Genomic DNA, 1,153,433 nt, shown 5'->3' on the forward strand with positions numbered 1-1,153,433 from the left:
TCTTAAATTTTGAATTTGTCTTTTTTTAATTGATCTTTTTATGTCTACGTTTATGTTCTTATCATGGATTCCCTCCTCTTTTCCTTTTCTAAACTAAGCTACTAATGGCTTATCCAAATTTATACATTTTCTTGGTTAAAATAATATAATTGCTTAAGTCATTTACAGGAGGAAGTATAGTTAAATAAGTACGTCAAAGAATGAGGTCAGATTAAGCTAATATTATTGATTATTTTGTAGAGAGAGCCGTCAATTTACTTGCCTCTCTGTGTTTGTTTAATTTAAATAGAAATAGAAATCAGTACATTAATTTGCATATATTACCTCTGGATGTGTGAGTAAATCAGAGTGTGTGGATGTGTGACAGGAGTTGCTGGTTATTGCATGGGAAGACATTTGTACGCTGATTACTGCTGACTCAATAACAAGACACACTTTTTAAATAACTTTACTTTTTCTTCAGGGTTTGTTAAATCTATATAATGCTCTGCTTGACATATTTTATTATGAAGAATAGCATACAAATAATTTAATTGAACTAAAGTTTTAACACAAAATTCAACATTAAATTGAGTCTCATAGTGATTCCTCTGTTAGATTTAGTGACTTCAACTTGGTTTCCTGATTGATACTAAGAATTTCTTTGGCTCTGCTCTAGAAATATAACTTTTCCCCTGAGAGGATCATTCCCGATGTCCCCCCACTTCCCAACCCTACTCACCATAAACAAGTATTTGATATTATAGTTCCTGAAGAGACTTACAGGCTTCTGCATATTCTCAGTTTTCTCTAGTCTGAAGAACTAAGTTTTACTTTTCATTGCTATTACATTGGAGCTTTTGATCATGCCATGTGATCTGGAAGAGCTGTTAATTACTGCCTTAAATCTCCTTCTTTGGAAGAAAGCATGGGCAGCATTTAGTACTTAGCTGAAAAGAAGAAACATATCTTGGGAACAACTTTCTTCTAGAGTCAAGGCACGTGTGTTCTGTTTGGCAATCTTTATATACTTTTCCCAAACAGATCACTATTTATCCTTTAAAGCTTCTTAGAATAACATATGGATAAGTGATCTAATCATGTAAAGTCTTGCAGACTTCTACATTATGTACTTAAAAGAAACCTAAGTCTTAAACAAATGAATACTTATTACTGCAGATCATTTTACCATCTCATTAGAAATGGTCAAAAGTGGCAGATGCATAGCACCATTAAAAAGGCTTAATACAAAGCTAAATGGTGTGAATTCTGGTTATTATGTCCTTCCTTATTGATTTGTTCTTAAGTATGAAGACAATACACTTCTAGCTAACTAATTGCAGAATTTTTCTCTCCAGAAGTTATGATCCAGTCATTTGCATAATTTTATAGGATACTTGTTAAGAGGAACATCTTGAACATGAGTCAGTTTAGAGAGCAAGATTATGTCATACCATTTTCTAAATGTGCGACTTATTTTCCTTATACCTCAATTGCTTTAGATTTAAATTTTAGAAAGAAATACTGAACTAATAATAATGTAGCATAGCACATTACAATCATTTAGGATATACTGGCAAATAAAACTACACAAAACACTACTATTTTGGAGTAATGATGATGATGATGAAAACCTGCTCAAGAACAGAAGCAAAGGATAATAGTTTTCAGAAATCATACACTCGAAAAGTCCCTGATAAAAGATTTAAATGATGAGAAGCGCACTGTCATTATATATACAAGAGGGAAAATAATTTAACTGTTTGATTTTTCTCTTCCTACAGGGTTACAAAATGAGGAACTCAGAGTTTAATATTTCCCAGCTCAGAACAAAATGAGATTTAAAAGGAGACTTCTCCTCAACATCTGCAAGCCCTCCTCTGTTGGAACACTTGACACCTCAGCAGTGAACAGAATAAAACATATTAGATTTTTATGCTTATGTGGATGGGGGTATAACAGTGCAGTAATGAGCATTAAGTGCAGGTATTTCTGGAGATATTAACTGATCTTTCCATTAGGTCAATGATGTTGACAATTTAATCATGAAGCATTACTGTTGTTAAAAAAAAAAGGTGAGTCAATGTGTAGAAACAGTTTTCTTGTTGATCACTCAAAACAATATAATTAGCTGATCATCAGCTCTTGAAAGCCAGACAGATAATGGGATTAGAGGTAGAATAAACTGACTTCCTTGATAAATGTGATTATTTAGAAAATTACTTTAATTCCATTGTTCATTAGAGAGGATCTGTGAAACCAGGGAACCTGGGCTGGGAAGAATTTCTTTGACTTATTTTTAGGTATCTGCCTCCGATTCCACATTTAATTTTTAGACATTTGGTGCTAAATTATAGGACAATTTCATTTTCAAACCAAAACTCCACACTCACTGCCCTTGAGTTAGTGCTGACTCATAAGATCTGACAGGACAAGGCTGGCCTGCACCTGTGAGGGTCTGATGATTATTTTTGCAGATTTTGCAGAAAGTAATTCCAGTGTCCAAACCAAGATCACATGAAAAAGTCTTTGTTCTATTTTCAATTTCTTCTACCCAAAAGAGTAAAATAAAAATATAGTTTCCTTCCCACATACTCATTGGTTAGGGATATATCCCTATTTAATGATATCTGTGATATATTTGTATCCATGTTACTATATCTTTCTGGATATATAAAATAAGCTGAAAAGTAATTAGATCCTTGAATGTAATGGAGTAGTCAGGGGGGAAATTATGAAAACGTCTTAGTATAACCAAACTCCTTGAAGGAATGAATCCTTGGGAGTAGATTCTCAGGATTACAGTTTCAGGTGATGTGTGATCCATCTTGTATGATATAATCCACAAAGAAAAAGTTCAACATACTAATGAGTAGTGACTGGTTCTTAAAATCTAATAAATGGACAGTAAATGTTCAAATATTATCATCGTATACATTGAAGAAAAGGCTCATAGAAACAATTAGTCCAGACCTCCTGGCAAGAGGGCCACATCAAGATGGGCCATCCAAGATGAGACCGTCAAAGGCCGACAAGACCAACAATCTAGGCTCCCTAGGGACTGGGAGGGCAACTTAAAACCAAACGGACCAATGTCTTCGCACCCCGGAAACTGGTCGTCAGCAGAGCAAGGGAAGGAAGAAGCAGAGAGGTGCTCAGTACACTCCTCCATCTGCACATCCCCAACTGCTCAACACAGCCATTGCAAAGCATCCTACTGCAAGCTGCCTGATGGCCAGAGCTGCCACTGTGTCGTCAAGACGAATCAAAGAACTAAATGTAAATCCCAGAGCTATAAGATCATCAGTGGAAAAACAGGGAAATATTTAAGGGTCCTATTAAGGAATGTAGACAGAGTAGGAAGTATAAAAAAGCAAGCACACAGAGAAAACAATTATAATTGGGACATCCTAAAAATAAAATAATTAGGTTCATCAAATATTTCATTAAAAGGGTCAAAATAGAACCACGGAAAAGGGAATTTTTTTTGGCAATGGCGCAATGGACAAATCTACAGAAACCTGGAATACTTCAATAAGAAAAAGATGTATAAATTGAAGTGAGCAAAGGAAATGACTAGACAGTTGGCCAAGTATGACATGCAAATAGCTAGTGAACATATGAAAAATGCTCATGATCATTACCCACCTAAGAGATTCAAATCAAAGTAGTGATGAGATCCCACCTTACACTGACCATTGAAGTCAAATATAAAGACAACAAACAAGAAAAAAGGTAAAGAAAAAACACTGGAGAGGGAATGCAGAGATTGGAAACTTCAGTGAGACTATAAATATGTACAACCAAGTAATATGACATTACCTAAAAGACCTGAAGAATAAATATTCCATATGATCCAGGGATATGCCTACTAGGTAGACAAGTAAGAGCACAGTAGACACAGATATATATACAAGGAGGTTGTTCACAATGACAAGAATATGTAAATAACTCAAATACCCAAGTAGAAAAAAATGAATTAAAATCTTTGGTGCATACAAACAATGGAATATTATGCATCACTAAACACAGAGTGATGAAACCAGGAAGCAACTACTGGCATGAATGGACCTTCAAATTATGATGTTGAGTGATGTTATTTAGTAAATCACAAAAGGACAAATATGATATAGCAATGCTGTTCAAAAAAAAAAAAAGACAAAGAGAGCTGACCTGAAGGTTATCAGGCAGGGCGGATGTGGGGGGAATGGAATGAAGACAAAGCAAAAGACTACAGGGTTGGCAGGTCACGACATGGAAAAAGGACTCCTGTACAACGCAAAACCAAACTCACAGTCCTCAAGTCAATTGGGACTCATGGTGAACCTTGCAGAAATGCCCTTGTATGTTTCTGAGCCTGTAACTAATTACAGGAGTGGAAATACTCATCTTTCTCCGACTGAGTGGCTGGTGGTTTTGAACTGCTGACCTCATGGTTAGCAGCCCAATAGGTAACCACTAGATAACCAGGGCTCCAATCTATAAGAAAAAGAAATCAAAGGAAGGGTAGGGTGAATTTCTGGGGGTAGGGTCAGGGCAGGTAACAAATAATGTAAAATATTGAATAAAAATAAGAAGATCTGAAGTGTAATTCCCCCACCTAATTAACAATAAATAACTATTTGTTTTAAAAAGGAAACAATTAATCCAATGGACAGAGGATCACAGGTATGTCAGTCTCCAGAATTAGGTGGTGCCCACATATCAATATCAAATTTCTGAATAAGATTACGTTAAGCAATCCTGGATGTGTGGGGGAATACTGTGAAATAAAACACAAAATCATAAAGAAACCGGGGTTTTGGTTTAGATAGACATGGGGGAACCTCTGACAGTGGCCAATAGTCACCCTTGAGGTCTGGGGATGAACTCATTCCAATGGTTCAATTCATAGTTTAATCGTAACAATAACGCATTCAAGGTATACACACCTCAAAATAATCAACCATTTGAGATTGAGAGCAATATTCACTAAGGACAAAGTTCATAAAGGATTGTAAAGGAAGAACAGTTAAAACAGAACACACATAGAAGAAATGAGATAAATGATGCTTCATTGTGGGACTTGCAATCAATGAGATGAAACACAGTGTGCATGAATTGTTATAAGAAAACTAGTCTTCTATGCAAACCTTCAACCAATTCCCAAAGAACAGTTTTTAAAAATAACAACAGAAAGCAAAAATATAACAATAAAAGTTTTATAACAAACCAACAAGATAAAACATGACAACAGTGAAAGATTAGCATTCAGATTAATTATCAATTAATTGGTAATATTCTGGAAGCAATAATAAATTTTTTCAAAAACTGATACAACAATTAGACATGTTCTTATGGAGAAAAACTCCATTATGCTGAGCAACAACTGAAAATAATGATCAGTCACTATTATTCCACATTAGCGAAACTGAAACCTCAACTATAAAAGTATCTTTTGTAGTTAAGCATGTTGTATAAGCTATATGCATAGTGTCTTATATTATATATTAATGTATTTGTCTTTGTATATTTTATGTTCTGGTTATTAATTAATACTTTGTATCTGTTACTTTACATATTGGATTATAAAATATAAGCAAATGACTTTATTCCAAATGTGTCTGTGGTAGTTTCATAATCTTGTGTCAATTTGAAGGTTAAGAGTGTAGGGGTGGTGTCTAGGCTGTCAATCAGGATATAGCCAATGAGGCCTCTATGTGAACATGGCCTTTCCCTAAGGATTCTGGGAATTCCTGTATTTTCTTCCTTGGAGATGGGAGACATTTTCTCTCTCTCTCTGCTCACTCCTTGAGAGACACTCTATTGACAAGACACATGGCACTGCACTGAGAGACCCCTTGCCCGGTGAACTGGAGAAGCCACAAGGAGACCCCTGCCAGTGCTGAGATGCTTACAACACCACTGGATCCAAAGACTTTCTACCCTGCATCCTGCATTCAGTGTTATTGCATGTGTTCGTGAGTCTGAAGAGGACTTTGTAAATTAATATTGGACATACGGTCTAATATAGGACTTGTGGACTTGGACTGAACTGGGTTTGGATGCCTTCATAATGTACAATTAACCTTGATATAAAAACTTCCTCTTATACACATATGAGTGTGTCTATGAATTTGTTTCTCTACTCCACCCAGACTAACACAGTGTCCTTAAGGTAGATTCAGTTTTACAAAGGAAATATTTCCCAGTTATATTTTGAGTGCCTCCAGTGTGAGGACTTATCTTTTAACACTGTTTATGACAAAGTTCTCCTGTTTTCCTCATGTCTTTTATTCAGAAGGTTTGTATTAGCTAACTTTTGGGAGCACACCACCAGGGTTTTTTTTGTTTGGTTTTTTTGGGAAAAGACTCTTTACAATCTTGAAAAGCAAAACTCTAACTTTGATAACTAAGAGACACTTGACCAGCACCAGGTTCTTTTCAATCTTGTCGTTTTCATGGGAAATACAGACCATGAAAAAGGAAGGCAGAAGAGTTGTTGCACTCATGTTGGTACTAATATTGCCTCTACCATGAACTCCAAGAACAACAACAGCTCTGTAGAAGTCAACCAGAAGCCTCGTGTGAGATGATTGGAAATTCAACTTGCTTACTTTGGGTACGTCATCAGGAAAGACCAATCACTAAAAAAGGTCATCGTGTTTGGTTAAAGAGACAGCAAAAGCAAAGAACTCTTCATGAGATGACTTAACACAGTAACTCAAACAATGGACTCAATTATACCAACAATCACGACTGGTGCAAGACTGGACATCATTCTATTCTGTTTTGCATAAAATTCCCACAACTCAAAAATGAGTTGATACCACCTAGCAAAAACTACAGAAATATGTCCTCGATTAGGATGACATTTATAGGAATCGTCACATTTATTTTATTTCTAGAAAACCTAAGAATGTACAGGAACAGTAATTAATGAGGGAACTATAAAGAAAACGGCCAGCCATGAGCATATGCTCTCCTGTGAAGAAATGAAATCATATAAATTTAGAAAAGCATGGAGACGGAGTTGATCCCAAACCATAGTGACTCAATTTAGGATTGCAAACCTTTATTGGAGCAGATAAATTTATCTTTCTCCCTCAGAGTGGCTGGCGGATTTGAACTACAGGCATTCCGATTCGCAGTCCAATGCTTATCCTATAGAATCACCAGGGCTCCTTCTTACTAGCACGCATGCAAATCAATGTGCTATGGAGCATAAGGGGGAAGCAACTTTTTATACTTTTGTGTGGTGTTTGTTATCATTTGTAATCTGGTGTAAAGTTTACCAAGGTCTGAAACTCTAACACAATCATCTTAATCAGTTTACTTAAGCAACTCACAGCTAAGCTGGTACTAATTGTTCTGCAAGAGATCAGATATTTGTATAAATAAAGACTCTACATGATTGTATCTAATACTTGCTAGTTCATTGCATTGGCACTGCAGTTAATTAGGTAGAAATTTGAGAGAAATACTTTTCAAAGGTCTATAAGTTTTGAAAAGTAGTAGACTCTGAATTTTAGGAAATCAAACTCATTCAAAAATAAGCTGTGTCTATGAATGAGTTATGCTGTGCGGGGACCCCGTATTTTATATAGATGTATTTATCAATATCTCCTCATGGACTTGGTTGGTAGAGTGGGTTGGAGTGCTGTACTAATAAGATCAAAGTCATGGACATGACCTCCTTTTGCTTTGTTCCATGACTACAAACAGCTTTTTCATCTCAGCTGGGTATTTTGCAAATACCTAAATCTGATCACAAGGAAAGATATGTTAATGAATCAATGCAAATACATCAGCAGGACTTGCACCTGGCATTGGAACATCATCCACATACACTTATTTGCAACCAAAGAGAAATTCAAAAAACTGTCCTTATAAGGTCGATTCTGGCTCTGGCCCACATACAATGGTTTTGCATGCTATTTGAGAAGGAGTGTCACATTATAATCTTTGTATCTTCTATAGCTAACACATTATTATACACATATGCTTTTGGTGTTGAATGGATGACTATTATACAACATACCTCTCCTTCAAATATTCTAAAAGTGCAGCGATCAATTTAAAACTTGCAAACTTACTTTAAAATATTTAAATATCAAAGTAGGTAATTTGAAGGACTGCGTAGTTCACTGAATACATGAAACCCATAGATCAAAAATCCATAAAAACGACAACTGGTTTCTTTTAAAGTATGACTACAACATATGTCTGGCCTGAATCCTATTAAAGTTCTCACCTCTACTGAACTTTATAATGTCAGTGTAAAGTATTTGTGTGTGAAGGTGGCAAAGTATTTTAAGCCACAAAATTTTGTCGTTTTTATTAAAGTCACATTGTACATTGGAAAAGCAAATCTTGATTTTATTTATTATTTTCTTATCTTTCTCTCTTTTAGGTAGGTTTTCTTTTCTTCAGATCTCAACTTTTCTACCTGTAAACTGTGTAGCATATTATGCAAACATTTGAGCAACTAAAAAACAGCAATGCTCTAATCCCATATGTTCCAAATTTGGTTTCATGCATCATCCTGTGTCCTACTTAAAACGGCTACAGGTATTTTATCTGTAAAACTGAAAGGAACATCCTGCTTGCCTCCTGCCCCTCTTCCATTCTCTCTAGCGCCTCTTTAGCACTCTTTCCTCTTTATGCTTTGCTCTAGGATAAATAATTTTAATTTACTACTTTCGGACTTCCCACTTCCACAAATTAAATGTGTCTCTGACACTTCCGTTAAATGGCTCTTGAAAAGGTCATCAATATAATTTTATCTTTTACATAACTGTAGAAGATGATTAAGAGAGTCATGTTCTTGAAGACATCCTGCTTTTTGAAGCTCTCTTGGTTTCAATGACAATTTCCTTAATTTTCTGCATATCTAAGTGCTCTTTCTCCATCTTCCTTTGACCCTCTGAGCATTTCTCACAGCCCTTTACAACTGCTTTGTTTCACACTACCCCTTTTACTATATAATGTTTTTTTCTTTTTGAGTCTAACATTCAGCATACTCTTCCATCTACACACTCCAGATGTATGCTAGAGTTGACCTTTGAACCCCAGATATGTTTGACAAAAGCTTGCTACCTCAAACTCTCACAGCAACAAAAATCTATTCCATAGGAATCCTTCTCCCTAACGACCTTTCTCTATTTTAAACACAGTTATCTAAATTGAAAAAGTCTTCATTAATCATAGAATCAACTTATTCTATTTATGAGTTGATAATTAATTAATCACTAAGACTTTGGCTTTTACCTCCCAAATTCCAGTTGCATTTTGTTGCTCTCAATTTTTATTACAAATTAATTAAGTATATAGTAATTTTTGTTCTGTCAAAACTAACCAATATCCTTGTGGATCAGATCATTGTAGCTATCCGATGGATCTTGGCTGAAAGCATAGCATACTAGGAAGATGGATCATTGTAGCTATCCGATGGATCTTGGCTGAAAGCATAGCATACTAGGAAGATGTTTGCTTGTGTTTTATTGACTATGCAAAAGTGTTCAATTGTGTAGGTCAGGACAAAATATAATTACAAAGAAAATAATGAGAATTTCAAAACACATAATTGTGCTCATGTGCAAACTGCACACAGTCTTCAAACAGAAAAGAGGGATACACCCTGACTTAAATTCAATAAAGATGTGTCTGAGGGTTAGGCAGGACTTTGTAGAGACACAAAACCAGGACACTTATGAATATAGATAGATGATAGATAGATAGATAGATAGATAGATAGATAGATAGATAGATAGATGGATGCAGCATGAAGGAATATAACAGCTAATTAGTCCACACAGCAGTACAGAGGGCTCAGGTCAACTCCCTTCCATGTAAAAGTTAATATACTGGATGTCCTTCAACTCACGAGGGCGGCTGGGTCCAAGGTCAAGGATGCAGATAGCTGAGTCTTCCCTCAGGCAATGCAGGCAGTCTGCCCATATGTAGCACAGCAGGATGGATCACCAACAGTCAGCAGTTCAAGAGCTCAGCAAAGCAGACCCAGGTGGGTACTCAAGCAATGCATGCCACAGGATCCACCAGCTTCAAGTTCAAGCAATCTACACAGCAGTAGTATGGCAAAGCATATCTTAAAGAAAGCTCAAGCTCTAGTGACACGATCTACCTGTTGGCTGTCCCACAGGTAGTGTAGCTCACAAGTTGAGGCAGAGAACTAGCTAAAGCAGCCACACACTGGTCTGATCACCAAAGAGCAAGAGAGAAAGGGGAGGGCCTTTCCAAGTCATTTATCTCTTTGCCCCCCAATCAAACTGTGATCTTATTAATACCACATGTTACTATTGGTAGTATGGCACAATAAACCTATCTATCTCACATCCGTTCACCAAACTCAGTCAATCTATATGCTGAGCAAATAATCTGCAAAGGTGGATTATGTGAAGAACATATCATCCAAATTGGAGACAGGCATATTAAACTCTAGTACACAGATAACCCAATTTTGTTTGCTGAACGTGAAGAGGACTTGAAATATTTGCTGAAGGAAATCAAAGACTACAGTTTTAGTCAATTGAAACCTAATGCAAAGAAAACCCAGACCCTCATAACCAATAGAAAACAGCATGATACATGAAGAGGAGAATGCAGTGGTGAAAAATTTCATTTTATTGGACCCTCAATCCATGCCCATGAAAGCAGCAACTAAGAAATCAAGCAAAATATTGCACTTGGGGAAATATGCTACACACGACATCTCTAAACTCTTAAAAAGCAAAGATGTCACTTGAGGATGAAGGAGTACCTAACTCACACAGGATGTTTTCAATTACTGACTATGCAGGTGAGAGCTGAATGATAGGTAAGGAAGAGCACCGAGATCTTGTGCATTTGAGTTATGGTATTGATGAAAGAAGAACAAACAAATTCCCCTTGGAAGAAGTACAGCTGGAATAGTCCTTGGGAGAGATAAGTGCATGATTTTGTCTCCCATACCTAGGACATTTATCGCGAGTAATATCATACTGGGTAAAATAGAGGGAGAGTATACAACAAAAAAAGGACCTCAACAAGATGGATTGATACAGGGGCTCTCACAACAAGCTTGAAGATAACAATTTTGAAGATGGACAGGAATGGGCACTGTTTATTCTGTTGTACAAAGGCCACTATGAGTCAGAACTCACAGTGGATGGATCAGTACCGAACAACCAACAAATATTGCCATCCTCACCAAACCTTATTGCACAGAACAGATCTGCATTTTTCTTCAAACCCAAAAGGTTACTATGTCCCTATTAGCCTGGTCACGTTGTGTGTGTTTATTGATGCTTACTCTCTACCATAAACAAATTAAAGGCAGCAGCCCATAAAAATAATGTGGCTAATCTTATAGTTGTTGAGATAGCAAATCTATGTTGAAAATCTCAGTGATCATTTTTTCAATGTAATTGCTATTAAGAGTATGCCTTGTACATGCAGATTGGCTTGCTGTACATGTTGAGGTTGTCCCTATGCAACCTTGCAGATATTACCTAACATCTGTTCCTCTATGTTTTCATCTGCATAACGTGGAGTTAAAATCACATCTATCTCATTAGACCACTTTGAGAATCAAATTTAACTATGTTATTCTAATTATCTGGTATATTGTATATGCTAAAATACAAGGTTGTGTTTGAAAGGATCGATGAGTTGTTTTTGCTTAGAGGTAGCTCAGTCCTTATTGAACTCGGGAGAATGAACCCATAGACATCTAGTTGATCGTGATGCTATAAAGTTGTTCTGGCTTACCTCGCAAGGCATTGCTCTAGCGGAATCAGGCATACTGTGCCCTGTTCCAGAAGCCCTGTCCTTGTTCCAGTGGTTAATTAAAATGCTCAGCAGCTGACTGAAATGTCACATTTCTCTGCTTTCTTTTTGATTGAAATTTTTCTCTGTTTCATTTTAGTATTGTGGTTTGTTTCTTTTCCCCTTGTCTTTATTTTTTGTATATTAAAACCAGGATAGCTAAAGCGATTGAGTTACTGCATTGATGGGTTTTTGGAGGGTGTGTCAGGGGAGGTTGGGGGAATGGGAGATCTGATAACAATGAGTACAAGAAAGAAGAAAATGTTATAAAATTGATTGTGGAGATTATTATACAATTGAGCTATTTATTTCTACAATATGCAAATGTTATGCCAAATGCGACTGTTTTAAAAAGTTGGATTTTTTTAGTCTACCCAGAGCCTCAGCAGAAAGAAGACCAGAAAATAACTAAAGAAAGAAAGAAAGAAAGAGAGAAAGAAAGAGAAAAAGAAGGAAAAGAGACCATGCAATCTTCTCTTAAAAATACCAGATCCTGAAAACTCCAAGGAAAACAGTCCTGCTCTGATAGTGATGGAAGTAGTATGAGGAAGAATGGACTCCGTGATCTTTGAAGTCCTCTGCCCAAAGCAGCCTCGCTGCTGACTGTCTAGGAGATTGTAAGACAGCAGGGTTCTGCTTCTCAGCTTCTTATTTCTAGGCCCAGCCCAAGTCCGTGCTACTGCTGCTGCAGTGCCAGGAATCTGTGGAACAAAGCAATGTACTTTTCTTATATTTGTATGAACCAATTTTATGAGGAGTTGGTAGAAAGTAATATTTAAACCACCTTTGTTGCTGACAGAATTCACTGCAATTTGTCAAGATACAAATTTCCTAGAATAAGAAAAAAAATACTGTTTTTAGTTTTTAGTAAAATCCATTTTTCCAGATAAAAGATCCATTCATCTTGAAATTAAAGTATCAGAATTGCTCTCCTTAGAGTTGGAAAATATTAATATGATAAATGAATATACTTACTTTCTTAACATTTCAATTGGTTCCTGTCATAATCTGGGCTGTTTAGAGAAATAAAATCAGTGAAATGTTTATACCAGGGGACTTCAAAAGTTTCATGGAAAAAATGCATTATTTTTCAATTCCATTTTTCTAAAAGGTCAGCAGTTCAAACCTTCTGGTTGTTCTGTAGAAGATCTGATGATTTGCTCTTGTGAAGACTACAACTTAAAACCCCTCTTCTAAGTTCTTGGCTTGCAGAAGGCTCTGAGTGCCAGTAGAAACCCAAAATCCATGTGAACAGACCACATGGTGAATAAGCCTGAATTGAAGACATTTAAACCCTTGACCAGAGTTTTGAAAAGCGAGGCCCACAGACAGAGTATATCAGCAAATAAAGTAAAGCAAACATAGATTAATATTTAACACCTTGTCATTGGGTTACTCTTTTAACTCATCCTTAATTATTCTGTTTCCAAAACTATTTACTGTTTGCTATTAAATTGGGGAAAAAAGTAAACTTAATCAATGTAATTGAACAAGTTTATAGAAATTATTTAATGAAAAGCTAAATTGCTATGTAAACTTTCAAGAAAAACAAAACATTTAAAAACAAACATAAAAGAACTCTTTTATAGTCAGGTCTAGTCTACTTTATATGGACATTATCAGTTGTAATTGCCAGCACACACACACAAAATATTTTCATCTTTGACTGTGTCTCTGTTTCTTTTAGGTATTTGCCTACAGTGTGATGCAGACCGTGGAATATCTATTCACAAAATTGTTAAACTGGCAGAGTCAAAATCTCTTGTTTGGGAGGCAGGGCAGAGACTTTTACTTGCTCATATCACAAGGTCTGTAATGGTTGAAAGACGGAAAGTATCACAAAGAGAGTAAGAGCAGCCAGAATATCCATTGATACTCTTCCTGGAGGTAGACTTGTCACTCTTGGGGGTGGGGGGAGGCACCATTCTCAACAGATTTGTTGATCACATCAGCTTATATCATACACATGATTATATCACATTTAATCATATAACAATACATTATATTACATGATATGTGGGACTACAGCCAATCTAACATCTTGCCAGATTACTGAAAATCATAGTCTAGCAAGTTGGGACATAAAATAAACCATCAAACCTGTTATCTTGAGGCAACTGGAGAAAAAAAAACCTGGTGATCAATTCCCCCCAAATCAGCCATTGAAAATCCTAGAGACTTTAGTTCTACTTCCACACGTAAAGAATTGTCATGAGATTAATGTACTTGATGACAATCAGTATCTTAGGCAATAGCCTAAAAATGATGCAAAGAGAATTGTCGTTTCTGACGTATACCCTTATGCTTCAAATAGAATTACTCATCTCTTCACCCGTACTCTGTATTGTGTTGCTGGTCCATGTCACCAAGTTAAATTGAACTCATAAATGAGAGACTGTGTGCAGGAGGGCAAGACATTGTCCAGGCTTGCACCACACCCTCAGTTGTTATTGTTTCAGCCTGTTGTTGCAATCACTGTATCAATTCATTTTGTCTGGTCCTTCCTCCTTTTCAATTGCCCTTTACTTTTCCAAGAATGATGTCCTTATCCATAGACTGGTCTCCTGAGCACACGTTTAAAGTATCTAGTATGGAATCTTACCATCCCTGGCTCCCAGGAAAGACTCTGGCAATATTTCTTCTAAGACACATGTCTTTGTGCTTTTGGTGATCTTGAAACACCTTAGTCTTCAAAGGAACATCCTTGCGTTTCAACACTGTGCAGGCCTGTGCAGTGGATTTACACAATGTAATGCATGGTTTGATATCTTGTCTGCCGCTTTCAGGATCATTGATGGTGGCTGCAGGCAAGATGAACTATTTGACAACTTTAATCTTTTATCCATTTATCATGATATCACCTACTGCTCTGGTTGTGTGGATTTTTGTTTTCTTTATATTGAATTGTAATCCAAACCGAAGGGTTCAATCCTTAATCATCATCGGAAAGTGTTTCAGGTCCACCTTAGTTTCTGTTACCTGCATATGTTACCTGCATATCACAGGTTATTAGTGAACCTACTGCCAAGCATGGTACAGCATTCTTTTTCATTAACGAGTTTCTCTAAGTAATTATTCAGCATACAGACTGAATAAGTATGGTGAGATGATATAACACTGACACATCCCTTTCCTGATTTTAAACCATGCTCTGTTCCCTTGTTCTGTTCACACAATTCCTTGTTGATCCACGTGTAAGTTCCACATGAGCACAATGAAGTGTTTTGGAATCTCCATTCTTCTCAAGACTATCCATAGTTTTCCTGAACCTCACAGCTGAATGCCTTAGAAAAATCAACGAAACACAAGTAAGTCTCTTTCTAGTTTTCACCATCTGACATGAACAATGACATGCCTTTCCCCCATTCTTTTCTGAATTTCACTAGGAACAATGGCATCTCCCTATAAATGTACTGATTGTTGCAATTACTGCTGGGTGATCTTCAGCAAAATTTATTTGCATACGATATTGTTCTCTACTTTGAGCATACAGTTGGCCATTTTTCTTTGGATGCATATTTGTATTTCTTGATTACCAATATTAATGGTCCGTGCAATAATTTGGATAATAGTTGTTTGAACTGAATTTTCTTGAATGTGGATAGTTATAATTCTATCACAGACTGAATTGTACTTCAAGATACATCTTCAAATGTTCTTTTGAGGAGGAATGCAATCCTATTGCTCTGGATTCTGTGTGCCTGATTCAAAATAGCCCAAAACAGTCAATTTCAGCTCACTAATGCTGTGATAGGTAGACTTATTGTGCCAACCTGGCCAATGAACGCATGTGGGATTAATTAAAGGCAGAGATAAATGGCTCAGCGACTCTCACCTTTCTGGTCTCTTGCTCTTTGATGATCAGACCAGTGATGTCTGCCGCAATTTACATGCTACACTACCTGTGGGACACCTAACCCATGGACTGTGTCGCTGTAAATTGAGGTTCTTCCTTTAAGACCTGCTTCATCACATCCTTGGAATTTACATCGCTTGAGCTGGGGACTGTCAGACCCTGTCATCTGGTCGACTGTTAGTGACCTGCCTTGCTGTTTGCTGCCTGTGCCCGGATTGCCTGAATTGCAGTACTGAGGACTCAGCTAACAACTTCCCGTTTTTCTAGAGAACCCTGCTAACATAAGCGCTTAAACAATTGGTCTTGATATGTTCCATTTCATTGTTGACGACTTCCAATTTCCTTATTCTTGTACCTCATACATTCCAAGTTCCAATGTTTAACCAGTATCTGCAGCTGATTCTTCTCCTTTTGAGCCGTGCCCATGATGGACTGAAAGGCTTCCCTCCATCTTTGCCATTACAGTGGACTCTGCTTCGGGAGTGACACTCTTCCTCAGTCCTATCTGAGGGCTTCCTGACTGGACATGCTCATTTGGGGGCACACTCTCAGACAATTATCTGCCTCTATTCATGCGGCTGTCACTATCTGACAATGGTTCACTGCTATCTACAAGGTTTTCAGGAACTAATGACTCTGAAGGGGACAGCCTAGTCTTTCTTTGTCATCTGTTCTTAGTCTGGAAGCTCTGCTGAGACCTGTTTGGCTGAGCCTGCTGGCATTTGAAAATTTTATGACATGCCTTCTAGCATCAGAGAAACACACAGGCCACCACAGTCAGACACCCGACAGACAGGAGATGGACTGTGTACTCTGGATACTCCAGATGTCTTCAAATCCCTTGGGATGCCACAGCTGTTACACTCATAAGTACCTCACTGAAGCATGTATGCAGGTCTATAAAAAATCTAGGCCAAAACTTTCTCGTAGTTCATTGATTAACCTTCACTGATATGCATGAGGTGTACAAATCAGGCACTAAAATGTTAATATATTTATATCATTTTGTATAATAGAAAAAATATTATGGAGACATTCATACATCTCCAAATATTGAAAAGTGTATAGTGCAATCTTGGATGATAAAGTTATTTATTATAGTATTGAAGATGAATATGGTGGGAGTTAGAGACACTGACTGCCTTTAAAAAAGAAAAGATTAAAACACATCTGTACAGCCAAAAGCCTTAAAGGGAAGGGATTGCATCATTACCAGATTAAATGGGATTTGTTTACCGTTCAATACAATCCTATTATGGCTCCTGGTGTCACCCTGCAGTAGGCATTGGGCTGCTAACCACAAGGTCAGGGATTCAGCTCCATAGGCCGCCCTGCAGAAGAAAGGTGAGGCCATCTGTGTTGGTAAACTGTGCAGTCTCAGGTTCTCTTTCAGGGTCACCATGAATTAGAACGAGTTGGGATGTACTGGAAAGCTATGAACTTGGGTTGGTTCTGGGGTCAAGGGGTAATGGCCAAGTAGTTTTTTGGAGGGTGCATTCAAAGAGATACAGGTGTTGGAATTCATGCTTCCAATCCAATGGATTATATCTTCAAGTGTCACTTAGCACATTTATCCCCTAATATTAGGCTCTAGGAAAAAAAACCCCACTAACTTCAAAATAATCCCTTAAACCCATTTAAAATTTTTAAACAAGCAAAATCCACATTCTATTTTTCCTGTATCCTGTCCACATTGTCAATGTTCAGATAACCAAAATACCAAACCCATTGTCATCTAGTAGATTCCAACTAATTCTGAGTTGATACAACTTGTTAAGTCTGAAAATTGTTATGGAAATAGACAGTCTCCAGCAAGTAGCAGGTGGGTTTCAATTTGCAAGCGTGTCTTTTTCAGTCTAATACTTAGCTGACAGTACAACCAGGTAGCAAACATCCCTGGCCACATTAATTAGTTTTACAAAAACACTGCCATTGAGTTTATTTTGACTCATAAGTGACCCTGAAGGACATAGTCAAACTGCCCCTGTGGGCTTGTGAGACTGACACTTTTTATAGGTGTAGAGAGTTTACTTTTCTCCCTCACTGAAACTGGGCATTTCAAACAGCTTACCTTGGAATTAGTAGTCCACTACGCCACCAAGTCTCCTATTATTTGTACAAGGGGACTTAAATAATTCAGAAAATGTATTATCTTTTCACTGAAATTTTAATTAACTGTTTGAAGCCCCATATTATACATTTCTTTCTTTCTTTAGTGACTGTTTGTAAGCAAACAAAAATTATATGACTAATATAGTATTTTACTGTCTTAATTAAAATCATTAATTTATAGCACAGTGTAAGTTTTTGACTGGTAGCTCCATTTATAAACCACTTTCCATATCCCATATTTTGTTTTAAATAAGAAAATGAAAAGACAAGCATGTCGGGTAATTCTCTGTCATAAACACATTTTTCTTATGGATATTAATAATATTTCCTTCTCACAAAGCTCTGTGGAATTGTAATAATTGTTCCTTTTTGCAAAAATTGTGAAACTGTGACCCAGGCAACATAACTATTATATTCGAGAGAGAAAACACCAAGTATATTCAGTAAATGGCAGAAAGCAGAATTATTCCAATTGAAATCCACTAAGATATAATTTCAAGGATCTAACTATTGCTTGCCACTCTAGCTATTTTTACCAAATATTCTACCTGTTTTCCCTTAGCAGTTTCGCCCTCGGTCATAGATTTAATCACTAAACAACAATGTCCTCTAGCAAAGAGGATCTTTTTCACTTCTCTCCTTTCATTCTCCTTTCCTTCACTCCCATAATCTCTTGCAAAGAATTTTAATAAATATATCCCATATCCACTGGCGTCTTCAGCACTAAGTAACCCATGGGCAGGCTACATTTGGTTCATCGAATATTTCAGCATTGGATGTGCTATAAAATTTCAAATTGGGGACTTATCTTAAACTTTGACCATGTCTGACAACCCTGGACCCACAGTCAGATTGTGCTGAAGTGTGACTGACCTTTTGAAATGGGGCACTCTGAAGTTTGCCATAGGTTTAATTATCTTTTTGTCGCACACCTGGCTGCCTCCTCATAGATGTTCAATGCCAGGAATTGTATTTATTTGAGTTATTGAAGCCTGATTTATATAACATTGGTGTGCTTTACAGATGGTTGGGAACTAATGCCCTTATGCCAAGGAATTATTAAGGCACATAGAGTAATTCCATTTCAGAGCTTTCTGGTGTCAGTGGAAAAATCCTCTTTTATAGCGTAGTAAGTCATGGGAAGAGAGTTTACTTGGCTGTGGAAGTTCCTATTGCTCAGCATTCTGATTTAAGTGAATTTGTGGGACATTTCTGTGGGATTTTTTTATTACCCTTCAAACATGCTTACTTCAGTAAAGGCAATTCTATCATCTGGTCTGTTTCTAATAAGATATTTGGTTAGCTATTTATCCTTTAAGTAATTTTTAGTGTCTGACCATAGACTATAACAGAGAAAGTATTATAGATGGGAAATCAAATTAACTGAAAACACATCCTTACTGAAGTTTATGACAATATCATTGATTTGTCTCTGTGGTACTCCCTGGATCATTTTAAAACATTGAGAGTGACTTTCTTGGATTGCTACTAAATAAAAATAAATAATTTTAAGTACATCTAAAAAATCAATGAAATTAAAATAAATATGATGGAGAAAATGTGTTGGAATTTTCTCATATATAATTGATTGAAAATTATTGCTTTCTCTATTTAAATTATCATTATGTTGAAAAAGAACATTAACATTTTTATAATTAAGTATTTAACTTCTAAAACCTTAATTCTAATTTTGAGTAACACATTTCTGTTTATACATATCTTTCATTACATGTCTCACCATGGAAATCCATAAAATATTCTCTGTATTGCATTATTTTATTTCTTTAAATCAGAAATAACATATTGTCATAATGTAAGAATTGCTTACCTAAAAAAGATGAATCAGTAATAATGCTGTATTTTTTAATTAAAAAAATTCTATAATCATTTTGAACATTATAATTTCCACAGTGGAGAATATTTGTCTGATCTTGTAGTATGATTTAATGTGGTATAAATGTATACCCAGGCTGGCTATAGCATATGGCAAGGGAAACTATTTTAAAATTAAACAGACTTGTATTTAGTATTCTGATCAGGTCACCTACTATGGATTTGCTTCTAAACTAGTTATATAAACTATCATGGCTCTCACTATATTTAAAAAGGAAATAATTATGTTTATTTTGGAGACTCTCAGACAACATGACTAACATATATCTAAAACAGTCAATCAATTAATTGAATTAAAAAATTCACAAACAATATAATTAATATCACACAGTTCCAAATTTTTAAAGATAATTTAAAAGTGATTGTAGTCATATATCCAAAGCAAGTGGCTAGAAGTTCAAGCTGGATTCAGTAAAAAGTTATACAATAAGGTATATAATTCTTGATGCCACATGGATCTCGATTGAAAGCAGAGAATACCAGTAATGCACTATATTGTGTTCGTTTGTCTATCATAATTCGCTCTAGATAAGACTATTACAGACTGGGGTTTTAGAATACTTAATTGTGCTTATGTGCAATCTGTACACAGAGCAAGAATCTGCCATTTGAAGAAAATATGTATAGTGGTTGGTCTGAAATTGGAAAGGTTGTGGCAGGTTGTAAATTTTCACAAAATCCATTCAATCTATTTGATGACCCAGTATTCTGAAAATATGGACTACACGATTGGAGGAAGACCCCCTCGCCACAACCGATGTGCAGAAGATACAGCCTTGTTTAAGACTATTAGAACACGTATGAAGATAAAAGATTATATGTAAAATGCATGTTGGGTTACACATCAACATCAAAAAGTCCTCACTGAGAGACCAATGAACATCTTGATAAATGAAAGGAATTAGAGTTTTCAAGGATTCAGTTTTCCTTGACTCCATAATTAAAGTCTATAGAAGCAACATTTAAGTAATCAAAATATGCATTGCATCAGGCAAATGTGATGCAAAAAAAAAACTTTAAAAAGTTCTAAAAAGTGAAGATTTCATGTTATTAAATAAGGTGCACCCAACTCATGCCAGGGTATTTTCAATTACTCTACATACCCCCCAAAATACAATAAATAGGAATACTAGAGAATTTATATATTTCAACTAGGATGTTGACAAGGATGATGACTATGCCCTGATTTGATTGGAAAATGAACAATTCTGTTTTGGGTAAAGTGCAGACAGAAATGCTTCCAGGAAGAGTTTGTGGAGAGGCTTTGTCTCCCTTGTTTTGGACATCTTGTCGGGAAGACCTAATTCATGATGAATGACAACATGCTTGATACATGGGAGTGAGATGCAAAAAAAAAAAAAGGTACTGTTGCTCTGTATTCTCTCCATTTTCTTTGGAAGCTTCGTACATGGACTTTTAAAAGATTTATAACTCTGGGTTTTGTACATCTTATTATATTTAGTTTGTCTATTCAAGGTACCCTTTTGAAATTTTCTGTTAAGATGATTTATTTAATCATTTCTTGCATTTGCCTTCGCTCCTTGGTGATTAATAGGAAGTTTCGGTCTTTTCTGACATGCATGCTGATCTTTGACCTACAAGCGGTAGCTTATTATGATAGATGTTTGAGAAAGTTAGCCTAACTTTGCAGAAAGATCCTTTGCTGAGAAAGCTTTCATCTAAGAAAGCTTGACTAGAAACGTCTATTTTATTGTAATAGTCCTCCTGCTTATTCTTCTCATCAAATAATTGTATGAGTTTCCCCATGGAAATCATTATATGTCTACCCTGCAGTCCTAATCTAGCTCCTTCTGGCATTTTTTCTGCTGTTCTTGTGTTTTCCTTAATTAAAGAATATTAAAAGGTATGAAAGTTCTTTCTATTCATAGTGTGAGAAAGAATGCCTATGTTAACCAGTTACATCTCCAGAATCCTTAGTTCCTTAGGGGTGGACTAAATGGTAGTATCACATTTGAAATTGTCTTGACCTTGATGGAGCTCATGTTGAGAAAAAGGTTTATTGATATTTTTAATTCCATACTTAATAAACTTTTAGACATCACCTAGTAGCTGCATATGCCACATTTTATTTTCACCAGCAGCGGGCACATTCACACGAAACAGTGTTTTTTATGTGTTTGTTTTTCTTAAGCCTAGTCCTTCAGCGAGCACAGAAGTTAAAAGGAAGGAGACGGACTGAAAAGCGAAGACTATGAAAGCTCAGAGAAGAGGGCAGTAGAATGCTCAGAGGAGGCAAACTGCAGAGACAAATGCAAAATAGGTTTGGGAGCATCCTCTTACCCTAGAAATATCAGTGCCTGCCTCTTCAGCACCCCGAACATTGTTTTGATAAATTGGGGACTCTGTAAGGGTGCCTGTGCCATAACAAGGGTGCTCAGCTTGACTTACTAGACTCTCAGCATTCAAGTCCCAGACTTATGCATTTGGATCAGTAAACTCCCAGATTGGAAGAAAATAGGGGGCTCAAATTCAGAAAGGAACTAAATCGTAGGGTAAAAGAACTGCTATTGGAGCAGAAAATATCAGACAAGGTTCCAGGTCTGCGAACACTACTTTGGAAGAACATCTCACATCTCCTGAAGACAGTAGAAGAATGTGTATGGGTAAAAATAGCCATAAATCTGAGGAATATAAAGCAATAAAATAAATAAAACATAAATAATTAGAGAAAAGAGATGAACAATTGAGAAATAGAATAATAGTTATCTTCTCTTATCTGAAACATGAGAGAAGGTATCATGAAAAGTAACTTGGCTGTAAAACAATTGGAAAAGCTGAATAATTCAGTGTGTTTTATTCTCTCAAATTATACATATAATTTATTTCATATAATATATAATTTTGTACAATATACGACATATCATTTATAGAATATATGATATAGAATTTATATACTATATTATATATAACTTATGTAATATGTGATATATACAACATATAATTCAATACATCAAGTGATATATATATATATATATGAAAGTAAGAAAACTCCTCAGAGGCTAAAATAAAATGTGCAGAGAAAAGTAGACATAAACTCTGAAGCAGCCATCTTTCTGGAAGGCACACCTTCTTCTTTCTAACCTATTAGCCCTTCAGCTATATGCTGTTAAAACCAGGAGACAGAGCCTTGGTCCCAGGCAGGTGGGGCGTGAGTATGGTACCCCATGAACAGTGAGGATCTCTCATGACTGCATTTAAGATTTTATGCCTTTCAAGAGAAGGCAGCGTGGACACTTGTGCCTTATCTTGACTCTAAGCAGAACAAGAAAAACGTCTCTCTTGTGGAATCAAGAAGGCAGTGTCAACACTTATAAGCCACAGCAGCAGCAGCAACACACACATTAAAATGATATTATACCTTATTACTTCCTAACATATAGCAAATATGAATACACACCAATTAAGTTGAACAAGAAGCACATGTAGGGTTCAATAAGAAAATAATTTTACTTATGTACAGCTCCATCCTATTTGAACTTTTAAAAAATGTGGCTAATACTTCTCTGGTAATGAATACAGAATGTCTGCAGGATTGTTACCACTAATGTGAGTTCATGGCCTAGAGCAGCAGAACCCTCTCATTAACGCCAAGTTAGAGGGAGAAAGGGAAGTCTATTAGAAGTTCACTGGTGAATAGTAAAATAGGCTGCCTTGATGGTGTCTTGTTTGAAATCAGAATACAAGAAAACATATACCTATTATTTCAAAAAAGGGAGTCAAATTCAGATGTTTTACATTAGCTCAGGTTTCAGAGTAAATATAGGAAACAACTTATGTTCATCAGCAAGGAAGCAGAACAAGAAGTTTGCTTAAGTCTTAGGTGAGTTTCAAGATGTCTCTAGTAACTAACTAGATAAACAGCTAGCTTTTTTTTAAAACTCATCACAATCCATCCATCCATCCATCCATCCATCCATCCATCCATCCATCCATTCATCCATCATGTCAAGCACATTTGTACATTTATTGCCACCATCATTTTCAAAGCATTTTCTTTCTACTTGAGCCCTTGGTATCAGCTCCTCATTTTCCCCTTCCTTCCCCTCTCTCCCTCATGAACCCTTGAAAACTTATAAATTATTATTTTTTCATGTCTTGCACTGTCCGATGCCTCCCTTTACCCCCTTGTCTGTTGTCCATCCCTCTGGGAGGGTGTAGGTCATTGTGATCAGTTCCACCTTTCTCCCCCCACCTTCCCCTTATCCTCCTAGTATGGCTACTCTCAATAGTGGTCCCGAGGAGTTTATCTGTCCTGTATTCCCTGTGTTTCCAGCTCTGATCTGTACCCATGTACATGCTCTGGTCTAGACAGATTTGTAAGGTAGAATTAGGGTCATGATAGTGGGGGAGGGGGGAAGTGTAATTGAACCAGAGGAAAGCTGTATGTTTCTTCGGTGCTATACTGTCCCCTGACTGGCCCGTCTTCTCTCCATGACCCTTCTTTAAGGGGATGTCCAATGCTCAGAGATTGGCTTTGGGCCTCCATTCTACACTCTCCCTGATATTCACATTATTATTTGATCTGGGTTTTTGATGCCTGATACCTGATCCCACTGAAACCTCATGATCACGTAGGCTGGTGTGCTTCTACCATGTGGGCTTTGTTGTTTCGTAGCTAGATGGCTGCTTGTTTATCTTCAAGCCTTTAAGACCTCAGAAACTATAACTTTTGATAGCCCAGCACCACCAGCCTTCTTCACCACACTTGCTTATGCACCCACTTTGTCTTCAGTGATTGTGTTGGGAAGGTGAGCATCTCAGAGTGCCAATGATTAACAGATTAATAGGCAAATAAGAGAAGACTCATAGAGTTCTCTGGCTCTTCCATGTGATAGCTACATCCAATCTGTTTGCCTCTGAGCAATGTAGCAAGTTATAAAAATTCCCTTGAGATTGCACTAAGTAGCACAAGTTAAATAACACAAGGACTTAACTTGGACTACTAGACTCAAAAATAATTTTCTTTTCTGATAATACTCACTTAAACTACTCTGTACTTTTTAGGTATCGATGAAATATTTTGACCAATTTAAAGTATAAAAAAGTAAAAAGTAAACCTTAATCAATCAAATACAAATCATAGAACTTTATAAAATTTGATATTAAATGATTTTTCCCTGGGGGTGTGGCTTACTTCCTATAAAAATGGGCACTTTGAACAAGCTTGCTTGTTTTCTGTTGGCACTGGACCCTGCATGTGGCTCATAGATCTCTGGTCCTTTGACTTGAGCCTGTTGGCTACCCTATTCTTGGCAAACCTGCAAGCTATCAGCTGCTTTTCATTTCACTTGCCTTCTCACTTGCTGAACTTGGATCCATCTATCTTGCAACCTGGTATCATGAGCCTGTGATCATCGGCTTGTCCTGGTTCATCAGCTTCATAAGTTATACATGGCATGAGTTACTTCCAGTTTAACAGCAGACCCATGCACTTAAACTTAGAGCCTATCTGTCGTAGGCCTGAACATGTACCTGATTCTACAACTGTGACCTATTTTCTTGATATTGCTGTCTCTCTGCCTCTGTCTGTCTGTCTGTCTCTCTCTATAGAAAGAGATATGTATATATTGGTGATTCATTCTTGAGTCACTAGATCTCTCTCTCTCTCTCTCTCTCTCTCTTTCTCTCTTATATCATCAATCACTGGTTTTGCTACTCTACACACCCCAATATAACACACAGAAAGAAGATAATAGGTCTATGACATTATTTATTTAATAATGGTAGAAGCTAGAAAAGAGTGACAGACAATGATATTGTCAAATTGTTGAACAAAAACACATATATCTACAAATATAATTTATTTTGAATACACACTGAAGTTATCATTTGAGAACAATGGTAAAATTAAGAGCTTTTTTCTGGCAAAATGATGTGTTTGTTTTTAATGATTTTATAAGTTAATTAGTTCCAGTAATTAATATCATGATCATAGGAAAGCACAAAAATAAATCTCAAATTTATTTCATTCATAAAATTGGTTTTTTAAAATTTAAGGCAAAAATAGCATATATGCATTTTCATTTATGTATATTTTGGTGAATAATTTATTTAAAGAGAAAAGGAGTGGGTGATTTATTCTTCAGGCACCATATATGACAATGTCCCAGGGAAATTCATGAGGTTTTCAATGGTGAGTCACTCAGAAGAAGGCTGTCTATTCCTTCCTCGTCTGTTCTTAGTCTGGAAGCACCACTGTAATCTGGCCACCATGGTTGACCCAGTCACTACTTTAACTACCAGTGGTGTAGCTTCTAGCACCAAAGCAATGCACATCATTTAAATATGAGAAATTGAGAGAAAATTATGCAAGAGACTTCTATTGTGTTGTGCTTTATTAGACCTCCTTAATAATTGGCTCACTTAGCTGAAACAACATTTATGGCATGCATTACATTAAGAATCATGCCCCACTAGGAGGGCTACATTAGATCTGGTTTAATAAAGCTTATACAAGAACAAGAGCAATCACTGATAAATTAACGGTGAGCCAGTAAAAAATTATTATCTTTGAAGCAAGACAATATAATCAATCCATATAATTTACATAATAACCGATGGTGTCTCATATACTATATCTTGACAAAATCACTGCAAAAGTCAGGCAAGAAAATTAAAAAACATAATTGCCAGATCAAAGATTTAAAAGTTACTATTATATATACATTTTTAACATTTATTTTTAAAAATTGCATTTATTGGGAGTTATAGGTATGCAGCTGTCATATCATTTCATAATGCAGTCACATCAAGCAGTATTGTGAATTCACTAGCACAGTTTCAGAACACTCTTTTTCTTCCTGACATCAGCTCCCTTCAGCACCCCCCCCCCATCACCACTGTACCCAATTCATCCCTATTCCCCTTGGTGCCCCTATAGGTTCATCAATCCTGGATTACATATACTGAGAAACAGAAAAAAACACATAACTAAAATTCAAGACAATGGCACAACACATTTGAGGAAAGTCCAAATATGAAAAACAAAACATCACCCCAAAACAGAAAATATTGAAAAGCAGATCAGGCCTAATGGGCATCAGAGAATGGATCAATGGAAAAGGTTTTAACTGTTCAAGTCCGGTTTATCCTTTGATCTTCTGTAGTCATCTCTCTGAGGCACTCAGTTTGGTGAACACTTTTCTCCCTTTCCTCTGTTTTGGATGGAAGGAAGTCACCAGAGGCTTCTTTCCTATGTAGATCCACAAATGTGTCTTGGGTGCCCACTGTCATCAATAACTTTCTGCCAACCAGATCGTGACAATTTAGGCTCTGATATTATTCCCTCCTTCAGTTTTGGATGACAGGATTTACAATCTTTGGTAAGCGACATTGGTGTGCTTCTTCAATGAGGACTTAGCTGACATGGTACTCAGATGGATGCTGTTTGGAAGCAAGTCTTTAAGACCCCAGAAGCAGGGCACCATCTAATTTCCTTACCACACTTTGCTATAGCACCCATCACTTCTGTGTTTCCTATCTGATGGGATCAAGCAGGGCCATGACGTGAGAAATGATTGTTCTTAAATTAGAGCTAGACTTTAGTGCAAACCCCAAACCCATTCCTGGATCTTTGTTTATTTGTCTGTTTGTTTTTTATCTGTATTTGGCTCCTTTTCAATACCTCCTTGTTATATAATCTTACCGATCATCCCCCTTGAGGCATAGTTATCAGCCGTTAACATTGTATTTATTGAATATAGAATTTTAAAAATTTACCATCTTTTAACAATGTAATTTTATTACATTAAAATTTTTTCTTCCTCTAAATTTGAATTATTTTGTTGCTGGGAATATAAAAAACTAATATATATACATATATTCTAATAGTTTCTACATATACAATTGATTGACATTGATTACATTCTTTCAGGTGATCAATCATTCTCACCCTTTGTTGTTGTTGTTCCCTTCTCATTAACATAAATGTACTCCTGCTTAGGGTTCCTAGCCAAACTTTTGAGTTGCTGTTGTGAATATGATAACACATAGTGAGCTCCAAAAAGAGGACAGTGTCCAAGGTAGATTTATTTTACAAGTTAAGCTAAATATTGTTTTGTTTTAGAAAAATGTCAGAAGATACATTTTGTTTAACATTTAAAGATAAATGCAGGAAAGGTGTGTCTGAAGTTCATCTACCCTGTGTGGCTCCTAAAAGTCTAGAGTTCACGAAGAGTTGAGAATCTGCTCTTTATTATCCCTGTTTTATCAGAATTCTGATCTATGTTTTCTTAATATTAAATTTATTTTATAATACAAAAACCGAGAACAGCCAAAATGAAGTATACCTATATGTATTACATAAACGTTCATGTTTTAATATTTACTATAAAGTCACACAAATCAAGGCTGTGTGATAGTGAGTGTGGTAGTGGTAAAAATAAATAAATTTTAGACTCACAAAAAAGGAAAAACTATGAGGCAAAGGACATCTACAGAGGTCTAAATACAGGCATATACATATGTAAATTTATTTTTATTTAACAATAGGGAAATAGATCTATAAACATGTATATATGTATATATATATACAGTACTAAGGTAGCAGATGGACATTGTGCCTTTACGCAAGTCCTCCCTCAACGCAAGAACATTTTGTTCTAATAACCCGGCATCCTGTGATGCTCCCCTTCCAGATACAATAGCTGAAAACAAAATGGGTGCATAAGTAAATGAGGTGAAGAAATTTGATTGTGCCCGGCTATCAAAAGACACAGAATCTGCGGTTTTAAAGGATTGAAGATAAACAAGCACTCATCTAGATAAGAAGCAACGGAGCCCACATAGTAGAAATACACCAGGTTGTGTGGATCATGAGGTGTCGATGGGATCAGGTATCAGGTATCAAAGACGCAGAACAAAAAAATCATATCAATGTCAATGATGGGGAGTGTGGGGTGGAGACTCTAAGCCCATCGGTAGACAATTGAACATCCCCTTATGAAAGGGTCACAATGAAGAGATGAGCCAGTCAGGGTGTAGTACAGCACTGATGAAACATACAACTTTCCTCTAGTTCTTGAATGCTTTCTCCCTCCCCCCCACCATTTTCATGACCTCAGTTCTACCTTAAAAATATGGCCAGACCAAAACATGTATGCTGGTCCAGTTAAGAGATGGAAACACAGGGAATCCAGGACAGATAAACCCCTCAGGACCAATAATGAGACTAGCAATACTAGAAGGGTTAGGTGGAGGTGGAGGGAGAAAGGGGTAACCAATCTCAATGATCTATATACAACTTCATCCAAGGGGGACATACAACAGAAAAATGGGTGAAGGGAAACAGCAGTCAGTATAAGCCATGAAAAAAATTATAAATTATCAAGGGTTCATGGGAGAGGAAAAGTAAGGGAATGGGTGAAATGACCTGATACCAAGGGCTCAAGTATAAAGAAAATGTTTTGAAAATGATGATGGCAACATATGTACATATGTGTGCTTGACACATAGATATATGTATGGATTGTGATTAGAGTTGTAGAGCCCCCAATAAAATGATTTTTAAAAGCAAAATAATGATTTCATATATTTTCAGTGGTACTTACAAAATATCCAATGCATTTAATATTAAGGCAATATTTTTGTTTCCTTTCACAGTAAATTGTCCTGGATAAATGATTATTTAAGGGAATAAAAGACAATTTTTAAACATTTTCTTGACATAAGTTAAAAATTACACATAAATGACACACAAGCATAAATGACACGAGAAAATTAAGACACATTTTACTTTAATTATTGAAAAATAAATCAGAAAATAAAAAGGAAAGTGACAGGATATTTGCAATGCTTTTATCAGGGAAAAGATTTCGATCCATAGTACATAAAGTGCTCAGATAACTTTATAATAAAAAGAAAAATAGACATTAATCAAATCCTTACAGAGTGGAGGAAAGAGACATCTGTGTATCCTGTAAGCCTCTCACTAGGTGCCTATATATTTACTGTGGTCCCTTTATGGTGCTGTTGCCCCTTTAGTCATTTTGTTATGCACTCCGTTGTCTCCCATTACGGATTTTGCCTTAAATTCTCTTATCAAAAGAAAAAGAATAAACAACTCAAAAGATACTTTACAAACAAATAAAATTATACCATAAGCTGAATATGACTAGTCATCTCAGATATGCAAACTAAAACCACTATTAGTGCTTCACAATAAAAGGCTAATGAGAGTACTTATAATATAATGAGGGGTGTGTCAGGAGTACATCCATTCATCATTCTTTATCTGTGGCCTGAACAAATCATCCAAGAAGCTGGAATTTATGATGAAGAATTTGGCATCAGAATTGGGGAAAGACTTATTAACAACTGCAATATGCAGAAGACACAACTTTCTTGCTGAAAGTGAGGAGGACTTGAAGCACTTGCTGATGAAGATCAAGGCGTGCAGTCTTCAGTGTGGACTACAACTGAATGTAAATAAAACGAGATCTTCATAACTGGCCAATAGATAACCTCATAAAGACAGGTTTATCTTCAGTGCTATACTGAACCCTGGGATTTATGATACCTTCGGTATGGTCCTTTGGAGTGGGATGGTCCAATTATCTTACAGGTGGGTTTTAGGTCTCCCCTACATCCACACCCCTATACAGCGATGTGGTGGCTCGTGTTGAACTTCTGATACCTCTTCCATTCAACACCTCATGATCACCCAGGCTGCTGTGCTTCTTCAATATAGTTCTTTAATATTTCCTCCCCTTATTATTATGGGTTTTTACCTCATTAATTATGTTAGATTTGCATAAGTTCCTTTGTATGTTTAAGACTTAGTACATGAAAGTCAAGATAGAGAACCCTTCAGAAACATTAATAGCAGTAATGGTTCCCTGAGGGGGTAGAAAGAGAGTTGGGGAAGGGAGGTATAGGAAGCTGATCACATTGATGACTGTATAACTATATAACTCCATCTGATGGGACTGAACAATGGAACTGTATGGGAATGGATATATTGGACTGTGTAAGATGTGGCAAAAAAAAAAACACCATGAGAGATAATAGAAACAAGTTCATTACTAAGAAAAAAAAATGAAAAAGAAAACCAGGTGGAGATTTTAAGGATTTTATCTTGCTAGGATACACAGTAATAAATGTTCATTGACGCAGAAGTCAAGGGCTCAAATGACAGGTCATATTGGATAAATCTGCTCTACAAGATTTCTTTTAAGTGTTGAAAAGCAAAGGATGTTACTCTGAGGACTCAGGGGCACCTGCCCCAAGCCATAATCTTTTCAATTGCCTCACATGCATGTGCAAGTTGGATAGAGAACAAAGATAAAAGAAGAATCGATGCATTTGAATTTTGGTGCTGGTGAAGAATAACAAAAGCACCATGGACTTCCAAAAGAAAAAAAACCACATATCTGTTGTGGTTGAAGTAGAGCCAGGAGCAGAGATGGGCAGATTTGAGGTAATTTGGATGTGTTCTCAGGAGACATCAGCAGAGGGACAGAGGAAGGGCGGAAGGCCCTCGTGAGCTGGATTGACACAGAGGACACAATAGTGGGCTCAAGCACAACAACCGTTGTCAGGATGGCACAGGGCTTGGTAGTGATTCATTCTTCATTCACAGCATCACTGTGAGTTGGAGTCAACTCAATATTCCCTAACCACAATAACAATGAACATACTCTATTTTCTAATACCAAAAAAATATCATAGCATTCTGGCATATATTAAAAGGCATCAATTCACAATCTTAAATGCCTTTAAAAATGTATGCATGTCTGAGGTCTTAAAGGCTTGAAGGTAAACAAGTGGCCATCTATCTCAAAAGCAATAAAGTCCACATGGAACAAGCACACCAGCCTGTGTGTTCATGAGGTGCCGAAGGGATCAGATATTAGGCATCAAAGAACAAAAAAAATCATATCATTGTGTACACACCTCCATGATACGATCACTGAAGACAAATGGGTGCATAAGCAGATGTGGTGAAGACAGCTGATGGTACCCGGCTATCAAAAGATATAGTGTCTGGGGTCTTAAAGGCTTGAAGGTAAACAAACGGCCATATAGCTCAGTAGCAACAAAGCCCACATGGAAGAACCACACTAGCCTAAGTGATCACGAGGTGTCGAAGTGATCAGGTGTTATCAGAACAAACAATCTTACCATAGTGAATGGGGGGAGGTAGTGTGGAGTGGAGACACAAAGCCCATTTATAGCTCACTGGAGTCCCCTTGCAGGAGGCTTTAAGGGAGGAGAGGAACCAGTCAGTGTATGACGTAGCAACGATGAAAAATACAACTTTCCTCTAGTCCTAAATGCTTCCTTCTCCTCCCACTATCATGATCTGAATTCTACCTTGCAAGGCTGGCTAGACCAGAGGTTGTACACTGATAAAGATAGGAATAGGAGGCACAGAGATTCCAGGGTGCATGATACCCTCAGGAGCAGCGGTGTGAGTGGCGATACTGCGAGGGTAGAGGGAGAGTGGTTTGGAAAGAGGGAACCGATTACAAGGATCTACATGTGACCTCCTCCCTGGGGGATGGACAACAGAAAAGTGGGTGAAGGTAGATGTCGTACAGGGCAATATATGACAAAATAATAATTTATAAATTGTCTAGGGTTCATGGGGGAGGGGGAGCAGGGAGGTGGGGGGAATGAGGACCTGATACCAGGGGCTTAAGTGGAGAGCAAATGTTTTGAGTATTATGAGGGCAACGAATGTACAAATATGCTTTACACAATTGATGTATGTATGGATTGTGATGAGAGTTGCATGAACCCTTAATAAAAATGTTTTTTAAAAATGTATGTATATGAGGTGTGGTGCTTAGGCACTGGGCTGCTACCTTCAAAGTGAGCAGTTTGAAGCCACCAGCAGTTGCTTCCCTAGAGGAAGAAGAGGCTTTGCCCTCCTGTAAAGAGTTATACTCTCAGAAGTCCAAGTGTTAGGTCTACCCCATGATCCAGAAATCAACTCCATGGCAGTGGGTTTTGTGTTTGTTTGTTTCAGGGACAATGCATAATCTAATGTGGCTCTTTGACTTAAAGTCTCTAACTCCTATCCCAGCAAAGGATCTTTCCCTGCATGGGTATGGTAAGAAGGTGGGGGAAGATTCTGATAGAATTTTCCTGTGAATGATTAAGGACACGATTTCCTGGAGTGCCTTCCTGCTGGGTATAAAACGAGCCTTCTAGAGTGTGTCCTTTCGGACCTGGGATCCCTGTACCGTGAACCTCCTGGATCCAGAGGACCATTACATCATCCGACGAGTAGCAGCAGAAGCAGGAGTCAGAGAATGGGACAGAGGGATAGACTTCCCCAGGCCACGGAACAAGTAAAGGTGAGTGCGTTCGCACTTGTGGCTGGCTTATGGAGTAGTGTGTATCTGGGCACTGAATACAGGGAGCTGGATATTTTGACCCATGGAGCTTAAGCTGAATTCCTTTACGTTGAGGCTTATAGCAGAGTTGCATGTGCTCTCTGATTATTAATAAGCATGTTTGACAGAACCTTTTAACATTTTCTGATAAACAACTGAACACTGAGCGTTTATTACTAGCATTAAAACTTGTTGACTTCCTTTTTTATTTTAATAAGTCATTTTATCGGGGGCCCATACAACTCTTCACACAATCCATTCATCCATCCCTCATATCAAGCACATTTGTACATTTGTTGGCATTATCAATTTCAAAACACTTTTTCTACTTGAGCCCTTGGTATCAGTTCTTCATTGTTCCCCTCTCTCATGAACCTTTGATAATTTACAGATTATTATCCCTAGAAAGGAGTGATGAATGTATAAAGCACATCACTGCAAGGAAGCGCTAGAGGAAACTATTTTAAGTGAAGTAAGCCAAGTACAACATGAATCTGATGAGGTAAACTTAAAAATGCAAAAGGGACGTAGGGAAAGCTACTGTATAAACACATTCCTGGGGTGAGGTCCAGGTAGTATGGCAGAGGCCAGACTAAATCAGGGATACATGTGGTAGCCAACTAAAAAGGAGGGTGGGGGAAGACATGGGTAACCAGGGAAACAGGACACTAACCTAGCCAAGATGATGATGTTGTTGATAACTCCTTAAGTAACCATTTATTCATGTGTTTTGTCTATGAATCCTGGGTAGGCATTGCAATAGGCAATAGACTTAGAGATCAAGTAGAGAGTTAACGAGAATATTAATTAAGACATTGTATTGATATTATACAAAATAAATTACATTTGACATTGAATATGCATATGAATTCTCCTGACCCTCCTCTGTGCAGAATTAAAAAAATTCCATGGACCACTAATCACCTCTGTGTCAGTAGTCAATGTTTCTAATACAGTGTATATCACAGTAAAAGTAATCTCCCATGATCCTAATACAGATTTTGTGTTTAGTACAGCATCATATATGTTCAATAAGAAACCCATATAAAGTGTCACTAGTGATATTTAAAGTGCTCTCTTGAGGCAAAGAAAATGTGGGTTATTACAAGGGAAAGATGCATTGTTTTAAATGCATCATAGATTGTGGTTGACTGCATTCCAAGATACACGACTCCAACCCAAGGCCCACTCTAAAGGAAGGAAAGGAAACCTCCGCATCCACCCCTGGAGCGATGCCACACAGGCATGAGGACCTGGCATTTTCTCTGAAATGCCTTTTCACCTTCCAGTCAAGATGCAGGCCTTGTGTACATGCTGTGTGTCATACATTTGACATACAGAATGTGTGTTCATTCATAAAGGCTTACTTCAGTCAATAGTAGGTTCCAAAATCACTGCCAGCAAGTTGATTCCAACTCATAGTGCCTCTACAGGGCAGAGTAGAGCTGCTCCTGTGGGCGTTTGAGGCTGTAACTCTTTAGTAGCCCACGGCGGAGCTAGTGGCTTCAACTGCTGACTAGCAGCACAAGATGTAATCCACTACGCTGCCAGGGCTTGTCCCAGTAGACTATTAGCAGTTACGTTCTCAGAGTGGGTTTTCGAATACAAAGGGTATCTGTGGTCCTAACCCTGACATTGTTCAAGTATCAAATATAATATGTGTTTATTTGCATATATTAATATAAGTATGTATAATTCAATAAGCAGGAGAATGGAGGTCAGACAAAGTAAATTATTAAAAAGAAATAATACTGTTTTACTAGGGTTAAGTGAAACACTCATTATAAAAATCAAAACAGTCCCTTAAATTATGACAAGTACTATCTAATAGAATATTATTTTAAAGTCTCCCAATTTGTAATGTACAAACACACAGTAAATTAATGGAAGAAATGAAACATTGAAAATTATATGCATATGTATATACCTGCATAAGTTATATATGTATATGAAGAATAATAACCAAAGACTTTAAGGCAAAAAAGCAATTCTGAGGATTAAATGTGTCATTTTATAAAGATAATAGTCTGATCCATCAAATATATACAGAATAAACCGAGATCTTTAAAAACAGTTGGAAAGAAACATTTGAGACTTCACTGTGAGGGGTAGCAGAAAAAAAATTAACTTTTTATAGTTGGCTTTATTTTTACAATGAAATTTTATTTTTATAACAAAAAAATTTTAAATGCATCTAAGGAACAAAGAAATGAATTCACACATTCATATACATAATGATTTCTGAGAACATTTAAAAATAAAATTCAAATTTGAAATAAATATGTAGCATGTAGACTATGGAAAATAAAAATTGAAAAGTTAAAATCATATTATTTCAAATATTTTTAATGACTTGATATAAGTTTAGACCCCCCTGTTCAGCAGTAATAATATAACAAGCAGTCTATAGTGGATAGAGACAGTGATTTGGGGAAAATGGAAGATAGAATAATATGTGGTTCTTGGGTTGGCCTCCGGGAATAGATCAATACAAAGAGAGAGGCTGGGAGCACATGTTAAGAGGTTTTTTTTGATAGAAATTGTACAGGACACAGGCATCTCTGTAGGAACTTAGTCCCATACAATTCCTATCATTCTTTCAAAATGGTACCAAGGATAGAATCATTGTCTCTGTAATGTTAAGAGGCAGTGTTAGCAATGTAAGTTACCAGGATAGCCATAAGCAGAAGATTTCTTTGCCTGGTTGACAGCTGGAGAAGCTATCAATTATACTGCTAAATAAGCTGCTAAATTAAACTGCTAAATATATCCTGTAGATACACTCACCAAAGGGGCACGTCAACTTCAAGTAGCCTATTGAGAAAAACAAGACATCTAAAACTAACACTGTCCTTGTGGAAGAGCATGACAAAGGCTTCTTGGTGGTTTCTGCCACATGAAAAGTAAAAAAAAGCAAAAAAAAAAAGTTTAAAGGAAAGATTACAAGCAACTAAAGCTAGTGTAAAGAAATATTAGCAAGAGTCAAAAAATCTACCTATACGCATTAAAATAGAATGTAGGAAGATGAGTTCAGGGTATTTGGAATGCATATAAAATAATACTTTTCTCCAAAAGAACTTTTCCTGAAGACATACTATAATTTTCAAGAGGTTCTCCAAATTTGACATTTCTGCCTTAAGAAAATCTAAATCTGAAATTGCTGATAAGTCCTATCCTATTTTATTGCATTTTTAGGCCTTAATGAAATTGAAACGTGAATACTCTGGCAGATGTAGACTCAGCTGTTTTAAAGTTCCAGAAACAAGGAAAGTAACCTGAGCAGTGTTGCTGTTTTCAAATCCCCTTTTCCTAAAGAATGCAACGTTAATAAACATGAAGCTTCCTTAATGGCTGAGCATCAAAGCAATTGCTGATTGAAGGAATGTGAATCAATAGTTTTAAACAAGGAGAGCTAATGTGATGAATTGCCACATGACCCACTCCTACATTACATATTTGTTTACGAACACCTCTCGTTGTCATAATATTATATTTCTAGGCCTTGACTTGAACACCGACTTTTTCCTATGCATAATAACAAGTCATAAAATAGATTTAGACTCATCATCTTACATATCTTGGACATATTATCAGGAGGGATTGGTCCTTAAAAAAGGAAACATGTTTTGTAAAGTAGGGGTCCAATATCCACTAGTCACATGGCACTTATCTTTCAGTTGCCATATTGCAGTGGCTGCTTCTTGCCATGGTGATGGAAGCTCTGCCAATTGCATTTTCAGAACCATCAAGTTCAACCACATTGGGCAGGTTTCAGCAGAGCTTACAGGTTAAGGCAGACTAGGAAGAAGGATGTGGAAATCCAATTCTCGGAAGGCCATTGAGAACCATATAGGCAGGAGCAGAATATTGTTTGATCTGGTACTAAAAGATGAAACCCTTGGATTGAAACACACCCTCAAGATGACTGAGGAAGAGCTGTATCTTCAAAATAGTTGTTGTTGGCATTGTTATGTGCCAGGAAGTCAGTTTACATGCATAATGACCCTATACAAAACAGAAAGAAACATGCCCTGACCCTGTGTCCACCTTATCATTGTTATGTTTGAGCCCGTGATTGTAGTCATCATGTCAATCAAGCTCGTGAAAAGATCTCCCAAACCCTAGTTTACTGAACACATTGCTCTTTTGCAGCAACCAGTCCCTTGGTTAATATATGCAAAATATATAAGATCAAGTCTTACCATCATCACTTTTAAGGAACACTCTGGTTGTATGTACTTATTCCAGATTTTTCTGGTGTTCTTTGTGCAGTCCATGGTACTTTCAGTATCTTTGCCAACACCATAATTGAAATGGATCAAATCCTTAGCCTTCCTTGCTCATTCTCCCCGCCTGCTATCTGTCCATTTTTCTGACTGTGTGGCTTGTGTGTTGCTGTGATGCTGAAGGCTAAGTCACTGCTATTTCAAAAGCCAGTAGGGCCACTGTTAGGGTTCTCTAGAGAAATATATAGATGATATAGATATAGATATAGATATAGATATAGATATAGATATAGATATAGACATAGACATAGCATAGATATAGATATAGATATAGATATAGATATAGATATAGATATAGATATAGATATAGACATAGACATAGACATAGACATAGACATAGACATAGACATAGATATAGATATATATACACAAGATGAAGAAATAACTAGCTAAGTAGTCCACAGAACTGTACAGAGGACTCAATACAATTCACTTGTATGAGAAAGTTAATTCAACTCATGAGGACTTGGATAGAAGTCAAGGAAGCAGACAGCTGAGTCTTTTATAGAGCAGTCCAGGCAGTCCAGGCTCAGGCAGCAAACAGCAGGATGGATCACCAACAGTCAGTCAGATAACAGGGTCTGACAGTCCCCAGTTAAAGTGATGTATACACCAGCAGATCTTGAAAAAAACCTCAAATATAGCAACACTCTATGGATTGGGTGTCCCACAGGTAGTGCAGCTCACAAGTTGAGGCAGAGAACTAGCTAAGGCAGCTGCACCCTGGTCTGATCTCCAGAAAGCAAGAGACAGAACGGTGAGGCTCACAGAGCCATTTATCTCTTTGCCCTTCAATCAAATGTGACCTTATCAATCTCACATGTGTTTATTGGTCAGGTTGGCACAATAAGCCTACCTGTAACCATCGCCAAAGTGAAGGTTTCAGGAGTGCTTTCATACAAGAATAGTCTACAAAGAAGGACTCAGCGGCCTACTTCAGGAAATAGTCTCTTAAAATCCCATGCATAGGTTATAAACATTATCAGGAAAATGGAGGCAAAATATTGACTGAGATAGTGCCAGAGGATGAGGCTCTTGGATAGGAAGGCATTCAAAATATGAGTGAGGAGGAGGCACTTTCTCTTAGTGGAGTCAACTAAGTTTGTGGGAAAGAAGCCTTCAGGATCTTCATTTGCTGATTGGCAAGATTCAAAGTCAAAGAAATAGCTGCAAATATCTAAAAATTGGAATTTGGAACGTATGAATCTGACAAAATTGGAAGCTGTCAAAGATAAACTGGAATGTAAAATATTAATATGTTAGGCATTGATGAACCAAAATGGACAAGTTTATTTATTTTGATTCAGAAAATCTTATGGTTTACTTTGCTGGGAATGACATAGTGCAGAGAGCTAATATTACTGTCAAAGTCAAACTGGACAATTCAAAATCTCTTTGAAGTACAATGCAGTCTGTTATGGATTATATATATCCAGTTTCAAGAAATCCAATCAATACAAGTACTATTCAAATTTATGCACCAACCACTATAGCTAGTGATGCAGAAATTGAAGTATTCTGAAATTGATCAAATGTGCAATCAAGGTATGGTATAATTATTGGAAATTGGGATGCAGAGTTGGAAACAAAGAGGAAGGAATCATAGTTGGAAATATGATCTTGGTGATGAAAATTGCTTGATAGAATTTTTCAAGATCAATAACTTCTTCATATCCAATGCTTATTCCAACAATGCAAATGGTGGCTATAAAAATGTATTTTACCAGATGGCATGTGAAGAATTCAAAATGAATACATCTGTAAGAAGAGATGATAGAAAGGCTCACTATTAACAGCTAAAATCAATCCATGTGCTGACTTTGGAAATGACCATCAATTAGTCATATGTAAGTTCAAGAAAAAACTGAAACAAGCTCACAAGAGCCAAAATATAATCAAAGAGACAAATACAATATAAAGCTCACAAGAGTCAAAATACAATATTGAGTGTACCCCACCTTGTGAGCTGTGAACATCACTCATGAAAAAAAAAAACTAAAATGTCATTAAAAAGAGAAAAAAAATAAATATAAAAGTGGATATAAGAAGCACCCTGAAACCTGCTCTTAACTATAAAGCATTTGAGACATAGGGAGGAAATGATGAAGTCAAAGAACCGCACAGAAAACCTCAAAGGGCAGCTCAAGAAGACAAAGGTAAACTATTTAATGAAATGTGCACAGCCCTAGAGTTAGAGAGCTAAAATCAAATTACATATTAAACGTATCCTTTTTTCAATCTTTTGGTTTTCTTTTTGTTTGGTATCTTTTATTGTTGATTTGCCTACTTATATAAGATAGGCATGAAAAGCAAGGTTAGGAGGAAGCAACGGGACCAATGGCCCTGGAGGGATTTGGGGGAGAAGGAGTCAAGGAAAGGAGTGGTGAGTAAACAACGCCATACACAGGGGAACAACCAGGGAATTAAAATCAATAAAAAGGAGGACGTAGAGATGCTGGGGGTGTTTGAACAACAGTAACCTAGCTGAGAGGAATTAGTAAAAGGCTGAGGAAGCGTGAGCATGTTGGTGGGGCAGGAGGAAGGTAAAAGGAAACAGGAATCGATTAGGAAGCAAAGCTGTGGATAAAGATATAAGCATAGTTGTGTACATATGTAAATGGATTAATTTATAAATATAGAGGTATTGGCCTAGATACATATATTTATATGGCAATACACTGATGCAGTAGATGGACTCCAGATCTCTGCTCATGCCTTCCCTCAATGCAAGAACCCTTTGTTCTAACAAACTAGCATTCTGTGATGCTCATCCTCCAGGTTCGATCATTGAAGACAATATGGGTGCATTAGCGAACGTGGTGCAGAAATTAGATGGTGGCCAGCTATCCAAAGATATAGCATCTGGGGCTTTATAGACTTGAACTTAAACAAGTGGCCATTTAGCAGAGAAGCAACAAGCCCACATAGAAGAAGCAAACCAGCCTATGAGGTCATAAGGTGTCATCAGGACCAGGTAACAGGAATCAGAAGACCAAAAACAAACAAACAAAAAAAACCAGATTGTTGAGAATGAGGGGGGTCAGAGCAGAAACCCAAAACCCATCTGTAGACAATGGGACATCCCCTCACAAAGGAAGAAGACACAGTAAAGCTCTGGTAAAACACAATATTTCTCTGGCTCCTTGAGGCTTCTTCATGCCCCCCTATCATGATCCCAGTCCTGCCTTTCACTGCAGGCTACACCAGAGCATGGGCACAGGTACAGATTAGAGACAAGAGCTCATGACACATGGAATCCAGGAACAGGGATGGGAATATCCATACCAGAAGGACAGGAGGAAGGTGTTGTCAGTAGGGGAGGAAGGGGGATCTGATTGTAATGATTGGCACATAACCACACACACTTCTCCAGGGGGACAAACAACAGAAACCATGGGGGAAGGAAGACAGCAGTTGGTGTCAGATATGAAAATAATAGTAATTTACAATTTATCAAGGGGTCCTGAGGGTGAAGGAGGAGCTGATACCAAGGGCTCGAAAGAGAGTAAATATCTACAAAATAATGATGGTAACATATGTACAAATACATTTGATACAATTGATGTATGGATTGTTATAGGACCTATAAGAGCCCCCAATAAAATAAATCTTTTAATAAACATTTTAAAAATCATAGACTTAAAATAATGACTAGTCTCTGAGTTACAGAGCATGTAAAATACAGCCCATCTGTACCCAAATGCAAAGTAAGGATATTCTTTAAATAAATTAATGCAAAAAAGTTGGACATTTAATAAGAAAGACCAAAGATGAATCGATGCATTTTTACTGTGATGCTGATGAAGAATGTTGAATGTACCATCGACTGCTAGACAGACAAACTGATTCTGTCGTATGAGAAGTATGGCCAGAATGATACTTAGAGACAAGAATGGCAAGACTTTGTCTTTCACACTTTAGACTTGTGATCAAAAGAGATCAGTCCCTGGAGAAGGACATCATGCTTGGTAAAATGGAAGGGCAGCAGAAGAGAGGATGGCCCTTCTTGAGATGGATTGACACACTGTCTGCAACAACGGGCTCAAGGATGGGAGCAAGATTGAAGGTGATGTCATCTTTCATTCTGCTGTGCATGAGGTTGTTCTGGTTTGGAACTGACTCAACGACACCGAACAATAATGACAACAATTCATTCCCAGCTCTTAAATGCATGGAAGGGGTTTGAAATCCTATGACTTGCATAAGGTAGTCCTTAGTCCATGCAATCTTTGTTGTTTAATGCTTTAACGAGTTCTTTCGAAGTAAATTTTCCCAGTGCAATATTTTTATTTCCTGAGTACTACTTTCAAGAGTATTTATTGTGGATTCATGTAAAATGAAATTTCTAACATCAATCTTTCTCTGTTTATCATGATGTTGTGCAATGGTCCATCCCATTGCAAAGATTGTTGCTTTCACATTGAACTGTAATATGTACTATAAACTCTACACCTTGATTTTCACCAGGAAGTGCTTCACATCATTTTTGCTTTCAGCAAGCAAATTTTTGTCAGCATACCAAGAATTTAATAAGCCTTCCTGCAGTCCTGATACTGTGCTCTTCTTTGTGTAGTCAAGTTTCTTATATAATTTGTTCGGTATAAAAATTCAAATAAGTATAGTGAAATGATAGAACTCTGACACATGTCTTTGCTAATTTCAAATAATTTATCATTGCTTAATCTGATCTAAAGACTGCCACTTAATCTATGTACATGTTCTATATGATTATAATCCAGAATTCTAGAGTTCCTATTCTTTGAAAATTTATCTATAATTGGTTTTAATCCACACGGTTGCAAACAAAAATGTTCCTATTTCTAACGTTCTCTGTTTTTCATTGGGACCCATATGATGTAGGCAATGATATCACTTTTTCCACACCTTCTCCTAAATCTAGCATACATATCTAGCAGCCTTGTGTTGGTTTACTGCTGCAGCTGTTTTTGAATTTTCAGCAAAATTGTACTTGTATGTGATATTAATTATTTATTTTAATAATCTCTGTCTTCTGATGAATAAAGAAGACTGAAGAGGAAGCAAGGAGGTTACTTAGAGGAGTACATTTGCCTGACCTAAGCCATGGTATTTTCAGTACTCTCATATGCATGTGGAATACAGATATGTAATAAGAAAGACGGAATCAGAATCGTTGTGTTCGAGGTGTGTTGCTGACAAAGAATATTGAAAGTACCAACGACTGCCAAAAAACAAACAAATCTGTCTTGAAAGAAAAATGGCCAGAGTACTCCTTAGAGCCGAGGATGCTGAGATGTCATCTTCCATGCATTGGCCATATTATTATGAGACCAGTCCCTGGAGAAGGGCATCATACTTGGTAAAGTACAGAGCAACAAAAAAGAGGACGTTTCCAATGGAAATGGATTGACACAGTGGCTGCAAGAGTTGGCTGAAGCGTAAGAACAATTATGATGATGGTGTGGGACCAGCCATGGCTTCATGTGGTGCATTGAGTTGTTATCAGTCAGAACTGACTAGGTAGCACCTAACAATAAAAAAAACTTTCTGCTGGATCACCCTTCTTTGGGATGATCCCAAATATCATATTCCGGCTACTATGGGAGACTTGAGTTTTTTCTAAGAGTGTCCATGCAGCTTGGATTTTTTCAATACCATGAGTTCTTGATCTCCTGCTACCCCTTGCAATGGTTGAACCTGCAACAATTGGTTGTTGTTTTAATTCACTCTAGCTCCTCTATATTCAATAGCATGCCTCAGAGCCTCTTCTGCACCTACTTTGGTCTTTTAGTTTTCCTCCACAACAGAGAGATAGCACTCCGCATCCCACAACTCACGTGGTCACTAGTGTTTAATGGCTCATATTTGTTCTTCAGGTGATCTCTCAATTTTGGTGACATATATTCAAGATCATATTTTGACTCTGATGGATTTATTTTAATTTTCCAACTTCAGTCTCTTTATTGTATATGAATAATTCATTATCTGCTCCACAGTTAGCCTCTGGCATTGCTTTGACAGATAATCCTGAGCACCTCCATAATTTTTTTCAAGTTGATATAATCAACTTGATCCCCGTGTATTCCATCTAAAAGCTGCACTTGAATAGGCATAATATACATTGCCATTGGATTGGCAATCTTTAGCTTCATTTATTTTAACGAGGCCATATTTCTCAATTATTAATCCCGATTATTTGTTTCCAACTTTTCCATTTCAATCACCATTGATATAAATATATCTTGATTACATACTTGATTAATTTCAGATTAACTGCTCTCTTTATAGTCCTTTGAGTATTATCCTATGACTTACTATACTGTACTTCAGGGTACTTCTCAAAATAGTCTTTATATGATTAACAGGCTAGGCTTCCTCTTCAATTCTTCATTGCCAACACAATAGGACATACGATTGTCTGATTCAAAATGGCCAATACATTCTAATTCAGTTCATTAATGCCTATGTTATTAATCTCTATGTGTTCCATTCCACTTTTGTTAACATCACATTTTTTTTGATTTATTTTTTGTGAATTCCACATTTCAAATATGATGGGTAGTGGGGAGGACGGGGCACTAAACCACCCAGGAAAGGGCATTGTTTATATCTCCACAGTTCTGGGGGCGGCAAGGGAGAGGGGGAGATGGGGAGAAAGGAAGTGGTGTTAACAAACTCAGGGACAAGGGAACAACAATTGATCCAAATTGGTGGTGAGGTTGGTTTGGGAGGCCTGGTAGGGCATGATCAAAGGTACTGTAATCAAAGAGGAATTGCTGAAATCCTTGTGGGGACAGAACATGATAGTGGGATGGGAGGAAAGTCAAGGGAAATAGAGGAAAGAGCTGGGAGGCAAAGGGCATTTATAGAGGTCTAGATAAATACATGTACATATGCATATATATATATATATATATATATATATATATATATATATATATATATATATATATGAGGTTGGGGAAATAGATCTATGTGAATATATTTATAGATTTAGTATTAAGGTAGCAGAAGGATGTTGCGTCTCCACTCAAGTACTCCCAAAATGCAAGAATACTTTCTTCTATTAAATGTTTCTCACCTTCCCGACACAACCGCTGAAGACAAAGTGGGCGAATAAGCAAATGTGATGAAGAATGCTGATGGAGCCCGGCTATCAAAATATATACCATCTGGGGTCTTAAAGGCTTGAAGGTAAACAAGTGGCCATCTAGCTCAGAAGCAACAAAGTTCATATGGAAAAGTACACCAGCCTGTGTGATCATGAGGTGTCCAAAGGATCAGGGTTAAGGCATCATCAGAAGAAAAAAATCTTACCATAGTGAATGAGAGGAGGAGCCAAAATCAATTTGTAGGCCACTGGTGATTCCCTTGCAGAGGGGTCTCAAGTAGGAGAAGAGGCAGTCAGAGTGTGATGTAGCAACAATAAAAAATACAACTTTCCTCTTCTTCCAAAATGCTTCCACCCCTCACCCCCACCCTTACTATCATGATCCAAATTCTACCTTGCAAGTCCAGCTACACCAGAGGATGTACACTGGTACAGATGGGAACTGGAAACACAGGGAATCCAGGGCAGATAATCCCTTCAGGACCAGAGGTGAGAGTGGTGATACTGGGAGGGTAGAAGAAGGGTCGGTTAGAAAGGAGGAACAGATTACAAGGATCCACATGTGACCTCCTCTCTGGGGGACAGACAACAGAAAAGTAGGTGAAGGGAGATGTCGGACAGGGAAAGATATGACAAAATAATAATTTATGAGTTATCAAGGATTCATGAGGGAGGAGGGAGCAGGTAGGGAGGGGAAAAATGAGGAACTGGTGTCAGGGACTTAAGTGGAGAGCAAATGCTTTGAGAATGATGAGGGCAATGAATGTATAAATGTGCTTTACACAATTGATGTATGTATGGATTGTGATAAGAGTTGTATTAGACCCTAATACAATGATTAAAAGGACAAATATTAATGATGGTTACAGCTGTGTTTTTAAAAAATTTGTTTGTTTTTATTATCTGTGTCATGACAGCTCATCAAATGAAGGTCCTGAAAGCTTTACTCCATCCATATTATTACGTTTGCCTGTAATTAGATGACTCAAATTATGAATAACTTTGTAGGCGGCAGTCTCAAGCTGAAGTTGAAATCTTGTAGAAAGTGCCTAACAGATCAAGTCATATGTCTCTAGTGAACACTCAAAATATAGATAATTTAAGTTGAAATGTGAGATTAGTTTAAAATGCACACCAGAATTTAAAGAGGAAATTGTTAAAAGTATATAAAATATTTTATTAAAATTTTTCTACATTTAACCTTTGTTAAAGTAATATTTTCCTAAATTGAGTTAAATATATTAATCCTACATTTTTCTGTTTTTCTTTTTTAATTCAATGTATTAATTGTTTTATATTTTTATTGAACAATGTTACTATAAATCTACACATCTAATGTAAGTGAGGAAAATTTGTGGGAAAATCAAAATAAGTATAAGTCTAGTTTTAATAATGTTTCCAAAGTTGCTAATCGGCAATTTTATTAGTTGCAAAAGGCTTAATCACAAGTAAATTTACAATATAGTATACAGGTCTTTGACATTTTGCCATCAGTTTTTGTTCTCTATATCTTACATAAATTCATCTCTCAATGCACTCAATAATCAAATAAGTTAACAGGGAATTCATTGAAAAATAAACCTCTTCACCTTGCTATTGCATATAAAGAATCAGATCCAGAGACAGTTTTACTAGAATGGTTGCTTAAAAAGTGGCATTTATGTTCATAAATAGATATATCTTATTATTTATATTAGTATTTATGTTTATAGTTATATGTTTTAGATATATGCAGAAACAAAAATATATATAAGGACAAAGCAAACATATATAGGATCAAAACAAAACTAACAGTGAAATCATAATTTACATGGTCTTTCTAATTAAATGATGGTGTCTTTAAATCTAAATCCCATGATAACCGATTTCTTCCATCCTCTTTATTCAGCCTAAGAGCAAATTAACTCATTGTAAAATTCACCACCACTGTTTCCTTGGAAATGGCTTAGCAAGTTTCAGGGTTGGGAGACTCCCCGGCATGTTCTGCTGTACAGTGTGGGCTGGGGAAGGAGAATGATTATTGGTGTTTGATAGAGCGCTTGTGTTTATATCACAAACAGGTGCAGGAATCTCACAAGCAGCATGTTCAGTTGTGAAAAGAGGCCTGTAGGGGAGGATCCTTTGGCAGATCAGCTTCACAATGTTGTAAGTGGCTTTCAGAGTGGGCACACTCTACCAGGGTCTATGTACACTTTTACCCCCGGCTGTTTGTTATGGGGTGAGGGTCACACGGAGGCTCCCCACTAGATGGTTCGCTCCACAGAGGAAGAGCTACGGCTTGCTTGATTTCCTTCTCTTTTACCCTCAATCCTTTAACAGGCTTAGATTCTTTAAAAATATCTGGTAAATTATCATTACTAGTTTCCTTCTGAGAGTTTGCCTTCCCTTGTCTACTGCTATTTCTCCATGTGCCATGGTGAGGGTGCAACTCGAGAGGTGATGGGAAGCTTCATGTTACCATCATTCTGATTTTATGGAAGCCTTTGGAAGCCACCTTATATCTACTTTGGGGAGCTGGCTGTCTAAAACATCCTACATGACAGTTCTGAAATATCTCTGAGGGTTTAAAAAAATAATAAATTGTTTAAAGTACACTAAAAATAGAAAAGAGCACATAACTCTAAGAATTACCATACTTCTTTTTTAATCATTTTATTGGAGGAACATACAACTCTTATGATAATCCATCCATACATCAATTGCATAAAGCACATTTGTACATATGTTGCCATCGTCTTCTCAAAACGTCTGCTTTCTACTTGAGCCCTTGATATAAGCTTCTCATCACCCCCTCCCTCATGAACCCTTGATAATTCATAAATGATTATTTTGTCATATCTTGCACTGTCCTACATCTCCCTTCACCCACTTTTCTGTTGTCCGTCTCCCAGGGAGGATGTTATATGCAGATCCTTGTAATCCGTTCCCGCTTTCTGCCTCACCCTCCCTCCTCCTTCCCAATATAGCCACTTACACCGCTGGCCCTGAAGGGGTCATCTGTTCCGGATTCCCTGTGTTTCCAGTTCTTATCCGTACCAGTGTACATCCTCTGGTCTAGCCAGATTTGTAAGGTAGAATTGGGATCATGATAGTGGGTGGGGAGAAAGCATTTAGGAACTGGAGGAAAGTTGTATGTTTCATCGTTGCTTTCCTGCACCCTGGCTCATCTCCTTCCATAAGCAGATGTGCCATTACCTACCAATGGGCTTTGGGTCCCCCTCTGCACTCCCCCTCATTCACAATGATATGATTTTTGTTCTTTGATGCCTGATACCTGATCCCTTAGACACCTTGTGATCACACAGGCTGGTGTGCTTCTTCCATGTGGGCTTTGTTGCTTCTGATCTAGATGGCCACTTCTTTACCTTCAAGCCTTTAAGACCCTACATGCTATATCTTTTGATAGCCGGGCACATCAGCTTTCTTCACCACATTTGCTTATGCACCCATTTGTCTTTAGCAATCATATGAATTACCATACTTCTTAAAGAAAACACTTTATTGGCCATTATCCATATATCATGCAATTCAACGATTCAGTCATTTCAAGAAGAGTTGTACAGTCATTATCACAATTGATTTTAGAACATTTTCTTCTTTCTTGCACTCATTAGTTCCCCATCCTTCTCCCCAAAACAAACAAACAAAAATGCCTCCTCCACCATACCCCCAGGAAGCATTACAGATTTACCTAGACTGTATTACATCTGTAGGAAAACACAAAAGCAAAAACAAGAAACATAAAGAAAGAAAATAATGAAAAACCTCAGTTGACCTTACTTTAAGAATTAAAGCCTCTCTAAGACTTGTTGGTGCTTGATTTATTTTTAAAATCACTAGTTATGTGGATTCCCCTTTGAAAAATCAAACCCTTTACTCGAGTCAATTCCAAATCATGGTGCCTTACATGGCAGACTAGAAGTGTAGATAAGATTTCCAAGACTATGGATTTGCATGGCAGCCTATTTTCATATCTTACTGGTTAAACTTAACCATTGTGCTACCAGGAACTCTCTAAAATTTTAAAAGAGGTTTTAATCTTAGAATTAGTTATTCTTCTTAACCCAAAATGTAATGAGGGATTTTTTTGAGGTACTCCTTAAGTTATGTAAAAATTCCCAATATATTTAAGTCAATTCAACAATTTCCAGTCCTAACCACCTAGACTTTACTATAATATATTTGTTCAAAGATTAACCATTTAAGAGTCCTCTCAATATTTAATTCACGAGCACACCAATTACATGCACACAAATATAAAAACAGATAAGGTAACAGAGACAAAATTGGAAGAAAATGCCACTGGTGTTTCTAGGAAGATCCATTAATTTTATTAGGTGGACTTCACAAAGACGGCCACTTTTAAATTTGACATTGAAGCATATAAATTATTTCACTTCACTGGATAGCCTGTAATAGAAGCAAAAGAGTAAAGACTGAAAGAAATCTGACTCGGTCTAGGTATACTTCTAGATAAGCCGTGTCTAATTCCAGAAGGCAAACTGGCAGCTCATGTTAAAGCTGTGCGTAAGACAACTTCCAGGGTCCCATGCACAAAAATACATTATGAATGTACCCCTTGGAGCTGTGCCTCAAAGAGGCTCGCTATCCTAACAACAGTAAATAGGATAGCCATGTATACTCACGTGAAAAGTTGTGGGCAGTAATTTCATATATATCTGCAGTATGGAATTCACATACTACAAATAGCTGGGTGATTCATTTAAAAAGAGAGCAAATCATATCATTCCGATAAGAATGGATCATTACCAATTTCTTTTAAAATAATTTTAAAATTTATAATTTGAGTATACACTACTCTTCCAAGATTTATTAACCATTGACATGCATAAATATTTTAGCACTTAAGTAAATTAAGCCCAGGCCACACCCCCAGGAGTGTATTTGCAGGTCTACATGAGCGGGGAATGTGATGGGGCGGTGGTAGAGTAGTGAGTCCTTGAGTCTTTGTGAGAAAACCGTGGAACAAAGAGGATGGCTGAGAAAGAATAAAAGAAGGTATGGCTATTTTAGAGAATAGGGATTTAACAATAAAGCAATACCACTCAAGACAATGCCAAGAATTATGATTAATAAGTTTAAATCGTGCTATTTGTATTCAAAGTCTTCTTCATTCCCTCTCCCTCTCACCGTTAATTTTTTTTTTCTTTACTGAATTTAATATGCCTTAGTCATATCCACAGAGACCCGGGGTGGTACGAATGAGTCATTGCTGGACTAATAGGAAAAAGATTGGTAGTTTGAAACACTGGCACATATAGGCCTGATAATCTCCTTATGAGAGTTCACAGCCGTGAAAGCCTTGCACACGCGGGGTTTCCATGAGTCTGATCTGTTCACTGGTAACTAACAATAAAGCTGCATGCTAATGGCAGAATAGCTGACACTTAGCGATCCAAGGGAAATTGCAATTTTTTAAAGTAACAGATATAATCTCCTTAGATGGCACTGGAGACAGATCCATGTAGGTAACAGCTGCCTAGCTACTTTCCAAATTGGTTGTATGTTTGGGGTTTTGTGTGGCTATTGGTCTGCTTGCTTTCAAATGAATCATGCTCCTAATGGACTATCAAGTACTTGGATAAATTTATCAGCAATGCAGACCATGGTTCCTGTATTTTCATAAAATGCTTTCAAACCAATTTGGTAAATTACACATAGTAAGAAAGGTAGATGGCATGTCAGGGAGATACAAGCGTTTTGGTTAAAAAAAAGTCATTTCTTTGAAAATCTTGTATTACCTTTAAAGAGATTAAATATATTGCAATGAAACCTATATCATTGGTATGTACATTATTGGGTTAATTTTCAATAAAAAATAAGTATCATTCCAAAGTTTAAAAAAAATACAACATGGCTGGATAAAAAAACAAAATTCTTAATCTATAAGATCAGTTTGAAAGCATGAAATTGAAACATCAATTTGAAAACATTAAAACTATAAAAATATACAAATGCATTAATGCACAGCTCTAATCAAGTCAAAAGAACAATAGCATATCTTCCAGAGTGATAAACACCATTATCTGAACACATAAATTTCAAAATGTTTCATCATTTTTCTCTGACTTTGAACTGTACTTACAGAGTATGAATCTTTAATTTAATATCAAAATATTCATTTATAACTTGTGCTTATTAGAGTCCACAGCTGTTTACTTAGCGAAAATAGACTTCCAAAGAACTTTTTATTAACTCTCAGGCGAACGACGGCAAAAAAAACCAACAAACTTTTTAAATATTTGGGAGATGGGCTGTGTTTCTAATTAGAAATGTAATATATGCTCAGGGGAGAAGAGCCTGAAAACTGCAGGGGGAAAAAGGTAAAAACTTAAGAAAATACTCCACTTATCAAGACTATTTAAAATGAGGTGCAATTATTGAATTTATATTTTGAATTTGAAGAACCATTTGTATTCCTCTACTAAAGCTGGTGGTAAGAAATTAAAGGAAACATGGAAAGAAGTGCTTGGCAAAACGTTTTCCTCAGCATCTCTGTGAGGTGCCTGCAGTCATCGCCAGCTGGGAGAGAAGTGACTAGCCAAGCCACTTGGCGTGGTGGCCAATGTGTCAGCGTTAGCAATTCGCAATATTATATCCATGGTAGTTTGCATAAAGTTTTCTTTTCTTACTGTCATTAAAACCCAAGGGGGAGTGGAGGGTGAGTGGGTTGGAAAGGGGGAACTGATTACAGGGATCCAAATGTGACCTCCTCCCTGGGAGAGGGACAGCAGAGAAGGGGAGGAAGGGAGACTCCGGATAGGGCAAGATATGACAAAATAACGATGTATAAATTACCAAGGGCACGTGAGGGAGGGGGGAGCGGGGAGGGAGGGGGAAAAAAAGAGGACCTGATGCAAAGGGCTTAAGTGGAGAGCAAATGCTTTGAGAATGATTGGAGCAGGGAATGTATGGATATGCTTTATACAATTGATGTATGTATATGTATGGATTGTGATAAGAGTTGTATGAGTCCCTAATAAAATGTAAAAAAAGAAAAGAAGCGAAAAAAAAAAGAAAATGATTAGGGCAAAGAATGTACAGATGTGCTTTATACAATTGATGTATGTATATATATGGACTGTGATAAGAGTTGTATGAGCCCCTAATAAATTGTTTTTTAAAAAAAACCCTAAGGTAAGTTCAGAGAAGATTAATGCATTTTTATTTGTTATCTGAACAAAGATAATTCATGAACTAGCTTTCACTAGATAGGAAAAGGAGAGTTCTCCAACTCATTTTTTGCCAGTGTTTTTTTCAATAGCATGAAATCATGTGTCTACTTAAAGATTTCAAATAGAGAAAACTGCTGAGCCCGAATGTAGCTTGTCCTACATTTTCCCTCCAAACATTGAATAGCTTTCATCTGAAGACCTTATCTGGAGACAGAAGTCAGTAGGCGAAGGGAATTAAAATAAAAGAGCTTTTCATATTTGCTGAGAACACGAGTTGATAAGCAGCAATGCAAACATTAAGAAAACTAGGGACAATATGGGTACTCTTTTACCTCCTCCCGTAGGTTACACGTAGAGTGACTTAAAGCAGGTTTTTCTACAATTTTTAGAACGTTATTAGACTTATTTTGCAGTTTATAAAAAGAGTTTGCTTTGAGTATTTTAACGTTCAGAAAGCAAATGTGATGCCCTTCCAGTCTGCTCAAATGTTATTCCCACTGCTCTAAAATATTGATGCTTGCACATGTCGAAATACTCATGCAATAATTTGTAAAAGGAAATAATCATTTCAAAATTTTCTTCTGAAGTTATTCAGCCTTTGAAAAACAATGAACTACATAATCTTCTGATGTGGACAGAATGCTGAGTTGAATGCTAAAGAAGAGTTAAATGTACAGACTCGGGAACCAAGAATGACAATTCTTGAACCATGCCATCATCATATATGAGCTAAGTTACTTAATATGCCTTATATCTTCATCTGTGAAATGAGGGGATACAAATATCTATATCATAAAACAATTGTGAAAATTTCAGGTGGTAACATGCATAAAGCATTTAATGTTTTATCTAATGTCTTGCTTTCTTATTAAATAAATAAATATTGATATGCAAAACACAATGTAGAGTAGGGTTATATAAATCCAAAAACGATGTATGCTTGTATACACATTTTCCTCAAATAATAAATACTTGAAAACTGAGAATTATATGTACCTATGACATATTAAAGGATTCCTCTTCAAAGCGCAGAAGCCACATATTCTAATCTGTGGGCTAATTCATGAGTGAATCCATGTCTTCATCCCTCCTCCCCTTCCTCAGGGAATGCCTTCTTCAGAGAAGGTCTGAAGAAAGTTGGCAAATGACCCTTTCCTAAAACAGAATGCAGTGCTTCCTAATCATTCATAGTTACGGTCTCAGAAACTCACGGAGCAGTTTACCCTGTCCTATATGGTCACTCTGAGTCAGAATCTACCCAATGGTAATTCATTTACTGTTTGTTTGTATTTGTGAAGTACTGGATTGAGGACATGGTGTTGAGGGTGAGGGGAATTTTATATTTGGTTTTGGACTGTTATATTTACCTATACATAGGTAAATTTTAATTTTTATTTGTATTTTTAGATGGAATTTGGACATTGAATAAGGAAGATTAAAGAAGAATTGATGCATTTGAATGATGGTGTTGGCAAAGAACATTGAAAGTACTCTGGGCTGCCAAAGAAGCACATCTCTCTTGGAAGAAGTACAGCTAGAAGGCTTCTTAGGAGAAAGGATGGCGAGACCTCATTTCATGAACTTGGGGCACATTGTTAGGAGAAATAAGACCTTGGAAAAGGACATCGTGTTCTGTAGAGCAGTAATACAGTGTGAGAAAGAAAGAATTGACACAGTGGCTGCAGCAATGGGTCCCAACATAAGAACAATTGTAAGGATGATGCAGGAGCAGGCATTTGGTTGATGTGTTGGACGTATGGTTGCTCTTAGGGGAAAGCGAATCACCGCATCTAACTACCATAACGCGAACTCATGCCTCCAAAGAAGGACTTTGTTGTCAGTTATAAAAAGGGATTCGGGTACTCAGATATAATGTGCACTGATCATACAGCAGATAGTTCACATTCATGGTGTGGTTTATTTCACATAGAGTAACAAAGAACTGTGTACTCAAAGGCATGACGCGCACATGGCTAAAAATCACAGAAGGATTATTAAGCTGAAGCACATTTTATTATTGTTATTTCTGTTTTCTAACCTTGAGGGGTATGTTGACCAAGATATATTTCTTGGATAAAGCCAGGCAAACATTCTCAAGAAAATATTTAAATAAGATAGGATCTTTACCCTTGTTCCTTTGGTTTACAAACAGTTAAACTTTACAGGAATCTCAATCATTTTCAGAGCAGCAAAAGGAAATATTTTATGAAAATCTATATTGTGATACAAAATGGATAATAATTTTGATCTAGAGCAGTCATCTTAGTTAAACCAAGCGTCTTGGTTAGCTATCCACTTACACATTCTCCTTCTTTTAATTGAGCCACTGATTAGAGACTTAGATAATCTACAAAGAATTATTTATATTTGCAAGGATGTATTATTGGGGCAGAAGAAATGATAAAGTCAAAGAGTTGCATGTGAAGTTCCAAAGGGCAGCTGAAGTAGACAAAGTCAAATAATATTTTGATATATGGGAAAAAAAAGAATTAGAAAACCAAAAGAACACAGCATATCTTAAACTAAAAACACTCAAGAAAAATACATCAGATCCCAGTGGACCTCAATCATGAAAAATTATATGGGGAAAATATAAATGATGCAGGAAACATAAGGGAAGATAGAAAGGATACACCTAGTGCATGTGTTAAAATGAACTAGTCAATAGGTCACCATTGAGATAGCATATGAGCGAAAACCAATGTTGCTGAAAGAAGTTAAAATGTAACTGAAAGCATTAGCCAAAAAGAAGGCTCCTGGAATTTATGGAATGTCAAATAAAATCTTTCAACCAGCTCAGGAAGCACTCCATACATTCACTCATCTGTGCCAGGAAATTTGGAAGTCAGCTACTTGGCCAACTGACAGGTAGAGATCTATATTTGCACCCACCCCAAAGAAAGGTTACACAACAGAATGCTCAAACTATAGATCCATATCATTCATATTGCATTCAAGTAAAACTTTGTTGAATATCTTCCAACAATGGTTATCAAAGATGAAGGTGAGATTCACAAGAGGGTGTGTCACAAGGGATATAATTACTGATGTCAGATGGATCTTGGCTGAAAGCAGAGAATGCTAGAAAGATGTTTACTTGTGTTTCATTGACTGTGCAAAGGTATTCACCTCTGTATACTGTAGTGAACTGTGGATAACCTCAAGAAGAATGGGAACTCCAGAAGACTTCACTGTGCTCATGTGGAATTTGTACATGGGTCAAGAGGTAGTTGTGGGAATAGAACAAGGGAATATTGCATGGTTCAAAATTAGGGAAGGCAGGTGTCAGGGTTGTATCCTCTCACTGTACTTTTTTAAAAGTATATACTGAGAAAGTCACCGGAGAAGCTGTATTAGACAAAGAAGAATGTGGCATCAGAATGTGAGGAAGGCTTGTTAACAACCTTCAATATGCAGATGATACAATCTTGCTTACTGAAAGCAAGGAGAACTTGAAATACTTGCTGATGAAGATCAAGGATTGTAGGTTTGACACAATGTACAGAAGAACAAAACCCTCAAAATTGGGCCAATTGGAACATCATGATAAAAGAGAAAAGACTGATCTTGATCTTGTCAAGGATTTTGTCTTGCTGGAATCCATAATCAATGTTCATGGAAGCAGCAATTAAGAGATAAAATGACACATTGATTAGTTCAATCTATGGTGCAAGAACTCTTTGGAATATTGAAAAGGAAAGATGTTACTTTGAGGACAAAGGTGCACCTGCCCCAAGCCATGGTATTTTCCATTGCTTCATTTCATGTAAAAGGAATAAGGAAGACCGAAGAACAACCTGTCCACTTGAATTATGGTGCTAGAGAAGGACATTGAAAATACCAAGGACCCAGAGGGCTCCTTAGAGGCAAGGGTGGCAAGACGTCATCTTACATACTTTGGACATGAGGTCAGAAGAGGCTTACTCTGGGACAAGAAATCAAATGTGTTAACTCACTAACTTCCATACAGTCAATTCCTATTCATAGCCACTCAATAGGATAAGATAAAACTGTCTGGTGGGTTTCTGAAACTGTGATCTTTATGGGAATAGAAAGACCCATCTTTATCTCTCAGAGCAGCTGGGGGCTTTGCACTGCTACTGGCCAATTGTAAGCACTACATCACGAATGAAAAGGAGGCTGCAGGATCTTGACGGGGTCAAGAAATATTTGCAGAGGTGAGAATGTTAGCTTTTATTTTGGGTAGGTCCTTGTAACTGCCATAATTAAAGTGCCATTAATTTATTATTCAAACTAGTTAACATGACAGTAAAAGAAGTATGCCATTCTATATGTGTCTTTTAACTAAGCCTGAAATTTTAGGCTTGAGGCCAGAATTAAATACTGCATTAAACACCTTTATATTTGCTTCATCTAAACCATCTAACTCAGAATGTCTGGTAAAAATCTGGAGTAATGGGACTTGGTAATGATACACACTTTTGTACTTATTTTATATGCAAGAATGATTTTTGTTTATTCCTGGGGGGAAAGTTTTCCAAAGTAAACAAGACTAGAGCAAACCAAACCAAGCCAAATCAAGCCCAATGTTGTTGAGTCAATTCTGAAATGTAGCCACTCTTTAGGACATAGTAGAACTCTTACATAAGATTCTACATAGGAAGTAGGGGGTAAACCCCGACAGACGCAGACTATGAAACTTTCTCCCTCATGTTCACAGCATGAACAACTGAACTCTCTGAGAGTGAGGGGGGCTTGAAGCACTGGAGATCAAGGGTTGCCACCTTCAGTGTGGATGACAACTCAATGTCAAGAAGACCAAAATCTTCACAACTGGAACAATAGGTAACATCATATTAAATGGAGAAACGGTTGAAGCTGTCAAATATTTTGCTTTCTTGGATCCATAATAAATGCTACTGGAAGCAGCAATCAGAAGATCAAAAGTCGAGTTATATTAGAGAAATCTGCTACACAAGCAAGATCTCTCGAAGGTTGAAGAGCAAGGATGTTGCTTTAAGAACTAAGGTGCGCCTGACCCCAAGCATGACATTTTCCATTGCCTCATACATATCTGACCGTTACACATTGAATCAAGAAGACCAAAGAGAAGTCGATGCATTTGATTATAGTACTGGGGAAACATAATGAAATTACCATACAAGGACAAACTGATCTGTCTTGGAAGAAGTGCAGACAGAGTGGACATGTTGTCAGGACAGACTAGTCCCGGGAAGAGGATATCATGCTTGGTAAAGTAGAGGGCTCAGGTAGCCAAAAAGAGGGATGCTCTCAAGGGGATGGACTAACGCAGTGGCTACAACAATGGGCTTCAGCACGGTCACATTTGTGAGGATGGCGTAGGACCGGGAGTGTTTCAGTCTGGGTGCATAGGGCTGCTATGGGAACAAACTCCATGGTACCTAACAACAGCATCAACTTTGGATTCTCTTGGGAGGAAATGAATTTCAGAAACCATAATTGAGGAAAGAAGGTAGAGCAGGGTGCAGAGAATCGATAGATAGTAGAGGAACAGAGGAGACTATAAGCAAAGAAGAATCCTGACGTTGAACTTCATTATTTTCATTAATTGTTTTAGAAATTGTATTCTGCAATTCTTTCTGCACACTCAATTCAAAAGCAATCAATTACAGAGAAGTCATTTTGTTATCTTGATATTTTTGAGAGGCCTCAAGGAATCAATTAAAAAAAGATATTCATTGCAATTTCTTAATGTGATGGCGTTTACTTTCTAATTTATTATGCAGAAAGTTTAATTTAAAAAGATTAGAGTTTTAAAAAAGTGGCCACTGATATTATGAACTACCTTTGGTTAGGTCATGCCTAGCAGACCCAAGCAAACATGTCAAAGAACCAAAAAGCTTGTACCTTGAATGAGCAGCAGTTCCTGAAGGAGGCTTAGTACTTCTCTTGGTTTAGGCATTTCCCATGTTCTTCAAGATGGAATAAAATTGGCGTCAGAACCTTTAAAAAGAAGATCAGCGCTTTTAGAGTCTCAGAAATATACACCAACTCTAATAAAGTAGGGCTACTGTATTTTTGTGGCATTGTTTTTATTTCATCTTTGACCGCTGTGCAGCAAACCTCCTGGATCCAGCACACAGCTATAACAGCAAAGGAGGAGAGGCACCACCTCTAAAAGCAGCAGAGCCAGTAGCCAACACAGGGGGCTGGCTTTGGGAGCCTGGTGACTCTGGACAAAGAGCTGCGGAATCCTGGTTGCTGACCCATGGAAGTGGAGCTGCATGCCTTTGGGTTGACACGGACTATGGAGTGGTATGGACCTTTGAGTACTCATTATCAGACCTTAGAGAACTTTGTAACATATTCTGATAAGCAACTATAAACTGAGCATTTCTCCCTTGCATGACAACCTGTGAATTTCCTACATAAAACTTTTCATCATAAATATTGTCTGTGAGTTATGTGTAGCCACTCCAACACCTCTTCGAACCCAGGGATAAAGTACACAATACAAATTAAGAGAACAACACAAGAGGTAGTGTCCTTACATCGAATCCCAAGTCTGCAATAAAGACAGAGGGCCCCCAAATGATCCAACCTTGTGTCATAGAAATTGCAAAGGAAAATTCACCTTGGGGTCCCTTTATGGTTGTGAGGAAATCTTTGTAAAGCAATCATTTCATACAACGTTGGAAGTGAAAGTGTGGTAGATATATAATTATTTGTCAATCTGAAGATTAAGAATGTAGGGGTAGAGTCTAGCTCGTCAATCAGATCATAGCCAATGAGGCCTTTGTGTGGGCATGGCCTTCCCCTAAGGATTCTGGGAAATCTGGGTCTTCCTGCTTGGAGACAGGAGACACTTCTCTCTCTTGGCTCACACCCTGGGAGACATAGCAACTGATAAGGCACACGGACCCACCCTGATGCAGCTCTGGGAAGCCATGCAGAGATCCTGCCAGTGCTGAGATGTTTCCAATGCCACTGGATCCAAAGACTTTCTACCCACTGGCCAGTGAACTTCTATATTCGGTATCATTGCATGTGTTTCATGATCCTGAAGAGGACTTTAGAGATTGGTATCAGACATATGGGCTAATATTGGACTTATGGACTTGATATGGACTGGGCTAGGATGTTTTCTCAATGTTCAATTGCTCTTGTATCTAAATCTCTTTCTTATACACATATGTGTGCCCATCGATTTGTTTCTCTAGTCTATGCAGACTAACACAGAAATCAAAGTGGCAGTCATCATGGTCTCCCACATTTCAAGAAAAGAGTAAGATTTTTATTTTGTGGAGTAGACAAAAGACTCTATCTTCATAGGCATGAGGGTATACATGGCAAGAAGTTCAAGAGCAAAACAAGGAATTGCTGTCGATTCAGACTCATAGTATCCCTCTGTACCAAAGCAAAGTTACTCCAAGTCTGGAATCTTTATAAGAGTGGGCTGCCACATCTTTTTCCCACAGAGCAACTGGTGGATTTAAACCACTCATGTTTTGTTTAGCAGCTGAACAAAAAGGAATCCCTAAGTTATAAGGGTACCATTTAGGTTAAAAAAATCTACATATTGTCAGTTCTATTTTCCGACCTCCTGGTAAATGCTGTGGAGCCTTGGTAAGGAGTTGTGATGCTAACCACAAGATCAACTCTTGGAAGCCAGCAGGCACTCAAAGAAGAAAGGTGAGGCTTTCTACTCCACTGAAGATGTCTGTGCTTAGAAAACCACAGGGTCGTCCCCACCCCCAGCCAGTCCTGGGGCTTTGGGGCTTAGCTCAAGGGGAGTCCCTCTGGGACATGGGGTACAGTGGATGGTATGACCCTTTGCTGGGCATGCCTACACATTAGGGTATGCTGGGTCCCGCTAGGATTTCCCGTATGGGCTCCAATAAATTTCTTCCCTTTTGTTAAAAAAGAAAAGAAAACCACAGGGTGCTCACCTGGTTCACATTTTTCTGCCCCTCCATCCAGGCCCTTCTAATGTGATCCTTCTCAGAGAAGCTAACAGTGGTCACCAAGTACCATCTAACTTTCTGGTCTCAGGACTGGAACTGACATTTGTATGGTCCATCTGTCTATTGGACTAATTATTTCTTTGTGTCTTTTGATTTTAATCACTCTTCTTTCTTCTAGATAGAAAAAAACCAATAGTTAAAAAAACCTGGTCTTCCATTTGCAGAAGAATAAAAGCAGGATCTTTGTCCACATGGATACTGTATCCATACATAAAGTCAAGGTGGACAAAAGATCTAAATGTAAAACCTGGGACAATAAACATAAGAGGTAAATAATATGTAGACATTAGAGCTCCTAATGCATGCCATATTGAGCACTGGTGGTGCTTTTGAGTTAGTGTTTTACTTCGCACCATAGTTCAGCTGTTCAAATCCACCAGCAGCTCCACAGAAGAAAAATGAGGCTATGTCCTCATGTGAAGATTTGCCGTCTTCGAAATCCTATATAAGATGCTATGAGCAAGCAATTCAAAGGCAGTGGAGTTTAATGTGCAGTACAAATACACTATCAGACATAAAAAAGCATACCATGAGCAGAAGAAAATCTAGATGACTGGGATGTTTTAAATTTTTTAGTGCATCAAAAGATTTAACCAAAAGATCAAACAACACCAACAGACTGGGAGACTTTTTTTTTTGGCAATAACCTATTGGACCAGGGACCAGTCTCTCCCACACTCATCATCATAAGCCATTGCATTGCTAGGTGCTGTCTAGGAGGTTTCTACTCACAGACACCCTATCTACACAGAACTAAACACTGCTCAGGGCATATCTGTGTTCACTATGTACATTCCACATTTTGCTGACTCATGTTGCTTTTCATTTTGAGTCATGTTCCATCATCAGGTCCCCATAGCTTTACTCCATCCATGTCATTATGGTTGACTTGTGAGAAGCCAGCTCTTCCCCCACTGATTATTTGAGCAACTCTCAACCACCATTCATTTGTCAATTTGCAGTATTGTGGTAGCTTGAATATTGTTTTGATGTTTTAAGGGATATCACCAATATATGTCACATACCAACTGGGTTACCCATAGTGAACAAGTTTCAGCAAAGCATTCAGACTAAAAGTAGACTGGGAAGAAGAAATAGGGAGACCACGTCTGAAAGATTAGCTACTGTAAACCGTGTGAATAGAAGTGAGCTGTCTTCAGACCTAATGCTGGAAAAGTGAACTGTTTGGGGCGGAAGGTGCTCACTGACCTGTGTTTGTTGCTGGTAGGCGCCATTGAGTCAGAATCCACTCATCGTGACACTTCCCGATAACGCGTCATCCTCACGATTCTTCTCATGTTTGAACCCATCGATGCAGGCGCCTATCGATCCACCTTGTTGAAGGTTTCCCTCTTCTTCGCAGTCCCTGCTGTCTCCTGACAACATGTCCAAAGTGCACGAGACAGTCTCGCCATCCTTTCCTCTACGGAGCACGCTGACTGTACTTGTTCCGAGACAGATTTGCTTATTCTTTTGTCAGTCCATGGTGCGTTCAATAATCTTCACCAGCAATGTTGTTCAAATGCATCGATTCTTCTCGGGCTTCCTTACTCATTGCCCAAAATTCACATGCATGTGATGCAATTGAAAATGCCATGGGTTAGGTCAGGGGGAACTTGTCCTCAAGGAACCATTCTTGCTTCGTCCACACTTTAAAGAGGTCTTGTGCAGCAGAATTACCCAAAGCAGTGTGTCGCTGGCAATCAGAAGCAAATCAAAGCAACACTGAGCTGATCATCTCACATTAGCATTAATGGCAAAGTTAAAAAACAATGAGAAACCATAATTGCTGGTAAGAGTGCTAAGAATTTTGAACCCTCATGCACTGAAACTGTGAAAGCGCTTGCAAATCTGCGTGGCACTCCCCCCCAAAGCTCATAATAGAAATGTCATAGGAGACAGCATATTCTTAATCACCTATGGTGAGAGCAACAATCCTGAGCAATGGTCATTATTGCCAGAATGTGATTTTCCTCTCTGCCACTATTTTCTAAATATTTAGTACGCAACATACCATCATTGGCTTCACATGAATGATTTCTTCTTGGATTCTACTCGCATATCTTGCCTGGAGAATACATTCTTCCTCTACGTGACTCTAAGAAAAATCTATGTAATGATGCTGTGAGAAATATGTGGCTTTCCACCCCTCTAAAGATTTAGTCTCAGAAATCCACAGCATCAGTGCCCTCGGTTCCTTAGACTCTCTCAAAGTCAGCGTCCACTGGACAGTGACTTTGATTTGAAAACAAAAGCTTGACTTATATTTTAAGATGAAATTGAAAATAAAAACAGAAAACAGAAGAAGGAAAAAAGAAAAGGAAAAGAAAAAAATTAAAAAGAAGTAAGAGAAATAAATAAACATTTTTAAAAGATTAAAGTGTCACTTTTCTTAAACTCAACATTGATTCTTCTAAAGCAAATAAAACCTTTTCATTTATAATGTAAAGTTATAATGTATTCCCCATCGCATTTGTTTGACAATAATTGCAGTTGTTATTTATTCTCTCTTGTTACTCACCCCGTCACAATTCGGAATATTGCTCATGCATTCTACTTTGTTAAAAATCAAATTAAACTATCAAAAATATGGAAAAAACAATGCCCTCTTACCATTCTTCTGAAACTGAACTACATGAATGATGGATAACATTGTTCAAGGAAGCACTGATACTATGTAAATTAATTGATTTCTTTCTATGACTCACGTTGGATAATTTTATTACAATAATCTGTAAGATCACTGAGTTTTTTCATCAATATTTATTTTACTTTTCATCCTATACTGTGTGCATTTCATTTAAGATATGGAATTTCCATCTTTTCATTTGAGTCTTCTTAATATACCCTGAGTCCATATTGTCATATTTTAATTACATTCTATAACATGTTTATAATATTTCTAAACATTTTGTAATTCTTGTCAACAAATTATATTTTCTTTATTTTTATAACTTATTTTTTCCTCCTGGTTTAGTTCATACCTTCCTGCTTTTCCCCTGCCACACCATATTTTATTAAATGTTGGATAATTGTAAAATTTATTTTGCTCATTCCTGGATCTTACTGAATTTCTTTAATGTGGGTTGAATGTCCTCCTGGTGCATGGATGAGGAGCTTGTGGGTGAGTCTGATCACGTCTAGCCCAGCATGTAAGTGCTTTTGGTGGATGGCAAGTGGAAACTCTCTTTCTGTCACCACTTTATCCCGAAGAAATCAGCCATTGACAAGGTTATGGATCCCAGCTCTGCTTGGACACAACCAGGGACACCAAGAACCAGCCCAAATGCTAGGAAAACTGCTTATGAAAGAGAAATACTTTGAAGAATGTTTTCTTTATAATATTACAATTGCTTACGATGACTTTTATGAACCAGACTGTTTCTACCCATATGTGAACTCTGAGCAAAGATCTAGGTATTGCTTTCCTGGAAATCTCCTTGGGAGTATGCATATATCCGTCAGCCAAAGACTCAAGTGTGTTAACCCTTCTCATCTCTTCAATATCATTTCTGGGCACAGCTTCGCCCTGTCCTACACTCTATCCCTTCCATTCATTCTAGCAGGGGTAATTGTATGGTGAAATTGTTTTATTTTTTTATCTTTTAGTGACTACAAATACTGTGGTGGTTGATCAAAGTGTAAATAAATCTGCTTCACATATTTCATATAGTATCTAAAAGGGTGGGCCATTCTTAAACATAATCTTTCTCTTAAAGACCTGCAAGTGGTGTTGAACTGTGGACCGTGCAGATCACCAGCCAATGCATTACCCCTACCTATGCCTCAGCCCAAAATTTGAATAGACTGGCTGGTCCCTTGGAGAAAGCCCTGCAGCTGTGGTCTCATGCAGACTGTGAGCAAGGCAGCACTGTGCTCTGCCCTGTATGTTCCCTGTGAGTTGGAACGGACGTGATGGTACACAGCAAATGACGACAATATCTAGGTTTGGCAAACTTCATTGGTCTCCTAGGGGCATATACACTTCTTTAGCTCTGAGCAACATTCTACATCAATTTTAATGAAATCTTACTGAATTTTAAATATCTCATATTTTTCTGCTTCTACACCATAACACTAAAGTTATGGTAATGAAATGTTCATAAGCATATAATATATTCTAGAATTTTCTCAGTCTACCTCTCATTTCTGCTTTTCAATCTTCCCTCATTTTGAAAGCATTTACACATCATTAGTCTTATGGCATATTTTTCTTTTCTTATGATTTTGTTAGAATTACTAACAGGTGTTCTGAAATTATACCTATGAATTCATTTGACATTACAGGATACCTTTCATGAGTTTAGTGTCCTAATCTTATTTACACAATTATATGTGTATGTGTACTTTTCCCATTAAACTTTCATTGCTTCTTTATTTTCTCTGATTTTCTAGTTTTTATAACTGGAGAAAACAAGAGTAAATCTGATTACATATTTTATAAACATCACATTATCTTCACTCTGGGTCAGAAGTAGCTCAATGGCATCTAACAACACACCACAGGGTTCAACAAATAATAGGTGTAAACATTCTGAATTTTTCTGAACATGAATTTTTAATTCCATAAAATATTTTTTTCAAAACCTATTGTTATTGAATTACGCTGCTCCTGCAAGTAGTAGAAGCAAAAGGTAATATAGAGAATTATTTTGCTTCTTTAAAAAATAACTAACAAATTAACAAACTTTGGAGGAATTTATTTGGTTTTCTAGCCACTGAGAAGACTTCTCAGATATTCATTATTCTCTTATAGTTAAATTGTACATAGAATTATGAAAGACATATTACAAACAAATAGTCAAAAAACCCTTTTTCTTTAGCATACTATTCCAAAGTATTTTAATCATACCAAGACATTGTTTTAAAGCCAATCATATAACCAAATCTAATATTTGGTTGAAAATCGCAAGGTACCGCAATATATTAGTGGGCAAGAATTTTCCTTCATATGTTTTAATCAATGCAACTGAAATTTTTATCCAACTATGCTAATATACAATGGGGTAACTGCCTCCCCCCCCACCCCCCCTGCAAAAAAAAAAAGGTCCTTCCAGCAGAGCTTTTGTTGTGCACATTTTTCCTACAAGGCGAGCACCTAGAAGCTGGCTCTGAGTCGGTGCACCCAGTGGCATTGCCTGGGAAAGATCTCTGGTCACAGTGAATTTTTTTTTTCCGAGAAAGCAGTTAGATCGAACCTCATTTTTGTGATGGCTGATTTAAGAAAAGAGCGTGCAGCTATATAATTTTGTGTTTTGCTCAGAAAGAGTGCCGCAGAAACTGTTGTGATATTGAACACACTTATGAGACAGTGCTTTGGGAAACACGCAAGTGTGCGGGCAGTTTTCTCATTTCAAAAGAGTGAAATGTTGATTGATGGGAAACCTCATTCCGATGCCCTTCAACCTCGCGAACCGACGAAAATGTCAATTTGTAGTTCATTTGGCGTTTGTCTCAACAGGTCAGATTGCTAATGAAGCGTTTTATGTAGACGTTCTGCAAAGATTGTGTAACAGTGTGCAACAAAAAGGGCCCGAATTGTGGCTGACAAGGGACTGGTTTTGCCACCAAGACAATGCACCTGCTCATGCAGTCATCTCAGTGCGCCAGTGAACCAAAAAAGACCCAGCATGCCCCTCTTGCCTCGTGTACCTTACTCATTTGACCTTGGTCCATGTGCCTTCTTCTTGTTCCTGTGAATGCAGAGGGACCTGTAAGGACAGCAGTTTGACGACATCGAAGAGGTGAAGAAATAAACAAGGGAGGTTCTGTCAGCCGTCCAGACAGACGAGTTTTAAAAGGTTTCCAAGAATAAAATCATAGATTTGACAAATGCATTACATGCAAAGGAGTGTACTTTGAAAGTGATAAAGTTGCTTTGTAAAAAAAATTCAAGTACATAGTTATGAAAAAATATCCATGTTTTGTGTGTATCCCGTGCATGAAGAAAATGAATTTTTAGCAATTATAATACTTATAATTTAAATGATGTTTTATAAAGCCAATTTAATTACCAAACTGCAACTTTAGAAACCAACTATAGGTAGTTCCTGGGTCCTAAAGGAGATTTGTTCCTAACAGTTTGTTTCAGAATTTGTCAGGGCTTCCAGCCCATTCTGCCTAGTTCAGTCATAAACTAAGAAGCATCCCCGAGGCAGGCCTGCATTTTTAAGTTAAAGTGAACCACAAATCTAGACAGAATTGAAAGAATGGCGGGTTAAAGGCTTGCTGAACATTTGTCTCTTTCTTCCAGAAGAAGGGAAGCGTATTTGCCGCAAAACAACAGAATTTCTTGTCCTTAGATTGGAAGCACACGTCTCTGCAGCACTGCCCCAGTCAAAACCGCAGCGGCCTACATCCCAGGTCATGTGTAGTGCGCTCGTACAATCCCGCAAATAATCTAATCTCACACATGAGGCTTCTGAGTTGACCACAGCTCCTTTGAACTTCCCGTCATTTTTCTGTGTGCCATTCCAAGTCTATCAAATAGGACAACATTGAGTTTGTTTCTGCTTAGCAACCCTGGCTAGGACGGAAGCAGTTTAAGGTGAATGAGATATTATCAGTAACTTTGACTTTCAGAGTTCATAACCTTGACACGTGCAGTATCTACTCTGTTTTATCAATAGCTTGATTCAGTATGATAACTTTATTATTTGGTCCTCCTTACCCATTGTCCAGTTTTTACATGCATATGAGGCCACTAAAATGAACCTCAGTACTTGAAGTTACCTCTATGCTTTCTCATACTTTACAGAGGTCTCTTGCTGATGATTTGACCAATGAAATACTTTGATTCTTTTATGGCTGATTTCATAGGTGTTGATTGTAGATCCAAGTTAAAAAAAATCACTCACAACTTCAATCGTTTCTCTGTTGATTCATTCTGTTGCTTAGTGATACATTTGTGAGAATTTTGGTTTTTTTTGTGTTATGTATAATCTATACTGAAGAATATATTCTTTGAACTTCTTCAGTAATTGCTTTACATCTTTGCTTTCTCCAAATAAAAGTGTGTCATCTACATATTGTGCATTATTATAAAGTCTGCTTCCAACCCAGGTGTCCTGTACATCTTTATATTCTACAGATTTTGCATTATTTGCTCAGCATGCCATTTAAATAACTACCATGAAACTATATAATTCTGACATTTCCTTACTTTAAACTACTTAGTAACACCTTGTTTGTCTGAATGACTATATCTTGGTCTATGTAGAGTTTCCTCACGAGTACAACAAAATGTTCCAGAATACTCATTATTAACAATATTTGCCCCGTTAAAATAATTCTGATTCAAATTTAAGCACAAATTACTAAAACCAGTGGTATAGTCATTCAAGAATTTTACCAGGGTCTTCTTTCAAAATTGATGAAACATGCAATCAGGACGCATTGATAGTTCCTGGTGAGTGGAATGAGAAAATTTGAAACAAGAAAGAAGGATCAATAGTTGGGAAATACATCTTGCATTATCAAATTTATTCTGGAGAACACATGATATAATTTTGCAGAACCAATAACTTCTTCATGGTAAATACTCCTTTTCAGCTACATAAACAGTTTATATGGACCTGAGCCTCATCAGATGGGTTACACAGGAATCACCATGACTACATGTGTGGAACGAGATGATGGAGAAGATATATATCATCAGCCATCATGGCTTTGGAACAAAATATCATTTACAAGATGAAGCTGAAAATAACAGAATCAAATCCATGAAAGTCAAAATATGACTTGGTTATATCACATCCAAATTCAGAGATTAGCTGAAGAAAAGATTTGACACCCTGAACACTAGAGGTTGAAGAACTGTCAAATTGCGGGATAGCATGAAGGCTCTCAAATATGGAAAAATCAAAGATCCTTTAAAAACAGTAATGGAAGTAAAAACCTAAGTGGATGTCAGAACTACTAGACTCTAAAGTTTCTTCTTGAATGTAGAGTAGCTAAAGCAAATGGAAGTTGATGAAGTAAAGAACCGAACAGAAAATTCAAATGAAAACTCAAGAAGACAACGTAACATATAATTAAATGTATAAAGTCTTGGAAATACCAAAGAGGAAAATCACACTCTTGTCAAGCTAAAATAAATGAAGAAAACATTCAAGCCTTGTGTTGGAATATTGAAGGATTCTATGATCAGAAAGAAGGATTTTATGAAATTTTAATGATGAGTAAGAAAAACTTATGAAGAATATATGCATGTGAATTCTAGGTTTGTCAAAGAAAAATGAGAAGACTTTGTTGTACTTGAAGAACAAATAAATCTGTCTTGGAGGAAGAACATCCAAATTCAGTATTAGAAAGGGGATGCCATGAGCTCATGAATTCATCTCATGCACTCTTGACATGTTAGCAGGAGAGACCAGTCACTGGTCAATGAAATGGAAGACTCTTAACAATACTGACTGGCATGGTGGATACAACGTGGGGCACAAACATAGCGACCATTTTCAATATGGTACGCTACTGGGCAGACTTTCTTTTGGCTCTTTTTACTCTTGTTTTTTGTTTCCTTTCCTCTAAGTCAGAACTGATTTGAAGAAAGCTAATAAAAACCACAACATAGGAAACACTTTGATCAATCCTGGAAAAGGGAAGCTGGAAGGAAAGAATTCGGAGTGCGCTGCTCCCAAAAGAATGGCTCAATGTTAATCCAATTCACGAGGTGGAACATGATTAACAACCACTGGTTGAAAGAAGTGCACGATGTGATGGAGCAATAATGAAAAACCAAGATTAAAAAAAGCAATGGAATAAAAATGATAATGTTTCAACAACCAAAGGGAGCTCTGGTAGCACTTACTAGCTTATGCCAAGAAATTTGGGCGACAGCTGCCCAGCCAATTGAGTGTAAATGATTCCTATTTGTGCCTGCCCCATAGAAAAGTAACCCAAAATGGTGGGAAAATTGTGTAACGGTGCCGTTTTTATCAGAGTCAAGTAAGTATTTGCTGAAGATAATTCAAAAGCACTTTTAGTAACATGATATTGAGCGGCCAGAAATACAAGCAGGATTCATGAGAATACATGGAAGGAAGGTTATCATAACTGAAGTCAAATGGATCTCAGCTATATGCAGAACATCAAAAACATGTTTATTTATGTTTTTCTAAGAAAAAACACTTTATATTATGAATCATAAAACTATGGATAATATCTAGAGCACATAATTGTCAGAAAACTTTATTGAGATCATGTGGAACATGTACATAGAAGCAGACATCATGGAAATGCTAAATAGTTTAAAATCAGGAAATGTTCATATTAGTGGGTTTTTTTTGCAATATTTATTCAATCTGAACTCTGAACAAATATTTTGAGAAACCGAATTATATGAAGAAAATCATAGCAGCAGATGAGTTTATATCACAAACAACCTGAAATATGCAGATGACACACCTTGCTTCCACTAAGTGAAGAGGTTTTTACGTCTTAAATATGAACATTAAAGTTTACAGGTTTCCATTTAAAACAAATTCTAATTAAAAGAAAATGAAAATTCTCTGTTCTGCGTCAAAAAAGAAAATCATGATATCAGAGGAAAGGCTGGCTTTGTCAGGATTTTATTTGGCTTGTCATTTTTTTGGATAATTAATTAATACTCATGAAGCAACAGTCCTGGCCCCCTCCAAAAAAATCTAATGGTAAACAAAAAGACAAAATATGTCTTGCAAAAAGGGTAGCCAAAATACTCCTTAGATGCAATGATGGCTTGGCTTCCTACTGTGCACTTAGGCCATGCTTTCAGGAAAAAACTGTTGCTAGGAGTTAGAACTGACTAGATGTTACCTAACAACCCAAACAATTACTATATGAGCCATGTTGGGTGGAAATCTAAGAATCAGATTCATGGCCTCTGAAAAGAACTGATGGAGAAGCTCAATGCCATTAAACAGAACAAAGCTGTTATGTACTGCAAAACAGATCACCAATTGCTCATATGCAAGTTCAAGTTGAAGCTGAGGTTAAAAGAAAACAAATCCATGATTTACAAATTATGACCTTCAGTATATCTCAACTGAATTTGGAGACCATTTGAAGACTATATTTGACTTATTGAAACTTAAAAGATTTAAGACCTGTCAATTTGAGGGATAACATCAAGCCTATCTTAGATCAAGCAAAAGGACATTTGTGGGATAACATCAATTTGTGGAATAACATCAAGACTATCTTATATAAAGCAAAAGGACATCAAAGGACAGAAATGACTGTGTTGTTGGTGCTACGGAGTTGGTTTTGACTCAATCACCCATGCACAACAGAAATAAACTCTGCCCAGCCTGGGCCAACCGCTCAATTGTGGCTCTGCTTTAGTCCATCTTTGCAGCCATGTGCTAATCCATTTGTCAAAGCCTTCCTCGTTTTCACTGACCAAGCAGAAAGCCTTTTTTCCAGGGACTGAGATCCCCTGATAACACGACCAAAGTCCATGAGATAACGTCTCAACATCTTGAATTCGAAGGAGCATTCTGCATGCACTTCTTCTAAGACAGATTTGTTTGTTTTATAGCAGTCCATAATACTTTCAATACGCTTCACAAGCATCACAATATGAATGTTTTAATTCTTCTCCAGTCTTTAATATTTGCATTACTCTAGATAGACTAGAGAAGCAAATCCATGGACACACATGTGTGTAAAAAAGAGATTTAGATAAAAGAGGAATTACACTGAGAAAGCATCCCAGTCCAGTCCAGATCAAGTCCATAGTCTGATATTAGCCCATATGTCTGACATCAATCTATAAAGTTCTCTTCAGACTCATGGCACATATGTAATGATGCCAAATGTAGAAGATCACAGGCCAGTGGATAGAAAGTCTTTGGATCCAGTGTCATTGGAAACCACTCGGCGCTGGCAGGGGTCTCTGCATCAGGGTGGGTCCATGTGTCTTGTCAGCTTCTATGTCTCCCAGGCTGTGGGCAGAGAGAGAGAAGTGTCTCCAGCCTCCAAGGAGGAAGTACTGGATTTCCTAGAATTCTCAGGGGCAGTCCACGCCCACAGAGAGGCCTTATTGGCTACGATCTGTTCGACAGACTAGACTCCATCCCTTCACTCATAATCCTCTCAAATGGACAATTATAACTACCACAATATTCAAATTTTTCCTTATCTCCGACTTTTACATATGTATGCCTCACCCAAGTCGTGGTATTTTCAATTAGTACCTCTATCTAGTAGTCATCAAAGTGACATCTCCACTTTTGAACATTTTATTTAAAGAGACTTTGTGCAGGAGATTTTCCCAATGCAACACATCATTTAGTTTCTTAATGACTGTTTTTGTGAGCATCGATTGTGGATCAAGCAAAATAAAATCCTTGAAAACTTTAGTATTTTCTCTTACCATGATGTTTTCTCTTGTGTATTTCATTACAGTAAGGGCCCCAGGCGAAGTAGTGGTTGTGCTTTGGCCTGCAATCACTAGGTCCACAGCTCAAAAGACCCACAATCACAAGCTCCACAGGAGGAAGATCAGACGTTCTATTCCAGTGAACAATCACAGTCTCAGATACTCACAGGGCAGTTCTACCCTGTCCCATAGAATTGCTATGAATTAGTATTGACTCAACTGCAGTGAGTTTGTTTTTGTTTTACAATGAATTATGATCCATAGTGAAGACTGCAATTTTTATTTTCATGTGCAAGTACTTTAATTTCTCCTCACTTTAGGCAAGGAAGGTTGTGTTCTCTGCATTATTGTAGGTTGATAATAAGCCTTAATCCAATTGATATTCTTCAGATAGTCCAGATTTTTGGATTATTTGATTAGCAAATAGATTGAATAAGTATAGTAAAAATGATACAGCCATGACTGGGCCTTTCCTGGTTTTAAATGATGTAGTGTTCCCTTGTTCTCTGAGAAAGTGCCTCTTGGCTTATGCACAGATTGAAGTTGAGCACAATGACGTACTCTAGAATTTCCATTCTCTGCAATGTTATACATACTTTTTATGATGAAATTTGCATAATCAATAACATACACATCAACATCTCTCTGGTATTACCTGCTTTCCGCTAAGAATGATCTTTATCTTAGCAATGACCACCATCATTCTACATCCTATTGTGAATTTGAGTTTAATTCCTGACGGTTCCCTGCCCCTGTACAGCTGCATCCATTTTAAAAATTATATTCAATAAAATTTACTTAATAATATTGTTCAATGATGTCTGCATTCTGTTAGGTCACCTGTCTTTGAAATGGGCGCAGATATAGACCTTGTTCTTGGCATAAACCAGCGAGTATTTCCAGTGCTTCGTCAGTTTGCTCAAACCTTTCAGTTGGTATCCCGTCAATATTCCTAGAGACGGGTTTCTCACTAATGCCTTCTCACACTTTGGGCTCCCTCTTTTCCTATACTCAGTTCTGTATCATATGCTACATATAGAAATGTTTGAAAGCTGACCAATTATTTTTGGTAAAATGACATTGCGCATTCCTTCCCTTTTAATTTGATCCTTCCTTCATCATTTAATAACTGGCCCCGAGAATCATTCAATATTGTCAATAGGGCTTGAATTTTAATTATTCTAATCTCAGAAACTAAAATCCTTCAAAAAGTATAAGTGTATTTGTAGTCAATATTCTGAGACTAAAAATCATTTCCATCATAATGATATTTAAATCATTCAACGTGTATGCTTCTCTTGAGAGTGGAAGTATCAGAAATGTGAATGAATAATATTCAAGAAACATGTATTTTATTATTCATTAGTAATCAGACTCATATCATGAATAGGGAATTAGGAGCCCTGATGGTATGTTGGTTACCTGTTGGGCTGTTCACCTCAAGGACAGCCCTTCCAACCACCAACCACATTGCTCAGAAAGATGAAGCTTTCTACGCTTCTGAAGAGTGACAGTCTCAGAACCTCACAGTGGTAGTTCTACCCTGTTCTATAAGGTCCCTATGAGTTAGCATCTACCCATTGGCAGTGAGGATAAGGTAAAAAGAATAGATGATCATGCATATTGTTACCTGTATAAAGTTTAACTTTTATATACATAATATAATTGAAAGAAGCCCTAGAACAATACCCCGATTTTGTCCATTTTTTACCAAATTAATGACATTATTTCATAAAATCCATTATAATAAACTGCATGTGTACACTCTAGGAATTTCAAATGACTCCACTTTACAATTTAATTTGACATTTATATTAGAAAGATATATTTGAAGAGCTTGGTCTTGGACACCCTATTGTGAACTTTTGCTGAGATCTGGAAACACTGCCCACTGGTAGCCTGTGGTGCAGGGCATCCCACAGTCTCATGGTGCTCGGTTTCACAGGCCAGCTTCATCTGTTTCAGCATTTCTGCACTAATATTGCCAAGCATTTGATGAAATGGCCATCAGCCCCTTTCCTTATTTTGCAAAGATAATTCACTTTTCCTTTGTATTTCTGTCTCCCATTTCCTTTTCTTTTAAAGGTGGTAAGTATAAAATCATAATACTATCAAGGCAAAAATACAAACAATAGAAGGGAAAGACCCCCATCCACATTCAGAAAGCCAGGGAACAAACTTCTCTCATGGAACTAGGAAGAGATACTTGCATCCAGAACAAAGCCAGGTCACAATATAGGGTGGTCAGTTGACCAACTACTGAGTTATCCATCATAACCAAGATTACCGTGGCTTCTTCCCAATAATAAGGCTGTGTGAGACACTTGCTGGTGGCTAGGGTGGATATGCCTGTGGCTCTGTCTAGATATACTCTGCAGATGGGTGTGGGGCTCCCACCAACCCCAATACCTCCCCGCAAATTGGGTGTTCATCATTTTAGCTGTGATGCTTTTTTCTTCACCATATTCAAATTCTGTCATTGCATCTTTGCATCGCAAAGTGGATATACCTCTTTCTGTGTGTACTTAGTTGATCTTCACTTAGTTGACTGCATGTTGAATGCAAACCTTTATGTTCTCCCTTTCTTGAAGTTCTGGGAAAGAGAAAAATATTCAGTTACCATCACAAATCTTTTTTCTGAGTGTTGATTGATAATATCTACATAACAGGTAAAAACAAACGCAAATATATTTGTAGTGTGCAATGTATAGAACAAAGAATATTTATAATAAGACTATTTCTTTAATCTTTACGATGTTTAATAGCATAAACCAACAAGTTAGGATTCTATTCTCAATAATAACATACTTGATCCAGTGACGATATGTCACTGACATTTTTATTTGAGAACAATTTTTTCATACATTCTATGCAAAATACATTCAAATGTGTTTCAAATTGTCAATCAAGTAGTTGATTCACACTTGAGCATAATACTAATAAAAAGAGTAGCAAGTAAAACGTCTTTAAGACTGACAAAACATTTCAATGATCAAAAATATGCTAATATCTCTCTTCCTAAAATATAGCAATTATTAAGAATCAGTGCTAGAGATGAATGTTTAAGAACTGAGGACAGCATATATCGGGCCCTCTGTTTTCTGGAGCTTATATAGAACATTACTCAACATTCAATGTGAGAAGTAGTTTGATATTCAGCAACAAAGCCAAATATCCAAGGTCAATTGTTTTTTGACAATGTAACCAAATCCATTCAATGAGGAAGAAACCATCATTTCAGCAAATGGTGCTGAACAACCCTGACTTCTACACGCAGAAAATGAGACCTGACCCTGTCTCACACATTTCCACTCTAACTCATAGGGAAGCCCTGTGAGTCCACTCGAACTCATAGGGAAGTTGAGTCCACTCTAACACATAGGGAAGCCCTGCTCCAGAGAGTTTCTGAGGCTACACTTCTCTATAGGCGCAGTTGGCCTCTACTTTCACCTGTGGAATGGCTGGCGTACTTAAAACACTGATCCTTCAGGTATCAGTTCAAGGCTTAACCTACTCCTCCACGAGGACTCTTCACCTCAACCATACACAAACCTCATTTAAAAAAAAATCGAAGACATGAATGTCATATCTAGAACTATAATCTTCTAAGAAGAGCATTTAAAATCCAAAGCTTTGAGGTCTAATTTTTTTTCAATGCTAGATGACCAAACAGAGATGGACAACAGAGAAAAAGAATCAAGGAAAGGAAGAAGCAAGAAAGGAAGGGAGATTTCATAAAAGTTACATATTTTTGTTCATTAGAAACTTTACGATAAAAGTAAAAAGACACCGATAGACAGGGAGGTTATACTTGTGAATGTTATAACTGATAAGAGCCTAGTACATAAAATATATCGAAAATTTTACAACTTAACAAAAAAACCCATAACCCAATCAGTAATTGGGCACATTGAATATGAAGGGTAACCCCACAAAAAAATGGAAAAAGCTCTGCTGAGCAGAGATTTCTTAGTACACACACATTCCCTGCTCGGTGAGCACCAGCACTCTGCGGTTGCACACCTGGTGGCATTGCTTGGGAAGGTCCTCTCTGGCCACAGTGATTTTTTGCAGAAAAGGAGTTTCACTCAAACCTCATTTTTCTGTGGTGGCTGATTTAACAGAACAGTATGCGGCTGTGAAATTTTTTTCCTGCACAGGAAAAGTGCCACAGAGACTGTTCTGATGTGGAACTCAGCTTACAAGGACAGTGCTATAGGAAAAACTCAAGTGTATGAGTGGTTTTCTCATTTCAAAAAGGTGACATGCTGATTGATGACAAACCCTGTTCTGGACGTCCAGTGAACTTCCTGAAGAGATGAAAGTGTTGACACGCTTAGTTCTATGTAGAGGTTCTGAAGAGATTACATAATAATGTACAACAAAAAAGCCTGATTGCTGGCAGATGGGGGACAATGCACCTGGTCATGTGGCCATTACAGTGCTCTGGTTTTGGGACCAAACCAGCATGCCTTTCTTGTCCCAGGCACCTGACCCACCTGACCTCGCTCATGCGACTTCTTTTTGTTTTTGTGAATGAAGAGGCAAATGGAAGGACAGCCATTTGACTATGTAGAAGAGTGGAAGAAAAACACAAAGGAGGTGATGCCAGCCATCCAAAAATATGAGTTTGAAAAATGTTTCCAAGAATGGAATCGCAGATTTAACAAATATGTTAGGTGCAATGGAGTGTACATTGAAGGTGATAAGGTTGTTTTGTACAAAAAAATTAAAGGCATTCTTAGAAAAGAATTCACCTTTTTGAGATGACCCCCCTCAGATAAACTTTTCCAAAGAGGATATTCAAATTCCAAACAGAAACATGGGAACATGTTTAACATTATTATCACGATGGATCAAAAACATAAGTGTGAAAGTATGATGACCTGGAACTAAAGGTTATCAAAGAAAAAATAAGGACAAGCTTGGGCCCCTAATGCATGGCATAAATACAGTATCAAATATGATGAAATTGCAGAAGACAAATAAATGACTGGAATCAAGAGATGAAATCAAGAGATTTAACCACAGCCTGGAAAATAACTTATGACAATGGGATATTAGACAAAGGAAGAAACCGTAAAATTTGCATAAAACTTCAACACATCAATGAGAAAAAGACTACTAACTAAAGAAAGGGTAGAGGAAATGAACATTCATTTCATCAAAAAGATATTCATGTGGGCAATGAGCATATGAAGTAATGCTCATGTTATCAGCCCTTCAAGAGATGTGAATCACGCTTGTCTTCAGTGATTATATTGGGAAGGCGGGCACATCAGCCCTTCAAGAGATGTGAATCACGCTTGTCTTCAGTGATTATATTGGGAAGGCGGGCACCCACTGATATGATTTCTTTTATTCTTTGATGTCTGATAACTGGTCCCTTCTACACCTTGTGGTCACACAGGCTAGTGTGCTTCTTCTATGTGGGCTTTGTTGTTTCTGAGCTAGACGGCTGCTTGTTTATCTGCAAGCCTTTAAGACCCCAGAAGCTATATCTTTTGATAGCCAGGCATCAAAGCCCACATGGTAGAAGCACTCCAGCCTGTGTGACCACAAGGTGTCCAAGGGATCAGGTATCAAGCATCAAAGAACAAAAATTCATATCATTGTAAATCAGGATGAGTGCAGAGTGGAGACTCAAAGCCCATCAGTAGGCAACTGGACGCCCCCTTACTGAAGGGTTCGGGGGAGGTGATGAGCCAGCCAGGGTGCAGGGTAGCAATGATGAAACATATAACTTCCCTCTAGTTCTTTAATGCAGCCCCCCCACACACACTATCATGATCCCAATTCTACCTTATAAATCTGGCTAGACAAGAGGATGTACATTGGTACAGATAGCAACTGGAAACACAGGGAATCCAGGACAGATAACCCCTTCAGGACCAGTGGTGAGAGTGGCAATGTTTGGAGGGTCGAGGGAATGTGGGGTGGAAAAGGGGAACCTATTATAAGAATCTACGTATAGTCTCCTCCATGGGGGATGGACAGCAGAGAAGTGGGCAGGGGGAGTCATTGGACAGTGTGACATATGACAAAATAATAATTTATGAATTATAAAGGGTTCATGAGGGAGAGGGAGTGGGGAGGGAGGAGGAAAATGAGGAGCCGATATTAAGGGCTCAAGTAGAAGGCAAATGTTTTGAGAATGATGATGGCAACAAATGTACAAATGTGCTGACACAATGGATGGATGGATGGATTGTGATAAGAATTGTACAAATCCCCCATAAAATGATTTTTTTTTAAAGAGATGCAAATCAAAACAAAAATGAGCTATCCCCTCACCCTAATATTAATAGAAACTCACTAAAACAATTTAAAAACACTCACTGCTATTGAGTTGATTCTAATTCATCGATACCCTCTATAGCAGCAGTTCCCAACTTGGGGGTAATGACCCCTTTGGGGGTCCAATGTCCCTTTTACAGGGGTCGCCCGATTCATAACAGTGGCAAATTATAGTTACGAAGTAACAACAAAAATAACTTTAAGGTTTGGGGGTCACCAAAACATGAGGAACTGTATTAAAGGGTCACAGCATTAGGAAGGTTGAGAATCACTGCTCTACAGGATAGAGTAGAATTGCTACTGTGGGTTTCTTATATCACAAATTTTAAGGTAGTAGAAATTATCACCTTTGTTTTTGAACTGCTGACCTTGAAGTTCGCTACCCAAATCACAATCCACAATGCTACCAAATTAAAGACGACTAATGCTGCAAGGGGCAAAGAGACAAGAATTCTCATATACTTCTGATGGAACTATAAGATTATACAATCATTGTAGAAAGCATTCAGAATAAAAATAATCTAAGAGTCAGAAATTCCTCTACTTGGCATACACACACATATACATACATGTATGTTGAGCATGATGGGTACGGTTTACTTGTGCTCATTAAAACCCTATGCACATTAATAAAACAGTGGAAATGACTGGATTTCCCAGAAGTGAAAGAATGGATAAATAAACTTTGATACACACACACAAGGGACACTATGGAAAATTAAAGAATAATGAACTTGCGAAACACTTCATAATATAAATGAGCCTAGAAGATATTCTTCGGGGGGAATTTAGTCAGTTTCATGAATAGCATACATATAGTCTAATAAAGCACTCTAATAAGAAGTCAAGAAAAAGTTTCGAAAGTAAAAGGTAAAAACATTATGTGATGGTTACCAGGAGTGGGAGGTGCAGGATGGGGTGGAAATCACTGGCTAGAAGGAAGATCAATGTTAACTTGGGTAGAGCGGAAAGAAATACACAATGAGAGAACACTGCAAAACATGATGGTGGCAGAGGGAAAATCCAGATGTTTTGCAGAAGTTAAAAGCAATTACTGCCATTTATACAATCCTGCAATAGTGGTGATCTTTGAGTCAATGCTGGCATAGACGTGCAAACTGAATTGGTGTCAGAGTGGGAGTGGGGGTATACCCACAAATTTACACCGTTCTGACAGAGAACACTTGTGTATGCACAGTTCCTTTGCAGCAAACATGTTCATAAATGTGGTAGAGCATACAGGGGTAAACTTCTGCAAACATCTTTGTTGTTGTTTGGTGCAATCAATTTAGTTGCAACTCATAGTGGCCCGATGTACAAAATGAAATGCAGCCCGCTCCTTTGCCATCCTCACAATTGCTTTTGTGCTTGAATATATCATTGCAGCCTCCGTGTCAATCCATCTTTATGGGTTTTCACTGTTCCCCTAATTTACCAAGGATTATGCACTGTTCCAGGGAGCAGTCGCTCTGGAAAAAAATGTAAAATATATGTGAGATAAAGTCTCATCATCCTTTCTTCTAAGAAGCATTCTGACTGTACTTTTTCCAAGTCAGATTTGTTTGTTCTTTTGGCAGTCTGTGATACTTAGTTCAAATGCACTAGTTTTCCTTGGGAATACCTTATTCGATGTCCAACTTTCACATGCATATGAGGCCATTGAAAATACCATGATATGGGGCAGGTGCATCTTTATCCTCAAAGTAACATGTGAGTCCTTGTTGTGTAGTGGACTTGGAACGCTATCCTCATGGTCAGCAGTTCAAAAACACCAGCACCTCTGTTGGAGAAGAACTGGGCTTTCTACTCCCATAAACAGTTAGTGTCTTGGAAAACCACAAGGGGTCACTAGGATTCAATTCACTATTGACTCAATAGTGATGAGTTTACAACAGCAAAACCAAGATAAAGATATCTTATGCAACAGATTTACCAAATGCAATGCATTATTTGATCCCTTTACTGCTCTTTCCATGAGCATTAATTGTGGATCCAAACAAGATAAAATCTTTTACACATTCAATCTTTTACCATTTATCATGTTGTTACCTATTGGTCCGGTTGTGAGGACTTGTGTTTCTTAGACATAACCAAATATCTTGAGAGAATGAGTCACTGGGCTTGGGGGAGCAGAATAATCTGTAGGGACACTAAGATCAATTATCTTTATATAGTTCACATAGACAATGTTCTACAGCCTAACCTAATGACTGAAGACTTCAAAGCTCATTAGCAGCTATGAGTTATTGATCTTTCCCCATCCAGAGGAAAGAAGATTGATGAAAATAAAATAATACAGGGAAAAACTGATTCAGTGGACTACTGGAACAGGCAAACATCTGTCTCAGCAACCCTGAGATCAAAAGATGTACATGGTATTACAAAAAATTACTCTGAAATGGTTCACATGGGAAGGTTTGAAGAATATTTTCTTAAATTTATTGTGGTGGTGATTGTAGGTGTAATGGGCTATTAAATTGTATGACATGTGAATTTTGTGTCTACAAAATTATTATTTAAAAAGTTTCTGGATAGAGATGAAGCAAAATGTGGAACAGAATTCCAAAACATAAATGAGACCAGACTTACTGATTGGCTAGAGATTCATTATACCCCCAAGACTATTGCTCTTGGTCCCCTTCTGGTCTGGAATGGAACTCACTCCTGTCTTAAAATAATCAAACATTTAAGATGTAAAGGGCAGCATTTTCCTGAGGACGGAGTTCACCAGGGAGCTCTTATAGTTCTACTCTGTCATACACGGGGTCAAAATAACTTGGTAGCTGTGGTTGTTAGGGGCTATCAAGTTGGTGCTGACTCCGAACAACCTTATACTCAACAGAAGGAAATACAGCCCACTCCTGCACCACACTCAATTCTTGATTCCATTGTTGCAGTCACTGAATCACCCCATCTTGTTGAGAGTCTCCATTTCACAGCCCCTCTACCGAACATGATGTCCTTCTTCAGGAACTGTTATTTCCTGATACCATGTCCAAACTGTCTCAGTTGGTCTTGAACCCTTGCCTCTAAGGAGCACTCTGGCCATATTGGCAAGACAGATCAATTTTTCCTTTTAGTAGTCCATGATAATTCCAATATTCCTCTCCAGTACCATGATTCAAATACACTGATTGTTCTGCTGTCTTCTTTAATAAATTAGAGGTCATCTTTTTGTATACATTAAACAGATGGAATTAAAAACTGTTAAACCTTTCTGAAAGTTGTTTGATTGTATTAATATACTGCACTACATACTTTGGTTGTATTTATCTAATGCACAGCATTGTTTTTGTTAGGTGCTAGCTAGTCAGTTCAAATCCCTATTGACCCTGCATTGAACAGAAGGAAACACTGCCCAGCCCTACCCATATTGCAATGTATTTATGTGGCAATCAAACTAGAACCATCCTCCATGAGAAAAATGTCAGAATTGAAACAGGAAATTCAGGGAGGAAGTAGGATAACCATGGATACACTAAGAGCATTGCAATAGATGAGATGAAACAATTGCCTAATGGAAAAATGCTGATCTACTCTGTGAACATTCATGTAATTTACAATAAAGTTTTCTAAAAATCACCTAGATGAGGTCAAACATCCGATTCTGACTTACAACAAAGAAGCGAATGTAGGATGAAGAGGACTGTCTAATAGAAATGGAAATAATGAGATTAGCACACTGTAAAGTATATAACCAATGTCACTAAAAAGCATACTTAAAATTATTGAATGGAATCTAGACAACAAAGTAAAACTCTACCAAAATCACATTTTTTTATCGTTTTATTCGGGCTCATACAACTCTTATCACAATCCATACATACATCAATTGTACATTTGTACATTCATGGTCCTCATCATTCTCAAAACATTTGCTCTCCACCTAAGCCCCTGGCATCAGATCCTCATTTTCCTCCCTCCTTCCCCACTCCCCCCTCCCTCATGAACCCTTGATAATTTATAAATTATTATTTTGTCATATCTTGCCCTGTCCAACATCTCCCTTCACCCACTTTTCTGTCTCCCATGGAGGAGGTTATATGTAGATCCTTGTAATCTGTTCCCCCTTTCCAACCCATCCTCCTTCCACCCTCCCAGTATCACCACTCGCACCACTGGTCCTGAAGGAATCATCTGCCCTTGATTCCCTATGTTTCCAGTTCCTATCTGTACCAGTGTACATCCTCTGGTATAGCCATATTTGTAAGGTAGAATTGGCATCATGATAGTCGGGGGGAGGGGGCGGAAGGAAGCATTTAGGAACTAGAGGAAAGTTGTATGTTTCATCAATGCTAGATCACACCCTGACTGGTTCATCTCCTCCCAGAGACCCTTCTGTAAATGGCCTACAAATGGGCTTTGGGTGTCCATTCTGCACTCCCCACCCTCATGGACAATGATATGACTTTTTGTTCTGATGATTCCTGATACCTGATCCCTTCGACACCTCATGATCACACAGGCTGATATGCTTTTTCCTTGTGGGCTTTGTTGCTTCTGAGCTAGTTGGCCGCTTCTTTACGTTCAATGTTATAGGGACTGTTAAACACTGGCATAATGCTTCTATTATATGTGCCTATAACATAGGAGAGCTATAACTAAAGTCTTCACTGATACCATGTCAATTCTGACTTATAGAAACCCTAGGAAAAACAGGTAGAATTGCTTCTCTGAGTTTTCATAGCTGATCGTATCTACAAGAGGGGAATGTTTCAACTTTATCTTTGTGGATAGGCTGAGGTATTTAAAACTCTGACCTTATAGTTAGCAGCCAATGTGTTAGTTTATCGTGGTCCAAATCTGCTTGAAAATAAAATTACTTCCCTTAAATATCTGAATTAGGAAAGTTTCTAAGCAGACACTATTTCCCAACTTTTCTCTGAACCACAAAAAGAACCTACCACCTCAGAGCTCATTTTACGAATATATGCACACATATTTTTTGCACCTCCACCATATGTGTACAAAACAAGATGACCTCAGAGCTATCCTTGAAAATAAGAATACCTCTTTTAAATGTTAAAACGGAATGCCAATTTTCAAAAGAAATCTGGGCATACACAACTGGAATCCTGGCCTAAACTTCAAAGAAGGCCGTCAAAGGTGCAGCCGTCAAAGGTACAGCCGTCAAAGGTGCAGCCGTCAAAGGCAAGCAGGACAGAGACAGAAAACAACAAATTTTAAATAATCCACAACTAAGAACACACAGCAAAGCTGAGTAAGATTTAATATGATTTCTGAAAGTTTCTAAAGGTGGGTTCATAATCCCAAGAGTACTCACCTTATAGAAGTTCCAAGGGTCCATAGAAACCTGGGATAAATCATTTTAGCCCTGGCGCCAGTCTCCTGGACACCAGGAAAGACAACTTTGGAATTCGTTTAGGGTACAAAAGTGTCTCCAAAGTCTCAAAGAACATTAATTAAGTCTTAAATGAGAAAAAAAGACAGAAATAAAGACACATGATTCAGATGAGGAAGACCAGTAGTAGAAGTAGTAATGAAGTACTATAAGACTTAAAATATATTTAATTTGTTTTTTCTCACAGAAAACACAGTGATATCCTCATGTGTGTGTGTTTGTGTGTGTGTGTGTGCATTGTATGGTATAGTAATTACAGTCATGATAGAAGTAAAGATATTAAATTGGTAAAACGTTCACAAAGCATTTTGTTTGAATATGAATAAAAACATTAAAATCCACATACTCTATTTTGTCAGAATATAAATGTATAAGCACTTTCAAAATGAGTACTTATGTAAGGTTTAATAAAGTACTACAATATAATCACAATAAAAAATCACTGCCATTGAGTTAATTCAGATTCATAACCATCCTCTATTGGATTTCTGAGATTATATTTTTATTGGCATATACTTAACAAATGATCTATAGTCTTTCAGGCATATATGTCACGTATCATACAATTGATTCATCCGCCTATATTATGAAGCTTTTAGCAATAATTGCCACAATCGATTTCAGAAAATTTTCTTCTCATACTCATTGTAATTAGTCCCCCATCACCACCCCACCCCCATCCTACATTGCCATTCCCCCAGGCAATTATCAATCCAGTTAGTGTATCTACAGATTTATCGATCCTCGGCTTCATATACAGAAAACCATACAAAGAGCAAGCAAGCAAGCAAACAAAAATCCAAGAATCAAGACTAGACAAAACCTTAAAAAACCTCAATTAGAAAGAAAGTGGAAAGTATTGAAAACTAAAACAACTTTAGAATGAGTCTAAAGGGACATCAAATGATACGGCATTACCATTTAACCTAACTACACTTTACATTTTAATCTCCCAAAAAGGGACATAATGCTCTCTGTTGGATAACAAAACATGAGAGGTCTATCCAAGTGGGAACCCTGAAAATGGATGTAGGGCCTCACTGTCATCCACAACCTTCTGCAAATGGCTTGTTCACAATTTACTCTCCCATCGCATTCCCCATTCAGGTTTGGATTTTATTATATAAAATCATTGGAGCATAAAGTCTGCTATACTTTTTCCGTGTGAACTCAGTTACTCAATTGATGCCTCACTTAGGTGGCTTCTTGTTTGAAGAGAAGCATTTTCACGCTCCAGAAGCTATTATTTCTGAATGCCGAGCACCATCTGATATTGTCATCACTCCTAACTGTAGCACCCAAGTTTTCAGTGATCTCTTCATGAGGGCAAGTATCAAGCAAAGTGTTGCCGCAAAAACTAATCTTTCTTAGACTGGAGCTAGAATTAAGTGTGAGCCCCAAATACATTCATATATCTCTGTTTCACTTTAGAAGCATCCTTATCACTTTGTGATAGAGAACATTTTTGATCATCCCTGCGGGGCATAAGGTGATTCAATTGACAGCGTCCTTAATCTAGTCAATGGTATAGAATTTAAAACACTGCTGAAAAAAAGGAAATCATAAAGGCATAGACCAGCATTAGAACTCAGTACATGACGTGTTGACTTGTAAGTGAACAGACACTGTTAACACCAACAATGGGGCTAGTGATAGGGGAACATTTTCAGTAACACCCATTAACAAAGGCAGAACAATGATGGACAGACTCCCACATGGCATAAGAAAGCAAGGAGGGTATTACAATAGTAAATATTTAGAACTCCTAGGCTACCATTCATTGGGTCCCCTCAAAGCAAGAGATCCGAAAGAAAGCCCCATGGTCGCAATGCCCTATCTGTGAGGGAGCAGTCATCTGATTGTTCTCCTACCAAGCTGTGTTAGTCTGAAATTCAAGGGAGGATGTTGGTACCATAAATCTGCTCCAGGTGAGTCTGGTGTCAAAACCAGTTCCCATTACAGGGTTTCCATATCAAAACCGTCTTTTGTAGACTACGAAATATGTTGTGCCCCTCAACAGGGTGGGATCTAAAGTTCCAGTAGTCTGTAACACAGAGCCTGGGTCCCAAATGTGTCCAGTTGGGACTATAATATCAGACTGACTCTCTCCTGGGGCTCTATTTTAAGCACTGTAAGGCATTTTTCTCTCATGGTAGATTGCTGCACCCAGTTTACCCATCAACTGAAAAGAAATCACCTTTCTGGAGACATACATGCCTTACTCCCTGAATCTTAGCTGAGTGACCAGTAAGGTAAGTTCAACACTCTGGTAGGAGTGTCTGTTGATTGAGGTAAGCTTAGCACAATGTTATATGGAAACAACTAAAAGGTCTCCTTCCTCTCGCCTCATCTTGAAAAACAGACCCCAGCTGAAGTAAGGAGTCCATAAATTTGGAGAGCAGTTAGCTTCACCTTTCTGCCGCAGAGGATCTAGGGGGCTGTAGCTATCAATCTTGAGGCTAAGAGCCCAATGCCTAGCCTTAGTGCCAGCGGGGCTCCTTAATAGTTCGACTGTCAAATGAAGAGTCACCACGTGCTAGGACAGTGTATTGGCCTTTTCTTAAAAATATAATACTGCTGGTATCGACCAAGGGCGTGAGGGACGAAGCTGGGAGAGTGGAGGGTGAGTGGGTTGGAAAGGGGGAACTGATTACAAGGAGCCACATGTGACCTCTTCCCTGGGAGAGGGACAGCAGAGAAGGGGGGAAGGGAGACCCCGAATAGGGCAAGATATGACAAAATAACGAGGTATAAATTACCAAGGGCATATGAGGGAGGGGGGAAAGGGGAGGGAGGGGGGGAAAAAAAAAGAGGACCTGATGCAAGGGGCTTAAGTGGAGAGCAAATGCCTTGAGAATGATTGGGGCAGGGAATGTATGGATGTGCTTTATACAATTGATGTATGTATATGTATGGATTGTGGTAAGAGTTGTTGGAGTCCCTAATAAAATGTAAAAGAAGAAAAGAGAAAAAAATGATTAGGGCAAAGACTGTACAGATGTGCTTTATACAATTGATGTATGTATATGTATGAACTGTGTAAAGAATTGTATCAGCCCCAATAAATTGTTAAAAAAAACAAACTAATTTGCTTATGGGAAAAAAATATAATACTGCTGAAATTATAAGCTGGCAAATATTTTCAAAAGTATTTTGACTATATTAACTTAGTGGTTACGACATATGTTGATTGTATTCATGCAGTGGAAGGCATGAACACAATCAAAATACTTCTGTAAATATTTACCAAGAATTCCACCAGGATCATAGTGGCAAAACAGAAAAGTATTGCCACCAAATCGCCTCCGACTCATGGGGCTCCCCTGTTTGCTAGAGTAGAACACTATTCCAAGGAGTCTTCAGTGAGCTGTATTTCAGGAGCAAATTGCCGGGCCATTCCTCTGAAGCATTTTAATAGACCTCAGCATCCACTTTTTTAATTAAAAAGATCCTTTTGTGTGTGATTTTAGCAGCCAGGGCATTTCCAGAGGCACTGACTATTTGCATCCCTCACACAGTGCCATCAAGTAGATTCCAACCCGAAGCAGCAATATGTAGGGTTTGTGAGTCTGTGGATCTTTTCAGGAACTGGGGAGCCTTAACTTTCTCCTGCTGAGTGGCTGGTAGGTAGCTTTTTAGTATTACCCTTGCTTTTGGCAGTCCAACATTTTGGGATGGTTCCCCCAGGGCTCCTTCTTAAGAAACTTTTGTGATAAATAAGATGACCGCAGGGTCGTTTGGGACCATATCCTTTCCATACTTAGATTTTCTGTATTGCCTAACTAGTGGGGGTCTCGTGGTAGTTTATAAAAAATTAACATTGGTTTCATTCATAGTAATTCTGAGCAATAGTTATCTAGCTCAGTCATTTATATCTTGTAAAATTATATTCTTTACGAACTTTGTTTCTCTTTGTTTGTTGTTGACTTGTAATATCTCTTATAATAAAAATAATATATAATTTCCATTTACTAGGAACCTCCAAAAGTTCATAAAACTATGGAAGTAAAAAATAATAGAATTTTCCATGAACTCGTTGATGTCCCATTATGCATCATATACAATATTTGTATATAATTTTAGATTTTTTGCCTTTTTACTTCATCCCCATATTTTTATACATATGTATTCCAAGTAATTCATGTCTCCTTTAGTAGTTTGCCTTTTATATTGTAGAGATTCCTTACCAACATAAAATAATATAAAAATCCCTTATCCATCACACTCTAACAAGTTTTATACTTTTATTCTTAAACTCAAATACTTGATTAATTTCAGATCTTTCTGGTATAGTGCATTAATTACAAATATAATTTCAAAAATTTTCAATACAATTTACTATATGCATATTTCATGAGAAACATACAATGTTGCCATTTTTAGCACAATCAACTCAAGTTTATATTAATGGCTATTAACAAGAAATGTCTTTAATGTGGAGAAAAAATTTGTAGACTAACTCTATGCTAAAATTCTGCAGCCCAAATCAGAGATGGTTAAAAGGAACAATATTATGACAAAATCACTAAAAGAACAAAGTGTAATTCAAATGTCAACACTTCGTGCCACATGTAACAAAATCTTACTGAAGTTTATGTAATATATAGGACAAAATGTTGGATTTATTTTTAGTGATAAATAATAAAAATAAAGTACTACCTAACTTGGCAAATGCAAATTGATGCTAAATTAAAATGTTTGAAAGCAATGTGATATTTTTCAGTAATCTAGCCAGAGAATGCACTATGTAAACATTTAAACTACCCAGGCAACATTTCTTAGCTATCAGACTTGCTCCACTCCTCAATTCCTCCAGAAGAATACACTTAAACTGAGATTTCAAGGTCACAATTTAGTGAGGTTAGAATTAATAATACTCCACTGTAACTTGTAATTGGTGGAAATCTGTTTACCTCTACTCGATTCTTCCTTTGTGCTTCAATGTTCTCTTAACTCCTCTGTGAACCACAAGGTGAACTTCAGAGGTTCAATGAAAGGTCTATTCATTTTGGCAGAGGAAACGGTTGACTGTATGGAGAGCTAATCTTTAAACCGCATTCCAGTGCCTTGCAAAGCCATCAACATTTTCCTCAGAACTGGCTCTTTTCTATTTTTGATATGATGAGAGCCCAAACCAGAGTTAGTTAAGAAGCAAGAATTCTTTAAAAAGTAAACCAATCTTGGTAATGATCTCTTGGAGACAATTCTGGCTACAAACTCATTGTATTGATCCTAAGCTTAATTTCCTTTTTAAGTTGATGTGGTTGTTGGAGTCCATTGAGTTGGCTCCTATTGAGACTGCACACAACAGAATGAAATACTGACCAGTCCCGCAGCATCCTGCAATGTGGTGACTATGTTTGAGCCCATAATTGCTTCCACTGTCAAGCCATCTCAAGGAAGATCTTCCTTTTCATTGACCCTCTACTTTAACCAGCCTGATGTCCCTCTGCAGAGTCTGGTCTCTGTTGATCACATGTCCAAATTACACAAGATAATGTCTTGCCACGCTAGCTCCGTAGGAGCCTTCCAACTACATAGTCCACGACGAAAATCACTTAATGCTTCTGACAGTCACTGCCATAATGAATATTTCTCATCAATACCCTGATTGAAAGGCATTAATTATTTCCCAATCTTCCTTATTACTCAGAGTCCAGCTTTTGTATGTATATGAGGCAACTGAAAATACCAGGAAGAATGCAGTCCTCAAGTTGAAATCCGTGCATTTCATCACTTTGAAGAAGTCTTTTGCTGCAGATTTACCCAATGGAAGCAAATAAAAAATCCGAGATCTCTGCCAAGAAGTCCAATTCAAAGACCCTGTAATGAGATTACTAAGACTTCATGTTTTTCCCAGAGATCATCTGCTGGGATTGAACTGCTGACCTTCCTATTGGTAATCAAGTGACCAACCCAAAGTGCCAAAAACAATTGATTTCGTGAACCCTTCTTCCACTAGCATGGGTACGTAGTGAAATGTCACCTTCGACAACTTCAGTGTTCCATGTGTATGCTCACCAGGGATGTCATTGACCCAAAAAAGTATTTGCAATGACTAAGTTGTTGGCTTTGAAAATGTTTATCATGTGACCTCTAGCAATATTTCTATCACAAATACGATATCCAATGCTTTAGTCTTCCTTTTCTTCTTAGCATTCACATTACAATCATCAGTAATTATGAATGCAAATGGATTGCACAGACTGTAAATGTTGATGAAAATCTCCCATTTATTTGTCTGTTGCCGTCGGGGTTGGTGTTGAGGTTTGAATGATAGTCGTGACAGCTGGCCACCCTTTCAGACACACAGATATTATCCTATCACTGGCAGCATTGCTCTTCAGGGCACATCTTGGCATTTCTTCCTGATAATGAATGTGACACTTTTTCAATTTGTCATTTCTTGTATATAGCAATCAAATATTAAAAACTCCAAAAGGTCCCTAAATCACAATGTCTAATCACCAATACTTAGGCCATTCACCTTCAAGCATTCTATTTCTTTTATGAAGGCTTCTAATTTTCCTTGACTTAAAGATAGGACTTGGGTTATGTATTGTTTTTCTTGAAAAGATGCTGCATTCTGTAAAAATTCAAACCTGAATTCCAAGTATCTATATGATTAAACCAAATTCCTTTTCATTCATATTTGAGAAAGGAAGCTTAAATAAACCCCTAAGGTCACATGTACACAGAGCTGTATTTCAGCTTGTGATGACAATTTGGAGGGTTCAGGCATAGTATTTCATGCCTGGCCTTTATTACTTAGATGAAGAGCAATCCAAAGTTAAAGTTATGGTCTTTATGTTTTATTTATGATCAAGTTTATCAAACACATAAACCTGTTTATCCAATCATTGCAGATATGATCGTTGAACATGTTCTATGACTACAGTTTTCTTCTTCTTGTATACAGACGTATGAGCCATCATCATCTGATAGCTTTGGCATGATATTTGGAAATACATGGCTATATTTGTGTAATTTAGTTAAGCCACAAATTTAATAGAAAACAGATCCCTTAGGTTTCTTATGTTTGAACATGTTAGGAAGGAGAATAACTTTATTCTAAATCTCTGATTGCTATTTTTATAATTTAGTATAGAATTTTAACTCTGGGACCATTTACATGTGAATTATTCTTAGAAGCATTGCTGTGAAAATTTAATGTAACTGATTATTATACTGCTTTTAAATGTTTTGCCATTCTTAATTCAAATCAATCATTTGCAATCATTAATCAGGTTGAATTCAATGGTTTGGCCAAGCACTTAATATTGATTTTAGCTGAAATTTCAATGCAATTATAACTTAATGGTAAGTAGTGTGTATAATATTTAAATATTATCTAGTTTAAACTGTCAATTAAGTGACAGCAGGAAACAAAATGAAGAAACCCTCCAAAATAAGGACAAATTCTGTAACCTGGACAGAAAATAATAAGAAATTTGGTCTGAGATGATGGAGGAAAGCAGCAAAAAGTTTTTTTTTTTTTTTAAAGCAAGAAGAAGAGATAGTAGATGTTTGTTGTCACACTTTAAGTTCAGTGTTATCACAAATGTTCTTATGGTCTAAATAGATAACAAACAAACAAACAAGAAAAGACATTTGGAGCATTAGAAGACAACTTTGATTTCAAATTCCCAAGAATTTTGGTTCTAGTGGTGGTAGGTAAAATTCAAGATTTTCCAAAGCCCATCTATAGGTAATGGGACACCCCTTACAGAAAGAACATGGGGAGGAGACGAGCCAGTCAGGGTGCAGCGTAGCAACCATGAAACATACGGTTTTCCTCTAGTTCTTATATGCTTCTTCCCCTCTCCCTCCTCCAACTATCATGATCCCAATTCTACCTTACAAATCAGGCTAGACCAGAGGATGTACACTGGTAAAAATAGGAACCAAAAACACAGGGAATCCAGGCCAGATGACCCCTTCAGGACCAGGGGTGAGAGTGATGATACTGGAGGGTGGAGAGAAGGTGGGGTAGAAAGGGGAAACTGATTACAAGGATCTACATATAACCTCCTCCTGGGGGGATAGATGACAGTAGAGTGGGTAAAGGGAGACGTCGGGCAGTGTAAGATATGACAAAATAATAATTTATAAATTATCAAGTGTTCATGAGGGAGGGGAAGCAGGAAGGGAAGGGAAAAAATACCAAGTTTTTTGCTTTTGCTTAAGTTGAAAGCAAATGTTTTGAGAAGGATGAGGGCAGCAAATGTACAAATGTGCTTGACATACAATGGATGTGTGTAGGGATTGTGATAAGAGTTGTATGAGGCCCCAATAAAATGATTTTTATTAAATTCAAGATTATCTCCCTAAATAAAAAATCCAAATCAGAAATGTTCAAAAAGAATAACATTATTTCAGGATGGTGAATTCTTAGCATAATCCATCTCAAATTTTAATACTGGGCTGTATGCACAGAATAAAACCCCCCAAAATGATAACATGTAGGGGAGTATCTTGGACTATTTTTAAGTAATAAAACTACATAACTTCTCAAATTAGACTTATTGTTTTATGAGTGTTCGAAAGCAATATAACTTCATCAATAATGTAAGCCAGTGATTGTGCTATGCAAACATTTAAAAAGATGAAGCAATACTTTGAGGTAGCAAACATGTCCCCCTCCTTTTACCCCACCACAAGAATAGCCTTAAGCTGACATTTCAAGATCTCAACCAATAAACACCCTTCTGAAGATTGTATGTGTGCCTCGGGGACTGGGGCCACAGTTCAGCTAAGGGTAAAAGGAACCAGGTTCTTTACCCTGGATCCAGAAATCCATTTGGGTCCTTACATCAGGAGTGGCAGTTAAACTCGAGGATCTGTGTTTATCCAGACTCAGTTGAGAGGTCTCTGAGTGGTGTGTTATGTAATCAGTTGCTAACTGAAAGATTGGAAATTCACTTAAGTCCACTCAGCAATACCTAAGAACAAAGACCCAGCAATGCAGTGCCTTACGATCAGCCACTGACAACCCTGTCGCGTATAGCTCTCCTTTAACACACATATGGTTGCCGTGAGTCATAGCAAATGACAAACAATGAAGGGATGATCCGAGGACCTGAATTTCAAAATATGATCTCCTCACTGACAGTATCGACATTACCTGAGGACCTGTTAGAAAATAAAATTATAGACCCTAACTGATATATACCAAGTTTGAAACTGAGTGTGGGCCAAAAATGTATCCTTTAACAAGCTGTCTGAGAGGTGCTGGTATAGGCTAACATTTGAGAAACAGTGATGGAAGGAAAGTATTATGTGAATTGATTGTGAAACAAAAATAGGAGGTATGAAATATAAATGGCTGACTGCACAAACATCATATCCTCCTCTTTTTCTGAAATTCCTCCAAATTGAGAGTGTATGATATTTAAGATAAAAATAAATTAACAAGAAGTAAATAAATCCTAGGGAATAAAAACTTGCTGGGAAGTAATCAGCAGACTCTGTCAGTGACCAATTTCTGCAAAAGATAATATGGATAATATAAAAATGATGACAACATCAAATTTATCTGAAGGATCACTTACAACATATTGATATAATAGTAAACTTAAAGATGTTTTTTAACCAGGATAATCTGGGTGCTGATGACAAATTGATTAAATTAGTGATTAAAGGCCAAGGAAGAGAGACTGCGTCCTATTTTAAAATATAAAGTGATCAACAGCTCTGGAAAGCACAAGTTCAAGTATTAGAAATGATCTGGGTTTGTTTGTTTGTTATTTTAAGTACCCGACTTATCATGCATTATCATGGAATAAGAAGGGAGCAATATTCCCACCTGGGAAAAGAAAAGAAACTGACCAACAACCGGAAGAAATGTGCCATCCTTTCTAGTATGGACTAAATTGTGTGCTTCCAAAATACACGTTGCAGTTTTTTCCATCCCTATATCAGTGAATGTGAGTGAAGAAATCATGCTTTGCTTTGCAGGAGTTAAAAATTAAGCTAATGACCTATTAGAGAGGGTGGAATCTAATATTAATATCTTCCTATTGGAGTCTTCTCAGAGAAAAAGACACACACTGAAATCGAATCTAATCAAGGGATAAGCCAGACGGTGACATCGTAGGGTACAAGTGTGAGCATCGAAAGAAGGTAAGCGTTGCGACAACCACCAGAAAGAGTTATGCAGCTGGTTCTCTATTGATGGGATCCCCATTAAGACTTAGGCCTCCAAAACAGTGAGAAATTCAAGTTTTCATCTTTAAAGCAGCCCACTTTGTGTTTCTGTTTGTTTTTTGCTGCTGTAGGAAACTGACACTTCTATCTGTAAGCCCACATGAAATAGGCTGTGGCAGTTCATTTTACTTTGCTGACCATGTCATATTCTGTAGGTAACCCTGAATCAGGGACAGGTCCGTGGGCTGTTAATATCAACTGTGTGTGTGTGTGTGTGTGTGTTCAAAAGTCTAAATATATGAGAGAAGCAAACTTTATCAACAGAAGTTAAAACATGCAAACAAGGAAACATCAACAACACACATCTTCAAAGATTATTAAATACCAAAGGATAGAGTTAATAAATGTAATAACATTTATGTAATGACACACTATCCTATAAAGCTAGGCAATGAAGCATAGGCATGTAAATAACTTATAAAAATGAAATTATATGAATTAAAGAGGAGGTCAATAAATTATCAAACAGAATGCTTTGTTTTCTTTAAAAAATCAAATAGCTGACTCCTCGCAAAGAAATGTATGAAATGTATAGCTTTGAAAATGCAAAAATAGGACTAAGAAAGCATAGATAAAACACATAAGAGATGAAAAGAAATCATAAATATAATTAAAAATGAAATTAATCAAATTATGAAAAATGCTTTGATCAAGTATCTATTTCTAATTATAGACATTGAGCTGAAATGATTAACTTTCTAACTCTATGGATTAGAAAATCTGGACAGATCTGATGCTGTTAGTGGTGAGGCCAATAGCTCAATTGAACCAGGTGTAGAGATGGTCAATCTAAAGAAGTTAGGCAGTAAGCCGAAGGAAAACTTGAAGGACCCTGTTATGTTTGTTTTGATGTTTTTGTTTTGTTTGTACATGGACCTTGTTATTATACTGGGTGGCAAAAATGTTATGTGCTAGGCCGGTAACCAAAAGGCTGGCAAGTTTGTAACCAAAAGGCTGGCAAGTTTGGGAGCACCTTGGAAGAAAGTCCTGGCGATACTTCTGAGAAAATGCCCATTGAGAACCGTTGGGAGTGCAATTCTATCTACCTTGAAACAAATGAAGTCTCTGTGAGTTGGAATCAACTGGACAGCATTTTGTGGGGTAGTTTACAAATGTCTTCCCATGCAGCTGAATGAGGCAACCATAAAGTTGATAGAACTCTAGCGTAAATATATGGAAATACCTACTTATTTAATTCAATTGTCTCATGGCTATGGTTAACCTATTTTATTTCATAATTTTGCTCATTTATTTCAAAAAATTCCTAAAGAAAACAGTTACAATGCCAAAGTCTCTTCTAGGAGTAGAAAATCCCGTTGACTGAATACATGTGGGTTAAGTAGGCAAGGAAAAGACAATGCTCAAATATACAAAGTAGTCACTGCTTCAACAAGAACAAAAAGGATTATACAGATTTAGCTTCAGTGCTTGAATCTTTCCAATTCAATCACATTAGAATAGTTATGTACAATTCAGTCTACAAGAAAGTGGCCTGTGAATATAATATTGTGTTCTTAATTCTTTGTTAATCTAATTCGTTTGCTCATGCGACACAATAACCCATGTTCACAAATTTGCTCTTGAATCAAGAAGAAAGCAAAACGCAAATTCCGGAACAGCATGTCTTCTTTCACATCTTGATATTTTCCAGCCCTTTGATAGGGCGTCTAGTAAGGGGAGATGACTCACTGGGAGAATTAAAAATATGCGACAGCACTTTTTTAACACAAAAGTCCCCTGAAGCCAGGCAAACATCAGCTCACTGTTGGAAGGATCTGCTGAAATGCTCTGGGTGGTCTTTATGTGCTTCCTGGTGGGTAGCTTGTTTGGCTAAAGGCAGAGAAATAGCACTTCAAGGATTTTGAAATTTTCAGAAAGATTAGAAAATATGAGCAAATAGGAACAGGAGGAGGCATGATGACTAAGGAGGCAGGGCAGGATGCTAATGCATTCAGAAGAGAGTGATTATTCATAGGTGTTTCACGTGGGAAAGTGGTTCATGTGGCTTTTCAAAAGAAACTTTTAAGTTCCTCAAATCCCATATATATCTATTTTCTATTTAGTACCGCCCAAATCTTATGAAGGCCAGAGACTCAACTTTATCTTGCCTTAATCTCCTCTCAATTTCTTTGTATCAACTCTAAGAAACGGTGTTAGGAATCTTCCAAAGATGCGCATTATCAGGACTTAGAGTCCAAGTGCAACCGCATGGTCCCTAAGGAGCTGTCTGTATAATCCAATGAGGCCAGAGGACAGACAGACAACTGCACTCTTACCTGCCTGTTGTTTATTACGCTCTTAAACTTACTGAGTGAATATTCTTAAATCCAAGAAAGGGCAACACTATCTTTCCTCCTAAATTTCCACAAAGAGAAAATAGTGTCCTGGAATGAGAGAACATCAGTTCTGTACAAATGATGGTGGTCCACATTATTGAATAGAGTCACAAAACAAATAGTTTTAAAGTTCGTTCGATATAGAAAGAATTCCAGATGGTTAAAAATATGCACTTCACATGAGACATTTTCTGGAAACATGTTGTATTGAACAACATCAGTTAGGAATAATTTTCACATGTTCTTTTTGTACCATGGCATTTTAACTAAGATATTACTGGCTGACAAAGGTAGTTAGTTTATTGTGCCAGCCTGGCCAATAAATGCATGTGGGATTGATTGAAGGGCAGAGAGATAAATGGCTCATCCAACCTCGCCTTTCTTGTCTCTCGCTCTTTGACCTTGCTTGTTCTGTGCCTCAATTTGCAAGCTACACCACCTGTGGGACACTTACCCCGTGGACTGTGTCGCTGTAATTTGACTTCCCTTTAAGACCTTGCAATTGGAATTTACATCTTTTGAGCTGGGGACTGACTGTTGGTGACTTGGCTGACTGTTGGTGAGCTACCTTGCTGTTTGCTGTCTGTGCCAGGATAGCCTGAATCTCAACACAGAGGACTATCTGGGGGCCCTCAAGACTTGAAGGACTGCCAGTGTCTAACAACTCTCTCATGGGCGTGAGTTGCACTGAGCCATTCGTACTGCTTTATAATTTAACTGTTCTTTTTGTATTATACATCTATCTGTATATAATTTAACTGTTCACTTCTTGTAGTTATATATTTATCTCTGTGTGTACATATATATGCAATCTGGTTTTGTCTCACTAGAGAACCCTATCTAACTCATTAACATTAAATAAAATTTGGATTACATTTTTAAAAAAATGAATAATGTGCCCTTTCTCTCAATCATATGGTGTTTAAATTTTATTTCAGATTGATGTTATTGAGATAAAATGTAGGATTTAATATCAAAAGATGGACATAAATATGAAATTTTAAAAAGAGAAGAGGGTAGGCCACAAAGTATAATAAAGTGGTATAAAAAATCTGAATTGTACTTCATGTGAAGCAACTCACCGGTTCCATTAAATTTAAATTAGTCACTGAACTTCAGGTCTCTATGTGATCTGCATAGTTGATCTTATTTAAGATTTTAAGTGCTGTTCTATATAGTAACAGGTTCTTGTGATATCAGAACTTTAAAGATATTTTAATAGTTCATTAGACTAATTATTTCCATGTGTTTCAGAAGAGGTTACAGAACAAGGGATATTGATGCAGAGGTAAGGTGGATCTTGTCAGAAAGGAAAAAATACCAGACTATGTTTACTTGTGTTTTCTTGATTAATCAAAGGCATTCTATTGTGTGGATCATAACACCCTATCGATAGCCTTGAGAAGAACAGGAATCCCAGAGTATTTCATTGTGCTTGTGCCAAACGTGTACATGCATCAAAAAACAGTTGTGCAAACAGAAAAATGGAACAGTGCAGGAAAGGTGTGCATGAGGGTTGTATCCTCTCACCACACTTAATCTGTATGCTGAGCAAACCAGCAAGAAGCTTATACCAGATTATACGAAGATGTGTCCTAAGGATTGAAGCAAAGCTTATTAGCAACCTATGATGTGCAGATAGCACAACCTTCCTTGCTGAAAGTGAGGAAGACTTGAAGAACTTGCTGATGAAGGTCAGGAGTCCCAGTCTTTACTATGGATTACCAATCATTGTAATTAAAACCAGAGGATCACAACTAGACCAAGAGGGAACATCATGACAAATGGACAAAAGGTTGAAGTTGTCAAGGATTGTGAATACCTGTTTGTATCCACAATCTATGATCATAGAAGCAGTCCATAGAGAAGAATATGTGAGAGTTACTAGGAAAAAATAATGAATATGTGTTGCATTAGGTAAATCTGCTGCACAAGACCACTTCAGAATGCTGAAAAGCAACACTTTATGCCGAGGAATAAGGTGCGCCTGACCGACGCCATGGTTTCTTCAATTGGCACATATGCATGTGAGAACTGAAGAATGAAAAATGAAGACTCACTGCATGTGAATTTTAGTGCTGGAGAAGAATATTGAAAGAACCTTGAATTCCTAAAAAGACAAACAACTCTTGTCTTGGAAAAAGCGTGGCCAGAGTGTGCCTTAGAGCCACGAAGGCTGAGACCTCAGGTTACATACCTTGGGCATGTTTCCAGGAGAGATCAGTCCTTGCAAAAGGACATCCTGTTTGGAAAGTAGAGGGGTAGTGACAAAGAGGAAGGCCCTCAAGGAGAGGGACTGATTGACACAGGGGACACAACAATGGGCTCAAGCACAGGAACAGTTGTGAGGGTGGCTCAGAACTATAGAGTATTTTGTTCTATTTTGTGTAAGGTCCTTATGGGTTGGAACTGACTGAAAAGCAACTAACACAGACATAATAGTATTTTCTTCCATGGTCCTAACTCTTTCAAATATCCTAGCATCTTCTCCTTTCTTCATTGTTTGTTTCTAACCTCCCCTACTGTGTATTGTCTTCTCTTTCACAGAAGTTGACATGTATCTGTCTTCTAGCCATTGATTTCCCTTAGATCCAGGATTCATCTTAAGTTGATTTATACACACACACACACACACACACACACACGGTGTGAGATAGGTGTCCTGTTTTGTTTTTCTGAAAATGGATAATGAGCTTTGATGACAATATTAATTAATAAGATTAACTCTTCCATATTCAATGTGTGCCAAAATCTTTTGTCAAAGATCAGTACTCTGTATGTTCATACATTTATCTCTGGGTTTTCAGTATGTGCCATTCATTGATGTATCCATCATTACAGCATAAAAAATGTTTTGCTTACTCTGATTTTGAGATCAAGAAGTGAGACTTTCTACTACGTGTTTCCTTAGTAGATCTTTTCTTATTTGAAGTCACTTTACTTCCCCTGTGAAGTTGTTCCACACTTTAAGGAATGATGCTGGGAATGGGATCAAGAATGCATTAAATCTTCACTGAAGACAAAAGTGTGCATAAGCAAATGTGGTGAAGAAAGATGATCGTGCCCGGCTATCAAAAGATACAGCAACTGGGCTCTTAAAGGCTCTTAAAGGTAAACAAACTGCCATCTAGCGCAAAAGCAACAAAGCCCACATAGAAGAAACACACCACCCTGTGTGACCACAAGGTATCAAAGAGATCAGGTATCAGGCATCAAAGAACAAAAAATTATATTATTGTGAATGAGGGGAAGTGCAGGGTGGAGACCCAAAGCCCATCTATAGGCAACTGGACAACCCCTTATGGAAGGGTCTCAGGGAGGAGATGAGCCAGTCAGGGTGCAGGGTAGCAACGATGAAACATACAACTTTCCTCTAGTTCTTAAATGCTTCTTCCCCCTACTATCATGATCATAATTCTACCTTAAAAATCTGGCTAGACCAGTGGATGTACATTGGTACAGATAGGAACTGGAAACACAGGGAATCCAGGACATATGATCACTTCAGGACCAGTGTTGAGAGTTGAAATACCTGGAGGGTGGAGGGAAGGTAGGGTGAAAGAGGGAACCGATTATAAAGATCTACATATAACATCATCCCTTCTTGATGGACAACTGAAAAGTGGATCAAGGGAGACATCGGACAGTGTAAGATATGACAAAATAACAATTTATAAATTATCAAAGGTTCATGAGGGAGGGGGATTGGGGAGGGAAGGGGACAATGAGGAGCTGATATTAAGGGCTCAAGTAGAAAGCAAATGTTTTGAGAAGGATGATGGCAACAATTGTACAAATGTGCTTGACACAATGGGTGGATGTATGGATTGTGATAAGAATTGTATGAGCTCCCAATAAAATAATTTTTTAAATCTTTAGAACATGTGGGTAGTATTGACATTTTCACAATGTTACACATAATTTTGTCTTTATTCAGATATGTTCTTTTCTTAAATTGCTAAAATCTCATCTAGCAGATCAAATTTTTTTTCAAGCCAACTAGTTTGGCATTTCATTGATTGAATTCTTCTGTGATCTTTTAATTTATTAACATTTGAAACTAATATTACTGTTGTGGGGTTTCTAGTTGCTGTTTTTTGAATGGTTTCTTTTTTATTATTGTTGTTAGTTCTTATAGTCTTTTCCAAATTTTTCTAAAGTTGTGACTTCTGATCGATCTGTTTCTCCTTGATTTTGTCTATAATTGTCTTGATCTTTCTCTCAATCCTTTGAAGAATCCTGTTCTCTATTATTTGGGGTTCTTTTTTATCTAGTTCTAATGCCTTTTCTTTCTGAGAAAAGTTTTCTGCTCTGTGTATTGATCATTTGTATGAGCCATTTCTGTTTGTCAGCTTCTTTGGGTAAACAGAAATTATATGTTGTCCCTGAGATGCAGTTGTCTTGTGTTTGTACTTAATTGATTACTTGTTGGTGAAACTTTAGCCAAGACCACATGGGTGTGATAGGGAACATGTGTGCATGTACATCTTTGCTATTCATATAGTACAGCTCAGGGCTATTTTGAGTGGTATTTTCATGTATATATCGATGATCTACTAGTATACGAATGCATAGTGACTACATCCTACTACAGACGAGGTTGGTCTGTGTAAGCCGAATGAATATCTTGCCTATGGGGGTGGGGGGGGATGAAGAAGAATACAGCCAAAAAATAAATAATTGAATATAATGCATTAAATCAGTTAAACCATAGCAAGAAAAAATATATAAAATGACTAATGTAGAAGGAAAAAGAAAGATAGTAAAAAAATAGGTTAGAGAAATATGTCTTTGAAAAATATAATAAGCAAAATTAGGTAGGGGGAAAAAGAGGAAGAGGATCCAAACCCAAGAACTTCTAACATCAAGGTAATTCCAACCCATAGAGACCCCATTTCTGATTTCCAAGGCTTTAAATCTTAATGAAAATATTTTTATCTTTCTCCTAGGAACAAGACAATTTGAACAATTGACATTGCAGTTAGTAGTCCAAAACTTACCCAAGAGCATCATCAAACCATTTTGGAATGTTGTTTTTGTTGTTAGGTCCCTCGTCTGGTCCTGAGTGATAGTGACCATATCTACAATGGAACAAAATACTGCCCAATCCTGAACTACCCTCACACCCATTGGTAAGTTTGAAAACATTGTTGCAGCCACCATATCATGCCATCTTGTCAAGGCCCTGTCTCTTATTTTACCTGCCTCTTTATTTTACCAAGCATGTCTTCCTCCAGGGACTGCGCTCTCCTGACAGCTTGTTCAAACTACCTGGGACCAAATCTAGTCATCCTTGATTCTAATGGACACTCCAGCTGTACTTTTTCCAAGGCAGATCATTTTTTTCTTTGGGTAGTACGTGGTCCTTCCAATATTCTTCGCAAAAAACCTAGTTCATGAGTAACCTTGATTATCCTTATTCAATGTCCAACTTTCACAGGCAGATGAGACCTCAGAGTAATATCCTTGCTTTTGAACATTCTAAAGAGGTCTTATGCAACAGATTTGCTCAATGAAATGTGTGGTTTGTTTCCCTGATTGTTTCCGTGAACATTGATTGTGGATCCAAGAAAGGCAAAATCCTTGGCAATCTCAATCTCTCATTTCATTTATCATAATGTTACTTATTGGTCCAGTTGGGAGGAATTTTGTGTTCTTTACATTGAGTTGTGATCCATACTGAAGGCTGGATTCCTTGATTTTCATCAGCAAGTGATTCAAGTGCTCCTCATTTTCAGCAAGGAAGGTTGTGTCATCTTGCATATCACAGGTTGTTAATAAGCCTCCTCCAATCCTGCTGCCACATTCTCCTTCACAGAATCCAGTTTCTCTGATGATCTAATTAGTCAATTGTGTTAGTCTGGGTACTTTAGAGAGACAAATCCACAGAAACTCATATATAAGAGAGAGTTTTATATAAAAGGTAAGTGCACATCAAGAAAACATCCCAACCCAGTGTTGGCCAAGCCCACAAGTCCAACATTAATCCACATGTCCGACACCAATCCACAAAGTCCTCCTCCATCTTACAAAACACACACAATGACGCCTAGTGCAGAAGGAAAGCCAAGTCAGTGAATGCGTAAGCATCTCAGAGAGGGCAGGGGTCCCACACGGGTGCTCCAGCACCCAGGGCTGCATCCAGGTAGGTACATGTGGCTTCTCCTTGGGGATGTCTTGCTGGAAGTGAGTCTTGCCAGCTGAATCAGGGAACTGGCTAAGACAGCTGCACCATGGCCTGATCATCAGCAAGCAAGAGACCTCAGAACTGGAAAGGTGAGGCCCACCAAGCCATTTATTCCTCCTCCCTTCAATTAACCCCAAATGTTTTTATCGGCCAGGTTGGCACAATAAACTTAAACTATCTCTTACACAGATTGAATAAATATGGTTAGAGGCTACAACCCTGATGCACTCCTTTTCTGCATTGTTCCCTTGCTCTACTTACACAACTGCCTCTTGGTCAATGTACAGGTACCAAATAAACACAGTGTACTGTTGTGAAATTCCCATCTTCTCAAGGTTTGTTGTGACACACACTCAAATGCCTTTGCAACGTGACTGAAACACGAGTAAACATTTTCTGGTGTCCTTTGCTTTCTGCGAAGATCCATGTGACATCAGCAATGACACCCCTTGTGCCACACCCTCTTCTGAATCCCACCTGAACCTCTGTCAGCTTCATGTCAATGTCCTACTGCAACATTTGTTGGCTGATCTTCAGCAAAATTTCACTCCATGTGATACCATTGATATAGTTCTATCATTTGAGTATTTTGTTGGAGCAAGTTTCGTTGGAATGGGCACAAATATGAATCTCTTGCAGTTGGCCAAGTAGTGATCTTCTAAGTTTCCTGGCCTAGACAAGTAAGTATTTCCAGGGCTTCATCAGCTTGTAGAAGGATTTCAATTGGTATTCCTTCAATTTCTGGGGCCTTGTTTTCGGCTAAGGCCTTCAGGTTAACTTTTTCTTCTACCTTAAGTACTATTGATTCTTGCTCATGTGCTACTTCTTGAAATGCTTGGTTGTTGACATGTCCTTTTTGGTACAGTTTGTTTTCTTCATAAATGACATTCTTGACTTTTTCCCTCCCAGTGCATCATATATTCATTCTATCATTGTGCAAAATAGAACAAACACTGCTGGGTCCTAAGTCATCCTCACAACTGCTCCTATGTTTGAGCACATTGTTGCAACCATTGTGCCCAACTATCTCTTTGAGTACTATCCCTTTGTTCACTTCCCTTATACCAAGTATGATGTCCTTCTACAGGGATTGGAGTCCCTTGGTAACATTTTGCCATCCTTGGCATCAAGGAACACACTGGCCATACTTCTTCTACGACAGAGTAATGTATCCTTTTGGCAGTCCATGGTACTTTCAATATTTTTCATCAGTACCACCATTTAAACACATCATTTCATCTTCAGTCTTTTTTAATTCAATGGCCAATATTCATATGCATATGTAGCAATTGAAAATACCATGACTTTGGCCAGGTACACATTAGTCCTTAAAGTAACTTCTCTGCTTTCCAAGAGTCTAAAGAGGTCTTGTTCAGGCATCAAAGAAAAAAAATCATATCATTGTGAATGAGGGGGAGTGCGGGGTGGAGACCCAAAGCCCATCTGTAGGCAACTGAACATCCCTTTATGGAAAGGTCGCGGGGAGATGACCCAGTCAGGGTGCAGGGTAGCAACGATGAAATATACAACTTTCCTCTAGTTCCTCAATGCTTCCTCCCTCTCCCCCACTCCCACGAATATGATCCCAATTCTATCTTACAAATCTGGCTAGACCAGAGAATGTACACTGCTACAGAGAGAAACTGGAAACACAGAATCCAGGACGGATGATCCCTTCAGGACCAGTGGTGAGAGTGTCAATACCTGGAGGGGGTGGGGTGGGTGGAAGGTGGAACTGATTACAGGATCTATATACAACTTCCTCCCTGGGGGACAGACAACAGAAAAGTGGGTAAAGGGAAATGTCAGACAGTGTAAGATATGACACAATGATAATAATTTATAAATTATCAAGGGTTCATGATTTAAAAAAAAGAGGTCTTATGCAGTAGATTTGTCAAAAGCAAACCTGATCCATTTGTTGCGTCCAAAAGCATTGATTGTAGATTCGAACAAGATGAAATCCTTCATAATGTCAACCTTTTCCCCATTCATCATTAGGTCCCCTATTGGCTGAGTTATGGGATTTTGGTCCTGCTGATGGTGAATTGTACTCCATACCGTAGGCTGCAATCCTTGATCTTTGTCAGCAAGTCTTGAATGCTTCCTCCCTTTCAGCAAGCAAAGTTTTGCCAGCTGTATATTTCAGGTTTTTAAGTTTTGTTCCAATTCTGATGCCACATCTTTCTAAAAATTTGTAATGGAGCTCAAATATAGGGTAGTCAGTCTGCAGATAAATTCATTCTTTTTAAAAATCATTTTAATGGGGACTCATACAACTCTTATCACAATCCATACATACATCAATTGTGTAAAGCACATTGGTATATTCATTGCCCTCATCATTCTCAAATCATTTGCTCTCCACTTAAGCCTTTGGTATCAGTTCTTCATTTTCCCCCTCCCTACCCACTCCCCCCTCTCTCATGAAACCTTGGTAATTTATAAATTATTATTATTTTGTCATGTCTTACACTGTCTGATGTCTCCCTTCACCCGCTTTTCTGTTGTAAGTCACCCAGAGAGGAGGCTATATGTAGATCCTTATCATCTGTCCCCCTTTTTACTCCACCTTCCCCCCACCCTCCGGTATATTGCCACTCTCACGACTGATCCTAAAGGGATCATGCGGTCTGGATTCCCTGGATCTGTAACTGTCTTTTGGAGCTACTCTGACCTTGGTGCGTACATTTATTGAACATGGATTATTTACTATCCAATCTATTGATGGAATTCTGATTTCTAGTGCAGACCATATTTTAATCTACCATTTACCTGGTTCATCATATAGTGCTTTATCTTCTTTTCCTATAATCCTGGCTGCCTTTGATCTATGCCGGTCTAGTCACATTTCTCTAAACATTCTGTTAAAATAGGCTTTGATACAGATTAGCAGTTTATATTGTGTTTTGTGTTGTGGTTGGTTTTCATTCAATGAGTTCTTCCATAAACGTGTACTTCCCCCCATGTGTTTAGAAAAATCTCTGTACTAGTTATTGGGCTCATTGCTGGGGATATGAAGGCGACACAGAACTTAGTGTTCAATTTAAAAGAAAACAAACTTCACTGTAATTGGGGGGAAATGATGGGTTGTGAAAGAAAGGAAACATGTATTGAATAGCCAATGTTTGAGAGTTTTGTGGTTGAAATTGCACTCTAAGATTTTTTCATGAATCTGGACTTCATGATGTGTGACACCACCTGTTAAAAACTGTGCAGTTTATATAACCTCTTCCGGCTTCAAATCTCCTTTATACCTTGAGTGCAAAACGAGGTTATTTTAAAAATCAGGATGGTATTTAGAGCAGGAGATGATATTGAGTACACATTCAATAATCGTTAACCCCCACTGATATCATTTAGTATTTGCAAGTTTCTTTAGGCATTAAATTTCTTAGTCATGAAACAATTATAAACAGTGATGTTTGTTCTCTAGTGTGATAAATGAGAATAGAGTTTCTGAAAGCATCGTAGAAACTTACATGATTCCATTTTTCTAGTGAGTAATCTGTTATACTGCTGAAGCAGAATAAAGTATATTTTTTGTCCCTACCTTACTAGAAGGTGTGACCAAAGTAACTGATTTATTTACTTGGGAATGGTGGTGGTCTGCAGAAATTCCTTCAGTTTGAAACCTGTATTTAAACAAGAACTCACTGTTTTAACCTGTTTACTTAATAAACAGCCCACCAGCTGCCTGCTTAATTGAGAAAAACAGAAACCCGGGATCATAGAACTGAGTGATGCTATACTTGGCCCACCTAAGAAGTGCAGAAATGTCCTCTACCTAAACTTTGTATATCAGAAGACAAAAACTACATCTTCTTTGAAACCCCAGATATAGGCAAGGCACCTTTATTTTTGACACATCTCTTTTTCCTAATAAGCATGAGCAAAAGGCTTGTGCTGGGTAGACTGGTAATAAACACTATCTAGACCTTTGTTACTGCCTTGAGCGAACCACTGCTAGGACCCAGGTAGCTATCTTAGGTAGCAATTTATGAAGGGATATATATATATATATATTCAGACTATATATATATAGACAGACTAAACCATATATATACTAAACCATATATATATATATATATATATATATATATATATATATATATATATATATATATGGTTCAGTCTGTCAATCAGGTCATAGCCTGTTGGTGACTCCTTGTGGGCAGGACCTTTCATAAGGAGGTCCCTGGAAAGCTTCTCTCTCTCTGTCTCTCTCTCTCTCTCTCTCTCTCTCTCTCTCTCTCTATTTCTCTCTGCCTTTACTTTCCTGCTGGCTGACCCTGGCTGTTTCAAACCCGAGCATGCATCCACCGCCATTGGGTCTACAAGACTTGGCACCCACTGGCCTGTGATACTCATGCATTCTCAATCATTGCTTGTGACTGCATGAGTCTGAAGAGGGACTTATGGGCTAGTATCAGACTTAGGTAGTTGAGTTGGATTGGGCTGGGCTGTTTTCTTGATACAGGAAGTTTTTTGATAGAAAGCTCTTTCTTTCACATGTATGACTGTCACTGGATATGTTTCTCTGATTGCCTGCCCTAACACAGCAGCCTTGTCCCTAGTGATGGTCACTCCTTTCTGAACCAGTTTCTTTTACTTTCTTTAACCTCCCCAGCTTTAGCATAGCTTTACTTCACTTCTTCCTCTCTAATCTTTCTTTAAACGTCCGTGTCCATATTTAATACTTCATTTAACTTCTTTGCACAGATGATTCTGAAATTTCTACTTCCTAACCAGAGGCCTCCTCCAATCACCAGCACAAAATGCCTATTATAGATATTCACTCGTGTGAGTCAACTCCCACCACCAGACCAAAACGAGAAAGCACTGCCATCCAATCCATTCTGGTTCACAGTAACCCTGTGCAACAGAGTAGAACTGCCACGTTGGTTTTCCTAGGCTGTGCACTTGTACAATAGCAGACAGCCTGATTTCTCAGTGGCTGTTAGACTCAAAATGCTGGCCTTAGAGTCTAATGTATGATCCACTAGGCCACAAAAGCTTGATAGAATTAATCAAGGGAAATCTCAAATCAACATATTCAAATACACATTAATCTCTTTCACTTTTTGCACATAGGCATTTATAAGAACAACAAACAAGGCATCATTTAACCCACTGCCATCAGTAGATTCTGGCCCATAGTGACCCTGCATAAAATTTCCTAGATTATCAATCTTTATGGGAGAAGATAGCATCGTCTTCCTCCCACGGGATGACTGGTGGGTTCGCACCTCTGGCCTGTGGTTAATAGGCTAACATTTACCAAACCAGCCTCACCAGGGCTCCTGGCATTCCACAACTCAGAGAACACTTTCTCAAGTTTTAAAGAATCTATAGATACAAGTTTCAAGCTTTATAGTCTTTCTTAACATTTCTGTCTTTATCACCACCTTGATTCAAACCTGGGCTTCTAAACAGTTAATTTCCATTTAACCTTCTGCTGAAAACTTGCATTTCTCTATTAGATCAAAATCTACATGTTAACAGGAGCCCATAAAAATCATCTGTAGATATGTAGATATACAGCCAATGAAAACCCCTTACAATAAATCAGTCAAAACTATGAAACTGAAGAAAGAAATACACCAGAGTACTAGGAAATTTTAATATATCATTTTCTAGAAAAGACAGATAAAGTAAAGAAAATCAATTAGTTGTAGAACTAAACAACACAATCAATTAGATCGATTAGACATATACAGAACACTTCAGCCAAAAACAGCACAATATACTCTTTTTCCACTGCATATGGGGAATTACTCCAGAATAGCTCATATGTTAGCCATAAAGAAAACAGCAAAAAATTACATACCAAGATACTAAAGGTTGATCAAAATGCTATCAAATTAAAAAAAATAAAATGATGAACAAAAAATTACATAGAAGTTGGAAAGCATGTTTACTTAAAAATCAGTGGGTAATTGAAGCAATACAGAACACAATTTAGAAATTCCTTGACATAAATGAAAGTGAAAATATGGCATGCCAAATTCTCTTAGAGCAAAAGGAGTAGAAGACAATTTGTAGCAATAATTGCATGCATCAAAAAGGTGAAACACATTAAAATGAATAACTGTAGAAAATACCTCTATAAATCAAAACAACAGCAATAAAACATATCTTGAGACACTAGAAGATATTAAATACTAAAGATAAGTGCAGAGATTAATGAATTAGAAAAACAAATAATAGAAAAATTGACAAGATAATAAGTTGGTTCTTTGAAAGGATTAACAACATTGATACATGACTAGCAAATATAATGATGGAAAGGGAGAAAAAAGCAAATATTAAGAATAAAAAATGAAATGGGCAACTTCACAACACAACCAACTGAAGTAAAAGCAAATAATTACACTATGTTGTGAGAAATGATTATATCAATCAGTGCACAAAAAGCATTAAATACAATTCAACATCAATTCTTGATTAAAAAAACAAATTATAAAATAGAATTATAAGGGCAATTATTCAACATAATAAAGTCCATATATGCAGAACCAATGGATAATATATTACTGAAAGGATAGAAAATGTAAATATTTCCCTTCTGAATGGGAAGCAGACAAGGTTGCCTTTTATCATCACACTAATTTAATATATTCCTGGAATCATTAATCAATGCTAAAAGATAATTTTAAAAAGACATTCAAGGCATCCAAATCAGCAAAAGTGAAACAACATTATTTTCAGATGACATAAGCTTATATAGAGATAATCTCAAAGACTGAGAACATTGAAAAGTTTTGGCTACATACTAAAGATAATAAGAACCTACAAAAATCAATTGAATTCTTGTATATTAAAAACAAAACTCTGAAAAGAAAATTAATAAATCATTTATAGTAACTACGTGAAGGAAAGACTATTTAGGAATGAATTTAACCAGAGTAGCAAAGATTTTTAACAAAAAAATTTCAAACAACTTCTACGAGAAACCAAAAAAGACATACATAAATGGATGGACACACAACGCCATGGATAGGAAGCTGTACTATAGTGGAAATGTCAATATCATGGAAAACACTCCATAAATGAAGTGCAATTCTGATCCAAGTCTCAGAAGAATTCTGCACAACAATAGAAAAACAAATCACCAACTTCATATGGAAAGGAACAAAACCCAGGTGTGATAGTTACATAACGTCATGTCAACTTGATATATATAAAAGTGTTGAGATGGAGTCTACCCTGTCAATCGGGTCATAGACCGACAGCACCTCCTTGTGGACATGGTCTTCTTATAAAATGGGCCTTGGGAAACTCCCCTTCTCTCTCTCTGTGCCTTCACCTCCCTTCTGGCAAGCCACTCTGGGATCTGTCAGAGCCCAGTTACGGGGCCAGCACTATGGTAGACATATGATTTTTCACCCACTGGCCTATGATCTTCCTGCATTATGGATCATTGCATGTGGCTGTGTGAGCCTGAACAGGGACTTATGGACTAGTATCAGACTTATAGACTTGATCTGGACTGGGCTGGGATGTTTGTTTGGTATATAATTACTTATTGATATAAAGCTCTCTTACACATATGTGAGAGTTGTTGCACTTTTTTTCTCTTGTCAACCCGGCCTAGCACATTATGGCACCTGGGGAGTAAGGTACTAGAGAAACGAATCATGAAGACGGAGAGTGAATGATTGACCTCTGCCTTATTGTAGTTTTTCTTCTTTTGCAGTTGACTGGGTTGTTTTCCGAACAGGACATGGGAAGTGGAGGCTTTGATTCCTACAAGTTGTCTCTAGCTACCCCTGTTTGAAATGGTGAAATGAATGTGATAAATGTAAATTTTTGAGCTCAAGGGTTAAACCACCCCTTGAACTTCTCTGAGGCCATGTTGCCTAGTCAAAATGGTTGACAGAAGGTCTGGCTTTGGCCTGATGCAGCCAGAGGCCTAAGGCTAAATTGCATAAGGATGGGACAGGTTGGATAAGAAAGGAATTGAATTAGAATCTTTTAAGAATGTGCTTAGTATCTGGCTATACTAGCATTGCACAGATTTTTTTTCATGCCTATTGTTATAGATATAATTTTTGGTCCAAATAATTATTGGGAAATATGAATAAAATGATTTCAGCCATTCAATTGGATCTGTTAATAGGACAGGAGAAAATTTCTACCAAGAAGACTCTGAACATATACTCCACCCACTGCCTTGTGTGCAAAGGGCATTTGCATTCAAAAAGATTTGCTGAAAGAGCTATTGACAGACTGAAGGGGGACAAAAAAGAGATAGAGAGAAAGAGTCATTTGGCTTTTTTTTGTTGGAGTTTTCAATTGGAGGTTTGCTCCAGAAGCTGGAACAATTTGGAGCCCTAAAGCAACTCTCCTTCCTAGGACTGAAAGTTAAAGGGAGCCTGTGGGCAGTCAGAAATACTCCACTGGTGATCAACTGGTTCCACTTGTTTAGTGGAAGTGGGATAAAAGCAGCACAAGAGAGTTGGGTTGAGTCTGGCCACTGGCACCAGTGGATCAGGGTCACAGGGACTACAGGAGAGACAAGAGTATGTTGGCTGGTCTGAAGTTATCTTAGCCTATGGAATGACCTGGCCTACGGGGATTAGGATTTTTGGGAATTTGTTATGGTGCACAGGGTCACAAGGTGAGATGGCCAATGAGCAGCACCCTTTTGAGGCTCAGCAAGGTGGCCTACAATGAGGTGACTGGACCGCATCCAGATGAAGAGGAGATTTTTGAGCCCATGAACCGATGCATATTGCTGCTGACTTTCTGGATGGCTTGTGCTGATTTGACTTTGCTTATGGATGTGGACTTCACAAAGTTCCAACTGGGATGAAGATTTTTCACATGGAGAAACATGCTTGTCTCCTCAGAGCACTGGTTTGATACGAAAGGACAGTAAATTGAGTATCCAAAATGAAGGCATTAGTGTGAAGTGAGTAGCTTACAAACTTTCATAGGTGAGGGAATACGCTGATAATATTATAATGAGATTATGGTGTAGGTGTTTTTATAAGTGCAATTGTTAGGCATAGGATATTTTTGTTTTGTTCATTTATAGAATATTATGCTTAAATGAGGCTTGCACATTCTGATTTGTATGCATTTGAGTTTTGTTCTAATGGGCACAAATATAATTTTACTATTACATTTATTTTTTAAATTAAGTATGTCTAAAGAGGTTGTTTAAAGGTGTCAAGTTGACAAGGTATTACATAGTTTCATGTCAACTTGATATATAAAACTGTAGAGGTGGAATCTAGCCTGTTAATCAGGTCGCAGCTCATGGTTCATCCTTAAGGGTGTGGCTTTCTCATAAGGAGGGCCTTGGAAACTCCCTCTTCTCTTCTCTTCTCTTCTCTTCTCTTCTCTTCTCTTCTCTTCTCTTCTCTTCTCTTCTCTCTCTCTCTCTCTCTCTCTCTCTCTCTCTCTCTCTCTCTCTCTCTCTCTCTCTCTGCCTTCACCTTCCTGATGGCAAACTACTCTGGGACCTCCAGAGCACAATCACCACTGGATGGCACATGGGCCACCACCGTTGGATCCACATGACCTTTCTCACACCAGCCTGTCCTGTGAATTTTCTGCATTCTGCATCATTGCCTGTGGCTGTGTGAGCCTGAACTTGGACTTATGGACTACTGTAGCACTTATGGACATGATCTGACCTAGGGTGAAATGTTTGCTTGATATATAATTACTTCATGATATAAAACTCTCTAATACATATGCAAGTGTTGCTGACATTGTTTCTCTAGTCAACCCAGTCTAATGCACCAAGATAATCAAAATACTACAGAAACAATGTAGGAGGCCTCTCACTCCTAATTTCAATACCAAAATATGTTGCCATGATATGCAAAACAGCTTGCTGTTAGTACAGTGACAAATGTGTTGACCAATGGATCAGAACAGAGAGTCCAGCAATAAAATTATGTATCTACAGACAATTTTGGATAAAGGACAAAAACAGATTAAGTGGAGAAGAGATAACCTTTTCAATAAAGTTTTCTACAAAAAGTGGATCTCCACATGCAAAAGTATGAAACAAGACTCATATCATATCATGCATATAAACAAATTTAACATGGATTAATGACCTCAGCATAAATCCTAGAACCATAACATTCATAAGTGAAAAAATAGGGGCAAACTTAAAGGCTATAATATAAAATATAGACACAGTATCAATAAAAATTTTAAAAACCAAGTACAGAAGAATAATTAGAGAACTAGGACCTTCTAAAACACACTATGTATGCACATCAAAGGACTTCTTCAAAGGGTAAAAAAAGAACCAAAATATTAGGAAATATATTTGGCAGTGATATATCAATAGAGGGTTAATTTCACAAATGTATAGAAACCTACAAAATCTTAATAAGAAACACAAAATAGGCACACACTATGAACGGACAGCTTGTTAAAGATGCTATCCAGGTAGCCGACAGTCATATGAAGGAAAGGTCTGAATCATTATCCATAACCAAAAATCCAAACAAGGATGACATACAGCTTTGAACGCATGCTCTTAGCAAAACGGAAAATAACAAATGCTGGGAAACTTATGGAGAGACGGAACTCGTCATACGTGGCTAGTGGAATTGCAAAATTGCACGAACATTGCAGAAAACAGGGCAGAGCTTCATTGAACAAATGCAATTAGTAACATCATAGGATCTCGTAATCTCTCTGCTTAGTATATAACCCACAGACATGAGGAACAGAACGGGAACAGATACACACGCACCCACATTTATTAGAGCAATTTCCTCACCATTCTGTCTCTAGTGATCATCCTCTCATATTTAATGTATGTGTATTAATGAAAAATCCAAATCGCAAAGCCTTGGTCTTGATAGTCTCTTTGTACTAGCTGGTGCTCAAAAAGAGGTATGGTTCCTATCTTGCAATGTGTTTTAAGGATTCTTGCCGTGCTTGTAGTTTGCCTGGTTCATAAATCATTTTAACCCACAGTGTGGATCTCTTCACTAACATCTAGTGAGAGTATGTTTGTGTGTGGACACCGAAAAGAAGTCAGTGAGTTCGTTTCAAGCACTAAAATGTTACCTATCCCTTTTCTTAATGGTTTAATTTGATCATGAAGGTTATCTATCACTTTAGACATCTAGTGACGTGTCTAAGTGCTTTTGCTGCACACAAAATTAAGCTGATTAGAGTTGATGTGATCATCTGTTTTACTTTACGTAAATAGATGTCTAATGTTCCAAAACATGCAATTGAATTGATTGGGCAGGCTGCTAAAAGAATACTTAACACATGTTCCCCAACACAAGGGTATCCACACAAAAACCATAGCATCAGCAAGATTGAATGTGAGTGAAAATCATAGGGGAAACTTGCTCTATGTTGACTAGTGTATTAAAATCCAAAAGCAACTTCCAGAAAGATGGCTGACTGTTAACAAGCTCAGGAGGATCTACTAACAATGACCAGTGTGTTAGTCTGGGTAAACCAGAGAAACAAATCCAGGGAGACTCATATGTATATTATAAAGAAGTTTATATCAAAGAATAATTGTATATTATGAAAACATCCCAGCCCAGTCCAGTTAAAGTCCATAAGTCTAATATTAGCCCACATGTCCAATACCAGTCTATGAATTCCTCTTCAGACTCATGCAACACATGAAATGATGCTGAATGCAGCAAGATCACGGGGCAGTGGGCGAAACGTCTGTGGAACCAGTGGTTGTGGAAGCATCTTAGAGCTGGCGTGGGTCTCCATGTGACTCCTCCAGCTCTGGGGCCCTAGTTCCATCAGCATAGCTCCATGTGTCTTGTCAGCAGGAAGACAAAGCAGAGAGAGTGTTTGTCCTACCTCCAGGGAGGAAGATAGGTGTTCCCAGAATCCTCAGGAGAAGGCCATGCCCACACAGAGGCCTCATTAGCTGTGACTTGATTGACAGGGTAGACTCCACCCCTTCTTCACAAGTTGGCTGATTAGGTAACTGCCACAACCAGAAAAAGACCAGCACAAAGGAAAACCTTGATTTCCTAGAGAACAAGTTTAAAGCTAAGAGCATCAGAGTCTCTGCTACTCAGTCTATGGGAGTGGGCAGAGCAAGGTGAGAAAGGGGCAAAGGAACACGTGTCAAATACAACATCTTTTGTTTTGTGATGTCCAGCTAAGAGTCATCATCATGCTTCACCAGAGCCAATGACCACTAGCCTAGCCCACTACTGCACACAAACACCATGGGCCTCCACTGCCACCCATCACAGAGCACCTCCTAACCTGCGCCCTACCCATAGCTAGCCACCGATCTTGCCATTACCCTAAAGCTGACCCATAGCAGAGAGTGGAGTGTTTAAAACAAGTACCATCACCCCATTACTCTATTAGCCTCTGCTCCTTCCTTCCCTCCGAGTCTGCCTGTGAAACTGCCTACAGGGGGTTAAAGAGTCCAGGTCATTACAGCTACCACTGTACCCTGACCCCTGGACTTGGCTTTCGGTGTGCCTGACATGCACCTAGTGCATCCCAGTGCTGTTGCTGCCTCCCCTGAATATTTCTTTCACAGCTATAGCTGCAGCTGCTGCATTAGTTTGGGCATAGGGTCCAATAGGTCACAGGGGGTTGCAGCTGCCACTGTGCCCTGACCCCAGTGTGTTTGGCAGCCCCTGGTGCACCTGTTGCCTGTGCAGGGCATCCCAGTGTTGTTTCCTCCCCCACAGCTCACCATGATGGCTACAGTTGCAGCTGCTGACACAGTTTTACCTGTGTAAGAGTGTGAGTGTTCATAGGGCGCTGTAGCTGATGTTTCCCGCAGCCGCCACCCCACCTTTGCAACTCCCAGCACACGCAGTGCCTCCCGCCTGTCCCACCAGCCTGCCTTTGCAGTGGCTGTCAGGAATACACGGACTCAGTGCACCATATGGCCCGCTGCCTCCCAGCCCTGCAGAGCATTGTTGCCCGGGTTATCGCATCATGAGCTCCACCTACGAAGACAGGCCCAGCTGCTGCTTCCCACTTTGAGTGCAACGCAGACAAACTGCCGTGCAAGTGCTAGCTCCCTTGGCACAACATGAACACTCTCAGGCCCTGTCCTCTTAGTGCTCACCAGCTTCCACACCCTGCCCATTCAGATGCCCCAGCCTTCTCAAACCCACAGCAGCAGCAATATTCCTGGGCTGAGGCTAGTGTGCAACCAAACAGTGTTGTCCTTATCCCCACCTTTATTGAATTTGAAAAAATTTTTTTTCTTTTTATCCCCTTTTCTTTCCTTACTCACTATATATTTTTGTTTCTCTCTCTCTTCCTCTTGAAATACATTTTTAATATACCTATTAATTCTAATTAAATATCTTTATGATTCTGAAAAGCATTTATGTCTTTATCTGACCCCTTTTCCCTTGTGTTTCTCTCTCACAAAACAAAACCTATTTTTACCTTGTGGTTCCTTTTAAACCGCTCTTATACCATTCAATAGAGTCGACTTCCCCCAGAAAACAGAGTAGATCTCCCAATACTAGAGGCTGCACCATGAAGCTACGTATGCAGTAGTCAATCACAGTACACACACAAACACACACAGAATAAACAACAAGAACAACAAGAAAAACAGACACAAGCAATTGAACAACACCCATGTCAAAATGATTTTCTATGTGACTATCAGAAATCTAATTCAGAGTTTCAGGTACGTTCCGTATAAGCAGAAAATGTTTCAGAGGAAATATTCATTGGAAGGAATAGAAAAACTAGAAACTATTAACCAAATATAATTACAGAAGCTGAAAAATAAGATAACGGAATCAAGCAACAGGGTAAAAGAGCAGAGTAATAGTATCAACGAACTATGGAAGCTGAATTAATAAGCTTGAAGACAAATTCCTTAATCACAACTGAGAGAAACAATGAATAAAAAGAGAACAGGATAATGAGAAATCTTATGTAGCACACTATCCAGGGTAATATGTATTTTGGGGGTTCCACAGCAGGAAAATAAAAAATTAAAATCTACATAAAATATAGTTAAAATCATGGGGGAAAAACTATGCTAATACCATGAAAAAGGAGAAAACCACCATTCAGGAAGCTGAGAGAACCAAAAAAGAAAAAAAACATTCAACATGTCATAATTACTTTAGTGAATATTAATGAAAACGAGGGAATCCCGTGAGCAGCTAGAGGAAGAAAAGAATAGTTACTAACAAAGAAAACCCAAAAAGAATAAACTTGACTTTCCCATCAGAAATTAGGTGTCCAAAAGCCAATGGAGTGCTTGGGAGAGAGGGGTATCGAAGATCAGAGGCATACATCTGACCTGAATAACTAACACGTTGTCAGTTGATTGCCTTATATGATGCAGGCTGGACCTGATCTGGTTTCCGATGTATTCTGTATTGGTGTTTACATTGTTTGTTTGTTTTTTGAGTGAGTGAGAGAGTGAGTTAGTGAGTGAGAGTTAGTGAGAGAGTGAGTGAGTTAGGGAGTTAGTGGGAGGGTGAGTGAGTGACTGAGTGAAAGAGTGAGTGAAAGAGTGAGTTAGGGAGTTAGTGGGAGGGTGAGTGAGTGAGAGAGTGAGTTAGTGAGAGAGTGAGTAGGAGGATGAGTGAGTGAGTTAGTGAGAGAGTGAGTGAGTGAGTGAGAGTGAGTGAGAGAGTGAGTGAGAAAGTTAGTGGGAGGGTGAGTGAGTGAAAGAGTGAGAGAGTGAGTGAGTTAGGGAGTTAGTGGGAGGGTGAGTGAGTGAGTCACATTGTTTTCTTTGTTGATGTTACAGACTATATCCTAGGTATCATCAAGTCAATGGAGGTCCCCCTCTGTCTTAAATCTGTGCTGTATGCTTTTCCGTTTCTCGGTATAAGAAACCTAGGATTGATGGACCTGGGGGACAGCAAATATGGTAAGGGGCTGGTTTGGAGGAAAGGGAGTACAGAGCTGAGGTGGGGTAAAAGGAAGACGATGTCAAGGAGTTCATGTGGGAAAAGAATGTTTGGAAACTGATTGTGGTAGCAATCCATTGTACATTCTACTTGATTTGATTAAAATTTAGAATGATATGACATATTGCTAAACTCCAACAAATAATAATTTTAAAAATACATTAAAATACAATGGAGTGACATATTTTAAAACCTGAAAGAATAAACCAGCAACTAAGAATCTTATACCCAGCAAAGTTGTGCTTCAACCTGGAGGGATACATTCTATTTCCAGAAAAGGAGAAGTGAAAGCAACTTGTAAAAACGATACTAACATTACAAAAAATGCTAATGAAACAATTTCCACAGAAAAGCAGCAAACAGTCGAGCTCAACATACAGGCCAACAGCACCCAGATATTAATACACTGAAAAAAATAACACATGTATAGATTACAAACAAAGAAACAAACAAATAAAACCACACAAAAAAGAGTAAAATGACAGCCCTCTACCTTGATGGTTGATAAATTTATAATTTCCTCACTTCGGCTGGGGTTAGATTTTCAAGATATGGAGAGGGCGTAGATCATTCCGTCTGCCACACAATGTCGTGCTAAGGTCATCCATAATCAACCCACACTCTGAGAAAAGTGATATAAGAGTCTTACTGGAGATTCAAATCAAGATGAAGGGACAATAGCACATGTCTCATAAAAGGCCATTACATTTCTGTTTGTGGATAAGCAAGGAAGAACAACCTCCCTTGAGGAAAAAGATGCTTAATAATACTTATTATAGATCCAAAGAGGGGAGAATATGCCCAGGACTAGGTTCTTCATTGGACACTTTTGACTGAGTTTCTATCCAGCCTTTTGTCACTCAAGCAATGAGTTCTAAAATGCTGGGCCTCCGGATTCTGTCTTTTCAAGGTGCACGACAGGATTCATTGGACACACCAGAAGGATTCTATGTCAAAGCCACACTAAGTAAATTGGGTTTTACCTCAAACTCACTTGTAGCAGATTTAAGGAATTGATATACTTCCTTGGAATAGCGGCTGAACTGTCATGGTCTGAGAAGAAGAGCATGATTGCTTTCCCAATATAATGGAATTAGCAATTGTTGGATTTGGGTTCATAGCTCTTGCTTTTGGGGTGCTCGATGGAAGGTGACCCAGGTCTACACAATATCTACTATTGGAACGCTCCCTTTGCCTCCCTAGAATAGTCCTGTGGCTCAGTGTCTACATGTTGGGTTGCTAACAGCAAGCTTAGCAGTTTAAAAGCACTCGCTGTACCAGTTGATGAGGCTTTCTATTCCAGTGAGAGTTAAAGCCTCAAAAACACACAGGGACAGTTCTACCCTGTCTTCTAGGATCACCATGAGTGATAATCAACTTGGTGGCAGTGAGTTTGGAGGTTTTTTTTGTTATGACATGTATTAATCTGACATGCAGGGTTCTGCCTTGGTGTAAGGGTCTAATTGAAAGATTTGTCTTATCACCAACTCCCATTGTTTGTGTAAATAGTAGTGTCCTGTGATTTAAGAGTATAATATGTACAAGTCAACAATTCATGTATTGTGATGTGAAGTTGGCCTATAATAGAATCATTTCTTTTCCCAGCAATATTTTAAATTCCATCACATTTGTTAAATAATTGACAATGTCAATATAATTAACTTATGACCCAGAAGAGCTGATTTATAATGTTCTCTATAAGAAAGTGTCAATGATGCCTTTAATGCGAGCCAGAGATATATGAATGGATTTGAGATGTCCACTCAATTCTAGCCCCAATCTAAGAACAATCAGTACTTATGACATAGCCCTGCTTGAGGCCTGTGCTCATGAAGAGATCACTGAAGATATGGGTGCTCTGGCAAAGTGTGGTGGAGAAAAAAGATGGTGGTCAGCTCTTAGAAAGAATAGCATCTGGGGTCTTAAAAGCTTCTCTTCAAACAAGCAGCTATCTAAGATTGTTTTTCTGGTAATGTCATATCAACACTTGAGAACTTTATACCTATTAAAATTATTGATCAGTGGATTGAGTTATAAATTTTTCTCATACCATATGCAAAATTACTCTATATTTTATCCCCTCTGAAACTCTGATTAGTTTTTTTGTTAAGTTGCTTTTAAAAGAGTTGTATATGTATCATCACAATCAGTTCTAGTGGCCCCTCCCTGTCCTACATGATCTTTCTTCCCCCCCCCTTTTTTTTTTCCTCTTTTGCCATCTATTTAAGATAGACAGGATGAGCATACCCAAGGAGACAGTTATGGACCAATGGCTGGGTAGGATGGGGACATGGGAGGGGATGAGACAGAGGGAAGGGAGCAGTGATTTAATAATGACAGGGACAGGGGAATAGCAAGGGTACTAAAATTGACGGTGAGGAGGGGGTTGTGTTCCTGGTCACGTTGGAGCAATGGAAACATATCTGAGAGAAATTACTGAGAGGTGAATGATGGGTAGACCTGATGGTGGGGCAGGAGGAAAGAAAGAGGAAGAGGAAAGAAGAAGAAAATAAAAAATGATATGTATATAGATATATAAATATACAAATATAGGTATATATATCCATGCAGACATACACACGCATATATGAATATGACAATGAAACAGATGGACTTTGGACCTCTACACAAATCCTACCTCAGTACAAGAACAGTTTGTTCCAATATGATACCCACCTTCCTGACACGATTGCTGAAGACAAAATGGTTGTATGAGCAAATGTGGTCAAGAAACTGAAGGTGCCTGGCTGTTAAAAGATATAACATCTGTGGTCTTAAAGGCTTGAAAGTAAACAAGCGTCCATCTAGCGGGGAAACAACAATGCTCACATGGAAGAAGCACACCAGCCAGTGTGGATCATGAGGTGTCAATGGGAGTAGATATCAGAAGTTCAATAATGAGCAATAATATTGACACACAGGAGTGTGGATGATTTGGAGACCCGAAGCCCACCTGTAAGATTATTGGACAGTCCCCTGTAGAAGGACCACACAAGAGGGATGATCTATCTAGGGTGTGGTATAGCACTGATGAAACACATATTTATCCTCTAGTTCTTTAATATTTTCTCCCCTTATCATTAAGGTCTTCGTTTTACCTAAGTAATCTTGTTAGACCTACATAATTCAATTTGTATCATTAAAACCATTTAATACATGAAAGCCAAGAGAGGTGACTCTTCACAAACAGTATCAGAAGTAATAATACCCTGAGGGTACAGGAAGAAATGAGGGGGGAGGTAGGCAAGGGGGAACTGATAGTAATATAGATTTTATAACCCCACTGCACAGGCATGAACACCAGACTCACACGTCAACGTTACACTGGTTGATGTAAAATGTGGCAAAATAACAATAATATATAATACTATATCTAACAATAATATAAATATAATATTAAGGGATATGGTGGTGGGTAAGGCAGGGGAGAGAGGGGTTGAAGGGCAGCATATCAAGAATGTGCGGATGTGCTTTATACAATTGATGTATGCATATGTATGGATTGTGATAAGAGTTGTATGAGCCCCTAATAAAACATTTTTTAAAAATTGAAAGTTGATGTCTGAGGACTAAGATAAAAATAAAACTTGTTAATGAAGTACTAGCAAAAAAAAGAAGTTCAAGAAGAAAGAAAGTGTTTTGAAACTGAAGGTGGCAACAATTGTACAATTATGCTCATTCTAATGGAATTTAAATTGTTACAATAGCTGTAAGCATTCCCAATAAAATGTCTTTTTAAAAATAATAAGAAAACAACATTGAAACTAAAATAAGTCCAGGATCAGATGGCTTCACCAGGGAATCCTACCCAGAATTTTAAGTACTAGTCTTAAAAGAGCTGCTACCAATTCTACACAGAGATTGAAAAGGACCTCAATCTTCCAAACTCAATATATGACGTGAGCTTAGCTTTATTACCCGAACCAGGCAAAGACAGCACAAAAATCAAACACTCCCACCCCACACAAATCTCAGGTAACTGTGTCAGTTCTGACTCAAGGAACTGCCCCAAGGAGATTGTGAGTCCGTGCGTTCTTATGGAAACCTCCTTTCCTCCTTGGAGCAGTTGGTGGTTTGAACTGTAGGTCTTAGAGATAGTAGACCAACACGTTACACTACTGACCAAGATTATTTACGAATATAGAATTAAAAACTATGAACAGCATTTTGTCCAACAATAGGCCAACGCAGTTGGAAGTGTTTTAACACTTAACACAATGAAAATTACACTGAAAAATCTGGCAAATTTTTAATATTCGTGTAAATGTGTTATACTACAAGATTACCAGGGAGGCAGCAAGTGGTTAAATGAAAGCAGAGTTTGTGAAATTATGAGAGGAAAGCCTACAATGGAACTTAGAGAATTATTTTCTCAATGTCTACATCTAACCCAGGAGTGAACTAGAGGGTAACAATATGTTCCTCTATTGTAGTCCATCTATTTAATTTTCAAATAGCCATTTTAGATTCGCGTTGTGTTCAAGGTTTTGGAGCATGGGGTTTTGGTGCCAAAGAGAACATGTAACAAAAAGAAGCCTGTTTAGCAATGTATGCCATCTCTCTCTGAATCCAGTAGCATACGATGAAGGTTTGATTTTAAGAATGACTTCCCAGGATGAAAAATTGTAGAAAAAGAAGTGAGATTTGGGGGATATTTTTTGTTCCCCATATTCTGAAAGACAGAAATAATCAAAGTATCAATCCCAGCATTGTTGATATCTTGAAAGGAAGATAACAGAGCATCTCATCAGCAAAAACTCTGCTTCAAAGAAACATTAAACCGTTATATAAAAGGTCAGAATGACCCATTCTACACTTAACTCATCTGAGATGTATCTATTCATTTATTGATTTTAAAAAGCACGTAGAAAGATAATTATATGCTGAGATATGCACTGAGTAACAGAGAGAGAGATGCTCCTGATCCCCTGGAAGTCATGCTCAAGTGACATACGATAAAGGTATCTCACTATCGCCTTTGATAATTACTTAATAGTCAGATAAAAACGAATGCTTCTAAATGTCGGTTGTTATCTTTTTGCTACTTCTGCTTATTAGATGCTTTCTTTTTGTGTGCATGTGTGAGTGTGGACACATATAGGCTTGTCTGGCTGAGGTGATACAAGCTATGGGGATGAATGTAGTTTTATTTAATAACTGTTAAACATATGGGTGCATACAAATAAGGAACACATGTTGCATTTTAAGGCAAAATATATTCCAAATAATAACTCGCTAATAAAAAATGAAGTTTTATACTCTTAACAGACAGGGATGTGAGTAACCTTGCTCTCATGCAGAGTGCATGGGAGAACAGATTATGACAAATATAACCAGTTTAAAATATAGCACCTTATCATTTGATTCCCTCCTTTGATCCATTTTTAATGTAATCCTAGTTCTTAATATTTTATGTTTTCTTTCCAACTGGGTTTTTCTCTATTTTACTTTGATATTTTTGTTAGCATTTTTTTTTACTATTTGCTTTGTATTTCTGCATGTTTCTTTGGCATATGAAATTCAGGATGGGTGAATCTATAGAGACAATAACTGGATAAATTGGTTCTGGGGGTATGGTAGGAAGGCTGGAAGTAAACGGGGAGCTAATAAGAAGGAAAACAAGAAAATAGAATGTGTTCTAAAATGATTGTTAGTGATTGTACAACCCTTGTCAATATAATTGAACTAGTCAATTAACTGATATTTGGATTATGTCCTAATCAAACAGTTTATAATAAATAAACATTTCCCTTTGTCTGATCTGATATTCTCCACTTTCCAGTTCCAAAATTTTACTTCTTCTACAGTTCAATTATTCTTCAACATAGCTGCATATTGGAATCATGTGAAAAATTTAAAATTATTCATTCTGGTATCTAGTTCCCTTTCCCATGATACTTTGTTTTAATTGTTCTGCATATAACCAGTCATAAAAACTTATAAAAGTTACCTTAGTATCTTATATTCAATCAATGTTGAAATCCACTATTCTGAAACACTAGTTTTGAAAATGTGGCCTTCATAGCTTCAGATCATCTGGAATTGGTTATAATGCAAATTCTCATTCAAACTTCTCAAGTCAGAATTTCTGGGGATGAGTTTGGAAAAAAAGGTCAGTCATCTATCAAACTCTCTAGATGATTCTAATGAGTGCTACGATTTGAGAAACAGGGCCATGGATTGAAAATAAGTCTTCCTAACAAGTTCCCTGATGGGACCCTAGAGGTACAGTGTTTAAGGGTTGGCTGCTAACCTGAAGATTAATGCTTTAAACCCGCTAGCCACTGTAGGGAGAAAAGATCAGACAATGGGTTCTTGTAAAGATTTCAAACTAGGAAACCCTATGAAGCAGTATGTACAGCATTTCGGTATGAAATCTATTCCAGAACAAACAAGCTCTCTAATGAGGCTCATGTTACTTAATCCAGACATCCTTTCTGGGAACTGCTCTAAATCGAACTCCCAACTGATTCCTTTATGACCTGCCTTCTCACCAAAGATAGAACGAATTATTCAGAGAAGTCAACATCTGATAGATTTTGTTAATTCAGATAATTATCGTTTTATTCTCAACAATCTTCTCTTACTTGGTAATTGACTGGGAAGATAAAAAAGCAAAGTAATTTTAGTATAAAATCAATGTAATAAAGGTTTAACATATCAAGTTTGGTTTTATTCTCCCCTCCTCTCCTCCGAAGGCCTGACTAGCACAGATATTTTATTTCAAATATGCTAGTTCAGTTGTTATCCCCTTGCAGGCAGAAATAAATATCCAGGTGTTGGAGCCCCTGAAAATGCACCTGACTCTGAGCCAGCTTTTCTGTTTGGCTTGGAGGGAACATCCAACTTTTGCCAGAGATGCAGAACACCTGTGAAGTATTTGATCAATCTGCTGATCCAGCTGCAGCAGCTCAGGGTTGTAAATTCCAGCTCTCCGGAGGGACAATAAAGGGTGCTTGGCAGCAGGACAGTTTGCGATGGGCCAAGTCAGTAGGACAGAGTTGACTCAGGTCTAGCCGAGAGAAACCATTCATTTGTCCCCATTGTTCAAGAACCAAAGTACACATTCCAGCACTGCCTTCTTTTATCAGTGAAATATTTTAAATGTGAAATCAACTCATATTGCTTGGATAAATGACTCAATTCAAATGCCTTATATTAACACATAAACAGTTCCTGGGTGGTGCAAATGATTACTGCACTCAGTTGTCAACCCAAGGGTGGAAGTTCGAGTCTACTCAGAGCTGCCTTGAAAGACAAGCATAATGACCCACTGCAAAACAAAACCAAACAATTCAAATAGCAGCCATTGAAAACACTATTTTCACCCTTAAGGCCAAGTCAACCTAAGTCAGAACCAACTGGATAGCAACTGATTATGAAGTTAGAGACATCTGAACTGCTGGATGCCACAGGCAGGTATGTCTATGGTATTTGAAAATACCTTTTGTGCCCCCCAAAAGTCATGTCAATTTTTCATTTGTCTTATAGATTGTAGGACCAATTATAGGCACAGAGAAAGTTTTGAGAGAGTTCTGAGTTCATTTAAGAAAATATCCAGAAATGAACAAAGGATAAACGAAAAACAAAAGTCAAAGAATTTTAGGAAAGGAAGTGAGCATCAACATGAACGAACCCAGGAATTCTGAAACATGTCTGATTGTCATCATCATCTGGGGAATATAAAAATAGAACTCCCTGGATCCATCTAGAGATTCTCTGAGTGGGGGTAGAATGAGTTCCAATAGATTCTGATAATTCTTCCACAATGATCTCTGTCCTCTGTCTCAATACCCCTTTGATATCCGTTGGCCTAGATTAGTTCTTTCCAAAGACCAAGTAATTTATCCTTGAAAACAAGCCCTGTATTTAAAAAAGGCCACCTTCCAACATATTCTGGAAGCCAACGAATGATGAAGAACTGAGATTTGAATCCTAGTTCTGTCAGCACCAACTATTTATTTTATGATTTATGACCCCTGCTAAACTCAGTTTTCTCCTTGGTAAAATAGGATTAGTATTTCTAGAGAATCATTATGGGATCAAATGGGAACAAATTTTAAACAGCTTTTAAAATACTAAATTACAACATTAATGCATTATTATTACTACTGTTATTGCTAAATAATATTTAGTAAACTTGAAGAATGAGTTTCTCATTGCTTGTTACTGGAGAAATAAAGTAAATGGACTTCAGGACTCTTGATTTTAGACACTAAAAACCATGAAGGTTACATGAGCGAAAAGATAAAAGATAAAGTCATTCAAATGAGAGTTGCTGCATACATACAATGTAGTTATTTAATAATTGCCCAATGTTATATATTGATTTTCTACAGTGTGCTAGACATCTCTGAAATTACCAACCCATGGAAAACAAGTTTTGACCTTTGCAATCCATTATGAAACAAAGAACAAGAGTCGGGGTAGTTCAAAAATAAATAAATAACTCACAGTCAGGGGTGTGATTGAGTCATACTGACATTTCAATGTTTCCTTGGGTAAGAGATTCCTCTTTATTTTAGACTCCTTCCTAAAGATTGGATTCTGTTTCTAGAATGAACACTGCTACTAATTCTACAAAAGGTGTCCAGCTCTTGCGCTTAAGTCCTTGAAAATGGATTAGTTTATATGAACTGTAGCTGATGTTTGAGAATGCTTCACAGCAGGTGCATGGAGCCTACTATTCAACTGGCAGGTCAATGGCAGGCCCAGCTAACACCAGCCTAAATGTAAACATCCCTCTGAAACCTTTACACAGGGAGAGTTAGTACTTCTGTGAGCTCCTTTATAGGAGGGCAAACTAAAATAAATATTGCTGCAAGAAACATGCCCCAGTCCTGCCTTCCACTTCAGGCTAGCCTGGAGCACTGTGACATATAAGGGCTCAGGACACATGGAATCCAGGTCAGATAACTCCCTCCGGAACAGAAGTGGGAGTAGCGATACCAGGCATGTAGGGGTAAAGTAGAGAGGAGAGGAGAGCAGAGGAGAGGAGAGCAGAGGAGAGAAGAGGAGAGGAGAGCAGAGGAGACCAGAGGAGAGGAGAGGAGAGGAGAAGAGAGCAGAGGAGAGGAGAGTAGAGGAGAGCAGAGGAGACCAGAGGAGAGGAGAGCAGAGGAGAAGAGAGCAGAGGAGAGCAGAGGAGAGGAGGAAGGGGAAACCAATCACAATGATGGACACATAACCACACACCCCTCCACCCAGAGGCGAACAAACAACAGAAACCATGGGGGAAAGGAGACAGCAGTCGGTGTAAGATATGAAAATAATACTTATTTATAATTTATCAAAGGGTCACGGGGTTGGAGGGGGAGAGAGAAAAAAGAGAGGCCGTTACCAAGGTCTCAAATAGAAATAAATGGTTAGAAAAGAATGATGGCAACATATGTACAAATATGCTTGATACAATTGATGTATGGATTGTTATGAGAGCTGTATGAGCACCTATTATCAAAAGAAAACTGTTAACATAGAAATAGAGTTGACAAATAAAGTAAAAAGCTACCCTCTCCAAAAAATGTATGGAAGACTTTGTTTTTAAAAAGCAAATTGAAAATGTGATGCTATAATTTTTCAATTCATTTTTCATTTAGGTCTCCACACTTCTAAAGACTGTTTCATTGCTCTCTCCCTTCATTGAGGAATTCTGTCTTCTATGATTTATACCATGTAAAACAGTCGTTATGGCATCCTCAAGGGACACAAATTGTGTTTCTCTAAAATGTTCTTTGCGTTTGGGAAGAAAAACAAATCTGAAGAGACAAGCTCAGGACGACAGGGTCAAGGAGGTGAGGTTTCCCAGTGCAATTCTAAAAGGATAGCCTGTGCTAACTGCAAAGAATGAGCAAGTGCATTCTCATGAGCAAGAAAGGCCCTTTGTCCAACTTTCTGGGTCTTCTTGTCACCAATGCAATGATCAGTTTTACTAAATATTCTTACTGATCAGCCCCCAAGACTGTCCTGTGTGTTTAAGAATATCCATTCTATCCCTTAGAAACACCACACACACACGCGCGCGCGCGCGCGCACACACACACACACACACACACACACACACACACACACACACAGAAAGACAGGAACAGAAAACAACAGCAATGACCAGTTAGCATAGTTTTTTTGAGTCTTGAATCTAACTAGACCAGGAGATTCCCTGGAAAGTCACTGTTTTGATGATGACTTTTTGTTTTTAAAGGAACTCTGCATTGCCGAGATGATATGTCTGCAGCCATGCTAGTAACACTACTTTTTGCCTTAGCCCCCTAGATCTTTAGCAGAGCAAATGTAACACTGTGTAGCATTACCTTCTTATACTTTTCTCATTTTTTACACTGTAAACAGAAAAGCAAGACTGTCAGCCATCTCCCTATCCTGAATGAATATTGCTCTCCCAAGCACAACGTAAGTGGCTGAATAAATAGCTGAAAGGAGAACGGAATGAAGGCAGGGAAGCAGACTTGGTTTATGGCCAAATACTGCTTTGTAACTCATGATGGCTTTTGTAACAGTCAACCAGGTGTTCCAAAGGTTGAGGCTATAAAAACAAAACATGTTTGTAGATAAACAAGCTTTACTTCAGGTAATCAAAGAAGAAGAGGTGAAGTCAGATGACACGCTAAGTTCTCAGAGGGGACTGTTTGCTCTTTGGACATGCAGTCACCGAAGAAAAAGGGAGTGAAGAGAGGTTCTTTCTGTCTCACAGTGCGTTTATACACATTTGGACAATTGTTATGTCCACAGTACTCAGGAGAGATTGTCAGACCGGTAGGAGTTTCTAAATCTGGTCTTGAGAATTACTAAGAGAAAGCTCTGGCCGTACTCCTGGGAGACAAGGAGGAAACATACCAGAACAGAGCATAACCTCCTGAGAGGGGACATAACCTCCTGAGAGGTGGTTGGTCTCTCCTACGAGAGAGTTTATATATATATGATGGACCTTGTGTTGCTGAGACAGTTCAGGTGAGATGACTGTACTCATATCACATTCAGATCAAATAAAAAACTGCATTATCTATAGAAAGGCTTGCAATGACATTTTTCTTTCAGTCCAGATTTCATTGTTCTTATTCAAGTACTTCAATAAGGGTTTCACTGGTAGTGTGGTAACATTACCCACTGCAGATAAATAACCATTTATATCCAGAATGCTAGTACAGAAAAATACACACATTTCTATAAGTCCAAAACAAATTACATGCAAAAAGGTTTGTATAGAGTAGCCATTTAAAAATATTTATTTAGGCCTTTTTCTGTTCCAGGACAGTTCGATGCTCTTCATCTGGAGCTGTGCAACAGGGAAATAAGTAAACCTGAAGTTGACCTTGCTAGGAAGGTAGGTGAACCATAGATAAACACGTCTAAGAAAATAAAAACAAATATAACCATAGGTAGGAAACAGCTTTTAATACGGTAGTCAAGGAGAGATTCTCTGGTAAAAGTAAAATCTAGACCCGAATAATCAGATGGTGTTGTGACGAACATTTGCTGAGCGAGCATTCTAGGTACCAGGAGCATCAGGTACAATGTTTCCCAGTCCAGAACATCTTCAGCTGGGAGTAGGGCAGAAGCATAGTCAGAAGGAAAGTGAAGAAAGATATAAAGAGGGTCTTTGTAGTGAGTGATAGAAACGTGGAACTGGTTTTGCCTGGCATGAAAAGAGTTTAAGTGATTTTAAGTTTGAAAAACAAATGTATGAATTATGATGTTCATCTTGCCTGCAATAAAGATGAAAATGAAATACAAATCGTTGTGAAGTTTCCCTGTGTGTTTCGCTGTTGAGGGACTTTGAATTGATATTTGAAGAAAATGTAAGGCTGTTGTAGGTGGGTGCCAGGAAAGAAGGACTACTGAACTTAAATACAGACATGTAAATAAAGGTATAGGGGCACGCAATTGCCTAGTTGTTTAATATGGATGGCAAATATATGCCATGATTTACAAAAAAATATAGCTTTAAGTAATAATGAAACTGTTCGCAAATGTTTTGTCCTTTCTAATTAGCAGGCATTGAGTGTAACTATGTTTCCTGATTGATTACAAACTCACTGTGTTTCCTGAGTACATTCGTTCTCTTATTTCCTAAGTATTTCAAATTTCCTCATGCAGACTTTTAATGTATCCTCTCCCCACTGACTCATAGCTGAGCCATCTTTTTAATTTTTCTGTTTAGGCTAATGAACAAAAGTAGCTCTGGTGGCTAGTGGATACGTATTGGGCTCCTAGCTGCAAAGTCTCTAGCTCAGAATCGCCAGAAGCTCCGCAGGAGAATGATGAAGTCTCTATGATCGTGGAAGCAAGCCCACAGAGGCAGTGCTGCCCTGCCCTGTATGGTCACTATAAATCAGGATGACATCGAAATTAATGAGGAAATGGAAACAATCTGAAGTGCAATTCTACCTACTTTCATCACCAAATCTACTACCCTCTGCCCAGTTTCACTCCTGTACTTTGTCTTCCTGATTATTGTGGATGGTTCCATGTGTTCCAATCTTACAATATTACCTGGATTTCATGCCCTTTCACTTTCTCAAAGACTAAAATGACCCACTCCCCTTATCAATTATTGCTGCTATATTCCATTATTTTCCATAATTATTCAATCAGAAAATATTATATTTCATTAAATCAACAAAATTCTCTCGGCTTCAAATTCTCTACCAAATTCTACACTTATTGCTTCAGTTTGCAGCAGAACTTTACGTCAGGCATTTCTGAGCCCCACAGTTCCATCTATTTTGAAGCTGCATGAATCAGACATTCACCAGTCCACTGGTAGTCTCCACTTAGCAAGAGTCCATTGGCAATGATCCTCCTTAACTTTTCAATACTCAACATAGTTGCTAACCTTTTCCTTGACACACTTTGAGTTTCTGAGTCTCCACTAGCTTTCCTCTATCATTGCTTCTTTTAATTCTCTAACGTGGGATCATCATCATTTCTCAAACTCTTAGGCTGCTCACAGTTCACTCTTGTGAGCTCCTCTAAACATACCTAGACATCCCCAGGTATGCAGCTTGCTCCCTCCTGACAGTCATTGCTGTCTCCCTAGAGAAGAAAACTCTAGTTTTCTTCTAGGTTTGGCATTTCCTTGAAATGGTCACACAGAATGAACTCACAGACAACATTCACAAGTGGGAGGTTTATTAGGGAATGTAACATGTTACAATTCAGATAAGAAATGATCAGAATACAGTTGTTAAGTGAGGGCGGCTTCTGGAATACCCTCAGGTGGGCTTCTCTCTATTCCTCAGCCTCTCAGCCTGCTCTCTGCTCTTTTTGGGTAATGTTATAAAGCACACTTTGGGCTGACAATAAATGCCCAAAGGATATGACATTCCACTGCAGCCCTCAAGCCCAAAGCACTGAGTTCTGATTCTGTAGATCAGCAAAACCCAGCTCTTCCATTTAAGTGTCCAGAGGCACCCTACTCCCTAAGACAGTCTCTTGTCCAAAAGCACTCGGCTTTATGGGCTGGGAAGTCTGCCACCCTGTCTCAGTCGCTGGCTTATGATTATACTGTTGCTGTTGCCCAGACACTCTTCTGGTATCAAACTGTCTCCTGGATAAAAAAATGTCCAAATCTCAGGGATCTTGAGATACAAGGGATGTACTGCCTTCCTGGCTCTTTTCTCTTGCTGATGGTGAACTTCTCCTTCCTGGATCTGAGATGGCAATTACAGCACAATGGCAATTACAATGAACTCTATAAGCAATCACTCACAGCTGAATTATGTAATACAACCAGCAGCATCCTCCATCTTCTTATTCAAACCCAGTCAGAAAAGGGCAGTCATTTTGCAGGAACAACGCAGATGAAGTCTGGAAAAGCCCCACTAAGTAATTCACTGCATTCCAGCCATGTATGTGCTCATAACATAACATTTATATTTGAAATCCAAGGCTCTATCTTGAAATCCATCTGCCTTCTCAGTGTCTCAGGAATTCTTAGTTCATAATTGTTTGTGATATGGTAGGTATCACAAGCTCAATATTTCCACTTTTAATCTAGCAATAATCGTATGCCTCTCAATTTATGCATAATTTTCATAATTGCATGGTAATGCTATTTGACTTGAGTATGATCTTTCTTTTTCAGTTGTATATAATAATAGAATTTTCCAGTGGCTTACTGGAAAAATGTCATGTTTCTCCTCTTTAGAATTAATGGATATATGCTTGGACATTATAATTTTGTAGCATTAGTGTATTAATTTTTTTCAATTTTTAATGGAAAGTAAAACTAGTCTGGAGGCTTTTCATAGGTTAAACAGTGCTAACCAGTGTTGTCAGTAATTTTTAAGAGTTAATAGAGTTTAAATTTTCAATATTTGAGGCTCACTATCCTAATATAAACCAGAATGTTCTTTTAAAAATGTAAGGCAGATCATTTACTCCTATTTAGAAGCTTTCAGAATCTATTAGAGAAAATCTTACATCCCTCAGCATGACCTAAAGTGGACTACACATGATTTGGTTCCTATATCACTGAGTATAAGCAATACTGACAATCTTCCCATCCCATAGCTAGATCAAGATGTAATAGATGATCTTTCCTCAAGCCTCAGATTTTCCTGTTTTGATTCTCTGGATCCTCTCAAGATTCAAGATACTAGGGTCCCACAGTAATTCAATCCATTGAATTAATTCAATCCATTGAACACACGTTACTTCATCAGATAGAAGATCATCTTCTTCATCAAATAGAAGATCACATAATGTCTTCTATTTCTCTCGATGCCATTTCGTCCACCTTCTGACTTCTGCCCATGTGAGCCAAACCAAAACCCAACTCCCTTCTATTGGGTAGAGGTCTACTCATCCAGACACTATGGGACCAAGTAGACCTGCCCCTCTTTGGTTTCCGGGGCTGTCAATTGTTACAGGAGTAGGAGGTCATGTCTTTCTCCTTTAGAGCTGCTGGTAGATAACTAGCAGTTAGCAGTGCCACTCCATGACTAGGGTCCCTTACCAATAGACATCGAACCTAAAGCAAACCCAGAACCAGCAGTGAATTTGAAATCAGAGTTATCCTGTTTCTGAGGCTATGCAAGTCTTTATAAGAGCAAATAGGCTCATCTTTCTCCTCCAGAGGAGTTAATGCATTTGAACTGCTGATCCCGTGGTTATCAGGATGACAGTTACCACACAGCCTCACCAGGTCTCCTCATCCAGGTGCAACAATAAACCAGACTCACTGCTGCCGAGCCCGTTATGATGCATAGCAACTCTGAAAGACTGGGTAGAGTTGTACCTGTGAGTTTCTGAGACTGTTACTCTTTTTTTTTTAACATTTCATTGGGAGCTCTTACAGATATTATAACAATCCACAATTCAATTAGATCAAACATAATTGTACAATTACTGTCACAATCATTTTCAAAACATTTTCTTTCTTTTGAAATCTTTCATTTCAGTTACCATGTATCCCCTCCCTCCTCTCACCATTCCCCCCCAAGAACACTTATAATAAAAAAATTATTATTATTGTCCAATTTTACACCATCCACTGTATTCATCCAACAACTCTGTTATTTGTTCCCGTCGAGTGGGATCAGACAGTCACCTTTCCTACCCATTTCTCTTCTCCGCCTTCCCCCACCTCTCTTCCCATACCACCAGGGGATCATTGCTCCCATTGCTGTTTCTGACGGGTTTATCTATGTTGGATTCCATACACCGGACGATCTTCATTATACAAATGAAAACACGTAGGTCTAAGAAGATTGATGAGGAAAAACTAGGATCGTGATAGAGTGAGGAGGAAATATTAAAGAGCTAGAGGACAGTTACTCTTTATGGGAGTAGAAAGCCTTATCGTTCCCCCAGGAATGGCTGATGGCTTCAAATTGCTGACCTTGCAGTTAGCAGCCATGTAACCACTGCTCCACCCTTGGGTACAGCGGGTTATAATTAACTGGAAATCAAGAATCACCCTTCCACTCCAAGCAATGCCCAATTACAAACCGGTGAAAATCCATATGTAAATCATCCAGCTTCCCTGTTCCCTACGTGGGGCTGCTCTTGAGGAGTACTATTCTCCACAGCCATCCAGAGTGTTGCCGAGAAGTAAGCTCCAGTGGGTCACCGTGGTGACTGACTTGGCTGGTTTCCATTCTAGGTCTAATTTCAATACCTGCGGAAGTATCTGATATTTCATCCCGAATGTACTATTTGCTACCAGACTTTTCATTAGGTTTCATGAGGTTCTATTCCTTTACATGTATTGCTATATGTTCTCTTTCACCCACTTCAACGTAAACACTAAGAAGCTAAGGATATTTTGCTCGTTGTTGTCACAGGGCTTACAACAATACATTGTACAACGTTGATACACAATACTTTTTAATATCAGAAAGTTATTGCAAGTTACCTTCCTTATAACAGTCACTGAGACAGGAAACCTCATTATTATTTCTCTCCAGTAGATGATGCAACCAAGAATGTAAAAGGTCAAGTAATCACCTAGCATCACACAATCGGTGAACTATCAGTTCTCTGACCTGTCTGAAATACAATCTGTACATTTAGCATAGCAGTTAAAAGACAACTCTAAGATCTAAGGTCAATGGTCAGAACCAACTCGGACCCAGTGACTTATAGAGGACATCCTAGCATTCTTAGACTCCTCCCCATTAAGCTAGAGTTAAGCAGTATAAACATTCAAAATGAACAAGAATCGAGACAAAATGAAAACAAGTGGGTATAGATTCTTCTGAAGATCTGAGTCCCTGTCTTCTACATGATGTTCTAGTTTTGGGTTTTCTTTGCCTCTGATGGATGCTTGCTGTGGTGATTTGTGTGCAGCAGTACAGTCTTCAGATTTCCTACTTTACCTAGTTAAGAATCAAATCCACCCATCCTGCTTAAAGCTAAATCTTTGCTTTGAGCATTAGATTTAAAGCTTTGGAGTAAATCTACTTCCCCTTAGGGGGTTAAAAAAATACAGAATAGCAACCAAGATGCTTTCCCATGAGAATAGCCACCAATAGCCTCAAAGGGTAGCCAAGTAGGGGAGTTACCTACCTGTAATAATCTTTTATTCTGTTTTCTATTCAGTAATTACCTATAACCTATAGAGCTCTAAAATATTAGGGAAAAGACACAGAAGAAAAATTATGTCTATCAAACTTCTTGCATATTGTTTATTTCTTTTTTTAAATTCTTAGTAGAAAAAATTGATAAACTTGTTTGGAAGATGAAACAAAGTTGAGGCATGCATTAGTCTGGGTACTTTAGAGAAATAAATCCACAGAAACTCAGGTATAAGAGAGAATTTTATATAAAGGGTAAGTGCACATAAAGAAAACATCCCAACCTAGTGCTGCCCAAGCCCACAGGTTCAACATTAACCCATTAACCCATGTGTGCAACACCAGTCCACAAAGTCCTCCTCCATCTCACAAAACAGACACAATGATGCCGACTGCAGGAGGAAAGCCAAGTCAGTGAATGTGCAAACATCTCAGCACTGGCAGAGGTCTCCACACGGCTGCTCCAGCACCCAGGGCTGAAACTGGGTAGTTCCATGTGGCTTCTCCTTGGGGATATCTTGCAGGAAGTCAGCCTTGCAAGCTGAGTGACGGAATGCTAAGGCAGCTGCACCCTGGGGCAACCATCACAAAGCAAGATACCTGAGAACTAGAAAGGCAAGGCTCACTGAGCCATTTATCCCTCCACCCATCAATTAACCCTACATGTGTTTATCGGCCAGGTTGGCACAATAAACTAACTCAAGGTACCAGAAACTTTCCAAAGTAAAGTTTTTATAAACTCTAATTATGTCTTCGGGTGAGGAAATATACAAGTCACTCCAGTCATTAATGCTTAATTTAATCTAGAAACGTATGAGTCTTTTAAGTTATTTTAGGACAAAAATATGATTTTCTTGTCACATTGTTTCAAATGATGAATACTAGAGAAACTTACCACTAAAGATTCAAACAAGATGAATATAGAATACTTAAAAAGATAGTAATGATTAATATGTTGATCGTGGAGAAAGATTTGAGGAAGACACAGGAAACAAATGTATTGATATATTATTGTTTTGTCCATAGAATTGCTTTTTAAATATAGATTCTAGAATGTTGTCAAGAGAATTCAATTAAAATATTACTGAAAGTATATTCATAGAAAATGAAAATCAGCCACTTGACAGGAGGATTCCAAGACTTTGTGCTCCTGTGTATGTTTATAATCTCTACAGGAAGCCCCAATAAGCTTCCTATGTTGTATCCTATGTTCCATGGTTTCTTTGAGTCAGAATCAGGTGTGCTGCATCTAAAGGGCCCAGACAGGAAGCAGCTCTGTTGGACAGCCCCACGGAGGTGCCAGCAGTGTGAATCTTTAGGACGATAGAGCACACACAACATCTCACAAAACTGCTAGTGGGTGTGAACCACTGATTTCAAAAACTATTGACATAGAATTAACCTATATGATGAAATGTTCTGATATATTTTAAAGAGTTGTGCAATGATCTTCACAAGCAATCTTGGAACATTTTCTTCATTCTCATACTCACTATTATTAGCTCCCCATTTACCACAGCCTACCATATCATAATTCGAAGAAACTATTAATCCAGTTACTCTCTTTATACATTTACCTATCTTGAATTTCGTATATACATCTATACATATATAATGCATGTGTACTATATATATATGTTTAAAATAAACAGAACAAAAAAACAAACAAGCAAAAACACTAATAACTCAATGGAAAAGACAACTTTAAAGCCCATGTTTTCTCCTTCACAGAACTCATCCACTCCCACTGCTTCAGTTAGTGAGTCCCTGTATCTTTACCCCCGGCAGTTCTCATGAGCTCCAGCACTTCCTGTGTAACTGCTCCAAGATTCATCAAATTAAATGACCCTCCCAATTTAAACACAGCATTTCTATTCCTGAGTAGACTATATTATCTATAACCCCTCTCCTTCTCCACCTAACTAACCCACAAAAGAAAATACTAACCCCCTTTTCTTCCTGTTCCAGTTGGATCGGGTAACAAGTACAAACAGATTTATCTTTTTTTGTAGGTAGTCTTATTGGTATATAATTCTCATGTGATGGAACTATTGAATTATGTAAATGAACCACTGGCCTTTTGATGAACAACCAAGAGCTTAACCACTGGAAGACAATGACTTCTTTAAGACAAGGATGTTGTTAGGTGGCATCAGTAGATTTTGGTTCATAAAACCAAAACACTAACCAGCCCTGCCCCATCCTCACAATTATTCCTGTGCTTAAACTCATTGTTACAGCCACGGTGCCAGCCATTCTCCTGAAAGGTCTTCCTCTCATTCTCTTATTTGATGCCCCTCTACTTTACCAAGAATGGCACCCTTTGCCAGGGACTGCTCTCTCCTAACACATGTCCAAAGTATGTAATATGAAATCTCTCCATCCATGTCTTGAACAATTACTTGAACCTTACTTCTTCCAAGAGAGATTTGTTGCTCCGTTTAGCAGTCGATGGTATTTCTAAGAGTCTTCTCTAGCACCGCAGTTAAAATGCATCAATTCTTCTTTGATGTTCTTTATTCAATATCCAACTGTCACACACATATCAGGCAATGAAAAGTACCACGGTTTGGGACATGCACACCTGCATCCTCAAATTACCCCCTTGCCTTTCAACATTCTAAAGAGTTCTTGTGTAGATTTATCTAATGCAACGCTTCTGATATCTGGACTGTTGCTTACATGAACATTGATTGTGCATCCAAGCAAGACAAAATCCTCAACAACTCCAGCGATTCTCCATTTATCATGTTGTTACCTATGGTCCCCGTGGTGAGGATTTTGGTCTCCTTCACATTGAGTTGTAATCCATACTGACGGCAGCAATCCTTGGTCTTCATCAGCAAGTAATCCAAGTCCTCCTCATTTTGAGCTAGCTATGTTGTTTCATCAGTACAGCATAGTTTGTTAATAACCCTTCCTCTATTCCAAAGGCCACATTCTTCTCCATATGATTCAGCTTCTCTGATGATTTGCCCAGCATACAGACTGAATAAGCATGGTGAGAGGCTACAACCCTGCCACGTACATATCCTGTAAGTATGTCCTGGTTCTGTTTGCACAAGAGCCTCTGGACCCATGTACAAGTTCCACATGAGCACAATGAAGTGTTCTGGAATTCCCATTCTTCTCAAGGTCATCCATAGTTTATTATGATTCACACAGGTGAGTGCCTTGGCATAGTCAATAAAACACAAGTAAGCATCTTTCTGGAATTCTGTACTTTCAACCAAGATCCATCTGATATCAGCAATGATAGCCTTTGTCCCAGTTTTGCTTCTCAATCTGGGCTGAACCGCTGCCAGCTCCCAGAGAATGTACTACTGCAACCATTGTCGGATGATCTTCAGCAAAAATTTATATGCGTGTGATATCAATCATATTGTTCTATAATTTGAGTCTTCTGTTGGGTCACCTATCTTTGGAATGGGCACAAATTATATATATATATATATATATTGATCCTTGCTTACAAGCTGCCACTGGAAATGGTTGAATGTTGACTAACTCTTTTCATTAGCACCTCTTTATATTCTTTCCATTTTTTTTATGTTTCCTACATCATTCAATAATTTTCCCATAGAATACTTCAATATTGCCATGCAAAGTTTGAATCTTCCTTGAGTTCATCCAGTTTATGTTTGACAGTCAGTATTTGCAATGTTTCCATGCTATGCATAAGATCTTCAGCAGTCACTTCCTCATAGTTTCGCAATCTCTTCTTAATCTGGAAGTCTGGCTGAAACCTGTCATTTTGGGTGACCTGTTACAGAACAGAACCAAACACTGCTGCACAGTCCAGCACCATCCTCACAATCGTTCCTGTCCCTATTCCCATCACTGCAGCCATGTGTCAATCACCTCATTGAGTGCCTTCCCCTTTCTCACTCCTCCTCCAATTCACCAGACATCCCGTCTTTCTCCAGGGAATGGTCTCTCCTGACGAGTCCAAATCATATAAGATGAAGTCTTGCCATCCTTGCCTCAAAGGAGTACTCTGGCCTTACTTCTTCCAATATAGAATATGTGTGTATGTATACACATATATGAATGGACTTCAAACAATTCAGAGTAAAACAGAATTAAACAATAAAGCAATTTTCCTACAAACTTTGTGAAGCTCTCTCGTGAATGTGTTTGTGTGTGTGTGTATGTGTAATAAAAATCCTTACTCCATTATAGCTAGATAGCTAAATAGCTAGATATCTAGGTAGCTAGCAAACTAGATAGATAGATACTCCATGTATATAATGAAGTAAGGTTTTTATATGCTTGAAAAAGACTGACCGTGATTTCTCTGTTGGTTTTCTATCTCTATCTTTGCACATTTCTTTTTAGTATTTTGTCTTACTCAGCAACCCCTTAAAATATTTGTTAAATACTTTAATTTCATTATTACTTTTATTTGCTTTCATGCCTCTACTTTAAGGAATATGTTTCTGAATATCTTTTTGACATCAATCTGCTCTTTTATTCATCTCTGTCTTTCTTTCGGTCTTTTTATTTCTTCATGAATGGCACCTTTGATTTCATCCTACAACTTGACTATTTAATCAGTTGTCTTTAGTGTATGTAATGTTTTCTGAGATGGTCTCTAAATTCAAATGGGATATATTCAGTCACAAGTTAGCTTTGTGAATCCTTTATAGTTTTCCACAGGTTCAGTTTGAAATTGTATATGATAAATATTGGTCTGAGTCAAACTTGACTACTAAGCTTATCATGAGTGGTGTCATTGAGGTTTCCCATCATGACTTCCCACTGATGCATTCAACTTCACTCATGTGTATTTCATCAATTGAGGTCAAGGTGTTCCGCTTATGTTCTTGAAAAAGTATGTTTGAAAGGAATAAGCCATTGGTCTCACAAAATATTATTGTTCCATCCCCAGTCGTCATTTCTGTCACAAAGGCCATATTGTCCAGCTTTGGTTTGTTTCTAGTTTTCACATTCCAATCACTAGTGATTTTCAATGCACCGTGCTTCTATATCTGACCTGTTTCAGAGTTCAGCAGTGGTAAAAATCTGCAATTTCTTTTTCTTTGTCATTAGTCGTTGGTGCATATATTTGACAAAGAGTCACATTAACTTGTTCTTGTGAGCACATGTTCCTTTTAAAGGAAAATGTAATGCCATCCTTCTTCAATTTGGCATATTCAGTGTAGCAGACGCGGGTTTCCACCATTCACAATGGCCCTTCCTCCTTCCGTCTCACCAGTGCCAAAGCCATTCCATGTGTTGCATCGTATTTTGAGTGAGTTCCGATTTTCCTGGATTCATAATTTGTTCATGCCCCATTCTGACTCTTAGTGAATATTTGAAGGTGTTTCTTATCATTTTATGTTATGGTATATCATCAAATGAAATCCCCCAGAGCTTTGCTCCATTCATATAATTAATGCCCACTCTGCTTGGATGCGACACTTCTTCCCCAGTTGCATGTTGAGTACCTTTCCACTGGAGAGGCTCATCTTTAAGCACTATATCAGACAATATTCTTCTGTCATTCATAAGGTTTGTACTAATCCCTCCCTTTTTGTTTTCCAAAAGTAGATAGCCAGTTTCACCTTCCTCATGTGTCTTAGTCAAGAAGGTCCATTGAAACCTTTCCAGCACGAAGGACTCACTTGTATTTGAAATAGCAGTGGTTCAGTGTCCAGAGCCATAGCAACGCACACGGTCCCACAGCCTGGCAAACTGACAGAGGAGTGGTGGTAGCAAAGTGTAGTTTTTTATTTGGTTGTTTTCATATTTTTGTATATTTGAAAGGACAGATGCAAACTTTATTTTTTCCTTTCAAAGCAGCTGCATGTAATTAATATTATAAACCTTTAGCAAAATTTTCATTTTGCTGCTAACTTATCACTTAAAAGCAGTGTAAAATAATGGTCACAGGTGATATATGAGTACATTATTCTTTTCTCTTACCAGAAAACTGTATTTGGAAGAGTTAAGTCAGTGGACTTAAAATGTTTTTTTAATGGAAGCAAAGTGAAAGGACAGAAAAATATGAAAGTGCTTTACTTGTAAATTTTATTAAAACTGTGATGTAGTATTGCCAATCGCGGTCTTATTTACTTCTTTCATTGTCTACCCTACTCAGTCTTCCCTTTTCTCTCATGAGCCCACTCTCTCTTCCCCTACCTTTACTTTTTCCTGGACTTGATCATTAAACATTTATTACAAAAAAAATGCATTCTTTTTAACTTTGTCACTAATATTTAATTAGGTACAGATCTCTGCTTTAGTGAAACATATACATTTTTCTTTCTTGGAAGTATTTCTTAAAGCCTCTTGTTGTTAGCTGCCAGAAATGCTCCAACTAAGGTACAAATGTCCCACAGGACTTTAAAAGTTGTCATATTGACAGAAAGAGTCTTTGGGCTGTGCAAACTGTTAATCACTGGACTATTTGCTGCACTGTTGGTGTTTCAAACTCCTCCAGTAAGACATCAGAAGACAGACCTAGTGATCTGCCTTGGAGAGGTCAAGGCCGCGAAACCCCAGTGAAGGAGAGCTACTGTGCAGACTGAGGGTCACAGTGAGGCAGGACTGAATCAGGGGTGACAACCACCCACCTTTAAGGAAGAAGTTCTCAAGGCCTATCTTCTTGCAGGGTTGGTTTGAACGCCCTCTCCAGATTTCTAGTAAATTACAAACCCATCATAGTCAGGCTCCTCTTCCGTGAGTATCTCACTGTTAAAGGGATGAGGGAAAAAGGGATGCACCAGATTTTCTTTGACGTTTTCAAAAGTATAGAGAATACTTTTTAGTTTTATTTGGTGCTTCTTGGCTTTTACCAAATGGTTTCCATTCAAAACGAACCTGATGTTGTCTCTGGGAACATCACAAGCCTAAAATGCCCTAACAAGGCATAGGAAAGCTTACTTTGCTTTGGAATTATTCAGAGTCCTGGTTGTAATTTAAAGAACACATTAATCTTAAGACTCCAATATAAAGGTCATTGTGTATGGTGGCTTTAAACGGAGGATAGAGATAGCATATTAATTTCATAACGCACAGCTCTAATTACAGCTCTTCAGTAACTTAATGTAATATATCAATGCAAGGTCTGACACTATAAAAATTTCTTGGGAGTTTTTCTTCTACAGATGAAAGATTTCTCTAAATCTTTTCGAGTGCTTGGTTATAATTATTGAGCTTATTTACGAGGGAGAGAATTGCATGGCTTGCTGCATGACCTCCTCACAACAAGAACATGATAGGCCTAACTCTTGCTAAATCACTCACCTGCTCCAACAAGAGCAAAACCCAATGTAGGGGCTTCAAGGCAAACCCAGAAAACTCGATACGGTGTCACTCTCCTGGCATCTCATGACAAAATCCAAAAATGTCTCTCGGTGTCTATGACAGATGAATCTGCCTGAAGCTGCTAGCCAGTTGAACTCCAAACACTTGTCAGAAACTAGCGAGTTTTTATAAAATTGAATCACCAGAAGGGAGAGATAATAGAGGGGGGAGAAATGTACTGATCAACTCTGTCCAGAGGCTATAAGAATAAATCCCACTGCCATTGATCTGTTTGCAGTTGGAAAATGATTTACTTAATATATTGACATGTGTGCACTGTGAAACTGTAGTCTCTTTGAAATCATGCCTTAATGGCAAAACTAAGGGCTTTTACTAATAAAAGTGCATTTTTAATTGTCCCCTTGTTTTATACCTTAAAGAATGTCTGTTAAATGCCCCATCTCGTACTTCTTTGGAATGCCACAGAAAAGAAGCCTTAAGAAAACAAGATACTTAGCAAAAGACCGAAAAGTGAGCGTTTGGGTTCTTAAGTGGTAACTGCTCCTTGTTCCACCTACATTTCCCATGGTCTAGGTGGGCCTATTAGGGGAATGGTTTTCTTTACCGGCAGGGATTTGCAGGAAAAACAAAACAAAAACACTCTTTGTTGTTCTGCAATGTTTAAATTAAAGCAATGTGTAATGAAGCTCCTGCCAAACCTCCATGAAAGGGCTAGGTGTGTGCTGGGAACAGGTTGAAAGTGCATAGGAGCCGGGAGGAGGCGGACGCTGAGAGGTAAGCTAGTGTGTACTCAGACCCAACAGCAGGTTTTGCAAGTTCTGACACTGGCAATGAGTTTGTTTTCTGAAAGGAGTCCGGACCTCTGTGTGGATAAAACAAACATTTTAAATTGAATCTCATGAAAGAAAAAAAAAGAGTCAAAACATTCTTACGTTTTCTCTCTCTGTGGGGTACTTGGAAGGCTTTGGTGTCTGACAGGTGCAGCTTATGAGTAACCTGGAAGGCAGCCAGATGTTCTTGTAGGAACAGACCGAGAAGACCACACCTGTTGATGGAAAACACTGCCCTCTAATGCAGCGAATGAACTTGTGTAAGATGTCACCCTGTGTGCTCAGTTTTTGCACTCATTGTAGTAGTTAAATGTAAGTTAATATTAAGTAACTCAGAAACAAATTCACTGCCATCAATTAAATTGTGAGGCCGTTCTTGGTGACCTTTATTCAATACGGCATGTCACCAAATTTCACTAGACTAAGCTCATCGCCTTTTTTCTTTTTTGGAAAGAAAAGGTTAATTTGCTCTCATTGCTGCTGATGGAGAAGACCCAGGGTGCAGTGGTTAAAACAGTCTGGTGGCTAACCCAAAGATCAGCTGTTCAAACCCACCAGCTAGTCCATGCGAGAAAGAGCTATCAGACTGCTTCCATAAAGATTAGAGGCCCAGAAACTCGAGGCAAACGTTCTATTCTGCCCTTTGACAATGCTATGCGTTCAAATCTACTTGGAGGCAGTAGTCTGATTGATTATTGGTTTGACTGATTATTGTAGTATAACCTTGCATGTCCTATAAACCAGGAAAACTTACTGCCATCAAGTTGAGGCCGACTTATAGTACTGACGCCCCGTCCCCCGCCCGAGTGTTCCCAAGACTGTATAGGGGAATACAACGCCCCATCTTTCCGCTGTGTGATGGCTGGTGGTCTCACACTGCCAACTAGGAGGCTCGCAGCCCAGCATGTGGCCACTGCCCCACCGGCGCTCCTCCAATAGTGTCCTTTAATGCACAGCATTTAATCTTCTTGTTTCCTAGACATAAACCAGTTGGCCGATCAAGGCTTTTCTCAGCTAAAAGCAATATGCGGGTCTGCTAAATGTCCACCTAGAAGAGGAACTTAATAAGACTTCAGGGATGCTTCTAGAGGGGTGGAAACTCATTATCTAATGAGAAATGGAAGAAAAGAAAGAAGTACTGAATAGCTGCTTGGGAACTAAAATCATGAGCTTATTATTAGATGATAGCATGGAAGGAATAGGGGGCAATATGAGTACAAGCCAACAGGTTTCAGAACACATGCTAACAAGAATATTTATTGTTAACTATTCAAATTCAGTTTAAAGTGTTTATGTAAACACTTAGCTCTATGCAAGTCTTTATGTTTGTTCTGATGTTCCCCTTTTTCTTTGAATTGGTATAAATTCAAATTCCTGTGCATAAAAGAAAAGCCCTATTAGCATAGTGGGGCCAAAATTAAGCTGCCAGCCACAAGGCGGCAGTTCAAATGCACCAGCTACCCTACTCTAGAAGGATGAGGCTGCCTGTCCCGTAAAGGTTCAGAGTCTCTCAAAGCCAAAAGGGCCATTTGATTCTGTCTTACAGTCTTTCAATGAGTCAGCATTGATTCAAAGGAAGTGAGCTACTCATGAATAAAGGTAAAGATGGAAAGGAACATGCCCAAGCCATCTCTTTTCATTTTTCCAGTAGTTATTGTTAGATGCCATCAAGTCAGTTCTGACTGACAGCCAACCTATGTACAACAGAAAGCAATCCCACTCGGTCCTGCTTCACAATTGTTCTTGTGTTTGATCTCAGTGTCGCAGCCATATGTCAATCAATCTCATGAAGGGCATTCCTCATTTGTGCTGCCCTTCCACTGTACACACTACCCTGTAAGCATGCACACTGTACATGTGGTGTCCTTTCACAGGGACCGTTATGTCCTGATAACGTGCTCAGAGGTCGTGAGACAAATCACCCCATGTTTGCCTCTGAGGAGCGGTTCTTCTTCCTAGACAGATCACGGTACTCAGTATTCTTCACCAACACCACACAGTTCAAATGCATTGGTTTTTCTTTGATCTCCCTTACTCAATGTCTGTTTTTACATGCATATGAGATGACTGAAAATATCACGACTTGGGTAAGGTACACCTTAGCTCTCAAAGTAACCTGCTTGCTTTTCGACCCTGTAGAGAGGTCTCGTGCAATAGATTCACCGGGCGCAATGAGCCAGTTATTCTCTTGACTCACGGTTCCTGAGCATTGACTATGGATCCAAGCAGGGTGAAATCCTTGACAACTTCTTTTCTTTACTTCATTTACCAGAGTCTTTCCTTCGTTTATCATCAATATAGCTGCCAGTCTGGGTGTGAGGATTTTTGTCTTCTACACATTGAGTTGGGATCCATGCTAAAGGAAACGGTGAGCCTCAAGCTGCAATCGTGCCAAGATTCCATGGGCTCCCACTCCTTACAGTATAGGGATGTACATTTGCCTTCACCCCACCTCGATCCCTGTAAAGGATCTTGGTGTTAGATCCCACATGCTTTTCTTTTTTTCTCCTGGATGAAGACTTGCACTGGGACGCTGTCTGTGCAGTTTGTCTCGGTTCCAGCTGCAGCCATGGGTTGCTGGTCCTGATAGCTCATATTACTGAGTTGTTGGGTTTTTTTTTTTATGTCAGTGCTCTGATGGAAGCTTTTAGTCTAACCAACCTGAGGGAGTTCTCATTTCCCTACCAGGAAGTGAAATACCCTAGACAAATGAATGAATGGTGTCAGGCGAATGGCATCTTGAGTAAAGATAAACTGTGCATCCCATGTACACAGATGTGTATATGCCCTCTGTTCCGTCCTCACCAACAAGTCCCGCACAGTGGAGGAAGAAAGGGCTGAGAATAAAGGACTTGTTTTAATGTGCTTGATGGAAGGAAGGAAGACATATTAATTTTATTTTCTCCCCCAGTGGAAAAGATAAGATAAGCCATTCTTATGTACAGAGCAGCTGCTAAGAAAGCTGATAGAAGCATTTACACCAAGATTATCTATCCTGTGTAATTGAATCATCCTCTTTTTCCCCCCTGGGCCTATAACAGATGATTTTTTAGGTCCCACGAGTCATTCTGCTCATAATCCTATACAGTAGCCGTAAAATGAGTAAAGGCAGTAATTAGAAACCTTTAAACCATAGGGGACTTTCTAATTTGCTTCTTAAGGGAAATTTCAGAAATGTTATTTTTTTCCCCAATAGTTGTTTGTAGAATGTGATCCATGATTCTTCCCTGAGTCTTGCCCCACAATGCAGAGCGGTTTTTTTGTTCTCAATAATCTTGCTCCTTTCCACCTATCTCATGATGTGCATACCTCCTTCCTAATCTCAGGTACCTATTTTTTACATTAAAGGAAATTATTATGGCTCATTATAGAAACAGGAACCTATTATGATTAGCCTACTTAATTTTTGATGAAGATGTTCACAAACTGCAATCATTTTCTCAGTCTGGTGGTACATTTGATATCTTCCAGATAGGAGATATGTGTTGATTATTTCAAAGGATCAGTGCTAAGTTTGGAATTGTTTTGTGTCATCGTCTAGTTTGATTGCACTTAAACTCCTATAAGATGTATGGTGATGTTTCTTTCTAAGTATTTAGCTTCGTGGCTTCTCAGATAAACTAAAGTGTAAAGCTTAGAAATCTGCCAGTTCAAGAAACCTCCTTCTTTCTCTGTTCCCTCTTCTTACAGAATAATTAAAAAGACTTCCACTTACTTAGAGAGCATCCACATAATGTGGGGAAAATTAGTGGCAATGGTCAGAGTTAGGATGTATTTTAAATCTGTCTGAGAAGGAGGAAGTAGAACAATTTGAACATTTCTGATCTGATCGAGAGCACTTAGCATATCTATGTGTGTAAGCCAGCTGCCTGCTCTGTTTTACTGGAACCATATCCTTTCAGCATTCTGTGACTTCATGGAGATTAGGTGCCCTAACTCCACCTGCTGGCCAACTATGAAATGCATGGTTTTCGGTTAGAAAGGCGAGTTGGTACCATGAAGTGGGTTAATAAGTACCTAGGGGCATGACAGGGAGGACAGGGGGAGTGAGGAACAGCAGCAGTGAACACGAGAAGAAAATGTTCTGAAATTGATTGGGAGGACGATTGCACAACTATTTTTAGTATGACTGAATGACTAAATTGTATGATAATGAAAGTATATGCCAATGCAATGATTTTAAAAAGACACCCTTGCAAAAGCAACCAAAACCAAAACAAAACAAAACAACACTTGAAGAATGCAATTTGTGCCCTTGGTTGTACCACTTTCTGGTCATGGAAATCACTACAAAGTGACTTAAGATTTCTGTACTTTAAAATACAAATTTTTAAATGGCTTACACTGATGATCTCTAATGATCGCATAGCCTTAATCTGCTCTCATTCTGATCAAATTTGAATTGATTCTTTATCCACATCATATATATATATATATATATAGCTGAATTCTGGTCTGGCTATTTGTTGATGAGAATATTCAGTATTCACAAGCTATCACGATTTCCCTTCTCACCCTGGTTGTGCCACTTCTTATAAGAGTGTTACTTCATCTCTTATTCCTCATTTTCCTAAAAACGGGACTAGATGATAGCCTTTCAGAGTAGCCATGCTGTTTATGTATAATATTGTCATTAAGAACCTCTCTTTCATACATGACCCAAGTTACTTGAGATTTTAGAATGTTGAAGGAATGACAACATTGTGTGAGTTTGTGATATTAAAATTAATGCCAGAAAGATCAACTCATAATTATGAATAATGTCAATATATATAAAATAAATGATTTTCAGCAAAAGTAATATACTTCACAGAAAACAGCATGTTTCTCATTTCAACATACTAAAATTGTTTTCCTGTGACACTTTTTATCATCATCTAAATCAAGTCACAGGAAGCAACATAAGTGCACATACTCATGAACACCTAATTCAGTATTTGTACATACGGTATGTGTGTAACTTAATCCCACTTCAAATCCAAAACTACTTACATTCTGACTGGGGCCTTGCAACATCTCAGCATGCCTGGTACCCACCAATTAACGAACCATATGTAAGTTGTTATCTTGGCAACAAGAGTAGTATTCACATTCATTGCCAAGTTCAATATCAGATGAACACTCAAACCACATAGATCTCACATTCTAAGTAAAGAAAATGAGAAGAGCTGATGAACAAAGATAAGAAAGAGTATTTGTACCAGTCTATCCAGTTTTATAAAGAAGAGGACCACAGGGTGTCAAATATTAAGTCAGAGTGTATTCAATTTTAAGTCTAAAAAGTATGCATGAGGTCCAGAGCATTCATTTAATGGAATGTAGTTCTTATTGGGCCATCGCATACTAGAAATATTTCTTGTTCTTCTGCTCTGCTCCTTATTTTCCTTAGCAATGATCCTTTTCGGTCTGTTTGCTAGTATATTCAACTCTTCAGCTATTGTGTTCTTCGTCGTCTAGTATTTTCTTTCCTATATAACTTTCCATTGTAACCTGTGTATTTCACTTGCAGAGAAATAGATGCTTTTGTAGTTATTTTCCCAGCGCTTGCTGTTCTCAGTCGCTATGGAGTTGATTTTGTCTTCGTGGCAGCCTCATGTGTACAGGGTTGGACTGCCTCATCAGGTTTCCTTATGGAATCAGACTACTAGGTCTTTCCCCCAGCATCTTTGGGAGGGTTTGGATTGCCAATCTCTTGAATATTATTAAAATATTTCACTATTTCTTCCACACAGAGACTCCATTTCCAATGCTAGTTGGTTAATAGGTATTATACCCACTTAACTGAAAGATAAGGAGTTCCAGTAGCAAAGTAGTTTAGGCAAAAGGCTGCTAACCCCAAGATCAATAATTCATGACCACGGACCTCTCCATAGGAAAAAGATTAGGCTTCCTGTTCCTGTAAATATTTACAGTCTTATAACTATATTTAGGATCACGGTGAGTCACATGACTCATTGACAGTGGATGAATAAAAGATTACAAAGAACGTTTTAGTGGTTGACTTTAGACAGTAAGCCATTGCAAACGCTGTAAGTCACAGTGATCCACCATGAACGGTAGAGGCACCATGAATGGTGGTGGCCTGATGGCACCTGACAACACAAGCAACAATTGAAAGGTAATAGTATTTCTTCCACTTATACACACCAGAAAAGTAAGTCTTAAATAAATTTTTAAAAGATCAGGAAAGCCATCACTGCTTTTATCAGGTGCAACTGTGCCTTAATGCATTTAAAAGTGAGAAATACCTTTTTATATATAATTGGGTTAACCGTCCCCAGTTTTGAAAATTGAAATCACAACTTAGAAGAAGCTTTTGCAAAAGGAGGAAATCACATTGTAACTCAACGGGGTTCGTTTAGTCAAATTCAAAATAACTCCTAAGTGCTCAGGGACATTTCCTTCAATTTGCCTAGAACCCCAACTCAGTGATGATTTTTGCGTCTGAATTTTAAATAGGAGAGACTATGGTCGTCATGAGTTCAGAGATGATTTTCAGATCACATGCTCACTGAATGATGCATATGTCCTGTGTTGTTGTTATTATTTTCTAGTAACAAGATAGTATAATTTCAATGACTTAATTTTAAAAGTTAATTGTATTATTTTATAAATTAATAATGATAACAGGAGTCAGATCACAGGGTGGTACAAGATCATGAACATTGGCAGAGGAAGGAAAATATCTCAACAATTCGGGTAAAGGAATCCGGTAATACATTCAACCTGTTCTCACATCTGGAATGCGTTTTCAACATTGGAGTTCAGCAAAACCACTAATAGACCCTGACAGAGTTCGCCTTGCTTGATTTCTAAGCAGTTATTGAAACACAGTAATAATAGAGTCCATATGTGTTTAGTTCATCTTTATTATATTCTATAAAACACCACTTTCTCTAAACTTCTGGGAATGTAGTGTCACTGTTGTGTTTAGAGTATGTTTTGCTCTTCTCCAACATGCCTATTACACCAGGAAAAAAAAGCACATATTAGAATGAAATTTCCATTTGGTGGTGATCTAAAACATGCCATAGCTCCTTTATATTAGAATCTACGCATAGGGTTTTCAGAGGGTACTTTTTTTCTATGTGGGCAGCCAATTCCTTCTTCAAATTCTGGACTTAGTCCGGAAGCTCCAGTCACAGCTGTTTCTTTGCGTGCCCTGCACCAGTGACATAGCCCCCAGCAGCACAGCGACACACAAACTGCCACAACATAACACATTGACAGGTAAGCGGTGGCTTTAGAGTGCTTATTGTACTACTTATTTCCTTCTCTTATTATACTACTTATTTCCTTCTCCCAAAATAAACCAAGCTATGATGACATTTTTCTGTTTTTCAAAATATGTTTTTTAGTAAGAAAAGTATTATGCACATTCAGAGAACACTTAAAGGTATATCACTGTTAATAGTCACTCCTTGTCTATCAGGTTGTCCTGCTATGGAGGCACGTGTGTCTCTGTGACGCCAGAAGCTATGTCACTGGTGTTACAAATACCAGCAGAGTCACCCCAAGTGAACAGGCTTCACTAGAGGTGCCCAAGGTCAGCCTGGTCTGAAACAGACTAAGGAGAAGGAACAGGCTGTCCACTCCTAAGGAATTAGCCATTGCAACCCTTATGACTAGCAGAGAAACATTGCCAGAGACTGAAAACCTCATACATAACAGCAGGACATTGTCAGAGAGAGTGCCAATTGATGAGCCGCGCACGTTAGAAAACACTCAAACGATGGCTGAGGAAGAGCTACTTTATCTAAGTAGATTGGATGGAGTAAAGCCTATAAGAATAAAGCCCAGGGGCCTTCGGGACTCAAAATTAAAATAGTTGCAAACATCAATTAATGGGAACTTGGAATGTATGTATGAAGTATAAATCTAGGACAATTGGAAGTCATCAAAGATGAAATAGAGTGTGTAAAAATAGATAGCCCAGTCATTCATAAGTTGAAATTGGCTGGTATCGGCCATTTTGAACCAGACAGGCATATGGCTTACCATGAGGAAAGAAATCATCAAGAAGAATGGCTTTGCAATTATTGTCAGTAAGGACATTTCAACATTTCACGATCTACCTTGAAGCACAATGCTGTATGCTGTAAGATAATACCTATCTATGTACAAGGAAATGCAGTCAATACAACGATTACTCAAATTCATGCACCAAGCACGAAAGCTAATGAGGAAGAAACTGAAGAGTTTTACCAACGACTTTTGTCAGAAATTGTTCAAACATGAATCAAGAGGCATTGATAATTGCTAGCAAATGGAATCGAAAAGTTGACAATTAAAAGGAAATGTGGTTGGAAAGCATGGCTTTGGTGATAGAAACAATGTGGAGATTATATGACACAATTTTTCAAGACTGAGGGTTTATTTACAGCAAATACCTTTTCTCAACAACAAAAAATACAATTATACACATGAACTCTCAAGAGGGTGCATACAGAAATCAAACTGACGTCAACTGTGGGAAGAAAAGAGGGAGAGGCTCAATATCAGCAACTAAAACCAGGCCAAGGGCTAACTGTGGAATAGGTCATCAACTGCTCATAGAGGAGTTAAGATTGAAGAAGAAGAAAAAATTAAAAACAAGTCCATGTGAGACAAAATGTGACCTTGAGTATATCCCGCTTGAATTTCAAACCTATCAAGAATGTATTTGCTGCATGGAACCCTAATCCAAGAAGACCTGATGTGCTGAAGGATAACTTCAAGAACATTGCACCTGAAGAAAGCAACAGGTCGTTACAAAGACAGCAAAGAAAGAAACCATCAAAGTGATGCCAGAAGAGACTCTGGAACTTGGTCTTACTTGTAAATTAGCTAAGGCTAATGAAGTCAAGTTGCTGAACAGAAAAATTCAAGAACAGTGAGGACATAAAGTCTAATATTATCATGAATTGTGCATAGACCTACATTTAGATAAACAAAAAATAAAAATAGAACATCCTCAGCATATCTTAAGCTGAAAAAAATAGGAGAAAAATTCAAGTCATGAGTTGCTACATTGAAGGATTCTATGAACAATACCAGAATACCAGAAAGATCGTTTTTTGTGTTTCATTGACTATGCAAAGGCATGCGATCCATAATGAACTACGGATATCCTGGCGAAGAACAGGAATTCCAGAACACTACATTGTATCCAGAACAAAGGAAGACTACATGATTTAAAATAAAGAAGAGAGTGTGTCAGAGTTGTATCCTCTCACTATACTTGTTCAGTCTGTACACTGAGCAAATCTTCAGAGTAGCTGGCCTATATGAATTAGAATATGACCAGGCGATATGCAGATGACACAACCTTGCTTGCTGACCGTACATAAGAGTAGCACAGGACGGGATGGTGTTTCTTTCTGTAGTACCTAGAATCCTTTTATGACTTGAAACGGACTCAATGGAGCCCAACAACATGAGAAAATATTGAACGATGCACCGAAGAAAATTTGAAGAATACACAGTCACTGTACCAAGAAGACTGGTCAATTATTAACCATTTCCAGTTGCTTTGTGACATACTCTACCTGCATGATCTGAGCTGTATTTTCTTTATATGCCATATTTTTATTGATGAAGTTTTCATTTTCCAACGTTAATTACTTTTTCATATTTGACAATATTTTCATTAATGACACTTTTGTCCTTTATTAAAAACAAAAAAAAATTGTATGTGTGTCTCTCTTTCTTAAACCTGTCCCATGCTCCCTAATGTTCTTTCAACTTCTGCTTTCATAGCTAATTCCAATGAAGGTTTATTTTCAACGTGTGTCTATTGCTTTGGGGGATATTTTGTAATTTTTCTATGAGAGCGCACCCAAGAGATGGTCAACAGGAAACTGTTGACAAAGTTAAAAATATGCTTTTCCTTGTCAAAATATTTACTCAAGAAGAGTCATGTACAACTATGGACGTCAGAATTGTGTGTTTGGAAATGTATTGGAGAAGTTGTGAGATGAGATAAGGTTGCAAAATACTGAGACATGGTATTTTATAAGAGATATAAGAACAAGGTAATGATGTATTGGGAACTTAGTTCAATAGTAATTCTGCAAGCATGAATTAAGTGCTCAGAATTATTTTATATATCTGATATTTTATCTTTTAAACCAATATCTGTACTACAGTATTTCAAACAAATAATTATTCAGAGTATTTAGGAAAAAGAATAGCCAAATACAAAAGAACCAATTGTATTATTATATTTTCCTTAAATTGAGTCAAAATACATCTTAATGTAAAATTGCATTTGGGACCTAGTTCTACTTCCTGAAATTAGACATTTAAAAAAATCCAATTTGTATATGTATGCCACAGTACTCCAAATATTTGAAAAGTTATTTTATATTATGTGCTGAGTTTGAAATTATTAATCCAGACTAGATGTTCTCAGTTTCTAATTTTTCCTCAGGAATATTTTTTTGTCATCTCACTATTCCTGTAAGACATTTTATATTTCCAGTTGCCTCCATATATCTTTTTTATATATTTTTTTCTTAGCAAAACTGAACATATCAGTGGGAAGGGAGTATGAGCAAATGATAGAAGAAACTTCCACTTCTTCTTTTAAAAAATCATAGTAATGCAATGTGATATAATGTAACGTATGATGGTGTTAACATTTTTGGAATTTGAAGCTCATATTTATTTTGATACCCTTTTCTCTATGTAAGAGAAATAGGGTACTATATATTCTATTTCACTTGGATTTTTAGATGTGAGTACCTATTGCGTGTCCTTTTGCAAGATTTGGGCCTTCATTCTTGCCTGTCAAGACTGTTTTAGAACCCGATTTTATTATAGCATCTATTTGGGAGCTCTTCCCTCGATTTATGCCTTGCTCCATTCTTGCTATTGACAGTGAACAGAGCACATTCAAGGGCAGAACTCTGTGAAACTTCATTACAAAATGACATTCATCCCTTACCCAAAATCCTTTGAACACCACCATTCAACCGGTTTGTAATCTATCTAATTGAAATATCATCTAAACCTGCTTGAGTTTAATCTTATGAAAACATCTTGTCAAAAGCCTGTATGTCGAATGCATCTCCCTTATCATTTCTCTAGTAATTCTTTCAATTACATATTAGAAACTACCTTCTGAGGGTAGAGGAAATTGGTGGCAATGATTCTGGTCATTCTAACTCAGGCTTTTGATCAACTTTATATCATATAGTAACTTATCTAATCACCTCCCTGTATCTTTACTCTGAGTTACAAAAGCAAAACGATTGATTGTTTGCTATTCAAGTTACAAGCAACTGTATTGTGATAATTTTTCACTCCTCCCTAAACCAAGACTCCCATGTATAATATTAAATCAACTATTATTCTAAATTAAACATGTATTTGTGAAAGCACAGCTGCTGCTGAAATATATTAAAAATATAAAACCCCACTGTCATTGAATCAGTGCTGACTCACAGTGACCTACTGTGGGTTTCCAAGACTGTAAGTGTTCATGGGAGTGGAAAGCCCAGTCTTTCTCCCAAGGAGCTGCTGGTGGTTTCTAACAGCTGACCGTGAGCATCACAGTTTCTATAAAGATTACTGCCTAGGAAACTGTATGAAACTTCTCTGCTGTGTTTTATAGGGTCACTGTGAGTTGGACTCACCTCAACATCACACAACACCATCCCTGAAGCACCGCTTACTTGACTTTTGCTGGTGTTTCACACTCTTACTGTTGAATCTCTTTACTATGTTATGTTACACCCTTTCTTTCTTTCTTTCTTCCTTTCTTTCTTTCTTTCTTTCTTTCTTTCATGATTCAAGCTGTAATCCATCATCATAATGCCAGAGAACAATAATAACCAAGAACACATTGCACATCACCCTATCCTCCTTCTGCTATAAACCAAAAGCAGGAGTCAGTCATACGTTCATCCAGTGTGTCGAGCACATTTACACATATGCTGCCATCATCATTTTCAAAGCATTCTCTTCCCACATGAGCCTCTGATATCAGCTCCCCATTTCTTCCCCCTCCCTCCCTAAACACCTTCCCTCATGAACTATTGTTATTTTATTGATAGATTATTATTTTCATATCTTACATAGTTCTCTATTGCCCCTCACCCACTTTTCTGTTGTTCGTCCCCCTGGAGGGTGTTATAGGTTTATCTTTGTGATCATTTCCCTCTTTCTCCCCCCACCCTCCCCTAATCCTCGTGGTATTTCTACTCCCATTGTTGGCCCTGAGGGGTTTATCTATCCTGGATTCCCTGTGTTGCAGGCTCTTATCTATAGCTGTGTGCATGTTCTGGTCTAACCCAATTTGTAAGGTAGAATTGAGGTCATGATAGTGGGGGGAAGGAAGCACCAAAGAACTAGAGGAAAGTTGTGTTTTGTTTCATCAATGCTGACTGGCTCATCTCTTCCCTGTGACCCCTCTGTGAGGGGATGTCCAATTGTCTACAGATCTGCCCAAATCATTAATGATTAAAGAGTCGGTTAAACATATATTGATTCTAATATTTCTCATTGCCTAGTTACTAACTGTTAAATAAACTGATTGATCTGTTATACTACTTAAAACTTCTGTTTTGCCTTAGTTAAGCACATGTAGAAAAGAAAGCATTTCACAGTTCTAAATAATGAGGTATAAAATAAAGACATGATATAAAATTCTGTTTGGCATATTCATAGGTTCAAAGCTTAAATTATTTGCTGAATCATTGTTACAGAACTTTTATACCAACCCCACTAACACACGCTAATTTCTATTTCTATTGACGTAATCTACTCTACTCAAGGAAGACACTTAAGACAAAGTCAAAATGGCTCTGGCTAATTGATTTTCTCACTTTCCAATGTCCTCGTCCATGGTTGTGTATTGTATGTGTTTCGCCTTGTGAGAAACACATCATAGTGTAACTTTTTCCTTAACCAGATGAAAAGAGATATTGATGGTTCTAATCCCGTGTTGTCTCTACAGACATAGGGGCCATCAAATCCATTTTCCAGGATGCTCCTCTATGTTTTACTTTAGGAACTGAAGCGTTTTGCTTGTTGAAAAAGTATATTTTGCTTAAACACACAGTACTTGGCATTCTGTTATGTGAAATTTAACATTGAGTGTTTTTCGAACAAAGAAAGACTTTAATTCTGAAGCAGGATTATCTTTATCTGATACATATACACTGTTTATTAAAACTCTCAAATTGCAGGTTTGAATGAGGGATTTCCCATTAGCTTCCCTTTGATGGAGGTTGGCCACCTTTCACAGGTGGTGGCCCAGCTAGTCAATTATTAACTCTGGTTTGGCCCTTATGCTATAGTTTACTATTCTTTGCATCGTTATGTTAGTGTTTTTCTATATACTTAAACAGCTTTATTTAAATTCAACTAAGATATAAATCATAAAAATACATACTTTTTGTGTAACCTTGCCTTTTATATCCAATTAAGGTCACTGGGAAAATGGGTTTAAAGTCTAAATTAAGTAATTGAATGAAAAAATAAGTTAAAAACGATGGCACTTCTCCATGTCCCTCTGTGGCTCCCATTTCTCCCTTCTCCGATGTTATGTTCCTCCCAAATCAAGTAACTGGGGGGTTCCTTGTGCTTTCTTACTAGCCTGTAGTGAGTAATTTCACATTTTCTTTACTACATCAAATGTTTTGCTTCAAGGTTTCTCTCTGTCTCTCTCTTTCTCTTCCTCCCTCACCCCTCCTATGAAAAATAATTTTTATTAAAATGCAATTTTGTTTTCGTTCCCTGATCAAGAAGTAAATTCCATTATTTTTTCCTGTATATTGCTTTCTAGCTCTTAGGTTTCTTTTATAAGTTATATTGCCACCTATTGGCAGCCTCCGATGCAGCATACTTTGCGTCCCCCAAAGCCCATCCATCTTTTGTATAGTAATGTTATGGTTGATATTGTTGAAAATAAACTCATTTTCCTCTACGTGTATGAGACTCAGTGATATATATTAAATGTACCTGGATTCCCTTTGCTTTCTTCATATAGTAAAGTGAAACCTCTGAAATTTTAATTTTCACTTTAAGATTGCTTAAGCAATTCTATTTAGGTCCTTCTGTCATGCTCGTATGTAATATTGCATCATAAAATAAATTTTTATAACCAAGAAGCTTTATTTAAAAGTTATTTTTCTTATGCATATTTTGCTTGATGATATAAGGAATATTTGAAACGATGGTCAAATAAGCTGTTGATTTTAGAGTTCAAAAACTACAAAGTGTTCTAAATTAGATTTGACATAATCTTATTTTCAATTTATACTTTGGAAATATCTGGTCCAAGTGATATGAAAATAAGCATTCAAATGCAAGAAAAGGACTTACTCCCAGCGTGAGGGGTTAGGTTGTCTATTCTATTGAAATCTTAAAATAAATCCTTGACCTAACGTGCTAAAGCCTTAAAATGTGTCCTTTATAAGCATAATGGCTGTAAAACCTAGATCATTCTGTAAATATCTAAATTCCGTGGGGCTTCACGAGCTGCCTGAAGTAAATTTACATCTTTTACTTGGAGCACACATACATTTACTGGCAACCTGTAATTATTATGGACTATGAAACATTGTTCATGTCCAAAGTACCTTATTAAATGTAATTAATGGGTTTAAAAGTCCCCTCCCTCTTCCCAAAAACCTCAACTTGCAGTAAGTGAAATGAAATTATAAAATTGCACTTATTAAATCAATGAATACATTGAAGAATAACCTCAGAGTTTCAACTTTAAAATTCTTCTTTCAGAACTATTCAAACTAGAATAAATAGTGGAAACAAGATGCATACGTATATTCCTTTTATACTTTTAGGTTAGAAAAGACTACTCTTTAAATAAAACGCCAAATGCATTTTCTTATTCCTTATCTGTATTTCTACAGCAGTGCTGCTTGTTATGTATATATTTAATGCTACTCTAAACCTATTTTTCAACACTCAGGTAGCTTAACTATGTCCTTTTGAATTGTCCAACTCCTGCTCTCTCTTTTCATGATAAACTTTACTGTGCATATTTGTTCTAAAACCAAGAACATTTCCAAGGAGTTGTGTAACTACTTTTAAGAGATAAAATTGTGGGGTTTTTCTTGTAAAGTACACCTAATGTGTAATGAATCAAATCTAGTAAGAAGATGTTTTTAAACATTAATACTATTTTTAAACAGTCTATACTTTTCTTATTCCTGCTTTTCCCACAAATTAAAAATACAGTATTTTGCCTTTTAAATGAGATGTCTACTCAATGGTAGTAGGATTAAATATATTGAGTTTATTTTCTTGTTAGTTGCCTTCACTTCAATTCCAACCCATGCCAGTCTAGGTGTAACAGAAGTAAACATTGTCCAGTAGTGTGCCATCTTCCTGATCCTTGGTATGTGTGAGTCTATTGTTTGGGCTAAAGTTTCAATCCATCTTGCAGAGACTGCCTTAATCTTTGCTAATCCTTCACATAACCTAGCAATGGAGGACTAAGTTGTGCCTGACTCAAGCCATGTTATTTTCATTTGCCTCATATGCATGCGAAAGTAAGTCAATGAATAAGGAAGACCTAAGAAGAATGTATGTGTTTAAATTATGGTACTGGGGAAGAATGTTGAAATTACCTTGGTTTGTCAAATAAACAAACAGATTTGTCCTCAAGAAGTCCAGAAAGAATGTCCCTCAGTGGCAACCATCTCAAGACTTCGTACTTGGAACATGTTGTCAGGAGAGTCCAGTCCCTAGAGAATGTCGCCCAGCTTGGTAGAGAGGCAGTGAAAGAAAGGACGGCCCTTGATAAGATGGACTGACGCAGTAGCTGCAGCAATGGGCTCAAACATGAACAAGTGTGAGGACACCATAGGACCTGGCCGTAGTGTTTCATCCTGTTTTACACAGGGTCGCTACAATCAAAACAGACTCATCAGAATCTATTGACTACAGTCATATTTCCTGGAGAGATGTCCACACCAGCTGGTCCAATTCTTGCCATGTCTATTCCTAAGGTAGATTCTGGTCTATTTCTCCTAAGGTTTATTTAGTTTTTCTGACCATTTAAGGTATATTTAATATTCTTTGCTAATACCACAATCTATGATTTGTAAAATCTACTGTCTCTCATTTGGGGTGATACATCCTGGATTGTACTTTGGGCCTTGGTGACTTGGTTTGGCTTTGTTCAATTTGAACTTGCAATTAATGAGTGATGGTTTATTTTATAGTAAACGCTGACTTTGTCTTGAGTAGCGATGCTGAGTTCTTCCAGCCTTGATTTCCACGGATATCGTGACTACATCTGGTGACTATATCCACATGTATAATCATTGCTTGTGATGTTGGAAAACATTTTCTAAGAATTAAACCTTGGTCTTGCAGAATTTAATCTTGTGATTTCCAAAGTTGTGTCTATCAATATGACTGTATTTCTAACTATGACTCTTTTATTTTTGTGTCCAGATTTTGCATTGTAATCAATAGAAATCATTAATATACCTGAATTTTATGTTTGGCCAGTTTCAGATGGTAGCAATTTGAAAAGCTCTTCAATTTCTTTGCATTAGGCATTAAAGGCTGATCAGTAAATTTTTTTTCCAATTTATTTATTTATTTATTTTAACAATTTATTGGGGCTGATACAATTCTTTTCACAGTTCACACATATACATACATCAATTGTATAAAGCACATCTGTACAGTCTTTGCCCTAATCATTTTTTTTCTCTTTTCTTCTTTTACATTTTATTAGGGACTCAAACAACTCTTACCACAATCCATACATATACATACATCAATTGTATAAAGCACATCCATACATTCCCTGCCCCAATCATTCTCAAGGCATTTGCTCTCCACTTAAGCCCCTTGCATCAGATCCTCTTTTTTTTCCCCTCTCCCTCCCCATTCCCCCCTCCCTCATATGCCCTTGGTAATTTATACATCGTTATTTTGTCATATCTTGCCCTATCTGGAGTCTCCCTTCCCCCCTTCTCTGCTGTCCCTCTCCCAGGGAAGAGGTCACATGTGGATCCTTGTAATCAGTTCCCCCTTTCCAACCCACTCACCCTCCACTCTCCCAGCATCGTCCCTCACACCCTTGGTCCTGAAGGTATCATCCGCCCTGGATTCCCTGTACCTCCAACCCTCATATGTACCAGTGTACAGCCTCTGTCCTATCCAGCCCTGCAAGGTAGAATTTGAATCATGGTAGTTAGGGGGAGGAAGCATCCAGGATCTGGGTGAAAGCTGTGTTCTTCATCGATACTACCTCACACCCTAATTAACCCATCTCCTCTCCTAAACCCCTCTATGAGGGGATCTCCATTGGCCGACACTTGGGCCTTGGGTCTCCACTCTGCACTTCCCCCTTCATTTAATATGATATATATATATACATATATACACATACATATATACATATACACATATATACACATACATACACACACTTATATCTTTTTTTTTTGCATGGCTGATCAGTAAATTTAAGTAATAGTCATATCAATTGTTTTTTATTATAGGTGTATGGATATTTACCTATATCTAACAATATTGCACTTCAAGATTGAGTTAGTTTATTGTACCAACCTGGCCAATAAACACATGTGAGATTAATTGAAGGGCAGATGGATAAATGGCTCAGTGAGCCTTGCCTTTCTAGTTCTCTGGTCTCTTGCTTTGTGATGGTTGCACCAGGGTGCAGCTGCCTTAGCATTCCCTCATTCAGCTTGCAAGGCTGACTTCCTGCAAGACATCTCCCAGGAGAAGCCATATGGACCTACCCCGATGCAGCCCTGGGTGCTGGAGCAGCCGTTTGGTGACCCCTGCCAGCGCTGAGATGCTTACACGTTCACTGACTCGGCTTTCCTCCTGCAGTCGGCATCATTGAATCTGTTTTGTGAGATGGAGTAAGACTTTGTGGATTGGTGTTGGACTTATGGGTTAATGTTGGACTTGTGGGCTTGGGCAGCACTGGATTGGGATATTTTCTTGATACACACTTAACCTTTATATAAAACTCTCTCTTACATATGAGTTGTTGTGGATTTGTTTCTCTAAAGTACCCAGACTAATACAAAGATAGTCCTTGAAATAATCTATCTAATCATCTTATTTATCCATAAATGTTGAATATTATAAAAGGAAGACAAAAGAATTAATGTATATGAACTGTGGTGTTATCAGAAAATCTCCAATATGTTGTGAATCCCCAAAAGAACAACAAATCAGATAGGAGATACACAACTAGAATATTCCTTAGGGGTAAGGGTTAAACTCGCTTCTTTTGAACATATCATTGCGAAAGAGAAGTTTCTGGAAAAGGACATCATGTTTGACAAAGAACCCAAGTAGCAGAAATGGAAGACCATAAATGAAATTATTGACTCAATAGGCACAATGGAATCAAACATGATTCAGGGTTGAATGCGGTTTCATTTGTTACCCATAATATTACCATGAGGCAGAACTGATTCAAATGAACAACAGTGTGGTGGTTAGATTTTATGTCATCTTCCACTTGTGTGCAAGTGTAGGGTGGGTTCCAACTTGTCTGTTGGGTCACAATTTGGTGATGCTTTTCTTTCTTTCCTTCTTCTTCTTCTTCTCCTCCTCCTCCTCCTCCTCCTCCTCCTCCTCCTCTTCTTCTTCTTCAGAGAGCCAATAAGAACTTTTATCTCTCTGCCGATTCAACTTCCGTCTTGCTCGGTTCTCTGTCTTTACCTCCAGGGGTATTCTCATGTGGGTCAATGACCCTAGGAGCCAACCTCTGAGTTGGTGGCACCCTGTCACATTCCAACTAACCTTGGATCCACAGGACAACCCGTTATCTCCCTGTATATTGCTTTACCTTTCTGCTTCATTGACCTACAGCTCCCTGAGCCTGCAAAGGGCTCTGCTAGCCTTGGACCCATGGATTTGAGTTGAACCAGGCTGCCATACTTTCTGATATAAAATTATTTCTTGATAAAAATTTCTTTCTTATACATATACGCATGCCACTGGTTTTGTTTCTCTAGACAACCCAGATTAACGCAAACAGCAACAAAAATCTACTGCTAATGACTAGTCACATTGTAGAGATTTGGTAAACTGTAAATTATTTAATTTCTGTCACCAATGAAATTGCAATGCGCTTAAAGTTTATCCGATAGCTTTGAACAAAGTGATACATTGTCTTCTTTAAAATATTGTGCACAAAATGTATGACTCATCTCATATTCCCCCAGTTTGCTTAACCAAAGATTATGTACTTTAGGTGCAAGAATGACTTACAACAGAAGTGATTAGAACTCATTTCTCTCCCCGAACTGAGTGTAACAATTGTCTCAACAATTTACACCAACAATAAGTAAACAGATTGTAATTATTTCTAAAAAAATCAGGTTAACTGTACATTCTCTTTATGAGACTCCTGCCCACTCCCATGAAAATGATTGTTCATATATCTAAATAGATTTGACATTTTGAAAATCTCACTTCATTCTATAATTTTAAAATCTAGGCAGAAGCACTTGAACATTTAGGAGAGATAATCATACATATGTCCAAAGACTTATCTAACCATGCATATCATCCTCTGAGAGGTATAAATAATGATTTGTGTTTTGCGTTTATAAAGGTTAAACATTGCTTATACAGACAAGTTAATGAAACATCCTCCATTTATTCTCCTGGCATAGCTGCTGAGGTTTTCATTTTTCTTGTCTTAGTGCATCATGGGAGAAACTTCAATGTTATTATTGTTGGTCACGTTTGTGTCTGCTTTTATTTACAGCAACTTTTTGACAATGAATGTAAACCCATAACTCTTCAATTTGTAATTCATGGCATAGTAGGTCATATGATTCAAAATGGCCAATACCAGAATGTATCAGATAGGTTATTTCTATATTAACTCTGTTTTATCCTATATAGCTTCCAAATTTTTAATTTATATTTTTTACATTCTGAGCTTGATTATTAATTGGTGTTTGTGACTTATTTCTTCTCATTTATGTCCTACCCCCTTCAACAAATGAATTCCTTAAAACTCAGTTCCATCCATGTCATCAAGGTTACCTCTACTTGATGAGGCCGCTCTTCCTCCAAGCATTTCATGTGCCACCTAAGCTGAGGGCTCCTATTCCAGCCCTGCATCAGACAATGCTCTATTTATAAATCTCTGTTCATCAAGATGTAATATTTATCAGGTCTCCAGCAGCCAGCTTATTTTTAGAAGCAGACTGCCAAGTCACTCTCTTAAATTCTTCTGAGTCTGAGTGTTCTGCGGACACCTGACTACCATAGGTACATCTGCTGGGTTTTTGACACTCTAGTTACATAGCTTCCAATATCCAGAAACTGCAGTGCAATCAAGTGACGAACAAGTAGTGGTTTATTAAAACATATCACCAATCTAACCACTCACTGCTACTTCCAAGTTTTATGTTATAGTGCCCTTTTCAATGTATTCTGCACTCAATACCCAGATTAATCTTTTTAATGCTGCTTAGATGCTGTTACTATCCTATATGTAGCCTGTCAATGGCATCTCATAATAATAATAGTAATAATAATAATAATAATCCAACATTTTAAAAAACATTTTATTAGGGGCTCATACAACTCTTATCACAATCCATACATATACATACATCAATTGTATAAAGCGTATCTGCACATTCTTTTCCCTAATCACTCTCAAAGCATTTGCTCTCCACTTAAGCCCTTGGCATCAGGTCCTCTTTTTCCCCTCCCTCCCCGCTCCCGCCTCCCTCACGAGCCTTGATAATTTATAAATTATTATTTTGTCATATCTTGCCCTATCCGACATTCTTACTACAGTCCTAATGACTCTACATGAAAGATCTCGATTATTTTACCAAATTTATATCCTCTGGGATTTCTTCATATTTTTTCATACAACTATTGTCTTTTGATAGAGGGTTAAAATGTTTTTAGTCTCACCATCTGGGACTTGCTATAATGGTTTCTCACCAAATATTGGAATACAAGGCACTCTCAATTTAGGCACATTTGTTCTCAAATATCAGCATCACGGAGTCTCTTTCAAACAATCCTATCTCAAGTAATGCTTTGAGCGTTCCTTTGTGTGGTCTGTTTCTGTGTAATATTCATTACTAACAATAATTAGATTGCATGTGGCTTATTTCTATTCTTACCAAACAAGAACTTATCAATATGTTTGTCAAAACATTACCTAAACATGTGCCTGACACATACAAAGTATCTGATCAAGTGAAGTAACAATTTAATCACTGAATTAATTAATCCTAAGGGGCCTCAGTGATGTAGTGGTTACGGGTTTGTCTGTGATCCACAAGGTCTGCAGTTAAAAACCACCAGACACTTCATGGGCGTAAGACTGGGCTTTCTAATCCCATAAGCAGGTGCAAACTGAGAAGCTCAGCTGGACAGCTCTACCTTGTCCTAAAGGACACTGTGAGTTCACATTAACTCAATGGCACTGAGTTCTTGTCTTTTTAGCTTAAGCTCATTTAAATAGGTGCTTTCTAAAAAAAATTAAATACATAGAAAATTGATAAAGCATGTAGTTAACCATAAATAACTAAAGTATGGAGAGTATACATTGTTAAGGGTTTGCAATTCAAACTGCCAGTGGGTCTCTTCAAAGGCCTAACAATCTGTCTCAGAAAGGTTACTACACTCACTGCAATTGAGGACATTTGACTCCTCACACCTCTGTAGGGCAGCGAGACCCAGGGCAGTGAACTCCTCACCTAAGTAGAAAGCCAGGCATTGGTGCTGTAGAGCAGCTGGTAGTGTCTAACAGCTGACCTCCCAGTTAGCAGCCTGATGTGTAACCACTACACGACCAGGGCTCCTCCCCTGGAAGGGGGTTGTTGTTTGGTGCTATGGAGTCAGTTCTGATCCAGGACTACCTGGGCACAGCAGGGGGAGCCACCACTGCCCTGCAGCATGCTCACAGTCTTTCCCACACCCAAGCCAGCCTTTAAGCAACCCAGAGCATACAGTGCAATACGGGGGCTCACACGGGGGCTCCAGGACTTAGACTCAACCAGCAAATAGCAATGGTGAAAACATTACTATATGCAATTAATAAATTAAATAAAACCATTTCATCTGTGTTTCTTAAGTTCTTTTTCTTTTTTGCCATGATGTACTATGAGTCTATAATTGTGGGAAGGATTATGGTAATGACCCAAGACCATGTTTTTCCTTTTTTGAGTCCTGACAGGTCTTCATGATGTAAATATCTAATTAGCTCTCCTCGCTTCGACATAAAGAAATTTTGGATATTGTGAAGTTAATTGCTAATCAATCTGAATTTATTTTCTAATATTTGTGTTTTCTTTTAAGAGAGTCAATTGTTTAAAAACCATTTTGGTCAAATGTTATCACTGATGATTCATGCTATGACCATTTTAATCTTTTTTGGTCCATATCCAAATTCTAGAAGTATTTCACCTGTTCTTGGGATTCCATAGTATACTTTAAGTGATTTAGAATACAAATATTCTTAACAGAGGTAACATTAAGTTGAATTAATGTAGAATGATAAATATCATTTAGGGCTCATATAATTAAGATGTAAATGTTAGATGATGGCAGACATATAAAATGGCACATAGTTTCAGTGGTTTTTAAAAAGCTGGACAATCATTAAACTTGGGAGCTCTGAAGTGTTTTCTAAATTCTTATTTTTAGCTTGGGAACGTTTCATACACTTGAGAAACACAGAAACCTACACATAGTTTCTGTAGGCTTCCATGCCACGGGTTTGTTTTGTTTCACCAAGCAAACGGTGCTCAATATTTTTCAAGTAAGTGAATGAATAAGTGGATAACATCATCACAATCTTTTTGTTAGTTTAGATTTTATTTTTCTACTCATTTTTTCTTAACTGTTGCATAACTTAAAAAATTATTTGCCGATATATATTTGAAGTTCAGAGCATTAATCTTCCTGGGAAAAGCACAGTAGGTTGTGTGATCCAAGGATTGTGAATCGTATAATTCAAATCCAGAGGAAGGGAAGTAATACAGCTTAAGTTCTGAATCCCATTTTGAAGGAGGCTGTTGCCAATGGTGAAAGTTTCAGATCCATTTGCTTGGTTCCCACCTAGAGGAAGCCTCCAGTGACTCTCCACAGTCGAGGGATGTGAAGAGCCCTGTTCTCAGACCGAGAGCATTTTAAAGCTGATTACGGCAGATGCATTATCCTTTGATATCCCTTTTGACCCATCTTAAATTTGTTTCAGTTTATAATATTTTCAATTTTCTTTTATTGCATCTTTTCTGTTTTATTTTTGTCTTTGTTTTCTTGGTTGTGTTTTCTATGCTTTCCTCTATATGAAACACAGGATGTGTACATCTAGAGAGGAAGTAACTGGATTAATAATTACCTAGGGACTTGGCAAGGACGCCTGGGAAATAATGAGGCTCTTACAATGGTGAATACAGGAAAAAAGAAAATGTTCTAAACTGATCGTGGTGATTGATGATTGTATAACTCTTTTTTAATATGATGGAACTATTGAATTGTGTGATATGTGAATTGTATATCAATAAAACTGTTTTTTAAGTTTGTAGTTTTAAAAAGTTCACGTAAAAACTCAAATAATAAAGATGATGGAATTTTTCAACCAAAATTTTAAAGCATATACAGAATGTCCTTTAGAAACGAAGCTATCTAGACTTTCGCTCACATACTTAGAAAGATCATTTCCAAGAAAAGGACATCGAGCTTGCTAACGTAAAGAGTCACGGAAAAGGATGAAGATCCTTAGAAGGTGGACTAGCAGAGTGGCTCCAACAGCATAGTTGTTGGGATGGTGTAGGACCGGGCAGTGTTTCCTTCGGTTTTATGCAGAGTCACTGTGAGTTGGAACCAACTCAGCGGCACCTAACAACAGCAAGTATGTACGTACCTATTATCTATATATGAACACATGTATACTTACAGTAGTTACATAATTTCATGTCAACTTGAAGATATAAAAAAGTGTAAGGGTGGAATTCAACCTGTCAATCAGGCCATGGCCTGATGGTGCCTGCTTTGTGACCATGATACTCTCATAAGGAGGGGCCAATAGACCTCTCCCTCTCTCTTGGTCTTTCTTTATCTCTGTTTTTTCTGGCCAGAGGCCTGGGATGTTTTCCACCAACTTTGGATCCATATGAATTAGCAACCACCAGCCTGTGATATTTCGACTTTCTGCATCATTGCACATGACTGGGTGAGTCTGAAGAGGGAATTATGGCGTATTATAAAATTTATGCACTTGAGTTGGACCGGGCTGCAATTTGTATTTGACATATCACTACTTTTTGACATGAAGGTCTCTCTCACACATATATGGGTGTGACATAAATTGTTTCTCTTATCAACCCCATACTCATGTATCTTATACTTTTTCTTACATGAGTTAATATTAAAATGACACAATAGAGTAAGCACACATATTGCATTTTTAAGATTAAAAAATCAAACTTTGGTTGTTGAAGGTGAAGTAAAATGTCTACAATTGCATGGTCAGAAAATAGTAAGGTCTAGGAAATTGCTGTTCATCATTTGGAGTAGACATAATTTTGGTCCCTAAAGTTCTTTGATGCACACCTCTATCTGATGACTACGTGACAAATAAATAAATAATTAACAAATGAATAAATAAATGACTGCAAAGGTCCAAGATTAGTTATGCATTTAGAGTAAGGTCAAAGGACTGCCCTGGATCTTCCTTGTGTCCAATGCCATCACCAGAGTGGTTAAATGATTGCCCGAGCCAAGAGGAGAAAGAAAGTGAGAATAACTCGAACCTGAGGATGGAAGGCACCATTTCATGCTTAAAGATGGGAGAGACCATGTAAGAAGGAACGTGGTTGGCCTGGAGGAGCAGAGGATAACTCCTGGCAAACAACCAGAAAGAAAAGAAAACACTAACTCTTGCCAAAGACTAAGAACCACAACAACAAAAGAATCTTAGTTCTATAACAAAAATTCCTTGATTTTCCAACCACTTCATTGTGTCTGGAATTCACTTCTTCACCGCCCCCTCCAAATAAAAGCCCAAATCTAGGTGGGAAGGGCAGACAGAAGGAGCTTATTGAAATAAAATTGATTCCAAATTGGTGATCCTATAGTACAAAGTGCTCTTTAGAGGCAAGGGGGGCAAGAATTCATCTCACAGACTTTGGACATTTTGTTAGCAAATACCAATTCCTGGACAAGATCATCATGCTTGATAAAGTATTCCCCCAAACAAAACAAAATTTACTGTAATCTAGTGGATACTGACTCAGCAACTGTTAGTACAGGTCAGTACTGCTCCTGTGGGTTTCCAAAATATAACTCTTTCTGGGAATAAAAAGCCCCATTTGCACATGCTGAAAGGCTAGTGGTTTTGAACTGTTGACCTTGCAGTTAGCAGCCCAACTCGTAATCACTATGCCAATAATGCCAGCAAAATAACAGAATGAGTTGACAACAGTGGTTGCAACAAGGGGCCCCATCCTAGGAACAATTGTGAAAATGAAGAATGACCCGCATTTTTTCATTCTTTTTTTGAATAGGGTCACTAAGTATCAGAGCCAAGTCAATTGCGCCTAATAACAACATAGTGCAGAAGAGAATTGACCCTTTCTGTTTCAGAGATTGTAAAACCTTTATAGCACAAGCAACCCCATATTTCTTCTGAGGAATGGTTAATGGATTTGAACTGTGAACCTTTGGTTAATGACCCAACTACACCAACAGTGGTCCTCCTAGGCCATGAGCCAATTGATTAATTTCTATTTTTTTGAGAACTTGAGCATAAAACCCAGTTGAGTGATACCAATTTATGATGAATGTAATCTTGAATTAAATATATTTTACATTAATCTGCCATTTTGAATTTGAAGTTACTAATATTTGATTATAGTAAAAATAGAAAAGCAATACATTTCTTAATTATATATATAATGATTTAATGATTCAATAAATTAAGAGAGTTTAGATATTCCTTGTTTGCATGGTTTCTACTTTCCCAGATGGCCAAAGAGAGAAATGCATCTGTCTCTGGGTAACATTTCATTCTGAAATTAATGACTTCATAAAATCGTATTGGCATTGTTTGATTAACTTAGCCATTCATTTAATTAATTATCTAATTTACTAATGTCCATATTCAATAGTGAAGATCATCCGACAGCAATTGTAGCAGTACATACACAAAAAATTGCCAGAGGTCCAGGCCAGGTTCAGAAGAGGACATGGGACAGGAAATCTCCTTGCTGATGGATCTTGACTGAAGTGGAGATTACCAAGAGAAATGTCATTGTGTTTTATGGACTATGCCGAGGTGTTTGATTGCATGGGGCACACTAAACTATGGGTGACCTGGAAAGAATGAAAGTTCCCAAGCACTATACTATGTTCATGTAGAACTTGCTCGTGGCTCAAGAGGAAGTGGTGCAAACAGAATAAGGCAATCCTGCCAAAAATCAGGAAAATGGGCATCTGGGTTGTATCTTCTCATTCTAGTTATTCAATCTGTAAGGTGAACAAATAAAAAATTAAAACAAATCCATGGGAGACAAAATATGACCTTGAGTCTATCCCACCTATATTTCAGGAACGTCTCAGGAATAGATTTGATGCAATGAACACTAATGACAAGAGACCTGGTGAGCTGTGGAAGGACACCAAGAACATCATTCATGAAGAAATCAAAAGGTCACTGAAAAAAGGAACAAAAGAAACCATCAGAGTGAATGTCAGAAGAGACGGAAACTTGCTCTTAATCATAGAGTAGCTGGGGAAAATGGTGGAAGCGATGGCTATAAGCAGCTAACACAACATTTCAAAGGGAAGTTTAAAAAATCAAAGCCAATAATACAAAGAAATGCGCAACACATCTGGGATGTATCACCTCACTGTACTTGTTCAATCTATATGCTGAGCAAATCATCAGAGAAGTTGAATTATATGCAGAAGAATACACCAGGGGTTAGTCACTGAGCTAAGCCTTTTCAAATGGATCGAGCCCCAACCCACTACCCGTAACCAAACTGATTGCCATGGAGGCAATCCCGATCTATAGCAGCTTTGTATGGTTGAGTGAACCTCCTCCATCCATAGGTTTTCCAAGGCTGCAGTACTTCACAGAGCTCCCCTGGAGCAGCTGGTGAGTTTGAACCACCCACCTTTCAGGTAGAGTCTCGTGCTACCAGGTACCAGAGCCCCGTGTGGGTGATCCCAGTTTTGCCTAAGCATGCATGGTGAGCTACTCTTATATTTGTTTGTTTTTTAATTTTTCCCAAAGATTTTTTTTAAACAGGTGAAAACAACCTGGGGTGATGAGAGCATTTCTTAGAGTCATATAATAAAAGAGTTATGTTGGTAAATGCAAAATGAATGAAATGTGAAAGTGAAAAATGTGAAAGCATTTTGCACAAGGTAAGACTGATATGCACAAAGCTTCTGATTTAGATAATGATGGCGCTGAGATTAGATTACAATCACAAAGTCTTGTTTTGTTTTCTACAGCAACAAACTCATTGCTAGTGAGTGCATTTTGATACAAAGCTGCCCTACAGGACAGAGTAGAACTACCCTCTGGTTTCCAAGTCAGTAAACATTCACAGAAGAATGCCTCATCTTTCTCCAGTGGTTCTCAACCTTCCTCAGGCCGTTACCCTTTAATACAGTTCCTCATGTACTGGTGATCCCCAACCATAAATTTATTTTCGTCGCTATTTCATAAGTGTAATTTTGCTACTGTTATGAAACATAACATAAATACCTGATATACAGGATGTATTTTCATTGTTACAAATGGAAAATAACTAAACATAATGAAATCATAGTGATTAATCACGAAACAATATGTAATTAAATTATATATTGGGAAATATGTGTTTTCTGATGGTCTTAGGCAACCCCTGTGAAATGGTCATTCTACCCCCAAAGGGGTCGTGACCCACAGATTGAGAACCGCTGCTCTAGAGGCATGGTGAGTGGTTCCTGAGCTAGTGGTGAGTAGTCTACGGTATAAGCCAGTGCACTCGCAGGCCTCTTCCTCTGCCCCCTGGAGCTGACTGGAGCCCTGGCGGCATCATGGTTGTGGAATTGGAGCTGCTAGCCTCAAGGACAGCAGTTGGAAACTATCAGGTGCTCCTCATAATAAAGGTGGGTTTTCTCCTCCTGTAAAGAGTGACAGTCTCAGAAACCCACAGGGACAGTTCTGCCTTGTCCTGTAGGGTCGCTATGAATCAGAATCAATTCGATGGCGGTGAGTTGTGAATGTTGTAATTAAGTCCTACTAACTAAAGGCCTGTCTGATGGAATTCATCCCAAGTCACACAGAAGAAACAGCTGAATGGCTAGTTTAAAAGCTCACATTGAAAACTCTATGGAGAACAGTTCCCTACACAACACGTGGAATTATTACTATGGGTCCGAACTACTCAACAGCATCTAAGCATTCCCCTAGCCAGCTTTTCAGTGGAAGACACACCCAGTGGTCACATTTTTATTTCTCAGCTATTAAAAAGAGGTTTGTTTTCAGGTCACAAGATTACTTGTTGCTCTAAAAACAAAACAAACCACAAAACATCCACTGCCACTGAGTCCATTTCAATTCAGATAGCCAGTTTTGGACAGCGTAGATCTGTTTTGCAGCATTTTCAAAGCTGTGAATCTTTACAGAAGCAGTTAGCTTTCCTTTCTCCTGGAGAGTGGCTGATGGGATTGAACCACTGACCTTGCTTTTAGTAGCCCAGTGCTTAACTCACTTGTGTTAGTCTGGGTAGACTAGAGAAACAAATCCAGAGACACTTATATGTTTATGAAAGAGAGCTTTATATTAAGAAGCAATTGTGCATCAGTAAAACATGCCATCCCAGTCAAGATTAAGGCCATGAGTTCAATATTAGCCCAAAAGTCCAATACTCACCTATGAATTCCTCTTGAGACTTAGGCAACACATGCAATGACGCCAAATACAGGAAGAGCACAGGCCTGTGGGTGGAAAGTCTTGTGGATCCAGTGGCAGTGGTAGCCTCTCAACCCAGGTAGGGGTTTCCACATGGCTCCTCCAGCTCCAGGCCTCTAGCAGAGCTCCATGTGTCTTCTCAGCAGGAATGTCTTTCAAGTAGTCTGTGTGTATCTGGCCTCCAGTTAGCTATTTATCTCCGTGGCACCTCCAAATGAGATCAAGCTGCACCCTGATTGACAGGCTAGACTCCACCCCTTGGCAAGTTGACAAAAGATTATGTACCTGGTGCAAAACTATACCACCCAGGCTCCTTTCTGTCATTCGAAGTATGAAATTGTCCAATATTGTCCTTTAGAGCACTTTTCAATTCTGTAATAGAAAAAAAAGTTTTCCTTCCTAAAATAGATTGTTAAAGCTTTTTTAAAATATCTATTTCAGACAAGGGTTGTTTGTTTATATTTTTCCAGATTCTCTTTAGTGCAAAATCTTTCTATGTATAATTGTACTTCTGATGGCCAGTAAGCAGTTTATCTTTGTCTCTCTTTCTAAGTTCCACATGTAAGGGAAATGGGATGAAGAATAGGCTAGCTCAGTGTTTCCCAAAGAGGGACATACTGCTCCATCCGGGAGCTGCAAAAATTGATTACCTGTGCTTCTTCCTGGATAATGGGCTGTGATAAAATATTTTTAATTGCCAGGAGTTGACAAGTTATTTTTATGTCTGAAAAGGGGATGGTATGCCAAAGAAATTTGGGAACCCATAACCTAATTTGATGCATTTTCAAATTTACAAAGTGCTGAAAGCATTGCATACAAACATATACGTGGAGACCACACTTTGGTTTTAGTGAAATTGATGCATCTGGTCCTAAGTGCAAAACATATATATTGAGCAAAAAGAGATGCGATATTTCACATTTGAAGTTTTCATGAGGCTTTTGTGCTTTGTGTAAATTTTGCAGTCCTCATAAAATATATCCTTATAAAATCATCTCAATCGGTTTTCAGGCATGATTTAGGGTGGGGAGAAAAAATTGAAAACACATTTCTTTTGAGTCTAAGCAATACCTAATTTTCAAATAATGGCTAAACCAAATGGCAGATTTAGGAGGGAACAATTTGTTCTGTGAGTAAGCTTCTTAGACCTTGACCTTGCTTTGGTGATGACAGTGGCATCCACACCAAATGTAAACGAAGATTGAAGGTGTATGCAATCAATCAGTGAGTCTTCTATTTTCTGATTGGTATGTTATTTCCAAAATGTGTGTGTGTAAGAGGGTGAGTGTTTTGTGTATTTCAGAAGCAGTGTAGTATTTTCGGTAAGCAAGGTATTCCGCTGTGTTCCCTTACTGTATTAGTCTGGATAGACTAGAGAAACTAAGTCATAAACACGCATATGTATATCAAGGAGAGGCTTATATACAAGGGGAATTGAACATTGAGAAAACATCCCAAGCCAGTCCAGTCCAAGGCAATACGTCTGATATTAGCCCACATGTCCAATACCAATCTATAAAGTCCTCTTCAGACTCACAAAACATATACAATGAAGCCAAATGCAGGATGATCACAAGCCAGTGGGTAGAAAGTCTTTGGGTCCAGTGGCATTGTAAGCATCCCAGTGCTGGCAGGTGTCTCTCTGTGGTTTCTCTGGCTTCTGAGGTCTGGTTGCATCCATGAGGCTTGTCTTCTGCAGTCTCCCAGGGAGTGGCAGAGAGAGAGGTGTCTTCTACCTCCAAGGAGGAAGTACCAGATTTCCCAGAATTCTCAAAAGGTCATGCCCACACAGAAGTCTCATTGGCTTTCTCCAGAATGACAGCCTAGACTCCACCCCTACACTCTTAATCCTTAAATTGTCACCAGATTAGGCGACTGCCACATTTACTAATCTGTAATGAACAGTTTTACATTTTCCATCACAAAAATACCATTATTCTGCTTCTTGGTATTATAGCTGATAATTGTCTCTCACTCAATCCCACAGAAACTTTCTAAACAACCAAAGTCCCTTTTCAAATGGACAACCCCTGCCAGACTAAAGATGATGTAAAACCCACATGAAATTGTGCACTACTGATTAACAAGTAAACGCAACTCAATCTCTGTTTACCTTGATTATTGGGTAATCTTCCCATTCAGAAGGACTGCTTTTTATTGCCTCTACAACTTCTCGTATCAATCTATCTGGGTCCAATTGTACTAACATTTTACTCACCTCTCTGCTTCTTTAACACTTCTCCATGGTTTGAAGCAACATAAATTTGACATCCTCATCAAGAAGCTCATTTAGCGACAGCTTGATTGCAAGTAATTTGCCCTGAGTAGCTCCATCTTATAATTGGCTGTGCCTCTTTCCAATCTATAAACTTCAGGCAGGCCATTTCTGTCTATTTCCTCCTTTGGAAGGCTTGTGTAATAATCTCTTTGCTTTTGCTTTAGACACCCCTCATCACATGAACGGAAAGAATGGAATTTGTATGCAGCCCCAGTTCATTTAAAAAATAAAACCATAAATGTTGGTAGTTGAAAAGAGATAAATGAAAGGTGATATACAAAAGTTAATGTTGTGGCTTTTGTTATTTTAAGAGGAAATTATAATAGGGTGAAAGAAACATCTATGAATATCAGTATTTCAACAGTAAAAAAGCTATTATTCATACCACTGAGGCTGTTGAAAGGGAAGGGGGATTACAATACCATCTTGAATAGTTTTCAAATTTGCTATAATCTTAGATGATATATATATATAGTATATATATATATATACTATTGGTGTGATTTTTTCATTGATGACATCACTATAGAATCTGGATTTACTCATATGTATATGTTTGACATCCTTTCTAGATGTGTAATTTTCCATCTTATTTGAAACTGTATAAAGGATTCTTAATGCCCTTCACCATGAAGATTTTAGATTTAAAATATACTCAGGAATGAACAATTTTGAAAATATATGTATGATTGTAATCTGCATACTTTTAGTTACTTGAATAAAAACCAATATGCCTATTTTCTATACCCTTTAAAATTAGGAAAAGTAGTTAAAACATACTATCCCATTATTTGTATTTTTAGAACACTTGTTTCACCAACAAAGTGAAGTTTTTTAGTTCATTTATGTTTTAGAGTCCACTGGTAGTTATTTCAAATGCCCTGATATTATAGTTATCAAGAAATATATTATAAACAAAAGACATGTGGTTTGATTGACTCTGATTTAAGAGAGATTAATGATTCTCAGATTAGCTTTATGATATTCTAGTACAGAAGGGTACTTAATTGTGTAAATGCTACAGTCAATTTCTCACTGTATTTTTTATTAAAAGAGAATTAAAAGAAATACTATTAGACATAAGTTACTTTGACGGTGTTAGATAGTCTAGTTTAATCATGGTTCTAGTTTTGATACCTATCTGTAAAGGTCAGGCAAGTCACAGCAAGGCATGGTCTTTGTTGCAGTCAACTGTCATGTAATCTCTTCTGACTCAAGCGACCGTTGATCCAACGGAAGGAAGCGTTGCCCTGAACCATCCTCACAATGCATCCACCGCTGAAACTAAAATGGTAATCCATCTCATTAATGGTCTTCCTAATTTTACATGACACTGTGTTTTTCCACACATGATGGTAGGGGCTGACCCGGGTTCTTTACTTGATGGCCCATTCTGCTGCTAACCACAAAGTCAGCAGTTTGAAACCACCAGCCACTCAGCAGGAGAAAGATGAGACTTCCTTTCTCCATAAAGATTTACCATCTCAGAAATGCACAAGGGCAGTTCTACTCTGTCCTCTAGTGCGAATATATGTAGGAATTTACTCAACTGCAGTGAATTTGGTGCAGCTTTTGGTGCCTCCTGATGATGTTGCCAAAGACTATACAAAGTCTTACTAATCTCCCGTCCACGGAACATTCTGACAGTATATCCTCCAGAACAAATTTGTTCTTTTGGAAGTCCACGGTACTTTCCATATTCCCCACTCATACTGTAATTCAAATATATGAATTCTTCTCTGGTCGCTCTTATTCACTACCTGGCTTTCACACACAAGGGGGTTGACTGAAAGTCCCAGGGTTTGAGTCAGGCTCACCTTAGTACTTAAAGTGACATCTTTACTCTCTAACACGTTAAAGAGGTCTTTGTGCAACAGATTTCCTCAGTACAGTAAACTCACCGCCATCGAGCAGATTTCAACTCATAATGACCCTATAGGACAGAGTAAAACTGCCCTTGTGGTTTTACGAAACCAGCTCCTTACAGGAAGAGAAGTCTCATTCTTCTCCCGTGGAGCTGCTGGTGTTGAAACGCTACCCTGTGGTGAGCAGGCCAGAGCATTACCTTCTCTGCCATCCTCGCTCCTCCATGGAAAGAAAAGCCTTCCGTTCTTGACTATGGCTTCCCTGTTTGTTCATTCTTGATTCAAATAAAATGAAATCTTCAGCAACTTCAAACTTTCCCATCAGTCATCAGGTTATCTCTTGGTCCACTTGTGAGGATATTTGTTGTACAGACACTGGGTTGCAATCCATTCTAAATGTTGCAGTCAAATGAGTGGTCCTTCAGGTCGTCCCCATGAAAACAGTTTGTGTCCTCTGCATGTGGCAGATTTTTAATCGGGTTTCCTCCCATCGTAATAGCATGTTCTTCTTCACATAGTCCAGCTTCTTGGATTATTTGTCAGTGTACAGACTGAATAGTATGATGCAAGGATGCAACGGTACTTGAAATCTTTCCTGATTTTAAACCATAGAGTATCCCTAGTTTATTTGAACAATTGCCTCTTAGTGGTACAAATTCCACAGGAATACAATTAAGTATTCTTGAACTACCATTCTCTCCCATATTATTCACATGATCCACAGAGTTGAATGCCTTTGCATATTCAATAATACCCAAATAAATATATTTCTGGTAGCCTCTGCTGATATCAGAATGAGATCTGACATCAGAATGATAATCTTTGATCCATGTCCTCTTCTGAATCTAACAGCTTGATGTGATGCACTGCTGCAAACTTCCATTGCTGTTGTTGTTGTTATCATGTTGTTGTTTTTACTCTTTTAAAAAGGTTTTATTGTCACATAACCCACATATCATACAATAGTTCAATTATATCAACAAGAGTTGCACCATCATTAACCACAATCAATTATAGAACATTTTCTTTTTCCTTGCACTCATTGTTATTAGTGTTATTTTAAAAAATACATTTACTGGGGGCTCTTACATCTCTTATCACAATCCGCACATTCTTCCAGTGTGTCAAGCACATTTGCACATATGCCGCCATCATCATTTTCAAAGCATTCTCTTCCACTTGAGCCCGATATCAGCTACCCATTTCTTCTCCATCTCCGCACCTCCTCGCCCTCAAGAAACCTTGATAAGTTAGATTGTTTTTTTTCCCCATATCTTACATCGTTCTCCATAGTCCCTCACCCACTTTTCCATTATTTGTCCCCCTGGGAGGAGGTTCTAGTTTGATCTTTGTGATCGATTTCCCTTTTCTCCCTGTACCTTCCCCTTACCCTCCTGGTATGTCTACTCCCATTGTTGGCCCTGAGGGGATTATCTAGCCTGGATTCCCTGTGTGGCAGGCTCTTGTCTGTGGCAGTGTGCACATTCTGGTCTAATCCACTTTGTAACGTAGAATTGAGGTCATGATAATGGGGTGAAGGAAGCGCCAAAGAACTAGAAGAAAGTTCTGTGCTTTATTGGTGCTATACTGCATCCTTTCTGGTTCATCTCTTCTCTGTGACCCCTCTGTGAGGTGAGGCCAAATTGTCTACAGATGGACATTGAGTCTCCACTCCATGACCCCCAACCCCATTCACCTTGGGTATGGTTTTGTTATGGTTCTTAGATGCCTGATACCTGATCCCCCATAGACACCTCATGATCACACAGACTGGTGTACTTCTTCCATGTGGGCTTTGTTGCTTCTCAGCTAGATAGTTGCTTGTTTATCTTCAAGCCTTTAAGATCCTAGACACTATATCTTTTGATAATCAGGCACCATCAACCTTCTTCACTACATTTACTTATGCACCCATTTTGTCTGAGCGATCAGGTCAGGAAGGTGACCATCACAGAATGCCAGATTGTTAAAACAACGTGTTATTGTGTTAAGGGAGTACTTGAATCAAGACCCAATATCCATCTACAAACTTAACTCTTTATATATATACACACACACACACAGTTCTATTCCCCTCTCATTATATATGTACTTACATATGTACATGCCTGTATTTAGGCCTCTATAAATGTCCTTTGCCTCCTGGTTCTTTCCTCTATTTCCTTTTACTTACTTCTTGTTCCACCATCCTATTCGACCTTCATTCGGGTTTACTAATTCTTCATTGCTACATTGCCCTTGATTAAGCCTCACTGGGCATCCTAAGACTTTCCTTCCATTGATTATAGTTGACTTGTTGTTCCCTTGTCCCTGGGCTGCTTCCCACCCCCTTCCTTTCTCCCACCTCCCCTTCCACCGTATCCCCCTGGAGCCATTGGTCCCGTTCTCTTCATTTCCAAATTATTTATCCCGCTGATCTTATCTAGATAGACATGCAGAGACATTAATACGTGAAAAAACCTGGCAAAGCCAAATAAAACAACAAAGGACGTCAAAACCAACAAAACAATAACAACAACCAAAAATAAAATAACAATAACAAAAAGAAAGCCACTGGCAAAAATGGAAAAGTTTGAAAATGGTTCAAGATCTGTTTGTTGGCCTTTAGAAGTGTTTTCTAGTCGTCTGATGGAGTACCATACTCTGTCTCCAAAGTCTATTTTTGGCATTCTCGGGGAGTTTCCTCACTCTGCTCCCCCTGCTGCTCTGCTACATGCCCTCAGTGCTTCACCTCAGCGTGATAAGACCAGACCGTGCACTCTTCCCACACAGGGTCTCCAGTGCTGTCTCCCACAGTGCCATGGTTCAGTGAGGGATGCTGTATCTCATGGTGGGGCTGCGCTAGGATCCTCCCCATGTTTTCTTTGCTCTGAGCAGAAACATTGTCCTCGGGACTTGGTGGGCCAGAATGTCCTCTCCTCCCTCTCCACCCCTTTCTGTTTCTCCCTTGTGCTGTAATCCAACGCACCCCTCTTCCCAAGCTGTAGTCCAAGTGTTGTCCTCTGCAGTGCATCCCTCTGAGGGGGGTGGGTCCATGTAGCTTGGGTTGGGGCGGCCCCACAGTCTTCTCTATTGGTTCCCTGGTACATGCCAGTTTGTTGTATTCATGTCTTGGCTAATTGGCTTGAAGCCTGGTCTCTCTCTCTCCCTCTCCCTTGGAGATGTAAACAATACCCTCCCCTTTAGTGGATTAGTGCCCTGCTCCCCAAATACTCATGTCTTTTTAACAATTCTATTTCTTTCCCCCTCTTATTAGTTGGCTGCCATATGTATCCCTGGATTGGGTTTGGGCGCTGCCATATTTGCTGGACATCACCCCAAGGATGGATGCATATAGTAGCTTTCCCCCATGCACCATTTTTTATTTTTTAAGCTTACCTCAGTGGACTTATGTCCTATTTGTCCTTTTGTGCTTGATTTACTTCATTTAGCATAATTTCCTTCAGTTCTTCCCATGTGGTAATGTGTTCATTGCTGCTTTTTAGGGAAGCGTAGTACTCCACTGTATGTATGTACCAGTTTAGTGATCCATTTGTCTGTTGATGGAAATTTGGGTTGTTTCCAACTCCATGCAATTGTGCACTGTGCCGCGATGAACATTGGAGCACAGATGTCTGGTCATGGTTTGTTTCTTGCCTCTTCTGTTTCTTGCCCAGTAGGGGGATTGGTGGGTCGTATGGTAGCTTTATTTCCATGTTTTAGATATCGCCAAATCGATTTCCATAATGACTGTACATACCTACAGGCCCACCAGCAGTGCATGAGAGTTCCTATCTCCCCACAGCCCCTCCAACACTTGTTACTTTGTGATTTTTGAATTGGGCTATCTTTGAGGGTGTTAGGTTGTATCTCATAGTTGTTTTTATTGTATTTCTCTTATGGCTAATGATTGGGAACATTCTCTCATATATTTATTGGCCATTCAGATGTCTTCCCTCGTGAAACTTCTGTTCAGGTCTTTTGCCCACCTCCTTAGTGGGGAGTTAGTTTTTTTTCTTCTTATTGAAAGCTAGCACATGACGGTAGATTATAGTAATAAGGCCTTTGTCTGATGTGTCATTGCTAGAGATGTTTTCCTAGTCTGTGGGCCCTCTTATTGCTCTCTTGGTGAATTCTTTCAGTGGACACATGTTTTATTTAGTATATCCCACTTGTCCATTTGTGACTCCTCTGTTTTTGTATCCTTCCCTGTTTCCAATAGCGCATGTGTTCCCTGTGCTACGTTTCTCAGTTTTGTCCCAATTCCCTCATAAATGACTCTAATAGTTTGTGGTTTTATCTCCACGTCTGTGATCCACCTTGAGCTTATTTTTGTGCATGCAGTGAGGTAAGGGTCTTGCTTCATTTTTCTCCAGGTAGAAATCCACTTCTTCCAGCACCACCAATTGCAGAGGGCATCTGCTTCCCATTGGATATATTTTGGTCCCTTATCAAATATCAGTTGCCTGTATGCTGATGCTTTTTTATTTCCGAGTTGTTAGCTCTTTTCCATTGGTCTGGATATCTGTCATTATACCAGTACCACACTGTTTTGATCACTGTGGCTTTATAATGCATGCTAAAGTCAGGTAAAGCAAGCCCTCCCACTTTGTACTTCTTCTGGAGGAGTTCTCTGCCACTTCTGGGCTTACTTCTCCATATGAAGTTGGTAATCAGTTCTTGGAAGGATGGTGGTATTCCTATCAGGATCGCATTAATTTATATAATGCCATGGGCAGAATTGACCTCTTTGCTATATTGAGTCTTCCAATCCACAAGCACGGGATATTCTTCCATTTATTGAGGTCACTCTTGGATTCTTATAATAGTGTTCTGTGGGTTTCCTCGTATAAATCTTTTGTTTGTTTTCTTTAGTCAGGTATATCCCTAGATATTTCAATTTGTGCTTGGCTATTGTCAAGAGTACCACCTTTTTAATTGCCTCTTCTGTTATCTTCTCTGATTTATATAGCAGTCCCATAGACTTCTGTTTGTTGATCTTGTATCCTGCCACTCTGCCATATTCCTCTATCAATTTGGAGATTTCTGATATATAGAATCATATCTTCTGAGAATAAAGATAGTTTTGCCCCTTCCTTCCCCAGGCGAATACCTTTGATGACGAAGTTAAATAGGAGAGGGGACAAGAGGTATCCTTGTCTGGTCCCCTTATTCAGTGGAATTGTTTTCCTCTTTTCTCCATTGATGACCACATTGACTATTGTTTTTTTTACATATAGCTTATTTAATATTGAGGAATTTTTCTCCCATTCCTACCTTCTTGAGTGTCTTAGACAGAAATGGGTGTTGGATGTTGTCAATGCTTTTCTGCATCTATCAATATTATCACTTTACCAATGTTAAAATCTGGTCACCTTAGCTTATGGGTGCCTTGATTTGGGGGATGTCATGATGGCCCCAGAGGAGGAGATCTAGAATATCAGAGAATATCAGCCTATTGGAACTGAATTCAACCTCTGGACTATGTCAGGTAAATTTCCTTACTTGTTTTCATTTGCTCCAAATCTATGGTTACCTGCTGACCCTGACTCCTAGGCTATGAGTTCAAGGCAGCCACCAGATCAGAGAATTTGGGTGTGGGGTCCTATGATGAGTTTTAGGAGTTATCCTGGAGTCTGGGATTATGTATCCTTGGGCATCGGCCTGGGGAATTCACTGCTGTCAGCTGAACTAGGACATTGGTTGCTGCTCAGCTGGAGCCCACAAGCCCAGCACTCCAAATGGGGAGCAATTTAGTGTGTTCTTGGTTCACTTTGTGAGTGAAAATTTTAAAAAGCAGGTTGCAGGACAGACCCTAGGACCCTGATTCTAATTTCAAGACTATACCTAAAATTAAGAGTAAGGTGAAGTTTCCTTCATCTTACATCCCAATTTTCTGGTCTGGTAGCAGGAATTCCAGGTGGGCAAATCTAACTGGACACCACTGAGACTATAACTCTTTATGGGAATACTTAGTCTAATTATTTTTAACTGTGACAAAAATACACAACAGAACATAGTCCAATTCAACAATTTCTACATGTATAATACAATGCCATTGACTATAATCTTCATGTTGTGCAGTCATTATTTAAATCCCTTTTCCAAATTTTCCTTCACTGTTAACATAAATTCAATGTCCCCTAAGAATGAACCTTTCATCTTTCACCCATGCCAACCATTGGTCAACAATGGTTTCATACTGTTGCATCCAGTGTTGAGTGATCCAAGCAAAATTTCTCTTAGATGAGGTATTAAGAATGGTGTTTGAAAATTTCTGCATTGTTCAGTCACCTTTTTTGGGAAGGGGCATAAATATAAATCTCTTCCAGTTGGTTGACCAGCTAGGTGTTTTCCAACTTTCTTGGCATAAACTAATGAGTGCTTCCAGTGTTGCACCAGTTGAAACATTTCAGTAGTTATTCTGTTAAATTCTGGAGTCTTGTTTTTTTACTAATGACTTCAGTGTAACTTTCATATCTTGGTTCAGCATTAGTTATTTTTGGCCATATATTACCTCTTAAAGTGGTTGTGGGTCAAGACATTTGTGTGTGTTTTGATAAAATGGTTGTCTAATTCAAAATGGTCAGTATTGGTCCATTTCTGTTCACTAAAGCCTTGGATATTGAACTACATAAAATATCTTTGAAAAAAATAAAATAAAAAGGTCTTTGAAACTTTAATTTCTCACATAATAGTTAACTTTACATTCCCATAAATTCTATAAGCACTAGAATTACTTGTGACTTCAGTCTTTTATTATTAATTCATGTGATAAAAAAACCCAAAATACAATTTTTTTATTAGTGAAGTGTTTGCTGACTTAAAACTAATTTGATTCAGACTTGGATTCTGAGATATTATCATTTTATCTGAGTCAGATCCTCCACTCTGGACGTGTTACCCTACCTCATATCCTCATATATATTTTTAATATCTTTCTTGTTATGTAGTATTTTAAATGCAAATGCTTAGCTAGGATATCAACAAATTAATTCTAAGTACAGCTGTATATTTATTATGCTACTACATATATTATCACATTATCTATCATTTTTATATATATTAAAGAAAATGGATAATTCTGATAGATGAAGATGTTGGATAAAAACTTGGATATATAGGTCTGTCAAAGGATATTTACATGTTAGAAACTCAATGGTTTCGAATGAAGTGCATGCCTCACATTATGGTAGAAGGAAAAAAAAGTAACCACAAAAATGCTGTACAGAGACATGTTTTCTAACAAAATAAGTGGGATAATTTCCCACTCATTCCATAAATACTTCTTGAGCACCTACTATGTTGTCAGGTCAAAACAACACATTATTAAATATTCAAGGCAAGCAAAATCTAGAACTTTATGAGACAATAATTTTAGTGAAAATGAATAAGATTAATTACTGATGGGCGGTGGTTACTTTGGCTGCATGGGAATAGATCTCTTTAGTGCATTAAATTATGAATAGTCTCCTTAATAGATTGACAATTACATTGAGGTATGAGGTATGAAGAAGAGCCATAAAAGTAAAATATTTCAAGCAAATATTGAAAGTACACCCAATGCATTTTAATTCTGATCTATCTAAAAGTCACTGTAGAATAACAGCCAAGTTACCACTACAGTTTGTTTCAATGCTTTGTTACCTAAACTAACACTAAAACACTGCAATTGAGATGATGCCTACTTATAAAACAGGGTAGAATTGCCCCTTTGTGGGGATAGAATGCCTCTCCTTTCTCCAAATTTAAAAAAAATATATTTCCCTTTTATTAGCATCTCTTTTTTCACTTGCTATTCTTTTTTCCCCCAGAAATTATGTTCCTCTTAATTAATTAATTTTTTAATATTTTAAAAACATTTTATTAGGGATTCATAAAACTCTTATCACAATCCATAATACATCAATTGAATAAAACACATCTGTACATTCTTTGCCCTAATCATTTTCAAAACATTTGCTCTGCACTTAAGCCCTTTGCATTAAGTCCTCTTTTTTACCCTCCCTCCCCACTACCCTCTCCCTCATGAGCCCTTGATAATTTATAAATTATTATTTTGTCATTTCTTGCCCTGTCCGGTGTCTCCCTTCAGCCCCTTTTCTGTTGTCCATCCCCCAGGGAGGAGGTCACATGCAGATCCTTGTAATCAGTTCCCTCTTTCCAATCCACTCACCCTCTACCCTCCCAGTATCACCCTTCACACCCCTGACCTGAAGGTATCATCCGCCCTGGATTCCCTGTGCTTCCAACTCCTATATGCACCAGTGTACAACCTCTGCTCTATCCAGAATTGCAAGGTAGAATTCGAATCATGGCAGTTTGGAGCGAGGAAGCATTTAGGAACTGGAGGAAAGCTGTATTCTTCATCGGTGCTACATTGCACCCTGACTGACTCATCTCCCCCCCTAGATCCCTCTGTGAGGGGGTCTCCAGTGACCGACAAATGGGCTTTGGTTCTCCACTCTGCTCACTTGCTATTCTTATACCTTTGTTCTATCCAAGTCAAACGTAATAATGGAAGTTGTCAAGAACAATAATATTTCCCTTCATATCACCAAATCATTATAAAATTAGAAGTTTTAGCCTTTTTGTTTCTAGTGCTTATTTTCTGATATTTTTACTGTAAATGTTAGCTTGTGGAGACCAGCGACCAAATCCACTGTTTCTGTCATATTTAGAATTATCTGAACACAGGGAGGTATAGATGTCACACAAGAAACCCACAAAAGCTTATGTTCAGTGAGTAAATATGAAAATGAGCAAATAAACAGATTTACTAGATCCTATCATCAAGAAAACATGCAGATAATTTGTTACCAACACTTAGGAAGCCTGCTGTCATGTCACTGCCATTTAAAATAATGCAAACTCTTTCAAACAATTTCATGTTTGGAATGGAAATTAGAATCGGATCTAACTTTTTCACTTTTATACATCTAGACCATCTTTGAATCAGCTCACCAGGCTAGAACTTTAAAAAAAATATCTATTCTTGGATGAAGTGAAATGTTTTACTGGTAAGCCTCACAACCTAGTTATTTTTGGATAAACATCTGAAGTTAAGGGATCTTATCGGACTCTGCAAACAACTTAGATAATAGGTGGCAAAGTTGCAGATCTTGTTTCTTATCAACTCTGCCACAGATTAAAATACCAAGAATGAAATAATATTTACCTCTGAGTCAAGTGTTTTTCCATTAGTTTCAGATATTTTGTTTCTCTCTTGTTAATTCCGCAGCTCAAGGTATTTGATGAGCAAAATTATTTGAACCTGCACGTGATTATTAGTCTCACTTACACGGTGCAACAGCAAGGATCCTGTTTTCTTGGAATATTTGAGACAGCCTCATGGTGAGCTATAAAGTTATTAATGTTGCTTGATATTTGCTTTGACAGCAGCTCTGGGTTCTCTTTAATCATCTTCATCATGGTCTGTAGCTCTTTTCCCTCCATTTCATTTTTGCTTATGCCTCTTAGAGAGGATGATGCGTGCAGAAAATCTGACAGACTCCCCTTCTTTTCATATTTCCCCCTATTTTCCTATTGAGTAAGTTTAATTTCATTCTTTTATAAAAAAATGTTCAAAAGCTTATTCATTCAACAAGTACATGTGGAACACTCATCATGTACAAGCCCTGATAAAGCACTGGGGATGTCACAGTGACCAACAAAATGCCGTCTGTACATTTAATAGGTGCATTTGTAATAGGGTGACTAAAGCAGGCTTACCACATTCCAGTAGTGTATCAGAACCATAATTCAGAGCCCAGGGTGTAGCTTTTGGAATTAATCACATTTGAGTTTAAATCGTGGTTTCACTACTTATTAGCTAAGTGATACTCTATAGTCTACTGGAATACTTAATAATACTTTCCCATATCTGTCTCTAAAATTAATTTTGTCATCTATTAAGTGGGGAGAACAGTATCTTATTTCAGAAGATTAAAGAAATGCATGACCTAAGACAATATCACATGAGAATAATCAGTATTGTGAAAAAATATTAGTAAATTTGATGACAATATTGATAATAACTACTAATAATTATTGCTATGAGGTGAATGGAGACTTCAAAATCAGACATGAGAAGGAGTCAACATGGCATCCTGGTAGAATCACCTGCCTGGTACTCTTGTTGTTAGAGCAGAAAATGAAGAGGTAAAGAGGCCAATATTGGGAGGCTGGGTACTAAGAATGGACTCAGTGTATTAGGGTCTGGTTCAGACCACCCCAGAAATTTTCACCCACAGAGTGATTCCAGAATTTGCTGACACTCTCTAAGTCCACCACATCTGCCAGAGGGCTCTGCTAATCCCTTGACAGGACAAGGAGGATGGCATATGCTACCCTTTCCTGCACTCAAGATCCAAGACTTGCAGCATGCGGTAATTTCCCAAGGGGGCAGTCTACAAGGGATCGTTATCCCAGGCACACAGAGAGACTCAGAACTAGCCTCAAAACTTCACACTGGAGTTCCTTTCTCTGCTATCTTCCCAGCTCCTGTATACTCAGGTTTGCATTTTTTCATCTCCACCCAGGAATGGAGTTACTACATTGGCCATCACCTTTCTCCCTTTCCCTAGCTCTGGACTGCCAACATGGGTAATGATAGATAATTAAACACTAACTTGAGGCAACTAAAAAGCCTTGGGATCTTTCCCTAAGACAGAATGCAGATCCCTGGAGCACAGCCTGCAGAACAGTGCAGGAGAGAGCTGGGGATCACTCAGGAGTGCAGCTGGAGAAGTAGAATCATGTTGGCTCCAAACCCTACTTGGGAAATCTGGTCCCTCTTTGGGGGACAGCGTGGCACAGCCTCAATAACAGGGCACCACCAAATGCCATTATAAAAATAAAAAACAAAATGACAACACTTTAAGTTCCAGCCTCTGTTCCTTTGTGTAACTTTGAATGTAAGCCACTAGAAGCCTCATCCATTAGCATATCATTAACATAAAAAGACAGGCATAACTCAGATCTTTGGAGCACAGGCTAGTATTTTAATATAACAAAATAGGAAAAGACAACAGGTGCTGAAAGCCACAGCCCAAGTAAAAAACTGGCTCTACCAGTTTTGGCCTCCACAGAGAGTCTCTGAAAGACCATAAATAGTGACCAGACAATTTAGACCAGGCCCATGCCCATGCTGCAGGCCCACCTCAACCCAGCCCGGTGCAATACCTACAGTTGCCAGCCTCAGCCCACCATCCAGAGCCCCCCATCACTGCTGGCCATTGAGTTTCCGTGGCACATCACCTACACGGTACCCTGACCCACCACCACAGCAATGCCACAGGTATTCCCCAACATCACTCATACTAGTCGTAAAGGGAAAGAGCTCAGGGCCAATTGTTCTCCTGGGAATTTGATGCTGAGTTCACCAAAACAACATGTAGACAGCAACATACCTCAACACCCTCAAGAAAAACAAAACACAGCAGCAGAAGAATCTTAAACTTCACAATACTCCTAAAAGAACCAGATGCTGATTTGCCACAAAAAGAAATCTTCAGAATGCTGCTGGCAGTAATACAGGATATAAGGGAAGTAAATCAGACTAAGGAGACAATAATAGAGGAGAAGAAGGCTATGATAGGAGTCCACACACCAAAGGGAAATCCAAAAAGTAATGGATGATTTTTTGTTCTTTGATACTTGTTACCTGATCCGTTCAACACCTCGTGAACACACAGGCTAGTGTGCTTCATCCATGTGGGCTTTGTTGCTTCTGACCTAGGTGGTCGCATGTTTATCTTCAAGCCTTTACGATCCCAGATGCTATATCTTTTGATATCCAGGCCCCATCAGTTTTCTTCACGACATTTGCTTATGCACACATTTGTGTTCAGTGATCATATCAGGAAGGTTGACACACAATGATTTTTGTTCTTTGATGCCTGATACCTGGAAATGAGGGGGAGTGAAGAGTGGAGAGCCAAAGCCAACCTGGAGGTAATAGGATATCCCCTTACAGAAGGGTTGCAGGGAGGAAGTGAGTCACTCAGTGTGCAGTGTAGCAACAATGAAACATACAACTTTCCTCGAATTCTTAAATGCTTTCTCCCCCCACTATCATGATCCCAATTCTACTTTACAAAGCTGGCTAGACCAGAGGATGTCCACTGGTACAGATAGGAACTGGAAATACCGGGAATCCAGGGCAGATGATCCTTTCAGAACCTGTGGAGAGAGTGGCAATACAAAGCTTGGAGGGAGGGTGGGGGTAGAAGGGGGAACCAATTACAAGGATCTACATATAACCTTCTCCCTGGGGGGTGGGCAACAGAAAAGTGGGTGAAGGCAGATATCAGACATTGTAAGATATGAAAAAATAATAATAATTTATAAATTATCAAGGGTTCATGAGGGAGGGAGGAGCAGGGGGAAGGAGGACAAATGAGGAGCTGATACCAAGGGCTTAAGTGGAGAGCATATTTTGAAAATGATGAGGCAACAAATGTACAAATGGCTTGACACAATGGATGGATGTATGGATTGTGATAAGAGTTGTATGAGTCCCCAAAAAATGATTTAAAAAAAGTAATAGATGAGATAACAGAAGCAAAATACAAGACTTCAGACATCACCAACAGACTAGAAGAGGTGGAGATTTATACCTGCGATCTCAAGGACAGTCAGGTAGACTCCAACAAATGGAAAGAAAGTCAAACAAGATAATCGAGAAGGCATAAGAGAACCTGAGAACAATGACAGCTGCTATGAAGAGGAGTAATATTCAAATAATTGGTCTACCAGAACAAGACACCACAAAGATTCCAACAGCTACATTAGCAAAGGAATTTGGGGAAGCAAACTTCCCCACCTTAACAAATGAGAATCAGACACTCATAGAGGAAGCAGGGCACCAATGAAACTAAACTCCAGGAAGAACTGATCAAGGGCCAACAACACTTTGAGACATAGTGTTCCCTCCTCGGAGCAACCACGATAGAGGACAATACTGTGGACGCACTGCAGGGACCAAGTCCAGTCTGACTAACCACCCTTCCCACCCCACCCCAGATAGTGAGGCAAATCAAGAAGAATCTATAACAGGAGCAAAGAAAAGCAGGAAGGTCCATGAGGAGCGCCAAAAATAGACCTCAGGCTAGGAGGAGTAGATTCCAAACCCATCTGTAAACAATAGGACATCCCTCATAGATGAGTCACAAGGAAGAGATGAGTCAACCAGGGCGCAGTACAGCACTGATGAAACACAAAATATCCCTCTGGTTCTTTGAGGCTTCCTCCCTCCCCACTATCATGAGTGAAGTCCTACCTTTCCGTCGTGGCTAGACCAGAACATGTACACTGGTACACATAAGAACGTGTGACACATGGACTCAGGTCAGCTAAACTCCTCAGGAACAGAAATAGGAGTAGCAATAGCAACAGCATAGAGGGAAAGTGGGGGGAGAAGGAGAGGAAGGGGACACCAAGTGCAATGATTGACACATAACACACCTCCTTACCCGAGGAGGACGAACAATAGAAATGTGGGTGAAGGGAGACAGAGGTCAGTGTAAGATATGGAAATAATTTATAATTTATCAAGGGATCACCAGGGTGGGAGGGCAGAGGAAGGAGGGAGAAAGAAGAGCTGATAGCAAGGACTCACCTAGAAAGTAAATGTTTAGAAAATGATGATGTCAACCTATGTACAAACATGCTTGATACAATTGATGTATGGATTGTTGTAAGAGCTCTTAGAGCCTCCAACAAAATGATCTTGAAAAAGAATGAAAGCAATGCTTAAACAGAAGTATAAGTAAAATCTTGCTTTGATACAATAATTAGCATAAACCTTGAGAAATGAGAAATCTGAATATCAGTATGTTGAAATGGTTACTCTCCACAAACAGGTGGACAAGTTTCATTTGTGTTTAGGGAAATATGACTATACCCACTCCTCTTTTATTGCTTATCTTATTATCCATATATCATATTTATGACAACAGTAAAATATCTATTATCTTGTTATTTCGTGCAATAGCAACATGTATCAGGCAGTAACTAAGACCAAGGTGCAGGAAAATAATTATGTTGACTGCGATAGCTAAGGTACTATGTCAATTTGGTGAGTCATGTTTCTATGCAGTCTGACACTCATGATATGATTTAATTTGGCTGTCATTCTCAATTTGGTACTCTGATATGGTTATTGAACATTGTCACATAATGCTGATTTTCACACAGTCATCTGACCTTTGGAACCTAACCAAGTTGGTGAAGTGGGCATAGTTCCTTCGACAAACAGCTTGGAAGATAATCTTGTTGTTGCTCAGATTCCCTAGGGCTGCCATAACAAAATTACCACAAACGATGTGGCTTAAAGTACAGAGATTTATTCTCTCCAAGCTTTGAATGAAAAAAAAAATCATCAGTTTTTTGATGTTCCAGCATTTTCTTGGCTTGAGGCTGCAAATGTTGAGTCTTCACCTTTGTTTGCATGTGCTGTCTCCCTGGGTCTCTCTATCAAAATAATAGTCATATTGATGTATTATTGTGTTTTTTATGTACATGAAAACCTTTTCTTAACTTTATGTAAAAATGATTTCATACATTTTCAATGGACTTATTTCCTTCAGTCTAATATTTTCCTGGTTTATCTATGCTCTTATATGTTTAGTAGATTCTTCTTTATTAATGTTGTCTAATATTCAATTAAATGTGCATATTTTAATTGTTTATCCATTTTTCTGTTGATGGGCATTTAGTTTGTTTTCGTCTTTTTGTTTTTGTGACTAATGACCTGAATCATGGGTGTGCTTACATGAGTAATTTTTGTCATGGCTCATATTTCTTTGATACAAGCAGTATCAAATTGCTGGATCATATGATTTATTTTTCTATTTCCCACACCTTAAAGAATTAATATTGAATTAGCCACTACCCTTCTTCACCATGACATCCTGTTAATTTAGGCAATTATATCCATAAAGACACATAAGAACCTAGATACAGGGTGTGGAACTTGAACCTTTATCTTAGGGAGACAAAGTAAATACACTCTATTAGCTAATGAGACTGGAAAGAAGTGGTAATTACTTTTATTAAGTATTCTTGAAATAAACACCTTATAATCGCTAAGTAGGAGCCCTGAATACATAGTCATTACAAGTTGGCTGCTAACTCCAAGATCCACAACTAGAAGCCATCAGTCAGGGCGAAAAGAAAGGGCTGTTTAACTGGTGACAGTTACAGTCTTGGAAACTCACAAAGGGAAATTCTACTCTCTCCTATAGGAGCCGCTCTGAATCAGCATCTCATTGGCAGTGAATCTGAGTTTATTGGAAAAATAGCAACTATGTCTTCGTTTCCGTTTAACATCAATCCTAAGGAGGTAAGCTCCCGGTCCCAACATTCTGCCAACTTCAGTTATGACTTTAGAGACAAAACGATTGAGACACAGAGAAGTGAGGTCTCTTGCTCAGTTCCCCAGTTAGTTTAGTACAGTAGTCTATAGGAAGGAGCCTTGGTGGCTGGTGGGGATGCTTTGGGCTGTGATCTGGCAAGAAGGTAGTTTTCTGTTCTCATAAACCGGCAGAGGGAGTCACTGAGCCAGCATATTCTCCAAGGCAGTGAGTGGGTTTTGGTTTGGAGATGACAGTTCACCACATTACAAAGGAATGTCTCATTTACAGAGAACTCGTGCTTGCCTTTTCCTGTTACCCCAATGTGCTCTCACTTCGAAATAACTGAACCAACCCATACTTGCAACAAATTCTTTGCAAAAAGCATCTTCAATTGCTGTACTGGCAGCTTTTAAAGCATTGAGCAGACTTTAAGTTTTTTCTTGCATTAAAGTGTGGCTAAGAACTGTATACATCAGTTTTGATTTATCTATAAATTTAACTTAGGAATGGATATCATGTTTATAACCTGGGAGGACCTCGTAAGGACCAAGACCTCCAGTTTAATTCACATTTTAATTCAGGGCACATCATAGTTCCTGTCATCTACTAGATCATGGAATGTAGTGCTCTTTGTTTATGTTTGTTCAACAACCCATGCAGATTCTTTGTAAAGGTTGAGCCTCACCCACAAAGCTAAAGTTTCTAGACGTTTGTATAAAAAACAGTAGATATTTTTTAATAAGAAGTGTGCATTCTAACTAGATGGTTTATAATAGATTTGATATGAGAGAAACTGGATTTGGAAAAGCAAAGAAGATCATTTTACCAGGTATACAGAAGATAGAAATTGAGAAAGGAAGACAGCAGTAATGGAGACGAGCAGGATTGACCAGATGAGGGTGGAGGGATGAGAGAGGTATTTTGATTCATTTAGTGCTGATTTTTTTACCTGAATGGTTGAGAGAATCACAATGTTGTACAATAATACATACTGTTTGGTAACAAGAAAAAAATAAGTGCAACCTGAAAGAAGTAAAGGGATCAAAAGGAAAGAATTTGGAATTTAAGCGTGTTGACTATTAAAAAGATGCCCTGTAACGTTGCTAAAAAATTATCAGTGACTTGATGGCAAAGAGCTCGTTTTTAAAAACCTAAATATTAGTAAGTAATTGGAAATGAAGTATTGAAATTCCAGAGTCTGGAAAAGTTATCAGCAAATGTGAAAATTTCCAGAATAAAAGAGATATCTAAATATTTGTGATACAGACATGACAACATCCTTGAATTAGCATTTTTATTGTAAAGGCTAATTATTCACTATTCTAGACTAAGTCAATTTTAAAAAGAGGATAATTTCATGAAAGACTTAACTGAACTTTGTTCCTTGCTTAAAAACAAGACCTGACATTCAAGTATGCTTATGAAATAGAAAAAAATACATTTTTTTACTCAGAAGCACTAAAAATCAGGCTGAATATTCTATTTACACAAATAATTAGCTCCGGAAAGAATAGCATAAACAAGCTAATTAATGAACTTCTAAATTGTCCTCTCCTGCTGTGGACTTGAATTCATAGTCACACAAACAGAGGGGTGAAAATATTGAATGTCCTTTGATTCGGATATACAAAAAGGAGGTGGCTCTTGAAGTGGCACACATCAAAATAGAAGGTGCACTTTGCTTCCGTTGCCCGAAGGCTGTCTTCATACAAAGATATGCAAGGCTCCATAAGAAAATTCCTCGAGCCAGCTCCAGGCTCTGCTCTTTCACAGTGATACTGGCGAAGCGAATAAACATACCAAATGAGATGCTGAAGTTTGCCTCGAAGGGAACAGATGTGTTGTGTTTGCATAGCTTCCAGGGGTTTGGTGATGGTCCTGTTACAGGAAACACTATTGAGAACATTTTAACACACTGTTGCTGGGGTCAGGTTTGGAGATTCTGTGCCATGTTCAATCGCCTTTCACTGTGTGTGGAGTGATATTTTTAGGAACTCTAATTATCCCAGGAAACTTAACAGAGTCTGTTAAACAGAGCTGTGTTCAAACAAAATGACTATAGGTGAGACCTAGATATCTAATTGAGATTTTTGGAGCTAATTTTCAGGTATTGAAAATAATTACGAATGAAATATATTATTGCACTCTTCATTTTAATAATGGGGATGGATGAAGATATTTTAATGATTCTGTATTTTAAAAACGGTTATGGAAAATAGTATTGCCTTTTCACATAGGAAAGTAATGATGGTGGCATGACTAGTCATTATAAACCCAATCCCAATTTATACTGTCAGTAAGTATTTATTTGAGAATAACGTTTTTGTTTTGTTTCAGTAAATTATTACCTAAAAACACCATGAAAAAAAGAATAAAATAAACTAGTACACTAAATTGCTGAAGGTTGTAATGCATAATTTGTCAGCAAAAAATCAGAGATTGCTGGAGCTGACTTAGCCTCTTTAACAAATGCTTCTGGCAAATTTGTCCAGAGCACAAACACACGCTAATCCTGAGTACTTGGCAAAGAGATTCATTTTCATGGGTCTAACATGCTTGATAATTTGCAGCACTCAGCGATACCATTGAGCACTATCTTATCTGGTGTTTTCTTAATTAATTTTTATTGTACTACTCAGCACCTAATTAATATGAATACAAGGTAAGGCGCCCAGGGTTTATTTTCGCTTCGATTGGCTGATTGACGAGCGTAAGATTCCAGTATGTGATCTCGCTGGAAGGAGTCAGCCAGTCCTTGGATCTTGCACACCGTCATGACCCGCTCATGTCATGTGAGCATATGGTGACTCTGCCCAAAGTAACATCTATGTTTCAGACTTTTTGAAGCAGAATCCCTCCCTGCCCACTACAGATGACCATTAAATGATGGTTCAGGAATTAATAGTTGCGTGTCTACAAAGGCCATGTTAGACCTTGGAAACACTATTGTGTAACCATTTTTTTAAATTCACACACATTCTATCATGCTGGGTCTTTTATGATTTGATCTATTCATTGATAACAAAGCATGAGGAAAATGCTATTTGTACCCTATCAATTCACAATGTGTTAGTACTAGTCATACTACTGCTTCTAGAACTGTGTGCCAACAATGTAACTACAACCTTCTGCCCCAATTATCCCCCTGGCAATGACTGGGAGAAAGCCATTACATCTGCACTCAATTAGAGCTCTCTCTTCTCTGCAACCTCTTCCCCACGAAGGAACTAATCCTTGGGCAGAGTCGGTGGTACGTCTGGTTCAGTAAGCATTCTGCCAGTTCAGTCATGACTAAATCAATAATAGGAATAGTAAGCACAGCTGCCCCCTTAGAATTTTCAGTTAAAGATAGTAAGGATATTTCTATTAAAGAACTATTACCAGGGAAAGGAAAAGCATACGAGAGGTAAATCAAGATTTTGGGGTGGTTGGGAAAGACAGAACGGAAGAAGCATAGAGGATGGTGAAACAGATACTTAAAAGAAAGAAATACTAAAGAAAAAAAAGAAACAAAACTTCAAAATGAGGAGTTATTGCTATTATGTTTAATAATATGCTATTATGTTTCATATTGCCTTAAACTATTATGTTCATACTTTTAAATAGAAACATTACTTTTCTCTGCTAATTATTTTGACAACTCTCTCCAGAATCTAGCTGCCCTGGTGGTGTAGTGGGTTATAAATTGGGTTGCTAACTGCAAGGTTAGCAATTAGAAATGATCATCAGCGCCTCAGGAGAATGATGAGACGTGCTGCTCCTTCAGAGATTCACAGCCCGAGAAACCCAAAGGGGTCATTCCACACCATTCTATAGGGCCATTCTGAGTTGGAATGATTTGGTGACAGCAAGTTAGAATGAGTTCCTATGAGGGGTTCCAGAAATAATTAAATGAGAAATGATTGTTTTAAAGTCTTTAGAAATAAGAAAACTAGATATATAAAACTCACAATATCACCCTCATCCTTATAACTACAGACCCACTTCTCCCCAGAAACTTGAAACTGTAGGCAACATAGAAATTTACAGTAGAGTCATGTATGACCATAAATTCATAGTTCAAATTCATAATAAATTTGATGTGGTTGAGGAAAGACAATCGATGGCTAACTGTGCCTTCTGATATAATGTCTTGCACTACCTGGGTGAAGATGAGGTAACTGAACCTTCAAGCTTTTGCTTAGTACCTCTCGATTGCTTCAACATTACTGAGCATGGAGTTCTTACAGGCTTAGCTTTCCACTTATTAAAATCATAGAATTAATGTATTAAATGGGAGTGGCAATGGCTTGTTTTACCACAAAAATTCAGCAGTTTACTTGACCCACATACTTTTAAACCTTTCATTTTATTACGTCTTCCTATTTGTTTTCCGAAACCTCTCATTGTTTGGGAGCACCTGCTCTCTTCTGGATATGAAGTGTGTTTGCATAGGGCTGCCAAGTGTGTTTGCATAGAGCTCAGTGTCTCTTTCATTCCCTGTTTCCAAGGCTGGTGTGGCAATGTCCGTCCTTAAGGCACTCACTCAAAGTACCGTTTGTCTTCATCTGTGGAAGCCATTTTTTCTCCTTAAGATGGATGCTCTTATTTTTCTCAATTCTCAGTAAATTGTATTAAAAGGGGCTAATGTTTCAGAGTTCTGATTTTCATCATAAACTGCTGATGAGTCAGTCCCAATTCATGATAGCCCTGTTCCCAATGGAAGGAATCATTCCACAGCTTGTGACAAACCCAATGTCAATTGTAGATTGAGCTGGCATACTCTGTAGTGATGTCATGGGTTGATTTTCAGAAGCTAATAACACCCTTTCTTCCTACTCAATATTAGTATAGAAGTTCTCCTGAAATTTATTAAGCATCGTAGCAACACTCAAACCTCAAGTGAGACTACTCTACATGAGGAATGTTGGCTTGGAATCAATCCGGGTCTCCTGTCTACTTCCATGTTCTTGGTTTTATCTTTATTTTAACTAATAATTATACTAAACAACAGCATATTAACTTAAATATTAACCAACATATTGTTATTTTAAATAAATACTTTCCTTAAAGATATTAATGTGTGTACCTTTACAATCAGATATTATACATATCTTGTTCATTATTGTATTTCCATTGCCAACATCAATATCTGACTCACAATAGACACTATATTGAAAAACATTGGAATAAGTCAATGCAAGCATTGATTCTAATTGGTGAGTATTAAACACAACAATTCTCTATCTCTCTCTGTCTCTTTAATTTGTATTAATTAAAGGTCAAGTATATTTCATTGTGTAAAGAAAACCAGAACCTTTCATTAATATAGCCTAACGCAAACCTCTAGCCAGGTTTTGTCACAGCGCAGTATTTGACTCAGAAGTATTTGACATCCTGTCACTGAAAAAGAAAATGATCCTACATAGCAAAGGACAGAATCAATGCTAATTTTTGTGTTGACATTAATTAGTCTCTCTGAATAAAACTTTGAATAAATTACTTCATACTGTATTGAATTTCATTCCATGCGTGTTCTTTGCACTACTTAAAGGCAAATATTTTAAATGTATCATTAGTGTTTTTATTATTATTTTGTTTTCAGCTGTTATAGTCAAATGTAGTATTGAGAACACAGAGTGTAGCCAGAAGCAGTTTTATACTTGACTGAATTCTCTGTTTCAAGCTTAAAATTTGTTCAACGTATTTTAAACTCTAAGTCCTTTGTAAATAGGGTTCACAGATGGGATCCTATTTCAGGGATTTAGGGAAAATTTACATAAACCACAGAGTAAGCGTTGGGGATGTATTTTTGTTTTGGTGTGTTTTTAATTTCTATGTGGCCTGAGCCTACTGCATTAACTTCATATCAACTGTGGCCAGGGTGGCAAAACTCAGTCTTGATATGCTCATCTTACACACTTAGGCCCTATGGTCAGGAGAGATCGGTCACTGGAGAAGGACATCATGCTTTGTAAAGTGGAGGGGCGGTGAAAAGAGGAAGGTCCTTAGGGAGATGGATTGACACCATAACTGCAATACGGGATCCGTCAATGATGGGAACAATCGAAGGATGCCACAGGTCTGTGTAGGGCTTTGTTCTGTTGCACACAGAGTTGCTGTGGGTCTGAACCAACTTGATGATGCCTAATAAAAACAATGTCTGTCTATCTATCTATCTATCTATCTATCTATCTATCTATCTATCTATCTATCTATCTATCATCTATCGCATTTCTCACTTGGCTCTGGGTGAAGGGATGATTGAGAGCAAAATGTCCAACCTTGAAAACCTTATGGCACATTTTCTACTCTGCACCTGTCGGTCACCAAGTGAGAATCCAACTACAAGGCAGCCAGGAACAGCATTTACACACACATACACACACACACACACACACACACACGAACACACGGACACATACACACATCACAGCTTCAAAAAACATTGAACCTGAAATAAAAGGCAACAGATTGTTTGCCAGGAACTCTTTTACTTTATAGACACAGACTTCATGTATGTGTGTCTGTGTCCATACAGGTAAGTGTAAAGTATTGCTCTTTGGATTCCAGTTCATATATACACATGCGTGTTTTCAACAAAAGGCATTTAAGCCTATCCCTGATAACTGGTGGCTTGTCATAGTAATGCATCTGCCATCGTTTCCTTACTGTGCCTTAAGAAAGACAAAAACCAAAACAATAGCCACTCAGTCAAAACAGTGGCTTACAAGAGCATTTGCTGGACCAATACCATTCACGAAGGACAAGTCATCTCAGACGTTTATGGTATCTTTATACTGTGACTCCACAAGGACACTCTAGATAAAACTTTCTCAAGTGACACAGGATAAGCAGAGGGGCTTATTACACATAAGTTTGAAGAAAATCTAAAACTTCGTTCATGGGAAAAATCCAGGAAAATTATACCAAAGACTTTTATTTTTCATTATATCTATGCATCTGCTCATTGTTTGAGGGTCTAAGGCTGTCCTACAAGAGTTTTATTGTTGGAAAACCTTCTTTAATTTATCTTCAGTCCTGGTCTAACCCATCTGGGTGTTCAAACTCCCCAATTCAAAGTGCATGGAGTATTATTTCACTCCTTTTGGATGCCAATGCTGCCATTTTGATGTGGTACAAATTGATTTTCAGGATTCCTCAGTGCAAGGTTAGAGAGATGGAAACATTCGCTTCAGAAAGTATATAGATGGGAATGGAAAATATATAAATAATGGCTTCACCCTTTGATATTTTCTTTATTAAAGTTTTTTATTATGTTGTAGCAATAATTTTGACTTACTCTCTTATATGTGTATGTGTGCCTATAGCTACATCACTACATTGATATGTACATATTATTGCCACCATGTCAGCTCCAAGTATCTTTTGTTAATATGATAAAATGTTTCCCATTCTTACAGAATCTTTGTGATAGTTAGGTTTTATGTCAACTTGGCTGGGCCAAGATTCTCCCATGATATGATCGAATAGAGTATGCTCAAACCTAGCAAGGGCTCTTCTGTGAAGCAGCCAAGCAGATGTGGCAAGAACATAGTTCCTTAATTGGGTTCCTTCCTTGATACAATTGAGGGAAGTTTCATTCCGAGGGTGGCGATTTTGAGTTTCAGTCGATTCTCTAGAAGCTAGCTGACTTCTGCGCTGGACTTGGATTCTTCAATAAGTTATTTAATCTCCTGCTACCTATGCTGCTGACACAAGGAGCCAGGAGAAGACCTCTGACCTTGAATCATTAAGATGATCTCTGATTCATTTACCTATGGTCTTCCTGCTTTATTTTCTTGCTTCCTGATCCTTAGCAACGAGAGCGACTATAGTCAGGAGAAGCCTTCAGCTTACATTTGACCCACAGACTTGGACTGGACTGGATGGATTTATCACTTCTACAAGTGTGTGAAGAATTTCTTGAAATACTCTTTCTATCCATGGGCCACTGGTGTTGCTTCTCTCAAGAACCAAGGCTAACATAAATTTTATGATGCCTGGTATGGTTGAGTCTGTGGATGTGGCTATCCATCTCATTGAGGGTTTTCCTCGAAGTAGCTGGCCCTTCACTAAACATGATGGCCTTTTGAGTGACTGGTCTTTCTTGGTGATGTGAGCAAAGCAAGTGAGACAAGATTTTACAATCCTTATTTCTCAGGCACATTCTGGTTTCATCCTTGCTGAGATTTGTTTGCTCAGTGGCAGCCAATACTAAATTTGCTATTCTTTGCCAAAAATAAAATTCAAATAAATCAAGTTTTCTCTACCTTCTTTTCATGTCTCTAAAGTAAAAAAGCCATTAACTTGGGTCAGGTCCATTTTAGCGACATCTTCTTGTTGCCATCTCTAAGAAGTTTTGTAGTAGATTTGATAAATTCTAACAGCATTTCATTTCTTGACCCTCGTTTCCATAGGCATGGAGTGCTGATCCAAGTACAATGAAATTCTTAATAGCGTCATGTTTCCTCCCTTTATTATCATATTGTTTACTGGTCCAGTTGTGTGGATTTTCCTTTTCCTTACATTCACGTGTCCTCTTCCCTGTATTTAATTGGCAAGTGCGTCAAGTTTCTCTTTATTCTAGACAAAGGAAGGTGTGCTATCCGCATAACATGGGTTTGTAACCAGTCTTCCTTTAATCTTGATGTCATATTCTTTTTATATATATGACAGACAGACCCTGGGTTATAAGTGAAAATCATTTCTATGTATGAATTTAAGTCAAATTTATAGGTACGTTGGAACAGGAGTATGTTGTTCATATTTAGCTTTACTTTAGTTCAAGAAAAGACTGGGTGCCTGCAATTATTTAAAGGATACACATGCAGCAATTGTAGCTGATTGCGATGAATAATTTGTGGTAAATAGGTTTTTGTTAAATAGAATCAAAGTGGAGGAAATTGAAAGAAAGTTTAAAGTTAAATACAAGTTGTCCAGTATTTTGGACATTTGTAAAACCATGGATTTATTATACTCCAATTTCTGACTATTTGTTCAGTATGCATGCATATTAAGTCAAGTTAAAGAATACAACCCTGCCATATACCTTTTCTAAACTTAAACTCCCTAGTATCCCACTGCTCATGTCGATTGACTATATCTTGATCTATAAATATCTCAATCTATGTCTTTCCCTATATTATAAATATTTATCTAGATATCTATATCTATCTCTATCTTTTACCTATCTATCTATTTATCTAGCTATGTATCTATCTATCTATATAGAGAGAGTATTCTAGTATCACACAATTGTAGCATCATACATTGCTGGTTCTGTTCCTCTGGAGAACTGTGACTGATATTTATGATTCCTGTAAGACGATCCATAGAATTTCATATATCTGAGGTCTGTTCTTTATGATCTTTACTGTCAAGAGAAATAAATTCTCTGATCTAAAATAAATCCTTATTTATACGTGAAGTCTATTTGTAGGCAATGCTATTTGTTAGTGAGGACCAGGTTCTGTTACTGCATGTAAATAGACTTTCAAAGACCAGGATATTGCAAGGCAATTTCAGGCATTCAGACTCTCTCTTTACAGCAATTCCTGTCATCCACAGAATAGGTGTGAGTATAATTCCCTGTGGTGAAGTTGTTTAAAAATATTGTTGTTCATCTTTTTTGTTTATTTGTTGGGGGCTGATATTACACTATTGTGACTTTTGTCCTATAAATTTCATTTATGCTTTGAGTGATGTTCTAATCTCAATTTCATTTTACAGTTTAGTAAAATGAAGCCATCAAGTGCAAGTGACTCCTCATTTGACTGCTAACCACAAAGTTGGCAGTTCAAAAACCATAGCCAGTTATGAGGGGGAAGGATGAGGCTTTCTACGCCCGTGAAGATTTGTGGTCTCAGAAAATCCCAGAGGCAGCTCCACCCTGTCTTCTAGAGTCTCTTTGAGTCAGCTGTGACTCAATTGCATGTGGACGTGATGCCACAGGGGGATGGTTGATAATGTGCCCTAACATTAGCTGGAATGCCAATGCTTTCTCTAAGGTGAATCAGAGAAATATGTTCCCTGCCAGAGGAGTGGATGTACAATAGTTACCTACACAAGGTGTTACAGGGAATGTAGGGGAGGGGAGTGGGCAACAGGGAGGGAAAGTGGAGCTTGGGAGGAAATAATGAAGGCTGACTGGGGGAGGGAGCGCTGGAGATGATCGTGATCGCACAGCTTACTTTGGGGGCGAATCAGCCACTGGGGGAGGGAATGCTCGAGGATGGAAGTGGTGGTGATTGTACAATTCCTCCTTGATATGTTCAAATGATTGAACTATTCAGTTCTAGTATATGTAAATTTTGTGCCAATAAGACTGTGGAAAAACAAGAAAAACACATAGATATATAAAAGGATTTGAGGCTAGCACATAATTCTAGCCCCAATTTAGGAACCATTCATTCTTATGATATGGCTCTGCTTGGTGCTCTTTCCAATGAACAGATGCCCCTCAGAAAGATATGGGTGCTATAGTACAATGTTGTAAGGAAACTAGGTGGTGTCCAGCTATCAGAAATATTCGTGCCTGAGGTTTTCAAGACTTGTCTTAAAACACACAGCCATCTAAGAGGAACATCAACTAAGTCCACCAGAAAGAAGCACACCAGCTCGTGTGATTCAAGGATGATAAGTAATAAAAATCCAAATGCAAATAAAGTCATGGTAATCAAGCTGGAAGTGTGAACACCTGCTTTGCCGAAGGTCGCGAATAACAGTGGCAACCAAAATCCACTTGTAGGGTCTACACATGGTTTAAACATCTGGCGAATCCCCTCTGATCATAGTTGACGGCTGTGAATAACCTTGCGATCAGAGGGCATGGTACAGAAGATAATGGCAGACACAGTTAGCTTAGAATGTAGGATCTTACTGTTTGATCTCCCTTTGGATCCATTTTTAAGTTGTTTAAGTTAAAAAAATGTGAAGGGAATGTGCATATGGCTTAAGCCTCTGAAGAATGATCTCTGACCATAGACCAGGGATGTAAATAAGCCTGTAAACATATAGAACACATTGGGTAGTGGATTATTGCAGATACAGCAGGTTAAAATTGAGCACCTTATCATTTGATCTCTCTTACCCATTTAAAATTTGTTTCATTTTAGTATTTCCTGCTTTATTTTCTGTTGAATCTTACTTCGTTATTATTGTTATTTTTCTTAATTATTTTCTGTATATGAAATCAAGGGTAAGTAAATCTATAGAAATAGTAAGTGGTTAAGTGGATTAATGGTTCCATGGGAGATTGGGGGAATTGAGGAGCCAAAACAATGAATATAAAAATGAAGAAATATTCTAATACTAATTGTGATGATGAGTTTATATCTCTTCTTGATGAGATTGAACTATTGAATTGTATGATATATGAATTATATGCCAATAATTATATTTTAAACAAAGAATTATATATTAAAAACCCAAACCAGAACTGGTGTGAGAAGAAATATAAATGATATGAGTGAGAATACACTTCTAGTCATATTTCTAGACTAGTCATATTCCAGACTAGAATATATTTCTGTCAAAGTATTTAGCTTCCAGTGTAAACATAAAAAGTTTTGGTTGCTAAAAATACCTGAAAATAATGAGGATCTTAACAATGTAAAAGAGAAACAGAGCTATAATTAAGATGGGGGAAAGGTGAGTACATTTATGTTTGTAATAGGCAAAGTTATAATTTTGTCTATTTATATCATGAGCTTGGTTGTTTCTGCAGTTACTGTCGCATACCTTTTCCATTTAAGCAGAACAAATGAGAAGGCCACCTGAAGTAAGTTTCAGTGATACACAAATTAGGAAGTAATCATTTCTAATTAAGCAGAATAAGATTCTATTTTATTTTAAGGGTTTTAGCATGTTTTAATATAGTTTTATAAGAAGATTAAGCTTTCCTAAGATTATACTGCTAAAGTACAGATAGAAATACACTTGGAAATCGAATAGTTTTTTGTGTTTACAGGTTTATGTAATAAAAACAAACAAAACACCATAGCACTTGACATTTTAAAACAGAAGAAGCTGATCATCAGAGTTATTTCTAAGATGTTTTTGCTCTTTTCACATTGCTATCCAGTGCTTTTGCCATGTTCAGGCAGATCTGTAGTCAAGATAAGGTTCTGTGCAGCTTTAAACTGAAAAGCTATGGTTACGGCCCAGCCAATAAGAGAGAAGGAAAAAGACTGAGTGATTGGCTTTTGTAAAGACTGCAGCCAAGAAACCCTTATGAGATCATTCTCTTGTGTCACACAGAGTCACCATGAATTGAAACGGACTTCGCAGAACAACTTAGCATAGAATACATTAAGCCTAAGTCCTTGATTTTTCTAGGCTGAGAATCTTAATAAAATGTTTAAGTTCCAAATCAGACTTCATTGGTTTTAAGTTGTGAAATATAGGTTAGGTATCTTAAGTAGATTTGATTTCAGTCAACATCATAAATTATAAACTCACTTCTCTTTGGATTTAAAACTCGGGTCCTAATGAGTGTACATCTTTAGAAACAGACTGTTCAGATCCTGATAATTAGAAAACTTCTGTATGCCTCACTCAGGATAAGATTCCTGGCAACTGATTATATTATGAAGGAAGACAATCATGTGTATAATCTGTATTATTCTGAATTCACTAGGGCTTATTTGTTTTCTTTGTCAGTATAGTTGACCTGTAGTGAGTATGAATCTTTAATAATTCTTTCTTTCAAATCACCCTGTATTCCCCCATAGGTGGAGGGAACTCTATCTCCTACTTACAGTGGTTTTGATGTTTTGTCAAGAACCCAGAATTCAGAGTAAGCCTCATGCATCCCTTGGATCACAGGGTCAACTCTGATAAGAGAACATGAAAAGTTTGTCCATTATTTGTCTGCTTAGATTGATTCCATAGAACTCCACAGTTGAACATATATTATGCCTAGGATTAATTTCAACTCAATTTTATTTGATCAAATGAAAAGAGGTCTCAATATAATTTTTCAAATACCGTAGACATGAGTATTTTAAAAGACATAAGGAAGAACATAAATCTTAATATACAAATGTGTATGTTTTACATTAAATCTATCTTCAGGCTGAAACCTTGCATTAAAAAAATAATTTGATTCGTGCCCACCCAGGAACGCCAAAAAAAATAATAATTTGACAAATCCTGGTTAAAGGATATGGTTTTCTCAAGAGAACAATTACCTCTTAAAATAATAAATATTGGAATAGTCAGGAGGCAGATTCTAACCTTATTTAATAATGACTAATTTTAGAAGAATGCACTTAAAGGAGAGTAAAAATTAATAGTTAAGTTATCGATAAGTGACATTTTAATTAGATTGCAATTATATCATGACAATGCATAAAGATTGGCAATAATTTTTATCTTTTTAATTAAATTTGTGGGGCCAAATATTATTTTAATATGATTGAGCCCATGAGGTACAATAGTATAAATAGATCTCGTTTTAAAAATAATTATAGAACTTTTAATTCTCATTAATTTCTGCTCTTTTGACTTGGACTAAATGAAATATACATGTCAAAAATAATACCTCATTATTTGCTAATCTTTGCATTAGCAAAGACTTTAAACTGATAATGCTAAGTCATACATTCAACTTTGCCTTAATCAGTTCATTTCAGACTTTTCTATCAGAGCCTACACATATTTTAGGAATCTATCCTTTTGTTTCCAAAATGGCTAAATGATGCTTAGTAATTCTGATGATGAAGAATAATACAACTTAAGCGTAATGTCTGATGTTGACAGGAAGCATCATATTTGCCGTACACCTGGAGTGCTGTTAGTAATTGTCTAAATGGTGACTAGTACTGTTTGTTTGGACTGTTACCAAATTAGATTTAAGACACCGTACTCTAATTTCGACTTCAAATGATATACTCTATGTAGAATATTTATGAGTGCCTAGCATACATTAAATTGCTTAGCATGTATTAAGTCCTCTCTATATTTGTTATTCATATGTAATAGTAGTAGTAGTAGTAGTAGTAGTAGTGATGGTGGTGGTGGTGGTAGTGTCTGGGGACTTCACCGATTAAGAATATTAGAACATTGATAAAATTTCCTTGATTCGTTATCATTATAAGAGAATATTATTAATCAATTCATTTGAGGAAAATTTACAATTTGTTATTTGTCTGATCTTCACATGGTCTGACCAACCTTCGTTAACCACAGGAACAAGCAAATTAAATATAAGATTGCCTTTTAAATGATTTATTTTAATATGCACTGTAACATATCTGCTTATGAAACTGTACTACAAGGAAAAAAAAGTTTGGTTTTAAGAAATGTAAGGCAGCAAACAGTGACACTGGGACCCTTCTTGGGAATAAGCACATTGACACTATTGATTTAAAATCACAAGAAATTGTTAAATAAATTGAGTAGGCACATTTTTACACAAAATCTGTGCTGGCTAATTGTATCTTTGTGGATCTGTATATGAATGTTTAGTCTCTACATGAGATAAATAATATCCATCTAATTAAAAATGTTCTTTTGTTGTACTTTGGTTTCAATTTAGATTACATACTTTCTAAAGAGAAAAAACCTGGTCTGTTATTGAATTATTAATATTTGTTAGAACGGGCTGATAGAATTAGCATTTATTCATTCATTAAACATGCATATTTTATATAAATTTTATTACTCTTCTTTGAAGATACTGGAAAGCAATAGCAACCCCAGTGTGCAAAATAACATTGAAAATGTGCTTTGAACTCCCCTATAATAAATTACTTCCCCTTAACATAATCACTGATCACCGTATTTATTATCATCCAGAATGTTTCTCTAATAATATTGCAGCAGTGAAATGTTGCTTTCATACTTTCTAGCAACCAAGATTTTCCCATATCTGGTAAGGGGAGAAAGATGAGGTGGTTTACTTGCCTGAAGGGATGATCCTGGAAATGAACAGGGACACTACCCCCTGTCCTGTAGTGTCCTTGGGAGTCAGCACCAACTGGATGGCAAGGGGTTAAAGGGAGAAAAATAATTTTGAGTCCTACTGACCTGGTAATTTGTAATAGCACATTTACATGTGGACATATGAGACTGAGGGATATATGTTATACAGACAAAATGAACATTAGAAGTGCAAACTGACATACTCTGTTGGTTTCATGCCTTAACAGTGAAACTGCTGTAGAATAAAGAGGTAACTGAGATATTGTTTCCAAGCAGCACTGTACACCACCAAATGAGAACATTTCTGGACTTCAACAAGTAAAAGATGTCAGTATTTGGTTATTAATCTCCTTTTGAGTTTTAGTTTAAAAATGTGCTGTAACAAGACCATTGTATGTAACTTGTGCCTAAAGGTTTATTATTTGTGAAATAGTAAAGTACACCTAATTCATAAAACTATATTTATTAGAATCTGAGCACATACATCTAAAGCAAGGTCCATATGCAAATAGTATAATATTTATCATATTATTTATCACAAATTTTGGCTATGTATCTTATTTAATTACTGGATAAAAATGTTTTAACACAAATGTCAAAAATATACAGGAAAACACTAATAAATTACAGTATATAGTATAAATAAATGTATTCCATATTGAATTGGATGCATTGAGATGTATTGGAATCTATCACTCTAATGTGTATTAAGCATTGTCTAAGGTAAATACACAATTTGTGACTATCAAATATGATTATCTAACAGTGTGATTTCAAATCTATCATCTAATTTACATATGTACATTTTTAAGTCCAGTGTAAATTGACTGTAGAGCTCTGACATTACAAACAATAAGCTTTCTAAAGACAAGAATTCCCTCTCTGATGGTGGAAATGGACACAAACACACATATGCAAAATATTCACTGAAACCTGCAAGAGCCAGAAATTGATACACACGCACAGGTGCACACAGCCAAACCAAATCCAATAAACTCAACTGTCCTCTGGCTCCCTGTTTCAATTAATGAAGGAAAAGTATTTTTTCAAATATGTGTATATATAAAAGCAATCCTCGCATTATGACGTAATTTTCTCAAGCCACTGACTCATTCCATCCTCTTCTGGTTCTGATTAAATGCAACCTGTTTAAAATCTCTACCACTGGAAACACAAGCTCAAGAAACTGAATGAAGGAAATAATAATAATAATAATTAGTTTGTGGCACAAGTGTGTTAAATGACAGGGATGATATGACCATTTCTTCCCATCTCTTCTCAGCAGGAGACTGATGGTGGTGTGTCGGGCAATGGGAAGAGGAGTCAAATAATACTCCAATTAACGTGACATCTTAAGTGTAAAGTAAGCCTCATAAGTGTAACACTGGAAACATTACACTCCTGAAATGAACTTTTCAGAAGCAACTACTACAACAAATCCTCCTCTATTTTATCCTGAGCACAAAGCTACTACGTCTATGATGTTCCATGATACCTGCAAGAGCCGGAAATTTGCAGGGCGAGTCACCCTCCCCACCATGTTATCCAAGGTTTCCACCTTCGAAAGGGCTCACTCAGGACTTTCTATTGCTCTCTATCAGTGGCAAATGTCATAGGGTTTTATTTTTTCTTGAGTATCTCCAACTTACACTGCTTTTGTAGGCTTTACTGTATTTTAAAATCTTGTTTTTAATTTGTAAAAAAATTAAAGTTTAGAAATAGAACATAGCTATCTTATTAACTGCTAAAATGTTAACTACATGCACTAAAATAAAAATTTTATGACAGGTTAATATAAAATTTCTTTGTGAGTTAAAGATGTTTATATGTTATTGATATAAATTATATCTTTGCTTATCAGTTATGTTACAGTGTAAACTATGAGCAAATAAAATGTGAATTATTTCATTTTAGGACTTTATACATTTAAACCTTCACAAATAGATTAAGTGTTATTGAGAGTATTTTGAAAATGGTAGGGTTTGTTTTGGGTTTTTTTGGTAAACAAGTTTAAATGCACAGCTTTGGAAAAAAAATTCCCAGTGGTTTTTTTTTTTGTTTTTTTTTAGGTTGCTCCCAAAATAGATTGTGGCTTAAGGGCTACACAGGGCCAAGACACAGGCAGGCAGCAGAGAAGTACACTGATAGCCTGATAGCATCCACCAAGGAAGAATGCTCAGAAATAATTTGAATTCTATCCTCATTATGCAAAAGTTTTATCTGAATCATCACCAGGTAGAATTTCCGTGTTCACAGTGGAACAGCTGGTCATTCTTTTGGTCCAGAGCACATGCTCTGGTGGTGGCGAGGTGCAGAGTGAGAGGGAGGCATGCATGCGTGTTCATTAACCCCCCATTATGAAAACATAAATTGAGCTTGTGACATGCATTTTTCATCTGGTCTTACTAGTTGCTTACCCAGCCATAAAGTCACAGAAGTTCAAATGATAGCCATTTAACCTATATTGATTTCATAGGGAGATAAGTAAAATATGATTCTAGGAAGGTGAGTAAAAATAATTCTAGGAAATCATAGAAACAGTTATTCAAAAAATATATCCAAATGTGAGCCTATCGTTTCCTGCACTCCTGCATCTCGGTCTACACAATAGGGAGCACAGTGTTCCATCTCTCTGGCCTTTCTTTGAAAACCCTGCCTTCCTCAAATTTCCCTGTGTCAGAGCAGCCGTTTGTCATCTTGAAAGACTAGAATTTAGTTCTTTTAAAATGTTCTTTGGATTTTAGGAACAAAGGGAAGCCTGGAGGGACAAGATCTGAGATGTAGAGGGAATGAGGCTCAGTTTCTCCTCAAAATTCTCATCAAATGGGCCTTGCTGCCCTTGAAGAATGAACAGGTGCGTAGTCATGGCAGGAAATAAACACTAACACATACACAACCACAACAGTAACCTTGGCACAACCTTCCTGTTATTTTTCTCACCGATGCAATTTTCAATATTCTTGAAACATCATTAGAAGTTTCTGTAATCATCTGGTGTCTTTTTAGAAAGCCTATTGTGATAATCGTTCTGGAAACTCCAAGAAATATTTGTTACAACTCACTGCTTAACTGAATTCCCTGCTTTAACATTACCTGTCCCAGCAGGTCCCCATGGAAACTAGGTTTTCTAATGACATGTTTTTGATTGATCTTTTATTTTTTTAAGTCAATCTAATGAAGCTAAAACAAGTTTGTTACTTAAAGAGCTTATCTAAAACACTCTTCGGCTTCCAGAGACATGTTGGAATACACTATAAATGGAATTTGCTGTATTTTGCTATGCATTGGGCTACTGACTATAAGTTTGGTGACTCAAATCCACCAACCAGCCACTGCATGGGATAAAGATGAGGCTTTCTATTCCCACAAATATTTACAGTCTTGTAAAGCCGCTGGGGTGTGGCTATGAATCAGGATTAACTTGATGGTAGTAAGTTAATTTATGTATGAATTGGAACTCTAGTAACAATACTTTTGGACCTACCCTTGTGTGTTAGTCTGGATAGATTAGAGAAACAAATTCATAAACACACTTATGTGTATAAGAGAGAGTTGTATATAAAGAGTAATTGTACATTAATAAAGCATCCCATCCCAGTCCAGATCAAGTCCATAAATCCAATATTAGCCCATGCCTGATACCAATCTATAAAGTTCTCTTCAGGACTACAAAATGCATGCAATGTTGCTGAATGCAGGATGATCATAGGCCAGTGAGCAGAAAGCCTTTGGATCCAGTGGTGTTGTAAGCATCTCAGCACTGGCAAGGGGTCTCTATGAGGCTTCTCCAGATCTAGGGTTCTGGCTTCAGGGCTGCATTAAGGTTAGGTTCCTGTGACTTCTCCTCAGGGATGTCTCACAGGAAGAGAAACTTGTCAGTAGAATGTCTTGCAGGGAGTGAGCAGAGAGTCTCCCACCTCCAAGGAGTGAAAACCATATTTCCCAGAATCCTCAGGAGAAGGTCAGGCCCACAGGGAGGCCTCATTGGCTGTGATATGATTGACAGGCTAGACTCCACCCCTTCACTCTTAATCCTCAAACAGACACCAGATTATGTAACTACCAAACCTTGCATGTACTTGAATATCTAAGAGTCTGTGTGTCTGTATTTTCAAGCCACTCTTTATCAAATGACCATAGAGTTTAAAGCAACAGAATATGGGGAAGTACGTTACCTTTGTAAATGCAGCGTCGAAAGAAAGTGTCATTATGTTCTCTTGCCTAACATCTGAATACACACTCATTGTTGGAGGAATCCATAACTGATGGGACAGAAACCATCTCCCACTAAACAGAAGTGAAACATACATATTTATCTTCCTTTGTCATATGTGCAACTAAGAAGCGAATATCTATCTCAGTATCATCAATCGGATGACCCATCCCAGATATTGAACCAGAAGATTATGAAAATCCATTTAAATAATGGATAGCATTATAAATTCCTTGTCCAATAACTTTTGAAATGCACCAGCGACATTATGTCTGGGAGCAGCTACCCCTGATCGTATGAGTAATATAAGCAATGTCTCTCCCCAGGTGCATGGGCACACTGATGTTGGCTAAACATATGTGCATGATTTGAGTGGTGCAAATCTCTTATGAAATTGTGTCACCTTAGCAATAGTATTTTAACAAAGCAACTATTGTTTTCAACTGGCTGGCATGAGCTTGCTTTCAAATGAAGATACTTCACTGATATAAAAGTTGCTACCAATGGTGATTAAAACAGCAGGTCATGAGGGATGAAAATATATGGCCCCTTTGTTTAAGCTGTAGATAATTAGTTAGTATTGCGAGAAGGGTCTGTGGTAACAGAACAACATGCAAATAAGGGGAAAATGTAAAAATATTGGTTCCTTCTAGTGATTTTGAACATCTTACAGAGAGAAGATGAGTTTAATATGCAAGTTAAGGTATACAAGAAAACCCCAAGCTTTATTAATGTGAAAAATAAATCTCTAATAAAAGTTTCTGATAGTTAAAAAATAATAAACAAGTAAACAAAACAAAACAATTATCCTAAGTGGTGGGATCTTTGCACTATGGAAACCGGAGATCTTCCTGGTTTACCATAAACAAAAGAAAAGCAGGCAGCATGTCCTATGAGTCCCAGGACCCAGGACGAACACAAGGCCAGCGACATCTCGGCACCAGTCACAGGCAGGAGAGGTCCTCCCTGGCATTATTAGCTAAGAATACGGAAATTGACAAACATGTAAAAGTCGAAAGGGAAAAAATACCCGTCGAGTACAAACATTTTAGAGGGAAAGAATAATTCCACCCAAAAGGGTTGACCTTCATTTAGTATAAATTTATGTGTTCAAGAAAGCTTTCTAGAGATCTATTCATTTGGATTTCTGTCAGAAGCCAAATTGTCTTTATTGCTAATGAAGAAAATATTTCAGCTGATACTTGTCCCCTCAGTTTCTGAAAATCACTAGAACAAGAAATGCAAAAGCGTAAACAGGAATTTTTATATTTAGATCCAGAATTTTTGTTTTTATCATTCCATCACTCACTCCAACTACTGCCATTGAGTTAAGTCCTTTCTCTCCATCACAGACATCAATGTCTGCTATTGGAGTAATAAAAAATAATTTTAACATACCACTGGTACTCAGAGATCTTTCTATTTGAAGGTATAAATTGCTTTATACCCTTCTGATACCTTTCCTCTTGATTGTTTAATTCACACCACAGTTAATCATATGATCATCTGATTCGAATCGCTCTATTCCCTCCCATTTCAGCTCACTAACACTTAGGGTATTGATCTTCAAGCGTTCTTTTTCATTTTGACTACTTCCGATTTTCCAAAATTCTTATTTCACACATTCCAAATTCTAATCGTTAGACAATTTTTGTAGTTATTACTCTTTACCTTGATTTCTGCCCCATGAGCAAATGAAGACCCCTAAAGCTCCACGACTCCCAAGCGTTCCCTGACTCACATCACCATGGAGGAGCCCTTCCAAGAAAGCATCTCCTCATTCCCATTCAGAACTGAGGGGCCCACCAGCTGCAGTATCTCTGACAATGTTGCTTCCATTGTTTAGGTTTTCAGTATTTAAAAATGTTTTGAAGCTCTGCATAATGTTTTTGGAGTGTCTGTTCTCCAAAGCAGGGGAGCTGAGCCCTTCTTCGTTGTCCGTTGTTCGTCTGGAAGCTCTACTGAAACCTGTTCACATTGAGCGACCCTGCTGACATTTGAAATGCCAGCGACATAACTTCCAGCATCACAGCAACACACAAGGCCCCACAGTAGGACAAACGGACAGAGAAGTGGTGTGATATTAATGCCATTGTTCTATCGTTTGTGCTGTCTGTGGTTCACCTTTTTGGAATGGGTACACATGTCGATCTGTTCTATTCAGGTGAATATGTAACTGCCTTCCACATTTCTTGACATAGATGATGAATTCTTCCAGTGCTTCTCAGTTTGTTGAAACACTTCACTTGTTATTCCATCAACCCCTACAGCCTTGTTTTGCACTAATTCTTTTAGTGCAACGTGAACTTCTTTCAATAGCATTGGCTTTTAGTCATATGCTATCTTTTGAAATCGTGGAATTACAAATAGCTGTTTTTTTAATACGGTGACTGTGTATTTCTTCCATCTTCTTTTATTTCTGCATCATTTAATATTTTCCTATAGTATATTTCAATATTGCAACTTGAGGCTTGACTTGTTTTTTAGTTCTTCAGTTCAAGCTATGCTGAATGTGTTCTTCCTTATAAATTTTCTTACTTTGGGTTTTTTCATCATTTTTTACTTTGTATTCTTGAGCTGCCCTTTGAAACGTTCAGCTCAATGCACTGACTTCATTAGTTCTCCCACTGGCTTTAGTGACTCCATGTTTAAACACAAGTGTCAGGGTCTCTTCTGACATCCACTTTGATCCTGTCTTTCTTTTCTGTCCTGATCACGACCTTTGGTTTTCTTTATACATGATGTTCTGGATTCCGTTCCATAGTTCATCAGGTCTACTGTCCTCAGGGTTCAATGCATCAAATCTGTTTTTGAGGTGTTCTCAAAATTCAGATGGGATAGACTCAACTTCCTATTTTGGCTTTTGTGGGTTTTTGTCAGCTTCTATCTGAATTTGCATATGAGCCATTGATGGCCCTTTCCATAATCAGCCTTTAGTCCGATATTGAGATTTTTTCATCAGATCTTTACACAGGTGGAGACAATTTGATATATGTCCATCTGGATAAATCTGTGTATACAGTTGTCTTTTGGGAGGTTGAAAAGTGTTATTTGCCACTAGCATTGAAGAAATCCTTGGTCTTGCAAGATCCCATTACACAAGCTCCATTTTTGTTTCTGTCTCGAGGCCATATTTCCCAACTGCTTTTCCTTTTTCTTTGATTCTAATCTTTGCATTCCAATTGCCAATAATTACCAATGCATATTGATTAGAGTTTAATCAACTTCAGACTGATTATATAGGTAATATCCCTCAATTTCTATATCACTAGCTTTAGTGGTTTCTAGATGACTGGGACTTCTAAAAATAATACACGTGTGTGCATTCAAAGAGTTCACTAAAAGAGTAATAAAACGTATGCGAATGAGGAAACATGTTTGGCAACACACATTGGACAAGAGACCTAAGGAAAATTGCAACTACTCAGCAAGAAAATGATAAATAATCCAGTTAAACGTGTGCAGGGGAGCATTATAGACAATTCACCAAAGAAGTCATCCTTGAAGTCAACACACAAATGAAGAAATGCTTCTTGCCATCAGGAGTCATCTTAGAGACGGAAAATTCAAACAAGATGTCAACTCACACAGGCATTGATAACAAAGTTTTGTTTTTTTGATTTTAAATACCTGACGGAAATGTAGAGAAATTGAGACCCTTGTGCACTTTTGGCAGGACTGTGAACCAGTAAAACCACTGTGGAATGTGGTGTGGCTCTCCCTGAAATAACTGGTAATAAAAGTACCATGTGAACCAGCAATCCTTTACTGGGCATGTACTCTAAAGAAGTAGAGTCATAACACGAACAGTTGTGAGCACACCTACGTTCAACACAGTGCTATTCAGATTAACCAGAAAATAGAAGTAAACTAAATTCTCATTCATGGAAGAATGGATAAACTTTTGTACATACACACAATGAAACCTTGGTACGGCTAAAGAATATGGAACAGTGAAATCTCTCCTGACATAGATAGATTTGGAGGATTGTGCTGAGTGATTGAGTCAAATGCAGAATGACAAATATTGTATGAGAATGTTATTATAAAAGAAGGTAAAAAAGATAAAGATTTTTCATGCCACGGGTAGGAGGCAATTGTTGACAAGGGGAAGTAGTAGGCTAGCAGGTAGAGCGGTGTTTACTTGGTTGAAGGGGGATATAGTTTTCTACATGAAGGAGAAGAGAAATCAAAGGCGGGGGTAAAAACAAGCTTTGGGAGGTTTGAAAAGTAGTTTAAGTAATTGGATACAAAATCGAAGATCTAAAATGCAAACCCTCACCAATGTATACTTTTTTAATTTGTAAAATATTAAAATCAATATGGATTTATAAACTATTTATATTATCCCATTAACAGTAAGTGATTAATTGTTTAATTATGGGGGAGTAAAAATTTATATTTAGAGTTTTCTAATTTGCTGGTAGTTAGCACCTCTAACCTCCATGTTTATCAAGAGTATGAGTAAAGTGATTATAATTTCTGATCATTAGTTATTTGAGCTTGTGAAATTCTCCAGGGAGAGGTTTTAAAAATGAAAGGACATATTTAATAAGAGAAATATTCTCATATATTTTATTCGAGGGGATTTCTCCAAGCATGAATTCTGAAGATTTCCATATGACCACTGCTGGGATAAAAAGCCACCAGTGTTACTCATTGATTTAAAGATCCAGTTATCAAATAATAATGGATTCAAATGGGATCATAATAATCCCAGTGCATTCACACATTTTGTGATATTATTTTCTCTAACAATGCTTATCCACGGACACCTTCCAGGACAGAATAAATAGGTGACACAATTGGATTTAAGGAAGTGTTTGGAGAATGATGTTAAAGCTTAAAGTATAAGTGCAATCCAAAATTATATTTAAGTCGGAATTTATTTTGACAAACTGACAAAATATTCTATCAATCCATCCTGTTCCTATCCTCCAATCTGCGACCTTCATAGTCTAGAGTCTCCCCCCTTGCCCCCCATGGTACTTCACTTCCTATTCCAGTTCAGACATATAATCAAATCAAAGGTTTTCTCTCCATTCTTGCCTAAGGGAAAGAATATTGAATGGCAAACAGCACAGTGAAACCTGGTTTCCTTTTGGCTTTTGTTTTCATTATCTCTTACTAGAACTAAGAGCATTCATGTTATTTTTTTATTGTAAAGTCGATTATGGCAGATGAAGTTAGGTTAAAATATAAAATCTTATCATTTGATCTTATTATTTTATTATTGTCATTATCATTATTCAATCATTTTATTGGAGGCTCTTACAACTCTTATAACATCACAAACGTCAAGTGTATCAAGCATATTAGAATTCACAAATGAAGACTGAAAGTGGTAGCGGGACAGGAGGAAAGCATAAGGAAATAGAGGAAAGGAGTAGGAGGCAAAGGGCATATATAAAGACCTAAAAATAGACATGTACATATGTAAATATATTTATGATAATGGGGGAAATAGACCTATGTGCATATTTTTATAGGTTTAGTAGTAGGGTAGCAGATGGACATTGGGCCTCCTCGTGTGCATTCTTTAATACAAGAGCACCTTCCTCAGCTAAATGGTCATTCCATGATACCTACCTTCCCGACATGATCATTGAAGACAAACGTGTGCATAAGCAAACGTAGTGAAGAAATCTGATGGTACCCGGCTATCAAAAGTTATAGCATCTGAGGTCTTAAAGGCTTGAAGGAAAACAAGCGGCCATCCAGCTCAGAAGCAACAAAGCCCACAGAGAAGAAGCACACAAACCTGTATGAACACGAGGTGTTGAAGGGAATGATGTAGCAGACACCAAAGAAAAAAAACCATCATTGTCTGATCACCTTCCCCACATAAACGCTGAAGATGAAAGTGTGCATAGGTGTGGTAAAGAAGGCTTATGGTGCCCGGCTATCAAGAGATATAGCTAGCGTCCGGGAACTTTAAGGCTTGAAAGTAAACAAGTGGTCATTTAGCCCAGAAGCAACAAAGCCCACATGGAAGCAGCACACCAACATGTGCGATCATGAAGGGCCAAGGGGATCACGTTTCAAGTACTAAAGAGGGTGGGGGCAGGGGGTGGGAGTCATATCATCAATGACGAGGGGAGCACGTGATGGTGACCAATGCCCATCTGTAGACAACTGGACACCCTTGCAGAGGGTTAGTGGGGAGGAGAAGAGTCACTTAGGGTTCAGTGTAGCAACAATGAAACTCACAACCTTCCTCTAGTTCTTAAATGCTTCCTCTCTGCTACTATCATGATCCTAAATCTACCTTGCAAGCCTGGTTAAACCAGAGGATGCACAGCGATGCATATGGGAGATGGAGACACAGGGAATCCAGGACAGGTGAACCCCTCGGGACCGGTGGTGAAAATGGCGATACCAGGAGGGAAGGGGGGTTAGAAAGGGGGAACCCATGACAAGGATCTACATATGACCTCCTCCTGGGGGATGGGAAGGGGAGAAGTGCGTGAAGGGAGACACCGGGCAGTGTAAGGTAAGATAAAATAATAATTTATATATTATCAAGAGTTCATGAGGGAGGGTGGATCAGGGAGGGAGGGGGAGGGAAAAAGGGAAAATGAGGAGCTGATCCCAGGAACCCAAGTGGAAAGCGAGTTTGAGAATGATGAGGGCAACGAATGTACAAATGTGCTTTACACAAATGATGTAGGTGTGGATTGTGATAAGAGTAGTATGAGCCCTAATAAAATGACCAAATAAATAAATAAGATGTAAGAGAATATTATGAGGCTTGGCATCCTTTCCCCAAATCTCAACATGGGCCAAGATTTCCTACTCAAGCAAGAGGTGTGGAACAGAGGAGTAATGATTTCTCTCGCTTCCCACCCACTGGGACCCACGGGTGCCTGAAGTAGGTCACTTTCTTCCGGATGCTTCCTGATGACCTCTAATCTCAAACTTTTGGCTTTTCTATTTTGCAGCAATTTAGAGCACCAAGGATATTTCCAAATAACTGCTACTTTCTCCATGAAGTCTCTAAACATCTTGGAAAGAGTAACACGCTTAATTATTAAGCAAAAAGCTGGCTGTTGAAATCCACCGAGCAGCATCGTGAAAGATAGGTCTTGGAATATGAATCCTGAAGACATGGCCTTGGAAACTCCACAGAGCACTGTTATTCTTCAAACATGGAGTCACTGTGTGTCAGAATCAGCTCAATGGCACCTAGCACTCTGGATCTAGCCACGGCTGTGAGAGTGGGATAGGATTAGGGCGGGGCTGAACAGTCCCATATTAATGTTTCCTGAGAGTTTCACAGGATGGGGTTTACAGCTGCATAATTGAATTTTTGAGATGAGGAACCACTCTTACCTCAGAAATCCCACCTATTTTTACTAGCATAGCATAATTCATTCATTGCTAACTTTACTAGAGGAAATATTAAAATAAATTTTAATAAAATGTTAAATAAATCAAGGAATATCCTAAATTCTCCTTTTAATTTTTGTTGTTGCTGTCAGGTGCCATCAAGTTAGCTGTGACACATAGCCTTTATATTTCAGTTTAGCAAATTCATAACATCATAAATTAGATATCAATTTAGATAGTAAAACCTTTGTATAGTTCTTCATGAATTATAAATAATTAAGGCATTTATTTTTTAAACTCATTTTACTGTTTTAGGCAAAAATGTACCTAGCAAACTAAATTCTCGTTTAACAAATCTTTTACAACTTGTTTCGTGAAATTAGTCCCAATTGTTGGATCTTCAGGATTATTGACTTCAGTCCCTTGAAAACTTTGTAAAACCTCAGATGCTACTCACCAAGAAAGGATGTAGAACATGTTACTTGCGATCTGTGTTTTGAGGGTGACAAGTTGTGCCATTGCATTGGGCCTAGGTCTTGTTACCATTGCAATATACCCATGAGGATATGTCTAAGATTTCTTCACACCTTTGACCCCTAAGTGCTTTATTCCCTAGACAAATATGTACAGAGCACACCAAAATAAGCTTATAAATATACTCACAAATGCACATGCAAGGACACAGTGTCATTCAGACTGGTAACTGCAAGACCAGCCATTCAAATCAACCTACTGCTAAATGGGAAAAAGGATGAGGCTTTCTATTTTCCTCCAGTTTTAGAGCCTTGGAACCCAAAGGGGCAGTTCTCCTCGGTCCTCTCTGTCCACTTTGCGCCTTGTTGGAATGGACACAGAATGGACACAACAGCAGTATATATATATATAACTTTTATACACCTATAGCAGGTACGTCAATCTTTCTAACCACACACCTATTTTTGTTTGTTATTACTCTTAAAATTTTACTGATGTTATTTGCTCTAATTTTTCCAAATTCTTCCATGTCTCTCAATGTCTTCATTTACTTCATGGTTTGCATATTTTTTCTACTCCCAGAAATAGTGAGTGTCTAGTAATTACCAAGTTATGACCCCTTTTCCTCTTCCTCTCCTAATAGCAATTGTATAATACTGCTTTCTATATGTATATCTGTTCTTGATTATTTTATAAAAGTGAAACATTAAAATATATAGGAACCTTGGTGGCACAGTGAGTTATACTTGGGGTGTTAACCACAAGGCCAGCAGTTCAAAACCACCGGGAGAAATATGGGGCTTTTTACTCCAAAGAAGAATTACACTCTTGGAAACACTCCAGGGCATGTCTCCCCTGTGCTACAGGGTCACTATGAGTTGGGATTAACTCTATGGGAGTGAGTGAGTTAAAATACTTGTCCTTTTTTGATTAACGTCCAATCAGCACAATGTTCTCCAGATTCAGCCATGCTATAGATATTTCATTCACTTCTGATGTGTCTGGATCCTGATTTGGTTCATCAACCTCCTTCCATATTGCCTACTGATGCCAGGAACACTTAGGAGATTGATGAACGTAGACCCATCCTAGTCAGCATAACCCAGCAAGCCATCTCACTGCTGCCTCTTTTAGCTTCTTGGTTCATCAGTCACCACAGCTGCAAAATCAGAAGAAGCCTCCAGTTTACCACCAATAACATTAAATTGCACTGGGCTTGGCTTACATGCTTCTACAACCCTGTGAATAAATTTCTTGTTATAAATTGTGTAAACTGCTTTTTTTTACTTTATAGCATCCAGTTTCAAACAACACAGCAACTAGGTCATGAACTCATTAAACCTGGGATTTGCAAACACTGGTACACTGAGATGGCTGGGTGAGGAAGTGCATTGTGCTGGCGGCAAAACCAGTCCACCATTTGCCACAAGTCAGGCCTTTTTTGTCACACACTCTTAGACAATCTTCCCTTAACCTCTAAATAGAAAGCTTAATTAACAGTCTGACCTGGTGGAACAAACTCCAAATGCACTATATTCTCACATCAAAAAATACAAGTGAGGATGGTCTTGATCTGTGGTTTCATTTGACGAGCTTTGTAGGGGTGAGGTGATGAGGGCATCTTCCACTGGTTTGCTAGATGTTTGCTTTAGCCCCATGTCTCATCACCAGTAATGACCTTGGAAAAAGTCAGGGTCGCTTCAGAGCTGTTCTTTCAAAGCATGCTGTTTCCACTTGATGCTCTTTTTCCTGGTCATTCAGAACCAAGGACAGAAAATTTGCAATAACTCTCCTTATTCCCAAACCTCCAATTAAAATTTGCATAACTGAGCACCAAGATAGCCCAAATAACTTCCCCATCTCCTTAGTGGTCCATCAAAGGTTTTCAAGCACATGTGCATGGATTTTATCAGCATTTCATCCACTTGGAAGTTGAGACATTCAAAATGAGGTTTGTCATCAATAGACATTTCAACCTTTTTTTAAAAATGAAAAAAACCACAAGTTCCCTAGAGTTTTTCCAATAGCACTATCCTTGTAAGCTGTGCTTGATAGCACAACAGTTTCTGTGGCATTTTCCCATAGCAGGAAAAAAAATTCACAGCCGCATGCTGGTCCCATAAATCAGATATCACAAAATAAAGAAGTTCAAGTGAAACTGCTTTCATAAAAAATTTCACTATGACGACAGAGAACTTTCCCAGGCCATGCCACTGGGTGCACTAACTCAGAGCAAGTTACTAATGCTTGTGTAGCAGGAAAAATGTGTACTACAAAAGGTCCATCCAATAGAGGTTTTTTTCTGCCTCTTGGGGGGGGGTTAGCCCCTATCTATCTCTATCTCTATCTCTATCATCTATATCTATATATCATCTATATATCTCTATCTCTCTATATATATATCTATATATCTATATATTTATATATATATATACACGCCCTGTACACATATATATTTGTAATGAAGAATGATGGCACAGGACAGGGCAGTATTACATTCTGTTGCACATATTGTCACTGTGAGCCAGAGCCCTATCAATAGTATCTAGCAACAATGGCTAATGCATTCTTTATGTATTTGCTAGCTACCTGAATTTCTCCTCTAGTAAATTGTCTACTTATGTCTTTTGTCCATTTAAAAATTAGATTGTTTGTCCCTTATTAAAATGTTGAGTCATTCTAATGTTCTATGGATTTACATCCTTTATCTCTTTAAAGTTAGTTTCATATACCTGTGTGACTATGCTTGCTACGGGTCCGAAGCAGTTTGATGGTACCAATAACAACACCAACAGCATGTGTCATTGGCTAATATTTTTCAACCTGTAGTTTCTACTTCACTCTTGTAAGAAAATATTTCAATGAGCATTCATATTAATTTGGGTTAATCCAGATCAAGTGCCTAATAGATGTTCTGTAGCACTTGTTAGTTTTGTTCCATATGTTCAGTTTTCATTAAACTCAATGATCAATTTTACTATACTTAATGGAGGTTCCATACTCTCCAGGCTGTTATAATAAGAACAAGTCTCTGAAAACATGTTGAAAATGCTCAGAAACACATACAATTGCCATATCCTATCTCATACCTACATATGTTACTTTTCCTGAACTCCTCTCCAGTAAATAACATTTCACTTGAATTTCCTATCACGATGGGCATGATATTCTAAATTTGAACTTACCAAACACATTCTCCTTTCTCTCTCCTTTAGTCACTCCTCATATTTTACTACATTTCATAATTTTCCAAACGATCCTTTTTCAAAAACTCTGAACTGCTTTTTTGAATCCTAGTGTTTATTCATCACTTCCTTCACATATGATCAATCATTATGGCCTTCAGAGACTTCTTTGAGGTATCTCTACTTATTAGTCATTCTGCCTACAATTTATATTTCATCTCTTTGAAATATATTGCATTGTGCTTGATGAGCATTTATGTAGCAAATTAGAATACCATTAAACAATTTCCATGCACATGGTTCAATGACATTGGCTACATTTTTCACATTGTATCTGTATTCTTTCTCTCTGTGTGGTTTTCTTGATATAGTGTTCAAAATCCATACAACTCCGTGGTTAAATCTATTTTAAATGAATTGTGCGTACATAATTACCATCAGTTCCAGTGCTTGCTCTCTCCTCCCGGATTCCTTGCTAGTTCCCCAAATATTCTCACTCTCCCTATCTCCCATGTCCCTGACAAACTATTTCTTTAGTTATTATATCTGTGCATCTACTCCTTTTATGCTTCACAAACTGTAAAACCCAGCAGTACCAATAAAAAACATGGTAAAATTCCAATAATAAAATAATAATAATCATAGAAAATACAAATATAAATAAAAAATAAGAAAAAAGACCATCAATATTTCTGTCATGGAACAAGCAAGAATACTGGAGCCTACATTAAATTCAGGTTGGGTCAAAATGGACATGAACTGGCCCAAAGTCAAACTATACCATGTTCGATCCAGCATTATCAAGTTGACAATAGTCTCTGTCTGATAGTAAGCAGTTGGAGTTCCCTGCTTGTGGACTAGATATGCCGGAATCTCAATAACTCACAGGGAACGTTCTACACTGTCCTGTAGGATCACCATGCGTCACAACTCACTTGATGGCAGTGAATGAGACAGTGATATTGTTAATGCCATATTATCTTCTGTGTTCACAAACACAGATTAAATTGACTTCACTTTTGTAATTCTTTAGATGAAGCAATGAAACACAGTGCAATTTATTAATGTTTTCATGGGATTACAGTGGTGGAGGTGCATATTTAAATATAAACAGTTGGAATTTTGAGCCTGGGTTCTTTAGAAGGATCTTACATTTTAATCTCCTATCCTGCTATTCAGCATGAAGGACATGCTATTTGGGGAAATTCTCAATAGCTCCTGGTTTCCAAGTGTCTTTTATACATCTAAAAACACTTTATATGATGAAAACACTGTATCATCCCTGGGTCATGCCACTAAACATTCTCCTCACATCCTTACTCTTCTCTCAAGCTACATGAATAATTTCCCAATAGTTTGACTCCTTTAGTTACCTCAGGTTGACTGCGATAGGCAAAGGTAATGCAGATCAATTTCTCAGCAGTCACAATGTCCACAAGCAATTAATTAATCCCCAACAGTTCACCTACCAATGTGCTTCAGAGCACGACCAGCACCTCACCTGGTTCTCTGTCCCTAATAATACCCTGGTGGAGGATCCATGCAAGGCCACAGCAAACATCATGAGGAACTAGCAAGGAAGAAATCGTGCAGATAGAAACAAAGGTTTTTTTAATCCTTGAAAAAAGAAGGAACATAGAAAAAGAAAGAAAAACTATGAACATATCATAATGGGAGATGTAATTCTGGTGATAGAATTTATTTGACTATTTTCTTTTTATCCTTATCTTTGCCCTCTGCAAAATAGGCTTAATAGTACTTGTGTATTGCGGAAGGGCATTGGAGGACTTAATTAAGGTTTATAAAACAGGGGAAGCATTTTTGTAATTACCTTGCCAGTCTCCTTTGTCATTTAACTTTCCTCAAGGGGACCGTGCCGTTTATCAGTTGTAATATAGAAGAGAACCGCAGAACACCATGCGTGGCAACTGTGGAAAAAGATTTTATGCAGCAGTAAATAACTAGTAACATAAGGTACGGCTTGGTATGATAAAATTCCAACTATGGAATTGCAGGAAAAATATACCACCAGACTTTGTCATCATGTCAACCTATGTCTTTACTTCCCAGAGTTTATTCTGAAGACATGGGTGCAAGAATAATCCTTAAAAAATATGATAACAAAAGTGTTATTTTCCCCCTCAAAACTCTCAAATGGTTTCCCATATTGTTGAAAGTAAAAGCCACAGACCTCATAAAAATTTACTTATAAGATTTTTTTCTCCTTCACCTTCGCTTGCTTTTCTAACCCCACATCCCACTCCCTCTCTCCCGAGCCAAATGCTGCTTTGCCTGGCAAAAGCACACCTCATGGAATGTGTACTGACTCTTTGGGAAGTTTGAATTTCCTTAGGGATATTACTGCCTGGATTACTGATTTCATGTCTCCCTCAAATTTTTATACAAATGACACATGAGCAGAGAAACTTTACTAGATCTACCTATTAAAAATTATTTGGTATTCTCCAAAACCCTGCATGTTCAATTATCTACAAAACTTTATTAATGTATGGAAAGTTATTGATTTTGATTATTTGTTTATTGTTTTCTATTCCATTTTAAGTTGTAAATCCCATGAGCTTAGGGCCATTGAGTGGTTTATTGGTTTACTCCCTGGACCTAGAATACATCTGTCATAAAGTTAGTTTATTGAGGTAAATATTTGCTAAATGAATAATTGCAATGAAAAACTTTCAAGTAAAAAAATAAAAAGAAAACCTTGTAAGTTTCACAATGTAAATGAGACATTATGAGACATCTCAGGAATTTCCATATGAGGAAATGTGCACATGCATATAGAGCTAAAATGTTCATTTTATGTATATTATTTGTTGCTCTGTCAGAAAGCATATGCATCATTTCACTGATGAATGACAACTTATTTAAACTATTTGGTCATGTTACAGCTTTTGTAAATTATGAAAATAGTTCTGAAAGCATTGATCTAAATCTCATATAGAATCTCAAAAATTGGAGGATGGGGACCAGATCATGCTAGAAGTTCCATGGAGATTGGTGAGTGGGAAGATATGGGAGCCAAGTAGGAGTGATGAGCCTGTCAGTCTATCCTCAAGACAACACAGAGCACTTTCTCTGAACCAGAAGATGACTTCACCCCATCACCTGCAAACTTCCAAGGTCTCATGCCCACTAGCTGTCCCTCTTGCAATGCTCCAGGTGCCTGCCCCACCTCAAGCAGTGCCATAGGCTAGCCTGGCTTACAGCAGAGGCTTCCTCCCAGCTCCGGTGCTCTGCAAAGACTGCCAACAAGTCTGCCCATCCCCAGAGGTGCCCACCCCACTTTGGCACTCCTCACAGACCTGCCGGCCACTCCCTCTCTCCACCCCTCCCCACCCCCGAGGTTCTATCTCACCTGGGCACTCCTCACATATTCACCAGCGAGCTTCCACCACCCCCAGAGGTTTCTGCCCTAATGCTCTGGGCCTGCTAGGTGACAGGCACACATCAGCAAAAGCTGCTGCAGCTGCGGCTTAGGGACCCACACTGCACTTTCCCTCTACCTTCTCCCTCTGCAATTCTCCCTGACCTCTGTGCTCTGAGAGGTGCGACAGTGTGCTAACAGAAGTAGCAGGGACCTCCTTCCCACCCATCTTCCTGACGGAAGTGCCCCTAGCCAGGAACAGACCACCCAACCCCCACCCCATGCCCATCCCTGAACTATGCACCCCTACACACAGGCCAACACTTCTCATCAGACTGCAGTGTGCACAGCTACACACAGCCTCTATGGAGACCTAAGGGTGGCTGAACCACAAAGCATAGGCCAAGGGGAGAGGGAAACCTCAGCAGGACAAAGGTGAAACACAACCCCTCAAGGCAGTTGGCTGTAGGCAACTTACAGAAACATTAACAGCAACCTCCCAAAGAGAGTCCAGGGCTCTGAGACACCTGGGAAAATTACACCTAGTTCCAATGAATTGCCAAAAAAGCAGCAAGCTGCTTCCACAGTTTCAACAAGAAAAGAGACACAAAAGCCAATGTCACAGTATGGCAGTCATAGAAAAGGCAAATGTTGACTTCCCATAAAAAGAAATCTTCATAATGCTTCCTAGAGTCATGCAGGATATGAGGGAAGAAATACAGAAAAAGGATGAAAAGATAGAGGAGATAAAGACCATGCACCAAAGGGAAATACAAGAGCAAAGCGGAGAGATAACAAAAACAAATAGCAAACTTACGAACTTTGCTAGCTAATGTAGGAGGCAAAGAATCACACTAGTGACTTAAAGGACTCGCAAACAGACATTAACAAACATGAGAAAAAGTCAAAAAAGTCCATCAGAGAAGCTGAAGAAAACCTAAGAGCTATGTTTAATGCTATGAGAAAGAACAGCATCAGAAAAATTGAATTACCAGAGGATAACACATCAACTAAATAAGGGTCAGAAAGAGTGGTGGACTACTTGGAGGAAAACTTCCCTAGCTTAATGAATGAAAACAAGGCAACCATCCAGGAGGCCAGAAGAACACCAGCCAGATTGAATCTCAAGAAGTCACCAAGACATCTTTGAAGAAAATGAGGAAGTCATGAGAGCAGCTAGGGAAAATTAAGCAGTCACATATAAAGACAAGCAGATAAGCATATGCTCAGACCAATCAGTGGGCACTATGAAGAAGAAGAGAGAGTGGAGCTACATATTCCAAAAATTGACAGAAAATAATGCAAATCCAAGAATACTCAAACCAGCCAAATTATTTATCAAGGTTGATGGAGAAGTGAGAGTCTTCCCAACAAGGAAAAACTCAAATAATACACTAATAGAAATCCAGAACTACAAAAGAGCCTTCCTGACCAAGTAGAGGCAAAAGAACAACACTTACTACGCACAAATAAGAGAGCACCACACAGAGCAACTCCACCCAGAGACCGTCAAAGGGAAAACAGCGCCCAAAATAACATTTGCTCGATCATGGAAAGAAAGCAAGAATGACACACCACACGGAAAAGACATGGAGGTCCCAACACAAGAGGGACAAAATGAGATCACAGAGTCCACAGGTAGGTGTTATAACCCTGAATATCAATGGAGTGAACTCAGGTCTTAAGAGACAGAATGGTTTAGAAAACACACCCCTTGATCGGCTACCTACAGGAGACACAGCTCAAGATTACAGACAAGAATAGACTGAGAATCAAAGGCTGGAGGAAAACAGACCAAGCAAATAGCAATTTATAAAAAGCTGAGGGTAAAATCTTAATCTGGGATAAAGTTGATCTCAAAGTGCAAACCATAAAAAGAGATAAGGAAGGATGCGATATAATGCTCAATGGAGTCTTAGAACAAGAACCACTAAGAATTCTAAACATATATTCACTGAACAAGAAATCCATGGAATATGTCAATCAAACTCTCCAAAGGATGAAAAAATAAATCACAGTCTCCACAATTATAGTGTGTGACTTCAATACACTGGTCTCTGAGTAAGATAGATCACAGGGAAATAAACTCAACAAGGATGCTACAGATCTAAATATTACAATTAGAAAATTTGACAGATATTTACAGAGCTCTCCACCCAAATACAAAAAAATCCACATTCTTTTCTAACCCGCATGGCACATATTTGAAGATAGGCCACATGTTGGGGAATAAGTTGAATGTGCATAAAGTTAAGCATATTGTTATTATGCAGACCTCTCTCTCTGACCACTGTGTCATAAGGCTGGTAATCAACAAATGGAAGATGAAGAAAACAAGGGTAAACAATTAGAGGATGAATAACTCTCTATTGCAAAAGGGGTGTGTGCTGGCTGTGATCAGAGATGAAATTAGGAAAGTTCTAAAAACCAATGAGAATGAGAACATGATATACCAAAACTTCTGGGACACAGCAAAGAGAGTTACCAGAAGTTTCATGGCAATACATGTGCACATGAAAAAGGAGGAGAGACTTATGATTTATATGCTGGTAAACATTTACAGCAATGAGAGCAGAGTCAATAAGACAATTCTACTAATAGCAAAAGAAAAGAAATAATAAAAACCAGGGCTAATATTCAGGAGAGGGAAAATAAGAAAATGATAGGAAAAATTAAGGCTGCTCGAAGTTGGTTCTTTGAAAGGAAACAGAATTGAAAAGAGAGCTGGCAAACCTAACCGTAGAAAGGAAGGAACAAATTTCAAAGCTAGGGTGAAGGATGAAAGAGGAGACATTACAATGGACCCCAATGATAGCAGAAGGATAATTACACAGTACTATGAAGACCTATACCCCACTGATTCAACAACTTGGATGACATGGACTAGTTTTTGGAAAAACAATCCCTCCCTAGACTGTACTCAATGGATGTCAAAAATCTCAACAGACCCATAGCAATAGAAGAAATAGACAAGGGTTATCACGGGAATACCAATAAAAAAATCCCCTGGACCAGATGGCTTCACTGGAAAATTCTATCAAGCATTCAGGAAAGAACTGACACCAATCCTACACAAACTCTTCCAGAACATAGGAAAAGAAGGTAAACTCCCGAACTCCTTCTATGAAGCTAGTATAACTCTGATACTGAAATCAGGCAAGGATCGCACAAGTATTGAGAACTGTAGACCAATATCCCTAATGAACATTGATGCAGAAATCCTTAACAAAACACTGACGAATAGAATACAAAGTACATAAGACAAATAATTCACCATGACCAAGTGGGATTCATACTAGGGCTGCAGGGATGGTTAAATATATGAAAGACCATTAGTGTCATTTGTCACATTGGCATGAAAAATTATAAGAACCACATGATAATATTGATAGATGTGAAAAGCAATTCAACAACATCCAACACTCATTCTTGTTTAAGACACTCATTAAGACATGAATGGAAGGAAGATTTATCAATATCATACAAGCTATCGATGAAAACCCAACAGCCAACATGGTAGTCAATGGAGAAAAGCTGAAAACAATACCATTAAAAAAGCAGACCAGACAAGGATGCCCCATGTCCCCACTTATTTAACATCGCACTGGAGGTCTTAGCTAACAGCATAAGGCAAAGAAATATCATCAAAGGTATGTGCCTAGGGAAGGAAGAGGTGAAACTATCATTATTTGCAGATGATGTGATTTTATATATGGAAAATCCCCAAACTCCACTAATGGAATACTGTAAGCAATAGAAGATTATGGCAAGTGACAGGACACAATGTCAACAAACAGAAGTCTATCAGAATGCTATACACATCGAACAAGACCACAGAAGAGGGGATCTAAAAGGTAGTACCATTCACAATATTCAAACACAAATGGAAATATCTAGGGATATACCTGACTTAAAAAAGCAAAAAGATTTGTATGAGGAAAAGTACAGAACACTATTACAAGGAACCAAGCATGATCTCAACAAGTGGAAGAATATCCCATGCTCATGAATAGGAAGACTCAATATAGTAAAGATGGCAGTTCTACCAAAGGCACGATACAAGTTTAAAGCAATCCCAACACAATTGCTATCATCTTTCTTCAAAAAATTGGAAAAACTGATTACCAACATCTTATGTAGAGCGAAGAAGCCCAGAATTAACAAAAAAAAAACTCTTCAAGAAGAAGAACAGAGCAGGAGGGGGCTATTCCCAATCCCAACTACATGAACAGTCACCCTCCCCCTAGAAAAATTCACTTCACAGGAGAGCACTGAAGCTACAGCTCAGGGTGAGGGACAGTGTGATCAGAGCACACAGGAATAAAGGAAAGGGGAGGGGAAGAGCGGGTAGCACAGCTAGACCACCAAGTCCTAAGGACGATATTCCTGCTCAGAGCAGCCAATGCATAGAGAGGAACATAGGGCCGGCCCCCACTCTGTTCCTTCACTGACACATGGCATTATGGGGGGCAACACCAGAGACACAGTGCAGGAATTGTGCCTGATCTGAAATCACCACACAGAGGTAAAACATTAAGGGCATGCAACAGAACAGCAAGGAGAACAGAGCAATGAAGTCCCCACGGAATACAAAAAATCGTCTTTGGGGCCAAGGTGCAGCACCCTATCAAACTCAACCGGAAAATACTCCTAAAGGTCAACAGACCTTGTTCTATATATATGCTTTTCTTTTTTTGTCGATTTTTTGTGGTTGTTGTTTTGTTTTCTCTTGTTGCTTTGCTTTTCTGTGTCTTGTTTTTGTGCATATTATTATCTCTGAATATGTATCTAGATAAAATAGGCGGGATAAATAATCTTAAGGAGAAAACAACGGGTCTGTTGGTTCTGGTGGGACGTGGGGGAAAGAAGTGGGTATTAAGAAACCCAGGGGCAAGGTAACAATATGTGATCTAAAGTTGAAGACAAGGAGGGTGTAGGGGACCTGGTAGGGCTTGATCAAAGCCAATATAATGAAGAGAAATTACTATAACACAAATGAAGGCTAAGCATGAGAGTGGGACAAGAGAAAAGTAAAAGGTAATAAAGGAAAGAGCTGGGAGGCAAAGGACATTTATAGAGGTCTAAATAAAGGCATGTACATATGTAAATATATTTATATATGAGGATGGGGAAATAGATTTATGTGCATATATTTATAGGTTTAAGATTAAGGTAGCAGATGGACATTGGGCCTCCACTCAAGTACTCTCTCAATTCAAGAATACTTTGTTATATTAAGTTGGCATTCCATGATGCTCACTTTCCCAACATGATCACTGAAGACAAACTGGGTGCATAAGCAAATGTGAAGAAAGCAGATGGAGTCCAGCTATCAAAAGTTATAGTCTCTAGGGTTTTTAAGGCTTGAAGGTGAACAAGCAGCCATCTACCTCAGAAGCAATAAAGCCCACATGGAAGAAGCACATCGGCCTGTGTGATCACCAGGTTTGGAACGGATCAGGTATCAAGCATCAAAGAACAAAAAATCAAATCATTGTCAGTGAGGAGGAGTGGGGAGTGGGGACCCAAAACTCATCTGTAGGCAACTGGACCTTATGGAAAGGTCGTGGGGAGAAGATGAGCCAGTCAGGTTGCAGTGTAGCAACAATGAAACATACAACTTTTCTCTAGTTCCTAAATGCTTCCGCTCTCCCCCCACTCATTCCTCCCAACTATCATGATCCCAATTCTACCTTACAAATCTGGCTAGACCAGAGAATGTACACTGGTGCAGATAGGAACTGGAAGCACAGGGACTCCAGGGAAGATGATTCCTTCAAGACCAGTGGTGAGAATGACGATACCAGGAGAGTTTAGGGAGTGTTGGGTAGAAGAGGGAAACTGATTACAAGGATCTACATATAACTTCCTCCATGGGTGATGGACAACAGAAAAGTGGGTTAAGGGAGACATTGTACAGTGCAAGATATGACAAAATAATAATTGATAAATTATTAAGGGTTCATGAGGGAGAGAGGAGTGGGGAGGGAGGAAATGAGGAGCTGATGCCAAGGGCTTACGTAGAGAGCAAATATTTTGAGAATGACGAGGGCAATTAATGTACAAATGTGCTTTATACAATTGATGTGTGTATGGATTGTGGTAAGAGTTGTATGAGGCCCCAATAAAAAAGATTTTTAAAAGGAGGCCACTGAAACTTTATGGATAGCAATGGAATATCATTGGATGCAGTGACAGAAGATGAGCCTTTAATTTGTAACCTAGACAGAATTCATAGTCATTGAGTTGATTCCTATTTATAACTGCTCTCTCACCTGTGTCTGTATGTAAGCCAGTATGAGAAATTGAAATATTTCTACCGCAGAATATTTGGTAGATTTGACAACTGATCATGGGCTTAGCAGTCCAACAAAAGTACCAGGGGCCTTCTTGTTTAGAAGACACTCAGAATATGATGGGGAAGAGTCACCTCCTTAGTGTAGATTCAAAGTTTACTAATGTAGATGGGGTAATTCTTAAAGGATCTTTATCTGTTAGTGGGACACAATTTAAAATAAGAGTTGCAAACATCCTTTATTCGTCACAATGTATTAGGTACAAAGTATGAAAATCAGAAAATTGGAAGCCATCAAAGTTACAGTTGGAGACATAAAGATCAATTCTCTAGGCCAGTGGTTCTCAACCTTCATAATGCCGTCACTCTTTCATACAGTTCCTCATGTTGTGGAGATGTCCCCTCCACCCATAGCATTATTTTCTTATTTTCTTTGCTACTTCATAACTGTAATTTTGCCACTGTTATGAATTGGGCAACCCCTGTGAAAGGGTCCTCCATTGGTACTAGCCAGTGCCAATCAGACAAGGACAAGGTGTCCTCTGTCGGAAGTAACAAATGAGGAAACACTGCATTACATTCATTCCTAAAGAGAGCACTTCAAAACCTAGCCTGAAGTATAACGCTGTTAACGATAGGATAATACCCATAATCCTAAAAGGACACCAGTTAATACAATTATTATTTAAATTAATGCACCAACAGCTAATGTGGAAATTGAAGATGTTAAGCATTTCTACCACACTTCTTTAATGCTAAATTGGCCAAACATGCAAGCAAGATGCACTGAGCATTACTGACTGTGGGATGTGAAAGTTGGACACAAAGAATGATCATTACTTGGAGCACATGGTCTTGGAGAGAGAAACAGAGCTGAAGATCACACGGTGGAGTTTTGGAAAACCGATGACTTCTTCATTGCAAATACCTTTTTGAATAACAACAAAAATGGTGACCGTACACATGGACATAAGGAAATGGAATAAACAAGAGTCAAATTTACTACATCTGTGGAAAGAGATGATGGAGAAGTTCAATATCATCCATCACAATGAGGCTAAGATCTGATTGTTGAATAGATCATTAGTTGTCCATGTGCAAATTCCGATTGAAGCTGAAGAGAATTCCAAAAGACCATGAGAGTCAGACAATAACCAGGAGATATCCCTCCTAAATTTAGAGACCATCTCAAGAAAAGATTTAATGTACTGAATACCAATTACCAAAGGCCAGACATCAGGAACATTGTACATGGAGAAATTAAAAGACATTTCTAATAAGCAGGAAAGAAAAAAAAATCCAAATTTTTTTTTCTCAGAAGAAACTATGAAGATAAATTCAGAAAATCTCAAAAAGCAACTCATGAAGTCAAAGTAAAGCATTTTAATGAAAGGTACAAAGACCTGGAGTTATAAAAGCAAGCAGGAATAAGGCACTCAGTTTAGCTCAAGCTGGTATGATGGAAGACAAATGGTGATCCTCAGGTTGCAAATATTGAAGGACTTTATGGGCAAATTATTGGAATTTATGGGCAAATTATTGAAAGATGAAAGAAGCATCAGAAGACGATAGGAATACAGAGAATCGATACCATAAAGAATTGACTTTCAGGAAAGAGAAAGTATCTGCCCAGGAACTGATGGTACTGAAGAAAGGAGGTCAAGCTTGGCTGAAGGGGTTAGCACAAACAATGCCCCAGGGGGCCTCCCATAACACTGGTGCCATTCACTTGTCTATGCCATGGACATCGTAAGGCAGCTACCTGACCAATTGATTGGAAGATACCCATAGTGATGCCTATTGCCAATAAAAGTGACTCAACAGAAAGCAGAAATTACCAAAAAATATCATTTCTATCACCTTCAAGAATATTTTGAATGTTCTTGAATAATTACAGGAATCTTCTTGATAGTTAAAAATGACTGCAGCCTCATATTGATGGAGAACATTCGGAAATGTCAGATGAATTCAAAAGAAGACGTGGAAGAAAAGGTATCATTACTAACACCTTGGCTGGAAGAAGCTAATGAACAGAAGATGTTTGCTTGTGTTGACTACATGGATTATAGCAAAGTATGGATAACACTGAAGCAAATGGGGGAGGGAGGGTTCCAGGACCCACAATTGTGCCAATTGTACATGGACTAAGATGCAGTCATTTGAACAAAACAAATAGATATTATATACCGTAGTTTAAAATCAAGAAAGGTGTGTGTTCAAGTTGTATCCTTTCACTGTACTTTTGCAATCTGCCACTTAATCAGTTAATCTGAGAAGCTGGACTATTGAGGAACATAGCATCAGGAATGGAGGAAGGCTCATGAGCAACCTGTGGTACACACACATGACACATACTTCCATGATGAAAGTGGTGAATTTGAAGCACTTACCATAGTGAAGAAAAAGGAAAAAATTCACTAGATCAATAAGTAAAAAATCACTACATCAACACACAGAAAATATTAAAGTTTTTAAGAACTTTATTTTATTTGGATTCACAATCAATACTCGTGGAAGTAGTCGTCAGTAACGGCATGATGTGCTGTATTAAGTGAATCTGTGGTACACAAATAAATAAACAATTTAAAGCGAAGATGTCACTCTGAAGACTAAAATTTGCCTGACTCTAACCATGCTTTCAAATGACTCATATGCACAGGAATGATTAACGATGAATAAAAGACTGAAAAAAGCATAATGGTTTTGAATAAGGTATTAGTAAAAGATATGAATGTGTCATGAGCTGCCAAAAGAAAGCAATTTTGGAAAAAGTACTAATGGATTTTTAGAAATCAGGGTGGCAAGATTTTGCCTCGAGTACTTTGGACACGTTATCAAAAGTGACCACTCCTTTGAGAGGGACATGATTCATGGCAGAGGAGCTGGTCAGCCAGAGAAAGATACTGATAAAGGTAGTGGCTGAAAAGAAGTGCTGTAACATGGGGATGCTGTGAGAGGGTGCCAGCCTGGGCGCTATTTCATTCTGCTGTTTGCAGGACCTCGCTCTATGATTAAGAGCCATCTGGAAAGCAGCTCAAAGCACATCATCATTATTTCATAGCAATACATTTTAATCTGACCTTGTAGAAATTCCATTGATCTCCCAATGACAACAACTGGAAAAGAATGAACCTGCAACAAATTATTTGTTTGTAACTACAGGTGAACTTTTTTTTGTATAAATAAGGTATGAAACTGGGGATATGGGTTTATTAACTAATTTTACTAATAAAACTTCATTAACAAGGACAGTATGTAAAATAAATGTGATTTTCATTTTGTTGGAGAGTAATTTTTCCAGTATAGTGTGTTTTTTATGCATTTTACGATATCAATTTGTATTTAAGAAGACAAAAATGGTTTCTCAATTCATCAGATGCCTACCAAAAATGTACTTAAGACTAAGTCATTTATCTTGTTTAGGAAAATTCCAGAATAAGTTAGTATATAATGGATATTTTTATAAGCAGATATTCATATGACACAAAGACACATGTACATGCAAACAACAAATACATACACATATACACTCATATAAACACCTAATCTACACCACACACATACACATACACAATGTCCCATAGGATACACACACACAGAAACATGCACATACACCATGTCTCATAAGATACACACACACAGAAACATACACATACACCATGTCTCATAGGATACACACACACACACACACACCATGTCCCATAGGATACACACACACACACATACACATACACAATGTCCCATAGGATACACACACACAGAAACATACACATACACCAAGTCTCATAGGATACACACACACACACACACACCATGTCTCATAGGATACACACACACAGAAACATACACAGTCAGGATATTCACTCCATACTCCAGCACACATTTAGACCAGATAGCCATACCATATATACACAGAAACACCAAACTCACAGACATGATACGCACAAACAATACACACATGCATGACAATATACTCAAGCACGCCCCATTCATACACTCACCTACATAGAAACAGACATAAACACAGACACATACAATTGCCTTCACTCTTATTTACATTATCTGCCATAAATCCAATCCCAACTCAGAAAAAAGCTGCAAGACAGGTTAGAACTGACTATGTGAGTTTCTGAGACTGCGTAATTCTTCATGGGAAAAGAAAGCCCTGCCTTTCTCTCCATAGTCTCCAGAGAAGGCATAAGCACAGTTGCCACACCTACACCATACAAGATATACACGAAACAGCACATACACAGACAATTTCCCCACAACCAGACACCCCATGAACTCTCACAGACACAAATACTTATGCTGCACCACCTAGGTATACGTGTAAGCATAGATGTCACATTGATTGCATACTCACCACTACATCCACACCCCACCCACATACAGCACAAATAAGTACACCAACATATTTAATAAAAAGTATCTCACACACGCAATAGCTTTCTCTTTCTCTATCTCACACACAAACACAAAATATACACTCATATCATCTATTATTTCACTGATCTATTGTCTCATACAAGGACTTTGGTTGACCTGTCTCCAGTTATTGATTTTGGGCTATTTCAGTTAGACTAGAAGGCAATGGTTAGCAATTCAATATCCTATTACCCAATTTAAAAGTAACGAATTAGTGTCACAGTGAGGAAAAAGAAGACAGCATCTATTGTGTAAAGATGAAATATGGTATATTTTGTGAAGAGAATTGGAGAAAAGCGACTGTTAAGAGATATGGGCAAAATCAGTAAAAGGTAAAAAGCCTTATGAGAAAAGGTAAATGAGTGACTATGAAATATGCCAAGGTAGAAAGAGAGATGGGGCTAAAGAAAGAACAGATATTCAAAGGGATCATTCTTCTTCTTCTTTTGCCAAAATGGCTTTCCCTCTGTATGACCTGGCAGAATATTTGTAAAAGGCAAGAAGACACCTCTGGCTTTTTGGTGATTAATTCTTACTCTCTTTCATTAAACTGTTAAATGTAATAATAATTAAAAGTAAGCTTACTAGGATAAAGAAGTGGTCAAAAGAGTTAGCTATTTGACATTCTTTTTAATGGATCAGAAAAGTTCTATTCATCTATTTCTTTCACCAATTAACCTCTAGTACCAGAGAGTAATTTAGAAGTTATGTAAATTAATATATTAAATATTGACATATTTTTAAAGCAACAAATCCAACTTTGTTTGGAAGTACTTACCCCTTACTTTACAAAACAAAACAAAACAAAAAACTCCCACATATTCCCAAGAATCATGAAACTGTTTGTCAGTATTGTTTACGCTAACATTCTGGGTGATAAAATAATCTACTACTTATCAGAAAAATTTCTACTCTTTTGTTTTTATTGTAGACATATGGCCAGAGAGCAGAAGGATAAAGATATTTTATTTCATTTTAAAAATTTGTTTTACAATCTACAACCATCCGGCATAAACCTGGAAATTATAACAGGAGTCTTAATAAAAGGAAAACCGATCTCTGTCCAGAGATTTATGGTGATGAAGAGTGCCCGCAATTTCAGAAATGTATGCTTTTAGCTTGCAACTTTTCCCTAGGAAAAAAGTAGATCATGAAACAAATAAACAATCCTCCCCCCCCTCAAAATATGGGTCCCTTATAATTAGTGACTAAGTGTATCTATCTAAAACCAAAATGACTAGGATTCTTTCACTGCCCCTCACTATATGTGTGCGCCTTAGATTTTGAAAATGCACTGATTTAAATGGAGTCCTGATTCATGTTGCTGGACTCAGTTCTAAAGCACGGCAATGCTCGGGATGATGGAATGAAGCATTACTGGGCCCTCATCCTCCCAATTGTTCTTAAGTTTGAATCTATTGCCGTAGTCACTCTGTTGATCCAGTTTGGGAAAGGCCTCTCTTTTTCACTGCCATTCCACTTTACTAAGCATGACATCCTTCTCCAGGGCCTCTTCTGCCCTGAAAATATGTCCAAAGTACATGAGATTAAGTCTTGCCATCCTTGCTTCTTCCAAGAGAGTTTTATTGGTTCTTTTGACAATCCATGGTATTTTCAATACATGTTATTTACAAGCATCGTATAGTGCAATTATTTTTCAGTTTTCCTTATTCAACTTCCAATTATCACATATACAATATGCAATTCAAAATAGCATGGCATGGGTCAGGAACATTTTAGTTCTCAAAAGAACATCATTCTTTTCAATATTTTACAGAGCTATTGTGCGGCAGATTTACCAAGCGCAATGTGTCATTTGATATCTTGACTGATTTTTCCACTATCATTGATAATGGATCCAAGCAAGAGGAAATTCTTGACAACTTCATATTTACTCCGTTTATCATGATGTTACCTATTGGTCAAATTGTGTGGATTTAGGTTTTCTTTACATTGAGTTATAATCAATACAAAAGGCTGAAATCCTCTATCTTTATCAGCAAGTGTTTCAAATCCTCCTACTTTCAGTTAGCAAGGTTGTGTCATCTATCACAGGTTATCATCCATTTCTGATGGGACATTCTTCTCCATAGAATTCAACTTCTCTGATTAATTCCTGTTTACAGATTGAATAAGCAAGGAGCTTTAGTAGAGAGCCCCTGATGGCAAAGTTGGCTACACACTGTGTGCTAACCACAAGGTCAGCAGTTTGAACCCATCAGTTGCTAGGTAAGAAATAATTCTGTTTAATAAAAGCTTTGTGATTCTTATTAATATTTTCTGACATACCCTATCATTTTATTGGCGATGCATGCATTTCAATTTGTAAGACTTAGTTGTATTTAATTTTCCCCTCTCGTCATGTCTCTGGTTTTGTTAATGCTGGCCTCATAAAATGAGTTATGTAGTCCATGTACGTAGTCCACCTGCTTCCTATTTTGGCAGATTGTGGACATTTGATATAATGTTCTTATGAAGTGTTTGATAAAATTTATGATAAAACAGCATGAAACTGATGATTTCACTTTGGGATGGTTGTTAATTATTTATGATATTATTTTATTAATTATGTATTAAGTAGACTAAAGATACAAACTCATAGACACTCACATGTGTATAAGAAGGAGCCTTATATAAAAGAGCAATTGTATATTAAGAAAACATCCCAGTCAAGTCCAGATCAAGTGGATAAGCCCAATATTAACCTATTAACCCATATGTCTGAATACCAGCCTATAAATTCCCTTTCAGGATCGTGCAGCACATGCAATAATGCTGAATGCAGGAAGATCACAGGCCAGTGGGTGAAAAGTCTTGTGGATCCAGTGGCAGTGGAAGCATCTCAGTGCTGGTGTGGGTCTCTGTGTGGCTGATCCAGCTCTAGGGCTCTATTTCCATCAGTGTAGCTCCATGTATCTTGTCAGTAGGAAGATAAAGCAGAGCTTGTGGTTCTGGTTTCCGGTGAGCTATGTATCTCCATAGCACCAAGTGAGGTCATCAAGCTGCGACCTGAATGACAGGCTAACTCCACCCCTTCCCTCATAATAGTCTCAAATTGACACCAGATTATGTAGTGACCACATTTTTTTAAATTTGTCTAAATTATGTAATTCATTGGCCTATGATATTCCTTTTTTAAAAAAACCTTTTTCTTTATTACAATTCATTATTATCACCAGTGCATTACATATTCCTACATAATGAGAAGTTTTCCATTTTAAAGGATCATTATGTTAATGTTTATTAAATATTAATCTTTAATGTAATCTGAATTCATAATAGGTAATCATACATCGTTACAAGCATGAAGTATATAAAGAGACCACATATTACCAATTTATTTTTCTTCAATATTTCCCTTGATTGAGGTCTGAATATATATTAAGTAGGACTAACTGTTTTCCAGGATAAATTCTGATACATATATAGCAACAATTATTATCAGCATTAATCCTAGAAAACACTTAATTAATATATGAATCAAGGAAGTTATCAAAAGTAAGATGGAACACATGGAGATTGATATCCCAGGCATTAATGAGCTGATATGGACTGGCATTGCGCATTTTGAATCATAAAATCATATGGTTTATTTCAGAGGGAATGACTGATTTAAGAATGGAGTCACATTGACTTTTAAAAACATTTCAAGATCTATCTTGAGGTACAATGCTGACTGAGATAAAATGTTATGCATCCATGTACAAGGAAATCCACTCTCCACAACTGCTATTCAATTCAGGCACCAGGCAATAAAGCTTAAACTAACTGCCAATGAGTGTGTGCCAACTGAGAATGACACTGTAGGTCAGGGTAGGACTGCATCTATGGGTTTCCAAGACTGTGACTTTATAGGGGCGTAGAAATCCCTGTCATTTTCTCTTGGAGTGGCTGGTGGTTTCGAATTGCTCATCTTTTGGATTGTACTTTAGTGCTGCAATCACCAGGGTTCCGAGTTAATAAAGCTAGTGATACAGAAATAGAATCATTTTGTCAATGGCTTCTGTCTGAAATGGATCAAACATTCAATCAAGATGAACTGATAATTATTGTCCCATGGAATACAAAATGTGGAAACCAGGAGGAAGAAAAAACAGTTGGGAAATATGGTCTTGGTGATAGAAGCTAAGCTCATGATAAGAATATTACAAAACCAATTACTTCAGCACAAATTCCTACCTCCCACCCCAAAAACACAAAAGATGTTATATATGTGGACTTCTCCAAATGGAACACAGAAACATAAAATGGATGGCATCTTAGGGAAGAGGGGATGGAGAAACTCAATATCAGCAGCTAACCCAAGTCAACGACCACTTGTGGATCAGAACCTTGACTGCTCATATGGACGGTCTGGCTGAAGCAGGAGAAAAACTACAATAAGTTCATGTGAGCCCAAGTACAACTTTGAGTCTATTCCACCAGATTTTGAGAATATCTCAAGAAGAGTTTTGCTTCCTTATACACTAAAAACAGACCTGATGAACTGTGAAATTCCATTAAGAACATCAAACATGAGGAAAACAAAACAGCATTCAAAAGGCAAGAAAGAAAGGAAGACAACTTCAATGTGGATGTCAATTAGACCTAGACCTTGCACTTAATCCTAGAGCAGGTAAAGCACACGGAAGAAGCGAGGAAGTAAAGTCTGAGTGGAAAATTTGAAGACAGCTTGAGAAGACCAAATGAAATACAATGAAATTTGCAAAGACCTAGATTTAAAAAATAAAAATTGAGGAATACACAATATATCTTAAGCTGAGAGAATTGAAGAAAAAGATTCAACCCTTGAGTTGCACTACTGTAATATTCTATGAGCAAAATATTGAACATTGGAGGAAGCATAAAATGTGGAAAGAATACTGTCATTTTACGGAAAAACAAAAGCAAAACAGTAGCCAACATTCCACCAATTCAAAAGGTAGCACATAACCAAGAACCTATTGGAAAGAATGAAGAAGGTCAAGCTGCACTGAAGGCATTTGGTATTAACCAAAACCAAAGCTGTATAAATGGAGAGAATACAAATTGAAATGTTTCAACAAGTTGATGACGCACAGGAAGGACTCATTCATTTTGCCAAGAAATTCTCAAGATAGGTTCTTGGTTAACTTCTTGGAAGAGATCCAAATTTGTGCCCATTGCAAAGAAGGGCTACCCAAAAGAATATGTAAATTTTAGAGTGATATTGTTAATATCATATGCAAGCAACATTTTCTAGAAATCATGCAAAAACAGTTCCAGCAATACTTTGACAGAGAGCTGTCAATAATCAGGCCAGATTCATAAGAGTATGTGACATCACTGAACAAGGATATCATTGCCGATGTCATATGGATTTTGGTAAAGAATACCAGAAAAAAATATTTACTTGTTTTTTGTTGACTATGCAAGGCATTCAATTCTGTGGGACTTAACAAAATATGCATAGGCTTGAAATGAATGAAATTTCCAAAACATTTCATTGTGTTCACGCACAACCAGTACATGCATCAAGAGGCAGTTTGGGAAACAGAATAAATGAATACTGCATAGTTTATAACCAAGAAAGGTAAATGTCAGGGATGATCCTCTCATCATACTTATTTAGTTTGTATGCTGAACAAATAATTAGATTACCTGTATATAGGAAAAGAATGCAGATCAGATTTGGAGGAAGGCTTATTAACAACAGAGATATGCAAATGATACAATCTTTCTTGCTGAAAGAGAGAACTACAAGTACTTGTTGATGAAAGATCAAGGATTGCAGCCTTCAGTATGGATTACAACTCAATGTAAATAAAACCGAACTGGATGAGTTGATAAGAACCTGACAATGGAGAAAAGTCTAGCATTTTCAAGGATTTCATCTTGCTTGAACCCACAATCAAGGCTCATGCAAGAATAAGTCAAAAAACAAATGACAATACATTGCATTGGGGATATCTGCTGCACAAGTTTTCTTTAACGTGTTGAAAGCATGGATGTTACGTGGAGGACTAAGGTGCACCTGACCCAAGTCAGAATATTTTCAATCACCTCAAAGACCTATGAAAGTTGGATATTGAATATAAGACAGAAGAATTAATGCTTTTAAACCGTGATGCTGATCAAGAATATGGAAAGTACCATGGACTGGCAAGAGAACAAACAAATCTATCTTGGAAGAAGTTCCGCTAGAATGCTTCAAAAAAGCAAGGATGATGTCAATTCATTTAGGTGCCGTGGACATGTAATTAGGAGAGGCCTACTCTGGAGAAGGATGTCATACAAGGGAAAGGGGATGTGCAGTGGAAAACGGAAAACCCTTGAGAGGATGGGCTGACATAGTGTCCAAAATCATGGGCTAAAACATCAAAATAATTGGTGAATCATGCAAGCTGGTTGGTGATTCATTCTACTGTGCACAGGTTTGCTACGAGAGAGGAGGGCCTGGGCAGGACTTAATAACAATGACATATAAAGCTCCTACCATTGACTTGTCTCTCATTCACAGCCACCCTATTGGGCTCGGTGGGACAGGATACAACTGCTAATGTGAGTATCTGATTCTGTGCCTTTACAGGAGTAGAAAGGCTTATAGTTCTCTCTCTCTCTCTCTCTTTTTTTTTTTTTACAAAATCTCATTGTTCCTTATGTGTAATGGGAATGCTACAGGCAACTAAATTAATCCCAGTAAATTTTAATTTTTTGGAGGGGCGGTGGTAAAAGGGATAAGGAGCAAACTATTTTCCAATTCAAAATTGGCATTTTGTACAACTCCTTTAAATCAATTACTTCAGAAAGTTGTTCAATGTTCATCAATGTCCGTTACCATATCCCCTATCCTTCAAAATAATACTGTGTGTTAGCTAAACAAAGATTTACCCATAGAGTATTTTTGTGTCTTTATTTTATCCTTTAACTCTTCACATATTTAATAATTATCCCTAAGTTTAATAGTAATATCACTTTTTTATTGATATTGCTAAGTGGAATCTTTAAAAATTTGTTTTGCATGAGATCACTAAGCTAAATAATTTTCACTTTTACTCTTAAAAATTTAAAAACAACAAGCATTTGCTTTATAGGTTATCATTATATTTCTTCCGTTTTTAATTTCATTAATTTTTGCTATCATTCTCATTATATTTTATTTGGTTCAACTTAAAATCAATTTGACCTATTTCTCTATTGATTTTATATCCTCTTCTTTTTGTTCTATCAGTTTTTCTCTTCAAGATTATGTCACTCTGCTGTTAGCAAACTTAGGTTGCTATGCGGTCTTCTAGAACTGCTTAATAGATCAGAGTACCACTTGAAAACAAGCAGATGCACTGTCATCAAGTCAATTCTGACTCACAGTGATTTTAGAGACAGAGTAGAACAGTCCCTGTAGGTTTTCAAGGATTTAAATCCAGACAGGAGCAGAAAGTTTCCTCTTTCTTCATAGAAAGTTGCTGGCTAAAAACTGCTGATCTTACAGAAAGTGGCCCAAACTGTCAGTTACTAGGCCACCAGGGCTCCTTCAGAGTATGAACCTACTCTTTTTATGGTTCCAGAAGCACAGGGGCCTTTCTCTGATCTGCATCTCTAGGGGCTCCTGTAGGAAAAGTCCTGGACTGTCCCTTCTGCTCCAAGATTGTAAGTCTCATACATTTCTCACCCTCGTGCAATGCCGCAACCAACCTATAGAAGCTGATCGAATAAAGTTTCAGCGTTTCTACTATTTAGGCTCCAATATCTTTTGCTTAGTCAGAGTGTCCTAGACACACTTTCATCCCCAGATTTCAGGGTGAATATTTTCCTGATAATTATTCTTAGATTTTTTTCCAGAAAATTATCATTTTAAATCATTAGTTTAAATTCCTTCAGCTTTTCTTCTTAGTGTAGGGGTTGGACTTCTAAGCTATTATATGGAAGAATTGAAACAGAAAATTACTAAATTAAGTAAAATATAAAATATATCAACATCGTAATGAAGTTACAAAACTTGAAATAATAGAGCAACTAGTTACATTTCTACAGTTTTCACAAAGCCTTTGGGATTATAATTTGCACTCTTAAAAATATATTTCCAGGGGAAAATTTAAATATAGCCCCAAACTATTACTACTACTTGAAAACTCCAAAGCTAATAATAATGGAATTATTTTGGGGGAATTATAGCAATTTTCTTTAATTGCAAGAAATTATTTAATAAATTCCTATTCTAATATATTAAATGAGATTCTGGTGGCACTTGAAAGAATTAATTCAACTCTGATACAGAGGTATATAATAATAATTTTCAATCTTGTGGTAGGGATCTGTTACTTTTCTCTTATAAGAGAATGATAATAAATAATAAATAAATGGTAATTCTATATAAATGCTGGGAGAGGGAAATAATCAATTAAATTTGCATTAAAACTCCTTGAGAAGGGGAAAGTCAATCATTTCTCCTATTTAATTATACACATATGCTGAAACAAGCAGAAGGGCAATCCATGAATGGAATGGTTAGTAAATAGGATTCATATGTACACAATGTTTTATACCACTGTGTATAACTTTGACATAGCCTCCCTTTACATCTACCTCTGATGTTCTATTTTTAAATAAAAGTTTCATAGATATCAAATACCTAGGTATAAAATTACTAAGGAAAAGGCAATCTGTTAGAAAAGGCTTCTTTTTCAGTCAAATCCTAACTCCGCTGCTTCTATGAGAACTGACCTTATGTGTGTCATATTACTTTTCTGACCCTTGGTTACTCACTGTATGCCATCCATATGTGAATAAATATTTTTAAAAATCAAACCTTTTCTATGAGAACCCACAAAATCATTTACATTACAATAATTTCAGGTGGAATATACATTTTTTCATTAATAGAAAGTTAGCTTAAAATAGAACATAAGAAACTATTTTGGGTAAGCTAAGATATTGAATGTTTTAATTCAAATGTAGGCTAATGAATGAAAGGGACTTGACCTTACATATATGTACATTGCCATAGACAAGAAATTTTCTATCAATTTGATGAATATGAGGAAATATATGTAATCAAAAGATGGTGTGGTATAAATTTTTTTCTTTGTATTTGAACTGCACAATTTGTAGTTTCCTGGTTTTTAGGGAATGAGTACTTCTATATTAATTTTACCAAGCCCAATGCAAACCCATTGCTGTCAAGTTGATACATTTTCTAAGCAAAGTCATAGATCAGAGTAAATATGCCCTGTAGAGTTTCCTGAAGGCTTTACTCCATCCATGCCATCATGGAAAACTCGACTTTGAGAACCCAGCTCTTGCTCAGTCATATGTTGAGTGTCTTCTGGCCTGAGAGGTTCATCTTCTGGCACTACCTCTAACAATGTCCTGCTCTATGCATCAGATTTTCAGTAAGTGACAATGTTCAACTGCTATCTATTTTCAGTGGCTAATTTCCTAGAAATGGACAACTTATTCCTTCTTCTTGGTCTGCTCTTAGTCTAGAGAGTCTGCTGAAACATGTTCTTTGGGGTGACCTTCTGGTATTTGAAATACCCGATACATACCTTCTAGCCACACAGCATCAGAACCGTCACTACAGTATGGTGAATTGACAGAAGTATCACATGGTGAAAATTGGAGGTCATCAAAAACAAAAGAGAACAAGTAAAGACTGAGCCAGTCAGGGTGTAGTATAGCAACAATGAAACACGACTTTCCTCGAGTTCTTTAATGCTTCCACCCACCACCCACCCCACCCTCACTTTCATGATCCCAATTCTACCTTAGACCAGCTAGACCAGAGCATGTACACTGGTACAGATAGGAACTGGAAACAGAGGAATCCAGGACAGATATAATCCTTGGGACCAAAAATGACACTAGCGATACCAGGAGGGCAAGGGAAGGTAGGGTAGAAAGGGGGAATCTATCACAAGAATCTACATATAACCCCTGTGGGTGAAGGGAGACGTCGGACAGTGTAAGACATGACATCATAATGATAATTTATAAATTATCAAGGTTCCTGAGAGAGGGGTAGTGAGGAGGGAGGAGAGCCGATACCAAGGGCTCAAGTAGAAAGAAAATGTTTTGAGAATGATGATGGCAACAAAAGTACAAATGTGCCTGACACAATGGATATATGTATGGACTGTGATTAGAGTTGTATGAGCATTTCAAAACTTACCATGAAGTGTGATAGTGTCGGTGATAGGTTAATACCTTTGTACATACAAGGAAATTCAGTCAATACAACTAGTATTCAAATGTATACACCAACCACTAAAGCTAGTGATGACAACATTGAAGAATTATACCAACTTCTTATGCTTGAAATTAATAAAAATGCAACCAAGGTGCATTGATACTTATTGTCGATTGGCACCCCAAAACTTGAAAGACAGAGGAAAGAACAATAATTGAAAATATGGTCTCAGTAATGGAAGGAATGATGGAGATCACATGTAGAATTTTCCAGACTAAAACTTTCTTCTTTGCAAATATCTTTTTTTCAACAATACAACAAAGACTTCTCCAGCTGCGATACAAAGAAGTAAAATTGACGTTTATGGGAAAAGATGATGGGGCTGTTCAATTTAAGCAGCTGCAGTGGAGCCAGTGGCTGATTGTGGAACAATAAGTTGCTCATGTATACATTTGGGTTGGATTTTAAGAAAATGAAAATAAATCCAGGCAAGCCAAAACATGATGCTGAGCATGTCATGCCTGAATTATGAGAACATCTCAAGAACAGAGTTGATGCTTTAAATACTGATGACAGAAGAGCTGATGAGCTGCAGGATGATCACGAGTAAGAGATATGAAGAAAGAAGGTCATTGAAGATGAAGAAAAGATCAAAGTAGGTGTCAGAGGAGATGCTTAAACTTGCTTTTAATTGTATAGTAGATAAGACACATGGGAGAAATGATGAGGTAAAAGAGCTGAACAGGAAATATCAAAAGACAGCTCATAAAGACAAAGCAAAATATTATAATAAAGTATGCAAAGATCTAGAGTTAGACAGCCAAAAAAAAAGGAAGAGTGTGTTCAGCATAACTTAAACTACAAGAACTCAAAAGAATTAAAGCTCAAGTTGTAATACTGAAAGAGTCTATGGGCAAAATATTCACTGATGTAAGAATCCTTAAAAGAAGATGGAAAGAACACACAGAGTCGCTGTACAGAAGGGGAAAAAGGGGTCAATATTCAACCACATTAAGAGGTAGCATATGACCAAGAACGAATCAATGTTATGGCAGGTAAAAGTCCAAGCAGTACTGAAGGCATTTGGCATTCGACCAAAACCAGGCTCCAGGAATTGATGGAATACCAATTGAAATGCTTCAACAAGCTGATGAAGCACTGGAAGTAATCATTCCTCTGTGCCAAGAAAACAGGGAGACAGCTACTCGACTATGCAACCTGAAGAGATGTGCATTTAGGCCCACCCCAACGAGAGAGGACCCAAGAGAGGACCCAAGTTAAAGAACAATATCATTAATATCCCATGCATGTAAAATTTGCTAAAGATCATACAACAACTGTTGCAGCGGTGCTTTGACAGGGGCTGCCAAAAATTCAGGTCAGATCCAGAAGAGGATGGGCAACAAGGAATATCATTCCTGATGTCAGATGGATCTTAGTTAAAAGCAGAGAATACCGGAAAGGTATTCACTTGTGCTTTATTGCCAAAGCAATCAACTGCATGGATCATGACAAACTTTGGATCGCCATGAGAATAAACTGTACATTAATCAATAGACAGTTTTGCAAACAAAACAATGGGTATTTTAAAGTGTAAAATCAAGGTTGTAGCAGATCACTATACTTATTCACTCCATATGCTCAGAAAATAATCAGAGAAGCTAAACTATGAAGGAGAATGTAGCACCAAGAATGAAGGAAGACTTCCCCCTTTATTAAGAACCTCTGCTGTGCAGATGACACAACCTTGTTTTCTGAAAGTGAGGAGGCCTCGCAGTGATTGCTGATTAAGATCAAGATTGCAGCTTTGCCGTATGGATTAACATCTCAATATAACGAAAACCCACGTCCTCATAGCTGGATCAATAGATTATATCAAGCCAAGGGAAGAAAAGATGGAAGTTCTCAAGGGCTTCACCTTGCTTGGATCTACACCAATGCTCATGGAATCAGTATTCAAGGTATCAAATGGCATATTGCATTAGGTAAATCGGTTGCACAAGACCTCTTAAAACACCGGTTCTCAACCTGGGGGATGCGACCCCTTTGGGGGTTGAATGACCCTTTCACAGGGGTCGCCTAAGACCATCAGAAAAGACATATTTCCTATGGTCTTAGAAACCGAGACACTGCTCCTCTATCCATCTCCAGGAGGGTCTGCCCACATGCAGATACACCCTATACAAGTACCCAGCATGAAGATTGGCACCCATACTACACCATGCTTCATGACAAAATTTCATTTATTTGTAATTAGAAATAAATATTTTACAATATAGAATTACATATTTTTAATGATTAATCACCATGCTTTAATTATGTTCAATTTGTTGCAATGAAAATACATCCTGCATGTCAGATCTTTACATTATGATTCATAACAATAGCAAAATTACAGTTATGAAGTAGCAACAAAAATAATTTTATGGTTGGGGAGTCACCACAACATGCGGAGCTGTATTAAAGGGTCTCGGCATTAGGAAGGTTTTGAACCACTGACTTAAAACTTTTGAAAAGCAAGGATGTAGCTTTGAGGATTAAGGTGTACTTAGCCTAACCAATGTACTTAGCCTAACCAATGATACCTTATATGCGTGTAAAAGATGGACACTGAATAAGAAAGACCATAGTGGAACTCATGCACTTGAATTATGGTACTAGGTAAAAGTATTGAAAGTGCCATGCATTACCAAAGAACAAATAAATCTATCTTGGAAAAAGTATAACCAGAATGCTCAGTAGAAGCAAGAATCCTGAGACTTTTGTCACACATATTTTGGACATGACAGGAGGATCTCTCCCTGGAAAGTAAAGTTAGGCCATGAATGAAGACTTGATGTGGGATACAAAAGGCTTTTCCCCTGATTGTCTCCCTCAAATATATGTCAGACCTAGGACACTGCTTGCAACACATAGTAAATGATTGTAACACACTCGGAAGCAAGCATCTTAGAAGTTCTCTCCCTGAAGGCATCAGCCATCCGGAGCAATCAAGATTATTGTCTATCCCACCATAGGTGGGGCTCACACCTTACTGATAAGGAGAGTGCTTCCCTGGAGAGCCCAGAAGAAAGGTCTAGCTCACACAAGGACGAACAAGGTTAGGCTGCCATCTTGCATCTAGGATCTGCCCTAGCTTGGCATTTGTGTATCCCTAAGCCCTCCTCTTCCTATTGCATGTACACCCCTAGATAGTTCTCCTCCCATTGCTGAATTGCCTATGGTACAACCCCTTCCTGTGATGTATGTGGTTACCTGAATTCAGGGGGCTTGCATGCCCTGAAGTATATATAGTCCTAGTTCAGTAGTAAAGAGTCTCTCCTTTCCTCCTCTTGTCCCCCATCTCCACGTGGCCCACCAAGAGGAGCTGAGGTAAGCATGCTACCATGAAATGTGTCTGACTCCTGTATTATATCTTCTCTCCTATCTCTCTTATTCTCTATGACTCTACTATAATCTTTATATATTATCACCATACAATTGTACCTATGGACCCATGATATTGTCAGAGGCTGGTTACTCTGACAATCTGATGCATTTGCATTATGATGCTGGCCAAGAATATTGAAAGTCTCATGGTCTTCCATAAGAACACATATATTTGTCTCGGAGGAAGTAAAAATTGAATGCCCTTAAAAGCAAACATGAGGGGATTTGGTCTTAAATAATTTGGGCATTATTATAATGTGGTTTTCTGTTAATTTGACCTGGTCGGGATTTTCAGTGGTTTGACAGGTAAGTAATCCCCATGATGTTATGTAACACAATATTATCAACTTCATAATGGGTTCTGCTGGGGCAGCCAGTCTGTAGGAACAAACTAAGGGATAGTTGATCAAGCCAAGGCGCTGAGGTAATTGAGAGGAAGTTTCTTATTTGGATGTAGCCTACTGTCTATATAAGTCGACCCTGTGGAAAGTTTGTTCACTTCTTGTTCTTTGATCTTCAGTTCTTGGGAGATGAATCAAGAGCCTGACATTTTGCCTTTTGAGTTCAACTTGTGATCTGATCTTGGATTTAACCATTTTTGCATTCACCAGATTGTTTCCTAGTCCATTAGTCCCCAAATTTCATGAGTCTTAACAAAATTTGGATTTAAATTAGACTGGTAATCACTTCTACAACTATATTAGTAATTTTCTTGATACTTTTCTATCGATGTATCAATCTATCTATTATCTAAATTGCTTCCCTAGAGAATAAAACCTAACAGAGAGATGTTAACAGGAAAGAGATCAGTTGATGGAAAAAGTCATCATACTCAGTAGAAGGTTAGCAAAAAAAGAGGAAGACTCTTAAAGAAATGGACTTACACAAGACTGTAATGACGGAGTCAAATATAACAACTATACAGATGACAAAGTTTTTGTCTAAACCTCCATAAATGGCCTTTGACTCCTAGCTCTTTCCTCTAGACAAAGTCATGTACATGCAAACATATATAGGAGGTTGGGGAAATAGATCTATGTGTCTATATTTATAGGTTAAGTATTAAGGTGGCGGAAGGACCTTGGGCCTCTACTCAAACACTCCCTCAATGCATGAATACTTCCTTTTATTAAATTGGAACTCTATAATGCTCACTCTCCTGACACAACTGCTGAAGCCGAAGTGGGTGAACAAGTAAATGTGGTGAAGAAAGCTGATGGTGCCCGGCTATCAAAAGAGATAGTGACTGGGATCATAAAGGCTTGAAGATAAACAAGCGGCCATCTAGCTCAGAAGCAAAAAAGCACACATGGAAGAAACACACCAGCCAGTGCGATCACGAGGTGCCAAAGGGACCAGGTATAAGGCATCATGCAAAAAAAAAAAAAAAGCTATATGTGTGTATATGTATATGTGTGTGTGTGTGTATATATATATATATATATATATATATATATATATATATATATATATATATATATATATAAAACATATTGAATGAAGGGGGAAGTGCAGAGTGGAGACCCAAGGCCCAAGTGTCGGCCACTGGAGATCCCCTCATAGAGGGGTTTAGGAGAGGAGATGGGTTAATTAGGGTGCGAGGTAGTACTGATGAAGAACACAGCTTTCCCCCAGATCCTGGATGTTTCTTCCCCCCAACTACCATGATCCGAATTCTACCTTGCAGGGCTGGATAGGGCAGAGGTTGTACACTGGTGCATATGAGGACTGGAGGCACAGGGAATCCAGGGCGGATGATACCTTCAGGACCAAGGGTGTGAGGGGCGATGCTGGGAGAGTGGAGGGTGAGTGGGTTGGAAAGGGGGAACTGATTACAAGGATCCACATGTGACCTCCTCCCTGGGAGAGGGACGGCAGGGAAGTGGGGGAAGGGAGACTCCGGTTAGGCCAAGATATGACAAAATAACGGTGTATAAATTACCAAGGGCACATGAGGGAGGGGGGAACGGGTAGGGAGGGGGAAAAAAAGAGGACCTGATGGAAAGGGCTTAAGTGGAGAGCAATTGCTTTGAGAATGATTGGGGCAGGGGATGTATGGATGTGCTTTATACAATTGATGTATGTATATGTATGGATTGTGATAAGAGTTGTATGAGTCCCTAATAAAATGTAAAAAAAGAAAAGAGGAGAAAAAAAAGAAAATGATTAAGGCAAGTAATTTACAGATGTGCTTTATACAATTGATATATGTATATGTATGGACTGTGGTGAGTTGTATGAGCCCCTAATAAAATGTTTTTTAAAAAAGATGACAAAGTACAGGACAGTGTTATATTCTATTATGCACAGATTTGCTATGAGTCAGAAGTGGTGGACACCTAACTACAACAAAGATTTTATATCTCAGAATATATTTAATTAAAACACACCCTATACTGCTTCATTAACATAAAAACTGTCAACCTAGATTCTTCAATTCAGCAAAAAAAATCGTTCAAATATAATGGGTAAATGTATGTATTCCAAGAGAAGAAGAAATGAAAAGAATTTAAACAAACAAGACTCCTACTGCATATACCTAATGAACTACTGTGGCCAAAATATCAACAACAATAATACATAAAGCTGAAACTAACATACAAGACAATTAGTGAAAAACCAGGGCACACAGAGTAACATCCAAAGCAACAAAGTAATATCAGAAGAACAAAGACATTAAAAACAAAACACATACACACTCACACACAGCATGCAAAAACATAAAGCAAGATCACCGAAACAAATGCATACATATAAATAATCTCACGGAATATGAATGGAGTAAATGCACCAGCAAAGAGATGGAGAGTACCAGATTGAAAAAGAAAACAAAGCCTATCGATGTGCTACCTCCAAGAACACACTTCAGAAATCCATATGAACAGAATAAAAATCAGGGACTTGACAAAAGCATGCCAAGCAATCTCGAACCAAAAGAAAGCAGTGGTAGCAATATTACTCACGGAGGAAACATCCTTCAGTGCAAACAAAATAACAAGAGACAAAGACAGACACTACACTATGATGCAGTGAAAATACCAAGAAGACATAACTATAATAAACATATATGCACCCAATGAAAAACCCTTGAAAGACATCACATCCTCACAGAATTGAAAAAGTACATAATTACCTCAACAATAATAACAGGATACTTCATTATGCCACTCTCAGGAAGAGACAGAACATTTAAAAATAATAAATATACACCAAAAACTCAAAATTCGATCAGCAAAATGTGCCTCATATCTATACGCAGAATGCACCATCCAACAAGAAAAGAGTATATGTTCTTCAACACACATGGAACATTCTCAAGAATAGATCACATACCTAGCCACAAAGCATGTCTTAACTATTTTTTTTAATTTAGAAGCTACAACCTATCTTCTCAGACCACAAGTCTATAAAATTAGCAATAAACAATAAAACAAACATAAAGACAAACACATAGTGATTGCATCACATAACACTCAAATATGGCTAGGTAATAAAGCAAAACAATGAGGAAATAAAAATGTCCTTGAGACAAATGAGAATAACCAAACAATATATTAAACATCTTGGGATTCAGCAAATGCAGTAATCAGAGGCCCTTTTACAGCAATCAGCACACATGAAAAGAGGAAAGATCCAAATTCAATACCCTAACACAACACTTCATGAACTGGTACAGGGACAACATTGTTAGCCCTCCAATAAAAGAAGGAAAGGGATCATAAAGACCAAAGCTGAAAAATATACCACATAGAAAACAAAAAAATCATGGAAAAAATTTAAAAACCAGAAGCTTGTTTCTTTGAAATTATTAAGAAAACAGACTGACCTAAAAGATGTAGTGTCTGGGGTCTTAAAAGCTTGAAGATAAACGGGCAGCCATCTAGATGACAAACAACAAATCCCATGTGGAAGAAGCACACTAGCCAATCCCAACACAATTGCTGAAGACAAAAAAAGGTGCATAAGCAAATGTGGTGAAGAAAGCTGATGGTGCCAGGCTATCAAAAGATATAGCATCTGGGGTCCTATAGCCTTGAAGATAAACATGCATCCACCCAACTGAGAAACAACAAAGGCCACATGGAAGAAACATACCAGCTTATGAGATCACAGCAAATGAGTAAAAGCAGACTCACATGGGCAAGGGATGCTAACAATAATTGTAGGCACTCTTAGGGGAGAACAAATCCGGTTATATGATCCTGGGTAGAGACTTCAAATACAAAGTCTCTCTGTTTCTACCCAATCTCTGGTGAACTGCTCCATGGACAAAGCACAATTAGGACCTAAGACAGTGACTTTAAAGGAAGGCAGCATCCCTCAAGGCCATACCAGAAAGACTCAATTAAGAAGCCAAACTGAATGAACTGGACACTAATTCAAAGCTAGCTGTACCCTTGGACTTAGGACTGAAGCACTCTGATGGTAGAGGATGCAAAGGATGGCCACTCTGGGCATGGTGGTCCTTGGGCTTAGGTGAGACCCATGGATTAGTGGGTGTCCAAGAACCAACCTATATTTTTACCTCAATACTCCCCCAGCATTAATATGACATGTTACCTGAGGGACAATGACCCATTCTAGAAGAAATGATTCAGGAAAATTTTCCATAGAATCAACCCCCATGCTCAATGTAAACAGTGTTTAATCAATTAAGACATGGCTCTGTACAAAGCAACAACTTGTGTGTTTCAGCTCACAGTTGGACCATACTCACACAAACTTCTTATATCAACAGAACATTAAATTTCATGCCATTGATATAAATGATTGATGTTATCAATGCAATCAACTCACACCCCATGGGATTATTGACAATATTTTCCTTTTTTGTTTTTGGGGGCTTTTTTGGATGTGTGTTTGTTTTGTTGTTGTTGTTGTTAGGTTTCTTATTGGGTTTTGATTTTGTCATAATGTGACCATCAAAGTAAAACAGAGTCATTCATAAACTGTAGACAAGCAAATGGAATCTGGGCGCCCACTTAATAGCAGTCCCTGTCCAAAAGAGTTAGTTCTTATACCATGGCCCTGCTTATACTTGCCTACACAAAGAGATCACTAAAAATAAGGGAGCTACGGCAAAGCTATGGCAAAGCTACGGCAAAGCAGATGGAGCCTACCTAGCAATTGGAATAGTATCTGGGGTCTGAACAGCTTGTATTCAAACTAGCAGCCATCTAAGTGAAGCACTAACTAAATCCACATTGAAGAAGCACACCAACCTGTGAGATTCAAAGATGATGATAACAAAATCCAAGTATGATAAAGGTTAAAATATTAGAGCTTAATTTGTGAATACCCAATTTGTAGGCAGTTACGGAGGACAGTGGGAGCCCAAAATCCATCTTCAGGGTATCTAGTTAGAGTAAGCCACAGGCAGATCCCCTCCAGCCAACGGGGAGGGATTCCAGTAGTTTCACTATCAGACATAGGTGATGATAATGATGAATCAAACCATGGTATACTAGGATGTTTAGTTACTTCCCTCTTGACCCAACCTGAACTTGCTGTTTGCTCAAATATTTCTCCCTTGTTCCACTACAGAAATTTCTTCTCTGGCTTTTTAAATACTGATAGTCGAGTTTTCTTTCTTACTCATTATTTTTGTGTTTTTTTGACCTTATATTTTTATTATTTTCTTCCTTCTCTTCTTTTTTTATTGTTTGTTCTTTCTGCTAGGTATCCCAGTTCATGAAGCTCAGAAATAGTGGATTCATAGAGACAAAGTCTGATGCAATGGTTTATCAGGAATGCATTGGGGAAGGGCAGAGTGAGAAGGGTGAGAGGAATTGATGAGCAACCAATGAATAACAGAGGGGATTGTGATGATTAGAATTGATTGTGTTGATGTGTATGCAGCCTTCTGAAACAGGAAATTAACTATGGAAGTGTATGCTACTTGAATATTATACCAAGAAAACTACAAAAAAGAAAGGAAAGAAAAGAAACCAAATGCCCTATGGGTATAGAGTTGATGTTCATGCTGGTGGGATCATTTGGAAAAGGAGATCAATAAGGATTATACAATACAAAGAGTATAATCAATGGCACTGGAAATCCATGTAGATGTTGAATTGGAGAATATTTTGTTGTGTATAATTATGCTACAGTTAAAAACTACCCCCCCACACAAAGAAATATGTTTCTTGATGTCAAATAACACTGACATTAAATATAAAATGGATAAAAACAAAACAGAAAAGATGTGTAATAGAACTCACTTGAAAAGTTGAGAGTTTGCCACAGGAAATGGAAGTAGATGGCATTGTATCAGTTATGTTTCAACTCCGTAAACATGATTTCATGTGAGTGGACCTCTCAGCCCTGTTGATGTACAGATAATGGGTGAGAGGCCTGGGGAGAATAAGGAGAAACATAGGAGCTGAAAATGTAGGGTGTAGCTACCAACTTAAATCACCTTTGTTATTATTTTGTAAATTTCAATCAGCATTAGTATTATCCTAAACCTGCTGTACAAGTTACTCTAAACCTGCTTTCCTTGATTTACTCTATTGATTCAGGGCACTTAACCAGCCACTTAAATCTCCCATGACATTACCTTGAATCCATTCTTTTCTATGGCAATATTGTTAACTCTTGTTTCTATAGCCACAGAAGGTATGAGTGCTTAGCTTACTGCTTAGCCTTTATTGATTTTCTCTCTTGATGTGATTACAACACTTGCATTACACTCCCCAACGCATATCCTCTTTCTCCAAATCTGATCATCTGTCCCAATAATTTGGCACCAGATACACTGACATGGCTGAATGTAATTCACATTGTAGCAAATTCTGCTTACAGGGCAAGCTCCTTTCTGAACTTCAGAGGCGAATCGGAGACAGAGGGTTTCGTTTGAGCACTGACTGTGATGGTGCTTTATGGTCAGCAGTGGACTTCTAAGCACAGGTTTGACCATTCCAATCTACCATTGATCTGCAGAAGAAAGTGGGAGCTAGTTGCCCTGAGAGGTATTCAGCCTTAGAAACTCAACGTAGGGTCAAAATGAGTTGTAATCTACTTGCTGACCCTGGGTACGAAAATATTCAGGATACAGATTACAAACTTCTCTCTACTAGCAGTTTGGGGGAAAACTTTCTCTTTTAAAAGAAGCATGAACTCTTGGCCACCTTTACAACATTTTTATTAAATCCATTTGTATCCGAAGCTACAGGCCATCTTACAACCATGAAATGTGGAACACAAGGGAAATTATAGGAGAATTATACAGATCAAATCCAGCTCAGATTACTGCCCAACGCTGGCTCCTACTTACTGGAAAAACATTTTCTCTTATTAGCATGGGAGACTTATCCCAAACCAAGTTCCTTCCACCCATGCTGATTTTCTGCTAAAGTTCATCTAGAACTTTGGGATTGCAATGGTCTGCTACTAGCTTCAATGTTACTTCTAGAAATAATCATGCCCCACATGCAATGGGCCTGAATTTACTTACTTTTCTTTTCTTCAAATAGGTGGTCAGACCAGGTTTTCTCTCTCAACCTAATATGCATAGATCCTGTCATATATGGGGATAATTACAAAAATTCCACTTAAATAATTCCTAATCTATTTTAAAGAAACAAATATAAACATATGGGAGCGGGAGGAGGGACATTTCTGTCTGAATGGTTTCCACAGCGCTATTTCTCTGCTGTCTGACTTTGACCATCAGTACTGTATTGGCTTCTTACTACTGCTTAGTACTATAAATTGAATGGGTTAAAACCACAGAAACGTGTAACTCTTTCCTACCCATGAAGGGGTTACCAGGGACTCTCTCGGTAGGTGTAACTACTTTTTTTTGTTCACAGAGCTGTGGCAGCGAGAGGCAGTTCTGCTTGAGGACATGGTATCTGATGTAGGGCTTCACCCAGGATGAGGTTTTCCAGTAATTGACCCTTTCTAGTGACAAGTCCCAAGTGTTCTATTATGATACAGAATGCTTGCACTGGCTAGCTTTATGAAGTAGCTCACCAGGCCTTCCTTCCTACTCTGTCTTATTCTAATAGCTTCACTGCCACATGAGTGAGCTTACTGGTATTCAAACTTTGTGTGGCATCGCTAACAGCAGAATAGCAATACAGAAGCTACCGCAGTCGATCAAACTGATAGATGGGTGACGATTTTCTACTATCAATAAATTCCCTCAATTATGTGTTATGATCTACTCACACCATAAGTCTATGTTTAGCTGTACTAGAAGGACTACATGAATGAGCAAAATAAATCAAATATTATTTATATTAGTTTTCTCTTTTATGGTAGACATACAATAATGTTTTCATTTTTTTCTTCTCTTATGCTTCTTTAAATGATAAATGATATTTTACTTCCTTATTTCACAAATAAAGCTGGCTGAATTCGGTGGGGGTATTTTTTGGTAACTAGTCAAAGCTTAGAAATCGGGAAGGTGTGCATCAGGGTTGCATTCAGTCACCATTTTTGTTCAATCTGTATGCTGACTAAATAATCCAAGAAGCTGGGCTATTCAAAGAAGGACATGCTATCCAAATCAGAGAGAAGCTTACTACTAATGTATAATATGCAGAAGACATGACCATGCTTCCTGAAAGCAAGGAGGATTTGACATACTTGCTGATGAAAATAACAGCCTAAAGACTTCAGCATGGATTGCAACTCAGTGTGAAGTAAAGCAGAACTCTCACAACTGATTCAACAGATGACATCCTGCTTCACATGTTCCAGAAGTCTTCTGCTCCTGAAAGCATCAAACTATTAAGTGGTGCGTACTGTGGGGCAAACCTGCTGTACTCAGCACTTTTAAAAGTGTTCAGACAAGGATGTCAGTTTAAAATTTAAGAGTGATTCAACCATGTTATTCACAATGAAGACTGAAGAAAACACCAATGTATGATATTATGGTGTTGCTGAGGAATATTGCCAGAAGACAAGTAATTCAGTCTTGGGAGAAGTATAACCAGAATGCCCCTTAGGAGCAAGCATGGTGACACTTTGTTGCACATCAGGAAGAGATGAAAAGGATGCCAAATGTATCTGTAAATAAAAATTATATCTGAAACGCTAAATAAGAATGCTTTATTTGTATACACATTCTCATGCTTCTATGTAATTAATGTAGTTTCTCCAAAAAAGTAAGTCAGTTACATAACTGAGACTTTTTATCCCTTTCAAAATATTTTGCTATTTGTCATTATTTTGTTTAAAAATCAGAATCGTAAACACACTAAAGTTATTCTTAAAGTAATATCATGCATATTGGTTGTCCCAACTAGAAAAATAATAGTCACAGTCATGGTTTTTCTTGATTAATAAAAATATAGAATGAGATAATATTCTGGAAGACAAACATTACCTATTTGATAGATAAGGATGATTAGGAGCCAAACAATTTATCTTCAAAAAATGTTATTAATTTTAAATCTCAAATGAAGGCAACAGAGTTGTTATTACCACAGGGAACAAATGAGTTATTATAACTGTACCTCATATCTCCCCAAATTTATGTACCTTTCTTCTTCAGAAACATACATGGTGCTATATTTTCTTTTATTTACTTATTTATAGATTCTCGGATGCATAGAAAATATGGATGATGTTTTTGTCCATAGATTCTAAAATCACTCAACAATTTTTACTTACCTAACAATATTCAGACATCTCTTGCAAGATAGGCAAGGCACATATATTTATCCTGTGTGAATATTGACTTGACTGTAGGATCATACAGGTCTGTCATTTGTGATGTAATGTTTATTATCTATATTTTATCTTTAGTCACCCTGAAAAATTCCTCGATATTCCTGTGATAGGTGTTTTATGAGTGTGGAATGGTATGACTTGAAATATGCTTTACTATGAAATGTAAAATATATTTTGTTATTTGATTGATATTTCCCAAAGCAAATCTTTTTGGATCTCTCTTAAAAATATAGGCAGCATTAATAAATTGTCTGTACATTCCTTTTGGTCTAAACTGACATTTCTCTTGCCAAGCTTCTTATAGTAGTTCCTTAACTCAGCATCTAAATTGAACTTTAAAAAATAAGTCAGATTACATCATAACTGATTAAAGTTTCTTAACAGTTTGTGCTATGGATTGAAGTGTGTTTCCCACAAAGATAGCTCAAGTATTTGTGACTGCAAAGAGTTCTTTTGTTCCCCTTTGCTTGCTGATTTTTTTCCAGCTTTGTTAATAAAGTATCTTGGATTGGGATGTAGCCTAAACTCTTTTGAAAGGTGTGGTATAGAAGAGGAAAGAGGACACAGAGAGTCAAACATACACACAGGAGTCACACATACACACATACACAGAGTCGCACATACACACAGAAGGAAGACGGACACTGTATGTCAACAAGGGCAGATCTATCTGCAAGCAGGAAAGGATTTCCAAGGATTGCTAGAGAAGTTGGAAGAGGGCAGTGGGAATACCAGTTCCTCTCTCTAATCCATCAGAAGGTAGGGACATAAACGATACTCCGATTTAGGCTTCTAACCTCTAGGATTTAAAAATGAATTTTTGCTTTGAAAACCACCTATTTTGTGCTATTTTGATATAGCAGTCTGAACCATCTAAGAAAGTTTCTCATCAGATTTATAATTTCAGCAGTCTTTACTATGGGTACAAAGCACCTTAAGGGATATGGTCCTCCATTCTAGCCCCCATCTTGACCAATTCCTTTCTGTTCTCTTCTACAATTTCACAGGTTCTTTGTGTTATTTGCTAAAATACTGGGGGTTTTCTACTATATGGGACTGATTAGGTGGAACCGGTACATTATTTTGGTTGAGTTCAGCAAATATGCTGTGAATAATGCACTTGCAATCTAAGGTGCATGGATGGGAAGCTGCCCAATGTGGAAAACACAGCTTTGCATTTCTTACATATTAAAAAAATCATTTATTGGAGGCGCATACAACTCTTATCACAATCCATCCATCAATCCTTGTGTCAAGCACATTTGTACATTTGTTGGCATTATCATTCTCAAAACTTTGCTTTGTACTTGAGCCCTTGATATCAGCTTTTCCTTTTTTCCACTCCCTCCCTGCTTCTCCCTCCCTCATGAACCCTTAATAATTTATAAATTATTACTATTTTGTTATAGCTAACACTGTCTGGTGTCTCCCTTCACCCACTTTCCTGTAGGTCCTTATAATCAGTTTCCCCTCTCTATCCCACCTTTCCTCCACACTCCCGGTATCGCCACACTCCCCACTGGTCCTGAAGGGATCTTCCCTATGTTCCCAGTTCCTATCTCTACTAGTGTGCATCATCTGGTCTAGCTAATTTTGTAAGGTAGAATTGGGATCATGATAGTGAGAGGGGGGCGAGGGGGAGAGGGCAGGAGCGGGGCTGGGGAGAGGAAGCATTTAAGAACTAGAAAAATGTTGTATGTTTCATCATTGCCACACTGCACCCTGACTGGCTTGTCTCCTCCCTGTGACCCTTCTGTAAGGGGATGTCCAGTTGCCTAGAGATGGGCTTTGGTGCAGGGGATTAGACCAGCTATCCTGCATCAAGCTGGGTTCGAAATGAGGCGTGCCTATGAAAGGAAAAGAAAGAGATATATACAAAGCATGGGATCTGGAGGACTTCAGCCTGATGGACTGAAGTCTCTTGAATATTTGAAGCTTGGTTTTTATACTCTTCTTACACAAGGGAATTGGTTACAAAACAAATATCAAAGAACTTAAACATTCCTAAACTCTTATTTATGCAAATGTTACTTAACTAGGCACAGTTTCTAAACCTTAGAATAATAAAAGCACTAAGTTCAAAGACAATCACATGGATATGCAAGATTCAAGAGAGCCTCAAAGAGATCTTAAATAACTGAGTTATCTCTCAATGTTTTTAGCAGCAAAGTCACAAATAACAGTCATTTTGCAATGTTTTTGTCACCCATTAGTAAACACCTTGATCAGAAGGATGTCTCCTACACTTTGGGTCTCCCTCATTCACAATGACTTGAGTTTTTGTTCTTTGATGCCTGGTCTCTGATCACATCAATACCTTGTGATCACACAGGCTGCTGTGCTTCCTCCATGTGGGCTTTGTAGGTTCTGAACTAGATGACCTCTTGTTTACCATCAAGCCTTTAAGATCTCAGATGCTATATCTTTTGATGGCCAGACACCATCAGCTTTCTTCACCACATTTGCTTATGTACCCATTTGTCTTCAGTGATCATATTGGGAAAGTGAGCACAGAATGATATGACTTTTTGTTCTTTGATACCTGATGCGTTATGCCTTCAACAACTCCTGATCACACAGGCTGATGAGCTTCTTCCATGTGGGTTTTGTTGCTTCTGAGCTAGATGGCTGTTTGTTTACCTTAATGTGTATATAAACAAACGTGGTGAAAAAAGCTGATGATGCCCGGCTATCAAAAGATATAATGTCTGGGGTCTTACTCTTTTTTACCATTCGTCTGTGCACTAACTATATACCAAGCACCTGTAGTAATATTCATTTCACCCATAGGTATAAAAAATTAGATGAAACTGTACTTAAAATATTTTTATTAATTTTATAAAAGTCATGATGAAATACTAGATTTTTATTCACTTTTGTTTATTATTTCAGTAAACAAACATATAATGCGATGGGGAAGAGTGCCAAGCAACAGAAAGGGACACACTTGCATTAATTATAGCTGTGTTATATCCCAAATTCCATGACATATTATAAGTGAATTATGCAATTGAAAGTGTTCAAAGAGGTAAAAAATATTTCCTCCACAATTGCTGTAAGTTCAGCAGAAGTAGAATGCGGATTTTCAAGATGACCATAGTCTGCTCAGAGAACAGAAGTCACTTACTATTTCTAATATATCAAACACAATGATTGTCTAATTGTCATACCTCTCAAACAGTGGTTTTCAACCTTACTAATGCTGTGACCCTTTAATACAGTTCCTCATGTTGCGGTGACCCCAAAACATGAAATCATTTTTGTTGCTACTTCATAGCTGTCACTTTGCTGTTATGAATCGGGTGACACTTGTGAAAGGGTTGTTCAATCCCCAAAGGGGTCGCGACCCATAGGTCAAGAACCACTGCTGTAAAAGAATGGGATCCTACTGCTACAGTAAAATGATGGCTTAGAATAGAGAGCACATTGGCTGTGAATAATACTGGAAATGGGGACCCCGATCAAAAAACAATATGGAAATATCTTAACAGTTCTTTTGTTTTATTTTCAGATATTATTTTATATTTTTTTCATTAGTACTTTTGAACTCATAATCTAGTTCTGTGTACCTCTTCTACTGTTCAAGGATTAATTGCATTAAATAATAAAGTATATTTTATACATAATTTTAAATATGTAAAACAGTCATTAGGGCAGCAAACCAGCTGTTAAATTATTTTAATTACACCACTTCCTAAAGTGCCTGAAATACTAACTTTCAGTAACTGTTTTTCAGTCATTGTTGCCTCTGCTTTTGCCTCAGATATTCAGATACTGTCCCCTTTAATTAGTTTTAAGTTTGCTCAAAGATACCCTTCTCTGTGAAGCTACCGTCCTTTAAAAGGCTTAAATATTAACTACTTAAAACAGTGACATCTTTTCCTGATTTCACTAAGACCCCTAACATCTCTTATCTGCTCTGTGTTGCTGTTTTTTTAAATTTTAATAGCAAGTATTGATGCTTTAGACTATTCAGTTAACTCATTTACAATATCTTAGTGTCTTATTTCTCATAGGATAGCAACTCATTAAAGGTGTGGGTTTTTAAAAATCTTTTCTATTGAGATTACCATAATCTCATCATTGATAACAATGACTGAGATAGCTCACTGCTATCAAGTCTATTGGAACTCATAGTGACCCTCTAGAACAGGGTAGAGTTTCCCTGTTTGGGTTTCTGAAACTGCAACTAAATAGGAGAGTAGAAATCCTGTCTTTCTCCCTCAGAGCTGGCTGGTGATTTCGAACTGCTTACCTTGCAGATCTTAGCCCAATGGGTAACCAGTAAGCTAAGCCACCAGGACTCCTTTCAGATACATATACAAACACACACACACACACCCCGCAAACCCGGAAAACAAACGGATGGCAGACTGAAGGAGTGCTGACGTCAAGGGGTCCATATGGAAAAAGAATGTTTGCAAACTGATTGTGGTAGCAAGTGCGTGATTCTGCTGGACGTGGTTGATCTATGGAATTATTTGATATACCGGTGTGTATTAATCCCAATTAATAAAAGAAGAAGATAAAACCTCACAGTTATCGAGTGGACCCTACTCGTAGCTGATTCATAGCAACTAGAATTAGTATAGTAGTTGCTTAATAAGTATTGATTAAGTAATTTGCAACTCCCACATCAAAGAAATCCAAGGAAGAAATAAAAGTCAATACAGAATTACAGAAGAGAGAGTACCAGTATATCCTCTCTGTAAATAAGAAAAACAGTCCTGTAATGAAGAAATTATCATTCATATGAAAAGAATCCATGGAGTGAAGTCAACACTCAATGTAACAAATAAACTATGAACATATTTTGAGGTTATGTCACTGACAGTTTTATGCAATGCTCGTCCTTAAGTAAATGGGCAATGAAAATGGGTGAGAAAGAACTAACCCAGAGTAGACACCCAGGAAATACATGACCACTATCAATAATAAGATGAAAACACATAGAAGATTAATTAAAGGACTGCTAATGAAGTTTCACCACAATATGTATTATTATGGGAGAAATGTATTTAACTTTAAACTTATTAAAACTTTATGAAACTATGAAGAAAAAAGTATTTATACTTCTATAATCCATTTAAAATACTATTAACATTACTCATGTGCACACATTTACATGCAAAGAGATCCCACTTTGTGCAGTGCTTTAATTCCTCCAGTAATTAAATTATTAGTCAACTAGCTTATAATATATAAGTACTATATTTACTATTTCCATAAACAGTAGTTTAATGTCAGCATATTAGTTAAATTATTTTATTGACTTAAAACTATATTCAAAAATTTCTGTATATTAATATGTAGTAAAGACATTGTATTATAATTTTATTGCTGATGTAACAAACTAACACACACTTAATGGCTTAAAACAACCCATGCAATTATTTTCCTGCATTTCTGGAAAGCGACACATTATCTTTCTTCATGCCAGTGTTTTTTCGTTTTTGTATTTTCATTTTAAAAGTTCCTGTACACAGCACTGAAAACTACAGCTCAGCGAGAGGGACAATCAGAGCACAGAGGAGCAAACAAAGAGGGAAGGAGAGAGAGTGGAACACATCCTGGCCCACCAAGCCTCGCGGATGATATTCCTGACTGCTCAGAGCAGTCAATGTACCAAGAGGATCATAGAGTCCGCCCCCACCAAGAGATAAGATGTCCCTCACTGACCTATAATGCTCCGAGGAATAACCCTGGGGGCACAGTGAGAGAACTGCACCTGATCTGGCCCCATCACTCTGGGCAAAACACTAAAAGCATGCAACGGAACAGCAAGGGGAGCAAAGCAATGAAGTCCTTGGGGAATACAAAAAATAGATTTTGGGGCCAGGGTGTGGCACCTCATCAGACTTCACTGGAAAACACTCCTACAGGTCAACAGACAGACCTGGGACTATTTATAGGCTTTCCTTTTTCTTTCTTTTTTTTTTTTTTTTTGACGCCCCGGTTTTGTTTGTTGCTGCTTGGTTTTATTTTCTGTTGTGCTTTGTTGTTTACTTTTGCTCTATCTTGTTTTTGTGCTTATTATTGTCTCTGCATGTCTACCTAGATAAGGTAAGTGGGATAAACAATCTGGAGGAGAAAACAACAGGACTGATGCCTTCAGGGTCCATGAGAGAGGGGGAAGCAGAGGAAAGGAAGTGAGTGGTAACAAACCCAGGGATAAGGAAACAACAAAGGATATAAAATCGATGGTGAGGAGGGCATAGGATGCCTGGAAGGGCTTGATGAAGGGCAATGCAACTGAGGGGAACACTGAAACTTGAAGGAAGGCTGAACACGATAGAAGGACAAGAGTAAAGTAAAAGGAAATCGAGGAAAGAACTGAGAGACAAAGGACATTTACAGAGGTTTAAATAATGGCATGCACATTTGTAAATATATTCATATGTAACGATAGGGAAATAGATGTATGTACATATATTTATAGGTTTAGTATTAAGGTAGCAGACAGACATGTGCCTGGCTATCAAAAGATATAGCATCTGGGGTCTTAAAGGCTTGAAGATAAACAAGTGGCTATGTAGCTGAGAAGCAACAAAGCCCACTTGGAAGAAGCACACCACCAGCCTGTGTGATCATGAGATGTCGATGGGATCAGGTATTAGGTATCAAAGACCCAGAACAAAAAACCATATCAATGTGAATGAAGGGGAGAATGGAGTGTAGACCCAAACCCATCTGTATATAATTGGACAATTAGACAGAAGGGTCACTAGGAAGAGATGAGCCAGTTAGGGTGCAGTATGGCACTGATGAAACATACAACTTTCCTCTAGTTCCTTAATGCTTCCTTCCCCCACAATCATGACACCAATTCTACCTTAAATCTCTGGCTAGACCAGAGTACGTACATGGGTACAGATAAGAGCTAGAAATACAGGGAATCCAGGACAGATAAAATCCCTCAGGACCAATATTGAGTGTAGCAATACCAGGAGGGTAAAGCAAGGTGGGGGAAGAAAGAGGGACCAATCACAGTGATCTATATACGACCCCCTCCCAGGGGGGCAGACAACATAAAAGTGGGTGAAGGGAGATATCAGTCAGTATAAGACATGAAAAAATAATAATAATTTATAAATTATCAAGATTTCATGAGGGTGGGAGAGTGGTGGACAGTCGGGAAAAAATGAGGAGCTGATACTAAGAACTCAAGTACAAAGAAAATGTTTTGAAAAAGACAATGGCAACAAATGTACAAATGTTCTTGACACAATGGATTTTTGTTAGGGATTGTGATAAGAGTTGTATGAGCCCCCATAAAATGACTAAAATTATTAAAAAATAATAGAAATAAACATTCCTGTATATGATCCTGACAGTTTCCCCCCATCCCCTTAATGTGCCTCTTCTTTAAAGGATATGATTTGATATGTTAGATTTTATTATTCCCGATAAAAAGTTGGTTGCTGTTATTTCATGATTGTTTTTATTTTAAATGTCATATGATTTATTCTCTCTTCTATTTTCAAGGTTTTTCTTTCACAAATTTGGCTGACTCAATAGGATTCCTTTTGTATTTTCTACATATGTTTTTTCTCTTTGTACTTCATTGGGCTTTTTAATACTCTGAGTTTTATTATGGAACTAAGGTTGGCTATTTAAAATTACTTTTATTAATTTGGTCTTTTTTTTTCCTGTCCATAAACTCTTGCTTCTCTTCTTGCAGCTTCTGGGTTAAATAATTTATTGGGTATTTTTCATAGCTAGTTTTCTTTTTTAAAATGTCTTGTTTTTCAGATATTATTCATATTCAGTGAATGATTCAACTGTCCTTTCCATAGGATCATAAAACTCTGTAGCATTTTTTATCTTTGATATTTTAATACCCAAATTTCTATAGCTTCTATTTTAAACTGAGAAGTTTTAATTAAAGTCATTTCACCAATTAAATTTTGTATCAAAATATCCTTAATGATATAATGGGCTAAGCACTGAACTACTAATATCAATGTTGGTGCTTCAAACACACTCTTGTACTAGTACTCATGTACTAATTACTTCTTTGTTATTATGATTTACAGTCTCAAAGGTAAACAAGTGGCTCAGAAGCAACAAAGCCACATGGAAGAAGCACACCAGTCGGTGCAATCACATGGTGTCGAAGGGCATCAGGCATCATCAGAACAAAAAATCATATCATATTCAATGAGGGGAGGAGTGTGCAGTGGAGACCAAAAGCCCATTTGTAGGCCACTGGACATCCCCTTACAGAAGGGTTTTAGGGAGGGAACGAGCCACTCAGGGTGCGATATAGCAATAATGAAACATACAACTTTCCCCTAGTTTATAAATGTTTCCTCCTGCCCCCCTACTATCCTGATCCCAATTCTACCTTGCAAATCTGGCTAGACAAGAGGATATACACTGGTACAGATAGGAACTGGAAACAGGGAATCCAGGGAAGATGATCCCTTCAGGACCAGTGGTGATACCAGGAGGGTGGAGGGAGGGTGAGTGGAAAGGGGGAAACGATTACAAGGATCTATATGTGACCTCCTCCCTGGGGAACGGACAACAGAAAAGTGGGTGAAGGGAGACATCAGACAGGGCAAGATATGACAAAATAATAATTTATGAATTATTAAGGGTTCATGAGAGATGGGAGAGTGGGGAGGGAGGGGAAAATAAGGACCTAATGCCAGGGGTTAAGTGGAGAGCAAATGTTTTGAGAATGATGAGGGCAATGAATGTACAAATGTGCTTTACACAATTGATGTATGTATGGATTGTGATAAGAGTTTATGAGCCCCTAATAAAATGATTTTAAAAATAATTTTAAAAATAAATGAAGATTTACAGTTTCATAGACCTTACAAAAGGTTCTAATTTTTTCCTGTAGGGTCCCTATGAGTTGGAATTTATTTTATGGCAGTACTTTTTGTGTGTTTGTGTTGTTTTAGTTAAACTTCATGTGATATCCTTGAACACCTTTGTAAAATTTATATTATATGCAAGTCTGTTAATGGCAACTTCATAGATCTCTGGATGTCAGTTTCATTGACTATTGTATATAAAAAAGTTATGGTACTTGTACTTTTTCAAATATCTAGCCATTTTTAAATAGTATTCTGGACACTATCTTATACGAAATAGAGTATTGGTATTTGCCACACTTATCCTTAATAATAAGTAGATTCTATATTTTAAAATTTATCCCATCCTAAAATTTACTGTGAATCTCCAAATCAATGCTTGCAGTGTTTTCATGGTTGTTCGTGGACATTGAATAGAGCGATGGAAAATTTTTATTACCCAGTGCCAAAGTTACCAAGGCCCCAAGAACATTGATCACCAGGAGAGAAACTTAGAGAACGATAGTTTGTCCAACTTTAAAGATAGAAAGGATACTCCACAGGTTGCTACCCTCCCAGAAAGCTGAAGCAGGTGTTCTCCTGAGCACAGTAAAAAGTACCCAGAAGTAAACGCTTGTAGGCTTTGTGGCACAAGAAGCACACTAACTGTGGCTGGCATGGGCAGTTGAGCCCGTGGCCATTAAGATTCTGACAGTAGAGAGGCAGGGATATCTAGACAGTATTTTGGTAAATAGCATCGCTGCGCAGTGGCATATCTGTTGGAGGACATCCAGATTAGTTTCCACGCTGTGCCTGCACCAATGAGTAAGGATTTTGAAAATGGGCGGTTGTTTCAATATAATGCTTCTCTTCTTGGGAAGTGTGTTAGTCCGATTGGACTAGAGAAAAAAATATCCATGGGCACACATATGTATATAAGGGAGAGGTTTATATACAAGAGGAATTGAACATTGCAAAAACATCCCAACCCAGTGCAGACTAAGGCTATAAGTCTGATTTTAGCTCATATGTCCAATACCGATCTATAAAGTCCTCTTCAGACTTATGAAGCACATGCATGTTGCCAAATGCAGAATGATCACAAGCCAGTGAGCAGAAAGTCTTTGCGTCCAGTGGCATTATAAACATCTCAGCGCTGCCAGGGGTCTCTCCATGGCTTCTCCTCTGCAATATCTCCCAGGGAGTAGCAGAGAGAGAGAGAGAGAGAGAGAGAGAGAGAGAGAGAGAGAGAGAGAGAGAGAGAGAGAGAGAGAGAGAGAGAGAAAGAGAGAGAGAGAGAGAGATGTCTTCCATCCCCAAGAAGTACCAGATTTCCCAGAAGTCTCAGGAGAAAACCGTGCCCACACAGAGACCTCACTGGCTATGATCCAATAGACTAAACTTCACCCCTTCACTCTTAATCCTCTCAAATTGACACCAGATTGCGTGACTACCACAGGCACACACAAATTCAGAAGTGTTAACACACATGTCACTGAACAGACTGGTTGATGATGTATAGGAAATGGATTTGATGGGTTCATAACTTTTCTGGATGTTTCTGTTAGTTCAAAGATTTGCTGTAACTTTTTTGTCATGTCTTACAGAACCTTTCTTTGCTCACATTCAGATTTAATTTTAGACACAGATTCAAAATGATTCTGCATAAATTTCTGAGTTCCTGGTGTTTAGAGCTCCCCTTCCCTATTGTGTGCCCTAGGATTTCAATTGCTTTCAGAGATCTGATGTGATCGTAAAGAGTTGTGTTGCCATTTTCATAAAGTTCCTGCCCCAAGTTCAATGTCCTTCTCTTTATGGTATTATCCAAAATGAGGTATCAGGAAGAAACATAGTGCAAATGTGCATTCATTTTCTGCTGTGCTATTCTTTGTTCAGTACAGTATATTATCTAACATATAGAAATATACATTCACTTTTTCTTGGTGGTATATTTTTATATTGAAAATCCACATAAGTAACTGTTTCTCTGTCAGGGCCCATGGGATGCATTTTTATAGGAAAAAAATCACTTCTTCGACTATTGCAGAGTGGAAAAATATATATGCAAATGAAATGTAGCTAGGCATAAACTTTGAGTCAGTTGTTTGAACAAAATACCAAATACTACCTAATTTAAAATTGGCAAAGGTGTGTACCAAGGTTGTTTCTTTTTACCACTTAATCGGCATATTGAGCATAGAATCAGAGAAGCTGGTATATTATATGAACTATCTGGCATCAGGATTGGAGGAACACGTATAAACAGTCTGGGATATGCAGATAACACATTTTTGCTTTGCTACATGAAAGTAAAAAGACTTTATAAGATCTCAGTGTAGAAATAAAGCAAAATCCTCCCATCTTGACCAATAAACAATAATATGATAAACAGAAAATAATGAAATTATCAAAGATTTTCTTTTATTTGAACCCACATTCATTGTTCATGGGAACATCAATCAAGAAATCAAATGCCTTATTGCTTAGGGCAAATCTGCTGCAAGAGATTTCTTTAAAAAAATATATATATATATATCACTTTAAAAACTAAGATGTTTTCAATTGCTTTATAGGCACATGCAAGACCAAAGAAGAATTGATGCTTTGGAATTATGGTGTTCGTAAAAAATATTAAATGAACATGGACAGCCTGACGAGCAAACAATTGTCTCTGAAGAAATACAAGCAGAATGTTCCTGAGGATCAAGGATGGAAGAAGGTAACCCCCATGAAAGATAAGTTCTGGAAAAGAACACATTGAAATTCCCGGATAGAATGTGATAAAATGCACACCAGAAATGAAAGTCTGACAGGATGCCATCCTTTTTGTGGTGTGATGGAGACTGTCTGGACCTCTGAGGGCAAAAAAGACCTCCTTTTGTCACTCTTCAGTTCTGGAACGGGCTTCTTTAAGTTCAAAAGAGCAGTATTTTCCCAAGGATGACCTTCAGAAGGTAAGGAAAGAAAGAGAAATGTAAACAAGAAGCACAAGGAAGAAGTGGGATAAATGATGAGGGACTGAAGGGAGTGCAGTGGATGAACTGAAGAAATTGTGGCTGTTTCCCCTGTTTTATATTGGCCTGCTTTCAGTGGGGATCAACTCTCCAGCACGTAACAACTTGATATATTATTAAAGTGTTTTAGGCAATATTTGCGTATTTCAAATTGAGCTGTCTTTGTATTTCTTTTATTTGTATTTAGATATTTGTAATTTTATGTCTTTTTGAATCCTACCTATATTGAAATAAATAAACTTGTGTGTATGTATGTATATATACATATATAAAAGGGAGGAGAGAGAAATGCATGCATATGCAAATTAGATAACAGGTATATTAAAAACCAGAATTGAAATTACTAACACAACTCTTTCACACTTGAGAATTTGGATACCAGTTAAAATTGTTTGGGACCTTAGAACTGTATCCATAGGACACTAAGTAATAAACACTCTTTTATATGTATCGCTGGTGGAAAATAGCATGCAAATGGTCTATTCTGAACACATGATGATGATAATTTTAAGGAAATTTTAGGGAAGGTAAAGTTTTAAAGTGAGATATTTAAAAGAACATAAAGAGGCATATGTTTTTCTTTTCCTGTATCCTAACTGGGTTAGTAAAATTAACTGAAGATTTGAATAATTTAATTGTGTTAGCTCAGGTTTTTTCCTATTTCAAATAAGGAAATTTTGTCATTCCATAAAATGTCACTGTGAAAATAAAATGAAGCATAAATAAAACAATAAATAGAGTTCAGCAAATTATCCTAATTTTCAAAGTCTACTAATAATTGAGGGAGAATGTTAGCTATCCATTAATATAAAATTATGGTAATTTTAAAAGTTTTTTTGACTAGAGAGGAAAAAGAGAAAGCCTTTGGTCTTAAAACTTAACTTTTAGTTATTAAAAGGGAATATTGAACTGGACAAAATGGCAAGGTATTAGATGCTAGTATTTATGTAAACTCAAGGACAAGGAAGTATCTGATACACCCTCTTATGCCTGGATAGGTTCATCCTTAAAATGTGTGCTAAAGAGTCTGCTATGGTAACTCACCAATCACTCTGGGGAACAAAGATAAGATCGTCTTCTCCCTGAAAGATATTGAGCCTCAGAAACCTTAGGCAGCAGTACTGAGAAACCCTAATTGCACATTGACTCAATATGAATTAGTCAAAAGGCACTTGATGAGAGTAGGCAACATCCAGACACCAACCTTCTATCAAAGTTATCCTCCTTCAGCTCCACTTGTTTTCCATGTTAAACACCATGTTAGTCTCTGCCATCACTTTTTCTCTCTAGTGCATTATAAATTTGGTTTTGTTTCATTATTTTCCCTCTCTCTAATCCATCGTTTCTATCAGTATACATATGTGATTTTGCCATTCCTCAAAAACACGACTGCGTTCTTTCACCAGAAATATAGTTAAATAATTATCTACAGTGGTGAATGCCCTTTGCCATTTAGAGAAAGGCCTTGGTTTTTGAATGCCTCGCATTGGAATTTGAGTTGGAATTTGAGTTTTATAGCTCACGCATATAGCTCAACGTCTCGCATTGGGATTTGAGTTTTGTAGCTCACGTGGTGGTTGCTATAGCTACCATCCAGTTAGTTCCCATTCATAGGGTCCATTTGTAGAACAGAAAGAAACACGCATGGTTTTCCACCACACTCACAACTGTTCCTAGGTTTGAGCCCATTGTTGCAGCCACTGTGTCAATTCCAAAGAGGGTCCTCCTCTTTCTTGATGGCCTTTTACTTTAGAAAGCACAATGTCCTTTCTAAAGGACAGGGACTATGTCTCCTGATAACATGTCCAAAAGTGTGATATGAAGTCTTATCATTCTTGGATCTCAGGAGCATTCTGAATTTTCTTCTTCCAAACAGATTTGCTGGTTCTTTTGGTCATCCATGGTACTTTCAAGATTCTTCACCAGCACCATCATTCCAAGGTCATGATTCCTCTCTTCCTTTAACCCAAAGCAGTTCTTCATTTAATTTCATGGCTGCTGCCTCCATGAGCATTGATTATGGATCCACAACTCCAATCTTTTCTCTGCTTATCATGATGCTACCCACTGGTTCAATTGTGAGGATTTGGGTTTTCTTGAAATTGAGTTATAAACCCTATTGAAGATGTCAGTCCCGATCCTCATTAGCAAGTTCAAGTCTTCCTCACTTTCAGCAAGCGTGTTTTTGTCATCTGCATATGGGGGTTGGTAAGAAGCCTTCTTGTAATGATGCAACATTATGCTTCATATATAGTCCAGTGCCTCTGAGTATTTGCTCAGTGTGCAGATTGAATAAGTATGGTGAGAGGAGACAATCTTAATGCACAGCTTTCTTGATTTTACAGGTTTTCTGTTTGTAGACCTGCCTCTTGATCCATGCACAGGTTCTGCATGAGCACAATTCTGGGATTCCCATTCTTTTCAAGACTACTCAAGGCTTGCATACAGTATCCAGTGTCCAATACTTTACAAAGTCAAAACAAAACCAAAACATGCAATTAAACATCTTTCAACTGACATTAGCGATAATATCCCATATTCCAAATCTTCTGAATCTGCCCTGAATTTCTGGCAGCTCCCTGTCAATGTACAGTTGTTGAATTTTCTTCAGCAAAAATTTACTTATGCGTGATATTAAAAGTAGTGTTCTATAATTTGTGCATTTATTGGGTCACTTTTCTTTGTAATGGGTACATATATGGAGCTCTTCCAGTCAGTTGGCCAGGTAGCTGTCTTCTAAATTTTCTGGGGTAAAGAGTGCTTCTAGCACTTCATCCTCTTGTTGAAACATTTCAGTCGGTAGTCCATCAATCCCCAGAGCCTGGCTTTTAGCTAATCCTTTTGGTGTAGTTTGTGCTTCTTCCTTCAGTACTGTTCTTGAAATAGTTGACATTTGACTAGTTCTTTTGGTACAGTGTTGTATTATTTCCATGATTCCTGTATCACTTAATATTTTGCTGGTAGAATCTTTAAGTATTGCAAGTCTACGCTTGAATTTTTTCTTGAGTTCTTTTGGCTTAACTTTTTGATTGTCTAACACTATATCTTTGTACATTTCATTATTGTGTTTGACTTTATCTTCTATAGGTGCCCTTTGATATTTTCTGTTCACCTTTTCACCTCATCATTTTTTCCATGTGCTTTCACTATTTTATGATTAAGAACAATTTCCAGAGTCTTCTCTGGCATCCAATTTGAATATTATTTTTGTCTTTTTTCTGACTTTATTCTTTTTCAAATATGATGTTCTTGATATCATCCCACAGATCATCGGGTCTTCTGTCATTCATGTTTAATGTAGCAAATATGTTCTTGAGATGTTCTCAAATTTCACATGGCATAGACTCAAGGTCATATTCTGGCTCTCATGCATTTGTTTTCATTTGCTTCAGCTTCAATCTGAACTTACATAAAAACAATTGAGAGTCAGTTCCACAGTCAGCCCCCCTTGTCTGTATTTAGCACCTATTATTGTATTGAACTTCTGCATGGCCTCTTCCCACAAATGTAATCAATTTAATTCCTAGAGTAGTTCACATGTGTAGACACCCTCCCTGTGATGATATAAGCCATGAAGAAGTCACAGGTTTTGTAAAATGTTATCAATCAACCTCATGCTTCAGTTCTATCACCAAACTGCATTTTCAGCTGCTGTTCCTTCATCTTTGTTTCTATCTTTTGCAATCAAATAACCAAGAAATTACCAATGCATCTTGATTGGATGTTTATTCAATTTCAGATTGAATATATTGGTAGAATTAATCAACTTTCTCATCTGTGACTTTGGTGGTTGGTGCACAATGTGAATAATAGTTGTTTGGATTCCTTGGCAGTGGACAGACATAGTCCGATCACAGATAGTATTCCACTGCGAATTAGATATTGAAAGTTCTTTTGTTGTGGTTGTACAGCCATTGTTTTTAGTTCTTTCTCTTTTTTTCCCTTCTCTCTTTTATTTGAAATAACCTTTTTGATAATGCAATACCATTCTTGATTTTTTCTCTTCCTGCATATTAAATCACATGACTGCCTGATTCAAAATAACCAATGCCAGTCCAATTCAGCTCACTAACTCCTAAGATATTAATAGATATGCGTTCCATTTCATTTTTGACAATTTCCAGTTTCCTTAGATTCATACTTTGTACATTCCAAGTTGCAATTATTAATTGATGCTGCCAGCTGTTTCTTCTCATGTTGAGGCAGACCCCATGAGCAAGCAAAGGTATCAAAGGTGTAACTCTGCCCATGTCATATGGCCAAACACACTGTGAAAAGGAAGCTCTTCCTTAGTCATTCCTTGAATGCCTTCCAACCTAAGGGGCTCATCCTCTGGCTCCATTTCTGACCATATTCTCCTACTGTGCTTGAGGTTTTCCATATCTGCCAATATTCCTTTGCTATTTATTCATGGGGACACCAGTAACTAATTTTTCAGCAGCAAACAGCCTATTTATTACTTCTTTATACTGTGTTCATAATTTGGAAGCTCTGCTAAAATCTGTTCATTTGGGTGAACAGATGTTGGCATTTTAAACCCCAGTGACATGGCTTCCAGCATCAAACAATGCACATGGCATTACTATAGGACAACCTGACAAGCAATGGGGTTTTACTTCGTCCCCCAACAAAAACTCATAGCCCATCAGTCAATGCCAACCCAGAGGGGCCCTCTCTCACACCTTCTCCTTAATTGTCTTCTGGTTGTAAATTACTATTTGGAGTACTTTTGTCATGTTTGGCAATTCCTTCTCAATTCTCTTTATGGTAAATATCTTCTTGCCACCTCTCAAGCTTATAAACACTAGTACTAAAAAAAATTCAACTATCCAATTTCCATTTCCCTTTCCCCTTTCAATGTTCACCCCTTTCACATTTAACTTCCGAAATGCAACAGCAATGGTCTTCTTTTAGGCTTCTGCATAAGTATTATTTTCTTTTTAAATTGCTCCTTACTAAAATATTTGAATTTCAAATTAATATTTTTTCCTTAATAGCAAAATGCATTGTCATTCATGTCAGTAGGACTTTTCTGACTTTCTAAAATAAAATAACTTCACAATATCTGCATTTTCAATTATTTTTAAAATTCAGTACATAGCTTGTATACTTGTTAAAGTTTAACTTATTTATTTTATTTATTTAGCACCTACATCCTTACACTAGGAAAAAACGAAAGCCTCCTGATTAAAGAACCCTCTATATTTTATTTATTTTTGTCATCAATACTAAAAATACAAATCAGATAATTCACCTTTAACTAACATTTATTGAAATAACGAGGAATAAATCAGTGGAAATATGAGGCAATAGAGAAAATAATTAGCAGGCTAGAGGATCAGGGGAATATTTTCTGTCACAGTTGGATTATCTATGAATTGAATATAAAAGTTAACAGAGATTTTCAGGTAACGTATGGGTATTTCATATCCATTGGGTTAACTAGAGGGATAGTCAGGGTAAAGCAGAGAGAGAGAATAATAATGAGTTGATTCCTAAGTTAAGCATCCTAAGTTAAATAATTAGTATTTCTTTGTAGAATTATTAATATTTATGTAATAAAAGAGCAATTTATCCCATAAAGTTTTATAGAATCAATTTAAGTATAAATTACTTACCCAGTTCATATATAATCATTTTTATTTGATACATGGAAAACTATGCATTTTATGTGGGAGAAAGATGAGACTTTCCAGTCCCTTAGAGTACTGTGTCAGAAACCCATAGGGACAGTTTTACCCTGCCCAACAGGGATGCTATGAATCACAGTCTACTCAATGGTCATGAATTTCTTTTATCCTTTAGCAATATATTAGTTTTATATGCTGAGTTAGAAAACACCACATTTTTAGCATTCTGGAATAACAACGACTGAGCCTACAGTTGTCAGGCCGTGGAAAAGACTAAGGAAGAGGTTGGCCAGGGCTCAGCTTTCTTCTGGAGATTTTACGGCAGTGGATCTGCTTCCAAGCCCACTCAGGTTTTCAGCAGTGTTAATTTTCATGTGGGTGTAATAAAAAGGGACTAGCTTTTTGCTTTTATGCAAAAGCTAATCTCGGGTTTTGGAGACAGCTTGCTGTTTCGTTTCACATGGGCTTTCTTCATCGGCTCTATTACATAGTGGCGTCTTTTTTCTTCAAATTCAGCAAGAAGGGAAAGATGAAATCTTATGTAATTTGCTTTATTCATAGGATTGACCCCTCATCATTTTATCCCATTTTTATTAGAATAAATTCTCAGATGCCTCCAACTATTAAAAACAAACAAACAGAAAACCACCAAGCCCACCACAACAACAAAATGAAATGTACTGTCATCAATTAAATTCCAGCTCATGACGCCTCATGCCTCAATGAGCTAGCGGAGCTCAATGCACTTTGATTGCATTTGTAACCTGGCAAGGTGGTTTTGGCTGGTGATTTGGAGAACTGCCTTTTTTTCTTTTACAAGTTAGCATTTAAGATAACTTTTATTGAAATGATTTCACGATGAGGGAATTAACTAGATTCACAGTAAAATATGGAATAGTCAGCTAAAAATTATTAAGATCATTGTGAGTTGAGTATAATTTGCTGTAGTTTCCATAATAGTAAGAATTGGAATGATGAATTTATCATTTCAGATAAGAAGAACAAGAATGCCCTCGGAAAACCAACAACTGAAACTCATTCTTTTGGGTCTTCAGAATAAAAAGCAAGATGATTTGTTTAGCCATACTGCCACCACCTACTATGTGCTGGTAATGGACCACCAGAACAGAACGCAGCAAAAGAAACAAGACAAGGTGACAGAGTAGTTGCTGCCATACAAATTTTGCTAAGGTCACCCCAAATCAGCAAATACTCCTAACAGAGTGATGATTGGCAGGGAATTCAAGTCAAGATGGGGGACGGAAGCGTGCACATCTTGGAGAATGCAAGCACATCCCTGTTGATAAGAAAAGAAGACTGGCCAACCTCCCAATGGGGGGAAATGCTTAACAATATTTATGTGGAACTCAAAGGGAGAAAATACCTGGTACTATGTTCGTAATGAGACGTATCAGACCCAGTTTCTAGTCAGTCAGTACAAATTTAGTCAGTACAAATCAATATTTCATGTATTGTGGTTTGTAGCCAGGTTACAGTTGTATAATTCTTTACCATTGTCCAATTCATAACACTATCAATAGACATATTTAAAGGCCCAGGGAGATGAGAGAAAATGCTATGTAATATAAAATGGCACTGATGTCTCTACGATGAACCAGAGAATAATATAAATGGTAGACCTCTGAATGGATTTTAGACTTACACTTAACTCTAGCCCCAACTTAAGAACAATTAGTCGTTATGTCATGACCCTGGTTCATAGGTGCCTTCATGAAGAGGCCACTCAAGATATGAGAAGTACAACAAATGTGTTGAAGAAACTAGACAGTGCTCATATAACAGAAAGAATAGTATCTGCGGTCTTAAAGGTTTGTCTTCAAACAAGCAACCATCTAAGTGAGGTGTCAACTCAGTGTGCGTGAAGAAGCCCACCTTGCTATGTGTTCCAACGATTGTAAAAGTCTAATCCATATGTGAAGGAGGGAAGGGCATCAGAGATAAAATGGTGAGCACTTGGTTTGCAGAAGATTATGAATGAGAATGGAAGGTCAAAATCAATTTACAGGCTTTACATAAAGATTGAGTCCCTGGTGATGTCTCTGGGACCATATTAGAGGGATGGGAATCGCCTTGTTATCAGACAGAAATTACTATAGAGGCATTCTAGTCAATTTATCTGGGTTAAAATAGAACACCTGATTTGATCCCCCTTTCAACCCACTGAAAAGTTCTATCTGTTTAGCTTTCTTTTTTAAAAGAAGGTGAGACACACATGGATTAAGGCCCCAGTGAATCTCCTCTGAACACAGACCAGGCATAGAAATAGCCTTGTTTGCATACGGAGTTCATTGGAAAGTGGATTATGGCAGATGTCCTTTCGTTACTATCTAATACGTGTCATTTGATATTCCTCTCAACCCATTTAAAATTTTTCTAGTTTTTAATGTTTTATAATTAAAAAAATGAAAACTAAGGTTTTTCTTTTCAATTGGTGTTTTTTCTCTGGTTACTGTTGTTAGCTTTTCTGACTTTGGTCTTTGTTTCTGTATAATTTTTATTACATGAATCCAGAATGGAGTAGTCTATAGAGACACTAACTGGATCAATGGTTCATTAGCTAAATAGCAGGGGGTTGAGAGGAGAAGAGGAGCTAATAACAAGGAATACCAGAAAAAATAAAATGTTCTAAAATTGGTTGTGGCAAAGATTGTAGATCTTTTCTTGATGTGATTTAGCTGCTGAATTGCATCGTATTTGGATTATGTCCCACTAAAACTATTTATGAAAAAAGAAAACAGGCATAATATTCATTAACCACTACCCTGTACTTTATCCAAGAGTATTACTGATACTTTGATAGTTCCCTCCCCCTTTTTTCCTAATGTATAAATAAATTCCCTCTTTTCTCAGTTTGAGGAGGCAGTTCTTTGTTGGACTACATGAAAATTATATTCAATAAACTGTTGATCTTCCCACCCTGCACCTTTCCCATGAGTTGTCTTACTTATTTCAACAGTCACTTGTGTGTGTGAACAACGGGGACCCTGTTCTTCCTGAGATGAACTTTTTGTGAGATCAGACAGCGTGCTCTTAATGCTGTGGTTAGTGGGTTTGAACCGTGACATTACAGTTAGTACACCAACATCTAACTCAAACTAACAGGAAGGAAATTATATATGAATGTGAACAAGATAAAAGGTTTATGGACCCCATAAAATATATCCACGAGAAATAATTGCACATTTTTATTCCACACTTGAGGCATGTAGGCACAGGATATTAAAAATCTATGTTGAAAACTCAACTCATTTGTTTTAAAATGAGTAGCTTTCTTGAGATCTTTGACCAAAGCTCTGAACCATAAACCAGATATTGAGGTTTAGTTGATTCACACACCCCTATATTACTTTCTATTTGTGGATTAAAGCATAGAATTATATGTTTTTTATTACTATTTAGAATTTTTATTCTTGAGCTAAACGAATCAAATGTGTTCATTTAAAGAGCTCTGTTTGGCTGTCACTTATTTATAGAATATCTTGATTGCTTATTTTTGGATAGAAAAGCTAGAATTTAAATGATTAGTGTAACTGCCTTTCTTTCTGTCTTTCTGTCTTTTCTTCTTCTTCTTCTTCTCCTCCTCCTCCTCCTCCTCTTCCTCCTCCTCTTTCTCTTCCTCCTCCTCCTCCTCCTGCTCTTCTTCTTCATTTTTGGCACGGGGAGTAGCCAGCAATTAGCACTAGGGCTAAAGAAGTAGCGATAGCAGCATGTGGTTCCACTGCAGAGAACCCGAGACAGTGGGGAAAGAAACCTGTGGAGTCACTTGTAACCGTCACTACCATTACTAGCATTAAAAGTAACTCATGAAAAAGCTAGAACGTTTGTATCACCAAGTCTCATTACAATAACATGCTCTCTTTAGCGCCCTTGAATCACACTGGGAAGAAATCAGAGACTTCCTCCGGAACCATATAGACTGGTAAGGAAGATGCTTCACTTTTAAAATTGAAGCCCTTTAAAGAATGTACAGCTACAAATATTTTCCTAGTGCAAAATATGTATAGCTTCCCTTATAGAATGCAAGCTAATATTGATTGCACCTGTGTTGCTTAGTACCTGAAAATTTCCTCCTTGTGCTCCGTCTTACAGAACTTCGTGTAAGTCTTGCTTAAATAAGGAGAGATGTCAGAACTCAACATTTATCCAGTCAACGTTCATCTTCTTGGGTTTCATGTTCTCAGGGTTTGCTTTTGATGTGGTGATAATTTTAGAATCATATTCTGAAGCGTTAGCATTTTACTTTGCTAAACTTCAAATTGTGATTCTTTATTCCATTTTAAAATATCTTTTGATTTACAGAGATCTTAATAGAGATTATTATGATTTGATTCCTCTAAGGCAGTTTCTCAACTTTAGCACTATTGGCGTTTTGGGCAGAGATGCTGTTTGGGGACGGTAGCATGCCCAGTGGTATCTATGGCCTCTCTATCCACCAGATGCTGCCAGACCCTTCCAGGATGAAACCACCAAAAACGTCTTTAGATATTCCTGAGCATCCTTATGGAGTGATTCTCAATCTGGGGTGATTTTGTCACACACACAAAAAATTCAGAGTTTGAATTGTGGAGCATTATCATAGTACAGGCTTTATGTTGACGTAACTAGCTATGATGCTCAGTGTTCTGACAGTTAAGATCTGGTAACTACCCAAGATGAGCTCTCGCTGAAGGTGTGAGCTTCTTCCAATAAAAGTGGAAGTCATAACAAAGCATGCTGCCGTTTTGCTGGGTCTGGAATCTGCATCTTGCTTGTCAACCTCCAGGTCTTCGGACTTATTGAGCTTCCTTTATTGCCTGCCAACCCTGGAAATCCTGATGAGTTATCAGTCTGCCATCTGACCTGCATGCACTGGATTACTTCACCTCCAATGCCACGAGTCTGACCTGTGGAGTTTGATGTTGGATTCATCTGCTGCTGCAGCTGCTACGCTGTTGTATTTATTCCTCCCGGTTTTGAGTTCCACACTTCATGGAGTTATTCAAGTCAGGAAAAGACTCCAGACTAACATCCAACTCAGAAATTGTTCATTTTTACAACAGTATGAGTCATTGTATTGATCTCTCTTCTTTCTCTCTTCTTCCACTCCGCCTCCTTCTTTCAATATACAGGCATCCCTAGGCCTGCTTTGCTAGAAAGCACAGCCTGAGACAGGAATACTAGTAGTGGGGAGAGGACAGTGAGGTTGGTAAACATTCTGCAATACAGAGGGCAGCCACATACAACAAGGGATTATCCAGAACAAAAGATCAATACTTCTGAAGAGGAAAATTGTAGCTTCTAAATCTGCTATAATACTTCATTAAGAAGCTAGAACATTAGATTGACTTTTTGAGGAAAAAATTTTTTTAGGAAATTTCAACTGAAGTTTGGTTGTGCAGAAGAGAGTAAATTCATTAATTAAACATGTTTTTCTGAAAATTTAAAATTATTTCCCCCTCTTTGTCCTTCATATATAGGTTTAAATTTATTACTTATTGTTGCACTTACCAGTTCAATATTTCAAATGAAATCAGGGATATTATTACTCACTATATATTGTTTCACATTATACTTGATCTTTCTTTGACCTCAGTGTAAAAGAAAGTCTTATCTTAGAATTTTGACAATTTATCATCACTGTAGAGTTTGAGAGTTCTGAAATATATAAACACACACACATATATATATATATCCCTTTCTCTAAGGCTCAATTTCTAAGATAATAAATATTTAAATATATATCATATATAGCCATTTATCTTAAGAAAAACTTGAAGCTCTAGTGCTTTGTTGCGCATGAATTTTTCCAAGAAGTTCTTTTCTTGGACTATTGGTGAATCAAAGTTCTCTTCTCACAGAAAAACTTGGAATATCTAAAATATATGATCATATGACAACATACATATATTTTTATTAAGAATTAAGTAATGAGAAAACCCCAACTGGAAAGTATGATAGTTTCCTGGATCATGGTAACCTTTTCAGTGTACATTCTTTGTTCATACCTATTGCGATGGATTTAACTGTTTTTCACTAAAAATAATGTGTGGAACTTCAGAATCTTGTATCTGTGAATGTGATCGTTTTTATCAATAAGATTTTTGTTCTTTTGTTTGTGTAATGCTTAAAAGATCATACCAGTGAATGGTTGTTCTTAAATCATTTATAAATTATTTTAAAATAATAAAAATAAATACAGAGACACAAAAAGAGGGAGATTAGCTCCAAGTGAGTATTGTCTACAAGTCAATGAATGCCAAAGAACCGAAAATGTCCAGGGTATGGATAAAGAATACAATAACATGGCCTAGATCCTCATTTTGAATTTCATTTCTCAGAGTTATGATCAAATAAATCTATGGTCTAGAGTCATTCATTTGTACTACTGACACATCTATGTGACTTGCGAGGTATACTGCACTCAATTCAAAGGTATTCTCTTTTGCTCAGTATTGCAGTAACTAAACTGCATCTGGTCTTCTCTGGGAGTAGCAGTAGACAGTTATTCATCAGTGTTTTCTGTCTCTTGCTTTCCTGTCCACATCACAGGCAATCGATCTTACAAATGGCGTGACAATCCTGTCCACTGTATCCCCAAAGAGCAGCAATCTCTCCACCAAAACTGACCTGTTAGCCTGCTGCTAACAATACTAAGATATGCAATAGTTGCTGCCTTCTGGAAATGTATGGGCCGGCTTTCAACTTGTGACTTGCACCAGAAACTCCTACTAATCCTGTCAAGAGAAAACACTGTATTTTTTCCTCTGAAAACTCACAGCATTTTCTCTCACTCTCATTATAAATAACTCAGTAAATGAAAAAAAAAGAATAAATAAATATTCTATGCTCAGTTGAGAGCCATTGCTGATTCTCATTAAGTCCTTTTACACTAGCTAAATTTATGTATGTATGTCCATCTGCTTCCCATTTCTTTTTATCTATTGTATATCTTCTTTTGATATTTTGTTATATATATTTAATTAATATTTCTCCTCCTATTTGAATATGCTTGAAAATGCCATATTTTAATCTATGCAAAAATTACTTTTAAGGTATTCTATGTTTACATGCATATGAGCCTTGGTGACATAGAGCATATTTCCTGGACTGCTACCCACAAGGTCAGGAGTTTGAAACCAAAAGTCCCTCCATAGGAGAAGGATGAGGGTTTCTACCTCTGTAAAGATTTGAAGTCCTGGTAATCCACAGTGATAATTCTCACTTCTCCTAAAGGGTTGCTATGAACCAGAATCGACTCGATGACAGTGAGTTTGATTTGTTTTAAGTTGATTAACGATATAAGGAAACAAACAATTATTTCAGTGGATTTATGGACATGCAGACATCAGTCCTTTTAACCCTGAATGCAGAAGAATACAGTGACCAGCTGCCATTCCCAATTCCTCCAAAATGGGTCACCGTAGAGTGACAGAACACTGAGGGACACAATTCAAAATCATAAAGGATATCTGGGTTTCTCATCAGAATGACACTCCCTTAATGCTATAGCCCTTAGCCACCTTTCCGATTTTAAACAAAGATGTTAGAATAATCAACTATTGAAAGTTTGCATGTCCTAATTTCTCCAAGAAAAAATGGGATTTAAAGATGAGGAATAAAAGCAGGAAACAAAGGAAGACAACTGGGTAAGTAATCGACTATAGAGGGCTGACCCCGGTTGATTTTGAAATACCGGTGCCATAGTTTCACAGCAACGCGAAAGCCCCCCTGTGTGAGAAGCCGACAGATAAGTAGGCGATTGTCAACAGTCACCCAAAGTAAATGTGTTGGCATATGCTGTCCACTCGTGAGGAACACGTGAAAATCCTGTGGACAGAATGAAAACATTCCCAGGTACTGAAAACCTCAGGAAAAGAAGCAGAACACTGTCAGAGATAGTGCCAGATGATGAGCTCCCACATGGAAACATCCAAAATACGACTTAGTGAGCGCTGCCTTCTCAATGTAGAGTTGACCATAGTGACAGGGATTGAGTAGAGTCTGTGGAAGTACAGCCTTCCGGACCTTCATTTACTGATAGAGAATGACTCAAAATGAGAAGGAACAGTGGCAAACATTATGAATAATCTGAACTTGGAATGCTCAAAATATGAATCTAGGAAAATTAGAAGTTGTCAAAAATGAAATGGATTGTATACAAATAGATATTGTAAACATCATTGAGCAAAAAGGAGCTGGTATTGGCCATTAGAATTAGAAAATCATATGATTTTCAATATTGGGAATTAAACTATCAAGGGGAATAGCTTTACATTCATTGTGGAAAATGACATTTCAAGATCTATCTTGAAGCATGATGTTGTCTGTGAAAGTTTATATCAATCTGCATTCAAGGAAATCCATTCAATATGACTACTATTCAAATTTATGCACCAAATACAAAAGTTAAAAATAAAGAAATGGAAGAATTTTATTAGTATCTTCAGTCTAAAATTGATCAAACCTATAATCAGGATGGATTAAAAGTTATTGGTGATTTGAATACAAAAGTTACATGGAAACAAAGAGGAAGGTACAGCAGTTGCCAAATATGGTTTTGGTGATAGTAGCAAAGTCAAAGATAGCGTAATACAATTTTGCAAAACCAAAGACATCTTTATTGCCAATGATGATGCTGCCTTTTTTCAACAACACAAGAGGTGAATATACACATGGGCTTCTCCAGATGGAAAACACAAAAACCAAGTTGATTACATCTGAGGGAAGAGATAATGGAGAGCTCAGTATTAGCATCTAAAACCAGATCAGGGTCCAACTATGGAAAAGATTATCATTTGCTTAGATGTAAATTTATGCTGAAGCTGAAGGAAATGAAAACAAGACCACAAGAGCAAACATCAGAATTTTTTGTTCGGAAAACTAATTACTTTACATATCAAAGGGTTCATTGCTAATGGAGGCCTTCCATGGACACCTTGGTAGACATGGACACAAGGTTAAAACTGTCTCTTCCCATTATTTTAAATAGCAGACATACAATAGGAACATTCTATGTAGTATCTGCCTTATATTGTTCTTTAGTATATATATTCACATGCCACCACAAACTAACATCATTTTAATATAATGACACTGGCAATTTCCAAAATAAGCACTAGAAACAGCAGCAACAACAAAAATACACTAAGCTTTTCATCATAATATATTTTGTGATATAATCAAAAATGGAAAACTATAATTAAAAAATTAAATAAATATGGAAAACAAAAGTGTTTCACTGTAGACTGCTAAAAGGATACATTTTAGATTAGTATCTGCATTATAAATTAATATATACATAAATACATAGAGATAATCAGAATAAAAAACAAACTGAATTCAAGTATTATCATCTATTTGGATATAAAGAATATTTAAAGTTATGGACATAATTTTCTATGTCAGCATGGATTATTTTGTGGTGCAATAAAAATATAGGATAGAACAAGAGAGTAAAGGGAAAGCAAGAAGAAGATGGAGAAAGGAAGACAAATTTTATTCATAAATTACAGCTAATTAATTTTTTTAACTTGAGAATTAACATTTCCTATTCAGTAATTTAGATTCCACAAGTTATTCCACTGATAATATCTTTAGTTGCACTGATAATGCCAAGATAGTGGACATTTTCTTGTGCCATTATCTTAGTGCCAAAATAATGGGAAATTCATTTTCTACCATCCATGAAAGGCCTTTAAGTAATTGTCACTTTACTAAGAGGTGACGTCTTCGCCTTAGCATCATACACAATATGTCTGGTTCTTATAATTAAGTACTATTAGTAATTTAAGACACTAATTTTAAAAAACGAATTGTGACAGAGAAGCATTGGTATGAACATACTGACTGCTCCATAGAAGAAAGATGAGGCTGTCTGTTCCCACGGACAATTAACAACCTTAGAAACCTTGCGCATAGCCACTATGCATTGAAATTTACTTAATGACAGTGTATTCTGGTTGAAAAAGAACGCCGTATTTTTTCAATGTTTCTCTCTCCATTAGTATTTGTATTCTTGAATTTGTCAGATAATTCTCATAATGGTAAAAATACTTTAATGTAAATGTATTTTTGTTGCTCAAAGCTATTACTATTTTAATTTTTTGTCTATTATGAACAAATGTCCTCATATCTTTAATATTATAAAAAATGTCCTAATATCTTTAATATTATAATACTTTTCAAATAAGTGACTATCAGAAGTGTATTAATTATGGTCCTAATTAATTTAAGTAGGTATATAATGAAAATTTAAAATACACACATATGGGCAATTTAAAACACAGACAGGAGAATAATGCAGGAATTAAAACTGGTTCTGCAGCAGCTATTAATAATTACCTATATCAGCAAAACTTAGAAACCTGCAGGAGAGGAGATTCTATAAAAGAGCAGCTGCCTCAATTTTCCAGAGTTCTTCTTAATCCCTCAATTAAAATCAAAGACATTAGTAGTAAATTTACAGTGTGGAGGTACTCATGATATACATTCTGAAAAATGGCTTAAAGATACATAAAGTACTCCTTAAATTTGAACATAAACATTCTAATAAAATGTCCAAAAATTAACATTTTATAAATAAAGACATTTACAAAATTTAACTACACTGTCATTCTGTTAATGTATGAAAATAGAGAATTTATACTCAGCCATCAATTTGAATCTTTAAATGGGTTAGGACATGCCTGTAAAGAAGCCCCACCTAGTGAGTGATTTGAGTGCTCTGGACGTTTGCATTTGAAGAGATTCGCCTAAGAGGCTGTTGACAGACTGAAGAAGAAAGGAACTCTTTGGCCCTTTGAATTTTGAACTAGTGGTTTGTGCCTGAAGCTGGAAAATTTTAGAGTCATAAATAAACTCCTCTCTAGGATGGAACATTAAAGGGAGCCTGTGAGCAGCCTGAAATGCTTGCTAGGTGACCACCTGGATCCACGTGTTGAGTGGCAGTGAGATAAATATAGCACTAAAGAGATGGATTGAGTCTGGCCCCTGATACCCATGACTTAGCTTACAGGGACTAGAGGAAAAGATGAGAGTAGCTTGACTGATCTGAGGTTCTGACTGTTTGAAGTTCATGACCTAGCCCTAGGGGGCTAGGATTCCTGGGAATTTATGATGGGTCCCATATGGCCAATGGGCACCCTGGCGAGGCTAAGCAAGGCAGCAACCCACATTTAGTTGACCAGAACCCGGCCTGTGAATTGGTGTGTAATGCTGCTGACTTTATGGATGACCTGTTCTGATTTAACTTTGCTAATGGATGCAGACTCACAAGGTTCCAACTGAAATGAAGAATCTTCACATCAAAGAGCATGCTTGTCTTCCCAGGACATTGGGTTGTGTAAGTGGGCAGTACAGAAATTGGACACCCAACAAGAGGAGGATTAAGGCATGAAGTGACTCGCTTACAAACCTTCAGAGAAAGGCAATCAAATGGAATATAGAAAATATGGGATTTTTTCATTAATGACACAGTCAAGGAAAATGTTTCTGAAGATAATTTTTAAAATGACATCCACACATAAATAAGTGCTGCAAGAAATCCAAATTGGACATAGAGCAATATATGAACATAGAATATCATTCTGGATCTTAGCTGGATCTTGGCTGAAAGCAGAGAATTCCAGATAATTCATTTAGGGATTATTGTTACAAATTATAGGTAACCGAGTCCGAATCCCAGAATATATATTTATGCTCACATGGAATCTGGAAAAGCTGGAGTATATAAAGTATTGGAGAAATACTAGTTTACAACCTATTCAGATGATAGGTCAGATGGCAGGCTGCTGATGACTTTCAGGGTCAGCAGGCAATATGGTGAGCTGCTGATTCATGATCAATGAGCCAGAGATTAATGGTCCATATGGAGGAGCCAGATCAGCAAGAAGCAAAGAAGTTTCCCTACAGTATCTACTTATATAGGAAGTAGGCCCTGCCCCTGAGGACACATCAGGGATGTGGTCTGAGTAAGGGAATTACATTCTACCTAATCTTTTCAGAGCTACTTGGCTGCTTACAACATATGCCATTGTAGAGTTGATTACACTGTGTTACATAACATCATGGAGCTGGGATTACTAGACCACAACTGCTAACCTACTGAGAATCCTCCTCAAACCAAGTTGACACAAATTTAAGGTAGCTATCAAAATACCCTTCCAGATTTTAAGTTTTGGACCCTCCCATGATGAAATTTTAGCTTTAATGCCCTGGTGGTGCTGTTTGACAAACATCAGACTGCTGTTTGTACTTACCACAAGGTAAGTAGCTCAAACTCACCAACTACTTTGCAGTAGAAAGATGATGCAACTTTCAAAATAAGAATCCTGTCTAACATCAGTTTCCAGATTTGCTCCATGAATACTCAGCAGGTATTCTAACGAAAGGTATTTTCCTATCAAACCAACTCTAATCCAGGCTTAGGTCCATCCATGATAATGCTACATGAATCGCCTTTCAGATGTTATCTCTCCTTTTCCCTCAGGGTTTTAGGTCCATAAATTTCTTAACCATATTCCTTCAGAACTCTTGGAAAATATCAAGACAAGAACAAAAATTATGTCATCTTTAAATTTTCCCGAGATACTTTTATCGCTCTGACCTTTTTCTCTTAAACCTGACCAAGTTTTATGAAATAATCTCTACAATTAGCCATAATTCCTTATGTGACATATTAACATTCTAGACTCTATGCCTGTACCTGTGATACCATTTGGAGAGTTCTCTGTTACAAGATTAACGTGGAGTTCAGTCTTGACCTTAGTAGATGATGTGAGCCAAGTCACACCCTTTGTTGCCTTGGGTATCTTTAAAATTACTAGAGAATACGACTTAATGCACCATCTTTTGTTTTCCTTAAGGACATGATTGGCTAAAGGACAAATACTGCACCTCCATCCAACCAGTTCTCATGTATGAGAGTCATTTGGGACAGAACGAAACCTGAGGCAGATTCAAAGAACACATCCAAGACCTCTGTTAGAAGTGGCCTAGGTCACAAAGACTAGCTGCACCACAGAGGCAAAACCAGGGAGACTTGGCTGCTGGATAGAGTGAAGTGTTACTCTGGCCAAATGACTGCATACTTGCCTTTTATTCTTGCTGATTTCTTGTTACCTATTATACTCCCAAATAATCCCCTTCAGTGTGAGTATTGTCTGTGAGTTCTGTGTGGCCATTTCAATGAATTATAGATGTGGGCATAGAAGTAGAGTGACCTGGGAGGAATGGTTGGTGTCAGAGTAGGGTATATAAATCTGTGTGTGTGTGTGTGTGTGTGGGACTATATATGGCTACCTTATCTATCATATCCAGAATGAATTCTTTCTGTAAAATCATTCTGAAGAAAATTGAAGCACAGTGTTTATTTTCTATTTGAGTATAATGACCAAGTTACAGTTCAAGTTCAACATCATGGAACTTTTTTTTGTCATACATCCATTCAAGGAGCATATAGCACAAAAGTGGGGGTGGGCAAAGAGGGTGAGATTAATATAAATGAAGCTATGTTATTAATACAATAGGGTTATTTTCTGTTTTTAATTTCAAACTCATCTGTTACAAATATATAGAATATCATTTTAATGATGTTGATAGAAATTGTAATTATTATTTTAATATAAAATATTGAGTGTGCTCAGATATAAATCAGTCTAAAGAACATTAGTATTATGCATATCCCAGCCTTGGCTATAGTAAAAGAAAAACTTCACTGTGATCATTTCATTTGACATTCAGAATATAATTGTCACTATGTATCATCAAAGTTTTAATCAAATGAAAATGCTTTATTTATAAATAGGGAATTTTCTTTGAAAAAAACTTTGTTGATTTTTCCCTATATTTCTTTACTTACAATTTTCATCATGTAAATTCTCTATGGAAAACTACTTCTGAAATTAGGATATATGTGTTTATATATGCATGCACAGATGTCTACAAATATATTATACCAGGGGACATTGAAACTTTTTTTCAGAATTCTATAGTCTTTGCATATTTTCCATAAACATTTTGATGCTCATATGTAGATGCAGATACATACATTTTTGATCAAACTATCGTATGCTTTTCTATTGCATTGTGATAATTTTTATCGTTGCCTACAATGTTCTGGCAGCTTTCTTTTCTTATCCCATTCACTTAACTTTACCTTTCTCTATTTTATCCCTTTGTTAACGGAATTGTGCTTATAGTGATCATTGTGTAGCATGGATTCACCAAGTTTTGGGTTACCTCAAGTTATTTCCAACATATGTTTTAAGTCACTTTGTGGAGCTAAGATTAAGTATCTCATCTAGAAAGCCCCTGCTTAGAGCAATTCATCTAATTTTATTCTTATCTTTTTATATTTAGAGTGATCATTAACACCTCAGAACTACACATTTTCTATCTTTATACTATATAAAATGTGTCCTTTATTATACTTGAGGTATGAAAACATGTAGTTTATAAAAATGTAGGATGATCTTTGGAGCATAAAAGCATCCCACAATTAAGGAAAAAGGGTTGCAACTGTCTCTCCAGCACCTGAGTGGTCGTCTTCCATTTGGACGGCTATTGGGAATGGTGATATAGACTAAGAGGCTGTTCTTCAAACAGAGTAAGAGATGCTACATGCATTAAAATTAGGAAATGCGTGTACTGGGGTTGAATTTCAACTGTACTTGCTGGACAATACCTTTTTGGAGTAATACTGAAAAGCAAGGATGTTACTTTGAGAACTAAGGTGTGTCTGACCCAAGCCATAACAACTTATTCAATGGGTATGCTGAGCCAATAATGTGTGAAGCTGGGCCATATGAAGGATTTGAAGAGGACTGATTAACCACCAACAATCAGCAGATGGTATAGAATTTAGAATTGGGGGCAGTTTGCACCTTCGCGGAAGTGTAGAGGTGGAGTCAAACCTGTCAATCAGGTCACAGCTTGGTGATGTCGTCTTGGAAATGTGGCCTTTTGATATGACTCTAGAAACTTCTGTTTCCTCAAAGAATGCCCTATGCTAGCTTTCTCACTTGGAATCCGTGTCAGCCTTCAAGGAAGGTATCTTGTGGGCTTCTTATTCTGAGAGCCAATCTGGGAGCTGTGGTCACTCAGCCATATTCCCACCAACATTGGGTGACTCTGCACTGACCAGCATGTGATCTCCCTGTATCCCACTTGACAGTTATGCCTCCTTAGCCTTTAGTTGGTGACTCCAAAGAGGGTTCTGGATAACATCCGACCCATGGATTTGAGACTGGGTTGAGACTGGGTTGCGATGTCTTCTTGATATAAAGTTATTTCTACACTTAGGAGAGTTGCTGGTTTTGTATATAGAAATCATAGCATAACATAGATGGTACAACCTAGTTTGCTGAAACTGAAGAGAACTTGAAACAAATACCACTTCCTTTGGAATAGAAAACAACTCAACCTAAAGAAAAAGAATTCCTTACAAATGGATCGATGAACATCATGCTAAAGAGACAAGTGGTTGGAATTGTTTAGGATTTCATTTTGGCTGGAGCCACAATAACTGCTCATGGAAGCAGCAGTCAAGAAATCAAACGACATATTTCAATGGCCAGTCTGCAACAAAAACTTTACAGGGTTAAAAAGCAAAGATATCATTTTGAGAACTAATATGTGCCTGACCCAAAGTATGGTTTTATCAGTTGCCACATATGCTTCCAGCTCAGAGGTTGGAGATGGAATAAGGAAGACTGAAGAAGAATTAATGCATTTGAAGGATGATGTTGTACTGCCAAAAGAACCAACAAATCTGCCTTGAAAGCTGTAAAGCTAGAATGCCCCTCAGAAGCAAGAACGGCGTGATGTTGTCTCTCACATACTCTGGACATGTTATCCTGAAGGACCACTCTGTGGAAAAGGACCTGGTAAAGTAGACGGGAAGTGAAAAGAGGAAGATGCTCAACAAGATAGATCGACACAGTGGCTGCAGCCATGGACTGAAACCAAACAATGGCGAGGGTGGCACAGGCCCAGATGGTTTCCTTCGCTCCTACATGGCTCGCTTAGAGTCAGAACCAAGTCGAGGGCACATACCCACTACAGAGGGAGTCCACCACTGACGACAGAGCAGAAAGGAGATTCTTGAAATGAATGAAAATGTGGACTGTTTTAACACCATGTTCGTGCCCAGCGATATTTCAATAGGATTCCTCCACCTTTTCTTTCCGTATTTCTCTACTTCACTTACATGTCAAGACTAATATTTGGATATTGGGTTCATGTATTATATAACTGAATTTATTTGGAAAATAGTATAGCATTTCAAATACCAGACCACCATATCTCTCTAAAACATGAAGTTCAAAAGATTGCTAGTAGGACTCCAGTTAGGGAGCTGGGTCCATAATATATTACGTGTTGGCTGCAAACCACAAAGTCAGCAGTTCAAAACCACCAGCCACTTTCATGCATAAAGACAAAGCTTTTCACTACAGTAAAAATTTAATGTCTTGGGACCCCACAGGGCACTTCTGCTTGGTTCTGTAGGCTTACTGTGAGTTGGTGTCTATTTGATGGCAGAGAGGGATTCAGTTTCATACACGGGTTTGTTCCAAACAAAACATGTTTAAACCAGTTTCTAAAATCAATGAATGGCTATAGAAAAGCTGTCTACATAAAAACCCTTGTCTTAACCTCTTTAGGATGGCTTTACAAAGACAGGCTCCAGGGACACAGTGGCTTAACAGGAAATGTGCTGGACCAATATAATTCTAGGCAGAGAGGCCAGATCAGAAGCTTCTGTTGACTGGTTTGGGGCTTCCTGAAGAATAATCTTCATGTATTTTGGATTATTTGTTTGTTTGCAGGACACAGGATGATCACAGAGGTTTAGTATGTAGAAATATTAAGAAAATTAGAAATGGTACTAGGGAGGAAAATGGTCAGACAAACAGCACATTCGATTTTGTCTTTAGCCAATGAGAACAGCATTCCGGTCCATTCTTCACGTGTAGCAAGAGCTGTTCAAGAGATTTCCTCAGAAACCCTTAGCTTTTATCCTGTTCCCCTAATCTGACTATTGGAGAACTAATTTTGATCTCCAAACTCAAAGAACATTTTAAAGGAATGCAAGCTGTGTCCCTCAAAGGTGCCAGCATTGCCTTTTTGATGCACCGAACACCAGAAGGTTCAGAATTCTTTGAGGGAGGTTCAAAAAAGTAATAATGGAAAATAAACACACTGCCATTTAATCGATGATGATTCGTAAAGACCTCCTGGGGGTTTCCAAGGTCACTGTTTCTGGCAGTGGAAAGCCCAGTCTTTGTGATTTTGAACCGCTGACCATGAGGAGGCAGCCCACTGTTCCTACCTTCCAAATTGTGCAGACTTAGATTGCGGGTATGACTAGAAGCAATAGCTGCCCATTTAGACATGTTTCTTTGACACTTTCCAGAATTTGCTTTTACTCTACACATTTTAAATCATGGAATATGCGAACAAGATAAGTTACTATAGGTAGACCATTTTAAAAGCGTCATAAGTTTGTCTCTCATGGAAGGATCCTGGTGGCTCACTGTGTTATATGCTGGCTCCTTGCCAAAATGTCTGCATTTGAGAATCACCAGCTGCTCCAAGGGAGAGAGGTGGATTTTCTTCTCTCATAAAGATTGCAGGCTCCAAAACCCAAAGAAGCACTTCTGCACTGTTGTACATGGCTTCTATAAGTTGGACTCAACTGAATGGCAGTGAGTTCAATTTTCATTTCTGAGGTTAAATTTTTCTTAAAATAAAACATGAGGAAACATAAATAAATGCAAAGAAACAAGGAAATATTTGTATCCTCAGCTATTAAAACAATCGATACATATAAAAGTTCTTTGATATTTGAATCTTCAGCTATTAAAACAGTGGGATATATCAAACTTCTTTATAAATGTCAATACTTCTAATTGATTCACATTAGATGAGCGGAAGAGTTCGTTGGAAAGAGTAAACAGCCTTGTAAGATACAAACTCATGTGCAGCGATAGAAGCAAAGGAGAAGTACTTTTAGTGAGAGTGTATAAACTTGCTTACTCCTAAAGAAGGGGGTAGGGTTTTTTTCAAAACATTTTATTGGGGGCTCGTACAATTCTTATCACAATGCATACATATATCATTGTGTCAAGCACATTTGTACATTTGTTGCCATTATCATTCTCAAAACATTTGCTTTCCACTTGAGCCCTTGATATCAGCTCCTCATTTTCCCCTTCCTTCCCTTGTCCCTCCTCCCTCATGAACACTTCATAATTCAGATACTATTATTATTTGGTTGTATCTTACACTGTCCGGCGTCTCCTTTCACCCTCTTTGCTGTTTTCCATCCCCCAGGGAGGAGGCTATACGTAGATTCTTGTCATCGGTTCCCGCTTTCTACCCCACCTTCGCTCCACCCTCCAGGCATCGCCACTCTCACCACCAGTCCTGAAGGAGTCATCTCTCCTGGATTCCCTGTGTTTCCAGTTCCTATCTGTACCAATGTACATCCTCTGGTCTAGCCAGATTTGTAAGGTAGAATTGGGATCATGGTAGCAATAAATTGGAATGCCTGGAAAAATATTTTTTAAGAATATATCACACCAACTTTGTATCCATCAGGAAGTATTCTCAATTATTATGTCGCCCAAATTAACTATAATTGTTCTGTTATTTTCAATATACTTAACTTGAAATCATCCATGATTGTTTTCCCTGTGTCTCTCCATCCTTCTGTCATTGCTTACCTAATTCACCTTCTCTCCTATAATCCAATCCCGACAGAGCAGCCTGTTTAATATACAATATGTCCGAATTTCTTACTCTAATGATTAATCAATTGTATTCGTTCTGCATTGAATTTCATATAAAATACTCTTTATGTGTAAATTTCTACATAAAAGTTATGGATATGTCATCAGGAAGACCAGTCCCTGGAGAAAAACGTCACACTTGCTAAAGTATAAGGGCAGTCATAAAGAGGAAGTCGCTGGGCCAGATGGATGGCGCAGTGGGCGCACTGAGGACTCGAAGGTAAAAGATTGGGAAGGAGGGGACGAGACAGGGCAGTGTTTTGTTTTGTTGTATAAACAGGGTCTCTATGAGTCGGAACTGACTCAATGGCATCTAACAACAACAACATAATTTTTGTAACAACACGAGATGACACATTTATGACAGCATAGCACAATATGAAACTTATTAAAAAATTCCAAACCAAAAGCAGTTCCAAAAGTACAGGAATTGCATTATAGGTAAGAGTGACAGAAATCTGATTTTAAGTATAATCATGCAAGCAATTTTCAGAAGTTTAGCAGGTAAAGAAGAAAGAAAATTGCATAAACAACTAGAATTGTACCTGAAATTCTGAAATAATCATTATCTGCTTTCAATCATATTATGTCATTGAACGAATTACATTATTAGAAATTACGAATGTTTCAATATTATTGAGGTTTCAGCAAAAAATTATCAATTACCTCTGTAATTATAGATAGTTCAAATATCTCCTGAAATACATAGGCAGGAGAGCCAGTGGACATAAACCACAGAAATAAGACTGGTAACGACAGAGCAGGGTGACAAAGAGAGGAGAGAGGATTACATGTAAGTGGAGAATATTCCAAGTCAAGGCAGTATTTAATCATTTGAGAGTTGATAGATGTATTTATTCACTTATACAATCGGCTTCTTCCAAAAATATAAACACCATTACAGTAAGAACATATTTATCACATACAAAAATGACTTTAATAAAGACAGGAACTTTAGCATATCAAGAACTCTAAGGGATGCAGTTGCTTCCTTTCTCACCTTTCTGGTATCATCCACCTTCAGACATGTCCCTCTTTATGCTCAATAGAAGCTACAACAGTGTCTGCAATACGGAAGCCATTAAGTCATTGTGGTAGATAGATGACCATTTGTCAATTTGAGGGTTAAGAGTGTAGGGGTGGAGTCTAGCTTGTCAATCTGATCACAACCAATGAGACCCTGTGTGGGCATGGCCTTCTCCTGAGAATTCTGGGAAAACTGGGACTTATTCCTTGGAGGTTTGAGACTCTCTGCTCACACCCTGGGAGACACAGCAGCTGACAAGACACATGGAGCCACCCTGATGCAGCCCTAGGTATTGGAGAAGCCATACAGACACCCCTGCCAGCACTGAGAGATTTCCAATGCCACTGGATCCAAAGACGTTCTACCCACTGGCCTGTGATCTTCTACATTTGGCATCATTGCATGTGTTTTGTTCATCTGAAGAGGACTTTATAGATTGGTTTGGGACAAATGGTCTAATATCGGACTTATGGACTTGATCTGGACTGGGCTGGGATGTTTTCTCAATGTTCAATTGCTCTTGTATATAAATCTCTTTCTTATACACATATGTGTGTGCATAGATTTGTTTCTCTAGTCCACCCAGACTAATGCAGTCATTCATCTCCTGGGTCAAGAACATCCCTACCATGAAGGTACTACTCATTCTTCAGACCACTTGGCCTCGCACTAGGCCATCCACATGTTTTTTCCTGATGCTGACAGGTAAGAAGAATAAAAATGATGTGTTTTAATGCTTGCTCTTAAATGTGACACTTTCAACAAACATTATCTTCTCATTATATGTATCCAGAATGAAATATGACATTTTGGGTATGTGTTTAGGTAATTGTATTCATCCAAATTTTGTTCTTTCTCATTTTTCTGTACCCTTAAAAAGGTACAAAATAATCTAGTATGGAACTTGGAATTATAATTACCTTCTTCCAATTATGATACATCTTTGAAATAATTATAATATTAGAAATTATCCATATTTTAATATTATTGAGGTTTTATCTAAAAATTATCAGTTACCTGTATAATTGAATTCTAAAGCAATTTCAACCTAATTTATGATTTAATTCAATCAGAGAAAGTTTTACTCAGAAAACAACAAAGATTGTGCTATTCTCTAATTGAAACCAATGTAAATCTTTTATAATACATATGATAAAATATTAACATTTATTAAATTTAAGTATGGAGAAAATATTCAGTATTTGGCACTGAGATAAAAATGCTAACAATAACAACAATGCTACAAGTAACATTTAATACTCACAAGACCTTTATGAAACAGGTATTTTTACATCTTCATTTTAGCAGAAGTAAACTGAGGTACAGTGTGATCGTGTAAGGGAGGAGATATCGTACAAGACCATTTCACAGTTGGTATTTGAATCACTATTATTTGGCTTCTAAGGTCCCTGCTCTTCCCTCTGACATATGCAGTTTTATAAAAGTTACATTCTCTTTCATTCTAATAGAATAGTAATTTGGTGTTGTGAAATGTGCCGCTGACGGTTACGTGCTAGTTAATGTTCAGCAACAGACTTTTCTTTTTTTTTTTTAATGGGCTGGTGGGGGGAGTTGCCTCTGAGTTAATTCTGACTCAAAACAACAAGTAGAGCTGTGTCCATAGTATTTCCAAAGACTGTGTTTTTGGAAGCAGAACAGTATGCTTTCTTTCCATATCCCTGGAGAGGTTGACTCAAACCAACCCCTTTCCAAAAACAGTTGATTATGTTAACGAACTCTTTGTGCCAACCAGGGACCTCAACCAGTTCAAGCACTATGACTGAAATGAATACAGATTTGTGAGGAGGTCCTGGTGCTTTGTTTAGTCAATTGGTAGGAGTCCCTTTCAAGATACCACAAGTTCACATACCAAATTCTGAATGTTTTATTCACTGATTTTTAAAAATATTATTAGTTTACTCTTATCAAAACAAAGTAATTTTTGTATCACATTTGTTAGTGTCAAATGACATTAATTATGAGAAAGAGGTGTGTTTGTTATTGTAAAGTATAATTTACTAACATTTTTAGATTTGGCAATAAAGCCCTTTGAACATGAGGTTTATTTTAGCTCCTGTAACTAACTTACAGCCGGCAGGGTTTAGAGGATGATGTGATTTAAAAATATATATATATCTACTATCATGTTGCTTGATATCATTTATGCACTGTAAGTGTTGTGTTCTAAAGTTTTATGAAAAAATCTTGAATTAAATTTAAAAAACTATTTAAAAATCCAAATCTGAGATAAATTAGGATCTGTCAGAACATAATTTGGTATGAATTTTTAATTTTTATCTAATTGTAATAAAACAATTAGAATTGTAAGTTCAAGAATGACATATTTGCAACTTCCTTATGAGGATATTTGCTCTGAACTAATAGGCACTTTAAGGAATATTTATAAATCTGAAATAAAACAATTAATGAGGGTCCAGTTTTAAAATGCAATCTCTATAAGGTGTTTATGTGACAGATTTTAAGAACTTTATTAGAACAAATGACTGAGATATAAAGAGCTGTTCAAAGTCATTAGTCATCATTTTGATTTCTGTTAGATGGCTTCGAGTCACCTTTGACTGGAAGCGACCCCTTTGGTGGAGTAGAACTGACCCAGAGTGTTTTCTTGGCTGCGATCCTTATTGAAGTCTCAGGTCTTTCTCCTGGTTGAATTGAAATCATCGACTGTTCTGGTCACCATTAAAAACTACAATAGGATTTTGCTTTATCTTTACTAAAATTACTAGGATTAAATTAATAGGAAGCAATACTTCCTTATCCCTTAGACCCTGAGTGACTTAATATAAAGGAAAAAGAGGAAAGGAAAATTTAAATGGATTTGGAATGTTTAATGACAAGTTCATCTCTAATAAACTACAACAAAAAAGATAGCAATAGGTCTTGTACTTTTGTGACTGCCATTTCACTTAGCATTTATTGCTATGGCTAAATAATAACACATGAGTAGAACTTGTGTAGACATTCATCTATGTATATATTTTTATTCCTTAACATTATTTTAAAATTTAATTTTTAAATTACATAAAAATAAATATACCTTTTATTATAAATTTCTATTACAGTTGAGTAGACATCCACATAATCAAGCTATTGAGCAGTTCCATTACAGAAAAAAAATGTCTTCATGTTCCAATTAGTCAACTCCATATCGATATTTTTTAAAATTTATTTATTGAAAGCAGAAGTCACTATTTCACTTCTGAGAAACACATGTTCAAAAATATGTTGGAAGAGATTTGAAGAGTTCCCAAAAGAATACAAAGATATATCTGGAATTGACCAAAAAGAAATATGAAGGCATTGTCTGAGGGGTAGCTGAGAAGAACTGAGAGCAAATTGTTTAGAAAGTGTTACTGGCAAAGTATAAACCTCAAAGGAAGAGATGAATAATTTATTTTGCACAAGGGAATATGGTGAAACAAGATAATAAAAAGGAAAAGTTTTCTTTTCAGAGAAGATAGTAGATAATGTATGCATTCATTTAGATAAAAGTCTAGTTCTTGAAGCAATTCAATTAAAAAAACAATAGCAGATCTGTATACTATAATTTAATTAATGGCAATATAAATTACTTGGATGTAAATTCTAAATTAATCCTAAGAAGATATTGAAAGGGATACAAAGGAATTTAAGGTAGGCAGGGAAAAAGTAGAAAGCACTTAGAGAATGGGAGGTTTTAACCTAAACCTATGAATAATTATATTATGTATGAATGGAGAAATTGTGTCAATTAAAAGACAGAGATTGTTCCAAGAAACTATAGACAGACAAAGAAAACCCTACCTAAAGATGGTTTACAAGAGATATATCTAAAATATAAATCTGTGAAAAGTGTAAAAATACAACGCTGGGAATATGTAAAATGTATATACTTACTTTAATAATAATTTTAAGACTCTTGCCATGTGTTAATTCCCATTGCCCCCATATAAAAGAGTAGAAATACATGATTGGTTTTCCAAGTTTGTGATCTTTATGGAGGAAGACTAGATATCTTTCTCCTGAAAATTGGCCAATGGGTTTCTATTTCCAACATGTCGTTAAGCCGCCGAGCACTTGGCCATTGTATTAACGCACCTAAGTTAGATTAATATTAAAGATATTTACCTTGAAGCAGAAATATTCCAGAAATAGCTATTGTCTCACGGTATTAGAGTTGATATTTTAATTTCTCAGAAGGATATAAAATTGTTCTATATGGGTAACCTAATACATATAAATTGTAAAGCCAAATACACAGGTTGATGAAAACATGGGCTCAAACACAAGGTTAAGTGTGAGGATGCTGGAGGACTTGGAGGTGTCTGCTGTGACAGACACAAGGTCTCCACGAGTCACAATGACCCGACGGCAGCTAACCGCCACCACCACCATAGAGAAAGAAATGCAAACATTGACAGAAATAATACAGGAACATAAGTTATAGGAATATAGTACTATATAAATATTTTCTTTTCATGTTTGATAGAAAAATAAGTAAAAATTAAGCAGGGTATAACAAATTAAAACACTTTGATTCCATGATAGACCATACATTCATTTCGAGCACCCATGGCATAGTTATAAAATCTGACCTCAGCCATGAGTATAAAATAACTTCAAAACTTTCAAAGGACTAAAATTTTACAAAGTAAATTTTATGGTTTAAAGGAAATTAAACCAATGATTTGCTGATAAGTCTATAGCAAACAGATATTTAATAGCCAGCTCTAATTTTTAGTGTTTGATTGTTTCTGTGGTGTAAATGGCTGTTCTAAACTTCCAGCTCACAATAAAATGATCGAATTTGGAAAAAAAATAGTGCATATAATCTTTCAAAGAGTAGTGCATCTGACTCCAGCACAAAACCAAATCAAATTAAATATCAAAAGCAAAAATACATGAAATGAAACATTTCCATGTGATAAGCAATGATTTCATACATTTCTAATCATGTAGATTATAAATTCAAATATGTCTAAAGAAATATTCAAAGTGAAGGGAGACAATGTGTCACCAGCCTTACTCACAGAAATGTTCAGCATCTTTATTGTGCCTACATCCTACTTTAAGATTAGAGAGCATCAGTAAATTGATAGAAAAGGAAGATAAGCAAGCGGCCATCTAGCTCAGAAGCAACAAAGCCCACATGGAAGAGGCACACCAGCCTGTGCAATCACGAGGTGTCAAAAGGCAGGCATCAAAGAACAAAAAATCATATCATTCTGAAAGAGGGGGGGTATAGATTGGGGTCCCAAAGCCCATCTGTAGGCAACTAGACATCCCTTTACAGAAAGGTCCTGGGGAGGAGATGAGCCAGTCAGGGTTCAGGGTAGCAATGATGAAACATACAACTTTCCTCTAGTTCCTAAATGCTCCCTCCCCCCCACACACACACTATCATGATCCCAATTCTACCTTACAAATCCAGGTAGGTCAGAGGATGTACACTGGTACAGATAGGAACTTGAAACACAGGGAATCCATGACAGATGATCCCTTCAGGACCAGTGGTGTGAGTGCCGAAACCGGGAGGGTGGAGGGAAGGTGGGGAAGAAAGGGGGAACTGATTACAAGGATTTAAATATTACCCCCTCTGTAGGGGATGGACAACAGGAAAGAGGGTGAAGGAAGACATCAGACAGTGTAAGATATGACATAATAATTTATAAATCATCAACGTGTTCATGAGGGAGGGAGGAGCGGGGAGGCAGGGTAATGAGGAGCTAATGCCAAGGGCTCAAGTAGAAAGCAAATGTTTTGGGAATGATGAGGGCAACAAATGTACAAATGTGCTTGACATACAATGGATATATGTATGGATTGCGATAAGAGTTGTATGAACCCCCAATAAAATGATTTAAAAAATTAAAATACAATGTTTCCATGCTGTTTTGAATCTACCTCATATTGTTCTGTAAACTGGGTAATAGACACACACAAGAGTGCTCTATGTTATATATATTATAACTGTGAACTTAAAGCTAGCTTAAAAGAACACTTTTAATTAAAAAACATATATATATATAAAAGCTCAGGACATGTGAAAAGGAAAATTTGTGAATTTCACAAGAAAGTATATAGAAGATTATCAGGAAGAGTGTAATAATAGATTACTCATTGTGAGCATTTATGAAAACTATTGAACAAAATAATAGAAGAACACTCATAGTTATTGACACTGACTCGTTTACAGGAGTAGAAAGCCCAGTCTTTTTCCTGCAAAGCAGCCTGTGGTTTTGAACTGCTGACCTTGAGGATCAGAGTCCTGGGCATAACCATACTAGCAAAGATAACCAAGAAATATAATTTGTATAGTTTAATCTCATGATCAAGATGGGTTGAGTCTAAGAAATCAAGTTCTGCTCAATATGTTAAAAAACAGTCAATACAAAGCACTACACTGACAAAATAAAAAGAGAAAACATTTCTGTAATTGCAGGAAAGTCATTTAATAAAGGTCCTGTTCAAAGAATTCTTAGTAAAATGCACACATAATTCCCTTTAAACACAAGCAAACCTGATCCACAAAGTGTCCATTTGGAAATTGAAAATACTTATTTTATTTAATATCTTACCATATATTCTGGCAAGGAAATTATTATTAAGCAAATAATTACAAACATGAAGTAATATGGCATTATTCTGAGTTCAAAAACTACATTTAAGATACAAAGGAATATATAAGGACATTATTAAAATGGATAATTCATTGCCTTTGTGGAGTCCTTCGTAGACGCAAATGGCTACACCTTCCTCCCTGGAAGGAGAGCCACTTGGTCCAACGGAGAAGGTTGCCCTGGGACATGAGTTTGCCTGTCTGTTCCTTTAACAAAGACCAAATAACCCTGGAAAACTCTAGGTTTGAGGTCTGCTCTCACACACATCAGCTCATCATGTGTGGGTTTGTGAGGTTTGGTTTCTTTCTTTGTCTTATTTTGTTGTTGAGAATATCCATGACTGGTTTAGGGTAACCATTAATGATAATCTGGGCTAAACACTACCCAACCCATTTGCTGTAGTGAAAACACAACAGTTGCCTTGAGTTGACTCCAATTCAAGGCCGGCAGCTCTGTGAGTGTGGGAGGAGAACGGTGCCCCAGAAGATTGCCAGGGGCTTTTCTGTATGTGCTTTCCAGCAGGAGCTCACCCAGTCTTTATTCCAGGAGGGAAAGGACTTTAAGTGAACTCACTCACAGTTAGCAGCTAAGAGCGTTCACTGTTGGCATCCACGACGAAGTTCAAAGACGCAAGAGTCTGAAGTAGCAGAAGTCTAATTTTTCCCCATTAAAAAAAAGACTATTAAATCTTAAAATCTGAATAACCATTTCATCATTCTTTGAAATAAAAAGTATTTCAGTGACAAATATAGTTAGTCCAGTTTGCAAATTACAAACATCCTTGTGTGTTTCGCTTGGACTCGTTGGGACTTCAGTATGCTACAGAATTGTTTTGTACATGTTTGCATTTGTCAAAAAGACTTTTTTTTAAAGCTCTCTTCAATAAAAGGTGTTTAATTTACAAGAAAAAGATGAGCACATACAATAGTTGGATAAATAGTACAGTTATTAAGTATTCCACAAATTTCCCACATTCAATTATTATTAATATTTAAATGAATTTTTGGATGCTATACCTTGTCCTTATGGATATTTTAAAATTCTACAGTAAACCACGGTAAATCTGTAATATTATATAATAAATAAATTCACATTTTATCAAGAGTTCACCAAAAACTTTTCTCTCTTAAACCTGGTCTCTTTTCATCTATAACTGTCTTCATTCCCATTAATCTTTCATGGGGGAAAAATTTTAAGAGACTAGTCCAGTTATCTTGTAAAAAATTATTATTCATCTGTGAATAATAATTATTATTCATTGACCTTTTCCCTCATTGTTCTATATGTTATATATAATTGATGCTAATTCATAGATTTGGTAAAGTTTTGGTTAAGATATTGAGAAACTTCCAAAAGTGGTGTTATGATGTGCTGTATCATATCAGGAGATAACTAACGTAAGGATATCTATTTCTTATATTGCAATAATTCTAATGGAATATGCCACAAAACTTGAAATTTCATCAGTCTTCATTTGTATGATTCAATGATATTAATTACATTTATCATATTCTATCATCAGTGTTATCCATATCCAACTTTTTCTATCGCTCTTCACTGACATTTAATTTCCTAAACAAATGAATACATTTTATTGATCAACCTTATATGAAATTGGCTTATTTTAAAGTGACTACTCTTTCAGTAGATTTATGACCATCAGTGCTGGTGGCAAATGAGTGAGATTGACAACTATTTGTTTTGTTCCATCAGATCCATTGTCAGATGAGGAGAGAGGGCCACAAACACTTGTGCAGTATTATTAAAATAGTTGAAACTTGAAGACCCACAGAACTCCACTGGAAAAAAAATTGAGAAATACCATTTCATGGTCAATCCAGAAATAAAGCAAGAAATAATTTTGTCATGGAAAATTCCTCATTATCTTCACCTTGGTGCTCATTGCATAGATAAAGCATAGATGCAGAAGAGAGGGTCAATAATGTAAGCTTGAGGGCTTGCATTTTGATAAATTGAAGGGACACTTTTGAGAGGTTTGGAGTTAGGAGTTTCAATATTTTTGGTGGTGAGTATTTAATAAGTAAACTGCAGTAAAGAAATAAAAGACAAGAAAAAACTGGAATGCTAAAAAGGGATATTCAACTATTGTGCAGTTTACACTGCTTATAAAAATATAATTTCTGTATAACATATTCTTTTATCAGCTTTGGATGCTTATTATTCATGCATAATATAGAGTTTTACAGGAAATAAAGAGTAATGCAATTCATTATGAGAAAGTGATTATGATACCATGCTGATAGCTCTAATCTCATATCCGTCATCCAAAAGTACTCCTAGCTTGAACACAGTTTTGTCACTGAAGCATTTACTGTAGGATCAATATTAAACACACAGCAATCCTCTGAAATGGGAAGACAAAGGAGAAAAGGTGGACATGTACATTCCAATGTTCATGCTAGTAGCTCACTTTCATTCAAAGAGCTAAATGGATGTACTGGATCTAGAGGAAAGTATTCCACAGTGAGAGCCAGTGAGGACAGGAGGTCTGAAATGTGTGCATCTGTTCATGCCACAGAAATCACCCCAGTGTGCTTGATATGAGAGAAACTCAACTCAAGGAAATGTCCTTGGAGTATATCTGAAGAAAGAGTTGTGGATTAGATCCACTGGCCGTGAAAAATATTACCATCCAAAAAACTAGAGAACAGAAACCTCCAGAGGAGTATATCACAGTTTTTGAGAAAGTTACAACTAATAAGGGAGAATTCAGAGTGGACGGTACATGTATGCGACTACATATATAAAAAAAAACTATGAATTAGTGATTTTATTTTAATCTAAAAATATTCTTGAAGACATCATTATTTCAAAAACAGGTAGTTGTTTCTAATGAGTATATCTACTAAAATAAAATTTTAAAATCTAAATGACTGAACAAATAATTATTTTATAGACTGTGTGTCATATCATTTAAAATAAAATTAAATATGTATATTTATATCTTTTGACACATATTCTTATTGTGTAATATTTTTATGTGTGTAAATGTATAACGCCACTACTTCATGTAGTATTATATATATTTTAAAAATATATAAATCACATTATCACATTTTTAGAAACAAATACATGTGTAATGTCAATCTTATTATAAATTGACATATTGATAAATATCTCAATATGTTAACTCTTCTTCAGTCACTTTTATGAGCTCTCAGATATTATCAACTCTTTTATGCTGACATTCAAGCATCACCATTTCTTCTTATGCTAAAGTTCAGAATATGTGAGGGGGTCTCCAAAATACCCCAGGATTTCCCTGAGCAGCGTGGAGCGTTCTTATCCAGTTAGGGAGCATCCAGCAACTCCCTCTGGCAGCTCAGTAGCGTCGCCTGAGAAATTTCTCTCTGGGCCCAGTTTTTCTGGAATCTTGTTATTTTGTGACGGCAGATTTAAAAGAACAGGGTGCAGGCTCTGAAATTTCGTTTGCTTCTTGTCAAAAATGCCACAGGAATGCCACAGTAGTGATGTGGAATACCGTGTAGAAGGATAGCACTCTGGGGCAACTGGAGTGTATGAGGGGCTTTCTCATTTCAAAAAAGGTGACTTGTCGATTGATGACAAACTGCATTCTGGATGTCCATCAACGGTCCAGGCCCATGAAAATGTCAACTCCGTGCATTTGGAGTTAATCAAGCTTTCTGTTTAGAGGTTTTGAGAGGATTGCATAACAGTGTGAAACACAAAAAGGTCTGATTTGTGACAGATGGGGGGACTGGTTTTGCCACCACGACAATGCACCTGCTCATGCAGCCAACTCAGTGCGCCAGTTTTAGCAAAAAAAAAAAAAAAAAAAAAAAGGCATGCTTCACTTGTCCCACACACCTTCCTCACCTGATGTCACTCCGTAGGACTTTTTTTCCCCTGCAAATAGAGGACATGGAAGTGAGTTGATGAATCAGAAGAGGTGAAGAAAAAAAAGCAGAAGAGGTGAAGAAAAAAACAAGGGAGGTGCTGTTAGCCATCCAAACAGGTAACTTTGAAAAATGTTTCCAAGAATGGATCACAGATTTGGCAAATGTAGGAAGTGTAATGGAGAGAACTTTGAAGGTAGTAAGGTTGTTTTGTGGGGGAAAAAAAACCCCAAAAATTAAATACATAGCTTGGGGAGGTGCAATCTGTTGGGGGTGGGTAACCCTAGTATATATTCTGTGAAACACTCTAAGCTTTTGCTGAAGATAATTCAGAAATGACTACAGCAGCAGGTCGTTGACTGGAAATTTTCAGAAATTCCAATGGAATTCAGAAAAGAATGGGCAAGGAGTAATTCTCATCATTGACATCAGAATACTAAAAAAAAGATGACTTGTTTTTGATTGACTATGCAAAGGTTGTTTTTTCCTATATGTAAAGGTTTTTGTGTACAGAATAAAAATTGTGGGTAGCATTAAGAAAGAAAACTGTAGAATCTTTAGATAAACTCTATTAAAAATTATTGAGAGGTAGTACACATATAATATTATTCCATAGTTCGATCACATCAAGCAATGCTGTACAATGCTATCACATGGATTTCTCATTATTTTCCTTCCTGGACTCCTTGGCATTGTCTCCTTTTGATCCCCACCCCCCTCCATTCAATAAATGGAATAAACCTTAATTCCATTAGCTGTCCCTATATCAGTCTTGAGTTTCACATACGCAAACCCATTAAAACATATAACACGACTTCAAGAGGTTGACCCCCCCCAATTACGTAACACCTCTAAGATAAATCCTAATATGAACAAAAAAAAATAAAACAAAGCAAAAATGCAGAAAAAGTTGAGTGCCAGATTACACCCTGCATGCACCAGAGGGGGGATCAACTGAAAATGTTTTAACTGTTCAAGGCAGGTTTATCCCTTTGATTTTCTGTATTATCGCTCCAGTGTGCTGTTTAGTAATGACTTCCCTCCCATCCCTCAGCTATGGAGGACAGAGGGAGATCAATGGAGGCTTTTTCCTATGTGGTTGTCGTAAATATACTTGGGGCTCCCCCTGTCACCCATAGCTTCTGAATACCCAATTCTCACAATTTAGGTTCTGATCTTAATCCCTCCTTTGATTTTGATTTACAACCCTTTGGTAACTGATGATGGTGTGTCTCTTCCATGTAGACTTAGTGGACATCTCACTTTGATGGCTGCTTGTTTGGAGACAAGCCTTTAAGACCCCAGATTCTATTTTATCAGATCTCCGGGCACCATGTAATTTCTTCATCACATTTTGCTACAGCACGCAAACCTTCTGTGTTCCCTTCCTGGGGCAAGATTCGAGCAGGGCCATGAAGTGAGCAATAATTGTTCTTGAGTTGGACCTAAGATTGAGGGAAAACTCAAAGCCCTTAAATGAGCTCTTGTGGAACTCGTAACAAAAACTAAGAATGGAGCATTCAAATAGACCAATGGAATAGTTCGTGGTTTAAAATAAGGAAAGCTATGTGTCAGTTCTGCATCCTTTAAACGGACTCATTCCATCTGTGTGATGAGCAACTCAAAGGACCACATGAAGGAAAATGTAACATCCGGTTTGGAGGGACACTACAGTGATTTCTGAAAATGAAGGGAAATGCAAGTGTTTACTGGTAAAGACAAAGATTATAAACATATGTCGATTACAAATTACTATAAAGAAGTAAAAACACTAACCAATATTGACATCATGATTAATGGAGAAATATTGAAACTGTCAATGATCTCATTTTACTTGGATCAACAATCAGGGCCTGAGACAGCAGAAGTCAAGAAATCAAACAATGTATTGCATTGGGCCCATAGGATGCAAAACAGCTCTTAAAATAGTTACGTGCCATGGAATAGTGAGACATTGAACCCTGGATTCTCAAGGCTCACCACATATGCCAAAGGCCTTATCAGAAGTATGTGATGTGGAAATCCCAGTAGGTGAACTGGGCTCTCTCTCAAATACATCTCTAGCCTGAAGGCCCAAACTACATGATGTATGAAGAAGCAGAAAACAGTTATGACAAGAGAATTGGATGGGCGACAGGGGGATTACAATTTACTTACTACCTCAATGACCTACTTGCTTGATGACGTTATCGGTTATTCTGGTAGACCTGAGTCTGGCATTGTCATTGAACATTACTGTAAGCTTTACCTGACCACCAACTCCCACTGTTTGTGGAAATAGTGTCCAGTACATAAGCGTTTACACTGTACAAATAAATAATTCATGTTTTGCAATTTGTAGTTAGTCTACACTTGTTTAATCTCCTTTTGTCAATTGTATTTTAAATACATTATCAAGGGCTAAATCAATGACACTAAAAACTAAAGGAGCTTGTGCTCCAGGGAGACGATCAATAAGGTTCTCTAACATAAAATAACGAAGAGGCCTCTAAGGTGAGTCATAGGCATATAAAAATCACATTGAATCTTATATCCAATGCAAGCACAATGAGTTGTTATGACATAGCCCTGCTCGATACTTGCCCTTATGAAATGAAGCAGGGAAGCTATGGGGCTACAGCAAAAGGTGATGGTGAAGAAACTGGATGGTGGCTGGCTGTCAGAAAGAACAGCATCTAAGATTTTAAAGGTTTGCTTTCAAATAAGCAACCATCCATGGGTGACGTCTACTAAATCAACATGAAAGGAGCATACTAACATGTGTAATCCCATTATTGTAAATTTTATACTTCAGATCTGAAGGAGGGGATGGTTCAGAGCTTAAATTGTGAGCACCTGGTTTGCAGAAGGCTATGATGACAGGGGAATCCCAAAATACATGGGCAGTATCTACCCCTGGACTAAGCCTCCAGTTATTTCCTACTGACTATAATTGAGGGCTGAAGAATGGCCTGGTTATCAGACAGGGAGCATTGTGTAGATGATTACAGTAGATTAAAAGGAAAAATCAGACTAGGATGTTAAAAATCTTATCATGTGATCTCTCTTTGGAATCACATTCAGTTTGATCTGGTTTTTAATATTTTCTGGGGTTTTTTTCAATATGTGCTTTATATTTTGTTGTATTTTGTCATTGATGGTAGGCTTCTTGACACTCCTTTATGTATTATTCTATGTTTTTGTATATGAAACCCAGTATGGGTGAATCTATAGAGACATTAACTAGATGGAAGTTTCCTGAGATTTGCAGTTAGGGGGTGGGGTGAGTGTAATAGGACTGGTTGTTGTAGCAATTGTACAACACTTCTTGAAATGACTGAATCATTGACTATACTGGTGTCTGGATTATGTTCTAGTAAAATGATTTGGGGGAAAAATTGTTAAAAAGCAAGGATGTCACTTTGAGGAATAAGAGCCACATGACCAAGTCTGAGGACTAATTGCCACGTGACCACATCACAGTACTTTCTATTGACTCCTGCGTATGTAAAAGCTGACAATGAATGAAGGATACTGAATACACTTGGGACTGCAAGAAGACCAGCCAAGGAGGACAACTAGCCTGTCTCTTAGAAGTAAGGATGGAATGATTTTGTCTTACATGCTAGAGGCCTGTTATCAGGTGGGACCAGTCCCCGGACAGGTCATCATGTTTGGCAAAGTGAGAGTCAGCGAAAAAGAGAAAGGCCTTCAACTGAAAGAACCGACACAGTTGCTGTAACAATGGGTCTCTGGTTGTTGTTGATCATGCATGGCTGGGCAATGTTTTGCTTTGTTGTACATAGGTTTGCTCTGAGCCAGAGCTGATATGAACATACCTCAGGAGAGCAACATGGTTTGTGCTACCTGAGTCACAATCTTTCCAAATAATTTCAAAGTATGAAATGTGTTTATTGCGCGCACACACACACACACACACACACACACACACACACACACACACACAAGCGTCAATGGAAATACAGCCTATTTATTGGCTTTGGGGTTCCTCTAGTGAAAGAGACCCCAGATATGTGTATGCCTCCTTAAAAGAGTGTGGATGAAAGTAGCCTAGGGAATGGGCCCTAATTGCTTCCGCGCGATTCAGTGTGCTGTTTCACTTGTAACACAGTAGCAGTCTAGGTTTTACATAAATGTTTGGCAGCCTGCCACGCCAGCTACCTAACAGGTTCTTTGTCTTTCAATGCATAGTAATTTGTACCCTCCCATAGAACAGAAAGTCTTGGAGCCCTATGGACTGAAGCAAATATATTGTTTTATGTGCCGCATCTGCAAGTTTCAAACATATTGAATTTCTTCAGATGTTCATTCATCATTAAGTATAAATAAGCCTAAGAAGCCAGCTAACACAAATAATTGCCTCAGTATGTGTCAAGATAATGATGTACCAGTAACATAAACTATGCATAATGGACATCAGAGGTTTTTTATAAACACCGTTATTAAATATCAACAAAACAGATTTTATATGTATTTACAGAACTGTTATATGAAAGTACTGCAGGTAAAAATGTTGTACTGCTACCTAATTTTAACCTGGTAGAAGGTTTTGCTTATGTCCCTCCCGAATTTTAAATGTGGAAGAACACTTTGGCTCCTTCTGTGCCCCAGAATGATTAATTCTGCATTTTGATGATTTAAATAGAGCTTATTTGGAGAGCAGCTCAACATATCTTGCCATGTAACACCTGGCTATGTTCAAATAAGGTCTAAGTTTAAGCAATACCCTGACCCTGACATAGTCTTACACAGTTTCAAAGACTAATATTTGAAGTGTTATTTTCTTTAAAAATAAATGCAGAAAAATGTTTTCTATTAAGATGATAAATTAATTAGTAGTATTTAAGGTGATAAGGGTTAGAGGAGAATGACTACAACTATTTAGCGAAAAGGAGAAATAAGAGTTTCTTTCTAATTAATCTTATTCATGAGTTGTGAGAGCGCTTGTCATTACTCCAACTGCAGAGATGTTAAGGGGAGATTTAACCTTGAACCTGTAGGCCAGGTGGACAGATAATGGTTGGAGAAAGCAAATTTGGAAGAAATAAAGATATTTGGTCGATAGTTTTAAAATTTTTCTGTTAAAATTAAAGACAGGTAGTATCCTCTAGGAAAGGGACCTCCGTATCAGCAATACTAAAAAATAGAGAAAGTACAGCAGAGAAAGAAAAGACTCGTGTGGGCCCTCCTGTGGGCCTTGGGGCTTAAATAAAGAAAGTAAACAAGTAAAGGTGACTAATTTCTATGTCAGAATGCTGCCTGCTAAACTTCGGATTGCAAATCACAAGGTCATGGCTCAAACCCATCAGCCAATCCTCAGGAGCTAGATGAAGCTACCTGTAGCCATAAGCCAGCGGTTCTCAACCTGTGGGTCGCGACTCCTTTGGAGGTCAAATGACCCTTTCACAAAGGTCGCCTAACACCAGCGGAAAAGACATATTTCCGATGGTTTTAGGAACCGAGACACCGCTCCTGTATCCGTCTCCAAGCAGGTCCGCCCACGTGCAGATACGGCCACATACGAGCACCCATGCTATACCACGCTTCAAGAAAAAATATCATTTATTTGCCATTAGAAATAAATATGTCACTATATATAATTACATGTTGTTTTGCAATGAATCCCTACACTTTAACTATGTTCATTTTGTAACGATGAAAATACATCCTGCATATCAGATATTTACATTATGATTCATAGCCGTAGCAAAACGACAGTGATGAAGCAGCAACGACAATAATGGTATGGCTGGGGGTCACCACCAGGTGAGGAACTGTAGGAAAGGGTCGCGGCCGCAGAGGGTTGAGAACCACTGCCACCCATGTTTACAGCCTCAGAAGCTGTATGTGATCACGGTGATCAGGGATCGACCATGGCCGACCGTGGCTCTGACTCGGAGTGCCGTATGGGGTTATGCACTCAGCTAGGAACTGAAAGATGGCTGTGAAAACGCACCCGGACGTGTCGCATAATAAAAAGTCATCAAAAGTTAGCAGAGAGCAGAACTGATCCATTCGTTTATGCTACTATGAATCTTTTCTGGAACGGATGACCTCCTCTTTCTCCCGGAGAGCGGCTGGCACCGCCATCAAGTTGAATCTAACTCGTGGCAACATTCTAGGGACAAGGTGGAATTGCTCCTGCGGGTCTTTGAAACTTCAACTCTTTGTGGTAGCAGTAAGACTCACCTTTATCCCTTCGGGAGACGTATAGCACCGAACTGCTGACCTTGCAGTTTGCCACCCAATTTGTGATCATTATGCCTCCAGGGCTCTAGTGAATTTGGTATGCTGGCTTGAGTTAGCAATCCAGCCTTTAACCCACTATACCAGCACGGTTCCTTGCTTTAGCGCAAAGGCCAGGTTACCTGTTTTTGAGAGGTCACAGCAGTGAAAACACCTGGAAGCCCCCTTATCTAATAAATGGAGTATTCATCCGTAACCAATCAGAAGTAAGGGACTCGTTTATTTTGGGCTTAAAGGTTCAGTTAACATTTCCACATACATAAATATTATTCTAAAGAATTATGCAATCTCAACATGCATTTCAATCCCACACAAATTGATGAGGTATATCTTATTTTCATCTTAGTTATAATAAAATTGGGCCTGAAAGACTTCAAATAATTGCCACCAAATAAATAAATAAATATCAGGGCAGCTGAGATTAAAAACCTAGTTGCAACAGGAGTTTAGAAAAAAGATTTTAAACTAACAAGAAATGTATTTCAAATGCCATGAAAAGAACAAGAAAAACATGGATTTAACTAATAGCAAGCATTGCATAATGTCTAGATTCTATTGCATAATGCAACATGGATACATGAATAATCTTATTTTTGAACATGTGAATAATGCAGACTCCATCAGGCTGACTATTTATAAGTTCTCATCAGAGAACTTACTTTCTGACATCTTTCAGTTAATACAAGTTGTGCATTGCTTATGTTCAAACTCTTGGCAAACTTTAAGGGGAGAAAGGTGTTTAACTCAATCCAGCTTTATAAGTAGTGCTTCTTTTGATTGCTTTGAAGGTATTTAAAAGTATTATTTTATACAAATAGAAAATAGTTCAGTTTAAAGAACAGAAAGAAACACACATCTACCACTTGGTTTATGAAAAATATTAACAATCCTTTGAAATTTCCCTCGTCTTTCCTACCCATGACACATTCCAGGTTACAGATTTCTTATATCCATCTCTCTCGAGGTAACAGTCATCCTAAATTATTTCATATCATTCCTTTTTATTGCTCCGTACTTTGCAGATATGTATACATTCATGGGTGCACTGTTTCTTAAAGTTGCAGACATTGGGTACAGTGCATGTATACCACATGCAGCTCTCCAGTTTCTTTGTGAGATTCCATCTTATGCAGGTGAGGTTCATTCCTGTTGATTTGTGTAGCTTAGTTCTTCTATTTCCTTCTATTATCCAGTGACTCTATATCAACATCTAGCTTAATGATCTTTCTTTGTAAGAAAGACTATTTCCACTTTGCTGTGTTTTTATCATTCTGTTGTTACTAACAATGCAGGCATGGTTTTTCTTCTAGATGTCTCAGAGCAAGGGATACTTGTTCAGCTGCCCATCTTCTGGTATATCTTCCGTGCCTGTGATTTGTCTTTTCTCAATTGCACTATACTATGTCAAACTGTGCTCCAATTTAATTGAATCATGTTATATATATTCTACTAGTCTTTTGTTACTTGTTTTAATCCCTGTATCTTGCATTTCTTTAATGGTATATGCATTAAAATGATATTTTGTATTTTACTTTACTTTGCTGTTGTTAAGTATCATCAAATCAGTTCTGATTCATGGTGACACTACCCACAACAAAACATAACACTGCTCAGTCCCGTGCCATCCTCACAATTGTTTTGTTTGAGCCCACTATTGAAGTTACTCTGCCTTTGCTAAGAGTCTTTAACTCTTTCATTGTCCTTCTACATTACAAAACAAGAGGTCCTTTCCAAGGGCCTGGTCTTTCCTAAGAACATGTTCAAAGTACAAGAGATGAAGTCGCCCCATCCTGAATGCTAAGGATTATGTTGGCCATATGTTTTCTAAGACAGATACATTTGTTCTTCTGGCGGTCCATGGTACTTTCAATATTCTACATAACATCAAATGAAAATGCATTAATTATTCCTGGGTCTTTATTATTCAATGTCCAACTTTCACATGCATAGGGGCAACTGAAAATGCCATGGTTTGGATCAGGCATAGATTAGTCTTCAAAGTGACATCTTTGATCTTGAGTGGTTTAAAGAGGTCTTGTGAGCAGCTTTGCCAATGAAGTTAGTCAAATAATTTCTTGATTGCTGTTTCCAAGAACATTCTTTGTGAACCTGAGTAATATGAAATTCTTGACAACTTCAATTTTCCCCATTGATCATGATACTATCTATGGTCCAGTCGTAAGGATTTGGCTTCCTTTACACTGAGTCATGATGCACACGCAATGCAATGGTCCTTGATCTTTATCAACAAATGCTTCAAGTCCCTTTCACTTTCAGTAAGAAAGGTTGTGGCATCTGCATATTGAAAGTTGTGAATAAATCTTCAGTCAATACTGATGCTGTCCTCTAGTTTGTCAGATTATATTTCTCTGGTTACATTACTCAGATTGAATGAGTATGGCAGAATAATCCAACCCTGACACCCACCTTTCCTGATTTTAAATCATGTAGTATTCCCTCCTTGTGTTCAAGCAACTGTCTCCTGGTCTGTGTACAGGCTCGGCATGACTTTAATAAAATGTTCTGGAATTCACATTCTTCACCGTGTTATTCATAGGTTGTTATGATCCACACAGTCAAAAACCCTTGCCTAGTCAATAAAACACAAGTAAATATTTTTCTGTTCTCTATTTTAAGCCCACATACATTTGATGTTAGCAATGATATCCTTTTCGTCTATCCCCTCTTCCGAATCTAGCTTAAATTTCTGGTCTGTTTGAAATATTTACCCTAGTGAGTTTAAAAGTCTTTTTATGATCAATAAGAAGTTTAAAATAGTCTTCATTAATTTCCTCATCTATATAACTTTATATGTATTGATAACTGATCATGGATATTGTAGAGAACATTTATGATGGACTATTATCTTCAGATAGTTCAGCAGGTTAAGTGGATTCCATTTTAAATGCATTCTCTGGTTTAATTAGAATGCAAGCTAGCTCTTGCTAGTTTGTGAAAGACAAACAAATCTCTATTTGAAGGGAAGATCACATTTTCAAGCTAGTTTAATCTAAATAATGTAATAATGGCATTGTTCAACTTCTTAATGGCTTATGGGTTGGTTTAGAAATGACAGAATATGGTGAAAAATACTAAAGTGTAGAAAACGTTGTACTTGTGAGACTTTAGCAAAGTACTCAAAACTTGAAGACTTAAATGAACACTAATTTATTCTATTATAGTCTGGAAGTCAGAGGTTTGAAAGGAATCTTATAGGACTAAGGCCAATATGTCAACGGGTTGAACTCTTCCAGGAAACTGAGTAGAAGTCTATTTTCTTGCTTTATTCAGTTTCTAAAAGCCATATGAATTCTTTGGCTCAAGTTTCCTTCCTACCATTACTGCAGCAATAGCCTAGCCAGACCACTGCCATTAGCTCAACACTACACCTGGACTTTGAATGTACGACAGCATTTACTTCTGGTGCCTGTAACTCTTGCAAATATCAAAGTATCTTTCCCAACCTCTATTTTATTATACACTGCCTTACCCTTCACACAAGTTCCTACTTGCCTACACTCTATCCTATGACTTCTTCTTTCTCACTCTCTGTTCTCTGGGAATCACAAAATGATGGTTCTCTTTTATGTGATCATCTTTTGTTGACTTTTCATCATGGTAGCTCCCTTTTTTCCCCCCATTTTTATTGAAAAAATTCACTCAAATGTTGGTGTCAGATGCCTTCTAGTCAGATTTATACCCTATGTAGCCTATGTAGACGATATTTATTTGGGGATGGTGCAGGTCCAGACAGGGTTTTGTCTTGTGCATAGGGTCAAGTTGGTTCAAAACCACCTAAGGCACCCCAAAACACCAGGTTTCTTTTGGTCTTTTGTAGGACTGTCTTGTAGTTTTCTTTGTATGGATCTTTTGCTTCTCTCATTAGATTTATTTCCGTGTGTCCTGCCACTTTGCTGAATCTTTCAATGAGTGCCAATTTTTTTTTGCAGTGATGGGATATTTCAGGTATATTATTTGCGAATAGAGATTGCTTTATTTTTTTTTTCTTTGCTAATTTCAATGAGTTCCATCTCCTCTATCGGCTGATTGCTCTGGGTAATGTTTCCAGCATAATATGGCATAAGAATGGTGATGGAGGACATACTTCCCTAGTTCTCCTTCACAAATAGAATGCTTTCAGTTTTTTGTCTTTGAGAGTAATAGTAGACATTTTATTTAAAAGTACACTATTACTGTAGGATTTCCCTTTTACTCTTTATTTTTAGTGTTTTTTAGCAGAAATACATATTTCCATTTGCTGCATGCCCTTTCTGGGTCATTGACTTGATCATATGTGCTTTTCCTTTTTTTCAACTTTGTAATGTATTTCATTGATTGGTTTTCTTTCATTTTTATTTTCTGATTTTGTCACTAAAGACTCCAAGTCCATTTAGTTTCTCATTCCCTCCTATTTTTGCTTTGTTTTAAACTGTTCAGCTCACTATTTAGGTTGAAGGATAAAATAACTGGAGGGATTTTTGTTTCTCTGTTTTTTCCAAACAATTTTATTTGGACATAACCCAGGCATCATTTCATTCAATAGTTCAGTTATATCAAGGTTTCCTGGGAGCTATGCCCTCCCTCCACTGCATAGCTCCCAGAAAACCTCATTCTAGTTGTTATCTCTGTGGATTCATCTAACGTGGGTTCCATGTAATAAAGAGCATAAAAATATACCTAACACATTCAAGAATGTTACCAACAATAACGAAATGCCACATAGATAAGCCTCAATCTGGGGAGTGGGGTTGGGGGCACAAACAGAAAATACTGGAATCAAAGTCAAAATGCAACCAAAAGGAGATCCAATGACAAGGTTTTAATCATTCAAGTCAGATTGATTGTTTTAATCTACAATAATCATCTGATAAACAGGCTATTCTCATCTTTATTGTTTTTCTAATGTTGAATCATTCGTGCAAACCTTTTAGGAATCCTACTTGGTTATGTGATTATTTTGTTGTTGTTGGATGATACAATTGGCTATGAATTTCATTGAGAATAGTGGCATATATGTTCATGATGAATATTGACCTCATTTTTTTTCAGTTTTTAAAAAATCATTCTATTGGGGGCTCGTACAATTTTTATTGCAATCCATATATCCATCCATTGTGTCAAGCACATTAGTACATTTGCTGCCATCATCATTCTCAAAACATTTGCTTTCTACTTGAGCCCTTAATATCAGCTCCTCATTTTCCCCCTCCCCATCCATCCCTCCCTCATGAACACTTGATAATTTATAAATTATTATTATTTTGTCATATCTTACACTGTCTGAGGTCTCCCTTCACCTACTTTTCTCTTGTCCATCCCCCAGGAAAGAGGTTATATGGAGATCTTGTAATCAGTTCCCCCTTTCTACCCCACCTTCCCTCCACCCTCCAGGTATCATCACTCTCATTACTGGGCCTGAAGGGTTCATCTGTCCTGGATTCCCTTTATTTCCAATTCCTATCTGTAACAATGCACATCCTTTGGTCTAGCCAGATTTGTCAGGTAGATTGGGTCTATGATAGTGGAGGGAGGATTACATTTAAAAACTAGAGGAAAGCTGTATGTTTCATCATTGCTACCCTACAACCTGACTGGCTCGTCTCATCCCCATGACCCTTCAGTAAGGAGGTGCCTGGTTGCCTACAAATGGGCCTTGGTTCTCCACTCTGCACTCACCCTCATTTACAGTGATATGAATTTTTTGTTCTTTGATGTCTGCTACCTGATGCATTCGACACCTCGTGGTCACACAGGCTGGTATGCTCCTTCCATATGGGCTTTGTTGCTTCTGAGCTAGATGGCCACTTGTTTATCTTCAAGCCTTTAAGACCCCAAATGCTACATCTTTTGATAGTCAGACACCATCAGCTTTCTTCACCACATTTCCTTATGCACACATTTGTCTTCAGCGATTGTGTCAGGAACGTGTGTATCATGGAATGCCAATTTAACAGAACAAAGTGTTCTTGCATTGAGTAAGTACTTGAGTGGAGGTCCAATGTCCATATGCTGCCTTAATACTAAACCTATAAATGTATGCACGTAGATCTATTTCCCTACCATCCTATATAAATAAATATATTTACGTATGCACATGCCTGTATTTGGAGCTCTATAAATACCCTTCATCTCCTAGTTCTTTCTTTTATTTCCTTTCACTTTCCTCTTGTCCCACTCTCATGCTCAGCCTTCATTTGGGTTTCAGTAATTTCTCTCGGTTACATTGCCCTGGCTGAATCCCTACCAGGTCACTCACACCCTCCTTGCCACTAATTTTGGATCACTTGTTGCTCCCCTGTCACTGGTTTGTTCAACACCACCACCTTACCCTTGCCTCTCCCTCCCCCATGTCCCCCCACCACGAAAACAATCGGTCAGTTGTTTTCTCCTCCAGACTGTTCATCCAGCATATATTATCTAGATAGGTCTGCAGAGATAATAATGTGCACCAAAAAACAAGGCATAGCAAAAGAAAGTGACAAAAGAGAATGAATGATGACAACAAGAAAGGAAACCAATGACCCATAAAAGAAAAAAAATAATTTAAAAAAAATGTAAAAGGAAGAAAAACCTGTAAATAGATCAAGGTCTGATTTTTGACCTCTAAGCATGTCCTCCAGTCAAGTCTGATGGGGTGCCACGCTCTGGCCTTTGAGTCTATCCATTGTACTCCCTTGGGAACTCCCTGCCCTGCTCCCCACCGTTGCTCTGCCGTACACATTTAGTGTTTTGCCTCAGCGTCGAGGGGTCAGTCCAGACCAATCCCGACACTGAGTCGCCAGTGAGGAACAGTCGTGTTTCACAGTGGGATCAGCCAGATGGTCCACTCTACGCACTGGTTGTTCAGAATGGGAATATCGCCCTCCCTGCCTGATGGGCCAGGATGTGCTTCACTCTCTTCCTCCCCATTCATTTGCTCCCATGTGCTCTGATCAGACGTGTCCCTCTCCCCAAGCTGCAGCTTCAGTGCTGTCCTCTGAAGTAAATTCTTCTTGGGGGAGGGGCAGTTGTACTTGTAGCTGGTATGGGGCTGAGCCCTCAGGCCCCTCCACTGGCTCCTCTCTCCATGCTGGCATGCCGCATTCCCTTCTCAGAACACTGGATTTAAGTCTGGTCCCTCTTTCCCTCTCCCCCATCGCAGCACAGTTCACAATCACAAGGAGTTGGAAACAACCCAAATTCCCATCAACAGATGAATGGATTAAATAACCGTGGTAATACATACACCTGAGTGCTATGCATCTCTAAAAAGCAGTGATGAATGCATGGAGCACATGCCGCATGGGAAGAACTGGGGGAAATGATGCTAAGTGAAGTAAGGCAAGCACAAAAGGACAAGTACTACATGAGTCTGCTGAGGAAAGCTTAAAAAAATGCAAAAGGGGCATGGGGAAAAAAAATCTACTGTGTACCAACACTCCAGGGGGGAGGTCCAGGTAGTATAGCGGGGGCCAGACCAAATCCAGGGGTACACATGGTAATCAACTAAAAAGGAGGTGAGGAGGAAAGGGAATTTTTTTTTCATTTTTTGTGCTGTTTCTGCTCAAATTATAAACTGAATTTGGAAGACTTACATTCTTTTCTATTCTATGCAAAGTTTGAGTGGAATTGGTTTCATCTCTTCCTAGAAAGAGTTGCTCAAAGTCACTGGGAAGCTCTATAGGTCCGGATGTTTTTTGTGACTTAGAATTTTTAAAAATCTGATCCATTTCTTCTTTGTGATGTGCCTGTTAAGATTTTATACTTCAATCTTTGTTAGACTGTGTGTTCCTCAAACTGTACCCATGGCTTCTAGGTTTTCAAATGTGTTGGAGTGCATCGCCCTTTATGACATTGTGCTACGGTTATTTGTACTTCTGTTAGTTCTGTTTTGATGTTACCTGTTTCAGTACTTTTTATATTATTTGCATTTTCTCCTTGTCCCTGTTTTAGATTTGTCAATTTTGTTAATCCTTTCAAATAATCAATTTTCGTCTTGATGATTCTTTTTATTCATTTTCTGTTTCATTAATTTCTGTTCTAATCTTTTCTCACAGTGACTACACATTTATTTGTCTGGGCTCTTTTTCCAGTTGTTGGAGATGTTGGGTTAGAATGTTGATTTGGGCTTTTCTTTCTTTATGTGTGCATGTAAAGTATTACAAAATAAATTATCCTCTGAACACTGTGTTCTTTATATCATAATGATTTGGTTTATTTAATTCCTTAGTTTAATTTTTTATTTATTCTCTTCCCCAGTTGTTTTTAACTACACTAAACTCAGTGTCATACAGTCAATTTTGACTTATGGCGAACTATAGGACAGACTAGAAGTACTCTTGTGGGTTTCTGAGGCAGTATATATTTTTTTAATTGGGGCTCATACAACTCTTACCAAAATCCATACATACATCAATTGAGTAAAGTACCCTTATATATTCGTTGCCCTCATCATTCTCAAAATTTGCCTTCTGCTTGGCTTCCTGGAATCAGCTCATTTTCCTTTTTCCCTCCCCCTCCCTTCCCCCTCTCCTTCCCTCATGAACCCTTAATAATTTATAAATTATTATTTTATCTTATCTTACACTGCCCTGCATCACCCTTCACCCACTTTCCTGTTGCACATCCCCAGAGAGGAGGTGATATGCAGATCCACGAGATCGGTTCACCCTTTCTACACCCCGTTATCTCCAGGCATCGCCACTGTCATCGTTGGTCCTGAGAGGTTCATCTGTCCTATATTCCCTGTGTTTCCAGATCCCTACCTGCACCGCTGTGCATCCTCTGGTCTAACCAGGTCTGCAAGGTAGAATTGGGATCATGATAATTGAGGGGGAGGAAGCGTTCAAGAACTAGAGGAAGGTTTTGAGTTTCATTGTTGCTACACTGAAACCTGAGTGACTCATCTCCTCCCCACTACCCCTCTGCAAGGGATGTTCAGTTGTCTACAGATGGACATTGGGTCCCCCTCATGCACTCCTCTCATTCATGATGATATGATTTCCCCCCACACCCCTCACCCCCTGCCTTTGTTGTTTGTATCCTGATCCCCTTGGCCCTTCATTATCACACATGTTGGCGTGCTGCTTCCATGTGAGCTTTGTTGCTTCTGGGCTAGATGGCCACTTGTTTATTTTCAAGCCTTTAATTCCCCAGACGCTATAGCTCTCAATAGCTGGGCACCATCTGCCTTCTTCACCACACTTACTTATGCACACATTCATCTTCAAGGCTGTAACTCTTTATGAGACTAAGAAGCCTAGTCTTTCTCCCACAGAAAAGCTGGTGTTTTAAAACTTGTGACCAGGTGTTTGATATTTTACCTTTGATCTTCCTACCGGTGTCTAATTTTATAGAATTGCAATCTGAGAGAATGCTTGTAATATATTGATGTTTTAAAACTGATTGAGACTTCATATATGGTTCAATGTATGTTCTGTTCTGGACAAAGTTCTGATGTGTACTGAAGAGGAATGTATACTATGCTATTACTGGGTGTAGAGTAATGTATATATATTTATATATGCATATATATTATTATGTTCTGTGCTTTGTTGAGTTTTTTTTGCCAGTTCTATCTGTAATCAAGAGTGGTTTATAAAAAAGAACTCCTACTATTATAGAAATATATATTTCAATTTTATAAGAGGTTTGTTAATATAATTTGAGACTCTTTCATTGAAGATATATATATTTACTATGGTTATGTCTTCTTGTTCAATTGACCCTTTAATCATTATAAAATTCCTTTCCTTTCTCTCATGCTGAATTTTTCCTGACAGAGTGTTCTATCAGAAATTAATTTTGTCACTAAAACTCTTTGTTGTTTGCTTACAGGTGATTTTATTTTTTTCCCATAATTTTATTGTTAATCTAATTTTGTCTTTGTAACAAAGGTGATTCTCCTGTTAACAGCACATTGATAGGACCTATTTTATTATTCATTCTGTAAATCTCTCTCCTGACTGCTGCATTTAATAAATTTGCACAAGTATAATTGAGACATATCAGATAATTTCTATGATTGTGGTGTGTGTGTTTGTTTGTGTGTGTGTGTTATTGCTGGTTTCTATATTCCAAATATTTCTGTGCTGAGAAAATTTTTTTTGATTATTTTCTTCACTGCTAATGTTGTACTGTTTATTACATATTTACCTGTGTTTCCTAAAGAAGAAATTTTTTTATCATGGTCCTTTAAAAGCAAATTTGAGAAAAAGTCATGGATCAGATTAAAAGCTTCATACCAAATTCAAAAAGAAGTATTAATTTCTCAAACAATGGCCCCACGCTTGGACAAGATGCTCAGAGGATGACGTCCCTGATGGGAGCTAATGGGACACAGGGGACTGGGAAAATGACAACAGCATCTATCACACTGTCCCCTTATGAGGAAGACTGAGACAGAGGACATTTCTGGAGTTACATGGTGAGGAAGCAGCATGGTCTGAACCCCCCGAAATGGAGCAAATCAAGAAGGGAACATACCTGGATAAACAATCTGAGGAGAAAACAACCGGGCTGACCTTTCAGGAGACAAGGGAGAAGGGGGGGGGGTCGGTGGGGGGAAAGAAACTCAGGAACAAGGGAACAAGTGGTCCAAATCGGCAGCGAGGAGGGTGTAGGAGGCCTGGTAGAGGTTGATCAAGGGTAATGCAACCAAGAGGAATTACTGAAACCCAAATGAAGGCTGAGCATGATAGTGGGACAGGGAAAAGTAAAAGGAAATAGAGGTAAGAACTAGGGGATAAAGGGAATTTACAGAGGTCCAAATACAGGCATGTGCATACGTAAATATATTTATATAGAATGGTAGGGAAATAGATCTACGTGCATATATTTATAGGTTTAGTACTAAGGTAGCAGATGGACTTTGGGCCTCCACTCAAGTACTTCCTTAATGCAAGAAACCTTTGTTCTATTAAACTGGCATTCCATGATGCTCCCCATCCCAATACTATCACTGAAGACAAAGGGATGCATAAGTAAATGTGGTGAAGAAAGCTGAGGATGCCCAGCTACTAAAAAATATAGCATCTGGGATCTTAAAGGCTTGAAGATAAACAAGTGGCCATCGAGCTCAGAATGAACCAAGCCCACACGGAAGAAGCACGCCAGCCTGTGTGACCACAAGGTGTAGAAGGGATCAGGTTTCAGGCATCAAAGAAGAAAAAGGCATATCACCGTGTGCTCTCCTTCCAGATATGATTTCTGAGGACAAATGGGTGCATAAAAAAATGTGGTGAAGAAAGCTGATGGTGCCCAGGTACCAAAATATATGGCATCTGGGGTCTTAAAAGTTTGAAGATAAGCACGCAGCCATCTAGCATAGAAGCATTGAAGCACACCAGCCTGCATGACCTCAAGATATGGAAGGGATCAGGAATAAAACATCAAGGAACAAAAATCACATCATTGTGAATGAGGGGAGGGTGCAGAGTGGAGACCCAAAGGCCATTTGTGGGCAACTGGACATCCCCTTACAGAAAGGTCTCAGGGAGGAGACAAACCGGTCAGGGTGCAGTGAAGCAATGATGAAGCATACAACTTTCCTGTACTTCTTAAAAATTCTTCTGCCCCCAACTCTCATGATCCCAATTCTACCTTAAAAATCCAGCTGATCCCTCTCATGATCCCAATTCTACCTTACAAATCCAGCTGGACAGGAGGATGTGCACTGGTACAGATAGGAACTGGAAGCTCAGGGAATACAGGACAGATGTACCCCTCAGGATCAGTTATGACAGTGGAGATAATGGGTGCATGAAGGGAGGGTGGGGTGGAAAGGGGGAACTGATTAAAAGGATCTACATATAAGCTTCTCCCTTGGGGACAGACAACAGAAAATTTGGTGAAGGGAGACAATGGACAGTGTAATATATGACAAAATAATAATGACTTGTAAATTATCAAAGGTTCAAGAGGGAGAGGGTAACGGAGAGGGAGGGGGAAAATGAGGAGCTGATACTAGGGGCTCAAGTGGAAAGCAGATCTTTTGAGAATGATGATGGCAACAAATGTGCAAATGTGCTTGACACAATGGATGGATGGATGGATGGATGGATGGATGGATGGATGGATGGATGGATGGATGGATGGATTGTGATTAGCATTGTATGAGCCCCCAATAAAATGATTTTTAAAAATTCTCCAACAATGAAACCACATCTGGAACAACTGCAACTATAGCCACTGCATGATAAAGTTTACAATAACACATTTTATTTCCTAAGATCCGCCTATTTTATTTCACTGACCTGACAGGTGAGTTGATAATGGCGTTAATCTCTGAAATCCCTCCAGGAAGTCTATAATACTATCCATTTAATATTTTTAGGTAGAAGCATTTCCAAAGGTTTCCAATTAGCTTCCCATAATAATAGGCTTTATCCTATACGCTAGCACCTATTATGGGGCTTCTGACAATTATTTATGTATCTATTCTAAGTATGCAATCTGGAACTGGAAAAATTGCCAAAGGGTGGGTTCTTTAGAAAAGCAACATCAACAAAGCTTATATGTTGTTATTGTTGTTGCTTTTAGGTGCCATTGACTCAATTGGCATCTATGAACAACAGAACAAAACATGGACCGGTCACGTGTGAATCAATTGGCATCTATGAACAACAGAACAAAACATGGACCGGTCACGTGTGAACCTCACAATAGTTCCTATGCTTAATCCAATTGTTGCAGCCTCTGCGTCAATCCATCAGGGATTCCTCTTTTTCGTTGCCCTTCCACTTTATCAAGCATGATGTCCTTCTCCAGAGTCTGGTCAATTCTGACAACGTGTGTCCAAATATATAATACAAAATCTTGCCTTCATCCTTGCCTGTCAGCAGCTCTTTGGACATACTTAGTCCAAGACACATGAATTATTTCTTGTGGTGTAGTGGTTACCCATTGGGCTGCAATCCCCAGTGCCAGCAGTTTGAAGCACTGTAGCAGAAAGCTTTCTACTCCCATAAACAGTTACAGTCTTAGAAATCCACAGGGGGGTTTCCTTGAGTCAGCATTGACTTGCTGGGAGCGAGTTTGGCTTGTTTACTTTCAATATTCTTAGTCAACACCGTAATTCAGACGCATTCATCCTTCTTCGATCATCCTTATTCAATGTTATCCTTATCCAATGTCTTATTCAATGTCAATTACATATGAGTAATCGAAAATAACATGCCTTAAGTCAAGCTCAACTAAGTCCTCGGGGTGATATCAGGGCCTTTCAATATACTAAAGAAGACTTGTGCAACAGATTTAGCCAACGTAATGCACCTTTTGTTCTCTTGACTGCCCTTTCCATGACCATTGATTATGGAACCAAGTATGACAAAATCCTTGACAACTTCTTTATTTTTCATGGTGTTACCTATTGGTCCAAAGGTGAGGATTCTGGTCTATTTTTATATTGAGCTGTGAACCATACTGATGACTGCAATTCTTGATCTTCATCAGCAAGAACTTCAAGTCCTCCAAACTTTCAGCAAGCAAGGCTGTGTCACCTGCATATCATACCATATTAATAAGCTTTCTTCCAATCCTGATACTACATTCTTCTTCATATCACCCAGGTATTCTGATTCAGCATACAGAGTGAAGAAGTATGTTGAGAGGATGCAATCCTGATGCACCCCTTTCCTAATTCTAAACTATGCAGTATTTCCTTGTTCTGTCTGCCCAACTGCCTCTTGATCCTTGTACAAGTTTCGAATGAGCACAACCAAATGCTCTGGCATTCCCATTCTCCTCACTTCTGTGCATAGTTTATAATAATCTACACGGTTAAATGACTTTGCATAATCAATAGCACACAAGTAAACCTATTTCTGATTGTCTCTGTCATCAGTAGCTGTGCATGTGGTATCAGCAAAGCTTTCTCATTGCTCATCCTCTCCGTGTCCAGTTAGATCTCTGTCGGCTCCCTGTCAAAGCGCTGCAGCAACCTTTGTTGGATGATCGTCAGAGAAATTTTACTTACATGTGCTATAAATAATACTGTTCTATAATTTGAGAATTATGTTGTATCCTATTTTCAGTCTTGTATGTATGTCTAAATTTGAGCAATTCTACATCTGAATTGATATCTAGGTGGTATTATCATATATATTAATCTAATGTTATTGTCTATTGTTGGTGGTATTTGTTCCCCAGATTCATCTATTATTCCATATAAGATTCTGTTTTTTAATTTTTTTTCACTTTAATTTGCCTTTATCTGTAAATATCCTAATTTCATATTTGTGTTTTACTGGGTATATGATTCATGGTTAAAACTTTTTTCTTTCAGATTTATTTATAGAACCCCTTTGTCTTCTTGCCTTCATGAGGTCTCCTGAAAAATCTGAGCGTGGTCTTATCATTTCCATTTTGTAAATACTTAATTTTCCTCAAGCTTCTCCAAAGATTCTGCTCTGGCCCTTTGTTTTGAAAGGTTTGGTTATGGCATGTTATAGTAATTTTGGAAGGTCTCTTCTGTGTGGGAGGAGCCCTCGTGCTTACATGTCGGGCTGCTACTTGCAAGGTCAGCAGTTCAAAACCACCGGCCGCTCTGTGGAAGAACAATGTTATTTTCTGCACCCACTTATAAAGAGTTATAGTCTCAGAAGATCACAGGTTTAAGTCTACCCTGTGCTATAGGGTCAATATGAGTCAGCAAAGACTTGATAGTAGTGAGTTTCATTTTGGATTCCATTTAGGGCTTTCTATAGTTTTGGGAATACATATCCCCTTTTCTTTTATGATGTTAGGAAAACTTTCTTTCAGCACTTCTTGGATAATTTTCTCTGTTTTTTTTGTACTTCTGTCTTATCTAGAATTCTGATCCACATAATTCTTAGACATTCTTTGACTGTTCTTTTTTTATATATTTTTCCTCAAGCAGATTAAAATAGAGACATTTGTCTTCAAACTCACTAATTTGGTCTTTGTTTAATTCAATTTTATTCCTTTGCTCTTGAAGCACATTATTTCTGGAATCTTAGTATTTAGAGTCTGGGTTTTTATTTACTGATTTGGTTTGCTCTCTATGGTATGTTAGGCTAGATTGTCTAGAGTAACAAATTCAGTGACACTCAGATATATGTAAGAAGGAAATTTATATCCAGAAGCTTTATATATTAGGAAAACATCCCAGCCCAGTCCAACAGAAGTCCCTAATTCCAGTACTAGTCAATAAGACCCTCACTTAGCTAATTGCAATGATGCACAATACAGAAGGATCACAGGCTGGTGGGTGCAAAGTCATATGGATCCAATCGCTGGGCACTGGCAGGTCTCAGAGTGGCTCACGGTCAAAAAATGAAGGCAGAGAGAGAATGGCCAGCCTCCAGGGAGCCAATTATTTCAGTCCCACCTCCAAAGAAGGTCATGACATATGGATTCTAATTTGTCTTAATTTTGTTAACTCTTGTAGTAATTCATGGAATTTAAAATAATCTTGTGTTTCTCATTCTGCTTTCTGCAGCATTTGATATTTCACTCAATCTATGGTACGAGTCTAATTATTGCCCTCTAGAATTCCTTATCAATTAGTTCCTATGCATTTTCTTAGTAGTAATGGTCTTCTGGATCTATATAATAGTCAATTCATTGAGTTCATTTATTTTATATCATTGTGAACTGAAAATTTCTATTTTCTCTATGACATTTTTGTATTTTTGTTTGTATTTAAATAATGAGACCATGAATATTCACCCCTGTCTCTTGGTGGCTTCAATATGAATGCAGTCTTGGTTTGCTGTTCACATGATACACTAGCAGTCACATTTGCTAGTGTTTCCTGCTATGAATGGCCAGTTGATGCAGAGATAAGCATCAGCCATGGTCCACTAGATGTGGTTGCAGTAAATACAGGCTTGGTTGGGCATTGTAGACATAGCTGTTATCTCCATTTGGATGAAACACGAAAAACTAAGACAAAATAAGAACTAGTAAAAAAGAAAATATTTTAAAACAATTATAATAATAACAGGGGAATGCAGGCAAAAGATAGCAAAGAAAAATAATTTGTTAGCGAAAAATATGAGTAAAGACAAATAAAAACACGGATATGGAAATAGAAAAGTGGAAAAATACAATAAGATGTACCAGAAAGGAAAAAAACAGAAACATGAGGGAAAAATAGAGACTAATAAGGAAAATAAATAGAGAAGGAGAAAAAAGAGTAAAGACTAGGGAAGATTAAGGGGAAAAGAGAAACAGAAGAAGAAAAAAGGAAACAGGAAGTCACGGAAAAATGGATAAGCAAAGAGGGAAGAGAAATAATAGCAAAGCAGGAAAGGATATACCAGGCAAGGCCAGTTATCAAGAACAGAGAAAACTGTGGAGGTGTGGGCACTTTTTATTTTAAAGCATTTCACTAGGGGCTCATACAACTCTTATCACAATCCACACATACATCAATTATGTAAAGCTTATTTGTACATTCATTGCCCTCATCATTCTCAAAACATTTGCTCTCCACCTAAGCCCCTGACATCAGCTCCTCATTATTCCCCGCTCCCTCCCTGTCCCCCTCCCTCATTAACCCTTGATAATTTATAAATTATTATTATTTTTATCATCTCATACACTGATATCTCCCTTCACCCACTTTTCTGTTGTCTACCCCCCAGGGAGGAGGTATATGTAGATCCTCATAATTGGTTCCCCTTTTCCATCTAACCCTCCCTCCACCCTCCCGGCATCTCCACTCTCACCACTGGTCCTGAAGGGATCATCTGTCCTGGATCCCCTGTGTTTCCAGTTCCTATCTGTACCAGTATCCATCCTCTGGTCTAGCCAGATTTGTAGGGTAGAATTTGGATCATGAGAGCGGGCTATCCCAGCACAGGCAGCAAACAGCATTGCAGGTCACCAACAGTCAGCCAGATGACAGGGTCCGACAGTCCCCAGATCAAGTGATATAAATTCCAATGGCGTGACGAAACATGTTTTGAAGGAACCTCAAATTACAGAGACACAGTTCATGGGTTAGGTGTCCCACAGGTAGTGTAGCCTGCAAATAGAGGCAAGAAAAGCAAGGCAGCTGCACACTGGTCCGATGATCAAAGAGCCAGGAACAAGAAAAGTGAGACTCACCGAGCCATTTATCTCTCCACCCTTCAATTAATCCCACGTTTTCATTGGCCATGTTGGCACAATAAACGTTCTCATAATTCAACACTGAAATACAGTTTCCTGATTTTAATTCATTCAGCAAAGGATGGTCTCAAAACTGTATTCCAGCCAAGTCATTGTGGTAGGCTCTACTTTTAGTAGCAGCTCCTCCTTTAGACATATTTTGAGTTCCTTCAGAACGGAGAGATTGAACCTCAAGGACTATGTGTGACAGTGTTCGGCTAGTATTCCTGCTGTTTCCAGTTCTTATTGACTCAGAAGCGGACCACATCCTCATTCCCTCAGTCTGTCTTGAGCCTGGAAGCGCCACTCAAGCCTTTTCACCCTGGGTGACCCTGCTGGGTATTAGCCTACCTCATCACAGCACCACACAAGCCACCACAGTGTGAGCAATTGTGGATACTTTTGGCTTGTGATAGGGAATATTTTAATCATTTCTGTCATATTTTATTTGTTGAAATATCATGTTGGGCCTTCAATGGTTGTTTCTTTATATTTTACTGCTGAGGTTTCATTTTAAGATACATATTCTAGGTCTGCAGGTGTTTGTCTCTTGTCAGATATGTGGCTTGAAACTATTTTTCTCCCAGTCTTTAGAATGAATTTCACCTTATTAGAAGTCTGTACAGAGCTAATGCTGTTAAATTTGAAAAGGTTGTTGTTGTTGTTCGTGTGTTTACTGAGTGCTATTTAGTCGATCCCAACCCATAGAGACCCTCTGCACAGTAAAACAAACATTGATCTGTCCTGAGCCATCCTCACAATTGTCCCTAGGTTTAAGGCCATTGGCGCAGCCACAGTGTGAATCTATATCCTTAAGAGCCTGTCTCTCTTTCACTGCCCCTCTACTTCCCCTAACATGATGCCTTCCCCAGGGACTGGTCTCTCCTGAAACTCAAAGTAGGTAAGATGCAGTTTCATCATCCTGGCCTCTAAGGAACACTCTGGCCTTACTTCTCCCAACACAGATTTGTTTGAATTTCTAGACATCAATGGTACTTTCAGTAATCTCCTCCTGTGCCACAATTCAAAAGGATCAATTATTCTTTCATCTTTGCTATCCAATGTCCAATTTTCACATGCTTCCAAAGCAATTGAAAATATCATAGATTTGGTCAGGTGCACCAAAGTCCTCAAAATAATATGATAGTTCGTCAGTACTTGGGGGATATGTCTTTTGATCACTCGACTGCAGCTGCCATGAGAATTGATTGTGGATATAAGCAAGCAAAAATCCTTGACAACTTCAACCCTTTCTCCATTTATGATGATGTTACCTATTGGTCCAGTTGTGAGGATTTGGTCTTCTTTACGTTGAGTGTAATCCATCAGGAAGGCTGCAATCCTTGACATTCATCAGTAAGTGTTTCACGTCCTCCTCACTTTCAGCAAGCAAGATTGTGCGATTTGCATAGTGCAGGCTGTTAATAAGCCTTCCTCTGCTCCTGATGCCACCTTCTGCTTCAGACAAGTCAACTTCTTTGTTTACTTGCTCAACATACAGATTAAATAAGTATAGTGGGAAGATACAACCCTGACACAGATCTTTCCTTATTTTACAACATGCAGTATATCCTCGTTTTGCTCCCAAACTGCCTCCTGATCCATGTAGAAGTTCCACATGAGCACAATGCAATGTCCTAGAATCCCATTCTCGAGGCTCTCCGTAGTTTGTTATGACCCACACAGTTCAATACCTTGAAATAGTAAAATGCGAGTAAACATTTCTCTAGTATTCTCTGTTGTCAGTCAAAATCCATATGACATTAATATCCCTCATTCCATGTCGTTTTCCGAAACTGTCCTGAACCCACACCTCTGGAAGCTGCCTGTCAAAGGACTGCTTCAACCCTTGTTGGATGGTCTTCAGAACAGTTTTACTTTCATTCGGTATTAATTCTATTGTTGCTTAGTTTGAGAATTCTGTTGGGTCACTGTTCTTTTGAATGGGTACAAATATGTATCTCTTCCAGTCAGTTGACCTAGCAGCTGCCCAAATTCCTTAGTACTTAAGACTTCCTGATTTATTATCTTGTGGAAGCATTTTAACTGAGATTCCATCAATTCCTGGAGCCACGTTTTTGGTTAATCCTTTAGGTGCAGCTATGAGTTTGTTTCCTTCAGTACCATTGGATCTTATTCTTTCTACTTCTTGAACCGGGTAAATGTCAACCGATGCGTCTGGTTGCGATGCCTTTCTGGATTCTTTCCATTTTATTTGGATACATCTTGCATCATTTCTTTGCCCATAAAACTTTCAATATTGCAATTTGAGTCTTGAATTTTGTTTTGCTTTTCTGTTCTTTCCGTTTAAGACATGCTAAGTGTATTCTTCCTTTCCAGTTTTCTGACTAGATTTTTGCATATGTCATTATAATATTTGACTTTGTCTCTTTAGCTGTCATTTGAAATGGCCTGTTTAGTTCTTTGACTTCATATCTTCCTTTTGCCTTAACCATTCTTTGATTAAGAACAAATTTCAGAGTCTCTTCTGACATCCTTTGATCTTTACTTTTTTTCCGTCTTTTAAATGACCTCTTGCTTTCTTCAAGAATCATTTTTTTGATGTCACCTCACAGCTCTTCAAGTCTTCTGTCGTTAGTGTTCAGTGCAGCAAATCCATTCTTGACATGGTTTCCAAATTCGATTTTGGCTCTCAAAAACTTGTTTTCGTGTTTTCAGCTTCATCCTGAACTGCAGTTTGAGCAATTGATGGGTTGTTGCATAGCCAATCCCAGACCTGATTTATTTCTGCTATTGAGCTCCTGTGGTGTCTCTTCTACCAGGTGTACTCCATTTGATTTCTGTGTATTGCAACGAGAGAAATCCAGATCTAGAGTTGCCACATGTGCTTTGAAAAACAATGTACTTCTTAAGAAGATATTGTTGGTCTTGTGTAATTCTGTCATGCAAGTTCCAGCTTTGTTTTTATCACCAGGACCATGTTTTCCAAATAACGTTCCTTCTTCTTAGTTTACAACTTTGTGCTTCCATTGCCAGGAATTATCATTGCATCATGATTGCATGTTCCATCAATTTCCGACTGAAGACATTGGTAGAGTTCTTCAATGGCTGCACGACTAGCTTTAGTGGTTGCAGCATGAATCTGAATAATCGTGGCAGTGGCTGGAGCTCCTGGTATACAAATAGATATCATGTTGCCCTAGATAGCACTGTACATCAAGATGAACCCTCAAATGCCTTTTTTGGCAATGAATGCAGCACCATACCTCCTGAATCTGTCGTTCTTGGTATAGTAAGCCACGTGATTTGATGATTCAAAATGGTAAATACAAGTCCGTTTTATCTTGCTAATACCTAGGATATCAATCTCTTACATATTTCATTTTTAAACGTCTCTAATCTCTCTAGATTCATACCTTGTTTAAACCAACTTTAACTACTTAGTGGTGTTTGTAGCTGTTTCTTCTCATTTTGAGTCGTGTCTCATAAGCCAAGGATGCTCTCAAAGGCGTTACTCCCCAGGCCTTACATGAGCCATTTCATTATGATCAGCTCTTCTTTCAGAAGGCAGCTCCTCCGCAGTTACATTTTGAGTGCTTTCAGACCTAAGGGGCTCATCTTTGGACATTATTCACAAGGCTTTCAATGCTCTCCCTAAGGTTTTTAGTAGCTAATTCCTCAGAAATGGACAGTGTCCTTCTTTTTTATTGTCTGTTCTTTGTCTGTAAGCTTGCTGAAACCTAGTCGCTTTGACTAACCCTCATGGCATTTGAAATATCAGCGACATCATTTCCAGTGTCACAGGAACACCACCGTAGGAAACAGTCACAGAGAAATGGTGGTTGAACAATTTGGATCCAACAGTTTTCTGTGATATGTTAGTACAGTTTACTGTGCTTAAAGTTTATTGTTATTAAAATGATATTTTGATCAATAATTAATTTTTTAATGTTATTTGTGTATGAGCTGTGACATTTCAGACAAGGCTTATTCATTTCCCCATCAATCCTAGACATCCCCTTGCTCTCGTATTACTTGTTAAAAAGGAAATTCTTCTAAATGAATTATTTCTGAAATATTGTAAAGTAATTAATGATCATGTCTATATGAGTCTAATTTCTATAGTCTCTTCTATTAATCTATGTCAATCCCTCCAGTGAAACAATACACCTGGTTACTTTGGTTATATAATATTACTTAAATATGGCAAACTGATTTTAGTTTATTCTTTTTGATGTTATTTTAGTCATTCTTGCTCATTTGTTTTTTTCATATATAAATTAGAACGCTTTTGTTTATTTCTATGTATAAAAAAACCCTTTTGATTGTCGTTTTCATAGAAATGGCATTAAACCTATATACCAGCTTGACAAGAATTATTATCTCTACTAAGTTAACATTTCCAACTCATGAGCACACTACATCTCACCATTTATTACACATTATATTTCTTCTTATACTAACATTTTTTCTTGCACATTATGACATGCATAAGACAATATTGCAGGTTTTACTTCTACCATTAAATATAATATGGACAAATTAAAAGAATAAAATCTATCGGATTAACCCACTGCTTTGGTTCTTAGTTTCTTTTTCCCTTTCTTGTATTCCAAAGTTCATTCCTTCAATGCCTCTTTCTGCTTATGAACTTTTCTTTATTTATTCTTTAGAGATAAGTAGTCTGACAACCGATTATCTGAGGTTTTCTTCATATAAATTGTCTTAACCTCCTCTTCCTTCCTCAACAAAAGGTTCAACGCTCATTCCGTGTTAACTTTCCTTTTCCTTCAGCATTTGAAAAGCATGAGTGATTTCCTTTTGACCTTCAACTTTTCATTTCTATTGAAAAATCAATGTCATTCAAGTTGTTTTGTACTATATGTGAAGTACTGCATTTTTAAAAACTAGTTTTCGTATTTTTCTTTGTTAGAAATATGCCTGTTATTTGTCTTTTTGATGATTTTTAGACATATTCAAAGGAATATTTCTCACATTTTTTGAATGAGTAATCTTTGATTAAATCTAGGATTTTTTAAGCTACAATTTCTCTAAATGACTTTTAACCCATTTAAAAAAAAGTTTTTGAAGCCCTCAGAAGTAGTACTTCTCAGTCCTATATGGCCACTATGAGTCAGAATCAACTGAGTGGGAGTGGACTGGGTTGTGACTGATCAGTGGTGAAATCCTGATTCTATAGCATAACTCCTCTGATAGGAGCAAAACAAGGACATGAACGTTACTACAAAGTGAGGATGCAAATCCAGGATCCTACATTTTCCAGTGATGGCAGGGCATTAGATACTATTCAGCAGGAATAAAAGTGCCATATCCCCACTCAAGCTTCTCTGATATCAACTTGAAATGAGTTTGGGGAACCTCAGTGGAGTTTGGCAAAGGTGAAATACAACTTTCCACTCAGTCTTGCTGGTAGAGTTTTTTGGGTTTTTTTTGGCATGGGGCTGGAAGTTAGTGGATATTTTCTAATATTAATTAGCTTTCTAGAGGCAAATGAAATATAGAACAGATCATTAACTAAACTGTAAGAACTTAACCACACAGAAGATATATATAACTAAGTGTAAAATACTCAGACAAGTTAGAGGGAAATGGCTAAAACGAGAAAATAAACATGATACTTTTAAATAAAAACGTTAGTGGTAGAACTATCTTTCTTGTTAGATACAATGAAAGTCACAAAGCAATGTGACATTTTTTAAAACTGTTTTTAAAAATTCATGCTTATATTCTATAACCACTATCTCCTTTAAAACTGAGGGTGCTATGAAGCATTTTAAAGAAAATATAAAATACAAAATATCAGAACGAAAATACAAAATACATTTATTTTTAAAGAAAGAAATTGCAGATATAGATCAGGTTATAGATAAATTGTAATGATAAATATTTTTAAAAATGGAAAAATATTTCTAATCTATTTAATATTATTGATTTCTTAAAGCAAAAAGATAACACAATGTGGTGGGGTTAATAATATATGTGTGATAACAGAAAGAGGATGGCAAAAAGCTAATGGAAATAATTAGCTTCAAATATCATAAATGATAATAAGAGAAATGATACAATAATGTTGAATGTGGGGTGTTGTAATCCTTGGAACAACTACTAAAATTGTAATTCAAAGACATTCAGCTGAAAATGCAACAAAGAGAAAAGTGTTCACTACTAAAAACTACCTGATGATCCAAAACAATAAGGGTAAACGAGAAAAAGTCAAATGCAAATGTTCATAGAAATTTCTCTGATTTTGCCTAAGTAATATTAATCTCTTCAAGTAGCATCTATAAAATTAGTGGTTCTTACCTTTCATTTATGTGTTCAAATATACAGTAAAAGAAAAGAAAAAAATAACTAACCACAACCATCACCTAACAGAACTGAGAATATTACACTTTGAAGAGCAATGGCCTAGGGATTAATTTACAGTAATAATATCTCAATGTTTCTCTTTTAGTGTCAGGCTAGAGATACTATGCATCTAAGTTAAGGATATATGTATATCTATATGTATATATGTTCATTATACCTGAAATACATTGTTAAAATGGAGATTGATATATCTAACTGTCTTTGAAATGGATTTATAAACTAAAAATTACATTTCTTTTTGAGACAGTTTCTTTTGTTTCTCTATCCATGATTTCTATGAGTTACATACTGACGAACATGAAATGTATAAGTATTTTAAAAATTAAAGCATATTGCTGACATAATATTAGACTTAGTAACTCTATTATATTCCCTTGCATTTCCAGATCAAAGTATAGCAAATATAGAACTGAATGTATTTCAGCAACGTTTTCCAATACAAAATTCAATTCCCCAGTGACACAAATGAAGGCCTCCTGGTGCAGGCTTATAAAAAAACGCTTCCAGAACTCTGCATTGGATTTTATTATTTTCATTACAGTATAAATGCTTCCTAGTGAGAAAATGTGAAGTTAATAAATCCTGTTTTCAATACATCCTGTAAATTTTTAATTCTCTGTGTTTTTTTGCCAACTTTCTAAATGAGAAAAAAGTGACCGCCCAGGCTAAAAAGAAAGCTCACATCAGAAAGATTGTAAGCCCGGGCACAGAGTGACAAAATTGGACTATCTGTATCTCACATACACACACACACACACACACACACACACACACTCACATAATGCATGTGCTACCTTTCCAAAATTAATTGTAAAGTCTCTGGTTTCTGTCGCCTTGTATTGTCCTTAGCTATCAACCTTCCATCTTCTCACATGCCAATAAAGCCTATTCAGTCCCCTTTCTTTCTAATTATGTTATGAATTTCTGGGCATGTTTGAGTCTTGGTATGTGAATATGTCCATGATAACGTGTGAAATATTGATGAAAGACTTGGGTATTTTATAACATGCATGTTTTCTCATCTCTGCATAGTAAAACAATAAAAACACAAAAACAAATGGGAAGCTCTTTGTTCCCTACATCTTCCTTTGCTCAGTAAAATTCTTCAAGATTCCTAGAACATGGCTTGTTCCTCATTGTCTACCATCTACCAACAGTTCGTTACAGATGTATGAGGGATATCTTTCTAAAACGTGGGTTTGGTGTTTGAGGGAATTATAAGAGGGCCACATCTGACCTCCTTTGATTACACAAGGAGAATTCAATTCCACACTCGTCCAAGGCCAATTGCCACACAGAGGCCAGACATACTTCCACTCCCCATCCTTCTTTACTCTATTCTGATATCAACCATTCCTCCCATGGTAGGTTCTCTAGTTCTCTGCCATTTTGAAAATATCACAATGGCCCTCAGAACTCAGAGGCAATACTCAAAATTATACGGGTTTTCTAGGAAAGTTAACAGATAAGCACAAAACAGGATCATAAGATATTAAGAATATAGTCTTTGAGCCACAGTACTTCCTCTCACTGAGTTGCTGTATACCTCTTTGGTCCTTAACCTTCCGACTACATGGTCCCTTGGCCTCTACCTTGTTTTGTTGATCAGGAAGCTCACTGACTGCTCTAGCTTGTAATTTCTGGTTGTTGTGCTACAGATCCTCTTTTCAGGTGTCTCTAACATGCAGGCATGCATCTGGAACATGCTCCTTTGCTTGCTGTCCTGTCTTGAGAGTCTGGGAAACTTTCTCCTCCTGACACTGAGATGTCTAGTTCTCATACCCAGAAATCTCTTCTGTTAGTGTTCCATCCACTACTGGATCATTTGGGTAACCCTCCAAGCAGATAATCTGGAAAATTGAACTCTATGAAGAAGGCAACATAAGATGGAAGAAAGCTTATTAGAAATCTTCAATATGCAGATGTCACAATCACACTTGCTGTAAGTGATTTAAAGAAATTGCTCATGAAACACAAGGACTGCTACTTTGGTTTGGATTGCAACTCAGTGTGAATGAACACAGAGTCATCACAATAGGACCAGTAAATTGTTGTTCTAGTTGTTGTTAATTGCTATCAACGTGGTTCGGACACACGGAAACCACATGCAGAACAAAAAGAGACTGCCCAGACTTTTGCCATCCTCACAACGGGTCCTATGTTAGGACTCATGGGGTAGTCATTGTGCCAAGCCATCTCATTGAAGTCTTTCCTCTGTTTGCTATCCCTCTGCTTTACCAAGCACGATATCCCTCTTTTGGGTCTATTCTCTTCCAATTATGTAAGACAAAGTCTCTCCATCCTTGTCTCCAAGCAGCACACTGACCATACTTCTTCCAAGACAGATTTGTTTGTCCTTTTAGCAGTCCAACGAGACTTTCAATATCCTTCCCCAGCACCACATTCAAATGCACTGATTCTCCTTCCATCTTCTTTATTCAATGTCCAAGTTTCACATGCATATGAATTGATTGAAAATACCGTGGCTTGGTTCAGATGCTCCCTAGTCCTCAAAGTAAATGTGTTAGTCTTGGTAGACTACAGAAACAAATCCATGGACACACATGTGAATAAGAAAGAAATGTATATACACGAGCAATTGAACATTGAAAAAACATCCCAGCCCAGTCCAGATCAAGTCCATAAGTCCAATATTAGCCCACATGTCCAACAGAAATCTATAAAGTCCTCTTCACACTCACGAAACACATGCAATGATGCAGAATGTGGAAGATCACAGGCCAGTGGGTGGGCAGTGGGTAGAAAGTCTTTGGATACAGTAGCATTGGAAACATCTCAGCACTGGTAGGGGTCTCTGCATTTCTTCTCCGGCACCCAGGGCTGCATCAGGGTGGGTCCTTCGGTCTTGTCAGCTCCTGTATATTTGCAGCTCTTTCTCCTCCAACTCAGTTGTGCTCCATTAGGGAATGTGGATCACCAGGGCTTCACTCCCCAGCCTTTCCTCCATCCACTCACCACTATAGACTGCGCTGACAAAGTAACTCCCCCTTAGTTACACACTGAGGTCCTCCTGATTTGAGGGGGGCATCCTCAAGCACTATTCCTAATCATGTTACCCTTTAATTAATTACTTAACTATCTCACAAATATCCATAAGGTTTTCCGTGGCTGCCTCCTCAAAGTAGGCAGATGAATCTGTCTTTGTATTCTGTTCTTAGAGTGGAAGCTTTGCTGAAACATGTTCATTTTGGGTGGCTTGCTGGCATTTGAAATACAAGTGACATAGCTTCCAATATCACAGCAACACACAGGCCACCACAGAATAAAAATCTGATAGGCAATGAATTACATCATGATAAATGTATAAAAGATTGAAGTTGCGAAGGATTTCATCTTGTGTGGATCATGACTTAGTGAATTGGTAAATCTGCTGCACAAGACCTATTTAAATTGTTCTCCAGTGAATACGTCCCTTTGAGGACTAAGGTCTGTGAGACCCAAGCCTTGGTATTTTCAACTGCTTGATATGCATGTGAAAGTTGGACGTGAAATGAGGAAGACTGAAGCAGAATTTATAGGTTTGAATTATAGCGTTTCTGCAGAATATTGAAAATACCACTGAATGCCTGAAGAAACAAAACTGTCTTGGATGAAGTATAGCCCAAATAATCCTTAAAAGCAAGTGTGTCAAGATTGTCTCACATTCTTTGGATATATTATCAGGAGAGACCAGTCCCTGGTGAAAAATATCATCGCTTGGTAAAATGGAAAGATCAGGGGAAAAGAGGAAGATTCTCAAGCAGATCTATTAACACTGTGGCTGCAACAATGGGTTAAAACATAAAAAATAATTTTTTAAAATTGTGAGAATGATATAGGATTAAGAACTGCTTCATTCTGCTGTACTTAAGAGTCTCAATGAGCCACAACTTTACTTGGGAGCATCTAACAGCAATAACAACACAGGACCACTGTGAACCCAAATAGCCTAAACACAGGGAAATCATGGATAAGTTACACTGGTTATCCAATTTACGCAAAAAAAGATGACAGAAATTTCTTTTAGCATGTAAGTGAAAGCAAAATAAGGCGCAATTTTTTTTCTAAATTTTCTCTAAGACTTTGGACCTCTATTTTTTTTCTGCCATGTTTCCTTACACCTAACTCACACTTCGGCATAAAAGTATTTTTAAGAGAAAAATGAACAGGTATGTAATTTGAAATGCTAAGCAGGGATTTTGCCTGTCAGAATTTTAGTTTAATTGATTTGTGTTCAGTAGATGTGTTTTCACTCAAAATGCACAATTTCAGAAGTATGATCATTATGTGGCTACCACAAACTTGGTAAATGTTATTTTAGAACCGAAATCAACTGGGCACACAAAAACAGCAATGTACTTTAAATTTTTAAAAAAAGTGATGAACTAGTGGTCAGGAGCGCTTGTTAGCTCGATGATGTCTCACTCTTCCAACGGGTGGTCCTTTCAGTACTTTCCCCTGTTTTTGACCTAACGCCCTGCTCAAGGTCTGCTGAGTTTTGTAAATGTGATGTGATTCTCATCTTAGATTCACACGTATTGCTTCACAGACAGGCAAATTAGGAACAATTATAAATATTTACGTTATTATTTCGAAGTGTGTGTGTCAGGAAGCACAAATTCATTCAGTAACGCAATACCTATGTAAAGGTACTAAATCTTGATATAGGTGCCTATCATTGCATGAGAATTTAACTGAAAAGGGAAAATATCCAGTAAGTTATTCGGGAAGGATATGTTTCCTTGATAGGAAACACTTGTAAGATTTGTGGTTAGTTTTAGATAAATCTTACCTTTATATAAGAATAAGCTGTGAGTCCAAAGACTACACAAGATTCTGAGTCCAAATTGCATATATAATCTATGAGATTATAGGAGGACGCATACTAGGTCATAACCCAGCCCAGCCTTCACGTTTGGGATGGGATTCTCATAGTCAGCACAAAGTTGCTTTTATGCTTTCTTTCCCAAGCCTCAGCAAATTCAAGCACAGTTCTGCTACTTGCAGTTTTCCTAGTTCAATTGTTTCAATTAGAGAGCTATTAGAAGCCAATATTCATCACCTAGTGGAACATCTGTCATTATAGACCAAGAGACTACTACTCATATATTTAGAAAAAGTGGACACCATTTCAATAGTAATGCTTAGAGAGCAGATAAGGAGAAATCAGGGGAACAATTCCAGCACTTGAGTTCAAGATGGAGATCCTTAAATTTGGAGAACTTAAAATTTGAACTTTGCATACCAGCTCAACATATGAATAATAATGTTAAATATTGTCAGGAGTCATGTTATTTAATAATCAGTTCCTCAAACTAATTTAAATCAAGGATATGCCCTTTCTATAATATAGAAGACTATATTGCTACTGAATAATCATAATGAATGCCTGAACATAGTCCAATTCAAAGTTTAGGGTGAAGACCTAATGGCAAACTACTGACCTTTTGAGTCATAGGTTCATGAAGAAAGAGGAAATCGTGTGAAAGTGGGTTGTGCTGCCCAGCTGCACAGTCCTGCCACTCTAAGACCCTCTTTGTCCCATAATTGGGTCTGAGTCTCTGAAGAGTGTCAGGACTTTTAAATGTCAGAATTCTCTGGCTCTGAGCCCCTTCTGTCTTTTCAGTAAGTAACATTGCAGCCATTTTGCGATAGAATGATACTTAGCATTTGAAACATTTCCTGAATTCTGCTTTAGATACATAAATGATGATGGAATCGAGTGGCAAGAAACTGCAGGTGTAGGGCTCGGTTAGAATGTGGAATTTCCTTTATCCTCAAAATAGAAAAGAATGCCAAAACACATGCAGTCCACAACGCTACAGAGAGCTTAAGTAAATATTTTATCTTTACAAGGTGTCATAGGGAATGTAGATTCTTAAAGAAGTACTTATTTTATATATGAGTATATATTGGTTTCATCTATTTTATTCCTGTAGTTAGGAAAGGGCAATCAATAGTACTGAGTGTAGTACGTAAATTCAAGTTTTTGAGTTCTGAATGAATTCCTTGCTCCCTTTTCTGTCTCTCTTCCCAAACAAAGCAAATTTATGAAGATACGTGCAACCTTTGTGGGGTACTGACCTTGGGTTTTAGATCACATATATACCTTTCACATTTAAGTGTTATAATAAAGATAAATTTCTGAAATGAACTCATTGAATCTCCCTATTTCTATTATGGGACTAATCTGACTTTCTTTTAAAACTCATCAAAATAGTCCAAAGTGTCTTTAAGAATCTACAGTATCCATTTCAGTATCTTTCCCCGAAGCATTTTCCTCTGAGATATACAGTAAGAACGTATCATCCAGAACTTTTGCAAATAAGTTTTTATTTCAAATGGTTTCAATGTCTATTTTGAAATCTAATGCTAAATTTTTAAAATTAAAATCCTCAAAATTGTACTAATATATGTCAATATAGCTATATCTGTCTATTTATAATCATTTAAAGGGATTTAATTTAGCTTGATGCACAATCAATGCTCATGGAAAAGTGTCCGAAAATCAAATGGCATATTGCATTTTGTAAATCTGATGCACAAGTCCTGTTTAAAGTGTTGAGGAGCATGGCTGTAACTTTTTGGACTAAGCTGTGCCTGAACCAAGCTGTGGTGTTTCCCATAGCCTCAGTCACATGTGAGAACTGGACAATGGAGAAGCAAATCAAAGAAGAATTGATGTGCTTAAATTGCAGCATTGGTGAGAAACATTGAAAAGCATCACGAACTACCAGAAGAATAAATAAGATTATCTTGGAAAAATTTTATCTTAGGATGTTCCTTAGAAGCTATCATGGTGATATTTTGTCTCACATATTTTGGACACGCAATCAGCAGAGATTGATTTCTGAAAAGGACATTTTATCATGCTTGGTAAAATGGAGAATTGTTGAAAAACAGGAATGGTCTCAAGGAGATGGTGTGTTATGATAAGTTCTATAGATAGAAGATAGGGGAACAAATGGTGATAGATAGATGATAGATAGATAGATAGATATTGATTTATATCAAGAAAATGATTCACACACAGATAGAAGTGGGCAATGCAGTCCACGTTTCTTGTGTCAGATGTTAAGCTAACACAAATAGCGATTGAAATCTGATTCAAATAGCTTCAGGGACTCGAGTTCAGCTGGAACACCTCAAGCAGCGAATGAATCCAAAGTCCATAGGCCAGGCTCATTATTGAAGAAGGGAATTAATCCAAAGTCAATAGACCTAATATCTAGTAGGTCAGATGGCAAAACTGATGGTGTCTATTTTCAGCAGGCAGTATGACAAGCCCTTGGATCAAGTCCAAAGAGCTGGGAGTCAACGGGCCAGACGCAGGATCTAGAGCTGGCAAAAAACAAGCAAATTTCCGCACAGTGTCCATTTGTATGGGAAATAGGTCACACGTCCTAGGAAGTTTCCTTTCAGTTGCATCAGGACTATGACTTGGATTAGGGATTACTTTCTACCCTAATCTTCTTATAATTGCGTGGTTTATACAGCATTTCCTGTTATGCAGTTGATTATATTATATTAAGTCATTATATCATGGGGGGTTACTAGGCCACAATTGCCAAAGCATTGAAAACTCTGGCCCAGCAAAATTGACAGACACAGATAGATAGACACAGTGGCTTCCACAATGTGCCCAAACAACAATTATGAGGATGGCACTTGGCCATCAAACTGTTGCATTCATCTGCACACTTGTACACAGTACATTTGTACTATGAGGGAGAACGAACAAGACATTTAGAAAATTCAGCTCAGGAGGGCTCTCCTGAAGACTGTGGCACTCCACTGGCATTCACCCTTGCTTGATTAGTAGTTAGCGGTGCTCCTTACTACATGAAGAAGTGAAGACCTAGATCGCATTCCAAAAAAATGCATCTGACGCAGACAGGGAGAACTCCTAGCAGTGCAGTAATCTGCTTCTAATTGAAACGACAGTGATTCAAACACAACATCTGTTCTGCAGGAGAAAGACTGGGCAGTTTGCATCTGTAAGGCTACATATAGGCTAGGAAACCCTGTGGGCAGCTCTTTGTTGTACAGGGTTGCTATTAGTCAGAAGCAACTTGAACGCAACAAGTTTGTTTTAAAATGAGAATGAAAAATAATATTTTTTGCATTCATGTTTGAGCAGTTAAATGTCAGTGCAGTATTTATAAGTATTTATGAGTATAAAAGTTAAGTAAATTCTTATTCCATAAAAATCTTACCCTAATGATGACTTGACCCAAACCTGTATTTCTTTTTCCTTTACTTGGTTTTAAAGAACTGTAAATTCTTGGGGAATTTCACATGAAGTAGAAAAAATCCTCATGAGAAAGCAAGATTAATAAATGTAGTGTAATGAAATGTCTTAATATGGCTCGTCTACTCAAAGATTTAACTCCCACCAAATGATTGCATGAGACTATGCAAACAGGGCTTGTGGAATACTGACAGAGTGGGATGATCGGTGTTTGCTACCACCTCCTTGAATATAAGGATGGGCAATTGTAGAAACAAGAGTAGGCAGAAAATGCCCAGGACCATTGGAAGATCATGTTGTCAATCTCTATCTGAAGCAGCAAAGATTGTATCCTGTTACCAGAGATGGTGTGATGAATCAGAGGACCAGCATTGAGACTATGGGGAACCTTTTCCTTTTCCTCGTCTGGTGAAAGATCACACAACTGTGAGACGGAGTGACAGGATGGCTGGTTTCCTGGCCCACCAAGGCAGAAGCCAAGGAGCCACGTGGAGACTGAGGACTGGAGAGGTATTTGGCTGCTGTCTGAGGAGAGGTGCTATGGTGGGCGTATTTTTACTGCTTACCAAATATAACTTAAAGACTTGTACTATTATTGTAAAGTTGACTATTCCGTTCTGGAATAGGTTAATTCATGTATATGTTTTTTGTTGTGTACATGTATATTTACTACGGTTGTATCCTCTTATTCAATTGACACTTTACTTAATATATAATGTACTTTGTGTCTCATGCTGGATTTTGCCTAAACATCTATTTTTATCAGAAATCAATAGAGCCATGCACCAATTTCAGAAGAAAGAAATAAGACCCGTACCTCACCCCATGTAAAAAAAACTCAATATGGGTCGAAAACCTAAATGTAAATCCCAGAGTTATGAAGATAATTAGTGCAAAAATAGGGACAAATGTACAGCCGCTACTGCAAGCCACAGACACACTGAAATATAAGGAAACTCAAGTAATATAAGACAAATAGGTGACTAGATCCTACTAATATTCAGACACTTGTGTGCATCAAAAGACAATCAAAAGAGTGAAAAGAGAACCCACAAATTGGGGGGGGGGACTGAAAATGACAAAACAGACAAAGGGACTAATCTGAAATCTAGAGAAAACGGATAGCTCAGTAAGAGAAAGACAAATCAATTAAAAATTGGGATAGGACATGGACAGTGCGACAAAGATGACATTGAAGAAATGCTCATAATCAGTAGGCATCTGAATATGCAAATCAAAGCAAGGACGAGACCTCCTCACATGGACAATGACAGGCAAATTAAAAAAATAAGAAAAGCAAAACACGCTGAATAAGGTACAGAGAAATTGGAACTATTCTACACTGCTGCACTGCTGGTGGGACTGTAAAGAAGTACAACACCTGTGAAAATCAACATGGCACTACGTCAGACAACTAGGGATTCCGATTTTATGCAATCCAGCAGTGTCTCTGCTGGGAATATCACCTAAATACGTAAGAATCATTCATAGACTCATCAACCTAAATTCCCATCAATGGAAAAATGGACAAAGAAACGTTGGTACACACACACATTTGGAGAATACTAAGCATCTCTAATCAATAATGTTTAAACCATGAAGAACTTCATGGCATGGGTAGATATGGGCAACATTATGGTAAGTAAAGTTAGTCAATCACAAAAGAACAAACATTGGATGAAATCATTATGATAAAGTGGGGGTGGGGTGGGGGTGTGCAGGAGCAAACAGAGGCTTTCACACCAAAAGGAAAATATTTTGAAGGTTACCAAGGTGGATGGAGAAAGGGAGGGAACTTAAGTAATAGGACAGATAATTACTTGGTAGGTTAAGGTATTGAAGGTTAGAGAATTATTTTAAATTGTTGAATAAAAAGCTAAAGACAATGAGACGCAAGTAGATGGCTTCTAGTTAGATTCACTCAGCCAGAGCTCCTGCTGCCAGACCAGAAAATTGTGAGGTAAGGTGAAGGAGACTGGGAGGCAGAGTCCTGAAATTAGAATCAGAGTACTAGGGTCTGTCCTGAACCCCATTTTTTTTTATTTCCACTCACAAAGTGAACCAAGAACGCACTAAATTGCTCTAGCTTCTGTGTGCTGGGCTTGTAAGCTCCAGCTGAGTTCGTTGCTATTTCCCCAGATAGACGCCCTAAGGGGTCTTAATCCCAGACACAAGGAGAACCTCTGAAAACTAGTCACAGGACCTCACACCAGAGATACCCACGTGATTAGCTGTCCTGCGCTCATTGCCTGGGGATCTGCGACTGCGGGTAGCCATAGATTTGGAGCAATTGAAAAGAAGGACATTACCTGAGTCAGGTAGCAGCGTGGCAGAAAATAGGTGGATATGTAAGGTCTCTCTCTCCAGCTGGACTTCAGCCTCTGTCCTTGGCTCCACTCGAGAAAGATTTCACCTCGAAGCCGGGCTCCTGATCCAAGTGAATTTAATGAGAGTTAAAAGAACCAGGGTCACACAAAGATCTCTCTCCTCCCACGAAGTCGACCAGACAAGCCAAGACAAGCCCCCTCTCCCTCTCGGTTCCTGCCTTTTCAAGGATTCCCGGGGGAGGCGTGGTGAACGACCCCAGGTCGATCCTATTGGCTGAATTGCAATCGCATGGCCCAGGTGGGCTGCTCCAGGTGTAACGCCCATCGGAGCCCACCAGCGGGAAAATCCTGCTTTCCTATGCTGGCTCTCCTGGGCATGCGTCAATGGACTTCCCAATTCCCCAGGCTAAACTGCCTAAAAGATAGTCATAGTCCTGGGGGCGAATTCAGTGCCAATTGGCTGAGAAGAAAACAACCTCTCTGAAAAGCTGGATTTCCTCCTCCTCTGGGGGGTCAGTGTGACAGCCCCCAAATCAGGACACTCCAAAAGCCCAATGTAAAATAGGAAAAATATTTTCTCTGTAAAAACTCCAAATCCCAGGCTCATTTTTAACTCCAAGGCAACTGGTAGACCGAGTCCATTAACATACAGTGGTAGAATCTGGGAGCCCTTGCTAAGGAAGGCCAGCAGTTAGCTAAAGCCCAGAGGCTACCAACATAACAAAGACCCCCTTAGAGCAAACCTGAGTTTCAGAATAACTTCATTCAATTCCAGCTGGCCATCGGGAAAAACAAACATACAAACAACACTTCTGAGCAATTAAGGCATCAGTGATCCTGGAGCAAACTAGGACAGTAAGCCCAGCTCCCTCTCAGTGATCCTGCGCACAGCAGGGGAGGTCCTGTCTGTCCTGGGGTCCTACACTGGGCTGAGGGAGCACCCTCCCCGCTCAGGCTGCAGTGCTACATACAGCACAAGGGAGCTAGCCCAGTGAACTCCAGCGCTCACCACCGCTGTGGGAATGGCTGCCTGGATTCTGCTGTGATCTCACCTTCCAGGGTGATTCTGCCCGGCATCTGTGGGACTCTGCACAAGCATACACACCACCCTGCTACCTTGAGGCAGGGTTGGAAGTCCTCCAGGCCCGCGGTTAGATGATCAAGCCTCAGTTATCTCCTTACTTACTATGCTCTCTCTCTTTCCCACCACAGTTGGTCTCAGTAGGCCCAATGTTGTTTTTTTCTCTTTCTTTTCTCTTCTTTTTCTCTCATTCTTCTCTTTCCATTCACACACCACGGCTGGCTTCAGGGCCACCACCCTCCACCTAGAGCAAGTCAATCCATGTAGCAGGGAGAACTCCAGTCTGCCCTCTGTGGGAGGCTGCACATCACAGGAGGCAGCTGCGACAACCCTCTACAGAACTACACACAGCTGATGAAACCTCAGTCTGGCCTCTAAAGGGTTGTTGCCAACTAGGGCGATTCCGCCCAGCACCAGTGTGTCCCTGCACAAAAAGGGCACACCAACCTGGCACTTTGGGGCAGGGGTTAAACCCCTGTGGCCCCAAGTTCAGGTGACCAGGGATCAGCTATCTCTTACTCTTTCTTCTTCTCTCTTCCCCACTACAGTTCATCTAAGCCAGCACCATTGTTTCCCCCTTATTTCTCTTTATTTTCTTTGTTTTCCTTTCTTCTCTCTTTTTTCTTCTTTCTTCATTTTTTGTTTTATTCTCTTTCTTTTTTGTACCTTTGCTCTCTTTTTCCTCTTCTCTTCCTCTCTTTCCTTCCACAGGCCACTGCAGGGTTCAAGCCCCCTTCAGGCACTGCCACCCACACATTGGGGAGGGCTTCAGCCTTCCCCTAGTGATAGAGCTGCAGCCAGCCGGCACGAAGCAGTGCTAAACACGGCAGGAGTGGACGTCAGCTATCTCCTTATCTATTTTTTCCTCTCTTTTCTTCTTCTTCTTTTTGTGTGTGTCCTTCGATCTCTTCTCTCTTTCCTGCCATAGTCTCAGCACATTCAATTTTTCTTTTTTTGGATTATTTTTAATTTTGTTTTGTGTTTGCATTTTGTATTGCATGTGTGTGTTAGTTTGCTTTTTTTATTTTTTGCTCTTGTCTTTGTTTCCTCCTTTCTCCCTTTTTCTCCTCTTCTCTTTTCTTTCACAAGACACTACTGGCCTCCAGGCCTCTCCCCTCTGCCTAGGGCAACTCTGATGCCCCAGCTCGGGGACCTCCCACCCAGACTTATTGGCTAAACATGCAGCTGGGAAATCACATCCATCCTTCACTATACCCCAAGCGGCTGGGGATTTCCACTTCAAATGACTGCAGAAATCCAGCCTACAGCCCCAATGGTCTACAAGTGATTGGGATAACTCCTGCCCACCATCAGCGGTGCTCCACACTGTTGCAGAAACATCCACCTAACCTCCACCTGTAGAAAAATGAAGTAAGACCCTTACCTCACTCCATGTATAAGAATAAACTCACTGTGGATCACAGACCTCGAGGTAAAACAACAGAGAATTAAGGCCATTAATCAGAGAATTGGGACAAACTTGAGAACCTTGGCACAGGGAATACATGGAGTATTGGAAATATGGAAGGATACAAATACAGAGGAGTCCCAAATTGACAAGGGGGATATACAGAAGATAAATCACTTATACATCAAAATATTTCACCAAGAGAGTAATAAGAGAGCCCAAAGGCTGGAAAAACATCTTCAGCAATGACACGTCAGACAAAAGCCTTATTATGAAAATCTATAATACATTGCAAGCTTCCAATAAGAAAAATACTAACTGCCCACTGAGGAGGTGGGCAAAGGATCTGAACAGACTTTTCACAGGGGCAGAAATCCGAACGGCCAATAAACATATGAAAAAATGTTCCTGATCATTAGCCATAAGAGAAATGCAAATCAAAACAACTACGAGATACCACCTAGCACCCTCAAAGATAGCCCAATTCAAAAAGTCAGAAAGTAACACGTGTTGGAGGGGCTGTGGGGAGATAGGAACTCTCATGCACTGCTGGTGGACCTGTAGGTATGTACACCCATTATGGAAATCGATTTGGTGATATCTAAAACAGATGGAGATTGAGCTACCATGAGACCCAGCAATCCCCCTACTGGGCATATACCCAGAAGAGGCAAGACTTCACAACATTTTCTTATGTACCCATTTTGTCTTCGGCAATTGGGTTTGGAAGGTAAATGTGGTAGTTACCTAATCTGGTGTCAATTTAAGGATTAAGAGTGTAGGAGTGGAGTCCAGGCTGTCAATCTGGAGATAGCCAATGAGACTTCTGTTTGGGCATTGCCTTCTCCTGAGAATTCTGGTAATTCCTCCTTGGAGGTGGAAGACACCTCTCTCTCTCTCTCTCTCTCTCTCTCTCTCTCTGCTACTCCCTGGGAGACGTTGCAGAAGATAAGCCACATGGACACAACCAGACCTGGGAATCCAGAGAAGCCACAGAGAGACACCTGCAAGCACTGAGATGCTTACACCACTGGACCCCCTATGTCCTCTCCAAGGACCACTGCTTGCATCCTTTTCTCCTCAGGACTTTTTTTTTCCTGCTTATCATATATAGATAGTCATTCATAGGTGAAAGAAAGGACAAAATAAACAAATGATAGTTAGTTGCAGGTCTGTCTGCTGACCCTTATCAGTGTTTTCCAGTTGGATCTAATGAGGTACCAAGCCCTTTCCCCTGAGTCAGAAATATATTTCCAGGATTCCTCAGGGACTTTGCTATTTTGCTCCACTTGTACTGTTGCACTCCCTTCACGTTTCACCCAGCTGTGCGTGGGACAGCTTTGGTACACTTTCTGCTCAGTGTTTCCAGTGCTGTCCCCTGACGTGCTATGGGTCAGTCAGGGAATGCCATGTCTCATGATGGGCCCTGGTGAACCTCATCAAGGCCTACCAAGTCCCAGGGATGATAGTCCTGTCCAGAGCAGTCAATGGACTGAGATGAGCATAAAGTTGACCCTTTGCTTTCTTCATGAATGATAGTCTTTATTTCCTCTTATGGTTTATCAAGTCTTATGGCATTAATGTTCAATGAAGTAAATGTGGTCTTAAGTTGTTCTCAACATGGAATAGATTATAGATAATATGTTGGCTTTCATGGACTTCTTTATATTTTCTTCAACTTTAAATGGGGTATATAACTTTATGAGCAATTGATGGTTTGTTCCACAGAAATGACTGGTTTTATTTGCTGATGTTGAGATTCTCCAGCATCTTTTCCCACAGATGAAGTCAACTTGATGTGTATGTATTCCTTCTGGAGAAGTCATGTGTAATGTCACCTTTGCTGTTGAAAAAAGGTATTTTCTATGGTGTCTCTACCTTCATTTCTTTTTTTTTGTTTGTTATCAAACCATTGCATTTTATTAAATATAGAAATAAGTATTTTTAAGCTTTAATATGTTGACATCCTTCATCTGGTACACATCCTTCTGAAAGTGGTTTTTATTTTTTTATTTTTTTATTTTTTTAACAATTTATTGGGGCTTATACAATTCTTATCACAGTTCATACATATATATACATCAGTTGTATAAAGCACTTCTGTACAGTCTTTGCCCTATTCATTTTTTTCTCCTCTTTTCTTTTTTACATTTTATTAGGGACTCATACAACTCTTATCACCATCCATACATATACATACATCAATTGTATAAAGCACATCCATACATTCCCTGCCCCAATCATTCTCAAGGCATTTGCTCTCCACTTAAGCCCCTCACATCAGGTCCTCTTTTTTTTTTCCCCTCCCTCCCCTTTCCCCCCTCCCTCATGTGCCCTTGGTAATTTATACATCGTTATTTTGTCTTATCTTGCCCTATCCGGAGTCTCCCTTCCCCCCTTCTCTGCTGTCCCTCTCCCAGGGAAGAGGTCACATGTGGATCCTTGTAATCAGTTCCCCCTTTCCAACCCACTCACCCTCCACTATCCTAGCATCGTCCCTCACACCCTTGGTCCTGAAGGTATCATCCACCCTGGATTCCCTGTACCTCCAGCCCTCATATGCACCAGTGTACAGCCTCTGTCCTATCCAGGCCTGCAAGGTAGAATTCGGATCATGGTAGCTGGGGTGAGGATGCAACCAGGATCTGGGGGAAAGCTGTGTTCTTCATCGGTACTACCTCGCACCCTAATTAACCCATCTCCTCTCCTAAACCCCTCTATGAGGGGATCTCCATTGGCCGACACTTGGGCCTTGGGTCTCCACTCTGCACTCCCCCCTTCATTTAATATGGTATATCTATATACATATACATATACACATATATACACATACATACACACACTTATATCTTTTTTTTTTGCATGATGCCTTATACCTGGTCCCTTGGCACCTCATGATCGCACTGGCCGGTGTGCTTCTTCCATGTGGGCTTATTTGCTTCTGAGCTAGATGGCCGCTTGTTCACCTTCAAGCCTTTAAGACCCCAGACACTATCTCTTTTGATAGCCGGGCACCATCAGCTTTCTTCACCACATTTGCTTATGCACCCATTTGTCTTCAGTGATCCTATCATGGAGGTGTGCAGTCAATGATATGATTTTTTGTTCTTTGATGCCTGGTAACTGATCCCTTTGGGACCACTCGATCACACAGGCTGGTGTGTTCTTCCATGTGGACTTTGTTGCTTCTGAGCTAGATGGCCGCTTGTTTATTTTCAAGCCTTTAAGACCCCAGTCACTATCTCTTTTGATAGCAGGGCACCATCAACTTTCTTCACCACATTTACTTGTTCACCCACTTTGGCTCCAGCCGTTGTGTCGGGAGAGTGAGCATCATAGAGTTCCAATTTAATAAAAGAAGGTATTCATGCATTGAGGGAGTGTTTGAGTAGAGGCCCACGGTCCTTCCGCCACCTTAATACTTGAGCTATAAATATAGACACATCGATCTATTTCCCCATCCTCCTATATATATTTGCATGTACATGTCTTTGTCTAGACCTCCATGAATGCCCTTTGACTCCTAACTCTTTCCTCCATCTCCCTTGACTTTCCTCCTGCCCTACTACCATGCTTCGTTGCCACCTGGGCTAGAGTATACCTCTTCTCTAAGCAACCTTACCCTTGATCATTTCCCACCAGGCCTGCCACTCCCCCTTCTCTACCATTTGGGGTCCCATGTTTTTCCCTTGTCCCTGGGTTTGTTAACACCACTTCCTTACCCCCCATACCCCCCACCCCAAGTCCCCCCGGAACTGCCGGTCCCGTTGTTTTTCCTCCAGATAGTTCATCCAGCCTGTCCTATTCAGACAGACCTGTGGAGACACTAACATGCACGAAAACAAGACAGAGGAAAACAAAGCACCAGTATACAACCAGACAACAAAACAACAAAAACAAACCACTGACAAAGAACAGAACAAAACAGTTCACAAGAGAAAAGCTTGTAGTTAGTTCAAGGATCATTTGCTGGCCCTTAGGAGCGTTTTCCAGTCCAGTCTGTTGGGGCACCACGCCCTGGCCCCAAAGTCCACTTTCAGCATTCCCTGGGGACCTTGCCACTCCATTCCCTTGCTGTTCCGCGGCACTCCCCCAGTGATTTGCCTCGGTATGGTGGGATCAGGTCAGGTGCAATTCCCACACTGTGTCTCTGGTGCTGTCCTCTGTATCGCCCTTAGTCACTGATTGGCATCATTTCTCATAGTGGGGCCAGCCATGTTGTTCTCTCTGTGGACTGGCTGCTCTACTCAGGAACATCATCATCACGGCCTGGTGGGCCAGGCTGTGCTCCACTCTCTCCTCCTGCCCCTTCATCTTCTCCCATGTGCTCTGATCAGATATGTTCATCTCCCGGAGCTGCAGAGTCTTTTCTATCATTAAGAAAATATTTTCCAATTACTCATCCTTCCTTTTTGTTTCCAACTTTTGCCTTCCAGTCATCAATAATTATCAATATAATTTGATTGCATGGTGGAACAATTTCTGTCTTAAATTTTTGGTGGAATTCTTTATCACCCACTGTACTGGTTGATACATAAATTGAATAATAGTTGCAATGATTGGATTTCCTTGAAGACACAGACATAATACGATCCCAGACAACATTGTACTTCAATATTGATTTTTCAATGTCCTTTTTATGCTAATACTTTTATTGGAAAATAATTTACATATCATATAATAGAATAGTTCAATCACTTAATCATTTTGAGTGAATGAGAATTGTACAATCACCACCACATCTGTCTTAGACCATTCCCTGTCCCATTACTCCCATGGTTGAATCCCATTTATAATAAGTATGGAAACACGATCAGTTCTAGTGCTTCCTCCACACTCTTGTCTTAATTATTTACTCCAGAAATCCTCTTTCCCTCTCTATCGCCCATCTCTCACCCTGCATTCCCTAGCACACTTTGTATCAGTTATTATCATTATACATCCACTCCTCTTGTGCTTCACAGCTGGGAAACCCCACAGAAAACAATAAACAACAGATCGCACTAAGTTGACAATGAATGCCAAATCATTCCTCTTGATTTTTTTTTGTTTTATCCTTGGTAGAGTAAATGATATGATTTGATTTAAAATAGCCATTACCTGTCCATTTCAGCTCACTTATGTCACAATATTGATATTTTAAACTTTCATTCCATTTTTGATTATTTCCAATTTTCCTCTATTCAAACTTGGCACTTTCCAAGTTCCAACTATCAGCAGATCTGTGCACCTATTTCTTTTTATCTTGAGTCTTTCCCGGTCAGCAAACGAATGTCCCAAATGCGACACTCTCCCAGAATTATCACACTCATGCCACCAAAGTCAACTGTACTCTGAGAAAGCAGCTCCTCCTTGTTCACATTTCGAGTGTCCTCCAACCTGAAGGGCCAATCCTCTGGCACTGGTTCTGATAATATCGGCTTCCATGGATTAGGAAGTCAGTATCTGAAAATGTCTTAACGCTCGACAGAAGGTTGCCTCCAAAGGGGGCAGTAGAGTCCTTCTTTGTCTGTACTTAAACTGGAAGCTCTGCTGAAATCTCTTCACTTTGGGTATCCCTGCTGGCATTTTAAATAAAAGTGACAAAGCTTCCAACATCACAGCCACTCACAAACCACCACAGTACAACAGATTGTAGAATTCACAATAAAAATATTAATATTATTTCTTTAATTTTTTGGCCTTTGATTTTTAGTATTTCATTCTTGTCTTTGTGTTCCAGCTGTGTCTCTTGTAATGGCATATTGATAGGTGCTGTTTACCTGTGCATTGAGCTACACTGTCACTGGAGTAGCTCATTTGATCCTTTTATATTTAGAGTAGCTATTGATAGGTCTGAATTTATCGCTGTCATTTTGGTGTTTGTGTGTTTTTTGTGGTATTGCTGATTTCTTTTTTCAGTATTGCGTTAATTTGGTTTGTGGGTTTTCTTGTCATTGGCTTAATTGTTAATTTTAGAATGAACTGAGAGCTCTGATTTTATTTATCATTTTAAAGAATTAATTTTTGGAGGTTATCCTGCATTTGATTACTTTATTTCTCCATTTAAAACACTCAGGCAGGAATCAAGGAACACACAGCCCGAGCACCCCACAGAAGAATTCACTTCAGAGGACAGCACTGAAGCTAGAGCTCCAGGACAGGGACCTGTCTGATCAGAACACAAAGGAGCAAATGAGGAGGGAGGGGGAAAAAAGAGTGAAGCACATCCTGGCCCACCAAGCCCTGAGGACAATACTTCTGCTCAGAGCAGCCAATGCACAGAGAGGACCATAGGGTCAGCCCCACCATGAGGCACTACATTCCTCACTGACTCATAGCACCATGGTGTCAACACTGGAGACACAAGGTGAGATGTTGGGGGCGTGCAACAGAGCGGCAAGAGGAGCAGAGCAATAAAGTCCCCGGAGAACACCAAAAATAGACTGTGGGGGCAGGGCATGGTTCCTCATCGACTCAAGTAGAAAACACTCATAATGGACAACAAATAGACCTTGAACTGTTTGTAGGCTTTTTTGGGTCTTTTTTTGGTTGTTGTAACTATTATTTTATTTTCTATTGTTGCTTTGCTTTGATCAGTCTTGTGTTTGTGCATATTGTTGTCTCTGGATGTCTCTCTGGATAGATGGGATAAACAAGGTGGAAGAGAGGCAAAGGGCATTTGCAGAGATCTGAATACAGGCATGTACATATTTAAATATATTTATATATGATGATGGGTAAATAGATCTATGTACATATATTTATAAATTAAGTATTGAGGAAGCAGATGGACATTGGACCTTACTCAAGAACTCCCTCAACACAAGAAGACTTTGTTCTAAAAATCCGGCACTCTGAGATGCTCACCTTCCCGACAAGTTCACTGAAAACAAAGGGGGTGCGCAAGTAAATGTGGTGAAGAAAGCTGGGTCAAATGCCAGCTTTGTCACCCAAGGTGAACAGGTTTCAGTGAAGCTTCCAAACTAAGAACATGCAATAAAGAAAGGCTCAGTTCTCCACTCCAGAGGAAGAAGCTGCTCAAAATCGTATGCCTAGCTTCAAAACATTTTCACATCCTGAAAGCCTAGTCAAGGAAGCAAAACATTGTCAGAGATGATGCTGGTAGATGGGTCCCTCAGGTCCAAGGACACTTGAAATGTGGCTGAAGAGGAGCTGATTTTTTGGAAGAGAGTCAACCACGGTGACATGAGTCAAGTATAGCCTGTGGGAGTGGGACCTCTGGAATCTTCTATTGCTGACAGAGCATGACTTATGGTAAGAGAATCAGCTGCAAAAAATCTTCTAATGATTGGAACTTGGAATGTGTCAAATGGTAATTTAGGAATATGTGAAATGTTCAGAAGTACAATGGTGCACATGAAGTTTGATACCCTAGGCATTAGTTAGCCGAAATGAACTGATGTTGAAAATAACACAATAAGAGGAATGGCATACCATTTATTGTCAGAAAGGACCTTGCTAAATCCATCATAAAGTACTATGTGTGATTGGATAATATCTATCCATCTTTGAGGAAAGCCTATCAATACATCTATTATTCAACTTTGTGCACTAATGACAAAAGTTAGTGGTAAAGATATTGAAAAAATTCTATCAACCAGTTCAGTCTGGAATTGATCAAACATGCAATCCAGATGCATTGATAGTTATTGCTGACAGGAGTGCTACAGTTAGAAACAAAGAGGAAGAAATAGATATTTGTTTTTTAAGATGGATTTGGTGACATAAATTAAGCAAAGAAATTGTTAGAAGGTAGAATTTCCCAAAGCCAATGACTTGTTTGTAGAAAAAGGGTATGGATGCACTTTACACAGAAAATGTGACGATATACATAGACTCCCGACATGAAATACACAAAAAGCAAGCTGACTACATCTGTGGGAAGACACTGGAAGATCTCAATCTCCCCAGCTAAAACCAGACCTGGGGCGGACTGTGGGATAGACAGTCCTTTGCTCTTATGTAAGTTCTGGATAAAGCTAAAGAGAAGTAAAACAAATTCACAAGAGTAAGGATATGATAAGTATATGAATTTGAGTTTATCCCACCTGTATTTCAAGAACAGATTGCATGCATTGAACACAAATGACAAGAGGCCTGATCAACTATGGGAGGACATCAAGAACATCATTCACGAAGAAAGCAAAAGGTCCGTAAAAAGACAATTCTACCTTGCCTTGCGGACCTGGTTATACCAGAGGATGTACAGCGGTGCAGTGGGGATCTGGAGGCACAGGGAATCTGGGACAGATGAACCCCTCAACACCAGCGGTGGGAGTGGCGACACCAGGGGGGAAAGGCGTGTAGAAAGGGAGAACCGATCTCGGAGATCTATGTGTAACCTCCTCTCTGGGAGATGGGCAATGGGGAGGCGGGTGAGGGGAGACGCCGGGGAGTGTAAGATAAGATATAATAATTATTTATAAACTATCAAGGGACCAGGGGTGGGATCGGGGAGGGAGGGGGATGGGGGGAAAAAGGGAAACCGAGCTGATTCCAGGAACCCAAGTGGAAGGTAAATTATAAGAATGACGAGTGCAACGAATGTATAAGGGTGCTTTGCTCAATTGATGTATGTACAGATTGTGATAAGAGCCTTATGAGCCCCAATAAAAAGTTTTTTTTAAAAAGACAGTAAAGAAAGAAAATATCAAAGTGGATATTAGGAGACTCTCTGAAAGCTGATCTTAAAAAGCAAATAGAAGAAAGGATGAAGTCAGGGACATGAACAGAAAATGTCAAAGGGCAGCTTGATTAGACAAAGACAACCTTTTTCATGAAATGTGTAGATTCAGAATTAGAAAACCAAAACGGAAGAACATTCTCAGCACATCTGAAATGGAAATAATTCAAGAAAAAACTCAAGCTTTGAATTGCAATTTTGAAAATTTCTATATAGACAACATATTGAATGGTGCAAAAAGCATCGAGAGGAGACGGAAAGAGTACACCCAGTCACTGTACCAAAAACAGCTGGTCGTCAATCCACCATTTAAGGAAACAGTGTATGAATGGTGCTGCAGTCCACTGACAGTGAATTGTCAGAAGTTCAGGCCAGGTTCAGAAGAGGCCTTGAAATATGGAATATTATTGCTGATGTTAGATGGACCTTGGCTAAAAGCAGAGAATGAGAATATCAACAAGATGTTCACTTGGGTTTCTTTGGCTATGCCAAGGCATTCAACTGCGTGGACCATAATGAACCATGGGTAACCTGAGAAGAATTGGGATTCCGGAATACTTAATTGTGCTCACTCACAACTTGGATATGGATCCAGAGGCAACTTCTCGACAGAAAAGGGAACACTGCATGGTTTAATATGAGGAAAGGTGTGCGTCAGGGTTGTGTCCTCTCCCCATACTTCTTCAATCTATAAACTGAGCACATCATTGGAGAAGCTGGATCATACGAAGAAGAGTGTGGCATCACGGTCGGAGGGAGGCTTATTAACAACCTGCCGCAGGCAGCTATCTATCACAGCCTCGCCGACTGAAAGCGAGGAGGAACTGAAGCGCTTGATGATGATCAAAGAGTGCAGCTTTGAATATGGCTTACAACCCAGTGTAAGGAAGACCCAGATCCTCACAAGTGGACCATTACGATAAATGGAGAAAAGATTGAAGTTGTCAATGCTCATGAAAACAGCAGTCAAGAGATCAAAAGAGGAGCTGAGTTGGGTGAATGTGCTGCGCAAGATCTCTGTAGAGTATTGAAACGTAAGGATGTTACTTGGAGAAATAAGATGTGCCTGGGCCAAGCCATGATGTTCTCCATCAACGCGTATGCATGTGAATGTTGGACACGAAATAAGCAAGACTATAAAAGTATCGATGCATTTGGATTGTGGTGCTGGAGAAGAATATTGAAGATACCATGAATTATTAAAAGTACAGCTCTATCTGTATTAGGAGAAGTAAGACCAGAGAGCTCCAAGTGGAGGGGCGGCAAAAAAGAGGAATGCCCCCAAGGAGATGGATGGACACAGTGGCTTCATCAGTGGGCTCAGGCATGGGAACAATTGTGAGGATGGCGCAGGACCAGGCAGTGCTTTGTTCTAGTGTGCATAGTGCCGCTCTGGGTCAGAGACAATGGTACCTAACAATAACAGCAACATCATTCTATTTATTTACCATTAATGTACATGCATTTTGTTATGTGCTGACATATACATATAGCTGAGTCACACTGTGCTTTTATAAGTTCCAATGGAAAAATCAGACCTGCATGACACCAAAATCAATGTTCACAATCCCTCCTTAACCCCAAGTTCTTAGACAGATTTGTACCGATGCACTTATTTATACACACATGTATGTAGGCATATATATATATATATATATATATATATATATATATATATATATGCATCTCTCTATGTATTTGTAGCTATCATCTCTCAATCTATATGTTACATGATGATAATTTAACTGTTCATGACCATATTTATATTTTGTTCCAACATTTACATTGCCTTATATGGGTAGTAATAGCTGGATTATTTGTGAAATTAAATAACTATTGTTTTCTATAAAGCCACTGCCATCAAGCTGATGTCCTGAGACTATAACTGTTTACAGGAGTAAAAAGTCCTTTCTTCCCCCCTGGAATTGTCAAGTTGCTTGTAATTGCTGACCTGGTGGTTAGCAGTCCAACGCTTCACCACTCTGCCACCAGGATCCTTTGTTGTTGTTGTTGTTATTTTTACTGGAGTGTAATTTAAAATATTTCCTTTCTTTATATTTCATTACTCCTCATCTAATGCCTGATTGAATTTCCAGTATATTTTCTCCATAAGAAGGAATCTTCTTGGGGAGAGTGGGAGGAGGTGAGGAGGAAGACGGGATCTTCTAGGACGTGCAAACGGCTATCTCTTGGTGACTAACCATAAGATTGGCAGCGTAAACCCATTCAGTAGTTCTATAGAAGAAAAGTCTTGCCCTTTTTTTCCTTAGGAATACAAACAAGGAGCTCAGTTCCATTCTCACACATGGACTCACCATGTGACAATAAGGCACAATGGTTAAGCACATGGCTGCTAACTATAATGAGTAAAGCTTGGGTACTAACAGGAAGTCTCCATATTGAACCCCCGAATGGCTCTCATTGAGAAAATACTCCATGATCAACTTTTGGAAAGATTAAAGCCTAAAAAATCCCATGAGGAAGATTAGCTGGGTTTGCAATCAACTTGACAGCACCAACAACATAGTGCATTTTATATGCATTTCTGTCTGATCTCAGTCACATATGGCAAATGCAAGATCTGCAACCTGATTGATTGACAGCAGTAGCAATTGTGAAGACTGCACAGGAGTAAGCAAGGTTTCATTCTCTTATGCATAGGGTCACTATGAGCCGGAACCGGCTCCCCAGCACCTAACAACAACAACAAATGGGAAGGTCAAGGGGCATCCAAACTCTCAAAAGGTATTGCCATGACATGTACACTAAATGCTAGCTTGTATGTTTCTACAGCATGGAGAAGGTAATCAATGTCATGCAATTGTATATATAGAATTTGTAATGATATATGTTTTGTGTATTTTCAACACAATATTTTCACCACAATAACACATAAAAATATTTTTTAAAGAGTAAGAATCTCCAAAAACCTTTCTCTGAATCATCTAATGAAAGCTAAGACAATATACTCTTTTCAAACTTTTCTACAGAGTGTGTTAGTCTGGGTAGACTAGAGAAACAAATTTATAGACACTTATAAAAAAAGGGGGGGTTTAGGTGCAAGAGCAATTGAGTATTGAGAAACATCCCAGCCCAGTCCAGATCAAATCCATAAGCTCAATATTAGCCCATATGTCTGATGCCAATCTATAAAGTCCTCTTCAGACTCATGAAATACATGCAATGATGCAGAATGCTGAATGATGAAAGGCCAGTGGGTGAGAAGCCTTGTGGATCCAGTGGCATTGTAAGCATCTCAGCACGGGCAGGGGATCTATGTGGCTTCTCCGGCTCCAGATGTCTGGTTGAATTCGAGTAGGTCCATGTGGCTTCTGCAGCAACCAGAGAGTAGCTCCATGCATCTTGTCAGGGAGTTAGTAGAGACTGTCTCCTGCTTCCAAGGAGGAAATACAGGATTTCCCTGAATTCTCAGGAGAAGGCCATGCGCACACAGAGGCCTCTTTGGCTATGATCCAATTGACAGGCTAGAATCCACCCCTTCCCTCTTAATCCTCTCAAGTCCCAAATTGACACCAGATTATGTAACCACCACACAGAGACATTCAACAATTACCCATATGAGCTTTTTCTTCTTACAGCAGGAAATAAGCTCTTCTTCTTCAACCACAAATATGTGTGTTTTGGTGGTCATCATGAGGCCAAACCCACCCTAGATTTCTGAAATAATTGATAAACATCAGGGTTGTTTTGTGTGTGTGTGTGTTTACAGTTCCTATTTTTAGTTATTTATTACATTTTACAGCCCAGGCAAAAACAGCTGAGTAGGCAAAAAGTTACATCAGCAAAGTAAAAATACATCCCTTAGATAAAGAAATAGAATGAGAATGGAAACCCTCATATGTAAATTGAGGAGCCCTGGTGGCTTATTGGCTAAGTGTTCTACTGCTAATCTCAGGATCAGCAGTTCCCAAACTAGCAGCCCACTCCTCAGGAGAAAAATAAGGCTTTCCCTTCCCATGAAGAGTTAAAGTCTCAGAAACTCTCAGGAGCTCTTCCACCCCATTCCATAGGGTCTCTATGCATTGGGAATCACTCAAAGACAGTGTTTGGTTTGGGTTATATGTCGATTACAAGACTTAGAAGACACTACCTTTTTGCAACTGTGTGTGCTTAAAATGTTGGTGTATGTCACCTTCCTCATTCAAAAAACCTATTGGAGCAACAACTTGCACCCAGAAGACAGATGCAATCTCTAGTTAGCTATCTTTCTGCTGTGTTTGGTGCACAAAAGGTGAAAGGTTCGCTTTCATTTGTATTTGTGTGGCTCCCAATTCTCCAAGAGTTACCCTGGCCTCAGACCTGCTCTGTTGGTTTTGTTAGATGCTGTTAAATTGCTTCCGATCCATTTTGGTGAGATGGTTGGTTTAGTTAGATGCTGTTCAATTGGTTCAGATTCATTAAATGTAGAGTAGACCCATGGGAACCCATATATAACAGAACTAAGCATTGCCTCGTTCTGTTCCAGCCTCACAATTGTATTTAGGCTTGAGCCCATTGTTGCAGGCACTGTCAATCCAGCTCATCAAAGGCCTCCCTCTTCTTCACTGCCACTCTACACTAGCAAGCAAATGTCTTTCCCCAGGGATTTTTCTCCTCTGACAACTTCTCCGAAGTCCATGAGATGAAATCGTTCCATCCTCGCTTCAAAAGATCATTCTGGCAGTCCTTCTCCCGACTGGTATCTTGGGTTCTTTTAGCAGAACGTGGTACTTTCCGTGATCCTCACTAGCACCATCACTGAGATACATCAGTTCTTCTTTGGCCTTCCTTACTCACTGTCCACTTTTCACAGGCACATTGTGAAATCAAAAATTTCATGGCTTGGGTCAGGCTCACCTTAGTCCTCAAAGTAACATCCTTGCTGTCATAGTTGGGCTGTCAATACTTTAATGAGGTCTTACACAGCAGATTTACCCAAAGCACTGTGCCATTTGATCTCTTTCCCGCTACTTCCATGAGCATTGATTATAGAGCTAAGGAAGATTAAATCCTTGACAATGTCAATCTTTTCTGCGTTTATTATCATGTGACTTTTTGATCCAGTTGTGAGAATATCTGTTTTCTTTATACTGATTTGTAATCTCAAAGTGAAGAATTAATCATTGATCTTCATCAGAAAGTTCTTCAAGTCCTGCTTCCTTATAGCAAGCAAGTTTTCAGACTTGTTTAGATCTGAAACGCTCCAGTGAGATTCAGGGACTGTGCCTGTCCTCTCAAGGAGTGACTGGTTGGTGGTTTCAAACTACTGACCTTGCAGTTAAGAGCCTAACGAGGAACCACTAAGTCAATAAGATTATTTTAGGTAACCATTATTTAGAGAATATTGGAAACGAAGAGAGAGTGATAGAAAAAAGGAACTTATAAATACTTATGAAAAATACTAAAAATATGACATAATCATGATACTAAAGGTATCTGGATTTTGTTGTGCTGTGTTCCAATTTTAGCTTTAATTTATAGGTCAATTTTCTAAGTAAATTTTTAAACTCTTGTCAATTATGTCAGAATTTCTTTTGTCACAAGAAGGAAAGAGTACATTGTTAAAGATGATGTGGTAGAAGGTCCACTTCAGATCTACAATCCATAAGAAAAATGAATTAAAAGAAAATTCACTCAGGAAATATTGACCTTCAAACATTTTGCTAGAGTTTTCTTTCAAATATTTATATTGCAGTATTGTATTTATTATATGAATTTATTGACTTTCATATTCCCCTTGCATGCATCTGTTAATAAGCCAATGTGGCATAGTTAAATTAATCTATCTAGAAAAATCAGGTAGATGCCTATCAATACACATAGTGGCTTATTACTGATAAAAATTAGCTTCTGTTTTCATTTTGTCTTCTAATAAGCTTCATGGTTTGGCAACTTATTTTGCCTGTTTGTCAGATTTCTCTACCAGAAAAGCAGAAAAATTGATCTGCCTGATGGTGGGGTCATGATGTTCAAGAAATGTGCAGAAAATGCCCCAAAATTCAAGTATTTTTTTTATTTTACTAACTCACTCTTTTTCTATTTACTAAGTCACTATTTTCTATCAGTGGTCTAGTCTTTATGCAATAATAACTGATTCAGACTTCATTCATAATTTTTTTCTAAACCACAGGAAATAAAATGTTACAACACAAACCAAAGAGAAAGTACAGCAATATGAACTCTAATACTATAGCATTCTTTCACGGTCTGGTACTTTTTAATCTTCTGTCAGATAAAAAAAAAAGAGGAAAAATTTGTGTGCAATGTTTTACAGCAGGTGAGACAAGTGACACTACAAGAATTGATTACTCTGAACCCAGAAAACAGCTACAGAATGTCTGGAGCTTCTCACATATGTTTTCATGTTTCTAAGTAGAGGCTCAGCAGCTTTTCTCTGCAAAAAGGTTATTTGTGTCATCAATTTTATGTTAGAAAACCTCTCCTTTGACAGTGGTTTGCAAATAATCATGGTTATAATATTTCTTTTGCTTTTATGCCTTTATAAAAGTTGTTTTTTCCCTGATAGGGTAAAAACACTTACTTGACAAAAATAATGAGAAAATGTAGATGCATTTGTTTTCTTTTAATAATGACTCTCCTAGATTCAGATCATTAATTTTACTTTTTAATGTTCCTGACTGAGGTCAATGAGCAGAGACTATTATGCATGCTTTAGTAAAAAATAGCTGAAAATAATAAAAGTATGCATTCCCATATTGATCGGAGTAGACTCTTAGAGATACAATAAGTGAATGTAAGCTCTACATAACAGAGAAGTTTCATTTACTCTGTAGAAATGCTCTGAATGGATACTTCGGACAGTGTATGATATGACAAAATAATAATTTATAAATTATCAAGGGTTCATGAAGGAGAGGGTACCGGGGAGGGAGGGGTAAAATGAGAGCTGATGCCAGGGCCTTAGATGGAGAGCAAATGTTTTGAGAATGATGAGGGCAACGAATGTACAAATGTTCTTGACACAATGGATGCATGTATGGATTGTGATAAGCATTGTATGAGCCCCCAATAAAATGATTTTTAAAAGTAAAAGGAAAATTCTCCACTTCATAAGCACACACCTGTATGCACACATATAAAATTATGCTGCTGTTGTAAGGGACCACCGAGCGAGTCAGATCTCATTCACAGTGACTTAGTGCACATCAGAAAGAAACATCCTTTGGTCCTGCACCATCTTCACAATCGTTCCTATGTCAGAGCCCATTTTTTTCTGTCCCTGTGTCGATCTATGTTGATGAAGGCCTTCCTCTGTTTTACTGCCCCTTCCACATTGCCAAGGGTGGTGTTCTTCTCCAGGGGCTGATCTCGTGGTGCACTCTGAACCTACTGCTTGCAACATAAATCTGTGACTTTCAGCAGTGCATGATGCTCTCAATAGCCTTCTCTAGCTCCACAATTCCGATGCATCAATTCTTCTTTATTCAGTGTCCAACTCTCACGTGCAAAAAAAGCCGTTGAAAATGCCAGGGTTTGGGTCAGGCACACCTTAGTCCTCAAGGTAACCTGCTTACTTTCAATACTCTAAAGAGATCTGGTGCAGCTGATTTACCTATTGCAATTCATTTTGTAGATCTATCTGCTGTTGGTTTCATGAGCATTGCTTGCCAATTCAAGCAAAACAAAATTATTGACAACTTTAATATGTTTTCCATTTATCATGGTGAAAACTATTGGTCCATTTGTTAAGATTTTGGTCTACTTTACATTGAATTTCAATCCATACTAAGGCTGCATCTTTGATCTTCAGTAGAAGGTGAGGTCCTCCTCACTATGAGCAAGCAAGTTGGCATCATCTGCATTTTGTAGACTTTTAATACACCTTGCTCCATTCCGGATGCTACAGTCTTCTTCAGATAGTCCAGTTTCTCTGATGACTTGCTCAGCATATAGATTAAACTATTTCTTAATAAAATTAAGAAAATAATAGTGAGAGGTAGCAACCCTAACACACACCTTTCCTGATTTTAAACTATGCCATATATTTTGTTCTTTTTACATAATTACCTCTTGATCCATGTACAGGTTCCTCATGACCAATATGAAGTGCTCTAGAATTCTCATTCTTCTTAAAGTTATCCGTCGTTTGTAAACCTGTTCCGGTATTCTCTGCTTTCAGCTGAGATCCATCTGCCATTTGCAGTGCTAGCTGTGCCCCACATTCTCTTCTGAACCCGGCCGCACTCTGGATCAGTGTACTGTTGCAATCATTGGTGAGCTTAAGCAATATTTTACTTGCAAACGATACTACTCTATTGCTTGCCCATTCTGTTGGGTCACTTTTTCTGTGGGAATGGGTACCAATATGGATCTCTTCCAGTTGGCCAAGGAGCTGTCTTCCTAAGTTCCTGGCATACACTAGTATCTACTCCTAGTGATTTATCAGCCTGTTGAAACATTTCAGTTGGTATTCCGTCAATGCCTGAAGTCTTGTGTGGGTCTAGTGCCTTCAGTGCAACTTGAACTTCTTCCTTCAACACCATCGGTTCTTACTCACATGCTACTCACTGAAATGGAGGACAGGCCACTAGTTCTTCGGGGTATAGAGTTTCTTTATATTCTTTCCATCTTATTTTAATGCTTCTTTCATCATTCAATATTTTGTCCATAGACTATTTGAATATTGCAACTTGACGTTTCAATTCTTACAGTTTAAGATTCTCTGAACATGTTATTTCTTTTTGTTTTTTAAACTCTAAGTCTCCACATTTCATTACAACATACTACTTTACCTTCTTGAGAAGAACTTTGAAATGCTTGTGGTAGTTACATAATCATGTCAACTTGAGGTTATTAAAGGTGAAAGAGTGAAGTCTAGTCTGTCAATCAGCCTGATGATGCCTCCTGGTGGGGATGTCCTTTTCATAAGGATTCTGGGGACGTTCTCTCTCTCTCTCTCTCTCTCTCTCTCTCTCTCTCTCTCTCTCTCTCTCTCTCTCTCTCTCTCTCTCTCTGGATTTGTATTCCTGTGGACAAGTCACATGGACACTTGCTGAGACTTGGAAGATCTCTCTATCTCTACTTCACCTTCCTATTAAAGAGCCACACTCAGAGTGCTGGAGGAGCCATCTGGAGATCTGTGCCAGTGCTGAGATGCTTCCACCACCATTGGATCTATAAGACTTTTCACTCACTGGCCTGTGACGTTCCTGCATTTTGCATCATTGTATGTGACTGCATGAGTCTGAAGAAGGATTTTTGGACTAGATAGGACTTGTGGGCTAATATCAGAATTATGGACTTGATCTAGACTAGGCTGGGACATTTTCTTTATATATAATTACTCTTTGATTTAATGCTCTTCCTTACACATATATGAGTGTCTCTGGATTTGTTTCTCTTGGCAACCTGGTTGAACACAATGTTCTGTTCAGCTTTTTGACTTCATCATTTCTTCCATTTGCTTTAGCGACTCTGCAACTCAGCGTGTTTCAGAGTCTCTTCTGACATCCACTGTAATCCTTTCTTTCTGGTCTTTGTCGTCACCTTTTGCTCTCTTAATGAGTGATGTTCTGGATGTCCTCTCACAGCCCATCAGGTCTTCTGTCACTAGTGTTTAATATATCACATGTATTACTGACATAGTCTTCAAATTCAGGTGGAACAGACTCAAGTTTGTATATGGGTTCTCATGGATTTATTTTAAGTTTCTCATCTTCAACCTGAATTTAAATAAAAGCAGTTTGTGGTGTGTTCCACAGTCACTGGCCTGGGTTTAGATACTGATCTTGAGCTTCCCCTTCATCTCTTCCCTCAGGTGTAGTCGCATTGATTTGTGTGTATTCCATCTGGAAAAGTCCATGTCAACTTTTGTGTTGTTGAACAGGTGTTTACTATGTACCAGTTGCTCTCTTGCAAAATTCTCTCATCTGATCCCCAACTTAATTTCTTTCACAAGGACCATATTTTCCAACTACTCTTATTTCTACTTCATTTCCAACTTTTGCATTCTAATGACCCCAAATTATCGATGCATCTTGATCGCATGATTGATCAGTTTCCAATGGAAATCACTGGTAGAATTCAATATTTTAACTAACTTTGGTGGCTGATGGATATATTTTAATAACAGATGCATTGATTGGATTTCCTTGAAGGAATACAGCTGTCCTCCTGTCAAGACAGCATTGTACTTCAAGATTGATTTTGCAATGTCTTTGTTGACAGCGAATTCCTCTTGATTTTGTCATCCATGGCAGAGTAAACTGTATGATTTTTCTGATTTTACTTGGCCAACACTGGTCTATTTCAGCTCACTGATGCCTTGGATATCAATCTCTATGAGTTTTATTTCATTTTTGATGAATTCGCATTTGCCTAGATTCATACTTTGCACATTCCAAGTGTCAATCATTAGCGTACTTCGGCAGTTGCTTCTCCTTACCTTAAGTAGTGTGACATTAACAAATGGAAATCTTGAAAGGTCTACTCCCACTGAACTTACCGGACTTTTGTCAACATGGTGGACTCCACTCCAAGTGAGCAGCTTCCACTCAGTCACATTTTGAGTGCTCTCCGACCTGAGGGTCTCATCCTCTGACACACTCTCTGGTAGTGTTCTGCTGCCATTCATTGGCCTTCAGTATTTGACATTTGGAAGCTCTTATTAAGGTTTTCAACAGATACTTCCTCTGAAGTGGGCAGCTGAGTCCTTTGTCCTTTTTGTTGTCTGTTCTTATTCTAAAAGCTCACTGAAACGTGTTCATTTTGGGTAACTGTTGGCTTTTGAAATACTTGTGACATAGTGTCAAGGATCACAGTAACACACAAGTCATCAAAATACAAAAAAACCTTTGAGAATGATGAAGGCAATGAATGTAAAAATGTGTGTTACACAATTGATGTATGTATGGATTGTGATAAGATTTGTATGAGCCCCTAACAAAACGATTTTTAAAAAGATAATAGATACATAAAAAACAATTTTCACCCACCCAATCTACATCCTAATGAACAGAATCTAGTGTTATTACTACTTACATTTAAAAAAGTATGAATTCAAGGAAAGTATATGGAGCCCTTGTGTAATGATGAAGCATTGGACTGTGACCTGCATCGTTCACAGTTGAAAACCACCAGCAGTTTCATAGGAGCAAGACTGGGCTTTCTGCTTTCTGTAAACAGTTAGAGTCTTGAAAACTCATGAGGGTGGGGTCACCCTGTGTCAGCATCGACTCAATTGACAGTGAGTCATTCATATATATATATAGTTTCCTCGGATCGCTTAATGTCTCATTGCTCACTAAATAACAAATTAAGATGCCCTGTGTATTTCTCATATTCATTGTCTTTCACTTTCTTTGTGAAAATTTCAATTTGCAAAATACCTAGTCATCTATCATTAAAATGTTTATCTGTGAAATAATTATTGTTGTTGATATTGCTGATTGCTGATTGTTCATCTCTGCTCTTAAGAAAACCCACATTATGGAAAAAGTAATCCAAACAAGACCAGTAATACTCAGTGTAGAAGAGGAGGGGGCAGATGTTACACTAACCTTCAATTTCATATTGATGACAGGATTAATGATGTTGCTTCCATTATTCTGAATCTATTAATAATCCTTCATATTGAAACTAATTTTTCCAGTATCACAAGAATTGTCTCAATTGGAGTACCAGTCTGCTCCTACACTTAGCTACATTTTAATATAACAGAAGAAAATGTTTCCTGGTCTCGATCATACTTCACATGCCAGACAAGAATTAGTGAGGATGTCCTACTTGAAAATTGATGGATATTATTGTACATATTTGTATGACAAGAATCTTATTCAGAAGTATAAATGTAATTTATAACTTTAAATAGCAAGAAGAATACATAATAAATAAGAAAAATTATCTCTGCACCAAAAAGATGTAACTTTTATTATATTGTTATATATTTATGTATGTATATACAAATCTTTAAAGATTTTTCTAAACATAAATTAAAGAAAAATGTATCTTTATTTTGAAATTTTTATATTTTATTTTATATATTTAATAATATGTCACATGCACTCTTCTTAGAATTATTTCATAATAAAATGCATACTATTTGAATAGTTTCGTGTTACCTTACACATAGTGAAACATATTTGAAGAACCCTCCACTTACAAAAGTTAGGTTTCATATTAGATTTTGGTGAACATTTACTATAAGTAGTTTAACACCTTTGACCACACATTGTTTTGTGCACTTCTTAGAAATGATTACCTAGGTGTGAACTGGAAATAGAATATCTGAGTCAAGTTACTTGCATGTTTTAAAGTATGTCAAATCTATTTAGTGGAGCATAGAAGACTTTAAGAAACTTTCTACGAATGCTTTGCAAGTAAGCATTCAAACTCCAAATTAAAAGATATGTTTTCTTTACTCTAAATAATATTGTGTAGTTTTATTATTGTATAAATTTATAAGTTATTGTTATTGCTATAATAATAATTGACAGTGACCTGTTTGCAGAGGCATATTACTCAGTTGCATTTTAGCTTTTAAAAAGAGTAATACTTAGAAATGATAAAATAGAAGACCCATTTACTATATTGATATTTGTAAATGTATAATATTAAAATAATGTATTATATTTTCTGCATATTATATGGACTTTTTCAGCCAGAATTGTATGTAGTTATTAAGCTTCTTCATTTTACAGACCCTTTGTACAATATGATCCTATTGTTTATTTCTCTATATGGACTTTATATATTCATACACATATAGATTTAATTTTAATTCATCTACATTTTTATTTGGGGTTCTGGGGACGCAGTTGCTAAACACCATGCTAATGTTACCCAAAGCGATCCTTTATGGTATCATCATACAGTTTATACCAAAAACTCTAGAAAACTTGACAAAATAAAATACTGTGCAATCATAAATAAAATAATATTGCTAATGCGGTTCCAGTTCATATATTCACAGATTTATTTATTTTAAATGAGTCTAAATGCCTCTGAAATCAGTGGGTCACTACACACATGTTAACTCAAAATGTGTCTTTGTCTCATTCAAGATGCAAATCCATTGTTATTGAACTGATCCTAACTGACACGAAGCAGATAGCACTGAGCAGTATTTCTCGTGAGTGTTTCTGAGCCTTTACATTTGCACAGGAACAGATAGCCTTGACTTTCTTTTGTATGGGGCCTGATGGGTTCAAGTTGCCAAACTTGTAGTTAGCAAGCTAGTGTTTTACCCCTTACACTAGTGGAGCTCCTTCTTAATATATGCCTTTATAAAATCATAATGCTATAGGAAGGGAGAAGTTATTTTGAGATTAGGGCTAATGTCAAATATTTAAGAAAGTTTAAGTGGACATATTTACAAACAATGCATTTCCAGAAATTTACAGGAACGCTGTTTCTGTGTCATTGAGTCGGCTTTGACTAAAGTGACCTCATGTACCCAGAAGGAAACACTGCCCAGTCCTGCATCATCCTAAGCATCATTATGTTTGAGCCCATTGCTGCAGCCACTTCATCCATCCATCCATCCATCCATCCATCCATCCATCCATCCATCCATCCATCCATCCATCTTGTCAAGTCTTTTTCTTTTTGTCTGTTTTCGCACTTTACCAAGCTGATGTTTTCTCCAGGAGCAGGTATCTCCTGAAAATATTTCCAATATATGAGAGGGTATGACAAAAACAAAACAAAACAAAACCCAAAAGTGGAATTTTTGTTTTCAAAGCAATGTATTTAATTTTGTTTTTTTTTTACAAAACAACCTTGTCAACTTCAAGTGTTCTCAATTACACTTAATACATTTGTCAAATCTGTGATTCCATTCTTGGAAACATTTTTTCAAACTCATCTGTTTGGATGTCTAATAGCACCTTCTTCACCTCTTCTACATCATCAAATTATTGTCCTTTCATGTCCCTCTTCATTTGTGAAAACAGAAAAGAAGTTGCATGGAGGGAGGTCAGGTGAGTAAGGTACAAAGGAGGCATGCTGTGTCTTGCCAACAAACTGGCGCACTGGCTGCATGAGTAGGAACATTGTTGTGGTAGCAAAGCCAGTTCCCAGTCTGCCACAAATTAGGCCTTTTATGTTCCACACTGTTATGTAATCTTTTTAGAACCTCTAAATAGAAAGCTTGAATAATAATCTGACCTGGTAGAACAAAATCCAAATGCACTATCCCTCTCACATCAAGGAAAAGAATAAAAGTGCATCCTATTGATCTTTGATTTCACTTGATGAGTTTTAGGGTGACAAGGTGACAATGTCTTTCACTGACTTGCCTGATGTTTACTTTTAAGCTCGTAACAATAGCACCATTTCTCCTCACCCGTAATGATCTTGGGGGGGGAAAGTCTGGCTTGCTTCTGAGCTGTTCTTTCAAAGGACAACCTGTTTCCACTTGATGCTCTTTATCCTGGTCAGTCAGAACCTAAGGCAAAAATTTCAGTGACCCTTCTCATTCCCAAATATTCCATTAAAATTCACTGAAGATAGTCCAGATAACTTACCCATCTCTTCAAAGTCTGTTGCAGAATTTTGAGCACAAGTTCACGAATTTTGTTGACATTTTCTTCCATTCAGGAAGTTGACAAATGCCCAGGATAGGGTTTGTCATCAATCAGCATTTTCACTTTTTTTTAAATTGAGAAAACCATTCAAACATTTGAATTTTTCCCTTAACACTGTCCTTGTAAACTGTGTTCAACATCGCAACGCTTTCGGTGGCATTTTTCCCGAGCAGGAAACAAAATGTCACAACCACAATTTGTTCTCTTAAACCGACCATCACAAAAACCAAGATAGCTGTGAAAGTGCTTTAGGGAAAACTACTTTTACCAGACAGAACCTTCGCAGACACCTCCACTGGGTGCCCTAACTCGGAGCAAGTTGCTTGATGCTTGCCTACTGGGTAAAATGCATATTACGAGAGCTCTGCTCAGAGGAGCGTTTTTTCCCCCATTTTGGGGGGGAGGAGTACCCTCCTCCCATGTGAGATGAAGCCTGGATTCTAAGGAGCATTGGAATCTTATAATCCTTGATTCTGAGGTGCATTCTGGCTGTTGTTCTTGCAAGACACATTTGCTTGTTCTTTTGACTGCCAATGGTACTTTAAATAGTTTTCACTATCACTATAATTCCGCCACATCAGTTTTTCTTCAGTCTTTCTGGTTCACTATTCAATTTTCATATGCATATGAGGCTACTGAAAATACCATGGCATGGCTCATACACACTTTAATCCTCAACATCAAATCATTGTTCTCTGATACTCAAAAGAGGCCTTTACCAATGTTATGGTTCTTTTCATTACCCGAATGCACCTTCGTGAATATTAATTTTGGATCCAAACAAGATTAAGCCCTTCACGATTTCCATATTTTTCCATTTATCATGATGTTACCTAGTATTCTGGTTGCGAGGATTTGGGTTTGCTTTACATTGAGTTGTAATTCATATTTAAATCTACAACCCTTGGTTTTCATCAGCAAGTGGTTCAAGTCTTCCTCACTTTCAGCAAACAAGGTTATGTTGTCTTAATAATGAAGGTTGTTAATAAGCCTTCCTTCAAAATCTGCATACTATGCATATAGTCTATTTGCTGAATATACCAATTGAATAAGTATGGCGAGAGGCTACAACACTGATATAAACCCTGATTTTAAACCTTGAATTATTCCTTTCTTCTGTTCAAATAACTGTCTCCTGGTACACCAGCAGGTTCTGAATGAGGACAATGAAGTGGTCCTCGTCTTCCCATTCTTCTTGTTATGATCCACACAGTCAAATGCCTTGGCATAATCAAAAACACATGTATGGAACTCTCTGCTTTCAGCTAAGGTACATCTGACATTGACAATGATATCCCTTGTTCCATATTCTCTCCTGATTACAGCTTGCCTTTATGGCAGCCTCACTATGATATACTGCTGTAATTGGGTGATCTTCAGTAACATGTGACATTAATGATTTGGGTTGATAATATCCTCATGTTGTTGAGTCACTTTTATTTGGAATGGGTGCAAATATATAGAGATTCCAATTGGTTGGACAGGACGTCTTTAGTTTGTTGAAGTACTTATATTGGTATTCTCTTAATTCGTGGTGCCTGGTGGAATGGCAGACGGGTGGCAGCAGCAAAACCAAGAGCCAGCACATGAGAAAATATGTTAGGATTCCTTGCTCATGGACGAAGTAAATCAAAATGCTTTGAAGCATAGGACTCACTGCTCATTGGGATGCACTTAATTGGTGAGCGAGGTGTGCTGACCCATAGCCTTGGAGCTGAGTATCTTTAGACTAAGACATATGGGATAGTTAGTTACGCTTTGGGTGCTTATCAACAATGTTTAAAGAGCTCTGTGACACTACCTGAACAGAGCAAAGATAAGGATCCATGTAGCTGGTACAAGGATCCGAGAGAAAACTGCCCATGGTTATGGCTAGGACGATTCGCTCTTGACCAAAGAACTGTCTTGAGCTTTTATGACCATGAGTTATAACCTGATAATATCCCACATATTGCTATAATGAAAGATTTAATGGGCAAAATATTGAATGATACAGAAATCATCCAAAAAGGATTGAAATAATACACAGAGTCACTCTACAAAAAAATAACTACTTCACATTCAAATATTTCAGGAGGTAATACATGACTAAGAACCAATGGTATTGAAGGAAGATTCAAGCTGCACTGAAAAAATTTGCAAAAGTAAGGGTCCAGGTATTAATGGAATATCTATTGAAACATTTCAACAAGATGATGGAGTACTGGAAGCATTTAGTCACACATGTCAGGAAATTTGGAAGACAGCAACTTGGCAAATTCACTGGAAGGGACCATATTTATACCCATTGCAAAGAAAGGTGACTTAACAGAATGCTCAAATTACAGAACAGTATCATTAATATAACATGCAGGTAAAAATGCTTTGGGAGACCCTGGTGGGGGCTGTCCTGGTGGTATGCACCGCATGTGCCACATTGACTCAGGCTTCTGGATGCTGCCTGGGGATCCAGGCAGGGTGCTGTGAACTGCTGGGACACTGAATTCTGGATCTTCCAGGTTCACAGCATGAATGAGATCCAAAGCAGAAATTCCATTGAGTGAACTGGATGCTACTTCAGGCCCTTGGAACCTGAGGACTTAAGTCAGACAGTGCAGGGACTTTGAGGAAACGAACGACAACTGTGCCAAGATTGTTGAACTGTTGTTAGGTGGACAAGTATGGTTTGCTGCATCGATGTCCAAGATGCTGGGTGAAGACATGTGTTTTTCTGGCAAAACCATTCTCAGTAATTGTTATTGTAAATTTCCCTGACAATTAACTACAATTGTTTATGTAAATAGAGTCTAGTATGAAAGGATTGATTCTATACAAGTGAATAATTCAGGAACTGTGATAGGGAGTTAGCCTACAATATTCCACTCTCAACTGGACTTAAAAAATTAGTACCAGGGGCTAATCAAAGACAATATTGAGCAAAGACCATTATGCCCCAGAAAGAGGATCAATTTGGCCCTCTAACATCAATTAACAAGGAGGTTTTGAAAGGGAGCCAAAGGCATATTGGAAAAAACAAAACAAAACATAGATCCAGGAATGGGTTTTGGGCTTGTACTAAATCCTAGCTCCAACTTAATCTTAAGAACAATTAGCTCTTACATCATGGCCCTGCTTTATACTCGCCCTCAGGAATGGAACACAGAACACATGGGTACTCTAGCAAAATGTGGTGAAGAAATTAGACAGTGCCCAGCTATCAGAGAAAGTAGTAGCTAAAGTATTAAAGGCTTGTCTCCAAACAAATAGTCAGCCAAGTGAGATATCAACTATGTCCACGGGGAAGAAGCACAACATCATCAGTCACCAAAGGACTGTAAATCATATACTCTGAAGTCAAACAGGGGATTAGTATCAGAGCCTAACTCATGAGAATCCGGTTTACAGAAGGCTATGGATGACAGTGAAAGGCCAAGAATCATTTGTGGGAACTACATAGGAAATATGCTTATAACAGGCTAGAACTACTCAATCGGGTTTTCTAGGTAGTACATTGTCCTGAAATTTTACAGGCTGCCACAACTTTTACCTAGCATCTCATGGTTTCACATGGCCAATATTTCAGTTAGCTGCAAAGAGCCTAACTACTGTGCCATCAAGAGTTTTATCAATTAATACTTCATAGCATGAACATATTAATGGTAAAATATAGAAACATATTCAACTATTCATTTTAAAAGGTATATTTCTTTTCAGTAGGGAAAGGACTGATAATTATTTCATCCTTAATGTTGTTGGTGGGGGCGCCTTCTAGTCATTGCTCACTCATATTGATCATTATGTGCAATATAATGGAACAAGAAGCAGTCCTATGAAATTGCCACAAGTGTTTTAATGATGGAGATCACAGTTGAAGCCATTGTGTCAATCCATCCCCTTGCAAGTCTTCCTTGTTTTCATTGAACTTCCATTTTACCAAGCACAATGCCCTGCACCAGGGACTAATCTCTTCTGAAAACATGCCCGAATTACACGACAATAAGTCTTGCGATTCTCACTGCCTTGAAATATCCTGCCTGCCCTTCTTCCTGATAGATCTTTGCTTTTCTTTGAGTCCACAGGGTTGTCAGAATTCTTCATAAGCATCATAATTTATACAAATCAAATCTTCTTCAGTCTTCCTTATTCAATGTCAATTTGTTTTATGCATGAAGCGACTGAAAATACCATGAATTTAGACAAGTATACTCAAGTCCTCAAATGACACCACTGGTTTTCCACACTTTAAGGAAGTCTTGTACACCACATGTAGCCAGTGCAACATGCTGTTTGATTTCTTGACTGCTAATTCATGAGCAATGATTGTGGATTGAAACAAGATTAAATCTTTGACAACTCAAAAATTTCCCCAGTTAGCATCTTACCTATTGTTAAAATTGACCATATTTCATGCGAAAGCAAAATGGAATACAAACTACTCTTTGTTGCTTCTGCTGTTTATTCAAAAAACTCCACTGCCAATGAACCAATTCTGCCTCAAAGGAATTTTATCTAAAGCTTTGCATTGCAAATCTTAACAAAATCAGAAAGTTTCATCTTTCTCTCATGATCCTGCTGGCGGATTTAAGTGACATTGTGGTTAGCAGTCTACTGACATTGTGGTTAAACTACTGACATTGTGGTTAGCAGTCTACTGACATGGTGGTTAAATTACTGACATTGTGGTTGCATGATAGCACCACTTGGGTTCTTGGGTGCTGGTGTTTATAAGGTCTAATAGTCACAAGTGGGGAGGAGAGTCCATCTCCACATAAACGAAAAAGCCAAGCTCACTGCCACAGAGTCAATATAAAGTCATAGTGACCCTGTAGGATAGGGTAGAACTGATCCTGCGAGTTGCTGAAATTGTAACTCTTTACAGGAATAGACAACACCATCTTTCTCCAAACTGAATATAAACTAAGACCAATTGCTATGAAGCAGAAGTCAGACATGCCTCTACTGCATAATTTTCTATGCCAGTTTTGACACTAACCATCCCATCTACTCTACTTCTCAGAGAGGTTAAACAGTGCATTTTTAATATTTGCACAGAAAGCAGAGACTATAAGCGCAACTCTGAGCTTTATTAGAGAAGTTGGTGCTGTTTGAGTTAGTTCTGATCTATAGTGATCCTATGCACAACAGAAAGAAACACTGCCCAGTCCTATGCCATCCTCAAAATCGCTCCTATGTTTAAACCCACTGTTGCAGCCATTGTGTCAATACCATCAATTAGTCTTTGGTCTTCCCTATTCAGGGTCCAGCATTCACATGCATATGATGAGTTTGAAAACAACGTTTTGGTTCAGGCACACATGAGTCCTCAAGGAAACCTCACTGCTTTTTGGCACTCTAAAGGATTCTCTTTTTTTTAAATCATTTTATTAGGGGCTCATATGCTCATATGAGTTATATGAGTCCCTAATAATATATATGGATTCTGATGAGTTATATGGGCCCCTAATTTATATACATATATATATATACCAATTGTGTAAAGCACATTTGTACATTCATTGCCCTCATCATTCTCAAAACATTTGCTCTCCACTTAAGCCCCTGGCCACAGGTCCTCATTTTTCCCCTCCTTCTCACACTGCCCCCTCCCTCATGAACTGTTGATAATTTAAAAATTATTTTATCATATCTTTCCCTGTCCAACCGACGTTCCCTTCACCAACTTTTCTGTTGTTTGTCCCCCAGGGATGAGGTCACATGTAGATAATTGTAATTGCCCCCCCTCCCCTTTTCCAACCAACCTTCCTTCTACCCTCCCAGTATCACCACTAGTTGGATTCCCTGTGTTTCCAATTACTATCTGTGCCAGTGTACATCCTCTGGTCTAGTCAGACTTTCAAGGTAGAATTGGGATCATGACAGTGGTGGGGGGCAGGGGAGGAGGAAGCATTTAGGAACTAGAGGAAAGTTATAGTTTTCATCATTGCTACATTGCACCCTAACTGGCTCATCTCCTCCCTGAGGCCCTTCTGTAAGGGGAAATCCAGTGGCCTACAAATGGGCTTTGGGTCTCCACTCCACACTCCTCACATTATTCACTTTGGTAAGATATTTTCTTCTGCTGATAACTGATACCTGATCCCTTCAACACCTCATGATTGCACAGGCTTGTTGTGCTTCCACATGGGCTTTGTTGCTTCTGAGCTAGATGGCCGCTTGTTTACCTTCAAGCCTTTAAGACCCCAGACACCATATCTTTTGATAGCCGAGCACCCTCAGCTTTCTTCACCACATTTGCTTATGCACCCATTTGTCTTCAGTGATCATATCATAGAGATGAGCACACAATGATATGCTTTTTTGTTCTTTGATGATGACACAAAAGATTCTTATACAACTGATTTACCCAATGCTATGTGTCTTTGGATAGATTGACTGTTTCTTCCATGAGCATTGATTGTGGATCCACTCAAGATAAATTCTTAAGCACTTCAATATTTTCTTCATTTATAATGATGTTGCCTATTGGTCCAGTTCTGGGGATTTTGGTCTTCTTTACATTGATTTGTAATCCATGCAGAAGTCTTCAATTGTTGATCTTCATCAACAAATGCTTCAAGTCCTGTTCTCGTTCAAAAGCAAGGCTGTGTCATCAACAGGTTGTTAATAAGCCTCCTTTGAATAGTTGTTAATAAGATTGATAATAAGCCTTCCTCCAATCCTGATGCTGCATTCTTCATCATCAAATCCAGCTTCTTTTAATAATGCTCAGTATAATGATTTAATAAGGATGGTGAGAGGATATAATCCCGATGCATATTTTTCTTGCCGTTAAATTATGCAGTATTCCCTTGTTCTCTTTGCACAACTGCCTCTTGATCCTTTTACAAGTTCCACATGAACACAATGCAGTGTGCTGGAATTCTCATTATTCTCAAGGTTATCTATAGATTGTTATGATTTGCACAGTAGAATTACTTGGCATAATCAATAGCACACCAGTCAACATCTTTCTGATATTTTCTGCTTTCAGTCAAATTCATCAGCCATATACCTTGGTTCACATCCATTTCTGAATCCTCCCTGCAACACTGGCATCTTCCTATCAGTGTACTGCAGCAGCTGTTGTTGGATAATTCTCAGACAATTTTTAAGTCATTTTAAAAATGGTTATGATTGATTGGGAGTAATCAATAATAAAATATCATTCCATAGTTCTATCACTTCAAGAAATATTGTACAATTGCTACCACAATCAGTTTCCAAATATTCTTTTCCTTTCTGAACTACTTAATGTCATCTCCCTTTACCACCCTCCTCCCACCACCACCACTTTACCTCTAAACCCCCATGAAACCCTAATCTTACTTGCTGTCCTTATACATTCATAAATCCTGGTTTTCATATATTGGAAACAGTAAAAATCTATAACACAACTTAAAGAGAGCTACCCCCAATTACATATCACCTCTAAGATAAACCCTAATATGAATGAACAAAACAAAACAAAAATACAGAACATGTTGAACACAAGATCAGGTCCAGTGTGTATTAGAGAGTGGATCAAAGTTTTAACTGACGAAGTTTTAACTGTTCAAGTCAGGTTTGTCACTGTCATCCTCTATACTCATCTCTCCAAAGAAATCGGTTTAGTAACTGTTGAAAATTCACTTTACTCTCTCATGAGGGCATGTTTATTTTACTTAAAACAATTTTATTCCTGTGTTGGTTCCTCATTGGGTAGGATATATTGGGGATCCCCTTATAGCCTACAAAATCTAACAAACTGGAGGTAAAACTTTAGGGTTCTACAAAATAACGAGGTATAAATTACCAAGGGCATATGAGGGAGGGGGGAATGGGGAGGGAGGGGGGGGAAAAGAGGACCTGATGCAAGGGGCTTAAGTGGAGAGCAAATGCCTTGAGAATGATTGGGGCAGGGAATGTATGGATGTGCTTTATACAATTGATGTATGTATATGTATGGATTGTGGTAAGAGTTGTTTGAGTCCCTAATAAAATGTAAAAGAAGAAAAGAGAAAAAATGATTAGGGCAAAGACTGTACAGATGTGCTTTATACAATTTATGTATGTATATGTATGAACTGTGAAAAGAATTGTATCAGCCCCAATTAAAAAAAAAAAAAACTTCAGGGTTCACTTTGCTTTGTTTTTCAACATCATTTTATTGGGGTTCTTACCGCTCTTATAAGAATCCATATATCAATTGTATCGAGCTTATTTGTACATATGTTGCCATCATTTTTTCCTAAACATTTATTTTCTATTTGAGCCTTTGGTATCAGTTCCTTATTTTACCTTCCCTCCACCAACTCCCACTCTCATGATCCCTTGATAAATGATAAATTATTACTATTTCCATATCTTATACCAACTACTGTTTCCCTTCCCTCATAGTTTCTTCCCCCTGCCCACCCCCACTTTTCCCCTACACTCCTGGTATCTCTACTCCCATTTATGTTCCAGAGGGGTTTATCTGACCTGGATTCCATGTGTAGTGAGCTCTTATCTTTACCTGTGCACATGTCCTGGCCAAGCTCACAGTGAAAGGCAGGATTGGGGACATGATAGTGGAGGGTGAAGAAGCCTCAAGAAACCAGAGGAATATTGTATGTTTCATCTCTGCTATGCTTCACCCTGGTTGACTTGTCCCTTCCTTGCAACTCTTTGTAAGGGTACGTTGCATTTTCTATACATGGGTTTGGGGTCTCTGCTCCAACCCCCGGCCCCCTCATTCTCAACAATATGGTTTTTGTCTGGGGTCTTCTGATGCCTGTTACTTGATCTCATCAACACCTCATGATCGCATATGCTGGTGTGCTTGTTACGTGTAGGTTTTTTGCTTCTTTGGTAGGTGGCTGCTTGTTTAACTTTGAGTCTTTAAGATCCCAGACACTATATATTTTGATAGTCAAGCACCATCAGCTTTCTCCACCACATTTGCTTGTGCACTCATTTTCTCTTCAGTGATCATGCCAGGAAGGTGGCATCATAGAATGCCAAGTTGTTATAATCAAAAGTTTTGTGTTGAAGGAGGGCTTGAGCAGAGGCCTAAAGCCTGCCCACTTCCTTCATGTATTGTCATATAAATATATGTACCTGTACCAATGCTTCTGTTTTTATGAATTTATATATTTACATAAATGCACACCTATGTTTATACCTCCATCTCTAACTTTGCTTCCTACCTCTTTCCTCTAGGAGAAACTCTACATTTTATTTTACCTTCCTCCTGGCCCACCATCATGCTTGCTCTTCTTCTGACTCTATGTAATTCCTATTAGCTAGATTGCAGTTGCTCTAAAATTTCCAGATTCTAAATGTCCTCCTCATTGTTGATTTTAATTCCCTACTTGTTCCCCTGTCTATGGAATTGTTTCTCAATGCTCTCTTTCCCTGCCTCCTTCTCCCCCTAAATGCCTCTAGTACTTTTGGTCCCATTGCTTTCTCCTCAAGCTTGCTTCCCATGGCTATCTTGGAGACAAAACAAAAAGAAAACAAAAGATTGAATAAAAAGAGTGAAAACAAAGAAATATATGTATATAAATAGTAATAATAACCAGCTAAAAACAAACACACCACAAAAAACATAGATAATCTATGTCAGTCCACTGACCTTTATGACTATCTCCCCCACTGGTCTGGGAGGGTTGGGGTGTTCCTGGAACTGCCCCTCCTAGCCTGGTCTGTTTTGGGGGGGCTCCTCAGGTGCTTTGTAGCTTTTCTCCTTTTGTTGATCTCTTATGTTCCCTTCTTGGTTCACCCCACTGTTGGGGGTTCAGACAGGATCCACTCCCCAGTATGTGTCCCATTATTGTCCTCTGTCATGATGTGCTCCAGAGAGGGAACAACATGTCTTGAACTGTTGTTGACTCTACAGTCCTCTCTGTGCCTTGGCAGCTCCAGGTAGGGACATCCTCTTTAGGCTTGGTGTGTCAATATGGGGTCTGTGTTTTACCTACTTGATTTGCTTCTGTGCGGGTGAGGAAAACCAGCCTCTCTTCCCAAACTGTATGTTTAGTGTTGCGCTCTGTAGCACTTACTTCTAGGGAGAGGGTGAGTTTGGCTCTTATTGGTGCCAGCCCTGTAGCCCACTTTGTTTATGTGCTGCTCCATGTGGTTACATTGTTCTCAGGGTGTGGTGCACCATGGTGGGTTCTGAATTCATACTCCCAAGTCTGTAGAGACATAACCAATATTTTCCCCTGTGTTCCTTAGTGACATCCTCCCCCAGGAACATTGTCTCCCTCTTTTTCTCCCTCCCCATACCCCCTTTCTCCTTGTTTGTGTTGGAATGACATGTATATCCTTGGGTTTGGCCTATCCTCCACCCGACTGCCTGTAGCTCAACCCTTATCTTGTGAGATACATGAATTTTCTTCTATACCTACTGTGCTGATTATGCTTACCTCAGTGGACTCATGTTCTACTTGTCCTTTTGTGATTGGCACACTTGGCTTAACATAATCTCCTCCAATTCTTCCCATAAGGTGATGTGCTTCATGTGATCATTAGTGTGTTAATAGTGACATGTAGTATTCCATTGTGTGTATGTGCCAGAGTTTTCTGATTCACTCATCTATCAATGGAAATTTAGGTTGCCTTCCATTGCAATTATGAATTGTGCTGCAATATACATTAGAAGCCAGTATAACTTTGATGGCCAAACATGACAAGGATTACATGGGAACAGAGAACTACAGACCAATATCTCTAATGAACATAGATGCAAAAATCTTTAACAAAATATTGGCCAATAGAATACAATAGTATATAAAGCATATTACTCAACATGATCAGGTGGGATTCAGTCCAGAGCTGCAGGGATGTTTAACATAAAAAATCCATCAATATTAATCACCATATTGATAAGAAAAAGGATAAGAATCACATGATAATATTGATAGACTTAGAGAAAACATTTTACAACATCCAACACCTATTACTAATTAAGTCACTCAAGAAGATAGGAATGGAAAGGAAATTCCTCAAGTTAATACAAGTTATGTATGAAAATCAATAGCCAGCATCATAGTCAATGGATAAAAGACAAAAACAACCCCACTGATAAAGGGGACCAGACAAGAATGCCCTTTGTCCCTTCTTTTATCCATCATTTGTACTAGAGGACAGTGGAAGGACATTAAAATTATTCAACCGGGAGAGGAGGAGATGAAACTATCACTATTTACAGATGACATGATTCTATACATTGAAAATCCTAATAGCTCCACAATAGTACTGGAAATGATAGAGGAATATGGAAGAGTGGCAGGATACAAGATCAACAAACAGAAGTCTATTGATTTGCTATATAAATCGGACAAGATCATTGAAGAGGATATCAAGAAGGCAACAGCCTTCACAACAGTCAAGAAAAAATGAAATATCTAGGGATATATTTAACCAACCCTCCCCCCCAAAAAAAATTATAATAGGACAACTACAGAACACTACTAATGGGAGCCAAAAGCTCATGGATTGGAAGACTCAATATAGTAAAGATGTCACTTTTACCCTAGGCACTTTATAAATTTAATGCTATCTCAATTCAAATACCAACGACCTTCAAAGAATTGGGAAAAAGTGACCACCGATTTCATATGGATAGGGAAGAAACCCAGAATTAACAGAGAATTCCTCAAGTTGAAGGACAAAGTCGGAGTGCTTGCTATACTTGACTTTAACACCTACTACACCGATACATTGGTGTAAAAAAAAAACTGTGTGGTACTGGAATAATGACAGATACTCAGACCAGTGGAAAAGAACAAAACTGAGACATAAAACAATCAGCATATAGACATCTGATCTTCAATAAGGGCCCAAAAGAATCAAGTGGGAGGTGGATGCTGCCCTCTTTAACAAGTGGTATTGGAAACAATTGGTATCTAATTGTAGAAAAATGAAATAAGATCCTTATCCCACCCCATGCACAAAACAAGCTCAAGGTGATCACAGACCTAGAAGTAAAACCCCAAACTATCAGGACCATCAATGAAAGAATCAGGACAAACCTGAGAACCTTGACTCAGGGAATACATCAGCTAACTGTAATAGGGAAGGGTATAGATAGACACAGGTGAACCTGAAATCAACTAGTGAGACATACTAAGGATAAAACACCTGAACACATTGGAAGATTTCACCAAAAAAGTAACAAGAGAACACACAGAATGAGAAGAGTTTTAGAAATGACACAAAAAAGGACTTTTTATTAAAATCTATAATATCCTCCTAGTCTGAAAAAAAGAGGAAAACCGTTTACTCTATGTGTTTGAATTTACTCAGGTTGAACTTGTGCCCCCGCATGTGGCCTATGTTTGAAAATGAGTCATGAGCAATTGAGAAGAATATGATGTTTTATTTTGCATTGGCATGGAAAGCTCTATAAAGGTTTATCAAGTACAGTTGCCTAATTGTAGAGTTTAGCTCTGTAGCCTCCTTACTATGCTTCTGTTCCAGTGATCTACCTTCCTATGAGAACAGTGTATTCAAGTCCCCTACTGTGATTGTTGAGTCTGTGATTTCTTTTTTTTTTGTTGTTTTTGAACGGTTTGTTTGACAAATTTCATGGAGCTCTCATTAGGCATGTATATATTTTTATGATACCTGGTACCTGGTCTACTGATCTTTTGAACATTATATAGGGCCCATCCTTGTCTCTTGTTATGGTTTTCACTTTGAACTCCATTTTGTTGGACATTAAGATTGCAACTTGTGATTTTTTTAAGTTGCCGTTTACCTGATATATTTTCTGCCAGCCTTTTATCCTTAATATATTTTTTCCCTGTGAGTTTAAAATTTGTCTCTTGCAGACAACAGATTTATAAGTTATGTTTTCTGAACCAGTCTGCCAACCTTTGTCTTTTAATGGGTGATTTAAGGCCCTTGGTAGTCAGAGTTATTATTACCCTTTGTGGGTTCATTGCTACCATCTCGACCCGTTTGTGTTGGGTGCTTTCCTATCTCTATTCATATCAGTGTGTGGTGTTTGTGTGGGAGCTTAATTCTTAGTTTTTCCCTCTGAGGCAATGTTATCTTAGTAATTATTTTCAGTGTGGTTACTTCTGGATGGAGTTGTACTCTCTGTCAGTCTCCTGATTGTGCTTGGTGGTTGTTGGTTATTGTTCATAGTGAGTTGGCTATAGTTTTCCATAGGGTTGTGTATCTTATGGCGTTATATTTGAGTTTGCTTTGTCCTGGAAGACTCTTAGCTCACAATCTATCTTAATAGATAACTTGGCAGGGTAAAAGATTCTTAGACCGGTGTTTTTTTTCTTTCAGCTCTCAGATGTTATTCCACTTTCTCCTCCTTTTCAGGGTATCTACTGATAGGTCTGAGCATAGTCTTCCCTGAGCACCATTGAATGTGACCTCTTTTCTATCCTTTGCTGCTCTTAAAATTTTCTCTTTTTTCCCTAAAAGTTGGGTAATTTAACCATTATTTGCCTTTGTGAGTTCTACCTGGGGTTTAGTCTAATTAGTGTCCTCTCTACTTCCTGTATGAGTGTCTGATCCTCTTTCATTAAGGTCAGAATATTTGCTTCTAGAAATTCCGCAGCTAATTTAGCTTTTGGCTTTCATGTTGTGTCTTGTTCTCGTAGACCAATTATTCACATATTTTCCCTCTTCATGGCATGTCATTGATCTCAGATTTTGTCTGCTTTTTTGATTATATTTTTTGACTGTGTTTTCCATTTGTTGAAGTATGTCTGAATGTTCTTGATCTCGCTGTTTTGATTCTCTGCCCGTTCTGGTCTCTTAGTGAGGTCCGTGATCTTGTGTTTTGCTTCTGTTACCTCATCCATTACTTCTTGTATTTACCTTTGGTGCAAGGATTTCATCCCTTCTATCATAGACTTTAGCCCCTCTATTGTGAACTTCCTCTCCTCTACCACTGAATCATTCTGCTCTGCTTCCCTCATATCCTGAATTACTCCTAGCAACATCTGAAGATTTCTTTTTGTTCAGATCAGCCTCTGATTCTTCTATGAGTGTTGTTAAGTTTACAATTTCCTCCACTGTTGTGGTTTGTTTTTCCTGTTTCTTGTTGAGGGTTTTGAGGTCTACTGCTGTTTGTGTGTCATCTTTTATCTTGACGCCATGTTTCTGGAGACCAAGTGACCTTGAACTCCTTCTCTGTGTGACTGGAAAGAATGTTTTCAAAGACTACCTGCAGCCTACTACGATGGTGGTCTGGATACCTAGGTAGGCAATGTGCCACAAAAACTCAGCAGTGGGGTCCCTTAGAATCTTGGCTGAGGTAGGCAACTGTACCTTTGCCAATGGCCAGGTTGAAACCAGCTTCACATTACCTCCACTTTTGTTTTGGTCCAGCCACAGCTGCAGCATTGGCACGGGTCCGGTTTCAATATTATGGCTATAATATGCGGCCTTTCAAACACTCTTTGTGGCGTCCCAAACTTGTAAAGCCATTTTTAAGCTTGGGCTGTTAGCTATCAGGACATTTTGATTTTCCTGTTTTGTTATGTTAAAGTCCTAGGCTGTGGTCTGTACATTAGAATTGTTATATTAATGTTTTGCTAATGGACAGAGTTCTGGCTGCTTATATTAAGTTACACAAAGGATCACATACTGTAATTGAGAGCGGGTTCTTTTTTTAAATTCTCTCACCCCTTATTTTTAATGGACTTGCGGGGTCCCTTGGTATTAGGGCTGTGCTGTGCTGTATCCCAGGGAAGGAAACTGGAATAGCAAAGTGGGTTTGGGGCTGACTGGAAGTGTATACTCCCCTGGCTGCACTCCTGTGTCATTCCAGTCACTCTCCAGCACAGTCTGGTAGTTATGCTCTGGGGAAGCGCATTTATCACAGGTAAATACCACAGCGACTCTTCAAATGCTGCAAATTATTATCTAATTATCTATTGTTACCCACACTGGCAGGCATGGACTTGGGGAGAGGTCAGAAAGGGGTTATCTGATATAGTCACCCCATTCCTGTACTGCAGAAACAGGGAGGATTGCTAGAGGGGAACTCTTGTGTGAGGTCTTGTGGCTAGTTCTCTGAAGCACTCAAAAAGCCTTGTATTATGACCAGTTTTTGACAACAGCCTGGGGAAATTACTGCTCACTGTAGCTCTCATATTTTGGGCCCAGGAAGAGATGGCAGATGCCATCCTGCTGGACCTGGGAAGGGATTAAAGGAGCCCATGTATGGATGCAGTGAGCTTAGAGTGTTTCAATGAGCTTTCAAGTTGCTTCGTGGGCGAAAATCACAGGGGAACATCTGAACCAGGCCCTTGTACACTGAACCTAGTTTTAGCATCCAGCCTCCAAGTATTGGCCTGGCTACCTCTTAATTTTCTGGTATAGCAAAAGGAGTGCAGGGTGGGTGATTCTACTAGGATGCCATCACCATCTTGCACTCTGCTTACTTAAACTCAGTTTATTACTTTTATTTATAGCATTACTAATTTAGGATTGACAATGATGAGGATCATAGGTCTTGTCCTAATTTTTAACAGAACTTATCTTGTCAGTAAAATGTTTCATTAAAGCATGACTCTTATTTTTGTTCTCATATAATTTTTCCTCCATTATTTTGGGCAAATATCTTGTTCTGGTTTTATTGTTCTGCCAGGAAATATTATAGAATTCGATCAGACATATTTTTAGCTTACTTAATTTAATTTGTAGATAACAAATTACCTGATTAAATTATCCTTGATTTTAGGGTAAGCAGTATTTCATCCTGGTGTATTTAAATTTTCATGATTTAACTTGATTTTCAATTATTTAAAATAGGGTTTAGTTTATAATTGTAGAAAAAAATTCTCATTTGCAAGTTTATAAGAAATATGTTGAATTCAAAACTCTAAGAAGAAATTGTTTGAACTGCTCTTATATTAAAATGTTGTTTTCAATGAAAACTTAATAAATTGCCTAAAATCATTAAAGAAATTTCATATAAGAGTTTCTATTCATTATCATTACATGAGTTTTAAAGACAAATTTGTGATTCTCTTCATTGGTTCTCACTTACTAAATAGTATGTTGAAATTGTATCCATCTCATAGATTCAATCTGGGTAAAGCATATTTTCTTAAAGTATCCTAAAATTTATTATTTTTAATGAATTAATATTTTGTTTTACACAATTATTTTTATGTATTTAATACATACGACTATATATTTTTATTGAAGCTCCATGTAAATTTTTCTTCATTTTTCTTTTCTTTGGTAATAATAACACTAGTGTGTAAGTCGAGTTTTTCAGCACATTTTTTAATGCTGAAAAAGCCCCCTTTAGCTTATACTTGAGTGAGGGTCCCACTTACCTATTCTCTGGTGCAGGGTGGGTGTTCTCCAATCTCTCCTGCTCATCTGCGGGCACCTGCAGCCTCTGTGGGTGGTCTGATGACTGCTGATATCACAACTCTTCTCCTGCATGCCAGCAGCCTCTGAGTTGTCCGTGCCATACTGGGCAAGAACCTGCTCACTTCTGTGTGCTGGTACCTGGGGTGCTCTGCATCCTTGTCAGATGATTGTTACATGCAGCTGCTCTTCTCTCACTCTTCTCAGGCTGTGGCAAATGACGTAGACTTCACAGTCTTGCCCATGTTTGGTCATGTCCCATTGCTCCACCCAAGCATTGCTAAATAAAAGTACTGGAATATCTCTAGTCTTGGATATTGAGTATGTTTATTTACAGTACTTAGTCTGCTATATTTTATTGTTTATTTTCTTATTAACCCTATCTGGACCCAGTATTTACTATGCTTGCATAAAGCATCCTGTGTTAGGGCTTATAATATACACACTGAAATTGTATGCACTGTGTTACTGCATGTGTTGTGTTAGCACTTCCCCTACATATGTGGCAATGCTACATATGCAGTAACGCAGCGCATGCAGTAACTCAGTGAGTACATAATGCAGCATGTATACAATGAGTCCTAACACAGGATGCTCTATAAAATCAGTCATGTCATTGCATTCTGGAATATCATCTCCTGGGTTAGACCTGAATCTACACAAGCTGCCTTGTGTACATGCAGTAAGGAAGTGTATATAGTAATACTTGCATGCAGTAACACAGCGTGTATAGTATGAGCCCTAACACAGGATGCTGCTCTATGTAAACATAGTCACGTCATCACATTCTATAATATTATCACACCAAATGCGCCAATCCCCGAATTACTGTCAGCACCCTAGGCGATCCAGCGTATTTTGGGTCTTGTGGTGTCTTTTGAGTGCAATTCTTCTTGGGGGTATCTGTTTTTTGTGGTGAAGTCTACTTGTCTTGCTGCATTCTATTGCCAATTGATTTTGCTTGTTTACATGTATAGTTGCCTGGACACCACCATTTTAAATGTAACTTGAGCTCTTTTAAAAACTGTTACTAGGGGGCTTACAGTATATTTTGATAATTTAATTGCTGTGGTATGGCATTTTTTTCAAAGTTTTTTTTCCCCATCCTGTTAGAAATGGATCCCAATTCTTCTAATCCTGGACCAAAACAAAAATGGAGGTCATGCAAAGCTGGCTTCAAAATTAGGTTGTGTCAAGAGCAGAAGAAAGCAATGACAGTATTGCAAGTAGGGACTTTTTGTTGACCCCAAACAAGTGAGGGAGTGGTGGGAAATGGAAGCTGACTTGGAAAAGATTCCAAAGGCAACGAAAGCTCGATGTGGTTTAACGGCTTCATATGGTGCTTGGGAGACTGAATTGCATAAATGGTTATGGAGTTTCATCAAAATGGTACTGTGTAACACGCATGGGAATTCACTTACGTACCCTTCAAATGGCTAAATATGAAAAATTGAAAGCACCAGGCATTGAAAATTTTTATGCATCAGCAGGATGGTATACCCGTTTCATGAATAGTTTTGCCCTATGTTGTAGCAAAGAACAAATCTTTCACAGATGTTGTCAAAAGATCTTGATAAAATATGGAAAAATAACAATTTATAAATTATCAAGGGCTCATGAGGGAGAGGGGAGCAGCGAGGGAGGGGAAAAAGAAAAAGAGGACCTGATGCAAAGGGCTTAAGTGGAGAGCAAATGCTTTGAAAATGATTAGGGAAAAGAATGTACAGATGTGCTTTATACAATTGATGTATGTATATGTATGAATTGTGATAAGAGTTGTATGAGCCCCTAATAAAATGTAAGAAATAAAAAAATAAAATTACCTCCAAAAAAAGTGATATCATTCCATTCATTTATCATAAAATAAAGAAGGATCCATAACTATGACCTGGGAGATATTTGGAATATGGGTGAAACACCTATGATCTTCCAAGCAACAGAATTGTGGCAAATTCGGGAGACAAAACTATTTTCCTCAGAACCACAGGAAATGAAAAAATACCATTCCACAGTTGTTCTGTCATGTTTGGCTAATGGAACTAAGCTGTGTCCTGTCATTATTTTTAAAACAAAGACCTTGCCTAAAAAGGTCAAATGCCTACCATGAGTTACCATGTGTTTGCATATTAAAGGCTGGATGGATGAAGATGGAACAAAAAAAATGGCTGCAAGAAATTTGAAATGTCAGAAGCAGCATTAAAGAAAAGACCATCATTGTTAGTTTGGGATATGTTCAGAGTCCACACATCTGGTGACATAAAAAATTGGCAAAGTCTTCTCAAGCTACTTTGGCTGTTATTCCAGGTGGGTTTAGATCTGTATTACAGCCCTTAGATGTGAGTCTAAATAAACCTTTCAGAGACCATGTACAAAAGATGTGGCATGAATGGATGTCATCTGGTCAAGCCCGACTGAAAAAAGTTGGAAATCTGATGAAGCCTGACATAGAATTAATAGCAAAGTGGGTTCGTGATGCATGGAAGAGATTCTAGAGGACATGGTGTATCATGCCTTCAAGACATGTGGTTTTGGTAATGCTATGGATGGCAGTGATGACAGTGCTTTGCATGAGAACAACAGCAGTGAGGGTGATGACTGCGAACTCAGTGATGATGACAATGTTTGTGCTGATAACCTCCCACCAGCTGAAGCTGAAGCTCTGTGTGGACCTACAGATGAGGAGGAATCCACTTTTGAAGGATTTTAACTCCTGTGTTTTAGCGTGGTTGCTGATTGAGCTAAGGTTTTTGCACTTTTAAAGTTATTGTTGATACCATATTGTTTTTGTTGACCCTCTTTTCCATTTACAGCGCTTGTTTACGGTTTTTCTTTGAAATAAATATTCAAAAACATTTAACCTCCTGATGCCTCAATTAATGTAATTTTATTGGTATCTATTTTTATTTTTAAATTTACCAGTTGCTGCTGCATTTCTCACCCTAGACTTATACTGGAATCGATGTTTTCCCAGTTTTTTTGTGGTAAACGAGGTGTCTTGGCTTATATTTGGGTCGGCTTATACTCAAGTATATATGTTATCTAATATTTCTAGTATTTAAAAAACCTAATCTATACATTTATTATTGGTGATATTCCACATAAAAAACATTCCTTGTTTTATTTCTGTTGTCATTGTTTTTCTGTTTTTATTTTATTCTTAAATATTTATATGTTATTCATTTGATTAATGAACATAAAAGACTTACTCCTTTTTGTTGATATACCAATATTTATAAATATGATTTTCTTTACATATGTTTTGTCACATCATATAATTTTTTTTCCCAAGACTTAAAAAAATTGTCTGACTCCCCTCTTCTTCTTTTCCACATTAAAAAAGATCAATTTCTGTCTTCTTCGAAGCTTCTTTTTGCCCTCCTTCCTTCCTTCCTTCCTTCCTTCCCTCCTTCTTTCTCTCCTTTCTTCCTTCCTCCTTGCCTTCCTGCCTCTTTTTCTTCTTAATTTTTTTCTTTTTACATTTTATTGTCTTAAGTTATTACTTTAAACCGGGATACTTCATTTCTTTGGGGGCAGTATTTTACACTTTAAATACACATGCTAGATATAACTAGAAATTGCCATACCAGCTTACATCACCAATGGCAAGATATAAGATTTCCGGTACCTCCATGTCTTATCAGTTTTTGAAGGTGTCACTATATATACTGCTTCGTTGGACAATATAGTAGGCCTAAGCTTATTATTAAGCAAATTTAGTCAACATATTTCTTTGTCACACACCTATTTGCCATTTTGATGTCTTTTATGAAAGATTTGTTCATGTTTTTTGTAATTTGTATGTTGCTTTATCTTTGTCAAGATCTGCAATCATTCTCCTATGTTCTGATTCTGAGTTATTTGTCATATGAATAACATATAAACATGCTCTTTTAAGTACTGCATGCTAACTGATTCTGTCACTGGAGCTACTATAGTATGCATATATTCATATATGTGTGTGTCTACCATTGCAAATTATTTTATTCTCTCTGAAGTTTGACTTGGCATATTAAAAATAATATCTCCAATGAATTGTACTTGAAATCTTCTATCTACTGAAATTCATAAAATACTTTTTACAGTATTATAATATATATATTTAATTTTGCATTAAGCTTTCTTATTCTTTTTAGTAGAAATATTACTATGATATATTTATCATGCCTTTGAGCAAAATCTTCCATGTGACAACATTAACCATATTTGTAGATTGAATCAACCACAGCTGGAAAGCATTAGGAGGGGAAAAAAAGACAATTAAAAAAATCTTTCATAATCTCACAGAAAACATAAATTGTTATTTACATAACATTTATGCTGCATTTGGTGTACAAAATAATATGGAAGTGTAATAAATAAAATAGAGGTGGTTGAAAGTATTCCAGGGGAAATGTGTAGTTTATATGCAAACAATATGATGCCATTTTATATGAGAGTCTTGTGGCACATCTTTCTGGATAGTGAAGGACAGTAGTGTTCTTTAGTATTTTTTCCATATACATAGGTGTCTATAGGTGTATATGCATATATACATAAATGTATATGCCTGTAAATATATAATTAAATTTACTGAGATAAATTTCATGTTATGAATTTTAATTATACTAAATGTGGTAGTTATATAATTGTCAATTTAAGGATTAAGCATGTAGGGGTGCAGTCTAGCCTGTCAATCAGGTCATAGCCAATGAAGCTGCTGTGTGGGCATAGCCTTCCACTAAGGATTCTGGGAATTCCAGTATTCCTCCTTGGAGGTGGGAGACTCTCTGCTCACACCCTGGGAGATATAGCAGCTGATAAGACACCTCGACCTACCCTGATGCAGCCCTGGGTGCTCGAGAAGTCATGCAGAGACCCCTGACAGTGTTGAGAAGATTCCAATGTCACTTGATCCAAAGACTTTCTACCCACTGGCTGTGATCTTCTACATTCGGAGTCATCGCGTGTGTTTCATGAGTCTGAAGAGGACTTTATAGATTGGCATTGGACATGTGGGCTAATATTGGACTTATGAACTTGATATGGAGTAGGCTGGGATGTTTTCTCAATGTTCAATTGCTCTTGTATATAAATCTCTTCCTTACACACATATGTGTGTCCATGGATTTGTGTCTCTAGTCTACCCGAACTAACACACTAAAGTATAAGAATAAGTGATATATTTTTAGTATATTTACAGCATTGTGCCACTATCGGCAATAAATATAGGTATATATTATCATCAGAAAAAAAGCAATTAAATTTAATTTCTTGTTATGGCCAATAGACTTATATGCGCCATCACTAAAAACAAACAAAGAAACCTAAACTCTGACAACCCTGTAGAATAGGCTAGAACGGCCCCTGTGGCTTTCTGAGACTGCTTCTCTTTTTACACATAGAAACCATCATCTTTTTGCAGAGAAGCAGCTGGTATTTTCAGTTCTGTTGAACCAGCAGGGCTCTTTAGCTCAAATTAGTGAGTGGCAGCATGCAAACAAGGTGTAGACAACTCTAACTCAGGACAGGTTAGTTTTACGTGCCACTGGGTAAAAAGACAGTCATTTCAGATACAGAAAGAAGAATCTTCTGACTCTCAAAAATGAGCCATCAGCAAAGAGCAGACCAGATGCCTGCCTAAAGTGTAGAGCACCAGAGGCTATAGGAACAAGACGATGTAACAGAACAGAGGAGCATTGAGGAGACCAATACGCAGGGCAGTGAGAGAACTTTTAGCAACTGGAATTAGGTAAGGCTAAGAAATGAAAAGGTGATGAGACCAGGACCAGACAGAGAGATGTCTGCTAGTATGACCGAGGAGAGACACTGTAATTAATAGAAACTCATCCTTATTTTGGCTGTTGAGTTTCCTCATTTTTTCAAATTAGCTTCTATAGTGTTTTGGAAGTTGTTAAGGATATCATCTTACTTAGATGCGCCATCAGTGCTCATGAAACACCGGTCAAGAGATCGAGCAATGAATGCATTGTCTGCTGAATAGGTTCTTTGTTGCTTTGACAACTAAGGTTCATGTGACCCCAGTCATGGCGTGCACAATAACGTCATATGCACCTGAGATTGGTATGCTCTTGGCATGGACTAAGGAAGGCTGAAGAAGACTTGCTGCATTTAAATTTTGGAGCTGATAAATAATATTAAAGGAACCAAAACTGCCGAAAGAACCAGTAAATCTGTCTCCGGAGTCCAGACAATGTGCTCCTTGGATGCTAGGATGGAGAGACTTTGTCTCATATACTTTGGACAAGTTATCAGGAGAGACTAGTCCCTCAAAATGGACATTATCTTGATGTATGGTTGTTGCAAGAGCAGTGAGAGCCCCAATAAAATAATCATAATTTTTTTAAAAAGGACATTATGCTTGGTAAAGTAGAAGGGTAGCCTCAATGAGGAAGGCGCTCAAGGACGTGGATTGACACAGTGGCTGCAAAAATGGAATCAAGCAGAAGAAAAATGATGAGTAAACAACAGAAATGTGCAATATTTCATTCTGCTCTACACATGGGTGCTATGAGTTAGAACTGACCCACTGGACCTAACAATAAAAGCAACATACATTTTATTGGGAAACTTCCTTGAAACTTTCTCTATGTTCAATCATGCCTTCTGAGAATTGAGACGATTTTATTTCCTTTTCATAGTGTAACCACCATCAACATCATTCTCCCTTTAATAATCTAATTTCTCTGATTAGGGTTTGCAGTATTTTTTTCAGTATTTGTGATGAAAAAACATTGTTTTATGTCTGGTTTTATGGGAAAAGCTTTTAATTTTTCACTATTTAATATGGTGGTAATTATGAATTTTGGTTAATTCCTTGAATTAATGAAATTTCTTTATGTTACTGGATTGTCGAGGGTTTTATCGGGTTAGTCTGTTGACCACTGTCAAATACTCTTCCTTAATTTATTTTGATGATCACTTTTTCTGTTATGTATTACATTTAAAATTTTCCTCTCTTCTCTTTTTTTTCTAGGAATAAGTCCATTTTTAAAATTTCTTCTCTTTTTTTTCTAGGAATAAGTCCAATGTGACCTTGATGTATAATTAGGTAATGCTTTATACATCTGTATTTGTGAATATTCTGCTGAAATCCAATTGGCACTGTGGGTTAAGCATCTGGTTGCTGACCACTAGGTCAGGGATTGAAAATTACCAGCTAGTCCTTTAAAGAAGATGATGTGTTTTGCCCACTTAAAGATCTACAGTCTCAGAAACCTTAGCTCCAGAAATGGTTATGTGTTGGGATTTACTTGAGAGCAGTGGTAATATTCTGTTTAGGGTTTTCACATTTATCGTCACACGGGAATTTAATCTTTTTGGTGATATTTTTATGTCTTTATCTAACTTTGACACCTCTGTAATGGTGGTCTCATAGAATTACACCATTTTTTATCAGATGAAATTCAAATAGATTGGCGTTAATCCTTCATTGAAGGCTTTGATGAATTGGGTAGTGAGGACATAATTATCTAATTCCTTTGTTCAAAAAATTTTATCACTGACAAAATATTTTGGTTTGTTTTAATTTATTGAGGGTTTCTATTTCATTCTGAGTCAGTTTTGATAATTTGTTTACTTTTAAGAATTTTATCCATTTTATCTAGTTTATCTAATTCCTGTAAAATTGGTCACAATATTCTATTATAATACATTTAGTATCTGTAAAGTTATTAGTACTTTCTAAAAATCAATTTCTAATTTTGCTTGTTTGGAAATTTCCCCTTTGTCTTTAGTATGTGCTCATCTTATTTCTCTTTAGAAAGACACATCTTTTTTAGTTGATTTATTTTGTATTCTTTCTTTATTGTATTGTTTATGCTCCAATCATTATTTTCTTCCTTCTGCTTGCTTTCATTGATGCTTGACTCTAACTGATGCTTTCCCTATTTCCTTAACTGTGATGTTAAGTTGCTGATTTCTTACCTCTATTTTTAATAGAGTCATACAAACTGAAATTTCCCATTTTTATAATACATTTTTACATCCCATTATTTTGATGTTTTGCTTTAAATTTTATTATTTTCCAATTATTTTCTAATTTATATCATGATTTCCATTTTCACCTTTGTTTTTTAAAAGACTGTTGCTGAATTTTCAAGTATTGGTAAAATTTGGGTTTACCATCTCTTAATTCTACATTCACTACACTATAGTTGGATAAAGTGTTTTATAGATTAACATAAATTGTTCTGGAGGTAGAACTATGTATATTGCAAATAATGTACATTTTTCTGTTTGGGGGGTGAAACGATTAATATATGACAGTTGCTGTTTCCTTATGTTTAAACAGTTTACTTCTTATTGATATTCTCTCTAGTTGGTCTACCTAATATTGAAAACAGGATATGAAAATCTCACACTATTAATGTTGGTGTTAGTGCCATTGAGTTAGTTCCAATTCATAACAATCCTATGAATAACCAAAAAATAAAAAACCCAAAACACTGTTCAGTCCCACACCACCCTCATGATTGTTCTTATGTTTGAGCCCATTGTTTCAGGGGCTGCATCAATCCACTCTGTCTAGGGCCTTCCTCTCTATCACTGCCCCTCCACTGTTCCATCTCCAGAGACTTGCCTCGCCTGCGGACATTTAGAGCTTTTTAGTTCTCACTTTAATCATCTTGATATTTTCTTCCAATATTTAGGGGTTCTATTGCTTGGTGTGCATATTTCATAACTACTATAATTTCTTGATAGCTAGCCCCTTGTTATCAATATAAGATGTATTTAAATGTACTTTTTGGTCTCTTGAAAAATAGTTAAATTAGTCTCTATCATAAATTTATTTGTGTCTATAAAAGTTATGTATATGTAAATGGGTCATGATTTTCTGTGGCTTGAGAGTTATACAATGCTTCAATTTGACAGTTATATAACACTTCTCCATTTGTGATTCGTTGTGATCGGATTAAGCGAGGGTTGTTGTTCGTCTCTGTGGAGTTGTTTCTGACTGTGCACAACAGAACAATGCACTGCTTGGTTCTTTGCTATTCTCACAATTATTATGTTTGAGCTCATTGTTACAGCCACTGTGTCAGTTCACTTGGCCGAGGGTTTTTTTTTTTTTTCCAGCTTTCTGATTCTTGGGGAGGTAGTATGCAGTGAGCTGTTACCCACAAGGTCAGCAGTTGGAAACCACCAGTAGCTCCATGGAGAAAGATGACACTTTCTACCCCCATAAAAAGTAACAGACTATGAAACCCATACGATCAGTCTACTCTGTCCTACAGTGACGCTATGAGTCAGAATTGACTCGATGGCAGTCAGTTTGGTTCTCTAATGTACCAAGCATAATATCCTTTTCCAGATACTCATCTCTCCTGATGACCCACCCAAAGCACGGTACTTGAAAAGAAGACTCGGTCCTCACTTCTAAGCAGCACTCTTGAAGGTGGGTAACAGAACTAGCTTGATGTTAGTCAAACACTGGAAATGGGAAATGCTTTGAAATCTGCTCTGCTTAAGACTTGATGTGAAGAAAAATCCAAACGGTAGCTCCCCTACCCGCTTGTGATTTTAAACTTAGTCAGCAAGTTTGGACATACAAGACCATCTTGGCATGTAAGACTATTTTCATAAGCAATGAAGCTGGAGATTTTAGACAATAAAAAACCCAAGGATGACTCCCTGTTTCCTGTGAAGCATGCCTCTTTTGTCTCCTTACTTGAATATTTTCATTGTAATAACCATGTTGAAAATTCCTTCAAGCATTCAAAATAGTTTAGAGTATATATGAGGGCTTACAAAAAACAAAACAATATAAAACAAAATAAAACCTGATTTTTTTTCAAGGCTATGTTTTTTTTTTATTTTACAAAACAACATTATCACTTTCAAAGTACTCTGCATTACACTTAACCCTATTTGAGGGAAAATTTGTTTTTATTATTTACTTTCATAGTTATCAATAGATATATATATATATATTTAATGAAATGTTACAAAAACATCATTATAGGGTTAATATATTTATCAAATCTGCTATTCTATTTTTGGAAACATTTTTCAAACATTTTTCATCTGTTTGGATGGCTGACAGCACCTCCCTCACTTTTTCCTTCATTTCTTCTATGTCAACAAATCACTGTCCTTTCATGTCTCTCTGTATTTGTGGAAACAAAAAGAAGTCACATGAAGTGAGATCTGGGGAGTAAGGTGCAGGGGGCAAGAAAGGCAGGCTGTTACTTAACTTTCTTCTTCTTCTTCTTCTTCTTCTTCTTCTTCTTCTTCTTCTTCTTCTTCTGCTTCTGCTTCTGCTTCTGCTTCTGCTTCTGCTTCTGCTTCTGCTTCTGCTTCTGCTTCTGCTTCTGCTTCTGCTTCTGCTTCTGCTTCTGCTTCTGCTTCTGCTTCTTTTGACTGCTACTTCCACAAGCAAGTAGTTCTGGTGGCATATTGATTATGAATTGGGCTGCAACTCGAAAGGTTGGCACTTCAAATCCACCAGTCACTCAAAGGGAGAAATATTGGAATTTATACTCCCATAAACAGTCTCAGAAGCTCACAGAACAGTTCTACCCTACCCTATATTGTCACTGTGAGTCAGCATCAACTCCATGGCAGTGATTTTTGTTTCTTTTTATTTCCACGAGCATTGATTGGATGCTTGAATACAAAATGAAATCCTTGGTATCTTCAAGGAAGGATGGGTTACAGCATCCTTAATCCACCACAGCTCTGACCCAGACTTCTCTTTTGGTGTAGCCTGAATACACTTTTATTTTACAGACATAAAAGCAGTGAAACAAGGAAGACAGATTTAGCCCTACTAACACCAAGAAAGAAGAATCAGGAACAGACAAGTTCCTTTTGTTTCAGTGTCCTCTGTTTGGAAAATCCTAGATCCAGGGATGAAGTAGTACTCAAACAAGCAAACAAAAAATAACCCACAGAATTCTTTGCTGTATTCGGGTTACATTTTTTATTTCTAAAGATAAGGAAATTAATCCTCTAAACATCCCAGCACTGAGAAAAAAAGAAAATTATTCTATTACATTGGGAGAATAATGTCAAATATTTTTTATTTATGATGAAAGCTCTGAAACAGTGACAAAAACTCCATAGACTTGTAAAAACAAAAAACTGAAACATATGAGCTATACCATGCAAAGTATAACTTGCCTTAAAACATAAATACACGACTAAGAACAAGCACTCTATTTTCAGCAAAATTAAGAAATCAGAGAGCATATCATATGATTTAATTGAAGGCACTATTTCAAGGAGTGCTCCAGTGATATAGCCATTTAATAAATCAGTATTAATAAGTTGAAGGGGCTAAAAGAGAAGAATCCAATATATGCTGATCAGTATTAATGAATGAGCCATGCAGCTAAAGCACATGTATTTTGGACCTAAACAAAAAACTTTAATATATAGCAGCAAATATTACTTTAAAAAAATCTTCCAGTGGATTGTGTGACTGAAAAATTTAATTCACTATAAGCTCTTCTTCGCGAGGGGTGCAGTGGTATGAGTTCATGTTTGTTAAAGGATTATATTGTATGGAATTAACATGTTCTAAGGATCATCATGGTGGAATTCCATCCTATATATGAAAAAAGGGTGGGGGAGGCCTCTAAAAAGCTAAGGTATGTTTTATTGCTACTATGCTCACTGTATCAATTTATTTATTTATTAACTAGCTCTATCAAATTCTGAAAGTGGTATTTGACAAATCACCATCTGCAATTCTGTTTTTGTTACATCTTCATTGTATGTCAAAGAATATTTTACTTTCTATATGTTGCTGCTATAGTGTTACATAAAAAGGTCTGTATTTTGTAAGTCTTTACGTATTATACCTTTTATAATTATGTAACTTTTCCAACTTAAGACTTGTAGCCTTGACGTCGACTTCATATTCTGCTGTTTATATAGCCATTGTGTTTGTTTTCTTTGTTAGTGAGTTTCTCTAATATTTAGAAGTTTTACTCTTTAATTGACTTTTCTTAGCTCCAGTTTTAATAAAAACATATAGTTATGTTTAATTTCTAGCTTAATTGCTTTTAAACAAATATTTGGTATATGCATAAATGATACAACATTTATGAGAGTATTAATATACCACTTTCTCCTTTCCTTCATGTGTATTCCATTTTGTTTACTTTAGATAATCACTAACAGTGAATTTTGGTTTTTCTTTGCTCTTGGATTTTCATGAAATATGTTGATGTTTTTCATTCTCAAAAATCTATGTGTAGTCACAACAGGCTTTTGTAAACTGCTGGGCTTCATGTATTTTGCTTGTGCTTATTATTTATTCTATGATTGCTTAATTTGCCTTTTTATATTCCCTTTACAAATTAAAGATTAATGTAATTCTTAAAAGCATTTAAGAAAAAGCAAATATTAAATATATTTAAACTAAAATGAGTTGAGTGAATTAAGAGTTATTATGATTTTAATGTTATTTGTTTTAGTCTCCTTAGGAGTGGGATTAAAGCAAATGAATAGCTTGTGATTTCAGGATGCTAGTAGAGTAACCATACTAAAAACTTGTTATTCTGAGTCTCAGGCAACACCAAGATAAAATTTTTATTTTGATGTTACCTTTCAAAATACACTGAGTATCAACCACCAGAGCAGAATGAAGCATAGGGAAAATTACGTGAGGTGTATTAATCAAGACTCAATATCTTAATCAAAAGATTTCTAATGTCCCTTTCCAAAACATCACCCATTTTTCTTAATTTACAAAAATCCCCTCCTTCTTTGTTTGGATGCAATTAGGAGAGCTAATCTTCATCCACCTTTGCTTCACCCATCTACCAAATAAAAATGTTTTTCTCCTTGACTGGGTTTTGGTGACAATAAGAGAGCCGACTTCTGCTGTAACATGTGGAGTTCATGCCATGCTCTCTTAGGTTCCAACAGAGAGGAAGATTCCATTGTTAGACACATATTTGTAATAATTTGAAAGAACTTAGATTCCACAAGATCACTACAATCACTTTCAAGGAAATAGTCTCAAATGTTGCCATTATTTCCACATTCATACTCACTTGGGAAAAAATATCTAAGTTTGGCCTTTACCTTAACACCAACAAATATTTGAAACAGATGGATTAAAAAATGTACCAATAATATGTTATACTTATTTCCAAAGTTGTGTTGTCTTTAGTATGCATTATTTCATACAGCAAGAAAAATAAACCTATAACATATGATTATTCAAATCTGTCTCCTTTAATAATTAACATAAAATTTAAAGTGAAATATTTATATAATCAAAGTATTTCCAAAACTGAACTGTCATCGAGTCAATTCTGACCCTTAGCAGTCCTGTAGGATGGACTAGAACTATCCCTCCGCCTTTCTGAGAGAGTAACTCTTTATGGGTATAGAAAGCCAGGCCTTTGTCCCAAGGTATCAAATGATGTCTCTGTAAAAATATACTACAATCAGATCCCTGATGACACTCTTGTGAAAGTGTTGGATGGCCAACTGCATATTCAGTGATTCAAAACCACCAGTTGCCCTGCTGTAGATCTTTGGCCTCTGCAATCCTATCTTAAATCATTAAGTGTCGCAATAGACTTGATGGCATTGTTGGATGAATTTTCTTTTCAAAAGGAAAATTCGTCATCGGTTTTAACAATAATGATGGTGGGATGTTATTTAGATACTTCATAAATACTTTTAACAGTATTTCATGGTGATTATTCTGTATATCTTTCTAGGTCAATTTCTCCTGAAATACCAAAATAAAAATAGGATTAATTTCCAGAATGGAAAATATTCAATAACAAGTAACATAATATTATAAGTATTATTATATTATGCAAAAGCAGAGGGTAAAAATTTTTGTCTTTATATTAAATGATAAAAACTCACCTGATAGAATTTAGTATTTATTAAATTAACATGGATATTTATAACTTTACAACATCAATAATTTTAAAATATAAATATATTTCCATAGTTGTTACTTCAAATTGAATGAAAAAATATTTAGTAGTAAATTATAAAAATATAGCTGAATATTTAAATTTAATTTATAAACTTCTTCCTGATGTGAAAAGTCCTAAAGATATTATTTTAAATTTCAAGATCAAGATATGAAACTTGTCAACACTATTATTTTTGAATATATTTTGGTGACTAAAACTCTCTGGGGCAGTTCTCCTTCATACTCAAATTTTTACCATATAAATCACCATCAGTTAGAAAAACATAGTTGGTATTTAAAATAGCGACAAAACTGTGAAATACTTAAAAGCAATTTATCAAAATAGAAATAAGATTCATCTGGGGAAAAAGGCATATATTCTTAGGGAGAGAAATTAGATCAAATCCATTAGAAGGCTTAACAGAGTTCCTATAACAGAAGTGCTGGCTGCATTGTGGCACCTTTCTAATGTATCATGCAGTTTTTAAGCCGGTGAATTACATCCATTTCAATGAACATGGGTATTATATTTTTCCATGGATTTTATGTGAAAAAGCGTGTTGGAGAATTGGTATTTTTTAAAGTTAAGTGCTTAAAAGCAAATTATGAACATTTTAATGAATTGATAGAAAAACAAAATAATGGGGGAAAGGATATATTCCTAGGATATTAAGAATCTATACACATTGAATGATAGTAATACAAGATAAAGAAGTACAAAACAAATGCTTTAAACCAGAATTTCACAAGAAAAAAAAGTACACAATTTTAATGTACTTAACATATTAATTGTTCAAGGGATGTATTCGATGAAAGCATTTTTAGGTTTAGGTAGACTTTTAATTTTGTTTTACCTGTCTTATATTTTCCTATAATCAGTCTTGTCCACGTTTGGATCCCATGCTGGTGTATTTGTTCTGATTGCTTCCTGAGGAATAATATCATCATTGAAAAAAATCCTCCAGTTCCTGGGCTCAATTTGTCAAAGTTCAAGTTTTACTTGTAGTTTTCTGCTTCAATTGCACAGAGACTATCATCTCTATGGTTATTACTATAGCTATTTCTGCTACAATTTGCTATTTCATGTATGTATGAAATACTACCAAAAATTGGCGAGTGTCATTGCTAGTCTCTTTTGAGAACAAGTTCTACAAAATATTTTGTGATTATAACTTTTCCTTTCATAAAGTACAGCTACAAAGTGAATGGGAGCCCAAGAATTCTGTCTCATGAAGCCTCTCAGCCACAGCCGTGCTTTTCTGGTATTTTTATTTTGTCCTCTGGGGTTTAAGTTTCAGGAGAGTAACGTAAGTGTCTGGATCCAACGACATTATCCCCCATCTACCATTTCTACTATGTTTCTTTATTGAGTGGCTGAAATTTCCTATCAGGTATGCAATTACTGGTGAATGAATGCCAGCCCTATATTGCACCCAATTTTACTTCTGTCCTATGAAGTTTTCTGAAATACTATATCAGTTATTTTTAATATTGGAAACTGAAGATATTAGAAATATCGGTATATTAGAAATAATTTATCAACATCTCTTCCTCTATTTCTTAATTTACTCTATAGTTAAAAGAACCCATATTTCTTTTTCTGATTTTTAATACCGTGTTCTTATTTCATGAGAAAAATGAGGTTTCCTACTGTCATAGAGTTATAGTATTGGAAATTCACAGGGTCAGTTCTACTGTACCCCAACTAACAAGGTCACTGCTAGTTAGAATCCACTCAATGGCAATGAGAGAGTTTCTGAGTTATTTTGACAATAATTTATTTAAAAAGTCAACTACCTATTTTCTTTCAAATATTCTTTCCATAAAACTCAGTGATATTTCACCCATTTTATTTTTTTCTTAGTTCGGAGCTCCATAATGTCTCTTGGACCATCCCTTGGATAGAGAGATTTGACTCTTTTTGTGAAACAATTATTGTTGACTGTGGAATACACCTGCGATTTGAACCAAATTCTTAATGACTTTAATTTAAATCAGATTTGACCCCTAATTTAGTTGTAAAATAGAAAGCACCTTTTTGTTATTATATAGTAAATGTAGCAGATTCTAACACTGTTCAAACATTCACTGACAACCTATTTTGGCCAGTCATGATTTCCTACTCTGCTCATGCCTAATTTGGCCATATGGCATACTTACTTTTATAAAATATGAATGAAAGCCATTTACACCACTTCCTGGCTAACGTTTCCAGAATCATGTCCGTTACCAGGATATTCAAGAAAAGGGTTCACTCTCATCTTGGGTACAAGTGTTAAAAAAACTGGAGAAGACTTTTATATGTCCTATGAATGATATGCAATATGAGTAAAAAATAAAAGATTGTTTTGTTGACAACCGAAGTCTGGGGCTTGATTGGTACAGCAGCCAACCACTTATATTGACTGACACTTTGGCCTTCTCTCTATTCAGAATTAAGTTATCTTTTTGGTGAAAATTCTCAATATGAAAACAGCAGAATCTTTCAGCAACCTTGTATTTCAAGTGGAATACAAGTATTTTACAAGCCAATGATCAAAGATAGATTTCTTGTAACAGATTACCATTTCTAATTTGTTGAACTGATGATTCATGAAGACAAGTGTTCCTTTTGCTAGAGTTGCAGATTCATATTTTAAAATACCCCATCAAGGAATAGAAGTCTTACTTCAATTTATCTTGTTACAATTTTGGTAATTGGTGGTCCCATAGATTCCTTATGGTTTTCTGTTTGTTTTCATCATATTTTTTTTAAAAAAGGGAGACCAAGCATTTGCACACTGGATTTAATGTTCTTCACCTGTTTGCCAGTTTTAGGCCAAGATACAACTGATGATTCTTAGATTTGGCTTATAACATGATGAACAATAATGAATATATTTTGCATACGTACAAAAATGTTTACAACACTGGGCAGCATTTTGAAAGCATTGTTCCATTATATGTTCATAGTAAATCTATGAGTTTGTGTGATAATTAAAAAATGATTGCCAATAGACTTTTTACTGTATTGTAATCCTGAGACTGGGATGTATAGACTGCACTCTTAGGTGTTTCTTTACCTGGATCCTAGCGAATTCTGAAAATAGAAGACAGTCGAGGAACTTTGGAATATAGGAGGCAGGGAAAAGGGAATTTTTTCTATTTATTGATTTCCTTTTTTTTAGTCCTGGTTCTGGTTCTCTATTATTAGCAGTTGACTGCAGCATCTGATTCTTTTTGATCTCAGCATAAACCTCATTGAAAAAACAAAATAAAATCTCAGTTCCACTAAACCCATCCTGATAATTCCTAGATTATCATAATCCAAATCCTTTTACAAAATTAACTTTTTATTGAAAAAATATGTGCCCCAAAGGGGTATTAGGCTCACAGTAAATCAATATAACACATTGAACTTTAACAATATAAATAACAACCATGTAACCAAAGTATATATCAAAAGACATTCATGGTAGCTCAGAAGGTCCTGCTTTTGCTTCTTGTCACTAAATATATTCAAGGGGAATCACTATACCACTATGCTAATGGCTAGTTTTATAAATACATAGATAGATAGATAGAGAAATTGTTTTTAAAAATTTGGGTTTTATTTAGACAAGAACAACGCATCAGGCAGGATGGGCCAGAACACTGGTGCACAACTGAACTGAACCTACACTCCAATGGCAATATTTATTCGCCTCCCTGTTCTTATCTGCTCAGGATTTTTTTACTCATTAAAGTACAAGCAGATAATCTACCACTTTCATCTTTGACTAAGGTAAACTGATTATGGATTTTCATTACATCTGCAAAATACTTAACCATACCCACATAGAAAATGGACCATGACCCACTAACACTTGTGAACTTGGCATCCACACACATATTTGTAGATCATACTTGAAACTTCAAATAAAGATATAATCATGAAGTCATATGTTCATCTAATGTGACTCAACTCTTACTACTAAAATAAAATATATATTAAAACTTTCTTTGGTATTATTTTTGCTAAGTCCTTGGATGATATTTACTCTTCTTGAAACTTGAAATAAATTATACAGTTGTTGGGTTCCATCGAGTCAGTTCTGACCCAAAGTGAACCTATGCACAACAGAACAAAACACTACTTGGTCCTGCACCCTCTTCTCTAGTGTTCCTGTACCTGAGCCCATTGTTGCAGCCACTGCGTCAATTCATCACCTTGATTGTCTTCCTCTTTTTGCTGCTTCTCCACTTTACAGAGCATAATGTCCTTCTCCTGGGACATGTCTCTTACGACAATATGTCCAAAGTAAGTAAGATGAAGTCTCACCATCCTTGACTCTAAGGAGCTTTTGGCCTACTTCTTTGCAAAACTGATTTTCCTGTGCTTTTGTCAGTCCATGGTATTTTCAATTCTTTTTTATTTCTTTAAAAAAATCATTTTATTGGGGGCACATACAACTCTGATCACAATCCATGCATACATCAATTGTGTAAAGCACATTTGTACATTCATTGTCATAATCATTCTCAAAACATTTGCTCTCCACGTAAGCCCCTGGTATCAGCTCCTCATTCCTCGCCTCTTCCCTGCTCCTCCCTCCCGCATGAACCCTTGATAATTTATAAATTATTATTTTGTCATATCTTGCAACGTCTGACATCTCCCTTCACCCATTTTTCTGTTGTCCGTCGCCCAAGGAGGTCATTTGTAGATCCCTGTAATCGGTTTCCCCTTTCCATCCCACCCTCCCTCCACCCTCCCGGTACGCCCCTCTCACCACTTGTCCTGAAAGATTATCTGTCCTGGATTCCCTGTGTTTCCAGTTCCTATCTGTACCAGTGTACATCCTCTAGTTTAGCCAGATTTGTAAGGTAGAATTGGGGTTATGATACTAGGGGGTTGGAAGCATTTAAGAACTAGAGGAAAGTTGTATGTTTCATCATTGCTACACTGCACTCTGACTGGCTCATCTCCTTCCCATGACACTTCAGTAAGGGATGTCCAATTGCCTACAGATGGGCTTTGGGCCTCCACTCCACACTCCCTTTCATTCACAATTATATGATTTTTTTTCCTGATAATGCCTGATACCTGATGCCTTTGACACCTCATGGTTACACAGGCTGGTGTGCTTCCTCCATGTGGGCTTTGTTTCTTCTCAGCTAGATGACCACTTGTTTATCGTCCAGCCTTTAAGTCCCCAGAGGCTATATCTTTTGATAGTCAGGCACCATCAGCTTTCTTCATCACATTTGCTTATGCACTCATTTGTCCTCAGCCATCATGAAGATGAGGTGAGAACACAATGATATGATTTTCTGTTATTTGATGCCTGATAACTGATCCTTTTGGCACCCTGTGATCACACAGGCTGGTGTGCTTCTTCCATGTGGGCTTTGTTGCTTCTGAGCTAGATGGCCGCTTGTTTACCTTCAAGCCTTAAGACCCCAGATGCTATATCTTTTGATAGCCGGGCACCATCAGCTTTTTTCACCTCATTTGCTTATACACCTGCTTTGTCCTCAGCGATTGTGTTGGGAAGGTGAGCATCATGGTCAATTCCTTTTTGAATGCACAACTTTCACATGCATATGAGGAAACAGAAAATATTATCAATACATCATATCTGTTCTTAAATATTCTCAAAATTCAGATGGGGATATGTACAAGGTTATATTTTTGTCTCTTCCACATTCAGTCTGGGTTTAGTTGCTGATACTGACCTTCTAATGGTCTCTTCCCACTGATGTAGCTATTTGATTTGTGTGTTCCATCTGGAGAAGACCATGTGTACAGTTGGTTTGTGTGCTGTTGAAAAAAGTATTTGATATGAAGTCATTGGTCTTGTCAAATTCTATTACGTCGTCTCCACCTTCATTTATATCACCAGGACCTTGTTTTCCAGAACCGTTCTCTCCTTTTTGTTTCCAAATTTTACATTCCAACCCATAATAATTATCAATTCTTCTTGATTGCATATTTGATAAATCTCAGTCTGAGATGTTAGCATAATTCAATTTCTCCATCAGTAGCTTTTGTGGCTGGCGCATACATTTGAATAGTTGTATTGATTGGATCTCTTTGAAGACTGAAAGATATAATCCTATCATAAACAGCATTGTACTTCAAGATAGATCTTGAAATTTCCTTTGTGATAATGAATGCAATTCATTTCTCTTGATTGTTTCATTTCTGATATAGTAAACCCTATGATTTTTTTATTTAAAGTAACCAATACCAGTCTGTTTTAGCTCACTATCACCTAGGATATAGATTTTTATAAGCTCTATTTAATTTTGACTTACAATTTTCCTAGATTCATACTTCATACATTACACTTGATTTTAGCCAAAAGGCTGAGAAGCGATGATACATCATACATTCTAAGCTTCATTAATAGTACATTTTTGCAGCTGTTTCTTCCCACCTTAAGCTGTGTCACATAGCAAATGAAGACCACCAAGGTGTCACTCCCCAAAGCATTATCCCACTAGTTCACCTTGATCTACTCTGCTTTAAGAACACAGTTACTTCTCAGTCTCATTTCCAGCATCTTTTCACCTGCGGTGCCCATCAACCTGAACTATTTTCAGTGATGTTCTGCTTCCGGTCATTTTAATTTCAGTCTTTGACAATGTTTCCATATCATGCCTATGTATGGTTTCTTTCCATGAAGATGGCAGCTGATTGGGTATGCATAGGCTGTTCTTAGGCTGGTACTCAGTTAGTTCAACCTCATCAACTTTGGATGACTCTCCTGGCGTTTGAAATCCCAATGACATATCTTCCAGTATCATAGCAGCACACAAGCCACCACGGTCCAACAAACTGCCATAGAAGTACTAGATCTGTTCTATATAATTATATACTTTATATGCTATGAGAATCAGAAAGTAGGAATCAAATATATTCACATACTATAAAATTTTGCTGAAGGAAATGGTAAAATGACCCCAGCTAACCACCAACAGGCTATGGGCAGGAATTCAAGGTGAACTCAGAACAGGCCATGCAACAAGTGATATCACTGCTATTGTCAGATGGATGTTAGTGGAAAGTAGATACAACCTGGTGGTTCTTTTCCTGTGGTTTATCAACCATGCAAAGATGTTTAATTCAGTGTACCATAGCAAATTATTGATAACATTTGAAAGACTGGGAAATGCAGAACATTTAGTTCTGCTTATCTGGAACACACATATAGACCAAGGGGAAGTCATTCAAAGAGAACAAACACATATTTCATGGTTTAAAATAAAAAAAGAAGTGTGTTATTGTCGTGTCCTTTCACTGTAATTGTTTAATCTGTACTGAGCAAATAATCTGAGTAGTTGTTCTATGTGGAGCTGAATGTGGCATCAGAAATGAAGGAGGATTCTATAAAACCTGTAATATGCAGATTCACCTACCATGCTTGCTCCATAAGGCTTTATAAGACTTGCTGTACTTTATTGATGGCGTTCAAAGACTGAAACTTTCAGCATGGTGTATACATCAATATATGCAAAAAATAACCCTTCCACGTTGTGTACCAGTAAGCAACAACATGATAAACAGAATCAATAATAAAATTGGCAAGGATTTAATTTAGCTGGATCAATTATCAGCACTCATGGGGACAGCAGTCAAGAAATCAAAGCATGTATTGTGTGAGTCACATCTGCTGCAAAAACCTCTTTAAATATTAAAAAAAAAAACCCAAAGGCATCACTTTCATATACCTGACCCAATTCTCTATGTTTTCAAATGCATAACCGTGGGATAAACAATAAGGAAGATTAAAGGAGAACTAATACAGTTGAATAAAAGTTTCAAACCAGTACTTTGTTGTTCTATCATGCTCATTGTCGCAAAACTAGAACAGAGGAGAGTTTGTAAAACGTGGGTTAATTGGAACAATAACTGGGATGGGAAAGTCATTTGTCAAAACTTCTGGGAATTTAGCCTCTCTCTGAGTAAGCAAGAGGAATATATGCATTGCAAAGCAGCCAAATCTCTTGATCTTCAGAGTTGGCAATGATGGTGGCCGTCTCAAAGAGGAAAGTTGGCTGCATGCTTTGAACTTGTGTCACTCTCTCAGGATCAGACAATAATCGAATCTCTGCCTCAGACTTGGCAAAGGTCAAGCTATACCTTCTCCAAGTCTCTTAATCCAGGGTGTTATTCTATGGTTTTTCCCATTCTAGTTACCTTTCCATTTCACCAACTCAAAATCACTGTGTCTGAGCTGAACTAGTTCATATTGGTTCAAAACATTAATTTGAGTTATGGCGTTGATGAAGATAATTCGATATGCCATGAGTTGCCTGAAGGATAAAACATTCTCTCTTAGAAGTACAGGGTGTCCAATTCATGGAGAACTACATTGTTTGGAAATGTACAATTACAATAAGAATGAGACAGACTGACGCAGTGGTTGCACAATGATCTCAAGCATACATATTGCGAGGGTGTCACGCTGCCAAGTAATGGTTTGTAATCGTGTTGTATGATTTGGAATACACTCTATAGCACCAAATAACCAGAATACATATACAGACGTAACACGAAAGAGTAAGATGAACATGTTCAACACCTGTAGTCCTTTTTCTGTAACTTATCAAGTGGCTGTAGCTTATCAATAGACTTAAGATTCTTTTTCACTACCCATTCTATGCATTCCATTTGTCCTAAGCAATAACTTTAGCTGATCATTATTTTTAACTGATTAGGGTGACTCAAACGTTTATTTCTGAAAGAGTTTGGCCATTAGCCTTGCAGCCTTAGTTGAATTGCATTGTTCCACTAACTCTAGTCAATGTGTATAATAGTACTAAGACACATCCTACGGGACCCATATGCCAGCAATATTCTTCCTTATCCCAACCGTGTAGGTGCAGACCAATTTCCTCCAGGTAATTATGATAAGTCATTCATTTCAGTGTAGACATTTCCTTCTTTGCTTTTTAATTTATAGTCCAGAGGAATTTAATAGAGTTGGCAGCAGTCTTAACTTGCAGTGCAATGGATTAATTGCTTTGATTCTTGGTGAAAATCTTGTTTCTTTCTAAAGGAACACCTCTTCATAAGTATAGCATAAGAATGCAAATACAGGGGTAAAAATTTGGGGCATAAATTACAAGCATAATTATGAGTGGAGTCACTTCAGTGTTCTAACTTTTAATTATTGTCCTGTAAATCTTCACTAAAAGTGTAATAGAACAATTATTTAGACACCAATTTACAGCACACATAGCCTCCTGGAGAGCATTGACCCAGCCTTTCAAAATATTAAGACCTATTTGGTACCCTAGTTGTGTCTTCAGCAGTCCTTCCAAGTTTCTCAGAAGCCCAATTCGTAGAATGAAGAGAAATATTATAGAGGTTCCCTGTACATGGCCTCACGGTCGTGAGGTGAGTTCCTTGATCATACTCCATGCAAAATGCAGTACTGGTGCTTTATAGGCACTCTGTAAGGGTATCGATGATCTGCACCATGCAAAACCTACAGTCACGGACTCAATTCTGATTCATAGTGACTCTATGTAGTCCTCCAGAGGCTGTAAATATAGGCTCAGTTTCCCCCCGCACAGAAACTGGTGGGTTTGGACAGATAACCACAGGTTCAGCAGTCAGAAGCTCACCCAACAGCACCACCAGCGCTCCATGTCATTGATGATAATTTTGGCAAAAGTGTTGCAGGCAGTACAATCAACTACTTATATAAAGTGATGTTTTACCAAGGACAAAGCACAAAACTTCCATTGATCTAAGTGTCTCAGTTCAATTCACCTGCCACCAAATTAACAGCGATCACTAGTGGAAACAGTGCACTCTCTGGGAGTGACCATTTGTTTCTTTGGCCAGTGGAAAGGCCAAACAGTGTTACCGGGTCAGCCCTGAGTAATGGAATTTCATGGTACTCTTGGAATTTCATGGTAGTCTGAAAACCAAAACCAAACTCAATGCCATGAAATCAATCCAAAACCAATCCAAAACTCATGGAATTTCATGGTACTCCAGAAACCAAAACCAAACTCAATGCCATCAAGTCAATCTTGACTCAGAGTGATCCTACAGGATGAAGAACTGATCCTATGGGTTCCTGAGACCATAAATAATGAATGGAGTGGAGAGCATCAGTTTCCTTCCGTGGTTGCTGGTTTCAAACTGCTGACCTTTAGGCTAGCATCCAAGGGTTTAACCCATTACATGCCTCGGGATAATCCATATAGTATATCCATCCCTGCCCCCATGTCCACCTACGGCGCTCATTCATTCAGCAGTAACAGGAGGCACTGGAGAGACAGGATGACTTTCTCCAAAGAGGAAATCAAGCAACAGAATTTTCTCTGTTACTTCTTAAACGGCATACCACATTTCCTTAAGAGCTATCATTTCATTATCATTCATTTCAGGATAGTATTCTCTTTATAATGCCTTTCTCCACATATGAATTTTTGAAAACTATGTTTTTTAATTTCCAAGTGTTAGTTGTTTTCTTAATTTTAATTTTAGGTTTTATTTTTCTGAGTATATATTGTAAGAAAATACATCTTAAAGATCAAATTTTGGTGACATTGTAAAATATTTCTCTAAGATATATTATATACTTTTTTCTTGGTGAATGTCAATGTCGATAAAAATAAAATGAATTCTAATAAGCATATGGTAAAGAGTACAATTCTCAATTAGATGTGTATTTTCAATTTTTGTTTCCTTGTCATTTAGCATCATATAGCAGTGAAAATATGTAATATTTTATGAATGTTGTAGTAGTTACTAGAGTTATTTTAAATTCTAAAATTATGAGCATGGCTTTATTTATTTTATTTCTCTCCATGTTTACAATATTATTTTTATACAAACAAATTTAAGATGGTTGTAGTGTCCTATTGATTAACACTTTCATTGTTAAAAAAATACCTCTTTACAGCTAGCAAAACTTCTGACATTAAATTATATTTATAGCATATTAATGAAAATTTCCCAGATTATTTTAGTGCTTACACGATCTATTTTATGCATATTTTTACATCCAATTTTAAGCAAATATATTTAAATTATGTACTCTAAATAGCATGAAAACAAATTTACATATATTTAAACCACTGCACAGTCCTATATTTTAGGTGGAATTGTACTAACAATTTGCATTTAAAGTAGTCATTTATGAAGCAGTTTTTCTATCTGCCATATCTCTATTTGTTTTCTACTTGGACTATAGATTATGTCTCTCATACCCTCTTCTCATTTCTATGAAATACAGATAATTACTAGCATAATTCAATTAGCATAATTGTCTTTTATTAATGTATTATTTTAATTTCAATTTTCCTCATCTTTTACATACTATCATCTATTATAAATTTATGTATTATTCTTTTCCTCTATGATGAGATACCTGTCATGAAATTGTCCCAGCCTAGTCTCACCTTCGTCATTATGTTCTCAGGTGTTTTCCTTCTGACATTATTTTAATACATTAAAACATATTGGATTGCCTTGATAATATTTATTTTAAATTCACCAACATATTAATACCTTTGCTATTCTTCCATTTCCTAACTATGTATGCTCAACACAGATGAAAATTGGTGTCCTTTATTATTATTATTTTTAACATTAAGGGCTTAACACATTAACTTAGTTCTTAATTTTAGCTACTGTATTTATTTACTTCTAGGATGTCCATTTGATTCTTTTTCTATCAAATGCAAATCTCTTCTGGAACTTGTCATTCTTCTATCTATCATGTAATCTGTGGTAACAATTTCTTCTGCAAGAATAAATACCAGACTAGTCCAAAGAGAAAAATACAGGGCTTTCTACTCCTGCAAAAAAGTTAGACTCTGGGAACCTCACAGGGCAGTTCTAGCCTGTCCTATAAGGTCGCTATGAGATAATATCCCTCGAGAGCAGTGAGAGTGATGGAGCCTCAAGGGGTAGCAGAGTGAAGATGTCCCAACTATCCAACTATTTCAAGATGCTTCTCTGCTCCATGACACCCCTCTTCTCTCGAGTATCTCTTCTCTCATATACCTGGGATCTGCAATTCACAGCAACACGCCACAGAAGCTCACAACAATTTTGAGGAAGTGGTTCACATGGAGGAGGATGCTGTTTAGTCCAAAATCTAAGGATCAGGCAGAGGTGAGCCAAATGTAGAGTTCACGGCCAGAAGTCAAAAATGTCCAAAAGCCACAGGCAGACTTCTTGTTTCTACCAAAGTTCAGTCAGGAAATGGAGGTCGGTTCTGCAGGTGAGTTCATGCATGTAGAACTGTGTGGTGCCATTCTCGTAGATCCAAGAAAAACAAAGGTTCACAACCTGGCTCACGCCTGGTTCACACCTTGCACTAAGGAGAGGTCTTCAGAATGCCATCAAGGAAACCAACGGTGTGGCCTGGTTCATACCCAATACTACAATGGTGTCTTAAAGGTGCCCACACGGAAACGAAGTGGTGACTGGTACTACACCCTGCACCACGGTCAGGTCTCAAGTTAGCCCACCCTGTCCATCAGCAGAGTGGGAAATGAAGGCCCTCCACAATGAGACCATAGCCCCCAGCACTTACAATCCCGAACACAATGTATCGTATGAGGACCCATGCCTACATGGGCTACACTAGTTGACCATAATTCATCCTAGCCTCCAACTTCTCTTTTTCTGTATTAATTTTATACAGACTGAATCTGATTTTTATTTACTTCACAGAATCTTATTGAGATACCTATATGTTGTAACACATGTCAGTACTCATTATTTTATTTAATTGGAATCATTGAAAAATTGTTCAGGCAATGAACATAACACAATTTATTTTGTCTTCCTTTTGATTAATGCTTGGATTAATTTTTTATCAACAAAACCTCACATAATTTTCTCGTGCAGATATTTTTGTAAAAATAAGTTTTGACACAGGGAATTCAGGACAGATGAAATCTTCAGGACCAGTGGTGAGAGTGGCGATACCTGGAGGGAGGGTGGAAGGAAGGTGGGGGAGAAAGGGGGAACTGATTACAAGGATCTGCATATAACCTTCTCCCTGGGGGATGGACAACAGAAAAGTGGGTGAAGGGAGACATCGGACAGTGTAAGATATTACAAAATAATAATTTATAAATTATGAAGAATTCATGAGGGAGGGAGGAGCAGAGAGGGAAGGGGAAAATGAGGGGTTGATATCAAGGGCTCAATTAGAAAGCAAATGTTTTGAGAATGATGATGGCAACAAATGTACAAATGTGTTCAACACAATGCATGCATGTATGGATTGTGAGAAGAATTTTAGGAGCCCCCAATAGAATGACTAAAAAATATGGCTTCAATCTTTTCAAGTTTATCCCTAAAAGTTTTTTTTAATGATAGGATAATTTTGCTTATTCTTTTTTACTAAACTGTCTATATTATACCATTTTATACTAACATTTCTTATATTTTGTATTATTAATCTTTAATGTCAGTAATTCTGGTGACTCAGTAATTACTTTGTCATAGTCATTTTAATGTATCTTAGTGATAAAAGATGTTGAACATCATTTTTATTTCATGTGGGCTGTTCTAAAGTATATTACATGCTAACTTTTAAATTGTATCAATCATTAGAGTATAGAACTAAGTTAACATCGATTTTCAAATCTCTATACTTATATATTTTATTGTAATCATGGAAGTTAGAAAGCCAAGTGTATTTCTATGTCATCATTTCCAGTAAAATGGAATGTAATTCAGATAACTATCTCAGTATAAAATGGAGACATGTTATCACCACAACCACAGGTATATTATGAGAGTTGTCTTACATTAACCAGAACAGAACAATATACCGGCTGATGAGAAAGGATCAGGAGAACTATGTTGCAGGTATTGGACCTCTCCCTACTTCATTGTCTGACCCCATAGTTTCTTGTATTCTTAAAAAATAATTAGTAAAGATTTATCTTTGTAACAAAATAATAATTCTGTTTCATAAACAGCTATATTCTGTCAACAAAATCCTTTGTTTCATCATATTATGTGTTTATTTTTCAGTCCTTTCTATTTTGCCATACTTTTACTATAAATATTTTCACATGTGTTTTTTCAGTGAGAAATAATTGAATATTTTACACATTTTGACAATCCTGTTATATTCTCACCTACTGTAATTGCAGTAATGCTGGGTTTAAAGATTATCTTTAAATATTCTCTGATAGACAGCCGCTTGTTTAATTTCAAGCCTTTAAGACCTCAGACACTATAGCCAGGCACCATCAGCTTTCTTCCCATTTGCTTGTGTACCCATTTTGTCTCCAGCAATCAGACTCAGGAGGGTGAGCATCACAGAATGCCAGGTTGTCATCCTTTTAGTTAGAACTTGGCCACATTACAAACAAAACAAAACCATCCTTTATTACTTTCACTTGATTTATTCCCATCTGCTCTTTGAGAAGGGGACATTCTACTTCCATATACCTTTATGATTTCAGAAAGTTCCCACAGGGACAGTTTTATTCTGCCCTACAGGCTCACTATGAGTCATCCTCAACATTATGGCAGTGAATGAAGTTTACTTTTCAAGATGTTATTAGCATACAATTTACCTCTACTTATATTGAAAATATCATATAGTCATAGAGAATTATATTATTCCCATAATATTCTTTTATATTGGAGCACATATTTCCCTTCTGACTTATTTTCATAACCTATAATTTCATTTCTTTAAAATCCTGCTTCCATGTGCCTTTTTCCTGGGAGAATTTAATTTAATCTTTGAACCATTCTTGTTTCCTATGAGGTTCTGTTAAGGAACAATAAACTAAGTGGTGGTGATAAATAGGAATTCAAAACACCACTTTACATTTAGTCAGATAGTGATAGTTTGAGAACGATGTTCTCTAATCCACTGAGTTGCTAGGTTCAAGACCTACATTAAACTGCTCTCTCCTCTTCAATGAATTTACTAGATAATTACCATTAAAAAAAACAAACTCTACTTAAGGCAAAAGAAGATATTACAAACAGAAAGCAAAGCCCAATTTTAGCATTTAGACATAATCAAAACAAAGGGAATGTCTTTTCCCTTTTCATAGCAATTTGAATTATGAATAAACTTAAGGATGTGTGTCAGTCCGGGTAGACTATAGAAAAAAATTTGGGGAGAGTCAAATGTGTATAAAAAGAGCTTTAAATAAAGAGTAATTGTACATTAAGAAAATATCTCAGCCCAGTCCAGATCAAGCCCATAAGTCTGATATTAGCCCATATATCTGATACCAATCTATAAAGTTCTCTTCAGACTCACGAAACACATGCAATGATGCTGAATACAGGAAGATCACAGGCCAGTGGGTGGAAAGCCTTGTGGATCCAGTGGTGTTGTAAGCATCTCAGCACTGACAGGGATCTTCACGTGGCTCCTACAGCTCAGGGCACTAGCATAGCTCCATGTGTCTTGTCAGCTGCAGTGTCTCCCAGGGAGTAAGTTTGCATCCTGTCCCCAGTGAGCTATTTATCTCCTTAGCTCCTCCAAATGAGGTCATCAAGCTACTACCTGATTGGCAGGTTCAACTCCACTCCTTCACCCTTAATCCTCTCAAATTGACAACAGATTATATAACAACCAGAGTATGCAGGAATAGGAGTCATCCCTATGGCAATGCCACAGGTCTAAAGAGATATTGCTGCTTTCCTAGTACAAAACTCCCCATTGCCGCCCTTCTTCTTGCCAATCCCGAATCTGGAAATAAGGTCCTTCCTTCCTTTATTACTTAACCACCTTTGGACTTTCAAACTGACTACCATATATATTTGAGTATCAATCCACCCAAATATAAGCGGAGGCAACAATTTTACCACAAAAAACTTGGGAAACTTACTGACTGGAGTATAAGCCTCAGGTGGGAAATGCAGCTACTGGTAAGTTTCAAAATAAATAGATACCCATAAAATTACATAAATTGAGGCATCAGTAGGTTAACTGTTTTGGAAAATTTATTTAAAAGAAAAACAGTAAACTAGCTCTGTAAGTGGAAAAGAATGTAAAAAAAAAAACCCACCCAATATGGTACCAACAATAAGTGTACATGCTGTGTTACTGCATGTGTTGCATTACTACATATGCTGCCTTACCACATGTACACAGCGCAGCTTGCAGAGTTTGAGGTCTATCACAGGCTGATGATATTCCAGAATGTGAGGACATGACAGTTTGCACAGAGCAGCCTGTGTCAGGGCTCCTAATACACACGCTGCGTGGTATATGCACTGTCTCAAGGCACACGCAGTGTTGCCGCTTATGTATGGGAAGTCTTGATGCAACACACGCAGTAACACAGTGCATACACAAGGCAGCCAACGCAGCGTGTGTATTATGAGACTGCTCTGTATAACAGACTGCTCTATGCAAGCATAGTCAATACTGTGTCCAGATAGGGGTTCATAAGAAAATAAAAAATAAAACATATCAGATTAAGTACTGTAAATAAACATACTGTATATCCAAGACCAGAGATATACTGGTACTTGTATTCAGCAATGCTTGGATGGAGCAAGGGGGCGTGACCAAGCACGGGTAAGACTGTAGAGGCTACGTTATTGGTCACAGCCCTGGAGAAGAGCGGGAGAAGAAGAGCCGCCGCATCCCACATTCATCTGACAAGGATGCGGTGCGCCCCAGGTGGGCAGGTTCTTGCCCAGTACGCCATGGATCACACAGAGACTGCCCGCGTGCAGGAGAAAAGTAGAGCGGTGACATCAGCAGTCACCGGACCTCCCACAGAGGCTGCAGGTGCCTGCAGATGCACTGAAGAGACCGGAGAACACCCGCATAAAAAATGTGCTGAAAAACTTGGCTTATACGTGAATATATACGGTATCTTACTTAATTAGAAGGTACTTAAGTTGGTTGTGGTGATATTATTTGACCCAGTAAGGCAATACTCAAAGCACTCAAAGCTTATGGGCTCACTGCAATGCTGGTGAATCATATACTACTTTGAGTACGTAAAAATTGATGAAGCCTGTCAAATCAACTCTGATTCCTAATATACTGGGTATAGAACTTCCTTTATTTTACCTTGAATTTGGTACAAATGTTTCAACATGGGGATATTATTTTGAGGTGGAAATTCCTGTTATTCGTTATACATTGAAACCTAGATGACACACGGTAAATATTTGTTTTATGAGAAAATATGTAAATTGCCCATTTACTTCCCATTTAAGAAGGAATTGTTTGCGTTTATGTATGTATGTGTGCAATACTTTCATGTCTTCTACCTTGCATGTCCTTTGGACAGATTATCAGGAGAGACCAGTCCCTGGAAATGAATGTCAAGCTTGGTGAAGTATAAAGTCAAGGAAAAAGAAGAATCCCGTCAATGAGATGGATTTCCCATCACCTCCTATGTGTGTGCAATCTGGACTGTGAATGAAGAAGACCGCAGAATAAAGAGTGCATTTGAATGACAATGCTGGGAAAGAAGATTGCCATTACCATGAACAACAAAAATAATAAAATCTTTAGAAATAAGAATGCAATGACGTTGTCTCTTGGATTTTGACTATGTTATCCCTAGAAAGGAAAATCAGTAAAAGCAACAATAAACTTACACATCACAAGATGTGTTAGTCCAGGTAGGCTAGAGAAACAAATCCATAGAGACATTCTACAATTGATGTATGTATATGTATGGACTGTGATAAGAGTTGTATGAGCCCCTAATAAAATGTTTAAAAAAAGAATCTATAATCTGACACTATTAAAAAATTTTTTAAAAAGAAAGAGGCTTATATACAAGAACAATTGAATATTGAGAACACATCCCAGCCCAATCAAGATCAAATCCATAAGTCTGATATTAGTCCATTTGTCTGATACCAATCTATAAAGTCCTCTTCAGACTCACGAAACACATGCAATGGTGCAGAATGCAGGATGATCACAGGCCAGTTGGTGGAAGGTCTTGTAGATCCAGTGATGGTGTTAGCATGTCAGTGCTCAGAGGAGTCTCCAAATGGCTTCTCCAAGGCTCTGCTGCATCAGGGTAGCTTCATGTTGTTTCTTGTCAGAGATGTCTTCCAGAAATGAGCAGAGAGAGAGAATGTCTCCTGCCCCCAAAGAGGAATACCGGAGTTCCCAGAATCCTCAGGAGAAGGCTATGCCCACACAGATGCCTCACTGCCTATGAACAGAGGGACAGGTTTAACTGCACTCCTTCACTCTTAATCCTCTCAAATTGGCAAATGATTATACAACTCCCACACAAGAATTGTTAGGATGACACAGGACTGGACAGGCTTTCATTGTGATGTACTTCGCATCATTAGGAGTCACAAATGTCTTGACAGTACCAACACCTAACACCACCACCAGCATTGGAATACTATCGAACATTCAGGAAATATAAAAGAAGATAGAATAAAGAGAATCACTGTGTCAAAATTTGGTAGATAATAAAAATTTTAATTGATAACATGAGATCAAGAAATTACAATAGATAGCATGATCTTATAGCTACTGCACTGAAGACATTATTAGAAGGTAGGGATTTTACTCAATACCAATTGAGAGCTTTCAACTAATAGAATGCAGAACTGCAAGTTCTCCCTTGTCCATGCTAAGAAATTTGTAAGATATTAAAAAGTCCAGCAGAATATACAATTCATTGAATACTACCACTGATGTTATTTGAAAGTAAACTGTTGCTAAAGATAATTCTGAAATTGTTGCAACAATATATCAACAAGGAAGTGCCAGAAATTTAAGTCAAGTTCAGAACGATACACGGGTTCAGGGGTATCATTGCTACTGATCCCACAAATTCTAGGAAGAAGTTTGACTCAGAAAAGGCATTTGTCTGTTGAAGCATCTGAAATTACAGAGAACATTGTGAAAAATGAGAGTTCTAGAATATTAATTGTGCTCATGTAGAATCTGTACATAGACTAAGAAGCCTCAGTTATAATAAAACAAAAGTATATTTGCTTTTTTAAAATTATGGTTTCACATTATGAAAGGTTTACATCAGAGTTATACTCTTCCACTATGCTTAATTCAATCTATTCTGAGAAAATAATCTGAGAAGATGGATTGTATGAAGATGGGTGTGGCTTCAGGATCATAGGAAAACACATTAAGAATCAGACGAGAAAGCCTTGTGTTCTAAAATGAAAAGTACTAGATGCCCTTACTCAGGAAGATAAAAAACAACAAAAATTGTATACATTTTTGCCTTCAATGTATATTACACCTCAACATAGGACTACAACAATCTTCACATTTTGCCAATATGAAGCATCATGATAAATTTTTAAAGCTTGAAGCTTTCAATAATTTCATTTTGTTCAGGTCCATAATCAGCATCCACAGGAGAAGGTGTCAAGAAATCAAACAGCAAACCATTGGCAAATCTGTTACTGAAGACCTCATTAAAGTGTTAAAAATGCAAAGATAACATTTTCAGGACTAATGAGTACCTGACCCAGGCTATCATATCACCAGTGACCTCATATGTATGCAAAACAATGAATCAGTAATATAGAAGATTGCATGCATTTTAACTACTATGGTATTAAAGAACACTTAATGTAGCATGGACTTCCAAAAGAATTAACACATCAGAATTGGAATAAATATAGTCAGAATAATCAGAGGTAAGAATGGCAGGATTTTTTCTCAAGTATTTTGGACATATCAGTAGGAGAGAGTAACATTAGATAAAGACATGGTGTTTAATGAAGTAGAAGGTGAAATAGAACACCCTCCAAGGGATGATTGACACCAGGCTGCAACAATGGGTTCAAGCATGGCGCTGATCTGAGGATGATGCAGTCCCAGGCACTCTTTCGTTGTGCTATGAGTTGGGTTACTGTAAGTCAGAACCGATTCTGCAGCACCTAAGGACAGCAACCAGAACACGTGACCAAAAGAATATATAATTCAAGGAATCTATTGTGAAACAAAAGAGAACAAAACAAGCATCACTATAAGAAAGGTATCAACAAGGCTGGCCAAAGCTAAGGTCACAGTTGCTGAGTGGCACCAGCATTGTGCAATAGAGGTTGATGTGCAAGCGTATCCTGCAGCACAAGGAAAGGCCTGGCCTTTGGGTTTGATGAGAGTACAGACAAGAAACTAAGTTCACTTGTCAAACATGTTTCTGACTCAGAATGGACTGAAAGGCAAGTTCATGTGTTTTTTTTCCTAAGCTAAAATAAGGCCTTACGATTTCTCTATAGGTTGTTAAATAACATCTTTCTGCTAAAGTGTTTAGAGCAACTGTATTGGTATTATTCGGAGTCAACTTTTAAATTCAGACTTCTATGATTCCAAACCCTTTGCCTGTTTAATTACTAAATGTGCGTCAGGGATTCCATGTTTTGTTTTTATTACAACCTAAAATGGCAAAGAAAATAATGACCTATCAGTTGGATTTTGTTTTACTTTTTTTTTATAATCAAGGGCATTTTAGGTATTAATATATCAATTTATTTTTGATGTTTTTATTTATCTATCTGTCATCATTCTATCATCTATCTATCCATTCATCATCTATCTCTCTCTTTCACCCAGATTACCATGTGTCTACCCTCTGATTATTAATTTTCTCCTTAGTTCTTGGAATGAGCAATAAGAAAATAATTTCTTTATTCTGGATATAGTAAAGGGAGTTTTCTAGGAAGGATATGTGACTGGGTGCCAATAAAACAGAGCCAACCATTTGAAAAATTGTGGAGCTGAAGGATAAGGAAAGAATCTATTGAGATCATATCAGAAACCAGTATTAAGGCCTTTATTTAGGGTTATGGAAATTTTTGACGTCATCTTCAAATTTGGTTAGATAAGGAAGATGCAAGCAATTAAAAACAATTAAAAATGATTTAGTTGACAATAGTCACATTTGTAGCATATTTTCTCTGTAACCATGCAATGATCAAAATATTATAGATATTCTTTGCTAATTTTACAAATATTTTCATAATCTGGTATATCTCAGTTTAACACCTGAAAATATTAGTACAGTAAGCTAAAATTATGTTCAGTGAATAATGAAAGGTTGAAGTAGTAGTATTTGAACATAAATAGAATGTCCACACAATCAACAGAATAAATTGCTCTTCTACCTGACGCTGTTTGCATGATGCAGAATTCCACTGATTGGAAGAGACATATTTCAGAAGAGGCATGGGATAAAACCGTAGTAACTTGAGAAGTATTTTAGGTGATTGCCTTTAGACCCTCACTTTGTGAATTTGGCACAGACTTTTTTAGGGTCTTGGACTACTATTATGGAATGGAGACAGATCCATTATGTTTCTACATGGTATCGCACTTTCCCCGGGCAATTCGGATCCTTTTACATTAAGTACTTTATTGTATAACTCTATATGAACTGGAATTTGAATTATATGTACATAGTGGTTCATCAGTTCATACTATAAGTCAATCTATGAGCATCATAAATATTACTGTATGATCAGAAAATAATAAATATTACAATACCAGAGGAAGTGTGATAACGTAAAATGTACCATGTGACATAAATATTTTCAGATATGCTTTATTCTCTTTTAATGATATCTCAGGGCAGGTAAGCTTGCTGTCCTCATTATTCAGCTTCGCACATGTAAATATATGAACAGGTAGTTTACTGTCAGAAAACAAATGGTCTTTCACTCACTGCCACATAAGGGAGGATAGAATTGCCCCTGTATGTTTCTGAGAATTTAACTCTTTACAGAAGTAGAAAGACCAGTCTTTCTCCTAAGTGGTGTTTAAAAGCATGGAATATGTTTCCCAATACAAGCGGAGGTCTGAAGGTTGAGGTTAGGTCATTAAATGATAATCAGAAGTGTCAAAGATTTCAAGAACACAGAAGAGGCCATTGTGCATTATAAATCAAACAAAGTTGAGATTTTGTTATTACTTTTATGTTCTTTCTTTTAGTATCACAGGACATTATTTTATTTAGAGATACTACTGGCATAAATGCTTATCAAACACTAAACCGTGACAATTTATTTCAATACTTAAAAGTAAAATGTGTTCCTACTTAGTTTAAGAATAACATTTTCCGTGTTCCTTTTTTTTCCTCACATGCACACCACAGGTGGTCATTAAATAATACAGATCAAAGAATAATTACTGCATTTGAATTATTGTGTTGGCTAAGAATATAGAGTATATCATAGACTGCCATACAAATGAAAAAGTGTGTCTTCGAAGAAGTACAGCCAGAGTATTCCTTAGAAATATCAATGACTATATCTTGTCTCAGGAAATTTGGACAAGTGTGGCACAATTGAATTTCATCCATAGCTTCTGTAACATTCACCAAATGACTAGGTGAGAGCATGCAAATAATTCTCATGCGACTCTAAAACTGGGATTGATCGATTTTACCATTCTACTGGGTATCAAGTTAGCCAGTTCAAAGCAGGAATGTAAATTTCATGGCCATCAAAAAGGAAGAGACATTTATGGAGAATACCTGAGATCCCCTTGTGGAGAACAGTGTCAGTGAGAGAGGGGGCAGCACTCAGACCTGAAACTCAGCAGTGGGCTTCTTGACCCATGGAAAGAGTCAAATTAAGCTCCTTCAAGCAGGAAGTTGACTTACAGTGGAGAGTGCTTTCTGGACACTTCTTAGCACTGATGAAATTTTGTAGTATTTACCAAGAAGAGCAGCAGCTAAGGGGTCATGTGGTTGAGGAATCAAGGATCAGAGAAAGGCCTGCCTAAAAGCATGTCTGAGAAATGTCACTGTAGACAAAATAATCAGATCCTTAATATTTCTAATACTGACTCTGAAGGTATTAGATTCCCTAATAAATTCCATAATAATACATATTGTATTACCTGTGAGTTCTGTGCGTCCGTTGCAATGGACATTGGGTCACTGGGAGGGGCTATTGGTTTTATATTGGGGTAAAGAATGCTGGGAAGTGGGAGCATATCTAGCCTTTGCCTCTTAGGCATGATCTCTAGGCTGATGTAGAGCTGGACTCTACTAGTCTTTGTGTAGTCAGAGGTGATATCTCATTCTTGTCACACGTTACCAGCTTAAGGCATGCCTTGGAGAAGGACATGACAATTGGTAAAAAAGGAAATTAGCAATAAAGCAGGGAAGCTATTCAACAAACGTGCTACAACATTGAGCTGGAGCATAACAATGATCAGAAGGATGTGCTGGACCCACACTATTTCATTCTGTCAAAGTCCTCATGACACTGTTATGAGCTTTGCTGCTCACTGAAATATCGGTGGTTGTGACTCATCAGTCTCACTGCAGGAAAAAATTTGGCAGTCTGCTTCTATAAAGATTTACAATCCTGGCAATCTCACGGCAAAATCTTTACTTTGTTCTACAATGTCATTATTAATTAGTGTCAATTCATGGCAATGGGATAAGATTGTGTTTGCATTAAATCTTATGCTTCATTTTTATCATGTTGACTTCCTTTCTGTTTTGATGGCAGTTATTAATATGTACTTGTCTTAAGGGGAATATTGCCATTATCCAAACATTTTAAAAAGTGCAATGTTGCAGCATGAAACATTTGAAGCTATAATCAAGAGGTTTTGTTTCTAAACAGGGAAAAATTGGTCTATTCAATACTAAACCCACTTGCCATTGAGCTGATTCCAACTCTTAAATGAGCAAATATCTGCAATAGAAACCTAAAAATAGGGAATTGGAAAGAATAACAAGAAAATTAAAGAAACACTTAAAGAAAATAAATTGTCTTATGTATGTAGCTATTTTCAGGGAAAAAGAAATAAAATATCAAAATCAGTTGCGGTTGAGTTGATTCTAAATATAGTAAAACTCTAGTATGAACTATAACTGTCCCTGAGGTGTTATGAGACTGTAAGTCTATCCAGAAGCAGATTGTCTCATTTTTCTCCCATGGAATTGCAAGTACAGTAGGTGTGAATTACACTGACCTACTGGTTAGAAGCTAAAAGGCGAAGGTACTGTATTTCCTGGGATCCTTTACAGGAAATAGTGAACATAAATACTAAATAAAAATAAAACATTAAAAATAAAATCAAGAATGTTTCCTAAAGAAATTGGAAGAGTGCTATTAAATTGGGGAGATTGCAGTCAATGCTATGAAACAAAATGTGTTGAATAGAAAACCACTTTACTCTGTACATTTTCACTCAAACCACAGCAAAATATATAAAACACTAAATTTAAAATTGCTTATGAGATTTAAAACATTTTAAAGTTAAGTTAAAAGATCATTTTATACAAATCTACCAAAGAGTAGACAAAAAGAAGAAAATTTTTAAAATGAGAGAAAAGATGAAATCAACCCCAAAAGTATCTAGAAGGCAGACCTCAAGAGAAAAAATAAAAAAGAAAATATGAGATCTGTTTCTAGACAAACATTTTCAAGGAGGAGCTCTCTATGGATACCTGGACCCATAAACGAGACCTCCATTCAAGGAGAGCTTATTACAGAAACTGGGAAGATGGAAAAGGGATTAGAGAAATAATAGGCTACTGCACAGGATGAGCATCCAGGCCTCTTAAATGTCCCAAGAACATCAGGAAATGCTCAAATTCAAGGCAAAAATGCTTAACAATCCTAAGTGGAATCAAACTATTACTCAAATATCAGATTCAACGTGGATTTTCCCCCCTCAGGAAAATACTGAGTGATGAACACACAAGTAAAATTTTACATAAGATCATATAGTGATGCTTTCAGCAACACATTGACAGGGAACTGCCAGAGTTCAGGCCAGATTCAGAAAAGAACATAGAACAAGGCATAGCATTGGAAATAGCAGATGGATCTTGGCTCAAAGCCAAGAAAACCAGAAAGTTGTTTACTTGTGGTTCATTGGCTATATAAAGACATTTAACTGTGTGGACCAGAATAAGACCAATGTGTTACTTACAATATCATCAGGCCCATGCAAATAGGATGTGTGAAACTAATCAAATGTGTGCCAGGCTGGGTTGACTAGTTAAACAACTGCAGACACTGGTATACGTATAGGAAAGAGATTTATATCAAGAAGTAATTGTATATCAAGAAAACATCCTAGCCTGGTCCAGATCAAGTCTGTAAGTCCAATACTAATCCGTGAGTCTGACTCACACAGTAACACAGAATGATGCCAAATATAGGGAGATCACAAGCTGATGTTGAAAAGCCTGGTGGATCCATCCAATGGCTTTGTGCATCTCCACAGCTCTGGCCGGTCTCAGTGTGGCTGTGAAAGCTCTCCAAGAGTATCATCAGCAGGAAGATAAAGACAGAGAGAGTGAGGAAGTTACCAGGGTCCTCCTTATATGAAGGCCACACCCACTAGAAGGTACTTTCAGGCTGTGATCTGATAGAAAGTCTAAACTCCACCCCTTCACTTCAAGTTGTCCTGAAATTATGTAACAATGACAGAAGGGAAGAATAGGCACAAGAATGGGGCATTTCAGAAACAGGAGGAGACAATCCTGGGATTGTCAAGAATGAATATTTGAAACTCCGACCTAAAATGGCAGGGACTGAGAGCAGATCACTTGAGGCCATCCGTAGGAACCACAAAACAGAGCAAAGGAGCCATGCCAAGACAGACCAGAGATGTTGCATCTCTGATACTTAAGACTAAGACAGTGAGATGAAGCAGATGGGATTACTGGCCCACAGAGGAAGAAGTCTAAGGAGGATCATGTGGCCAAGAGGACGAGAGAGAGAGAGAGAGAGAGAGAGAGAGAGAGAGAGAGAGAGAGAGAGAGAGAGAGATCTGATTGCTGGCTTAGGAAAGGGACAGCTGTAGAGTAATGACTGTATCCTTACTAGTCCTCATTCTGACCACCTGTTAAATTCCCTAATCTCACTGCCATGTGGAGTCAATGCTGAATCATTGCAACCCCTTGTTGGTTTCCAAGACTATAAGCATTTACAGGATTAGAAAGCCCAGTTTTGCTCCTGCTGAGCTACTGGAAGTCTTGAACTGTCAATCATGAAGATTACAGCCCAATGTGTAACCACTAAGCCAATGTAGCTGTTGTTAAGTGCCATCGAGTAGGCTCCGATCCATAGCAACCCAACTCACAACAGAACAACACACTGCATGGTCCTGCCCCATGACTTTAATTGTTTCTATGTCCGAGCCCATTGATGCAGCCGATGTGTCAGTCCATCTCTTTGAGGGTCTTCCCGTTGTTGCTATGCCTCTACCTCACCAAACACGATATCCATTTCCATGGATTGCTCTCTTCTGACAACATGTCAAAAGTAGGTAAAATGAAGTTCTGCCATCCCTGCCTCTATGGAGCACTCTGGTTTTGCAGCTTCCAATACAGATCTACCTGTTCTTTAAGAAGTCCATGGCCCTTTCAATATTCTTCTCCGGCACCACAATTCAAATGCATCAATTCTTCCTCGTTATTTCTATTCAATGTCCAACTTTTACATGCATATGATGTAATGGAGAGGGTCATGGCTTAGGTTAGGTATAACTTAGTCCTCAAAGAAGCTTCCTTGTTCTTCAGTTCTTTAAAAGAACAGATTTACCTTACGCAATACTTCTTTTGCTTTCTTGACTGCAGTTTCCATGAGCATTGATTGTGGATCCAACAAGACAAAATATTCGACAACGTCAACCCATTTTCCATTTATCGTGATGTTACCTTTGGTCCATTTGTGATGATTTTGGTCTTCATTACATCGAGTTGTATTCAAAACTGAAGGCTGCAATCCTTGATCTTCATCAGCAAGTGCTTCAACCCCTCCTCACTTTCAACAAGCAAGGTTGTGTCAGCTGCACACAACATGCTGTTAACAAGCCTTCCACCACACACTCTTCATATAATCCAGCTTGTCTGATGATTTGCTCAGCATACAAATGGACCAAGTGTGGTGAAAGGATACAACATTGATGCACACCTTTCCAGATTTTAAATCATGCAGTATTCCTATATTCACTTCACAGACCTGCCTCTTGATTCATGTAGAAATTCTGAATGAAAAAAATGAAGTGGTCTGTAATTCTCATTTTTTTCAAGGTTACCAACAGTTTGTTATGGTCCACACAGTTGAAAGTCTTTATATAGCCAATGAACCACAAGAAGACACCTTTCTGGTTTTCCTGGCTTTGAGCCAAGATCCATCTGATATTTCCAATGTTATGCCTTGTTCCATATTCTCTTCTGAATCTGGCCGGAACTCTGGCAGTTCCCTGTCAATGTGTTTCTGAAACCATCACTGTATGATCTTATGTAAAATTTTACTAGTGTGTGATAACAATGATGTTCAATAGTTTGAACTTTCTTTTGGGTCACCTTTCTTTGGAAATGGCACAAATATAGATATCTTCCAGTCAGTCGGTCAGGTAGCTGTCTTCCAAATTTCCTGGCACAGTCTAACGAGTGCTTCTTCAGCTTTGGAAACATTTCAATGGTACTGCATAAATTCCTGAAGCCTACACCAACAACCGCCTATAATTGTGAACCTATACGTTTCTGTGACCCTTGTATTAAATTATCAAAACCAGTAGAAAAGTTGAGTGTCTGAGAAGGACAGTTAATGGAAGAATAGGGTAAAAGAGGAATAGAAGGTGGTGGCCTGTCTATATTATATGACAATTTGCTTTGGATTTGTGTGAAGATGGATTCCCCTTCTCTGCTGTATAGCCAGAGGTGATCAGTTATGACTCCCATAGTGTTTTCTCAGTTGCATTAATAAGTGCCCCCTTTAGGCTTTATAGATATTACCCTTTCACAAGCAGCACTATATTTAAAGATACTTGAAAAACTTTCTTTTGAAGATGACTGCACTACCATTTCCCTGGAAGCTATCATTCCCAGCATAGTAAACCATATGACTGCCTCAAAATGGATAATATCATATTCACTGCAGGTCACTCAACAAGGTACAAGAAGGAATGAAAACCATCATCCGTTCTGTCAATTTTGCAAAGGCGAGCACTTTAAATAGTAGACTGTTTTCACAGCTGTGCAACGAGTTGCAGGTCACTCAACAAGTTACAAGATAGAAGAAAAACCATCATCAGTTCTGTCAATTTTGCAAAGGTGAGCACTTTAAATAGTAGACTGTTTTCACAGCTGTGCAATGAGTTGAATGCACTGAATAATGCTCCGCTCTTTCACACTGAAGTGAGATGATTGTCGCGAGGAAAAGTTTTAAAACGTGTGTTTGAGCTTCATGATGAACTCAAAACTTTTTAAAATCAGAAAGCATGACCGCAGTTCAAGTAACTTTTTATCAATAAAAGTGAACTGCAGAAAATAGCTTACTTGGCTGCTATCTTTGCCATCTTGAATGAGTTAAGTTTATCACTGCAAGGACCAAATACAACATGCTTCAATTTGTCTGAAAAGATCTGATCATTCCAAATGAAACTTTAGCTTTGACAAAAAAAAAAAAAAGATGAAAATAAAATTTACATGTTGCTTACCTTATTTGCTTTCTTCGAGGAACATGACATTGAACCAGACAAAAAGGATTACTATGATTATTTCTGTGAAAGAACACTTGCACGTGTTTGTAGACAACTTTCATCGTACTTTTCAAATCTACCTGACATCCCATTTGCACTTTCCAGAAGTCCATTCACAGTCAAAGCTGAAGATGCTCCTGAGACAACACAAAAGGAGCTCATTGAACTTTATAACAGTGATGCAACAAGAACTGATGTCTCTACAATGCCAGTTACAAAATTCTGGATCAAATGTTTTCAGTCATATCCAGTTCTGTCTGAAACTGTGTTGCACCTTCTTCTTCCATTTCCAACAACATATCTTTGTGAAACAGGGTTTTCCCGCCTGTTGGTTCTCAAGTCTAAGTACAGAAGGAGACTTGTGGAAGATGATCTTCGTTGTGCTCTTACAAAGACTGCCCTGCGAATTTCTGATCTGGTGAGAAAGAAGCTATCTCAACCTTCCCACTGATGTTGGCTTTTTACACATACTGTCCCAAAATGTATCAATATAGTTTACTGTTTTTATATTAAGACTGTTATAACATGCTTCAAGACAAAATTCCATTTATTTGTCATTAGAAATAAATATTTCACAAGTATATAATTACATATTTAATTATGTTCAATTTTTAGCAATGAAAATACATCTTGCATATCAGATAGTTACATAATGATTCATAACAGTAGCGAAATAACAGTTATGAAGAGGCAATGAAAATAATTTTATGGTTGGGGTCACCACAACATAAGGAACTGTATTAAAGCATCGCGGCATGAGGCAGGTTGAGAACCACTAACTTAGACAATTGTTTTATAGGTCATGAGTTCAACGAAAATATGACTAGTGTTATGGAGAGAGTTTCATTAGCATATAAATTATGTTTAAGTTCATGCTACTAAATACACTTACCACTGGAATGAGTGTAAACATTAGATGGGATACAAAGAGAAGACATGGGGATATTTAACTTTAGACTTTTGGGAAATGAGGAAGTACCAGTAAAGAGAAGGAGACAGGTTATCCTATTTGGTGTCTTACAGGAAATTAAAATTATAGAACATGTTTCAAGAAGAGGCTAAATAGTTAGGTTTAACATAGTAGATAAAACGAAACAAACAAACAAAAATCTCACTGACAATGAGTTGATTATAACTCACAGCAACCCTATTGGACAGGCTGGAACTCTCCCCTCCTTTTTTTTTTCTTCTTCTAAAACTATAAATCTTTAAAAGAATAGTAAGCCTCACCTTTCTCACAGGAGTAGCTAGAGGTTTCAAACTTTTGACCCTGCAGTGAACAGTCCAAGAAAGAAAGCACTATGCAGACAGAGAGGCATAGTGTAGCAGATTTGTCAAATAAAGAGAGTGTTTGGTAAATGACTACAAAATTTAATATGTCCATTCATAGGTGACCTTGATAAAGAAGTCCCAGTGCTTTGGTGGGTTAAGCAACCTGAGTGAGGAGTGCTTAAGGACATTTGAAAAGAGGAAACTTTTGAAACACTTAATGAAAAAACTACTTAAAAGAGGTTATATTAAAATACTGACAAGGGGTTAATGGGATTGTGCCTTACATGGAAAGGTGGGATTAAGATTCAGAAGTGAAAAAATTGATAGAGGAGGTCAGAACTTGATTACTTTTTAAAACTGAGTTCTTGAAATATAAAATTCATATCAGAATATATTGAAATAAGGATTGTAGCAACCACCAGTAGATTTCTCCATGCAATGGCAAGCTGATGACTGTGGGACACGTTTTTTTAATGAGTGAGTGAATATATGGTGACTTGTGCATTTTAAAGTCTGCTGACCTTCTCTCTGATGACAATAACTGTCATTAATTGGCAGCAGTGCACTATTTTAAGAGGATAAACCCAATCAGCCTCTTCAGGATGAGAGTGACATTTTAAGTATAAATGATAGAAGTCACTGCTTTGGGAAATTGTCCTCATGGGATAATTCCTCTTCAAGGATGAGTACAAGTCTTTTATAATTCCCATGCCACATAGCGATACTAGTTGAAACAGTTCATGTGACTTTACCAAGCGTGTGTTTGTAACAAAGGGGAAGTATCCAAAGATGGTCCTAGTCAATTCCAACTCATAGCAACTCTATAGGATGGACAAGAACGACTCCTGTAAGTTTCCTAGTCTCAAAACAAACCTTGACAGGAATAAAAACTCCATCTTTCTATGGCAGAGCAGCTTGTAGTTTTGAGCTGCTGATATGTGGTTAGGAGCTTAACTGATAACACACATGACTAGGACGCACAGCTTCCATATGTGACCTGTGCCTGATCCAGAAATCTCATCTCCTCCGACCTGCGTCCCAGAATCTCTAATCATTCAGATCAACCACACTCACCAGGCCTTTCTATTTCCTGGTATCTGTCTGAGTCAAACTCGCCAAACATCAAAGGAGGAAAATGTTTCACCCTTTTTGGAATCTCAGCCACACGTACTAAGGCCGCATAAAGGAAAAATAAAAGTTTAATTCTTGTCCAGAATAAAATCTGAAAAAATGTCTATTTCCTTCATCACAAACATATGAATAGACATGAAAACTGAAACAAAGTTTAGTACTTATTTTTTGATGTAACAAGTTTATTCAATCTCTGTAAAATAAACAATTTTTACATTGGGTAAACAGCATACCTTGCCATAGAGGAAAAAATAAATGATTGTTTAAAATGATATTTTACTCACAATAAATTTCAATTTTTTTGCACATCAATTGACACCTAACACATCATTTTAAAAATCAATATGTGACATCACATTAAGTTGTAAACTAGAGTTCTCAATAGTTTTTGAAATATAACATATTGGTTAAGAGAAGAACTTTGGAATCAGTCATATTCAAATTCAAGTCTTCATATTTCGAGAAGATTGTCTTTATGTCACTAATTGTGAGACCCCTAACCTTTCATATTAGTCATAATACTATTTCTTGGATGCTAGATAAGAAGAAAATAGAAAATTGCAATATAATTCAGAAGAAAGCCAAATACATTGCCATTGAGTTGATTTTAACTCCCATTGACCCCACCTAACTTATTACACAACTTACTAGAGCAGTCAGATTCATCTTTCTCCCAAGGAAAAGCTGGTGGATTTGAACAGCTAACCTCGCAGTAAGCAATATGGTACCTAACCCACATTGCCACTAGTGCCTCCTTGAATTCTGACTAGAAACTGTATAACAGTCAGTTCTTGGTAAATTTGATGATACAGAACAAGAGACTTGCTAGAAGTCAGAATTTACTCAATGGCTCACAACAACAACGTTATTGTTAATAGGAGACCCTGGGAAAGCCTAGCAATCCATGCCAGAAAGCTCAGCCAAGGGAAATTCTAATGGAGCGCAGTTCCACTTCATCCTACCTAAGGCCCCCAGGAGTTAAAACAGACTTCACAACAACCCTATTTTGTTTAAATCATTTTATCAGGGGCTCTTACAGCTCTTACAACATCCCATACATCAATAGTATCAAGCACATTTGTACATATGTTGCCCCATCATTTTCTAAACATGAACTTTCTATTTGAGCCCTTGGTATCAGCTCCTCTTGGGTTTGTTGTTAAACATACTTTTTGCTGTTCCTGTCAACATTAATGATTGCTGTTTCACATGCTCATGCTCATTAATATTGTCTCCCGAAATGATTCCCCTAATGGCAGAAGAAACAGGACTTTTGTTCATTTGTGGATCTCTTTGCATAATAAAAACCTGCTTAGATTTAGTTTCATTAACTAGAGATCTTTTCAAAATTATGTTAGTGGAATCTTCTACATCATAAGCTGCATTTTTGAAATGGATAATAATTTTCAAACTCACTCCCCAAATACAGTATTTTTTCATCTGAACATGAAAATAAACATGATATTACAGGAGGACAAAGCATGCTCATCATGTCTCACACAATCTCATACACAGATATTTGGGAGCACATTGCTTAGGAAGCAAGAGCATCCATCATCAAGTCCATTCACGTCTGCACAACCTAAAGCCCCACGTGCAGCCAACTAAGCAACTTCCAGGCCTCGCATCCTGACTCTTCTCATGTCCAACTCTATTTTCGACTTGTGTGAAAATATCTGCACTTAGCGAACTGTATTTTTTTCTTGTCTCTGTTCCTTATCTGAGACAAAGAAGGTTATCTTGATACCCTACTTTGCCATTTGAATTTTGTTCAAATTTAGTACTGTATTTGTACACACTGTAGATTTGTTTTGTGGTTGTTAGATATAGTAAATTAATTCAACTCATGTTGACTGTACGTACAACAGAATAAAATGTTGTCTGGTCTTGTATACTCAAAATCATTAGTACCTTTAATTCTACTATGGTCGTTGTGTTAGTCCATGTTGACTAGAGAAACAAATCCAGAGACACTCATATATGTGTAAGAGAGAGCTTTATTTAGGAGTGCAATTGTGTATTAAGAGAACATCCAGCCCAGTCCAGATCAAGATCATAAGTCCAATTTTAGCCTATAATTCTGATACTAGTCCATAAATTGGTCTTCAGATGCATGAAGCATATGCAATGATACAGAATGCAGGAAGGTCATAGGTCAGTGGGTTCAAAGTCTTGGGGATCCAGTGGCGATAGAAGCATCTCAGCGCTGGCACAGGTCTCCATGTGGCTCCTCCAGCTCTATGAGTGAGAAGGAGAGAGAGGGGAGCCAGGGGGGGGGGGGCGGCTCTTGCAGAGTTTAGCAAACTTCCCTGTGGCTTGTCAGCAGGAAGAGGAAGGCAGATTGAGAGAGGAATTTCCCAGAATGCTCATGAGAAGGCCACACCCACAAGGAGTTATATCAAGCTGTGTACTTCTTGTCAGGTTGGACTCCATCGCTACACTTATTTATAAAGTTGACATGAATCTATGTAACTATCACAGTGGTTATTGTGCCAGCTCAGCAAACTGAGAGTCTTCCAGGCCCCTTTCAGTCCTCAATTTCCCTAAATAAGATGTTCTCCACTAGCAATTGATTCTTCCTAATGATGTGTCCAAAGCTAGCAAGTTAGGCAATGTCCTGTTGTGAGTCCAAGGGTTTTATCAGAAATTTTTCAAAAACAGCTGTGTCTTAGTCTGGAAGCTGCATTGAAACTTGTACAGAATTAGTAATCCTTCTGGTATTTGAAATATTGGCTACATAGATTCCGATATCATAGAAATATGCAAAATAACACAATAAAAAATTGAGTTTAGTTGGTAGAATAATAATAATATAAATATAATAGAATGAATTACTATGACTATAGGTTTAGCTTATAATAAAGGGTATAATTATAGAATTGAGTAGGTGGAACTATGGAGACATTTTCAAAATATGGTGAATAAGCTTGTTCCAGAAATGTGGATCTTGAAGCATTATTGGACATTTTAAATAAATGACAGATGATAATCATGAAATGTCATAGTGTGTTAAGTTAGGGCCTCTAGAGAAACCATACTAGTGATGTGTGTGTGTGTGTGTGTGTGTGTGTGTGTGAAGACAATGATATCTAGAAATTGCTTCCTGTATGGTTCAAGTCAGTGGGTCGGATGTAAGCTTGAGGTTTCTCCTGACTCTTCTACCTGCTGGAGCTGTTTGTAAGGAAGCAAGACGAAGCAGGAGAGCCACAGGTTGCAGACCTGAATCCATCTGAGGTTGGCCAAGTGAATCCAAGGTCCAAAGTCTGCTGCTGGCTCTGGAGATCTACAGGTGACGTTACCAATGATTTATGAACCAGATGCATGATTCAGATTCACCAGACGATGAATCAGCAAGAGCGAGCTCAGTTCTGCGCATCGTCTCACTAATACAATAGGCCACATTTCCAAGGAGGTGTCATCAGGCTGTGACCAGAGATATCCAGTTGACATAAAATGTGACCATCATAATAGCCATCAGTAAGAGTACCATGGCTTGTCTGATGCATATTACAATAAAAAAACTTTAAAATACTTAAAATATCTGAATAGTAGAAATTCACGTACTGCAAAATAAATGCTAGAAACGTGGATTTTCAGGTGCCTGGAAAATATTTGCACACACGTGTTAACAGTGCTAAACTTTTCTATAATTTTTAGGTGCCTGAAAAATTCTTGCACCACAAAGTATAACGCTGCTAAATTTTCCAATGCTAAATTTTTCAGTGTTAATAACTTCAGAATGGATTCTGTTCAAATGTATATGACCTCTCTCAAGAATTGGCCCTTAATTTTCATACATATAGTTGCATCTTTTCTTCATCTCAAAGAAATTGTGTCTTTCTCATCTTTAACTCTCTCCCAATAGCTGCATTTGGGGTTCATAAATGATTTACCACTTTAAACAACTTAAAATTCTGAATCTCGAGTCTAATATTTCAACAGTCTTCAAATCATCCTCAGCATAATTCCTTAATGGGTTTTTAAAATCTGTGGGCAGAGTCAAAAACAGCAAGACGGGCTCTCTTGGTTATCCTGTGATTGCTGAAAGAGAAATCCAGCAAGTAGGCAGATTTAACAAATAGAAATTTGTTTGCTTGCAGCACAAGAGGTGCTAAGTCAGCAGATAGGGCACCAGCTTTAAGGAACATTAATTTTGATCTTGATTCTGGCAAAAGGTTCTGGTTTCTCTTGAGCTTCTGATCCTTCAGTATCTGCATGCAGCTTGGCACGCATCTTCACCCATGGATAGTCTGCTCACTCAATTTCTTTGATATCTTAGAAATAATATGGCTCAAGATATACCCTACACTAATCCTCCCTCGCTAACATAACATTTCAAAATTGGATTATATCCACAGACGTGGAAGCTTGACTTCACAGTGCATATCATGGATGGCCTACCTCAATCCATCACAAATGGCTTACGTGGGTTTGTTAGGGATGCCATGTGTGGGTATGTTTTGGGTACTTAAAAAAAAACTCACTCCAATTAACGTCTATTCTGGTGCTTGCAGACTTTAAAGTTAACACAGTAGAATCATGACTATTTGGCTCATTTTACTGTGAAGCAGTTATACCTCTCTGAGAGTCTTCAAAAATGTTTCAGAAAGCAGGAATGGGGCAGGAGAAATGACCACAATTCCAAAAGCAAAGTAGAGACCCTAAAGTATACCGCGCACGCAATGATCGTAGTGTGGGAAGGGAAACTGGAAATAAAGCAACGCAAATCATGGCAGTTTATTGAAATTCCAAGTGGAGGTTTCACTTCAGAATGTATATGTATCAGATTAAATGAATCTGCTATATGTAAAATAAGAACATTGAATACCAAGTGAGACAGGCTGAGAGCTAGTAAAATTAATAAACGGAAGATGTGGTTCAGTTGGGAATGACGGCTCTAATCCCCTCCCAGTCATCAAAGAAAACAATCCCCACCCAGCAGTAGAGAAAACAAAACAAAGCCGACTGTCTTACCAGAGTCTGACTCTGTTAATTAGCCAAGTAATTCGACTTCATGTTCATTGTCCTAGTAGCGGCTTGCCTACATTAACTCTCAGTAGAAGCAAGAGAACATGACGTATGGTTTTCATCTTCCTGCAACTTCTGAACTTTTAGGGTATTTGGACTGAAAGTGTACTGTTATTGATGAAGTAAAAGTGAAAGTAAGCACAAGAAAAAAAACCTCCAATCAACATAGAAAATTATAGAGGAAGATCAAAAAGGTAAGAGGGAGTAAGTAATTTTATTTTTAGAATCAGCTGGTTAAGTATCATGTAACTCTGGGATGTATTTCCAGTTGGCATTTTCAAAATAATCGGAGTGTGTCACCCAAGGATCATCCCCAATAAGTGGATTTCCTCATGATGGCGAAGAATGGCCAGGTAATATGGCGGTATAATTTAGCCCACTGAGCTTTAGCTATGGACAGCGTTACCTTTAGCATCTCTCAGGACACACTAGACTTGCAGCCCCTGCACAGCCCAAATACGCAGTGGAAAAGCTAAATGGAGTGGCAGCTTGTGGTGCCACGGGACCAAGTGAGCTCATTAATTAGAATGCACATCTGCATTCGCAGTGTCTCTGCAGAGTGCTGTGGAAATGGAAAAACAGACAAAACTAATTCACGAAGAGAGCCCACATTCAGACAACTGATGGCATATTGAGTGCAGATCAATGAACAAAAATATGATTTGAACGTTCTTAAGAAAAGAAACACAAGAATCAGAGATCTCTGTATATGTCATACCCACCAGCAGTCTGTTAATAAGTATAGACTCGGTATCGGACACATTTCATAATCAATTATGGAATTCTAATGGAGTGGTGTTTCAATGAAAACAATCAGAGTATAATTCTCTTCAATTACAATGATTCTTAAATTTCCATGCAGATTGAAAGCGCCTGGCTGATATTAAACGGATAGCTGCCTGGGTCACATCCAGTGGTTCTGATTTAATTGGTCTAGGTTGGGGTCTGGCCATGGAGTTGTGTGTTTTGGTTTCCGTTGGAAAGTTCCAGAGATAATTCTCATATGGAAACAAGGATTAGGACTACTGTTCTATTGTAGTATGACCTCTACAACAAACGGATGTTATTCTATCTTGATTACAAATTGTAATCACCTGGCAGGCTTTACAATCCACTGATATTTTAATTAAAATGAGAACTAAATAAAGTGTGCAAACAAATTATTAATTTGTAAAACAGACATTGAATCATCTGTAGGACCTAACTGGTCTTGGGAGAAAGCCAAAGATTTCTACTCCCATAAAGAGTTTCAGGCTTAGAAGCACCAGGGGCAGCCCTGCCTGCCCCTGAGGTTGCTGCGAGTCAGAAACAACTCCATGTCAAGGAGTTGAGAAGCGCATCATGTAAGAACTGGGCTGTTCCCCGCTCTCTTCCTCCCCCTTCATTTGCTCCCTTGTGTGCTCTGATCAGACAAGTAAGTCCCTCTCCCTGAGCTGCAGCTTCAGTGCTGTCCTCTGAAATAAATTATACTGAGGGGAGGGATGGCTGTCCACTTAGTTGGCATTGGGGCCGGGCCCTCAGACCTCTCCACTGGTTCCCTGCTTCATGCCAGTATGTTGCATTCACATCTGGAAGCACTGGATCCGACCCCACCACACCGAGGCAAAACACTAACAACATGCAACAGAACAGCAAGGAGAGCAGAGCAAGAAAGTCCCAAGGGGGTACCAAAAATAGACTTTGGGGCCAGGGCTCTGCACCCCATAAGACTCAACTGGAAAGCACTCCTAAAAGTCAACAAACAGACCTTGAACTATTTACAGGCTTTTCTTCTTTATGTGATTTTTTTTGTTGTTTTCATCATTGTTTTGTTTTCTTTTGTCGATTTGTTTTGCCCTGTCTTGTTTTTCTGTGCATGTTTTTATCTCTGCAGGTCTATCTAGATAAGATATACTGGATAAACATTCTAAAAGAGAAAACAATGGAACCGACAGTTCCGGGGGGACATGGGAGAGGGGGAGGTGGAAGAAAAGAAGTGGTGTTAACTAACCTTGGAACAAGGGAACAACAAGTGATCCAATATCAGTGGCAAGGAGGGTGTAAGAGGACTGGTGGGGATTAATCAAGGACAATATAACCAAGAGGAATTACTGAAACCCAAATTAAGGCTGAGCATGATAGATGGATAAGAGGAAAGTAAAAGGAAATAGAGGAAAGAACTAGGAGGCAAAGGGTATTTATAGAGGTCAAAATACAGGCATGTGCATATGTAAATATATTTACATATGATGATGGGGAAATAGATTTATGTGCATATATTTAAAGGTTTAGCATTAGGCCTCCACTCTAGTACTCCTTCAATGCAAGAATATTTTATTCTATTAAACTGGCATTCCATGATGCTCACCTTCCCGACACAATTGCTGAAGACAAAGTGGGTGCATAAGCAAATGTGGTGAAGAAAGCTGACGGAGTCCAGATATCAAAAGATATAGCATCTGGGATCTTAAAGGCCTGAAGGTAAACAAGCGGCCATCTAGTTCAGAAGCAACAAAGTCCACATGGAAGCAGAACACCAACCTGTGCGATCATGAGCTGTTGAAGGGATCAGGTATCACACATCAAAGAACAAAAACTCGTATCATTGTAAGTGAGGGGGGAGTGCAGATTGGGGACCCAAAGCCTATCTGTAGGCTATTGGACATCCCCTTACAGAAGGGTCTTGGGGAGGTGACAGCCAGTCAGGGTGCAGTATAGCAATGATGAAGCATACAACTTTCCTCTAGTTCCTAAATGCTTCCTTCCCACCACCTCGCCCTATCATGATCCCAATTCTAACTCACAAATCTGGTTAGACTAGAGGATGTACACTGGTACAGATAGGAACTGGAAAGACAGGGAATCCAGGACAAATGATCCTTTCAGGACCAGTGGTGAGGGTGGAGGGAAGGTGGGGTAGAAATGGGGGAATGGATTACAAGGATCTACATATAACCCCACTCCCTGGGGGATGGTCAACAGAAAAGTGGGTGAAGGAAAACATTGGGCAGTGTAAGATATGACAAAATAATAATAATTTATAAATCATCAAGGGTTCATGAGGGAAGGGCGAGGAGAGAGGAAGGGGAAAAATGAGGAGCTGATACCAAGGGCTCAAATAGAAAGTAAATGTTTTGAGAATGATGAGGGCAACAAATGTACACATGTGCTTGACACAATGGATGTATGTATGGATTGTGATGTCGTGTGAACCCCCAATAAAATGATTATAAAAAAAAGAATTAAAACCACTCTACTACACTAGAAAAAAAAATCAAAGTTGATTTTTGTGTGGCCTGTAAGGCAAACAAAGGACCCCTGGTAGTGTAGTGGGGTTCCAATTGGGTTGCTAGTCACAAAGACCACAGTTCAAACCCACTAGCAGCTCCTTGGGAGACAGAGGACACTTTCTGCTCCCATAAAGATTTACAGCCTTAAAAATCCACATGAGCAGTTCTATTCTGTCCTGTAGTCAGAAAAGATTCAGCGGCAGGAAGTTTGGGTTGGGGTTTATCTAGGTATCTCCAAGAACTTGGATACTTAAAAGAATGAAGAAAATGTTCTATTACCTTGTTGTTGAGTCAAGGCTCTTTAAAACATAGTTAAACCACTGAATTTTATGATATGTGAATTATATGTCAATAAAACTGTTTAAAAATGTAAAAAAAAAAAGAATTGGCTGCTAAGCCGAGGACCAGTGGTTTGAACCTAACAGCCACTCTGCCAAAGAAAGATATGGTAGTTTGCTTCCACAAAGATGTACAGTCCAGGAATGCTGTTAGGATAGTGCTGCATTTTCCTGGTCAATTACTGTGGTTTAGAATGGACTCTGCAGCAGGGAATTTGGTTTGGTGTGGGGTTGTGGCTCCAGTGGTTAAGCCATGCACACCTAAGAGAAAGGTCAGCATTTCAAACCCAGCAGACACCCTTCTGAAGGAAGAAAATGTGGCGCAATACTGCCATGTATAACTCAGCTATTAGAATTGACTTGTTGGCAACACCATTAGCAGCAGCAGCATATCTGCCTAATAGATTCAGTGTTTTTGGACACTGAATTATGTCTGCCTGCCCATGCACTATGCCCGCCCAGAGGAATATTTGAAAAATAGGGAAAAACCTTTTGAGAAGCTGTTAACGTTACGTGTTGTTTTGGAAAATTACAAGTCCGACAAGACATGGGGATTATAGGCTGGAATGTAAAAATATTTTACATTGCCGCTAATTTATTCTTGGACATTGGAAAAAGTGTTTGATTTTAGTTTTATAAACTTATTTTTGTTTGCTTAGTATAAAAAAAAACATTTTCACCCAAAGTGTTACACATTCTAACTCTGGATACTAAATCAATTCAATTCAATAAGAGAATTTATATTTAAATCATTTGAAACAAATCAATATTTATGAAAGAACTTCATGATTAAAATGACAATGTTGATATGTTAGACCCCAAACCTTTCTTTGCTATAGAGAAAACTGCCAAACATATCAAAATATATATTCAATCATAGTACATTTTTGTTGCAAAATGTTTTCATAACTTGTAACACTTACTGATTAATACATACTTAATATTGAAAATGTAATACATTTAGATGACTTCTGGATAGTATAATTCAGCATAACAATAAAGTTAATTTAATTAAATAGAGATAATTAAAATACTATTTGTTATGTCAGGGAATAGAAATATGTAAATAAGTGAATGCAAATTTCTCCCCTTCACGTATCACAATCTGTGTGGATATATATGGCTTCAAAGACAAAAGTACATTGAAATGGTTTTTGATGAATGCATGAACCAAAGCTTTTTGATCTGACTGATCAACATCTTCATCTTAATCATGAAGTATTTTTATAAAGTACTCAAAAAGAACACAGCCAACACACAGTTCACAGAGAAGTGACAATGTACAACAGGCCTGGAATGTCGCAATCTCCAGGTGTAGAGGCCTTAATTGCTGTCATGTGCATCTGCCTCCTAGTGACGTTCTACGACAGAACAGAATGGTCTCAGCGGATGTCCTTAAATGTCATCTTTGCACCAATAGATAACCAGGCACTTTCTCCTGATGCCACTGGTGGAGTGAATCACTAACCTTTCTGTTAGATGCTGAGAGTTTAACACTGAGTTCATTAGGGCTCTTTTTTACGCAAGTGATACTTTGTGGATTCTTCCGAGTGTCTCCCAGATAAGCTGCATGCCTTCTCTTCTTCAAGGTGCTTACCATCTAACTTTTCCTCTTCTTTTCATCTTAAGAAATTATTATTAATTGGGAGTCAGTACATATATAATATCATTCCATAGTTCAATCCTGTCAATTAGTATTGGACAGTTGCTACCACAATCAGTCTCCAGACATTCTTTTTCTTTCTGGACTCTGACATCATCTCCCTTTTCGCCTCACCTCCATTCCCCGCTGAAACCTTTATTCTACTGGCTGTCTCTGTTGGTTCATCTGTCCCTAGTCTCATATACTGAAAAGCAGAAAGAAAAAAGAATATAACACAAAGTTAATTTTACATTTATCTAATTACCCTTTTGAATACTGATTAAATATACCAAACTATTTATAGACCAAAGTTGATTTCTCTTTATTTTGTTTTCTAATACCTACATTAATCAGATCTTCAATTTAATTTCTGTCCATCTGGAAAACAACACATTTTTAACACTCAGGTGAAATGAACATTTGTGAGTCTGAATATCAATATCTGAGTATAAAATCTTCTCAAATAATAATTTATTAATATGAACACGCAGTATGCTTCTGGTTTTGTAGAGTTATAATTACAACCATTATACATACATACATGTACATTTTGTAATTTTTAAAAGAGCTTTATTTTCCTTAAAATTTAGACAAAAGTTCCTGATACATACATAAAGCATTGCTAGTCTAATCTAATATTAGGGGATATTAAGTGAGATTCCTGTTTGAAGGGGAGAAAGCAGCGTTCTCATCAATGGGTTGCATCTTCAGATTCCTATAGGAGTGGGGTTCCATACCTGGCTGATAATATAAATAAAAGGAATTATAAGGAGATGAGAACATTGATTTATAGAGATTAAAAATATATGACAACCTTAGTTACACCATCTATCTACAGAGATAGATAGATAGATAGATAGATAGATAGATAGATAGATAGATAGATGGATGGATGGATGGATGGATGGATGGATGGATGGATGGATGGATGGATGGATAGATAGATAGATGGATGAATGGATGGATGGATAGATGGATGGATGGATGGATGGATAGATAGATAGATAGATAGATAGATAGATAGATGGACAGATAGATAGAGATAGATCATTTCAATCCCCAAACCAAACTCACTGCAATCAATCAGTTCTGACTCGTGGCAGCTCTATAAGATAGAACTGACCTTGTGGGTTTCTGAAACTGTCAATTTTGCTCTTTATCCTGAAGAGCAGCTATTATGCATAACTCACTATGCCCCCTATATATATACATATATATAGTTATCTATGTATATGTCATTGCATACATATAAATATATGTGGAGATATTGCAACAGATTGTCAATAACTACTATTTGTATGTACAAATAGTATATATGTGTACACAAATGTATAAATATAACATTGTGTGTATATGTGTATAGAACACACACACACATATAGATTCACATAAACACCACATAGGCTATAGATAGTATTGGCAGAAAAACTATGGAATACTTCTGAGAAGCATACTCCTCTATATCATATGAACATGAGGAAATTTAGAATCCAGTAGGTATCCTCTCGAGATGTAAGGAAAAATGCATGTAGTAATGAAAGAAAATAGGTGAATTCAGTAAAAGAAAAGGTGAAAAAGAAACATCTATTATAGTGAGATTTGTAGGTGATGGGGTTTTATTTTAATCTGTTTTAAGTATATTTATATCTGAATGATCCTGTTCATTGTTGGGTAAGCATGAGACTACTAGTTGCAAGACTGAGTTCAAACCCGCCCTGAAGAAACATGATATTTTCTGCTCCTGCAAAGTATTGATTTCCTGGGAAACTCTGTGTAGGGTCACAATGAATTCACAACTCTTTAGTGGTTTACACCATTTGAAATGTTATATAATAAAAAGTTATGTAACAGAGTTATTGTTTTATTGGAACCTCTCAACATTCATTATCAATCTGCAGTTTTTACAATTTCTGCTTTTGCTTTTTCTGTCACCCAATATTTTTGGAGTGTGGGTATACAAGAAGTGAAAACAGAACATTTGAAATACTGCACATTGAGACTGGGCATGCGAAGGGCATGTAGCTATTTTTGATTGAGCAATCCTGTATGGAATAGACAATAATTTCTATGAAAATAAACTCATCTTCATTGACCTTTTATTCCACCACCCACTGTCTCCCACTGTTCTCTTAACAGCAGAGTTCTAAAGCGTGTTTCCCTTTTTGGTACACCAGTGTGTCATCATATAAAAATGCAGTCTGAGGCCCAGCGCCATTAGCAGGGATGGATGAAGCTGCGATCTTTGTTGCAGACGTCCTTTAATGCCTATCATCTGTGTTTGTTTGGGCTGTGGGTCTAACAGCCACCTTCTTCTCGCATCCACTTTCCAAACCCGATTCTTCATTCAAAGAAATCTATAAAGTACCTAATAGCAATTTATATTATTTTTTATATTCTCAATGTAGTTACAGTGGCATGTCATTTACCACTCTGTTTTAGCACTTTTTATTTAATAATAAATACAGTTAGATTTACTTTTTTCCAAAAACAATTTTAAAAAATTAGTTTTCTAGTTAGTGTTTCATTTTTCATTCATTAAACGTATTTTATTTCCAGGGAGAGTCAATATTGGCCTTTCAAACAATGAAATCAGAGGGTATTTTCAGTTTTTAAGCCCATGTAATAGCTCAGAAGTGAAATAATACAATGAATTCAGTTGAGACATAAAGAATGCAGAGAAGCGAATGACAAAACTTCGGTGGAAGATGAGAAGAAGCGGAAGTAAAAAGAAAGGTCAGCTCTAAAGATAGAAAATAAAATAGTAGAATATTGTTTGTGAAAACTATGAATATAGAGAATTATACCAGGAGAGGTCAGAGGTAATAATTCCCTGACTATTGAAAGGACAGATATGTTGGAAGGAAGGACAGGATTTGGTGGCAGACAAATCCTTTGTTATTGTCAATAAAAGGAGTATAAAATGAATGTAAAAATAGAAGACAGATTTCAAAAGTCTTGGAGTGTATATGGTATAAATATAATGTGCTACTATAAGAATATCAGATGTGAGAGGGTGTACAGTCCAGAAAAGCCATATTTCATTCAAGTTCTACCATTTATTTGTGACATTGGGTAATGAAGTAACCATCTAGATCTAAATTAAATAATCAATGTTACAGAAATATTTCTGCTCTACATGGTAGTTTTTAGGTTCTCAATAAATACAAATTATATTTCTCTTTAAGTTGGATGGAATGATAGCTCTTTTAACAAAAAATAATTGATAGATAAATTGATAAGTAACTGATAGCTCATTAGATTTATAGGGTAGATAATAAATTAATATACATATACATATGTATTTAAATTATAATATCCCTAAAATATTAAATATACCATTGTTTTCCAGAAGAAAAATCATATATATTTTGTTATTTTTTCTGCATGGTCCTCAAAAAATTGACAAGCATTTTATTACATATTTTAATATGTTATCAGAAGGAACAAATTCCTGTCAAAGGGAATCATGTTTGATAAAGCAGGGATCAAAGAAAAAGAGGAAGACTTTCAGTCAGATAAATTGATTCAATGTCTACAACAATGGGTTCAAACTGGTTCAACCAATGGGAAAGATGGGTTAGGACTAGGTGATACTCTGTCCTGCTGTACCTATGGTCCTTTTGAGTTAGAACCTCAGTGGTGGAACACATAGCCACAACATATACATAATTCCCTAGCTACTAATTAGCTAAATAAATCATTAATATAATAAAACCTCCCGGAAGCTGGACCAGTTCTGTGGTCAGATTTGAGGATAAGAAACAAACAACAAACAAACACTGTGAGAGGAAACACTAATGTGAGACAGAGAATGAAAGACACAAGAGAGCAGGTCCTAGTTGGAACAAGGCAGATGTGTGAAAGGTCAGGTATAGTCCAACCTAGTGCAATAACTCCATAAAGAATCTGTTTTCTTATGACCTGGTGGAGGTTAAAGAGACATTAGTAAGAGTACTGAGAAGGTGAGACATGGGATAATTTATGAAAACTCTTGTTAAATTATTTCTATCTTATAAAATATACAGGTAATACCATTTTTTAAGAATGGTGGGGCAGAAGTACAAATGAGTGACTAAAAATTCTGGGTGGGGGGATTCATAAAGGTCATATTCTAAAACCCACAGCCACAGAGTCATGTCCTACTCAGAACAACCCTACATAGGGATTCGAAAGCTCAATATGGGAATTCTGAGTATGCAAAACTTTAGTGGTGCAGATATCTAAGTTTCTCACTGGCTGGTGGGTTTGAACAACTAACCTTGAGGCTTACAGTCCAATGCATATCCAACGGCACCACCTGGCCTCCTTCTATGCCATAAAGTAGGGACCTGAAGTGCGGCAACAATCAAGGGGCCCCGGAGGCATAGTGCTCGAAGTGTTTGACTGGTCAAACTCAGTCAAGGTCAGTAGGTCATTGACTCTGGTCAAGATCAATAAGTCAAAACACCAGCTACTATAAGGGAGAAAGATGCGACTTTCTCTTCCCATAAAGATTTATAGTCTCAGACTCCCACAGAGACAGTTCCACTCTTGCAGACTTGTTCTAAGTTACATTCAACTTGATAGCAATGAGTTTGGTGCGGACTTTTTTAAACAGTGAGGGCATGTTTAATATCAAAGAGGTAGTTTGGTGTTGGAGTAGAATCAATTGTCTTTTAAATAATTTTAAATGTTTTATATATATATATATTAGTAGGTAGGCACAGCCTTACTTATTGTGCAATCTTGGAGAATTAAAAGATGATGGAAGATGGGATATATATTTATCAGTTCTTGGACTTACTTTAGGCTTATCTGCCAGCAGAATTTTCATCATATTATTACAGCTGTTTATTTGGCTACCTCCTTGAGACTATGTGAATAAAACACACAGCATCAAGATCCGAGAGAGGCTTAGTAACAACCTGCAGTTGTGCAGAGGAGTCAACTTGATTTGCTGAGAGCAAGTGAGACTTGAAGTATGAAGTACTTGCTAATGAAAATCAATGGCTGCAGTCTTAGTATGGATTCTGCCTTGACGTCCAAGAAACCCAAATCCTCACAGCCAGACCAACAGGCACCATCATGAGAAAAGAAGGAGAGATGGACATTTTCAAAGATAGTTCTTTGCTTGGATTCATCAGCAGTACTCAGGGAAGCAGGACACAACAAATTCCATGTTAATTGTGTGTAGACAAATGTGCTGCCCCCAATCTCTCAAAAGTATCACAGGGCAAAGATAACTCTTTGAGGCCTAAGGTACACTTGATCCAAGACAAGGTGTTTTCTATTTCCTCATTTTCATATGAGATTTGGAGAATGAATAGCATAGACCCCCGAAGAATGAAACATTTTGAATATTGAGGTCTATTGATCGTACCATGGATTTCCAAAAGACAAATCAACTCTAACCTTCACAAAGTCCAGCCAGAATGCATGCACCAATGAAGGGAGCATTGTACATTTTTCTCTCATGTCCTTTGGCTATGCCATCGGGAGCGATCCATCCCTGAAGACGGACATCAGCCTGGGGAATGTAGGGTATCAGTGAAAAAGATGAGGTCCCTCAAAAAGATGGATTGACACGATCGCTACGGCAATAGGCTCAGACAAATCAACATTTGGGATGATGGGGCAGGCCAGGACTGCGTTTTGTCCTGTTGCAATAACTCCACGGCATTCACAAATAATGACATCTCTTCTTTTATTAATTAGGTGCTTACATGATTTGTTTACCTACTGATTTGCATTTAGCATTTTAAGGTTTATATACAGTAAGGTTGTAAATACTTTTGTTTTCCTTCTTGAGTTGAATTAAAGTGAGGACATTTCAATGGTGTAAAATGAATATTAAAGTTATATTACAGATATTATCAAACATTTCATTTGTATTTATTCTGTCATTTTGTTAGGAATTTTAACATCCTAGAAGTGTCTAAATATTCATTTTCTAGTAAACTAAAACTATGCCTTTTACTGTGTCATATGGGGCACTCTGAATAAAAGTCAACTCAATGATTGTGGGTCTATATTAGCTATGTTTTCTAAAATTTTCATAATGTGACTGTATTTTTGTAAATCATGTTTATCTTGAGAGTTCTGCGTTTCTTCTGCTAGTTCTCACTCACCATCGGGAAGAAAGAAAGCCTTGGGATGCTCATAGCTCATTTAGAGTGCTAAATTTTCCTCTGAATTTTGTAGGTTTGTTTTTCTTTTTAGAGTCTTCTAGATTTAAAGATAACTTTCATCCTTATCATAGGAGCCAAGGATGTGGCATACAAGAGAAACGTAGTGGTGAAAAGTCAGACAGTGGGCAGAGCAAATGAATACCTCAAATAAAGTATCCCCTGTGTGAATTTCCCACTAGAGAATTTTACATAGGTCTTGTTCAAAGCATTTGAAAACAATATGGTTGTGCAGGGAAGAAAACACCCAAATATGTATTACTTTCTCTTCACTTTAAAAACGCTTAACTCATGTTTAATGAATGATTTTAGTGTTTTTAACTTGGATTTATTTTCATTTCTACAGTAGTACAGTTACATGACGTCAGACAATGTAGATCACGTAGGTTTCTGGGTCAATGAATGGAAGGGTACATAGTGTTTCTTTTCTCTTTAACTTGTCTTCATCTGCTGGGTTTCGCTTTGTTCCATGAAGAAAGTACATCCTCACAATTTAAACTATTGCCACTTTTAATAAAAATCTCTTTAACATATGCCCTGTCACATCAAATTAAAGAGTGTCCATATAGAGTAGGTCATAACTGATATCCTTGACTTTACTCACTGGATTAGTGGATGTAAAATGCATGTTATACTGACATGGTTTTTCGAAAAGGAAGTCATCAAATTGTATTTCCATACCAGAGAACAATAACAAAAAAAGTGACTAATGTTTTTTTAAAGAAAATTAAAGATGTAGTGCTCTCAATATTATATTTTATTGAATTACTTATATACTACATTAAAAATATAAATGCTTGTGGCTACTTCATTTTTTAATTACACTTCTATTTATGTATTAAATTCCAAAGCCTTAAATCATTTCCAAAGCCAGGCTGTCAGATCACCTAGAAACTAATACAAATCATAATTGTAACTTTTATTCTCTATTTTATATCTCTGAGATATTTACTAGCTTTAAATATTTAAAATAATTAAAGGTGTATGCCCCAGGACAGCAGATAAAATGTGCTCTAAACTTCTGCATAGCTCTTGCTAATCAGTTAAATAAAACCCATTTCATTTTACAGTCTATAAATCTGTGTAATAAAAGCCCTTTTAAGAACAAGACTCTGAATTAGGGAATGTACTTACCTAAGTGGGGTGTATATTTCCAGCAACAGAAAACAACTGTGTCTCTGGAACGTTTTGTAGATAGATATACAAGGATCTGTGACCTGACTGGCAAGTTTCTGCTCTGAAATCAGGAGTAAATTTCTAACCAGTATCACATAATCATACACATTCCAAAAGGTGGAATTGTTTGCTTTTACCCTGTCAGGTTAGATTTCTTGGAGATTCTAAATGTGCCTAGAAGCTATAAAGCAATTGAAACTTCTGACCTATGATTTAACCCCACAGGGCAAAGAGGGAATGATGTCCGTGATAATCTGTTGGTGGAGGCACAAGGAAAACGCAGGGTATCCGTCCTGTCACGATTCAGTGTTCAGCTGCAATGCACTGCAGAAGGAAAACTTAGCCACACTTTAAAGACTATATAGCATCATTGATCAGCCCACTGAAATTGCTCATCCAAAGACAGGGTAAATGTATTTCTTTCTGTGGCCAATTTCTCTCATTTCCCCAAAGTAATTATAACCATTTCTGCCTTAATAAGAGAAGTTGTAAGAAAGTATATCCAGACAGTGAAGTATCAGCCAGTCTCTCCTGAGATCGTCTTTAGACCTTGGTCGACATAAACAAAACATAATGTTTCACAAGGCACGGACACCAGCTAGAAAATGTTCATGCTTACGAAATCTTGGTCAATGTATTATTTTCCTGTAGCTGTGGTAACAAATCAAAACTTTTGTTGCTTAAAATATCACCGTTTTATTATCATTCAGTTATGGAGGTCAAAAGTCTAAAATAAACAACATACCACAAACCCAGTTATTGGCAGAGTTGTATTCCTTCTGGAGACTTAACAGAAGTTATGTTTTGTTGCTGTTGGTTTTTCTACCCCAGCGTTTACATGTCACTTCAATCTCTTGGCACATGGCCCTCTTCTAGGCTCTTTGTTTATTTTTTCTTAAAGATTTAAAAAATCATTTTATTGGGGGTTCGTACAACTCTTAAGACAATCCGTACATCAACTGAATCAGGCATGTTTGTCCATAAGTTGCCCTCATTCTCTTCTAGACATTTACTATCTATTGAACCCTCAGTAGCAGTTCTTTTGGCTCTCCCCCTCCACCACCACCCTCCTGACCCCCTGATAAGATTGCACATAGTTATTGTTTTTATCTCTCACACTGACTGCTGTCTCCCTTCCCCAGTGTTTTCTCTTGTTCTACTCCTTGTAGATGGGCACATGGTTATGTGTTAATCATTGCCATCGGTTCCCCCTTTCTCCTTTTCTCTCCCCCTCTTCCCCCACCCTTCTGGTATCACTATCCCCACTCCTGTTCCTGGACTCTGTGTCGTGAGCTCCCATCCCTTTCTCTACCTGTGTACATGTTCCGGTCTAGTGTGAGCTGAGAAGCCGCACTGGGGTCATGGTAGTGGGGGGTGAGGAAGCATCAAAGAACCAGAGGAATATAGTGTTTCATAGATGCTTTCCTGCACCCTGGTGACTCCATCCCCTCCCTGTGGCCCCTCTGTGGGGAGATTGTTCCACTATCTACAGAGGGGCTTTGGTTCTCCACTCCAGCCCCCCTCATTCTCAAGAATATGTTTGTTTGTTGAGAGGCAGGGCTTCCTCAGCCTCCTGACTGCCTGGCTCCTTTCCTCCCTCTTCTGTTTTCAAACCCAGAGGGAGATATTTAATCTCTAACACCTGCTTCTACTGTCACACCACGGCAGACTCCTGTTTTCTGGATTCATGTTCCATTTGCAAAGGGCACTTGTGGTAACATGGGCTCACCAAATACAAAAGGCCACGCTTACCATGTCAAGACCTCAATGAGGTCTGCAGTAGCCCTTTGGCAATGCAGGTCATGGCCTCAATGAACTTTAGGGGTTGGGGTGCAGCACCCTTATCCTGCCCTACACAAGGAGGCTCCCATTAAGTGTGGGAGCGGAGCCCAGGAAAGTGGAAGTGACTTGCTCAGTTTTCTTCTTCTTTTTCTTTCTCTTGTCACTCAGTTTTCACTTATGGAGGCAGAAGTCTGGGAGACACCGTCATGCATGTTCTTTCTATTGTGAAATGCTCTAAATATGGAGCGTTATGACAAAATCCCTATCATTTCTTTGTCCATAGAATGCGCACATTTTCAACTGGGGGTAAATGTTATCTGTGCTAGTGATACCTGAAAATTTACAATGCAGGGAATATACAGGGAAAAAAATAGAACCTGGGAACAGCCCTTACCTGACTCTCCACATACTTACTCTGTTAACATTGCTGATGACACTCAATCTATTAAAGCTTCTTCTGGTTGTCTGATATTACCTTAGCACTTAAAAATTGCCGACCCCATGGGATATTCTTTTCCTTGGGCAAAAGTAAAATTATAAATATATGGAGATTATTTCTATATAGGTTTTTAATTTTTGTAACCAATATTTTCTTATATTTAATGGTAAATAATAAGTATTGAATGTGAAGCTATAGCATAGAATAAACACAAATTAATAATTTTATCTTAATTTCTTGGTTTCAAAATCAGTTAATATTATTGAATTATAATTTCAGAGTTGTTCACATCCTACTGAATTAGAGAATCATACAAATCCTGTTTATGTCAAGAACATAAAACACAATTATAGTGGCACGTACCATACATTTTGAGTTAATAGAATTATCAAGAGTAAAATATGTACACAGAAAGGAGCAACTGATTTCTCCCAGATGAATTGTGGATGTCTGTGATGCTTAAGAAAGTTTTCAAAAATATCCTGATGAAGTCTCAACTCAGCCTTCCATTTATTGAAGCTGCTAAAAAGAAGTACTAGGTCATAATGTGCCCCCGCCGAGGCACAGGCTGCGTTCCCTCTCTCCTCAACCTATCACTGCGGTGAGTATATTCAATGAATTAAAAGAACGATTAAGGACAATAATTAATTAAAATCAATATGCACATATGAGTATATATATATATAATGTACAAATCCAGAAATGGTATTTTAAAATATGAATTGTGGTTTTAATATACCACCTTTTATACCTTGTTTAGGGTTTTGACAGGAATTACAAAATATTTAAAATTCAGTGAAAGTAAAACACATATGAATAAATTGAATGTAAAAAATCACTAAATGCCTTAGACTATTTTTGTAAATCCTTAAAAATTCCTCAGCTACATTAAGGCTTGTGATAGCTAGATTCTTTAAAAATGATGGCATTTTAACATAAATATACAGACTCTAATTAAAATCATTTTTTAGTTGTAGATGGTCTCATTTATTTATTTTTTAAATCATTTTATTGGGGGCTCATACAGGTCTTATCATAATCCATATATACATCCATTGTGTTAAGCGCATTTGTACACATGTTGACATCATCATTTTCAAAACATTTTCTTTCTACTTGAGCCCTTGGTATCAGGATCTAATTAAAAGCTAAAGTCTACCTAATGGAAATGGCTTGTTTTGGTGCCATGAATCTCTAGTTTAAACTATGCTGTTGAAAAGAGAAAGAAAAAAAATTGTATTATATTAGAACCTTGATTTTAATGTTAGGATATACAGCACTCATTTCGCAAACATTTAATAGCTATATATTTTCCCATGAAAACTGACTGAACGTATTGCACTCCTAGTTTCCAAAATATGGTTTTGGAAAATGAATATTTGAAGAATGTGGGTAGTCCCTACAAAAGATTATAAGCTCGATGATAGACAGTAGAGCAAGGGAAAACAAAATAAAACTCCAAAAAAAAAACCCCAAAAATCAATAGGAAATGGCAAAGGGTTAGGTAGGCAGTTTCTCCCATTTTTACTGAAATCTCTCTTTTATGAAATAGAAATGATTCCACTTTATTTTTATGGAAAAATTTGTAACGGCAAACTAACACGTGTTTTTTCGCTTGGGTAAGACCAAAAACTTGAACGTCAAGTTAAAATCATCCCTTTTCATCTCAGCGATCATTTATGACATAGAATAAAGTCAAACATAATTCTTTATAATACATTGAGTGTTTCCTAAAGTGGGTGTTATTACTCCTTGGGTGCTGGGATATTCCAGAGAAGCTTCCAAAGGCAGACACCATCATTTTATCCTGAGTTATAGGCTAGAGCACAAAAGGTTCTAATTGTCAGGGGATTAATGGTTATTTTCTTTTTTTCTGAAAAAGTGTGACAGATCATTTAAGTTTGGGAACAAATGTTACACACTGCCAATCTCTCTCACCTCATCTCCTTGCATTTTTATAACTAGATTAATAAGCAAAATAAGAAATTAATAAATATTGGTGTTATTAAAGATTCTATTTTATTTATAGCAACAATCAATACCCAGAGAAACAGCAGTCAAGAAATCAAGCAACATATTGCACTAGGCATATTTGATGCAAAAGACCACTTTAAAATTATAAAGGGCATTGATGTAACTTTGAGAAATAAGGTGCTCCGCAACTGACCCAAACAAAGGTATTTTTAGTTGCCTCTAAGTATGTGAAATCTGGCCAATGAATAAAGAAAACTGAAGAAGAACTGATCCATTTGTATGGTGGTATTGGTAAAGAATATCCATCATGGAATAAATCTGAGCTAAAAGATTGAAAGCCAGATTGCTCTTTAGAGGTGGGAAGGACCTCCTGCTCGGTTAAACAGAGGGTCAGTTATATAGAGAAATACCGTCCGGCCAATGGATTGATAAGAGTGGCTGAAAAGATGGGCTCCAACATAGCAACAATTGTGAGCATGGCACAAGCCTGAGCAAGGTGTTTCTGCTGAGTATCGATGAGGTCACTATGAATTGGAACTGACTTGATGGTACCTTGTAACAAAAACTAGAGCTGACAAAGTGGCACCCAGAAAGGAAATGTGTCCCCCCTGCTCACACCCAAGCAGTCGTTATCTAGTTTTCATGTCCATGGGCACTTAGTTTAAACCTAAATATTAAGTAAACCTCACTAATGGATTTTAACTTGTGATTTTTGATAACTAAATATGATCAGGGTTGCAGAACCCTAAGTATTTCTTAGATTATTGTAATTTTACATCTATATAACTATAATAATAATGATGTAAAATATTTATATAATCTCTTGCTTCCCAAATTGTTTTCTTCCTACATATGAACTGTATTCTAGTTCTATCATTGTGATCAAATAATCATTTTCTGTGTGAAAGATAGGGTATGTCATAAAGTATTTTATTAAAAATTAACTTCAGTTATATGAACAACTAGATCAAATAGCATGGATGTTGTAATATCATGCACTCAACATAATACCTCAAGATTTTATTACATAAAGAAAATAAGAGCTAATGTCTAAATGTTTCAGTAAAAGAGGTGATTCTGAATATCCTTCACTGACATGCCTTCATGTTTCTTTCAGTGAGTGCCAGATTAAAAATGAGAAGGAAAGAACACCACATTCAATTGAATTTAGCCAACCTACATGGCAAATCTGTGCTTTAGAATTATACTTCTTTGAAAGAAGCATCTCTCAAATAGAATCAGAAAGTTAATAACCTCTATCAGATGTCAAATTATATCCATTTATTCAATAGAGTTTTTGTTTTGCCACACTCCATGATCTGGTTTCAGAGTCTCATCGTTTCTAACATTTTCACCAGCTTTGTGGTCCAGCTCGTGGTCCAGATTTGCTTCCTTTTCTCATGCCTCCTTTTGCCTTCAGCCAGACCCACCTGCTGAATTACAACCGGCATTGAACTCTCACAACGACCAAGAGCATCCCTTAATACACTGAAGCAGATCTAAATGTTGGCTGCTTTCTCAGTATTCTGCTCTCCCTTTGTGTGCCTACTAGTTACTTCCTATTGGTAAAATCTGTACTCTTCCACATTTACTAATGACTGCTCCCGCGGTCCCCAGACATCTGGCATAAGCCCCATTCTTTGATTATTCAACACACTGTCATTTTCCTTCAAAATCTAGCATTATCCTACTAATGCTCCTTGCTCTTTTCCTTTCTAAATTTCAATTTAGAGAGGTCGAGGACCTGGATTATAAGAAGAGGCGTACAGCGTCACAATTGGAGGAAGGCGTATTAGCAACCTGCTGTATGCAGATGACACAATCTTGTGTGCTGAAAGGGAGGCAGAATTGGAGCACTTGCTGTTGAGGGTCAAGGATAGCAGCCTTCACTCTGGATTGCAATTCAATGTAAGGAAGATCAAAATCCTCACAACTGGACCAATAGGTAATATCATTTTAAATCAAGAAGAGGTAGAAGTTGTCAAGGATTTGTCTTAGTTGGATCCACAATCAATCTTCATGAAAGCATCTATCAAGCTATCAAAAGATGTATTGAATTAGGCAAATCTGCTACACAAGACCTCTGTAGTGCGAAGGGTGAGGATGTTACTTTGAGGATTAAGGTGTGCCTGACTTAGCCATGGTACTCTCCATTGCATCACGTACATGTGAAAGTTGGACATTGACCAACATAGACCATAGAAGCATGGATGCAATAGAGTTGTAGTGCTGGAGGAGAATATTGAAAAGGTATTGGAAGAAGTAAGGCTAGAGATCTCTTGGAGGCCAAAACGGCAAGACTTTGTCTTACATACCTTGGACATATTGTCAGGGGAGACTAGTCCTTGGAGAAGGACATTACGTCTGGTAAATTGGAAGGGCGGAGTAAAGGAAGGAGGTCCTCCACAGGATGGGTGGGCACCATGGCCGAATCCACGGACTGAGGCACAGGAACCATTAGGATGATGGTTTCATGTTGCTGGGCACAGGGTCCCTGTGGGCTGGCGCCGACTCGATAGTACCTAACAAAATCAACAACATATTTTAATTATACTAATGATCAGTGTTTTACTGATTAGAATGCAATTTTCTAATTCCCAAGGCATTTTTCCCCAACGGATATACACTTATTTAAGAGCAGGTGTGTCCTTTGCACAGGTGTGTCCTCGTCCTTCATAGCCCTCCACTCACAAATGGGCAGATTGTTGGTCCACAGGAAGTACTCAATCCTGATTTCAGAAATCAAAGATGCAAAGTCATGCCACAGAGGGAATTTCCACAGAGGGATGATGAATTACATTGCAGAACTGATATAGTTAAATGTTCTCTGTGAAATATAGTTACATTAAATTCATGCCCAGAGTTTTAAAATAAAAGCAGTTCTGAAGACAAACATGAACATTTTGAAAAAGAGACATGAAAAGAGCAGTGTGTATTTTCTCTTTGTTAGAAAATATAATTACTGGGTAAATAATTTATCAACTGAAACTCTTTTGTATTTTAAATGAACGTTACACAATGCACAACAGCTGGATAAAAAATGAAGAGGGGCTTCTTTCTGTTGTTTTTATTGCATTCAATTAGTCATCCATTCCAATGTTCAAAGGTTAAAGAAATTTATAAAGGTTAGGTTTTTCCTGGCATATTTGTTGTCAGTAAGCTTTTTGTAGTGGCATTAGCTAACTCTTAAAATTTGCCACTTCTGCTAAGCAGACAGTCCCAGTGTGGCCCCTAGCTCACCCAGAGGACACTGCGGCTGCATATAAGCAGGCCAGACCAGAACATGTCACTTCCCCCCTTCCATCTACCTACCTCCTTTGTCCTTATTAGAAACATGCATTCCAGAGCACACAGTAGCAGCAATCTAACAATGAGTTTCAGGAACTAAATCTCATGTTGGTAATCGTTCAGTAACCCATGGCAGGTCATGCTATTACCTACTATAACCCCAACCCCCCAACTTTGATCCCTATAGCAAATAATTTCCTGTTCAGCTGGACACTCCTTAATAGAGTAGTGATATCCCAGTATATAAGCCCCTAATGCAAATAAATTGATGTCTCTCAGATTGGCTCCAGGTCATATTTTTGGTCTCTAGGCCTCTATTGCTATACTTTTTGAAGCCACACAGGATTTAATGTCTATTTTCTTTTTATTTATGATCATACATATTTCATTAAAGGCATTGGAATATCTGATATGAAAGTTGGATCTATATCTGATATAAAAGGTGGATTACTTGCAGTATTGTCAAATAGAAAAGGAATTAGCATTATTCAATTTAAGTCCAAAATGTACACTGTCAAATTAAAATGGATATGCTTTCAATCATTAAAATTAGTTTCCTATAATTGGAAATATCTTAATAGAATAATTCAGTTGTCACCCCCAACCCCAATATTTCTCTACTCCTACCCCAACTCCTTTGACTTCTCCTCTCTCTCTCGTGGTTTACTACCATCCCCTTCACCCAAGTTAATTTCTGTCCAGTCTCTAGCTCATTACTGCTTTGATAGGTAGTTTAAACTGTTGAATGTAAAACTGATGCTCTGAATAAACCCCATCTAATTCTCAATAAGAATAATTCAAGAGAGAAGATGTACTTAATAAACTGAATACTATACCAAGTGGCATGAGTTTCCTGACTGAAAATTTTAAAGCAAAGACATGGGTAGTCATAAGAAATCAAAATCTAACATAATCAATTAGGTTATGAATGGTTCACATTAATTATATGAAAATCATATAACTATGCATTGACAGAAACAGAAAACCTTCATTGAGAGGCCGATTGTCACTGAACTTTTTTCTAAAATTTTTATAAGATTTGATATTTATAGAAACTTTATTGTCATCCATATTTCTTAAAACTCCCAACAACCTTTAGGGGCAGTAAAAAGAGGAAGATCATGAATGTAACAACGAGGAGGAGAGAGATATTGGGTGATTACATAATTTAGCTAAGGCTACACTTTCGTCTTATGGGACTGACATTTGAGAACTGGTGGTCTGAGTCTTGAAATTCAACTCTTGACTCTTATTACATATTACGCCCTAGAACTGGATGCATGACCTACGACTGGGAGAGGTAGAAAGGTGATAAAAATTCCAAAGGCAATGAAGAGCTCAGAGCAACATGGGTAAAAACCTGTCCTTTGGAAATAATTGAGGAAAACCAATGGAAATGACATGGAAGCCAGATTGCCATTGTAAAGCAATGTGTCCTAGTCTTGCAGATGTCAGAGTAGTCCATCAGGGTTCGAAGTGAAGCTGTTGGGATTTTCACTGTTGGAACTTCTGGAGGCTTTTGTAAGAATAGTGTCATTTGCACTAGTTACCCAACTGGAAATTCACAAAGACCACTGCACCATGGGAAATCCGTGTCTCAGAGAGTGCAAAACTGCGCAGCAGCGAGCTGTACATGAGAGAATGCACAAGGAGTTTTTCTAGCTGCTCAGGCAAAGGAATCATAAGAAACTATTATGAACTAAAAGTAAAAGCAAAAGGAGCATTTTCACTTCTCAAGTGAAACGGTTTTCTTGCTCACTGACCCTTCGACACATTTACTTCCCAGTATTGCTTCTAATGCAGTTTTCTTTATGAATCAGTAAAGTGCATTGGTTACTTCTCTGCTTCTGCATGAAAGAGACTGAATTTCAAGCCCTATCCAGAGATTTTTCAATATATAAATAGATTGCAGAACCTCTCTTAACTGTGTTTTTGTGTAAGGTTCTTATCTCCAGTTGTGGAAATTAATATAATTTATTTTGCATAAAATATGATGGATGAACATGTCTGCATACATGTTTAACATACTACTAATAATTAGTATTTTAAGGTTCTTACCCTGTGTAAATTTGAGAAGATGTTAAGTGATGAGTTCTAGTAAAATGACAAGGATGATGAAATTTTTAGAAAGTGAGTTCAATATTGCTGACCTAATTATTAGTTTCTCAAGGGATTGTTGTTGTTTGATAGCAAAATGTATATTTTTAACTTTAATTCCATATGGCAACACAGAACTGCCCCGTACTGGGTGATATGTTGTGCTGTTAACCTCAAATTCAGCAGTTCAAAACCACTAGCTAGTCTACCTGAGAAAGAAAAGACCATGAGACCGTCTACTTCCTTAAAGATGCACAGTCTAGTAGACTCACGTAAGCCATTCTACTCCGTCCTGCAGGGTCACTATGAGTTAAAATCTACTTGATGGCTGTGATATTGGAGTCTTCTTCACCAAGCAGGTAAATTGTTCTTTCTGGGTGAGGACCAACTGCTAACTTTTGATTAGCAATCATTCTGCCCCCAGGACCCTTATCAAAGGTTGTGTCTCCATATCAGCAGCAATGTAAGATAAACTAATTAAGAGAAGAGTGTCTTACTATAAACAAAACGAAGTCACTGCCAGGGAATAAATTCCAATTCACTGCGATCCTGAGAGACATTGGGGAGAACTGCCCCTATGGACCCTGGGTTGTAACACTTTAGGGTAATAAAAAGCCCGCTCTTTCATAGAGCTGTTGGGGTTTCAAACTGCTGACCTTGTAGTTGGGAGCCCGACGCACAACCATGCAGCCCAAGATGCCCATCTTCCTAAAGCATAACATACAGAGTTTTACTTCACAGCCCCGAGAGAGAGAGGTCACACAATCTTGATGTTGTAAGTCAGAAAACAAGCAGCACAGTTGAGTAGATTTCTATCCCAGGTCCTGTAACTGTCAGTGGAGAGTCAAGAGCAAGCACCCCAAACCTTCGGATTGTCATTCCAGGAATGAATCACCCCTGCAGCCTTACACATGCTCATGTTGTCACCACCACCATGAAATCAGACCAATGGGAACTTTATAAGCTCTAGACTATTGGTATCACTAGAATATTTCAAGTGATAATTACTTCAAAGATTCTCCCTACGGTCTAGAGGAGGAGATGAGTCAGTCAGGGTGCGATGTAGCACCGATGAATGCAGCTTTCCTCCAGTTCCTAAATGCTTCCTTCTTCCTCCCCTCCTCCCCCACTACTATGATCCAAATTCTACCTTGCAAGTCTGGATAGAGCAGAGTTTGTACACTGGTGCAGATAGGAGCTGGAGGCACAGGGAATCCAGGGTGGATGATACCATCAGGACCAGGGGTGTGAAGGGCAATACTGGGAGAGTAGAGGGTGAGTGGGTTGGAAAGGGGGAACCGGTTACAAGGATCTACATGTGACCTCCTCCCTGGGGGAAGGACAACAGAAAAGGGGGTGAAGGGAGATGCCGGATAGGGCAAGATATGACAAAATAATAATTCATAAATTATCAAGGGCTCATGAGGGAGAGGTGAGCGGAGAGGGAGGGGGAAAAAGAGGACTTGATGCAAAGGGCTTAAGTGGAGAGCAAATGCTTTGAAAATGATAAGGGCAAAGAATGTACAGATGTGCTTTATACAATTGATGTATGTGTATGTATGGAATGTGATCAGAGTTGTATGAGTCCCTAATAAAATGTTAAAAAAAGATTCTCCCTACAAGAAAATTAGCTTCTATACTTAGTAATTATTGTTTCCGTGTACTTAGTGTATACTAAATCAGGATTATTATTCGGAGGTGGAGAGGAAGCGTTGCATTGACTTTATCTGGTCCACCCGAGATGAAGACACCTGCACTTAAATATTGAGTTTTCCATTTAATAACTCTATCACCTTGGAAGGAACCCTGGTGTGTAGAGGCTACGTACTGAGCAGCAATCCTCGGGTCAGCAGTTCAAACCCACCAGCCCCTCTGCCAGGAACAGTCTGACAACTAGGAGACTTTCTCGGCTCTCGGTTACCATCTTGGAAACTCACGATAGCGGCTCTACCCTCTCTGATTGGGTCACTAGGCGTCGGCATTAGCTCAATGGCAGGGAGTTTGGGTTATCACCTTATTTCATTCAATTCTCTACACCTTACTGTATATATTAAAATAGATCTACCTACCTGGCAGGGTTGCTTTGTATATTCCATGAAACAGTGACTACGCAATTGCTGCACTGGAAGAAGGTGGGTGGGCCAGGGGTTTACATTCTGTGCTGCTGGCCAAAAGGTCAGCAGTTCGAACTCAGCCACTCAGGAAGAAAGATGCGGCTTTCTGTTCCCAGAGTAAAGATTTAGTTTCTCCGACACCATCAATGGAGGCTTTTACTATGTGCAAGATGGTTGATAGAGTTGGACTCTGTTTTGATTTTACTTGTGAGTTATCACCACTTGTCTGTCTGTTCCTTTGCTGTGCTTGCTTGCCTATTGCTGCGAGCTGGGAAGCCATTCCACAGGAAGTTCTGCTGCCAACAGGTTCGCCTATGGGAACGCACTGCAGTGGACGTTGTCAACGAAAACCTGCTAGGAAGAGAAAACCTAACAGCTTACTTCTGACAAAGACAAGACAGTGACATTTTTATGGAGAGCATTGAGATAGTGAGGGGGGCTGCAAGACGAGCCCCTCAGGTGGAAAGACACTCAAATTATTAGCAATTGTCTCCAAAGAGAGTTGATTTTAATGATGTGGACAGAGTAAAACTTTGGAATGCAGTTTACGGATGTGGCATGACTTCAAATAAGAAATAAGAGCTGTAAACATTCACTGGGAACCAGAATGTAAATGTGCAACTTATGAATCAAGAAAAATAGGAATCTGTAAAAATTAAATGGCATGCATAAATATGAATACATTAGTGAGATGAGATGGACTGATATTGGCCATTGTTAAACTGGACAGTCATATGGTCTATTATGTTAAAAATTATAAATTGAAGAGGAGTGACACTCATATTAATTATCAGGAAGAATATTTAAAGCATTATCCTATGTCAATGATATGAGAATGTCCATATATCTATAAGAAAGACCAGCTAGTACAACTATTATTCATATACTGCAATCAATAACACAATGAAAATATGAACATATTTTAATAATTTCTATTATCCAAAATTAACCACACATGCAATCAGAAAACATTGATAATTAATAGTGATTGGATTATGAAAGTTAGTCACAAAGAATAGGGATCAGTTTTTGGAAAATAGGTACTTCGTGATAGAAATTATTCTGGGGATTATATGTCAGCATTTTGCAAGACCAAAAACTGTTCACCACAAATATATTTTAAAACTAGAGAGAGAAGGAGTTCTAGTGGCATTGTGGATAAGTTCAAGTCCAACTGTTGCTCCCAGGGAGAAAGTTGAGGCTCTCCCACCCTATGCTATAGGGCCTAGGGAGTTCTACACTTCAGGGAACCTTATGCATGGGGTTGTTCTGGATCAGAATGGACTCTCTAGCAGTAAGTTTGGTTTGCTTTTTATACACATGGACTACATGGAAATCAAATAAATTATAGTAAGTATATCTATTATGAAAAACATGGAAATTCATGCACCTTGAAGAAGAAATCATTGGAGCTCCACTTCTTTCAGGAAGACAGTCAGTTTATCAGGATATGTGATGGTGGAGTCTTGAAAAGACTAGTAAGACTAAAAGATCCTAGAGGGATCAGTGATGCTTTAGAAAGGATTGGCAAAGGGAGAGAACCATGGGGAGTGCTCTTCCCTGTCACTAATAGGAGGATGCATGGAGGAATCAGGAGTCTTGATACCATCACATAAAGAGACAGAGAGCAAACAATAGGGGGATGATGAAAGTGATCAATGGATGCACCAGATATGATAAAATTTCATGTCATCCAGTAAGCCTGCAATTTAAAAAGAATCTTCTCATAGGCTTATTCCTGATAAATGTGATTTGTGCCCAGTAGTGTTTTTCAGTCATCTCAAAAATTATTTACTTATACCATTTCATTTAAATATTATTTATACCCTCAGAGCCAGGTTTTCAAATTGTGGCTTCCAAGATTATTCCAAGCAGATCATGCTTCTTGGTCTCATCACTTTTTGAAATTTTGCAAAACGTGGTTACTGATATATAATTATAGTTTATTACTATTATCAAAACCATTTTAAAATTTATACAAATAGCATGTTTTGCATTTTAATTTATGTACGGTGCATGGCACACAATAAAAACCCATAGATCCTCTTTGTGCAATAACATAATAGAAAAAGAAAATAAACAATAACAGCAATTGAGAAGAAAGAAAAGTTTTAATTGTACACAGAAACCAAACAAGAAACCCTAATAAAATAAAAGAGCTAAAGCTTCCAGATAACACAGATAAAGTAAAAGCTCCAGTAGCCTTGGCAATTGCTGACACTACAAACACGCTCTCCAACCCACAAAGTTGTTGGGAGAACGTTAAAGCCTAGCCAGTCTCAATAAGTGAGCAAAACATTGTTTAGCAATTGACTGAACACTAAGCCGTACAAAAGCAGGGTAACCCCTAAAAATCATAACTATATAAATAAGGCAAAATATATTCAGAGGCATTAATCTCCATAAACCATCAGTGGTCAAAGATTAAAGAAATTAAGTTACAAAAAGAAAAAAGAAAGAAAACCATCCTCATGTTAAGGGAAAGGATTCATAGTTGCTACATTCTACTCCCTAATAGATATTTTCAATAAAATTATGTACTGTACAAAGACTGAAAGGGTGACCACGTTATATAGTGAATTGTGCCAATCCCCCAAATGTTGAAATCCTAACTTCTGGGCTTCTTGATGCAAGCTTGCTTGAAAACAGGGAGTTTCTTAGGAAAAGTTATCAGTTAAGTTAATGAGATCAGACCCACTGCCACCGAGCAGATTCTCACTTATTAGTGACCTTGTAGGACAGATTAGAACTGCAAAATTGTTTCCAAGGCTTTACATTTTTTATTGAGGCAGATTGCTTCACCTCTGCCCTGTGCAGGGGATGGTAGTAGTTTTCAACCCCTTGATTTTCAGTTACAAGCCAATGCTTCCTGGGCGGTGCCCCCAGAGATTCTTTGCCAGACACAAACTCAGCTCCCTGTCATGGAATGGATTCCAACTCAGAGTCACATTACAGGACAGAGTAGAACATCCCCGTGACTTGCTGACACCGTACCTCATCTTTCTGCAGCAAAGCGGCTCATGGTTGCAAACTGCTGACTTGCCATCAGTAAGTACCCCAACGAGTAACCCCTATGCCAAAAAAGAACTGATGTGAATTCTTTCATAGTTGTGTGTTATAGGAGAGCAGGTAAATATTTAATGGAAAAGAGGAAAGAAACAATCTTCTCCTCAAAGCAGAGGGAGGGAGCATAACTTCGATGATGGCTGGAACTGAGAGGCCGGGCCACTAGAACACTGTGAAGGAAGCTTCCCTCCTTCATGGCTCCTTCTCTCCACGGTTTGAAAGTTATGAGCACAGTCCTAAAGAACTAAGACAAACCCATACTCAGGAACTACTTCATATAAAGTATTTCTGAGTGGGCCCAGATGTTGCATTTCTCAGGAAAAGCTTCAAAGATCTATTATAAACATGTTAAAATAAATAAATCGATAAAGAATTAATGAAAATTCTCATACTAATGATAGTGCAAGTAAAACTGTTTCCATGGAAAAGCATCCACAATAAAATGTCGAATGTCAGAACTTAAATACATAATAACCAAGCAGAATGAGAAAGCCATAAGAAAGCTTTATTGTAGCTGGTGGGTGACATTGAGGTGGCTTTGACCCTATGCCCAGCAGAATGATCCTATGCACAATAGAATGAAACACTGCGTGGTCCTGTGCCATCCTCACAACTGTTCCTAGGCTTGTGGCCACTACAATCTCTCCATCTTGTGGAGGATTTCACTGCCAAAGACAGCTTTAATAGTAAATGACAGATAAAGAATGATCAAACTTGAAGAGAGAGTAATAAAAATTTTCCACTCTGAAAGCAGATAACTAATAAAAATAAACCTAAAATATCTTCAGAGGCAAGTAGGACAACACCAATCACACTATTTTATGTGTAATGAGAGTAATAGACGTGGTGAGATTGAAAAGGAGATAAAAAAGAAATTGAACAACCAATGGCTGAATTTCCCCCACAGTTGTTTCTTCTTCTTCTTCTTCTTCTTCTTCTTCTTCTTCTTCTTCTTCTTCTTCTTCTTCTTCTTCTTCTTCTTCTTCTTCTTCTTCTTCTTCTTCTTCTTCTTCTTCTCCCCCTTCTTCTTCTTCTCTTCCCCCCAAATAATGAAAAGAAACACTATCTGTATTTGTTACAACTGTATTATGGGGAAAAGAGACCCAGCATCCAAATATAATTTATATACACTCCAAATATAATTTTAATACAAAAGAACAAAAAATGCATTGCAGTAGGTAAATATGCTGCAAGAGACCTCTTTAGAGTACTGAGAAACACGGATGCCAGTTTGAGGACTAAGGTGCACTTGTGGCAAGCCTTAGTATCTTCATTCATACCCATGTGAAAGTTGGACATTGGATAAGGAAGACCAAAGATGAATTGATGTGTTTGTGTTGCTGTACTGGAGAAGAATATCGACAGTGACAAGGAGCGTTGAAAGAACAAAACAAATCTCTCTTGGGCACTGTACATCCACAGTGCTCTACAGAGGCAAAGACGGTGAGACCTTTGTCTTATGTACTTTGGGTATGTTGTTAGGAGAGACTCATACTTGAAGGTAAAATGGAAGGGCAGTGAAAGACAAGAAGATTCTCAACACGATGGACTGACACTGGCTGCAACCATGGGGTCAAGCATAGGAAGGATTGTGAGGATGGCGCAGCACCAGAGGGTGCTTCATTCTGCTGTGCACAGGGTCACTATGGGTCCGAAAAGACACCATGGCACCTAATGACAACACCACCAAGCAGGATACGACAAAGACAAATCCTCTGGAGGAAGGGAGCATCAACAGGAAGCCAAACAGGGCCCAGGGATTCACAGCCATGCAGCCACCGAAACAGGAAATAGATCACAAAGGAAACTGTCACAAATTGATTCATCACAGCGAGAGGTGCTACTATGGAAGCAAGGCATGGACCATGACTGAGATACTTACCCTAGTGCATAATAAAAATAATAATTAAAAAACATGCAAAATTGGTATCTTGTCCTCTGAAGACTTTATGAAGTCCTGACACATGACCAAGGGGCTCGAAACAAGCAAACACGTGAACAAAAACTCACTGCCACAGGTAGATTTTAACTCACATATTCACCTCATAGGACAGAGTAGAACTGCTCCTGTGTATTCCTGAGGCAGGCAATCTTTATGGGAGCAAAAGGGCTCGCCATCCTCCTGCAAAACAGCTGGTAGGATGGAACTGCTGACAGCCCAATTGTAACCCCTACACCACCAGGAGGTTTGTATGGGGCCCCAGTACCCCACTTTCCTTAAAAGGCTCGCCCTGGAGTCTCACTGAAGAAAAGAGTGTCTCTTCCTTGGCTAGCTCGAGATGTGGCAGCAAACACACTCTGCATGATGAAAACACTTTTTATTTTGCCCATCAATAATCAGAAAGAGTTCAATGGATTCTGAATTCATGTGGACAAACAGGATTTAAGTTTCCTATACTAAACCACAGCCTTCTGCAAACCTAGTTCCCCATGTTTACACTATAATACATAATACATGGGCTAAAAAATAACATGAGGAAGACTTTCTGAGAGCATACAAGTGTTTACCAAAGGACGTAGTACTACCAAAACAGACACCTAGACTTTATCCTGTATTGTGGGCTGAAGTTCAAGAGTTTTTATTTGTCAAATGGTGCTGAATTGTTTGTTTGTATATGAGAAGAAATCTGTAGGCCAGGTAAGTTTTAGGAACCTATGGTACAGAGAAATATAACTCATCTCTCCTGGACGAATAAAAACAGAATTCATGAATTACTTCTTGCAAGAAACAGTAATGGAAAAATAAGGGCAGTGGAAAGGACATAGTCAAAGTGCTGAATAATAAAGGGAAAAAGTCAACAAAGAATTGTTATTCAAAATGAAGACAAAATAAAGGTGCATCCAGAGAAACAAAAGGAAAGTTTGAGGTGTTAGCCCCACAAAACTATAGAAGTTTTTAAATTTGAAGCTGTTTAACATGGGATAGAAAATCTGCAGCTTAGACGATCACTTGTGTAGACTTACTTTTAATCATCCACAGAATAAGTGCAAAGTGAAAATTTATTGTTTAATATGGAGGAGTGACCACTGACAACCCTCTACAATATTAAGCTCATTTAATGATGCCCAAACATGCCTGCACACATGCAGTATCTATATTTACATATATATTCCTTTTACTAGTGAGACATTCACAATGAGAGAGACTATCGATTTCATTTTTCTTTCCTATTTTATTTTTGTCCTCTACAGTAACAAGTAGACATCATGTGGTAGCTTACCTATTGAGTCCATCATCATGAACACTAAATACAATTACATTTATGAAACAGGTATTATAAGTTTCAATAAATATTGAAATTTTTATTACTAAAGCAACAAAGAAAGTGGCAAACAATATGTATTGCCTATGTGTGCATTGATTTACCTGTTCATCATTCAAAATCATAAGCACATGAAGTAATTAATATAAGATTGAAATTGCTTAGAAAATCTTCTCACTCTTACTATTATATTAGTTATTGAAATACATTACATAGTTAAAGTTAAATGTTAGTCAATTTTTATTTATTTTCTAAAAATGCCCACCCTTTCATATTGTCTCCAATATTTTTGACATATCTAGATAATATAATGAAAATATTCTCTTTCATGTTTTCTTTGATCTAAGAGATATTTTATTAGCAACCCATGCTCAAATATTTGTCTAATGTTACATAGGATGTCTCTGATTTTTCTATTTTACTAAAAAATTTTAAACAAATATTGCGGCATGTAACCTCATGAAACATAAGTTTTATATGTAAATCTTACGAACAACTTCACATACATAATGTAATGAGTTTATGGGAGGTACTTTTCCCTCAGTTACATTCTGATTATAAAATAAATTTAGGGATAAAGTAGCAAGGATACCATGGGCAGTTCTGGAATTAAATTAGGTCCACCCAGGAAAAGGGAATTTAAGGTAACATTTTACTTTAAAGTCATAATGAATTTCTTTTAAAATGTGATTCAAAGCTTACAACAAAAATATTGCTATCAACTGAAATATGCACATATCAATGAGGAAACCCTGTCAATCTTTCCGGGAGGAATCTGTTCTACCTTCCTGTAATTTCATTAATAGTTGTTATTTTACCTAGCTCCGATTCTAATCTGAGCACTTTCCCAGATTTTAAATAGCAATAGTGAACGACTTCTACACATAGGAACTTACCATCTGTCAGACACTAATTGCCTGATAATTTTGCTATACACTGTGTAAATATTGTTATTGAAGGAATAATCAAGATTCCAGAATTCTACAAGTGACTGTGACTGGAAACATGTATACGAATAATGTATGAAAAAGTTAGAAAATCAAATGACCTGTAAATATGCTAGTTACCTCTTACATGTGTATTAAGATGTCTGATAATTTTGTAAAAAGTGTTCATAGACAGCGAGAAGGAATTGGGGTGGCACAGAGAAAGAAGACGGGCAGATGCCATGGAAGCAGAATTCAACATGTGCTAGCGTTTGTTGAGAGAAGCAAACATATGTTTTTGTTTGTTTTTACATTCTGTAAAGCTATAGTTCACTATAAGAATCTATACTTACCTTATTGACCTTCAAAAATTCAACAGAACTTCAATTTTTCTAAGAAATAACTGTCATCTCTTCTTGATGATTGGTACTTTTTCCCCCCAATGCTACAGTCTAAAAGAGGAATGTTAAAATAGGTATCCTAGATTACCAGGCAAAGTAAACTAGTAAGATTCTATTTGTTTGGAGTTCTGAATGAAATAAAGATGAAAATTTATCAGTTAACTAAGGAAACTTATAGTCATTTGCGGACAACCAAGTCAATGCACTTGCAATTAAAAATGAGAGAGTTGGTTATATGTGTGAGAATAAGGAGAACAAAAATATAGATTAAATCCACTGTGCACAGATATTAATAGATAAAACAGATTACTCTAAAGTCTGTGTGATGCTTCATCCTCCAAACTAATATTGTAATAATTTAAACTGTCCCTTGATGTTACACTCTTCCTTATTTCCTTCTTCTTCTTCTTTAGCTTAAACTTATCTGGTTATTTATACAAGTCACGTTTCAAGTGCCCTTTAGGTGATTCTAATGTCTGAAAATCTGTTAAACTTCTTAATAATTTCATTGTATTTCCATTTTAGACATTCTGATTCATTAATTTTTATGTTAAACTGAAAAAATACACAGAAAATGAGATGAATTTATATATCTTGTTCTTTTATTTATTTTTTACTCTACATGAGTGGTGAATTATTTACAGTTATGCTGACCTAAAATACATTCAGAGATCCATTATTTACGTTCATAAGATCCAATCAATAATATAAAATAAGCATATGTATAATGTTTATTACTTAAATTCAAATTTTCTTTGAAACATAAAAACCAGCTAGGCACAGAAGAAACCTTTCAAAAGTCCAATTATAAAACAAATATGTTATAAGTATACTTGTCAAATGTGACAAATTCCACCCTCTTTAGGAAATCAATCATCAAAAGACCAACTCCCATTTTAACAGGCATGCGAGAAGAAACACTTACGTCCTTACTCTGTCATCACAAAGCTATTTAGACCAGGTGTGTTTGCCATCAGGAGAAACTGAGAAAATCAGTCTTTAATGCATAGCAAACGCCCACTTTCCCTCCTGAAGAACATGAGGCTGGAATATAAAACGTAGGTATTTTGGCAGAGAGAGAGCCTGCTAAATAATCTTATGCACCCTGTGAATATTATCTCCCTTTGATACTCCAGCCCCTTTATATTGCCACTCCTTTAAGACACATTTTAAAAACAACAGGATAGGCACTGACCATGCTGCAGCGTCTCCTGTGTGGCAGCAAAGGGCATTACCACGCAGCCACAGGTGTGCACCACATGAAGTGGTAAAATGTGATTTGAAAAGATTTCATGACAGATCAGTCTCCATAAGGCAGGGTCTCGGCTTGGGTTCTCCATCTGTTCCACAAGTCTTCACCTGGTTACACCTAAAAGGAGTAAAGCATCTTCATGATGAAATTAAGTGAGCAGTTGAAAAGACTTCATTAATCTGAAAAAGGGAAGGGACAATCTTAATAAGGTATAATTTTCTTATCAAATCAATTTTAAAATGCTTCTTGATTATTATATCATAATAGAAAGTCTTCTTTCTATTCAGAGCTAGCCAGATTGTCTAAAGCGTATTAATAACTTCCCAACACATGATGCATTTTAAAATTTATTTTTATTTTCTATCTTACTTGATGTCTTAAATGGCATAACTGGATAGCTTGAAAAAACGGGCATAATTTTTTTCATAATTTAGGAAGCTAGAGTCCAAATTCAAAGTGTTGGCAGTGTTTCCAGTTGTGCTAAACATACTGGGGTGCAGGCGGGGGTTGTTGCTTCCAAAGCAGATACCAACATGTTGCCCTGGATTCCAGGCTACAATATAAGCATTTTAAATTGCCAGGGGCATTAAGTAAATTTTTTTCTGAAAATATGCTAACCAGGCTTGGGAAGCGACCTAGAAAGGCCTTCTCCCTGTGTCAACCCGAAGAAAGGTTATTGTGTCCTTCTAGCATCTATAGGCCTTGCATTCCTTTCCTTGGCAACATCCATGTGTCTTGGCGTCAGGGGTATGCTGGTTCTAGGACTTTCTCACTGCGGGACCTCTGGCACAAAGGACATATCGCACTCACATCTCTTCTCTCCCTCCGCTCTCTGATCACTTGGCTCACTTTTTCTCTTTTCTAAGATTAAAGATGTCAATACGCACTCCAGGGAACTTCCTCTTGCATTGGCTCATGAGTGTGACAGGCTTAAGGATATTGTGTCCCATCCCTTACTGACTCATCATAGGATAGCATCTTAAGAGGGATCATTACATAGCTGTTATATTATCATTATATAACGGCAAAACCACTGAAAATCACAGTCCAGCCAAGTTGACACATATTTTGGGGTAACAGAATTCAATCTATGATACTTCTTAATAGAATATATATCGTATATACTCATGCATAAGCCAAGGTTGTGCCCACATTGTTATGTGGTTTTTGTGGTAAAATTAGGTGCCTTGGCTGATATTCAGGTTGGCTTATCCTCAAGTATACTCGGTATATATATATATATTTTCCTTTAATATATGTAAGGATATTCTTTTTTTTAATCTAGCACAGTTCCTGCCTTTAACTTTCTATTGTGAAATTTTACCACTATTCAGTAAACTTTAAATCTGACTGTTGACAAAATGGACAATAAAATCATGAAATAAAACACGCATAATATGTCAGGAAAACGTGGATACTAGTTCTAGAATCTGAAAAACCACATGATTGCTTAATATAAGAAAATAAATATACTTAACACTTTTAACAGTGCATTTTAGAAGAACACGTTATCCAATATGTATTAATACTTTACTAGCTTATAAATATTATGCTAAGAACAATACATTTAATGAGATCATAGGAATAAGGAAAGGAATTAAGCATCTAAAACAGGGGTGGGTTACCCAATAAACAAAGCAAGCACATGATTAGAATATAAACAACAAAACCACCAGTTTTCTAAAACGGAGACCCATAGATACCAGGGGGTCAGAACGCAGAAGATGGATGGAAGGTGCAGTTCAGGGAACTGGTAGAACCCTAAAGGCAACTGATAGCAGCTTCACTGCAGGAGACTGTGTTGGCCCAAAATAAGGTTAAACGCATGTCCAAACCCAAGATTGTTTAACATCTGAAGCCCATTTTACAACAACTTCATTGACAATTGTCTTTTAGCTTTCCCCCTGTGGAGCTGATTGTACCTTGACAAGAAATGGGTGTCCTGTGGAGCTTAAATCTTCTTACAGTCAACCAAGATGCAGCTGGACCCAATCTCTGTGGTTATGAAAACAGGTAAAAAAATGACTTCATGAAACCTATAAACAACATTTGTGAATATTTTTCCACCCTACGACTCGTGGTTTACCTCTCTTAACACTGTTCTAGTCCTACATCATAATGATTACTATGTTTGAGCTCATTGCTGTTGTATTAGTCTGGGTGAACTAGGGAAAAAATCACAGAAACCCATATACATGAGAGTTTTATATAAAGGGTAAGCGTACATTTAGAAATCATCCCAACCCAATGCTGTCCAAACCCATAAGTGCAACATTAGCCCATATGTCCGACACCAATCCACAAAGTCCTCCTCCATCTCACAAAACACACACAATTATGCTGACTGCAGGAGGAAAGCCAAGTCAGTGAATGTGTAAGCATCTCAGTGCTGGCAGGGTCTCTATATAGCTGCTCCAGCACCCAGGGCTGCATCAGGGTAGGTCCATGTGGCTTCTCCTCAGGGATGTCTTGTAGGAAGTGAGTCTTGCCGGCTGAAGGCGGGAACTGGCTAAGGCAGCTGCACTCTGCTCTGACCATCACAAAGCAAGAGACCCAAGAACTCGAAAGACGAGGCTCACCGAGCCATTTATCTCTCCAGCCTTCAATTAACCCCACATGTGTTTGTCAGCCAGGTTGGCACAATAAATCCTTAACTATCTCAATTATCCACCTGTATTTATCCATCTTGTTGATGGTTTTTTCTCTGACTCTCAAGTTTACTGAGCATTCTTTCTTTCTCCAGGGACTCATCCCTCTTTGCACAGATAAGTTATGTTAGAACAATTTTTATAAGACTGATCCCGATGAGGTGGAAGTTGAAGATGCTTGTAAAATCCCTTGTTGTCATTAGCTGCTACTAAGTCGGTTCTGACTTCTAGCCCTGCTATGTACAACAGAAGGGAATACTGCCAGGTCCTATGTCGCCTCATTATCGTTCTTATGATTGAACCCGCTGATGCAACCACTGTGTCAATCCATTTTGGCCAAGGTCACCCTCTTTTTCACGGTGCAGCTACTTTACCAAGCTTGATGTCTTTTTCCAAGGCCTAAATGCCTAAGACCTTTTACCATTTCCTGATAGCAATCACTGGTCCTCTCCTTGGTATTCTCTTTCATGCCCCAGGATCCTGAAACTTGCTGTGACATCTCACAGAACTCACACACTCAAAGAAATGATGAATCCGGTTGTGAAAGCCAGCAAGTCTCAAATCCAAAGTGTAGACGTCCCTCTGGCAGAGCTTCCTCTTTCCCAAGGCTGTGGTACCGTGTGAACCACAGGCAAGAAGCAGTAACTCCTGCTTTAAGAACTGGGGGTCAAACAGAGGGCCAGAGCAGGAGCAACTGACTTCGCTAAGTTGCTAAAATATATAAAGGCTTAGCAAAGTACCTAAGAACATGTGAAGAGACACAAAATGTCCAAAAGAGAAATCAGGTCTAATTTGTGGCTAGGAAAAGGAGCACACAGTGACTACATCAAGATCACTGTCTGGGCCCTGGGCCTGCCATGTTTTGAATGGTCACTGGCATCTGATTGGCGCTCATCACTGGTTGGCTCAAGACGAGGCCATAATCAGTGGGAAATGGATTTCACAAAATAGGATCTTATTCATTGCTCTAGCTTTAATGGATGTGTGGTTTTTGCATCTCGAAACGAACAGTTTAGGCAGAGGACACATTGGTCAATTCTGTGCCACTGAGACGTGATGCATCTAGGTTCAGCCAGGTCCATGAGCTGGTTTTCTCAATTAAGTAAACAGCTGGCAATTTGCATATTAAGGAAGCCGCTTCAAACTAGGGGGTAGTTCTTGTTTTAACACAGATAACAAAGATGATAGCTAATCTGCAGACCTCACTCCCAAGGAAACTAATTGGGGATGATCCACTAGTAATGTGGGGCTCAAAATAGATCCCACATTAATCCTGCCTCACAAGGATAACAGATAACGCTTTTCAAATGGGAATGCCACCATAGGTGTAGAAGTTATAATTATGATACATTACCAAAAGGACTATGAGTTAAAGGTCAAATAGTCATTTTAATAAATAATTCACTACACTGCATTTGGTTATTTAGTAAATAATTAACTATGCTGTACTCCTGGTAACATTACCAAAATATAGGCCATGAAATCTCAGCACCCTGGCTTCTAAGGATCGTTGTGCTTGTATTTTTTTCCAGGGTTGATATGTCCATTCTTCTATCAGTCCATGGTGTGTTTAATCAACAACATAAAAATGCATCCATCCTTCTCTGGTATTTATTCATTTTCCTTCAATATTACATAATAGGCTCGATATTTTCCCCTAGTCAATTGATTTTATGATACCTCCAATGTTATCGTGGACATACATTGAGAGAGAGTGAGGGGAGAAAGTGCATGAAGAAATAATATTGACTACATTGGGGCCCCAATTACACTCAACTTATTTATACTTCTTTATCCTGCCCCAGGGGCCCTGATGGTGGCACAGTGGTTCACATTGGGAGGCAAGAAAAACAGCTCAAAACCACAGCCAATATGATGGAGAAAGATGGGCTTTTGACCCACATATAGAGCTAAAGTGTCAGACACTCACAGAAGCAGTTCTGACCCTGTCTACACTAAACTCAGTACGTACTCAGACGATGGCTTGATGTCTGTCATAGCACACAGTTTATGATAGACAGCTCCCATATTATGATTCAGAATTGTAGAGAGCTTCACTATGATTCGTCGATTAGCGTTGAACAGAAGTCCCTTAGTAGTTGGATTCATCACACCACGAAGTGGATCAAAGAAGAGCCGGCTGCAAGCAAGTCCAGCTTTGCTGCAGAGAGTGTGCCTCTCTGTGCCACTAAAGTCTGGCGACCTTACAGATACGTGGGCTGTGCTTTAAACTACATCTCCATCATTGAGTGCATAGACTTTCCCTCTTTAGCATCAAGGATGAAGTCCAAGCCATGGAAAGCTGTATTTCCTGTATTCTCGCTATTTAATACTGTATCAGAGCTACCATAGATATATTTTTACTCAGTTTTATGTTGTTTTAGCGAGAAGGTGTGCCTGGCATTAAGTGACAATGAATGCTCATGTTGATCAAATACATGAAGTTAAAAAGATGAACCATAATGGCATAGAAAGTTACATGTTGGGCTGCTAACTGCAAGGTCAGAAGTTAAACTTTGAATAGTCCTTTGTGAGAGAAAGATGTTGCTTTCTGCTCTTGGAAAGACATACGGCATCTAAAATCCAAAGGGACCATTTCTACTCTGTCCTCCTGGGACTGTGAATCAGAATTGACTTGACGGCAGCGGTGTTTTTAGCCAAGGTATTATTAATAGCACTATGGATTACAATGTGATTGTCGTCATCATTCTGTAAATATTTAAAAGCTCATTAAAATTATGAGGCTTGTCAGTTCTGACTCCTAGCAATCTATTCTACAATAGAACTAAGTTTTGCTTGATTTTGTTCCATCATCATCACTGTTACTATGCATCTCATGTCTTACTTTTTTTCGCTGAACCTCTGTTTTGCCATCTATGATCCCCCCACGCCACGCCCCAGGGATCTGGCCCTTCTGATAATAAAGTCAAAATCCTGTTGAGAACCTATCACTACACCTACTTCTAAGAAGTCATTTTTTGCACCCAATTAAAAAAATTATGTTTTATTGACATGTTATTCCCATATCATACAATTCATTGTCTTAATTATATTTAAAAGAGTTCTGCAGCCATTACTACAGTCAGTTTTAAAACATTTTCTTCTTTCTTGTACTCATTATTTTTAGCTCCCCGTTTCTCTGTCAACCATCCCTGCCAGAATCCTAAGAAACGATTTTTCCAGATACCGTCTCTATAGATTTACCTACCCTGGATGGGATGCAAGCAAAACAAACAAAACAAAGACCTAGAAAACTAAAACTGAAAACCAACAACAATAACAACATCCAACAGGTCAAACTTAAATCAAAGAGAACAAAAATATTAAAAACTATGGAACAAATTCAAAATGTGTTAAAAAGAAGATCAAATAATAAGGTATTACATTAAAAATCATAGTATTGGGGGCTCGTACAACTCATCACAATCTATATAGCCATCCATTGTGTCAAGGTATATACGTTGCCATCATCATTCTCAAAACATTTGCTTTCTACTTGAGCCCTTGATATCATCTCCTCATTTCCCCCTCCCTCCTTTGCTCTATTGCCCACTTGGATGGCTGTTTGTGTTAAGAGAAGTCTTTAGGACCCCACATGCTATTCTTTTTGAAAGCTGAACACCATCTGCTTTTGGTCACCAGGCTTTGCTACAGCACCTGTACCTTCGGTGATCTTTCTAAGAAATCTAGGTTATACTTCTTCTGAGAGAAATTCATTTCTTCTTCTGGAAGAAGAAGAAATAATCTGTAAATTATTATTATTTTGTCATGTCTTACACTGTCCAATGTCTCCCTTCACCCATTTTAACCTAAATATTGTTGCAATAATTCACTTTCCAATGTACTAATAGAAAGACTACTCATATACTTGGTTAGTAGTCAAAGGCGATTCCTCAGAGGCTTAATCCAGGTGGTGACCCTGAAATGGATTTTAGCTCTCTGTGTCATCCATCGCCTTCTGAAAACTGGGTGGCCAGAATTTAAGCTATGATAGTCTTCCTTCCTTAGACGTCACTGTTTCCACCAGTTGATGTGCTTCTTCCATGTGGGTAGAGCTCACTGGGATGGCTGCTTGTGTTAAGAGAAGTCTTTAGGATCCCATATGCTATTCTTTTTGAAAGCTGAACACCATCTGCTTCTGTTCGCCAGACTTTGCTACAGCACCCGTACCTTGGGCGATCTTTCTAAGAAATCTAGGTTATACTTCTTCCGAGAGAAATGCGTTTATTCTTCTGGAAGAAGAATTTTCTTCACCAACACCGTCACTAACCATAATTTGAATCCATCACTTCTTTGGTCTTCCTTATTCACTAGCCAGCTTTCAAATGTATATGAGGTGATTGAAAATACTTTGGGTCAATCACACCATAATCCTTAAATCTTTGCTTTTAAAATATTTTAAAGGGGCCTTTTGCAGCAGATTTTTTCAAGTGCATTTTCCTTTGATTTTTGACTGCAGCTTTCAAAGCAATGGTTATGGATTCAGGTAAATTCAAATCCTTGACAGCTTCAAAACTTTTTGTTAGTTTACATAATATAGGTAAATATATGAAAATATGAAGCAATGTTATTTCATGTATCTACTAAACTAGTCTATGGTTCCCAATGATTTGTTTGAAATTAGTATATTCACTGTCATACAGTAGTTGCTTGAGATATAATCAATTGGCTTCCATAGAAAAAATTAGCTTCTATGATGTATTGTAAGGCAAGGAAATTATCTTTTTCCATGTAACATATTATAATGCAACTTTATACAATGTAATCAAATGTAATATAATAAATTAATCATTTTTGGTCAAACCAATGTAGGGTCATACTAAAGTTAATTGTCTCTGAGATATTAAAGCTCCAGAATACAATAATACACATCCACAACACACACAATATGGAAAGGCAGTGATGGGAAGATTGTCTACAATCAAAGGATGTGAAATAGCACCACCAACATAAGAAACTAGAAAAAAATGTTTACAAGAAGGAATCGACATGACTTAGACCTGATTTAGTGTTTTATCTTGTGGAATTTTGAGAAAATAAATATCAATGATTTGACATCATCTCTTTTGGTATTTTTGTTGCAATAGTACTAAATAACTTAGACAAAAGTCCTCTGGAAAACAGTTGTTTTATTTCTTAAAAAATTGCTGGATAGCATTATTTTTAATATAAATAATTACAAAACTTCTCATGATAAAATTCAGCCTAGACATACAGCTTGCTTTATTTAACATTTTGATCCTCAGGAATTCTTTGAAACCCAAGCTTTCTGTAGGAATATTCTTGGATCCATTTGGTTTCAATCAGAAATACATCCAAAGCAGCCTAGATTCATTTCTGTTTATTAAATTATTAAAAAAATTGAAGTTATTTTCCTTAGGTAAGGTCTACACAATCAAATTGCCATGGTTGTCTACCTTAGTGGTGGTTAATTTGTGGCTAAAATTGTTTCTACACTTCATTTTGTGAACTTTACTTGTGACGGGTGGGTTTTCACCTGAAATCAAAATAGAAATCTGAACGTGATGCATTGCCTTTGGATAAATTAAAAAAAAAAAAAGATTCAGCTGGCATGATGAACATTTTGTTAGTCCCTTGAGAGACACATGGGAAGATAGGTTAAACAAATATATTTGGGGGATGGTATTCTGATTCAATAGCTTTTTATCATAACTAAAATTTATGTGTAGTCTGCCATATAAAGGAGGAAGAAATATTTAAAGTCTCAAATATTTTTAATACCTAACTAGAAAATTGCACCATTTAAAATAGCATAATAAGTTTAGCCATTCTACATTCCATATACATGACTATCTGGGAATCTTGACACATTGTTTTATATATGAATTTTATTATGTTATATGCATATAGTCTTTCTTATACTATTTTTTAATTTATTTCCAATTTTGTTAAAAAACTCAAATCTTTTTAGCAGCTTATGAAGATCTAGGAACTTTAAAATTACTTTTAGTATATCTTTTACAGATTTCTTTCAAAATAGAAATGCCACAAAACTTCAGTTCTTAAATGTCTGCTGCTTAAGTACCTTGCCTAAACATAGTTGTTCTAATCAATAGAACTGCCAGTTGAACACAGTAGAGTATTATACTATCTATTTTCCTCTGCTGCGTAATTCAATAAGTTCTTTTTTGGGTTGGTAAAACAAATTTTACATTAACTTGTTTCTCCCAGGTTATCTCACTGGATATTCAAAAATTATATGCCGAATAATTTTATTTTGCTACCCTATTTCATTGTTTATTTTGTCGACAAGTTATTTTGGTTTCTCTTGTCATTGAGATACATACATTTTCTTCTCATCTGGTGATTTTTTTTTTTTTTGGTTAGCATGTACAGTTGAGAAGAAAATACCGATCTTATTCTTTGAGAGCTATTTAGATTTGGGTCATACATTGAACCAGAATTGGCAGCTAAAAAATCACCAATGTCTGCTATGACAGTCAAGACAAAGGAGACATGTTTGGCGGTGTCATTGAAAATTCATTTCTATTTGTGAAGGTGACTCACTATCATCCTTACCTATTATAGAATAAAAAGGGTATAATAGCAATAAGTGTGATATTAATTACTTTGAGTGTTTTGAGAGCAATGAGCAGTGTTTAGAAAATTTCAGGATAGACTATGATTCTGGGTAAGTGTGCTAGTCCAGGTTGACTCCAGAAACAAATGCAGAGACACTCATCTGAGTATAAGAGAGAATTTTATATCCAAGAGTAATTGTATATTAAGAAAACACTTCAGCCCAGTCCATATTAAGTTCCTAATTTCTATATTAGCCAATAAGTCTGATAGTATCCCACAGGTGTGATACTAGTCCTTACATTCTTCTACAGATTCATGCAGCACATACAATGATACTGAAAGCAGGAAGATCATAGGCCAGTGGGTGAAAGGTCTTGTGGAAGCAGCTCAGCACTGGCTTGGCCCTCCATATTGCTACACCAGCTCCAGGGTTCCTGTTGCCATAAACAAAGCTTCATGTGGTTTGTCAACAGAGAGGGTGGGTCCCACCTCCAGGGAGGAAGAGAGAAGTTTCTAGAATCCTTAGGAGAAGAACATGCCCACACAGAGGCATCATTGTCTATGACCTGATGGACAGGCTAGATTCCACTCCTTTACTCAAGTTGACAGATTATGTAACTGCCACAGGAAATAAATTTACTAAAATGCATTAAATGGAATTGAAGGAGAATAAAGCTTCAATGATGGGATATAAGTGGCTTTCTGTGCATGCTTTTGAGATGAGATAAATATTTAAAACTTCATTAAAGAAAAAAGCAAACCCCTAAAATGTTCTCAATAATCAGGAACATATAAAAGTTAAATAGCATATATATAGTATATATATACACACACAAAGCTAGCATGATTGTTGACAAAATCAGGACAAACCTATGTGTCCTTGTACAGGTACTATGCAGGCAAATAGAGACAACAAGGAAACACACTCCATGGAAGATGAAATAGATGAGTGGGACCTATTAAAAATAAAGTACTTGTGTGCATTGAAGGACTTCATTAAGAGAGTGCAAAGAGAGACACCACACTGGGAAAATATATCTAGTAATTACACAACAGGCAAAAGATCAATTACTAAAAATCGACATCATTTTACAAGTCTACAACAAGAAATAAAACCTAATAATCACCTGAGAAGATGGGCAAAGGATCTGAACAGAGAATTCACAAAGGATGACTTTCAAATAGCTTTTAAAAACATGAGAAAATGCAAGTCAAAGCAACCCCAAGATATGACCTAATACCTATAACTGTAGCCAATTAAAAAATGATAACAAGTTCTGGAAAGGGGGTGGTGGGATTAAAACTCTTAACCACTGCTGGTGGTCTTGTAGATATATACAGGCACTGTGCAAGGCAATATGATGATACCTAAAACAGATGATAGTTGAAATACCCTAAGATCAAGCAATAGCATTACTAGACACATATCCAAAGGAAATCAGATCACGAACAGATATTTGCACCCCCATGTTCATTCAAGTACTGTTCACAATAGCAAGAAGCTGAAAACAATCTAAATTCATCAGTAGATGATTAGATAAGGAAAATCTGATATATATATAAATCTATATACAATGGAATATTACACATCCCTAAAATATAGCGAGGAATCTAAAGAATGCCTCAACATGTGGAGGAAGCTAGAAGTCATCATGCAGAGCAAAATCAATCAAGCACAAAAGGACAAATTCTCAATGAGCCCACTGCTATAGAATTAAGCAGCTAAATGGGCACCAGTCCATGCTTGTAGGGCCTCCAGCCTTTTGACTCGGGGGCCAGACAGACTGGCAGAGAGCCTGACTGATGCCAAGGACTCATAAACCACCCAATTCAGGTAAGCATTTTGAGTAGATAAGTATTTAGAAATGCACTAGGCTGGAGGCACCTCACATCAGCGGAGATCATATGGTCAAGGGAGGGGCAAGGGGGGTTGTGTAAAGTGAAGTTGACATGTATATCAGCTCTCTCGGAGGGAGGAAGGATACAGAGGGGAAGAACAACACAAGAAGGGGAAACAAAGCAAACATGCTTGGGAGAGCACAATGACCTCTCTGTTGGTAGAAAAATTGGGAGGACTGATTTCCAGGTCTGGGGAAGAAGGACTGAAAACCCTTTTGGGGAATGTAGGAATGGAGGGCCTTTGGGGGCATGCACAGGAAGGACCACATTGACCCAGGCTTTTGATTACATCTTGGGGACACAGGCTGAGTGTTGTGGTGCATTGGGACACTGAATCTTTGATCTTTGAGGCACATGCTATGACCCTTTAATACAGTTCCTCATGTTGGGGTGACCCCCAACCATAAAATTATTTTAGTTGTTATTTCATGACTAATTTTGTTGCTGTTATGAATCGGGCAACCCCTGTGAAAGGGTCATTTAACCCCCCAATGGGGTCGCGAGCCACAGGTTGAGAACCACTGTTCTAGAGGCTACACTAATGAGATCTCACATGGGAATTTCATTGTATGAATTGGACTCTACCTTAGACACACCAAGAATTTGAGGACTTAAACCAGAAAATGCAAGATGTATGAGGAAGCAGAAGCAGCTGTACCAATTTGGAGAGCTGTTGGTAGGTGAATAAATAAGGTCTTACTACATCGGTGACCGACATACTTAGCTTATATGTATTAAGATAAGTATTATTTGGGGAAATTTGTGACAATGAATCAATCTAATATCATTGGTTTTTGTTTGTTCATATCGATCTATATAAGAGGTGTTATGGAATGGGGGGTTACCCTCTTACAGTTGTGAAATAAGTTTGTCTCTGTTTTACAGTAATTGAAACCTAGAATTCATGAGCCTATAGGGACAGCAAGTAGAACAAGGACGTTAGGAAGGCGGTGAAAAGGAGGCTGTGAGGGTGTGTTCAAAGGGAGGTGGTGTCAAGGTACCTAGAAAGAAATGGGATGTTTAGAAACTGAGTACAGAAGCAGTGGTACATTTATGTTTGAGGAGCTTGAACGATGCAATGATGTGGCATTTGGGTAAATTCTCAAGTAAGAATAAAGTGAAAGACCAAAACCAACAAACAAACATAGATCCAGGGATGATTTGGGGGCTCACACTAAATCCCAGCTCCAACTTAAAAAAAATCGTTCTTACATCATGGACCTGCTTGTTGCTCTCCTCAAGGAAGGGAACACGGAGGAGATGGGTCCTATAGCAAAATATGGTGAAGAAAGGAGATGGTGCCTGGCTATCAGCTAACATAGCGTCTGGGGTCTTAAAGGGTTGTCTCCAAACAAGCAGCCATTAAAGGGAGCTGTCAACTAAGCTCACATGGCAAAAGCACACCATCATCAGCCATGAAAGGATTGTGAAGCAGGCAATGTGAAGTTGAAGGCAGGAATTAGTATCGCAGCTTACAGTCTGGGAAGCTGGTCTGGAGAAGGCTATGGATGACACTGGGAGCCCAAGATTCAGGGGTGGAGCTGTACAGGACATAAACCTCCAGTGAACTCCCTCGATCCACAGTGATGGAGAGGAGAGAAGTAGTCACTATGTGTATGAACTAGGTTTTGCGCAACTTTTAGTACTTTTTGTTTTATACTGTGGAACATAAGTTGGACTGACAGAACCTCTTATAGAAAGGTGCTTTTGCATATTACTTTTGGCTATTTCTGTACACCTTCTCTGTTGCCTTTGTGTCCTGGTGCACCCTTAGTAGAAATACCACAAGCAGAACACACGTTTATTTTCTCACAGTTCCCGAAGGCTAAGAGTTCAAATCAGGATTGCACACATGCTGATTTCTTCTATAGAGTCTTTCTTGGTTCTGAGTGTCTGCCAGCAGACTGCACCATTATCTTGTCAGTAATTGGTTCTTCAATAGAATCTGTCTTCTCCTCTTGTGTATTCTCTGTGCAAAATCTGCCCTTTTGAAACTAGAAATTTTTACTTTACTGTGGTGTGATTTCGTAAACATAATAGAATATAAAACGCACTTCCAAAAGAATGACCCACACATACACAGAGGCAGGATTTACACACATAATTGGAGACACACGAATCAATCCACTAAACTCATTGAAAATAAATGAGGGCCTTGTCTATCCCTTCTTACCTCTGGGCATATCCAATTTTTGTGATGTGTAATATAATGACATTATGCACAGAAAGAATACTGACATGGAGTCGATTATTAAAACAAACCTATATTCTGTGTAGACATTTTTCTGTAACTCAGTTGGCTTATTACAACCCCGTGCTTCTCATCCAGAATTTTAAGAGTGGAAGAGTAAATATAATATTTAGGTTTTAGGTTATTATATGACATATGTATTAAACATTGGTGGAAAATACCAGAATTTTCCAATGCTAATATGAAAATCAGAAAATGTGTAAGTATCTGACCTATTATCAATATTCACAAACCCAAGATCACTGCTATTGAATCAATGACAGTTCATAGCAATTCCTGTGGGTTTTTGTGTCTGTAACTCTTTATGTCAGTGAAAAGTCTTATATTTCTCCCAAGGAACTGTTGGTGGCTTTGAACCGTTGAACTTTCAGTTAGCAGCATAACATATAACTACTACATCACCAGGGATCCTTTTACAGCATCTGCATTTGATTTTTGAGGTTCATCTCTGACACCTATTAGACAAACAACAACAGAACAAAACATACATTCAATTGGAAAGGACTTATTTAAAACAAATAAAATGTCTAGCTGGGGCTTATGTTTCATTTTCCCATACTTAATACTGGCATTTAAAAACAACAAAGAAAACTCCCCCAAAACTCAGCATTATTTTTGTCTTCATTTCTGTGTTTAATTAAGTACATGGGTGATTAAAACTAAGAATATCTCTTACTTTCTGTTCTTATTTATATTTCTGTGAATGGAAGTATTGATAGCCGGTGCTCCTTTGAAGTAAGGATGTCAAGACTTCGTCTTATATACTTTGGACAAATGATAAGGAATGACCAGTCCCTGGGGAAGGACATGATTTGTGGTAATGTAGAGGGGCAATAAGAAGAGGAAGTTCCTCAATGAGATGGACGGACACTGTGGCTGCACCAGTGGGTTCAGGCATAGGAACAATTGTGAGGATGGCAGAGGACCATGCCATGTTTCATTCTGTTGTGCATGGGGTTGCTGCTGATTGGAGCTGACATGATGGCACCTAGCAGCAGCAACATGTGGGGAAACTAGGTAAATCAGTCATATTTGCACCAGGACCAGATGGCTTTTTTATGGGGTACCTATGAATCAAGAGACCAGTCATCCACAAGCAGAAACACCAACAATAATTGGTGTTCATGGTCAATTTTTGATACAACTAAAAGCTTTTAAAACATAAGCTTTTAAATAAAAGTCCCTGCTATACCACATTAAAATACATATATGCACTGGAAAATTCTTCTAATTAGTTAAACATAGTAATAAATATATCTGTGCAAGCTTTACCTATTGAAATTTATGTTAAAAATAATAAAAATTGTAGTTTATTATAAAGGTGTGAGCAGTGCAAGCAGATATACTTTCATAGGAAATCAAGACCTTTATGATTTTTAATGATTATTTCACAATCAAATGAAAAGCACTTGTAAAAAAAAGGATAATTGTGTGAAAAAATCAAATACACATGATTCATTACAACTTAGTAGTTGGTGAATGAAGAGGACATTTATTTAAAGCTATGGAACCAACACAACTTTCAAATGAGCAGACTTACCAACCTATAGACACCAATTGAAAGAAAATCATATCACGTTTTTCCTTAACTCATCAGAGTTTGGGATTTTTTTATTGAAGACAAAAACAACCAAATAAGCTATTTTGTTCCAAGTCCATAATTTTCTGTTACATACCATCAATTGCTTTCATATGAGACTTACTTTAATTCAATATCTTTACTTCCATGGTCATTGGTAGTGAGTTGGTTAATGTTTCTAAGATGTTTGTTCATTACATTATAGACAGTCTATTTCACAATATCAGCAATGCCATTCAATTTATCATTGCCACTTCAGGTAATCCTTAATGGACTTGCTGAGCAGTCAAAGGACATTTTAAAAAGATAGTATAGTGATTGGAGGTGAAAATATAAGGTCATAAGTAATATTTTACATGGGCTCTGCCCTGTATTTCCTTTTCATTTTAGCTTCTCTTGTTTTCTGGTAAAGAAAAATATGTGATATCCAAACAGTTTGGTTATAGAACTTTTCATTCAAATGTCTGTATGCTTTAAGTATTATTTTTATAACACCAAAACCTCTTTATTTGTCAATTACCGAGCTTGATCCAAATGGAATAGACAAGAGTGTAAAGTTCTTGCTTTAAACCTATGAGAGTGCAATGCAATGCTTTATAACCTACTTCACTTATTACAATCTTAAAATAGGTCCCAGTTATAAATACTGTAATTTAAATGTTAATTGACAGGTTATAAAAATAATTTATTCACACAAATGATGTTTATGAAAATCTAGGTTCTTTATATATATTTACTACCCAATTTATTGATTTGTTTATATAACAATAGTGATTACAGGTTTAATTTAAATATATATGAGTGTGCAGTAAAGGAAATAGATTAATATCATGCCATTTTCTCCTCAAAGAGACATTATTCTTCATAAGACTTGTATCCAAATACACTTTCCTTTACCTACTTACAAGTTTACTGAACCATAAAAATGCAATGGACAAACTACTTATAAGTATTTTGATCATAAATATCTTAAGTTATATTTATATTCTTTAGTTTGAGCTATTAAGAGCCATGTGGGAACTTTCTGATCAAGTTGAGAGTTGAAATCAGTAATTTATCAATAAATCACTACTTTCTTTTTTAGGCCTGCTAGGGAATTCATCTGTCCCTTTGTTTTACTGTACTGGAAATACTGAAGCATTCCATGAGCCAGATTCACACTCGTTTGGTCTTTCAATGTGTCCTACTGTGATGGCGTGTGTTACTGAGATGCTGGAAGGCATGCCATGGATAGCTAAAGGAAATGAACATACACACTAGAAAGTTCACCTACATTGGGGAGGTCTCAGGCCAGTTTTCAGAAGATGCACAGACTGGAAAGAAGGAATACATTCTCAACTTCTGAGGGATTACTCATTGAGGACTTTATTGTAGTGTTGTCAGATATCGTGCGGAAAGACAACCCCCTCCGGATAGAAGGCACTCAAACTATAAGTGAGGAAGAGCCGCTCCTTAAGGAAGAGCCAACCTTAATCACCTGGATGGAATGAGGGTTCTAGAGTCTTCATTTGCTGATGGGGAACAGCTCTATAGAAGAAGAAACCAATATCCGTGAATAATCAGAATATGGAATGTACAAAGTGCGAATCTAGGAAAATTGAGAGTTTTCAGAAATGAAATGGAATGCATAAAGATCTATATCCTATCCTAGGTATTAGCTATTTAAAATTGACTGGTATTGTTCTTTTGGAATGAGAAAATTGTATGGCTTACTATGCTAGATACCATAGATTAAAGAGGAATGTTGACACTTTCCTCATTAAAATGAACATTTCAAGATCTATCTTGGAACACAGTGATGCCTCTCATAAGGTAATAACTTTAGGTCTACAAAGAAGTCCAGTTACCATAAATACTATGAAAATTTATACAAAAACATGAAATAGTTAAAGTTTATTGTGTCAACCTGGCTGATGAAACACATGCGGGGTTAATTAAAGGGCAAAGGAATACATGGCTCGGTCAGCCTCTCTTTTCTAGTTCTTGGGTGTCTTGCTTTGTGATCATCAGACCAAGGTGCAGCTGCCTTAGCCAGTTAACTGCTTTTGCTTCCAAGGCTCATTTCCTGTAAGACATCCCTGAGGAGAAGCCAAAAGGATTACCCCGGTGCAGCCCTGTGTGCTGGAGCAGCCGCGTGGAGACCCCAGCCAGCACTGAAACACTTACAGGCTCACTCATTTGGCTTTCCTCCTGCAGTTGGTGTCATTGTGTGTGTTTTGCGAGATGGAGGAGGACTTTGTGGATTGGCGTTGGATATATGGGCTAATGTTGGACTTACGGGCCTGAACAGCACTGGGTTGTGATGCTTTCTTAATGTACACTTACCCTTCATATACAACTCCTCTCTCTCTCATATATATATATAGTTTCTGTGGATTTGTAACTCTCGTTTAAAAATATAGTTTCTGTGGATTTGTAACTCTAGTTTACCCAGATTAATGCAAACCACTAAAGTTAATGATTAATAAATAGATGAATTATATCACCTTGTTCAGTCTGAAATTGAGCAAACATATTATCAATATGCATTGATAATTACTAGTCATTAAAATTAAAAATTTGAAAACAGAGGAACCATCTGTAGGTGAAAATATGCGTTGGCGATGAAACAAAGCTTGGGATATATAATAATAAAATTTTTGAATACCAATAACTTCTTCATTTCAAATACCCTTTTCCAAGACCATAAATGACAACTGTATTCATAAACCTCAACAAATAGATTATCCATAAATAAAATTGAATGCACTTGTGGAAAAGACCATGAAGAAGCTAAATATTCTCAGTGCAAACAAAGTTAAGGGTCAATTGTGGAACAAACCATTAATAGTTTATAGGAAAGTTCAAGACTGAAGCTGAAAAAATTAAAGCAACAAAAGTCAAAACAAGTTTTTGATCACATTCCACCTGAATTTAAGCCGTTTCAAGAAGATATTTGAAACATTGAAGACTAATGACTAAAATTCAGATGAATTGTGAAATGACATCAAGGACATCATACCTGAAGAGAAGAAAGACAAAATCGAAGTGACTGCCAGACTGCCCCTCAGAGCCCTCCAGAAGGATGTACGTTAGAGGAGGGCCCTGAAGCTGAAGCTAGGGGAAAGGGACATGTCTGATCAGAGCACACAGGAGCAAATGAAGGGGGAGGAAGAGAGAGTGGAGCATACTAGGCCCACCAAGCCTGGAGGATGACATTCTGCTCTGAACAGCCAATCCACAGAGTGGACCATATGGCTGATCCCACCATGAGACAGGACGTCCCTCACTGACCCATGGCCCTACGGGGGACAACACTGGAGACTCAGTGTCCAGACTATCCCGGTCTGACCCTGGAGACACTGAAGCAAAACACTAAAGCCATGCTGCAGAGCAGTGGGGGGAGCAGAGCAGTGAGCTCCTGAGGGAGTGCAAAGGATAGACTATGGGACCAGAGCGTGGCACCCCATTGGACTTGACTGGAGGATGTGACTAGAGGTCAAATATCAGACCTTGGTCTAATTACAGGTTTTTCTTTCTGTTTTAAATTTTGTTCTTTTCCTTTCTTTTCAAAATTAATTATTGTGTTCTTTTTGTCGCTGCGTCTTGCTGTACCTTGTTTTTTTGGAGCATGTTATTATCTCTGTAGATCTACCTAGATAAGATAGGCTGGAGGCACAGTATGGAGGAGAAAACAACAGGACTGATGGTTCTGGGAGCTATGGGAGAGGGGGAAGCGGGGATAAGGAGGTGGTGTTGACCAACACAGGGACAAGGGAACAACAAGTGATCCAAAATTAGTGGCAAGGTGAGTGTGAGAGGACTGATAGGGATTCAGAAAGGGCAATGTAACTGAGAGAAATTACTGAAATCCAAATGAAGGCTGAGCATGGTAGTGACACAAGAGGAAAGTAAAAGTATATAGAGAAAAGAACTAGGAGGCAAAGGGCATTTATAAATGTCTAAATATAGGCATGCACATATGTAAACATATTTATATCAGAGGGTGGGGAAATAGGTCTACATGCATATATTTATAGGTTAAGTATTTAGGCAGAAGATGGACATTGGACCTCCACTCAAGTACTTCCTCAATGCAAGAACACTTTGTTCTATTAAACTGGCAATCCATGATGCAAACCATCCCAAAATGTGTGCATAAGCAAATATGGTGAAGAGAGTTGATGGTGCCCGACCATCAAAAGATATAGCATCTGGGGTCTTAAAGGCTTACAGGTAAACAAGCAGCCATCTTGCTCAGAAGAAACAAAATCCACAAGGAAGAAGCATACCAGCCTGTGTGACCACGAGGTATCAAAGGGACCAGGTTAGGCATCAAAGAAAAAAAATCATATCACTGTAAATTAAGGTGAGGGCAGAGTGGAGACCCAAAGCCCATCTGAGGGCAACTGGGCATCCCCTTACAGAAGGGTCGTGAGGAGGAGATGACTCAGTCAGAGTGCAGTGTAGCAATGTTACAAATCTGGCTAGACCAGAGGATGTACAGTGGTACACATAGGAACTGGAAACACAGGGAATCCAGGACAGATGATCCCTTCAGGACCAGTGCTGAGTGGCAATTCTGGGAGGGTGGGATGGAAAGGGAGAACTGATTACAATGAGCTACATATAACCTCCTCCCTGGGAGATGGACAACAGAAAAGTGGGTGAAGGGAAACATGGGACAGTGTAAGATATGACAAAACAATAACAATTTATAAATTATCAAGGGTTCATGTAGGAGGAGGGAGCACGGAGGGAGGGAGAAAATGAGGAGCTGATACCAAGGCCTCGAGTAGAAAGCAAATGTTTTGAGAACGATGAGGGTAATGAATGTACAAATGTGCTTGACACAATGGATGTCTGTATGGGTTGTGATAAGAGTAGTACAAGACCCACATAAAATTATTTAATAAAAAAGTGAATGTCAGAAGATAGACTGAAGTTTTCCCTTCTTGATCGAGATCAATAGGGAGTAGAAGTGACTGAAAGAAACAAACAGGAAATTTCAAAGGGCTCCTTAAGAAGAAAATAAAGAAATTTAATAAAAGGTCCTAAGACCTGAGACTAAAAATTCAAAAGGAAAAAATATATTCAAGTTTTCTCACCTGAAATAATTGAAGAGAGATTTGTCATTGTTTGCCACACTAAGGGATTCTATGGGAAAATATTGAATAAAATGAAGAGGATACTCAGTTACTGGACCAAAAAGAAAGTTATAGATGACAGTCAAAGTCCCAAATCGGCATGCAGAGTATAACCCTACTTGGGTTATACTTTGGGTGAATTCCGTCTGCTGATTTGATAAGTACGTGAACAGGTTTTGGCCCTGAAAGTGTGCTGAAGGGCAAATTATCTGTCTCAAAAGAAGCGTAGCCAGAGTGCTCCTTAGAGGTCAAGATGGCAAACTGTCTTCTTACATGCTTTGTAGATGTTGTCAGGAGAGGCCAGTCCCAGGCAAAGGGCATCCTATTTGGAAAGGTAAAGGGGCAGTGAAGAATAAGAAGGCCTTCAAGGAAATGGATGGGCAGCATGGCTGCAGCAATGGGCTTCAGAATAGGAACAACTGAGGAACAGGGCAGGAGCAGGCGTTCTTTGGAATTGTTGTGCATCGGGTTTCTTTGGGTGAGAGTCGACCTGATGGCATCTAACAACAACAACCGGTAGGGTGAACTTTTTTGAGTCGATCCACAAAGGAAGATAATTCGTTTTCCCTTTTGACCTTAAGGCTGGTTCGGTGCTATTGAGTCTGCTCAGACTCATGGTAACCCATGTATCACAAAAGGAAACGCTGCCCAGCTCTGTCTCGTCATTACTGGTGTTCTTACGTTTAAGCCCATTGTGGAAGCCATTGTGTCAACCTATCTTACTGAAGGCCTTTCTATCTCCACTGGGCCCAACTGCACTGAGCATGATGTCCTTTTCCAGGCCTTGTGTCTTCTGCTATCATGTACAAAGGACACCCTTGCCTTTGAGGAGCATTCTGGCTGTATTTCTTCCCAGACAGATGCTTGTCCTTTGGGCAGTGCATGGCACTTTCAATATTCCTTACTTACACCACAGTTCAAATGCAGAGATATTTCTTCAGCCTTCCTTTTTCAGTGTACAGCATTCACAGACACTTGATTCCATTGAAAATAAACTCTGGCCCGAGTGAGGCACATCATAGTCCTCAAAAGAGCATCCCCGATTTTCAATCCATTTAGAGAGGTACTGTGCAGCAACTTTACCCAGTCCAACGCATATTTTGAACTCTTTACTGTAAGTTCCATGGGCATAGATTGTTGTCCCAGCACAATAAAATCCTTGATAACTTCAATGTTTTCTCCATGCATCATGATGTTGCCTATTGGTCTACTTGGGAGGATTTTCATTTTCTTTATATTGAATTGCATTCCAAACTGGAGACTGTAATTCTTGATCTTCATCCTCTGAACAGAATGTGCAAAGTCCTAAATATAGAAAATCAGCATATGTTCAACTGCAAGAACTCAAGAAAAACTAGCAAGCTTCAAGTTACAATACTAAAATGTTCTTTGAACAAATTATTCAATGGTACAGGACGCATTTGCACAAGCAGGAAAGAATACACAGTGTCGCCATACCAAGAACTCATGGACATCCAACCATTTTAAGAAGTGCCATCTGACTGAGAACCAGTGGTGCTGAAGAAAGAAATCCAAGTTCAATGAAGGCATTAGCCAAAAACAAGGTTCCAGGAATTGATGGAATAATCCAAATAACTAAAGACTACAAAAAATTCCAGAATGGAGTAAAATTGAGCTATTAATATTTTGAGATGATGATAATAAAATCAAATTTTGAAAATAGACAATTGGAAAAATATATATATCATTAAATTATCTACTGATAAATTAACACCTGGATGTTTTTAGACTTGATATTTTTATTTCTTATTTACTTATCTTTTTATACTTAATTGTATGCCTTAAAGCATTACATACTGAGGAATATATTTGGTTGTACAGATAACCGTACCACATTCATTAAGTAACTATGAGTCAGAATCAACTCAAAGACAACTAACAACAATAATTTAATAGATGAGATGATGTCAACTCCAAAAATAATAAAATGTACAGTTATAAATCAAGTTATAAACCCTTTTTTCCATTAAATTTTTCTCCTAGAAAGTGACTTTTTTGTCCTCTTAATAACCAGCTATGTGCATGATAAATGTCTGTATATAATGTGTTCAGAGTTGTTTGTGTTTTCACTTTCGTGCCATTCAAAGATTTTCAGTAAAGTTTTCAATATTTGGTTCAACCTCACAGATTAGAGAAAATACCATGGATTTATGAAGGGTCTGAACTTCAAATTTATTTTTAAAATGTTATCCAAATAATTAAAATGCAGGAGAAAATAGGTTGAGAAAGATGACTTTTTGTATGATGGTGCATCCTACATATTGCAACTTGGGATTGGGTGCCCACGTGAACAAAGGCATTTCCTCGGGCCTGATATCTCTCTTCTTTTAATGGAAATTTTGATCATTTATTTACTTTGAGGTTTAAGAAATCTTCATGCTTGTGTAGAAAAATTAGATATTGCCTGTAATTTTATAGGATGAATAATTCTATTATACTAAATTGATCTCTAATTTAGAAAGACTCAGCAGTATTTATAGGAAAAATGCCATCTTAATGGTGATCAATAGAATTAAAACACATTTACTAGCAGGTCTCCTCTCAAAGTTATGTTTATTCTCAAATTATGTTCACTCTAAAAGGGATATACGGTAAGAAAGAAAAGAAAAATAGATAGAATTACAGACTACTTACATGGAATCACTATGAGATGAAATTGTCCCAAAGGAAGCCAACAACAATATATTTTGGCTCCTCGGTGTTTTGGAAGATGACTTTAATTTGCATTCTAAGAGACAATTGCTTTGTACATATTCCTTAATTGATGAGGGAAAATAATATATTTCATGAAGAAAGCACAATGGGACTATATAAAAGTTTAGAAATATTGTCCTCTCTGTCTCTGTCTCATTGTATTCTAAATTATTTGATCTCATTAAACTTCAATTCTCAGTGGGTTAGGAAAAAGAATTACTTCTAAACTCGAAGTCACCTGTAAGATTCTAAGAATATGTTGTTTTCTTTAGTCATTCTTTCGCTTTCTCATTAGTTTCACTTATATAATTTGGGGGTAATATTTCATTATTACTTATTTGGAAATTTATGGAAAAGTTAAAGACTAAAACAATCTTTGCGTGTGTGTGTTCACCAGTTATTTGTATTTTGGCATCCCCACCCCACCCACAAACAAAAATAAAATTCACAAATCCAAGCATCGGTGACTCCTGAATGATAGAGACCCTCTGAAATTGCCCCTTTTGTGTAGTAGATCATGAAGCCAACATCTGCTCTGGTAGAGAGATGAGACTTTCCCCTCCCATAAAGGGCTACTGTCATAGAAACTTGAAAGGGCAACTATGCTTTGTCTTATAGGACATCTATGAGTAGAAATAGACGCAATGACAGGGTGTGTACAGATAGCCATAAATATTGTCATCATTACTATACATATAGCTGTGCTTTTGGGAAACAGTTGAGAGTATTTTAAGAAATCTGCTTCTAGTGACACAAAAAATGCTCTGTTACTTAACTGTAATATAGCTATCACAATTACAAAATGTAACCCTCTTATAATAATATAAAGTCAATTAATAGTTAAATATATTCATTTATACATTAATAATGTAGTTTGTAGGGTTTTTTTAAGTTCCCCCCACCCCCCTCACTGTATATTTGGGTTCATATGGAATGGATCTTTTTCTTTTCTCGTGTTCTTAGCTTTGCAATATTTTCAACTCAGAACTAGCTATTTTGAAGAACATACCTTCTATAGTTACCCCTTATCTGTCAGACTGTCATCCTGCGATCATGATGCTCCCCCTATTTCAAATACCAGCAAAGTTGTCCTCGGTGGACAGTTTTCCGTGAAGTTTCCAGACAACGACAGACTTTGAAGAAGGAAGAGACAGATTAGTCACTGGAAACTTCATGAACACCAATGGCACACTATCTGATACAAACTCAGGAGATGAGTTACACAGGATTGTAAGGCAATCAGCATAGGACTGTAAAAAGGTGTCTCTTCAAAGTAGAAGCAAGCTTAATGGTGTTGCTCCAGTGAAGCTTTTTGTGCTTTCATGTACTACCGGAGCATGACTGTGAGCATGAGAGTGAGCTGTGAACATCTATTAATAACTGGAATTTGGAATAGGAACATGTGAATCAAGACAACTTGAAAACATTATTCATGAAAGGGAAGCCATCAAGATTGATATCCTGACATGAGTGAGTTGAAAAGGACTAGTGGTGTTCATTTCAACATGGAAATTATATGGTTTCCTATATTAGAAATGACAGACTTGAGAGGAATTACACTGTTTGATGTCAAAGAATAAAAATGGAAAGACATTTTCAAATCAATATTGAAATATAATTCCATCTCTGAGAGGAAAGTATCCATATGTTTACAGGGAAGACTAGTTAATAGAAATATTTTTCAAATTTACCCCCTAGTCACTAAAGCAAAGGATGAAGAAATAAAAGAATAATGTCAAATTCCTTGGTTTTTAAGCTGATCAAACAATCAAATGCATTGAAAATTATTAGTAATTGGTGTGTAAATGTTAAAAACGAAGTGTAGGGATTGTTAGTTGAAAAACATAACCCTGGTGATGTAACCTATATTGGAGGTGGTACAATAGAATTTTGAAAGGCCAACTACTTAGTTATTGAAACTACCCTTTTACAACAACACAAACAAGCAATTAGACATATGGATATTGCAAAATGGATTACACAACAATGAAATCTATCATGTCTGTTTAAAAGGACAATGGAGAAACTCAATCCTTAGAGGCAGATCAGATGCAGGGTCCGACTGTAATGGGCCATCAAGTATTTATATGCAAGTGCAAGTTGAAATTGATAAACATTAATATGATACACTACCAGTGAACTGTGGCCTTGAATATATCACACATGAATTTAGAGACCATGTAAGATGAGTTCTGAATTATTGAACACTAGTGACTAAACACAAGTTTTAGGATAATATCAATAACATTGTATATGCTGAAAACAAAAGGCCTTTTTTAAAAAAAATCAACAAACAAGATAGAAGGAAAAAAGAGGACCTGATGCAAAGGGCTTAAGTGAAGAGCAAATGCTTTGAAAATGATTAGGCCAAAGAATGTACAGATGTGCTTTATACAATTGATATATGTATATGTATGGATTGTGATAAGAGTTGTATGAACCCTTAGTAAAATGTTTAAAAAGAAGAGTTGTATGAGCCCCCAATAAAATGATTAAAAAGAAAAAAGAAAAGAAAGAAGACAGAAAAGTGGGTGTGTGATGAGGCTCTGAAACATTCTCTTGTATTTAGATTAGCTAAAGTGAACAGAAGAAACAATTCAGTACAATTGATAAATATAAAATTTTGAAAGGAAACTGAAGAAGGAAAAGTAACATGCTATAATAATGCGATGTGCAAAGAACTGGCGTTAGGAAATCAGAAGTAAAGACCTAAAATAAGCATTTTCCAAACCATAATAGCTGAACGAAAATCAAACCTCGACTTGAAAAGTTCCATGGAGAAAACATTGAACTATGGAAGAACTATCAAGGAAGATGAAAATAATGCAGAGTTATTATGCCAAAAATAATTGACATGTGTGAACCATTTCAGGATGTAGTATTTGGTCAAGAACTCATGCTACTCAAAGAAGACATCTAATCTGGACTCATGTATAGGCATAAAAACAAACAAACGAAGTTCAATGAATTGACATAACACTAATTGAAATGATTCAATTAACCAATGCAGTCCTGGAGATTCTCCCTGGTGTATGTTAAGACATTCGGAAGACAGTTCTCTTACCAACCAGCTGGAAAAGAGCCATATTGGGATCAATCTCAAAGAAAGGTGACCCTTAACTAGAAGGTTCAGATTATCAACATCATTAGTAACACATGTAAGTAAAATTGTGCGGGAAGTAATCCTAAAGTGGTTTCTGGAGTATATTAACAGGGAATGGAAGAAATGCAATCTAGATTCAGAATAGCATTGGGAAGAAGTATATCATTTCTAATATCAGATCAACCTTGGCTGAAAGCAGGAAATACCAAAAAGATGCTATTTTATGTTTTGTTGGCCATGTAAAAAAACATTTGCTTATGCTGGTCAGAGTAAAGTATGGGTAACATTGGGTATATGGGTTCGTAGAACACTTAATTGTGCTCATGTGCTCAGTTACCTAGAACACAGGCAGTTTTTCCAAGCGTACAAAGGCATGTGGCTATTTTTAAACCAGAATGACAAGCGCCGGGATTGTATCCTTATATCAAATTCATTCAGTCTATATGTTTAACAAATAATCTGAGAAATTGGACTATACGAAAAAGAACGTGGCACCAAGATGGAGGAAATTTTATTTATAACCTGCAATATGCAAATGAAATATTTGCTTACTGAAAACAAAGAGGAGTTGAAGTACTTACTGATGAAGCACTTCAAAAATGGATTACACCTCAATGTAAAGAAAGCAAAAACTGACCATGTGTCAATCAACAACATCATGATAAAGTTATCGAGGATTTTGTTCTCTTTGGATAGACCATCAAAGCACATGGAAGCAGCAGTCAGGAAATGGAAGGACGAGGCCCTGGCAGGTCTGCTGCAGTATCAAAGATTCAAGTATTCAGGAGAAACGATGTCACTTAGAGGACCAGTGACAAGGACTTGCCCCAAACCATGGTATTATCAATGACACCATATGGAGAGGAAAATCAGAAAGGGAACAGGGAAGACCAAAACAAGGTTCTTTTTGAATTCTGATGTTAGCAAATAATATTGAAGATGTCATGAGTTGCTGGAAGAACGCACAATTTCTTTTGGGGTGGAGGGGAATAAAACCACAGGAACAAAGCCCACATGGAAGAAGCTCACCAGCCTGTATGATCACGAGATGTTGAAGGCATGCAAAACAAAAAAAATCAAATCATTTAGAATGATGGGGAGTGCAGATTAGGGACCCAAGACCCATTTTTAGGAAACTGGACATCCCCTTACAGAAGGGTCGCAGGGATGAGACGAGCCAGTCAGGGTTCAGTGTAGCAATGATGAAACATACAACTTTCCTCTAGGTCCTAAATGCTTCCTCCCCATTCACTTCCCCCCACTATCATGATCCCAATTCTACCTTACAAATCTGGCTATACCATAGGATGTACACTGGTACAGCCAGGAACTGCAAACACAGGGAATCCAGGACAGATGATTCCCTCAGGACCAGTGGTGAGAGTGGCAATACCGGGAGGGTGGAGGGAGGCTGGGGTGGAAAGGGGAAACCGATTACAAGGATCAACATATGACCTTCTTTCTGGGGGATGGACAGCAGAAAAGTGGGCTAAGGGAGTGGGAATATATATGAAAAAATGATAATTTACAAATTATTGAAGGGTTCATAAGGAAAGGGGGTGTGGAAGGGAGGGGAAAAATGAGAAGCTGATACTAAGGGCTCAAGTAGAAGGAAAATGTTTTGGGAATGATGGCAACAAATGTACAAATGTGCCTGACACAATGGATGGATGTATGGATTGTGATAAAAGTTGTATGAGCCCCAATAAAATGATTTTAAAAAGAAAGGAAGGAAGGAAGGAAGGAAGGAAGGAAGGAAGAAAGAAAGAAAGAAAGAAAGAAAGAAAGAAAGAAAGAAAGAAAGAAAGAAAGAAAGAAAGAAAATGAGAATGGTGTCTAGAAGGAAGGATAGTGAGTGATTGTCACATCTGCTGCAGACATGGTATCAGGAGAGATACCAGAAAGACACTATTCAGCGACATCCTATGATGTAGGATCCGTGGACCAGAGGGAGCCCTCAGGGAATGGATTGACAGTACCAGCCAAAATATTATCAAACATAAAAAAGATTGTGAGGATAGTCGTGGACTGTCAGTATTTTGTTTTATTGTATGTAAGGTCACTATAAATCAGAACCGACTAAATGGCACCCAACAGCAATTTTATCGCTTTTTCCTGATGTTTGCTTACATTACGTTGTATTCTCAGTGTACAACAATCAGGAGGCTGGTTAACTTGTTAACAATATTGACAAAATCTTCTGGTCACTTGAGTATGATGACATCTGCAAATTTCTTTAATAAAATATATTGCTTTCTTTGGAATTAAAATTTACTAAACAAGAAAATAATTGATCATTCTAAATTCTGTTCCTCATTGAATTTTAGAATATGTGGAATATTTTCTACTTCTTTTATTGCTGTTTATTATGCCACCTTTTCTCATTTCATTTTTTATCAATATGAACTCATGATATTTTATATACAAAGGTTTAAAAATCTATAATTCTAACCAATTTGACGCTGCATTTGCCCTACACATAACTGATGAAAGTCTCACAAATTGCTATCTGTGTCATTTTGGCATGCATCTCTTATGCTCAGAATTTTCTCTTATGTTTTAGCAGTAAGCTAAGACAGAAATTTTACATGTAACTTGTAATAGTCTTGGGATCAACCATCTCTTTAGGGAAGTGGCACATTTTCCAATAAGTGATATAATTTAGAAGGAGTATATATATGCCCATTGCAGCAATATGCTCTGAGGGGACAAAGCTGAATATACACATCAAACTCTGTACTAACAATACTGGATACTAGAATGTCTTTCCCTTGCTATATTTTATGTCTGTGATTCTTTCCCTGCACCCGGAGCAATTTTTTTCTTATTATATTTACTCATTGGGGCAGCTGAAATGCTGTATGTATGGTTTTTTCTCCCCCTTCACTATTGAGTTTTAGGTGTTCCTATGAATTCAGGAGACAAGTCCTTTAATCACTTTACAGATTGTAAGTATCTTCTCTCAATTTCTGACCTGGATTTTCATTTTATAACCATATATATTAATAACAATATTATTTTATTTTTATAAATTATAATGAAGTACTGTTCTTAATGGAAAATATTTGGTATGTACTCCTTAGGAAATATTTGCCAACGTGCAGAATATGAAGAAATTTCTTAATGCATGCTCAAAATTTGTCCTTGTTTAACATTTTTATGTTACCTTAAGGTTCTGGATAAAAATTAAACTATTTAAAAATCAAATGACTATATATGAATTGTTTGATTCATGGGTTGCTTTAGGAGTTCTAGTTATCTTTTGTTTACCCTTATACCAATTCTGCAAAATCTAGATTTTGTCTGTGTGGCCCAAATTTGCCCTTATTCAAGACAGTTTTACACTTAAAGTACCTTGCTTTTGCATTGACACTTGAAAATGTATTTTACTATTTTTATTTTGAGAGTCATCGGGACTTATGAAATAATTACTTTCAGTCCATAGATCAATTTGTGATCATGGATATTTTAACAATATTGAGGTTTATAATCCATTAACTTTGGACACAAGCCATTGTGAATATGTATAATACTTTATTTAAATGATTACCCGATTAGTCAATATGCATTATCTCTATTTGACCAATTTTATCTTGATTCTTTTTCCTTACTTCCTCCCACTTCTAGTAAATTCTAATTTTGGATATTGTGAGACTTGAGAGCACTTTTTGCTCATGGATTAGGTTATTTCTATGGAAAACTTGTTTTAAGCTTTCTTAGAGTCAGAAACAAAGGCAAGTTTCATGTTTGAATTGATTAGTTAGTCCTTCTTGGAAGACAGGGTATTCGAGCATGTTAAATGATTACTGGAGATGTTCAGATACTTAAAAAAATTATTTGGAGTCTTCATTAAATTCTAAAATACCGCAAATGGTTTTCTGTCAGACCTTAAAGAGTCTTAATCTGTGTAGATCCAGTTTAGTATTTGTCCAAAGACTTCAGAAAGCAATAACACATGCCTGAAACCCTTTCTCAGTGTAGCCAACCTCTCTTGGACACTCTGCATGTGGTTTCCACTGCCTCAGAAGCTTGTATTTTATTCTTCCTCTTCTTATGAGACTTGCTGTGACTTACTTGCATTCAACCTCCTTACACCTTTCCCAAATTGTTCACGAAAGTGGAAAGCCAGAGAAATCTCAGGTCTCACCTTGCCTACCTTCCTTCTAACAGAGCCCAGTACTCTATGTCAATAGTTGTAAACTAACCCTGTGGAAGAGTGCAGGGCTTGTTGGATAAGAACCAATGAGCACACTACTCACGGACACCAGATTTAGTACTACAGTCATAAGGATGACGATGGACAAAATAGGGGTTTATCAAAGCCACGGGCTCCCAAGGGGCTCCCTGGGAGAATGGTGTTAGAGTTAGGTGCTGTCATTTTGACTGGGTCGAGGTCAATAAGGATCTTCAATAAGGAGCCAAACGCTTTTGTGAGGCTCTCCATCTAATTCTAGACACAGTCTCAATACAATTGAAAGAAAGTTTTACTGGGGGCGTGGCTGACACTGGGGACCTAAGCTCTTCATTTCGTTTTGGTCCAAATTTGGTAGTTGGCTCATAGATGCATTGATGCAGTTTGTCTGGGATTTAGCCATTAGTATTCGATTTCTGAGAGTTTTGCTGAGTTCAAGAGTAATATAAACAAAATTGTATTTTGGCTTTCATGATCGTGTTTTAATTTTCTTTAGCCTGATTGAACTTGCGTATTTCATTTTTAATGATTTCCTGTTTTTCTAGATTTATCCATCATACATTTCACATTCTAAGTTTTAATAGATGTTTATACCTTCTTCTTCTCCTCAGGGTTTATTACATGTCTTTTAGTTTCCCTAAATCTTGTTGGTTCAATGCCAATTTCCAACCAAAAATACCTATAGACAGGACAAAAATGTCAAACATACTTATTTATAAATCTATCTTTAAGCAGGGATATGAAATATATACCCATGGCTTGGTTCCAGTAAATCATTATATTAAAGTTAAAATAGTTGCATATGTGCTTTGTTGCAATCACCTTGTACCATAAAACTAAAAGCAACAACACTTCTAGAGGCTAACTAAAAATAAAAAGTTTAACCCATACATAATTTATCACTTTAAATTGATATTATTAAGAAAAATTGGAAATGTAATTGGAAGGATTATAATATGTGGTAGTTAAACAATTTCCTGTCAATTTGATAAAAGAATGAAAGGGTGAAGTCCAGCCTGTCAATTAGGTCACAGCATCTCTTCCATCCTGGAAGTGGGACACACTCTCTCCTCTTCTACACAATCCTGTTGACAAGCCACATGGAGTCACGCTGATGGCTGCCAGAGCCCTGGAAATGTGCCCTCTGACATTGGATCCACAGAACTTTCCACCCACTGGCCTGTGATCTTCTGCATTTGGAATCATTGCAGGCACTGCATGTCTGAAGAGGAATTCATGGGATATATGGGCTAATATCGAATTTATGGACTTGATTTGGATCAGATGTTTTCTCAATATACAATTACATTTTGATATAAAACTCTGTTTTACACACCTATGAGTGTCTCTGGATTTGTTTCTTTAGTCTATCAGACCAACCCATAATACGAACTATTTGAAAAGATAATTCCTTTTCTTTCCATATATTCTGATTAAAAATTGTAAAAGAAAATAATCTGCTCTCCAGTAGGTCTGTTCTTATCTTTCTTTACCTAACTCTCCCTTTCTTAGGAAGAATCATTTTCCTGACTCCTACTCTTCTTGCACAGAACATGTAAGGGGTCTGCATAAGATCACAGACATACACCAAGTTATGTACAGTAACCACTTCAGAAAAAAATGTTACTTCAGTGCCATTGTTGACTTGGACTTCCTCTGTGATTGTGTGGCAAATCATTTAGACATTTCAATTTTATTTGCACATATTAAATATTTTGCTTTATTTTTATGTATATTGAAGTCTAAACATTTCTCAATGAAACATTTGGGTCAAATCCCAAATGTTTCTTTCTCCTCTAGAAAGAAATCTGAGTGAGGAGTGCTTTCTGTGTCACATGGTTATAACAAGTTTAGAGTTCATCAGTAATAGTCTGTGGGCCTAATTAGAGGAGGGATACAGGAGGGAAAATTCTGGTCTAGCTCTAAGCCCTGAGTTTATAAAGGGCTCCAAGACACTCTTTTTAAAAAACATCATTTTATGGGGGACTCATAAAACTCATCACAATCCATAAATCCATCCCTTGTGTCAGCACATTTGTACATTGTTGCAATCATCATTTTCAAAACATTTTCTTTCTACTTGAGCCCTTTGTATCAGCTTCTCATTTTGTTTCCTTCCCTTCCCCCAAACTCCCTCCGTTAATAATCTATAAATTATTATTATTTTTCCATGTCTTACATTGACCGATGCCTCCCTTCACCCATTTTTCTGCTGTCCATCCACTTGGGAGGGGGTTATAGGTAGATCATTGTGATCGGTTCTCCCTCTCTCCTCCCACTGTCCCCTTCCCCTTCTGGTATGGCTAGTCTCAATATTGGTCCTGAGAGTTTATTTGTCCTGGATTCCCTGTTTTTCCAGCTCCTATCTGTACCTGCGTGCATATTCTGTTCTAGCCAGATTTGTAAGGTAGAATTGGGGTCATGATAGTTGGGGGGTGGGGAGAAGCATTAAAGAACTAGAGGAAAGTTGTATGCTTCACACTGCTATACTACACCATAACTGGCTCATCTCCTCCCTGCTAACTTTCTTTAAGGACGTGTCCAATTGCCTACCGACAGGCTTTGGGGCCCCCCTCTGCACTCCCCCCTCATTCACAATGATATGATTTTTTTGTTCTGGGTCTTTGTTGCCTGATACCTGATCCCATGGACACCTCATGATCACACAGGCTGATGTGCTTCTTCTTTGTGGGCTTGGTTGCTTCTCAGTTAGATAGCCGCTTGTTTATCTTCAGTCCTTTAAGACCCCAGAAGCTATATCTTTTGATAGTCAGGCACCACCAGCTTTCTTCACCACATTTGCTTATGCACCCACTTTGTCTTCAGCAATCATGTCAGGAAGGTAAGCATCATGGAATGTCAGTTTAACAGAACAAAGTGTTCTTCAGTTGAGGGAGTACTAGAGTAGAGGCCCAATATCTATCTGCTATCTAAATACTAAACCCATAAATATATGTACATAGATCTATTTCCCCATTGTCATATATAAATATATTTACATATATACGTGCCTGTATTTAGATTTCTATAAATACCCTTTGCCTCCTAGTTTTTTCTCTATTTCCTTTTACTTTCTTCTTATCCCACTATCCTGTTCAGCCTTCATTTGGGTTTCACCAATTCCTCTCTGCCGCATTGCCCTTGATCAAGCCCTACAAGGCCTCCTACATCCTCCTTGCCATCGATGTTAGATCACTTAATGTTCCCTTGTCCCTGGGTTTGTTAACACCCACTTCCTTTCTTCCGCTTCCCCCTCTCTTGGCCCCCTTGAACCTTGGTCCCATTGTCTTCTCCTCCAGAATTTTTATCCCGTCTGTCTCATGTAGATAGACTGCAGAGATAATAGTATGCACAAAAACAAGACAGAGCAAAACAAAGCAACCAAAAAAAAAAACAACAACAAATATATAAATAGTTCCAGGTCTGTTTGTTGACCTTTAGGAATATTTTCTGTTCGAGTCTGATGGGGTGCCATGCCCTGGTCCCAAATCTATTTTTGGTATTCCCCACGGACTTTATTGCTCTGCTCCCCTTGCTGTTCTGTTGCACACCCTTAGTTTTGCCTCAGTGTGGTGGGGTTAGATTGGGCAAAATTCCTGCACTGTGTCTCCAGTGTTGGTCCCCTTAGCGTTATGGGTCAGTGTAGGATGTCATGTCTCCGAGTGGGGCTGGACCTATGGTCCTCTCTGTTCATTAGCTGCTCTGAGCAAGAATATCATCCTGAAGGCTTGGTGGGCCAGGATGTGCTCCCCTCTCTCTTCTACCCCTTCATTTGCTCCCATGTGCTCTGATAAGACATGTCCCTCTCCCTGAGCTGGATCTCCAGTGCTGTCTTCTGAAGTGACTTTTTCTGCAGAGATTGGGCCTGGCCTTCAGACCGCTCTATTATTCACTGTTTCATGCTGGTTTGCTGTATTCCCGTCTTGGCGCACTGGGTTGAAATCTCATCCCTCTTTCCCTGTGGAGATGTAAACAACACCCTCCCCTTGGGTGGGTTAGTGCCCTGCGCCCCCCACTACCCATGTCAAAGACACTCTTAAAACAGCATTTTTACCCTCCCTTAATAGGAGGAGCTAACTTTTCCCTAGCTCATGCAGGATTTAATCAAAGGCTTTAAGTTAAAAAGGAAAAAAAAAATTCTTCATCTTTCTCTATTATAAGCTTCCTCTAATTTCTCTTTCCCATTTCTACACATCTGGATTACACCCCCCACCCCACCCTCATATTAAAAATTCTCTCAATCAATAGCTTACCCCAGTAATATATTTCAGAGAAGAAAACAGAATGGGACTAGAATGGGCTATTATTTTTCTTGCATACAATCATAAGAAAAGGGGGGTGATAATAGGGAAAGTAGTTACATCTTTATAAGTTACATGGAAAATGCCTCTGCTAGTAATAATGCAGGGTGTTCTCAGAATTTTATCTTAAAATGAATGAATTTAAAATGAGAAGGGATCATTAAAAAAAGAAAACTGGAAGATAAATGATAAATGAAAGGTGCTTTGCTGCCATCTCCTGCATGAAGCCTTCTCCCAGGTTTAAGTGACTTTTCGGAGTTATCAGGATGCAGTCTCTTTTTATTTCATTTACTTGATTTATTAGTCCCGATGTGCCTCATGCAGTGGTGCTGCTTTCCCTCTGAAAATATAGAGTGTTTAGGTGGGGTATCTGCATTTCAAGTCTGACGGCCTGCTATGCTCTAGTGATGCTGGATGCTGGCAAGATACCATCAGCATTCCAAATTCCAGCAGTATTACTCATATTGCACAGGCTTATGCCATGAAGAAGAACCTGACCCTAAAAATTTGGCCTTGAACTTCTTATAAACAGCAACTGGTAAGAACTCAAAACACAAGTGAGGAAGAGCTGCTGCCTAAAAGCAGAGTCAACCTTAACGGAAGTATTAAAGCTTTCAATATCTTAATTTGCTGATGTAGCAATACTCAAAATGAGAAGAAAGAGCCATAAACATTAATTAATAATCACAATGTAATGGAATGTACAAGGTATGAATCTAGGAACACTGAAAATTTCCAAAAATGATTAATTTTGGAAATTTCCATAAAGACTTTAATCATGTGAAATGGATTGTTATTGATGAATTGGAAAGGAACCCTCATGTGATCTGTCAGGCAAGCATCATGACACAGCATCTGCTGGCAAGAGCACGCTTTAAGAGCTATATTGCCAATATTGTCAGCAACAGAATAATATCCATCAGCCTACAAAGAAGACCACTCCATGCAACAATTACTTAAATTGATGCAACAACCCAAAATTAAGAAATTGAAAGCATGATCAACCTCTGCAGTAAGATATATATTCAACATTAAATTAAACTATATTGATAATTATTGGTGCCTGGAAGGTGGAATTTGGAAACCAAGAACCGGTATTAGTAGCTGGACTACATGGCTTTGATACTAGAAATCACATGAAAAAGTTGGCAAGTGAAATGGTTTATTCACAGAAAAGACATTTTCCGGCAACATAAAAATGACACTATAGGGCAGACCTGGCTGGGTGGAATCCCTAGGAGTTCAATTTACTACATGCATAGAAAGAAATAATGATGTTCAGAATCAACAGTCAGAACAAAGATGGGGCTGACTGATAAGCACACAAAATTATTCAGATACAAATTTAAGTTGCAACAAAAGGAAAAATTTAAATAAAACCTTGAGTATATCTCCACTTGAATTCAAAAATCAAACAAGGAATGGATTTGTAAAAACACTTGCTATTGTGATTTTCTGGAAGGTTTGCAGAATCCATTGGTTTTCCATTCAACAATCTCGACACATTTTGATTCCAGGCACAGGTTGCTGTCCACGCACGACGACTGGCACTCTTCTCGTGTTTACCATTTCTAGCCATCCACTCACCTGTGACTTCCTGCATTTTCAGTTTCATTCTTGCCCTAGGCTAGACTTTTTGATATCCTATGATTCTTTAACTAAGGATTCTGTGCCTCTCTCATGTTATTATTCACCAAAATAATCCAAGTCCACTACTATTGAGTAGATTCTAATTTGTAGTGGATCCTATTTCGGGGTTCTTTAAACATTTAAGGTAGTCGATTTTCTCCTGTGGGGCAACGGTGGCTTTGAAATGCCAGCATTGTGTTAAACAGACTAATGTTTAGCCCTCCTCACCACGGGGGCTCCGTGCCAATCTCTGATAACCGTGAGAACATGTCTTTTCTGTGAACAAGCCTTTTCTTGACTTTGCTAATGCTGCTGATCATGTACAACACTTGTCCGTTATAAATGGAATGATTTCCAGATTTATCAGTGCTAGGAGTTCTTGCCTAAATTTGCTATTATTTTTTAATGTTGCATCATGTTTCATCGTGTGCATTTGGCATGGTGTGTTCATAGGCACTTTTGTTATTTCTGTTAGTTATTATTAGGAATGTTTCTATGAACATGGTTTGGTGTGCATATATTTGTTTGTGTCACAGCTCTATATATTTTGGATATGCGTCTACTTGTGTGACCTAGACCCATTAAATATGGAAATGCAGTAGTGACAACAAATGGTGTTGGCAAACTGGATATCCTTTTGCAGAAAAATGGAACACAATCCTGTCTCTCATTATGTATAAAAACCACATAAGATGTATCAAATGTAAAATGTAAAAGCACAGTCATTATCAAAGAAAACCTAGGAGAAAGCTAACGTCCCTAATATATAGCATTACTACAGTACTGAATAGACTAAAGTTTCACAAACAGCAGAAGAGACACCAGATGACCAGGCCCTCCAGAAACTGATGTTTATATGTGTCAAAAGATGTCATCACAAGAGTAATTAGGGATCCTACAGACTTCACTTGCTTCCTAGGATGAGTTCAGGAGTTGTACATATTTTTTCTATGTTGTGGACTATTGTGAAGTCAACTTTTCTCTCGAGGTGTTATAGAATTCACAAGGGAAGCTTGGTCCAAGGCTTTGTGGTTGGGAGTGTGGTTTAATAAGATGCTATTTTCTTCTTTACGATGGGCCTTTTCTAGTTTTCATCTCAGATTGTGCCCCTGTATATAGGCAGCATGTTGTTAGACCTGCTTACTTTTCTTCTAATTTTTGAAACGCGTTCTTCATAGTATTGGGCTACAATCTTTTAAAATTTCAGTTCACTCTGGGTTGGAATGACATCAGAGCAGTGTCCATCAATCTTCAGGCAGAGTGCTCCTCAACATGGGAGAGCTCTGTTTTCTTCCCTCCATCCTTTGCTGTTGCAGTTCCCCTCCCACGGAAGATGTTTCCAGGTGTTTGGGAGTCAGACCTAATTTGTAGAGACCTGCTGTACAATGGACCAGGACACCACCTGCACCTGTGCTTCCTCAGAATTGTTCTGTCCCATACAGCCACTATAGGAACAAAAACTAAAATCCCTTTACTTTACTTTCAGCATATATTAAAAATGAGGAGCACAGTAAAACTAAATAAAAATATAAAATTAGACTTTCAATTAGGAATAAAAAAAACAAGCCCAAAAATTGTCCAACTAAAGTTAGGTCTTCTCATCTCTTGATCTGTCTAATTGTGTTTTAGTACCCCTGACACCGGGGGTTATGCCTTAGGCTTCTAATCCTAAAGTGAGTTTCAAACCCGCCCCTCACCTCATGGGAGAAAGATAAGACTCTATTTTGTCAAAGATTTACAGTCTCATAAAGCGTATGTAAGGTCTGTGTATTAGTGGCGGAGATTACCAAAGGAACACTTGTGGCTCAGTTCTTTAAGCACTTGGCTACTAATTCAAACACTGCAAGTTTGATTTCACCAACTTTTTCATGGGAGAAAGATGTAGCAATCTGCTTCTTTAAATATTTAAAACCTTGGAAATCCTATGGGACCCTCATTCTATTCTGCCCTAAAAGGTCAGAATCAACTCACTGGCAGTGTGTTACAACTATCAATGACCTTTAAAGTTCAAATACATACCACTCTTAGGCATATGTAATTTACATATTACCTAATGAAAAATTCATGACCACCCAAAGAAATCAGAAAATGAATTCTTAAGGTTTTGAATTACTTGATGAGTTTCCTAGAATCGACCTGAAAAGGTTAATTGATATATCATCATGCTTTCCTTATCAAATTAAAACCAAACTAAAATGATTGTCAATAAAACTACGATTCTTATATAAAACAAACATAATAGTGACCTTCACAAATAATAGAATTATATGTGAGTATTTTTAAACTCAAACAATTAATGATAGGTAGATAGAAATAGATCTATGGATGATAAATACATTAATAGAAGATATTTGGTATTTAGATATTTGAAAGGTTTAGTTATAAATTATTGATAGATTCTACCTTTCAAAATTATCAGGGTTTTTTTTTAATTCAGTAGATTTCGGGTTATATGTGATGAGATTAAAGTAGGACAGCTGCTTTGTTCTAATAACCCATCATTCTGTGATGCTCACCTTCCCTACAGGATGGCTGACGACAAATGGGTGCTTAAGCAAATGTGGTGATAAAAGCTGATGGTGCCTGGAGATCAAAAGATATAGCATCTGGGGTCTTAAAGCCTTGAAGATAAACAAGCGGCTGTCTAACTAAGAAGCGACAAGCTCACCTGGAAGAAGCACACCAGCCTGTGTGATCATGATGTATCAGTGGGATCAGGTATCAGGCATCAAAAACCAAGAACAAGAAATCATGTCAATGTGGATGAGGGGGAGTGCAGAGTGGAGACCAAAAAGCCCTCTGTAGATGATTAGACATTCCCTCACAGAAGGGTTACAAGGAAGAGATGAGCCAGTCAAGGTACAGTATAGCATTGATAAAACATACAACTTTCCTCTAGTTCTTTAATGCTTCTCCCCTAGTATCATGACCTTAATTCTACCTTACAAATCCAGGAAGACCAAAGCATGTACACTAGTACAGATAAGAACTCGCAACACAGGGAATTCAGAACAGATAAACCCCTCAAGACCAATAATGAGAGTAGTGATACCAGGGGCGTAGGGGGAAGGTTGGGGGAGAAATGGGGAACCAATCATAATGAATGTCATATAACCACCCCCTCCCCACCCTCATCCAGGGGGATGAACAGCAGAAAAGTGGGTGAAGGGAGATAGCAGTCAGTGTAAGACATGAAAAAATAATTTTTAAATATCAAGGGTTCATGAGGGAAGGAGGGGAAAATGAGCTGATACCAAGGACTCAATTAGAAATAAAATACTTTGAAAATGAAGATGACAACGAATATACAAATGTGCTTGACACAATGGATGGATGTATGGATTGTGATAAGAGCTGAAATAACCTCCAATAAAATAATTTAAAAAATAAAAATAAATAAAGTAGTAGTGCTGATAGAATTTATAGGCTCCAAGTTCCAAAAGAAATAATTTTTAAAGGGTTTTATCATACTGTCAGAAGACATTTCTTTTCTTTTCTTCGTACACTTGTAACTAGTATATACAAACAAGTAGCAGGCCAAACAGCCAAAAAAAAAAAAAAAGGTAAATAATTGGGAAGATAGGGACATGCCCACTACAACTTCCATTTTCTATCAGACAGGACCAGATACAATAAATGTGAATATTAATCAATTAACAAACTGATTACAGTATTTGCTATAAAATATGTCTAATTGAAATGCAACCAAATATTTCTATTTACATAATTTTACATAGTTGGCTTTATTTGTTGTTTTGGGTCATTTATTAAATAATAATATGGATATCTGAAGCTCTATTAGTTGTTCTCACACTCAAAGAGGTTTACTACTTCAAACATCCTTCCTGAATGTCAAAATAATGTAGCTATTTAAAGATAGTTGTATTGTGCACTTCCAATGGATCCCTTTCAAATTCATAATGAATATTTATCTAATCTGTACTTTCTTCTGTTAATATATAAAACTATTTGATATATATTTTTATTTGAGCATTTTCCCTACAAAACACTGTGTATTATTTCAGACTATAGATCACAGTAATATTTATGTAAGTAGGAACTAGATATATCGAGCAGTTGATGATTTAAATAAGAAAAGTGTGCCTATCTAGATTTCATCACTGGTGAACAAGTTGGACACTGAGACCCCTGACGAACAGCCTTGGGAGCTTTTGTCTTACAGCTAGATAACGTGGATGATCACAGAAAAAAATATTAGCATATATTTGAGATGGGAAAAGATACCATCATTTGGAATGTATGCAACTTTTTAAAAATGATGCCATGTAAATGAATGTTTTAATTAAGAAGTTTTATCTGTCATGTCAAGAGTCTTTTAAAAATCTTTGTGAAAAATAGAATTAAAAGATAATGGTATTTTTACATGTATATTTTGATACCTCTAATACAATATTAAATTAACTTCAACATATTTCGAGGATTTTATTTTTTCTACAATTTTCGCACACCCTGTTATCTCATTTTAATGCTATTTTTATTCCTCTGACACTCTGAATTCTATAGTTATGACTTTCAAATTATATTCACATTCACTTCACCTCTCACTAAGTTTTGAAAAATATAAAGTATTTATTTGAACAAAGCATAGGAGATATATTTGCATGTGTGTTACAGAAATGATAAACAAACATAATGTAATCCATAACCTGCCTATCAGTTTGGGAATACTATCTGACAGTTCTGATAAAGTCCCTAGAACCATTCTCAGAGGCAATTTATCACAGAATCACCAGTAATCTGGAACATGATGAAAGATGTTATCTCTGACCCGGTATTTATAATTCAACGGACCAACTTAGGTTTAACCGAGGGTCTTCAACATTTTAAGGTTCAAAACATGCATTTCTAAGCAAACTGAATCTTGTTCCTAGTTCATGGTTTTAATTTTTGTCTGCTTTGTTTTCTGTTCTGCTTTCCATTCATGAACTTTCTACATACACTACCTTGAGATGGAGCTTCTAAAATGAATCTCTCTGTACATTTTTTCTATTAGTTCACAAAGACTTTTTTACTAATAAACTACAGCTTTTAGTCGATTCACAGTATACTAGCTCCCTGCTGGGACTGCCATGACCCTCACCCATTGTCCTTCACTAGAATCAGTCCCTGGGAGTGAGAGCCATCCCTATTTCTTCAGGGATTTGCAGACTAGTCAGAAAAGATCGAAGAAAGGCTCACAACCTTTTCAGTGGCTTAAAAGCTGCATGTGCAGGATGTGAAAGCCATTGAAGTGAGACATGTATTGCAATTAGTGATTGGTTTAATGCTTTTCATGTGAATTATATAAAAACAAACGGCAAGAATTAATTGTGTAAAGCCCACATGTCTAAAAACTGGGGTCTGCTGTGTTTTACTAAGGAATCTTTCAAACATAAACTTATATACATCCCATGCCATTATTATTTGAATTTGCATAAAATAAATTTTACTTTCAATATTTTCCTTTCAACTTGTTTCTGTTTTCTACATTTTCCCATTGTTTTATAAAATTTCAAAGTTTGCACTTAGATAATATTCAGTAAGAAACTAGTATTTCAGGAGGAATACTCAAGTAAGAATAAGGCATTTCATCATGGTAATATATTAATTTTATATCACCTATACTCTGGACACATAAGCCGTTGTCTAGCTTTCAAAGTCTAGAGAGTAAAGATCAAAAGATGCAAGAACTTTCCAAAGCCTCTTTAACTCAATCACAAAACTCTGAGCTAAACATATGCTGTGTGCATCCCACGACCAAGGTACACCCCAGCTGTGAGCAAATAGACAATTTAGGATTTGGATTTCAATAATAGCTCTCCTGATTCACAAGTACAAAAATATGCATCATCTCCAAAAAAACCCAACCCATATGGGTTTCATTAAGTGTGTGCATCAGACTATCCAAGATCAACAGATTATCACCAGTAACCACTGGGTTTCAGTAAAAGATCTACCGTCAGAAGCAATAAATACCAAAATTTTTCAACTACATCCAATAAGAGCTAAGCTGAAAACTGACTTAACGTTCATGTTAAATTAAACATCCTTCATTTCATTTCCTGGGGTCAAATAAGAAGAAAAATTCGGCTTAACACTAAAGGTATCTGAAGTTAATTGAAGTATAAATATCTTCACATTTATATTAGGCAAAGTGAAAATTTCTCTAAATCCAGAGCTTGTTTCTTCATAACAAACAGGCCTCAACTTTTATTTTTAGATTTCTCTGCCATGATTCTCCATTACTAAAGACTCCATCCAATCAGGCAGAATTCCACATACTGTATACACTCAAATATAAGCCAACCTGAGTATAAGCCAATGTACCTAATTATTACCTGGGAAACCAGAAAATATGATTGAATCAAGTACAAGCCTATGGTGGAAAATGCAGAAGCTATGGGTGAGTTTCAATAATCAAAACAAATGAAAATAAAATTACTAAAAATTGAGACATCAATGGGGTGATATATGTAAATATTTATCTTAAATAAAAACATAAATAAAAGGACAAGCCATTTAACATTAGTAAACCAGCACAGTACTTGGAAAATAGGTCCAACAAAAACAATAAGGTATCAACAATGATACCTTAAGAGTACTGTTCCCTGAGCTCAATCAGCAACCAAGCTAAAATGTAAAGAGTTAAAATCCTTCAAAACTGGATTCCTCATCATCATCCGTATCCCAATGCAGCGCTTCAGCTGCTGTGAGGTCATCATAGATGCTGTCCTCACTGAGATCGCCGTCATCACCATCACTGCTGTCATTTTCATACAAAGCGCAGTCTTCACTGCCATCCATAGCATTACTAATATACATTTCTGGAAGGCACATCACACCAAGTCTTCTGGAATGTCTTCCCATGCATCTCAAACCCACTTTGCTATTCACTCTATGTCAGGCTTCACGAGATTTACTCCTTTTGTTAGTCGGCCTTGACAAGATGACATCCATGCATGCCACTGACCCGTGTATAAGCTGAACCCCGGTTTTTCAGCACATTTTTTGTGCTGAAGAACTCAGCTTATTTATGAGTATGAACGGTAGTTATTCTACACATGGATTTATTCACAACGGTCCACAAGCAAATCTGACCCACCACCTGTTTACGTATAGCCTTTCACCTATCCCTTTTACACAGTTGTATGGGAGTCGTAAAAGAAGAAAAATATAAACAAATGTCACACGAGGCCCCAAAACTTATATATGTGTTTTGTGGGTTTTCAAAATATCCAAAAATATTTTTCGGAGCCCTAAGTGGTACAGGGGTTGGGCACTGTGTTGCTAGCAGTAAAGTGGCTAGTTCTAACCCGCTAGCTGGCTCAGGGATGAGAACAGCGCAGATGGCAGTATTGCAGTAAAAGAGCACTGGTACTGTGCCCTGCAGGGCGCTATGAGTCAGAATTGATGTGGCAGCAGGGGGTTGCTTCGGTTTGGCTTGGTTTAGGCAACAGCTCTTCATTCCATGTTTTTGCACTGGTGTTCTAGCTACCCTTGGAGATCAATCCTCAGCCTTTCCTGCAAGGATGAATCTAGTGTAAACAGTAGAAGCACTTAATTTCTATTTCACTAGTTGATAACAGGGCAACAGGACACTATTCTGTCTCTTCTGCTAGATCTATTACCCTTGATGCTTCGCATAGATTTCCCGGTGCTTTGCAGCTAACATCGTGCCTTCACTACATTAAGCCGCACGGGTTCCTTGTGCTCTTACTTATCTGAACACTCACTTTTGGCATTTGAAACTCATGAGCATACAATCTCAAGACATAAGCTCATTTAATACAGGTAGTCCCCACTTAGAATGGGTCCACAGTCAAACGGGTTCCGTCCCAATGAACCCATTATGCATTGGTTGTTACGTAACTCGAATACTTCATCATTGTCCCTCTTATTTCAGTTTTCGTTATCATTGCCCATTATCACCGGAGGGGCACAGGTGACATAATGTATTTATTACACAGCATATGAAACCTAAAAGCCACTCCACATGGGAAAAATATGACATGAGCCAATAGCAAGCAGGGTCACTCCCATTTTCACCTATTTGGATGTAATAATATGTGACTCTCAGGTATGGAAGAATCTGCATCAAATAATGAACTTTTATTTAAAGCATTTATGACCTCCTGGAAAATATTGTCCAGCCCTGAAAGATATTGACCTCTAGTGGCACAATACGTGAGTTTTAACAAGAAATTCTTTCCTACTCCCTGTTCCAGACTGTCCAAGACCAGTTACTCCATTTACGTAGGCTCAAATGCAACTCCATTGCTGTCCAGCGAGCTCTTCAAGGAGACGATGGTGTCTGGAATATCATGACAACGAAAACAATGTTCTGTTAGTGCACTAGGGGATAGTTTTGGAGGAGTGTTGCTTTCAAGGAAGGCACATCAGAGGCCAGAGTACGTGCCTGTGGGCACACACTGCCCTTTTGGAAGGGTAGAAATGTCCCGATGTAGCACAATTACCGCCAGCTGTCTGACGGCTCGCCTTGAGGAGTGACACGGGGTGCCTTGCTGACCGTTGCCTCGGGAAGACAGGGCACTCACACTAGCCGTGGGCAATTGGCCGTCATGAGCAGAAGTCCGTGCTGTTGGAATTCTGCACAACTTCCACCCTTGCCAGTGGCCACATTTTTCCTTATCCGATTTGTCAATGAAATATGTGGCTTGGGAAGTGATTGTCCGGTATTTATAAAAGGCATAATCTTATCTATTCGGTTATTAAAAACCTCTTCTTCTGAAGTGACCCCCTTGTGAACATTTCTATGGAACACCAATATTTTCCATACATTTTGCCCCTTCAGAAAGGCTACTTGTACACGCACTGCTTTTGTAATCTTGTCGTCAGTTTCCTGAACTTCTTCGCTGCTAATGAGCAATGAACTGTGAGATACGCTGCTTGAATATGACCACAGAGAGGCTCTCCTTTCACAACTTCCCTTAGAGATTTTCCAGGAAAAGGCTGAAGCCGGCTCCTTCTGAGAAGGGCCTCAGACTGTACAGCACTCTATGCACAGCAGGCATGCGTGTTTGCTTCTTAGGTCAAGCAACTGTAAGGAACTCACCAGGAGGCAATGTGGCCTCTCCACAACCAAGCTCCATACTATAAGGTTACATAAAAACAAATATGTCAAACCCAAATATGACATAGTATGTCTTTTTCCTTTAATTTCTTTCTCGTTTGCCTACCAATGTGATTTATAAAAAAAGCCCTGATATTTAACTTCAATTTATCCCTTTTTCTTAATCTTCACATAAATACTATTTCTAGTCCATCAATAACAGCACTGCACCTTTCATGCCTATTTTATATAATTTACATATCAATTCTTGCCTCCGTGAGTAAAACATCCTGAATACACTCTAAAGTATTTTCCCCCTAAATTTTATATTTTTTGCTGCTTGTGAAGAGATTATGTGTAGACAAATATATACCAATTCATCATGTACAATTTCACAGTATTGATTATATTATTCAATTTGTGAAATGATTTTCATCCTATTTTTCTGAATTTGCACTTCCTCAGTAAGATAAAATCTCTGTCCCCTTAGGATCCTATTGAATCTTTAGAGTTTCTCTTGTCGTATAATCCTATATATCTAGTTTTTAGAAGATCATTATGTTTAGGACAAACCTTGAAATGTTACTTAGAGTCTCCATCAATTTATCTTCTACATTAGAAGTAGAATATATTTTTACCTAAACTACAAATATTTGTATGCATTATTTACTGATATTTTTCAAATTTTACTTAAATGTTTCTTTAGTCACACTATCATTCCTTGCTTTGACTTGCAAGTGTGTGAAGTTTCCAGAGGAACGTTCCATTTACTTTCACATAAATATCTTTCTGTATGCATTTTTTCTTGCTACATATGTCAATTAAGTATAAATAAAGCATTTTTGAGATTTTCATAAGAAGTACATGCATGTGCTTGGATCCAGATGCTTTTTTTTTCTCTTTTCTTCTTTTACATTTTATTAGGGACTCATACAACTCTTACCACAATCCATACATATACATACATCAATTGTATAAAGCACATCCATACATTCCCTGCCCCAATCATTCTCAAGGCATTTGCTCTCCACTTAAGCCCCTTGCATCAGGTCCTCTTTTTTTTCCCCTCCTCCCTCCCCCTTCCCCCTCCCTCATATGCCCTTGGTAATTTATACATCGTTGTTTTGTCATATCTTGCCCTATCCGGAGTCTCCCTTCCCACCTTCTCTGCTGTCCCTCTCCCAGGGAAGAGGTCACATGTGGATCCTTGTAATCAGTTCCCCCTTTCCAACCCACTCACTCTCCACTCTCCCAGCATCATCCCTCACACCCTTGGTCCTGAAGGTATCATCCACCCTGGATTCCCTGTGAGTTTTATTGGCACATACTCTACATATTGTATAATGCAATACTTCAGTTACATCAAGAAGAGTTCTACATCATTACCCCAATCAATTTTAGAATATTTTGTCCTTCTTGTACTTGTTATTAGCTCTCCATTTCCCCACAGCATCCCTTGCCTTTCCTGTAAGAAGTCTTTAACCTAGTTCCTATCTCTGTATATTTACCTACCCTGGATTGCATATACAGAAAAACTAAAAAACAAAACAAACAAGCCAAAACAGCCAACAACAACAAAGGTAAATAACGAAAACACTTCAATTGAAAATTGAGAATTAAAAAAGGACAATTTTAAATTGGACAAAAGGGAAAACAAATGACAAAGTATTAATGTTTAAGCTAACTACATCTGCATAATCCACTCTCCAATGCACTATGCGTGATAACAAAGCTAGTCACATACTGGGTCTATAGTCAAAGGGGACTCCCTGGAGACTTAACCCATGCATATCACTCTTTCAATTATACTTTCCTACCTGAAATAAATGTAAATGAAACAAAAGGGATATCAAATACCAGATATTACAATCAAACCAATTATAGGCACCATAATCAATTTTGCAATATTCTCTGTCTCATAACAAGGTTGTTCACATACCTTGATATAGTTAGCGGGGATTTATGTGAGGATGGATCAATGTCTGGACCATGCATGTAGAATTCTGGCATCCATGTCTTCCACACCTTCTGCAAACCAGATGTTCACAATGTAAGCTCTGATCACGCCAGCTCGTGTTCTTTTTCTAGGTAGACTTAAGTGACGCTTCATTTACTTTGCTGCTTCTTTGAAGATATGTGTTCCAGACTCCAAATGCTATTATTTCTGATAGCTGGGAACTATTTAGGGTTTTTTCTCCCCATACTTTTCTATAGCACCCATATATTCAATGATATTTTCATGTAGCCAAGCATCAAGCAAGGCAATATCATTAAAAAATAATTGTTCTTGATTGAGGCTAGAACTAGTGTAAGCTCAAAATTCACCCATGCATCTATTGCTTGTATATGTTTCTGGTTCACCTCATTTTATGTTAGAGAAAATTATAAATCATCCCCCTGGGGCATAAGGTATTTCTATGGACAATTTCATTAATTTAACCAATGTTATAGAATTTAAAACACAGTTGAGAAAAGAAAACTATGCCAGGATAGACCACTACAAACCAAAATATCTGAATAGAGTCATAAAGATTAAACTCTTAAGTCACTGGACACTGTTTACAATGGAAGTTGATAATGGGTCAAAATTTTCAATAATATTCACTGACAGTGGAAGAACTATGCCTATCAGATCAATACACACCATACATAATAAAGCAAAGAGATTATGAAAGTAGTAAGTATATGGTAGTCTTGGCCCACCATTCATTGTGCATCCTCAAGGCAAGAGAACTGAACCAGATTCCAACAACTGCCAACTCTATACCTGTGGGTTAGCAGTCGTATGTGTCTTCTCACCAAAGGAAGTCTCAGCATTGAGTCCAAGGCTACAAGAGAGGTTGAGGTAAAACACAGTTCACTCTTGGGGTTTGCAAATCAGGTTCTTCTGGTGTGGCCTATGGAGGATGTTGTGCGCCTTGAAAGAATTTAGTCTTCTTTCTCCAAAAAGACTGAGAATTAGAGCTATCCTCATATTATATACTTTTATAATTGAATAGTGATTAAGAATAAAATGTTCATCTAGATAGAATAATAAAGCATAGACAGAAATGAATGTATTTCTGATAGTCTTGGAAATAGTTGCTTTTATTTTAGTGTAATACTGATTCATTCAAAGTGCCATAGAATGGAAATAAAAATACTTAACGGTAATTGACATGGGCTATACATGGATCATGGAAAATGATGAGGTTTTATTCTCCTACAAAGATTTACAGCCTCTGGAGCAATTTGACTGTGACATAATGCGTCATTATGCATTGTAATGGACTCATTGACAGTGGCTGCGTTTTTATCTGTTAGTTGTTAGTTTTGATATACATAGATCATTTTACTGTGGATTATATTGTGATAATTTTAATAAGAATATCTAACCTGTGGACATCAGAGCAAGTATACTTTTGTATCCTTTCTACCACTGTGGTCCGCATTAAAAATATATTCATAATATATGAATTAAAGTATTTAGAGGGGGAAAACTTACTGTCACTAGATGCCTCACACTGTAGTGAAACATTATTCCACAAAAAAGAAAAATTCTATTGATTTGGCAACATTGTTGCTACTGTGAGTCATATTTTACATCTCATCCACTAAATCTTTACAATTTCTATTTTGTATTCCAATGACATTTTGAGTAATATGTTGGCCAAAAGAAAAGTGATGTTTGGAGGGAAAGAAAGCTTATACATGTTCCGTGATTATTAATTATTTTCTGAACTCATGCTTTTAGGTACGATATTGCCATTATTAATAAATCTTGATTCACAACTTTAAAACAATAATAGAGGAGAGAGAGGGGTGGATGCATATGTATGTTTCCACCCACAAGGGTAAGTGAAAGTGTATTGTGTCCAGAGTCCCAAGTCATAAGGTACAGTTTCCTAAATTAAAAAGTGTTTAAGCATGTTTCCGAAAACAGTGAATGGTTACCAGCAAGTTCTTAAAATAATATTTCTATGACTTAGTCTTATTGCAGTACCTTTAAAACACGTCTAATCAAAACACTCGCCTCTGAGGAATTGAATGTTTAATTCGAGACAGAAAGGTGAGCGCAGACAGGTGAGCTCACACAGGTGAGCTCAGAAGGTTGTGCTAACTACTTTTGAGGAATCCAAAAGGTCCTCTGGATGCTTTTTCTTGAAGAAATGGAACAACTACAGGGGCCTATGAGGAAATTAAAAAAAAAAATTTAAAACTACATTCATGAAAAAGAGCGAGAAAATTTGCACGTAGGAATTTTTATTTTCTTCTCAGGACAGTGTGCTTGCTCCTGCTTTGAGGGTGGCTAGGGCAGCCCTACAAGAATTTCATCGGGAAAACCCTCAACCATTCACTTACTTTCCTCAAGACTTCTTTTGGGTCCCCAAACAAAAGAGCATTAAAATATCATTTGAATGGTTGAGCATGCCACACTGTCATTTCAATGCCCTACTGATTGAAGAAGTCGGAATTTCCCCACAAGGTTGTTATTGTGGTTGATAAGTGTTATTGTAATTGGACCAACTCATAGTTATCTGTGAACTGTAGAACAAGACCCTGACTGATCTTGTATCATGGTCAAAGTTGGGTTTTTGAACCAATTGTTGCATCCACTGTGTCAGTCCTTTTGGTTAAAATCGTCCTTGGATTTTGTTTTTGGTTTTTGCTACCTTCCAACGCTTGATGTGCTTTTCCAGGAGCTGGTTTCTACTGATAACTTGACCGAAATACCTGAAATGAAGATTCAGTATGTTTGCTTTAAAGTCACATTCTGGCTATAGTTCCTCCGAGACAGATTCATTGGTTCTTCCAGCAGTCCATGGAACGTGTAATAGTCTTCAAGAACACCACAGTTCCAATGCACCAATTCTTCTCTTGTCCTCACTCACTGCCCGGGATACATTTGCATCTGAAGTGCCTGAAAGTACCACGAGTTTGGCCAGGAGGACTTAAACCCGCAAAATGACCTCTTTGCTCTGTAGCATATTAAATAATTCTTGTGTAATAGACCTGCTTCATGCAGTACTATGTTTGATGTACTAACTGTTGCTTCCATGAGAACTGATGGTGAGTTCAAACAAGGTGAAATACTGAACAGCTTCAACCATTTCTCTGTTCATCTTCATGTTACCTATTGGTCCCAGTGTGAGAACTCTTGTTTCTTTCACATTCAGTTGGCTGATATTTAATATTTTCTGTCAACTTGTCATGGTCAGGATTCTCACTGATTTGACAGTGCAGTGGCACTCTTAAAAGATTGGCTTACTTTTCAACCTCTAGTTCTTGAACCAGTGGCCTATCTTGTCATCTGCTGACTCTGGGAACCTTCAGCAACCTGTCATGTTACCTGCCTTGGGAGGTAGTCAATCATTTGTTACCTTGCCTGCTCCCCTATGTCACCCAACTTACCAATTTTATTTTCATTAACAATCAATATTTCTGTTAAATGAAACAGAAAAATTTTAAATAAAATTTTCAAAATGGAAGCTTGGTTTTAATTGATAACTGTATTTAGTCTCACCGCTGTGTACACTTGCTTCACTTTTAGTTTTCTCTAATCCTTTGCCCTTGTTTTCCATGTTCTCTGTTGAAATCATGGTTTACAGTGAAATATGTAGGATTCATTAGGCTAGTACATAGGTGGGCCAACTTTTTATTGCCAAAGGTCTATTTGGATATTTATAATATCATTCACTGGTCATATTGCTTAAACATTTAATTAATCCAACCCTAATGTGATGGCTGGAGCAGCTTCTCTTTAGTAGGGGGTGTGGTATTATCTGATAAAGATGATTTTGTGATCTGATATGGCCCATAGAGGAGCCCTGGTGGTGTAGTGGTTACTCATTGGACCGTGAACTGCATGGTCAGCAGTTAGAAACCATTCACAGCTTCCAGCCGGAGAAAAACTCGGCTTTCTATTCCCATACACAGTCACAGTCTTGGAAACACAGGTGGGTGGGAGGGGGTCTCCATGAGTCACCATTGACTCCATGGCTACTAGTTAGTTTCTTTATGTGAACCACAGACTGGACCTTCCCTACACATATTTTATAATAGTTACTTGGGAAATTATTCTAGTTACAGTTTCATCGGGTTTCGTCTATGTGCCTGCTTATAAAGGGCTAAAAAAAAAAAAAGAAATCTCTGAGAAATACTAGGTAAAATATTTTTATTTTAGTGCATTTTAGTAAGTAGTATGACAATCAAGTGTCTTGAGATCTCCTTAATAATATATATATATATATATATATATATATATATATATATATATATATATATATATCACACAAAGAATTAATCAAAAACATATCTAAGCTAATTCATTATTTGATCCCAAGAACTGGGGTGAATGAGTAATGAGGAAAAGACAGAAGAAAGCGAAGAAAAGAAAAGTATTGAATTTGAAAATGAACAAACAGCAAACACACATAAGGAAGAAAAAGGGAAAAAACATCATTATATAATTATAACATTAAGAATAATTAAATATATGAAATATAATAACAAGCACATTTCCTTTTCATTGCCAATCGCCCTTACTAAATTTAAGAGCAAAAAGGAAAAAATTGGTAAAGTGAAAAAATGTTGTTAGGATGAAAACCCTTCTAAAATATTTGTAAATTGAATCAATTATTCTGTTTGCTTTAGTGTTATTATTCCTTTCTGTTGTTGCATAAGGCATAAGAGTGAAAAGATAGATAATGCATCTAAATGTTTAGGGCTTGGAAGATATAGCGCATGTTTTCTGTAAACATATCTGCCTGATGGCTTTACGTGGAAGATGGGTAAAATCACTGGAATCAGCAAACTGATGGGCCGTCAGTTTTAAAGCTTGATATTGCTTAAAAGAGAAAAATTTCACAGCAGTTACAACTTAATAGTTCATCAAAATGATATTCTTTAAGACAAGATTAAAATGTTGGGAAGAAAAATGGAATTTCCTATGATAAAGTATTGTATATTATCGCTTTGTTGATATCTTATTGATACAAAATATCAATTTTGGCTTTTCTTTGTTTTATTAAAATAATTAGACTGAATTCTCCAAAATATCCTAATGTTTTCTATTCAAACAACTCATATATTATCTTAAAGGTGGCATGACATTTGCCTTAACCATCCCTAGCAAAATTATCTATGTCTATGTAGATTCTCCATCAGTTATATTTCCGCTCTGTGAAGAAAAATCTGTAAGATTGCAATCACAGCAGGGATTTACTGGACAGAACATATTATCTGTCTTGGAGGACAGCCAGAACACAGGGGCTAACACTATTCTATAGGCTGAAAATAGTATTAATTTTTCTTGCTAATAGGAGTGTAATTAAATATTGGCCATGTAATTCATTGCTAGCCTAATTAGCAGATTCTAACCAGAAGACAGGCCCGGGATTATTGCTTCTTATTATATATGGCACACCTGCTTCTTAGGGGCTCTAATTATTTCTAAATAGTCTTAAAAAGTACATTTTTAGGCATTGCACTCCGTAAATATCTTCTCTGATGACAAGTATAAGAAACATTTTGACACAATAATTTGTAAATCAATTGCAAAGCTGCTAAAGATACATGTAAAGTTTCATAGAGAAAAGAATATAGTGAATGATTTAATTATGTTTTTCTCAATCTAATAATTGTACTTAAATTTTTTAATCTAATTTCACTGTCATTTCTGCCTCACAGTTAATCTAAATAGAGGTGGTCAAAATTGCAACATTTGTGTCACCAGCGCTGATGGTCTCTGTTAGTAACTTTTTAATGAAATCAACTTTCCTCACATGTGTAAATTGATAATGATAGATGTATATAGATATATGTAAATAGAGAGCTAGATAATTGTATATAATTATATACAGCATGCAGAAGCATATATAAGGAATGTATAGGGTCAACTAAATTAAAATATATTGGACCCAACTATTTTTTGCACTTATTAAATATCCTATTTTCTTTCATTTATATGAAAGCTTTTATTATTCAAGTACCAAGAATGAAGGGCCTATCTGTCACAAAAAGTAACCTCCTTCATAATTACTTATATACACTTTAGGTTTACTTCTGTCCCTACTTAGAAAATCAAAATTAACTTTTTCCTGCGGACGATATATCAAATCCTAACATGCTAACTGCAATTTAATCTGCATCCCTTACTCACACTCTCAGGATCAAGGAGGTGATGCTGACGCTACAGGACAGGGCAGAACTAGGCCTGTGGGGTTCTAAGCTGTAAATCCTTAAAGAAACATGAAGCTTTTCTTTCTCATTTTGAGAACCTGGTAGACTCAAACTGCTGACCTTGCCGTTCGCAGCTGAGCATAATTCACTAGACGACCACGGCTTGTGTTTTATCTAGTTCAGATCTCCCTGTGACATCATTAAGACACATACACATTACCAATGATACCACTTGAAGTCTAAACTATGTAAAACACATTTTCTCAGCATTCATAAAAAATTCCATTTAAGTTTTTTCTATTTCCATATTCCTGTTCTACTCTGTTCATATGGTCATCATTTTTTGTACATTCTGATTAAGTTTGCTTCCTCAGTTAATATATACTATAATAGAACCACAGCAGGTCTTTGTGTTGTTTTCTATATTATATTAAAATTAAATGTAATATTCAGAGTTCTCAAAAGCAGCCAGGATTATTAAGAGGATATTATAGGCAGAACTAGTAGATAACCTGACTTATGTTCATATCATTAAAAATATTTGATTAATGTCATTACTCACAGATAAATCAAGTGCTTCTTTCTTGTAATCAAATAGGAACAGCAGTTGGTGATTGTACCTTGACATGAATTAGATAGTGCTTGGAAGCCATTTTCCCCCTTCCTTTTGTGTGGACAGAGAAATCTAATTTAGGACCTACAAGTAAATGAGTCCATGTCATTTTATTTCCTGATTCATCATTTTTTATTAGATAGACTTGGATTTATATTCAAAATGGTATTATGTAACCCAATGAAGCACAGCATAACTGTCATATCCTAATATAATAAGGTTTGATGTATTGGAAATCATTTAAAACAATCATCTCATTTCAGGTTGGGTACCTACTATTGATTCAAGTGGATTTTTATCCTAAATTAATTTCAGAAGAGTGAAACACTATTATTGGGATGAAAATGCTTCCAGAATATCAGTAAATTGACTGAATTATTCTGTGTTGGCTACAGCACTATTATTCCTTCGAATGGATGCAAACAACCACTGTAGATATTATTTTTTAATACATTTTTTTCACTTTCTATTCCCATCTTCCCTACATCTCTTTTTTAATATTAAATGAAATATTTCATTGGAATCTAGCAAATCTAGTCCAGAAATCAATGATAGCATGCCAAATATCATTATTATTTAAGGGTAAATGTTTTTTTAACTATTTCAATTCACTGAATATTGTCAATACTTTCATTTTACTTGGACCTACAGCCAATATTCATGTAAGCAGCAGTCCAGAATTAAAACCCTGTGTTTTATCAGGCCAATATGCTGCACAGAAAACTTTAGAGTGTTCAAAATCCAAGAAGTCACGGTGAGGATGAATGACATCACTACGGGAACATGAGGGGTGACCATCTCACCGGAGGGCACTTTAAACGGGTGACACCAAAATGACTCTCTCTTCAACTTTTGTGCAATGTTTCCACGCGCAAAATTACATTTTAAAATAAAATTATCCCTGTAGTTTGACCTAGTTTATATCCCGCCCCAAGTAACCCAGGCCAGGCCCTATAATTGACTGACTTCAGACTCTGTCCTCGCAAGAACACCATATCCTTCACGGGATACACCAGAAGAATTTGATGTGGGAACCCCACGAAATGAACTGGGCTCTACTCAAATTTGCCTGCAGTGTATTTGAGGGCTTGAAATATTCCCCAGGACATAAGGCTGAGATTTCCAAATGTAACAAGAAGCAAATCACTGCTGTGTCTGAGTAATGGAATCAGAGTTTGCTTTTGATCTATTACTTAGAGAGTGCCCAATGAACAGTGGGATTACCACATATTTACAACTTTAGTGTCTTTATTACATTCTTGTGACATATATTAATTTGGTAGACATGAGTCTGTTTTTGTAAATGAGTATCATTTGTGATTGAAATAATCTAAGAATAAACTGATTTTTTCCCCTAAAACAAAGATGGGCCTCTCAATGTCGCAGTAAGGCAAAAATGCAATGGCAAATAAAGACATTGCCCAGGTTCCGAAAGATTGTTTCCACAACGATGCCAAATGGCAGTCAGCTCTTGCAGTCAATGATGACTTAATCTTCAGGGAATATTTATATCGTATTTATTGCTAAATGTTGTGGGTGCTGCAAGCAAGACATCAAAAATATATGACTGGGCTTTAGAATTTATGGAATATAAACCTGAGAGGACATAGACAGGAGATATCTGAAAACACCACTTTGCTTAATAAGTGAAAAACATTGACAATACGACTGAGGGAGAACAAGATCATTACTCTTAAAATAACTCATTTGACTAAAATATAGATAAAATCGAGGGATATCTTGTCCACATTACCATCTATTGCATTGCCTTTTACTAAGCAAGGTGGCTTCCATGGCCACAAAAAAAGATGTATGTTCATGAATAAAGGGACCTTTCATTCTATAGAGGGGATGTCTCCAAATTTTGATCCAATACTGAAAGATAACCTAATGAGATTAAAGCAAGGCGCATGTGAAATTTAAGTATGCCTCTTATCTTATACCCAAAACACTCATGATGGGGTCAACAGGCCTCTTGAAAATCACGTAAAGAAGAAGCTAGTCATGGACATAAAGCCTGCAAGATATATTGACTTTATATTCAATTATGTTCTTCTCACCATGCTTTTAAAATCTGTATCTTGAGGAAATAGTCAGAGAAGCTGCATTAGATGAAGAAGGATGCAGCATCGGGATTGGTGGAAGGTTTAGCAACTCTTTGAAATATGCAGATGACAACCTTGCTTGCTGAATGTGCAGAGACGTGAAGCGCTTGCTGATGCCGATCAAGGATTACAGCCTTCGGTATGGATTCTAACTCAATGTAAGAAAATGAAATCCCCACAATTGGATCAATAAGTCACATCAGCATAAACAAGGAAAAGTGATGTTTTCATCTTGCTTGAACCCACGGTCAATGCTCCATGGAAGCAGCAGTCAAGAGATCAAAGGACACGTTGCATTGGGCATATTTGCTGTAACAGGCTTCTTTACAGTGTTTAAAAGCATGGATATTACTTTAAGGACCGTCTGACTCAAGCGCTGATGTTTTCGATCACCTCGTTTGCATGCAAAAGTTGAACACTGATTTAGAAGGACTGAAGATGAATAGATGGATTTGAATTGGGTGCTGGAGAAGAATATTGGTAGTACTGTGGACTGTTAAAAGGACAGCACATCTGGCTCGACTGAAGTACAGTCAGAATGCCCCTTAGAGGTAAGGGTGGCAGGATGTCACCTAACATTCTTAGACATACTGTCAGGAGAGACCAGTCACTGGAGAAGGACATCTTGCTTAGTAAACAGAGAAGAAGAAGGCTCTGGACAATATGGATTGGCACAGTGGCTGCAACAGTGGGTTCAAGTGTAAGAATAACCGTGAGGATGTGAAGGCCATGGTAGTGTTTTGTTCTGTTGTGCATAGAATCACGATGAGGTGGAACTCACTAGACAGCACCTAACAGCATGCTCAGAACCACACAGTTATACAACATGCTAACTGGGTGTCAAAGGTATCCGATATGTTAAAATCAGCAGTAGGAAAATAGAGTGAGAGAACTTTTTCTAGGATTGTTCCCTTTACAGAGAGAATGAGCTGCTGATCGCAGTCTGACATTGCTTAAGCCCTGGATGATGGCGGTTTGGCACATGATGTGACATGCTGAAGATGGCTGTAATGCTGCCAACATGGCTGGAATTCCTGGGGCTCACAGATTGATCACTCGTAAGTAAAAGAATGGAGAAGGGATTTTTAATGGCTATGTGGAGCATTTGCTTAATTTGTGTGGTCAGCACTCTGTAAAAATGTGACATATGGGACATTTTGGGGCACTCCGGGGACAATGTTTTCTTTCTTTGCTGCTTTCAAAGAATGCTTTGTGCTGCTGTTGTTAGGTGATGTAGCTCCCCTGTGGAAAATAAGGTAAATAAAGAAAACAAACAGATGATAGATAGATAGATAGATAGATAGATAGATAGATAGATAGATAGATAGATAGATAGATAGATAGAGTAAAACGCTGCCTGTGCTGGCACCATCCTCAAATTTCTGTGAAGTTTGATCCAGTATTGCTTACACAGCATCAGTAAAACTCATTGGGGATCACCCTCCTTTTTGCTAGCTGTCTGCCATACCCAACATGATGTCCTACTGCTCTCTCCTGATAACATGCCCAATGTATATGAGAGACAGCCTTGCTGTCCTGGTTTCCAAAGAACATCCTAGCAGTACTTCTTCCAAGACAGTTGTTTGTGCTTCTGGGTATCTACAATATTTTCAATATCCTTAACCAACACCACAATTCAAATGTATCAGTTCTTCTCTGGTCTTCATTCATTGTCCAAATCTCACATGCACAAGAGGCAGCTGAGAACACTATAGCTTCAATTAAGGATTGTCTTAGTCCTCAACATGACAACTTGGACCTTCAACCCTTTGACGGGATCCTTTGTAGCCTGCAATGCAACACACATCTTGATTTCTTGACTCCTTACATGAGTGTTGATGGTGAATCCATCATCAAAGAAATTCTTGACAACTTCTATTTTCCTCTATTTGCGTAGTATTGCATATACGTCCAGTTGTGAAGGTTTAGTTTTCTTGGCAGTTATAAGCCATACTGCAGGCTGCAGTCCTTGACCTTCGTTAGCAAGTATTTCAAGTCGTCCTCACTTTCAGGAATCAAAGTGATGTCATGTACATATTACATATTGTTTATGTAATTTCAGCTTACCTAAAATCCTGATGCTACATGGTTATTCATATACTCCTTCATTTCAGATATGCTCTGTATACAGATGGAACAAGCCCAGTGGAAGGATATGTCCCTGATGCACATCTTTCTGAAATTTAAACTATGAGGTATCCCCTTGTCTGTTGGAACAACTTCCTCTTGATTATATACAGACTATTCCTGAGCACAGTAATGTGTCCTGAAATTCCCATTCTTCTCAATGTTTTCCATAGTTTATTATGATCCAAAACGTTGAATGCCTTTGCCTAATCAATAAAGCAAATACTCATCTTTCTAGTACTCTTTGCTTTCAGCCAAGATCCAACTGAAGGCAACTACTGCCTCTTTTGCATCTGGATTATATATCTTGGGACTGTTGTGGAAGTAACTTTGGCAATGTTTTGCTCTCATGTGATATTAATGATACTGTTAAAAGATGTATGCATTCTATTAAGTCACCTTTCTTTATAATGAATACAAATTTAGATCTTTTACAATTAACTCACCATGTAACTGTCTTCCAAATTTCTTTGCATACACTAGTGTTTCTGTTGCTATATTAACTTGTTGAAATACTTTTGTTGCTATTCCATCAGTTCCTGCAGCCTTGTCTTTCCTAATGCCTTAATTTCAGCTCAGACTTCTTCCATTTGTATGCCAGGTTTCAGAATCTCTCCGACATCCACTTAGGTCTTTCCTTTGTTCTTAATAAGTTTTCCTCTCTTCATGTACGATATTCTTGATGTCATAACATAATTTATCAGATATTTTGTCATTATTTTTTAATAAGTCAAATATATTCTTCAGATAGCCTCAAATTGGATGCAAATTGAAATTATAGTTGTGTTACCTGGATTTTCATTTAGGAGCATAGATATGCCCTATTACAGACAGCATTGTACTCTAAGACAGATATTAAACATGTTATTTTTGACATGACAGTGACAATGACAGTGACACTATTCTTGAGTTTGTTCTTTCCGCAAGGTAAATGATATCCTTGTCTGACTCAGAGTGGCGAATACCAGTGCAATCCAGCTCGTGAACGACTAGGACTTGTATGCTTTCCAACTCATCCCTGACACCCCCAGTTTCCCTAGAGTCTTACTTCATGAATCAATGTTGTATTATTAATGAATTTCTGAAGTTGCTTCATCTTATGGCCCATCATGCCCCATCAGTAAATCAAGATCAAGACTTTTATTCCAGACACGTTCACTCTACTTTGAGGAGGCAAATTTTTCCCAGTTGCATTTGACTGCCATCCAACCTGAAGTCTTCGCCTTTGAGCACTAGCTCCAAAAAAAGTCCGCTGTAATTGGTAATGTGCTCAGCAGCTGATCCCTCAGAACTGGACATCCTTTTCCTCCTCTGTATTCTCCTTCTAAGTTTGGAGGCTCCAATGAAAACTGTCATCTTGGACAAGCCAGCTAACATCTGAAACACTGGTGATGTAACTCTCAGCATCACATCAACACATGCATCGCCGCATCATGCCACACTGACGGACAAGTGGTGCTCCAAACAGTGGTGAACTATATTATTAAAGTTTTCTTGAAAACATTTTCAGCAAAATACTTGCATGTCTACTCTTTGCTGGAGTTAAACCAGGTAAAGAAAAGTTTAATACGTTTGTGAATATAATTCAGTCTCTTTGTGGTCCACATAAAGATGTGGACATGAGAGAGGTAACCCAAGATCTTTTGCCTGCTGTCTGTTATTTCATTTGTGTGTTCTACCTTTACCTCTGGGGTGATGGACTTCAGGAAGCTAATGCTACACTGTGAGAAGTACCTATCGACTAAGGGTTTAACTTGACAAGATAGCAAAAAAACTAAAAGCGCTAATATTTTTTTTCTGTAGAAAGCACGTTTTCACTTAGCACTGCATGCACTTGAATAGATCCTTTAAAAGCAGCCGAATACTGTTACTGCAGGATTGTGTACGTAATAATGTTTACCTCTCATCGTTAATATCTCATACTCCTCTGAGTATCTTTTTCTACCTTGTTCTTTTTTTTATGAACACCTCTTTATTGTAGATTGATTTCCTCTCTCCCACGTTAATTTCTTCTACCTGCTACTAAGTAAGCTTCTCTCTCGTCCCCTTCCAGTCTAGTAACCATAAAAGAATAGTTCTTTTCATCTGAAAAGCATTCCTTGAGATTTATAATATATTTTCATACAATAAATGTGTTTTTTGCAATTGACTGATTTCACTCAATATAATATTCTACAGATTCACCCATATAATGAGATTTTTGGCAGATTAATTTTAATTCTTTAATGTTTCATAGTACACACAATAACTTGTTTATCCATTTACCCATTGATGGGTATTTAGGCTGTTCCTTCTTTTTCTTATTATGAATAAAATTGAAATCAACTTGAATGTACTTATATCAGTTTGGATTTCTAGATCATATGTTGTTATTTCTATCTTTAGACATATACTCCAAAGCTCAGTAGGTGTGGGAATGGGAACAGAACTTCAGTCCTGTTGAAATACATATTTCAATTCACTGCCATTGAGTCAATGCCAACTCATAGCATTATATATATTCCAGATAATATTTCTGCATATGCATGTACTTAAACATGCTATAAATAAATGCATGGATATAGAAAAATATACTCTGGACAAAGTTATGAAAACATCTGAACCCTGAGTAAAGGCCTTGAGGAAGTGAGTCTTTGCACCTGGGACTTAGTAGCACAAGCTCAGAAAACATCAAGGTCAATTGACATAAAATAATGTCGTTGTTTTTAAGTTCTACATCCAACTTGCGCATGAGTGTATATCTAAGGTGCATTTATTTGTAGCTACAAGGTCCTTACCATGATTAATCATTAGAGAGCAAAAGGATATAATTACCTGGTGATAAAATTCAGAAGGAAGAAAGGGTTAGGAAAGACAAAAGATTGACAATGGGAAGCTGAGTTGAGTGATGTTACATTTTGGCGATTGCGCTCAATGACAAGGAAACAAAATCTGAATCAATTGAATGAAAAAGAGTAAACTTTGATGAGCTCACAATAAACAGTCTGAAAAAAAACAGTAAGCAGACAAAGAGGATGGCAGGGGACAAGGAACAAACAAATGATTGTCGCTTCACTTTACTGAAGATCATAAGAGGATAATAACGGAGGGCACTGATCACTCTCATTCTGAGCTGCAGATCAGATAAAAACATAAGCAAGGAAGCAGAATTTATATTTTAGGCTCTCAAAAGAGTCTCATATCTGCACTACAGAAGAGGTAAAATGCGCGTTCCAAAACGGACCGCCTTCTATGCAGTCATCTGAAAGCAGCGGGAAAACAAACAAGCAAAGGTCTAGCACTAGTAGACATTCTGGCATTCGTAGTTGAATTGAACTTCGTAGTAGTTCTGAGTCTTTCACGAAGTGTATTTTTGTGTCTTCTCCCTAGTGAAGGAACCATGCTGATGCAGTTGGTGACACATTGGCTAGCTGACCACAAATCCTTCATTCCAGGCGCGAACTGCTCCCCAGAAAGAGAGGACGCTCTCTGCATCCCCAGATGCACAGTCTCGGAACTACATATAGCAGGCCCACTCTGTCCAGAGTCAGCATAGACTTGAGGACAATGGGTTTGATGTGGCTGGATTGATGTAGAGGAATTTTTCCAAGTTAAAAGCTATGAAAAATTATGTGTAATATATCATGAGATATCCAAGATTTCTTGATTTTCTTATATTATCAACTGAAAGTGAAATGGTGAAAGGCATTGATTTTAAAAGGCAATATTGAGGGCCAAGAATGGAAAGATCTGATTTATCCAAGGTATTCGCTAAGGGCTGAAATACTTGTGCATTTGTTTCTGTTTCTCTTTTTAAATGCGGTTCTTTCTTTTACATATATCCACCTACCTATGTATCTGTCTATATACCACTTTATACTAACACATATTTTTCCTATAATTTAAGCATTATCTGAGTTGTAACATATTTAATGTATCTCAGCAGTAATGTTCACTATTACAATAAATGTAATTTTCATGTAAGTCATATTTTTTTCTTTAAATTCTAGCTTTCTTATATTTTTTTACTTTTACTACAGGAGCCTATGGAAATGTGAATACATTTAGGCTGTGTGTACATAACATTGTAAATTAAATGTGTGATTTTGATTTAAATAATTGTCTGTCACAATTTTTGACAATATAATCAGTTACATATAGAAATTATGATTTATAAGTAACATTAATGCAAATGACATTACCAAGGACTCTATAGTCTGGTACAATAGGAGGTCCATGATCAGGTATGTCGACATCTTGGATGTTCTTCATGTAGTGATACCATCACAGTCACATTATTGTTGAAGACAAAGTTTCACCTTCTCCAAATCATGCTATCTTTGATGGCACCTAAGCTACCACACTGCCACTCACACAGCCATGGTATCTTTGATCACTTCATCTGTGTGTGAAAGCTGGATAATGACAAAGAGGGGACTGAGAGAAATTGATGAATGTGATTCAGGATGTTGACCAGTAATAATGTTTGTCATGGACTGCCAATAAAAGGAATAGATCTTGGAAGAAGACAGACTGTTCTTTAGAAGAAAAAAAATGTATTAATTTAATATACTTTAAACCAATTTTTGGAAGAGAGTGTATCATGAGAATGAATGTCAAGTGGCTATAACAATAGAATCCCAAACAGTAATGATTGTGAGGATTATACAGGCATGGGCATGGTTTCATTCTGTTACACTCAGGGACACTGTGAGTTGAAAGAAATTTCATGGCTTCTAACAATATAACATAATTTTGTGTGCTAAGATATTATTTAGAGGTCTTAAATGAATGAACATATACTTGGATTTGGACTTCTAGCTTCCAGATTTATAAAACAATGAAGTTCTATTCTTCAAATTGGCCCATTTTTAAATGTTCTGTTAATGTAGTTATTGGACCGTAGGATAGTTGTGATGGATACTTTATTTCAAATCCTTTATAAAGTCTCACTGAAACACTAAAGAAAACACAAGCATATAATCAGATATCCCATTGCCTGGGAGTATATTTGTATTGGCCAATTACCTGCAGAAACCAGAGGAAAATTGTATCCATTCAAGTTGAAGCTTTGTACTCAGGTAGAAAAGTGGTGAAACACAATATCCTCTAGAAAAACTCAATTCCTTCTACTATCATAATTCATCATTATATCAAAGAGGTAGTGTTTCCCAACAGAAAGGAAAAGAGGCTTTTTACTGAGGTTCACATTTGCTTTCCAAGTACTTAGGGCTTTTTCTACATGCACTCTAATCCTATTACCTCTATTCTAAAAATTACGTAATTGTAAATCTTAGCATTATGATGTAAGCAATTATGAACGTGAATAATGAGTGAAGCTGGATATTTAGAGAAGATAGCTCAGGTAAAGTGCTAACCCTCAAAGCGCCATTAGATTATTAGAGGGACATATTTTGCACTACATTTTTTTCTCTGATAAATCAACACTCTAGTAACAAGCTACTTTCCCAATCATCTGCCTTACACTATATTGCAAACAGAGTAGTAGGCTTCTGCTTAAATCAATGTTTTAGTTGATATTAAATTATTTTAAATGGCACATAAGAAACTTGGGTCGAATATTTGCATGACATTGATCCCTATGGGAACTCTGAGATGAGACATCTCACAAAACCTAAACAAGAAAAAAGGCCAATGATAATCCAACTTCATTCTTTAGCAATAAATAAAAATTCTCAATAAATCTAACTTTATACAGGGTCAAACATGAAATACTCTTAATTAAAAAACAATTTGCTGCTGTTACTAGCTGTCTTGAGTCCATTCCAAATCATAGCAACCATCTGCACCAAAGGACATAACATTACCTACCACTCAGCCTTCCTTGCTATTTGGTCATTTTAACATTTGTTATGTTTGAGTGCATTATTGCAGCCAGCATGTCAACCAGTCTCATTGCTGGCATTTCCCTGGTTTTCCACTCACCCTCTACGTGAGCAGACATATCCAACAACCTGTGATGTAGAGAAAGCACCGCCTGCTTGATAAGCGTGAGGAAGACTTGGAACACACGCTGATGAAAGTTGAGTATTTCAGCTTTCGATATAGATTACAGTTTCATGTCAGAGAACCCAAATCCTCACAACTGGAACAATAGGTGGCACTATGATAAATAGAGAAATGTTCAAGTTGTCAAGGATTTTGCCCCCACTTGGATTCACAATCAATGCTCATGGAAGCAGCAGTAAGGAGACCCAAAGACTCATTGAATTAGGTAATTATGTTGCACAAGAGCACTTTAGAGTATTGAGAAGCAAGGATGTTGCTTTGAGGAATAACTAAGGTGTACTTGATCCTAGTCATGGTCTTTCCAATTGCCTCCTATTTGTGTGAAAGTTGGATATTTGAATAAGGAAGATTGAAGAAAACTCCATGCATTTTAATTATGGTGCTGAGGAGGAAGATTGAAAGTACCATAAACTGCTAAAAGGATAAACCCATCTGTCTTGGAAGAAGTAAGACCAGAGTTCTTTAGAGGGAAGGATGGGTACATGTCATCTCATAAATCGGGACATGTTATCAGGAGAGGCCAGTTCCTGAATAAGGACACCGCTTGGCAAAGTAGAGGCCCAGTGAAAAGCAGAAAGGCCTCATGGAGATCAGACAATACAGTGCCTGCCACAGTGAATACACGTATAGGGGAAACTGTGAGCATGGCACAGGGCAGGACAGTGTTTCATTGTATTGTGCATAAGGTTGTTAAGAGTTGGAACCAAATAGATGGCACCTAAGAACAACAACAATGTCAGAGACTAGTACCTCCTGATAACAAGTCTGAAGTACATTAGATGAAAACCTGCCATCCTCACTGTTAAGGAGCATTCTCGAAGTACTTCTAAGATAGATGTATTTGTTCCTGCAATCCATGGAAATTTAATATTCTTAACTGTGGTAGCTACATAATCTGCTGTGAATTTGAGACTTAGGAGTGGAGAGGTGGAGTCTAGACTGTCAATCAGGCCACAGCTTGATGACCTCATTTGGACACACTAAGGAGATAAATAGCTTGCTGGGGGCAACACACACAAGAGCCCTGGAGCTGAAGGAGCCATTTGGAGACCCCTGCAGGTGCTGAGATGCTTCCACTGCCACTGGATCCACAAGACTTTCCACTCACTGGCCTGTGATCCTGCATTCGGCATCATTGCATAGGTTGCATGATTCTGACGGGGAATTCATAGATCAGTATCAGACATATGTGCTAGTATAGGATTTACGGACTTGCCGTGGACTGGGCTGGGATGTTTTCTCAATATTCAATTGCTCTTGTACATAAAGCTCTTTCTTATACACTCATCAGTGTCTATGAATTTGTTTCTCTAGTCTACCAAGACTAAAACATTGTGGTACCTTGGGAGTCAGGTACTAGAGAAACAAATCATAAAGATGGAGAGTGGATGCTTGTTTGATTTCTCACTCATGATAGTTTTTCTTCTTTGGCTAGCCAGAGGTCAGATACGTCCATGTAGTTTACTGGGTTGTTTCCTGGGAAGAATGTAGGAAGTTAAAGTTTGATTATTTTGGTTGGTGGTAGTCTTTTGTTATTCCTCTTTGAAATGGTGAAAATGAATATGATTAATTTATAATTTCAGCTCAGGGGACAAAATCGCCCCTTGAATTTCTCAGAGCTGCTTAGAGAAAATGGCTGGAAAAGGTCAAAGTGGCTGACAGAAAGCCTGACTCTGGCTTGATGCTGTCAGAGGCCTATCCCATATTTTGTATCAATAGAGCAGTTTAGATAAGGATTTGTATAAGCTTAATAGGACCTAATTGGACTGTTTTAAGAATTGAGTTTAGGATCTGATTTGACTTTATTTATACTGACTTTTTCTGCTTCTTATTATTGATATCATGATTGATAGAAATTATTATTGGCAAATATGAAATTAGAGAGCTTTAAACCCACTTGCCTTGAGCCATTAAAATTTGATATAGATGTATATTTAATCATTTTATTGGGGGCTCATACAATTCTTATCACAATCCATACATACATCTATTGTGTCAAGCACATTTGTAAATCTATTGCTATCATGGTTTAGGACACATCTCCAAAGAAGAATCTGAAAATATAAGACCCACACAGTGCTTTGGAGTCATCAGGATATTTGCCTTCTAAGGGACTTGCCTAGGGGGCTGTTGACAGATTACAGAAAAATGGAATTCTTTGGATTTTTTTGAATCTTGAACTAGTGCTTTTTGTAATAAGCTGGAAAAAATCTGGAACCATGAAGAAAAATCCTCTCTAGGACTGAATGTTAGAGGGAGCCTCTGGACAAGCTGAAATGCTTGCTAGGTGACCACCTGGATCTACTTGTTGAGTGGAAGTGGGAGAAATGCAGCAATACAGAGACGGGTTGAGTCTGGCCACTGACATCCGTGGAATTGGTTTACAAGAACTGGAGGGTATGAGGAGAGTGGATTGACTGGTCTGAAGTTCAGGCCTAACACAAGGGGCTGGGGTTGTTGAGAATTAGTGATGGGACTCATGATCTAAAGCAGCAGTTCTCATCCTGTGGGTCGTGACCCCTTTGTGGGTTTGAATGACCTTTCACAGGGGTCGCCTAAGACCATCAGAAAACACAAATATTTCACAATATATAATCACATATTGTTTTGTGATTAATCACTATGCTTTAATTATGTTTAATTATGTTCAATTTGTAACAATGAAAATAGATCCTGAATATCAAAGATTTACATTAAGATTCATAACAGTAGCAAAATTACAGTTCTGAAGTAGCAACAAAAATAATTTTATGGTTGGGGTCACCCAAACATGAGGAACTGTACTAAAGGGTTGCGGCATTAGGAAGATTGAGAACCTCTGGTCTAAAGGCAAGTCAGCCAATGGGCACCCTGATCCATCTAAGTAGGGAGACCCATATTGAGTTGACCAGAACCTAACCAGATGAAGAGAAGATTTTTGAGCCTGTGAACTAGTAGGTATTGCTGCTGACTTCATGGATGACCTGTTCTGATTTGACTTTGCTTATGGATGGAGACTTCAGTAGGTTCCAACCAGAATGAAGATTCTTTACATCAAAGAATATGATTATCTCCTCAGAGCACTGGGTTGATATAAGTGGGCAGAATAGAAATTGGATATTCAAAATAGGGGGGATAAAATCATGAAGTGGTTGGTTTACAAGCTTTCATAGGTGGGGGAATATAATCATAGGATTATGGGATTAAGGTGTAAGTGTTACTTAACTGTAATTGTTAGGCATAGGATGTTTTTTGTTTTGTTCACTTATAGAATGCAATGTTTAAATGCAGGTAGCACTTAATGAATAATATGCATTTTAGCTTTATCCTGTTAGGTACAGATATGATTTAAAATTTTTTTGTTAGGTTAATATTTCATACATACTTCATTCCTCCTTACCAAACAGCAAGTGAAGAGCCCAGAAGCTTTGATCCATGTATAGCATTATGCTGACACTGCTCTTTGAAAGCAGCAGTTCCCTGATTGTAGAGAGCTGTTTCTCAACCTGCCTTGTGCCACAGCCCTTTCATACAGTTCCTCAGGTTGTGGAGACCCCCAACCATAAAATCATTTTCACTGCTAATTCATAACTGTAATTTTTCCACTATGATAAATCGGGTCATTTGACCCCCAAAGGGGTTGCAATCCACAGGTTGGGAACCACTGCTATAGAGTGATTTCCAACCATAAAGTCTCATCTTTCTGTTCTGTGCCTGATAATGTTCTGCTGTTACTCACAGATTTTTATGGACATCCCTCAGAAGTGAAATGTTTCTTCCTCTTTCTAATCAGTCTTGCTCTGGAACTTCTCCAAAACGTTGTCCACCATGAGTCATTGTGCTGGTTCTGGAAATACCAGTCACATAACTTTTAGCATCACAGTGATACTCAAGCCACCAGTGTGTCGCATACTGAGAGATGAGTGGTAGAACTTAAAAAGAGAACGCTGTGTTTTAATTAGAAATAAAGAGTGTACTTTTATATATGTATCATAAATAATCACGAGTCACTTTTCCAAAATGGATAATTGGTAAACTAAATAAAAATAAGGAAATCAAGAAGAAATTAAAGAAAACTGAGACTCCTTAGCTGAAGTGGCATAAAGAGTTACTAACCAACAATTAAGCATTATGAATCCACCAGCCACTCCTAGCTGTCTGCTTTTTTAAAGAGTTACAGCCTCAGAAACCAACAAAGGCAATTCTGCTTCGGTCTGGACGGGTCACTTGGAGTCAAAGTTGACTCAATAGTAGCAGTAAGTTTGGTTTGGTTTTGGTGGAGCGAATTTTAGATTTTAAAATGCTCTAATATTGTTGTTGTCAGGTGCCAACAAGACAGCTCCTACTCCTAGCAGCCCTGTGCACAACATAACCAACTTCTGCATCATCCCTAACCATCCTCAAAATTATTGCTACGTCTGAGCCTACCGCTGCCCTCATTGTGTCAGTCCATCTCTGTGAGGGCCTTCCTCTTTGACTGCCCTTCCACGTTACCACACATGGTGCCCTGCTCCAGGGACTGGCCTCTCCGGACAACATATCACAAGTATGTAAGATGCAGTCTTGTCATCGTTTCCTCTAATAAGCACTCTGGCCTACTTCTACCGAGGCAGATCAATTGATTGATCCTTTAAACAGTTCATGGTACTTTGAAACCTCTCCAGCACCACAAATCAAATGTATCAATTCTTATTCAGCCTTCCTTATTCAATGTTAAACTTTCACATACCAAATGAGGGAGATCAGAATACCAAGGCTCGGGGGAAGGTGTAACTTCATCCTCCAAGTAACATCCTTGCTCTACAATAACCTTAAGAGTTCTTCTACAGGAGATAAACTTAATGCAATATTTATTTTTATCTCTTCACTGCTGTGTCTATGGACATTGATTGTAGAGTCAAGCAAAACAAAATTCTTGAAGGTTTCACACTTTGTTCCAGTTATCCTGATGTTAGCTACTGGTCCAGTTGGGAGGAGTTTTGTTTTAACATTGAGTTTTCATCTATACTGAAGCTAGTAATCCTTAATCTTCTTCAGCAAGTGCTTCAGGCCCTCCTCAATTTCAGGAAGCAAGGTTTTGTAATCTGCATACAGCAGGTGGTTTATAAGACTTGTTCCAATCCTGATGGTACTACGTTCTTTATATAATCCAGCTTTTCGGATGATTTGATCAGCATACACATTCAACTCAATCCTGACCCAAACTTTCCTGATTTTAGATTATTCAGAATGCCTCTGTTCTTTTCACAAAACTGCCTCTTGATCCATTTACAAATTCCAAATGAGCACAGTAAGTGTTCTGTAATTAGCATTCTTCTCAACGTTATGCATAACTTAGTATGGTCCACAGAGTCAAATGCGTTTGTACAGTCAATATAACATTAGTCAACATTTTTCTGGTACTCTCTACTTTCAGCCAAGATCCATTTGGCATCAGCAGTGGTATCCCTTGTTCCATATCCTCTTCTGAATGTGGCCTGAGGTTCTCTCAGTTACCTCTAAATACAATGCTGTAACCGTTGTTGGATGGATGATCTTAAGCAAAATTTCACTTGTGTGAGAAACCAATGGTAGTGTTCTATATTTTGAGCATTCTGTTGGATAATCTTTCTTTGGAATAGGCACACACATGGACCTAGTCCAGTCAGTAGGACAAGTAGCTGTCTTCCAAAATTCCTCGCATAAACAATTGAGTACTTCCAGTGGTCTTCAGCATTCTGGAACATTTTTATTTGTGTTCCATCAATTTTTGGAGCCTTGTTTCTGGAGCCGGTGATTTGATGTATTCCCTCTAACTTCTCTTCATTCAATATCTTGCCCCTAGATTCCTTCAAGACTGCAACTCATGACTTGATATTTTTCTTGAGTTCTTTCCATTTTGTATATGCTAAGTGTGTTCTTCCATTTTGCTTTTCTAAGTCTAGGCCATTGCCTATTTCATTATAACATTTGACTTTATCTTCTCAAGCTGCCTTTACATTTTTCTATTTATCTTATTGATTTCATCCTTTCTTATAGTTGCTTTAATTACCCTTTGTTTAAGAGCAAGTCTCAAACTCTCCTATGACATCCTCTTTGATCTTTTCGTTTTTGTCTTTTTAAAGACCTTTCACTTTCTTCATGAATGACATTCTTGATGTCCTCCCACAGCTCATCATAACTTCTATCATTAATGTTCATTAAGTACAATCTGTTCTTGAGATTCAGGTGGGATAGACTCAAGGTCATATTTTGGCTCCTGTGGATTTGTTTTTATTTTCTTCAACTTCAACCTAATCTTACATATGATTAATTGATCCTCTGTTCCACAATATGTTCCTGGAATGGTTTTACCTGTTGATATTGAGCTTTTGCATGATGTCTTCCCACAGATATAGACAATTTTGTTTTGATTCCACCCAGGGAAGTTCACAACTTCTTTGGTATAAACAAGTTGTTTCAAAATTCTATCATGCATTGATTTTCAGCTTCATTTCTATCATTAAGTCTATATTTTCCAACTGCCATTTCTTCATCTTTGTTTTCAACTTTTGCATTCCAATCGCCAATAATAATCAATTCATTTCATTGTATGTTTGATCGATTTTTGACTGGAGTCTGTGTTGGTTACATACTCTGTTGTCAATCTGAGAGTTAAAAGTAAAGGGGTGAACTCTAGCTTGTCAATCACATCACAGCCTAATTACCTCATTTGGAGGCACCACCGAGATAAATAACTTGTTGGAAGTGGGACACAGACACACTCTCTGCAAGACATTCCTGTTAAGAAGACACAGGGAGCTACCCTAGCACCCAGGAGCTGAAAAAGCCACATGGAGACACCTGCCAGCACAAAGATGTTTCCTCTGACCATGAATCCACAAGATTTTCCATCACCGGCCTGTGATCTTCCTGTATTCAGTGTCATTGTATGTGTTGTGTGAGTCTGAAGAGGAATTTATAGATTGGTATCAACCATATGGACTAATTTCGGATTTGGACTTATGGACTTGATATGGACTGGGCTGAGATATTTTCTTAATATTCAATTTCTCTTTCACATAAAGCTCTTTCTTAGACACATATGAGTCTCCCTGGATTTATTTCTCTAGTCCACCCTGACTAACACATTATGGTGCCTTGGGGATGGGGTACTAAAGAATCAAATCATAAACATGGAGAGTGGATGTTCTGCCTCATAGCAGTGTTTCTTCTTTGACTAGTCAGATGTTCGATATGTCCATGTGATTTATTGGGTTGTGTTCTGGAAAGAATGTGAGAAGTTAAACTTTTGATTATTTTGTTTGATTTTCATCTTTGCTATTCATCTTTGAAATGACAAACAAGAACGCTGTTCGTATATATTTTTAGCTCAGGGGTCAAAATCACCCCCTTGAATTTCTCAGAGCTGCTTAAAGAAAATGACTGACAGAAGGTCAAAGCGACTGACAGAAAGCCTGGCTCTGGCTTGATACTGTCAGAGGCCTGATCCCAAACATTGACTCAATGGAATAGTTTAGATAAGGATTAAGATAAGCTAAATGCAGATGGAATTTGGCTCTTTTAAGAATTGAGATTAGTATCTGATTCTACTTTGTTTTTACTGATTTCTTCTGTTTATTATTATTGACATGATTGATAGAAATGATTATTGGAAAGTATGAAAATAGTTTGTAAGCCTTGCCTTCAGCTATTAGAATTTGAAACTTTAAAATAGTTAGGACACATCTCCAAAAAAGGCTCTGAAAAGAATAGCCCCACACAGTGCTTTTGAGTACTAAGACATTTACATTCCAAAAGATTTGCCTCGAGATTATTGATGACTGAATTAAAAAAAAAAAAAAGGAACTCTATGCCTTTTTAAATTTTGAACTAGTGGTTGTTGTCAGAAGCTGAAAAAAAGTCTGGGACCATGAAGAAAACTCTTTTCTGGGACTGAATGCAAAGGGTGTCTGTGGGCAGGCTGAAATGACCACCTGAATATTCTGGTTGAGTAGACATGGGAGAAAAGGTTCAATAGAGAAATGGATTGAGTCTGGCCACTGACAGCCATGGATCTGGTTTAGAGAAACTAAAAGAGAAGACAAGAGAGCGGGTTGACTGATCTGAAGTCATGACATAGCACAAGGGGGCTAGGATTGTTGAGAATTTGTGATGGGGCCAAGGTCTAAAGGTAAGGCTACCAATGGGCACCCTGTTGAGGCTAAGGGAGGTAGCGCCCACATTGAGTTGATCAGAACCCAGCCAGATGAGGAGACGATTTTTGAGCCTTTGAACTGGTACACATAATTCAGACTTTATGGACTGCCTGTCCTGATTTGACTTTTATGAATGTGGATTTCACAAGGTTCCAAATGGGATGAAGATTCTTCACATCAAATAATCTGATTGTCTCCTCAGAGCACTGGGTTGATGTAAGTGGGCAGTATTAAAACTGGGCAGTACAGAATTTGGATACCCAAAATGGGGTGGATAGAGGTATGAAGTGGATGGCTTGCAAACATTTATAGGTGAGAGAATATATTGAGAGGAATATGTTTATAGGATTAATGTGTAGGTGTTACTTAACTTCACTTGTTAGGCATAGAATATTTTTGTTCATTTTATAGAATGCTATGTTTAAATGATGGTGAAATTTTCGTTTTATCCTGTTAGGTACAGATATAGTTTTATTACTTTTTGTTTGGAAATTATATATGGCTAAAGAGTTGTGTGAACATATCAAATTGTCAAGAGGTGGTCTGTGGTTGTTACATAATCTGTTGTCAATGTGAGACTTAAAAGTAAGGGGGTGGAGTCTAGCTTGTCAATCAGGTCGCAGCTTGGTCGCCTCATTTGAAGGCACCACAGAGATAAATAACTTTCTGGAAGTAGAACACAGACACACTCCCTGTGAAACATTCCTGTTTAGGATACACATGGAGCTACGCTAGAGCCTAGGAGCTGAAGGAGCCACGTGAGGTTCCTGCCAGTAATAAGATGCTTTCAGAAGACTTTCCATCCACTGGCCTGTGATCTTCCTGCATTCAGCATAACTGCTTGTGTTTTGTGAGTCTAAAGTGAAATTTATATATTGGAATCAGGCATATGGGCTAATAGCAGACTTATGGACTTGATCTGAGTGGGCTGGGATGTTGTCTCAATATTGCGCTTGTATATAAAGCTCTTTCTTATACACACACATATGAGTCTCCCTGCATTTGTTTCTCTAGTCAACCCAGACTAACACCAAGTCATTAGTAGAAGACTTCAATTTCTTCATCAGCTTTTGTGGTTGGTTCATAAATTTGAATAAGACTTTTGTTGTTTCTATTTCCTTGAGGGTAAATAGATTTAACCTTATCGTAGACAGTATGGTACTTCATGATAAATGTCACAAGATCCTATCTGGAAATGGATGCCGTATCATTCATCTTGATTTGTGTTATTCTTCTTGTGTTATTCCAAACGTAATAAATCATGTTTTTTTAAATCAAAATGATCAATACCTGTCCATTTCAACTCACTAATACATGGGATATCTATCTTTATGCATCCATTTCATGTTTGACCTCTTCGATTTTTCCTCAATTCATGCTTCACACCATTCAAGATTCAATTACTAGAAGGTTTTTGCAGCTGTTTTTCTTTGCCTTGAGTAGTGCCCCATCAGAAAATGAAGACCCTCAGGGTCCAATCCCAATGACCTTTCTTGATTAACTTCTTTGTGATCAACTCCCTTCAAGAAATCAGCTCCTTGTTTTCAGTCATAGGATCTCTGACAGTCTTCTGCTTCATTATTTAAGGCTTTCAGTATCATTCTGTATTTCAAAGCTGGGCATAATAATTTCACTGGCCTCTTCTCTGAAGTGGAGAGCTAGGTCTGCTTCACTGTCTCCTCTTAGTCTGGAAGTTCTGCTGAAACCCATTCACTTTGGATGACCCTGCTTGAATTTTAAATGTAAATGTCATGGCTTCCTGCACCACAGCACCACACAACCACCACAGAAAGACAAACTGACAGACAAGTGATGGAAAATAGTGTAACGGATAGTGTACATGCAAAAATGTCATAGAAAAGTCACCAGATCTTTAAATTCACAAAGGTTAAGGGGAATCAAAATCAACTATTTAAGGTCAATTCCCATTAAGCAAAGGTCAGACATGCCTCTTCCTTACAATATTTTTTTCACCAGCCCCGACACCAGCTCTCTCTCAAATGACACCATACACAGCATTCAATAATCGTTGCAATGGCCAGAGTGACCTCAAAGACAATACTCAGGATTATGGTGCTTATTAGGAATTCATGATCAGAAACAACAAATCAAAAACCAAACCAAACTCACCGCCATTGCGCCAATTCTGACTCAAAGTGACCCTGGTGGGTTTCTAAGACAATTGTTGATGTGAGCAGAAAGCCCGGTCTTTTTCCCAAGGAGCTGCTGGAACATGAGGATCGCAGCCCAACACATACCCACCTCCCCCCAGAGGTCCTTAGGATACAGAGGATACAGCTATTCATTCAGGACAACTTCCTCAGAGCTATGTTCAAAAAAATAGTTGTCCTGGGTCCTGGGTCTCTCAGCCTAGCAGCGCATGGTGTCTTCCTCTCTCTGACAAGTATTGCGATGTTCCTTAGTTCCATTTATGAATAGCTTCAGCACTCCACTCCACAGCCATGCCTCACACGGGAAAGTGCTCAGCTTTCTTGCCTCTACTGTTCACATTTATGATAATTCTTCCTACTGGTACTTTTCATGCCCTGTGTAATAGTTTCCTCTATATCTTCTTGGACTAGGAGGCTTTCAGCACAGAGATTAAGTTTCATAGTTTGCACTCCCCATCTGATTCATATTTCTTTATGATCCTGACGTTTCCTTTGTACTATCAGATTATTTTTCTTTCAATCCCAGCAGGATGACAAAACTGAACAATCCCCTTGTAATGGTTCTATGAGCATTATTTGCATGATCCTACCACTCATAGATGCAACCTTGTTTGGGTTCACAGCAAGCTCTTCAATTCCCATGTTGGACACGAGCAACTCATTTGCATCGGCACACACCATCATTGGATGGAAGTGTCAAGGAGTAGAGATGTGTCGTATTAAGTCATTAACTGTACCTCACTGGGAACCCCCCCAGGTTCTCCGCTTCAGATGGCGGCACTCGTTCTCCCAGCTCCTGGAAATGTTGCCTAGTAGGTTAAAGCTTAGTTAATTGTCATGACCCTATCACAGAGAGTGCATGTTCCCAAGGGTACACCACTTCCCGAAAAACATCTCACATCCAATAACTGTTCATGCAAATATACAAAGACCACTCACAAGGAGGTTGACAGTTCAAAATCACTGCCCCAAACATAATGTGAAGTCCATTGAATCCTCTTTTTGACGGCATCAAAGTGCAACGCACCCTTGCCCTACCTGGCTTGCTTTACTTCCGTGCAGCAAGTTCTGCATGCAGATGCCTATAGCATCCTGAGCGCAAATTGCTCTTACAATACATATCCCCAAAAGCAAGTCCTTAGATTATTGGTTTCAAAAGAGATCCAAGAAAGCATATTTTAAAATTGAGCTTTGGACTTGAGTTACCTATGTCACACTAGTTAACGATTGTTAGAGCATTTAAAGTTGATAAATTGCCTTGGTATACTAGAAGGAATAAATATATCGTGTAAGTTGAAATGTATCAGACATGAGAAGCTTGTAGGAATATTTTTATAGTGATTCCAGGTGCCAGTGTATATTTTGGATCAAAGAAAATGAAAAAAAATGTGAGTTAATATTCAGCAATTAAAGGCTAACCGTGAAAACCTGAGTCCTAGTTGGAAACATAACAAAAGACAATCTCATTTTGTCCAACTAGAGACAAAAAATTAAGTGCAAAGACAAAGATTTCATGACAAGTACAGCACATCCCTGGAATGTGCTAAATTATACAGTCATGTCACCCGTGGTTAGGCCCTGAGATGAAATCTAGGCCCAAAACCTGAAAATATCTAATTAATACTCATTTCTAATCTCATGTACTTCTAATTGTAGTCCACTTCTCAGTTATACTCACATAGTCTCTCTCTCTCTCTCTCTCTCTCTCTCACACACACACACACACACACACACACGTATACACACATATTCTTTCCTTTAAGATCATACAGATGTATCTTCTTTAAATATAGGATTTTAAATATAAAAACATTTTCTTGGGGCATATTTTAACAGTCTGGAATGGACTTCAGGAAACCATGCTAAGACACTATTACCATAGCTCTTAGCACCTTAGAATAAGAAATGGTCCACATTAAGCCAGATGAAAAATGCAGTGCCCCATTTATGTAGTGTAGAGAAAGGAATGAAAAATCTTAGAGAGACTTCAGGACTAAGCCTTAAGGATTTGTTTTTCAGCCTGTTAAAAGTCATCAGATACTCTTCTCAGGAGATTCATTAAATACAACTGTAGATAAAATGCCGAGCTACTTGATAGAAGGCACCTTCTGTGATTAGCCATCCCATGAGTTGCATAATGCATTCTCTATGGTGGCAGGAACAAAGGCTATGCTTGGCCCCATCTCCCTGGGATCGCCCTCTCCAATGGCTAATCCAGTTATTTCTGATGGATGTCCACTTTGAAAGAAACAAGCACTCACTCTCCTCATCCTCCTGATAGAAGATCATCCAGATATGGCCACTGGTTTGCTTATTTTAGATTGTTTCCCCTCTGGAAGTAGAATAGGATTGGCTGTCATGATTGCAAGTCATTTCCTCCAACCTTGTGCTCTAGCTGTACCCTCCAATACTCCATCCCACTAGCAGAACCTCCATGTGGTGTTTGAGAGGAGCATATTATTGCCATATGGCCCCAGCTGTACTACGTTTGCTGTAAAGTGAGATATCTGAGTGGGAGTGATGGGATCCGTTGTTGGTGGATTGAAAAATCAATATTTTTTCATACCTCATTAAAAAATCATTAGTAATTCCAGAGCATATGGATTCTCTAGTTTAACTAGCTTTTCTGCAAGTGTATTGTGAATAAGCTGATCCTAAAAAAGGACTGTAAACTTAAATGACTATATTCAAGTCCCCAAAGGGCACTTAACTGTGAGTAATCCAAAAGCATCACTTGGAGCAGTGGGACAATGAATACATCTCCATACAGTCTGAGCATCATCTGAGCAGTTCACTATAGCATCAATAAAGCCCACTTATTGTAAACCCTTGAATAATGCATCTGAGTTCCTTAGTTGCAGGAAAGGATATGCTCCAAATGAATGACATTACATGGGGTTCTATCCCTAAGTGAGATCACAGGACTGGGGACAAACAGGTATGGTTAAGAATGCCATTACTGACAGGTGGCCTCAAGATGATGATCAGGTAGAACCACCTGCTTGATGCTCCTGTTGTTATATCAGAAAATAAGCAATAAGGAGGCCAATTTGGGGAGGCGACATCCTAGAAGTCCAGTGCACTAGGGCTTGTGGTTCAGAGGTCTAATTATGATATTGCCCATGGAGCTATATGAGGGCTCATTGCAACACAATAGGTTCACAGCGTCTGCCCACAGGCTCCCCACAACCCTCACCAGGTCCAGCAGGATGGTGCCTGCCACTCTTTCCTGAGCCTCAGATCCGAGACCTGCCAGGGTGCCTTAATTTCCCCAGACTGCTGTCTGAGGGTGTCCATAATCCTAGGCGCATGGAGGGCTTCTGGAAACTAGTCACAAGAGCTCACTCCAGTACTGTACCCTCTGCTCCATTCTTCACTCGCGTATTCGCTGGCTCTGAACCTCCTCTCCCTGCCCAGGAACAGAGTGACCACATCGGCCACCCCACTTCCCCTTCTCCCCAACTCTGCCAGCGTGGGTAGCAATAGACAATGAGACACTAATTTGATACAATTAGAGAGCCCCTGGGCTATTTGCCACTGGAAGATCACAGCTCCTCAGAGCACAGCCTGTGAAGCCACACAGGAGTGAGCTGGGAGTACAGCCTATACAGCTGCGCAGGACTGAGCTGGGAGTGACCCAGAAGGCAGCCAGGATAACTCAGATCCAGTGATCTCCAAATCCACACAACCATTCTAATCCCTCTTTCCTGGGGGACAGCATGGCACAGACCTGATACCTGATACCAGAACACTCTACAAACCCCTTAAAAAATATTAAAATGCCGGGATGGAGTAGGGAACCAGTGGAAAGGTCTGAGGGGCCAGCCCCAATCCCAACTACGTGGACACCTACCCACCCCCAGAAGAATTTGTTTCAGAGGACAGCACTGAAAAGGCAGGGAGGGACATGAGAGGGACATGCCTGATCAGAGTACATGGGAGCAAATGAAGGGGAAGGAAGAGAGAATGGCGTACATCCTGGCCCACCAAGCCCTTGATGATGATATTCCCCCTCAGAGCAGCCAGTCCACAGAAAAAACCATATGGTAAGCCCCACTATGAAACACAACATCCTTCACTGACCCATATCCCTACGGGGACAACACTGGAGACACAGCATGGGAATTCCACCCGATTTGATCCCACCACACTGGGGCAAAACACTAAGGGTGTGCAAGAGAACAGCAAGGGGAGCAGAGCAACGAAGTCCCCAGGGAATATCAAAAGTAGACTTTGGGGCAAGAGCTTGGCACCCCATCAGACTCAACTGGAAAATACACCTAAAGGCCAACAAACATTCCTTGAACTAACTACAAGCTTTTCTTTTTTGTTGTTGAGTTTTGTTTTGTCATTGGCTTTTTGCTGTTGTTGTTTTGTTTTCTTTTGTTGCTTGGTTTTGCTTTGTCTTGTTTTGTATATGTTATTATATCTGTAGGTCTGTTTAAATAAGATAGGCTGAATGAACAACCAGGAGGAGAATACAATGGGACTGACAGTTCTGGGGGACATGGGAGAAGGGGAGAGGGGGAAGGAACTGGTATTAAAAAACCCAGGGACAAGGGAACAACAAGTGATGCAAATCGGTGATGAGGATGATGTAGAAAACTTAGTAGGGTTTGATCAATGGTAATGCAACCAAGAGGAATTACTGAAGCCCAATGAAGGCTGAGCATGATAGTAGGACAAAAGAGAAGTAAAAGAAAATAGAGGAGAGAACTAGGAGGCAAAGGGCATTTATAGAGGTCTAAATAAAGGCATGTACATATGTAAATATATTTATATATGAGGATGAGCTAATATATTTATGTAATATATATATATATATGTTCAGTATTAAGGTAGCAGATGGCCACTGGGTCTCCACTCAAGTACTCCCTCAATGCAAAAATACTTTGTTCTATTAAACTGGCTTTCCACAATACTTACCTTCCCAACACAATCGCTGAAGACAGAGCGAGTGCATAAGCAAATGTGGTGAAGAAAGCTGATGGTGCCAGCTATTAAAAGACATAGAGTATTGGTTCTTAAAGGCTTAAAGGTAAACAAGCGGCCATCTAGCTGAGAAGCAACAAAGCCCACATGGAAGAAGGACACCAGTCTGTATGATTACAAGGTGTTGAAGGCATGAGGTATCAGGCATCAAAGAACTAAAAATCATATCATCATATGCTCACCTCCCTGATATGATCACTGAAGAAAAATGGGTGCATAAGCAAATGTGGTGAAGAAAGCTGATGTAGCCTGGCTATCAAAAGATATTGCATCTGGGGTCTTAAAAGCTTGAAGGTAAAAAAAGCAGCCATCTAGCTCAGAAGCACCATAGCCCACATGGAAGATGCACACCATCCTGTGAGATAATGAAGTGTCAAAGGGATCAGGTATCAGGCATCAAAGAACAAAAATAATATCATTGTGACTGAAGGGGAGTGTGGAGTGGGGACCCAAAGCCCATCTGTAGGCAACTGGACATCCCCTTACAGAAGGATTGCAGGGAGGAGATGAGCCAGTCAGGGTGCAGAGTAGCAACAATGAAACATACAACTTTCCTCTAGTTCCTAAAATTCTCCTTCCCCACCCACTATCATGATCCCAATTCTACCTTACAAATCTAGCTAGACCAGAGGATTTATACTGGTACAGATAGGAACTGGAAACACAGGCAATCCAGGCCGGATGGTCCATTCAGGACCAGTGGTGAGAGAGGCAATACCAGGAGGATGTAGGGAGGGTGGGGTAGAAAGGTGAAACTGATTGCATATAACCTCCTCCCTGGGGGATGGACAACAAAAAAGTGGGTGAAGGGAGACATTGGATAGTGTAAGATATGACAAAATAATAATTTATAAATCATGAAGTGTTCATGAAGGAGGGAGGAATGGTGAGTGAGGGGGGAAAATGTTTGAACTTACCTCAATGAATTGATGTTGTACTTGTCCTCTCATATGCTTGGCTAACTTCACTCAACATAATGTCCCTCAACTTTTCCCACAAGATGAGGTGCTTGGTCTTTTCACCACTGTTTTTAGGGATGTATAATAATTCATTGTGTGTATGCATTAGAGTTTATTAATCCACTCATCTATTGATGGAAATTTAGGATGTCTCCAATTCTTTGTGATTGTGAACTGAGCAGCTATGAGTATTGGATTACAGCCACAAAGTCCCTGACGTCTGACTCAAGGGGTTGGGGGAGGAAGGGGGAGCGTTTGGCACCTCATCTGAACTGGTTGGCGATATTCATAAGGGAGCCACACAGAAAGTCTAAAGGTGTAACGGGGGCCAGGGGGATGGGCACTAGAGTGCTTCATCCTTGACTGCAAGAAGAGCAATAGGTCTTATAGAAAGTAAGTGTAAGACATGAAAAAAATTATAAATTATCAAGGATTCATGAGAGAGAGAGTCGGGGAGGGGAAAATGAGCTGATACCATGGGCTCAAGGAGAAAGAAAACATTTTGGAAATGGTGATAGCCATATATGTACAAATGTGCTTGACCCAATGGATATATGTATGCATTATGATAAGAGCTGTACAAGTCCCCAATAAAATGATTAAAGAAAAAAAAAGGCGCACCTCTCAGAAATGAATGTTGAAAGAAAGGGGTACCCATTTAAGCATCCAATTCTAATGGTTCAAGGCAAGTGGCTTATAAGATCTCTATTTTTATACTTCCCAATAATCATTTCTATTAATTCCTATATCAACAATAATAAGCAAGAGAAATCAGTAAAAACAAAGTAGAATCAGATCTTAAACTCATTTCTTAAAACAGTCAAGTTCAATCCTTATCTATTTTATCTTAATCCTTATCTAAACCATTCTATTGATACAAAATATGGAATCAGGCCTCTGACATCATCAAGCCAGAGCCAGGGTTTATGTTGGTCTTTTTGTCCTTCTGTCAGATATTTTCGGTAAGGAGCTCTGAGAAATCCAAGAGGCGAGTTTGTCCCCTGAGCTCAAAATATACATTAACAACATTCATTTTTGTCATTTTACATAGGAATAATCAAAGGCGACAACCAAAGAAAATAATCAAAATTTTAACTTCCCCACATTCTTTCCAGAAAACAACCCATTAAATTGCATGGACATGTATGATGACTTCTGACTAAACAAAGTAGAAAGAGTCCAGTGAGGGAGAGGTCAAACAAATATCCACGCTCCATCTTTATGATGGGTTTCTCTAGTACCTCACTCCCAAAGTTAGTTATGTGTTAGTTAATGTGTTAGACTGGGTAGGCTAGAGAAACAAGTTCATAGACACTCATATGTGTATAAGAAAGAGCTTTATATACAAGAACAATTGAATATTGAAAAAACATCTCAGCCTAGTCCAGGTCAAGTCTATAAATCCAATATTAACCCATAGATCCATTACCAGTCTATAAAGTCGTCTTCATACTCATGAAACTCATGCAATGATGACAGATGCAAGAAGGTCACAGACCAGTGGATGAAAACACTTCTGGATCAAGTGGCAGTGGAAGCATCTCAGCACTGGCCCGGTTTTCCAAGTGGCTATTTCAGCTCCAGGGCTCTAGTGTAGCTCCATGTGTCTTGTCTACAGGCATGTCTTACAACGAGTGAGCGTGTGTCCCTCCTCCAACAAACTATTTATGTCTTTCACACCTCCAAATGAGGTCATCAAGCTGCAACCTGATTGACAGGCTAAACTCCATCCCCTTCATGCTTAAGTCTCAAATTGACAACAGATTATGTAGCTGCCAGAGAAATGCAAATTAAAACAACTGTGAGATACCACCCAACACCCTAAAAGATAGCCCAATTAAAAAAAAAATCAGAAAGTAACAAGTGTTGGAGGGTCTGTGGGGAGATAGTAACTCTCGTTCATTGTGGACCTGTAGGTATGTACAGCCATTATGGAAATTGATTTGGCAATATCTAAAGCAGATGGAAATCGAGCTACCATATAACCAGCAATCCCCTAACTGGGCACATATTCTGAAGTGGCAGTAAACCAGAGCCAGACATCTGTGTTCCAATGTTCATCACATTTCAGTTCACCATCATAAGGAGTTGGAAGGAACCCAAATTTCCATCAACGGACAGATGGACTAAAAAAAGATGGTACAGTCATACAATGGAGTACTAAGCATTTCTTAAAAGCAGTGATGAATGCATAAAGCACATCCCTGCATAGGAAGAATTGGAGGAAATTATGTGACACAAAGTAAGCTAAGCACAAAAGAGCAAGTACAACAAGAATCCATTGAAATAAGCTTCAAAAAGGAAAAGTGGGATAGGGGAAAAGCTACTACCCTGCTTCCCCGAAAGAAATACATCCTGCGAAAATAAGACCTACTTAAAGTTTTGCCTCTCGCTGAAATATACGGTATCCCCCGAAAACAAGACCTTTCCAAAGATAAGGCCCGCTGAAGCTACTGTAACTCTGGACTCTGGACTTCAGCAGCAGACGCCACCACGCAGTTCACTAATGGCTGCAAAGCAGCTGTGACACAGGAAGCGTGAGGTGTCTTTTAATAAAACACTAAAATAATGAACAATAAATGTGTACTGTATTCGTTTTCATGGAAAAATAAGACATCCCCTGAAAATAAGACCTAGCACATCCTTGGGAGCAAAACTTAATATAAGACACTGTTTTATTTTCGGGGAAACAGGGTAAACGCATACATTCCTGGGGTGAGGTCCAGGTACTATGTCAGGGGCCAGACCCAATCCAAGGATATATATGGCAGCCAACTCTTATGCATGACTCTAGTAAGGTGATGGGGGATATACTTATAGGATTCACCAGTGAGTAATTGCAAACAGGATTCTCTGGGGTGCCATCATTCTGTGCTTACAATGAATCCTCAGAGAAACAGAAGGACAAAAGTCACTGCCCACAGAGCCGGGAGAGCAGCATATCCTCTGCACCCCTGATTCCTGTACTGTGAGCTTCCTGTATCCAGATGACAGCTGAAACATCGGAGAAGCAGCAGGATCAGGAACCAGAACATGTAACAGAGTGGTGGACTTCCTAACTCACAAAGCGCATGAAGTACTTATGTACAGAAGTCTGGCTTATAGAGTTGGGAAGCTCTAAGACATGTGTTGGGGGGAAGCTGGACTTGCTGACCAAATAAATGACACTGAGTGCCTTTGGGCTGAGGGCTACCGCAATGGGGTGTCTCGGGGCACTTAGTTCAGGGAGATACATTTGCGGGCCCACAGAGTTTAAGATGAATGCCTTCATCCAGAGGGCTATAGTAGAGTAGAGAGTTTGGCATTATTTGCAAACAGACTTTTGTAATATAGCTTGATAAGCAACTTGACTCTGAGCATTTCTCACTGGCTTTTTGGATTGTTAGCTTTCTAAACAAATCCTTTAATCATAAATTTTGTCTCTGAGCTCAGTGTAGCCATTGCAATGGATATTAAAACACGGAGAGGTGAAATAGAGAATAGTACTGAAGACATTACAGGAGCCCTGGTGGTATAGTGGTTGCTCATTGGTCTTTGATCTGAATGGTTGGCAGTTCGAAATCACCAGCACCTCTGCAGGAGAAAGACTGGGCTTTCCACTCCCGGAAACATTTACAGTCTCAGAAACTCACAGGGGGATCGCTTGAGTGAGCACTGACTCAATAGCAGTAAGAATTAAGACATCACAGTTGCTACGACAGTATTTCAATGTTTTTCCTGTATGTATTCAGCTTTCTAGTCTAGATTTTTATATCTAATTAGAAATATTATTGAAAATATATTTTCAAATACTTATTGTTGGGGCTAAAGAAAAGTATACACCCTTGCAAATATCATCTGCTGCGACATTCTACTCAGAAACTGCCGTCTCTCCTCTTCCTTCTTGCATGGACCTGCTTCTTCAGGATACCCTGGATCCTTCTGCCAGTCCCAAAATACAACTGCCTGGTTCTGAAGGGAAGATCCCAGTGAAGAAGGACATTTAGGGCCATCACAAGAAATAGAAGATCCAAACTGTGTTCTCTCAGACCCAGCTGTGCATACCCAAAACCGATTTCAGAAACAGAAATACCTTAGCCTTTGACAGATGATAGCGAGAATATTATGGAGTCCTGAATCTCCGCTACAAACAGGTTAAGACCTTGTTCCAGAACCAGAAAAGGAACTGTTAGAGGTAGCCCAAAACCATCAACTGGTCAATGAATGACCATGTTGTGACTCCGAAGCTCTCTGCATCTGCCGAGTGCCTGGACCTTTGTGCTTCCTCCTACAAAGGATCCCTCCCTCCTGAAAACCTTCCAGTATGGAGCAATCAGCGCTGGAACAAGACATGGAACAACCAGAGCTGGGAGAGTGAGGCTTGAAGCAACCAGACCGTCCTGGTGCACCCAAGCCTGGAATAACCAATCCTGGAACAGCCAGGCCTGGAACCACGCATTCGGGAACTGTGGAGAGGATTCCTGCTGCCCCAGTTGCAGCGTACAAATGTGAGACTTCTTTTTAAATGAGTCCATAAGCATAAATCTGAGGAGGTGTGAAGCTAGACCTACGTACAGCTCCATGTCAGTCGGGGAAGTGACTTTATTACTACTTCCCTTTTTGTAGGACTTCTTCTTTTGGACCTTTCTGGCCTTGGTAAGCTGGTCTTCCTTGTTCCTATCATGTGTGGGGGGGGGGGCGCTGAGATGAAGACTGTGGTTGCTATAAAGCCAAAGATTCAATAATAGCCTCCTGACAGCTACCTTGGTTGCTCAGGACAGCATGATAAAAGATGTCCCTGCCTGTATATACCCTGTTTCCCCCCAAAAAAAGACAGTGTCTTATATTAAATTTTGCTCCCAAAGATGCGCTAGGTCTTATTTTCAGGGATGTCTTAATTTTCCATGAAGAAGAATATGGTACACATTTATTTGCTTATTTTTTTTATTAAAAGAGACCTCGCACTTGAACTGTGCAGCGGCACCCGCTGCTATGGTCCAGAGTCCAGAGTTAAGGTAGCTTTGGGGGCCTTATTTTTGGGAGGTCTTATTTTTGGGAAGATGCCTTATATTTCAGCGAGAGGCAAAACTAAATAGGTCTTATTTTGGGGGGATGTCTTACTTTTAGGGAAACGGTACATACTGTATATACTCCAGTATAAGCCAACCCGAATATCAGCCGAGGCACCTAATTTTACCACAAAAACTGCATTTAAAAATGGGCTGCAAAACTGGGCCTATACTCAAGTATATGCAGTGGATAGCCTCAAAAATAGGAACTAAAAGTACAAAGATGTGTGATGAAGGATTATTTGAAATTTATAGAATTGGGAGTCTTCTTACTAACCAACTTAGGGAAACGTAAGCCATAAGGAGCTTCATTGATTTCCTCTACCCTTCTCTGCTTTAACTTTAAACACTCGCTTTTGTTTTATTTGTACTCTGTTATTTTGTATTTTGCTGCATTATGGTAATAACAGTACCAATACAACTCGCTGACTTCCAAATATTGGAAAGACTATCCATTTTACCTTTAAAAATACTTTCTATTATTTCTTTATTCTTACTCATTTCTATCTTTGTTGTAGAATGTGCATTATAAACAAAACAACGAACAATTCCATACCCTCTCTAAATATGAAGATGGAAATTAGTTGCTACCCCAAATATTCCTAGCATAATCAACAACCAGAGCTTTCATACATTGCCATGGGGTGGAGCAGCAAGGCTACTACTACATGAAACACTATTTTGCAGTTTCTTACAAAAGTCAATATTTTCCACCAATATGATTCAGCACCAGCAGGTCTGTTATTTACTCATGACACATTTGATAATAAGTTCATAAAAATATTTATAGAACAATTTTTATTTTCCAGTCAAATAGTTCAAAGTTAAACATCATTTAAATATCCAACCACGTTTTACTATTGAAGCTCACCTTATTAGGCCAAAAGAGTACATGGTCTGCACTTGTTCTGTCGTTTGCTGGGTCCTTCAGCTCCTTCAGCGTCGTGTCAGGTGTGTGTGGTTCGATCCAGGGTGAAGGGCCCCAGCTTCTTTACAATTCCCTCTTTGACTGAACAATCATGATGGACTGAAAATAAGAACTGACATGGGTCTCAAAGCTTTTTCCTGGTTTTTATTTTATGCTTGAGGTAGCTATCTTTTCCTTGAGCTTTTCCACGTTCCATCAATTTTTCTTCCCAATTATCTTCCTTCGGGACACTAAATTTTAATATGAGACAAGATAAAATCTTATACAGACTACTTAAAATCCATACTTGTCTAATTGAATCCTGAACTGGAACACAAACATTAAAGAGATTCTTACACATGGACATGCTTGAGACTCTTATTCATGGACATGTTTAAGAATTACTGATGCAAAGCTATTGTGCTAGTCGGGTTTTCTATGGAAGCAAAACAAGTGACATATATATATATATATATATAATTATATTCAGAAAATGGCTCATAGTATTGTAGAAGTGGGTAAGTCCTGTCCATTTGCAAGTTTGCAAGTCAAGGTATTAACCTGAAGGCTTCTTTTGACTCAGCTTTTGGAGCTGGTGAACCAGGATCAACAGAAATACTATGGCTGCACAAACAGATTAATCCAAGATCAATAGGTCAGGCTTATGGCTTGAAAAATACACAAATTCAAGATCAGAAGGTCAGAGGACAGAGCAAAAGACTGATTGCTGCTAGTAGTGTGAGACAGTGTAGAATTTCAATGCCTCACGTCCAAAAAAGAGATTGATGAGTCGATGTAGGATCCAGACCTAGGAAAAATCAAGCAAGCTTTCCAAAGCATCTACTTATATGGGAAATATAATATATCCCTGAGGAAATGTCCTTCCAATTGCATTGGGGCAGTAAACTGAAAAGGATTTGCTTTTCACCCTAATCTTACACCTGCTTGGCTGCTCTCAGCAGATCCTATCATGGAGTTGTTCACATTAAGTTAGATCACATCATGAGGCATTACTAGGTCTTAAAGGGCAACACTGCATCCCTTGACCCAGCCAAGATGATGCAAAACCTAACAGAGATATTAAAAACATAAGAAATATTATTTATTTAACATATTTGGGAGTATCCACTCATGTTTTTGGTGAAAAACAGACTTGAGTGTTACATAAAAAGCCCCAAATTCCAGGTGTATTTAATACTGTGAAAAGTAAAACGATAATGCCAATAAAAATAGTACAATTTGGATAATAGGGCTAAATGTTGGATTTGGCATACTAAAATGTAAAGATTAGTGTTAAGTGAAGGATATAATAGACATTAACAGGCAGCTATTCTTAATGTTTATAATTACTACCATATATAAAAAAGAATATGTTCATAAATCTACAAGTTAAAGGAAGAAAACTCCAATTTGCACAGATGTGAACCAATAGTTTATAGCAGTGCAAACCTCATTGGCTACTCATTGTTTGACTCCATGCCAAGCTCAGAAATTGGATCAAGAAATTAAAACAATAATGAGGTAACAGCTATTTTCATTTTAGATTACATTAGCAATGGCTACAAGCATCAACATTTATATTAACACACATGTATTAGCTTAGAGTCATGTTGCTTAGAAGTTTGAATTGGTACAAGTGACACCTGTGCTTTAGGTGGAAATTAGAAGCCAGTGTTGATAGGTTAGGGTCCTACTGGGATGCCCATCTGAAAACCTGATAAGGTAGAGGTGATATAATTGAATAATATATTTTGTAGCTAACCTAAATAAAGATGGAAGGTTTCAATCCACCCAGAGGCACCTCCCCCATTTATCTGTCAGTTTGTCACACAGCAGTGGCTTGTGTGATGCCGGGAGCTATGTCACTCACATTTTAAATACCAGTAGGGTCACCCAAAGGAAACAGGCTTCAGCACACTTTCCAAACTAAGATAGACGTAGAGTGGAGAACAAGCCAGACACATCAGATGAATTAGCCTCAGAAAACCTATGGGTATCCTTGAAACATTTTCAGTTACTGAAAACCTCATGAATAGAGTTAGAACATCGTCAGACATAGTGCCAGAAGATTAACCCCTCAGGTTGGAAGGCAGCCAAAATACGCCAGAGGAGGGGCTGCCGTCTCAAAGTAGAGTCGGCTGTAATGCCACAGATGGAGTACAGTGTGCAACGGTAAAGACTTTGGACTTCCATTTGCTGGTGGGGCACAACTTGAAATAAGAAGAACCAACTACAAAGTATGAGTCTATGAAAATTGGAAGTTATCAATAAACGAAGTTAAAATTAGTTGTCTGAAATCAAAATCTATAATTTATGCGTTAGTGAAATGAAATGGACTAGTATTGGACATTTCCAATAATTTTCTATGCCAGAAATGACCCAAACAAGAGAAATAGCTTGTCAATTGTTGTCAAAAAGGACATTCCAAGATTTATGTTGAAGTAAAATGCTTTGATGAATAATGTCTATGCATACATAAGAAAATCCAACCAACAGTACTATTATTTAAATTTATGCAATAACCATAAAAACTCTAACCAAATTCACTGCCAATGAATCATGCCTACTCCTTGTGAAACTAAGATAAAACGTAGAATTGCCCCTTTGAGTTTTCTAGTTTTTACCCTTTAAAGTAGAATGTTTGGTCTTTTTTTCCACAATGTTGCTAGTGGTTATGGTTATAGTTAACAGCCCAATGCATAGCTCCTATTCCACCAGGACTCCATTGAACCAAGCTAGTGATGCAGACATTGAAGAACTCTACCAATGTCTTCAGTCTGAAATTTATCAACCATGAAATCAGTCTGCATTGTTAATTATTGGTGATTGAATGCGAAATTGGTAAACAGAGAAGAAAGAAAAGTCATTGGAAAATATGGTTTTGGCGATAAAAATGAAGCTAGAAAACCCATGACAGAATTTTGTAAGACCAACCAATTCATAACAAATGCCATTTTTCAACAACACAAAAGGTGACTGTACATGTGGACTTCCACAGATGGAATACACAGAGGTTCAATTGATTATGTTTGTGAGAAGAGAGGATGGAGAAACTTCAAATCATCAGCTAAAACCAGGCCAGGCCTGAGTGTGGAACAATTAATTGCTCATATGTAACTCCAGGGTGATGTTGAAGAAAATGAAAACAAGTCCATGAGAACCCCAATATGAAAGTGAGTGAATGCCACCTGAATTTTTGGAGAATCTCGAGAAGAGATCTGATGCATTCAGCACTACTGACAGAGTACCAGGTGAGCTGTGGGAGGACAACAAGAACATCATAAGTGAAGAAAGCCAAAGGTCATTGAAAAGACAGGAAAGGTGTGGGGGGGAAGATCAAAGGGGAGGTCAGTAAAGATTCTGAAACTTTCTCTTAAAGGCAGAAATGGAAGAAATGATGATGTCAAACAGCTGAATAGAAAATCTAAAAGGGCAGCTTGGTAAGACAGTAAACTATTGTTATTAAATATACAAAGACCTAGAGTTAGAAAAGCAAAAAAGAAAGAACACACTCATCATATCTTAAACTGAAAGAGCACAGGAAGAAATTCAAGCCCTGTGCTGAAAAATTGAAAGAATCTTTGGGGGAAATATTGAACAATCCAGGAAGAATCAAAAAGAAGATGGAAACCATAGACTCACATAGTGACAAATGGACATTCAAACATTTTAAGAGGTAGCACATGAGCAAAAATCAACATACAGAAGGAAGAGGTCCAAGATGCACTGAAAACATTAGCCAAAAACAAGCACCAGGAATTGATGAAATACTTATTATTATGTTTTAAGAGGCTGCTGAAGAACTGAAGCAGTCATTAGTCTCTGCCAATAAATTTGGAGACAGTCACTTTGCTGACTGACGAGTAGAGATCCATATTTGTACCCATCCCAAACATAAAGGACCCACCAGAATGCCCAAATTATACCAATTATGTTATAATTGGTATAACATACAAGTCAAATTTTGCTGAAGATTATACAACAATGGTTATAACAGTCCATTGACAGGGAGCTGCCAAAGTTTCAGGCCTGATTCTGTAGAGGACAAAGAGCAAGAGAAATCAAATGGACTTTGACTGAAAACAGAGAACACCACAAATATATTTATATGTGTTGCACTGACTATTCAAAGCCATTTGACCATGTGGATCATTAAAAAAAAGGCGAGCATCATTGAGAAGAATGGAGATTCCAGAACATATCATTGTACCCCTTTGGAACTATGGTTCAAGAGGTTATGTGAAGAGAGCAAGAATAGATTTCATGGTTTAAAATCAGGAAAGACGTGTATCAGGGTTGTACTCTCTCTCCATATTTACTCAATATATATGCTCAACAAATAATCAGAGAAACTGGATTATATGACAAAGATCTAAGTATCAAGATTGGGGGACATTTTTGACCTGGGATATGCAGATAAAAAAACCTTGTTTGCTGAATATGAGGAGGACTTGAAGTACTTGCTGATGAAGAGTCAGGATTACAGCCTTCACTATGGATTATGATTTAAAGAAATCACAAATCTTCACAATTGGACCAAGAGGCAGCATCATAATAAATGGAAGAATGAGTGAAGTTGTCAAGGATTTTATTTTTCTGGGATCCACAATCAATGCTTATGGAAGCAGCAGTTAAAAGACACATTGCTTTCAGTAAATATATGCTGCACAAGACTAGTTTAAAGTGTTGAAAAGCAAAAAGGTTACTTTGAAGACTGAAGTGCACCTGACCCAAAACATGGGATTCTCAATTGCCTTCTACGCTTGTAAAAGTTTCATATTGAATAAGGAAGACCCAAGAAGAAACAATGCACTGAGATCATGGTGCTGGCGAACAATATTGAAATTACCATGGATTGCCAAAAAGACAAATAGATCTATCTTTTAAGAATCCTCACCAGAGTGCTACTTAGAGGCAAAGATTGTCAGACTTTGTCTCCTGTACCTTTAACAGATTGTCAGGAGAAACCAACCCCTGGAGAAGAATATCATGCTTGTTAAAGTAAAGGATCATTGGAAAATAGGAAGGGTTTTGACAAGATAGATCGACACAGTAGATGCATCAATTAACTCAAACATGAGAACAGTTGTGGGCATGGCACAGGACCAGTCAGTGTTTTGTTCTGTTGTACGTAGAGTCACTATGATTTGGAATCAACTCAGTGGTACCTAACCATAGCACTACCCTAAAAACCAGCAACTACGGAGCATGTCCCTTGTACCCTGAACTCCCTGCACTGTACCTCTTCGATCCAGAAAACAGGCAGCCGTGACACTACAGACATGGCAGGAAAATGACTGCAGTTATGAAAGTAGGGGTGGCCACATCAGAATCAAGAGCACAAACTAAGTGCCAGCTCTCCGGTACTGTGAACGAGAATGAGAGTAGTGCTTACAGGCAGGAGGCTCATGGCAAGGAGGGTGCTTTGGGGGAATTTTCTGCTATAACTAATCACCTTTGTAGCACTTGTCTAAGCAGAGAAGAGGCCATGGATCATATATCTGAGAGACTGAGGACCAGGGAGAGACATGCTTGCAGCCATGACTGAGAAATACTTCTGACTAAAAGATCTGTAGTCTGAATATTTCTGATCCTTATTGCATACTGATAACTTCACTCTTAAACCTCGTAACCATGAGCATTGTTTTGAGTTCTGTGTGGCCATTGTAATGAATGATCAAACCAAAGAAGTCATGAGTTCCTTGGTAGCGATAACTGGTAACAGGAATGGTTTAACAATAAAAAGGTGGAAAGATGGTAAAAGCATGCATGACTTCCACTTTATAGTAATTAGCTAAGTACGGATGTTCCTGGTGATTTTCCTCCTCCCACCTCCTGAAGTCAGAGGTCAGACAGAGCCCATATATCATTTTTACAAGGCTCATGCAAGTTGTTGACTGAAATAAGATATTTGCAATCATAGAGCCAAGCTCCTCCTTTCCTTCCTGGCAGTCAAACAGGGTTCTACTCGAATATTCAAGGGGATACCTACATTTTTTTTTTCTCCAGGTCCCTTTCTTCCATTGGCAAAGTCAACGATAGCAAGTCAAGTCTTTTACATACACACCTCAAATCTCTCTGACCTCCTTCTCGAGCATCTTTCCTTGACTTCTGTTTTCTTCAGCATCTTTCAGATGCAATTTTATATCTTCGGCTACTGCTGTTAGGGTTCATGTAATAGCATTCTCTACACATACAGCCAGAATGCTATTACTATATTAAGATCAGCTCTTTAGAATCCTTAATTGCACTGCAAAGTCCCTTTACAGCTATACCAAGATCAGTTAGACTTTTTTTTAATAACCTACATGTAACTCTTGAGAGCACATCTTTAGAATTCTGCAGACTATACTGCTTCATGCAAAAATATATTAGAAAAAATTAATGTTAGGATCGCCATAATGTATTATAATATGAATCTTCAAGATATTTCATGGGGCAAGTAACTTCTCCCATATATATTAATGAAAAATCATGCAGTATGTAGGGGAAAAAGTGAATGTATGACATATAGTTTGGTTCAGGTACTTATAAATGTATTATTCATGAAAGATTCTGTACATGTGTACTTCGGGAATTATATGATAGTTTAACTTTTATTGTTATAAAAATTAAAATGTGAAGGTCTCTGTGTTAGTCTGGGAATATTAGAGAAACAAATCCACAGAAACTCACATATATAAGAGAGACTTTTATATAAAGGGTAAGTGCACATCAAGAAAATATCTCAACCCAGTGCAGTTCAAACCCACAAGTTCAGCATTAACCAGTATGTTCAACACCAATCTAAAAAGACCTATCCTCTATCTTACAAAAAACATGCAATGATGTCAATTGCAGGAGGAAAGCTGAATCAGTGAATGTGTAAGCATCCCAGCACTGGCAGGATCTCTACACTGCTGCTCCAGCACCCAGGGCTGCATCGGGGTAGATCCATGTGGCTTCTCCTCAGGGATGTCTTGCAAGAAGTCAGCCTTGCAAGCTGAAGAAGGGAACTGGCTAAGGTAGCTGTACTTTTGTCCAATCATCAGAAAGCATGAGAACTAGAAAGGTGAGGCTCACGGAGCCATTTATCTCTCTGCCCTACAATTAACCCCACATATTTTATCGACCAGGTTGACACAATAAACTTTAAGTGTCTCAGTCTCTCTCTCTCTCTCTCTCTCTCTCTCTCTCTCTACTCTCTCTCTCTCTCTCTCTCTATATATATATATATATGTATATATATATACATATAGATATAGATATAGGTGTAGATATAGATGGAGTTCTCACAGCTTTTATGACAATGCATACATCCATTGTGTCAAGCATATTTTTACATATGTTGCCATCATCATTTTCAAAGCATTTTCTTTCCACTTGAGCCCTTGGTACCAACTCCTCTTATTTCCCTTCCTCCCTCACCAGAGTCACGCACTCTTGTAAAGCTGTGACACCTCACACTGACCCTGCCTTGTTAACATATAGAGGTTAGGAATTATAATACATACATTGTAGGATAATTTCACCTGATCCTAAGCTTGAAAATATTCACACAATACTTGAAATTATGGCCTAACAAAATTGGCACATACTTGGCAGGCACAATTCCACCCATGACATCATGATTGTTTGCCTCTCTATAATTAATATAAACAAAACCCACTGCATTTCAGTGGATTCTGACTCAGAAGGGCACTTCAAAAGCTTCGTGAAATTTTTCCATTATATTTTTAAAAAATAATTTTATTGGGGACTCATACAATTCTTATCACAATCCATACATACATACATCATGTCAAGTGCATATGTACATTTGTTGCCATCATCATTCTCAAAATATTTGCCTTCCACTTGAGTCCTTCATTTCAGCTGCTCGTTTTTCGCCCCTCCCCCTACTCCTCCCTCATGAACCCTTCATAATTCATAAATTATTATTTTGCCATTGTTACACTGTCTGATGTCACCCCCTGCCTTCTTCTCTGCTGTCTCTCCCCCAGGGAGGAGGCTATACGTAGATTCTTGTAATCAGTTCTTCCTTTCCACCCCACATTCCCTCCACCCTCCAAGCATCGCCACTCTCACCACTGGTCCTGAAGGAGTCATGTGTCCTAGATTCCCTGTGTTTCAAGTTGCTATCTGTACCAATGTACATCCTCTGGTTTAGCCAGATTTGTAAGGCAGAATTTGGATCATGACAGTGGGGGGAGGAAGCATTTAAGAATTAGAGGAAAGTTATATGTTTCATCATTGCTACCCTGCACCCTGACTGGCTCATTTCCTCCCCAAAACCCTTCAGTAAGGGGTGTCCGGTTGGCTGCTGATGAGCTTTGAGTCTCCACTATGCACACATCCTTTACCTATGGGCTTTGAGTCTCCACTCTGCACTCACACATTTACAATTATATGCTTTTTTGTTCCTTGATGCTTGATACCTGGTCCCTTCGACAGCTTGTGGTCACACAGGTTTGTGTGTTTCTTCCATGTGGGCTTTGTTGCTTCTGAACTAGATGGCCACTTGTTTATCTTTGAGCCATTAAGAACCCAGACATTATATCTTTTGGTCCCGGCACCATTAGCTTTCTTCAGCACATTTGCTTATGCACATGTTTGTCTTCTGTGATCGAATCAGGAAGGTGTGCACCCACTGATATGATTACCCTGCCAGCTACAGAGCTCTACACCAAGGAAGGTATACACATACAACATCCTCAGCACTATAGTTGCAGAGAAAACCAGCACAGGTCAGTTGAGGTGCTCCAAGAACTGTGAAGCTTACTTAGAGATCGGCCAGGGAAGCAACGTCCTCATGGGCCCACAGCAACCCAACCAGTGTCACATGAGAGGAATATCCAACAAATATCCCAAGTAATAGAATACTGGACAGCTAGGATAAGAGTTAAACCACAGGAAGATGTAGCAATAGCCTGACACCATCAGTACAGCTACCAGCAGGTAGTTCATAGAAATACTCATACGAACTTCCCAAGGGAGAGCCCAGGGCTCTTTGTCTCAGGAAGATGACTCCAGGCTCCTCTAAAACAACACGTAAACAAGAACCAGTTCTAACAGCTTCAACAAAAAAGCAGGAGTAACAGAAGACAATGTCGGAAGAAGTCATGAACCTAATGATGGGCATAGAAGAAGCAGATATTGACCTGCCACAAAAAGAAATTTTCAAAATGCTGCTTGAAGTCATAAAGGATATGAGGGAAGCAATGCAGAAAAAAGATGAAATGATAGAGGAGATAAAGACAACGCACCAAAGGGAAATACAAGAGTTAAGGGATGAAATAAAAAATCCAGTGACAAATTGACAGACCTTGCCAATAGGCTTGAGGAAGCACAGAATTGCACCAGTGACCTAGAGGATGGCCAAGCAGACCTCAGCAAATGGGAAAAGCAGTCAAATAAGACAATCAAAGAAAACCTGAGAGCCATGAAAAGGAACAATATTAGAATAATTGGACCACTGGAACAAGACACAACAAAGAAGTCAACAGCGAAAATAGCAAGGGAATTCTCAGTCTTTTAAATATCTACAGTATAGTAGTAATTGACTAAATTCATGTATTCATATGATATAATAATATAATGCATATCTCTAAAGAATAGATTTATTATCTATCAAATTATAATTAAAAATCCAAATATCACAAAGTAAGGTTGACAATGAATCACATATGAAGAAAAAACAGAAAAAATCCAATGTATTTTCCTTGTGTGAAAACATATAATAAGTTTGTGTGTTTTTAATGCAAGTTTGAAATATTATTTTATATATTTATGTATGTATATGTGTGTATTTAATAGGGCATGTGGAGGAAGATAATAAAACAAAATATGAGAGAAAATGTGGTATGCTAACAAAGTGTGTCTTCACCTAAAAATTATAGCCAAAATAATTGTGTGCATTTCCTGTAGCAAACAATCAAACAAAACAAAAATAAACCTTATGAAGAATACAAAATAAACAAAAAGAGATGTGATGGAATAAAAATCTATTTTAATTTTTAAAATATTACTCTTTTTCTTTTCCTACTTGCTACCCCCAATCAAATACATCTCTAACCTGTGTTTCTAGTTCCAAGGAGGTCAGAAGCAGATGAAAATAAAATATATTCAGCACATGATCCTGGATTTTGTTTGAAAAAGTGAAACCATTTTTTTCTACCTCTTTTTCTCAACTCACGCCCCCCTTTTTTGAGGCTTTCAAGTGATGGGGATCTAAGTGATTTTAGAATATGGTCGTTAGATATAGATCAAATTTCTTAAAATTAAGGATTACTTTTCTTTAATCTTTAAGGAAAAGGAAAATAGAAGGAATGTCGAAGGATTTTCCAAAGTATTTCCCAGAAGTGTCAAACAGAAGTGATTAGATCCCAGGTGCATATTGCAGCCAATCACAGGAGACCATGTACAGCCTTACAAGACAGCTATTCCCAACTGAAATATTAAAAGCATCTCTCAAGTAACAATATATTCATTAGTGGTTTGTGTACAAGGACTCCCTTGCTCCAATACCTTGCAATTGCTTACAATCCCACAATAATGTCACATGGTTTCAGAGGGAGATCACAATGATGAATAGCTGTGGTTTTATTTATCCTTTGAGGCTAGAAGCTAGAAGTATGTTAAAATAAAATGAAAAGAAATGTCCATATTATTTCGTGGATAGATTTTTAAATTCATATGTACCATCTCCACGTGAGTTTCTAGAATGGCGGTGTTTTGTAAAGTGTCGTACTTGATATCTATTAGATTCATCAATGTGACCATCAGTCACTTTCGTGAGTGGTAAAATGAATTATAGAAGCAAGAGGTGGCTAGAAAGTGGAAGTTCGTGATACATACATACATACATACAGGAATCTCAGCATTTAATACTCACCCATAACTTAGTATGCATTTGATATTTGGGTACACTGGAAAGTGGTGTGGAAACGGGGCAGAAACAGTTTTATTCTTCCTTAGTATGGCTCAGCTCCTCACTACCGAATAGAAACACACTGTTTTATTACATGGATTTATAGAGCACGTATTTAATAGTCACAAAGAGCTCTGTGTGGTAGTTCCATAATTTCGTGGTAACCTGAAGATATACAAAAATGTAGGGGTTGGTATTCAACCTGTCAATCAGCTCACAACCTGATGGTGCCTCCCTGTGGGGATGGCCTTCTAATAAGGAGGATCCTGGGAGCAACCCCCATCCATGCTCCTCTTTGTCTTCACCTATCAGCTGGCTGACCCTGATGGCAGCAAGAGCCCTGGAGAGGCATCCACTGCCCTTGGATCCACAAAACATTGCACCCACCAGCCTGTGATATTCCTGCATTTTGCATCATTGCTTGTCACAGTGTGATTTTGAAGAGGGACGTATGGACTAGGGTTTGACTTAGGGACTTTAGTTGGTCTGGGCTGGGATGTTTTCCTGATATATAAAGCTTCTTTATATATCTGTGCATCTTTTTTACACCTATATGAGTGTCAATGAATTTGTTTCTCAAGTCAATCTGGCCTAACACTCCCTAGGTTTTCAGTGAGTAAAAAAAAAAGCCTAATGTTAGATGTATTAATTGACAAGTAAAGATAAATAGGGGAAGCAAGGTATATGCAATCACATGGGAACCGTGATGTAAGTAAAGCATTCACAAAAGTAAAGCTTCACTAGTCCTGGTTGTTATTGTTCCTGTTGGTGTGAGGTGTTGCCCAGTCAGTTCCAACTCATAGAGATCCTAAAACAGAACAAGAGACTGACTTCCTGGTACTTCACCATCCTTGAAACGGTAGTTGTGTTGGAGCTCATTGCTTATACGTTGTAACAAGCCATCTTGTCAAGGGTTTTCTTCTTTTCTTGCCTTTCTACCTTCCACTCCAGAGATTGTTCTCTATTCATAACATATTCAAATATGTGAGATGATGTCTTGCTATCCTCACGTCTAAGGATAATTCTGTCATACTTCCTCCAATACAGATTTGTTTGTTATTTTGGCTATCCAAGATACGTTCCCTATTTTTCACCAACAATCATAATTCAAAGGGATCGGTTCCTATGAGGTCTTCCTTCCTCACTGCTCACTGTTTGCATGCACGTGAAGCAATGAGAAATACTATGGCTTGGATGGGGTGCACACAGGACCACAAATCAGCAACTTTGCTGTGGAACACTGCCAAAGAGTTCTTGTTCGGGACATTTGATCTCTTGACTGTCGCTTCCATTAGCATTGATTGTGCATCCAAGGGAAATGGCGTGTTTGATAACTTGAATCTTCTCTCCCTTTATCATGTCAACTGTGGGAACATTTGTGAGGACACTTGTGTTCTTTACATTGAGTTGCCACTCATAATGATGGGTGCGCTCTTTGACGTTCATTAGCAAATGCGGTCCTCCTGGTTAGGGCAGAGAAAATGCACGAGAATCGAGGATAAATCTGGGAAGGAGAGTCCTAATTATTAAGAGAATCTAGGTGATGTTGAGAAATCTGTTCAGCTCAGCTTTAGTAAAAAACAAGGGATGTTAAAATATGTAACACCGACAAAATCTGTAAAGGACATATGAGGAACATACGGGGAAGATCAAGATGACATTGCATCATGAAAAATTGTTGTTAAGTGGTAACCGGAAAAGCAGTGTAAGTTATAGTAAATAAGGAGTTGTGTCTAAGACTAAATGAAATGTATGTATTGAAAAAGCAAAAAAAAAAAGAAATTAATTATAATGATTAAATACAAAGAATGAAATTAAGATAAAAATTATAAACTGTCATTTAATAGATAAAATTAGGAAAAATATTTGTTCTATGACAAATAGTTATCTCTTAGAATTGCAGGATATGGTGGGCAAAAAAAAATACCGGACATGTTTATTTTATTAATGATATCATTTATGTCTTATATGTTCTTAGATTTTGTTACATTAAATTTTTTTCTCCACTGAATCAGTCATGAATAGAGAAAAAATTTGTCTCAAAAAATGTTTTGTGTGCATGAATACTTTCTTTTATTAAATTGGAACTCTATGATGCTCACTCTCCCGACATAACTGCTGGAGCCAAAGTGGGTGAACAAGTAAATGTGGTGAAGAAAGCTGATGGTGCCCGGCTATCAAAAGAGATAGTGTCTGGGGTCTTAAAGGCTTGAAGGTGAACAAGCAGCCATCTAGCTCAGAAGCAAAAAAGCCCACATGGAAAAAGCACACCGGTCAGTGCGATCACGAGGTGCCAAAGGGACCAAGTATAAGGCATCATGCAAAAAAAAAAAAAAGATATATGTGTGTATGTGTATATATATGTATGTATGTGTATATATATGTATATATATATAGCATATTGAATGAAGGGGGAAGTGCAGAGTGGAGACCTAAGGCCCAAGTGTCGGCCAATGGAGAACCCCTCATAGATGGGTTTAGGAGAAGAGATGGGTTAATTAGGGTGCGAGGTAGTACTGATGAAGAACACAGCTTTCCCCCAGATCCTGGATGGTTCTTCCCCCCAACTAGCATGATCCAAATTCTACCTTGCAGGGCTGGATAGGGCAGAGGTTGTACACTGGTGCATATGAGGGCTGGAGGCACAGGGAATCCAGGGTGGATGATACCTTCAGGACCAAGGGTGTGAGGGGTGATGCTGGGAGAGTGGAGGGTGAGTGGATTGGAAAGGGGGAACTGATTATAAGGATCCACATGTGACCTCCTCCCTGGGAGAGGGACGCGTAGAGAAGGGGGGAAGGGAGACTCCGGATAGGGCAAGATATGACAAAATAACGATGTATATATTACCAAGGGCACATGAGGGAGGGGGGAGCGGGGAGGGAGGGGAAGAAAAAAAAGAGGACCTGATGCAAAGGGCTTAAGTGGAGAGCAAATGCTTTGAGAATGATTGGGGCAGGGAATGTATGGATGTGCTTTATACAATTGATGTATGTATATGTATGGATTGTGATAAGAGTTTTATGAGTCCCTAATAAAATGTAGAAAAAGAAAAAAAATGTTTCGTGTTTTTCTCAGTGTATCATATGCAGTTTCTGCTTTATGATCATTACTGCTAGAGTAATTTGTGCATGAATATTCACACTTATATCTTCATTTCATAAATTAAACCCGTTAGAGCTATAAACTGTCCTTTTTTCTTTCGGTGCCTTTGGCTAAAATTCCATATTGTTGGTATAATTCTGTCATACAAATGTCCTGCTATCCTTTTTTCATTGACCTTAATTTCATGTTCTGGATCACTTTAAATTAGATTTATATGGTGCATACCAATCGAGCCGGGTTTTGTGTTCTGAATAAAATGAAAATCATTTTATTTTAATAGGGATATAAAGCCTATTTACATTTTAAATTATGTACTCATTATCTCACTTCTGTCATAGTATTTTTAATTGTTTTATTTATTTTAAGTATTATTTTTGCTGTGTATGCATACATCATATCATATTTAGAAAATAATATATATGTTTTAGGTGATCTTAATGTGATCATAATGCCAATAATTATATACACAAATTCATCTGCTTCTTTTGTTGCCACATAATATGCCTTTACACTCAACCATTAAAAAATAATTAACTTTGTGGTTGTTAGATGCCATGGAGACCATAAGTACATCAGAACAGAACACTGACTTGTGCTGCGTTAATGCTCACAATGTTTGCACTCAGCCTTTGAGTCACTGCATCAGAACGTCTCATTGTGGCTCTTCCTCTCGCTTGGTGACCTGCCACTTTATACAGCATGATGCTCCTTTCCTGGACTTGTCAACATTCCCAAAGTACATGTGATGAAGTCTTACCATTTTTGTTGCTAAGGGGTATTCTGATTGTTCTTCAAAGACATTTGTTTCTTCTGGTAGTGGATGGCATAAGATGGCATAATGTCCTTTGCCAGCTCAAAGCCATTGATTCTTCTTTGATCTTGGTCCAGATTTCACTATCCTATGAAGTGATAGAAAATATGATGGGTCAAGGGCCCTTTTGTCTTCCAAGTAACATCTTAACACTCGACACTTTAAGGAGAGATTTAGCAGTGTCTTTGATTTTTAATATCTTGCTTCTCCGGCATTAATTGTGCTACACTGATCTTAGCCAAAAGGCCAAGAAGTGATAGGGGCTTTAATTGTGGATCCAGATAAAACAAAAGCCTTGAAATATTAATATTTCCTGTGTTTATCATAATTTTACTTACTGGTACTAGTTTTGAGCTATGTTCCCTTTCTTTGAGGTGTAATGCATACTGAAAGTTGTAGACTTTGATCATCATCAGTAAGAGCTTCAGGTCTTCACTTTTAACAAGTAAGGTTGGATTATCTGAGTAATTTACCCTTTCCCATTTCCTTCTCACTTTTTCAGTTGAAGAATTTCCATCTTCAGATTGTATTGTGCAGTACGAATACGTTCTTTAGCTTTAGACTCAGTATTGCCTTTAAATATTTAGTACTATTTGCAACTCATTATGCCTTAACTTACTCAAGACAATAGGATCACTTAATAGTCATCATATAATAGTTTCAAACATTTCATTTTACTCTTTCTGTACTTGTGCCTTTTAATATGTAAACTCAAGTTATTTTTATCAATATACTATTGACTTTACTTACGTAACTAATGAATTTTTAGTTTCTTTGTATATTTTTATTAGTCAGGGACATAGGTTTTTTCTAAGGGGTGTTCTGGTTATACTCCTTAGAGTCAAGGATGGCGAGACTTCATCTTACATATTTTGGACATGTTATCAAGAGGGATCAGTCCGTCGAAGACATGGTGTTCAGTAAACTAGAGGGGCAGCACCGAAGAGGAAGGCCCTGAAGATGGATCAGGAGATCAGGCATGGAAATCATTGAGAGGATGGCACAGGGCTGGGCAGTGTTCTCTCTTGTGCAGAAGTTTTCCATCAGTGGGAACCAATCCAGGGTACCTACCAACAACATGGGGGATTATGAAGAGAAGTCAACTCAAACTATGGAAAGTTTTCTTATCAAACTGGGTAGAACAGATGCTCCTGGAAGACATTATTACAAACCAAATCATAAGACAAAATTTAAAGGCAAAAGAGTGAAAGCAAACGGAAACTCAATGATGTATTAAAAGATTTGAATAGAAAATTTCAAAGGGCAGTGGTAGAAGACAACCTAAAATATTATAATAAAATGTGCAAAAACCTAGTTAAAAAGCTCAAAAATATGGTCAAAACTGAAAAACTGACTATATCAACAACCAAATAAGCCTCAAGTTGTCATATTGAGATTATCTGTGCAAAATAGTGAATGTTGCAGGAAACACCACAAAAAGATTGAAAGAATAAACAGTCTTTTATCAAAAATAACTTGTCAACATCTCACCAGTTCAAGAGATTGAATATGATCAGCAACCAATGGTATAGAGGAAGAAGTTGAATCGGCACTGACAGAATTAGGGGGAAATATGGCTCAAGGAATTGATGGACTAGCAATAGAAATGTGTCGACAATCTGATGAAACCCTGCAAACACTCCACTAAGGTATTTGGAAGATAGCTGTCAATCAACTGGAACAGATTTGTATATTTTTTATTCTAAAGAAAAGTGACCCAACATGATGTGGAAATTGTTGAACACTGTGATTAGAATCACACGTAAATAAAACATTGCTGAAGATCATTTAACAATAGTTACATAGTGTATGGCAAGGGAGCTTCTAGAAATTTAAGATTCAGAAGAAGACACGGAATAAAGGACATGGTTGCTGAGATGACAGGGATGTTGGCTGAAAACAGAGAATACCAGAAAGTAGTCTATTTGAATTTTATTGAGTACAAAAAGGTCTTCAACTGTGTGGATCATCACGACATAGAGAAATGACCTATAATGTTTTAAGCACCTAGAATCAGAGCACGTTAAACTTTTAAGATGATTGAAGTCATAATGGACTCTGTTATCTTACTCTAGAATGTGAAATATACATATTTGCTGCCATGCAAAAATTGTGTGAAAGTCACCCCAATCTAACAGACAGTCCCACCAAAGTGACAAAGAAATTCAAATCAAGATTCAATGGTCGCAACATTAGGAAGGTTGAGAACCACTGGGTTAAGGAGGAAAAATGTGCTGGGAGGGGTAATCACCCAGTGGAGGGAGTGGGGCAGGCAGGGGGAGATTAGATACCAGGGTCTTAATTAATTGGACATTTTTTAAACCAAGTTTCCATGTAGCCCTTGATGACCCCATCTGTGAGCTATAGTGCACTAGACTTTTGGACTCTGTTCTTTGGATGTGTACAACATCCTTCATAGGCCACACCAGGACTCAATGTGCAAACCCCATTAAGTGAACAGGCCATTACCTCAAAGTCACTGGTAACCACAGAACTTAAACCTGCAACTCTAGGGTGAGAAGAAGGAGATAGCAACAAACCCAGAGCCCAAGGGCACAGACCTGGCTGATGTGTTGCTTCCAATTGACTCACGGTCCTTGAAGGTGCCCAGTGAATGGTGGCCCAGCACTCCTTTATACATAGAGTTTTATCGCCCTCCGTTTTCATGATGACATCTATTTACATGGTGGGCATGGCTCTGCTTCAGTGAATGACTATTACTGGAAGATTTGTCCCATCACCAACCAACCCCTGTTCTTTGTGTAAATAATATTGTCACCACTCAGACTAATCTGTACAAGTCAACAAATCATATATTGAGATTCATAGCTGGCCTAAACTTATATAATCTCCTTTTTCAACAGTGTTTAAAATTCCTAATGAAACTATCAGTGCATCGTGGTAATGCACTGGGCTGCTAACAGCAAGGGCAGCAGTTTGAGACCATCAGGCAGCTCCTCAGGGAAAGGATGAGGCATTCTACTCCTGTGAAGATCGGCTGCTGCAGAGACTCTCGGGGACAGTTCTAGCCTACCTTGTAAGGTTATGTGTCAGTGGTCACTTGATGGCCACGGAGAGTTTGCCTCTGAGGAATGATGGATAATATATTCTAATATAAATTAACAAGAAAAACCACCATCACTCCAGGTAATAAAATTTATGGGAGAATTTTCTTTGTGCATCTGTTTAGATGGCCTAAGGTATCATCCAGAGAAACACAGACGATACAGGTCAGAGATTGACTCAATCACCCCCCAAGTTTTCTTTAAACTCTCTCACGTTGAACCACAGCAATGAGACCTGATAACAAGTCCATATCTACTTTTAATGGCCTTATAGGATAGAGTAGAACTACTTCATACAATTTCCAGGTCTGTAAATCATGAGAGAAGCGGACTTCCACACATATTTCTCTCATAGAAGAGCGGGTTGATTATAATTGCAGACCTTTCCATTAGAAGCCAAGCTTGTGTTTATTCACTGGCTCACCGAAGCTCCTTGCTTACTATGCTGAGCAGTGCGTATTTTAGGTTCTTCGTGGTTTATTAATTATACATATCACTATCACAAATTATTGCTTCCTATCCATCACATAGTGAATTTTTAAAATGTCTACCAGTGATATAGAGATTTGTATGATTAAGTATTTTTCTACTAGATAGGATGCGCTCTGTAGAATTGCTTGCTAAAATCAAATTGAAATAAAACAATTTATCCAGCTCAGCAGACAAGCACAGGCTAGCCCTGGACATGGCATCAAATTACATTAAATAAATCTGCATCCTATAAGTTAGACATTCTGACATTAGCTCTATTGGCCATTTGGGAGATTATTGTTTCTTTTGCTTGCATTCAGATGAACCGCAACAATGTTAAAAAATTAAAATCCGAACATAATAAAATTTCTTGAGAGGAAAAAGAAACAATTCTTTTACTAAATATATGTCTAAATCTATTCACTTTAAATTCACAGCTAAAATATGAATTTCCATTAAATTAACAATACATTTACATTTTACATTGTTACATGTTACATTTTACTAGCTAGAAAAAAAAGAATGGGAGGGGACTACTTCCTGGATCTTGTATTTCCTCGAGGAAGGTACACAGTGTGTTTTAGTTTCTGTACTGCCTATGTAATCTCTTTCTCAGTGGGGAAAGCAAACTCAAACCATAGAAACTTTTATAAAGGGGCACACAATTTTTTTCCAGGCCTAACCAAAATTTCTTTAGATTCTCTTTTGTTATTTTAATCAGTTATTAGTAGATAAGAAACTTATATTCATATTTATCTAACCTAGAAAATAAAAAGTCAATTTTTAAATGTTGTAATAATTAGGAATTTTTAAAGTATCATACTTTATCATCTTACTTAAAGAGTTTTTGTGGACATGTGTAGATAATGCAATGCTTTATTATTGGTTCAGAAATAAACAGTATTTTAGTTCCTCGAATAAATAATTCAAATCCTTGGTTTTCACTCTCACCTAAGATAGGAAAAAATGGAAAAGAACCTCTGCTTATTCCTCCACACACAATTATTAAGTGATACATTCTCCTAGATATTCTGCCTTCTATTTTCATTAATTTTTATAACAATTTACAACTGATTTATTTGGTTTTGCACTGGATCACCTCAATTTTCTGTTATTCAAGTCAATTGCATCAGCATCAATAAAATTTTCACATATTCTGTATTAGTTTCATGAGTATAAGCATTTTTATTTCACATAAAAAATCCTCCATTTTAATTACTATTTTCACCCAGGAAACAATTTTCTATCTGTCTTACAGGATAATTCACTCAGATTTCCTTTATTCCTCTCCTATCCCCCTTTTTAAAGTTGCTCAAAAGAAACTTTCATGACTATTATTCTGAAAACACTGTCTTTCATCAATCAGCTCATACTATTTTACTCAATAAACAATTTTCACTTATACTAGAATTATCAGCATTATCTTACACAATTGATTACTGACTTCTTGGAAGAATTTCATGAAATTCGGTTTCCAGACATCTCCTTAACCCATTGCTCATAGTCTACTCTCCTCTGCTGAGTCCTGATTTTTGAACCCCTAAATATGTGCGGGAAGTTTGGACAGTAAATAAGGAAGGTCAAAAGAAAAATTGATGAACATGAGTTAAGGTGTTTGAGAAAATATGGAAAGTAAATTGGGCTACCATAAAAATAAATCTATATCAGGAGAAGGATAGCCAGAGCATCCCGTAGAATTTAGGATGGTAAGACATTATCTCATACTTTTGGAAATTTTATCAGGAGTTACTAGTCCCTGGAAAGGAACATTATGTTTGGTATAGCATAATGTCAGTGAAAGGGAGGAAGAACCTTAACGATTGACAATTGACACAGTAGCTGCAACCAAAGTCTCAAACACAACAGGTGTCAGCGTGGTGCGGCACTGGGCAACGCTTCATTCTGTTGTACTGAGTCAGAATCCCCTCCAATGCATCCAACAGCAACAAGTAATTGTGAGATTTAGGACTTACTCTCTTGATTTTCTATTTCTTATTCTACACGGACAGTATTTTTTACATTAAGTGACCCCATTCACTCCAGGTATCTTCAGACAAAAACTCCGACTATTCTTGGCATGCATATGTCACATGTCTTCTTACCAGATCTATTTAAATGTCTTACGTTTATCAAAATCCACATCTGTAACTACCCTACTGATTTCCATCAGAATCGAGTTTCTTTTACTATCGTTCTATCTATGCAAATGACGAACTTATCTCACAGCTGCTTAGTTGAAAGAAAGAAAGAAGGGCCTCCGTGGCACCCACCAATAACAGTTTTAGTCCAACTAATTTGTCTTGGAAGAAGTACAGCCAGAAGGCTTCGTAGAAGCAAGTATGGTGAGCTTTTGTCTAACATAATTTAGGAAAGTTATTATCATATATCTAGGCAAGTCTCACATAATTTAAGCAAGAAACCAGTTCCTGGAGAAGGACATGATTTTCGGGATATTAGAAGACAGTGAAAAAGAGGTTGATCTTTAGGAGATAGATTGACATGGAGGCTGCAAGAAGCGGGTCAAACATAACAATTTTGAAGATGTCATAGATTTGGGCTTTGTTTCCTTCTTTTGTACATAGAGTCACTGAAAGTACTGACTTGAAGGTACCTCTCTAGCAATATCCTTCTCTAATCTTTACAGTTAAAATAAGTAAACATAAGCACACATATAATAAGTCAATGTATGCAATAGTTAAAGTTTATTGTGCCAACCTTGCCGATAAAAACATGTGGGGTTAATGAAAGGGCAGAGAGATAAAGGGCTTGCTTAGCCTCACCTTTCTAGTTCTCGGGTCTCTGGATTTCTGGTAGTCAGACCAGGGTGCAGCTGCCTTAGCCAGTTCCCTGCTTCAGCTGGCAAGGATCACTTCCTGCAAGACATCCCTGAGGGGAAGCCACATGGACCTACCCTGATTCAGTCCAGGGTGCTGGAGCAGCTATGTGGAGACCCCTGCCAGCTCTGAGATGCTTACACACTCACTGATTCAGCTTCCCTCTGCAGTTGGAGTCATTGCTTGCGTTTTGTGCGATGGAGGCGGACTTTGTGGATTGGTGTCAGACAGAAAGCTGATGTTGGACTTGTGGGCTTGGGCAGCACAGCGCTGGGTTGGGATGTGTTCTTGATGTGCACTTACCTTTTATATAAAACTATGTATAAGTTTCAGTGTATTTGTTGCTATTATGTACCATGATTAACACTATGTCTCTCCTTTGTTGATCAATTTATAATCATAGCTTCATGGATGTGGTTATATGAGAGTTTATCTGACTTGCATTCAAGTTTTCGAACAAAATATGTCATTTTTTAGCAGACATTAGATATTGAGAGGATGTGTATCTTAAATATCCATGTTATCTGAATTGGTCACACTTTTCGAGCTAAACTCACGGATTCTATACATTTGCTAAAAACAAAGCACATTTTTGTATTACTATTTAGTAGTCATATAAATTGAGCTTTAATAGAATGAGTTCTTTTAGAGAAAATAATTTTTTTTTCTACGTGTTAAACTGTTATCTGAAGGTCAGCAGGTGGAAGCCATCATTTGGTCCACAGGGCAAAAATGGGGCTTTCTACTCCCATAAAGTTACACTGTTGGAAACTCACAGGGGCAATTTGTGCTCTAACTCAGAGGGTCCCTGTGAATAGACATGAATTTGATGGCAGCGAGTCTGATTTTTTGGAAGGTACTTAAAACATTCCATATGTTCAGATATATATTTGGCCATTCAAGAAAAAAATATGAGTGAAATATAAATGACTTTTTTTAAAAAGTGACTTTAAAAACGTGCAGAGTATTTTTAATCAATTAGCATTATCAATCCTAACTGGCAGTTTTAAGATTTTTATATTACTGATAATCATTAGTACATTGAGTTATCTGTGCATACATTTAAATGATAACTTAAAATAGAGATTTTTCTAAATGTGTATTCTGATCTGATGCTGTGTTCTACTGTGTGGGTTTGCCTTTTCTATTATCGTGGAAGCGGGGCAACTGGTGCTCTAAATATCAGCAATTGTGTATGGTAGAGAGGATCCAGCAGACATTCCAGACAAAGATATGCTAGAATGCAAGGCTTTGCAATTTTCTTCTGAAAAGTACCATTGAAAATGAAGAATGATGATAGAATAGTATCCAATACAGTGCTAAAAGTTGACCTCTTAATTTGGAAGGCATTCAAAGCACACAGCAGTCACAACAATGTAGTCAAGCACACACTGATTATAAAGATGGCATAGGACTGGATAGCCTTCAATTTTGTTCTACAAGGGCTTACTGTGAGTTGTCAACACTTTACAGAAACTAGTCACAAATGTATGTTGCAGTCAATAAATTTTCTTTAGTGTACTATTTTGTCCACACTGTGAAATAATTCTCAGAGTTAAAAATTGTTCTGAAATAAATTTTCTCTGCTTTTTAGTTTTTCTAAATTCAACTATTTTAACTTTGTGCTAGGGAATCCTGGGAATATAGTGATTGGGTTTGGGCTGTGATCTGCTGAGGAGGCAGTTCAAAAGCACCACTAGCTTGTAGAGAGAAAAAGTGGGCTTTCTATTCCTGTAAACAGTTAAAGTCTCAGAAACTCGACCGAGGTCACTATGAGTCAGCAGTGATTTGATGGAGGTGAGTTTGAACTTTATGATAACTAGTGAGTGCATCTAACAAAATGTAATGGTTGAGGCAATCCTAATTGAATTTAATCAAAATCCCTAAATTTGATTTATTTTTATTTTTGCCAATGTTTTCATGGTTACCACTATATAAGGATTTCTATGGCCTTTTGATATTTTCCTATTTCTACTTAATGAATAAATCTGGGTTGAGGGCAACCCCCCCAAAAAACAGCATTATTGAAAAGTTCAGGAACCACAGTGTATTTTTGGGGTTGAGGATGGTGCATTTCAAAGTGTCATCCCAATCATCATCCTTTTCCCTATGTATTAAAATCTGTGTGAATACCTCCAAAATAAATGTTCATGAAGCTAAACTCTATCCAAGGGTTCAGAATACAAAATTTTGATGGTTCCATGGAAATTCAAATGTGGTGTAACTATTACTGTATGTGAGCCTTCCTTAATCCAAAATAGGTCTATGAATCATCTTAAAAAGACAAAGATATTTATCAAAATCCATAGGGCATTATTTATTTTTTATTTCAGTTTTATAGAAATTCAGAAACTGACTATCAAACTAAACTAAGCTGACCACTAAAACATATTTTTTCAAACATATATATTGAGACAGAGGGAGAAGTTTATATCAAAGAAATGGTTCATACAAGTTTAAGGGCTGAAAAGTCCAAATGGGTGGGTTCAGTGATGGGATAAATGTTTCTGTAGATTCACTTGGTGACAGGGATTACTAAATAAAAAATCTATAGATCTAGTATCACGCTTTATCCTTCTTCTTTTTTTTGTTGCTGTTGTTGTTTTATTGTTTTGTTGGTCTTGACTTCCTTTGTAGTTTTATTTGGCTTTTCCTGGTTTCTGTTTTTATTAATGCATCTGAATGTCTATCTAGATAAGAAAGACAGGACAAACAATTCAGAGATCAAAAAACGGGACCAAAGGTTCTGTGGGGATATGGGAGAAGGGGAGGTGGGAGAAAGGAGGTGGGGGAAACCAACCAAGGGACAAGGGAGCAACAAGTGAACTAAAATTAATGGAGATAAGTGTGTAGGATGCCTAGTGGGGCTCATATCAGCAAGGAATTACTAAACATGAATGAAAGCCAAGCATAATGATGGGACAAGAGGAAAATTAAAGGAAATAGAGGAAAGAACCAGGAGACAAAGGATATATATATATATATATATATATATATATATATACAGGCATGCACATATATAAATATATCTCTATATAAAAAGAAGGAAATGGAACTATATACTCATATATATATGTTAAAAATTAAGACTGCAGATGGACATTGGGCCTCAACTCAAGTACCTCTCAACAGAAGAATATTTTGTTCTAACAATCAGCATTCTGTGATGCTCACCTCCTGACACAATCACTGAATACAAAATGGGTGCATAAGCAAATGTAGTGAAGAAAGCTGATGATACCTGGCTATCAAAAGATATTGTGTCTGCGGTCTCAAAGGTGTGAAGATGAACAAGCGGCCCAGATCCTTCTTCTGAAGGATTACACCACAAGAACTAAAGGTTTAGCAAGAAGAGTCAAAGACAAGAAAGAGAGAGATAGCAGCTGAAGCCTCCATCTCTGGACTGAAGACAAGAAAATTCCCTGGATAAATGATTGGGTGAGAGTATGACATCACAGAGTCAATAACATTATCACACCCTATGGAGGAACAATCATTTTAAAGTCTGACAAACCACTGGAATCATAGCTTAATTTACTTGACACATAATCATAACTATCACAGTCCATGCATTAACGAGGTACCTGTACACATCTCCTTAAATCACACTTCATCTCTAAATGAAGATAGCAACATAAGCCTTCGGGGATCTCCCTCTCTCCATAGTGGTGGCAGGAGAGGAAAGAGGCTACTAAGCAGTGCCTTGGACAGATGAGTACAGAAGGCCCAAGCATAAGCCTGATTTGAGCAGTCAAAACCCTGTCTGTTGATCCCCCTTCTGATGCGTGCTGGACCTGAACATTTTCTATATGTTCATCTTAGGGATTGTCTCAAATGTGTTCTGTCCTCCGGGGGTGTCACTCTTTTGAATTTGTGTTATTTGTTTTACTGGAGTTCGGTATATGAAACCCAGGATTGATGAACCTATAGGACCAGCAAGCAGAATAAGGGATCCTGGTGGGTTACAGTGGTGGGTGGGGCAGGTAAAAGGGATCCGATGTCAAAGAGTTCAGAACAGAAAATTTTTTAAAAAAGTTTGGAAACTGATTATGGAAACAATTGTACAATACGGCTTGGTGTGATTGAACTACGGAATATTATAATGACCTTGGGGAAAATACGGGTTGCGCTGGAGTTGTTCTTTGAAAACACATGTTCCCACTTGACGATTTTTCTCTGGTCAGTCAAAACTTGAGGCACAAATTTTGTAGGGCCCATCTCATTCTCAAATCTTCTGTTAAAATTCGCTGAACTGAGCTCCAAGGCGGCCCAGATAACTGCCCCTTCTCTTTAATGGTCGTCAGCAGTCTTTGAGCACAGTGCACAGATTTTGTCAACATTTCATCCATTCAGGAAGTTCACGGATGTCCAGAATGAGGTTTATAATCAATCGACATTTCACCTTTTAGAAATAAGAAGACCATTCATACACTTGAATTTTCCCCACAACACTGTCCTTGGAAGCAGTGTTAAACATCACAAAAGTTACTGTGGCATTTTTCCTGAGCAGGAAAAAAAATTTCATAGCCAGACACTGTGCTCTTAAATCGACCATCACAACAACCTAGGTTCCAGCAAAACTGCTTTCATTAAAAAAATTCACTGTGATCAGAGGGAACCCTCCCAGGCAACACGACTGGGTGCACTAGCCCAGAGCGAGTTTCTCGACGCTCGCCTAACAGGAAAAATGCATACTATGAAAGCTCTGCCCAGCAGAGCCTTTTTCCATATTTTGGGAAAAAAATGCCTTGTATATATAAAAACACACACATGCACATATGTATCATTATAAGCATATACACATATTACACATATATATTTGTCCTAATAATAACCTTTAAAATGCACCTTAATAGTATTAGAAGAATGAGACATATAGTATTTGGATATAGAATTATTTAAGTTTTCAAAATTCAAGTAAAAGTGTCAAAAGTCTACAAAATCATTTGAACTATAGAGTTATCCTTCAGAAATTCATAACCCTACAAAAGCTAAAGTGTTTAATTTATGGATTGGGTTTGAGGGTCAGAGGTGGAATAGCTAGTGGTAAAACTGACTGATTTTACGTTTCAATTTTTAATTCTCTACAATACTTTGATGCATTTAAACTGTGTGCTGGCGTTAACTTTATAATAATTTTTAAATGGAAATGTTATGACCTTTGACTAAGAATGACACAATGAGCCGTGGGCAAGGGGGGGAAAATATTTTCCATTCTACATTGCTTATCGTGTTGTGATTATAACATAATAAGATGATGAAGTAATCTTTTCAACATTCAAAATTTGATATTTTATATCAACTTAATCCAAATGGCTTTACTTCTCTATTTAACAAGAACTCAGCTTCCACAATTACGTAAAATACCACCATGCCGATGTGTGCCTTCAACTACTACTACAGTTGGCATTTTAGTACTTATGAATAGCTACCATTCGTTTTTCAGAGAGCACAATGCTATTGCAACCACTGTATTAAATAATTTGCCAGAGAAATAAAGGAAGTGCTGCAAGTAATTTTAATCCTACTATGTGCAATTTCATAGTAAAACTCAAAATTCTCTCTTGCTGAGTCAATTCAAATGCACTATGATGCTATAGCAGATTGGAAAGGCCCCTTGTGGGTTTCCAAGGCTATAAATCTCGATGGAAAGAAAGTCTCATCTTTCTTTGGCCAAGCAGCTAGTGAGTTCTAACTGTTGACCTTGAGGGTAGTGACCAATGCTTAAACCCTTTGATCTCAACAACACTACACTTCGGTTTCTAGCTTCTTTATTCACTTTTTTTTGTCCCACTATAGAAAATCTGCATTCAAAATGAAGCAATTTGTGTAATTACATTAAAAAAATTGACCAGATGTAATTATCAAGAAAATGAAAAGCTTCCATTTCATTAGTTGTTTCAGTGCCACTACAGTCAATTAAAAAAATCGTTTCACTGGGGGCTCATACAATTCTTATCACAATCCATACATGCATTGTATCGAGCACATAAGTACATTTGTTGCCATCACCATTCTCAAAACATTTGCCTTCTACTTGAGCCCTTAATATTGGCTCTTCATACATCCCTTCCCTCACCACTTCCCTCTCCGTCATGAACTTTCATAATTCATAAATTATCATTTTGTCATATGTTACACTGTCCGATGTCTCCCCCCACCCTCTTCTCTGCTGTCCATCCCCCAGGGAGGATGCTATATGTGGATTCTTGCAATCAGGTCCCCCTTTCTACCCCACATTCCCTCCACCCTCCTGGCATCGCCACTCTTACCACTGGTCCTGAAGGGGTCATCTATCCTGGATTCCCTGTGTTTCCAGTTGCTATTTGTACCAATGTACATCCTCTGGTGTAGCCAGATTTGTTATGTAGACTTGGGATCATGATAGTGTGTGTGTAGTGGGGGAAGTGTTTAAGAACTATAGGAATGCTATATGTTTCATCGTTGCTACCCTGCACCCTGACTGGCTCATCTCCTCCCCACAACCCTTCAGTAAGGTAGTGTCCAGTTGCCTACGATGGGCTTTGAGTCTCCACTCGGCACTCACCCTCATTTACAATGATATGATTTCTTGTTCTTCGATGCTCAATACTTGATCCCTTCTACAGCTCATAGTCACACAGATTGGTGTGCCAAACCACTAAAGGCATGTGGCAGAACAACTGTGGGAGCACAGCAGGGAGTTCCGAGGGAGTACAAAGGATAGACTCTGGGGCCAGAGCATGGCACCCCATTGGACCTGACTGGAGGACACACCTAGAGGTCAAAAATCAGACCTTGATCTATTTACAGGTTTTTCTTCTTTAAAATTTTTTTCTTTTAATTAATTTATTATTTTATGGGTCATTGGTTTTCTTTTTTGTTCTCATCACTGTATTCTCATTCTTCGCCTGTCTTGCTCTGCCTAGGTTTTTGGTGCATACTATTGTCTCTACAGATCTATCTAGATTAGGAAAGCTGGATAAATAGTCTGGAGGAGAAACGATGGGACCAATGGTTCCGGGAGGACATTAGAGAGGGGTAGGCTGGGGTAAGAAGGTGGTGTTGACCAACCCAGGGACAGGGGAGCAACAAGTGATCCAAAATTAATGGCAAGGAGGGTGAGAGAGGCCTTGTAGGGATTCAGCCAGGGCAATGTAACCGAGATATTACAGAAACCCAAATGAAGGATGAGCATGATAGTGGGACAAGAGGAAAGTAAATGGAAATAGAGGAAAGAACTAGGTGGCAAAGGGTATTTATAGAGTTCTAAATACCAGCATGTACATATGTAAATATATTTGTATAGGATGGTGGGGAAATAGATCTACGTGCATGTATTTATAGGTTGAGTATTAAGGCAGCAATTGGATTTTGGACCTCCACTCAATACTTCCAGGTTCATAATTCCTGGACCCATTCCAACATTCCAAAGGATATTCTTATGAATAGCATAACATGTCACCTTCTGTTGATTATTCTTAAGTTATGGATCTATATATAGATCTACTTATCTGGAATTACAGAAGTAAATATTAAAGGGCAGACTGACAAATATAATACTGTATCGTTACATTATTTTTCTCTTTTTCTCCTTTGTTCACTTATGGAAGGGTAGGTTGTATTGTATTATATATATATATATATATATATATATATATATATATATATATATATATATATATATATATATATATATATATATATATATTTGTGTTAGTCCAGGAAGACTAGAGAAAGAAATTCATAGGGACACACATATGTATATAAGAAAGATTTATATATAAGAGCAAGTGAACATTGAGAATACATCCCAGCCCGTCCAGATCAAGTCCATAGTCCATAAATCTGACATTAGCCCATATGTCCAACAGCAATCTATAAAGTCCTCTTCAGACTCATGAAACACATACAATGATGCCGAATGCAGGACCATCACAGGCCAGTGGGTAGAAAGTCGTTGGCTCCAGTGGCATGGTAAGCATCTCAGCGCTGCCAGGGGTCTCTACCTGGCTCCTCCAGCTTCAGAGGTCTTGTCAATGGTAATGTCTCCCAGGGAGTAGCAGAGAGAGGTGTCTTCCGCCTCCAAGGAGGAAGGAGCAGATTTCCCAGAATTCTCAAGAGAAGGCCATGTCTCATTGGCTATCTCCAGATTGACAGCCTGGATTCCACCCCTGTACTCTTAATTCTTAAATTGATACCAGATTAGGTGACTACCACAATATTTTCATATTTAAAGCTTGAGTTAGTTACTCTAAGTATTTTTTCTCCTTTTCTATCTATCAACTCGTATTAATTATATACATTTATGTTTTCATGATTCATGATTTTTGCCTTTATTAGAATAACTATAGCACTTCATTTAATTTTTATTATGTAGTATGATTTCTTAGCCCTTAGCATGCTCTTTCTGCCCCTCTGGAAGTTCGCATACTCCCACACTGGATATTTCCTGGGAATGTTGAAGGCTTCACTCCTCAAGAGACTATTTCCTCTGCTGCTACCATGGGGTCTTTCTCTGGAGCAATGAAATATTGGTCAAGTTAGAGTAGATTCCACATGCTGGTGTTTATTATCCCCAAGGGCCAGTACTTGTTTATTAAGGATGGGAGTTGGTGGACAATATACTCATCTTCCATAACTTTCAAAGACAGAAATCTGAAATTTATAGGTTCCTTTAAGGGCTACAGAAGATTAAGGGATGGGTGATTCTAGCATTAACCTTTTATAAAGCATCTTTGCCTGATTTTTCTTTTTCCACTCTCATTTTTTCCATGCCTCACTTGCTATTTGTGTGATCATGCCCTCGGTAAATTACACTAAACAAGTTCACACACACACATGCACACACACACACACACACACACACACCAGACTAACCCCAGAACACTTCATTTTGCTTTTACTGAACTGTACATGAAACAAAATACAGTTGTTTGAATTAAGCAAGAGGATTCTGTATATTCAAAACTGACAGTTGAGTGTGGGCACTAGGTTGTAACTTTTTGAATTGCTTATTCAATCTGGATGCAGAGCAAATAATCCAAGAGTCAAGCAATATGAAGGAGAATGTGACATCAGGATTGCCTAAAAACTCATTAATAATCTATATAAAGAGAAAACACATGTTGCTCCCCAAAAACAAAGAAGACTTGAAGCACTTCCTGAAAAGGGTAAAAGACAGCATCTTTCAGTAAGAATTTATAAGAATGGGGTAGAGGCAACTTCGGACCTCTGATTTCATAAGTGGGCAGCAGGAGATTCTCATCAGTCCACGGTCGGGTCCTACGATGCAAGCATAATACATCCCTCTTGCATATTTTACAAATTCGGATACCAACTCTCCCTCCACTAGCCATTCCCATGTCACTGGGTTTGATCATTCAATGCAATAGACACACAAGTGTTTAAACCCCTCTTGGCTTTCAACAAGTATCATCTGCATATCACAGGTTGTCAATAAGCCTTTCTCCAATCCTAATGCCTGATTCTTCTTCATATATTGCAAATTCTCTGATTATTTGATTAGCAGATAGATTGAATAAATATGCTAATGTGTATTTTTCTTGATTTTAAGCCATTCATATTCCCTTGTTTTGATTACACAACTGCCTCTTGATCCATGATCTTGGTCATGGTTCTGCATGAGCACACTCAAGTGTTTTGGAATTTCCATTCCTCTCGAGGTTATCCATCGTTTGTTATGGCCCACACAGTTGAATAGGTTTGAATATTTAATAAAATATAAATAAACAAATGCATAGTATAATCTATCTTCAGTCAGTTTAGGACCTCCAAACATATATACTGTTTTCTGACTCTATTCTTAACAGATTAAAATAGAATTTCTGGTAGTATTTTCTATGAATTTCTTAATGTTAAAAGTTAATTGGATGTCAGGAATTACTGATAAACTAGTATGTGATATCTTCTCTTTTCTTATCTTTTTTACCTTTACTATAAAATTTATTTTCTGTCTAACTGCTGCACACTTTCTCTTCTCTGGATATAGTAAGAATTATTGAACGATTTGAATCGGTTCTCACTACTCAAAGCAATATACTTAATGGTACCACAGTGGTTAAAATGCCTGGCTACTAACCATAACGTTTATTCACTCCCATCAGTGACTCTGTGGGAACAAGATGTTGATACCCAGCGTTCTATAGAAAAATGCATAACAATCTTCAAAAGAGTTTTCAAGTTTGCTCCAGTAAAATAAGTTTTTGAAATATAACAGAGAGGAGATTTGTCTAAAGATTCACATGCCTCATAAAGATACTTAAAATATTTGCTGAAAACTTATTTTGTGTCTTCTCTCTTTGAATTCTAAATCCCATGCTTTTGTGGAGCACTAGGTCAAACTGGTAGCTGTATTACTCAGGGACTCACAGAGGACTCATAGAGTTAAATTTACAATGCTTAATTTTTTTTCTAAATTGTATTGGATTTTATTGGAACATACAAATAAGAAAATTAAGAACTCAGATAATAGATCATTCAACACAGTCACAAAGCTTATAATTGGAAGAACCAAAACTGAAGCAAACTCTATGACTCCTAAGTAGGTCTTATTTAATTTTCATATATATATATACATGTACACACACCTACATAGGGACATACATGTACACCTGTAAAAACACATAGTTAAACATATGTGAAGGACTCTTGCTGGCAAGTAATTTGTTTTTTCCTTTTGTTGTTGCTGTTTGTTTAATTTTGCTATCATTCCTGGCATCAAGTACTAGCTCATCAATGTTTTCATTTTCATCTTACAATTTGCTAATGTTGTCAGCATTTCTCCAAGTGTTTTTTGGCCACTTGGATGTCTTCTTTGGTGCGCTATCTGTTCTCTGTGTACTCTGTCCATTTTAAATTATTGTTGTTTTTAAAGTTGTATTGATATATGATTCACATATGGTGCAATTCAATTGTTTATCATATTTAAAAGTTATGCAATTCTCACCACAATCAGTTTTAGAACATTTCTTTCTTTCTGGTACTCATTATTGTTGCCTCCCTGATTTCCCCCATGTTTTTCTGCCACAATCTTAAGAAATTATCAATCCAAGTCTTCAATAAATCAATAGACCCTTCAAGGGAATTAAGACGAGGAGAGGAGGCATCTAAATTTCAGAGGAGGCACTAATATTTTGTTGGTGGGCATGGTGAGTAAATTTTGAAGAGAAAAACCCGTTTCTATGTTCCTGGGTGGAAACTATGAATATGCTTCTATCCCAACCACAATGAACCACACTATGGATTAAGCACTGTGATTATCTTAAATATTGTTCTCACGTGCAGCAAAGCATTTACCAAGGGCCATACCAAAAGGAGTCAATGTGGAAGGGAGACTGAACCAACTAAGCTCTACCTCAGAACAACCTGCAGCAGTGGATTTAGGACTGAAAGCAATGGAACCCATGTCTTGGTGTCCACTGAAAGGAGAACCAGAACCACCATACATTTAGTATCTAAGTGCTACGGTTTTAATCTGATGGGATATTATCTCACTTATAAGAAATTATACTGGAAAATTTCCCCTAGCACTTATGCCCATGATCAATGTAAACAGAACTCAATGAATTAAGAATTCAATCTGTACCACGCAACAACTCATGAATTATAGTTTACAGTTGGACTATACTCACATCAATGCCTCACACCAACAGTATCCTAAATCCTATGTCATTGGATACATTATTGATGTTATCAGTGCAATCACCTTATACCCTAGGAAGATGACTGAGAATGTTTTTCTTTCTGGATTCTTTTTCCCCCTGCCTTTTGTTTGCTTGTTTATTTTTGTTTTCTTGTTGTTGTTGTTCTTGGTGTTTGGTTTTCTTTTGTCATAGTACGACCGTCAAAGTAAACCAGAGTTATTCATAACCCAGGAACAAGCAGATAGATTTGGGGAGTCCACTTCATTCTAGTCTAATCCAAGAGCAGTTCGTTCTTATACCATGGCCCTGCTTCACACTAACCTTCATGAAGAGTTCACTTAAGATAAGGGTGCTACAGCAAAGTGTGGTGAAGGAAGCAGATGATGCCTTGTTACAACTGGAATAGTGTCTGAGGACTTAAAATGTTGCATTCAAACAAGCAGTCATTTAAGTTAGGCGTCAACTATGTCCACATGGAAGAAGCACGCCAACCTCATGATCCTAAGGTGCCGATAAAACAAAATCCAAATACAATTAAGGAAAAGTATCAGAGCTTAAATTGTGCCTTGTACTTGGCTACTTTGGACCACACAAGCTGTAAGATCTTCTGTGTGGATCTAGTTGGCTCGTCACTTAGATGGCTGCTTGTTTGAATCTAAAACTTTATTACTCTAGACACTATTTGATTGAAACCTGGGCGCCATCTGCTTTCTTCATCACACTTAAAAGTAGCACCCCTATCTTCTGGGACAATTTCATAAAGTTGAATATCAATCAGGGAAATGATGAAGGAACTAAATTTTCTGAAGTTGGAGTTAAGATTTAATGGGAACCCAGAAGCCCAGAACTAATTCCTGGAGCTAAGCTTTTTTTTTTCCCCTGCAACTTGAAAATTCATGCATATGCCATATCATTCCATTTCTTAATTATGTGAACATTGATTGTGGATCCAAGTAGGACAAAATCCTTGGCATCTTCATCCTTTTCTCCAGTTACCATGATGTTCCTTTCTTATCCTTTGTTAAATATGCCTGTGGTTTGTGAATTTTATTAATCGATTCAAAGAACCAACTTCTTGTCTTTTTCTTTTTCCCCATTTATTTCTGTCTTCCAATCATTTATTTCTGCTCTAGTCTTTATAATTTCCTTTCCATTGTTGTGTGTGTGTGTGTGTGTGGGGGGGGGTTATGTTGTTTCTCAGGTTCTAACAGTTGAGGTATTATTTCAATTTATTGATTTTGAAATTTTTTTCTTTGTTCCTTATTGCTATAAATTGCTCTCTGATAACTCTTTGCTGTGTTCCAAAGATTTTGGTAGGTTGAGCTATTGTTCATGTTTATTATAAGAAATGTCTTTCTTTTTAAATAATTAAATCATTTTATTGGGGGCTTAAGAAATTTCTTAATTTCATTTCTTACCCAGTCATATTTACATAGAGAGGTAGCTGCAGAGTTTGATGAACCTAAGATTGGCAGGAAGATGATCGGTTGGTGACTACAGACACACTGATTAACACAAGTTCAATAGGCCAAATTGCAGGTCCCTGAAGACTTTCATGGTAGGCAAGAAGAATGAGAGGCCATTAACTCAAAACCAAACACTTGAAGTCAATGATCCAGTTGCAGGATCCAGACCCAGCAAGAAGCAAGCAAGCTTTTCACAGCAAATAAAGATATAGGGCACACCTAAAAAAAAAAAACTCCTCTCAATTGCATCAGGGTTGTGAGGGTTAAAAAGGGAATTGCAAGTTCTTTGAATCTTACAATTTTGTGGCTGCTCATAGCAGATCCTATCATAAAGTTAATTTCAATCTCATATGCTATTACTAGGTCCCAATTGCCAAGTCACTGAGAAAGAGAATCCTCCCTCCACCAAGTTGGCATAGTTTTCTTTTTTTTTTTTCATTGACCTGAGTTCTAAGCTACCCTTTTGGATTCATTAGTTTATCTTGCTCCCATTCTTCTGTTGATGCTATCATATCTATATAAATCCTTTCAAATTACTCTCATTTGCAGTTCTATTCTCAATTTCTTTTATGAAAAAAATTCAGAAATTGGTGTCTGATTTTATACTTGAATATATGTGCCTAAAAGAGGTTTTGTATTAAGACCCCAGGTTCTATATCTTTTGATAGATGGGCACCATCAGTTTTCTTACCACATTTGCTTATGCACCACTTTGTCTTCAGCAATCATGTTGGGTAGGTGAGGATCATGGTATGGCAGTTTAGTAGAATAAAGTGTTCTTGCATAAGCATAAGCAAGCGACCATCTGGCTCACAAGCAAGAAAACCCACATGGAAGAAGCACACCAGCCTGTGTGATCACGAGGTGTCAAAGGGATCAGGCATCAGGCATCAAAGAACAAAAAAAATCATATCATTCAGAATGAGAGACAAGGAGGAGTGGGGGCCTAAAGCACACCTGTGGGCAACTGGACATCCCCTTACAGAAGGGTCATGGGGGAGAGGGGAGATGAGCCTGTTAGGGTACAGTGTAGCAATGATGAAACATACAACTTTCCTCTAATTCTTACATGCTTCCTCCCCCCAATATCATGATCCCAATTCGACCTTAAAAATCAGGCTAGAAAAGAGGACGTACACTGGTACAGATAAGAACTGGAAACACAGGGATTCCAGGACAGATGAACTCTTCAGGACCAATGGTGAAAGTGGCGATACCAGGAGGGTGGAGGGAAGGTGGGATGGGAAAGGGGAACTGATTACAAGGATCTACATATAGCTCCCTCCCTGGGGGGTGGACAACAGAAAAGTGGGTAAAGGGAGACATCAGACAGTGTAAGACATGACACAATAATAATAATTTATAATTATCAAGGGTTTGTGAGGGAAGTGAGGTGTGGGGAGGGAGGGGAAAATGAGGAACTGAAACCAAGAGCTCAAGGAGAAAGCAAATGTTTTGAGAATGATGATGGCAACAAATATACAAATGTGATTGACACAATGGATGTATGTATGGATTATAATAAGAGTTGTATATGCCCCCAATAAAATGATTATTTTTAAAGAGGTGTGGCATTGGCTAAACCTGTTGCAGAAGATCACTGTAGAGTATTCCAAATAAAGCATGTTATTTTGTGGAGTAGGTTTGCCTGAGTCAAGCCATGATGTTTTCCATTACCTCGTATGCACATAAAAATTAGATATTGGATTCGGAAGACTGAATAAGAATTGATCCATTTAAATTGTAGAGCTGGAGAAAGATACTGAAAGTAACACGAACTTCTGAAAGGTAAAACCAAATAGGTCTGTCTTGGAAAAAGTATAACAAGAAAGCTTCTAGGGGAAAACATAGCCAGACTTCATCTTACATACTTTGGCCATCTTGTCAGGATAGACCCGTGCCTGGAGAAGGACATCCTGCCTGGCAAAGTAAAGGGCCCGTGAAAAAGAGAAAGGGCCTCAAGGAGATGGACTCACACAGCGGCTGCAACAACAGCCTCTGGCAAAGGGACAGTTAGGAGAATGGCAAAGGGACAGGCAGTATTTTGTTGTGTGGCATGTAGGATTGAACTGGGTTAGAAACAACTCCATGGAACATAAAAACAACAGGAAGCACTGCAGGGGACTAATTTAGGTATCTTTTAGTGACATATTACTACCTCTACTAGAAGTACACAGCTTTTTTGGTTAGTATATCATATACCTTCCATTTCTTCAAAAGAATAGAAGATTTATATGCACTCACTCATTTTTAAAGAAACATTGATAATCCTTCTGCAACTATACACTATTGCTTTTCAATTCTACTACTAAAATACTTCATGTAGTAAATGGTAATCTATTAAAATATATTCAGATCTCTAAGGCTTAGCTAGTATACTTGCTATTTGATTTCTTTCTTGTTACTTTCCTTTGAAAAGGAAATAGAGTTAAATAGCTATATGATAGATAGATAGATAATAAGAGATTTAAATCATGAAAAGTAAGATGAGTATACCCATTTATTATGCCTTATGTCTACTATTTATATTTTAAATTATGCCTACTAAAATACAGAGTATATTTTAATTCTGGAATGAGGAATCTAAAAATTAAGCATAAATGTCAGGACTCACAGCAGCAAATATCGCTGTCATGCATTTCTGGGTGATTTTAGATAACATGTTGGGCTACTCAAAGCAAAGTCAACTGTTCAAAACCACCATTTGCTCCATTGGAGAAAGGCAGGACTTTCTATTCTGATAAAGAGTTACTGTCTTGGAAACTCACGGGGCGGTTTACCTTGCCTGTGGGGACACTGTCAGCTGACAGTGACTTGGTGGCTGTGAGTTTGGTTTTGCTTTTGTTGTTATGATTTTTAGGTAAATGGCTAACTATTAAATTATTTTGTTACTTTTATTGCATTTTCTAGTAGCATGTGGTTTATAGACATTCTCAATTAGCTGAAAAACAACTGCGTGTTTTATAATTCTGAGTAAGCAAATTGCTTATCATCTTGATTAAATATGAGTCGCTCAAAGCAGATGCTTTAATTTAACATATATTAGTAATTTTTTGCAAATTTAAATTATCTAGATAAATAGATGATAGATTGGTAAATAGCTAGCTGATATATAATAGAGATTGATGGATCGATGGAATTTTGAAAAGATATATATATATGATTATATTATCCTTATTGCAATCTTTACAGTAATTTACTTTCATGAAAAAATTGTCTTTTGATTTATTACAATATAACCTGTCAAAAGTTCACAGTTCACATTTTTAAAGTTAATTTACACATACATTTTTAAATTAATAAATCTTTTTATTGGGGCTCATACAACTCATCACAATCTGTACATACATCAATTGAGCAAAGCACCCTTATACATTCGTTGCACTCATCATTCTCAAAATTCACCTTCCACTTGGGTTCCTGGAATCAGCTCGGTTTCCCTTTTTTTTCCCCTCCCTCTCTCTCCCCTTCCTCCCTCCCCCCGGTCCCTTGATAGTTTATAAATAATTATTATATCTTATCTTACACTCCCTGGCGTCTCCCCTCACTCAGCTCCCCATTGCCCACCTCCCAGGGAGGAGGTTACACATAGATCTCCAAGATCGGTTCCCCTTTCTACATCCCCTTCCATCCTGGTGTCGCCACTCCTACCGCGGGTGTTAAGGGGTTCCTCCGTCCTAGATTCCCTGTGTTTCCAGATCCCTACTGCACCACTGTACATCCTCTGGTATTACTAGGTCAGCAAGGAACAAATGGGGTCATGATCATTGTGAGGGGAGGAAGCGTTCAGGAGCTAGAGGAAGGTTTTGAGTTTCATTGTTGCTATACTGAACCCTGAGTGATTCATCTCCTCCCCACTACCCCTCTGGAAGGGATGTCAAGCTGTCTACAGATGGGCATGGAGTCCTGATCATTCATGGTGATGTGATTCTCACCACCACCTCGCCTTTGTTGTTTGAGACCTAGTCTCCTCTGCCCTTCACGATCACCTATGTTGGTGTGCTGCTTCCGTGTGGGCTTTGTTGCTTCTGGGCTAGATGGCTGCTTGTTTGCTTTCAAGCCTTTAAGTCCCCAGATGCTACATCTCTCAGTAGCCGGGCACCATCCGCCTTCTTCACCACACTTGCTTATGCACACTTTCATCTTCAGCGATTATGTGAGGAAGGTGATCACACAGTGATTGTTTTTGTTCCTTGGTGTCTGCTACCTGGTCCATTCAACACCTTGTATTCGCTTAGGCTGTGTGCTTCTTCTCTGTGGGCTTTGTTGCTTCTGAGCTAGATGGCCGCTTATTTGCCTTCAAGCCTTTAAGACCCCAGACGCTATATCTTTTTGATAGCTGGGCACCATCAGCTTTCTTCACCACATTTGCTTTATACTTAAATTTTACAGTGTTCACTATGATTTTGCGCTATATTTTTATTGTTGTTAGGTGCCATCAAGTTTGTTCTGACCCATGGTGATGCTGTGAACAACAGAACAAAACACTGTGCAGTCCTGTGCCATACTCACAATTATTCTTGGGCTTGAAAACATTGTTGCAACCACTGCATCAATCCTTGTCATTAAAGGCCTTCTCTTTCGCTGCTCTTCTACTTTACCAAAAATGATTTCCTTCTCCATGGACCGGCCTCTCCTGACAACATGCACAACCAAAGTATGTAAAATGATGTTAGCATTGCCTCTAAGGAGCATTCTTGCTGTACTTCTTCCAAGACAGACAACTGTTTCCTTTTAGCAGTTCATAGTCATTTTAATATTCTTCTTAAGCACCACAATGAAAATGGATTCATTCTTCTTTGGCCTACCTTATTCAATGTCCAACTTCCACATCCATATGAGGCATTTGAAAATACCATGGCTTGAGTCAGGCACCCCATAGTCCACAAAGCAACATCCTTCCTTTTCAATACCTTAAAGGGGTCTTGGGCAGCAGGTTTTCTTAATGTAACTCCTCTTTGATGTTTTGACTGATGTTTCCATGATCACTGATTGTGGATCCGATTTAGACAAATTATACATATCACAGATTGTTAATAAGCCTTCCTCCAATCCTGATGCCTCGTTCCTATTAATGTAATGCAGCTTCTGAGATTTGTTTCCTCTGTACACAAATTGAACAAGTATGGTGAGAGGGCACAGCCCTTCACAGACCTTTCTTGATTTCAAACCATGCAGTATTCTCTTGTTCTATCCGTGTCTACGAATTTGTTTCTCTAGTCAACCCAGGCTAACACATTATGGTACCTTGGGAGTGGGGTACTAGAGAAACTGATCATGAAGATGGAGAGCAGATATTTATTTGACCTCTTCCTCATGGTAGTTTTTCTTCTTTCACTAGCTGAAAGTCAGATATGTCCTTGCAGTTTACTGGGTTGTTTATAGACAGAATCTGGGAAGTTAAAATTTTGATTATTTTGTTTGGTTGTTGTCTTTAGTTATTCATTTTTGAGATGATGACATTGAATGCTATTAATGTATATTTTGGGCTCACGGGTAGAAATCACCGCTTGAATTTCTCAGAAACCATCTGCTTAGGGAAAATGGCTGACAGGAGGTCAAAATGGCTGACAGAAAACCTGGGTCTGGATTAATGCTGTAGAGGCCTAATCCCATATTTTGTATCAATAGAATAGTTTAGATAAGGATTAAGATAAAACAGATAGTGATTGAACTTGACTCTTTTAAGAATTGAGCTTAGTATATGATTCTACCTTGTTTAGTCTGATTTTTCTGTTTATTACTCTTGATATAATGATTAATTGAAATGATTGTTGGGAATTATGAAAATAGAGAGTTTGTAAACCTTGCCTTCTTTAAATGGGTTTAGGACACACCTGCAATAAAGTACCTGAAAAGAAAAACCCTGCCCAGTGCTTTCGAGTACTCAGGACATTTTCATTCCAAAAGACTTGCCTGGGAGCTGTTGACAGATTTCAGAAGAAGAAGAAAAAAAGAAAGAACTCTGGATTTTTGAAATAGTGGTTTTTGTCAGACACTGGAAAATATCTGGAACCATGAAGAAAACTCTTCTTTAGGACTGAACATTGAAGGGAGCCTATGGACAAGCTGAAATATTTGCTAGGTGATCATCTGGATCCACTTGTTGAGTGAAGGTGGGAGAAATGCAGGAATAAAGAGATGGGTTGAGTCTGGCCACTGACACCATAGACCTGGTTCACAGGAACTAGAGAAAAAGATGAGAAGGTTGACTGGTGTGAAGTTCATGACCTACCACAAAGTGGCTAGGATTGTTGAGAATTTGTGAAGAGACCCATGATCTCAAGGGGAGGTGATCAACGGATACCCTGGTGAGTCTAAATGAGGTACCCCAGGTTGAGTTGGCCAGAATCCTACCAGATTAAGAGAAGATTTTTCAGCCTGTGAACTGGAGCACATTGCTGCAGACTTTATGGATGGCCTCTCCTGAGTTGACCTTGCTTAAGGATGTGGATTTCACAAGGTTCCAACTGGAATGATGATTCTTCACATCAAAGAATATGATTGTCTCCACATCCCTGGGTTGACGTAAGTGGACATATAAAAATTGGATACCCAGAATGGGGCACATAGAGCATTAGGGGAGGGAGTCTATTCATAGGAATATGTTCATAGGATTAAGTTGTAGGTGTTACTTAACTGAAATTTTTAGGCAAGTGTATTTTTCTGTTATTCGCTTATAGAATATTATGTATAAATGAGGGTGGCGCATATTGAATCGTATGCATTTTAGTTTTATCCTGTTAGGTACAGATATGATTTTATTATTGTTTCTTTGAAAATTATATATGGCTAAAGAGTTGCATTAAAGTGTCAAATTGACAAGGGGTGGTCAGTGGTAGCTACATAATCTGCTGTCCATTTGAGACTTAAGAGTGAAGGGTGGAGTCTTTAACACTGAAGGGGTGGAGGTTAACCTGTCAATCAAGTCACAGCTTGATGACCTCTTTTGGAGGTGCTAAGGAGAAAAATAGCTTTCTGGAGAGGGGACACAAACTCACTTCCTGAGAGGCATAACTGACGACAAGCCTCATGGAACTACACTAAAGCCCTGGAGCTGAAGGAACCACATGAAGACCCCCGACAGCGCTGAGATGCTTCCACTGCCACTGGATCCACAAAACCTTCCACCCACTGACCTGTGATCTTCCTGCATTTGGTATCATTGCGTGTGTTTTAAGAGTCTTTATAGATTGGAATCAGACATATGGGCTAATATCAGACGTATGGACCTGATCTGGATTGGACTAGAATGTTTCCTCAATATTCAATGGCTCTCATATATATAACTCTTTCTTATTCACATATGATTGTCTATGAATTTGTTTCTGTGGTCAACCCAGACTAACACACATACTGTTGAGAAAGTGTATAATAGCTTCAATATTCTTTAATCACATCATTAAAAAATTCACATGAATTCTATAAACACTCACCTATATACATATATGTGTGTGAATATACATATATAGAGAGAATATGTGGGTATGCTATGAGGACATTTTCATTTTGGTTCCTAGTATTTTCCTGCTAATGATGGAACCTACTTTATAGAAGTAAACATTATTTAAATAATTAAAATTAAATTATATCAAAAGAAAACCTTAATCTTCTGGTTTTAAAGAGATTATAAGGACCAGGTATGGAAGAAGTTTGAAGGTGTTTCCTTTCTGCAGAATGATTTATATACTGTGTTGTTGAATCTATGTGAGACATAAAATCCCATGGCAATGGTGTCTTATATTTCATTTTCAAGGAAAAATGGCTGTGTCTTGTTTATTAAGATAGAGGTTACAAGGTGCTAAAAGCAATAACAAAGACAACATTCAGGTAGTCACAAGCATTGGGTTAGGTCACATTATTTTTCTGCTTTCTCTGTCAGATTAGCAAAAAATCACCTCAAGCACTAGAAGGCAGAAAAAAGAAGACACTGGAGATATGGAATGGCTGGGTTTGTGTGGCCAAGCTGCGTTCATGTAATCAGAACTGGGAGCTGATAAGGCTAATGCACTCATGACAGGCCCATCTGTGCTAGGCTGCTGAGTTGATCAGATCAAGGAAACTGCAGGTCAGTTTTCTGAGAGTGATACAGAGGCAAAAGTAGGTTGCTGAAAATTTCTATCCATCGCATATGAAGATAGAAAGAAATCTGTGATGTTATTGAAGAGAATAACTATATTAAATATCTTAAAATGCTGTCTTAATTTATATATACTTTTAAATGTCTTAGGTGTCAAATATCCTCATATTGTTAAAAAGATTAATACTTAAATAATTATGCAATAAAATCTGCTTACTTATTATGGATTAATTTTTGTTCAACCACAGTCTTTCTGACTTTTTCTTTCAAATAAAATACTATAACCATGTTATAGTGTAGGCATGTAGCAAATGTACCTGGATTTATATCGATATGTCCTTGAAAAATGCATTTATTTTTTCAATGCCATAGTTTCTTCTCTAAAATAGAAATTATAGAATTTTTGCAGTAAACAGTAATGTATCAAATTATTGGATAAATTCTAGGGACATACAATTTGAACCACAAATTTAATTTATATAAATGCATATATTATTGTTAGCTTAATAGTATTCAGACAAAATACATCAGAACTGACTTTATCTCATATAACATGCTAATATTTTATGATGCTGGTTTAAAATGGGTAACTGAAACCTTAATGCAATAAATGAGTTCGTCTACTTATCTCCTAATCTACCGGGCTCATAAGCCTATCCTTAGTGGCTAAGTTACAGTGGTAACTCCTCAGATACTTTCCTCTAAATTGGGTGTAGGCATATTTTTTAGAAAGAATAGCCAATCCTGTCCTTCACAATTTAAAAATCATTCAAGAGCCACAAATATAGTTTTAGAAATGAAATCAATCTTATCTGAATAAAACCCTTTAAAAATGTGTAATTGAGGGGGTGCAGGCAGGGGTGGGGGTGTATGGGAAATGAGGACCTGATACCAAGTACTCAAGTAGAAATCAAATATTTTGAGCATGATGATGGCAACAAATCTGCAAATGTGCTGGATACCGTGAATATATGTATGCATTGTGAGAAGCATTCTACAAGCCCCCAATAAAATTATTTAAAAGAAATAAGATTAAAAATATTTTCCCACCAACAACAACAAAAAATTATAAGTGAAACTATTATAGTTTTATTTTCACTTTCAATTTTACTTCACAGCCACATGTATGTACCGAAAGAGACACACATGGTTTGGTAGCAGTAGTTGGCAACTGATGCTCTAGATAATTTCATACTGCCTCAATGGTGTTACTGTTTGATATACTTATCACTCTCAAGTCAATTTTAGCTCATATCAGTTATATAGAAAAGAGTAGATCTGCTCTATAGGATTTCCATGACTATCATTTAGTTACAGGTTTCATAGCAGCACAAGGGAATACTGAGTGGTTTAAAATCGGGAAAGGTGCTGGTCAAGGTTGTAACTTTTCACCATAGTTATTTAATCTGTATGTTGAGCAGATCATATGAGAAGTTGGAGTACATGAAGAATAGGAATTCAGCAGCTGGATTGCAGGAAGTTTTATTATTAACCTACAATATGCAGATGACGTTACCTTGCTTGATGAAAGCCAGGAAGAATTAAAGTACTTGCTGATACACAATGTAAAGAAAAATCAAAATCTTTGCAATTGGACCAATAGGTAACATCATAAAAGAGAAAAGATTGACTGGTCAAGGATTTCATCTTTCTTGTATCCACAATCAATGCAAGCAGCAGCGAATAAATCAATGTATCGCATTGGGCAAATCTGCTGCACCAGGCCTGTTTAAAGTGTAGAAGAACAAGGATGTCACTTTGAGAACGAAGGCACACCTGCCCCAACCCATGGGATTTTTCACTTGTCTCATATGCATATAAAAGTTGGACATTGAATAAGGAAAATAAACTTGGGATACATTTTAATTATGATGTTGACAGGTAATGCATAAAATACCATATGGACTACCATAGAAAAACAAATCTGCCTCAGATGTAGCACAAACAGAATGCAGCTTGGCTGCAAGGAAGTTGAAATGTTGCCTCATGTACTTAGAACATATTCTCAGGAGACACCAATCTCAGGAACAGAGCAGCATGCTTGGTTAAACTGGAAGACGCCAACCCAGATGGATTGAAGCATTGACAATGGGGAGGAGAGATCAGGAAAGTACATGGTTTTGTTTTGTTGTTCACGGAGTCTCTATGAGTCAGAACAAACTCTAGAGCACATAGCAACAACAACATTTGTAGGACACAGTAGAACTGCTCCATAGATGTTTCCAATGCACTAATTTTTATAAAAGTACACTGCCCCAATTTTTTTTTCAGAAAGCAACTGATTGATTTAAACTACCAACTTCTGGTTAGCAGCCAAGCATTTAACCCAGAACCAACAGGCTCCTTACTAGCTCATATACATCTGTGCTTCTGAATGCCTTCATGGTGCTTATGAAACTCATCATTCCCGGATACGCACTCTCAGAACTTTCAATTATCCTAAGGAAGAGCCCCACCCACCAATTTCAGTTTCCCACATTGCGGTGGTTTCTGAAATGTTACTGAGATGTTGAAAAGTATGTCATCTACATTTAATTACAGAGGATTCTTGGTGGATAGGTTTCCAGATTAAAGTAGACTACAATAAAATGTTTGGTGATCTACTTTTTAAAAAAATAACTGTGAAAATCCTTTAGTTCTAAACTGAATTGTCAGATATAGTGCTGGAAGTTGTAAGCACTCAAAATATACAGTGACCAAACTAAAGCACTCAAGCAAACTAACAATGGTTAAGATGTTGCACGTAACTCTCCTCATCTTTTCCTAAGCAATGTAGTTTTCAGTTCTCTTCCAAATAAAATCCTATGATCATTCCGTGTCTCGAGACATTTTATCAATATTGCATCTTTGGAATCCCAGAAAAGTCTTCCAAGATAGATCTGTTTATACTTTGGCAGTCTATAGTAGTTTCACTGTTCGCCAACACCACAATTCAAATTCATTGCTTCTTCTTTGGTCTTCCTTATTCAATGTCAAACTTTCACAAGCATATGAGGCGATACAAAATACCATGGCTTGGGTTAGTGCAGTCCAGTTCTCCAAATACTGTTGTGATTAGACAACAGCATTTGTAGGTTTTATTTTATTAATCTATTTAATAAAAACATCTTTTTTGAAGGTACCCCGCCAAGCTAAGACAAGCGTATTACTCAGAGAATTTACCTGCATCATCCGTTGATCACAGAGTTATGTTTGAACACGTTTTGTCTGGAATAAATGTGTGCATACGTGTCCTGGAACCTTGATAGCTATAGAGTTTAACTTATTTATGTATAATTAGCAATCTCTAAATAAAAATAAAGGAAAGCGTTCATGACTGCAATTTGTTTTGCTAACTCTCTGAGGGATCCAAGGGAAATATTTATAATTATAAGCTCTATCATTTTTTAAACTTGTTTTAGCATCATCATCTTATAATTCAGGATGTTATATATATGGTGCCGTCCTTAAAGGACTATGCTGCTAATCAAGTTGTCAGTGGTTCAAAGTTCCCAGCAACTACAGAAGAAAGATGTGATAGCTGTTGTCAGAAGACCACAGCCTTGGGAACTCTATGGGGCAGAGGTTCTACTCTGTGCTGTTGGACCACTACAAGTCACAATCAACTTCCTGGCAGTATGCTTGTATATGCTGTGTGCATTGTTTATGCATTTGTCTTAGCTTTTAATGTCTAATATAATAATTACACGGGAATGGAGCTTTATTACTGTTCATCTTCTAATTCACTTTAAGTTGTTCCTCGGGACAACTTGACAAGATTCCTTTCACTCAGTATACCTATTTTCCTTCTAATTAATAAAAGTTATTTCATAAATAGTAAAGGATATATGTGTATCCTCTTCTGCTTTTTACTAAGAAATATTTCTCATCATGAGCTCTTCTCAGTGTGAGGATGGTCCTTAAGCTCACGCTACAGAAGTGGAACTTATGAGTTATTTTAGGTTTTCCAGAGTACTCAGCCCTACCTACTCTTGGCAGATATTAACATATCTTGGTGTTACTGTTCTTTGGAAATTGTGTACATGAATTAGTGTGGTTTTGCTAAATATTTAGAAACTATAACATTCAATTAGTATATCTTGCATCCACCTGCCAATTAAAATGAATGACTCAAACCATTTAAAACTAAAATTAAGCATTATTTTGAATGTATACCAAGAGTCTGCTTTTGAGGGGGGAAAAGCTAAGTAAATGAGCAACATAATGAATGAATATTAGTTATGTTGTATTATCATATTCCTCTAGGAGGCTTGAATTAGATCATCTCCCTTTAAAAAATATTTTGTCTTAATCACTACATTCCTCTTCCCAAATGAGTTTCATTAGGAATAAATTATCCATGGAATTCATGTGTATATATTAGCTAAGTCTCTATTCAGTTAATTCCAATGACTTTTTCCCAGACATCTGATGTCAAATTAGGTCAGATGAGTAATAATTGGATCTAATTAGTTTTCCCACAAGCTGTTAATTCCCTTACCTGGAGCCAAAGAGAAGACTGGTGATAGTTTAACTGCCTCTCAGAATGCATTGTGTCAGCATGAAGCTATTCAGCAACCTATGCTCCTGAAACATATGAAAAAATAAAATTCTTTGTTCTGTGTGGACGGATACTCTGAAATTCAGAATCAAGGCTTGAATTCCTGCTACTAATAGCAAGGGTATCTATGATGGTTCTCAGATACATTTGGAGCAAGTATTCCATTCCCTGTACATGGTGTGTATTTGTAGTATATAAGTAATCTGGTTTGAGATATAAATGAGATAAAATAACCACGCAATATATAGCCAGTATAACTAGTCCAAGGTTTACTAGTCAGATAAAATAGCTTTCTAATAAAAGTTGCTGCATTATTTCGCAAATATATGATACAGATGAACTATATTCAGGTATAGTTTATAATCAGTAGAATGATTAGAAATATATTGACTTTCCCAATTGACACAGAGAGAAGAGAAGCTTAACAATGATACTGTTATCAGGTGTTCAGATAGAAATAACTCTCTAGAGTGCTGTAGTTCCTCTTGGGAAATTATGTTTCTAAAATACGTATTTTCAAACCCTAGAAAAATAATCCTTTAAGATCCAGTACAAAACATATATGAATATATTTCTGAAGAATTTTTTTTGTGAAACAAACAAACAAACAATGGCAGTTCGATTACTAGGATCCAAATGATCGCTTTAAAAGTTATTCCCAGAGTAGGGGGCACTATCAGAGATGTTCTGCTTGTACTTGACTGCAGTTGGAAGGCAACATGCTAAACAGAAACATACGCTGGGGTCATTATGAGTCATCGCAAAATGTGTTGTTTTTTCTCATTAAAATTTCTCTCAGTTCAAATCTGGACTGAACCTGGATGACCTTCTATATAAACACTTTCATGATGTGATTCTAAATATCTATATTAAGATATATGACATCAGTATTGTTCTTACAGTGGGCCTTCCTTAGAATAAGATTCTGTCTTTAGCGTTGGGCAGTTTGGTGACACTGTTGGGTAATTGATAGACTACTAGGCACAAGATACACCATTCAAGCTCACCAGCTGCTGCTTCTCAGGTTTCCATTCCGGTAAAGCTTTAAAACTTTTAAATCTATATAAGGGCATTATGAGTCAGTGGTTTGGTAGCATTATGTAATGTTGTACTGATGATGAATAATAAGAAACAGATGCATTTTCTTAGTTATAACTATACACATTTAATTTTAATTTTTTATTGAGAGCTTGGAGTAAAAAATAACATTATCCTCAAATTCTGTTTTAGAAAACTATGTGTAAAGGAATGTCATATAATTGACAATGAGGCCACCTTCAAGAACTGCTTCCTCTTGCTCACAGGACCAAAGTACGTGAAACAACGTCTCCTCACACCCATTTCTAACTCTGATCGTATATTCTTCCACAAGATGTCTGTTCCTACTTCTGGTAATCCTGGATATATTAAATACTCTTAACCAACAACATAATAAAAGCACCAAAGTTTCCCTCATGCTGCTTTTTCATTGTCTGGTTTCATATGATGCAACTGAAAGTGCTTCAACTGGAGTCAGGTGCATCTTTATCTTCAGAGTGACATTGTTATGTTTCTAACATATTAAAGGTTATTTTTTTTCCCAAACGGAATTATCCAGTACAATGTATTGCTTGATTTCTCGACTGCTGCTTCTATAGGTTTGTGGATTTAAGTGAAACTGAAATACTTGGCAACTTCTTTTGACAGAATTCATCCTCCATTTATTCTGATGTTGTCTATTGATACAATTGTCAAGGGTTTTTATTTTTTAGGCTGAATGCTGAGTATTTTATTTTCATCACTCAATCTTCTACATCCTCTTCATTTTCAGCAAGCAAGGCTTTGTCATATACCTACTACACAGGTTGCTAAGGAATCTTTCTTCAATCGTGGTGCAACAAATGGTACAATCTTCATAAGGACTAGTTCTGGGATTATTTCTTCAGCATATGGACTTAATACATATGGTAACAGAGGCATAATTAAACACAATATCATAGCCTATTAACGTTTGGATGTGCTATTGGTACCAAGATTCTGAGCCTGCTAATAACTATCAATATCGTGGCAATTTCAAAATCTCCTGTCAACTTGGGAAGGGGTGGAGTCTACCCTGTCAATTAGGTTGCAGCTGGATGACCTCATTTGGATGTACAATGGAGATAAATAGCTCACTGGGGACCAGACAAACTTTCTCTGCTTTGTCTCCCTGTTGAGCTGGAGGACCCATGTGAAGACCCATGCCAGCGCAGAGATGCTTCCACCACCACTGGATCCAGCAGACTTTCCATTCCCTGGCCTATGATTTTCCTGCATTTGGCATCATTGCATGATTGCATGAGTCCGAAGAAGAATTTATAGACTGGCATTGCACAGATGGGTGAATATCAAGACTTACAGACTTGGTCTGGACTGGACTTGGATGTTTTCTTAATGTACAATTGCTCTTTGATATAAACTTCTCTCTTACACACATATGGATCTCCCTGGCTTTGTTTCTCTAGTTCAGTGGTTCTCAGCCTTCTTAATGCCATGCCCCTTTAAGACAGTTCCTCATGTTGTGGTGACCCCCAACCATAAAATTATTTTCATTGCTACTTCATAACTGTAATTTTATTACTATTGTGAATTGGGCAACCCCTGTGAAAGGGGTCGTGGCCAACCGGTTGAGAACTGCTGCTCTAGTCTATTCAGAATAACACAAATATTTTGACAACTTTCCCTCAAACAATCACTTGGTACCTTGTTAAACATCACTTTTTGCTTCTATCCTCTTCAAATATCTGTAGTTTAATGTTGGATTTAGGAGTAACCTAACTGCCCTTTTGTAGAGCTAAGTGTTGCTATCTATTGATAGTGAGATCTTCAGAAAGCTATATCATCTCTCCATGCCTTAGTTTTCACATAGGCAAAATGGTGTTGATGTCAGTGGTGCAAATGTCAGTTGTGTTATTACTGACCTATGAGTTTGGGTGTTGTGACTACATGTGCGAACTCACATAAAGTGCCTAGAACAATGTCTGTCAAAATAGTGTTCATATGTAATTGTTACCTTTGTATTGACAGTCTTTTCCTGGGTAGCTTTGTTTTTAAGGGAGCCAAAAAATAACAAAAAATATCAGTTAATTAAGTCATTGTCTCTATTGTCGATATTTGTATATTTGGGAGTTTTTAAAATATGTGTCAAAATGAAAATTTGACTCAAATTTGAGAAGTAAAATAAAATTACCTAAGAATAATATTATGGAATGTCTGATATTTAAATCTCAAAGTAAAGGAAGTATACACATTATACTAAAATAATTATGGACAAAGATAGAGTCTGATGATATGTGTTAGGATATTTATTTTCACACAGTTCACAAAATGTATTCTTTAGATACGTGAAATTATTGTCAGGCAGAAGCAGGAGTTAGCAGGGCAGGTGAGTGAGGAGATAGAACTGGTGAAAACACTTCAAGGACTCTACCAGAGGCCAGACCCCCTCATCCTGGCCCATCCTCCTCCCCTTTGGTGGCCTTCAGGCCAAGGTGCAAAAGACTAACCATTACAGATAACTTTGAACACTGTTGCAGTGAAAAACTCCTCATATACTCCCTTCCCCCAGACCTGGAATATAAAACTCTCCACCTCCCACCTGGACAGAGTGACTTCGCAGGGCTCCAACTGAGGACCCTTGAACCTCACCCTGGAGCACCAGATGCTTGCTTCCCTTTCTCTGCTCTCACCTCCCACCCGGGTGATGCGGTTTCTCTGGCCCTGATTTAAGGGCTGTGAATTTCTCTCTGGAGCTCTGAAATAAACCTCTAAATCTGTTTTCTACCTTTGCCTTCTTTCTTTCCATCGCCAAATCAACCATGCAATTATTTTAAAAATATTTTATACTTTTTAATAATATCTAAATATATCAAAATCTAAACCTCAAAGTGAAAGCTTACTTTTCAGAAAAAGCACACAATTTTTAGATTCATTTTACTCAATTACTGTTAATCATGTGAGTGACATAATATATGATTACATTTTTGTTTAGTTTTCAGAAATATCTCTTCTCTCCAAATGCCACCAGTTCTAACCTACAATTTTCCCACCATGAACACAATTCTAAGTTATTTTGTATATAGTTAATAAATAAGTAACATAAGATAAAATAAATAATATAGGCAAACACACTGTCAGCAGATGGAATGTGTTTTCCTTATTTCTAGAAGAAATACTAGCACCATCCTTTGATTGTCAAAGTCAATAAGTAGGTCAGAGTTGACCTAGGATTTATTCTGAGTATTTCTTAGACATTTATCTTTGGCAGCTCCAAGCATCCGTAGTGGCGCTGTAGGCTAGGTGTTGGGCTGCTAATAGCGATTTGACAGTTTACCCACACCCCACTCTTCTGGGGAGGGATGGAGCTGCCTCTCCTGTAAAGATTTGCTGTCTCAAAAACACTCTGTAGGGTCACTGTGCATAAGAATAAACTCAATAGGATGACTGCGTTTGGGTTTGGACATTTATAACAAAAATTGAAACAAAATGACTCCTTTGTCTCAATGCCAACTTTATGCTTTGGAGATTAATACTCTGGTTAAATAACCAGAATTTCCCCCTCAGATTCTTTTTCTTTTTTTAAAACCCCATTTCTAAGTCACATACACATTCCGAAAAACTCTCAGCATATCTGAAAATAGCACTAATGAACTTTAGTTTCCATATTATACTGTTCAGAGGGAAAAAATCTCAAAAATTGAAGGAGTTATAAATGACTTCCACACCATGTGATATTCTTATATAAGTGAAGGAATAAGAATTTTCCTTATTGTCTTTTAAATGTTCTAACAAGTTTTGTATAATAAAGAAATGTAAGAATAAGTACATATTTTCAAGAAGATAAAATCATGGTACCTAGCTCACAGCCTAGGTTATTATAAATTTAAATGAGATGATTCATTTAAAATCTACAGAAAAAAACTCTATAAAATAATTATTTAATGAATATAAGCTTCAACAATACTATCAGTGGTAACAATTGCAATAAGATTTGGAGTATGAAACGATGTCATCCCATTTAAGCCTAGGGAAAAAAAGTAAAAGCTAGAGAGACATTTAATTGGTTTTATTAAAAAAGATTACAGTAAACATGTCTAATACCAGTAGAAACCTCCGCTTTATGAAAACAGTAATTGTACTGGGAAGCTAATCAAAGAATATTGGAGACATTAGCTTTCAGCTCTTGATATATTCTGTGATTGCTTTGATAATCTCTTATCAGTTTATTACACAGAGATCTTCTGTTTGGGAGCAAAACCTGATACAGACCAATCAGAGAGAGGAGGGATGAGGGATATTGATGGGAAAGTCCAACTCAGGAGAGGGGAAGGGAGTAAGCATGTCTGGGGGAACACAAATACATGACTGCTGGTAGGCGACATGGGAGGATTGACTTTCAGTAACTATATCAAGAAGGGATTTTTTAACAGTATAAGTGGCACTTCATCCACATGTCATGCAATTCAATAATTCAATCGTATAAAGAAGAGTTTATATTAAAAAAGCATTCCCAACCAAATTCAACTCAAATGCATGGGACTGGTGCAAGCTAGCGCGCTATGCAATAGCTTCACTCAGCTGTCAGTAGATGAAGTAGAAAGGAGAAGGGTGACGCTGGGAGATGACAGACTGGTAGGTACAGAGGTAAGAGGGTCCAACTTCCCATTTAACACAACAGGGCACCACAGATGCCAGGGCCAGTAGGATGCCTGGGCTGCCAACTCCACTTTTTCACGATTATATGGATTTTTTTGTTCTTTGGTGCTTCATACCTGATCCCTTCAACCCCTTGTGATCACACACCGGTGTGCTACTTCCATGTGGGCTTTGTTGCTTCTGGGTTCGATGGCTTCTTGCTTACCTTCAAGCCTTTAAGACCCCAGACACTGTATCTTATTGGGTATTTTTAAAGCTTTGGAATTAAGAAATATATGATGTTGTTTGTTTAAATGCTCCATCAGCACACACGAGGAAACCTTTGGGTTGCTAACTCCAAAGATAGTAGTTTGAACCTACCAGCCATTCTGCGTGAGGAATATGAGGGTGTTTGCTCCTGTAAAAATGTGCATTTACTCAATAAAGTAAGACCTTCTTTACACTACATGGTCTCTAGGTGGTCAAAGTCTACAGGATGGCCATTAGCATTCATTGATTTAAAAATGAAAACAGTAAGAGCTTCCAGGAAGATGGTGACGGAGTGACACATACCAGAGGGACTCCGCAGATCAGTCCAGGAGAGTTGCTTACAGGGAATGTCAACACTGCTGGAATGCAGGAGGAGCATCATAAAGATAAGTAGGCAAAGACCCACAAGGTTTTGAGGGGCTGGGGGTTTTGGCTTACCACAGTGGAAACCAGCTAGGGCTTGGCCTTAGCCCTGCCAGTGTCTCTGCCTGCTGGAGTTAGGACCATTTGGAACCCACGTGGGGGTTGAGTCTCAACACAGCCACAGTTTGCTGCCACCTGCCTCAGGTCAGGGACTAAACCCTTGCAGCTCCACAGGCAGGGATCTGGGTGCAGCTACATTGTTACTTTTGTTTCCCTCTCTTCTCTTTATTCCCCCACAGTGTAGGCGGGTTGCACAGGTCCTTTTTCTCAACACAGCCACAGTTTGCTGCCACCTGCCTTGGGGCAGGGACTAAACCCTTGCAGCCACATGGGCAGGGATTGGGGTTCAGCTACATTGTTACATTTGTTTCCCTCTCTTCTCTATATCCCTGCACAGTCTCAGAGGGCTTACTTAATTTTTTTTTCTCTTCTTTGTCGCTTTCCCGTTCTCTTACACTTCACTGCTGACCTCCAGACCTCTCCTTTTAGCCTAGAGCATTTACGCCTGTGCCACACAGCTAGGTGATCTCCACCCTGTGCAGCTAGCCCGAGGTTGGAGAAGGTCCTGCTGACTTCCACCAGGGGATACTCCACCTAACTTCTTACCCAGGAATTCCTGCCTATGTGCCTGGGGCACTAAGACACCTCAGAAAACAATAATTAACATTCCAAGCTACTGCAGGAACCTCTACCAAACCTCTGTTGGATGGGGAAGGGAAAAAGAGCTCAGCTTGGGTGCAGGGAAGAATTACGACCAGTTGAGATGCAAAGGCGGCAAAAGGAGTTTATTTGCTAGCTGAAGCTAGGGCTTCCCTCCATTGCCCAGCGCAGCGGGGACCAAGCGTCCAAAAGGGAATCAGCCCTGAGTTCTTTGTTCCCTGGGCTTTTATGGGGCTAGGGACCGGGTGCAATCCAGTGTTGCTGTTCTTTAAACTTATTGGAGAAAACTTCTGGCATCAGCATTGTCCAGTGATGGTTGGTGAGCAGTTTCGCGCGTATTATCTTGACTGGTCAATTGGGGGAGGTGATTGCTGCTCCCTACTGGTCAGTCTGGGACAGGTGATGCCTTCTCTGACAGAATTACCTCAGTGTCCAGGAATCTGAAATTAGAGCTTAAGCTTGCCCCAGACTTTGGTTTTATACAGCCTGTCATGGTGCTGGTGCCAGCAGTTGTAAACCAGGACCCCACACCTCCACAACACCAAAACAGGCAACCCACCAGCCTTCTTAGACACTCCCCTGAGCGGGACGCCACATGAGGATAAAGTGATAGGTTAATTCCATAATGAAAGTAGCTATAGGCAGTTCAAAGAAGCATTCCTACAAGTCTAGCAGAGAAAGCCAGTGCTCTTTAACTCATTGGAAAATGGCACCTGGCTGCTCTCAAACAACACAATGCAAACAGCCATCAGACCCAAGTACCTCAACAAAAAAACAGGAGAAAGAAAAGGCAACAGCAGAAGATGTCCCGAACATAATGACATACATAGAAGAAGCAGACATTGAGCTGCCACAAAAATAAATTTTCAGAATGCTGCTTGGCATCATACAGGATATGAGAGAAACATTACAGAAAAATAATGAAATGATAGAGGAGATAAAGGCCATACACCAAAGGGAAATACAGGAGCTTAGGGGGGAAATTGCAAAAGCCAGTAGCAGAAACACGGACCTAAAGAATTGACTGGAGGAAGAAGAGAAGAGCACCAGTGACTTGGAGGACAGCCAAGCAGACTTTAATAAACGTGAACAAAAATCTAGTAAGATCGTCAAATAAGCTGAAGAAAACCTAAGAACTATGTATGATACTATAAATTGGAACGGCATTAGAATTATTGGCTTACTAGAGGAAGACACAACAAAGAAATCATTTGCAACAATGGTGAGAGAATCCTTGGAGGTAAACTTCCACAGCTTAATGAATGAAAACCAGACAACCATACAGGAGACTGAAAGAACACCAGCTAGACAATCCCAAGAAGAATACACCAAGGCACATAATAGATAAACTATCCAACTTTGAGGAAAAGGAGAAAATCAGGAGAGCAGGTAGGGAAAAACAAACAATAACATATAAAGATTCACAAATAATAACATGCTCAGACCTATCAGTAGAAACTATAAAGAAGAGAGAATGAAGTAACATATTGCAAAATTTGAAGGAAAATAATGCAAAGCCAACAATACTCTACCCAGACAAATTATCGATCAAGTTAGATGGAGATGTAAGCGTTTTCTCTCAGACAAAAAAGAAACTCAAATAATATGTGAGAAGAAACCCAAGCCTACAAAAGATGCTTGTTGACTCATTATGGGCAGAAAAACAATACTCACCAAGAATAAATAAGAGACTGCCACATAGAACAACCTCACCCAGAGGGCAACAAAGAGAAAACAGACCCCAAGATAGCATTGGCTTAAGAATGGAAAGAAGTCAAAAATGACACACACACACACACACACACACACACGCACACACACACCTGCACAGCACATGAATGAAAAAAGAAAGCAAGAAAAAAAAAACCAACACAAAAGGTATAAGATCACATCACAAAGTCGGCAGATGGAGACAATAACCCTTAATATCAATGACATGAACTCAGGCATTAAAAGACAGACTAGCAGACTGGCTTAGAAAATACAACCCATCAATCTGCTGCCTACAGGAGACACATCTCAAGGCTACAAACCACAATAGGTTGAGAATAAAAGGCTGGAGAAAGGTAAAACAAGCAAACATCAGTTCAAAAAAAGCAGGGATTTCAATCCTAATTTCAGATAAAATTGACCTGAAAGTGCAAACTATAAAAAGAGATAAGGAGGGACACTACATAATGCTCAAGGGAATGGTAGACAAAGAACCACTAAGCATTGTAAACATATATTCCCTGAATGAGAGATCATCAGAATATGTCAAACAAACAAACACTCCCAATGATGAAAAAGGAAATCACAGCCTCAACAATTATAGTGGGTGACGTCAATACACTGCTCTCTGAGAAAGATCACAGAAAAGAAACTCAACTAGGAGGCTAGAGATCTAAACACTACAATTTGAACTGATAGATATTTACAGATTTTCATCCAAATACAAAACATTCACATTCTTCTCAAGCCCAAATGGCACATATTTGAAGATAGACCACATTGATATCATACAGACCTCTCTCTCTGACCACTGTCATAAGGCTGGAAATCAACAAAAGGCAGATGAAGAAAAAAAGAGAAAATAATTAGAAGATAAATAACTCTCTACTGCAAAAGGGGTGCGTACTTGCAGAGATCAGAGATGAAATTAGGAAATTTCTAGAAACCAACAAGAATGAACATATGATGTACCAAAACTTATGGGACACAGAAAAGACAGTTATCAGAGGAAGTTTCATAGCAGTCATGCACTCCTGAGAAAGGAAGAGAGACTCATGATTGATATGCTGACACAAAATTGATAACAACTAGAGCAGAGTCAGTAGGACAATCCTAATAATCAAAAGAAAGGAAATAAGAAAAATCAGGGCTGAGATTCAGGAGAGGGAAAATAAGAAAACTATGGAAAAAAGAATGCTGCTAAAAGTTGGTTCTTGGAAAGGATAAACAGAATCAACAGACCCCTGGCAAACCAAACCAAAGAAAGGAGGGAACGAATTTCAATAGCCAGAATAAGGGATGAAGCAGAGGACATTACAACTGACACTAATAAATCATAAGGATAATTATACAGTACTATGAAGGATTGTACTCCAATGAATTCAACAATTTGGAAGACATGGACAAATTCTTGTAAAAACAATCCCTCCCTAGACTATCCTCAATGGAAGTCAAGAATCTGAACAGATCCATAGCAATAGAAGAAATACACAAGGTTATCAAGGGATTACCAACCAAAAATCCCCTGTACCAGATGGCTTCTCTGGCGAATTCGACCAAGCATTTAGGGAAGAACTAACACCAATCCTACACAAACTCTTCCAGAACATAGAAAATGATGGCAAAATCCTGAACTCCTTTATGAAGTTAGTATCACTCTGTTACCCAACCTGGGCAAGGATCCGACAAGAATCAAGACCTACAAACCAATATCCCTAATGAACATCGATGCAAACATTCTTAACAAAATATCAACCAACACAATACAAAATTATATAAAACAAATAATTTACCATGACCAAGTGAGATTCATACTAGGGACACAGGAATGGTTCAAAATGTGAAAGACCATTAGTACTTTTTCATCACATTGACATGAAAAATTATAAGAACGACATGATAATGTCAAGAGATGCAGAAAAAGCATTCTTCAACATCCAACACCAATCCTGTTTCAGACACTTGAGAAGATAGGAATTGAAGGAAAATTCCTCAAGAAAATACAAGCTATATATGAAAAACGAACAGCCAATGTGGTAGTCAATGAAGAAAAGATGAGCACATCCCTCTGAAAATGGGGACTAGACAAAGATGCTCCTTGTCCCCACTCTTATTTAATATCATGCTGGAGATTATATCTAACAGCATAAGGCAAAGAAAATACATCAAATGTATTCAGGTGGGGAGGAAGAGGTGAAACTATCATTATTTGCAGATGATATGATTATATATATTGGAAATCACAAAAGCTCCACAAGGGGAGTACTAGAAGCCATTGAGGAGTTTGGCAGTGTGGCAGGATACAAGATCAACAAACAGAAGTCCTTCAGACTGTTATACACATCAGGTAAGACCACAGAAGAGGAGATCAAAAAGGTGGTACCCTTCACGATAGCCAAACACAAATGGAAATATCTAGGGATATGCCTGATTAAAAGAACAAAAGATCTATATGGGAAAACTACAGAACAGTATTACAAGAAACCAGAAAAGACCCCAACAAATGGAAGAATATCTCATGCTCTTGGATTGGAAGACTCAATATAGTCAAGATGTCAGTTCTGCCAAAGGCACTATATAGGTTTAATGCAATACTGATACAATTACCCTCATTTTTCTTCAAAGAAATGCAAACACTGATTACCAACTTCATATGGAGAGGGAAGAAGTCCCGGATTAGCAGAGAACTCCTCAAGAAGAAGGACACAGTGGGAAGGCTTGCTTTATCTGACTTTAGCACAAACTATACAGCCACAGTTGTCAAAACCACATGGTCCTAATACAATGACAAATACACAGACCAATGGGAAAGAACTGAAAACCCAGAAATAAAATCATTAGGATATAGAAAACTGATATTTGATAAAGGCTCAAAATAAATGCAATGGGGAACAGATATCCTCTTTAACAAGTGGTGCTGGAAAAAATGGATATTTACCTGCAGAAAAATGAAGCAAGGCCCTTATCTCTCTCCATGCACAAGAATAAACTCAAGGTTGATCAGGGACCTTGAAGTTAAATCCCGAACTATTAGGGCCATCAATGAGGTACTTTTAGACCAACTTGAGATCTTTGACGCAGGGAATACATAGGCTATCAGAAATAGGGAAGGACACAAACACAGAAGAGGCACAAATTGAGAAATTGGATATACTGAAGGCCTGTCTACATCGAAAGAATTCACCAAAGTATAATAAAAGAGTCCATCAACTGGGAAAACATCTTTAGCAATGACACATCAGAAAAAGGCCTTATTGCTAAAATCTATAATACTCTGCTAGCTTCCAAAAAGAAAAAAACCTAACTAATTGTCCACTGAAGAGGTGGGCAAAGGACCTGAGCAGATGTTTCCCAGGGGCAGAGAACCGAATGGCCAACAAACATATGAGAAAATGTTCCCAATGTTTATCCATAAGAGAAATGCAAATTAAAACAACAATGAGGCACTACCTAACGCCCTCAATGATAGCCCAATTCATAAAATCAGAAAGCAACAGGTGTTGGAGGGCCTGCAGGGAGACAGGAACTTTCATCCACTGCTGGTGGACCTGCAAGTATAGTCACTATGGAAATCAATCTGGCAATATCTAAAACAAATAGAAATTGAGTTACCATATGAACCACCAATCCCTCTATTGGGCATATACCCAGAAGAGGCAAGAATGAAACCAAGGCCAGAAATCTGTGCTCCAATGTACATTGCGGCACAGTTCACATTTGCAAGGATTTGGAAAGAACCCAAATTTCCATCAACTGACAAGTGGGTTAAAAAGCTGTGGTACATACATGCAATGGAGTAGTACACATTACTAAAAAGCAGTGATGAATGTATGAAGCACATCGCTGCATGGGAAGAAGGTGGGAAAATCATGATAATAAAATAAGCCAAGCACAAAAAAGACAAGTACAACATGAGTCCACTGATGTAAGCTTTAAAAAAAATGCTAAAGGGGCATAGGGAAAAAGCTACTATATACAAACATTCCTGGGGTGAGGACCAGGTAGTATGGCAGGGACCAGACTAAATACAGAGATACACATGGTAGACAACTAAAAAGGAGGTGGGGAAAGGAAAAAAATAATAATAAAGAAATGATAGCGGGGGCCCAGGGCAGTAACCCATCCAAGGGGAGGGTATTGTTTATATCTCCACAGGGAAAAGAGAGATCAGAATTCAACCCAGTGCTCCAAGATGTGACTGCAACATGCTGGCGTGGAGTAGGGAACCAGTGGAGAAGTCTGAGGGAACGGCCCAAATCCCAACTACTATGTGGACACTTATCTTCCCCCCAGAAGAATTTATTTCAAAGGGTAGTATTGAATCTGCAGATCTGGGAGAGGGCCACATCTGATAAGAGCACATGGGAGCAGATGAATGGGGAGGAGGAGAGAGTGGAGGACATCATGACCCACCAGGCGTTGAAGACGATGTTCCTGATTAGAGCAGCTTGTCGACAGAGAGGACCACATGGCCAGCACCACTATGAGACATGACATCCCTCACTGACCCATAGCCCGACAGGCGACAACCCTGGATACACAGTTTGGGAATTGTGCCTGATATGATCCTGCCACACAGAGGCAAAACACTAAGGGTGTGGAACAGAACATCAAGGGAATGGAATGGCAAGGTCCCCAAGGAATGCTGAAGGTGGACCTTGTGACCAGGGCATGGTGCCCCTAGGAATTGGATTGAAAAACACTCCTAAAGTTCAACAAACAGTTCTTGAACTAACTATAAGCTTTTCTTTCTCATTGTGTTTTCTTTTCTTTTTTTTTTCCATTGGTTTGTTTTTGTGGTTTTCTGTATATTGTTGCTTGGTTTTCCTCTGTCTTGTATTTGTGCATGTTATTATCTCCACACATCTTCCTAAATAAGATAGGCTGTACGAACAATCTGGAGGAGAAAACAATGGGACTGACAGGTCCGGGAGGGGGCATGATAGAGGGGAAGTGGGAGGAAAGGTAGTGGTGTTAACAAACCCAGGGACAAGGGAACAACAAGTGATCCAAATCGGTGATGAGGAGTGTGTAGGAGGCCTGGTAGGGCATGATAATAGGTAATGTAACCAAGAGGAATTACTGAAATCCAAATGAAGACTGAGCATGATAGTGGTACAAGAGAAAAGTCAAAGGAAAGAGAGGAAAGAGCTAGGCGGCAAAGGGCATTTATGGAGGTCTAAATGGGCATGCACATATGCAAATATATTTATATATGAGGATGGGGAAATAGATCTATGTGCATATATTTATAGGTTTAGTATTAGGGTAGCAGAAGGACATTGGGCCTCCACTCAAGTACTTCCTCAATGCAAGAATACTTTCTTCAATTAAATAGGCATTCTATAATGCTCACCTTCCCGAGACAACTGCTGAAGACAAAGTGGGTGAATAAGCAAATATGGTAAAGAAAGCTGATGGTGTCATGCTATCAAAAGATATAGCATCTGGGGTCTTAAAACCTTGAAGATAAACAAGTGGCCATCTAGCTCAGAAGCAATTAAGCCCACATGGAAGAAGCACATCTGCCTGTGTGATCACGAGGTGTCGAAGGGATCAGGTATGAGGCACCAAAGAACAAAAACAAAAAAAATCATATCCTTGTGCGCTCACCTCCGTGATAGGATCGCTGAAGACAAATGGATGCATAAGCAAATGTGGTAAAGAAAGCTGATGGTGCCGGGCTATCAAAAGATATAGCATCTGGGGTCTTAAAGGCTTCAAAGTAAACAAGCGGCCATCTAGCTCAGAAGCAAAAAAGCCCAAATGGAAGAATCACACCAATCTATGTGATCATGAGGTGTAGAAGGGATCAAGTATCAGGTATCATCAGAACAAAAAAATCATATCATACTGAATTAGGAGAGTGAGTGCAGAGTGGAGAACCAAAACCCATTTGTAGGCCACTGAACATCCCCTTACAGAAGGGTCTCAGGGAGATGAGCCAGTCAGGGTGTGATGTAGCCACCATGAAAGGTACAACTTTCCTCTAGTTCCTAAATGCTTCCTCCTCCCCCACTATCATGATCCAATTCTACATTACAAATCTGGCGAGACCAGAAGATGTACACTGGTACAGATAGGAACTGGAAAAACAGGGAATCCAGGGCACATAATCCCTTCAGGAACAGTGATGTGAGTGGGCATACTGGGAGGGTGGAGGGAGGGTGGGTTGGAAAAGGAGAACTGATTGTAAGGATCTACATGTGACCTCCTTCCTTGGGGACGGACAACAGAAATGTGGGTGAAGGGACATGTCAGACAGGGCAAGATATGACAAAATAATAATTTTTAAATTACCAAGGGTTCATGAGGGAGTGGGAGAAATGGGGAGGGAGGGGGGAAATGAGGAGCTGATGCCAGGGGCTTAGTTGGAGAGCAAATGTTTTGAGAATGATGAGGGAAATGAATGTACAAATGTGCTTTACACAATTGATGTATGTATGGATTGTGATAAGAGTTGTATGAGTCCCTAATAAAATGATTAAGAAAAAAGGGGGGAACACACCCCCAAAATAAAAAAATAAAAATGAAAACTGCAAGAGGGCTTAATTATTAAGAAAAAAGGCTTATCAAAAGTGTTTTTTCCACTTATTTAAAATAGAGCTGACATAATCAAAGCCACAACAAAGGCAGGAGTCTTAAATATATCTTTTTAAAAATTTAAAGATATTTTATTGATGTTCTTCAATGTTAACTTGATACCATAAATTATTTTTTAATACTTGTACTGATTAAAAAAACACATGGATTTTGTGTCATCTGTGTTTTTTCATGATTAATCTTTTTAACATGATTATAATATTTTCTATTACACACGTTGTTTTTGATCTGGAGTTGTTACCATAATCTATTTTTTGCTAGTAATTTCTTATACACATCTCAATTGAACTAAACAATGTTTTAGAAGATACAGTCATAGTACAATAAGGCATTTATATTCTTCAGGTTATTAGTGTGACCCCACCAAAATCATTATTCTGACATCATCCTCTTGATAGATAACACAATGCATCTGATTATTCTTTATTTTGTAGCAAGATACATAATCAGCACCCCCCTAAGCCACCCGCTCCCCTGCCATATCCAGCAGAAACACAGCTCCATATGACTGAACTATCAAATGGTAAGATGCCTGGATTAGCTCATAATAAAATCATTAGGATGAAACAAAATACATGGTGATTAAAAAATGATACAAATATCCAAGAAGTTCACCGTCTTCTACTACACAAACAAAGAGGAAGATCATAATCATAATTTGCTGATTCAGTCTTTTGTGAATTGGAAAAAATATGCACTAAACACAGTAATAAAAGTTTATCTGTGAATTTACTCGAAACGTCTCACTTGCTGCCTTTTAACCTATCAATTTTAAAGTTATAGCTTAATTAAAATATTCCCCAGCTTTCTTACCTCTTCCTAATAATTTTCTGACTTAGTCAAATAATGACTTAACTTTGGCTTAATACCTTGCTAGGTGTCTGCTTTCTATAATCCTTCTAAAGTTGGGTCTCCTCACAGTTTCATTATCCCCTTCTAAATTCTAAAATGACTCCCATAGGTATGGCTTTGTAGTTAATTTGTCCATGCTTGTCACATCTTGTTTTGTCCTTTTGAAATACAGTTAATCAAAAATATAGCCTAATTATATCTTCAATTATGTCTTATTTTGCCAATCAGATATAGCCAAGAAGAATAAGGGGAATGATTTTATTTATTTCTCTTCCCTGAATTTACCAATTTTTAAAAGCATATAGACATTTAAAATATCGAATGATTAAAGCATTGGGTGATTAATGACACATTTAAAAAGATGAATTATAATATCAACAAAGTATAAACATCACAACAAAAACTCCTTTGGCTTACTTAGTCTGCTCCCTTATATAATATGAAGTATGTTTAAGGTACCTGCATTAGGCCAAGTGACTGAAAAAACAAAACAAATCCAGTGACATTCGTGTGTGTATATAGACAAGTTTTATATCCATAAATGATTACATATCAAAAAACCATCACAGCCCAGTACAACTCAAGTCCTTCAGTCTAATATTAGTCCATAAGTCCTTTTTCAGAGTCATTCCGTCACATACAATGATGCAGAATGCAAGAACATCCCAGACCAGGAAGTTCAGCGTTGTTTGGATCCAAGACAGGTGGAAAGCTGAAAGGGCTCTAGGAGCTCTCGGGTCCAAGACAGTTCCAGCATGCGGGAAGGGCAAGGGGGTAAGACAAAGAGAGGTGGGCCCCAGAGTCCCACCTTTGTAAGAAGGGCACAGCGCCAAGGACTTGGCCTCAGGTTGTGCCATGATGTGACCCCACCCCTAGTTCGGAGTGTCTACTTGACAAAATCATCTACCTACCGGAGTACTTCGAATTTCTGCCATTCAAATCGGTTATTCTACTACTAACTCACAGCAGCAAAGAGAAGAGAACTCGCTTGGGTTAAAGCTAGTCTAGCTTTTACAGTGGTTGGCAAAGTGTGCTTTTCAAAGTGAGATAAGGATTTAGTCAACGGGATAATTAAAGATGATTAAATGAGTGCACATTACAAAAAGGAAGTCAGTTAAAAACCTTATCTATACTGCTAAAGAATGTGAAGATCTAAAATAAAAGGAGGTTGTATTCAGTTGCATATCACTATTGTTCTTTTTATTTGTCAATGAAAATGATAAAGTCAGTAAGAGAATTTACAGCTTGAAGTAAAAAAAAAATCTTAGGAAGACGGTTTCAATGGCCTAATTTAAAAGTTACAACATCATTTTTAATCTCCACCCATAGTAATCATATTACTGTTTCATAGCTGCTAAAAGAAAAGGGAAAATCACCATTCATGTTGATTTCCTAATAATGTGTTTAATGTTTGTATTTTACCAATAAAAATGTAAAGTGCTTTAGTTATTAATTCATACTTTATATAGCTGTTTAATTTAATTTTATACTAACAGATGAATTTACCAATGACACAACACCCATGAAGGGAAAAGTTCTAAATATCCATCAGGGTTATGAAAGCAGTCAAACTCCATCCAACTGTGTACCTGAGTCTGATCACAAATATGAGCAGTATGGAGCCTACCTAGAAGCAGCATGGCAGTATTTTACAAATGACATGCCTTGAACCTTCTTAATTTAACAAAGAGGCAATCTATCACGTTCTCTTAAGAGTATATTTATATGTGGATTTTAGCTTGAATTACTGGCAGGCAATAATGGTAATTACCTCCTCTTATCCAGATAGCTTATTTTTTGAATGGTTAATATAGTGTTTCAAACTTCAGTGCACAGTCAACACAGCACTCGAGTGGCACAATTGAACTTAAATAATGTGTCAAGTATATAGATATAAACACACAAATAGAGGCTCAGTTTGATCTGCCTACAAATAACATATTTCAAAAGTGACTAAGTATATATATGTGTTTTCTTGTGCATATACAGTTGAGCAGGCTTATGTAGAAGGTGATTTATATCCATTCCAACAGCATTCTCTTAATGGTTAGCATAATGTACACATTGGATCAATAATACAGATCTGTCCAGTTTTCAAGTGGTTTTTTAAAAAGGAGTTTTTATTTGCTTGCTCCCTTGTTCTCCAGTGCTTTAGGGTTAGGCTTAGGGATTTAACTAGTGCCAAAGATAATTATAGAGAGTTGAACACAAGTCTGAAAAATTAGCCTTTTATTGGGGAGAAATTCGGACACATGTGCTCCTTATATCTACTCAATATAATATGAATGAAATACAGACTAGAAGGTTATTTTACACATGTACTATAAAATTATCGAACTCATAAAAATGTAACATGGTTAAAATACTGTCTAATCCATGGTCAATGGTTAATTGTCTCCCCAAATTCAGTGCTTTAAAGCTTTTATTGCTTCTCTGATCTAAGATCTATCAGATTATAATTAGATAGTTTGTCTTTGCAGTTATTTTTATTGGGAAGTGTTCTTCAGCCTTTCTTTATTTTTTTTTTGGCTTGAACATTTTTCCAAGAGTAGAAGTCCTCATTTTCAGTTTGCTGCACATTTTCTCAGGATTTGATTTTTGAATCACATTATGCATTTTAGGGAGGAATATCACAGACATAATTTTTTTATTAATCTCAGTGTTGTAGGCTACTCAGTTAAGGTGGTTTATATTAGGCTTCCCCATATAAATTTATAATTTCCCTATTATGATTAAAAATACTTTTAAATAAAATGATTCTAACACCTGCTCATCATCTCATGGGGGGAATTCTGAGTATTTCATAATTAAATTGGATGCTTAGTGTTTTTGTTTTGCAGAATGACAGATATTTATTAGATATTAGAAGTCCTTTCCATTTATATTTTCCTAAAAAGGTGCAATATATATTTTGAATTAGGTGTTAGTTTCCTCTTGTTACATAACAAATAACCAAATAGTTTCAATTATATGGATTCATTAATTCACAATTTTATAAACCAAAGTCTGACACCACAAGACTGGCTTCTCTTAAATTATCACATGTAACCCTGAGTTGTAATCTCTTAATGGAGTGGATTCCAACTGATGTCCATGCTAATGTAACAGACCTAAACACTGCCTAATCTTAGGCCATTCCCATGAACCATTGCAGATTGATCATTTTGATCCATAGTATTTCATAGCTGATTTTCAGGTAGATGGTGGGTATTTTCTCCAAGTCCTTATTAATGAAGAAACTCCATTGAAACCTGTCCCAGCTCTGTAGCCATACGTAAGACTCCATCATAGATGAATGGTGGCTATACATGAAGCACATTTGAAGTGAAAAAAATTAAGACTCTGAATGGTAGGTGACTATTCTGCCAGTGAGTCACCATTGTCGCCATTTTTTGTAGACTGAAGGGAATTGTCATTCAACTTCTGGGGCAGAATTCAATAACATCAACTGTATGCATACTTTCTATCATTTGCTTTCAACTCCTTGAATTTGCCTGAATTCCTTGCCAAAATCCCTCTCCCTCTTCAAGTCCGCAATGCCTCCTTGCTTCTCTATATTTTAAAACTGATTGCCTAATAAGTAAAATCCAGACTCAGTTACCTCAAATGCTTAGAAGGGGCTCATCCAAGAAATTGTTTTCCTTTAAGGTCAACAAGGACCTTGATCACTTCTGCAGAATCATTTTTTTAAACATTTTATTAGGGGCTCATACAACTCTTATCACAATCCATACATATACATACATCAATTGTATAAAGCACATCTGTACATTCTTTGCCCTAATCACTCTCAAAGCATTTGCTCTCCACTTAAGCCCTTTGCATCAGGTCCTCTTTTTTTCTTTTTAATTTTTTATATTCTTACCTCAGCGGGCTCGTGTTGTACTTGTCCTTTTGTCCCTGACTTACTTCACTTAGCATGATTTCCTCCAGTTCTTCCCATGCCGCTATGTGCCTCATACGTTCATCATTGCTTTTTAGTGATGCGTAGTACTCCATTGTATGTATATACCACAGTTTTTTAATCCACTCGTCAGTTGATGGAAATTTGGGTTGCTTCCAACTCCTTGCAATTGTGAACTGTGCCGCAATGAACATTGGAGCACAGATGTCTGGTCTTGGTTTGTTCCTTGTCTCTTCTGGGTATATGCCCAGTAGGGGGATTGCTGGGTCATATGGTAACTCTATTTCCATCTGTTTTAGGTATCGCCAGATTGATTTCCATAGTGGCTGTATGTACTTACAGTCCCACCAGCAGTGGATGAGAGTTCCTGTCTCCCCACAGCTCCTCCAACACTTGTTGCTTTCTGATTTTTTGATTTGGGCTACCTTTGAGGGTGTCAGGTGGTACCTCATTGTTGTTTTAATTTGCATTTATCTTATGGCTAAAGATAGGGAACATATTCTCATATGTTTGTTGGCCTTTCGGGTTTCTGTCCTTGTAAAATTTCTGTTCAAGTCCTTTGCCCACCTTTCAAATGGGCTATTGGTTTTTTTTTTTGGAAGCCAGAATCATTTTTTTAGCAATACTAAGAATAATATTTGACCAGCTAAAGGGACAAAGTGTGTGTACACCAAAAGATTTGGAATCATGATTTCTTCTAATTTTTCAAATTTCAAATTACAAAGAAAATGAGGAAGCTCCTTAATGAGATGGAGTGACACAATGCTAGCAGCAATCTGTTCAAACATTACAATTGTGAAGAGTTTGTAGGAGTAGGCACGTTGTTGATTAACATGTGATATATGTAACATGTGTATTATGGAGAAGAATGTATACTGTACTTTTGTTACATTGAGTGTTCTGTATATGTTTAGGAGGCTGAGCTGGTTGATTATGCTGTTTAGTTCTTCTGTTTCTTCTTCTTCTTTTTAAAAAATCATTTTATACGGGGCTAGTACAACTCTTATCACAAGCCATACATACAGCCATTGCCTAGAGCACATTTGCACATTTGCTGCCATCCTCATTCTCAAAACATTTGCTTTCTACTTGAGCCCTTGGTAACAGCTCGTTTTCCCCTTCCCTCCCTGCTCTCCCCTTCCTTGTGAACCCTTGATAATTTATAAGTTGTTATTATTTTGTCATATCTTACACTGTCAGACTTCTCCCTTCACCCACTTTTCTGTTGTCCGTCCCCCAGAGAGGAGGTTATACATAGATCCTCGTAATGAGTTTCCCCTTTCTTCCCCACCTTTGTTCCACTCTCCCAGTATAAACAATCTCGCCACTGGTCCTGAGGAGTGTATCTGTCCTGGATTCCCTGTGTTTCCAGCTCTTATCTGTACCAGTGTACATCCTCTGGTCTAGCCATATTTGTAAGGTAGAATAGGGATCATGATTGTGGAGGGGGAGGAAGCATTTAAGAATTAGAGGAAAGTTGCATGTTTCATCATTGTTATACTGCACACTGACTGGCTCATCTTCCATGACCCTTCTGTAAGGGGATGCCCAGTTGTCCACAAATGGGCTTTGGATTCCCAATCTCTACTTCTTCTCATTCACAATGATATGAAATTTTTTTCCTTGATGCCTGATACCTGATCCTTTCGACACCTTGTTATCGCATAGGCTGGTGTGTTTCTTCCATGTGGGCTTTGTTGCTTCTGAACTAAATGGCTGCTTATTTACCTTCCAACCTTTAAAACCCCAGATGCTATATCTTTTGATAGCCAGGCACCATCAGATTTCTTCACGACATTTATTTATGCATCCATTTGTCTTCAGAGATCGTATTGGGAGGTGAGCACACAATGATGATTTTTTTTTCTTCGTTGATGCATGAAATCTTATCCCTTCAACACCTTGTGATCACACAGGATGATCTGCTTCTTGCATGTGAGCTTATTTTCTTCTCAGCTAGATGACCACTTGTTTATCTTCAAGCCAAAAAATCATGGCTAGGAGTGTTTAAGAGGCCTGGTAGGGCTTGAGCAAGGGTAATGTAACTGAGAGGAAATACTGAAAACCAAATGAAGACTGAGTATGATAGTGGGACATGAGGAAAAGTAACAGGAAATAGAGGAAAGACCTAGGAGGTAAAGGGCATTTATAGAGGTCTAAATACAGGTATGTACATATGTAAACATACTTATTTACATGTTTTTAATCCTCTGTCAGTGTTGGCAAGTGCCTATGTCCACTGTAGGAGAGACAGAGAGGGGAGGGTATTTGGGGCTTCTGTGAATGAAGAAAAAAAGGAGAGAAGAAAATAAAGCATTGTTTGGAGGGATAGCCCACAGCACTTAAAGTATGTTTGCACTAACCTTCCCACATGGTCTGCTTTCAACTCACGGTTCCCTGAGTCCACAGATGTCAGAGGTTTGTCTGGATGTGTTGGAGCAAGAATAGGGAAAGATCGATAGGTATCAAAGAATGCATTTGCCCAGAGGATGAGATGCGTAGTGTACAGAAACCCCTCAGGTCAATGGTGAAGGGCAGTCAAGAATTGCTTATTTCACTATTTAAGAGTGTAAGATTTTTTGGAGATCTTAGGTTTTAAATTGTTCTTATGTCCTCCAGAAAGCACAGAGCATCCCTGTTGATGAGATTTATGTGGTTGTTGCTGAGATCTTCCTTTGCTTGCTACCTAGAGACCGTACTTCCCAGATCTCTCCATCATTGCTGTTAAACATCAACTTGTTCATTTTTTGAACTCATTATTACTTGAGTGTCTTTGTAAACATTTATTCTCATGGTTTTTAAGTTTGCTTGTTTTAGTTACAACAAATGTCACTATTATCCTTCTGTTTATTTTAAGTTTTTTTTTTAATTATGAAATGCCTTCAAAACATTCTTGGAAAAATTCCATAATCTTTTTTTGGTTTTGTTTTTATGTTTTAAATACTTTTATTGACATAAAATCCACATACCACATAATTCAATGGTTTAAATATATTTAAAAGGGTTGTGTCATCATCCCAATGATTTTTAAATTATCATACTTTTTCATCCATGTGCCCTTTATTATTAGCTCTACATTATTTCCCAACCTCTCCTGCTATACATTAAGGAAATATTATCTTGTTCCTGTCTCTAAAGACTTACTTAATGTAGATTTCATGTAAATAAGATCATACAAAATAAACAACAAAAAAACAATAAAACAAAATTTTATAATTACATTATTTTTGAATTGACTTATTTAGGAATTGTTTCAAGATAAATTGTATATGTTTTATTATATGAATATAAAAATTAGAAATATATTTCATATTAGTAAAATGACATAACTCTGATTACCTATATTCTTAGGTATAAATGAATTTTATTTTAAAAGTAGTATTATTTTTCATCTTTACAGATGTGAAAAATGTCATTCCCAGACCTGTTGTAATGTTTTTGTTGTGATTGAGCTATAGGAAGAAAATGTAGCTGCACATAGATATGTAGTTGGAAGATGGAAAAATACTATATTTTATTTATTTTTAAATCTTTTTAAAGTGGATGTTAACAAAAATTGTTTTCCATCCTACATGTTCTATTGCACACACACAAACATATATAAAGCAGGATATTACCTGTCAAAATTTTGCGTGATAGTGTGTAGTCACGTTCATCAATACCTGTTTACCTAAACTGTGTGCTTATGTATTACTTGTAGATTCATGTTTATTATTACTGATAATGTAAGATTTTGTATCAGTAGTATATACCTCTGTAGAATGTAACTTTTGGGCACCTCTCTGTGTCTTCAATTTCCTTAGGGTTGTTAGACTGAGAATCCCATTATAATATATTGTTTTCAACTTCACTCAAATTAATACTTGTTTAATATCTAGTTACTCTGCCTCCCCTCTCCTCCATCATGAATAAGCATCAAAGGCTGTTCCTTTTCTCTATGTGTAAACTTTCCTTCATGATTTATAATAGTAGTTTTATATAATATTTGTTCTTTTGTAATGTCCTTCTTTCACTGAAAATATGTCCTCCCAGTTTATACACATTAAAAAGTGTTTCTTGAACATTTTTTCCCTTTTTAGCACTGTATTGGATATATACAAAATAATATGTTTATCTACTCTTCTGTTGATTGGCACTGAGATTGTTTCTGTCTCTTTGCTACTGGGATTGATTTTGCAATGAATGGGAATGTGTGTGTGTGTGTGTGTGTGTGTGTGTGTGTGTGTGTGTGTATCTATGAGCCCCTGATGTCAGGTGGGTCTTGGTTCAATGCAGAGAATACAAAAAAGATGTTTACTTGTGTCTCATTGCCTATGCCAAGACATTCAACTGTGTATATAATACCAAACCATGGATAACCTTGAGAAGAATGGGCATTCCAGAACATTTCATTACGATCCTGTGGAACTTGTATAGAGATCAAGAGGTAGTTGTGCAAACAGAACAAGGGAAAATTGCATGGTTTGATATAAAAAATGGTGTGCCAAAGAATTGTATCTTCTCACTATCCTTATTCAATCTCTTGTCTAAGCAAATAATTAGAGAAGTTGGAATAGATGAAGAAAAATGTGGTGTCAAGACTGGAGGAAGGCTTATTAATAGCCTGAGATATACAAATGCCACAAGCTTTCTTGAGGAAGGTGGAGGAGGACTTGAAGCCCTTGCTAATGTAAGGAAGACCAAAATCCTCAGAACTGGACCAAGTGGTAATATTATGATAAAAGGAGAAATGTAGGAGGATGTCAAGTGTTTTGCCTTTCTTGGGTCACAAGCAATGCTCATAGAAGCAGAAGACAAGCTATCAAAAGCATGCTGCAGGAGGTCAATCTACTGCAGAAGACCTCTTTAGAGTATTGAAAGCAAGATTGCTGCGCTGAGGACTACAGTATGGCTGATCCAAGCACTAGTATTTTCAATTGTCTCATATGCATCTGAAAATCGGATATTGAATAAGGAAAACCAAAGAAGAAGATTCATTTGTCTTGTGGTGCTGAAGAATACTGAAATTGCCATGGAATGCTACCAGGACAAATCTATCTGTCGTGAAAGAAGTGCAGCCAGAGTACACCGTGGAGACAAGGATAGTCAGACTTCATCTTACAATCCTTGGACATTTTGGGAGGAGAGAACAGTCCCTGAGGAAGGACCTCATGCTTGGTGAAGTAAGGAGCAGTGAAAGAAGGGGGAGGCTCTCAGTGGGATGGATTGACATGGTGGCTGCAACAGTGAACAATAGTGAGGATGGAACGTAGTCAGGCAATGCTTAATTCCGCTGTATGTAAGGTGACTATGAGTTGGCACAACCTCAACGGCACCTAGAAACAACATCAGCACTGCAAGGTACTCTGTTAGACCCAATTTGGATTCATGTTATTAAATATGCAGGAAGCATACATGGAAACAAATAAATGTATTCAAATATAACTCCTTGTCATCAAATATTTCATTAAGTATAATCTTCATGGCTGTTGTAGAAATAAAAGTAAAACGATAAAAACATATTAATATTAATTTTCTTGTTTGAAATAAATATTTAATTTGGGATTCTAAATCTGTATCATTAAAATTAGACCTTGTTAAAGATGAATTTGCAAGGTTTCTTTCTTTTCTAATGGAAGCAAATGGAGTTCTTTCTTCTAATCAGAGTATAAAACACATTTTGAGAAATGAAGTTTAAAACAAAAACAGATTAAGATTCAATGAAGAAAATATTTAATTGATAATGCTAAACCATTATTAGAGTAATTCTCCCTCAGTAAAACTTCAAAAGAAAATATGTATATCTATCATAAGACATATATTGATCATCTCCTTCTGATGAAATAATTATTACATTGCATAATAAAAATCACAGATTTTAATCATGTAAATCTCATGCTTATAGAATTAACAATGTTTTCATTAAAAATATTCAGGAGAATGAAAATAAACATTTTGCACTCCTTGTAAAAATTTTATTTATGTTCCCAATTACAAAGTAATTCATAGATTACAACTGGTGGGATTATTTAATAGTCTGGTTCTGCCTGAGTTGTTTTATTTTTTGAAAGCCTTATTGGTTATTAAATTAACACAGTGAACATACATATAAATATTTCTGTGATCAATAGCACTTTTGCTGTACACACTTATGCACAGGAATATTTTTTATTTTTTATATATTATACAACGAAAGACCTGAATTTCTTCCTCTTAAAATAGTAAAGTCAGAAATATTTACTACTAGAAAACAGTGAACGTGTGTACATTATATTTTTGTCCACAAGGGGCACCATAATATCTGGTATAGAGATATTAATAGAAAGATGTGCGTCTCTCCTTGAGCAGAGTAATGTTTAACACATGCTCTAAGATAGTTTGACAAGGTCAAACAAAATTAAGTAGGTATTTAAAGAAGATGATGTTTGGAACGTGACCTATAAAATTGTATAATGTGAGGTGGACTAATTACCCAATAGGCAATGTCAGCAGTTCAAAGCCACCAGCTGCTTTTGAGGAGAAAGACGGGGCTTTCTACTCTCTTTCTGCTCTCCGAACCTCACAAAATGCGACTCAAGGGGAGTGATTTGTTTTGTGTTTGTGTTTGATAGTTTCATTTGGTTTGAATATATAAAGTAACTCTATCAGAGGGCCACTGTTGTGTAGAGCTAGTAAAAAGCAATAGAATCAGATTATTAAAGATTACAATGAACAGACAAATGTGTACAGTGGAAGCTATTGAAGTGAAAGTTGAGCTGCAAGGTATAGTTATAAAAGCATTAAAAGCACCATGAGTAAGGCCATGAGAAATTTAAGATTTAAAGATTTCTATATTAGGTCTACAAGTAAAAATATCAAATGTGTAACATGGACGTGTCCCTATGTACCTAAAAGCTAAAGTAATGCAATTGTGTCACAAAGGTAATTATGTAGTATGAAATGTATTATTAATTTATAATCATTTGACAATCTAGAATTAATTTAATTTTTGAGAGCAAGGAGACAGAGAGTAAAGACTCAAAGATAACTCTGAGATACAAGGAGGCTTCTAAAACATTTTTAAACAATGGAATTTAAGGGAAATTGAATTTTTTCATGAGCCTTGTTAAGCCTCTGTATTAAACTTATCTTTATGTAAAATATATGATGGAGATATAGTCAAAAATAAGGACAGAGAATAATATAGTTTTGACAAGCTGATGAAGGAAGAGGATAAGTAAATGGGCTGACAGCATAGTTAATGATGTTGAGGATATATGTATTCAAATCATTTGGCTCAGACCCCATGCATAATCACCAATTATAATGCTGAAAATGATTTTTAAGATGAGTGAGTCTACTGTCTTAGAGATTAACGGATTTATAAACCTACAGGGGCAATTCTACCCTATATGTTCGCTATTGGCCGGCAATGAGATGATTGATACCTATAAAAACCAAAGATTAACACCTTTACTATTCATTATACCTCAATACAAATAAAAGAAAAAATATATTTATTTGGACCAATTATAAATATCAGGATAAATAGCGGAAGAATTGGAGTTGTCAAATGTTTCATTTCCTTGGATTCAATATCAACTCCATGAAAGTGGCAGGCTGAAAATAAAATGATGTTTTGTACTGGGCAAAGATGCTTTAAAAGACTAATGAGTTAAACAAGCAAAGCTACTACTTTGAAGATTAAGTTGTGGCTGACCATGGTATTTTAAGTTGCCTGTTATGCATGCCAGAAAGCTCCTGAGCGGCAAGGATGGCGAGACTGCCTCTGACATATTTGGAACAAGTTATTAGGAGAGAACAGCACCTGGAGAAGGATACCATCCTTGGAAAGGGGAGGGGCAGCATAAAGAGGAAGGAAGGCCCTCAACGTGACAGATTGACAGAGTGGCTGAAAAAGTGGGCTCAAATATAAGTAAAATGTGAGCATGGCATAGGAACCGACAATATGTCATTCTCCTGTACATCTGCAGGGCACCTGGCCACAGCAAACCTATGTATGCACACTCTGGGAAATCGACATGGGAGACTGAAATATTGAAGCCATACTTCCACCCAAATTAGATCCACATGACCCTGGACCCACCAACCTGTGTTCTTCCGGCATCCTATATCCTTGCACGTGGCTGTATGAGTCTAAAGAGGGATTTATGAACCAATACTGGGCTTAGAGATTGAGTTGGACTGGCCTGGGATGTTTTCTCAACCTATAATTACCTCTTGATAGTTAGGATATAAAATTCTATCTTAAACATATATGAGTGTTACTTGATTGCGTTCTTAGTCCATCCAGCCTAACACAGCATCTAACAATAACAAACAAAACAGGAAAGTGAGAAAAAGATCCCTAGTGTTGTCATGCTTAATCACAGGACTGCTGGCAGAAAGATGCGAAGTTTAATGTCCCCCAGCTGTCATAGAGGGTGGAGACACGGTGGCCTGCTCCCATATAGGTGATAGACTCCACAGCACACCAGAGTGGAATGTGAACATGAGATTGCTCACTAGACATTTTCACATGGAGGAGCGCTTCCTTATGTTTGAGAATGTCTTACTTCAAGTCTGACACGAGACTGTGCATTATAAGTTTGAAGATTTGAAACGAATAAAGGTATAGAAGATAAGAAGCAAGAGACATTTACTCCACTGAGATAGAAGTTTAAGTTAGTTGAAAAAGAGGAAGCATTTGGAATGTCACATTGAAAGAAATAATCATCAAAATCCTAAATTTTTGTTTAAAAAATAAAGAAATCAGTCTGTTATTGTGACTCAGAGTCAGAGAAATGGTATCAAGAGTGACTTTTTAATTGGACAAACAAAATGCATCTTAAAAGTTTATCACAATCATCTAAAAGTTGATGCACAATAAAATAGTTCCCTCATCGTTCTTATTCTTTGGGGTCACAAACTAAGTCTATAAAAGAGGACAAACAGCATAATTATGAGACTTACAAAATTACTAAGAAGGAAACTGCAGTCATATCTTAAAGGGTTTCAGAGCACAATCTAGATATTTATTTTAAAGCATAAAGTTTAAAGAAAAATGTGGTTCCCAGCAAGGTATGGGTCTCTACAAGATTAAGAACCCATAGTGAGTTTTGCAATCATGCTCCTGCAGAAAACTCATAAAGCTAAGTGTCATTCATGCCATGTAATACCCACTCTAAATCTTCTAGGGTACACATATCATTATACCATTTGGCAATCTTTAAACCAGATGGGGATCAATGTTTTCAGGGTGGTACATTATACTTTGCTATTATAGGAGCTCCAGGTAATAAATGTTTCTGCAAAAAATTTAAAGAGAATCCATTATGCAAATATAATAATACCTGCATAAAATTCTTGATGTACCAGCTTAGTATCATGTATCAGGCTGCCTCTAATCATTTCCCAGGATAACTGTGTTCAAGCAAGGGAATAAGGAAACTACAGTCAACTAGTGCTTAGCATTTGTAACAAAAAAGGGAGCAGTGACATTTAAAACTTTGGAATTTCTCTTTTAAAAAGTTTTTTTTCCCCTGAATATAATCAAAGAGATATTTAATCATAGAAAAAATAGGAAATCTCCTAAATCATCATGGAAAAGAATTCTTCCTGCATTAGTCTCTGGAATCCATTTTTCTTTGGAATATATGCTCATTATCCCATTGATAGAAATTTAAAAATGTAAATTTTATGGAGTATACAATAAAAAAACAACTGGCCACAGACTGGACTCTGACTCCTAGTGACCCCACATGAGAGGACATAATTACACTCCGATGATTGAACTTTCAGTTAGCATCAAAGACCTTTACCCATCATGGCACCTGGGTTCCTTAAATGTATGCATACTCCATTATTTTTCAATGAAACCTTTCCACAACCTTTCGAAGCATCTTCATATATAAAAATGCCATGTGAGTGGTTTAATCTGGAGCTATTATTATTCATCTATTTCCCATGGTTAAATAAAATCAGTCAGTTCTACTTTTGTGTTGTTACTATTTTAGAATTCAGATATTAAACTACCAGCTAAGTTTCAAAAATGTCAGTTAACAAATTAAAAACTTTCGAAGTAAAAAAGGGTTAGTGTAGACAAAAGCAATTTTCTTTTTCTTTCTTTTATTTTAAAGATCATTTCATTGGGAGCTCTTAGAACTCATGTAACAATCCATACATCAATTGTATCAAGCATATTTGTACATATGTTGCTACCATCAGTTTCAAAACTTTTACTTTCTATTTGAGGTCTTGGTATCAGCTCTTTTTTTACCCTCAGCAACACCCCCCCACCTTTGTGGCCCCTTGATAAATTATAATTATTATTATTATTTTCATTTTATACCAATCACTGTCTCCCTTCACCCACATTTCGGTTGCTCCTCCCTCTGGGGAGGGATTTGGGGTTATGCATCAGTCATTGAAATTGGTCCCCTCTTCTTCCCACCTTCTCCCCACCCTTCAGGTATAGCTACTCCCATTTCTGTTCCTAAGGGATTTAGGATTCCATGTGTCATGAGCTCTTATCTGTACCAGTGCACATGCTTCAGTCTAGCCAAAACTGAAAGGCAAGACTAGGGTCATGATAGTGGGAAGTGAAGAAGCCTCAAAGAACAAAAGGAATATTGTGTGTTGCATTGGTGCTATACTGCGCCCTGCTTGACTCAGCCCTTATTGTTACCCTTCTGTAAGGGGATGTACAATGGCCTCAGATGGGTTTTGGTTATCTCCTCCAACACCTCTTTGTGTTATTCTGGGTTGACTAGAGAAACAAACCCATCCACCCATATGTGTATAAGAAAGAGATTTATATACAAGAGCAATTGAAGATTGAGAAAACATCCCAGCCCAGTTGAGTCCAAAGTCATATGATATTAGCCCATATGTCCAACACCAATCTATAAAGTCCTCTTCAGACTCATGAAACACATGCAATATGCCAAATGCAGAATGATCACAGGCAAGTGCCTGGACAGTTAGTGGTGGTAGGAGCATCTCAGCGCTGGCAGGGGTCTCCACATGTCCATTCCAGTTCCCAGGGCTGCATCAGGTACGTTCATGTGGCTTCTCCTCAGGGATGCCTCGCAGGAAGCCAGCCTTGTCAATAGAGTCTCCGAGGGAATAAACCGAGAGAGTTAGAGTCTCCTGCCTCCAAGAAGGAATTCAAAGATTTCCCAGAGTTCTTCTGAAAAGACCATGGCCACACAAGTCTCATTGGCTATCTCCAGATTGACAGTCTAGACTCCACCCCTACACTCTTAACCCTTAAATTGACACCAGATTAGGTGACTACCACACCCTTGTTCTCAACAATAGTTTATTTTTGTTGTTTTGTTTTGGATCTCCTGATGCCTGCTACATGATTCCTATTATACTTCATGATGGGAAGCTCACCCGAGGAGAAAGCAAGGGGACCTTTGGTTCCAGAAGGACTTGTGGCGAGGAGGAGGTGGGGAAGGTAGCGGTAAGCAAACAATGCCAAAGACAGGAGAACAAGTAGGCTGTTGTAATCAGCATTGAGGCGGATGTAGAGATCCTGGTGGTTGGAGCAGCAGCAATCTAGCTGAGAGGAATTACTGAGAGGCAGAAGGGCACACATAGTGGTGGGGCAGGAGGAAGGTAGAAGGAAACAGAGGAAAGACCTAGGAAGCAAAGCTATGATAGACGTATAAATATAGGTGTGTAGATATGCACATATATGAAGTCATAAAAACTGAGATATTGGCCTATGTTCATATTTATGTACATATATTTATGTGGCAATACATCTATGAAGTGGATGGACTTTGGGCCTCTGCTCAATCCCTCCCTCAATGCAAGAACACTTTGCTCTAGCAACCTTGCATTCTGTGATGTTCCTCACCCACCCGGCACAATCACTGAAGACAAATGGGTGCACAAGCAAATGTGGTGAAGAAAGCTGATGGTACCCAATTATCAAAAGATATCGCTTCTGGGGGCTTAAATGCTTGAAGTTAAAAGAGTGACCATCTAGCAAAGAAGCAACAAGCCCACATGGAAGAAGCACACCAGTCTGTGAAATTTTCTTTTATAGAGTTGATATATTGAATAACCTAGTTTCTAACATAAGAGTCTCTGTTACTGGGTCTGACATCTTCAGAGGTCATCTAGCCACCTCAGGGGCTTTTTTTACTAAGCTTCCCCAATATCTACCACTCCATAAGCATCATCTACCCTCATTATATCAGGATCCATATTTTTCTTTGTCACTTTATGATTAGTTACTCATCATTAGAAGAACTCATCCAGGACTCCCAGAGTTTTCTTCACATTCAAATCTAATTCCTAAATTGACTTTGCTAGCTGATGTGTTGCTCTTTTAGATTTATTGACATTCTCTTCTAATTAGGCAGGCATTCCCAACAAGTCTTCACCAAAAACATCTATTTCTTATACTATGTTGTGAATATGCACCTACATGCTTTCACTGAGAAATATTTGGGTACCAATAGAACTTGTTGGGTTATATTGTTATTATTCCCACTTACTTTAATGAAATCCCAAAGTTCTTTATATTGTGCCATCAATGATTAATATCAACTCCTAATTACATACTAATCCTTAGCATTTTTAATATACTTACATTTACATATATAAATAGAGATTTAAATTGTTATTGCTAATTAAGAGAAAGTATCCAGACCAGGTCATCAGTTTTCACTCCACAATTCGTACACATTTTGTTTCAATTCATTCATTGCAATTCCCCACTGTACTATCGCTTATCTCTTTTCTTCCTTATGTTACCTGTTTCTATTCTTCATTCTTTTCTAAACCTCTGAAATTTATTCTTGGGTAAATGCTGTCCCCTACCCCTTCTTTTTTAATCCTAACTGGTTAATTATCTTAGAACATAGGTGACTTCAGCAGAATTTGCTGGATTTTCTGGCTCCAAGTCCAAAATCTCTTTCTAATACTGCTATTATTTCTCTTGGTGATTTCAACATTAACATAGATTATCCACCTGATGCCTGACTTCTCTTTAGTTCATGGCATTCCTTTCTCCATGACTTTCTACCACTATTCTCTCCTCACGACATTAAACACGCTTTGGCCTCCTTAATACCTTTAGATATACCATGAATGCTGTGCTAGAGATATTTGTGTATGCTATAATTTTGCCTGAGTTCATCTTCCATAAGTAGTTACACCACTTATGGTCTCATTTTTATGCACCTTTGTTCAATTGTTACCTTCTCAATAGAGCTTGCCTTTCCAAATTAAAATAAAACACTCACTTGCCCTTCATTCTATATCTTCCTTCTTTGATTTATGCTTTATTCAATAGCACTTTCCACCATCTAATATACTGTATACTTAGCTTTCTCATTTAAAGTATTCATCATCTAACACTTTAAAAATCATTCCCTCAAAAGTTGTTTTTCTTCTTGTGTGTTCTTCATTGTTATACCTTCAGGGTTTAAAGGAGCTCTTGGCACATGAAAGCTTTAAAAAGTAAGACTTTTCAATGTTTGATTTGTGAATTAATGAATCTATTAATTACCTATTCATCTTAATCTTACTCTCAGAATAATAAGTTAATCTTCTGAACATTGCTTAAACCTAATAATTTAAATACTAGACTGTTTCTCATTCTAAGCACGGAAAAGATTAATGTCTATAATCAGAAAAGATAGTATAATAGTCAATAGAACCCAATAGAATTATTTCTAAATATCAGCTGAAGTGACAGGAAAAGAATAAGTCAAAATATATTATTTTGTAATGCTGCTTTCATTTTATAACTAAACATTTAAAACATTCCATTAAAAACCTACAATGTGTAAATTACTTGCCCCAAAAAACTGTTGGGTGGGGGGAAGCAAGTTTCTTATCAAGAAGGCATCCTTGATGAGTACACCTCAAATTCATAGATCTGATGCCGCTGGGCCTCTCTTCAGATTCCTACGCTCCAGGTTGATGAACCTGAAGGGTGAAGAGGAAGAGGGAGGCAGGCCCAGAGACTCCACAATAGGAAAGTAATAGGGTTTCTTTTATAGAGAAGCCACACCTCTCAGAAGGCATCATCAGTGACCTGTGACCTGACTGGCAGGTTGGACTCCACTCCTATACAAGTTCAGGTTGACATACAATCTCACTGCCGCACCAACCAACCTGCTTCCCTGTACTGTTCATGCTGACATTACGTATGAAACACATGGTCATCCAGAGTTCCACTATTATTTTGAGTATTAACGTTGCCATAGCATACCACGGACTAACAGCACCTTCTTTACTAGTGGTAACAGACTAATCTGTGCTACCTGGTGGAGGCAGAGTTCTCAGTGGGAACAATACCTGAATGATGGCCAAACATGATAGTGGGACAAGAGGAAAGTAAAAGGAAGTAGAGGAAATAACTAGAAGTCAAAGGTAATTTATAAAAGTCTAAACACAGGCATGTACATATGTAAATATGTTTATATGTGATGATAGGGAAATAGATCCATGTGCATATATTTATATAATACATATATTTATAGGTTTAGTAATACCATATCAATATACAATATACTGGATAAATTTCACTTCCTAAAAATTGGTAGTTCAGTATTAATGAGATTTTTCTGTAGTTGACTTACTGAGATGGAGTTAGTAAATACAGTTAAATAGAACCCTTAGCTTAGTTATAGTTATAAGAAGCAGATGGACATTGGGCCTCTTCTTAAGTACACCCTCAACGCAATAATACTTTGTTCTAATAACCTGGCATTCTGTGATGCTCATCTTTCTGACATGATCACTGAAGGCAAAGTGGCTGCATAAGCAAATGTGAAGGAAGCTAATGGAGTCCGGCTATCGAAAGATATAGTGTCTGTGGTCTTAAAGGCTTGAGGTAAACAAGTGGCCATCTAGCTCAGAGACAACAAAGCCCACATGGAAGAAGCACACAAGCTTGTGTGATTACGGGGTGTCAAAAGGATGAGGTATCAGGAATCAAAGAAAGAGAAAAACATATGATCGTGAATGAGGGGGAGTGTGGAGTGGGGACCCAAAACCCATCTGTAGGCAATTGGAAATCTCCTTAAAGAAGTGTCACAAGGAAGAGAAGCACCCCTCAGGGTGCAGCAAAACGCTACTGAAACCTACAACTCTCTTCTAGCTCTTTAATGCTTCCTTCCTCCCACTATCATGACCCAATTCTACCTTAGAAATCCGGCTAGACCAGGGGATGTAAACTGGTACAGATAAGTGCTGGAAACACAGGGAACCTAGGATAGACAAACCCTTCAGCACCAATAGTGAGAGTAATGATACCAAGAGGGAGATGGGCAAGAAAGGGGGACCCAATAACAAAGACTTACCTATAATCCCCTCTCAGGGAGATGGACAACAGAAAAGTGGGTGAAGGCATATGATCAGTGTACGACATGAGAAAATAATAGTAACTTATAAATAATCAAGGTTTCATGAGGGAGGGAAGGTGGAGGCAAGGGGCAAAAATGAGGAGCTGATACCAAGGGCTCAAGTAGAAAGAAAACGTTTTGTAAATGATAATCGCAACAAATGCACAAATATGCTTTATACAGTGGGTGTTTGTATGGATTGCGGTAAGTGTTGTATGAGCCCCCAATAAAATGATTTTTTAAAAAGAGAAGGACATAAAAATTAAAGCTCAAAGTGTGTATTGGATGCGACTCCGAAACTTGCTTTCAATCACAGAGTGATTAAGGCAAATGGAAGAAATAATGAGTAAAATTATGAGAGTTGACCAGAAAATGTCAAAGTGAATGTTGACAGACTAAGTAAAACATTGTGGAATGTGCTCAGCTCTAGAGTTAGAAAATAATACAAGGACGATCTGCTCAGCATATCTTAATCAGAAACAAAGAAAAAATTAAAGCCTTGATTGCAAAATTAAAAGATTCTAAAAGCAAATTATTGAATGATGCCTGGATCATCAAAAGAAGATGGGGATGCTAGAGAGTCCCTGCATCAAAAAGAACCAGTCACCTTTGCGCCATTCAGGAGGTAGCACGCAAGCACAGACCAATCACGGTGGAGGAAATGTAAGATGAACTGATATCCATAAACAAGGTTCCAGGAATAGATGGAATACTGATCGAAATGTTTCAGCAAGCTGATGAAGCACTGAAAGCACTTACTAATCTATAGCAGGAAATTTGGAAGACAGGTACTTGACCAACTGAAAGAGATCCATATTTATACTTATTCCAAAGAAGACTAACCAACAGAATCCTCAAACTATAGAACGAGACCATTTATATCACAGGTAAGCAAAATTTTGTTGATGATCAACCAACAGCCGTTGCAGCAGTACATTGATAGAAATCCCGACCAGATTCAGAAGATTTATACAGAAAATAAACACCCCCTACCCCCGTCCCCAAAATGGGGTGGATATTGTTTGTGCTTTATTCACTCTGCAAAGGCATTTGACTGTATGCATCATAACAAACTAGGTTTATCTTGAGAGGAATGGCAGACATATGGAAAGTTATGGCGGTCCGCCAAAAGAAAAACTAAGAGCGTCTTGAAAGAAGGTCAGGCAGAGTGCTCTTTAGGGGCAAGTACGGCAAGATATTTTCTTATGTATTTGGACACCTTATTAGAAAAGACCAGTCCCTGGAGAAGGACATCATGCTTGGTAAAGCAGAGGGGCACTGAAAAAGAGGAAGGCTCTGCATTAGAGGGATTGAAACCGTGGCTTCAACACATAAAACCCATTGTGGGGATGGTGCAGGACCAGGCAGGGTTTCTGTTTTTCAGAGGGGTGCAGCGAGTCTACATCAATTGGAAGACATCTATCAACAAAAACAATCTCTCAAAAGGAAATTCCCAGGATTTTCTGTTGAAATATACATGGCTGGACAAGAACTTCCAACCTTTCCTTTGGCAGCTGAACACATTGGCCATTTGCACTAGCTGGAATTCCTATCCTGGTAACAGCATTGTAATTTTCCTTTGGAAAAGATTCTATAGATGGAATTAATTAACTCCTCAGTTTAGACTGGACTCAAACCCAGTCACTTCTGGTCAAAGAGATGGGCTCGTGAACGAAGCCTGAAACCAAGAGATCCACAGAACATCAGCTCTGGGACACATGCTGCATTTATTCACAAAGTCAATTTCTGCCGGGTTCTTACACTGGTAGGATGAAAACAGGGATGTGCGCCAGTTTGAACCAGTTCAGTTATGGCACTCATGTCAAAGGCAGTAAAATAATAAGACACCGATTTGTACAATGTGGTTATACCAGAATGACAAGAGGCACAGAAAACATGATGAGCTAAAGTCCAGCACTGTTAGACTTGGAAGAGGATTAGTCAGGCTGTTTCGAAGATGGATGTGGGAGAATTAGCTTATCGTCAGGACTTTGGAGAGCGACACACATTCAATGTGCATCTTTGAGTCAGTCACCATTTCCCATGCTATCTGCACAGGGATTTGGATGCTCTAACAACGCACATACTACCTTAGTTTCTAAGAAGGAGATATGTATTCTAGCAGGGCATGGATCCGTGACCGTTCCTATTTTTGCTATAGCTCTGGCACACCCACACCTTACAAAGTTGGGTCTGGTCTAGTTTTTCTACTTATTGGAGCGTGTCCTAACTGGGGACAGCTAAATTGAAGTCGTGAATGTGAGCCTGAAGTAAAGCCTTCTTTTTCTTCATTAGGAAAGATTTTGGTAACAGAGCCTATATTGATTATGGAGAGATACTACTGATGAGGTTATTTGAGCAGGTAGATGATCTAATCTATCTCAGCAGTTTGTTTGTATGTAAACCAATAAGCTATGTTTTAATCAATTGTGACCCTTCATAATACACACACACAGGAGTATATAGATATTTCATATAACATCTGGTAAGGCACAGGTACAAACCAATAAAATATGTAAATGTGTTTTCACTTAAATATTAGTCCTATTTGTGGTTAAAAACTTCCCAATGTTGATTGGAGCTGAGTAATCTGAAAGAAGGACTACTAGACCATGAGTTTGATATCCAAAAGAAACAGACCAACAATTGAAAAATGATTTTTAAATAACTCAAAATTCATTCATTGTTATTTTCTGATCATCCCACAGGGAAAGAAAACAACAGATAAATGTCTTGAGATCTCCCTGCTTGCCTAATAGCCTCTCTCATGTGAGTTAAATGTTTCTCTACGTCTTACTTCTATGTACACCTCAAAGTTTGTTTGTTTTTAATATATTTTTGTTACTGTGAATTATGTGGTGGATTTTCTTTATTTTTACATTTCACAATTTCAAATTTATGAAATTCATGTTTCTGTTCTATAATTTTAAACATTTATTAAAGATTACCATCAAAATGTTTACCCTAAGTATTCCCTTTAACGAATTGTTGGAAATTTACAAAATATCCTTACCTTGAAATATTCCTTAAATTACTAACATAACATTTCTGTCAGTTAGAAGCTCAATGTAATACTTAAGATGTAATGTTTTCTTTTTTATTTAGTGTCTGAATCCAAGAATGAAAGTGTAATTTATTGTGTTTCCTCTGTACTTATTCAATGGGTCAAGAATTATCCTGAAAATCAGTACAACATATAACTCCACTCGGGAACTATGTCATGAATTTCTGTTTTGATAATTCACAAGCAGGCAGCATGTACTTTTTATCATAAATAATTACAGTTAATCTATTTTGTAATCATAGCACATAGTAAACCTGTTAGAATATGAGTAAAATATAAACTCAATTTTCTCTAGTCAGATATACTGGTAAAATATTTGAAAAAGACTTACACATCTCCAAATTAAAATTCAGTATTTTAAAAGAACAAAAAAGCTTGGAATGAAACAATATTCTACAATGTGTACAAAGAACTAAGAAAAAATGTACGGTATTAATATTCAGAAATGGGATTTTATCATGTCTCATAATAACAAAAACAATTCAAATTTTGTTATGTGAGTAATAGTAAAACTATATAAGGTAATTCCATTTTCTAAAGCCAAATTGTTTACAAGTCACAAAAACAAAATCAGAATTTTACTTTAAGAGTTTCTAGATAATTAGGAGATTAAATTTCTACTATTATTTCCATACTATCTTAGGTATGAAGTTTAAAATTGTTATCACAGCGAAATGTCATTAGCTAACATCTGACTGTAACCGTTATGTGGTTGTTGTTTTACCTGTTGTTGGGCTTTTTCTGACTCAGGAGGACTCTTTGTACAACAGAAGGAACTATTGCCCAATCCAGCACCAGACCTGCAAATGTGGCTCTTTGAGCCGATTTGTGCCACCATTGTGTCAATCTTCCTCTCTTAATGACATCTTTTTCAATGACCATATTTTTCAACAGGATGCCCCCTTTTAGGGAGTATTCCATTCTGATAACATGTCCAATGTCTGTAAGAAAAAAAGTCTACTGTACATACTTCTAGAGATCCTGCTAGTTTTACTTCTTCAAACATAGATTTGTATGTTTGTGTTGTACTTTATTTCATATTCTTTGCTAACACCACAATTCGAAGCATTAGCTCTTTTTCAGTTTTCCTGATAATTTGTTCAACATTGAAATGCCTTTGGGGGGATTGAAAATGTCATGACTTGAGTCAGACCTCTTTTTCGTCAAGGTGACATCATTGTTTTTTATGCTTGAATGATCTTTTCCAGTCAATTTTCAACAAAATATTTTCTGTCATTTACTTTCCTGACTGCTGCTCTATGTGTGTTAACTGTGGACCCAAGTAAAATGAAATCGTTGGCAAGATTCAGTTTTCCTGTATACCCTCATGCTGTCTCTTTGTCCAGTTGTGAAGAATTCCTTTTTTAATATTACCTTTTAATTCAGATTGAAAGATGAAGTCTGCAATCATCAGGAAGTGCTTCAAATCCTTTTCACTTTCAGGGAGTAAGGTTGTGTCATCTCCATATCATGGGTTTCCCACAAGTCTCTCTTCACTCCTGAGGCATCACTCTTTTATTCAATCCAGTTTCTTGGATTATTTGCTCAGCAGACACATTGAACAAATATGGTGAAAATACACACCTGACACCTGCCTTTCCGGTTATGAAACCTACACAGTTTTCTATGGTTCTAGTTGAACAACTATTTCTTAATCTATGTATAGCTTATGTATGAGCACAGGTAAGTATAAAATTCACATTTGTCAAATTGCCACCCATACTTTGCTGCAATATACATAGTTCAATGCATTTACATAGTTCAACATGGGTGAGCATCTTGCATTTTATGCTTTCATGCAAGAGCCAAATGACATAAAGAATAGCATTGCTCAATCCACAATCTCTTATTAATCTGACATTAATTTCTAACCACTCTTTCAGTTCTTTTTCGGTGTACTGCTGCCACTGTCTTTGAATTGTCATTGACAAAATTTTAATTTTTATATTAATGAAGTCGTTTGATCATTTTTGTACATGTCAAACCAATTTTTTAAAACTGTGAACAGATATGGATCTCTTCCAGGCAATTGAATAGGCAGATTTTTTCCAAAAATCTGTGCAAGGACAAATGCACTTTCAGCACCGTATCTGTTTGTTGAGACATCTCAAATGGCATTCTATCATTTATGGGAGCCGTGTTTTTCACCAAAGCCTGCAGCGCAGCTTGGGCTCCTTCCAATTCCATTGGGTTTTGATCCTACATTACCTCCTGAAACCGTTGAACACTGGCTGGCTAGTTATTTTAGGAAGAGTGACTTTGTGATTCCCCCCACACCCCACCTTCATTCAATGTTTCTTATAGACTCCTATAGTTTAATCATAGGATCCTTTAATAACGCTCCTCAAGATTTGGATTTTTTCTTCTGTTCATACAGTTCTCTTCTAGACCCACCCTTTGAAATCTTGTGTTAATTTCTTTTACTTCGTCGTTATTATATATTTTTTTTACTTTGGCTATTTATTGTGTCAGAACAAGTTTCAGATTCCTTTCAGTCACCCAATTTGCCTTTTAAATATTTCTTGCCTTTTAAATGTCATTTTCATTTCTTCATATATAATGTTCTTGATATCATAGATGATTAGTCTGTTCTTTGGTCATTATTGTTCTTTAGATGGACTCTAAATTCAGGTATGGTATACTCAATGCTGTATTTTGTATCTATTGTTCTTGTTTGAATTTTCTTCATCTTCACCTTGCAATTGCATATGCATGGTTACTTGTATTTTATAAAAGTGACCCTTCGCCATGCTCTGACTGATAATATTGAACTCCTCCATCATCTCTTTCCACAGATCAAAGCTGTCAGGTTGCTGTACTATTTTGTCTGGCACATTGTTGTAACACAGATTGCTCTGTAACAGTATTTAAAATACCAGGTGGGTCACCTAAAGTGGACCGCTCTCAGTGAATATTCTAGGATCAGATAGACTAAAAAGAGGAAAGAATTGTTCCACATCTTAAACATCAGCCAGTGGAAAACGTATGAATAGCAGAAGAGTGGTTTTGTTATATTGCTTATGTATGGCACTGATGCTAAAAACTATACCACTGGTATTTACAATGCCAGCAGGGTCCCCCAAAGTGAACAGGTTTCAGAAGAGCTTCTGTACTAGAATAGACTACAATGAATAGGCTGTCCACTTAAGAGAAATGAGCCACTGAAAATTGGGTAGATTTTTGACAGTTTTTTTGTGCCAACACAGTACCTGTAAAAAGATATGGGTGGAGATTAGCCTGTTAATCACGTTACAGTTTGACCTCCTTTGGGAGTGCAGTTGAGATAAAAGGCTCTCTAGAGACCAGCCACCTGTCTCTGCCTTCACCTTCCTATTCATGAGTCATGTGATGAGGCCACTGCCACTGGATCCACACAACTCTACACCAACCGGTCTGTGGTCATCCTGCATTGTGCATCATTGCATGTGGTTGCTTGAGTCTTACGAGGGACTTATGGACTAGTATTGGACTTATGGAGTTGATCTGGATGGGCCAAAGATGTTTGCTTGATATATAATTATATCTGTATAAAGCTCTCTCTTAAATTTTTTTTAAAAAGCTCTCTCTTACACCTAGCTGAGTGTTGCTGAATTTGTTTCTCTAGTCAAAGCTGCCAGACACAGCATTGAAATATGTTAAACACAGAAAACCTAAGGAAAATAGCAGAATATTTTTAGAGATAGCGCCAGAAGACGATCACTGCAGGTTGGGGGACACCCATAATTTGACTGAGGAAAGTCTGTCATTACAATATGAGGTATACTGCAATAACTCAGATGGTGTAAAGTCTTCAGGAGTAGAGCCTTGGCAATCTTCATTAGCTGATAGGACATGGCTCAAAATAAGAATAAACATCTGCAAATATCAATTCATATTGGATCTTCAATCGTATGAAATAGGAATTAGAAAGTTGGAAGTCATCAAAAATGAAATGGAACTCAGAAAGATTGAAATTCTAAATGTCAGTGAGCTGAAATGGACTGGTGTGGCCATTTGGAATCAGGAAATTATATGATAATTTAATAATCCAATAATTTAATAATAATTTAATAAATTTTAATTAATTTAATAATAAAAATAATAATCCAGAGGAATGGTGTTGCAGTCATTGTCAGAAAGAACATCTTAAGAACGATTTTTAAGTACAATGTCACACAATTTGAAGCACAGTGTAGGATAACATCTATCATACAGAGAAATCCAATGAATACAACTATTATTTAAATGTATGCACTAAGCACTAAGCTACTGTTAAAGAAAAAGAAGATTTCTACCAATATCTTCAATCTTAAAGTGATCAAGCATGCAAGCAAGATGCATTGATATTTATTGGCAACTAGAAAGCACAAGTTAGAAACAAAGAGGAATGAACAGTAGTTGTGAAATATGATATTGATAATAGAAATTGAGCTTGGGATCACAGTATAGATTTTTTCAAGAATGATTTCTTCATTGCAATCTTTTTGCCCCCCAACAACACAAACGGTGACTATACAAGTGGACTTCTCCAAATGGAATATATAAAAATCAAACTGATTACATCTGTGGGAAAAGATGATGGAAAAGCTCAATATCAACAGCAAAAACCAGGCCAGGGGCTGCCTATGGAACAGACCACCAATTGCTCATGTGTAAACTCAGATTAAAGTTGAAGAAATTTTAAACTAATGCACAAAAGTCAAAATATACCTTAAGTAAGTCCCACTCCCATTTTGAGAATAGCTCAAGAACAGATTTGCTACATTAATCAAGAATAACAGATGATCTGATAAGCTGTAGGATAATGTCACACATGAAGAAATCAAGAGGTCATTAAATGTTTGGAAACTGATGAGGTAGCAATTGTACAATTTCACTGCATGTGAAGAGGACATGGAACAAGGAACATAATAGCTTTAGGTATATGAATTGGGGCTGAAAGTATCTACCAGAAAGACATTTACTGGTATTTAACTATGACTTGTGCTTCCTTTGACTATGTGCATCACAATGGATTATGGATAACCTAGAGAAGAGCGGGATTTATAGAATACCTTATTGTGCTCACAAGAACTTGAGGTAGTTGTATGAATAGAACAGGTGAATACTGCAAGGTTTAAAATCAGAAAACGTGTATATCAGGGTTCTCTCCTCTCATCATGATTATTCAATATGTATGCCAAACAAGGCATCAGAGAAGCTGAATTCAATGAAAAATGATATAGGATCAGAATTGCAGTAAAGCTGGTCAAAAATCTTTGATCTGCAGATGACACAAACTTGCTTGCTGAAAGTGAGGAGGACTTGAAACATTTGCTGATGAACATCAAAGATTTCAGCCTTCAATATTGATTGCAACTCTATGTAAATAAAGTAAAAATCTGCACAGCTGAACCCTTAGGTAACATCATGCTAAATGGAGAAAAGATGGAAGTTGTCTAGGATCTTGTGTTAGTCTGGGGTGAGTAGAGAAATAAATTCATAGACATGCATATGTGTGTAAGAGAGAACTTTATATCAAAGAGCAATTCCAACCCAGTCCAGTTGAAATCCATAAGTCCAATATTAGCCCATATGTACAATCCCAATCTATAAATTCCTATTCAGACTCATGCAACCTATGCAATGATGCAGAGTTCGGGAAGACCACAGGCTAGTGGGTCGAAAGTCTTGTAGATCCAGTGGCAGTGAAAGCATCTTAGTACTGGCAGGGGTCTCCACGTGTATTTTTCAGTTCTAGGACTCTAGCATAGACTCATGTGTCTTGTCAAAAGGAACGTCTCACAGGGAGTCAAACAGAGTCTGTCTATATCTGGCCTCCAGTGAGCTATTTATCTCTTTGTCACCTCCAAATGAGGTCATCAAGTTGCAACCTGATTAGCAGGCTAAACTCCACCCCTTCACTCTTAAGTCTCAAGTTGACAACAGATTAAGTAACTACCACTGATCTTGTCATGCATGGATCTACAACCAATGTTCAGGAAAGCAACAATGAGGAGCTCAAACAGCTCATGTCAGTAGGTAAATCTGTTGCACAAGACCTCCTTAAAATGTTTCAAATCAAGCTGTTTTCTCTTTTACTTTGAGAACTAAGGTGTGTCTGACCCAAAGCCATGGCATCTTCAGTTGCCTAATTTTCATGTGAAAATTGAACATTGAATAAGGAAGACTGAAGAATAATCGATGGCTTTGAAATATGGTGTTTGAAAGTAACATGAATTTCCAGAAGGACACGCAGGTCTGTCATAGAAAAATTATATCCCAAATTCTCTTTCGAGGCAAGGATGAAGAGACTCCAGTGCACGTGCTTTGGACATGTCATTAGGAGAGACTAGTACCTGGGGAAGTACAGCATTCTTGGTACAGCAGTGGAGCAGCACAAAAAGAGGAAAGCCTTCCATGAAGTGGCTTGACAGGTGGTTGCAACAATTAGTTCAACCATAAAACAACAGTGAGTATGGTGCAGGAGCGGCCCTGGTCTGTTCTGCTTTATATATGGTGAGAATCAACTTGATAACACTTAATAACCACAGCAACATATGCTAGGCATTTATGAACTGAAATTGACTGAGATTGGCAAGTTTGAATGAGACAATCATACAGTCTATTAATCTGGTGATGATTAATTGATGAGGAATGCTGTCACATTTATTAAAGGGGACTTTTTTAGATCTGTCACGAAGTACACTGTTGTTATTGACGCAATAATAGCTGTAAAACTACACATACACACAAATCATTCGGCGTTATTGTTATTCAAATTTATGCAGAGCACTAATGCCAAAGACGAGGACATCTTTACTAACTTCTACAGTCTGAAATTTATCAAGCATGTAATCAAGATACCTTGATATTAACTGGTGAATGGAATTAGAAAGTGGGAAACAAGTATCTGCAGTAGAAAAACATGGCGTCGGTGATAGAAAGAGCGCAGGAGATGGCATAAAAGGCTTTTGCCGACAAACTATTTATTCCAAATATATTTTTTGAAAAAACAAACTGATTATTCCAGTGGACTTCAAAATGATAGAATACACAGGAGTAAAATATACCTTGTTTATAACATGAAACAAATTCTCTCTTTGTATACTTGGTTATACAGAACATGTTTTTCAAATTCAAATATTCCCTGTAAAATGTGTTATACTAATGTCAGATTATAAGGAACCCTGGTGGAGGTGTTGATGAAGGGTTGAATTGACAAGTACAAAATCAGTGATTTGATCCCATTCCTCATTCTGTAGGGATGGCACAGGAATGAGCAGTGTTTAATTCTGCTGTTCATAGGTCCTTATGAGATAGAACCAACTTGCTGATACCTAATAACAACAGCAGGAATTAGGATCAACTCAAGGCAATGAGTTTGTTTTTGCTTGTTTGTTAGTTTTAGAAGCTAGATTTTAATGTTTGACATCCAATAAATGTGACCTTTTATTCTGTTATGAAAGACACCTTATGAAGACACCACTTTTACTTTCCCATCTTTGTTTCAAGTGGTTTGAATGGTATTGAAGGTTTCAGACATTATTTGAACCAGTCTAAATGTTATTCAACACATAGAAGTGTCTCAGATGGGACCGTTTTTCTTTCTTTCTCAAAGAATGAAGAAATAGTTGGTGGATAAGATCATAGCATTTTTCCCTTTTTTGCCCAAAACATCACTATCACTCACTGTCTTTGAGTTGATGCTGACTTACAATGACCCTAAAGGAAAGGGTAGAACTTCCCTGTGAGTTTTGATTCTGCAAGGAGAGCAGAAAGCCCCTTCTTCCTCCCAAGGAAAAGCCAGTGTTTTCAAACTGCTGACTTTGTCCTTCATAGACCGACTCATAACCACCAGCACTCTGTCCTATATAGAAGAGGAATAATTAACAAAGCAAGACAATTATGAAATAACTCATATTAGACTGAAATGTGTCTTAGGAATCAACAAATAAAATCATTTATTTGAAGCCTGAGGACCATAAATCAAGATCAAAAGCTATATCACCAATTATAAACCATGCTGATAGTATGACAGTACACTCAACACTATTGAACAAACAAAGTCATTAAAATATTTCATCTCTACAAAATTATTTACTGTGCAAGAAGCAAGAAACTGAAGAAATTTTGATGTTGCAAGAGTTAATACAAGATACAGAAATTGTGGGCTAGACATAATCACAACTTTTTTAATATCATGGAATCAAGCAAGTTGAGCCGTTAAAAAATTTATCACCTATAGATGGAGATTGTAGGTTTTCAGTAATCAGAGCTCATTTCATCAGTGTAACTTTTTCCACTGTACAAGAAACCATGAGGAAGCATGAGCTGTGATCAGGTGGTCTCATTTGGTCTGCTTGGCATTTTGTTTCTCCTTCTTGGTAATGGGAATACTTACACACTGCTCACTGCTTGTTGGCCTTTTGGCTAAGATCAAGTGTAATTACACAATGCTTGCCACTTATCTAGCATGCTGAATTCCTGTTGTTAAATTATGTAGATCCATGCACTTGAGATATGTCCATGCACACAATATTATCCTTGTCAGTTTAATGTTTTTATGGTTTCACAAAGACTATCTTCACAACCACATTGAAAGATTTATAAGGTTTATTTTCATTCGGAATCTCTTGCCTGAGAATTAGCATGAATGGTGTAGGGGAGCCAAGGGGCTGTTAGACATTTAAAGACAGCACTATAAATGGTAATTACTAGCTTAAACATGTATTTGTTCTAGTGAAATATAACCCTCAATTTCCATCACATTCCTAGCTGTGAAATATGGCCTTTCTGTAAACAGGGTGTTGGTTTTTCAACACCTGTTAGGAATGTATACAAAATACATTCAATGCAACTCCTGGAGAAAATAGCATGAAATTCAAAGTCAAATAATGTGACATTCTATTTAGTACATATGGCAGAATTCTGCCCCTTTATTTTCATACCACTATGCAGCAAGTGACAGATAGCAGGGAGGAGAGAAGGAAGGGTGAGGAAGTGGAGGAACATGGGGAAGGGTGAGGAAGTGGAGGAAAAGATCTTTGATTAATTTTTACTTATAAAATAGATCATAGCACATTTTCAGGAGAACAGTTGCATCCCACTAGTGATCATAGTTTTAAAAACAGATTAAATTCTTCAGGATTTTATTATAAGATTTAAAAATTGCAGTTGCTTTGAAGGAACTGAAATATGCATAGTGCATGAAGTTTATCAATTTGAATTAACTATATATTCAGGATTTGTGGAGTTTGTTACCCTTAAAGGGAAAATTGTCAGTAGGTTGTGATATACTCCATCGACGTTAGCCTTTACTATATTTCAATGTTACAAATTCACAGAATAACAATTTCTCTCATTAATTTGGTCAATACATTCACTATTACATACAGATGTAAATATCAAAGGTAGAAAACTTTTTTTCTTTTTGAAATCATTTTATTAGGGACTCACAACTCTTATAACAATCCATACATACATCCATTGTGTCAAGCACATTTGTACATTTATTGCCATTATCATTTTCAAAACATGTTCTTTCTACTTGAGACCTTAGTATCAGCTCCTGATTTTCCCCCATCCCTCAACCTCTCTCCCTCATGAACCCTTGATAATTCATAAATTATTATTATTTTTTCATGTCTTACTCTGATCATTTTATTTCCTTTCACCCACTTTTCTGTTGTCCCCCTGAGAGGGGGTTAAATGTATAATATTTTGATCATTTCCCCCTTTCTACACCTTCCCTTTACCTTCCTGGAATCACTACTCTCATTATTGGTCTGAGGGGTTTATCTGTTCTGAATTCCCTGTGTTTTCAGCTCTTATCTGTACCCATGTACATGCTCTGATGTAGCCAAATTTCTAAGGTAGAATTGGGGTCATGATAGTGGGGGTGAGGAAGCATTTATGAACTAGAGGAAAGTTGTATGTTTTAACTGTGCTATAGTGCACCCTGACAGGTTCATCTCTTCCTTGTGATCGGCATGAAGCAGGGAACCAATAGAGAGGTCTGCTGGGTTGGCCCCAATCCCAAATACTTGGACACCCCTCTCTTCCTGTAGAAGAATTCACTCCAGAGGACAGCACTGAAGTTAAAGGTCAGGGAGAAGGGCATGCCTGACCAGAACACACAGGAGCAAGCAAAGAGGGAAGGAGAGAGAGTGGAACACACCCAGGCCCACCAACTCCTAAGGACGATATTTCTGCTAAGAGCAGCCAATGCACAAAGAGGACCATTGAGCAGTCCCACCACCCACCACAGGAAGACATGAGGTTCCTCACTGAACCTCAGTGTGGGAATTGTGGGCACAGTGTGGGCACAGTGTGGGAATTGTGCCCGATTTGACCCCAACACTCTGGGGTAAAATTCTAAAAGCATGCGATAGCGCAGCAAGGGAAGCACAGCAATGAAGTCACCCGGGGAATATAAAAAATAAACTTTGGGGCCAGAGTGGCACCTCATCAGACCTGACCAGAAAAAACTCCTAAAGGTCAATAAACAGACCTTGAACTATTTATAGGCTTTCCTTTTATTTTTTTGTCGTCTTTATTGTTGTTGTTATTTTGTTTTGCTTTGTCTTGTTTTTTTTCTGTGTGTGTGCTTATTATTGTCTCTGCATGACTGTCTGGATAAGATAGGTGGGATAAACTATCTAGAGGACAAAATAACAGGACCAACGGTTCCTGGAGGACACAGGAGAAGAGGAGGCAGGGGAAAAGGAAGTGGGTGTTAACAAACCCAGGGACAAGGGAACAACAAATGATCTGAAATTGATGGTTACGAGGGCATAGGATGCATGGTAGGGCTTGATCAAGGGCAATGTAACTGAGAGGATTTACTGAAACCCAAATGAAGGCCGCATATGATGGTGGAACTAGAGCAAAGTAAAAGGAAATAGAGGAAAGAACTAGGAGGCAAAGGTCATTTATAGAGGTCTAAATACATGCATGTACATATGTAAATATATTTTATATAGCTATAGGTAAATAGATCAGTGTACATATATTTATACGTTTAGTACTAAGATAGTAGACCAGAGGGCAATGGGCCTCTACTCAACTACTCCCTCATCCCAAGAACACTTTGTTCTAATAACCAGCCATTCTGTGATGCTCATCTTCCTGACAGGACCCCTGAAGACAAAGCAGGTGCCTAAGCAAATGTGGTGAAGAAAGCTGATGGTGCCCAGCTATCAGAAGATAAAGCATCTGGGGTCTTAAAGGCTTGAAGATAAATAAGTGGCCATCTAGTGAAAAGTAATAAAGTTCACCTGGAGAAAGCCCACCAACCTGTGTGATCATGAGGTGTCAATGGGGTATCAGGCACGAAAGACCCAGAACAACAAAAAAATCTTAATGCGTGAATTTATAAACATTAAATCTAAGACGTGCATGTACCATGTTATGACAATATACATTTTGATTGCACAGAAATTAAATTAGGTCGATGATCGCTAGTTTATTAAGTTGCTTTAGAAGTTTTGACATTCTGGGAGATCATGTTAGAGAACATACAAGTGATATTTGATATGTATCATTGCTGAGGATTTTGCTGTGACTTTCCCTGCTGCTTCCTTTGTCTTAAGGATCATTCATCTTCCCCCCTCCTGCCTACTCTTGCCATTGCCTCCTAACAAAGCTCAAAGACTTCTCCCAAAGATGGCGGGACAACACCAGGGTTGAAATAGTCAATTCTGGGAATCTACCGGCATTTCCCAAAAAGGGAGCACCAGTTTATCAACATATTAGATAATAAAAACGAAAGCAAACCATCAAACAAACAGAGTCCATGTAGACTTAGCATTCGCAGGGACCTGGTAGAACTGCCCAGTGAGTTTCTGAGACAATAATTGTATACGTGAGTACACAGCCCTCTCGGCAGAACTGTGGTGGGTTTGAATTGTTGACCTTTTGGATCGCTGCAAATGCGTAGCCACTAGGCTGCCAGGGCGTAGTGAGTATTGAACAGCCAATGCCAAGTGTTAGTATTTCTGCAAGACACAGTGAAAATGCTATTGTGCTGGAGGAATTCAACAATAGTTGGAGCGTACCTCTCTTTCTGAAATGTGAATTCAGTGTTATAGGAAAGAGATAAAAAAAATTCATAAAATCCCGGAAATTTAAGGCAAACATTTTGATGGGATCCAAGTTGGTGGTGAAGTTATTTCATGGACAACACGACACTCTCGATTAGGAATCACTTTGCTTCTATGAGAAACACATATTCTGAAAGTGCAGGATGTATAAAAGTGAATGAAAAAGTCTGTGGACAGCGGGTCTTTACTCTGCCTGGCTTCCCAATAGGAGCTAAATAACCCTGGCAGCGGTTAAGTGCTATCCTAAATCAAAGAGAATGTGCCCTAGCCCAGTCGAGTGAGGTCTAGAGTATTATTTGTTACAAGCACCCCTACCTTATGAGAGATTTTATCACCAATAACTAACATTTTTTGAAAAATGGCAGATCAAGCAAATATGTATGCAGCTATAACAAAGCACCTGCAGGCAGCAGAGATTACCCTGAATAGAAGTTTTCCTGCGAAAGCACAAAACAACTCTATGCGGGAAAACAACTAAATCAAGATCAAAACCTCTGCTGAATGAGAAAATGTTTATTTCCCCCAAACTGACTTTCTAAATGGCCAAGGAAATGGCCTGTGCTGACTTATTTGCCATAGACGCACAAACGAAAAAGCAAGCCCACTTCCAGTGAGTCAAGTAGACCAAGTTTCCCTCATAGAGACCTACCTGGGTTTTTCCAAGATTATAAATATTTCCTGGAGCAAATAGCCTTATCTTCTTTCATGGAGCTAGTGGGGCTTTTACATAGTCTAACTTGTGATTAGAAGTTGATTGCTTACCCGGCATTATCATCTGGCTTACATTGGCTGACCTACCAAACCAAATAACAAAACTCACTGCCATCAAGTGAATACATTGATGACATCATAGGGACCCTACAGGAAAACATAGAACTGCTCTGTAAGTTTCCAAGACTGTAACTCTTTACAGAAATAGAAAGCGTCCTATTTCTCTTGAGGAGTTAGCTAGTAGTTTTGAACTGCTGACTTTGTAATTAAAAGCCCAACAGATAACCACCAGGACTGCAGTCAAATCAAACAGAAGCAAAACACACCTCTCTAATAAAGATTTCTAATTTAAATCAATGATATGTTTGATTCTCTCCCTCTTAGGCTATATATATTTCGTAGACGTTTAACCATAACAAAACTCTTGGCCGAGTAGGATGGAGTTTAAAAGTTGGAACACACTCTTTCTCAAGGTACACGTTTAAATAATAAAGCCTAAGAAAACTTAAAGTTATATATAGAAGTCCCTACATTCATAACAGGACTGGAACAAGAAGGTGCATCCTAAGTTTTACTTTAGAAATAGATGAGAGAAGTACCTATACAAGGATTCCTATATCATTTCTCTTCCTCCATCAAATATGGATTTTTCTGTTCCTTTTTCCCCTGGATATTCTGATTACCAGAAGGCGAGCCAGAAAAGCAATGGACAGGAGAGCAGGTCTGTAAGGGAAACACGAGGTTAAGAATGACATGAAAAGATAGCAGGCTATGGCATGTACATGTAGGCCCTGGGAAAAAATGAGGTTAAGGCTCAGTTGTGTCTGCATCATTAAAATAAAAGAACCCAGCAAACAAGCAAAACTGGCTGGAGGATGGAATTAGATGAAAAATTGCCCGCTTTGGTGACAAGTCAGATCCCAAGTTTTGTCAGTGTAAGTACTTGAATGTCAATCGTCATCATGTAAGCAAATAGCAGAGTGATGTTCCATTCCCTATGGAAATTTATATTCAGAATTGTGTGCAATGACCTGTGGCGACTTTCCATTTAATCATAAAGATACTCCATCGTTCTCTTTTCCAGACTCTATTTTGGTGACAAATGCGAATTTCTCTGAGACAGGAACTAAAATTCTTTCAAATATTACAATTGGAAGACAATTTTTTTACAAAGAACTCTTCACAACGTTTGGATCCAGTTGAAAGGAAAGCAAACAAACAAAAATGAAGCTGACAACAAATCTCTACCACACATAGCACTCTGCAAAGAAAGAGCACAATTACCAGAACCCACGAAATGATCTCTCGGGGATGTCCACGGACAGATGAAACAAGTCCAAGCTGATCCAGTCGGAAGGGTTCAGAGGAACAAACGTTCTCAAAGTATTTGCTTCCTTCCCTTCATCACTGCTCAGTTCTCCATGGAGACCTCGAACAGAAAACAAAGGGACATGTGTTAGCCTGGGTAGACTAGAGAAACAAATCTATAGTGTGTGTAAGAGAGAGTGTTATATAAAGGGTAGTTGTACATTAAGAAAACATCCCGACCCAGTCCAGTCCAAGTGCATAAGTTTGAGATTAGTTCATATATCAGATACCAATCTATAGAGTCCTCTTCAGACTCACAAAACACATGAAATGATGCTGAATGCAGGAAGATCACAGGCCAGTGGGTAGAAAGCCTTTGGATCCCATGGAATTGTAAGCATCTCAGCGCTGGCAGGGGTTTCCACATGGCTTCTCCAGCACCAAGGGCTGCATCGGGTAGGTCCATGTGTCGATAGCAATGTCTCTCAGGGTGTCTTGTCAAAAGAGCATCTCCAATAGAGAGAGGAGAGAGATTCTCTCCTGCCTCTAAGGAGGAAATCCAGGAATCCCCAGAATTTTCAAGAGAAGGCCACGCCCACAAAGAGGCCTCATTGGCTATAACCCGATTGACATAGTAGCCTCCAGCCCTTCACTTTTAATCCTCTCCAATACCAAACTGACACCAATTGATGTAATTACCACTAACACCAAAACATAAAATAGAATGAGAAGAACACCAAAACATAAAACAGAAACATGGACAAAGGCAGGTTTACATGAATTACATGCACTACAAAAAACAGAGTCAAATTCTCTGAAACTGTCTGACTTCTAAAAAAGAAAAGAAAACCCAGACATCTTTGGTAAGTTTAACATTTTTGTCTTAGTACTTAATTTGGGGGGGGTGTTCTATCATAAACATAAAAATAATTCTTGGAACTTGTCAAGAATTTATAGGGAAAAAATACAACTTATTCTTTTACGTACATGCAAAGAGGAAACACCGTAATCTTTTCTCGTGTGTTTGGAAAGATGCCCCCCAAGTCATGTAGCAGGAAATATTACTCACAGAGCTCCTATTAAATGTGTTCAAAATTAATTCCTTTCTCAGGCTGAGAGAGGGGTGTGTGTGTGTGTGTGTGTGTGTGTGTGTGTGTGCCTTAAAGGAGCAGTGTCATTATCAATAGACATAAAAACAAAATCTACAGTTAGGGAAAGGTCGACCTTGAAAAAAGACCAAAGAAGAATGGATGCATTTGAATTATGATGTTGGAGAAGACTATTTAATGTACCACGGGCTGCTAAAAGGACACACTGATCGTTCTTGGAGGAAGTGTGACCGGAGTACTCTTTAAAGACAAGGATGGAGAAACTTTGTCTTACGGATGCTGGTAATGTTGCTAGGACAGGTCTGTCCCTGGAGGAGTTCATCTTTTTTGGTAGAGGACAGTGAAAGAGAGGAAGGCCATTAAGGGAATGGGTTGACACCGTTGCTACAATAATGGGCTTAAAATAGAACAAGTGGGAGGATGGCACAGGACCATCCTTCGTTCTGGTGTGCATAGGATCGCAATGGGGCAGAACCTGTTTGATGGCACCGAACAGTAGCAACAACAAACACACAGTTCTGGGGAAGAGCCCTGGTGGTGTAGTGGTTACACATTAGGCTGCCAACGCAAAGTCAGCAGTTCAAGACCACCTGCTTCTTGCGAGAGAGAAGAGGATTGCTTTTCCTGCAAAGAGTTGCAGTCTCAGGACCACTGTCTTACAGTGTCATTATGAGTCAGAGTCAACTCTGTCCTTTTGAGTTTGAGTTTTATAGTTCAGGAAAATGAAACAGGACTGTGAAGAGTGTAATAGAAGGAAATTTTGAAATGAACCAGAAAGGAGCACTAAATAAATAATTCCAGCATTATAAATGTATTAATTGAAAGCTTACTATGTTTTCCTTCTGCATTCTCTGTGAATATCCTAATTTTTCCACTTTTTCTGTTCATATGATTCTTAATTGGCAATTTTTAAAATTTCAGTTTGGTATATATTACACCATTGCCTTGTTGTATAATCTCTGTTAAGAAATCAGAGGTTAGTCTTATTGGTTATTCTTTAGAGTAACTTTTATTTTTTCCTGTGTTGCTTTCAGGATTTTCTCATTTTCTTTGCTTTTTGGAAATGAATGTGACATATCATGGTGACTTTCTTTTGGGATGTATTCTGGTTGGTCTTTGTTCTTATCAAATTATCTTTGATTATGTTAGGTAAGATTCTTTTCCCAACATTTCTTCAACTTCTGTGTGTGGAGGGTCGGGGGGGGGGTGTCAATGTGTCTATCCTGATTTCCAATCACACTTAAGTTATCCTTCTTAATAATATCTCATATAACTCTTAGGCTTTCTTTATGTTTTTTACTAAGTTCTTCCTTGAACAGATTCATATTGAGAAATTTTCTTTAGTGTCACTAATTTGATTCTCCATTTATTCAGTTCTACTCCTTTGCCCTTTCAATTCATTCTCTATTAAGGATTGAACTTCAGTGACTGAGGTCAGGATCCTTGTCTTTATAATGAATTCTTTCAGACTTGGAGGGTTGCTTATGAAAGGAATTCCTTCCTACTCCGTGATGGTCAGGGGCCAATGGTGAGCATTCTGCTGGTCTCATGAGCTGGAATCAGGTGCCTCCATGTGGGTGGTACATTAGGAGCCTGGGCCACTATGGCTGAGCTTCAACCTCAAGTACAGCAGGTACTGTGCAGAGGGCCTACTACTATGTGAGTGAGAGTTAGGGCAGACTTGACTTGTGGTCATCAAGAGGTTATAGATCATAAGGGAGGTTATCACCTTTCTTGTTGCCAATCACTACTGGTATATATTGCATTAACTTGATCATATATATATATTCAAAACTATACTCACTGCTATGCCATCAATTCTGACCTACAGAAACCCTATCTGATAGAGCAGAGCGGCTCCTGAAGATTTCTGAGGAGTTCAATCTCTGTGGGAGCGAGATGCCTTGTCCTTCTCCCATGAAGTGGTCGGTGGGGTTTGAATCTTTTGCTGACTTTGTGAAAAGTCTAGCCTTACCTCCTATTCCACTATGGATCCAGGGATCATCATTTTAAAATTTTAAAAATGAAGAAACAACAACAAAATGAATATTTTGCTAAGTAGTTGATTCCTTGGCAGGGATTAGAAGCAACAATACTGTAAAAATGAGGACAGTTAGCTCCAGAGCAATATTTATACTATCTTTATTCAATAAAAGGAATCATAATTCCTGGGGAAATCTTGTATCTGAAAATATACAAGATAAAATTGGAGCATCTTTTAGTACCAGTCAGCGACAAAGAAAGAAACAAGCCAAACCCCCCCCTCCCCAAAATGACCATGACATTATAATGACAACGGTTTACAGGAGTCAACTAAAAGAGCTCCCAATGGATAAAGCTAAAGCAATTTGAGCAATACATATTTTTAAGAAGAAATATTTGCTTGCAGTCTAAAGTGAAAACTATATACATATTAATACATACCAATATAAATGATGTGTATAAATACATAAATGATTTCATAAATAATAAATGAGGAAGAATTAACAAATAGCTTGAGTAGAATTCCAAGTAATTTATACTGACATTCTTCTTTCAAAGTGGAAGATCATAATGTCACACTCTTTAAGGGTAAGCTGTACATCATAATAATCTTTCAAAACATAAAGTGTGAAAAGTGTGGGAGGGGAGAGGTCTTTATAGTAAATACATCTTTCAAACACTATCTCAGCCTGATGAGCAAGGCCAGCATGGATATAGTGAAAAGTGTTGTGAAGAATATGCGACTTCCATAGGAGATGATTAAAATTATACGTGCATTTCATCTCTGTGGCATTCTTCTTCAAAAACAAAAAACTGATGCAATCGTGAGACAGACAGCCATCAGACAATTTCTAATTAAGTGACAATCTACAAAACATCTGATCAGTATTCATCAAAATTGTCAGTCGTCCAAAACAAGAGAAGTATGTGATATCCGCACAGGCAAGAATCATGATGAGTAAGTGTAATACGCTATCCTGAAAGGTATTCTAGAAGATGAAAAGTATATTAGGTAAAAACTAAATACATGAACAAAGGATTGACTTCAGTTAATATAGCATTTTAATATTAATGCATTAATTAAAATACAATTGCCATATTGCACAGGCTAATAATTACGGAATCTGGCTGAGGTACTCTCTTCATAATTTTTCTGGAATCCCAAAAATCTAAAAGAAAACCTTTATGGGGAACAACATTGATTATTTAAAAGTATTTCTTTAAGTATTTCTATTATTTCATATTAAAATTTACTGTCATTGGATAAATAAAATGACATAACTATAAAAGCAGAACCTTCTTTAAAAATGTCTTATATTTCAAGTTCTTTGAGCTTTAATTTCCTCTTTTCAGTATCAATAAAGCACTAAGGAAATAAAATATATTGATGATTATCTTTTCATTTACACTCATTCTTCCAGCTTTGGGTTCCACAACAAATGACAAAACTTGCAGTTATTGCTTTAAATGTTTGGTTATGTCCAGTCAGGCTAAGCAAAGGGTAAGCAAGAGTATATATATATATATATATATATATAATTTTTAATATTATTTTAACCAAACAGAGGCATTAGAATAAAGTCTAGATATTTTAAAAATGCAACAAAAATTGCATATTTACTAATAATACATTTCCTACTACTGTCTCTATCACATAGGAGTTTTCTCTTAGGATTTATTAAACTTCAGAGTCTGCCTTAGTTTACTAGTTGAATTCTATTAAGTAATCAGCATGTCACTATAATCTGATCCTGTATGTTAAATATAACGAATGCAAAGTGAATAGTACATGTAAAAGGAAATTTAAATTCTAACACTAATATTGAAGCAGCTTTATTATGAGGACCAAGATTCTTTTTTTTCATTTTGTAGCAGATTTTAAAAAAATTATTTTGTTGGGGACTCATACAATTCTTATCACAGTCCATACATACATCCATTGTGTCAAGAACATATGTACATTTGTCGCCATCCTCATTCTCAAAACATTTGCCTTCCACTTGAACCCTTAATATCAGCTGCTCATTTCCCCCTCCCTCCCCACTTCCCCCTACCTCATGAACCCTTCATAATTCATAAATTGTTATTATTTTGACATATGTTACACTGTCTGATGTCTCCCCCTACCCTCTTCTCTGTTGTCCATCCCCCAGGGAGGAGGCTATATGTAGATTCAGTTCCCCTTTGAGTACCAGGATTCTTTTAAAAATAATATAACAAATATATGGTAATGAGGATGAAGTAAAATTCTTTAATTTTATGTGTTTTAAAAAATAATAAAATAAATACAAATAAAATGTAAATAAAGACAAAGCTAAATGTCATTAGGCACTGGTCAGTTGGTTTCAGTGTACAACAGAATAAATTAAACATGGTCAAGTCGTGCTCAGTCCCCCTAATAATAGTTATATTTATGCCTACTGTGGGAGTTGAGGGTTTTATTTCTTGTTTGATGGCTTTTTATTTTAGCAAACATGATGTTATTCTCTGGGGACTGGTTGGTTCTCCGAATCCTATCTGCAATGAAGCGAAATTACTTAGTATAGCTTTTACATTCATAGTCTTCAAAACTCCCACGCAGTCACCACATGCAAACAAAGGGTAGTGAACTCAGGGAGTAACTCAATTTTGAAATTACACTGGGTATAAGTGAAAGCTTTCAGAAGCAGAAAGGGAGAACCCACAGCCATCAAGAATGAGGAACCAGCAGCGGGACTCTACACAGACCCCTGCATGAGGTGGGGGGGGGCTGACCCTGGATGAAGTCACAGTGAAGGCAGCACAAAGTCAGAGATGGAGGGGCAGGAATCCACCTGCCCCGGGCATTTATCTGTGATAAAGAAAATTTGGGTTATTTGCCAGAGCAAGACAGAGGCAAAGGGGCCATGAGGCTGAGAGACTGAGGACCCTGGAGCAATGAACCTGTAGCATGGCTGTTAAGAGGCACTTCTATGGAAAATTGGACTGCATCCTTCATATTTTCTGATCCTGACTTTTTGTGACCTGTTAAAATTTAGTCACAAGTATAGTTGTGGTAGTTACATAACTTCATATCAGACTGAAGATATATAAAGTGCAGGGTAATGTTCAAATTGACAATCAGGTCTCAGCCTGGTGGTGCCTCCTTGCGGGCATGACCTCCAAATTTTTCTCTGTTTCAACTTCTTGCTGGCTGCCTCTGATTGCTGTCAGACACACTGTCATTGGATCTACAAGACTTAGCACCCACCAGCTGGCAATCTTCCTGCATTCTGCATCACAGTATGCGGCTGAGTGAGTCGCAAGAATGATTTATGCAGTAGTATCAGACTTATGGACTTGAATTGGATTGGGCTGGGATGTTTCCTTGATATACAATTACTTCTTTATATAAAGCTCTTTCTTATACATATTTGAGTGTCACTGGATTTGTTTCTCTAGCCAACTTGATCAAACATATTACTCAATGAGTTCTGTGTGGTGCCTGCAACGAATGTATCAAATCCACCAGATGCAGTGGGAGAGATTGGTCATATCAGAATAAAGGAAATTGGAAGACAGAGGCATGTCTGAAATCTGCTTCAAGAAACAAGCTTTTGACTGCTGCAGTATTTGTATTCTCCATCCCACAAAAGAAGCTGGAGGAGGTCTAGTGTGACCTCTGTGTCATTTCTTCAATGCCCAAGTTCTAAAAGTTGAAGTCTAGCATCTTCACTTCTGTGGAGCTTTCTCTCTGTACTTCTTCCAAAAGGGATTTGCATATTCTTGCAGCAGTGTTTGGGTTATTTACTCCTCTTCACCAACACCATCATTCAAAGGAATCAAGTCTTGGTCAGACATTCCAAAGTAATTTCCAGCTTCTGCATGCATACTAAGCAATTGAAACTACCATGGCCTGAGTCAGGCACCCTGTAGTCCTCAGTCAACAAAGTGACATATTTGCTTTTTGATATTTTAAAGAGGTCTTTTTCCAGACCAATGACATATCGATAGCTCGATAGCTCTTTATCTTTCTCTATCAATATAGAAATCCTAGTGGTACAGTACCTAGTGGTACATTGTGTCGCTAGCCACAAAGTTAGCAGTTCAAAATTAGCAGCTCTTCCTCACGAGAAAGATAGGACTTTCTACTCCTGTAAAAAGTAAACAGTCTCAGGAACACACCGGGGAAGCACTGTCATATCCCATAGGGTCTGTGTGAGTCAGAATTGACTGATGGCTATGAGTTTGGAATTTTGTGTTCTATCTATTTATGGAGATCACATCAGCAATACAGAATATGGCACCTGAAGAGATTGCAGGAACTCCCAGTGGGGCTGCTTTATGTGGCAAATCAATGCTTAATGTACACCTAGATGGGTTGCATAGGCAATTAGTGAGGGGTGGTAAAGAAAGGGCTAGCGCAGTCCTGGAGGGAAAAGAATCCCTTTCCTAGAGCCGCACTCCCTTCCCCTCCGTGGATACTCTCCAGCCTCCTGAGCACTGTAGGGCCAGAATGGAGGTTCAACATGTTTGCTGGTTACCTGTTTTCTGGGAGGCTCTGGTCAGAAGGCTGGGAGCCTGGGAGCCCTGCAGGTAGAGCTAAGGAAGATAGAGCCTTGGACATAGAGAGCTGGCTGGAGCCTCTGGGGACCCAGCTGTGGATAGCTGGTTTCAATACCTATAAAGCAGAGGTCCTCAACCTTCCTAATGCCGCAAACCTTTAATACAGTTTCTCATGTTGTGGTGATGCCCCCAACCATAAAATCATTTTTGTTGCTACTTCATAACTGTAATTTTGCTACTGTGATGAATTGGACAACTCCTGTGAAAGGGATCATGACCTACAGATTGAGAACCACTGCCCTACAGGTTAAGAAGTCAGCTAGGCCTTTGTGTGTCCTGCCCCTGAGATCCATCTCCAGGACCAGCTGAGGGGTTGCCAAGAATAAGAGGGACTACTTTCTGGAACCTTTGCTACAGTATTTACTTAGCACCCACAGCCTCATCAGACGCAGGACTAGACAACCACGATAAATGGTTGGTGTGTGCCACGTGAGAGAGGAAGTTGGATGTCTAAACATAAAGCAGTGAACTGGCAGGGGCATGTATGTGGGAAAGAGAGAGAAGGTTCCAGATGAGACAGGCATTCACTCATGGGAGAAAGTTTGGATTCCTGGAGCCCCTATATACCACTAATCCACAGCACAGTGACTGGAGAGACTATAGGAGCTCCAAGAAAGGCTATCACGTGTGACCATGGCTCAGCTCTGATACCTGCAGGGGCTTCCTGGTGGTCCAGGCCTAGTGAAAAATTAGTCTCTGGGAATTGGTGGGGTTCCAATAGAGATGACCAACAATCTGATTTACTACAGGAAGCACTCAAGTCCATGCAACATGATTTAGATAACAGCTACCAAGCGAACTGATTGCAAGTAATGCATAGTTGTGTCCATTTCACAGTAAGGCAACTCAGCAGAATAGAGCATCTAACAGTTTCTCTAATGTAATCCGCTAGCAGAAGTCTCTTGAAGAAAACTTAAAAAATAGCTGCCGCACTGCAGACAATTGCCAGAAATTCAAGTGAGGTTCCAGAAGAGGATCTTCAACCAGGAATATCGATGGTGAGGCCAAATGGATCTTGGCTGAAAGTAATGAATGCCAGAAAGATGGTTCCTATTTGTTTGTTTATTTGTTTCATTATGCATAGACAAATTACGAATCAGCCAGCAAGAATGGCACTTCGGGAATTCTTAATTTTGCTCCTGCCGAACCTGCCTAGAGGCAGTCATTTCAAACAGAACCATAAAAGACAAAAGGAATACCGCATAGTTTAAAAGCAGGAAGGATCTGCCTCAGGGCTGTAGCCATTCAGCCTTTGTGTCGGATAAATCATCAGAAAAGCTGGACTACATGACAAAGCACGTGTCATCTGGATTAGAAAAGACTCATTAGGAAGGTGCATTATGCAGATAAGACCACTTTGCTCTCTGCAAGAACAGAAGACTTGCATCACTTATTGATAAAAATAAAAGATTGCAGCTTTCAGTTAGAATTGCAAATCAATGTAAAGAAAACCCAAATTCTGTCAACTAGATGTTGGTAGTTAGGTTTTGTGTCAATTTGGATGGGCCAGTATTTTCAGTTGTTCAGGTTTGTTGGGTCTGGATCCTGTATCTGGTTCATGGACTGCTGACTCTTTGGTCTTGAATCAATGACCTCTGACTCCTTGAACTTGAGTCAATGCCATATTGCCTTCTAATCCTGGGAGACATAAGCAATCTGCCATCCTGCCTTTTTGAGCTTACAAACCCCAAAGCTATTGGAATCAGGCGTAGCCTTCAGCCTAACCCACAGACATAGAACCTGCTGTACTTGGGTTTGCCCACTTCTACAAATATGTGAGCCATTTTCTTTTGGTAAATTACATATATTTCACCAGATTTGCTTCCCTAGAAAACCCATCTGAAAGGTCCTTAGCTGGTCTAAAAGCTATAATTTGATGTCTTGACTGATGCATCTCTGGATATTGGTTGTGGATCCAAGTAAAATCAAATTCGTAATCATTTCAATATTTTACTTATTGGACCAGTTGCTGCAATGATGGGTTTAATCCTTGGGATGATTTTGAAGATGGCATAGATGAAGCATTGGTTCTCTATGAATCAGAACTAGCTTGACAGGGCATAACAACAGCATCAGCAGCAAGAGTAGTAGAAGCATCTATCAAAAATACTCAGAGAAGTCTCTTGCTAAGAATTTGGTCATTATTATATAGAAAGTCTAAAATTATCTTGGTAAGTAGTTGGCTTGCTTTATGTAAAACACGTCTTTATGAAAATGTCTTTCGCTAATTTCTTCTGATCAGTCACAACATGATTTGAGCATTTCAATATAAATAGTAAGGATAGTTCATGATCAAGGAACCAAAAACAATTTTTCTCCATCTATAAACAGACGAGGCAAAGTAGGTGATTATTTGGCTGCTACGTGCAAGTTTGAGACTATTGGCCACTCTGCAGGAGAAAGATGGGGCTTCCTACTTCCTGTTATAGTCTCAGAAACTCACAGAGGCAGTTCCTCCTGGTCTTTTATGATGTGTTCATATCAACCCAATGGCAGTGAGAAATAATAATGAATCACTTTGAATTCAAATTGTATGATTGTATAGTTTATTGAAAAGTAAGTGAATAATTTTATTTACCCCAGTTACCTCAGAGGATAGATAAAAATGAACCTCTTTTTTCTCTCTAAAACTTATGCCTTACTGATGACTTAATTCTTTTAAATGATTATAATTAATTACATTATTATTACTATGTCAATGAAATATATATCAGAGTAAGCGTTGCTCCAATTAGTAAATAAAAATTAAATTATGATGACCGTGGATTATTTTTCATTTATAGCTTCTTATACTACAACTGTGTACAGCAGTTATGTAATTGATGTAAATGGAGTGTATCCTTTTTACTAGATTTGATTTTCCATGTACACACACTTGTGCTGCAGAATGGAGCAAGAAAATAAAAGGTCTGAATGGCTTTCTGAATTTTTGAACCCCTTCTACTCGTCCCAGAATTCTAAGAGTAGCAGAAATTTAAATATACATTTACTTTTCAGCAGTTTTCTGAAAGGATGATACTCAAAGGAGAAAGGGATATCTTACTGAGCAGATTATTCGGTTGAGTTATACTTTTGAAATCCTTAGAAATGCAGTATGTTGGTTACATAATTAAAATTGTCTTTATCCTCATAAACATCAGGAGCAAGCATGCTGAAGGATTTTAAATAGTTTAGAGGAGAATACAGTGATATGTGGAGAGGATAAATAATTTGTGTACTATATGTTTGATAAGCGGAGTTCGAATGGCCCTTTCACAGGATTCGCCTAAGACCATCAGAAAACACCTATTCTGAAGATCTTAGGAACTGAGACACCGCTCCTCTGTCCATCTCCAGACCGGGCTGCCCACATGCAGATGCGCCCACATACGAGTACCGGGGTGAAGACTGTTACTCATGCCACACCGTGCTTCAAGACCAAATTTCATTTATTTGCAATTAGAAATAAATATTTCACAACATATAATTACATATTGTTTTGTGATTAATCACACTATGCTTAAATTATTTTCAATTTGTAACAATGAAAATACATCCATCTTATCAGCTATTTACATGACGATTCATAACAGTAGCAAAATTACAGTTGTGAAGTAGCAACAAAAATAATTTTATGGTCGGGGGGGGGGGTGGTCACCACAACACGAGGAACTGTCTTAAAGGGTCGCGGCATTAGGAAGGTTGAGAACCATTGCCTTTGATATGCTCAGAAAATACGCTATTTTCATTGTTTTCTTATTTGTGAAACATCCAAAGACGGACACGCATTTGTTTGACTATTGTGCCATTACAGCTATGAGAACAATGCACAAAAGCATGTCCTGTATGTGTTAAAATTAAATTATATTCTTGAGATTGTGTTTGAGTAGTGATTGATGAATGTTTCCACTAATCTCAAATAAGTAAATATGATCTGACAGGTTATCGATGTTAGCTAGTAAGTTGGTTGTATGTGAATTGGTCAAGGGAACTCGGATGGCATAGCGGTTAAGGATTGGGCTGTGATGCTCCTGGTCAGCAAGTCTAAAACACCAACACCTGTAAGGAAGAAAGACTGGGATTTCTACAACCAGAAATAATTACTGCCTCAGAAACTAACAGGGACAACTTTATCTTGCCCTATAGGGCCACTATTAGTCAAGATTGATTCAATGCCAGTGTGTTTGGGATTTTTGTTGTATAAATAATCTTATACATAAGCCCCGAGTCCAGATTTAAGTGGAATGGGGTGCAAAAAAAGGAACTAAAGCAAGCCCAACACCAAACAAACAAAAATCTTGAAAATGTCTTTCTCATGGCAGTTAGGCATAATGGATCACCAACCAACACTTCAGAAAGGGGCGATTAGAAATACTACCTTAGGACACACCTTCTATCAATAGGACAGTACTGGGTTCACTGCATATTGAAATAGATCTAGTGATGATAAGCCTACTGGTTAAAGCAATCCAGTTGCCTTTTCTCTATATGAACACGAATATTTGTATGGCAGCTTTTTAGAATTCCAGATGTTGGATTCAAGTTCCATTTGAGTTGTTTATTCGGCTTTAGTTGCAATCTTCTTGTTAGTATTTCAGAACTTCTAGAAGAATCCTCTGAAGACATTATCTCTTAGTCATACCATAGAAGACCATGGTCTCAGTCTTGTTCTTTCAGTTTCAGAGTGGTGAGTTATAAAAGGGACGAGCAGACCTGGAGTCATAACCATATACAAGGGGAAGAATTATGGAAAGATATACCTTCAAATAGCCCAGGATTGCCCTGAAATGCCAACAGTCCCTGGAAGGGATCAGAGAGTAATGGACCGGTTTCTCTCTCAGCAGGAAGTCACGTTAATGCCCTAATTTGGTCACGTAGCCTTCAGAACGACGGAATACAGCTGCCTTTAAGACAATCTGTATTGTGATTATTTGTTTCTGGACCAGCATTGTCCCTTTCACATCTCTAAAGTATTTGGCTTAAGACACACGCTCCATTGAAAGAGCCTCATGACTCTGACAAAGTAATCTCTTTCCTAGTTGGAAATATCCCTAAGTACAAGTTATGTGAGGATATTCCTATAAATAAATGTCAAATAAAAGCAATTCTTATATGAAAAGTGAGTTCTGTTTGCCAGTTCTTTCAGTTGAATTTGTATGTAAGTCTGAATGTTCATATGTAATGTTAGTCTTCACATTTCTACATATGTCAGTTTTCAAATGTCTATTTTAATATATATTAAATATATATTAAAGGAATATATATTTCTTTAATATTTTATGAATAAAATTATGCTAAACATCTTTTACTTAATAGTGCATAATAAAAATAACATTTTGATGCTTGTCATTAGCACACATTTTTAATTGTAAATAATTGCATATACCACAAAATCTTGATACAATAGGCTTCCCTGGGTTTGGTTTGTAAGTAAGAGGTGTATGTGAGTAGAACATTGGGAACCTGGGGACTGACTATACAGACGAAACGAATTTTTAAAGTGAAGATACACAGAAATTAAAAGTCTAAAGAGGAGCTAGGGAATTTTGTAGTTTATTGTCATTGTTATAATTCTTGATCTGTGGTGACCACCTGATACGTTCACTGTCTTTACAAAATTCATTTAGAATCTTTGTGCATTTTCAAAATGTACTATATTTTAAATAAGTAAGTTCTATATTTACACATTTACTTTAATATTATCATGCTGTGTATCACAATTTCTAGAATGTCTATATTGTACTACCAAGAGGTATTAAAAACCAAAGCTATTATTATGCAAGGTATGTTCTTATTTAATGGGAGAATAAGAATTTGACTCAAATGAGTATTTAACGGAAGAAACACAATACGTTTTCAGAGATTCCTCAAAGCTGCAAACATCATCCAACCCATCTAACTCTGTTCCAAAGGCAAAAGATGATGCTGGAAAACGAATAAGTGCTTTAAAAAGCATTTCTTATAAACAAGCTTAAGTAAAAAGGGGTGTCATATCCCATTGAAGCACTATAAAATTTTGTGATTTGGACCAACCCAAGTGAATTGTATACTCAGGATCATTGATGGAAAAATCCTTGTATTTTCCTATCCCAAATTGAACAAAACAAAAAAATAAAGAAAATAAACTTTTTGATAGTTAATTTTATTCAATACATAATTAAAATTTAATAATATTAGTTATTATTATTTTATCAGCTTTCTCATAATAATATAACATTTCTCCTGATGAAACTTGATGGTAATCCAAAACTTCTATATTTCAAGGTTAAGAATGCAATCTTATATTTTATTTTATATCAAATGTGAAGTTTATATGTGAAAAATTCAAAATAGAGATGAATTTTGTATGCCTTTTTAATGAAATATTTGTTCACTTGTAACTTTTTTTAAAAATCTTTTTATTGGGGATCATAAGGCTCTTATCACAGTCTGTACATACATCAATTGAGCAAAGCACCCTTATACATTCGTTGCACTCGTCATTCTCATAATTCACCTTCCACTTGGGTTCCTGGAATCAGCTCAGTTTCCCTTTTTTCCCCTTCCTCCTCCCTCCCCGATCCCACCCCTGGTCCCTTGATAGTTTATAAACAATTATTATATCTTATCTTACACTCCCCGGCGTCTCCCCTCACCCGCCTCACCATTGCCCATCTCCCAGAGAGGAGGTTACACATAGATCTCCGAGATTGGTTCTCCCTTTCTACACCCCCTTCCCTCCTGGTGTCGCCACTCCCACTGCTGGTGTTGAGTGGTTCGTCTGTCCTAGATTCCCTGTGCCTCCAGATCCCCACTGCACCGCTGTACATCCTCTGGTATAACCAGGTCCGCAAGGCAAGGTAGAATTGGGGTCATGATGATTGAGAGGGGAGGAAGCGTTCAGGAACTAGAGGAAGGTTTTGAGTTTCATTGTTGCTACACTGAACCCTGAGTGGCCCATCTCCTCCACACTACCCCTCTGGAAGGGGTGTCCAGCTGTCTACAGATGGGCATTGGGTCCCCATCACGCACTCCCCCTCTTTCACGGTGATGTGATTCTCACCACCACCCCACCTTTGTTGTTGGAGACCTGGTCTCCTCTGCCCTTCACGGTCACCTATGTTGGTGTGCTGCTTCCGTGTGGGCTTGGTTGCTTCTGGGCTAGATGGCCGCTTATTTGCTTTCAAGCCTTTAAGTCCCCAGACGCTCGGCTATCAAAAAGATATAGCATCTGGGGTCTTAAAGGCTTGAAGGCAAATAAGCGGCCATCTAGTTCAGAAGCAACAAAGCCCACAGAGAAGAAGCACACGGCCTAAGCGAATACAAGGTGTTGAATGGACCAGGTAGCAGACACCAAGGAACAAAAACAATCACTGTGTGATCACCTTCCTCACATAATCGCTGAAGACGAAAGTGTGCATAAGCAAGTGTGGTGAAGAAGGCTGATGGTGCCCGGCTAAGTGGCTGTGGGACTCAAGGCTATCATATCTACCGAGGCAAACTACTTCATTCTTCTGCTGTGGAGGAACAGCTGGATTTAAACTATCAACATATTTAGCAGCAAAGTGCCTTAAACTCTGCGCCACCAGCACTCCTTACTGTGTGAATAGGGCACTAATATTTCATTTAAGTAACATATAGTTATACGTACTTTAAATTGTGAAACAAGTGAACACATGTTTTTGAAACTGTATTTTAATAGTCTATAATTTAGATAAATATTGGTGCAAATTGTGATTTTGTATTATTTCTGTGATAACTTTTAAATAACTCTTCTAAAATGTTATTTTATTATATTAGATTTTCTTTCAGGAAAACTATGTTGTCTTTAAAAACGGACTTAATCTTTCTAATACTTATTGAATTCACCTTCAGGAAAAGGTATAGATGATTATTATTATTTTAAATCATTTTATTGGGGGCTTGTACAACTCTATGGTAAGCCATACATACATCCATTGTGTCAAGCACATTTGTACATTTGTTGCCATCAGCATTCTCAAAACACTTGCTTTCAATTTGAGACCTTGGTATCAGCTCCTCCCCTCTCTCCCTCCCTCATGAATCCTTGATAATTTGTAAATTAATATTTTTCATGTCTTGCACTCTCTGATATCTCCTTTTACCCTTTGTCTATTGTCCAACCCCTGGGAAGGGGGCCATAGGTAGGTCATCGTGATCGGTCCCCCCCCCCCTCCATCTTCCCTTCACCTGCTAGTGTGGCTACACTCAATATTGGTCTTGAGGAGTCTATCTGTCCTGTGTTCCCTGTGTTTCCAGCTCTTATTTATACCCATGTACATGCTCTGGTCTAGACAGATTTGTTAGGTAGATTTAAGGTCATGAATCATGATAGTGGGTGGGGAGGTAGCAAACAGAAACAGGAAAGCTGTATGTTTCATTGGTGAGATGCCGCACACTGACTGGCCAATTTCTCTCTACGATCCTTCTGTAAGGGGATGACCAATAGCTTAAAGATTGGCATTGGGTCTCCACTCTGCACTCTCCCCCTCCACAATATAATTCTTTTCTCTGGGTCTTTGATGCCTGATACCTGATCCCATAAACACCTCATGATCACACAGACTGATGTGCTCTTCCATGTGGGTTTTATTTCTTCTCAGCTAGATGACTGCTTGTTTATCTTCAAGTCTAAGACCACAGACGTTATATATTTTGATAGCTGGACACCATCAGCTTTCTTCACCACATTTGCCTTTGTACCGGCTTTGTCTTCAGTGATTCTATTGGGAAGGTGAGCATCTCAGAGTGCCATATTATTAGAACAAAGTGTTCTTGTGTTGAGAGTGTATTTGAGTCAAGGCCTAATGTCCAACTGCTTCCTTAATACTAAACCTATAAATATATATACATAGATCTATTTTGCCATCATCATATACATATTTACATATGTACATACCTGTATTTAGATTTCTATAAATGTCCTTTGCCTCCTAGTTCTTTCCTCTATTTCCTTTTACTTTCCTCTTGTCCCACTATCATGTTCAGCCTTCTTTTGGGTTTCAATAATTCCTCTCAGTTACATTGCCCTTGATCAAGCCTTACCAGGCCTCCTACACCCTCTTTGGCCATCGATTTTCAGTCCCTTGTTGTTCCCTTGTTCCTGGATTTGCTAACACCCACTTCCTGTCCCCCACCTCCCCCTGTCCTATGAACCCCCCCACCCCTGAACTGTCATCCTGTTGTTCTCTCTTCTTGCTTGTTTATCCCACCTATCCCATCCAGATAGAGATGCAGAGACAACACTATGCACAAACACAAGGCCGAGCAAAACAAAAATAGAAAATATAACAATAGCAACAACTACAAAATAAAAGCCTATAAACAGTTCATGGTTTATTTGTCATCCATTACAAGTGTTTTCCAGGCAAGTCTGATGGGGTGTCGCACCCTGGGCCCACAGTCTATTTTTGGTGTGCCCCGAGGACTTCATTGCTCTGCACCTCCTGCTGCTCTATTGCACGCCCCCACCATCTTGCCTTGGTGTGGTGTGGTGGGGTCAGGGCGGGCACATTTCCTTCCTGTGTCTCCAGTGTTCGCCCCCATGGTGCTATGGGTCAGTGAGGAACGTTGTGTCTCATGGTCCTCTCTGTGCATTGGCTGCTCTGTGCAGAAATATTGTCCTCGGGGTTTGGTGGGCCAGGATGTGCTTCACCCTTTTTTCCTCCCCCCTGGTTGGCTCCTATGTGCTCTGATCAGACATGTCCCTCTCCTTTAGCTGTAGCTTCAGTGCTGTCCTCTGAAGTGCATTATTTTGAGAGGGAGGGGAGTTGTCCACTTGGTTGGTAATGGGGACAACCCCTCAGACCTCTCTATTGTGTTCCTGGTTCATGCCAGTGTGTTGCGTTCTTGTCTTGGAGCACCAGGTTGAAGTTTGGTCCCTCTTTCCCTGTGGAGATATAAACAACACTCTCCCCTTTTATGGGTTAGTGCCCTGTTCCCTCAGGTACCCATTTTTTTCCCCGCCTTTTTGTAGTTGACTTCCATATGTATCCCTGGGTTTAGTCTGGTCCCTGCCATATTACCTGGACCTCACCCCAGGAATGTAGATGTACAGTAAGTTCTTCCCTATGCCCCTTTTAGATTTTTTGAGCTTACCTCAGCAGACTCATGTTGCACGTGTTCTTCTGTGCTTGGCTTACGTCACTTAGCATAATTTCCTCCAGGTCTTCCAATGCAGTGATATGCTTCATGCGTTCATCACTGCTTTTTAGGGATGTATAATACCCCATTGCATGTATGTACCACAGCTTTTTAATCCATCCGTCTGTTGATGGAAATTTGGGTTGTTTCCAACTCCTTGCAATTGTGAACTGTGCCGCGATGAACATTGGAGCACAGACATCTGGTTGTGGTTTGTTTCTTGTCTCTTCTGGATATATGCTCAGTAGGGTGATTGCTGGGTCATATGGTAGCTCAATTTCCATCTGGTTTAGATATCTCCAAATCAATTTCCACAGTGACTGTACATACCTACAGATCCACCATCAGTGGACAAGAGTTCCTATCTCTCCACAGCTCCTCCAATATTTGTTAATTTCTGATTTTTTGAATTGGGCTAGCTTTTAGGTGGTATTTCACAGTTGTTTTAATTTGAATTTCTCTTATGGCTAGAGATCTCGAACATTTTTTCATATGTTTATTGGCCATTTGGATTTCTTCCCTTGAGAAACTTCTATTCAGGTCCTTTGCCCACCTCCTCAATGGACTTTTTTTTTTCTTGTTGTAAGGTATCAGACTCTTGTAGATTTTAGTAATAAGGCCTTTCTGATGTGTCATTGCTAAAGATGTCTTCACATTCTGTGGTCTCTCTTATTACTCTCTTGGTGAATTCTTTTGATGTACACAAATGTTTTATCTTCAGTATATCTCACTTGTCAACTTGTGCCTCCTCTGTGTTTGCGTCCTTCCCTGTTTCTGATTGCCTGTGTATTCCCAGAGTCAAAGTCCTCAGATTTGTTCCAGTTCCCTCATTGTTAGTCCTAATAGTTTAGGGTTTTACTTCTAGGTCTGTGGTCCACCTTGAGTTTATTCTTGTGTATGGAGGGAGATAAGGTTCTTGCTTCATTTTTCTCCAGATATGTATGCATTTTTTCCCAGCACCACGTATTGAAGAGGGCATCTGCTTCCCTTTTGTATTTTGGGGGCCCTTATCGAATATCAATTGTCTGTGTGCTGATGATTTTACATCTGGATTTTCAATCCTTTTCCATTGGTTTATTTATCATTATACCAGTACCACGCTTTTTTGACCACTGTGGCTATAAAGTAGTAGGTGCTAAAGTTGAGTAAAGCAAGCCCTCCAACTTTGCCCTTTATTTAAAAAAATAAAACACACAATATCTTGCCATTCAGTTTATTCTGAGGCACACAAGCATACAGGACAGAGAAGAACGTCTCCACAGGTTTCTGAGATGAAGTCTTTACAGGAACAGTCCCTCTCGTGGTTCCTTGGTGGTTGATTGGTGGCTTTGAACCACTGACTTTGAGGCTTGCAAGCCAACAGTTAACCCAATGTACCACCAGGGAAACTTTCCTTAATGTTGCTGTTTTATATTGAGGGGATTACATTAAATAACACTTGAGGGATACTGTGCAAACCCTAAAGCTCTTTAAAAGTTTTAACTTCTTACCGTTGTTGAAAATGCTCTGTATTGGTTTGATCTAGACTTTTATTGATGAATATACATTTTGCTATCCCATATTTATGGTATCAATTCAGCTTGCCAAATGAATTGCAAATAAGACCATGTCCGTTGGTACCCATCCACACCACTCTAAATAGTCATACCTCTACTAAGGGATGTACTAAGGGATGCTTATATTTTGGTTACCTTTAATGTACCTTACTGACAACATTACAATATAATTTAAAGGATGCTGAAAAATATTCCCTCAATCTCTGTTGCTATAAAATGTAATTTGCAGACTTGAAAACACCAAAAGTAAAACAATGATATCCTCCCTGCGTGTAGTAAGTGAAACTAATTTTATCAGAGACTTCATTTTAGTCAAGAATTTAAGTGTTCCTTATTTTGTTATCTGAATATTCTGTTGACACAATTAAATTATCCACATGAATATCATGTGCTGAATAAAATGTCTTTCCTGACTTATTAAAAACATTTCCTCACATTAATAGTATTATGATGTATTATCTTCATAGCAGTATATCTAAGAGAAATTCCTCATATTTGTTTTTTTTTTCATGAATGAGTTTCATGAGAGTAGGGTCTTTGTCACTTCGGAATTAACACTGCTTCTAAATTTGCTGAATAAAATCATGTGATATTTATCAGTAGTCAACAAAGCCAAGAGGATCAATATATTCAGTAGGATCTGCTTTTCTTTACAAAGCTGCTGTATCAAAAATGCCACAAAACAGAAAGCTCTAAAGAAGAAAATTAAGTGTTCAAAGTTCAGGAAGGGGCTAAATATCCATATTTATGCACTCAGCAAGATGTCCATAGCCTGTCTCTCATTGTTAGCTCTCAGACTTAACTTGCTGCCATCAAGTTGCTCCTGACCCCAAACCACTCTGCAGGACAAGGTAGAATTAACCTTGTGAGTTTCCAAAACTGCAACGATGTCAGAAGAGAGCCCTAACTCTCTCCCAAAGAGCTACTGGTGGTTTTGAACTGCTGACCTTGCTGTTAGCAGTCCAACAAGTCGAAGAGTATTATTCCTTGTCTCTTTAAGTTTCTGGTAGTTCAATGCAATTTTTGAATTTTCTTGGCTTGTATACAAATATTCACATGGTGTGTTCCTCTTGAGTATGACTGTTTTCTCTGTTGGTTCGGCACTTTTATAAGTTTCCACTCGACAGCAATTAAGAATAAAACTCACCTTATTCTTCTATGACTTGACTGATAGTATAGTTAGATCTATTATTTCTATGAACAAAGTTTCATTCCCAAGAGTAAGGTCCAGAATTTCAACATCCTCATGCAGTTTTGCGTGGACATAATGTATAACATAACCTATGACCAAGGGACATGATAATTTGTAGTCTTAAATTAGCAGTTGCAATTTTAAAAGATAGAAACTAATACAAATTAATTTAACCTTATATTTGTGTAAGAGAATTATGCACAAATATTGATATAATAATGTCTCCATTTAAGTAGTTTACACACATGGTAGGAATATAAAATATACAGTATTAATTTAAAAGTGTTTATTTACCAATATAAAACATTTTAATGTGGTGTATAAAATGGTAGCATCTAGCACAAAACATATATTATTATTACCCTGAAGAGCATTTTGCTGTTACTTGTGAATTCAATTTGGATTAGGATTTTCCATTAAAAGTTCATTGAGGATTTAATAGGTTATAATAACCATCATTGATTAACAAGATGTATATAATTAAAGGCTATCATGGAAAAGTTAATATATTTCCAGAGATATTTGATGGCTGAAAGTATTAGTTTCTGAATTAGGGGGGGTTGTGATAGAATTTTTTGTTAAGAGAAAAAAATATTTTTCATAGCATTTTTAATGTAGTCAGTTTAAACAAATGTTTATTTCAAACATATAATAAATTATTAAACTAGACATAATTTGTATTCCAAGTTTTTCTGAGGAAAAACTAAAGTTACCAACTCTACAACCAAGACCTCAAGTGGAGAATACTTATGCAAATTCAATAAATAAAACATAATGCCAAAAATATTTTCACAAATTAAAAGATATTAAATCACACTTGGTATCTGACGTGCAATACAGTACAGCATTTTACAATACGATTCAATAGCAGAAGAGTCGATAAGTAGCTGCACATTCTGGGTCTATCCGTGAATATTCAAATCTTACAAATAACGATGTCTGTACAATCATTGGATGCTTATGTGAGCTGTCATGTAGATGGACTCATTTCAAAATATCTTTTCTGACCATTGACTAATATTTTATTAGTAAAATTTACATTTAAAATTAAAAGAATATGTTCACAACTGTGACACAAATTAAATCACTGCCATCGAGCCGATTTCACTTCATAGTGAGCTTAGATGACAAAGTATAACAGCCCCGTATGAGAGTAGAAAGACTCATCTCTCTCCCGTGGAGTGGCTGGTGGTATTGAACTGATGACCTTGTAGTAGCAGCCCACTGTATAATCCACTACACCCCAGTACTCCTGTTCATAGAGCATATTGAAGTGTGTTAGAAATCATGACTGTATTTGTTGATGTGATCCTGTTTCAGAAAAAGGCTTTTTTGTTTGTTTGTTTGCTGTGTTGACAAGGTGGGTTGATAAAATGGGTCATAAATCCAACCACATGAGAGTTCTGCAATGAGCAGATTAGCTGCAGACATGTCCACAGGGAGAACACAGGTGCCATGTGAGAAGATACCTGTGTCCAAGCAAGTCAATGCTGAGGATAACGGTGAGGCATCTGAAACAAGGCGAGGCCAACCAAAAGTGCTGACAAAGCCACACTGGGAGCTTCGACTTCAGACCTGTGAGCAAATCAGTGTCGAATCTCTGAGGGCTCCCTTGTGGCACTTCTGTGAAAGCGGCAATAGGTAACCACACCCGAGCCAGCTTATCTTTACACTTTTCACTCCGTTTCTTCTGGGGGTGTAAGCTATTTGAAAAGAAGCTGTAAAAGTAAATGATTGGTGCAGAATGAATCTCAATAAACAGAAGCTATTTTATTATCAATATTAGTAGTAAGGTTAATATTATCAGTATATATTTGTAATGATTTGTAAGGATAGCTCCTTAACATCAAGGCCTAGTGAGGAAAACAGAAGGCTTGGGTAATTCATAAGAATTCATTAATACTGGGAACTTATTACCAAGGTATTAAAAGGTTCAGAGAGGGATTGAATGTCACATAGAGATTAATGATTGCAGGAAGTGTCTTCACCCGGAGGACTGGCAAACAAAAGGAATGGAGATGACATTTCTAACATTTAAGAGCACAGGTACCACTGTCTTTGCCGGGAACCGTAAATGTCTAGACTGCAGACAGCAGCTGAGACAACAAACAAACAAACAAACTCCCTGTCATGGAGTCGTTGCTGACTGTAAGGCAGACCAGACTGTCTCTGCAGATTTCTGAGTCTGTAAGGCGTTATTGGAAGAGAAAGCCTCATCTTTCTCCCGAGGAGCCCCTGTGGTTCTGACGGCTGACCTGGTGGTTGGCATACTAACCCAGAACCCCTTGGACAGGAGAGCTCCACTTTAATCATTAGTGATGGTGAAAATCTGAAGCCTGCAGCAGAGCAGCTTCCGACAGGCATCCACTGGCACGGCTGCTGAAGCATCACAGCCACTGAGGCCGCTCACCCCTGAACAGCTCCTCCCTCTTCTTAAAAGTGTAGCAGTGATTTCAAGGTCAGTATACTGAAGGAGTAAAAAAGTCTCAAAAGCTCACTTGTCTGACTTCATTTACATAAAATTCGTGAAATTACAGACTCTAGAAATGGAAAACAAACAGTGGTTTCCATTGCTTAGGGATGTTGGAGAGACAGGTTGGTAATGTATAAAGGGGTAGCGTGAGGGAGAACTTTGTGGTGAGGAAATGGTTGGAAACCTGACTGTGGAAACATCTAAGTGTTAGAATATACTTTGGCAATATCAATGGTCTGATTTTTAGGGGTTAGAATATTGGGAGATAAAACCATTGAAAAATGGGTACAGTCTTCATAGGACTCTCTCTACTATTCTGCAAATGATTGTGAATTTATATTGATTTATATACTTTTCATTGGAAACTTCATCTTTTACTGTGTTTGCTATCTCCAGAGTCTGCTTTTTAAAAAAACTTTTAAATCATTTTATTGGGGGCTCTTATAGCCCTTATCTCAATCCATCCATATATCTATAGTGTCAAGCACATTTGTACATATGTTGCCATCATCCTTTTCAAAACATTTTTCTTCTTGAGCCCTTGGTATCAGCTCATTTCCCTTCCCTCATCCTCCTTCCCTAAACCCTTGATCATTTATATATATATAGTCATTCTTACATTAACTGCTGTCTCTCTTCACCCAATTATTTTCCATCCTCCTGGAGGTGGGGGGGTGTTATATGTAGATCCTCGTGATTGGTTCTCTCTCTCTTCCCCACCTTCCCTAACCCACCTGGTTACTCTCATTATTGGCCCTAAGGGGTTTACCTTTCAATATATTCATTTTTTAATTCAAATGAGAATCAAGTGATCAATAATTAATATAAAACTGAATAACTTATTATACATGCTTTTGGATCGTAATATATTTTATCATAAGTTATTTAATCTGAACTATCAAGCACATCCCAGTAGATTGAATAGAAATAATTATCTATGTGAAAATGTATCATATTCAGAGAACCATAGCTTCACATAAACCAGGGATGTGATTTGTAGATCACAATGTGCTCAGAGTCATGCACTGCAGGGAATTTGAAACATGAATGGACATTGAATTTATGTGATGATGTGGCTTTTCTTTCTAAAATTATTGTTGTGAATTATATTGATTGATTCTTCAAATCAATTGATCCAGCAATCACATTTCTAATTATTTATTCTAGAGAAATTAAAATGTATATTTACATAAAAATACCTCCCAATGCATGTTTATAGTAAGTAGCCTTATTCATTACTACCAATGCCATAAAGCTCAGAGGTGCTTCACTGGTTCAATGGCTAAAAACAGGCCGGCACATACAAACAATGGGATATACTCAGCAGTGAAATCACATAACCACATGCAACATGGATAAAACTTAAATGCATCACATGAGTAAAAGTAACTAGGACGTATATTGTATACTACACATGTCCACTTATATGACTTTCTGAAAAAGGCAAAGATATATCATCAGAGAACCGATGTGATATTGCAGGGAAAAGGATGGGAGATGATCTGAAATCCTTTGGGATTTGAAGTTGTTCTGTGGTCTATCTCTGATGTCAGTTATAAGAGTGTATGTATAGAAATAAGTTCATATAATTATACAACTAAAGTGAATTGTACTGTAAAATAAAATAAAACAAAAAATTAACAGTTTCTTTATTGGGCTATTCTCAAAAAACCCAATCTCTGCAGGTAGTTTTCGACTGAAAATGCATTAGCAAAAAGGGCCACAATTGTTTAACACCTTCCCATCCACAATTTTAAATCTCTTAAAAAAATTAAGGGTCATTTCATCTCATTATGCATTTATAAATTTGAAATGAATCTTTTTTTCTTTTAACCATACAATGTAAGAAATGTTTTTTCTATTTAATAGTATATTAGGAATATTTTAGAAACTACCCATTCACATATTCAGAATGTTTAGTAACCAAGGATATTACTTAGAATTCTGTCTACTATTCATAATTCCTGATATTCTTCTTATCACTCACTAAACCATAATAATTCTGAAAGTGTTTCACGTAATCACTGTGTTTTCTCTAGAGTGGAGTCAAGGTCAGCTATCAGCAAAACTGAGAAATAGTGACCTTTGTCTTTATGACCTTATTTCCCAGTTTTGCTTTTCTCTTTCTGCATGATGTGCTCTATTGGGAATTAGTTCTCAATTTGTCTATTTCCCCTCCCAAATCAATCATGCTCTCTCTTAATAACCCATCTGACAGTATGAATAAAGACATCTTGATTGTGTACCCATTGTTTACCGGAAGACATAAATGAGTAAAATGAGCAGCCCTGTCCTGGGGATATTTGCATTTTAATGAAAGTGAAAGACAGAGCACCAGGAGTGGCCAAAAGAATAAGCATTTCATGTGTAACTTTTGATATCAGTGATCTCATAGTGACTTTTCTTTCATTTTTTGAGATAAGCGAGGATTTACTGAAATCTCTGAACACAGCTATATGACCTTCTGCTTTTCCTTCCCACAAGGATAGAGTCACACATTCAAAATGATTTCAAGAAACGGTGTCTCCTTTTTGACAAGGAGATAATGCTGTCAACAATTCCCCCAGCACAGTTCATTTGAACCCTTCTGAGCCATTTAAGGGAAAGCTCTGGCTGGGTTGTGCTCTTGGCTGAGTGCTGGACTGGTAACCACAAGGCTGGTGATCCGAACGCGCCCACAGCTTAGCTGGGTAATGGGGAAGCTGTCCGTTCCCTTAAAGACGTACAGTCTCAGAAACCCAAAAATACTGTCACTTAAGTGAAGTCAGCTTACGGCAGTGGGTTTGGTTCATTTCATAATACTGAGAGAAGGCAACGGTGCTCCTGTGGGTGACTCATCTCCTTACACTGCCTGGCAAATGCGCCTTGTGTGTAACTAACACCTATTCAGGCTGCCAATCAAAGTCACACTCACTTCCATGGAGTCTTCTTTCACTCATAGGGACAGGGGAAGCTGCCCCCGTTGGTTTCTGAGACTGGCCCTCGTTACAGGAGTAGCAAGCTTAGACTTTTTCCCACAAAACAACTGGTAGGTGGTAGCTCAAGACCTAAATGCTAGGCCACATTGCCATTAGGCTTAAGAGGTTTTAGCAGAAAGTCCAGACTTAAAAATGTTGAGAAGAAAAGCTTGATGATCTAATCTTAAAACCACCCAGGAAAATCTGACAAAAAACAAAGTTTCAGTCCGCAACTCATGGCAGGCCTGGGCTAGGACCCGGCACCTTCTCATTTTGGTTTGCCTAGGGTGACCAGTGAATCAGAAGCTAACTGTATGGGGCATCTAGCAAAAGTAACAACATAATATAAGAAGTAAATTATATGTTGATTTTAACTTTTAAGTTAAGGAGGGTGGCAGACAGAGTTTGGTTCAAACAGATAATGGTGACCATTTTGCCAATTACACCCAGATTTGAAAGACAGAATTTTTAACCAATTCTGTTATATTAATGAACTAAATATTTATTCAATGCAGAATTCTCTGATTAAAACATGCTTATTTGAATGCTACCTTTCTTGATATAACATTAAATCTTTCCCTTATAGTGCTACTAATAGAGAACTAAAAAGAGGGCTTAGCACTTAGAAAGGAAATGCTTGTATTGTGCTAAGCCAACGTAATCATAGGCAGGAATTGCAGGACAGAGACCTTTATTAGGGACAGTTCAGGGAGGTATATGAGAGCCATATAATTGTATTACAGAAAGTATTTTAATATTTCTTAATAATAGAGGAACATAACAGGTGGAAGCAACGGTGAATGTTCGTATTTTATTTTCTCCTAAAATACTTTCCAACTACTTCTATATTTATAAAAGTAGCATTATGCAAATAGTACTAAAAATTCTATGCTATTGAGTAGGTTAAAAAAAGTTGATTTTATCTCTTTTTTCTAGACTTTCAGATACTGAGGAGAGGGTTTCAGGAAATTCTAGAGAGTCAACATTCTCTGTATCTAGGAAAAATACATAGACCTTAATGATTATGCGGCTGATCTGAAAGGGATATTCTTTCCAACACTGATATTTCTTAGGAAACAGTAGCTAAACTTTTAATCTACCCAATGAGATGGTAGGGTATATGACTTTAATTTTAAATATAGTAACATTTTTTTCTTTCATACCATGATTTCAGAACTTTTCAATTTCATTTGATTCTCATAAGAAATTCTGAAGTGTGTGGATTCATTTCTTATGGATATTAGGATTTTAATATGTAAAGTACAGATTATAAATGGAAGCTTATGTAAAAATTAAATTTTTCATGTAAGTGATCATATTGCTTCAATTGTAGATTGGGCTTGGGGTTTGTAATGAATAGCTAATGTTTCATATGATACAAAAATAATTTTATTGTATTTTTGTTGCTTCCTGGGTAGGAGTTTATTTTTTTCCTTGAACTATTCTATTTGTTAATAATTTTTAATATGTCTTAGAAGACATCTGCTCTGATCACTTAAAAGTAGGCTGAATGGAATAAGAATATATGCAGTATATATTAAATGTTGCTAGAAGTGAGTTATTGGTAGAAGTACTTGTTGATTTGTTTTGTTTGTATTGTAGTTGCTTGTTTTCAGGGTGCTATTTACAGATTTAGAGCGGCTTTAAATATTTCTTTTTCAAATTAAATGGCCTGCCTACCACTGTATAACTACAGAGGGTGATTCTTTGATGAAATTATTATTGGAACAATTTAAAATGAAATGACATTTGAAATGATAATCCACAAAATAAATAAATTTTGGAGACCGAGTTTTTGGTCAATTTTATGAACATTATATACATATTGATTTAACACATTTCTTAGAACTTGACATTTTTGAATATTTTTTTCAAATAAGTCAAAACATTTTAGTCTGGTTTGAAAATAATGATGGTAGCATATGTACAAATGTACTTGATGCAATTGATGTATGGATTTTTATAAGAGTTGTAGGGGGCCCAATAAAATTATCTTTTAAAAAAGTTTGTTTTTTTAAAAAGCTCTGTAAACACATAAATCTATAAGTCAGGAACCTTGGTGACATAGTGGCTATGTGTCAGGCTGCAGTCTACAAGGTCAGCACTTACACACTGCTACAAGTCCTGGGAGTGTTGGGGCTTTCAACTCCCAGAAAGAATTACAGTCTCATGAAACTGTGTCCTATAGAGTTGCTATGATTCAGAATGAACTTAATAGTGTTGAGTTATATGTAAGCTGTTCTTGTGGGGAAATGTAATGCTTAATTTTTTAGTTAATTATTTTTGGAATAAATAGAAGTACATGTTAATAGCTTTTCTAGTGTTTTAGGTGAGCTACGGATTTTATGATTAAATTATGTGATGCAAACTAGGTCACCATTCCCTTTCTTATAGAAATTTGAAGGCACCACAGACTTCCAAAAGAAATAAAGCTGTCTTGGAGGAAAGACAACCAGAATTCTCCTTAGAATTTTTCATCTAAGATAATCAATGATAAGAGTTCGTATCAAGTATATGCTGCTTATAAGAATTCCATGGCCTTAGGGGAATAACATAGTCTGTAAACCAATTACAATTTCTCCAGTTACAAGATATAATTTTCAGTAGGGAAAAGTAAGATGTTTGTCTGAAGGTCAACTTCAGTGCTGCTCAGATTTTCACAAATTATGATGGAATAAATTGCTGCTCTGGAGACTATTTTAAACCAGACTAATCCTTTCTGCAACAATTTGTTGTCATTTTGGATTTGCAGTATAGAACATATATTTAAAAAAATCAAAGTTGGCTGTAGAGAATCACAGTAAAGCTGTATGTATATTGACATTTCAAACCTGTGAACTAAAGAAAGGTTACCCCTAGGTGTGGTGAGTGCTCTCAGTTCAGTTCCTTCTTCTAAGGACCCTGCTCACAACACAAGGAAACCACCCAGCTCTCCATCCTACTCATAGTTGTTCCTGTGCATGGGCCTCTGACTACACCAGTGTCAACCCATCTTGTCAAGGGTTGTCCTCTTTTTGATGCCCAGTACGTTACCAAATATGCTGTTCTTCTCCAGAGACTTGTCTCTCCTGACAATATATGCATTTTTTCCAGGTGCCATCGAGTCTGATCTGGCCCATAACAATTTTAGGCACAACAGAACGAAGCACTACACAGTCCTACATCAGCCTCACGATTGTTTCTGCATGTGAGCCCATTGATGCAGCCACTGTTGAGTGCATCCTTCTTCTTTACCTCCCATTGACCATACTAAACATGATGTTCTTTGCCAAGGACTGATCTCTTCTGACAATATGTCCAAAATATGTAAGATTAAGTCTTCCCTATAAGGAGCACTCTGTCCTCACTCCTTTCAATATAGATCTGTTGGTACTTTCAGCAGTCCATTGTATTTTCAGTATTCTTCTCCAGCACCCTGATTCAAATGCATCCATTCTTTTATGGTCTCCCTTAGTCAGTGTCCAACTTTGACTTGAGTCAGGAGCACCTTTTTCTCACATTCTGGCTCTTCAATACTCTACAGAGGTCTTGTGCATCAGATTTATCTAAGTCAATATGTCTTTCGATCTCTTGACACTGCCTTCTTGACCATTGATTGTAGATCCAAGCAAGACCAAATCACTGACGGTTCAACCTTTTCTCAGTTTATTGTGATGCTACCTATTGGTCCAGTTGTGGGTATTGTGGTCTTCCTTCCATTGAGTTGTAATCTACACCAAAGGCTGCAATCCTTGATCTTCATCAGCGAGTGTTTCAATTCCTCTCATTTTCAAAAGTCAAGTGTGTGCCTTCTGTGTACCGCAGGTCAGTAATCCCTTCTCCAATCATGATGCCACAGTCTTCTTCATAGAGCTCAGCTTATACGATGATTTGCTCCCCAAACAGATGGAATAAGTGAGGGGAGAGGATACACCCTGAGGCACACCTTTCCTGATCCACATACAAGTGCCAAATGAACACAGTGAAGTTTCCGTAATTCCCATTCTTCTCAGGGTCATTCAACTGAATGCCTCTGCGTCGTCAAACACAAGGAAACATCTTTCTGGGGTGCTCTGCTTTACTTCAAGAGCAATGTAACATCTGCGTGATATCCCTTATTCTATATCCTCTTTTGAACATGACCTGAACTTCTGGCACTATCCTATCAATGTACTGCTCCCACTGTTGTTGACTTATCATTTTGGAACATTTCAATAGGGATTCCATCAGTTTCTGGAACCTTGTTTGGGGCTAGTGCCTTCAGAGTAGTTGGAATTTCTGCCTTCAGCAGCGTTGGTTCTTGTTCATATGTTACCACCTGAAATGGTAGAATGTTGAACAGTTCTTTTTGGTTCAGTGAGTTTGTATATTAGTTCCACCTTCTCTTTATGCTTCCTGCACTGCTCAATATTCCACCTATAGAATCTTTCAAAATATTTTTAAGACCCTAAATTTATAATTAATAAATATTAAGCAACAAATGATAATCATGCCTTTATTCCAGTGGGACTTTTAAAATTTAAGGTGTAAACATAAAGTGAATCTGTGTTTCTGTATTTTTAGCTTCCTTAGTTATATTTAGTGTAATATTCATAATTGTGATTGACATAGCAATTTTATCCTTAGTATATTCATAGATGTATTCCTTTGAATTTATGTCAATCTAAGGAAAATAAAATTTAATTGGACAGCAAATATATATTGCTTAATTAACAGCAAAGGGGTTATGTTGGTTCAGTGATAAAGGACTCAGCTATTATTAAAAAGGTTGGTTAATAAAACCCTTCAGTTGCTTTGGGTGAGAAAGAAATGGTAGTCAGCTTTGGAAACCCTATAGAGCAGTTACACTATGTGTTGTAGGTTTGTTATGAGCCAAAACAGTAGGTTTGTCCTTATTTTGCTTTTTGTGTTAACAGCAAATCTTATTAATACTGTTCACTTTCTATCCAGATAAATTCATGTTCTTCCTGTTTAAAAATGAAAACCCTTTGACTTAAATATAAATATTTAGATCTTATAAATTTATTTTATAAAAAAGTATTTTGGGATGATTTTGTTATAGTTAGATGCATCTAGTCAGTTCTGACTCATAGCTATTTTATGTATAAGAGAAGGAAAACTGTCCTCATAAGTATTACTAGGTTTGCACTCACTGCTGCAGTAATTGTGTCACTCCATCTTGTTGAAGTTCCCCAATTTAGGCTGAGCGTCTTTGGCACTGACTATTGACCTTCTTTAGTTACTACTGGTTCCACCTGAAAACATTGGCAAAGTGCTTGAGACAATGTCTCACCATTCTGGTTTCTAAGGGCTGTACTTCTTCCAAAATAGATTTTTCTTCATTTATTCTTCTGGCAGTCCATGGTATAATCAATCTTTTTCACAGCTACCATAATTCAAATGCATCAGTTCTTCTTTGGTCTTCCGGTTTGGCACATGTGCGGTCCCTGTTGGCGTAGGGGGTAGCAAGTTTGGCTACTAACCACAGGTCAGCCGTTGAAAAGCGCCAGCAGCTCCGCTGGAGAAAGGTGAGGTGTTCCACACTGGTAAACGTCACGGTCTCTGGGAAGCACAAGACAGTTACACCCTGTCCTGTAGGCTCACTATGAGCCAGAACAGGCTGCATGGCAGGGATCTCGGTTTGGGGATGAGGCAATTGAAAACACCTTGCTTAGTCTTAAAAGTGACAATTTCAGCTTGACCAAAAAAGTATTTTACATTACATTTTCCTAACACAATAGATCCTTTGATTTCTAGACTGCTGCTGTCATGCACTACAAGGAAAATGAAATCCTTGACAACTTCAGTATTTTTCCTACTTACATGGTATTGCTCATTGGTCTAGGTCTGAGGATTTTTTTAAGGTTGAGATTTAGTCTTCATATTAATCAGCAAATCTTTCAAGTTATCAGTAAGCAAGAAAAGTTATATAAACTTCATAATACAGATTATAACCATAGAGAATAGGACAGGTTACCAATGTTAATAATATGTTCTTAAAAATTTTATCATCAAAAGAAGTTAATTTAGTCTTATTTCCCAAAATTAGGTTAAAAATTATGTATGAAGAAATTGAATATTAGAGCATCTTTCAGGAATTAAAACTATAATCTGTAAGATTTTAACATGAAACAAACATACTTCTGCGATCAAATCCCTTAGTGAGTGTACTGTGTCACTGCTATGTATTAATTTATAAATGAAACTTTTTAATATATTACACTTGCGTTTAGGTAAAATTTGAGCTCCTGTTTCTCCACATTATTTGCCCAAAATGTATTATTTCCATAATGTGAAAATATCTTTTTAAATACATTTTTCAAATTTATTTGATAGGATACCTTTCAACTTCCTACTTTTTAAATTCTTGCTTAATGACAGAAAGCAAAATATTTGCAAGCCATTTGTCTTACAACATGGAAGTACTTACCAATAGTATCTATGAGAGATTCTCAGAAACAACTGTTTTAAATAAGCTATATCAATAAATGATCATTCCCAACAATAACAAGTTTATAGATGAGATAAATGTCTGTGAACATGCGTGGAGTTAAATTTTCCAGACATATTAACTAAAGTTCTTAATTTTTTTAGTAAACAAAAATTATATTTTTACAGTATCTTGTTAAATAAAGCTCAACTGAATCCTTCTGTAAGCAGAGGTACAAAACGGAAAAAGCAAAATCATTCAAATTTGCATATGCATACAACTCTCATGCACCATATTTGACTTAATTCACATTTCATAATTTGTGTTAGTTACGATAATATTTGCAAACTGTACATTTGTGATTGTGTGTTTATTCTGAAGTTTCATATGGAGTCCTATATTAGATATGTCATGCTTAATATTTACAACAGGCATTCGAAATTGAGATGTACTTATTTCTATTATCCTTGAATAAATTTTTGGATAATGTTCCAAATCATCATAAAAAGTTCAGAACAGTTGTCACTTTACATAAACTGCACATAGTGAAGAAGTGCTATTCGTAGTGTTGCTTCTCATAATAGTCATCATACTAAAGTGGTCTTGTTGTGAGATGCTTTCAAGTCAAGTACAACAGAATGAAACGCTGACTGGTCCTCTGCCATGCTCAGAATTGCTACATTTAAGACCATTGTGGCAACCATTATGTCAATCTATCTAATTGAGACCCTTCCTCTTTTCCCCTGACTTTATCCTCTGCCAAGACTGATGACTTCTTCAGGGGCCTAATTGTGCCGGACAATGTGTCAAAAAACAAAACAAAAACAACAACACATTAGGTATTTTGACATTCTTACTTCTACAGAGCATTCTGGACTATAATTTTTCCACTATATTGTTTTCTTTTTAAAAAATAATTCTATTAACACCCTTTTCCTAAGATGTATTTGTTTGTTCTTCTGAGAGGCCTTGGTACTTTGAAGATTCTCCCCCAATTCCAGACTTCAAATTCATAATTCTTCTGCAGCCATTCTCATTCTTTGCCTAATGTTCATGGGTATGAGTTTACTGAAAATACCATGGTTTGAAGCAGACACACTTAGTTCCCAAAGAGACTTCCTTGCTCTTCAATCTTTAAGAAGGTCTTGTAATGCAATAAATGCTGCTTCGATTACTTTTGGATGCAAGGAAAATGAAATATTTGTCTACTTTAACCGTTAATCTGCTTGTCATGATATTGCCCATTTGTCCAACTGTGAGGACATATGTTTTCTTTACATTGGTTTGCAATCAATGTTGAAGGCCCGAGTCTCTGATCTTTGCCATGGCTCTCAGAAAGCAAGGTGAGGTTATTTTCATATCTAATGTAGTTAATAAAACTTCCTGAAACCTGATGCCATGTTCTTCTTCAGAGTCCACTTTCCCAGACCATTTGTCCAGCAGAGACAATGAATAAATATGACAAAAGTAAGATGTAGCAATGAAGCACACCGTTTCTGATTTCCATCCACACGCTATGTCCTTGTCCTCTTTGAATGACTGCTTCTTGAACATGTGCAGGTTCCACGAGACCTCAATAAACTACTCTGGAGTTTCCATTAGTTGAAAAACTAATCATAGTTTGCTAGGATTCACACAGTGGAGTGCCATCACATAGTTGAGAAAACACAAGTAGACTTCGTTATAATTTCTGCTTTGATCTAATGTCTATCTAATGCCAGCATTGATATCCCTTGGTCCATGTCCTCTGCTGAATACAGCTTAGATTTCTGGCAGCGTCCTGTCAATAAACTTCTCCAAGCATTGTTGTATATTAAGATATGTTGAGCATTTTCTATTATGATATGTTGGTTGATTTGCCTAGATTCTTTAGAATTTGAGTCTTTAGAAATCTTCATTTTAGTAGCAGAAGCAGTACTCTAAACAATACATCCAGCGTACTGAAGAAATCTTGTTTAAATGTATAGAAAGCTCAATAGCGCTGGCAGATTTAATTCACTAGAAGCAACTTTATCTACCTTTTAGTGTTATTTAAACACCAAGACAAAGTCTGAATTTAACAAAGTAAATAAATACATACAGATTTGATAAGCACATACTTGGTTTGTAAGATAGATATATATATATACATATATATATTTACTTATTAGAATCCATAACTATCAAAATAACATTTCATAAAGATAAGAGATGACTCCAAAAAAGCAGTATATATCTGATGGATGAGAACAAGAGAAGTATATGAACACGGCTCTTCTCAAGCTGAAATAACTGAAGAAAACATTCAGCTTGAATACTGCACAGGTTGCAATACTGAAGGATTCTATGTACAAGATAGCAAATAACTTAGAGACAGCAAAAGAAGATGGAAGGAATACATGGATTCCCCCCAAAATTTGTGGATATGAAAACTTCCAGATATAGGATCAAGAAATGATAGAGAAAAAGGAAGATGTGCAAGAACCACTGAAATATCTGTAAAAAATCAGATTCTAGAAAGTGAAAGAATAAATACCAATAAGTTGTGATACTAGAAGTACTCACTCACATGTGCCATGTAATTTGGGAGACAGTTACTTGGCCAACTAACTGGAAGGGAACCACGTTTGTTCTCAAGAAATCCAAAGACAAGTGATGCAGCACAGTGTATAAATAGTCAAACAATACCCTTAATATGATGTAATACATAAGAAAATTTTGCTGAGGATATTCAAAAACAGCCACAGAAGGGTACAGATAATCAACTGCCAGTTTTTAAGCCAGAATTTGAAGAGACTAGCAGTTCAGTGGGTATTACTTAGTGATGTTAGTTGCATATTGACTAAAATGGAGGATATCACAAAGATGTTGACATGCATTTTATAGACTGTGCAAAGATATTAGGGTAAATCATATCAAATAATGGAAAACATTATGAAGAACGAGAATTATAGAACACTTAAATTTGCTCATATAGGACCTGTACATAGAGAAAAAGGGAGCCATTAGATTAAAGCAAAGGGGTATTGCGTGGCTTAAATCTAGAAAGGATTGCACCAGGGCCATGTATTTCCACCAGGCTTGCTAATTGTCTATGCTGAGCAAATAATCTGAGAAGCTAGACTTTATGAAGAATAATGAGACATCAGTGCTGGTGACTCAACAACAAATTGTGAGATGTAAATGATACAAACTTGCTTAGTGGCGCAGAAGTGAACCAGAAGCATTTGCTGATGGAGTTCCAAGGTTAGGGTGGACAGTATGGATTACAACTAATAAAAAGAAAAAAAATTCTCAAACAACAAAATAATCAACTTCACATTCAAAAGAGAATCTTGATGTTTTCAAGGATTTAATTTTACTTGGATCCACAATCAATATTCATGGAATCAGTAGGCACTAAATGAAATTTGCTTATAAAGACATCTTTAAAGTATTTTTTAAAAGCACAGATGCCTCTTTGAAGACGGATGTGTACCTGAATCAACCATAACATGGTAGCTTCAGTCACTTCATATGCATGTGAAAACTGGACAATCAATAAAGAACTCTGAAGAAGAAGTTTTGCATTTGAATTATGGAGTTGGTGAAGAATATTACATCCACCACGAACTGCCAGAAGCCAAACAAATCTATCTTGTGAAAAACCACTAGAATATTCCCTAGAAATGTGAATGGTGAGACATCATTGTGGTAATTATAAAATCTGAGGTCAACACGAGACTATTAAGAGTGAAGGGACGGAGTTAAGCCTGCCAATAAGCTCATTGCTTGATGACATCACTTGGAAATGCACTGGTAATAAATAGCTTGCTAGAGGCCAGATACACTCACCTCCTGCTTCACATTCCTGCTGACAAGCCTTGTGAAGCTGATATAGCTAGAGCTCTGGAGCTGGAGGAGCCATGTGAAGACCCACGCCAGACCTGTTATGTTTCCACCACCACTGGATCCACAAGATTTTCCACTCACTGGTCTGTGAGCTTCCTGAATTTGACGCCATTGAATGGCTGTCAGATTAGATATCCATGTTCCAGGTCCAGTCTATATAAGTAAGAACCTTTCAATTCTAGTATATTTTTATTACCAGTCTGGGTACATAACCAGTTTATTGTGTATATCTAGTCTCCATATTAGATAGCGGTGGAGTGTATTCATCTTAAATGTATTAAGTACCTAAGTTTATCTACAGTAAGTGTGTGACAGTATCTTGAAATTAAGATGACAATCTCAGTCTGTGGCTTCACCTGTTACATTTCAAGTCTTTCGATGGACATAAGTGCCAAATTTTTAGGAACTGGAAATGAAGAAGAACCTGGACAAGATGAATTGACTCAGAACCTACATCAATGAGTTCAAGCAAACAGCAATCATAATGATGACACAGAACTGAGCAGTGTTCTGTTGCACACAGGACCATTGTGAGCTGAAGGGCTGAAGGGCACCTGATAGCAGCAACAGTAACAACCATATAGCTCTATCTATATCATCTCTATCTATCTATCTATCTATCTATCTATCTATCTATCTATCTATCTATCTATCTATAAATTGTCTTAGGTTGAGTCTTCTAGGGAAACCAAACCAGTGGTATGTATTTATGTATGCATATAGAAAAGGGGGGAAAGGGGAGGGAGGGGGAAAAAAAAGAGGACCTGCTGCAAGGGGCTTAAGTGGAGAGCAAATGCCTTGAGAATGATTGGGGCGGGGAATGTATGGATGTGCTTTATACAATTGATGTATGTATATGTATGGGTGGTGATAAGAGTTGTATGAGTCCCTAATAAAATGTAAAAAAAGAAAAGAGGAGAAAAAAATGATTAGGGCAAAGACTGTACAGATGTGCTTTATACAATTGATGTATGTATATGTATGAACTGTGATAAGAATTGTATGAGCCCCTAATAAATTGTTAAAATTAAAAAAAAAGAAAATTTTATGTGAAGGAAATATCTCACACTGTTGTAGAATTTGACAAGTCTAAGTTCAGACAGATGCCAAGTCCATGGGTCAGTGTTAGGCTGAAGGCATCCCCAGACTCGCAGAGCTGCAGGTACTGATGAATCCATGATCAGGAGGAACACCACAGGCTTGTGGCTGTAGAGGCAAACGAATCCATATTTGTAGCTTCAGAAACCCACTGGGGGAGTTCTACTCTGTCCTATAGGGTCACTTTGAATTGGAATTGACGAGCTGGAAGTGATTTGGGTTTGGGATCTTAAGTTTTATCATATAATGTGGATTATGAGTTTACTATAATTTTTATTATTTTTTACATTACGGCTTGTGCTCATTTTATTTTACCCAACCTGATATATGTAATTTACGTATGAATAAATGTAGCATTAGAAATAAAATACCCCCAAAAAACTTGAATTGGAACTAAAGCATACAATAACACACATTTACATTTTGGGTATAAGAATCTGCATTAATTTACATATCTGCAATATATATTCCTTGAGTTAGACACAGATAGCCAGCTATCCATTATCAATAGAGCTTGGTGACTCTGTTAGGTTTCACCCTTTGTTCATTCATGGTGAAGTTGGAAAACTTTGCTTTCATAATTGCTTTATTATGAATTCATATTTTCCAAGCATAAATCTCTCTTCTGGGTCTCAGAACAACTTTTAAAATAGCAATGTGTTCTTGATCCAAACGACTAGGATGTATGTATATCCACCACTGCCATAAAATTGATTCTGATTCACAGCGCTCCTATAGGTTTAGGAGGCTTTGTAAATCTTTATAGAAACACGCAGCCTCATCTTTTCTCCAGCAGAATGCCTGGTGAACTTGAACTGCTGATCTTGCTGTCAGAAGTCCAGTGCCTCTGTACTAGTGCCACTCTCACTCACTGTCATCAAGTTGATTCCTACAGGACAGAATGGGACCACCTCTCTGGTTTTCCAAGACTGTCCCTCTTCACAGGAGAATAAAGCCTCATATTTTTTCCTCAGAGAGGCTGGTGGTTTTAACTTCTGACCTTGTGGTTCGCAGGATCCTAATGCATAAAAAGCTACATGACCAGGGCATCTCGACAGTACCACTAGGGCTCCTAAAATGTATAGAGACCTCTTCTTATAAAAAGAAATGCATCACTCACTGCCATTAAGCTTGCTTAGACTCAAAGCGACCCTGTAGGACACAGTAGAAACTTCCCTGTGGGTTTCCAAGACTACCAATCTTGACAAGAACAGAAAGGTTCATCTGTCTCCTTCAGAACAACTGGTGGTGCTTCTGACTCTGATCTCGCAGGTAGCAGTCCAACTTGTTACATCTGTAACAAGTGTAGAGTAAATATTCATATTTATCAATCATATTCCAAGTTGTTTCATAGTATGTTAATCTAAGCCTTTTCTTCAGATTACTGTTAGAATTTTAGTAGTAATTTTAAAAGTAATGTATTATGCTTATTAACAGAAAAATCAGTGCAATGGAGTTGTTAGAGTCTTAGTGACTCTATATGACAGGGCAGAACTTCCCCTGTGGGCTTTTAAGACAATAACTTTTTATTGTTAGCCACCCTCTGTACAATAGAACATAAAAATAAATAAATCAAACAAAAAGTGTGAAATTTCAATTGATGACAAACTTTGTTCTGGACATCTATCAACTTCCTGAACAGACAATTATGTCAACTCATAGTGCATTTGGTGTCCATTCCACCAGGTCAGACGGTTAATTGGGTGTTCTATTTAAAGGGTCTAAAAGATAGCATAACAGTGTGTGCTATCTTAATACATTTGTCACAGATTTGTCAAATGCATTAAGTGTATCGGAAAGTACTTTCAAAGTAATAGAGTATTATTTTGCAAAAAAATTAAATACATAGCTTGGGGGGAAATCCCATGGGGGGACTCTCGCGTGTGTGCGCGCATTTTAATATTTCAAATTGAAGTGCTAGTGTTAGTAAAACGATTTAAGAATGGTCCTTTAGTTGGAGATGCTATAGCGATCCATTTTCATTGGTTCAAATTGTAGCAATGCAGAGCACTTAGCCGAGGATTCATGAGCACGTTGCTGTTTTGTAAGCCATGTCACTGTTTATATTATACCTCCTGAAAATGCCCTCATTGACCTTACTTACCATTACATAGATATGAGAAACCACCGCTCATTTTAATTTTCAGATGATATATACATAGAGTTTGCTCTCTTCACATTTCACACCTGCTTTGGTTTTACATAACCTCTCTCACACAATTACTTCACAGCTGACCGGAGAACACAAAAGTTAGCTACACTGGTTGTGTTTCTGCAATATCAAAAATAGTAGGAAAGGAGTCAATTGTCCAAGGACAGTATTTCAGTGGAATCTTGAAACTGAGGGTATACTTAAAAATAATGAGTAAGTAAAATAAAGATTGGGTTGGTTATGGTTTAGAATCAACAATTAATTTATGAGTATTGGGAAAATATAATATTTTCACATAAAATTATAAATTAATGAGCCTGTTGCCCATATGGGATATGAAGAAATAGAGCTATAAATGTAATCTGAAACACCAAAGTGGGTACTTTCTCTTTGAGGACTGTAAGTATACTCTGTCTTCTTCTTGATTTCTGAAACATACACAACTACATATTTATTAGATTGAAGTTGAAGACATTGGGGCATATAAGGAAAACCTGCCTTAAAAAACAAAAGAGAGAGAATCAAAGATCTAAGATCAAAAGTTTATAGAGGAGAGATAACAGAAACAGACCACTCAATTATATCTGTTCAGATTTTTAATAAAAGATCCACTCTCAGATGGTTATTACACGCACATAAGTTTCTAACTAATTTATTTGGGTTCATTAGTAGTTTTTAATTCATTGTTCATTCATTATTTCATAAAAATTTTAAAATTTAATTATGGCAATATGTAAGACAAAATGCTACTTGTTTTGGGTTAGGATTTTTATATTTCGACCACCTTTTCACAATTATGTCCCACTCCAAACTTAACAAAATTCTATGATACATGCAAATATTAGTTTTAGTAAATACAGCTCCAGATGGGAAACATGCAAAACAAACATCTTATAGTGAACTCACCTTTATAAATATGTACATATGCAAATATATTTATACATGAGGATGGGGAAAAAGATCTATGTGCATATATTTATAGGTTTAGTATTAAGGTAACAGAAGGACATTGAGCCTCCACTCAAGTACTCCCTTAATGCAAGAATACTTTCTTCTATTAAATTGACATTCTATGATGCTCACCTTCCTGACACAGTTGCTGAAGACAAAGAGGGTGACCAACCAAATGTGGTGAAGAAAACTGATGGCGCCTGGCTACCAGAAGATATAGCGTCTGTGGTCTTAAAGGCTTGAAGATAAACAAGTGGCCATCTAGCTCAGAAGCCCACATGGAAGAAGCACACCAGCCTGTGTGACCACGGAGTGCTGAAGGGATCAGTTATCAGGCATCAAAAACAAACAAATCATATCACTATGTGCTCACTTCCCCATATGACTGCTGAAGACAAATGGGTGCATAAGCAAATGTGGCGAAGAAAGCTGATGGTGCCCGGCTATCAAAGATATAGCATCTGGGGTCTTAAAGGCTTGAAGATAAAAAAGCAGCCATCAAGCTCAGAAGCAACAAAGCCCACCAGCCTGTGCAATCACAAGGTGTCAAAAGGATCAGGTATAAGGCATTATCAGAACAAAAAAATCTGACTATAGTGAATGAGTGAGTGAGTGCAGAGTGGAGACCCAAAGCCTATTTGTAGGTCACTGAACATCCCCTTACAGAAGGGTCTTGGGGAGGAGACAATCCAATCAGGGTGCGATGTAGCAATGATGAAAAATACAACTTTCTTCTAGTTCCTAAATGCTCCCCCCGGCCCCGCCACTCTCATGATCTGAATCATACCTTGCAAGTCTGACTAGACCAGAGGATGTACACTGATACCGATGGGAACTGGAAATACAGGGAATCCAGGACAGTTTATCTCCAAAGGCCAGGGGTGTGAGTGGCGATACTGGGAGGGTAGACAAAAGGAGGGTCGGAAAAGGGGAAATGATTTCAAAGATTTACATGTGACCTCGTCCCGGGGGGACAGACAACAGAAAAGTGGGTGAAAGGAGACATAGCACATATATTTTATATATTACAAAATAATAATTTATAAATTATCAAGGGTTCATGAAGGAAGGGGGTGGGGGGAAAAGGGGTCAAATGAGGACCTGATGCCAAGGGTTTAAGTGGAGAGCCAATGTTTTGAGAATGATGAGGGCAACAAAAGTACAAATGTGCTTTCCACAATTGATGTGTGTATGGATTGTGATAGGAGTTGTATGAGCCCCTAATAAAATTATTTTCTTAAAGAAAAGATATATCAATTACCCCAAATTCTCTTAGATTTCAGCAAACAAAGCTATGCCATCTAACTATTGAAGGTCATTAGAGTTCTCTACCAATTTTGATGCTTCATCCTCTCCTGCTTCTTGGACTATTTCTCAGTATACAGATGGAATGAGTGTGGTGAAAGGATACAATCTCAAGGAACACCTTTCCTGATTTTAATCCACTAAGGATCCTCTCTCCCGATTAAGCACCTGTCTCCTTGTCTGTGTACAGGTTCAATGGGAGCACTACTGAGCATCCCAGAATTCATAATCATGCAGTAGTAGTCACAGGTCATCTTGATCCACCCAGTCCATTAGCTTCATATCAACAAAAGACAAGTGAAGCATTTCTGTTTGAATAACCGCTGTTTTAACTGGTGTTGCTTGTAGGCATATGGATATTATCCTATAGCAAACAGCACTGTACTTCAAGAAAAATCATGAAATATTTTTACAATGGATGTGTCACCGTTCCTGTTTCTCATTCTCATCACAATAAACCATGTTCTAATTCACGATGTTTAATACCAGTCATTTCTGCTCACTAAGGCCTAGGATATCAACTTTTATCGGTTCCTTTTAAATTAAGATGTAGCTAATTTTCTAGATTCATACCTTATATGTTCCCCTTCCAGTTATTAATAGATTTTGCAGCTGCTCCTCCTCATTTTGTGTTGTGTCACATGAACGTATGAAAGTCCTGAAAACTTTGCTCCATCCACAGCATTAAGGTTGACTTGCCTTTGAGAAGACAACTCTCTTCTGTTTTTATTTTGTGTGATTTCCAACCTGAGGGGCTTATCCTGTGAAAGCACATCAGATATTCTTCTTCTGCTATTTGTGTTCTACAGTGACTAACTTCTCATAAGCGGTACATCTGTTGCTTTTTCTTCATTTGCCTATATTTGGAAATTCCACAGTAATCTCTCTACCATTGGCTACTGTAACTTCCAGCATCACAGCATTATGCAAGTCAATACAGTACAATAAAGTAACAGATGTCACAATTTAGAAAATCCTACTCGTCATTCACCCTCTGTCTGGAGTTGCTATTGACTAGATGACACAGAACAACAAGAAGATTGTATCTAAGAAAATGTATGATATTTTAACAACCACTGTGTTAGTCTGGGTTGAGTAGAGAAACAAATTCAGACACAGAAATGAGTATAAGAAAGAGGTTTATACACAAGAGCCATTGAATATTGAGAAACATCCCAGCCCAGTCCAGATCAAGTCCAGAAATTCAATATTAGCCCATATTTCCGATATCAATCTATAAGTTCCTCTTCAGACTCATGAAACACATGCAATGATGCCAAATTCAGGAAGCGCTGAGGCCATTGGGTGGAAGGTATTATGGATCCAGTGGTAGTAGAGGCATCTCAGCGCTGGCGTCGGTCTCCACATGGCTTCTCCAGCTCCTAGCTCTGGCTGCATTGGTGTAGCTCCATCAGGCCCATCATCAGTGATACTTCACGGGGAGTGAGCATATGAACCACCTTCAGGGAGTTATTTATCTCCTGAGTGTGTCCAAATGAGGTAATCAAACTGCAACCTGATTGACAGGCGAAACTCCACCCCCTTCACTCTTATGTCTCAAATTGACAATAGGTTATGTAGCTACCACAACCGCTATCCATCCCCTGGCCCAAATATTCAAGTTACCCCAATGTGTAAGAAAGTAATTTCAGAGTAGAACTGGTAAGTTGCTATTAAAGGGTTGAGTTATAATAGGTATCTTGTAATTTCAGAAGAAAGTCTCTAGTGAATTCAGAAGTAATAAATTTGAAAGAATATTGTTTTGTAAAGGACAGCATATAATATCTTCCAAATGTCCCCAGTTTTATCTCTGGGTGTCATCAACATTATAATCTAGATAAGAAAACTTGGCTACTATGTTATTATATGAGTTACCCTGGAGTATTGAATTCAAACCATATGTGTGGCAAAGTAGAACTATGCTCCTTAGGGCCCCCAAAACTGATTGTCTTGAGGTATATTTTCAGGCCTTTGGAGATACCTATGTCTAGATTTAAACCTCCAGTCTCACATAACTAATCCCACCTGCAAGTAATTTGAATAATAATATCAGATAGCTTTTAAAGTGGATATTTACCACAGAGTTTCATTGAATGCAGTAAAAAATGAAAGAGAATAAAAAATATAGAATAAACTTTAAAAAGAAATTTTTAAAAAACCTTATTGATGCAGGTCTTTAAAAAATAATTTAAGTTGTTTCCATGACTTTAAGAAATTTCTGAATATACACAAAGAAAATGGTAACTTAAATTGGTTTTAAAGCTTCATTATGTAAAAGCATATTATTATGATTTTAGTGAAAAATATATTGTAAAACATGGTTTTGTACATTGTAATATCCCTGAAATTGGAGTATATCTTTTAAAAATGTTGTGAAAATACTTATTTGGCAGTACTTCTTTCATTATTTTTTCAATGACACAGAATTAGAAAGTGTTATCATGGCTAAGATTCAATTGACACACTAGTGTGCTATATTGTTTTGGCTAACGAAACTATTAATTAAATGAAAATTCTTCAAAACATAAAAACCCTGACCCTGACGAAAGCCTTTAAATGTGAATAAAACCATTGCATTGTAGATGAGTAATTTTAGCATGGATGGAATAACTGTATATTGTTTGCAAACAGATCTACCGTAACAAATGAATAATAAATATTATAAACCATACAAAATAAAATAATCAGAATCAGCTGCATAAAATCTTGGTGCTAATTTCTACTGTTTGTTGTTATTCTGAATTATAGTCAACTAAAGAAGGTGACAAAGAGGCCACCAAGATCAAGTTTGCAATTACGTGGCCTGAAGATGGAGTCTTGCAGAACATTCTTTACCACTGGCAATTCTTTGGTTCGCCGAACTCAGCTTCCTGTTTTTATTCACTAAAATCACAGCCGTGTTTCTCCCACTCTGGCCAGTGACAGCTTTGATCTGTCAGCCTTTGCTCCGGTGCACAGATCCAGATATGCCATGTGACTGAGTTGAAACGGTGCTTCATAAGAAACACACTAAGCTACTTTAAATTGGAGTTCACTAAGGCAAAGAAGTTAGCAACTACTTTAAGCTGTTCCTGTGGATCATGCGGCATTTTCTCTCCCTTTTCAAACCACTCGGGGGAAAGGGATACCAAAAAATACTTGCATTAGAAATCATTTATTGAGGTAAGCAAATGATTCTCATGATTAATGCGTTTGCTGGAGCACATTTCAGATTCTGTAAATGAACTAGTAACAAGTAAGCATGTGATTATATCCATACAGCATTTAGAGCCAATGTTATTAGAGAATAATAACATTAATATTATATTTTGCAGAATTTTAGAACTTTCAATATTTTATAAAAATTGGATTTTTAATTTTCAAAAGGTGGGAAAGGTATAGTGAAATACTGGATTGTGAAGGAAAATTAGATAATTAGACTTTTGAGAGGTATGACTCTACATATTGACAAGAAAAAGAGACAAATATTTATATATTTGTAAAGAAATGCCTGATTTCAAAAGTAGTTGTACAATAACCCATAACAATGAGCAGCATATGAAATTTCTAGCTGTTTCGTTGACTGATTCCTACTTGGAAGTCACTTTGATCTTGCCCGTTCTGGAATGCACATACTTCTAGTCCCCAAACCAGAAACCAAAAAAATTCATTTCAAGTCATGGACTCCTCAAGGATATAAGAGAACTTTGTTCCATACAATTTTCAACGGCTGATTTGGGGGAAAAGTAGTGTGCTTGCCTTCCTTCCGAGTCAGTTTTGGACAGACCGTGAGCGCCAGGTTTTTCTTTGGCGGAGAAGCACGACCTTCTCTCTCTACCTGGGCACTCAACAGCTGCAGCGATGTTGTTTGGACTCATCACAGCTGCGTTTGAACTCCATGTGATGGCCACTGCGAACCCAGTGAAGTAGCCTCATGCCTGCTTCAGAAATAACTGCCCAGTAGTCTAACACATATGAGAAAAGGAGCTAAAACCACCGAGTTAGGAAACTCTGGCATCACGGGCTTTCCCCAAAGTGTGGGATGTGTAATAAGAGATCACAAGTGACCCAGAGATGCCATTTGCTTTATTAACATCCTAAATCACACACCCCTGCTACCAAGACATATTGGAGTATTAATGAACTAAATGCTGCAATAAGAAGCAACTGACTTCTGAGAAATCTCTCCCTATTGCCAGAAAAGTGCTAAATATTCCTCGCCTGAGTTAACATGTATTTGTTGGTGTGGAATAAAGCACCTGAGTTTGTCACCACCTGGGTTTGTCACAACCCTGCATCTTCTCCATTCTGCAGAGAAGGTCCCACCCTCTTTTTGGAACATACCGTATATACTCGACTATAAGCCGACCCGAGTACAAGCGGAGGTACCTAATTATTATTACCTGGGAAACCAGAAAAACTGATTGACTCGAGTATAAGCCCAGGGTGGGAAATGCAGGATGTGAATTAACACAGAGACCAGAGGGAGAGATGGAGCACAGCCACAGACACATCCTTACCTGTCCAGCTGCTGGCGTAAGTGAATCACTCTGGGTGCTTCTGAGAATTGGAGCCATCCACGTCATAAATGGCTCTGATTGGTTAGATGTGAGTAAACAAACATCCAAAGCCCTGCAGTGTCAGCGGGGCTTTGAATGAACAGTGGAGGAACAACAAAGCACCCGCAAGATGTTACACCTTGCTGGGGTACCACTGGCCCGTGTATAAGCGGAACCCCAGTTTTTCAGCACATTTTTTGTGCCGAAAAACTTGGCTTATAGACGTGTATATACGGTACTTTGGCTTTGAAGAAGTGCTTCGCTGGGCGAAATGTGGCACGTGTGTGGTACCTTTGGTCATGGTCAAGCCTCTGGTCTGAGTCTCTGGAGGGAGCACACTGGGAGGCCAGAGGCATCCATGGAAGACAACAACTCCCTCCTTGGGGATTCCCTCTTTTGCCTGAAAGTCTGCTTTACGAAACATGATGTTCTTCTCTAGACACGGGTCTCTGCATTCTAATCAGAATTCTGGCTTCGCTTTTCCAGCCAGAGTCGATTGGTTCTTTCCTCTGCCTTACATGCTATATTCAGTATTCTTTGGCGAGACAATATTTCAATTTTTCTTTGGTTTTCTTTATTTCTTTTTCAGTGCAACCATGAATATGAGACAATGGAAAATACTATGGATTGAAACAGGCAGATCATAATTCTCAAAGTGACATCATAAGTGTTTTAAGATTTTCTTATGGATTGTCTAGTGTGAATAAGTGGAGGGTTACATTTCAGATCATTCTTATATTTAAATCCTATATATCTGTAGCATAATTGTCCAAAAGTTTTATAACTTTGATTAATTCACTTCTGCTTCCATGTACATGGATTGTGTGTCCTAATAAAATAAATTTTAAAAACCATTCAGATTGAATAAGTATGGTAAAATAATAACGCCTGATGAAAATTATTCCCTATTTTAAACAACAGTTTAAACAGATTTTATTTGAATCACTGCCTCTTAGGTTATTCACAAGTTTCCCAGGAGCAAAATTAAAGGTTCTAGATTTCCTATTCTTCACAATGTCATTTTCCAATTGCTTTATCTACTCCACATTAACGATCATGCTTCAGAGTCTCTCCTAACAGCCATTTACGTCATTATTGATGGGATTTTTAATGGTGTTTTGCGTTCTGAATCTATGACATCCTTGATATCGTCCTACAAAGTATGTGTTCATTTTTCATTAGTGAAAAATGAGTCAAAGTGTGTCAAAAATGGGCTATTGAGATGGCCTCTAAAGTCATGTGAGGTGTCTTGAAGATCATATTTTGTCTTTCTGGAACATGTTTTCACTTCCTTGATCTTCAACTTCAAGACGTCTAGGAGCAGTTGATGGTTGGCTCTATTGTCAGCCTTAACTCCTTGTCGACTGATTATTTTGAGCTTCACAATTGTGGTTTTTCAAAAATGTAGTCAGTTTTGATCCTGTGTGTTTTATTTGGCAAGGCCCATGAGTTTAGGCGTAGTGTATTTTATTGAAAGAAAAGGACAGGATCTGCAGAGATTAAACCATTGAACTGACATATTTCTACCGATCATTCTCCATTGTTATTGCTATCAACAAAGACATATTTTACAACTATTGCAGTTGGTAAAAAAAATCGAACAAATAAACAAAGCAATCTCCCCCCATATTTTATTGCTTCATCTTTGGCATTACTCATTTTTATGTAAATCTGAATGATATTACTATTAACAGGTCCCGCATGTAAGCATATGGATATTATCCTCTTGCTCCCAATACTGTATTTCAATGTAGATCTTGGAATGCTTTCTTTGAGCATGAAGGCAAAACCATTCCTTATTAATTTGCCCATCTCAACACAGTATATGCATGATTGTGTGAGTCAAAACCACACTAATGTCTAATATATGCACATCTATGCTTTCTATTTCAATTCGACCACATATAGTATTTCAAGATGCATAACTGCTACATCTTGCTTTCAAATGATTAAAGTATTGTGCCACTTTTTGCCCCCATTTCCAGTTGTGCTATATTCACAAATGAAAACTTGGCAGCTTTTCTTCAACCAGATCATTAAGGATGGGAGAAAGTTGAGGCCTTCTATGCTAGCAAAGATTCACAACTGTGGAAAATCTAAGTTCTAACTAAGAGCCACCGAGTCTATATGAGTCAGTGTTGACTCCATAGAAGTGGATTTCAGCGTTACTTTAAGGAGGCATTATGTTGTCTATGCCCTGCAGACTAGCTTCAGACACTATATATTGATATTCTCCTGACATTCATAAAGTGTATTTGTCATTTTTTTCTAAAATTATTTCTTATCTTGTTTTCCCCAGAGAAGGAGAGAGGTTTATATCAAAGAAATGACTTTTATAATTTTAGCGGTATGCACATTCTATGAAGATAGGTCAGATGTGAACCTAGGGCAGCAGTGCTCAACCTGTGGGTTGTGACCCTTGTGGGGGTCAAACGACCCTTTCACAGGGGTCACCCAATTCATAACAGTAGCGAAATGACAGTTGTGAAGTAGCAACAAAATAATTTTATGATTGGAGGGATCACCACAACATGAGCAACTGTATTCAAGGGTCATGGCATTAGGAAGGTTGAGAACCACTGACCTAGAGGCTTTGCCTTAATCAAGTAGCTGCAGAGCTGGAGAACACAAATTCAGCAGGCTGAATTCAGATAGTCTACTGGTTGCAGAGGGGAAGAATTCAAATTCACCAGGTAATATGAGAGATTGCTGATAACTGCAGGATTGGCAGAAAACATGACAGGTCACTGACTAAAGACAAAAGTGGAGGTCTGTGAGCTCGATGCAGGACACAGACCAATTAATAAACCAAGCAAGCTTTTCTAAGCCATCCTTTTTTATTGGAAATAGGCCACATTCTCCAGGAATTCTCATCATGGTGGATTACTGGGTCTCAATTACCAAACCACTGAGAATCCTTGCCCAGAAAAGAACTAGTTTCACCTTATAACATGTCCAAAGTGAGTGAGAAAAAGTCTTTCAACATTCTCAATTTTTAGGCGCATTCTTGCTGTATTTTTTCCAGGAGAGATAAGTTAATTTTCTAGAAGTTCATAATATATTCGCTTCTCTTCACCAACTCTATAATGTAAATGCATTCAATTTGTTTTTTCTTCCTTATTAATTTTTCAATTGTCACAGAATACGAGTATTTTGAAAATAACCTGGCTTTAATCTGGTGCACCATACTCATCAAATTGACAAGTTGCTAGTTTATATTTTAAAGAAATATTTTTGAACTACACAAACTGGGATGTAGGAGAAAAGCATTAAACACATTATTAGAACAAACACTTCTTAATCCAGTCAACATTGCCTGAGATCTTAACAGTTTGCAGGAGGCCAGTCCACCACCATTGGTCTTTATCCACCTGGATTAACAGAGGGCAGAGTCAGGAACAGGGTTGGCTGGCTTGTTCCCTCTAAGAGGGATTTTTGATTTGAGAGCAGACAAACAGAATTGTGCCTGTGAACCAATAACAGGTATTTTAATCAATATTCTATGGGAGAATTCTGAGAGAAGGTGAGCAGATTCAAAGCAGAATTTCAAATTCATGGACTACAAACTTTGTTGAGCCACAAGGGTTGATGATCCCATAAATTAGTTACCCTGAGATAATCTTTAAAACTTTAACAAGCAAACAAATGAAAATACCACCTGAAGTTTTCCTAAACCCAAACCAGCAATTTTGGTGAATGAGTAACCAGAAGTCTGCCTTGAACATTATGCTCTTTTAAGAAATATCTACATGGGATCTAAGTTGCAACAGCAATTAGAAAGGGTAGAGTGATTTTCTGTTAATGGGATCATAGCAAGTGTGAAAAGAAAGGTGAAAATGTTTGCGCAACCCAAGAATGTAATTAAAGTCACTGAAATATACGTATGGGAACAGTTGAATTGTATGATCTACTGTGCATATGCTCAACAAGAGCAATATTTTACTATAGGTTTAGAAAAATAGAGGGGGCTCTTTGTAGTAGATATGTTCTATGAATTACATTGTTATATTTATGAACTATTGTTTCCATGGCTGTTGATTCTGAATTCGAGCAAAATGAGATCCATAACAATTCAATGTTTTCCAATTAATCATGATGCTGCTCATTGGTCTGGTTGTAAGTATGTTTGTTTTCTGTATGTTGAACTATAATCTATTTTTTAAAGCTGTAATTGGTAAACTTTATCAGTAAATGCTTCGAATTCTCCCCACTTTCCTCAAGAAGGCTATCATGGGGTGTTAATAAGTCTTCTTCCAGTCAAGATCCCTCATTCTTAAGAATGATTGCCTTTTTACTTCTAGACATTCAGTACATGAAGCCTACCATTTTATGTGAATTTTATTAGAATTTCCCTAATGACTAATAATGTTGCATATATTTACATATTCTGGTTGAATATATATATTTGTACACACACAATACATATCATTTGGAGAAATAAATATCCATATTCATATCCTTTGCCCAATCTTCAATTGTGCTATATTTTATTATAAAGTTGTAAGAAGTTGCGTGACTTTTTTATGCATTGGAATTATAATGCCTTAACAGATATACGATTTCATATTTTCTCCCATATTACAGGTGGTATTTCCACCTTTATGATTACAAGCATTGCAACACTGAGGTAGTTCAACTTATTTATTTTCCTAATCAAGCATTTCATGTCATATCTTTTGCCAAAACCAAGGCACATGCATGTCTTCCTTGTATGTTTCCCTCTTTGAGCTTTTAGGTTTTTGATCCGTTAATTTACTTTCCATACCTGATATGAGGGAAGGATTCAAGTTCATTCTTCTGTATATAACTATGCAGTTGTCCCAGCAGCTCTGTTGAAGAGGAAATTCCCTCTGCATCTGATGATGTTGCATCTTTGTTGACATATGTTGACCAAAGATTTACAAGATTATTTTGTACCCTATATTACATTCTAATGATCTATATGCCTATTTCTATACTATTCAAATACTCTAATTGCTGTTGTTTTGTAGTGAAATTTGAAATAAAAAATATGAGTCATCTAACTTTGTTCATGTCTTCAACATTCCAGGTCTTCTAAGAGCTAGTGGTTTTTAATCAGCAGGGTGTTATGTATTTGATTTTATACATATGTCTCCGAACTTTTTAAATTTAAATTTATTCTTCCTGTTATTGATTCCTAATTTTATAATACTGTGATCTGACTAGATTGTTTTTACAAAGTCATTTTTAAAAATTACTGAATCTTGTTTTGTGGCTTACCAGGTGTTCTATTCTGAAAGATATCCCATGTGTGCTGGAAAAGAATACATTCTGTGCTAGTGTTCAGTAAAGTGTAATTTATATATCTATGAGTCCAAGTTGGTTGATTGCTACTCCTGCCTTTTTCTTTTCAACGTATTCCATCGATAATATAAAAAAAGCTGTGCAGACATCACCACATCCATTTCAGAACATTTCCTCCTCAGGCTCATTGTTGTTAGCTCCCCATTTCCTCTCAACCTACCCTGCCCTGTCCCTAGGTAACTATGAATCCAGCTACTGTCTCTACAGATTTTCCTACTGTGCACCTAGAATTTATATCAGCTTCAATCTGTATGAAACGTAGCAGTGGAGTTCAGTCTATCAGTCAGAGCATGGCATGAAGGTGCCCCCTTTGTGGGCATGGCTTTTTCCAGAAGAAAGACTGTGAGCAACTTCTATCCCTCTGCTTAGCTGTCACCCTCCTTTCTTACTGGGACTCTGTATGGTCTACCTTCAAGGGCACCCCAGTGGGCCACTGAACCTGGAAGCTGTCTGTGTTCTTTCTTGTTTCCATTGAACTTGGATGCATGTGACGATGCATCCACCTGCCTGCGATTTTCCTGCATCCCACGTAACTTTTCTGTCCCCAGGAGAGAACTCTCTCCTCTCTCACTAAGTTAGATAGAGCCTGTAGGCAGCATGAGATCCTCCCTACGTGACCACCTGGATTCGCTTGTTGAGAGTGGGGGAAAGATAGCAATAGAGAGACAGGTTGGGTCTGGCCACTGACACCTTTGCACCTGGTTGCCAGCAACTAGAGGAGAGAAGAGAACAAGATGTCTTAGGTGCAGCATAAAGAGTTTAAAGAATTGCACAGAACTTCCTCTGCTCTCTGCCACATTCACTCTCCTTGATTCCCATGCCTCTGTGCCTGCCTCCCAGGACAACCCCACGTGGGCTGTTAACCCTTGAAGCCAACCTGAGAGCTGTTGGTGCCCTGTCATGCTTCCATGGACCTTGGATCTACTCGTCACTACACCATTGTTTTGAGACCTTCCTACATCAGCTTCACCTTTCTGCGTCATCAGTGTTCATGAGTCTGAAGGGGGCACAGACTAGCATTGGACCCACAGACTTGAGTTGAACTGTGCTGCAATGCTTCTTCAATATAAAGCTATTTCTTGATATAAAGTTCCTTATAAATACTTCAGTGTTACTGGTGTTGTTTCTCAAAACCACCCAGCCTAATACACCTATCCTGGATTTCTTACCTAGAAAATCATACCAAAAACAAACAGGAAGAGGACAAGAATAAAACAACAAAAAACCAACACAATGACTAAACAAAACAGAAAAAAGGTCAAAAGAATGCAGAAAATATTAAAAACGGAAACAACTTTAAAATGCACCAAAAAGTAGATAAAATGAGAAGGCGTTACATTTTAAGCCACACACATCTAACCCCAATCAATTTTGTAATGGCAGCCAACCTATTCACATCCTTCCATTTTGGGGATTCACAAGAGATTTAATCTGCAGGGGGTACCTTGAGAGTGAATGTTGAGCTTCCAATGTCAAACACAGCCTTCTGAAAAACCTGTGTTCACAATTCACACAAGGAGCCTTGTGGCACAGTACTTATGTGTTGCGCTGCAATCTGACTGGTTGCCAGTTAGAAACCATGCACGGCTCCAAGGGAGAAAGAGGCTTTTAACTCCCGGGAACAGTCACAGCCTCAGAAACCCACACAGGGGTCATGGTGAGTCAGCATTGACTTTATGGCAGTGAATTTAGTCTGATGGGTGGATCACACAGGTTGGTGTACTTCTTCCATGTGGACTTAGTTCATATCTCCTAGATGGCTGTTTGTTTGACCCCAGATGTTATTCTTTCTGATACCAGGCACCATCTGGTTCCTCATCATACTCTGCTATTGCACCAATGTCTCCAATGATCTCTTCATAACAATAAGTATCAAGTAGTGCCATATCATTAAAAGTATTTTTTCCGTGATTGGGGCTAGAATTAAGTGTGAGCCCCAAATTAATGTATGTATCTATGGTTTAAAGATGTCTCTGGTTAACTTTAGAACATCATTATCATTTTGTGATAGAGAACATTATAAATCCTACGCCCTCCCCCATCCTGTACTTTTTTGGTTGCCATTATATTTGGGGATCAATATTCTGTAATATCATTTTGGTTGGTGTGACGGTTGCACACAGTGCCCTGGTGTACTAAGCCATAATGACCTTCGGTGGGTATCAGAAACTGTAACTCTTTACAGGACTCTAAAAAAAAGGCCACTCTTCTTCCCACAGAGTTGCTGGAAGCTTTGAAATGCCAACCCTTCACCACTACATCTGAGCTCCTTGTGTAATGGTGTCATGTACATCAATTAGACGCTTCTGGGTGAAGTCAGAAGTGGAACTCAACCTATCAATCAGTCACAGCCTGTTGACACCTTCTGTGGGGGTGGCCTTTTGTATAAGGGAGAGACTGAGCAGAGCTGAGGTTTCCTTGGCCCTGGACCTTCTGCTGGAGCTGCATCTTTTTTTCCTTTCTTGATTTCTTGTTGCATTTTCCTCTGCTTCCAGGAGAGGTAAGGAGACTGTTGGTGGTGGGTACATTTGGCTGACCTTGGATTAATTTGCTTTTGTATCCACTAGCCTCTGTTTCCACATACTGTTTCCTAATTATCAGCTTCCACAGCCTGAGTTTAAGCCTGACTGGACTGGCTTTAGCCACTTCTACAACTGGATTAGCCATTTCTCAGTATAAATCTTTCTCTACATAAACACAAACGCATGCTACTGATTTTGCTTTCTCTAGAGAACCCATTCTAGCACAGTTGGTAATTTATTGTTTCTTTAAGGATTTTATATATGTAACTACCTACTTGCCCACATAACTTTTGCTGAGAGATCATAGCTTATCTTTACTATTTCTCATTTCTGTTAACTTTTATTTTTCAAGCTGCTTTCAGAATTCTTTATTTACCTGCAGTTTGGGAAAGTTTCATTATAATGTGTCTTGGTGATTTTCTTTGGAGGTCTAAAATACTTGAGGTTCATTGAACTTCTTGACTGTATATCTTCTCATTTTTCATGAACTTAGGTAAATTTTCTTCCAAATGATGCTTGATCATTTTTTCTAGGTTATTGTGAAAAAAATTGTTCTAGAATTGTGATCACATGCAAGTTATGACTCCTAAGCATATTACATATAAATCTTAGACTTTCTTCATTTTTATCATTATTCTTTTTTATAAAAATTGTACCATACATGGTAAGTGTTAAGATTTTTTTCAGTCTCACTAATAATATCTTCCATTGTACCCTCTTATTCTTCTAATGTTTTATATTACTATAATCTTGGTATTTGTATTCCCATTTTTGAGCTCTGGGGGTGTACAGGGTTATATGCTGGGCTGGTAACCACAGCATCAGTGCTTGAAATCATCAGACAGTCCTTGATTACTTCCATGTAGATTTATAGTGTGGATCGCTCAAAGGGGGAGTTACAGTGTGTTCTATATTGTTGGGATGAGTCATAATACATTTGATGCCTCTAAGTTTGGTTCAGATTTATTTGTAGCTTCAATATGGTTTATAATTTTCCATTTATATTTTTCAATTTGTCATGCTTTAATTCATTTATTAGAACATTTTCTTTTGTTGAGTTTTCTTTTCTGTGGTTTCATCAAGCGCCCTCCACTTCACTGATGGTGACAAAATATAAGGCTTTACCTCAGTGTCCTTGTATAGGAAATAGGCCACATCCTCAAGGAATTTTCTTTTAGATGCATTGGGGCTGTGACTTAGTAACAAGAGTCATTCCACTTGAATCTTCTTACAAGGGCTTAGCTGCTCACATTGTTTCATTATGGAATTGATTACATTACACTAGCTCACTTCATGGGGAATTACTTGGCTTCAACTACCAAAGTTACTGAGAATCCTGACCTAGAATATCACAACACATGTGCAAATAAAATAGTTTCTTTTTTATTTATCCAATTTTCTGACACTATTCTGAACATATTCAGCATTCCTACAAGTTTTGTACTTGGTTACTTGGGATTTTCTATAAACAACAGTATATTCTCTTCCTATGGAAATCACTTTACATTTTTCTTTCCAATTTGAACTCTTGTTTTCAGTAGCCTCATTGCTCTTATAATGATTTCCAGTACAATGTTAATAAAATATATGACAGTGGGCATACTTGTCTTTTTCCTGATCTTAGGGGAAAGCAGCCTTTTTCTCACGATTAAGTACAATATTAAGAGTGGGTTTTTCATAAAAACCCTAACCAGGTAGAGGAAGTTTGATGTTATCCTAATGTATTTTTATCATGAAATTGTGATGTATTTTTTTCCAAATATTTTCATGTGTCAAAAATCAAATGATTTGGGTTTCATAATCTAATGATACAATACTTTAAATCAATCTTTCATTATTAATATAAATCACACTTTTCCATGTGCATAGTAATTTCTTATTTATTGTTGAATTCCATTTGCTAGTATTTTGCTAACTATTTTTGCATCTACATTTATAGGATATTTTGAGATATAGTTTTCTTATTTTTCAATAGCTTAGTTTTTTGAATCATGGGATTACCCTCTTCATAAAACCAATTAAAAAAGTGACCTCTTTTAGTATTTGTTGCTCTTTGTGTAAAAAAGGAGTATTGATTGTTTAGATGTATGATAGAATTTGCTGGTGATGCCACCCTAGCCTGGCTTTTTCTGTATTAGTGTGAGAAACACTATTTCAATTCTTTGCTCATTATATGATAATTCAGATATTCCATTCATTCTAGAGCCAGTTTTTTTTAAGTTATGAAATTCTAAGAATGTGTCCACTTTATCTGAGTTATCTGATTTCTTGGATAATCTTATTCATAGTGTTTCCCTGTAATATTTTACCTTATGCATAGTATTGCTTTGTAATTTACATATTGTTGCAACCATTTTTAAATTATTGTCAGTAAAATCTCAAGGCATGTGTCATTAATATTATTGTTCAACAATTTCTGAATTCTGTGTGGTTCACCTTTCTTTGGAATGGGCACAACTATGGATATATTTGTCTGTTGTTGAAACATTACATTTCAATTGGTATTCCTTCAATTCCTGAAGCTTTATTTTTATCTAATGTTTTTAACCAGATGCTAAAGCTTGTATTTCTTTCTTCGTACCATTGATTCTTGCTTATGTGTTACCTCTTAAAATATTTGAATGTCAACTAGATCTTTTGGGTACAGTGATTCTGTGTCTACTATTATCTTTCTTTTGGTGCTTCTCTTACCTCTCTGGCAGCCTAGATTTCTAGTCTATTTCTTTTTTATTCAAAAAATAAGATAGGATTGTCTATGAAACTTTTAGTTGCTTTCTGCTATGTTGCACCTCTTCTCTATTCGTGTGTCATACTGTTGCTGTGATGCTGTAAGCTATATCATTTGTATTTGAAAATGCCAGCAGGGTCTTGCAAAGTAAACAAGTTCCAGCGGAGCTTCCAGACTAAGAACAGATAACAAAGAAGAACTTGGCGGCCCACTTCAGAGGAAGTAGACGCTGGAAACCTTATGTATAACATTGAAATATTGTCTAATGAATGGAATCATATTATGAGATTTAGTGCCAGAACATGGAACCCCTTGGGTCAGAAAGCCCTAAAAGGGTGGATAAGGAAGATCTGCTTTCCCAAAGTTGAATTGACCATGGTGACTTTAATTGAGTAAAGCATGTGGTAGTGGAGACTTTGAGACCTTCATTTGCTGATAGATCAAAACTCAAAGTTAGAAGAAACAGCTACAAAAATCTACTAACAATCAGAACTTGGAATGTATGAATTATAAATCTAGGCAAATTAGAAGTTATCATAAAGGAAATAGAATCAACAAAAATCAAAATTGTAGGGGTTAGTGGGCTGAAATTGACTAATATTAACCATTTGAATCAGAATAAACATATGGTTTACTATACCAGGAATGATATAATCTATAGAATGGTCATTATTTGTCGAAAAGGACATTTCATGATTTTGTAGTATACTGATATCTATGACAGGATTATATCTTCATAACTTAGAGGAAATCCATACAGTGCAAATAGTACTCAAATTGATGTGCCAACCATTAAAAATTTGTGAAGAAGAAATTGAAGAATTCTACCAAAGTCTTCATCTGAAATTACACAAGCATGAAATCGAGATGCAGTGATAATTATGGGTGATTAAAAAGCAAAAGTTGGAAACAAAAAGGACCAAAAATATGGTTTGGAAAATATGGTTTGGTAATATAAAGGAAGGTGAAAATCACATGATTAGAATTTTGCAAGACCAATGACTTGTTCACAGCAAATAGCTTTTTATTGAACAACACAATGGTAGTACACATGGACTTCTCCAGTTGAAATAAATGGAAACCAAATCGACTATATCTGTGGGAAGACACAGTGGAGAAGCACAAGATCATCAGCTTCAACCAGGCCAGAGGTGGAATATGTAACATGCTTATATGAAAATTCACACTGAAGATGAAGTCTATGAGATCTGAAATATTACCTTGGATTTCGAGAACATCTCAAGAACAATATTTGATGCAATGAACACTAATGATTTAAAATCTAATAAGTTGTTAGAGAACATCAAGACCACCATTCATCAACAAAGCAAAAGGACAACAAAATGATAAGAAAGAACAAATTAAAGAGGGATTTGAAGGGAGACCAATGATAGGTGTTAAATATTTATATCACTGCATATGCAATAATCAACTTTCCAATATACTGTAAAAGATATCAAGGCTATCCACATCCCTGGCTAATGGTCAGAGGGAATTCACTGGAGGCTTGATCCACCTGTGTTTCCTCTTCACTATTTTTAAGTAGAATTATACAATTATTACCACACCGGCTACTGTACAATCTTTTCCTGCATGTACTCCTTGGCATCGTCTCCCTTTTACCAGCCCCCCTCCACCCACTCTATCTGTGCCCCTGAACCTACTTGCTTTCCCTATAGACCAATCAATCCTGAGTTTCAGATACCAAAAGATGTAAAAGCATATAAGAGAGCTTCAGGAGGGTGACCTCCATCTCTACTTTTTGTTATAGCTGTTCTGCTTTTAAAATTTTAATTTTATGTCTTTCCATATGTGAAATCTAGGATAAGTAAATCTATAGAAATAGTAACAGAATTAAATGTTTCTTCGGGGTATGTCAGGGGAGGTTGTGAGAAATAGGGAGATAATAACAATGAGTACAACAAATAAGAGCAGTTTCTAAAATTGATTGTGGTGATGATTTTTTTTAAATGTTTTATTAGGGGCTCATACAACTCTTATCACAGTCCATACATATACATACATCAATTGTATAAAGCACATCTGTACATTCTTTGCCCTAATCATTTTCTTTTCTTGCTTTTTTTTTCCCTTTTCTTTTTTTACATTTTATTAGGGACTCATACAACTATTTTCACAATCCATACATACACATACATCAATTGTATAAAACACATCCATACATTCCTCACCCCAATCATTCTCAAAGAATTTGCTCTCCACTTAAGCCCTTTGCATCAGGTCCTCTTTTTTTCCCCCTCTCTCCCCGCTCCGATTGTGGTGATGATTGTACAGCTCTTCTTAATATGTCTGAGCTACTGTATTGTATGATGTGTGAATTATATGTCCATCGAATGGTTAAAAAAAGAAGAAAATATGAAAGAAAAATTAATTCCAAGGGGATGTCAGAAGAGACTCTGAAATTTACTTTAAATTGCAGAGTAGCTAAAGCACACATGGAAGAAATATTGAAATCAAAGAACTGAATAGACAATTTCCAAGAGCAGCTCAAGAAGACAAAGTAGAATATTATAATATGATGTGCAAAAACCTAGATTTAGAAAATTAAAAAGGAAGGATACACTCAATGTATCTTAAACTGAAACAACTCAAGGGAAAAAAGTAAGCCTCAAGTTGCAATTTTGAAAGATTCTATGGAAACATGTTGAGTAATATGGGAATCATCCAAAGAAGATGGAAAGAATACACAGAGTCACGCTACCAAGAATACCTATCAAAATTCATCAATTTCAAGAGGGAGTGTATGAACAAGAACCAATAGTATTGAAAAGAAGTCCAGGCTTCACTGAAAGCATTAGCCAAAAACAAGGTTCCAGGAATCAATGGATCCCAATCCAAATGTTTCCACAAGTTGATGAAGCACTAGGAGGATGTATTTGTCTATGCCATGGAATTAGGAAGACAGCTACTTGGCCAACTTACAGAAAGAGGGCCTTATCTGTATCCATTCCAAAGAGGAAGTGATCAGATTATGCAACAATATTATTAGTATCACGTGCCAGTAAAATAGTAGTGATGACTATCCCACGACAGTTGCAGCAGTATGTTGACAAGCAGTGGCCAGAGGTTCAGGTCAGATTCAGAAGATGTGGAACGAAGGATATTATTGCTGTTATAAGATGGGCCTTGGATAAAAGCAGAGAATATCAGAAAGATATGTTTTATGTACATATCAAGGCATTTTCATATTTTTGTATTCAAAGATAATTTTATTGCGGACTCTTACAACCCTTCCTCCCTCCCCCCACCTTTATAACACCGTGATACAGTATAAATTGTTATTATTTACATATCTCACACCGACCGCTGTCTCCCTTCCCCCCTGTTTTTTATTGTTCTTCCCCCAGGAGAGGGTTGTATGGTTATGTGTTGATCATTGTGATCAGTTCCCCCTTTCTTCTTTTTAGATTCATGTGTTTTAAACAAGTCAACAAAAATTTCCTTTATTTCTAGTCTCCTATTTGAGGAAATAATTATTATAATATCTAAATATACTTTTCATCCATTCCATTAGTACCTTTCTAGTGGCACAAAAACAATCGAAATCAGCAAGAGGGAAACATCTAGTCGGTAAAAATATACTGGTAGGATTTCATTAGATTTATAACACTAATAATTTTATAAATAAAATTGTTACAATATGAAATTTAATATTTATTTTACAAGTGTGAAAGGAATGCTCAAATAGAAGGCTAAAAATAAAGGAAATTTTTGTTGATTTGTTTAAAACACATGAATCTAAAAAGATACCAACTAAGTTCTTTAAAATGTATTAAGGAAAATAGAGAGAACGCTAACAAAATAGATTCAGGTATTTTATGGTACTAAGATAAAATCATCAGAATTCAGCTTACAGTTTCCCCAGAGTATGTGAAGAATTTAGCTGGAATGTAATGATGTTTATACTGGTACCTAAAAAATGATGCTATGTTTCTATATTTTTCTACCATTGCTAATAAAACTATATTGCATAAAACTCAGGGTTTTAATAATACATTTTGAAACTACATGGCTACTCTTTTAATTTAGCTAACAATATCATTTTTTAAGTTTGTCATGGTATAGGAGCACAATGCACCATGGAATGATTTTTAATTGGAATTTTAGTTATTTGCTTAATGTATTTTTATTTTCAACTGTACTCAGATAATATACATATTATTTTCTGATATGCCCTCTCTTTTAAAAGGTATGTTCTAAAGAAAACAGCACTTCCCTACAAACCTCTCATGTGTTGTTAATCTTTAAAGTTGAAATCTGATTCTTTTTTATTTCCATAGATACAAGAGTCACTGAAATTTACTCTCAGCTTGATAAAATGCTGTCAGAATTCTCATGTGACAAAGCCAAAATACTTGATGTTTACTTTTATTTGTTTCCTCAAACATTTATTGCTATTTGGATGAATGTTTACAGAACAAATGGACTTTCCAATAAAATACATATTTTGTTTGCTAACATTGACTGCAATCCCTACAGTCTAACTGATTTTTCCCCCTTTCTGGTGTTTACGCTTTCCATTCATCGTTATGTCCCATTTCTTCTTACCTCCTGAGCTTTGTCTGTGGCAAATAGCTACACTTTTGAGCTAATACTGCCCGTGAGACCAAGGGATGCATCCCTCCCTGGGGTTCAGCATATACCCACCCTGCTGGGCCCTACTCCTAACACCCCTACATAGTGTTTCCTACTCCTTAGCGGTATAGAAAGCTTTATCTAACCCTTTCAGAGTGGATCGTGGATGTCAACGGATGATCTAGTAGTTCATTCACCAAAGCTTATTCAACAGCACCATCAGCATTCCTTGCTGTGGCTGTCCATGTAAAAACCAAGAATCCTAACCATTTGGTATATAAAACAAACACCAAACTCACTGCCACTGAGTCAATTCTGACTCATAGTGACTCTATTGAACAGAGTAGAACTGCCCCTGTGTGTTCCTGAGACTATAATTCTTCCTGCGGGTAGAAAGTCAAGTCTTTTTTCCCCTCTGAGCATGTAGTGGGTTCAAACTTACCTTGTGCTTAGCAGCCCAACATGTCAGCACTATGCCACCAGGGCTCCTTATTCGCATGCAGGCATGCTTACTGTTTGGTTGAAAGGTGAGCCAAGGGGTGACAAACGCACTTCCAGACTGAAGGGTGTCTACAGGCTACAGCCCCAGGGATTCCATCGGAAGCCAGTTCAAATGGTTTGTGCTGACTATGTATCCTAAACGTTGGTGCTCTGAACACATCCAGGGGTACTATAAAATCAGGTCTGTTAAGATTACATTCACAAAAATCCTGTAGAACAGCTACATTCTGTATCGAACACATGAGCCAGAACTGACTGCTTGGCAACTAACAGCAGTCTTCTTTACTTTGTGGTGTAGCACATTTGGAAATTTGTTACCACTCTTTCTTTAAAAGAAAGTTTATGGTGAACAGCAATGAAGATGGATATGTGTGATCTCTTCAGGCTTCCCAGTTGTCACAATCACTTTTCAGACAAGCCTCTTTAGAGTTACAATTATGCATCCATAGTTGTGTACACCATTGGAGTAAACTTACGAGATAAATACCTGAACATATAGGGTTAAAGGCATATTAAAACTTGCTGATGTTGCTAAGTCGCCTTAAAAAACATGACACCAATTTTCACCCTGTAATAAAATTAGCTACTCCCCACATCGTTTCCAACAAGGTATCTCATCAGAATTTTTGCTCTTTGCCAATCTCAGGATAGAAGCCTGTTTCTAGTTGTGGTTAGAATTTTTCTGATTCCTTTGAGTATGATGTAACATCTTTTCAGAAGTATAACTAGCCCTTTTTTTCATATTGAGTTGTCAGTCTTTTGTGATTGTTTACAGGCACCTTTGAACCACTATTTTTGATACAGTAGGAATAACTTTGGTGTTATAAAATTAATTTTAACTTGGGAATATTCTAAAGAAATATGAGTAGTTTTATAACAACTCAATAATATTCAGGGGGCATATCGGATATTTTGTAAGAAAACTTTCAGTTATGCTTCAATTTTGTCAGTTTTCTTTGATCTTTAAATTGCTTCCATCATACTCCTCCATTCTTAGGGTAATGGTGGTGGTGTTTATGTTCATATGATGACCTTATATACAATAAAACAAAACATTGCCTGCTCCTACAACATTCCTAGAATCATTGCAATGTTTGAACCCGTTGTGACAGCCACTGTGTCCCTTCATACCACCCAGTGTCTCCCACTTTTTCAATGACCCTCTATGTTACCAAGTATAATGCCAGTCTCTGACAATTGATTACGCTTGATAATATGCTCAAAGTAAGTGAGACAATTCACTCCTTCCATATGGCTTAGGAGCATTCTGGCTGTACTTACTCTAAGAGAGGATTGTTCTTCTTCTGGCAGTCTATGACATATTTAACATTCTTTCATAGTTGAAATGCATCAATTGGTCAGGTTTGATAATTCAATGTACACCTTTCAGATGCATATGATGTAACTGAAAAAATCATGGTTTATGTCAGGAATACTTTAGATGTCAAAGACACATCTACACTTAAATAGTTCATTTACAGCAGATTTGCATGGTGCAATCAATCCCTTGCCTCTTTACTGATGCTTTACATGATCTGTTGTGGGTCCAAGTCAGATGAAACTGGGCAAATTCAATATTTTCTCTATTTATCATGGTGTTGCTTATTTGTCCAAATATATATATATATATATATATATATATAGATATATATATATATATATATATATATATTCTTAGATGCATTTCTTCATGTTTAAATGTAATCCGCACTGAAGGCTTGAGCCTTCGAATGTCAGTAAGAGATCATTTAAGGCCTCTTCACTTTCACCTTGCGACCTTGTACCAGCTGAATATAGCAGCTTCCTCCTGAATCGTGCTTCACTTCTGACTCCTCATTCTCCTTCATGTATCTAGTTTCCCAGAGAATCTGTTTAGCATACAACTTGAATAAATATGGTGAAAATGTGCAATGCTGGTACACGTCTTTTATGATTTTAAATCTTATGTTCTTTATGAACCTGTTCTGTTCAGATGACTGTGTCTTTATCTAGGTCCAGGTTCCACATGAACAAAATTCAATTTTCTGGAATTCCCATTTTCACTATGCTACTAAAAATGTATGACCAGCACACGGTCAAGTGCCTTTACCTTGTCCTTTTAACACAAGTACTTTTCAATGGCATTTTGGGTTTTTAGAAAAGATAAAATTGACATAAATCATATCTCTTGGTCCATGTGTTCTCCTAATTTCAGACTGAATTTCTGACAGTTCCCTATCAATATACTGCCTCAAGTATTGTGTTAAATTATCTTTAGCAAATTACTTATTAATGATATTGATCAATAATTCCTGCATTCAGTTGGGTCATTTTTCTTCAGAATGGGCAGAAATATATTTTTCTTTGAGTCCTTTAGCAGGTAACAATACTGCAAACTTCTTACTACTTCCAGAAGTCTGTCAGTTCAATTGGAATACCTCCAATTCCTGAAACTTTCTTTTAAACCAATGATTTCAGTGTAATTAGGGCTGCTTCCTTTAAACCATCAGAGCTTAATCATATGGTACCTCCTAAAAAAGACTTGAACTTTGATTCATTCTTTAACATATGGTGATTCTTTGAATTGTCTACATTTTATTTTGAGTTGTTGACTTTTTTGGATTGCCCTGTGTTGTTCTATGCCGTCCAGTCATGCCCAGCTCGCAGTGCCCCCTGCATACAGCAGAATGAACCCTGCCCGTTTCTGCATGGTCCTCACAGCTGTTATGCTTGTTCACATGGCTGCAGCCACTCTGTCAATCCAGCTCTTTAGAATAGTTGATGTTTCCTTTTGAATCACCCATTGAAATATTTGTGCCATCTCTGATTTCATCATTACTTCCATCGTTCTATCTACTTTCCGTTCAGTAGGAATTGTCAAACTATGTGACAGCCACTTTTTGCCTGCTTCTGTAATTTCTCTCTCTCTATGAGTTTGGGCCTTATTCATGTATGATGTACCCCATGTCATCGCTCAGCTCCTCAGTCATTAGTCAAATGGTCAAATCTATTCCTGAAATGGTCTCCAAATTGTGTGGGCTATATTCAAGATCGTACACAGTAGTAGCGCTACTGTGCCCGACTCAAATTCGCCTCTCATATTAAATAATGTCTTCGGAATTCAATATTCACACTTGGTAAGAGAAAAAGCTGTCATAAAATAAGTTTTGTATGCATATGATTGTGGAGCTAATAGAGATTCTCTAACATAAATTGTATTTCATAAACATCTGATTAACCTTTGAACATTTCATTTTGACATACTACTTGTACAATTGTATATGCTTCCTGATAGTTCCCAATACATCAGGAAGCATATGGGCAAGGTCTAAATATGCCTAAAGGAGGAGTTGATAGAATCAGATGTCTTTTTAAGATACATGTTTCTTTGGCAGCATGTAATATTTGACCCTCTCAAAGCAATCAGGAAAAACAAGTTTATTTGGAATTTGGATGTCAAAGGGGGAATTGTTTATAACTTGAGAATTTTCATCTAATTTTCTTACATAAAGTGCAATTGCAAATTGACAAGACACAATCCAATAAAATTGAGCTAAATAATACAAATGACTTACTCCTCATCCTATGTTACCACCATAAACATGGCATTTTATTCAGTTTCTTCTTTACTATCACTGTTACAAAAGCCATGTGCAAGGGAAGTGAATTAATTGATGTGGCTCTTCTGGCCAGAGTCTTTAACTCCTACCAAAGGATCTGTTCCTGCATGGGTCTAAGTAAAAAGGTGAGGCTGATAAATGAGTAATTGTGAACAGGATTCATTGAGAAAACACCATGCAGAGAATGAAATAAGCCTTCTGAGAAACTTAAGTGGGGTCCTCACTACAAGTAAGAGCTGGAAGTGGAGCATGTCCTGTGTATCCCTGGAGCCCTACAGAGGGAATCTCCTAGATCAAAAGCCTGCTATCACTTCAGTGGAGCAGCGACAGAAGCAGAATCAGCACATGAAACAGAGTGGTGAATTTCCTGGCCCATGGAACAAGTTGACCTGGGTGTTGTAAGGAAGGAGGCTGGCTTGTGGAGTGGGGTACCTTTGTGCACTTGATTGGGGTTGGGCAGCTGCATGACCTGACTCACAGAAGTGGAGCTGAAGGCTTTCAGGTTGTAACTTACTGGAGTTTGATGCCTCTGGGCACTCAAATCAGGGACATGGGTCTGGAGACTCCAGGAGCTTGTGTAGAATGCCTTCAGGTTGAGGCTTATATTGAAGTAGCATTCACCTTGGGCATTTATCAGCAACCCTGAAATTAATTTGTAACATGTCCTAATGAGCAACTGCATTATGAGTATCCCTCCTTTGTGTTACAATCTGTTAATTTCCTTAATAAACTCTTGAATCATGAATATCATCCTTGAGTTCTGCATTGCCATTGAACTAGCAAGCATTACAACCTAGATAAAAAGTAGAGTACAGGAAAAGCAGAGAGAATATTGTTGAGACAACTCATGAGGGTAACACAGTGATTATGCACTTGACTCCTAAGGACAATGTTGGTAGTTTGGACCCAGCAACCGCTCCATGGAAGGAAAGACCTGGTGGACAGCTCCTAGAAAGGTCATAGCCTATGGGATTCTACGAGTAAAATCTACACTGTCCATAGGCTGGCTCTGAGATAAGGTCAGCTCCAGAGCAATGCAATTATTATTCCCTTTACCTGTTTTTGTTTTTGACTTGTGCTATTCTTAATCACAAAACTTTGGTTTAAGTGCTATCTCTTCATGACAATGACCATTGTTCTCCAAACTACAATTTTTGTCTTCCAATGACATCACCATTTGTATTTCTGTCCAAAATGTAGAAAAATAACGCCCCTGTTCAGAAACTTGCACGAATCCTCTCAAGGACAAACTATGTCTTTCATCATGAGAATTCTAGTGTTTCCTCTAATAACTCCTTAATACAGGTTCAGCAAACCATTTAGCATTTTTGAACCTACTGCTAAATGTTCTATTTCTGAAATTTTGTTGATGGTGATCTGTAAATCTAGGAGACACACACCCTTCTATTATTAAAAGTAGATTTATTCAAATACTTTTAAATTGATATTCCAAAGACTACTCTACATTTTTCATTCTCAAACTGCACCACAAAGCACGGGTTCCATAATATTTCCTTTTTTACTAATGATGCAACTTAGGCCTGGAAAGTTTAAGCAAGCAGCTTGATGTCAACCCAGCATTTTATTTCTGTTGCTGGGCGGGAGAAGCCCATGCTTTGATTATCTTTTTTATCCTCCGCAATACTTTGTACATTCTTTATAAAGAACAGGTGCTAAATAAATGCTTGTTAAATTGTTAAACTGAATGTTTAATCAATTTATAATTTAGGCTTGAATGGTACATAAAATAGCTTAATTACCCTCTTGGGATGTCACTGCTGTCTCGATCCATTATTTTGTTGAAGATAGCTGTTTCTTGGTCTTTTTAAAATATTATTTCTATTTTGATATTTACGGTCATAGCAGATGTTAATTCCAGAAGTATAAACAAAGTCACCACAACATAGCAATTTAGAGTGTAGTGTATGCTGATTCTACACACTGGTACCAATTAGGAAAATGACATGAAACCGAATTTACTTTCCTTTGAAGGGAATTGAGAAAGTAAAGTGAACACCTACCGTTAAAACTACATTAAAATTGGGACAAAGGAGGCTTTATTTTTCTCTAAGTTTGTCATAAACAGCCTTGATTATATCTTCAGTAATAAGAAGCATTTGATAAAATTAAGGTGTTTTTTTACCAAATGAATTTAAACACTGTCTAAAATGTAAACTATAATTGAAATGAAAAGATTATTTTCTGTCTTCAACCTCCTTTTGTCAATTGAGGATAAGTAAAAATTATCAATACTAACTAGAATTTACCCTATGAAAAATATAAAATAAATATAAGCAAGTTTTGTGGATTTTATTTACCCTTTTTTTCTAAGAGTTATCAATTGAAAGATTTGTATTAAAATTGGATGTAACATACATGTAGGCTACTTATACAATATAATAGAGATCTATATTGAAAATGCTTTTCTCTAAGGTACTTTTTCCTGTTAGGTTTTCTGAAATAAACCGTTAGAATGTGACTGTTGTTTAGAAGACTTTTATCATAACCTTCTCTATATTGAACTACCTTAGGCCAAAGTTTGACAACCTCTGCACTATGGACATTTTGGGCAGGATAACTCTTGTGAAGGAGGTGTCTTGAACATCATATGATAGTTTGTCATATTCTTAGTCTGGACCACCTAGCTGAAAAGCCTGTGGTGGATCGGTTAAAGAACATGGCCACTAACCAAAAGGCTGGTAGTTTGTACCCAACAACCTCTCTGCAGGAAGAAAAAAGAAAGCGGTAGCCTGATTTTGTAAAGATTTGCAGCCTTAGAAATAGTATAGGGCAACTCTGGGGTCTCTCTCGAAGACTCAGAATTCCACTTCACGGTAATGACTTTTTATTGATTTATTTTCTAGCTCCTGGTAAGCCTTTCACTTCTGGTGACCAACATTTATTATAAAAAAATTTCCAAAATTCCAGTGGGGCAGGGACAGTTCTGTTTTGAGATCTACTAGTGTAGGTTGACACAGCGCCCTTGGGAGTTCATAGTTCAGTTGGTTCAAAGCTCCACAGAGAAAGCTTGGTGGTTTCAGCTAGGTGCTTTCACTCTGTGACTTCTAGTCATTACTCTTCTGTGTTTCTTCCACAGTTGTTGTCTGTCGCCTTCTTTGGTTCCAGGACATTTTTCTGACACTGTTTGCCATATGGGAACCGTGTTCTTGCATTACTAACCATGCATTGATTCCCTTAACTGGATAGACAGATAACCACTGTTTACTCGACTAGGACTAATGGCAACTGTATATACCAGGACTCAATGTTATCCAGTTCGATTTATCCTTTAGAGCTTCCAGCATGTTCAAGGTCATTGCTACTGTTACTGCGTCAAACTCTTCCGCTCTGACCTCCTTTAGACCTCGAACTCTCTAATCAGGATATCGGATGATAAAGGTTCAGCAGTGGATGGTTTCAGACACATCCAAAGAAGGTGAGTCTATTGTAATCCCTAAGGCTTCCATTGGCTAATATTCAGACGTGCATCTCCATGTATTATTCTGAAATCTTTGCCAACACCCACTCCACGGGTTACCCAACTGGAGTGTGAAATACTGGTGGTATATCCAGCTGTAGCCCTGTGATCCCTCTGGTAATGTCCGGCATGCCTGTCACTGTTTCAGCTAAATACCGAGACCCAGGTGATTTGGGAAATTCTTTGTTTATGCTTGACAGAACAAGACAGCAGGGTTGAGACCTTCCAAAACTGCTTCAGAGATCCAGCGAGAAACAAGCAACTCATAGACCCTCAAGCACATGGCAAGTTGAGGGGACGTTGAACAGGTGTGTTACAATTAGCAAGGGGACAAAGACAACGTGGTTCACAGAAACCGGAGGCAGGCAGCCTCTCACTCCCTCGAGGTCTCAGGCTCCATACCTTATCTAAAAGGCCTTGCTTGCCCAGGTAATCTTGGTAATCTAAACTGACTGAGCTAGAACATTTTTAAGTTTGAAAGGGAATATTACTTAAGGGGAAAAGATGGCTGTTACCTTGAGTTGTTCTGCCAACCAAGTCTACCAGCTCAAATGTTCAGAATTTATTAAGAGAAAACTCACTCTATTTCCCCTGTCTCAACAGCAACATACAAGAAACCACATTGCACTGCCCAGCACGCAGTTGATCCCTTAATTCATCTCTCTAAATATCATGCTGTCACGATGGCGGCCTTGAACACCATGACAGTCAGATAAGGCACTGCTCCTATTTGGACCCTTCAATCACAAAACAGCAAGGGATCAGTAAACCAACGCTGGACCTCATGAATTCCCTTCTCTTAAACACCCACAGCTGATAGGATAGTCCGCACCTGACAATTCAGTAAAGCGATTCTCTGAGCCCCCACCTTTTGGATCGTGTTTTTGGTTGTCCCCTGCAGCAATTGCAACAGGTACATATGTATAGCTAGAGGGTTAAAGAAGGCTTTAGACTGCCAATGCCAACCACAGTTTTATTCTAGTTTTTTGATCTAAGGTCAATAATTGCAGCGGCAAACGCAGAATATCGAAGCATAGCACAAACAGCCAAGAGAAACAGATTTATAAAGACACTGTGTGTTTGGGCTGCCTATGTCGTTTTCTTGATAGTTTAAATAGTCTGCATAATGTTATCATTTAAAACTATATTTCACATGCCTGCGTTTCAGTATATTATACTGTTCCTGATATTCCTTCACTCTACTTTGTGCTGTAATATTGATTTGGTTTTGGCTGTTTGTGTTTTTTTTTAACAGTGTGCACAGCAGGGCCTGGCAAAGCTGAACACATAAATTTCTCTCAGATTTCCAGGAGGTGGTTTGTCATTGAGAATGCACAGTCACCCCATGTACAACAGAATGCAGCACTGCTTGATGCTACACGATTCCCACAATTGTTGCTACATCGGGGCCACAGTGGTGGACTCTGGACTAGTCCATGTCATTCAGGAGCTTCCTCTCTTTGGGCGACTCTCTACTTTACCTTGCTTGCTGTCCTTTAGAGTGAATTAGTTCTCTCTAAAGGAGAATTGACATTTTCCTATTAAAAACTTAATTCCCTTAGGGAAGACGTTGTAATCAGGGTCATTAACTAGAATCTAGAACACACTACTGTATGGAAGCATCTATGCCCAGAGGTATAAAAATTAAAATTTCTATATTTCTCACCTGACCTTTAGGATGAAAACCAATTTATTCCTCCACTTTTAATATTTTTAACCAATTTATTCTACAAGGTGATATTTTTACAGCACAGAAACAATATGATGATTTCTGACAGAATAATAAAAATGTTGACCCACATACATCTGTCAAAATAAACACAATGTTTTTTGTTCATTTTCCTCTCTTTTGTGAATCACCGATAATTTCAAAGGTCAGATATAAGAGACTCTGCTGATCATACTTAAATGGTTCTTATTTTCATTCCTTGGCTTTGTAAAAGTGAGTTTTGTTTGTCTATTTGTCATTAGTTTGGTTTGGTTCATGGCTGCGGACTTGGAAATGAGAACATTGGGTATCTATCTAAGATCACTGTTTTATTCTTGTTTGATTATGGACAAGATAACTGCTAACTCAGAATTGGATTTTCCTCAACATAGACTGAATTGACACTGCAATAGATAAATTCAAATAGTTCTTTAAATCTATTACCCCATAAATATCATAAGACTGTTGTCATATTTTTCTAATTTATCTTGATTTTTCTGTAATTTTTTAGGTTTCACGTATTTAAGTTTTCTGTTTTCTAAATGTAGAAAGTGTACTGAATAGCAATAACAATTCCCTCCATTGTCCAGCTCTTTCATTTTTTTAATTAGGGGTTTCTATACATTTTATCATTCCATATTCAATCATATCAAGCAATAATGTATAATTGCTGCCACAATCCGTTTCCAAACATGAGTTTCTTTCCTGGGCTCCTTGACACCAATTCCCTTTGTACACCAACTCCAAACCCTGATTCTACTTGCAGTCCCTATGAGTTCCTCAATCCTGGGTTTCATCTACTGAAAAACATGTTACACAAATTCAATAGGGTGGCCGCCAATGACATAACACCTCCGACATAAACCCTAATATGAACAAACAAAAAACAAACAAATGTTGCAAACCATATCAGGTCCACCATACATCAGAGGGGGATCAACTGACAAGGTTTTAACTGGTTTAACAGGTTTATCCCTTTGATCTTCTATATTCATCTCTCCAACTCCAATAAACTCTGTTTAATAACTGCTTTCCAACCATCCCTCTAGTGTGGATAGAGATCACCAGAGGCTTATTTCTGCAGTAGTTCCCACAAATGTATCTTGGTTTAGCAGCATCATCCAAAGCTTTCTGTAGACCACACTCTCATCATTTAGACTCTGATACTATTTCCTCCTTTGACTTCAGATTAAATTATTTACAATCCTGATGATGGTGTGCTTCTTCTATGTGGATTTAGTTGACATCTGACTTAGATGGATGCTTGTTTGGAGACAAGCCTTTAAGACCCAGACGCTATTTGGTCTGATAGCCGGCCACCATCTAATTTCTTTACATTTCACCACAGCACCCTGACCTTCTGTGTTCTTTTCCTGAGGGTGTGTATCAATCAGGGTCATAATGGAAGAACTAATTATTCTTAAGTTGGATCTAGGAATTAGTGCGAGCCCAAAACCCATTCCTGGATTTATGTTTTTGGTTTTTTTATCTGTCTTTGTCTCCCTTCCGAAACCTCCTTGTTAGTTTATGGTAAAGAGTCTTATGGATCCTCCGTTTGAGGCATAACAATCTCTTCCCTTAACGTTTTCTTTGATTAGCCCCTGGTACTAATTTTTTAAAGCCTAGTTGAGAGAAGGCTATTGGGCCAATGTTGGCTAACTCCATCTCACAGTACCTGAATTATTCACTTGTACAGGGTCAATCCTTTTGTAGCTGGAGGATGTTTGGACAAACAATGGGAGTTGTCAGGGAAATTTTACAACTTTTCATTTAAAAATAAGTTCTCTTTCATAAAGTTTGAAACCCATTGTCCTATTACTTTTACCTTAAGTGGCAGGCCATGAGTTTGCCTTGTCAAGAGATATCTTCAGAATAGTTTAATAAAAGTATTTTTAAATTTGTTTTGTTCTTTTCTACTTCAAAAACCCTGAGAGAAAAAGACAATAGAACAACAAAAGAAATGAAGAGTTTGATAGTTGTTCAGACTTATAAGGCTGATAAACAATATCTGAAAAGAAAAATCCTCAACTTTATTGAGCAAAAGTAAATCTTTCAAGCTAGTTTTTGTTAAAAGGGAAATAACAAGGAAACAACACACACCACAAAAGAGTAACAACAATAAAACACATTATAGTTGAGCTTATTATGCCCATGTATTCGAGTTAGAAATAGTTCCTTTGCATTTTCCTAACTGTATATTTTTTATGGAAGTAGATTACCAGGTTAGATAGATAAATAGATGGATAGATAGATAGATAAATAATAGATAGAAAGATAGATAGATAGATAGATAGATAGATAGATAGATAGATTATGGTTGGGCCAGAATTCTCATTGGTTTGACAGCTGAGGCCTAGTAATTCACCATGAAATATGGTGAGATGATACAAACCTGACACACACCTTTCCTGATTTAAAGCCATGTAGCTTTCCAAAAGTTCCAAATGAGCACAATGAAGTGTTCTGGAATTCTCATAGGAGTTGTATCATTTGAAGAAGAGTGTGACATCAGACTGGAGGAAGTCTTATTCACAACCTGTGGTATGCAGGTGACTCATGCTTGCTTGTTAAAAGTGAGAAGGATTTGACTGACGCACTAACTGATGAAGATCAAGGATTTCAGCCATCAGTATGGATTATAAATCAATGTAAGGAAAACCAAAATCCTCACAACTGGACCAATAGGTAACATCATGATAAATGGAATAGTTGGAAAAAAGATTGTTGTCAAGGATTTTGTTTTATATAGATTCATAATTAAAGTTCATGAATGCAGTAGTCAAGAGATCAAAAGACAGATTGCATTAGGTAAATCTACTGCATAAGACCTCTGTGGAGAATTGAAGAGCAAGTATGTCATACTTTTAATAATTTTATTGGGGGCTCGTACAATTCTTAGCTAATCCATTCATCCATCCATTGTGTCAAGAACATCTGTACATTTGTTGCCATCTTCATTCTAAAGGCATCTGCCTTCTCCTTGAGCCCTTATTATCTGCTTTGCATTTCCCCCCTCCCTTCCCACTGCCCCCTACTTCATGAACCCTTCGTCATTCATAAATTATTATTATTTTGTCATATGTTACACTGTCTGATGTCACCCCTGCCTTCTTCTCTGATGTCCATGCCCCAGGGAGGAGGCTAGACGTAGATTCTTATAATCAGTTCCCCCTTTCTAACCCTCCTTCTACAATTGTGTGAGACATTTCATATACATATATATGATACATATTTTATATAATGATATATAAATATTGTATATATCAGCAGATCACAAGTAATTAAATCTATGTTAAGGAAAAATAAAAACATTATGCTTAATAAATCAAATGCTTATTATTCTTGTTTGAAAATTGTTATTGTTTGTCTTTAATTATTTTGTACATTACAAGGATTATATATGTTGCCATTGTTCAACAATATATGAGATATATTGATGAAGAAATAATACAGAACCTTAAAATACAGTGCATGTATGTTTTAGAATAAATGACTCTTGTAATTACAGACAACTAGCAAATAGGAAAAGTAAACATAGCTGCCAAACCCATCTTGACAGACTATAGTGTATATTTTCAGAAAGACATTCTTTTTTTTAATAAATCATTTTATTGGGCTCATACAACTCTTATCACAATCCATACATATATCAATTGAGTAAAGCGCCCTTATACATTCATTGCCCTCATCATTCTCAAAATTCGCCTTCTAATTGAGTTCCTGGAATCAGCTCATTTTCTTTTGTTTCCCTCTCTCTCTCTGTCCTCTACCCCCTCCCTCATGAACCCTTAATAGTTTATAAATTATTATTTTATCTTATCTTACAGTGCCCAGCATCTACCCTCACCCACCTTCCCATTGCCCAACCCCAGAGATGAGGTTACTTGTAGATCCCTGAGATCAGTTCTCCCTCCAGGTGTAGTCACTCTTACCACTGATCCTCAGGGGTTCATCTAGCCTAGATTCCCTGTTTCAAGATCCCTACTGCAGCACTGTGCATCCTCTGGTCTAACCAGGCCTACAAGGTAGAATTGGGGTCTTGATAATTCGGGGGAGGAAGCGTTCAGGAGCTAGAGGAAGGTTTTGAGTTTCATTGTTGCTACACTGAACCCTGAGTGACTCATCTCCTCCCCACTACCCCTCTGCAAGGGATGTCCAACTCAGAGAGACGTTCTTTTAAGATGTAGAGCAAACAATCCATCCTCTCTAACTTGATGGTCCTTGACCTGGCTATAAATTAGAATGGTATGGTGGAAGGAAAGGATGGGAGTGGGCATTTAGAAAATTAATACCTGGATCCCACATGGAAATGAACTATCCTAGTAGCTGAGGTGATATCTGAATGTTGGCAATATTTTTCAGTACTTCCCAGGTAAATTTAATTTGTTGAGAAAAACGGCTGTCAGAAATGTGTATATTCAATTCCTCTACAGGAAATGAAATGTACATATCCAATTTAAATGAAAGCAATCATTTGCTTAAATGCCTTATATTGAATCTAGTTGCTATGTTCATTTTGCTTTGTACTTAAATGTGCAATCTGGTGAAATTCTTATAACTTCTATTTTTGTGAATGTATTATGCATATTTTAACACCACATTTTTGATAGACCTATCTCTACTCCCTTATGCAAGGGTCTAAGTTCTGCCAAATATCAGTAATGATGATTATAAGATGCTGGACCTCTAATGTTCTGCAACCACACTACTTGTTGTGATCCAAATCACCTTTAACTTGGGTACGTTTCTCTCTCCATTTCTCTTCCAATTTCCTATCTTTTCGACTGCAAATGTAAAATCATCTGGTGCTAAAATGAAATTCTATTTTAACATTGTAGCTAAAAGAAAAATAAAGTATAGCTAGTTTTTTTTGACATTTCCACTTTATTGCAAAGACACATGTGAATTAAAATAAATGCAGTTAGGCCATACATCTAACGAGTGTACTTCTCAAGGATCATTTTGTGCATAAACTAATATATTAGCTGTGTGGCCTGCAGGAGTTATTTTGCTATAGCAAGCAAGACCTTCAGGTCACAATAAGCATCTGAGTTTACGGACTGCTGTAATAATTTTTGGAGATTTATGGCATTATTTCCATTGTAAAACTTATCACTGTGTAATTATTGACTTAACTTCAGGGTATATTTGTTTTCAGAATCATTAAAATTATTCTTCCTTTTTTTGTACCTAGATTTTATTTATTTATTTTTAACTTTGGTTGAAACAGATTCAATCAGACATGGCAGAAACAGATTCAATTTGATATAAATTTGAAAATAATTTATTGCATTAAAATTGCACTCCTTTCCCTGAAAGCACAGAGAAAAAATTTACATGAAATCTAATGTTATAAATCCTCACATCGGCCCTCCGAAACAGGGACTCATTATTTTTCTCCTTTGACAAGTGGAGGTTAAGTTGATATTTTAAATGATTCACGTAGGAGAACGCAATGTCAATGGAGTGTTCGCAAACTCTCTGTGTCTGTTAGAGCTATGCTTTCTCTTTTGTGGTAGGTTAGGCCACTTTATAAAGAAAATCAGTTACTTAGAAAATATATAATAATCCTCAATGTTCCTATAAAGTTCCAGTGCTCTGTAAAGATACAGCAGGAAGAAAATACCAAAATGTGTGTATAAAAAAGTTATAGCAATATTATTTATAATAGTTCCTGATGGAGATAACCCAAATGGTGAATGTATAAACAAACAGGTTTATACAAACTCTAGAATCTTACTTAGCAGGTATTTAAATATTGATGTGCACAAAACATTTCAGAAACATTTGTTAAGTGGGAAAAATCAAACATGTGATATCATATTCTCTGAGACCATTCATATAAAACTTTAGAAATGTAAAATGCTGATAAAGAATAGATCAGTGGTTATTTGGGGGCAGGGTGCAAGAGGATTGGGTTGGCATAATGTTACCTAATGAAATCTTTTAAGCTCAGAAAGCTGCATTGTTTACGGATGTGTTGGCACTAATGATTGTATAACATTACCAAATGATTGTATAACATTACCAAAACAAATAAATTTGATAGATTTCGCACACACACACACACACACACACAAAACATGTTGGCGTCGAACTGTTTATGCTGCCTGCTTCTTGTATGCTCACTCTTACCTATTAATGGCAATGTTCATGCAGAAGTAATTTACTATTGGCTATTGTCTTCCTCTCTCTCTATCTCCCTTTCTGCTTCTCTCTCTATCTCCTAACCAGTCTCAAGGAACTCTGGTAGTATAGTGGCTTATGATGGGCTGCTAACCACAAGTTTGGCATTTCAAATCAACCAGCTGTCCTGTGAGAAGAAAGATGAAACAAAAAGTAACCTCTGTAGAGATTTTTAGCCTCGGAAAGCAATAAGGAACCATTTTTCTCTGTCATATCAGATCATTTTGAGTCAGACTAACTTAATGGCAGTGAGTTTTTAGGGTTTTTATCAACCAGTTTCATCATTTATTTTTTTCTTTGATTACCTTTTTCCAAGAACTAAATTTGAAATTCATTGACCCTCTATCGTGCTTATTTTCTAGACCATTGGCTTTGTGATTATTACCTCACTTTGATTTCTTTTGTGTTGTTTTGCTATTATGTTTTTATTATCTTGAGCAAGATAATTAATCACATTTATATGCTAATCTATACATTAAAAATTTTTGATTTTCTTCTAAACACTGCTCTGTCTGCATCTCATAACTTTTTGATATAGTACTTTTGTTTCATTTAGTAATTCTTTCTCCTGATCATCTCTGAGCACAATATGCCTTTTACTTGCACATCTTACCTAAAGTCTGTGGATTGTTTCTGGGCTTTGAGAGGCCAGGAACAAGTCCTACTCCACCAGAAGGCTTACACTTTCAACTTCTTATAGAAGAAAGGTCCAGGAAGGTCCAGACAGAGTCTCTCCATTTCTTCCCTTTCCTTCACCCCTAAGCCATCATCACCAGCCAAGATTTGGTGTCTTCAGAGTCCTCAGCCTTAAACTTCTAGCCATTTGTTCCTTGCCTGTTCTTAGGACACACCACGCCTTCACCATGCCTTCAACTTATGGCAAAGATTAAGTATGTTGTGTGTCCCATTTCTATTTGGAAAAACAGAACATTGCCAGGTTCTATGATAGTTCATCATCGTTGATATTTTCACTAGGCCTCATCACATTATTATTGTTGTTGTGTGCCGGGGGCAGAATCTGACTGTTAGGAAGCTTCTATGATGGAATTAAATAAACCCCTTCCAGTTTCGAACTTTGTAATCAACAGGAGCACATCGCTGGGCCTTTCCTCATGATGAATTCAAATCACCAACTTTTATAGTTGGAAGTCGAGCTCTTACTTTTTGCACTAAAAAAATTTACAGTAGTCTATTTTGGGTAATGTTTGCTATATCTAGCCTGTCTATACTATTTGATATATATGCAACTAATTTTATTGGAATTCTGGAAATTTATACATTCGATCTTTATAAATGGAAGTTTTTCATATTTAGGATTATTTTTCACACACACATATATGATATATATATATATCATATAATATATGATATATACTTACTAACAGTTCTGACTACTCTTTGAGTGTTTTCTAATGGAAAAAATCTAGCTTTATAATTTGTGTATGTCTTGATAAAGTATATGCTTAGAACTTTTGCTCAGTCTGATACTTTTTTATTAAAATCTAATTGTGCCATTTCTATAAAGTAATTAATTACTAACAAATTTAAGATGCCTTGGTTCACAATAGGAGATCTGCTGGTATAGTGGCTTACATATAGGCCTACTAACCAACCACACAAAACTAGTTCAAAACCACCAGCCACTCCATGAAGGAAAGATGAGGCCTTCTAGTCCCTACAAGCGGTAAAGTCTCAGAAACCCAGAGGGGCAGTTTTACACTGCCTTATAGGTTTGCACGATTCCAAATTTATTCAGCGGCAGTGAGTTCTGTGGTTGTTTGTCTCAGGTGACCCACTAGTTAAATTATTTGATGCTATATGAAATGTTGGTTAGTTGCATCTAATCAATTGCTATTCAGGAAGAGGTATGGTAATCTGGTTCTTTAAAGATGGCAGCTCAGACGACATGAAGCAGCTCAACTCTGTACCATGAGATTACTGTCCTAGTGCTGGTCGGGGGCCACTACTCAGTTCCAGCTCATGTCAAGTTCATGTGCAAGAGAATGAAACACCGTTCGGGCCCATGCCATCTTCTCAATTATTCTTATGTGTGAGCGCATTGTGGCAGCCACTGTGTCCATCTGTCTCATGGACAGTGTTCCTCATTTTTGCTTTACCGAGAATGATGTTCTGTGTTTTTATTTTCCCAGGTCTCTCCTTACAACAGGTCCAAAGTATGTGAGATGAAATCTGATTAGCCTTTCGTCTAAAGAGCACTCTGGAAGTCCTTCTTCTAGATCAGTTTCTAGTTTCAGCAGCCCATGAGACATTCAGTATTCTTCTACAGAATGTGCTTGCATGAAGCCCACGGTCCTTCATATAGCGAAAGCCACAGTCTTTCAAATACTTAAGGTTGCAGGCGTTTACTTTTATCAGTAAGTGTATCAAAAACCTCCTTGTTTTCAGCAAGCAGCGTTCTATCGTCTGCATTCTGAAGGTTGTCAATAAGCCTGCCTCCAATCCTGATGCTACTTACTTCTTCAGATAATTCAATTTCTCTGATCATTTGCTCAAATAACGCTGGTGAGAGGATACAACCCTGATGCACACCTTTCCTGATTTTAAACCATGCAGTGTTCCCTTGTTCTGTTCACACAACTGCCTCTTGATCCATATGCAGGTTCCGCATGACCACAATGAAGTGTTCTGGAATTCCCATTCTTCAAAAGGCTAGCCATAGTTTTTATGGTCCATGAAGTTGAATGCCTGTCATAGTTAATAAAACTCAAGTAAACATATTGCGATAGTTAAGGTTCATTGTGATAACGTGGCCGATAAATACATGTGGGGTGAATTGAAGGGCAGAGGGATAAATGGTTCAGTGAACCTTACCATTCTAGTTCTCGGTCTCTTGCTTTCTGATGGTTGGACCAGGGTGCAGCTACCTTAGCCAGTTCCCTGCTTTAGTTGGGAAGGCTCACTTCCTGCAAGACATGCCTGAGGAGAAGCCATATCGACATACCCCAATGCAGTCCTGGGTGCTGGAGCAGCCGTGTGGAGACCCCTGCCAGCGCTGAGATGCTTACACATTCACTGACTCAGCTTTCCTCCTGCAGTCGGTGTCATTGCATCTGTTTTGTGAGATGGAGGAGGACTGTATGGGTTGGTGTTAGACATATGGTTAATGGGTTAATGTTGGACTTGTGAGCTTGGGCAGCACTGGGTTGGGATATTTTCTTGATGCATACTTAACCTTTATATAAAACTCTCTCTTATTCATGAGTTTCTCTGGATTTCTTTCTTTAGTTGTATTAGTACCCTGAGTAATACAACATATTAGTATGTTCTCTGCCAAGATCCATTTGACATCAACAATGACATGCCTTGTTCCTGGGCCTCTATTAAATCTGGCTGGAATCTCTGGAGAGCCTCTGTCAGAAAAGTTTTACTTGCATGCAAAATTAATGATAGCATTCTAAAATTTTTGCATTGTTAAGTCACCCTTCGTTGGATTGGAAAGAAATGTGTACTCCTTCCTGTCAGTTGGCTGGAGAGCTGTCTTCCACATTTCTTAATATGGGGGATAGAATCCTCCCAGGGCTTTATCAACATATTGAAGCATTTTGATTGGCATTCCATCAATTCCTGGAAGCTTGTTTTTGACCAATCCCTTCAGTGCAGCTTGAATTTCTTATTCTGTGTTATTAGTGCTTTATCATATGCTACCTCTTAAAATACCTGGATGTGGACTACTTCTTTTAGGTAAAGTGACTCTGTCTTCTATCAAGTTTTGTTTGCTACTTCTGGCTTTGTTGTCTGCTTTGCCTGTACATTTTTCAATCTTGCAACTCAAGACTTGAATTTTTTTTTCTTTACTTCTTTTAGCATGAGATAGGTTAAGCTTTTTCCATCCATTTTGGTTTCCTAACTCCAGGTCTTAGTACACTTTGTAATAATATTCTATTTTGTATTCCTAAGCTGCCTTTTGAAATTTTCTGTTCAGCTCTTTTATTTCATCATTTCTTCCAGTTGCCGTAACTACTCTGTGATTAAGATCAAGTTTCAGCATCTCTCCTTCCATTCATTTTTAAAATCTTTTTCTTCCTTGTCTGTGTAATAACTTTCTTTTTTCTTCACTTATGATGCTCGTGACGTCATCCCGCAGCTCACCAGTTCTTCAGTCATCAGTGTTCAGGGTGTCAAATATGTTCTTGAGATGCTCTCAAAATAACGGTAGGCTCTACTCAAAATTATATTTGTGAACGCGTTATGGATATTGTTGGTAATGTTAGGCGCTGCCTAGGCAGTTCTGACTCACAGTAGCCCTCGTACACAACAGAACAAAGCACTGCCCGCTCCTATCCCACCATAACCAGCAATTGTGTTCAAACTCATCACTGCTGCCCCCTTGTCAACCCATCTGCTTCAGAATCTTCCTCTTTCTCTCTACTCCTCCACTTGACCAAACATGCTGTCCTTTGTCCAGGGACTAGTTTCTTCTAACTTTCGGAAAACAGGAGACAAGACAAACTCTGGTGTATTCTTGCTTCTAAATAGCCTTCTGGCTATACTTTCTCCAAGATAGATTTATTAGTTTGTTCTTCTGTACATCAAGAGAACTCCCAGTAATCTTCGGCAGCATCTTAATTCAAAAGTATAAGTTCTCTATTCTTCCTTATTCATTGCATTGTATGTGCATTTGCATGCCTTGCATATGAGATGATTGACTATGGATTTAAATATGGGTTTTTGTTCTTTTTTGTTTTGCTTTTTTTAAGGTTTAACTTCTTTGGAGAAGTTGATTATTATGGCAAGTGGAGAGGAAAGTCAATTGTAAAGCAAGACTTGGAAGTTCAATTTACACATGAAGAAAAAATCTGACTCGTAATTTAATTCTTTCAGAAATGTCAATACAAGGCCAAAATAGGATAACATATTTTTTTAAGTAGGTAGAAGAAAGATAGAGAATGGATAACATTTCCAAGCTCACTAGTGAGTATTGCTCCAAAATAGAATTTTGACCATGATGGCTAACCCCTCTTTCAGAGCTACTACTATTAATCTATTAATAGGGACATGAGGGACCTTCAAATTATCTGTGGAGAAATTCCATTATCTTTCAATGTAATTTTTCATTAACTTTTTAAAGCCCCTAGTCAATACAAATTTGGAATACACTTTTTAATTCCTATATTTAAGAGTACTTTAATACAAAATGTTTAAACTGTAAGTAATCTAGCAGAAAATACAATGCAATGTATTATCATCCTTTAAGTTCTTCAAACTTTTGAAGTTTAATACTTTGATATGACTTTGTATTTCAGAGTTCTTGTAAATGACCTCTTTGTTTCTATGTTGATTTATTCAGTTTAAGAAAGAAAATGGAGAGAAATAAAATATCAGTTGATATAGGTTGAAAAGCTTTTATTATCATTTGTGTGAGAGGAGCACATATATTGTCACAAATTCGCAGATACAGGTCTTTATGGCAGGGCATATGGAAAAATGATCAAGGGCATATATGTGTCTGTGTTTGTATTTCAAAATGGTTGTAGGTTTGTAATTTTCCCTCTTTAAAACTTTTTTATCTCAAATTTATTGATTGTTAGTTAAAGGAAATATGTTTTCTTTTATTCAATAAGGTTCAAATTCTAAATTAATTTTACATAGTCAATTATTATTTTAAACCTGATATATATACCACTTATATATATATTATGCCATATGTCATATATGATATCATAATATATATACACACATATATATGATTGGGAGATATGTCACCTAAAAAAATTAGAAATACCTATTTTCATGTAATACCAAATGTTCAGTAGATTTTTTTTCTTTCTTTTTATTCAAATGATAAACTTTTTCTATAGGTTGCATATTGGCCTGAGGAAACACAAAAGCATTTATAAAATATGACTGAACACACTCTTTTAAAAAGCTATGGAACTACAAGAATCTCCACATTTTTATCCCGAGTTGAGTACTGGCTACATAAAGCCACAAGATTTAAACGTAGTTGGAGTTTATAAGCTACAAATGATTCTTCTCTTACAGAATTAGAATTTATGTCTTGATTTATACTTCCTGGAGAAGTTAATATCAAAATCACATTGATAAATAAAACAGGAAATATAACTGACTCAAAATGAACCACAGGCAACTACATTCAATTCTCAAAGCACTGTATTTTGCTAATGCATTTGTGTATTTTGAATGTTTTCCTGAATGATAAAAATATAAGTGTGAAATGAATTTGCTTTTGTAACTTTTTGAAACTCGACATTGTAGATAGAATTAGATTTAAAACAGGGTGAGCGTGAGAAGTTTGTGCTAATATAAGGCTAGATAGTGTAATGGGTAATTGTTGTACGCTATTCATAAGGTCAGTAGTTCAAATGCTCCATTCACTCTATAGGAGGAAGATGAACAATTCTGCTCCGCTAAAGACTATGAAAAAGGACTTAGCTTTCCACTTTGAAAACTTGATGCAGGTGAGAACCTTATGCATAACTTGGAAACATTGGCAGACACTAAGGCCCAATGAATGGAAGCAGAATATTGTATGAGATCGTGCCTGAGATCGGGCCTCTTGTGTTCCAGGGACCTTGGATTGTGATTGCGGAGGAGATGACTTCATGAAGTGGGCTAACCACTGTGGGAGCCGAGGTTTCGAGACCTTCATTTGCTGATAGGGCACGACTCACGGTAAGAAAAAAAACGCTGCAAAAAATCTAATTATTGGAATATGAAAATGGTCAAAGTATGAATCCAGGAAAATTGGAAGTGGTCAACAATGAAATGGAATGCATAGAGATCAAGATCCTAGGCATTGATGAGCTGAAATGGACTGGTATTTGTCATTGCGAATCCGAAAATCATATCATTTACTATCCCTGCAATAACACAATCAAGATTAACATCATGGCAGTCAATGTCAAAAAGCTATTCGAAAATTCATCAATCCTATCTGTAATTGGAATTTACTATCCACCATCAATGAAATCTAATCAATACAACTGTTATTCAAATCTGATCAATACATTATTATTACAATTCACCAACCATGAAAGCATGTGATGAAGAAATCAAAGAATTCAACCAACAACTTCAGTTTTACATTGATCAAACATGCAGTCAAGGCTCATTGATGATTATTGGTGATTGGAATGCAAATATTGTAAGCAAAGACTAAGTAATAGTAATTGGAAAATATGGTGACCATGATAGAAATGAAGCTGGAGATTGCATGTTAGAATGTTACAAAACAAATGACTTGTCATAGCAAATACCTTTTTTCAACAATAGAAAAGGACTCCCCCAACACACCCCATGGAAAACAGAAATCAGATTGACAGAATCTGCCGAAAGACACAATTGAGGAGCGCAACATCAGCAGCTAAAACCAAGTGAGGTGCTAACTGTGGAACACACCCTCAATTGCTCATCTGTAAGTTCAAGATACAGCCATCTCAGTGCTCCAGTTTTTGGCAAAACACAGCATCACTCTCTTGCCCCATGCAGTTTACTTACCTCGACTCACACTGTGAAACTTCTTTTTGTTTCCGTGAATGAAGGGGAACATGAAAAGACGGACTTGATGATGTAGAAGAAGTGACAAAAAAAGGAAGGAAATGCTGCCAGCCATTCAAACAGATGAGCTTGAAAAGTGTTTCCTTCAATGGAATCGCATATTTAACGGTGTATAAAGTATAAGGGAGAGTACCTTGAAGGTGATAAGGTTGTTTTGTACAAAAAATTCCATTTTGCGGGGCATACCCCATTGTATTCCACCAAGCATGATGTCCTTATCTAGGGACTAGGTGTGCCTAACAACATGTCCAAGTACACTTGCCTCTAAGGAAACTTATTACTGTATTTCTTCAAGAAAGATGTGCTTCTTCTCTTGGCAGTCCATGTTATGCTCATTATATTTCTCCAGAACCACATTTCAATGCATCAATTCTCATCAGTGTTCCTTTTACTACTTTCATGTGCATATGAGGCTGTGGAAAATACCATGATTTGGGTCAGGCTTCTTCAGGCCTCCTAGTGACAATTGGTGTTCAAAACGTTTCAGAGGCATTGTGCAGCAGATTTACCCACTGCAGTGTGTTGTTTGTTCTTTTGACTGCTGCTTCCATGAGCATTGTTTATTTAAGCAAGACAAAGTTCTTGGCAATTTAAATTCTGTTCCATGTATCATGATGGTACCTATTGGTCCAGTTGTGAAGATTTTGGACTTCTTTACACTGAAGTGCAATCCATCCTAAAGACTGCAATCATCAATGTTCATCAGTAAGTGCTTTAAATCCTCACTTTCAGAAAGCAAGGTTGGGTCATCAGCATATCGCCGGTTGTTAATACACCTTCCTCCAATTCTTCTTCATAGAACCCAGCCTCTGATTATTTGCCCAAATAGAAAGTGAATAAGTATATTGAAAGGATGCAACCCTGACTCACATCTTTCCTGGTTTTACACCATGCAATATTCGTTTTCATTGTTGTTCACACAACCGCCTCTTGATCCATGCCCATACTCTGCATGAGCATAATGTAGTGCTCTAGGTTTCCATTCTTCTCCAGGCTATCGACAGTTTGCTATGGTCTGTGTATTAGAAGGACTTCGAATGGTCAAGAGAACACAAGCAAACATTATTCTCTGCTTTTAGCCAAGGACCGTCTGCCATCACCAATGACGTCCCTTGGTCCATGCCCTGCTCTGTATCCAGTCCAACCCTCTAAACCATCCCGGTCACTGTACTGATGAAACTTTTATGGGTTGTCTCCAGCAAAATTTCTGTTGCATGTGATATTAATGATTCTGTACTATAACTTGAGCATTCTGTTAAGTTGCCTTTCTTTGGAATGTGCAGAATTATGGATCTCTTCCAGTCAGTTGGTCAAGTAACTGTCTTCCAAATTTCCTGACACAGATGAGTGAGTGCTTCCAGTGCTTTGTCAGCTTCCTGAAACATTTTATTTGGTATTCCATCAATTCCTGGATCTTTGGTTTTGGCTAATGCTTTCGGTGCAGCTTGAACTTCCTTCAGCACCATTGGTTCTTGCTCATATGCTACCTCTTGGAATGAATGAATATTAACGAACTCGGTTTGGTTCATTGACTTCACATATTATTTACATCATCTTTTAATGCTCCCAGCATCATTCAATAATTCTCCCACAGAATCTTTTTAAAATGCAGTTCAAGGTTTGAACTTTTTCTCTAGTTCTATCAGTCGTTTTAAGGATTATAAACTCTGAACTATTGACAGCTTCTTCTTGCTCTTCAATGTTATATAACTTAGCTCTCACTTTGAAACAATTGAACCAACCTCGACCCTGATTTACTACATAATCTTGATCACTTTCACATATTGCAAGTGTAACTTTGAAATCCTTCAAAGTTCTTGGGCCACGTTCTTGCACTAAAATAAGGCTAAAAAAACTGTATTTATTTGTCCTCTGTTAACTACAGATTCTTAGAGGACAACATTCATCATGAGGAATATATACAAGACATAACCTGAGGACTTCCTGTACAACAAATGATTGGTGTAGCTAAACACAGAAAGGCGTAACTATAGCATTTTATATTTTTAAAAGATACTTTCATATTTATTGCATGTTATGCTTTTCTCATTCTGAGGAATAATGCTTTTTATAATAAAATATATTTCTTTCTTTCCTATTATTATTATTATATTAATTATTTCATTAAAAATAGTTTTATTGGCACTACATCCACATGTCATACAACTCAATAGTTCAGCCATGTTACAAAGAGTTGTACAATCTTTGCCACATCAACTTTAGAACATTTTCTTTTACCCCACACTCATTGTTATTCATGTGAACATTTTGGCAAAAATGTATACTGTGAAACATTGACCCTTTTAATGCTTTTTAATGCTAATATATGTATAACTCACTGCCATTGAGTATGCTATCTCTATGTGTAAAACCATTATTATTATTATCTCTCTCTAAATTTTTCCACCACCATTAAAATTAAACCAATGCTGCCTAAGCAAAACACGTCCTCCTGTACCCCACCTGTCCTCCTTTAACCAAGTTAACCATAAGTCAAGTTTGGCTTGTTTTTTTAATGCTTTCTTCCTCTTTCCCAAAATAATATTTCTTTGCCTCTTGTTTTGCCTTGATTTTTCCTGAACCATATTTGATCTCCATCCTTTCAAACGCCCTTTGCTTCAGGATCCATTGTGTGATGTTTCATATGCCATTGCTAGAGATTACATCATTAAACATGCACACTCGACAGACAATAAATTATTTCTTCTTCTTTTTAAAATCATTTTATTGGGGGCTCATACAACTCTTATCATAATCCATATATACATAAATTGTATAAAGCACATTTGAACATTCACTACCTTCATCATTCTCTAAATATTTGCTCTCCATTAAGCCCCTGGCATCAGCTCCTCATTTTCCCCCTCCCTCCCCACCTCACCCCTCCCTCATGCACACATGATAATTTATAAATTATTATTATGTCATATCTTACACTGTCCGATGTCTCCCTTCAGCAAATTTTCTGTTGTCTGTCCCCCAGAGAGGAGGTTATATGTAGATCCCTGTAATCGGTTCCCTCTTTCTACCCCACCCTCCCGGTATCACCAATCTCACCATTGGTCCTGAAGAGATCTGTTCTGGATTCCCTGTGTTCCCAGTTCCCTTCTGTACCGGTGTACATCCTCTGGTCTAGCCAGATTTGTAAGGTAGAATTGGAATCATGATAGTGGGTGGAGTGGCCGGGGGGAGGGGGGAGGAAGGAAGCATTTAGAACTAGAGAAAAGTTGTGTGTATCATTGCTGCTACGTGGCACCCTGAGTCGAACCCTGACTGGCTCATCTCCTCCCTGCAACCCTTCTGTAAGGGTATGTCCAGTTGCCTAAAGATGGGCATTGGGTCCTCACTCTGCACTCCCCCTCATTCACAATGATATGACTTTTTTGTTCTTTGACATCTCATGATCACACATGCTATTGTGCTTCTTCCATGTGGACTTTGTTGATTCTGAGCTAGATGGCCATTTGTTCACCTTCGAGCCTTTAAGATGCCAGACGCTATATCTTTTAATAGCCAGGCCCCAATCCGCTTTATTCACCACATTTGCTTATGCACTCATTTTTCTTCAGCAGTCTTATCAGGAAAGTGAGCACACAATGATATGATATTTTGTTCTTTGATCCCCAATAAATGATCCTGTTGGCACCTTATGGTCACACAGGCTGGTGTGCTTCTTCTTCCATGAGAGCTTTGTTGCTTCTCCGCTAGATGGCTGCTTGTTTATTTTCAAGCCTTAAGAACCTAGATGCGATATCTTTTGATAGCTGGGCTCCATCAGCTTTCTTCACCACATTTGCTTATTCACCCGCTCTGTCTTCAGCAATTGTGTCGGGAAGGTTAGCATCATGCAAATTTAATAGAACAAAGTATTCTTGCATTGAAGGAACACTTTAGTGGAGGCCCAGTGTCCATCTGCTACCTTAAATCTAAACCTATAAATATATGCACATAGATCTATTTCCCCATCCTCATATAAAATAGATTTACATTTGTAAATGTCTTTATGTAGACCTCTATAAATGAATTATTTTTATGACTTTGTGTGATAACGAGATGGTTTCACTGCTCCAAGTAAGATTGGTTGGGCAACTAAGGTAACTAAAATTGACAAACTGTTCACGTAAGTGATTCACAATTGATGCTAGCCAACAGCTAGCAGTTCAGTTATTGGCCTTGTTAATCTCGATATAATTCTCTCCAAATGGCTTCTTTGTTTTCCACAGATTCCAAAAGGGAGTGTTCCAATATATCAATCCCCATTGTGCATGTGTTTATCAGACTTCACCTGCATAACACTTGCTAATGTCCTATTGTCAAAATTTATCACACACGAAGCTGACATTTAATGTGGGAAAATAAATACCGGGTCTGGTGCGTTGGAGCACAAAGTCTACCACAGTCTGGAATTTGGTTAGAAAATGATGTCCAGTTCTGACAAAATTGCTAACTACAGTTAATAAAGAAAATGAATAAAATAGTAAATAAATGGCAGTGATTTGTATGATTCAGTCTTAAAGTGTCTGAGCTCTGAAGAATTCCTTAAGGAAGTGTTTTGGAGTTGCCTTCCTTTGATGTCAAAATAAATTATATTGAACATCATTCAGAAAGGAAAATAATATACAGGTTTAGACATTAATTTATAAATTTAAGAGACTAATTGGGCTGATAATATGGGTCATGTTATTCATTAATATTAAACAATTGATTAGAATTGCAATCCTGAGGGGAATGTTTAAATTTTTCATTTACTTATTGAGAAGAAATTAAGAATCAGTAAAAAAAAAAGTATATACTCAGAAACTCCCCTATTTGCGTTAAAATTCATGTTCTTACTACACCAGGTTCTGACATGGAAGGAAGCTAATTTTCACACATTCTAAAGAGCAAGAATTTGAATTGCAAGCAAACATCTTAAAATCCCAGAGGTGAGCACTCACGCTGCTTCCCCAGAAGCATTTTTGCTAGATTTGTTTTCAGATGGTTGACTCTCAATATAACATAAAGGGGCCTCTGGGAGGTGCAATGGTCATGCACTTCAATACTAGTCAAAATGTTGGTAGTTTTGACCTACCCAGAGAGTGTATGGAAGATGGTCTTGGCAATCTGCTTGTAAAGGGTCACACTCTTAGGAAATCTGCGTTCTGCTAGGCGCACACGTGATTACCATGAGTCAGAAGTGACTCAGGGGAAATTAGCAGTAGAATACAATAGCAGACAGCAGAGCAGGTCATTAAAATACAGTGGAGCAGGTCATTAAAATATAATAGTTCGTGTTCATATAAATTCCAATAAAGACATCCAACGCACATGTGTTTCCCCCTCTGCCTTCCTCATTTCTCAACTAAGCCTATTTACAGTCTGGAATTGTTAGGTATAATATTTGGTTGCATAATGAAGTTTTAAAATATTTACCATGACAAATTCAACTAAAATACAAATCAAGATGAAATAACAAAAAAATAGCCTGAAAGCAGAGTATCTGCAGGATTATCATGCCTACCCTATAGAAAATTTCAGAGTAACGGACACTGCATTTAAGTTTTATGAGTTTTAAGTGGTTAGAAATAGACTTTAAACGGATTTGGAGTATTTCATCCCCTTTAACTCTCAAAATTAGAATTTAGTGATTCCAAGAAGAAATCAAACCATTAGTTATTGAAGAAGTACAGCCTTTTGATTTACATGAAGCCCCTACTTATTGAAGAAACATTCTCAAACTAAGAGCTCCAACACTGGAATAAAACCAGAGAGTAGGATAAACATAGTCTTAAGCATTTTTTTTAAAGAAACTCACAGAAAATGTGATGGTAGGTCCCAAATTTCTGGTCCAATTGACTTGACTTAGTTTGGTTGTTTTCCAGATGATTAGATAAAAATCCAACCAACCTGAGACTAGGATACAATTTAACTAGCCCCAAAGTAACTCTGAATAGAATTGAAAATGACAGCAGGTTTGCTTGATGACAGTGCATGTCTCTCCCAATAACATGTACAAAATACATGCAAACAATCTTACCATTCTTGCTTCTAAGGAGCTTTCTGGCATTACCTCTTCCAAGACATATTTTGTTAATATTAAAATAGTTTGTGTTGATTTGCTCCCTAGGGTAAATACGAATTCATGCTGGCGATATTATCCCAAGAAAACTAAAAAGGTTTCATTCTTATATTACTGCGTGTGAGGTATCAAGATAGTGGGGTTATCCCTCTAAACGTCTGAAGGTCCTCTACAGGAGGTGGCTGCCGAAAATCACCACCCCTTCTTCCCCCATTAACCAGCCACAAAGGCTAACTGGGCATGCTCCATATTCAAGCCCCAGTTAGGTAGGCGGCTTAATTCGGCCAATGGGGCCAACCAATACTATTAACCATGCCTGCCAGTGAAGGCCCCATATTCCAATACCTCAAGACTACCGGCCCACTTTAAGGCCACTTCTCCACCTTCTGCTCAACGGTGCAAGGTCCCTCTGTCTGGCCTCAGGACACCGTGTGTGTGTGTGTGTGTGTGTGTGTGTGCAGTCCAGGAAGTTGCCCATTTTCAGTGACTAAAACATGAAACAACTTCTCTTCTTTATAAAAACCCACTTGGAGAATGATTGGGGCGGGGAATGTATGGATGTGCTTTATACAATTGATGTATGTATATGTATGGATTGTGATAAGAGTTGTATGAGTCCCTAATAAAATGTAAAAAAAGAAAAGGGAAAAAAAAAGAAAGAAAGAAAAGAAAATGATTAGGGCAAAGACTGTACAGATGTGCTTTATACAATTGATGTATGTATATGTATGGACTGTGATAAGAGTTGTATGAGCCCCTAATAAAACGTTTAAAACAAACAAAAACAACACAAGGCAAAAAACAGTAATTTATCTATTAAAGCACTGCTTTGTCCTGGGGGGGTGGGGGGGGGGGAACCCACTTGGATCACAATCCAGGCTCGGCATGAATTCTTTCTCATGCAAAGCCAAGAACCAAAGTATTTCCCACCTGAGAAACCTAACATATTGTGATTTCCTTGTACTCGGAGATGGCTTTTGCACTGGTCTCAAGGTAAGCCGGCTGGGGGTATTTTCCTAGAGCGGGGCTCCCTTTCCAGACTTCCACCTCACCATCCTCAGGAGATGATGCCTGGTTAGAAAAGACACCAGTCTGGACCTTTCCCGCTAACCCATGGCTGCAGATATCCCCAGGACCTGCCCTTTGGGATCACACGTAACTTTGGGCAGGAGCCACTTGTCCCAGCCCCTGGTGTCTGTCTTTCCATCTGGGCTTCCTATTTGTTTGTGGATCTGCAGCTCTGCCTTTCTATGCTTCGGGGCTTGCGTGCTTCAGGGCTTCTCCCCAGCTTCACTTCCTGGGATGGGACCCAAACCCTACAGCTTTCAGTGTAAGCCCTTTGGGTTTTCAGGGGTCCGCTACGTTTTCCCGCCAGCTAGATGGCCCCGCACACTGCATAGAGCCTGTTGGCCTCTGCAGGACTCTGGTTCCCAGGGCTTGCCCCCTGCCAACTCTCAACTATTTCTCATTTTCCCAAGCATGTGGCTCTCTGCTCCCTGGCAAGATACCATTGCCCAGTGTATGCCAGATTTTTGCAGTACAACTGACCATGAGACCCTGACCAAGATGGCACTCAATGCTCCAACCACGTTGGTGGGGGGAGTGGGGCAGGGGCAGGGAACAGTACTTAGTGACCTGGCTGCTCGCCGAGGTCTAGCTTTGCCTAGTCTCCTGGTGGTCAGGCTCTCCATTCCCCTATTCCCCTCCTTTCATTTTCTCCTGCTTGTAGAGAAAAACTGCTGGGGCCTATTGCATGTAAGCTTTAGTGCCCTGCCAGTGTGCTAATGCAGTTTTTTTTCTTACCAGGTGGTTTTCAATTTCCAGTGCTTTGGCCAAAGGCATTCCAAAGCCAGGTCCCTGAGGCTTTTCAACAATACCACCTTCAGCACGTTCCTGGGACAGCTCCACTGTGGCAGTCTGTGTCCAGCCAAAGATCCCAATTTCCCTAAAATGTCCTGAGCCAACTGACGGGTCTCTCCTCCCCTTCACAGGTTGTGAAAGGCGGCCAATGGGAGAAGTTGTCTTTGAAGACTATTGGAAGGCCCCTCCAAGGAGCAGTCTCACTTTCGGAGGTCCGGTGAATTACTTGGGCCAGTAGTTCCTTCCATAGGCGCTGTACGCTCACCCAAGCCAGTGAGCTGTCTAGGAAACAGCCGGGGCCCAGTTCGGCAGCAAAGATGAGGTTCCCAGACTGCTCCCTAAGGCAGGAGCACCTGCTCGAGGCCCAAGTGTCACACAGCCTCCTAGTGGCGCACAAGAGTCACAGCACCAAGTGTCACATCACCCCTAGTGGCGCACGATGGAACTGCAGTCATGACCTCGAGGCATTGAGTGCCCTTGACTTCTCTGCTGCTATTGTTTGCTAGATGGGTATTGGAGGATTTGGCCCCCATTATATCCTGTCCTTACCTTCTTCTCTGGACCCTGGGCACCATTCACAGGTGGAACTACAGAAACGGTTACACCCAGACCTCTCAGAAGCGGAGTAAATGGACAGATATCCCTGAGAGCTGTTGGGGGTGTTCACCACCACCCCAGGACAGAAAAGTGCTCCACAGAAAATCCCACTTCAGACCCATCACAGTCCTTAAGCCAGTACATGCTTCACAAATTCCTGTGTTTAAAGTAAACTGGCACCGAAGGCTGTCAATCCTAAGATTTCTTTTCTAAACTTCCTGTGACACTAACCCCCACCTCTAAGGGCACTGCTATCTCACAGCCTACCTCCAAGGGCACTGCTATCTCTCAGCCTCACCCCTGCCTCACCTAAACTGTCCACCTCTTCTGTTTCATCCGGAAGTCCTCAGCTTACCAATGTCTGCGAGCCAAGTGTTCGCACCCAAGGATCACCAGCTTCTGGCTCACCCCAACCTCATCCATTGGGGCCCGGAGTGGACAATCCTTTCCAACAGAGCAGGCAGGGTGTGGACCCAAAGCCCCTCTCTGTTCCCCCTTTGCCAGCCGGAAGCAGCTAGAGATGAAGCCATGTGCCTGGACCCCAATACCACCGGCCCCAATTTCTGGTTGCTTCTCTGCCTCTTTCTTGGCCATGCCTCAGTCTCTCTCTCTGGACTCAGGCCGCCACGTGTGGGTGTGCAGTCCCACGAGGTTGCCCATGTTCAGTGACTGTAAAACTTGAAACTTCTTCTGTCCAGGCGTCGGCGTGAATTCTTTCTCACACGAAGACAAGAAATGAGGTATTTCCCACGCAAAAACCTTAATGAGGTGTTAAATAAATAAATAAACAAACAAAATTTAGTAATGTATAACTAAAAATATAAAAGTAATTATCAATCTTTTTTTAAAAAAAAAGGGAAAGGGCGGTGTGGAAAGGAAGTTTATACATAGTAAAGAAATGTAGACCTTAGACATTTTTTGGATTTGTACCTTTGTATTAAGGTCTCCTCCCACTGCCTCCAATCAATTGGAACTCACGCTGCTGTGCACTGCTGCCAAGTTGGCGCCCCCTCTTAGTAAACCTGTGTACGACAGAACTAAATAATGTCTGATACTGCTCTGTCCTCGCAATTCAGGTTGTGATATTTGAGCCCATGTTGCAGCCGTTGAGGCAATCCATCTCTTTAAGGGTTTCACTGACCTTATAGTTTACAAAGCATAATGTGCTGCGGTTTTCCCCGGGGACTTGTCTCTCCTGATGAGCCCTGGGAAGTGGTGATGCATTTGGCTGCAATCTGCATGGTTGCCAGTTCAACCTTACCAGCAGCTCTGCAGGACAAAGACTGGCATTTGGAGTTTTGAAGCCCACAGGGGGTTGCTATGAGCCTGCATTTACTCGATGGCAGTTAGTGATTTTCCGGTTAACATGTCCAAAAAACATGAGACAAAAATCTTACCATCCTTGCTTCTAGGGAGCACCCTAGCTCTGACAGTCCATGACACTTTCAGTAGTCTTCATCAGCACTATAATCAAATGCGTCAATTATTTTGGGTATCTGTAGAGATGGATAATTACCCTAAGATGATATTTGTGCATTATTAGTTTGCATCACTCTCTATATCATAGACATATATCAGTATTGTTTCTGCTATATAATCTGCATTTAGTCATTTTAACTCTATAGAAAGTCTTTCATTTTCTCTTAACTTTTTTATAGATGATGAAAGCATATGAAGATGAGTGCTAGAAATACAATATTAAATTATTTTAAAAGTGAAAATGAAATATAGTTGGAAATAGTTTTACTTACAAGTCCTGTAAATTTACTGGAGAATTAATGAGATATATTAGAACCAAATGTGATAAACTTCTCACATTAGTATATATATATATAATGCATTTGTTCTAAAAAGCAAAACAAAAGCACCCTGGAATGAAAAAAAAAAATCCCTGAAAGAAACTAAGCCTAGAAATAATAGTAACCCCATAATACACATCTTTCAACTTCTGCTTCTAATTCCCAGATATTCAAAGAACTTTTGAGAAGAGATCTATATTCCACATTCTAATAATTTACACATGTTTGAGTGGCTGTAAGTAGGATATTTTATACACGCGGTTAAACTGTAAGCATTCAAACATCTTCTATTTAAACTGAAAAGAAGTTTCTTTGCTTTTTGTTTTGAATGTCAAAAGGCACTTGGAAGATTTTTGAAATTATGAAATGTAGTGGAATACACACTGGATCTCTGTTTTCCTTTTACTGGGGAATGTGTGACCCAATTAGCTCTAGTCCTACAGAAGAGAACATTCCAGGTGCACCATTTAGCTACGACAACCATTTTCTTAACACACATCTGGCACTAACAGAGGGCTACATTGTGAAGAGATAGACACGAGATGGCACTTACACCTCACTCCATCCATTAGAAAAGAATTGAACCATATGAAAACGGATGAAGATATGTATGCTTATTATCAGGTTTTTCCTCTGAGGCAGATGGATAGTTGCAGTAGGGCCCTTGCCTGTACAAGGGTGTATACTCTGGGCACTTAGAGGTAACAGCAAGTGGTTGAAAATTAGAGCTCTTTTTAATGGGGGCCTCAAGAGTCTCTGAGTCACAGGAGTTTGTAACAGAATTAGCTAGGCTGTTAAACAATTTATTACCACTTAAAGCAAATAATGGGAAAATGTATTATACTGCTTATCTATTGCCTGACACTGAAACCTCTAATAGGGGAAAGGGAGTAACAAAATGGCTCAGCAAGATCTTCAGATTGTTTGCTTCGATTTTCTGAATTAAAAATCAAGGAATTTCCTGAGGCCTACATTGTTCCAAATATAGCACTGATTTTCAGGTACAGAGGAGCAATTTGTTCATAGAGAGAGGACTGCAGGGCCGGCCGCAGCTTGAGACAAGATGTCTCCTCCCTAGATGATAGCTCTACAGTGACAGTCTGAAGGGACAGTTCGGGGAGTTTGGCTGTGACCCACATGGGGGCAAACCAAGAGGGGATTCAACTGACCAGCTATGGGAGCAAAGGCTTGAAGTCCCTGAGGAATCCTGATTGCAGACTTCTGACTCAGGAGGCAGCTTGGCACCTCATCTGGACTGGTTGATGGATATTCACAAGGGGCCACACAAAGTCTAAAGGTGTAACAGGGTGGGGAGTGGGGTCCTAGAGCAACCCATCCTTGAAGACAAGAAGATCAACAGGGTCTTGTAGAAAATGCAACCGTCAGTCACGAATGCTGAGGACTAAAAGGGTATAGGTGCATTAGGTAAGCGGGTCCTGGGATATGGATCCCTGTAAGAAAAGGGTATCAGACTGATGGATGACAACAAGGCCGACTCACTATTGAACAGGGCATGACTCATCTACGCTGGGTCAGGACAATAGTTAGGCTTGGAACTCTTTGTGTGATCTCTCTCTTTCTTTTTCTTCTTTTTATCTTTTTTTTCCTGGTGTCTATCTATATAAGATATGCAGGTGAAACAATCCCAATGAGAAAGCAATGTGTGGGTGGGGCATGGGACAGGATCAGGCAGGGGAAAAGGAGAGATGAGTCAATAACAACAGGTATGTGGGGAATAGCAAGGAATCTAAAATTGGTAGTGAGGAGGGTGTAGCATTGCTGGATGGATTTGATCAATTGAAATCTATCTGAAAGGATTTACTGAGAGGTGAACAATGGGTAAACATGGTAGTGGGGCAGGAGGAAAGAAAAAAAAGAGGAAAGAAAAGGAAAGTAAAAATTATATATATCATATATAATATAATAATATAATATAATATATATATCAGATGGACTTTGGGTCTCTACTTAAAACTTACTTAGTACAAGAATGTTTTGCTCTATTAATGTGGCAATGAATGTATGATACTCACTTTCCTGACACAATCACTGAAGACAAAATGGGTGCATAAACAAATATGATAAAAAAGCTGATAGTGTACAGCTATTGAAAGATATAGCATCTGCGGTCTTAAAAGGCTTGGAGTTAAACAAATGGCCATCTAGTAGGGAAGCAACAAAGCCCACATGGAAGACACACACCAGCCTGAATGAACATGAGGTGTTGACAGGAATAGGTATCAGAAGTTCAAAAATTAACAATCAAATTGACATGAAGGAGCACAGACATAGTGGAGACCCCAAATCCTCTTATAAGATAATTGGACACTCCCTCAGAGAAGGGCCACATGGAAGGGATGACATAGCCAGGGTAGAGTGCAACACTGATGAAACACATAACTATCCTTTAGTTCTTGAATATTTTCCACCCTTACTATTATGGTCTTAGTTTTACCTCATTAATCTGATTAGATTTGCGTATGTTCATTTGTATAATTAATATCATTCAATGCATGAAATTCAAAATAGATAAACACTTCAGAAACAATAATGATTCCCTGAGGGTACGGGAAGAGAAGGGTGTGTGGGGGGTGGGGTGGGGCTTGAACTAATAGAAATGATGACTGCATAATCCCACTGGTGTGGTGAAACATGAAGGGCACGCAACAAAGCAGCAAGGGGAGCAAAGCAAGAAGTCCCTGAGAAATCCAAAAACTAGACTTCAAACTCGGAGGGTAGGGCTTGACACTTCATCAGACTTGATCAGAAAACATACATAGCTGTCAGCAGACAGACCTGGAACTATTTATAGTCTCTCTCTTCCTCCTCCTCCTGTTCATGTCTATATAAGACAGGCAAGATAAATAATTCCAATGACTACACAATAGGACCTAAATTTCTGGGAGGTCACAGGAGAGGGGGACATGGGTGAAAGGGAGTGAGAAGCCAACAAATCCAGGGACAAGATAACAAGATATCTAAAATCAATGGTGAGGAGAATGTAGAATGCCTGGAGGGGTTTGATCAAATGCAACATAGCCTAGAGCAGTGGTTCTTAAACCTTCCTAATGTCAAGACCCTTTAATACAGTTCTTCATGTTATGGTGACTCCCCAACCATAAAATTATGTTCATTGCTACTTCATAACTGTTATTTTGCTACTGTTATAAATCATAATGTAAATACCTGACATGCCGAATATATTTTCATGTTATAAATTGAACATAATTAAGACATAGAGATTAGTCATAAAAACAATATTTACTTATATATTGTGAAATATTTATTTCCAGTTACAAATAAATGAAATTTTGTCTTAAAATATGGTGTAGAATTGGTAACAATCTTAATATACAAACAGTAAAGTACATTGCTACATTTTGCGACAGTATGGGTAAAAAGCCAATGTCAGTGCAAAGGTTGTGATCGTTTCTTTCTCACCAGATCAGAAATTCTCAGGGCAGTCTTTGCAAGAGCACAACAAAGATCATCTTCCACAACAACTCCCCTTCTGTATTTAGACTTGACAACCAGCAAGCTGGAAAACTCTGTTTCACAAAGATGTGTTGCTGGAAATGGAAGAAGAAGGCACAACACAGTCTCAGACAAAACAGGATATGACAGTAAACACTTGATTCAGAATTTTGTAACTGTTATTGTAGAGAAATCAGTTCTTGCTGCACTGCTGTTCATAAGTTCAATGAACTCCTCTTACACTGTCTCAGGTGCATCTTCAACTTTGACTGTGAATGGACTTCTGGCAAGTGCAAATCAGAGAGATTTGGAAAGTACAAGCATGTGCGAGTGTCCTTTCACAGAAATTATCATCATAATCCTTTGGTCTGGTTCAATGCTATGTTCCTCAAAGAAAGCAGATAAAGTAGGCAACATGTAAAATTTATTTTCATCCTTTTTTTAATTTGTTGCGCCAATGCTGAAGTTTCTTTTCTGACAAATAGAGGAATACTGCATTTGGTCCTTGCAGTGATTAAATTTAACTCATTCAAGGTAGCAAAGATGTCAAGCAAGTAAGCTATTTTCTGTAATTCACTTATCTTGCTGAAAAGCACTTCAAACTATGGTCTTGCTTTCTGATTAAAAACATTTTGAGTTCCTCATAAAGCTCAAAAACACGTTTCAAAACTTTTCCCCTTGACAACCATCTCACTTCAGTATGAAATAGCGGAGCATTATTTAGTGTATCCAACTCGTTGCACAGTTGCAAAAACAGTCGACTGTTTAAAGTGCTCACCTTGACAAAATTGACAGAACTTATGACGCTCTTCATTAATTCTTGTAACTCTTTGGGCAGCGTCTTCATGGTAATATTTGCCAATGAATCATACAGTGAGTTTCGATAACTGTTGGTGATTCATTCAGTATCAAATGTTGAAAATCAGATTGACGTCCTAGCATAGCTGGAGCACTATCTGTGCAAATACAATAAACCTTTTCCAAAGAGACCTTATGCTCTTTCAGAAATGAACCGTGTCAAATACATCACGTGCAGTAGTTATCAAGTCAGGAGGTTTGCACAAAAGAAATTCATCATTAAATTCACCATCATTCATATACTTCACATAAACCAGTAACAGTGAATAGTTTGCAACGTCTGTAGATTCATAAAGCTCAATGCTAAATATTGGAAATGGAGCAGATTTAATTTCCTGGATGACCTGTTCAAGAATATCAGTGCAATGCGTCATCTATTCTTCTGTGGGTAGTGTCATTAGATAAGGAAATTGCACTCCGTTTCATAACAAATTCGGATCAGATCATAACTCGAACGATGTCGTTGGCCACTGGCAACAGTAAGTCCTCAGCAATGGTGTGAGGTTTCATAGTTTTGGCGATTCTGAGTGCCACAAAACATGGAGCTTCAAATGTGGTGAAGAAAGCTGATAGTACCTATTAGAAGATGTCGTGTCTGGGATCTTAAAGGCTTAACGTTAAACAAGTGGCCATCCAGCCAGGAAACAACAAAGCTCAAATGGAAGAAGCACATCAGCCTGTATGATCACGAACTACAGATCAGGTGTCAGATATCAGAAGACCCAAAACAAACAATCGTATCAATGTGAATGAAGGGGGACAGAGTGGAGACTCAAGACCATCTATGGTCAATTGGACACCCCCTTATAGAAGGGTCACAAGGAAGGGATGAGCCAGCCAGGGTGCAGTATAGCACCTAGGAAACACACAACATTTCTCTGGTTCTTTAATGCTTCGTCCCCTCCAACTATCATGACCCCAGTTCCACCTTACACATCTGGCTAGACCAGAGCATGTACAGTGATACAGACAAGTGTTCTCGACACATGGAATCCAGGACATATAAACCTCTCAGGAACAATAATGGGAGTAGTGATATCATGAGGTTAGGGGGAAGGTGGAAGGTAAAGGGGGAGAAAAAGGGAACTGATCACAATGATTGACATATAACTCCTCCTCAGGGGCATGAAGAACAGAAACATGAGTGAAGGGAGACAGTAGATGGTGTAAGATATGAAAATAACAATAATTCATCATTTATCAAGGGTTCATGAGGGTGGGAGTGTGGGGGATGGAGGGGAAAAAGAGGAGCTGATACCAAGGGCTCAAGGGCCACCTATGTGCTTGATACAATTGATGTATTAATTGCTATAAGAGCTGTAAGACATCCCCATAAAATTATTTATAAAGAAAAAAGAACAAGAAATGGCTGCTTTCAGAGCTGGATCAGGTGATATGCAAGATGAATCCAGAACATGTTTAGTGCCAGGGAATCAGGAAGTGATCGTATGCACATACACAGATGCACACAGAATACACACACGCAACATACACATAACAAAAGAGAACATACAAGTCAAAGTAATACAGTAAAATGTTAAAAATCACCGAATTGCCAAGTATGTACTAATTTGAGAAATAAGTAAATCATTATATTGAATTATACTACAAGATATGAATAAGTATTCGTGAATTAATACTGATTTAAATAAATGATTTAATAAATACATGGAGGTGGGTATTGACACATTCCCTGTGCAGAAAAGTCTTGATTAATCTTTGTAGACAATTTCCCATCAAAAAGTAGGCCATAATTACATACCCCTGAAGCGCTGACTGCTCACAGTGGTGTCTTCTAGGAGAGTACAGAAGGAAATGGGGGACAGAGGTGGTGAGTATTTCTGCAGGCAAATTCCCTGGTAAACTACTGCAGTGCAGCGATTCTTATTAAGTCGACAATACATTTGGTTGATATTATGTACTCATGATGCGATCTGATGAGAGTGATAAGTTACTTCAGATGCCTTTCTTACCTAGAAGAAAAATTCTGGTTTACGCATGAGAGCAGAGGAAAAAAGGAAGAACAGAAAAACAAAAAATCGGGCAAACACCAATCAAAGCACATTCTACAAAAGCCCCCAGTTCATCAGGAACAAGAAATAGCTGAGAAACTACCACATTATACAAAATCAAAGATAATATGATTACTGAGTACAATATGCATTCTGAACTGAATTTAGAAACAGAAAGGGGACTTTTGGAAAAGTGAAATAAAGGAAATCTTAATAAAATAGGAAATTTGTTTAATAACAATGAATCAATATTGGCTCATTAGTGTGGCAACTATACCATACCAACATAAATTTTTTAATAAAAGCAAACTAGATGATGTTCTGTGCTATCTTTTCAATTCTTCTGTAATATCAAAAAACCTTATGAAATGTTAAAATTTATTTTACTGATTATGACTGTTTTGAAAATACACATTCAGCTTGTATCGTAGACTTAATTTTCTCATTCAAGAGCAATCACTAAATTGGAGAGAAAGACTGGTGTGCTTTTCCATGAAATAAATCAACTTGCCTAGTTTTGATAGTTCAGATGAAACCAATGTATGTCCTGTAAAGCAGTAAAACTATAAAGTTGGAGTTTTTTTCCTTTTAATTATTTTCATGTTATCTAAAAAATTGTCTTAAGATAATATCCATTACTATACAATGCATTTTAATATTATCATCATCCTCTAGTTGTGAAATATCCTGTGCTCTTAAAAAATAGCAAATCAAGCATATTGTTGCACCTACAGTTTCAACATATTAAGTGATTGCTTATTTGTAAGGCTTGATCATTTACTTAGCCTTGCCTTGAATTTAATTGCAAAGACAGAAAAGACATTTCATTGTTAGTTTCTTGCTACTGATATCTTTGTATATTCTTACTATTTTAATTATAGTTTGAGTGAAAGTTTAAAGTGCAGCCGTGTTTTCATTCAGCAATATTCTTGACCTTGCTTGCAATCACCTCCATGGGAAAGAATTCGTCTCATCTCCTCCTTGGTTTCCCTGGTAAGTTCCTCCTCCTTCATGTTTTCTCCCCTGTCTCTTGAGCTCCATCTTAAGATCAAAGGTTGATTGGCGGGAGAAATACATACCATTCTGGTGTTTTATTCACTTCATATTTTGACTGACAGCGGTTGGCAGAGTAGACAATATGGGAAAGTTTTAATTAGTAGCTCACAGCATGTCCATGGGTCAGAGTGTAGAGGTTCCAACATCCTCTAGCAAACCAATAAGTCTGGTGTTTTTACTGTTTCGATTTTTTTCTACATCTTTTTCGCTGCATTTCTGCTAAGGCCTCTCGTGATCCTGATTTTATTCATTTTTTTCAGAGACATTAGCCCTCAGTTATTAAAGCTTTAAAACAAGATGGTGTCATCTAAGAAACAAGAAAATTGTGTATGTAAGCGACTTTAATGATAGCATGCTAAGACCTAATAAAGATTTCAGAACACGATTCTTTAAATCTGTCTTCCTTTAAACTCCTTGAAATAAAATTCTTGCCTCAGGAGTTCATGAACTTCATGAAAACATTTTTTATTTATTAAACTTCAGTGTTAGCTGAAAAACTATTCATAATTACTAATCACTGTATGTTGAAAAATAATTTGCATAATTCTGTCAAACACGGATATTTATAGGAAGCTCTTTTCTGAGGTGGAAAATCACAGATCATTTCAACTCTGTGTGCCCCATCAACTAAGTAAGTCATTTGAGAAAAGAATCATAGAGATAATATCGTATATTTTCTAAATCTCTGGAGAAGATTTTCTGAGAACAAGCAGCATTAGGGTATCCAGAAACAACCCCAAACTGAGTTCTTCTGAGAAGTTCACAAAATAAATGTATTTTCCCAGTTGAAAAACATAACTCAGCTATTTTGTGTCAGAAAAAATATTGTTTAGGTAAGACTGTGTGTGTGTTTGTGTGTGTAGGGAAGGGGTGGGGTGGGTAAAATTGAACCGGCTGGTGACTAGTAGCAGGTTCAATTGAGTGTCTACTTTATACTTTTGTAATGAAATTCCAATGACTAGTTATGAATTCAGTTATTTTTAAGTACAATTTACTTTCTTGCACAATATTTATTCCTGTTGAATTACTGTGGGCTCAAATTTTAAACTCATTTTGAAGAATGCTGTGTCTGAAAGGTCAGTTTAAAAATCCATAAACAAAAATTGTTTGCTGTTTGCGCTACAGTTATAACTGCGGGAACAATGTGTCAATTACTGGGTTTGAAGAATTTGCCGCTACGCCCAGGAAAACACAATTAAATGAATAATAGAACTAAAGGAGCCTCATGGAATTGCATCATTTTATTCATTGGCAGTCATATCCTTTCCTCTTGATTTTCCAATTAAAAGGATATTAGTCATTGCCTGGGAAATCAGATGAAATTCCTAGGAACTATATCCAGGCACCCTGGTGGTGCAGTGAGTTACTCACTCACTGGGACGTAATCCATATGTCATCAATTCAATTAGCGAATCGTGCCAATCAGAGTGGACAATCATCATCAAAATTCATTTTAGAACATTTTCTTTCTGGTACTCCTTGTTATTAGCTCCTCGTTTCCTCCCAACCTCACCAAAAAGAAGCTGCTCACCCCTAATATTTTGCTCTGCAGCTATTCCAGGGTTTTCAGTGGCTGATGTTTCACTAGTGGGTCAGTTTTTCCTTCTCCCTAACCTAGTCTGAGTTTTAATTTTAGTATGAAAGCTCCCTGAAATTACTGTCCAAGATGGGTCAACCTGCTAGTATTTAAAATGTTGGTGTCATATTTTACAGAATCACTGCAATTGCAAGCCAACACAATAAGACAGACTGGCGTACCCTGATGGATCTCGGCAATAACAGCTATATAACACATCTATGTGTATATATTTTCTATTCACTGAAACATAGAATGCATAAAGATCAATATTCTGGGCATTCTTTAAAAGCAATGGGCTGGTGTTGGTGTGTTGAATCAATCATATGATTTACTATGCTATGAATCACATATTTAACAGTAATGGTGTAGCATTTATTGTCAGAGAGAAAATTTGCAGTTCTATCCTGTAGAATCTGAAGTACACTGTGAGTAATCAGGTAATATTCACATGCCTACAGGAAATATCAATTAGTAGTACTATTATTCAAATTCACTACAACCACTAAAGCCGATGATAAAGAAATTGAATATCTCTACCAACATCAATTTCTGCAATGTAAAAATTATCAAATAAGATGCACTGACAATTGCTAACAACTATAATGCTAAAGTTGGACCCAAGAGGGAGGACCAGTAGTTGGAAAATACCGCCTTGTTATAAGTTGGAAATTGGAGATCACATGAAATAAGTTTGCAAAACCAGCAACTTACTCATTGTAAAGTCTGCCTTTGAGCTACATAAAAGGTATCTATCCATATGGACCTAAAAGATGGAACACACAGAAATCAAATTCACTACATGTAGAAAGAAAGGATGGAGAAACTCAATTACACCAACCGAAATAAGATCATGGGTAGAATTTCCAACAGACCGTCAATTTCTCATATGCAAATTAAGGATGAAGCCAAAGAATTTTCAAACAAATCTAAAAGAGCCCAAATACAGCCTTATCTACACCCCATCTGAATTTAGAGACCATTTCAAGAACAGATTTGAATCATTGACAATAATGGCCAAAGACTAGATGAATTGTGTCATGACAGGAAAACCTCACAGCCATAGTAGTTAAAATAAACTGGCACTGGGACAGTGATAGAAACACAGACAAATGCTACAGAAGAGAGAACCCAAAATAAATCCATTCACCTACAGACAGCTGATGTTTAACAAAGGGCCAGAGGTCATGAAATGAGAAAGAAATAATCTCTTCAACAAACAGTGCTGGAAAAATTGGGCTTCCATCTGCTAAAGAATGGCACAGGACACATATTTCACCCCATGTGCAAAAATGAACTCAAAATGGGTCAAATACCTAAATGTAAACCCCAAGCTATAAAGACCATTATTGAGAAAATAGGATAAACTTAAGGGCACCGTCACAAGGCATAGACACACTATAAACTATAATGAAGGAACACACAGGAGATGACAAAATAGATGACTGGATCTACTAAGAGTAAGGCACTTATTGCTTCAAAAGGATTTATCAAAAGAATAAAAACAGAATTCCTTGAAAGAGAACATTTTCAACAATAATCTAATAGACAAGGGACTAATCTATTAAATCTGTTGAAAACTGCAATACCCCAATAAGAAAAATATGAATAGTCCAATTAAAAAGTGGGCAAAAGACATGAGCAGACATATCATCAAAGAGGGCATCCAAATGGCCAACAAACATGAAGAAATGCTCACAATCACTAGCCATCTGGAAGATGCTAATTAAAATGATGAGCTATCACCTTACACCAACATTGACACCCAAGTCCAATCAAGACCTCCTACACTGTCGATGGGACAGTAAAGAGATGCAACCACTATGGAAGGGGACAAGGTGTTAGCTCATGTGACTAGAAATAGAAATCTCATAGTATCAGCAATCCCTCTGCTGAGTGTATGCCCTACAGAAGTGAAAATTGCAATGTGAACAGACCTATGCATACCCAATTCAGTGCAGCTCTGTTCACAATAGAAAGAAGATGGAAAAGACCTAAATGCCCATGAGTAGAAGAATGGAATAAGGAACTTTGTTACACACCCACAATGGATTAATATGCATCACTGAAAAACAATGAAAACACATGGAGCTCTCATAACATGAATGCACTTGGATAACATCACGATGAATTAAATTAGTCATTCAATGAAGACAAATTCTATCTGGGCTTTTTTTATAAGGGGAAATATTTTTTTTAAGATAAAGGGGTTTTTGTGTTGTTGTTTTTTATATACTCAAAGGAACAGCTTTGGAAATATGGCAAGGGAAGGTGTGGGGAATTAAGAATCTCAGCCTAGTTTCTAGGGCCATGAACACTGGGCTTGAAATACTTCCTCTACTGAGAGAGCACTTTCACAGTTTTGAGAGAGAGATAAAACCTAATATGCATTCTCCAGATATAAAGAGTTTTCACCATTACTACCCTCCTTTAAGATGCTAAGGTAAGTGCCTTTGAAGGGCCCTTGGCTTTTCTGTACTCAGCTGTAAGATGCCTATCTTTGAAAGCAGCCAAGCCCCTGCTGTCTTTGTCACACTGGGAGTCAGCTTACCCTTTGTCTCTGCATTGCCCAGTACTTAAAGTAAAATATTCTCCCTTTACCTGCAAGTTAAGAGAAGCAGCTTCTTCACAAATACTCTCCACAATATGATAAATTACCTCTTACCTATGCTTGATTTTTCACACATACTCTTAAGAGGACGTTGCTGTTTGCTTTTTTTTATAGAGTGATTGTCTTCATTTGGCACTGTTGATTACTTGCCTGCCAGGCACTTCCTTTGAGATGTTCCCCCAAAAACTCAGGTTCTTTCAGATTCACATTTTGCCCAATCTATTGCATATGTGCCTGATGGACATTTGCACATCTCATTACTATATATACTCCTATTAATAAACTGCCTCTTCCTCTCGATTCCAACTTGGGAGGGGGGCATGTGATTCCCTGTGCCCTAACATTTCTGTCTTATTTATTTTTCATCACACACACTCCTGAGGACCTGCCTTACTGTAGGTCTGGTTTCCCCAGAGAGGAAGATAAAGCATTGGAGTAGGCAGTTGATGAGCAGTATTTGGGTGTATGGAAGGTAGTCGTTCACAGGAGGCAGAAGAGAAATCAAGGAATGCTGAAGTTATGGTTAGTAGTTTACAGTGTTGGAAATGGAGCTGTTGATCTGAACTGTAAAGCCCCACCTAATTTACAATGATAAAAACTCTAAAAGTCAGAATTGGAAGAAAAAAAGGATTAGGTTTCGGACCTAACATACTCTGGCATGACCTCATTAGTATAATAAACCAGGGTCGTATTTTCAGGTACAAGGTTTAGGTTTTCAAGATCCTTTTATTTGGGAAGGACACAATGGATAAAGAAGGAATAAAGAAACTCTAGGACATGCAGACAACGGGGTATGATGCATCACTAGAAAGTAATTAGGAAATCATTATGAACCTAAGGATGTAGATTGACCTGGAGATTATCGGTACATACTTCAATTCCCAAAAATATAAGTCTTTTGCACATGCAAAACACATTCACCCTCTTACGTCTCCATCAAATACATGAACTTTCTCCAGCATCAACTTTAAATTTAAAAATATCTTTAGGATAATTAAACAGTAATATATGAAGAAAGCAGAAGATCATTAAAAGCTAAGGAGGAAAGAAAAGACCAAAAATCATGTCACAAGAGACCTTGAAACTTGTGCGTGAACATAGAGCAACTGAAGGGACTGGGGAATGATGAAGGAAAATTACTGAATCAGATATTTCAAAGGGAAGCTGGAAAAGAATATTAAAATGAAATATGAAAAGACCTGGAGTTAGACAACCCAAGCAAGGAACATGCTAACATTTATCGAGCTGAAAGAACTGAAGGAAAAAATCCAAGCCTCTTGCTGAAATATTGAAAGATTCTATGAGCAAAATCATAAGAGGAAGACGAGGCTTTCTGTTTCCTAAAAATATTGTATAGCTTTTGAAACTCAAGGAAGGAATTAGTCTTTGTTCTCTGGGCCTTATGGTGGACTGAATAGTAGTGGATTTGTTTTGGTATGGAAAAAATATGAAATGATTCATGAAGTATCAAAAGATGAGGGAAATACTACACGAAGCCACTACACCAAAAAGAATTACCATTCCACCATTTCTGGAAGTAGCATCTGATCAATGATGTTGATAGCAATGATATTCAAGTTGTACTGAAGGCATTAGCATTGAAAAAGATTCAATGAGGGGAAATGTTTCAACAAACTGAAGCTGCTCATTTGTCTGTGCTAAGAAGTGTGAAAAGGCACTCCCTGGCTGACCTATTGGAAGACACCCTAGGTGACACAATGGGATTCAGAAATTATCTAACAGTATCAGTAATGTCACATGCAAGTAAAATCCATTGAATAGAGTTAAAAATTGGTTGTAATGGTAAATCAACAAGGAGTTGCCAGAATTCAAACCAGATTCAGAAGAGGATTTGGAATGAGGGAGGCATTGCTGACATCAGAGAGAACATGGCTGGAAGCTGAGAAGAGCAGAAAAAAAATTACTTGAGGTTTATGTATTACACCAAGGCATACCATGGCGTGGGTCATATATAAACTCAGGATAATCACGCAAAGAATAAGACTTTCAGAACAGATGATTTTGCGCATGTGGAACCTGTACATGGAACAAGATGCAGCCAGGCAAACAGAACTAAGGGATATTACCTACTGCTCAAACAGCCTCTACAGGATGGAGTAAGACAGCCCTTTTAGATTTCTGTGACTATAAATCATTGTGGAGACACTCTCACTTTTATTCCAAGGGGATATTATATGTTATAAAATCAGGAAATGATACAGCATAAGAAAAAGAAGGCTCTTTAATAACCTGAAAAATTCAGATGGCATGACCTTGCTTGATGGAAGTGTAGAGGACTTTAAGCATGTCATGAAGTAGATGCCATCTCAATTTAAGGAAAGCAAAATTCCATATAACAGACCAATACATGCTATGATAGACAGAAAGTTTAAAGTTGTCATACTTTTCATTTTATTTGCTCCACAATTAACCTTATGAAAGGGGCAGCCAATAAATCTAATGGAAAAGCTCATTGGGATATATTTTATTATTAATTATTATATTATATTTATATAATTATTATTAATAATATAATAATAATTGTAAAAGATCTCTTTAATGTGCTAAAGGGTAAATATGACCTAAGCTGTGACATTTTCAATCTCACATGCACACAAAATTTGGACAAAAATAATGAAGACTGAAGAATCATTATATTTGAATGATTTTTATGGGGGATAAAGGATACTAAATAGAGCATACACTGCCAGAATAACAAGCATTTCTTTTTTGGAAGAAGTATAGTCAAATTGCTCCTTTGAAGTGAAGATTGCTAGACTTCATCTCTCCTACTTTGGGCATGTTGTCATGAGTTACCAGTTTCTGAGAAAAAGCTATCAGTAAAGTGGAGGAGCAGCATGAAAGATGAAGACCTTTGATAGGACAGTAGACACAGTCGCTGCAACAAGAAACTCAAGCACAACCATGATGCTGAGGATGGGTCTGGTCCTGACAGTGTTTCATGGTATTCTGCATAGGGCCAGTATATGTCTGAAGTAACTAGGCAGCGTCTAAGAACAACAGTAAGCAATTTATCAAGGTCAGGAAACCATTTACCTTTTTAATACATCTATTTTAAAAATCTCTCAGTGCTGAAGTAACAACTTCTATTTAGTTCTCTGATACATAGGCAAATATGTCACTTTATATCATAAATTTATCCCTTTCACTTGTTCCTGTAACTTTGTGCATTGGCCATTTGAAAAAGTACACTGGCTCTTTTAGTGAAAGTGGCATTTAACACTGTCCTTGTTTCTATCATGGATAGAGAGCTACCAATATAAAGCATTGGCAGTTCAATAGCAAATGGAAAAATACGTGTGCATTTGCAGTCCATCACTCCTTTGTCATTTTAAATTTCCTTTGTTTAATTTGAAGTTTCTTATAAATTATTCAAATGAAAACTTTTTGATTGTAAAATGAGTAAATCAATTAACAAATTCCTCAGAGAATTTATGCAATTTAGGCTCACAAGTAAATGTCAATCAATAGTGAGAAACTATCAATTACCTCATTTTGACTACATTAGCAAATGGAAGCTATTTTTTTCTATGAATAAGAGATTTGAAATTCAAGTGTATAGACAAAATTATATCTCAGTAGTGAAGATATTGTAATTACTTTGTGATGATCTATGCTATTCAATTTTAGGTAAAACATAAATTGTATTTTAGTAAAAATTTTAATTACCTTATAAGTAGGATGAGGGAAAAGATAGTCTCTTTCTCACCCATATAACTTATAATAAAATAAAATATAAATATCCCAAAATAAAATTTCTGGGAAAATTATGAAATAAAGAAAGTTGTTTATATTTCAAAGCCCCTTTTTATTTTTTATCTCATAAACATGGTGAGGTATCATTTGTCCTTTTCCTAGTATTCATAGTCTCTCACTTCTATTATTTCATTGATACACACAAAACAGCTTAAATTGATTTTTAAAATCCAATATTATGTGCATAATATTATCCAATGTCAGCAATCTTAGTATTCTTCTTTAAAGATAGCTATGTCCGCATCATCTAGTTTTAGTTTCTTTGTTTTTAGTTTGGCATTTAGAAATCACTACAGTAAGATCTGTTCCTTGAAAAGACTTCTCGAACCTGCAAGTAAAACATCAGCTCTGGAACAAAGCCACTTTATAGGTATTTTGGGCATTTCATAGAAAAATATGGTATTGAACATTTGATAAAGCTCAAAAATATTTATTAAATTCAACTAAGATGTATACTTTGAAAAACTATGGTTCCAAAGTAGAATCTACTTTCCTCATGCCACACAAATTATTGTTCTAACACACAACTGATAAACAGATACTTAAATTCCTTTAGTAACCAAGAATCCATTTTTAAAGTATTCTTTTTTACATTGGCATATCCAGTTTCTAATTCTCAGAAATGAGTTGTGTCTATGGAGTGACTTGCCAAGGAGCTACTGTTTTGCAACATGGATATGAGAGTTCACAAGAGGCTTTGGGAAGAAAGTGATATTTGAATCGCCTAGAAAGACCAGAAATTAGTTATATGCTAAAGGTTGCAGGAGGAATTAATTGCCATACAAATTGTTGGCATTGAGACATAAATTTTAGATAACTGGTCCAAAATTACTGATGAGGAGGAGCTGTAGGAGAAGACGCTGAGAAATTTATATGTAATGATAAGAGCTGGATTTTAGAGTAAAAATTAAAAGGTGTAATTGCAGTTTTTTGAACAAAGGGTCCTAGTAAGGATTGATGAGGTCTAAAATTAAGGTAGACACAATTTAATAAACAAACCACCAAAATAGCAAAAATGAAAAATAAAGAAGTAAGAGCAATCTGGAAAACATTTGAGAAACAGAATAAATAAGACTTGAAAAGTGATCTAAAGACAAGAGGTTAAAAAAATAAGCCTAATTTAGCAAGCATCTTGATTTCTAACTTAAGTTTCTTTTTTTATTGTGAACCATTTATTTCTTTTTTAAAAATTATTTTATTAGGGGCTCATACAACTCTTATCACAGTCCATACATACATCAATAGTGTAAAGCACATTTGTACATTCGTTGCCCTCATTATTCTCAAAACATTTGCTCTCCACTTAAGCCCCTGGCATCAGGTCCTCATTTTCCCCCTCACGCCCCACTCCCCTCTCCCTCATGAGCCCTTGATAATATATAAATTGTTATTTTGTCATATCTTGCTCTGTGCACGTCTCCCTTCACCCACTTTTCTGTTGTCTGTCCCCCAGGTAAGTGGTCACATGTATATGCTTGAAATCGGTTTCCCCTTTCCAATCCACCCTCTCTATGCCCTCCCAGTATCACTACTCACACCACTGGTTCTGAGGGGCTCATTCGCCCTGGCTTCCCTGTGTTTTCAGTTCCCTTCTATACCAGTGTACATCTTCTGGTCTAGCCAGACTTGTAAGGTAGGATTTGGATCATGACAGTGGGGGAGAGGGGAGAAGAAGCATTTAAGAACTAGAGGAAAGTTGTATTTTTCATCATTGCTCAATTGCACCCTGACTGGCTCATCTCCTCCCTACGACCCTTCTGTAAGGGGATGTCCAGTGGCCTACAGATGGGCTTTAGGTCTCCACTCCGCACTGCCCCTCTTCATTCACTATGGTAAGATTTTTTTGTTCTGATGATGCCTGATACTTGATCCCATTTACACCTTGTGATCGCAGATGCCGGTATGCTTCTTCCATATGGGCCCTGCTGCCTCTGAGCTAGACTTGTCTACCCCCAAGCCTTTATGACCCCAGACGCTACATCCTCCGATAGCTGGACACCATCATCCTTACCTGCCACATTTGCTTATGCACCCATTTGTCTTCAGTGGTCGTATCAAGGAGGTGAGCACACAATGATATGATTTCTTGTTCTTTGATGCCTGACAACTGATCTCCTTGGCACCTCATGGTCTCACAGGCTGTTGTGCTTCTTCCATGTGGGCCTTATTGCTTTTGAGCCAGATGGCTGCTTGTTTAGCTTCAAGGCTTTAAGAATGCAGATGCTATATCTTTTGATAGCCGGGCACCATCAGCTATCTTCACTATATTTGGTTGTTCAACCTCTTTATCTTCAGTGGTTGTGTAGGAAAGGTGAGCATCATAGAATGCAAATTTAATAGAAGAAACTATTCTTGCATTGAGGGAGTACTTGAGTGGAGGCCCAATGTCCCTCTGCTACCGTAATACTAAACCTATAAATATATGCCCATATATCTATTTCCTCAATCTCCTATATAAATGTATTTGCATGTCTACATGTCTTTATCTATACCTTTATAAATGCTCTTTACCTCCCACCTCTTCCCTATATTTCCTTTGACTTCCCTCCTGTCCCACTATCGTGCTAAGTCCCCACCAGGGCTTCACCAGGGTTTCCTCTTAGTTACATTACTCTTGATTATGCCCAACCAGGCTTCCCACCCTCATCACCAAGGATTTGGATAGCTTGTTGTTCCCTTGTCCCTGGGTTTATTAACACCACTACCTTTCCCCACCACCTCCCTCTCTCCCATGTCCCCTTGCAACTGTTGGTTCCGTTGTTTTTTCCTCCAATTGTTCATCCAGCCTATCTTATTTAGACAGACCTGTGGAGATAGTAACATGCACAAAAAACAAGACAGAGCAAAACCAGCAACAATATACAGCAAAACAACAATAAAAAACAATGACAAAAGAAAACACAAAAAGAAAGAAAAGTTTGTAATTAGTTCAAAGATTGTTTGTTGGCCTTTAGGAGTGTTTTCCAATCCTGTCTGTTGGGGCACCAGGCCCTGGACCCAAAGTCCACCTTCAACATTCCCTGGGGACCTCGCTGCTCCATTCCCTTGCTGGTCTGTTGTACCCCCTTAATATTTTGCCTTGGTGTGACAAGATCTGATCGGGTTCACTTCCCACACTGTGTCTCTGGTGTTGTCCCCTATAGGTCTATGGATCAGTGAGAGGCATCATGTCTCATAGTGGGGCCAGCCATGTGGTCCTCTCTGTTGACAGGCTACTCTAATTGGGAACATCGACCTCATGGCCTGGTGGGCCATGATGTGCTCCACTCTGTCCTCCTCCCTCTTCATCTGATCCCATGTGCTCTGATCAGATAAGTCCCTCTTCCAGAGCTATAGATTCAGTGCTGTACTTTGAAATAAATTCTTCTGATGGGAGGGGCAGGTTGCCACTTAGTAGTTGGGGTTGGGGCCGCCCCCCCTGACCTCTCCACTGTTTCCCTACTCCACGCCGGCATGTTGCATTCACATCTTGGAACACTGGGTTGAAGTCTGGTCCCTCTTTCTCTGTGGAGATATAAACAATACCCTCCCCTTGGGTGGTTTAGGGCTCTGTGGCCCACCACCCTTTTCTTTTTCATTATTTTTATTTTTTCCCTTTCCCCACCTCATTTTTAGTTGTTTACCATGTGTATCCCTGTATTTGGTCTGCTCCCTGCCATTTTACCTGGTCCTCACCCCAGGAATATTTGTATACCATAGCTTTTTCCTTAAACCCTTTTGCCTTTTTTTTTAAGCTTACCTCAGCAGCCTTTCAATTCTTTCCATCTTTAAGTCAATGCTATCTTGAGGTCTATTTTCTCTTTTTTGCCCTCTGGGTGAGGTTGTTCTATGTGGTGGTCTCTTATTTATGCTTGATGAGTGTTGTTCTTCTGCCCATACTGGGTCGGCAAGGATCTTTTTGTAGTTTTTCCTTTTCTGGGAAGACTCTTACTTCTCCATCTATCGTGATTAATAATTTGGCTGGGTAGAGTAGTCCTGGGTTTGCATTGTTTTCCTTCAATTTTTGGAAAATGTTACTCCACTCTCTCCTCCTCTTCATAGTTTCTGCTGATAGGCCTTAGCATATTCTTATTTGGGAACTTTTATATGTGATTGCTTGCTTTTCCCTAGCTGTGTTTATTATTTTCTCCTTTTCCTCAAAGTTGGATAGTTTAACTATTATGTGCCTTGATGACTTATTGGGATTCAGTCTAGCTGGTGTTCTTTCAGCCTCCTGAATGGTTGTCTGGTTTTCCTTCTCTAAGCTGGAGAAATTTTCCTCCAAGAATTCTCTCACTATTGTTGCAGATGACTTCTTTGTTGTGTCTTCCTTTGGTAAGCCAATAATTCTAATGTTGTTCCGCTCCATAGCATCAGACATAGCTCTTAAATTTTCTTCAGCTTCTCTGATAATCTTATTAGATTTTTTTTCGCATTTGTTAAAGTCTACTTGGCTATCCTCTAAGTCACTGAGGCGGTTCTCTGATTCCTCCAGTGGAATCTCCAAGTCCGTGCTGCTGCTACTGGATTTTGTTATCTCCTCTCTAAGCTCTTCTATTTCCCTTTGGTTTATGGCTTTTATCTCTTCTATCATGTCATTCTTTTTCTGTATTGTTTCCCTCGTATCCTATATGACTCCAAGTAGCATTCTGAAAATTTCTTTCTGTGGCACCTCAATGTCTGCTTCTTCTATGCATGCCATTGTGTTCAGGGCATCTTCTGCCATTGCCTTTTGTTTTTCCCGTTTTGTTTTTTGTTGTTGTTGAGTTTGTTGGGGCTGATGGTTGTTTGCATTGCACTGTTTTAGAGGAGCCAGGTGTCATTTCCCAGGAAGTCAAAGAGCACTGGCTCTCTCTGGGAGACTTGTAGGAATACTCTTCAAACTGCCCACATGTATTTCACTATGGAATTAGCCTACCACTTTATCCTCCCATGGCTTCCCTCTCAGGGGAGTGACCCAGAAGGCTGGTGGGTTGCCTGCTTTCGTGTTGCAGAGGTTGGGCAGAGGTTCCTGCAGCAGCTTGGAATGTTGAGGGGTGTTGGCCGAGCTATCTTAGGCCCCAGGCACACAGGCAGGAATTCCCCTGTAAGAAATTGAGCAAAGTATTCCCTGGTGGAGGTCAACAGGACATGGGCTAGCTACACAGGGTGGAGCTCACCTGGCTGAGTGTGGCTGCAGGTGTAAATGCCCTAGGCTGAGGTGAGTGGTCTGGAGAACAGCAGTAGTGAGTGATAGACCAAGAAAGAGACAAAGAGGGGGAGGGGGGTAAAAAAGCAAGCCTGCTGAACCTGTGGGGGGTGGAGGGGAGGGGAGGATATAGTGAAGAGATGTAAATAAATGCAACAATATAGCTGAGTCCCTATCCTCGCCAGTGGAACTTCAAGGGTTTAGTCCCTGCTCAGAGGTGGCAGCAACAAGCTGTGACTGTGTTGAGATAAGGTCCCTGGGCAGCCCTCCAAGACCAAGGGGGATACAGAGAGGAGATGGAAACAAGAGCAGCACTGCAGCTTAACATGGATCCCTGCCATGGAGCTGCAAGGGTCCAGTCACCAGCGCCAGGCGGGTGGTGGCAAACTGTGGCTGTGTTGAGACCAAGTCGCCCTGTAGGCTCCAAATGGTCCAGGCTCAGACAGAGACAGTGGCTGGGCCAAGCTCAAGCCCTAGTCAGCCTCCACTGAGGTAAGCCAAAAGCCCCCAGCCCCTCAAAACCCCGTGGGTCTGTGCCTACTTATGTTTATGATGCTCCTCCTATGTTCTAGCAGTGTTTTTCCCTCTAAGCAACTCTCCTAGGCTGAATTCTGCAGAGTCCTCTGGTATATGTTACTCTGTCGCCATCTTCCCGGGAGTCCTAACTTGAGTTTCTTTGGGAAAAGATTATGCCACTCTCTTCCTAGGAAATTTGAAAGGAGAAAATAACAAATGGCTAATGTCAAGAAGAGAGTGCTGGTAGTATCCTTGCTTATCCATGGGGCTTTTAAGGACAAAGACAGCGGTTGGCAATCACCAGGCATTTGCATACCACAGGTTGTTAGTGAGTCTTCTCAATCCTGATACCATGGCTTCAAACAGTCCAGTTGTCTATTTGCTCAGTGTACTGATTGAATAAGTATGCTGAAAGCATGCAATTGAAATGCTAATCTTTCTGGATTTTTAAAAATGACTTAGGTAAGACTTTCTCCTACCATAATATTTACAGTCTCCAACACCCCCAGTGGTCACTTTAACTGTGTCCAATAGTATCACTGTGATTTAGAATCCACTCAGTGCTTTTGTGGGGACATGTTAAGGAGGAGCTCAGCTTGATACATTTTGATGGATTGATTTTCAATTATTTTATTTACTTTCAAAACCAGGTTTATTGACATATAATTCAAACACTATAGAAGTAAACAGTTGAATCATATCAAGAAGAATTGTATAATCATTACTTCAAACAATTTTGGAACATTTTATTCTTCTACTCCTTGTTATTATCTCATTCCACTCCCCCCCCCCACAAACACTTTGATGTACTCCCAATAAAACATAGTGGAATAAGATGAAAGTAAAAGGAAATACGGAAAATACTAGAAGGCAAAGGGCATTTATAGAGTCTAAATACAGGCATGTACATATGCACATATACTTATATATGATGATGGGGAAATATAGCTATGCACATATATTTATAGGTTTAGTATTAAGGTAACAGATGGACATGGGCCTCTACTCAAGTACTCCCTCAATGTTAAGAACACTTTATTCTATTAACATGGCATTCCATGATGTTCACCTTCCTGACACAATCACTGAAGGCAAAATGGGTGCATAAGCTAATATGGTGAAGAAAGCTGATGGTGCCCAGCTATCAAAAGATATAGCATCTGGGGTATTAAAGACTTGAAGATAAACAAGCAGCCATCTAGCTGAGCAGCAACAAAGAAGCACACCAGACTGTGTGATCATGAGGTGTCGAATGCATCAGGTATCAAACATAAAAGAACAAAATATCATATCATTGTGAATGATGGGGAGTGCAGAGTTGAGACCCAAAGCCTATCTGTAGGCAATTGGACATCCATTTACAGAAGGGACATGAGAAGGAGACCAGCCAGTGAGGGTGCAGTAAAGCACCAATGAAACACACAACTTTCCTCTAGTTCTTTAATGCTTTCTCCCCCCACCAACATGACCCCAATTCTACCTTACAAATCTGGCTAGATCAGAGCATGTACACAGGTAAAGATAAGAGCCCAAAACAAAGGGAATCAGGACAGATAAAACCCTCAGGACTATTATTGATAATAGTCATACCAGGAGTGTAAGGGGAAGGTGTAGGGAGAAAGAGGGGAAAAGCAGGAAGGAATCACAAGGATCTATATATAGCCCGCAGGGGGTGAAATACAACAGAAAAATGTGTTCAGGGAGACATCAGACAGTGTAAGACATGATAAAAATAATAATTTATAAATTATCAAGGCTTCATGAGGGAGGGAGGGTGGGGGATGGAGGGGAAAATGAGAATCTGATACTAAGGGCTCAAGTAGAAAGAAAATGTTTTCAGAATGATGGTGGCAACAAATGTACAAATGTGCTTGACACAATGGATGGATGGATGGATGGATGGATGGATGGATGGATGGATGCATGGTGATAAGAGTTATATGAGCGCCCAATGAAATGATCCTAAAAAAAAATTAGAGAACGAAAACTAAATGTTTTAAAAACTAGAACATTTTATTAGGGGCTCATACAACTCTTATCAGAATCCATACATATACATACATCAATTGTATAAAGCACATCTGCACATTCTTTGCCCTCATCATCTTCTCTTTTTTTTTCTCCTCTTTTCTTTTTTTTACATTTTATTAGGGGCTCATACAACTCTTATCACAATCCATACATATACATACATCAATTGTATAAAGCACATCTGCACATTCCCTGCCCCAATCATTCTCAAAGCATTTGCTCTCCACTTAAGCCCTTTGCATCAGGTCCTCTTTTTCTTTTTTTCCCCTCCCTCCCCGCTCCCCGCTCCCTCATGTTTAAAAAAATGTTTTAAAAAAACCAAAAACTGATGGTGCCCGGCTATCAAAAGAGATAGTGTCTGGGGTCTTAAAGGCTTGAAGGTGAACAAGCGGCCATCTAGCTCAGAAGCAAAAAAGCCCACATGGAAGAAGCGCACCGGCCAGTGCGATCACGAGGTGCCAAGGGACCAGGTATAAGGCATCATGCCAAAAAAAAGATATATGTGTGTGTATGTATGTGTATGTATATATATATGTATATGTATGTATGTATGTGTGTGTATATATATATCATATTAAATGAAGGGGGAAGTGCAGAGTGGAGACCCAAGCCTCAAGTGTCGACCAATGGAGATCCCCTCATAGAGGGGTTTAGGAGAGGAGATGGGTTAATTAGGGTGCGAGGTAGTACCGATGAAGAACACAGCTTTCCCCCAGATCCTGGATGCTTTATTGGGAGAGGGGTGCAAAGTTCAGACCATAATAGCAATATGTTTTTGATATATAATAATGTATTTTGAGGTAGAAAAAATTATAAGAACAAGAAATGCAAAATTACCCAATAAATCTTAATATTATGAGTCAATGTCGTCTTTGAAGCACGGATAAAAATTTTAACAAAAACTAGAGTCCAGGGTTTTTTGTTTTGTTTTATTTTTTCACTCACACCAGTTTCCCCATACAAGCCCCAAGTAGCCACTCCCCACTCTCTTTCTTGTCTTCCTTGAGTCCTACGCACCCTTTGCTACTCTAAATGTTTAGAATAACCTACATAGAATATTTAGAATCCTGATAGAAGCAGACATTGCTTACTTGTGAGTTCTACTCAGACCTTTTCATCTCTTTAAGAGCTAAAACTTTACTCAAACATTATGAAATTTTTATTGAAATGTAATTTTATAAACTAGGATTTTAAGCTGTGGAGACGCTCTTAAATATTTCTGTATGATCTTCAATGGTGTCAGAGCAAGTCACTAGTAACCATTAGCTAATCAAAGTAAATATCTGGCTGTTTGCTTGGGAATAAAAACAATGAGCGTAAGGAAAGGCGTCTTTCCCAAGACAAACTATTTTTCCCACGAATTTGATTGCATTTTGGAAAAGCACATGGACCTTTAGACTATTATGCTTAGATGTTTTTTGTGATAGTTTAAGGTGCCGTGTCAGCTTGTCTGAGTGAGGATTGCCCATAGTTTCGCAGTTCAACATAGTAATGCCCTCATGTTGAGATCCTCTGGGACATGTGCCCTACTTCCAATAAAAATGGATGCTAGGAAAAGCTTGTTCACTTCTTGCTCAGTCTGGATCCTGACTCTGGTTTGTCATTGGACCTCCAGTTCTTGGGCCTTCAGCCAAAGGCCTACTGTACATGCCTGGGAGTTGACCACAAACTTGCATCTTACCTGCCAACCTTGGCTGAATTACCTTGTGCAGACAGAGGTGTGACTTCTCACCTGCCAAGCTTGGGTCATTAACCCCTGCAGCTATGTGAGTCATGGGAATCCTCCAGCATGTCTCTACCATGATATCAGGTCCACAGAATTTGAAGTTGCCTATCTCTACAACTGCATGGGTCATTTTCTTGATGTAAACCTCTTTCCATCTCTGTCTCTCTTTCTCGTTTCTTTCTCTGTTTATGTATAAACATGCATATATAAGTGTATGTGTATATTTATATATGTACATATTAACATATGTACACATACGTACATGAACGCACATGTATAAGTTTCCCTGATATTGTTCCTCTGGAGAACCCAGGTTAAGATAAGTTGTGCTCTTGTTGTAGATAGCCATTGATTTAATTTCACCTTTGGAGAATCCAAGGTTGACATACAGGGAAAGAACAGAAAAAAAATAATAGGACATTATGCAGCTGTCTCTAAGAAATTATACTACTACTCATTTGTGCTTCATGTAGAGGCATATTTAGGAATACAGGTTTACATGCAATTAATTTATAATTATATGATCCAAATAATGATTCACCAAACTGGCTTTTCAATTTCCTTTCAACAAGTGCATTATTATAGCAAAAAAATACTTTTCCAGTTTGTGCCTGGTACATTTTTATGCCCCAAATTTTAAAAATCCACTGTCATTGAGTCAATTTTAATTCACAGTGACCTAAATTATAAACTAATAAAACATAAAAGGATATAATAGGATATGGATATTAGCTAGTTTTAAATAGGTTTATTAGATTGCTCTTATAAGTTATTAATATAATCAATATTTGTAACATGTACATATAAATTGTAAGGTAGAAATATATGACTATAATAAACTGATTTAAACTTCTAGTGAAGAACTTTGATACTAATCTAAGGACAAATAACTAGGCATATGTCATTTTTTAAGCTGTTGATTTCTTAGTAAAATTATTGTTTCTTGTGTTACCTATGGAAAAAAATATACCACATTTATTCCTAGAGAACTCGTTTTAGAATCCAACTGATGACAGATTTGAAGGAATACAGGAACCTGTTAAAGTGATGAATTGCATAGTTAAATAATTTACAAAATTTTATTTGAATAAATATATGAATAAAGCTAATAATTGGTGCAATAATTATTTCTTTATTACAGAGACTTTGTCCTTGGATCTGATTATGACTAAACACAATTGTTGGACCCTGTATCAAGGATAAATATATCAATATATAATTAATAAAAGGAAAGCATTACTTTTAAAAGGCATAAACAGGAATGAGAAGATGTCTTTGGCTGGATGAGGTTGTCAGTTACTGTTAAATAGACTCTGATGAGTTCTGTACAATGGAACAAAACTTTGCCTATCCTGTACCATTCTCATAATTTGGTGGCACATTGTGATTCATAGGGCTTTCACTGACTAATTTTCTGAATTAGCTCACCTCGCCATTTTCCTAATGTGGATTAGTCTGGAAGATTTGCTGAGCACTTTAAAAAGCAACATGCAAACCTGCACTGATAGAAGCTGGGTGGCTGTGCATGAGGTGCTTTGGCCAGGAATCTAACCCAGCCCTGTAAACGGGAGGCAAGAACTTTATCACTAAATTGTCATGGCCCCCAGATTAGTCTAGTTGTTCATAGGTGTGATTCAGGCAGCTTCGACACCTATACGCACAGAAATGCCTGTACCGCTCCTTTCCCTATGCCTGCGACCATTTTTGCAGGCACGATGGCAATCCAGTTTGATGAGGGTCTTCTTTTGTGTTGAACCTCTACATGACCAAACATGATGTCCTTTCCAGAAACTGGTTTCTTCTGATATTTCTGAGTTACCTGAGATGAAGTCTTATCATTCTTACTTCTAAGTAGCATCTTGGCTCTGCTATACTTCCTGCAAGGAAATTTGATTGCTCTTCTAGCGGTCCACGGCACTTTCAATATCCCATTCTTCACCAGCAGCATGGTCCAAGCGCTTTAATCTTTATAGAAGCCCCCTTATTCATTGTAAAACTTTCAGATGCGTGCGAGGAAGTTGAAAATACCGTGACTTGATCCAAGCACACCTTAAACGTCACCATATCTTTGTTCTATGATACGTTGACTAGAATTTAAATATATTCTAAAATTGTCTATAGCATGTAGAGATTAAGAATCACTTAAAATATCAGATAGTTTTTTGAAGGATAAATTAATGGTATGTATCCAAAGGGATTGGGAACATAAGAAATAAAATCTAACATGGGTTGGTATATTTCAGGTTTATCTGGAACTTCTCTGTGTGTGTTTGTGAGGAAAATTAAAATGATTTCACAGAAAAGAAGGAGTTAAGGACATTGGAAGCAGTTAGTATCTGAAGCTTACTCACTACTGTGGAATCGATTTCACCTCATAGCAGCTGCTCCATAGTTCAGAGTAAAGCTGCTTCCTACAGTGTCTTTCTCCTATGGAGCAGCTGCTAGGTTCGAATTGTTGACCTTAAGGTCAGCAGCCTGAGAGTTAAGCTGAAGCACCACCCAGCCTCATTAAGCAGTGATTGGGTAGATGTGACTATTGTCTTCTGCTGGTTTTATTAATGAAGTAAAATAAACTATTGGCTAGATCTGCTTATGTACAATCAAACCCCTTGTGGGATTTTGTTTTTTGATTTGGAATTTTAGGGTCATGGTTTGTGCAACCCAGTTAATTGTCTTAATATTTTCTCCAGTGATTCTGATCTATCTCCTAGTTCGTTTAGTACTGCCTGGGGTCTTAAATTTGCAAATAGTCATCCAGGGCACAGCCATTGCTCTAGGCACCTGGACCAAGAAAGGAGGAGGAGGAAGAGATAGAAACAGGGTAGAGCATAGATGCTAACGTGCTCCATGAAAAATTGCCTCCTTCACCAAGAGACTAAAGGAGCTAGATAGTGACTGGCTACTATAACTTAACACTTTAATCAAAGATTTTTAAGAATAAACCTGATCAGAAGAAGCAGATACAGAACAGAAGTTCACTGGGTCTAGACTTCCTAGAATCAGGGAAACTGGATGAATCCCGGAAACTATTACCCTAAAATAATATTGAACCTTAAACCAAAAATATCCCTCAAGGTTTTCTTCAACCTGAACATTCTTATCTTAATGAAGGAAACAGAAATCTCTGCCTTGGACTCGATGCTCTTTCCCTAACTGTCTACGTGGGATCACATTGGCAACAGCACCGAGATGAGTCAGCAACCTTCGGGTCCCTGGAGCACATATCAAAAGGGGAAGAACTACCAGGGATAGGAGAGTGAGAGCGGGCACACAATTTGGAGCATGTGATCCGTGTCACTATACTGTACTTGTGAAAACTGTAGAATTGGTGTATGTTTTGCTCTCTATGGTCAATAACAACATAATAACATGTAAAGAAAAAGTAGCTACAGAGATATGATCAATGCCAGTTAAGAGTCCTGTGTTAATATTTTAATTCCAGAAAGGGTGTATATCTGACCCCAGTTATATTTTTAGTGGTTGAAAGAAAAGGGACATTATAGAGCACATATGAGTCACTCTATCCCCTATTGTGTAGAGAAGATAACCTCACAATCAATATAAGAGCCTGGGAAGAGCACAAGGTAAACTCTCTCAGGAGGTTCATGTTTTTATTTCTCACCTCTGGCTCTGACATCCTACTTCCTTTACTTTAGTTAATATATGGAAGTTCTCTTTCTCCGGATTGATTTTCCTTTAGGTCTAGAACAGCGGTTCTCAACCTGTGAGTCGTGACCCTTTTAGGGGGTCAAACGACCCTTTTAGAGGGGTTGTCATATTTCTGATGGTCTTAAGAATCCAGACACTGCTCTTCTATCCATCTCCAGGCAGGTCCGCCCACTTGCAGATACGTCCACATACATGTACCCAACATAGCAACACAGCAAGAAGACTTACCCATGCTATACCATGCTTCAAGAAAAAATTTCATTTATTTTAAATTAAAAATAAATATTTCACAATATATAATTTCATATCATTTTGTGATTTATCACTATGCTTTAATTGTGTTCAATTTGTAAAAATTAAAATACATTCTGAAAGTCAGATTCATACCAGTAGCAAAATTACAGTGATGAAGTAGCAACTAAAATAATTTTATGGTTGGGGGGTCACCACTACATGAGGACCTGTATTAAAGGGTCTTGGCATTAGGAAGGTTGAGAACCACTAGTCTAGAGAAACATACCAATGAGATGGATTTACACACACTATTGACTTTTATAATTATGAGGGGCTGGTAAATTTATAATTTAGATAAAAACTAGAGAATCTGCTGACTCATAAATTGGAGAAAATGCTCCAAAGCCTTAAACACATAGGTGAAATAACATGTTTAAGACTCCTGCAGGAGTCTTGCTTACAAAAAAATCACAAAGTATTTCTTGCAAGAAGCCAACTGTCAGTCGTCTTGTAAACCAATAGTTTGCAGCAATATAATTTGAAATTTATTATTTGACATGTCAATTCCTAAAAATACAAAATTGGCCCTCTAGTCTCTTCATCTTGCTTCACCACTCTGTCCCTCTCTTCTCTTTGTCTCCTTTCTATACTATCAAATAAAAATGTCGAGCTAAAATGAGATCTTGAAGAAATTTTCAGTTCCCCCATCCCTTCCCTGCCCTCCTCCTCTCCCCTGTCACCTGGTTAAGTCAGGCCCAAATTTTCTCCAGGGGAGAGGAAGACGTGGGAGAAAGGGAGGGGAGAATCAAAAAACCCAGGGACAAGGGAACAGCAAGAGATCTAAAATCGGTGGCAAGGAGGGAATAGTATGCCTCGTGGGTCAGCCTGGGAGATGGCAAGGGGGACCACTGTGATACAAGTGCTCCCCGACTTCTCAACTGTCAAGTTTACATCATCCATCCTCTGACATTGCCACTGGTCTGCTTTGAGGAGAGTTCAAGAAAATCATCCAGTGCCCCTACCAACAGGGGAAGGGTACTGCCCAATAACGGAGAGAAAAACAAAGACTATAAAGTACTTCATAAACTATAAAGTTTCCATGCCAGGGGTGGCCTACCAGAGCTATTAATTGAATAAGACCAGCCCTCGGTGCCCCCACCAGTGAGCAACATGACCACCGGGGTTTAGAGGGAGCCTGGACACTGGAGACTGGTTCTATAGTTCAGAACCACTCTGTTTGAGCCAACTCAGGTCCCTCAATCTAGGGAGCCAGGGCTCTTGATGCTCAGAGCAAGGCAGGGGACAGGGTTTTAATTTGGGGGGCCAGGCCCTAGACAAGGCCCCTGGGAGGAGAAGAAGGTTGCAGGTTTGGAGGCCAACGGAGCCCTCAGGACCTGCAACCACCAATGCTGCCCTCCCCTCAAATGCGTTACCAAACTATATCACCTCTCTGTCACTTGTACAAAGGACAAACACAACCTAGAATGGAAGGACTTGAGAGGGAATGAAGGGGGTGAGCATCAGGGGGATGTGTCATCTCAATGGTTATTACTCATGTGAGAAACTGCCCAGGAAAAGTAAAACAAAATAAACAGAAGAACCTATAGACCCCCTGAATGACTCTCGATCCTCCCTGAAAAGTCAACCAATCAAAAATGAAATGAAAAGAAAGCAATTACAATGCATGCCTGCAGAAAAGGGAAAAGAAGAAAGGAAGCAGGGTGGTGATCATATAATTATTCCTCTGATCAATATTATCTGGAGAGTGAGGGTGGGGGACACACAGCCTTTGTGCATACCATTGACTGATGTGGGCTGTTAATGCACTTATAAAAGACATGGGTAGCCGGGGGAACAGGGCACTAACCTAACCAAGGGGAGGGTGCTGTTTTTATCTCCACAGGAGAGGAAGAGGGGGACCAGATTTCAACCTGGTATACTAAGACATAAAGGCAACATTCCAGGGGGACATGGGAGAATGGGAGCATGGGGAACGGAAGTGGGTGTTAGCAAATCCAGGGACAAGGGAACAAACAAGTGATCCAAAATCAATGGCAAGGAGGGCGTAGGATGCCTGGTAGGGCTTGATTAAAGCCAATGTAATCGAGAGGAAATACTGAAACCTGAATGAAGGTTGACCATGATAGTGGGACAAGAGGAGAGTAGATGGAGATAGAGGAAAGAAGAAAGAACTAGGAGGCAAAGGGCATTTATAGAAGTCTCAATACAGGTGTATATATATATATGATGGGGAAATAGATCTATGTACTTACATTTATAGGTTAACTACTAAGGTTGCAGGCAGACATTGGCCCTCTACTCAAAAACTCCCTCAATGCAAGAACATTTTTTCTAATAACCTGGCATTCCATGATGCTCATTTTCCCTACATGATCACCAAAGAAAAAATGTGTGCATAAGCTAATGTGGTGAAGAAAGCTGATGGTGCCCGACTATTGAAAGATATAGAGTATTGGGGCTTAAAGGCTTGAAGATAAACAATCGGGCATCTAGCTGAGAAGCAACAAAGTCCACATGGAAGAAGCACACCAGCCTGTGTGCTCATGAGATGTTAATGTGATCAGGTATCAGGCAACAAAGACCCAGAGCAAAAAATTACATAAATGCGAATGAGGGGGAGCACAGAGTAGAGACCTAAAGTCTATCTGCAGAAAGTTGGACATCCCCCTACAGAAGGGTCACAAGGAAGAGACGAGTCAGTCAGGGTGCAGTATAACACTGATTAAACATACACATTTCCTCTAGATCTTTAATCCTTCCTATCCCTCCACGTGCCCTGCACTATGGCACTATGATGACCCCAATTCTACCTTGTAAATCTGGCTTGACCAGACCATGTACACTGGTACAGAAAAGAGCTGAAGACACAGGGAGTCCAGGACCAATGAGAATTGCAATACCAGGAAGATAAGGGAAGGTGGGGGGAGGAAGGGGGAACCTATCACAATGATCTACATGGGGTATGAACAACAGGAAAGTGGGTGAAGGCAGACTTCGGTGAGTGGCACATGAATAAATTAATAGTTTATAAATTATCAAGTGTTTGTGATGGAGGACGGGTAGGAGAGGGAGGGGAAAAATGAGGAGCTTATATCAAGGACTCAAGTAGAAAGAAAATATTTTGAAAGTGATGATGGCAACAAATGTACAAATGTGCTTGACATATGGTTGCATGTATGTATCATGATAAGAGCTGTATGAGTCCCCAGTAAATGACTTAAAATAAACAAACAAATAAATACATTAAAATTAAAAATAAAGAATTCCTGATGGGGTTCTATCAAGTGCAATGAAGCCACAGAGAGGAAGTACAGATTGCTGAATGAAGGTCAAACATGATATTTGGACAGGAGGAAACTAAAAGGAAAAAAGGAACTAGGAGCCAAAGTACACTGATAGATGTATACATATAGGCATGCACATATGTAAATCCATTAATATATAATGATAGGGATATAGGTTATGTACATATACTTATAGGGTAAGCATTAAGGCAACAGATCGACATTAAGTGTCTCGTCAAGTCCTCCCTCAATGCAAGAGTTTCTTTCTAATAAGCTGGAATTATATGATGCTCACCTTCCCAACATAATCTCTGAAGACAAAGTGGATGCATAAGGCAATGTGGTGAAGAAAGCTGATGGATCCTGGCTATTACAAGAGATAACAACTGGGCACTTAAAGGCTTGAAGTTAAACAAGCGACCATCTATCAGGGAAGCAACAAAGTCCACATGGAAGACGCGCACCAACCCATGAAATCACGAAGTGCCCACTGGTTCAGGTTTCAGGCATCAGAAGACCCAAAACAAACAATCATTTCGATACTAATGAGTGGAATCAAAATGGAGACCCAAAGCCCATCTTTAGACAATTGGGCATCCCCTCACAGAAGGATCACAAGGAAGGAATGAGCCAGCCAGGTGCAGTATAGCACCTACAAAACTCACAACTTTCCTCTACATTTTTAATGCTTCCTCCCCTCCACTATCTTGACCCCAGTTCTATCTTAGAATTCTGGCTAGACCAGAGCATGTACACTGGTAGAGATAAGAGCTCTTGACACAGAATCCAAGACAGATAAACCTCTCAGGACCAATAATGAGTAGCAATACCATGAGGTTAGCGAGGACTAGGCGGAGTGGGGTGGGGGTGGGGGGCGAGAATGAGGAGAAAACAATTTCAATGATTGACAGAAATCCTCTCCAACCCCACACTCACCACCCACACAGGGGACAAACAACAGAAACATGGGTGAAGGGAGACGGCAGATGGTGAGAATAAAAGTAATTTGTAAATTATCCAGGGTTCATGAGGTTGCAGGGTTCATGAGGTTGGAGGGTGCGGGAAGAGGAGCAGATCCCAGGGACTCAAATAGAAAGAAACGGTTTTGGAAACGATGACAACATATGTACAAATGTGCTTGGTATAATTGATGTTATAAGAGTTGTAAGAGACCCCAATAAAATGATTTATTAAAATAAAAAAAGAAATTTTCTAATTAAAAAATATTTGTTGCATATGTTAATTCCTTCATAAAAAACCTGAGAGCAGGTTCAGTATATACTCTATGGGTATAATTCTGAGGAACATTTATGTATATGCAATTGTAGCCAATTCTTGAAGTGACAAATGTCATCTTCCCTCAGGGTCTTTCAAGTGCCAGATCTCACACCTCAAGAGGCACCTCAGCTGGTTAATCATGTACAGCCCTCGATTTGAGTAGCTGCTGAGTTTGGACTTTTAACCTTATGGTTAACAGTCCAACATCTACCCGACAGCATCACCAGGGCTCCTTGATTATAAAATCAAATTGAAAAATCAATATGGAATAGATATATGCAAAGCATAATATGTAGGCGAAGGGGAAGTGGTAGTTTCTATTAGTGACCCTCATCAGTTCCAACTCATGTTGACCCTAAGTGCAAGACAATGAAACATCGTTCAGTTTTTCACCATCTTCAGGTTGATTTGTACGCTGGAGTTAATTTTACAGGGCTCATCTTCTAGCACTATATTGGAAACGACTCTGTTGTTCCCCTTAGAGTTTTCATTCTGTAACTTTGGAAGAACATTGCCAGGGTATTTTCATATCTATGTTAGTCTGAATGCTCTGCTGACATCCAGGGATGGCCTTGGGATTTGAAACGCTGGTAGAAAGGCTTCCAGCATCATGCAACATGCTGGTCACAAAGTGACAGAAGGATGGCCCCCAAAGTGCATTGTAGCACTATAGCTTTACTCTGAAGGTGTTTTTCTCATCCTATGAGAAAATACATCCCTGGGAGTGGTTTCTGTAATCCTCAACATTCGGTCTGTTTTATGCACATTTTGTAATCTCCCTGGCTTTGTATTTTGGTTTCTCTTTCTGGTACTAATGTTCCATGAAAACCCCGAGACGTTTCCTTTACTCTTCCTTAATTTACCCCCTCACTAGACTGTTCTTTAAAAAAATTGATTGCAATAAACTATCATAATACACAGTAGGATTTTTCTTTGTTTTGTTTTATGCTTCAGAAAAGGGAAAAAGTATTATAACTTAACTAATGCATATTCAACTTAATATAACTATAAAAAAGAAAGAATATGTAATATCAGTAGCTTAACACAACTCTTTGGATGAGCATATTTTCCAGAGTGAGTATGAGGTGTTATCTCTGAATCTCCTATTTTATCACTTCTCATAATTGTCTTTCACCTCCATAAAACCAGATTTCTACAGTATACATGTAATCCTGGTGTTAATTCAGTGTCTATAAAATATGAATTCTTCCAGGAATGTGATCCAAGAATCACAAGATATAGAACATATTATAGAGAGAAACTATCTGGGCAGATGGATTTTATTATATTCCTTTAAAATCATTGTATGCATTATGCACAAAATGTTGAGTGATATAAAATGGATTTTAATGCATATATAAATATAAGGCAGCTATCTCATTGAGGACCCAAATAAGGAAATAGCAATTCCATACAACATTAAACAACAACAAAATTGTCTTTGTTGGCAACAAACGTGGACTCCCAAAGAAATCTACCAGCATTATATAAAACAGATAAAATTTTTGCTGTATGAGCTAAACTTGCAACAGAAACTATGAGGTAAATGCTCTCTTCCATATAACACATGAAAGTCCTCAATTATCTTCTGAAGCTGATCACTTGTATCTTTATAGCATTATAAAATATATTTACATATATATTCTATGCATTAGTGTTGGGACCCTGGTGGTGCTGTCTGGTAAGTGCTAGCTTACTTTGTTTAAGACAAAGTCAACAGATCAATCCCACCAAGTGTTCTTGCAGGAGAAAGGCAAGGCCTTGGGAAATCAAATCGGGTTGCTATTACTCAAAATCCACTGAATGACATTGGTTTGGGCTTGGTGTATGTGTGTGCATACACACATGCGCAAATGGCTTCAATCGCTATTTAACTTGTTTTATAAAACATAAACCCTTTTGGGTCTAAGTCCCAAATATTAAAACACACACACTCATATACAGAGCAAGATCATTGTCCTTTCTTTGTTGTGCTTCCTACCCACGCCTACGAAGCTTACTGATTCATGGAATCCATAAGGTGTTGAGTAGAGAGGCGGTGACAGCTGAATTCTGATAAATTAAAATTAGATTTTAAAGAAAAGCCAGTGCATTTGATGAATATCAACTCTAAGTCTACAGTTTTGAATATGATAAGAAAGAAGCAATGCCTAAGAACGTCAACTTCATTCTCTCTAGCCCCCCATCATATAATTACTGAGAAAATGGTGTTCTTAGTGAGTTGAATACTTAGGGAGAGCAAGGAGACTTCTTCTGCCGAAGGGAGTTACAGTCTAAGAATCCCCAAAGCACATTTCCTTCAGAGTCACCACGCATCCATTGGAATTGACTCCCAGGGGGCGAGTTTGGGTTGGTTGAGGAGAGTACTTAGCATATATAGGTTGTTGTTGGTCGTGTCAGGTGCCATCAAGTCAGTGCTGACCAGTAGTGGGTTTCAGCCAGTTTGCACTGGTTCACCAGAACTGATACCTAAATTTATTTCATTAGATTCACTGGTGGTTAAAGTGTCAAACATAATCAGAGTTCTCTCTAAGATGGGCAGCTCAGCAGCCACCCAATATGGAAAACACAAATTACATTCCCTACTTTTTATAAATGTTCATCTATCCAACAGCATATTCTAAGCACCTATTGTAAAGTGCAGTCTGTATTGAGATGTAAAAATGTAAAATTATGCCTATAATACTAATTTATTCATATCATCAAATGTGTTATACTTTTGACAGAATAGTAAATTTTTTATTCTTTTGCATCTGTTACTTCAGTAATATATATATATATATATATATATATATATATATATATATATATATATATATATATATATATATATATATATGTAAAGAGAAAAAATGCCAAACAAGAAGTGACACCTGATCATTCATTTCAACTTTGTATTATGCCCGAAGGTCTCACGAGATATAAATTATAAGTGAATTATGCAATTGCAGAAAGGGTGCAAAGCGCTAATCATTTTTTTTTCAAAAAGCTACATATGTTCAGCGAAAACAAGTCACCTGCTTCTAATGTATCACAAACCAGGAAACTTGTCCAATTGGCCTGCTTCTAGAGGAAGGGGATCCAGCACCGAGAGAGGAGCCATCCTCAAAATTGCTCCTGTGCTCAAGCCCATTGTTGCAGCCACCGTGTCGATCCATCCCTTTGAGCACATTCCTCTTTTTTATAATTAAAAAAAATTAACTCATTTTATTGGGGGCTCGCACAATTCTTATCATAATCCATACATCCATCCATTGCGTCAAGAACATATGTACATTTGTTGCCATCATCATTCTCAAAACATTTGCTTTTACTTGAGCCCTTAATACTGGCTCCTCATTTCCCCCCTCCCTCATGAACCCTTCATAATTCATAAATTATTATTATTTTGTCATATGTTACACTGTCCGACATCTCTCCCACCTTCTCTGCTGTCCATCCCCCAGGAAGGAGGCTATACATAGATTCTTGTAATTGGTTTCCCCTTTCCACCCCATATTCCCTCCACCCTCATCTCCTCCTCAAAACCCTTCAGTAAGGTGGTGTTCAGTTGCCTACGATGGGCTTTGAGTCTCCACTCTGCACTCACCCTCATTTGCAATGATAATGATTTTTTGTTCTTTAATGCTTGATATCTGACACAAATACAGAGGAGTCACAAATAGACAATTGGGATATACTGAAGATAAGACACCTGTGTATATCGAAAGAATTCACCAATGGAGTAATCAGAGAGTTCACCTACTGGGAAAACATCTTTAGCAATGATACACCAGACAAAGGCCTTATTACTAGAATCTACAATACTTTGCAAGCTTACAATAAGAGAAAAAGTAATTTCCCAATGAGGAGGTGGGCAAAGGACCTGAACAGAAGTTTCTCAGTCTGAAATCTGAATGGCCAATAAACATATGAGAAAATGTTCCCGATCATTAACCATAAGAGAAATGTACATAAAAACAACGATGAGACACCACCTAACACCCTCAAAGATATCCCAGTTCAAAAAATCAGAAAGCAACAGAGGTGGTGGCAGGGTGAAGGGGTCCATTTAGAAGAAGAATGTTTGGAAACTGATTGTGGAAACAAATGTACAATTCTGCTGGACATGATTGAATTATGAAATGATGTGATGTATGTATTAATCCCAATTATTAAATTTTAAAAAAGTCTCAATTATTCCATATCTCTTCTCTAACCAACACTGGTATGATTCTTTAACACTTCAAATTCTAACCTAAAAAAACTCTTGTAAGCTTTCTCCCTGTCCCCATTCTCCTCCAGCTCTAATGTATCAATAATGCCTAAATATTAACTTTAGCCTTTTTCTTTTTCATTTTCAAAGGGGATTCTGAGACTCAATTAAGATTGCACTTAGTGAACAAATTCTTTCCTCAGATTTTAGTTTAATTCTTTCCTAAACTAACACCTGCCACTTAATTTTAAGACACTAATGTATGTATCATGGTACTATGCTTTTAACACATGATTACTCATAATTATTTTATTTCAAGTGAGCTTTCAAGTTCCTTTCCAGTTTAACATTACCATTCTCATTTTGCATCTCTATTCTATGTGGAATAGGTTGCCAATCTGTCACAAGCCAGTGTTCTAACCTGCAATGAAATATGTATGTTAGCTCTACTGCCCCTAATACTTACCCCTATCAAATTTCATGAGACTAAATTTTCAAGTTTCCCCATTTCAAAATAAAATGAAAAAAAAAACCCCAGAGAATGTAATATCATCATGTTCTCCAGATCTTCTATAGCATATAATCAAAATTAGTGTTCATTCATGCAGATTGAAATATGTTAATCACTTTATTCCAACATGACATTATTTCCTACAAGTTTGATATCAATATTTGAACATTTTCTATCTATTTTCATTTATTGAATAATATCACTTGTTAGGCGCTAGGTGCTTTACCGGATATGATTGTGACCTTTGCCAGTGCACATTGATCAATCTCAATTGTAGAAGAAGACAAATCCAGGCAAATAATCATTAGATAATTTAAAGTGATGTAAGATGAATTAAAGAGATGGAAATAATAAAGGGCAATCACTGAGCTATCTTAATTGGGGTACTCCAGCAGTTCAAGAGCATGAGTTCTTCTGTGGGAGAAAGATGAGACTCTCTGCACCTGAAAGGATGCACGTTCTCAGAAACCCACAAGAGCAGGGTTACCCCGGCTGTTATGAGTCGGGTGGACTTGTGGGCAGTGAACCAGCAAAGGAAGGGAGGTAGAGCTAAGATCCAATTGGTGAAGTGAATCAACCTTAGAAAAACCCGAAGAAAATACTTTTCAGCCAAAGTCAATGAGGATACATATCCCAGGGTGAGGTTGATGACAGACAAGCCATTCTCATACTGGTAAGAATTTGTGAGAAGTTCCTGGGTGATAGGCGATACAAATGGTTATTTTTAAATAACAATTGTTAACAATTCTAGTATACCTGATTCTATTCTGACACACATGACATCACCATTAACTTTTTGGCATTTATTTTTATTTCAATAATACTCATTCACTAAGAAAAACGATGTCTTCAGGATTAAGATATGTAATACATTTTTTTAAAAAAGGATTTATGATATGTGTAGGAAATTTAGCTCAGATCAAGTAGGAATTTTGAGCAAGAAAATGATCATTTAAACTTCAATATAGATAAAAACTTCAAATGTTGATTTTAAAGTTTGACTTTCATGAATGCCATGTATAACTTCAGTGGTTTCTGTTTCCGATCATGTGATATAGAAGATAATTCCAACACTGAGATTGCAGAGATGTCAATACTTAGAAGTCAATCAGCTCCAGGTGGAGCTGCAATGAAGATTAGAAGTGGAACTAATGAACTATGAAGAGAAGCAGGGGAATGTGTTGTCATGGTGTGTTAGTCGAGGTGGACAAGAGAAACAATTTATAAACACCCATATGTATAAGAAAAGTTTTATATACAAGAGCAATTGACCATTGAGAAAACATCCCAGTCCAGCCCAGATCAAGTCCATAAGTCCCATATTAGCCCATAGGTCCGATACCAATCTAAAAAGTCCTCTTCAGACTCATAAAATTAATGCAATGATGCTGAATGTAGATAATATGCCAAGGGTAGAAAGTCTTTGGATCCAGTGGCATTGGAAACATCTCAGTGCTGGCAGGGTTCTCTGCATCAGGGTGGGTCCATGTGGCTTGTCAGCTGCTATGTCTCCCAGGGAGTAGCAGAAAGAGAGAGTTGTCTTCCACCTCCAAAGAGGAAGTACCAGATTTCCCAGAATTCTCAGGAGAAGGTCATTCCTACAAGAAGTCTCATTGGCTATCTCCAGATTGATACCCAAGACTTCCCAAAATGGCCCCAAAATATTTAAAGTAAATAAGGAGTGTTCACTCCATCAGATACAGCTTTAAGATGCATTAGGAAAAAAATGGAATGAGCATTATTATATATTCCACCATAGCTGTTATTGATGACTGTGGGAGTTGAGATTCATTGAATTGCCTTGGAGAAGATCTAGTAGAGACTATACATAAAGAAATAGATGATATTTGATGCACACAATTCCTCTTCCCATTTTGAATGCTTTGCTGACAAAACATGGAAGAGTTCAGAAAGGAACCGGAGAGGGACATGTAGCTGTAAGAGGCCTGTTGGGTAGTTTATAAACAGAAAGGAATCAAAAAATTAAATGGCAATGTATATAGTAAAGAAATGATGCAATTGCTGGCCAAAGCCACACCAAACCAGCATAGAATTTTTCCTGTGAGTTTCTGAGACTGTAACTCTTGACGTGAGCAGAAAGATTGGCTGCCTCAGAAGACTGTTGGTTTGGGATTGCTGAGTTTGCTATTAATATCCCAACACACAACCACTTCAACACCTGGGTTTCTACTTCCACAGTGACTAAAGGGAAGATCATTAATTTTTCAGAGACAATGAGATCTGTGGGTCATGCAAACTGAATGTTACGCAGAGCTCCAGAATCGGATGAAAAGCTGTTGGGCGAGAGATGTAAATTGTTGAGAGGGGTGCACGTTCCTTGAGCCAAGAGTTTCTGGACTGAGAGTTTCTGAGACCCAAAGGAAGATGAGGCTAAGACACCTGGGGATCCCCAAAGAATCCTATGCCCACTGAGTCTGAAAGGAGACAAAGACCCTTGCCCTAAACCAAGTGCTGACACAAAGAGATAGCATCCCACTTGATTTGGTGCCCTGGAGTTGGACTCCTAGGCATCTGACCTATAATAATAATTTTATATTTTTGAAAGCCATCCTCTTGTGGTATTTCTGATTTAGCATTATCAAATAATTAAGAAAGCACCAGTAAAATATTAAAAGGTAAAGCTACTATTTTTGCTCTATCTTCTATATGTCTATATACTTCTGAAGATGATTTGTTCATTACTAACTTTTTCATAAAAGATTCTACACTCATGTCTGTATCATAATAAAACATAAATTTTGACATTCTGGATAGAATCAAATCATGCTCCTTTTAAAAGTTCTTTGAGCCTTGTGAATAAAAAGTGGTCTAAGGGAGAAAGGTTAGGGTAATAGGGTGAATGGTATAGCTAAGATTTCCAACCAAAAATTCTTTTCTCTCCTTAATTAATGATTTTCTTAATTTCAGCTCGTATAACAGTTCATAATTTAATTGTGTCAAGCACACTTGTACTTATGATGCCATCATCATTTGCAAAACATTTTCTTTCTACTTGAACCCATGGTATCAGCTCCTCTTTTCCCCCCTCATTGCCCACCCCACCACCCTTGTGAATACATGATCAATTGTATATTATTATTATTGTCATTTTATATCTTACACAGTCTCCCTTCTATTTTTGTATTTTTCATTCCCCTGGGGGGGCTACATGTCCAACCTTGTGATGGGTTCCCCCTTTCTCCCCCTTCCCTCCCTTTCCCTGCCCCTTATGGTGTCCCCACTCCCACCACTCTTCTTAAGATGCTTACCTGTCCTGGATTTCATGCCTCAAGAGCTCTTATCCGCATCAATGTAAGTACTCTGGTCTAGCAGGATTTGTAAGGTAGACCTGAGGTCACAATAGTGGGGGACAGAAACATTCAAGAACTAGATGAATGTTATCTATTTAGTCAGTGCTGTACTGCATCCTGGCTGAATCATCCCTTCCTTGTGACCCTTCTGTAAGGAGATTTCCAATTGTCTACATATGGGCTTTGAGTTTCCACTCCGACCCCCCTTGTTGGCTTTGGGATACTTGTTTATTTAGGATATTTTGATACCCGACACCTTATCCTGTCGACACCTCATGATAATGCAGATCGGTGTGCTTATTCCATGTGGTCTTAGTTGCTTCCCTGATAGATGGCTACTTGTTGAACTTCAAGCCTTTAAGACCCAGACGCTATATCTTTTGTAACCAGGCACCATTGGCTTTCTTCCCCATGTTTGCTTATGTACCCATTTTGTCTTCAGTATTCATGTCAGGAAGGTGAGTATCACAGAATGCCATGTTATTAGAAAAATAAGTATTCTTTTGTTTAGGGAATCCTTAAGTAGAGGCCCAAAGTTAATCTGCTATCTTAATACTTAACAAATATATGTAGGCCAATATTCCTGTCATTGTAAATTAATATATTTACATCTATATACATATCTATATTTATAACTCTTTAAATGTCTTTTGCCTCCTAGTTCTTTCCTCTATTTCATTTTACTTTCCTCCTGTCCTACTATCATGTCCAAAATTCTTATAGGATAGATTTAACTACTTCTGAAGAATGAGCAAGTGCATTGTGATGGGGGAAAATATCCTCCAAGTCTATCCTGGTCTTTATCTAATCAATGCCGTTTTCAATTTTCTTAAAACATCTTCATAATAAACCCTTGTAATTATCTTTTATCCTTGGAGAATGCCCCATGTGGAATCCTGAAAATAGTGTCTATGACCTTCTAAGATGATCTCGCTGCTTTGAATTTAACTGACTCTCATGGTAGCTCCACGTGCATCAGAGTAGAACTATGTCAGTTCAAAGAGTTTTTTTCAATAGCTAATTTTTTAAAATGAAATCACTAAGCCCTTCTTTTGAGCCCCTAGGTTAACTGGAACAGCCATATGTGAGTCAGGAGTTGAGTGCATCAGTCATATACACACAGCGCCAATATGCTCCCCCAGAATCTAAATCCTTACCTATTTGTGCAGATAACAGTCATATCACATCTTTTATATAGGTGTTACTAGCAGTGCTTTAATGCTATTTCTATGTTTTAAAATGTTTTTTCGATATTTTAAAAAGACTTTTTTAGACTTTGCTACAACAACATATGCAAGCAAGTGCTGATATTTTACAATTATACCCCTTTGTGTGCATTTTATACCATGGCTTTGGTCAGGGCCACCTTAGTCCTAAAAGCGACATCTTTGCTTGCTACCCTGTTAAAGAGGTAAGTTGCTGCATATTTTCTGATGCAAAAATACATAATTTGGCTTGTTAAGTGCTCAAAATTATCCTTATTAATGTAGACACTTGATAATTGCAATCATTGTTCTATTTAGTTAGCAGTCATTGCAATATCCCCACCATCAAATCTTTAATTATATTTTCATGTCAGTCAGAGACATAATATTTCATTTGTGATGAGCCAAAGTGCAGGGTCCATATTCAATGTTTTTGTTAAGCAGGTTATTGTTACTTTTTTCCTTTATATCTAAATTTACTTTAAAATATACCTGACATGCCAAATAAAAAAATTGATCAAAATGTTTTAAAAGATTTCTCACTTAAGCTGACTTTCAATGATCAGTCAGTTCTTATCAATGGCAATATGATGAACTTTCAAAATCTGAAAGTGAACCTTGCCTTTTGTAAGATAGTAGCAATAGGAATTTTTACTTATTTATTTATGGTTAACATGATTTTTGAAAGAATTCTTTCATTATCTGTTTTACCATTTGAATGTGGCTTCTGTAAGTACTTAGTAATGGGTAAGCAAGGTGTTATTTTGTCATTTTATTTTAAGATAAAGGACAATTCTTATTGATAGAATATTTTCACCACTATTGATTTCCACTTCTCAATAAATAAGATAAAATAAAATTACTCTCAATAAATAAGATGAAATAAAATTACTGTCCAGGGGTAGTATTTTGGTATTAGAGTACTCGTCACAGTAATCTTGTTCCTCGGTGAGCGATCCATTGGTCCTTGGCTCTTTCGTGTGCACACGTCTCTCTGCAGGCAGCCCCTCTTTCCTTCCAGGATTAGGGCCAGATGTTCACTACTGGAATAGTTTTCCACTTGGATAGCAACTTATTTACCTAATCCATGATTTGAAAACTACTTTTTTTCCATGCAATTTTTAATTGTGAATTAGATGGGTGTTTCACATTTTATCATCAATCCTGTATTCAACTGTTTAAACTACGAATCCTATCCCCCAGTGAACTTACACTTTCCCCCTCACTTGATTTCCTTTATCCCTCTTGTGGTTTGTGATCATTCCAACATTACCAAAGTTGGTTTTTTTTAAAATCATTTTACTGGGGGCTCGTACAACTCTTATCAGAATCCATACATCAATTGAATCAGGCGTTTGTACATATGTTGCCTTCATTCTCTTCTAGACTTTTACTTTCTATTGAGCCCTCGGTACTAGCTCTTTTTCATTTTCCCCCTGCCCACCACCATCATAACTCCCCCTCCGATAGATTGACATTGTTATTGTTTTCATCTCTCACACTGACCACTGTCTCCCTTCCCCCATGTTTTTGTCATTCTTCCCCCTGGAGGGGAGTGTATGGTTATGTGTTGATCATTGCAATCTGTTCCCTCTTCCTCTTTCCCTCTCCCCCCTAGCCTTCTGGCATCACCATTTCCAAATCTGAATTCTGTGTTTTATGAGCTCCAAACCCTTTCTATACCTGTGTACACGTTCTGTTATAATCTGAACTGAGAAGCTGCACTGGGGTCATGGTAGTGGGGGGTGAGGAAGCCTCAAGGAACCAGAGGAATAGAGTGTGTTTCATTGATGCTTTACTGCAACCTGTTGACTCATCCCTCCCTGTGGGTCCTCTGTGGGGAGAGTGGTCCACTGTCTACAGATGGGCTTTGGATCTCTGCTCCAAACCCCTCATTCTCAACAATATGTTTTTGTTTGTTATGTGCCTGCTGATGCCTATTACCAGGTCCCTATGACTCCTCATGATCGCACCAGTGGTGTGCTTCTTCCATATGGACTTGTTGTTTCACTGCTGAATTGTGGCTTGTGTAACTTCAAGCATTTAAGACCCCAGATGCTATATGTTTTAATAGCTGGTCACCATCCAACCTCTTCACCACATTTGCTTATGCACCTCTTTTGTCTTCAGTGATTGTGTTGGGAGGGGGAACTTCTCAGACTGCCAATTGGTTAGAACAAAGTGTTCTTGTATTGACGGAGGCTATGAGCAGAGGGCCAAAGTCCACTGCCTACCTCAATGTATTGTCGTATAAATATATGTTCATCGGCCAATGTCTCTATTTTTGTGGATTAGTATATTTACATATGTACACTGCTATGTTTACACCTCTATCCATTGCTCTACTTTCTTGGTCCTTCCTGTTTCCTTTTACCTTCCTCCTACCCCACTGCTACTTACTCCTTATGTCTGCCTCTTGGTAACTCCTCTTAGCTAGTTTACAGAGCACCAAAGTTAATAATTGTTAATTGAACACTAAATCTTCCCTCTCCATCCTTCCTCAACTTGTTAACTTCTAAATTCTATTTCCTTTGGTATGAAAGTCTTTATCTTGCACCTTCTCCCCTTATAAGAGTAGCCTCATACAATATTTGCTATTTTGGGAATGATTAATTTCCCTCAGCATAATGTTCTGTGGGTCAATCTATGCTATGGGATGCTTAATGGACATTGTTTTTAAGGATTCATAATATTCCACTGTATGTATGTACCAAGGTTTCTTTATCCATTCTTACACAGATGGGCCTTCATATTGCTTTCATCTTCTTGCTGTTGTGATTAGTGATATGTGAGCACTGCGTGCATTTGCCTGCTCATTCTATGTTTCTTACTTCTTTAGGGTATCTATCCAGCAGAAATATTTATGGATCTTATGTAATTTCTATTCCTAGCACCACATTGTTTTCTACAGAGGCTGTACATATTAACAGTCCCACCAGTTGTGTAGGAGGGTCCAAATGTTTTCCCCTTCCAGTGTTTGTTATTTTTGTTTTGTTTTGATTTTTATTTGGCTGTCATCATCAGTGTAAGGTGGTATCTTAGTATTGCATTGATTTGCATCTCCTGAATAGGTTATGATCGGGTGTATTTCTTTATAAGTTTGAAAGCCATTTGGAAGTCATCTTTGGTGAACTGTCTGTTCATGTCTTTTGCCCACACTTTAATTGGGTTATGTATCTCTTTTTTTTCTTAATGCATTGCAGTTTTCTATATTTTGGAGGTAATCCCCTGTCTATTTTGTCAGAAAATGTTTCCCTCACCATTGATTCTCTTTTCACTTTTTTGAAGATGTCTTTGAGGTACATAAGTTCATTATTTTTAGTAGGTCCAAGTCATCTATTTTGTCTACTAATGTGTGTTTCCTTTGTTATATTTGATAACATTTTCATGCCCTTAAGGATGACATTTTAAGTTTATCCCTATTTTATCATTGATTATCTTTAAAGCTCTGGGGTTTACATATAGGTCTTTGATCCATTTTGATTTAGTTTGAGTACATGGCATGAGTTAGGTGTTAATGCATGGCATGAGTTAGGAGTCCTGTTTCATTCTTCTGCACATGGAGACCCAATTTTGCAAGCAGCTTTTGTTGAAGAGAAAGGCAACTTTTCCCTATTTATTATTGTTGGGTCCTTTGCTGGAGCTTAGTTGTCTGTAGGTACACTAACGTCTGGATTTTCTATTCTATTCTATTGATCTGTGTACCAATCATTGTATCTTATCCATTATGCCACCAGGGATTCTTGAATGAGAGCTACAACTAGAAAAGCAACAGCAACCATCATGATCTTAACGATTGCCAAAAGCAGTTTAGATCAAGATGTCAGTGTTTGATTGCATTCTCCAGAGAAGAAAAGTAGGTGGTTCAGACCTCTCAGCAACTCCAAGGAAGATCAAAACCCGCTAATCTGCTCCTATAAGCACTGCAGTCTAATACATATGGAATTGTTATACTCTATAATTTTAGTTGAACTCATAGCTCAAAATCTTCTAAGTTCAGCAGAGCTTCTCAAATATCTGCCATCCCATCATGGTATGCTTGCTGAGTAGATGTCCAGCAAAGAATTGCTGAGAAATGCATCTCCACATCTTTTAGGTCAGTGTGATGGTATGGTACCGTGACCAGTAAATTATTCTGAGCTGCTCCAAGAATACTATGTTGTGAATGCTTTAATTCCATTAATTACTTGCCTTTGGAAACAATAACCAATTTTCACAATGTTAAAAGAAATCTGAATTCTCACAATGAGTATCTTCACCAAGTTGTCCTTGTGTGCTATGAAATAATAAATGTTTGCAAAGCACATTTCTGTCTTGATAACTTCTTCTCTTCTATACCTACTCACTAACAAAAACAGTTCACAAATAATTGACTACTACAAAGCATGCAAATCCATCTTAACAACTGGAGAAAATAGATTCTAACTAGTATCACAATAATATATTCAATAAAGATTAAACCTGATAAAACCTTATGGGACAGTTCTAATATGTGATATATGAGGTTGGTAAGACTTGCAATCTATTCAACAAGTATCCATAAGTATTTTAGAAATTCTAGGAATTTGATTCTCTTCTGTGGAAAGGAAAACAATGGTTTGAAATGCTAAAATTAATTAAATTCCTAAAAGTATATTCCTTTTAACTGCACTCCATAATTTTTTCAAAATATTGTAGAAGTGCATCAATTTAATATTGTGTAAACCTTAGAGAAATGATAAGCATTCCAGAAAAGGAAAAAACATGTCAAGTAGAAAAAAAATGATAATGTACAAAGGAAAGCTTTTTATTCAATTGAAAATATAAATATATAAAAAATATTTGTCAATTTATGCAACAATTGTTAATTATTTCAGATAGTTAAGGTTTATTGTGCCAACTTGACTGATAAGCACATGTGGGGTTAATTGAAGGGTGGAGAGATAAATAGCTCAGTGAGCCTCACCTTTCTAGCTATCGGGTCTCTTGCTTTCTGATGGTCAGACCAGGGTGCAGATACCTTAGGCAGTTCCCTGCTTCAGCTGGCAAGGCTCACTTCCTGTGAGACATTCCTGAGGAGAAGCTGCATGGACCTACCCCGATGCAGCCCTGGGTGCTGGAGCAGCCATGTAGAGACTCCTGCCAGCGCTGAAATGCTTACACACTCACTGATTCAGCTTTCCTCCTGCAGTCAGTGTCATAGTGTGTGTTTTGTGAGATGGAGGAGGAGAGGGAGGGCTTTGTGGATTGGTGCCTGACTTATGGACTAATGTTGGACTTGTGGGCTTGGACAGCATTGGGTTGGGATGTACATTTACCCTTTATATAAAATTCTCTCTTATACATATGAGTTTCTGTGGATTTGTTTCCCTAGTTTACCCAGACTCACATGTTATTGTTACCTATAGGTCCAGTTTTAAGGATTTTGGTATTCTTGACATGTATTTGTAATCCATAATAAAGGCTGCAGTAGCTGATCTTTATCAGAAAGTGCTCCAATGCCTTCTCACTTACAGCAAGCAAGGTATGTCATCCGCATATCGCATATTGCTAATAAGCCCTCCTCCAATTCTGATGTCCCATTCTTCATATGATACCACTTCTCTGGATGCGGTCCCAGCATACAGCTTGAATGAGCATGATGAAAGGATACAACCCTGAGGAACACTTTCCTGAGTTTAAACCGAACAGTGTTTCCTTCCTTGTTCTGGTCACCCAACTGCCTCTTGATTCGTGGACAAATTCCTCATGAGCAAGAGGAAGTGTTCTGGAATTCTGACAACCTCTTCTCCAGGTTTTCCGTAGTTTCCTATCATCCACTCTGTTAAATGCCTTGGCATAGTCAATAAAGCACAAGTAAACATCTTTCTGGTATTCTGTGCTATAAGCCAAGATCTATCTGACATCAGGATGATATCCTTTGCTTCATGATGCTTCTGAAGTCAGCCTGAATCTCTGGCAGCTCCCTGTCATGCATTCCTGCAACAGTGGTTGAATGATATAAAAAATTACTTGCATGTAATATCCATAATGTTCTATAATTTGAGCATTATGTTGGGTCACCTTTCCGTGGAATAAGGAAGGACAAATATGGAGCTCTTCCAGTCAGTTGGCCAAGTAGCAGTCTCCAAAATTTCCTGGAACAGAGAAGTAAATGCTTCCAGTGCTTGCTCAGTTTCTTGAAACATTTCAATTTGTATTCCCATCACTTCCAAGGAGCACAGTCACACACATATATGGAGTACATTGACTCAAATCTTCTTCCTTTGAGTCCCTTACTGATGGAAATCAAAGATGATAGACTGTAATATGGATTACATCTCAATATAAAAGCCAAAATTCTGAAAAACTGTATCAGGATAGATAAAGAAAGGCTAGAAGTTGTGAAGAATGTCACTTTACCTGGAGTCAGAGAAGCAGCAAGAAGAAATCAAACCATGTATTCTTGCACCGAGAAAATCATTTGAAAGGACCTTATTGAAGTATTTAAAAGCAAAGAGGTCACTTTGAGTAATGAAGCATGTATAACCGAAGCAATGGTATTTTTGCATCTTCATATGCATGTGAACGCTGGAGAATAAATAAGGAAGACTGAGGAAAATGTTATACATATGAATTATGATACTGGGCAAAGAATATTGAATGTTTAACAGAATGCCAGAAGAACAACCAAATCTGTCTTGTTCTTGGAGTAAGGAAGCCCCGAATATTCCTTCAAAGCAGGGATGGCCATCTTCATCTCACGTACTCTGCACATGATATCATGAAGGACATCATGCTTGGTAAAGCAGAGGTCCAGCAAGCAGAGATCAAGGCCTTCGGTGAGATGAAAACAACGGTCCAGAAATCAAACGAGATATTTTGTTGAGCAATGCCACTGCAAAAGAACTCCAACTAAAGTATTTGTTTGCCATTGAAACATTGGGCTCAAACAAAACAAGGCCTGTGAGAATAACACAGAACTAGACAGTGTCGTTGATTGTCTATAGGACGACTCTCTCCGAGCTCACCGAATGACACCTAACAACAAATATATGTAATCAATTGATTAATAAGGGGGTGAGTAAAAGGGTCATAAAGAAGACATATATATATATATAATTATAAAATATTATACTCTATGAGATATCAGTTGATGTCAAATGAGTTAAACACATGATACTCTAAAGTAAAATATAGCATGTGAGAGGCAATTTTGTCTTAATTCTGTTGATCATAGCAATAATAATCTTTGTATAAACTGATATAGAAAAATAGATTATTAATTCACTCAAATCTCTGTGAGTTACTGTTGATTTTGACTAGTGGTTACCCTATAGGTTAGAGTAGACTGGGCCTATGGATTTCCAAGCCTCACCTTTGTCTAGTTGAGCCCCTGGTAGCTTCAAATTGTTGACCTTTCAGTTATCAGTCCAATATATAGCCCACTATGCCTCCAGGGTTCCTTAAATCATTATTATTCCTATGAAAATTCTGAAGTTTTATGCAAACGTGGAAAAATCCAAAGTAAACTATACTATTTGAATGGAACAAAAATATATATTTGAAATTAATTAAAGACCTGCCTCATAGAATCTTAACCAACATAATTATACTATATTTTGGTTCCCAAAAGGTGTATCAGGAAAATACTTGGAAAATAGTTTGAATACACATAAGTTAACTACTTGTTTCAATTGTCATTTCTGTCATTTTTGTAGAGGAGTGAATATTAGATTTGAATAATTATAAAAACCCGACGAGCTAGCTTGCTTGTCTTTCACAAAGAACTCAGCTAAACAAACCTTAAGCACATGATTCCTTTGTGAAGTTGGGTTATTATTTATTCTCCATGTTTATATTTTATTTATTGATATAATCTATGTAAATCAAATCTTTATCTAAATTCTGCAGAGTCCCACCACATGCTATAAACCCAGCATGCAACAGTAAAGTCTGTTATTCAGTGGCTGGTTCCACAGTCCACTATAAGAATAATTCACACTTTTGGTGGAGTCTCCCTTCTCTCGGTACCTGCATTTCAGATGTGTACATTTTTGTGAAATTTTCCCCTTAAAGAAGCAATAATGATGGAATATTCTTGTTTATTACTCTGAAAACTTCCAATTCAAATGTTGTTTCCTACTTGTACCCAAATCAATATTTCATTTGTGTTCACTTTTGATGTCATGTGGTTGCCATATCTATACACGGGCACGCTCCCAATGAATGGTCTCATACAAGTCAGACATGTGAATTGATAGAACAACCAGATAGCTGGATTTATAACTTTGATGTTTGACCTAGTATATGGACTGTGGGCTCAAAGCAATTCCTATCTACCATAGTCTGCCACGGTTAATAAAAATTTTAGAAATATTATTTCTGAACCATTCTATAAATCAATAATTATTTTGTGGTGGTTGTCTTTAGATGTCATTCAATTAGTTCTGACCCATAGTGACATGACCTACTAAAGAGTAAGAACACCATTAATTCATGGGATATTTAAAAGCAATAGCTAACTAAGAAACTAAAATTCTTGTTACCTACTGTTACTAGTAGATATTTATTTCTAGATGTTTCTAAAATGCACAAAAATTAGAAAATATTTATATTGGATACAGTTAGTCCTATCATTCTTCCTTTTCAATGATCTGATTTTAAACAGCTTCCTTAAAATCTAGTACAATGGCAGTTCTATACCCCTGGCTAAATTAATGCCACTGGGAGTCGGATTAATTTAGACCCCGGGGATCTGATTAGGAATGTTCGCTACCAAAAAGGGAGAAGATGTCTCTGAAGTGAACCAGAGACATAGAGAGTCCACAGATACAGGACTGCACTTGCAGGTTGCATTTAATTCTAGCCACAACCTAAGCACAATGAATTCTTATCAAATAACTCAGCTTGATGCTCACCTTCATGAAGAGCTCCCTGTAATTATGAGTATTATAGCAAAGTGTGGTGAAGGCACTAGATGGCTTGATGGGACCTGGCTATCAGGAAAACTATAGGAGCTGGGTCATAATATGAATCATATCTATGTAGGCATCATCGTCCTCATAAAGACATTTCACAATCTGCTGTATGACAGTCTATGTTATTGCATGCTGTAAATCTGAAGTCACACTGGATTAGGAGTCAAATAAAAGGTAATGATAATATTAATCAAAATGTTGCAATTATGAACCTTAATATTTGGGGATACCATTAATCTTAAAGATAAATCCTTATAGGGATAAGATCACTTTTCGGTTAAAAGCTTCACATTTTTCTAGTCCCATATAAAGATGGTGCAGGCCTCGGTGAATCTGACGTCAAAGGAAATGCTGCTTTTTAGCCTCTTAATTACTCTATTAAGATTTTGATTCTAAAGCAAAGTTAGAGGTTATAATTTTTCCCTGTATTTCATTTTTAGGTTTTCTCTTATTTCCATTAGTCCACTTAATGTTAGAAATCAGAATTTAATAACACTGATTTCAAATTCTTTCATATACTTCTGTATTTTACTATAAAAAAGAGCTTTGAATAAATTTAATGTCCTTTAGAACGTGGAATACTCTAAAACTTATTTTTACCCAAATTATCTGAAGAATATTTTATCTTAAAAATTGTACACCTTTTTCACAAGATGAATAATATATAAAAATTCAAGTAAAAGTAGTCCTTTTGAAGAGATTAGATTAATTTGGGCTCTGAAACTTATATATATTTGCCTCACTCTAAATTCATAGATAAACTATGATAGCAATCTTAATATGTAGTCCTATTCTCCTTAGTGCTGTACTTTTTTATATTATTACTTTAATATAAATCCTTCCTATATTGGTGTGGGAAATTCTCTGTGATGCTCTATTCAATGAATTACTTGAAATTTGTGCCTCTGTATTGTTCAATAAATGGTCATGAACCCAAATTAAAAGAAAAAATACATCAAAAATTTTAATCATTATGTAATAAAACTAATTCAAATTTTATTGCATGTAAGTCATAGCAGTCAGAGCTATGTATTACTCAGAGCACATGTATAAAACAATCACATTTATAAGGAATAATCAGCTAAAAGGGGATAGGTAATTCATAATTATACATAAGAACAATGATCAACTCTATAAAGCATAAAGTAAATATGCTGTCTTCTCTTCAAAAAGGAAGGGACTGGGATGTTTTATTATTTGTTTTTTTCCTTATAAGAGCAGGCATTCTCTTTGGTTGGATCATAATACCGAATCCATAAATTTCTTTGGAAAATCATGGACAAGGAGTAGCCATCATCTTGAAAACACCTAGTAGAAAAATGAATGATGATTACATAGTGGTTTGAAAGGAAGCTTGAAGCAATTTTGATACTGTGCCATTGTTGCTATTTTTAGGTGCCATCAAATCATTCCAACGCATAGTGACCGTATGTATAACTGAACAGAACACTGCCAGCTTCTGCACCAGCCTCACGATTGTTCTCATGTCTCAGCCCATCTTGCAACTCTAGTGTCAATCCATCTTGTCAAGGGTCTTCATCTTCTTTGCTGCCTCTCTACTTTTCCAAGCATAATGACATTTTTCCAGGGACTGGTCTCTCCTGACAACATGTGCAAAGCAAATACAATGAAGTCCCTATGTTTGCCTCTAAGGAGCATTCTGTTGCCCTTCTTCCAAGACAGGTTTTGTTGTTTTCTTGGCAGTCTGTGGTACTTTCAAATGGTGGGTGACTGCAACTGCAGAAGTCAATCTACAATGTCTATCAAGCAATTGTTCCTTTTCTTGGATGGTCAAGACTTTACGCTGTTTCTTAGGAGCATTTCCAACATCACTATAGGAATTCCATATTTGTCCAATGGAATTATTCAAAGTCCACAAAAAATTATACAAGAAGAGTGTTTTTTTTACTGTATTATACAATTTACTGGAGAGAGAAAATGCTCAAGTGAAGATGATAAGCATTGCACAATATTTTTTAAAATGTGCACATAGAATTCAAACCCATTTTTCAGAGTCAATTATATTTTTAAAAAGAAAATCAAAATATGGGACATTTACTTAAGTAGGAGGTTTGCAAACTCTAAGTAGATACAAATTAACTTTAAAATAAATGTGTTCCTTCCTGACAATGTTTCGGTAAGCATCAGTTAGATGTGAAGGATTCACTTCCTACTTAATATTATTTAAGATATTTTGGAAAGAGACCATATGGCAGTTCAACCAGCTCAAACCTATCAGCTGCTCCATGGGAGGAAGTGAGACTCTGCTCCCATAAAGAAGTACCGCCTTAGAGAGCTAACTAAATTCAAAGCCAAGCTCACTGTCATGGAGTCACTTCTAAGTCTAAGGTGTCCAGTGGTCGTTTTCCTTATGTGGCTGGGAGTCAGTTCTGACTCACAGTGAGCCTATGTCTAACAAAAAGAAAAATTGCCGGGTCCTGTGCCATCTTCACAACGGTTCTTAAGTGTGAGCCCATTGATGCAGCCACTGTGTCGATCTATCTTGTCAGAGGTCTTCTACTTTTTCACTATCCTGCTATTTTATAAAGCATAACCTTCAGGGATTAGTGTCTCCTGAAATGTCCAAAGTACATGAGACAAAGTCTTTTTATCTTTGTAGCAGATGAGCATTCTTGCTTTACTTGTTTGAAGAGACAGGTTTTTGTTCTTTTGAAGGCCCATGGCACTTTCAATATTTGTTGCCAACGCCATAATTCAAACATATCCATGCCCCTCTGGTTTTCCTTATTCCAAGTCCAACTTTCACATGAATATTATGCTATGGGAAAATTATGGCTTGAGACAGGCATACCCACCTCAGTCCTCTAAGTAATCTTCTTGCTTTTCAACACTTAAAGAAGTTTGTGCATCAGATATAACCCAATGGAGTGTCCTTTGATCTCATGACTGCTGCTTCCAGGAACATTGACTACAGATGCAAGCAAAACAAAATCTTTGACACCGTCATTTCCCCTATTTACGATGATGTTACCTCACGGCCCATTTGTGAGCATATGGCTTTCCTATACATTGAGCTGTAGTTCATACTTCATCTTCATCAGTAAGTGCTCCAAGCCCTTCTTACTTTCAGGAAGCAATGCCATATTTTCTGCATATGAGAGATAGTTAGCAAATCTTACTACAAACCTGATGCCCCATTCCACTTCATGTAAGAAAGTGTCTCTGATTATTTACTCAGCATACAGACCGAACAGGTGTAGTAGGGGATATAAGCCCGATGCAGAACTTTCTTTATTTTAAACCACACACTATCCCTTGTTCTGTTCACACACTGCCTCTTGATCCATGTACAGATTCTGCATGAGCACAATTAAATGTTCTTGGATCCCCATTCTTCTCCAGATTCTGTAGTTTGTTAAGATCCACATGGTCAAATGCCTTTGTGTAGTCAATAAAACACAAATACAAATCATTCCGGTATGCTCTGCTTTCATCCAAGAGCCATCTGCCATCAGCAGTGATATACCTTTTCCCTTTTCCTCTTCTGAATCCTGTCTGGATTTCTGGAAGGAAAACTCCCTGACAGTGTACTAGTTTAATTGTTGTTAGATGATTTTCAATAAAGTTTTGATTTCATATCATATCAGTGATGTTATTCACTAATATTAGCATTCTGTTGAGTCAGAAAAGTCCCTGAAACTTGCCCTTCATTATAGAATAGCTAAAGCACATGGAAGAAATGATGATGTCAAAGGGCTGAATAGAAAACTTCAAAAGACTGCTCGAGAAAACAAAAAGTAGGATAATGTATAATATCATTAAAATGGCTTTTCTGAAATATTAAGATTTGTAAACAACTGAAATGATTGTCATGAACAGATGAATAGGCAAACAAATTATGGACTGTTCCTACAATGACATACTGATTTGTAAAATAATAAAATGCAGAACATGAATAAATTTATAAATAATGATTATGAGTTAAAGAATTTTTTTTAAAGTTCACTGGAGCCAAAATACTGCCTTGAGTATAAGCTCACTGCCATCAAGTGACTTTTGACTCATAGTGACCCTATGGACAGGGTAGAATTTCCCTATGGGTTTCCAAGACTGTAACTTTGTATGGCAGCATAAAACCCAATAGTTCTCCCTTGGTAGGATGGTGGTTTCAAACTGCTGACCTCGCAGGTAGCCGCCCAATGCATCACCTCTACACCAACAGGGCTTCTGTCTCTTGTATAAACCACCTGAATATCAATAAAACTGCAAGGACAAATGATGCATTGCATTGAACCCAAATGAAAAAATCTGATGAGTTGTGGTATGCCAACAAGGATCTCATTCATGAAGAAAGGCAAAGATCGTTGAAAAGACAGGAAAGAAAGAAAAGATCAAACAGACTGTCCAAGTAGACTGAAACTTGTTCTTTACTGCATAGTATCTAAGGAAAATGGAAGAAATGACATCAAAGAGCCAAACACAAAATTTCAGAGCAAATCAAGAAGCCAACATAAAATATTATAATGATATGCGTAAAGACCTAGAAAACCAAAAAGAAAGAACACACTCAGCATAACTTACATTGAAAAAACTCTAGAAAAAAATGCAAGCCAAGAATTGCAATATTGAAAGATTCTAGTGGCAAAATATTAAACGATTCAGGAAACAAAAAAGAACAAGATGGAAAGAACATACAGTATGACTGTACCAAAGAATTAGTTGACATTCCACTATTGGATGAGGTAGCATATGATCAAGAACCAACGGTGCAGAAGGAAGAAGTTCAAGCTGCACTGAAAAGATTATCCAGAAACAAGGCTCTAGAAATTGATGGAATATCAAATTGAAATGTCTCAAATGAAATGACACACTGGAGGTACTCAGTTGTCTATGCCAGGAAATTTGGAAAAAAGCTACTTGGCCAGCTGTCTAGAGGAGATCCATATTTGTACCCACTCCAAATAAAGCTGACCCCTAAAATGTTCAAATTGTTGAATAGTACCATTTAGATCACATGCAAGTAAAATGTGGCTGAAGATAATCCAATAACATTTGCAGCAGTATATTCACAGAGAAATGCCAGAAATTCAGACTAGACTCAGAAGAGCAAGGCTCAAAGAGGGACTACATTGCTGATAGCAGGTGAATCTTAGCTGAAAGCAGAGAATACCAGAAAGATGTTTACTTGCTTTGTATTGACTAGGCAAAGCTTTTTTATCGTGTGGATCTTAACAAAATATGAACATTGAGAAGAATCAGTGCTATAAAACGTGTTCATGCAGAACTTATAGATGGATAAAGAGGAAATTCTGTGAACAAAATAAGGGATAATTCATGGCTTAAAATAAAGAAAGGTGTACATAATAGTTACATAATTTCACTATACGTATTCAAACGTTTTCCTTCAGTACCATAGGTTGTTGATCATGTGTTACCTCTTGAAGTTGTTGAATATTGACTTGTTTATTTTGGTATAGTAACTCTGTATTAGTTTCATCTTTCATGTGCCTCTTGCATCAATCAATATTTTGCACATAGAATCTTTCCATATTGCAACTCGTGGCTTGAATATTTTCTTTAGTTCTTTCAGTTTTAAGTATTCTGAGCATGTTCTTCCTTTTTGGTGTTTTGACTCTAGATCTTTGCACATTTCATTATAAGGATTTACTTTGTTCTTGATGTGCCTATTGAAATTTTCTGTCCAACTCTTTAACTATATCATTTTTCCAGTAAGAGCGGGCTGCAATGTTTTTTCTAACATCTGCCTTTCTGACATCACTTTGATAATTTCTTTCTTTTTGGTCTTTTTAAAGATATTTTGCTTTCTTTTTCAATGATGTCCTTGATGTCATCCAGCATCTTAACAAGTCCTCTGTCACTAGTGTTCCATATGTCAAATCTTTTATTGAGATGTACTTGAAATTTATGTGATATCTATTCAAGGTCATGTTTAAATTCTAATGGACTTGTTTTAATTTTTTCTAACTTCGACTTGAGTTTTCATATGAACAATGGATGGTTTGTTCATGGATTTCTTGGATAGGTAGGTTTATTATGATAAAAATATCAATTGCACCCTGGCAATCTGTAGATACAATTCAAATACTATCTCAATTCTAATTTCATTCTTTAAATAAATGAAAAAGTAATTACTAACATCATATGGAAAGTAAAAACACATATGATAAATGAAGAACTTTTTAAGAAATAGAACAAAGTAGGAGATCTTGTACTATCTGACCTCAAAACCTATTACAGTTTTTAAAACAACCTGGCATTGTTACAATGATAGGTATGTAGACCAATGGAGCAGAAGAGAACACATGAGAATAAATCCATCCACATCTAGGCAACCAATAGTTGACAAAGAATACAAACTGTAAATGAGACAAAGACGGTTTGCTCAACAAATGATGGTGACAAAATTGGATCTCTGCAGAATGAAACAAGACTCTTGGATCAACTCATCTACAGAATTGATCTCAAGATGAATCAGAGACATACATTTAAATTCCAGCACCATAGGGATAATCAATGAGGAAATGAGGACAAACTTTAGGGCCTCATTTGATGTCAGATATGTACTACTAAATATAAGAGAGGAAGCACCCAGAGTAGAATAGAAAACAGATGCCTCAGAACTACTGAAAACAAGGTGCTGGTGCACTCCAAAGGGCTTCATATAAAGAGTGAAAGGAGAACCCCTGTACTGGGAAAAATCTTTAGCAATGACACAACAAAGAACAAATTTCTAAAATCTATACAATTCTGCAACACCTCAATAAGGAAGAAAAAGAGTTTTCCAATATAAAATTGGGCAAAATATATGAACAAAAATTACATCAAAATGACATTCAAATGTCTAACTAACAAATGGAATTTTTTATGATCACTAGTCACCCAGGAGATCCAAATCAAAACAAGGATTAGATATCATCTTACACTGACAATGATAATTCAATTCAAAGAGGTAGAAAATGTCAAACACTGGAGAGGGTGTGGACATACTGGAACTTTTACACACTGCTAATGGGCTTGTTTGTACAGCCATTGTGGAAAGCAATATGGTGTACTTAAAGCAACTGAGAAGAACACTCCTGTAAGATGCAGCAATATTTCAGCTGGATATATACCCTCAAATAGGTAAGCAATGCGACACAAATAGATGCATGCTATCCCGTATTCATCATAGCACAGTTCACAATGGCAAGAAGCAGCAAGCAAGCCAAATACCCAGCAGTAGAAGAAAGGAGGTTAAAAAGAAATACTGTAATACATACACATAATGGAATAGTAGGCATCCCTAAAAACAGTGATGAAACCACAGAACACCTCGAAACCATTATGCTAAGCAAAGTTAGTCAATCACAAAAGGAAAAATATTTTATTAGTTCAGTACTACAGGATAAACACCAACAAAAAAGTAGACATCTCTAAAATCAGATAATCTTCTTATCTGCTCTCCAAACGAATGTGCCTGCCCAATGCTGATAAGCTGTAATATACACCCTAATTGGTCCACCTAAAGGGCCACTTTATTAAAGGAGATGTCACCTTATGGGGCTAGAAGCCCTGGTGGTACAGTGGTTACGTGTTTGAGTGCAATCCATATGGTTGGTAGTTCTAAACTCCCAGCATCTCCACAAGGTGAAAAACTGGGCTTTCTACTTCTGTAAACAGTTACCATCTTACAAACACACAGGTGGGTCCCTATGGGTCAGTATTGACTCAAGGCAATGATTGAGTAACCACATGGGGCTAGTTCACATGTGGTGGGGAGAGAAAGAAGACCAATCAGTTACTGCCATATAACTTTGTTCCACGGTCACCCGAAATCAGCAGACACTGCTGCCTGGGTACTCAGTGAACCTTAATGTAAATTAAAATTCAAAGGTGTGCGTGATGTCTGCTCAGAGGATGTGATTTAGTTTCTGTTGCCGGGTAAACCGACACCCCACTGCGGGAAACCACATAAGATTACTTACAAAGACACCAAAGAGAGACTATGTCCTGGATTATATTCACAATCATGCACTTTTGATCGAGTTTATTTCAAGCCCTTGGTGATGCAGACCACATACAATAGACAACCGGGTTTTGAACTTTTTTTTTTTAATGTTGCACAACGTTCTTTTGAATATGCTTTGGTTCTTTTAAGGTGTACAAAAGCCACACAAGAAGGATCCAGTTTGGAAACCCCACTCAGCAGACAGACTTTAAAGACACCAAGGAACTGAAATACTCCCTTGGATTTCAGTCTGAAACGCCCTAGTGTGAGGAGAAGAATATGATTATTCTTTGAAGGTGAAGGAGTTGACAGCCATTAAACTTTGGTTCAGATCTCTTGTTTTGAGGGTGCCAACAAATAGAAATTAAGACTACTATATATTTCTTACTATCATACTCTCTTTGCTTGATTATGGCATGGGTTACGCATTGGGTTGCAAACAGCAAGGTGAGCAAGTTGAAACTATCAACTAGTCCATAAAGAGTTAAAGTCTCAGATATTCATGGAAGCAGTACTACACTCTCCTACAGGGTCGCTATGAGTCAGAAAGCACTGGGTGGCAGTGCATATTTTGGAATTTATTCCAGCAGGCATAATTCTACCTTAACAAATTATTGTTAAGGAAAGTTTTGCCCTAAACCCAAACCTCACTGTTGACTTAACTAAATGACCAGTTTTTAATTTGCTGTTGTGGTTGTTAGCTCAGACCCACAACAACTCTGTGCACAACAAAACAAAACAAAACACAGTTCAGCACAATCCTCACAATTGTTCCTGTGTCTGGGTTGAGCCCATGGTGGCAGCCGCTGGGTCAATTCATCTTGAGGACCTTCCTCATTTCCCCGCCCCTCCACTTTACCAAACATGGTGTTCTTCTCTGGGGACTAGTCCCTCCTGACCATATGCCCAAAGTACGTACGATAAAGTTGTCAGGGGAAGTCAGCCCCTAACACATCATTATGGGTCCGGTAGGTGCAATTGTACAGCGAAAATAAGTAAAGATCGTAGTAAAGAGAGACAGAAGTGAATTATTGAAATAAATAGCCCTTGCGGAGGGAGAGAGAGTTTAATGCTAGCCCAGGCTTTTTATATCCTCTGGGGACATGCAAGCCCCCTAATTACAGGTGAGGACATACGTCACAGGAAGGGGCTGTGCTATAGACAATACTGTAATGAGAGGGGGTGGTCTAGGGATATACACACAATAGGAAGGGGAGGGATTGGGGGTATACATGCAACAAGATGGGCGGATCCTAGATTTAGGATGGCAGCTTAACTTTGACCTGTTCTCTGGGTCTCCATAGGATCCATTATCAATAGGGTGTAAACCCCACCTACAGTAACCAAATAGATGACTTACAGGCGTCCATTGTCCTTAATAGCAGGGAGTGGGGCCCACTGCAGTCTGGCAACTGATCGCCCTCTGGGAGGATGCCTGTGAGCATCTGACCTCCCCCCACATGAAGTCTTGCCACCCTTGCCTCTGAGGGGCACTCTGGCCTCACTTCTTCTAAAACAGATCCATATGTCCTCTTAGCAGTCTATTGTACTTTCAATATTCATCTCCAGCACCACAATCCAAATGCATCAATTCATCTACAGTCTTCCTTATTCAAGATGCAATGTTCACATTCATATGATGCAATGAAGAACACCATGACTTGGGTCTGGTGCACCTCATTCCTCAAAGTAACATCCTTGTTCTTCAATAATCTAAAGAGGTGTGGTAGAACTGATTAGGTAATGCAATACATCTTTTTATCTCTTGATGGCTTCTTCTATGAACATTGATTGTGGATCCAAGCAAGACAAAATCCTTGTTAACTGCAAACTTTTCTCTTTCAAGCTGTTACCTATTAGTCCTGTTGTGAGGATTTTGGTCTTCCTGAATTTGAGTTGTCATCCATACTGAAAGTTCCAATCTTTGATCTGCATCAGCAAGTGCTACAAGTTTCATCACTAATAGGATTGTGTCATCTGCGTACTGTGGGTTGATAATGAGCTTTCTGCCAATCCTAATGTCACACTCTTTTTTATAAAATCCAGCTTCTTTGATGCTTTGCTCAACATATAGTTTGAACATATATGGTTAGAGGATACAACCCTGACACCACTTTCCCTGAATTTAAAATATGCGGCATTCCCGTGTTCTTTTCCCATAATTCCCTATTGATCCATGTACAAGCTTCTCATGAACACAATGAAATGTTCCAGAATTCCCATTTTACTCAAGATTATTCACAGTTTATTACTGTCCCCACAGTCAAATGCTTTTGCATAGTCAATGAAATACAATGAAATACCTTTCTGGTATTCTTTGCTTTCAGGCAACATACATCTGACATCAGCAATCATATCCCTTGTTGAACATCGTGGTATGAATCCAGCCTGAACTTCTGGTAGTTACCTGTCAGTGTTTTGTACAAGTCAACAAGCCATGCATTTAGCCAACAACTGCCGTATACATAGTTTTCTAGGCTTCTTATAAATTTAATATAATTGGCTAGTTTGATGATATTATTGAGAGATTTACCATATGCCCATGGACGTGATTGATAATTTTCCCCAGTAAAATTATATGTAAAGCAGATCAGGGACATATATAAATTATAGTTATGTGGATGGATTTTAATCATATTTTTAATCATAAATCATAATCTAAGAAAAATATTTCTTATGGCAGTGCCCTCCTTGCTATTTGTCCCCTAAAGTAGAGATCCCTGAAAATATGGTGCTATATATAAACGTGGTGAGTAAATCAAATGGAGCCTAACTAACAGGAAGAATTGCATCCGGGGTCTTAAAAAATTCTCTTACTTTAAATAATCATTGAAGGACACACAAAAGCATACTAGCCTGTGTGATCCCAAGATCACAAATAATACAATTAAATACTGAATGAGAAAATAGCATTAGAGTTTAAATTATGACACCTGGTTTTCAGAAATCTTTGGATTCTGAAATGCCCCAAATCCCTCGGCAGTGTCCCCAAGTGGATTAAGTCTATGCTGGATCCCCTTTCATCAATGCCTAGGAATGTGAACAACTTTCATGTCAGAAAGTATACTTTGGAAAGTAGATGAAGGCTGCTATATTTAGGTTAAAATGTAACACTTTATCATTTATTCTCTCTTTTGATCCATCTTAAATTTGTTCTCATTATTATTATTTTCTTTTTCTTTATGATTCAATTCTTTCTATGTTTTATTTTGTAATTGTTGAGAGGTCAGGGGTTGTAGGGCTTTTAATATACAATCAAGGAAATGTAAACATATAGTGACAGTAACTGGATTAATAGTTTCTTGGGGTTTCAGGGGGAGAAAAAGAGGGGAAGTGGGGAGCTAATAATAATAAGTAAAAATGAAGAAAATATTTTACAATTGATTGTAGTCATGATTGCATAACTCTTAGAAGTGTTTAAACCGTAGAAATATATGGTAATGGAATTATGTAGCAACAAAAGTGAAAAATTATTAAGATGTGATTATACAGGACATTGGGTTTCCACTCAAGTACTCACTCAATGCAAGAATACTCTGTTCTATTAAACTTGCATTCCATGATGCTCATCTTTCTGACATGATCAATGAAGACAAAGTTGGTGCATAAGAAAATGCAGTGAAGAAAACTGATGGAGCCTGGCTATCAAAAGTTGTAGTGTCTAGGGTCTTAATGACCTGAAGGTCAACAAGCGACCATCTAGCTCAGAAGCAACAAATCCCACATGAAAGAAGCAAACCAGCCTGAGTGACCATGCAATGTTGAAGGGAACATATCAAACATCAAAGAACAAAAAATTATACCATTGTGTGCTCACCTCCTGATATGATTGCTGAAGACAAATGGGTGCATAAGCAAAAGTGGTGAAGAAAGCTGATGGTGCCTGCCTATCAAAGGATATAGTGTCTGGGGTCTTAAATGCTTGAAGGTAAACAAGCAGCCACCTAGCTCAGAAGCAACAAAGCCCACATGGAATAACCACATCAACTGGTGTGACCATGAGGTATAGAAGAGATCAGGTATCAGGCATCAAGAACAAAATATCAAATCATTGTGAATGAGAGGGAGTGTAGATTGGGGACACAAGAACCATCTGCAGGCAACTGGACATCCCTTACTGAAGGGTTGCTGGGAGGAGATGAGCCAGTCAGGGTGCAGTGTATCAACAATGAAACATACTAGTTCATGATCCCAATTCTACCTTACAAGTCTGAATCTGGCTAGACCAGTGGATGTACCCTGGTACAGATAGGAATTGGAAACACAGGCAATCCAGAGCGATGATCCCTTCAGGACCAGTGGTGAGAGTGGCAATACTGGGAGGGTGGACGGGGTGTGGAGAAGAGAGGGGCAACTGATTACAAGGATCTTATATATAACCTCTTCCCTGGGGGACAGACAACAAAAAAGTTGGTGAATGGAGATGTCAGACAAGGTATGATATGACAAAATAATAATAATTTATAAATTACTAAGGGTTAATGAGGGAGGAGGTAGTGGGGAGGGAAGGGGAAAATTAGGAGCTGATACCAAGGGCCCAAGTAGAAAGCAAACATTTTGAGAATGATGATGGCAACAAATGTACAAATGTGCTTGACACAATGGATGTATGTGTGGATTGTGATAGAGTTGTACTAACTGCCAATAAAGTGATTAAATTTTAAAAAGGCCAAAAAATGTGATTATATAAATGTACAAAGCAATGTGTGTACAAAAATGATAGAGTAGTTAGGTGTGCAAAGACTATTATAAAAAGAAGAGACATTATTTTGAGGAGCATTCAACTTAAACACATTGTTAGAACAGTGACCAAAGGGATCCAAAAAAAAATCTTCAAATCAAATTGTGTTCTATTGACTTAATAACTAATAGGCCGAATCTGCATAGTAAAAACAATTGCTATTATAGGCTGAGATTTGTGGGAATGTGGGTCATTTAAAATATCACCATACATTAGTTGTAGAAAAGATATATATAAGCATTGGTATGTTAAGCCATTAACAAATAGGAACATTTATTTGGTTACTAATTATAAATGTGCATATTCTTTTTAAAGCCAGCAGATTGATAGCGGTGTGCACAGCTAAGCTGGGGTGACCAAGCTACGGAATTAGCAGAACTACATAAGCAGGCAAACACACTGTGCTATCTGAAGCCATTTATAATTAGTGTAAACAGACCTATTACCCAGCAAAGTCCTGGAGGATATTAGACCGTCATTTGTATTCTGAATAAGAACTCTGAATCAACAAGAGGGGACTCCACAATAGTCACTGTGCTGTGTTTAAGCCCAAGTAATGAGGTGTGTACATACTTTAATGTGATAAGGTGATTCTGTTTTGTTTGTTTTGTTCTTGTCTATCACTTGTTTCTGTGAAGAGCTTTTGGCTATAAGTAACAGAAGAGGAGAGGGTCTTCCAGCACAGCTCTCACTCCTTGCTTTTGCCTATTGGCCATTATTATTGCTGTCTTTCCTGTAGACTTAATGTTAAAGCTGGAATATGACAGCAGCAAACGTGGCATATGGAGAATTCACATCTACCCAATAGAAAAAGAGACTATTTTTTCAAATACATTTCTGGCTTGAGAGTCATAAAGCCTTACCCAAATGTTTATCCTTGACTCCAACGCCCCAAATCCAAAATATCATCTCATCCCCACCCACCAAGAATATCCTTATATTCGGAAGTATAAAACTAATAATCTAGCTCTCTCGGTGTCAATTTCTGTCTCTCTTTCTGTCTGTACCTAATTTATATATGCTAAATATATAACGTATATCATATATATTATATGTATATATAGGTTACATATACTATATATTACAAATACTAAATTTGGTATATATTTTACATCTAGATGTAATATAGCTATAGTATACTTGTATATATGCACATATGTATTGATATACACACATATATTCATATATACATATATATGTGACGGCTATAATAGATAAATAATATAGTAAATCTACTTGTTTGCATTCCTTTCAGAGAAAGAATTCGGTGTTTAGTGTATTCCTTCAATATATGTATAGACAAATCAGTATTCAAGTGTCACTTTTCAGGATATATTATAGAACACACACTGTCATAAAGGTCAAATCAAATGGCAAATCTACATTTTTCCTTTCACTGTTTTCAGGAGTACAGTGAAAATTCAAATAAAACAGAAGCCTTTGAGGCATACCTGTAGTCGGTCTAATGTATATTTAAGAATGGGGGAAATGTCTTCAAAGCATACTCAGGGTACCAGAGAGAGGTAGAATTCCAAATGATTAATGCTACTAGCAAAGATTCTCCTTTCCAATCCCCAACTGAGACAGGTATACAAGGTACATGGAGAATAGTATGCATTACATCAGAAACTCATAAAAATGCATGAATAAATGGCCTCCTTTGGGCCATTCAAATGGTAAGTAAAAAGCTTGCATGAACTTAAGATAATTAATTTTCAATTTAGCATAGGTACTTGGTAATGCGGTTTGAATAACACTTTCACTATTTTTATCTCATGTTTCTATGTGAAAATGAAATAAGACAATGCTGTCAGTGAATTAGTTTATGGCAAGCAATTTGTCAGTAATATATTTACATAAAATATCCAAAAATGTTTTCAGTTTTACAGTTAAATTTTGCAACAAAATCAATCCCATAACAAACCATTTGATTCACTTGATCCTAGCTCTACTTAGGTCCCACCATAAAATCAGCTATATACAATTGAGCTTATCAAATATAGATATATTAATTTTTAAGTGATCAAATGATATTTCATTAATTTTCAAAATATTTATTTTATGCATTCAAGGTGTAAATATCATACATGACTGTACTGGGCTCTAAACAATAGTGGTTATTAAAAATAATTTTTCAAAATTATTTTTAAGAACTCACAAACATTTCTGATGGACTCAGAATGCTTATATTTCAGAAATTTTCTGGACAAAATACATGATCAATGAGTGAATTGGGTGAAAATTGGGATAAAGCGCCTCCATATCAATCAGTATTAGACTTTTTTAATACTGTAAAATGATTATTCAACTGGGAAATGTTTTCACTGTCTATACTATTTCTAGAACTGCTCACCTTATTCCTATGTATGAAGCAGGCAGAGGCACATTCCCATTCATAAACTTGCTACCACGTTTCTATGGGTTTTGTTTTCATAGATATTTCCTGGAAGCAGAAGTCATTCAACAAGACCTGGCAGTAAAACTGGAAAAAACAATACTTACAATAGTATCAAATGGAGTTGTGTGTTAGTCATATATATTTTAGTTTACACTGTTCACAGAAAGGGTGTTTAGTCTCTGTTAGATATCTGCCGTACTTGATTGTCTATAACAAAAAGGTGTGAGAGATTGTGATAATGCCTGAAAATTGCTTTCTTATTTAATATTTAATTAAACACATAAAGACACACAGACTTGGGACATCCACTTAGCTTATAAACCAATATTCAAACCAAATGTTTAGGGAAAATGTCACTTTTATTGGTCTGGGAGTTCCAGAAATGAACTAGAAGTCCTAGACCACAGATTAAGTCACAGGCTGGGAACTCTGTTATATCTGTGCTACAATCTTGGGACATAATTTATTCTTTTCTCTACTTGAACTTTTTAAATGAAGCCCACCAATTCTGTGTGTACAGCTCCAACTGATTGTAATTATTGATAATATCAACAATGTATTTATAGCAACACCTGCACCCAACAACCGAGCACCACAGCGTAGTCATGTTGATCCAAAACATTAACTAGTGTACCCCACCACTTGTCACCTTAGCATTTGTACATGTCTTGTTGAATTATATTTACTCTCCAAATAACAATAATCACAAAGTTATATTTCTGCCCACCACAATACAATTATCCTGATTCCAAAACTCAAAATTTTCTGTCATCGAGTGGATTCTGGCTCATAATGATCCTAAGAGACAGGGTAGAATGGCCTCAGTGTCTTTTCTGGAAAAAGACTGGAAACTTTTTAGGACTAGAAAGCTTCAACTTTCTCTGGTGGTTTCACATTAAGTATTGTCCACTCCCAACAGAGCTCCTTTCCTGAGTATTGAGGGGGAAGAAAAATGTAGTAAATATTCTCAGAGAATAAGATTCAAAATCCTGGAGTGATTCTTGCCTTACTTGATATCGTGTAACTTAAGTACTTGAATATAAACATTAATACTTAAATACTATGATGTAAAGATAACATTTTATGGTATATGATAAGGATTAAGAAAAGTTAGAAAATATCAATGGTTTCATGAATGTACTGAACAAATATATTCATAACCAAACAAAGAAGATACATTATTAACAACTGCAATGTTTCTGCAACTGATCACATAATCAGAGCTGGTATTTATAATCCTATTCCATGTTCCTTTGTAGCAGCATCTCTGATAGCTCTCATTCTTTTCCTGGTGAAATGACTCAAATCTTTGCTCTTGAAAGTTTTGGAACATGTACAATATTTTCTGAAATGGGTTGTTGTAATGTTCTGCTCACTTTAGTCACATGGCATGGTAGTTCAAAGAGACAACTTAAAAGAGCTCATTTTTTCAGACACACTATCCTTATTTCCATTGTATGGCGTGTTAGTCTGGGTAGACTAGCGGAAAAATCCAGGGACATTCATATATGTATAGAAAAGAGCTTTATATCAAAGAGCATTTCGATATTGAGAAAACATCTCAGCCTAGCTCAGATCAAGTCCATAAATCTTATTTGAGCCCATAAGTCCAATACTAGCCCATCAAGGCCTCTTCAGATTCACCCCACACATGCAATGATGCAAAATGCAGGAAGACAGAGGCCAGTGGGTGAAAAGTCTTGGGGAAGGATCTCTGTGCTGTTGCCAGTCTCCACGTGGTTCCTCCACCTCCCTCAGTGACTCCTCGACAGGAAGGTGGAGCAGAGAGGGAGTGAGGCCCACCCCCAGGGAGAAAGAGAGGAAGTCTGCAGTGTCCTCATGAGAAGACCGTGCCACTGAGGAGGAATCATCAGCAGTGACCTGATTGAGAGGCTAGACTCCACACCTGCACTAATGCATCAAGTTGGTATGAAATTATGTGATTACCACATATAGTAACAGTCCAATTCCCTCACTGAAACATGGCATTCAGCACAATAACTTTATTCTTTATTTCTTTATTCAGAACACAAGAAACACAAAGCAATCTGGTGGCAGCCATAACTTCTGGTATTGCTACTCCCATTCCTGTTCCTGGATTCAGTATGTCATGAGCTCTTACCTCTTATCTGTATCAGTGCATATGTTCAGGTATAACCTGCTGTGAAAGGCAGGACTGGAGTCGTGATAGTGGGGGGTGAGGAAGCCTCAAGAAACCAGAGGAATATTGTGTGTTTCATCGGTGCTTTACTGTGCCCTGGTTAACTCATCCCTTCCCTGTGACTCTTCGGTGAGAAGATGTCCCATTGTTGACAAATGGACTTTGGGTCTCTGCTCTGACTCCCTCGTTCTCAACAATGTTTATTTGTTTGTTTGTTTGTTATGGGTCTTCTGCACCTGTTACCCAGTCTGATGACACCTCAAGATCACACAGGCTGGCGTGCTTCTTCCATGTGGACTTGTTGCTTCTTTACTAGATGACCACTGGTTTAACTTCAAGCCTTTAGGACCCCAGATAGCTCTATCTTTTGAAAGCCTGGCACCATCCATTTTCTTCACCACATTTGCTAATACACCCATTTTTTCTACAGGGATTTTGTCAGGAGGGTGAACGTCACAGAATGCCAATTTGTTAGAACAAAATGTTCTTGCATTGAGGGAGGGTATGAGCAGAGCCCCAAGGTCCATACACTTCTTCAGTGCATTGCCATATAAATATATGTTCATGGGCCAATGCCTCTATTTTTATGAATTAACATATTTACATACGTGCAAAACTAGGCTATCTTTATCCTAATCCATTCCTCTGCTTTTGTTTACCTTCCTTCTGCCACACCGTCATGCTCACCCTATTTCTTCCTATTAGCAATTTCTCTCAGCTACATTGCTGATGTTCCAACACCCCCAAAGATCTCTTATATCCTCCTTGTTGTTGATTTTAATTCCCTAATTGTTCCTCTGGTCACATGACTTCTGGAATCATGTAACTAATACAGGACAGTGCATGAAAGGTCTGTTTCTCTTGGGTTTTTTGAACTATACCCAGGGAGGCACACCATTTAAGTGATTGCTTACTATTTGATAGGCCAGGGATTCAAACCCACAAGGAGGCAGGCATGAAAACAATTGTGGTGAACTGCTCACTTAGACAATCGAGTAAACTACAGTACACTGCCATATAATGTTGATATGGGTTGGAATCAGCTCCATGACACTCACCACCAACAAATACGAGGGGTATTTTTCCCACTAGCTGAGCATCAAGCCACTATCTCTGAGTCAGTGCACCCAATGGCATTTCCTGTTCTATGACCCAGAAAGCAAACATCAATCAAGCCCGTGGAAGATGCCACTATCACTTCACCCAGAAAAAAGCTTGTCAAGTGAAATAAAAGATCAAGAGGTTGCTCATTTGTTCTGTTTTGCTTTTTTATGTTGAGATGCTTCCAGTGCCACTGGATCCACATGGCTTTCCACCCATTGGCCTGTGATCTTCCTGCATTCAGCATCATTGCATGTATAATGTGAGTCTGAAGAGGAATTTATAGATTTGTATCAGACATAAGGGCTAATATCAGACTTATGGACTTGATGTAGACTGCTGGGATGTTTTCTCAATATTCAATTGCTCTTGTATATAAAGCTCTTTCTTATACAAATATGAATATCTCTGGGTTTGTTTCTCTAGTCAACCCAGACTAACACAGTGTGTAACCAAAAAAGGCCTGATGTGTGGCAGACAGGGGACTGGTTTTGCCACCACGGCAATGCACATCCTTATACAGCTGTCTCAGTGCACCAGTTTTTGACAAAAAACAGCATGCTTCTCTTGCCCCACGCACCTGACTTACCTGACCTTGCTCCATGCAACTTTTGTTTTTTGCAAATGAAGAGGAACATGAAAGGACAATAATTTGATGCAGAAGATGTGAAGAAAAAAATGAGGGAGATGGTGTCAGCCATGCAAACAGATGGGTTGGAAAAAATGTTTCCAAGAATGCAATTGCAGATTTAGCAAATGTATTAAGTGTGATGGAGAGTACTTTTAAGGTGATAAGTTTGTTTTGTAAAAAAAAAAATTAAATACATAGCTTTGAAAAAATATTCCCATTTTTCTGGTGGGGATACTCCCTTGTATAGCTAGAAACAATGTCCACAGACATGCATATACAAGGAGTTCCTGGGTGGCAAAGGGTTACATGCTCAATTGTTGACTGAAATATTTGGGGTTCAAATTCACCCAGAGGCAACTCATAAGCAAGCTTAGGTAATGTGCTTGTGAAGACCCTATTGAACAGGGACTACTCCAAACTCTCAACAAATGGGGTTGCCTTGAGTAGGAACTGACTCACTGCAAACTCCCTAAAAGGAGAACAAAGCTGCAAAACCATCCTGCTAATGAACTGCACAAGCTTCTAATGTGGCTCCAGTTCTCTCTCAGTAGAGTCAGCTGAGATCATAACCAACAAACTATTCTCTTGGGCAAGGTTCCCTTTTATACGCCCATATTTTTTACCCATACCATTTGCTCTAGGACATCTGCTGCTAATTTTAGAGATGTGAATTCCTGGGCCCACAGGAGTACATTTCTCTTGCTGTCCTCGGGGTGCCTAGTCAATGTTGGGTCTCTCTTTTGAATGCACCACATTTGGGTTGTTTTGTTATTTTCATTCCCTGCCACCACTGTCTTTAAACCATGACATGAGAGGAAATTCAAGTCCGCCTACATGGCAACGATCTCTTTCTACCTTAACATTTTTCCCACTCCACATCAGAATGCTGGTTGTATGTTTTAAAATATCCCCAAATTAGCAGTGGTTCATTCAGGGCATTGTCATTGAATTGTTTTCTATCAATAAACTCAAAATGACATTCACCATATAGTTCTATTATTTAGAGAAAACTGACATATAAGCAAAAGATCATAGCCTATTTTGCAAATTTTAAAAAATACTAGCAAATACTAAACAAACTCCTCTGAGTCCTCACTTACATACTCCATGGCTTGAATTTAAAGAAGTCATAGTGCTGCGCAGAGGGATGTCCAAGGAGGTGTAACATGTGACTAAGTGTTACTCTTAAGCAACCACTACTGAGCAGTTTATATTAACCATTGTATTTTCCATTGCCGGTTTTGAAAGATTCTTTTTCATCAAATTGAAACCAATAATTTGATATGTAAGGGCCTTCTAGGGTCAAGCACATTATGTGACCCTGCTCTATTGAATGTAGAAAGGGGGGAAAAAATGGGAGGAAAGCATTACACTGAGCACACAATAGACAAAGTCTCATCAGTGAAAGCAAAGGAAAAGAAGTTGTAATTTTCATGTAGTATCATAACATGTTAGATAAAAGATTAACAAGCTACACTGATGTGTTTTTAACTGGTGTTATAAGTTATGTAATAGGTGGATGTCAGCTATGTAGGCAGGAGTATAATTTCAGTATTTTCCATAGATATAACTCTGTTGATAATATATTTTATGCTATAACTTGGAATTATATAAATTTTTCCTTTGCAAACTGGAACTACATTAAATTCCATAGTGTAAGATAATAGTAGTATAAAAATTGAAATTACAGGAAAAATATAGCTATCTACCAGAATTAGCAAGAAACATTTATTCATCACCTACATGTGTTAGAAATGATCCTGTATTCAAATATATTATTCTCTCTGTTCTGAATAATACATTTTACTAGGACTTAATTTAAGTAACCTATATCAGTGGTATATTTAGTAGGCTTCAATATTTGTACCAGTGTACATGAGTCAAGTTTCTTATTTGCAAATATCCAATACACTATTTAAATCCTGTAACAAGAAAATGTATCAATCACCACTCTGTAACTCACAGAATTTTACAGATTTTCTTAGTACAATGCTTTAAGGACCCCGAGTCAGGAATCTGAATCAAATAGAACCACAGAACTGTTCTTGTGAAAACATACTGACTTCAACTGATTCCAGATACAGATCTTGCAGCTTGTTCTGCACACGATAACACTGGCCACTAAAACTCCAAATACCGCTGACTTGGCCATGAAACTGAAAGATTACTGCAACTACCATGCTATGAGAATAAAATATATGCTGTCCTTGTTTCCTTACATGGTCAACTCTCATATTAAAAACACATGCCACCATACTCATTTGCGTAGCCCAAGTCAAACCCATGCATCCTACTCCACAAAACCAGTGTCTATGTTCTCAAGCATAAGAAAGGATTCCGTTATGACAGGAAGGCAAAAAAAAGCACAAATATATATTACACAAAAACAATGCGGTGATATGGTTGGTATATTTACGGTTTTTGAAGCCAACTTTTCATGTGCAACAATGTCAAAACTCAAAATTCCCAAAGTAAAACAATCCCAAAGAGACAAGATAAAAATGAGATGTAATTGATGATTATCATAAGTGATTAACATAGGTTGGAAGAGTTTTTAAAAAAGAGAATAGCACAAAACCACACACACATACATACAAAAAATAGAAGGCTTCAAAATTACCAAATATAGATGAGAGATCTAATGTTTATTGTGCCAACATGGCCAATTAACACACATAAGATTAATTGAAGGGCAGAGATATAAATGGCTCAGTGAGCCTCGCCTTTCTTGTCTCTTGCTCTTTATGCATCAGACGAGGGTACAGCTGCCTTGCTTGTTTTGTGCCTTAATTTGCAAGCTACATTACTTGTGGGACACCTAACTCGTGGACTGTGTCACTGTAATTTGAGGTTCCATAAAGACCTGCTTCACCACACTATTGGAATATATATCTCTTGAGCTAGGGGCTGTCGGACCCTGTCATCTAGCTGACTATTGGTGACCTACCTGCCTTGCTGTTTGCCGTCGTGCCTGGATAGTCTGAATTTCTCTACAGAAGACTACCTGGTGGCCCTAAAGACTTGAAGGACTGCCAGTGTCTCACAACTGTCTCAGGGGAGTGAGTTGCACTGAGCCATTTGTACTGCTTTATAGATTAATTACCGGTTTATCTCTTATGTTACTTATCTATGTGTGTATATATATACATATATATGTATACACACACGCAGACACACACATATATATAACTATTAGCATTCTGGTTTTGTTTCTCTAGAGAACCCTGTCTAACATAATATAAAATAATATATAGCTTATAATTTTATGCATATGTAATTAGGTTTTCCTTTAAGTACTACAAAGTATTTTGCTAATGCCACACTTAACACTATAATTGAATAGAATAATACTATAATTAAAGATTTAAATGGTATATAAAGAAGTTAGTTTTAGTCTAAATATTCTTGTAGTAACTTCGATGCAGAAGTAAAAATAACTCATTATCCCAAATCTAATAACTGTATTTCATACAAATTTACAGAATAGTTAACTTTGCACTTTTGATGCATTTCAAGCTTGAAGTGAACTGTATAGAAAACCCACCACGGATCAGGAGGCAGATAAAGAGAGATATTGGGTAAAGAAAATATGAAAAACCAAACCACCCTGCCATCCAATAGATTCCAGTTCATAGTGATGTGACCTTTGCAAATCATTTCAGAGGCAGGTAGCCTAATTTTTTTCACCCAAGGAATAGCTGAAGAGTCTAAGGAGCATTCTGGCTGGACCTCCACCGAGATAGACTCCTTTGTTCTAGTTTGTGTTACTTTCAATAGTCTTTGTAAATACCATCAATTCATTTTAAACTATCTTTATCCAAGGTTCAATTTTTAGGTGCCTATGAGGTGATTTAAAAGACCACAACTTATATGAAAAACTAATGGTCAACATCTCACTAAATCAAGAGGAATTGAAAACATTCTACTGGCACCAACCAGCACTGATCATTATTGGTGTTTGGAATACAAAGTTGGGAATAAAGAAGAAGGAACATTAGTTGGAAAAAATTAGACTTGGTCCTAGAAAAGAAGCTGGTATCGCATGATAAAATTGCAAAACCAATGTCTTATTCATAGCAAATACCTTTTTAAAAAGCAAGCCACCCCCCCCCCAAAAAAAAGGCAGTAAATTTGACACTAGCAACTGACTCTAGAAAAAATCGCCAATGTTAGTTCAGCTTGAAGTTCAAGAAAATGAAAACAAGTCTGGGAGAGGCAAAGTAGGATGGCAAGTCTCTCGCACCTGAATTTTGAAAGCATCGCAAGAACAGCTTTGCTGAGTTGAGCATTAAGGACAAAAGACCTGATGGCCTGGAGGTGGACATCAAGAACATCACTCGTGATGCAGGCAAAAGGTCATTACAAGGACAAGACAGGGGAAAAGATCAAACTTGTTTTTAATGATGGAGTCATTAAAGCAAATGGAAGAAATGACAAAGTCAATAGAATTTCAAAGGGCAGCTAAAAATATTTTTAAATGCAAATATATTGAGTTAGAAAATAAAAACGCAGTACTCAGCACAGCTTAGACTGAAACAACTGAAGAAAAATTGAAGCCTCAAATTCCAATATTGTTTCTATGGGTAAAATACTGAATGATGCAGGAAGCATCAAAAGAACATGGAAAGAACACACAGAGTCACTGCACCAAAAAGAACTGGCAGATGGTCTTTTCCACCATTTCAGGTGGTAGCATATGATCGAAAACCAAAGGTGCTGGTGGAAGGTCAAGCTGCACTGAAATTATTAGCCCCAACCAGATTCCCAGAGTTGATAGAAAACCAATGGAAATGTTTAAACAAGCTGATGAAACACTGGAAGCAGTGATGGGATTCAACAATTCAGCACCGTTTCGGCAGAACCGATATCTAATTTCTTATTGAGATCGGCAAACCTGTTGTTAAATAAGCACTTGTAATCAGTGTTGTCTCTAAAGTGGGCGGCTGAGCAGCTACCCCATGAGGAAACCACAAACACACTTTCCTTACTCTTTATTAGCATCCGCCTGTGCCACAACCTACTTTAAGTGCCCTTAGTAATGTGCATTTCACCCATATGTATAAAAAATTAGAACTATGTGTACAATATTTATTCATTTACTTTTGCTGTAAGACTGCCTATTCATTCCCTTGTGTTTGTTAATTCAGTAAACAAATATATAAGATAAAGAGAAAACATGCCAAACAACCCAAAAGTCATATGCTGTCATTTGTTTCAGCTTTATGTTACACCCCAAATTCCCGGTGTCTAAAGAACTAAAACCATTGTCAGCACAATTTCTGTAAGTTCAGCAGAAGTGGTAAAGGTTTTTCAAGGAAGAGCATATTTTCAAAGAAGAAAACTCACCTAAATTTTTCTACTATATCAAACACAATGGTTATTATCTAATTGACCTTCCTCTAAAGAATGAAATTCTACTCCTACAGTGAAAAGATGGATAAGAATAAATCACACAGCTGATTATGCACAGAAAAAAGCAAAACATATTGAAAGTGAGGACATCAAACAAGAAGCAATATGGAAATATCTACAGTTTTATTGTTTTGTCATATATCATTTAATATTTTTCATTAATATTTAAAATTCTATAATCTAATTTTGTGTATTTTGCTTCTATTGTTTGATAACTGTATGAAATAATAAACTACATTTTTATTATATTAATTATATATCATTTAATTATATTAATACTTAAAACGGACATTATTTTAATCCCACCATTGACTAGAAGCATTTACTCCCCTATTCCTGGAAAATTGGAAAACAGCTACTTGCCAAATGACCAGAAGAGATCTATATTGTACTCATTCCACAGAAAGGTAACCTAAAAGAATGCTCAATTTATAGAAAAATATAATTAATACAACATGCAAATAAAATTTTTCTTAACATCATCTAACAATGGTTACAGTGCATTGACAGGGAGCTGCCAGAAATTCAGGCTAAATTCAGAATAGGACATGTAACAAAGGATATTACTGCTGATGCCACATGGTCCTTGGATGAAAGCAGAGAACACCAGAAATTCATTTACTTCTGTTTATTGACTAGGCCAAAGCGTTCAGCTGTGTGGAGCATAAGAAACTATGGGTAATCTTGAGCAGAATGGTATCTCTCGAACTCTTCCTTGTCCTCATACGGAGTTTGTACATAGATCCGGAGCAGCTATGTGACCAGAGCAAGGGAATCCTGCGTGGTTGAAAATGAGAAAATGTGAGTGTCACAGTTTTATCCTGCCATCCTACGTTTCAATGTGTATGCTAAGAAACCTATCAGAGAAGCTGAATTATATGGCAAGGAATTTGGCATCAGAGTTGGAGGAAGACTTCCTAATAACCTGCAACATGCATGTGACACAACCTTGCTTGCTAAAAGTGAGAAGAACTTGAAGCAGTTGCTAATGAAGGTCCAGGATTGCAGTCTTTTGTGTGGATTACAATTCAGTGTAAATGAAAGCCAAATCCTCTCAACTGGGACAATAGGTAATATCATGATAAATGGAGAAAAGTGTCTTGCTTGGATCCACAATCAACCTTAAGGGAAGTTGCAATTAAGAGACCAAACAATGCATTGCATGTGGGTAAATCAGCTGCACAAGACATCTTTAGATTACTGAAAAACAGGTTACTTTGAGGATCAAGGTGCACTTGATCCAAGCTATGGTATTTAGTATTGTCTCATAGTCATGTGAAAATTGGACATTGAGTAAGGAAGACTGAAGATGGATGCGGTTGAATTATGGTACTGGCAAGAATATTAACTTACCATGATGTGACAAAAATGAACAAATCTGTACCTCATAAAAAGTACAGACAGGATGCTCCTTATGATGAGCAGGGGGAGAATTAGTCTCGTTCCCTTTGAACATGTTGTCAGGAGAGACCAGTCCCTGGACGACATCATGGTTCATAGAGAGACCATGAAAAAGAGGGAAAGGCCCTCCTCCAGATGGATTGACACAGACACTGCAAAAATGAGCTCAAACAGAGAACATTGTGAGGATGGCGCAGGATGATGGAGCAGTGTTTCACCGGTGTTCACGGGGTCGCTCTGGATTGGAGCGAGCTTGATGGACCTAGCCACAAGAACAATCGAGCTTCTCCGGTCCTGATGCCACATTCTTCTCCACATAGTCCAGGTTGTCTGATTATTTATTTCCTCACCATATGTATTGAATAACTGGTGCTAGGATAGAACCTTGACATACAGCTTTCCTGAATTTAATCCACGCAACCAGTCTGTCCTTGTTCTCTTCCGAATTACTCTCGCTTCATGTACAGGTTCCACATGAACACAGTGAAGTGTTCCGGAATGCCTATTATTGTCAATGCCACCCTTACTTTGTTATGATCCACACAGTCAAAGTTTTTGCATAGTCGATAAAATAATAGTAAAAATAGGTCTGCTCTTCTCTGCTTTCACCCAAGATTCATGTGTCATCAGCAATGTCATCAGCATTTTCCACATCCTCTTCTTAATCTGGTCTGTTTCTCACAGCTCCCTGTGGATTTACTGCTGTAACTGTTGCTTAACGATCTTCAGCAAAATTTTATTTGCATGTGATAATGATCATATTGTTCTAGAATATCTGAAGTCCTTTGGATTACTCAATTTGAATGGATGCAATATGGAATAATTTATTCTGCTGAGGTGGTAACTGTCTTCCTAATCTTGGCATAGACCAGTAAGTGCTTCCAGTACTTCAGTTTGTTGAAGAATCTCAATTGGTGTTCCTTCATTTCTGGAGCCTTGTTTTTGGATAATGTTTGTAGTGTAGCTTGAATTTCTTCATTACCATCAATTCTTGGTCATATGCTATCACTTGAAATGGTTCAATGTCTCCCCTCTCCCCAACATTTTTTCTGTCATGTGTTCCTTTCATCTTCTTTTGATGCTTCCAACATCATTCAATACTTTGTCCATATAATCTTTCAATATTGCAACTCCAAGCTTTGGTTTATTCTTTAGTGCTTTAAGCTTGGTATAATGTGCTCTTCTTTTTCAGTTTTCTAACTCCAGATGTTTGCACATTTATTATTATACTTGATTTTTCTTCCTAGATGACCTTTAAATTCTTAATTTTTAGTTATTTTTATTTATCGTTTATTTTACTTTTTTAGCAACTCTAAGAGGAAGAGCACATTTCCATATTTTCTGACATCCACTTTGATTTTTTCTGTCTTTTCTATTTAATGAGCTTTTGCCTTCTTCATTTATTATGTCCTTGATATAATCTCACAAGTCATCATGTATTCTGTTATCAATGACCATTGAATCAAATGTATTCATCAAATTTCTCAAACTTCATGTGGGATATGCTCACGGTTGTATTTTGGCTCTCTTGGTCTTGTTCAATTTTCTCCAACTTCAACCTGAACTTGCATTTCATGGCTTGTTCCACAGTTAGTCCTTGCCTTTGTTTTGGCTGATGATGTTAAACTGAACTGTCTTCTCTTTCCACCAGTAAAGTCGATTTTATATCAGTGCATTCTATCTGGAGAAACTCATGGAGCTTTTCTATTGTTGACAAAATGTATTTACAATGAAATATTCATTCATCTTGCAAAATTGGATCATTTGATCACCGGCTTTGTTGCTCTCAGCAGGGATATATTTTCATACAACTGATCCTTCTTCTTTGTTTCCAACTCTTGTAGTCCACTCAACAATCAGTATTAATGCATCTTGACTGCATGTTTGATCAATATCAGAGTGAAGGAGTTGGTAGAATTCTTTAACTTTTCATCATGATGTTTAGTGACTAGTTCTATTAACTGGATTTGCTTGTTTGCACATAACTATTACTTGATTACAGACAGTATTGTCCTTCAAGTTAGATCTTGAAATATCCCTTTGCATGATGAATATGACATAATTTCTCTTAAATTTGTCATTCCTTGTATATTAACCATATAATTGTCTTTTTCAAAATGGTCAATATCAATCTATTTTAGCTTACTAATGCCTATAATATTGGTCTTTAATTGTTCCATTTTCAATGGCTTCCATTTTTCCTACATCTATATATCATATATTCCATGTTCTAATCATAAATAGATGCTTGCAGCTCTTTCTTCTCATCTTTATATATGCCTCATCAGTAGATGAAGGTTCAGAAAACTTTTACTCGTCCATGTAGTTATTGTCAACTTTACACTGAGAGGGCAACTCTTCCTCAGCTTTATCCTGAGTCCCTTACACCTCAAGGACTCATCTCCTGGCACTGTATGTGACAAAAGGATGCTGTTACTCACAAGGCTTGCAGTACATCTGACAATGTACTGCTGATTTTCACAAGTTCTTTGTGTGGAAGTGCTGCTGAAACTTGTTCACCTTGGGTAACCATCCTAGCATATGAAATACTAGTGAGACAACTTTCAGCATCACAAGAACAAGAAATCCTCCACACTTAAAAACAAAATATGGCCAGTTGAGTGATGGCATATTCTTTATGGGTGTGTGGATGTTAAGTTATCACTGACAGTATTGCACTTCATGGCTTACCTTGAATGCTCTTTAAAAAATTGAATATACTGCTGTCTTTCTTCAATTTGTCATCCCTAGCAATGTAGTATAAATGCCACTTGAGTTCAAAGGGTACAAGAATGTTTCATTTCAGCTCACGAATAGCTAAATTGTCAGTTTGCAAGGATCTTCATTTAACTTTTGACAACATCACATGTTCAATTCATTCTTTGGAAAACAACTTTCACGTATGTGAAAGTGTAGGAGTGGAGTCCAACTATTAATGAGCTCATCGCCTGGTGATACCTCCATGGGATGGTAGCACTTTTATAAGGGAGACACTGGGAACTTCTTCTTCTTGCCTTTTCACCTCTCTGCTAACCTAGAGAGTTGTCAGGGTCCTTCCAGGTCTCTACTGGCCTGGGATCCAGACAATTCAGTTACCTGATATGTTAGTCTGGGTACATTAGAGAAAGAAATCCACAGAAACTCATGTATAAGAGAGAGTTTTATATAAAGATTAAGGGCACATCAAGAAAACATTCCAACCCAGTGCTGCCCAAGCCCACAAGTCCAACATTAGCCCATATGTCCAACGCCAATCCGAAAAGTCCTCCTCTATCTCACAAAAGACACACAATGATGCTGACTACAGGAGGAAAGCCAAATCAATGAACATGTAAGCATCTCAGCGCTGGCAGAGGTCTCCACATGGCTTCTCCAGCACCCAGGGCTGCATCGGGGTAGGTCCATGTGGCTTCCCCTCAGGTATGTCTTGCAGGAAGTGAGCCTTGCAGGGAACTGGCTAAGACAGTTTCACCCTGGTCCAAACAACAGAAAGCAAGAGACTGGAGAACTACAAAGGTGAGGTTCACTGAGCCATTTATCTCTCCACCTTTCATTTAACCCCACATGTGTCTATTGGCCAGGTTGACACAATTAACTTTAACTATCTCACCTGAGTTTGAAGAGGGTCCCAGTTAGTATGAAACTCATGAGCTTAAGTTTGATAAGCTAGGATGACTTCTTGGTATAAAGTTATTTCTTATAGGTATGTGAGTGTCAATGGTTTCGTTTCTCTACTATAGCCTAACACAATTTGGTACCATGAGAGTGGGGTCCTAGTGTGGTACCAGAGTGAGCTCAAACCACACCACTTTCAATAAAGTTAAAAGCCTTCTGTATTACACCTGGGGGGTCATGACCAAGGTGAGTCAGCCAGTTTTAGTGTCAGGAGAGATCAGTCCCTGGAACAAGACATTGTGCTTGATTGACAGTGAGTGAAAAAACGGATTCAGGCCTAGGAATCATGGTGAGGATGCTGCAGGGCCCAGCAGTGCTTCCCTTTGTTGTGCCTACGGTTACCATGGTTGGAACTGACTCAATGACAACTAACAACAACACTGGCGTTTTTATTTCTGACTTTTTAAGGAAGTGTCATTCCATTTTCCACAGAAGTAGCACATAACAGCAAAGGGATCTGGAGCAGGGCGAGTTGTATGGGAGACTCTCGACCTTGCTATGACACCCATTGACCTAGCTTGGGATAACTATGTCTAAGTTGACCAGAACCCAACCAGATAAAAAGGAAAACATTTGACCCGTTTACCTGGTGCACATTGCTTTCTGACTTGATGGATGGCTTTCTCTAGTTTTGACTTTGCGTATAAATGCAGATCACTATTTGTGTGTCAGTTTACTGTACTATGGTAGGCTGTGTTGCTGTGATAAAGGAAGCTATGTCACTGGTATTTCATGCAAAATTCAATTTCCTCAAATGTATGAGAAATTTAGACATTGATTAAGGAATAACTAAGAATAAATGATGCATTTGAATTATGGTGAATTATGAATTATGAATGAATTTTGGTGAATTGTTGAGTAATGATGAATATTAAAACTACCCAAAGAACAAACAAAGTTGTCTTGAAAGAAGTACAATCAGAATGTTCTTTGGAATGAAAAATGACAAGAATTAGCTTCTAACACTTAGGAAATGATGAAAAAAGAGACCAGTCCCAGAAGGACATCATGCTGGGTGAAGTAGAGGGGCAATGAAACAGAGCAAGGCCTGTAACAAGATGGATTGACAGAGTGCTGCAGCAGTGCACACAAGCATAAAAATACTTGTGAGAATGGTGTAGGGCTGGGCAGTGTTCTATTCTGTTATACACAAGACCACTGAGGGGGTTAACTGGCTCAACAGCACCAAACAAAAACTAAAAAATAGATGCAGACATATAAGTTTCTATCTGTAATGAAGATATCATGACAGTAAATCAAAGAGCACGCGTGTCTTCCCAGAACACTGAGTAGATAGCAGTGGGCAGTTTAGAAATTGGATAGGCTTTTTAATTTTTTTAAAGAAATTGGATTACCAATATAGGGGGAGATAAAGGCTTTAAATTGCTGACTTGACAACTTCCATGAGTGGGGGAGATGTTGATAGGATTAGAGCATGCAAGAGTAGGCATTCACAACACTGCAACTATTAGAATATCTTTGCTTTGCTCACTGACGGAATATCAGATTTTAATAGGCTTGGTGCATTTTAGTTATATCCTGCTAGGCCAAAACCTGCTTACAGTATCGTTTTTGTTTAAAGACTCTATATAGTTAAAGACTTGCATACATGTGTAAAATTTGCAAAGGATGGTCTGTGGGAGTTATATTTTATGTCAACTCACACCTGTGGAATTAATTTACAATTTGCATCTGCTAGAATTCATATTTTCACTGAATAATAAACATGTTATCACTTTGATGCACAAGAAGTTGATGATGAATTATAAGCATGGATATAGATGTCAATATTGCCCACATATTACAGTTAAAGAAACTGAAGTTCCAACACTGTAATTTGCAGTCTCTACTTGATAGAATTAAGAAGCCCTGCTGGTGTTGTCAGGTAAGGATTGGACTACTCAAGATGTACTACCTAGTGAACTCGAAATGGGATCACTTTGAGTCCTAAAGAGTCAATGGCAGTAGGTTCCATTGAGGGAACTATAGTAAGAGCTGAATATAAGCAGTGATAATTTCATCTTTCCGTGAGGAAATTATTATTCCATGTTTTTTATTGAATCATCAGTTTATTGGGCTGGTAATATTTGTCACAGGGTTTTGGACAATGTCTGGAGGAATTTTTTACTTGTCGCTACTGAGGGTGCTGCTGCTATCTGATGGTTTGGGGGAAGATTCTATTAAATATCCTAAAATGTATAGGTAGTATCCCACAGCAAAGAGTTACCTGGCTCCAAAGGCCAACAGTGGAAAGGCTAAGACATTCTCCCTACCCTTAAATTGATATGTTACATGACAGTAAGTCAAAAAATCTTGTTTGTAGGGTTCCAGTTCATACATGTATCTCAAACAGAACATTTAAACATGTCTCTATGAACAACGGATGATTGCAAACAAGTTTTCTCAAGAATATATTTTATCTGAGTCTTATCTGTATATCTTCAGGAAAACATCCAAATAACGATTGGGACAGTTAAATTCAAGGAGAGGTCATCTCAGACATTTAAGGCAATGGTTTTACTAAATTGCAGAAGCTAAATATCGATAGATTTTCTTGAAAGACATTCGGTGATCAGGGGACTTATTAGAAAATTGATAATTGTGTTTGTTAGAAGAGGGCCAGGAAAGTTCCACCTAGGAAATTTTTCCCCCATTGTGGCAATTATCTGGTCATTCGGAGAGAAGAGCAAAGGCTTTCCCTGGAGAATTTTATTGGTAAACTTCCCCTCTAATCCTACCCCTTCGGGGATCTTTGTGTTCCCAAAACTCAAAGAACCAGTCAAAAGAACATTATTTCAGAATCTCAAGGATAGCAAAACTGACATTTTTATGCAGTATCAACAAAAAAAGTACAAAATTCTTCTGGTAGAGGTAAAAGAGGTAGACAGGGAACCATCAGATGTACTTAGACCTGGATGGAGGAGATAGCTTCACATTTTGATATTTTTTTATTCAATAAAGGTGTCTATGATTTTGAAACAATTCTCAAATACTAACCCTAGATATAATAAAGAAACTCCGCCAGTGCTGTGGAGCAGAAACCTGCCCAAGTTTCTTCTACTCATAGTGTTCTGTACCACAGAATACAGCCTGTCCACTCTGTCTCCCCAGTTGTTCTATGTTTGAGCCCATTATGGCAGTCACTCTTTCAACCGACCTTTAGTAAGCTCTTCTTTTTCACTACCTGTGTAAGCCCAGGTATACACATATGAGTGTCTATGAATTTGTTTCTCTAGTCTACCCATACTAACACATCACCCCTTCATTTTACCAAGTATGGTGACCTCTTCCAGAAGCTGGTCTCTCCTGATAACATATTCAAAGTCTATGAGACAAAGTCTCACCATCCTTATTTCTAAGGATCCTTCTGGCTGTACTTCTTCTGAGAGAGAATTAGTTTGTTCTTCAGACAGCCCATGTTACTTTCAATATTCCTTACCAGCACCATATTCAAATGCATTGATTTTTCTTCATCCTCCCTTAATCAATGTCCAACTTTCAAACGGATATGAGGTGATTGAAAATACAATTGTTTGAGTCAAGCACCCCTAAGTCTTTAATGAAATATCCTGGCTTTTCACTACTCTAAAGAGGTCCTCAGCAGCTAATTTACACAATGTAATGCATCACTTGTCACGTTGTTGTGTGACACAAGATAATGTACCCTGCATTCGATGGGTTGTTCAAACCTAACCACCACTCCAGGGGAGAAAGTTGAGCACTGTTGTCAAAGACATAATAGAGATAAAGCAAACTTTTCATCCCTTCATCTACATATATAACTTTTGCACAACCAACAAATTGGTGGTTGCATTTCCAATAGTAAATAAGCTATCTCTGTCTAGCTTTCCAGAACACAAGAGTTAAATAAAAATTTCTTGCTATTAATGGTCCAGTTCATACAGACATGGGTTTATTCCAAACAAAATGTATATGAACATGTCTGTGTCATCAGTGGAAGCCGGGAAACAAGTTTTGTCAGGAATACAGTTGTCTTAGTCCCAGGAAGGTGTGTTTTTAAATGTACACTTTTGTGTTATTAAAAAAAGAAGCATCGGGAGTAATATCAATTTTTTTTTAACAAAGCTCAAGTGGACATCTTTCCTGCTCATTGAAGCTGTGAAACAAGGTTACTTAATTCTGTTCTATATGAAACAACAGTCTTCAGAAGGATTAGGCATTTTTAGGAAGGTGAGTAAGGGAAAGAAGATCATCACCCTTGGTAAATAAAGGGACTGCTGCTGAAGTAGGGAAAGAAGTAGACATAGCTACTGAAGCCGGGGTCCCACATTGTACAACACCTCCAAATTTAAGTGAACATTTTGAGCTGAGCAAGTTTTTAGCTCAGGCGTTGCAAAAAATATGAGGAGCTCAGCTTGCTCAGAGAGCTGATCTCTCCATCAGTCTTCTAAGCAAGATTGAGCTAATAACGGTAATTTTATTGAATAAACCTAAGCTGGGGATGAGTTGCGTATTTACCCATATGATCCGGAGTGTAAGGGTCAGTAAAAGTAGTGGCAGCTAAGGAGATCAGGTGGGCCTAATAAGTTTAAGGCAGAGTGGTCATCTCAGAATTTTCTGACAACAAATTTTGGAGTTCGAAGAAGAAAGTTTTCACAAATGTCTCCGAAAAGACACAGAGAAAGATTGTCGGCTTTTTCTGAAGAATATTTAAGAAAATTTAACAGTTTCTCATTGAGAAAACAGCCAGGAGAGTTGCAGGAATATAATGCTTTTTTGTGCCCTTCATCATAGTGCTCTTGATAATTCTTCAAGTGTAGCCAGAGTTGCTCTTCCATATTGATTGTTGGGAAACCTAACCCAAAATCCCGACCATGTTTCTTGAAACTTTTTTGTACAAAAGCTCAAAGAGCATTGAAAAATAGTGCAAAACCCTCCAGAATACCCAACTTTTATGTGATGTAAACTGAAGTGTGCAGAATTCTTTGGGAAAGGGTTAATCGAATCACTGCCATTGATTTGATTCAGATCCATAATGATCTTATAGGACAAAGTAGTACTGCCCCTATAGATTCCAGACACTTTCACTCTACAGGAGTAGAATGCATTACAGAGATTAAAACACTGCCTTCACACATTTATAGACCTCAATCAAGGAATGTCAAGACATAGTAGCTTCATAATTTGATATTATTGGTTGAATGAAGTTTCCTATGACTTATTGCAATACTTTGTGACTTATCCTCAGACGTAGACACATTTCAATGATATTAATGTTACCCTTTGGAAATAGGATGATGATCAGGTAAAAAGGTCTAACTAACCTAAGGTATGGGTTGAGCGTTCACCACTTGTCTATGATTCCTTCATATTGTGGCAGCTTGTGTGTTGCTGTAATGCTGATATTTAAAATACCACCAGTATCAGCAAAAGTGAGCAGGCTTCAGTAGAGCTTCCAAATTACAAAGAAGGAATAGCTGTCCACATCAGAGGAATTAGCCAATGGAAAAACTATGAATAGAACTGATATATTGTCATTTACTAAAAACGTAATGAACGGAAGATGAGATCATGTCCAAGATAGTGTCAGAACAGCATCTCAGGATGTAAGGCACTCGTATAACTGAGGAATGAAAACTTCTACAAGTAAAGTGGATCAGAATGAGGAGAATAAAGTTTATGGGAGGAAAGTCTTCAAGACTTTCATCTACGATGAGGCATGACTCTAAATGAGAATAAAGCACTGCAAATATGAATCTAGGAAAATTAGCAGTTGTTAAAAATGAATTAGCATTCATAAAGATCAACGTGGTAGGCATTAGTGAGCTGAACTGTATTGGTATTAGCATTCTTAATAAAAAATATGGTTTACTATGCTGGGAATAAAACAATCCATAGGAATGGCACTTCATTCCTCAACAAAAAGGACATTTCAAGATCAATCTTGAAGTACAATGCTGTCTGTCTGTGATTGGATTATATCTATATAGATTCAATGAAATTCCATCAATACAACTCTTATTCATATTTATGCACCAACCTCCAAAGCTAGCAATGAAGAAGTTGAAGCCTTCTATCAATGTCTTCAGTCTGAAGATGAACAAACATGCAATCCAAATGCATTTATCATTATTGATGATTAGAATGCAAATTTAGAAACAAAAAGGAAGGATAACAGTAGCTAGAAAATATGGGCTTGGCGATAGAAACAAAGCAATATGTCACACAATGAAAAATGTTCAAGACCAATGACTTCTTCATCACAACTACTTTTTTCTTTATCATAACAAAAACTTTTTTGACTACAGCAAATGAAGAAGATCAATATTAGCAGCTATAACCAGGCCAGAGATTGACTGTGGAACTGGCCAGAAATTGCTTATATGAAATTTCAGGTTAAAGCTGAAGAAAATTAAAATAAATACAGGAGAGCCAAAATACAGCCGTGAGTCTTTCCCATCTGAATATCAAGACCACGTCAAGAACAGTTTTGATACATTGGACACTAACAACAGAATACATGGAGAGCTGTGGGATGGCATCATGACCACCATACATAAAGAGAAAAAGATCATTTAAAGACAGAAAGAAAGATCAAAGGGAATGTCAAAGGAGACTCTAAAACTTATTGTTAATCATAGAGTAGCTAAGGCTCATGGAAGAAATGATGAAGTCGTAGAGCTGAAGAGAAAATGTCAAAGGACAGCCCAAGAGGAAAAAGAAAAGTATAATGAATTGTGCACATTCCTAGTTAGAAAACAAAAATAGAAACTCAGCATATCTTAGACTGAAAGGACACAAGAACACCTTCAAGCTTTGAGGGGAAAAAAATTGAAAGACTCTATCAGAAAAATATTGAATAATACAGAAAGCATTTTAAAACGCTGGAAGGAATACGCAGAATATCAGTACTAAAAAGAACTAGGCAACGTTCAAGCATTTCAATTGGTAGCATATGAGCAAGAACTAATGGTAATGAAGGAAGAAATCTGAACAGAGATTCAAGCTGGATACAGAAGAGGATATGGAACAAGTACTACCATTGCTGATGCCAGATGTGTCTTCACTGATAGCAAAGAATACCACAAGGTGTTTCATTGATTATGGATAGGGATCTGCATGGATCATAGAAAGCTATGGATAATTCTGAGCAGAATGGGAACCCCATAACACTCAACTGTACTCATGTGGAAACTGCACATGGATGGACAAGCAGTTATTCCAACAGAACAAGGGTCTACTACCTGATTTAAATCAGGTAACATGGGTATTAGGTTTGTGTCCTCTCGCCATACTTATTCACTTTGTATGGTGAGCAAGTAACCAGGTAAACTGGATTATATGAAGAAGAACTAGGCATCAGGACTGGGATAAGGCTTATTAATAAACTTCAATGGTAGTACAACCTGGTCTGCTAAAAGTGAGGGCTTAGAGCATTTGCTGATGAAGAGCCAGGATTACACCCTTTAATAGATTATAATGCAAAGCAAACAAAATCAAAATCCTCCAACTGGATCAGTAGGTAACATAAATGAAGAAAAGGTTGAATTTGATAAGGATTTTGTCTTGCTTACAACCAAAATAAAGACTCCTAGAAGCAGCAATCAAGAGGTCAAAGGACGTCTTGAAAATATGCTGGAGAAGACCCCATTAAAGTTCTAAATCTTAGGGCCATTACTTTGGGACTAAGATGCTCCTGACTCATGTCATGTGTTGTCAATTGCCTAATGTACATGTGAAAGATAGACAATGAGTAAGAAAGACCAAAGAAAAATGTGTGCCTTTGAACTATGGTGCTGGCAAAGAACTTTGAAAGCATCTTGGACCGCCAAGGGAACAAAGGTTTGCTTTCGCTTTTTTGACGAAGTACTGCCAGAATGCTCTTTAGAAGCAAGGATGGAGTCTCCATCTCCCATATTTTGGACATTTTTTAAAAATTTTATTTATTTATTTTACTTTGGACATGTTAAAGGACATTTTCCAATCCTTGGAAAAAGACATAATGCTTGGTAAAGTGAAAGGACGGTGACTAAAAGGAAGATACTCAATGAGATAGATTGACACTCTGGCTGCATCAATGGACTCTAACATAAAAACCCTTGGGAGAATGGTGGAGGGCTGTGTTTAGTTCTTCATTCCAGAGGTTAGAGTTAGAACCAACTGATGGCATCTAACAACTTGTCCTTTGCTGGGATTGGTTTCTCCTCACAACATGCCCAAAGTATGTAAGAGGGAGTCTCACCATCCTCATCCCTGTGGTCTTTCTTACTTACTTACTTACTCCAAAACACATTGCATTCCTCTTGCATGAATATTCAATTGTATTCATGAACACTATAATTCAAATGGATCAATTCTTCCCTGGCCTTCTTTATTCATTGGCTAAATTTCACTTGTATAGTAGGTGATTGAAGACAACATGACGTTGAACAACTGAACTTTAGTCTTCAAAGTAATATCCTTGGTCTTCAATATTTTAAAGAGTTATTGTGCAGTAGATTTGCTCAATACAATACAATATGTATTGATTGATTTCTTCACTGATGTTCAGGGATGGTGATTGTGGGTCCAAGTAAAATGACATACTTGGCAACAACACAATCTTCTGTTTATAATCATATTTTCCATTGGTACAGTTGTGAGAATTTTGTTTTCTTTATATCACATTTCAGTCTTTGATTTTTATATAACATAACATTTATATTCATTATATAACATTACATTCTTTATATTACATTTCAGTCTTTGATTTTTATCAACAAGTGATTCAAGCCTTCCTCCTTTTCAGCAAGCAAAATTGTGTCATATGCATATCTGTTGGGTTTCACAAATCTCTACTTTTCAGAACTTTCCTGTTGAGTTCTATACCTCATAGAGAATTCATAGGCAATGATCATAATGAAGATGTTAGTTAAGGAAATTAGTAGGTTACAATTCAAGTAAGAAATGCTCAGGATACAGTTGTTCAGTCATGACATTACAAAGGACATACCATTGTAAGCCTCAAGCCAAAGGCATTTAGCTGCAGCTCTGTGAGTCAAATAACCCAGATCCCCAAATTAGTGCCCAGAGTCACTGTACTCCACAAGTCATCCTGCCCCTCAAATATGCAGCCTTAGCTGCTCTGTGGGCTGGAAAGCCCACTGCTCTTACGTGCTTTGGCCCTGGTTCTAATGCTTCTGCTCCTCCTGTGTCAGAGATGTGCCCTGGATCAGGAAGGTTCACTGTGCACGGACCTCAGGTACAGGGGACATTTCACTCCTGACTCCGGCTGAGAGTGGGACTTCCTCCTAGAACTTGCTTTGGAGATGGCTCCTTTTATACCTAGAAAAATGATGATCAATATGAATCCACTTAATAAGCACTCACAACAGAATCTTTTCCCACTTCCTACCCAGAGCCACCAGGATAAGATCCTTTGGTGAGAGTTACAGACTATGACTGGAAGAGCCACCAGAAGTAATGTGATGTAGTGCCATCTCACAGGTAAAGCTTTCCTGTAATCATGATGCTGCATGCTCTTTAATATAGTCTCGCTTCTTGGATCATTGGCACAGCATATAAAATGAATAAGTATGATGAAAAAAATACAACCCTGAAGGAAAGCCTTTCCTAATATTAAAACCATACAATATTCCCCTGTTCTGTTAGAATAACAGATGCCTCTCGATCCATGTACGGTATCCATATGAGCACATTTAAGTGTTCTAGAATTTCCATTCTTCTTAATATTATTCACAGATTTTTATGTTACATATAGTTGAATGCTTTTGTTGTTCAGTATTACTGAACTGGTTGTAAGTTACAGCAACCCTATCTATGTACACCGGAATGAAACGCTCTTCAGTCCTGTGTGGTTTTCACAATTGTGCTTACGTTTGACCCCACGGTTTTCAGTCACTATGTCAATTCATCATGTTGAGGGCCTTTTTCTTTTTTGCTGCCTGAGTTAGTTTATTGTGCCAACCTGGCCAATAAACACACGTTGGGTGTTTAATTGAAGGACGGAGAGATAAATGGCTCGGTGAGCCTCACCTTTCGAGTTCTTGGGTCTCTTGCTTTCTGATGGTTGGACCAGGATGGAGCTGCCTTAGCCGGTTCCCTGCGTCAGCTGGCAAGGCTCACTTCCTGCTAGACATCCCTGAGGAGAAGCCACATGGACTTACCCCGATGCAGCCCTGGGTGCTGGAGCAACCTTGTGGAGATCCCTGCCAGCACTGAGATGCTTACACATTCACTGACTTGGCTTTCCTCCTGCAGTCAGCTTCATTGTGTCTGTTTTGTGAGATGGAGGAGGTCTTTGTGGATTGGTGTCAGGCATAAGGGTTAATGTTGGACTTGTGGGCTTCGGCAGCACTGGGCTGCGATGTTTTCTTGATGCGCACTTAACCTTTATATCAAACCCTCTCTGATATTGAGTTTCTGTGGATTTGTTTCTTTAAAGTATCCAGATTAACCCACTGCCTCTCCACTTTACCAAGAAGGATGTCCTTCTTCTGGGATGGGTCTTCCCTGTTCAAAGTATGTGATATGAAGTCTCCCCATCCTTGCCTGTAAGAAGCATTCTGGCTGTTCTTCTTCCAACACAGATTTGTTTATTTTGGAGTTCATGCTACTTTCAAAAATGTCTGCATTCTGTTGGATCATCTTTATTTGGAATGGGCACAAATATAGATCTCTCACAGAAAATTGGCCAAATTTGTTGGCATAGACTTGGTTATCACATAGTTATGGTTTATGGTTAATTCAATTGTAAGAATGCCCACAGAAGTGAATGACAAAATATACCTTAAAGAATATTTGTGTACAGAGTTTAATTGTGCATAAAGTCTGTTACAGAAAAATAAATTAAGCATATTTTAATTTTCCATAACTTCAAAGTTAAATTACAAGTTTTATTACTTGTGTCAGTAAATAGAGGGGTGTTCCTGAGGGGTTTGTCTGAACTGGATTCCATGTGTCGTGAGCTTTTCTTATCTGTACCAGTGTACATGCTCCATTCTAGCCAGAACAGAAAGGCTGAACTAGGATCATGATGGTGGGGATGAAGAAGCCTCAAAGGATCAAAGAAATATTGTGTGTTTCATCAGGGCTATGCTGGGTGCTCGGGTTGACTCATGCCTTTCTTGTGAGGGGATTTCTAATTGTCTACAGATGAGTTTAGACTCTCTGCTCCAACACCTCTCTTTCTCAACAGTATCTTTTTTGTTTGTTTGTTTTGGGTCTTCTGGTACCTACTACCTGATTCTGTGGACACTTCATCGTCTCACAGGCTGGCTGGGGAGGAGGAAAGAAGGGTGAACCAATCAATAAATGCATAACAGCTTCCCCATCCCCAGCAGGAGGAACACCAGAAACGTGGGCAAATGGCAGCAGCAGTTGGTGTAAGATAGGAAAACAATAATAATTTATAATTTATCAAGGGGTCACATGAGTGGAAGGGAGGACGGAGGGAAATGAAGAGGTACTGATACCAAGGGCTCAAATAGAAAGTAAAATGTTTAGAAAATGATGATGGCAACATGTACGAATATGTTTGATACAACTGATGTATGGAATGTTATAAGAGCTGTACGAGCCCTCAATAAAGTGAATTAAAAGTAAACAAATAAATAAATAGAGGAGCAGTGAAAACAAGGAAGACCCTCAATGAGAAGAACTGTCACATTGCTGCAACAATGGAATACACTTGACAGCCTGCATGTTCTTTTGAATAAATGTTACACTTTTTTATATGACTAGTTCACATAAAAAGTAACAAATATTAAAATCTCAAGCTGTTACCTTTTCCAATGATTGACATTGAATCTGAATTTAGTCATCTTAATGGTTAAATATAAATTGCCCTCCACTAAAATATTTCTATATTGAGAGGGGCAACTCATATTTTTTACCTATTTCATCTATTAATTAATTTTTATTATTTTATTTGAGATAATAATTTTAACAGTTTCTCTATTCCCATTTGTACTTAAAAGGCTCCATTATTTTAATATAGTTGATATTAGTATTGATATTCCTTTAGATTATTCCTGTTTGAAATAAATGTTTTTTTTTCAGAAAGTCAAGTTCAGGCTGTACCAGGAAGATGAGCAGCTTGATAGTAAAAAATAGTCTATGGAATGATTGTACACAGATGGAAATGAAATGAGACAGTCACTTGAGATAAATAATCACTACATTGAATTAAGAGAATAAAGGAATCAAAGAAAAATCCATTGAGCTGGAGATAGGGAAGAGATAAAGACCAGCAAAGAGTTGAAAGCATTAAGAATGGGCATACATAATTAAGGTTGGACAGTGATGTGTTCAACTCTGCACCATTTTCTTATTTCTCTATTCATTGTACATGCTGAGCGGTACAGATGCAGCATTCACTACCACTGACCCTAAGGTCAAAATGACAAATCCATTGTAAAAGAATCCCTTTTAGAAGAAAATAGTAAGATAACAACACGCACGCTAGGGTTCAGTGACATTATGCACTGGTTATGGAATAAAAATGAGGTAGTTTTATGACAGGACATTGTGGAAAAAATCCAGGATTAGAAGGCCAGGAAATTTGCCATGGAAACTGAAAAACATTAAATTATTCTCTTACAATTAAGTCTCTGAAATGTCTTTGAGTCATTAAATATTCTCTAGTAGAAAAGACAATGGAGGTCAGCTTCTCCTTGTCTTTTATAGAACAGACACTTACACCATAATGAATTAAGTAGGGAGATTAGAGTCATAACGAAATGACCAACTCATAACCATCACAGTCTTGATCAAGATGACGATGATCGTGAAAGCGCTCGTTAATCTTATTGCTGTCTCTGAGACAGCATTAGTGCCATGACACTAATCTTACTACCCTTGCGGATCTGAGTCAGCGTTGCAAAAAACAACTTTCTCACATCTAGAGTCATGAATCACATTTTTGGTTGATTTAGTGCAACCAATTAACCTGACAGGAAACTATACTCTTCTTGCGAACATTTCAATAAAAAGGTTTTTGGTTGTTTTATAATTCAACCTGGTATTTTTAGAGTTTTCATACTGTTATAATACCATCTAACACATCCAAATACTGATGTAATGGAATTATGATTGTCAGAGAAATTTTAACAATATTATTTAGAATATGGTGTGCTATATAATTATTTTATAAAGTTTTCATTATGTTTAATGTGATGTAAGTGAAAATAATAAAAGTAGAATGTGTAGTTGAGTAAAGCTTGCAGGACAAATGCATATTTTCACAAGCTTCACAATCTTCATTTGTCTGGAAAACACCAAAGTACAGGAAATTTCAGAAAGGTTAGCATGAAAGATGTTGTCCTATAGAAAATACATAATCCTCACAATTGTAAACAGGAGATACATAGACATTAAAGATGGTCTTAAAATATAGATAGAGTGCACAGGAATTTAGAATTAAGGACATGGAGCCCTGGTGCATTGTCAGGTCAATACTGGATTGTTTACCACAAGGTGTGCAGTTCAAATGCATCAGACACTCCACGAGATAAAGATGAGGTTCAGTTTCTATAAAAATGTACTCTCTAAAACCCAATGTACGGTCACTTGGAGTTAAAATTGACTTCATGGCACTAGTTTGGGTTAGATTGGGGCACAATATTTAATGGCCTCAAGATATCTATTCAACTCCCATTTATTAATCTGGTTTCCACCCTAGATTAATAATCATAAAGTCAAAGATATAGTTGTCCTCTGTGATGAAGCTGATGTAATTTTTTTTTTAAAAGAAGAAAGGTATTTCTGAGGGGAGACCTAGGAAGGACAATTTCCTATGCAAACACCACAGGAAAAATCCCATGTGGGCAGGCTGTTTTTAAGAAAGGAATCACATGCCCCAGGAAGTCTCATCTTGCTTTATAACTACCAGCCCAGCAGGATCTTGGTAGTTCTTTATTCCCCCTCCACAAGGGTCCCACAGCTTCTTGCTGGATTTCTCTCCGTGCATTTCAGTCTTTTCCTGAGTGGAGTTGTGTCTTTGCTTTAAATCAACTTCTCAGTTTTACTTTAGCCTGAGTATGGAGCCCTGGTGACGCAGTGGTTACACATTGGGCTGCTAACCATAAGGTCAGCAGTTCAAAACGAACAGTGTCTCCAAGGGATGAAGATGATAAATATACAGGGATATAACTCCCATACAGAGTTACTGTCGGGAAACCCACACGGTCAGTTCTATCCTCTTCTATACAGTCACCCTGGGTCAGAATCAACTCAATGGCAGTGAGCTTTTAGGTATGTTTGTTAACCTATGAAAGCAAATAAACTTTATTATGCTTGTCACAAGTGCATTGAAAGTTACAATTGTGATAAATCTTTATAGTAACAATATAATAAACAACATAGCAAACAAGAAAACATAGGCAAGGTATGACTAATATTTGACAACTACAATTAGTAATATCTCAGTAGCTATCATTTTCTTTCTTTTTTTAATAAAACAATTTATTAGGGGTCATACAACTCTTATCACAGTCCATACATATACATACATCAATTGTATAAAGCACATCTGTACCTTCTTTGCCCTAATCATTTTCTTTTTTTTCCTCCTCTTTTCTTTTTTTTACATTTTATTAGGGTCTCATACAACTCTTATCACAATACATACATATACATACATCAATTGTATAAAGCACATCCATACATTCCCTGCCCCAATCATTCTCAAAGCATTTGCTCTCCACTTAAGCCCTTTGCATCAGGTCCTCTTTTTTTCCTCTCCCTCCCCATTCTCCCCTCCCTCATGTGCCCTTGGTAATTTATACATCGTTATTTTGTCATATCTTCCCCTATCCAGAGTCTCCCTTCCCCCCCTTCTCTGCCGTCCCTCTCCCAGGGAGGAGGTCACATGTGGATCCTTGTAATCAGTTCCCCCTTTCCAACCCACTCACCCTACACTCTCCCAGCATCGCCCCTCACACCCTTGGTCCTGAAGGTATCATCCACCCTGGATTCCCTGTGCCTCCAGCCCTCACGTGCACCAGTGTACAACCTCTGCCCTATCCAGCCCTGCAAAGTAGAATTCGGATCATGGTAGTTGGGGGGAGGAAGCATCCAGTATCTGGGGGAAAGCTGTGTTCTTCATCGGTACTACCTCACACCCTAATTAACCCATCTCCTCTCCTAAACCTCTCTATAAGGGGATATCCATTGGCCGACACTTGGGCCTTGGGTCTCCACTGTGCAATTCCCCCTTCATTCAATATGGTATACACACACACACACACATATACATACATACACATACACACATATATACACATATATCTTTTTTTTTCATGATGCCTTATACCTGGTCCCTTTGGCACCTCATGATCGCACAGGCTGGTATGCTTCTTCCATGTGGGCTTTTTTGCTTCTGAGCTAGATGGCCGCTTGTTCACCTTCAAGCCTTTAAGACCCCAGACACTATCTCTTTTGATAGTAGCTATCATTTTCAAAGGATCAAGCAGAAAGAAAATCATTTATGGGTTTACTACTATTCTAGGCCAAAGGAGTAGCTTTTTATCCCACAATAAAGCAAATCAGGAATTATGAGTATTAGTATCAGTAAAGACTGTCTTACATTATCATGTCTGAGAAATACAGTGCCGTATTGACACCAGCATAAGTGAAAATGGAAAGTTCTTGAAAATTTTTAAAATAATTTTTCATTCTTGAAAAACTGGAATAGAAATACCAGGTCAGCAAAATGTTTTGTAACAGTAAGACTATGATTAATATTTTTTAAAGATCATTTTATTGGAGGCACTTACAGGTCTTATAACAATCCATACATCAATTGTATCAAGCATATTTATACATATGTTACCATCCTCACTTTCTAAACATTTACTTTCTATGTGAGCCCTTGGTATCAGCTCCTCTTTTTACCCTGTCCCCACCCTCCAGGCATCGTGACCCCTTGATAAACTATAAATTATTATTATTTTCACATCTTACACCAACCGCTATCTCCCTTCACCCACATTTCTGTTGTTCATCCCCCATTGGGGATAGGGGGCGGTGGATGCATTGATCATTGAGATTAGTCCCTCCTTTCTCCCCTCTTTACCCCACCTTCCCCTTACCCTTCTACTCCAACTTCTGATCCTGAGGAGTTTATCTGACCTGGATTCCATGTGTTGTGAGCTCTTATCTGTACCAGTGAACACTCTCTGGTATAGCCCACACTGAAAGGCAGGACTATGATCAAGATAGTGGGGTGTGAGGAAGCCTCAAGGAGTCAGAGGAATATTGTGAGTTTTGTTGGTGATATACTGCACCCTAGTGACTTGTGGCTCTTCTGTGAGCGGGTGTGCTATTATCTACATATGGGTTTGGGGTCTATGCTCCCAAACCCCTCATTCTCAACAATATGTTGGGATTTTTGTTTGCTTTTTTGGGGTATTCTGATGCCTGTTACCTGATCCTGTTGACACCACATGATTGCACAGGCTGGTGTGCTTCTTATATATGGGCTTGTTGCTTCTCTGCTAGATGACCATTTGATTAACTTCAAGCCTTTAAGACCTCAGACACTATATCTTTTGATAGCCAGGCACCATCAGCTTTCTTCATCACATTTGCTTATGCACCCATTTTATCTTCAATGATCGTGGGAGGGTGAGCATCACAGAATTCCAGGTGTTACAGCCAAGTGTTCTTGTGTTGAGAGAGGTCTTGAGCAGAGGCCCAAAGTCCATTCACTTCCTCAATTTATTGCCATAGAAATATATGTAAAAAGGCTGTATATTTACATATGCACACCCCTATGTGTATATCTCGATCTATAATTATATCTCTATCCAGCTCTTTGCTTCCTGGATCTTTCATTTGTTTCCTTTTATCTTCCTCCTGCTCCACCACCACACTCGCCCTTTTACTGGCTCTGAGTAATTTCTCTCAGCTAGATTGCTGTTGCTCCAACACCCCCAGGATCTTTAAATACTTCTCATTGTTGTTTTTAATTTCCTAATTATTCCATTATCTATTGCATTGTTTGCTTACCAATCTAGTCCCCCGCCTCCTCCTCCCTGCAAGCCCCTCTGGAACAGTCAATCCGGTTGCTTTCTCTTTGGGCTTGCTTCCCATGCCTACGTTATAAATCACAACAATGGAGACAAAACAAAAACAAAACTAAAGGTTGACTAAAGAGTGAAACAAAAACTCATCAAAAACAAACCAAAAAAACCAGAAAAGTATATATATATATATATATATATCTCCAGGCCTGATTGTTGACCTTTATGACTATCTCCCCACTGATCCGGGGAGGTTACCGGAACTGCCCCTCTTAGCCTGAAATCTATTTGGGGGGCTCCCTAAGGGTTTTGTGGCTTCTCTTTGCTCCCGTGGTTTATCTGTTAGGTTCCAGTCTTGGTGCATCCCACTGTGTGTGTGTGTGTGTGTGTGTGTGTGACTGTGTGTACGGGGGGTGTCAGATGAGACTTCCTCCGTGCCTTGTGTCCCCAGTATTGCCCTTTGTTGCCATGTGCTCCAGCGAGGGGACATCAAGTCTCGAGCTCTTGTCGGCCCTACAATCTCTCTGTGCCTTAACAGCTCCGTGCAGAGATGTCGTCCTGTGGGGGCCAGGAGAGCATCTAGTCCTACACTCTCTCTTTTTCCTTCTTGGTTTGCTTCCACAAATGGCAATGCAGGCCGGATCCTCTCCCTAACCTGTATGGTAAGTGTTGCCCTCTGAAGCACATACTTCTAGTGAGTGGATCAACTTGGCTTTGATTGGGGCCAGCCGTGTAGACCTCTCTGTTCATGAGTTGCTCCATGGGGTTAAGTTGCCCTCCAAGTTTGGTGCACAGAGGTGAGGTCTTCATGCACATCCCATTTCTGTGGAGACATAAACAATACCCTCCATCTAGGTAGATTAAAGCCATGCTCCCCCAGTGCCAGCGTCTCTCTTTTTATCCCCCCCCCCTTTCTATCTCTGCCCACCCACCTTCTCCTTCTTTGTGTTGCAATGACAAGTACATCCTTGGGTTTGGTCTGTCCCTTGCCCAATTTCCTGTATCTCGATCTGTAAGATAAGTGCCTTTTGCTCTATAGACCTGCTGTGCTGATGATACTTCAGGGGATTCCTGCTGTGCTTTTCCTTTTGTGATTGGCTAACTTTGCTTAGAATAATTTCCACCTATCCTCCAATTCTTTCCATGAAATGATGTGCTTCATGCGTTCATCAGTGCTTTTTAGTGATGCATAGTACTCCACTGTGTGTATGTGGTAGAGATTTCTAATCCACTCACCTACTGATGGAAACTTGGGTTGTTTCCAATCCTTAGCAATTGTGAATTGCTCTACAGTAAACATTGGAGAGCAGACAACTGGTTGTGGTCTATTTCTCACCTCTTCTGAGTATATGCCTAGTAGAGGATTGCTGAGTTGTAAGGTGTGTTAGCTTAGGTACATTAGAGAAACAAATCCACAGAAACTCATATGTATATAAGAGAGAGTTTTAAAAAAAGGGTAAGTGTACATTAAGAAAGCATCCCAATCCAGTGCTGTGTAAGCACATAAATCTAACATTAGCCCATATAGCCCATATGTCCAACACCAATGTACAAAGTAATCCAAAAGCTGAATCAGTGAGCATGTAAGAATCTCAGGCCTGGGAAGGGTGTCTACATGGCTGCTCCACGGCCATGTCAGGGTAAGTCCATGTCGCTTCTCCTTGGGGATGTCTTGCGGGAAGTGAGCCTTGCCAGCTGAAGCAGGAAAGTGGCTAAGGCAGCTGCACCCTGCTCTGACCATCACAAAGCAAGACACCTGAGAACTAGAAAGGCCAGGCTCACCAAGCCATATATCGCTCTGTCCTTCAATTAATCCCACATGTGTTTCGCAGCCAGGTTGGCACAATAAACCTTAACTATCTCATAAGGTAATTCAATTTCCATTCACTTTAAATATTGCCAGATGGCTTTCCACAGTGGCTGTATCTATAACACTAGCAGTGGAGGAGAATTCCTATGTCACCACATGCCCTCCAACATTTGTTGCTCTGATTTTCTGATTTGGGCTATCCTCAAGGGTGTTAATTGGCATCCCACAGTTATTTTAATTTGCATTTCTCTGAAGGGTAATGATCAGGAGCATTTTCTCATTATGTTTATTGGCCATTCAGGTCTCCTCCCTAGTGAAACTTCTGTTCAGGTCTTTTGCCCACTTCCTCAGAAGGTTAACTCTTTTCTTCTTTTTACAGGGTAGGACAGTATTGTAAATTTTAGTAATAAACCCTTTGTTTGTGGTGTCATTGCTAAAAATCCTCTCCCAGTCTGTGGGTTCTCTTTTTACCCTCTTGGTGATGTCTTTCCATGCACACCAGTGTTTTATCCTTAGTGTATACCATTTGTCGATTCCAGGTTCCCCTGTGTGTGTACCCCTCCCTATTGCAGTTAGTCTATGCATTCCCTGAGCCGAGGTTCTTAGATTTGTCCCAATTCCTTGTTGATGGTCCTGCTAGTTTGGGGGTTTACTTTTACATCTGTGATCCACCTTGAGTTCGTTCTTGTACATAAGGTGAGATAAGGGTCTTGTTTCATTTTTCTGAAGGTGGATATCCATTGTTTCCAAGAGCAATTGTTAAAGAGGGCAATCTACCTCCCACTTGATGCTTTTGGTGCCCTTGTTGAATAGCTGTTGTCAATATGCTATGGTTTTATTTCTGAGTTTTCTGTTCTTTTCAATTGGTCTGAGTATCTGTTATTATTCCAGTACCACACTGTTTTAACCATTGTGGCTGTAGTAGGTGTTAAAATCAGGTAAGACTAGCCCTCTCACTTTCTTGAGGAGTTATCTGTTAATTCTTGGCTTCTTATCTCTCCATATGAAATTGCTGGTCAGTTTTTCCAATTATTTGAAGAAGGATGTTGGTATTTGAATCGGGATTGTGTTAAATTCATATAGTGCCTTGGGTAAGGTTGGAATTTTTACTATATTGAGTCTTCCAATTCACGAGCATGGGATATTCTTCCATTTGTGGAGGTCACTTTTGGTTTCCTGTAGTAGGGTTATGTAGGGTTTTTTTGTTTCTTTCTCTTGATTAAGTCATTTCGGTTTTTTGTTAGATATATCCCTAGATATTTCCATTTGTTCCTGGTTATTGTGAAGAACACTGCTATCTTGATCTCCTCTTCCATTCTCTTGTCTGATGCATAAAGCAGACCAATAGACTTCTGTTTGTTAATCTTGTATCCCGCCACTTTTTCATATTCCTCTTTCATTGCCAGTACTTCTGGTGTAGACTTTTGTTTTAATTGTATAGAATCATGTCATCTGTAAACAGCAATAGTTTCACCTCCTTCTCTCCCAGATGAATACATTTAATGTTCTTCCGCTGCCTTTACGTTGTTAGCTATGACCGCCAGTACAATGTTGAAAAGAAGTGGGGACAAGGGGTATCCTTCTCTGGCCCTCTTTTTCAGTGGGATTATTTTAATCTATTCTCTATTGACTATGGTGTTGGCTATTGGCTTTCGTAGCTTGTGTTAACTTGAGGAATTTCCCTTCCATTCCTATCTTCTTGAGTGTCTGAATTAAGAATGGGTGTTGGATGTTGTCAAATGCTTTTTTTGCATCTATTGATACTATCCTGTTATTCTTATTCTTTTCCTTATCGATGTGGCAAATAATATTGATGGACTTTTGAATTTTAAACCATCCCTGCATCCCTGGACTGAATCCCACCTGATCATAGTGGGTGATGTGTTTTATATACTCTTGTATTCTATTGACTATTATTTTGTTAAGGATTTTTGCATCTATGTTCATTAGAGATATTTGTCTGTAATTCTCTTTTTTTCCTGTGGGATCCATGCCGTTTGGATATCAAAATTATAGTGGCTTTGTAGAAGGATTTGTGATTTGGCCATCTTTTTCTATATTCTGGAATAATTGTTGGAGGAGTTATCAACTTTTCTCTGGATGCTTGGTAGAATTCTCCTGTGAAGTTGTTTGTTCTGGGAGATTTTTTTTGTTGGTAGCATGGTAGTTACATAATCTGTTGTCAATTTGAGACTTATGAGTGAAGGGTTGGAGTATCTGTCAATCAGGTCACAGTTTGAAGACCTTGTTTAGAAGCACTCAGGAGATAAAAAGTGCATTGGGGGCAGAACATAGTCTCATTTCCTGGGAGACATTGCAGCTAATAGGACACGTAGAACTAAGCTATTGCCCTGATGGAAGAACCATGTGGAGGTCCATGCCCACACTGACATGCTTATAATGCCAGTAGATCCACAAGACTTCCCACCTACTGGCCTTTGATATTACTGCTTTTGCCAACACTGCATGTACTTCATGATTCTGAAGAGGACTTTATAGATTGGTATAGGACATATGGCTAATATTGGATTTATGGACTTGATCTGGATTGGGCTCTGATGTTTTCTTAATGTACAATTACTCTTTATATAAATCTTTCTTATAGACATATGAGTCGCCCTGGATTTGTTTCTATAATCTACCCAGACTAACACAGGTAGTTTATTGATAACCATCTTTATTTCTTCTTTTGCTATGGGTCTATTGAGGTTCTTGACCTCTATCTGGGATAATCTAGGGAGGGACTATTTTTCAAAGTATTTGTCAATGGCTTCCAGGTTGTCGAGTTCATTAGAATACAGACTTTCATTGTTCTTTGTGATTATCCTTTTAACTTCATTGGGGTCTGTTGTGATTTCCCCAGTTTCATCCCTCATTCTGGCTATTGCTGCTTGCTCCTTCAGTTCCTTGGTTAGGTGTGCCAGTGGTCTGTCAATTATGTTGATCCTTTCAAAGAATCAGTTTTTACTGCATTGCTTTTCTTTTTATTTTTTGCATTGTTCCCTTGTCTTCCCACTCATTGAACTCTGCCTTTATTTTTTATTCTTTCTTTTCTTTTTGTATTGGAGGGGTTGTTCTGTTGACTCTCTCCTAGTTTCTGGAGATTTTGTGATAGAGTATTGGTCATAAGTCTATCTTCCTTTTTCATATCTGCATTAATCACTATCAAATGCTCTCTGGTAACCGCTTTTGTTGTATCCCATAAGTTTGGAACATTGTATTCTTATTTTCAGTGATTTCTAGAAACTTCCTAATCTCCTCCCTAATCTCGTCCAATAACCCATTCGTGTTGTACAAGATCATTATTAATCTTTCATTTTTCTCCTTTTTTCCTTTTTCTGATTATCATTTTGTTAAACTCCAGTTTTATGGTGTGATGGTCTGAGACTTCTGAGTGATCTCTATATGTCTCAATTTCCTCAGGCTCGACTTTTGTCCCAGCATATGGTCTATTTTAGACAATGAGACATGTGCACTTGAAAATAATGTGAATTAATTTTTTCATTTGGACATTTGTATAAATGTCTATCAGGTTTATTTGCTTAATTTTAGTGTTTAAGCTCTGTAGCCTCCTCACTGAGCTTCTTCCCCATTCATCTATTTTCCTCTGATAGCAGTGTATAAAAGTCACCTATTATTATTCTTGAATCTGTGAGTTATTTTTTTCAACTTTTGAGTAATTTGACAAATTTAATTAGGTGAATTTCATTAGGGTCTCTTGTTAGGTGTGTATATATTTATTATGCTTACTGGTGTCTGGTCTACTGATCATTTGAGCATTATATAGCACCCATCCTTGTCTCTTGTTATGGTTTGCAGCTTGAGGTCCATTTTGTTGGAGATTATGATTGCAACCCCTGCTTTTTTAAAGTTGCTGTTTGCCTGGTATACTTTCTGCCAACCTTTTATTCTTGGACAATTGTTTCTGTGAGTTTAAGATGTGTCTCTTGCGGGCAAAAGATTGATGGGTGAATTTAGGCTGTTGACATTCAGAATTATTACCACCAATTGTGGATTCATTGCTGTCATCTCATAACTTTTGTATTGGGTACTTTCCTATCTCCCTTTATATCACTGTGCTGTGTTTCTGTGTGTGGCTTACTTTTTGTCTTCTTTTCCCTCAGAGGCAATATCATCTTGTTTATTTTTGGCACATTGAATTCTGGGTGGAGTTTAGCTGTATGGTGGTATCCTGCTTGTGTTTTGGTATGTGTTAGTTTCATGATCACAGTGAGTCAGCAAGGATTTTCCACAGTGTTGTGTGACTTATGTATTTTTTGTAGCTTTCCTTGTCCTGGGAGACTCTTTCCTCACCATGTACCTTAATAAATAATTTGGCAGAGGTAAGGCTTCTTGGCATAGGATTACTTTTCTTATAACTTATGGAAGATGTTACTCCATCCTCTCCTCCCTTTCATAGTGCCTGTTGATAGGTCTGAACATATTCTTACCTGAGAACCATGGTATATGACTATTTTTTTTCTCTTGCTACTCTTAAAAATTTCTTTTTTATCCTCAAAGTTGGATACTTTAACTGTCATGTGCCTTCTGTCACTTCAGCTTCCTGGGATTCTGCCTGCCTTCAGGGGCAGCTCCTTGTAGGCCACTTAACTCTGAGAGCTGTAGCATCCTGCCATGTTTCCACAGACTTTGAATCCACACAACTTTGCACTTTTAGGACTTTGATCTCCCTGCATCCTGCTTCACCTCTCTGTGCATCCACTCTGGAAGTCTGAAGAAGGCTCCTCGACTAACATCTGATGTTTGGACTTGAGTTGGAATGGATTAGGATGCCTTCTTGATGTGAATGTCTTATTCATACATGAGTGTCACCTATTTGTGTTTCTTGATAACCTGGCCTAACACAGGACATTTTTCTTCATAATAGTGGATTGCTATTCATGAATTAAATTTTGATAAATGTAAATATTCACAAATCTGGCCAAAACACTAAAACTAGTTAGTTTTAACATTAATAGGGGATAGACATGATATGAATTGGTATTTTACTGAATTAGGTACATTACTGAAAATAATTTTGAATTTGAAAATGGTTTTCATATAATTAAATACAAGTTGAAATTCTAAATAAAAATGTGTAGGCAATTAACTCATCTGTGTTTTACTTAATAGATGTTAAAGCTTTACTGAATGGATTTTAGTGGTAAAAACATTAAACTTTCAACAGGTCCTATTTGGGAAATTATTTTGCCATTTTCTAAAAATGTAAATCCTTGCCAAGTTAGTAACACTGGTTAGTAAATAAAGCTCATGCCTACCATTGAGTCGATTTTGATGCACGGTGACCTTGTAGATTGTTTCCTTTTCTTTCCAATGTTTAAGATGAACTTCTATGTCACTAATGATTCCACGAGCACTTCAGCTTCCTTGTCTTCCTCCTTTAGCCGCTCACATGTTTATTTAGATCTGAGGGGTAAGGAGGCTGTAGAGTTTTTATTTTTATGAAGCAATTTTTATGTTATGGTCATTTATTTATTTCACGTTAAACCCTTCGTTTTCGTTTGTCCTCTCCTCTACCTCCCTTTTTCCTGTCCCCTCCCTGTTCCTGGCCCAATTATAGTCATCAAAGTCTTATCTCTTGGGGTATAAACCACATTTCATCTGATTCTCTTTATAATAAAATTGTTGTTAAATATTAATCTTTGTAAGATCGAATGAATTTGCTTTGCATAATATTTTCTGGTTTTGTCCATGTCCTTCAGTGTTTAAAAATTAATATTTTTTCACTGATGCATAAAATCCCATAGTCTTAATGTTGCAGAGCTTGTTTATCCATTCCTGTATATTTGGGATTTTGTGTTGTTTTCATGTTTTAGCTATTGTGGAAATTGCTACAAAAACACAGGTCTATTCTTAATTTCTATTGGTTGTAAATCCAGCAGAGGTATTGTTGGATCATAAGGCACTTGAATTTGCCTTTGTTTAAGAAAGTGTAATATACATTCCTATAACACTTGGAAAGCTCTACAGTCTCACTAACATGTAAAAGTGTTCCTGCTTCTCTACAACCCCTCTAGTATTTGTTATTTCCTGTTTTATTTATTTTTCCCCAAGTGTCTGTGTGGCATGATGTCTCATTGCTGTTTTAACTTGCATTTATTTTATTGCTAATTATCATGAACATTTCTTAATATGGCTGTTGAACACCTATATGTCATCTTCAAAATTTGTCTATTCAAGCCATGTGCCCATTTTTGATTAAATAATTTGTATTTTTCTTGTTAAGAGGTTGTAGTTTTCTATAGATTTTAGAGACTGATATATTATTGCTGCATGTTTTTCCCAAGTTGTGGGCTCTTTGTTGGTTCTCTTGATAAAGTATTTTGTTGTGCATAAATGTCATGTTTTTAGTAGGTTCTAGTTTTTAATTTTTGTTTTCTAGGGTCTGGAGTTTTTTTCATTATGTTAGGCAGTGTGTTTATGTCTTGTATTAAGGTTCTTAAGATTCTATGTTTTCATTTTTTAGTTTTAATAATGGTGTGGTTTATATTTAGCTCTTTGATCCATCTGGAATTTATTTTTACATGGTGTGAGGTATGTGCTTGTTTCATTCTTTTGTCGGTTAAGTTCCAGTTTTCCAGCACCATTTGTTGAAAAGGATGTCTCATGCCCATTTAATATGTTTTATTTCTTTATCAACAATTTGATGTCTGTAGGTACCTGGTTGTAGTTCTTGGTTTTCAGTTCTAATCCATTTATCCTCATATCTATCATTGTACCAGTACCAGACTGTTTTGAACTCTGTGGTTAAATAGCAGGTTATAAGGTAGGGGATGAAGTACCTCCTTTATTCTTTTGATTTTTACAAAGTGTTATCTTTAGCCAAGGTGTTTTTTCCTTACCATGCAAGGAATTTGTAAGTCGTTTTTCTATTTCTTTGAAAAATTTGGTGGGACTTGTAATTTCATAGAATTTTTAAAGTAATTTTGGTAATGTTGACAATTTAACAATATTTAATCTGCTTACAGGTTTTCTGAAATTATAAACCTGTACATTAACAGAGAGTTTTATCTTTCTCCTTATGTTACCACAAAATATGAAGTTCTTGATCTGGACCAATTGAGTCAGAGCAATTACAACTCTGAGCCAAATGAAGAGTAGGTAAATGAGTTTACTAGAGGGTCTGTCTCCAAAAAACACTGCCAATAACCAAAGTTTATCCATATATTCCAATGATGATAGATTTATAATATTTTAATGTTTTTCTCTCTCTTACAAATGTGGAAAACATGCAGGTATAGAAATAATAATAAAATGCTACAGGGGAAATCTATACAATTTGTCTTCTGTTTGTCAAAATACTTTCTTCCCTATATCAAAGGGCTCCCTTGTACTAAATGGCTGAAGACACCAGGGGAAAGTGAACTTAGTACTTCTAAGTTCTAGTCTTTGACTTTATGGAAACTGGCAAGACTATTGTCTGGATAGAGCTAATTTATATTACAATGGTTTATGATTTATGGTTTATGACACTCACATGATGTAACAGCAGTGGATTTGAACTGCTCATTTGGGAATATTAGTCAAATATTTAACCCACTGCACTACCAAGACTCCTTAAAGAATGCTTAAGCACAACTCAATAAAGAGCCATGGATTTTTAATATTTATTCTCCAAACTGTGTCTGTCTGTTCACATCTCTTCCTCCTTCCCTCTCTTTTTCTTTTTCCTTTACTCCTCTCTGGAGAGTACAACATGAAAGCATTACAATGCAATGATAAAATAGAAAACCACTGAATACATATTCAAAATTGAAATAAGAAACCTATGTCATTATAATGCAACTGACTTCAACAACCAAGTCATTGATGCAATTTGCAAAATTCTGCCTTCTGGATGAAATTAGATGTTGCTATTAACCCAATATCATCTACATCTGCTGGATGTTCCTTCCCAAATATCATTCTTGGACCAATAAAAAATGTGAGATGATAGCAAATCTAATCACCAATAAAGAGCCACCCCAGACCCGTTACAAAGGAATGACACTCATGACAACAGCAGGTGCGTAATATTCAAGACTGGTATCTGTCATGCTTTCAAATGCGATTTGTGCTTTCAATGCTGAATAGAAGGAATGCCAGCTTCTGTTTGGTGCCATCTAGTCAATTTCCGTTCAGAGCGCCCCCGTGTGACACAGTACAATTACTCTAGACTTTTCTAGGCCACTCGGCGAAGCAGATCATCAGGTGACGTTCCCTAAGTTTCACCAGGTGATTTAGTTAGCAACCTTTGAACTGTTGTGCCAACAAGCATCCTTTAAAAATGCTTAGGAAGCACACAGAGAAAACAAGGCCCTTCAACAATATTTTAGCCTTTTTCCCACTAATTATTTTGCTTCCATATTTCATTAATTTTTGATATTATATATCTAGATAGGAATCTATCTAATTTACATTTATACTTTGTATGTAATATATGGATATAATTCACAACTTATCCTCCCACATTAATTTTTCTGGAATTATTGAAATGTATTAATACATGCTATTCTTAAACTACTGAGCACCTACATTTTTGCTGATCCTCTGGAAGGTGTTCAAAACTCTACAGATGGTGTTTAATAAACAACTTAAAACTCTTCAGCTAAAATAGAAGCACAATGATATTCCAGTAGTTGCCCCTCAAAAATTTAAATGCCAACTCTGACCTCCTGTAGGTTTTCTAGACTGTAACTGTTTACAGCAGTAGAAAACCCAGTCTTTCTCCCTCAGAGCTGCCTGTGGTTTGTAACTGCAGACTACGGGATCACAGTCTAATGCATCACCACTATGCACACCTTCAGGGATCCTTTAAATGTCCATATAAATTAAAGATTCAAATTGTCTTCATTATTTCTATTATGAAATGTAGTCAAGTAATATTACCTTTCTAAGCATAATCCCTTATTTGCTGCATTATCATCTGGACTTGTGACTGTATACAACTTGGGAGGTAGATCTCTGCTACAGGATTAGGGTGGGATGTATTCTACTAAGTGTGACCTTGGTAAAGGGAGGGCCATGAGACACACTCTGTTTCCTCCTTGACATGGTCTCTTGAAGAAACCCCAAACCAACACAGCTATTCAGTCAATGCTGACTCATTGTGACCTTAGAGGACAGGGTAGAACTACTGCCCCCTTGAGTTTTAGAGACTGCAACTCTTCACAGCAGGAGAAAATCCCACCTTTCTTCCCATCAGATCAGTGACTGATTGCTTTGGTCTGCGAACCTCCTCATAGTTAGCAGCCCAACTCACGACTAGCATGACACCTTGGCTCCTCTTGAAGAACAAACAAACATACCTTAAAAGTATTCTGCTGTGTGTAAAAGCCATCTGATATAGAAAGTAATCCCAGGACCAGAGGTCAAATGACGACTTGGCTAAAAAGCTGAGGACCAGAGAGAGAGTTGTGTGCTGACTTAGGAAAGGTGTTGTTATCAATCAAGGACTATATCCTTACTGTTTATTGATCTTTACTATGGCAATGTGTTAACTCTCTTAAAAAAACCTCATTGTCATTTAGTAGATGCTGAATTATAGCAACCCTATAGGACAGAGGAGAACTGCCCCTGTGAGTTTCCCAGACTGGAGCAGTTTACAGGTCAAGAAAGCTCTGTCTTTCTCCCGAGGAGCTGGTTAGTGGTTTTAAACTGTTAACCTTGCTGTTAGCAACCCAATGCCCCCTTAATCATGAGTATTATCTCAGAGTTCTGTTTGGCCATGGCAATAAGTTGTCAAACCCATCAGAGCATAGAGTGCCCTGGAAAAAATGGTTGGTGTCAGAATAGGTGAAGAAAGATGGAGGGTGAGTACAGGTCTGCCATATGCCTTATGGCAATAGAGAAGTCATATATGCCCACCCAATGCCATTTTGCGCAAGTCTCAGTGAAGTGTAACGACTTCTATACTGTACAGTCCAGTACGTATCTGTGAGTTTGTTGTACTGTGGAAGCTGTAACGCTGAAAGGATATGCCTCTGCTATTTCAAATACCAGCACAGCCATGCAAGGTAAATAGATCGCATCAGAGAGTCCAGATTCAGAAAAAGGAATATGTTTTCCACTTCTATGGAATTAATCACTAACATCCATATGAATAACTGTGTAACACTGTAAGATCCTAAAATCCTCAGAAGTGGCAGGCAAACATAACCCAGTAAGTCAGAAAATGAGGCCTTTGGGTGGAAAGACACTCAAATATGACGGAAGAAGAGCTTCCTTCTCAAAGTAGAGATTTTCATAATGACGTGGCTGTAATAAAGCAATCAGAACTTTCACTTGCTGATGAAACATGACATAAAATGAAAAGATGCAGCCGTAAACACCTACTGATCATCAGAACCTTGGATATACTAGTGTCATGAAATGGAATGGAATGCATAAAGATCAGTATGCTAGGCTTTAGTGAGCGAAAATGACAGAAGTGCGTATGAGCTGTGGAATGGCAAAAAAAATTTCACAGAAGAAAATGTAAGGTCATTGAAAGACAGGAAAGAAAGTAAAGGTCAAAATGGGTGTCAGAAGAGATCTTGACACTGGCTCTTAATCAGAGTTGCGGTGGTTGTTAGGTGCCATTGGGCTGGCTCTGCCTAATAGTGGCCCTATGGACAGCAGAATGAACCAGCGCCCGGATATGGGCCACCCTTGCAATTCTTTTCATGTTCGAGTCTGTCAGTGCAGCCACTGTGCACGTGCACCTGGTCGGAGCTCCTCTTTGTCGCCGCTTCCTGATCTTTTACTGTTCCAGGAAATCATCTCTCCTGACAACATGTCCAAAGGACATGAGACAAGCTCTTGCCATCATTATCTCTAAGGAGAACTGTGCTACATACATAACCTGTTGTCAATTTGAGACTTAAGAGTGGAGGGGTGGAGTCTAGCCTGTCGATTAGATCACAGCTTGATGACCTCATTTGGAGGCTCTAAGGAGATAAATAGCTTGCTGAAGGCAGGGCACATGTTCACTCCCTGTGGGACATTCCTGTGGACAAGACACATGGAACTACGTAGAGCCATGGAGCTGAAGGAGCCATGTGGAGACTCCTGCCAATGCTGAGATGCTTATAACTTCACTGGAGTTATGACTTCCCACCCACTGGCCTGAGATCATGCAGCATTCAGCATTATTGCATGTTTTTCATGAGTCTGAAGAAGTATAGATTGAAATTGGGCATGTGGGCTAATATTGAATTTATGGACTTGATCTGGACTGGGGTGTTTTCTTAAAGTATAATTGCTCTTTATATAAAGCGCTTTCTTATACATGTATAAGTATCTATGAATTTGTTTCTCTAGTTGTGTCTGACTAACACAAGAAATCTGTGTGTTCGTCTACCATGACAGATCCATTTTTTTTCTTTTGGCAGTCCGTGGTATTTTCAATATTCTTTACCAGCATGCTAATTCAAATGAATCAAATTTTGTTTGGTCTTCATTATTCAATGATTAACTTTCACATTCACATGAGGTGAATGAAAATACCATGTCTTGGGTCATGTGCATCTTAGTCCTCAAAGTGACATCCTTCACTTTAAATAAGTCATTTGCAGCAGACTTATGTGTCCTTTGATCTCTTGACTGCTACTTCCATGAGCATTGATTATGGATTTAAGCAAGACAAAACCCTTGACAACTTCAATGTTGTCTTTATTTATCATGATTTTACCTACTGGTTCAGTTCTGAGAATTTGGGTTGTTTTTTGGTTTTGCTTTTTACATTTATTTGTAATCTATATTAGTGGCTGTAATTCTGATTTTTATCAGCAAATGATTCAAGTCCTCAGTATTTTCTATAAACAAGTTGTATCATTTGCATATCTCTGTTTCTTAATAAGACTTCCTCCTATCCTGATGTCACCTTTTCTTCATATAATCTAGCTTCTCTGATTATTTTCTTAGATTGTGTAATTATGATAAGAGTATGCAACTCTAACACACACCTTTCCTGATTTTAAACCAAGCAATATCCCCTTGTTCTTTTCACACAATTTCTGGTCCATGGAAGCAAAGACCCAGTGACAACATGGCTAGAAGACCGAAGACCAGAGCACTTGGCTTCTGGCCAAGGAGAGGTGTTGCTGTGGACCAATGGTTGTATCCTTCTTGTTTACTGCTCCTGACCTGTGACCATCTGCTAGCTCTCCTAATCTTACTGCCACTGAGTTGATTTCAACTCATAGCAACCCTAAAGGACAGTACAGCACTACCCCTGTGGGTGTGCCAAGCTTTCACTCTTTTCAAGAGTAGAACGTCTGTCTTTCTCCCTCGGAGTGCCTGGTGGTTTTGAACTGCTCTGACGTTGCAGTTAGCAGCTCAAGGTACAATCACTACACAGGTAGGGATCCTTTGCTCTCCTAACAAAGCTCCTAAGTCCTGAATATTGTCGGTAACTTCAGTATGAACATCCCAATGCATTGTCAACCCCAATATAGAAGAGGGCTTCCACGTGAATGGTTGGTGGCAGAACACACTATAGGAGGGTGCAAGGTGAAGGCATGTCTGGTCATGCAGCAAGAGGGAAGCCCCAGGGCCAGATATGGCCTTTCATCATTTTCTGCACCCAGTTCCATGAACACAGAAATCCTGATTCCCATAGAATCAAACTCATCTGTTAAGCACAATCATAAAAGCCTGGCATTCTTTACTTGTAGAAATGTTGGCTGCATTGTCATAATTATATATATAATTATGAGAAAGAGAAATAAATTATGCCCTAATGATATTAACCTAATGAGTTGTGCCTGTAATCAAAACATAATCCCACGTCTTCTGCTACTGGTCAGTAGGGAATAATTTGTGCTGGTCTCATAATTTGGTAATGATTTGTGCAGCAAACTGAATCATGCAAGATTCCAAACAAGCACTTATTATAGACAATAAGAGCAATAGTATGGATACATTACATTTTACAAATGAAACAATTATCTTATTGTATTATTTTATTAACCACAGAATGAAATTTTGACAAAAACCAAAACTGATCTCACCCAAAATTGCAAACCCAATGTACTGGCAGTATAATACACTGTGAACATATTCTGACTCTTAGGGACGCTGCAGGTCAGGGTTGAACTTCCCCCTGTGAGTTTCTGAAACGGTAACTCTTTACAGAAATAGAAAGTCTCATCTTTCACCCATGGCACACTTGGTGGTTTCAAACTGTTGACTTTATAGTTAGCAGCAGATCACATAACCCACTACACCACCAGGGCTCATGTCCATAAAAATCATGATTTGCAAATTCTACCCCTTATATTGCGACTATGATGAAGGGGGAGTTATTCACTGGCTGACTAGCTGCAAGGTCAACAGTATGAGTTCACAAGCTGCTCCTTGAGTGAATGATGAGGCCCTGCAGCACTAAAGATTATAGTCTCTGAAGCTCTAGGAAGCATACCTATTCTGTTCTATTGAGTGTTAGATGGGTTGGAATCACTTAGATAGAGGTGGATATAAGCCCACTTGGAAAGAGATTGGCCTTTATTGTAATAAAAAATTCACATCTGTGTAAGATTCCCCTTAAATAATTTACTTTTGTAATAAAAATAAGCATATTAGGTACAGGTAAATAAGCAGAAATGCAATGGGGAGGAAAAGGGAGCCAGAGAAATGTCTGTGATGTGATGTGATCATCAAGGAACCAAGGAATAGAAGCTGAAAAGACACATGAACCATTCTTCATACCAGATTGAGGTATCTTTTTTGTAACTAGCTAACGATTCATAATTATACCTTTTTATTGTGAGCGTTTATGTGTGTGTGTGTTTGTTTTAAATAGGGTGTTGACAAATAATATTGAAAGTACCGTGGGCTGCCATTAGAATAAAAAATCTGCCTTGGAAGAAGCATAGCCAGACTTTTCCTTAAAAGCAAGTAGGATTAGACTTCATCTCACAGGAGACAAGTTCCTGGAAGACGACATCATGTGTGGTAATAGAAAAGGTAATTGAAAAAGAGGAATACTGCCAACACGGTAGACTTACACAGCTGCTGTCACTGTGGGCTTGAACAGCATAGCCATTGTGAGGATGGTGCGGGGCAGCTGTTCTGTCCGCGTGTGGAGAGGGTCGCTATGAGTCCGAACTGAGAGACCTCAACGCAACTTACAAGAGCAAAGTGAGAGAAAATAAATATCCATGTGCTAACGTCACTCACTGGTCGTCTGTTATTCCACAATTGATATAATAATCCCCCTTAGAGATAGCTAAAATAATATCCTAGACAGGGAGCATTAGATAATTTTGGTTAAAGATTGATAGTTTATTATACTCAATATTAAGACTATACAAAATAAGATTCCTAATTTGAGAAGACAAACCAACCTGTCTTGGAAGATGTACAACCAGACCGTGTTCAGACTTAATTCTGCGTATTGTGGACATGAGAAACAGAGAGATACGGGTCCCTGGACGGGGACACGATGTTTGGCACAGTGACGAGGAAGATCCTTGACAAGATGGATTGAGACTGTGGCTGCAACTGTTCGCTGAGGCACAGGGACAAGTATAAGGAAGGCTCAGGCCTCTGCAGTGTTTCCTTCTGTCGTGCATAGGGTCGCGTTGGGTTGGAACTGACTCGATGAACTGACTAACAATTTGAGAGTAGGATAACTACTTCTAGTTCCCAGGTAAAGTTCAGAATAGAACACTATATACTCCCCATTCTTCACAAAGAAATACAAATATTTCTAATATTGTGTATAGTTTGCTTATTGTTCTTTATTGTGTTTTTGCCCATGTTTCCCTTAGAAATTTGTTATATACTTGTATGACCTTTTGAGCATTACCTCCTAGCATTATACAATATATATTTTGTTGAGAAATATCTTAATTCAGCACCTGAAGAGCAACAAGAGAATGTGTACACCAAAACAAATAATGTCCTACTTTGATCAAGGGCAATGTAACCGAGAGGAATTACTGAAACCCCAATGAAGGCTGAGCACGATACTTGTACAAGAGGAAAGTAAACTGAAATGGAGGAAAAAAAAACTCGGAGTCAACGAACATTTATAGAGATCTAAATACAGGCATGCACATTTGTAAATATATTTATATATGACAATGGGGAAATAGATCTAAACTTATAGGTTTAGTATTTTAAAATCACACAAACTTTGGGCTTCCATTCAAATATTCCCTCAGCAAAAGAACACTTTTTTCTAATAATCTGGTGCTCTGAGATGCTCACCACCCTGACAGGATCGCTGGAGACAAAGCAGGTGCATAAGAAAATGTGGTGAAGAAAGCTCATGGTGCCAGGCTATCAAACGATGTAGCATCTGGGGTCTTAAAAATTTGAAGATGTACAAGTATCCATCTAGCTGAGAAACAACAAAGCCCACATGGAAGAAGCACACCAGCCAGTGTGATCGTGAGGTATCAGTGGGATCAGGTATCAGGCATCAAAGACCCGGGTGAAAAATCATAATGTGAATGATGGGGGAGTGTGGAATGGAGGCCCAAAGTCAGTCTGTAAGCAATTGTAAATGCCCTTACAGAAGGGTCGTGGGGAGAAGACAGGCCAATCAGGATGCAGTATAGCACCAATGAAACATACAGCTTTCCTTTGGTTCTTTAATGCTTCCTCCCCACCCAATCACCCCCACTATCATGACCCTAATTCTACTTTACAAATCTGGCTAGACCAGAACATGTACATTGGTAGAGATAAGAGCTGGAAACACAGGGAATACAGGACAGATAAACTCCTTAGGACCAATATTGAGAGTAGCCATTCCAGGAGGCTAAGGGGAAGGTTGAGGGAGAAAGGGGGAACCGATCAGATCACAATGACCTATCTATAACCCCCTCCCCAAGGGATGGATAACAGACAAGGGGATAAAGGGAGATATTAGACAGTGCAAGAATTAAAAAATAATAATTATAAATTATCAAGGGTTGATGGGGGAGGAAAGGTGGGGGAGGAAGGGGAAAAATGAGGAGCTGATACCAGGGGCTAAAGCAGAAATAAAATGCTTCGTAAACGCTGATGGCAACATATGTTCAAATGTGCTTGACACAATTGATGGATATATGCATTGTGAAAAGAGTTGTATGAGACCAAAATAAAATGATTTTTTTTAATGATGATGGCAACATCTGTACAAATATGCTTGATACAATTGATATATGGATTATTATAAGGGGAATAAAATGATTTATATAAACTAAAATATCCTATAATAAATTTAAATGACATTACAAACAAGTAATGTCTATACAAAGCAGATTTTATTTGAGTAAAATAAAAAGTTAAGTAACAGGTCTAAATGGATCATAAGGATTTTGAATATCTTGTAAGCCAAACTGTGACTGCTTTCTTGTAAGCAAACTTTGGCTGCTTTTTGTTTTGATATAGCTTTGAGATAGTATTTTAAGGATGTTTGTATCATATAGAACTCTGAAAAATAGTCAAACTACCTCCCTCTGGATAAAATAGAGCTTTGCTAAAGTTTTGAAAGATATAATATCATTTTTTCAAAGCAAAGTGGAGCCGAATTTAATGTAGGGTTAAATCTAGATCATGTCACTATCTGGGGTAAAATTCAAGCATGTTGAAAATAAAAGTGTCACTGCCATAGAATCAACTCCAATTGTTAACAATTCTACTATCCATTATTTTAAAAAACAAAACAAAGCAAAAACTATAGTTCTCAAAGCTCCAAATATCATTCCGGTAATGCAACCAGCGTGGAGAGTTGTTTTCTCAGTTTGTTTTGCTACCATGTAGAAATTGTGGCTCATTGGATCACAGTAAAAAATACTGATATTCTAACACTTACTACTAGAAAAAAATGACAAAAATTACTGTTTCTCTGAAATTTGCAAAATTAACCAAATATTAACATTTTGAAGATACATTTTCCAAAAAAATATATTGCACCTCAATGAAAACAACATGAGCATGTTTTATGATATACGAATGTAGACTGCCTTTATTCCTCTCTCCCTATTTCTATATAATAGCCTTAAATATTAGTAGCCCCATAGCTGTATTGCCGTTTAAATTCAGAGTACTGGGTTTCTAGAGGCTGTGATTTACTGTGTGAGATCATTAAGGTTTATTGTGCCAACCTGGCCGGTAAACACATGTGGGATTAATTGAAGGGCAGAGAGATAAATGGCTCAGTGAGCCGCACCTTTCTAGTTCTCCTGTCTCTTGCTCTCTGATGTTTGGACCAGTGTGAAGCTGCCTTAGCTGGCAAGGCTCACTTCCTGCAAGACAGCCCTGAGGAGAAGCCACATGGACATATCCTGATGCAGCCTTCGGTGCTGGAGAAGCTGCATGGAGACCCCTGCCAGCACTGAGATGCTTACACCGCCACTGGATTCAGAGATTTTCTACCTACTGGCCTGTGATCCTCCTGCATTCAGCATCATTACCTGTGCTTTGTGAGCTTGAGGAGGACTTTGTAGATCAGTGTTGGACTTATGAGATAAATTGGACTTATGGGTTTAGACTGGATTGGCTTGGGATACTTTCTGAATACACACTTACCTTATATCTAAAACCCCCTTATACATACCGTAAATGAGTTTCTGTGGATTTGTTTTTGTAGTTTACCCAGATTAACACACCGTGAAAATCCCAAATTCAATTTTGAGTCTCATGTAGTTTGACTCTACATAGATTTCCTCTCCACTGAGTTCTTCCTAACCAGAACTCAGCAATACCAATAGTTTTGACCTCAGGCAGAGTGTGTTATGAAAGTAGATAATTACCATTCCCTAGCCAGTCCAGGGAGGGGCAGCCTAATCCATAGGGAGTTCCCTGGGTGTTCCCTAGATGGAATTTCGGGTACTAGCATCTGCAGGATGATGTCGGGGGTCGCTAACCTTGAGGACAGCATCTTGAACTGAACAGTCATATCTTGAGAGAAAGATGAAGATTTCTGCTCCAATAAAGAGTTACAGTCTGAGAAAATCCCATGGGACAAACAATTCTATCGTGTCCTATGGGGCTGGTCTGAGGCCCAGTGGACTCAAGGGTAGTAAATTGTTCAGAGGGCCTTTAGCCAGTCTTGTACATTTTTCTGTCTAAAACAATGTATGTACCCTAATCATGATCCAGTTGACATTTCCATCATCCTGCCTCCAACTCTGATGAATCGATCTGCCCTCCCATTTGGCTCGAGCAGTTTCGCTTGTATTCCATATCTGATGTAAGTGGGCACGTTGCTATGAATCTTTGAACACCATTATGGCCCCATACTGATGGTCTCTCTCTTGTCTTTGTTCTGTTTAATATTTAATACACGTGTCTCTATAAATTATACTTGAAATTGGGGTCTCTTTTCTCCCCTAGAACACAGCTACTGTAGCAGTGAAAAGCATCAGTCTTGCAGTTTTCAGAAGAGGCAGACCAGGTTGGGAAAGCTCCAAGGACCTCAACCACGAAAGCACTGTAACTACTTCAGTAATGCCACAGCTCCTTGGAAGAACCTAATTCATATGGAATTATGGGCATGTGGCCAGACTTGGACACGCTTCATGGAAATGTACCAGCCAAAGGGCATTCACCTACACTTTTCTTGTATTATAGTTACCTAAGTCTGGGGCAAACAACATACCTGGTAAACGTTTTGAAGAGAAGCCCTGGGAATCAGATATCCACAAGTAGCTTTAATAATACTGTGAAATACTCTGGGAATCTAGAAAAACATATTATCCAGACTGTGCATTTGTCCTGGGAAAATACACTGCTATGTAAAAGATTGGACATTGGGGTCCATTTAGGGACACCCCAGAAGGTTCTGTCAATCAACTTCTGAAGAAAAAAAAAGTCATTGTCAACCTAATGGAGCACAGGTCTATTTGAATATACATGGGGCCACCATAAATAAGAGGTGACTTAATCTGCAATGTATTTTTATTTTGTTTTAAATCAAGGAGGACAAATGGAAGCCAAAGTAAGCAGAAAAAGATAGAAATATGAGCAGAATTAAATTAAATAAAATTAGAAACATGAGTGTATTTTAGAATGATATTTTCACAAGAAAGAAAATTAATAAATGTCATATATACTGAGAAGAAAATAGAAAAATTAATTATCTCAAATAAGAATTAAAGAATATCATTATAGATATTACTAAAATAAAATGAACAGAAACACACAAATGTTTAGGAAAGTAATAAATATTTATTTTGACTCTTTTAGTCTCTACTAATCATAAAAAAGTGCCTTCATGTTACAATTTTTTAAGTGCTTGGCTGCTAACCAAAAGGTTGGTGCTTTTAACAACAGTCATTAAAAAGATATATATGCATGGTTCTAGGAGGAAAAAAGAGAACTGAAATTTAAATATAATTTGCTGTTATTGTTGTAAAGTGCCCTTGAGTCAGCTGCTACCCATTGCTACCCTAAGCACAACAGAAGAAAGCACCACCCAGTGCTATGCCACCGTCACATTTAATCCTGGGCTTCGGCTCATTGCTGCCTCCCCTAGGTAAAGCCATCTGACTGAGGCTTTCTCTCTATTTTACCAAGTTTGATGTCGTTCTCTAGAGCCTGGTCTCTCCTAACAATATGTCAAAAAGGACGTGAGAGGAAGCCTTGCCATCCTTCTCTCTATTGAGCACTCTGGCCATACTTCTTTCAAGACAGCTCTTTTCTGCCCTTTTAGTAGTACATTGATTAGCAATAATCTTCTCCAGCACCATGACTCAAATGCATTCATGCGTCTTCCGTCTTCCTCATTCAATATCCAGTTTCATGTGCACAGGAAGCAATTGAAACTACCATGATTTGGGTCAGGAGCATGTTGGTCCTCAAAGTAACATCCTTGCTTTTCGATACTCTAAAGAGGTCCTGTGCCAGAGACTTAGCTAGCGCAGTGTTTCTCAACCTTCCGAATCCTGCGACCCTTTAAATACAGTTCCTCATGCTGTGGTAACCCCCCAACCATAAAATTATTTTCGTTGCTACTACATTACTGTAATTTTCTACTGTTATGAATGGGACGACCCCTGTGAAAGGGTGGTGGTTTGACCCCCAAAGGGGTTGTGACCCACAGGTTGAGAATCGCTGATGTAATGCAACACCTCTTTTGATGTCTTGACTGCTGCTTCACCCCTTCACTCTTAAGCCTCAAAGTGACAATAGATTTTGTAACCAACATGCCTTTATTTGGAATGGATGTCAATCTGGATCTCTTCCAATCAGTTGGCTAAGTAGATGTTCTCCAAATTTCCTTGAGTAGATGGCTGTTTTCAATTCTCTTGTTTAATTTTTTAAACTGGTTATCATCAGTTCCTGGGGCTTTGTTTTTGGCTAATGTTTTCAGTGCACCTTGATCTTCTTCCTTCAGCAAGATCGGATCTTAGCAATTTGCTGCCTCCTGAAATGGTGAATGTAGACTAGTCCTATTTTGTGCAATGACTGTATGTTCTTTAAATTTTCCTTTAATGCTTTCCACATCATCCAGCTCCTTGTCCCTATATATACTTAGTGCTATAGAGTCCATTCTGACTCATAGTAACCCTATAGGCCAAGGGAGAACTGCCTCTGGGTTTCCGAGACCATAACTCCTTTCAGCAGTTACTCATAGAATCTTTCAATATTGCAACTCAAGTCTTCTTTTTTTCTTGAATTCTTTCAGTTTAAAATATGATGAGTGTGTTTACAGTGAATCATAATAATTCTACAACAGGACAAAGGCAAAATAAATAAAAATTATCCAGATGATGGGGGCCCTGACCAAGAGGTCATAATCATGTAAGAAGATTTAAAGCCATACAGCTAAATTATAAGTATGGTAATTAAAGCAAGTTCCTCATCACAAAATCCCCATTGGTGGCAGACCAATTCATCACTATCAAAGATGGAGCTGCAGGTGGGGAAAGGGACCATAATATTAACACTATTGCAGAGCAGCAAAGGCTCCTCTAGCCACATGAGTCAAATATGACTCACAGTCATTGGGTGCTAGCTCCCTAATTTCCATCAAAGGTATGATCAAGCATGTTGCTGAGTGCAAGATAGTTCCCCCCCACCCCCCGTGGTGGCTAGGAGAGGCTCATCAATAGACTTTCCACATACTATTGTTAAGAGCACAGTTCTTTATACTGCCAGTCAGTGGCCGGGAAGAGCCCAATGGACACTGAATTTATGTGGATACTTAAAATGGATTTGGGTCCCCATTGTAAACCATAGCCTTGAGCAAACCTAATGCTCAGAATTTTCGCTATTATACAGTGACCATATTGAAGACGTATTTGTGCTAGCATGAAATTTCTTCATATGACACTTCTACCCAAATCCCTGTAAGTCTCACCAAATGATTCAGGGGGACTGTGCAAATCGAGTATACATACCAATAATAGAAGGGATTCTCAGTTTTAGTTATCACTCCCCAGGCTATAGAAGATGAGCAATCTTTGAAGCAGAAACGCAAGAGAGAAATCTAGAAGGCCTTTCAAAAGAACACCCAAGATCTCTGTCTGAAGTGGCTGAGGCTGCCAGTAAGATGCATCAGAGACAGTGGCACAGAGACTCAAAGGGGCAGTGCTGAGTTTCTGGCTTATCTTCTACTCCAGCCCGAGACTATGGAATTATGGGACAGAGTGACAGGCAGGCTGGCTTCCTGGTCCATAGAGGTTAAGGCAAGTTACCACATGATGGGAGACTAGGAACTAGAGAAAGACTTGGTTGCCATGTGGCTGAGGTTGAGAATTGGCTGAGAGCCTGAGAATTTGAGAGACTTGGTTGCTGCCGAGACTACAGAGGATGTCAGATATGGCCCTCCATTAATGTTTATTCTGAATCTTCATCATTAAAAAATATTTGTCTACAGTAAAACATTCAGCCATGTTAAAATGAAGACAAAAACCCATTATATATTTTGTAGTAAAAAAATCATGTTACTATCTATGATCTAAACAAATAGAGTTTGCTTCTTCAGTTCATTAAACATGAACTCCTTAAAGACAGGAGTTAGCATCTAGCTGTCAGGAACTAGCTTAGACTGTTGTTTGGGTTACCAGGCTTATTCACCTAGCAAATAATTCCATGTCCATTGGAATATCCTTCAGGGAAACATCAAAGGAGAGAAATGATTACCAACCAATTAATGATAAAGTGAATTACAAACGGAACATCTTGGAAGAAACGACTTTGAGAAGTACATGCAAAATCAAGGTGTATTATTAACCTTGAACTCAACAAGTGGCCTAACACATATTAGTTCAATCATCTTCTGAGAAATTCACTGAGGATATAATGTAGTTTATTAAAACCTTGTCTTTTACACAGCAGAATTAAATACTTATTCTAAGTTCATGTCTTTAAAAACCTGAATTAACATAGCCATTACTAAATAATTATTGGGTCAATGAAATAAAAATAAATATATCTTTCAAGAATCTGGTAGGGTTTAGGTGAATATGAACATTGCTTCATCTGAGAATATCTCTGTTTTAATCTCTCATGGCAAATATAGCAACAAATTACAAAGTATTATAAAAATATAAGCGAGTTTACATCTTTTAATGAATGCATAAATTACTTAAACCTCATGAAATAAGACACGAGGAGAATTTGCAGGAAAAAAATGCCTTAGAAATGCAATACTTATAATTTAATGAAACAAACTCACAGGGGTGGCTATTCATCAGTCTTTAAGTCTTCCTACACACTGAAGATCGAGTTCTGTGTCCTGGCTTCTTTCTGTGTGATTGCTTAAGCAGTTTTAAATAAACATATATGTGTGTAATTTTTCTTCTATCCTTATCTTAGACATACATATATGTTTTATTCCTCTATTCTTACACTAAACACACACACACACACACAAACTCAATCACATACAGGATCATGTTAAATGATCATCAGTTCTAAAGAAGCTTAGTTATTCTGTGGAGTCATGGTGGTATAATGGATTACATGTTGGGCAGCTACACACGAGGTCAGTAGTTCAAAATCACCAGAAACCCCTCAGGAAAAAGTGAGGTTTTCTACTCCTGTGAAGAGTTGTAGTCTCAGAAAGCCACAAGGGCTCTCCCCTGTCTTATAGGGTAGTTTTGTGCCAAGCTCAGCTCAGTGGCAGTGAGTGTGAGGCTCGGTAGGCTAGACATTGGGCTACTGACCACAAGTTCCATTGTGCAAATTGACCAATCTCTCTTTAGAGGAAATAGAGAGGTTCTCTGGCCCGATAAACATTCAAACTTTTAAAAAACTTATATATAATCATTATAAGCTGAAATGAACTTGATGGCAGTGGTATTCAATTGCAAAGGAAAAACTCAACCAACTTATGGCTTGCATAAATTAGAGAATTATTGTTTCTTTGTATAACAAGGAAAAATAAATATAGTAATATAAACCTAAAGGCTTTGCAATACCATCAATGGTCTAGTCTATTTCTCAATGTCAACTTAGTCATTTTTAGCATATGTATTTTCCTTTCCTGGCTGTCACCTTATTGCCTCAAGACAGCTTCTTCATCTGAATCATATATTCTTATATCCACCAAGGCAAAATTATAACGTGCACAAGAAATGTATCGATCACTAAAAACTGTTCTAAGGATCCTGTACACTGAGAAGCTTACACTGACGTCCACTAGCGTCCCATTGGTTTAGATTCTTATTTCTTTTTTAAAAAATTTAGCTCTAAGTAATACTAGACATTTAGTGATTTTAGTTTATTATTTAGCTAGTGATTCATTAGTTAGTTAGTTAGCACCTCAATTAGTTTAAAGCTATGCATACTGTTCCTTGACTAAATCCAAGCACTTTGGGAAGAAGAAATATTGTGCATCGAATACAACAGAGTAGAGAGTGTACACACAGAATTTGAGTCAAATATGTTCCTTTAAATTATTTTTTCCTTTATTGCTTCCTATCCTCTGCCATGGGAATGATGGCGGTTTAGTAGGCTATGCATGGACTGCTAACCACAAGATCAAGGGTTTGAGCTCACCTGCCTGTCATGGGAGGAAGATAAATTCTAACGACTGTAGACTCTTACAATGTGAATCCCTCCCGAGGCAGCTCTACCCTGTTCATAGGATTGCTATGAATGACATAAATGCTATGGCAGTGGGTTTGGGTTTTTTGTTTTGTTTGCTTTATCCTCTGTCACAAAGAGCATACATGCCCATGTTCCATCCTCTTTTAAAAGTCTTCACTCTTAATTTCTTTGCCTAACACATTGCTTAGGAAATGGGATGCTTTTAGGTATGATATATTGCATGTATGTAAATAAGAGGATGGAAAGCGAAGATTGTTATTGAAACTGGCACATATATGATAGCAAGAATGACTTCTAGGATCCATAGATCCTTAGCATCGTTAAGTGAAAGGAGGTATGTATTCTTTTATGAACGCAGAGGAAATGAAACTTTACATTTTTTGTTTTATATATATATATATATATATATATATATATATATATATATATATATATATATATATATACCATTGCTTTTCATTCCTTATTTAAAAAAGTAATATATGAAAAAAGTTACCACCTCTGTCTGACTTTTATGTTTCCTGATTGAATTAAGTAAAAGTACAATGAAAAATTTAAAGCATCTGATAATATTAAGAACAAGGTAATTCACATGAAACAAATACTAAAAGTCAACAGTTCTTGTTGATAATTAATTTTTCACACTAGAGCACAAAACAAAAAAAACTACAAATAAAAAATCCACATTGGGGGATTGAGTATTAATGTATGTTTTGTGCCTTTTAGGCCTGTTTCAATGAATATATTGTAAAACACTAGCTAGACAAATTATCTTATAAATTGAGTAGAAATTTGGGGAGTTTTTACCCCATATCATTATAAATGCTTGACATATAGAGAGAACTAAAAACTGAATTGTGTGTGTGAAATACATTTCTTGAGGCCCTTTATTTGACTATTCTGACAAATGAATAAGCAGCTATTAGTATTTTGACTTTGCAGGTAATGAAAAGCTTACTAGCCCCTCTATTTTTGAATCAGTCAATGGAATATCAAGACACTAAAATCAGGGATACCATGCTGTCATAGTCCTTTGATGATGTGTCTTAGTTATCTAGAGGTAGTATAACAGAAGCAACAAATGTGATTTTAGTCTTTCACAGTTTGGAAGGCTAGAAGTCCAAATTTGGGGTACTCATATTGAGGGGGTCTTTCTCTTTCTGCCAGCTCTAGTACAAAGTCCTTGTCTCCTTACATCTGTGTGTCTAGTATTCCTTTGAGAACTCCTAGCATCCTGAAATAAATGTTCCCTGGGTCTAGCAGGAACCCAGCAAAGGAACCATTGTCCATACAATGTGCTGATCTCCTAGCTTTTTTGGTACTACATAGACCTTCTGATGTCTGTTTTCTTGTTTAAATCAACATGAATTTCAAAAGAGATTGGCTCAAAAGACAAGCTTATTCTGTAGACTACATTCTGCCTTATTAATATATAGAAGTGTAAATTTATAATACATAGAATAACTAAAGCAGATAACAATATACAATAACAAAACCATGTCCCAGCCAAGGTCATACATGTTTTGGATTGACAAAATTTAATCCATATCATTCCACCCTTTTCCTATCCCTCCACCCAAAATCATGTTCATGCCAAATGTAAATCCGTTTCATCATATCAATCCCCAAATTTAAATTAATCCTGATTTCAGATTCCATATTGTTATTTTTAGATTCCTTTCAGCCAATTCTAACTAATAATAGCTCCATACATGATAGAAAGAAACAATGTCCTGTTTTGTGATACCTTTGCCATTACTATTAAGCTTGAGCCTATTATTGGAGCTACTGTGAAATTCCCTCCCTTTGAGGGTTGTGTTTGGGTTGACTAGAGAAACAAATTCATAGACACTCATATGTGTACAAGAACAAACTTTATATAAAAGCGTGATAGCATATTAAGAAAACATCCCAGCCAAGTCCAGATCAAATATATAACTCCTATATTAGTCCAATGCCAATTAATAAATTCCTCTTTAGATTCACACAACACATGCAATGATGCTCAATGTAGAAAGCTCACAGGCCAGTGGGTGTAAAGTCTGGTGGGTCCAGTGGTGGTGGAAGCACCTCAGTGCTGGCAGGTGTCTCTATGTGGCTCCTCCAGCTCTAGGGCTCTGACTCCATCAGGGTAGTTACCTGTGGCTCATAATCGGGAATGTCTAATGGGTCTGGCCTTCAGTGAGTTATTTATCTCCATAGTGCCTGCAAATGAGGTAACCAAGCTGTGATCTGATTGGCAGGCTAAACTCCACCCCTTCAGTCTTAATAACCTCAAGTTGATACCATATCATGTCACTACCACAAGGATCTTCCTCTTATTCTCTCACTCTTGACAGTATGAAGCATGATGTCCTTTTCCAGGGAGGAGTCTCTCATGGTAAAATGAAGTTTCACAAACTAAGGCATTCTATCTATCATTTTTTCCCAAGACACATTTGTTTTCCAATGCTATGATTCAAATATATCATTTCTCCTCCAGTCCTCATTAATCATTGTCCAATTTTCACATGAGCACACAAGATGCTTGGAAATGTCACAACTGTGTCTGGCACACTGTGAACAAGGTGTTGAAACCACATCTGACATGCTCTGATTAAACAAGGGAGCAGGCGAATGCACTTCCTTACCCGTGCAACACCTACAGCCATGAAACAGAAGTCAGACCTACCTTCATCCTCCATCTTATTTTCTACCTTTTCTTTATCAACTGTTCCTTTCATGACCCTCTACTGCTTAGCTGAGTTAGATAACACCGTCCAACAGACATTTTGGTGCCTCCAATGTTAGACTTGTCTTGGGGTATATTTGACCTGCTAATTCAAAAAATGGAACCACGCTCCCCTCTTAGCTCTAGCTTCTGAGATATAGAACATATACCATATGCCACTCTTCACTCTACTCACCCATGAAAGCACGGGAGTTTTCAATGGAGTACTAGCTAGTCTGAGGTAGAGGACGTACACACAGTTTTTAAAAACATTTTATTAGGGCCACATACAACTCTTATCACAATCCATGCATGTACATACATCAATTGTATAAAGCACATCCTTACATTCTTTGCCCTAATCACTCTCAAAGCATTTGCTCTCCACTTAAGCCCTCTGCATCAGGTCCTCTTTTTTTCCCCTCCCTCCCCGCTCCCCCCTCCCTCATGAGCCCTGGATAATCCACAGATTGTTATTTTGTCATATCTTGCCCTTTTCGGAGTCTCCCTCCCCCCCCCTTCTCTGCCGTCCATCTCCCAGGGAGAAGGTTCACACAGTTTTTTATGATATATCTGCACACGGCAAATTACATGAAGTTAGAATTTTCCCCACGTACCACTTCACAATTATTAGGAACTGAACAAAAATTCCCGCAAAAAAATGAGGTGCAGTGGGTTATGTGTGTGGCTAGTAACCACCAGGTCAGCTTCTTGAGGCCACCTGCAGGAGAAAGATGAGACTGCGCTCCCTCAGGAAAAGTTCACTCAGTCCTCTGAGGTCACTATGAGTCATAATGAGCTCTTAGTAATCTTGGTACAATAATTAGAGATTCAAATATTCTGCAAACTGGATCTATCAGAGCTCAAAATACTTTACTAAAATTAAAATGTTGCAGCATTGTTGTAAGATGGTGTAACTTCTCCCACCTGTGTACAGAAATTCTTAAAAGCTGTAATATTTCTTACCAAGAAGCTTGGGGTCAACCTTACCACTGAAATAGTTAACATGGGTTATCCACTGACTTCTCTGTATTACAATTCTTGAAGTGTTTGCTTCATAATTTGAAGAAGAAACATTTGGATCTTCAAGATATTTATGAAAATTGCTCAAGTCTTACACTTTTAACACTCTAAATAGCCTGCCACTTATGTGCCTTTTTTATCTTTTTTAAAGTTTTCCACTCTTCTCAAGCTGTGTTCTTTCTGGCTTTGCAGTATTCGACTTATAGTCTCTGCATGTAGTGCACAGCCCACTGAGTAATTACATGGGGCATTAAATAATTTTCTATTTGTCTAGACACTCTATTACTATTATATTATTGTTACTGATGTTGATTCACTTCATTTAAGGAAGTAATTAACTCTGTAAATACACGTATAGATTTCCCCATATAGCAATATGTCCAGATAGTATTCATTATGCTTACAGTATACAGAAACAAGCGAGTTTATGTTGAATGACGGAAGAGAGAGAAGAATAAATAGATCAAGAACATGAGGATTATTTTGAAATCAGACCAGTTAAAGTTCGGGATAACAGAAGCTCAATGTCCTAGTATCGTCTATGGAAAACCTGGTGAAGGTGGGAATTGGAGACATATTAAAGATATTGGGCCAAAGCCAAAAAGGGGAAGGAAAGAAACTGAAGAGAAAAAGAAACCTAGGACATAAGAGTTTAACCCAGTGTAGGCTGTAGAAGATTAGCCAATTCCCAGGTTCAAGAGCATGATCCTGAAGAAAATAAAAGACATAAGAGTTATATGGGGCTATTTTTAAAAACTAAGTAAGACTTGTTTTCCAAATAAACCATCAGTAAAGCTAAACTCTTTCTTATCCTTCCTGATAGAATCAGATAGAATTATCCTCTCCATGACTATCACAATATGTTATCATGATGAAAATCAGCTGGATTATTCAGATTTAATTAAGTCTAAGCATAAAAAAGTTTTAAATATCTCTGAAATAACTTCACACTTCTCAGTTAAAAAGAAATTGAGTATTCAATTTAATGTTTTTGACTAGAACTATATTAAGAAACAGTTGAGTCTCAAAAACTATATGACCATCTGTCTTCTCTTAAACAAGTCAAAACAGGATACTTCATAGGCACGAGGAAGTATAACAGGATGAAGAAAATCATCCTAAATTACAGTTAAGTCTCTTGGTGATTTGTTTGTAAAAGGTTGTTTATAAAAGAAGCAAGTATACTTTTTTCTAGATAGTTTTTTTTGTTTTGTCTTATTTCTTGTTAATTTTAAATTTCCATTGGATGTATATATATGTGTGTGTGTGTGTGTTTGTTAAAGGCAACCACTTGTTTTATTTCTGCTGTTACAGCATCAATAGATAATCCAGAATTGTGTGTCAGAGATGCTGCTCTAACAGAAACCTAAAATAAGGAAGAATCTTGAAAATAGGGGATGAGTGGAAACAGAAGACATTTCAGGTACCTAAAAGTGAAAAGCCTACACTGTCTTGAGACAGTTGGTAGAATTATGAATTTCAAAAGCGATTCTGGTCTCAGAAGTGAGGAGATCTATAACACCAGACACAGTGCAGATGGCGAGGAGCAGTGGAAGAGAAATAGGGGCAGGAAATCAGGAGCAAAAGAGCAGCGTGCCTTTGGTCAGGGGGTTCCTGGAAGAGCTGGGAACATTTGGGACACTTATGAGAAGTTAAGCTGTTGATCCAAGGTGTGCCATTGACCCTCCAGGAAGGGGCCTAAAACCCAAGACACCAGGAACAATAAAAGCTGTTGTTCAGCTGTGGAATCTGTTACAATGCCCATAGAGAATTCACGCAGTTCCTTTGATTAGAGAGATTTATTAGGGAAGGTTCTACATTACCATAAGCCATGACCAGAGAACGTTAAGGTTACAGACATTGGTCCATAGGAACATCTCTCCTCAAGAAACAGCCTCTCAGTCATGTGGTCCCTTGGCCCCTGTGGACCAGAAAGGCAACCTACTGCTTTGTGTCTCAGTGTCAAAGTTTTGACACAGTCTCCTTGCCATAGGCTGTGGTTCCTCTGGTCTTAGGCTCTACCACCTCTGGCAGAGAGAGCGATCTCGCTCCACTGGTGTCTTGGCAGCAGATTTTTTTTGGATAGGAGAGGCTGTGCACTACAAGCAAAGACTATAAGTCAGGTACTGCAAAGCCAGAAAGAACACAGCTTGAGAAGAGTGGAAAACTTTTTAAAAGATCAAAAGGGCACATATAATGAAGGGTAGTTCAGTAGTAGAAATCTATCTATCTATCTATATTAAATATTATAATTATGAAGATCTGATCAAATCGATGGGGTTGCCATGATTTGGCATCTATTCAAAGCCAAACAATTTATTTTTATCATAATTTTCTTGTTTCTGGTTTTATCACAATCTAATTTAATGGAGCTGTTTTTTATTAACTATGTACTATATTTACTTTTTTAGCAAAAACAGTCTTATTTGTATATATTTAGATGAAAACAAGATTGGAATTAAATATTTGGTCCATTTAAAACGTGGTACAATAGGAAACTGGAAACAGGGAATCCAGGACAGATGAGCCCCTCAGGACCAGCAGTGAAAGTGCTGACACTACTGACACCGGGAGAAAAGGGGGTGTAGAAAGGGAGAACCGATCTTGGGGATCTATGTGTAACCTCCTCTCTGGGGGATGGGCAATGGGAAGGTGGGTGAGGGGAGACACCGGGCAGTGTAAGATATGATAAAATAATAATTTATAAACTACTAAGGATTCAGGGGGAAGGGAGAGCAGGGAGGGAGGGGGAGGTCAAAAAAAGGAAAAGGAGCTGATTCCAGCAACCCAAGTAGAAGGCGAATTTTGAGAATGACGAGGTCAATGAATGTACAAGGGTGCTTTTCTCAATTGATGTATGTATGGATTGTGATAAGAGTTGTATGAGCCCCAATAAAAAATTTATTAAATTAAAAAATAAAATAAACAATTAAATATCCATTTAATAAAATTATAAAGGAAAACAGTAAAGCTAAATCTGTTTTCAAGTAAATGATCTTTTTATTAGATACCCTATTTATTTTAAACTTTGATCTGCTCACATGGGTACATTTTGTATGGTCAAATTATTCTGCTTAGTAAATACACCATGAAGCTATTAATAATGTTTGTCACAGTATATTTATGTTAATGAGTATTTTCTTCTGTCTTAATTTCATTGAAATCAAAATATAGAAGCAGAATAAGTCTAGACCTAACTTGAATATGCTTTAAAAACAAACAACTTTAAATTGAAAGCTAGTGAATTAGTTCCAGGGCAAAATAAATCTGACACATAAAACTTGCTAATTTTAATAGCAATGATTTGCAAAATGCTGGTATTTGATTTGTAAATTGTTTTGTTTTATAGTGCCTAAAATGTATGCACATATTTTAACAGTTGTTATGTTTATTCATTTAAAATAATATAAAAGAAAAATACTATGATAGTATTTGTTCATCAAATATTATTTTATTAAATTCCATTTGGGCATCATTTCAATGTGAAGAACATAGCCTCAGGAAATAAGTTTCCTAATCTCTGAAGAAGCTAAATATTTCAGTGAATCAAAATGTCTTTTTAAAAACTGAATAAATAAATAACAATTTAAAATAAATATATAATATCTCTTTTTTACCTTTCCATAAACATTATTATTTAAATAAGGAAAAATAGCACAACTAGGCCTAGTTTATTTGACATGATAGTTATACATGTCCAGACAACTAAAATAATGCTTTTTTTTTCTTTTTTGAAAGCAGATTAATTAAAGGGAAAAAAGTATTTTCGTTTTCTTTTCCTACAAATAAAACACATCTGAAAATTCAAATTAGTCAATATCCCATAAAAATGTCACATTTTGATTTCTTTAAAGACATACACTTTATAAAGAAACATCATTAAAATAGCTTATTCTTGCTGATTTATCAATTATCCCTAAACCATTAGGTATTTAGAGAATTAATCATGTCATCAAGTTTAATGTGACCTGATGGCCATCACTGGTCTGTCATTCTGCTGTATTCTGGTGTGTATTTGGGTGGTGCTGCTTGCTATGTGATAATGCACCTCCATTATTTCTCATGCCATCCAGGTAATCAACATGACAAGTTTTAGCAGAGCTTCCAGACTAAGAACCACTTGGAAGAAGGAATTGCCTGTTCACTTCTGAGGAATTAGTGACTGAAAACCTTAATTACAGAATCGAAACATAAAATAACAAAACTGTATGAATTAAAATTATAAAATACCAAAAACCTTGTGAAAAGAAGCAGAAGATTGTCAGAGATAGTGCTAGAGAGGAGTCCTTCTGAGCAGAAGGCACTCAAAAATGATTGAGGAATAACTGCCTTCTCAAGCTAGAGGGAATCAAACTGACCAGGAAAGGGTGAAACCTGTGGGAATAGAACCTTTGAAACCTATATTTGCTGATGGGTCATGACTCCAAATGAGAAAAAACAGCTGAAAACATCCAATTAATAATTGGAACTAGGAATGCGTGAAGTATGAATCTGTGAAATAGAAATAAATAAAAAAACATTCTAGGCCTTACTGGACTGAAATGGGTTGATTTGAGCCACTTTAAATCAGAAAGACATGGTTTCCTATGTCGAGAGTAAAACCATCAAGAAGAAAAGTGTTGCAGTTTTCCTCACAAATGACATTTTAAGATCTAGCCTGCAGTGCAATGCTATCTGTGATAAGATTATATGTATCAACGTTCAAGGAAATCTAAACAATACTAATAGCAATACAATTTATGCATTAACCAACAAAACTAATGAAGAAATTGATGAGTTCTACCAATGCATTCAGTTAAGTATTGATCAAACATACAATCAACATGTGATTCCAGTTATTGTTTATTGGAATGACAAAGACAGAGGAAGGATCAGAAGTTAGAAAATATGACCTTGTGTTTGAAACAAAGCTGGAGATTGCAAGATAGAATTTTGCAAGACCAGTAATTTGTTCACAAAATACCATTTTTCACTAAGACAGCAGCTCTACGCCTAGACTTCTCCAGAAAAAGAAATCCAATGAACTGCATCCAAGGGAAGACATGACGGAGAAGCTTAGTGTCAGTAGCCAAAGCAAGGTGAGGGACTGATTGTGGACCAGACTATCAATTGGCCATATGTAAGTTCAAGAAAAAGCAGAATAAAATTGAAACAAATCCACCAGAGCCAAAATATGATCTGAGTCTATCCCCCCTGAATTTCCAGAACATCTCCACACAGATTTAACACATGAACACTAATGACAGAAGATCTGAGGAATTCTTGGATGACATCAAAAACATCATACGTGAATAAAGCAAAAGTTTACTGAAAAGAAAGAAAATACCGAAGTGGATGTCAGAAGAGACTCTGAAATTTGCTTTTAATTGTAGAATAGCCGAGGCACCTGGAAGAAACGATGGTGACAAGGAGTTCAACAGAAAAATTCAAAGGATAGCTTGAGAAGATGAAATAAAATATGATAATGAAATGTGAAAAGACCTAGGATTAGAAAACCAAAAGAGAGAGGAAAGTTAAAGGAAATAGAGGAAAGAACTAGGAGGCAAAGGACATGTATCGAGGTCTAATACAAGCATGTACATATGTAAATATATTTATATATAATGATATAAAATAGATCTATGTACATATATGTATAGGTTAAATATTAAGTTAACAGACATTGGACCTCTACTCAACTTCTCCTCTAACACAAGAACATTTTGTTCTAATAACCTGGCATGTCTTGATGCTCACCTTCCTGACATGATGGCTGAAGACAAAATTGGTGCATAAGCAAATGTAGTGAAATAAGCTAATGGTGCCTGGCTATTAAAGGATATAGTGTCTTGTTTCTTAAAAGCTTGAAGTTAGACATGTGGCCATCTAGCAGGGAAACAACAAAGCCCACATGTAGGAAGCACAGAAGCTAAAGGAGCAGAGGCAAAGTAGAAACCCAAATCCAACCCAAATTGGACAGTCCCTCACAGAAGGACCACACAGAAGAGAGGACACATCCATGGTGAAGTAGAGTGGTCATGAAACACATAACTATCCTCTAGTTCTTTAAAAAAATTTTCCCCTCCCACTATTATGACCTTAGTTTTACATCACTAATCTTGCTAGATCTATGTTTGTACATTGGTACTAGGAAGACCTTTCAATGCATGAAATGCAATATGGATAAACCCATCAGAAACAGTAATGGTAGTAATGATTCCCTGAGGTCACAGGAAGAGGGACGGTGGGGCAGGGGAGAACATGTGGAGAACTGATAGCAACAATGATTGTATAACCCAACTCAAGGGGAATTAACATTAGAATTTTAGGTGAATGAATTCATTAGATGGTGTAAACTATGGCAAAAAATAATAATAGCTGAGAATCTAGCTGAGAAGCAACAAACTCTGCATGGAAGAAGGATACCAGCCTGTGTGATCATGAGGTGTTGATGGGATCAAATATTAGGCATCAAAGACCAAAACAAAAAATCATATCAATGTGAATGAAGGGGAGTGGGGAGTGGAGACCCAAAATCCATCAGTAGACAGTTGAACATCCTCTTATAAAAGAGTCATAAGGAAGAGACAAGCCAGTCAGAGTGCAGTACAGCACTGATTAAACATACAACTTTCCTATTACTCTTTAATGCTTCTTCCCCCCAACTATCATGATCCCAATTCTGCCTTACAAATCTGGCTAGACCAGAGCATCTACATTGGTACGGATAAGAGTTGGGAACACAGCGAATCCAGGAAAGATAAGTCCCTCAGGACCAATAATGAGATTAGCTATACCAGGAGGGTAAGTGGAAGGTGGGGGGAGAAAAGGGGAACCAATTACAATGATCTACATATAACCCCCTTCCAGGGGGACTGACAATAGAAAAGTGGATGGAGGGAGACATCAGTCAGTGTAAGGTATGAGAAAATAACAATAATTCATAAATTATCAAGGGTTAATGGGGGAGGGGAAAATGAGGAGCTGATGCCAAGAGCTCCAGTAGAAAGAAAATGTTTTGAGAATGATGATGGCAACAAATGTGCAAATGTGCTTCACACAATGGATGGATGTATGGATTGTGATAAGAGCTATATGAGCCCGCAGTAAAATTAATTTTTAAGAAGTTACAAATGCTGACGAGGATGTGTTGAAATTGGTATCCTTATCCATTGCTGACGCAACTACAAAATGGTACCGTTTTATGCAAAAACAAAGGGGACACCAATAGAGAAGGACTTGCTCAGCATATCTTAATCTGAAAGATATCAAGAAAAAAATTGAAGTCTTTGGTTCCAATACTGACAAAATCTAGGAGCAAAATATTAAACAATGTAGGAAGTATCAAAAATTAAAGGAATACAGAAACACCGTGTCAGAGAGAACAAGCCTCTGTTCAACCATTTTAGAAGGTAACTGAACAATAACAAATGGCAGGGAAGGAAGAAGTTCGAGCTGCACTGAAAGCATTAGTAAAAACCAAGCATCAGGAAGTGCAGAAGACCAATTGAAAAGTTTCAACAAACTGATAAACACCGGAAGCATTCACTTATCTATGCCAAAACAGTGGTAAGACAGCCACCTGGACAACTCACTGGAAGAGATCGATATTTGTGACCATTCTAAGGAAGGATGACACAACAGCATGCTCACATTACAGACTACCCCCAAAACCTCAAAGTCACTGCCATAGAGTCAATGCCAACTCATAGTGACCCTACAGGAGAGAGAAAACACATGCAAGTAAAATTTTGCTGAAGATCATCCAATAAATGTAACACAGTATGGCAGACTGGATGCAGAAGAAGACATGGAACAAGGGTTATCAGTGTTGGTGTCAGACGGACCTTCAATGAAAGCAGAAAGCACTATAAAGGTATTCACTTGTGCCTTATTGACCATGCCAAGGCACTTGCCTGTGTGGACCCTAACAGCCTGGATAACCTTGAGAAGAAGGGGAATTCCAGAACACTACATGGGCTCATGCAGCACCTGTACATGGATCTAGGGCAGTTTTGTGAACAGAACAAGGATTTGAAATCAATAAAGGTGTACATCAGTGTTCTATCCTCTTGTCATTCTTATGTAATCTGTATGCTGGGACAATAATCAGAAAAACTGCATAATATGAAGAACTTGGGAACAGGTTTGGAAGAAGGCATATTAACAACCTGAGGTATGCATATGACACAATCTCGCTTACTGAGGAGCAATTGAAGCACTTGCTGATGAAGATGAAAATTGCAGCTTTAGTCGAGATTACAACCCATTGTAAAGAAGAGCCAACTGGGGGCTTACATTAAATCCTAGCCCCAATTTAAGAACAATTGGTTCTTAAACTCACCTTCATGAAATGATCACTAAACATAAGGGTGCTACAGCAAATTGTGGTGAAAAAAGTAATGGTGCCCAGTTATCAATGAGAAGTGTCTGGGGTCTTAAAAGAGAGACCTCATCTAAGTGAGCAGTCAACTAAGTCCACAGGGAAGGAGTACACCAGGTTGTATCATCCAAAGAAAATAATTTAAAAGCTTTTAATATGGTGAAGAGAAAAGTATCAGTGTTGGAATTATGAACACTCAATTTACAGAAAGTTATAGAGGACAGTGGGAGCCTAAAACCCATCTGCAGAGTATCTAATCAGACCGAGCTGCTGGAAAATCCTTTCAAACCAGTCGAGAGTCGCGAACAGCCAAACTATCAGGCAGAAACCATTGTAATCTTGATTATGCTGGATCGAACTTGATACTTGGCCAGTGGCCCTCCCTAGAATAGACACGACCTGGATTTGTACCAGATGCAAGTGTCTCTTATTGTTTTGTGACATAAACTTCCTCCCTGACTATTTTAATGTAATTGGAGTATTTTCCTTCTTATGCATTACTTATACTTTTGCCTTTATAATATTATGATTTTACCTTTACCACCTTAGTGCGATTTCGGTTTTATTGTTTCCCATTGTGTTTACCAGCTGTGAAGCACAGGAAGAGTGCATGTACAATGATAATGGATACAAGGAATGCACCAGTGGGCATGGGTGATAGGGACTGTATTATCATTGGCATTAATAGGTAAAGCACTTCATCTTCCTGAAGAAATCTGATTTTATTTATAGGGAAATTTGTATATATAACCACACAAAAACATTGTGAATATATTTCAACAGACTTAACTATTTCTATTCACATAAATTGCTTATAGATCCAAAATAATGAATGATATACACGAATACAAAAATGTATTTAATGATCAATATAAAATAGTAATTGTGTCATAAGAACTTTTTCATAAAATATTAAAACAATATCAAATAAATACTATATTAATTTCTTTAATAAATTAGACCTGATATTAATGTCAAGAAGAGTTTTTTGGGTTATTGGTATGTACATTGCCATTGCGTTGATTCAGGATGCTATTGTACATAATGTTGCTGTGATTCAGACCATCCTGAAGGCACCTAACAACATTTTAACTTTTCCTGGTGTTTCCGTGTAGGGTACCTTTAAGGAATTTCTTACGTTGTCATGCATGTTTCAAGTTTTAGTGTATGCTGACTCAAGTACAAAGAAATATTAAAAATATGGAAACAAAAAAGTATTTTCTTTTGCTCAAGTGCTTTCCCTACGGGCCAGTAATTCAACAGATTTCAGTCGGATTTGCCAAACTCATTTAAGTGCAAATCACCTTAATTAAGAATTGCCCATAAATTCTCAATAACCTCTTAAACATGAGAAAATCAACTTGTTACACACTATTACTGAGCATTTATTCCTCAAAGGATTGACAATCTGCACAAGTCCGCATAGCATTCCTATATTCCTACCAATTAAACTGTATACTTGTTCAAGGTTTAAGAACGACAAACCAAATAGTGATATTCATAATCCCTATCCATGGTAGTTAGATTTTATGTCAGTTTTCACTGGTGTATGGTGGGGCCCAACCTGTCAATCATGTCACAGCCTGTTGACACTTCCTGGGAAGGATGGCCTTTTAATAAGAGAGATGCTGGGAACCCCTCCCCTCCCTTTCTGTTTATTCCCTTCCTGATTGCTGCCACTCAGTGCCTGCCTCCAGGCATGGCCACATAGGGACCAGCCAACCCTGAGAGCTCTTGGTGCCGTGTTCTGTGTCCACTGACCTTGGTACATGGGACTGCACACACCTGTCATCTTTCTGCATCATGCTTCACCTTTCTGCATCATTAACATGCAGCCACATGGATCTGAAGAGGGCTCTGATGAGCATCAGGCCCTTGGATTTAAATTTTATACAGGTGTCACTGGTTTGTTTCTCTAGAAAATCCAGCTAAACATACAAACTTTCATTTATTATTATCTAATACACTTTTTCAGGCCACTTACTTTACAGTAATATATTTAAGCAATGCATTTATTTAGCATTTTGGTACATATGGATAGTCAATAAATCATTGTCTTAGAATAATCCACACTTTATTGGAATGCCATACTTCATAATTTCAATGAACCACCCAAATATCTCAAGTTATTCATGCAAGCATAACACATCTGAAATTCCCCAAGAAATAAGCCTTTCTGGAATATATTGATGATCTTTTATTTTTCTCTATCACTCAAGCTAGTTGTATTTATGACACCATTTGTTTATATAAAGTTTCTAAAGAAAAACTCGAGTTGGCCTAGACTCCAGTTAATATTTGGATTATTTCCATTCTACTGAAGATGCTGCATTAGATCTCAGCCAAAAAACAGTAAGCATTAACCTCCTTCCTCACAACACCAAGAAACAATTGAGCAGATATTTAAGTTGTTGCTTTTGTTACAAATAAATTTCAAATTTCAATTAATGCCTCCATGCCTATGCAGCTTATTAAAGGAAATATACCTCATCTCCTGAATCTGGGTTTTGTTGCTAAAAGAACTATTGACAATTAGAAATGTGCACATGGTGGTTCTAGGATATGCCAATCATAATTTAGATTTCTTTCTCATTGGATATGAGAGGTAAAGACAACTCATGGAGTACAAAAATAAAATGGTCTCCAAAGTCCTACAGGTATTATAGTTTGCAAGTTGATGCCTTCATCTCTGATTACATCCCTAGCTTGCATGCAAAATTAATGGAAAACATTACTGACATAGACAATATCACTGATAGAAATAATCCTAACTTATTTATCCCCATTCGCTGTAACATTTTGTATAGGTAGATTTGAAGATGTATTATAGGATCAAGCTTTTTGAAAGGTTGAGCATTAACTGGATTTTCTTCTCTGGCTAATATCCCAGAGTTATATGCCCCTTGGCCCTGATTCGGATCATGAAATTTCAATTGTCTAATCATTCCAAGCTCATAATTTCTACTCCTAAAACAGGAAATTTCAAAAAAGATTGTCCCAATGTTTGTAATTTTGCTCAATAGTTGAACTGAAAGTCTGACTAGAAAAAACCTGTATGGGCCGAAGTTTGTCACCTGTGGAGTCTTGCTAAGGATAAAAATGAGCTTCAATTGATGTATGTATATGTATGGATTATGATAAGAGTTGTATGAGCCCCTAATAAAATGTAAAAAAAGAAAAAAAAGAATTGTACGAGCCCCCAATAAAATGATTTTAAATAAAATGAGTTTCAATATAAGGGCTGCTTTAGCTCAGATAACATATATTTGAGAATATATATGTGTTAAAATATCCATCATTGTGCTTTTTGCACACTTTATTTGTGTAAAATATTATAACCCTGGTTCCAAAGAGTGTGAGTGAAACCAGCAGTAAGCTGAGAGGAAAACAGGAGAACCATGAGAGAGTGAAAGAAGGAATGCATTGTGGAATTTGAATCATGTGCTGACTATCTTCTTTGGTGGCTGACTACCACATGGCTAAGCCAACATTATCAAAATTTGGGGTAGGTCGGGGGAGAGATTAAAATAATGATTACAGCAAAAGGTGTGAAATCGTTAATCCTGAAGCAAAGAACCCAGACCATGGAAGAAGATGAGGTTACTCTTAATAAGGATAAGTCAGAAACAATTAGAAGGTGATAGTGCCTCTGGGGCAGCAATGTGGGAGAAGGCTAAACAGGTCCAGAGTGATTTAATGGAAAATGCTGTGAAGCAAGTGCTGAGCAGCTAGAAGTGCTCAAAGCCAACCATGGCTGTTTAAAAAAAAAATTTTTTTTTTAAAGAGCAGGCATAGCAGTGCAGTGATACAGGGGGAAGAGGCAAGTATGAATAAAGACCAAGAAAATAAATTCATAGCTGTAATTGCTGATAGTTTTGTTCCCTGGCTAGTGTTCAATTATGACAAATGAGGACTTTTTTGAGAGAGAAAAATGCCTAGTTGAACCTTCATTGCAAAAGAGGAAAAGGCATTGCCAGGCCACAAGCCTATGAACTACATACAGGCTTGTTCTGTTGTTGTGTGGGGATGCTAGTGGAGATTCAGTGGAGCCCATGTTAAGTTACTATTCCAAAAATCCATGGATTTTTTTGTTTTAGTTTTTAGTAAATGATAATGAAAAAATAAGTTGTGTGATGTGAGAAGGCAAATAATAAAACTTGGGTGACCGGGCAGTATTTCTTTCTTTCTTTCTTTCTTTCTTTCTTTCTTTCTTTCTTTCTTTCTTTCTTTCTTTCTTTCTTTCTTTCTTTCTGTCATTCTTTCTTTTCCCCAATCATTTTATTAGGGGCTCATACAACTCTTATCACAATCCATTCATACATCAATTGTATAAAACATATTTGTACATTCATTGCCCTCATCATTGTCAAAACATTTTCTCTCCAAGTAAGCCCCTGGCATTAGCTCCTCATTTTTTGCCCCCTCCCTCCCTGCCTCCCCCTCCTTCATGAACCCTTGATAATTTATAAATGATTATTTTGTCATATCTTACACTGTCTGATGTCTCCCTTCACACACTTTTCTGTTGTCAGTCCCCCAGGGAGGAGGTTTATGTAGATCCCTGTAATTGGTTCCCCCTTTCCAATCCACCCTCCCTCTACTCTCTTAGAATCACCACTCTCACCACTGGTCCTGAAGAGATCATCCGTCCTGTATTCCCTGTGTTTCCAGTGCCTATCTGTACTAGTGTATATCCTAGCCAGACTTGTAAGGTAGATTTGGGATCATGATAGTGGGGATGGGGGGAGGAAGCCTTTAGGAACTATAGGAAAGTTGTATGTTTCATCATTGCTACACTGCACTCTGACTAGCTCATCTCTTCCCCAAGATCCTTCCATAAAGGGCTATCCAATTGGCTACAGATGGGCTTTGGGACCAGGCACTTTTCATTGAGTAAGTATATTAAGTGTTTGGACCTAATGTAAATGTAAATATTTTCAGGATAAAAACTTGCTCACCCTCTGACAAAGTCGCTGAAGACAAAACGGGTGCATAAACAAATGTGGTGAAGAAGGTAGATGGTGCTTGGCTGTTAAAAGATACAGCATCTGGGGTCTTAAAGAATTGAAATTGCACAACCTGCCATTCAGCAGTGAAGCAACATGTCCACATGGAAGAAGCACACCGTGGGTGTGATCATGAGGTGTCACAGGGACTGGGTAATAGGCATCAGCAGACACATAACAAACATATTGTTGAGAACAAAGCCCCTCTGTAGACAATGGAACAATCTCCCCACAGAGGGGCCACAGGGAAGGAATGAGTGTATCACTCTCGTTGCTTGAGGTTTCCTCACCCCCCACTACCATGACCCTGTTGCTGCTTCTCAATTCAGACAAGACCAGAATATGTACACAAATATAGATAAGAGATGGGAGCTCGTGACACACAGAATCCAGGAACAGGAATGGGAATAGTGATACCAGAAGGGTAGGGTGAAGAGGGGGAGAAGAAGGGAGAAAAGGGGCAACCAATTGCAATGATCAACACATAACCATACACCCCTCTACAGGGGGAAGAACAACAGAAAGCATGGAGGGGGAGACAGCAGTTGGTGTGAGAGATGAAAATAATAACAAGGTACATTAATCAGGGGGTTATGAGGGTTGTCGGGGAGGGAGGGAGAAAAAAAGAAGAGCTGATACCAAGGGTGCAATAGAAAGCAAATGTCTAGAAAGGAATGAAGGCCACATATGTACAAACATGCCTGATTCAATTGAAGTGTGCATTGTGATAAGAGTTGTATGAGTCCCCAATAAAATAATTTAGAAATAAAAACTCTCCTGTAAACAGTGCTCCTCTTAATGGACAGTGCACACATTCTCCAGACATGAGGGCAAATTGGATGATAAATGCTCTTTTATCAGCATTGACGTCTTGCCCCTGAAGATGACTCCTCTTATCCAGCCCACGGGCCAGTAAGTCAGTGCTAAATTCAAAAAGCAGTCCACCAAAGCACTGTGACAGCGGGGCTTTGAAATAACCTAAGATCCCCACCTCATTGACCCTTCAAGAGTTGTTGAAAATCATTTTCCCATCGTCCACTGCATTACTCTTATTAACAAGGCCTGGAGAAAAGTCTGTTACAAGACCATGAACCCTGCATGGCGAAAGCTGTGGCCAGAAGAGTAACAGAGAGAGACTTTGACGGCTGTGGGGGCTCTGTGTAGGAGCTTATTGAGCAGGACATGGTGTCTCTGGGCTGTTCAGAGGGGCTGGAGCTTGATGAAAAGAATGTGGAGGAGTTGTTGAAGGAGCCCAGATCTGAGCGAATCACTGAAGAACTTCAGGATCTTCAGAAGGAGCCAGTGGCAGGTGGCAACGGAGGAAACATCCTCCAGGGAGAAGGATGGAAGAGAAGAGATCCCTGGTTCATTAATTAAGGAAATGAATGCTGAACAGAATATCACGGAGATGAGGCAATGACAGATGTAACTGTGAAGCTGGCAAGTGAACATTCTGTCTCTCACTCTAGGAGCAGTTGGGAAAAAAATCCAAACGCAAATGTAATTAGACAATTTTTTAGTGAGAAAAGGTGAAAAGGGGACCAAGAGAAAACATCCACAAAAGTGAGTTGCCATCAGTTAGCGTGGAAAGAGACTCTCTTTCCAAAAAATAACACTTCTCCTCTGCCCACAGTGTCGCTCCAGCGCCCAGGATGACAGGGAGCTTCTAAGTCAAGGTGAAGTACTTGTACAATTTAAAATATATCATTTTAATGATTACATTGTGTTTGGGTATTCAATGTACTGTATTTATTGCGTTTAGATGTTTTAGGAGATATTTCCACCACTTGGGGGTTTTAACTTTGCGTTACAGTCCTTGTAAAATGAATATATATGTATATGTATATGCATATGTATATGCATATGCATATGAATTTGGGAGGCATCACAACCAATAATTTGTTTTTCCATGATTTCTTATGGGAAAAATGTGTTCAGTTCTTGAACCTGCTGTGTTTGAACATTAATTTGGAACAAGCTGAGTTTGACAACCAACGTATCACTGTTTTTAATTGGTGTAATAATTTTGCTTCATTCTCCTGCTATTTTTGTATCATAATTAAGTGATGTAGTTATTGTGCCAACCTGGCCAATAAACACATGTGGGGTTAATTGAAAGGCGGAGGGGTAAATGGCTCCTTGAGCATTGCCTTTCTAATTCTTGGGTCTCTTGCTTTTGTGATGGTTGGGCCAGGGTGAGGCTGCCTTAGCCAGTTCCCTGATTCAGCTGGCAAGGGTCACTTCCTGCAAGACATCCCTGAGGAGAAGCAACATGGAGCTACTCTGATGTAGCCCTGGGTGCTGGAGTACCCTATTGAAAATCCTGCTAGCACTCAGATGCTTACACATTCACTGATTCAGCTTTCTTCCTGCAGTTAGCTTCATTAGTTCTGTTTTGTGAGAAGGAGGAGGACTTTGTGGATTGGTGTCAGACATTTGGATTAATGTTGGACTTGTGGGCTTGGGCAGCTCTGGGTTGGGATGTTTTCTTGATGTACACTTAACCGTTATCTAAAACCCTCTCTGATATTGAGTTTCTGTGGATTTTTTTTTTAAGTACCTGGACTAAAACACTGGTTCTCCACTTTACCAAGCATGATATCCTTCTTCTTGGACGGGTCTTCCCTGTTGAAAGTATGTGATATGAAGTCTCCCCATTCTTGCCTGTAAGAAGCATTCTGGCTATTCTTCCTCCAAACACAGATTTGTTTTATTTTGTAGTTCATGCTATAAACATAAAAAAATGTCTGCATTCTGTTGGCTCATCTTTATTTGGAATGGGCACAAATATAGATCTCTCCCAGACACATTAAGTTTAGATGATGCTATGAAACATACTAAAGTTCTGACCCATATACTCAGATATCAAATGACTTGAGTCCAATCATTGGTCTTGGAGCAATAAAGACTGACATGACTAAATGAGAATGGTAGTTGTCCAACTGGAATGGCCCTCGGCACCCTTCTTGGCTCTAAAGGAGGCACTCGAGCCATTGTTAAAAATGATTATTTCGCTTATATCCCTAATTCTATTGGTAATATCATTTTTTATGATTGCTTTTGCAACATATAGTTTCAAATTCAAATGTTCTTATTCCTTCTTCAGCTCATATTTTAAGTAACTGTTTACATAGGGTCATTAGGATAAAGTATATTAATTTGGTTTGCTTATATTCATCTTTATATGTATTTTACAACTGCAAAGTATTATTTATTGCTAATTAATAATTATATTTCTGTTGAATGTTGTGTGCACAAATCTACTAGAATAGCAGATAAACTGATAATAGTCACTTCTGTTTTCCAACCAGAAAATAATGTGTAATCCATTGCCTTTTGGTATACAGATATTGTTTAATATCCTTCAGATCAGCAGTTCCTGAAATTGGGTATCCTACTACCACATATACATCTGCAAACAACTCACTCTGAAGATGATACCTAATAGCATATCAAAGTGAACAAAATATAAAATAACACTAAAATAAAATAAATAATGAAACATTTAACAATGAGATATAAAAAAATTATCCAGATTTAAAAAGGCAATTCCTTATGGGTGATCAGCAATTCTTTTCAGAGAACTGATTAAAAGGAGCAAGTTGGAGATAAAAAATAAAATGAGAAAACCGTACATTTCTGTCAAGCATTGGATACCATGCGCAAATATTGTTAATTTAGGGAAAATGTTTAGGACAATGTTGTTGTTAGTTGTCAAGACATCCAATCCAAGATTGCAATTCATACTGCCTCCTATGAACAACAGAACAAAATGTTGCCTATTTCTGTGCAGTTTTCTCCACCTTTGAGGTACATATATATGTCCACTGTTGCAAACACTACGCCAGTCCATCCCATGGCAGGTTCTTCTTTTCCACTGACCCTCTACTTACTAAGCATACTGTCCTACTCCTGGGAATGTTCTCTCCTGATGACGGGTTCGGAGTACTCCAGAAAACATCTGGCCCTCAGACCTCTGTGTAACTAATACCTTGAGTTATGATCCCTTATATTGAAGAGAGGAAGGTAGCTAGTGAATTGGAGACCAGCATGGGCCTACAGTGACTATTTATTACCCGGCCTGTGTCATTTGGCTGCTGTATCAAACACAACTCAGATGAAGAAATTACTTTAAGGGATAACTTGATGAATGTCTGAAATACTGCTAGAACCTGTCTATACTTCCCCAACTTTATATGCTCCTTGAGGTTTAAAAACCCTATATTGCCCCATCAAATTTACATTGATGCTTTGAAATACACACTTTCCAAATTGAATGATTGGCTAGTTATTAGTTGGCATTATTTAAATTTGCTCACTGTCTTAGCAATTCTTCAAAATGACTCATTGAGACCTGATTGGATACAGAAGGACTTCCCATAATCTTCCCAAGTCTATAATCTTAACGTAAACACAGACTACCATATCTTTATCCCATGAAGTGTCTAGTGGCTTCTATTCAACCTTTAAGTTTTAAGCAAAGTATTTAATCTTTGCACACAAAGGCTCTTTTGATCTTCAAATACAAGTTTAAGAAATAAATGCTAATATTTTCATTATAAAGAGCTGAAATTAAAAACAAAATAAATGAGGTTTATGCTATCCTAGAAAAAATTCCCACAGGACAATAAAAGGTGTGAGTCTATCTTTGAAATAATATCTTAATTATGTTGTGGTAATATGATTAAGAACAAATCTTCTCCTGACCCCCCCCAAAATGTAGAAATATAGAAGAAAATATAAATATAGAAGAAAATATAGAAGAAAAATAAAATTATTATCATTGAAGTCACATTAAACCTGAATCTGATATATCAGAAGTTATTTGCCAGAGAGATTAAATGACAGAAAGGAATTTGACATTCATATAACTAAATGGATACAATCAATTACATTAACATTTTCAAGATAACATTCCTAATTTTTTAATGCCTTTATGGAAGGATGACTAAAGAAATTCTAATCTCCTTCCAGGAAACTGGCGAGTAGGTGTGCCATCTTGCTGCATGATTACGTTTTAAGAGACGGCTCTTCAGATCTTTCAGCAACATATTAATTAATGTACTTTTCAGGGGACAGAAAAAATTTTAAATCACAACATCAAAAATAACTTATGAAAAGCCAGAGTGTAAGAGGAGCCCTTTCGCCAAATTTCAACAGAATTTAAGATCTCTTATTTATTTATTTTTTTGTTCTTTCAAGTACATCATAGAAAGAGGATGGTTAAAGTTAGACATGTTCTTGAAACAGTAGCACTATGTGTGAACCCTTTTCCAGGATTTTACATTTGATAAAAATGTTATTTAAATATAATATATAAGAATTTCAATCAATTAAATATAATATATAAGAATTCCAATCAATTAAAGCTCGTTATTATTCTTATCCTTATTCATCTATTTCCTCCCTATCTTCTTTTGATGTTTCTTCCATTTCTTTTTATGTCAACCAACAAATTTGAATAACTAAGGTAGTTAGTTTATTGTGCCAACCTGGCCGATAAGCATATGTGGGGTTGATTGAAGGTCAGAGTGATAAATGGCTCAGTGAGCCTCTCCTTTCTAGTTCTCAGGTCTCTTGCTTTGTGATGGTCAGACCAGGGTGAAGCTGCGTTGGCCAGTTCCCTGCTTCAGCTGGCAAGGTTCACTTCCTGCAAGACATCCCTGAGGAGAAGCCGCATAGACCTGCCCTGATGCAGCCCTGGGTGCTGGAGCAGCCGTGTGGAGACCCCTGCCAGTGTTGAAATGCTTACACATTTACTGATTCAACTTTCCTCCTGAAGTCAGCATCATTACGTCTGTTTTGTGAGTTAGAGGAGGACTTTGTGGATTGGTGTTGAACATATGGGTTAATGGATTACTGTTTGACTTATGAGCTTGGGCAGCACTGGGTTGGGATGTTTTCTTGACGTGCAGTTAACCTTTATATAAAACCCTCTCTTATAAATGAGTTTCTGTGGGTTTGTTTCTCTAAAGTACCCAGACTAACACAATAACTTACCCTATTTTGTTATTTTTAAATTACCAATATTATTGTTTTTGTTATTGTTAGGTGCCAGTAAGTTAGTTGCAACTCATAACAACCCCCTGTATCCAAGAACAAAATGTTGCCTGATCTCGTGCTGTCCTCATGATCGTTGCTGCGTTTGACTCCATTGCTGCAGCCGTCAGTTCAGTCTGTATTGTTGAGTCTTCACCTTACTTATGGAAGGACAGCTCCTCCTGAAACCGTGTTCAGTGACTGTGAGGCCAGGCCTTGTTCTCTTCATTTCTAAGTAGCCTTCCGGCTATTCTTCCTCCAAGGCAGTTTTGTTGTTGTTGTTCTGGCGATCTGTAGTCTATTCAAATATTCCCACCACACCACAACTCAAAGGCATCAGTTGGAGTTTGATCATCCTAGTTCATTGCCTTCGTATGTGTTTAAAATGACAGCTTTGCTTGATAACACTTTAAAGAGATCCTTTACAACAGATGTGCCCAGTGCAAGAGGTGGTCTTATTCCTTCACTTTGCTCTCATGACCCTAACGAAATGATATCATTAACACTTTAATATGTTCTCTGTGCATCACGATGTTGCTTATAGGTCCACTTGTGGTTTTTGTTCTTTTTTCTTTATGTTGACTTGTAATCCACACGGAAGTGTACAGTCACTGAAATTCAGCAGTAAGTGATTTATGCCCTCTTTGGCTTCATCAAGCAAGGCTGTGGAATATACATACTGCATTTAGTTAATGAGCCTACATGACACCCTTATACAGTATATATTTTCATGAAGAATTCTATAAGTTATTGGCACTGAAACACATTTAAAATACATAAAAATTCTAATATTTACTTATTTGGCTAATCTTAAAAAAAACCCTTACACTCCTAAGGCATATTTTCAAACATATGTAAAATTTTGAAAGAAAGGTGTCTAGGAGAATCTTTCTCTTGCAGGTAGGAGCACAGGATCCAGATGCACAAACATTAAAAATGGAAAGCAGTAAATGTCAATAGTTACTGTAGTCTTTTCCCTGTTGCTTTCCCATAGTTTCTCTAATAATGATCTGAAAACAAATTCTGGGTTCACCAGAGGATTAAAGAGTGAGTTGTCTTTATTTATTCATTTAAGTCAGTCCTCTAGAATGTAGATTTTTGAAAGTTGAGTCAGAGCTGAGTCAAAAATAGAGCACTCCCATACTTGATATATATACTGACATATATGAACATCTATCTATTTATTTAAAAATCTGCATATATGTCTATATCCATGTTGAAGCTGTTTTACTCTGCAGGAAATATTTTAGTATAACTTGTTTTTAAGAGTTATTGAAGTTATTAAACTGGCTATATTATGCCCAACGTAGAATTACTTATGCTGAGCCCCACATGGTCAAACCAGAACCTAAGTAATTTCCATTTTCTATAAACTTCTAATGTTCTCAGGAACTAACACATAAGTAAATCATTTGACTCTTCTAGAAAATGACACTTAAGCTAGACAATTAGAATTCACTTGCTTTGTTATAACCTAGTGCCCATAATCACAAATAGGGAAATTTCCCCATCATCACAAATATGGAAAGAGATCCTCATTAGTTAGTCTAAAATTTGCCCAGTAAACTTTACTTATTACTCTGCATCCATGTGCATAAGAACCCTTTTGCTTTGGACCACATATGGAGTTACTCTCTGACTCATAGATCAGCTGATCCTCAAGTATAAATCTTATTAATTTGTACAATTTAATTTTTACTTTTTTTACAGAGAACTAAATGGGATCACCTAAAACTGAAAAAGTAATGTTCTTGTTTATGAGGTAAGAGTTATGTCCTTGGTACACAGTCAAGATTTCCTTTGGTTTAGAGCACAGGCCTGTAACCTATCCTGTGTGCAATTTCCACCATGCTCTGCTAGATGACTTTGAGAACAGTATGGGCAAACTTTAACAAGCAATGGAATTTTAACTATTCAAAAATGCAATTTGAGAAAAAAATGCCTCCATGGAAGATTTATCAAAAGGATCTTGAAATAATGTTTGCATAACATAAAGAATATTCTTATATATGTAGCAGAGAATTCCTTGTTAGATTGGCTCAAGGAAATCTTCAATTTACATTGTCCAATGTTACCTTGCTTTACAGTCTTGCCAAACTAGAAGGGAAGTTCTACCCTGGCCTATAGAATCACTATGAGCTTAATCCGCTAAAAGGGAGGGGTGTGGTTAGGTTTTTTATTGTCCACCACGGTAAATAAATCAAATGACCAATTACATTGGGCAGATCCGTTGTAAACTATTTTTTAAGACATTTAAAAACTTGTCACATTATGGGTTAGTATGCAACTAGCCCAAGGACAGTATTTTCAATCACCTCATATACATGTGAAAAGCAAAACATGAATAAGAAAAACTGAGGAAGACTTGAAGCTTTTGAATTAGTAAGTGAATTAAAAATGTTAAAAATAGAATGGATTTCTAAATGAACTGACACATCTATCTAGGAAGAATTTCCATCCAGAATGCTAATTGGAAATGAAGATGGTGAGATTTCTTCTTAAGTACTGTGATGCTTATAGTTGTTGCCTATTTCACTGGGCCAGGATTCTCATTTATTTGGCTGGTATGATGTAATTATTCTCCATGATGAGAGCTGATATAATGTGATCATCACCATGATCTACTGAGTGGACAATAAATTGTAAGAGAGTTTCCCTAGGGAGTATGGCCTGCTCCTGATACACACACACATACATGCACACATCATATATATATATATATATATATATATATATATATATATATATATATATATATATATATATATATATATATATATATATATATAAAACAGTTTTGTAAAGCTCTTCTATTTTATGTGTGATCTGAATCCTGCATCTGGCTCATCTATTTCCTTTAACTTCAGCATGGCTTACCAAATTACCTGCTGACCTTGGGTTCCAGTAGCTCTACAGTCTGTGAGTCCAAACCTTTACCTTTCATCTGCTAATTTTGGATTTGTCTGCCTCTACCCTCTGTAAGACTATAGTCTGATGATTTTCAGGTTTCCAGGCCCTGTAGTTACATGAGCCAACACCTAACCCCCAAACTGTGACTTGCCAGACTCTACATATAAATGAGCTCTCTCCTTGACATCTCCCTTTCTCTTTCTCATCCCCTCTCCTTTTGTCAGTTACATAATCTCCTGCCAACTTGAGTAAAAGAGTGGTCTAGCCTGTCAATCAGGTCATAGTCAATGTGGCCTCTGTGTGGGTATGGCCTTCACCTGAGGATTCTGGGATCTTCTGTCTTCCTCCCTGGAGGCAGGACACACTCTCTGACACACATTCCTGTTGACAAGCCACATGCAGCTCTGCTGATGGAGCCAGAGCCCTGGACCTGGAGGAGTTACCTGGAGACCTACACCAGTGCTGAGATGCTGTGACCACCATTGGATCCACAAGACTTTCCACCCACTGGCCTGGGATATTCCTGAATTCGGCATCATTGCATGTGTTGTGTGAGTCTGAAGAGGAAGTTATAGACTGGTAACAGACATATGAGCTGATATTAGATTTATGAACATGATCTGAACTGGGGTGGGATGTTTTCTCAATATACAATTGTTCTTTTATATAAAGATATTTCATCTACACATTGAAGTGTCTCTGGATTTGTTTCTCTCATCACCTGGACTAACACACTCCCTTTATCTTTCCTCAGGTAGTCCCATCAAGCCTGACATTTGCCCTGATGATCTTCGGGTTTTCTTTTTCAAACCAACTCTTGATCCATGTCAGTTCAGAGTCTGCATGAACACAATGAAGGGTTCTAGAAGTGCCTACTCTTCTCAAAGCTATTAATATATTGTTATAATTCGCACAATTAAAATGAGTTGGCATAGTCAATAAAACTCAAGCAAACATCGTTCTGTATTCTCTGCTTTCTGGCCAGATTCATCTGACATTAGCAATGATATCCCTTGTTCCAGGCCTTCTACTGAATCCCTTTCAATGTAGTGCTCCTGCTGTTATTGAATGATCTTTAGCAAATTTTTATTTGCCTGTATGATCAATGGTATTGTTCCATAATTTGAGCATTCTCTTGGACCTCTTTTCTTTGAAATGGGTACAAGTATGGATCTCTTCTAGCCATTTTTTTCAAGTACTGTCTTCCAAATCCCCTATCATTGGTGAATGAGTGCCTCCAGTACTGTGTGGAAGCATGCAAATAAAGTGTAAAGACTCTAACTCATATAGATTTGTCAGCATCACCATTCTGTTGGGAATAAAACCGAGTCAACTCAGTAGTAGCAACTTAAATCTCAACCACATCAAGACAGAGAAGCCAATACTTGAGGGTGCGCAAGACCCCTGCCTGAAGGTATCTTGAAATCATCTGAGATCAGAGAAGGTCAAATAAGGAGACAGCGTCTCTTTCCTACTAGTGAAACTGGAAGAGGTAAGACAAGACCCAACACCACGTTCCAAGTTTTCATCAAGAGTGGAAATCCTTGAATGGCTCCAGACCCATGGAAGCATAGGGTTTTGTAGGAGCAAATAGGGAATGGCCTGGGACAGGAGGTTGTTGATTCTTACACGGGGCTAATACAGATATGAGTGTATGATGGGGGCAGCTACTCTGATATATGGGGAGGTGTATGTGGACTTTCCAGCTTGCTGCATGTACGCAATTACTTTAGGTGGAATGACTAGGGCTCAGTTGACTAGAATGTAACCGAAGGAAAAGAGAAAAATATTTGACTGTGTGAGCTGATGTACATTGTTAAAATATTGCTTGTTGCTTGTAGATACAAATGCTCAAATTCCACATAGAATGAAGAATCTTCATATAAGAAAACTTGCTTGCCTCCTCTAAGTACAGGATTGATAGGGATAGGCAGTTGAGAAATTAGATATTTAAAATGAGTGTATAAAGATGCCTTCAAAAGTTTCATGATTCTAATTTCAAAATGTGCAGAACAAACAAGAGTTCCCACTGAATATTCCTTTCTCTTTCCCTGATGGGTCTGGGGAGTCGTGTGGAGAAAGATATTGGTAGGTTTATAGGAATCGAGTGTGAGTGATTGTTAACAAAGATATTGCAATTGTAGATGTAACTGAAAGAGGGAGGATTAATTCCTTATGTATGAAAGAGATGATGTTTAGAAGACCAAGGGTTAACCTACAGCAAAGTCAAATTTCTCAGTATAGCTCTTCTATCTCTATTTTTTGTAACTCCTACCTAGTGACTCGGTGGGAGCTGCAAGTGAGGTGCAAAGGACTCAAACTTGGAGATCGATAAGGCTGCCATTCATCTGGGTATGAAAATGATGTATTTTTAAAGTAGTAAGTGGATTTTAAAAACCATTCGGAAGAAATTCCTTCAGCAGAACACATATGAGATGCTGCCTGAATTGCAGGAGGCAGCGGAGACACCAGAGGCCACGGCATTGAGACTATGAGACAGAACAGAGGAGCAGAGACAAATGCTAAAAAGCAATGAGTTTCTTGCTCTATGGAATGTGTAAAGCTGAGTGCCTTTGGCAGAAGACTACCTTGAAAAGTAGGGTGCTCTTAGAGCATTTACCAGCATGAATAGAACTTCCTAAACCTTGCCCAAGCAGGGAAAAGACCAAAGGAGAGCTTGGTTAAGAGGTTGAAGTCCAGAGAGAGATGTGGCTGTTGGCAGGACTTAGAAGAGATGTGGAAAGAGTGACTGAGTTTTTAATATTTTCTGATTCTGAGTTATGGTAACCTATTAATCTTCCTAATAAAATTATATTCATATGCACTGTCTATAAATTCTGTATGGTCACTGCAATGATTTACCAAACCCAGCAGAGAGGTAGATTTCCGTGAGAGGGATGGTTGGTGTCACAATATGGTAAAGGTGGAGATGTGTGTGGCCCTTGCCTCATTGAAGTCTTCCTTGGGTAGATGAGAAGTTGGAGTATCCTTCATACTAGTTAATCCTGTGGCTCCTGTGCTATTTCTTCACCACCCTAAGGCACTTGGTACCAGGAGCAGTTCTCAAAAAGCAAGACAAAAACTCAATCCTATGGAGTCAATTCTGATTCATAGTGACAGTGTAGGAAAGAGTTGAAGTGCCCATGTTTCTGAGATTCTAACTCTTTACAGGAGTATAAAGTCTCATCTTTTCCCCTTGGAGCTGCTGGTGGTTTCAAACTACTAACCTTGAAGTTAGTAGCTCAAAGCATAATCCACTTATGCCATGAGTGCTTCTCTAGGCATGATACTGTAGAACAAAAATCATAAAAAGTAGTTTTCTAAATTGGTTCTCAAGTCAAATTTTTTGTATAGCCTCCAGTATAAGCTGACCTACATATCAGCCGGAACACCTCATTTTACCACAAGTTGCAAAAATAATGTGGTGGAAGACTCGGTTTATACACAAGTATATACGGTATCATAAAAGTGTTGTTATCTCTGCCACTATTAGTATAGATCACACTACTAATCCATGAAGTAACAATATTAATACCAAAAATTTTAAATTAATAGATTAAATATTGGTAAGAAATGAAGATCTTACTGCTCATGTATTTAATATTCTCTTTCATTTTTGTCATAGTGAGAACTATAGGGACTGGGGTTGTTCCTCCTACTTATATCAGACAGCAGATCCAAAATTTTGGTCAGGATAATAGTATACCTATTTGGTTGTAGGGTATTGGGTACTTTGGCATGGCTACTTTCTAGTGAAACTGTGCTTACCTAGGAAAATCTACTCAATATTTTATCTGTACAAGCTGAAGACTTCTGGTTCAAGTGAACTGACAGATTAATTTGAGTCACCAGAAGAGAGAATCACAGCCCCTTAATCAATTCCCAAACTTGAGTCATTTTACAGACCCCAAATGAAGGGAGACCGGGTCCCTTTAAGGAAAGACAGCTGAACTTCATATTGTTAATCTTTCTCCTAGCATCTTTCTCCCTAAGGACATCTCTGGCATTTTGTAAGAGTGACAGTTCATTGGTGAAAAGGAAGTAATCAGGCTTTTACAGGATTATTGTACACTCTCTCTGAATGACGTTAACTCCAGAAGATCCAGAATATTACTGTGGCCTCTGTGTCAGAGTTATGGTGTATGGAGGTTAAGATACAAATTGAGTCTTAATTCAATTGCATCTCACAGTGGCTCCAAAGAGTACCCTGATGTAACTTCTCCCAGTTATGGAATGCATGCATGGAAAAGACACTGAGCATCTGGAAGAACTTCTATATTAGAGACCTGGAATAAGGGTTGTCATGCTGTAGAATACAAGTGAGAGCTATGAGAATTGTCCCTGCCTAGGAAAAAGTAATCCAAAAGCTGTCATTCTTTATTCCTAGTGGGGCAGCAGAGATTGATGCCACTTTCTAGGACAGGAAAGCTGCAAGCTTAGTGTTCCCCAAACTCCCCGCCCCTGCCCATTTAACTCACATATGTGGCTTGTAATAAGATTAATGGATTTAAGAGAATGACAATGGATTATCTTAAATTTAACTAGGTGTTAACTCTTATTGCAGTTGTTGTTCCAGGATAGATTTCATTGGTTGAGCAAATGGATGTATTTTCTGGTACTTGACATGAAGTTATTGACCTAAGCAATGACAGTTGTGTTGTTGTTCTTCTTCAAATCATATTTTGAAGACTCGCCTGCAACAGTCTGCCTTCAGCTTGCAAGGTTAGCAATACATCTGCACGTTCCGATGCCAGAGGTATATTAACTCTCCATCACCATGTAATAATTTAGTCCCAAGTGATTTGATAGCCTTTCCCTTCTACAAAATGTCACATGGGTCCATTACATTGTTTATATAAGGCTAATTGAACCTCATAAGGAAGTCATATCAACTACAGTTATTAGTAAGACATTCGTGTATTGAAGATGGAAATAAACATGCTAACAATTCAAGTGCCTTTTGCTTCAATGAAATTCTAGGAGTCCAGTGATCTGGGATATGATGAGATATTCCTACTTAAGTGAAGATATAATTATTGCATTTAACCATTTTCCCTCCTCCAAAAAGAAAATAAGCTGAAATACATGACAGGATTCTTTAAAATTTGAAGCAATATATCCCTCATTCGGGTATGTTACTCTTACCTATTAATCAAGAAACTTGAAGATTGCTAGTCCTTAATGAAACCTGTCAGAACTGATAGCTCTTCAATAGATTCAGAAGACAGGACAAAATATTGCAATTTGGGCATCATAATCTTAGTGGACCAAATGTTGTTATTTTTTTCCCAATCACACATGGAATATTTTTTAAGTTGATATTTTATTTTATATCCAATGGTTCTTGAGGTGTCAGATAGAGATCCTACATGGAATCATTGGCCAGTATTGGTGAATTATAGCACAGCCTGTTAGCATGAATAACAGCATTTGGCTTCTTACTAGTCCTTGTTGTTGTTAAGTGCCATTGAGTCCATTTTGACTCCTAGAGACTTTATGCACAAAAGAAAAAAGCAAGCCCTTCTCTGCATAATCCTCACAATTGTTCCTACGCTTGAGCCCATTACTATAACTGCAGTGTCAATCTGTTTCATTCAAGGCCGCCCCTCTACTTTTCCAAATATGATTTCCTTATCCAGAGAGGAGTTTCTCCTGCCAGCATATCCAAAGTACGTAAAACTAAGTCTTACTGGTCCTTAGGAGAGCCAAAAGCCTGGTCCTGAGTACCAACTAAAAGCCGAACCACGAGTCACCATGCTGCCTGAGCTGGCTTTCATGAGCTAGGTATTGTCTAAACCACAGAATCATGCATTTTATTTTGCGCACCATTGATCTATAATTAAATGAATATGATATGTATAAGATTGGGCTCCAGCAGGACCTGAAAGTGAGTTGCATGAGTAGGTGGACCAAATGCTGATAGGTTTCCCCCACCACCACCACCTTCAGTCATATAACTTCTCCCAGGCTACATCTATGACCTCATGCAAATTTTTAAAAAGCATTTTATTGGGGGATCATGCAATTCTAATCACAATCCATATATACATCAATTGTGTCAAGCAAATTCGTACATTCATTGCCCTCATCATTCTCAAAACATTTGCTCTCCACCTAAGCCCCTGGCCTCAGCTCCTCATTTTCCCACCTCACTCCCCGCTCCCCCTTCACTCAGGAACCCTTACATAATTTATGAATTATTATTTTGTCATATCTTACAATGTCCAACATCTCCCTTCACCCACTTTTCTGTTGTACAATCCCCCAGGGAGAAGATTATATGTAGGTCCCTCTAATCGGTTCCCCCTTTCCACACCCCCTTCCCTCCACACTCCTGGTATATCCACTCTCACCACTGGTCCTGAAGGGATCATCTGCCCTGGATTCCCTGTGTTTCCAGTTCCAATCTCTACCAATGTACATTCTCTGGTCTAGCCTTATTTGTAAGGTAGAATTGGGATCATGATAGTGGGACAAATTTGCTTTATTAGTTGACTGAGGAAGAGAAAGTTGGTCCTTGGTTTTTAATTGGTTGTACACAACTTCAAGCATCATTCAAAAGTAGGCAGCAGCAACATGACAGCTCACTTCTGGGATCTTCTTGAAGGAGAATCTTTGCAATAACCAGATCTTGGGATTGCAAACATGGCTGTTCATGCTCCTTGCAATAGTACACATGACATGGGGTTTGGCTAGATACTGAAATAGCTGGTTTGATGGAGCAATGAAGACACGAAGATGCTGTCAGTTAGGTAACACTGCCTTGCAAGGTTGCAGCAATAGTCTCCAAGGGGCTCTATTGATGCTTCCCCAATGTCCTATAATGGTGCTTTTCCTCCCTTAGCCAAGATTCACACATCTAGGAACCAATGGGTGAAAATTGGCTCTGCATGATTCCTTTGAGGGACCCTCTTGTGATGTTTTTGCTTTCTGTCCCTGTGGTCCTATGCTCTTTAGTTCTGAAAGTCTTATTGGCAAAGGAGGAGTGCTCCCACCTGCAGACCCCGCACTGATCCCTTTGAGCTAGAAGTTAAGAATGCCTCCCGGTCACTTTGCTCCTTTGATCCCTGTGGTACAACAGTCTACGCAAACAATACTGAAGCAGGTGGTGTAACTGATCCTAATTACTAAGAAGAGATCCGATTGATGTGATGTGGTGGAGGTGCTATCCACTTCTCTGGTATCCACTCCTGAGAATTTTATGAAGAGAAGTGGTAGCCATCCAGATACTTTGCTGGAATACGACTTCCTCAGATTGAAGGCCCTCAAAATATGGCCACGGAATAGATGCCTTCCCAAAATAGAGTCTACTCGAAGGATGCGGGTGCAGTAAGCTTTCAGGAGCTCCATGGGCTGAAGTGGTCAAACTCAAAATGAGAAGAAAACTGGTGCCTTTGGATTATGGTGCTGTTGAGGAATACTGAAAACATGATCCTTGGCCACAGCATCCCTGGTAGCGTAGTGGTTAGGAGTTGGGCTGCTAACCACAAGGTCAACAGTTTGAACCTACCAGCTGCTCCTCAGTAGTAACCATAGCAGGTTATAGTGTGGGAACTTACAGAGACAGTTTCACCCTGTCCTATCTTGTCACTATGAAGCAACATTGACTCAATGGCAATGAATTTGGTTTTTAGATTTTTTTGTGGTCTGTTTTGTTGTTGTCTTTTGCCGGTCAGTCAGAAGAACAAACAAATCTCTCTTGGAAGAAATGCAACCAGAATGATTCTTAGAAGAATATATTTGCTCGTTAGGCTTTTCTAGAAAACTTAGATGAAGACACTAGCTTGGGGAAAGAAGAACCTCATGCTCAGTAGAGAATCAGTAAAACACAGAAAAGAATCTCAAAAAGGTGGATTGATTAACATAGTGGTCCTCACCGTCTTGTGAGGATGGTGCGTTAGTCCGGGTAGACTAGAGGAACAAATGCATGGACACTGACATGTATGTGAGAAAGAGCTTCATGTCCAGGAGCAACTTGATGGAAACCCTTCGCATCCTTCTCTCTGTGGGACATTGTGCCAGGAGCTTCTCGACTCGTTTTCTCAATGTGTAAATTAGGTTCTTTCCCAATAAATGTCTGTTTTTACATTAAGCAGAGTCGTGATTAAGTTCTATGACATTTTAGTAATTCCTTCTATTTTTTATTTTGGGAAAACTCACCATGACCTGAAAACAGTCATGATTAGAATTCTTTGGAATGGTTGCATTGTTTAGTGAAGCCTCTGGAGTCTGAGTTTGTTGCAAAACAAAACAGCATATAGATGTGCAATTTTGTATTTTACTGGAAATTGGCCAACTCTGTTAGTGAAAGTTAATTTATAGGGGTCTAGGGGAGGAGATGAGTTAGTCAGGGTGCAATGTAGCATGAATGAAGAACACAACTTTCCTCTAGTTCCTAAATGCTTCCTCCCCTAACCCCTACCCCCACTACCATGATCTGAATTCTACCTTGCAAGTCTGGATAGAGCAGAGGATGTACACTGGTGCAGATGGGAGCTGGAGGCACAGGGAATCCAGGGCAGATGATCCTTTCAGGACCAAGGGTGTGAGGGGCGATACTGGGAGGGTAGAGGGAGAGTGGCTTGGAAAGAGGGATAAGATTACAAGGATCTACATGTGACCTCCTCCCTGGGGGATAGACAACAGAAAAGGGGGGAGAAGGGAGACATCAGACAGAGTAAGATATGACAAAATAATAATTTATAAATTATCAAGTGCTCATGAGGGAGTGGGGAGGTGGGAGGGAGGGGGGAAAAAGAGGAACTGATGCAAAGGGCTTAAGTGGAGAACAAATGCTTTGAAAATGATGAGGGCAATGAATGCACACTGTGCTTTACACAATGGATATATGTATGGATTGTGATAAGAATTGTATGAGCCCCTAATAAAACGTTTAAAAAATAAAAACAAATACAAGAACAGGAAAAAAAAGAAAATGGCTAGTAACTCTGAAAGCTATGTGAATTATTTTAGTTTATGGTGATACAAATGTACTTTGTTCTGTTGAAGATCTCATAATTCTGTAAAACATCTCTTCATTTAACTCCTGTTCAAACTGTTTTTTCAATGTCTAATGGCTCAATTATCAACTAACTGGTTGTCTAAAAATTTACAAATATCTCCTTTTTATTTTGTGTGAATCATTAATTTTTTATAAATAATTTTATTAGGAGCTCGGTACAATTCTTATCACAATCCATACATACATCCATTGTGTCAAGCACATCTGTACATTTGTTGCCATCTTCATTCGCATTGCCTTCTACTTGAGCCCTTAATGTTGGCTGCTCATTTCCCCCTCCATCCCCACTCCCCCCACCTCATAAACCCTTCATAATTTATAAATTATTACTACTTTGTCATATGTTACACTGTCCGATGTCTCCCACTGCCCTCTTCTCTGCTATCCATCCCCCAGGGAGGAGGTTATACGTAAATTCTTGTAATTGGTTCCCCCTTTCTACCCCACATTCCCTCCACCCTCCAGGAATCATCACTTTTACCACTGGTCCTGAAGGAGTCATCTGTCCTGGATTCCCTGTGTTTCCAGTTGCTTTCTGTACCAATATACATCCTCTGGTCTAGCCAGATTTGTAAGGTAGAATTGTGATCATGATAGTGGGATGGGGGGGAGGAAGCATTTAAGAACTAGAGGAAAGTTATATGTTTCACTGTTGTTACCCTGAACCCAGACTGGCTCATGTCTTTTCCATAAACATTCAGTAAGGGGGTGTCCAATTGGCTACCAATGGACTTTGAGTCTCCACTCTGCACTCACCCACATTTACAATGATACAATTTTTTGCTCTGTGATGCTTGATACCTGATCCCTTCAACAGTTCATGGTCACATGTGGGCTTTGTTGCTTCTGAACTAGATGGCCACGTGTTTATCTCTAAGCTTTTAAGACCCTAGATGCTATATCTTTTGATAGCCTGGCACCATTAGCTTTCTTCACCACCTTTGGTCATGCACACATTTGACTTCAGTGGTCGTATCAGGAAGGTGGGCACCCACTGATATGATTTTTAGTTCTTTGATGTCTGATAACTGGTTCATTTAAAAGTATACCTTAGCACTAATATTTGATGAAATAATAACAGGAAGATATAAGCTAGATAAAATTAAACGGTTTTCATATGTATTCCTGTGACTGGATTGTAATTATTATTATATTATCTTTGTTTCCATGTGGCTCCATTTTCTTTATGAAATGAGAGTTAGTTTTCATTTAACTAATATAAGCCTAGCTTCTAAGTTGTAGGAGACAGCCATCTTCCCCTTTGGAGGGATTGGGTTCATTTTGTAAAGATTTACAACTACTTATTTAGATGCATATGGTGACTAGAGGAATTGTATCAACCTGAGCTGTCAGGAAGTTGGCAGAAAATAGAAGAATGACCTCCTTGGGGTAGAAGGAAGGCAGTGCTCCCTCCAGTGCCTTCATCCTCTCTCATCACCCTGCTTTGTTTGTGGCTGCCCGCATAATTAAACAAGTGGGGAAGTAGATTTTGTTACTAGCTTTCTTTAAGGTCTGCACTCTGGCTGATGGATGCTTTCTTTACATATGCACTGGGCTGCTCTACATTGCCTTTGTAAGTCATGCTAATTAGCTGAACAAACAGCAAATGCTTGCAAAGCTGGTACTTGAGTCACAGCAACTCCTGAGGGATCATGGTGTTTCTGCTTAAAACTAAAGTGAGAAAACATGGATTTAAATGACAGAGCCATCCATTTAGGGATAAACTGGTGGTGCAGTGCTGAGAGCCCTAGCAGTGTAGTGGCTATTCATGGGGCTGTGATCTGCATGGTCCGCAGTTTGAAACTACTAGCAGTTCTATGGAAGAGAGACTGAGGTTTGTGCTCCTGGAAGCAGTTACAGTGTTGGAAACCCAGGAGGGGTCCCTATGAATCAGCATTGACTCAATGGAAGAGAATTTGGTTGGTTCTTTTGATGATTTAGTAGGCTAAGTTATTGGATGCTAACATCCACCATCTGTACCTTGGTGAAAATTGAGGCAGTTTACTAGTGTAAAGATTTATAGACTTGGAAACTTGGTGGATTTATTCTTCCTTGTCCTATATTGTTGTTAGATTGCTTGGGTGGGAAACACCTCAGTTCTTGGCTTCACACAAGAAAGAATTCTTGCCAAAGTCTGGCTTGTGATCCAACTGGGTTTTTATAAAGAACAGAAGTTTCAGGTTTTACAGTCACAGAACATAGGTAACCTCCTGGGGCTGCACACCTACACATGGTGGCCTGTGGCCAGAGAGAGAGAGACTGCGCCACAGAGGATCAGCTGAGGAAGTGCACTGTGGTCCCAAGCTTCACTGGCAGGCGTGGTCAATGGTACTGGTGGACCCCACTGGCTGAATCAAGGCCACCTTACCTAGTTTGGGCCCACCCAGGTGTACCACATATCTGGCTAGGGGCTTGAATTGGCACATGCCACTTAGCCTTTATTGACATCCAACCTTCTGTAGGGGGAGGGCTGCTCTGGTCATGGAGAGGGAGACCTGTCTCTAGCTACCTAACAGAGTCACCATGAGTCAGACTACCAATTGTTTCATTGGGAGTGGGCTTGATGTGTTTATTTATTGGCATTTTTAGGTTCTGTGCATTGAGCTGCTAACCACAATGTCAGCATTTTGAAACTCCCAACTACTCTTCAGTAGAAATAGAGGCTTTTTACTCCCATAAAGTGTGTGTTAGCCTGGGTAGACTAGAGAAACAAATGCAGGAAGACTCATATGTGTCTAAGAAAGAGCTTTTTATGAGAGCAATTGTAAGTCTGGCTAGACCACAGGATGTACACTGGTACAGAGAGGAACTGGGGACACAGGGACTCCAGGCGGATCATACCTTCAGGACAAGTGGTGTGAGTGGCAATACTGGGAGGGTGTAGGAAGAGTTGGTTGGAAAGAGGGAACTGATTACAAGGATCTACATGCGACCTCCTCCATGGGGGACAGACAATATAAAAGTGGGTGAAGTGGGGACAGGGCAAGATATGATAAAATAATAATTTATAAATTATGTGAGGGTTCCTGAGTGAGGGGGCAGCCGGGAAGGAGGGGAAATGAGGAGCTGAGACCAAGGGCTTAAGTGGAGAGCAAATGTTTTGAGAATGATGAGGCCAATGAATGTACAAATGTGCTTTACACAATTGATGTATGTATGGATTGTGATAAGAGTAGTATGAGCTCCTAATAAAACAATTAAATCAAAAAGAGAGAGAAATTTTATGTTATGAAAACATTCCAGCCCAGTCCAGTTCAATTCTATAATTCTGATATTAGCCCACATGTCTGATACCAATCTATGAAGTCCTCTTCAGACTCATGTATGACATGCAATGATACTGAATGCCAGAGGTTTGCAGGCCAGTGTGTGGAAAGTCTTGTGGATCCAGAGGCGTTGGAAGCATTTCAACAGTGGCATGGGTCTCCACATGGCTCCTCCAGATCTAGGGCTCTGGCTCCATCAGTGTGCAGCTCCATCTGGCTTGCCAACAAGAATGCCTTTTAGGGACACAAGCAGAGAGAGTGCGTGTCCCACTTCCAGGGAGGAAGATAGGAGTTCCCAGAATCCTCAGGAGAAGGCCATGCCCACACAGAGGCCTCATTGGCTGTGACCTGATTGACAGAGTAGACTCCACCCCTTTTCAAGTTGAGATATGTAGCTATCACAATAATGTTGCAAAGAAACTATCACAATAATGTTACAAAGAAATGGCCTGCTATCAGATAAAGTAGCCTCCTGTCCCAGCCCTTAAAGGCTTGTTATCAAATGAGCAGACATCATCTAAATGAGATGTCATTGAAATTCACATGGAAGAAGCACTCCATCATCAGTCACTGAAGAATTGTAAATCTTATAATGTGAAATTGAAAGAGGGATTAGTATATTAGCCTAAATTGTGAGAATCCAGTTTGCAGAAGGCTAGGGATGACAATGGGAGCCCGAGATACATTAGTGGGATAAGAACAGGGAATACGCCTCTGGCGATCTCTGTAATAGAGGGATGGAGGAAAGCGATTACTAAACAGTGCACTGCAGTACAGAAGATCGAAAGGATAAGCATGTCTTGAACAGATACAATTTTGTGAATTGATACTCTCTCTGATATACACTGGACATGATTATTTACAACTCTGTATTTTTTGGTTTTGTTTTTAGTTCTTCACATTCGGTTTTGTCTCAGAAGTGTTATGTCATTGTGGGATTTTAAGTGTTATATGTCATTCTTTCTTTCAGTAAATGAACCCCATGATTTATGAAACTATAGGAACAGCAAGTAGAATAAAGGTTGTGGCTGTGGGGGAGAGTACAGTGGTTGGGTGGGGCAGTGGTGGGGTGTGTGCTTGTGTGTGTAAAAGGGAAACTATGTCAAGGACTATGGAAGAAAAAGAATGTTTGGATACTGATGTGGTAGCAATTGTACCCTATTGGTTGGCATGATTAAACTATTGAATGATATGATATATCTATTAACCTACAGTTAATAATAAATTGCAATAAATATTTTTTAAAAGTTATGGTCTTGGCAACCCACAGGGGCAGAGCTATCCTGTCTTAAAGATGATATGAGTTGTAATCAACTTGATGGCAATACATTGAATTTTGGCTTTTTTTAGTAGTACTATAGGTACAGTGCTGACCACCAGATTGGTATTTCAAATCCACCAGCAGCTCTATAGAAGGAAAATAAGACTCTCTGCTCCCAGAAAGATTTACAGCCTGAAAATCCCTATTTAGAGTCATTATGAATAAGAATCAACACGTGACTGAATTACCAAATGAAAGATTTCCTCTACATAGGCATAGAAGCAATACTAGAGGATTTTATTAAAGATTTGCTATAGATAGACATAGAAGCAATACTGGAGGATTTTATGGCGGGAGTAGCCATATAACCTATAGATCTAAGATATTATCACCTGTGTGCCCTGTGCATGCCTACTTTGGCTTCTTAATAGTTCTCACCAGTGCATGCAACTAAGGACTTCAGCCCAGCATGCTCTTTCCCACCTAGATGACACCAGGTAAAAAGGTGTTATAGGGCATGTCGTCACAAAGGAGGAGTGTAGTCAATGAGATGGAACTATTTCAGTCTCTGCCCTTGGCCCAGGTCTCAAATGTTGCTCTCCTTTCAAGTCTCCTACTTCCTGAAGGATTTTGTACACCTAATTCTTTATGGAGTTACAGATGAATGTCTCGCCTTCTGTAGTTCATTCCTGTTTATATGATTTATAGAGTTTCATCCTGCCTAAATAAGCAGAAGTCTCTCCTAATCTACTCTACATTAGGCCTGTCCATGAGAGTAGCGGTAAACTGAGTTAATTATGGAGTACATAAATTAACCTTAATTGAATGGATTAAAAATTTTGCTAAAGTTTAATGAGGGAGGCAGATTTAAATGATAGTATGAAAACATGGGTCCATTTGGTGAATTCACTTAACATGGACTGTGACAGAATACATTCTTTCTATCCACTTAAACAGCAAAAGTTACCTAGATAAGTAACCGGCATACTTTTAGATTATCAGAGGTAATAAGTATCTCATGTGGAGATAACCAAGGTGTACTTGCAGGTTACCCGCCAGAAGGGAGGTTGGTCGATTTAAGTTCAGTCCACTAACGGGATTGGTTACCCAATCAGAAACTTTAGTCCTTAATTCAGAAATCAGTGCCTAGCACTTTGTACCATATAACTTGGCAACATATTAGGGTTTTTGCTCTCATGCTACCTGCATTAGGCTTTTCAGTTTTAATTTTAAGATTCTTTTCAGCTCCCTTAATCTGCAAGAAGTAAGTCTACTGGTAAACATGCCAAGTTCTACAATATATCTTTCTTGTGAGCAGACCACTCCACCACGCTTTCTCAAAATTTATTGGACAGATTCATTTAGTTGTAGACTTATTCCCAATTCTTGTCATTTCTTTTTGATGTCTGAGTTACATTTAGTTATGAAGATGTCTTTTAAAAAATCATTTTATTGTGGACTCTTCCAGCTCTTATAACATTCCATGCATCAGTTTTATCAAGCACATTTGTACATGTGTTGCCATCATCATTTCCCAAATATTTTCCTTATGAGACCTTTGTATAAGCTCTTTAACACCACTTTTCCCACGGGATTTTTAGGATCCAGATCAGTATGTTTAATTATAGTATTCCATAGCTTTTTAAGAAAGACTTTCAGGTTCTTTTTCAGAACCTTGGTTCATAGCAGCTAATTTTTTATCATAGTTTGGACAAAAATGCTTCAGTCAAATTATCTACCGCTGAAGGATCTTCTTTTTCTTTCCATGTTCTGAGGATTAACCTTGTCCCAGTTTTTAAGGATTTACCCCAGAGATGTGTCTGGCAGTGTTGTATTTATTTTTCCCATCCAGAGAAGAGCAGATGAAATCATGGCAGAGGCTGAGTGTCCAATGCTCTTGTGTTCATTCTATTAGCTTCTTTGGAGAAGGTATCCTTTTTCAAACCTGGGTTTCCAATAATTAACTAGCACTCACTATGTAACCCATTACCCCTTCTCAGCTTTTTCAGGTGAGATCTAATTATCTCTATTCGTGGAGAAACTCTTTCTTCTCATATATTCCTCCAACTATTCTTCCTCAAAGCCTCAAAGACCTGTTAGCTCTGGCTGATTCCTAAATCCCTTGAAGGTTGGGAAATGGGGTAGGGAGGTGGCAGGGTCAAGAGGACTCCTTGTGCTTCCTGCAGGGCTTCTAGAATTTATTAAAGATGCCAACCCAGTAAGGATGATCATTTGGGTTGTAAAATTCTCATAAGACCCACAAAGTTGACCCCATAGGACAGAGTTGAACTTCCTTCTGTGGATTTCTGAGAGTGCTAATCTCCATAGGTACGGGCAGCCGCGTCATTTTCAGGAGGAATGGCTGGTGGATTTGATCTGCTGACGTTGATTTTGTTGTCCAATGAGTAAACACAAACCCACCAGAAAGCTCTTAATGCTTAAAGAGAGACATCCTTACAAAAATGGATATCTACTAAATTCTGGAAATACTAGCTTTACCTCAGACCAGAATACATATCAAAGTATAAAAATGTTTGCTACCTCAGGGAACCCTGAGGATGTAGTGGTTACACACTGGGCTACTATCCATGGGATCTGCAGTTCGAAACCACCAGCCATTCCTCAGGAGCAAGATTCATTCCACTCCCATAAAGAGTTCCAGTCTCAGAAACCCACAGGGGTAGATCTTATCCACAGGGTAGCTGTGAGTCAGCATTGATTTACTGTCAGTGATTCTGCTTTCGTTTTATTCTTTCTAACTCAATTTACTATTAAAAGGATACCTAAAGGTCTCGATTCTAAAGTTGTTAAATATGTAAATTCATTGGTTTCTTATGTAATTAAACCAGTTTGATTCATAAGCATAGACATGTTATAAAATCAAAGTTGAACTCCTAAATGGCACAGAAAAAGATATTCCTATGCACTACATGCAATTAATGACCTCTAGAGGTAAAAACTATGCTTCTATCATTTTGTTTTAGAAGACCTCGTTATACTAATTAAAACTCAATAGGGCCCTCCTTAGAAGGATTCTTCCACTACAATAATGAAAAGCAGTTTGTTTTCAGCAGAAGAAAGAACGAAAACTGAATAGAAATTTTCTGGAGTGAGAAAGGACCTGTAAAATAGAGAGGCCCGGCTGCCATCCAGGTGGCCATGTTTGATGGTGCAGGCCCACACGTTGCCGCTAGGTGGCCACCCAAAAGGCAGAGCAAGGTCTAGAAACTAAACAGACCACACTCCCTGTCTGCTTCTTGCTCTGCAAGGAGATCTAAGGATAGAGTCCTGGAGCCCTGGGGGCATATCGGTTACATGTGGGGCTGCTAGATGCAAGATCAGCAGTTCAAAACTACCAGCTGATCCTTGGGAGAAAGACAGGACACTCAGCTCCTGTGAGGAGTTGCAGTCTCATAAAGTCACAGGGGACAATTCTACCTTGTCCTATAGGAGCACTATGAGTCAGCACCAACTGGCTGGTAGTGAGTTCTTTTTGTTGTTGTTTAGTTTTTTTATTTTTGTTTAAAGGATACAGTCAGTTAATCCTTTTTAAAACACTGAGCTTCAATATTTTCTTCTCCATTTCACATTCACAATATTCTCAAAAACAAGGCAGGAGAACAATTAGGCCAATATATCCAGAACAAGCTTAAGAAACAGAAACCTAGTTTTCAAGGGAATGAGAGATATTACAGAAAGCCTCTCTCACAAGCACAAGGTAAACAATTTCATCCTAACCAGACATTACAGAAATCAGTCAGAAGAAGATCTTAAATCCCAGAAACATCATAGATCTGCAGAACCCATCCCCATCATTTTTCAGACTGAACACTTACCCCTTGCCCCTAACCTGAATTTACAGAGGCTTTAAATTAGGATCATGTGAGAAAAGACAGAAGCTACACCAAAAGGGAAAAGAGAGAAAGAGAAGAAACTTTGTATAGTGAAGTTTCTCTCACCTCTTGGAACCAGCTGAATTCTTATCTGAGACTGTGAGAAAAATAGAATTAAAAGAATTCTGGTGGCCATGCATCTCTGTGCCTGGGTAGATCTTAAGTTTGATCTCATAGTGATTAAGAATGGTGTTTCTTTTTCCCATCTCATCTTGGTAACCCACTACACCACCAGTTTAGAGAATAATCAAGAAACAAAAGAATTGGAGAACTCTAAAGATCAACACTTTCACCATGTTTTAACTAAGAATTATTCATCTAAAGAGAAAAACATAAAAGCACTTGATGTCTACAACCCAAAAGTATGTCAGAAATGCCCTTTACTGCAAACGCTAGATGGACACAGACCCTTATGTCACCATGGACACGCAGCCTTTGGAATAAACGATACAAGTGAGACTCAACTATAGAAACCCAGCTGAAAGAGCACTCAATGTCCAGGCCCAAACCACACATTGGTGAGTCTTTGTCTACTTTCTGATGGCTGTGGAGCAAATGAGACATGGAGGCAAAATGAGCAGTAGACATCAGCAGCTGGCTCAAAGTTCTGCCTGCCTTGTATTAAGAATTGTTTTCACGTCACCTTCTCTATAAGCACTGACACTGGCCTTCCTGCTACACCTCTGGCCTAAGACCAGTGTACCTGCCATTATCCATGGTTCCAAGGCTTCCTTCTGCCTTCAATCCAACTCTCAGACTGGGCTTATCATCCTACTTACCTTTGCGGTCATGTGAGTTTGTATTAGTGCTTGTGCTTAAGGGTGCAAAATTGGAGCAAAATCTTTAGTTTATTGAGACCATAGCAAATGATAATTGGATTAATGCATTACTTCTTCCCCCCAAAATCCCTAACATTTTGGAAACACAAAATCGAGTGAGCTTGAAATGCCATGATATCCAATGACTCCCTCAGGGGCAATCAACAATGACCGAGATAAAGGAGGGGATGCAGCATTGCCACAGAGGAGTCAATAACACATGGAATATCGTTCCTTCACCCACCCTCATTCTAGAGAGGAGGGAACATCGAAATTAGCCTAAAAAGGTTAGTAATAAAAAGCTCTCTGTTCCGTAGGGATGCTTGTGGAAGTCAGCATTAAAGAAACTAGGGTGCTTGGTTTTTTTGTTTTGTTTTTAAGAATATGATGAAGGCAAGGCCAGATTAAAGCAGATAAGACTCTTAAACACTGGCGATCTACATAACACCCTACTCTCTTGCTCACTTATTAGGATGGGATCTATGAGTTTCCTCCATTTGTCTTAGTTTGTTGTTCTGTCATGACACTCTACTGTGTGGATCTTAACATATGGTGTGTAGCCTTAAGAAGAAGAAGAAGAGTTTGAAATCAGTTCATTATGCTTTTGTGGAAGTTGTACATGTAGCAAGAAGTAGTGCAAACAGAACAAGGGAATACTGCATGTTTAAAATCAGGAGTAGTTTATGGCAAGGTTGCATCCTCTCACCATATTTATTCAATCTGCATGCTGAGAAAATAATCAGAGAATCTCATTTATAGAAAGGAGAATGTGACATCAGGATCAGAGTAAGTCTTATTAACAAGCTGCTATATGCCCATGACACAACTTAGCTTGCTGATAACGAGGAAGACTTGAAATCTCGGTGAAGACCTGGGATTGAAGTCTGCAGTATGGCATACAATTCAGTGTGAAGAAAACCCAAATCCCCACATCTCACAACTTGACCAATACGTAATAATATGATAAATGGTGAAAAGATTGAAGTAATCAAGGATTTTATTTTGCTTGGACTGACAAGCAATTGTCATGGAAACAGCAGCCAAGAGAATAACAGATGTGCTGCAATAGACAAATCTGCTGCACAACATCCCATTAGAGTCTTGAAAACCAAGCATGGCTCTTTGAGGACTAAGGTGCACCTGACCGAAGCCATGCTATTTTCCATTGCCTCATCTACACGTGAAAGGCGGTCACTGAATAAGGAAGACAGAAGAAGAATTAATGCATTTGAATTGTGGCACTGACAAATAACGACTGAAACTGCCCTGGGCTGCTAAAATGACAAACTGATCTATCTTGAAAGAAGTATGACAAAGTGTTCCTGAGAGGCAAGGATGGAAAGATTTCATCTTGCCTTTTTGGGCAGGTGGTCAGGAGACTCCAGTCCCTGAAAAAGGACTTTATCATGTTTGATAAGGGATAAGGGCTGTAAAAAAGAAGGTCCTCAAGGAGATGGATTGGCAGAGTGGCCGCAACAATAGAATGAAGCAAAGGAGCAATTGTGAGGTTGCCCCAGCGCTGAGCAGTGTTTAGTGCTGCTGTGTAGGGTAATTATAGGCCAGAAGTAACTCAATAGCACTTAACAATAACATGTGAATTCTATAAGTGTATGAGGGAACGCAAAAAGTTCCCGAAAAATAGAAGTAATGTATCATAAAAATTTTCCACATACGTTCTTAGATTCTCTGGTATATATAGGAAGGGGTTACGCCCCTCACCAACAATGGGATATTTTTTCAAAGCTCTGTGTCTATTTATTTGTTTGTTTGCTTATCTATCTATTTATCTATTTGTTTATTTACAAAGCAACCTTATCACCTTCAAAGTACTCTCTGTTACACTTACAACATTTGTCAAATCGGCGATTCCATTCTTGGGAACATTTTTCAAACTCATCTGTTTGGATGGCTAACAGCCACTTTTAAATCATAAATCCCTGTCCTATCAGGTCCCTCTTCATTCATGGAAACGAAAAGCAGTCGCATGGAGCAGTGTCAGGTGAGTAAGGTACATGGGGCAAGAGAGGCCAAACTGGCACATTGAGTGGCTGCGTGAGCAGGCACATTGTCATGGTGGCAAAACCTGTCCCCTGTATGTCACAAAGCAGGCCGTAGGTTGTCACGCACTGTTACACTATCTTTTTATAACTTCTAACAAGAAAGCTTGATTAGCAATCTGATCTGATGGGAAGAACCCCAAATGCAATATCAGTTTTTATTTCCATCCATTTGGGAAGTTGACAGATGTCCATAATGAGGTATGTCATCTTTTTTGAAAAAAGAAGACCATTTGTATGCCCGACTTTTTCTCATAGAGCTATGCTTGAAAATTGTGTTCAACATCACAACAGTTTCTGGGGCATTCTTCCCAAGAAGGAAACAAAATTTCACAGTCACACGCTGTTCTCCTAAATCGGCCTTCACAAAACACAAGGTTTGAACAAAACTGCTTGTACGAAAAAATTCACTGTGACCAGAGAGCCTTCTGAAGTGACACCACTCAGTACACTAACGCAGAGCAAGTTGCTTGATGCTTGCCTAGTGGGAAAATAGCTCTGCTCTACCCAGTGCAAGTCTGTTTCTGGGGGTACACACTCATATGTATATAAATGTCTTAACTATCCATGATGTAATGCTTAAAACACTCTCAGTGAATATCTTAACACAAAGTCAATCTAAAGTAAAATGGAAGATAATATGTATTTGCATATATTTTATCATCTCAATATTCCTTAATTTATTGCCTCAAAAATTATGGTTTTTTTATCCAGGGATATAAACTTACTATGATAAAATATACATGTAATATTCTGATACATGTAATGCTTTGATACTTTGTTCCTCACTTAGATGTTTTTCCTTCATTTCTCTACACCAGTGGTTCTCAACCTTCCTAATGCCATGACCCTTTAAAACAGTTCCTCAGGTTGTGGTGATCCCCCAACCATAAAATTGTTTTTGTTGCTACTTCATCACTGGAATTTTGCTACAATTTTGAGTCGGGCAGCCCCTGTGAAAGGGTCATTCAGCCCCCAGAGTGGTCGTGACCCACAGGTTGAGAGTGCTGCTCTACACATTTATGGTTTTGCTTTGTTTTGTTTTGTTCCTTCTTGATGGTTTAGTTCTTCATTTGTCTCCTTCACCCTCTCTATATTTCTCTCTCTTCTTATCTTTGCTTTTAAATTTTACTTCTAAATAGATGTATACATAAATCCTCTTCTTCTGGTCTGATTATTTGATTACATATTTTTCCTGCCCTACCAACTATTTCTTTCTGCTCTTTCCTCTGTATCATGAAATATATTTCCTTGATGTCTATAATTCTTATTATGCCTTTTAAATGTTTTTCCCATTATTTTTACAAATCTTTGGTCTATTCAGATGGCCCCTTATAATTATTAGTTATATTAATTTTATGCTCTCTCTGGTCTTCCCTTCAATTCCATCACTTATCCATATGCTTATTGGCATTGATTGGACCTCCCCAAGAGCATTGACAGAGCAAGCTACTCATCCGTGGCCAAGCAGGCTATGCACCTTTGACCTAGCAGTTCACATAACACGAATAACTGTACCACAATACTGCTTGTAGTGGGTATAGTCTATATCGACCAAAAATAGTTAGGTGATAGAGCAGTGAACTCAATTCTATCAGTCAGGTTATAGCCTGATGACAAGGCTTCAGAGGTGTGGCCTTTGCCTCTTTGCCCTTCTGCCTTCTATGGAACTAGTTCTCCTATTGTGTTCCCTGCCAATCCTAGGTCCTATGAGCGGACTGCCAACCTTAGATGTATTCAGCTGACCTCAAATTCACATACCTCTGCCTCCACCAGAATGTGGTGGTCCTGATTTTTAATGTTGCGTCCTGTTCAGCAGCTTCCAGAGCAACACATGTCACAGACGCCTTCAGCTTACATATGACCTACACATTGAACTAGACCATGCTCAAGTAGTTCTAAAATCATCTTTTTATAAATCACTTTATTGGCGGCTCATACAACTCTTATCACAATCCATGCATATATCCATTATGTCAAACACATTTGCACATTTGTTGCCATCATCATTCTCAAAACACTTGCTTTCTACTTGAGCCCTTGGTATCAGCTCCTTGGTATCCACTCCCTCCCCTACCTTCCCTCCCTCACAAATATTTGATAATTTATCAATTATTATTATTTTTCATGTCTTACCTTCACCCACTTTTCTGTTGTCCATCACTCAGGGAGGTGGTAATATGTAGAACCAATATGTGATTGGTTGTCTCTTTCTACCCCACCTTCCCGCTTCCCCTCCTGGTCTCATTATTCTCATTATTGGTCCTGAGGGGTTTATCTGTCCTGGATTCTCTGTATTTACAGCTCTTATCTGTCCAGTGTACATCCTCTGGTCTAGTCATATTTGTAAGGTAGAATTTGGATCATGATAGTGTGTGGAGGGTGTGGGGGAAAGCATTAAAGAACTAGAGGAAAGTTGTATGTTTCATTGTTGCAATACTGCACCCTGTCTGGCTCATCTCCTCCCCGTGACCATTCTGTAATGGGATGTCCAGTTGCCTACAGATGTAGTTTGGATATACACTCTGCACACCCCTCATTCACAATGATATGCTTTTTTGTTCTGTGATGCCTGATACCTGATCCCATCGACCACATGATCACGAAACTTCGTCCATGTGGGCTTTGTTGCTTCTGAGCTAGATAGCTGTTTGTTTATCTTCAAGCTTTTAAGACCCCCGGCACTATATCATTTGATAGCCGGGCACCATCAGCTTTCTTCACCATATTTGCTTATGGACCAGCTTTTTCTTCAGCAATTGTGTCAGGAAGGTGAGCATCTTGGAATGTCAGTTTAATAGAACCATGTGTTCTTGCACTGAGGGGGTACTTGAATGGAGGCCTAATGTCCATCTGCTACCTAAATACTAAAGCTATAAATATAAATATATGCACCTAGGTCTCTTTCCCCATTGCCATATATAAATATATTTACATAAGTACATGCCTGTATTTAGACCTTAATAAATGCTCATGGCCTTCCAGTTCTTTCCTCTATTTCTTTTTACTTTCCTCTTGTCCCACTATCATGCTCAACCTTCATTTTGATTTCAGTAATCCCTCTTGGTTGAATTGCCGTTGAGGAAGCCCTACTAGGCCTCCTACAACCTCTGTGCAATAGATTTTGGATCACTTGTCCCCTTGTCCCCAGATTTGTTAGCATCCACTTCCTTTCCCCCACCTCCACCACTCCCATGTCCCCCTGAAACCATCAGTCCCTTTGTTTATCCTCGAGTGTTTGTCCCACCTATCTTATCTAGGTAGACCTGAAAAGATAATAATATGCACAAAAAGCAAGACAGGACAAAACAAAGCAACAAAAGAAAACAAAAACAATAACAAGAAAAGCCTGTAAATAGTTCAAAGTCTCTTTGTTGACCTTTAGGGGTGTTTTCTGGTTGAATCTGATGGGGTGCCATGCCCTGGATCTACAGTCTCTTTTTGGTATTCCCTCAGAACTTCCATCCTGTTTCCCTTGCTGTTCTGTTTCACACCCTTAGTGTTTTGCCTTGGTGTGGTGGGATCAGACTGGGTGGAATTCCCACACTCTGTCGCCAGTGTTTTCCCCTGTAGGGTTATGGGTCAGCGAGGGATGTCGTGTCTCATAATGGGTCCACTCTGTGCATTGGCTCTTTGGAGCAGGGATAATGTCCTCAAGATTTGGTGGGCCAGGATGTGCTCCACTCTCTCTTCTTCCCCCTTCATTTGCTCTTGTGTGCTCTGAACAGACATGTCCCTCTCCCTGAGCTACAGCCTCATTGTTGTGCTCTGAAATAAAATCTTCTGGGGGAGGGGGAAGCTGTACATGTAGTTGGGATTGGTGCTGGCCCTCAAACCTCTCCACTGGTTCCCTACTCCATGCCAGCATGTTGCATTCATCTCTTGGAGCGGGGGTGAAGTATGGTTCCTCTTAACCTGTGGATTTAAGGTTGGGTGGGTTCATGCCCTATTCCCCCGCAGCCCATGTATTTTGGGAAACACAACATTAAAAAATGGTTAACAACTAGAGTGTGGCCCATACCTTGAGAATGATGAGGATTTGGATCTGTGGACACAGATGTGGAGAAGATGCATGGAGAGTCATTGCTTGACAGGGGAACCCCCTTCCCCAAAACCAACTGGCAGCTGCTTTGCAAGAGGTTTTATTTTTGTTGTTTTTTCCCCTTCTTTGCCTTTTTTACTAGGACCTGGCTGGCTTTCGCTAAAAAAAAAAAAAAAAAAAATCTGTCGGATGTGGTCTGCTGCTGGTGTTTCCTTCATTGCTTTCTAAAAGGGTTAACTAAATTATTATCAACAATACTGACAACATGGTTAACCAGTTCCTTATGAGTTACCTAGGTTTCAGTGTAGCAATAATGAAACTCGCAACCTTCCTCTAGTTCTTAAACGCTTCCTACCACCCCCCCCGCCCCCTTCAACGATCATGATCCCAATTCTACATCGCAAAACTGGTTAGAACAGAGAATGAACAGCGGTACAGTTGGGATCTGGAAACAAAGGGAATCTAGGACATATGAACCCCTCAAGACCAACAGTGAGAGTGGCAATACCGGGAGGGAAGGCAGGGTAGAAAGAGGGAACCAATCTCGGGGATCTATATATAACCTCCTCCCTGGGGGATGGGCAACAGGAAAGTGGGTGAAGGGAGACACCTGGCAGTGTAAGATAAGATAAAATAATAATTTATAGATTATTAAGGGTACATGAGGAAGGGGGTAGCGAGGAGGGCGGGGGAGGGAAAAAGGGAAAATGAGGCGCTGATTCCAGGAACCCAAGTAGAAGGCGAATCTTGAGAATGATGAGGGCAACGAATGTATAAGGGTGCTTTACACAATTGATGTATGTATAGATTGTGATAAGAATTGTATGACCCCCAATAAAAGGATTTGATAACAAAAATCCCTCTTTATTAGGACCCATGGTTTTTATCTAAAAACAGTACAAAAAGCCACAAAAACTAAGAGAATTATAGCAAAACGCTCAGAACACAACCACAAAAGGTTTGCGCACTAATGATGCCAACTAACACCGAGTGACTGAAACATGAACTGCTTTTGTTTACAAAGACCATGTACTTCTGATTGGATTCTGATGTTTTGTTTGAGTTTTGATGCAAAATTTTCTCGACATTTTGAATCAAAATCCTGTTATGTCTAGTACTGATGTGGTGGGGTACCGGGGTTCTACTGTATATCAATAACAACACTGAATGTCCATGGATTCAATGCACCAACCAAGAGGCAGAAGGTATCAAACTGGATTAGAAAACAAGATATCTCTATGCTGCCTAGGATAGACACATCTTAAACTCAAAGAAAAACATACACTAAAAACCAAAGGAAAAAAATCAAAGGATAGAGAAAAATGTACTGTCAATGGTAACCATTAATAAGTAGGAGTGGTAATATCAATTTCTGATAAGATAGATTTCAAAATAAATGAGAGTAAACATTACATAATGATTAATTAAACAATAAAAAAGAAAATATAACTATAATAGACATACATTCTTGCTAGGCCTAATTGACTATAGAAAATCAGATATATGTTTCTATAATTACTTATTATTTTATAAAATTCATTATACTTTTGATTAAATCCTACATTTTTATTCCTTTGTTTTTGTTACTTCAGTAAACAAACATATACTGGAAAGAGAAAACATGCCAAACAACCAGAGGGTGACACTCTCTCCTTTGTTTCAGCTTTTTTTGTTACTTCCTAAATTCCCACAAGACATTATAAGTGAATTGTTCACTTCCTGAAATTGCTCAAGAAGCTAAAAATGTTTTCACAACAACTACTGTTCATTCAGCAGCAGCAGAAAGGGGTTTTTCAAAGGTAATCCTAATATGTTCTGAGAAGGTAAGTCACTTGTTTCTAATGTAGTCAACACAATTCCTGTCGTCTAATTGATCTACCTTTAATGGAACAACATCCTATTCCAACGGTGAGAAAGATGCTTAAAGACAAACCACACAGCCAGTAATGCTCAGATACGTGTAAAGAATGTTGCAAGCGAGGACGCCAAACACAGAGCAATATGGAAGTAACTTTAAAGAACAGTTTCATGGTTTGGGGCGGTTATTATTTAATTTTTTCATTAATGTTTTAAAATTCGTTCTTATAACATAATGTAGTTTTGTGCATCTCTTTTATTTATTATCCTTACTTATATATGAACTGTATAGACTACCTTTTGGTATGTCTCTTTTTTTAACCTTAAAACGGTCCTTAGGGCAGAAAATCAGTTGTTAAATGATTTGCATGGCATTACGGAGTGCAGTCCAAGCTGAATTTAATTTTATACAGAGATGAAAGTATGGGAGGAATGTTTAGTTTATACATCTACAGGGATTTTTCTTTTCTTTTTAGGATTTTAACATTTTTTGAAGGATGAATTAGGTTTTTATGAATTCAATCAATAATTTAATAAAGCACCCTATTCGTGAGACTTTCAGAGTAGCGTGGAGAGATATAGAAAGAGAAAAGCTCAGTTTGTAATCAAAATGAAGGAACAGCTGTAACCCAGTTTGTGAAAAGTGTCATAATGGAGTTACCCAGATTGCTCTGGAACTTCAGAGAAAAAGTTTCAAGCTGAGACTGCGTTATACATGCTTGAAAAATGAATAGGAGTTAGATAAAGGCAAAGGAGAGGAGATCATTCTTTAAACAGGAAGCAGACTGCACTAAAGTATAAGAGGTATGTAGAAATTTTCAAGTGTTTTAATGCCATGGAAGAGTGAATAGGTTGCTAAGACAGAATATAAACTATCCTAAATTATTTTGAACTTTCCGTGATTCACTTTGCCTGTTTGTATTCCTTCTCTATAAATCTCCGGTGTCCTTGGGAGTTTCAGTGCCCTTAGGGATCTTCCTGTACCTCCAAGAGAGGGTACTTTGTCAGCATCACAGAAGTTTAAAACTGGAAACAAATCTTAAAGATTATATATGGAACTTCTAGTATCATAGATAAATACCTTCATACATAAAAATGAAATTTAAATGTACACATTGGAAATAGAACTTCAAATAAGATTACAAATTTCAGCTGCAAGATTTAATTTTAGGGTTTTACAAAAGACTCATTTTTATTCTTCTACTTTTCCATATGATTTACAATTAATGGAACACCTTGCTTTATTTAAAGTTAAATGTCAGCTACTGGATGGAACCTTTTCCCAGAGCAAAACGTTAAACCTCCAATTTTACTACAACAAAGTATAATTACCTGACAGCGGAATACTTTAAAAATTGAACCGGATTTTCTTATAAGGATTGGTGGATACTTTTGAGATTTATTCTTGGTTTAAATATTACGTGTCCAGTCATTCTCATGACGAGGGTGGACATATATACTGATTTTCCAAGCAAACGTCCATTTAGCATTGTTGTTGTTACAAGTGTAATTTCTAATAACCCTATTTTATTTTCTACAGCTTCTCAGTTTCTGTAAAAAAATAACATGAGCATCTTCTCGCAGTCAGAAATACTCTGAATATACAGAGTATACCTCTTACAATCTGCATGATAGTCTTGTAAGATTTTGCACAGTACCATTTTATATATAACTGTAGTTAATCATTTCATACCTAATATATAGGAATGGTAAGTATAGCATACGTTGATACCAGAATCATATTTTAGTGCATTCACCCTATGGCAAGGTCAAGGAATAGATGACAATATGTTATTTCTAAGACATTTGTATTGAGAAATTCTGAAAGCCCGTGTGGTCTGAGTTTTCCAAAGTTTTAAGGGTTTGACTGATTTTCCATTCCTTTAACTATGAGAAATGTACCTAAAATATCTCGTCTTGCCATTTCCCACACAGTGGGAGAGGTATCTTAGAAGAGAGTGGAGGTCCCTAGATAGCAATCCATTGCCAGACTAACAGCTCCCACATAAAAGTTATTTTTGACTTTGCCCAGGAAGTGACTCTAAGCTTAATGTCTCCCCTGACTGAAGAACCACATTTAGCCTCTTCACAGCCCTGAGAAAACTTTTGAGAGTGTGTGCGATCTCCAGGCGCTGTTATCTGGGTACAGGATCAATTGAGATGTTTTAAAGCACCATTTCTTCTCGCCAGAAATGCAATTAGCTTTGTGTAGCAAAAGAAGACACAATCTGCTCAGGGGCCGCTCAGTTAAACTTTCATATACATATTTAAGAAGATGGGGAAGAAGAGAGATATAAAGGTAAATGGATAATTGCATCCTTAATGTTACCGAATGATTTTAGCAACTTTTCAATAATGTATTGAATTAGGTTAAATCTCTCTGGAAAAAAGCACCCTTTCACAAAGAAATACCACTAATATTTAGAAAATATATAATTCCACAACATACAAATCTGAGAGAAAAATTATTTATGTGTTTATGTGATAATAAACAATAGAAAGAAAAAAGTATACAAAGTGCATTCAAGTAAAATGACCATTAAAAATAATAAAGTATATATATATATATATATATATATATATATCTGTAAAGAACTCCTGCCAGATTTTCTACCCCAAAAAAGGTGTCATTGAATTCTAGCCAATCTTCATTATCCATAAATTCCATATTTGAAAATCTACGTATATAATACAATTTATTTCTATCCCCCAAATCAATAGTCAATGAACTTGATGGAAAAACAATACATGTGTTGGGTAAACTTTATTTTGTAGGCTATCAACAAAATTGAATCAACAATAAATATGACTGGCTGACAAGTCTTGTGACCAGACAATCTCGGAAACTGAACTCCATATTTCCCCTAGGAATAATCATTCAGTATTAGCAAAATTCATTATCTGTGATGACCTTATATAAAATAGGTAACATGATTAATGAAGATAGACTACATGAGTTTCAAAGAGTTTGTGGAGAATGAGATGAAAAGATAGTGAAACATTTCCAACGAAATCTTTGACGCCCCTGCAATCCACAGCAATACCTTCCTTCTTTTAAAAAGCCTGTCTGCTTGAGATCCTAAAACTGTTTTTAATGGAAATATATTAAACATAATCTTCCATATGTTTATTTTAACAAACTTCTCAAAAATGCATGTGAAGATAAATTACAAATAACTATGTCAGGAATGATTTTGCTTATAGATGTTCAAATTATATCCATATAAATCCTCAACTAATTGCAGTGCAGCTTATATTTACATATAGCAATTAAAAATCTAGACTGTATTATCGTTGTTTTAATTTAAGAATCTGTAGATCTTTAGAAATACAAACATATTTAAAATAATTATTGTATGAAAGGGTCCATCCATCATCAGACTGCATGGTCGAACAAGATCATTTATCAAAGATGTTCTATTGCTTCAACATTTGTTTTCGATACCACCTCCCCTCTATGCCCCTCTCCCCCTATAAACACACAGACTTATGAGATGTCTCAGGTATATATGCACATGAATCTCCTATTGTGAGTTAGAATTCAAGGCCAGAATTAAGAGGTGAACAAGTTTCTTTACTCAGTTTATATTGGAGAACACCTGGATATGTCTTTTGAAAAGAAAAACTTTACCTGTCTGTGCATAAAAAAGAGCATTGCAAAGAGTTAAAAAATATTTAAGCATAAACATCAGCTGCTCAATGAGCTATACTCCATCATTAAAAATAGCCTAGAATAGGAATTGGGGCAAGCATATTCAGTAGCAGTAAAGGATGGGATAGTTCAGTACTACGAGTGAGATAGTGAGGAGTTAACATCAGTCTTTGAGTTTTTTTCAAGGAAATCTCTAGAAACATTCCAGAATCACTCAAAAGAGAAGCCTACTTGACCATACAGCACTCTCCCTAAGCTAGTTGATTTTCTGGCTTGACGCCATTGAGCAATTTCACTTGTAACAGTTTAAAATGTTGCCTGGTCTTGTGCCATTTTCACAACAATAGCTTTGTTTGAACACCTGTTACAGCGGTGTTGAGAGTGGTCATCTAGTTCTTTCTCCTTTACCAGTTATGGCATCCTCCTCCAGGGATTTGTTTCCCCTGACAAAATATCCAAATTAAAGCAGCTTTATCCGAAAGTACGTGATGTCAATGACAGGATAATATTCATGTTCTGAAGACACATGAAAATGAACCATTTTGACAGGGGAATGATTGTATTGCCCTATCAACTTTCAGAAGAGAGAGGAAGAAATAGACCAGTGGTAGATAGGTAGATAGATAGATAGATAGATAGATAGATAGATAGATAGATAGATAGATAAAGGCATTATTGGACCCTGGATTACAAACTCACTTTCTGAGTCTGGGTGCTGTTGTAGATTTCTTGTGCATCTGAATAAAAACACTATCTGAGGGTGGATTTAAAGAAGAGAAATTCATTTTCTCATTATTGGTAACTTCAAATGTGCAGACTATAACTTCACTCTATACAATTAAGGAGACTTGTTATTAGTTATTTTTGAGCTGGTTCTGATTCATAGCAAACTTTTGTACAGCAGAATGAAATATTCTTGGACATGTGATTAGAGGCACAGTGAAGTTATTAATGCCAAATTAATCTCTCTTTTCTATTTTTCTATTTTTTTTTTTTTTACCGAATGTGGTAGTTACATTCTGGTGTCAGTTTGAGGATTTAAGAGTGCAGGGGAGGTGTTGATCCTGTCAATTAGAATATAGCCAATGAGATTTCTGTGTGGGCATGGCCTTCTGAGGAGTCTGGGAACTGTATTTCCTCCTTGAAGGCAAGAGGGACACTCTCGGCTGACTCCTTGTGAGACAGCCCGGAAGAGAAGCCACATGTAACTACCCAGATGCAGCCCTGGGAACTGAAGAAGCCACTTGGAGACCCCAGTTAACATTGAGATGCTTACAATACCATGGAATCCACAAGGCTTTGCACCCTCTGGCTTGTGATCTTCCTGTGTTCCACGTCATTGCATGTATTTCTTGAGTCTGAAGAAGACTTTATAGACTGGCATCAGACATATGGGCTGATGTCACCTTTATGGACTTGATCTGGACTAGGCTGGTCTGTATTTTCAATATTCAATTGCTCTTCTATATAAAGCTCTGTCCTATGCACATAGGAGCATGCCTACGGATCTGTTTCTCTAGTCCACCCAGACTAACAGCGCGTAGTAGGTAGGTGCATGGGATCAGGCTTCAGCTGATAAGCCCTAGGTCTTGACGCAGAAAAAGTACCAAATTCTCACTCTTCCCTTCCTTCCCCAACCCCATGTCTGCTGAGACATTCTGATCATTGGTATCTTTGAGCCCATTGTTTCAGTAACTGTCTCAATACATCTTATTGAAAGTCTCTCTTTTTGCTCATTCTCCACTTTAGCAAGCATGATCTACTTCCTAAACAATTGTTCTCTTCTAAATACATGCCCCAAGTATGCAAGAAATAGTCTTGCCATCTTTGTTTCTAAGGCGAGACTCTCTCTAAACTGATTTTATTTTTCTTGCATTCTAATACCACAGTTCAAATGTATCAATTATTTTGTGAGATATACTCCCCACCCCTGGAACTTTGGATTCAGAAGACTGGCTCTAGGGGAAGACTGTGATAGCTCTGGAAGAGGATCCTTGTCTAAGCTTCTGTAATGTGATGCGCTCAGATTCCTCTCTATCCTCACATGTGCTGTCAATCTCATTTTGAAATTCCTTTCCTCTCTGTCCAGCCTGCTATTTTAATATCTCAAAAGTCATAAGGTTTAACATATATTTCACTATTTTAACTATTTAGTGCTAAAAATTATGAATAGCTTCCACATATTGTTAGCTAGTGAAGGTCTACTGAATGGAGGCAAAATATTGTTGATGTTGTCAGAGGATGGACACATTGGTAGTTACATAATCTGATGTCAATTTGAGACCTAGGAGTGAAGGGGTGGAGTGTACCTGTCAATCAGGTCATAACTTGATGACCTCATTTGGAGGCGCTAAGGAGATAAATTGCTCATGGGAGGCAGGACATTCACTCATCCCTGAGAGACTACTGACATGACACATGGATCTATGCTGATGGCAACAAGAGCCCTGGACTTGGAGGAGCCACATGGAGAGCCATGCCAGTGCTGACATGCTTCTCCCGTCATTGAAGCCACAATGATTATCCATCCACTGGCCTATGATCTTCCTTCATTTGGCATCTGTGTTAGTCTGGGCAAACTAGAGAAACAAATCCAGACATACATTATGTATATAAGAAAGAGCTTTATATACAAGAGTAATTGAATATTGAGAAAATGTCCCAGCCCAGTCTAGATCAAGTCCCTAAGTCTGATATTAGCCCAGATGTCTGATACCAATCTATAAAGTCCTCTTCAGACTCAAGAGAACATGCAATGATACCGAATGCAGGATGATCACAGGCCGGTCTGTGGGAAGTGTGGATCCAGTGACATTTTAAGCATCTCAGCACTGGCAGGGGTCTCCACGTGACTTCTCCAGCTCCAGAGGTCTGGCTCCATCAGCCTCTCTCCATGTGTCTTCTCCACAGGGATGTCTCTCAGGGACTCAGCCAAGAAAGAGTGTGTCTTCAGCCTCCAAGGAGGAAATACAGGCGTTCCCAGAATCCTCAGAAGTTCATGCCCACACAGAATCTTCATTGGCTATCACCTGTTTGACAGCCTAGACTCCACCCCTTCACTCCTAATCCTTAAATTGTCTCCAGAATATGTAAATACCATAGCATCATTGCATGTGTTTCATGAATCAGAAGAGGACTTTATAGATTGGTATTGGATATAAGGGCTAATATCAGACTTGTGGACTTTATCTAGACTAGGCGTGGATGTTTTGTTAATATTCAATTGCTCTTATATATCAAACTCTTTCTTATACATATTTGAGTGTCTCTATGAATTTTCTTCTCTAATCTACCCAGACTAACACATTGTGGTACCTTGGGAGTGATGTAGTAGAGAAGCAAGTCGTAAAGATGGAGAGTGGATGATTATTAACTTCTCTCACATGGTAGTGTTTCTTTAGCTAGCCAGAAGTCAGATATATCCATGCAGTTTACTTAGTTGTTTTCTAAAAAGAATATGAGAAGTAAAAATGTTGATTATTTTGCTGGATTGTTGTCTTTTCTTATTCCTCTATAAAATGTGATTGATATAAAATTTCAGACATAGTTGCCCCTTGAATTTATCAGAGCTGCTCAGTGAAAATGGCTGACAGAAGGTCAAAATGGCTGACAGAAAGCCTAGCTTTGGTTTGATACTGTCAAAAGCCTAACCCCATATTTTATATCGATAGAACTAAATAAGGATTGAAATGGACTGTTTTAAGAACTGAGTTTAGTATCTGATTCTACTTTGCTTATACTGATTTTTCTATTTACTATTGTTGATATAAAGATTTATATAAATGATTATTGGGAAGTATGAAAGTAGAAAGTTTGTAAGTCCACTTTCCTTGAGCCGTTAAAATTTGAACCTTTAAGTGTCTTAGGAGAGGCCTGAAAAGAAGGCTCTGAAAAGATAATCCCCACCCAGTGTTTTGGAATACCCAGGATGTTTCCATTCCAAGAGACCTGCCTAGAGGGATTGTTGGCAGATGGAAACAAAAGGAACTCTTTAGATTTTTGAAGTTTGAACTAATAGTTTTTGTCAAAAGCTGGAAAAAACCTGGAACCATGAAGAAAACTCCTCTCTAGGACAGAACTTTAAAGGAAGCCTGTGGCAACCCTAAATGCTTGCTGGTTGTCCACCTGGATCCATATGTTGAGTGGAAGTGGGAGAAAAGCAGCAATATAGAGATGGCATGAGTCTGGCCACTGACACCCGTGGATTTGGATTTCAGGAACTAGAGGAGAAAATGAGAGTGAGTTGACTGGTCTGGAGTTCATGACCTAGCCCAAGGGGACTAGAGTTGTTGAGAATTTGTGATGGGGTCTAGGTCTAAAGGCAAGACAGCCAATGGGCACCCTTGTGAGATTAAATGAGGCAGTTCACATTAAGTTGACCAGAACCCAACCAGATGGAGTGAAGATTTTTGAGCCTGTGAACTGGTGCATATTGTTGCTGATTTTCTGGATGGCCTGTCCTGATTTGAATTTTCTTATGGATGCGGACTTCACAAGGTTTCAATGGGAATGAAAATCTTCACGTCAAAGATTATGATTGTCTCCTCAGAGCACTGGGTTGATGTAAGTAGGTAGTATAGTAATTGGATAGAGACATGAAGTGGTTGGCTTAGAAATTTTTATAGGTGGGGGAATATACTCATAAGACTATAGGATTAGGGTCTAGGTGTTACTTAATTGCAATGTTAGGCATAGGATAGTTTTGTTTGGTTCACTTATACAATGCTATGTTTAAATGAGGGTGGCACAAATTAAATTGCATGCAGTTTAGTTTTATCCTGTTAGGTAGTTATAATTTTATTATTGTTTGTTTAAAAATTAAAAATGAGTAAAGGGTTATATGAAATTGTCAAGTTAACAAGGGGTATTCGATGGTAGCTACATAATCTGATGTCAATTTGAGTTTACGAGTGAAGGAATAGAGTTTACCTGTCAATCAGGTCATAGTTTGATGACCTCATTTGGAGGCACTAAGGAGATCAATAGCTCAATGGAGATGGGACACTTGTTCACTCCCTGAGAGCCTTTCTACTGACAAGACACATGGAGCTATGCTGATCACAGTGAAGCCCTGGACCTGGAGGAGCCATGTGGAGACCTATGCTACACTGAGATGATTCCACCATCACTGGATCCACAAGACTGCAACCACTGGCCTGAAATCTTCCTGTATTCAGCATCATTGCATGTGTTTCATTTGTCTGAAAAGGACTTTATATATTGGTATTGGACATATGGGCTAATATTGGACTAGGGACTTGATTGGACTGGGCTGGGATGTTTTCCAATGTTCAATTGCTCTTGTATATAGAGCTCTTTCTTATACACATATGAGTCTCCCAGGATTTGTTTCTCTAGTCCACCAAGACTAACACAGACCCTTGTCTCTGAGTACACTCAAAATATGACTAAGGAGGAGCTGATTTCTCAGAATGGAAATAATAATGGTTGTGTGAATTGGGTAAAGCCTGTGGGTGGGAGTGGAGCTTTGGAATCTTCATCTGCTCATGGAGCACATTCAATGTAAGGAGAAACAGCTAGAAAAATCTGCTAATATTTAGAACTTGGAATGTGTGAAGTATGAATTTAGGTTAGTTAGAAGTGGTCAAACATTAAGTAGAATGCATACAGTCTGTCTTTTTTTGAGTTGAAATGGACTGGTTTTTGCCATTTTGAATCAGGAATTCACACAATTGACTACGCTGGTTATAAAACAATTGAGGGGAATGGCATGGCATTCATTGTTGAAAAGAACATTATAAAATCAATCATACAGTCCTATGCTGTCTGTGATAGGACTTTATCCACTTTCAAGGAAATCTGACCAATACAACTATTATTTAAAATTATGCACCAATCAAAATAGTTACTAATGAATAAATTGAAGAATTCAACCCATGACTTCAGTTGGAAATTTATCAAATACACAATCGAGATGCATCAATAATTATTGGCTGTTGGAATGCAAAAAAAAGAAAACAAAGAGGAAGCAACAGTCATGGGAAAATGTGAACTTGGTGATAGAAAGGAAATTGGAGGTCACATGATAGAATTTTTAAAAACCAGTGACTTGCTCATAACAAATAACTTTTTCCAACAACACAGAAGCCAACTACACATGTGAACTTCTCCAGATGGAATACACAAAAATCAAATTGAGTACATTTGTGGGAAGACATGATGGAGAAGTTCAATATCAGCAGCTAAAACCAGGCCAGAGGCTGACTGTGGAACAGAGCATCAATTGCTCATATACAATCTGAGTGTAAAGCTGGAGAAACATTTTAAAAGTTCGTGAGAGCAAAATATAACCTTGAGTCTATCCCACCTGAATTTTTGAGAACATCTCACAAACACTTGTGATACATTGAACACGAATGACAGCAGAGTTGTAGGAGGACAGCAAAAGCATCATTAACAAAAGAGGACAAGAAGTCATTAAAAAGAAAGGAAAGAAAAAGATCAAGGGGATGTTAGAAGAGGCTCTGAAACTTGCTTTAAAAAAATCCTTTTATTAGTGGCTTACACAGCTCTTATCACAATCCATCCATCCATCCATTGTGTAAAGCACACTTGTACATTTGTTGACCTCATCATTCTCAAAATATTTTCTTTCTACTTGAGCCCTTGTTAACAGTTCCTCATTTACGCCCTTCCTCCCTCCTTCACCCTTCATCCTTGATAATTTATAAATTGATTTTATTTTATTTTTATCTTAAAGGCTGGAAGAAAAACAAGCGGCCATCTAGCTCAGAAACAAAAAAGCCCACATGAAAGAAGCACACCACCCTATGTGATCATGAGTTGTTGATGGGATCAGGGATCAGGCATCACCAAAGACCTAGAACAAACAAATTGTATCAATGTGAATGAGGGAGAGGGCAGAGTGGAGACCCAAAGGCCATCTGTAGACAATTGGACATCCCTTTAGAGAAGGGTCACAAGGAAGAGATGAGCCAGTCAGCATGCAGTATAGTACCGATGAAACATACAACTTTCCTCCAGTTTTTTAATGCCCACGCCCCACTAACATGATCCCAATTCTACCTTACAAATGCAGCTAGATCAGAGCATGTACACTGGTAAAGATAAGAGGTGCAGATAACAGGGGATCCAGGACAGACAGACCTTCAGGACCAACAATGAAAGTAGCAATAAAAGGAGGGTAAGGGAGACGTGGGGGGAGAAAAGGGTACCTAATCACAATGATCTACGTATTACCCCCAACCTGGAGAACGGACAACAGAAAAGTGAGTAATGGGAGACATGGGTCAGGGTAAGACATGAAAAAATCATAACAATAAAAAAATTATGAAGCTTGCTCTTAATGGCAGCACAGCTAAAGAAAATGGAAAAAAATGATAAAGTCAAAGAGCTTAATAGAAATATTCAAGGGCAGCTCAAAAATAAAATATTACAATAAAATGTGCAAAGATCTAGAATTAGGAAACCAAAAGAGAAAGAACATGCACAGAATATTTTAAACTGACAGAACGTGGGGTGGGGGTGGGGTGGGGCAAACCTTGAGTTGAAATGTTGAGAGAGTCTACGGGCAGCATATTCAATAATGCAGAGAGCATCAAAAGAAAATGGGAAGAACACACAGAGACACTGCACCAAAAAGAACTAACTTACCTTCCACCATTTCAGGAGGAAGCATTTGAGCAAACACTACTGAAGGAAGAAATTCAAGACGTACTGAGAACATTAGCCAAAAACAAGTTTCCAGGAATTTACTGAATGCTATTTTAAATGTTTCAGCAACCAGTTCTGGGCAGCTCGGCTCAGAGGAACATTGCCTACCTTAATCAGGCATTTCACTGAGAGCGCCAAGTGTCTCTGATTTGATCTGGGTTTAGGTACTTCGCACTGTAGGGGCCCCAGATCAAAATATGCACATCACTTCTGGCTCTTCTTTCTTTGTTCCTTTGATCTGTGCTTACTTCTCTTTCTTTTGCCTCTTATAAAATAAAATGATGAAAGTCACATACCTGGGATACTCACTTTATAATGTACCTGGGTTGTGTTAAGATTAAATGCCTCATCTCATCCTTAATTCTTTTATTGGTTTCTCACATCAGTTCTCATCATGAGGGAACATTACATAATTCCCACATTGTATCATTACCTAACTGCAAAATCCCTGAGGAACATGGACTAGCCAAATTGGCCATGTCTTCAGGGAGCACAGATTCAATCCATGACACCCTAGTTGAATGGGCTCGTTAACATAACAAAGAGGCCTTTAATCCCAAATGGAATTTTGTTCACAAATACTAGGCCAAGGGAACCAAGACATATTGTTAGGGGGCTCAGTTAAAGTCATTGTAGCTAGTGCACACCAAGTGACCCAACTACCAATATCTGTCCTCACATTTTCTGGTGACTCAGAATTCTGAGTTTTGGAGTATCCCAAGCGTTATCACATTGCCCCATTACAAGAGCACTAAGGGATAGATGTTCGTAGAATGAACCTGTTGGACAGGGGAGAGTGGCTTATGTACATTTCAGAGGCGCTAATTTGGGAGACTGATCATTTTTGCCATTCTCTGTGGTATAATCGCACCACCTGGAATCCATCTGGAATCCCACCACCATCCAGGATGGAGATCCACCAGCAGATTGTGTGCAAGATCCTTTCTTAAAGTGGTAACAATGCATGGACAGACACCTGAGGCCATAGCACCAAGAATCTGAGAGCGAGTACAGGAGCCATGCTGAGGTTCTGAAATAGAGTAGCAAGCATCTTGGCCCATGAAAGTAGCAAAGAATTATAGCACTGTTACTGATTACAGGGCAGAAACCAAAGGCAGCATGATTGAGAAAAGGGGTTGGGGACAAAATAACTGCATTCTTAACATTCTGTAATCAGTTCCCCAAAAGCCAAACTCACTGCCATTGAGTCCATTCTGACACACGGTGTCCCTATAGAACCAGGTGGAACTTGCCTGATGGGTGTCGCGGTTATACATCTTTACAGGAGCAGAAAGCATAATTTTACTCCTGCAAAGGGACTGGTGATTTTGACTGCAGACATCACTGGTTAATACACTGGTTAATAGCTCAGTGTATATAACCCATTAGGCTCCCAGGAGTTCTTGTAACTTGTTAGTCACTACTATTGAGACTGTAACCGTTTACTGGAGTAGAAAGCCCCATCTTTCTCCCTCGGAGCTGCTGGTGATCTAGACCTGCCAACCATGAGGAACACAGCCCAAAGTGTAACCACTACGCCACCAGAGCTCCTTGTACTAATTTCTGTTGAGATAAAAATATAAGGATATGAATAGTAAGTTCTAAAATTATCTTAGAAATACTTTGGATAATATACTCAATCTTCCTATAACATAGAATTATATCATCTTAATTTAGTATTTTAGTCACTGCATATTGAATGCTAGAGTATAATTCATTTCATTCTTTCAATAATGAAAGCATTAGTATTCTTTCTGTCCTAGAAAATTGGACATTGCATCAATAACAATAAAGTGCAGTGCTGCCTGCTTTTCCTTGCTATTTATTTCTGGTTTTTTTTATTCATAGACTATAATTTTTAGAGTTGGTTTATATGTACAGAAAACCATAAAAAGGTATTATAAGGAGTTCATATATATTATCCCCTTTCACACAAACATATTCACAGTTTTCTCTATTAGTAACATCTTGAGTTGTTGCAGCAATCTAATTTTTAAATGCAAAGCAATAAACATTTTAATTATATCACAATATAAATTTACATTTCAGGATGTGTTGTTCGAATCAAATGCAATCATTGCTTTCTAAAATGTAGCTATTTATTTTGTCCATGAATTATTTTTTCATATATTCATACACAATGAAATTACATACATATACAAAGAGTAAAGCCTATTGTTCTCAAAAAGGGACATCAGTCTGATACCAGAAGCTCATGGGTAGCTATTAGATAGTATTTTCTTAGATGACAAAATCTAACTAAATGCTAAATCTTAATCTAAAATACTAAATACCAAATATAGCTGATTATTAAATAGTAGATAAAAGGAAAAGATTCTATTCCTACGGAAGTCATTATAAGCACTTCAGCATTATCCCATAGCTGGCATACAATCCACAATGTCATAACTTGGAAACAAGCTGGAGACATTGTGCTTTTTTAAACCCAGTTCAAACGCAACCTATCTATGTGGGACTCTTTAATAGAATAGTTCAGCTTTCCTTTAATAATCGGTAGGATAATCTGCTCTTCCACAATAAAAGTGGATGATAAAAGAGTCATCATTTGCTCTCATTAACACTCTGCCTGTTGACTTTGTAATTATTGACCTACTGGGTAAGAATTGGTCTAAGAAGTAGCATGCAAGTTTTTACTGTTTCAGTTCCACCAGAGCCACCTGGTGGCTTGTTAACACTCAGATCTTTAGTCACCCGAACAAAGATGACAAAATAAATGAGACTAAACATAATTCGTACTCATTCTACAGTGTAAGAATTACTTCCCTAAACAACTACAGCCCCCTAGGTAGATAGCATCTTGAATCACACCTGGAAATGAATACATATCTGGTCCAGAAGGAAGCAACACCAGATGTCCTGCACTCAGTGCACACACTCTTTCCAACACCGAAATCTATTGCTAAGAATTGTGCTTTAGTCATGTATTAAACATTTATTTCACAATGCCAGGAACATTATGTGATCAGCATATGGAGAGCTAGATCTCCCCTGCCTTCTTATTTATGATCAGCAGTTTACTGTTTCCTTTGAGGAAAGCACAACTGTTGCATTGCTTAAAACAAAAGAACATTATATCAGACATTTAGTATTAAAATCAAGCATCTCCTGTGCTTGCTGTAGGGAATTTTAATGAATGATTTATAGACTCTTGTATAATTCACTTTATGACTGTTTATAGAATTGGCTATTCAAAGGATAATTCTTCTCATCATATATTGTACATCATAGAGTTTAATTAAAAGTGCATATGGTTCACTATGTAGTAAATGGTGCACGCACATCACTTCACAGTAAGTAATTACATTACTTACACATTCCATGCTGTAGTTATGCACTTCACAATCCAAAATATGCAGTTAATTATACAGAAAAATTATGTGATTTTCAAACTTGGTGAACATAGATTGAAATGGTAAACTTAAAAGGATCGAGGAATATGAAAAAAGTGTTTTCTAAAATATTCATATTTGAAAATTGAAATTCTGTTTCTTTAGTTAAGGGCTCTGGTGACACAGTAGGTTAAGTAGATGACACAGTAGTCAATTGGCCCTCCGACCAAAAGTTGAAAGTCAGTTCAAAGCAACAAAGCACTCCGTGGGAGAGAGAGGAGACAGTCTGAATCTATAAAGATTTATAAAGATTTGCAGCTTTGAAGTTCTTCTACTTTTTCCTCTGTGAAAGAACATGGACTTGATTACACTTGTTTTACTTTCATATTTAAAATTATATTTTTATCCAAGATAACATATACATCCCATTAACACAAAAAATGTTTTAACTGACCATTAAAGGAATAACATTGAGGATCATAATTCTTATTTACTAAAAATGTATAGTTGCATCCTATGAAAGGACAAATAATTTAAGTTGTTGAATCTGCTTATGCATTCTGAGATTCAATTTATCAACTCTTCGGCAGGAGAATTTACTAGATGGTGAATGAATACGGATGCCGCTACTCTATCCAAGCCTGTTCTCAGCAATGGATATTTTAAACTGGTCATTTACAAAGGACTGCAACCTAAACTGGGCCTCTATCTCTCTCAGGATTAGGTGTATTTAAGACCATAGCTCGTAAACTATGTCCACCTTAATATTTTTCTACTTGAGCATTTGATCTTCTGTAATCAAGTTTACATCAGTCAAACATTTACTAATCATTTTGGATGATTTCTTTTGCTAGTACTCCTTTCCATATGCCCATTTAATTTGGTTTTGTAGCAAGTTACTCATTATTAGCTTATGTATGCATTTTTCAACACTACAAACATGAATTTATAGAGCTTCTGAAATATTTGACTTGATGTGTTTCTGTTCTCAGTTTTGAGATGTAGCCATTAAGTTCAAAGAGACACAAAGAAAATTAAAACGTTCAGTAACAAACTATATTCTGCATAATAAAAATAAAAGTTGTAAAAAACAAATTTAGTAACTGTATAGAAAACTAGAAAGGAAATGTTTAACTGTATATTAGACAAAATAAAGAGATCATTAATCAGTAGCTAATAACTAAGGGGAAAATCAGAATGATGCAAAAAAGAAAAAAAAAAGAATCCAAAGCCATTACCTTCAAGATGATTGTAAATCCTATTGTGGTAGTTATATAATCTGGTGTCAACTTGAGACTATTAAGAGGGAAGGGACAGGGTTTAGCCTGTCAATCAGATCGCAACTCAATGATCTCATTTGGAGGCACTACAGAGATAAATAGCTCACTGGAGGCCACACCTACACTCTCTGCTTCGTCTTCCTGTTGAGAAGACTCATGGAGCCACGCTGATGGAGCCTGGGACCTAGAGCTGGAGGAGCCACGTGGAGACCCTTGTCAGTGCTCAGATGTTTCCACCGCCACTAGATCGACAAGACTTTCTCTCCACTGGCCTGTGACCTTACATGTGCTGCCAGAGTTTGAAAGGGATTATAGATCGGCTACGGGCATATGGGCTAAATCGAGCTTATGGATGCGATCTGGACTGGGCTGGGGTGTTTTCTTATTGTATAGTTTCTCTTGTATATAAAGCTCTTTCTCTTTTTTTATGCCTTGAAAATATTTTTTAATCATTTTATAAGGGGCACAAACAACTCTCTTTTTGTAAATCTTTTTTTTTTTTAATTAGGGACTCATACAATGATTATCACAACGCATACGTCCATCCATTGTGTTAAGCACATTTGTACATTTGTTGCCATCATCATTCTCAAAACATTTTCTTTCTACTTGAGCCCTTGGTAGCAGCTCCTCATTTTTCCCTCCCTCCTACACCCTCCCACCTTTAGAACCCATAATTTATAAATTTTTTTTTCATGTCTTACACTGACTGATGTCTCCCTTCACCCATTTTTCTGTTGCCCATCCCCTTGGGAGGGGGCTATATGTAGATCATTGTGATCAGTACCCCCTTTCTCCCCACTTCCTCCTCCCCTCCTGGTATATCTACTCTCATTATTGGTCCTGAGGGGTTTATTGACCTGGATTCTCTGAGTTCCCAGCTCATATCTGAACCAGTGTACGTCCTCTGGTCTAGCCAGATTTGTAAGGTAGAACTGGGATCATGAGAGTGTGGGGAAGGAAGCACTAAAGAACTAAGGAAAGTTGTATATTTCATCATTGCTATATTGCATCCTGACTCTCTCATCTCCTCCCCATGACCCTTCTGCAAGGGGATGTCCAGTTGCCTACAGATGGACTTTGGGTCTCTGCTTTGCACACAGGCTGGTGTGCTTTTCACATGTGGGCTTTGTCGCTTCTCAGCTAGATGACCACTTATTTATATTCAAGCCTTGAAGTCCCCAGATGCTATTTCTTTTGATAGTTAGGCACCATCAGTTTTCTTCAGCACATTTGCTCATGACCTGCTTTGTCTTCAGTGATCATGTCGGGAAGGTAATAAAGCTCTTTCTCATGTACATATCAATGTCCATGAATTTGTTTCTCTAGTCTACCTGGACTAGCACACCATCCTCACAAGAGTTATTATGTCTGAGCTTATTATTGCAACCACTATGCTAATCAATCCACCTCTTGATTTTAAGCTACACAGTTTCCCATTGTTCTGTTTGAATATCAGCCTCTTCCTCTATGTACAGGTTCTTCATGAGCACAATAACTCTTCTAGAATTATTGTTCTGTCAGTGTACATTAAATGCTTTTTGTCCAAGTACTTTTAAAAAATTATTTTGCCTGATTTCATTGTGCTCTTTATTTTAAGATGGTGTGTTAGTCCAGGTAGGCTAGAGAAATGAATCCAGGAAGGCACTCATATATGTATAAAATTGAGTTTAATGTAAAGAATACTTGTATATTAAGACAACATCCAAACCCAGTCTAGATAAACTCCGTATGTCCAAAATTACCTCATATGTTTAATACCAGTCTACAAATTCCTCTTCCGACTCCCACAGGGATGCAATAATGCTGAATGCAGGAAGAGCACAGGCCAATGGGTAGATTGTCTTGTAGATCCAGTGCTGGGTCTCCACATGGCTCCTCCATCCCCAGGACTCTGGCTCTATCAGTGTAGGTCCAGGTAGCTTGTTATCAGGATTGTGTAGCAGAGAGAGTTTATCTGGCCTCCAGTGAACTACTTATCTCCTTTGTGCCTCAAAATTGAGGTCATCAAGTCGAGGCCTGATTGACAGGTTAGACTTCGCACCTTCACAAGTTGAAAGGAGATTATGTAATGATACAGTTGGATAATTATAATTTATTCCCATCACATGGATTCAAGATAAATAAATCATATAATTTCTTCATCTTGATGATAGTTTATTCGGAACACTTTTTCCTGTGGATAAAGATTTTGATATGATATATGGAAAATATTTGTTTAAAGGAATATCACACTTATTGTTATTATTTCTTTGCTTCAAGATTTCTTGAAGCTTTATAACTTAGGTCTATCAATGACTTAATATAAATTTTTAGTTGAGTATATTTCCAGGATCATGACTTTTTTCTTTCTTTTTTGCAAGTTTGCCTTATTTTTCTAGCACTTTGTGTTGAGAAGACTATCCATCTATCTTTCAATTATCTTTGCAAAATGGTTCTAAAACAGGTGTGTATCCTTGATCATGTCTATCTCGGAGCTTTCTCATTGGTACCACTGATCCATTTGCTCACCAGTATCACATTGCAATAATGATTAAAGCTTTTCAATTAGTCTTCAGCTGGAATAGTGGAGTGTTCCTGTTCTGTGTTTGTTTTTTTCTGAATGGTTTTTATTTTTTCAAATCCCTTTAACTTTACAGACATATATTTAAATCAGTGCATTGATAGCTACAAAAAGCCTGCTTAGAGTTTGATTATGATTATGATTAACCTATGGAATAATTCAAGAAGAATTGATATAATAATATATCAATATAATAGTCTTCTTATTTTGTTGTTTGATTTATTTCTCCAGTAGTTTAGAAATTTCAAAAAACATATTCTAAAGAGTCACTGGTGAGTCTATGCCAAAAATGGATTTTTTCCCCTCTGTAATTGGTATTAGTGTGGTTTTAACTTTATATTTCAATTATTCATTGCTGACATATTGATATATGATGGTCTACATTTGGCCAAATTCCTATGACCTCGATCTTAAGTTTTAATATAGTGAATATTATAGTTTGTTTTCAAATGTTAAGCAGCAATATATTCTCCAGAGAAAATCATTTCATCGTGCTAATTACATTTTTCTATTTCATTGAAAATAGTTTGCTATCATTCTTATACACTATTCATGTAGATGCTCGTGAAAAATACTGCTCTGCATATTTTCTTACACACTTTTTGCTGGTTTCGCACTTCTGTAAAGTGTTCTTTTCCCAAATTTCTAGACTTATAGGGCCTATAATATGTGGCATGATATTATCTGACCTCCTTTGGCTTCCCCATTATCATGAGACAGAGTCACACATGCCTCCTCACATTATATTTCTTTCCCTATGCTGAATCAACCCGTTCTTCTCATTGCATTTACTTCTATGTTGGGTTCATTAACACACAACCTACAAAGAATACAAACAATTAGGGTGGGTAATTAGGAAAGTCAATATGTTACCTCAAGTCAGGATCAGCAAACAATAAGAGTACTGTCATCGGTCTGCAGCAACACCAAGTCTTTCTCCAGTCATCAGCCTTCAGCCACATGTTCCCTTAGCCTTTGTCTTATTGGCCAGGAGGCCAGCCCACCTGTCTCTTGGTCTCTTATCCTCAGGCCAGATGAGGGAAAATTGCCCAGTATTCTTACTGTCGCCTCTTTGAGGCTGTGTGTCACTGTATCGCGCGCATCTGGCCTGGGAGACTTCCACCACTTCAGACAGAGGTCTTAGAGGTGCTCTTCCAAGATCATGGGCTTTCTCAGAAACACAGATGGCTACTACTTACTGCAAAATGACTTGACGGAGGTGTAGTTTGTTTTTTCCATCCACCGTATTGTAGTTGTTAGGTGCCATCAAATCAATTCTGACTCATAGCCACCATATGCACAACAGAATGGAACGCTGCCCCCTTTTGTACCATCCTCCCAAATGTTCCTACGCTTGAGCCCACTGTTACAGCAACAGAGTCAATACACTCCTTGTAGGTCTTCCTCTCATTCAATGTCCCTCTACATTACTAATCATGATGTCCTTCTGCAGGGACTGGTCTCTCCTGTCGAAAGTATGTAAGACAAAGTCTTGCCACTCTTTCCTCTAAGGAGTACTCTAGATATACTTCTTCCAAGACAGATGGGTTTGTCCTTTCAGCAATTCATGGCACTTACAACATTCTTCTCTAGCACAACAATTCAAATGGATCCATTCCTCCTTGGTCTTGCTTATTTAATGTCCATTTTTCACAAGCATATGAGGCAATTGAAATACCATTGCTTGAAGGAGCATCTTGGTGCACAAAGTGACGTCCTCACTTTTGAATACTCTGCAGTGAGGTCTTGTGCAGCATATTTACCTAATGCACTATGACTTTTGATCTCCCGACTGCAGCTTCCATGAACATTGATTTTGGTTTGCATACATCCAAGCAAACCAAATCTTTGACAACTTCAAACTTTTCCCCCATTTATCATGATGTTACTCATTGCTAATGTTGTGAGGATTTTGGTTTTCTTTAAATTTAATGACAGGGAGGAGCAAACACCCAATGGGGGAAAATGGTTAATAATACTAATGCAGAACCCAAAGGGAGAATAAACTGGATTAGGTTTCTAATTTTATACTTTTAGCTAATTTCTATATAGGCCTTGGTGACACAGTCCGTGAGCTATAGACTACTGTGTGGGTAGGTTTCTTGTACCAACCTGGCCAATAGGAACATGTGGGATTAATCAGGTCACAGTTTGATTGGAGGGCAAAGAGATAAATAGTAAGGCCCCTGTATATCTAAACCAACCTGACAAAACCTAAGAACAAGGAAAAACACATTGTAAGGTAATTTAAAATAAAAGGATAAACAGCTGATCCTGCGACCCAACACAATGTAGTAAATTCTGACACTGTGGCCACACAGGATACAGTAGAGCTATAAAATAATGTTTCTAAGATTGTTAATCTTTAAGGAAGAACGTTTCATCTTCCCCATTGATCGACTAGTGTGTTTGAATTGTCCACATGGTGGGTAACCAACAACTAAACCACAGTTCTATCAGGCTCCTGGCACAGCTACTAAACAGATGAAAATTGAGTGGTGACAAAATGAGAGTATGCTCTCTTGAAATGAATTCAAGAGCTTGCGAAAACAGGAAAATTTGAGCTAAATAAGACATTACATGGCATAATATTCTCTGAAAGCAGAAAAACATATTTCGTACTCTATGACATTATTAGAGGTTTAGACATCATTTTGGGGAAGAAGAAGAAAACTATGGATGCTATTTAAAAATATTTCAATATAGAGAAGACATAAGGGTTTTGAAGCTACCAAAATACAATGCAGTTTGATCTCCTTTTAAGTATATATTGAGCTGAAGCACTAGTTTCATGAGGATTAGATAGCTTTGTTTTTCCTTAAATTATTGTATAGAATGTGATAACTAGAAATGGATATGCTGAGTCATGAAATGGAGTTCATCAGGGTTTTTTGGTCTTTATTTTTTAAAGTGTGTCATTTTCTTATTCTGATATTAAATTCTACCCATATAGTATTACAAGGCATGCTGAAATATGATGGATAATTGATGTAAGATATTTGTGTGAATGATTAGCTTAAATCTGCCCACTGGAATTGTGTTCGTCTGGGTAAACCAGAGAAACAAATCCAGAGACACTGATATGTGTGTAAGAGAGAACTTTCTATCACAGAGCAATTGTACATTAAGAAAACATCTAGCCCAGTGCAGGTTAGGTCCATAAATCTGATATTGGCCCATGTGTCCATTACCAGTCTATAAATTCTTCTTCAGATTCAGGCAGCACGAACACTGATCCAAAATGCAGGAAGATCACAGGAAGTGGATGGAAAGGATTGTGGAGCCAGTGGTGGTGGAAGCATCTTAGCGCTGGGAAGGTTTCCATGTGGCTCCTCCAGTTCCAGGGCTCCAGCACAGCTCCATATGTCTTGTTATCAGGGATATGAAGCAGAGAGTGTGTATGGACCACTTCCAATGAGCTATTTATCTTCATAGCGCCTCCAAATGAGGTCATCAGGCAGCAACCTGATTGATAGGCTAAATTCCACCCCTTCACTCTTAATAGTCTCAAGTTGACCAGATTATGTAACTGCCACAGTAATCAAAGTCAATTTTTATACAATTTCCATGTGTAGCATGGCAGTAAATATCTTACCATGAACTATTATCTCAACCCTAAGACTGTTACTTGTGCTTATAGTGACCCTACTGTGCACAGCAGAGCTTCCTCTGTGAGTCGCCAGCCTGTAAATCTTTATGGAAAGAGAAAGCCTCATTTTTCTCCAATGGAGCTGCTGGTCATTTAGAACTGGGAACCTTGCGGTTAGCAGTCGAGTGTATCATGTTCTATGCCACCATGGTTACTATGAGTAGGAATAGACTACATGACCCTTAGTCTGGTTTTTGGAAGATTCATACAAGAGTGAAAATCCAGTAATCTGCAAGTCAGAGGTTGTTTTTGCAGAATAATTTTTTTTAATTAAGAAAATAGAACCTAGAGGTTTCCAAATTTGGCACATCATCAATTATATGCCAGTATTCATTTTTCTTCCATAGAAATAGAATTTTGATGGTCATGAGGCAGGTAAACCAGCTCAATGCTATTTCCTGTAAGTATGTTTTTAATGATGGGTATGGTTGTATATGTTAGCCTTAGCCATGGTGCCACTATGGTTGCCCATTGGGTGCTTACTGCAAAGTTTGAATATGTCTAACACAGTGGGTTCCAATTCTAGGCGTTGTCCATAAAAGGTGTCAACATTATACAGTGGTTAGCGAAATACGAACACGGAGTGTGACACAATAACAACCATAGTAGTTATGTCCTGGGCTGTTAGGTCTAAAGTCAGCAGTTTGGAGCCACCAGCCTCTCCGAAGGAAGGAGACCAAGCTTCTCTCTCCTGTGAAGAGTCTCAGACAAACACAGGGGCGGTTCTAACCTGTCCTGTAGAGTCACTATGAGTAGCAAGAGACTGGATGGCGGAGTTTTATTTTTTGGTCCACTGAACAAATATGGGAGGTATTCTGAAGAGGGTATAGTGGAAACAGATTGTATAGAGCATTGACGACCTTATTCCTCAAGAGAAAACATCAAACATATGGCAGGTGATGGAAACAGCCAATAAAACTGTACCCTGCGTGCCAGAAAACCCTCTGCAAGACCCGATAGTACCTGCCGGTACCTGACTTTGCACAAGTCCAGTTCTCTTAAAAACCCAGTACTTTTTTTTTTAAAGAAAGTGATTACTAAGACATTACTTAACCCATTGATGAATCCAGAGAACTATGACTTTTCTGGTTTAAAAGGACACCTAAGGACTGATGGCCTCACGGGACACCCCAATTATATGACCCCAGATATCTGAATTCTCAGATAATCCTGTCTAAGGATTAGGCATTCCCTCTTCTATTATTTTTTCTTGTGCTCAATGCAGGGGGATAATAGAAAGTTGGGCAGCATGCTGATTTAGAGAAAGACAAATATTGAACAAATCTATCTACAATGCAGATGTTGTGGTTAGGTGATGTCAAATTGGTTCTGACACATAGGAACTATGTCAACATAATGAAACACAAGCTGATCCTGCAGCATACTCCCAGTGGTCGTATGTTTGAGCCCCGTCTTGTAGCCACGGGGTCAATCCTTCTTGTAGACGATCTTTTGGTTTTAACTTCCCCGATAATCACCAACTCTGCCAATAGAATGTAGAACTGTCAGCACACCGGCCAGTGCGATCACGAGGTGCCAAGGGACCAGGTATAAGGCATCATGCAAAAAAACAACAACGATATAAGTGTGTGTATGTATGTGTATATGTAAATATGTATGTGTATATATGTATATATATACCATATTAAATGAAGGGGGAAGTGCAGAGTGGAGACCCAAGGCCCAAGTGTCGGCCAATGGAGATCCCCTCATAGAGGGGTTTAGGAGAGGAGATGGGTTAATTAGGGTGTGAGGTAGTACCGATGGGGAACACAGCTTTCCCCCAGATCCTGGATGCTTCCTCCCCCCAACTACCATGATCCGAATTCTACCTTGCAGGGCTGGATAGGACAGAGGCTGTACACTGGTACATATGAGGGCTGGAGATACAGGGAATCTAGGGTGGATGATACCTTCAGGACCAAGGGTGTGAGGGGCAATGCTGGGAGAGTGGAGGGTGAGTGGGTTAGAAAGGGGGAACTGATTACAAGGATCCACATGTGACCTCTTCCCTGGGAGAGGGACAGCAGAGAAGGGGGGAAGGGAGACTCTGGATAGGGCAAGATATGACAAAATAACGATGTATAAATTACCAAGGGCACATGAGGGAGGGGGGGAAGGGGAGGGAGGGGAAAAAAAAGAGGACCTGATGCAAGGGGCTTAAGTGGAGAGCAAATGCCTTGAGAATGATTGGGGCAGGAATGTATGGATGTGCTTTATACAATTGATGTATGTATATGTATGGATGGTGATAAGAGTTGTATGAGTCCCTAATAAAATGTAAAAAAAGAAAAGAGGAGAAAAATATGATTAGGGCAAAGACTGTACAGATGTGCTTTATACAATTGATGTATGTATATATATGAACTGTGATAAGAATTGTATGAGCCCCAATAAATTGTTAAAAAAATAAAAAATAAAATTAAAAAAAAAGAATGTAGAACTGTCAAGAGGAAGAGTTTGAAGGATACAGATAGGATGTGGACTTCATGCACACATTCTCTGTAAATCTACAGCTGTTCTAAGAAAATATAGCATTATTTTACATTAACAAAAAAAGCATACTTCAAACTGCCTGAGTCCATATAATCTTTTACTTTCTGACTCTGCTTCTACCCTGTTTAAGCAATGCCATTCTCTGTTAGTCTTGGTTGAGCAGTGAATGTCGACTTTACTCCAATTATCAGGAAAGCCTGCCAATTTTTCCCAGAGAATTCTCTGGTGTGCGATAGTTATAAAGGCTTCTGGGTACTGAGAACTTTCAATAAGCCAGGCATTTGCTTATATCATTTATGTCCTTAAACAACTCTATAGAAAATAATGGAACTAGCACTCTCAGATTCAAACAGCTTAGAAGTTGCATATGTGAAATCTGAACCCAGGTCTCATAAGTCTGTTTTTATTCTCTGCATTATGTTATGAAGTCCTTTTAAAGTCACTCTCTCTCTCTCACACACGCACACAAATCTCAAAGAGGCAGTGGATACCTCATCTGAGTTATACAGACATAAAACTGAGGTCCTGATTTATCTGTCTTGGCACTTCTAGAAATCCTGAGACATTTAGCAAATGCTTTTAAGTGCCTTACTCAATTGGGGCAGTGGGGGATGACGAAGAAGCAGAATGACTTTAGAAACCAGTTCAAAAAGATTTTTCATATAAGAAATAAAATTTGTGAAACACAATACAAGTAAGAAGCTTCTTATATTAAAAAAATATCATCTACCCAAATCAGAGCTCTCACCCCACAGCTATGGTTGTTTATTTAATAAAGGAAGTTTACTGATAAATTATATCTATTATACAACTTCTCAACCAATCAAGTAATAGTCATAATGACCTCAACGAGTCCTTTCAGAGACCACCTAAAGGCAGAGTGGTGTGCTAAGTCCCTGAGAGTCTGTTTTGAAGCCAGGGAGCCTTGTGCAAAGATTGGGTAGTCTAGAGGCTGTGAAGGAAAGCATCACATCAAGCCGGCCCTCAGAGGAGTGTGTCTCATCAGTCAGTGATGGGATTAGAGCGGCCTACTTAGGAATGAGTAGAAGCATTAGGCATAGATCCCAGGAGAAGGGATGCACAGATGAAAGAGCTGTGTTTGTCAGGTCAGTGCTCATGACCAAATGGTGCCTTGCAATTGCTGTTAGGTCTCTGGAGAGTGATCCAGCAGCCATCGTTGTGCGCCAGAGCATGCTTCACGAAAGGGCCCATTCAGTGTTCTGAAAGGGGCCGATGCCCAAAATGTCTGCAAAACTCAGATAAGCCTAACTTTTTTTTTTCACTTTTACCCTAAGGACCCCAAGTGGAGCTTACTGGCGGTAGTTTTATTATTTTATTTCATTTGGGTTTTTTTTTTCTGGCAAGCACAGGACAGATCAAGAAAGCCATTGATTGAACAAAATGATGACTTGGAGAGATGAAATTTCAGAAAAAGTTATTGAAACAAACTTATTTTGTTAAAATATTGCTGCAAGAAAAAAGAATGCTATAATGTTCAAATATTGCATTTGCTTCATAGTAATATAATTTACTTCTCAGCTAGTTGTCTTTCCCGTAAGCTATTTCTTCTATTTTATATCTAAAAAGACCTAATTCCTACAAAAACCTGGTGCTATCGTATACTGGAAATTTTATCTATAAAAATACTAAATGGGGAAATGGCAATTATTACAAGATAATGAGAAGCATGTGGATCCCTTTGAGTTCTGGATAAGGTATTCACTCAAGCATTTAAATTAGAGTATTGAGTGGCATTTTATTATTTCATAAGATCCCACTGTGAATTTTCCCGTTACACACATACCTACACCCATCATACACCTTCCTGGCACAGAGTCCTGGTCTGCTGGTGAGTATTAGAACTCGCTCACAATACACTACGCTATGGATGAGCTTCTTCTCTATAAGGATGATGAACAAGTACTTCTAGGTTTTTGTTCTTTTTCCATAAATGTACATGTATGATACCAAATATTTTAAATAAGTGTATCTATAAATATTCTTATTAATATTTGTGATAGATGAATTCACTAGAGAGAAAAAAGAGTCCCTGGATTGGAAAAGCAGTTGAAGGCTGTTCATATTTTCAAAAGATGTTTTTGGATATTGATAAAACTTAGTAACTACTTACTGGACACATTTTTAATGTAGATAAGTGAGTCAGGTATTTTTACTATTTTATTGGAGTTTGGAGAATGGTCCCTCTCTAAAAACAACAACCCATATTTATCAAATACATTGTGAGGTTTAAATGACACGCAAGTCCTTGAGTTTTGCAAAGTGGATACCCTTGACCTCTCACCAGAAGATTGTACATCACAGCTTACTCAGAAATGCCTCTGAAGAAGCATTTGGTGATTTATGTCCCCAAATCAGCCCTCAGAATCACCATGAAGCACAGTTTTACGCTGATACACAGAGGATGAATGCAGATGAGTATAGACTCAAGTAATTTTGTCTTTTTTTGGTCAAGCTACTTGAGTACTGGACTTTTCTATCTTGTTTGCTGCGCTGCCAATGCTTGGCACATGTGAGGCATTCATTAAAGACAAATGATCCTTGGTGGCTCCGTGGTAGCATGCTCACCATTTCCATGGGAAATAGTTCCATTTGTATCTGTAGGACAGAGACAAGATGGCTTCCCAGTGAGAACAAGCAAGGGAAGACCTCGTCATCTACTTCCAGACGAAGGCCACCAGGAGTGATATCCTGAAGTTCCTTCCTGGCAGGCAAAATCTCACCAGAAAGACAAACAGACCCACGTTTCTGCAAGTGGGAGGGCATTGCAGCCTCCTGACAGACTCTCCTTTACATGACTATGTGACCCACTCCTCCTTGGCAGGGCTGTCTTTTTCCAATCTCTGATTGCAGCCAAACGTCTTACCTTGCTGGCCTCAGGGAGGAAGCTCTCCTTGGGCAGCTTGAAAATATTAACATTTCTTCCTTTTTTTAAAAACCTTTCTTCTTTTTTCCAATATTGGGCTCCCATGTCCTCCCCCACCACTTTTCCCATCACCAATTCCCACCTCACTCCCAGCATGCTTGCTAACAAAATAAACTGTCAAAGAGGGGTTTCCCAATCACAAGGCAGTTTTATTTTCTACTTTATATATTTTTTTGGTTTCTGCAGTTCTTTTATCGTACTCTCAAAAACAAAAAAGAAGAAAAGCAACACAAACAACTGAAAATTACCCAAAATAAGTGGAGTACTCTGAGGAGGCTGTGAAACTACCAGAAACAGTATTTAGAAGAATGAGGTTCAGGTCTTATCAAGAGATATGGGGAGCAATCAAAAGAACAATGAGAAAAATTGAAAGACTAAAATCATGAATCCAAAAGTCATTCTGGAAGACCAACAATGAGATAAAAGAGTTAGGCAATCTTGTAGAAGACCTGAAGAAGAGCAGAGGGGAATTGAACGAGTGGTCCAAAAACAACCACTCTGACCACAGTTAATTAGAGAATAAACCAGAATTTTTAAAAAGTGAAAGATTCAGAAGAAAGAATGAGAATGATATAGAACACTACCAAGAGAAATGACCTGTCTCACTGGGAGCCTGGAAAAAAAAAAAAAGAAAATCTAAGGAGAAAATAGTACAAAAATATCATAGAAGAAAATTTTACCAAAATCACAAAGGTGGAGAAAATAACTTTGAAGAGGCTAAAACATCAAAGGAAAATATGAAAGCATATCATAATATAACTTTCAAATTTCAAGGAGGAAGAGAGAAACCTGAGGGAAGCTAGAGAAAAAAAATAGCAGACATCTGCAAAAGAAAAGAGAAAAGGATAATTCTAAACTTCTCAATAGAAACTATGAACACAAGAAGACAATGGAATGACATATAAAACATTCTAAAAGGGAAAAAACAGAAAAACAAACAAACAAAACCCACGGCCAACCAAGAGTCTTATATCCAGCAAACTTACTGCTCACATATGAGGGAGGAATAAAGATATTTCCAGAAAAGGAAAACTAAAGGAATTAGTTAAAAACAAGACCTGCATTACAAAAAATATTAACCAGATCACTATGGAATGAAAATCAACAGCAGCAGGTCAACCTGAGAGCACCAGACAGAAAAACCACCATAACTCAGAGACCAGTTTCTGTCAATGGATCTTAGGTGAAATCCCCAATGTGTTTCTGTGGCATACTGGATTACACGCTGAGCTGGTAACCACAAGGTTAGTAGTTTGAAACCACCAGGAGCTTCATGGGTGAAAGGAATCTTGGTAATCCCTAAAGAGTTATAGTCTCAGAAACTCACAGAGGTAGTTCTATTCTATCTGTGAGGGTCATTACAAGTTAGAATTGACTTGATGGCAATTAGGTTATCTATCTCTATCATATCTATCTATCAATCATCTATCTTTTTTGTTTATTTATGTTACTAAACTTCACTTTCTGACCATGTTGTATTAGGAAGAAATGTCTGTTACAAAAATCAACCAATAAAAACCTTAAAGAACACCATTATCCAGTGTGCAGCACATCATGGAGATGGCGCCAGACCAGTCACCCATGGTAGTCATGTTTCAGTGCCTACTCCATGTCAGCAACAGCAGATACATTGCATGATTATTGAAGACACAAGATCTATGACTCTCTTCATTTCTGGGAGTTTACATAGAATTTCCCTTCAAAAATAACATGCAAAGCAGATATAAAAGTTATGGAACAACTGTATGGAGAAAGAGAAACAGCATAAGACATTAATCAGGTGGCTCTGCTCAAATGTATTAAATAATTTGATAAAGAGAGCAAAATTCTAAATTGAGTGAGAAGAGAGGTAGAGAAAAAGAGTAAAGGTGAGATATAGTAAAGAGTTAGTGTTTTGTACTAACAAGAATGTGAAGTATAGGACCATTTGATACTTGAATGTATGTTCTGATTTGTTATGTATTTATTCAAGTACCATTATGCATCTCATTGAAAGCAGCTAGGATTAATGATATATTTCAGGTCTGAAGCATCGATTTCAAGTCTGAATATACAAAGTAAATCTAGAACATGTAAAATTGCATATCAAAAACCTAACACATTTCACTTGGGATATAGAAAAAATAATTCAATAGCTAAATAGAAGAGTTACCAAAAAAGAAAGATGGAATACCTAGGGCATTAAAAAGAAAAATAACTGTACATATTGAAATACCAAATATACTTAAAATCTCTTGTTTAAATTTATACAAAAATATAATTTTGGTCATAGATTACTAGGTATAGTTTATAATTTTGAAAATTAGTAATTAGTGGAACACAATTAAGAATGTGTCCTGCTTTTCCTATACAAATTGAAATCACACATTACCTAAATAGTAACCATCATCTGGCTGTCAGTGTGACCTAGTTAGGTGCATTGTTATTTGCTGTGATACCTGAAGCTATGCCACCAGTGTTTCAATTGCCCATAGGGTCACCCATGTGGGAGAAGCATCAGTGGAGCTTCCAGAGTAAAACACACTAGGGAGAAGTAATAGGAAGTTCACTTTAGAGGAATTCCCAAAACCCAAACTGCCACTGAGTTAACTCAGACTCACAGCACCTCTATGAGACAGCAGAACTACCATTTTGGGTTTTCAAGGCTGTAAATTTCTGTGGGAGCCAAGAAAATCTCATTTTTCTTACTTGGAGTTATGAGTGGGTTTGATCTGCTGACCTTGTGGCTAGCAGCTAAGCATGCCATCATTTATACCTCCAGGGTTCCTGATGCAAACGTTGTGTATTGCAAACTTTATGAATATGGATGTTACGTCACCTGCTATAGCGCCAACACATAACTCTTCAGGTCAGAAATACAGAGACAAAACAAAACCCAAACTCAAACTCATTGTTGTCCTAATGATTCTGACTCATAATAACCCTATAGGACATGACAGAACTGCCCTGGGTTCTGACACTGTAACTCTTCACAGGAGAAGAAAGTCTCATCTTTCTCCCCAAAGCCACTGGTGGTTTTGAACTTCTGAATTTGCAGTGAGCAGTTCAATGTGTAACCCACTACAAAGCTCAGGATCCTTTAGCTTGGAAGGCATGCAAACTATGACTGGTAAGAGCTGTGTCCTAAAAATATCATCAACATTAAAGAGAGGGATAGGACAAAACATTGGAATCTTCATTTCTCAACCCCCTAATGGGAAGACACAGCTTCAAGCATTCATCAATAATTGAAATATAGCTTATATGAATTTTGAATATAATAAAATGAAACTAAATACATAAAGATTAAAGTATTAGGTATTTGTACACTGAAGTGGACCAGTACTGTCCATTTTCGATCAGACAATCATGTTTTACTATGTTGGTCATGGAAACTCCAAGAAAAGAGATGTCACCTTCATCATGATAAACAGTATATATTTTATAAAAATCAGCTTTAAGTATAATGCTATCCGTGTTAGGATGACATCTATACACCTACAAAGAAGATCATTTAACATAATTATTATTCAAATTTATGCACTAACTGCTAAAGCCAATGATGAAGAAATTGCAGAATTTTATCACATTCTTTTGCCTAAAATTGATTAACTATGAAATGATAATTACTAGTGATTAGAATGAAAAATTTTCAAACAAAGAGGAAGAATTATTAGTTGGAAAGTAAGACCTTGATGAGCAAAATGAAGCTAAGTCTCACATGATAGAATTTTGCAAGATTAATAAAAGATATTTAATTTTTCATTGCAACTACCTTTTTATAAAAAACACAAAAATAGCCCATGGCAATTGCAGAAGAAATTCACAAAAAACAAACTGACTACATGTCTGGAAAGAGAGAATGGAGACGCTCACTATCATTATTCTAAAGAAGGACAAGCAACCACTGCAGAACCTCCCGTCAATTGCTGATGTGCAAGTTCAGCTTAAAGCTGAAGAAAGTCTGAACAATACCACGACTATCAAAATTCAACCTTGAGGATATGTCATTTGAATGTATCGATCATCTCAAGAAAAGATTACACATTTAATATTAATTATTGAAGATCAGAAAGTTGTAGAATGACATCACAAATGCTATGCATGAAATAGCACAAGATCATGAAAAAGACATGAAAAGATGAAAGCTGATGTAGGTATTATAATGAGATGGGCAAGATCCTGGAATTAGAAAGCCGAAGGCGTAACCGGCGTGACACTTTTCAAACCGGAGGAATTGAGGAAAGATCGGAGGCTCCTGTTGCAGGATTGAAGGATTATTCGGGGAAGCTATGGAGCACTTCAAGAAGCATCCAGAAAGACGGAAGTAATGCACAGGGCTCCGCTGCTGAAAACATGCAGCCTGTACAAGCGGCAACATCTGCTCAAGGAAAAAGGAGATGGAAGAAAAAAGTCCAAGCCGCCCTGAGTGCAAATTCTCAAGTCACCGCCATCGAGTGGATCTGAGTCACGGTGACCCTCTCTGTAGGGAGAACTGCCCTTGTGTGTTTTCCAGACCATAACTCTTTACGGGAGCAGAAAGCTCCTCTTTCTTCTGTCCACTGGCGGTTTCCGATAGCTTACCTTCCGGTTAGCGTCGCAGCACATTGCCCACTATACCACCAGGGTTCCCATTAGCTGTACTGAAGGCATTAGCAGAAAGCAAGGCTGCAGGAATTGATGGAAAACAATTTCAAATGCTTTAATAAGCTGGGGAAGAACTGGAGACATTCCTTCTCTTGTGCCAAGAATTAGAAAACATTCTGCTGAATTCAGCTTAGAAGAAACTCTGAAAACAGTCATCTCCAATCAACTATTTATGATAAAAATAAACCAATATAAATATATTAAAATAAACTCAAACACAAAGAAACAACTATGACACCATCATGACCTCTTTGGATCAAAAACAAAACAAGCAAATGAAGAAGACTTATAACATTATGCACTTATAACAGAATTGGTAATGTTGCTACATTACATTTGATATCAAACAATTGGTTTCTTAAGTTGGGATAATGGTGTTTCCTTTTATCAACAAAAATGTGAGATTTATACATATATAATTGAACTTAATCTAGATAAGTCTGAGATTTACTTCAAGTTGATGTGTGGGTAATAAATGAGAAAGGAAGGGCAGATGATGGAGAAGTTTTGTAGATGGCTATCAAAATGAAAGTGGAATTACAGGCAAGCAAATGGCTTACATGAGAGACAAGCAAAATAGTTAAAATAGATCATTGAAACCTTTACACTCATTTTAGGAACTGATATTTTGCATTATTACTGTATCACTCTGTGTATCACTGATATGAGCGCATTGACTAAGCTTTACAAATCAAACCTATTTATTTACTTTCTTACAAAAATCCTTATATGATTTTATAAATTATCAAGGATTCATGAGAGATGGGAGGGGGGAAAGGAGGAGCTGAAACCAAGGGCTCAAATGGAAAGAACATGTTTTGAAAATGATGATGGCAACGTATGTACAAATGTGCTTGACACAATGGACGGATGTATGGACTGTGATAGGAGCTGTAAGAGCCCCCAATAAAATGATTTTAAAAAATCCATGTATGAGAGCCATCTTCACTAAAATCTAGAGGAAAAAGTCTATCTGCAGGCAATTGTAAAATTTGTCTTGCTTGCTTTTAAAGTTTTAATCTGATAGTAAAGCCCAATAACAAAGGAAAAATTAAAACAAAGAAAATGAGCTGTTAAACAAACATCTAGCTAGTAACACCATATGGCTATTTATGAGAGATTTAGCAGCTGGCTGAGTACATTCAAATTCATATTCACGTCCGTCTCTATCCTATGAACCACATCCTGGAAGCTTAAAGTGAGACTGTTATGAGCTATAAATTGTAACCTAAATTCTGAAGTTTCTGGTATTGATATTAGTCTCCACATCTATTTCACCATTAGTCTAAAGATAGTATAATCTAAATAACATTTAAGATTGACTGAAGTGTTTCCGCCAACTTCCTTATTGAAAATTTCCAACAAAAGCAGGAAACAGAAGATCATATTTACAGTAGAAGACCATCCATGTATCAAGCATGGGTTGCAATAAGAGTTTGTGGAAATTGTATTTCATACGGGTAGCCAATAACCACTATATCTACACAATGCACAAAGTGAAATATAATAGAAATCAGGATGTTTAGCTGCTTGACATTTGCATATATAATTATATTATTGTGGGATAGAGTGTCATTGACAGAGCAGAATTGGTATTACAAAAATTGAATGATCAGGGCGGGAGTTGGGGAAGGGGGTGGAAAATTCAAAGATGTTTGCTAAAATGTTACAAAAATGGCTATGTATACACTGCATGTGTTTGCTTAGAATAATAATATGCTTGTGATCAAGAAAAGTACAATTTTTAAAACAGGAAGTTATCTGCTCAGACTGGATTATTTTCTCTCTTCACCCAGGAGAACAAATTTTGATGTCCATTGCTGTTTATGACTTTGGATCAGTTACATTAGAATGTATTGAAATACCTGAACTAGTCCTAGTCACCTAATGTGATTATGGAGTCAATTTTTAAAATCATGTGAGTATCACTATTTTCCAACATTAAAAATATCGGGTGAGAGTTCACTTTTTGTTGTATATTGTATGGGTTTGGGTAGCTGACCCATTCTATCTATAATGCCTGACAGGAATCATGGATTTCCAATTTAGTGTGTCAAAGAAGAATTATAGATATTTATCTTCAGTTGGAAGATATCCACAAGAGAACTATAAACTCCCCATTAAAAAGGATGTATTTTTGTCCTTGTATTTATAGGTGCTAAGACATCATAATTCTGGGAACTGTCATATTTATGTGTTTTCTGTAAAGGCATCACTTACGGAAAACACATTGTACTGACTGAAGTAAAGTCACTGAAACTGGGAAAATTAGAAGACCCCATTCTAGACAATTGTGTTTTCGCCCACCTATGATGAAGACATCTTTTGGTACAGGAAGCATTATTTTTTTAACCAATTGGTATATGCAGATAGAGTCCACTCAATGCTCAAAAATTGAAAAGAAGAAGAAAATCAGAAAAAGCATTTTGCTAAAGAAATGATCTCAGAATGTTTATTAAAAAATTTTTACCACCTCTATCTGTTCACTGGACAATTTTAATCATGACAGTATATTACAGAGTTCACTGAACATATTGATACTTATGATATCAAGAGTGGGTTTGCTCAATTCTCCCTGCTTGTAAATGTTTGTAATTTGAAAAATGTTTGTTTTTCCATGCATGTAATAAACTATATGCCACACACTGCAATTTTGAATGATGCTGTGCATACCCAACACCAAAGGATAGCTCGGGTTGCAGAAATGAATAAAAGAGTGATCCACTTGTGTAGGGAAGCGGGTCTTAATGAGATTTCCATTAATATTTATGCAAAATGTCATGTAAAACTAAAAAGACATGTTAACATCAGTCCTTGAATACCCGAGAATTGCTTGAAACGATGTTTCTGAGGAAATAAGTCATTTCGATTCAAAAGCTCTCTGATTTCTGCTCAACTTTATTGTTTTCTTTGAAAATGCCTTTTCAGTTGTGATCCAGATGTTCACAGAGCAGAAACAGAACATGGTATGCAAATGAGCGTGTACAGCTGTAAGCATAAGTCAGCTGAGTCAGTCACTAACAAATTCTTCTCATAAGATCTTCCGATAACTAAAGAGCATTGTATTCTTTCCACCTAGCTCTCACGGCTCAATACTGGGCTGAAATCGCTTCTTACACAACTAGCGCAAGCTTTAGATTTCCACTCTTTATGGTTATTTTGGCATTCACTAGCTACTATTTTAACAAATTGGGTTTCAGGAAAACACTATCAAGGTTTAAAAAGAAAATGTTTTGAGAGTGGGAACAAAATGCTTTCAAAGTGAAGAGATGGCGGAAAGTTGACAGTGAGTTGTGAATAATGAACGTATCAAATACAGTAAGCATGTCAAATATTTTGGTATATATATATATAACATATATGCCTATTTATTGATTTTAGATTTATAATTTCTTTCCTTATGATGACTAATTCATTTGTATTTCCTCCATGCCAATAAAAAACAGTGTTTAGTTTGTCTGGGTGTGTGTGTGTGGGGGGAGGGGTTAGAAAACAATTTCCCTTATCTAGCAATATCCCACCATCAGAGACGTCAAGAGTTGTTAGGGTTCTTGGAAGTGTCATTATAGGAACTTTCCCAGAATGCTGACAAGCAAATGCTTGGCCAAATGTGTGAAGAGTCCAATATAATTTGAGCAGTTTCAAAGGAACAAAAGGGAACCAACCAATTTTTTAGAGAAAAATAGACACTTTGAGCATCTAAGAGTAATGCTATAGCTCCAAATCATTTTAGAATTATTTTAGCAAACATGTCAGAGCGAAGTTATAAATTATATAGGCAAGCAGAGTGGCAGTTATTAAGTGAACAGATATTCATTTCATTACCTATTATCTCTTGTATTGTATCCTATAATATTTAAAGAATCTGAATTTTGCACTGTATTTTAAAACACATCATAATAATGCCAACTCCTTCAATGATCGCTTTAATATAAGTGCAAGGATGTAACAGGACAGGTGCACAGAATCAATAATTCTCATCCCACTGTTGTCCTAGAATCATCTATGATGCTATGAAGTACGGAGGTACATGTAATAGAAATCTGTTCCTGTGTATAGGCGATATCTTCTATAGTCATTTTACAAAAAAGTTTGGGGTAGAAATAAGGTGTCTACTGATTAAAAGCCCTGCAGGTGTAGTGGAGTACATATTGGGCTACTACACGCACACTAACAGCTGGAGATCAATCACTGCTCCTTGGGAGAAAGATGAGGTTTACTACTTCTAGAAAGTGCTGCAGCATCAGAAACACACAGGGGAATTTCTGCCCTGTCTTCTATGGTTGCTATAAGTCTGAACTGACTCGATGGTGTTGAATTTGGAATTCTGGTTAATTGTACTGATTGTCCTTCCAATACTAACTAATAAGTACACTTTCCAATCTATTTATACAGATTGTAACAATAAATATGTACATTCATGGCATAGTCAAATTGTAGGCACCTTCATAGAAGAGGTAGTTGATTAGGTTATTTTTTTATTTAAAGACATCTTAATAATTAAAATTACACTTAGTTAATGAACAAAGAGAAGAGTTCATGGAAAGAGCTTTCTAAAAATGAGGGTTCTGATGTTTTGGTAACTAGATCACTGAAATATTTTAGAACAGAATGAATTTATTGTGATGTGTCAATCCATAAGAACATAGATAAATATCACATCTGTTATTTTCATTGTTTTGTCCTTCAGAAAATGAATCATTGTAATTTTAGATAGATGGAAGGAACTTATGCTATAGAAAAATATAAACAATTATATCTCCTATTTGTTTGACAGGGAGGCTTATTCTTTCACTTTCCCTTGTCTCAATCTTTGTTCTTAGACACTGGAAAAAACATTGTGCTTTATATCAAATTTTACTTAGTGAATTAATTTTCCATTCAACAATTCATGCACATTTTGTTTTGTGACATTGGTTGAAATGCCCCCAACAGTATTCTCACCACTTCCTTCTTGTGTTTCCTAATTTTTATTTATTTTATTCCGTTCTTCCTCCCTTCTGCGATTTTGACACATACTGCCCTTCTGTTCTCATTTGTTGATTTGTCTGAGGAGTGCATGTCAACTTCATGTTTTTGCTTACTGTAGAGACGATTGTTTGCGGAACATTGATTCACAATAATGAGTTCAGTTACAGGCTAGAAGGGTTCTTACTGGCCACCGTCTTGGGAGTTGCATCAGTCCTAATTAGACCAGTGAGTCTGGTCTCCTTTATGAATTTAAATTTTGTTTCACATTTTTCTCCAAAGTGTTCTATTCTGTCCCAGTCAGAATCATCAGTAGTAACAGCAGACAGTGTCATGCAGGCTGCGGTTCACATGGTTCATTATAGACTCAGAGTTTCCATGTGTCATTACTTTCCTCCATTTTTCTTTACTTTGGATGAACAGAGACCAACAGTTACATCTTAGTGGGCTGATTAGAATGTTTTAAGACCCCAGGCACCACTCACTAATGTGGGATGTGGAATGTTACCTTTATGAACTACAATACGCTGATTAAATGTGATAGTCCACAAGTCTGTGATGTTAAGCCCCCAGAAACCCATTCCTTCAAGGTGTTTGATTATGAGATAAACGTTGTCATACTTGCCAGCTCTATGTCATAAACATATTTTGAGCACATATAAATGTATATCTAGAAAAATCTTCCGTCAAACCTGTTTATATTTATACATGTACACAATTTGCCATTTCATACACTTCTTTCTCTTCTTTGTCACCCTCTCTGTCTTCATCATCTTTTATTATTTTTGCTTTTAAAAATCTAGATGAAGCACAACTACAATTACATCTATCTACTCCTAGAAGTTATCTAAAGCAATTAGGAATTGACTATAATTTTCGCCAGTAAACGTGCTCTCAGGGCGATTGTGGAGAGAAACATGGAGTGGACTCAAAGACTGCTTAGTTGCATTGAAGGTAGAGCCGCACAAAGGAATGATGTTGACTACATTCCTCTGACAGGGAGTCAGTACATTCATTTTTTCAAAGCCCAAAATGACAAAGCCGATTCCAGCCATCCTGATACATTAAATATATTAAAAATGTTTCTAGAAAATTGTTTCAAAACTTATATTGATGTTTTTTATTCATATCAAACACTTTGCTAATAGATTTTTTAAAATCTATTTGTTTTTTAATAACATGTAGAGTGCTTTTGAGTAGCATGGAACTTCAAATTGCCTACCTAATGCAAATGACAGATAATAGGCGAATTACACTTTTTATTTGAAAGAAAATATGTTTGCTATTTAGATTCTTCATTTATTGTGTTTTGTTTCTGAAAAGATTCTAATGCACTAAGCAATCTTTCTGATATATTTTGGTTCTCTCAAGTTTAGTATTTTATCTGAAAATCTACTTTCTAGTTGGTCTCTTTCTGGTTAACATACTTTTACTGAATAAAACTATTCTTGCTTTAAAATCTGGGAAATACAATAGGTATAATTGAGAATCCAATTAAAACCTTATGTAATCAATATGCTCATTGTTTAAAAGCATCACAAATAACAATCAGAGGTGCTACATGATCTAGTCATATATCATTCTGATGGTCTAGAATACTTTTGTCTTCAATATAATGCCATTTTTCTAATAAGCATGGCATTTTCTAATGGATAATGATAATTATGTACTCAATTAGTATATAGTACATATATACTTAGGTGCTCCTTAAATTAGATCTTATGTAATAAATGTTTTTCTTTGTTTTTTTCTTAAATCCAAACTGCACAAATAGAAGTATTTCTTTCCAATATAGTTATTATAGCTATGCAATTAATTGTTATGTGGCTTCATAACTTTAATTTACTGAAAATTTCCCAGCAGAACAATGTACCACTACACTGACACTGCTTGTTGTGTGTTTTAAATGGCACATTTTTCTGTATTAGAACTTTCTTTAAAAATATTGTAATTCTTCTACTTTTTTATTTGTATGATCCTTAGCACTCTATGTACTTTCTTTAGAACATAATCATTTGTTCGTTTTTCAGCTCACCATTGCAGCTGCAAGTGTATACACTTAGGACTTAGAAACTCTATGGGGCAAACACAATAATATTGAAAAGAGAAATAGCTGCTCATTAATAAATGGAAAAATGAAGGAGGGAGAGTGAGGAAGAAAAAGCAAGAGATAAAAATGGGAGTGGGGAGACAGAGGAGTGAAGAGGAAGAATAATAGAAGGAAATGGGGGAGAAGAAAGAGAGGGAAAGAAGGAAGAAAAATGGGAAGAAATAGATAAAAAAGAAAGTAAAAGCCAGTTTCTGTCCTAGAGATAACTGTCATGTCTATCTTAGTTCTGGCACCATAAACAAAATGCTTCTTTCTTAATTTGACCTGTATGGTTCTTCTAATTTAATTAAGACTGAGTTTTCTTTCACGAGTCATAGAATAGATGGTAGGCCAGTGTCTTTAAAGATCATCCTGCCTTTTCCTATTATTTAAAAGGAAGAAAACTGAAATTTTACAATCATAATCAGAGGTCTATCCCAGTGTAAAGCAATCCAGAGTTTTGAAGATATTACTTTTCCTTTATCATACTTGGAGATTCTCTCCCCTTTATCCAACTACTAGTCAATAACGGAGTAAAACGATTTTAATCATGTTCTTGATGGAAAAAAATAAGAACATCATTGTTACTGTGATGCACAAGCTCCAACTATGATATGTACACAAAATAATACTATAATTATATCCTATGTATTCATCCAAAGTATAATTTCATTTTTTAAAAAAATCTTGACTACCGGAGCCACATGTGACCTCTTCCCTGGGAGAGGGACAGCAGAGAAGGGGGGAAGGGAGACCCCGAATAGGGCAAGATATGACAAAATAACGAGGTATAAATTACCAAGGGCATATGAGGGAGGGGGGAAAAGGGAGGGAGGGGGGGAAAAAAAAAAAAAAAAAAAAAAAGGAGGACCTGATGCAAGGGGCTTAGGTGAAGAGCAAATGCCTTGAGAGTGATTGGGACAGGGAGTGTATGGGTGTGCTTTGTACAATTGATGTATGTATATGTATGGATTGTGGTAAGAGTTGTTGGAGTCCCTAATAAAATGTAAAAGAAGAAAAAAAAATGTAAAAAATAAAAAAAAATTAATAAAAAAAAAAAAGAAAAGAAGAGAAAATGATTAGGGCAAAGAATGTACAGATGTGCTTTATACAATTGATGTATGTATATGCATGGACTGTGATAAGAGTTGTATGAGCCCCTAATAAATTGTTTAAAAAAAAAAAAAATCTTGACTACCTCCTTAGCTATATTGGTTTTATCATATTTTATTTTCTCCTTCTTGTCAGTACCCTAAGGTAAAAGTCATTGAATAAAATAGATTGTAGTGGCTAGTCTGTAGACAATACTTTATAATGGAGCATACAGAAATGAATCGTAGAGATGGAATGCTAAATTTATTTAATCCATGGATAACTCATAAAGAAGGTAATGGATGACAAAATAGGCATAGCACAGTTATGTGTTGCTGTAGTCTTTCCCAGAGAATGGCTTCTTTCACAGCTAATGTAAACATGTAAATATGTTTGCAAGCAAGTTTTACACATATGTTTAAATCTTAGGAACCCTGGTATCATAGCGGTTACACATTGGGATACTAACCGGAGGTCATCAGTTTGAAACCATCAGCCACTCTGTGGGAGAAAGACAAAACTTTCTACTCCCATAAAGTATTCCAGTCTGAGAAAATCAGGGGACAGTTTCCCCTGTCCTACAGGGTTGCTATGAGTTAGAATGCACATAGCCATGAGAGTGTGTTTTGGAATGTGTAGTGTTTAACTTTTATTGAACCTACTTCCTCGCATGCTGTTTCTTCACCCATCTGGCAGACTAGTGTTTTTTATGTGTGTGCGGTTTACTGAGTCATCCACTCACCGATCTGGAATTTTGTTTGAAATATATATGTTTATATATATTGTAAAATACTTGGCCACGGCCATAACCTGGTACTAACTATATGACCTTTCTGTTCGTAACTTTCTTAAGAAAATGCAAAATTATGGCCTCTAAATTTATAGGGTGGCCTGAGAATAAGCTGTTTTAAAGACTGTCTTACGGATCTTTAACTGGAGGGAGGACACACTCACTGCTTGCAAGACATTCCTGTTGACAAGACACATGGAGTTATGCTCATGTCCTGAGCTGAAGGACTTGTGTGCACCCCCTTGCCAGTGCTGAGATTCCTCCACTGCCACTGGATCCACAAGACTTTCCACCCACTGACCTGTGAGCTTCCTGCATCCAGCATCATTGCATGAGTCTGAAAAGGAATGTATAGATTGCATCTTACCTATAAGCTAATATCAGACTTATGGACTTTATCTGGACTGAGCTGGATATTTTTCCATAAATAATTACTCTTTATATAATGCTCTTTCCTATACACATATTAGTCTCCCTGGATCTGTTTCTCTAGTCTACTCAGACTAACACACTATAAATATCATTAACTCAGAAAATTGTAAAAATCTAGTGGATTGGTTAAAGTGATAAAGAAAAATGGCATCTTGATTTTGGCACCTACATATTAGAGCCAGATAAAATATATATGCCTAATAGACATCTATCTATTGAACATTCTTGACACCATAGATACAATTTCTTCTTTGTTGATTCATATATTAACTATTAATGATATGTTAGAGCAAAACCTATAATCCTCAGTTAAGAAGTGGTTCTATTCCCATGATTCCAACATCAGTCATTTCTAATGTAAGTCAACTACACACAAACACTCCATTATCAATACATTTATACATCTGAGCTCTTTGTATGGAACATCCCATATAAGCGTACAGATCTATTTTACTACATAAGTCTATGCATGCAACTAGCAATTAGATGTGCTTTAATATATAAACAGTAAATGCAAATTACTTTTGGTAAGCTATGAAAAAAAGAAAAAGCCATAAGTGTATTTAGCTGTAACTTGAATATGTTGTCATTTGTGGACTTCATATTTTGCAAGGTATTGATTTTTAGCTATCTGATGAGAAGAGAGTTAACATAGTTGATTTTAGAAGCTTGATGCATAGGAATATTGTAAAACAGTATTTTATTTAAGAAGACATCATTTCGAAATTTCTTTTGTTGGGGAAATGGGAGAAATGAAATTCAGTCAGAATCATTACAGCCCTGAATAATTTAACATGCTTTTAAGTATTAATGATTTCAGATACCATATTCATCATTCAGGTTGAACATATGTTATTCAATTTTTAAACATACAATATTGGTATCAAAATAAGAAACTACCTTCTGTGAAGTCTCATGCAAGAATATTAGAATTCTCAGTAGATGATTACTTATGCTTGGTTATACAGTCTTGTGGACTTGTGATTCCATAGCTAAATATTTGGCTAAGGAAATGTTTGGTGATAGGAACCCATTATCTACAGAAGTGTCCTGTTGGTAAGCTCCTATAAAGCCTACAAAACCATATGGAGTAGTTCTGTGTTGTCTTACTAGATTGCAATGTAAAATAATTAATTAGAAACCACACAGCAACAGCGAGTACTCTTAGACTTTATTTTATCAAATATTAAATGTTTATTTTATAAAAAATAACTGTTGATTAATTATATATGCAATCTTTGTTGACATATCGACATTTTAGCACAACTCTCATTGTTTTGTAATTTTCCTTTGGTATTTGAGGGCAATTTGTTCCAGAACCCCCTCAGAGACCAAAATCTGTGGCTGCTCAAATCTTTCATATAAAACGGCACAGTATTTGTATATTACCTACATAAATCCTCTTCTACACTATAAATCATTTTTGGTTATTTAGAATGCTTCAATGTAAATGTTAGGAGTGTACCACATTATGATCTCACTTGTTTTTTGAAGGATTACTTTGATGACTTCATTGCTTCCTCACTACTTAAGTATTTCTTGATCATGGTTGCTTGAATCTATGGAAGCATAACCCACGATTCAGTGAGTCTATTTTGAAACAGAGATGCCTTATTTCAGACTCATATATGCGGCAGCAAAATCCCCTAGAAGGACTGGGTCATGATAGCCAATCCTAATAGAATTTTGATGTGTTGCAAAGTAATGAACTGTTTATATCATTAACTCAGTGTTATCTTAACCTCGATTTGTATATCCATATCTGTAACTGTGCATCTACATCTTCATTTATATCTATATCCACCACTTTTCTCTCGTTTTGTCATTCTGTACTGAATTGTGTGTTGCTGTTTTGCTGGAAGTTATGCCACTGGTATTTCAAATGCCAGCACAGTGAACAAGTTTGAGTGGAGTTTCCAGATTAAGAACAGCCTATGGAGAAGGAACTGGCTGCCCAGCTGAACAGACTATGAAGAAGGAATTGACTGCCAATATGAACATTTGGTAAGAATGGATGCATTTGTATTGTGGAGCTGGTGAAGAATTTTCAAAGTACCATGAACTATTAAAAGGACAAACAGAACTCTTTTGGAAGAATTAAGGCAGAGTGCTCCTTAGAGGCAAGGATGGTGTGTTAGGCCCCGTTGACTAGAGAAACAGATTCAGTGAAATATACATGTGTAAGAAAGAGCTTTATATTAACAAGTAATAATAAATCAAGCAAACATCCCAGCCCAGCCCAAATCAAGTTGTTAAGTCCAGTGCTAGTCCATGCATCTGATACTAGTTCATAAGTCCCTCTTGAGACTCATGCAGTCACATGCAACAGTGCACAATGCAGGGACATCACCAGGTTTGGGTGCAAGGTCTTGTGGATCCGATGTGATGGAAGCATCACAACGTTCTTATAAGTTTCACTGTGACTCCAGCAGCTCTCTGAGTGACTCGGCAGCAAGAAGGTGAAGGCAGAGATGTGATGTTCCCAGGATGCTCCTTATAAGAAGGCCACAGTCACAGGAGACATAACAAGCTAGACTCCATGACTACATTTAATTTATTAAGTTGGCACGATAGTATGTAACTACCACAGATGGCAAGACTCCATTGTACATACAGATGACATATTATTAGTATAGAACAGTCCCAGGAGAAGTACATCATGCTTAGTAAAGCAGACGAGCCATGAAAGAGAGCAAGTATGTACCGATAAGATGGATTCACACAGTGGCTATAACAATGAGTTCACGCATAGAAACAATTGTGAGGATGGGGCAAGAGCGGGTAAGGGTTTGGAACTCACTCAATGACACTAACCAATCACATGCACACACAAACATGTATATACATATATATTTTTGTACATAAATAAGTGTATGTGTATATATAATTCACCCAGTGTGGTAGAAAAAATAAACCCACGACCCCAATTTCTTCATGTCCTGATCTTTGTTGCCTCTGACTATGTTAATATATATGGAAAAATAGACTGAATTTTGGATTAAACAAAAGATTTGAGATAAGGAGATAATCGTGGATTAGGCCAAATGGAATGACAAGAATATTTTGGGGATTTTTGGTGTTGTTTTTAATGTTGAGCATAAAGATGACATGAAATCAAATATTCTGGAAATAAGTAGAAGGAGTCAGACAAGTCAGTTTCAAAAGCAGAAACGTAATTGAGGAAGCAGATGTTGGAATGCTAATACTACGGAAGGGGTCATGAGTAAAGGTGAGTGGATAGCCTCTAGATTGGAAGCTGGGAAATGCAAAGGAATAGATCTTTCCCTGGATCCTTCAGGAGCACACAGTTAAAAGAGCACCTTGAAGCCATTTTACTACCACCCTAACTTCTGTTGTTTGAATTCACTTCAATTATGCTAACATTTTACAGTAGCAATAGACAATACTGAATACATTCACATACAGAAATAATTTCTTCTTTCTTCATTTTTAATTAAAATAATTATTGATGATTAACATGCTTACAGATTTATGTCATCCAGAAAATAAATTAAATCCAAGTCACTCAGCAGTATAGAAACCTCATGCATGATTTTCAACAGTATACTTCTATACTCTAAACTTAGTAGGCATACGAAACACCACTATGAAATTGTTTTCTTAAATATTGCCCTTTTAAAATTAATCCTATATCCTTTTCAACCAACTATGGGAATCTATAAAATCACATTGGTTATGGCAAATAACTAATAATAATGAGATTTTTTTCTTACTTAATGCTATCTTAATTTGAGCCCATATTTTTAGGAAAGAATTACAGCTTTTGGCTGGAAGTGACAGACAAACAGTTTACTTAGTTTCTTCACCATGCAGTAGCTCCATGAAATCTGGTCAACACTCTTTCTTACCATTTTTTGTAGCCTTTAAGAAAGTGTCAGGGCTTTATTATGGCTCTGTAAAAGTCCTATTTTACCACTTTCTGATTTTGGATATTCCATGAAAATGTGCCTTATGAAGCTATGTTTCACCTTCTAGCTGCTTTCAGAGCAATTTTATTCCTTTCTTGTTTTTTAAACATTTTATTAGGGGCTCATGCAACTCATCACAATCCATACATATCCATACATCAAATGCATACTTCAATTGTATACAGCACACCTGCGCATTCTTTGCCCTCATCACTCTCAAGGCATGTGCCCTCCACTCCAGCCCTCGGCAGCAGCAACTTTCTTCCTTTCATTCTACTTAAAAGACCACATTCACAGTAAAAATATTTCTGCAGCAATTACATAACATCTTGTCAACTTGCAAAGGAGTGGTATCTAGTCTGCCAATCAGGTCATAATCAATGCAGCATCTGTCTGGGCATGACCTTCTCCTGAGGATTCTGGGAACCCCTGTCTTCCTCCCTGGAGGTGAGACACGCACTCTCCCTGAGAGACATTCCTGTTGACAAGCCTCATGGAGCTGCACTGATGAACCCAGAGCCCTGGAGCTGGAGGAACCACATGGAGACCCCTGCCAAGACTGAGAACTTCCACCACCAGTGGATCCACATGACTTCCACCCACTGGCCTGTGATCTTCCTGCATTTGGCGTCATTGTATGCGTTGCATGAGTCTGAAGAGGAATTTATATACTGGTATCTGACATACGGACTAATATCTGACTTATGGACTTGATCTGGACTGGGCTGGGATATTTTCTTAAAAGATAATTACTCTTTGATATAAAGCTCTTTCTTATAAACTATGAGTGACTAATTTCCTACTAAACTTTTCATTTACTCTTGAGGAATTAGCTGCTTAAGAGGATCACATACACATAAATAATAGAGTCAACAAACATGGGAAGAATGGGATTAAATATGCTAGTGTTTACAAGGATGGTGCAGTAGGAGACGGTGTTAAGTTCTGCCACTAAGAGTTGGAACTAACTCATTGATACTAACAACATGTTTATACTGTTATTTTTACTCTTAACATATTGTAATATTCTCTTTCTCCTAATACTATTTTTACGATATTGTGTCATGAAATTTTGTGCATTAAGCTAAGGTAAACAAACAAGATTTTAGAATGTTTCAGTTCTTTAGTTCACTACATTTAGAGGCATTGGTATATGAATGCTTTCCTAACTTCAGTAAGAAAATTTTAAACTTTATGTATCAGATCTTGGCAGTTGTTTCCAGATATCTTCATATTTATGGATTTTAATCAGTTCTTTTTCAGTTAATGCTTTGAAAATCAGTTTTTAATTGATTAATGAACTGCCTCATTATTCTATAAAGGTGTTTTCTTAATTGTGCGACTCTTTTGTAGTAATATATTAAAGTTATCAAGAACTTGTTTGTATCTTTTTACTTGCAAACTAAAAACAGTTCTTGAGACTCCAAATATGACTTACATAATACTTTCTATTCGAATCTTGGAACTTCAGTAGAGATTATAAAATCAACCCATCAACAACCAAAAATATTTTTCAATTACAAAATGTTAAACTTTTGAGTGTGAATTGAGTGAAGGTTTACAGAAATAAGTGTTCTATTCAACAATTCATATGCATTTTATTCCATGTTATTTATTAGTTTGTGAAATGCAATATAATTTATCACATTTTTGCCCTGCATCCACTCTTTCCATCCCTCCTTCTCTCCTACCCTTTCTGACATTTGTCCTTGGTCAATGTGCCCCCTGCCCTTTTGAATACCTTTTATTATGAATTAAGTGAAGATTCAGAGAGGACCATTAGTTTTACATTAAACAATTCATCAGTATTTTGTGCCAGTTAAAAAACTGCCATCCACTCTCATTAATCACACATCCCACCCATATTTCTTGTTTCCTTTCTTCCTTCTTTTTTTAACTGTATGAACTAGGCCTTCGGGTAAGTGCTGCCCCTTTGGCTCTTCAATGGTTAATTATTCTAACAATTGGGTGAGTTCAGTTCTTACTTACCCTCCTCCCTCTCTTTCAGGTATTGTCTTCCCTTGACCCAAGTTAACACCTACTCACCCTCTACCCTGTGATTTTCACACTCTCCCTTTTCCTAACTATGACCTCTGGTAACAATCAGACTTTATTCCCTTTGGTATAAAAACTTTTTCTTTAATTTCTATAACAGTAAGTTCAGATAGTGGTTGTCTTTTTGTTATTCACCAATTTCACTCAGTATGATGTACTCCAGCTTGAGCCATGGTATGAGTGTTCCAAACATTCATTGATATCCCTTAACATTGTAGAGTACTCCATTGTGTGCATGTAGCAAATTTTGTTTATCCATTCATTCACTAATGGACATTCAGATTGTTTCCATTCTTATGCTATTGTGAATGATATGATGAACATGGGTGTTCATACGTATTCATGCCAGGACTCATTTCTTTAAGGGATTGATGATTCATGGTGTTTCTATTCCAATGTTTTGTGGAAGTACCATACAACTCTTACACCCTTGTTGTACCATTTATAGCCCCACTAGTAGTGTGTGAGGGAATAAGGTTGTCCGCACTCTCTACGACAGTTGTTGTAATCTGGGATTTTTTTGTTTCTGCTTTTCAAACTTTCCTATTGATTTTGTGATGAGGCGGAAAATCATTGATTTGATTTGCATCTCAAATGACAATGAGAGGAGCAAATCTTCATGTTTGTTGTTCTTTGGAATATCTTCTTCGGTGAACTGTGCTCATGTGCTATGCTGATTGCAAATTTGATTATTTGTATTTTTCTTGAGGTGTTGAATTTTTCTATAATTGGTTGATATTAGTTCTAAAACTTTTTGCCTGCTATGTCAATGCCAAAATTTGTTTCTAGTTTGTGAGTTCACTTTTTACCCTTCTTGGTGAACTTCTTTTTGTTTCTGCGAATGCAGAGGGACATGAAAGGACAATGGTTTGATCACATAGTTGAGGTGAAGAAAAAAAATGATAGAGGTGCTGTCAGCCATCCAAATAGATGAGTTTGAAAATTGTTTCCAAGAATGCAATCGCAGATTTGACAGCTGCCTTAGTGTACTGGAGAGTACTATGAAGGTGATGAGTTCATTTGTGAAAAATAAATTAAATACATAGCTTTGAAAAAATTCATTTTTGGTGGAGTGCCACTCTTTTATGCCAATCACTCTGCCCTCTGAGTGTTAACAATATAATAGGTATACTTTTTATCAGAAGACCTGTAATAGTCTAGCTTCATCAGGGGTTGTTAAATGTAATTCTGAGGACAAATATTAGAGATCCGTAATGGTCAGATTATGCCAATTTGTTGGTGCCTGTGTAGAGGTAGGGGTGGAGGCTGTCAATCACTTGGTAGTTTGGTGGTACCTTTTGAGGACATAGGTTTTTCACAAGAGAGACAGTGAGAACTTCTCACTCTCTCCTTGCCCTTTGCCTTCCAGCTGGTTTGGTTTGTGTTTCTGTCTAAAGGGGCATCTCCACTTGAACTGCTGAACCTGAGCATTCTGTCATGCTTCCACTGAACCTGGATCTACCAGCCTGTGATCACTCTGCCACCTATTTCATCTCTCTGCACCATCAGCTTCAAGCTCAGTGAGCTTGGGGTGTGGCTTCAACTAACATAGTGCCCATGGACTTGAGTTGGACTACCTGGAACACCTCTGAATACAAAATTGCTTCTTGATATAAATTTCTTTCTTATTCATGTAATTGTCGCTGGTTTTGTTTCATAGACAATCCGACAAAACACAACTTGGTTTCGTGGGAATGGGGTTCTAGAGAAACCAAGCATGAAGAAGGAGGGTGGAACCATTTTTGACCTCGACCTTATACCAATCTGGTAGAGTTGAATATTTCTTCTTTGGATGTCCAGAGGGGAACATATATGGCCTTATTGCTTATTTAGTGGATGCTGGCAAAGGTATAGGAGGTGAGACTGTTGCTTTTTAGAAGCTTTAAAAAAATGAAATGGTTAAAAGGACAGTTGCTTTTGTTATTAGGTGGAATAGAATTACTTCTATCTTTCTATGTAAGGAGAATTCTGGTTGTACTTATTCCAAGACAGAGTCCTATTTTTTTTCTAATTCATGGTAATTCCAGTTTCTTCTCAATTTGTCTTATTCAATGTTCACCTTTCACATGAAGGAGACAATTGAAAACACCATGGCTTGGGTCAGGCACACATGAGTCCTCAAAGAAACATCCTTCCTTTTCAAAATTTTAAAGAGGTCTTGTGCAAAATATGTACTCAATGCAATGCATCATTGATCTCTTGACTGCTGCTTCCATGAGCATTGATTGTGGGTCCAAGCAGGGAAAAATATTTTACAATGGAAATCTTTTCTCCATTTATCATATTGCTAACTATTAGCCAACTTGTAAGGATTTTTGTCTTCTTTACATTGAGTTGTACTTCTACAGAAGGCTGTAAGCCTTTATCTTCATCCACAAGTGCTTCAATTCCTCCTTATTTTCAGCAATCAAGGTTGTTATATGTGCATAGCACAGGTTGTCAGTAAGCCTTCCTTCAATTCTGGTATCACATCCTTCACATAATCCAGATTCTCTGAAGATTTGTTCAGCACTGAGAATGAATAAGTATAGTGACAAGATGTAACCTTTTCTGGTGTTAGAGCATACCGCGTTTTATTCTTCTCTTAGTACAACTGCCTCCAGATCCTTTTACAAGTTCAGCATGAGCACAAAGAAATGTTCTGGAATTCCCATTCTTCTCAAGGTTATCCATAGCTTGTCATAATGCACATATTCAAGTGCCTTGGCATGGTCAATAAAAAACAAGTAAATATCTCTGTTTTTTCTGCTTTCAGCCAAGATTCATCTGACTTCAGCAGAGATATCCCTTGTCCCATGTCCTGTTGAATCTAGGCTGAAACGTTGGCAACCCCACCCATGTCAATGTATTGTCAATGTATTGGGTGATCTTCAGCAAAATGTTACTTGCATGAGATATCAATGATATTGTTCTATAATTTGCACAATCTTTTGGATCATTTTTCTTTGGAGTTAGTAAAAATTGTAGATATCTTCTACTTAGGTGGCCAAGTAACTGTTTTCCAAATTTCGTGGCATTGAAGTGCTTCCAGAACTTTATCCAGTTGTTTCAATTGGTATCCCATCAATTCCTGGAGACTTGCTATTAGCTAATGCTTTCAGTGCAGTTTGAACTTCATCCTTCAGCACCTTTGCTCTTGCTCAAATGCTATCTCTTTAATGGTGAAATGTCCGTTGGTTTCTTTTGTCTTGTGACCGTATGTATTCTTTCCATCATCTTTTAATGCTCCCTGCATTAAATTGACCAGAGAATCATCTTTCAATATTGTACTTCATGAATTTTTTCTTGGGTTCTTTCAGCTTAAGATATGCTGAGTGTGATCTTTACTTTTGGTTTTCTAACTCCAAGTCTTTGCATATTTCATTATAATATTTTACTTTGTCTTCTCAGGCTGAGTTTTGAAGTTTCCTTTTCAACTCCTTGATTTCATCATGTTTTCATTTACCTTAGTTACACTATAATTTTTAAAATTCCAGAGTCTCTTCTGTCATTCACTTTGATCTTTTCTTTCCTGCCTTTTTAATGATCTTTTGCTTTCTTCATGAATGATGTTCTTGATGCTATCTTACAGTTCATCAGGCATTTGGTCCTTAGTGTCTAATTTGTCAAAATGTTCTCAAAAATCAGCTAGGATATCCTCACTGTTGTATTTTTGCTCCAGTGAACTTATTCTAATGTCTTTCAGCTTCAACTGACACTTACATATGGACTATTGGTAGTTTATTCCATAATAAGCCCCTAGCTTGGTTTTAGCTACTGATTATAAGTTTCTCTATCATCTTTTCCAAAAGATGTAGTCAATTTGATTTCTCTATGTTCCACCTGGATAAGTCCCTCTGCATAATTCCTGTTGTTTCAAAAAAGGAGAAATTTGCGATCAAGAAGTTGTAGGTCTTGCAAAATTATATCATGTCATGCCAGCTCATATATATCACCAAGACCATGTTTCCAACTATTGTGCCTTCATCTGTCTCCAACTTTTTCATTACAATTGATAACAATTATAAATTAATCTTGATTGCTCATTTGATCAATTTCAGACTGAAAAATGTTTGTAGGATTATTCAAGTCTTGCATCAGTAGCTATAGAGGTTGGAGCATAATTTTGAATAATATTTGTATTACTGGATTTCCTTGAAAGTGGATAGATATAAGACAATACAAATAGAATTATACTTCAGGATAGATCTTGAAATGTCCTAGTGGACTAAGAATGAAATACCATTCCTTTTGATTATTTCATTCCAAGCATCGTAATTCATGTCATCTTCTGAGTTCAAATGGTCAATACCAGCCCATTTTGGCTCACTAACACCTAGGATATCAATTTTTTACGTGTTCCATTTCATTTTTAAAATTTTCCAATTTTCTTATATTTATTCCAAGTTCCAATTATTAATTGATGTTTGAAACTCCTTCTTCTCATTTTCCATTGGGCCCCATCAGCAAAGGTTGCCTCCAAAGTCTGTACTTACACTTCATGATTGTTGATTTAATTTGAGAAAGCAGATCTTTTTCGGTCATATTTTGAGTGACTTCTCACCTGAAGGGCTCATCTTCGGCACTATCTCTGCTAATGTTCTGCATTTATTCATTAGGCTTTCAGTATCTGACAGGATCTTCATGCAATGCATAAGATTTTCAGAGGCTAATACTTCCTAAGTGGATATGCTAATTAGTCTGTTCTTAGTCTGTAAATCCATTGAAACCTGTTTACATTGTGTGACTCTGCTGTTATTTATAGAGCCCGTGTTACAACTCTCAGCATTACAGCAATACACGAGACGGCACAGTATGACAAACTAACAGACAAGTGTTGGGAATGGAATGCAATGGATGTGAAATTTCAGCCCAAGAAGAAAAGTAAAGTTTTGGACATCCTCAGCAAAAGCCAGGCTGTTTCAACAAAATGGTTTAGGTGAGGCCTGCTGGATAAACCCCAGGAACGGTGGAGGACATATGCACATGACTGTGAAGATCTACGATGAGATAGTATCTAAATAATCCCGGAGAAATTGAACTTGAAAGTTTAAAAATATGCTTTGTAGCTGGATGTACTACAATTACACTAATCTCTACTACATACTGTTCTAGATAAAATGTTTGATAGAATTAAGTATTGAAATAATACCTCGAGAAAGCGTGTAAAGCTGCCCACCTTCTGCTTTTATGAATAGATTTTCTGAACAGTGCTTTATGAACTACTTTATGAAGTTTATGATAAATCAAAAATACATTTACATTTTCTATGCCTGTTTTGTGTCACTTTTAGAAAAATAAAATTGAATTTCATTTTATTATTTTAATTAGTGTATGAAACTGGACACATTTTTATAGATAAAGTGTCATAATATTTTTGTTCACTTTTCAGATTCTACATTTATTTACACAAAGTTAATGACTTGATCATTTAGCTTCTATGATCTCTATGTTTAAATTTTGTAATTTATGGTCTAAAAAATGTTAGCATCATCTAAACTGCATAATCTGCTTTATTCTTCATTTAATTCATCTTTTTTTGTGTGTGTTTTATTTTGTTTTTTCATTCCACGCCTGGTATAATATAAATAGCTTTTCATCTTCTTCAGATATACATCTAAATTATTTACCTCTTCATGCATGAGTCATTATTGTCTACAGAATCTATTTTTCCTTTATTCCCAGAATATTATGTGTTAGCAACTTTAACAAGTGTAGTAATCATTGAGTGTCTTTCTCTTTCACCCTGTTGTATACCCTGTTTTGTCTGCATGCAATGTCCACTCTTTCTGCACAGACTGGATAGTTCCCTATCATAATCCAAAAGAAAATCTTTCACCCTGAGCTATTCCCTAGCAATTCCCAAGGAAGCTTCACTTAAAAAAAGTCCTGTGTTTCCATGTTTACTTTAAGCACTGCAGGTACTATACTATGAATGTGTAACTAAATACTTTCTCCACTTACATAATTGAATCATAAACTCTTTAAAGTCATTTAAATAATTTAGATTTTTCATCACAAAATTGGTAAAATGATGAACGAAATAAGCAAAGGGAAAAAAGGCAACAAATTAATTAGTTAGGAGCTTTTAACTTTTCATCTCAAATACTAATTTTTACCTTTTCACATACTTTATTTAATTTCATTCTTTTCCCCCAATTAATTCTACACATTCTCTGTGTAAATTACAAATAAAAAAAGGATGGCTGATAAACTGAAAAATCATGTTATTGATACCTAAAAATAAAATTGTTAGTGACATCATTATAAAATAGACAGATTTAGCCATGAGCATGATTTAATCTACATATAAAAAAAGATGGTACTAGTTTCACTTACTGTGTCAGATTTTAGTAATGCATTGTTTTTATATATATTGAAAATAATACTAAGCAATATTTGAGAGTCTGACAAGCCTAACAAAATATCTAAGGATCACACAATTTTAAATGCAATTAGTATGATCTAAGTAGAGTTTCCACAAGTCAGAATGTAAGCAATGAGTTTGGTTTGGGTTTGGAAATGTAAGTGAAGTACAAATTAGAAAGACAGTGTTTGTGTCTTTAAAAATCATAGTCCTGAAGAAGCATAAAGAGGGAAATCTTAAAGCATAATATAAAGCAAAATGAAAGAGATGAGAATTTTCTCTCATATGTCTACTTTCACAAGTTCTGGTAAAATCAGGTTCTTGTTTTATACAGATCTGCCAGTGACATGCAAAAAAGACATTAAGTACCAGGCTAAATGGCAGGAAGTTTACTATACTTATTGAATACACTCAGTGTTTTGCTGATTTTTGTTAGACTAAATGTTGAACTAAACTTTAAAGTTCCAATTATGGATTAGAAGACTTGAAATCCATATATATACCTTATATACTTGAGTTTAAGCCGATCCAAATATCAGTCGAGATATCTAATTTTACCACAAAACTGCATTAAAAATGTGCTGAAAACTTGGCTTATATATGAGTATAAGGTATATATTATTTCTTTTAATTGATATTTTTGACATGAAAAAAATAGAAGTAAATGGTATGACTTAAGCTTATAGACAAGATTTGAGTTTGGATCCCATGGATTTTAATACCAAAATTGTGGCCGATTGGGAAAAAGTAAATTATTGAGTGTTAGAATTAGAACAATAAATTGGGAAGGAAAGGGAAAATACACAGATCAAGAACCTTCTAAAAGTGTGTTAAAAAGAAATAGTGGAAGAAGGTCCATAATTCGTAGTTGTATGAAATAAAGAAGAGGGGCTACAATGGATCAGAAGAAGAATAAAGAGAATTATTTTTGAGAAATAAGGTAGACATTATAACATAAAAAGGTAAGTAGAAGTTTATAGCTATCACTGAGATATGACATAATGGTGAGCATGACTGGAATATGATAATAAAGAATGTGTTTTCTTGTACAAAGAAATACATCTACAATAAGTCACAAGCAGTAGTGTCATGCATTGAATATGAATGTGCTTGATTAGTTATGAACTAGTATAAAATTAAGATTAGTGTTGTTAATTTTTATAAGAGTAGTGTGGTCCCTGATCTGAGAAACTTTGAATATGTTCCTTATTTAATTTCAGAGGCCATTGCTGGAAAATACAGGGAGAGAATTAAAACGACATCTTTGTTTCATAAAAAATTCTAAATATCAAGTAACAACTGGGAAAACACTATGACATTTCACAGAAGTTTTTAAGAAGTTGTGATAATGAATATGTAACAAAGTTTAAAATTCAAGTATTTAAATAACTTAATTTTTTCAGAATCAATAATTGATAATGATGATGTTCATCTCATAATAAATAAGTGAATTAACCATATCCTACTTTGAAACTAAGAAGCCTGGTGGTGTTGTGGTTTAGATATTGATCTGTCTTTCTCAGAGCAGCATATTAAAGTCACCTGCTATGATTATTGAGCATGTGATTTCTTTTTTCATCTTTTGGAGAGTTTGATGAATTCCGTGGGTCTCTCATGGAAGTGTTGACTTCTGGGTAGAGTTACTCCATGTGGCAGTCTCCAATTTATGTCTGGTGAATGTTCTTCAGACCACAATGGTTTGGCTAGAATTTTTGTAAAACTGGATTTCTTTTAAACTATTCTTTGAGCATTCGTAGCCCTTTAAGATTCTTACTTCTCCATCTATCTTGATAGATAGTTTGGTGGGGTAGAGGATTCTTGGGTTGGCATTGTTCTCTTCCAACTTTCAGAATATGTTACTCTACTCCTCTTCGTCATGAAATACAGGTCTGAGCATTCACCAGGTCAGGAGGCAGGAGCCACTCTTGGGTGAAGAGGAGGGGCCCAGTGGCATCGGGAGGTGTTGGGGCTGCTGCAGGTGGGTGGTTTTGGGGTGTGGGGAACAGCAGGAAAAGCCATATTCAGGTTACAGAGGACCACCTGAGGTGGCAGGGGAGGTGCACACAGATGGTAGGAGGGCTCCAGGCACGGCAAGGAAGGCGGCTGGTGAGCAGTGGGAGGGAATTGGGCATTGCAGGGAATGTCCCACCTGGACGGTGGGAAGGTTCTGGGTAGGGAGACTTCTGGCAGAAGACTGGAGGGTACCAGGTGTGGTGTGGCAAGCCACAAGCAGATGGTGGGAGGGCTCCAGGCACGGTTTTAGAGGGTGCTGAGTACAGTGGGAACTGCAGCATGGTGGGTGATGCAGGCTTGGGTGGCCCTTGTACCAGGCCTCAGGACTCTGGAGCTCTGAGCAGGGCTCTGAGGGGTGAATGTCGATTCCTGCATTCAGGGAATTGTTCTGGATATGGCGGAGTTTAACCATTAGACCTGGATACCCCACTGGATTTCCTAATCCCCAGAATCAGTAATCTCCACGGGGCTCTCATTGTGAGCTGCCTGCCTGTATGCCATCTTCCCAGATGTCCTCTCCGGATATTTTAAGTGAAAATTCAATAAAGCCTTACATTATAAGAAATTCTAAAAGTAAACACAAAACATAATTTAATAACATTAACTAGGTAACCTCAAGAAATGGAAGTAAAACCTCATAGATGTGAAGAAATTTAAATGAAATCATTGGAAATGACAAGATAAATAAATGTGTCACGAGTCTAAAATGAAAAATCAATGTAGAAAAATATGATTAATATGAAAATAAAATTAGAAAAAACATTTAAGAATACATAAAAACAAGAAACAGTGAGGAAAAATAAAGTACAAATTCATGTTGAGAAAAAAATAATAAAATATAAAATTTGACAGAATATTTTGGATTTTATCTAGAAATTCAACGTCATCTTTCTTTGTTTACCTTTCATATAATTTTAGCAACTTTTCTCTCATTGAAAGTAACCAATTCCATCAATAAGAGTTAACTCCTCAATCCACATTCGATACATTTTTCCATGTGTATATATTAAAATCTATAGAATACTAAATGTATGCTTAAATATATGTAGCTACTCATAAATTGCATATGTCGTTATGGACTTTTATCTTTCAACATTGAAATTTAAAGATTTTTCTCTTTTGAAATATAAAAAAGTAATTATTTTAAATATACTTCCTCTGACTTTTTAAAAGTCTTTGAATATGTGTCCAATCATGCCAATATACCTACCTACTTAGCTTCCTAACATAATATTTATTCTGTCAATAATACCCAAGTGCATGTTTTCTGTATGTACATGTGAAGTGGAATTAGAACTAGAATTTCTGGATAAGCTTATTTCACTTCTTAAGATATATATTTGCTATAGTGCTTTCTAAAGTAGTTTTAAAAGTTTACAATGTTACCAGAAATCTATTGGAATCCCCATTTTCTCCAAAATATTTCTCCCAATTTCATTGAATGTGAAAAGCTAACTCAGTTGTTTTAATTTGTACTTCTCTGCATTCTGAATGAATCCTGCATACATTTTCATATATGTAGCAGATCAATCAAAAGAAGATCATCATTAAGGTGTTTTTGCTATTCAATGCCATCCCGTGGGCTCTGACCCATAGCAAACCTGTGCACAACAGAACGGAACACTGCACAGTCCTGAGCCATCATCATTGTTCCTCTGCTGGAGCCCATTGATGCCCATCCCACAGGGTTGTTGTGAGTCAGAACTGACTCTTGGCAGAGAGAAAGAAAAAGATGGTTATGTTACCAAAATTGTGTTAATTGAAAGGAAATAATTCGATATCTCAGGCGCATATTTTACTATTAAACACTAAAGGCATTTTGTCTGGTACATTGGTAATAGAACACATTACTGAAGAAGGGGAGAGGAAATCTGCTGAAAGGAATGCATTTTCATCAGTTATCCTGAGAAGTGTTCGATTATTAGCAAGGAAACTCTTGGGAAACAAGTTGTATGTATATTTAAGAAGCCATTTAATCTTGGAACATTTCTCATGCGGCAGATGAGTCAAATTTATCCTAAAGGAGACTGTTCATTTGTTAACCTGCTATTACCAAACATTAAAATAAACATTGTTGTTTATATTTGGACTTATGTGGTAGACTCTTAGATCAATTATGCAGATGCCCTTCTATATTTTAGAAAATGCATATAAATTTAAAATGTCTGTGGAAAGTCTAGGAAGGCTCTTTCTGGTGCTTCAATAAGAGGTTGTATAAATTTAATTATAAAATGAAAAGGTCTGAGACAAATCTAGTAAATAGTAAACATTTGTTAATTTACAGCAATAGTTACAAAATAAGTGCTCTATTTCTCTGCACATTTTCTAGACATGACAAATTTTAGAATTCAAATGAAAGTGAAAACTTGCTTTAAAACATGAGTAGAAGAACAAGAATTTTATTAGACAAAAAATAACACTGTGCTAAAAAGTACATGGTTTTATTTCTCTATCTTCCAACATGAGCGGAAATCATTATCAAATATCTTTGCATCGCCGTAATAATATGAAATACTAACCAGGGATTGCTTATGTAATAAATTATTTAATGAATGAATGAAATGAATTAATTCAGGAGAGGATATAAGTAGCCAGTTCATTGAACTACTAGTATAAACATTCGGTTAATCAAAATATGGATTGTGATAAGAGTTTATGAGTTCCCAAGCAAATTATTAAAAAACAGAAATAGGAAGCTAAAAAAATCAAAATGTCATAATTTTTATGATCCTCAAATGCTTGACTAGGACAGTTAGACTTCATTTTATAAAAATAATAGTGAGTCCTGATTTTTTTTAAAAACCTGGGCTATGGATGACTTATGTGTAAATAACGTTGTTTAATGGGCAATGATATATAATATAATGATGGTTTGTTGAAGGAAATTACTTTACCCAAGGAATACAATGATAAGCAATTAGAATGCTCTTTTAAGGAAAGTTCAACGTTGAGTGTAGATATGCTGTACATTGAAAGCAAAGGGATATCTGTAAATACCTCAAATATAATGACTCATAATATCTTAGGCTGGACTCACTAAAGAAGCAAAACCATGACTATGTAGATTATATATGGAGGCACCCCACCACCACCACCAAGAAAACCAGAAAAAAAAGCCATGGGTTTGTGACTACAGAGGCAAATGAACCCAAAGTCAGACGGCCATTGAAGACCCACAGGATCTGAAGATAATATGGCGGGCCATTGGCTCAAGTTCAAAGAACTGGAGTTTAATGAGCCAGATGCAGTATCCAGACCCAGAAAAAAAGCAAGTGGATTTTTCAGAGTCTACTTATGTTAGAAGCAGGACACACTCCTGAGGAAACCTTGCTATTCCATGAGGATTGTGATCTGAGCATGAGAGTTGTATTCCACTCTAATATTTTCACAATTAATTAGCTATTCACTGGAGATCCCATTATGAATTTGATTACACTGTGTTAGGCTGCACCATGGGGAGTATTCGCTCATAGCTTCTAAACCACTGAGAATTCTGGTGCAGACAAGCTGAAACCAAACTCACCGCCAGAGTCAATTCTGACTCTTAGAGACTCTTAGCCAAGTTGACATACAGTTGAACTATCACACAGAATAACCCTTAAAAGTAGATACTATAATTGTCTTTAATATAGAGGGAAAGAAACTGAAACACAGATAAATATAATTAATATCAGGTGTTTTTGTCCAGTGTTCTGGTCCTCATGTAAATTGTTTGTTCAGTGGGTGAATGGCATATTCTACTCTGTCAAAGGGAATATTGTCCAAGGATATGGCAAAACCCTTGAACATCTCTAGAATGCTAAACAAACAGATGAGCTAGAAAATATGCCACAAAATTTAGGAACAGGAAAAACATCCATAAATCAACAAATGACTAAGAAAAGTCAAAAAGTGAAGACTGAAAATGATGGATATTCAAATATAATATTTGAAAAAATAGGGATTGAAATATATTAGAAATGGTAAAATATGAGAATGATTAAGTATGACATATTAATAAATAAAAAGTAAGAGGAGCCCCGGTGGCATAGTGGGTATTTGTTCAGCTATGATCCACAATGTTAGCAGTTCGAAACCATCAGCTACTCTGAGAGAAAGATGCGTCTTTCTGCTCCCAGAACCAGTTACAATCTCAGAACCTCACAGGGGCAGTTCTGCTACGAATCAGCATTGACTCAATGGCAGTGAGGGTAGGGTTGAGGGCACAAGAAAGTCACAAAAATGTCCGCAGCTATTTACAGCACATATAATGTTAGAGTGTTGTAGGACTTTTTGTGGCGTAGTGGTTGAGTTCATCTACTCTTTGAAAGTCTGGTGGTTCAAACACGTCACTCACTCTGTGGAAGGAAGATTTGAAAGTCTGCTTTCGCAAAGAGTTACAGAGGCCCCGGGAGGCAGTTCTACTTTGTGGTAAAGCCACTGTGAGTCAGAAGTAACTTGCTGGCACATGTATCACATTTTGAAAAATACTACTTCAAGGTAAAATGACAACAGCAAAAAACACTAGAAAAAAATGGATAAACTGTATATTTGCAGAGAAAATATAAATCATTAGATAGCATCCCTTTTTTTTATTAAAAAACATTTTATTAGGGGCTCATACAACTCTTATCACAATCCATACATATACATACATCAATTGTATAAAACACATCTGTACATTCTTTGCCCTAATCATTTTCTTTTTTTTAAATTTTTTTTAATTTTAACAATTTATTAGGGGCTCATACAATTCTTATCACAGTTCATACATATACATACATCAATTGTATAAAGCACATCTGTACAGTTCCTGCCCTAATCATTTTTTTCTCCTCTTTTCTTTTTTTTTTAATTTTTTTTATTTTAACAATTTATTGGGGCTGATACAATTCTTTTCACAGTTCATACATATACATACATCAATTGTATAAAGCACATCTGTACAGTCTTTTCCCTAATCATTTTTTTCTCTTTTCTTCTTTTACATTTTATTAGGGACTCAAACAACTCTTACCACAATCCATACATATACATACATCAATTGTATAAAGCACATCCATACATTCCCTGCCCCAATCATTCTCAAGGCATTTGCTCTCAACTTAAGCCCCTTGCATCAGGTCCTCTTCCCCCCCCCCCCTCCCCATTCCCCCCCTCCCTCATGTGCCCTTGGTAATTTATACATCGTTATTTTGTCATATCTTGCCCTATCCGGAGTCTCCCTTCCCCCCTTCTCTGCTGTCCCTCTCCCACGGAAGAGGTCACATGTGGATCCTGGTAATCAGTTTCCCCTTTCCAACCCACTCACCCTCCACTCTCCCAGCATCATCCCTCACACCCTTTGTGCTGAAGGTATCATCCACCCTGGATTCCCTGTACCTCCAGCCCTCATATGTACCAGTGTACAGCCTCTGTCCTATCCAGCCCTGCAAGGTAGAATTCGGATCATGGTAGTTGGGGGGAGGAAGCATCCAGGATCTGGGGGAAAGCTGTGTTCTTCATCGATACTACCTCACACCCTAATTAACCCATCTCCTCTCCTAAACCCCTCTATGAGGGGATCTCCATTGGCCGACACTTGGGCCTTGGGTCTCCACTCTGCACTTCCCCCTTCATTTAATATGATATATATAAATATATACACATACATATATACATATACACATATATACACATACATACACACACTTATATCTTTTTTTTTGCATGATGCCTTATACCTGGTCCCTTGGGCACCTTGTGATCGCACTGGCCGGTGTGCTTCTTCCATGTGGGCTTTTTTGCTTCTGAGCTAGATGGCCGCTTGTTCACCTTCAAGCCTTTAAGACCCCAGACACTATCTCTTTTGATAGCCGGGCACCATCAGCTTTCTTCACCACATTTGCTTATGCACCCATTTGTCTTCAGCGATCCTATCATGGAGGTGTGCAGTCAATGATATGATTTTTCGTTCTTTGATGCCTGGTAACTGATCCCTTCGGGACCACGTGATCACACAGGCTAGTGTGTTCTTCCATGTGGACTTTGTTGCTTCTGAGCTAGATGGCCGCTTGTTTATCTTCAAGCCTTTAAGACCCCAGTCACTATCTCTTTTGATAGCCGGGCACCATCAGCTTTCTTCACCACATTTACTTGTTCACCCACTTTGTCTCCAGCCGTTGTGTCGGGAGAGGTATTCATGCATTGAGGGAGTGTTTGAGTAGAGGCCCAAGGTCCTTCTGCCACCTTAATATTTGACCTATAAATATAGACACATAGATCTATTTCCCCATCCTCCTATATATATTTGCATGTACATGTCTTTGTCTAGACCTCCATGAATGCCCTTTGACTCCTAGCTCTTTCCTCCATCTCCCTTGACCTACCTCCTGCCCTACTACCATGCTTTATCGCCACCTGGGCTAGAGTATACCTCTTCTCTAAGCAACCTTACCCTTGATCATTTCCCACCAGGCCTGCCACTCCCCCTTCTCTACCATTTGGGGTCCCATGTTTTTCCCTTGTCCCTGGGTTTGTTAACACCACTTCCTTACCCCCCCTACCCCCCCACCCCAAGTCCCCCCGGAACTGTCGGTCCCGTTGTTTTTCATCCAGATAGTTCATCCAGTCTGTCCTATTCAGACAGACCTGTGGAGTCACTAACATGCATGAAAACTAGACAGAGGAAAACAAAGCAACAGTATACAACCAGACAACAAAACAACCAAAACAAACCACTGAAAAAGAACAGAACAAAACAGTTCACAAGAGAAAAGCTTGTAGTTAGTTCAGGGATCGTTTGCTGGCCCTTAGGAGCGTTTTCCAGTCCAGTCTGTTGGGGCACCACGCCCTGGCCCCAAAGTCCACTTTCAGCATTCCCTGGGGACCTTGCCACTCCATTCCCTTGCTGTTCCGCTGCACTCCCCCAGTAGCACCTCTTTCAAGGTACTATCCCCAGGTCTATAAATCTAAATGAATTCACGAAAGTCCCCTTTTTAATGTTAAAAAACAAAGATCTCACTTTGAATACTAATGTGTACCCACCCCAGGTTATGATATGTTAAATATTTGCAGATACACTTGAAATTTGAACTAAGAATATAGACACAGAAGTGTAAATACCTTTGAATGATGGCATTGATAGGAATAGTTATCCACCATGAACTGCAAGAAAGAATAAATCTCTGTTGTACGAAGTGTAGCCAGAATGCTCCTTAAAAGTGCAAATGGGAAATGTTCACCTCACGTACTTTGGACATGAAATCAAGAAGAAGCGGCAAAGGGATTGTTTACATAGTGGCTGTAACAATGGACTCAAACATAACAAAGACACTTTGTATGGTGAAGGTGGCATCATTTTGTTGTGTTGTAGATGGTGAAATGATGAGTCAGAAATTAGTCAAATACACCAGTGTCATTCCCTGGAGTCCTGGTTGTACCTTGGCTGTTAGGGTACCAGTCCCTAAGCTAAAACATCATCACGAACCTGGAATGTGCAATTGTACAGTGATACTAAATAAAGATTATAGTGAAGTCATAGAGAGCATGAGAGATAGAAGAGAGATTGAAGTAATGGAGTCAGGCACAATTCATGGTAACATGCTCACCTCAGTCCCGCATGGTGTGAGATCCCTGAGAGCGAAAGCAGGGTGGCCAACATTATTGCTTGCAAGGCTTATAACTACTTAGGGGGTGGTGGTAGTGATTATAGGTAACCACGTGTCACAGGAAGGGGAAATACAATAGGCACACACATCATAGAAAGGGCATGTACGATAGGTATAAGCTTGACAGGAAGGGGATGAGCTAGGGAGCTAGGGGTGTGCCCATAGGCTAGGGAGGGACTCCTGGTGACAAGATGGGTGGACCATAGATTTATGATGGTGGCCTAACCTTAGTCACCCCTGAGTGGGCTTAATCTCTCTGGTTTCTCCTACAAGGAATCAGTCAACAACTATCCTTATCAGAAGAGAATGGGCCCTACTTGCTGTGGGATACACAGTGGTGACTGCTTGCCCTAGATGGTTGATAACCCTTAGGGAGAATGACCCCAGAACTACTTGTTGACCTCCAAGTGTATAGTCATTCGCCACATGTAGCAAGCAACTAAGTTTGGCATCTATTTCGGGGAGGCAACTTGGGAGGAACCTTTCTGTTTCCCACACTTGGCTAATCATTACATGGCATCCCTGTGGGAGAATAGTGCGGCAGTCTGCTTCGCCAATGATGTATCACCTTAGGATGAGTTGGCAACAAGTTAAAACACTTTCTACAGACTTTATTAGCATCTCCTACAACTCCTTCATACTTTGTTTGCTTTTACAGTGCAAGCGGCCATCTAGCTCAGAAGCAAATAAGCCCACATGGAAGAAGCACACCGGCCAGTGCGATCACTAGGTGCCCAAGGGACCAGGTATAAGGCATCATGCAAAAAAAAAAAGATATAAGTGTGTGTATGTATGTGTATATGTATATATGTATGTGTATGTATGTATATATATATATATCATATTAAATGAAGGGGGAAGTGCAGAGTGGAGACCCAAGGCCCAAGTGTCGACCAATGGAGATCCCCTCATAGAGGGGTTTAGGAGAGGAGATGGGTTAATTAGGGTGTGAGGTAGTATCGATGAAGAACACAGCTTTCCCCCAGATCCTGGATGCTTCCTCCCCCCAACTACCATGATCCGAATTCTACCTTGCAGGGCTGGATAGGACAGAGGCTGTACACTGGTGCATATGAGGGTTGGAGGTACAGGGAATCCAGGGTGGATGATACCTTCAGCACAAAGGGTGTGAGGGACAATGCTGGGAGAGTGGAGGGTGAGTGGGTTGGAAAGGGGGAACTGATTACAAGGATCCACATGTGACCTCTTCCGTGGGAGAGGGACAGCAGAGAAGGGGGGAAGGGAGACTACGGATAGGGCAAGATATGACAAAATAACGATGTATAAATTACCAAGGGCATATGAGGGAGGGGGGAATGGGGAGGGAGGGGGGGGGGAAAGAGGACCTGATGCAAGGGGCTTAAGTGGAGAGCAAATGCCTTGAGAATGATTGGGGCAGGGAATGTATGGATGTGCTTTATACAATTGATGTATGTATATGTATGGATTGTGGTAAGAGTTGTATGAGTCCCTAATAAAATGTAAAAGAAGAAAAGAGAAAAAAATGATTAGGGCAAAGACTGTACAGATGTGCTTTATACAATTGATGTATGTATATGTATGAACTGTGAAAAGAATTGTATCAGCCCCAATAAATTGTTAAAATAAAAAAAAAAAACTAAAAAAAAAAACCATGAAATGCCCTTCAGACTTCTGATTTCTCAGTGCATCCTCTCCTCCTTCTCTAATCACCTTTCCTTTGGTTTCGATGACACCACATACCTACTAGTCACTCCTAACCTTCTCAGGTAGCGCATTATCCTTTACCTGGATTTATTTACTTGTAAATTTATTGATTTATTTGAATCAAGACATTTGTTTAAGACAAGACATGCTTGACAAGAAAGGAAAACTATCTAGGATTCATTCCGTTGAGAGTAATTTACCTCTATTCAAAGACAAATCGACTACATGTAACAGTTCTGCATATAGATTCATATATATGTATATATAATTGTTCTTAGTTCTATAGCGATAAATGCACAACATAAGGTTCTCCAAATGAACAAGGTATCCAAGGATTTTTTTATATTATTGTTTTATTAAACAGTGAGAGCAAAATAACTTTCTGGAATATCAAGAGGAGAGCTGAATGAACATGCTGCTAATGGAGAAGGGGTACTTTCCCATGAACCAGTTAATGTATGTACAAGAAAGGAATGAGGGACGGTAAAATGAAAGAAGAAAGACTACTCTAGCTTTCAGGATGTGGTGGAACCAAATGGTGTTACAATCTTTGTCAATAGAAACAGAGTTTGGAAGGAAAGGAGCAAGCTCCCTTCTAGAAGACACCTCTTGTCTCCTGCTGCTGCTGTTTCACAGATATTTCCCTGGTAAAATCATCTCACTATCTCAGCTTTCCTCCTTTGGTCAGTGTTTGATCTCTCACTAGATTATTTCACCAATACATTAATGATAAGAAAACAGCAATCACTGATATACCTACTCCTAATCTATTGGCTATCGTGTTATCTTATACTCTGCATTACTATGAGACTATTTTCCACAAGTAGCAGTGACATCTGAGAATAAGAATAGCAAGGTGTGAGGCTAGCGTAACACAGGCTGTGATGGTTTATGCTACTTGTTTACTTGGGTGGGCCATGATGCTCATGGGTTGGGCATGGTAGTCAGATAATGCGGGACTTTCGCAGTCATTTCATAGCATATTCATCTTCTAGTTTGTGATCGGATAGAATTATCCTCCGTTTTGGCAAAGAACCACTTTTTCACATGAAACTTGACCTGTGTAACCTATCCATGCCACTAAGTGAGGAGTGAATATACACATAAGGCAGACAGTTATTAGGCGCATAAGTGAATGAGACACAATTTCAAACAATCACATTATTAGCTTTCACTTAGCTTTCTGACAATTTTACTGTTATCATTCTTAGTTCCTCTACTTTCCAATTGGGTTTATGATTTTGCCATATCTTCAGTTTTTCTCTCTTGCTGAAACTATTCAGTACTTTTAATATTTTTATCTAATAAATGTATAGTGCTCTATCTTAAGAACATTTAGTCATAAGTAGCAGGAATGCCCTCAGCACTACCACAGATATTAAGGAAAACTTGATTGAATTATGAGATGCCAAAATGTAAATGAAATTCTGAAGTTTTACCAAAGGATTTAAAGGAGAATGAGTGAACCTACCAAAGCTCAAGGCTTACTTTCTCTCTGAAAATGCCTTGCTCTACATGGTATCTCTCTGTTGTCACAATTAATATTCTCTATTTTATGTCTCTGAGTTCTGATATCCATTGAAATGGCTACTCAGAACTCACAAAATCCATGATTAAAAGGTTTACTAAGGAAGTTAACACGTTGTAAAGCCAGTAAGAAATATCAGGATAGCTGTTTATGTTACAAAGTTTGCTCGGGTCTGCTAATAAATGTCCAAAGAGCAGCAGGGAGAACCCCTCCTCTGTAATCCCGAGTCTGAATGCAGCTGGCTCCACTTCCATGGGTCAGCAAGCCTTGCTTTGCCATTTCACTCTCTAGAGGCACCCCACTCCGTAAGCCAGCCTCCTGCACTACAGCGCTCAGCTTTACTTCTCCATGGGATGGAAGCGCACCATTCTGGACTATGCTCTGAAAGCTGGCTGCAGCAGCTCCTTCTCTGAGCTCTGGATCCATTAGGTCAACGTCAAGGGATCTCAGGTCCAGAGCATGCACTTCACTCCTGGCTCTTGCTGCTAATGAGATTCCTCCCCCTGCTTCTCACTCAGCAGGCTCATTTTATATGCAGCAGGATGGTAGTCCAAGATATTTTGTTCACAATTATCATGGTGAATCCTCCTCCAAAAGTGTCCTCCTTCACCTTTTTACCAGATGATTTCTGGGAAAGGTCATTTGGTGGGACTTATACTTTGGCTAGAATCACCCCATTCAATAATTCACTGCCTCTCTACTCTCCTTTAGGAAGAAAGTGAAAAATGATTAATTGACCCTTTATTGTTTTTAAATCTGTGTTCTCCATCAGATGGTTCAACTTGGGATAATTACACATTCATAATCCAATCAGCTATGGCCTCAAGGCAAAGTCAAGCAATTACTTGGTAAGCTCCTCAGAGAGAAAAAAAGGATATTGATGTGTTTTATAGCAAGTGAAAAAAGATCTCCAAGGTGAAAACAGATATAAAATACTATGAAAAATAAATAAAAAGCAAGTTATATTTTAAAGTGTCCTATTACTTGTAATTATTATGAAATAACATCGAACTACTTTTAGGAAAGTTTCACTATTCATAAATTATTATAAATATTATATCACTATTTAGAGGCCAAATCCTTCCAAAATGTCCAATATGTAACATGATGATAAACAGAGAAAAGATTGGAATGGGCAAAGATTTCATCCTGTGTGTAGCCACAATCAATGCTCATTGAAGTATCTGTCAAAATATTCATGTAGAAGTTGGACGTTGAATAAGGAAGACCAAAGAATTGATGCTTTTGAATTATGCTGCTGGCAAAGAATATTGAAAGCACATCATACTGCCATAGAATACACAGACCTCTCTTGAAAAAAGTACAGTCAGAATGCTCCTTAGCAGCAAGGATCCCAAGACCTTGTCTCACGATGTATTTTGGACATGTTAACAAACAAGAGGCCACTCTCTGGGAAAGGACACCATGTTTGGCAAAGGCGAAGGGCAGTGAAAAAGAAGAAGACCCTTCACCAGATGGATTGACACCTTGGACTCAGAAGGCCCAAATAGAACTACTGTGAGGCCAGTGCAGGACCAGGGTGTGCTTCATGCTGTTGTCCTTGGGTCCCTGCCATCTGACGTGATGGCATCTTACAACAGCAATGCAAAGGTTTACATTTCTTCTTATAGGGAAGAATGACTATTATCCAAATAAAAGTGGGTTCCAGATTACAGTTTTTCTTTTCAAACTACATAGATTCCTTTATCTGATAAAGGAACTTCCTATAGAGTGACTAGTAAAACTAATGGATGCCTACTTTGGATTCAGAGGGCATTTAATCTAAACAGTGCAGGTTAAAAAAATAAATCCCTCAATTTGTGTCCTATGTGAAATCCTGTACGTGGATCAAGATGCGCATGTGCAAACAAAACAAGGCAAGACTATATGGTTTAAAATCAGGAACACTTGCATCTTATTGCCATAATTATTTGAGCAAATAATCAGAGAAACTGGATTTTATTAAGAAGACCGGGGCATCAGGGTTGGAGGAAGGCTTATTAACTACCTGTAATATTCAGATGACAATCTTAGTTGCCCAAAGTGAGGAAGACTTGAAGCACTTGCTGATGAAGAACAAGGATTGCATCTTTCAGTGTGGACCACAGCTCAAAATAAAGAAAATGGACATCTATACAACTGGACCACAGGTAGCATCATGATAAACAGAAAAGGTCGACATAATCAAGGATTTAATATAAAAAAAATTGAGAAATTAATGTTTTAACCTACCATAGATTTATATTAAGTGTTCTCTGAAGCCAAAATAAGTGTACGTATTTCAAACAAATTATAGATTTGAAAGAAGCAAAAGTGAGTAAAAATGAATTTACTTCAAAAGATTCAAGGACAGATCGAGTTTAAAGGTAATAGGAAGTTTTTCACAAATCTTGAAGCCACCCATAGTTAAAGTTATTATCTTTAGTCTTAACAATATGTCTTGAACAAGTCACATTTGCTAAGATTGTTCATGGCACATCTATATTTAATTCTCAAATTCCCCCTGTCTTTTCATGATACCCTAGAAAGATGATTGCATATTTACATACATATATATAGGGAGTAAAGTATATATATACTGGTAAGCAACATCCAGGTAGTTTATATAGGCAGACTTATTTATATGGTTTCTATGTATGCCTGCATAAATGTGTGTATGTGCATTGTCATCTGGGACAAAGATTTAATGCTTGGAGAATTAAATAGTAGTGTTGTTCTTTCTCTCAGAGATAAGTAATGCACCATTTGCACATAAATGACCCAAATAATTCTTATTAATAAGGCCATGATCATTTATATTTTAGAAAGATAAATCAGCTAGTATGACATGCATTCAGTTGTATTCATTATGAGTAATCAGCACTTCATCATCCTTAATCATATTAGTTTGTATCATTATTTAAGGTAGTTTTACTGCTATAAAATATGCATTGAATAGCAAAACATTTTCACATCAGGTAGACAGTGTTTGAATGCATATTTTACTTCTTCAGAGGAAATTAAATCTGTGGAATGAACAACTTGAAGTTTTTGAGAATAAACAGTTTGAAGGAATTTTGACAAGGCTTACCACTTGGAAATATAATTTTCTCCAATTTCACTAATAATTCCAACAAATAATAATAATTATAAATAATAAGTATAATAGAGATATAAATTAAGTTTAGTGTGCATTAATATGTGGGTTACATAGGTGAACTCATTTAATCTCCATACTTATTTTCTACGTCCATATTACAGAAACAGTAACTGAGGGACAAAGGTATTAATGAATGTGTAAATGCAAATAATTGGTATAGCTAGATTCAAATCCAATTCATTATCAAATATATCTTTTGAAATAAAAAGAAACTATCTCTTGTACACTTAAGCAGATGGGCATTAGTCCTTTCACATATCAATTCATATATCAGCATTTGGGAATTTATTATATTACTTCTTTTATCAGGCTTTTAGAACAAGAGAATCACAGGCATTGCCATGAAAACCCACAGTGGTTTGGAAACCTCGTCACCTACCAAACCCTGAGTTTTCAAATCCCACAGGTTCCATCCCTTCACTTAACATATACCCCAAGGGTCTAGTTATTCTCCCTGATTACCCTCTTTACTTTCCTCTATTGCATTTCTGAGCCATCTAAGACCACATCTGCTGCTGGCCTATCACCTTTGCCTCCCCTGCCTGTCTCTGGCACTGCTGTAACTTTCTAGATGACTTCAAGTTCATTCTCACGTTCTTCCTTCTCTCCTCACCCACTCATACCCCAGATGCCACTTCTGTGAGCACAAGAATGTGTTCTCTATCCAGGAATGTGGCACTCCTGTTTTCCTTTCTCTTCTGAAAGCGGAATCATGTCATTGGTGTCTGCCTTTCTTACAAACCCCTATACGAAACTTTCAAAGATTTGTTTAAATTTCCACTAGATTTATCATCACAACCTTTAATTGACATCACCCAATATCATAGAGAAAAGATTCCATGTTACAATTAACCAACCAGTTTTCTAAAGATTTCAATCACCATTACGGTCGTTCTCTGTGCCTTGCTTTTAAATGATCTGAGCCTGATTCTGTTTTGTTTTGATTTTATGTGAGGGCTTAGTCCTATTAGCATATACCACTACCACACACTTTATTTATCATGCTTTCCTGAAAGACTAGAATATTTTCCTGCAAGTCAAGAGGAAGAAAGGCATATATTGAGTGGTTGTAACCTGGTATTAAGTATTCCCTATTTTCCAGGTACTTTATATGTTTATATCATTTTACCTAATCATAATAGCATTAAAAACATATTATTGAACTACAGGTCACAAATGTGGCCTAGAGATATTTTTTAATGTTTACTCCTAAAAAGGAGTACAAATCCTTTTGCCAAACAACAAAGAGTAAGCTTCTATTTTTCCTGCTACTATAAGCATATTGTTACCTACATGTGGGGGAAAGGCCAGCCCCCCGCAACTAATCACGGGTTCAGTAAGCGCAATTGTACAGTTAAGATATATAAAGATTATAATAAAGTCATAGAGAATAGTAGGAGAGAGTAAAATAAAGACACATTTCATGGTAGCATGCTCACCTTAGCTACTCCTGGTGGTACAGGGCAGGAGAGAGCCGGAGAGTGCATGGCAATGTGGGTTGATTGCTAACCAAGGCTTATATCTTCTTAGGGGATGTAATTACAGGTAACCACACACGTCACAACAGGCAACAGAGAAATAGTAGGATATACAATGGGCATAAGCATAATAGGAAAAGGATGAGCTGGGGCGTACACATGGCAGGAAGGGGAGGGACTAAGGGTATGCATGTGACAAGGCAAGGGTGGACCCTAGACTCAATTTGGCAGCCTAACCTTGGTCACCCATTAATGGGTTTGACCTTGCTGGGGTCTCCTAAAGGAAATAGTCAGCTACTATCCTTATCAGAAGGGAGTGGGCCCTACTTAGGGTGAGACAGACTACACAGTCTGATAGCTCTAGATGGCTGATGAGCCTTAGGGAGAGTAACCCTGACCTACTTCCGCTGACCTCCAAGTGTAGTTATTAACCACATGTAGCAAGCGGCTACATGAGGCATATATTTGGGGGAGACAACTTGGGAGAAATCTTTCTGTCTCCACACCTACCCAATGTTCATATTAACTTCTCTAATATAAAATCGAGGCCCCTATGTAGTAGAAAATGGTTTGTGAAAAAGTATGGCAGTTGAACCAAACAGCAGCACTGAAAATAGAGGCCTGGAGAACTTCTGGAGTCAAGAACAGTCTATGATAATTTCTGCTTGCCAAGCCCTGGGACTACCAAGAGCTGGAGTCAGCTGGGGAGCAATGGGTTTGATTTTGCGGCCTAAGATTACTAATGGGACAATTATTACGTTACTCTGTTGGTAATACCACACAGATACAGAGTACTTTGATGTTTTTTTGTGTGTTGTGGTATGAGTGTGTGTGTGTGTGTGTGTGTGGTGCTGAAAAACCTAATGGCTACCAGAGATATTTTTAAAGATGTAGGTATAAATTATAGATATTTCAGGTGTCTCTTTACTTATAGGTAAGGATAGGTTTCTAAGACCCCTGAGCATTTATGTTAGCTTTTTTTTATCATTCACAGAGCTTCATGTGTAAAATAGTGTGTTTATCTATGCTCCCTCTTTCCTCAATTTCAAACTTCAATTCCACCTATTGCTAATAATAAATAAGTAGAAAGCCATATCTTGTGGTTTCCATCAATACTATTTTAATAAAATCATGAATAGGGCATCCAACAATAATTTACAGAGCATGCACTCAAGGTTGATTATGTGTGACACTAAACTGGATGTATTAGAAGATACTAACAAACAATTTTTTTCCAATTTGCAGCCTTATTTAAACATAGGATATAATTTAAGATTGTTCTTTGGTCAAATTAAGGGAAGTTATCAATTTGCAATGTTAAGAAAAACTGTGTTCAGATATCATTTCTATTTGAAATTGTATAACTTTATGTATTTTCCACATTCCTTACAGTATTTATTATATATATATATTTACAAATTTGGGAGCATACATATCTCATAATGAATATAGTAAAGTTATATATCTATCTAATGAATATTGTAAGTTTGGAAAGCACACACATATATATCTTTACACTTATTTATATATATAAACATATACATATGTACCTATACCTCATTGCAGTAGTAAAGTATCTATTTTGAGATTGAAATTTTGTCTTGTCAGAAATTTCTTCATATATGTATCCTATCTTCATGTACCTTCTCCACATATGCTTTCTTCATATAATTTTATGGATTCACATGTGACATCCTCCCTGGGAGACGGACGGCAGAGAAGGGGGTGAAGGGAGACTCCGGATAGGGCAAGATATGACAAAATAACAATCTATAAATTATCAAGGGCTCATGAGGGAGAGGGGAGTTGGGAGGGAGGGGAAAAAAAGAGGACCTGATACAAAGGGCTTAAGTGGAGAGCAAATGCTTTGAAAATGATTAGGGCAAAGAATGTATGGATGTGCTTTAGACAATTGATGTATGTATATGTATGGATTGAGATAAGAGTTGTATGAGCCCCTAATAAAATGTAAAACAAAAACTCAAATTAGCTAATTTTAGAAATACTATTTGGTGCATTTACATGACAAAATGATATGCAAAAATCAAGATATTTATTTATCTTGGAAAATAATAATAATGTTTTGTGTTGTGAAATTAAAAATGGGCTTCCAAATATTAAACATAAATTTATAGATCCTTGGCATATATCAGATTAAAACTAAAACACTTCAGCCCAACTGTCTGATGCAGGTTTCTTTCACCAAGTATGGATTCATTCTCAGTCATGTAAACTCTACAGAAACCTTTTGATAGTAATCCTTACTGTCCAGTGCATCTCCATTCTGACTTTACTCAGATGCGTTACCAATATTACCTCCATCAAGGGGCTTTATAATTTCTTAGTATTTTTTATTCAATATTAACATCGTTGGTAGTGAAACTCTTATTAAATCCTCAAACTTTTATGTCATTTCCAATATGTTTGAAAGACTATTTCCCAAGTAAAAAATGAAAGGAACATTCAATGCAACCTGTTTAGTTTAGTAAATGTGTTCCTATATAGCTGTTATTGTTATGTACTGTCGAGTTGGTTCCACCTTACGTGCAGCAGGACAAAACTCGACCTAATCCTGCACCAATCTCAAGGTCGTCTTGATGTTTGAGCCCGTTGCAGTAGCCGCGTGTCACTCAAACTTGTAAAGAGTATTCCTCTCTGTCGATGACCGGCAAGTTCATCAAATCTGATGTCCTTTCCCAGGAACGTGTGCTGCCTGATAACATGTCCAAAACCCGTAATGCAAAATCTCACCATCTTCGCTTCCAAAGAATATCCCGGTTGCAATTGATCCAGGATAGATTTGTTTATTCTTCTAGCAGTCCACAGTATCTTTAATATTCTTCACCAGCACCATAATTCAGATGCATTTATTCTGCTTTAATCTTCCTTATTTCATATAATTATGTTTAAAAGGTAACTTTTGTTAAGTTTAAATGCTACAAAATTTAAAATAAAACAAACCCAAATTAAGGAACAGTAGCTTTAAAGCAGACATAACATCTTAATATATCTAGTGATACAATTCATGGTATAAAAAAATTACCAACACTCATAATAAATAGGTAAAAAATTACCAAGAAATATTGAGCCCCTGATATTTGAATAAGAAAAATTTAATTTCTTATTCAGTAAAATTTGTAATATTCTTATGGAAAAAAATCCTAGATAATTACTACATGAGTTGTTCCTTAGCAAATTACATGGGAAAAAGCTGGAAAATATGTTAACTTGGAATAAATTATGTGAGGAAAATTGAAATAATTACAGCATCTACATCCATTTAACCTATTGTAGCCATAAGGATTTTCAAAACACAAACTTCCATTAAAGCCCAAAGTATTATGTAGTGAACTATTGTTGCTGACAAAACAGCAATATATAACAAAAAGTTGAACAGTTGCAATAACAAGATGGTAATTTTTTTCTTCTCTAAGAAATATGATCATTTGAATTTTTAACATACATGTAAATTATAGAGGGATTATATTATTCATTTCAGAGGGAATAAAACTATTAGTTAGCTGAATTAAATCTTAGTGAGGCTAAAACAAAAATTTTTTCTTACCACAATTATAATTCAGCGGATCAATTTTATCAGTTTTATTTATTAGTAATGTACTATTTTGTTTTAGAGGAAATGTTATACAGTTTCCATATTGAGTAGGCAAAGAAAAACATATTTTTGTGGAGCTTTTCTTAAGGCTGTTTACTTGCTTTTCTGTTCAAAGAATAATGCTATGTGAGGAATGAGACATTTAAAAGTTAAACAATTAAAATGTCATTCTATTGATACTTCATAGATTTATTTTCCATGTAGTTCCCATGAATGAATCTTGGGCTCCCACTGTCATCCATCATCTTCTGCACATCGATTCTCACAATTTAGGCTCTGATACTGATCCATCCTTAGACTTCGAATGATAGGGGTTTCAATCCTTCAGTGACTGATGATGGTGTACTTCTTCCATGTGGACTTAGTGGACATCTCACTTAGATGGCTGCTTGTTTGGAGACAAGCCTTTAAGACCTTAGCCACTATTTTATCTAATTCCTGGGCACCATCTAAAACAATTTTTTGCCACATTTTGCTATAGCCCCCGTATCTTCTGTGTTCCCTTTCTGCAGGTGAGGACCAAGCAGGACCATGATGCAAGAACTAATTGTTCTTAAGTTGGAGCTGGATTTAGAGTGAGCCCCAAACTCATTTCTGGATCTATGCCTTTTTTTCCTTTTAATTTGTTGTTACTTGATAATTAATACATAAGTCCTATCATTCCATCGTTCAATTATGTCAAACATAATTGTATGATAATAACCTATCTTTATGGGCACAGCCTCATCTTCCCTTCCTTTGAGCACTAATGAGTTGTAACCAGTGACCTTGTGGTTAGCAGTTCAATACAGACACAAAAGAAGCTCCACCTAACATCTTATATCATGAATTAATGTATACATAAAACTTTCTGTTTCTCTTTTAAAAACAAAGAGGTCAAGAGCACATAAGAACCAATATATAAGATATCTTAAGTGGTAAATATTCTAAAATGTGCAGTGTTATCAGAATTGCTAAGTGGAGGATTAATTTTGGTTTCCCTAAACCACTTTTTAAAAGTTCTCAGAAAATTTTCCATCATACCATCTTAACTCTTTAAGGTTTTCTTTGCAATAAGACATTTGTATAGAATCAAATAAAAATGTCTTTGAATCATGGTATTAGTCTTATGCTTAAAGATATTTCAGGGAAGTTGAGCTTCATCTGAAACAGGCTATTCTGGAAAGCTCTGAGAAGCTGAGATTCTAACATGAGGATGCTCCAACCAGGCTTTTCTATCTCAGCTGATAGTAATTTCATCCAAAGAATTACTTTCCAATCCTGTCTTTCTAGTTACTCATGCCAATTCCTGGTGTAATTCTCTTTTCCTCACTGAAGGTCCGTTACAGCAGAGTGTTCTTTTGGCAAGGAGACATCTAGAAACCAACCACTTCTCATCATGGACTCTAGTACCATGTTGTGTCCAATTATGATCACCTCTATCATATCATTTCTGACAGGAATCCATTCTCATAAAACAACTATAATCAAAGATTCATGGCTGTTCAGCATTGTACAGTAGTATCCCATTCCTTTGAGAATGAAAGCCCAAATCACTATAGCTTACCACACTCTTCCTGAATGGGCCCTCAGTACCTGACTGACCTCATGTCTTGGTCCTCCCCATGCTCAAGCTGTGCAGATTTGTTTGCTAAAGTTTGCCCTCAGGAGGCATTCTCTGATGGTAGAGCTTCAGTAGCTGTTAGCTTTTAGGAGATCCTTTATTTCTTACAAAGGTACGTGGCTAAGTTCTTTGCCTATTTCAAGGTTGCTAAGCAAGGACCACATGTTTTGTTAAAGGAAAAAGAATGCAGGACTAGATATATGCCAGTGTGTCCTACTGTGTTGCTCTACGGTTGAAGGCCCTGTCACTGGGATTTCAAAGACCAGCAGGCTCAGCCAAAGTGCAGAGGCTTCAGCAGAGTTCTAGACTGGACACAGACTAAGAGGGAAGAATGGGCCGCCCACTTCCAAGGAATCAGCCACTGGAAACACGGTGGTTAGAATAGGAACCTTGTCAGTTCCTGAAAACCAAATGATCAGCAGCAGAACATTGTCAGAGATGGCGCCAGAAGACGAGCATGTCAAGTGAGAAGGCACGCAAAGTATAACTGATTTATCTCAGGGATGCTATGTCATTGAGGGTTACCCTCTTGAAGTTGTGCTATATGCTTTCTTGTGTATGAAAGCCAGGATTGATGAACCTATAGGGATAGCCAGTAGAGTTAGGATTTCTGAGGCGGGGGGTGTCAATGGGGATGGTACAATGCTGGTGGTAACAAGAGTAAATGGGCGATGATGTCAAGGAATCCACGAAGGAAGAGAATGTTTGGAAACTGGTTGTGGTAGCAATTGTACAATACTGTTTGATGTGGCTGAACTATGGAATGATATAAATATATTGACAGCATTTATGAGCAATTTTTATGAAGAAACAAAGGTTATTAAAAACACAGGAAAGAAAGAAAAGATGAAAATGGTTGTCAGAACATACTATGCCCTTCTCTCTGAACCATACTGTGTCTAAAGTAGACGGAAGAAATGATGAAACTAAAGAGCTAAATAGAAAATTTCAAAGGGTAGCTCAGAATATAAAATAAAATATTATAATGAAATGTGCAAGGACCTGTAGTTAGAAAATAAAAAGTTCAGAAAATACATTCAGCACATTAAAAAATCATTTTATTGGGAGCTCTTACAGCTCCGGTAACGATCATATATCAATTGTATTGAGTGTGTCTGTACATATGCTGGCATCATCATTTCCTAAAGATTTGCTTTTTATTTGAGCCCTTGGTATCAGCTCTTCTCCCCCACCCCCTCATGGCCCCTTGATAAACTATACATATTTAAATCATTTTATTGGAGGCTTATAAACTTTTATCACAATCCATGTATCCATTCATTGTGTCAAGCACATTTGTACATTTGTTGCTCTCATCATTCTCAAAACATTTGCTTTCTACTTGAGTCCTTGGTATCTGCTTTCATTCGCCCCCCCCTCCCTCCAAGCTCACCTCTCCCTCATGTACCTTTGATAATTTATAAATTATTATTATTTTGTCATATCTCATACTGTCTGACGTCCCTGGATTCCCTGCATTTCTAGTTCCTAACTGAACTAATGTACATCCTCTGGTATAGCCAGATTTTAAGGTATAATTGGGATCATGATAGTGTGTGTGTGAGGGGGGGGGAGGAGTAAGCATTTAAGAACTAGAGGAAAGTTGTATATTTCATTGTTGCTATACTGCACACTGACTGGCTCATCTCCTCCCTGCAACCCTTTTGTAAGGGGGTGTCCAGTTGCCTACAGATGGGCTTTGGGTCTCCACTCCACACTCCCCCTGATTTACAATTATATGTTTCTTTGTTCTTCAATGCTTGATGTCTGATCCCTTTGACACTTTTGGTCATACAGACTGACGTGTTTCTATGTGGGCTTTGTTGCTTCTGAGCTAGATGGCTGCTTGTTTACCTTCAAGCCTTTAAGACCCCGGTTGCTATATCTTTTGATAGCCGGGCACTGTCAGCTTTCTTCACCAAATTTGCTTATGTATACATTTGTTTTCAACAATCATGTCGGGAATGTATCTTGGACTACTAATTTAATAGAACAAAATGTTCTTGCATTGAGGGAGTACATGAGTGGAGGCCCAATATCCCTCTGCTCCCTTAATACCAAACCTAAAAATATATGCACATACATCTATTTTCCCATCATCATATATACATATAGTTACATATGTGCAAGCCTGTATTTAAACCTTCATAGATACCCTTAGCCTCCTAGTTCTTTCCTCTATTTCCTTTTACTTTCCTCTTTTCCCATTATCATGCTCTGCCTTCATTTTGGTTTCAGTGATTTCTCTTGGTTACTTTGCCCTTGATCAAGCCCTACCAGGCCTCCTACACCCTCCTCACCCTCATCTTTGGATCACTTGTTGTTCCCCCATCCCTGGGTTGGTCAACACCTCCCCCTCTCCCATGTCCCCCCAGAACCACTGGTCCCATTGTTTTCTCCTCCAGACTGTTCATCCAGCCTATCTTATCTAGATAGACCTGCACAGATAATAATATGCACAAAAAAACAAGACAGAGCAAAACAAAAGGATGACAACAACAACAAAAAATAACAATGGGGGGGAGGGGAAAGAGAAACCTGGAAATAGTTCAAGGCTTCTTTGTTGACCTCTAGGAGTGTCCTCCAGTCAAGTCCAAAGGGGTGCCATACCTTGTCCCCAAAGTCTATCCTTGGCACCCCCTTGGGACCTCCCTGTGATAAATTATAAATTATTATTATTTTCATATCTTACACTGACCATATTCTCCCTTCATCCATGTTTCTGTTGTTCGTCCCCTTTTGGTGTAAGTGGGGGTGGATTCTCTCTCTATCATTGTGATCTGTTCCCCCTTCCTCCCCTCCATCCTCACCTTTCCCTTACCTTCATGGTATCACTGCTCGCATTATTGTTTCTGAAGAGGTTTACCTGACCTGGATTCCGTGTGTCGTGAGCTCTTATCTATACCAGTGTACATGCTCTTGTCTAGCCAGCACTGAAAGGCAGGACTGGGGTCATGATAGTGGGGTTTGAGGAAGCCTCAAAGAACCCAACCACTATTGTTTGTTTCATCAGTGCTATACGGAGCCCAGGTTGACTCATCCTTCCTTGTGACCCTTCTGTGGGCACAGTACCATTCCCTTCTCTGAGGGCATGTCGTATTGTCCACAGATGGGTTATGGGTCTCATGATCTGAACCCCCTCATTCTCAACAATATTTTTGCTTTGTTTGGGGTCTTCTGATGCCTGTTACATGATTTTGTCAACATCACATGATTGCACAGGCTGGTGTGCTTCTTCAGTGTCAGTTTATAGCTTCTCTGTTACATGGTCGCTTGTTTCCCTGCAAGCCTTTAAGACCTGAGGCACTTTATCTTCTGATAGCTGGGCACCATCAACTTTCTTCATCACATTTTCTTATGCACCCATTTTGTCTTCAGCAAACATGGTGGGAGGATGAGCATCACAGAATGCCAGGTTGTTGGAGCAGTGTTCTCACATTGAGAGAGGGCTTGAATAGAGGATCAAAGTCAGTCCACTTCCTAAATGTATTTCCATATAAATATACTATACTATCTATTCTATGTAATATATAGTCCTATATATTGCCATATAAAGTAGATGGGCCAATAACTCTATTTTTGAATTAATATATCTGCATATGTACAAAGTATGTTTATACCTCTATCCATAGCTTTACTTTCTAGATCTTTCCTGTACCCTTTTACCTTCCTCCTGCTCCACCATCATGCTCACCCTTCTCCTGCTTCTATGTAATTCCTCTCAGCTATATTGCTGTTGCTCTAACACTCCCAGGATCTCCGTGTCCACATTGGTGCTTTTAATTCCCTAGTTGTTCCCGTCTATGCTGCTCCTTTTGCTGCTTCCTCCTGACCTCAGGTCCCTCCAGAGCCTCCCGTTGCTTTCTCCTGAGGCTTGTTCCGCATGCCTATTTATACAGGTAGACAAAACAAGGTTTAATAAAAAGAGAAGAAATAAACTAACAACAAACAAACAAACAAAAAGGCATACATAATTCCAGGTCTGTCCGCTGACCTTTATGACTATCTCCCTACTGGTCCCGGGTCCTTCCTAGGCTGAAATCTCTTTGGGGGGACTCCTTGGGGTTTTTGTGGCTTGGCTTGGCTCCTGTTGCTGATCTGTTATGTTCCCTTCTTTGTTTGACCCCTGTGGGTTGGTTAGACCAGACTCACTCCCACCGTGTGTCCCCAGTATTGCCCTCTGTCACGGCATGCTCCAGTGAGAGACATCATCTCGAGCCGTTGTCGGCCCTACAGTCCTCTCTGTGCCTTAGCAGCTCTGTGCAGGGACGTCATCCTCAGGGCTCGGTGTGCCAGTGTGGGACTCATTTTCTTGCTTTCTCTTTTTCCCTCTTGGTTTGCTTATATGTGGGCATGGCAGGCCAGCTCCTTTCCCCAGCCTGTAGGGTTAGTGTTGTCCGCTGTAGCACATACGTGTAGGGAAGGCATCAATTGGGCTCTGCTTGGGACTGACCCTGTTGACCTCTCTGCTAATGAGTTGCTCCGTGTGGTTATGTTGCCCTCAAGGTTTGGCGCCCATGGTGGGGCCTGCACTCACACTCTTATTTCTGTGAAGACATAAAGAACACCCGATCCCTGGATAGACTAGTTCCCTGCTCCCCCAGTGCTATCCTCTCCCTCTTTTTCCCCCTTTCCTGCCCCCCACCCCATGTCTCCTTTGTGTTGGAATGACATGTACATCCCTGGGTTTGATCTGTTCCCACCAGATTGCCTGCACCTCACCTGCATACTCTGAGACGCGTGGCTATTCTTCTATACCTACTGTCAGCACATATCATGAATTGAGATAATTCAAGAAAAACTTCGTGTCTTGAATTGCAATATCAAGAGATTATATGAGCAAACTATCGAATGATGCAGGAAGCATTAAGAAGAGATGCAGAGAACACAGGGAGTCACTGTGCCAATAATCGAGTGAACGTTCCCACATTTCAGGTGGTAGCATTTGAGGAAAAACGAATGGTACTGAAGGAAGAAGTTCAAGCTCTACTGATGTCACCGGGCCAAAATAAGGATCCAGGAACTGATGGAATACCAATGAAAATATTTCAACATGCTAATAAAGAAGTAGAAGCACTCATTTGTGTATGGAAATGAGGAAGGCAGATAATTGGCCATCTGGACGACATCATATTTGTAAGCATTCTGAAGAAAGGAGACCCAATGGAATGCACAAATGACTTAATGATAGCTTTAATATATCAGATACAAGCACAATCCTGGTGAAGATCATCCAGCAATGGTTGCAGCAGTGTTCTGGCAGGAGCTGCCAGAGGTTCAGGCTGGATTCAGAAGAGGAAGTAGGTCAAGGGATAATTGCAGTGGGATCTTGGCTGAAAGCAGAGAAAATCAGCAGAAAGCTGTTTATTTGTGCCAAGGAATTTGGCTGTGTGGATCATAACCATCTATGAGAATCTTGAGAAGAATGAAAATTCCAGACACCTGGTTGTGTTCTTAAGAAACTATATGGATCAAGGGAAAATTGGGCGAACAGAAAAAGGGAATACTGCAGGGTTGGAATCAGAAAAGGTGTGCATCAGGGTTGTGCCTGGTCACCATATTTGTTCAATCTATGTGCTGAACAAATCATCAGAGACTGGATTATTTTGGGGAGGAAGACTTATTAACAAGTTACATATGTAAATGACACAAGCTTGCTTGCTAAATTTAAGGATTGCTAATGTAGCCCAGGAATTTCTGCATTCAGTGTGACTTAAACTCAATGTAAAGAAAACAAAATTCTCACAACTGTAGAAAAGATTGACATTATCAAGAATTTTGTCTTGCTTGCATCCACAGTTAATGCTCATTGAAGTAGCAGTCAGGAGATTAAACATTTTTCATTAAATTATTGCACAAGACCTCTTTAAAATACTAAAAAGCAAGGATGCTGATTTGACTAATAGTATATGCCTGGCCCAAGTCATGCCATTTTCAATAGTCTCAAATGCTTATGAAAGTTGAACATTGACTACGGAAGACCGAAGAATGGTTGCATTTGTATGACAGTTTTGGTAATCAATATTAAAAATCCCACGGACTGCCAAAATAACAAACAAATCTGTCCTGTAACAAGTGCAGCCATAATGCTCCTTATGATGAAATTTTTTATATATATTTTGGGCATGTTGCCATGGGAGACCAGTCTCTGGAGAAGGACATCATGTTTTATAAAGTGGAGGGGCAGTTAAAAGGAGGAAGGCCCTTGACAAGTTGGATTAACACAGTGGCTGCAACAATGGTTTCAAATGTAAAAACACTTGTGAGGATGGCACAGGACTGGTGCATTCCTGTAATATTGAAAATAGGGTCACTATGGGTCAGAACTGACAGCAGCCATCCACGCATCAAACACCAAAACACATTGTCACTGAAGCCTCCCAGAACACCCTATTGAAAAATGCCTCCTGCCTTCTCCCTTGCACACAATTGTAAGCCTATTTGTCCTTTCCTTCTCTTTGCCCCACCCCCCAGCACATATCAACCATGAGTATACCATATATTTCTTAATATGGCACTTCTTTTGCATTCTATTTGACTCTATGCTCAGAGAGGGGAATTATTTTCCAGTATGCTGCTGACAGATTGTAAACACCTAGAACTAAGTGAGTGAGCACATTGTAATTGGTTCACAAATAGTTATTGACAATAAATGAGAGAATAGATGAAAATTATTTATTGGTTAAGAGTTATACTCATTCTCCCCTGGTAAATCTTTCATGCTATTCTATATTCTAACAAATAATCACTTTGAATCAAAGTTGATGTATGCACTGCAGCAGATATGAGTTTTATAGTGAAGATTACTTGGTGATGCTAATGAATAATCATATGGGCTAATGACTAAACGTTTGGTGGTTCAACCCACTAGTTGCTAGCTATTCTATAGGAGAAATATGAGGTTGTCTGTTCCTGTAAATACCTAAATCTCATAGTTTTTCCATGTACTAGAAACAACTAGATGCTACTTCAGTGTTTTAAGAGACAATATTAAAGGACAACTGGATATTTGGTTAAATATCCCTTAGGGCAGTGGAATCTGAACATGACCCACTAGTATTTGACTGCTAAGAAAATGTATTGGCAATAATAATATTGAATAAATTGAGAATTATTAAATGTTTACTGTGAATTATTAAATGATTACTGAATAATTAGTGGCTACAGAATGTAAGCAAAAGTAACTAAAAAGAATATTCATTAACTTATTGACTTTTTATAAATAAATATATTTATTGTCTTATGGCAAAAGTGAATGCAAACTTTGATTTGTTTGAGTTGAACTCATTAAACCTATTCTATAGTAGTATGGCTATTAATAAGTCCATATTTTATATAAACTTTTAAAAATTAATATTTTATATCCTTTTAATATTACTCATATATAAAATGAACTGAGTACACAGTGATAAAATTATGTCATCCTAGAACATACTGGGTGCTTCAAATAGAAAATAAAATATTGTTTGTATTTAGCACTTAAATCCATAAGATTGGATTTATGCCCAAATCTATTATATAACTAATTAAGTAACCCACTGCCATCAAGTCAATTCCTGTATAGGAGCAAACAGCCTCTTCTTTCTCCAAGACAGTAACTGGTGCTTTTGAACCACTAACCTTGTATTTGACAGCCCAACACCTAGCCCACAATGGCAACAAGACACATTTAAAATTGTATAGCTAAATATATTCATATTTATACTCACCATCTATATTTATACACATCACACGTGTTTCTATTTCTCTTCTACCTTTTTAAAAGACTGCTTTAGCATGGGAAGTGTAAACTGAAATTAGGAGGTCAGGATAAAAGTCAGGATTTTACATAGAATGAAATAAGTTTTGCTTTTTAAATGTTTTGGCATTTTCCAAATGGCACCATCATTGCCCAACTGTGAGGCTGTTTGTCATCAAGTTTGAAAAGGTTACTGCATGTCCAGGAAAGGAGGTGTAAAGCGTTTAAAACTCAGCTTGCATTGAGAAACAGAAAGATCATCATCATATTTCTAGTTCACATTATCTCTTTCTACTCAATATCAAATCTTCAAACAGAGTGATCTTGATAGATCCCACATCACCTGTATGCCAAAAAAAAAAAAAATCCTGTAACTAGAGTAGCTATATCAGCAATTACTGTTTAAGGTGACTTCAATTAAGCTTTCCCTGGTGCTATCTTGTTGTGACTGTATTATTTTCAAAATACTTCTCTATGTTAAATATCAGTGTATGATCACAGAAAGAAAGAGGCTCAATAGAGCTATCTCATTTTAAGATTTTCTGTGCAATATATGAGACAATTCACGATGCATAATTGTAGTAACTACTTATTTTTTAAAACAATTACTACCATTCTGGCTTCTAGGCATTGGAGATTGAAGATGTCCCAGGTAACCAAATCTTTCAGGATATTACTTTGGCTCCATTTCCCCCCTAACCCCATCTCCATTCCTGGCTTCTGCAAATCACAGGAATGTCCCACAGAAACTCACAAAACTTTGAGGGAGTAGAGACAGGTGCTGTTCAGTCCAAAATCCGAAGGTCAGCCGGGAGTGAGCCAAATACATGGTCTAGGGTCAGAAGCCCAAATTGTCCAAAATTCACAGAAGGCACTTTTGTTTACACCAAGGCTCAATCAGGAAATAGGATGCCTAATTTTCCAAGTGAGGCAATGAATGTTTGGAATTGTGTATCGGATCCATTATATATCCAAGGAGAACAAAGAGGTGACCTGGTTCATATCTGGTTTTAAAGTAGGATCTTATAGATGTCAGAACTGGAAGAAGGCTTATTAATAAACTGCAATATGCAGATGACATATACTTACTTGCTAAATATGAGGATTTGAAGAATCTACTGATGAAAATCAAAGGTTGCTACCTTTAACGTACATTACAACCCTATGTAAAATAAACCAAAATCCTCACAACTGGACCATTATGTAACTTCATGATATATGGAGAAAAGATTGAAGTGGTCAAGGATCTTTGTTTTACCAGGGCCCATAATTAGTGCTTATGGCCGTAGCAGACAAGAGATCAAGCAATGTTTTGGATTGTGTAAATCTGCTGCATGAGACCTCTTTAGCATATTGAAAAGCAAACATTTTACTTTGAGAGACCAGGTGCTCCTGACCCAAACCCTGGCGTTTTCAATTGGCCCATATACATGTTGAAGCTGGGCATTGAATATGAATGACCTAAGAAGAATGGTCGCATGGGAACTGTCCTGCTGGGAAGACTGCTGAAAGTATCACACCTGTTGAAATGATGAACACATCTGCCTTGAAGAAGAGTGCCAGAGTGCTCCTTAGAGCGAAGGAAGGTGAGACTCTATCTCATGTGCTTTGGGCATGTTGTCAGACGAGACTAGTCCCTGGACAAGGACATTATGCTTGGCAAAGTAGAGGGGGCAGTGAATGAGAAGGCAGCTCTCAGTGAGATAGATTGACAAGTGGCTGCAGCAATGGGCTTACGCACAGGGACAGTGGAGAGGAGGGCACAGAACAGGCAGGGTTTCGTTCCGCTGTGGTTGGATTGCTGGGAGTCAGCACTGACTCGATGGCACCTAGAACAACAATTACTCCCGCTCCATTCATTAGTAGAGAATGCCCTCCAAAGTGAGATGCGAGTCGCAGGTGCATGAAGTCCAGCTTTATAATGTATCACATAAGCGATTTTGCCTAGATGGGCCATAGTAACCGTCTGTAACTCATAATATCTTATTTCTTTTCAATGTACACCCATACTTGGCATGCATACCCTAAAAGTCCCTTACATTTACTTCCATATCTGGGATGATTTCTTTATGATTTATTGTCTTACAGATATGATTGAATATTCTGACTCCCTATGTCTATGACAAACTGTCTTTAAAATTTTAGATTGTTTAAATTATAAGGAGCCATTGTTTAAATTAGAGTTGCCCCAAACTGTTTCAGTGAGAGTCTTTGGATAATATTAAAAGCTCTGTAACTTTATGGTACCTTTTTTTTTCTTTTCTCAGAGTAGAGTTTTTTTAAATCATTTTATTGGGGGCTCGTACAACTCTTATCACAACCCAACATACATCAATTGTGTAAAGCACATTTGTACATTCATTGCCCTCATCATTATCAAAACATTTGCTCTCCATGTAAGCCCCTGGCATCAGCTCCTCGTTTTACCCCTCCTTCCCCATTACCCCCTCCCTCATGAACCCTTGATAATTTATAAATTATTATTTTGTCATATCTTACACTGTCCAACATCACCCACTTTTCTGTTGTCCGTCCTCCAGGGAGGAGGTTAAATGTAGATCTCTGTCATTAGTTCCCGCTTTCCAACCCACCCTCCCTCGATCCTCCCAGTATCGCCACTCTCACCACTAGTCCTGAAGGGATCATTTGCCCTGGATTCATGGTTTTTCCAGTTCCTATCAGTACTGGTGTAGTCCTCTAGTTTAGCCAGATTTGTAAATTATAATTGCAGTCATGATAGTGCGGGGTGAGGAAACATTTAGGAACTAGAGGAAAGTTGTAGGTTTCATCATTGCTACACAGCACCCTGACTGGCTTATCTCCACCCTGTGACCTTCTGTAAGGGGATGTCCAGATGGGCTTTGTGTCCCAACTCTGCCCTTCCCCTCATTCACAATGATATGATTTTTTTTCAGTGATGCCTAATACCTGATCCCTAGTGATAACACAAGCTGGTGTGCTTCTTCCATGTAGGTTTTGTTGCTTTTGAGCTAGATGGCTGCTTGTTTACCTTCAAGTCTTTAAGACCCTAGATGCTATATCTTTTGATAGCCAGGCACCATCAGCTTTCTTCACCATATTTGCTTATTCCCCCATTTGTCTTCAGCAATCCAATCTGGCAGGTGAGCACACAGTGATATGATTTTTTATTCTTTGATGCCTGATACCCGATCCCTTCGGCAACTCGGTATCACACAGGCTAGTGTGCTTTTTCCATGTGGGCTTTGTTGCTTTTGAGCTAGATGGCTGCTTCTTTACCTTAAAGTCTTTAAGACCTTAGATGCTATATCTTTTGAAACCCAAGCTCCATCATCTTTCTTCACCACATTTGCTTATGCATCTGCTTTGTTTTCAATGATTTTGGTGGGTAAGCGGAGCATCATGGAATGCCAGTTTAATAGAACAAAGTATTCTTGCATTGAGGGAGTACTTGAGTGGAGTCCCAATGTTCATCTGCTACCTTAATACTAAGCTTATACATATGTGCACATAGATCTATTTCCCCATCCTCACATAAAAATATATTTACATATGCATACTGTACCTTTATCTAATGATGATTCTTTGAGATCTTTGAAAATAATCTATAATTGGTACTTTCCTGTGCTTCGAAATATTTCCAAGATGTATTCTTATAAAATAATATGTATTATTAGAAATAAAGTATTTTCTGAGTTTTAATATTATCAAGAAGTGATTTGTCTATATTATCAAATAAGTAATAGGATCATTATTTATTTTAGATAAGGATATAAATTGGTCTTTAAACATGCAATGAATGTGTCAAAATTAATAAAATATAATACTAGAATTATTATTCATTGACAATTTAATAATATTCATAATTATAATATTTCAATTACTGTGACATAATATGGATAATTTTGATTTTCACATTTGGACATCTTGTCCTCATTAAATATGTAAATGTAATTTTTCTTCCAAATTCAACACTTTAATCCATGAATGTAAAAATTTAAATATGAAGGTATCTGAAAAATAAGAGAGTATAAGATAATTATTTTATAGGATGAAATCTGAGGCCCAGTGAAGTAAAATGAGTTTTCTTGATAGTTAAGGGCCACAGCTAGCTAAAGAGAACAGTTAAACAAATTTTAAATTTGCACAAATAGGTAAAAAATTCAAATAGAGTGTTCTATTATTAAATTCAGCCAATGTACTTATTACACTTATTTTAAAAATTCTTATCAAGATATGTTAATCAATGTATAATATTATTAAGTACACTTTCACATATATTTCCATAAACTAAACACACCTAAATTAAACAAATTGAAAACAGAACTAAAACAAGTATACAAACCCCAAACCATTGTTTTACCTAATCTCAAAAATAATCTCCAAAATTCTCTCTAATTCCAGCCACCACAGAATTCTTACCCCAATTTCTAACATTCTAGATTATTTCTCCAGTTTTATGTTTATATAAATAAAATTGTGCCATGTGTATGGTTCTCTTGTGTTTGGACCTTTTGGTTTTGTTTGTGACATTTATTGATATATTCTAATTACTATCAGAGGGGTCTAGAAAAGTTTATGTAAATTATGAATGAAAAGATGAATTTTTATTTTTTTAAAGATGGACTTTTAAAAGTCTCTTTATGTAGTATAGTTATTGAAAATACATGAGATTATATTAAAATTTATTTAACATTCAAGTCATTATAACTAGTTGGTTTATTTGCATTTAAGGAGTATTAGTAATTTAATGTTGCTATAATGATATTTACTATATTAATATAACATTTAAATACATAAATGCCTATCATACTCATATTTATCATAGGAATATTCAATTACCAACATCTAAAAGGTAAAAGTGACACGAAGAGTGCCTAAGTAGTAGAGAAGCGCTCTTGGTGCCTTGTGATGCTATGGCTTAAGTGCTGGGCTGCTAGCCACAAGTTTAGACTCAGCATCTGCTTCAGGAGAGAAAAGTGGAACTGTCTGTTCCTTTATAGATTTACTCTTGCCAGGAGTCAGAATCAGCTTGATGTCAGTGGGTTTTCATTATAACAAATATCATTGGACAGAATTTTTTAATAAACATGTACAGATTTCTGTTGAGGATTTACCTGAGAAAAGAATTGCTGGGCCAATTTATGTGTACATACACGAGTTTAATCAAATAATTTTCTAAAGTGAGTGTGTAAGTTTTCACTTCTGCTACTGATGTATAAGCATATTAGTGTTCAACATTTTATATTTTCCTTTTTATTAAACCTTTGTGGTAAGTATGAAGTAGAATTTATTGAATGCCTTTTGCATTTCTCTGATGACTAATGTTGAATGCATTGTCAAATGCTTATCATCCATTTGGACATATATTAAAACCCCATTACTGTCCTCATCTTCATGTTTTTGTGTGCTTATTTGTTTTTTATTTTTTTTTGCATCTTCATGTTCTAAAGTTGAAGCACATTCTATCTTGCTCCTTTGCTAGGCTGAGCTATAATCTCTGTATATCCAGTCTTCTTGTCAGGTTTACAGCCAATACTTTGCCAAGTCTCTCATGTAGGAAGAACCAGAAAGGAACATAAACCACCTCTTAGATCATTCTTTTTGGTTATGTATTATTTTTGACATAGGACATTTACTGTCTTATATTTCCTCCCTAAACCAGCGAGTTCTGATTTGTGTTTGTTGTTTGTTTTCCAGTGAAAGCGACCATTCTCTATGCCATAATCCTGAAGTGTACCCGCATTAAACTATGTTTTATCCTTTGGATAAAATATGAATTTATCTGCTTTACAGGATAAACTTTTATATGAATTATAACCACTATTATTTTCTTTAAAGTTAAAGTAAATTTGAAACATTTAATTTTATTCCTGATGCCTTAAGATTTTTGACAAATTTAAAAGGTTAGGTTGTGAGCTAAGTCTATTAAAATTGCTTCAAGATTGGATGTCTATGGTGTGAAACTAATGTTTTTTCTTGAAGAGCTTTGTCTTAAGTCTTTGGTCATAAATAAACAGTCTTTCCAAGCATTGATGTAGTTGGAAGTTGGAATAAGTTTTAAATTGGTGCAAAAGCAAAGAAACCTAGCACATTAGTTATTCAAGAATTCACAATAGGTGTGTAATTCATTAACAACCATTGAATTATTTCACAATGTGGCAAATATTTAGGAAGTGTAGTCTTGCTTTGTTTCACTGATCTGCAAGTCTTTTATATTGTTGAGGTTTGTGGGTTACTATGATGCTTGACACTGTGAAAACAATTATTCCAAATAACTGCAGGGTTAACCAAACAGGTTTCAGTGAAGCTTCTAGACTCAGAAGATATTGGAAAGAAGCTATTAATCACTGGAAACCTTCTGAATGGCAGTAGAACAGTATCTGACATAGCACTGGAAGAGTGAGCTGTCAGGTTCGAAGGCACTCAAAATATGAATGATGAAGAGCTGCCTTGTAAAAATAGAGTCAACCTGAATGACATAAATAGAGAAAATTTAGACACCTTGATTTCCTGAAGGGTAATAACTCAAAATTAAAAGAAACAGGTGGAAACATCCGTTAATAATCAGAACTTGGAATGGTCTAATTATGAATCTAGACGTACTTTTCTATTATGATATGGAATGTATGAAGATTGACTTCCTATGGCTAAATGAAATAAAATTGACTGATGCTGACCATTTTTATTTGAACAGTGTTATAGTTTATTATGCTAAGAATGAAAAAATTCAGGAATATATTACATATTCATTATAAGAAAGAATACTTAAAGTTATGTCCTGAAGAACTATGCTGTATGCGATGGAATCATATATCCATATACGCCAGAACAAAGTAGATAATACCACTATTATTCAAATGTGAACATCAGTCACTAAATCTGATGAAGATAAAATCGAAAATTTCTCAAACATACAGTTAAGATATAAACAAAGAGAAGACTTAGAAGTTTAAAAATATAGTCTTGATAGCTATAAACCTGGAGAACACATGATAGAATTTTCCAAGGAAAAAAAATGAATTTTACAAGAAGAGAAATGCTTGATATGAGTCACTTTTTAAACCCCATAAATGGTGACTGTACACATACAACTCATCAGATGGAGTAAATAGGAATCAAACTGAATATATTTGTGGGAAGAGACAATTGAAAGTTCAATATGATTGTCCAAAGCAAGGTCAGGAACCAACTGTGAAGCAGATTATCAATTGCTCATATATCAAGTTCAGGTAGAAGTTGAAGAAAATTGACACAAATCCATAATAATCACTATGTGACTTCAAGTGCATCCCATCTAAGTTTAGAGACCATTTCAATAACAGATTAAATTCAATGAACACTGATAAGCAAAGAGCAGATTAGTTGTTGGGTGACATCAAGAACACCATACAATGAAGAATATCAAAATTATGAAAGATAGAAAAAATAATCAAGTAGCTATCAGATGAGACTGTGAAACTTGCTCTTGAATGTAGAGTAACTAAGCAAATGGAATGAATGATGAAGTAAAAAAGCTGAAAAGAAAATTTCAAAAGACAACTTGAGAAGACACAATAAGTCATTAGAGTGATATATGAAAATGAATTGAGATAAATATCAAAATAGCATATATCAAGCTGAAAGAACTGAAAAATATATCCAAACCTCCAATTACAGTGCTGAAGAGCTTTAGCTTCGTTTCTATTTCCTAGGTTCTATTTCCCTACTACTGTTCAACCTTTATGTACCAATTGCCAATAATATCAATACCTCTTGACTACATGCTTAATGCAATCAATTTTGACTGAAAAGCTTGGTAACATTATTCAATGTTTTCATCTCAAGCATTATTGGTTGGTACATAAATTTGAATAATTATTGTATTAACTGGATTTCCATGTAAGCAGATAGATAATAGATCACAGATAGCACTGTACTTCAGGATGGATTTCAGGATTTCTTTTTGATGATGCATGTGAGGCCATTGCTATTGAATCTGTCTTTCCTGGTATATTGAGATATATCATTGTCTGATTCAAAAAGGCCAGTATCAGTCCTTTCCAGCTCATTAATGTCTATGATATCATGATATCAATCTTTATGCATTCCATTTCAATTTTCACAATTCCCATGTTTCTTAATTACTTTGTACATTCTAAGTTCTGATTGTGTGTGTACATATTTATATGTACACACACACAGCTATTTCTTTTTATTTTGAGTCATATCCTATCAGCAAATAAAAGGCCAGTTGGCTTTACTCCATCCATGTCCTGGTTGACTCTAAATAGGAAGGCTGTATTCAATAATTTAGTCATCGATATTTTGAGTACCTTCCAGCTTGAGGGGCTCATTTCCCAGCACTATTCAGAAAATGACACTGGAGGTTTTCATCATCTGGCCATGCTCCCCTCCTATTCATAGGACTTCCAGTGGCAAATTTCCCTGAAGTGGACAGCCTGTCCTTCTTCATAGCTTGTTCTTCGTTTGGAAGCTCTGCTGAATCCTGCCCACTTTGAGTGACCCTGCTGGTATTTAAAATACAGTGACGCAGCCTCCAGAATTATAGTAACATAAAGCTACCACAGTCTGACGATCTGACAGACATGTGGTGAGACATGTTGAAGGATCTTTCCAAATGGACAGAGGGTGAGGAAATGCGTATCTAAAATAAATGGTAAGTTATTGTACTCTATGCAAAATATTTCACTGTTAATTAGCAATCAACCTTATCTTTCAGGCATGCCAATGCTTTCTCAGTGGAATTTTGTAAAAAGAGGTGATACTGGGTGTAATAAGACTTCTTTCATGAGAGAAGATTACTCTCACCATGTCTGATTGGTTAAATATACTCATAAATACCCAAGTTCTGTTTATTGAAGAATGAACCCCAAAATATGTGTATCCCATATGGTGAGAAGTGGCCTTGTCACTATCATGTTGATTGTATTGGCTCCATTAGAGCACAAAAAGGCAGCAAAATATCATGCCCACCCAAATTCTACTAATATAATATCTATATTTTAAAGAATTCTCCATGTTGCATGTACATTGTATGGGAAAGGCAATGGTCTAAAGCAGGGGTCCTCAAACTTTTTAAACAGGGGGCCAGTTCACTGTCCCTCAGACTGTTGGAGGGCTGGACAATTTCTTTAAAATAAACTATGAACAAATTCCTATGCACACTGCACATATCTTATCTTGAAGTAAAAAACCAAAACGGGAACAAATACAATATTTAAACTGAAGAACAAGAAGAAGTAAAGTTAAATTAACAAACTTATCAGTATTTCAATGGGAATTATGGCCTGCTTTTTGCTAATGAGATGGTCGATGTCTGGATCCATATTTGTCACTGCTAGTTGTAACAAGCAATGTAAGTGTGCATCAGTTAGTCTAGATCTGGTGGGAGATTTCAGATGTTTCAATCTGGAAAAAGTTTGTTCACAGACTAAGTGTTGCCGAAGATGGTTGCCATTTTGAGTGCATGGTTCCTGAGATGAGGACATGTCTCAGAGGATGCATAGATGCATAGATATTAGGAAGGCTGCTTGACTTGACTTGAATACCTCTTTCAGAGGTCACAATTCTGCAGTTCAGTCAGTTCCATTTGGTAAATGGTATCCACATTTTCAATGTCAACAGAAAATGAGTTATTGCAAAGCTGTGTGTCCTGTTCAAGGAGATGAAGCTCTTTAAATCTAAATGGGAACTCCTTTTGCAACTTTTCCACTGAATCCACACATATTTTGTTTGGGAACGCAACCAATGGTTTTTCCGCTAACAGATTTGAGTTGTGGGGAGATGCAGAAATCTTCCTCCTTCCCTTGTTTGACGAGGAGCCCTAATTTTACTTCAAATGCTTTCACGTGTGATTGCCTATCACAGATGAGCTTCCCCTTTCCTTGAAGTTGCACATTGAAGCTGTTGATTAACTCTGTTACATCTGTCAGGAAGGCAAGGTGCCATTTCCATTCTGCATCATGGAGCTCTGCTACTTCTTTGTTTTTTGACAGCAGAAAAGCTGTAATCTGTGGAAGTAAGTCACAGAATGTGAAATGTTTCAGAACTCTCCCTCAACTCAGCCAACGGACTTCTGTGTGGTACAGAACACCTTCATAGGCAACATTTAGCTCAAACAGAAAGTCCTGAAATTGCCTGTGGTTTAGTGAATTACCTCTAATGAAGTTAACACAAGATACCACACTTTTCCTAACAGAGTCCCACTTCAGTGATTTACTACACAGCGCTCGTTGGTGGAGGAGGCAGTGTATGGCTATTGGATGAGAATGGTTATGTTTGTCCATCTCTTGGTTAATGTGAGCAACTATTCCTTCCTTAGAACTCACCATGCTAGGAGCACCATCAGTTGTTGCCACACTGGCTAGTTTAGCCCTGTCCAACTCCAAACCATTGACAGTTTGGCAAATCTTTTCATAGATACCCTCTCCTCTAATTGTTCCTTTCATGCTTTGAAGTGCAGCAAGTTTTTCTGTGACTTCAAAATAGTCATTCATCCCACGAATAAAAACTAGTAATGAACATCATTATTTTCATCAAGTGCTAAGAAAAAATAGGAAAGTTTTTTTGTGGAGTTTTGTGAATGCTGGTGCAAATTGTCTCCCATTTCTTCAATCCTTCGTGTAATTGTAAGTCCTGAAAGACTCACTGTACTAAATAAATTGGCCCTCTCTGGACACATCTCTTTGGCAACAGAAAGAAGGCATTCTTTAACAAATTCTCCCTCCACAAACAGTCTGCCAGTGTACCCTATTAGTTTGGCAACTTGAAAACTTGCTCGCAGTGATGAAATATTTAGCTGGTTCTGTTTCACAGAAGTATTTTGCTGAGTTGCCAATGTATTTTTCAGTTTTAATATTTCATCTTTTCTCACTTCTCCGACCACACAATCATATTTTTTTATGTTGAGTTTGATAGTGTCGACGCAAATTGTATTCTTTGAACACAGACACTATATTCTGGCATATCAAACACATAGCTCTTTCTTTGTACTGCATGAAAAAATAATCATAATTCCACTGTTCTCTGAATATCCTACACTCTGAGTCAATTTTTTCTCTTTCTTGATATCACTGTTTCCTAGGGATTCCAAATTACTATTAGTAAAACACACACACACAAATATATATATATATATATATGCTGCTACAAAAACAATATACCAGCAACAACTTTGCCCACACAGAGACATATAGACTGCACTGCCCATTAATGCAGACTGGTCAATGTCCATCAATGCAGCCTTGCCAGTCCACAGCATTTTAGCCTCACCAGTGCCCATATTGGTGGAACTCCGTTTCTACCTCAGGCTCACACTGGTGCAGTGCGGGAACCGGCACGATTACAGAGCCGGTTCCTCCACAACCTATCCAGTTCATACTACCCTGTGCGAACTGCACTGTGATCTGTGAATTCGCACAGGGATCTGATCGCATGGGTGAGAAGACCCATGCAGTCAGATTCCCCTGCAGAAAAAAAGAAGGCACGTATGCCTTTTTTCTTCCAAATCTAATGCGATTTCAGCCATACTAGCATATGGCTGAATTCACACTGTCAGAGATCACAACAATGTGAACCGGGGCTTACACAGGACACAACATACAACATCATACACAACTGAATAGCAATCAGAATATAAATGCACTTACTGTCAATTAAATTGGGTTTTCTACTCCTTGGCTGTCTGCAGAGCTGGATTAAGTTCCCATGGGGTCCTAAGCTGGTTACCAGTTTGGGGCCCCCATGCGATAACAGTGAGCACTGACTATTTGCATTAACCCTGACCGCTGACCATGTGCATTCACACTGAGCACTTAAAATTATCATTACCACTGAGCACTGACTGTCTGCATTACCTCTGAGCGCTGACCATTTGCATTACCTTGAGCACTGACCATTTGCACTAGCACTGAGCACAGGACTATTTTAAAAAAATCCTAATTTGTTGTTAACTTGGTCCTCAGGCAGCAGTCGGCTCTGCACAGGCAAGCTCGTGACTCTTTTGATCACACCCAAGACTGAGAGAAGGAGTCGGAGTCCAGAGACAGAGAGAAGGAGGGGAGTCGGAGAGTGTGGGCACATTCCACACATGCACGCTACGGGCCCAGGACCAGTGGGCTGCTAAGCTGGATAGGCTTATCCAGAGAATTCTGGGAAATTTGGTATTTCCTCTTTAGAGGCAGGAGACTCTCCCCCCCGCGTCCCCTCACCTCTCTCTCTGTTCACTCCCTGGAAGACATTGCAGCTGACAAGACACATGGAACAATGCTAGTGCTTTGAGCTGGAGAAGCCACATGGACCTACCCTGATGTAACCAGACCTCTGAAGCCAGAGAAGCCACGTAGTGGCCCCTGCCAGCGCTGAGATACTTAGAACACCACTGGATGCAAAGACTTTCTTTCCACTTGCTTGTGATTGTCCTGCATTTGGTGTCATTGCATGTGTTTCATGAATCTGAAGAGGATTTTATAGATTGCTATGGGACATGTGGGCTAATATAGGATGGGTTTGGAGTGGTCTGGATTGGGATGCTTTCTTAATGTACAATTACCCTTTCTATAAAACTCTCTCTTATACACATATGAGTTTCTATGGATTTGTTTCTCTAGTCTACCCAGACTAACATAGAAGGATAAGGTTGGAATTCAGCTTAAAATCAAGAAAGGGTCAAAAGAGAGATCAAATGGTAATGTGTTACCTTTAAATCCAGCTACATCTGCCGCAATCGACTCTATCAGTGGGGCTTCCCTGTAGGCTTCATCCCTGTGGATGAAAGTGGATTTGGGGCTTACATTGTCACCCACAGCCTTCTGCAAACCAGGAGTTCATAATTTAAGCTCTGATACCATTGCTTCCTTTGGATTTGGCTTTTATTATTTACTATCTGTGGATCACACAGGCTGGTGTGCTTCTTCCGTGTCGACTTTGTTGTCACCTAACTTAGAATGATGTTTCCTTAAAGACAGGCATAAAGCCCAGATGCTGCCCTTTCTGGAAAGCTGGACGTCATCTGGTTCCTTCACCACACTTTGCTATAGTTCCTACATCTTCAGGGATTGCTTCCTTAGGGCTAGTATAGAGTAGGACCATGTCATAAAAACTAATTATTCTTAGATTTGTGCTACAATTGTGATTCTAAAATCCATTTATCTATCTCTGGTTCACTTTAGGGTCATCATTGTCATTTTATCCCAGAGAATTCCATAAATCATCCACCTGGAAATAAGGTAATTCTATTGATAGTGACAGTAATTTAGCCAATGGTATTGAATTTCAAATCTTGTTGAGAAAAGGAAATTATACAAGTTTTTGTTGCCTTTTCAGGCCTCAATATGTAAACTGTTGACTTGTAGATACTAGCTGGTTACATGAATAAGCATTATTTACATTAATATTTGGGGTTTGGTGACAGGGCAAATCTTTCAAGAGCACTCACAAAGGTAGATTATGTCTACCAGAAGAATACATGTCACAAGATAGCAAGGAGTGCACAGTAAGTGTATAGTAGTCCTGGGCCACCATTCTTTTGGCACAGATAAAGCAAAAGATCCAATCCCTAGTCTGAGCACCACCATGTGTATAGCTTTGGGATAGCATTCATCTGCTTCTTCCCACAAAAGGGCTTTTCAGCCTGAAGCCCAAGAGAGTACGTCTGTTCCTTAAATCTACTGTGAATTAGCTTGAGGTAGATCCCAGTTTGCTTAGTATAGTTTCCATATCGAATCCTTCTGGGGTATGAACAGATGTGGGGTATGAACAGCAGAGTCTAAAGTCCCAGAAGTCTGCAGCACATGGCCTGGGTCACCAAGAGCTAGTACGACTAGGCCAAAATAGTCCAAATGGGAACATAGTACCAGGTATAGTTTCTCCTTGGGTTCCAAATGAGTATTGTTAAGCATCCCCCCCCCCCAAATACTAGGTTGCTTCACCCACTTTAACCACCCACAAAAGCATAATCTTCTTCTCTGAAATATATATTGCTCCCTCCTACCTGTTTTGACTTGAATTTCCAGTAAGGACCTGCTCTGTGCTATGGGAGTTCTGGCCTTCTCATGGGTGATGTCTTTAGCAACCAAGAGTTTGCTGTTCCTCTTAATTTCCTCAAATGGATCCTATCCTCACTGATTTTTCTTGACTCAAATATTTAGGTCTTCAGATTTTCTCTTTTTATATATTTTCTCTATTTCATTGCTGATAAAGATTATCCAGCATGTTTGTGACATCATCTTACTCAGTGAAAAGTATTGTCCTCTCTCCTCGGTGCATGGTCAAGATAAGTTTATCATATAACACCCGTGGCATTTCATCCAGTATGCTTTACATAATGAATATTCAATTACAATTTGTTGGATTTTTTTTGGTTACCTCATATTATTAAAACCTGTCACATTAATCCCACCAATTGTTCTTTTGTTAATCATTGTATTATATTGAAAAGGTGTCTGGGGTACTGCAAACCTGGAAATATTACCACTTAATAAGCTGAAAGGATCATTTCAAGCATTCATAATTACTTGCCTTGCTATTATAAAGGCAATAAATAAATATTTTCAAAGAAGAATAAATATTAAAGCTGAAATGTCACAGGAACAATAATGAAAGACATTATTTCTTCTACTTACTAACACAAGGGAGTAAATTTTTTTATTTACATTGTATATATTTATGTTGTAGAAACCACAGTGATATATGTATGTTTATCAGGATTATAATCTAAAACTAAGCATATATAAAATTATCATGCTGCAAAGATTGTATAAAATAAAGTGAAAATTAACATATTGCCAATGTGTTTATATAGAATACATAAAATAAGGATAATTTTGAGCTGATTTGTGCATCCTTTTAACAGTCCATAGTGTAGTCAATATTCAGTCCATTTAGTGGACAAGAAAATAGCATAAGTCTTTCTGTATCTTCCTTTTCCATTGTCCAGATTTTGCATGGATGTGTGGCTAGTGAGAAGACCGTAAATTGGGTCAAAACACTGCAGCCACCAAATGATAGCTTATTTTTATAACATTAAGTAGATCATTTTCAGTAAATTTTCCCAATTCCATGGGTACTAATTGTTTATCTACATAGAATGGAATTATTGAAAATGGAATCAATTTCATTTTCCCTTCAATTTATCTTGTTGGTTTCCATCAGTCCAAACTACTTCCAAAATTTTTTTTCTGACACAGAAAATCCATAGTCAGTGGACAAGTCATTTCTTATTGCTACCTCTCTACAACCACTTTTGGGGTTACATCCAGTTCACCTCTGTACTTGTGCTTATTGTAGATATGTCACATACGTCTGAAACATGTCTGATTATACTACACTCTTCTCCATTGGTCAGACACATCTTAGCCAGGGCAATCATCTCAAGCTTCAAACATATCTTAATGAGTATCAGGACTTCACTTCTTCCTATCAATAGCATTACTATGTATTTCTAATAATTATTGATAAGGAATGGCATATTTTAAGTCAATCTGTTATTTTATGTTAATTTTATACCTTCTTGGTCTTATATATATTCCCATATTTCCTTCTTGTAGTTTAGTTCAGTGTGCGTATTCTAATTTCCTGTGTGTCAGTAAGAATATATTTTAATTTTCACACAAATGAAGGAACTAGTTACTAAAAATATTAGATTCTATAACAGCTCAATAAGAAAAAAATTCAATTAAGGGTTAGGTAAAGTGATCATATTGGGAAGGTGGGAACACACTGGTATGATATTTTGTTCTTTTATGTCTGATACTTGGTCCCTTCTACACATGTGGTCACACAAGCTGGTGTGCTTTTTCCATGTGGGCTTTGATGCTTCTGAACTAAATGGTTGCTTATTTACCTGCAGGCCTTTAAGACCCCAGATGCTATATCTTTTGATAGCCAGGAACCATCAGCTTTCTCCACCACATTTGCTTATGCATCCATTTGTCTTAAATGATAATCATGTTGGGAAGGTGAGCATCATGGAATGCCAATTTAATAGAACAAAGTGTTCTTGCATTGAGGAAGTACTTGAATGGAGGGCCAATGTCCATCTGCAGCAATTAACAACATACACATATAAACCAAAAAAGAAAACCCACATCTATTGAGTTTGTTCTGAGATACATACATATATGCATACAGAAACATACATAAAACCAAATAAAACACGGCAATTGAGTCCATGCTAATGGATAAAGACCCGATGTAGGATTTCTGAGACAGCACCTCTTTCTCTCAAGAACATGATGTCAACTTCTGACATATTGACCACTAAAAAATTATACATCACAGCAGAGTGTTGTTTGATGTCGTTCTGAAGATTAATACCTTAGGTTGAAAGGCAACCGAAATATGACTGAGGAAAAATGCCTCCTCAAAGTACTGTAGCATCACCCTAAATGACTTGAATGGAATAACGCTTTCAGGAGTTTTATTAGCTGTTGAGGCATTACTCAAAATGAGAAGAAACAGTTGCAAACACTCACTAGTAATTAAAGCATGGAAGGTAAAATGTCTGAATATAGGAAAAAAATGGAAGTCACCGAAAATGAAATAGAATGCATAAAAATCAATATCATAGGTGTTAATGAGCAGAAATGGTTTAGTAGTGGTCATTTTGAATAGGACAATCACTTGTTTACTCTGCTAGGAATGACAAGTACAAGATATCATCAAATAGAACATTTCTAGATATATCTTGAAGTGCAATGTTGTCTGTGATAGGAAAATGTCTATATGCCTATAAGACCAGTTGCTACAATTCTTATTCAAACTTAAGGAATAATCTCTAAAGCCAGTGAGGAACAAAGAGAGGAATTAAATCCAATTTTTTGGTCTGTGATAAGCATGCAATTCAGAAATACTGCAAGAGTATTTCTGAATACTGCAAGAGAGTGATAAGCATGCAATTCAGAAATACTGGAACTATGGGTGATTGGAATGCTAAAGTTATAAACAAATAAGGAGCACCCGTAATTGAAAACATATGGCCTGAATGACAGAAATGGAGCTGAAAAATTACTAAATAGCATTTTAAACGATCAATGACTCCATTGCAAAAACCTCTTTTCAAACATGCAAATAGTGGAATGACGAATGGACCCCACCAGATGGAATGCACTAGAATAAAACAGACTGCAGCTAGTGGAAGAGATGACAGGGAAACCTGATATCATCAGCAAGAACAAGGTCAGTGACCAACTGTGGAACTGACAATTGAGGATGTGCAATTTCATGTTGAAGCTGAAGAAAATTAAAACAACTCCGTAAGAGCAAAAATACAACCTTGAGCGCATACCTCTCAAATTTAGGTAATATTGCAATTAGAGATTTAACACACAAAATACTAAATACTGGTGACAGAAGATAAGTTGTGGCATAGTTTTTAAAATATACACAAAGAAAGCAAATGTCCCTTGAAAAACTGTGCATGGGAAAAATAATAAAGTGTATTTCAGAAGATATCTCAAACATGATCTTAAACAAAGAGTACTAAAGCAAATTTTAAACAGATGAAATAAATGAGTAGAATAGAAAATTTCAAAAGACAGATTGAGAAGACAAAGTAAAGCATTGAAAAACAAAATGAAAGAACACACATCATATCTCAACCAAAAAGTACTGGGGGGAAACAAACCTTGAGTTGTAGTACTGTAGGAATCTATAGATAAACTAATACCAACTCTACAGACAAAATGCTATTGAATGGTACAAGAAACAACAAAAGAGGATGGAAAGAATTCCCAGAGTCATTGTTGCAAATATAATCTGTTGACACTCAACCATTTCAAGAGTTAGATTATGATCAAGAACCATGAAGACATAGCTGGGATACTTTATTTTTTCTCTTAATTTATTTTGCTCTTCCTTATTTCAGTTTTGCTACCCTGCATCAAAAAAGCACGTCGTCTGTGAGAATGGCAACATCTGGAGAGTAGAGGAAACATGGGGTGGAAAGGGGGAACTGATTACAAGGATCTATATATAGCCTCCTCTCTAGGGGATGGACAACAGAGAAGAGGGCGGGAGGAGACGTCTGACAGTGTAACATATGACAAAATACTAATAATTTATGAATTATTAAGGGTTCCTGAGGTAGGGGAGAGTGGGGAGGAAGGGGGAAAATGAGCAGCCAATATTCAGGGCTCAAGTAGAAGGCAAATGTTTTGAGAATGATGATGGCAACAAATGTACATATGTGCTTGACCCAATGGATGTGTGTATGGATTGTGATAAGAATTGTGTGAGCCCCCAATAAAATGATTTTTTTTAAGTACCACATTAAAAACCATGTGTTTAGTTCTAAGTTAAACCATGTGTTTAGTTCTAAGTTAAGGGCTAAAAATATAGCAGTGAACTAAACAGGAGTTAGTTTAGTGGATTTGCGAGAAACTAGACACTAACATTAAATTGAAATCATGTTAAATGCTAACATGTGGGACACACATGACTCTACAGCCTTCTTCACTATATTCTATAAATTACTATTTTCTATATTGATTTACTATTATTTTCAGAAATTTATTACTGTTTATGTGCAAAATTATCAAGTTAAAATTAATTGAAATAGAGTCTGTAAGACTCATAATTCTCTAGTCAAAATCACTGTACCCAGCAACCTTATGAATGTAATTTATTACTCTAAAATAAAAAATAGGTGGAAATTAAATATTTTTCTATGTACCTGGAGCAATAATTCCATTAAAAAAATAACCTGCAAAGAAAGTACCTGTATTTTGGCTTTTTGGTAATGGTTTGGCAGAAGTAGGATCATCCTGCCTGGTTCAGTTGTGATTGTAACTCTAAGTCTGTGAGACATGTAATTATCAGATGGGGCTTTCTACTCCTATAAAGAATTAGAATCTTAGAAACCCACAGAAGCAGCTCTACCCTGTCCTATAGGATCACCGTGTGTTAGCATCAACATCCTGGCAGTGAGTGAAAACAGTATATGCAGAAATTATTGAATAGTTTGTTTTGCTGTGTATCTTTACAAGAACAATAAAATGAAATCAATTTTTTAATTCCCAACAGTAACTAGAAAAGTATGTATAATTTCTGCACATCAAATCAGCCTTTCTATTCCTGTTAAAATCCTTAGATGCACAGGATTGTTTTTGTGATAGACGTGGTATCAGTTTCTTCCATCCGTCATTACAATCTATGAACAGTTCAGAATTTTTTCCCCAAAATGCTCTATGGTGACACTTTCCTTTTTCACTGTTGCAATTTTCTGATATCTTTCTCATCCAGTTTCTATTTCTTCAGAGTGGTTACCCATAGGATGACTATAAAGGACAATGATTTCCACAAAAGTAGCCTATTTTCTTTTAAAGACATTGTCCTTTTCCCAAAAGGCACCTTTTCCTTTCTTTTCTTTTTAGATTTGTATACTTCTATTATTCTTAAGGATTTTTAAAAAATATTTATACTAGGAGCTCTTACAGCTCTTATAACAATCCATACATCCATCGTGTCAAGCACACTTGCACATATGTTGCCATCATCCTTTTCAAAACACTTTCTTTTTACTTGAGCACTTCCTATCAGCTCCTCATTTGTTTCCTCTCTCCCACCCTCATGAGCCCTTGAAAAATTATACATTATTACTATTTTCATATTTTAAACCTTACATCTTAGACAGCATCCACGGTCTCCCTTTTATAAATAAAGAAATGAACAGATAAAAGTAAAATAAGAGATTCCTAAAATGGGCAAGGGAATAGCATTTCATTTATATGCCAGAGATTCTGATTCTAGTTAATTGATGTAAATATTCAAATTTCTATAAAATTTAGCTTTTATATCTGTAAATGTTTCAAAGCTGTGCCAACGGTTTTCAGTGGCTGCTTCTTCTGAGTAGGCGGCGGATTCCTTAGTAGTGTGTTTGAAGTCCAGAGTGCCCCTGAAACCTGTTCACTTACGTTGACTCTGGCATTTGAGACACCACTGATGTGGCTTACAGCATCACACTGAAACTCAAGGCGCACAGTCCAAAAAACCAACTGAGAGACAAGTGGTGGTACACGGAGCAAAAGGCAGTTGTACAAACAGAAAAAAAGGAACACTGCATGGTTTCATTTCAGGAATGGTGTGCATCAGAGTTTTGGTCTCTCACCCTACTTCTTCAATCTGTATGTTGACTGTTAGACAGGGTTCTCCAGGGCAATAAAACCAGGTCACTTTTGATTATTTATATATAGATAGATATGGATCGATATATACAGCATGAAGGAATATAACAGCTAATTAGTCCACACAGCAATAGAGAGGACTCAGTTCAACTTGCTTCTGTGGAACAGTTAATATACTGGAAGTCCTTCAAATCATGAGGGCTGCTCATTCCAAGGTCAAGGAAGCAGACAGCTGAGTCTTCCATAGAGCAATGGAGGCAGTCTGGCCAGAGGCAGCAACAGCAGTGGGGTCACCAACAGTCAGCCCGATGACAGGATCCAATGGTTCCAAACTCAAGCGATGTATACACCAGCAGCGTGGTGAAGCAGGTCTCAAAGGAACCTCAAGCTCTAGCAACCCATTCTCTGGGTTGGGTGTCCCAAAGGTAGTGTAGCTTTCAAGTTGAGGCAGAAAACTACCTAAGGCAGCTGCATACTGGTCCGATCACCAGAGAGCAAGAGAGAGCAAGATCCTCACAACTGGATCAATAGGTAACATCATGGTAAATAGAGAACAGAGTGATGTTGTCAAGGATTTTGTCTTACTTACATCCACAATCAATGCTCATGGAAGCAGCTGTCATGAGATCAAATGATTAATTTCAATGGGTAAATCTGCTATGCAAGACCTCTTTGAGGTTCAGAAAAGCAAGGACATTCCTTTAAGTATTAAGGTGGCCTGACCCAAGCCAGGGTATTTTGTATTGCCACATACACATGTGAAAATTAGTCATTAAATAAGGAAGACTGAAGAAGAATTGATGCATTTGAATTGTGATGCTGGCAAAGAATATTGAAAGTAGCATGAACTACCAAAAGAAAAAAAAAAACATTCTGTGTTGGAAGAAATACAGTCAGAGTGTTTAGAGGGAAGGATGAGGAGTCTTCCTCTTACATATTTTGGATATGTTGTTAGGAGAGACCAGTCCCTGGAGAAGGATTCTATGCGTGGTAAAGTAGATGGGCTGCAAAATATAGGAAGACCCTCAAGGAGACGGCCTGACATAGTGGCTGCTCCAATGGCCTCAAGCAGAGGAAAAATTTTGAGATCGGAGCAAGACCAGGCAGTGCTTCATTCTGTTGTGCTTAGGGTTGTTATGGGTTGGCACCACCACCACCATCTTGATGGCTTCTAACACCAACAGCATATTTGCAAAATGCAGAAAATAGGAATATATTCGCTTGTTAAAATTATTAGTTTAAATTTGTTACTTTTGAAAATATTTTACCAAAAAACTGGACTAAATGTTATTAAAACAAAGCAAAACAAAAAAGCACCTCCTGTCATTGAGTCAATGAGGTGAATTCCTAGCAACATGGTAGATTAACTGCCCCTCGAGGCTTCAGAGACTGTTAATCTTTATAGGACTAGGAAGCCTGTCTTTCTCCCACTGAAATGACGTGGTTTAAACCTGCTGACCTTGAAGTCAGCAATGCAATGGGTAGCCCCTAAGTCACCAAGGCTCCCTGATTAACTATTAGGCATTATTTAAACATGGTTATGACGTATTTTATCATCACAATTTTCTGATAGTAGGGTTGAGTTTGGGGAGATAGAAGCATAAGTATCAATCTATTTGGCAATAAAAGGTGCATGAGGGTTCATAAAAGAGACAATGAAGTTAAATATGATCTGCTTCTCCACCATAAAGGGGCAGCTCTGATGTTGAGAATCTTCTAATAAAGGCAGTTCGGTGTGAACATTTTTATGGTATTTCCTGTTGGCTTTGACTCACAGGGTGATGAGAAACAGAATCGAAATGGCATTTAGAAGAGGTACTGTACATGGTGAGTCTCATTTAAGATGAGAGCCCGGCTATTCGGCCTAAATTTTGAAATGTCAACCCACATATTACCCACCACTCTATATTCAGGACCATCGGCTGCCCTTTAAAAAAAGAAAGAAAGAAATCGACTAGAGTTCCAATATTGACTGGTCTTGGCATCAGCTTTCACAGCAGAAAACATATTAGGAGAGACCCTTTCATTTGACTTGTCTTCCCTCCCTGATGGGGCTGTACAGCCCTTCAGAGAAGCAGTCATGTCCCCACTAACGTTCAGAAAGCAATTCTTTACTGGTATGCTTTGCTTCTGCGTGGGTTCACTAGGAATCTCTGTACAACTTGGAAAAAATACTATTCTATTCTTTTACTAGGTTAGTCATTTCTGAATTAATTACTGATATTTGGTTTGAGAGATGCTTACCTCAGTGATTCATATAGACTAGTTCTATCTTAAATATTAGTAGGGTATTCTGAAATAGACCACAAGAGAGACATTTATGAGCACTTTATTTTTCATACTGGTATCATGTCTAGTCTTATCAGTGGGTTCTTTTTAAAGTGATGTAGTTTCAATGTTCAAGGTAAAATTAAATACCTAGAGAAAAGAAAGGAGGTGACTTTAAAAGTTGAGATTCTTTCAGTGTTTATTCTGTTACTGTTGTTTTGCTTTCTCATAAAGTAGTACTTCAGTGTTTAATGTCTATGCGGTCAAGGAGTGAGTACTGTGGTAGACCAAGGAACATAAATAAATAAAAGCTTATTCTAGAACAAAGATTACATTTAATGAAGCAATCTGCCTTATAAAACATGCCATAAATGAAGAACAATGTGATATTGATGGATCTAATATTGTTTTAATATTTTGTGCTTACATGTGTTGGTCCAATTCATTTAATATGGATCATTCTGTATGAATGAGAGAAAAAGAACAACAACAACAATCAACAACAACAACAAAAAATGAGGCTTTTTGAGCTTTTCTAGATGGAGGTGGGGTAAAAATATACCATTCAGCAACAACAAAAATGACGCATTTTAAATTTGTTCAAGTTTATAGTATTTTCTGCTTTCTTTTCACTTGAGGTTTTTCTGTTTTGCCATATTATTTTTGTTGGTTTGTTGTTATTTTCTATGTTTTCTGCATATGACATCCAAGATAAGGAAGTTTGTGGAGACAGTGACTGGATTCAGCGTCTTCTTGGGCCTGTGGCCCAGAGGTTGTTGGGAAGTAAGAAGCTAAAAAAGGACTACAAGGAAGAAGAAAATGTTCTAAAACATATGATTGGGATGATTTTACAACATTTTTTAGTATGACTGTACTATTGAATTATATGCCACTAAAATTGGTACCCCAAATAATCCTGACAGGAGTAATTCTTGAAACAGAAGAGAGAAGTTAGGCTTTCGTGGAAGACATGTCTTTTGGTATCAATTTTTTATTCATGTTCTTTTCAAACACTGAGGCACTGTTATGACACAAACTATTTAGAACAATGTATTATCTGGTGTGTGTGTATAATAACAATTCATATTTTTTAATCTAAGAAATAATCCTTTAAAAAAGAAGCAGTATTAAAAATAAGAAATAGTCTTAAAAACAGTAAGAAATAATATTAAAAATAGAAATAGTGTTGAAAATATTCCATTCTGTGTATTTAACAAAATTTGTTTATCTTTTCTTCTATTGATGGGAATTTAAGTTGTCTCAATCTTCTTGTTATTGTGAACAGTACCGCAGGGAACATGGGTGTGCATTATATGTGAACAATAAGATAGAAGCAAGAAAACAATACATTTCCATGAGTCAATTGTGACTCTAAATGACCCTATCTAGGATTTCAGAGTCTGACCCCAACCTTAAAGTTAACAGTATGCCACAACCTGACAGTTCTACTAGGGACCCATAACAATAAGAAATCAATCAATAACCCAATTAACAAATAGGCAAGCATCAGGAACAAGCAGTTCTCTACAGATGGCACGCAAATGGTGAAAAAACATTTGAGAAAGCACTCATGAACACGAGCCATCCAGGAGATGAAAATCAAAACAATGAGGAAATACAACCTTATACTGACGATGCCAATCAAGTTCAAAAGAATCATCATAATAAGAGGTGCTGAAGATTGGAAACCTCAGACACTGCTTATGGTGATAGAGGCCTTCAAGCTTCAATCTGGTCTTACGTTATGATGAAAGCACACCATAATTAGAAGAATATATAGTTTTCAAGAGATAGCTTAATGTGGTAGTCTAATCTGGTGTCAATTTGAGGATTAAGAGTGTAGGAGTGGAGTCTAGCTAGTCAATCTGGAGATAGTCAAAGAGACCTCTGGGAAATCTGGTACATCCTCCTTGGAGGTGGGAGACACCTCTCTCTGACACTCCCTGGGAGACATAAAAGCTGACAAGACACATGGACCCACCCTTATGGAGAGACCCCTGCCAGCACTGAGATGTTTCCAATACCACTGGATCCGAAGACTTTCTACCCACTGGCCTGTGATTTTTCTACATTGGGTGTCATTGCATGTGTTTCATGAGTCTGAAGAGGACTTTATAGATTAGTATCAGCTATATGGGCTAATGTCGGACTTATGGACTTGATCTATATTGGGCTGGGATGTTTACTCAATGTTCAATTGCTCTTGTATATGAATCTCTCTCTTAAACACATATGTGTGTCCACTGATTTGTTTCTCGAGTCTAACCAGACTAGCACACTTAACTAGAAGTCTTCCATATCTGTGACCCTAAATTAAACCCCTCTAACCAGTCTCACAAAGAATACTGTGATTATATCAAGGCATGAATTCTCAAGGTCACCAGCTCAGTCAAAGGCCAATTTTTTTGTGAATCTTATGACTCTTCCACAGGCTGTATTTCCCCATCCCTTCCTCATTAAGAGCCAGCCCCTGCAAAACCTGGCCTGTAACTTCAAGGTTTAGACTCACTAGAAATGCCAAGATTGTAAGATATCATCTTTGTTAAAAAATTGTTACCCTAGTTTGTCTCTATTATTTCAAGATTTGTGTTTGTCTGGAAAAAAAAACTGTTTTACACTGTATACAGTTCCCAGGGCAGGGGTCTATCAGCATAGTGCCACGTGTCTTGTCAGTAAAGTATCCCTCAGGGAGTCAGTAGAGATAGGGAAGTGTCTCCTGCCTCCAAGCAGGGGAAAAAAAACAAACATGAGTTCCCAGAATACTCAGGAGAGGGCCATGCCCACACAGAGGCCTCTGGGTTATATCTTAATGGATAGGCCAGACTACACCCATTTACTCATAATCCTTTCAAAATGACACCAGATTATGTAACTACCACAGTGGATATCTACTCATGTATAAGCCGAGTTTTTCAGGACAAAAAATGTGCTGAAAAACTTGGGTTTGGCTTACACACGGGTCAGTGGTACCTGAGCAAGGTGTAACATCTCGCTGCGCCCCCCCCCCCAAGGTAACTGGACGAGTGACCGTTATCTCGCAGGTGATTGCAGTTTCTCCACTATTCATTAAAAGCCGCGCTGACACTGCAGGGCTTTGAATGTTTGTTTACTCACATCTAACCAATCAGAGCCGTCCTATGATGTGTGTCTTTGAATAAGCCTTTTAAAGACCATGCGTGAAGGATGTGGCATGAATGGATGTCATCTGGTCAAGCCTGACTAACAGAAGGAGGAAATCTCATGAAGCCTGACATAGAGTGAATAGCAAAGTGGGTTTGAGATGCATGGGAAGACATTCCAGAAGACTTGATGTGACGTGCCTTCCAGAAATGTAGTATTAGTAATGCTATGGATGGCAGTGAAGACTGCACTTTGTATGAAAATGACAGAAGTGATGGTGATGATGGCGATCTCAGTGAGGACAGCGTCTATGATGACCTCACACCAGCTGAAGCTCTGCATTGGGATACGGATGATGATGAGGAATCCAGTTTTGAAGGATTTTAACTCTTTACATTTTAGCTTGAATGCTGATTGAGCTAGGGAATAGTACTCTTAAGTTATCATTGTTGATACCTTATTGTTTTTGTTGAACCTATTTTCCACTTACTGTGCTGGTTTACTAATGTTAAATGACTTGTTGTCCTTTTATTTATATATTTATTAATTTAAAATAAATATTTAAATACATGACTCCTCTCAATTTTTTGTAATTTTATTTTCATTTGTTTTGATTATTGAAACTCACCAATAGCTTCTGCAATTTCCACCCTAGGCTTATGCTCAAGTCAATCAGTTTTTCTGGTTTCCCAGGTAAAAATTACGTATCTCAGTTTATACTCGGGGTGGCTTATATTCGAGTAAATACGGTAGTTAAATTTGTGGCTTAACTTTTTTATTGAATTCTTTCAATTTCAGATATGCTAAACATTTTCTTCTCTTTTGACTATATAATTCTATGTCTTTGAATTTTTCATTATACCATTTTCTATGTCTCATGATGTTCTTTAAAACTTTCTTTTCAGTTCTTTGACTGCTTCCTTTCCTCCATTTGCTTTAGTTACTCTGTAATAAGGGTTTTAGAGTCTCTTCTGATACCACTTTGATCATTGTTCTGTCTTTTATGACCTTTTTCTTTCTTACCTTTATGTCCTCCCACAGCTCATCAGGTCTTCTGTCATTAATGTTCACTGTGTCAAATCTATTTTTGAGATGTTTTCAAAATTCAAATGCGATAGATTCAAGGTTGTATTTTGGCCTTCGTGCACCTGTTTTCATAGTCTTCAGCTTTATCCTGAACTTACATGTAAACAATTGCTTGTTTGGTTCACAGTCAGCCCCAGGCCCAGTTTTAGCTGCTGATATTGAGCTTCTCCATCATCTCTTTCCACAAACAAAGTATATCTTATTTCTGTCTATTCCATCTGAGGAAGTTCACATGTGTTGCTGCTTCTTGGTGTTATTGAAAATAGGTATTAGCTATTCACAAGTCATTGGCCTTGCCAATTTCTATCATGTGATCTCCAGCTTCATTTCTATCACCAAGGCCATACTTTCCAACTCCTATTACTCCCTCTTTGTTTTTAATTTTTGCATTCTAAGCACCTGTAATCTTACACATATCAGTATATCTTGCTTACCTGTTTGATTAATTTCAGACTGAAGGCATTGATAGAATTCATCAATGTTTCATCATTAGCTTTTGTGTTTGGTGCATACATTTGAACAATAGTTGTAATGATTGGATTTTCTGAAGGTGGATAAATATAATACTATCACACACAGCACTGTACTTTACAATAAATTTTGCAGATTTTTTACAATAGATGCCACATAATTTCTCTTGATTGTGTTATTCCCAGTTAAGTAAGTAATATGAAATTCTGATTCAAAATGGTCAATACCAGTTCAATTCAATTCACTAATTCCTCTGGTATCAATATTTATGCGTTCCACTTCATTTTTTACCACTTCCATTTTCCCTAAATTCATATCTATGCATTCCAAGTTCCAATCATTATTAAAATTTTGCAGTTGTTTCTTACCTTGCCAATGGAGGTCCCTAAGGCTGCACTTCCAAAGTCTTTACCTCACTGAGGTTACGCTGGTTAATGCCATGCCATGGATTTAGCTCCCACAGTCACATTCCCAGTGCTCATGAGCCTGAGGATTCCATCCTCCTGCACTATGTTGACACTGTTCTGCTTCTCTTCCTAATACTTCAATCACTATCTGACGAGACTTCAAAGCTAGGCATAAGGTTTTCAGTGGCTCCTTCCTTTGACACGAGGAGCCAAGCCCTTTTTCAGTCTCTGTTCTTGGTCTGGAAGCTCCTCTGAGACAGTTGAAACATCCAGTTCTCAGCTTCTGGCATCAGAGCAACACACACCAGCACAAATATATTTTCTCTTTTTCTTTTACTGAGGTGCTTAGTGATCTTAGACAATGTGTTTGACCTGTTCAATTTCTGATACCTCTTAGAATTTAACCCATGTCCATTCATTCTCATTGAGGATTTATAATATTCTCAGAAAATAATCTCTAGAAAAGTCCTCAAACATTTTTAAGTATCAGAGAATGTAAATGGAAAAAATTTCGGTTTCGAATTTGTGTTTAAACTACAGGAAAGCTCGCAAGCTTTTTTCTAAAACATGTGTATTATGCCACTACAGTTAAGGCTACCAGTACATTGATTAGGTAGCCTCAAAAGATTTCTGAGGATACAAATCTGAATTTTTTAAGGTAATTCTATTTGCTTTCATTGAGTTAAAATGCTCTAACTCATTTAAACCTAAATCAATTGGCCTGGTCATTTTGATATAATCTGAAATCTCTTATGATTTTAGCCTGAGTTATTAGTAGAGAACTCAAATTCCCCACAATATTAAAATGTAAATGAGAAGATATTAATATACTTTATTTATAAAATTGTTCCTGGAAAATTCTTCAAATTTAATTTTAAAATTCGCATGGAATTTCTTTTCTCTTCCTAGATTATCACTTTATTTTAAGTCATTCTGAGAACCAACTGTGTACACACACACAGTTTATTTGAAAATAACCTCATTAATTTTGAAGACAACATTCAGAACCATATACCCTATATTAATTAATCCACTAAAACCCTTTCAGCTTTCCTGGATTTTCATATTTTATGTTAAGAGATCCTTGGTTCATTGGATAGTTCTTGATATATATTAAGATGGTGATGAATTCTCAAAGGTGAAATTTGAAGCTCACTTGCAAAACTTAGAGAAAAATATATAGGGATCAGGGGATCTTATCTTATGTAAAGCTTCCCATCCACATTGCTTTTGTAGTGGGCCTCCTCAGTCTTCTATCTACTGGCTCATTCTGACACCTACCTTATTAATTCTTATCAGCAGCAATGGCTTTCCAAGAAAGAATTAAATATCGCTGAGATGGTTTCTTCTCTAACACTAGCTATGTTTTTGCTTTATTCTTATAAAACACAAATAAATCTGGACATTTAAGGAATATATTTTATTTTAAGTTGAATTTAATATCATATTAATATCACTTCTCAAAACTATTTTCAGTTGGGATTTATTCTTAATTTTTATACAACTTAGTAATATTTCATTCCTAGTTATTTTTATAATGCAATTTCTTTCTGCCCTAAGTGATGTGCATGTACCTCATGTGCACAAACTAAATTAATGTCATAATTTTTGTCAACACTATGGGTTTTATCCATATTAAAAATGCCTTACTAACGTGCGGCACCTAGGTGGCACATTGGGATGCTAAGTAGAAGGTTGGCAGTTCAAACCCACGAGTTTTTCTGCTGTAGAAAGATGAGGCAGTCTGCTTACTACCACAAAAATCCTATGGAGAGATTCTACTCTATCCTTTAATATTGCTGTGCCTCTTAATTGACATTGATCTAGAATTGACACAAAAGCAGTGGGGTCTGGTTTGGTCACTATCAATGTGAGTCACTCTCAGAAAATTTTTTGTTTATTCTTCTACATGGTAAGATAGAGCCTTATTGGTGACCTTGAAGTTTATATTTAAAGAACAGGCTAAAGACCTATAATTGAGAGCATAAGTATTTCTCCTTAATTTGTCCATTCCCTTTCTAATATTTCCTAGTAAGTAAATTCAGGAGGTGGTAGAGACTACTTTATTTACTTTGCAAAAGCTGTTCTTCTTTCACGACTTAAAAATGTTCCATCAAATAACATTTCCTCAGGCTATGGTGCACACTGTAATATAATCTTTAAAACTTATTTTAACATCACGTTATGTTTCTACTTTGTCACACATTTCTGACTAAAGAAAACCTTTATGTGATTAATTATTTTGAAAATGAGTTTTCCTCATAAACTCTGATTGTTGGCAGGGACTCTCCAGGATTGTTTTGTTATTTTGGGGGGGCCTAGAAATCTGGTTGGAAACAAGAAAGCAGTAGGAGCATACCCTAAAGCTATGTTTGTATGGAAAGCATATTGTTCTTCCTTAGAACATATGCACAGATCAGTTACAACCAACTACAGATTTTTCTCAGTTTTTATTCTCACTTTAAAAAAATACTGTCAAAGTTTCACTGTTTACCATATATTGTGATTTCTTTGGGATAGCCTTAGGGAAATTTATCAATATTAGGAGGGACATTCCCAGAGAGTCTTCCAAATTCACCTGTCTTCAGGTATTATGGGTTATGACTTCACTGCCATCTGAGATGTAGATCACCTTCAAAAAGTTTCTACTTCATATCATCCTGTACTCTTTTATCCCAACCTAGTAAGGAGAAGATTTGACCACAGAAGATCTATATAAGGGTCTTTGAATGAAAAGAGACTATTATTTTAAATGTATTGATTGCATGTGCAAAATAAGTTCTTTGTTTTTAATTAATAGTCCATCATATGGGCTATGTGAATATGGTATCATTATTTCTTTAGCCACTCGGAATTGAATTAATTATGCCTTTGATTCTTCAGCAAATAGCATGACGACAAAGTTTAACTACTCTGAATCTTTAAAATGGACACTTAAAAAAAGCCAGTAGTTTCAATCTCAGATTACTATTAATTACGTGTGTGCTTACATCCAGATCCCAAGTTGGCACAGTGAGTTAAGCATTTGCCTCCTAACTGAGCAGTCGTTGGTTTAAATCTATCAAGTCCTAAGCAAGAGGAACTCAAGGCCGTCTTCTTCCACCAATAATTACACAAATAGTTACACAAATATTTGGAAACCCTTTGGAGCACTCTTCAGAATTATTCGGGGTCTCTATAAGCCAGAATCAATGTAAAGGCAATGCTTTTAAAATTAATATACAAAGAATCAAATTATATATGTGTGAACAATTACATTTGTATATGTTGGTGCATGTGAGTGGGGGGTGGGTACATGCTTGAAAAGTTCATGGGAAACAATCACTATTTTTGTATATGATTTTCCAGGAGCTCTTTGAAAGCCTCCCTGTGGATATCTGATTTTGATCTTGTATATCCTCTCATTGATTTTGACTCAGAGCAATCACAGTGATGGTGACATTTCTGCACGGGGTCTTCTTAGCTCTAGTCTGCAGGCAAGCGGATCATGGGGTCTTTCTCCCTTGTAATGGCTGGGAGAGTTCAAAGTGCCCATCTCTCCATTACCATGGAACCTTTGCTATTCTAATGGTTTCAGTTACATATGTGTATATGTCTCCATATATTTCATGCATTTGATTCAAACAACATTTTAATTTGAAAGTCATATGGATTGTACAATGGTGATAAGGCTATGCTGGGATTTTTGACCAAAGTTTGCGAGCTTCTTTCCCAGTGAATTATTCATTCCCAATAAGATGACCAAGTGGAAGGAATAAACGGTTTATGTTTCTAAGTCTCATACATTTGCGTTGGCATTAGTTTGCCTTATCCAGCGCTCGCTGAAATGCCTTTGTGAGAGCATTCTGGGTTTAGTCTACAACTGAGGCAAGTCACTTTTTCAATTTTAGAAAGAGAATGAGTAAAAAGCTTTAGTTCATTTTATATGTCTCACCTCTCTGCCTTAATCTCTTTATGACTTTAAATGTTTCATCACAGGCAAGATTATAGATACATAGTGGGATAATGTCCTCAACTCTATTTTTAAAATCTGCAATTTCACTTGCAGTAATGGGTTTTATACCTCAGAATATAAATTAATTGTCGCCTACCATGAGAAAGCTGTTTGCTTCTGTTCTGAAACATATGATATACATTGCACAGTTATGGCAGGGGGTGGGGTATCTGTTCTCTTTGAAGAATATCTCATATTTTAATAAAAATAACCAACACCACTACCCAAAACCCCAGAAACATATTTACCTCCTCTTTGGGGGGCAGGACAATTGCTATTGCAATGATTAGCTAGGGCTCCATTTACCCAGGGAAAAGCAGGGGAGGGTATGAGCAAACCTCAGGCATGTTCCGTACTATTCAACAGTGAAGGCCTTACTTCAGTGTCTGAGCCAATCAACCCTCCAAGAATAATCTCTCGTGGTTGCTACAAATGATTCCTCACTTTACATCTGAAAACAGAGTTATATTTGTGGAGCTAGATATGCAGTGAACTCTAGTGTTTCCTTTGGTGGTAGTCAAAGATTGCATTGTACATTACTGCTACCTTTGCTCTGTTGCGTTAAATGGTTGAAGGGAGGAAAGAGGAACTGGGGCCATCATTTCTTCACGAAGAATTGAGAAGCTGTTCACTAACTCAATATCCTGTGTTTGACTACAGTCCTATAAAAATCTCCCAAAATGATTTTAGAGAAAATGCTGACGTGATCTCAGCCTGAGCTTCATGAAATTTGCTACTATAATAATTCTTATGCAGCTCTTGTGATCGTAAGACCACAGGTGATATTAGGATGAAACAGAAAATTGCTAAGGCTTTTGAACTCACTATATTCTGCTTTGAAAACAAATATTTCTTTCTAAATTTTTGACAGAAAAGATCCGATGAATTCATCATTATTTATAATTCCAAGTGCAGTGATCCACATTGTGTGAGTTTTAAAGATTCTTACAAATGATTAGAGGCTGTGATTACATATTTTAAGATTTGAGGATTGCATCTGTCATTATAAAAACCTGACCGAGGCAAGAAAGGACTGAGATGAGAATCCAATAACATATTTCCCTTTCTAATTTCTTATAAGCAGATCCTCAGCATCCAATTTATACAATCAAAATACTGATGGCTGTCAAGGGTTTTATTGAAACTCTATAACCATTTCAGAGTAAACCTGCTTTCTAGATGCCTTCGACATTCAAATATAGGAAAACAGTATCTTGTTGCCTATCTTTTTCAGGTCAGATGTGCACACTAATCAAAATTCAGAATTGTGTTCCAAAGGTGTTCAGGCAATTAGGGGAAATTCCTTTTAAAGAAACAGAAGGATTTTTAAGATTGTATAGCAAACCATGAGTTATTTTTAATACAGATTGTTATATTTTAATATTTTGGGGGACAAGCAAAACACACCTATTTAACCTATGTATTTTCTTTCTTTCAAACAGCCGAATGAGTGGTGATGAACCTGAAGTTGGCCCTTTGATGAAACTCTTGACCGATGAGACTACATATACCCTGGATGGATTTCCAAATCACAAGGGGACCATGCAACTTAACTCTATGCTGCAGTCTTTAAGTGAAGACTTTTAATCTTCGGCTCATGACTGCAGCCCTACATACGGCCTAGATTTTGCTTTTCTGTAAAGTGCTACCTTGTAATCTCAGAGGCCTTTTCATTCTCTGCTCTAGATTTAACTTTTGAATAAAAGGTAGAGTTTACATCATCCCCTATAATCTCTAGTATTTACTGAGCTCTTAGCTATTTCTTTTATAATGGTGCTTTAAAAATTCATGGAGAAGGGATTCTGTCTTTTACTTATTCCATAAACACTTTGAACCTCCGTCTACATATGTACTATCAGTCCACCCTGCACTCTGTCTGCAAAGGATCTTTAGTTTTGTTTGAGCATAAAAGTATTCCGTCAATTTGGAGGATTAGCTGCTGCTTTTCTCCCTGCCAAGAAACTTTTCTCTCCAGATAGTTTCATGGTTTGCTTCGTCACTTCATGAGACAGCTCTCAGACAGGCTTTCTCCACCTGTCCATTAGGATCAGTGCCACAACAGTGACGCCATTTTCTTAATATGACTTTTCACTACCTAAAAACAAACATCATCTAGATCTTTACTTACTGGGCATTAGCTAATAGAATGTATATTCTTCCAAATATGGGCCTAAGTTTTCTATTTCTTTTGCCTTCTCCCTCAACCACCTGTGGTATTTTAAATCTTCCAAAATTTTGCAAGGTTGAAATGCCCAAGTATCGCAGATCTCTCTCCATGCCAAATTCATCGGTATAAGTTTAGCATTTTTAGTTTACCTGTACAAATTAGTCACATAACTCATTGCCTCGGGGAAATACGTATTTTTCTCCTACTTTCTGTTTTGGAAATGAGAATAAATTTAACATTAGAAGGAGGAGACAGGCAGATGGATGGAGAATATTCACAACTTGTTTTCCTTTGATGTTTATAAGCAAATACCAAATCATATCATGTATAAGGTAAAGTTCAGTCTCCTGAAAAGCAAATGGACAGTAATAAAGGACACAGACATGCTGTCTGTGATTGATATTGGTAACTAAGCATGCCTTTTGAGGTAAGCTCATTCTTACTCATACTTCCTTATGAAGTAGCTTTGGAATATTTGATAACATAGCACCTAGATATACATTAACTTCTTTACAGTGTTTAAGATGAAGGACGTGAAAGGATGTTTTAGGTGCACCTAACCCAAGCCAGGATATTAGCTATCATCTCATATGTCTATAAAAATTGGACAACAGATATGAAATGCTGAATGATAATTTATAAATCTGAATTATAGTACTGACAAAGGAAAGTGCAACAGAATGCCAGAAGAACCCAAGAAGGAAGGCACTCAGGCACCTTTCTCTTTAGATGGGAGATTGGTGGGACTTTCCTCAACATGCTCTGGACATGTAGTGATGAGAGACTAGTCCCTAGAACGGCAACAATGAGTGGTAAAGTAGAGGGTCAGTCAGAAAAGTTGGACTGACCCCGTGGCTGCAATAATGGGCTCGTACCTAACTACACTTCTGAAGATGACTCAGGACCCAGCAACAATATGCACAATGACAAGCAAAAATTCAACCACTCAGAACTAATGTAAGCTCTCAAAAAGCATGTTAGGTTGGGTTGACAAGAGAAACAAATGCAATGACACTCATATATGTATAAGAGATTTATATGAAGAAGCAATTATATATAGAGAGAGCATCCCAACCCAGTCCAACTCAAGTGCGTAAGTCCAATACTAGTCCACAAGTCTCTCTTCGGGCTCATGTGGTCACATCAAATGGCACAGACTTCAGGAATGCCACTTTCCTGTTGCGCGCAGAACCAAGTGGATCTGAGGTTGGTGGAAACATCGCAGAGCTATGGCAGCTTCAGGGTTAGTGGTGGGAAGCCATGAGGGGGCATTCCCAGTGCTCTTCTTTTGAGAAGGACGCTGCCTCTGAGTGTCCATCTGCACCACCAGGCTGATAATGACAGAGTGGATACCACCCCTAAACTTTTACACATCTTCAAATTGATGTAACTACTACAGAAAACAATGCCCCCCCCCCAACCCAGAAGTTATTACCGTGCCACGGGAGCCATAGAACACCCCTGTACAAAGTAGGTGCTCCAAAATAGTTGTTAAATGTATCAATAATGTTCCACCATACCTTACTGCTGTTAGATGCCATTGAGTCATTTCCGACTACTCATATGGAACCTGTGTATAACAAAACAAAGCAATGCCGGGTCCTGAAACATCATCGCAACCCTTGTCACCTCTGAGTGCATTGTTGAAGCCACTGTGTCAATCCATATTGTCAATGGTTTTCCCCTTTTTAGCTTCCCTCCACGTTACCAAGCAGGATGTCCTTTTCCAGGGACTGGTCTCTCCAGATAACCTGTCCAAAGTACATGAGACAAAATCTCTCCGACTCTGCTTCTAAGGAATTCTAAGAAACTGTACTTTTTCCAAAGTATATCAGTTTGTCCTTTTGAAAGTCCAGGGTACTGTCAATATTCTACACCAACACCATAATTCAAATGCATTGATTCTTCTTCAGTTTTCTTTGTTTAATGTCCAACTTTCCGTGCATATGAGTTGATTGAAAATACCACGGCTTGAGCCAGGTTCACCTTCATCCGCAAAGTAACATCCTTGATTTTCTACACTCTAAACAGATCTTGTGCAGCAGATTTCCCAATATAATGCTTTATCTGATCTCTTGCCTGCTGCTGCCATGAGCATTTATTGTTGGTCTAAGCAAGACAAAATCCTTGAGAACTCAAATTGTTTTTCCATTTATCATGATATAACCCATCGGCTCAATTGTGAAGATGTCGGTCTTCTTTAGATTCAGCTGTAATTCATATTGAAGGCTGAGATTCTTGATATTCATTGGCAAGTACTTCAAGTGCCCTCACTCAGCAATCAAGGTCGCATCACCTGCATATTGTAGATTATGAATAAGCCTTCCCCTGCCCCAGATACTTCACTCTTCTTAATATACTCCAGAGCCTCTGATTCTCTGATCATTAGCCAAGCATAGAGCTTGAGTAATTATGAGAAGGCAACCCTGATACACACCTGTCCTGTTTTGAACCACTCAGTGTGCCCTTGTTCTGCTCACACAAGTGCATCTTTATCTATGGACAAGTTCCTCACGAGCAAAATGAAGGGTTCTGGAATTCCCATTCTTCTCAAGGTTTTTCATGATTTCTTATGGTTCACACAGTCTAATACCCAATAAAACACAAGTAAACCTCTTTCTGGTATGCTGCGCTTTGAACCAAGATCCATCTGATGTCAATAATTATGTTCTTTGGTTCACTTTCTCCTGAATCCAACCTGAATCTCGGGCGGCCCTCCGTAAATGCACTGCTGCAATCTTTGTTGGATGATATTCAATACAACTTTATTTCCATGTGACATTAATGATGCTGTACTACAATTTGTACATTATGTTGGCTCATTTTTATTTGGAATGGGTACAAATATGGATCTCTTTCAGTTAATGGCCAAATAGCTGGCTTCTAAACTTCCTGGAATAGATGAGTAAGTGCTTCCTGTGCGTCTTCAGCTTGTTGAAACATTTCAATTAGTACTCCATCAATTCTTCGAGCCTTGTTTTTGGCTAAAGCTTTCAATGCAGTGAGGTTTCTCTTTCAAAATCATTGGTTCTTGATCATATGCTACTTCTTAAAATAGTTGACTATCCACTAATTCTTTTCGGTACAATGACTCTGTGCATTCTTTCCATCTTCTATAGAATCTTTCAATCTTGTAACTTGAGGCTTGAATTTTTCTTGAGTTCTCTTAGTTTAAGGTATTGCCATATTATTTCATTTTGATTTTCTAGCTCTAGGGTTGTGCAAATTTCATTATAATATTTTCCTCTGTCTTCTTCAGCTGGCCTTTGAAATTTTCTGTTCAGCTCATTGATTTTATCATTTCTTCCTAGTTACACTGTGATTTATATTAATGTTCAGTCTTTCCTGATACCCACTTTAATTTTTTCTTCCTTTTTATGAGTTTTTTCTTTCTTCATGACTGATGTTCTTAATGTTATCTCCCAGCTCATCAGGTCTTCTGTCTGTAGCATTTAATGCAGAAATCTCTTCTTGAGATATTCTTGAAATTCAGGTGGAATGTGATCAAGGTCATATTTTGGTTCTTGTGCATGGTTTTAATTTTCTTCAGCTTCAGTCTGAACTTATATGTGTGCAATTAAGGGCCTTTTGGGTATCATAGTGATAAACAGTTATCAGAAATTCCAACATTTAAAACATCAGTGCACTCTTGAGTTTTGGCTGTCTTTGCATAAATAAACAAGTGTAATGTATTAATTTATTATGTTAGCTATACAGGGATATTGTATAATCATGAACATGTATCCAGAACTCTCATCCATTTATGATTTTAAATATAGTTTATTTTGTGTATAAGTTCATGGAAAAGAAATAGCATTCATCCAGTTTGCAAAATGTGGAGATTAAGCTGGCTTTCACCTTTCCACTCTTCAATTATTTCTAAAACCAGCCATCTACATTCCACACTCTCTCTCTGATCTTGCTCACCCAGAACCGGGAATATCTCGCATGCTTACAGAATATCATCTTTTCATTTTTTAATCATTTTAATCAACTCTTATCACAATCCAATACATTAATGATGTAAAGCACATTTGTACATTCTTTGTCCTCATCATTCTCAAAACATTTGCTCTCCACTTAAGCCCCTGGCATCAGCTCCTCATTTTCCCTCTCCCTCCCCACTCCTCCTCCCTTATGAAACCTTGATAATTTATAAATTATCATTTTGTCATATCTTATACTGTCCGATGTTTCCCTTCACCCACTTAAGAGTACCATCTTTTATAGTGCCAAATAGGTAGATGTTAGCTTGAAATTTGGGGAGGTGATATAATACCCCAACATCTGAACTGATAAATGCTTCTTCTATTTTGAGTTGAATATTCCTATTAAATAACTAAGACAAGGAAAAAACATAGAAAAGTACAGAAGGGGAAATATTAATGGAGAGCACTATACTTTCGGTAACATATTTATTATAGGAAAGAATTACAAATCTGAATCCTCATATGGAAGACACACAGGGGCAAGATCCAGTAGGATTTTCAATACAGAGATCCCATGTCTCAGAGTCCATATTGCCCTTTCAGAAGTCCTTTCTGAAATTTCAGAGCATAAAGTTCAGGATTCTTTTAACCCATATTTGCCTGGATCAGGATGAACATGCTACAACTCAAGATCAGGATAAAAAGCACATCGGTTTCCCTTGTTCAATATACTGTAGCTCATATTGACTGTTGGTCTACTTACTCCATGGGGGCTCACACTTTCTCAGCATGCGAGCTACTTATAAAATGATCAAGTCAAAATGATCTACCAACTATAAAAATGCAAAACATCTATTTATTACATTTATTCCTAAATGCATTGAGAATTCTTTATATGTATAATATATGTTTATGTACCTTGCATGAGTCCATATTGCACAACACAACACAATTAACTATGCATCTTTTTTTATCATTACCTGAATTTACTTTGATGACTTGACTTGCACTGAATGGAATGAGCCAGGAATGCATAGTTTGGACAGTAGCTGCTGACAGCCAGCGTCAAGCACACTTCCAAATGGTCATCAGCCTTGGTGGAACGGTACTTGGACTTCATGGTCTTCACGTGGGAAAAGGCTGACTCACATACGTAAGTAGAGCCGACTAATGCAGTCAAGGAGGAGCACATTTTCTCGTGTTTGGGTGCTTTCCCTCTGCGAGTAAGTTCCAGAACTGTTCATGCGCTCTGGACTTCAGCTGAATGTGGGCTTGTAGTGTGAAAAGCTTCCATTCCGTGGGAAAGTGATACGTTTCTGTCTTCTTACTTGGTCCAGCTCCCCTACTCATTTTAATACCCTTTCTTAAGTTTAAGAGAAAAAAACAAGGTCTTAAAAATTGACGATCACTTGCAGTTTTGTTGCACTTAGCTCAGTTGTTTGCACATGCTTTTGACACCTAAGATTGCATCACATTGGCTGCACTGTATATCAATTAGGTGATGTATTGAGGATAGGCTTACGTCTATTTATTTAATGCCATGAGATTTACCCACATTACATTTGTGATCGACTAGTAGATCGCGATCGACGGATTGAGCACCCCTGGTCTACTCTCTCCTCCCTTGACGACAGGCTGCGGATTAGTAACCTGAGGCAGGCTTTCCTTGACTCTACCATTTGCCATCCTGATTCTGATACAGGGAGGATTCTGCCTGATGACAGATCTGTTGAGCCTCTTCTGTGCCTGTCACTACCTTGGCAGTTATAGTCATTCATCTATGCTTATCTACTAAGTTTTATCTTCAAATCTGTTTTTTCTTTCCTTCTTAATTCTTCCTTCTGTAGTTTTCTATCTGTTAAATATCTGTAGGGTTGACAACTCATCAATCCAATTTCTTCATTTATTTCAAGATATGTCCCTTTGACCAAGGCCAAGAACAAATCAACCCCTTCTCAGTGGGCTACAGATATTTTATTTTATTATAGGCAAAAGACACTTCGTGTGCGTAACTTATGAACCATCATTCTGTGATGCATACCAATCTCAGAGCAGATTACAGTCTAACTCTAGGTAAAATGTATGATAACTTCCTTTTGGAGGGTTCTCTCAAAATGTTACCATCTGTCATAAAATTAACAAACACTCTGGGATAGAAAACCAGAGCAAAGTTCCCTCAAGCCTTAGAAGAAAAAAAAATACGGCTACTAACGTAAATGTTATTCATATAAACCACCAAATAGTACTGTAGAAAAAAGTCCTGGCTATGTTGTTAGGTACCTTCAAGTTGGCTCTCATTGTTAGTTGACTGTTACTCTGTGCATGATAAAATGAAACACTGCCATCCCTGCAGCCTCTTAATTATTGGTCTGTTTGAGCAATTGTTGAAAATATTAGATTAATTCAATTCTGTACCATTCTGATTTTCTTGATTTTAAACAATGTAGCTTGTCTTTATTTGGAGGGAAAGGTTTCCGCTTGGTCTATATGTGTTTCATGTAAGTACAAGTAATGGTATGTTATGGTCCATTGTGGAGTGCCTTTGTATCATAAAGAAAACATAAATTTTATCATTTGGGTATTCTGTGCCCTCAGCTAAGATGTATCGGAGGTCGACAGCGATATCCTTCTTTTACATATTCTTCTAAATCTAGTTTAGATTTATGGTAGTTTGGTGGTGCTGCATTACTGTATCAATTTTAACATTATCTTCAGCAAAAACGTACTTTTATGTAACTTTAATGCTATTGTTGGTCGCATTCCACAATGTGTTAGGGCATCCTGCTTTAGAATGAGCAGAATATGACTCTCGGGCAGTCAGGAAGCAGGGTAGCTGCCTTTCAAATGTATTGGCATAGATTAGTGAGCAGTAATCTGTTTGTGCTGCATCAGTTCGTTGAAATATTTCAGCTGCTAGTCAGTCAACTCTGGGAGTTTTGTTTTGAACAAATGTTTTAAGTGCAGAGTGGTCATATGTCACTCCTTGACATGGCTGAGAGTTGAGCAGTTTTAAAGAGTACAGTGGTTCTGTGTATTTCACCCGTCCTCATTTGATGCTTCCTGTATCACTCACTATTTTGCCTGTAGACTATTTTAAGATTGCAACTCTTGTTCTTTCTTCCTAGACCATTAGTCTGGAAATTCAAGACCCTTTCCTGTTGGTAACAGCCTAGGAAGCCTACAGATCAGCTCGGTTCTGTAAAACCTAAGATTTCCATAAATTGCAAGCAATTGACTAACAGTATTTTGACAGCACAAATGATGTAATTCCTAATGTTGAAATGATGTGATCTCTACCAAATATCGGAAATCTAAAGTAGCCTAATTTTTTATTAAGCCTTTCGATATGATACATGTCTAACTACTTCATGTCTCACTTCTCTTGAGCTCTTATTCTAAATTCTCTCCCTTTTCATGCTAGAAGATAGAAACATGTTTGGGCTAGACAACAATGGTTTGAATGCATGAGGAGTTTATTTTGTTCCTTAGTTAGGGTACTTCTATTTACAGTCAGCTGTAACTTGATCCTTGTGCTCTGACGCATTCTTGTTGAAGACAGAAATGAAAAGTTTAATTCTTAACAATTTCTCAAGTGAAAAACATTTTTTCTAACCCTTTAATGACCCAGAATCTTTACATAAGTTTAAGGCGAAAGTTCATTGGTATTTGCACTATTTAATCCTTTATTTCCAGTTACTTTAGAAATTAATTGGGAACCCACAGGAGATGGACTGACACCATGGCTGTAACAAGGGACTCAAGCATAGGAACAATTGTGAGGATGGCAAAGGATTGGGCAGTTTCCTTCTGTTGAGCATAAGGTGGCTGTGGGTCGGAACAAACTCATTATCATTTAACAAAAATTATAACAGTTTTAAATGTATCTCCTGGACAATAAATGCTCACTTGTTATGAATGAAATAGCATAACATCTTTGAACTTTCTTTTTTTTGTTTCTTTTTTTTTTTAATTTTAACAATTTATTGGGGCTCAAACAATTCTTTTCACAGTTCATATATATACATACATCAATTGTATAAAGCACATCTGTACAGTCTTTGCCCTAATCATTTTTTTCTCTTTTCTTCTTTTACATTTTATTAGGGACTCATACAACTCTTACCACAATCCATACATATACATACATCAATTGTATAAAGCACATCCATACATTCCCTGCCCCAATCATTCTCAAGGCATTTGCTCTCCACTTAAGCCCCTTGCATCAGGTCCTCTTTTTTTTCTCCTCCTCCCTCCCCCTTCCCCCCTCCCTCATATGCCCTTGGTAATTTATACATCGTTGTTTTGTCATATCTTGCCCTATCCGGAGTCTCCCTTCCCCCCTTCTCTGCTGTCCCTCTCCCAGGGAAGAGGTCACATGTGGATCCTTGTAATCAGTTCCCCCTTTCCAACCCACTCACCCTCCACTCTCCCAGCATCGTCCCTCACACCCTTGGTCCTGAAGGTATCATCCACCCTGGATTCCCTGTACCTCCAACCCTCATATGCACCAGTGTACAGCCTCTGTCCTATCCAGCCCTGCAAGGTAGAATTCGGATCATGGTAGTTGGGGGGAGGAAGCATCCAGGATCCGGGGGAAAGCTGTGTTCTTCATCGATACTACCTCACACCCTAATTAACCCATCTCCTCTCCTAAACCCCTCTATGAGGGGATCTCCATTGGTCGACACTTGGGCCTTGGGTCTCCACTCTGCACTTCCCCCTTCATTTAATATGATATATATATACATATATATACATACATATATACATATACACATATATACACATACATACACACACTTACATCTTTTTTTTTTTTTTGCATGATGCCTTATACCTGGTCCCTTGGGCACCTCGTGATCGCACTGGCCGGTGTGCTTCTTCCATGTGGGCTTATTTGCTTCTGAGCTAGATGGCCGCTTGTTCACCTTCAAGCCTTTAAGACCCCAGACACTATCTCTTTTGATAGCCGGGCACCATCAGCTTTCTTCACCACATTTGCTTATGCACCCATTTGTCTTCAGCGATCCTATCATGGAGGTGTGCAGTCAATGATATGATTTTTGTTCTTTGATGCCTGGTAACTGATCCCTTTGGGACCACTCGCTCACTCAGGCTGGTGTGTTCTTCCATGTGGACTTTGTTGCTTCTGAGCTAGATGGCCGCTTGTTTATCTTCAAGCCTTTAAGACCCCAGTCACTATCTCTTTTGATAGCCGGGCACCATCAGCTTTCTTCACCACATTTACTTGTTCACACACTTTGGCTCCAGCCGTTGTGTCGGGAGAGTGAGCATCATAGAGTTCCAATTTAATAAAAGAAGGTATTCGTGCATTGAGGGAGTGTTTGAGTAGAGGCCCAAGGTCCTTTCGCCACCTTAATACTTGACCTATAAATATAGACACATAGATCTATTTCCCCATCCTCCTATATATATTTGCGTGTACATGTCTTTGTCTAGACCTCCATGAATGCCCTTTGACTCCTAGCTCTTTCCTCCATCTCCCTTGACTTTCCTCCTGCCCTACTACCATGCTTCATCGCCACCTGGGCTAGAGTATACCTCTTCTCTAAGCAACCTTACCCTTGATCATTTCCCACCAGGCCTGCCACTCCCACTTCTCTACCATTTGGGGTCCCATGTTTTTCCCTTGTCCCTGGGTTTGTTAACACCACTTCCTTACCCCCCCTACCCCCCCACCCCAAGTCCCCGCAAAACTGTCGGTCCCGTTGTTTTTCCTCCAGATAGTTCATCGAACTTTATTTTTTAAATGAGTGTTTACTTTGGGCAACTTTTGACATGAGATGCAGACACTCATGCTGTCTTTTTAAAAGATGCTGGTTATTATGTGGCCACCTTCATAGTTCCTGGATTAGTAAGGGAGCGCTTTTTAATCTTGTGGATTAATGAAGATTTTAAGACTGTGATATAGCGCTTACCATTCTTGCCACCAGTTGTCCCTAGGCCCATTGTTCTCCTTTTATCTCTTTCCATCCTCTTTCATGTCTCTTTCTTTATTACTTGTTTTCAGTTCTTTCTGCATTTTTTAAAGTTTTTAAAGTGAAATTGATTAAATTAAGTATTGCTAATATGTCTGTATACTCAAATTTTGAAAATAAACATTGTGATAAATTCTTTTGATTCTTTACTGGGAAATATGATCAAATAATGACCTCATCCACAAGTTGTATGATAAGAAGAGTTCTAGTTCTTAGAAAAAATATTTTTTAAATAAAATATCTTAGAAAATTGAACACAAACATTTACATAGTTTTTGAACATTTTAATAAAATACCTATGATAAAAACATGAATCATTGAAAAGATGATACTGATTTTGATTTCAATATCACTCTTTTTAATCTCACTCATTTAATTACCATACATAAAACCAAAGGAAATGCGGTATTATAATTCATGGAAGATTAGTGTTAAACACTTCCTAATTTAAACTTTCTGAATTCATACATTAGCTTTATGAGTTACTTAAGTCACCTTTGCCTCCACGATTACTTAAGATGATAGAAATATGAAATGCAACTAAATGAATTAATTTTAATTTCCAGATCATTAGTTACTTTTAAGGCTTTGATCAATTCAAAATTTTTGAAATTAAAAATTATATTTAGGCGACACTTTGGGTATTAAATTGAATCATTAAATATGCTTTTTACATTTGAAACCGTAGGTATTAATACGTGTGCAAGTGCTTTTGTAAAATGTGAGCCCCGTGGGTGTTTTGTCATTTTCAAACTCATCAAAGTGATTTGAAATGTGTGCTCATGACTAAAAAAACTAGATTATTTGGGCTTCCTTTCTTCTAGATATTTTCCATGTCAGGAGGAAAAGATTCATGTATTTAGTTAAAAATGAAAGTTAATATCATAGGTCTATTTACAAAGTATGTTTACAAGGCAATGGCTATGGTATGTAAGTTTAATGACTTTTTACATTTAAAATTTAAATTTAAAAAATAGTCTTTGAAAATTCTACTACAGTGCAGTGACACAGTTAACCAAATGTAAAGCTTATTGTAAAGGTATTAATTTTATTATCAAATTGCATCTTCTAATCACTGTCCAATCACCTTCTGGGAAAAGGAAAAGGCCTCACAGGACTTTGTAAGCTGCCATCTTTATGAGAGCCTGTGAAAGGACTTCTCTCCCTTTAAGCACTTGGTGGGTTTGAGCTGTCAACTTTCAGCTAGCAGCTGAGTGCATAAGAATTGTGAAACTGTAAATTCTTTGCCCTAATCATTTTCTTTCTTTTTTTGATATGCTTTATACAATTGATGTATGTATATGCATGGATTGTGATAAGAGTTGTATGAGCCCCTAATAAAATGTTAAAAAAAAAGAATTGTGAAACTGAGTCACTATAATCCTATAGTTATCTATATAGGTATGCCTGTTCCTATACATAAAAGTATGTTATTAGTAGTTTAAAAGATTATGAATAATAAAAATACAAATTTAAATATCAATGAAATGCATAAATATTAACAGAGCTTTCTCAATAATAAGGGATTTATTCATAAAGAAAGGGCATAAATTATTTACTCTAATTTTTATAGAGAGAATATTAAAAAGGAAGAAAATTAAATTCAGATTTTCATTTTATCTAGGCCACAGAAGTTCTTATTTTCAAATGTCCTTTCAATTTCTTGTATTCTAGCTAGCTCTAAAATCATTTATACATGCTTCCTTATTTTTAAGATAAAATTTAACAATTATTTTTATGTATTACTGATTTTAAATATTGCTTACAAATATTTTCCAACTTGAAATATGTTTTCCAAGTATTTTATTCTTTCAGTTTCATTTTTTTCTTTTTTTTTAATCATTTATTAGGTGCTTATACAACTCTTTTCACAATCCGTACATACATCATTTGTGTCTAGAACATTCGTATGTATGTTGCCATCATCGTTCTCAAAACATCTTCTTTCTACTTGAGCCCTTGGTATCAGTTCCTCATTTTCCCCTCCCTCTCCATTTCTCCTTCTCCCTGAACCCTTGATAATTTATAAAGAATTATTATTTTATCATATTTTTCACCATCCGATGTCTCCCTTACCCAATTCTCCGCTGTCCGTCCTCCAGGGAGGAGGTTTTCTTGATGTTACTGTGTTAGTCTGGGTTCCTCCTGAAGGAAGGTACTCTCCCACCTGGAAACCCAGGATGGATTCCACTTAACTGGCAGCTGAGAATGCCCCCTTGGACACTTTGGGTTTCTCATGCCTTTGGATCAACAGGTCAGGAAAGGTGTCAGTATACTAAGTGGTGTGATTGATCCTGATTACCAAGGAGAAATTGGACTGGTGCTACATAATGGAGGTAAAGAAGAATATGCCTGGAATCCAGGAGATCCTATAGGCCTACAGACCATGCCCTGTGTTGAAAGTAAATGGTAAATTTTAAGCAACCCAATCCTGACAGGTCGTCTAATGACCCAGACCCCTCAGGAATGAAGATCTGGGTCACCCCACCAGGCAAAAAATAAAAACAAAACAAAAACACCCACAGCCAGCTGAGGTGCTTGCTGAGGATAAAGGTAATACAGAATGGGTAGTAGAAGAAGGTAGTTCTACCTATGAGTTATGACTCAGTGGCAGATCACTCAGCTCGTGTGTCGATGAAGAATGCAGCAAGGTGCGAGAATTAATCTGGGTACTTTAGAGATACAAATCCACAGAAACTCATGTATAAAAGAGAGTTTTATATAAAGGTTAAGTACGCATCAAGAAAACATCCCAACCCAGTGCTGCCGAAGCCACAAGTCCAACTTTAACCCATTAACCCATATGTCCAACACCAATCCACAAAGTCCTCCTCCATCTCACAATACAGATGCAATGATGCCACCTGCAGAAGGAAAGCCGAGTCAGTGAATGTGTTAGCATGTCAGCGCTGGCAGGGGTCTACACACGGGCGCATGTACTTGATGGCAGTGAGAAGCTGATGTGGAATATTTTGCATATATCAAAGGCTAAATTTAGGGAACACTTCTGACTTTAAAGAATATCTCAAGAAAATATTTGAGTAATGAACACTAGTGACAATGCTGGACATCATATGGGGTTACATCTAGAACATCATACAAGATGAAGGAAAATGTCATTAAAGAGATAGGAAAGAAAGAAAAGACTAAGGGAGGTATCAGCAGAGACTGTAAAACATACTTTGAATGTTAGGTAAACAGATGGGAAAATGATGAAGTAAAAGAACTAAACAGAAAAAGTCAAAGGGCAATTTGAGAGGAAAAACTAAAGCCTTATCATAAAGTGGACAAAGAATGGAGCTAGAAACTCAAAAGGAATAGATAGCCACTATATAGCAAGTCAAAAAACTCGAGAAGATATTTAAGCCTTGAGTTGCAACATTGGAAAATTTTATGGGTAAAATATTGCACAATAAAGGAATCATCAAGAAAGATCAAAGGAATACAGACTCACTGAATTAAAAATAATTGGCCAGCACTTAACCGTTTCCAGATAAAGGACATGATCAAGAACCGATGATAGTGAAGGAAATCATCCAAGCTTCATGAAAGGCATTAGCAAACACATGCTCTATGATTTGACAGAATGTTAATTAAAATGTTTCAACACACTGAGGAGATACTGGAAGCAGTCATTTATCTATGACAAGAAATTTGGAAGACACATATCTAGGAACTGATTGGAAGAGACCATAGTCTTGCCCATTACAAAGAAAGGCATCACAATCAAAGCAAAAATTATTCAACAATATTATTGAAGTCTCATGCAAATAAAATTCTACTGAAGATAATTTTAAAAGGTCTCTATCAGTATCATGATGGAGGAACTTACAGAAATGCAGGGGAGAGTCAGAAGAGGATATCGAATGAAGGATGACATTACTGTTGTCAGCTGAATCTGCACTGAAAACACAGGTTATCAGAACGGTGTTTCTTTAGTTTTATTTACTATTTAAAGGCATTTAACTATGAGATCACAATAATCTATGGATAATATTGCAAAGAATGGAAATTCCTGAAAATTTCATCGTGATTGTGGAATAAGCACATGAACCAAGAAACTGCTGTTCACACCAAAGAAATGCATACTGTAGGGGTTAAAACTCAACAAAAGTGTTTGTGTCTAGCTTTACCTTTTCCCTGTACAGATTCAATCTGCATCGGAGAAGCTGGATTACAGGAAGGACACAACATCAGAGCCTGTGATATACAGATGACACAGCTTTGCTTACTCAAAAAAAAAAAAAAAGGTAGTATTTGAAGGGCTTAGAGCAAACAAAAACCCTTACAAGTAAACCAATAAGCATTGCAATAAATGGAAAGAGGACTGAAATTGTCACTTTCCTGGATTCCCAACCAATACTAATAGAAGCAGCAATCTAGAAATAAAAGAATGCATTGTCTTGATCAGGTCAGCCGGACAAGACCCATTTAGAGTGTTGATGAGCAAAGATAATGCTGTTACTAGTAAAGTACTCCTGGCCCAAATACCATATTTTCAATGGTCTTGGATGCATGTGAAACTTGAACAATGAGTAAATAAGAGCAATGAAGAATTGATCGATCTGAATTTTGATTTTGGAAAAGAATATTAAAAATGCTGTGGGCCCCCATAGGAACAAACAAATCAGTCTTGGAGTAAGTCCATCCTGAATTCTCCTTATAAGCAAGGACGCCAAGACTTCTGCTCTTGTATTTTGGGCACATAATCAGGAGGGATCAGTCCTTATAAAAGGACATCAGTAGTTTTAAAGTAGAAGTTAAGTGGTAAACATGAAGACCTGGAGGAGGTGGGTGGACACAATGACTGCAGCAAGGGGCTAGAGCATAACAATTGTTTTTCACAAAACACTGTTTCCTTCTTCTGTACATATAGCCACTAAGAATCAGAACCAACTTGATGGTATCTAACAACAAACAACAGGCAGTCTCTAAATTCTAATTAACCAAAAGCTATTGTAAAATATGACGAAATAATAATAATTTATAAATTATCAAGGGCTCATAAGGGAGGGTGGAACTGTGAGGGAGGGGGAAATGAGGACTGATATTAAGGGCTCAAGTAGAAAGCAAATGTTTTCACAATGATGATGGCAACAAATATACAAATGTGCTGGAAACAATGGATGGCTGTATGGGTTGCGATAAGAGTTGTACTAGCCCCCAATATAATGATTTTTTTAAGTTTTCTTTTTATTTAAAAGTATAGGAAAAATTAAACAATGTATTCTTCACAAATATAATTTGTAAATGCCATATATACTCGAATATAAGCTGACCCGCGTATAAGCCTAGGTACCTAATTATTACCTTGGAAACCAGAAAAACTGATTGACTCGAATATAAGGCTAGGGTGGAAAATGCAGAAGCTATTGGTGAATTTCAATAATCAAAACAAATGAAAATAAAATTACTAAAAATTGAGACATCAGTGGGGTCATGTATTTAAATATTTATTTTAAATAGAAAGCATAAATAAAAGGACAAGTCATTTAACATTAGTAAACCAGCACAGTAAGTGGAAAATAGGTTCAACAAAAACAATAAGGTATCAACAATGATACCTTAAGAGTACTATTTCCTGAGCTCAATCAGCATTCAAGCTAAAATGTAAAGAGTTAAAATCCTTCCAAACCGGATTCCTCATCATCATCCGTATCCCAAAGCAGCACATCAGCTGGTGTGAGGTCATCATAGACGCTGTCCTCACTGAGATCGCCGTCATCACCATCACTGCTGTCATTTTCATACACAGCGCAGTCTTCTCTGCCATCCATAGCATTACTAGTACTACATTTCTGGAAGGCACGTCGCACCATGTCTTCTGGAATGTCTTCCCATGCATCTCGAACCCACTTTGCTATTAACTCTGTCAGGCTTCATGAGAGTTCCTCCTTTGGTTAGTCAGGCTTCACCAAATGACATCCATTCATGCTACAACCTTTGCACACGGTCTTTAAAAGGCTTATTCAAAGATACATCCACAGGCTGCAGTACCTGGAATAATGGTTAATGTAACTTTACTAGATTTTCCCTTTTTTTATGTCATCTGATAGGTGGGCTCTGAACATATCCCAAACAAGTAACGATGGCTGTTTCTTTAAGGCTGCTCCTGGTTGTCTGTTCCAAATTTCTTCCAGACATTTTTTGGTTCCTTCTTCATCAATCCAGCCTTCATGCACATGCACAGTAATTCTTGGTGGGAAATTGATCTTTTTAGGCAAGGTCTTTATTTAAAAAATAATGACAGGATGCAGTTTAGTTCCATTAGATAAACATGATAGAACAATTGCAAAGTTGTTTGTTTGTTTGTTTTCATTTCCTGTGGTTTTGAGAAAAAAGTTTTTTCTCCTAAATTTGTTACAGTTCTGTTGCTTTGAAGATCAAAAGTGATGGCAGTTCCATCCATATCCCCAATATCATCCAGGTCATAATTATAACTCCTTCTTTGTTTTATAATAAATGACTGGAATGACATAATTTTTTCTTCAAGGTCTTGTGGCAATTTCTGGAAATCCTTGTTCTTTTTCTCAAACAGAGTAGGCCATACTTATTCATGAAGCGGGTACACCATCCTGCTGACGCAGAAAATTTTTCAATGCCTGGTGCTTTATATTTGTCATCCTTAGCCATTTGTAGAGCACGAATGCAGATTCCCATATATGTTATGCAGTAACCATTTTGATGACACGCCATAACCAATTTATACAATTCACTCTCTAGAGCCCCATAAAAAGATGTTAAACCACGACAGCTTTTTTAGCTTATGGTATCTGTTCAAAGTCACCCTTAATTTTCTACCACTCCCTCACTTACTTTTTGTCAACACAGAATTCCCTACTTGTAATACTGTTATTGCTCTATCTCTCTGCTTTTGATACAACCTTCATTTTGAAACCAGCCTCATATGACCGGCATTTTTGTTTTTGTTCAAGATTATCCATTTCTAATAGGATAAAACAACAAGACATTGAAAAAGAACTTTCATGGTAATGCCCCGCCCCTCCCAGTGTGTTAGCTGGAGGGAGGGGGGTTGTCCATGCGGGTGAAGGATACAGGATGTGAATTAGCACAGAGATCAGAGGGATGGAGCGCAGCCAGACACATCCTTACCAGTTCAGCTGTCGGTACAAGTGACTCAATATGGGTGCTTCTGTGAATTGGAGCAGTCCACATCATAGACTGGCTCTGATTGGTTAGATGTGAGTAAACAAACATTCAAAGCCCTGCAGTGTCAGTGGGGCTTTGAATGAACAACAGAGAAATGGCAATCACCCACTCGTCCTGTTACCTGCGGGGGGGGGGAGGGTAGGGGGGTGGCAACGAGATGTTACACCTCCCTGGGCTACCACTGACCCGTGTATAAGCTGAACCCCAATTTTTCAGCATATTTTTTGTGCTGAAAAACTCAGTTTATACACGAGTATATATGTCCCATCCCGTTTGAGAGTGATTAGGGCAAAGAATGTACGGATCTGCTTTATACAATTGACGTGTGTATATGTATGGATTGTGATAAGAGTTGTATGAGCCCCTAATAAAGTGTTTAAAAAAATCAATTCAAATCAAATCAGATTTTAAGGGAAAAAAAAACAAAAAAAAGAAATCTGTCCCATTATTTGTTACTTCCAACTTTTCACCACTTACTCTTAATTTTCTCTGTAAACATTCACGGCCGCTATTTAGTGGTGTCTGTCATGGGATCCTCTGTTTTTAATCACAACTTTTAACCTTTACTCCCCGCGCTTGAACACATCACCATAATTTGTCCTATGAATAATTGATGCTGACTAATTTCTTGACCATTGTCAGACAAAAACTCACCCGGTTATTCCTCCTCGCAGGTTACAACAATGGTGTAGTGGGCTTGATAGTCGATGGGCCAATCCTTGATGACTTGTCTGCTTCCTCAGTGGATTCCCTTGTTTTCAGGCTGCTTGAATGAGGAGCGTCTCAAAGCTTCCAAGCGACAAAGGCACGACAGCTGGATGTTGCAGAGTATCACTGCAAATTGGCGCTTTTGGAGCCAAGCAGGCGCAGCTGTACACACTGCGTGGCAGGAGCCGGCGGGTGCAGTGGGAGCGGTGGCGGCCACGCACTTTATGGCAGCGTAGACGCACTTTACAGCAGCGTAGGTGCACTTTGCGACAGCCTTGGCGTGCTTTGCGGCAGTGGGCAGTGGGCAGCAGGCTCGTGCCTAGCGCTCGGCAACCGCGAGCCTTGCGTTCGATGAAGGCTGGGCAACCGTGCTAGCAGCTCTGCAGATGTTAACAGCTCAGCGCGGCTTTAGCAGCTCAGCGATAGTGCCAGCTCAGTGTCAGTGTTAGAAGCTCAGAGTGTCAGCTCAGTTGTGGAGCTGCGTTAGCTGCGGGGCGGCAGTGGCCCCGTTTGGTTTCAGCGTTTCAGCTCAGTGATACAGCTTAGAAATATGGCCAGATGCCAGTGTCGCAGGAGCTGAGGCTTCTGGACTCGATCTTGTGGCACGTTGGGGCGCCAAAATATCCCGTCCTGTGGGACATCAACAACATGGGTACCTGAAAGAGGAACTGGGAATGAAGATGGGCAACTGCGAGGAGAGATGGAGGCAAGACAAGAATCTGATCAAGCCTCTATTATTGAGCTGAGAGCAGAGGCTTAAATAGCCAGCGAAGGACAGGTACCATTACGTCACATGTAAAATAAGGTGCAGCTGAGGTAGCCAATAGTCGAGTATCTCCAAATAAGGAAGAAATGGCGGGCAACTGATCAAACAGGTAAGTATGCTAATTAAGCATACCTTAAGCCTGGGGGGAGATGCCACCAGGCATGTATTGACCAATGAATATAGCAGCTGCTAGTGAAAGAGCACCAATCCTAGCAAGGGTCAAGGCAGCCACCCTCTGGTGGGAATTGAGACAAAGGACAGTAAAATCACAGGGCAGTTTGTATGGCAGGAAACAGAGTAAATTCATAAAGGTCGTACATGGCTTAAATCCAGGGTGGGGGAACACACAGTTCCCTACATAAATATGGTATGTATTCTATGTTGCAGTGCAAATATTATAGTTCAGATTTATTTTTTGCCCGAATAAACCCAAAGATGGATTACTTTTTCAGTTTTTCTACTGTTTCAATAACAACTTAGAATTTTGTCAGTATATACAATGCTCATAGAATTGTATCATTTCCACTGTTGTATTGGACTACATGGTTATTAAGTGTTATGCCACCTTATAGATTCCATTCTCTTCAACTGAGATAACATATGCATCAATGCTAATTACTCATCATCTGATGACCAACACATCTCAGTTTTGTAGTTCTCTGACATCAAAAGGCACATCAGCCTGTGTGATCATGAGGTGCCAAAGGGATCAGGTATAAGGCATCATCCAAAAAAAAAAATCTTACCATAGTAAATGAAGGGGGAAGTGCAGAGTGGAGACCCAAAGCCCATTTGTGGGCCACTGGAGATCCCCTCACAGAGGGGTCTAGGGGAGGAGATGAGTCAGTCAGGGTGTGATGTAGCACCGATGAAGAATACAATTTTCCCCCAGATCCTGGATGCTCCCTCCCTGCTGACTACCATGATCGAATTCTACCTTGCAAGTCTGGGTAGGGCAGAGGTTGTACACTGGTGCATATAGGAGCTGGAGGCACAGGGAATCCAAGGTGGATGATACATTCAGGACCAGGTTTGTGAGGGGTGATACTGGGAGAGTAGAGGGTGAGTGGGTTGGAAAGGGGGAACCGATTACAAGGATCTACATGTGACCTCTTCCCTGGGGGATGGACAACAGAGAAAGGGGTGAAGGGAGGTGCCGGATAGGCAAGATATGACAAAATAATAATTTATAAATTATCAAGGGCTCATGAGGGAGAGGGGAGTGGGGAGGACGGGGAAAAAAAAGAAGACCTGATGCAAAGGGCTTAAGTGGAGAGCAAATGCGTTGAGAATGATTGGGGCAGGCAATGTACAGATGTGCTTTATACAATTGATGTATGTATATGTAGGATTGTGATAGAGTTGTATGAGCCCTTAACAAATGTTTAAAAAAGAAAAAAATTAATGCTTTATTCAATTGATGTATGTATATGTATGGATTGTGATAAGAGTTGTATGAGCCCCTAATAAAATGTTAAAAAAAAGGGCAGTTGTCTCAAATAAGTAGGGACATTGTGAAGACAGCATAAACTGGAATGTAGTTTTTCAGTCTCTGTGATAGACTTGCCACATGTACACTGTGCCATTCAATGTAACACTTATTGGAAATGGTAATAGTTAAATATGAATTTATATTTTCAATAATATACTGAGTTATGAAAGCTATGAAAAAATTTATGCAGCAAGTTAGGTCCCCATTCTAAAATTTCCACACAAGTATTCAGCACCCTTAGTTGGTTATATTGGTCAAAACGGGTCAATATTCCCTTTAGTTGTGTTCTGCTTTTTCCCTTCCAGGGAAACTCAGGTTTCTGCCCTTTTCTCTTCACATCTTTGTGTTGGAGGAATGTTGACCTTCTGGTATAATGCTGATGGATTTTGAGAAAATAATTGATCTTTTAGGTAATAGTCTCTATTTTGTGTGTCCAACAGCTATTTAACCCAAAGGTAATCTAAGGAGATGGATTCTGTTCTAGGTGTAAACAGTTTTTCAGAGTGATAGTGTTTCGCTTTGCCTGCTTTCTTGTATTATGTTTTTAAAAATAAGAATGGAAGTTCTGCTTCACATTTTTCTGTCATCCTATCTGGGATTATCTATTGTGACCCATCAGTAGCCATTGTGATATACCATCTAGTTTTTCTTGTCTCAAAGTAGATTTATTTTCTTGCAAAAATATTAATGCTTTCAGGAGTCAGCAACTGGTTAAGCCCTTGATTATAGTCTTAAATTGTTGATGGTTGAATCTACCCAAAATTTCTTTAGAATACAGGCCTGAGGAGACACGATGTGGGAATTGCTCCCAATCTGACCCCACTATACCGAGGGTGTGCAACAGAACAGCAAGGGGAGCAGAGCAAGGAAGTCCCAAGGGAATAGCAAAAATAGACTTTGGGGCCAGGGCATGGCACTCCGTCAGACTTGACGAAAACACTCCTAAAGGTCAAGAAACAGACCTTGAACTATTTACAGGCTTTTCTGGGTTTTTTGATCATTTTTGTTGTTGTCATTTTCTTTTGTTGCTTTGTTTTTCTTTGTCTTGTTTTTGTGCATGTTATTATCTCTACAGGTCTATATAGATAAAAAAAGCTAGATAAGTAATCCAGAAGAGAAAACAACAGAATTGACAGTTTCTAGGGGACTTAGGAGAGAGGGAGGTGAGGGGAAAGAAGTGGTTTTAACCAACCCAGGGACCAGGGAAAAAGAAGTGATCCAAAATCAGTGGGGAGGAGGGTGTAAGAGGTCTGGTAGGGATTAATCAAGAGCAATGTAACCAAGAGGAATTACTGAAACCTAAAATAAGGCTGAGCATGATAGTGGGACAAGAAGAAAGTTAAAGGAAATAGAGGAAAGAGCTAGGAGGCAAAGGGCATTTATAGAGGTCTAAATAAAGACATGGACATATGTAAATATATTTATATATGATAATGGGGAAATAGATCAATGTGCCTATATTTATAGGTTTAGTATTAAGGAAGCATATAGACATTGGGCCTCCAATAAAGTGGTCCCTAAATGCAAGAACACTTTGTTCTAATAATCTGGCACTCTGAGATGCTCACCTTCCCAACAAGATCACCGAAGACAAAGGGAGTGCATAAACAAATGTGGTGAAGAAAGCTGATGGTGCCTGGCTATCCAAAGCTATAGCATCTGGTGTCTTAAAGGCTTGAAGGTAAACAAGCAGCCATCTAGCTCAGAAGTAACAAAGCCCAATGGAAGTACACCAACCTGTATGATATAGGGTGTCGAAGGGATCAGGTATCAGGCATCAAACAACAAAAATCATATCATTGAGAATGATGGATAGTGCTGGGTGGGGACCCAAAGCCCATCTCTAGACAACTGGACATTCCTTTACAGCAGGGTCACAGGGAGGAGAGAAGCCAGTCACGGTGCAGTGTAGCAATGATGAAACATATAACTTTCTTCTAGTTCTTAAATGCTTCCTTCCACCTCCCGCCCCCACCCCCCAATAGCATAATTCCAATTCTACCTTACAAATCCAGCTAGACTAGAGGATGTACACTGGTACAGATAGGAACTGGAAACACAGGGAACCCAGGATGGATGATCCCTTCAGGACCAGTGGTGAGAGTGACGATACCAGGAGGGTGGAGAGAAGGTAGGGAAGCAAAACGGAACTGATTACAAGGATCTACATGTAACCTCCTCCCTGGGGATGGTCAACAGGAAAGTGGGTGAAGGGAGACTTCGGACAGTATAAGACATGACAAAATAATAATAATTTATAAATTATCAAGGGTTCATGAGGGACGGGGTGGTGAGAAGGAGGGGAAAATGAGGAACAGATACCAAGGGCTCAAGTAGAAAGCAAATGTTTTGAGAATGATGATGGCAACAAATTTACAAATGTGCTTGGCACAGTGGACATATGTATAGATTGTGATGAGAGTTGTATGAGCCCCCAATAAAATGATTCCTTTTAAAAAAGAATTCAGGCCTGAAGAGTTACAGCAGAGTTTTCTTTGCACACATGCTTGCCGTGACTCAGAACTACGTCAACATCAACTGTGAACAACCTTGCTCTTACCTAGCACATAGTTTGCTCTTAACTATCACAATAAGCCTTTCATTTTTCTTCTATCAAATATGCAGATAAAAGTCAATTTTGCCTTTTTATTCATCAACTACAGATTATAACTCATTCCAGTTACCTATAATATTAAGGTGAAGGGGGAAAAACCACCACTGACTAGTTTTACTAATCCTCTTAAATATATTGTTCTAAGATGCAGCAAACTCATTCAGTCACTAAAGATTTAAAGGTCAGGACTGCTATTTGCATTAAGCTTCCAAGAGCTCAATGAAAAATATTTCAATATTTCTTCCTGCGATTTTAGTTATTATAATGCTGTGTTTATGCTGATATCTTGATTGCTGTTTCCATGAGCATTGATTGTGGATGCAAGCAAGACAAAATCCTTGACAATTTCAAGCTTTTCTCCATTTATCCTGATGTTACCTCCTGGTTTCTAAGGATTTTTGGTCTTCTTGTCATTGAGTTGTAATCCACACTGCAGACTACAATCCTTGATCTTCATCAGCAAATGCTTCAATTCCTCCTCACTTTCAGAGAGCAAAGTTGTGTCATCTGCCTATCTCAGGTTGTGGATAAGCCTTCCTCCAATCTTGATGCTTCGCTCTTCTTTACATAATCCAGCTTCTCTGAGGATTTGCTCAGCATACAGATTGAATAAGTGTGATGCGAAGACACATACCTCCCCTGATTTTGAACCATGCAGCTTTCCCTTATTCTGTTAGCACAACATGTTTTGAATGAGCACACCGAAATGTTCATAAGTGACCAAGTTCCCAAGCTGCCCTACAGTTTAGTACGGTGCACGCAGTTGAATGCCATTCCAGAGTTCAGCAAATCACAAGCAAACATCTTTCTGATGTTCTCTGCCTTGAGCTGTGCTCCATCTGACAGCAGCACAGATATGCCTCGTTGCATGTCCGCGTCTGGAGATGGCCTGAATTTCCAGCATTCCCTGTCAGGATGTTGCTGTCACTGTTGTTGGCTGACCTTAAGCAAAATCTGACTTGCATACAAAATCAATGATATTCGTCTATGATTTGAGCATTCTGTTGGGTCACCTTTCTTTGGAATGGGCACAAACAGAGATCTCTTGCGGTCCGTTGGCCAGGTAACTGTTTTCCAAATTTCCTGGAAGAGAAAAAGGAGTACTCCCAGTACTTCTTTAGGCTTCTGCATCATTTTAATGTGTATGTTGTCAAATCCAGCATACTAAGGGAAAGTATCTGTAATTCTAAATGTCAGAGAGGAAAAGTTCATTTATCCGTAGGTACTGCCAGTTTTCCCCCATAGACCAATTTTTTTTTCTTTCAAAGGTTCTTTAACTGCAGGTATATTGATGCATTCAAATGAATCTACATGGAAACCTTTTCTCTCCTGTGTCATAGATAGGTAGTCTCATATGTATCTGAGTTGTACACTAAGAATTAAGTTATAAGTTGTTTATTTAGAACTTGTCGCACTGTTTACCACTAGGTGGTGGTGGATATACAAGAGGGTGCCTAGTACAGGTGATTATATACCTACCCAGATTTCATAACTAAGCGTAACTGAAGTTATATTTGCACCTGTACCTTAGTTTGTCAATACCTAAAACAATTTGCACATCCAAATTTTTCTTTCAGAAATTATTCAAGTAAATAGATTCTGAGTTATCTTTCACTTTATCTTATCTAACATCTTACTCAGAATAACTGGAGAGTGGTGATGCATAATAAGGAATTCATGGAACTTCTAAGGGGATTTAATATTTTAGTGTGAAAGATTTGACACACACTAAAGAATGTATAGTATTATACACTTTTATGTATATTCTAACACACAAACAAAGAGAAGGGTAGACTCATTCAATTCTATACTTCTATTTCCCTAATTCTCAAATCGCCATCAGCCTGACCTATCTCAAATACGTGTGCTGTTGTGAGGTGCCATCAAGTTGACTCCAGCCCATAGCAACCCTATGCACAAGCAGATGAAACACTGTCTGGTCCTGCACCAACCTCAGAATGGTTCCTGTGCCCGAGCCCATTGATGCAGCAACTGTGTCAATCCATTTAGATAAATATGATATTATCTGTTTCAAAAGGTTTGAAGTAGAAGCATACACTCAAGTGTTTTTTATGACTTGATGTTTTTGTTCTTGTTATCATTTTCATTGTTTTCAGAAAACACTGTAGTTTTGAGAGGCAGGCATATTAATGAGCTGCAATTTGCTCATTGTTTTAAAGTATTCCACTCTTTATATATTAAATGGCTTAATTTATTCCACTACAAATGGCTATTTGCACACATTGTGTTTGTAACCACAAGCCATGACAAACTATCTTTTATAAATTTTCTATTTTATATACAGATTCTCTTAGATCATTTGTATAGACAGCCACAACACTAATTTATCAGTAATCAGTGGCATTTTGAATTTTGTCTTGCAGTAATTTTCATTTATTTCCTGTGTCTTATTGAACTAACTAGAAATGTGTTTAATCTCATTTTTCTAGAAAACACAACTGAGCCAGAGACAGTAGGCTCCAGCTTTCCTGTGGGATGATACAATCCCCTAGCGAAGAAAAAGAAGTCAGATGAAAAAAAATTATTACAAAATAGTATGCTACCAAATTGCTCCCCAAACACAACTAATTAAGCTTACTTCAATAACTGAAGCAGAAGCAGAGGTGGGCTTTTCCAACATCTCCTTCGGAACAAACGTGTTTGCTTACACACCTGCTAGTAGAGCTGGGTCTTGATGGCTCTCATGTGAGTTGCATCTATGAAATTTCTGTTGATTGAAAGGAGCTGCCTGCTCAGTGTGGGACAGTCTTCCTGGTGGTGAGGTGTCGATCCAACAGCTAGAGTCCTTCCAAAGATCCCCATGACTTTCAATATAGGCTTTGTTTGTCTGCATCACAGTTCTACCTTTTGAAATACACAACCAAGGGTACTGCTTGTCTGTGGACAAGCTTAGACGTTCCTGTTCGCTTTCTATCACGATAATTGCTAGAACAAGTTTAATGGAAGTTGGTGCCAACATGTTACATCGATTGAGCTATAGACATCTTTTCTTTCTAATTAATTGTGGGAACAGCTCATAAAGTTGTATATTTTTCTGTTGAGGACGTGCATCACTGAACTAGGTGGGTGAGATGGGATCTGAGACATTGCTCAAATTCTATCTGGAAGAAGCCCGGAGTAGCCATTTCTTTTGCAAAATGAATTGATGGTGTATCTGCCTCATCTTAAGACTCAATAGCCTAGAAATCAGTTAGCACATTTTCACTTGCTTCCTTGTGGATATGAATTATAAGGGAATCACTCATTTTCCGCCCTGTTCTATTATTAAGTGCTATCAAAGAGGTTCTAACTGATCCTAAGGGATAATGGCACTTTGTACAACAGAACACAAACCTCTCCCCTTCTGGTCCTGCATCTTCCTCACAGTTGTTCTGTGGGAGGCAATTCTCACAGCTACTCTATCAATCCATCTTTTTTGTTTGTTTATTTTAATTTAATTTTTAATCATTTTATTGTGGGCTCATACAATTCTTATCACAATCCATACATACATCCATTGTGTCAAGAACATAGGTACATTTGTTGCCATCATCATTCTCAAAACATTTACCTTCTACTTGAGCCCTTAATATCTGCTGCTCATTTTCCCCCTCCCTCCCCACTCACCCCTACCATGAACCCTTCATCATTCATAAATTATTATTATTTTGTCATATATTACACTGTGACGTCTCCCCCTGCCCTCTTCTCTGCTGTCCCTCTCCCATGGAAGAGGCTATATGTAGATTCCTGTAATCAGTTCCCCCTTTCTACTCCACATTCTCTCCACCCTCCAGGCATCGCCACTCTCATCACTGGTTCTGGAGGAGTCATCTGTCCTGGATTTCCTGTGTTTCCAGTTGCTATCTGTAGCAATGTACATCCTCTGGTCTGGCCAGATTTGCAAGGTAGACTTGGGATCATGATAGTGGGGTGGGGGAGTATTTAAGAACTAGAGGAAAGTTATATGTTTCATTGTTGCTACCCTGCACCCTGCCTGGTTCATCTCCTCCCCCAAACCCCGCAGCAAGGGGTGTCTGGTTGGCTGCCATTGGGCTTTGAGTCTCCACTCTGCACTCACCCACATTTTCAATGATGCGATGTTTTGTTCCTTGATGCTTGATACCTGGTCCCTTTGACAGCTCATGGTCACACAGGGTGGTGTGTTTCTTTCATGTGGGCATTGTTGCTTCTGAGCTAGATGGCATCAATCCATCTCTTGAGGGCCTTCCTCTCTTTCATTGGCCCTCTTTCACTAAGCTTACTGTCCTTCTCCAGGGGTTGGTCTCTCCTGACAACATGTCCAAACTAAGCGAGACAGTCTCAACATGCCTGTTTGTAAGGAGCATTCTCACCATATTTCTTCCAAGATGGCTTTCCGTGTTCCTTTGGCACTATGTGGTACTTTTGATATTTTTCACCAATACTGTTATTCAAATCATCAATTCTTCCTAGGTTTTCCTGATTTAATGTTTACCTTTCAAAAGCATATGGGACAACGGAAAATCCCATGCCTCCAGTGAGGCATCCTTTAGTTCTCAAAGAGACATCCTTGCTTTGGAGTAATTTAAAGAGGTGTGTGCAGCAGATCTACCCAATACAATATATTGTTTGACTGCTCGACTGATGCTTCCATTCACATTGACTCTGGATCCAAGCAAGACAAAATCCTTGACAGCTTCCATCTTTTATCCATTTATCAGGATGTTAACTATTTATTACCCTACGCCATAGGGACTAAAATCAAGAATATTCATTCTCTCTGATTTTGTATATTTAATTTTAATATTTAATTGTATTTTAAAATAATTTTATTAGGGGTGCTTACAACTCTTATCACAATCCATACATACATCAACTGTGTAAAGCAAATTTGTACATTCGTTGCCCTCATCATTCTCAAAACATTTGCTCTCCACTTAAGCCACCTGGCATCAGCTCTTCATTCTTTCCCACCCCTTCCTTGCTCTCCCTTCCCTCATGAACCCTTGATAATTTATGAATTATTATTTTGTCATATCTTACACTGTTCAATGTCTCTGTTCACCCACTTTTCTGTTGTCCGTCTCCCAGGGAGGAGGCCACATGTAGATCCTTATAATTGGATCCCCCTTTCCACCACACCCTCCTTCCACTCTCCCGGTATAGCCACTCTCACCACTGGTTCTGAAAGGATTATGTTCCCTGGATTCCCTGTGTTTCCAGTTCCTATCTGTACCAGTGTACAGCCTCTGCTTTAGCCAGATTTGTAAGGCAGAATTGGGATCATGATAGTAGGGGGTGGGAAGCTTTTAAGCATTAGAGGAAAGTTGTATGTTTCATCATTGCTACACTGCACCCTGACTGACTTGTCTCCTCCCCGCAACCCTTCCATAAGCGGATGTCCAGTTGCCTACAGATGGGTTTTGGGTCTCCACCCCACACTCCCCCTTATTCACAATGATATGATTTTTTTGTTCTGATGATGCCTGATGCCTGACCCCTGATCCCTTAGAAACCCATAATCACACAAGCTGGTGTGCGTCTTCCATGTGGGTGTGTTGTTTCTGAGCTAGATGGCCGCTTGTTTACCTTCAATCCTTTAAGACCCCGGATGCCAGGCACGATCAGCTTTCTTCACCACATTTGCTTATTCACCTGCTTTGTCTTCAGCGATGTGTCGTGAAGGAGAGCATCATGGAATGCCTGTTTAATAGAACAAAGGATTCTTGCATTGAGGGAGTACTTGAGTGGAAGCCCAATGTCCATGTGCTACCTTAAAACTAGTCCTATAGATATATTTTATTATTTTGTGAGTAATAGTTTGCACAACAAATTAGCTTCCAACTGAACAATTCATGTGCAAACTACTCTTTGACATTGGTTGATACCCTGAGTATTATGTCAGCATTCTCCCCTATTTCTACCCTGCCTTCCCTATATCCATTCCTCTAGTTGCTCTACCCTCCTTTCTTTTTAAAGTCTCTTTTTGAAAAAATGTTGACAATGTAGCTTCCTAAGGTGGGTGATTTTAAGAAGCATTTTCTTCACAGCTGCTATTGCTTATGTCATAGGCCAAACCACTATTGGTTTGAAGAAGAATTTGAGAATTACTATGTTGTCGAGTCAGTTCCAAATCTCAGTGACAGCAGAAAAGAATATTGGCAGGCTAACAATTGTGCAGCTGAACCCATTGTGCAAGTCACTGTGAGAATATTGTTCAGGATATTCCTCTTCTTCCCTGGACCTCTAGTTTGTAAGGATGGTGAACTTTCCCAGGGATTGATCTATCCCAATAATCTGTCCCATTTACATAAAACCAAATCTTTCTATCTTTGCTCTAAGGAACATCCTGACCATACTCCTTCCAAGACAGATGGTTCTTTTGACAGTCCATGGTATTTCTGTGTTCTTCGTCAGCACTTTAATTCAAATGCATCGATTCTTTCCAACTTTCACATGAAGGTGAGACAAGAGGAAGTACTGTGGCTTGGGTCAGGCCAGGTGTACCTTGGTCTTCAAGATAACATCCTTACTTTTCAACATTTTCAATACATCTTGTGAAATACATTCACCCACTGCAATACATCATTTGATCTCTTGACTGCTGCTTCCATGAACATTAATTATGGATCCAAGCAAGATGAAATTCTCTAACAATTTCAATCATTTCTCCAATCATCATGTTACTTATTGGTCCAGATGTATCATGTTACTTGTTGGTCTAGCTGCGATCAATTTTGCTTTTGTTTTTACATTGAATTGTAATTCATATCAAAGGTAGCAATCTTTGCTCTTCATCAGCTAGGGCTTCGTAATAGGTTGTCACTAAGACTTCCTCCAATTCTGACACCACAATCTTCTTTATTTAAGCCAGGTTCTCTGAGAATGATTTTAGTTTCAGAATTATATATACATATATTAGGGTGATAATATTGGTGAGTCTATCAGCTATATCATTAGAATAATCTTTCTGTTCGTGTGTTTAATAAATTTGAGCTGTATATATAGTTTTCTTCCATTAAAAATGGGAATTGTAATTGTGTTCATGATCTCAGAAGCTATTAATGATAGGCAAGCACCATTGAGTCCTACCTCAGCTATCTCTTTCATTCCTTTGTGAAGTATGTTAGTCTTGCTAGAGTAGAGAAACAAATTCATAAACACTCATGTGTTTAAGAAAGAGCGTTATGTAAAAGATCAATTGAATATTGAGAAAACTTCCTAGCCCGGTCCAGATTAAGTCCGTAAGTATGATATTGGCCCATGCATCCAATACCAATCTATAAATTCCTCTTAAGACTCAGGAAACACATGCAATGACACTGAAAGCAGGATGATCACAGGCTAGTGGGTGGAAAGTCTTGTGGATTCAGTGGTGGTAGAGGCAGCTCAGAGCCAGCAGGCTTCTCTATGTGGCTCCTTCAGCTCCCAGGCTCTAGCAAAGCTCCATGTGTCTTATCAGCAAGCACATCTCACAGGGACTGTGGGTGTCCCACTTCCAGTGAGCTCTTTATCTCCTTAGTGCATCCAAATGAGGTCATCAGGTTGCAACCTGATTGACAGGCTAAACTCCCCCCCTTCACTCTTCAGGCTCCACTTGACAGTAGATTATGTAACACCACATGATGTAAGGTTTATTTCTAATTCTAATTCAAACTTGTGAGGTAGCACATTGAGTCCTACTTTTAGGAAAATTTCTCCTAATTTTTTTTTTAATCTTGGAGCTCTTGGATCAAACTTGCTTTCATAGAGACAACTCTGACTCATATGGATCATATAGGACAGAGCAGAACTTCTTCTGTGGGTTTCCAAAACTAACTCTTTACAAAAACAGAAAGCCTCCTCTTTCTCCTTTGGACTCGTGGGGGTTCTCCTACCATGGTTTCAGTAGCCTGATGCTTAACCACTACTCCACTGGGACTTCTTTGTCATGAATAGTCCCTGGAGACATTCTTCTGTCCCCACACCTTCTGTAATGATCATATTAGGATGAACGACCCCAAGAGAATTTGAAATTCTCTCACCAACAACTGTCTCTCTCTGATATTATTTCCTTTTAGTCTTGAATACATTTTTTTAATCCAGTACAATCCTGTATTTTTAAAAGATGCTTTCCAGCACTCAGTCAGTAGGATTGTTCAGTGTGTTGACTCCCTTATCCTGCTAACATGTAAACCCAATGTGAATTTAATACATCATATAAAGTTTGATTATCCATCATGCAGATAACAAAAACAAGAAAAATTAGTGTTGCCATAGGAAAATATGTTCTAACTTCATATATACAAATAAATTGAAGAAGGGGTAAAAGGGGCGATAAGGAGACTCCGTGGGCATTTCACATCCCAAACTCACCTCATTTCCTTTTTTACTACCATAAACATTTTGTCTATCTGTGCACCATTTGATTATCATAAGCTAGTGTGCATCCTCTCTCTTAAACCATCCTGTCGTGTTTGAGATTTTAATCTTTAATGAGTTGTCTCAAGTATAATTGAAAACAGACAAAAAGTCAGATAGCTAGCTTGACATTCCCCATCTCACTGTCTTACATTTTTAGTACTCATATTTTTTTGGATCCAGCTTATTAAGTAACCTTTCTTTCATAATAAATCTCCTGATAGTCTCGGGTAGAGCTGAATCATTTATATATTGCAACTTTATCATTTCTCTATAGATATAGATGTTTCTTCATTCCTTAGGTGATCTGTCTGACTTCTTTGATTATATTGTAAACTCATATAGTGCAGGGAACCCAGAACACACACAGAACAGCATGATCAATTCAACAACGTAAAATAATGAGTGAATATTTCATGTGCAAGAAAATACAAAAGCAGCTAAAATATGATCTCTGGGAGCATAAAGTTAGAATCCTCGGCTGCTAACCAAGAGATTGACATTACCGATGCCCTCAGCAACTCCAGGGAAAGATTTTATGATCTTATTTGACAATTACAGCTAGGAACACCCTATGAGGCAATTCCACACTGTCATGTGGGGTTATTTTGAGTCAAATGGAAGTGAAGATATATTTTAAAAATACAATAGCATAAAGAATTATTGAAACATAAATAGAAATTTCACCTTAGCAGTTTTCTTAAGGCTCAGGGGCGATGGTTTGAGATAGAAAGTTTAAGGATAAAATAATGACCAAATGTGATGCCTATTACACTAATCCTTAGATTGAGGAAAATGTATTTTGGAGGGCGAGCACAAGAACATAAAATGTCCTTGACCATTTTGTCTCCGTCTTTGTACTTACATTTGGCCACTCTTTATCCACATGCAGTACTCATATTGTCACAAGACAATGGTAAGTGATTAGAAATAGGGTGTTAATGGCTGAGTGGTAGAATGTGTGCCTTTCAGTGAGTGAGCCTGGTTGGATCCCCAGTCAATGCACCTCAAATACAGCCAGTCCCATCTGCCAATGGGAACTTACGTATAACTGATATTAACCAAGTGTCAATAATTGTGGTAGCTATATAATTTCGTGTCAACTTGTATAAAAGTGTAAGGTTGGAGTCTAGCCTGTTAATCGGTTCATGCCTTGATGGTACCTCCTTCTGGGCATGGCCCTGCGAACCTTACCCTCTCTCTGACTTCACCTTCCTGCTGGCAAGCAGCGCTGGGACCTCCCAGAGCCCTGGGGATGCATACGCTGCCATTGGATCCGCAAGCGTTTACACTCACCAGCCTGTGATATTCCTGAATTCTGCATCATTGCATGTAGCTCCGTGATTCTGAAGAGGGACTTGTAGACTTGTGTTGAACTGGGCTGGAATATTTCCTTGCCATACAATTGCTTCTTAATATAAATCTCTTTCTTACGCATATACGAGTCTCTGGATTTGTTTCTCTAGTTAACCTGGCCTAACACCATAGAACATCTAGATTAAGTAAGACTAGGAAGAAAGACTTGAGGTCTACTTCTGAATGACAGCCAATGGACATGCTAATAGTGGCCATGTCTGCAACTGATGATGGAGATGTTCAAGAACTCAGAAACTAAAACCAAACTGCATGGACTCAATACTGACTCATTGTGACCCTATACGGCAGAGGAGAACTGCTCCTCTGGGTTTCCAATATTGTAACAGTTTATTGGATTAGAAAACCCCATCTTTCTCCCTCAGAACACATCTCGGTTTGGAAGGACGATGTAACCACTATACCACCAGTAGACAGGTGTGTTAGACAGGGTTCTCTGGAGAAACAAAATCAGGACACTTACGAATATATATATTCATAATATATATATTATCACGAGAAGGAATCTAACAGCTAATTAGTCCACACAACAGTACAGAGAGCTCAGCTCAACTCACTTACATGGATGTCCTTCAATTATTTCATGTGGGCTGCCAGATCCAAGGTCAAGGAGGCAGACAGTGAAGTCTTCCCACAGGTAAGGCAGGCTGAGTCTGCTCACAGCAGACAGCAGGGTTGATCAGCAATAATCAGTAGCTCCACTTATCGAAGCTTCCCCTGATGGGATCTCAAAATCAAGCAAGGCACAGGATCCACCAGCCTTAATCTCAAGCAATGTATGCACCAGCAGTGAGAAGTAGATCCCAAAGGAGCTTCAAGCTCTAGGTATGCGATCCATGGGTTAGCTTTATCCACAGGTAGTGTAGCACACTGGTTGAGGCACAGAACTAACTAAAGTAGCAGCATGATGGTCTGATCAACAGGGAGCAGAGGGAGAAGGGATGCCAGTTGTCTTTTTAAATTTGGGTCATCCTCCTATCAAGTTGCAGCACAGCCCAACTCTGCCCATATGTTTCCATTGGCCTAGTTGGCACAATGAACCCAACTATCATAATAGTATTTTATACCATTGCTCCAAGGAGTACTATGATACCGGGGCCAACTTAATTACAATTCATCAGAAGAGACAAACAACTAACAGGAATGGGTAAAATGAAGGAGACATCAGTGTTCAGTGCAATGAACTGGAGAGAGATGAGCTAAATCTGGAATATGTGGTGAGCTGAACTACTTCGACCTTAAGCAGTAGAAACAAACTCTGCTTTATGTCTATTTCCCTGCCAGTAATCCACTAATAAAAAGAGACAGCACAGGCCCTGGGTCATCATTCATTCATCCCTACTAACTCTATTTTAATCTGTTGTTTTAATTGAGAATCACTCTCACACTCGTGAATGCTCTTTCTTTACCTCTCTATCTCTCTGTGTATCTTCTGACTCTCTGTCCGCCTAGGTGTGCACAGGTGTCCTAGTGACAGAAACGAACAACTTTCTCATCAGCCACCAAAATTATATTTTTGAAAGTACTTGAAAAGGGTTATCAGCATATGTTAATATCGAGGAGTTCGACTTCTTGACGGTAAGCACTACACGCTAACCTTTAACTATGATCCAGTACAGAAACATGACAGAAAGTACACAGCTTTCGTGATTTGGCTCTTTCCCCAAAATGAAGATAATAATTGAGAGAAAAGTTCAATGTGAAAACGTTAATGCATAAATCCATTGGTGAAGAAAGAAGTACTGGAAAATACTACAAGTGAATGATAATGAAATAGGAAAATGGAAAAATACAAGGTCAGTTTTATCAGATTACATTGCCGTTGAGAGGCCTATTGAAAGAAGACATTTTAAAAATCATATCACAGATTACATTGACCAGTTTTACAACCTCTCTCTTCTGCTTAGTGTAGGTAAATCATTTAAAATTCAATGGAATGTCTTTGTTTAATGGAAAGTTCTCTTTGGTATTGTATATTTGGCTTTTAAATAAAACAATTTGGATTATTTATATGGCACTGACATCTGGTGGACCTGGGTCTTGATACAGCTGGGAAAAAGCAGTGATTGGAAACATCCGTCAAGGTCAATGGAACAAATCTATAGCAGACTTCAAGATACACACTAAAAACAGAAAAGGATGGTAACAATATTTTATGTTCTATCAATATCCTTCCACTTTATTTAGAGAAGCAAAAAAAAATCTCTTGACATCATGTTGAATTGTTTGAAACCTAGCACTTCTTTAACAGTGTCTGTCTTTGCAAAATTTCAAATCTATAGTTCTTAGGAAATTATTAAAAGAAAAGCCTAAACTATCCTTATTTCCTAAAATTTCATGATAGATGTCTTCTGTCTTGGGTATATGTGCCTATTGCCATGGAAACTTTGAGCAGCAACATAATATAAAGCATAGTGCTGTTGAGTTGATTCTGTCCGAGACTCTATAAGACCGAGAAGAACTTTTCCATAGGGTTTCAAGTTGTGTTTTGAAATAAAGTTGTATTTTGTCTTCTGAAGATATTTTCAGAAGCGGACTGCCACAATTTTCTCCTGTAGAGCAGCGGGTGAATTCACACTGAGTATAATTAACTTAAAAGTCAAACATTTAACCATTGTGCCAATATAGAGAGAGATAGGAATACCATTATCTATCACTACAGATGTTTACCTAATTAATATCTCTATCTATATGTCTACCTACCTTAAGCACTTGCTGAAGAAGTTCAAGGATTGTAGCCTTCAGTGTGGATTGCAATGCAATGCCAAGAAGGCCCGAATATTTACAGCTGAACAAATAGGTAACAGCATCCTAAGTGGAGAAAAGCTTGAAGCTGTCAAGGACTTTGTCTGTGTGAGTTCGCAATCACTGTAAATGGAAGCAGCAGTCAGGGCATCAAAAGATGTGTTGCATTAGGTCAATCTGCTGCACAGACCTCCTTAGAGTATGGAAACCCCAGGACTTTATTTTAAGGACTAAAGTGTACCTAACCCCAGCCATAGTATTTTCTTTTTAACATTTTATTAGGGGCTCATACAACTCTTATCACAATCCATACATATACATACATCAATTGTATAAAGCACATCTGTACATTCTTTGCCCTCATCATTTTCAAAGCATTTGCTCTCCACTTAAGCCCTTTGCATTAGGTCCTCTTTTTTCTCCTCCCTCCCCGCTCCCCCCTCCCTCATGAACCCTTGATAATTTATAGATTGTTATTTTGTCATATCTTTCCCTATCCGGCGTCTCCCTTCACCTCCTTCTCTGTTGTCCGTCTCCCAAGGAGGAGGTCACTTGTAGATCCTTGTAATTGGTTCCCCCTTTCCAACCCACTCACCCTCTACTCTCCCAGTATCGCCCCTCACACCCCTGGTCCTGAAGGCATAATCCACCCTGGATTCCCTGTGCCTCCAGCTCCTATATGCACCAGTGTACAACCTCTGCTCTATCTAGTCTTGCAAGGTAGAATTCGGATCATGGTAGTTGAGTGGGAGGAAGCATCCAAGATATGGGGGAAAGCTGTATTCTTCATCGGTGCTACATCGCACCCTGACTGACTCATCTCCTCCCCTAGAACCCTCTGTGAGGGGGTCTCCCGTGGCCCGAAAAATGGGCTTTGGGTCTCCACTCTGCATGTCCCCTTCATTCACTATGGTATTTATTTTGTTTTTTGGATGATGGCTTATACCTGATCCCTTTGGCACCTCGTGATCACACAGGCTGGTGTGCTTCTTCCATGTGGGCTTTTTTGCTTCTGAGCTAGATGGCCGCTTGTTCACCTTCAAGCCTTTAAGACCCCAGAAACTATCTCTTTTGATAGCTGGGCACCATCAGCTTTCTTTGTCACATTTGCTTATGCACCCGTTTGTCCTCGGTGATTGTATCATGGAGGTGTGTAGCCAATGCTATGATTTTTTGCTTTTTGGTGCCTGATAACTGATCCCTACGGGACCACGTGATCAACAGGATGGTGTGTTCTTCCATGTGGGCTTTGTTGCTTCTGAGCTAGATGCCGCTTGTTTATCTTTAAGCCTTTAAGACCCCAGACACTATGAGGATGGGGAAATAGACCTATGTGTCTATATTTATAGGTTTAGTATTAAGGTGACGGAAGGACCTTGGGCCTCTACTCAAGCACTCCCTCAATGCATGAATACTTTCTTCTATTAAATTGACATTCTATGATGCTCACCCTCCCGACACAACTGCTGAAGCCAAAGCGGGTGAACAAGTAAATGTGGTGAAGAAAGCTGATGGTGCCCACTGAGCCATAGTATTTTCAATTGCTTCATGTGAAAGTTGGACTAAAGATTTGGTGCATTTGAATTGTGGTGCTGGAAAATAATAGTGAAAGTACTATGACCTGCTGCAAGGACAAACCAATTTGTCCTAAAGAAGTACTCCTTAGGAAGTACCCTTGAAACGAGAGTGTTCCTTAGCGGCAAGGATGGCAAGACATCGTCTTCATAATTTGGACACGCTGTCAGGAGAGACCATTCTGTGGAGAAGGGCATCATGCATGGTCAAGGAGAGAGCCAGCAAACAAAGAAGGTCCTAAAGCTGATCCCCCAGTGGCTACAACAATGGACTCAAACAGAGCAACCATTGTTAGGGTAGCCAGGACTGGGCAGTGTTTTGTTTTGTTGTGCATAAGGCGGCCATGAGGTGAACCGACTTGTTGGCACCTAACAAGAACAAAACCTTCCCACACACATACACATCTATAATTTTTGTAATATATGTATTTTCTGTAAAATATGTATGGGGAGGATATTGGGCAAGGGAGGGCAAAAGATAACAAATGCTAAAACCTTTGAGAGTAGTTAAATATGTTAGAAATGAAGAGATTTCAGAAGGTTTAAATTGAGCTGTTTAATTTTGTTCCTGCTTAGTTTTGTTCATTTGGTAAAATTAGCCCAAACTCCTGGGTTCTGTAACTTCTCAAATAAAGTGACACTACTTTAAAAATTGCAAATAAGAAAACTGAGATAGCAGGGTAAAAGAATGTTCTGTAGTCAAAAGTTACCTGAGGAAATGACTTTCTTGAAAACAAAAAGTTTCACCCTCTTTTGGTTTCAGATTCCTGAAACTTGTCTGGCATATCCATGAGAACTAGGTAGACTAAATCAGGAAAATTCATCTCAGAATCATTTATATTTTAAGAAAGTCTTTTATTCTTTTATGCTAGTTCCTCCTGAAGGATTTGTTCCTCTATTAACAAGTTAGATAGTGTAAGAAAGGAGTACAATTTTTACACGGTAATGAAGAGTAAAATTACAACTATGCTATTTTCTTCTCCAGTAGTATTAATGTTCCATTGTAAGAATACAATTTCTAGTCCAGGTTGCATTGTCAAAATTCTACCTGGTTAAACTTTGGGAGTTTCATTCTGACTCATTGGCTTTGTGACTCTCCTGGGCTTGGACAGAATAAAGCTATATACACACTGCACACTGCACTGCTAAATGTCCATAGATATTTAGAATAGAAATATAGTTATGAATATGTTCACTCATTAAAATAAAAAAACTTCTTGATGCCCAATTGTTTACACATAACTGCTGAATTAATATGATCCCAATATATTTTATTATTTGAAATCTTAAAAAAAGAGAAAAATTCAGTACTTTAAAAATCATTTTAAAAAATTTTCCGAATAGTTATCCAGCAGATTTTTAACATAGAGCAGATATATGTAATTCATAATAATGAGAAGAGAAATATCAATAATTTTCCATTACATAAAATTTATAGGGAAATATTTAATTCAAGTGTGAGATTTTATCTAAGTGAAGAGATAGACTATGAAATCCTCTACTAATATTATAATTTTGGTGCCACTGTTTGGTAATCCTTTAGGTTGCTAGCTGTCAGATCATAGGCTCAAATGCACTTTCTGATCTATCGAATAAAGGCAGGATTATCTGTTCCTGTTAAGATTTACAGCACTAGAAATGTTATTCTGTGTCACTGTAAGTCAAAATTTACTTGATGGTAGTGCATTGCTGTTATTGTTTATAAACCTAATATTTATGAATATATGGCTCCATCAATTGTATATGAATGGTGATATAACATTGCTCACATATATATCCTTGGCTTAGAAATTACTCAGTTGATTTAATTAATGAAGATCTTAATTTAAGTTAAATTAATGTTGAAAAGAGCACTTTCTGATATGTATCAGTTAGTTGTAAAATTGTCGGTCATTGTATTTATTTTTGTAAATGCAACCTGTACATACTGATCTGTGTTGTATTTTTCTTATATCTTACCTAGTTAAAAGTTAAAATATAATTTCCAACATTTGCTTGTCAGTTTGCCATACTGTTGTGGCTTGTACATTGCTTTGATGGTGGTATCTATGTCACTGGTATTTAAAATTCCAGAAAGGTTACCCATAGTGACTACAGGTTTCCGGAGAGCTTCCAGATTAAGAGCAGACAACAAATAAACACGCACAGTCCTGCACCATCCTCCCAGTTGTTCCTATGCTGGAGCCCACTCATGCAGCCACGGTGTTGACCCACTTCATATGGTGCCTTCCTCTTTCTTGCCTTTTCTCCACTTCACAAAACATGCTATGGTTCTCCAGGCACTGCTCTTCCTTACAATATGAAAAGTATGTAAGGCAAAGTCTTACCATCTTCACCTCCAAGGAGCACTCAGGTCGTACTTCTTCCTGCACAGATCTGTTTGTCCTTTTAGCAGTCCATGGTATTTGCCTTATTCATTGTCAAACTTTCACATGCATATGAGGCAATGAAGAATACCATGTTTTGTGTTAGCCACACCTTCATCCTCAAAGCACATCCTTGTTTTTTAGTCTTCTCTGAGAGCTTTTGTGCTACATATTTATTGATTGCAAAATATATGTTGGTCTCCTGACTGCTGATTCCACATGTATTTATTGTGGAGCTAAGTAAGACAAAATCCTTCACCATTTCTACTTATTTCCCCCATTTATCGTGATGTGACCTACTGGTCCATTTGTGAGGATTTTGGTCTTACTAGTGAGTTGCAAGCCATACTGAAAGCTACCATCTCTGAGCTTCATCAGCAAGTGCTTCAATTCTTCCTCACTTTTCACAAGCAAGGTTGTGCTATCTGCATACCCCAGGTTGGGATTAAGCCTTCCCTCAATCCTGACGCTGCACTCTTCTTATAATCCAGCTTCTCTGATGATTGTTCGACAGATAGATTGAACAAGTGTGGTAAGAGGATACAACCTTGACACACACCTTTCCTGATTTTAAACCATGAAGTATTCCCTTGTTCTGTTTCCACAACTGCTGCTTGATCTATATAGAAATTCCTCATGTGCACAGTGTATTCCAGAATTCTCATTCTTCTCAAGGCTATCTACAGTTTCTTGATGTCCACACAGTCCATTGCCTTTGCAGAGTCAATGAAATACAAAGAAACACCTTTCTGGTCTTCTCTGCTTTGAGCCAAGAGCTATCTGACATCAGCAATGATATCCCTTGTTGCATGTCCTCTTCTGAGTTTAACCTGAGTGTCTGGCAGTTCCCTGTCAATGTGGTGCTGAAACTGTTGTTGGATGATCTTAAGCAAAATTCTACATGTTATGATATCAAAGATGTTGTTCTATAATTTGAGCATTCTCTTGAGTTACTTTTCTTTGGAAGCGGCACAAATATGGACCTCTTTCAGTCAGTTGGCTCTTTAGCTGTCTTCCAAATTTCCCAGCAAAGACAAGTGAGTGCTTCCAGTGCTTCTTCAGACTTCTAAATATTTTCCACTGGTATTCTATCAATTCCTGGAGCCTTGTTTTTGGCTAATGCATTTAGTATAGCTTGAAATTCTTCCTTCAGCACCATTGGTTATTGCTCATGTGCGACTGCCTAAGATGGTGGACTGGCCACTCATTCTTTCTGGTAGACTGCCTCTGTGTATGCTTTCAATCTTTGCTTGCTGCGCCCTACATGATTCAATATTTTGCCTATAGAAACTTCCAGAATTTCAATTTGAGGGTTGATTTTTTTTTCTCTTGAGTTCTCCCAGTTTCAGATAAGCTGAGCATGCTCTTCTCTTTTGGCTTCTAATTCTAGGTTCTTGCAAATTTCATTATAATATTTGCCTTTGTCTTCTCGAGCTGCCTTTGAAACTTTCTATTCAGCTCCTTGACTTCTTCCCTTCTTCCATTTGCTTTAGCAACTCTGATGAATAGCAAGTCTCAGAGTCTGCTCTGACACCCACTTTGACCCTTTATCTTCAGTCTTTTCAGCAACCTTTGCTCTTGTCATGAATGATGGTCTCGGTATCTCGCCACAGATCAGCGGGTCTTATGCCATTTGTGTTCAATGCATTAAATTTCTTCTTGAGGTGCTCTTGAAATTCAGGGGGGATAGACACCAGATCAAATTTTGGCTCATGTATACTTTTCATATTTTTGGCGTTATTCTGAACTCACTTAGAGCAATTGATGGTCTGTTCTACAGTTGGCTCCTTGTCTGGTTTTACCTACTGACATTGAGCTTCTCCATCATGTCTTCCCACAGATGTGGCCCATTTGATTACTGTGCATTCCACCTGGGGATAGGCATGTGTATATTCACCTTTTGTGTTGTTAGAAAAAAAGATATTTTCTATGAACATGTCTATGGTTTTGCAAAATTGTGTCATACTATCCCCAGCTTCATTTCTATTACCAAGTTCATATTTTCCAACTACTGTTTCTTCCTCTTTGTTTCCAAATTTTTCATTCCAATCACCAATAACTATCATTGCATCTTGATTACATGTTTGAGCAATTTCTGATTGAAATCATTAGTAGAATTCTTCAATTTCTTCATCATTAACTTTTATTTTGTAGTGCCTACATTTTAATAGTTATATTGATTGGATTTCCTTGAAGGTGAATATATATAATCTTATCACAGATAGCATTGCACTTCATGATGAATTCAGCAAGACAATGAATGACAATGAATTCACTCCACTCCTCTTGATTGTGTTATTTCTGTCATAGTAAAAATACAATTTTCTGACCAAAAAGGCCAATACCAGGTCATTTCAGTGTGCTAGGGCCTAGGATATGGATCTGCATGTATTCTATTTTATTTATGACCTCTTCAATTTTCCTAAGTTAATACTTTGAACATTTCATGCTCCAAACACTAGGGGAATCTGGAAGTGGTTTCTCTTTACCGTGTGCTGTGCCTCTTCGGTAAATGAAAGACCCTGAAGACTCCACTCCCACAGCCTTAAGGGACTCCCACCACCATGGTCTACTCCCCTCCCAGAGATCCTCTCCTCTTCAGTCACACTTTCAGGGTCCTCAGACTTGAGGGGTCCATCTGCTAGCAGTATCTCTGACAATGCTCTGTTTCCTTTCTTTAGACTTTCAGTATTTGAAAATGCTTTGAAGTTATGCCCAAAGTATTCTGTAACTTCTTCCAATGAAGTAGAGAGCCCGTCCTTCTTTGAGGCCTGTTGTTGATCTGGAAGCTTCCCTGAAACTAGTTCCTTTGGGGTGACCCTGCTGACATTTGAAATGCCAATGACCGCTTTCAGCGTGGCAGCAGCACACAACCCACTGGAGTAAAAACAAACTGACAGAGTAGTGCCATGGTATCTGGATCACAAAAAGTGGAACTTTGGTTACAAAGTGTCAGATGTTCAGCAACTTGATCCCTGTGTTTGGGGCTACAATTCATGCATTCTAGGGAGATGGCAGCCTAGCCACTGTATAAAGCTGAGGTGATGAAGTTGGTATGCCCAAAGAGCAGAAGAACTAGTTCTTCCAGGCCTGAGGGAGCAGTATAACTGCCCAACTGAACTAGGGGCATGGTATCATCACAAGCTAAGAAAGAAGAGTGGTTGTCCAGTTATGTCTGAATGCAAGCGTTGAGATCCAATACCAAGAGTGTTCCACTAGAGTCCCCCAAACATGGCTAGCATCCAGCGTTCAGAGGGCAAAGTAACTTCCGGATGCTCTCAGAAAACACAAATCTTGGGAGCTAATGTCAATTGTTCTATTTGATTATTTACTCGGTGCCCATTATCCCTTCTTTACCTCTTACTTCTCCCGTCTGTAGCAGAAACGCCCACTCTGTGCCTATTCTACCGTTGTACTTTAAAGCAGATACCTTATTCTAGAATTCACAGGTTCAGAGATGAAGAATTTTTACCCAGAATTAAGTTTGGTTTTGGAGTTGGTTTAAGGCTTTTGAAATGATATTAAGGTATGAATGTGTTTTCACATGTGGCACAAGCATGAATGTGAAGGTCAAAGAATAGAATATTATCCATTGAATGCTATCCCCCAAGTATGTGTGAACTCAATTGTGCCATGCTTGTCAGCAGTTTGTAAGTTATGCAACGATATCATTTGGAAGTTGTGTAATGAAGTACAAGGGGCACACCCCCAAAAAACAGATCCCTCAAAAACTTTGTATTTAAATATTTAAAAACAACAATAACTTATCACCTTCGATGTACTCTCCATTACACTTACTACATTTGTCAAATCTGCAATTCCATTCTTAGAATCAATTTTCAAACTCATCTGTTTGGATGGTTGACAGCATCTCCCTTGTTTTTTACTTTTTTTTTTTTTTTGTGGGAAGGTGAATGAGTTAGTGAGAGAGTGAGTGAGACAGTGAGTGAGTGAGAAAGAGAGTGAATCATCTCCCTTGTTTTTATTCACCTTTTTATGTCATTAAACTGCTATCCTTTCTTGTCTCTCTTCATTCACAGAAACAAAAGGAAGTTGCATACAGAAAAAAGAAGTTGTATAGGTGAATAAGGTGTGTGGAGCAAAAGAGGTATGCTGGGGTTTTTGTTTGTTTGTTTTGTTTTTGCCCAAAACTGGCACACTAAGATGACTGTGTGAGCAGGTGCATTGTCATAGTGGTGAAGTCAGTCCCCCATCTGCCACAAGTCAGGCCTTTTTGTCACATACTGTTCAGAACCCCTAAATAGAAAGCATGATTAACAGTCAGACCTGGTGGAATGAAATCCAACTGCACAACAAGTGGACATTTTGGTCTGTTCAGGAAGTTGACAAATGTCCAGAATGAGGTTTGTCATTGACATTTCACCTTTGTTTAAATGAGAAAACCACTCATACACTTGAGTTTTTCCAAAATCACTGTCCTTGTAAGCTATGTTCAATAACTCAATAGTTTCTGGGGCATTTGTCCTGAGCAGGAAACAAGATTTCATAGATGCATGCTATTTTCTTAAATCTGCCATCACAAAAAAAACAAAACAAAATCAAAATGAGTTTCAAGTAAAACAGTTTTTATGAAAAAAATCACTGTGACCAGAGAGAATCATCCCAGGTGACACCACTGTGTGCACTAATCCAGAGTGAATTGCTCAATGCTTTCCTCACAGGAAAAATGCATACTACATATGTTCTGCACTGTCCAGCCCAATTCCGTTTGATGGTGGGTGCTACTCATTGTGTGATCTGATGTGATCAGCCAACCAATTATGAAAAGAACATTGGGTGAAAAATCTTTATTTAAGCCACATACTTGCTCAGATTTAAGGGGGGATGTTGAGGAACATCAGTACCATTAAGAAATGAGTAAAAACCATGGCAGAATATATATTTTGTAATCAGTGTCCCTGATTTGAGAGCCTCTTAGACCCCAGGGAAGATGGATGACAATACAAAGGTAGACTCCCAAGGAACTCCAGGCCTTCAGACATTAAAAGGAAATGAGGGATTTACCCCATAGCCTATGGAGAAAGAACACCTTCCTCTTGAGCCAGTGTTCCTATTGGACATCAAGTTTCCTAAATGTGAGGAAAATAAACTTAAGTTCATTAAAGACACCCACTTGTATTTTTGTTACAGCAGCACAAGATAACGAAGACACAATCTCAGGACGGTGTGCGTGCATTAATGAGAGCTAAAATGTGCTCACCATTGTTAAATTCTTCTGAAACTAAAACATCACATAAAATTGATGGCATGTTTTGGTTGTTACGATGGAAAGCACTCATTCTGTTAGCATGTACTATGGAAAAATCATTACTTATTTGCAATACAATTTTGCTTAGGGAAAAAATACTGTGAATTGTATTGTTGTTTCTCCAAACCATCCCCTTTATTATACAAGGTACACTGTGCAGGTACACTTCATTAGTACATGTATTTTAACTGGCTCCAATGTACATAAACTATACAAAAATTGTGTTAACAGGGCAAACATCCTTTATAATGAAGGTCAAGTCAATCGAGTGAAAGATATATTTGAGGCTTATAGAACGTTAAGTTTTATTTTATAATTGAAGTGTTTGGAATTTAGCAAGGTGAATTTCCTAAAGACATGCAGACAGTGAGTGAGAAAGTCCATTCCAGACATGGATGGAATACCTTGCATTTTATAGTCCTTCATTGATTCACTAACTCTTCTACATGCATTCTAGGATCAAGTGCTACTGCAGGAATTCATTAAAAATAAAAATAGAAAATAAACACATAGGCACAAAAACTGATTTGCGTGCAACTTCACTGAGTACTTTGACAAGAAAAAAAGAAATATACTTTATTTCAGTAAGTATTCAAGGAAGCTTTAAAAAAATAAAGATAGACATAAGAGAGTCAACATTCCACCATTTCAGGAAAGCATTTACCAAAAACAAGGCTACAGGAATTTATGGAATACTAATTAAAATGCTCCAAGCAGCTGCTCAAGCACTGTGGGCACTCATTTGTCAATGCCAAGAAATTTGGAAGATAGAAACTCGGTCAACGGACTGGAAATAAATACTTCTGTTTATTTCCAAGAAAAGTGATCCAATAGAATGCACAAGAAATAAAGCAATATCGCTGAGATCACATGCAAGTCATATTTTGCTGAAGATCGTCCAACAATAGTTGTAGAAATGCATTGATTGGGAGCCGCCAGAGATTCAGGCCAGATTCAGAAGAAATCATGGACAAGAAATATCATTGCTAGCATTAGATGGCTGATATAAAAGAATGCCAGAAATATGTTTACCTTATGTTTTCTTGATCATGCAAACACATTCAATTCTGTGGATCATACCATATGATGGATATTGAGATGATTAGGAATTCCAGAACATGATGGATATTGAGATGGTTAGGAATTCCAGAACACTATGGTGTGTTCATGTAGAAATTATGTGTGAATCAAAAGGCAGGGGAACCTGTCCAATGAGCTCACATATGAGAACACTTGTGAGGAAGGCACAGGACAGGGCAGGGCTTCTTCCATTGTACATAGAACCACTATGAGTCTGAATCAACTTGATAGCACCTAACAACACCAGTATGACAAGAAGAGGCCCATTGACACTCACTGAAGTGCGGAGATTTATCACCTCTGGGGAGACACACCAAGGGAATAGTGCGTGTTTTAAATCAGACAGTACGGGCATCAGGGTTGTTAATAACCTGCAACAAGCAGATGACATGATTTTGCTCACTGCAAGGGAGGAGGACTTCAAACACTTGCTGATGCAAATCCAAGACTTCAGTCTTCAGTATGGATTACAATTTAATGTAAAGAAAACAAAGAGCCTCGCAATAGGACCAATTGATAACATCATGATAAATGGAGAAAAGATTAAAATCATCAAGAATTTCCTCTTACTTGAATCCACCATCAACCGTAATGGAAACAGCAGTCAAGATATCAAGTGAGTCACTATATTGGATAAATCTGCTGAATAACACCTCCTTCAAGTTTAAGAAAACAAGGTTGTTACCTGAAGGACTAAGATGTGCCTGACCCACTCCATGATATTTCCAATCACTTCTTACTATATACATATGAATGTTGGACATTGAATAAAGAAGACAGAAGAGGAATCAATGCATTTGAATTAAGGTTCTGGCAAAGAATGATAAAAGTATCATGGGCTGACCAAAAATAAACAAATCTATCTTGGAAGAAGAACAATCAGAATGCTCCTTAGAAATGAGGATGGCAAGACTTCGTCTCACATACTTTGGACATGCTGTCAGGAGAGACCAGTCCCTGGAGAAGGTCATCCTGCTTGGTAAACTGGAAGGGCAGTGGAAAAGAGGATATTCCATGACAAGCTGGACTGACAAACACACTGGGCTCAAACACAGGGACATTTGTGAGGATGGGCCATGACCAGGCAATGGTTCATTCTTTTGCACATAGGGTTATTATGATTTGGAAGTGACTTGAAGGCAAGGAACAATGAGAACAACATGACCAGAATGGTCACATTAACTAAGTCACTACAGTTCAGAGACCAATCACACCGAGGTAACTACATGAGCAATGTGTGTGACAAAGGACCAATAGAAGCCAAGGGAAAGGAACTTGAAAAACTGAAATTCTCATCAATGGCTTTTAATCATATTTTCATAAGAACAAGAAAAGTTGTATGAAATTTGAAAACATAAAGAAAATAACACTAATCGGACACTGGCTAAGATTTCCCTCAGCCATGTTCTGAGTATACGCACAGACAATTCGCCCCTGTAGCCCATTGGTTAAGTGAACGATTGCTGACTGCAGATCAGCAGTTCAAATTCACTAGAAGCTCGATGGGAAGAAGAGGGAGCAATCAGCTTCTGTAAAGATTAGAGTTTCAAGAGCCTTAAAAGGAAATTATACTCTGTCATGTAGATTCTGCTTGAGTCAGAATTTTTAAAATGACAGTGGGTTTGCTTTTCGGTTGTCAGCATGTTTAGTCCATTTACTCCTTTGTTTACCAGTGTAATTTATTTCCAAGCCCAATCGTCAGATCTCATGTAAATGCAATTTTAAGGCTTTACAATAGAACTCCCTGGTGTCCATACCCCTCAGTGCATTCTTGTACCTCAGACAATCATTCTTATTAAAATGGTTAACAGGTCTCTCCACTATGTTCCCAACTGTGAACTACCAGATGAGATCATCAGTAAGTGAATAGTAAGTGTGCCTATTTGGAAAGACCAAGATGCTAACCAGTCAGAGGCATGAGTATTCCATAGCTAATGCTTTTATAAATGGAGAAAAAATTACATAAATCATTTTCTTTTTCATGAAAATACCTTGGTCACACTAGCCTACTAAGTCAAATGCAAATTCATCAAAAGAGGAGCCACTTAACCTCTGTCAGTAGCTCAATAAATCGAGATTAGCAAAATAATACAGACTGTTATAAATTGTTTGGTAAATTTAAAACGTGAATTGAAGACCCCAAAATATGCTTTCTGGCTGTATGCACATTCGTGGCATCATCTTCACAACTAGAAAGTACTTTACCTTGTGCTTCACAGAGAGTCCCAGAAATCACATGCCTCTTCAGGGAGCCCAAAAGAAAAAAGGCTTTGGTGTGTCTGTGTTTTGTATTGAATTTTTTAAAAATGAGGTATAAATTTACATCGGTAACAGTGGTTATGAAAGTTAACTGTGAATTATTAGTGGGAGACCTATTCAGGACTGAAAATGTCAACTTTAATATTTCATAACCGTGGTGTTGAAGCTGAATCCTTATAAAATTCAATCACGGCATCATGTGGAGTGGCAAGTTGAGGCACCAAAGGGTCACTTGGAATTTAAAAGTGTCTCTCTTTGGCAGACTACTCAATGTTGTCTAGCATTCTAGTATTTCTAGTATTGAATGTTTCTTTTACTTTCCTAGCTGACATGTACTTGAGTGAAAATTGAGCTTGGATTCTACATTTGTTTACATAAGCACTTCTTCAGTGCTTTCCTTCATGAGGCCCACGTGGAAAGAACAGAATGCCAGGCTTACACTCCTGGTGCTGGCTTAAATCAGCATCCAGTGGAATCTGGGCCCAGCGCCCACCACAAACCTCAATTTCTTGTCCTTCAAAAAATTGTACAACAGAATTTAACTCTACAGATATTGTCATCAGAAATACAATTTTTGAGTTAAATATATCTCAAACTGAAGGTAGCACCTATTATAGCTAACACTATCAATCAGCCTTCCACAAACAAAATAATAACAAGGCCAGAAAACGTGGATTTGCCACTTTTAGTAATATGTTTAAAATCAATTTTTAAATATTTAAAGACCCTTGGTAAATATACTTCTAAATGATGAAAGTAGGTCGATGATATAGTGGTCATATTCTAGAACATTAGAAATGAGCAATAAGTGTATATTTTTAAATGAATTTTATCTAATTAAAAGATCAAGCTCTGCTCTCTTATTAAGGTGAGCCTTAATAGTTCTTTATGTTGTGAAATAGCTGCCTACCCTACTTCCATTAGTGGGTTCATCACTATGGAGACTACAAAGAAGGAGAAGCCAGGATCCCTGGCCTCAAACTCTTTAATGTATTATTGGGGAATCACGACATTCAATCATTTATTTTAATTTATTTATATTTCCTGAATCTATCTTACCCTTTTGAAACACCCCCATTTTCTTAACAATAGGCAGTTAGGCAAAAGCAATATCTCAGAATATTGATGCTATTTTATTGAATCCAATACCATCCTCTTTAAACTATTATGAATGCTTACTACACTATACTTTGTTAACACAGACAACTAATTTTTGCTGTATAAATTCATAAATTGGGGAGAAAATTAGATATCTAATTATACAGAAAACCCCCCAAAATATTTGAGCTAAAAAAGGGTGGGGTGTTATATAGCTAATCCAATATCATTTTATAAGTGCAGAAACAAGTTTAAGTTTACACAGGTAAGTATATTATTGCTCCATATTACGTATTGAGTCAACATCAGGGCTAGGGCAAAATAGCGAATCCCCTGTCTCCCAGCCCAATAGTCTTTTAACCAGGTCAACAAAGGGAGTAAAAACAAATATTTGGGTTCTTGTGTGCTAAAAATAATGAACAGCTCATCTCTTACAGAAATACATATTAGAGGTCTTTTAAAAATTCATACACTAAAAAATTATGCATGGATTAAAAATGCAATAAGACTTATTTGTTCTAACTTGTTTTTACAAATTGGAATAGAATCCAATTTGAAGCCCTAGGAAATCTAACACATCAATTTGAAAGAACTCTTAGGAGAGTAACATGATCTCTGATATAATCGATTCAATAGGAACTCAATTTATGGTAAACCTTGAGTAAAAGGCTATTGAAAACATTGATACATTTGGAAAATTTTATGAGTATAATTCCTCCAAATAAATCAACATTTTGCAAGTGGATAACTTATTTTAATGCACTAGTTGATTATGTTAGACTGGGTAGACTAGAGAAACAAATTCATAAACACGCATAAGTGTATAAAAAAGAGGTTTATACACAAGAGCAATGGAATATTGAGAAAACGCCCCAGGACAGTCCAGATCAAGTCCACAAGTAGAACACTAGCCCATATGTCCAATACCAATCCATAAAGTCCTCTTCAGACTCATGAAACATATGTAACAACGCTGAATGCAGGAGGACAGTGGGTCGGTGGGTGGGAAGTCCTGGGGATCCAGTGGCACTGTAAGCATCTCAGCGCTGGCAGGGGCTGTCCACAAGACTTCTCCAGCTCCAGAGGTCTGGTTGCATGATGGTAGGTCCACGTGGATTCTCCAGCTCTCAGGCCGTGTCACCATGTGTCTTGTCAGTTGAGTGTCTTTCAGAGAGTGAGTCTTATCAGTCAAGAGTCTCCAAGGGAGTGAGTAGAGAGAGAGCACATATCCCGTCTCTAAGGAGGAAAATGCTGGAGTTCCCAGAATTCTCAGGGGAAGGCCATGCCTACACCGAGGTGTCATTGGCTAGGACCCGATTGACAGACTAGACTAAAAATTCACTCTTAATCATCTCAAGTCCCAAATTGACACCAGATTATGTAACTACCACAGATCACCCCTTGTCAACTTGATAATTTCACATAACTTTTTAGCCATATGTAATTTTCAAACAAACAATAAAAAAGTATCTACCCAACAAGATAAAACTAAAATGCACGTAATTCAATATGTGTCACCCTCATTTAAACATAACATTCTATAAGTGAACAACAAAAAAAATCCTTCACCTAACAATTACAGTTTAGTAACACCTACACCTGAATTCAATAATCCTATGAATATATTCCCCCACTTCGGAAAGTTTGTAAGCCAGCCACTTCATGCCTTTACCCCCCACTTTGGGTATCCAATTTCTATCCTGACCACATTAGATCAACCCAGTGCTCTAAAGAGACAATTACATTCTTTGACATTGACATGAAGAATCTTTATTCTAGTTGGAACCTTGAGTCGGTTTGCCAATGTAGATAATGTGATGTAAATAATTTATATACTGTAATGACTGCATTTAAAAGCAGTTGTTAACATATTAATATTCTATATGGAAACTTTATAATAAAGTAAAACAATCATCATACATTTTAAAATGAAGTATTGTTCAGGGTGTTCACCTAAATTTGTGCATAAATCTAAGAGTAGTGAGTTTATTATTGATTATAGCTAGCAGAAAATTAATGCAGGCAATTACAATTAAATAGAACTGTACTATTTGTGCACATCATTTGGATTTCCTTGGGATGCAAGTTATGTCTCTTTTGTAGGACTTGGATAGGAAAATACAGTAGAGTGAAAAGTGAACGTACTGAAACCTAGATTATAATCCCTCATTTTTTGTGTGGCATTGAATACTGTTGGAGTGTCTACTATCGAACAGGCAACACCCACACCCAACACAAATAAAAAGTACTTATGACAAATATTGTGATAACTTATGGTAGCATATTGAAAGGTCACTTAGTCAGCAAGTGAAAAATAAAAACCTGAAGATGATATTTGAATTAGTCCCTAAGCACAAAGAGCAAAGACTGGAGAAAATATTGAAAGACACAAGCTTTTCCCTAAAAGGATATGCATTACCAAAGATTTGGTGGGGTGAAAAACAGGATGTCAGAGATCTGAGCACATTTGCCTGACCAGGTTTGGATGTGGGTTAGGATAAAGGCAGGAATTATAATAAAATGAAGATGGAGTCAATGACAATGCACTTGGGTGATATGCCCACGTAATCTTATTTCATCTTAAAGAGTACAGGGAGAGATGAAAGAATTTAACGCTTATTCTTCTAACACAAACATCAGCATATATGGAGAGATTTAAGCAAGAAGTAAGTTGAAAGTGAATTGGAGATAATTAAAGGAATGCTCTAATCGGAATCATTTTCGGAGGGTTGAACAGGTATTTCCTGGGTTACTCTTCCGACTGAAACTGCTTTTGGAAAACTGGAGTTTGTGGAAGTCTTCTTTTGCTCTAAGTAAAGAATAATTCCCAGATGGGAAGTCTCAAAATTAGTCAATCTCTCCATGTCTATTTTCTCATTTGTAAGATTAGAGTCTGGATTAGATTTCTGACTCTTACCTCTTAAAATACTTTACAGAATTTGCAGTTCATTTTAAGAAAGAAATGTACTGCATCTGTTTAAGATGTATTTATTCTCAGATCTTAGTAGTGGTTAAACACTCACTTGTTCCTCTGCTAGACTACAACTTGGTTCCTGACAATTTCCTTTGTATCCTCCTTTCTCGGACACTCTTGTGAAGAAAACTAAGACAATTTGGTACAATACATAACTTAATTTTATTTTGCAATTATGTACTCTCTCTGATTCTAGGTATCTTATATTATTCTTGCATAATCAAGTATAAAAAATGAAGGAGTCATATTCAAAATTAGATTAAACTACTTCCAATATTTAATTTGCATTCTTGTAATGTCTAACATAATAAAGGACTCTTGATAATGTTGTTTCCTTGACTATTTTTCTAACTGCCTATTATATTCCAGTGGATTTAATGAGGTTACTCAGGCTCCATAACAACCCCATAAAACTATAATGCTCTCATTTTATAGGAGAAGAAACTAAGTCTTAGAGATCAACTAATGATATAAGTTCAAATACTAAATTAAAATTGAGAAAAAGTAACCTGAACAAGAAACATTTAACCTTCCTTGTATTAGAAAAGTGACTTGAGGGAGAGCATGATGGCGCCACAGCACTGAAGGTGCAGACTTCTCATCAACCGTGTTCTGATATGATGTAAATGGTCTCCACATGTTTCTAGGTGGTTTCGCCATATCTATCCACTGAATCCAAGACTAAATCAGCAAGAAGAAAAGGGGCAGTGAAAGACGTTCGCCTTCACTGTAAGTATACATCCTGGATCTTGCACACGTTACTTCCTTTCAGTTCATCTGTCAAGACTTAGCCACAGAGCTTCTTTCAGGCGGGAGATTAGAAAGGGTCACCTGTCGCCAAAAATAAGGAAAGTATGCATATTTGGGTTAGCAACAGTCTGAGATTTGTGTTTATGAAGCATGGATTTAATACTTTTTAAATTCTCATTTCAAAGTCCATGTCCTAAACAAAGGATATGAATACTGTTGATTATTTACTAAATCTGCAAGCTATCTATTTTCGTCAGGAAAGCTGTACTATAAATCAGCTGTAGTTATTTGTTTGCATATTTTCTATAGTTCGTTTGTTTTTTGTTTTGCTAGAGAAACACTCTTTGGTAGTGGAAAAGGAAATAGTATGGCCCACAGAACCTAAACATTTATTATCTACCTTTTTATAGAAAATAGTTGGTCAATATTTCCCTAAACTACCTTTCTGATTATTCTTTTCTGTCTACTCATTCCACCCTTAAATATATTTTTATCTTATTTTTGTTTGCCATCAAGTTGCATAAACATAATACCAACTCTTTAGAATAAGTCTCTATATGAAGAGATTAGCATTTCTCTCCTTTCCTTGAAGTAGCGTAACAGCACTTGACTATTGTCTAATCATGTTAGTCATTAAAAATGGAAGCGGGAAATTAAAGAATGAGCCAGTGGAATGCAGTTAAAGGTAGAAGAGAAAAGAGAGATGTCAAGTGTGAGAGGGACTCAAAACTTTATTGCTGACTTTCAAGATAGAGGAGATTCTGAGCAAAGCATGGAGGTGGACTCTAGAAGCTTGAGAACTGGCTAGATGGTGTAAGACTTAGTCCAACAGTGGAGTGGAACCAAAACTCTACTAACAACTTGAATGAGCAAGAGGATAGATTCTTCCCTAGCACCTCCAGGAAGGAACTCAAATTGCTTACACCTAGATTGTAAACCAGTGAGATGAATGTCAAATTCCTGACCTAAAGATCTCTAAAATAATAAATGTGTCATTTTTAAACTTCTAACTATATTTTACTTTAGCCATAGAACACTAATACAAAAAAGAACATTAATACAGAAGTAAATTGATTAAATTTATTTATTTATTTTCTCATTATAAATTTGTATGTTGTTTTTTATCATTAATAGTTTTTTATCATTAATTTTTAACACATACCTGATGTTATTGTCAATAAATTTGCAAAAAATAAGTGTTCAGGTTCATCTCAAACCAAAATGTTATTAAAGAGTTCAAATATGGGATGAGTTAATATATAATATCAAGGATTATATGTAATAATGGGCAAAGGAGAGGAAAAAATGATATAATCAATTGAGCATGGTTTTGGGTTGGTTGAGAACTGAGAATATAAAATAATGCAATATCAGGACTACAAGAAAGTATATTTTTTTAAAGAAAGAAAATAAATTTTAAAGGAAAAATTTAAAGAAAAGAAATAAAGGAATAGAGAATTTAAAGAATAATTTAACCCCAAAATATTTTCAAATGTTTTAAAATATTGGAAAAATAAAATATAAAAACTGGATAATAAAGAACCAATTAAGGAAAAATACATATATCAAAATGCCTAAAAAGAATAGCTTTATTACCATATTATCTCTATCTAATTTATATATATTATCTGTAAACTGTATTTCTTAAATACATTCTATATTTAGGAATTCATGAGGTTAACTTTCCTTTAGACTTATCACGACTTTCATTGTAGTTTAAACTTCATATGGATTCTCCAAATACGCCTTATTTGTTCTCTGCAAACGCCACTATAACTTTTTATTTTTTTATTAAAATCACGTTATTGGAGGTTATTACAACTCTTATAACAATTCCACACATCAACTGTCTTAAGCATATTTGTACATATGTTGCTGTCGCTCTTTTCTAGATATTTACTTTCTATTGAGCCCTTGGTATCAGCTCCTCTTATTTCCCCCTTGTCACCCATTGATAAATTATATATTATTATTATTTTCATGTCTTACACCTACCGCTATCTCCCTTCGCCCATGGTTTCTGTTGTTAGTCCCCCTGCAGGGTGGTGGTGGTTATGCGTTGATCTTTACTATTGGCTCCCCCTTCCTCCCCTACTCTCCCCAACTTCCCCATTACTTCAGGTATCACTACTGCCATTCCTGTTCCTTGATTCCTTGTATGGTGAGCTCTTATCTCTCATCTGTACCTGTGTGCATGCTCCAGTCTAACCCACAGTCAAAGGCAGTACTTGGGTCATGATAGTGGGGAGGTGAGGAAGCCTCAAGGGAGCAGAGGAATATTATGTGTTTCATTGGTGCTTTTCTGTATCCTAGTTGACTCATCCCTTCCCTGTGACTCCTCTGTGGGAGGATGTTTCATTGTCCACAGATGGGCTTTGGGTTTGCTCCAACCCCTTCATTTTCAACAATATGGGATTTTTGCTTGTTCATTATGGGTCTTCTGATGCCTGTTACCTAGTCCAGGTGACACCTCATGATCACAGTGGCTGAGTGTGTGTGTGTGGTGTTGAGAGAGAGAGAGAGAGAGAGAGAGAGAGAGATTAAACATTCAGTTTATTAAAGCATCACTAGATCATGTTCTATTTTTCTTTGTTTTGTTGTTAGTTGCCATTAATTCCAACTCACGTGACAATATCTATAAGTAACCAAAATGCTACCAGACATTCTAATTCACACAATAGTTTCTATGTTTAAGCTCATTATTGGAGCTACTGCTTCAGTTCATCTCATTGAGATTCTTTCTCTTCTACAATGACCCTTTGCTCTACCAAGAAAAATGTCTTTTTCCAGGGGTGATCCCTTCTGATGACATATCTATCTTATATATCCCCACTTCCAAGGAAATAATTGGCTGTACTTAACCAAACCATATATATTAGTTATTCTGGAAGTCTATGGTATTTTTAATAGGTTTCACCAACACAATTAATTCAAAGGCAGTCATTCTTCAGTCTTCCTTATTCAGGGTCCAGTTTCACGTGCATCTGAGGCAGATGAAAACACCCTTGCTTGGATCAGGCACACCTCAGTCTTCAAAGTGACGTTTGCTCTTTAGCAATAGGGCCTTAGCTGCAGCTGCTCAGTGAAATCTTTCATTCGGTTTCCCTGACTGCTGCTTCCATGGTCTTTATTTGCAGATTCCAATACAATTAAATCCTTGACAAGATCAATATTTTCTCTGTTTATTCTGATGAGATTTATAGGCTCGGCTGTGAAGATTTTTTGCTTTTTTTGTGTGGAGGTTTAATGCATGTTAAAGCTGCAGTCTTCGATCATCAGAAGCAATTGCTTCAAGTCTTCTTTACTTTCAGCAAAACAAAGTGTCATCTGCATATGACAGACTGTAAAGGTCTTTCCAACAATCCATACACCATATTCTTTTCATATAGTCTAATTCTCAGGATTATTTGCTTGGCATGAAGATTGAATATGTATGGTGAAATATGTATCTTTTTGTCCATTTTTGAGCTACTACTGCTGTTTGATCTCTGTACAGGTTGTGCATTAGCACAATTAAGTTTTCTAAAATACCTATTTGTCACAATCTTTCACATAATCTGTTATTATCTGTACAACCGATGCCTTTGTATAGACAGTACATCACAAGTATTTTCTTCTGCTTTCACTCAAGATCAAACTGATGTCAGCAACGATATCCCTCATCTGAATCCAGGTTACATTTTTGGTAATTTCTTCTCACTACATTGCTGCAACCATTTAAAATTCTTTTCAGCAATATTTAGCTAGCTTGTGACATTAATGATCGTTTGGATGCTTTCCATATTCTATGATTTCAGTTGGTGGTCCATCAGTTTCTGTAGCCTTATGTTTTGCCAGTGCCATCTGTGGAGCCTGGACTTCCTCCTTTAATCCCCTCCGTTCTTCATCATGTGATACCTCCTGAAATGTTTTAACACTGGCCAATTATTTTTTGGTGAAATGGCTCCATCCTCTTTCAGTGCTTCCCACGCCATTCAACATTTACCTATTGTATTTTAGCATTGACTACTTTAGGAAAACTTGAAGATTGATTTTTTGTGTCAGTCCTTTCAGCGTGAGAAACACTGAGTGTATCTCCCCGTTTGAGTTTCTACTTGCAAGTGTTGGCACATTCCATCAAAATCTGTGTTTTATTTTCTCTAGTCACCTTTTGCAATCTTCCACACAGCGTCTTTATTTCATAATTCCTCTACCAGCTTTCATACTCTATGTTCAAATGCAAGTTTCAGAGTTTCTTCTGACATCCCCTTTGGTCTTTCTTTTTGTTTTAATAACCTCTGGAATATTTATCTATGATATCTTTGATGTCATCTCATAATTCATCTTTTCTTTATTCATTAGTATTTAAAGCAGAAAATATATTTTTGAGGTGGTCTCTAAAAGTTATATTTTGGCTCACATTGTCTTGTTCTGATGTTCTTCATCAACGACTTGATAGTGCATAGTAGGGCTTAATGGTCAGTTGTGCATTTGGCCCCTGGCCTTGTTCTGACTGATGATATTAAGTTTCTGTATTGTCTCTTTCCACAGGCATAATTGATTTGATTCTAGTGTATTCCATGTGGCAAAATCCACATCTATAATCATCATTTATGCTGTTGGACAAAGGGTTTTGGCAATAAATAAGTCACTTGCAAAATTCTAACATGTAATCTCCAGTGCCATCTCTGTTATCGAGACCATATTTGCTAGCTGCTTATTTTTTTCTTTGTTTCCAAATTTCTCGTGTCAATTGCCAAAACTTATCAATGTATCTTCATTACTTGCTTGTTAAGACTGCAGAAATTGGTCAAAATATTAAATTTCCACAACTTTGATATTTGTATTTACTGTCCAAAAATAATAGTCATATTAACTAGGCTTCCTAGTAAACCTATATACATAAATCTGTTGCTAATGGTGTTGTACTGCAGGATATCATAAATTTATCTTTCTTATGATTAGTAGAATGCTATTCTTCTACTTATGATTCCAGCATAATACACAGTATGATAGTCTGATTCAAAATGAGCAATGCTAGTTCATTTCAAATCACTAAACCCTAGTATGTCAATCATTATGAACACAACTTTTTACTATGAGTTCAAATTTCCTTGGATCATATTCAGTGCATTGTAAGCTTCAATTATCGAAGCAAGTTTTCAGCTGTTTCTTCTTGGTTTGAATTGTGCCACATCAGCAGATAAGGAATACAGAAGCTTTGCTTTACCCATTTCATTCCATTTATTGAATTCTTACCTCTTGAGGCAATAAACAAACAAATGAAAAAGAAAAACAACTATCATATGTGGTGCTTTTGGAAAGAAAATAGGTAATATAAAGTCAATTTGACAGAAAATACTTACTATATTACTGATTGGAATTGAGTTATTTGGGGAAGCTATCGTACTGTGGAAATACATTTTCAGTTTGTATACAGTTCAACTTGGATCTTATGATTTATGTTATTTTGAGAATGACAGATTCTAATATTAGAATCAAACTAATAAAATTAATGCTTACTATCACTTTCAGCATGTAGGAGTGGTTTATATAAATATGGGTAATTTGAATAAATTCTATATCAATTTCTGCTTACATATTTGGTATCAGATAGCAATACATGATACATTTAATACTCTATCATGACCAAGTTCAATTTGATACTATGCATTTTATCTGAGCTTCATTGTGGTGTTGCCATCTACCTCTAATTTAATTACATGAATATTTTGAACATATGAGTCAAACCTTTTTAAAACTGCTTTAAGAAATTATTTTCTTATTTATTACCCTGAAAAAATACAATATAAAGTGGGCTAGGCTTATTGTTTATTCATTATGTTTAGTGAAAAGAATTAAGATTTCTAAGTGTCGGTTTCTTTGGCAAAAGGGAAGATAAGGGGAGAAGACAAGATGATGAGGTATCGAAACAAAAAGTTGTAGCTGCTGTCAGTCACATATTGAAAGTCAGTTGACACTTCTAAAAAGGTGCTCCCTCTGGGGATCAAGGATTAGGGCTATAACCTGTAGCTCCAAAATATGACGTCAGTTAGTGTTTGGAACATTTACAAATCTATTTGCATTGTTAGCTTTTACTCACAAGGCAGAACAAAGGTTGATAGTAAGAATTCCCATTTCAGAAATATAGGCCTGGATCAACATAAATTAGGTTCAATAATAGAGTCACCCAGTGCAATAACAGCTATAGGTCCAATAGTCAACTTCTTATTACAGGAAATGTCTCAGGAGGATTCACGGAGAATATTTGAAAAGGCATTTCTACATCGCACCAATCAATGCTAAGGCCTTTTCAACTTCCAGAGTCTGTAAGTATTATATCATTCTACAGTCAACCTTTGTTGTGTTCTTCAAATTCTCCACACCTCTTTCAAAGTGTTACTTTTCACATGAAATCTTTTGTTGCTAATGTAGGCTTCTAATTTATGCTGGCATCATTATTAGTTCACTCAGATATTTTTGAATTGATTATATTTGTTTTCCATCAACAATCAAAACTGCATTACTTTCTGAAAGGTGAGCTTTGGTGTGCATCATTTTTCTTTTTTCAGTCTACTCTTCTATCTGTAACATAGATTTCACTGTTCACTCATAACTGATTGTGTGCCTTTTCCAGGCCCACACAGTCACTTTAAAATTAAGTATGCTTGGTTTGGGTATAGAAATTATATATGCTGACGCTGTAAATTATTTCCACTTTGATGTACATGATAGCTAAGAACCGATCCTCTAGCTGTGCTCTTTCTCTCTCATGATAAGCCAGGAGGCTTGTGCTGACAATGAGACTTCATCGTCTTAGATCATTGCCTTATTATTATATCCTTCAAATTATGACCAAGCATCATGTCATCCAGAGAAATTAGACTCCCCTGATAACATGGCGTTTGCAAATACCATGGTTTGCCAAGTCAGCAAAGATAGCCCTAATTTGAGGAAGGTCCACCTTAGAATCCAAAGAGATATCTTTGCTTTATAACAATTTATAAAAATATTTTACAGCAATTCTTATAAGCGCAATATGCCCTTTGATTTCTTGACTGTGGCTTCCATGATCATTGGTTGTGGGAGTAAAATCAAATCCTTGACAACTTCAATCTTTTCTGTTTATAATTATGTTGTTCATTAGTCCAATTATGAGCAATTTTGTTAACTCTACGTTGAGTTGTAATCCATACTGAAGTCTATAATCTATCATTAATATATGCATCTAGCTTCAGGAGCCCTTGTGGTCTGCGATCTGCAAAGGTCTGCAGTTTGAAAACATGGCCACTTCACAGAGAAAGTCAGGGCCTTTTACCCCAGTAGACAGGTACAGTCTCAGAAACGCACAGGGACATTTATAGTCACTATGAGTCAGTATCCACTCAATGGCCATCAGTTTTTCTAGTTTTATTGGATTTCAACAGACAAGGTTGTACCACCTGTGTATCTCATGTTGTTAGGAGCACCTTTATTTGATTCAGATGTCATATCCTTTTTTTATATAGTCCAGCTCCTCAAATTATTTGCTCAGTATATGGATTGAAAAGTATCATGAAAAGATAAAACCTGGATGTCAAACTCTCTTGATTCACAAATCATGTAGTATCCCCTTGTTCTGTTCATATGAAAACTCTGATAGGTCTATAGAAAGAATCCACGTGAGCACAATTAAGTGTCCTGGAATTCCCGTTCTTCATAAGGTTATCCATACTTCTCTGTGGTTAGAACAAATACTTTCGCATAGTCCCCAGAAGACAAAAAACATCTATCTGATAGTCTATACTTTCTGTCAAGATCCATTTGATATCAGCAATGATATACTTTATTCAATATCTTCTTCTGAATTGAATTTCTGCCAACTTCCTTTAGAAGTACTGCTGCAACTGTGGTTGAAAGATCTTCAGCATTTCTTATTTGAATGTTATTTCAATGATATTGTATTGTGATTTTTCACTTCTGTTGGGAAATTCTTTGAAATTATTCCAAGTTTTGCTTCTTCCAGTCAATTGGCCAAATTTATTGGAGTATGTTAGTGAATGCTTCCAGTGCTGTATCAATTTTTTAAGCATTTCTATTGGAATTTTATCCGGAGCCTTCTTGATTAGGAATGCCTTTAGTGCAGTTTGAGCTTTGCCTTCAGTGCCATTGGTTCTTGTTCACATGCCACTTCTTGAAATGGCTAAAAGTCAAGCGATTTTTTTTTTTGGTGCAAGGATTCTGTGTATTCCTTCCATCTTCTTTTATTGTTTCCTGAATTGGTTAATATTTGCCCAAAGAATCCTTCAGTATTGCTACTCCAGTCGTAAATTTGTTCATCAGTTCTTTCAGCTTGAGATATGCAGAGCTTGTTCTTCCGTTTTGCTTTTCTAACTCCACGTCTTTGCACATTGTACTATAATGTTTTACTTTGCTTCTTGACCAGCTGGTTGAAATTTTATGTTCAACTCTTTCACTTCATACTTTTACCCCTTTGTATTGATTACTCTACATTCATGAGGAACTTTCAGAGTATCTTTTGACCACCAGGTTGTGCCTTTCTTTGTTTTTATGAATTTTTATTTTTATTTATTTATTTAGTTTTGTTTATATGAATTTTTAATGACCAATCTTTTCTTCATTTACCATAATCATCATATTATTCAAAAGCATATTGGTCTTTAGTCTTTAGAGTTCAATGCATCCAAACTGGTCCTCAGATGATCTCTAAATTCGAATGGTATGATCTCAAGGTCATACTTTGACTCTTGTGAACCTGTTTAAATCTTCTTAAATTTCAACCTGAACCTACTTGTCAACAATGATGATCTGACCCACATTTAGTCCAAGCTTTGTTTTCACTTAAGATATTTAGCTTCTCTATCACTTCTTCCCATAGTTGTAGTTCATTTGATTCTGTGGATTCAAGCTGGTGAGTTAGGGGTACACAGTCACCAATTAAGCAAACCCACTGCTACTGAACTGATTCCAATTTAAAGGGACTCTATAGTACAGGGTAGAATTACTCTTGTGGAGTTTTGAGTCTGCAAACCTTTATGGGAGCAGAAAGTCTTATCTTTTTTCCTCAGAGTGTTTGTGGTTGGTAACTGCTGACCTTGTGGTTAGCAGCTGAACTCATAGCCCACTAGGTCACCTTATAGACACCATTTATTTTGTTAAAAATCTATTTACAATGAAAGGTTATTTGTTTTTTCAAAATTCCATCATATGATGTTCACTTGTTGCTATCGCCATGGTCATATTTTTCATCTACTGATCTTTACAATTTTTGTATCAACGTTTACATTCTGATGATCAGCAGTTATTAACCAATCTTGATTGCCTGTTTGATTAATTTCAAATTGATATATTCATAGAATTCAATATCTTCATTGTCATATTTAGTGACTGGTCCATAAATTTGAATCATATTTGTATTAAGTTATATTTCTTATATACATGCAAATGTTATCTTATCATAGACAGCATTGCACTTCTAAACTTAACTTTAAATGTTCTCTTCGAATATGAATGTAACACCACTCTTCTTGACCTTGTCATTATAAGCATAGCAAATTATATGATTCTCATTCAAAATGCCTAAATCCAGTCCATTTTAGCTCCCTGATACTTAGATATTCATTTTTATGTATTCCATTTCATTTCTGATATCTTCCAATTTTCCTAGATTTATTCTGCACACATTCTATATTCTAATTATTAATGGATGTTTTCGGCTGTTACTTCTCATTTTGGTCTCTATAAATCTCCTCTCAGGTGATTGTGCTGATGAAAAGAGGTAATAGTTAAGCACTAACAATTCTAGGATTAACAACTATACTGTGAAAGAAGATAGACTGTTTATAAAACAAGTTATAAAATATAATTTATAAATTATAAACTGGCTGAACATAGAAGGTTATGAACAACAGCAATTTTAAATTAGCTTTTAAAAACATTAAAATTCTCTGGAAGTACTCACTATATTGAGCAGAGAATGTAAGTAATTTGACCTCATCATATTTCAATGCTATTGTGCCATAATATGCACAGGTTCACATCATATATGTAAATAGGAACAATACTATGTACACAGCTCTATGCCCATAGAAAATAATTCATATCCATTCACAGACTGATAAAGTTATTCCAAGGGGCACCTTAAGCCTCTATTCACTAGTCTACACTATAGATGAGTCTATTAAATTTGAAAGCAATTTTTATAACCATGACTATATACCTTAACCTACATAAAATATAATATAATATGTGTGTATTGCTGTTGTACTGCTTTGTGCAGTCCTGTGAAACCATTAAACACGACCCACCCTCAATGTAAGAAAGATTCCATTTTCTCAGCATCTAAGTTGCAGCTTGAATTTGGTTCAAGAAATGGTCACTCTTTTTTGGGGGAGCTTTTTTTATTGGGGCCTCATACAACTTTTATCACAATACATACATACATCAATTGTGTAAAGCACATTTGTACATTCATTGCCCTCATCATTCTCAAAACATTTGCTCTCCACTTAGAAATGGCAAATCTTGGCTGAACCTGAATGTTCAATCATTCTGAGTTAGACCTCATGGATTATAGCCAATGCTATAAATTGTCTTTGAGTTAAAGTGCTTAGGTACTGATAGGAGAGTGTTACCATGGCTCAGGCTGTTACTATCTTTATAAAATTTGACCATCTGAAGACAATTGATGTGAGATGCTCTATTGCTTGACTACTGTGACAAATTTCATTCAGATAGCCTTATCTCAACTAGAGAAAAAGAAAAGCAATACTTATTTGGATAATGTAGGAAGGATGAATTAAAATCCACACACTTTAAGTCAACACGACATTTTTAGAAACACATAGGAGGATATTATATACATGGGTTGAAATGATATAATACCCATTTTCAATTAAACTTAAATATTGATAGTGATATATTCAATTAAACTTAAAATATTATGCTTGCACATTTGTTAAATGAAAAATTTCTGAATATAAGGAGAAATATGTTTAACAATTTATAATAGAAGGACTTGTAAACTCTCTTTGAATTTTTTCACCCTATTTTTAAAAGTTGAAACAAGAAACATCATTATCTCTATAACAATAGATATCGTAAGGAGAATAAAGAATATGTTAATTGCAAGCTCTCTCAAATTTCAGTTTTAGATAATGCTCTCAGAGCTGCTATATTGAAGTAACCCAGATTGAATGACAAAGTGTTACTTGATTGGAGAGTGGAGGTTGTGGGACCTCCACTTCCTAGGATCAGCTCTGGGCTGATGGTTCGCCTTCTCCTCCAAATGTTATAGGGCCTCTGATGTTGCTAGGTTACACTAGTTAAATACATTTGTTAAAAATAAGTTACCTACAATCTACATCTATAAATTTTACTTTATTGATTAATGTTATCTCTGATTTGATTTTGTTCTTATACTCTTCCTGTGATATCGAACAAATAACCACCCCAATTTAGATAAACACGCTCCCTTCCCATCATTGTTTCCAAAAAAATCTTCTAGCCCAACCTTCTCGGGCTGCGTTGGGTCATTTCCAGTGGTATAGCTCTCTCTGCGTCCTCTGTCAAAGATGGCCTCAGTTTCATGACTCTAGGTCCAAAGGACAAGCTCTGCTCACAGCTCTTCTTCCCAGTTTTCTTTGTTTCCAATTTTCGAGATTGGCTCTGTTGCAAGCCTATTCCTCCCACCGAACTGTGAATTGACCGATACCCTGAAGAGCCACTTGTACCTTGTTTGCACAGTAAACAAGTCAATCCCTGCTGAAATTTCACCCACTCTATTTGCACCGGACATTGTACTATCCATGAAAAAAAATTATATTTTATCTTCATAATTTCCAAGCTGATTACAAGATTGTATCCTATTAAATCATCTTGAGAGAAATGTAAACTCAATACCAGAAAGGCCATGCACAAACAATACAAGGCAAAATCCTATTTTATCATTAGGTTGCTTTGTTTTGATATCTCTTATAGCGCTCAAATAACTGGGATTGATAAATTATTACATGAGTTTATGTACTTTATTTGGCATGCACACTAGATGAGAATAATATCAACTCTCCTTTCACATATCTTAAATTAGGCTTCAAGATAAACAAGTGGCCATCTAGCTCAGAAGCAACAAAGCCCACATGGAAGAAGCACACCAGCCTGTGTGATCATGAGGTGTCGATGGGATCGGGTATCAGGCATCTAAGACCCAGAATAAAACCTTACCCAAGGTGAATGGGGGTGGAGTGGGGGGAGGATTGAGTGGAGACCCAATGCCCATCTGTAGACAATTGAACATCCCCTCACAGAGGGGTCACAGGGAAGAGATGAGCCAGTCAGGGTACAGTATAACACTGATGAAGCACACAACTTTCCTCTAGTTCTTTGGTGCTTCCTTCACCCCACTATAATGACCTCAATTCTATCTTACAAACTGGATTAAACCAGAGCATGCACACTGCTACAGATAAGAGCCTGCAACACAGGGAATCCAGGATCGATAAACCCCTCAGGGCCAACAAGGAGAGTAGAGATACCATGAGGATTAGGAGAGGGGATGGGGAGAAAGGGGAAATCGATCACAAGGATCTCTAGAACCCCCTCCCAGGGGGATGAAAACAGAAAAGTGGGTGAGGGGCAACAGAGGACAATGTAAGATATGGAAAAATATAACTTATAAAGGATTCATAAGGGACCAAGGGCAAGCAGGGGAAGGAAGGGGAAGGAATGGGGAGCTGATATCAGGGGCTCACGTGGGAAGAGAATGTTTTGAAAATGATGATGGTGGCATATGTGCAAATGGGCTTGACACATTGGAGGATTATAAAAATCTGCAATAAAAGTATCTTTCAAAGTAATATTAATAATTTTATATACATAAGGATTAATTGTATTCACATTTTCTGAATGTATTCTTTTGAGATAAAAAAATCTATGTTTAAATTCTTCAGAGCAGTATATTAAGTTGGCATTAAATCCTAACTTCTCTGTAATTTTACAGTATGCCATTCATAATGAAAGGGAGTGAGGTAATGACAGTCTCTCTAAAAAATTCCTGTATCTCAAGAGCAGTTGGAAATAAAGTCCCAGGATAGCTTAATAGTGCATCCTTTCCATGAACCACAACCAGACCAGTCTTCTTGCTCATCCTTATTTGAATTTACCCATAAATTAATATTTCATTCTTTCCAAACATCTAACATGCTTTCATACTTTATAGGATCCTAGATATCAAATTTGGAGGTTTTTTTAACGTAATAAAAGAGATCAGGCAATGGAATCAGAACCTCATATAACACAAAGCTTTTACTGCCTTCCTGTTACATTTCCAGCCAGCCAGCCAGCCGATTTTCCGTCAGTCATTCTGGCAACAGATATGCTATTTCTGTGTCTGATCTTTATTATGCTTTAGAAAATATGAACTCTAGCAAAGCTGAACTATGTGGCTGTCTCCTCCATGAACTTATTAGTTGAATCAGAAAGGATGTTGATATAATTTGCACATAAGTTTTATGATTATAACATGGTGAGCCAGGTTTGCATTCAATTAATGATCTCCTGCACTTAGATCAATGTCTTTTCGATGCTTTCTCCAGTGACGGTAAAATAGAGCATACAGAGAAGCAGGCATTAGTAAAGGAACTAGTACACATCTCAAACTTTTACCTGAAGGAATAGTCTATCATATTGAAGGAAACATAACAGTGTATTTTAATGAATAATTCCATGAAGTTTGCCTGATAGATAAATATGAAATTGTAGTAAGTGAATAAAACAGATCCTGTATAGTGGTGTTTTTTTTTTTTACATATTAAGCTACTTAAAACGTCAGTGCTGTGATTCCAGTCTCTATTAATAATCATATCATCATATCCAAATAGCATATCTGAAACGTTTAGGTATGGGTGCTACTCTTGCAACCTTCTTATATTTTCAGAATATATAATTAATATTTTAATGAACTAATATTATTTATTATCCTATATTCATCACTTCCTTTCACTAGCAAGTATTTGTAGAATTCTTGCTGTATGTCAGTGACTGTGATCGGCTCTGAGGAAACTAAGAAGACAGGGATGAAGGAGTCATGGATGTCGTCCATAAAGAAGACGACAAGTCAATAATGGTAATCTCTAGTAAGGCATATACTTTGGGTAGATTCTCAGGAGAGCGCAGTCTCTGGAAAAGGACATCATGCTTGGTAAAGGAGAAAGACAATGAAAAACAGGAAGACCCTCTAAGAGATTGGTTGAAACAGTGGCTGCAATAATGAGCTCAAACATAAGACAGCTTTTGAGGACAGGTGGTGTTTCTTCTGTTGTCCCTACGTTTGCTGTGAGTCAGAAGCAATTCTAGCACATCTTACAATAATATATTGGACGGCATTCCATTTTTGTGTGTGGGAACTGATTCTAGTTCAAGAACGATTACACAAACTACAAAAATAAAATTAGATACAGAACCAGGACCACGTTACCAAGTGAACACACCCAGTAGGGGACAGGGGACAATTTGATATTGCATTTTACTTTTCACCTTTTCTTGAAAATTGGGTGAAAGTTTACAGAGGAGATTGGATTTCCATATAATGAGTCATGGACATCTTGTTTCATCCCATTCCTTGCAATCCTTTCCATATGACACCACGTAACTTAACTGGTTCCCCATAGCTCCTATTACACTTTTCCTGATGTCCTAATCCTTTTGAACTTTGTTCTTGCTTAAGTGCTGCCTTTTTATCTTAAATGCTTGATTAGTCTAAGGTGTGTGTGCCTGACTAGCCTTGTTGTTCCTCTTAAGGAAGACCTGATACTCTTTGGAATTCCCTTTCTGTATGGTAGAGGGAAAAGTCACAGATTACATTTCCCAGGGGATTTAGAGCTATTTTTTTTGGGTAAAATTAAACCCAAACCAAATCTGCTACCATGTAGTCAATTCTGACTCATAGCCACACGATAGTACAAGTAGAACTGTCCCTGTGGCTTTCTGAGACTGTAATTCTTTACAGGAGTAGAAAACCGCATATTTCTCCCTAGGAGGAAATGGTGGCTTCAATCTGCTGACCTCTGGGTCAGCAGGTGAAGGGTAACCACTATGTTGCTAAGGCACCCTGGGAAAATTAAGCTATTAAATCTATTCAATGTAATCACGGAGAAGAGCAAGTCATGTTTTGCCGTCTTTCACTCTTTTTGTCTTTCTTCTTTGAGGCATTATAAACTTTATTTTTATTTTTGGTCTGAAGCCACATTCTAGTGTCTAGTCTTCAAACTTCTGATTCTAAATATATGGTTACCAGAATATCTGTATTTTGTTTATTTATTTTCTAAGTCGTGAATTTTTGAATCCTGGATTGCAATTATAGGACTGGAGTTTATTTATTTAACTTAAATTTTGAGTCTGGCATTGGCATCTCTGGTCAATTCTAGTAAATAGCTCCCAAAGTTGAGACCCAAATATACTTCTCCTATAGTCCTTCCATTAAAAAACATATATTCCTCTGTATTTTGTGGACTCTGTATCTCCCTGAATCATAGAATTTCTTTAAATAAGGTGTTTTGGTAGACTTAGTGGATTATGGAAAAAGCATTATTGTAGAAGTAATTAATAGAAAATGCTGAGATATTCTGAGAGCATTGAACATTTTAAAGAAGAAAAAATCTAGATCAGGTATGAGTATAATATCATGGAGCTGTTATTACTGTACACACAGATCAAAGGAGACAGGCACTCCAGTGCTCATGATTTTATGACTGCAAAGCTAACAAAGCCAAAAATCAGAAAAAATAGTCTAATAATGGGATTGCTAAATTACAGTGTAAGTGGAATCCTTGCCCTTTCAAAATTGCCTGTGTGAAAATGAAAGTACTGGCTTGAAAATAATGCAAGAATTGAAAAGAAGAAATTTGGTCGGATCAAGCGATCATGCATATCTTTGCCTTCCAAAAAACACTGGGCACACTTACACGACAGCCCTAATCCCAGGGTGAGATGAGTTATGCCTGCCTTGCTTTAAGATCATATAATGACCACATTTGGTGCCTTCCTTTTGGCTTTTATTTTAACAGAGCGATGTAAATTTTATTGATGACAAATCCTTTCCATTTCTCATTTTCTTTTAGATGACAACCTAATTTTTTTGAGTGGACCCATGTAGAACCACTAGCCCAGAAGGTACAACTTCACATAGAAAGGAATTGTAAGATTAAAAAACAAAATTGACTCGCAGTAACTTAGAAAGTATGAATGAAATGGGTTTTAATGGTGCTAGAATAACCAGGAAAAAAATACAATTTTAAGTTCAGGGACAGATCTTAACAGATTGCTCAACTGCTTGGGCTGAAACCTGGCCCCACTGGTATGCTACACTGAATGAAGTGGGAATGCCAGAAAGTCTTTCTTATAAGGGAAAGGAAAGCATCCAAGGACAGATCGGGAATTTGGTTAGAGAGATTTGCCATACATGTTCCCATGTGGGAATAATATCTCTGAAAAGACACGGACTCATCCTCCTGCCAAGTATTATTAAATATCCCTCTATGCAAGATGAGAACAATGATGTGAAAATCACTATATCCCTTAAGTATATTGAAATGAGATCTTGTGACAATGAAAGAGGCCATGTGTTCCCAGGGAAACAGAGCGTAGAACACCAGTTAGCCACTGCAGAGTAGGCCAGTCTGATGACCATCGTGTGCACCGCTGATGAGGAGGGACATAAAACAACACATGCAGTGTCCTTTGCTGAAGCATAACCGACAGTATTTCCCCTAAGACTGAAATGGCTGAAACACTGACTAGGGACATAATTGAATAAAAGACTAAGAATGAAATTTTAATTTTGAAATGCCTAGACTAGGTTCTAAATGGAGTCACCACAGTAGATAGTTGTAGAAATTAATTCCTTGAATAAAAAGGAAGCTGGATATGTTTAGGAACGATTCTTTTAAATTTTAAGTGATATGTTCTCTAAATTTTCTATCCCCACCCGTCACTGCCACGGAATCTATTTCACCTTATAGGACAGAATATTACTGTCCTTTCGGATTTCGGAGGCTGTGAGCCCTATGTTTCACTCAGGGAGCAGTTAGTGGGTTTGAAATTCTGACTTTAAGAAAAAAAACAAAACAACATAACTGGGAACCTTGAACACCGCCAGGACTCTTTAAGCCATCTGTTCAGTACCCGCTCCAGTTCTCAGGGTCCGTCCACAAGTGCAAATGTGAATTAGGGAAAGAAAAGACATCCTGACGTTGTTGGAAGTGATAGACGAGAGGGTACTCATTCATATAAAGGGATTCATAAATACAAGTAAAGGGTGAACTTGGACACAGACCTGTAGACTGATGCATAAATAAACGTTGGCGGTGGTGTTAGCTGCCGCTGCATTCCTTATGGCTCATCAGAGACTCCATGCAAGTGTCCGGTTTTCCACAACATCGTTGCTGCGTGTGAGGCCATTGCTGCAGCCAATTGGTAACTCATCTGGCTGAGATGCTCTCGTTCTGTGTTTTGGTGACGTTCTTCTTTGCAAAGCACTAAACTCAGGCCAACTGCAGCCACTGCCGTACACTGGGCAGTGCAAGGAAATAGGAGACATTTATGACAGCTAGGTGTGCGTCTGTTTCTCTTTAACCAGGGGTCACATTTTTCTAATTCTTTCATGTCTCATAAATTTAGTTTATATATAAGATTGTATTGTGTTTTAAAGGGCTGTAGATACTAAATTAATTTTCCTTAATCCTCTCACTCCCTTGCTTTCTCTCTTCTTTTTCTTTTACTTCCATAAGTTAACATTACTCTCCCAGGATTTCACAATTTCAAGTTGTGCTAACCTATTTTATAACCATCATTTTATTAAATATTAGATGTTAAATAATTTTTAGAAAAGCAGGTAAAACAAAACAAACAAAAATATTTTTAAGTACGTAGTGTCAAAGAGAACAATCCAAAAGAAAAACAATTATTGTTCTATATGTACTATTTTAACTATTATAGGTACTCCAGTAGCCTTTTCCTTTTAATTCATACCTTATAGTTTTCCTCTAGATTAGAATTTCTAAATAAAATTTGGTCATGTCACATTTTTTGTTATTCTTCTCTTGATAACTCTGTTTAGAAAATGAAATAGTTATTTTTCTAAAAGTTTCCCATAAATATTTGTAAACAAAAGTCTCATTTTTGACTCAAACGCTCAAAATCAAGCTCACTGTCATCATGTCATTTCTGACTGATCGCAACCAGATAGGGAAGAACAGAACTCTCTGTGTGGGTTTCTGAGACTGTAAATTTATAGGAACCAAAGCATCATCTTTCTGACAGAGGAGCAAATGGGTTTAACTAACAGTCTTTTATAATCCACAAAACTTACTAAGGAAAAAAAGAAAATATAAAGAAAGCTACTTTATCTTTTAATCAATACACTGAAGTATTGGGAATCAATACAGTGATGGTTTCATATTTAACATATTTGTTGAAATATTCAAGAGAAGGTGCAATAAGTTTAATGTTGTTGGAGGTGCAATAACTTAGTTAATAATAATTTTTCTTTAAGAAGTTTCTGGTCACACCTGTAAATAGAAAATTCTTGGCTATTTGGTTTTCAGGAAGCCAATTTTATCAAAATTTATTTGAATGAGATGTTTTTTTTGTATCAGAAATGAACACCTGACTCAAGCTGGACCAGTTAGATTCTGAACTAAAATCTAGAATCTAAATCATGTTAGTCACACTCTGACAATTCTGTTCATTTTAATTGATAAAAAGCAACCCTCTGATCAAGACAATCTATTTGCATAGAAAAATATTCTAGCTAATGGGAATATATTGATCAAAACAATTGCTAGACTATAACATTTAGTTAAAGGTCATTCTTATACAACATAAACACTAACTTTTATGTTTTTTTCTCTAAAGTACATCTCATGATGTTTTCAAAAAGATATTCTTGAATATTGGAAATAGCCCTTTAATTTGTAGTAGGTAAATTAGGCAATGGGTATACTTTTATGACAATGAATTCTGTGACCTCAGATTTGTTATTAAATTTGGCTTTATACCTTCAAATATAAATGTAAGAGTATTTTATTTTGGTCACTAATTCCTATCCACACTCTAGAAGAGCCAAAAACTCTTTCTCAACAAAGCTAAAGTAAAAAAATAAATAAATAAATTTAACTTAAGGAAAGCTCTGAACTCTCAGAATATTATTTTAATCGTGTGCTTGGAATTGTTATTGTTTTGATGACAATCAATGAGATGAGTCAAACTCAAATATTCATAGAACTTTATAGGTTAGTTTTAGTATCTGTTGGTTATCTTTGAATTACTGCTTTAAAGATTGAGGGAACAAAAATTATAATAATAATGTTATTTGTCAAGTCTTTTTAAATTCATGATATTGAGAAACAATGCTCCTTTTCACATTTACCTTAAACGAAGACTTATTTTTTAAAAAGACATAAAATTAACTTTCTGAAGCAGAGCTTAACTGGAGTAAATGTTATGTAATCTTTTGTCTCTCTGTTTCATTACTAGAGTTCACATAAGTCCACACATAAACCCAGTATATCTAAGCGCTAGCCAGGTACACAAGACACATCTTCTAATAAACGTTATGAGAGAAGTCTGCCAAAAATGCACAAAGAATTTAGTGGACCACAACTGTATAGATTCTAATCAAGGTGAAATCTATTACCAGTGGAAAAGAGAGGAAATATGTTTTTAATTTTTAAGGCAATAGCTAGTTACATTGCTCTGTCTCTTATCCTTCCCACGCCAGAATGTAAAGTTTCTTAACACTGATTCTGAGTGTGATAGGTAGGTTTATTGTGCCAACCTTGCCAACAGTAACATATGGAATTAATAAGACAGTTTGATTGGAGGGCAAAGAAATAAATAGCTCGGCAACCCCCCCCCCCCCTTTCTCTTGCTCTCTGGTTATCAAACCAGCATGCGGTTGCCTTAGTTAGTTCTCTGCAAGCTACACTACCTGTGGACCACCCAACCTATGGATCATGTCACTAGAGCTTGAGGTTCCTTTAAGACCTGATTTGCCATGCTGCTGGTGTATACTTCATTTGATCTTGGAATTGTCGGATCCCTTCATCTGGCTGACTGTTGGTGACCTGCCCTGCTGTTTGCTACTGTGGCTAGACTACCTGCATTGCCCCTGGAAGACTCAGCTGTCTGCTCCCTTTACCTTGGACCCAGCAGCCCTTGTGATTTGGAGGACTTGCAGTATATTAACTATTCCAAGGAGGTGAGTTGAACTGAGTCCTTTGTACTGCTGTGTGGATTAATTAACTGTTATATTCTTTCATGCTCTGTATACCTATCCATATATATAAAACTGTAAGTCTCCTGGTTTTGTTACAATAGAGAACCCGGTTTTGTTACAATAGAGAACCCTGTCTAACACATTAAGTATGGCTAGAATAGTTTTACTAAGACATTAATACAACCCATCAGCAGATCATACTGTAAAAGTGTGTGTATATGTGTGTAGGGGAAAGCAGCATGATGAGAGAAAATTGCTCTCAGGAAAAGAAATATCAAGAAGACATAAAGAATATAAAGAAATTCACTTTGCAATAGTCAATTCATCCTTTAAATTGTTGTGTAATATATTGTCAACAAAAGATGAGTTCATTTCAAGTGCTCTTAGAATTATTTTGCTCTTTTACTTAATTTTTTTTAGCAATGACTTTGGCATTCCTTTGCCTCAACAAAATCTGTTGACTATTGTCATTTTTGTTTACTTTTGTAATGCTGCCATTTCAAAAGGAGACACAAACAAACAAACAGCTTCATACTTAGCAGTTTCAATTCACCTCGTGGCATTTCGTGGTTGTGTGGTGGCATTGAGTTGCTGTTGATTCTCAGTGACCTTTGTATAACAGAACAAAATACTATGTCCATCTATTACATGGAGAGACTTTGTCTTTTTCACTGGCCTTCACATTTACCAACCATATCTCATTCTCCAGAGTCTGGTCATTCCAGATAGTAAATAAAAAAGACAAGAACCATCCTGTTGCACTTCTTCCACTTGTCCTTATGGTATATTCAATCTCATTCATCAATACCATGATTCTAATACATCTATTATTCTCTGATCTTTCTTATTCATTGTCTAGATTTCCATCCTTTGGGTCAGGTACAACTTAATCTTCAAAGTTACAAATTTGATCTTTCTCACTTAATATCAGTTTTGTGCAGCATATTTTTCCAATGTAAAGATGGTGTCTTGTCCACACAAGGATGTTGATAGAGGTATAGTTTTTTTGCCTTCTAATGTCAAAAGTTTAGGTAAAGGATATCTAAATATTTCTGGTCATTTCTGTGCATCTTAAGCAGGCCAGTCAATTCTGTGACTGCAGTTTCCTGCTATTCTCAATTATTCAGGCAAATAACAGCTTGTCTATTAAGGAAATGAATTGAAGCCAGAAGTTAATTGTTTTTTCAAAGACAATGTCTAATCTGGGGCCATGTTGTTGTTCAGTGCCATTGAATTGGTTCAGATCCATAGTAACTTCATGCACAACAGAATGAAACACCTTCTAATCCTGTACAGTCCTCACAATTTGTCCTATGCCTGAGCCTATTGTCACAACCACTGTGTCAATCCTTCTCATTGAGTGTCTTCCTCTTCTCCACTGCCATGCCACTTTACCAAGCATGATGTCCTTCTCCAAGGACTGGCTTCTCTTGACAAGTCTGAAGTACATAAGACCTTTGTCCCATCCTTGCCTCTAAAGACAGCTCGTCATATGTATTTACTCCAAGACAGATTTGATTGTCCTTTTATAAATCGACAGTACTTTCAATATTTCCCCCTGCATCATAATTCAAATGCACTGATTCTTCTTATGTTATCGCCTTTCAATGCCTGACTTTCACATGTATGTGAGGGCATTGAAAATATCATGGCTGGGGTTAAATGAACCTCGGTCCTCAAATCACTGCTTTTCAAAAGTATGAAAAAGGTTTTGTGCAGATTTACACAATGCTGTATGTGTTTTGATCTCTTGACTCTTCAATGCTTCATTGAATTCATTGTGGATATGAGCAAGAATAAATCCTTGACAAGCTCAATCTTTTTTTACGTTCATCTGACGTTACCTATTGGTTCAGTTGTGAGGATGCTGGCTTTATTTACATTGAGCTGTAATCCATACTGAAGACTGCAGTCCTTGATCTACATCAGCAAATGCTTCAGTTCCTCCTCGCCTTCAGCAAGCAATGCTATATCATCTGCATACTGCAGATTGTTCATAAGCCTCCTCCAATGTAGATGTTATATTATATAATCCTGAGGCTGTATTCTTCTTCATATACTCCAACTTCTCTGATTATTTGTTCAGCATACAGATTGAAAAAAATTGAGAAGATACAACCCCGATGCATACTTAAAAATTTTTTTTTACCTATGCAGTGTTCCCTTGCTCTATTTGCACAACTCCTTCTTGATCTGTGTGCAAGTGCCCCATGCACACAATGAAGTGTTGTGGAATCCACATTCTTCTCAACGTCATCCATAGTTGGCTATGATCCACACAGCCAAATGCCATGATACAGTCAATAAAATACAAGTAAATATCTCTCTGTTATTTTGTGCTTCCAATCAAGATCCATCTGATACTTGATGTCAGCAATGATATTCCTTGCTCCATGTCCTCTTTTGAATCTTATCTGAACTTTTGGCATCTACCTGTCAGTGTACTGCTGCAGCAGTTGTTAGATGATCTTCAGCAAAATTTTACTTACGTGTTATATTAATGACATTGTTCTATAATTTGAGCATTCTGTTAGGTCACCTTTTTCTGAGATGGGTATAAATATGGCTCTCATCCAGTCAATTGGCCAAGTAGTTGTCTTCCATATTACCTGGCATAGGTGAGTGAGGGCTTACAGTGCTTATCCAGCTTGTTGAAACATCTCAACTGATGCTCCATCTGTGGCCCTACCCCAAGGAACAAAGGTTAGGGATTTAAGGAAAGTAGAGACTCAAAATATTTCTCACTTTAATTCTGCAACATTAGAATAACGTATAATTCTTCTAAAATAAGACTATAACATACATGTCAAGGCTAGAATTTACAATATATTACACAATGGAGGACTGTGGCTCAAAGGACCATATTAAGTAATTAACTACCTGTGATTTTGTTCTGATTGTTCCATTTTCACTATCAGAATTCTTCATTTGACATATTTGCTTTAGAGTAAATGTTAACTTTTAGGTCTCGTGCCGATGTTATTTCTAGTAAGAGTTCAGTGTCATTGTCCTTTTTGTGTACACCACTCGACTATTTTGCTACAAGGTTATCTTTGGGGATACTTTTAGTTCAAGTTGTAAAGAGTGTCTCAGGATAGCAGCCTCAGGTTAATCACTTTTTTTTAACTGATCCCGTTAGTATGGTGGATTTTTTTTAAATAATTTGAATTTGGTCCATAGTATTCTCTCATTCTATTTGTTACCAATTATTGTGATGCCAATCAAAACAACTAAGTTGGTAAACAGATGTTATTTAGTTCTTCTGGCTTTAGGAAAGATGAGACCATGGCTTGGCTATCTCAACCTGTAGAATTATTCTCTGAGCATTACCTTCTTACTCTTCTGCACCAAATCAGTAGAAGCCAACAGCTGTATTTTAGATGGCCTTTAACAAGCTTTTGAGACCTCAATAGAATTCATAAGAGAAATTCTGTAGAATTTACTCTGACAGTTGACTTAGGAGTTCCATTAAGTTTTAATCCCAAGCTTCAAGTCTAGAAAACCCATCTTGGAAGGTGTTTATTATGTCTGAGTGTCTACCTATGTCTTACATTAATAGATGGCATGTGTCTATATCTTCACATCTATATAGATACTTCTATCTTTTCTTATATATGTATTTACCTGTACACACACACACACACACACACATACACACACTGGTACCCATCCATATATGATCCCATTCTTTTAAAATTTTTTCATTGCAGTTATTGCCATGTTATATATGTAAATCATGTTAGTACAGTGTATTGGACAGGGTTCTCTAGAGAGACAAACCAGATTGCTAGTAATTATATATACATATATTTATAAAGATAGATATATAATTCAAGAAATAAACCATTAAATAATATACAGATAGATAATACAAGAAATTAACAGTTAAATTATAAAGCAATGAGACACTAGCAGTCCTTCAAGTTTTGAGAGCTGCCAGGTGCCAGTCCCCTTCTGTAGAGAGAGCTGGGCTATATATACCCAGGCAGCAAACAGCAAGTCAGTTCCCCAACTGTCATCAACTGCCAGTCCCCAGCTCCAGAGATGAATATTCCAATCATGTGGACTTAAAGGGACCTCAACTTAGAGCGACACAGTCCACAGGCTAGGCATCCCACAGGTAGTGTACCCCTTTAAACTGAGGCACAGAACAAGCAAGGCGAGGCTCACCGAGCCATTTAATCCCTCTGCCCTTCAGTTAATCCTACTTGTGTTTATCAGCCAGGCTGGCACAATAAACTATAGCATACAGGTACCCTTTCCTCAGTGACATAATTTACTTTGCCCTTGCTGTGCTCAATACTCCAGAACTCAGAGTCCACCTTTTTACAGAACCAAAAATAACACGTACCTATCATCTGAAGCATGGTGCTTTTTATTCCTCACTTTGTCAGGCAACAAACAATGAAAAGTTTAAAAACTATTGCCATCTGCACCATTCAGATGATAGCAACTAATAGGAATAAGCAGAATTAGGGTTTAAAGGAGGGATCATGTATGTAATATTTGTCCTTATGTCCTTGACTTACTTCACTTCGAGTGATTGCAGAAAAGATACAAAAAAGTACTTCTTTATCTTCATTCCCCAAAGTACTTTGTGCCACACTAACTGTTCTTTAGATAGTCACTTTGTGTAACCACTGTTTTATTCCATTTTAAAGGAGTCCTATTTTAAACACTTAACCCGCTGTTACATTGAAATTAAGGATTAACCCTCTTAATATGGCCTTCTCTGCTATACTTCTCTATCTTCTTCTTGCATGATGACCCTCTTAGCGCTGCGTACTCCCACCACACCCGAGCTGCTTTTAATTCCTGTTGTGTGTCAAGCTCCATTCGGCCACATGGCCCTTGCAGGTATTAGCATACATCCGAAAGACTCTTACCCTACCTTGGACAGTTCCCTTCCCCTTGTCAATATCTATAAGAACTCAGTGTAAAATGAAATAGTGTATGGATACCTTTCCTAACTTTCTTATATAAGTTCATAGGCTTTGCTACTTTTACCTCCCCCCCCAAATTAGAATATTTCTCCAAAATGTTCGCCTCGATTTATAATTATAAATCACCTAGAAAGATGATCCTTTCTGCTGCCACAAGATCTATAGTCTCAGACACCCTGCTGAGCAATTGTACTCTGTCCTAGCATCACTATGAGTCAGTAATAACAGTGGCAGTGAGTTAAATGGATTAACATCTTTTTAATTGATAGGTTGGGACCATATCTCTTTAATGAGCATTGTCTCTCCCATTCTTAATATGTCTGTCTCGGTCATATACAAACTATACACACACACATACACACAATATTCAATAAACATGTATTAAATAAATGAATGGATTAATTTATTCTTTAAAAATATTCTTAACACCCCTCAAGAAAGCTTTATGTAGTGGAGTTGATTCTGCTTGTAATATATAATTGGCAATTTAAAATATTTGATTAGTGTTCCTCTTAAGAGACAATTATTGAATATAAATAATTATTGAGACATTTGACAATTGATAAAAATGAGCAAGGATGTGTTATTGCTAATATCAATTTGAATAGATATATCTGGTTATCTATGCTAAGATCTTCTTAATGATTAGGCTATAGCGTAGATATATTCAAAACCCCACATTTCCTCCTTAATGCCACCTTTGTGGAATGAAGCTGTCCAGATCTGCTGCAGGCAGCATCTCTCTTCCTCTTCTCAAGTTTCTGCAACGCCTTTGTGTAAAGCTAAGGGGGTTCTGGCTCAAAATCTCAGCAGATTGTGGGCATAATTTCAGGATTTTTCCATTAAACAAATCTAGAGCAATGATTCATCTTTCTTATTCCTGATAACAAGCAGATGTACAGAGCAGCTTGTTTCCAATTATGATACAAATATTTAAAATCTGCGTTGATACACAATCTTCAGTCTTTGTACTCAGAGCAAAGTTGGGTGTACTTTTTCACACACTTTATGTTAATGATGCCTTAATGGATAACACAAGTTGCAATGATTAAAGCCAGTGCTGACTGGTGGTAAAGAAAACTACAGATAAACTCCCTATGAATGCCCCACAATGAGGATTCTGTGGCTGAATGTTATTCACACTAATTCTTCATACCACATAGCCACAGTGACCACATCAGCCCCACATCATCTCCAGTGCTCTGCTGGATCATATATGGTGCACATGCCTTGTTGTGGAATCTGTAATTGAACAGAACCAATCATCACAAGACAAATTAAGTTATGTGGAGAGTGATTTCACTAACTAGGGAAATAAAACAAACAGAATTAAGGAAAATCACAAATACACAAACCTTGTCTCAGCTGTAATCCCTCTTTCCTGTGGGAAGGTGGCGGGAGGCCTGAGTGTGTGCCTGCTGGACAGAGCGCTTGTATTGGTCATACTAGCTTTCTGAACTGCATGCAATAATTTAAATAGATAATAAGGGTTCTACACAAAGATTGGTGGAAATGTATAACAATAGTTGTAAAGATAAATTCAACAAATATTGTAAAGTTATGTTATTTAAATATCTATTTATTGCCTGTTTCATAGCCCCGAGTATTTCATCATTATCACCAGATTTCCATTCAGAATGTAGTCAAGAGCAGAAAAATTTTGAATTTAAAATAAAGAATCCTGCTTATTTGATCTTTATACTTCTATTCGATTTACTTCAATTATCAGACAAGCTCCTGAACTAATATTATTTTATCAACTACTTACTTTTCCCATTAAATTTCTTAAAAAGTAATAAGGTGAAAGTATGTTTTAAAATTCTTATGTAATTATTTTTATACATACAGTCCAGAAAATAATAGGGGTCAGTTACATTCAGTTATCTAACAGTTTAATATGTTTTGAAACTTTAAGATTATAGTTTTTCATGCCATTTATTCCGTTTTCTTGTGCATTGTGCATCATTGGTACTTGAAATAGTCCTTGTTACATTGTCAGGTGCCTTCAGTTGGATTAGTGAGCTACACACAACAGAACAAAGCACGGCACCACCCTGCGCCTCCCCACAATTATTCTTCTGCCGGAGCCCGTTGTTGCAACCACAGAGTGGACCGTCCAGGTAAGGGCTTTCCTGGAGTAACCTGCTCCTCTGCCTTCACAAGCACGGTGTCCTTCTACAGGAATCTGCCTCTCCTGACAATATGCGCAAAGTAGGTAATTATGTCAGAACACTTCTTATTTCACGGAATTGGGACATGGATATGTAGAGGCACATTTTTCAAACTTCTTAAATTCAAAATGTAGAGGATTTTGTTTTTACAATGAACTTTGCTTTATCGTTTTGTAAAATGACATCATTTTAGAATTGCATCAGCATATTTCTAAGAGGTCATATTTCAGTACAAGTCTATAATGCTTAATTATTAGGATATGTAATAAAGTGTGCCCCTCTCAATTTTGAGAACCTAGAGATCCATGTCAACATATCAAAAAGAAAATATGGGTCATTTTTATTAGATTATGCATTTAAGATAACTTGCTTTTTAATTACAATTCCAGTGGAGCTATGCTTTAACTGAGATCAAGTTTTAGGAATACCTGATTATTTTCAATCTCAAGATGTTGTATACATTATAGGACTTAAAATTTCTAAGTGAATTAAGTGAAGGTTTACAGGGTACTTCCTCACTTCTGTATATAACATTCCATACCCATTTTGTTTCATCTAATTAATTGTAATCCTCTCAAGAATGAATAAGTTTGGTGAGAGAATACAACTTTTATGCATATCTTTTTTATTTTAAACTATGCAGTATTCCCTTGCTCTGTTCACACAACTTCATCTTGATCAAGGTAAAAGTGCTGCATAAGGACAATGAAGTGTTCTAGAATTCCCATTCTTCCCTAAATCATCCTTAGTTGTTACACACAAATGTCTTGGACTCATCAATAATATGCAAGTAGATCTTTCTGGATTTCTCTGCATTCAGGCATGATTCATCTTAGAGCAGCAATGACATCCATTGTGAATCTGGCCTGAATCTCGAATAGCTTCTTGTAAACGTACTGATGCAACCATTGTAGGATTTAACTCACACGTAATATCAGTGAGAGTGTTCGGTCGCTTGAGCATTCTGTTGGGTCACCTTTTTTTGGAACGGGCATAAATATGGATCCCTTCCAGTTAGTTGGCTAAGGAGCTGTCTTCTAAATTTCCTGGCATAGACCAGTGAGTGTTCCCAGGGTGTCATTGGCTTGTTGAAGGTAATCCCTCAATTCCTGGAGTCTTCTTTTTGGCTAGTGCTTTCAGTGCAGTGTGAACTTCTTCCTTCAGCAGCATCAGTTCTTGATCATATGGTAGTGTGTATAGATAGAAAAGTATTTATATCAAGAAATGGCTCACAAAGAGAGATAAGTGAGTACATCCATTTAGGTCAAGCCCATGGGTCAGATATAAACGGAAGGCTTCTCCTGATTCCGAAAGCTACAGGAAGATAAGTCAGGGAGACCACAGACTGGTGGATGCCAAGGTCAATGAATCCAAAGTCAGCAGTCCTGGGATCAGTAGGCAATGTGAAAGGAGGTCAACAAACAGATCCAAATCCCATAGTAGAAGTGAAATTCTCTTCCACACACCATCAATTTACACTAAAAATAGGCCACACCATGGTGAAACTCCCTCAGTTGTATCAATTCTGTGAGCAAATTAAGAAGGTGTGTTCTCCCACAACTACTTGGCTGCATCACAGACCTCCACAGAGATTGGGCCACCCTATGTAAGCTCATAGCATGGTAGAATCCTACCCCACCCAATTGGATGAAATACCTAACAATCACAGTTAGGTACTTAGATACACATCCAAAGGCTTGGTCGGCTGATTCCAAAAGATAACAGCTCTAAAAACCCTGTGGAGCATAGTTCTACCCTGACCCATGAGGTCCTCGTGAGTCAGAACTAACTCATGAGCTACTGATTTGTTTTTGTTTATAACGTGTTCAGCTAAGGTTTTGGGAGGTGAAGGGGGTCTGGGACACAAAATGAAGGTGAAAACATCAGTTGGATCAACTTTTACTGTTAATACAGCAAAGATGAAGAGTGGTGAATAATATTGGATTAGCAAAATGCATGGCAACCAGGTTTGCATGATAAACACACTTTGGGCAAATATTCTATAAGAACTAAGCATGGACACAGTATATAAAGAGTCCTCTTACCTTATGTCTATCTAGGCCAAATATTAAGAAGGCAATGGGAGGGAAGCAACAGTTAAAACCTCAAACACACAGCTTTGAAGGCGCTGCGGGAATCTGAGCACCTTCGGGGAGTCCAAGCATTCTGTTAGAGTAAGAAAGCTCTGCAGATGACTACAGCAGTTCGAGGACAGCAGCACAGGAGTTCGGAAAGACAAAAACGAAGCACTGCAGGAGTTGGGAAGGAAGGGGATAAGGAGCTTGATGGATGCACATTTTGAAGGGCCACACCAACAGTGTGTACAATTTATAAAGGATGACCTAGGAGTCTGAGATATTTGTATGGATTCTTACAAAAACAACAAAGAGTATAATCAGGTCCTGAATATGGACTATCAAAGCACATACCTAATAATATGACATGTACACAAACATGTATGTAAATCCACCTGTTTCTTATTCTGTAGTCTAATCCTAGCTGAATCCTGACTATTCCCTTCCCATAATCTCAGATCCACAAAGCATCCCTTTTCAAGTGCCCTGTAGCTTTCCCAGGAGAGAAAATAGGCGTTACTCTCTCTCTCTGAGTGATTGCTTCTGTTATGGTACTTTCTCTGTGTGGCAGAGCCAGGGCGGAAGGAAATGGCTCTCTGTATTGTTCTTTCTTTGTGAGCCAAATGGAAAATTGCAGCATTTTTAAACACCTGCTTTGAGATTTCTCTACTTACAGAAAATCGTTGTGCATGATACACATGAGCAGTGCGAACAAACTGAATCCTTGAAGAATAATACAACGATCCTCAACTGTGAAGCAAAATTAAAACAACAAAAACGAAAGTGCATGGATCTTCAGGGAGTAGGTACACTGAATGTAAATAAAACATTCTTCCTAAATGACTACACTTCCCTTCAACCCAGAGGCCATCTGTTGCCCCACATATGACTTTTAACTTTGTTTCAAGCATATTAATGAGAATGAACACATCGACGTGAATTGATTGTCACCTCATTAGACCAGGGAGCAGAAGAAAGAGTCCTGGAGATGCAAGACACACAGTGGCTGACAAAAAGGTTACTGGCCTCAATACACTTCACCTGGCAAGCAGTTTCTGTAAGATTATGGTCAAGAAAACTCATGGAGTCGGTTCTTCAAGTGGAGCTCCCATGTGCATAAATTGATCCAAATTCATCCAATGACCAAGTAACGTAAGAGATTTCTATAGAAACTGGTGTTAGGTTGAACAAGGAAACAGATTTTAACCACTTGTGTACCCTTAGCGAGCATATATTTGTTCTACATATTTTTAAAATAAATAGATTAAATAGTTCACAACATATAGTATTTGAAATATTTGCAGATGCTCTTGTAAAAATAATTTTCAAAAAGTTATCTAATTTATTGCTACTTTTGCAAATATATTTCCTCACTAAAGCTACATCTGATGTCACTGGAAATTCTTATATTTTCCGATTTTAAAAAATATTTATAAATGCATATATTAATACATCAACAATCTGCTTTCATAAAGATTACAACTAAGAAAATCTTATGAGTCAATTCTACATTGTCACATGATGTCCCTTTGAGTCAAAAATAACTATTTGGCATTTAACAACAAAAATTCAGTAAAAATTTCTTTTCTAAGAAAAAACACCCAGAACTTTAATAGATGATGAAAGCACTGACCATAAATATAACAGTATAAATATAAAAGAATATTCTATTCATATTGTAGAATCTCCCTTATTTACCTAACTATGCAATAAAATAAATTCATATCAAATCCCATTTCAATTAGTGAATCTTATCACTCACAACAGTCTTAAATTCATACAGACTAAACTGCTGTTCCAAAGTGTGATATAATCAGCAATTCTAAACTCAGTTATGCTTCCTAAACACAGACTCTTGGGCCCACCATAAATGCACTGAATAAGATTCTCTTGAGAAGTCTCATTGTCTCTATTATAAATGCCCTCTAAATGATCCTGATTCATAATGGAGCTGAAAACCATTGATTTAAGTAGCTTTAAAAGTTTTTTCTGTTATTATTGCTTTTTATATATTTCAAAAATAAAACGGCAATGATGTATTTAAGATTGATCCCTTTTGTTCTGATATTAAGCAGCATTTTAAAATAATGTGATTATTCATTTTGAACCATGACTCCCTCTGCATGAATTAGTTTATCAAATCTTTTATTATTGAACAATTACTTTTGAATGAAAGTGTAGGTTAAAATTTGTGTAGGAAAAAGAAGAAATACCAATTATGAATTTGAGACAAGAAAATATTGCATTATAACAGATATAGAATAGTTAATGCTAATGAAATGTGAAGCTCTATCTAACATTCATTTGCATTGCATCTGTTCTGGGTTAATTAAACTTTCACCCCCTCCCCCTAGAATAATTCATTTTAGAGGACAGCACTGAAGCCACAGCTCAAGGAGAGGTACATGTCTGATTAGAACACACGGGAGCAAATGAAGGGGGAGGAAAAAAGAGTGAAGCACGTCCTGGCCCACCAAGCCCTGAGGATTATATTTCTGCTCAGAGTAGCCAATGCACAGAGAGAACCATAAGGCCGGTCCCACCATGAGAATACAATGTTCCTCACTGCCCCATAGCACCAAGGGAGACAATTTGGAGACACATGGCAGGAATTGTGCCCACCCTGACCCCACCACACCAACACGAGACACTGGGGATTGGGCATGCAACAGAGCAGCAAGGGGAGCAGAGCAATGAAGTCCCCAGGGAACACCAAAAATAGACTTTGGAGCCAGGGCATGGCACCCCATCAGACGACTGGAAAACACTCCTAAAGGACAACAAATAGACCCTGAACTATTTATATGGTTTTATTTTTTGTTGTTGTTGGCATTTTGTTGTTCTTGTTGTTGTAGCTATTGTTTTATTTTCTATTGTTGCTTTGTTTTTCTCAATCTTGTGTTTGTGCATCTTGATGTCTCTGCATGTCTATCTGGATGGGATAGGCAGGATAAACAAGCTGGAAGAGACAACAATGGGATGATATTTCTGGAAGGACATAGGAGAGGGGGACGTGGGCCAAAGGAAGTGAGTGTTAACAAACCCGGAGACAAGAAAACAACAAGTGACCAAAAGTCAGTGGTGAGGAGGGTGTTGGAGGTCTGGTAGGGCTTGATCAAGGGCAATGTAACAGAGATGAATTCCTGAAACCCAAAGGAAGGCTGAGCATGATAGTGGGACAAGAGGAAAGTAAAAGGAAATGGAGGAAAGAACTAGGAGCTAGGAGGCAAAGGGCATTTATAGAGATCTAAATACAGTTATATAAATATGTAAATATATTTATATATGACGATGGGGAAATATATCTATGTACATATATTTATAGGGTTAGTATTAAGGAAACACATAGACACTGGGCCTCTAATAAAGTGGCCCCTAAATGCAAGAACACTTTGTTCTAATAATCTGGCACTATGAGATGCTCACCTTCCCAACATGATCACCAAAGACAAAGTGGGTGCATAAGCAAATGTGGTGAAGTGAGGGGGAAAATAAGGAGCTGATAGCAAGGGCTCAAGTAGAAAGAAAATGCTTTGAAAACGATGATGGCAACATATGTACAAATGTGCTTGACATGATGGATGGACGTATGAATCGTGATAAGAGTTGTACGAGCCTCCAATAAAAGGATCTAATTTTTTTCAGAAGTTTATAATAACCAGGTTGGCTATGATGAAAAGGCAGGCATAAAAGGTTTGCTAATTCATATACTAAAACTGAATTAATTATTATAAGTGATTTTCTCATTGTCTTGAGGAGTGACATAACTAAGATAGTGCAGGAGAAATTTGTGATGTAATCTCCCAAGAAATACATATTAAAATAATAATAAATAGAGGTGGGAGAGTGTAAACTAAGTTTATCAAAATTCTGCTAAAAACGTAAAAGTTCAGATCACACACCAACATGTGTGATCATGAAGGGCCAAGGGGACCAGGTTTCAAGCAACAAAGGCGGTGGCGGGGGGAATCATATTATCGTGAATGAGGGGAGTGCATGATAGGGATCCAATGCCCATCTGTAGACAACTGGACATCCCTTGCAGAGGGTTAGTGGGGAGATGAGTCACTCAGGGTTTAATGTAGCACCAATGAAACTCAAAACCTTCCTCTAGTTCTTGAATGCTTCCTCCTTCTCAATTATCATGATCCCAATTCTTCCTTGCAGACCTGATTAGACCAGAGGATGCACAGCGGTGCAGTAGGGATCTGGAAACACAGGGAATCTAGGACGGATGAACCCCTCAGGACCAGCGGTGAGAGTGGCAATACAGGGAGGGAAAGGAGGATAGAAAGGGGGAACCAATCTTGGGGTACTACATATAACCTCCTCTCTGGGGGATGGGCAAAGGAAAGTGGGTGAAGGGAGACACTGGGCAGTGTAAGATAAGATAAAACAATAATTTATAAATTATTAAGAGTTCATGAGGGAGGGGGGAGCAGGGAAGGAGGGGGAGGATAATAAGGAAAATGAGCTGATTCCAGGAACCCAAGTGGAAGGCGAAATTTGAGAATGATGAGGGCAATGAATGTGTAAGGGTGCTTTACTCAACTGATGCATGTATGAATTGTTTTAAGAGTTGTATGAGCCCCAATAAAATGATTTATAAAAAAGTAAAAGTTCAAAGTAACCACACATGAATATCACACACAGCAGCAAGCAACATTACCATCAAATAACAGCGACTAGTAATAGTGAAATAGTTAATAAAGATGTGATTTTTCTTCACCATCCTCCTCCCGTGACTCGTTTGAGTCGCTAGATGGAAAAGTCAGCTGATATTTCCAGCTCTAAGTATGCATTTGAAGGGAGCAGACAACCCTATGAGCAAATGATCATTTTAGAGTATCCAGGCTTGTTAGCCCTCCGGCATTGATGCAAAACATATGTCACAATCTCACCCATTATTGAGCAGCGACATGACAATCAGACTTTAAAGAAACATCTGACCTCCCAGGAGAGGGAGCAAGAGAGAAACATAATAGAGTTTAGGGGGAAAGCCAGGTGCCTACGGAAGCTGCTTTTTAGTGAGTGAGTGAGTGAGTGAGTGAGTGAGTGAGTGAGTGAGTGAGTGAGTGTGTGTGTGTGTGTGTGTGTGTGTGTGTGTGTGTGTGTGTGTGTGTGTTCATGGGGCTGTGGGCAGGACATTCACAATGTCACACACATGCACAGGAAAAGACTGATGAAATCCAGAACTTTGGCCATGGGCTTATGACTAAGCTCAGACTCTGCTTGGTTAATTGCTGGAGGAGGTGCCCCAACACAGATCTCATCTGCAAAGACTGCAAATGATGTTTTGTTTTAATTTGATTCTTGAAATTGTTTTCTGCTTTTTTGCTTTGTTTTTAACTCCTGAAATTAAATAAATTCTCTATCATAACACTAACAGAAAAGAAGCTAGTGAAACAGGCAGCTATAAATACTTATGAAATAATCTCTACAAATATAGCTTGAAAGTTTTACTAAACAATTGAATTCCTACAGCTTCTTAGAGTAAAAGGAAGAGGTATCAAAGCAAGAGGAGAGGAAGGAAGCAAGGAATGGACGAGGAAAAAGGTACAGGAAGAAAAGTAAGAAGGGGCAGAAAGAGAGAGATGTGGAAGGGAAAAAAACCAGCAACCCCCCAAGGAAACAAAATAATCTCATTTCCAGAAATATCACAGTATAATACTAGGATGTCTTTTTTTAATCAGCAGGTTGGCACAGAAACAAAGAAGAATGGCTCGTTTGAAAAAGTAAAATAAAATAACAGAAAGCATTTCCGGAAAAAGTGAAGATATTTGGTTTTTTAAATAATAGTAATAGCCTATGTTAAAAGAATTAAAGGAAATAAAGATAATAATCTCCAATCAAAAAGGAAATATCAGTAAAATATAGAAACTATAAAAAGGAATCAAAAATAAATTCCATGGCTGAAAATTACAATAATTGAATAAATTTTCTAAATCACTAGAAGAGTTTAACAGCAGATTTAAACTGGAGAAACATCAGCAAGTTTCAAAATAAAGTATCAGCAAAATAAGACCTCAGAAAAAGAAAGAATAAAAGAAAATAAATTAAGTGTAACTAACTTTATTGATAAAATAAAATGTACTAACACATACATTATGAGAAATTTGACTAAGGCGATCAATGCACATATCTGATGAATTCATCTGATAAATTCAAAAACTTCAAGTAAAATAAATGCAAAACTATCTACATTCAGACATATTATAATCAAACTCTGGAACCAAAACTAAGTAAGACTTTTTTAAATGCAAGAGACAAGTGGATCATGTGTACAGAAATTTCAGCCAATGTTAAGTGCTACTTTCTCTTCACAGTCCAGGTGGTAATGGGATAACATGTGTAAAGTGCTGGGAAAGACTAACAAAAAAATATCAAACAAGAAATCTAAATTTGAGACAGTCATTCTCAAAAAAAATCAAGGTAAATGTAGACATTCTCAGATTTGAAAAATACAACAATAATAAAACTGTTGATCACCACAAGACATGCAACACAAGCAATGCTAAAGGGAATTCTGCAACTCAAAAGAATCAATCCAAAAGAGTAACTTGAAGCCACATAAAGAAATAACGATCTCCATCAACATATTTTGTGGGTAAATATACAAGTTTTTAAACTGTATTTTGGAAATAACTGATTGTTATATTCTACATAATATAAAAGACAAATAAATTGATAAAAAGATAAATATATGTGACTCATTGCAATGAACTCACTGCATTTGATTTGTTTCTGACTCATAGCAACATTATAGGGCAGGGTCAAACTGCTCTTTCTGGATTTCCAAGTCTTTAACTATTTATAGCAGAAGAAAATCTTATCTTTCTCCCACAGAGATATCGATGGTGTAACCCACTGCACAAACTTGAACAATGGTTACCATTGGTGAAGGGGAAAGAATTGTTGCTAGAAGACATTGAGTTTATGTCAATGCTGGTGGAATAATTGGGGAAAAGATATCAATAGTAGTCATACTGCATGAAGAGTGTAACAATGGCACTGAACTATGCAAATGGAAATTGTGGAAATGGAGAATGTTTTACTGTGTACATTTTTGACAATATGAAAATACATGAATCATGAGTCCAAGGAAGAAAAAAATGCTGTACAATTGAATTTGGTGATAATTGTATAACTTCTTGATATGATTGACTTGGTGAATTGTATGACATGTGGGTGTAGTATAAATAAAACTGCTAAAATCAACAGAAAAGCAAAAAAAGTGCTGTAAAATCTTAAATAAAAACATCAAAGAATGAAACTGTTCTTTCACCACATATCCTTCACCACCGTCTACACATTTCTGTAGCTAGGGTCTCCATTTCCCTAACGTTTCCCTAAAAATTGCTGTGTTCTTCCAGCGACACCACATCTAAGCATCAGATTAGGCTTCTTCCAAGGACTTAAATCATGAACACGCTTACAGTTTAACTTTTGGGAAAGAAATGAAATGTAAAAGAACAATATGAGGGTTATTGGTTGGATGTGGTAAGGTTCAAAATGAAATTCCTGCAGGACAGTCCTGTTTAGAAGAATGAACATTTTTGCAGTGGAATAGCAATGAGTTGATGCACAGTTTCTGGTACTTTTCTCCAAAATGGAATTTTCTTATAAATTCCTGATATTAAGCAATTCAAAAATTTCCTGGGTCCTTTGAGAAAATCAGTCAAGACTACCCAGTTGGAAGCCATAAAAAGTTATCATCACTTCTGAGCTGATGTTTTTGTCTTAAATTTAACTGGTGCATGGGATCACCTTGGAAGCCACTGTTTTAATCAGACATTTTGGTTGAAGGCACCACAAGGAGACTAAGAAAATGAACAAGTAATAGATTGCGTATAAAGCTGTATATTCATCCTAGAGATATGTTTAATTTGTTTGGAATAAACCTGAACTAGAACCTAGTAACAATACTTTGTGACTTACCCTTGTAGTTAATTATAAAAAACACCAAAACTCACATTGTAAAAGGTATGGGAGTAAATAAAAGATTAAAAAAATTGTGAAATAGCATAAATAAGTCATCCCCCGCTGGTCATTAATATGCACATAAGAAAATATTATTTACCCAAATGATACAGGCGAGCCTGATGTATGCGATGGCATGGGCAAACCTACAAAAACTTTCTTGTAAGTGAAATCATTAGATCTCTCCGGGGAGAGATATGCCTTGGTGCTTGGCTTCTCATGAGAAAGAATTCACTCCAGAGCCTGGATTGTGATCCACGTGAATTTTATGAAAGTTAGAAGAAGTTTCAGGCTTACACAGCCACCTCAGGGCAACCTCAACCTGTACAGCCTGCCTCGAAGCTGCTGGAGAAAGTCACGCAGTGGCTTGGGATTCTGCCTTTTCAATTCCCCGGCGGGGAGGTGTGGTTGATGACCCTGGTCGATCCCCTTGGCTGAATTGAATTCACCTGGCCCAGATGGGCCAATCCAGGTACAACGCCCACCCAGGTGTACACCCCTCCCTGGCTTGAAGAAGCTTGAACCTCTAAGCTTACGTAATGGACCCCCCCAGACCTTATGCTAAGCTACCCAACAAAATATTAGACTAAAATGCACAATTCTTGTATTATTTCATATATATATATACATATATATATACACAAAAAAGAATACATTGAGAAAAAAATGGTTTGGGAATCAACAAAAATCAGGGAGGGAAAAGGTGGCCTAGACACGCAGTGGGTGAAGCATTGGCTGCTAATGTAAAATTGGCAGCTCAAACCCACCAGATGCTTTTTGGAGAATTTGGGGACTTGTTATTTAACAGATACTGAGATTCTCTTTTGGCTACCTCTCATTGCTATCAAGTCAATGCTGACTCATAGCACTCCAGCCCCTGTGGACTTCCAAGACTGCAACTATTTAAAGAGTGGACAACCCAGTCTTTCTCCGTCAGAGCTGCTAATGGTCTCGAACTGCCTACCATGCAGTTAGCAGCCCAACCTGTAACCACAACACATTATCAGAGCTGTTTTAGGTAATCAAAAAATATTTTAGAGGTAAATGGTTATAGTGTTTATACAACTCTGTGTATATAATAAATACCCCTAAATTATGCTTTTAAAAATATAAAATTAGAATGGCAATTTTATACATGTGTATTTTTTTAAAATCATACTGAACTAAAACAAAACAGACAAACAAAAAAACTATACAATAGACCCCAATAATTGAGATAAAAAATTGCTAGATAATTTGTTATAAATCTCATGCCAGAGTTTCATGACTAGTGTATGAGAGGCTGTTAAGCTTTGGACAAACATAAGTGTATGTGTCACATACACAGTGAAATTTGACAGGAGCATAAAAGTTTGCCATTAAGATCTATCTCTGTGGGTAAATTCAAAAATACTGTCATTTTTAATTACAATTCTATCACACATTGCTCTTCTAAAATAGATTAAAATGGAGATACTCCTGCAAGAACTCTTACACCATTGTACTAGTTTGTGCGTTGTTATTCTTAGATACATTCATAGTGATGGAAGGAGACACTGCTTGGCCCTACCACGCCGTCACAATTGTTATGTTTGAGCCCATTGTTGCACCCACTGCTGCATGTCCTCTTTTGAGAATTTCCTCTTTTCTGTTGACTCTCCATCAGTGATCTTTCCTGATAATATGTCCAGAATATTTGAGGTGAAGTCTCACTATTCTCACTGCTTCAAGACAGATTCGTTTTGGGGCATCCAAAATTCTTTAAATATTTTCACCCAAATCATAAGTCATATGGATCCATCTTTCTTTGGTCTTCCTTATTTATTGTCCAATTTCGCCATGCGCAGGGTGCAATGGAAGATACCGTGGCTTGGGTCAGACACACAGAGTCCTCAGGTGACATCCTTGCTTGCCAACACCTGGACTAAATCTCGCATAACGGATCTCCCCAGTGCCATGTGCCGGATGAGTAAGGCTTCTATGGGCATCATTGTGGGTGCAAGTCAAAGGAAATGCTTGAAAATTTATATATTTTCCCCTTTATTCATTTGTTGTCTATGTATCCAGTTGAAATGATTTTTTCCTCTTTATATTGAGTTGCAGTTCATGATGAAGATCATAGGTTGTAGTTTTAATTAGCAAGTGTGTCAAATCTTCTTAGCTCTCATCCAGCATGGTTGGGTCATCTGCATAGCAAAGGTTGTTCATGAGCCTCCCTACAATACTGATATGATGCTATCTTTCGTATGTTTTGGTTTCTCAGGTTATTTGCTGAGTGTACAGTTTAAATAGGATTCTGGAAGGCTACAACCCTGATGCTTATCGATCATCATTTTAAAACACTCACTTTCCTTGTTCTATTTGAAAGACTCCTCCTTGAGACCAAAATATGTATATCTTCCACGTAAACACAATGAAGGTTTCTTGAATTCCCATTCTTCTCAATGTCACCCATAGTTTATTATGATTCAAATAGTTGAGTGCTTTTGCATAGTCAATAAAACAAAAGTAAATATTTTTTTCTGTTATTCTCTGCTGATAGCCAATATCCATCCAACTTGAACAATACTGTCCCTTCTGCCACATCCTTTTCCAAATCCCATTTTAATTTCTGTCGATGTGCTCCTGCAATTCATATTGATTATCTTCACAAAATGTTTGCCTGTCATATTAATAGCATTGGTCAATCATTTCTGCATGCTTTCAGGTCACCTTTCTTTGAAAAGGGCACAGCTATGACTCTTTTCCAGGTAGGTGGCCAGGTCAACTGTCTTACAGAGGTGAGTCATCTCCTTGCACTTCATCACCTTGTTAAAACATTTAAATTGGGAATTGGTTCAGTACAGTGTTTTCCTTCAATACCATTGGTTCTTGATCATATGCTATCTCTTACTAGCTTATTACTAATAATTCATTTACATACATTTCCCTGATGCTGTTAGAGAATATTAAGGAGTTTTAGTACTTAATGGGAAAAATTAAAAAGGGGAGGATAATCTATATCCTTTTAAAAATCATTTTATTGGGGGCTCATACAATGCTTCTCACAATCCATACAAACATCCATTGCATCCAATATATTTGTACATTGGTTGGCATCATCATGCTCAAAACATTTGCCTTCTACATGAGCCCTTGGTAGCAGCTCCTCATATTTCCCTCCCTCCCCAACATTGTCTCCCTCATGAACCCTTGATAATTTATAAATTATTATTTTGTCATATCTTACACTGTCCAACGTCTCCCTTCACCCATTTTTCTGTTGTCCATCCCCCAGAGAGGAGGTTCTATGTAGATCCTTGTAATCGGTTCACCCTTTCTGCCCCACCATCCCTCTACCTTCCTGGTATCGCCACTCTCACCACTGGTCCTGAAGGGATCATCTGTCCTGGATTCCCTACATTTCCACTTCCTATCTGTACCAGTCTACATCCTCTGGTCTAGCCTGATTTGTAAGGTAGAATTGGGATCATGATGGGGCCAGAGGAGGAAGCATTTAGGAAGTATAGAGGAAGTTGTATGTTTCATCATTACTACGCTGCACCCTGACTGACTCCTCTCGGTGACGCTTCTGTAAGGAGATGTCCAATTGCCCAGAGATGGTCTTAGGGTCGCCAATCTGCACTCCCCCTCATTCACAATGATTTGATTTTTTTTCCTTGATGCCTTATACATGATCCCTTCGACACCTCATGATTATGAGGCCGGTGTGTTTCTTCCATGTGGGCTCTGTTGCTTCTCAGCTAGATGGCCGCTTATTTATCTTCAAGCCTTTAAGACCCCAGATGCTATATCTGTTGATAGCCGGGGACCATCAGCTTTCTCCATCACATTTGCTTATGCAGCCATTTGTCTTCAGCGATCATATCAGGAAAGTGAGCACACAATGATATGATTTTTTTCTTCTTTGATGCCTGAAACCTGATCCCTTTGACACCTCGTGATCACAGGCTGGTGTGCTTCTTCCATATGGGTTTGGCTACTTCTCAGCTAGATGGCCGTTTGTTTGTCTTCAAGCTTTTAAGACTCCAGATGCTATATCTTTTGATAGCTGGGAACCATCAGCTATCTTCACCACATTTTCTTATGCACCCTTTTGTCTTCAGCAATCGTGTTGGGAAGGTGAGTATCATGGAATGCCAGTCTAATAGAACAAAGTGTTCTTTCATTGAGGGAGTACTTGAGTGCTACCTTAATAATAAACCTATAAATATGTTCACATAGATCTATTTCACCATTATATTTACATGTATATTTACCTGTATTTTGACCTCTATAAATGCCCTTTACCTCCTAGTTTTTTCCTCTATTTTCTTTTATTTTTCTCGTGTCCCTTTATCATGCTCGGCCTTCATTTGGTTTCAGTAATTTCTCTCAGTTACATTATCCTTGCTCAAGCCCTACCAGTCCTCTTATACCCTCCTCACCACTGATTTTGAATCACTTGTACTATTGTCCCTGAGTTTGTGAACACCACTTCCTTTCCCCTCCTCCCCCTCTTCCATGTCCCGTTGTTTTCTCCTCTGGATTGTTTATCCAGGTATGCTCCCTTCTTTATTCGCTCCATTTTGGGGGGTTCAGACCGTGCTGCTTCCCCCCATGTGGCCCCAGAAATGCCCTCTGTCACAGACTGCTCCAGTAAGGGAATAGCATGGCATACGCTGTTGTCATTTTCCCTGTACCCTCTGTGTCCCATTAGCACCCCTCAGGAACGTCATCTTCTGGACCTGATGAGCTAGCGTGGGGTCCAGTCTGGCTTTCTTTCTCTTCCTCCCTCCAGGCCTGCCACCATGTGGGTGTGGCATGCTGGCCCCTCTCCCTAACCTGTAGTGAGGGAGTCACACCCACTTCCTGGGAGGGAGTCAGTTTGGCTCTGGTTGGGGCCAACCCTGCAGCTTTTTCTTTTCATGTATCCTTTCATGTGACCACACTGTCCTCATGGTTTGGTGCTTCACGGTAGGGTCCACATGCCCACTCCAGATTCTGTGGAGACAAGACCAGTACTCTCCCTCTGGGTGGATTAGTACCCTACTCCCTCTGTCATCATTTCACTTTTAGCCCTTCCCCCTTTTTTCCCTCCTCCCTCCCACCTTTTGCCATTATTGTGTTAGACGAATATGTACCTCCTTGGGTTTGGTCCAACCACCACCTAATTCGCTGTATCTCAACCCAACTGTTGTGATATAGGTGGCTTCTCTTCTATACTTACCGTGCTGATTACACTTACCTCAGGGGATTCATGCTGTACTTCTTTTGTATTGGATGATTTTGCTCAGCATAATTTCTTCCAACTTTCTCATGAAAATATGTGTTGCATGTACTCATAAATGCTTTTTAGTGGTGCATAGTACTCCAATGTGTGTATGTGCCAGTTTACTGATCCACTCATCTACTGATGGAAATTTAAATTGTTTCCAACTCTGTGATTGTGAATTGAGCTGCAATAAACATTGAAGTGCATACAACTGATCGTGGTTCATTTCTTACCTCTTCTGGGAATATACCCAGTAGAGAGATAGCTGGGTCAAAAGGCAGCTCAGTTTCCATCTTTTTAAAGTATCACCGGATTGCTTTCCATAGCGGCTGTATATATGTACAGGATGACCAGCAATATAGGAGAGTCCCCATCTCGCCACGTCCCCTCCAACATTTGGTGCTCTCGGATTTTCTGATTTGGGCTAACCTCAAAGGTGTTAGATGGTATCTCATTTTTGCTTTGATTTGCATTTCTCTGATGCTAATGATCGGGAGCATTTTCTCATATGTTTATTGGCCATATGGGTCTCTTCCCTATTGAAACTTTCCCCACTTCTTCAAAGGGTTAACTGTTTTCCTCATTTTGTAAACAAGGAAGGTATTGTAGATATTTGTAGTCGGCCCTTTGTCTGTGGTGTCTCCCATTCTGCGGGTTGCCTGGTCACCCTCTTGGTGAAGTCTTTTCATGCACTCGGTGTAATATCCTTAGTAAATCCCGTTGTCAATTTCAGAATCCCCGGCGTGTGTACCCTGACTTATTGCAGTTAGCCTTTGAATTCCCTGGGCCAAGGTTCTTAGGTTTGTCCTGATTCCTTCACTAATGGTCCTGATGATTCGGGGTTTTACTTCTAGCTCCATGATTCACCTTGAGCTTGTTCTTGTGCATGGGGCGAGGTAGACATCTTGTTCCATTTCTCTACATGTGGATTCCCCTTGTGGGTGAGAGCTGGCAAGCACTGGTGGGGACAGCTCTGAGGAAATTAATTTGACTGGTGGATAGCTCCGATACAGTGTTAGGAATATATAGGGCCAATGCGCAGGTGGCTTTGAGGTTAGGGTCTAAAGTGGTGTGACCCAGGTGGGCTGTGAGAGCTCCCAGAACTGGGTCACTGGTTCCCTGTATTCTGGATCTAGGCTAGGTATTAGACAAGGATGCCCTCTGGGCCTGGGATATATTTTCCACTGACCCACTCTCTGAGTGGGTTTCAGGCAAATGGGGCAGCAAAGATCCCCGAGCTGCAATAGACCCAGGTTGTGCCTATCTCAGGCCCCCAGGGCCAGGCACTTGCTGGGCGAGCCTGCAAAGCCAAGTCTGGATCTCCCCTTCCCAGTGGCTCCGGGCATGGTGGCTGCAAGAAGAGGGCCTGTAAGCTCTGGCCCACATCACTTCTTCTACGTGGTTTGGGGCAATTTCTCACGGCAGGCCAGTAAGGCCCTGGTTGGTGACTCAGACTCCCGCTGCTAAGGCAGAGGTGGTGCCCTGAGGGCCAGCAATGCCCTTTATGTGTCTCCCCTTTCTCTATGGCTCCAGGCACAGTGGTTGCAGGTGGCAGGGTAGCTAAGCCCTGTTCTACGTCTCCACTTCCCTGTGGTGGGCTACAGGTGTATAAAGTCCACACCTGTCTCTGCTTCCACATGGCTCCGAGCGTGTCCACATGGTGGGCTACTTGAACTTCCCAGGTGTGCCACAGTTACCTGGGCTGGGAGTAGCAGGGTTTGGGAGATGCAGGGGCTGCCAGAAGCCACCAGCCAAGGGAAATGGTGGGCAGGAAGTGCAGGTGCTGCTCCCTGTGGCTGGTGAGATGCAGGGGCTACAATGGGCTGAGGCACCCCAGAAGTGGCGGGGACTGTACCCCACTGACAGGGGAAGTGCGACTCTGTGGGGATGGAGGTGACCCACCCCTAGGTGGGGGCCACAAGTGGACAGCTGCTATATGGTTGTCAGGCCCGGCCTTGGGGAGCTCTACATGATAGTCCTCCTGTTCCTGGGGCAGCAACCAGGCAAGGAGGTGGATGGGGGGAGGCACTGGCTGGTGGCTGGTCGCACAAGGGTTGCACAACCGGTGGCAAATCCCTGATATATGGAGCCAGCTCTCCCGGGGCTTGAAATAAAGCAGATGCTGGACAAGGCCCCCTCCTGGACATGGAGTACACCTGTAGGGATCTTTCATCTCTCCAGAACATTTCCACTTGACCTCCCACACACCAGACTCACTGGAGCTGCCTGTATGGGCCACTTACCTTGGCACCATCTGGACTGGACTCTATATATTTTTATATGAATACTTTCTTATGAATGTCTCTGTTATTTTGGTACCACTAATGATATGCATTGCATGGTGTGGGCTCAAACCCACAACCCTGGAACTTAAAACTCCATACTCTACAAATTAAGCTATCCAAAAACCTTCAGGGTGTGAGGGGCGATACTGGGAGGGTAGAGGGTGAGTGGGTTGGAAAGGGGGAACCGATTACAAGGATCTACACGTGACCTCCTCCCTGGGGGACGGACAATAGAAAAGGGGGTGAAGGGAGATGCCGGATAGGGCAAGATATGACAAAATAATAATCTATAAATTATCAAGGGCTCATGAGTGAGGGGGAGCGGAGAGGGAGGGGGAAAAAAAGAGGACCTGATGCAAAGGGCTTAAGTGGAGAGCAAATGCTTTGAAAATGATTAGGGCAAAGAATGTACAGATGTGCTTTATACAATTGATGTATGTATATGTATGGATTGTGATCAGAGTTGTATGAGCCCCTAATAAAATGTTAAAAATAATAATAATATGTATTGCTCCTGACATTTAGAATTTTGGAGATCTAGTCACTGCTATTGTTCGGACCTTTAAAATATTCAATTTTATATATCTGTTAACTGTTTTGGTTTTACTTTTATTGAGGGCTCTTACAATTCTTATCACAATCCATGCATTTACAGTGTGTCAACCAGATTTTCACATTTGCCACCCATGTTCTTTTCAGAGCATCCTCTTCCCATTTGTGCCCCTGTTATCAGCTCCCCATTTATTCCCAATCGCTACCCTCCCTCCCTCCCTCCCTCACAAACCCTTGATAAGTTATAGATTAATTTCATATCTTACATTGTCCTCCATCGCCCCTCACCCTCTTTTCCATTATTTGTCCTCCTGTGAGGGAGTTCTAGTTTGATCCTTGTGATCGATTCCCTCTTTCTCCCCACACCCATCCATAATCCTCCTGGCATTTCTACGCTTCCTGTTGTTCCTGAGGGGTGTACCTATCCCGGATTCCCTTTGTTGCATGTTCTCATCTGTAGCAGTGTGCATGTTCTGGTCTAATCTGATTTGTAAGGCAGATTTGAGGTCATGATAATGGGAGGAAGGAAGCTCCAAAGAAGTAGAGGAAAGTTGTGTTTCATTGCTGCTGTACTCCACCCTGACTGACTCATCTCTGAGAGGGGATGTTCAATTGTCTATATATGAGCATTGGGTCTCCACTATTCCCCCTCAATCCCCACTATTCACATTGGTATGGTTTTGTTCTATGCCAGATGCTTGATACTTGATCCTATTGAGACGTCATGATCACAAAAGCTGGTGTGCTTCTTCTATGTGGCCTTTGTTGCTTCTCAATTTAATAGTCATTTGTTTGTCTTCAAAACGTTAAGACACCAGATGCTACATATTTTGATAGCCAGGCACCATCAGCTTTCTTCACCATATTTGCTTATTCACCCATTTTGTCTTCAGCAATCATGTCTGGAAATTGAGCATCACAGAATGCTGGATTGTTAGAACAAAGTGTTCTTGTGTTGAGGGTGCATTTGAGTTGAGGCCCAATGTCCATCTGCACCTTTAATTCTTAGCATATAGGTATGAGTACATAGTTCTACTCCCCTCTTTTATATATATACACATACATATGTACATGCCTGTATTTAAACCTCTAGACCTCTATAAATGTCCTTTGCCTCCTGGTTCTTTCCTCTATTTTCTTTTACTTTCTTCTTGACCCACTAGTATGTTCAGCCTTCATTTGGATTAAGTAATTCCTCAATGCTACATTGCCTTGGTTAAGCCCCACTAGGCATCCTATGCCTTTCTTTCCATCAATTTTAGTTCACTTGTTCTTCCCTTGTCCTTGGCTGTTTCCTCCCACCTTTGTTTTCTCCCACCTCCCCTTCTCCTGTATCCCCCCCAGAACCATTGGTTCCATTCTTTACGCCTCCAGATTATTTATCCTGCCTATCTTATCTAGATAGACATGCAGATACACTACAAAGTGCAAAAACCAGGCAAAGCCAAATGAAACAGGAAAGGAAGTCAAAACCAACAAAACAATAACAACAACCAAAAACAAAAGCAAAACAATAGCACAAAGAAAGACACTGAGAAAAATGGGAAAGCCTATAAATAGCTCAAGGTCTATTTGTTGGCATTTATGAGTGTTTTCCAGTCCAGTCTGATGGGGTGCTACACTCTGCCGCTAATGTTGATTTTTGGTATTCCTTGGGGAGCAAAATTCCTCACTTTGCTCCCCCTACTGCTCTACTGAATGTTCTTTATGTTTTGGCCCAGCTTGATGGGGTTAGATTGTGCACTATCCTCGCATGGTGTCTCCAGTGTTGTCCCCCACAGCGCTATGGTTTAGTGAGGGACCTCGTGTCTTGTGATAGGACCGGCCCTATGGTCCTCTGTGTGCATTGACTACTCTAAGCAGGAATGTTGTCCTTGGGGTTTGCTGGGCCAGGATGTCCTCTCCTCCTTCTCCATTCCTTTCCATTTTTACCATATGCTCTAATCTGATGTGCCCCTTTCCCCAAGCTGTATCCCAAGTGCTGCCCTCTGAAGGGCATTCTTCTGAAGCGGGGTGGTCCACATATTTGGGATAGGGGCTGGCCTTGCAGAACTCTCGATTGGTGCCCTGGTACATGCTAGTATGTTGTATTCACGTCTTGGTGCTCCAGGTTTAAGCCTGGTCTCTCTCTTCCTCTCCTGTGGGGATATAAACAATTATATAATACCCTCCTCTCGGGCGAGTTAGTGCCCTACTCCGCCTCCACCCATGTCTCCTTTTTTCTTTCCCCCTCTTATTTAATTGGCTGCCGTATGTATCCCTGGATTGGGTTTGGCTCCTGCCACAGTTGCTGGACATTACCCCAGGTATATATGTATATAGTAACTTTTCCCCTATGCCCCTTGTTTGTTGCTTTTCTAAAACCTACCTCAGTGGACTCACGTTTTACTTGTCCATTTTTGCTTGCATTACTTCACTTAGCATGATTTCCTCCAGGTCTTCCCATGCGGCAATATGCTTCATGTACTCATCACTGCTTTTCATCCATTTGTCTGTTGATGAAAATGTGGGTTATTTCCAACTCCTTGTGATTGTGAACTGTCCTGCGATGAACATTGGAGCAAAAATATATTTCTGTGGATTGGTTCTTGCCCCTTCTGGGTAGATGCCCAGTAGGGGGATTTCTGGATTGTATGGTAGCTCAGTCTCCATCTTTCTTAGTTATTACCAAATTGATATCCAAAAGGGCTGTGCATACCTATTGGTGCACCAGAAGTGGACGGGAGTTATCTTCCCATTGCCCCTCCAACACTTGTTGCTTTCTGATTTTTTGAATTGGGCTATCTTTGAGGGCATTAGGTAGTATCTCATAGTTGTTTTAATTTGCCATTCTCCTATGGCCAAAGATTGGGAACATTTTCTCATATGTTTATTGGCCATTCAGATTTCTGCCCCAGTGAAACTTCTGTTCAGGTTCTTTGTGCAGCTCCTTAGTGGTAAGTTAATTTTATTCTTATTGCAATCTTGCAATGTATTGTAGATTTTAGTAATAAGACTTTTGTCTGATGTGTCATTGCTAAAGATGTTTTCCCAGTCAGTGGGCTCTCTTATTACTCTCTTGGTGAATTCTTTGTTCGTACACAGGTGATTTATCTTCAGTATACCCCACTTGTCAGTTTGTGACTCCTCTGTATTGTATCCTTCCCTATTTCCGATAGCCTATGCATTCTTTGTACCAAGGTTCTCAGGTTTGTCCCAATTCCCTCATTAATGGCCTTGATAGTTTGGAGTTTTACCTCAAACTCTGTGCTCCACCTTGAGCTTATTCTTGTGTTTTGAGTGAGATAAGGGCCCTGCTTCATTTTTATGCCTTTATATATCCATTTTTTTCAGCATCACCTATTAAAAAGGGCATCCATTTCTATTTGATACTTTTGGGCCCTCATCAAATATATGCTGCCTGTATGCTGAAGTTTTTTATTTCTGGGTCTTCAGCTCTTCTCCATTGGTATGCATATCTGTTGTTATACTAGTACCAAACTGTTTTAACCACTGTGGCTATTTAATACATGCTAAAGTCAGATAGAGCAAGCCCTCCCACTTTGTCCTTCTTGCGGAATTCTCTGCTAATTCTGGCCTTCTTCCCTCTCCTATGAAGCTGGTAATCAGTTTTTCCAATTGAAGAAGGATGGTATTCATAGAGGGATAGCATTTAACTTATATAGTGCCTTGGGCAGAACTGACATTTTTACTATATTGAGTTTACCAATTCATGAGCATTGCATATTCTTCCATTTGTTGAGATCACTCTTTGTTTCTTGTCATAGTGTTTTGTAGTTCTACCCATATAATCTTGAGTTCTTTTAGTCAGGTATATCCCTAGATATTTCAATTTGTGCTTGGCTATTATAAAGGCTACTACATTTTTCATTACCTCTTCTGTGATCTTGTTTGATATGCATAGCAGTCCATTAGACTTCTGTTTGTTGATCTTGTATCCTGACACTCTGCCATATTCCTGTATCACTTCCAACACTCCACTTATGGAGTTTTGGGGATTTTTTTATATATAAAATCATAATATTGGGAATAATGACAGTTTTGTCTCTTCCTTCCCCAGATGAATGCCTTTGATGTATTTTGTTTTTCTTTTGTTGTTATATAGGACCTCCAGTACGATGTTAGATATGAGTAGGGACAAGGAACATCCTTCTCTGGTCCCCTTTTTTAGTGAAATTGTTTCTTTTTTTCATAAAATGTTATTGAAAACTTAAAAGTCATCTAGGGAAGTGGGGAGTGGAAGGGAACAAGGAAAGGGATCAGCCCTCAGTGAGCCCTCCAGCCCACAATGAGGCAAGCCCCAGGTCCACAATTGGGGCTTGAGTGCTAAATTCTGGCTTCCAGCCTGCTATGTAACAGGGGAACCATGGGGGGCAGGGCTAAGGTCCTTGATCTCCTGGGAAGATTCAATAACGTCCATCTGTCCAGATGTGGGGAAACTCTGGTCTTCCATCTTTTCTGAGGCTACAGAGTCCTCCTCTTCTGGGGTCATCTCAGTCTCCTTGGGGACCCAGTATGTGAGCTGTGGTTCTGACCACTCTGGTTCAGGGCTGCAGCGTTCCTGGACTGAACTGCCACATCCTGTCTGTCTTTTCTCCACTGATTACCATGCTGGCTATTGTTTTTTTTATATATAGCTTGTATAATATTGAGAAATTTTCCTTCCAGTCCTATCATCTTAAACAAGAATGGGTGTTTGATGTTGAATGCTTTTCCCACATCTATCGATTTTATCATTTGGTCCTTATAATTTTTCATGTCTATGTGGTGAATAATACTGATGGTCTTTCATACGTTGAACCATCCTTGCACCCCTGGTATGAATCCTACTTGGCGATGGTGAATTTTTTATATATATATTTTGTTCTATTGGCCAGTGTTTCGTTAAGGACTTTGGATTGATGGTCATTAGGGATATTGGTCTGAAGTTCTCAATTCTTATGGGATCCTTGCCCACTTTAGGTATTAGTTATACTAGCTTCATACAAATAATTAGGGAGTTGTCCATCTTTTACTATGTTCTCGAAGAGTTGTGTAGGATTAGTGTCAGTTCTTTCCGAAATGCTTGATAGAATTCTCTTGTGAGGCCATCTGGCCCAGGGGATTTTTTTGTTGATAATGCCTTGATAAATTTGTCTAATTCTTCCATTTCTTTGGGTCTGTTGAGTTTCTTGACATCCTTCTGGGATATTCTGGGGAGGGATTGTTTTTCCAAGTATTTTTTTCATGTCTTTCAAGTTGTTGAATCCATTAGTTTCTGGCCTTCATAATACTTTGTAATTATATTTTTGATTTAAATTAGAGTCCATTGAAATATCCCATTTCATCCCTCATCCTTTCTATTGAAATGTACACCTTCCTTCCTCTCTTTTGTTAGGGTTGCCAGCAGTCTATCAATTCTGTTAATCCTTTCAAAGAGCAAAACTTTTAGTTGCATTAATTTTTCCCATAGTTTTCTTGGTTTCCTTCTCCTATATATCAGGTCTGATTTTTATTATTTCTTTCCTCTTGCTCTTAGTATAATTGTTATTTTGACTCTGGTAAGATTTATGCCAGCATATTAACCATAAGTCTCTCTTCTTCATTGAGTCTGTTGGGGCTGGTTGCTGTTTATGTATTGCTTAAGAGGAGCCTAGCGCCATCTTCCAGAATGTAAGAGTAATGGGCTCTCTCTTGGGGGACCCATATGAATCCTTCTATGAACTATCTGCAGGTAGTTGCACTGATGCATCAGGCTACTGTTCTATTGTCCTGTGGTTTCACTCTTAACCTAGCAAACCAGAATTCCATTATTTGGAATGTCAGTTGGATAGTCCTCTTCCGGGATGCTGGTTGGGTGGTTGTAAGCGCACCAGGATGGTGTTTCACTAGCTGATCTCCCAGGAAGCTAGAGTGCCTCAGATGGCATGGGGTGTTTCCCTCTGCAACTGGAGTGCAACAAAGAGCACTGTTATCATTTTAATATTAATTTATTCACTCCAAACTTAAAATGAAATACAGAAAAAAATGTAATTAATTTCAGAATTCAGATAATTGTGGTTTTACAAGGAGGCTTAAAAGAGTTCAAGGAATATGTAATTATCTTTAATTAATTTTTCCTCAAATTTTTAAGCCCCCTAATCTTTCTTTTTTTCCCTAAACCATTTTATTAGAGCATGATTCAGATATCATACTATTCCATGGTTTGATCAGTTTAAGAAATGTTGTACAATTGCTACTTCAATCAGTTTCAAAACAATTTCTTCTTTCTCCTCCTTGATATTAGCTCATTGCCCACCCTAAGCCCCCTCCCCTACCTACCAGAAGCCCTTAATTAGACATTGTGTATTATAAAAATTCATTTGTATTTGTTATGGTATGTGTGAAACAAAAACATGTAATTTTCCTAATACAAGATAAAATCTAATTACTTATTTGAAACTTCTTGCAAGAATTTAGCTTAAAAAAAAACCCAAAGAAGACAAACTTAACATTCTCTTCCCCTCCTTGCTCTGTAATGACCCAAATTCGTGAGGCAGTGAATGTGCAGCGATGAACTAAAATACAGTTCAGTGCAGAAGTGTGTATTTTTCTTTGAACTAGTAGATTGCTTTTAGAAATCAGGGCACAAACTGTCAGAAGGATACTGCTCTGTGCACTGTGCCATTCTTTATAGGGTCAGTGGATAATAAAGTTTCCCCTACACATTATCTAATCATGGGTGAGGCTTCTTGTTTTATTGCAAGCACTGTGCTGGATGACAGAAACACCTCTATTATTGGCATAGCTTTCCATGCCTGGTAAGCCAAAAGTGGGAAAGAAGCATTTCACTGTGTATTTCTCTCAGTTGTGAAAGGCATTTCTCTCTTTAATAAGGCTTTTTTAAAAATCCCCTGTACAAAAATGACAAGGTACAAGAGTAAGTTTATAATAATCTATATAGGTCTGAATTCATGTGTTATATTCATACAACTTCGTGTAATGCAAAATGCCAGTCTTCAGGATGTCAAATACTCTAAGAATATAGTAGCTTGTTTTCCAGTTGCATTGCTAGATTTGATAACTTTTTCTTACTAATTCTTAGTACATATGCTATGACTAAAATTAAATGCCAGCACATGAGAAGACTTTTCTGAGTTTTCATTATTGTTTACAGAATATCTGAAGGGTGTATGAGTTTAAATATAATGCTGATTTGGCTTCCCCCACCCCCATGTGCTATTCTTCTTTCTTGGTTCAATTTTGACATCATTAGACCCAAGATGACCCAATGTAACAATTTTACAGTCACAAATCTAAAATGGAGAGCAGGCATCAGTCATACCAAAAACCCACCAAGAAAGGAAAAACTCAGCCAGCCCTGCAATCCAGCAGGTAGGCCCCTCTATCAGTAACCCATCACAAGATAGGCTGTAGATATCCCAGCAACTTGACAATAGGGCCCCTGGACTTACTTGCATACTGCCAAAGAAGGCAATGGCCATTCTGAAGACTGAATTAGGGAGGCCCTGTATGAATCTGAAACCCCCAGTAAGGTCCCTGCCATTCTAACAATCTGATGCCACTTGATCCAGTAGCCCATCCAACCTAGTAGTTGCATCACGATTATGCAGAAAGAGCAATCTACCACAATATGCACGCATAAAAATCAAGAAAATCAGCCCCAAACAACTGAAAAACACAGAAAGTTAAGGGATTATTCAGAAGTAAAAAAGACCAAGGATTACCAGAAATGTAATTCAGGAGAATGATGTTTAGATAGTCTATTAGTCTGGGTAGACTATGGAAACAAATTCAGACACTCATGTGTGTGTAAGAGAGAACTTTATAACGAAATCAAGTGTGCAATTGTACATTAAGAAAACATCCCAGACCAGACCAGCTCAAGTCCATAAGTCCAATATTACCCCATATGTCAATACTAGTCCATAAAGTCCTCTTCAGAATAAACTCAACCATGAAATGATGTTAAATGCAGGAAGGTCATGGAAAGTTTTGTGGATCCAGTGGTGTTGGCAGCATCTTAGCACGGGTGTGGGTCTCCATCTGGCTCTTCCAGCTTCAAGGTTCTGGTTCCATTAGGGTATCTCCATGTGGCTTGTGAACAGGAATGTCTTAAAGGGAGACCAAGCAGATTGTTTGTTTGAGTTTGGCTTCCAGTGAGCTAATTATCTCCTAAAGAACTCCAAATGATATCAAATTATGACCTTTTTGAGAGGCTAAACTCCACCCCTTCACTCTTAATAGTCTCAAGTTGATACCAGATTATGTAACTTCCATAGATACCTTCCAGGGATGAAGGAAATAATTGAAAATCTAGAATTATAAAGCATTCTAAAAAGAGAAGAGCAATAGACTCAAAGAAAAGGAAATCTGAATTATTTAGTTCTAAGAGATTAAAAAATGATAGTAGAAATAATCAACAACAATTATGAAAAGGAATCTGAAAACAGCCTAAGAATGGTATGGGACAGCACCAAGAAAAGCCTTCATACCACTGGGATTCCAGAGCAAGATGAAAGAATTATATACAGAGAAAATAATTCACAAAATCGTGAAAATGAACTTCCCCAACACCATAAAGTAGGAGAAATTAACTATTTAAGAAGCTGAGCACACCTCAAAAAGTTTAGGTCTACAAGGAAAACAAGACCCGCTGCAGTCAAACTCCCCGATATCAAGAAAAGGGAGACTGTCTGAAAATACCTCTAACAACAACCAAAAAAGAAATAGAGTAGGTCACTAAAAAACATCTAACTAGGATCAGGTGGTTTCATAGGGGCATTCTACCAAGAATTCGGAGAGGAACTGTCACCAGATCTATATAGACTATTCCACATTCTCAGTAAGGAAAAGCAACCCAGGATGAAGCAAGCACAAATAGGATACCCAAACCAGGCAAAGACACCGTGCGGATAGAAAACAATACACCAACTAATATACCTTATAACATATAAGCAAAAATTCTCAACAAAATCCTGGCCAAGAGAGAGGTAGAAAATACCTGTACTGACTATACAAGGGACAAGATATAGCTCCATTATTCGACTTGATGTCCCTATAGGTTCATCAATCCTGGGTTATAGTTACAAAAAAAATTTTTTAAGAGAGAAAAGCATATATCACAGCTTCAAGAGGGTGCCCTCCATTGACATAGGTCTCTGAGATACACTGTTCTACGAATAAACAAAAACCAAGCAAAACAATATAAACCAAAAATACAGAAAACTTTGGAAACCATATCAGGTCGAGCCTGCATCATAGGGGGATCTATTGGCAAAGTTTCAACTGTTTAGGTCAGATTTATGCCAGTCAAGTCAGATTTATTCAGGTCAGTTGATCTTCTATATCTCTCACCCCCACGCACTTTGTTTAGTGACCACTTTCCTCCCATCCCTCAAGTTTAGAGTGGTGAGTTATCTGGAGGCATATTTCCTTATGTGGTTCCACATATGAATCTTGAGATCCCACTGTCATTCATTGTTTTTGAACACCGGATTCTCTCAACTTTGGCTCTGATACTGATCCTTTCTTCGACTTCAGATTATATGGATTCCAATCCTTCAGTGACTGATGGTGGTGTGCTTCCTCCATGTGGATTTAGCTGACATCTCACTTAGATGGCTGCTGGTTTGCAGATAAGCCCTTAAGACCCCAGGTGCTATTTTACCTGATAACTGGCCACCATCTAAACAGAAACTTTTTTTTAAGGTGTATTAGTTCCAACAATACTGCAATACTGAGAATTCAAACTTTGAAACCAACCCAGCTTGTTAGGTTCTCTACATCTATTATCTCTCATGAGTTGTTTCAAATTATAAATTCTAAAATCTCAGCTTCACGGTCTCTGACTTGCAGTTTGTTATTGTTTTATTTCAGGATTTGTGTTCTTTTTTTCCCCTGGAAATGGTTTCTTTGTTCTTGCAAGTTTGTTTCAAGATGTGTTCTAAAAGTCGTTTACCATCTCCAGGGGAATGTCAAAACTGTCATCTGGTACATCAGCTTATTATATAAAACCAATATATTGATCACAAAATATGCTCATTTCTGCCTGTTAGCCATTATCTCACCAAAACTCAGCGGTTACTCCGTGTTGTTTTGATATCTTTAAATTAAACTTTTTAAGTGATGGGACAATGAATGCCGCCAGATCTAAACAGTCCCAGTGATATGCCTATTTTTGATTGTTTTAATTTGGATTTGTGTTTGGGTCCCCTAAGGACTATTCATGAAATCAATGGGCACGTAGGAACACCTCAAGATAAGAGATACTTTTATGTTCAAAATTAAAAGGTTGTATTTGCAGCTGAACGCTGAATTTGATTCAGAGAAAAGAAACCAGGTTTTATAGAGTTGTTACAGAAGACTGAATCTTCTAAACTGAAAACTTAAAACTATGTGGACCTAGGTCTGAGTATCTTGAAAGTATCTTGGGTACTTTGTTATCAACAGAAAGATACTCATGTAAGAATGAGCTGGCACATAACCCATGCCCGAGCACTGACTGCGGAAAGGAAACTGCCATGCTCCAGAGACATTTTGTAATAAAACTCTATGGCCAACTCCCTCCTATGAATTTTTGCTGAATGCTGGGGAAGCAAATTTTAACTCAAATTTTAACATATGTAATAAATAATCTGGATTTTCTCCTCCATGGTTGTTGGTTTGAGGTTCATGTTCATAGACATTGCAAGT

Source organism: Tenrec ecaudatus, chromosome 2 (genome assembly GCF_050624435.1).
Source record: "Tenrec ecaudatus isolate mTenEca1 chromosome 2, mTenEca1.hap1, whole genome shotgun sequence".
NCBI classification, from domain to species: domain Eukaryota; kingdom Metazoa; phylum Chordata; class Mammalia; order Afrosoricida; family Tenrecidae; genus Tenrec; species Tenrec ecaudatus.